Source organism: Tursiops truncatus, chromosome 18 (assembly GCF_011762595.2).
Source record: "Tursiops truncatus isolate mTurTru1 chromosome 18, mTurTru1.mat.Y, whole genome shotgun sequence".
In the NCBI taxonomy this organism is placed as follows: Eukaryota; Metazoa; Chordata; class Mammalia; order Artiodactyla; family Delphinidae; genus Tursiops; species Tursiops truncatus.
In genome coordinates, this window is record NC_047051.1 from 76,785,012 (window position 1) to 77,838,025 (window position 1,053,014).

The 1,053,014-nt window shown below is 53.9% G+C and overlaps 19 protein-coding genes, 9 long non-coding RNA genes and 1 pseudogene across 124 annotated transcripts; 17 read left to right on the forward strand and 12 right to left on the reverse strand.

Moving 5' to 3' along the window:
- The first annotated feature begins 2,336 nt into the window (after positions 1 to 2,336).
- On the forward strand, positions 2,337 to 5,485 carry SOX1 (SRY-box transcription factor 1). The gene has a single exon (XM_019920924.3). The coding sequence runs from the start codon at positions 3,628 to 3,630 to the stop codon at positions 4,798 to 4,800; it is 1,173 nt and encodes a 390-aa protein (XP_019776483.2). The 5' UTR covers positions 2,337 to 3,627; the 3' UTR covers positions 4,801 to 5,485.
- Positions 5,486 to 7,420: 1,935 nt separating this feature from the next.
- On the reverse strand, positions 7,421 to 8,107 carry LOC141277083 (uncharacterized). Its single transcript, XR_012327792.1, has 2 exons — positions 8,003 to 8,107; positions 7,421 to 7,854 (listed from the first exon to the last, which is right to left on the reverse strand). It is a non-coding gene; the product is annotated as an uncharacterized lncRNA (long non-coding RNA).
- Positions 8,108 to 8,806: 699 nt separating this feature from the next.
- Positions 8,807 to 36,454, forward strand: LOC109547596 (uncharacterized). The gene is made up of 6 exons (XR_012327791.1): positions 8,807 to 9,640; positions 9,839 to 11,020; positions 11,247 to 11,292; positions 17,346 to 21,781; positions 29,194 to 29,353; positions 34,222 to 36,454. It is a non-coding gene; the product is annotated as an uncharacterized lncRNA (long non-coding RNA).
- Positions 36,455 to 74,834: 38,380 nt separating this feature from the next.
- Positions 74,835 to 80,946, forward strand: LOC141277009 (uncharacterized). Its single transcript, XR_012327532.1, has 3 exons — positions 74,835 to 74,959; positions 79,849 to 80,004; positions 80,673 to 80,946. It is a non-coding gene; the product is annotated as an uncharacterized lncRNA (long non-coding RNA).
- A 102,698-nt stretch (positions 80,947 to 183,644) lies between these two features.
- Positions 183,645 to 193,591, reverse strand: LOC141277010 (uncharacterized). Of its 2 annotated transcripts, none has more exons than XR_012327534.1 (3): positions 192,924 to 193,591; positions 192,127 to 192,367; positions 183,645 to 183,684 (listed from the first exon to the last, which is right to left on the reverse strand). It is a non-coding gene; the product is annotated as an uncharacterized lncRNA (long non-coding RNA). The 2 variants fall into 2 exon arrangements; XR_012327533.1 differs by lacking the exon at positions 183,645 to 183,684 and adding an exon at positions 184,331 to 184,434.
- Positions 193,592 to 195,396: 1,805 nt separating this feature from the next.
- Positions 195,397 to 217,169, forward strand: LOC141277084 (uncharacterized). Of its 8 annotated transcripts, XR_012327794.1 has the most exons (7): positions 195,567 to 195,943; positions 199,739 to 199,844; positions 200,709 to 200,816; positions 202,705 to 202,853; positions 203,079 to 203,174; positions 215,126 to 215,206; positions 216,896 to 217,169. It is a non-coding gene; the product is annotated as an uncharacterized lncRNA (long non-coding RNA). The 8 variants fall into 8 exon arrangements; XR_012327800.1 differs by lacking the exons at positions 215,126 to 215,206; positions 216,896 to 217,169 and adding an exon at positions 195,397 to 195,526 and having other exon boundaries at positions 195,881 to 195,943; positions 203,079 to 203,648; XR_012327796.1 differs by lacking the exon at positions 215,126 to 215,206.
- A 3,179-nt stretch (positions 217,170 to 220,348) lies between these two features.
- TUBGCP3 (tubulin gamma complex component 3) lies at positions 220,349 to 281,295 on the reverse strand. 5 transcript variants are annotated; one of them, XM_033843889.2, is made up of 22 exons: positions 281,028 to 281,294; positions 273,721 to 273,828; positions 270,566 to 270,633; positions 267,463 to 267,540; positions 266,002 to 266,219; positions 263,928 to 264,100; positions 263,034 to 263,152; positions 262,276 to 262,401; positions 260,463 to 260,531; positions 259,965 to 260,097; positions 257,842 to 258,008; positions 248,395 to 248,505; positions 247,952 to 248,060; positions 244,959 to 245,130; positions 242,861 to 242,996; positions 241,725 to 241,793; positions 239,088 to 239,223; positions 231,310 to 231,398; positions 231,053 to 231,184; positions 227,757 to 227,897; positions 223,612 to 223,728; positions 220,349 to 221,448 (listed from the first exon to the last, which is right to left on the reverse strand). In XM_033843889.2, exons 1-22 carry the CDS (start codon positions 281,101 to 281,103, stop codon positions 221,290 to 221,292), a joined length of 2,706 nt encoding a protein of 901 aa, XP_033699780.1. In that variant the 5' UTR covers positions 281,104 to 281,294; the 3' UTR covers positions 220,349 to 221,289. The 5 variants fall into 5 exon arrangements, with proteins under 5 accessions (XP_033699780.1, XP_033699779.1, XP_073651523.1 ...); XM_033843888.2 differs by having other exon boundaries at positions 244,959 to 245,148; XM_073795422.1 differs by lacking the exon at positions 262,276 to 262,401 and having other exon boundaries at positions 244,959 to 245,148; positions 281,028 to 281,295.
- A 45,504-nt stretch (positions 281,296 to 326,799) lies between these two features.
- Positions 326,800 to 329,608, reverse strand: LOC141277085 (uncharacterized). Its single transcript, XM_073795423.1, has 2 exons — positions 328,720 to 329,608; positions 326,800 to 328,253 (listed from the first exon to the last, which is right to left on the reverse strand). The coding sequence occupies exons 1-2, from the start codon at positions 329,586 to 329,588 to the stop codon at positions 328,121 to 328,123; spliced, it is 1,002 nt and encodes a 333-aa protein (XP_073651524.1). The 5' UTR covers positions 329,589 to 329,608; the 3' UTR covers positions 326,800 to 328,120.
- Positions 329,493 to 448,616, forward strand: ATP11A (ATPase phospholipid transporting 11A). 8 transcript variants are annotated; one of them, XR_002173429.3, is made up of 30 exons: positions 329,493 to 329,625; positions 385,462 to 385,584; positions 390,613 to 390,702; positions 391,478 to 391,558; positions 394,974 to 395,081; positions 398,030 to 398,158; positions 400,530 to 400,633; positions 401,108 to 401,158; positions 403,912 to 403,976; positions 404,644 to 404,725; positions 405,935 to 406,085; positions 407,239 to 407,436; positions 408,680 to 408,853; positions 410,022 to 410,185; positions 410,929 to 411,000; positions 412,071 to 412,144; positions 415,903 to 416,006; positions 420,211 to 420,392; positions 422,108 to 422,359; positions 423,596 to 423,770; positions 425,838 to 425,940; positions 426,193 to 426,338; positions 426,898 to 426,957; positions 427,422 to 427,549; positions 429,448 to 429,583; positions 435,472 to 435,537; positions 436,199 to 436,302; positions 438,398 to 438,563; positions 446,414 to 447,285; positions 447,658 to 448,615. XR_002173429.3 is itself a non-coding variant. In XM_033843786.2 (30 exons), the coding sequence occupies exons 1-29, from the start codon at positions 329,587 to 329,589 to the stop codon at positions 446,420 to 446,422; spliced, it is 3,336 nt and encodes a 1,111-aa protein (XP_033699677.1). In that variant the 5' UTR covers positions 329,493 to 329,586; the 3' UTR covers positions 446,423 to 446,462; positions 447,658 to 448,613. The 8 variants fall into 8 exon arrangements, 6 of the variants coding, with proteins under 6 accessions (XP_033699677.1, XP_019776557.1, XP_019776559.1 ...); XR_002173430.3 differs by having other exon boundaries at positions 447,713 to 448,615; XM_033843786.2 differs by having other exon boundaries at positions 446,414 to 446,462; positions 447,658 to 448,613.
- A 9,225-nt stretch (positions 448,617 to 457,841) lies between these two features.
- Positions 457,842 to 577,553, forward strand: MCF2L (MCF.2 cell line derived transforming sequence like). 18 transcript variants are annotated; one of them, XM_073795435.1, is made up of 32 exons: positions 457,842 to 458,014; positions 528,098 to 528,181; positions 531,267 to 531,381; positions 543,723 to 543,813; positions 552,686 to 552,805; positions 554,687 to 554,803; positions 555,233 to 555,382; positions 556,046 to 556,170; positions 556,503 to 556,617; positions 557,673 to 557,792; positions 558,291 to 558,482; positions 558,887 to 559,078; positions 559,442 to 559,601; positions 560,315 to 560,388; positions 560,628 to 560,701; positions 561,764 to 561,830; positions 562,414 to 562,529; positions 563,747 to 563,816; positions 565,045 to 565,137; positions 565,240 to 565,332; positions 566,122 to 566,247; positions 567,064 to 567,285; positions 567,399 to 567,491; positions 568,532 to 568,610; positions 568,766 to 568,832; positions 569,673 to 569,791; positions 570,015 to 570,107; positions 571,118 to 571,192; positions 574,184 to 574,305; positions 575,597 to 575,709; positions 575,777 to 575,880; positions 575,986 to 576,205. In XM_073795435.1, the coding sequence occupies exons 1-32, from the start codon at positions 457,846 to 457,848 to the stop codon at positions 576,069 to 576,071; spliced, it is 3,636 nt and encodes a 1,211-aa protein (XP_073651536.1). In that variant the 5' UTR covers positions 457,842 to 457,845; the 3' UTR covers positions 576,072 to 576,205. The 18 variants fall into 18 exon arrangements, with proteins under 18 accessions (XP_073651536.1, XP_073651525.1, XP_073651538.1 ...); XM_073795438.1 differs by lacking the exon at positions 457,842 to 458,014 and adding an exon at positions 492,938 to 493,031; XM_073795431.1 differs by lacking the exons at positions 457,842 to 458,014; positions 575,597 to 575,709 and adding exons at positions 501,091 to 501,600; positions 514,989 to 517,131 and having other exon boundaries at positions 575,986 to 577,553.
- On the reverse strand, positions 474,234 to 492,995 carry LOC109547612 (uncharacterized). Of its 4 annotated transcripts, XR_012327804.1 has the most exons (4): positions 492,360 to 492,864; positions 479,763 to 484,309; positions 479,421 to 479,517; positions 474,234 to 476,237 (listed from the first exon to the last, which is right to left on the reverse strand). It is a non-coding gene; the product is annotated as an uncharacterized lncRNA (long non-coding RNA). The 4 variants fall into 4 exon arrangements; XR_012327802.1 differs by having other exon boundaries at positions 479,421 to 484,309; XR_012327803.1 differs by having other exon boundaries at positions 474,235 to 479,517.
- Positions 577,554 to 579,815: 2,262 nt separating the features above from the next.
- Positions 579,816 to 586,501, forward strand: F7 (coagulation factor VII). Its single transcript, XM_073795052.1, has 8 exons — positions 579,816 to 579,885; positions 580,773 to 581,032; positions 581,561 to 581,585; positions 581,660 to 581,773; positions 583,083 to 583,223; positions 584,053 to 584,162; positions 584,442 to 584,565; positions 585,113 to 586,501. The coding sequence occupies exons 1-8, from the start codon at positions 579,816 to 579,818 to the stop codon at positions 585,709 to 585,711; spliced, it is 1,443 nt and encodes a 480-aa protein (XP_073651153.1). The 3' UTR covers positions 585,712 to 586,501.
- A 2,205-nt stretch (positions 586,502 to 588,706) lies between these two features.
- Positions 588,707 to 607,808, forward strand: F10 (coagulation factor X). The gene is made up of 8 exons (XM_033843677.2): positions 588,707 to 588,909; positions 590,722 to 590,882; positions 599,330 to 599,354; positions 600,327 to 600,440; positions 601,770 to 601,901; positions 603,771 to 604,012; positions 605,986 to 606,103; positions 606,901 to 607,808. Exons 1-8 carry the CDS (start codon positions 588,840 to 588,842, stop codon positions 607,530 to 607,532), a joined length of 1,494 nt encoding a protein of 497 aa, XP_033699568.2. The 5' UTR covers positions 588,707 to 588,839; the 3' UTR covers positions 607,533 to 607,808.
- On the forward strand, positions 592,197 to 599,314 carry LOC141277096 (lysine--tRNA ligase pseudogene; annotated as a pseudogene).
- A 2,402-nt stretch (positions 607,809 to 610,210) lies between the features above and the next one.
- PROZ (protein Z, vitamin K dependent plasma glycoprotein) lies at positions 610,211 to 620,039 on the forward strand. The gene is made up of 8 exons (XM_033843753.2): positions 610,211 to 610,520; positions 613,077 to 613,240; positions 614,493 to 614,517; positions 614,959 to 615,072; positions 616,009 to 616,140; positions 616,668 to 616,753; positions 618,269 to 618,386; positions 619,396 to 620,039. Exons 1-8 carry the CDS (start codon positions 610,445 to 610,447, stop codon positions 619,965 to 619,967), a joined length of 1,287 nt encoding a protein of 428 aa, XP_033699644.1. The 5' UTR covers positions 610,211 to 610,444; the 3' UTR covers positions 619,968 to 620,039.
- A 718-nt stretch (positions 620,040 to 620,757) lies between these two features.
- On the reverse strand, positions 620,758 to 642,363 carry PCID2 (PCI domain containing 2). Of its 5 annotated transcripts, XM_073795444.1 has the most exons (15): positions 642,189 to 642,239; positions 636,550 to 636,663; positions 634,379 to 634,452; positions 633,181 to 633,248; positions 632,040 to 632,079; positions 631,090 to 631,144; positions 628,519 to 628,622; positions 627,931 to 628,006; positions 627,288 to 627,429; positions 625,381 to 625,481; positions 624,355 to 624,428; positions 624,079 to 624,204; positions 623,237 to 623,360; positions 622,823 to 622,953; positions 620,758 to 622,348 (listed from the first exon to the last, which is right to left on the reverse strand). In XM_073795444.1, the coding sequence occupies exons 1-14, from the start codon at positions 642,222 to 642,224 to the stop codon at positions 622,864 to 622,866; spliced, it is 1,224 nt and encodes a 407-aa protein (XP_073651545.1). In that variant the 5' UTR covers positions 642,225 to 642,239; the 3' UTR covers positions 620,758 to 622,348; positions 622,823 to 622,863. The 5 variants fall into 5 exon arrangements, with proteins under 5 accessions (XP_073651545.1, XP_073651546.1, XP_073651544.1 ...); XM_073795445.1 differs by lacking the exon at positions 620,758 to 622,348 and having other exon boundaries at positions 622,666 to 622,953; positions 636,550 to 636,639; positions 642,189 to 642,363; XM_073795443.1 differs by lacking the exon at positions 620,758 to 622,348 and having other exon boundaries at positions 622,666 to 622,953.
- Positions 642,364 to 642,401: 38 nt separating this feature from the next.
- On the forward strand, positions 642,402 to 688,029 carry CUL4A (cullin 4A). 3 transcript variants are annotated; one of them, XM_019920971.3, is made up of 20 exons: positions 642,419 to 642,914; positions 643,584 to 643,699; positions 653,147 to 653,250; positions 655,029 to 655,098; positions 656,262 to 656,335; positions 658,393 to 658,555; positions 658,878 to 658,967; positions 659,909 to 659,991; positions 661,976 to 662,043; positions 664,244 to 664,362; positions 667,406 to 667,598; positions 668,919 to 669,023; positions 669,322 to 669,432; positions 669,515 to 669,600; positions 670,176 to 670,283; positions 680,226 to 680,339; positions 682,446 to 682,551; positions 682,674 to 682,846; positions 685,391 to 685,543; positions 686,572 to 688,029. In XM_019920971.3, exons 1-20 carry the CDS (start codon positions 642,761 to 642,763, stop codon positions 686,665 to 686,667), a joined length of 2,286 nt encoding a protein of 761 aa, XP_019776530.1. In that variant the 5' UTR covers positions 642,419 to 642,760; the 3' UTR covers positions 686,668 to 688,029. The 3 variants fall into 3 exon arrangements, with proteins under 3 accessions (XP_033699640.1, XP_019776530.1, XP_019776531.1); XM_019920972.3 differs by lacking the exons at positions 653,147 to 653,250; positions 655,029 to 655,098 and having other exon boundaries at positions 642,420 to 642,914; XM_033843749.2 differs by lacking the exons at positions 682,674 to 682,846; positions 685,391 to 685,543; positions 686,572 to 688,029 and having other exon boundaries at positions 642,402 to 642,914; positions 682,334 to 682,448.
- Positions 688,030 to 699,632: 11,603 nt separating this feature from the next.
- Positions 699,633 to 707,409, reverse strand: LOC109547613 (uncharacterized). Of its 7 annotated transcripts, none has more exons than XR_002173451.3 (3): positions 706,664 to 707,406; positions 703,061 to 706,548; positions 699,633 to 701,823 (listed from the first exon to the last, which is right to left on the reverse strand). It is a non-coding gene; the product is annotated as an uncharacterized lncRNA (long non-coding RNA). The 7 variants fall into 7 exon arrangements; XR_004523063.2 differs by having other exon boundaries at positions 703,061 to 703,301; positions 703,896 to 707,405; XR_012327810.1 differs by having other exon boundaries at positions 703,061 to 703,301; positions 706,485 to 707,399.
- A 134-nt stretch (positions 707,410 to 707,543) lies between these two features.
- On the forward strand, positions 707,544 to 722,325 carry LAMP1 (lysosomal associated membrane protein 1). Of its 2 annotated transcripts, none has more exons than XM_019920927.3 (9): positions 707,544 to 707,720; positions 713,770 to 713,888; positions 715,734 to 715,950; positions 716,066 to 716,224; positions 719,536 to 719,720; positions 720,262 to 720,384; positions 720,919 to 720,985; positions 721,060 to 721,230; positions 721,452 to 722,325. In XM_019920927.3, exons 1-9 carry the CDS (start codon positions 707,669 to 707,671, stop codon positions 721,589 to 721,591), a joined length of 1,233 nt encoding a protein of 410 aa, XP_019776486.1. In that variant the 5' UTR covers positions 707,544 to 707,668; the 3' UTR covers positions 721,592 to 722,325. The 2 variants fall into 2 exon arrangements, with proteins under 2 accessions (XP_019776486.1, XP_019776485.1); XM_019920926.3 differs by having other exon boundaries at positions 707,545 to 707,720; positions 713,767 to 713,888.
- A 1,170-nt stretch (positions 722,326 to 723,495) lies between these two features.
- GRTP1 (growth hormone regulated TBC protein 1) lies at positions 723,496 to 745,724 on the reverse strand. 7 transcript variants are annotated; one of them, XM_019920929.2, is made up of 8 exons: positions 745,566 to 745,723; positions 745,135 to 745,286; positions 739,863 to 740,021; positions 737,278 to 737,402; positions 735,253 to 735,349; positions 731,684 to 731,856; positions 731,427 to 731,612; positions 723,496 to 723,723 (listed from the first exon to the last, which is right to left on the reverse strand). In XM_019920929.2, the coding sequence occupies exons 1-8, from the start codon at positions 745,610 to 745,612 to the stop codon at positions 723,634 to 723,636; spliced, it is 1,029 nt and encodes a 342-aa protein (XP_019776488.1). In that variant the 5' UTR covers positions 745,613 to 745,723; the 3' UTR covers positions 723,496 to 723,633. The 7 variants fall into 7 exon arrangements, with proteins under 7 accessions (XP_019776488.1, XP_033699543.1, XP_033699542.1 ...); XM_033843652.2 differs by lacking the exon at positions 723,496 to 723,723 and adding an exon at positions 724,594 to 725,592 and having other exon boundaries at positions 731,798 to 731,856; positions 745,566 to 745,724; XM_033843651.2 differs by lacking the exon at positions 723,496 to 723,723 and adding an exon at positions 724,594 to 725,592 and having other exon boundaries at positions 745,566 to 745,724.
- Positions 745,725 to 751,209: 5,485 nt separating this feature from the next.
- LOC141277086 (uncharacterized) lies at positions 751,210 to 754,607 on the reverse strand. Its single transcript, XR_012327811.1, has 3 exons — positions 754,094 to 754,607; positions 753,769 to 754,007; positions 751,210 to 753,042 (listed from the first exon to the last, which is right to left on the reverse strand). It is a non-coding gene; the product is annotated as an uncharacterized lncRNA (long non-coding RNA).
- A 4,120-nt stretch (positions 754,608 to 758,727) lies between these two features.
- Positions 758,728 to 805,317, reverse strand: ADPRHL1 (ADP-ribosylhydrolase like 1). Of its 17 annotated transcripts, none has more exons than XM_073795453.1 (11): positions 805,139 to 805,317; positions 799,312 to 799,515; positions 796,280 to 796,342; positions 786,982 to 787,064; positions 777,620 to 777,784; positions 776,323 to 776,448; positions 774,580 to 774,720; positions 773,449 to 773,576; positions 772,097 to 772,229; positions 771,484 to 771,637; positions 758,729 to 763,368 (listed from the first exon to the last, which is right to left on the reverse strand). In XM_073795453.1, exons 5-11 carry the CDS (start codon positions 777,750 to 777,752, stop codon positions 759,753 to 759,755), a joined length of 4,431 nt encoding a protein of 1,476 aa, XP_073651554.1. In that variant the 5' UTR covers positions 777,753 to 777,784; positions 786,982 to 787,064; positions 796,280 to 796,342; positions 799,312 to 799,515; positions 805,139 to 805,317; the 3' UTR covers positions 758,729 to 759,752. The 17 variants fall into 17 exon arrangements, 7 of the variants coding, with proteins under 7 accessions (XP_073651551.1, XP_073651552.1, XP_073651556.1 ...); XM_073795452.1 differs by having other exon boundaries at positions 796,757 to 799,515; XM_073795454.1 differs by lacking the exon at positions 796,280 to 796,342.
- A 110-nt stretch (positions 805,318 to 805,427) lies between these two features.
- On the forward strand, positions 805,428 to 836,611 carry TMCO3 (transmembrane and coiled-coil domains 3). Of its 10 annotated transcripts, none has more exons than XM_033843815.2 (14): positions 805,507 to 805,621; positions 806,319 to 807,308; positions 813,547 to 814,069; positions 816,069 to 816,248; positions 817,789 to 817,980; positions 819,028 to 819,156; positions 822,946 to 823,038; positions 826,281 to 826,467; positions 826,546 to 826,666; positions 831,678 to 831,894; positions 834,510 to 834,660; positions 835,262 to 835,341; positions 836,021 to 836,170; positions 836,354 to 836,611. In XM_033843815.2, exons 3-14 carry the CDS (start codon positions 813,566 to 813,568, stop codon positions 836,465 to 836,467), a joined length of 2,118 nt encoding a protein of 705 aa, XP_033699706.1. In that variant the 5' UTR covers positions 805,507 to 805,621; positions 806,319 to 807,308; positions 813,547 to 813,565; the 3' UTR covers positions 836,468 to 836,611. The 10 variants fall into 10 exon arrangements, with proteins under 10 accessions (XP_033699713.1, XP_073651557.1, XP_033699706.1 ...); XM_033843816.2 differs by having other exon boundaries at positions 805,564 to 805,621; positions 807,229 to 807,308; XM_033843819.2 differs by having other exon boundaries at positions 805,564 to 805,621; positions 807,229 to 807,308; positions 831,699 to 831,894.
- A 13,429-nt stretch (positions 836,612 to 850,040) lies between these two features.
- Positions 850,041 to 892,580, forward strand: TFDP1 (transcription factor Dp-1). Of its 8 annotated transcripts, XM_033843839.2 has the most exons (13): positions 850,041 to 850,174; positions 850,918 to 850,992; positions 864,792 to 864,858; positions 869,288 to 869,394; positions 871,919 to 872,040; positions 873,029 to 873,194; positions 873,552 to 873,695; positions 874,212 to 874,280; positions 874,457 to 874,608; positions 875,036 to 875,202; positions 876,168 to 876,246; positions 879,009 to 879,204; positions 879,418 to 879,558. In XM_033843839.2, the coding sequence occupies exons 2-12, from the start codon at positions 850,981 to 850,983 to the stop codon at positions 879,154 to 879,156; spliced, it is 1,233 nt and encodes a 410-aa protein (XP_033699730.1). In that variant the 5' UTR covers positions 850,041 to 850,174; positions 850,918 to 850,980; the 3' UTR covers positions 879,157 to 879,204; positions 879,418 to 879,558. The 8 variants fall into 8 exon arrangements, with proteins under 8 accessions (XP_033699730.1, XP_033699732.1, XP_033699728.1 ...); XM_033843841.2 differs by lacking the exons at positions 879,009 to 879,204; positions 879,418 to 879,558 and adding an exon at positions 892,195 to 892,213; XM_033843837.2 differs by lacking the exon at positions 879,009 to 879,204 and having other exon boundaries at positions 879,418 to 880,156.
- ATP4B (ATPase H+/K+ transporting subunit beta) lies at positions 882,961 to 887,770 on the reverse strand. Its single transcript, XM_004319477.4, has 7 exons — positions 887,659 to 887,770; positions 887,067 to 887,195; positions 886,068 to 886,181; positions 885,750 to 885,949; positions 884,919 to 884,975; positions 883,624 to 883,722; positions 882,961 to 883,122 (listed from the first exon to the last, which is right to left on the reverse strand). The coding sequence occupies exons 1-7, from the start codon at positions 887,768 to 887,770 to the stop codon at positions 882,961 to 882,963; spliced, it is 873 nt and encodes a 290-aa protein (XP_004319525.1).
- A 121-nt stretch (positions 892,581 to 892,701) lies between the features above and the next one.
- On the forward strand, positions 892,702 to 908,902 carry GRK1 (G protein-coupled receptor kinase 1). Its single transcript, XM_033843836.2, has 7 exons — positions 892,702 to 894,545; positions 896,145 to 896,272; positions 898,170 to 898,327; positions 899,017 to 899,100; positions 901,721 to 901,845; positions 904,115 to 904,316; positions 905,406 to 908,902. Exons 1-7 carry the CDS (start codon positions 893,847 to 893,849, stop codon positions 905,702 to 905,704), a joined length of 1,695 nt encoding a protein of 564 aa, XP_033699727.1. The 5' UTR covers positions 892,702 to 893,846; the 3' UTR covers positions 905,705 to 908,902.
- Positions 908,903 to 915,496: 6,594 nt separating this feature from the next.
- Positions 915,497 to 958,774, forward strand: TMEM255B (transmembrane protein 255B). Of its 6 annotated transcripts, XR_012327826.1 has the most exons (10): positions 915,499 to 915,907; positions 922,255 to 922,397; positions 924,952 to 925,014; positions 933,366 to 933,455; positions 937,032 to 937,112; positions 938,820 to 938,905; positions 939,903 to 940,062; positions 943,213 to 943,356; positions 943,692 to 943,969; positions 948,531 to 948,668. XR_012327826.1 is itself a non-coding variant. In XM_073795463.1 (9 exons), the coding sequence occupies exons 1-9, from the start codon at positions 915,841 to 915,843 to the stop codon at positions 943,764 to 943,766; spliced, it is 909 nt and encodes a 302-aa protein (XP_073651564.1). In that variant the 5' UTR covers positions 915,499 to 915,840; the 3' UTR covers positions 943,767 to 948,522. The 6 variants fall into 6 exon arrangements, 5 of the variants coding, with proteins under 5 accessions (XP_073651565.1, XP_073651563.1, XP_073651564.1 ...); XM_073795463.1 differs by lacking the exon at positions 948,531 to 948,668 and having other exon boundaries at positions 943,692 to 948,522; XM_033843587.2 differs by lacking the exon at positions 943,692 to 943,969 and having other exon boundaries at positions 915,502 to 915,907; positions 948,531 to 958,774.
- A 1,549-nt stretch (positions 958,775 to 960,323) lies between these two features.
- GAS6 (growth arrest specific 6) lies at positions 960,324 to 993,213 on the reverse strand. Of its 2 annotated transcripts, none has more exons than XM_033843415.2 (15): positions 992,991 to 993,211; positions 992,637 to 992,803; positions 980,553 to 980,577; positions 979,117 to 979,179; positions 974,790 to 974,912; positions 973,927 to 974,049; positions 971,522 to 971,644; positions 970,848 to 970,969; positions 970,105 to 970,223; positions 969,641 to 969,830; positions 967,586 to 967,750; positions 966,422 to 966,590; positions 963,015 to 963,187; positions 961,628 to 961,856; positions 960,324 to 960,756 (listed from the first exon to the last, which is right to left on the reverse strand). In XM_033843415.2, exons 1-15 carry the CDS (start codon positions 993,061 to 993,063, stop codon positions 960,605 to 960,607), a joined length of 2,016 nt encoding a protein of 671 aa, XP_033699306.1. In that variant the 5' UTR covers positions 993,064 to 993,211; the 3' UTR covers positions 960,324 to 960,604. The 2 variants fall into 2 exon arrangements, with proteins under 2 accessions (XP_033699306.1, XP_033699308.1); XM_033843417.2 differs by lacking the exon at positions 960,324 to 960,756 and adding an exon at positions 960,763 to 961,056 and having other exon boundaries at positions 992,991 to 993,213.
- Positions 993,214 to 1,010,474: 17,261 nt separating this feature from the next.
- Positions 1,010,475 to 1,047,314, forward strand: LOC141277087 (uncharacterized). Its single transcript, XR_012327829.1, has 3 exons — positions 1,010,475 to 1,011,260; positions 1,042,727 to 1,042,793; positions 1,044,883 to 1,047,314. It is a non-coding gene; the product is annotated as an uncharacterized lncRNA (long non-coding RNA).
- The last annotated feature ends 5,700 nt before the right edge of the window (positions 1,047,315 to 1,053,014 follow it).

Below are 1,053,014 nucleotides of genomic sequence, written 5' to 3' on the forward strand. Positions count from 1 at the left end.
TGGACCTAGTGTAGTCTGTCTTCAGATTCTCCAGTGCCTGGCCTTGGAGAAAGTCCTCAGCGTAAAGAAGGTCCCTGCCAACCTGGTGGGGGGCAGGAGGGAGAAACAGAATCGGGGCGAGGAGGTGTTTTCAAACCGTTTTGAACCGTTTTCTCTTTTTAAAGTGTGGCTGGGGAGGGTGGGGGGGAGTCACAAGGAGCAAGACATTGAGGCTCCTGGAAGCCGTCGCCCGCAGGAGTTAGTATGATGCCGCGCAACCTCCATGCCAGGATGGAAGGCACTGAGAGGTCTGGCAAGCAGCGCCCTGCCACTGCCTGACTGGCACAGGCGGCGGCTGCCAATCATCTATCGCTTGGCAACAAGTTACACCTGCAGCTCGGGTTTAATACTGATGCACTTGGACACCCATAGTGTGTGCACCCGCTAGGGCCCAGGGAACACCTCGTCACTAAAAAGGGCTTATGGAGAGCGCCCCGAACGCTGAACACTAGCACGGTCTCACACAAGGCTAAACCATTTACCCCCTATTTAGATGCTCTGCAAAACAAGGGTAACTTTGTATTTGGAAACAATTTTCAGGACTGTGGTAGAAAGAAACCAGACCATTTCAAAGTCAGCTATCCAAGCTCCCCAAAGCATAAAGCCTTCCTGCAGTGTGCACTGGAGAGCAGGGTGTTTATAAAATAAATTGCTCCATTGATACGGAAAAGAATGTACCAAGCCTGATTCACACAAAGTATTTTCAGGGGGGCTTCGGCTATGTATTTTAAAATCTAAATTGGAAAGCAGAGGAAAGAAATCTTTCAATTGCTAAGTGTATAATATAGTTTATAATTTGTAAACCATTTCCTTTATTTCGGTCTTGCTGACTTTCCATAACACACTGGATCACACGGCACACCCATTGCCTCCTAAATTATCAAAGGAGAAACAGATCTGTAGCACGCGTAAACAGTATTCTTGTTCTTTTTTTGTTCATTCACGATGTAACTGATATTTGGAGGTAGTGCGTGAAACAAATCAAAAGGTTTAACAAACTCGACTGGTGAAATAAGAAGGCAGTTGAAAACCAAGTTTATAACCTAGATTTTTAGTGAAAAATAAATATGAAATGACGTTTCCTTTCTAATATAATTATATATTATTTGATGAGTTCACTATTAAATGCTGAATGGCCTGAAATGAAAGCAGTTTAATCTGCAGAGACCAATTTGCTCTTGCACTGCATACTGTAGCAACCCTGCAATTAAAAAAAAAAAAGCCTACAGTAATAATCATAGTAATTGAGAGGAAAGAAAGCATTATTCCTGTACCTTGGACAAGCAATAGGGTCAGGAAATTCACAACGGCAGCATTTTTTTTAATGGGGGGGGAAAGGGAAGAGGCGTCATGTATTCACTGCCCAACATACTTAAACATCATTATTACTCCTCTTGTAATCATCATCATCATCATTATATGTTTATTTCTATTACAGTATGGTCAGTCGGGCCGCTTTGGTTAGGCGCCACTTTACCCACCAGGCATCTCCTAAACACCTCCCTCTGTGGCGCACAGAGACGCCCCCGTTCCTCCATGAGGACTCTGGAGGGATGCTTGGACTGTCATGGATTTTCTGCAGGTCTCTGGGCCACTTTCATACCATTGGGGTTGTACCGGCAGCGTGAGCGCAATGGTGTTTGAGAATGGGCTTGGAAATTTCTTGTACTTCCCGGTATTGAGAACCCTTCAAGGTTTAAGAATTATAACGGCAGGTCTATGCCTTAATCGTTCCAGGAAACAGGCCTCTCGTTTGCATAATGCAGGGAAACGGCATCTGTCGCTCGGTCCCGAGGCCTCACTTTTCCGATTCGGGTTCAGGTGGGCCCCACTCCGTTCACGGAGTTTTCGCAGTTCTTAGGCAAACGGCTTGTGGAAGATTCGCTCCAAGAGAGCGTGGGCTAGATCATTCTTTTGCGATTTCAACAAACTTTTTCAACTGTCATTGAGTAGATTCCAGATGGATCTTGTTGTTTTCAACCTTCCCAGAAGTTCCTTTTTAGGAGGAAGAAGCCAAATTGAGAAGAGCACGTGATTACAACCCCTAGGCTCATTAAAAGCAGTAAGAGTTCAGGGCTAAGGCTAAAAGCAGCTGTGGAGCCAAGCCCGACACAAATGCTTCCCCGTTACGGGATTATCGTGGCCTGGACCGCGGAGGCCTGGCCTACGAGAGGGGGCACTGGAGAACTTCAGCACAGCGGCGGTGAAGCGTGCATCCGTGGGAGGGCGGGGGGCTGAGCTGCCCAGGCCTCGCCGGAGAGCCCGCGGGGTGCGGGGAGAAGGGAGATTTCCAGTTGTGTACCTAGGACGGTCTCCCCTGCTCCCAAGGGCGCGCCCTTGCTTTCCGGCCCTCGGGCCGAGATGAGGGCGAGGATGCCGCCTCGGCCTCCAACTTTCCCCTTCCCAGCAGGCGCAGAGTTGGCTGGCAGGGGAGCAGAGGAGGAGCCGGGTCTCCTTTGCGCTCTTTTAAACAAGGCTCCGGGCTGCATTCCCCCGCCACCACCACCCCCGCCCCGCAGGATTCTTTCTTCGTCTTCGCTTTTAAACCCAATCGTTAATCGTTCGGAGCGCGCGGGCGGGGAGAGGCAAGGAGGGTGAGCTCGGGGTTCGCCGCCGCCGCGCGCGCTCAGGAAGCAGCGTGGCTGTGACCCCCCTCCCGGGCCTCCTCCCCCCTCCTTCCTGCCCCCGCTCCCCCCTCCTTCCTCCCCCTCCTCCCCGCTCCGCCGCCCGCGCCCGGCGCCTCTACTCCCTCCCCACGTCACTCGCCAGCGCGCCATGCAAATCACCGCCGCCGCCGGCTCCCATTGGCCGCGGCGCGCTCATTTAATGGCAGCCCGGGCCGGGCGTATGGCTGCTGGGCCCCGCGCGCCGCCGGCCCCGCGTGCGCCTCCGCTCCGAGCGCACGGCCCCGGGCAGGCAGCGGGCAGCCCATCCCGGGCTCGGCCGCCCTGCTTTCTGGCCCTCTGTGCGCGCCTGCCCTCCCTCCGCTGCCCCCGGCCCCCCTCCCTGGCGGCACTGTGAGCGCCCCCCCCGCCCCCCCCCCGCTCCCCCCTCGGTGCTTCGCTCCCCACGGGCACCTGGGACCGGCACATGCCTAGCGCACGCGGCGCGCCGCGCTGCTAGAAGTTGCAGCCCCGGAGTTGGAGGACCGAGCGCAGGAGGAAGGAGGCTCCGGCGGCGAGCGGGCGAGGCGGCGGCGGCGGCGAGCCCCGGGCCGGGCCCCGCGCACCGCTCGCGTCCCGGAAAGTGGAGCTGCAACTTGGCCGCGACTGAACCTGTTTGCACCGCTCCGCCGAGGGCGACCCGGCTGCGGCGGCGACGGCGATCCCGGCCCTCGGCCTCTTTGGCAAGTGGTTTGTGCTGCAGAGAAACTTTCCACCTGTGAGCCGGACCGGCGCTAAGTGCGTGTGTTTTTGCCTCTTTTTTGTTGCTGTCGCCTCCACCTCTCCCCATTCTTCTCTCTGCCAGGACCTCTCCCCGCGACCCACGGCTCGTTCCGTCTGAGCCCCTCTCCGTCCCCCCCGCCCCCCGGCCGTCTATGCTCCAGGCCCCCTCCTCGCGGTGCCGGTGAACCCGCGAGCCGCCCCGATGTACAGCATGATGATGGAGACCGACCTGCACTCGCCCGGCGGCGCCCAGGCCCCCACGAACCTGTCGGGCCCGGCCGGGGCGGGCGGGGGCGGCGGTGGCGGCGGCGGCGGCGGCGGCGCGGGAGCCAAGGCCAACCAGGACCGGGTGAAGCGGCCCATGAACGCCTTCATGGTGTGGTCCCGCGGACAGCGGCGCAAGATGGCCCAGGAGAACCCCAAGATGCACAACTCGGAGATCAGCAAGCGCCTGGGCGCCGAGTGGAAGGTCATGTCCGAAGCCGAGAAGCGGCCTTTCATCGACGAGGCCAAGCGGCTGCGCGCGCTGCACATGAAGGAGCACCCGGACTACAAGTACCGGCCGCGCCGCAAGACCAAGACGCTGCTCAAGAAGGACAAGTACTCGCTGGCCGGCGGGCTGCTGGCGGCAGGCGCGGGCGGCGGCGGCACGGCCGTGGCCATGGGCGTGGGCGTGGGTGTGGGCGCGGCGGCAGTGGGCCAGCGCCTCGAGAGCCCGGGCGGCGCGGCGGCCGGCGGCTACGCGCACGTCAACGGCTGGGCCAACGGCGCCTACCCCGGCTCGGTGGCGGCGGCGGCGGCCGCCGCGGCCATGATGCAGGAGGCGCAGCTGGCCTACGGGCAACATCCGGGCGCGGGCGGCGCGCACCCGCACGCGCACCCGGCGCACCCCCACCCGCACCACCCGCACGCGCACCCGCACAACCCGCAGCCCATGCACCGCTACGACATGGGCGCGCTGCAGTACAGCCCCATCTCCAACTCGCAGGGCTACATGAGCGCCTCGCCCTCGGGCTACGGCGGCCTCCCCTACGGCGCCGCGGCCGCCGCAGCCGCCGCCGCGGGCGGCGCGCACCAGAACTCGGCCGTGGCGGCGGCGGCGGCGGCGGCGGCCGCGTCGTCGGGCGCCCTGGGCGCGCTCGGCTCGCTCGTCAAGTCCGAGCCGAGCGGCAGCCCGCCGGCCCCGGCGCACTCGCGGGCGCCGTGCCCCGGGGACCTGCGTGAGATGATCAGCATGTACTTGCCGGCCGGCGAGGGCGGCGACCCGGCGGCGGCGGCCGCAGCCGCGGCGCAGAGCCGGCTGCACTCGCTGCCGCAGCACTACCAGGGCGCGGGCGCGGGCGTCAACGGCACGGTGCCCCTAACGCACATCTAGGGACGCGGGGGGCCCTGCGGCCGGCGACGGGCCGCCTGGCTTTTGTACAGACGTTTCCACGTTCTCGTAAACAGGCAAACACTGGCGCCGAGCACCAGGTGACACCCGGCCCCCCTAACCGGGAGCTCCTGGGGACCGCTAGGCGGGACCGTTGTGCGTTTGAGACTGAACTTCGGTGTTTTCTTGAGACTTTTTGTACAGTATTTATCACCCGCGGAGGCAGAAAGCGTTTTCTTTGCTCGAGGGGACACAGAGACCAAACCATGCGAGAGGCGACGCCAGCTTTTTTCTATCCCGGCCGCGCGCCCGCCCTCCGGCCGCATCGCCTCCTGACGGCGTCGGGTGCCGGCGACGCGGGGAGCTGTTCTCATTTGTTATCGGTGTAGTGAGCCGGAGCCAAGCACACGCTTTTGGTGGTCGTTACCGCCTTGGGGGATTGGTTGGTTAATTTATACCAAGAGATCCCCACTCGCACCCCTCTCAGACGGCAGCGTTATTCTGGGTTTTGTAAAACTTTCTGTATCTGAGCATTTCCGGGTTTTTGTTTTGTATTATTTCATGTAAACGCGTTGTGCAGTTTTTATTGGAGGCGTTGCGGTGTGGGGAGGAGGATTCAGATTATGTACATAGTTTCCCGAAAAGCCTTTCTGCTCAAAACGGTAAAGGAACCTCCACCCTGAAAGTGCATCGAGCTTTGAGTCAATAAATTTGAGAGAGAAAAGTCCGGTTTTTTCCCCCTAAACTTGAAACGTGCTAAATTTAGATTCATGTTTTATGAGCTCAAAACACAATCAGTAAATCTGACTAAGGAGAAAGAAAAATTATCAGCATGAACTAAAACGGAGGGAACACCAGGGGAGAGGGTACGGTTTTCATGGAGCTGCATTCAGAGGAACGGAGGGAAGTTAAAATCGGTAGGTTATTTTGTAGCGTTTACAGTGTTATTACGGAACGAGAAATAATTGCTCCCCCCCCCCCCAAAAAAATTTATAGTTTTGTAGTCCGGCCGTTGGGTGTGTAGTTTTCAGCTGCCGGCCGCTGCCGGCGGGCTTTTCGATCCCTGGTTTCGGGCTTTGCCTCTTGCAGCTGGCCCGGGACCTGAGTGCAGTTTGGGGCGGAGGAGGGAGGAGAGAAGACCCCAGTGGCGGGACCAGGCCAAGGATGGATGACAGAGACCACGGCGGGGGCGCGGGGGCCCCCGACTCCCGGGCAGTTAACAAGATTGCGAGTGAAATTGTCTGAATTTGGCTCAAGGAGAAACGCACTCTCTAAACCAAAATGTACTGCAACCGAGGCCCCTCCGTCTGTCCTCAGCCCCTCCCTCTGGTATATGTCTCCTTGGAAAGGGACAAAATAATTTCGTTGGATTTTCACACACACAGAACCGACCGCCCCACATGCCCCGCCGTGACACTGGGATGCAAGCTGTTAACCGATGTGAACGCAAAATGCGGTGTTTATTATTCTAATGAGATCTGAGGTTGTTTGATGCTTTAAATTTTTTAATTATATTTTTTCTAGGTGTTTATTGGTACCTTGCAGTTTTTTTCTGGATTTTAAAGTTTTCTGTAAAACTTTGTCTTCAAGTAATCTGACAGCATTAAATATTGCATTTAAAATTATACTGTAGCAAATACATTTTGACATTAGTCACAGCATAAAGATGAAATATTTTTGAAAAGAACAAACTTTTAGGCCAGATGGAAATATGTTGATTTCATCAACCCCTCATTTTCTTAACATCTTTTTTTTTTTTTTTTTTTTTTGTCCTGGAATGAGTATAGACTATACTTCCAAACGTGGGCCTATGCTGGCAGGTTAATGAGAAGTACTTTCAGCCTATGCTGGGGAATAGTTTTAAGTAAAATGCTCACCTGACAATTGACGTGTGTCATTTTTTGGAGTCACTGATAATTTTGCCTCAACCACTCATTCCTTAAGGTGATTGCAGAAATTTCAAGAACGACGTCAATTGCTTCTTTCTAACAAGATAATAAAGTCTCCCTCTTTTTTCTTTTCCCTCTTTTTTTTTTTTTTTTTTTTTTTGCTTTAGCAATCTGATGTGTTTGGATACATAGGGACTGCTGAGTAGAACAGCATCTTCAGATAGTGAGATAGTCTGGGAATAAATGCCACACACAATCCCCTCTGGGAGAGGAAATTCTGTGACGCTCTGTGAACTCCACATGCAGCCTAAGGTGCAGGCCTCATTTACTCTGAAATATACAGAGTTCAGTGGACTCCGGCTGGCTCTTTTGCAGCATCTCCCTGCACTTACTAAGGTGGCAGACAGATGTGGGGTTGTGCTCGAATATATGTGTGACCAAACTTGTATCTATGCTCGACTATTGGCATAAGAATATTAGTAATGTGGGTAACACCTGAAACGTTTCTGACTATAGAAAGCTTAGCAGGATGCGGGGGACTCTGGGAAGAGCTGTCTGTCGATTTCCTGAAAGGTGGACTTACAGTGTGGCATTTCCCCCTGTCTGTCTCATACAGAGTCAGCAGAAATAGTCAATGCCAGGTGGCCCAAGCCACTTTGTTAAAAAACCCAGGAAGATCTTCAAAGAGGGAACTCCTGATATCCAGCAGTTTTGTTGACTAGAACAATGTGAAGGAAAGCAAATATAAATTTTTTAATGATTCAATTTTAAAACAACCTGGGATGGGGGAGTAGAAATTAGCTAGGATTCATCCTTCAGGATTGAGATCTTATCATTCCAGCACTGTCTCTTCGATTTAAATTCGCGGTGAGAATATTCCACAAGGCTCCCGAGACGCCTCACTCAACTGTGAATTCCGTTCTTGCCAAGGTACCCCTCACCCTATTCACGAACTGAAAATGTTATGTGACCATCATTATACTGTGATGGCCTCATCCACTTCCAGATCCCAGGGCGGTACTTCTATCGCTTATTCCAATTTTGTAGGAAAACCGTGTGGCGAGCGCGGACGGTCTTTGGAGGCCTTGTGCAAAGTTCGCACAACTTCGTGCCGGGACGACCGCGGGAGTTCAGGAACCGGCCTCGGTGCGCCGCCCGGCTCTCCAGGCTGAGGGTAGCACGGTTTGTTTGCTGGAGGAATTTTTTGCTCGTTTCTGTCCTCCGCCCCCCGCCCCTGTTTTATTTTAAACTCACGGGCCCCTTTCGTTGTTGTTAAGACTTTGACCCTACCCTCTCCTCCCTCCAAAGAAACCCACCGGTAGCTGGAGAAGTGAATTAATTTCAACACGGGTAGCGCGTAGAGCGCGCCTGATGTGCAGATGCGCGTCGGGCGGCGGTGACTGAGAGGTCTATTAAAATCCTGCATGTGGGAGAAGAACAACACGCGTATTCGCGCGTTTCATTTTCCCGACAAAGAGCGGCCAACGCAGATTTCTGTCTCCGAAAAGTTCCAGCTAATTCGAGAAGCCCCTCCCGGGCTGCGGGCCCCGGGAAGGCGCGCTCCGGGGCGGCCCCGACCCCGCTCGCCCGCGCCCCCTCCCCCGCTTCCGCAGCCCGGCCCGCGGGGCAGAGGCTCCAGAAACGTCGGCGACAGAACGTAATAATAGGTTTGATTCCTTGGAAACTTCAAGTGAAAAGCAGACTTGGCCTTGACGCAGCCCTTTTCCCAGCATGACTAGTTGGCGGGATTGAAAGGCCGGGACGGGAGGGGAGGGGTTGAGGGGGCGCGGGCCCCCCGGAGCGAGGAGCCGAGGGAGGTGGGCCCGGGTCCCCGCCCCCCCAGCCCCGCAGGGTCGGGGCGGCGCGGGGACGGCGCGCGCGCGGAGGCCGAGCCCTGGAGGAGGGTACCTGCGACCCCTCACCCTCACCCCCCACTCCCGGCCCCCGGCCCGCCTCCCCCAGCCCGACGGCGAGGCCCCGCGGGGGGTGCGGAGCTCTTCCTCCCTCCCCTATCTCCCTCCCCTCCCCTCCCCTCCCTCCCTCCCTCCTCTCCCTCCCCGCCGCCCCCCTCCTTCCCGGCCCTTCCTCCCCAGCTGCGTGCCCGCCAGGACCCCGCTCCGCCCGCCCGCGGGAGCCCGGCAGCGTCGGCGGCGGGCGGCGCCCGGCGTGCGGGTCCCGGTCCCCTCCGGGCCGGGGCCCGGCTGCCCGCCGTCGCCCTCCTCCTGCCGGGTTCGCGGTTCGGCCCCCGCCTCTCCTCCCGTTCACTCCTCTCTCGGCAGCTCTCCAGCCGTCCCTTCCCGTCCCGTGAGCCTCGCTCTCCCCTCCCCTCTACCGCCCCTCCCGCTCCGTCTCCTCCGCTTTCCTGCCCTGCGCTCCCGGCCTTTCCTTTGTCTTTTCTCGCCGCGGCCCGCCTCCCCACCGCGGCCCGGCCCGGGACGCTCCCCCGGAGTCCGGGTCGGGATCGGCAGGTGCCGGGGGCGGCCCGTCCCCCCTCCGCTCCACCGCGTCCCCGCGGGCTCGGCGCGGGAGGGGCGTGGGATCCCGGGCGTCCACCCCCAGCCCACTCGGGTGCAGCCGGGGGCCGCGCGGGGTGTCAGCCGCCGGGGGGATTAAGATGACTGATGCGAGGGAAGAGGGCAGCGTGTTTTGTGTCTAAAGAGAGCGGGATTAGTGCAGAGAAAGTCCTGACCCGGGGTCAGCTGCAAGTCAAACCCTTTTACAATCAGCGAGCGGAACAGGCCGTCTCCCGGCTCGGCCGCAACAAGTTGGGGGCGGGGAGACGGGAGGCCCGCGCCGAGGCGACTGCAACCGCAGGGCGGACTGCGGGTCGGGCCGAATCCTTCTCCGTCACCAGAGCGCCCGGCTCCACTTCCTGGGCCGCCTCCGGCGGCTCCCTCGCACGCGAGCCCGGGCGGAGAAGGCCGGAGGGGCCCGTCCTGCCGAGGCAGTTGTGTGTGCGTGAGAAACCAAACCTGAAAGACCAGGTCCTTGGGCGCCCTGCCTTTCCGATTTCACCTAGGCTCTGCAGGAATCGCTGCCTGGCTTGGGCTCCTGCAAACCTCGTGGGGGGGGGGGGGGCGGGGGGGCCGTACGGGGAGGTGGGCGATGGAATACATTCAGGCTGTTTGTCGTCAGACCCCATTCTCCAGCAGGGCGGAGGAATGAGGCGCTAATCTGGGTGATAAACCCGCGTAGCTCATCAGGGAGCGAAATCCCCATGGCTCATCTGGCAAGTCAGGAAAACTGGAGTTTGCGGTGAAGGATCGGGTCGGGGGTCGGGGGAGAAGGCAGGAGGAGGATAAATTGTCTTCCTCACCAGTCAAGCTGGGAATCTGCGCTGCAGTACCAGCACGAGGAGCTTTAACGAATACGAAAAGTGGATAAAGCACCCAAACGAGTGGTGTATCCAAAGATAGAAAAAGATCATCTATTTTGATAGTGAAAACAAAACAGAATTGCCATATTTTCCTCTAAATTGGCTTTTCATCTTTAAATGTGAAAACACCAACACCAGAGAGAGAGGGAGAGAAGGCAGTGTTTAAAACACCACGAACAGATGCCTCCAAGTGCGCTACTGTGTTTGCACAGCCACCCTGGGTGACACTGGACTCTCCTGGTGAATGGGTTCCGGGTTCAAAGCACGGAACCGATTGCTACTCCTGAACTGCTAAATGTAACCTATGGGGAAATTTTGTCTGCGGCAGAAAGGCCGGACATCGTGAGTGAGTCTGAACGCCCCGCAGGTCCCTCGCGAGGACTTCATTGCCCACAGCCACTTCAGAACGACCGCGTGGGGACATTAAAGATGCAGTTTGTGAAGAACAGCAGGGCATCACATGCAAAGCCTCGAAATAGTCAGCCAGTCAAATCAGTGGAAAAAATCAGCTTTTGTTAGATTTTGCAGTTTCAGGAATTAGGCATTCACTGCAGAGCTGCAGTTTTGAGAAATTGCAGTGTCAGGCGTGTTCCCAATGGGGAAATATTGTGAGAGTGTGGAGGAATGTAAGATTGGGTTTGACAATGGGGGGACTGACAAGAGTTATCACCCAGACATTGTTCTCTCTCTGCGCACCCCGGAAACGCTAAGTAGAGACGGTATCTAGTGGCAGCAATAGTCCTCCACGCTCACAGACGTGGGGATGAGAGTCTTAGCCTCGAAAAGACTGGCCTCGGGTTTCACAGGAGGAAAACTGGAACGCGTAGGGCACAGAACCTCATAGGTACAGAACACCTATAAACAGTATAGTAGCAGGGTAGGGTCGGCCTGAAGACATTCCAAGCAGAAGCCAACTTCTCCTTTTTCTTTCTAAGCAACAGAACAGGAGGAAATCCAGGTGAGCATGTTGTAACCTGGGCAAGGGTTTAGAAACCTCGTGCTTTTAATCCATCCATGCTATAGGGGGAAATGTAGGTATGTGGGAAAGGCCAGACCTCGGCAGGCGATTTCGCCTGAGTGTCCACACAGATGGAAAAGTAGGGGCTTTGTTCTCTGCGTTAGCAATTGAACTGAAGGGGGACGTTTATCCTTCTAAAAACTGGCCGTTTGCATTTTCACCTCAGGGAGAAACGACACCTGTGCTCAAAGAAAAGGAAGAATCATGGTGAGGTGAGATGATATTTATATTGTTTCTAATCTCTGTCGAGCCTTGTCCAGCAAGATGGGAAAGGATATAAGATTTGGAGTCAGAACTGAAGTTGAATCATGGCTGGTCACATGGCAGCCCTATGTCCTGGGTAACTGTCTTTGCCTCTGAGTCCATTTTCTCACATGTGAACCAGAAATCATCAAGCCAACCTCAGAAGGATGTAGTTGGGATTAAGGATCTAAGAGTATGCTGTGTGCCCAGCAAATAGTAACCTCCCGATAAATGGTGATTTGACACGTAAGCCTGTGTCCGTTCAGGCAGGGATAACGTGGGGAATTGTGACGTCAGTTGCCAAGTGTGGCCTGGCTGGGAAACAGTGATAAGTATACAAACCCGTCTCCCCTCCATCGTATTAATAACGGTTTCTCTTGAGAGTTACCTGACGGTCGTCACATCATTGGCTCATCTGCCCAGCAGACATTTATTACGAGTCCATGGTGGGCCCGTGTTACTGCTTGAGCACCTGTTGTATGTGTGGCCTGTGCGCAGGTGCTGAGAATGCAGTGGTGGACACGACGGGCCTCACTGCCCAGTGGGTGGACCTGGTCATCACATGAAGAAGTGTGACACTGAGGGCCACAGTTGTGGGACAGACTGTGCACGCCCATCTTGGGGGGTCAGGGAAGACGCCTCGGAGTAAGTGAAAGCTCGGCTGGAAGCTGAGTCCGGCGGGGTCCTCCCGTGGGGCGTGCACACACACTGTATTTTCTTTTCTTTTCTTTCTTTTTTTTTTTTTTTTTTTTGCGTGGAGGAAGGTTGGAATAACTTTGAGCGGAGTAGGTCTGATCACGGCTTTGAGTTGGCAAAGGTTTAGACTTAGAGGTTCACGAGGGCGTCGGCCTCTCATCCGGGTGCACAGGACACCAGGAGAGCTTGTTACCAACGCAGGTTCTCAGACCGAGCGCCCCGGGCAGGCTGCTCCTGAGATTCCAAGGGACCTGGCCCTCTCCTAGGCACCCTCCAGTAGATGCTGAGGCAGGTCCAGCAGGGCTCTCGGGAGACCCGTGATAGGACACGGGCCCCAACAATTTTACGGTAAGTAGCTATTAAGACCGTGTCTAGATCACTTAAATTTGGGTAGCAGTTTATTATTTATAAAGTGCTCTCACTTAATTGTTCAGTTTAGATTATTTTTGAAAAAATTAAATTAGTGGGAGAAGAAAAAACTTAAGCTCTATCGGTAGAATCTTGTAAGTAGAGAGGACTGACCGATTTACTGATTTTATTTTCCATTTTTGGACCGGCCGTCCTGGCTGCCCGTGGACGCACTGGGCCTCTCCTGGAGGGCAGTCAGGAAGACACAGGAGGCGGACTCCACACCCGCATCTTTGTTTTAAAGATGGGCGATTCAAAGGACGAAGCAATGTCACCTTGTGCCTTATCAATCTCTAATTTTACCAAACTAATTTGTATTTATGTAGACTAGGTCTGCACAGCCCTCGTGAATGCAGTGTGGGCCGAAACAGTCACATAAATAGTTGAGCGTTATTTTAATGGTATTTGAAAATAGGAGAAGGGCATTTAATAGTACATGTGAGACGGAATAAATGGGTTCTGTTGAATATATCATAATTGTAATCATAATAATATAATATTTAACTATCAAGTTTCTCAGTATTGTCATCTGTAGAACGGGAGTATCTTGTTTAAAAAAACAAAAACCTTAAGTACAAAATACATTAAGTACTTTAAGTGTCTTTGAGAGGAAGAGGTTGGACAAATAGAGAGGCTGCTGTTGTAAAGAGAATAAGCTATTACGTATCAGCAATGTTTTATCTAGAAAGCACAGGGTTCCCCATGACGCGTGTGACTGTTACTTCAGATCATAATAAAGATAGCATTCATTGTATTTACAGATACAGATCTAGATAAAAGTGTGGTCATGGAAGAGATCCGTATCTATTTGAGTAGCATGCGAGAAAATAAATTTTAAGCAGGGTAAAGTGAGAGAAAATATTCTATAGAAAGAATCAAAGCTATCTTGATAATACAGGAATTCCAATAGGGTTTTTAGCTAATTTCAGGACACTGGGCATCATTCAGGAGATCTGATAACCTATGCATTTTAACTATAGCTTTTGGAGAAGATGACACTGTTTTTGTTGTCTAAATCGTTCATCATTCTAATGGATAAGATGTCAATCCAGATAATCAGGCCCCTGTGAACAGTGGGCAGGGAAGAGTTTCTTAAACTCTCTTGTTTTGATCATTATTGCACATTATAAATATAATTGCTCTGGTTACTATGATTACATGCGTGTTCCTCGTACACTGCCCCCAACACCCAGAACTATAGACGTAATGTCACCGCGTGATTACATACACAGAGAAAAGAAAATCCTGTACTAGGAAGGAAGGGAGGGAGGGAAGGAAGGAACGGAAGGAAGGAAGGACGGAAGGAGGGAAGTTACAGTGGATGAAATGAAATAGAGAAATAAAATCCAGGGCGACTCTTAAAGCAGTCTCGTCCTTGGTCAAAACTAGTAGACTAAGCATCTTTTTAAAAAGTTGATAGAAATCCTGGTGCTGGGAGCATTCACAACGAAAATAGACAAAAAGCTGATGAACGTGTTGTAGCGAATCCTTGCATATGAGTTTACGTGTTCGTAGTTTACCATCTCTGATTCTCTCTGAGTTGCATGGATTTAAAGTTGGTTATACTAATCTGAGGAAGACATTAATGTAAAACCTTTTTTCTCTTATAAAAAAATAAATCATTTATTTTAGTCTTTCAATCCGAGATGACTACAGGAAATATCCTCTTAATTTTAAAACATTGACCACGAAGTTTTGAAAACGAACTAATTTCCACACTTACTAAGGGAAATGATACAAAATTCTTAAAATAATTAAACCATACTTTATCGTCTAAAATAAATACATCACCTGTAGCGACTATTTGCAGAAAACTAACATTGCCTTTAAAGTCACAGCTCAAATGTAATCATGCATTTGCATTAAAAACATAATTTAAATCAATCTATAAGCTTCAAGTTCAATATAAAATTAAACAGCATAAGTTTTAAATGAATTTGAAACAGTTATGATTATATTAAATCAGGTTTGAGGAAAGTAGCACATTTACAACATTTTAAGGCGAAGTCTTCACTTTAGGATTTTTTAAAAACGTAACCAGAACGGGGTCGGCCCTTCCCGCTTCCCTGTGCAGTCTCTGCGAAGCCTGGGCCACCTGCAGACTTGTGCAGGTGAAGGCCTGCCTTTGCTAGAAGACCTTCCGGGGAGCAGACGTGCCCCCGGGCAGAGACCGCATGTCAGCTAGCGTGCCCAGTAGCCCCCAGCCCCCTGGAGAACAGGCTCGGTGTCTGGCTTGATCCGTTTGTTTGTCCTAAAGTTTGATTTCAAGCATCAGCACAGTTCCAGGCAACTTGTGGGGACCAACAGCCGTTTACTGAACTGAATCCATACAGCGGAGCAGATGCAGGGGCTTCGGGGGGCTGCTGAGATGCTGCTGTCAAGGACCAGCCCAGAGGAGCCAGCCGGCTTCCGCCTGGAGGCCCCCCGCGCACCCCCGGGGAGCGGTGCGGGGAGCAGGCACCTTAGGGCTTAGCGCAGTGCCTGGTGCATATCCCAGAGCCCGGCCGCTGCGTGCCTCCCTGGCTACAGTCCTGGTGGTGATTAAGGAGACAGGAAAGCCAAGTCCGGCGCTGAGGGTGGCACGCAGGCCTCCTCCTGTGGCTGGGCGAGTGGACCCCAGAGCTCGTGTACATAAGCCCCAATCCAAGGGACTGTTGGGCTGGGGGAACTTGTTTCCCAACTCTCAATTCCCCAAGACCTGCCCAGTAATCTGACACGTGGGGGTGCAAGGAACTTTGGTTTGCCAGTGAAGTGTTACAGTTGTGCTCTGTTGCGTTATATTGTATCATATGGTGCGGTGTGGTACCAAGCCCAGCTGTTTCATATGATATTAAGGTAAGTTTCCTCCCAGGACCATAAGGATAAAGCCAGCTCTGGTGCACAGAGATGATTCAGCCACCTGCACAGGAGGAGGTGGGCAGGGGAAAGGGGCCACCCTCTTAGACTGGGAGGGGGACCTGTGAAGAGGCACAGGGTGGGAATTCACCTCTTCCACTTTAATCGTAGAACTATCAAGAAATCTAGCAGGGAGCGCAAGGGGGATAAGTCTGAAGGTGGTGACCTTGATGTGGAAATAGGTTGACAGTTAGTCCCAGCCAGGTCTGTCTCCGGATGCTGCCTTATTATCCTTCTCTGTAATGCTCCTCGTTCTAGTGTGAATTGGACTGTGTAACTTGCTTGTATGGTTGAAATGTATAAAACTGGACGTTGATTTCTTACGGTTAGAATAATGGTGGCAGCAGTGGAAAGCACATGGCAGCTCCACTGGGTGGTAGGGCAGTGCCAGATAACCTGTCCCAACCTTGTCCCCGTCCTGTGCTTCCCCAGGGGCCCCACAGAACTCAGAGAGACAGCTCAGGATACTTGTGAATTTGGGGGGAAACACAGCAATGCTGGACTTTGGTCAGATGCCCTGGGAGCCGTACCTTACGGTAGCTCCCAGTCTCAACATTTGCTTGTAGCTGAATCCCTCCTGATGACGTCATATCTTCACGAAATTGGGTTTTTGTCAGTTGCTGAGTCAAAAGCAATTCCCGTGGGAGACACAGGGTGGGCCAGGAGTGAGGTGTCGGGGACCACGCGATTCCAAGGTCAGAGGAGCTGTGTGTGCAGAGGGGACCTCGTACAGCTGAGCCTTACTCAGCAATGGGGGTTAGTCAGGGAATGAAGTGAAAGTATTATTTTTTTCATTCAATTCACGTAATTTTTTTTAAATGGCTGCTAAGTTGTTAGGATATAAACATATATTAAGTTACATAGCTACTTAACAAATGGAACTGTTAGATATTTCTTTTGGCCTGGGGCACAGTAAACAATTACCAGAATACTAAGGGTATGGTAAAAACGTGCACGATTCAGGTTGGCACTGAATTTGCAGCTTGTAGATTGATTTTAAATGATCTATTTTTGCTTATATTATGTCTCTACAATGGCATCATTTAATTTGAGCTGCGACTTTAAATACAATCTTCTTTTTCTGCAAATAGTTACTACAGGTGACGTATTCATTTAGATAATAAAGTATTGGTTTAATTATTTTAAGAATTTTGTATCATTTCCCTTAGTAAGTGGGTAATTTAGCTTGTTATCCAAATTTCACATTTTTTAAAACTGAGAATACATTTCTGCTAGTAATCTCAGTTCGAAAGAGTAATATAAACGATTTATCCTTTTTTTAAATGAGAAGAAAGGTTTTACATTAATATCTTCCTCAGATTAACATAACCAAATTTAAATTCATGCAACTCAGAGAGAATTAGAGATGGTAAACTACCAACATGTAAACATATGCAAAAACTTGCTAAAACGTGTTCATCAGCTTTTTGTCTATTTTCGTTGTAAATGCTCCCAGCACCAGGATTTCTATCAACTTTTTAAAAAGATGCTTAGTCTACTAGTTTTGACCAAGGACAAGACTGCTTTAAGAGTCGCCCTGGATTTTATTTCTCTATTTAAGTCACTTTAATGTCAACTGTTCTGTCCCAGGACATTTTTTCTATCTTAGTACAGGATGTCCTTTTCTCTTTGTAAACCACACGGTGACAAAATGTCTATAGTCCTGGGTGTTGGGGGACAACGTACAAGGAACACGCCTGCACGTGATCATCGTCCTAGCCGCCATGGCCTTAACGGTACGTGATAATGTTGGAAGGGGCGGGTCAATTCGGTGTGAAGGTGGCAGTTCAGAAAGCAGAGGGCGTCGCATGAGTTATCGCTGTTACTCTGAAATCCAAACATTTGATAACCATTTTTATTTTTTCAAATAATTATTTTTATCTTATAGGCTGATTCAATATCTATGAATAGGAGAAAACGCTCCCTTTGAAAGAGGGAACTCTCAAGTATGCATGTTAAACTACTTTCTTCTAAAGTTTTTTATTATTTTAAAATTCATTTTTCTTATTTTTGTTTTGTTGAGGAAGTTGAGAACGACCAAGGAAAGTTCTGGACAGCAATAAGGAAAGGAAGCCGGCAGTGCAGGAAGGCAGGTTGCCTGTGACCAGCCGTGGGCTGAGCCACGGAGGAAGGACTTCAGGCTTCGATGCGGTTCTCACCCAGCTCAGGGGAGATACGCGAGGGGCGTTTCAAGTTCGCTATAAAAATACTCCTACACAGCCTCTCGCCCGCGGAAGCCAGGGCTCTGTTATAAACATACGATTGCAGTTGAACTGGATGTGATTGAAATGTTTCGGTTGGATGTATTCATGACAGTGACTAGAACATGGGAACAAGTGGAGAACATAATTCAGCCCAAGAAATACATAGAGCGTTAAGAAAATGATTAGGAACGAGGGGTTACCCGGAAGCTGGAGGTGGACCCAAAGCAGAGGGGGTCAGAGAGGGGTCACATTGGAAAGACCGAAGCATGAAAAAGACAAGAGTTTGCAAGGAGCCCTCCAACCCCCGCCTCAGAGAAGTGCTGTGTACCGTGCGCGGTGCCAGGATCAGAGATGGGGCGCAACTGTTAGATCACATCCTTTACTCGGGCCGGATTCTTTTAAGCAAGGAATCCTTTTTAACCTTCCTGTGAACTACGTAGTCCCTATTGTAGCACATCTCCCGGGGCTGCCGTACAAAGTGCCTCAGACCGCGTGGCTTCAAACAACAGAAATGTATCGCCTCGTGGTCTGGAGGCCGGAAGTCAGACATCAAGGTGCCTGCAAGCTGGTTCCCTCTGAGGCCGCGAGGGAGGGTCTGTCCCAGGTACCCCCCCGCTCCGCTTTCTGTGGTTTGCTGGCATCCTTGCCGTCCCTTGGCTTGAAGAAGCATCACCCGATCTCTGTCTTCACCTTCACCTGGAGTTCTCCCCGTGTGTCTTTGTATCCAAATTTGCCCTTTACAAGGACACCACACACACCGACACCCTCATCTTAACTTGTTTGTCTGCAAAGACCCTATTTCCAAATAAGGTCACGTTAGGATGCCAGCCTCTTCTTGGGGACACCATTCAAGCCATGACATTCACTCTTTTGATCGTGACACCAATAAATTTTCTTGCCTAGTGAATATTACACATTCTGAAGGCCCTGGTTTACTAGAAAATGGAATAGTTTAGTCTTGCGGGCTTTCAAATATTCTATGTGCAATTATTCCCAAAAGCTATTTCTAAACAGGACCTTTTAATACAACCAAGCAGGAGTCCATCTTGACCTAACCATTTACGTAAAAACACAGTAGTAGAGGGCATTTACTGACGCCACTTTAAGGCAGCACGTAGCAGGCACAGGAACTCATGAAGTTTACCCAAAACGTGTTGCTTCAATTACAGGAGAAAGAAAAGTGAACAGTTCCTGGGTGCCAGACTTATTTTTCTTATTTATTTTTAATTCACTTTATCTTGCTATGTTAAATGCACCTTTGTAAACCATCTATCTCTTTGCGAAGAATGCAATGTATAAAGAGATTAATCACTGTTAAAGTTCACATATATAATCTCATTTAATCCTCACTACATCTCCAATTTATAATTATTATATTTCCCCCTTTTATAGATTAAGAACCTGAGAGGTTAAGTTATCTACAAAAGGGCATATCATTAATGAGCATAAAATTCAGGATTAAAATCTAGTGCTGACAGATTCTAATGTTTATAATTAATATAGTACGTAGGAACAGTTTTAATAGACTTCATTTTTAGAGCAGTTTTAGGTTCACGGTAATACTGAGTGGAAAGTACAGGGAGTTCTCATGTACCCCCTCCTCCCAGCATGCACAGCTTTCCACACCATCAACATCCCCACCAGCTGGTACATTTGTTGCCATTGGTGATCCTACACTGACACGTCATTATCACCCAGAGTCCACAGTTTTACGTTTGCACACACTCTAGGTGTCGCACATCTGTGGGTTTGGGCAAAGGCGTAATGTTATGTATCCACCGTTATAGCATCATACAGCCCCCCAAATCCCCTGTGCTCCCCTATTCATCCTCCCCTGGAAACCACTCATCTTTTCACTGTCTCCATAGTTTTGCTGAATACTGTACTTTTTTTTTAAGGCAAACAGTATTATAAGGCTTATAAGGAACATAGCCCCCCTCCCTAGTGTCAGGCATCCCTAGCTCTCAGTCCCATTCCCCAGCAGCAACCTGTTATAAGCCTTCTGGCTGTTTTCCCACTGTTTATCTCCGTATTTCTGAATTATAGTTTTATATTGCTTATTCTTGATTTATTAATTTTAGACATTATCTATTTGGACCTTATTCATTAGCAACTATAAAGCTTCCACATTCTTTTACATTCTTCCCCACTTCCCTCTTTCCCAAAGTACGTATGTCATTGTTGCTGTTAAATATTCAGTGTATACCTTAGTCTGAACGTGGAAGTACTGGTCATGGCTGAGAAGAGTGGTAAACTACGATTACATTTCCTTTCGTTCCAAACTTTTGTTCCCCCTGAAGTTATTAATGGTCTTGTTTCGCAAGAGTTCTTGTTATTCATACGCTTAGTTTTCTCTGTTCTTACCACACATTCCTTCCATGCTGTACGTCACTATCATAAACACCTTTGACACTATGATTTGCAAGATTAAACATATCAGGAATTTACGAGCGAGTATGAGAGTTCCAGTTGCTCCACATCCATATCAACACTTGCCTTTCATTGTTAGCCGTACTACTGGGTGTGTGGTAGGATCCCATGTGGCTTTAATTAGCCTTTCCCTGATGACGAATCAAGCCGAGCATCCTTCCAGGTACTTATTAGCCATCCAAATATACATCTTCCTTGGAGAAATGTCTATTAAAACATTTTGCCCATTTTTATTATTTTTTTGTATTAATTGAATTTTGGTAATTCTATATATTCCAGACACAACTCAGATCACTGTCTTGCAAATATTTTCTCAATCTGTGGCTTGCCTCTTCATCTTCTCAGCGATGTCTTTTGAAGAAGAAAAGTTTTAAATTTTGATGAAGTTCAGTTTATTGATTTTGTTTTTCTTTCATACAGTTCATGCACTTTGTGTTGCATTGAAGGAATCTTTGCCAAACTCAAGGTCATTAGGATTTTCCCCCGTGATTTCTTCTGGTAACGCATTGCCCAATGAAGTAGCCACTGCCTCCAAATGGCTAATTGAATTTAACATCAAATAAAATGAATTTTTTTAAACTTTGTTCCTCAATCACAGTAGCCACATTTCAAATGCTCGACAGTCATATGTGGTTATTATTCTGGGAAATACAAAGTATATTTCCATCATCAAGAAAGTTCTATTGAATAATGCTCTAACATTCTATCGTGTTACCTCTCACATTTAGGTCTGTGATGCATTTGAGCATAACTTTTGTATGTGGTGTGAGGTAAAGGTTAATATTTCTTGCATGTGGTTACTCAATTGTTCTAGTATCATTTTTTGAAAAGATTATTCTTTCCCCATTGGATCGCTTTTGTACCTTGGTTGAAAATCAATTAACTGTGTATATTTGGGCCTAGCTTTAGACTGCTTATTCAGTTACACTGATCTCTTGGCTCCCAATCAGTGACAATACTCCCTTATTGGAATCCTAAAGAATACCTCTGCGGTTTTCCTTCCTTGGCTTGCGGTTTCACATTGCTGAAGATATTGGAATTTTCTCTTTTTTCAGGTGTTGGACACGCTGTCTTGTCTCACAGAATTCTCTCTTTTTCTGCTTTGCCTCCCTATGTTGGCTTCTTATAGGAAAGCAGAGCTACATTTCGCTCCTCACACCTCTTTCTTGTTCCAACATCAAGTGACACTTGATTGTACTGAACACTGAGTTTTGAGCACAGTCAAATGGATGCATGTAAGGAGAGTTAAGAGGTAAGAGTGGAATTCTGCAAAGTCAAAATACATTCGGTGAAATCCATTTTTCCTGAACTTTTTAGGAGACAATTATGGTGTACATTAGAGGTATGGGCATCTAGACGTGAAAAAAGGTTTTGAATATACTGATTTCCTGCATTTTCTCGTCTCTGCCCCTAGAGTCACAGTTTTAGATAGCTGTGAATGCTCACTGAGAAGTTCCTGGTCGGTGGGGTTCTTATTTCAAAAGATGAAATGCTCCAGTACCAGTTGTGATTGTTTTTAGTTTGCTGTTACGGTTTAAAGTCACCTATGACCCCATCATTTCCCTTTTCAATCTGAAGACTTTATCCATTTGACATGGGGAAAGGAAAGGGAATGTAATTCCTTTTGAGATGATGGGAGCCCTTGCACCCCTGAGCAGACTGAGGAGGAGAGAACTGCAACTAAGTCAGAATCTGGAAGCATTTCTGCAAAGAGTCCTTCTTCGAATCCTTAGAAAAGTGAAACTACAATGACAGCCACCACCCCACCACCACCACGAACAGTAATGACCAGTAATGACGAGGTCAGCCACCCATTGAGACTAAGGTGAGAAGGAGACCATGCCCGCCCTCCCCCGCCCGGTGTGATTCCCCAGTGAGCTGCATGATCTGAGAGCTATTATGTAACAGATATGTAGGGTAATTATTCCATTGATTCCACAAACATGGACTTTGATCCACTGGCTCGTTAGAGATAGCCAGAGAGTTGCCATGGAAAGACCATTTCACAGAATTATTAAGTGATTCCTGGGCCCTATTCAGAAACGCTGAGAAAAAGGAAAATACACACAGGTTTTATTAAGGTATTAATTCATTCCACTCCTTTCTATCACAGAGAAAGTAGGCTGTAGCTAGGACAAATGTCCCCCCAAATCAAGTCTCATGGAGCTGTTGTGGTCAACAAAAAAGTATATATAATTCTCGAACATAAAACAGGGAATGGATTCAGGAGCCTACAAATCAAACCCTCAGAAATGCACTTTATGACAGGCTATTTTATAAGGTTCAGAATTTGGATAAAGAATAAATAAGGGAAATATTTTGTCTTCTCAAAATGCACATTTACAGCTACACTTAAGTCTAACTGTGTCCTCACCAGTACGTGATGTGCACACGCACACGCAAAGACGAAATGGCATGATTGATACTGGGACTATCTGGGTTAGGGACTATCTGGGTTAGGGACTATCTGGGTTAGGGACTATCTATCTGGGTTAGGGACTATCTGGGTTAGGGACTATCTGGGTTAGGGACTGTCTATCTGGGTTAGGGACTATCTGGGTTAGGGACTATCTGGGTTAGGGACTGTCTGGGTTAGGGACTATCTGGGTTAGGGACTATCTATCTGGGTTAGGGACTATCTGGGTTAGGGACTATCTGGGTTAGGGACTATCTATCTGGGTTAGGGACTATCTGGGTTAGGGACTATCTGGGTTAGGGACTGTCTGGGTTAGGGACTATCTATCTGGGTTAGGGACTATCTGGGTTAGGGACTATCTGGGTTAGGGACTATCTATCTGGGTTAGGGACTATCTGGGTTAGGGACTATCTGGGTTAGGGACTGTCTGGGTTAGGGACTGTCTGGGTTAGGGACTATCTGGGTGGTCCTCATATAATCTGGACATGTCGATATTATAGCATATATAGGGCACAGATATACCACGATAAAAGGAGAAAACAATTCCACTTGAATTTCCCCAGGGCATAAACTACTACAGGGCATAAATGGATTCACTGAATTATTCTAAGCCTAGGAAGTTGAATTAATTCCTTTAACATACAAAAAATTAGATTTTAACAAAATTGAGTGTGAGGCCATAGCTACCCTCCTTAAGAGCCTAGAGGTGTGCTGAGTCCCTGAAAATTTGACCACTGAGGGGCACAGTTTTTAATTAAAATGAATTTAAGTAGTTGCCTGTGGCTAGTGGCTACCGTACTGAACAGTGCAGATATTGATTGCTTCCATTATCACAGAAGTGATTAAACAGTGCTCTCTCAGTGAAAACGGTGTCCAGTGGTGCCCCGTTGATTAAAGTTCCTTGACTTCCTTGCAGAAAATGTGCTGGAGTAAAACCTAGTGTTACTGGTCTAATATTGTACTTTGTTTATAGAGACAATACATTTTGTATACTTTATTATGTTTAGGAACAAGACAGATACTTTGATTGGAGAATGTACAGATGAATGTAAATATTTCATTTTAGATTGTGCTTTTCTGTACTAGAATTTCCATGTGTTCTTTTTCAATCATTTTTACTTCTCTATTGATATTCCCCATCTGTTTCCACACTGTGTTCATATTTTTATTTAAATCCTTCAAACTGCTTGTTTTTATCATATTAAAGTCCGTCACGTGTGCCATTTCAGGTCTTTTTTATTTTTAACTGATTTTTCTCCTACTCATATTTTTCTCACTTTTTCTTCTTTATGTGTCTGGTGATTTTTTATCGTCTGCTGGGCTAGTAGATGCCCCTTTGTTGAATGTCCAAACGTGACTGCCTTCATTTAAAGGGAATTAAGTGTAATTCTGAGGCAGTTCAGCTTGATCTTTTAAGTCTTGTTTTTAAGCTTTGTTAGGGCACGCCTGCAGTAGTCTTTACTCTTGGGCTAGAGTAGCCCTGTTCTTAAGGCATATCTCCTTTGGGACGTCGCTTGAGTGCTTGGTGTGTTCAACGAGGTCTCTTCATACTACTGCACTGTTTCCCAGCCCCACGTGAGTTCTGGGATTTCCACTCAGCTCGCTTCTCCTTGGTAGTTCGCCTGCCATGTCAGCACCTTGCCTTCTGCAGGCAGAGTCAAGTGTCCGGTCAAGGACTCAGGGGACATCTGGGTAGATTTCCAGGCACTCCTTATATCCTACCCTCCAGCTCTCTCTTTGGTCCTACTCTCCAGTCTCCGTCCCTGCAGCTCAGCAGGACTGCCTTGTTCTATGTGGGCCCCCCTTGTGTTGCACGATACCATCAAACGGATGCACCGTGGTAAAAATAAATAAATAAATAAAATGCAAACTGGCTTTTTAAAAAAGCAAAGTCCCACAGAAAAATCAGTGTAGAACATGAAATGAAGGTGATGGCAACTAAATCTGATTCCAGTAGCAGACACGCATGCCTTTAGTAATACGGTATAGTTATTTAAGAATGTAATTAAAATATCATTTTTTTTCTGCAGCCGACATGTATTACTTTTTTCAATTGGCTACAGAGCTGTTCAATTGGCTACCTAAAAATTTTTAAGTTGAACCTAACTTCTTAATAAACAAACACTTAAGAGTTTCTTTTGGACGAAGCTGCTGTGGGAACTTTCCCGAGACACGAAGGGCACCATGACCTGGGCGAGTTGGGGCCCTCTGGACCAGAGAGCTCATCTGTCTGGGCATCACTGTTCCTACCTGCAGAGGCAAGGGTTGTGGTAAATTGTCCTCAAGTTCTCTTTTTATTCTAACATTTTAGGAATCTGTTTCTGTATTACGACAGCTGATTCCTAAGTGGTCCCTTGAATGTGGAATGTTAATTTGGCCATTTTTCCATCGGGGGAGGAAAGAAGAAATGCTGAGATTGCCAACTTGTCTGAAGCAAGGGTCCCCATGGCTCCTAGAAAAAGAGGGAGACAAGACAGATCCATGAGTGTCTCAAGCAGCTAAGAACCAGGATTTTAAAATCAGTTCCAATCCCCACGTCAGACATGGCCTGGCTCTAATCCAGAAAAAAGCACGGTATCCACCCCAGAAGACTCCCACACCTTGAGAACACGGCCGTTAACCTGGGTCCACCACGCTAACCTGGGGCCAAAGGACTCCATGGGGAAAGCTCAGAATGTCCATTGAACTTGGACAGAAAAATAGTCACCTTTATTTTTATTAACCTTTAACTGAAATTGAGCATTTCCTTTGGTTATGAATGTAAGTCCACAAACCACAGGAGTATCGGCATTCCCTATGACCTTGTCACCAACTGAAATAATCAGTATTTTCATGTCACGGTACGCTTGTTACAAATATTTCAAAATATCATTTACACTCCCAACCACTCTGAAATTGCAGTCATTTTTGGGCCTGCTACAGAACTTGTTACTTAGTGCATTATGGAGGAAAATTATTACTATATCACAAAATATTTTAAAAATATATTCTGATATTTGCATTTCAATATGAGTTGTTTCCTTGGTAATCTTAAATCTTAGTTTTAACCTTTTATTGCGGAACACTTGGAACATACATAAAAGTAGATTAAATGATATATAGAAGCGCACATACCCATCACCCAACTATACCCCCAAATCCTTTCCAATGCTACATTATCTTGTAGTAAACCCTAGATGTCATATGATTTCATCTGTAACTATTTCAGTGTGTACTTCTAAAATATAAGGTCTTTTTCTTAAAGTATAATCGTAATACCATTCTCACACTTTAAAAAATCAACACATCCTTAAATAGCATCAAATAGCCCATCAGTGTTCAAGTTTCTAAACACCCATAAGTGTTAGCTTTTAAAAAAATGTTTTTAAATTAGAATTCAAATAGGGTCACACTTTTAATTAGTTGATCCGTCTTTTAAGTCCCTTAATTTCTAGATTCTGCCTCATCTCTTCTCTCTTCTTGCAATTTATTTCTTGAAGTTAAAAAAGGGGGGCAGGGCTTCCCTGGTGGCGCAGTGGTTGAGAGTCCGCCTGCCGATGCAGGGGACGCGGGTTCGTGTCCCGGTCCGGGAAGATCCCACATGCCGCGGAGCGGCTGGGCCCGTGAGCCATGGCCGCTGCGCCTGCGCGTCCGGACCTGTGCTCCGCAGCGGGAGAGGCCACAGCAGTGAGAGGCCACAGCCCTGAGAGGCCCGCGTACTGCAAAAAAAAGAAAAAAAAATGGGGAGAGGTTGTTTATCCTGCAGAGTTTCCCCATCTGGGTTGTGGGTTGCATCCCCGGGTCATAGTTTATCACGTCCCTCTTTCCTCTGTTTCCTGTCAACTGAGAGTTCATCTAGAGGCCTGATGCCATCAGGTTTGGGGGCAGAAGGAAGCCATTGGTTTTCAATGTTTAGATCCATTAGTTAAGTGGGGGTTGCACAATGCTTTATTTGAACTCTATCATTCCTATAATTTATTATCTGTAATATTTCTTCAAGAAAAAAATATGCCTCATCAACTGCTTGGTTACCCAGTGATACAGTTAGTATAGAAAGATGGAATACACACTCTAGATTCTTTCCCCTCGTTTACCAATTTTCCAGATAATGAGTCAGTTCCTTTTTATACTGTGGGCTTCACCCAAAGGTCAACCGGGCTGATGTCACAGAACAGTTAAGGCCTCCTATCGTGGACCCTCCCGGGAGATGCAGAGGGTGATCTGGGCTCCTGTCCAGTCATCCCAGCCACAGTGATGGCCGTTTCTCCTCCAGCACACCCTTACTCTCCATCTCACGCATGCTGGTGTTGTGCTGTGATGTACACACGGAAACCAATCCCGCAGCCGCAGCTGTGGTGTCGGAGGGGCCACCAACTTTAAATTCGATGGTCTGGTTCAGACACTGGCTGCGCCGCTTACTAGCTGGGCCCGTCCTCCACTCCTCTGAGCCTCCGTTTCTTCATAAGGCGGATGGCAAAAAAAAAAAAAGGCAAAAAATTATACCTCACTGGAAGAAATTGTTTTGAGAACTAAAGAGGAAAACATTCCTGAAAGATCGAGACATTGTTGGCCCTCAGCAGGTATTTGTTAAACCTGACTTAGTTCCCCCAAAGCAGGGGCTTGTTAATTAGATCTTCGGTAGCAGCCAGAGGAGTCAAAAGAAAATGTTTACCGTGAGATACCCCTGACTTAGACCCCGAAGTCACAGCACATCCCTACCCACCAGGCTCTCTCCCGTCTCCCTGGCTGACTTACCCCTGTTTCCTCCCCTCCCTCCCTCCGTCTTCCCTTCCCTCCTCCACCCGCCTCCTCTGTCTTGGTCTTTCTCTGTCCCTGGACTCTCTCTGTCTTGGTCTGTCTCTCTGTCTTGGTCTTTCTCTCTCTCGGACCCTCTCTCTCACATGCTCCCATGTTCACTTCTTTCCTGTTCAAGGCACAGGGTGCTCTGCGGGGTGGGAGCCTCCCGTCTCTGAAATGCTCTTTGCAGTGAACCACGTCCCACCCACGACAGGACACGTCCCCTCTCTTCCCTTGGTCCCATAAGCTCCCTTCTTCATGACCTTGCAACACAGCTGGCATCCCCCCCATCCTGGGCTTGAAATGCCTGTATCCTGCTCGAAGCCCCGGTCCAACGGGAGTATCTGTGCTGTGTTTCGGTCCATCCATATACGCTCAGGGGGCTCATCCGAAACATCAGCTGGGCCCCCCAAGCCCCTCAGGCTTCCCTTTGTGCACCAGCCTGGCCAGGTTCGTCTTCCATTTGAGGAGCTGGGACCCTGGCCCTTCAATTGCCCCCCTAAGCAGGTCAACCCCCATACACACTTCCCTTCCCTTTCGATGACGTAGCGGCCTCTCTGAAGCAGAGCTGCCCCTCGGGATATAGTTCCCGTGCTCACAGCCTGCAAGCCCTTCAGCAATATCTCACGCACATCTCTCACCAGTGTCTCATCCACCGTGTCTCATCAACGTCGGTTCTCGGGCCTCGTGTCTCTCCTCAGCCCTCAGAGGTCTCACCGAGGGGGCGTGGTGGGCAGCCTGGCGCATCTCGGTTGTGCGGACGTAAGTTAAGATGTGAGCGTCCCCGTGTATCAGCCGTGTCCCCTGAGCCTTAGTTTCCCTGTTTGAAACGGACATGAAAGCACCTGCCTCTCTCTGTTCTGAGGCTCGTTAGTGGCGGTCAGTGCTGGGCGCGCGGGTGGCTGACACACCTCGGAGGGTACACCCCGCTGGGTCCCTGGGCCCCCTCCCTCTCTCCCTGTCCAAGGTCGCGGCTCTCCCTCCGCGTGGTTCTAAGGTCATTTCCTCCTGGTGCCAGCTGCTCCCAGGCAGCGGCTAATGCCACGCTTTGGAGTCAGAGCAGCCTGGGTCCAGATCCCAAGGCTGACGCCTCCTGTGTGGTTTTCAACTCTGGAAAGGGGAGAGGATTCTTAGGAAGACGCAAGAAGCCAGTGAGGGTAAAAACACAGCACAGCGCCCGGTAGCTTGTGATTTGGGAAGAACAGTTTTTAAGAAACGGATTTGTATGCATAACACCCATTTGCAGCTGGTGATGGTGGAGTCAGTGACTAATAAAAATGTCATTTCCTGCGATTTTTATAAATTACAGTAAATATGCAGTAATCACCCCCATTAGCTGCTGAAATGCAGGCAGCCATCTGGAGGGGAGGCCCGGGACCTCAGTGAAGCCTCAAGAGGTAGACCCCACAGGTGCAAATTGACACCTAGGAAAACAGTAGTTAGTACACGCTAGAATTTGGAGAAGGGGAAGGTGTTAAAATAAATGTATGTCAAGCAAATTTGGACTTCTCCACGAGGATCTGTCATGTCAAACAGGAAATAGCTATAAATTACTTGTAATAGTAAAAATCTTGTCATTTAGAACCTTTAAAGCAACGGGCTCATTTAACACATCAACTCAGAGATCATAATCTAGGACAGTCAGCCTGGGTATTTATTTCACTTTTAATGTGTAGAAACCAGAGCAAACTATGCGTGATCCACAAAAGACCCCTAGCCTCCCATCAGCTCTGGGAGCCACAGAACGGGGCAGAGAGACTGCCTGGGGCCCGGGGTGAGGTGTGTGTCAAGACAGGAAAACCCTTCCTGCTCCTAAAAAGACAATTAAGACGTGATTGGAAGTGTCACGGCTCGGGTCGCCTCATAATGAATAATTCCAAATAAATCCCACCATTATTCTGTTTATTTGTTTTACTTAGAAGCTATTTGAAGTCGTTGGAGCTGAAAGTATGTTTCAACATGCCAAGCGTATTGACGCTATCTTGTAATCATCTTGCTAACGAGTCCGCAGGCAAACGATAATTGGAATTCTGTGTTTATTTCAGATACCTCAATATATACTACCCGCAGATAGGAATCCAGCTCAGAGACGTTGGTAAAGGGGCTGCAACGCCCCCGAGAAAGTGGTCCGGGAGTGCGACTCCAGAAGACGAGCACGCAAAGCCATCCTTCTGCTGCCTTATCGGGAGGCTCGGTGGCAGCAAGGTACTTCGGACAGAGCTGCCTAATGAAGTTTGCATGCACTGAATATATATTTGATGTCGGTTGATGCAGGGTGGGGGGAAGGCTCTGGGGAGAAGGAGTGAGAGAACGTAGCCATGCACCAAACTAACCACTCGCCTTTTCCACCAATAGTGGGAGTTGGGCACGGAGCTCACATTCACACCTGTGTTGTCATCCTGAGCTCTGAGGAAGGACCGAGCTGGTCTCCAGAAGGACACTAACCCAGGGCTGCAATACCTCCCGCTTCCCCTGTCTTCTTCCTGGTGTCCCCACCTTCCACGTTTGCTCCCTTACCTGCCAAGCACACACACGTGGGACGCACGCACGCGCGCGCGCACACACACACACACCCCCCACAGCCCAGAAGGGCGCAGCAAGGACAGCAGCCACATTCAGAAACCCTAGGTCTGTTGTTTGGGTAACTTTGCCCCTTTTTTACTCTTCCACGTTCTGCCAAGTCCCACTGCTAGTGGGGTGAAAACCTGCCACTGTCCAAGTGTATGAACGCAGGCTAATTTTAAAAAACACTGAATTTAATATTAACGAGAAATTACATTTTAAAATTACCTTCAAACTGATACGCAGTTTAACTAGTTCCTTGCACTTAACTGGTTACCTTAAAAATAGTTGTTGGTTTGTCTCTGAATTTAACCCTGTTTTCATCATAACCGCTAATTTTCGTAGATGGGTTACTGGTTGTTAGGGAAGAAGGGCGCTTTGATGACAGGAGAGCATATATAGGCAGAGAGTTTAGACACTATTCAGATCACTTCGGTAAAAATTTTGTAATTCGGGAAGAAAACCTGATCCTGGGAAACAAATTATCCAGATTAACAGCCTCTAGAACCAACACCCAACCCAACCAAACGAAACCAGCCTCAGTTCGTCACTTTACTTTAGCAGGACATGTATGTATGTGAAGTAACACATTGATTTTTTGGAATCAAATAAATTGAAGAACTGGGTTCTTTCTCTAGCATAGGTAATTTCTAGAAATGCCAGCAACCTACATAGTTAGCCTCAATGACTGGAGTATTACTGATGAAAGAACGTTTGTCTTTTTTCTCTTTTTTTGTTCTTCTTTGGTGAATTGAATGGATAACCGTCTAGATTCTGCATTTCTAAACTATATAGAACCGTAGAGTAATTGTTGCCTGTGTTGACTGCATATTATTTTAACACATCCATTCATTTTAAGAAAGTTAATTTCTATAGAATAATGGATAATTGTGAAAATATTTGGTGCAAAATGGTGCAAATTCATTATTTGACTAACAACTGTGCACACTGCGTTTTCTTGGTTCTAAGACACACGTGTTTAGTTTTATCATCTCTGGAATCTAAGTGCTCCATTACCCTCAGTGACAGCTCACAGTTATAAGTGGCAGAGTTTTTTCCTTCACAGTGGCATGTAAAATAAAGATGCATCTTACGGTAACTGGCATCTTAGGCTTGTTGAAAAGAAAAAGTGCATGTGAGTGGTCGTAACCTACAGATAATTTCTTATCCGTGTGGTCAAGGATCAGCTCTTCTTTTTTGTGTGTGTGTGTGTGGTACGTGGGCCTCTCACCGCTGTGGCCTCTCCCGTTGCGGAGCACAGGCTCCGGACGCGCAGGCTCAGCGGCCATGGCTCACGGGCCCAGCCGCTCCGCGGCATGTGGGATCTTCCCGGACCGGGGCACGAACCCGTGTCCCCTGCATCGGCAGGCGGACTCTCAACCGCTGCGCCACCAGGGAAGCCCCAAGATCAGCTATTCTTCCTGGACACTTCCTTACAGAGAGATTATAAATTACATGCCCAAATGTCAGCATGGCTCTTTTTATTCTAAAAAGTCTCGTATTTATCATAAGTGGTTCGCACTAGATCGCTCTGTGTATTTGACAGAGGGGCCTTAGTGCCTTGGACCAGAGGTGGTCCAACACCAACTGAAAGATTTCCCAATGAAAACTCTAGAAGACTCTCAAAGGGTGAAGGAAGGAGGCCAGTTTCCCAATTGGTACCCAAGCTGATGATGAGTCAGAAAAGAAACATCAAAGTTAGTGCCACTGAATGGGATTTAGTTAGTATTTTAAATTTCAAGATGAGCCCACAAATTGTGCATCAAAATACTAAGCTACACTTGTGCTTGCTTTCTGGAACCTTTACAAGGCAATTATTGTAATGCAGGAAAATCTCTACCACTGAGCCCACAGCCATGTCACGCGATCGTTCCAGCCCGAAGTCTTTCTGCGTCTTTTCTTGGAGCCAGACGTCTTGGAGAGGATTGGGAGCCAATCCTTTTTTTTCTTCTTTTTTTTATAAATTTATTTATTTATTTTGGCCGCATTGGGTCTTTGCTGCTGCGCGCGGGCTTACTCTAGTTGCGGCGAGCGGGGGGCTACTCTTGGTTGCAGTACACTGGCTTCTCATTGCGGTGGCTTCTCTTGTTGTGGAGCACGGGCTTTAGGTGCGTGGGCTTCGGTAGTTGTGGCACACAGCTTCAGTAGTTGTGGTTCTTGGGCTGTAGAGCATAGGCTCAGTAGTTGTGGCGCACGGGCTTAGTTGCTCCGCGGCATGTGGGATATTCCCGGACCAGGGCTCGAACCCGTGTCCCCTGCATTGGCAGGCCGATTCTTTTTTTGTGTGTGTGTGTGTGGTACGCGGGCCTCTCACTGCTGTGGCCTCTCCCGTTGCGGAGCACGGGCTCCGGACGCGCAGGCTCAGCGGCCATGGCTCACGGGCCCAGCTGCTCCGCGGCATGTGGGATCTTCCCGGACCGGGGCACGAACCCGTGTCCCCTGCATCGGCAGGCAGACTCTCAACCACTGCGCCACCCGGGAAGCCCTGGGAGCCAATCTTAAATACTAGGTCAGTCTGAGGTGATGTGGGGACAGTAAGAGAGAAGAGAAAGAATTTGTTTCGACTTCTAAATTTTTAAATGCTAAGGATTCCAGACAGGAAAAATGGACCTATCGCCTCTGTGCTCCAGCAGCAGCCTCTGTGCACAAGCTTGCTGGCCTGTGGGACACAGAGATGTGGACACACGGGCATATAGTGAGCGTCCGTGTTCATTTTTTTCTGGCAGAGATGCTACTGCTCTACTCGCGGCCCCCTGTGCTTTCCCTCGTCTCGCTCTTCCTGGGAGCATTACCTCACCGTCCTATACATCCGATTTAAAGGGAATTACCTATTCCTTCAATTATTTGTCCCTTATCAACTGATGTTACACTACAAGGATTCGTATTCAAAGGCCAGAAAGAAAGAGCACGTCATGGCATGTGGCCAAATAAAAGAGTAATGTTCTGGTGAATTTAGCCTAAATAATTTACTGCTATATAAAGGTGGAAAAGTGGAAGGTGAACCCTTTGACCAATAAATCTCTCCTGCCCGTGAAAGCCTTATCTGGGCCCCTCCGACATATTCCGCGCACAGAAGCCATCATCACCGGCTCTGGTTCGTTATTTGTAAGCCCTGATCCTTCTGCACTCGGTGTCCTAAATACGGATAATTAGCATCAGTTTATCACACTTCTGCATATTTTCTCTTCTCTCCAAACATGCACGCTTCTATCGGCTGCTGTTGGGCCGCAGAAGATTATGGAGACGGATTGCAGAGAATGAACGTGCTCCGCGAGATTAGGAAGGAATAGAAACAGGAACTTGGCCAATGAATTCCTCGCGAGAGCCTTATCATGCAATTACACGTTGCCTCGCATCACACTCTCCCAGCCTCTTAATCCAGCGCCCCACCAAGAATAAGATTTCACTAATTTCTGAATTACTGCATCGCCTCCCAACTCGCTCCCGAGAACGGTTCGAAGGAGAAATGCTGCCGAAAACTACACACCCAACTTTACAATAAAGCATGAAACTTGAAATGTCGGAAAGGGCGGCGTGGCTCGGGATGGCTCCGCGTTTTAGCTGCTACTAAGCCTTGTGGCCTAGAGAGACACTCACTGCCCTCTGAGCCCCAGATTCCCTCACGGGCCACTTTGGGGGTTCAGAACTGGATGAATGGGAGGATTATCTTCTCTTAAACAAACGATCTGATGCGTTTTAAAACAGGACAAAGCATTCACTGATTTTCTTATCATCGCTGCTGATGACAGCCGTGGTGCCCTGAGTACCCTGGGCGGTCACTTGACCCCTTTGAGAACAGGCTCCCCCCTCAAACTGACTTTTTCCCAATCAGGGCCACCACCCCCTTTCCCGGGGCTGACACGTTATAGTTTCTTAGGCACGTCAACCTGTATAAACGGGAGAAGTCTTGCCCCCCCCCGCCCCGCCCTCCGCCGTGTCTCACAAGAGTGTAACCACGACCTGTCCCTGGGCATCCACACTGGGGCTTTCTCTCGCTCCTCTGCCTGTTAAGGTCATTCTCCCCGCGCTTTGTAATACTTAGGTATTTTTTTGTTTGTTTTGTTTGTTTGTTTAACATCTTTATTGGAGTATAACTGCTTTACAATGGTGTGTTAGTTTCTGCTTTATAACAAAGTGAATCAGTTATACACATACATATGTCCCCATATCTCTTCCCTCTTGCGTCTCCCTCCCTCCCACCCTCTAGGTGATCACACACCACCGAGCTGATTTCCCTGTGCTATGCGGCTGCTTCCCACTAGCTATCTACCTTACGCTTGGTAGTGTATATATGTCCATGCCTCTCTCTCACTTTGTCACAGCTCACCCTTCCCCCTCCCCGTATCCTCAAGTCCATTCTCTAGTAGGTCTGTGTCTTTATTCCCGTCTTACCCCTAGGTTCTTCATGACATTTTTTTTCTTAGATTCCATATATATGTGTTAGCATATGGTATTTGTTTTTCTCTTTCTGACTTGTTTAAGGAGACTCATTACGCCCTTCCATCCACCAGGGGACTATTTCTCGTCCAGAGCAGCAGTCAGGCACTCAGATGCACCCACAAAATCAAGGTGCTGCGGCGGGAGAGAACCCTACAGGCCTGCGGTGATGATTCCCGGAAGGAACGGAAATCCAGATCAAATCTTCAAAACGTTTGCGCTTGCAGACAAGAAAGGCCAGGTCCTTGTGTGAAGAATTCATCAGCTAAAGAGACTCGCAGCAGTTGTGAAGAGTGTTTACTGTGATGTGCCTGTACTTCGCTTTCTCCAAGTGTTGTCTGTTAGGGCCTCAGGCAGGACGGGGAGAAAGAAAGGATCCCACATTTCAGAAGACCCGCTTCCAGGCTTGGAGTCCAGAGTCAAAACTGGACAACGTTCGTACAAGGAACGTGTCCGAGTGTTTCCCGTGTGCCAGGCCCTGTTCTAACACGGAGCCCCCGAGTAACAACACAAAGAAAGAGGCCCGCCCCGACCAGCTGACAGTTACGATGCTGGCAAGTCCGACGCTGAGGAGGACGGGTTTGCCTTCTGCAACCCGGCCCATCTATTGGCTGACAAGGATTTCCTTTTTTGGAGGGAGCCAGACTGGAACCTCGTTCCCTCACTTGAGAGGGAGAGAGGGACCAAGGCCTGCGAGCAGGCTCGGGGAGGCCCTAGTCTGAGGAGCTACACTCCCTGTAGGGCCAGTGGCTCGGAGTACGCCTGTCATGCTAGAACGGCAGCCTCGAACACAGCAGCTCCAGGCTGCCCGCGCCTCGCGTCCTAGTATCTGTCCAGAAACAAGCAAATACATCTTCCCCACACTGATGTCGGGGCAGTCCTGCTTTGCTTTCCCTGAATCGTCCTCCCTTCCAAAGCCACTGCAGTCCACCCAAGGGGGCCGGGGGTCCTGATGAATGGGGCAAGCGGGCCTAGAGAAGAAACAGGACCGCGTTGTTTTCCTGTCCCGAGACGGGGGCTCTTCGGCGTGGCTCCGTCTCAGTCCCCGCTCTAGGACGGCTCAAGCCGAGAGGCAGCAACCGGCCAGGCCGAGGCTCAGGCGCACTTGGGACGTGGGTACCGGAGCTGGGGAAGCCCCAGCCCAAAGTGTGAAATCAGATGAGGTGTTCTTAGTAACTCCCTGGGTCATATTTCCTGAAGCTAAACTGGGGGGACGGGGCGGTGAGAGGGAGCCGTTTGCCATTAATCTGGGAACAAACGGTCAAGCTCGGTGACTGGGCTTTTCGCTTTTCTTTTCTCACTCTTCTCAGTGCGGGGAAGCGGCGCGCCCGCGCGGAGCGATTGTGAGGCTCTGCTGGAATTTGGCAGCCCGTGGGCTTGGAGAGCAGCCCCATGCTGGCCGCTATTCAGCGCCCCGCTCTCCTCGAGCTTTGCAAGTTTCACTCAGCCGTGCACTCAATGGCTTCACAAAGCTGATTACAAGCTTCAGCGCATTCCTGAAGGAGCCAAAAGCGACGCAGGTGCAAACGAGCCGAGGGAGCCCCTTATCCCGGTGACAGAATGGGACAAGCTGGGAAAGGCTTGGACCACACAAATCCAAGCGCACCAGGCGGCAGAAAGCCTGCCTTGGGAACCGGGGGTCATTATCCGCCCTATTCAGCGGGGCCCGGGGACCCTGGGGGCCCGGAAGGCCAGCTCGCGAGGGAGAGCCGGCGGCCGTGGGGACCCCGACGGGCCTGCGGCTGGGTTGGGACGCTGGCCGCCCGCGACTTGTGCATTTGCACCGATGGCGCCAGTGAAATCCGTGCTCGGACAGGCCCGGGTCAACACCAGTAGGGACAGAGGACGCAGCCCGGTGTGTGGACTGCGCGCAACCTTTGTTCAACCAGCGTCCAGACCGCACCGCCCTGTCCCTGTCCCAGCCTGGCGCTCCGGGGCCCGGCCACTCCCCCAGGCTACCGACCGTCAGCTCCGAGGGTCACTCTGCGCCCTTTCTCCCCCAGCCCGCCTTCCCCATCTGTCCTCGTGGCAGCCGGGTCCTGCGTAGGGCGACCCCGACGCCGTAAGGTGGCAGGGACAGTGTCCGCGCGGGGAGTCAGGATGGCGGGTCACCGGGCCGCCCCGTCGGAGCGCGCTCCCCGTGGCCTAGGATGCCTGCGCCGCGAGTCGGACTCCACGGCGGGGAGGAGGGCCGGCCCCCCTCGGGGGATGAATGACGTCCCCGGCTGCGCTGGAGGACAGAAAACCAGGGCCGCGGGCGGCGGAGAGAGAAGGGCAGCGCCGCGGGGAACGCGCGTGAGAGGAGGGCCCGGGAGGGGGGCGCGGGGGGTGGGGGAACGCGGGCGGAGCTGTGGGGTGGAGCTGGCGCGCCGGCGGCTCTCGGGCAGCCCGGCGCTGTGTCCCGGCGAGAGCAGCGTTACAGACTTTGCGTGGGGCGGGGGTCCCCCTCGTGCGCACCCCCTCGCCCCGCGTCCCCTCGGCCTCGGCCCGGTCGGCCGCGTGCTGGACCCGGCTGCGCCCGGGGGTCCCCGCGGGCAGGGCGCGCGCGCCGACGCTCTTTTGTCTGATAACTAATTTGAGTTAATGCGATCTTTATGTAAAGCTAACAGCGGATAATTGTCTATTTTCTCGCCAACAATCTCCATCACAATCACTTATCTGGAAACCTGCGGCTGGATTAATCGTTATATTCCCGAGATGAGCGTCGCTGTAATGCGCAGCGAACGCGGGTGGGGACAGGAAAACGCCTCCCCGCGCCTGCGGGCCCTCGTGCCGGCCATTCCGGCTACTGCCCGGGACCCGGTGGCCAGGGGGGTGGTGCCCACGTGCGCGGCTGTAGGGCGCCTGCCCCAGCACTTGCTGTGCGCGCGTGGGTGGCGCGGGAAAGCAGAGGCAGAGGAAGGGCGGGGCAGGGGTGAGGGCGACCTGCAGGGCTGCGGGGCAGGGCGGCAGGGGGCCCCACTGGGCCTCGTCAGGCCCTCGCGAATCCCGACGCGGCCTCCGGCTCCACGCAGCCCAGGAGCTGTCAGCGCCAGAATCAGGTCTTCTGACCTGGGTAAAAGGGTGCCCTCCGCTCCTTCTCCAGAAAAGTTTCTCCCTCTCTTGGCCTGGGTTCCTCCAGCTTCATCCCCTGCCCCACCCACCCGTTCTGCTTTAAGTCCCTCCCCCACGATACCCCTCCTCTGGGATCCCCATCTCTGCAAATTATAGGCAATATTTACACGCCCTGAGGTTGAAATCCCCGGGAGAGAAGATTTTGGGTGTGGAAACACGTCCCACTGCCTCAGTCCCCCGGGCGCTCCCGTGTTAGGGGGAAAACACGGTGGCAGATGGATCTGAGGCCTCGCGGGGAGAGGCACTTGCGTGGCAAAGATTTTGCCTTTGACCTGAAGTCAGAACATCAGTTCAGATGAAATCCGGGCGGCGGTGGTGGCGGTGATCAGCGCGTGACCGCCATGTGCAGGATGAAGTGAAAACGATTGACTTCTGAACCCAAGCACTTGGTGTGGCTGGTCGCTTGGAAGCAAACCGTTTGATTCCAGTCACTGCTGCAACTCAGGTGGGCTGGCCAAGGGACCAGCATCGCAACTTTTCAAAATGGCGTTTCCGGAAAAGAGCAAAAAGTCAGTCTCAATTGGTGACAGTTTTCGGCCACGCGGAATGGAACTATTTGTTTCCCTTTTGGCAGCAAAACTCTTAAAATTCTAGAGTGAAAGAATACAGGGAAACAAAGTGCCGTAAAATCAATGGATTTTTAGATAAAGGGGGACCCCAAATTACCCCCTCCCCAAATAAGGCGTTGTAAATTACTGTTCAAATCCTTACGCCTTCCCTTTCCTCTCCAGCAACTTGATGAGGTCTTTAAAAGCAAACAAGTAAATCCACTCTGAGGTCGGCGGCGGCCCAGCCGGGTTTCCCAGGCTGTTTTTTGTGCGGCGGTCGGGAACGTCCCACTTAGCCTCTCACCTGAGCCTTGTCATCCGGGGCATCTCGAAGTGATCTGGGAACAAAGCTGATCCCCGCGACAGCCCCGATGGTCAATCAGGCAGAACAGACTATGCAAATGCAGCGCGGAGACGCAGGGCCGGGAACAGTGGCCCCATTGTCTTGAGCATTTCAAAGCGCTGAGCAGCTGCGCAGACGTGTCGTCTCGGACCCTCGGTTGCCACACTAATGTCATCATTGCAAAACATCAGATTTTGAAAACTATACAATCCGAATTCATTAGCAGCCTCCGCAGCAAAGGTTTCTCTTCTCCGTGACAAGTTGCAAACTCCAGATCCCCTTCTGTTGGGGGGAGCAAAGGGAGGGGGGAGAGTTTTGCAAGTGACAACCGCTGATGATCCGTCATTTCCTCTTTCTGGTGGATTTGAGGGCTATAAACTCCCCCGTCCTTGGAGCTCTGAGCTTGGACGTGTGACTCAAGCACCTCTGAGATGTCGACCTTTCCGCGTTTTCTCCTAAATGTTGCTTGCAAGTTTTAAATTCCTGAGAGCAACCAAAGTAACAAATGGAGTGAATTTAACAGAACCTCATCTTCTCTCATGATAACACCAGTGAGAGGTTTTGAAGTTCTTTTCTTCAGATTGAACTCAAAACGATGCCTATTAGGGCCACTGTGTGCCCTAAAGCGACAAGGTGGTTACACGAGGGCACGCCCCTTGGCGCCGCTACAAACGGCTCGTGACTCTGGGCGCCCACGCGACACGCATCTTAGGGACCGGTGTACCTGTCCCGACCTGACTGCTGAAACTCCTCCCTGCCCATCGCCGCGCGCCCCCGCCCCCCATCTTCCAGGGTGACCTTGTTTTTCTGAAACTGGACGACGGAGGGACGCCCTGGGCTCACGTGCGGCGCGGGCGGGTCGGGTGCAGGCACGTGGGGACGCGGGGACCACGCGGGGCTGTGCTCCCGGAGGCCCCAGGGCGCAGGTTGAGGCAACTTTCCGCTTCTCACGCGCAGCCCAGCCATCGGTGTCAACCCATCCTGCTGTTCTCAACAGGATTCCGTGCCCGCTCTCCTCTCTCTCATCCGTGGGCTGGAAATTGTCCCCAGGAAAAGGCAGTCAACGCAGAGAAAGCCACCAGGTCAATTCGTAGCCCGGAGCTGAGGTTGATGGCGGAGGCTGAGCGGCGGGGGGCCGAGGTCTCACCCGAGCCCTAGGCCGGCGGCGCCTTCCAGTCTCCTGACCAACTGGGCGGGGAGGATTTGACGGAGAGTCAACCAAATAAAGGTTTTGTAAACACGAGGAGGACAGGGGAGTAGATGGAGAAAAGCCCCCAAAGGCTGTGTCTTGTTTGGTGGGGGGCGGGTGCGGGTGGAGGCCGCGGTCGGCCCCCAGGGAAACGCTGTAGGGGGCTTTGCACGAGTGCGGACACCTTGGAGGGAATTGGACTAGAACACTCTTTTTTTCTCCCCCGGAAAATTGTATGCATTTGGCCTGGACCCTACAGTTGCTCTTCCAAGCCTCTTCGTGCCTAGGACACCCCTCCCCTCCCACTAACCCCCCAAACCCGCTGGGCCTCTCCCGCGCCCGCCCCGGCACCCAGGGCAGCGGGACCAGCCCGGCTGGGGCGCGGCCGAGGCCAGAGGGGGCTCCCCGGACCGGGCCACTGCCGGAGGATGCTGCCAGCTCCAGGAAAGCAGAGTTTTTGCCGGGTTGGATCACCAGTGTCTCTCCAGGGTGTGGACAGCACCTGGTTCCTGGTGGGCGTCCAAAGCACGTTTGCTGAGGCCCTGAAGGGGCCCTCGTGTGGCTGGAGGTGGTGGCCCTGGTCAAGTTGGAGGGGAGGTGGGGGGCCTCCCAGCAGAGGCGGCTCCAGGGCCCGCTGGGCCAGGTCCACAGAGTTGGGGAGCCTGGTCCTGCCCTTGACTCCGTCTTCAGCTCTCACTCACACGCGCCATGTGCATTCTTACACACTCATGCACCCACACACACTGTGCACTCACCACCCTCACAAGCACCCAGAGTCTCCTTCATACACACACATGCTACCCAGGGCCACACGCATGCTCACTCTCACACCTGAGTTGCGGGCACACACACATACACACACACACACCCTGGGGTCCCACCGTCACAGACTGGCTGATTCTGGGGGTGGCTGGTGGCTGGGGGGAGAAGTCACACAGCTCTACCTGGTACACACAGCACGAGTGAGCTAATCCTTGTAGGAACTCAACAAACACAGCAGTGAGGGACTGGGCAGTTTATTTCCGACCCTTTTCCTCTGAGCTCTCCGAGCCGGATTCCTGTCCCCAGCTAGAGTGGGTTGAGTCATCACTTTGTTTGTGTCCAAGTTCACTTTACCCCAAGATGTTTCCCTGGGCTGCTGCTTACACTGCTCTGATCCAACAGGGTAGCCACGGGCCATGTGTGGCTTCTGGGCACCTCGCATGTGGCCAGCCTAGGTGGGGACATGCTGAGCGCACACCACACACCAGGCTTTAAAGACGTGGTGTGAAAGAAAGCACGCAGAACACCTCACTAATCGTTTTAAAATATTGTTTTCATGCTGAAATGTTTATATTTTTGATATAGTGGGTAAAATAAAACGCATTCTTGACATTAATTTCACTTGCTTCTTTACACTTGTAAAAATGTAGCTGTTGGGAAGTTCAGCCTGAGTTACATGGCCCCTGTTTGTGGTTCGCGTTGCATTGCTGCAGAGCAGCCTCTGACTTTCCCAGGCATCCTTCAGGAAGTGGAAGAGGAAAAGCAAAAATGGCGGAAGGAGCTGGGCCTGTGGTTCAGCAGGAGGCGGCGCAGGACCGCCTATGCTAGAGTTGCAGTTGTAACTCTAGAACACATAACATATTCTCCAAGCTTCTTCTCTTTCATGAGAACTCGTGGTGGGGGTGGGGTGGCATCACGCATTGTATTTTATCGCTTGATTCATTTTCTTTCCATTTTAACTTTAATCCCGTCTAATTACTGTATTGTGATCTCAGTCAGCAATCTGAAATGAACTCTCAAGTAACTTTGGAAGAATCGTGCCACGAATGTTGGGTGGTGATGAGATGTAAATTACAGCATGTTATCCGCTGAGGTCTACACAGGTTGAAGCAAACCCTTTCCTGCTATTTTCAAATTTCAGGTCAGCATTTTGGTACTTATCTGCTTTACTTTTTCCCCCTGCCAGGTATTACCGCCACCACCCACCACCACTGCAACCCCAGACAAAACAAACAACACAGAAAGCTTGAGCCAGAGTTTACACCCAGTGAAAATGCTTTCTACTGAGCAGGAAGGAAATTCCTTCCAGATTTTTTTTTTATGATTGACCCATAGGTTTAAAAATCTGTGAAGTCACACCTCGGTTGAGGAGACTACAATACACTGCTTGCAAGCTTTTTAAATTTTAAATAAGATTTTTCAAAATAGTCTAACACTTTAGAGACAAGAGTTCTAAAAATAAAGTTATAAAACGTAGAAATTGTATTTCATTTTTGATGACAGCAAGAGATAAGAGAATGCTCTAAGACTATTGTTTATAATAAATTCAGTATAACTGTAATATGAAAAATCTGCATGCCTATATATTTGCTATACACACATTATATTTTTTACATATTTATCTTGAGAGTTATATATGTAGTGAAAAACCAATTCAGCAAAAATGTGAGATGGGTCTATGTCGCCAGTAACTGGAAGTATCTCATGATAATTTTGGATAAAATTTGTTTTTATCATAAAAAGAACCTTTCTGTTACTCAATATTAGTACGTTCATTTACTGTTCTATTTTTGGCTAAATTAAATTTAACTAAGGGAAAAAGAAGATGTTGTAGAATACCCAAAATGCTCAAGGTTTTGTGGGTAAGCTCACTGAAATGGTTTACTCTTTGTATTAATTCCTTGGAAGATGTCATTCTTGTTGTCCAAGGCTTGTGCCCAATTAATAAGAAAATAATAGAAATTTAAATTCTTTAATTGGACTGCCTGGTTTTTTTTTTCAGAGTTTCCAAGGAAATAACTGAAAATTTAGCATGTAGCGTGCTGAAGAGCCAGCAGCATCCCATTAGACTCAAGTCCTCTCACTTAGGATGCGTAGGATGGTGTCGTTGTTGGTAGGTGAGGTGGTTTATTTCTGAGATGACCCGTGTTTGCTCTCATTAAATTGACTGACATAACTGTAAGGACTGAAGAGCCAGAATTCAAAATTTAGCCACTGACTGTCAACTCCACTCTTCTTGTGCTTTCTCAGAACCACCTGAAAGGAAAAGAACAAAATACGATAAACAAGCGTAGAGGCTCAGGCTCATGGCGCCCAGACCGGCACTGTGGGAATTCCATGTGCCCGCAAAGGTCCCAGGGATCCATTCTTTGGCTTATTTCATCTATGTGTTGTGTGGCCTCGTGTGCTTCGTCCTGGTATAAAACTGGAGACAACACTTTCATTGGTTCCTCCAGTTTTCTTTTTTCCCCTAAAGACTATAATGGTTATACATTTTCAAATATTCACAGGCAAGATATTCTGGATAAATAATCTAAGTTAACAAAATTAGGTCAACGTTCGTACAGGGCTAGTGCGATACGTCCCTCGTGTTGAAATGATCTGGTGTCAGCGACAGTGACTGAAAAAGCACCACAGACCAAAAAAAAAAAAAAAATACAAGACTTATTACAACATGTCTCAAAAGCAGATAAGAAAGCGATGGCGCCTTCTCGTAAATGAGGGGTCTTATCTAGATTTTAATATGGCCGTAAGCAAATTGTGAAGGGTTTGCAAGTTAGGCAACTTGTGTGGGAAAGCAGGCATTTCTAAAGTTTCTAGAATTCTAAGCCAGGCACGATGGTTTGCACACCCATCCGTTGCTGGTGGGGTCATTGTTCTTTTCCTCAAGATAGAAAGCCCGAAGTTTATCAAATTCAGGGGCACATCGTCTGGACAGTCTACTGCGTTCTGGGATGCAGAGGGTCCCGGAGAGTGACACCCAAGAATCATTGCGAGAGGGCCCCTTCCTGCCTCTTCACTGTTTAACTTCCCACATTCTTTCTCTCTGATAACTGCTATTGATACTGATAAAATTTCTTAGGACGAGACCAAAACACCAAGGGTTGGAAAAGAAGGTTCTTGAGACCTTCACACAGCTAAAGTCAGTAGCGTAACTCAGTTTACTTTCCCCAGTCAGCCCCTGCAGCCGCTTTCTGGGGGGTGGCGGTGCTACATGTATCCGATCCTTGGTCATGGTTCTTTTATCAAAGGTCACTGACTTGTCCTTTCTGTTACCATTACAACCTATTTATTAACACAAAAGATACTTAATACGTTGATAATTTGGTATGATTAACAGAATGGCTGTTAGAAAATATATTTCAAAAATAGACACGGACTAGTCTAACACCTAGACGATGCCACCCTTTTCAAATTGACTGTATTTAGAACGTATTTCTGGGTGGCGGTATCTGTGGTAGCCTTTATCTTCGGGTTTAACTTTCATTTCTAATGCAAACGCACTGGCTCAGGCGTGCAATAAACTGTAATGAGATAAAACCAAGGAGAAAATCCGGCGGCCTAAACCCAAAAATTCCTGATTGCGTCCTAATAGGAAAGTGAGTGCTTTGCCGAAGAACATCGTGGTCGTTCAAATACCGCAGCAAAGCAGCAGCTGCGGGCAGAGAGGAACTCTGGAGAAGCAGCTGCCGGAACAGAAATAGAAAAAAGCAAAACAAGTCAGAGTCTGAGGTCCGGAATAAAGGATTCTTCACAATTTAAGATAGTAAATTTCACAGGAAAATGAGAGCTGAAGACCACCCCGGTCTGCTCGCGGGTCTGGGGTGAATGTCGGGGTGAACTGACAGGACCCCCATCCCAACAGTGTTCTTGGTGTGGGGTCTGTTTAGAAAGCCCAGCATCTGTGCTTTGGCCACCAGAGCGCTCCAGATGCCAGGGCCACTCGTGTCCATGGGAAGATGGGGTCGCAGGGACAGATGTGGCCCTTAGTATTTCACCCTCCTTACCTGAGTCTCAGAAGCTCCCGCTGGGATGATCTGACCTTAGCGTTTGGGGGATTGGCTCACCTAACAGGCTCACACTACCTTGGGCATTGTGTCTGGATGGCCTTTCACACGCTTGCTGGCTGTCATCCAGCCAGACCCCCACGTGCCCAGCGGCAGGGTCATGTCTGGGGAGTAGGAACAGCCCTTCCAGTGGCGCCCTGTCCCCTCTGAAGAATAGTACGTCTGTAGCCCCTTTGGAACTGCTCCAGAAGCCACATTTTGTGACACCGGACGATGGGGGAGCATCCTTCCCGATCACGACCCAGACCCCCCCCATACCTCTTTCCTTCTGGATCTGAGCATGCCCCGGGTTTGTGGCTTTTGGAAGCTTCTGTTTCATGTCCTTCTCTCTTGAGGAGAAGAGATGGAACAAAGGGAGGGAAGGACTCTCCAAGCTCAGCCCATGAGCACATCTTTCTGAAGATCTGATGCGTTTCTAGTCTCTGCAAAAACTAACCAACCCTCACAAGCAGCAACAGTAACAGAGTCCTGCTCAGAAGAAAGGTGACAGCAGTGGGGTAGGAGTTCACCTCAATAGGTATTTGTTAGGTATCTATTATCTGTCTGGTACTTGACAAAGTGCAGGAGACAAAACTACAAGAGATAACGGTTATGATTTACGCGCTTAAGAAATTCTCAACCTTGCGGGAAGAGCACGTGAACGCTTGAGTGGCGCACAGTGTGGCCGTTCCGTGGGCATCTGTGCCTGCTGCGATCACGGTGTCCAGGGACCTCAGTCCTGGAGAAAGACGAGGGGAGGGGAAAGGCATTCTAGGCGGGGAAGAGCATTGACAAAGAGGAAGTGGTGTCAGGAGGTGCCAGCGCCTGTGCCCAGGAGCATCAGGGAGGAGCAGCTGGGGTGGTAGTCAGGAGAGCTCCCAGAGGGAGGCGGGAGCTGCTCAGGATCTTGGAACAAGACGACGCCTGGGGGGCCGAGGGGAAGGCAGCATCCCGGGGCAGAAGCTGCTGGATGAGGCGGGTGTTCAAGTGTCCTGGGGCGGGGCATCCCTGGCTTGGGTCGGAGCAGAACAGCACCTGAAGAGGAGGTGACGATGCTGGGCAGGGGTCCAGGTGATCACGGCGGCCTGGACAGCCGGTAGCGAACGGAGACCTGATTCTCTGCGTGAGGAGGACCCAGCGAATGTTTTGAGCTGGAGGAGACATGAGGGGTTTGTGGTGAGGTCTGGGTTTGTGGCTGTGGACAGTTAGGGTTCTAAAGGGCTTTGCTTCATTGCTCCTGGGTCCATGAGAATCCAACTGTCCTTGCCAAGAATCTGAGACACAGACAGAAAGAGAGAAAGAGCCAGAGAGCCACACACGGAGAGACAGAGAGGCAATCGGAGACAGAGACACAGGGACCAGAGCGGGTGGTGAGCAGGTGGGCTGCCCCTTTCTGGCTGTGCGTGGACCACCATCTGGCCCCCTGCTACCCCTCTGGTCGCATCTTGGATTCACACTCCACTCTGGTTAGTCCCTTTTGGCCAGAGTGACCTCCGCACTGGTCCGCCTCAGGGCCCTGGTTTAGCCGCTTCCTCTCCCTCAGGCAGCCTCACTTCCTCTCTCAGGCAGCTCTTTGCTCCAAGGCCATCTTGTCAGGGCTGCCTTCTCTGGATCCGCCACCCCCCGCCATCCTTCTTTCTTCTTTGTTGATCTCCAGGGCGCTTCCATCAGGGGACACCCCAAAATACGCCCGGTTCATTTTGATGACTGTCTCCCCACCCAGAATGTCAGCCTCTGGGACGTGGGTCTCGCCGTGTGGTTTGTTGCAATATCCTCAGTGCCTAGAACAAGGCCAGGTACGTAGTAGGTGCTCACGGGTATCTGCTGAAGGAAGGGGGGAAGAGTAGGTGCCCGAGGGCAGGATGGAGACAAAGGCCACAGAGAATCAGGAGCTGCTGGGGGGTGAGCAGACCAGGCCAACGCGAGTCCAGGCAGCGCTGGAAGCGGGTGGGCAGCACTTAGAGGCCACACGAGGAGGCCAGCTCGCAGTGTTGGGCGCAGAGGAAGGCGGGACGGAGGCCGGGCCTTGGGATGCCAGGGTCCAGGGCATCTTAGGGGAGTCGGCGTGATGACCAGGATCCACAGAAGACGCCCGTGGAGGACGGGGCAGCGAAGAGGTAGCGGAGCAAAGGCAAGGGACAGCCTGTGCGCTAAAGGCAAGCAGGCTACACGCACAAGGCTTGTTGGGGGAAGATAGTTTCCCAGGCACTTTTCCTTAAAAATAAAAATTGGTTTGCCAACATTGATAAAACATAAAGTGCTTCTCCCGCTATAATGAGCCTTTAAATAAAAGTTGATAATAAAGATACAAACACATAACTGATGCTTAAATATGTATAGATGTCGTCTCCTGTCAATTTTTCAAAGAATTAAAGAAACGAAAATGAAACTATAGAGAATCTCTCTGTATGTTCCTTATTCTGGTCTGATTATTTCCACTTTAAACCTTGTTAAAGTGGCCCTTGAAATGTCCAAGACTTAAAGGTCAACACACACTTTGAGAAAATTATGTCACATCCTTAATTTGTACAGAGGTCGTGTGTCGACACAGGATATTTTCTTCCCTTCAGATTGAGCTGGTGGGAGGACAGAACACAAAAAGGGCTAACGGGTCACACACACAGCCCGCCAGGGCCCCGGGGGGCGCCGGCACACCCCGCCTCCACCGGGATCACCTTGCACAATCTCCAAAGCAGCCCCAGGAGGCTGTTCGGGTCCCGGGTGTGACCTGATGCACCATCTGTGTGAGTGGCGGGTGCGGCGGCGCGGCCCCAGTCCCGCTCTCAACCGCCCTGCCCTGCCCCACTGGGCCTTTGCGGAAAAACATGAAGAAGAGAAAGAGATGTTGTCATCCCTCAACTCTGATTAGTGAGAAAAAACGGTGACGACCTTCACATTTTGGGGGTTGAGAAATCATGTGACCTTTTCCCCAAATTAGTACAGATGCTCTGAAAAAAATATGCAGCCAGCTGTCCATGCCTATGAATTAAAAAACCAGTAAATGCTACAGTCCTGATAAGGTGGGTCCCTGAGAGAAAGGGCCCGGGCAGGCGAGTCTGCCAGCGTCCAGCCTGCTGCCCGGCCCCTCCTGCTTCCAGCGCCAAGAGGCCCCTGGTTTGGATGATTGATTACAGAGGTGACCTAGTAGAAGGGAAAGAAAATGAAGGGTGATGGGATAGGGGGTCAGGAACACCCCTGAAACAGGGAGGACACCGCACTCTGGCCACACCGCATTGGGCATTGGGTGACCGAGGCCTGATGTGTGCAGAGAGCAGAAGAATGGGAGACCGGGCTTTGGGAAGGGCCGACTGGCCGGACAGCCCCACCAGGGGTTGCATTGTGTCCCTAAAAGACATGCTGCAGCCCTCACCCCCAGAACCTCTAACGCGACCTCATTTGGACATGGGGTCGTAGCAGAGGCACTTAGCTGAGATGAGGTCACACCGGAGTAGGGCGTCCTTATAAGAAGGGCAGAGAGGGAGGAGGCCTCGGGAAGTTGAGGCAGGGATGGGAGGGACAGGCCTAGGAGCTAAGGGAGGCCGAAAACGGACAGCAGGAGCCAGAGGCTAGGAGGAGGCAGAAGGACCCCCCACGGGGACCTCAGGGTGGCCTGGCCCTGCCGACCTTTGATTTCCCGCTTCTGGGTCCAGAGATCCCAGGGAGCCGTCTGCTGTGCAGGCCCCGTGTGCGCTCCTTTGGTGCGGAGTCTCCCCCGTGAACAAGCCCTGCAGGGGAACCGACCCTCCACCCTCCCCACACGCGCCTGGGGGGTAGGCACGTCCTCAACCAGAGAACAGCCCGTGGGCTGGGGGCACTGGGGGCCAGCACGGCCTGGGGCTTGTGGCGTGGGTCTCGGGGATCATGACCCCGGAGCCCTTCTCACCCCTAGGCCCAAAGGCACAAAGGAGGCCGTGTCATCAAACGAACCCGGGGCAGGCTGTGGTATAAAGAGGCGCGAGCCGGGGCCACAGCCAGGGGAGTGGACACCCCTCCACCCCTCCAGCCCCCAGTCATGCCCGTGACTGGGCCCGTGAGCCATGGCCGCTGCGCCTGCGCGTCCGGAGCCTGTGCTCCGCAACGGGAGAGGCCATAACAGTGGGAGGCCCGGGGGAAAAAAAAAAAAAGCAACACCCAGTGGGCCCAGCTCCCCACTTGGTTTGAATTTTCAAGTTTCCTTCTCGGTTTTGTTTTGTTTTTTTCATTTTCCCATGGACCCAGCCAGTTACAGCTGGGGTCCCGACCCTCCCACGTTGTCATCTCTCAGCTGCACTCGGTCCAGGGCCTGAGTTTGCAGCCTGCCTCCCCGTCCCCGCTTCTCGGGCTGGCAGGCCGCTGCACTGGCCGCAGGAAGAGAGGCCTCGGCGCCGGCAGCGTTCGGGATGATGATTTCAGATCTGATTGCACCGACCAACGCACGGCAGCGTGATTGCCAATCAGTCCGGGAGGAGATTAGATTCAAAGCCGCATCGGCGTAGCTGGATCCCACCTTGCAATTATTCTAAACTAAGGCAGCACTGGCGCTGCCACTCAGGTCCAGGACCCTGCGATGCCCCTGGGGTGACACAGAGGCTCAGGCGTGTTTTACTCTCAGCTCCTGGAGCCCTGCTGGGCCGACGAGCCCCAATCAGGGGGCTGTCAGGGGGCTGTCAGGGGGCAATCCGACGCTGCCCGGTGCCCAGATTGCTCTCGAGGCCGGAACGACCTCAGGGGCCTTAATGGGCTCGGCAGCTGGGGGCGTCCCCCGCAGACCCCCGGAGCTCTCTGGCTCACAGCTGCGAGACCAGCAGCCGCCGGCCACGTGGCCCGGCCCCAGAGGGGTTGGGAAGTGAGGCCGCTGGGCTGGTTCAGATAACGGCACCCGCTGGGGATGACAGACTGTCCCCCTTTCACTCCTGCCCCCCTCAGCACTCTCAGGGTGAAATCATATGCTTGGAACTTGAATATGAACAATAATAAACGAGGAGCCAAATAAACACTCCTCACGTAGCGAACGCACCACCGGGCAGGAGACAGGGTGCTACGCAGATTCACGCACACGTTTCAAAACGAGCGAATTGGATGCGAAGACTCAGCGCCATTGGGGCCTTTGGGGAGCAGCGCCAGCCCGCACAGCCACCGGGAGTGGGCTCCGCACCCCTGCCTGATCTCCCCACCACGGCGCTCGGGGCCCAGAGCCCGTGTCCTTCTGCAGGACCGTTCGGTCCCCTCCAGCCCCAGGGCCCGAGAGGCTCCTCCAAGCTCCCTGAGGGTATTTTCCAGCTCGAGTTTGTAACGGAACACTGCAATCATGGGTCCGTTTCTCTGTCCCTCTCACCCCTTTGGGACAGGAGCCCTGCCTCTGACTTGTGTCTTCAGCACTGAGGACGGTGCCGGCCTGAGCTGGACTTGGCTGTGGGAGTGGGGAGGGAAGAGCTGGGGGGCAGGCGAGGAGGAAGCCAATAGCTGCAGGAATGGGGTTCGCTCCCCTCGGTGTCCGCAGAGCACTGCTGGGAACGAGCAGAGGCGGTCAGGGGCTGAGCCCAGGGCAGGGGTGCCGAGGGCTGCCCCCTTCCTCACTGCGGTCCCAGTGTCCCTGCCTCCAACTGGACACGGCGAAGACCAGCTTCTCCCTTTCAAAGTCAGGGACTGGGACTTCCCTGGTGGTGCAGTTGTTGAGAGTCCACCTGCTCGTGCAGGGGACACGGGTTCGTGCCCCGGTCCGGGAAGATCCCACGTGCCGCGGAGCAGCTGGGCCTGTGAGCCATGGCCGCTGAGCCTGTGCATCCGGAGCCTGTGCTCCGCAAAACGGGAGAGGCCACGGCAGTGAGAGGCCCGCGTACCGCAAAAAAAAAAAAAAAAAAAAAAAAGTCAGGGGCTAATCCAGGGATTGGCTGGCACGACTTGTGAACATTTTTGTTTTTACCACCCCTGAATTTCATTCTTCAGAAAAAAGACCATCTTTCAGGACTGGTTGAATAAATAGATGACCGTGAACAGTGTATAAATGGTTCTCCCCGCCCCATGGGATGGCAGGATCCTCTGGGAGCCCCGGTCGTGCTTTACGCACGGTTGCTCTAGACCCAGACGGACACGGGCTGCACGACGCCAGCGTAAGGAGCCCTCCTGGGAGGTGCAGGGCAGAGGCAGGTGTCTGTGCTGTAGACAGTACGGCTGGTCCACACTCCTAGAAAGATGAGGGCTTCCTGTGACCTTCATACAAGGCCCAAGGCCCTTGGCCTTGCCATGCGTATGGACTGGTCAGCACCCGGTCTGTAGCTGGACGATCTGGTGACAAGAGCTGTAACATCCCCTATTTAAAGTCTTGAACCAAAAAGCTCCGAGTCTGGGTGCAAAGAGCTTTCCTGACCAAGGGAGACGTGATATTTTGTGTTCAGCGGAAGCTCACCGAGGCAGCTCTGGACGGTTCCAACGTCGCCGTCTTTGCGCGGTAGGTGGGCGAGCGGGGTGTTCACGGGATCAGTGTGTGTGACATGAACGGAGCCCGTGACGCGGAGACGGTCGCCGGCTTGTTGCTCTTCTGGGGCATCAGCAGCATTTGCTTCTTCTCCAGCTCGGCTCGCGTTAACAAACTGAGCCATCATTGTGTTCTCGGAGAAATGGTGTTGGAGATAATTACTCAGGGATGTTCCAGAAATTCCCAAATAGAAAGATTAATTATAGTCATTTTCAGATTTCATGAAAACAGTTGTTTAAGGGAAAACGGCCATAAAACTGCTTTGTAATCACGCTCAATTTATCAAGGTACGTGGAAATACAGTATAATTACTGCTGGGTTCGGTTATTTGAATTAAGAAGTACCATTGTGAGCCGTGGCCGCTGAGCCTGCGCGTCCGGAGCCTGTGCTGCGCAACGGGAGAGGCCACAACAGCGAGAGGCCCGCGGACCGCAAAAAAGGAAGTACCAGACTCATTCTGCAGGTATTTTGGGAAATAGCTGGAAGAAATGACTAATATAACGAACGACAGCTTTTTTGGTACAGATTTCAAAACGCAAGCTCCGTTCTACGGGGCATGAGTGTGCGTGCAGTGAAATCAGGAGTCTTTTTCTCCTTAAACACTTTTTTTTTTTTAAAGATAATTTTTATTTTATGAGATCAGTCAGGAATAGTTTTTTTTTCTTTTTTTTTTTGCGGTACGCGGGCCTCTCCCTGTTGTGGCCTCTCCCACTGCGGAGCACAGGCTCCGGACGCGCAGGCTCAGCGGCCATGGCTCACGGGCCCAGCCCCTCCGCGGCATGTGGGATCCTCCCGGACCAGGGCACGAACCCGTGTCCCCTGCATCGGCAGGCGGACTCTCAACCACTGTGCCACCAGGGAAGCCCCTCTCCTTAAACACTTTTGATCACAGAAGAGAGCATCACATGGGAGAAGGAGGGAGACAGGTAATCCTGTTTGGAGACTGTATGTCCCATGAGTGACACGGAGCCAGGTCTTCAGAATCCTGTCGTTTCTGGGAACAGGGGCACAGCTTGGGCCACTGGAGACCCCAGGGGACTGAGACAGGTCCCGCCCTGACGCACAAAACGGAGTGTGCACTGTGCTGAAACCTGGGACACAAAGACAGAATTTTAAGAGCGTGCAGAGGACGGAGCTCTTCCCTTCTGGAATCACCTTTTCCATCCCAGCCACAGCCCATCCTTCTCTCCTCTCCACAGGGTTCTGTGTACCCACAGGACAGCTGCCAAGGTAGTATCTCTAGTTAATCTGCAGCACCATTATTTAAGAACTTCACATCAAGGTTCATAATGTATGGAATCATTTCTTTCTTTCAATCCAGTCAGAGACTTCAAAAAAAAATCATCTTTTTCACCCTTAGGTTATTATTCACTGTTTATATACATATCAGTGAACATGACGATTAAAACCAAAATGGAGTGTTCACAATAATCCTTAGCTACTCCTTAGAATAAAGGCTTTTCTGTAAACCCAAGAGCGTACTTTGGTACTGAACACTTTCATCCGTTTCCTAGGAGTTAGCAGGTGTTGAAATGGAGGGCTTCCGTTCTCCTGGAGATGACGTGAGTCACCTGATTAGTTACCACGTCAAATTTTCTTCATTGTCTTAGTTTCCCATGTATTTCAGTACTGGACATAGCAGAAGGGTCTTTTTCTCCCAAGCTTGCATTTCATATCTCACATTGTCCAAAGTGAGAGTATCTCGCTCGCAGGAGATCAGCCGATGGCTGGCTGCCCTACTTTGCTGAGCGCTGCACTAGCTGTCGATCGCTGTGTAACAAGCCACCCCACACTGAGCAGCAAACACCCGTCCCCTCGGGCTCTGTGAATCAACCACTGGGGAAGCCCTCCACGCCGTGGCTCCGGGCAGGGTCTCTCCCGAGTCATCGTCAAGACGACAGTGGGGCTGCTGCCATCCGAAGGCTTGGCTGGGAGGTTCCTCGTGGGAAAAATGGCCAGTGATGCTTGAGGAAGTGACACTCAATGTTCAGTTTCAAATCCTTCCCTATGCTGTGCACAGTCTACTCTAAAGGGAGACTTTTAGATACAGATTCAGAGCCACAGGTATTTATAGAGGTGTTATTATAAACCAGAAAACATTGGAAATACCCAAAAAAGACGGCTCTGGGACTCCAAACCTTCAGAAGGTCATGCGCACAGCGCCCGTGTGCCTGGCTTCGGGGAGGAAGAGGGAAAAAGGGAACGTCACTGTGGGAAACGCAGTTCAAGTTGAGGCTGGCCCTTGACATCAAGCTGCTGAGAGAGGATGAAGAGTTATTGTCAAGAAGGACCCTGGGGCAAATGTGACCAGGAGAAACACCCGCTGTGTAAAGAAGCCCGGAGAGTGAAGGAAGGGTGTGATGGGCCAAGGTGGATGGGGACATGAGACACCTCAATCTTATCCTAGAAAGAGAGAGAACTTCGAGCCTCCAGGAGGCTGACTCTGGATGACATCCATGACAACCTAAAGACAAAAATCGAAAACTAAGACTACGCAGCCATAGAAAAATACGAAGAAATCCACCAAAAAGTCCATTGTAGTTATCTCTGGATAAGGTGTGCGTCATTTTCCCTTCTTCTAAGTTTTAGTTCTGTTTTGTTTTTTAAATCATGTTTAGATTTTTTATGGGAAGAACAAATCAATTTTTAATATACACTCTTTTTATTAAAACATTTAAAAACTTCATCCACACTAAAATTCACTGGTTTTAATGCACGCCCTGTAAGTTTTGACAAATGCAAAGTACTGTGTAACCACGACCACAATTAAAAGACTAAACAGTCCCATCATTACCACTCCGCCCCCCGTCAAATTCTCTGACTCCCTTTGCTGTCACCCCCGGTCCTGCATTCAGCACAGGCAAGCACTGCTCTGTCCTCTGACCCCATAGTTCTGCCTTCTCCAGAACTGATGTCACACAAATGGAATCACACCGAATGGAGGCTTTGGCCTGGCTTCCTTCACTTTGGCACGCACAGTTGAGGTCACCCGTGTAGCTGCGAGCCCAGGGAGCTTGTCCCGTTGGTTTGCTGACTAGGTTTCCGTTGTCTGGAGGAAGCAGTTGGAGCCTCCATTCCCACTCTGGGGTCACGTGGGTTCTTTGCAGTGTGGGGCCATTACCAAAACAACTACTAAAAGCATTTGCAAAAGTGTTTTCGTTTTTTGTTTGTTTTTGTGAACACTGGTTTTCATTTCACTTGGGCAAATACAAATACAAGGGAGCAGTTGCCAGTTCTTATGATAAGACTCTTTATAAGAAATTTCTAAACCGTCTTTCAGAATGCCTGAACCAGTTTACACGAGAATTCCAGAGGTTCCGTATCCTCATGGACACTTGGTAACTGAATTTTTTAATCTGTTTACTATGAATACTAAGTCTGTTAAAGAGAGTGGAATCTCGCTGTGGCTTTAATTTGCGTTTCCCTAATGACGAATGCTGTGGAACACTTATTTCCTGTGCTTATTTGCCATCCACATATTTTCTTTGGTAAAAATGTGTTCAAATGTTTTGGCAGCTTTATTATCGGGCTGCTTGATTTCTTATTGTTGAGTTTTGAGAGTACTTTACATATTCTGTATATAAGTCCTTTGCCAGACATGCGATTTACAACAATGTTTCCTAATCTGTACCTTGTATTTTGATTCTCTCAAGCATGACCTGGGCAGAACAACATTTTTAATTTTGATAAAGACCAATTTATTAATTTTCCTTTGTGGATTATACTTTTGATGTCGTATCTAATAACTCTTTGCTAAACCCAGTTTAGTTTGTTCTTATTTTTCTAGCTAGAGTCTTCTTGATTTGAGACATGATTTATTTTCAAATGTAAACATTTAAATCTACTTTTTCCTAAGCACTGCTCTAGCTACATCCCTCTAATTCCGATATTTTGTGTTTTCATTTTTTTTAGGCAAATAAATATTTTCTAAGTTTCCTCGATACTTTCTCATTGACCTATGGGTTATTTAGAAATGTGTTGTTTAATATCCAAAACATTGGGGATTTTCCAGGTATCTTTTTGTTACTGACTTCCTTCTTCATTCCGTTATTTCAAACAATATAATATCTATGACTTCAATTCTTTAAAATGGTTAAGGTTTGTTTAACAACATGCAGTGTGGTCTATCTTGGTGAACGTCCTGTGTGGAACGCTCTACGAATGTCAAGGTCAAGTTGGCTCGTAGTGTTGGTCAGATTCCCCTCTCCCCTTGGTAATCAATCCCTTGGTTGTGTTAGCTGCTGATTGGCATCTAAGGGATCATCAAAGGGCTCTGACCCTTTGACCACAGGGCTCCCTTGGTCTCCATGCCCCAAATGGGGTCCTGATGAAGAGACCTCTTGGGCTCCAGCTGGCCAGGTGACAGGACAGAGCTCCGAGCTCTTCAAGCAGCTGGGGCCTTCCCATCCGTTTCACTCTCCTTTCTTTCCAGCTGCCTGAAGAGTCAATGCCATGACTGCTTCTGGGGCAGGGGCTTTCATAGTTGTTTCCCTGAGCCGGACCTCAGGTTCTTCCTGAAGCTGGATGGAGAGGCTCTTCCCTGCGGCACTCGGCTGCCCCAGCCCTGGAGGGCCCCTTCTCAGCCCCTCCACGCCCCGCTGCTCCGCTGTGCTCCCTTCCTTCCTTCCTTCCTTCCTTCCTCTTTTCCTTGTCTCCAAATAGATTCCTTTTCCCCATTTCTCGACAGCAAACCTGCCTGAAACATGTGCTTTTATTCTCTGACGTTTTCTTTTAAATAGAAGAACATGCTATACAAAAACACACTTGACAAATAGAAGTAAATAAGGCCCTGAATAGATATAAAGGTTGCAATGCCCTCTTTTATCTGGGGAGGGAAAGGGGTGTGAAGCCATAGGTGTGAGATTGGGGAGGAATATTGTGCTGGTGGCAGCCACTAGTTAACAGCAGACAACCTGCAAGGAAGTGGGTGAGGCGTCTGCAGGGGGCACAGCACAAAATAAGAGACTGAGAAAAGGTGAGTAATGGTTAAAACCAAACAGAAAGTACCAGCGTGATCCCGATGACACACAGGCGATGCAGAAAGACTCACCAGAAACTCCTGCCTCCTTCAGTCAAATTGTTCAATTAATTAAGAAGCTCACCTACAATTTGGGCTGAGAGAAAAGCTCCTTTAAAGGCGTTCCTTTTACTTGCTCCACTCTTGGTTAGAGGGAACAAAGTTAATTAAGTTCTTGGAAACTGGGCCACGGAAATTTACCAGGACACCTTTGCAGGAGGGCTGGTAAGTGGACGGCAGGGCTTTTATCTGCAGACAACCCCCCAGAGCAGAAAGGAGGTGGGGCCCTGCATGTGATTCTTTTCGGTCAAGCGAGAGCGACCCACATCTAATCATTATTTCCTCCACATGCATTTTCAAAGTATATCATGGCAGTTAGGGGAATATTGGGGTAAAAGCTAGTGCATGAGTCACTCTAGAACTGCAAGTAACTGCCCCCTCTGTTGTCTGTAGGAGAGTGGTAGCTGCTGTTCAAAACACTGCAAGGTCACCAGGGGTCTTTTTACCATCAGATTAAATCACGTTCAGTGCTCCGCTATTGGTGAGCACAGTGCCGCTGCTCCTTCCAGGGCTGGTGATCCCCACAGGCCCAGATACTCAGCGTGGTGCCCAGCCAGCATGAGTCCAGTCAGTGCTTCTCCACCCGCCCCACTCAGGGCTCCCAACTTACCTCCATCCCTCCATCCCCCATCCCCCATCCTACCCCCATCCCCCTCCATCCCCCTCCATCGTCCATCTCCCTCCCCCTCCATCCTCCATCTCCCTCCATCCTCCTCCCCCTCCCCCTCCATCCTCCATCCCCCTCCCCCTCCACCCCCTCCATCCTCCATCTCCCTCCATCCTCCTCCCCCTCCCCCTCCATCCTCCATCCCCCTCCCCCTCCACCCCCTCCATCCTCCATCTCCCTCCCCCTCCAACCTCCATCCCCCTCCATCCCCTCCCCCTCCATCCTCCATCCCCCTCCCCCTCCAGTCTCCATCTCCCTCCATCCTCCTCCCCCTCCCCCTCCATCCTCCATCCCCTCACCCTCCATCCTCCATCCGCCTCCCCCATCCCCTCCCCCTCCATCCCCTCCATCCCCCTCCCCCTCCATCCTCCATCCCCTCCATCCCCCTCCGCTCCATCCTCCATCCCCCTCCATCCCCTCCCCCTCCATCCCCCTCCCCCTCCATCCTCCATCTTCCCCTCCCCCTCCATCCGCCTCCCCCTCAATCCTCCATCCCCTCCATCCCCTCCATCCCCCTCCCCCTCCACCCCTCCCCCTCCATCCCCCTCCCCCTCCATCCTCCATCCCCCTCCCCTCCCCCTCCATCCCCCCTCCCCTCCCCCTCCCCTCCCCCTCGACCCCTCCCCCTCCATCCCCCACCCCCTCCATCCCCCTCCATCCCCCACCCCCTCCATCCTCCATCCCCCTCCATCCCTCCATCCCGCCATCCCACCATCCCGCCATCCCGCCATTCCCCCTCCCACTTGCCCACACCACCATCTCCCCAATCACCTCCCCACTCGTCTCCCCTCCCTCCTTGCCTGCGTCCCCTCTGGTCCCCGTAGAGCATCAGAGAACCTTTAGAATGACCGGTGACATCAAGACACTTCCCTTGTGAGACCCTCCCCTGACTGCGGTCTCCAGTGTCCTGCCCACACCACCCCTAACCCTGGTCAGTCCAGGCTCACTCTCGCTTAGCCGCTGGGCCTCTGCATTTGCTGGTCCCTCAGCCCAGGGTGCTCTGTCCACGACTGGGACTTGCCTTCAGTGTCACCTCTGCAGAGGCCACCTAGCAGGGGACACGGCCTTGGTGTCACTTGCCGTGGACGCCCCTGGAGTCTGACTGCCGTGTGCAGGGGACAACACAGGCTCACACCCCGGGACCAGGCGTGGCATGTGGCAGGTGCCTGACAATGCTCGTGGGTCAAAGAAGCAAAACCCTGCTTCCTACGTGGCAGAGGGACCCGTTCTCCGGCCAAGAGCACGTGAGGGTGGTTCGAGCTGCTTCTAGAGTACAGCGCTTGAGGGTGTCATGTGTGTAGAGAGCTGGGAGGACAGACATCCGAGCAGCTGCGGCCCGGCAGTGACTGCGGCTCCTCACTGCAGGGTGGGGACAGAAGACACAGAGTGACTGACCTGAAGGGCAAGCTGAGGGCGGGACCGACGGCTGGGCCGGCGAGGCAGCCGGATGCTGGGCAGCTGCACGGGGAGTGGGCGCCCGGCGTCAGTGAATCGAAGACCCTTCCTTTCCCATTGTGGCTTTCTGAGCCATGAGCCTTGGTGAATGGTGAAGGGAAGGGGCAAAGCCATCAGCGTGCAGTACAGCAAGTCCAGCTGAGACAGGTGGACCCGGGCCTTCCCGTCCCGTCAGCCACACGGCCACACAGAGGTCATGGTGAGTCACGCCCCACCTTCCAGCATGAGGGCATCAGACACACTGCCGGCCAGCTGGCCACACGTGCTGGCCACAGACAGCGACCACTTGTACGATTGCCGTTTGAAGACCTTACACATGGCGCACGACACACACTGAAGGAGTTAAAAGTAAAAGCGGCAGATGTAATCACTCGCACGTCACTCTGTTGGGATCTCAGGACTGTTACAACCGAAGAGAGGGCTTTACTGAGTAGATTAAAAACCCCTGAGCACCCACTACAGCAGGAGTGTGTTATCCAACATCCTCCGGTACTAAGCGATGGCGACACGAACCCAAACCGGGTTCACCAGACATGTCCAGACCCGGGGCCTGGGTCAGCAGGGGCCCTCACATCTCCAAGTCACAGCAGATGTCCTTTTGGGGTTACAAATTTCTCCCCCTCCACAAACCACCAGCTACAGCAAAGCCTGTGCTCACACACAGCAGAGAATTGTGTGCTTCCTACCTCTGTTCAGCGTCCTTGATCTCTGTATCAAGTGCTGCCTATTTAAACACCGTGAAGTTTGCCCTGAGCGCAGGCAAATGCCTCCTCATTTCGATGTTTAAGGAGCACCTGTGCAGTCAGACATTCAGTACACGGTGCTGTCCTCTTGCTGCCCGTGCCGTGGTTGCAGATGACAAAGGTACTAGCATATCTAGATGCCCTCAAGGGGCCTCACCGATGCCTCATTAGAGTGCTGCGTGGCACGAGTTCCCGTCTACACCTGTCTCTTTCAACGGACTATATAAGCACATCCTGTGCGCAGCCCAAAGTGAAGAAGTCGGTACATAGCAAAGGCGTGATGCATTTCCAATTAAGGACAAAAAGGAACTCTGTAATCGCGCATCACCTAGCGCACATGTCCCGGCTGGTGATGGATAAATGTTTCTTGTGTTATAAATAAAGTTTAAGCCCCTGCATGGACAGTGAGTGAGCGGAGGGAGGTATTGCTGTTTTCATTTGTAAGACACAGAGAACTGTACTCAGTGATGGAGCCTGAGTGCCGTGGCATTAAACAGAACGGGTCCTAAAAGCACATACCCGTTGTGCCACCCACATCCTTACACACGGCTCCTCAAACGCCCAAATCCATCTGCATAAACACACACAGGATGAGAGTGAAACAGAGCCTCTACCCAACCAGCCTGGGGCCACACAGCAAGAGATGCTGGTCCATTTGCCTTTGTTTTAAAACCAAGCCTGGGATGGCCTCCGTGACCCATGCGGAGGACACCTTCTTGCAGTTAGCAAGTGACCAGAGGAGTTCAAAACCCGGAAGGGAAATCAAAGCCCCTTAAGGAAAAAAGTAGATGCAAACGGCCAGGTGCTCATTAATCCCCGGAGTTGTCCAGCCTGGGGGTGGGGGCAGCGTTACTGTGATTATAAACTATACAAATGTGAAGAAGAAAGCAATTACCTCCTTCAGACACTGAAAACTTAAACGTTGACTGCTTGTTGCCATGGAGACACTGGGCTTTTCCTGGCCCTGAGGGCCGGCTCGGTGGCCACAGAGAGCACAGCACTTCTGCCTTAATGACACTCATTAGGGTCACTTTTGTCAGTAGGTCCTTCCTTTGAAAAGAAAATCCAATTGATTCCGCACATCCCGTCACAAGTAACCACATAGGAAGGAGCAGGTGAGGCTGCCAGGCTGGAGCCAGGGTCACCCCAGGACACGGGCTCAGCCCCAGTGGAGGAAGCCTCTGCCCGCTGCCCGCGAAATGCTGCAAGAATTCCAGATCTCTGCTTGGTTCTAGAAACCCGGTCAGTGTTCATGATGTTGCCAGGGAGCCTGTTCTCGGGGTTCTGTTGAGATGCAGGAGCTGCATGGTAGGTGTTTGGACAAACAGAAAACCAAACGGAGCCCCACTGAAGAGGGAAAACAGAGCCTCCCTAGGCCTGTTTCAACTGCACTGGTGGACGTGAGGCCGACTAAGACATCTCCGTGGCTGATGAAATCGTGACCTCATCCCCAGGGGTTCACGCCCACCGGCGGGGATGGGGAGATCTGCACTGTCACCGGTACTGTGTGTACCTCCTGATTCATCCCTCAGAAGACCACTCTGTGACTTAAGAAACAACTGTTTTCTCCCTTTTCCCTGAATGTCCCAGGAACCGCTTGTTTTCAGGAATAACAATGTTCCCCCCAAAGAAGAAGGACACTGAAGCCTTGGTTTTTGGATCTAAAATGACCACAACTTCACGTCCATTTCTGGGAAACACAGCAAAAGGAAAACAAACCAACTACTACTGCGCCACACCGCGTCCAGTGCGCGTCAGGCTGTTGGACCAGTTTTACAGGCAGGTTGGAATCCACACCGTCTCCAACCCCAGTGTGGTCGAGCAGCCGACCCACAGATGTGTGACCGTGTGTGGGAGGAGAGGGCTGCATTGCAGAGTGAGAAGTTAGGAACTTCTGTAGCAATTTCACAAGCAACGCTATGTCTGTTGAGTCTCATAATTTAAAAAAATCAGAGCGTATCTTGATAGTTATTTTTATTTCACTTTTGTAGTAACGTTATCACACCAAACTTGGGTCCGCAGCAAAGCCAATCTACTGACACCGGGTTGTGGTGAAGGGAAGTGCAGTGTTTGCCGCAGGCTCCCCATATGGGACCAAGCAAGGAGAACGGGCAGCTCACGCTCAAAAGATGCGAGCTCCCAACGGCTTTCAGGGAAGGGATTTTAAAGGCAAATGAAGGGAGAGGGTCACGTGGTGCTTGCTCAGCTCCTGCAGTTCTCTGACTGATGGTGAGGTAGTGGGGAAGTTTCGGGCATCTCAGTCATCAACCTCTGGTTCTAACCGGTCTGGGGTCTATGTGCTGGTGGTCAGCATGCAGTTAACGTCTTCCCCTTGGGGGGGGCAGGGGAGTTAGTATCTGCAAAACGGCTCAAGGCTATGGCTCAGGATACTATCTACAGCCCTTGAGGAGGAACGACAGGTCCTTGACTTTGTATGATTATTTTGTTTTGCTTGACTGTTTTCCTTTGGTTCTGAATTTTCTCACTTCTCTAGTTGAATTTGCTCTTTGGAACCTGGAAAAGGCCTAGGAGGCTAAAGCTTTCCTACAAACAAGAGGCAGGTGATGGCGGAGAGAGGTGTCTCCTGGGAAAGCCCCACAGCGTCCTGCTCAGTTACAGTAATTTGTTTTTATTATGTTTTACAAAAGTGTCATTCCATGGCAGATTGGAAATTAAAAATAAAATCCTGGTCCCTCACTGCAGGCTACGTGATCTCAGTCGCACAGGCTGGACCCTTGAGTTCTTCCTTAAGACTGGACGACATCCATGATGAGACAAGACCTACCTTCCTAGTTGGACTAACATCAGGGCTTTTAAAAAAATTTGGAGGGGAGACCATCTCCAGGCATTAGCTTTTCTGTCCCTTTTTCTTGGTTAACTTTGAGAGTCATGGGAACCAGCTCAGGTCTTACCACGACTGGCCCCCGTGCAGCGTTCACAGACTCTGTCCCGAAGCTCCAGGCTGGGAAACTGTCTTAGAGGTTTTCAGTCAGCTGAGGAAAGGATCCGCCCTTGACCCGGGCCCAAGAGAGAGCTGGCTTGTCCCAAGGAGAAGAGCCCTCCCGCTCTGCGCACTCCCAGCGCGGGCGTATACGCAGCGCTCAGCTTCCAAACGGGTTGGACCCCACGTGCGAGTCTACATTAACTGTCAGCACCTTAGAATACTTTTCATGGAAATAACGTTGAATGGTGAAACTAGGGTCCCAGGTAAGCCTATCAAAGCCCATTTAACCCATAACGTGGCTAAAGTCTTACAGAAATATTTTAGGAAAACGATTTCAAATACCTCTTAAGTTTGACGGTACCTCTCCATCACTGCCTCAGCCTGATTTGTTCACTCGGATTATCCCTCATACTGCTGCCGGAGATGCTGCTTCTTTTTTTATTCAGGGTTGGGAACCATAATTTTCACTTCTTTGAGGCTAAGCATACATTTCCCCTAAAATAAAAATTAAAAAAGAGAAAAAGAAGAAGAAGAAGAAAAAAAAATTAAAAAAGAGAGGACTGTAAAAGTATATGCACCAAGGCAATTGGGATGTGTGGGTTCTTTTTTTTTTTTTTTTTTGGTTATGCTCTAAATTTATTTTATTTTATTTATTTTTGTGGCTGCGTTGTGTCTTAGTTGTGGCACGTGGGGTCTTCATTGAGGCATGTGGGATCTTTCACTGTGGCTCGTGGGCTCTTCGTTGCTGCGTGCAGGCTTCTCTCCAGTTGTGGCGCTCGGGCTCCAGGGTGTGAGCTCTGTAGTTGAGCCCGGCAGCATGGGGGATCTTAGTTCCTTGACCAGGGATAGAACCTGCGTCCCCTGCTTTGGAAGGCGGATTCTTAACCACTGTGCCACCAGGGAAGTCCCTCTAAATTTAATTTAAATTTGATGTTTCTGAGCTAATTCTGCCCAGCCTGCCTGCCTTGCACCTTCCTGGGCTCCCTTGGGCCAAACATCTGCCCAGCTGCTCACCTGCCCTGCGGGTTGGCAAATTCACCAGAGCTGGAGGGAACGTCCCAGGAGGGTGGACTCTCTGCCCTCTGTCCTCCCGCTGGATTAGCAGACTCCACTTCCCTTTGTCTGATCACCAGGTCCTGGCTTAAGGGAATTTTCCTCAGATAGATTTTCTTGATGCCTGGACCCTCCTCCAGGTAAGATCCTTCTCTACCCTGAACTTCCCTTGTCCTGGAACCCATCCTGTTGCCAGGAACTCTGCTTTTCTCCTCCCTCCTTTCCTTCCTTCCTTCCTTCCCCTTCCCCTTCTTCTCCTCCCCCCCCCCCCCATCTCAGTCAGTCCATCACTGTGCATTGTGCCTGGCACACAGCAGAGACTCAGTTGAATGGGATCAAACTGAAAGGCACTGGGACGAGTTGAATCTTTGCAGAGCAGGGCACTGAATGTGGTGAGAACATCAGACCAGATCACATCAAAGACGGGAGCGGCAACTGGGGAGTTTAGCACAAGAAACAGAAAACCTTGAGCATCATAATAACCGTCTTCAGAGGTTTCGAGTCCCTCGGGTAGGAACAAAGGTGGAATTTTTATAGCTTGGAAGGGCTGAGCTACAATCCCTAGGTAAGAGTTAAGATGCAACTTCACTTGGTTTAGGGTAGAACGTTCTACCCCAACTGTCAGCAGGTCTGTTCTTGGAGGTGCACAGGCAGCGGCCAGAGGCGTCCTTTGGGGATGCCGGAGGGGGGCCGTCTGGGTGGCAGGTTGCCCTCCACGGTGTGGAATTACACCTGAAACCTCCCGTCCCACTGAACTGAGGGAAGCCCCTGGCCCACCTCCTGGGGCAGCTTGTGCCCCGAGGATGGCCCTGGCATCCGTCTGGCAGCAGAGCTGGGGCTTCTTCCTTGGAGAGGGGCGTGGAGGTGTCACAGCCATTGGCCAAGGGCGCCTTCTGCTTAAGGATGGAGATAATCCCGGGACGATCACGAGAGGCAGGCCAGGGCCCGGATTGGCCTCGTGCTTTCGTTTTCCAAAATTTCTTTAGGTTTTCAATTTTGAGCTAAAGGTAAAAGCAAGCTTTTTATTTTATTGTGGCTTCTTCCACTCATTTACATCTTCAAAAAAGCATTACTTCTTCCAGTTCAAAGAGCTACGTTATCATTAATTTGCTAAGTAGGGCTTACCATTTAAATGCTTTAAGTAGTCACAACCTTTAGTCGCAGCAGCACAAAGATATTCAGATATGCTCGCTAACAGGTATTAAAATAAGAGGGTTTACCACAGACATGGAAAACAAACTGATGTTTACCAAAGGGGAAAGGCGGGGAGGGATAAATTAGGAATTTGGGATTAGCAGATACACATCACTATATATAAAATAGATAAACCACAAGGTTCTACTGTACAGCACAGGGAACTCTGTTCAACATTTTATAATAACCTAGAAGGGAAGAGAATCTGAAAAAAATAAATATATATGTATATATAACTAGATCACTTTGCTGTACACCTGCAACTAACACAACATTGTAAGTCAACTATACTTCAATTTTAAAGAGGGTTTATTTGGTTTGTTTATTCAGTCACCTGTATCATTTTCAAAAAGGCCTTGCTCACGTCTTCGTAAGTCTAGTAAGAAGAGAAATTTAACTTCCACAATGCAGGCAGTCCTGCACATTTTCAGGGCTATCTATCGCCTGTGTATGAGATTATTGGGTTGAATAGGTTAGGTTAGGAGGAAAACACGCTGCTTAAACAAAGACACTTGAGTTTGCTGAATCTTTTTTTTTTTTTTTTTTGGAACTAGGAACAAAGTCCCAACAATAACTGCAGAGTTAATTTTGCTTCAAATCCTTTTTTTCTTAATAGAGCTCACTACACAAAGAGAAGTCTCGAGATGCTTTTTGTTTTGTTTTGTCTTTTTTGTTGCAGTAATATTTGCCAAAGATTCAGGCAACCATTGTTTGACGTTGAGCTAAACAGTCAGGAATCGAAGCGTCGTGGAGGTCCTGCTTCTAGGGTACCGCTTCCCTGAGATGGAAACGGAGGCCCAGAGGAGTGGAGTCGTTTCCCCGACATCCAGGCCAAAGTCGCGGTGGATTCTCAAACTAGGAAAAGCAAGAGCTGCTTCTAAAGGTGGCTGTTCAGGAAGCACAGGTGGATTATCGTTAAGGAACGAAAGTAGAAATAATACGTGAACTCTCCAGAATAATATTCGATCTTGGTTAATAAGCAAGACTGTTTCACGGAAAGATGCTCGATGTCATGATTTCCAAGAACAGCCCCATCTTCTCTCTAAGTCGGAGGCATCTGGGAGGCCTGCGTGTGGGATCTGTGGGCTCAGGGACCACGCGCCCTACACAGACATAAGTGAACATACAGTCCTGTTTGCCAAACTCGTGGTAATTTCTGTAATTATACACAATGTATTTTAACCAAATACACAAAGAAGATTTTCATAATGCCACTTAGGGTCTAGATTTAACTTAAACCACTACTTAGACTATCTCTCTTAATAGGATACTAAAAGGGAATTTTATGACAACATTATCAGTAGCATTTTGCTGATAATTAGAATAACAATAATAATACCGAGATATTTTTTCAGTAATAATGGTGTTATTAATGAGATTTTTATGAAAGACAGACTTCTTTGGTATAATTATGAAAATTGATCTTTTGCATTTTACTTATTCACTGAAATCAGATAAGTGGCTTAACTACATGTATTATTTCTAATAAATATTCAAAAGAATGCATTTAAACAAGGCTGCTCATTCTCTTCCTGCTCATATTCCTTGCATTTAAATAAAAGTGTAATTGCTCTGCTTTTTAAACTGCTAGTTTAGATTAGCTGTCTAACCTGTACAGTGTCGCTGTTTTCTGTTTGCATTTTTAATAGCTTTATTACCATTTGGTGAAGCCTTAATTTCTGACTCCCTTGAAGAGTCCTGCCTTTAAGTCAGCACTACAATTTAACCAGCAATAATCTGTCAAGATAAGATAAAGACCCACACCAGCTGAAACGTGGTATTTCTGTGCGGCTTCCTGTCATTGTTAAAGGCAAGATTCCAGTTTGTCAAATGTAACCTCTGAAAGTTTCCTAAACTTTACAGCATAATTTTCAGTTCACTGCATGTTTTTAATCAGTGGCTGCAGAATGCATTATCTTGTTCAGCAGGGAAAGCAATTAGAACAGCTGTCCTCGAGTACACATCCTCACGGACGTTGGCAGGGACATACATTTACGTGTGTGTGTGTGGTGTGTGTACACGTGGAAACGCTGCAAGTAGAAAATCTTTAGTTTTTCAGCAATAGTAGTGATTTCATTTTCTAAGAATCTGAGATTGTACACATATGTGTACATGTTTTATTTTTAAAATTACGTCAACATGTAAATGTGGACAGAATAGTATAATGACCCTCATATACCCACAACCCAACTTCAACAATTGGCAGTTCATGAGGGTCTTGCCTATCCCTCCCGTCCTCCCACCTCCTGTCCGCAAGCAAACCTCAAATGTCACATATTTTCATGTGTAAAGATTCCAGGTGTGGGTCTTTAACATTTAAGGAATCATTTTTCTTAAAATGACGATTCCATACCGTCACACCTAAAAATGTAACAGTAATTCCTTAATATCATAAAATACCTAGCCATGGTTGACAATTTCTAATTGTCTCATTTAATGTCATATATCTGACTTATGGAGGTCATAAATAAATATATTTTTTCAGTTTAAAAAATAAAATTTGCTCGAGCCAGGATCAGAATAAGGCTCCCCATGTTGTGATTGGTTGAGATGTGTCTTCAGTCTATTTCAATCAGTTTGTCTCACTGCATTTCTTCTTTCTTTTTTTCTTATTATTTGTTTAGGAAACAGTCATTGATCTGCAGGGTTTCCCACTTCGGAGGTTTTCCCAGTTGCATTCCAGTGGTTTAGTCCAACACACTCCTCTGTATTTCCTATAAATTGTAACCAATTTGGGGCTGCGATCAGATTCCGGTCTACTGGGTGAAGGCAAGACCACTTCCTAGGTGCCTCTTCTACCTGTCAGGTCAGAAGACAGGGAATGTCTGACTGTCCATCTTTGTAATGGTAGCGGCTGCCACTGCTCCGTGTCAAGATACACTAATACACTTAGGGTTGGAACGTGGTCCTATTCTAATTCTATAAAGAGGGAATTTCCTCATATCGTATCTGGCTGCCCAGGGTATACTTTATATTGGAAAGGTGGGAGAAATATTTGATATCCTCCCTTTGTTTACGAATTTTCAAAATAATGAATTATTCATTAGCATCCTCCAGTGGTACCATTTAATTCTTTTTAGTTTCATTGAAAGCTCATGGATTTAAACATATGTGTTGTGTTTCGATCCATTGCAGTTAGATATTTGGAGGATCAAATTGTCCCTTCTTTGGTCAGTGGACGCCTCCTTAACTTGGCTCCATCATTAGTGGTGTGATGAAATGTCCTCGGGTCATCTGGTAAACGTCCAGGTCCAGATCAGCTGTTTCTCTGCGGAGCTCCGGTTCTTTTTAGTGAGAAGTAGTATTTCAGGACTACCGTGTTGGCCCTTGGATATATACACAGATACATGTGAGTGTATCCAGTCACCCTGCTATGTCTGGACTTCCTTCAATACGTATCATGTCAATCTTTAATGAAAGAAAGTCATAAAGAAGTATCCAAAAATCATCACTAAATCTATCACATTAAGGTTTATCTCAGCTTTGGAATAGTTAATTTCTTCACAGTCCATGAAACACATGGTATGATCAATGGCATTAGATTAGTAAGCCATGAAAATACTCGAACCTGGTGTCTCACAGGCACGTCTGTTCTCAAGATATGGTCACAGGGTCAAAATAATCAAAGTGCCAAGTACAAGAACTGAGTCGGGGTTTCCAGTCTCCCAAAGCCCTTTCAAAGGTTAATTTCACAGGACCACATGAACCCCGCTTTCCCTTCTTTGCTAAGTGCCTGCAATCCTGTCGCACCTCAACCCCATTTGATCAGGGGAGTGGAGGTTTTCCTCCGAGGTGAAGTACGCACAGCAGGTGAGCGAGGGCCCTGCAGGAAGGGCGGCCCTTGTGACTCCTGAGTGGGGGGCAGATGCTGCGTCCCCCACGGACAGCAGCCAACGTGAGTCCAGGTGGATGGAGAGGCAGGAGAGTGAGTAGCAGAGGTGGGGGCTCTGGTCCTTCCTCCTGAGGCTGCTCGGGTCCTGTGACCACAGCAGGATGCCCTACTCCACCCCCATGCTGCCTGCAGCCCCTCCTCACCCTCCCAGCAACCTAACCAGCGCCTTCCATCTGCTCCCTTGGGGCTCTTGGTCTGCTCTGCCCTCCATGCAGCAGGACCACCTGCCACCTTGGGCTCTGCCCACACTGCCCCCTCCACCCAGAATGCTCTTTCCACGTCTTCACCTGCCCGGCCGTCTCTCACGGTCTTTCTCAAACGATGCCATCTCCAGGAACCCAGAAGTTGTCGCTCCCCTCCCAGTTCCCATGGCCCACTTCTTGTACCACGTTCTGCTTTTAGAATGGTCACACCTTGTTTTGTGTTTTTTTCTTTTTTTAAGAAATTTTTACTGAAATATAGTTGATTTACAATTTTTTAAACATCTTTATTGGAGTATAATTGCTTTACAATGGTGAGTTAGTTCCTGCTGTATAACAAAGTGAATCAGCTATACGTATACATTTTTCCCCATATCCCCTCCCTCTTGCATCTCCCTCCCACCCTCCCTATCCCACCCCTCTAGGTGGTCACAAAGCACTGAGCTGATCTCCCTGTGCTATGCGGCTGCTTCCCACTAGCTATCTATTTCACATTTCGTAGTGTATATATGTCCATACCACTCTCTTACTTTGTCTCAGTTTACCCTTCCCCCACTCCGTGTCCTCAAGTCCATTCTCTACGTCTGCGTCTTTATTCCCGTCCTGTCCCTAGGTTCTTCAGAACCTTCTTTTTTTTTAAGATTCCATATATATGTGTTAGCATATGGTATTTGTTTTTCTCTTTCTGACTTACTTCACTCTGTATGACAGACTCTAGGTCCATCCACCTCACTGCAAATAACTCAATTTCATTTCTTTTCATGGCTGAGTAATATATATTCCATTGTATATATGTGCCACATCTTCTTTATCCATCCTTATGTTGATGGACACTTAGGTTGCTTCCATATCCTGGCTATTGTAAATAGTGCTGCAGTGAACATTGTGGTACATGATTCTTTTTGAATTATGGTTTTCTCAGGCTATATGCCCAGTAGTGGGATTTCTGGGTCATATGGTAGTTCCATTTTTAATTTTTTAAGGAACCTCCATACTGTTCTCCATAGTGGCTGTGTCAATTTACATTCCCATCAACGGTGCAAAAGTGTTCCCTTGTCTCCACACCCTCTTCAGCATTTATTGTTTGTAGAATTTTTGATGATGACCATGCTGACCGGTGATGTGAGGTGATACCTCATTGTAGTTTTGTATTTGCATTTCTCTAATGATTAGTGATGTTGAGCATCCTTTCATGTGTTTGTTGGCAATCTGTATATCTTCTTTGGAGAAATGTCTGTTTAGATCTTCTGCTCATTTTTGGATTGGGGTTTTGGTTTTTTGTTATTGAGCTGCATGAGCTGCTCGTATATTTTGGAGATTAATCCTTTGTCAGTTGCTTCATTGGCAAATATTTTCTCCCATTCTGAGGGTTGTCTTTTCATCTTGTTTATGGTTTCCTTTGCTATGCAAAAGCTTTGAAGTTTCATTAGGTCCCATTTGTTTATTTTTGTTTTTATTTCCATTACTCTAGGAGGTGGGTCAAAAAGGATCTTGCTGTGATTTACGTCAAAGAGTGTTCTTCCTATGTTTTCCTCTAAGAGTTTGATAAGGTCTGGCCTTACATTTAGGTCTTTAATCCATTTTGAGTTTATTTTTGTGTATGGTGTTAGGAAGTGTTCTAATTTAATTCTTTTACATGTAGCTGTCCAGTTTTCCCAGCACCACTTATTGAAGAGGCTGTCTTTTCTCCATTTCTTGCCTCCTTTATCAAAGATAAGGTGACCATATGTGCGTGGGTTTATCTCTGGGCTTTCTATCCTGTTCCATCGATCTATATTTCCGGTTTTGTGCCAGTACCATACTGTCTTGATTACTGTAGCTTTGTAGTATAGTCTGAAGTCAGGGAGCCTGATTCCTTCAGCTCTGTTTTTCTTTCTCAATATTGCTTTGGCTATTCAGGGTCTTTTGTGTCTCCATACAAATTGTGAAAGTTTTTGTTCTAGTTCTGTGAAAAATGCCATTGGTAGTTTGATAGGGATTGCTTTGGGTAGTATAGTCATTTTCACAATTTGATTCTTCCAATCCAAGAACATGGTGTATCTCTCCATCTATGTGTATCATCTTTAATTTCTTTCATCAGTGTCTTATAGTTTTCTGCATACAGGTCTTTTACCTCCTTAGGTAGGTTTATTCCTATGTATTTTATTCTTTTTGTTGCAATGGTAAATGGGAGTGTTTCCTTAATTTCTCTTTCAGACTTTTCATCATTAGTGTATACAAATACAAGAGATTTCTGTGCATTAATCTTGTATCCTGCTACTTTACCAAATTCATTGATTAGCTCTAGTAGTTTTCTGGTAGCATCATTAGGATTCTCTATGTATAGTATCATGTCATCTGCAAACAGTGACAGCTTTACTTTTTCTTTTCTGTTTTGGATTCCTTTTATTTCTTTTTCTTCTCTGATTGCTGGGGCTAAAACTCCCAAAGCTATGTTGAATAATAGTGGTGAGAGTGGACATCCTTGTCTTGTTCCTGATTTTAGAGGAAATGGTTTCAGTTTTTCACTGTTGAGAATGATGTTGGCTGTGGGTTTGTCATATATGACCTTTATTAAGGTTCCTCTGTGCCTACTTTCTGGAGAGTTTTTATCATAAATAGGTGTTGAATTTTGTCAAAAGCTTTTTCTGCATCTATTGAGATTATCATCTGGATTTAATCCTTCAGTTTGTTAATATGGTGTATCACATTGATTGATTTGCCTATATTGAAGAATCCTTGCATTCCTGAGATAAACCCCACTTGATCATGGCGTATGATCGTCTAAATGTGCTGTCGGATTCTGTTTGCTAGTATCTTGTTGAGGATTTTGCATCTATGTTCATCAGTGATATTGGCCTGTAGTTTTCTTTCTCTGTGACATCTTTGTCTGGTTTTGGTATCAGGGTGATGGTGGCTTCGTAGAATGAGTTTGGGAGTGTTCCTCCCTCTGCTATATTTTGGAAGAGTTTGAGAAGGATAGGTGTTAGCTCTTCTTTAAATGTTTGATAGAATTCACCTGTGAAGCCTTCTTGTCCTGGGCTTTTGTTTGTTGGAAGATTTTTCATCACAGTTTCAATTTCAGGGCTTGTGATTTGTCGGTTTATATTTTCTGTTTCTTCCTGGTTCAGTCTCAGAAGGTTGTGCTTTCCTAAGAATTTGTCCATTTCTTCCAGGTTGTCCATTTTATTGGCATATAGTTGCTTGTAGTAATCTCTCATGATTCTTTGTACTTCTGCAGTGTCAGTTGTTACTTCTCCTTTTTGATTTCTAATTGTGTTGATTTGAGTCTTCTCCCTTTTTTTCTTGATGAGTCTGGCTAGTGGTTTATCAATTTTGTTTATCTTCTGAAAGAAACAGCTTTTAGTTTTATTGATCTTTGCTATTGTTTCCTTCATTTCTTTTTCATTTATTTCTGATCTGCTGTTTATGATTTCTTTCCTTCTGCTAACTTTGGGAGTTTTTTGTTCTTCTTTCTCTAATTACTTTAGGTGTAAGGTTAGGTTGTTTGAGATTTTTCTTGAAACTCTTAAAACTCTTAAAACCCTCTTAAAACTGCTTTTGCTGCATTCCATACGTTTTGGGTCTTCGTGTTTTCATTGTCACTTGTTTCTAGGTATTTTTTGATTTCCTCTTTGATGTCTTCAGTGGTTTCTTGGTTATTTAGTAGTGTATTGTTTAGCCTCCATGTGTTTGTATTTCTCACAGTTTTTTTCCTGTAATTGATATCTAGTGTCATAGCATTGTGGTCAGAAAAGATAATTGAAATGATTTCAATTTTCTTAAATTTACTAAGGGTTGATTTGTGACCCAAGATATGATCTATCCTGGTGAATGTTCCATGAGCACTTGAGAAGAAAGTGTATTCTGTTGTTTTTGGATAGAATGTCCTATAAATATCAAGTCCATTTTGTTTAATGTGTCATTTAAAGCTTGTGTTTCCTTATTTATTTTCATTTTGGACGATCTGTCCATTGGTGAAAGTGGGGTGTTAAAGTCCCCTACTATTCTTGTGTTACTGTCGATTTCCACTTTTATGGCTGTTAGTATTTGCCTTATGTATTGAGGTGCTCCTATGTTGGGTGCATAAATATTTACAATTGTTATATCTTCTTCTTGGATTGATCCCTTGATCATTATGTAGTGTCCTTCTTTGTCTCTTATAATAGTCTTTATTTTAAACTCCATTTTGTCTGATATGAGAATTGCTACTCCAGCTTTCTTTTGATTTCCATTTGCATGGAATATCTTTTTCCATCCCCTCACTTTCAGTCTGTATGTGTCCCTAGGTCTGAAGTGGGTCTCTTGTAGACAGCATATATATGGGTCTTGTTTTTGTATCCATTCAGCCAGTCTATGTCTTTTGGTTGGAGGATTTAATCCATTTACATTTAAGGTAATTATTGATATGTTCCTATTACCATTTTCTTAATTGTTTTGGGTTTGTTATTGTAGGTCTTTTCCTTCTCTTGTGTTTCCTGCCTAGAGAAGTTCCTTTAGCATTTGTTGTAAAGCTGGTTTAGTGGTGCTGAATTCTCTTAACTTTTGCTTGTCTGTAAAGGTTTTAATTTCTCTGTCAAATCTGAATGAGATCCTTGCTGGGTCGAGTAATCTTGGTTGTAGGTTTTTCCCTTTCATCACTTTAAATATGTCCTGCCACTCCTTTCTGGCTTGCAGAGTTTCTGCTGAAAGATCAGCTGTTAACGTTATGGGGATTCCCTTGTATGTTATTTGTTGCTTTTCCCTTGCTGCTTTGAATATTTTTTCTTTGTATCTAATTATTGATACTTTGATTAGTATTTGTCTTGGCATGTTTCTTCTTGGATTTACCCTGTATGGGACTCTCTACGCTTCTTGGACCTGATTATTTCCTTTCCCACAATAAGGAAGTTTTCAACTATAATCTCTTCAAATACTTTCTCAGACCCTTTCTTTTTCTCTTCTTCTTCTTCTGGAACCCGTATAATTCGAATGTTGGTGCATTTAATGTTGTCCCGAAGATCTCTGAGACTCTCTTCAATTCTTTTCATTCTTTTTTCTTTATTCTGCTCTGCAGTAGTTATTTCCACTATTTTATCTTCCAGGTCATTTATCTGTTCTTCTGCCTCAGTTATTCTGCTATTGATTTCTTTTAGAGAATTTATATTTATATTTCATTTATTGTGTTGTTCATCAGTTTGTTTGCTCTTTAGTTCTTATAGGTCCTTGTTAAACATTTCTTGTATTTTCTCCAGTCTGTTTCCAAGATTTTGGATCATCTTTACTATCATTATTCTGAATTTTTTTCAGGTAGACTGCCTATTTCCTCTTCATTTGTTTGCTCTGGTGGGTTTTTACCTTACTCCTTCATCTGCTGCGTATTCCTCTGTCGTCTCATTTTGCTTAACTTACTGTGTTTGGAGTCTCCTTTTCATAGGCTGCAGGTTCGTAGTTCCTGTTGTTTTTGGTGTCTGCCCCCAGTGGGTGAGGTTGGTTCAGTGGCTTGTGTAGGCTTCCTGGTGGAGGGGACTGGTGCCTATGTTCTGATGGGTGGGGCTGGATCTTGTTTTTCTTGTGGGCAGGACTGCATCCAGTGGTGTGTTTTGGGGTGTCTGTGAACCTAGTATGATTTTAGGCAGCCTCTCTGCGAATGGGTGGGGTTGTGTTCCTGTCTTACTAGTTGTTTGGCATGGGGCATCCAGCACTGGAGCTTGCTGGACATTGGGTGAAGCTGGGTCTTAGTTTTGAGATGGCGATCTCTGGGAGAGCTCTCGCCAATTGATATTACATGGGGCCAGGAGGTCTCTGGTGGTCCAATGTCCTGAACTCGGCTCTCCCAACTCAGATGCTCAGGCCTGACACCAGGCTGGAGCACCTAGACCCTGTCCACCACATGGCTCGGAAGAAAAGGGAGAGAAAAAGAAAGAAAAAATTAATTAAAAATAAATAAATAAATGAAATAAAATAAAATAATTAAAATAAAAAAGTAATTTAAAAAAAGAAGAGCATAACCAAACCAATAAACAAATCCACCAATGATAACAAATGCTAAAAACTATACTAAGATAAACATAAAATCAGAAACAAGTCAGTCGCAGACAGCAAACCCCAAGTCTACAGTTGCTCCAAAAGTCCATTGCCTCAATTTTGGGATGATTCGGTGTCTTTTCAGGTCTTCCCCAGATGCAGGTGCATCAAGTTGATTGTGGGGATTTAATCCGCTGCTCCTGAGGCTGCTGGGAGAGGTTTCCCTTTCTCTTCTTTGTTTGCACAGCTCCTGGGGTTCAGCTTTGGATTTGGCCCCGCCTCTGCATGTAGGTCACCCTCTGGCATCTGTTCATCACCCAGACAGGACGGGTTAAAGGAGCCGCTGATTCGGGGGCTCTGGCTCACTCAGGCCGGGGGGAGGGAGGGGTACGGATGCGGGGCGGGCCTGCGGAGGCAGAGGCCAGCGTGACGTTGCACCAGCCTGAGGCGCGCCGTGCGTTCTCCTGGGAAAGTTGTCCCTGGATCCCGGGACCCTGGCAGTGGCGGGCCGCACAGGCTCCCCGGAAGTGGGGTGTGGATAGTGACCTGTGCTCGCACACAGGCTTCTTGGTGGCGGCAGCAGCAGCCTTAGCGTCTCATGCCCGTGTCTGGGGTCCGTGCTTTTAGCCGCGGGTCGCGCCCGTCTCTGGAGCTCCTTTAAGCAGCGCTCTCAATCCCCTCTCCTCACGCACCAGGAAACAAAGAGGTAAGAAAAAGTCTCTTGCCTCTTCGGCAGGTCCAGAGTTTTCCCCGGACTCCCTCCCGGCCAGCCGTGGCGCACTAAACCCCTGCAGGCTGTGTTCATGCCGCCAACCCCAGTCCTCTCCCTGCGCTCCAACCGAAGCCCGAGCCTCAGCTCCCAGCCCCGCCTGCCCCGGTGGGTGAGCAGACAAGCCTCTCGGGCGGTGAGTGCCGGTCGGCACCGATCCTCTGTGCGGGAATCTCTCCGCTTTGCCCTCTGCACCCCTGTGGCTGTGCTCCCCTCCGCGGCTCCGAAGCTCTCCCCTCCGCCACCCGCAGTCTCCGCCCGCGAAGGGGCTTCTAGTGTGTGGAAACCTCTCCTCCTTCACGGCTCCCTCCCACTGGTGCAGGTCCCGTCCTTATCCTTTTGTCTCTGTTTATTCTTTTTTCTTTTTCCCTACCCAGGTACGTGGGGGGGTTTCTTGCCTTTTGGGAGGTCTGAGGTCTTCTGCCAGCGTTCAGTAGGTGTTCTGTAGGAGTTGTTCCACGTGTAGATGTATTTCTGGTGTATCTGTGGGGAGGAAGGTGATCTCCACGTCTTACTCCTTCACCATCTTGAAGGTCCCTCCTACAATGTTGTTGTAATGGTCATTTATGGACACCAAATCCTGCTGTTGGCTTGTAAGTGCTCCCAGTTTGGGGATCGGCGTTTTATCCACCACAGGGGGCAGCCCTGAGCAGGTTATCGAAACCCCTGGGCTGGAGGAATGGAGGTCGTCTCTGTGGCTGAGGCTCTGCACAGGGACCTGGGGTGGGGGACAGTCAGGAGGGGACAGTCTTGGAGGGATGACAAAGGGCCCTGCCTTTTAGCTCAGCGCCATCACTAGCAGGGTGCTGGGCGGGTCCGGTTCTGTAGGATGGGAGTGAGAAGCCCTGGCCAACTAGCCTCAGACACGCCCTCAGCATCAGAGCAGATGGAGACCCAGGCTCCTGCCATCACCGTGACGTCACCACTGACCACTGGGCTGTTGTGATGGTCATGGTGCTGTTTATGATGTGTCCTGTGCCCCCCACAGGAGGGGAGAGTGAGGAATCCCTCTGTTCTGAGTCCCACAAGAGGGTTGTCAGGAGGGCTGCCATGGTCAGCAGTGACGGGTCAGGGCAGGACGATACTAAGGGAAGGATGGTCTGCTGGGTCTGGGGCTGACGGTGCAGGGACCACTCCTCACATCTGTGCCCACGTGTGGGATGGGAGCCCAGCCCAGGCCCCACTGGTCCTTCAGAAGCGGAAGTTCTCAGGTGACAAAGAGGGGAGCCCCACTGCAGGCCTGCATGCCAGGACCGCACACCTGCTGGGGCAGCTGATGAGGGCCAGGGGGGGGCGCCACAGCTCCAAACATGGACAGGAGAAAATCAGGTCGGGGGAAGACAGGGACGTTCCTTTAACCTGCCCTGGCTGATGGGCCCTCTGCGGTGAGGGCAGAGGTGGAATTAGAGCTTGCAGGGCCCTGCTCATGTGTGCGCACATCTGACTGCCTGTGGTCCACTCGGACGCCGCCAGATGCAAGGGATGGGTGAGGACGCTTCCACCGCCTCCCTGTGTGGCCTCAGGTCCAGAGTCCTGCTGTGTGACCCCCGTGTGTGGGTGCAGACACACAGCCTCACGTGTCCTCACGTGTGTCAGGCGCTAGACTTCCCAAGTCTCTTCCACCCAGTCGCCTTGTTTGAAGCACACAAGACCTCAGGGAGGTGGTCATTGTGGGGAGGATGTGACCTGAGGAGGTGAGAACTACTGTCCCCATTTTACAGATGGGAAAAACGAGGTGCAAAGTGGCAGAGGTAAACTCAGGGCAAATCCACGGCCAAGGGAACATTCTAGAGGAGAAGCGCGGGAGCCCTGAGCTGTCTCAGCCCCCATCGCGGTGCTGCCGGCTCCCTTTTCTGCGCAGGAGACTTGAACGTGTGCACACTGCTGCTTCCCTTCTGGGGATTGAGGCTGAGCTTTACTTTATCCAGAGGAGTTTCTTTCCCTTTAATCTGTCTTGGAGCCGGCTGACATTCATCATGAATATTAATTAACAAATAGTCTGTTAAAGGATAAAATTACAGATGCTGGGCATCCGTTTACAGAAGCTCCCTCCGCGTCTGTGCTTATAAAGCACGGTGGTTGCAGAACCAGCCATCTGTGAATCGTCCCTGTTTGCTCTTCTAAGTTATTATGTTGCTTAAAAGAGCACGAGACATTTCAAAATTCCTCTCTTGAGAATCCGTCTTCAGGGTCCAGCTACCATGCTGCGAGGGGCTGTGGCCCGCGGGGCTGGCCTTCTGCTGGTGATGGGCCCTCGGGCACATCCTTACCCCGGAGCCTCGATCTAGCACGTGGCACAGGTGGCAGGGCCTCCAGCTGGTGAGGTTGGAGGGAGGTGGCCTGTGCCAAGCGCCCGAAGCTACCAGGATTATCCTGAGTGCTGAGAAACGTCACCACCACGATGGCGGGGACGGCTTGGGCATTTCAGCAGTGCGGCCGCAGGGTAACCCACTGGACAGGATGCTGGTCAGCGTCCCAAGAAGACAAACTATTTTCCTCCAGGATGAACGAGGTTACTGCCCCTTTATTTTCCTACTTCCTCTCTGCACAGATGGAGTTAACGTACGCACAGGGTTACTCCCGGGCATGTGACGGGGGTGGGTGTGAACCCAGCACGGGCAGGTGTGGCTGGATCCAGGGCTTCACGCCTCCACAGCACGCCTTCTCAGGACTCACAGAAAATCTGCCGCTGATATGGGGTGGAGAGTAAGGGTTGCATCAATATCTCCTTATTATTCGTTTTTAAATCACATGGTGAAAAACTCAACGTTAGCAAGGTTTTCCATGCGCTCCACAGTGGTGTGTAGGTCGGAAGCGAGAATCTGAGCGAGCCTGAGGGTTGACCACGATTCTCCGAGGCCCTCCCCCCAGGGTAATCGTCACAGGTTCAGGGAAACCAGACCTGGATTGTTGTAAAACTCGACACAATGAACCTGACAGGCCGCCAGATTTGTTTTCAGCCAGTTTAGGGTTACCATAATCTCATTATTATGCTTGAAAGACGACAAGTAATGGAATCTCAGGTAGCGCCCGGGCTCTGCCTGGCCCTGTCTTCTGCTCGAGGCCGATCTCCCTTGATTACCTGGTCCAGCGAGGCTCAGTTTTCCACCCCTTCTCCTGCAGAAACAGTCATCCGATCAGCCTGTGAGCTTCTCACTGCCGTCAACGGTTTTAATGGGTCAAGCATTAAATTAACCCTTTAGCCCCGTTCCTGCGAGAATACCACACTTATTAAAAAGCGATTTCCTTTTCAATCATTGTCAAAGGGGCAACGTAGAAGCCTGTGAGCCTGCTGCCTGGCCCTCCCCCTCCGTGTCCAGCCCTTGTTAGGTTTGCTGTGCGTCCTTTTCACCAGCACAAAGGCAGGCATCGGAGCGGGCTTCTTAGCAGAGCCCTTCTGCTTTGGTCGCTTCATTGTCTGGAAGGAACGGCACCAAACACCTGTGGGTGTTTCACATTCTGTCCAAAGACAGTAGAGTTAAGTTTGACAAAGGCTGGATGGATTACTAATTGCACTTTATGGAAAAACACATCTATGAGAAAGGGACTCATCAGGGGAAAAGATTTCCTGAGATGCGTGGTTTTTGTGTTTTTGCTTGCAGCCCTGTCTCACTCCATCCGGCCCAAAAAGGTCCGACCTGAAAACCAGATCGACAGACAAGGGCTTGGGGAGAAGGACCACAACTTTCTTCACGATCTAGGGTGGCCAGCACCCCTGGAAACAAACCTACCCACAAAGTTTGGGCTACCAAACTAGACACCCACAAACATTTAGCATTTAGATTTTTTGCTTCTGTATAATTTGGAGGAGTTCTGGTGTGTATGTGTCTGCATGTCCTAGTGCTGTCAACTTCCTGGGAAAGTGGGAAATCCTCATCGGTGACACCAAGTATCTGAGCGACTTCTCTCATCGCTGCCACATGCGAAACCGGACTGTGTCCACCAGCACCCCCAGGAGGTGCCCGCAGGGGCACGGCCTGGCTGTGACGGGTGCAGCCGGCGCCCGCTCCCCAGAGAGCACAGAGGGCACCAGCCAGCCTCAGGGAGGCTGCACACGATCTTGCACTTGATTCAAGGTCGCTTTCACTTTATCCCAAAGCTGAAAGGGGGTTGTGCAAAGCAGTAAGTGATGGGAGGATGCTGGCAGGCAGACACGGCTCTGTGTTGCCCCATGGCTTCCAGACGTTTGCACCACATCTGGGGCCCTTAGCAGCCGAGAAGGGATGAGATGTCCTCTAACCCAGCAGAGCCCAGAACGGGAGGCTCACGACCTCTCTTACCCGCAGGCGGGATGCCTTGTACTGCCTGCCTCATGAGCTCAGATACCTGCTGTTCAGGGAGTCCTGCCTCCCAGGCCTAGGCAAGGTGGAGGCTTTCAGATCCTTGCTTCACACGGGGTAGGGTCCCCCCTCTGCACCTACACCAAAGGCCTGGAGCTCTTCAAGGAGCCCAGGGGGCAACCTGGGGGCAGCTCTGACTGTGGCCCAGCCCGGGGGACAGTGGTGTGTTTTTACAGTGAAAGAATTATTTTGATAATCTCTAGATCTGCTTCAAAAAAACCCACAACAAACCACCTATGCCAGCTACAAGCCAACTCGAGCAGATGGAAACAAAGCAATTCTGTTTGTGAATAGTCTAATACTGGTGCTGCGGACTGAATTGTATCCCTCGCCCCAAATTCACACGTTGAAGCCCTAACTCCTAACGTGATGGTATTTGGAGATGTGGTTTTTGGGCACTAATTAGGTTTGGATGAGCTCATGAGGATGAGGCCTTCATGATGGGATTAAGAAACTCTCTGTCTCTCTGTCTCTCCCATGTGAGGACAGATTCATCAATGAACAAGGAAGCGGGCCCTCACAAGGGCCCAAATCAACCAGAACCTTGATCTTGGATTTCCCAGCCTCTGGAACTTTAAGACATAAATTCCTGCTGTTTAAGCCCCCCAGGCTACGGTGTCTTGTCACGGCAGCCCAAGACCACCAACACAGCTGGCAACAAAGAGCTGGACCAAGAGGAATCAACTTGATGTTTTTATATGGAAGGTGCAGCCATGTTTACACATGGACATGGAAGGAGGAAAGAAAGGTGTTCTGTTTTAGGACAACTTAACAGTTTTGTGTACAGATCATTTTCAAAATGAGAAGACAGAGGGTATCTGAGTTGCTATTGTAGCATGTTTTCAGCAGTGGAATATTAATATGAAGCATGAAAGTGGGTGAGTTTACGCTGAAATGAGGTTATTAATAAGAACAATACTCCACAGCTGCCTGGCATTTTTATCCGAGAAGAGGTTTACAGAACCAAACCTGCAGGGAACAAATATTCGCGACTACCACCTGCACTTTAAAGAGAGGAAGAAATCATCAGCTCCGGAGACAGTAAAGGAGAAGCTGCAGCTTCTGCAAGGTCGAGCATCAAGGTAATGGAAGAGCCAGAAATAGCACTCAAGTGTCTGCCCCCCTGGCGCCGGCACCGCCCTGCCCATCCTGTCCTCGGAGAGAGGCCTCAAGGGCACTTAGCGATCAGAAGTTAAGTCCTCCAGCTCCAGCATTTTGCTCTAAGTGTTCCTGCTTCTACAATTCCTGGAGCAATTTCCAAATGTTGTTTTCCTTTTGGGCAATGGTCACATCCATATTCGGAAGAGCGGGGTGGGGGGGGGTGGAGAGGAACTCGTGCCGTGGCATCAGTTCACCTCGACGGCATCCCTGGTGTGGGCGGTGCGGCAATCCCGCTTCCAGAGGACGCCAGCCAGGCGCAGAGCAGGTGAAGTAATCTCCCCAATGTTTCATGCTCAGGAGTATCTTTTCAGTCAAGGTGACTAGGAAACAAAAAAATGTTAAAACAAGTGAAACAAATTCCACCATGAGACTTGAGTGGTGAGTCCAGTTACGCTACAAACAGTGAAATCTTGAATTTCTTGGGTTCGATTGTGTCTCCTAGAAAGATGTCTGGGAGCCTGAAACCACAGTAGCTCAGGACGAAACCTTGTTTGCATACAGGGTCATTGCAGAGCCAATTAGCTAAGATGAGGTCATAATGGAGTAGGGTGGGCCCTTAATCCGATATGATACGATATTTCCTTATAAGGAAAGAAGAGAGACACACCCAGGGGGAAATTGAAGCCGGGCAGTTACAAGCTAAGGAAAGCCAGCAAACACCAGACACGGGAAGAGGCAGGAAGGACCCTCCCCTGGAGCCTTTGGAGGGAGCACAGCCCTGCTGACACCTTGCTCCTGGACTTCTGGCCTTGAGAACTGTGAGAGAATGAATTCCTGTGTTTTAAGCCACCCGGCTGTGTAATTTGTTACAGCAGCTGGAGGAAATGACCTCATTGGGTCTCAGTTATTTGGCTGATAAAATTCCGAGGTGAATCCTAGGACACCCTCACATAGATGAGCTACATGATGTTCAAAAGAAGGCCGTAGTCCTGCAATTTGACTTGGTATATATTACATGGAATATGGTTTGTCAGTGTGAGAGATAAGAGTAAAAACACAGAAAGTGGTCTTTTCACCCGATCTCAGATTTGTGCTGATGGGAGAGCAGACTAGAAGGGTGGCAAGCCTGTTGGTCCAGGAGCCAGCACACCACCAGCAGCTGCCGCTCTGAGGGATGCAGAGTAGGTTTTGTGTACCTTGGAACCAGAACCAATCCAAGCTAACGTCGCAAATCTGGAAGGACTCTCTTGCCCCATTTTTGACCCTCCTTCCCCTCATACTCCCAAAGTCCTCTACACACATCACATCGGGGCTGGAAGGAACAAGGGTACCAAGCTTGATGCAAAAGTAGGATCTGCTGCACTCAGCCACGCTGGGTGTATGATCCCACGGCATTTCCCAACACTGAACTTCATTTTAGACATCTTATTATTTTCTGATTATGAAAGCCATACAAACTCACCAAAAATATTCAAGCATTTCACCATAATAGAATGCAGAATTCAGAAGTTCATCAATACCTTCTCCCACTGTGATTAAGAGTTGAGTGAAACGCTCTAGGTAAATCGAACATCGTTACAGTTGTGTGTTAAGTGATAAAGTCAGGAAGAAAGAAAAATGGAACCCAAAGGATGGCAGGATTTGGAGAAATTATGATGTTAAATTTCTTCACTTTCATGTACCTTACCTTCAGTGTTTAGACTCCAGAAGGACGGAATCCTGGGGATGTTTCACTCAAAGGCACACTCCTAGATTCAACATTTACCCTGAGTTTCTGTCTCTTTGATGAGCTAAGAAACAAGAAGGAAAAATACAGACCACTTAACCTTCTCCCTTGATCCTAGACCAACCCTCTGTGCAGGCACACATCTCCCCTCCTCAGCACCCCATCCTGCTCCTTGGGCCCGCAGTGCATCAGAAGTTCCAACTGCCCAGGCTCCAAAAGCTGCTTCCGAAGCCAACTGTCCAGAAGGACCTTGCAAACCTTCATGTCGCAGGCCCTCTCTGCGTTGGGATTCCTCCTTCCAAACTCTTTCCACGGAGACTGTCGATGGTTGGTGATGGACTGGTTGCTGTACTGAGTTAAACTCAGTGACACATTGATTGACTCCACCAACATTTATTAAGGATGTAATACGTGCAGATTCAGTGTGCTAGGAGCTCAGACAGAGACAGACAGAACTCCTGCCTTCTCGAACCCTAGAGATCAAGCGGAGAAGAGAGATGTGAGCAGAAGCCTGGAGACTGGGACAGAGGACCAACAGGGGCTACCAGGGGCTGAATGTGTGACCCCTGAATCCATATGTTGAAGCCTTAACCCCCAATGTGATGGTGTTAGGGGTGAGGCCTTTGGGAGGAGACTGGGCTTAGATTAGATCATGAGGATGGGGCCCCGTGATGCAGTTAGGGCCCTTAGAAGAAGAGGAAAAGACAAGACCCCACACACACACCCTCACACTCTAGCACCAGGAAAGACCCTGTGAGGACGCAGCAAAAGGATAGGTGTCTACAAGCCAGGAGGAGAGGCCTCACCAAGAACCAAATGTGCCAGTTCTTGGGATTTGGCAATATCTGGAGATGAGGGAATCTTCTGGGCACCTTTCCTATCACATATACTCACTCAAGGATCACTGCCAAAAGAGGGATCTAGGACCTCCTGTAGAACCCAAATCTTTATTTTTGATTGAGAAAGGGGTAAGGGAGAAAGAGCTGATGGTAAATGCACTTTCAATTGCTTGACAGGGCACAGAATTCAATACCTTACACATTTTCATTTTTAGTCCTATGCCATTCATGTTTTAACCAACAGAATGCAAAAGCACTGTCTGTTTGAGAGTCAGAAACCTTGGGAAGAGTTTGGATACTTGAGAGACACTGTCAATCCATTTCTTTGATCTGGGCTATGGCCACGATCTGTTTCCAAGTATCATGGCTGGAGCCCAGTGGCTGCTACTGTCTTGGAAAATAAAATACAGCAGTTGTCTGAGGTGTCTCCACTCTGAACGAGGGCTCTCCGTGTCCAGACGTTCACAGAACCCCCTGGCTTCTAAGTTCTCACGCAGATGTAGGTTCTTTCAAGTGCTTTCAACCCACTGAATACATGATTTAGTACTTTGGAAAGCTCAGGAGTTGAGGTTTTGGAAATCTCAACTGTGCCGTTAGAAAACTCTTATCCCTTCACAGAGAAAACACCCAGACATCGTCTTTCAACCTCTGGGGATCACTGGGTTCTGGGAAAGACTGTGAAAACGATTCTAAAACCTTGCTCCTAGGAGCAGCTGCTCTGTGCACAAATATTAGAACTGTGTTGATCAAAGAAATGTCAGCAATTACTTTGGGTAGAGAAGCGGATGCTTCTTTTGTCCGTAATATTTTAATACTTTTCCACTTTCAAATACTGGTTTTAATTTTGTGACAGATGCTTCTTTATAAAAAAATTCAGTGTACAAAAATTCAGACTTTCAGTGTCTGAAGGCATGCAAGACAGAGGGAGAACCCATCCTAAACCTGACTAAATAAAAAACCGAATTAATTTGCTCCTCTAAGCTGAAAACTTCTGGAGTAGAGCTGGCTTCAGGTCTGAGGGTCGCGGCAGTCAGCAGCACCAGGAGCTGCCCTGACTTCTCCCACGTTACTCTTCTTGTGCTAACGCGATGGAGTCAGTGGTTCTGTCCCCAGCATCGTCGTGGGGCTCAGTTCCAATGGCAAACAAGCTTCTCTCTTCCAGAATCCACAGTCGGAAGTCTCACTGCATCTCTTTGGCTGTGCTTGAGCAAGTTGCCCTCCGTGAGAGCGTGAGGATGCGCTGCTCTCTCTGGTGGGGCCTGGAGAGTTCGGAATGGATCCTGGGCTGTATCCTCCAGCCCTGGAGTTGGGAATGGGATCCCAGGCTGTATCCTCCATCCTGGAGTTGGGAATGGGATCCCGGGCTGGGAGCACATGGAGTAAGAATGGATGATTTTGCAGAGCTTTCGCTACCAAAGGTATAGTTACCAGAGGAGGTCTACAGATGCCCCAGAACAAAGAGACGTATCCACTACTCTTTCCAAACAGATAAATTATGGGGTTACTGTTACTATTGCAGAGGAGGCTTCACTGAACAAAAGGAGACTTTACAGAAGGGTTCACTGAAGGTTTCCTTTAGGCAGTTGTCTCCAAATGCAGCTCATTGCGTGTTTAGTGATCACTGATGCTTGAGTAGAAAGGCTGAAAGAAGGAACACTCAAAGCTAAAATGTAAGAGCCACTGTCAATTGGGAATCAATCAAGAAAGAAAGAAAGAAAATAAACTTGAAATTGTAGGTTAGTGAACTGAAAAATGGGATTTGATTTACATAAAACTTCTCACAAATGTGTCTATGCAGGAAGCAAGGCAATATATATTGAGGAAAAATGAACTTAGTAAGGAATATGTTCATGATGGCCCTAGTTCTCCTAAGGAAGCAAAATCGTTCTGTGAGCTTTAGGTGCCCTGAAAACAGGTGGTGAAAGGGTTTCCTACATAGCACCACCCAGTCTTTGACTAGTCAACCACCTAGACAGGTGCTGCCTACCTGTCTGAGATACCTATTACCATTAGGGGTTTCTTGGGGCGCCTGAGAACCCAGAGATAGCTCTGGAGACTGGTTCTTATGTTGACTGTTATGATCTACATTAAGAGTGCAGGTGGGGTTTGAAGTTCAGGACGTTCTAATTACTGATTGGCCACTGAATGTATATGAAGGCCCCCATTACCATTTACAAGTCATCTAGGTCGATGCTCATTTGTTTGGGGATGTTTTAGCCCCATTATAATAGAAACTGCTATTGTGCTATTTACTAGTTTATTTATTTTTGTCATTGTTTATATTTAGTCACTACATTGTTTGGCACATCCAGCTCATGCTAACAAATCGTGACTTTTATTATTACATAATGCCTGCTTTCATCTGATTTAGAGCCACTGGTCCTAAATTCTTCATTGTCTGATACTAATATCACCACATCTTTCTTTCTGTTTGCATCTGCTAACATCTGTTTGCTTGCTCCTTTATTTTCAACGTTACCACCTTGTTAGAAGGGTTTCTTTGAAACAACACATACCTGTTTTGTTTTTTTTTTAAACACAGTCTGACAACCTCTGGTTTTAATAGAGCAATTTACCTCGTTCACATTTAGTGTAATAACGAATGTGCTTATTTTATTCCTCTGTCATATTTTATGATCCTTGTTTGTTACACTTTACTCTGTCTTCTTTTTCCTTTTCCTCATTTTGGATGGTTTGATTTTGTTAACGTTCACTCCCATTTTTTCTTTTGTTAATTTGGTGTTTCTGAGCTTTTCCATTGAGCCGGTAACTATCCACCCATTCCTCACACTCAGAATTCATACACATTTTCCAACTGTTGGATGAAAACCAGAAACCAAAATACTCTATTCCCTCATTTCTCCCTTCGCACAAAGCAAATACGATTAAAAACAAAAAAATTGGAATCTTCTACTCTGTTCCCTTCCTGTAACTCCTAGTTTTTGTTGAGACAGTTTAGCATTTTCAGTGCAAAAATATTATTAGATTTTCCTTTGAAGCCTACCTTTTCTCTCCTAAAACAATATAATCCACCCTTTATTACAAATGTTCAAACTTTATTAATATTAATTTGGAATTAACGCTACAGGATACAAAGTTCATTGCTACCCAGTACTTCTCTTATTTACCTTCTCCTTTCTTGAAGTTGGCAGCCAGTAGAAGGCTGACACTCAAGTGTGTTTGTTTTGAAAGTTCACTCTGCTTTTCACTTGAATCTTTGTAAAGCACTCACTGCCACCGTCCACTTGTCATCCTCACGACTTGGTGGATATGGGACAGTAGGTATCATCATCCCCATTTACTGGAGAGAAAACTGAAGCACAATCGCACCTTGATGCCATGTACCCTCACCCCACCCTCCAAAAGCTTTGCTAAAAGGAGTTCCTCAATTTGTCCAAAGTAGTCTCTGAGGCCGTCCACGTATTAAGGTTAAATACCAGGATCTCAACAAAACACACTTTAAGTGAAAGAGACTCTGCTGTCCCAGTAGGAATACTAGGATAATTGATCTGCAGTAATTGAGTTTAGCAAAGCTTATATAAAAGAGGCAACATAAACAGAACATTGATCTTCTTCAAAATCATTTATTTCCTTGCATCACAGTTTTTAGTGTCTCTTCAGGAGGAAGAATTGTTTTGTCTGAACTGTGTTTCTTTGTGCTAGTAGGTACCAGAGAGTGGATGGGGTGGGCGGGGCAGGGTGGAGTGGGCAGGATGGGGTAGGGTAGGGTGGGTTGGGGGGGGATGAAGAGGTCTCTGGGGGCTCCCTTCCCTCAGTCTCTCATTTGCCCCAGAAGGCAGTGATGTGCTGTGATTTCCTTTATCCGTTCACTTACTCATTCATCTATTCACTCAATAGACATCTCTGAACGGGGCTAGGGGTTGGAATGCAGGGACACACGAGCCCATCCTTGCTACGGAGAAGCTCACAGCCTGATAGGGAAGCAGGCAAGAAAACTGAAGTCCCCGAACCCTGCGGGCTGCACTGTTTCTGAAGGTCACGGAAGGTGGGCTGCCCCGCGCCCCTGACATCAGCGGAGGCCTGAACCCAGCCTCTCCTCTGCTCTGGAGCCCCCCAAGGCTGTGCCAGCTGGCGGGGGGTCACTGGCTGCCTTTGTCTAGGCTGGCTTTGCACACCATCCTTAAAGAAAGGTTCTGGAACAACTATGCAAATTTGGGTCAGGGAGTCACGCAGGAGAAGTTGTCAGGCCCAGTCCACACCGTCCCCCCGGGAGGTGCGGGCAGCCGCCCTGCCCTGTGCTCAGCGCCCAGATCACGTCCTTACCTCTCGGGTCTCAGGTGAAAGCTGAGCGGCTGGAAGATGCTCCAGCCAAAAGCCTGTCACCTTCTGCCCCCGCTCCCACACCTTTGCCTGGCCGGTCAGCCGCCCTGGGACTCCTGGGGCGCTCTCCCCCTCCACACACACATTAAAAAGCCAAAACACCAAATTATCCCTTTTCCTCATCTCTGCCTCTTGCTGCTGCCGCTTCCTCATATTCGAGGGGTCACATGTTGAGAATCCTCTTCTTAGGTCGATGCCATCACGCGATCGTAAAACAACCCCCCAGAGTGAAGAGCCTCTGCATCCTCATGGACGCCCACCTGTCGATTCACTGTCAGTCTTGCCAAAATGAACATCATTCTGGAACTTTCCAGAGCAACACTTAGGGCTCCGTTCCGAGTGCTCAGTGAACACCCCCGGCGTTCTCGTGTCCCTGCCCGGAGCCGTGTCTGTGTTCAGTGACAGGAGGAGAGAGCTTTCTCTTCCTTCCCAAGAACAGTGTCTGAAACCTAAGTTTTCCTCGGACCAGGCAGAAGAAGAAACAACCCATCTCATTGATTTAGTACTTTTAAAAGAAAAATCCATCAGGCTTCTCCTCAACTTTCTGAGCCTCCAGGCAGGCTGGTTACAATTTGCCCACACCCTCTAGGACTGTTCCTTATTAGTTTCTAGTTTAAAACTTTCACTTCTTGGGTTCCCAGAGATCAGGTGAACCAAGTGACCAGTTCCAGACTCAGTCCTGGCCACTTCCTGGGAGATGGGGAAGGTACACCAGGTGTTCTGAAAAGCCAACGTGGTTTCTGCCCATCGTAACTCTTCCTTCTTAAGTCCCTGCACGAAACAGTCTAGTCGGTTTTGAAACATCCAATCTGAGGTGGTTTGGCTTCATGAGACACGTGAGCACGGTCATCTTGCGCCTTCACGGCTGGAAACGCTATCGTTCACCGTGAGGCCATCACCGCCTCACCTTCCAAAGCTGCTAGAATATTTATTCCTGCAGCGGAAATGGTAAGAGGCCCATGACTTTTCACCTTTAGAAAACGAGTTTCCATGGTAACAAAAATACGATGGACCATTCGCAGTTCAAAACAAACCAAAGCAAAACAAGCCTGAAGTCCAGGCCCTGCCAGAAAGTCCATATTTTGCCAGAAGGATCTACCCCACAACCGAACCACCATTTACAGAAACTCGGCAACCCGAGTCCTGAACAGTGGTGGTCCCGGGAGCTGAGCGCCTGCAGCTCTGCTCCGCTGAAACACTTGAAATTAACATTTCAGTTCCATGCCTTCGCCTTCCACCGTATGGCAGGTGACTTTCAAGTAACGCGAAAAGGAGGGAATAATTGGCTGATGGGAGATGGAGAAAACAATCGAGGTGTCTGCAGACCCTGCAGACCCCGCTCTCCCCAAAGCCCAGGTCTGTTAAGGAAAGATGCTGAATCTGAAGCTCCCGTCCTTGGGGTCGCTTTTCTTTGTGCTCCTTAATTAGGCCGTTCGGGCCAAATGAAGCACACGTTGTACAGACTCCTGTTTCTCACCGAAGAGGGGGAAAGTGATCTATTTGCAGGAGTTATATATTTTTTTCAGGCACTTTATGGAGACACCCCAGCCCCCCTTGGCTGCTGACTGTAAAATAAGAAAACTATTACCCAGCTGGGGTAACAATAGGCTCCCACAGTGCTTTTCTGCTCAGCCCGCAGCTGCAGGGAAAGTGGAAACTCAGCAGCGGGGTAACATTCTTTCCTTACAGCCTGTTTCTATGGGCAAGGAGCCCTCCCACTGATCCAGTGTATTTTCTATGCAAAACTGCAGAAGAAGTGACATTTTAAAAGTTTTGACCTTTGTGTTTTTTTTGCATGAACCGAGGCATACATTTTTTAAACCTTCTGACAGGGTGTCTGTTAGAAACGGCAATAGCCGTTACTGTAATAATAAAATGTTTCAAAATTTGAGAGTTTTATATTGAATATAATGCACAGATAACCTTTGTCTGGAGAATGATAGTGATGTGGGTCTTCGAACCACTTCTTCATTGTTCCAGGAAAACAGATTATGACAGGTTTCAGGCATATTTAGGAAACAATATCGCTGGACGCGATGTTTTCATTTGCTAATTTAAGACTTTTGTGATTTTTTTCCCCAAAAAAGGATTTGGAAGAGTTTTGCATTTATACTATAGGGTGCTTCCACTTAATACTAACAGTCATGTTATTTGTTCAGAAAAAAACGCTCTTTGCATAACAAAAATATTCTTTAAAAAATTTAGTTTTACACATCAATATATTTAGGATTTGGGGGGAGAAAAGTTAAGATCTTATTTGAATCTAAAACTTCTCCATTCAAAAAAAAAAAGAGGAAAACAAAATAACGAAGGGACTAATGCCAAGGAGAACGTTCTTTAAAAGACCTTCCAATTAGCAAGGGACATGAATGGAGGAGACAAAAAGCTCAAATACAAAAATATAAAGAAAGAAAATTGGAGCAAATGAGATGTTGAATTACTTGCAACAAAAGATGGGTGAGTGGGAGATGGATTCTTAAGTGAAAGGGTTCTGTGGCTTTCAAGTGCCAGACCAGACCTCCAGAGACCAGGTGCGGGATCCGTCGGACCAGGGTTGTGCCGCGTTCCTTGCAGTCCCTAATTTGTCCTCCGATCAACTGTAGCTTTTATTTTGAAGGCTGGGAGATTTTCGGGGTTAAATGGGAGTTTGGAAAACAGTGTGCTGGCCCCTCCTTGGCTGCTTGGAAGCTGACAAGCTCAACACGACTGGATACTCCAGGGAGGGGCCCACGTTCTGAGCACAGATGAGGCTCCAGGAAACTGGCGCTGAGTTTGAATCCTCTTTCTCTACTTCTGGCTCTGGCTGACCACTTAACTCTTTAGTCTCTCCTCAGAAATGGAGGCAATAACAATCAAACATCAGACAGCTGATCCCTTGCTAATTGGTGAGTCGCTATGAATTGCTAATTTAATTCGATGATGAACTTTTAGATGGGATTGCTTTCTCTAACTCACAAAGTTGTTAAAATCCTGCGGATAACTAGAGTGTGCTTCAATTTAAAAAATTCAGGTCGTAACTATGGCAGTCAAACCATTTGTTAACTCGAACTCACTCAATTAAATAAAAAAGCAGTCAAGCTGGGTCCAAATGTTGCGTGATATATGAGAAAAACCTTTTTATGATAGAAAGGGAAGCATGTTAGAATTATGCTGACATGTTCCTAACCCATGGTACTATTTAGAAGTTCAGATCGTGGAATCTTAGAGCTAGAAATACTAAGTTCATCTAGTCCAAATCCTGTTTTTCACAGATACAGAAACCAAGGCTCAGAGAGCTTAAGTGACTTACCCGAAGTCACAGAGACATGAGCAGAGGTAGAACTGGGAGCCCATCTCCTCTGTCCCCTTCCCCAGCCCACTGGGAGGTCTCCTCCCCCTCCCCTCCCCTCCCCTCCCCCCCTCCCCTCCCCTCCCCCTCCCCCTCCCCTCCCCTCCCCTCCCCCTGCCCTCCCCTCCCCTCCCCCTCCCCCTCCCCCTCCCCTTCCCTCCGTTCCCTCTCCCTCCTCCTCCCTCCTCCTCCCCCCTCCTCCCCCTCCTCCTCCCCTCTCCCTCCCTCTTCCTTCCCCTCCCCTCCCTCCCCTTCCCCTCCCCCACCCCCTCCCTCCTCCTCCCCTCTCGCCCTCCTTCTCATCCTCCTTCCTCTCCTTTCCCACCCCCCTTTTCCCCCCTCCCCTCCCTCCCCTCCCCCCCCTTCACCCCCACTTATTATTATTTCAATAAAACTTAAATCGCAGCTACAGATTTCAGGCTGAGCTGGCCTAGTGACTCTCTCCTTACACCCAGTACCTGAGCCCTTGCCATCCTGGCCCATTGGTCTTGGCGACATCTCTTGGCGTGCACCTTTCCTTCCAAGAGTGCATCTGCAGAATAATACCCGTTAGAAAATACCTCTCTGAAAGGCAGGTTCAGGATGCTGTGAAGGCTGTAGAGATAGGTTCAGAGGGTGCTGCTCGCCAGCTTTTAACAACCGGCCGGAGCCGCACAGCTGGGGTTGCCAGTACGGGGACGGTTGCGCAGGTAGATCTCGGGAGCCGAACCCTCACTGCTTCTGATTGTCATAAAGACAAATTTGAAACATATCATTTCTTGAATTGCACAGTCTCTCCTGTTAACACGAGGATGAAAAAGGACGCAAATGATGGTGATGAGCCCAGTTAGTCTCTCCATCAAGTGCTCAGGGGACCCCTGGCTGCCCTGACTCGGGGACGAAGGTCATCTGCGGATGGAGCTTTGGGCTGAGAGGTCTGACCTTCCCCCGCAGGGGCCGTGGGGTGGGTGAGGGACTCAGCACAGGCCCAAGTTCTGGCTGGTCCAGAAGGGAAGGAAGGAACCCAGCAGATGGAAATATGCACACCACAGGCAAGGACATTTCAAACCAGACCAGGACACAAACCCTTCAGAGTCAGGATGCTACCTGGGACCATTTCTCTGCTCACCAGCAGGGGTTGATGGGTTCGCTGGGTAAAGGAAGTTTTAGCTGATGACTCTTAGGGGGTCTTCAGGAGTCTCTATGGGAATTTTCATGGGGTGGGGCGTGGCCTTTATACCACACAGGGAGATGCAAGTGTAACAAAACTTACGTTATCCCCGGAAGGAAGGAAGAAACCTGCCCTTCGGAAATTTAAGAATAGGCAAAGAGGATGTGATTTGTCCTCACGAAGGAAAATAGATGGTAAGTATTTTCTTAAGGAATTATTCCAAAAATTGTACGTGACTTGCGAATGATTGTGAGTCCTAAGCACACACTGGAAAATAAGCTCTGTCTTGGGATCATGCATTTACCTTTTAAAGCGAATGTCATTTTATTAAACTCCTGCTTTTTAAAAATTTGTTCTGGGCTGCCTTTTCAGAGCCTGTTGGTAAGTGCAGACAGGCAGGCTAGCACCAGACTGGACATCATTTTTAACCAAAGCGAAACAAGAGCCCTCGTCTTCAAATTGTGGAAAGGCATCTTTAGAAAGCAGGGAGACACAGGGAGCAAAGGCACGTCCCACATCTGGGTCCCCGGCACCGGACTCACTGAAAGTGGCCTCGGGAGTGTCTCTGGTCCTGAGGTATGGGGGTCCGCCTCCTGCAATGCTCAGATCTCTGAACGTGAGGCAGGGGTTCCAACATCAAAACACAAGCAAAGAAAACCCAGACTGGGCAGAGGGAGTACGTGCCCTTTCTCTTTGCATCCCTGGAAAAACCTCTTCCGGATTTTAGGAAGTGTTATGAGGGAGAACGATGAAGAACTGGCATTGACTAGACATGTACACTGCATTAACATCCTGAGTTTTCTTTTCTGTGTTTTTTTTTTAACTAAGCCCCAGTTTTATTATCTGTAAAATGGGCATAATAATAGTCTTGTCATCCCAGATAGGGATAATGCCTGTGTAACACATAGAATAGTATAATTTTTATTATGAAAAATGTCCACACTAGAAAAAATGGACTAAAATAGCTCCTTAGGACAAGAAAAGGACTCCCTATGGAGAGAATAAAAACAGGCGTACATTTCTGCAGCGGAATGGCTTCTGGAAGGAGGAAGCACTGTCCACAGTTCCCCGCACTGTCCATCTGGCCAAAGCATCGTATTTGTAGAACATGCTTAGGGACAGGCGTTCTCGGGACCTTCCCAGGGAAAAGCCAACACTGCAGGTTTCAGGGCCAACGAATGAATGGTATCAAAAGTCGAGGGTCTTTTACGCTTAATACAAAACGTGTTCGCAATTCCCCTGCACCTCCTCTGCTGGCTGCTAACACCTTTGCGGGACACAAAGGGCCAGGCATGCATGTTAGGGAGGCTGGTTACAGAAATTAGTCCTACGCACTAAACTGGGGGAAACTTTAATGCAAACCGGAGCCAACGATTTGGCTTGTGGGCTGATCGTTATTCAAGTACAGAGTGAAAAACTGCAAATGTATAAACTGCGCTTTAATCAGATTTCGTGTGTCACTAGCTCCTGGGGCAGAAAAAGGTCTCCAAGGGTTATGAGCACAGACGAGAACGTGGGCTCTGACGTCTGCTGACAGTGCAACCGCCACTGCGGGGCGAGACGTCTCCTCCCCAGGTGGGTCTCTCAGCCTCCGTCTCTGTCTCTCTCTCCTTCGCTCTTTCCCGAAGTTGGGCTACTGGTTGAAACTACGTAGGTTTTTCTTCCTCCAGATAGACTCACATTCGCTAAAGCCTCTGCTCTGGTGGGTGGCACGTCCTACCTTGGGAACAATGAATGTCAGCAGTTGACATCATCGAGGGCCCCTGGGCGTGATCCCCCCTCTCTGCCCCCCGCCCTGTGCAGCTGGTACTGTTGGCAGCCCCCCTTTATAAACGGGGAGCCTGAGGCTTGGAGAACAAGGCTGTCTCCTAAATAGAGTTTCTGGAGGAGAACCTGAGCCTCAGCATCTGCAGAGAGTCCCTTTCAACTATCTGGGGTCCAGGCCAGCATCACCCTGCTTTCAACAACTGGATTTGCAATATCACCGTTAGAACTGCACACGGAATTAAGATATTTTAAAAATCCACCTAAGGACGAGTGTCCGCTTTGAAACCTCCACTGATCAAAACCACACAAGTGCGTCCTCCTCCATAGCTAGTCCCTGAAAAGTTCATTCAAAGTTCATCGAGGCAGGAGAGAAATCTCTTTTAGTTGCCAGGTGAAGTGGGAACTGCTCGTATAATTATTTGAAATTAGTCTTCTATGCAAGAGCATTTACTGAGGATCAAATCTCGGGGTTCTCTCTGCTGTTAACGTATGTCATTTTCTTCCTTTATGTTCTCCCACGTAAACAAGAATATTAAAAAGACTACACCAGAATCCATTCCAAAATGCCTCAGTATTTTCACACATGAGAGAGCCTGACCTCCATCAGTAAACAGCAGAAGGTCAGGGGTCCATCTGTTCATTCACAGAACCCCTTGTACTATCCTGAATTTACTCACGCTAATAATCAATTAATTAATTCAACAAATGTTTATGGAGTGTCTGACAGAAGATCCTAGAGATTTTGCTAGGTCCTCAGAGTATGGCAGTTCATAAAACACTTTCTATCTGATTCATCTTCATTGCCTGTTTCTATATTTCTCCTTAAGCTCTGATGGTCCAATTAGGAATTCAGTCTTGTCTTTCCTCCCCTCCAGCTCGTAGAAAGGTTTATATAAATTAAAAGTAGTTTAATTCTATTACCCCAGATGCACAAGGTATTAATTTAAAAGTGGGGTGCTAACGTGGATGGTGTTCACTCAGTCCATTTATTCAGCTGACTACATTTAAATGTGTTTGGTTCTCTAACGTCACAACGTTTGTCAGGTCCGGACCCAGAAAGCCCGTCCCGGGGCCCCTGCTCCCTGCTCTATGGTTCTTGTTTTTTTAACAGCATGTAACCCAGAGCATCCACCCAACGCTGGACCGTCTCCCACCAAAGGCTCAGCTTGGATATAGTCTTGTTTATCAAATCCCTCCCTCAGGACCTTCCCTGTGAAGTTCCCAGGTGACCAGGACAGCGGGAAGCAGGCAATGAGGCTGCAGGGTCGGGGAGGGGCCCCGCCAGCCCAGCTGTGAAGGGCAGGCCGGCGGGGCGGCAGGGGGGTCGGGAGTCGCTGCTGAGAAGACGAGGCACTGAGGAGGAAGCAGCAGCTGCGGGAGGCCTCCTGGACGGCCGAGCCCCCCAGGTACTGTGCTGGGTGCCCCCACCCCCCACCCGGGAGGTGGGCCCTGGGGGTGCCCACGCCCAGCGGCAACAACCCCCAATCCGCGCCTGAACACCTTGGGTGCGTCTCTGTTGGATGTGATGTGCCTGTGAGATTTTCCACCCACAGCCTTTGGGAAGCAACGAGCTTTTCTTTTTCTTTATCTTCTTTTTCCTATTTTTTATGGTCACGTCTTTTCAATGACCTCCATGAAGGGGGTTTGCGCTGGGACGTGAGGGGGGCACAGCCGGGAGACGGGGGAGGGACCCGTCTCACCATTTACGGAGGCGTTTGTGTCATCGCTGCCGTATCTCTATTATAATCGACGCCAGGCCCTAAACGAGCGGATTCTGAGCATCAGGCAGCGACCTCGGAGCAGGGGGTGTGGCTCTATCCCACGCCGCTCTCGTTCCCATGGCAGGTCAGGAAGGAAATGACCTGCCATGAAGGAAAGTATGAAGGAAAAGGCCTGAATGTAGACCTAGACATTGGGTTGACCTTTAAGAATAAAAGAAAAAGAATTCCAGGAGACCAGGCACACCCCAGAGTGACAACCGGGAGGAACCAAGCTTCCTTCTGCAGGTGACCCCCGGGGGTCTTTCTGGCCGTGTGTGTCCACGGAAGCTGACGTCAGCCTCTCAGGTGCCACGGCGCAGGTCAGGAAAGGAGGGGGGTGGGGAAGACGGCAGGGGGCACGGGGCCGCGGGGCATCCCTGGCTCGCCAGAGCCGCCCCCTCCACCACTGGAGTGAATCCTGCACACGTGTGTCATAAGTGAGAATTCAGTCCGGGAGCGAATACTTACAGAGCCTTGTGGCCTGGAGTGCGTTGTTCTCGACTCGTGGCCATCAACCGTGACCCTGGCAGGGGAGCCAGGAAGGGTTTCTGAAGAAGGAGCACCTGTGCTGAGCCCGGAAGGATGCTGAGCACGGGAGGAGCCGGGCGGGCAGGAAGGACACGTTCGCCAGGTGGAAGGAACGGGGCGAGCGAGCGCACGGACCCTCGCAGGTGGGAAGATGCTGGGAGGGGCTCAGGAAGGAGCGGTGCGGTGCAGGACGGGACGCTGGCTGCAGGTGAGGCCAGAGCTGCTCTTGCTGTGCTCTGGGTGAGGAGGGTGGTGGACAGGCTGGCATCCGGCAGCAGGTGATGGAGGGGGACGGGAGGCGGGAGGCCCTGAAGAAGAATCGTGAGAAACCAGCGAGACGGGCGTGTGGGCTGGGAGGGGAGAAGGAGTAGGATGGAGCCTGGGGCTTCCCGCTGAGTCCCCGCGAGGGGAGTCAGGAAAGAATTCAGGGTCAGTGGAAGGAGTATGCTTTTGTAGAAAAAAATGAGCGAATAATAATTCTATTTTCACCCAAAATACAATGAAAACATTCCTGGTCCTGTTGTATTTGCTTAGCCAGATACTGTTTGAATTAATTTCCTAGGGTGGCCGTGACAAAGCCCCACAGACCGGGTGGCTTAAACGACAGAAATGTGTTGTCTCACAGTCTGGAGGCTGGAGTCTGAGATCAAGGTGTCTGCAGGTCTGCTGCGAGGGGCGACCTGCCCAGGCTCCCCCCGCCCCCCGCCTCTGCGGGCTCCTGGCAGCCCTGGGCATCCCCTGGCTTGTAGACATGTCACCCCCAGCTCTGCTTTCATCTTCACATGCTGCTCCCCCGTATGTGCACCTGTGTCCTTTCCATAAGGACCCCAGCCTTCTTGGATCAGGGGCCCACCTGCCCCAGCATGACCCCATCTTGACCAACTACATCTGCAATGACCTCATTTCCAAATAAGGCCGCATCTCTGGTACTGAGGACTTCAACATATCATTTTGGGAGGACGCAGTTCAACCTGTATCACTGTGCTTTTAGGGGCTAAAAGTTTATGTTATTTAAAAGCAAGTCCAAGCTTCTTGTTCCCCTACAACAGTGACCTCAGAGGGGACATATTTTGTAAATCCTCCAAATATCAACCAGGGGAAGCCCTCAAGTCGCGAAAAAAATGCTTATTCCCTGTGCCAGCCTGAATCGGCCAACGTCTGAGACGTCGCTGGACATCTGGGGTTCAAGCTGCAGGTTGGATGGCTTCCCGGACTGACGGACAATGGGGGGACCACACAGACAGACCGCCTGGCCTCCTCACCCTGGATGGACTGCCAAAGAGGCTACTTGCTCGGCAATGCCACCAAAGAGCAAGGGGAAGGGGACCCGAAAAGAGCACCGCAGAGCTGTGCCTTGGACGAACGGAATGGCCCAGGTGGGGCAGTGCCACTGGGACACGCAAAGATGCTGCCTGGCGCTCGCCTGCTTCCTTTTATCTCTGTTGCCTCTCTGAGGGTTCATTCAAGGTCAGTGGCGGCTGAGTCACTTTAGCCCAAGTGGATGAGGGCAAACAGTGTGTCCTCTGTCCAAGGCTGGCCGCAGGGATGGGCGTAGGGTAGACGGCAGCTGAGAGCTCAGCTGTCCGAGATTTCGGAGAGGTGAGGCCCGCAATCAGCCGGCCTCCTGGATCGGCCTGTCTTCTCCCCGGAGCAGTCTCCATCACGTTAGGATCAGACTTGCAGTCAAGGGTGGCCCAGCAAACCCTCTGGGAGCACAGCACCCCTGAAATCATGGCGAGGCGAGATGCAAAGCGAGCAATTAACCAGGAAAAAATATCCAAGGAGCTACCGGGAAAATCGTTAAAACACAGAAAAACAAGCAGGATAATTACACAAAATGCCTCCACCATCTCCGAGGAAAAGAGGGGCTTAGAATGGATGGTAACAGCTGGATTTCACCCTCCGATCAGAGCAATCGGATGTTTCGAGGAATACATTTGCTTTAAGATGGAAATATATTTCAGTCTTTGTGGGGAGGGATTTTACACGAGCGGAGAAAGTTTCCTTACGGAAGACAAGGCACACTGAGCCGTGTGCTGCGGATCCGGGACACAGAAGGAGAGTTTTTGTTCACTGCTCTCTGCTTGGTTTCTGTGACTGGGAGGTGAGGTATTCTCACAAGTCTGGCAGTGTGACGGGCTGCAGAGCCAGCTCCTTCTGTTTGGTTTTGGTTTCGGTTTGGGGTTACTTCCGCCCCCTGCCACCCCACCCCAAGCAACTCCACAACCCCCAAGTCTTGAGCAAAGCACTGCTGCCTATAGACTCACAATACACAAATCACCTGCCCTCAAGGGGTCTTCAGGCTAGGAGGAGTGGCAAACAGGTGCCCAAGGAAACACACATTCAGAAAAAATCATAGCTCTGCTCCAAGCCTTTTAGTACAAAATAGCTAAATTTAACATCTAGAGAAATCGTGAACTAATAAAATATTTGAATGCTCATAAACAATATTTGAATAATATATTATTTCAGGGGCTTCCCTGGTGGCGCAGTGGTTGAGAATCTGCCTGCCAATGCAGGGGACACGGGTTCGAGCCCTGCTCTGGGAGGATCCCACATGCCGCGGAGCGGCTGGGCCCGTGAGCCACAACTACTGAGCCTGCGCGTCTAGAGCCTGTGCTCCGCAACAAGAGAGGTCGCGACAGTGAGAGGCCCACGCACCGCGATGAAGAGTGGCCCCGCTCGCCGCAACTAGAGAAAGCCCTCACACAGAAACGAAGACCCAACACAGCCAAAAATAAATTAATTAATTTTAAAAAAACTATATATATATATATATATATATATATTATATCATACATAAGTTTCAGAACTTTAAAATTTTCTTTGGATCAAGACTTGTTTAGATATTAAGCCATGTACCAAAATTGACCTAATCGTATGTAATCCCCATTTAAGACTAATGAATTAAATCAGGGTCTCATACTTTACGGTTATTATATTAACCATAAAATTGCCACGTTGTCTAGGTCAAAAATGTGTCGGTATTGCTGGTTGAACTTGACTTAATGATATTTATATGGACTGATTCAAATACACATGAAGGAAACACTTCTAATAGGCCCAATGTAAGATTTTGTGCCAGTTGATAAAAAATCTACAATAAAAGATACTTCTGGGTAGATACGGAATTCTATGAACGCTTATAGTAGCTCTCATACTGTAACTGATGGATGTTTCCTTATGCCTAAGAATACCATTCCCTACTCTGAAGATCTCTTAAATCGTAGAACAAACAGGGTTCAGACTGTTTTTTCTCATGTTTCCCTCTCACTTGAAAAATGGTCAACAGCTCTCTGCTGTCATCAAACTCCACTTCGTCATTCACTACGACAACATTATAGAAGCCACCCCGGGTGTCTCCCCAAAGATAGGGTGAAATCCTCACCCTTGGTACCTGTGAACGCGACCTTATTTGGAAATTAGGCTCACAGCAGATGTAGTTAGGGGAGACCCTAGGGTGGCCCTAATTCAATATCCTGTGTCCTGGTAAGAAGACAGAGACCCAGGAAGAAGACAGCCCTGTGAGGAGGGCGCCAGAGATGGGGGTGATGCGGCCACAAGCCCAGGAATGCCTGGGGCCCCAGGAGCTGGAAGAAACACGAAGGACCCTCTCCCGGAGCCTCCGGAGAGAACCCAGCCCTGTTGACTCCTTGATTTTGGACTTGTGGCCTCCAGAACGGTGAGAGAACAAATTTCTGTTGTTGTATGCTGCCTGGTCTGTGGGGATGGGTTACAGGAGCAGGAGGAAACTAGTACAGTCTGCGTTGAGAGGGATCATGGGAAGCAAGCCCTAAAAGTCCATTTCTGCACCTCACAGCGATTTGGTTGAAGCCTCATTCCTCTATACCCCTTGGTGCCCACAAGACTTTGGTAGATGTTGGTACCACAAAAGGCTCTTTTCTTCAGGAGCTGTGGAGTCTCCTCACCTCTGGGGCCGGGGGGCTGGCCCAGATGCAACACCTCTGAGGGGCAGGGGCCACCCAGGGCTGTGGGCGACCTCATCTGCAAAGCTCAGGGTGTAGGACGTCCAGGTTCTCACGTCCTCTGTGCATCACGGTCTGAAGAAGGTAGAAGCGCTGTCCAAACAGCTGCTGTGCTTCATCTCATGAACAGTCTTCGCGTGGACTTCTTGGAGGCTTATCTCAGCAGCACACCCTAACTGTCACGTGCATCCTTTTTGGGGGTCTTGTTTTAGGCGTGCTTTAGAAGGCATTCAAGTTCCTTTAGGGTATAAGGTATAGAATAAATGAATGAATGAATGAAAGCCGAAGAAAGGGCTGAGGTTCGAGCACTTGACACACCAGCTGCCCTCACAGCATCCAGGATGATTGGGCTTCTCATGAAATGCTAATAATCTGTGGAGGTTTTCTTCTGTTGGAAGCCTGCAAGTTCAGTGTGTTCTATTTATACCGAAATAAGATCCTGCCTTATCTGGGACCGTGACAATCACAACTGTCTAGCTTTCTTCTTATGTTTTATGTCATCATCACTAAATAATGTGTGCTGGCACCTACCGTGCCCAAGACACTGTGCTGTGCCTGCAGTATCCAGGGCTGAATAAAAAACGAGCTCCCCATCTCAGCTGTTTACTTGCTAAGCTCTCTGTAGAGAGAAAGGCTCTATATTCGGAACTTTTACAATGAAAAGGAATTAGCATTAGCGACGAGCCACGGGCCAGAGCCAGTCCACTCTATAAGTAAATCCTCCCTGTAAGTCCTTTTAATTTTTATTTGATTATAAACAACTTCCTGGGCCCACTGCCAACGGAAAGCTGTTTGGAGGGAGGAATGGAACAAGCCACACGATGGACTTGCCACGGCTACGACTTTCTGTTTCCATCCGTCAGCCTCCCTCCTAACCCAGAGTTGTCACTTCCGCACAGAGGGTTGAAACCGAGTCACAGGGTTGCAGTACAGACCTCTGGTGCTCTGGGTCCTCAAGAGGGAAGGGAGTGGGGACGGGCAAAGGCGTGTCCTCAGGTCTATGGTAGAGCCATCGTGTGTTCCCTGTCTCATCTCCCCACCTGTGAGCCATGCGCCCTGGGGGTGAGTGTGGATGGGGCCAGCGGCTGCCTTCTGCCCAGCCAGGCTCTAACCCACTATTTAAGGCCAGGAAATAGTATTTATTTAGTATTTAGCTCTGGGGGCGGGGAACCCACCACTAGTAACAGCAAAAGCCCACTTGTTGTGGCAGACAGTCAGCCATTACCTTCAGAGTCCAGGCCCGTCATTGTCGGCCGCGTGGGATCCCACCAGTTCCCAGCAGCCCAGGGACAGTTCCTGCTGGGGTCATGTGTATCTGCTTCCCCTGCACCTTTAGTTGAGGGGGAAGAGGGTACAAACCTGGGCAGGTGGATGCACTAGAGATGAGTGAGGGGAGCTCAGGGGAGGCTGACATCTGGGGACCAGGAAGGACCAGTGTGTGTCCTATGGAGAAACAGAGCCGCGTGGGCGGGGAGGGCATGGCGGTGTCTTCAAGGAGAGGGAGCGCACTCCTCACTGAGCTGTGGGGAGAGGACTGTCCAGGGATGCGAGAGTTCATGGCCACTGGAGCATCCAGGCTCAGGGCCCGGCTCCCCAGGGGAGGCAGTGCTTGGGATGCACAACAAAGAGTGAGCGAGAGACAGTGGCTCTCAAACCGTGGTAAGGCGCTTACTTTGAACAAAAACGTATAGGAAACGCACGTTTGTATCAATTCTGTCTCTGTAAAGCTGTTTTTAAAAAGCACCTTTATACACAAACCGAAAAGGTGGGCAAAAGCTCATAGAAGATGTAGAAGAAATCAAGAGATGCTACATGGCTGCCTCTCTCCTCGGTGTGCAGATGCCCGTCTCCTCCCTGTGTCCTCCTGGGGTCGGCTCTGTGTGTCTGTGTCCTGACCTCCTCTTCTCACAAGGACACCAGTGAGACCAGGTCAGGGCCACCCATGTGGCCTCATTTGAACTTAATCACCTCTTTAAAGGTCCCACTTCCAAATACAGTCATGTTCTGGGGTACTGGGGGGTTAGGGCTTCGACAGATGAATTTTGAGAGGCACAATTCAGCCTGTAACACAACCTGTGGAACCAAATGCAGTGCTTGGCACACACGATGTGCTGGACCAGTGTTTTGACCTATAGGGGTCCCCGACCTTCACAGCAGCACTGAGGTCAGCGTCCTCAACTGACACCACAGCTCACCCCCGGTTGCATGGCACTCACAGGCATCTCCTTCAGCCATACTTCATCCCCAAATGAAGACAACAGCAGAGCCACACGTCTGCCCAACACAATACAACCGAAAACGTGCTCCTTCTCCAGAAGAGGATGGGAGAAACTTTCGGTGATGTCCACTCTCTGCCTTGACATCCTATGACTTAAATAAGGGAGAAACACTCACACAAACGATAGTTCTGGTTTCTGCAGCTGACCATGTGGCTGTGGCTGGTATCTAGCACTACTTTCTTTGACTACCCCGTCTGTACTCCCTTTGCAAGCATCTCAGCCGGCCATGGCTCTTTACCCAGTGGGGTGACCCAAACCTTCATCCCCGAAGGTTCTGGGCCATTAGCAGTCCTGCCTGGATTGGGTTGTAGTTTTCCAGCGACCTCAGTCCCAGGACACGGAGATATTGAGAGACGCCTAAGCCACCTCCTGTGCTGCAGTCACACCCTTCCTCAGCTCCACTGTGGAGAAGCAGCCAGGTTTCCCCTTGGACGCCGAGATCACGCACCCCGTCACGTCTCCTGATGGAAGCACTCCTCCCGCGGGCATTCAGACCACTCTCTTCCTTATCACCTTGTCAGCGGGTCACCTGGGCCAATAATGAGGGCGTCAATTCCACTCCCACCCCGTGATTTCTAGACCGCGAACCCGGCCACGAGAGAAACAGCACCATAGAGCGGACGCTGACTCAGAGCCTGTACGGCACCCTGGGGAGCCCTGCCCAGCCCTGCAGGGTGCTGCCACCCAGCTGGCATTGCAACTGACCCTTCGAAAGGCCACTCCACTGTTCTAACAAGCCAGCTGACTGAAGATGGTGGGGAGCACGGGGTTCGGGGGCCCATGCCTCACTTCGGCTGCGAAGTGAGTTCCCTGGTCGGAAGTTCCCTGCTGTGTGGACCGTCATGGTGGTGGATGGGGCAGTCTGTAAGTCCGTGGAGGGCAGTTTTGGCAGAAGGATTGCACGCAAGGAAGGAAACCCACAGCCAAAGAGAGCGTCTATTCCAGTAAGATCAAAACGCTGCTCCTGGGCTTCCCTGGTGGCGCAGTGGTTGAGAGTCCACCTGCCAGTGCAGGGGATGCGGGTTCGTGCCCCAGTCCAGGAGGATCCCACATGCCGCGGAGCGGCTGGGCCCGTGAGCCATGGCCGCTGAGCCTGCGCGTCCGGAGCCTGTGCTCCGCAACGGGAGAGGCCACAGCAGCAAGAGGCCCGCGTACCGCAAAAAAAAAAACCAAAACAAAACAAAAAAAACACTGTTCCATCCATGATGGCAGTGGTCCCGTGTCATCGACCTGCCTCCAGCTGGCTGACTAATCTCCCCAGGGAGCGGCGCCCCGTCGGGGACTCAGTGCCAGTGGCTGAGGCCCCCCCCCCCCCGTCTGGGTTCCAAGCATTGCCGTTTAGACTGGGAGAGAGGACAGCTGCTTAGTGAAACCACTAAGTGAGGCGTGAAAACCACAAGTGAGGAGAAGTAGCTCTGAGGCCCGGTGCAGCCCGCCCGGCGCATCTCCTGCCCAGGAGCTACTCCACCGTATTCCCTGCTGTCACAGCCTCGATTTTATTCAGAGTCAGTGAAAATCCCTTGATCTGGGAAGAGGGAAGCTCCCTCCTCAGGTACAGGAGATAAACTACGACTGCAGTGAAGCAGTCGGGGGCTCCCCGCTGCAAGGGCCTGAGGTTCATACGCTCTGGTCATGAGGTGCGAGAGAAAGTTGATGACAGGAGCTCTGGGAAATATTTCTTTTCCGGATGAAAAGGCATCTCTTCTCAAGGAAAGACTCCCCTTTTTCCACTGCATCTTACACTTCTGCTTGAGATATGGCTGTTTTGAGATGAGACGGCTATCTTGTGACCACTAGTCAACAAAATTAGAGGAAAAAAAAGACAAGCTCAAGAGTATATTTCTGTGAATATCTATCACAGTTACTGATAAGAACAAAAATAGGGAAAGAAATGAAAATTTTAAAAGGACTAAAAAGTATAGAAATAGCTATATGATGAAATATTATACAATCATAGACATATGTATTGGCAAGAAAATATGCTTATGGTCATTTGTTAGGGGACAAGGCAGGTTACAAATAGTTTGTCAGAACTATTTTTTGTGAACGTATCCCTGTTTGTAGAAAACAGAAAGTAAGTGGGATGTTGTAGACCAACATGTCAACGCTGGTCATCTTCAAATGGGGGGATTATGGGTAACATTTTTTCTCATTTTTCTTCAACGAGTTTGTATAACATGTGAGCAGATTTGGGGCAGGGGATGGGAAGAATAAATACACTAAGAATGACAGAGAGGAAAGAGAGAGAAGGCCTGGGTTTTGACAACATTGTTGAGCCATGGTGCCTCTCCCCAGAGCAGCCCCCTGAAAGATGTCTTTACGTTAATTGATTAAATATCCCTCCTCCTTCTAGCACAGTTGTATTTTCTGGTATTTTCAGTTGAACAGCTACTGATACACCACTCATATTTCTGAAAGGGTCCCTCCCCAGTCATTAAATGTATCCTGCAAGTCTGATTCCCCCTGAATATGCTATCAGGACAACGCAGAGGAAAGATTTTTACCTCTCTGTCCTATGTTCCTTCTGGGCTGCATTTTCACTGGCTAGAAAGCCAGCTAAGCTGGCTTGAAGCTGAGTCTGCGGCAGAAAGTGGAAAAGCAAGGATCTGTTTCGTGAACGTCCTTTAGTCAACGGTGAATAAATTCACATAAAGACAACCACGGTCATGGTCATGTTAGTACTTTCATAACGTCTTAAAGCTGGGCCCATAGTGTCTCCTTTGGGACACTTTCACCCACTTGAAATAAGAGACATAAAGAAGTGGGTTTTATGTTCAAAATCTATGACATGTGGTTAAAGCATCAGGGATAGAAAACACCAAATACTGTCTCCTGAGGGCTTTCCATAACTATTAGTCAAAGGCACTCTTTTACTTAACAGCTAAGTATAATATTAGGAGGGTTCTCTTTGTCTTGTAATGAGAAGCAAAAATAGAAAAGCCCCGTTCCACACTGCTTCAGGTCCTGAACACATTATTTAATAAACCAGAGTCTTCCTGTGGGTGTGAAGTCTGCTCACCGCTGACGGAGCTGGCAGCGTGCGTTCCGCACCACGCGGAGGATGGAGGGTTGACCTCTGCTGGTATCTGAACTGTTGTATGTAGAAGGGATAAACAAGGTCCTACTGCAGAGCACAGGAAACTACATTCAATACCCTATGATGAACCGTAACGGAGAAGAATATGAAAAAGAATATGTACGTATGTATAATTGAATCTCTTTGCTGTATACCAGAAATTAACACAAGATTGTAAATCAACTTTACTTCCATAAAATAAACTAAAAAAAAAAAAAAAAGACTGATGCCACATGTACCCTAGAGCACCCTCGGTGAACTGAGACAGGAGAATCGTCACACCACGTGCATGCCCACATCTCGAATGAAGCAGGACGCCCGCGCGGCCGGCCGGCTGCACAGACACAAGGGCTGCCATACAAGACTGGTCTTCCGTGAAAGAGGAAGCGGGGGGTCTGACAGAGGGGGCGTGAGGTGCCGAGGAGATCTCTTTTCTCTGTAATAACTGCAGAGCCCTCTGGGCCACACCGCAGGGCACAGGTTCCCCAGGGAGCCTCAAGCCGGCTGCAGGTCTGAATCCCCATCCCACTCTCTGTCCAGACACAAAGAACCGCCCCCCCTCCCCCCAAGGCAGCTCTATGTGCAGCCTGGGGCTGTAGGTCTGTCCTCACATCTCCACTGGCAGGGGGCCCTTCCTTAGTGCCCGGGCGTTGGACCTTAGGTCCACGACAACAGGTGCACCCTCCCTGCCGGGCTCACAAGGCCTTAAAACAGCCCCCCGTCCACGGGGCGTGCCCAGTAGACTTCTGTACACTGACTGGCCGATGGGGTCAATGACTCATTAGTAGAGCAGGCAAGAGAGGCCCCTGGACCCTGGGAGTTAGGGTACCTGTACTCGACACCCCACACTCTCAAACGGTTTGCTTAGGAAAATCTCTTTATGTCTCCGGATTTCAGTTTCTTCATTTGTAAAGCGGAACGACGGGTAGCAGCCCACATCCCCGGGTATTGTAAGAATCAGAACAGAAAGTGCACTTGAAAGTGCCTCGTGTTCTGAGATGCTGAACTGACAGAGCGGGTTGCTTGATCGTCACCTCCTGTGACCGTTGCTTGGGTTCCTTCAGTCAGTGTCAAGGGAATCTCCTCCTGCAGCTTCTGTATTGCACAGCTCCGGGGCCGACACAATGCTTAGCCCAGAGCAAGGTTTAATAAATATTCATTGAGTCCAGTTCCATAAATATGAGCTTGCCCCTTTGGTTTCACATAGGCTTCCTAGAGCTTTGAATCAGAGCTACTGATCCCCAGGGAGCTTGGCGTGGCCAGAGTGCAGGGCGTAGAAGGGGCAGAGGGGGAAATGTCCCAGTCTCGAGAGGCTCTGATGCTCTCCCGAGACATAGGCTTGGTTCTGAATTTGATGGGCAGTGTCTGAAGAGGCGCTCGAACCGAACCTGTGAGGGTGAGGCATGGTTCCTTCTGAAGGCCGAGGCAGAGGGGCTGTTAGCCGAGGCCGCCCCCCCCCCCCCAGCCTTCAAATACCTACAGAAGAGCGAAAATAACCGCGAGCTGAGATGGAGAAATCCAGGGTGGGGCGCAGGAGGTTTTTAGGGTTAGACAAGACCATGCTCCTCGGCGGGGTGGAGGGAAAGCCAGAAAGACCAGTGTTGGGATGGAGGCCACCTTCTGATTCTGCTTGAAAGGCTTGATTCAGCGGTAAGGAAGCAAATACCCAGTGGTGGAACAACTGGAGACAGAGACAAATGAAAACAGTCAGAATAGCCAAACGGGGCAGAAATCCCCTTGCAGTTCTCGAAGCCTGAGGGCCAGGTGTGAGCAGGGCGGTGCTCCCTCCGCAGGCTCCAGGGGAGGCTCCCTCCCAGCCCCTCTCACTGCTCGTGGCTCTGAGCGTCCTCGGCCTGCGGCCACATCACTTCCCTCTCTGCTCTGTCGCCACGTGGCCTCTCCTGTTTCTGTCTCACATCAGCCTCTGCCTCTTTCTTACGAGGACACCAGTCATTAGATGGCGGGCCACTCGGATAACACAGGGTGATCTCATCTCAAGACCCTTCGCCTCATTCCATCTGCAAACACCCTTTTTCCAAGTAAGGTCACATCCACAGGTTCCGGGGGTTGGACGTGGAACGTCTTTTGCAGGGGGGACCACTGCCCAGAACTCTGGGCTCCCAGCCAGGTCTTGCAGTGCAGGACTCGGTAACTAAACAAGCAACAACCGACTGTCTCGCTGACTTAGCAGCTTGTGAACCGGCATGTACAGGTGGAGGTGGGCACCTGGGAACACACGCTACTTCTCGGGCAGGTCTGGTAAGAGGTGCAGGGAGGGTTGCAGGACAGAAGGTCCCCAGACGGACACGGTGGCGAGCCGACCAAAGCCTTCCCGGCAGCAGCTGGAGACACACGTAGAAACACCTGTGTGTGTGCTGTTGCGTGACGTCAGGTCTCCGCGCCTGGGCGGCAGTCCCCAAACTTCTACCGGCCTGCATCAGTTGCTTACGGCCTAAGTCCATCTTCCTTTGTGATGTGAAGTTTTCTTTTGGCGGAAGTAAGAACGTGACCTGCCGTGGGAGGGAAACGTTGCAGTCTGTGTCTTCCTGGCTCATTCCCTGGCTCCTGGCTCGCTCGTCCGCGGGCGGTGGTCCCCCCACCACAGTGGGCGCACCTCCCCTGGGTGATGAGCACAGACAGACGGAAAGCCACATGAGTGTCCTCCGTGCCCCAGGCGTGTGTCCCTGGAGTCCCCGTGATGCCACACGGTCACCTGGGGCACTGGTCGCAGATGGCAGCGGCCCCTCTCGCTCTGGCCTGGGCCCGGCACACGCTGACATGCAGCATCCCGGCTTCTTGGACCCGTGGGCGGGGCCTCGGCCTTCCATCGATATTCCGTCCTCAGAGGATATTATCTCAGGCCAGCAGGAATCAGGAAGAATCCGAGCAGGTTCCTGTCGATCGTGTGTGTTCTATGCTTTTTAGGAAGCCCCACAGAAATGGTCCCCCAGCCCCGAGGGATGCCTCGGGATGCGGCCCCCCTCCCAGGGCGTTTGGGCGCCATGAAGAGGCGGAGGTGCTGCCGCCCCTATCCCCGTGGGTGGTCATCAGGCTGTGGGTGGTGCCTTCCTGCTCGGAGGAAAGAATTAGGGAACCTGCTGCTGATTTCCATCCACAGGCCTGGGAATGAGGGTCTCCGACAAGAGCCTGGGGCTCTGGAGACGCGCCTCAGGAACTGGAAGTGTCAGAAGAAAGTAATCCTTCTCCCGAAAGACAAAACTCACTCAAAAGACAGCCAGGCATGGGCTTCCCTGGTGGCGCAGTGGTTGAGAGTCCGCCTGCCGATGCAGGGGACACGAGTTCGTGCCCCGGTCCGGGAAGATCCCACATGCCGCAGAGCGGCTGGGCCCGTGAGCCATGGCCACTGAGCCTGCGCGTCCGGAGCCTGTGCTCCGCAACGGGAGAGGCCACAACAGTGAGAGGCCCGCGTACCGCAAAAACAAAAACAAACAAGACAGCCAGACGCTTTCGATCACAAAATGAAAAAAAATGTTACCAGATGTATTCGTTGCCCCGAAGCCGCTATACTGAGTTTAATGAGAGGAGCCGGGGTAGGAGGTTCTGAGGCGGGCGTGGTCCACCCTGACGCTCCGACTCCCTCCCGCTTCCTCCAGTCTTCTCTCTTCTTCACGGCCCGTCCTCTCCTGTCCTAGGAACACGACGACCGGGTCCCCTTTCTGTCTCTGCCTTCCCTGTCTCTGTTCTCCAGGCTGTGGAGAGTCCTGTGCACACGAGAGTGTAACACACATCCCTCCTGCCCTGCGTCCCCTCCCCTCCCCCCTCCCCCCTCCCCTCCATCCTCCGCCCCTTCTCCCTCCATCCTCCCTCCCCTCCCCGCCATCTCCTGCTTCCCCAGAACCCGCAGCTCCCGTCACTGCTGGATCCATTACTCACCCACTGTACTTTTCCCACTTACATTAAGGTGGTTATTGCTCCCTCCTCCCTGCTTTTTCTTTGCTCTCCTCTTCCCCCAAAGGGGGTAGGTGGGTATTAATACAAACATTCATCACTGTCTTTATTATTTTGGCAAAAGGAAAACAAGTGGGGCTCAAGCAGCCTTTTTCCTGTCACGGTGCTGATGAAGGAAGCGTCGATAAACAGAACAATTTCCCGAGCTGCCGGCTTGAGATCTGGGCACAGGAAGTGGAATAGTCGATCCCTGACACGGAGAGGAGCTGCAGCCCCTTCATTCCCGAGCTCTGGGTTACACTCTTTCATCAGATCTGGTCTTGGTCTGGTTCACCCTGTAGCTGAATGGAAACTGGCCCTGGTTTGCTCAGGGTCCACCCGGAGCCAAGATCCCGGCCTCCTGATGCCCACAGACAGCCCACCCACCGTCCAGCACCTGCCTTCCTGACGTCACCCAGCCCCACCCTCCGCGTGGGGGTACCTTCAGGGCACCACGCGCTTGGTCTCAGGTATCTCCAGCACGTGGATGCTGTGCACCCAGAGTGGCTTGTACACACCGTGCGGGAAGAGAGACAGACAGGCAGAGACGGAGACAGAGAGGCGGAGACAGAGAGAGACAGATGGAGACACAGACAGGCAGAGGGAGAGAGACTTGTTTCAGTAGAAAACCGTCCACGGGCATTTAAGAAACTCTCATTCTTTCTCCATGAAGGCCCTAGAGCGTGATCTCAAGGGGCCCTTAGGCAGAGGCTGGTCAGAATGTGAAACAGGGGATCTCAGGATCCAGGGGCTTCCGGGAAAGCAGTTTGCAGGTCGAGCAGGAAGCCTGACTGTCACCCCAAGGCCAGACCAGACAGTGGGGGCCCCTCCGCACTCAGGCCGCTTCCAGATGCCCACAGCACGGAATGCTGTGCGTGCTCCGGGGGGGCCGCTGAGGGTGAGGGGCCTGGACAGGCCGGTAGGAAGCGAGGGAGCAAACCCCAAACCAGGCCGCCCCTCGGTCCTCTTGGAGAGTCCGTGTCTCTGTCTACATCATCTACGTCTGTATCATCTGTATGCACGTCTCTCTCTCTCTCCCTCTCTCTCTACCCCAGTGAGAGATCTCCGTGGCAACTAACACCGCGAGGGCTGCAGGTCAAGACACACCTGACAACTCCGAGAGCCACAGCTGAAGTCCAGGGTGTTCCCAGGTTTGCAGTCAGGGCCCCTTGGGGTCTTTGCAGTCATGGGGGTTACACTTGGCTGTTATCGAAGCCTCTGGCCACAGAGGCCACCAGAACGAGCTCCAAAAGGCAGGGAGCACAGCTGTGGGCCTCAGAGGCTAAGTCTCCCACCCTGAAGCAGCTCAGACATGAATGTCCTCAGTTTCTCCACCTGGAAAGCCAGGTGCTGGAACCAGCTCCCTCTAAAGGGCCAGGACCTGATAACCTCACTGTCCAGCTGAGGAGACCGTTATCCACAGAGTAGAAAACAAAGCACCCCGTGTGGCTCTTGTTTAAAGGAAGGAGCCCCGTTAGAAATCGCCAACGACGGTCTCGGGTCCCAGAATCGCTGAATGACTTAAAAAGAAGAAAAGAAGGAAAGTCTTCCTCATGACTCACCCTCCCCTTCCTGCGGGTGGTAAACGCTGCTTTCACTGTAGAATGAGTTTTTCACAAAGATTTTCCCTCACATCCAACACTGGGGTCTCTGAAAACATCAAACCAACAAAATTAATTTCCACGTTGGTTAAAAAAAAAAAAGTTCTCAAACAAAATCTGCTGGTTTTCTCAAATCTCATTGTAAAAGGTATTCAGTAAGCGCTGACAACTTGCTTGGGGCACTGGAGTTCAGGGTCAGCGATGGCCTGAATCTGGTGTCTCCCGAGATCTCCCTCGCACCCCACCTTGGGGCCCGGCCCCCCGCAGCTCACGTCCCTTTTGCTGTGACAGCGGCCCCGGGCCTGCTCGTATGGGCCTGGCCACAGACACCCTGAAATACCGGGAAACAAACCGCCCCAGAATCCTCGTTTTCTTAAAGATTTATTTTATTTGCATTTATTTCGAAAGCCCCCATGAAGGAGACCCACCCTGTCGAATCCTTTCTCTTCTAGACCATTCGCAAAGGTGTGACCTGTTTTAAGAGAAGGTGATATTTGAGGGGGAAAAAGAAACCCTACAGAGCGGAAACATTAAGATTGACTATTCACATGTCAAAAAAATTTGCCACTTTACGGAAGATTCATCAGGGTGTTTTTTTTAAGTTCTATACAAATTTTGTGTTTTAAATGCCTTTCAATAAAAGAATTGATTTACACTCACCTTTCTTTCAACTTTGCTTCACCTTCGATGTAATGCAATAAAAAGGTATTGCTCCAGTTTTCATTCTGGGGAAATGTGGGTTTCCTTCTGGTTGGAAGCACCGGCGTTAAACTGACAGTGTGGGGACAGCAGGGAGCTTCGAGCGAGGGTCTCACCGTGCCCTGCCATCAACTAGGAGCGAGTCGGGGTCCCTTTGGCCTCAGTTTGCCCACCTGCGAAGTAGGGACAGGTTTGCCAGCTGTGCGTCTATCTCAAAATCGTCCTGGGTTTACAAAGTAAGACATTCGAGGCCCACACCCTGGCGCAGACCGTGAGTGTTCCGCGACCTGGCTGGCCCGGAAATGGGCCACCTGCTCATGATGGGCTCTCAAGCTGCCCCGGGCAGAGATTCGGGGGCACGGTGGCCCGCGGCCCTTGTCCAGGGTGGAGGCCTTGCTGCCGTGTCCTCTTCATCCTCCCTCGGAAACTAACTGTCTGATCCCTGTCCTTTCTCCCCAGGCCACGTGGTGTCCCGGGCCAGCTCCCCCAGGGGCTGCAGGGAAACAAGCTGAGCGTTGCCTGCAAGGCCACACCACAGACCAGCGCTCTGTTTCCCGCACGAGAACTCATTCAACTGGCAACCCCCCGGGAGGCAGGTGGGCCACCACCGCTGTGCAAACCAGAGTGCTTGTCCACGGTCACGCAGCTGGGAAAGCACAGCAGAGACCCTTGGATTCCGTCCTCCAGCTGCTGATGCTGCACTCTGACCACAGGTGGAAGGGCCCCCTCTTCTGTTACGGGCATCACGGGCAGTGGTAGAGCAGCAAGGCCTGACCTGGGCAGCCGGCCGCCCGCCCGTCTGCGGGAGCGCTCAGACGTTGGTTTATGGCCCAAAGGAGGGACTCGGAGCCAGAGGTCTCTCCTCCCTTCGGGAATGACCCCGGCCCACGTGGGGCACACGGGTGATCAAGACGCCCAGGTCTTCTCTCCGGGGACCCGACTCTCCGCCCCTGGGCCCCCGATGGCCAACGATCCCCCCTCTTGGTGGCGGCCACTGGACTGTACTTTCTGGGAACCATCCACCCTCCACGTGTCACAGCCACTGTGAGGGAGGGGTCCGAGGAACGGGGCAGGGGGACAGGAAAGGGAATGCCCTTGGGGGGCCCGGGATGGGCAGGCTCTACGGACGCTCACGGGAGGTGGCGTTTCCCAGCGTCAGAGCTTCCACACCGGGCAGAGAAGGTGAGCTCCTGGTGTGTAACTCGCCGACCCCCAGGTGGCCGTTACTTTGCACGAAGTCGTTTTTTAGGTCAGGAATTTCTCAGGAATTTTGTCGGCGAGGTGACAGTCCTTTTCCACGCTTGGCTGCAGGTCCCAGACACGGGACAGGCAGCAGGGCTGAGGGACCCTGTCACCAAGGACACTGGCCTCTCCAGAGCCGGCGTTCCTCAGCTCAGGGCCGGCGCTCCGTGGGGCCTCGTCTTCACCGGCTGTCGCCCGGCCCTTCAGTTGGGCCTCGGTGGTCCTGAGGTTGAAAGGGTTGTAGGGGTGGGGAGGGAAGGGCTTTCCCGGGCTGACAACGTGGGAAGTGTCCCCAGAGGGCGTCCCCTTTGATCTTCCTTCCCCAGATCTCAAATCTGAGCCTGGCCACTCCCCCCAACATCTGCTTCTCTGAGCAACCACCGAAGATTGTGCTGATGACAAAGGGCGGGGTGGCCTAGGGAAGATGCTGTCCTGGCCTCTGCCTCAGGGAGTGGGGCCAGAGGGGGCGGCCTTAAGGACAAAGGGCCACGTGGGTCCTGCCCCGCGCAGAGGGAGACTGCCGGTGTGACGGCGCTCTGGTCCCCAGCACCTCTCTTCCCTTCGCTTCCCTTCGGACCAAACGTCCTCAGGACACACACATACTTGTGCCGTGTGTACCCAGTGGGGGTGCCCACTGCTCGGCCCTAGTCACTCGGCCTCCGCGAAGCTGTGGGCCCTCCTGGAAGATACTGAAATCACACGTGGTGAGCCAGAGTCAGCAGTCAGAGAAGGAACTTGTGACAGAGACCCTGGGAAAGGAGGGTGGGGAGAAGACAAGGTGCTTACATTTGTGGGAAATTTTCGCCCAGCAGGAAAACAAGCGGGTTGATCTTAGTAGCCCTCCCTGGCTTGCCTTCTGCCAAGAAAACAGAAAGCCGGATTCTTACCCTCTGTGGACCTGAAGGCAGGAACGGTTTGCAGCGGCAGAGCTCGGGGTGGGCCCTGACAGTCCAGCTGCCGGCCTGGCAACGCGCTTGTCGAAAGCTCATCATTTATAAGCGTCAGCTTCCATAGCTGGGTACCGTTTGTACTTTTTCACCTCTTTTCTCGACATTCTGGAATGTATGTACGCGCACCACGTTCATCACAAAGACAGACGCCAACTCCTGAGTCGACGATCAATAAGCCCTTGGATGACACATAGGGACGTCGGTCCTGAGAGGCTCTCATACGATGGCCACACCCGAAGGCAGCCGTGGGGAGGGGCTGCTGAAGGCACAGTGTCTGCCACGGGGGACCCCGAAGGCACCTGCTTCACACTTGCAGACACCACGTGGCACCAAACCCAGCTCTGCTCGGGGTCCCAGGGTCCTCGCGCTGCCCGGGGCTAAGCTTCCAGGTATAACCCTCGCACGCCAGCACACATTCACACACACGCAGGCATGCACGTGAACGCGTGCATACACACGCACACACAAGCACACGCTATGCCCTTCCTTTTACAAATGTCACTGCGTCGGGAGGCTGTCCCCCAACACCCTCAAAGCACTACCTAAAAATACTCGGACATTCTCCTTCCAGAAGGTGATGCCCCTGCTGATCGAAAGAAAATTAGATTGAACGACTGGGGGAGACGTAATGTCCATCATCAGTAAAAACACGTTCAATTAGTTCATCTGCTGGTTTCAGAGCAGACAAATGAGGGGCCGCTGGGGAACACCCTGTTACAACGAGAATCTCTTTAAAAGACATGTCTCGCTTCTTCCTGTTCAGCTCTTTCTTCCATCATCGCTGGGTGTGCGCGCACGCTGACTGGTCTGATATTATTTCATCCAGTTATGAGTTTCAGCCCAAGCGTCAGGCCGCAGACACAGGAAGTAGGACCAGGGTCGCGGACGGCAGCTTCAGAGCCGCGACCTTGGACGGGGGCTGGGTGCAGTTCTGTGTCCTCTCTTGTGTCTTCCAGCTCATCCTCTCCCCCACCTACCCGACGCGACAATGTCCAGAGACCGCAGATGCCTGTTTATGCCGCCGCCTCTGAAATGTGTCCCCTTCTGTGGGGAGGAATGAGGCCAGCACAGGAAAGGCGCTGCACACGTCTATGTTTAGCAGGCGGTCTGAGTCTATAGATGTTAGGGTGTCTCGCGTCCCTGCCCCTCCCCAGCTCGGGGGCCCCTTCCGTCTTGTCAGCTGTAAAATGCGTCTCTTTTTAACCCCTGAGGCATCTGCAGATGAAAGGTGAGGTCGTGAATGGGGGTGCTGACAGCCCGCCAAGGCCCGGCAGCGGGGGGTCCCCTTTGTCTCGGCCCCTCTGACCTCCCGCCCTGGTCTGTGGGAACCGGACGGAAGAATGTGGCGCGGAGAGCGCGGGGTGGCGGCCTGGCCGGGACAGCGGAGCCTGTCCCGCTGCTGCAAGTACGCTGACGTCACCCTGGGCCCCCAGCCGCCCCTCCGTCCCGGCCCCCTTCAGGCTTTGCGGACGAGGCCAGGGCAGCCCCGGGCCGAGGATGCTGTCACACAGCATCAGCAGGAAGGCAGGGACCCTGCGCGGAGCCCCGGGCTGGGGATGGGAAGATCGGATTGAAACTCCGGCAGGAAAAAAGGGGTTTCTCGGAAGCAAGTCTGCACAAACACACAGAGATCACCTCCGCATAAAGCTGAGCTCTGTCTAGAAGGGGCCATCGCTGTGGCCGTTTCCAGGCAGTGAGGGGCCGTGTCTTCTGGCTGGGGGCTCACCGTGCTCCGTAACTTCACTTGACATACAGTACAGATTTGCAAGAAAATCTTACAAGTCGCTCATGACACAGCTCTTCAGCCTTCAGGGTGGTGTCTCTGAGGAGGTGGCTCTCCTTCAGACCCGAGACCCCGCACGCCCAAGCCCTGAGACCCCCTTTCCCTACACCCTCCACAGGGGCTTGTCCGGTTCTAAGAAAAAGGAAAAGCGATTCCCCAAATATTGTGACACCGATTTTCAGAGAAGACAGGTGGCAGCTCAGTGCCCGTTTATCTTGTGGCTTCTTTTTCTAAGAACACAGATCGTGTTCCCACTTTAAACTTGTGTAATTCTGTTCATTTATTTGAGACATTAATTTTAAAAGCCAGTGAGAAGCCCAACATTCATAGATCAATAGGGGCTTCAGATAGTTGAAGACAAGAAAGGCCACACTGTGTCCTGACAGCAAAGTAGCCTTTTCTCCCCTGAAAACAAAAGGTATTTTAAAAAATTAACTCAAAGCCCCTTTAAGGTAAAAATAAGAAGCCGGTCCTGACCCAGGATCTGGAGCACATGGGATGGTTACTGGGTGAGGAACCTGCATTTCCTTGCAGCCGATGGTTAAAGGTTCACAGGTTCCCCTCCAGAAAGTCCGCTGCTCTACAGTGCGGCACGTTCTGTGGGGGACTCATTGTGAATAAACAGCATCACGCCAGTCTGCTTTCAGGTACAACTTAAAGAGGAATTGAGTTAACAAGACAACGCGATTTCTCCCCACGTCTGCTGCAGGAGCACAGGCATCTGAGCATTCCTGCTTTCCCAGGAATGAAGAAGAGGGAAGGCTTTAATACAATTCCTGTGTGTAAATAGTTTTAAAACCGAAAACATGATTCTGATACGTGGCCTATGTTTTTTTCGCAACAGACTTCATCGACACTGACAGCGTATCAGGTTTTATTCTGTTACTTATGATACGTTACAAAAGGAAAAAGCAGTGAGCTCTGTCTTAGGTAGGAGAAAGGCAACGGTCTCACATAGTTTCCAGGAAACCTTTAAAATAATCTTTAAAAGTTTATGCATGGTTTTATGAGATTTAAAATATAAATTACAGGAGTATATTATTCTCTAACAAAACTCATTTTTGGAAGGTTTTGCAAAAATATCGTCATTAACATTTTTCCTTTTTTTCAGATAAACTCAGGGACTGTATTCTTCCACACCGAATTTTTTTTGTACTGTACTTCAAACACAGGAGAAGTTGCAAACGTAATTGTTTTATCAACGCTATTTCTAACACAGGAGGTAGTGTCTTAGGTTGACTGTTAGAAAGGCTAGAAATGCTGGATGGAGCACACGGAGCCCAGGCCTCCAAGCCCACCTGACAGCCGTGCTGGAAAGCTGCTCGCTGCCCTTATTTCCTGGTTATCTTTCTAAACGGAATCTGTGAGAATTTCATTCTCCACAACCATGATCTGCATGCAGGAAAACAAGCTCTAAAATGCACAGAAAAAACAGGAAAATGCAGGTAAGCAATAAAATTAGAAAACACAGGCATATCTTTTAGTAATTACACGTTTTCCTTCTTTTCAGCTTTAGTGCCCAAGGCAGCAAGGCACTGAAGGAGGATGCTGAGTGTTCCGTGTGCCACATGCCCCCTCTGTCCTAGGGAAAGCACACGGTTTCTGCGCCGTTCGGCGGAGCCTCAGGCTGGCCCAGTGGACGTAGGCCGCTTGTCAGGACGGGAGCCAAGGCTGCTTCCTTGAAGACGCAGGAATCTACATGAATGAACACCTGCATTCCACTTCTAGACTAACGGGTTGAACTTAGAGTAATTAAGTGTGCTGAAGATCGTACCAACAAATGCACTAAACCCCTCGATCTCTTGCTAGTTAACCTAGTTTTATGTCAACTTTTCATCCGTAAAATGGGCCACCAGCATCTGCCGCATCACCTCTTATGGACGTCAAGCCACGTCCCCGTAGGTTTTCCCGAGCATCACATCGAGGAAGACAGCACAGCTGAAGAGCTGCTGACGTCTTGGTCTGTATTTTAAATTCAAATGAATCAAACGGGTACTTTCAAGGGCTTCTTTCATGATGGAAATGTCTCTAGCCTTTACTCACCCACCCAGTTCCCCAGAAGGTGGTCACAGTGCTGAGAGGAGGAGATGGGTGTGTGGTGATGACCTTGGACCCCAGGCCCCAGGAGACAGAGTTTACGTCCAGCAGGAAAATGAAAACTGGAGACAAACACCGTCGACTCGACTGGACCCCCCCGTTGACTCGGGTGCCTGGGTGCTTCTGTGAACACCGGCCTCTGGCCCTGAAGAATCTAGACGGGGCCTCAACTTCCTCGCTTTCTGTGTGTCTGGGTTTCAGTTTGCACCAGGTGGACTGGGTTAAATTATCATCTTAAATGGGCAAAGAATATTTTTAAATACTCCAAGGAAAGCTGTGGTCAAACTAATGTTTAAGTGTCATCAGATCACCTTTGAAGAGGTGTTCAAAATCTTGGAAGTTGCTCGTGCCGTGAGCGTGAATGCGTGAGCGTGTGCGTGTGCATGAGCGTGTGCGTGTGCGTGAGCGTGTGCGTGAGCGTGTGCATGAGCGTGTGCGTGCGTGTGTTTATTCTCAGAGACCACCCCCTCCACAGCCCTGCCCAGTGGTGCCCCTCCCCCCATAAAAGGGGTTGGAATCAGAAGCATGAGAACCTGTCAGCTCTGGTCCAAAGAAACACCACGTTCCACTGCTTGGCTCCTACCCCAGCCTCTCTGAGTTCAGTCACACGGTGCTTTCAGCTGTGACCTCCTTTTATAGGCTGAATCGTGTCCCCCCTCAAATTCATGAGTTGAAGTCCTAACCCCAAAGGACCTCAGAAAGTGACCTTATTTGGAAATGAGGTCATTGCTGCCGTAACTGTTTAGGATGAGGTCATGCTGCGTTAGGTGGTCCCTAACCTAGCATGAGCGATGTCCTTATGAAAAGGGGACATTGGAAGACAGACACACAGGGAGACGTCATGTGAAGATGAGGCAGAGCAGGTGATGCTTCTACAAGCCCAGGTGGCCACCAACCACCAGAGCTGGGGGAGCACGGAACAGCTCCTCCCTAGCGTTGGAGCCAGCCCTCCGGAGCGAGAAACAACGCGTCTTGTCCTCTCTAGCCCCTGGTGTGTGGCCCTACGGGACTCCGACCGCAGGACAAGGGTCCTCCTCCCGAACACAAGGGGCGCATCTGCCCCCAGCCCCCTCTGTCTCACACCAGGAACAGCGGGGAGTTTCCAGAAGACACTAAAACAGTGCTTGTCACTTTGAATTCCATCTCAAGCTCATAGACTTTTCTGCAATAGTTGTTAAGTCATCACAAATGCTGCAATTCCAATTGGACTTTTCCTGAAGTTACGAACGTGACTGTATCTTCCTTGGTTCTAGAAGGCGCTGAGTGTTCACTACAACTCCTCTCAGAGCCTGCACGAGCACAGCACATGCAATTCTGAAATCAGAAGCATTTGTCTTTGGATAGATTTCAGGCTCATGGAGGGTGTGACCCACAATATACAGGTTCCTGGGGTCGTCCTCTCTCTTCTGGTTTTGTCCTTTCTGTGAAGGAGAACCAGTGACTCTGGGTGAAGGGCAGCCCATGGCCATGCCTGCTGTTCTTTCCTGTTTTTTTTCTTTCCTAATTCAAATTGCTCACAGCACCACTTTTCTTTCTTTATTAACTAACGTTTAATTGGGTTAGAGTTTGGGGTTAAGTTTTTTTATTTTTATTTTATATTGGAGTAGAGTTGCTTTACAATGTTGTGTTAGCTTCAGGTGTACAGCATGGTGAATCAGTTATACAACTACACATGTCCACTCTTTTTTAGATTCTTTTCCCATATAGACCATTACAGGGTACTGAGTAGAGATCCCTGTGACTTGTTTTAATCAAGCAGATGAGTGAGCCATGGGCCCGGGAGGAATGATTTGAGAGCACAGGCCCCCAAGGCCCAGAGCGAGGAGGCAACCCCGGGGGGCGGGGGGGACGCACCACCAGCTCCTGCAGCAGGAAGACCGAGCCCTTCCCGAATCTCTGAGCTCCTCCCAAAGACCAGCTCCGCCGTCTGAGCTGAAGTGACCCTGAGGATATCAGAGGGAGATGGCTGTCCCTCTGGCCGGGTCCTGGTCACGAATTCTGCATGGGCTCTGGGTAATGCCACGTGGACGTGTGGTCAGTGTGTGAGCTGGCCCATGTGGTCTGTACTTTCACCTCTGCTTGTGAGGAGCAGAGAACAGCCTCAGTGTCCAGGGCAGCTGCCCGTCCCGGGGTGCAGATGACGTGTCCAGCGGCATGGTCTCCTCTGTGGGGCATCCGGCCCTCCCATGAGGCGCCTTTCTGCGTGCAGGGGCGTGTCCTGGCTCCCTTTTGCAGCCAGTTAGTCCTGGCGTGATGCTACATTCATGGGAGAGCACGGACCACATGTGGTTGGCTACCTGAGGGACAAAGACAGAGTGATGCTCTCGGCTCAGCGGGCACCGGCCAGGGGAGAGCTCTACACGGCTCCCTGGGGCGCCTGGGTGTGTGGGCGACAGCCGGGCTGCAGAGCTCTTGAGCGCCCACCCCAGACAGAGCATGGCTCCCATGAGCCCAGACGCCACATGAGCAGGGCCGACAAACGGCTTCCTGAGGACAGCAGGGAGGGCCTGCACACCGAGAGGACGTGCTGATTAAGATACAGACCTTATCCCCTCGGCCAACGAGGTGGCAGCTGGCTAGTCACTCAGCAAACTTGTTTATTGTTGATCATGGAAGAAACTCAGATCCCAACAAAATAGAGAGAAAAGTGCAAAAATCCGTGTGTACTCATCACCCGACTTCGGTAACTATCACCTACGCCCCCCTCGTTCCAGCTACACCCCCGCCTAGTTCCGCTCCACGTCTCCAGCTTGTCGTGAAAAACGTCTCATATATTGTTTCGTCCATAAATATTGAAGTTATGTGTCTTCTGTCTAGTGAGAAGAACTCGCTAAAGCAGAGTGTCAGAAGTGGAGTCCCAACAGAGTCTTCAACAATATGATTATCAAAAACACCGTTTCAGGTTCCTGTTGTCCTTAGAATGTATCCCTACGGGGATGTCACTGTCCAATGGCGGAGTTTTAAAGTCACTTGGAAGAGATACCCACCATGGTCATGCCTCCACTCAATACGATCGTGTCCATTTATGTCATTTTGGAATTTTCTTAATGTCGCTTGAATTTTGTTTTATAATTATGTACAATATTTACTTGGTTTCAAAGCCAAATCTATAAATAGGACCAGAGATGGTCTTGGCAATCAAGGTACCGAGGACACAGAATTTAAGGGGATGTGGCCATGCTTGGGCCGTGGAGACGCCCCTCCTACGGTCTGCAGCTGCCCGGCCCTGTCTTCAGGGCCAGGGATCTTGAGAGAAGTCTAGCTTCTATTTCTGACCCCTCTACCTATTTTCTTCCCCATAAGTAACTGTTTTAAGTTTTTATTTCATAGTTTAATCTTTCTATTGCTTTTTTTTTGCTGTACGCGGGCCTCTCACTGTTGTGGCCTCTCCCATTGTGGAGCACAGGCTCCAGACGTGCCGGCTCAGCGGCCATGGCTCACGGGCCCAGCCACTCTGCGGCACGTGGGATCCTCCCGGACCGGGGCACGAACCCGTGTCCCCTGCATCAGCAGGCGGACTCTCAACCACTGCGCCACCAGGGAAGCCCTATTGCATTTTTAATATAAGTAGATACAAATATATCTGTGTCTCTGTGTATAGATAGAGATGTGCATATATAGGTATAACTATATCTGTATCTATACATGTATAGAAATTTTGAGGTGCCCTCCCCCCTTTCTTATGTAAATGGCAATGGACCATATACACACTCAGCTCTTCTGACACTGCGTGGTCCTCCTCTGTGTCTAGGTGTGAATGAATGTTGTTCATTCAAGAAGTCCCCAGCTGATGGATATTCAGTTTTTGTCTTTGCCATTACAGTCATTGCTGCGATGAATAACCACGTGGATGTCACTCTGTATTTTTGCCCATGTATCCCTGGAACAGATTCTCGGAAATAAGACCTGCAGTTTTCCTAGACCGCGGCCGATTCTCTCCGCAGAGGCTGCCCCGCGTGGCCCGCAGCGATGTGTGAGCATGTTTACTGGACAGCAGCACCAACAGAATGTGTTGCTAAGGGCTTGGGCTTTTATCTGATAGAGGAAACGCGATCCCTCGGTATTTAAGCAGAGCAGAGGATGGGCTAGGACCTCCGCGTGCTTGGAGGGATTCTGGCTAGAGGCAGGAGGTTGAATCAAACTTGCACAGAGAGTGAAGTTTCATAAATGTAATGGATTCTTTGAATGAATAAATGACTGCTGGGGCGAATAAATGAAAGTTGCAGTTAAGCATCAGTCAGCGTCACTTGTCAGCCCAAGCTGCAGGTGACCGCGGGGGGGCGGGGCCCCTAAGTGCTCCCTGCCTTGGCTTTGCCCCGGCCTGGAACTCCCTCCTCGGTACCAACGTCAGCCTCTATCTCAGCACAAAGCTCACGTGGACTCGGTTCCGGGGCATGAAGTATGAAAATTCTCTCATTCTGCTGCTTTGGAAGGATGACATTTCCTACCAATAATTAGGCCTTGTCACCAGGCGGCCCCGTGTGAAGGTGCTGACACATCGCTCCATAGCGGTGAGTGATATGTGTAAATAGCATTGATTAGAATGTGATTGCAAATGAACGACGTGATCAGGTCTTGACACAAAGTGTTCGTGCCCCGTCAGTCACTGCTCCCCTCCAGGTGTGGCATCGTCCCCCCAGGATGCTGGCTCTCGTCCCCCTACCCCTGCCCCGCCCACAGCTCCCTCTGCAGCCTTCCCTGCGGGACGCTCACGCAGGTCCTGCGGCGGACGTGCCGCGGGGACAAGGGGACATGGGGACCGCAGGGCCGATGCCCAGCCAGGCTCTCCGCCCAGACCAGGGGGAGGCGGGCAGTCTGACCCCCTTGTTTATCTGCTTGTCTTTGTATGGAGGGTGAAGGCTGCTCGTGGTATTTCTACTCCAATAAAAAGTCGGCCACGGCATTTCCTCTTCAGCTCCACGGGGACGTGCGGAGGGAAGCTGGGCGCTCACGGCAGCCTCGGCCTGCGCCCCGGGGCTGTGCTGGCGGCACCGTCACCGGCGGGGCCTCACCTCTCCTGCCGTCGCAGCCCAGGACACTGAGACTGGGGGGGGGGGTCCACGACGAGGGGCCAGGATCCCCACTCGAGTGGCTCAGGTCCTGAGTGCCTCCCGCTCAACCCAAAGACCCGTCACTTTGCCCACATCTTGGCCTTCCCAGCGGCTCTGCTTAACCGGATGCTCTCGATAGAGACCCAAGTGTTCGCAGACTTTAACTTAATTGCATTGCTACCGAGTCGGGCACAGAGGATACAGTTAAGTTTACACGGAGCAGAGATCTGTTCCCTCTAAACGCCAGTGTCCTCAGGAAGTCTCTGCAAAGAACTCAGTTTGATGAAAATTAATGGTTTTAAAATAACTGAAATTCATTTCTCCATCTGCCATGGCACTGACCTTTCTAAATCTGGGTGTAGACCCCAAATCTTGTGTCTTGAGCTGAGAAAGGAGCCCAGTCATTTTCTCACCTGCCATTTCTTTAGACACGGTGAGGAGGTGCTCAGAACGTGAGATGCTAAGCTTCTCAAGCCACGCTGGAAACAGGGTGAACAGAAGGGTGTCCGGGAAGTGGGGACTTTTCTCTCCTCCCCGGTCATTCGTCAGTTACTCAGTTTAAGTACGATTGGTGAGTCCATTCCTGACACGGGGCTACCTAGGTGCACACCAGCCACGACAAGAAAACCGGGGAGGGCAGAGTTGTATTTTCCAGCGTTTGGGAATCTCGAAGAATATGTACCAAGAGCAAAGCATCATTTTCATTTCTTTAAAGAATAGACGTCTTAGGAAAGAACTAACTGATTCAGCTGCCATTTCACCCCCCGGAAAGGCAGCACGAGACGCTTCACGAGGAAGAGGTGAAAGGTAAGTCTCTGGTAGATCCTGAAAGAGTTTCCTATCGGGGGTGTGTGTGCGTGTGTGTGCGCGCACACCTCTGTGGATCGGGCTCCCTAACAATGCTAGAGAAACGGACAGATTACTCCTGACAAGCAGGAATTTCCACAGACACCAGCGTGGCCCGGCACTGACTGTGGAGCCGGCCCTGTGGGGCTCCGGTGTCGTTGTCCTTGATCTTGTGGGTCACAGCCTCACCTGGTCGGGGTGCAGGGTAGTCACACCGGGGCCCCACACGGCTCACAGCCCTGGGACAAGTCACTTACCTGACTGTGCCTCAGTCCCCAACAAGGCTCCACATTTCACCATAAAATAGAATATTCAAATGCAGTCACGTGCAATCTATGTTTTGGGGTGGGATAGAGTCATCTGAGGACTAAACAATGGAAAAACAGCCTATCCATGACTTATTAAATTATAATTAAAAACTTAGAACAATTTCCTATGATTTTGTGAGACTCCAGATCCTACTCTGCAACATTCTTCTCTTCGCAGCAAAACCAGACGATGGTTAGGAAGCCCCTCTCCGGGCAGCGCAAACAGCCAGCAGCCACCACCCCCAACACACTCACACACCCCCCCCCCCCCCCAACACACACACACACACACACACACACACACCGTGAGCACATCCCTCCCACTCCAGCTGCCACCTCCCCCCCCAACACACTCACACACACCATGAGCACATCCCTCCCACTCCAGCTGCCACCTCCCCCCCCAACACACTCACACACACCATGAGCACATCCCTCCCACTCCAGGCCGTTCCTCCGGGTTTACGAGATACGGAGCCCCCTGTAAACTGAGTTAGTTGCCCAAGAAAAGCAAAGCCCCTGTTCCTGAGATACAGCTGAGGGTGCTGCCGCCAGTTCTGAGCCCTGTGGACCTCTGCAGGGAGAAGGAAACCCAGCATGCCCACGGGCACTCCCAAGAGTGGGCCCTGGAGCTGGAGGAAGGAAATTTCGAAAAAGTCCTGCATGACTTGAAAGAGACATTGTCATCCAAAGAGTAAGAGAAAGTTAAAAAGAAGGAAAAAACAAAAGAAAGAAAACAATAAAATAAAAGCAAAGGGCATCAGCTGACCCCCTCTCTGCATCTCCTAAGAAGGCTTCAAACAGGATCGCAGCCACGGCTGGTTACGCATTGTATCTCTGAGTACCGATAACACGACGAAGGTCTCCATCTCTGAGCAGTTAGTCAAATCCAATCCCGAGGTCAGTTCCATTCCCATGAAATGGACCGCATGCAGGAAGGGGCAGAACATTCCTTTCTGAGAGCAACCGCAGGACCACCACCTCCTTGAGAGGGTCTCTCAGTGGGAAAGAAGAAAACCTTGCTGAGAAACACGTCTCTCCCACCTCCTCCCCCTCTCCTTTTCTCTAGTAATATCTTTGTTGAAAACCACAAGAAATCCATTGTCCCCCAGCCCCCTCCCTTCCCCCTCCTGAGTCTGAGCTCCCTGTGATTCTGGGTCATCCCTGCTGCAATAGGCACAGATGTCAATCTTGGGGTATCTTTCCTCGATGGGTGGATTTCTGTATCTGTTACGGTGAAATACTGTCGAGTTTCCCCCAAGTTTGAATAGGACTTGCAACTGGGGGACGTGGCCCCATCCTTGATCATATCCGCGTAATCGTCACCAGTAATTGTTACAATAGTTTCCTGACAATGACCTCTTCCAGCCACAGAATTGGGGAGAGCGCCATGCACGTAACCACACCGTGTAGGGTTTTTGTTTAACAAGACTGTCCAACTATGAACAGAAAGGAAAAACAGAGAAGGCTGAGTATGTATTTAAATGCAGACAATATCCTAGGACAAAGTCGTTATTTCCCAGCTCAAATCAAAATTTTAAACAGTTTACTTCCTTTATGTCTTCCCAAGAGTTTCACATAACAAACTTTCAGTGTCATGACTAATAGCGGCTCTTGCCAAGGATTGCGCTCTTAAAACCGCTCTCCAGCCTCCGTGATGTGCAGCTCACTCCTTATTACAGGAGACATTATGCAGAAGCGCCCGCGGTGATGGGACGTGGCAACCCCGCTGTGAGAATGCCTATCAGAGGTTCTTTTAAGGCCCTTTCTCAATTGTCAGCAAAGTATTTTTTAAGGTTAAAAGGTGTAAAATTATTCTGAAATGCTTTTCTGACCTGTCGCCTATCACGGCAAAGAGCTAGAGTTCATTTTTTTTTTCCTCTGAAATTGTATTTTTTGAAATGCGGTAATATTATAAGAATAAGCTTTCTACGAGGAAAATAGTCCCCTGAAATGTTCATGATATTTTTTTTTGCATGCCTTCTGCTCCAATGACTGCAAAATTAACCACTGTTTCATGCTTAGAATTTTATTCCTGATGCAATTTTTCTTATCCCAAGCCTCGGCGGCTGCAGAGAAATTAATATAAATGACGGTTACTTTTTACATCTTCTTTTCTCTCTGCTTTTTTCCCCTGTGCCTGTTACCGTGGTTGCTTCACATTCTGTCAATGTCAAGTCAGGTTCGCCGCTGGCTCGAGGTCCAGCCTGGTAGGGTGGAGGCGAGGAACACCAGCTGGCGCTGTTGGAAACCAGCAGAAGGCGTGGAACCTCTCGGTCATCCGCCCCCACGGCTCCAGACCTGCCCGCCGGGAGCAGGCCGGGGCTCGGCCAAGCATTCCAGGTCAGCGATCCTGACCTTTTACACCCCTGGCCCGTGGGTCCCCTCTTTTCTGCGGTGTGACGTTCCTGGCCATCACTGACTGCTTAAGGTCCACTCAAATGACTAGTCGTTTTTGAAATCCAGCTGCTGCCAGGCCCCGGGGACAGCATCTTAGGTACAAGGAAAACGCCTGAGAAATCCACCCCGTGAAGCCAGCACCACCTCACTCGTCAGGGGGCAAAGGGGGAAGCCCGTGGGGCGGGATCGCGTGAGCTGAGCCCGAGCCCAACGGAACCCACTACACAGGGGCTGCTCACGTCCCTCTCAGCCACGCTTCTGCATCCGGCTTTTCCGACTTCTTTTCCTTGCTCTGTGGCAGTGCGAGGCCCTGCAGAGCCGGTCCTGTTCCCTGGCTCAGTCTTCAGGGAGTGACGGGATAAACCCTGTGGATGTGTGAAGGGTGCTGCCCATAAAGAACTTGCCCGGCGTTGACCTGCCTCCACCGTCACCCGCCCACACCTGGGAGTGGAGGTCCTGGGGGCCCGGCTGGGGCTCGCAGCGTCGCCCGTGTTTGCACAGCTCGCAGAAGGAAGGTGTATTAATCCATCAGATCCTGTCTCTCCTCCCCACTGCCCCCCACCCTGCGTCACTTCCCTGTACAAGGTGCTGGGACCAAGTGACCGCCGGCCTTTCTGGGGCCTGGCCAAGGTGTTAGGGACCCGTGACGCTTGGATTAGTTGACATTTCTGTGTGGTTCACACAGGCTCCTTAGTGCAAGGGGGACTGTGACCCCGGGCTGGGCAGTGAGGGCCGTCAACTCAGGAATAATCAGAATTCTTCACAGGACAAGAAAATTTTAAATTAATTGAAATCTTACAGCTCCTACAGGAAAGAAACTTGATAGGTTTTCCCCAAATTTGCTAACAATCTTTTAAAATTTGAGGTGGTGTATGTTATCACATATGTGAGATCTAAAACACAAAACCAATAACTGAATATAAGGAAACAGAAACAGGCTCACAGATAAGGAGAATAAACTCGTGGTGACCAGTGGGGAGAAGGAGGGGGGAGGGGCAAGACGGGGCAGGGGATTAAGAAGTACAAACGACTCTATATAACGTACATCATCTACAAGGATACGTTGTACACCATAGGGAATACAGCCAAGTTTTTACAAGTTTAAATGGAGTATAATCTATAAAAACCACTGTGATGTACACCTGAAACCAATATATCATAAATCAACTTACTTCAATAAAAAATTGACATGTATGTAATAAAAATAATTTGAGGTAGTACATGAGAAGCTGACTGTGGGACTTTCCCTGGCGGTTGCGTGCTTAGGACTCTGAGCCTTCACTGCCCAGGGCCCGGGTTCGATCCCTGGTCAGGGAACCAACATCCCACAGGCCACACGGTGTGGCCAAGAAGAAAAAAAAAAAGCTGGTTTTAAAACAACATTTTCTAAATGATCAATAATTGAAAACAAATTCGCATTGACCTGGAAGAGTAAAGACTGAACTGTATTTCTCTTCTCTCTGTGGGAAATGCCAGAGCAGGCAGGCAGACCATGGAGGAAAGTTCTCACAGAGGAGGGCCAGGCGGGTAATACCGTTTTCCCCAGATTTTACGACATCTGAGGAACTGATCAGTGTATTAACATTCGTACTTTGCTGTGATTTCTCATCATTCGAAACAAATCTTCACGCTGATCCCTAACTTTTTTTTTTTTTTTTTTTTTTTTTGCGGTACGCGGGCCTCTCCCTGTTGTGGCCTCTCCCGTTGCAGAGAACAGGCTCCGGACGCGCAGGCTCAGCGGCCATGGCTCACGGGCCCAGCCGCTCCGCGGCACGTGGGATCTTCCTGGACCGGGGCACGAACCCGTGTCCCCTGCATCAGCAGGCGGACTCTCAACCACTGCGCCACCAGGGAAGCTCTGTATTTTTGACTTTGCGTTCTCCTCCCGCAGAACTGCGGGAAGCTCAGCTCTCAGCTCCTGGTCTGCCCCCGCCATGGTGCATCAGTTTTACACCCAAAGACGATACTTTAAATATGACCCTCAACCCACCCCCACCCCCAACCTGTTGGTGAAAACAGATGAGGTTCTTCTTTGCATTAACGTGGGGTCAGTGCCCACACGGTCGGCCACAGCTCGGAAGGAAAACAAATAAATACAATTCCGTGCATCTCGTTGAATCCAGTGGCCAGATTTCGCCGATGTAAAGAACTCTTAGAATCTGCCTCTCCCTCCTACAAACTATTTCACCTCCATAATTCAAAGACGTCCCACCGGCATCGCGGGTCCTGCTCCTGAGTGTGTGTGTCCCCTGCTCCTGAGCTGTGTGTCTTGCCTCACATGCACAGCACAGACGCGCTTCAAACCCTGGTTACCTCGTGGTCCCTGACACTCTGGGGCGTTGCTGCCGGTTTTGATGAACGACAGAGTCTCAGAGACACGAGACGGGACCCAGGCTGGACCCCAACGTGACCCTGAGGAATCGTCCTCCCTCGAGCTTCCTCTTTCCATCAAGGGCTACCCTGCCCGCCTCTTGGGATGTTTTCTAACTACTGATAAATGAGAGAATACACTTAAAATGCCTCATAAAGTGCTGAGTGCTGCACGGTTCTAATTGCATTGTTGGAAATGAGTTTTGCAATCCTGAAAATTTGTACATTTCGTGTTTGGATAAATATGACAGAAGAAAAACGTGATCTTTGTAACTAGACCTAAATACGCTTGCACACAGTGTGACACGGGAGTGTATTTAAGGTCTCAATTCCCTCCTCTGTACAATGAGACCAATAATGGGATTGAGGAGATACTGTAATACAAAGTGCTCCGCACGTGCCGCGTACACAGCGATTGCTCAGAATATCAGCTACTGTCCTTCTCGTGATTAATCACCTGAGCTCGGAAACAGCCAAGTGATCTCCCACGATGGCAAAAAATTGAAAAACCAAATAGTCAACCAACACGTATTTGCTGAGACCTTTTCCATGGCCCTGAGCTGAGTGCGAGTGAGATGAATAAAAAGAGAGCCCTGAGAAAAGACCTTGGACAACCCAGGGCCCAGGTGCTGGCTGTGCTGCTTAGGGACTCTCGAGACCTCAGGGGCGAGGTCCTTACCACTCCGTACGTTTTTGGAGGGAACTTATCTCACTGAGACAATCCTCCGAAGTGAAGCTTCTCGACAGCTTTGCCCAGATGCCAACTGGAAGACTAGCCACGCCTCCTGCTTGGAAGCCGTTGCCCCCCGTCTGGTCTTGCGCCGCCCTTGCTGGAGGGGTGGGAAGCACCCTTAGAGGGGCCAGTGCAGGGGCTGAGGCCTTGCCAGCTCTGTCGTGACAGCACATCGGGGTAGCTTGGGGGAAACACAGCGGGCTGAGCCTGAGTCGCTTCGTCACTGTGGCGGCGAGGAGGCTGCCGTCCACGTGGGCCGGCGGGGGCGACGCCGGGGGCGAGCGTGTCTGCACGTTTCTGCTGGCCATGCGCGCACGTCCCCGCAGACCCCAGCGTTGGCCACGGTCTCTTTGCCAGGCGGGCGCTTGGACAGTTTTCTAGACATATTGTCTCCTGAAGCGACTCAATGTCACAAGGAAAGATCAGGGTGGGCTCGCAGGCCAGCAGGAGGCTGTGGATCATCTTGGCAAAACCTGCCTTGGTGGTGGCCAGTCACTGCGTCCATGAGTCATAGGTCAGCAGGTGCCCACACGTGACCCTCCGGGGACCTTCTTACCCCACACGCAGGCTGCATGGTCCTCTGTCGAAGCCATCACTGTACTGAATAGGAAGTGGGAGAAGGGCAGAGACCTGAACTATGACTAGGGAAGGTGCCCAGTTTGGGCTTTCCGGGGGGGAACGGAGTTAAATCAGAAGATCGAGTAACTTCTGAGTTTGTCACTGCACGTCCTTCTCCAAAGCCCCAGAAACTCAGCTGCTCAGAATGAAGCTCAAACCCTCCTCGCCCTGCAGTCCAGCCTGCCTGCCCACGGCGCCCTGGCGCTGCCCGCCTGTCTGGTCCAAGCAGCCCACACCCCTGAGAAGACTGGCAGCAGCTGAGAGCCTTGGGCAGAGCAGACAGAGCTGAGTGCAAAAGGCCAGCCTGCGGCCACCCCAGGCCCTCCCGGTAAGGATACGACCAGTGATCTCACTGTCACCCACAGGAGCGACACTGTGTGCCTGGAGCTGCTGCAGCAGAGGGGGCTTGGGGGCCTCCTGGCCAGTGCCTCTGTGCACGAGCCGATCCCAGCCCGCGTTCTAAGCAGAAGAGACTTTCCCCAGAGAACGGGGCAAAAACGCGCTCTCCACCGATACTGACCTTAGAGGAAGGCAGCCCCACGAGGCACCACTCTCCCGGGAGCCCTGCAGACTTGGGGCCCCCAGGAGAGAGACGCAGAGAGGTGCACATCCTGCAGCCACGGCAGAGCCCAGGCGCAGTGAGCCCCAGTGCAGACCTGGCCGCGTGCTGAAGTCCCCAGGAGACGGGAGACGGGGTCAGGCTCCGCCAGGCACACGAACCGAGGATGCCACCAGTTTCTGCGAAGAGAGCTTGGCCGGGGCCGCCTGACTCCCCACAATAAGACTGATAAACGGTGCTGGGACAGCCAGCCAGCATGGAGGCCAAAACTTCACAGTGAGCTCTGAAAACACCTGGCTTGAGATTTTTAAGTTGTTAAGAGGAAACATTGTGTCTTTTAAATGTTTACTTTATAGCACTCTGACAAAATGTGGGCTGCAACTGCGGCTACGGAGGGATCCGGCCAAACTTCCATCTTATACGCACTTTTCTGTGTGAAGTTGTTTCTGATGAAATTGTATAACAACCACATAGAATATCTTTTACGTGTGATTTTTGCCTCACGATCGAAAAGGTCCATGTTGCCGAAGTGCTGAAGGGCCTCCGCAAGGTTCCCGAGGGCCTCCCTCGTTCCTGAATTCCCGTCACTCCCTTCGAGGGGACGTCAGGACAGTCCACGGGTCCATCTTCTTCTGGTCAATTCGTCTCTGCCCGGATCCTCATTGGCCGATAACTCGTTCATCTCAAAAAATTCTCCATCTTTTCCAAATCCAAGGTTTTCCATTTTCCTCCTCAGTTTGCATTGTGTTTGCCCTGTATCTGATGGTCAGCGGAGACTGACCCAAAGTGTACGGACGTGACGATGGTAGAGTGAAGAATTCCATCCCTCGGTGGGGAGGGCGCTCAACGGACGCTGCTCTCACAGGCGGTGGGTCCATCGGTGGTCGTTCTCACACGCGACAGTGTTCACTCCCGCATGCGACCCTGTAACTGCAAGGGCTTCGATAAAGGCTACTCAGGCGATGAGGAAAAGATACGACTAGTTTGGAGGATCTGCTCATTTAGAATCCAGACTTTGTTGCTTAAGAGAAAGAAAGCCTCATGGATCGCAGGTGTCCGGGAAGAAGAATGCTCCCCAGAGGGCAGGGCCGTGCCTCTGTCTCCTATCCGTAGTCAAATACAGTCGGGGATCGTGGGTCACGTGTTGGAAGGAAGGTCATTTTCTTCGTTTATGTGGGAGCTTGGCTGTTTAAATGCAGAGCTTCTCAAAGACCTTTCCCCTTAACATATAGAGCGTTTAAGACAGGTGTGGAGGGCTTCCCTGGTGGCGCAGTGGTTGAGAGCCCGCCTGCCGATGCAGGGGACGCGGGTTCGTGCCCTGGTCCGGGAAGATCCCACGTGCCGCGGAGCGGCTGGGCCCGTGAGCCATGGCCGCTGAGCCTGCGCGTCCGGAGCCTGTGCTCTGCAACAGGAGAGGCCACAGCCGTGAGAGGCCCGCGTACTGGAAAAAAGAAAGAAAGAAAGAAAGAAAAAGACAGGCGTGGAAAGAGCGACTGCGGCGATGCGACAACGAAATCTTGCGGGGGACCGTCTCACGGCTCTACTGTCCCTCAGATGCACTTTTGGACACGTGGCATCGACATGAAGCATAAACCATCCCACAAGCAGGTGGACGTTTAATTGTAGTGGATGCGGCCAGGAGATCGTGTTTTCACCTTAATTCTAGAAGAACAAAAGTGGATTAAGACAGCCAATAGTCAGCCAGTTCGGAGTGTTTGTTGTAGCGACTTACACACCCAGCAGAGGGTGCGGGAAGCTCCGTAGCCCCGCGTGCTCACCTGCACTGGGTGCTCTCGGACCCCTTCGACTCTGCCCTGTGAAATCCTCTCACTGCTGCCTTAACTGGCTTTCCACTGAGCTCAGTGAAGGTCTTTTCCTATTTTACACCATTCAGACTTGCTTGCTTGTGACCATCTCTATTTGTTGCTCATTTTATTGTCATCTGATCTCTTTCTCACCGGTTTCTAAGGCTTCTTTACGTATTTTAGATAACGAACTTTCGCTGTTTTCTTTGCGTTTCAAACATCTTTTCCCAATTTCTGGCTTGTGGTTTTGCCCTCTTTGGTAACTTTTGACTCAGAAGAACTTCTTAAATTGAATGGAGACATTTCCAAAACGCTGCTGAGCGGATGTGTAGACCTTGCTCCCAGGGTGGGGTCCCCTGCTCCCAGGGTGGGCGGCATCCCTCAAGTAGGTCCTGATTCCGCTCCTGGGTGTGGCTTCTGGCTCTGTTCTCCCTGCCACTTGCCCTTCCTTCTAGAAGTTTCCTCCTCTTCCATCACCCCCTTTGGTCACATTCGATACAAGCATCAGAGATGTAAACCCCTTCCCAGTCTCCTTCTTGTTTCTGGGCAGTGGGACCCAGAGGTCATTTAAGTCCCTAAAATCGCAGCCTCTTTGCCTCTTTCAGCCGCGGCTGGTGCCTCTTTCAGCCGCGGCTGGTGCCTCTTTCAGCCCTGGCTGGTGCCTCTCTGGGCAGTAAAGTGTGCAGAAGCTTAGTTTTCATCTGTTTGATTTTGCTGAGCTCCGGGTGCCGAGAGCTGAACGCTTGGTTCTTATCCAGACCTTCCTCTTCGATTTGCTCTATCTCCCTGCTTTTTCTGCCCCAGCATTTTTCTCTATTGACCTGCCTGCTGGGGGAGCCTCACCCAGCCTCTGCCGCGAGCCGTTCCGTTTACCCTAGAGGAGTCTCTGACCAAGGGGTTCCCTTACAGCTTCAACTATGAAGAAGTTTTAACAACGGGTATCATGACCGCACCCTTGATGCGACCTTAGTCTGATGTAGAACAGTCTCAGTGGTTCACAGCACGTCCGAGTTTATTTTTCACCGTTAGGAGTGGAGAAGCTGGTCCATGAATTTGTAGGCTCTTCCCCTCAACTCCTGCTTGTAAGTTAGCCAGCTCTTCTGTGAGCCTGACTCTGTATGCAATGCTTTGCCAAATGCAGACATCAGCTGCTGTGGCTTGAACTGTGTGCCGCCCCCCACCCCGTCCCCAAAAAGAGACGTTGAAGTCGTCTTCCTCAGTGGTGCCTGTGGATGTGACCGCGTCTGGAATAGGGTCTTTGCAGGTGAGATCGAGTTAAGATGAGGTCACAGTGGATTAAATAGGCTCTAAATCTAATCCCTGGAGTCCTTGGAAGAGGACCGTCAGGGAGGAGGCCATGTGAAGACACAGCCAGAGTCACACAGGGAGGGGGCCGAGTGAAGAGGGGGCAGAGACCAGAGCGATGCAGCTGAGAACTGAGGAACACCAGGGTTCCCGGGAGCCACCAGGAGCTGGGAGAGGCAAGGCAGGAACCCCACCCCAGACCCTTCAGAGGGAGCACGGCCATCCATGCCCACACCTTGATGTCTGACTTTTGGCCTCCAAACTGTGAGAAGACACATTTCTGTTGTTTCAAGCCACCCGGCTTACGATACTTTTGTTACGGCAGCCCCTGGACACTGACACACCCACCGGCACACCTGTCACACCTGAGCCGAGTTCCCTGGGCACCCAAGACGGATCTTTCTCACCCAGGCTTTATCCAGCCTGACACGGATGGACGCCTTTCAGCCTTCAGGAAGTTTCCTTCTTCTCAACACCTAACTACCCTGACAATGCCACATATTTCGGATTTTTTAATAGATGTTATTTTTTTAGATTCAGAGCAAAATTACGTGGCAGGTACAGAGATTTCCATACGCCCCCTGCTCCGCCGTGCACAGCCTCCCCTCATCAAAGTCCCCCACCAGTTCGTACGTTTGTTACAGTGGATGAACCTACTTCGAAACATCATTGTTGTAGGATTTTGGTTTTGCATAGCACCTCACTTCTGGTACTAGTTTCTAGACTAGACAGGATAAAGCTGGATTTCACTGCAGTAACAAACCATTCCCAAACCTCAGAGGCCTAAAACAACAATGATTTTTTTCACACCCTTGTTCCTTGGATATAGAGACCAGCTGGTGATTCTGTCCAGGCTGAAGGAGCAGCTGCCGCACCGAACATGTGGTGACCACTCAGCACGGGTCACTTCTGCTCACATGGCCACAGCTAAACTCCATAGGGTGGGAGGGACCGTCCTCCAAGCTTGGGAAAAGAATTGGAAATAAATGGCGAATGTCATCAATGGCTACTTCAAGTTCATTATTTTGTTGTTGTTGTTACAATTTTAAGTGTTCTTTTTTTTTGAAACCTGTATTTGCTACCTATAGTTTGCTGATGAATAAAATTATTATGGACTTTTGTATTGTGACATGGGCATACTTTGCTTAGCTCTCTTATTAAATATAGATGTGTGTGCATTTTGCTAGGTTTTTTCATGTGGATAATCATATTTGCAAATTCTGACAGTGTTATTTTTATAACTTTCCTTATCAGTCCTTAAACTTTTATCTCTTTTCTTGGATGAATAAAAATTTAAGGACAGGATTACGCAGAATTGTTGATGGCTGGCATCCTTCTTTATCCCTGATTTTACAGACAGCACTTTGAAATTATTTACCATGAAGAATGATCATTATTGAAGGCTGCTGGTATATACCCTCAAGTGGGTTAAGAAAGATTCTTTCTATTGCTAGTTTATTAAAAGTTTAGCGTTACTGAATGTTGACGATTATCAAATACTTTTCTTTCTCTATTGCAATAATTGTATATTTACTCTCCTTTAGTCTATAAATGGGACCAATTACCTGCATGTATTTTCCCAATAGCACCCTTGAATTGAGTTAAACCCAGCTTGGTCAAGATAGATTATTATTTTAACACGTACAGCAGGATTCGAGTTGCTAATATTTTGTACCCAGTTTTTACATGTGTTGCAGTTGTCGAAGCACTGGATACACTTTGGCGAATAAAACAGATGTGGACGTTATACTCATGGCTCGTATGGCCTGAGGCATCATTAATTACAAGACTCAGCGTCAATTTAATAACAGATCGTCAGGGAGGAAAGCCCTACACACGACAAGAACACGATGATTAGTAAGAGGCGGTTTAAGTATAAATGCCTTCATTACTGAGGAAAATATACTCCAGATTAAATGACTCACTGTGGCTGCGGGGAGTCACTTCCTGGTCCCCTGAGCCTTAATTTCTCCATTTCCAAAGTGAGGGGGGAGACGATCTCTGGGGCACCTCAGATTTAAAATGCCAGCCCTACTATACCTCCTCCCCGAGGACCTTCCTACAAGGAGAGTGGCGGTCCCACACCCTTCCTGGACACACCTGGAAGCTTCCAGTATAAAACACAGTGAGTCAGTTCTGACCAAAGTCAACACGAAGCTGTTCAGGAACCACTGAGACGGGAGTCCAAGCCCTTCGTGCAAACAGCCCCTAACAAACGCAGCCTTTGGCGCCTAGACACTCAGCCCCCGACAGTGGGTACAGGTCAGGAGGAAACTACCTGGAGAATCGGCACCCGGGAGACACGCAGCGAGGACCTTCCAAAGGAATGACACCCAGACCTTACACCGTGCGAAGACCGGAGGCCCGGTGGGGTATGTGCATTTTTCTGCCTTCCTCTTTTCTGATTTGCAAAACGATTAGTACATTTCTTTTTTAAATGGTCAAGTTCCTTCTTGGTGTGTAAATAACTAACAGTGTCTTTTATTGAAAATAATTCCATTTTGGACTAGAGAATTCATATTCTCCTGGTGCTTGTATATGATAGCTTCTTTTTTTTTTTTTTTTTTTGGCCACGCTGCGTGACTTGTGGGAATCTTAGTTCCCCAACCAGGGATCGAACCCGTGTCGCCCTGCAGTGGAAATCTGGAGTCCTAACCACTGGACTCCCCGGAAATTTTCAATGATAGCTCCTTTGAATCACCTTCTGACCGAAAAAATGTATTTCTTTGAGGACTGAAATGTGGACCTTGTAACTTGAATCCTGTGTGAAGAATTCTAAAACCAAGGGGTTGTAGTACAAACTTCTGTTTTTTCACTTTAAAGACACTCACAAACAGGATCGCCCGTCTAAAAAGAAAAAGGAAACATTTCACCTCATGTAGTGTGCAAAAAATTCATCGTGCCAACTTCAGAATCTAACTGTTTTAATCTGGTTTGAAATGAACTTGACCTTTGACACTTAATCCCTTCTATTGACGGCAAGATTCAATGCCCTGATTTTTAGAGGTTTATAAAACGGGGGTAAAAAGCTTTCTAAATACCGGATAGCACTTACAAAATCGGAATGTAAATGAAGTCGGTGTTCTTTAGAGCTAGATTTAATTTCATTTGACATATACTTGGAATCTTTTTTTTTTTTAAGGATCAAATATTTGGGGCAGTATTGGAATCTTCTTGGAACTGGAAGGTTGAGGAGTGGCGTGGATGTGTGGAGGAATATACATCGCTCTCGACATTGAATCTCTTGACGGCAGCCCTGTTTGCTCTCCTGCATCTTGGAAAGCTTTTTCTAAGCAAAAGACTTTTAAAATTCAGAAGTTGAAACTCCCTCTCTGCTGAAGAGAAGACAGAAGCCGCTCTTAGGCATTACAAATATTATCCATCCTATTTTTAGCATCAAAAGCTACGAACCAACAAAAAGACAAAATAGTCAATGGGTAGAAGAGCAGACGGGAGAATACACTTTCTCCCCTTAAAATGCCGATGAGTCTTTACAGACCCACTTGCAGGAGCTGTGAGGTGACAGCACCTCCTTCTGAGAGTGAGACCCCAGACTCCGAGGCACCCTCCCCAGGAAGAGGCTCCGCCCACTGTCCCCAAGCCCCACCCTGCCGCCATCACACACTTCACTCCCAGAGAACAGCTTTAGAACGACCCAGGCACGTTTACCTTGCGAGCACCCGCTGGACAGCGCGATGCACTTCGTATTTACTAAACGTTTCTCTGCCTAACCGCACGTCGCTTGTCAACGCAAGACAAGGTTAGAAGTGTTAGAAGTGAGTCACCAAAACCCGGAGGATAAATTAATTACACTTCTGTGTCATTGTTTTTGGCTCTAAATTCTGTGAACGTTTCTAATTTATAACAGTTTCTCTAGCTATAATGTTCCAATTAGCAAATGTAGGAAAAACTCATTGTACTACAGCACACTGGATGACGCTCTGTTTTCCTTTTTCCTTCTTTTACGTTCTTTGAAGCACATTCAAAGAGTCCATCTCCCTTACTCCAAACAAAAAGCATTTATTAAATAATTAGTATAGTGATGTCTCACTCAAGTGATTTTAAGGACAGGTGACCAAATGATAAACCTTTACCACTAGGACGTGGTATTACAGAATCTCAGTGCTCTCAAGGGTAAGGCTGAATTTCTACCCAGAACATTTCTGTGATGGGGAAGAGAGCAAGTGGGGGGGAGGGGAGGGAGGAAGGAAAGTGGGGGAGGGCGGGGGAGGAAGGGTGGCCGGGGACTTCTAATTAGGCTTTAGAAAGCCGGTCAGCTCCAACTTAAACTATTTTGTACAATAAAACTGATGCTTCATCTGGTGGTGCAAAAACTTTTTACTATATTTGCAAAAATATCTTTTAGCTAAATAAATATTCCAGGACCTTGCAAAAACAAATTAGCAGTTTCTTATTAACCGGGCCTTTAAAGGGTTTACAATTGCTGCATTTAGTTGTGATGATTTAATAATAATGCCTAGTTTTTATTTTCAGATTTTGGAAGCATCTTTTTTTATGTCTGTTTTTCCTGTTAGAACCCCCCAGAAGAGTGCTTCGCAAGCTATCTGTGGGGAAGCACCAGTTTGCGGGGTTTTTTGTTTTCTGTTTTTTTTGTGGTGCGCAGGCCTCTCACTGCCGTGGCCTCTCCCGTTGCGGAGCACAGGCTCCGGACGCGCAGGCTCAGTGGCCATGGCTCACGGGCCCAGCCGCTCCGCGGCATGTGGGATCCTCCCGGACCAGGGCACGAACCCACGTCCCCTGCATCGGCAGGCGGACTCTCAACCACCGCGCCACCAGGGAAGCGCCCCCAGTTTGCTTTTTAATTCCAATCCATTAAAGACACTCCTTTGCAAAATTAAATGAAAATAAATTGCTAGAAAAAATAAAAAGGAAACACAGGCAAAGTGCAAGCCCTAACCAGAAGCAACGCCCTGTGTCAAGCGACGGAAAAGCTTTCTAAGTTTTCTCTCCATTTCTGCGTTAACGTGGACCAGCCAGCACCCTGGGGAATCAAACCATCTGAAGCCAGACGCTGCATCACATTGCCTAGACTGGGGCGCCCAAGGTGCACGACCGGGCGCCCCGGGGTGTCATAGCGAACCCACAGGACACTGCAAGAGAGTTTGCATTTTCACGGGAAAGGCCTAGACCCTCAGCTTCTGTGGTCCAGCTGGCCCACCACAGCCTGGCCATCGGCTCCAGGGATTTCACGGTTTTTAGTATCAGGCTGTTCTCCATTCCCTCCAATAACGTCATGCTTGTAAAGCCTGCCGCTCGACAGTTGCTGAGATAAAAAGCAAGTATGGTGTGAAAGTCTACGTTGAACAGGAAAGGACTGCGGCAGAGCCCAGTCTGATGACAGGTGTCCCTAGGTCGCTCAGCGTCCAGTGGACACTCACATCCCCTTGATAAGGAATTTTGGTGATTGGAAAATGAAATCAAAGTATTGTTGTTTTCTTTCATTTCCATAAATTCTCGTTGTTTGGACCCAACTACTGAACACACAGACCTGTTCACGGTTTCTCTTGGCCTGAGCACTGGGAAAAAAATCAGTACAACACTAAAGTCACCATAAAGGATCGTATCTCTTCTTGTTCATTTTGTATCCTGAGAGTGTGGCCTGTTAGGTCCTCACCGAGTGAATGAATGAGTGAACAAACGAACGACTCAGTCCCTCCGCCTTCTGCACTTACAAGGTTTCAGCGACATGACACCTCCCAGATTCCACGGGTGGAGGTTTTTGTTGAAACCATGAAGACGCCATGAACGGCTGTCAGATAATTCTCCCTCATCCTTAAGTCTTACACGTCCAGCGGGAGACCTTCATCTCACGTGACACCAGCCAGGACTTTCAAGGACCATTTTGCTCAAAAGGGCTGGGAGATGAGAATGAAGGGACTGGGGGAGAAAGTGAGGACTTCTCTGGAAAATCTTTATTTGTGGAGAAAGCCTCACGTCTCCCGGGCGACACGTCCATGGAGAAAGGCAGGCAGCACCCAGGAGGGGACAGGACATGTGTACTTAATGTGGGACGGAAGTTGTACACGTTTTTAAGTAGTGAATTAAAACCGAAAGGTTTAAATCTCACTGGATTTCTTTCTTCTCTAAATCATTCATTACTCCTGGGCGTTTTAACTACTGTTTTCCCCATTTGACATTTGGACCCACTCGACTTTTAAAAAGTCACAAATCGTCCCTAATAACAGCACAAATTACGTCGGCTGTTGACTCTCACGGCATTTTTTAGCACTTTATCTTGCACGTTAGTGCAATCATTTTCATTAACCATTCCTCTATCCAAGCACAGTGCCCGTTTAGCATAATAATAAAGCAATTTCCTGTTCCGAGGTGTTGACTGTGAGTCCACGCAAGTGACACTTGGTGGCTAAAGTCATAGAGCAGAAAAGCACCGAGGTCCAATAGAACCATCCCCAAGCGACACCTGGGCTCCGCAGGGACAGCCCTCCCACCCTGTGTCCTGCCGCCTGGGCGCTGGGCTCCCTGGCAGAAGAGGGGGAGCCTTTGACCCCCTGCACCCTCTTCCTCACTGGCTTTCCTGGGAAACCGGCCCCACTGGGCCAGGCCTCAGTTTCCCTCCTGGCTCCCAAGTGCATTTCCCTGGACCTCTCCTTAAAGACTGCTCGCTGCTTCCCTGGAAGTTAACTGCAGACCCGTCCGGAGCAGATTAGGAGTAAGAGAGGGTTATTTCTTATTGTAAAAGAAGAACAAACAGAAGAAGGTGATCATTCAAAGGAGGAAGAGATCTGATAAGAACTGGTCATCCCAGCGATGTTCATTGCCTCCTTCCTGTGCCCGGGGAAGGTCTCTGCAGACACGCGGCAGTGCTCGACCCTCGCCCCCAGCCACCCTGCTCAGCCCCAGCATCACCTGGGCCTCCAACCACCCCACAGCTGGGGACAATCCCTTACCCACACCCACCGAAACACGGATTTCACCGGCTTTGACGCATCACTTTGCAGCCGGCAGCATCCCATAATCGTGCGTGTGATATAATCCATCCTTGAATTCTTCATCCCATGAGGTGGACATTATTACCATCACACAGATGGGGAGACAGAGGTTAAACCCCGTGTCAGTCAAGGTGCTCCAGTGGATCCTGCTGACAAATAAACAAACAAATTAGCAAGTGAACGTGTCCATGTATCTTATCTACGTCACCTATATTCGTTCCTTTCTTTATCTAAAGATTGATCTCAGCAACCATGCTGGGGGCTGGCAAGTCTGAAACCCACAGCGCAGACCGTGGGCTGGAGCTTCAGGGAGGACTTGATGTCACAGTGGTTTCTTTGTTTAAAAAAATTTATTTATTTATTTATGGCTGCGTTGGGTCTTCCTTGCTGCACACCGGCTTTCTCTAGTTGCGGCGAGCGGGGGCTACTCTTCGTTGTGGTGCGCGGGCTTCTCATCGCGGTGGCTTCTCTTGTTGTGGAGCACGGGCTCTAGCACGCGGGCTTCAGTAGTTGTGGCTCACGGGCTCAGTAGCTGTGGCTCGCGGGCTCCAGAGCCCAGGCTCAGTAGTTGTGGTGCACGGGCTTAGTTGCTCTGCGGCATGTGGGATCTTCCCGGACCAGGGCTTGAACCCGTGCCCCTGCATCGGCAGGTGGAGTCCTAACCACTGCGCCACCAGGGAGGCCCCACAGTGGCTTTTTGAGGCAGCATTCCTCCTTCTCGAAGGAGCCTCAGTTTGCTCTCGAGGCCTCAGCTGACCAGGAGAGGCCCACCCACATGATGGAGAGTCGCCAGCTTCACGTGGAGACAGCCGATCGTGGGCGTTACTGCATCTGCAAATACCTTCCAGCGACGCACAGGTGTTTGATGGACTACCTGGGCTCTACCTGGGCACTGCAGCCCAGCCACCCGACACTGCTGTCACCAGTGCTCTGCCCAGCCTCACTCAGAACCCAGGCAGCAGAGTGGACCTCGGAGGGCTGGGTAGGTGCACGGAGCAGATGCAACTTAACAGCCCTGATGTCTGCATATTCTGCACGTGGGCCTCCATGTCCAGGACCGAGATCCCTGCACCTGGCGGGAGCCCGTCACCCGGCTGCATGAAGCACCCCACGTGGCACCCAGCTCCCAGCACAGTGGTCAGCAGGGCCCTGATATTGGCTGACAGTTGGGCAAGAGAGGACAGACAGACAAATGCACAGGTAAAATAATCAGAGACTATTGGGGTGGTCAGTGCTGGTGAGAGCAGGACGGGGAGGTGTGAACTTCCCTCCTCCTTGGTGGACGGTGGGTCCCCCAGGACAGGTGACAGTCACCCTGCAGACTGAGTACCCCAAAGGCAGAGGGAGGGGGCACCAGTCAGGTGATAACGAGATTCCCAACACCCTCGCGGGGCCACGCAGACGGGCTGGGAGGACACGGGCAGAGGCAGAGCTGCAGACCGAGCCTGGGGCAGGGGGAGGAAGCATCCTCCCAGCCAACGCGCGATTCCACCGGAGCCAAGGGAAGGGTGACCTCACGGGGTCAGGGTCGGGGGTCTGCCCTCGATAAAGTACCAGGCGCTTGGGGTGGAACCTGCGTGCCGCTTTCTGACACGTTCCTACACCCCAGATCGCGCCCGGGTACGGCCCTCGGGAATGTTTCTTAACTGGATCCCCAGGTGTTGTCAAACGAGCCAGCGCCCAGGCGACATTAGAAATCAGCAACAGGAGAGTCGGGTGGGTTGGACGCAGCCACTGACTGAAACCCAGGACTCCCCGGTTCAGCTTCCAGACCGAAGGAGATGCGGCGGCCGGAGCTGCCGGCTGGGTGCGGCGGCCGGAGCCAGGGAAGAGCAGGGGGCCGCTGCGCAGGTGGCCTGGGAAGGACAGGGGCCACTGTGCAGGGGAACTGGGAAGGACAGGGCCCACCGTGCAGGGGGCCTGGGAAGGACAGGGGCCGCCGTGCAGGGGGCCTGGGCAGCTCCCCAAGGACAAGGGGCCTCCTGCACATCAGGACAACCGTCTTCCTCCTCTGTCCCCAAACCTCAGATCTTCAACTGCAGCCTTTGTCGGTGTGGCCAGCAGGAGACCCCCTGCCATCCAGGCCTGAGATCACCCGGACCACACTGCCATCCGACCCCCAAGTCCAGGCCAGAGCCGCCCTTGAAGTGAAAATGTGTGAGCGATGGACAGATGGACCGGAAGACAAAGAGGAGATGGGTGCTGTGCTCGGGACACTGTCCCAGAGGAAGTCTGCAGAGATGCCATCAGCGGCCAGAGGCTTCGGAGGGACGTGAGGGCTTCTCCCTGAAGATGGATGAGGCCAGAGGCTGCAGACACTGCCCGCCGCACAGGACCCCCTCCCATTCGTGGGGCCCCCTCGGGGAGCCAGAAGCACCAGCTCCGGGCGAGGGGCCACCGGGGAACCGGGCGCAGAGGGGCGACAGCTCTCCTGACGCCAGCCTCCTCCGGCGCCAGGGCCGGGGCCGCCCCAGCTGTGGCATCGGCATCCTGCTCTGTCTCTAGGTCCCCCGGCTCTGAGCCTACTCCTGCCGCAAACCTTGAGGTGCAGATCAAATCCCGCCCCCGCGTGTTCCCATGTGGCAGGGTCCACGGGGCAGAGAAGCGGGAGGACGCGGCCTCGTCTGCACCTGCGATTCGATTTCCTCAGAACCGACCCTTAAGGTTGGTGGTATTTCTCTCCTCCTCTGGCCCTCAGTATTTAGGAAGTGAGTTTTTGAAATCGGAGACCCTGGGGCCAAAGGTCGATCCCATCAGCGAAGATGAAAGGAGAGCTGCGTAGAATTATGGGGGTCTGGGCCTCAGGTGACAGCAGCCCAGCCCCACGGTCTAGGACTGAGACACACATCCACGCAGTCAGCGGGAGGCATCCGGGTCCACCCCAGGAGCACAGGCTTGCGCCTGGCTGTGAAGGACCGCCAGGAGGGGCAGGTCCCACCCTGACCCCCAGGTGCTGCACCCCCACAGGTGCAGGCCCAGGACCAAGGCCGGACCCATCAGACTGGCCCAGAGACGAGGGTCCCCGGCCTCATCCTACCTGGGAGGCAGTCTGCCTCTCGAGAACCTCGTGGACCAAGAGAGGAGGGAGGGTCCCCCAAGGAAAATCGGGACGGGAGCGTGGACGCAAACAGGCAAGGGCAGCTGACGTCGCCTGTCAGCAGACAGAGCGGCCACGGGGGTGTGGTCGGGGGTGTGGTCGGGGGTGTGGTCAGGGGGTGTGGTCAGCTGCCCCCGAGCTGCCCCCGAGCTGCCCGGGCTTCACTGCAGTGTTCCTCTGATCCCCAGGAAGGCCCCAGCAGGAGAGCTCTCTTCTCCCTTCTCGGGGGTGGTCGCTCCACATTTCTTAATTGCTTGGCTACAAATCTCCCCTCCAGAGAAAAAGGCCGAATGGGCTTCTGTGCAGCCACAAATCCTGGTATTTTGGGAACCCATTAAAATGTGCTGAGAGACCAGGGGCTGGGAGGGGGAAGCCACCAGCCCACCTCCCCGGCCAGGTGAACAAGCCTGCAGGGAGGAGCTGTGGTGTGCTGCTTGGAATGTTCCAGAGCCCCTCCAGCTGCCGTGCTGCTGTCTCTGCAAACCTGAGGCTGCCGACCGTCGTGGGGAGGAGGGGTGGTCTTTTTCTTTTCTTTCTCCCTCCCCTCCTTTTTTTTTTAGAAATGGAATTTTAAAACAGCCAGCAACTAAGGCAAACTCCCAAGACAACAGGCTCAACAATTTACATAATGTGAGAGTTCAGGAGGAGGGCACAAGGCAGTCCTTTAAATCGTGTGACACAGTTTAAAGTAGGGAACCTTGGCTGGCATTAAACCACAGTCCTCCGAAACACAGTTGTAAAGCACTCAGGGCCGCCTGGCCAATCAGGCCCCTTGATTGGCTGCATGTCCCTAACCCTGTAATCTTCCATCTGGAGGCCGCATACCACAGCTGACTGCCGTCAGGCTGGTCCACAGGCTGACTGTCAGGGGGGCCAACGTGCATTTTAAGAAATCTTACTTTTGGTTGCTTTGGTCCATGTTCTCAAAATGTCAGTCCTGGATAATGGGGCCCTTTGTTCCTGCCTAATCATGCCAGTCACCGTGGAGGCTGCTGGCTAGGGGTGCCGGTGGAGCCCGTGGTCTGAACACCAGATCTGTGCCAGCGACACCCAGGCTCATTACAATTTGGGGGACATCTCCATGGGCCCACCTGGGAATCATCTTTCATCTGCAGTGGGCCCCTGGTGTGGCACCAGCGTCCTGCCAGCCAGGCCTAAGGGATAATCTGTGAGCTATGCAGCCTCCAGCTGAACGGGCACTTACTCATCCATCCATCCCTCTGCCGGCGTTTCCCGCGCACCTACACAGTGACAGCTCGGGGCCACGCCTGGCTCCCAGGTCTGGCCTCACAGCCTCTAGGAGCTCACCACTCTGTGTGGGAGATGCACATGTGGCACACACGTGTGATGTGTAACAGCACAGTACTTGGCCACGAGGCCAAGGATGTGAAAATGTTCCCGGGGACACGCAGGACAGTCTACTCCACACAGAGGCTGAGACCCCGTGACCCTCGGTTCTACAGAAAAGGTGAGCGTTTGAGAGAGGAAGGCCGTTCTGGGAAGGCATGAGATATGGCTGGGTGGGGGGCCGAGGGGCCAACTCGATGGGCATCCGCATGGAGACGCAGGTGCTGCCGGAAGGCCCCTGGGCAGGTTGCCGTGATGCGCGAAGCGTGGGAAAGCCGCCGTGAACAAAGGCCAGGACACAGCCCAGCCGCTCTGCGTCCCTCCCGCGTGCGCCCTGGAGCAGGCTCTGCCACCCTGACACTCGGTCTCCTCGTCAGTCAGCGGGTGGAGCAGACTGACCGAGGGGCTTGCGCCTTGCGCTCAGTGACCCCGGCCTCACTCAGGCTCTGCTCAAGGGCTGCCCTTGTTGCTTCCTGAGTTCCCGTAGACACGCCAGCAGGACCCGTCTCCCTCCCACGCTGCTCACCTCTCCCGGGGCCACGTCCCCGAGCACACGGGCCACGAGGACGAGCAGTGATCTGCTCACAGGAAGCTCATCTGCACAGCACTGTGGGTGAAGAGAGGACCAGATGGGGAAGGCTAGGGACCACTTGGGGTCCCAGGAAAACAGAACCACTTACAGCTTAACACAGGGAATGTCACGTGGGTGGTGGAGGCACTCAGAAGCCAGAGAAAGCAGGCGAGGTGGCAGCGGGCAGCACCCCAGGTCCAGGCGAACGGTGGGGGCACTGGCAGGGCGCGGGTCGGACATGCGGAAGACACCCCTCCAGGAACGCTGCCTAGGGCACCGAGATGCTGGGCTTCCTGCCTCCCCTCCCATCTCCTTCCAGCCAGGGGTGGAGGGGGGGAAGCCGGGAAGCAGCCCCCAGAGGGACCCCCTGTGGGGCCAGTTCAGGGGTGGCTCAAGTCCACGTCCTTGTGTTATTCTTGAAGACATTGAGCCTGGGTTTCTTAGATGATGTCCCTGCCCTGGTGGAACTGGTTAGCAGGCATGCACACAGCTTGCAATACACATGCACACGCACATGCACACAGGCATGTACACAGAGTACACACAGGCACACGGCCCCCAGATGCACTCCCCTCCAGCCGACCAGGCGCACAGTGGCTTTCCCAGCCCTGGAGGAGGCTCAGTGGCAGCGGCAGGGCACAAGGCGAGCTGTGGCGTCCCCTGCCAGCTCCCACATCCCAGCCAAGTCTCGTCCGAGTGACCTGGGTTCACCACCCGCTGGCCTGCTTTTCCTCGTCCACAGCGCTCACCTCAGAGAATGCCAGGCACACGTGAGCCTCCACGGAGCGGCCTTTATTACTCTTCAGTCCAGACCCCACTCCCTCACCACCCCCAAACTGCCCCCAGAGGCCCCTGAGGCTCAGGACTCAGCACTGCGCCCTGCGCTGCCCTGAGGGCTGGGCCCTGGACACAGCTGTTTGGCTTTGAGGTGCAGGCCCGCCGGCCCAGCATGAAACACATCCATGTGTTTAGGCAACTCCGTGTCAAGGCCTGAGGGAAATCGCTTCCTTGAAAAGTTCTAGATGTTTAAAAAGTAAACTAGACACATATCGGTGATGTTGAACGTGTCTTTTCCATGAGAAGTAGCCATCTGTAAACTCCTCACCTGGGCTGGTGAGCTGCAGGCAGGTGTTACCCATCAGCTGACCTCAGAACACCTCCAGAATCTCTGACGTGTCCTTAGGTGTCCAGGATTCCTCCTTCTGCGCCAAGCTTGTGAGCGATCAAAGGTTCGTCCCTGCCAGCTCCACGACGTCAGCGGTAGCTGCACTTTGTAACATGGAGCAGACTCACTCCTGGAAATCGGGGGCGTTTTTCCCTGTGTGTCGACACGTGATTTCAGGTATCACGTTTCTGCATGCTAATGCCTAGATAATGCAAAAGTACAGTATAGACCAAAATTATATACCTCTGCACACAATATCCCAGCAAGTGTAGCTTGAGTCAGTGTCTAATAGGTATATGGTGAAAATTTCCAGAAAAGGTGCCATTCTTTGTTACTGCTTCAGAGGAGCTGCTCTGATGTTGGAGAAGAAAGGAAAACAGGGTAACAGGATCTGTGAGCCCATTAAACCTCGAGGGCATCGGGAGCTTAAGGTCTCGACCCCGTTTGATGTGTCCGGTGGCCTGCGGGGGCTCCGTGGGTGAAACCCTTTGAAGGACAAACCTCTCTCTGCAGCTCCAAGGCTGCAGGAGGTCAAGCTACTGTCTGCTTTCTCTCTGAAGCATAGAGCAGTGAGGTGGTGTCAGCATTTTGGGGAAGAACCAGTGTGTTGAACACCTTACGGCATGTAGAGAGCTGAACGGGCGTGAAGAAACCCTAACTCATCACCTAACCCTGGAAAAGTTGCCCAGGGCTAGCACATGTCTCTGAGAGTTTCAGATGTCCAAGCATGGCCCCAAACCCCAGGGTCCTCTGGGCTGGTTGGCTGGACCCTCTTAAATGGTCTACCGCAGCACACACAGTTCTTGCACCGACCTGCTCCTACCCACCCACCCTGGACAGTCTTAGAATTGACCTGCCCTGGGAAAACCAAGAGGAAGGAAGGCCACCTAGCAAGTAAGCTCTCCTTTCTATGTTCTGTGCAAGGGACATAAAGGACTTTCCAAACCAGAACTTCTGTGATGAGCTATCTGGCGCAATCCTCCATTTCTATGAAACTACAAATCCCTGCACTTGAGTGAGAGTCCAGCTTCCCCAGCCTGTGACCTTCTGCTCAAAACAAATAACGAAGCATGCATCTGCGTTAACATCCAATTGTTGTAGACAATGTCTCTGTCCTGGGTCAGTTCCTTGAAATAATCTGTGGTGGGTTATCTGAATGGTACAGGGAGCTCTCTATTTAAAAAAAAATACAGGTTTCAGGCTGTAGAAAATTTTGATTGATTGAAAATCTGCAAATGTTTTATACTGAACTCAGTAGAGTTTTTTGAGAGAGTACTTGAGCCCCTGTATTTTAAGACCTTCTTAAAGACCTAACTGAAACTTTATCCCACAAATGACACCATTTTCTTTTTCATAAATGTATGAATACTAGGAAAAAAGTTTTCCTTAGTCCAAAGAACAAATACAATAATTTCCCTGATTATCTCATTTTCTTCTTATTAAATATATTACTTTATCCTAATAGTAAGTAATAAAATAGAAGGAGTTATTTAACTTATTAAGGGTTTTAAAATCACTTTTCACATCTAGGGAGTTTCGAGACAAAGATTTGGGGTTCTTTCAGGTGAGAGGTTAGGGAAATTCTGAAAGAATGTCTCTATATTTCTATAGCTGAAAATTAAGTTTATTTTCACAAAAATCAGCATTCCAGAATACCTCCAATTAGAGTCTCACCTGAACCCAAAGAATGCAGTGACTGAAGGAGAATTGTAAAATTAAGGCAATTACACACCTGTGTGCAAAGTCTGTGATCTGCCGTTACGGACATTGTTTGGTTGTAAATGATGACCTGCACCAACGCTTCATAATACACAATTCCCGGGGAAGGGGGGGCACTTTCAGGGATTCCCTTGAAACAAAGGAACCTCTATGTAACTTAAGCAGGTCTAAAAGCATCTCTTCAAAAAAATCCCCCCCGAACAGTCCAAATATATATTTTAAGCAGCATCCTCTTTATATATTTGCAAACTTGATGGGAACCAAGGTTTCTTTGGGGGAATGAGGCTAAAATGGCAACGTAAATGCATTTTGTATTTGCTTAGTTCAGCCCTTTTCCAAATTCCCAACAAAAATGCCCCCAGATGAGACTGTTGCTGCTCACTGCAAGGTGGCATGAACAATGTAGGTATTTCACTCCTACAACTTAGATAAACAATCCCTCCTCATCCCCCAAATGTTTCATGTGGCCCAATCAGAACTCGTTCTTTCTGTGCGGGACCGACCCACGTGTTCAGGGCCTGGAGGATTTAGGGGAGGTGATTCGGGGAGAAGAGAAGGAGAGAGACGCGTTGAACACCCCCTGGGAGGTGAGAAGCCACGTGTCTGCCATGCTCCAATCCCACAGCCGCCTACCTTTCCAGGCAGATGTGAGGAGGAAGGTTGCCCATGCCCCCCTGCCATCTATGTTACCGGTGAGACCCCCAAGCTGGGTTCAGAAAAGAGTTTTGTTCTTCAAAGTGGCCCTCAGACAGTCAGGATCATGGTTAGATCAGATCCTTGCATTTCCTGAATACGATGTTAATTTCCAAGAATAAAGAGAAAAAACTTGAAACTGCAATAAAAAGCGGGATACATTTTTATAATCCTATAAATTACCTATAAAGGAAGGATATTCAGGTTGTCACTTGATCTTTCAACTGCAACACTAAACGCAAAAGAGCAGTAAGGCCATATTCACAGAGTCACAGGTAAAGGATGAGGAATTATGGGATTATTCAATTACGGTTCAAATGTTAGGGCAAATAAATCTGTATTGGGTGTGCAAGGACTCGGAAACCATAAACTCATTTCTAAAGAATTACTGAAGCAGGCAGTCCACACAAGTGAAAAATGAATTAGAATAAAGAACTTAACATGAAATACAGAAAAATGTGATGTTGAACAAACAGCAAAAGTTATCGTCGCGTCTAAATATCTATCAGTGATGCACTTGCAAAGCTGATGCAATGGCTAAACCCAGGGTTCTGAACACGTTTCATATGTTTTATCTCTTTTTTTAGTTGTTTGGAGAAGGAGAGTAAATTCAGGCCCTGTTTATCTGTCTTGACCAGTAGATTTCAACCAGTTTGTCTTATAAATTAAATTTTCTAAATGTTTCTGGTAGAAGAAATGCCGTTTGGTTTTTAATATCAATACACGTTGCTCAACATTGACAGATGTCCTATGGATTCTAAAAAAGCTTCTAAGTATTCATGGGGCGTGATGTCAATCTATAATCTAGTCATCAAAAGGATGACACTTTTTTCTTCTTAATATTTATAACGTCTACATTTTATTGTCTTTTATGCTAATTCGGTGTTGAATAGAAATGGTGATGGTCTGCATTCTGGACTTGATCTTGGTTTTGTGGGAAAAATTCTAAAATGTTTTACTATTAACAATGAGTTTTGCTGTAGTTTGTTCTTTTTCTGTCTTTTTTTTTTCTTTTTTTCTTTTTGCTGTTATTTTAGAGATTTATCTACTTAAGGATAATTTCTTCCATTTCATCTTTACCAAATGCTACTCTGTCAGTTTTGAGAAGATCACATGGTTTTTCTCGCTTAATCTGGAAGGCTGGTAAACTAAATGAATAGGATTTTCTGATGTTGATCCAACTTCAGAGAAACCGCACTGGGTGCGACCTTTCACGTAGGCAATGTGTCCAGTTTGGGGTTTTGTCCAGGACCCGTGCCCTGCGCACATGTACGAAGTCGGCCTGTGATTTCCACCAGGGATGCTATATTTTCATCTGCACCGAAATGTGAACATTTTGGGGCCCAGTCCCTTGTGGACGTGTGGCCTTCCTTGTCCTCAACGCAGGACATGACCAGCATCCTTTGCATCCCAGCCACATTGCGGACATTTCTCACAGCCGGAGCAGGAGAGGAAAACTGTCGGGAAGACGGAGGGGGTCATGCTTGGGGCGGCGGCCGAGTAAGCAAGGCAGACACAATGATGAGCAGCCATGGGGGGAAGGGGTGCGGGGAGGCCCGATGCCTCCGTGGGACAAAGGCAGAGGAGAGGGGGTGGCACCGAGGCCCCTCGACGGAGACAAGGGAGAAGCAGAGGTCCACGTGTCTGCTCCGCCTCCTCTGGGCAGCAAAAAAGGGGTTGGATCGATCGAGTGCAGTAGTGGTTCCCGCGCACTTTCGTTACAGATGACTCTAGCGTGTCACAGGCGACAACCGTACACGCTGCCCAGCTCTTTCCTGGCCGGGTCCAGATTTCTTATCTGCCAGGCGCAGAGGCCCTGGCTTCTCCTGTGCTCACACTAATCTTGTCTTAAGCCGGTCTGTGCAGGGATACAGCTTCCTTGTGTCGGGGACCTGGCCGCCATCTGCATAAACTCTTGGCCTCGGTGTCTGCTGTTACTCCAAGTTCAGGCGGAGCCCGCGGCTCATCAGTTACTAACGCGGCTTGGCCCTGCTCCCGTCAGCTCTGCAGAAACGCTTCTGGATGAACTCGGGGGCCGCACAGGGTTCTCTTTTGCTCTGAGCCCTCCAGCTTTCTGGATGGAAGTCGATGCGTGGTGATGATGGTGGTGATGACAATGATTCATCTAATCTCATCATGAGCTGGACGCTGCGCTCAGAACCACGTGTGCGTCACCGCTCACCTTCACTGCCTCATGAGACCTCCTTTTACAGATGAGGATGCTGAGCTCCCAGAACTCATGGAGGGCAAGTTGGCTTGAAGAAAAGCATCTGCGGTAGCCCAGGACCTCCCTTCTGAGCCCTGTCACCCCTCGGCCACTCCGAAGGGCAGGAGGGGCTGCTGCGAAGGTGACGGGCGTGGCTGCAGAGCGGGCTGACGCTGCAGGAGAAGGTGCTCGCTCCCAACCTCAGCCCTGCCTCCTACCTGGGCTCCTCCCAGCAACTGGCCCCCCGTGTCCTGCCGCTGCCCCGGGAGTGGGGGGAGGCTCCCTTCAACCAAAGGTGCATGCGTCCTGGGGAGGGGGCCCAGCTGTGGGCTCTCGACAGCCCGGGATTGGGGGGGGGGGCAGCACCTCACACTGTCCACTGCACTGTTTAATTTCCAAATATTTGAGGTATATCCTAGTTAGATTTCTCATACATCTTTCTAACTTAATTTCATTGTGATCAGAGAACATACCCTTTATGATTTCAATCTTAAATCTACTGAGGCTCATTGTAGGCTCCAGCACGTGGCAAACGCTAGAGTAGCTTATGTCCTTGAAAAGAATTTGTATTCTGCTATTGTTGGATGTTCAGTAAGTTATCAGTAAACTCATGTAGGTTGATAATGTTGTTTAGGTCTTTTGTTGTTGTTGTTGACTTTTGTATAGTTCTTCTATAAATTGCTAATACAGGGGTTTAAAATCTCCTACTATGGTTGTGGAATTTCCTGTTTCATTACTCCTGTCAATGTTTTCTTCTTGTATTTTGAAGCTCTAGTCTTAGCGAATATACACTTACGACTGCTATGTCTTCCACATTAAATGACCAGTTTTTATTATAAGATTTTCTTCTTTTCTTTTTCTAAATGTTTTTCCTTTGTTAATTGAAGTATAATTGACATACAATACTGTATTAGTTTCAGGTAGACAACATATTATACACTTCCTATACATTATAAAGTCATCAGTACAATAAGTCAGTTACCATCTGTCACCATAAAAAGTTATCATACTATATGGTAACTATTCCCTATTTAACTGTATTCCCTGCAGTACCTTTCATCCCGGTGACTCATTTCTTTTGTAACTGGAAGTTTCTCCCTCACCTGTTGCACTCACCCCCCACTCCCTCCTCTCTGGCAACTACCAGTGCTTCTCTGTGTCATGAGTCAGTTTCATGTTTTATTCTGTTTGTTGATTTGTTATTTTTTTTAGACTTCACATGTAAGTGATACCATACAGTGTTTGTCTTCCTCTGTCAGACATTTCACTTCGCATAATAACCCCCAGGTCCATCCGTGTTGTCACAAATGGCAAAATGTATATCTCATAAGGGGTTAATATCCAAAATACACAAAGAACTCATACAACTCAACATAAAAAAAACAAACAACCTGGTTGAAAATGGGCAGAGTGCCAGAATGCACATTTTTCCAAAGAAGACAAACGGCCAACAGGCACACGAAAAGATGCTCAACATCACTAATCGTCAGGAAATGCAAATCAAAACCACAAAGATATATCACCTCACACCTGTCAGAATGACTATCATCTAAAAGACAAAAAACAACAAGTGTTGGCAAGGGTGTGGAGAAAAGGCAGCCCTTGTGCACTGTTGGTGGGAGTGTAAATTGGTACAGCCACTTATGGAAACAGTATGGAGGTTCCTCAAACAATTAAATATAGAGCTACCATGTGGACCAGCAATTCTACTCCTGGATGTTTTTCCAAAGAAAGCAAAAACACTAATTGGAAATACATGCACCCCTATGTTTACTGCAGCATTATTTACAATAGCCAAGATATGGAAGCAACTTAGGTGCCCATCAACAGACGAATGGATAAAGAAGATGTGGTGAATATAATATATATATGTGTGTGTGTGTGTGTGTGTGTGTGTGTGTGTGTGTGTGTATTCCATTATATCGTAGGATTCCATTTTATATATATATATATATATATCTCTTCTCCCATTCAGTTGGCTGCCTTTTCATTTTGTTGATAGTTTTCCTTGCTGTGTAAAAGCTTTTTCGTTTGAAGTAGTCTCATTTGTTTAGTTTTGGTTTTGTTTCCCTTGTCTGAGGAGACATATCCAAAAAAATATACTGCTAAGACTGATGTCAAAGGTCATACTGCTTCTGTTTTTTTTCTAGGAGCTTTATGGTTTCAGGCCTTATATTTAAGTCTTTAAACTATTTTGAGTTTATTTTTGTGCATGATGTGAGAGAGTAGTCAAGTTTGATTCTTTTGCATGTAGCTACCAAGTTTTCCCAGTACCATTTATTGAAGAGACTACTTTTTCCCCATTGTGTATTCTTGCCTCCTTTTTGCAGTTTAATTGCCCATATAAGTGTGGGTTTATTTCTGCGTTCTCTATTCTGTTCCATTGATTTATGTATCTGTTTTTGTGCCCGTGTCATACTGTTTTGATTACTGTAGCTTTGTAGTATAGTTTGAAATCAGGGCGTGTATACCTCCAGCTTTGTTCTTCTTTCTCAAGATGGTTTTGACCTCTGTGCTTCCATAGAAACTTTAGAATTCTTTGTTCTAGTTCTGTGAAAAATGTCGTTGGTATTTTGATAGGGATTGAATTAATTCTGTAGATTGCCTCGGGGAGTATGGTCATTTTAACAATATTAATTCTTCCAATCTGAATACAGCATATCTTTCCATCTGTTTGTGTTGTCTTCAATTTCTTTCATCAATGTCTTATAGTTTTCTGAGTACAAGTCTCTTACCTCCTTGGTTGATTTATTTCTAGGTATTTTATTCTTTTTCATGCAATTGTAAATGGGACTGTTTTCTTAATTTTTCTTTCTCTTTCATTGTTGCTGTATAGAAATGCAACAGATTTCTGTGTAACAAAGCTGCAATCCTGCAGCTTTACCAAATTTATTGATGAGCTCTAATAGTTTTTGGTGGTGTCTTCAGGATTTTCCATGTATAGTATCATGTCATCTGCAAACAGTGGTAGTTTTACCTCTTCCTTTCCAGTTTGGATTCCTTTCATTTCTTTTTCATATCTGATTGCTCTGGCTAGGACTTCCAATACTACGTTGAATAAAAATGGTGAGAGTGGGCATCCTTGTCTTGTTCCTGATCTCAGAGAAAATGCTCTCAGCTCTGCGTCAACAGCTTCTGACCTGTGTTGTTCCTTGGGTGGAAATTTTGTAAGGACACAAACTTGTAAGGACACAGGGTCACCTGACTATAGTTACTGAAATCAGTCTTTGGCGAGACTACCTTAAACCTCAGGTAGGGTTTAAGGTATAGGTCAAAACTCACCTATAAATATACTTTTCAATAAAGTGGTAAAAACTTTACCAATAAAATGTGAAGTCCAGTGCATGAGACGTTGCTATGTCTCTGTCACAACATTTGGATTAAAAAAGAAAAAGCCCTCTTATTTATACTCAGATGCTGAAGGGGGTGTGTGTGTGTGCGCGGTATGTATTCATTTCTTTCTTGACAGGAAAAATATTGGGACTTATATCACTTAATCTTTTCCTCCCTGAAATACAGTTGAAGCTCTTTTATCCTCTATTGAAAAGGACAAATAATCGTTAACACAAAAGTATGGATCAATTTAAATATCAATGCATAATGTCAAGGACCAGAGTGAAAGCAGAGGAGATCTCCAAATCCATACACTGTTTTCTTGTTAAAGTGCTACGTGTTCACTTGGTACAGTTTTTCATGATAAAAGCATATGAAGTAGAACATTTAAATCCCCCATGGTGACACTTCCCTTGTTCAAAACCTGGCTCCTCCATTTACACCTCTGTGAACTTCAGCAAGTAATTGAGCTCCTGCACCTCAGTCCCTTCATCTGTAAAGTGGGGATAACCCCCGTGCCTTGCTGTCGTCCGGGTAACTGAGGGCATAGGCCTCTTGTGAGCCCCGTGCCGCATATCCTCGTCCCCTCGAGTCTTAGTTGCGGGTCCAGTGGACAATTTCTCCATTTGCTGCCAGGATCCTACCCCAAGTGCCCAGCTCACAATCTCCACTTCTCTGCCTCTGGACTTCTTCCAAGGCCAGGAGGACTCACTCAGCCTGTGCATGGGGCACCCTGGAACGCTGGGAGCCAGAGGAGCTATTGTGCCCATGGGCAGAAGGTTCAGGGTCAAGACCCCGCTTCCTGGCCTTTGAAGGGACCCTGTGAGGCCCCGAGTCTCTGTCCTGCTGGTGAAACAGCAACCAGCTCATTACATCCCTTTAACCTGCTTCCTGTCTCCACGGCTCTGATCGTTACCTGAAATTATCTTCTGTGTTTGTTTCTAGGGGGGCAGTTACAGAAACGGGGGCTGTAATTGTCATGAGTATTTCCTCCTTACTTTATGAATATACTTGTATATATAAATAAATCATACATCATTTGTGTTTTATATATTATATGTAGCAAATGTCTTTATTTTGTCCCCTTTTCTTATCCTCTTATCACATAACATAAGATGTATTGACTTTATATCACAGTGTTTAAGTATTGCTAACTTTACATCATAGTATTTAAACTACAGGATATCAAACAGAGCATTATACGTGTCTTCTGGAGAAAGGGCCCATGTGTTTTCAGTTGTATGCAGGCTGCAGAATTGTGTTAGGCAGACTTATGGCCTCGTTCCTGTCTTTACTTGGTGGTTAAAGATGGTTTAAGCAGGTGTGTGTGGATGCTGAGTTGATAAGGGGTGGACTTACGGTGGTTAATTTTATGTGTCAACTTGACGGGGCCAAGGGATGCCCAGGTATTTGCTCAAACATTATTCTGGGTGTTTCTGTGCAGATGATTCTGGGTGAGTCCAACATCTAAATCAGTGGGCTGAGTAAAGCAGATTGCCCTACCCAGTGTGGGTGGGCCTCGTCCAATTAGTTGAAGACACGAATAGAACAAAAAGGCTGAACTTTCCATGAGAAAGAGGGAACTCCTCCTGCCTGAACTGGGACATTGGCTTTTTCCTGCCTTTGGGGTCAAACTGCACCATCAGCTCTCCTGGGTCTCCAGCGGGGTCACCCTGCACATCTGGGGACTTGCCAGCCTCCATAAGCATGTGAGCCAATTCCTTCTAATAAATCAGTCTTTCTCTCCCTCTCTCTCTCCCCATGTATATATATATATCAGTTCTGTTTCTCCGGAGAATCCTGATGAATACAGACTTGGGTCCCCCACTAGAATCTAAGTACAAAGTGCAGAAACTGTCCTTCATGGTCAAGCTCATATCCTCAACCAGCCAACCAACGGATGCATTAACACCTCAGTCGTGAGCTCAGAGGAGCCCATGGCAAAGAGCCCCAGAGGACCAGCCACTTGCCTCCCCAGATGAGCCTTCAGGTAAGCATGGGCCACCCCGTGGGATGGAGCCACGCAAAGCGCTCGTGGCCCACACGCCCAGGTGGACTAGCTCTGGTGACATGGCAGAGACAAGGAAAAGATGTAAACCCGTAAAAAATGTCACCTTCACTTCCTGAGCCCTCTCTCAGCCCAGCCGCCCATCCTGACCAGGGGGACCCTGCCCGCCGCCCGGGGGCAAACCCGCATGATGTTGAGGAATTCAGCATTTCCTCCAGCTGAGTCCTGGTCGGAAGGCTGCTGAGAAGTTGATTACAAAGTTCGTGCATCTGGAGAGCTTCAAGTCCACTGGGCACGTGGGGCCCACAGGACCTGCGTTTCTCCAGAGACGTGGGCAGGCTTGGGAGAGCCCCGCCGGCAGAGAGAAATCCCCCCTGAGAAAGTGAGAAGAACGTCCCAGAGAGGCCGGGTGAAGAAATCGCTGGGAAGGACTGGAAAACAAAAGGTAAAGTTAACAGCGTAATGACGGCACAATTTCCAAATATTATGTGAGAAGCAGCCTCAAGACAAATATTTTTGAATTTCTAATGGAAAAATGGCATTTCTTTTATTTATTTTTTATGTATTTTTGAGTGTTAACAAATAGTTCTAGTGATAATTAGCATCTTTGTATATTTATTGAAAACCAGCACTAAATCTGTATATTTACAGAAAAACGCCTTCGACATAGATAATAGCACAATTCCATGTTTGTGAATTGACAGTTTCCTCTAAACATAGAGTAGAAATTCAGCAATTGTCACTACAGCTGTTTGTGAAAATTTGACAATAGATAAATAATGACTAGAAATCAATCTTTTCATTAAAATGCAAGAAACAAAAAAGTATCTAAAGGAATTTTATTCCTTTAGCACGTCCAGGCTAGTCTTTAGGAAGCTCCTACACATACATTTCGGCGTTGTTTCCATTTTTGTAGACCCAGAAACGTCTTTTTCTTTTCAAAGATGTGCATCGCGTTGTGGGGGGAGGGGGTGTCTGGGGGGCGGGGCCTGCACGCCTCCAACCCTTAACTCACCTTTAACACACCTGCCCGACTTTTCGTCGCTTACTGAAGGCCTGGGCTGCACACACACACACTCACATATACACACTGCACACACACTCACACACACACAGATGGTGCTTCAACCAAAGGGTTCACACTCCTTATTCTGTCCACTGACTGGACCAGCCAATGTGTTCTTGTCCCAAATAACCCCCTTTCTCCAGAAAAAATAAAAATAAAAAACACCGAAACAACAAACACATCAAAACTATTGGCTCGTGTCTTAGCTGTTAATTCACTGAAAGCCTTGAGTTAGACATGATCTGCGCCTGAGAATTAGCTGTGTCGTGGGCTCTTCTCACAAAGAAGAGACAGGAACCACAAAGTCAAGGTGGAGAAACACGGTGAACCACATTCTCTTCGGCTGTTCTCAACAGGAAAAGGTGGAGAAGCTCCGTCTCCCAGAACAGCGGAGGTGCCTGGAGCCGACGGCACAACTAGACGGCAGAGGGCCAGCCCGTGGAAGAGCGAGCAGAGGCCAGGAAGATGTTCAGCGAGAGCCTCTGCAGGGTGTGTGTCTGCTTGTCACCTTGCAGGGATGCGGGCGAGGACAGAGGGGACGCAGATCGTAAACCAGTCTCCACCGAGGATCCGGCCGCTGGAAGCCCCTGTCTTGTGGTTTCCGGCATTTCCTCCTCATTCCATCTTAGCCACGGCACCTGTACACAGGCACGTGTGAGTGGACATCCATCCCCGAGCTGTGGAGTGACCGACGAGGCGACCACTCACGCTGGGGGAACGGGGTGGTCACCGCCACGAGAGCCCGCAGAGTGTACAGATCTCCAGTTTCAAAGCTTCCTTAAAGGATAAATACAGCGTTTTCCATTTTGGAGCTGGAGGCCTTGTCTTTCTCTTTTCCCTTCTACCCTTCTTAAATAGTCCATGTTTTGGATGAACTACAGTGGGGGTGTGACCTCACGCAGGGAAATTGTAGAAGTGTAGCAATTGCTTAGAAATTAAACAGCGAAGTCGGGTGTGTCTGGATGCGTGGTGTCACCCCTTCCACCCAGACGAGATGCCCTCGCCACCCACGGCAGCGTGGCCACCTTCCCCCCTCGTGGGGCCTCGGGGAGGGGGTCTGCACTGAGACAAGGCCGATCCCCGCCCATGGGCAGCACCCCGGCTGTGGTCAGGAGCAGAAAGCAGGGCGTGCGTGGGTGGCGCTCTTGCTGGTGTGTCAGGTGAGCCGGCCCGGAGGCGGGGGAGCCAATCATACCTGTCCGGAAGATGATTCCTGCCTCTTCCAAATGTCTTAGTAGCGAGGAAAGCCCTGGAATGCATCTTGTGAAGGTCTCCGTGCTGGGTCGTGGTGGGGATGGGCGTGTTGCAGTTGCTTGTCCGGGAAACACACACGGACTCACGAGCGTGAAACGTCCTTTCTGCTCAAGGCTGGACGCTGGGGATCCCAGGACACACGTGTGTGTGTCACATGGTGTATAAACATGAGAAGGGGCGGGAGAAAGACCAGGAGAACGTGGCCGAGTCACCTGGGAATCCGGGTGGTCTGGGTGAAACGTTTCTGGACTAACTTGCACCCCTCTTGCGAATTTTCAGTGAGACCGAGACGATTTTAAAGCTGCCTCTTCCCCGACAGCTCCAAGCGCCCGGCAAGGCTCGAGGGCGGCAGGAGTTGATGTCCCTCCCACCCCCTGCATGCAGGGTCCTGCCGGCCTTCCGCCCGTCCTCCCCAGAGCCTGCATGGGGGTCAGCCTCACCAACCCACACGGCTGGCCGGGAAGAGGGATGGCTTCACAGAGGGAGGCTGGGTTCTGTTGTCAAAAGGAGTGGACACGGGTGTTGTCACCCGCCCCGAAACGCCACCCAAGTGGTCTGTGTGCTTCACTGCCCCTGGTCTACTAAGCAAAAGCCATCGGACCACGATCACCAGAGGTTAAAAAAAATCTGCAATTCCAACCCAAACGGTCTCGGGATTAATAAAACTCTGGGCTGCTACAGCACGATTCAAACCAGCAACGGGGCCTCAGGGGGTAGGAAAATGGTCTTTTTTTTTTTTTTTTTTTGCGGTACGCGGGCCTCTCGCTGCTGTGGCCTCTCCCGTTGCGGAGCACAGGCTCTGGACGCGCAGGCTCAGCGGCCATGGCTCACGGGCCCAGCCGCTCCGCGGCATGTGGGATCTTCCCAGACTGGGGCACGAACCCGCGTCCCCTGCATCGGCAGGCGGACTCCCCACCACTGCGCCACCAGGGAGGCCCGGTCATATTCTTTTTGAAGAAAACTATCTTCCTATTTGTTTACAAAAACACTCATTTTCTGCAAAAATGGAAACGGACGTGGTCCATGAGGTTATTTTATCAAGATGTTCAGTGACATACAGTAATTGTGATTAAGCACTGAAATCCAACCAAAACCAAGCCCTTTAAATGAACTCAAACGCATACGAAAACATCAAACTGGTGTAAAATGTGGGGTTGGAATCTTCCGCGATCCCTCCAGCGGTATCACTCAAAACAGAACCGAGTACAGGGGAGAAGCCCCTCGGAGCCCAAAGGCAATCTGCAGAATGAAGCGGTATGGAAACAAACCTTTCGTGAACTTTAAATGAAGCATAGAGACAATCCCGACCCCAGACGGCGCTTTCTGCATATTTATTTTGTGCCTTTTAGGTGCTCAGGTGATTGTAACGTTTTAACACTGCTCTGGAATAAGTGCTTTTGTGAGAAGTTCATCCTCCAGGTTCGAATAGACTGAATTTCCTGGTAAAATTTTATTTTGCAATTATTCCACTTTTTAAAAAAATCTTCATGCCACAAGATGCAACGTCCAAAATATTTATGTCCCTGATTGTCAGCCTTTCCTTCTTAGAGATGTCAAAGCGAAAACAAAATAGACAACTCATTTTGTTGAAGCAATACAGGCGTATTATCACAGCAAGATTCTAACTCAGGTGCACAAAACCTGCATTTTCAGAGCCCAGCAAGGAAGCGAGCAGGTGCTCAGAGGCACAGCAGGTAACTAATATCAATAAAGGAGCCCAGATTCGAGTTCCAACAACAGAGAGAGGGTCAAACTGCAACCCACAAAAGTGCTGAAAAGCAGAGCTAAGGCCAAAGTCTCCCTAAACCACCTCACGTCTCGGGGAGAAGCTGCCATGTGGGGACATATCCTGCATCTCCTCCCGACGCCCAAGGCTCCACCACAGAAAGCCCAGGACTGGGTTAGGGGCAGAGGCCGCTCCACCAGCGGTGACCTGAGTAGGACGGTGGCCAGGTGCGGGCACCTCCGTGTAACACCCTGTCCCTCTCTGCAGCTCTCACCCCACGCGTCCTGGCTGCCCGCCCATGACCTGACACCCCCTCCCCTCCTCATTGGCCTTCTCTGTGCCCAGGTCTCTCTGCCTGGCGATGCTCTCTGTTCCAGAAACAATCTTATAACAAAACAGAATAGACCTCAATCACACTCAAGGAAAGCAATACTTTACAGTATTTCAGCTCACTTCTGAAGGTACTGAATATACGTATAATTTGAATGGAAATGTCGTGTCTAATTTGGCTTCCGGAGTCTGGCTCTAGAACTTAAACTACATGCAGAGTTTCCTTCAATGAGTCAAGAGCAGACCCTAAATATAGAACATTTTACGGGTTCGAGTTTGCACAGCTGACTTTCAGAGCAAGAAGAGCGCTGTGTTCACGCGCACGGGTGTGAGCTAATCCTGACCTGGACCACACAGGGCCACCGAGGTGACAGGTGGCAGCTCCAGGGCGTCAACCAGAGAAGGCCACGACCCAGGTCTCTGCGCAGAGGAAGGTTATGAGAGTTTGGGTTTGGCTTTAGGACAGCAAGACACTATTTTCAGATATGTAAGTGATCACAATGTCCCCTGAAAAGACCGTCTCGGTCCTGAGGGTGACGGCACATGGACCCCGCCCAGCCCGGCACCAGGCCAAGCCTCAAACCCACCGCCTGCCTCGGGGCCAGTGGCACGGGGGTCACGGCCACGGGGCTTGGCCCATGAGCAGGTGGGTGCGGGTCACCCAGAGCCGCAGGGTGGTGACTCCAAGCCCCCAGACAGCCCGTGGGGTGGCACGGCTGGGGCCTTGGTAGGGCCCAGCAACCACTCACCTGATCCCTGGGGGCCCGGGGCTGGCGACGCAGCATCGCCGACGTGGCAGGGCCTGGACCCCTTAGGGACCAGACAGTCTGGACGCAGCTCCACCCCAAGTCTCTGTGCGACCGTCCCGGGCCTGGCACCCCCGGTGGGTGAGGACTGACCAGGGGGCAAGCGGCGAGCCTCACGCCCGGCACTGTCCGCACCAGTGCCGTCACCCCCAACGCCCGAGCACTTCTAGGTGTTCCCCGTGCTACGGCTCCAGCCTGCCCTCCGCCCATTTCTCACCTACCCCTGAGCCGACCTCTGGCCCTGCACCCTCTGAGGACCCAGCCTCCTCCTGGGGTTGGGGTGCAGAGGGGTTGAGGCTCAGAGGTGGGTCAGGGTGTGTGTTTCCATCACTCCAAGCGATTCAGAAACCCCTGGGAATGTGGACTCTGGTTTTCAGCTCGCTTCCAAGGGTCCAGGCCCCCTGCCACGTCCAGCGCCCTGACCGTCTGGGGTCTCGCTCCGACGTCCACACCGGCTGTGAGTGGACCTGCCCGGCCCGGTGTCTGCGTCTTGTTGCTGCTGGTGGCTCTGGGTGGGCTCTCTGGGCCTGGATCCCACCCGCACGCAGATTCAGCAGGGCCTCAGGGCCCCTGCAGCCCCCTTGCAGGTGCCTGCTCGATGCTGGGTGCCGACGTGACCGCACAGTACCTTCTAGGCGGTGCCCGCTGGCCACGCCCCTCTGGGCCCATCCAGACCCGTGACGTCACTGGCCGGCTGGGCTCCCGCTTCTTCAGGACAATTCCTTCTTCTTGGTGCCAAAGTTTAATTCCTTGCAGGACCTTCCTGTGCTGTGCAAATGAACCAGTGTGCTCCTCGTACGAAGGGAACTCGGCGTAATGTGCGAAGAAAGACGTAAAGCTCCTCTCTACTTAAACCTTGGAGACCATCCTCTGCCCCGTGGGACAGCGGCCAGTGGCTCAGGCCGTGTTTGCAGGTGCACAGAGGCCATCTGCGGCTCCCACGGACTGTTCTGCCTGACTCCTCTGCTCGAGGGCACAGACTGTGATTCAGGACAAGTGCGCGGCGGGTTCCGCCCGTGATGGGGCCCCGGGGGTACCCCTCTCCAGAGCGGCCGGGGCGAGGCGGACGGCGCTCGGACCCGCCCAGCCCCGGGGCTGCTTTCGTTCTGCGATGTGACTCCAGGGGCAGGGGAGATGCCCTCTGAACCCCGCACTCCCTTCCACCCCTCCATCCCCACGCATGGCGTCCACCCACTTGGAGCTTTTTCTCTCCAAAGACGCCTCTTTGAAGTGCAAGCTCCCTTGGGTTGTTTCCAAGGCGTGTACTCACAGGGGCTGCCCCAGTGGCTACTTGCAGGCTGTCCACCCACGGGACAGGGCTGCGGGGCCCGGGGACAGAGCTGCACGTGGGGTGGCAGCCGGAAAGGGGGTCCACTCATGAGCTCCTTCTGCCAGTGACTGACACGCAACGCCCTCTACTGGCTCCTGAAGTGCGGGGCGGGGAGGCCGGGGTCACATCCAAAGAGAACAGATGAGACTGTACAGCCGCTGAGCAGGGCCGCCCCCGCCGCCTGGGGCGTTTCCACAGCCTCAACCATCGCTGTGGGAGGTTAGGAAATCTGATTCAGGATGAATATCTACAACATGTGACTTTAAGTATATGGGTCTCAACCTGACGGAGCACCCAATGGCCAAATCCCGGACAATGCAAACTAATAATAACAGTAATGGTGTGTTATATCCCATGGGAGCAAACAAACACCCAAGAGCTTATACCGGTACAGATAAATCATTGCATAAACGAAGGGGAAAGGAGCTCTTTCTTACAGTAGAATTCCAATGAGTAAACGCGGAAGGAAGGACAGAAACAGAAGCCCCACTGGCAAAGCAGCAGTGATGACTGTCGAAGGCTGTGGTGCCAGGGGTGCTAAGATCGGTGAGAACATGACGAGAAACAGGCCATCTAGGCCTCTCCAAATATCTTCCCATGAAACACTTAGGAATTACAAAAGGAAAAGCCACCAGCTCACAGCAGAGGGGCTGGTGGGCGGGACCCTGACGACGGGCCACAGCCGCCTTCCCCAGGAGTGACGGGACGTGACCCCCGGGGGCCTGGGAAGGGCCCAGCACCCCTTCCACGGCATTCTCACTGAAAATGTGTAACCTCAGCTTATTCATGGGGAAGCCCCCGGCGAGCCCCAGCTGAGAGGCCTTCTAGAGAGTTCCAGCCCGCAAACCGCCAAGGGCACTAGAGGAGTGCACGGTGAGGAACCGCCCCCGGCGCAGCGAGCTGCAACGGGGGGGTCTGAGATTGGCTCTCGGACCAGAGAAAGGACATTGTGGGAAAATCGGTGACATGCGATCACTGATCAACGTACTGGTGTCAACAGTCTGAGGTCGATTCTCACTGCGATTCTGCAAGATGCTGCATTTGACGGCGGGACCACCCAAAGGTATTGTGGTGGCTTTTTTGGAAAGTCCGCATTGTCTCAGAATGAAAGTTAAAAGCTAAAGTAAGGCTGCTGACGACTGGCTGCCTGTTGGGATCTTCACTCAGGACTTGCCTTGACCTGGGGCGCCACCTGCCCAGACCCCAGCGTGGAGGAGCTGCTCGGCCCACGGTCACCCTGAGCACCTGTGCGGCTGCAGCTTCCCCTCCCCCTTCAAGGCCTGGTGTCCCCGGAGAGGGGCGTGCGCTTCAGGTGGCGTTTGGGACCAAGGTGACCCCGGAAAACTGCAGCCGGCTCTTCTGGTTCTTAGTGAGAGACTCTGAAACATTGACAGGCTTCGAGCCCTCTGCAAAGGGACCTGGGGACGTTTATCAACCCCAGGTAGACACTGGCTTCGGTTGGGCGTTGACGGGACCATGGGCCCCGTGGCAGGAAGGGGCCCTCGGGGGCTGTGAGACCACGTCCACTTTCCATGGCTGGACAAGGAGACGTTCGTGTTCTTCTCGGCATGGCCCTGTGAACCCCCTAAGAGTCGGTGACAGAAACCGGCAAGAGGGACGTCCCTGGTAGTCCAGTGGTTAAGACTCCGTGCTTCCACTGCAGGGGGCGCGGGTTTGATCCCTGGTTCAGGAACTAAGATCCCGCGTGATGCACAGTGCGGCCAAAACAAAAAACACCCCAGTGAGCCGTTCCATCAGGACCCAGGCAACAGGAAGAGCGCTCGTCATCCCCGCCCCCCCAACAGCCACCGAGGCCACTCACGCCAGACGCGGGGCTTCCAGGCCCTTCCGAGCTGCTGCGCAGTGTTGTGTCGGACTCATTCACAGCACGAGTCGAACCAAAAACTTGTCCTATCTGGCTCATCAGATTCCAGGCCACCTCTGGTGATTTTAGTTGCTTTAATTTAATTAACTTTAAAAAACCCGCAGCATATTGGTAAACAGCCTCCCGGGGCACATCGTGGGGACGGGTAACGACCTGCCCAATTACAGGAGGGGTCCTGACCCCCGCACCTGGTAATTAAAATTGCTAATCACCAGCAAATTTCTGGCTGGGCTTCAGAGGCTGGAGAAACTGTTTGACCCTTTGCCCACGGCGGGAACAATGTTTGCTGTCCATCGCCGGGTGCTTAGCCAAGCCTCTGGCCCTGCCTATTAAGTGCCACTAATAGGAAATCAACAAAAGAGCCGTGACATCTGCGGGGGCGTCCGGGCCCCAGGTCTGAGAGCACAGGTGCCTCGCAGGGCTGCCAAAGAACGCGCCGCCGAGCAGGGAAATCCAGCGGTAATTAAGCGGCTGTATTTCTGCAAAGTTGGCAGCCGTGCCCAGCAGCCGGCCTCCAGGCCTCCACTGGGTCCCAACCCCCGGGGGAGAGAAACGCCAGGCGCCTTTTGTCCTGAAAGGCGCTTGGACAAAGGCACTGGATGCGGGTTTTTTTTTTTCTTCTTTTCTTTTTAATGAAGCTTCCCCCTGCTCCAGCACAAGTGGGAGAGGTTGGGTAGGCTTTTCTTTGGTGGGGAGGTTGGGGTTTTCCTCTGTCGTTCTTAGAGGTCGTTGCTGGGTTGAAGGGCTCACAGGCCAGACGCTGTGATCTGCTGCTGGGAAAGTCCTTAACCAGTTCAAGCCCCCAAGATGTGGCTTCCGAGCCTCCTGGTATCAGCACAGCCCGCGCCAGGCTTCCTAACATCACCTCCCGAGAACCCGCCTCCCCATTCATCACTGTTCTCCTTGCCGCTTAAGGATGATGTGGTCCCGTGTTAGAAATACGTGCTCAGAGTGGCCTCAACTGCTTTGGATATAAAAACAGTGCAAGATGGAAATTTGGATGGAGCTGCAGTGCGGGTGCTGTGATCTCAGACTCCATCACCAGGCAGCCTGCAAAGGAGAAGACGAGTAATTTCATTCCAGCCGAGGGTGCTGACGAGGAAATCATTCTCCACATCTTCCGCTGGTCCTTTATGAAAAAATAAAGTGAAATCAAATGTCATAAACTTAAAAACAAGGATTCTGAGGGAAGCATAAAAATAAAACCAATAAAATCAGACGCTTTGCCTTGCATGCTTTCGTCCCCGCTTGCCCTTCTCTTAGCCTCCCTCTCCCTGGAGCCCAGGGTGACCGGGCATCTGGCATCAGCAGGGCTATTCTACCCAGGGCTGCTCTAACAAGCGGAGAAGGAGCTGGGGTGGCCAGGATCTTCCGGAAGCCACAGAGTCATCACTCAGGTCTGGTTTCCACGCGTTCCATGGAGGGTACGGCTGGTTCTGGAACTCAATATGCGAAGAGCTTGTGGGAAGCAGGAGATGGGGGTTCCTTCCACGTCCCCGCTTTCCTCTGCTGAGTTCCTGCTCAGGGGCCGGCCTGGACTCTGAGTCCCTGCAGAGGGTGATGGGAGGGGTGGCGTCTCCCACAGGCCCTGGAACCAGACAAAACCCACACCCCTGTCGACCCTTGTCCAGAGCCGATGCGACCGGATGCTCCAGGGGCAGACGTGGTCCAGTTACCGTGGTGTCCCCGTGCCTGGAGGTTAGGAGATGCTCAGTAGATGCTCGCAGAGTGGATGCAGGACAGGGCCTGTCTCCTGATGCCCCCGGCCTCTGCCTGACTCCTCAGGTAGCTGGGGCCCTGCGTTTTCTTCCCAAGCCTTTATCCTTCTCAGACTTGACGTGTCTGTCTATTCTCCTGTCCCCCAACTTTTCTGCCCTAGACCTCACAAGCCTGCAGCTCCTGACCTGTCCTCTCCCCAACGACCTCACCTCCACCCTCTTTCCAGCGTCCCTGTCCTGTCACAGCCGAGCTCCACACCCACCGTCCCCAAAATGTGGCCGTCAGACCCCCAGGGCCTCCAACACCCTTTCAGGGAGTCAGTGAGGTCAAAACTTTCCGTCACAACGCTAAGACGCACCTTGCCTTTTCCACTGGGTGGACACAGGCGGTGACGGCCTCAGAGAGATGGGGGCAGACTGCGGGCGCCTGAGCGTGAACCAGGGCAGGGCACCAGCTCTGCATCTCACCGCGCTCGTGCCCCACACTCTCAGGGCGGGAGGGAGAAGGCCAGTTTCGCTTAAGAATGTGCCAGTGAGGCAGCACAAATTATTACGTCTGTTAAGTGCTGACCGTGAGCACAGGCAGGGGGGCTTCTGGGGCAGCAGACCTTTGCCCTGGGCTCCTTTCTCTGAAGGGCCTGCACGTGGCTGAAGGCTCCACTGTCGCCATCTTGAAATTCTCGATAACTATTTAACAAGGGGCCCTGTGTTTTCCTTTTGCCCTGGGCTCCGCTAATTCTGTAGCTGGTCCTGAATCAAGGCCTTTCTTTAATGTTCTTTTTGATGAAATTAGATTAGCCGTGTGCCTACAGTCCTTCTGCTACGTAGCGGTCTCAGGTGGTCGACTCGGGAAGGAGCTGGTGGGGTTGCTTGGGTTGCAAGCTACACTAGCCACCTGCTCATGGAACATCACGTTTATGGGAAAGATCACTCCTGGCAGATCAGCTGCTTATTCAGACACGGTGATCTGGCAGACATCTTCTCCAAAAAAAAGGACGATGTAAGCCTGTCACTTTAAAGAAAGTAACTGACAGTTTTGTTCTCAGTGATAAAATTTGAGGTTTCAAGCAAAAATTCCCCCAAACGGGTCTATCACCCTGAGCTTCAAAGATTCTTCTTGCCTAAAGGCTTTTCTGATGAGGTCAGTGGTGATATTAATGAATGTGACTTTTTGATATTGCATTATGAAATGTGTCCACACTTGCAAGCTCTTTGTAAGTCAGTGCACGGGCAGAAGGTCTGTTCAAAGTCCAGTGGGTCTTAATGTAAGAGTGTGAGCAGTTCCTCGGTGTAGCTGTAGGTTCACATTGTAACTAACTTTTTAAGAAACTACCACGTGTCGCGTTGTGGTGTAGCATCAAAGCGGATTATCCACACTCACCTGAGAAAAATGCTCATTCGTTTTCCGACTGTGTGTTGGAGGGAAGCTGCATTGTCTTATACGACACCCAGAACAACATACGGAAGAAAGAGACGAGAATTCAACACCCTTCTATCTAAGCCACACATTAAAAAGATTTGCAAACATGTAAACCAAGACCATCCTTCTCATTAAATTTTATGTTGGTTTGGAAAATATCACTTTTCATAAAAATATGCTATCTATGTTTACTTATATTTATTTTATATGATTTATTATTAAATAAATACATATTTTAAATCATTCAGTTTTAATATCTATTACTGTAACCATAGGTAGATATAACTCATGCAAACAAATGCTGTTTGGCATCTCAGTAACTGTTAAGAGCGTAAAGCTGCCCAGAGGCTGAACCATTTGAGAACTGCTGCTCTTCCCACTGTGTCAGCACCGCCAAACCACCACGTGGCACAAATGGATGTATCTATGAAACAGGAACAGACTCACAGGCAAAAGGAACAGACTTGTGGTTGCCAAGGGAGAGGGGGAGCAGGGGAGGGAAGGATTGGGAGTTTGGTGTTAGCTGATGCAAACCATTATATACAGAATAGATAAACAACTGTAGAACACAGGTCCTACTGTAGAGCACAAGGGACTGTATTCAATATCCTGGGGTAAAGTGTCATGGAAAAGAGTTTGTATGTATATAACTGGGTCACTCTGCTGTACAGCAGGAATGAACACAGCACTGTAAGTCAGCTGCATGTCAGTAAAATAGATTGGAAACCCCGCCATGTGGCAGAAGCAGACCCACTCCATCCAGGAAGCAGAGAGACAAGCATTGTTTTTTCTGTCTGTCATTTCAACCCCACAGTGAAAAGCCAAGCTTCTGTCCTCTTGGACACATAGGCCCGGCTTCCTGAAGGATGATACAGCAGCTCCCCTGCAAGAGTTGCGTGGCACCAAAGCCCACGAGGGCCTCCAGATGTGGCCTGGGTGATCTGGACGCATCTGCAGGAGGTAAATGACTTCTTTCATGTTAACCATGAACCGTGTTAAGGGACTTCCAGTTCTGGACAAGATGAAGTAGACATGCTTCTCTCTAATCCTCCCACTGATATATGGATTATATATCAAACAAACATGGAACCGTGGGGACAGGTGGAGAGAAGAAGACAGGCAGGCTGTGGACATCAGGACCCGAGGAATAACACGGCATGTTCTCTTTGCTTTGTACATCCCAGCTGAGAAAACCAGAAATACCAACGGGCACGGACAAAAAAAGTGCCAAGAAAAGCCAGTTCCCTCTAACCAAAGGATCAGGAAAGGGGTCACCTAACAAGACAGAAAATCTTTAGAGGACAACAGCCAAGCACCAGCAGAGGCCAAGCGGGGAGACTAGACCATACCCCCAACCTGGAGGAATGAAGTTCCCCAAACCCCTGAGGGGGTGGTGTCAGCGGAGGCCTTTGGGGAGCCTGAACTTCCAGCTCCGCCCTGACTCATGAGGTCCCCTCTCCCCAACCCCAGATGTTGATGGAGATCCAGTGAGAACACTGAACTTTCCCCTCAATCAACAGCACAAAGCAACAGCCTCAGAGGAGGGCTGCTAAAACAGAAGATTAAAATAAGAACCAGAGTCTTGTAGCATAAGATGTCCAGGACACAACTGAAGACCACTCCTCATAACAAGAATGCAGAAAACCTCAACGTAAGTGAGAAAAGACAAGCAAAAGACACCAACACAAACCTGATATGGATGCTGGGACAATCTGACAAGGATTCCGGTGCCACCATCATAACAGTGCTTTGGCAGGTAATCGCCAACACACTGGAAACAAATGTAGGAATAGAAAGTATCAGCAAAGAGATAGAAGACATAAAGGGAACCAGATGGAAATTTTAGAGCTCAGAAACAGGATAAGCAAATCAAACACTCACAGGGTGGGCTCCAGAGCAGAATATAGATGATGAGGAAAGAATCAGTGAAGACAGAGCAGTGGAAATCACCAAGTCTGAGCGGCAGAGAGAGGCTGAAAAGAGGAGGAGCAAAGCCTTCTGTGGGCCCGAAACAAAAATCTAATGTTTCTGTCACTGGAGCCTCAGAAGACAAGGAGGAGGAGAAGGCTGACAGTATTTCAAGAAATAATGACTGAAATCTGGTGATAAATGAAGAAACCTTCAGAATCAAGAAGCCAAGGAAAGTGCAAACAGGATAAATGCAAAGAAGTCCACACAATAGTCAACCTTCAGAAAACCGGAGGCAAAGACTAAGTCTTGAAACAGCCAGAGAGAAACGATGCCATTTACAAGGGGAAAGACACAAGGCAAAGACAGCAAATTTCTGGGCTTCCCTGGTGGCGCAGTGGTTGAGAGTCCGCCTGCCGATGCAGGGGACACGGGTTCGTGCCCCAGTCTGGGAAAATCCCACATGCCGCGGAGCGGCTGGGCCCATGAGCCATGGCCGCTGAGCCTGTGCGTCCGGAGCCTGTGCTCCGCAACGGGAGAGGCCACAGCAGTGAGAGGCCCGCATACCGCAAAAAAAAAAAAAAAAAAGCAAATTTCTCATCCAAAACACTGGAGACCAGAAGGAAGTGTCACAAGTGCTGAAAGAAAAGAACCATCAACCTAGGATCTTATTTCTTCAGGAATTGAGGGGAAATCAAGACACTCTCAGGGAAAATGAAGAAATCTATTGCCCTCAGAAGAATAGACAGAGGGAGTTCTCTAAACAGACAAGAAGTGTCGAAAGAAGGAATCTTGGAACATCAGAAAGGAAGAACAGAAAGAATGAAAATAAGGGTAAATACAATAGACTTTCCTTCTCCTCCCGAGTCATGTGACCCATGTTTGTCCGCTGAAGCGAAAATGACAACACTGTGGTTTTCAATGTTTGTGGAGGAAAGCTCAAACGGGGGAGGTTAGAGAGACCTACAGAAAGCTTCTATACTTCACTTGAACTGGTAAAATGACACCAAAGCAAAATGCATAAAAGAATTGTATCAAATAAAACATGAAATAATTCACAGATTGCAGAAAATTTCAAAAGAGAAAACTCACTGAGAATGGAAGGGGGAACTCACAGGGCGGCCCCTGGGACGTCAGCTGGGAGTAGGACAGGTGGGGGAAGGACACATCCCTCTGAACCCTGCGGAAGCCAGCTGAGGAGATGCCACCTCCTGCCCTGCACACACTGAGACAATCAGGCAACCTCCACAGCCCCTTGTAAAGTGGAGTAAGAATTCGAAAGCCAACAATAAATGCTGGAGAGGGTGTGGAGAAAAGGGAGCCCTCCTGCACTATTGGTGGGAATGTAAATTGGTACAGCCACCATGGAGAACAGAATGGAGGTTCCTTAAAAACTTAAAAACAGAGCTAACATATGACCCAGAAATCCCTCTACTGGGTATATGTCTGGAGAAAACTCTAATTTGAAAAGATACATGCACCCCAATGCTCATGGCATCAGTATTTACAACAGATAAGACAAGGAAGCAACCTAAATGTCCATTGACAGTTGAGTGGATAAAGATGTGGTACATGTATACAATGGAATACTACTCAGCCATAAAAAGGAATGAAATAGTGCCGTTTGCAGTAACGTGGATGGACCTAGAGATGATCCTACTAAGTGAAGTCAGTCAGACAGAGAAACACAAATACCATGTGATATCAGTTGTATGTGAAATCTAAAATATGACACAAATGAACTTATTTATGAAACAGAAACAGACTCACTGGTTAGAAAGCAAACTGATGGTTACCAAAGGGGAAAGGTGAGGGGGAGGGATAAATTCAGAGTTTGGGATGAATATATACACACCACTATATATAAAATAGATAAACATATTATACAGCACAGGGAACTCTACTCAATACTGTGTAATGACCTATATGGAAAAAGAATCTGAAAAAGAAGAGATATATGTAAATGTATAACTGAATCACTTTGCTGTACACCTGAAACCAACACAACATTGTAAATCAACTCTACTCCAATATAAAACAAAAATTTAAAAAAAATTAAAAACATGGAAAAAATTGCATACAAACAAAAGAAGTAAAATTTTTTAAAATAAGAAAGTATGTATATTAAAAATGATAGTTTCCCCTTCCTCTTTTCACTGATGAAGTAACACCATTAACAGTTTGCTGTGTACTCTTTTCTCTGCCTATAGAAACATATGTTATATATATATATATATATATATGGTAGGCTAATAGGTAATCACACTTTGTATAGTATTCTGCAACTTGCTTTTTATTTAACAGTATAAAGTGGACATCTTTCTAATGTGCACGTGTATAATTATTTCTCCTGGCTGCAGAGTGTTTTACAGTATGCATGAACCACTAGTTATTCAACTATTTGCCCGTTAATAAACATTTGTTTTGTAAAAAAAAAAGAATCCAAACGCCAAATGCAGTGTATCTGCTCCAATCCAATGGTTCTGCACAGCCTCTCTGCTTACTAAGATGTAAGAAATACTCAAAGCCGGTAGGTTTTCTTCCCGTCCTGAAACGTGAAGGAGGTTTAACACTTTTAAAGAACTATAGTGATGTGCAGACGGAGGGCTGGGAAATCTACTCTTTGGTGGTTTCCTGGGTTCTTGTTCTCAAGTGTGGTTGCAGGTGAGAACCCCCAGGGCTTCCTGAAATTCCTGCTGCCTGGGCAGTACCGGCCGCAGGCTCCCCGGGTCCAGGTATCTGTCCGTCTCTCAGTCTGTCTGAAATCTAATGTCACATTTCACTCCAGCGTGCAGCCAGGCGACCGATGCTCTGGAGTGAGTACCAGACCTTCATCTAGTTTTCTGAATTCAAGAACCTTTTCAAATCTCACTGTTGACCGGAAGTCAAAGAAACAGCAGGTGACACGGCCAGAGGACGTGGGCACGGAGGCCTGGCGTCAACCCCGGCTGCCGCGCGTCGGTGCTCCTGAGCCAGTTTCTGGACCTTGTGGAGTCTTGTTGCCTCGTCTGCAGGATGGAGGTGGTCCAAGCCTCGCTCGGTGCTTGTCAGGGTGAAACCCGTGAGGGGGTGGATGGTGGTGCCCAGGAAGGTGTGTCCACATCCCAGCGCCCGGAACCTGTGACAGTGACCTTGTCTGGAAAGGGGTCTTTGCACATGTGACCAAGGATCTCAGATGAGATCATCTGGGATTCTCTGGCCCTGAATCCAGCGACGAGACAGAAGACATGAAAACTGGCCCGTTTCCCTCGTAATTAGAACCACGATATTGATCACAGCGCTGTGACGAAGAGCTCCGCGTGTGTGTGTTCGTGGGGGCGGGGCGGGGGCGGGCACGAACAAATCAATAACTGTATCCACACCTGTGATGGTTAATTTTCTGTGTCAGCTTGACCGGGCTAACGGGTGCCCAGCCCCCCAGACGGCTGGTAAAACGTCATTCTGGGTGCTTCCGCGAGGGAGCTTCTGGAGGTGACGCGCATTTGAATCTGCGCACTGCGTGGAGATCGCCCTCACAGGGCCGGCAGGCGTCCTCCAGCCTTGGAGTCCGACTGGCACCCACATCACTGGTTCTCAGGCCTTCGGGACTGGACCGGAACCGGCTTTCCTGGGCCTCCAGCTTGCAGACGGCAGTTGGAGGGACTTCTCAGCCTCCATAATCATGCCAGCCGATTCCTCGTTAACAAATCTCTTTCTGTACATCTCTGTATGTCCTACCAGTTCTCTTTCTCTGGAGAACCTTGACGAATACAGTATCTGGACATACACCTAGGCATCTATCTATCTGTCTATCTATTATCTATCTATCTATTTATCATCTATCTCAAAAGCTATTGAATTTGTACATGGGTTAATAGGAGTAAACTTTCTAAAGGATTCCTTTCTCCCATGCAACTTGCCATAGTTTTCCTTCTTGCTAAATGTGCATTTTTATTTTACACATTTTACTAAAAATGTCTCTAGTTTAGGATTCCGAAAGAATGGGACCTCTATTGCCATACAGGCCACCTGCAAAGCATTCCTTTTTTTCTCTTCTTTTCTTTAGATCCTAAGACATCCATAACGTGGGCAAGACAAGACATGCATGAACCTGCTCCATACTTGCTTCCAGGAGCAAGAGCCCTGGACCAGGTCTCCTCAAGAATCAGAGGGTCCTTAAGGACACCTGCCCCTCTGCTGTCCCCGGCAAACAATGTACAACAGGAGACCGTTTCTCAGCATCCTGTCAGAGAAGTGTAAGGTGACACCGCCAGTGCGTATTCAGGGTCCCGCGCTCATTAAGCTCTCCAGGGATGAGCTGCTCATTGAAGAGGGTTGGGCTGTGCTGTGCCTTCTGTGACCAAGAGAAGAGGTGTCCCGGGGTCCCCCCAGAGCAAGGTGCTGCAGGAGGGCCAAGCTCGCAGCACAGGATCCTGAAGAGAACAGACTGCAGAGCACTTGTCTTCTGGAGAGAGTCGTTGCCATGACGTCATACACGCATCCTGCGGTTTGGTAACCAAAGCTTCAGGCTGGTTGGTTTGCTTGTTTTTTAATTGCGGTGAAACACACACCAGGCCGTGTGCCACCCTTCCCATGGCCAAGCACTGTCAGCTCTGCACAGGCTGACACGGGACCTTCTCATCCTCTTCCCAGAGCATCTCCCCCTTCCCTCCCACCAGCCCCGGCCACACATCAGCTTTCGGCTTTTAAAACTATCAACAAGGATCTGATAGAAAAAATATGGAAAGAAAGGAAATTCTGACCAAAGGAACTGGGGGCCGTGAGAAAGATCGAGGGTGTCTCTGGAATGGGGGGAGGCCCCGCGCCAGGTCCCGGGGTCTGCGTGCCGTCGGAGCCATAGCTGTGTGACCGACGCGCGCGGCTTCCCGGACCTGAGAGCTTCTGCCCCCGTGCACCTGTCTTTCATGACTGTTGTTGCTGGCCTCCTGCATGAAAGGTGCCAATCCTTGTGAATCTCGCCCCCCGTGAGGTTACGTTGCTGTGCCCGGCAGTTCCGAAACTTGCTAGAACCCTCTGCTTCTGCGGGTGGTGCTCCCCAGCACTCGCCGGCCCCAGGGGACACTTTAAACCTTTGGCATTTGAGGAATCAAGTTCGCAAGCCCACGCCCCTGCCTGTGACCCTGCCTCTGCGGTGGAGGTGGCCCTCAGTCCCAGCACGGGCACAGCCGGCCACCAGGGAGGGGACACAAATGTCCCGGCACATCTGCATCTTACACCACAGACCTGTCTCTTTATGGAGCTCACGCAGTGCCCTTTTGTGTCCTTTCCACACACCAAGAACCCAACAACCGTGTCCATTGTGTGGCTCTCACACTGAGCCATTGATCTTCTCACCAAGAAACCCTCAAGGTAATGGGACACTGTGACAAGGTCGCTCCTGAAGGGAAAGCCCGAGGCCAGGGGAGCGGTGCTCTAGGTGGACGCCCAGTACCACTCAGGCCAGTGTCCCCAGCAGAGGCATTCGCGCGCAGCAGGAAGGCTAGCGGGGCCAAAGCCTCACACACAGGCCTCTGGAAACCCACCTGCGCCGGGAGCGGGCACCCGGCGTCCCGGAGCAAAATGTGTGCGGGCCAGTTGCCATCTGGGGCCGGACCTCCTCTGTGCCATCCTGGGGTCACCTGGCCTCAGCCGTCCCCTCTAGGGGCTCCGGGGAGTAGACGCCAGCAGCCTCAGGCTCAGACCAGTCCAGGGCTCTCGACAGGCCAGGGTACCCTCCGGGGACGCTGGAGGACAACACCCTCTGCTGGCCCAGCTGCCCTGTCATCACTCATCAGAGGCTGCGGGAAAATCACTTTGCACGGAGTGGGGAGGGAGGCAATTCCCTGAGATTGATAGCGCTAAATATGAAACCGCATGTACCCCACCCATGAAGCAGGGAATCAGAGGCGTATTGTTAGTGGGGAGATGAATGGAACTTGAGATAACCTTGGCAAATCAGGCATATGTTAGGGTTAGGCTTTGTCACTAAGCAGGCTATAAATTACAGACATATTGTAAGTCCGTAAACTCTTCTAATGGATTGAGTGACAGTGGTAATTCAATGCGGGACATGCCAGCTTAACCCTTTTAAGAAATTAGCCCCAGGTCGCTACAATGCAACAAGCCAAAATGCGTTCAAAGTTAGTGTTTAATATCTCCCGAGGGAGCACAGGCAATTAGATAAAAATACCTGGTTAAATGTTCCTGCAAATGAAAAACAGAAGTTCAAGACCCTGTGGGCAATTACACTATTTCACAGTTCATTCTTTTAGGAGTTGTTTTTTTTTTTTGTCCTGCACCTAATCTTCATTATAGCCCTTTTCCCCTAAAATGATGCCAGTGACTAAACGGTAGGCGGAAGTCCCAGCGTGCAGTGCAGTTCTGGTGACGGCTGAGCTCATCAGGGTGCATTATGTGCTCTGGGGCTAAAGGCTCAGACACTTTAACCAGAAACGGGGGCAGGAACTCCATACAAATGTACTGCCCGCGGTGTCTTGTTGCCATAATGAAGTGGAATTTATAAATAAAACTGAGGTGCAAAGACAGACCCCGTGCATTTCCTGGACGTTACTGACAGGTATGACACCGGTGACAGCTAAGCTGGGGTCGGGAAGCGATTTCAGAAATTGCTGTATATTTTAGTAAAAGTTGCATGTAGAAATAAGTGACAAATCAGTGTTGATCAAAAGAAAACTTTAAATTCAAATGGGAGAATTAAAGGTAATATGTCATGATTTTAAATGTGTTGACATAGTAAAAAGCATTCTTTCGTTCTTATTCAGCTGGAAGTAATGCAGAACAGCACCCGCGGATATAATTATTGTATAATAGGTGCTGCTCTGGCTCCTAATGTTACGAAACTAAGAACTTTAAGAGTAAGCCGCCGCTATCTAGGTGCACTTTCTCTCTTACAGAACACAATTGTATTTTACTATAGGTGTTCGAGGGAAACGCGCTTTTTCTCTCTTTATCGTGGGACCAGCATTCTGTAGCCCTCGCTCTCTCTCTGCCACGCAAGGAATTCCAAGCAGATTCGACGCCTGCAGATCTTACGTGAGCAGACCCGCAATTTGCGTCATTTTCTCTGGCTCCAGGACAAGGTGTTCACAGAACATTTCTATCCAGCGGAACTGTACGATTTACATTAACAGGGACAACAAGTACAAATCATAATTTTATTTTACATATTTTACATACTTTAACTGTATCTTTACTCAGGTGATCTGCAAGGACCTTGACCAGAAATGTCAGACAATAGTCTGTTTCCATAACTTATGAAATGGGATCATTCGTTTAAATTTTTAATTAAATTTTAGTTAATAAAGTTTTAATTTTAAATTTTATTTATTTTTGGTTGCATAGGGTCTTCGCTGCGGTGAGCGGATTTCTCATGGTGGTGGCTTCTCTTGTTGCGGAGCACGGGCTCTAGGCGCGTGGGCTTCAGTAGCTGTGGCTCGCGGGCTCTAGAGCGCAGGCTCGGTAGTTGTGGCGCACGGGCTTAGTTGCTCCGCCGCGTGTGGGATCTTCCCGGGCCAGGGCTCGAACCCGTGTCCCCTGCATTGGCAGGAGGATTCTTAACCACTGCACCACCAGGGAAGCCCCTGGGATTATTAAAGAATCTGAATCATTTGCCTAAAAAATATAATTCAGAAAAACAATCCACAGACCTGCCATTTGCCATTTATGTGGGAAACAAAGGACACACTCTGACCTATCGGATTTCCATGACTTTTCTGGGGGTGCATGCATTCTTTCGTTAAATTGGACCCTAATTTTTGAACTAAGTAAACGGGCATGGTTTCAGCTTGCAGGCGAGCAGGTGCCTTCCTTCTGGGGAGGTCAGTGGCGGTGCACTGGCATGGAGACCCCGCCCGCCCGGCTGCGGGCTCTGCTGCTGGAGGGGACAGACAGGGCACAGGTTTGCTGTCCTGCTCCCGGGCACCCTGCTCTCCTGGTTCTTGCTCCCCCCTCCTGGCCACTGGAGTGCCCGTGGGCACACGGGGCCCTTGATGGTCGTTCTTGGTTTCTGTGAATGAAAAATGCTGCTGCCGTATCAGTAAATCGAGGGTGTTGCGGCCCCCAAGCCTGCAGCCACTGCAGCTGCCCCCACGGCGCCCCTGAGGGGACTCCGTCTGGGAAAGCACAGGACGCGGCCCCAGAGAGCTGAGGTGCACGTCAAAGGAACGATTCCAGTGAGCCCAGACTCCCGTACCTCACCGCACATAGAGAAGCGCTACATTCCTTAACTGGAGATGTCGGGTTTTCTTTCATTAACAGTAATCTTTTGATGTTCCGACTACCTGGTCTTTGTTGCAGAAGCTCCTGTATACCCTGGCTCCCCCCGACCTCTTCAGGGGAGTCCCTCCGAGCCTTCTGAGAGGCTGCGTCCCGGGCTTAAGTCCTCAGTTTTGTTTGCCAAATAAAACATAATTTTATCAACTTCTATGTTGTGCATTTTCTTCAGTTGGCAGCTCCGATCAGAGACGAGCATGACGTTGACACCCTAACTTCAGGAAGCCTCTCAGCCCTCGAGGGCGGCCACAGGGGCTGAGGGGGCCGTTGGCTTGTTCTGTTGGGCCTGCTAAGTACTTAAGGTGGCAACTTCTACGTAAAATGCAGCTGCAAAGCCTCTCTCAAACATCGGGCCCGACCACGCGGAGCTACAAGTCCGCAGGCCCCCCGGCATCACCAGGGCCTCTGCTCAGAGCACATCACCACCCACCCCGCCCTCCCTGCCTGGCCCCGGACTCACGAAGCACCCAGGGTGGGCGTCTCCCGCCGGACCCTCTGCTCTGTGTGTCTCTCCAAGCCCAGGTGGGCTTCAGCGGGCAGAGACCGTGGCCGTTAGCACCTGCTCTTCAGAGTGCGGCCCGAGGGCCGGCGGCACGGCCACCACACGCTAGAAGCGCCACCTCAGGCCCCTGCTGGGATCCGCTGGGTCAGAGCCTGCGTCGTGCCGGGGTCCCCGGGCCCATGCGAGCGCTTGGAAGGTTAAGACACCACGGACAGGCCCTCCGGGTGCTCAGTCGGTACAGGTGGTGGCTGAGAGGGAGGTGGCGAGTAGCGACAGCGCTGGGCCTGATGCTTTTTAAGCAAATTAATTAAACCTACACTCAGATGAATAAAAAAAGTGAGCTGCACCTACTCCAGAAATCTCAGACGGGGGTGTGGTGGGCTGAAATTAAGGAAACTGGCTAGAATTAGCAATTCCCGCCTTTCAGCTGGCCACTGCCTGGGGACTGAATCACACCTGGGACTTTCATTCACCAGGTTTCCAGAGGACCGAGCTCCCCTCGCCGGACAGGGCTGAGAAGTGTTTCATGTCACCTGCACGAGCCTGGCATCCATGCCACTGAGAGCTGTGCTCAGGGGCAGAGAGGAACCTTCATCACAGGCCCTCGGGAGCCTCCGTCTGGGCCCCGAGTTTGCATGTTTCCTAGTGCGTCGTATGGAAGATGCCAGGAAAGGTGGCCATGGGCCCAGAGAGCCTGGACAGCTTGTCACCCACATGTAGCCCAGCCCAGAGGCCACAGGCCGAGGCCACGTGTGCTCGTCTCGCTGGTGCACGCACACTGGAGCAGGACTGGGGCTGTCTGTCACCAACGCTGTTCTGTTCCTGCCCCGTCTTTCTAACGTTACTGAATTCAGGACGACCCAGGACGACACGCCCCGTGGGCCCCACGTGAGGACAAAGCCTCGGTGCTCACCCCTGCTGGAGCCCGACGCAAGGACCCAGCCCCTCAGCCCCCTTCTGCCCACAGCCGCACCTGAGCCCGTCTGCTGGCTGCGGAGGGAGCCCGCGGCCCCCTTGTCTCTGGCCCCCCGTCGTGCCCCTGCGACTCAGCACAGCTTCACGGGCCCCCGAGGGCAGGGCCGGCTTTCCTGATGGGCTGCCCACCTGCCCCTCACAGCCGCCCCACGTGCAGAACTCCCTCTTCCGTGTGGCTCCCACCCGCGGGCCAGGCCTGCTCAATGCCCAGGGGCAGGAAGCACCCACCCAGCTGTCCCATGACGCCGCCGGAACTGAGGGAGGACCACCAGCTGTAAGGGCCTCAAATCTGCAGGTGAGAAGCTCCGAAAACCTCCGGCACCTACATTCTATCATGAGACGCTGTCACCGTCTCACTGTTTCCCAGTCCCTTTCACCACAGGTGGCAGCACCGTCACCTGTGGCTCAATAGCAGTGCCCGCACAGCTCTGTGCTCAGGTGTTGTGCGCGGTTGTGGACGGTGGTCCTTGATTGTGGATGGTTCTGTATGGTCATGGATGGTTCTATGTGGTCATGGACGGTTGTGGACAGTGGTCCTTGATTGTGGATGGTTCTGTATGGTCATGGATGGTTCTATGTGGTCATGGATGGTTGTGGACGGTGGTCCTTGATTGTGGATGGTTCTGTATGGTCGTGGATGGTTCTATGTGGTCATGGACGGTTGTGGACGGTGGTCCTTGATTGTGGATGGTTCTATATAGTTGTGGACGGTTGTAGATGGTGGTCCTTGATTGTGGATGGTTCTGTATGGTCGTGGACGGTTCTATATGGTCATGGATGGTTGCGGATGGTTCTATGTGGTTGTAGATGGTTGTACATGGTTGTGGAAGGTTGCAATGGTGTGGATGGTTGTATATGGTTGTGAAAGGTTCTGGATGGTTGCAATGTCTGTGGGAGGTTGTCCATGGTTAGAGATGGCTGCCCATGGTTGTGAATTGTTGTCTTTGTTTGTGGACAGTTGTATATTGCTGTGAGCGGCTGCAGTGTTTGTATATGGTTGTCCGTGGTCGTGAATGTTCTCACAGTTCTGGAGGGAGCAGGGTTCATCCCGCCCACTTCAGGGGGATGAGCCTCTACAAACTCTGCATCTCCTCGGCAGCACCTGGGGCCACAGGCTTTCACCCAGAACAATCTCCATGTCGCTTCACTTCTTAAACTCAAACGGATTCATTCGAAAGAAGTGCAAATCTTGGTCCCTTTCATTTTGCTCCGGGATTTACATGTTGAAATAGAAACTATTATAAACTAATTTCCTTTTATTACAGTTTGTTTTAATTTCCCATTAAGCACGATATTGTTTTTCAGGCGCATAGATTACTATATTAGCGAAGACTCTCATTCCAGGGAAAGGGAGGTTACAACCTGTTTGTTATAAGAATGGTGGCATTGGTTTGATGGGGTTGTAACTGCGGGTGTGGACGTGTGGCCTGCTTGGGAGCACATTCAAATCACCAGCTGATAGACTGGGCTCAGGCAGGCGGCTCTGTAGGCGCTCAGTGGAAAACACACTCGTTTTCTATGATAAATAAATGAGTAACCCTTTTGGTAAAGCAAGAAGGCCGTCTACAGTCTGCCTCTGCCCGTACCCAGAAGCTGCTAGAGTCATAAATCCACCAGAGGTCTTGCATTCTGACCCAACCGCACAAGGCCAGCAAACAGCTGGAGCCCAGCTCTTTCAGAACAAGGAGCTCTTGGAGCCTCGTAGCCAAGCCGGCCCCGGTGGCTCTCGTCCTCGGAACCAGGAATCTGCCAGCTGTTCGTGGGGAGAGCTGACCAAGGACGATCCAGCTTCTTGCTTAACCCCCACAGCATGCACTGTTTTCGACCAAATGACAACCGAAGTTACTTCAGAAGTTTCTCATTAGCCTCATCCCTTGAGGACACTCCATCTCAGAAACTCCCCTTGACTTTCAGTCTCTCAGACACTCCCAAGGAGCCAGGGACCGTGCCTGGCTACAGTGGGTGGATTCCGGGTGGTGTTTTCAGAAGAGGAAATCTTAAAACGCTTCCCGAAGTCCAATCGGTGGGCAACAGGCTGGAATAAAACGAGAGGCCGAGAGGAGAGTGAGGACAGTGGGTGAAGGAGAGACGAGTTCGGTTAAATCCCAGTAGCATGGACAGGTCACCGAATGACCAGAAGCCTTTGAAGTACTTGGCGGGGCGACAGCTGCTGTGCCAGTGGGGGGCACACCGGCTCTCTTGAGACCAAGAAGCAGGTGGCATCGCCCTTCCACGGCTCTGAACCCTGCAGAGTCAGGAGGCGCCGGGAGCTGGGCCGGGAGGAGGTCATCCACCTGAAGGAGCCCGTCCTGCTGGGCCCGAATTGGGAGGGGTGGGGAGCCAACCACTGCGGGACCCCACTGGAGCCCGGGGTCGGTGAGGACTGTGGTGGAGGGGCGGAGGGGCTGGCAGAGTCGGACCCTGACCCCAAAACCCCGGGGGGAGCGGTGCCGGGCACCCACCTCGGAGGGGCCTTGGTGAGCTTCCAGAGCTTCCAAGGATGGCACCTGGGGAAGTGACCGTGACCTCTGACCCCTCCATTGCCCCTACCACTCGGCCACCCGGCAGCAACACCCAAGCTAACACTCAGGTCCCCTCCTGCCATCTCTCCTACCTCCACCTCCTGCTGCACCAGAGAGGGGAGCCCACCCCTGGACAAGGCAGCTGACGGGCCTAGAGCGGGGCTGGCCCTCTGGGGGTGGGAATGGCCCGGCCTCAGGTCCCAGGTGCACAAGAAGCCCCGGCCCCCGAAGCTGGCATGGCGACTCAGAGGTCCCCCAAAGCCAGCGGGCTCAGCACGGCAGCCCTGGGCCCCCCGGGGCCATAGGGCACCTTAGCAACCACCCTTGACGCTGTGTCCTGATGGGAAATCTGGCTGCAGAGAAATGCATCCGAACACATAAGACCCAGCTTTGACTTCCTTCCCTTCAGAGTGAGATAAAATTTGAAATGTTCAAGTTCAAAACAACCCTGTTGTTCAGGTTTTTAATGTAGACATTGCCTCGTTCTGCTCAGTCAAGGCATTCCCCCTCTGGCGCCACCTACCCACTGAGTCTGTAAAGTGATCATTTGCAAAGAAAGAACCTGTAGGGACTTCCCTGGTGGCACAGTGGTTAAGACTCCGTGCTCCCAAGGCAGGGGACGTGGGTTCGATTCCCGGTCAGGAAACTAGATCCCACACGCAGGCCGCAACTAAGAGTTCACATGCCCCAACTAAGGAACCCTCGAGCCTCAACTAAGGAGCCCGCCTGCTGCAACAAAGACCCAATGCAACCAAATAAAATAAATAAATACTCTTCTTAAAAAAAGAACCTGTAAGCATCCAGCCCGGTGTCCCCACACATGAAGGGACGTGGCTCTGAAGCAGAGCGGTCACTGGGCCAGGGCCAGGTTTGGTCCATTTGGCTTCCCAGGCTAAGGGAAAGGCATCTTTCTTTTTAAGATCAACATGAATTTTTAAAATCTCCCTCAATTATTTCAGATAAAAATCTGAAGAGACGCGCCAACAACATCACTGGTCGTTGAACTTGTGATAGATCAGGACAGTGCTTTGGGCAGGAATCTCCCAACCCCGCCTCCTGCTGTCCACAGAATTATGCTTCCTTAGTTGTGTGCGTCCCACGAATAAAGATTCAGAGGGTGCATTCACCTCCTTGCGCCCCAACCGCAAGATTCTCTGTACTTCAGCCACGGCACTGGCCTGTGACCAGCTAAGCGTTTGGCCTGAATTTGATCTCAGAATAAAATTAGCCCTCGATTCCCCATTCCAGTGGAAATTGTATGGCCTTCCCTCTCCACTTTCTTAATGGCTCCTTCACTGCAAAGCCTCAATTGAATGGCCAAGTTGGCCATCCATAAGATTTGGAATTAGATGTACCGAGCGTAAATCAATAGAAAGGAAATCAAAACTAAAAGGCCAGGATTAGTTTTGCAGCTCGCTTTGCGCAAAACAACTTTGCATTGAACCTCGGGGCCACCTGGAGACTCCAGAACAACGCTGCGTCCCCGCTGCAGGCCACTGATGTAATGAAGCTATTTTATGAGCAGACATTAATGACAAGGTCCATTAAAATGGGATTACATACCTGGCTCATTCACCTCCAAGAGCTGCTAGACAACAAAATTAGAAAACTCAGAATTCCAAGTGTTTGATTCCAAATTGAAAGGGACGATGCATCTGCAAGGGTTTCAGCGGTCTCTCCATGGTTCCTGACTCAGATTTCCACAGAATTCCACGCTCTTGTGAATTTAAGATGCATCGTTTCCTGGATTCAACAGGGGGAGGTATAAGGAAGCCCCTCAGGCTCATTTAGAATTGAGAGGAAGTTATCATCCTCCCTCCAAGACAACCTCCCCAAGAGCTCTGGTCGTTCTCCAGCAGGGCACACCAGGTAGGGACCTTCATCCGTCTCTGCTGGTCCACCCTGGTCCTGTGCCTTCAGACTTGCCAACCCTTTATCACATTAGGAAAGTCATTTTCCAAGCTAATCAGCTCTTGGCTACCAATGGCTGGTCAATTATTAACATGTTATCCCTTCCAAAAGTATTTCATCTCACGTGGTACCCCCCAATAACATAATATTTTAAGTAAAGGAAGAACTCTCTAATGGTAAAAATCCAACCACCTGAGCCAATGAGAAGACAAGTTTGTGTCTTTATGGTCTGAAGGAGCTGCGTACTGTGTCGCCATCTATGGTTGGATCTGTGAACTGCAGATCCCTGTTGTATTTCCACGGTGGGCAACCGAGCCATAAAAGATAGCAGAACTAACTGTTCTATTCTGAACCTTTATTAGTCAAAAGAGAACCATGTCACTTCCACCCTTCCTTCTAGTTCCAAAGCATGGAAACTTTTATTTATTCTGCATTGTTATAAGAAACATGAGTTCTTACTCACAATGAAGCGTAAACTCTGACGAACGGGTGTTGGGATGTGTGATTTCAGGGTGAAAAGAGACAGCAGACCCAGCTGCTTCAAGGCTGTGGTGTTATCTTAAGAAAACCAGCACCTAGAGTCTGTCATACAGAGTGAAGTAAGTCGGAAAGAGAAAAACAAATACCGTATGCTAACACATATATATGGAATCTAAGAAAAAAAAAAAGGTCATGAAGAACCTAGGGGCAAGACGGGAATAAAGGCGCAGACCTACTAGAGAATGGACTTGAGAACACGGGGAGCAGGAGGAGGGTAAGCTGCGACAAAGTGAGAGAGTGGCAGGGACATATATACACTACCAAACGTAAAATAGATGGCTAGTGGGAAGCAGCCGCATAGCGCAGGGAGATCAGCTCGGTGGTCTGTGACCACCTAGAGGGGTGGGACAGGGAGGGTGGGACGGAGACGCAAGAGGGAGGGGATATGGGGATATATGTATATGTATAGCTGATTCACTTTGTTATAAAGCAGAAACTAACTCACCCTTGTAAAGCAATTACACTCCAATAAAGATGTTTAAAAAAAAAGAAAATCAGCAAATGAGAAAACTCTTTTCACTCATTCACTGCAAAATTTAACAGCAGGCAGCATGAACTTCTCTGCTAAAGTTGATCTTCCCTGTAGAACACTAGAGTGACAGAAAGAGATCTCTGCACTTTTTTTAAACTGACAAATTCTACCTCTTTTCTAGAATCTCTGAGTTCTGGGATGCACTTACCGACAGGAAGAATAGAAGAGAGAATTTCTATGGGAAAACTTGGGAGAATGGAAACAAAACATGAAAAATTGGTGCTAAAAAAGAAAAAAAAGTGAATGTGTGTGTGTGTATATATATATATATGTATGTATGTAATAAATAAATAGCTGATGGGATCTGCATGTTTTGAGATAGAACTCAATTCTATTTTGAAAGTGAGGTTCCTTCAGTACCCAGACAATGAGCGGTGATTGATGACCTTTGATATTTTTCTCCAAGAGTGATTTCAGGTTAAAAACATATGTTCCATGCTAAGGTGAAGTTCTCACCAAATGTAAAATTTTGCTGCCAGTTCACACATTCAGCCAAAAGTTCCTTTAAGTTAATTATACATTATCTGAACAAGTGTATACACGTTCAGTCTCTTCATATCTGTACACATTTTCTGGTACTTTTGTTCTGATTTTTAAAGAACCTTGACTAATTCACTTTAGCGTGAAGCTAATCCTACACCGTGGGGCTAAGTATAAAACAAGTGACATTCTCAAATGGGTGACAAAAATGAACAGACTGGGGACAATTAAGTCTCATTAGCTGCGTGTTGTCACATTAACTACGGGCTGCGGCACCAATTTTCTCTTCTCTGTCATGGGCCAACGCTCCCCCCGCTTTTATGGAGCAAGCCTCTTGGTGATGAGATGCCCAGAGCAAGCCCTGCTTCAGCTCTCTTCATGTGGAGCCCTCTGGACTTTATTTCCATTGCCACAATCTTAGAAGTTCACCCCTCAGGTCTGTTGCTCACAGCGACGAGTCACTGAAATGGTCAAGCAGCAGAAAAAAGTTCTTTCCCTGCTGCTCAGTCCGCACCGCAGTTAGAGCCGTGGGTGGGAACAGAGTGACTTTATTTCAAGGCATGATTTTAGAACCTTGAAGGCGGTCATGAGACCCAGACCTATAGGATGCCCGTTTGAATTCTTAGTCACTTGATCCCAACAATTGTAGGACTGACAACTGTGGATTTGTGAACGCGCCCGGGGGGATGAACCGTCGTCTGCTTTTCCACAGTGATGGGGAAGAACAGCAGCGAGGCTGCAGCACGCGCATTAGTGGGGGTGTTGCTGGTTTAAAAGCATCTTTAAAGTTTCTTTACGCTGTTTCCCTTTTTGTCTCTCTCTAGTTAATGATGTCCTTTGGGGAAAAACCCCTGCATTTAAGCTCAGCTAACAGAGGTCCTACTCCATAGTGGTGTGTTTTGCAAGGAGTGGGTCTGGATAAACTTTCCCAGCACAATTTTATATCTAAGCCCTGATGGTTTTTTCTTTGAATTTTCCAGTTAATACTTAATTCTATGTAAGCAACTTTTTTTCCCCTTTCATTGTAAGGTAAGCCCATCCTCCAACAACAGTGTGTTTTGTATAATATATTGGATTTTGCCAAAATTATTTCTTAAAGCAATATTGGATTCTTTATCTGAATTCAAGAGAATGATACAAAACAGAACCTGAAAATGGAAGTGGTCTCAGGGAGCACGTCTGCCCAGACATTCTAGGTCTGTCTTTGCCATCCTAAAGCGCTCACAGCTAAGCGGCTACACTGACCAGCCATTTTATTACATGTAGAAATGTGTAAATAATCTGATTTCCTGTAACAGCAACACTGAAACACAGTCTTCTCAGAAAACACAGCCCATGCGGAGACAAAGAGGATGAATGAACGAACAGATGAATGGATGAAAAGATGGTTGGATGGATGAATGAAGAGATGAATGGATAAACTGATGAATGAATACAGCGGTGTTCTCAGGGGTCCCCTTACTCAGGCGAATCCTCCCTGCTGCTTCCTCAGCAGAGGTGGCATTTCACTTTTCTCTCCCACGCTTAGAATTCCCTGTAGAGGGGTCCTGGGAATGCAGAGCTATTTTGGCCCATTGAGGTCAAGGTTGGGGTCCCCAAACGCAGCGCCCGGCACCACCAGCAGCCTCGGGCTGGGCAGTCGCAGGGCTGGTCTGCTCGGACTCGCCTCCCGTGGACCCTCCCCAGGGAGGAAGGGCCACTGGCCACGGCCCACGTGGCCTCCGTGCAAGACCCAGGTCCCTTCCTGCCTTTACAGCATCCACATAACCAGTCCCTACAGTTAATCCGTGAAGCATCAGAACTTGGCGACTGACACAGTTCATCTTTCCCAGCAACTCTGGTTAAAGCTTTCTGAGGACAGAAGTAAGAAGACAATTATACAGATTGCGGAGACCAGAGAAAGAGCAGGAGAAAGAGAAGCTCGGAGAGACACAACCACAGTGGAAAGTGCACAGCTCAGCAGTTAACAGGGCAGCGTCCCAGCTGATAGGACGACAGCCCAGCACCTGAGCGCACGCACGCGCCTGATTAAACCCAGCAACACACACCCGGAAGAAGGCTGTAAGCTGGGACACGTCTTTGCCAGAAGCAGCGTGTTAACCGCTGCTCGTGCACTTCTCCAACTGCAGTCCTTTAATTCTTTCATTTAGAGAACAGTTTACATTATAATAGCCAGCATCACTTCTGTTTTAAAACAACTGATTATATGGCTATTGCCAAATTATGGACCCACTGGACATTTTCATAAGTGAAAACAACTGCAAATGTGCTTTGAAAATGACCTTTAAATAGGGAGTCTGGTGACACACAGAGGCATGGCCTAAGGGTCCTGGTGCCCCTATTCCGAGGCCTCCAGCGGGTTGAAACATCTCTTTCCTCTCAAGTTTTCTGGGAGCAGAGGTCTGTGGACTTGGCAGCGGGAAGCCCGTGAGCTACAGCCCCTGCCCCCCGCCCTGGGGTCTCTGCCCCGCAGACCCCAGCCCTTGCAGACTGTCACACTGCATCGGAGGGCCACATGCTGGTGACTCCACGCGTTCATTCTGTGGCCGAAAGTGCCTCAAACAAATCTTCCCGGAACCTCAAAATCCTGCCAACCCCACCGGCTCAGCACCCGGCCAGCAAGGAATCCTCCCAAGTCCTAAACATCTCAGAAGCCAAGGTGCGGCAGCAAACAGCAGAGGCCCAGAGACCAAATGCCCCCGGGATGAGCGCAGGGCCTTGAGGAGCTCCCCTGCATCGGAGGGCCACATGCTGGTGACTCCACGCGTTCATTCTGTGGCCGAAAGTGCCTCAAACAAATCTTCCCGGAACCTCAAAATCCTGCCAACCCCACCGGCTCAGCACCCGGCCAGCAAGGAATCTTCCCAAGTCCTAAACATCTCAGAAGCCAAGGTGCGGCAGCAAACAGCAGAGGCCCAGAGACCAAATGCCCCCGGGATGAGCGCAGGGCCTTGAGGAGCTCCTTCAGGGACAGGAAACGGCACAGCCAGTGGGGGGTGGAGGGCGGGTGGGAAGGGGGGCTGGGACATGACCCCCGAGGCCAGACCCAGCCCAGTGATCTCAGCATTAGCCAGAGACGAGTGACCCAGCCCCCCGGGGAGGGCCGTCCTAGTGGGATCAGTGTAAGAGGCTTGTCTGAGGTCACCACCCAGCACGTGGCTACGCTGGGAAGTCAACCAGCCCCTGCGACTGGAGCTGACCTCTTAACCCTGGTGCCCACGGCTGCTGCAAACTTGCCCCAGCTGGACACGTGCCCCCACGTTTCACAGAGAGCCTGCACGCTCTTCTACTGCATGAAAATTGGAGCAGACATCTTTTCCCCTGTTCTTCCCACTAAGCACCACGAAAAGCCCTGGTCGTCACGGACAAAGCAAACATGGGAAGCCTCTGGAAGGTGCAGAGGCAGCAGAGGTACAAGGATCACGAGGCCCAGCCTGGCCGGGAGCCCCTAGTTCGTGGTTTGGCTTATGCCTCCCACCAGGTGCTGGAGAAACTTGGCAGACCTGGAAACACCCACAGATCCATACGAGAAAGGCTGCCCTCCAGCCTAAGGACCGGGAGACCAGTCGGCCTCCCAAGACCCGCAGTGCTTCCACAGTGATGGTTCCACCCCAGCCAAATAGCACAGAGGGAATTCAGGCCCTGTCCCCAGCCTTCCAGCAGAAGTTCAGTGGCGAGTCGACACCCGCACCATCGTGGGGCTGAAAAGAGGCGGCCGGGCCATGTTTGGGGTTGTGGTGGAGCAGGCTGTGTGGGGAACACGGGCTTCCACCCCAGCCGACAATATCACGGTGCACCAGCACCGGGTCAGGAGCCTGCCTGCTCGAGGACAGGTTTAAATGAGATCCAGAGTCTTATAACACACACACCACCCACGTTTCCATCAAAGACCATCCGCCACACCAAGAACCAGGAAAATGTCCTATGGAACAAGAAAAGACGCTCAGTAGAGGCCAACACTGAAATAACAGACGGTAGGATTATCTGATGAGGACGTGAAAGCAGTGACGGTAAGGATGCTTCAGCAAGCATTTACAAACACACCTGAAACAAATGAAGAAATAGCAAGTCTCAACAAAGACATGAAGCTTTCAGCAAATAAATAGAAAATACAAAGCAGAACCATCTAGACGTTTCAGAACTAACGACTATTGTATGTGAAACAGTGTCAGATACAAATATTGTGTCTGACCCACAAGGTTGGCTCAACGGCAAAATGGAAAAAACAGGAAAAAAACAGTGAAAAAAGATAAAACAATAGACATTCCTCGGTGTCACTGACCATCTTAGCAAGCTGATGAAGAGTCACACAATCATATGAATTCATGCAGAAAAAATATTTAACGATTCTCCTCAAATTGATGTACAGGTTTCACGCAAATTCCATCAAAATCCAAGCAAAATATTTTGCAGACATAGACAAGATTATCCTAAAATCTATATGGAAAGGCAAAGGAACTAGAATAGCTAAAACAATTTTGAAAAAGAAAACTAAAGTGGAATTACTCTACCTGTTTTCCAGACTTTTTATGTAGCTTCAATAATCAGGGCAGTGTGGTATTGGTTGGGGCATAAACACCTAGATCAATAATACAAAAGAAACAGAATAGAGAACCCGGAAAGAGCCCCACACAATGACGGCCAACTGATTCTCTAAAAAAAAGGCAAAAGCAATTCAGTGGAAGAAGAATAGCCATTTCAAAAAATGGTGCTAGAGCAATTTTAAATCTTAAGGCAAAATAATGAACCTTGAACAAAACCCACAACTTATCAAAAAGTAACTCAAAGTCGATCATAAATTTAAACGTAAAATTATAAAATTTTTAGAAGACAGGAGAGAAGCTTCAGGACCTAAGGCTTGGTGAGGAGTTCTCAGACTGACACCAAAAGCACAGTCCATAAAAGGAAAACAGCAACACATTGGGCTTAGCACAATTAAAAACAGCTGTCGTCCTACAGAAGACTTTGTAAAGAAGATTAAAAGACAAACTATGGACTGAGAGAAATGTTTTGCAGACCAAGTGTCTAACAAAGCACTCATAGTTAAGAATGCATAAAGAGCTCTCAAGATGTAACGGTGAAAACCCCCAAACAATCCAGTTGGAAAATGGGCAGAAGATGTTGTCTGCAGAATAATGGTTCCCCAAAGATACCCATCTTCTCAGGCCTGTAATCTCTAGAACCTGAGGATATCTTGAGTTTTATGGCAAAGGATAACTAAGATTGCAGATGGAGTTAAGACGCTAGTAAACTGAATTTGAGGACAGAGATTATCCTGGGTCATCCACATGGGCTGTGTTAGGGTTCTCCAGGAAGCAGAGCGGATGTAGTAGGGGATGTAGGTATATATATATAGGTGGAGGTGGTATAGGTATATATACAGGTGTAGGTGGTGTAGGTATATATAGAGAGAGATTTATTTTAAGGAATTGGCTCACACAATCGTGGTGACCAGCAGAGCCCAAATCAGCAGGGCAGGCGGGAGGGCTGGAATCCCAGGGAACAGGTGGTCCTACCATCTGCTGGCACAAGTTCCTCTTGCCCAGGGGACGCCAGTCTTTTCTTTCTATCCAGGCTTTCAACTGATTGGATGAGGCCCACCCACAATCTGCTTTACTCAAAGCCCACCAATTTTTTTTTATTTCCTTTGATAACTAACATTTACTGAGTACTTAATACATGCCACGGACTCTTCCACGCACTTTATATTTTTTATATTTTTTCCCTCCCAATTTGAAAACCAACATAACATAAAATTTACCATTGTAACAATTGTTAAGGGTATAGTTCAGTGGTATTAAGGGCATTCATATTGTTGTTCAATCATCACCCCCATCTATCCCCATAAATCTTTTTTAGAAAAAAAAAAGACATGTATTCAAAGAACAGAATATACTTAGAATTGTTTGCTTCTAAAAAGCCCATTTTCCCCAAGCTTTAACTTTATGATTTCATAGTAAGCAATGAAGTTATTTTACACAATCTAGTTACACAATTTTACAGAGGTAGTCCCGTGACTCGTTTTATCTTGTAAAACATAAGGTCTATACACTCTGCCTTCACTCTGCTCCTCGCACCTACCCATCCACTTTCTATCTCTGTGATTTTGACAACTCTAAGGAGCTCATATAAGTGCAATCAGACAGTATTTGTCTTACCGTGACTGCAAAGCCCACCAATTTAAACCTAATCTCACTCAAGACACCCTCACAGAAACACAGCCAGGATAGGAGTCAGTACATGTAGGCACTGTGGCCCAGCCAGAGCGGCCATTGTAATCACAGGGGTCTATAGACGTCGCAGCAGAGAGTCAGAGACAGGACAGGCTTTGAAGACGGAGGAGAAGAGCCACAGTCCAAGAATTGGTGGCTCCTGGGAGTGGGAAGAGGCAAGGAAACAAATTCCACGCAGCTTCCAGAAGCCACACGGCACTGCTGACACCACGATTTTAGGCCAGCGACGCCCGGCTGGGGCTTCTGGTCTCCAGAACCAGGAAGATTATAACTTTATATTGTTTGAAGTGAGCGTGTAGGGCACACCTGCCCAGGGTGGGTCTCTCCGGCTTTGCTGTCCACACCCTTACAGGGAAACGTCCAGAGCGTCATTCGTGAGAGCCCAGCTCTCTCTGCTTCGTCTAAATTGGAAGTGGAGACAAAAACTAGGAAACTGTCAGCTACTGAGCAGATCCCAGCAGGGGCTGTTGTTTACCTTCCTGGACCTACCTGGACGGTTCCTGTGGTTGGCACTCTTTGCTCCTGGATGGTCACCACGGACACTGGTTTCCCTGCCCGGGCTGGTCGCTGCAGACTGTGGGTCGAAGTTCTACAACCCTTCATGGTGCTGTTTTCCATTTGAGGCTGCTGGTCAAAGGACCGCACTTGAGTGGAAAGTGTCCAGACCACTGGTCTGTGTGTCATCAGACCATTAATTAACTCAAATGGGACACGGACCCCAACATGCTACCTGCAAATGTAAGCTGTGCTTAAATTCAACATGTCCATGGACACTGCAAACGTTTGCAGTCTCCTCCGTGGCTACCCCTCAAGGTAGACTGCTTTCCACATCTACCCAAAGAAAATCCTTAAAGCATCTGCATTAGTTCCCCATAACAGCAATAAAAACATAAAAAAGCCAAAAGATCCCTGGTGGGCCTGCCACCTTTGGGTCCTCCCCGGGTTTAGGGGGCACCGTTGTTGTGCATCCAGGACCACCCCCCTGTGGTTGGAGGACTGTCCACCTGGGACCCAGCCCTGCCCTGGGGTGGACCAGCTACCCCATTCTGAGCCCCAGACATAGGAAGCGGTCCGGGATTGGGATATGGGATGCGATATGGCCCAGGCAAGCCAACCAAAATCCTGTGGGATTTTCTCACTGGTGTGAATGGAGCAAGAATCTCTGAGGGGTGGAGCTGGGATGTGGTGCGGGGGGACAAGCAGCCTTGTTCCTGCTGAGATGGAGCGGGGACTGGTGATGGTGGGGAGACAGGCGTCAGCCCCGGCCCCCCTGCTGGCTCCAGCACCTGCTCTGTAACTCAGTGAGCTCCCAGCCTTTTCCCAATGCGCCTCTTTCCCCCGAAGCTGGCTTTGTTGGGTTCTGCCAGGTCTCAGGGTCTGCAGGACTGAGGGAGGACGGGAACGGGCAACAGAAGTAAGGAGAGGGGATCCCCGTCCCCCAAGGCCCCAGGGGTCTCCCGCATCTTCCTGTCTCTGCCACCCACACAGGCAGGACGCTGTTCGCTTCCTGCTGTGAGGTCACACACCCTGGACATTCCACAGTGTCCTGGAGACCACGCGGGAGAATCTGAGAGGACCTCAGGAGAGCATCCTCCTTCCGCAGCTGGAGGAACATGGCGGCTAATACAGGAGTGGCCGTCTTCGTCCTGCTGCTTTGCTGCGGGCAGGGAGCTGAGTTCCGGCCGATAAACATGACCATGGGTACAGTCACGGGGCGTTGCTGTGGGTGGGAGAAAACGGGTGCCTCCCTGGGCTGAGTCAGGCGGGCCATGGCCTTCTCCTGGGGTCCCTCCCCTTCATGCCTCCCCAGATTTACCGTTTATTGCTGGGGGAATGGAGTAAGTTGGAGCGTTGTTCTATATTTGAAGCTTTGTTCAGATCCAATACTCCATGGGAGAGTAGCATACATTATATATTTTAACTTTTAATTATGGAAAATTTCTAGCTCACCCAAAAGTGGGGGAATTGTGGAAACTCCATCACCTGGTTTCAATCGTATACGTTTTGCCATCTTGTTTTACACACACACACACACACACACTTTAGTTGTTACTGGAGCATTTTAGCATCGTCCAAGATGTCTTATGATTTTATGCAAACGCCTTCTTGCTAAGATGAAGGCATTTTTCTCTTACATACCTACAGTGTCATTGAAACACTAACGAAATTAACAAAACCCCCGTGCAGGGCTAGTACTGGCCCACACTCAGGCCTCCCCCCCAGGCCTCAGAATGTCCTTTACAGGCGGCTGGTTCGAACCCCACCCAAGCAGGCCCCACCTGGCTCCGGCTGCTGCGTCCTGACCTCTGAGTTGAGGAAGGGGACTGTGGACGCGCCCCCCTTGCTGGGATGTGACTCGCTGGCCGAGGAGGCCGAAGGTGCAGACAGGGGCGGGGCCCCCCGACCCCCTCTTCCTGGCAGGAGGCTGCAGCCCGGGCCCCCTGCTCCCCCCTCCCCTTCCTGCCCCCCTCAGAGGTCACCAAGGGCGAGCTCGAGGACAGGGGTCCCGACAGACCCCCGGCCCAGCTCCCAGGCCGGACGAGCAGGCCCTGGAGAGTCAGCACAGGGCCCATGCGGCTCCCCTGAGAGCAGGACGTGGCCCAGGCCGGGCCCAGAGTTACCAGGGGGGCGGGCCAGCCCAGCCTGGGTCTGGAGGTCCCCCTGCCTGACCTCGTCACGAAGAAGCTACTGCTTCCAGCTGCTTTCCTGCAAGAAACTTTGAGTTTTGAGGCGCCGACCAAGGACGGCATCCTCTGGGTGCTGGGGTGTCGAAGGGTCTGTGACAGGTGGGGACGTGCCGTCACCCCACACCGCTGGGTTCCCCCGGCTGCCCGTTCCTTTCACGACTGTCGGGCCCCCGGTGCCCGCGGGAGCTGCTCCCACACAGGCTTGACCCAAGCGCTCCTGACGCAGCCCCAAGTCGGTCCGTCTCCTCGTGCAGACAGAGACGTCCGCAGGTGACCGTCAAGGGCTTCCCAGCTCTGTTCTCCTAACGCGGGCACAGGGCGGGTGGGAAACTGAGAATGTCAGGGGAGGAGGCGTCAACAGGCACCACACGGCGAGGCGGCTACGCTTGACAGTGCGCTCCGCAAACCGGCCGAGACCGCAGAACGTAAATATTCTTCTGCTTGCGCTCACTGGCTGGCTGGCACAATGGCTCCGCTCTAATTGGGGACAGACACAAAATGAGAAGAATATTTTTAACAAAGTGCTTGCACGAGCAGCTGTACCCGTTCGTAATGACTCGTTAGTGTCGCAGCCAAAGAGGACTGTACTTTTGTTTGCTGCGTTTACGGAGGTCAGCACACTGGGAAGCCATTGTCATCACAGCACGGCCCTCTTTATGCCGGTTTCCTGTGTTGTTCGAAGCCGCGGGCGCGCAGATGAGCCGATCGGGAAGCAGATTGCCCATCATTAAAACTTGGAAAATCAGCGTCGTCACTGCTTTAGTGCTGGAACTTGAGCGCCTGCAGGCGCCACCTGAACGCTCTGTGCGCCCCGAGGGGACGGGGGCCCTGCCCGGCCGTTCCCTGGGGGCGGCTGCCTGCTCTCTGCTCTCCGCAGGGGCTGGAGGAAGGGGCTGACCCTGACCTTGAATGGAGGACCTGGAGCCGGACACCCAGCCCTAAGAAGAGGGGGAGGAGCCCTGGGCGGTGCTGCCGGGGGGCCGGCACTCAGAGTCCCCGCCCACTGCCCGGCCCGCGAGGCTGCTTCAGCTCGGCCAGGCCGGGGTAAGCCGGCGGCCAGGAGCCCGGGGGCCCCACGGAGGACTGGCTTCCGGTGGTCAGCTCCCCCAGGGGACTCGGACCGCCCAGAATCGCTCGCTTACGGAAGAGGAGCCGGCGGGGCCAGTGCCTCTGCTCCCCCCGTCCAGAGAGGCACAGAGCAGGTGGCCGTGACGGTGTCCCTTCCGCACGTCACATCCTCAGCCCGCCGGTCATACGGGAGCCGCGTGGGCTTTTTACGGAAGGACGTGCGGGTCCCTCTTCACCCGCCCGGCGCTCCTTCCCCCCGCGAGGGGCGGCGCCAGTGAGCGCGGCCCGGGAGCGCGGGTGTCACCTCCAGCGCCCGGCGCGCCACCCGTCCTCACCCCTCCCTCCCGGCGGGCCCCGAGTCCCAGGAGCCCCGTGCAGGGCCCCTCCCCCTCGAGCAGGTGGTCGGCCCCGCAAAAGCCAGTCGGCCGACGGACAAGTCGGTGCAAATTCAGGGAACCTTGTTAAACTATTGGGTTTTTTCCCTCCAGTTTCAGGTACTGAACAGCCAGCAGATTTAAGAAATCTGGATGACGATGTGGATACAGGATTTGGTAAGGAGGCTCCTCTTATCACACATCTGGTCCATGCCTGGAGGGGGTGGGTGACCGTCGGTGGGTGTGTCCCAGATAAGCTGGGGCAGCCGCGCAAGGTGGAGCCAGGTGACTTGGTTTGAGGCTAGGATCACGTTCCCACGGCCCGCGCAGGCCTGAGCTGCGGCGGAGTGAGACCCCCTTCAGGATGCTGCTGGTTAGGACGCGCAGCTCTGGGGCCGGACGGTGGTCAGCTGAGCTCTCGGGGAGAATCCGGCTCCACCAGGTCAGGGAGTGGCTGGGAAGAGGACTCACACTTGCCCGGCGGGTCTGACAGTTACTGTAGCGGAGAATTAGAGTCCAACACCAGCACCCGCTCCGTCCGGGCGGCCCACCACCCAGAGCCCCAGACAACCTTTGGGAAAAGGTCAGAAACAATGGAGTCACCGGGATTTCTGATGACTTTCTGGGCTCAGCAAGCTAACCCTGCAGGGGAACTGCAGCCCCTGCCCTGCCCTCACATCCCAGGCGGAAAGTGGAGAGCCTTAGAAGTGGAAAATCCTTGTGTCTGGAAATAAGCCACGGGACCCACATGAGAACAGCAGAGGTGCTGGTTCAGAGCTCGCTGCGCAGCGCCAGCCACCGTCACTGGCGTGTGGCAGAGACTCAGGCAGATGGGGCGGGGAGAGCTCATGGTGGGAAAGGGGGTTCAGGGGTGTCCAGGGGGAGGTGCCTGGGGGACAGCTCAGGGGTGTCCTGGGGGAGGTGCTGGGGGGACAGCTCAGGGGTGTCCTGGGGGAGGTGCTGGGGGGACAGCTCAGGGGTGTCCTGGGGGAGGTGCTGGGGGGACAGCTCAGGGGTGTCCTGGGGGAGGGGCTGGGGGGACAGCTCAGGGGTGTCCTGGGGGAGGTGCTGGGGGGACAGCTCAGGGGTGTCCTGGGGGAGGTGCTGGGGGGACAGCTCAGGGGTGTCCTGGGGGAGGGGCTGGGGGGACAGCTCAGGGGTGTCCTGGGGGAGGTGCTGGGGGGACAGCTCAGGGGTGTCCTGGGGGAGGTGCTGGGGGACAGCTCAGGGGTGTCCGGGGGGAGGTGCTGGGGGGACAGCTCAGGGGTGTCCTGGGGGAGGTGCTGGGGGGACAGCTCAGGGGTGTCCTGGGGGAGGTGCTGGGGGACAGCTCAGGGGTGTCCTGGGGGAGGTGCTGGGGGGACAGCTCAGGGGTGTCCTGGGGGAGGTGCTGGGGGACAGCTCAGGGGTGTCCTGGGGGAGGTGCTGGGGGGACAGCTCAGGGGTGTCCTGGGGGAGGTGCTGGGGGGACAGCTCAGGGGTGTCCTGGGGGAGGTGCTGGGGGACAGCTCAGGGGTGTGCTGGGGGAGGTGCTGGGGGGACAGCTCAGGGGTGTCCTGGGGGAGGTGCTGGGGGACAGCTCAGGGGTGTCCTGGGGGAGGTGCTGGGGGGACAGCTCAGGGGTGTCCTGGGGGAGGTGCTGGGGGGACAGCTCAGGGGTGTCCTGGGGGAGGTGCTGACCAGAAGCGGCTCCGTGTGATGGCTTAGGGGAGCACGTCTGACTCTCTCGCATCCTGAGTTGGAAGCAGGGAGGAGCACGGGAAGCCATCAGTCACTGATGAGGCCCGGCCGGCCCTCAGGGGGGCGCCGATCCCTGCGGGCGGGTGTTTGGCCTCCAGCGTCAGCTTCCTGCGATGTCTGGGTGGCCAGCTGGCTGCCCTGCAGGGCGCTCACGCAGCGGCCAGAGTGTTTTCTGTGTTATGTAGGTCATCGTCCGATTGCACGTTCCGTATCTCATTTCTCAAAAAGGAGAATTTTAAGTAGAAAAGGACAAGGTTTAAAACCACAGAGCTTTCTCACCTTGCGCACCTGGTCGGCTCATGTCTACCTGAGGGTTCTTCCAGCTACGATTATACGCACAACCTACAGAGGTGTGGAAGTTTCCGGCAGCTTTTGGTCTTGGTTTGCCCACCTTTGGGGCGTCCCCAGCCCCCAGCCCTGAGGGCGACTTCGGCCCCTCTCACCCGAGGTTGTCCCTGCCCGCCGGCAGGGAGTGTGTCCTGCTGCAGCTGGGCTGTCACCACCCGCTCCGGGGACCTCTCAGGATGTCTGCGGGTCATGGCGCGGGGGGTCCCCGGAGGCCACCCCAGCGTCCTGCGCGTCACACTGACCGCAGGAGGCCTCGCTTCTCTGCGCTGGTCGGCCGAGCCCTGTCCCCTGCCTGGCCGCCGCGCCAGCCCTGGGTAGGGGCCCTGTGACAGCCGGAGGGCTGTGCACGCCTCGTCCTGCCCTCACACATGGCTGGATGCCTCGCGACAGAGACCAGGGACCAGGGCTGGGCCGTCCCTGACCCTCCAGCACCTGGACCGTGTCTGGTACACATTAGGTGCTCAGTAAATGCTTGTGGTTCCCTTGAGTGTCCACTCTTCCCCGTGACCCCCGGTCTAGCCTGACGCCATGACGTCTTCGGGACTTAGCGGTGGTCCTTCTGCACAGTAGCTCCCAGCAAAGGGGCCGAGGCCGGCTCGAGGTGGGGGAGGTACTGCGGAGCAGCTGCAGCGGCCGCTCGAGCAGAGCCCGGGGGAGGGGGGATGGGGGGGTGGGGAACCCCGCCCCGCGGGATCCTTTCCTGTGTCCCCAGCAGCCCCACCAGGAGGCCGCGCCCCTGAGGTCGCCCTGGCCGGCCCTCCAGCTTGTGCCCCGGGGTCCCGGGGGGCGTCCACAGCTCCAGACATCAGGGCCACCACCAGGTCGTCGGAAAGAAGCAGGGCTGCAGGTCCAGATGCTCCGCACATCCTGTACCCCCCACCCCGGCTGCAGGGGTCTCAGAGCGCCCCTGGGTGCACACAGCCAGGCCCTGGCCAGGCTCAGGCTCTCTGGGGAGGGAGCCACAGAACTGGGAGAGCCTGGCCCCGTGTGTGGGGCAAAGTCTCTGCTTCCTGTGGTGCTTGCGGGCTTCTCCCCTTTCCGTGTGTCTCCACGTGAGCTGGAACCGGGGCACCAGCCGACAGCTTCAACTTGGCTGGGACTGAGGGGCTCCTGGGACTTGGGACTTTCATGCTGAACCAGGAAAATCAGGGCTCGAGTCAATACAAACCCAGAGCGTGGATGGCCGGTCACGTGACCACCGGGCTCACAGCTGGGGCTCAGCGCTGCCGTGTATTCATTTAGCCTCAACCCCATCCCAGTCCATGTTAAGTGCTCCCTACATGCCCTGCTTCATTTGAACCTCGTAAAAGTCCCGATGAGATAAGCACAGACCCCATTTTACAGACGTGAAAACCCAAGGTTCAAGAGAAACATGTGTAAGAGCACAGCCAGTGAGAGCAGAACCAGAGTGTGGTCCGGGGCTGCCCGACACACAGTCCAGGACGCCTATGTTAGAAGCTCCCTGGCAGAGGCCAGAGGATGTACAGGAAGGAAACCCTGCCGCATCAGGTAGAAATCAGGAAAGATGCTCGTGCCTGCCTGCCGGGGGACGGCTAGAGGGAGGAGTCTCAGAGAGGGGACAGACGGCAGCAGGGGCAGGAAGGAGAATTACGACGCCCGGGCCGGGTTTCCAGCATCGTATCTCCGGGGGCATGTTTCTTGTCCAGGGTACCTGGATGATCTCAGGTTTTCAGAACTTATTTAGGGAGGCGGTGGTCTCCCCACCGAGACAAGGTTCTTTAGAAACCAGGTCCATCTCCACGGAGCTCCTGAGTCCCTGGTCCAGTCCAGCATTCGCCGCCTGCCTTAGGTCTGCGTGGAGCAGAAGCATGTAGGTAGGGTCTTGCATTGCTGGTTTAACTGTCCTTGTGTGCTTTTTCCAAGATGAAATTCTGGTCCGAGAGATGTTGGAGCCAAATAAATCATCATTTCTTCAAACACAAAGACTCCCACCAACATCGACAAAGACTCCGACAAAGAAAAAAATCAAGTACACATTTCTTAAAGCCTAATTACATGTGTTCCTAGAGGTCTGTGGTACATATGCACAGTCCCATCATGGTCGCATTCTTTGAGGCCAGCTACTTCTGGGGCAAAAGCAGATGGAGATGTGGATGAAACAGTCGTCCCAAACATCTGCTGTAATCTCCCCTAGACTGGGGAGGTCACACCTAGACAGGCAGAGACAAGTCCCTTTATCCCGGCTGGTCTCTGGGTGCACGTGCAAGAAGGGCCTCGTGCTTGGGATGCAGGTGGGGTTTAGCCACTGCGGGAACCCGGGGCGTACGGAAATAGGAGCTTTCGACCACCCAGCACGTTTGATGCTCACCTAAACCTCTGAGAGCAGGGCAGTGACTACGACCCCATCCGACAGGGGATAAAAGTAAGGTCTGGAAGAGGACTGGCCCGAGGCCCCAGACCTAGTAGTGAACAAAACAATGTGCTTTCCCAAAGTGCAGCTTCCTGTGGTCCAAATGCACACAGATAAGTCAAATAGCACCCTGAGACCCAAGACGGAGCATTTGACCCTCGCTCAGGAGAGAGCAGCGTGGCAGAAACCTACACGCAGCGCGTGAAAACGCATTCAGCGGCAGGGACGTTCAGCATTTTCTTGAAATTTTACATCCAGATGGAAGTTCCAATAGCTCATGGAACATCTGCTGAACAGCTGGTTCAAGGAGGTCAGATGAAGCCTGACTGTTGACATACTAGGTGGCCAGAGCGCGTTTTCAGGAGAAGTTGAAAACTGTGTTAGCATCCCGAGCTCGTGCTTTAAAGTACAGTGTGGATGAAAACGTTCGCGGGAGTGTACATTTATGCTTTCCCTCATTTTTTTCCATGCTTTTCATCAAAGATGCAGGCCTTGATGAGAGCTATCAAGTTGGTGGTCCTGAGGGTTACCGTGAGCTCTCAGATATTTCATCATTATCTCCGGACCCTGAGGACGGAATTCTCAATAACGGTAAATGCAGCCTGGCAGGTCCCAGCCCGAGCTCAGACGAGGTGGGAGGACAGGAGGATGTAGGCAGAGACGCCTCCTTCGTGGGGGAGGAACAGCGTGGTTGGAGGGTTGGAGAGCGATGCCGCTTCCGCCACCGTGACACCTCCCTGGTCAGGCAGATCTCCTCCCTCCTGGGCACGGAGAAGACAAGAGGTGACTCAAAGACACATTCCCGGGCCCATCGAACGTCTCTGCAGGTGGCGCCCGGGAATCTGCATTTCAGCCCATTCCCCAAACAGTCTTTCCAGTGAGCCGGCGGGCGTCTGGTGTTTGGAAGATTGAACAGGAATAGGGCTGCAGTTACAGTTAATATTTCTAACGCCTCTGGGTGCGTCCCACACATTGACCTGTGCAAATTGCCCAATGGCCAGTGTGGTGTTTGCTGAAAGGCAACTTTTTATTTCTATCATCCTTCTCTGCTATTAATTGAGATTCTGGTTTAAGGAAGAGCTTGCCCTTTATAAATATGTGTGTATGTGCATATTTAAATGTTTATTCATATCCATTCGCACTCATAAATATTTATTCGATCGAGTTTAGCACTAATGTCATTACTGTCGTGTCCAAATTGCCCCAGATTTGCTTTGGGGAATCCTTCCCTTTGGTTCTTCTGTCCTTCTAATGCCTCATCCCTTCAGAGCACTTCCTTACGTTCTGGCACCACAAGTACTGCACCTGCCCCAGCCTAAGAATCTGGTTTCTTTTACTGGAGAACTGAACTTAGAAACCAAAGGTGGCTGCCAGGTAAATTCAGTGGAATAGCATTGCTTCCAGTCCCTCTCGGCAGACAGAGCTGGAAAACATATGAAGACACACAAACACACATGCAGATGCAGACTGAGACATGCACACACACACACAGATGCACACGTGCACGCAGACACGCACAGACACCTCTGTGCTGACTTCTCAGCCTCCCTCCCTGCTTCCTTTGTTTCTCTGTATAAACCATGAGTTCACACGGGCACCTCTGGTTCCACTCCAGTATCCATTTCAGGGGCTCTTCTCGAAGCTCCTTCTCGGTACCACTTTGTTAGGAACTGGCTCCCACTTTCCACACAGATTTAACTGCGTAGTCCTGGAGTTCAGAATTGCTATCCCCGCCCCTGAGAAAATCCAGTCACCCCACAAGAGAACAATATTTTTCATCGGTCCTTTCATCTCTAAGTGTCATTGTTTTCCGGTGTCGCCAGGGCCATCCTCCCTGCCCACCGGGCACCCTGCATGTGGCTCATTTCTAATACGTAAGGCTCCTTGTTACTGTTTGCTTTCCCTTGTCGGTTCCCTCATCCTGTTAATTATAAATACTTATTTACATCTGACTCTGAAGCATCACTATGGTTTTGAAAGTCACACTCTAGAAAAAGGAACACAGAAACCCCCCCAGCCCATCATCCCACCTGTATAGGGGGCCAGTCTCCTTACTTCCATCTTCCCGTGTCTCCTTTTGCACAAATGAGGAGACGAGAGATATTCGTGTATCCCTCCTTTGTTGCATGAGGGGTACACACCATAAATCTCCTCTAGTCTTTTTTTCCACTTAACAATGAAAACTGAAAATCAGTCCACATCCGTTAATACAGATCTCCCTCTATTTTTCACAGCTGCAAAATATTCCACAATGTGTGTAAACCATACTTAGCGCCCTGCTATCTGTGTACAGTGTTTTCACTTGGTTCCAACCTTCTGCAGTTACAAACACTGCTGCAATGAACAGCCTAGTGCATAAGTATTTTCCTATTGTTGGAGATGTATCACCAGGGTAAATTCTTTTTTTTTTTTTCTTTTTTCTGTTTTTTGCATTACGTGGGCCTCTCACTGTTGTGGCCTCTCCCGTTGCGGAGCACAGACTCCGGACCCGCAAGCTCAGCGGCCATGGCTCACGGGCCCAGCTGCTCCGCGGCATGTGGGATCCTCCTGGACCGGGGCACGAACCCGTGTCCCCTGCATCAGCAGGCGGACTCTCAACCACTGCGCCACCAGGGAAGCCCCTCCAGGGTAAATTCTTAGAACTGGGATGGCGGGATCAAAAAATGAGTGACTATGTAATCTGAATAGTCAGATAATTCTATATTTACACAATAACTTTCCAAAATGCTTTCCAATAAAATTTGAAAATAACATGAGTGTTTCAACCCAGCCTTTTAAAATAAAGTGTGAGCTGAAATGTTCATAAGTATGTAATCAAATGCTCCCCCATGTTTTCTATGTTCTTCATCCAAGAACCCCAAATTGATGAGAGTTACCAAGTCTGTGGTCCCGAGGTTTACCATGGACCACAGCTCTCCTCTGGCCTTGAAGACAGGTCTTGCAACAATGGTAAATGTAACCTGGTGACTACCCCGGCCGGCATCCGCGTGCAGTGGAGGGACGGGGCGTGGGCATCGAGCATGGCTGGGACAGCAGCCTCACCCTCAGTGTGTGCTCACACTTGTAAATTATCACCAATCTGATGGGGGAGGAGGGTGTTTCTGTCTTGTTTTAATTTGCAATTTTCTCATTATGAGTGAGTCTGAACATCTCATATTTTAAAGGCCATTTCTTTTATCATTTCAAAATCTTTCCTTTTATCCTTTCCCTTCAGTCTTTTTTCAAGGCTTATTTTTAAAATATAGTTGGAAACGTACAATATAAATTCTGTACCTTGCTTCTTTATGTCATATGATAATGATTTTCTTTTTTTCTTCCAGTTTTATTGAGATAGAATTGATACGCAGCACTGTGTACGTTTCAGGTGTACGCATGATGATTTGATTTACATACAGCATGAAATAATGATCACAATAATTTCACTGAACATCATCTCATTTAGATACAAAATTAAAGAAATAGGAAAATATAATTTTCCTTGCGATGAGGACTCAGGACTTATTGTCTTCACAACTTTCATACATAACTTGCAGCAGGGTTAATTACATTTATCATGTCGTACATTACATCCCTAGTACTAATTTAGCTTATGACTGAAAGTTTTTACCATTTGACCACCTTCACCCCAGTCCCCTCCTCCTTAGCCCTGGCAACCACAGGTCTGATCTCTTTATCTAGAGTTTGTTTGTTTGTTTTTGAACTATAATTGACCTGCAACACTACGTTAGTTCCTGTTACACAACACAGTGAATCAGTATTTCTATACCTTTCAAAGTGATCGTCACAATAAGTCTAGTTACGATCTGTCGCCACACAAAGGTATTACATAATCGTTGACTATATTCCCCACACTGTACATTTCATACCTGTTACTCATTTAGTTTGCAACTGGAAGTTTCTACCTCTTAATCTTCCTCAACTATTTCTTTTTTCTTATTATTGAAGTATAGTTGATTTACAATGTTGTGTTAGTTTATGGTGTACAGCAAAGTGATTCATTTAGCTAGCTAGATAACTAAATAAATAAATAGATATACATATATATATATTCGTTTTCAGATTCTTTTCCATTATAGGTTATTACAAGATATTGAATATAGTTCCCTGTGCTATACAGTAGGTCCTTGTTGTTTATCTATTTTATACACAGTGGTGCGTATCTGTTAATCACAAACTCCTTATTTATCCCTCCCCCTCCCTTTCCCCTTTGTTAACCATAAGTTTGTTTTCTATGTCTGGGAGTCTGTTTCTGTTTTGTAAATAAGTTCGTTTGTATCATTTTTTTAGATTCCACATACAAGCGATATCATATGATATTTTTCTCTGACTTACTTCACTCAGTATGATAATTTCTAGGTCCATCCATGTGGCTGCAAATGGCATTATTTCATTCTTTTTTATGACTGAGTAATATTCCATGTATATATGTACCACATCTTCTTTATCCATTCCTCTGTCCAGTGGACATTTAGGTTGCTGCCATGTCTTGGCTATTGTCAATAGTGCTGCAATGAATATAGGGGTGCGTGTGCCTTCTCAAACTGGAGTTTTCTCCAAATATATGCCCAGGTGTGGGATTGCTGGATCATTTGGTAGCTCTATTTTTAGTTTTTCAGAGAACCTCCATACTGTTCTCCACAGTGGCTGCTGTAATATTTATAAACCTTTGGATCTGAATGCCTCCAGGTTGGCAATACTTCTGCAGGTAGTCATCATCCTCAATAACCCCTGCTGGCATTCATGTAAAGTAAGTGCCCAGGAGAAGCAAGGATCTAGGTGTTTAAATCCTGACAGTGAGAGAATGTTCTAATTTCATTCTTTTCCATGTAGCTGTCCAGTTTTCCCAGCACCACTTATTAAAGACACTGTCTTTTCTCCATTGTGTATTCTTGCCTGCTTTGTTGTAGATCAACTGACCATAGGTGTGAGGGTTTATTTCTGGGCTCTGTCCTCTCTTCCATTGATCTATGTGCCTGTTTTCATGCGAATACCACACTGCTTTGATTACTGTAGCTTTGTAGTATAGTCTGAAGTCTGGGAGGATTATGCCTCCGGCTTTGTTCTTTTTCCTCAGGATTGCTTTGGCAATTCTGGGTCTTTTGTGGTTCCATATGAATTTTAGGGTTATTTGTTCTAGTTCTGTGAAAAAATGTCATGGGTAATTTGGTAGGGATTGAGTTAAATCTGTAGATTGCTTTGGGTAGTGTGTCCATTTTAACTATATTAATTCTTCCAATCCAAGAGCATGCGACATCTTTCCATTTCTTTGAATCAGCTTCAGTTTCCTTTATCAATGTTTCATACTGCTCAACATATGTCTTTCACCTCCTTTCCTTTATTTTCAATCATTCAGCATCACTTTAAGTATACAGCATACTACATACACTTGGATCTTGCTTTCTAAGGAGTATTGCCAAAAAGAAAAAAATTTAATGCATGAGTTAAGCCTACATACACTGTAAAATCCTAAGAGTTTCGCACTGATAGAATTTTGTTTTAAAACAAACTGATAACTATGGGGTAAATCCAAACAAGGATCCCTGGGTGAAACAACAATCATGAAGCAATTCCTGCCTCATCATCGTCATGCAGCCGTGAGTGCTGGTGACCCCTCTTGCAGGTGCTGGTCGCCCCCCAGCCTCAAACAGACGTTCCTCCTCCCCAGCCAAACCATCCAGGCAAGTTTCACTGCCTCTGCCTGATGAGGAGCTGGTGGGAAATACTCCCCCATCTCCACCGCCACCACGTTGACACTTGTTCAGTCTTTTTCGCTGCACGAATGTAATGTTTCCTATTTCCTGATCAGGCATTGATTCCCCCTCCTTTGGCTCTGCAGGCATCCATTTTTGATTTTTCAGGGCATCTAGGATGATGGGATACCAGGGCCAGGAGGGGTCGGGATGACCCACCAGGACCTGCTAGTTTCCAGGAAAGAATGGATCGGCAGAAGGGCTACACAGCCAGTCAGTGGCTGGTGACATTCTGTTAGAGGTTCAGCCCATTTAATTAAAGGGAAACGGCGCCGTGAAGCCCAAACCTGCAGGGTAGGTGTCTGCAGACTCTGAATGAACGAACGGGCAGATGAATGACTGAAGTGTCCCAGCTGGAAGGGAACACTGAGCCCTGGAGCTCATCTGAGCAGAGGACCGGCTTCTACAGGCATGTGTTTTATTAACACGGAGAAAAGGCGAAGTCCCATCGTGATCTAGTAACTTCACAAGCAGCTCAGATGCAACCTGACAAAGAGTTTCTGCTGTGGCCGAAGGGGCGGGTTCTGGGGTCCGCAGGCAAATCCACCGAGGGCCTCGCCGAGGTGCTCACTGACCTGTCGGGATCAGGCCAGGAAACTGCCAGAGAGAGATCCTGTGGTTACAGAGGAACTGGACTGGAAAAACAGTGGCGAACAAGTTAAAGGAACACTCCTCCGTGTTCACTGAAGGCAAAGGGCAAAGAAAAAGTCTGGCAGAAACAGAGGGAAGATCAGACAACAGCACGGCTGTAGCTGGAGAGGAACCCGTCTCCGTGCTGGGGGTTAGGACACAGCTGGTCCCTTCAGCCCCGCCTGGAGGGCTGACACCTTTCCACGGGAAGCGGGGCTCCACCAGGCCAGTGGTTTCCAAGCCACTGAGTGGGTCCTGAAATCAATTCATTGGGTTGGCACCAACATCTAGAAGAGAAAAACAGAATAAAAACAATGCACGTGTTGATGAAACTTTTGTTTCGAGAGACAGGAGGTGGTCACTCGTCACGGGACAAAGTGCCTTCCTAGCTGTGTGGGAAGATTCAGACTGTGAAAGCCGCAGCTTCCGGGATACGCTCACCCTTCTGTGAGTCTGAGATCTGGGCCGTGTGTGCATCACGGGTCTCCTCACTGCCCTGGCTGGAGCCAGGACCCACCTCCTGCCGGGGGACCCGCGGGCGCATTCCGTCTACACTCGGGCCCCCCTTCCCTGGCAGATGTCGGCGCTTGAGAGAACTGCTTGCTTTCAGCTTCTCATCCTGAGCGAGGACGAGGCCCATCGCCGGCACCTGCGGCCAGTCCATCCACCTGTGTCCGGAACAAAATACCGCAGACCCGGCGCCGAAACACTAGGAACCACCCGCCTGTCGGCTATGCAGGCAGAGTCCAGACCAAGGGGGGCTGGGCCCTTAATCTGCTCCGTGCCCCCTGACCCCGGTTCTGGTGGTTTGCACGGTTCTCGGCTTGTAGAGACATAACCGCATCTCTGCCCCTGCCGTCCCCTGGCCTCCGTCCCCGTGCACGTCTGTGTCTGCGGCTACATTTCCCCTTTTCATAAGGACACCAGTCATGTTGTTGGATCAGGGCTACCTTGCTCCAGTGCGGCCTCACCTTAACTAGTCCCGTCTGCAGCGACCCCATTCTAACTAGGTCACCGTCAGAGGCACTGGGGTCAGGACCCCAACACGTGAACTTCAGGGCGACCCCTGACCCCACCTGCCGGCAAAGACCTTCCATCCAGCGCCCAGGAAATTGTCAAGCCAAGAGGAGTTTCCCCGCTGAAGGTTGATGGCCTTTTCTACAAAGTAAAAATAAATACTTCGCCATTGTATTCTGGTTAAGAAGCGGACTGAGGCTTTGGGAGCCCTGTCTTCTTTCCTGTGTTATTTCCTCCCGTGATGCCTGGGTCCCAGGCACGTGGGGATGGCGCCCATGTCTCCAAGGAGACTGCAAGGGGGGCTCCCAGGGCTGCTCAGGACAGGCCCGCCGGGACGACTGGAAGGCGGTTTGGGGTGATCAAGCCCATTCAAATATCAAGTCCAGCCCCGAGCACCCTCCAAAGAGGCTGTGGCCCAGGTGCGAAGCCACGACTCAGGTTCTCCGACGTGTGAGCCTCGACTGACGTGTGCTCAGGTTGCCCGTGGGCCACACCAAGAGCGTTTGCTTTTCTCATCTGTGGGCTCAGAGTTTGTCTCTGCCTTGAGCCTGGCTGTCCTGGGCAGGAACGTGGACAGAAATTCACCCAGCGCGAGATTGCCAGGAATGGAAGTAATAGGACGACGACGTCAGCCCTTCAGCGCCTCCTACTGACAGACGCAGCCCCACCAATCCGTGGGTCCAGGGACCGCCCTCGGGCCACGTGTGGACGGGGCTGGCGTGGCCTCGTGCATCCCCTATGCTGTCTTCCCGCAAGCTCACGGGTGGGCGCGTGTGCCTTCTGCGGAACAGGAAGTTGTTTAAGAAGCAGGCTGGCGGCAGCCCTGACCGCTCGGGTACGAGGCCTCCGGGGCTGTCCTCTGTTCTAGAACAGTGCAGCAGAGAAAGCAGCTCCCAGAGGTGCCGGCTCCGTGGGAACTCAGAAATGCAGACTGAGAGCGGGAAGCGTCGCCACGGAGAACAACGCGGCGGGTCTGCTTTCCAGGTGCGTGTTCACTGTAGAGCCCCCGTCCATCTAGAAGCCGGCGGCCAGCGCCCCCTGCCTGCCCCTCGTGACACTGCGGGGACCCCGAGCCCCGGTGCCCCACCGAGATCGGCTCCCCCGGAACAGGCAGGATCCATCCCCCAGGTTGTGTGGGCAGATTTATCTAGAACCTTCTCCTGCTGCCAAAGATAAACTCACCTCCACGGAAGAGCTGCTCTCGTTTCTGCTCATGGGAGGCCGCCTGGGTGCTCAGCACTGATTTACGCACAAGAGCGACTCCTGTTCTTGCATCGTCTAAGACCCCAGAGTTTGCAGTGATTCGTCTGAACTAGGTTAGAGATCAACCCCATATTTTCTGTAGACAAATGATCACCTAGAAGACAGTCGTCATACGTGTCTCTGTTTGGGGGACTTGGGGCCTCAAAATTGGAAGGAATGAGTCGATTATAACGCCTCCTGAGGACCACGTGTTAGGTTGAGCCGTTGGAAATTCCTGTTTGTGCAGATCAAACGTGGTCCAATACCTGCAGCGTCACCGGTCCCACCCAGTCCCTGGCGCCTTCCAGGCCCCCGCTCCAGGGAGGGCTCCCGCCCCTCGGGGTCCCCGCAGGGAGGCGCACCCTCCTCTCTCCATCCTCGGTCCCCCAGGCACCCACGCTCTGCTGAGCAGATGCCGGGCCTCCTGACCCTGTCACCACAGGCAGAGCCTTCCCTTTGCTCGACGGCCTCCTCTCCAGACAGACACACAACCCCTAGCACACAGGCTGCCTCACACCCTCTGGGGGTGTGTTCATTTCTTCCACGAGCAGAGCAACCCCACGCTTCCCAGACTCACTGTTCAGGGCTACACTGAACCCACCACTGACCCCCCAGAGACACAAACGTACAGGCTTCGTAACATCGTCCTCATGAGCCAGACCTCGGAGTCACGAGGCAAAGAGGTTCCCAAGGAGGGCTCCCAGGGGTGACTCGCTGACGTGGAGTCCAGGCTCCGCGGCAGGGGAGCTGCTCTCACTTCCCTTCCTGGGCTGGAAGAGGCTCCTCACCACTAAGGGGCGTGGTGCCACTGACCATGTAATATACCACCTTTCCCTGACGTTGATCACGTTAGCCTAGTCTTAGATTCTTATTGGTATCTGTCATAGTCCAGAGGAATCCAACCTACCCTCCTTCGTCTTTCTCTGCTGAACAGGAGCGGAAATGGAAACGTTTCTGTGGGACATGGGGGCGTGGGAAACAGTGCAGGGTAGAGGCCAAGAACTGATCAGATCCTGGCTCTGCCTCTTATTAGCTGTGCAACCTTGGTTAAGTGACTTCACCTCTCTGAACCTGTTTCATCGTCTGTAAGCTACGGAGTTACTGTGCGGATTAAACGAATTGACAGAGGTAAACGACTTGGGGCAGACAGAGTCTGGTTCATACGAAATGTCAGGCGTTATTACAAGACTTTTTGGGTTTTATTAAGGTATAATTTACACACAGTGAAATCCATCCTTTTTACCGTCCAGTCCTGCAAGTTTTGACGAATACATAGGGTCATGTCGCCATTGCAACGAACAAGACAGAACAGGTCCATCACCCCAAATTCCACGCCTCCATTGTAGTCAATTCCTTCCACCACCCCCAGCCCTAAAAAGGACGGACCTGTTTCCTGTGCCTCTAGCGCTGCCCTTTCCGGAATGCCGTCCACGCGGTGTCGTTCGCTGTGTGGACCGTGAGTCTGGTTTCCTCCGTCGGCCAATTGCCGTGTCGTGTGTGTATCCGCCCCCTTCTCAGTGAGTGATGCTCCGCTGGAACCAGTCTGTTCATTCCTCACCAGCAGAATGACACCCAACCTGTTTCCGGGTTTGGGAACTACAAATAAAGCCACGGTAACCATCTGCGTAGTAGTTTTGGGGTGGATACAGATTTTCGTTTCACTTAGGTAAATATCTAGAGATACGGTAACTATGTTTTACTTTATAAGAAACTGTCAAGACAGATTTTTGCATTGCCTAGAAGGATTCGAGTTGCCCTGGGTCCTCCTCAACATTTGATATTTTCTATTGTTTAACCAATCTAATGGCCTGCAGTCGTATGTTATTGTACTGTTAATTTGCATTTCCCTAGTAACTAGTAATGTTGAGCGTCCCGTCCTATTCATTTGCCACCTGTATATCTTCTTTGGTCAGATGTCTGTTCAGACATTTTGCCCATGATTTATTAGTTTGTTTTCTTATTATTGCATTTTGAGAGGTATTTGTACATTTTGGATACAAGTCCTTCACCAGATATGTGATTGGACAATATGTTCTACCGGTCTGTGGTTTGCTTTTTCATTTGCATAACGTGGTTCTTCAAAGATCGGGAATTCTTAATATCGATCAAGTCCAATTTATCCATTTTCATTTTATGGATCATGCTTTCGGTGTCGAATATCAGAAATCTTTGCCTAGTTCCAAGTCACAGATATTTTCTATGTTCTTTTCTAGAAATTTTACAGTTGTAGATTTTGCATTTAGGACTATGATTTACGTCGCGTTGATTTGTGTCCGTGATGAAAGGTAGATATTTTGTTTTGGTCTGATTTCTTGCCTGTCCTGATGCTCCATTGTTTCAACACCATTTGTTAAACAAACTCAGCTTTCTCTGTTGCGTTGCTTTTGCTGACACTTTGCTCTTTGAATTGCCAGATGGTGACAATCAGTTGACCACATACGTGTGGGGCTACTTCTGGATTCTTCCTTTTGTTCCACTGACGTAAGATCTATTGTTTTCCAGATTTCACATTGTGTTGGTCACTGTATGTTTACAACAAGATTTGAAATCAGGTAGCATGAATCCTCCCACTGTGGTCTTGATTTTCTAAATCGATTTAGCTATTCTGGTTCCTTTGTCTTCCCATATAAATTGAAGAAACAGCTTGTGAATTTCAACAAAAGAAAACTGGGCGGGATTTTGATTGGGGTTGCTACAGATCTGTAGATCACTTTGCAAGACGCTGACATCTTGACATATCCAGTCTTCTGCCCTTGCAATGATTTCGTCTCTTTAGGTCTCCTGTGACTCCCCTCATCAGCAACAAAACCCTGCATGATTAGATTATACATAAATACTTCCCATTTCTTGGTGCTACTACAAATGGTACTTATTTTAATTTCCAACTGTCTGTTTCTAGCATATCGAAATGTGATTGTTTCACACACTGACTCTGTAACCCACCACCCTGATCAACCTGCCTTCAGTTCCAGCAGTCTTCCTGTGGATTCTTCAGGATTTTCTACAAAATTATATTATCTGTGAACAGTTTTGTTTTTCCTTTCCAATATGTACACCTTCTATTTCTTTTTCTTGCCTTATTTCACCAGCTCTGACACAATGCTGAATGTCAAATAGGAGTGGTTAGAACAGACATCCTTTCATAGCTTAGGGTGAAAACATTAAGGGTGCTTCTACTAAAAGCTGATGTTAGTTGTGGGCATTTTTAATAGAATCCTTTTATTAGGTTGAAGGAGTTACCTTCTTTCTACTCCTAGTTCGCTGAGCCTTTTGATCAGGAATAGATGTTGAAATTTGACAAAGTTTTTTTCTGTTATCTATGGCAGGCATAGTGAACTTTTTGGTAAAAAGTCAGATAGTAAATATTTTAGTCTTTGAGGGCAACATGGTCCCTGTTGTAACTACTTAACTCTGCCGTTGTAGCACAGGAGCAGCCAGGGACAATACATAAAAGAATGGGTGTGGCTGTGCGTCAATAAAACTTTATTTACTAAAACAGGCGTTGATCCTATATCTTATGGCCCATAAGCCATCGTTTGCCAACCCTGATCTTTTGAAATCATCAGCTGGGTTTTTTTAATCCTGTTCATATGATGAGCCACATGTGATTGATTTTGAGTGCTGAACCAGTCCTGTATTCCCAGGATAAACCCATTTGGTCATGACATAGTTTCTTTTCTATATTTTTGAGATTCAATTTGCTAAAATTTACTTAACAATTCTTGCATCTATGTTCATGAGTGATATTGGCCTCTGGATTTTTCTCCTTCTGATGTTTTTGTCTAGCTTTGGTTTCAAGGTAATAATGGGCTCCTAGAATGAGTTGAGAAGTGTTCCCTCTTCTTGATATGTCTCTAGGAAATGGAAATTATTTCTACCTAAAATGTCTGGTGTACACACACACACACCCCCCTCTGGAATTCTCTTCGGACCCCATCTTTGAACCCCAGCTGCTCTGGCCTCTCCGCTGTGTCCCCCATCACTGTCTGGCCTGGAAAGTCTCCAGGCAGTAAACTGGAGGAACCACAGGAAACCCTTCATTAGTTTCCCCTCTCAGGGATTTCTATCCTTTGCTGCCTGTCTGGTGTATGCGAAATCATTATTTCATATTTATTTTTCTAGTTTTTAAATTACCTTGGGAGGATAAATCTGTTCCTTGTTATTCCATCTTTTCCAGGCATGAAAATTCAAATACTAGGTTATACTGACGTGGTTCCATTGGGAATCCTGTAGCTATGAAAATCTCTGCATTTTAGCCCAGAGAGAAGATTCAGGTGGCCTGGGAGAGCAGAGGGCAGAGAGCCCAGCCCCCTGGGTTCTTTCCCAGCTAGGTCACCTGCGGCCCCAGTGACCTGAAGCAAAATCTGCTTCTCTGGGGTCTCACCTGTAAAAGGAAAGTAAACATCATTCCCGAGCTTCGTCAGGTGCATTGGTGGTCAAATGGAACCCCACCTGCATAGGGACCATGTGAATGTTGTCATGATATGTGCTCCCTTGGGACTCCTAACTCCACAAATAAGCAAATTTAAGATGTAAATTTTTATATTTATTGATGAATTGTATGTTTTTCCATAAATTCCCAGCCTGAATTATCTGTCAAAATTTCCTATACGATTTCCTCTTAAAAATACAGGTGTGGTTTTAAATATTCAATGAGAGGATGATGTTGGTAATAATCTCTATGATGTGGAAAATCCCTGGAAGGACAACACACAGGGACAGGGAGGGCATGACAGCTGTGGCTCCAAGAGGAAACTAGAGTCAATGATTGGAACGGCCTGACTTATCACAGACAGACCTTTTCAATTTAAAAATTGTACCATTAAAAATACAAATGTGGTACTTAAATACAATTTAGCTTAGTTTTTTTTTTTTTTTTTTTTTTTTTTTTTGCAGTACGCGGGCCTCTCGCTGTTGTGGCCTCTCCCGTTGCGGAGCACAGGCTCCGGACCCGCAGGCTCGGCGGCCATGACTCACGGGCCCAGCCGCTCCGCGGCCTGTGGGATCTTCCCGGACCGGGGCACGAACCCGTGTCCCCCGCATCGGCAGGCGGACTCTCAACCACTGCGCCACCAGGGAAGCCCTTAGCTTAGTATTTTTAAAGCCTGAAGCATCTTGAAGGATACTGGAACTGCAGACATCTTCCCTTCCTTGTTGCCAGCGCAGCCAGCTCTGCCTCTGTGATTTCCGGGGTGTCTGAAAAGTCTTCTTGGTCCCCGACACTGTCCCTGACATCCTGACTGTGCCTAAACGCCCGGTTTAGACTTGGGGCTCTGTTGAGATCAAAGTGTCCCACGGGATAGATATAATTTTATGCCATAATCATTACTTTCCTATTAACATTAGCTTTAACAAAAGATTCATTCACTCACGCAGTAACTATCTACTGAGCATCTGCTCAGAACAAGGGGTTCTTTTCCAACAACCCACAGGGTAGCCAACGACTAGTTATTTCTCATGGGTCCAACAAATATAAACGTCTAAACCTGCAGGTTTTTCTTAAGTGTTCCAGGCTGTACTTATATGGGGTTTTGGGAAAACCGAACGGAGGCAGGTCTTCTTGGTGAGCTTTGTGAGTAGGGCAGGTGGGAAGGGCAGCTTCCTGCAGGGGGGCTCGTCCCCCGGCAACAGGGACCCTCGTGGGCAAAAGCTGCCTGCAGTGGCCCCCACCCCTCACGCTGCTCCCCTTTTTTGGCAGCGGGACCAGCGAGTCCCATGCAATTTTGCGTGCAAAGGGGTGGACAGGAGGGAGGGTGGAGAATCGCCCTTTGGAGGGGTGAAGCATCTTATAAAATGTGCGTCCAGGACCAAGGACAGCAGCCAAGCGGTCAGGAGCCTCGTCCATAGAAGGAAGCAGTGCCAGCAGGCACAGTAGACGACACAGATGGCGCTAGCGTGTGCTCAGAGCGAGGAGAGGCGCCCGCGAAGCAAGAAGACGTGGCCTCCACCCCGTGCCCGAGTGCCCAGCACGCACAGTAGACGCCACAGATGGCGCTATCGTGTGCTCAGAGCGAGGAGAGGCGCACGGGAAGCAAGAAGACGTGGCCTCCACCCCGTGCCCGAGTGCCCAGCACGCACTCTCGGCTCTGGGCTCCTGCGAGGAGGGATGTTTCGACAGTCTCACCCGAGGCCATGTCACGTCACGTGCTCTGCGAAATACTGCGTTCTCAGAGCTCGTGGTTGTCTAAAGCTGAAAAGACGTTTAGAATCCTGCCTGAACTCTTCACCAAACCTTGATTGTTATACTTATCGCTCCTCCAGGAAAGAAGAACTCAGACAATGATCAACATGTGAAACAATCGGTTCTGGACACAATCCTTCAAAACACTGGAAAATCTGCAGGTAAATGGGAACAACCGTTTGGCTCTAATAGGGATTCTCTTCCCTGGTGAGAAGGGACGTGAGGCGTCCACTCGAGGGCCCCGCATGCCCTGAGAGCAGCTCTGGAGGAGCAGGCGGCGCCATCCCGGGGGCACCAGCGTGGGCGCGCAGGGGTCTCCTGGCCCACCACGTGCGCGTTGCAGGAGTCCTGGGCCACCTGCGGGCGTCGCCTCCCTTCCCGCTGAGCCGAGCGAGGCCGTGCCTCTTTCCCAGGAAGAACAAGCAGCGAAGTGCACACGCATGTACAACATGCACGTAGACACACACACAGACGTGCACGCACACCCGATGCCACTGTGTCCTCGCGTTTGCCGTGCTGGGGAAATGCAAACTGGGTCTCTCTGGTGTGGGAGGTGAAGCCGTGCTCCAAGTGGGGTTTCCGACCTATAGTGCTTTCTTGGCGAGGCGACCAGAGCACAGCTTTCGGCAGGTTTTTTTTATGCAAACCCATTCGGACTGTGGGCAGGTTGTACCTCTGCCTGACTTGTGGAAAGAGTTCCTTAGGACAAAGTGGGGTGGTCCCATTTCTCCAGAAAGGCGGGTCTGGAGAAGGTCGTGAATCCTGCCTTAGAAACAACCATGGAGAAAGAACTTCTGTTCCGAGGTGCAGACCTGGCAATGGGTTGGTGCTGGTTCTAAAACCCCACTGCTTTTTATAAATTTATTTTTATTTATTTATTCTTGGCTGCGTTGGGTCTTCGTTGCTGCGCGCGGGCTTTCTCTAGTTGCGGCGAGCAGGGGCTACTCTTCGTTGCGGTGCACGGGCTTCTCATTGCGGTGGCTTCTCTTGTTGCGGAGCACGGGCTCTAGGCGCACGGGCTCAGTAGTTGTGGCACTTGGGCTCAGTAGTTGTGGCTCGCGGGCTCTAGAGCTCAGGCTCAGTAGTTGTGGTGCACGGGCTTAGTTGCTCCGCGGCATGTGGGATCCTCCCGGACCAGGGCTCAAACCCGTGTCCCCCGCACTGGCAGGTGGATTCCTAACCACTGCACCACCAGGGAAGCCTTGATACTTGGTTTTAACGACTATCACGTCTGGAAAAGATTCCTCACCAGGACACGTAGATCAGAATGAGAAGTGCATCACTGGCTGGACTTCTTCGTCGCGTTGGGGGTTAGTCCAACCTGTCGACCGGTTCTGCAGGGGATTTGGTTAAAGTCTGGGCAGTAAATCTCTGTGCTCCGTGACCCTCAGTTGCTGCTCCAGACCACTTAGAATGTGTTGCATTTTGACAACTCTAATAAATGGGCCCCACCAACCGAAACCCTCCGCTTGGAATATCTTAAAACAAGTTTAAAAGTGGATTCCCGGGGCTTCCCTGGTGGCGCAGTGGTTGAGAGTCCACCTGCCGATGCCGGGGACACGGGTTCGTGCCTCGGTCCGGGAAGATCCCACATGCCGCGGAGCGGCTGGGCCCGTGAGCCATGGCCGCTGAGCCTGCGCGTCCGGAGCCTGTGCTCTGCAACGGGAGAGGCCATAACAGTGAGAGGCCCGCGTACCGCAAAAAAAAAAAAAAAGTGGATTCCCAAGTTTTTTAAGTGTTTAAGCCCAACTTACAAAAAAATAAGGGATACATATCGTTCTTCACAATAAAATCCCGTAACGATTACGTAACATTTCTGGATGTTCATTTTCAAAATGTTTTCTCTGCAGAACGGTCACACCGACAGGCGCCCAGCTCAGCACGGGCGGCCGGGAGCCTGGCCAGAGCCGCGACAAAGACGCCCTCTTCCTCCCACACCTTCAGCCTGAACACCCGCGATCCAACAGCCCTCCCGGGACCCCCTCCCCCTCCAGCTGGAGACCCTTAGCCTCTGCGTCTTCCACCAGCAACGCGAGGACGCCGCCTCGTTATATAATGTTATATAATGCACATTTCTTTTGAAAAGTAGCTGCTTCCTCACTTGTCACTCGGGAGGTTCCCCTCGCGGCCGGCTGCGCGTCTGAACGCTGTTGGAAATGTTTGCTCAGTGGCCACTTCTCCTCAAGGGAAGACCTGAAAATTGGACATTCATTCTTCAGTAAAATCGAACATCTGACTGTGCGAAGGCTCAGCCCTGAGGTTACAGGGCATCACAGAGGACTTTCAGGGCCTCTTCCCATCTCCTGGCAAAATACTGTGAAGATTCCACTACTTAAAGGATAAACTGACGCTTCTGCTTCCGCTTGGGCTGCGAAGGTCAAGCGGAAACGGGGGCAGCCCAGCTCCTTCCCAGGCAGGGCCGTCGCAGGGGCCCATGTGCTGTGATGTCCCGGGAAGGGGGGCAGCGAGGAGGGGGCACATGCGAGACGATGCGAGGCCTGTGGTCCCGGAGGAGCCGTGCCCCGCAGACCCCCGCGGGGCAGCTGAGACGCAGGAAGAGCGGCCTGGAGACCCCAAGAGAAACGCTGGGCCCCTCACTCCCCTGGGGGCCGGCGTGTGGGGTCCTCTGTGCCCCTGCTGGGGACACGCAGGAAGCAGGCCCCCTCGCCCGCCGACCGCAGGGCGGAGGCTTGTCCGCGGGGACCCCTTCCCCCACGTACGGCTGGTGTCCCCGGCACACGGGCGGCATCGTGCCGCGCCCTCCGGCCGTGCTCTCAGGGTTCGGAAAGCTTTGCATTCCCATGTTTCTAAGCGTCCCTCCTCCTCCTCCGCAGCCCCAGGCTCTGACCCCTCCGGCCCCGTCAGGGGCTCCCCGCTTCCGCCTGTGGTGCCGGGGTCACTGGGGCCCCCAGGGCTGGAGCCTTGGGTGGACCACGTCAGGCTTCAGGATGCCCTCAAAGGGCCTGGCGCTCCCTTGAGGGGCCCAGGGGTCAGGCGCAGCTGCTCTGGGCGCCCAGCCTGGTGGGGTGACCCCAGCCAGCCCAGGCCTGCAGCCCGCAAAACAGAGCGGCCTTCCCCCAGCCCCACCCTTCACGTCAGGGCATCTAAGGGAAGGACCGCAGCTCTCCGCCAGGTAGGGTGGGCAGCACAGGCTGCAGGACAGGGCGGCCCGTCAGGTGTGGGCGGAGGCTGAGACAGGCCACCCCTGGTCCAAGCATCCCCGCGGGCAGCGGACCCGCAGGCCCTGCAACGACACGAGCCCAGCTTTGCGAGAGAGGGATGAGCTGAGGGCTGCTCTGATGGCAGAGGCTGGTGTGCACGTCCGGTGGGGACAGATGCAGGCTGTCGGGCTCTCTGGCGTCCCCCGGGGGGGACAGGGTTAGATTTCCGGTGGAAACCGGAGAACGTGTGAGAAAGCCAGTCGAAAGTGCTTGTCGGCAGCAGGAATCTGGGCTCCACACAAGCTGCTATGCCATTTTCCTCGGCTGCATTTTTATTAAAACCTTAAACCGGAACAAAGGCAGAGAGATGCAAACTTATTTCTCTTCTTGCAGAGACACCTGGCAACACGTCCACAGAACAATATGCATGATCACTCAGTCAAACTTCCACACCATTTGACTCAATTTTCTGGAAAGCAGAGGCATATGTTCAGCGCAGAGCCGTGTGTGATTCACGCCCCCCTGCGCCCCAAGCCCCCGCGGAGCTGGGCGAGGCCGGCGGGGAGGCTGCGGCGGCAGGGCCCCGGCCCCGAGCGCCTTCTCCAGGCAGGCGGCGGGATCTGGCCCAGTGTTCCCGGGGGCCCAGGTCCCAGTGCACAGTTTTAGCACCTGGCGGCCCGCTCTGGCCGGGCCTGGCGACCTCAGCCACCTCAGCCCCTGAACCTGGGTCACCCCGCAAAACCACAGCAATGGAAACACCTCTGGGGCGGCTGGAGGGGAGGGAAAGCGAAGCGCGGGCGCTGCCCGGGAGCCCCGGGGTCCGTCCCAGCCTTCCCGCCCCACACCCCTGCTGCCGCTGCGGTTTCTGTCGCGCTCCCCCCTCACGTGGCTGTGGTGCCTCGTGACCCAACTTGAGTGTGACCGTGGCTATTTGATCAAAGGGCTCTTTTCCCAACAAGTGGGATTTTCAGCTTGGCTGTGCCCTTCTGCCCTGCAAAGCCTGCGGGACGCATCCTCCCCAGTGACAGAGAATCACACGCTGGGAATTCTGCTGGCGACGTGGTCCAAGGCTAAGCCAGCAGGCGGGAGGGTGGCAGGTCCTTCGAGCCTGAGGACAGCCTTCGGCCTTCAGTCTCGGCAAGTGGCCTCCTGCGCGGGGGGAGGGCTGGGCCTGCGGGGGTCCGGGCAGGGGCTTCTCTCCACTGAGTGCACGGCCGCAGGCCCGCGGACCTCGTGCGCCGGGCCCTGCACGCAGCTCCCCAGCCGCGGCTACCTAAAGCTCAGAATGATTACCACCTTCTGGGTGAAACAGCGACCCTGCCCTCCCGGGGCCGCGCGGGGCACCTGCCTCCAGAGATGGCTCAGCCTGCAGTGGGCTCTCCCTTCCCCACCCCAGCACGGAGCCCCCCGCTCCCCGAAGCCGCTGCCGACTCTGGTTGGTGAGACCCTGCTCGGGGGTGACAGGCTGCCTGACCCTCCGCAGTCAGCGCCCCCATCTTCCAGGCCCACAGCCCCTCCTGAGTGAGCCCCTCGACCCGGCCTGGCCCGGGCTCCTGTCGGAAGCGACTCCACAACCCACGACTCAGCCTGATTACCTGATGGCTCCTAAGTCAAAGGGCATTTCTGTCCCCAAATCTAGAGGAGTGGCTTCTACTGAGGAGTCACCTCTGGAGAAATGCTTCAGATAAATTAAAAGCAGGCTTCGAGGTCAAAAAGCTTCGGGCAGTTTCTCCGGGAGATACACATACATCGTCATTTCTGGGAAGTTCTGCAGCACAGAAACCTGCTTCAAAATTCTGACTGTATGAACTTTAAACTGAAGTTAAACGTATATCCTAAGAAGTTCCGACCTTCGCCCTGGGCCCATCTCTGCACAGCCAGCACCCCTGATGCCCCTTTTCTTCTACAGGGACTCTGCACCCAAAGGAATCGGACGTGGGTAAAAACTGAGAGGACGCATCACGCAAGCGGCGAGGGGGGCGTTCCCTCTGGATCTGCACCGGAAGTTGCACACGGTCTGATGTCTTGGTTTCACTGATTCAATAATTCCTGTACTGAAGCACGAACTCTGCCAACCCCCAGCCCCCGAGCCTGGCAAGCGAACTATGTCTCTTCATAGACAATCAGGAAAGAACCAACACATCGGAAAGATAATCGCTTTTAATTTTCTAAGTTTTCACTTACACAACATGATAAAGGCAGATTTATGCGACTTGATATGACATTTTTACAAAAAATGTCCCCCCAGCATCTGGGCAGTAGTATATAAATATTTACAATGAAAAAATAGGCAAGGAAAAAGGAAATCTTCATTGTTCAAGACAATTTCTTTCCAATGCTTCTCAGAATCTTGAAAATAAAATACTTCATTACCTTTCTTAGTCATCCATATTTACATGTTGATTCAGCTGATGGTTCAAGAAATCTAGGCTTAAGGATGTTTTGTCTACATCACTCCTGCTCTTTTTCTACACTATTTTCCAAGTTATCTGAGAGTAAATTAAATATAAAAATGTAAACTTTGAAGGAAGAGAAAAAAAGAACACGTGTAAATGCACTGATAGAAAGGTCCTTACAGAGGTTAATATTTTACAACACTAAAAACCAAAATAAAATGCTCTCTATATTTCTTTAGTAGGGACATTTGGTTTCAATGTAATTTGATGACATTAACAAAAATTGCCTCTGAAGAGGATGCCAAGGAAACAGCAACGATGTTACCATCCTAACTGATGAATATCCATCACCCTAATTTTCTCTAAAAGAAACTGTGGTTTTTTTCAAAAAGTGACAAATATGAATTATATCACGGAGAGCTTAAAAGCCTCAACAAAGTGTGGTACCTTTTAAATATGAAGACTTTGAAAAATAAATTTGAATAGTGCAAGCCAGCCTATTTAACGTAGTGATATTACAAATATATTCAACTCCAACGTAGGAAAGCACGACTCTGCCGCCGCCCGACGCCAGGCTGTCGAGGTTGCCAGGATTGAGGGCAGCAGGCGGTCCCCGAGGATGCGATGCGAGCGTTTCCATGACGACGCCTCCAGCGGTACCTGCCGCCCTGAGGCAGGGCCGGGGCCTCACGTGTGGGAGCTGCGCCGGCCCCTGGCGCCCAGGGACACGCGGAGTCGCGGCTCCCGGGCGCGGTAATGCTCGTTGAAATCCAGCCTGAAGCTCAGGAAGCGCAGGCTCTCATCAGGGCTGGTCGTCAGCAACACCAGGAACTGCTGCACGATGCCCTGGAGAGACGCAGGGGACACACGCCCATCTCAGGTCCAGGAAGGAACTGCCCACACAACCATGCCGCCTTTAACCCCCTCCGGAGTTATTTCCACCAACACCCACCCTAGCGGTTGTCCCCGGGACCAGAGTTCACCCAGTCAAGGGCAGCCCCACGGGGAAGAGATGCCCATTTCCACAAATGCAAATTCACAACAGTAATTTCATGGAAAAGAACTAACCAACAGATTTTTCCTTTCTGTCCTTAAGTTCTACAAGAATGAGCAAAACAGCAAAGCAACTGGTGGGAAAACATCCTATTTTTAAAATTTTGAATAGATAACTTCAGTGTGACACTTTTCATCTTTCACATGAGTTATGAAAGAGTATTTAATCATACAGCCCTGATGGGAGGACAAACTGAGAACACCAGGAACAGACACGTGATGTAAACCATGGCTCGGGGCCCCGGTGCCTTTGGGGGTGTCGGGCTGCGGCTGCCCCCGAGGGCGGGCAGTGCGGCCACATCACCTCCTCATTGGGGGGTTTGCAAAGACGACGACAGGGTGTGAGAGACGTTCACTCAACTTTAACAGAACAGAATTCCCAACTGCTTCTGTCCGGGCTGAGTCACTGAGGACACCTCCCATCCCTGCCAACCCCCCGCCCGTCTCACGTCAGCTGAGCGTCACCTGCTCAGGGGAAGCGCTCGGCAAAGCTCTGATCGGCAGAGAAAAGGTCACCGACACACCCTTGTCCATCCTTCCCAAACTCTCGAGGTGGACACTGCCCCCCACCCTTGCTTCTGGTGGAGCTCCTGGGAGCTGGGACGCGTGCAGACGCGTGTATGCGACACTAGTCACTTTACACTGAGCGAACACACTGCCTGCGTGCGTGTGCGCGTGTCACCATCTCTCTGGGTAAGGAGGACTTGGGAGAAAGTCCCTAAGGAACCACGCTGCTCAAAACACCGCCAGGGCTTCTCACGAGCGTGAAACTGAAACATGCCGAAGAAGGACGCCTCCACCTGGACACATGAGGACATGCCTTCCCGCGGGGCCGGGCCCAGGGCCGCTCACAAGCAGCAAAGCACGGATGGCTGTTAAGACTCTATAGTGTTTCAGCCACCGACACAAGGAAGACAGCAAAGGACTTACGTGATCAAGAAAGGAAGTCTGAACGGCAGTGATTTACAAAGATCAAGGCTGTAATGTTAAGTAATGCTGGGATTACATTAAGATTACTTTTTAAAAACTGTATTAACTCTACCGGGAAAACATGTAACCACCACTGTCCTTTTAGAAATCAGCACTTGGACACATTTTAAGTTACTGAGTACTCCTCTGCAGCTGGGCAACCATCTTAACAGCACGAACGTAACCATGAGGCACCCATTTCTGAGAATTATGAACCCACACCACATATAGGACCTGGGTCAAGACAGCGCATCATCATCAAAACACCTGCCCAATAGATGTATTTTTGCATTGGACATAAACCAGTCATTACCACCATTTATGAAACGTGTTTTCAACAGAAAGGTAACAGGAGGCCAATGCCAAAGTGAGCCCACTTACAAAAGGGACAAACTTACCCCTTAGTTATGCAGAAGAGAAATTCAGAACTAAAAAGTATGAGGACCTTGGGAAGCAAACTAGATGCCTAGGGAACAGGGTCGTGGCGTTTCAGTCAGAATTCTGAACCAATGAATACATGGCACGGAAACATAAGTTTTCAAGGTCTGGGGTTCAACGCCTGATTTGTCTAATTAGTTACCAGAACTGAGGGGAAGAACTCTTCATAAAATCTTTTCATCTCTATTTCCAGCACTAACATCACCTTGAGAAACATGAAATCAGAAACCAGACCCTCAAGAGAGACAAAGCGGAGCAGAGCGTGTGGCCGCCGCCGCCCAGCAGCCTGAGGCCCGTCCCGCACGCTCCCCACACGCTCCCCGCACGCTCCCCGCACGCTCCCCGCCTGTCCGCAGAGGAGGGGGCCGCAGAGCCGCGCCCACCAGAGCAGCCACGGGAAGGAAGGGCCACCAGAGGTCGGACAGCACCGAGGGCAAGACTCCCACCCAGCGGCAGAGGCTGGACCGGCTGGAACGACGCCCCTTCCGTCATCTGGCATCGAGCGTCAGTTACCGTGACGCGGGCGGCACCCTGTCGCTGGACACGCACCTGGTAGAAATGCGTCAGTATGCGCAGCTGCGAGCACAGCCTTGGTATCGACTCCTGGAACTCCCGGACCCTCTGGCTCTCCTGCTCTTCTTCTGCGGCCGTCACCCCCCACTGGCCCTGAGAGTGAGAGAGAAGCAGACGGGTTAGACTCCAGATGCAAGACGCTGGGGGGCGGGGCTGAGGTGCGTGTTAGTGGCGGGGCGCTGACTTCCACCCCTCTGTGCCGCTGGAAACGTCCATGGTCGTTTTCTGATGCCAAACTGCTCTCTAGCTTACTTTTTTCAATTAATAACATACCTTGGAAGTATTTTCCATCAACACACGAGTACCGTAGAAGTCCCTCACTGTTCTTAGTAATGTTCATCAGCCCCAGTGTTAACATTCTGTGACATCCCACAATTCAGAGATTCCTCACAGCTCACCAGTCTTCTGCTATTAGAAGCAATGCTGTAATAAACAGCCTGTATCTGTCCGTCATTTTGGACGTGTTTCAGTGCAGATACTTTACGTGTCTGTAAACTGAACCCGACGGTTCAAAGCACTGGCACCCTCACATGTTGCATTAACTCCTGACTTGAACGGGAACGGTTCTTACCGTTTCCCGTAGCCGTGATGCGTGTAAAGACAGTTCTCGATCACTGGTGAAGCTGACTAGCTGCTTTGCAGCCAGCACACGCAGGAATTATCACAGGATCATTTCTTATCAATTAACATGGTAAATTACACGAATAGACCTCTTGAACCCCTGCATTCCTCAGATAAACCCCAGTCTTGGTGAATTATTCTCTCAATATTCTGTTAAATGTTTCCACTGTATTTTCTGTAAGACTTTTTCCATCAACACGCACAATCTAGGTCTGGGATAAAGATTCTCGCATCTGGTGTCAGCTTCACAGAGCTTCCCAAGCAGGCTCTGGACACTTCCCTCCCTGTGACTGAACTGGCGCACGAGCACAGAGCTCTCCACGCCGCCGAGGTCCGGCCGCTCCCTTTCCTGTGGCAGAGCTGCTGATAAGCAACTTCGCTCCTTGCTGAGCCACTGCTCTGCCTAGAATTCGCCCTCTGTCCAGAGAAAGCCCTTCATCTCCCTCCCGTGTGCAGGCTGACTTCACGGGTCCGAGCCAGACAGCAGGCGGCATTTCCACACCGCCTCGGTGTGTCTGTCTTCCCCCCACGGCCTCCCAGGAGGTGCCCGGCTTGTTCTGCTCCCCCTGGGCCGGGGACGCCCTCCGTCCACGCTCACCCTCATCTCACCGGGGCCCACCTCCTGCTGCCCGGCCGCCTCCGGGTTTCGCTGCTTCCCCAGCGGCTTCAGCAGGCGTCTGGGTGGCTCTCTCCCCGTTTATTTCCGTCGGCATGAGGGTCGCGCATTTTCAGAATCGCGTCCTGGGGCTCCGCGGCCTGAGAGACACAGGCCACCTCTAGCGCCCCTCCGGCCCTCCCTCCGTGGCGGGACCTCACCGCAACCCCATCTTCCATCACAAGCTGGCCCTGTCCTCTCTACTGCCTTGTGCCCTCGACGGCAAGCTGCTTCCCTCTGGACAACTTCAGTGCCCGGTGCGTCGTCCGTCCTTTCCACTCTGTCCTGTCTCTTCTGTCCCAGAACCTCCCGACCAAGCAGGTCTGCCCAGACGGCGAGCAGGCGACGGGTCCAGACGGCAGCCCCAGCCCAGAGGTTACCCAGAGGCCTCTCCTTTCATGCGGTGGGCTTAGCCCCGCTGCCTCTGTTGACAGGACAGACACGTCTGGTCCCACTGTCATCTCACCAGCGAGACGCTTTCTGGTCTCCCTGACGGTGGTCCTCTTTTACCACATGGTCTGTGTTTCTTCTGACAACCAGGAGGCTTCTAAGTCTGTTCAGTGGCTGCCTTTAAAAGGACAGCTTCACACAGCGGGCCGTCCCTGTGCTCCATTTCTTCAGACAGCGTTAACCAGCCTGAGGGCGAACGATGGGCGCCCCTTCTTGCGGCCTGATTTTAGGAGACGTTATTTCCACGTCTGTATCTTTAATGTATGTACACCTGTCTTACTTACTTCATGAGCTTTAAAAAATACCTCTTGATGCTGGGTTTTAAAAGATGAAGTAATTACTGAACTTATATTACTTTCTATCCTTTCCCTACCACCTTTTGTCTTTTCGAACACAATTTTTAAATATTCTGTTTTACTGTAGTACATACATATAAAAAAGCACAAGAACTCTAAGTGGATAGCATGATGCAGTGTCACAATGCGGCATACGCGTCACAGCTGGGCTGACATGCACGTTCACGTCAGCAGCACAGCGGCTGCGTCCAAACACTTTGTCTTGTACTTGCAGCCAGGTAACGATTTTACATAGTTAAATTCAATTTTGTTTTATAAATAAAAGCTATTGCTAATAATTAAAAGCAAAAATGAAACCAATTAATCTAACTGGGTACTGAGCTGGTGGCAAAACCTTACGGGAATAGCTATTTCAGGGAGGTCACCCTGCAGGAGCCGACACGTGGCTGGGAAATCGCATGGCTGCTGCACTGTGGGGGGAGGGTCAAGATGCCTGTTCTGAGAGAGTGGTGTGTACAGGTGTGTACAGGTGTGTACAGGTGTGTGGGGGGCAGGTGGAGTCAGAGAACAAAGAGCTGGGTGAGCTCCTGCTAGAAAACAAGATTTCCAATTGTGAGACAGAAAAAAGAAGAAAGAAAAGGACTTTAGCCCTAAATTTGAATTGAACATATTATCACACACGGTTTTGAGAAGTGGGAAGAAAGCAGAAAACTGAGGGCAGGGACTGAAGGAGGAAGAGGCGCCCGGGAGCCCTTGCCCAGCAGCAGCAGTGCAGATCGCTGCGGCAGGGGCGGGCAGAGGCCCCCGACCAGGCGCCCTGGGCCCTCCGAGCCGTCCTGCACAGCCCCTCCAGCCTGCGGGGGCCTCAGGTCTGATGACAGTGCGCAGATCACCCTGCCTCGCGAACGTTAACCACTCCTCGGGTACGCTCGCAGCTCTCGCCTCTCCCGCGTATCCCGAGCACGTCTGAACAAACACGCTGAATAACCTGCCTTATCAGGCAGATCTGCTCCGAGGCGCTGACGGGCAACAGTCTGGGGAGTGAGCCTGGGCGCCCCCAGAGCGCAGACTCCCAGCTCAGCGATTCCCCAGAAGGGCAGAGCTCTGGGCAAGTGGGCAGTTTGAGAAACCACGGCCATGGCGGGATTCACTGGACACTTAACAGCTGACATACACCAGCACATGAAAGTAAGGAGCTCCAGGGGAGTCTGTTTGTTTATTATCACTCCCGTTCTACAAACCAGGAAACTGGTCTCAGAGAGGTCAAGTCAGCAAAAGCACAAAGCTGGTGACGGGGTCGTGGGCCTTCAGTCCGCCTGGTGCGCAGGCTTCCTGGGCGGGCCCGGCCGGGAGGCCCCGGGGGCAGGGGGTCGCCAACTCTGACATTTCAGCCACAAACCCCTGCTCCCGGCAATGCAAACAAAGTGAGCAGTACACCCATCCCTAGAACACCCTGAAGGCACGACACGCACACGATGCGCTGTGTCCCTTCCAAGTTAACGATCCTCTAACGCAGACTGTAAGGGAATACTCAAAAATAAAACTAATCCAACCGCATCAACTGAGCAGTCTGTCACCACCCCAAGAATAAGCATCTTGAAAAAGTGAAAGACTGTACAGATTATATCCAATACAAGACATCCCATAAAGACTCAAACTCATTCAATAAATCTTTGTACTTCAAGGTCATGAAGGACATGAACCACTCAGTAAGGTGACTGAAAATAGCCAACGTGCACAAACCCGGTTCCCACGGGTACACATGTGCCCGCCAGCTCCACATGAGAGCGACGCAGAGTCGGGCACCACCCAGCGGAGACACCGACGCAGACGAACGTCTCGACACTTGACTGAGGAACGCTGGCAAGAGACCAGAGCTTCCCGTGAACTCTGCCCTCCCTGATTTTGAAAGCTGAGGACAGTGACGGTGCCCACTCCCTGTAAAAGAGTCCAGAGCCGCTCAGGACCCCAGCTGGACGCGGCTACGACCACAGCCTCAGCGACATTTCAGCGGCAGAGTCTGCTGCGCTGGGAATCACTGCGGCAACAGCTCACCGTCTAAGCGGATGAGCCCAAGCCCACCAGCACCAGAACCATACCTCGGCTCCACGCTGCTGCTTCTTCTCCTCGAACTGCAGGCGCCTCTGCAGCTCCTCCAGGGCGGCTCTGTAGATGGCATCTTGAGTGTTCTGAAGCTCGATGATTTGATCAAACACGGCCCTCAGCTGGTTTAAAAGTGCCTGGGGAGAGAGGACAAGTTTTTTCTTTTCATGAACAGAGCCCCCAACACGCTTATTACTAAGTTTTTCAAATAAAATATTGACACTTAGTGAAATTCTCAAGGCGCTGTTTAGCTGTTCATTCATGCATCAGCAGACACTGACTGAACGCCCGGTCCTGGCAAATACGCGAATTCTGAATCTCCACAGCAACAGCAAGCAGTCAGAGCCCAGGCTCTCGCTGAATCACCTCCCATCCTCACTGAGACCCGGCAACCCAAGGTGCTGCCCGACTCCACGGTGTGGAGCGCGCAGCTGCGCCCGCAGCGGGGCTGCTCGAGGATCAGAAAGCGAGGGGAAGGGATGGAAACACTTTTTTTTGTTTCTGGTGGCACATACCAAAACCAGACATGGAGAATATGAGAGAGGAAATTCTTGGAAAAGTATAAAAATCAAATCCTGCAAGGTTTTTTAGAAAAAGGTATCATGCTTTACACCAGGAATGAAAGGATGGTTTTAAACCAAGGGCGACAGTGCGTCTCCCTAATTCACAGGGTTCCTCAGGGCACACACCTACCGCAGGTCATGCATTCTCTCTCTAGTGCGGCACGGAAAGGAGACCACAGCAGTCTTGTATGTACACCAAACGATATCCACGCACCATACACATCCTAACCCAAGGCTGTACGGCGAGCACCACAACACCGGCGGAGGGGAAGGGGCAGGGGGCTGAAAGGTAACATGAGAGCCAACACCCACGGGGTCTTTCGTGGACAGCAAGCAGTGCGCTCGGCTCAGAGCTGCCTGTTCCTGGTGGGGCCTCAGCCGTAACACAAAATCAAAACAAAAGCTGGAGACGACTTTTTAACAAGGATTTATTTCCTCTAGTTTGTTTCTTTATTGCAGTCAAATAAAAATTGACTATTTTTGGAGCTGGGGTGACTTACTGCTGTTTACTCCAAGCTAAGAGTGCAACATGTGCTTCTGCTGTCAGCAATCTGCTCAGACGGGCGGCGACGGAAGTGCCTTCTGTGCTGACACCCGTTTGCGACAATTTACAGCGTGACTCAGGATTTCTCTCAAGAATGCACAAGCAGAAATTACGGAAACGTACACACACACCTGTCACAACCTCCAACTTCAAAATTACGTGTATCAAACAGCCTTGTTTTTCTTACTAAGTGACGTACGAAAAATACATTTAATTTATGTCAATAACAGACTGCCTTAATTTGTTTTATATATTGGGTTTCTTAAAAAACAAAAAACCCTCTAGTGATTACTTTAAATAAACCATCAAATTAAAAGTAAAACCCTCAGCAGACGGACCATTTCAGAAAAGATCATTAAGGCCTTCAGCAAACGACTCCTTCCATGAATTTAGCCAGGACCAACTCACACGTAAACATCTACTATCATGAGAAAATCACGTTACAGGCGAAAATATTTTCTCGCTTGGATTCTGTTCATCCCCGTAGACATCTTTAGCAGTGAGCAGCGTGGCCTCTAGCTGTTTACAATGGAACTTCCACATGTGCAAACGGGCAGAGACACCGCCACTGGCAGGTGCGTGTGCTCCTGATTCGCCAGCTTGGGGACAACCCCCAGCCCTTCACACGTTTTCTAAAAAGCGTTAGATCTAACGATCGTAAATCTCCCTGCAAAACACACACACACACGATGACTTTTAACTGTTTAAAAACAGTAGCAGCTCATGTGTGCCAGGCACTATGGCGACGGCTCACGAGCAGCACGCAATTTAATTCTCACAAATGTAGGGAAGAGAGAGGGGTGTCGTGCTCTTTCAAACCACGGGAACGCCGGGGTCAAAAGCTGAGAAGTAGGACGGAGCCTTAGGTCCACCTGCCCGCAGTGCCCCGCACTGTGCGAGTGGACAAGGACATGGTGGCAGCGAACGCCCGCAGCCCATCAGGTCGGGCCCTGGACACTCATCCACCGACAGGACCTGCCCTGACAGGACCTGCCCACAGCGCCAGCCTGATACAGACGAGGTGCAGTGATCGAGGCTGAAAGCCCTGAGGTGTGCGCTTCCTAAGTTCTCCTTACGCTCCAAGTATTTTAAATTACTCCTGTGCCACTGTTTCAATATATTTATAAAACATTCTATATAGAAGCATCTTTGATCTGAAGCATCTGTAAAGAAGCACACATGATCAATAATTCTCTAATAATGAAATCTGGCATATCAAAATACCTGTTTTCCCAGCCATGGATGGCTAACCAGATATACTAAAAAAATCAGACAAGTACAGCTGATTCACTCTGTTATACAGCAGAAACTAACATACCATTGTAAAGCAATTATACTCCAATAAAGATGTTATAAAAAATGATAAAAAAACAGCACTAAGATACAATTTCTCACCTATCACACTGGCAAAAATTTAAAGTATGACAACATGTTCTGTTGGCAAGGCTGCAGGAAAACAGACTCTCACGCACCTGCTGCTGGGAGTGCAAACGCACACACGCTTCCGGCAAATATCTACTAAAGCGTCTACTAAAAAAGAAATCAGACGAAACAGCGTGTTCCCACAGAAGGACCCCTGCAGCGGGTGGAGGTTTAGTGGGAAGCAGCCCTCTGCAATCCTGAAACGTCTTTAAAGTCGCACATTTAACGTCAAAAATGTACTTGAAATTTTGCTTCCTACTTCACATTTGTCTCAAGTGAAAGCAAAGTGTTCCTTATTTTCCCAGATCTCTGAATAAAATCTAAGCTCCGGGAAGACTTGCCACATGGAACATGCAACTTTCAGCAGGGCCTACAGGAAGGAGTGTCAGCAAACAAGCAGGGGTTTATCCAGACAGCCTGTCCTGACTCTGCCGCCAGAGGCTCCGGAAGGCCTGGCCTCCACCCACACCCCCTGAACTGAGGGATGGGCTCTGAATGCTTGTTCTCGCACTGCCATCCCTCAGGACGACTCCCCCCTGAGCAGCACGCGAGGACATCGCTGCCACCCCAGGAGGTGGATGGGCGCCACCAGTCTTCATCCTTTCATGCCCAGTTCAAGGCACGTTCTCACCTGAGCACTACTGCTCCAACCCTGAGGGGAAACATCACACTAACAGCAAGACTGTCCCGGCTACCAGGGCTGTGGCCGCACCAGGGGACGAGCCCAAGGGAAGGACTGGCTGACCGTCTGTTCTCGTCTTACCCTGGAGTCGGCGTCCAGCAGACAGCGGGAGATGACGGTGTCCAGGAAGGCCTCGTGCGCGGCGATGATGTGGTCCAGGTCCTGGGCCTGCTGCACTTTGTTCCAAAGTTCGTCCCAAGAGCACTCAAGCACCTGGAAATGACGAGAGCCTGAGGGAGGCGCTGACGCCACGCTGGCGCAGCACCTTCTACGAAGCACAGCACGACGGCCTGAGACAAGATGATCTCAACCAGAATCGAGGGCTGATTTGAACGTACCTCAAATGTAATGTAATACTGCATCTGATGGATGAAATGGACCATCTCGGAAGCCAGAATGTGACAGTGGTGCAGCACCCCAGAGAATTCTGCAAGAGAGCCGGACACCGCCGTCGGACACCAGCACAGCCTGCCCTCCTGCACCTGCAAGCTGTCTTCCCCCAAACCCCCTCACTTTCACTCTCGACCCCTAAAGCAGGAACCCGCCTTTCCAGAGTCCATCTCTGTGCTATGTAAACACGTACTTAGCCACCCAATCACGCAGTGACAGATTACTTTACGGAATATAAGGATCTAACAAGAAATGGCATAAAATGAAGTAACTGTATTTGAAAAGTAGAGAAATTCTGTTTTACAATGATGCAATAGCTTGAATAAATATAAGCTCAATTTTATGGTTTCTTTACAGTCAGTCAGTCTGCCTACTGTGCGTGAGACTTTTACTATCCCCTAGCTATTTGGCGACAAAAATGACATCTCCTTAAGTACAGAATGTGACCTTGTCACCTGAGAGAAGCATGAACTTGGAGGGGGTGGGCAGGGCCCAGACTCCACTCCTGTTCTTTGTGAGATTATAAAACCAGGAAAAGGCTGGAGGGTCACCAGGGAGCAGCATTCTCTGCTTGGACTTTTCATTTTTGTTCAGAGACTCTGCTGGACTATTATGGGATACTACTGTCCCTGAAGGCTCCATTGGGGGAATGACTTTAATATGGGTCAGACTCGACATATTTCTGTTACCGCTCCAAGGGCCTTCAATTAGCTACCTGGATAACTCACTTGTCGCATGCGGTGATCTGAGAAATCATTCTTGTCCCTTCCTCAAGGAGTAATGACGGAGCGACGTATAAACAGGTGTGAAAAAAACAACAGTGTGCTGTATACTTGAAAAACTACTGCCTTCTACAAGCTGAGGACTAAGAGACACTTGTGGGGATTCTGGCTTGTCTAACAGGCCCTCCTCAGCCAGGGAAGAAACAGCACGGCCACCTCAGAAGATCGGCACAGGCTCCAAAGCCTGCCGTCCCCCGTACCATCAGGAATCTGCAATCCATAATATGGTAAACATTCTTCTGAAAGACAGCTATAAGCTTCCTATTTCATTTGTAAATCCAGAGTGAAGGATGTACTTTTCCTACTAAAACCGAGGGCTAAGACTTCTAGTCTAGCACTCAAAGTCTATTTAACTAAAATGACTTTTCAATGTAAAAAGGCATAAGAACATGCTGTTTTAAGCCATATTCATCTGCATTATGGTTTAGGTAAGCTTCTCAGAGAAGTAACCCCAGTGTGCAACTCCATCTGGGGTTTAACCAGAGCTGGAACGGCGGGCTGTCCCCCTCCCCGACGCCAGGCAGTCCCCCTGGAGAGCCGTCCGTGTACATTCAAACATCCCACAGGCATGCGGGAGCGTGCCAGTCCGATTCTCCAGATCTTTCTCGGTGTGATGGGATTTCTTCGTAGAGCGGCAAAGTTCCATGAAACGCTCTGTGATACGAAACAGTCTAGAAACCCCGTGTGGAAGGGTCTGTTTCTTTACTGTTCTTCATGTCATCACAGACCTCGGGTGGAACTTTCCCGGAAGCCCAGCGTCTCTGAGGCCTCGTCCAGCACAACCTCACCACTTCCGAGGGCACGGCTCTGCCCACACTCACAGCAAACGGGGCAGCCTGTTTCCCAGCCTCGTGAGACGGGTCTGCAGTTTACACTAACCCAGCCTGACATTTTCCCACCAAAGAAAGTTTAAGATCGCAGGCAGAACGGTAGGTCTCATCCCGGCTCCCGGCGGATGACGTGAGAACGCTGAGCGCTGCCCGGGGGCCTGGGTCAGTGCAGAGGCAAGAGCACATCTGCGGCCACTTGCCAGCCTCCGGCTCCAGGACAATCTTCCACACATCAGGGAAGAAGTGCGACTCCAGGTTTCGCTGCTCTGTGCAGTCTGGGTCTCCTCTAACTATCACCTAAGCTGAAGTCTTTTCCTCCTGCCCAGATCTGTCTTGGGCTGCAGATCCATTTACCCTTAAAAACATCTCACACAGGTGAGCCTGACCTGGCAGCCCAGCCCCGCTCCTCCCACAGTGCCCGGAAGCAGAGGCCCAGGGGTCCACCCTGGCCACACCTCCCACCCCACGGCTCTCAACCCCGAGGCTGCAGGCTCCCCGGGCTGCGTAACGCTTGCACACTGTCATGGTGGGCCAGTCTGCTGGCCTCCAAGCTCAGCCCTCGGGGCGGAGCCTCCCTGGCCCCTGCTGCACTGAAGTCACACCGGCTCAGTGGGCCTCGAGGCCCTTGCACCTGGCCCAGCCCCCCTTCTGAACATGCTCTTCTGCCGGCCCCCGGCCCTCCCCCACTCCCCACTCTTCCCGTCTAACGCACTCACCTCCAGATGCCAGCCCAGGTGCCCCTCCGTCCTATGACACCACCTGGTGGGGGTCTCCCTCCCGTACTCCCACAGCACCTGGTCTTCCCCACTTCAAACGACAATCAAAGCACTCTAAGTGCCTGCTGACACGTCCAGCTTGCCTGCGAGACAAGATGCTTCCTGACCACAGGGACCTTTCTGTCACATCCACCACTGGATACCAAGAACGGGCAGCACCGAGTAGGCCAATCATTATTTACTGAATGAATCATTTCGATCCTCAAACTTTAAGGAGACAATCTGCATCATCTATGTCTTGACTATTTCACTCACATCCTTTTCAAAAGGTTTCCGTGACCAAAGGCAAATTTGGCAACAATGGTAAAATGAGTGTTATTTTCTTCATAGTCTTCAAGTACTACCAAATGTATTTTCACTCTAGAAAAATTATCTGTTCTCCAGTCTGAAGGGAGCACGGAGGACAGCACCTTTAATGCACCCTCCTCCCAAGATAAAGCCTCTGAGAGTGAAGGGGCCCGAGGGCACTGCCTCCTGAAAAGGGATCTGCTGAAATAACCCACGCGGTAACGCCTGCAACCCCTCTACCACCACAGTGCTTCCCTTCCCCGCGGGAGAGAGCAAGCGCTCTGAGCTGACGGATTCGGAACTGCTCACTGCCCAGGTAAGGCTCTAACGACTAGGAACCCAACTGATACGGAGACTGAATTCACAGGGTATACTTTGGTCCTTTAACTCCTAAAAAATACAACTTACACCTGAAACAGCCCTTGAATCTCTTTACCCAGAACCTTGAAAATACACTTAAAACATACTTAAAATAGAAGTACTTGTGTTTTTATAATTGAACCACAAACAACCATATAATTCTAAAACTTCCAAAAGCAAAGCAACATTCACCCCGAGGTCCAATAAATACATAAATACAGCACCTCTCCCGCTGGACTAGCGCGGCGGCAGACGGCTTTACACACACCAAGAATGACCGTCTCCCCTCCGGCAGACTCAGGTGTGAGACGTTAGACCTGTCTGCAATCCTCTACTGCCCCTCAAGGCTGCGGGAGGGACTTCTGGGCTTTAAAATACACCAGCAGCTCTCACGGGCTTGACCCGTGTGGTGTGGACATCTTTCCCAGAAGCTTCTGCCCAACTGGAGATGCACTGGAAATAGCCTTGAGTGTTGTTAAAAATTACAAAAGTTTCTTTCCAAAAAATACCCTAAAACAATTTATTCACAATTTCAAAATCACCTCCTTCAACTTTTATCTACAGCTGAAGGGATGATATTTAAAAGTGACTTCACCAAATTACCCATGAGATTCATTTCTCAAGGCTATGGAGTCAAAGGACGTTGGTAAGACCCTGGGTCTTTCCTGTCTCCTGGGTACAAGACCTCTGGTCACCGGTCAGGGCCTCCGGCAGACACCGTCTGGCGTCCTCTGTCTACCAGGCAAGTGTGAGGACACCTGTCCACGTGGGGCTCCCCGAGGGGTACTGGGCTGAGCGCTGCACAGATTCCATCCTGGCAACCCTTGAAGGCAAGTGCTGCCAGCCAGCCCCGACCCAGACGAAGCCTCTGAGGCAGAAGACTAAGAACCAGCCCGAGGCCACAGCCCAGAATCCGGGCAGAGCGCTAACCACTCAACCTAGCAGTCTGGCAAACAAGAAGAGAACACGTCACAGGCGTGTAATCACTGAGGACTACCTACTCACCCACGTGGACAGAAACGACAGACACAAAAAGGAACTTTCAAAGAGAAAAACATCTACTCATCTTTGGGCCACCGTTCCACTAAGTCTAGAACGCCAACTGTAAGATGAATCATTATCATATCAATCACCAAGAAAGGAAAACAAGTCCCGTGCCATCAGGGCAGCCGACCACTTCCCCTACCTCCTCCTCCTTCACTTTTATTTCCAACGAGGACCAAAACGGAGACTATTTTAACACCATTCTTTGGGGAGGGGAAGCTCCATGCACTCCCTGCCCCCAGGACACAAAGGCTGAGAAAGAGGCAGGAAGCTCATTTCCCTGTAGTTCTGTATTTGTCTATTTCATCTGTTAAATGTTATCTGAAATAGACATTTAGTTGCCACTAATAGCAACAGTTTTTAGATTAACTGAATCTAACAAAAGAACTTCCATTTCTTTTTAAAGGAAAAAAATCTTTAAACCATTTCAGATCAATAATCTTTTCTGTCTAGCTAAATGGCAAATATATATAAAATGGGTTTAATCGGCTTGGCATACCATTATCAAACTCTCTTGCTCTGAGCAAATCATTTTCAGGTGTAAGTATTTACTCCAAACAACTTATTTTGATGAATATTATTAAAATTATATCTGGGATGATGATCATGGATTCTGTGCACATGACCAAACACACACGTGCATATGTGAAGGACTCCACGGGCTGCTTTCAGAAGCATTTTCTGGAATCTTCCTGTATTTTTGCCTCAGATTTATGGTTGGTAGGAAATTTCTAAATCTGCTGTGTTAAAAAGACTAACTACCTGGTTGATCTCTGTTCATCAAGTTGCCTGGCCGTTAATAACTAAAACACTTCCTTATAAGTTAAAGGTAAGAAGGCTGCACTCCAACAGAAACATGGGCAAAAAAACAACTTCCTGAAAAAACAAACACAAATGACAAAAAAAAAGAAAGAAAGGAAAGTGTTTACATTCAAAGATAATTTAAAAAGCATTAAAAGGAATTAAAATGAACTTCCAGGGAATTCCCTGGTGGTCCAGTGGGGAAACTCCCTGGTGGTCCAGTGGTTAGGACTCCACGCTTCCACTGCAGGGGGCATGGGTTCGATCCCTGGTCAGAGAACTTAGATCTCGCATGCCATGGGGTGTGGCCAAAAAAATTTTTTTAATTCATACAAAACAAATAAATAAAATGAACTTCCATTTTCACCTATCAAACTGACAGTTTGTTTGAACATAATATCCAACAACTATCAACCAGTGACAGCTGTGCTTACGGGGATGTAAATTAAATTGGTACAAACTTTTCAGGTACAAACTTTCGTGAAAAGTAATCTGACAATATGTACCAACAGAGTTAAAATATAAATACTAACAAATAAAAGTATTAGTAAATGCACAGTAAACCTAAGATTCGTATCTGTTAACCCAGCAATTCCAATTCACCTATTCTAAAGAAATATCCAGAGGCATATAAATATATATTTACACAAAGCTTATGGCATTATTTATATTAGTGGAAAAATAGTAAAAAAAAAAAAAAAACTATATGCCCAACCGAAGAGGAAAGATAAAATGATATGTCCACAGGAGGCAATATTATGCTATTAAAAATATGTTAGAAGAAGTTTTAATGACAAGGGAAAAGGCTCAGTGAAAGAAGCTGAAACTGAACACGATACAATAGGATCAAGTTATGTTAAAATTACACAGAAAACTGATCAAATAAATGCATTAGTTATCTTCAAGTAGAAAACAAAACTCATTGCTGACTATTCAAAATAAGAGAAAAGCCAATTTGCATAGACACTGCTGATATCCAAATCAGAAAAACGTATCAGAACCAGCTAATACTTGGATCTGTTACAGAGCTCAGATTTCCCACAGCTAAAAATAATACAGTTGTTGGGCTTCCCTGGTGGCGCAGTGGTTGAAAATCTGCCTGCCAATGCAGGGGACACGGGTTCGACCCCTGGTCTTGGAAGATCCCAAATGCCGTGGAGCAACTAAGCCGGTGAGCCACAACTACTGAGCCTGCGCGTCTGGAGCCTGTGCTCCACAACAGAAGAGGCCGTGACAGTGAGAGGCCCGCACACTGCAATGAAGAGTGGTCCCCGCTCGCCGCAACTGGAGAAAGCCCTCGCACAGAAACGAAGACCCAACACAGCCAAAAATAAATAACTAAATTTATATTAAAATAATAATAATAATACAGTTGTTTATTTCGAAAGGAGAAGAGTGATACAATGACAAATATCTGCACTGTGCTGAAATGATCTCGATCAGACACTGAGGAAGATGAGACCCCTGTGTTCGCAGGGAAGGAGAGAGGGCAGGCCCAGTGGACACCTGGCAGGCGCACCGACCGTGTGACTTCCGACCGCGTGACTTCCGACCGCGTGACTTCCGGGGAGGGCGGCAGAGGCAGAGCCAGGAGCCAGCACCTCCGCCCTCATCGACTAGAAAATGGACGCTGAAGGCATATTTACCGTCCACAACCACGAGAGGGTTTCAAAGAAAACGCCCCCTCTTGAGTCCTTCTCAGCTACTTCAGAGGGACCCTACCATTAATCGTCTCGAAGTGAGTCCGGAGGAAGCTCGGCCAGGAGCCTAAGAGCATCACGACCACTCGCCGAGTCCCGCCGGGAAGACAGAAAGCCTGGACGCCAGTAAAGCTGTGATTCCGCGTGTTACCACGTGGACAGGTACCCACCAGCCCCCAGCTTCTGGGGTGTCACAGTTCTGGAACTCTGGGAGCTGCCCAGGGAGGAGGCTCGACCTAGTAAACAAGCAGAGCTCATGCAGCCTTTCTGCAAACAACTGCTCCTCTTTTAGGAACTGCTTTCACCAAAGGATTAACAGTATGACCGTGTGGTTCTTCTCTGGAGACGTAATTTGTTGAAATACTTTCTCAAACGTTTTGACCAAATCACTTCCAATATAAGGATTTCAAAATTATTCATAATTCAAGTCACTCAATATTTATAACATTAAAATGAACTTGGGGCTTCCCTGGTGGCGCAGTGGTTGAGAGTCCGCCTGCCGACACAGGGGACATGGGTTCGTGCCCCGGTCTGGGAAGATCCCTCATGCCGCGGAGCGACTGGGCCCGTGAGCCATGGCCGCTGGGCCTGCGCGTCCAGAGCCTGTGCTCCGCAACGGGAGAGGCCACAACAGTGAGAGGCCCGCGTACCACAAAAAAAACAAAAACAAACAAAAACAAACAAAAAAATGAACTTGACTACATGACATGAGAGTTTTATTATAGCTTTTAACTGTAAAATATTGTAAAATCTTCCCATGTCCTGGTTTATGAACCAAAACAATATTAAAGCAATTCCCAAACAGACTTTAATTAAAACACTTAGTGAATTTTAAATGAGCCAGTGATTTATTAAACAGCTTTCTTTCCTTAAAGATTATTTTTTTAAAAAAAATTAAAGCACATATATGAACACTACATGATTCTAAAAGAAACTTCAATGTCTAAACAAACCTAACTTGACTCAATTTCTTTTCCTGATTTGCACTGAAGTCAAGATAAGCATATTACAAATGAGCCTCTTCACAAAAGACAAATCCAAAAGCACAAGAAACCACTTTTCAATTACGTTAAGAACACTTTTGTTTTTGCGAAGCTGCTAGAAACCAGGGGCCAGGCGGGGACACGCCCTCTGCCGGGGTTTACCTGGCATATTTCTCAGGAGCTTGGCGTTGCACATGTGCCCCTTCCGGATGTCAGTGAGGATGTACTCCATCCGCTTGGCCCTCCAAAGGAAGTTAAACACTCTCAGGTAGTGGCTCATACACTCTCGAGTGAACACCTGGAAAGAACAGAACACAGGCTGACAGGATCCTGTGAGATGAGGGTCCTCCCAGGGCAGGGCTCAGTCTTTTGTTTTTTTTCCTTAAACAAAAAGCCAGACAACACACAACCAACTCTAACACATTCTAAGTAGTATGTAAGCAACCATCACAGCACACTTTAGGAAAGTGTCATCACACAGCAACCACGCTGATCGTTTATGTGTCAGAGCACATTCAACGGACCTGATGTACAAAAGTTCAGTGTGGCCGAAATTCCTTACAACTATGACCTGTCTTGAGGGGGGACATTCACATCCCACTGCATTCACACAGGGAAACAGCACCCACAGGACGTGGTCCCTCAGTCCATCACTTACTACAGAATAAAGTTCGGAGGAACATTCAACAAATAACCTCCTGACACCTCATGTAACACCCTGGAGACCAAGGGTAGAAATACATGGATCTTATCCTGCCCACTGTCAAAATGACATCTGTCCTTCCAAATCCTTCTTCACAGAATTTGTAAGAATCTAAAATAATGCTGTGTTATAGAAGACGTAACTATGTAACTAAGATATGTACCCATTCTAATTAAATTCTATACAAAAAATGACAATCTCAATGAGAATAGAAAGGAAATAGATTAATATGGTAAATTAAACAGGGAAAAATCAGGAAATCCATTTGCTTCTAAAATCTGATTCTAAAACCATAAATTTTTAAATAAAACAGCCCTTTTTATCTTTCTAGTAACTTCTGTATCCAACTGCACAGAATTTAATGTGATAGTTAAAAATTATTTCAATTTCTAACGCTAGTCTGATTATCTGCAGCTGTATAATAAAATGGTTACAGGTACAGCCACTCCACTGAGAACATGCCAACCCAGGACATATGCTGACCCTGGGACTGGAGGGCAAAGACTGGACAGGGAAGAGGCCACTCCCTGTGTGAGTCCTGGGCAGACTCCACCAACCAATTACAAGACCTCTTCTCCTTCCAATCCAGCCTCTCCCATCGGACCATCAACCCACTGGAGTCGGCAAGGAAACTGACACCTATTAGCCACAGGCAGGGATCTATCTTAAATTTCTTTTTAAATACATCTATGATATAAACTTATTTTCTTGACTCTACTAGAGCTTTTAAAAATCTAAAATCTTGAAAATATAACATTGCGTGATCAATTATTGATGCACAAGGTATGCAATGCATAACTTCGATACTCTCATAAGATGTGCAAAATCATACAGTAATTAAGTAACCGTGTATACAGACCATGCTCAGTGTATCTATCACTCCAGGCACCTACATTTTGTGAAATAATCGACGCAGCTGCCTTCACTATGGTATCATTTATTCTACGAAAAAATAATATGTAATATATGCAATATTAACAAGGTAGATAATATGAAAGTTTCTAACATAAATCATTTGTTAAAATATCCTGTTTTGTACATTATAATTACTTAAAACTATTTATGACGTACATCTAAGGAGAAAAAACTAATTTGAATATGACCAAAAATTAAGTCTGAGCACAGCTGTATATTGAAGATGTAGTAGCTTTGATCTGGTAAAGTTTAAACAATGGGAGTTTGCGTGTGAAAAGCCTGCCCCAGCAGCTACCGCCTCACAGGAGCCAGGCAGGGCCCCCTGCAGAGCAAAGCTGTCAGCCCAGAGGGAATGCACGAGAGCCGGCTTCGGTGCAGGCTCTCCAGCAGGAGATGGGCGCACACCACCCCTGGAGAGGAAGGACAGCCATGGACAGCCAGCTCTGCAGAGACTGCTAGGGAGACACAGTAGAGCCAAACTGCACTACTTCTTAACAGAATATTCTCCCAAGAATTAGAAGAAATGCATGTCCTTCTTCAATATTTCAGATATGAAAATGACTGAGATAAGTTCAAAGAGATACCTTGGTCAAGGAGAGTTCACTCAAGTCTGAATAAAGAAAAACTGAGCACTAAAGAGGGCATTTTAATTGCAGACACACAAGAGAGCTGTGCTGGTCAATCATTTATGACCTGGGAACCATTCAAGGAAACAGAACTTTTCTTTAAACACAGTGGAAGAGCGCCGTGAACAACTGCGCAGCTATTTTCTCATCAGCTCAAATGGATACTAAATATCAAATTTTATCCAAGTAGTAAAAATACAATGCCACTAAAATACTTTATAGTTCCCTTCAAATTATCCTAAATTAGTCACTACAGTCTAAGAATAATGGAACAAAATGAATAACCCATTTGTTAAGTACTTGCTGAAACCTATGATAAGAACAAATGATATTAAGAATTCTTAAAATAATCCAGCACTTCAGCACTCATTAGTGACTGGTGCACACACACATGCACACGCACACACACACGACTCTGGCTCGAGCATTCATTCAATGGACGCATCGGGGATGCAAGCAAGCACTTCACGCGGAGCTCTAGAGAGAAACCGACTCTGAAGCAGCAGGGACATGCAGCCACCCAAACAGCTACGATGGCGCCCAGCGGGATCTTACGGTTGCAATGGGCCCATCGACGTGGTAGTCCAGGCTGAAGACGTCCCAGCCGGTGTCACCTGGAGAGACCTGAGGGCAAAAACAAACACACAACTGCAGGGCTTCCCACCACTGTGAAGCTGTCGAGTCCTCAAAGGAAAGGCATTAAAATAAAGCCCAATTTTTAAAAACCACTCAGCAGTTCTGAGCGAGAGCTGCCTGAGAGCAGAGGAGGGCATCTTTTTTCCACTCCTGTACCCTCAGCATCTAGACAGACAGGCACATACGAGCTGCCCTGCAAATATTCTGGGATAAAGAGCGTATTTTTAGTGAAATTGTAAAATCAGTTTTAACATTCATCAGCATTTTCTTAAATGACAAAAACCCACTGCCTTTTGTGTTCCTAATCCATAAAAGTAAACATTTTTTAAAAACCCACAGGTTCTGCTAATGGTCCTTCATCATAAGTAAGCAAACAGTGTATTACGTTTATGAAATACTCATTCCCCTAAAAAAAGCCATCTTCTCTCAACTAAAACTAAACACCTCTGTTTGTGATCAACGCTACTGCGATCTGTCACCTCTGTGCCCGGTGTCGTCACCAGCAGCAACAGCGGTGGTGACTAAGCACCCACGTGGCCAGGCCCCAGGACGGAGCTGCACGTCCCCTGCCCGCAGCCCTGGCGGCCCTCTGTCAGGAGGACACACTGAGGTGCAGGGACCCGTCTGAGGCCACACCACGCCAGGCCACCGGACAGGGATTCCAAAGCACAGTGGCCAGCTCCCCCCCACCAGAGCAGAGCAGCGTGGAGCAGTGAAGAGAAGAGACGAGACGAGACGAGACGAGAAGAGAAGAGAAGAGAAGAGAAGAGAAGAGAAGAGAAGAGAAGAGAAGAGAAGAGAGCAGAGAAGAGAAGAGAGGAGAGCAGAGAAGAGAAGAGAAGAGAAGAGAAGAGATAGCAGAGCAGAGAAGAGCAGAGAGAAGAGTAGAGAAGAGAAGAGAAGAGAGGAGAGCAGAGAAGAGACAGCAGAGCAGAGCAGAGAAGAGAAGAGAAGAGAAGCGAAGAGAAGAGAGCAGAGCGGAGCGGAGCAGCGGGGCCTCAGGCCACATGGAGGGCGCCAGCGAGGAGCCCCGGGTGGGACCAGAGCTGCGGTACCTCCAGCAGCCTCACATCCAGTCTTCTGAGGGCCTCAGGGCTGTCAAACTGGGCGTTGGTGGCTCTGACAGCTGTTTCAAGAATTCCAGTCAGGTTGTGTTGGTACAAAGTCGTAGCCGGACGGACAAGCTCTGGTCTTAACAGAGTTTGGTAAAAGCAAAAGAGGATGTTACTTGGATTCTCAATGCGCTTCCTGAAAACTTCAGACTATAGAGTTCAAGTGACAAAACCTAACAGGACAAATGGAACCGATACAACACGGCAACAAAATGACTGTAAAATCTGAATGCTACAGAATTAACTATAAATAAGATTTCATCAAGTATTTGGGGGAGCAAAACACTTCTTTAAAATTAATTTTGATTCAGCTTAAAATTGAAAATCCTAAAGTGAGCCACGCATGTTAAAAAATACAGTTTTCAAACTTAAGCCTGGCCTACAGTGGCATGAACTACTGTAACTTCCTGTACAGATCCAATGGGCAGAAAGGACTAGATTAAATCAAAACAATTGGCTGTGTGGACACCATGATTCTAAAGGCTAAAAACTACTGTGTTACCAGCAAACACTTAAGGGTTACTGACATCTGCATTCCTAAATATGAAACTGACATCTGCCTTCCTAAAAATGAAGCTAACATTTCTGAGATCCGCCCCAGGTGTGCACAGGGTGAAAAAGGACCAACAACGTCAGTGTCGCTCAAATAAATCTGAGGCAAGCTAGAGACTGATGACATTCCCCTTTTAAAACTGGAAACTTAAAACAGGCCTTTGAGAAGAAATAAATTTTTCATTTGCTATCAAGGATGAGACACTCTAATTATTAAAACGTGGCATAAGGCAAACACGGGTAAGTCAGCTAAATGATGCGATCTGCAACACGGCCACGGCCTCTAAGCGTTCACGAAACACCTGCTCTCCTCCACCCCAAACCTGCACGCTTGGCCCCCACCCCCTGGGCCACTGAAAGAACATCTCCCCCTAAAAACTCATCTCCACCCACTCCCCACAGGTGCTGCCCTGGGACCAGTACCTAAGTCACCAGTGACCCCCTTCCTTACAGAGAGCAGAAAGGCTCCTTCAGGAAGTATAACCACCAAAAATTCATGTTCAGCAGATCATCAACTCTTTCATGAGCTAACACCTCAAACAAGGTTACCCCTGAGCCTGCTTGCTATGTGTGCCCCCCAAACTCAATCATCTTTCATACTGAAGACAGCCTTCTGGTTAGAGGTGGAACTACGGAGTTTCCGTGGCTGAAGCGGCTTCTCAAGTGCAGTCCCCATGCCGGCAGCTTCCCCTCGGCCGGGACCCTCTTAGGGACGCACCGTCCTGGCTCCAGCCCAAAGCCATGGAGCGGGCTCTGCGGGCAGGCCCGGCCATCCAGTCCAACAATCCCTGGAGGGGATTCCGGCACACATGGAGTCTGGGGACCAAAGGCCTGAGACACTGCTGGACTCACACAGGCATGACTGAAGTGTCCCAAAGGCAGCGCCAAGAAGCCACATGTCCAGTCCTAGGCGCCCGAGTCCACGCTGTGCCCACCCTCGGCTGCCCGGGGCCCGGCTGTCTGCTACAGAGCTGGCCCTCCTGTCTCTATGGCAGGAAGGAGGGACACACACTTCCTTCTAGAAGGGACGGTGCCAGGAGGAACGTCATGGAACTAAATGGAAGGAGCAGTTGTATTTGCTCCATGAAGTTGTTTTGTTTTTTGGTTTTTTTAGCAAGAAATAATGTAAACTAAAAACATGGAAGAAAAAGTTCCATCTTGAAACATACATTTTATTTCTCAGACTACTCTCAAACTGAAGCTAAGCTCACCGACCACACCACACACCCCTCATGCCCCTGCTGGTCGGTGCCAGTGCTCAGGAAGCGCACGAGCCCTGCGAGCGGAGCACAGGACCAGCAGAGCTAGAGGGACATCGGCTTGGTGACGCGACAATTTTCTCTCCTTGATTTCATCTTCCCAACGTTCTGTGAGGATTCAACACATTTCCTCTAATGTCGCTTATTCTTTTAAAGAGAAACTGTAAAGCTCTTTATCATGCTGAAATCTACTGCACGTCTACAAAAAAAACCCTCAAGAGCCTTCTTACTTGAGCAAGTCCATTAAGTGCCTGATGAAGTCTCCTTGACCCAGCAGCAAGTACCGCCGCATGGCCTGCATGTGGTCCAGCAGGCTGTACTTCTTATTCAGAACATCCAGTAGGTACTTGCTGGTCTCAAAATAAGCCGCGTCAATTTTCCCCTGAAATGCATTTTCCAAATCTGTGAAAAAATCTGCAGCTGTAAAGAACAAAAGGGAAAAGTACACATACGTACATAATCTGCATCTTACGAGGAGGAATGAGACTCACACACACAGAGTCACTCTACACCCGCTCACAGCTTCGCTGACAGCCAAGGGCGTGGTCAGGAGGGCTTGTTTGTGCTTCAGAATAACGGGCCCATTAAGAAAAACCTATTTTAGTATTGCTGCTATTCTAGTTATACATTACTGCGGAGAAACTAAGGTGTCCACAGTGAGGAAAACGTAGTTTTCTGTAGAAGCGGAGGTCTGACGGTGCAGTAATGTGAGGACGCCAGGCGCCGAGCTGACCACGGTCATATTGCGGGGATGGGGTAGGGGGAGGGGCAACATACATTTCTGTTGATCTACGTCATTTTAAAAATGTCAATATCTCCCCCCGGAAGTGTTCTTACTGTACCAGTGTTTGATTCATGAAGGGTTTTCACGCCAAAGAAAAGGTCTGATGCCAACCAACGGCAGCCAAAGCGCCTGTCAGAAGACACGCGACCCAGAGGCTGCTGGCCAGTCTCTGTTCCATAGGCTCCCACAGGAAAACATTTACCCTTAACTCTCTAGCTCACTTTTAAATTTCCAAAATTTCTCACATATGAGAAATATGTGACTTTTCCCACTGCTTTTTGTATCATTCCCAGCAGCCCTCCCGAGTCCGCATCTCCCGTCCTCCCAGCGGTACTGGCAGCCAAACAACCTTCCTCCACAGAGGGCAGCAGTGGAGGGGGCAGGAGTCGCCGACGGAGGCCCCGCGGTCTCCTGCACACCCGCCACGTGCTGGGCGCTGGGCGCTCGGCGGTGCTGGCCTCCCCCGCGGGTCTCCACAGCAGGCCGGGCACGGCACTCGTCCTCCCTAAGTGCTATCTTCTCCGGCCACTAGGGAAGCGTCGAAAGGCATCAAAACAACTCTTCACCTGGCTCTTCCTCCTTCTGCTACCTCTTCAGCACAGGTGTTTCCAAAAATTCTGTACGGGGACCTCCATATTCTAAGAACTAACCTGGCATCTCTGAATCCCTAAAAAGTTTACGCAGAATAGTGCGCGTCAAACACACCTGAGACGGGGAGCCAGAGGGGTGAGAGGGAGACGTGTGTGGCCCGCGGCTGCAGCCGCCGCCTCGCTCTGGAGCCCTGGGGCCCTGGCCTTAACCGCATGGCGACACAGCTGCAACCACATCTCCCGTCAGCCCTGACCTTGCTCTGGATTTTCAGTACAACTCCAGCACATTCTGGAATCTCCCCTAGCGAGTCCTCTCAGATGCTGAAAATCAAGCTGGGCCAAAAGGAACACAAGAAGGTGCTCAGCATCACTAATCATCAGGGAAATGCAAATCAAAACCACAATGAGACACCACCACAGGCCTCGCAGAAGGGCCACCATCGAAACGTCAAGAAATCACAAGTGCTGATGGGGGCGTGGAGAGAAGGGAGCCCCAGTGCAGCCACTGTGGAGAACAGTACGGCGGTTCCCAAAAAAATTAAGAACAGAACTACCACACGACCCAGCAATTCACATCCAAAAAGGAAATGAAGTCAGGATCTCAAAGGAATCTCTGCACTCCGTGTTCACTGCAGCATTACTGACAAAAGCCAAGACATGGCAACCACCAAAGTGTCCACGGACATATGAATGGATAAAGAAGATACAGTGTACATATCCAATGGAACATAATTCAGCCTGAAAAAAGAAGGTACTTCAGCCATTGGTGACAACGTGGATGGACCTGGATGACATCATGCTGAGTGAAGTAAGCCAGACAGAGAAAAGAAATACTGTATGATCTCACTTACATGTGGAATCTAAAATAGTCAAACTCATAGAATCAGAGCGTAGAATGGTGGCTGCCAGGGACGGTGGAGAGGGGGAAACAGGACGGTGAAGGTCCAAGGGTACCGAGTTTTGATTATACAAGATGCATAAGCTCTGGAGACCTGTATATACCAAATGGCACAGTGCCTACAGCTAGCAGTACTGCACTCTGTGCTTCAAGCACGTTATCTGTACACCTCATTTCATATATCACTTTCTACCATTTACTACTTACTGATTATTTCACTTTTTTGTACGTTTGATCTCCATTCCTAGATCACAGTTCATGAAAAGCATCATCATGGTGAATTCATACCATCTCCCCTATAGCTACCACAATGCCTCACACAAAATAAACTTGAATGAGTCAAGACAACAGTATAAGGAACAAATGTAGCCAAGACCCGACAGCTGTCCGTCTAAGTCAGCCACACAGAGAATACATGAAATTACTGAGGATGGGGCAGGCAGCAAATGGGGGAAATGGCAGAGAGGACAGTAGTAAATGAGGGAAAACCACAGAGCGGTTAACACGGTGCGGCACTCTGAATACATAAACGCTGGGAATCCACGCTGATTTCTGAACAAGCCTCTGAGTTCATTAGCAAGTGTTTCCTTTATTTCCTTACTTTGGCATACTGTCACTGCATCATAAAAAAAGTAACACAAGTTACCAAGGAGAGTAAAATAGCTACACCTAGTTATTGTTTAACTGTATAAGAAAGGAAATTCAAAATTTACACAGTAATAGGTATTTTATATGTGTCACACTGTGTACTAAGGTATCCTGGATAATAATTCAGAAAATCTGTCAGTCCTATTGAACGAAACGTACTTCCAGCAATATATAGCACTGTCACCAGCACCATCACCAACGTCACCCCGACATCACCACTATCACCACCACCACTACCATCACCACCATCGTGCCATCACATTATCACCACCATCCCTATCACCACCGTCATCGTCATCATACCGTCCTGGGGTGATTCTGCAGACTTGGTCACAGCTATCATCTTTGTAGTGGGCGTCTGGTCATGACAAACCTGGTGCAGGAAATTTATTGATTTTCCTATCAAAAGGACCTAAAAAAAAGGAAAATATTCTAGTTACCTTTATTCAAAATTAAAACGATCAAACATCCAAGCACTACAAATATTCATAAGCAACAAATTATTCTATTGATTAAAAACTAAATAATAAGAACATCTGGGATAGTATCAAGTGAATTTCAGGAACTGAAAAAATTGTTATTAACAAACACATATTAATGCGTTGAGGCAGTCAATTAACATATACTTCACCTCAAGAATGTAAATCCTAACATGCCACAAAACTGTGTAACTGAAGACTGGTTTTGTCACCGGATGCAGGTAAATACAGCATTAGCACATCACAGTCACAGCAGCCCCACCCTACCTTCCTGGACTGGTCCATCGTCATGAAGGATGGGATCATTGATTTCCTCAGGGTGTACTTGTCGTGCCACAGCCGGTCTGTCTTCACTGTTGGATCTGATGCTACGAAAAACTGAAAGGAAAGAGGCAGTGAAACATTAAAAAGTGATATTTATGGCGAAATATTAGCTAACAGCAACATCAAGAAACAAGTAATTCTAGGAAGCAAAATTCTCCAGATATTGGGAGGCTTACCATTTATACAATAAATCTTATTTTAAGAGGCATTCTGATAGATCTCTCTAAATGGAATCACTTATTCCCCACTTTTTAAAACCAAAATATAGTGAAAATAAGATAAGCTTTTTCTTAAAGACATGTGGTTGCCCGTGTAAATATAATATCAATCACAGCCTCTGCTGTGTACATCATGGATCTGAGTGCGAGGCCTGCCTAATCCACACAGACTCTTCCCACCACCTTAGGAAAGGCACACAAGCCTCTGGGGCTGTTTGAATATTCAATTCAAGCCAATTCAGAGTCTTCCTCTCCTCCTTCCACCAAGGAAGAGACGCTTCCATCAGCAGCGTCTCCTCCTGCCGCTGTGCACCGCCTGCAGAGGCCCCAGGTCCACCCGCAGCACTGCAGGAAGCGACCTGACCTTCGCGTGGCGCCCTCCCCCAGAACCACTGCGCTCAGAAGCTTCCCCTGTTCACTTCCTCCCCTTCCCTAACCCCACCCCGCCGCCTGTTCCCTGACATCCCAAAGGGCTCGGGTGTTAAGGAGAAAACGAAGCTGCTATGGTTTCCAGCTCGTTTGCTACTACACTGAGGCCACTCTCCTTTTTCAGTCATAGTCCTGACAGACTTGTGCTTTTATTTCTATAAACTCGATCTCTAAAAGCAGAACTGCTGAGTCAAAGTAATTTCTAATTTTCATAAACAATGCCAGATCTCCCTTCCAAACGGCCCTGCCAACTGACCCTCCCACCACAGGAAGCTCTACATTTCTGCATCCTTGCTCGGTTTGAATTTTGCCAATCAGGCAAAATCACGGTTGCTTGTCCTGTTCTTTCGCTGACAACAAAGGAAGTTGGGCCCACTTTCATAATGCTGATTACCACATGATTTTCTCCTGTGAATTGTCTTTTTATATCTTCATCCCATCTTTCTACTGTCTTTTTCTTACCAATACACAGAGGCTCTGTTATATAAGGGAGAGTGACCATTTGTGAATCATTAGGAATTACAAATGTTTCCAAATGAATGATCTGCCACTGTGTATGGTCTGCTCCATGTTTTGTCTTTTTCTTTCCGGGCCATATTGGTGACCGTCTTCCTTTACGGCTTCTGGGTCTCCTGTCTTCCTAAGAGCTCCCATCCTAGATTACGGAAAGATTCTCCACTATTTTAGCAAGCACACTGGGCCCTCCGTATCCATGGCTGGGGGCATCCACGGATGCAGAGCCCAGGGATGCAGGTAGGGTGGGCACCACACCATTTTACACAAGGGACTTGAGCATCTGCAAACATTTATCTGCGAGGGTCCTGGAAACAATGCCCCATGGATACCGAGGGACAACTGTATTCTCGCTGCACTGTTTTAGTTCCTTAGATCTTCCATCCCTGCACACAGTACACACTGGGGTCTGTTTCCTTCTGGGCTGCATTTTCTCTTTACTGGCCAGGCCAGCACCCTTTCCTCTGAGCTAGCGTCCTCACCAGGAGCGATCATTACAGTCACTTACATCGAAAGATTAAAAGGGGAAAAACTGACTCCACCAAGAGACGCTGAGGAGTGTCTGATAGTATGTTTACACCCGTCCATGGAGACTAGTTAGATGGACTGGAGCGCATCTGGTGCTTCGATCCATCTCGGTTACTATCCCTCCCGGCGTCCCGTTGCCCATCCTGGGAGGGCGGAGTGCCTTGAGCTGACGCTGCATCCTTCAGACTCCACGCGAGGTGCCTTCCCTGCTGCTGGCCTGATCCAGGCTCTAGGTTCCTAAGCGTTCATTTCTCCCCCGACCTAGAATCAGCTGCTTCTCCAAGGAGCCCCAGTCCCTTTTAGGGAGAAATGGCATTTGGACCACAGTCTGAGTACTTGGCAGTACTTTAAGTCAGCAGCTGGATGTCTGAGACGCAGCAATGGCCACGTTACACATGGCAGCTCGGTCCTCCCACTGGACTGTAAGATCCATTGAAGTCCTAACATACCTAAATGCCTTTTTGTTGATTTTTACGTAAATTCCAAATCACCAATTGGTGAATAACACACAACCCTGGCTACAAAGGTGTGTCTGCAGATACAAAATGGATTTAAAGAATTTTTAAAATATTTTTAGCAAATATATAGCAATACAAAATTAATAGTTTCCTAGCAAAAAGTAAATAACCAAAATAAACCTAAGGAAGGGGCTTGAGAAACAGAGGAGGGAGGGAGAGAGAAGACTCTAAAAAGAGCAGTATCTGTAGAAGAAATCAGAAATGTAAACTGCTATCACTAAGACATGGGGCCTACTAAACTGTAAAAAAAGGTATCTTTCTTATATTATTCTAGACCACAGAAGAATGTGCGGTACCTGTTTATTTAATGAATCTCGTTTAACACGAGCTAATCCTGATAAAAATAATGCCCCAAATGGAAACTACAGACCACCTTCATTTGTGAATACAGATGAAGAAACTTTGAGTGAAACATTATCCTTGCGTTACTGGAATAAAGTATTTTGGGGCACAACATACTTCTAATACACACTAAATGTGTAAAAATGAATTACAGAATATTATCATGTAGTCATTAAAAATGAAGTATGGGAATCCCCTGGCCGTCCAGTGGTTAGGACTCAGCACTTCCACTGCGTGGCCTGGGCTCAATCCCTAGTCGGGGAACTAAGGTCCCGCAAGCCACGTGCCATGGCTGGAAAAAAATTAATTAATTAATTAAAATGAAGTCTGTTAACTATCAGAAGCCATTCTGAGAATCTGATGAAAACTACAGATTTTCTTCCCAGGAAAGAAATGCTTATATCCACAAAATACACAGTTTTTTGTGCTATTCAGGAGTTTCAGAGATCACATTTTAAGAAGTCTTGGTATAGAAGAATAATGTTTAATGGCATGAAATTATTTTCTTTCTTTACTTCAAATAAAAATAGAGGTTACAGGACTTCCCTGGTGGTGCAGTGGTTAAGAATCCGCCTGCCAATGCAGGGGACACAGGTTTGAGCCCTGGTCCGGAAGATCCCACATGCCGTGGAGCAACTAAGCCCATGTGCCACAACTACCAAGCCTGCGCTCTAGAGACCCCAAGCCACAACTACTGAGCCCACGTGCCGCAACCTACTGAAGTCCACGTGCCTAGAGCCCATGCTCCGCAACAAGAGAAGCCACCGCAATGAGAAGCCCATGCACTGCAACGAAGAGTAGCCCCCGCTCGCCGCAACTAGAGAAAGCCCGTGAGCAGCAACGAAGACCCAACGCAGCCAAAAATAAATAAATTTATTTTAAAAACAAAGAGTTTACAAAATACTATGCGTGGTATGACATACACACACATAAAAATATATAAGAATATGCTGTAAAAAGGGATATACAAAAATATTAACAGGCTATAGGTTCATGAATATACAAAAATATTAACAGGCTATAGGTTCATGATGAGATCCAATAAAGTTTAATTTTCCCCTCTGTGTTTACATACTCAGAAACGTTTTAATTGCACATTTTTAAATCAGAAAAAAATACTGTTCAAAAGAACTGAGTAATTCAAGCCAATGAGTGAACATATGGTACAAGTAAGAATTTTTTTAGAAACACTGTTTTCCCAAGGCGATCAACTAAAAAAGACTTTTTTTTCCTGTTCACAGAAATCTACTCCCAAGGGTAACTATTTAAGGAAACAAAATTTCTAATGATGTTAAGGTCTTGTATTTGATCCTAGATGGTATGGAGCCAGCTAGGATCAAATAGAGCCAGTTCCCTTTAAGTAGGCATCTGAACAAATGCCAATACTTTTATGATCATGAGGACGAGATTGCTACATTTATTTCCAACTCATATTCTTATCTTTAGATATCAATTTAAATTCTGAAAGTATTTATTGATATTCCTTTCTTCAGTTTTTAAATTTATATTCCCTTTCTAATTTTAAACACATAACTAATGACTGCTTTCAGTACTATTATAATGAGGCCATCACCACTTTAACATAAACTCAAATCAGCCCTGATAGAAACTGAAGTGTCACAAGCTCACCATGAACAATCTAAGAGGTTACCCAGTCACCAGTGTGTCCGCTCTGCGGCTTGCCATTCAACAGATTAGATTAACTGCATATAAATTGTTATTTATCTGTTACTCACTTAAACAGGAGATCTGGTTTCTACCGACAACACACTAATTTATCCTGATAGTTGGAGTACAGCTGGATTTTTATCAGTACGAACAATAAGAAAATTTAATTTAAAAGATAAAGAACTCAGGCATTCAGTCACCTTTAGGAGTTATGAGAGCATCACTTCATCCGAGGGCAAAGCAGCACTCAGTCACCCCACTGGCAAACATCTAGAAGCAAACACCGAGAGACCTGGGCACACTTTAGGGTATAATTAATCTTGCGAAAAATATAGCTACGGAGGAAAAGAATCAAGGTCAGAATATAATTGCAATATGCTTTTATTCTACTGATGCGCTTCCACTCAAGGTTCTTTAATTTTCACCACTATGTCCAACACAGAAAGAGGTGAGGGAAAAATAAAGCATAATTGAACCATGATTTCTCATGAAGTGCTGGACGAACGCCAAGGTCTTCCTGCTAAGAACAGAAATAAAGAGGGTAAGTTCCTCAGCAAGCGACTTATCTTCTAAGACCAGATCCATTCATTCAGACCACAAAGGACCCCAACTTCAACGGGTCAACAGGCAGGCCGCCACCAAGAGACCCGCCTCTGGCCACGCGGAGAGAAGCCGGAGGCTCTGGACCAGGGGAAGGCCCTGGAGCCGACCAGGCAGGCTGGCAGACGACAGCTTTCAGGGGCGGGCGTCAAAGTGCCGAAGCGTAAGACAGGTACACGGTCAACCTTTAAATCCAGTAATTCCCAGCAAAAGTGTAAGCGGAACAAAGTAAGGAGAGGGCTGAAGGCGTCCACAGAGATAGTCGAAAAAGCAGCCCCTGCATTCTCTCTAGTTAGTGCCCCGACCTTCCGATCCGAGGATGCAGGTTTGGGAGTCTCAGCAGAGCGTTTCAGCTCACATTTGATCGCTGTCTGAAATTTTTCTAATTTTGAAAGCAAGAGTGTTGACTTTCAACTTTTCCCTTATTTTCCTGTTCCTAGCTGAAGGCCCCAATCCTTTATAGCTCTGACAGGTTTATCCGAAAGGCAAAAATATAAAACAAATTAGCACTGAGCTATCATGTTTACCTTGAACACACTAGCGTAATTGGTTTACCTCTCTCAGTTTACAGGGGAGAACCCATGTGAGCCATTAAATGCCTCATGATAGAGTTTCCCTAGATAGTCATTGTAGCAAAATGAAAAACTCTGGTTTCCTTTTACAGTCCTACTCTGTAAGAACCAAAAATAATTCGAAACTTCTCCCCAAACACTGAAAGTACTTTCTACACTAATCATTCAGTGCATCTGTAAAATCTTTTTTTTCAACTGAGGTATAGTTGATGTACATTATAAGTTCAGGTGTACAACATACTGATTCACAATGATTAAAAGTCCATTTACACTTATTATAAAATACTGGCTATAGTTCCTGTGCTATACAGTATATCCCTGTAGCTTGTTTTATACATGACCATTTGTTCCTCTTAATCATCCACTTCTGTCTTGCCCCTCGCCCTTCCCTCTCCCCACTTGTAACCACTAGTTTGTTCTCTACATCTGAGTCTGCTTCTCTTTTGTTACGTTCACTAGTTTGTTGTATTTTTTAAGTTCCACATATTAGTGATAGCATACACTATTTGCCTTCCTCTGACTTATCTCACTTGGCATAATGCCCTCCAAGTCCATCCACGTTGTTGCAAATGGCAAAATTCCATTCCTTTTATGGCGGAGTCGTGTTCCATTGTGTGTATATGTACCTCATCTTCTTTATTAATTCATCTGTTGATGGACACTTAGGTTGCTTCCATATCTCGGCAATTGGAAATAATGCTGCTATGAACATCGGGGCGCATGTATCTTTTCAATTCAGTGTTTACGTTTTTTCAGGTATATACCCAGGAGCGGAATTGCTGGCTCCTATGGTAGTTCTATTGTTAATTATTCTGAGAGCCCTCCACAGTGGCTGCAGCAATTCACACCCCCAGCAACAGTGCCCGGGGCTCCCTTTCCTCCGCGTCCTCGCCGACCTTGTTATTTCTTGTCTTTTTGGTGACGGCCATTTCTGACAGGGGTGAGGTGATATTTCACTGTGGTTTTGATTTCCATTTCTCTAATAATTAGTGATGTTGAGCATCCTTCCATGTGTCTGTTGGCCATCTGTATGTCTTCTTTGGAAAAATGTCTATTCAGAGGACATCTGTAAATTCTTACAGGTCTCTAGTCTTGCCTGCCTTTGCACTTCATCCTAATACAAGATAAACAAAATAAAAACTGGATACTAATCCCTGCACTGGACTAAAGGATCATATCTTTTTAACAATTAAAAGAAAAGTCCGGTCTTCCCTGGTGGCGCAGTGGTTAAGAACCCACCTGCCAATACAGGGGACACAGGTGCAAGCCCTGGTCCGGGAAGATCCCACATGCCGCAGAGCAACTAAGCCTGTGAGCCACAACTACTGAGCCTGCACTCTAGAGCCCACAAGCCACAACTACTGAGCCCATGTGACACAACTACTGAAGCCCACGCACCCTAGAGCTCGTGCTCCGCAACAAGAGAAGCCACCACGATGAGAAGCCCACGCACCGCAACGAAGAGTAGCCCCCATTCACCGCAACTAGAGAAAGTCCGCGCACAGCAACGAAGACCCAACGCAGTCAAAACTTAATTAAGTAATTTAAAATAAATAAATAAATAAATAAAATAAAAGTAAAATCCCAACTGGTGGACCCAGAGGCAGTTTTAATGACGCCACAGAAATAGCAAAGCTCAGAGGCCACCTGGAAGTTTTTCTTTCAGATAAAAGGACTGAAAACTCATCCTTGGGCTGCAAGTCAGTCAAACCCAGAGGCAGCCACGGTGGGACACTGAGAGTCGCTCTGCAGCAGGAGGGGGAGAGAAAAGCCTCCGGGGAACCAGGTAAACATGGGCGTTTCAAAGAGCTTCCTGGAAGGACCACAGGATGAAGCCACGTTACACAGGAAGTGAGCTCTGCAGAGCCGTCAACAAAGACCGACAGGAGCTGCACGCAGGGAAGTTACTGGGGAGGAGTGGACGGCGGGCCAGAGAAAGCAGGTCCAGGAGCCCCGCCAGGCAGACAGGGGCAGACATGGCCCCGGCCCCACTCTGGTCACATCCGCCAGTGAAGCCATCTGGCCCTGGACTCTTTTCTGGAAAGCTTTTTAGAGCACTGATTTATTCTCTTTACTTGTTATAGGTCTATTTAGATTTTCTATTTCCCATGAGTCAGTTTGATAGTTTGTGTTTCTACGAACTCTCTCATGTTTTATCTGGCAGAATGAACAAGCTAATTCTAAATCTATATGTAAGTAGAAATGTGCAGAAACAACAAGGACGATTGTGAAAAGAGCTGCTCCTACCAGATATCAAACTTTAAAGCTACGTTTAAGTATTACTGACAAAGAAATAGCAAACCGAAAAAAATAGTCCAGAAACAGACTCGGGTGTAAACGGGAATTCAGTATAAGATAAAACATGGCAAAACCAACATTTGGAGAGCATCCGTGAAGCCTCTGATTCTCGGTACTATTCTTACACCTCTAAGTCTGAAATAATGTGAAAACAAACGGTTGAAGAAAAATAATTAAAGGAAAAAAGTGCAATTACAGATACAAGATATCCAAATGTATAAACCCATCCCATGATTCGACTCCTAAAAAGTCAGACAAATCCACAGGACAAATGGGGAAACAATACAAACAGCAATTAGTAGGACAAATAAAAATAACCGATACACATGAAAAGCTGGTCAATCTCACTAGTAACCAGTGAAACACAAATACATAAATACCATAGGAGACGCCACATCTCATACATTAGATTAAAAACACTTTTACTCAGGTTGGGTAACATGAAGTGCACACGGGAAGGAGGAATAAGCCGACGGGGGCGCATGGAGTGTGGGGACCGGGAAAGCCACCCAGCGCTCGAGACGGAGTCATACCTACAGCTGTGCCCTCCCCACAGCCGAGCCAGCCCATCTCCCAGGACTGACTTCAGAGAAGCTCATAAACACTCCCAGGGAGGCACATGAAGTGGTGTTCACTTTAATAATGTGGGTAAGATTTAAAACTAAAAGAACATAATCTGCTCGGATAGGAGAGCAACATGTTAGGCAAAAGGGCCGTGTCCAGGCAGCAACAGTTACAAGCCCAACCCTGCACAGGAGGCCTACAGGGCACCCTGGGGGCCTCCACAGCACACACACACACGTGGATGCCGCGTGTGTCCCCAAAGCACAAAACAGTACCACCTACGGTCAGATCTGCTTCCATGATTGCTTACGTGCAATTTCACCCGCGAAAAACTAGGTGAAAACAGGAGCCCAGCCACGTGGGCCACACGAACATCCCCACAGACGCACCTGAAACTGCCCTGCCGCCTTCACCCACTCGTTCCAGCAGCCACGACCGTCCATCCTGCCTCCACCCGGGCCCACAAGCTAATACCAGGGCTTTGTCAAGGTCAATGCCGTATTTACTCTAGAATTTGCCCATTCCTTAACCGTTTAATATGTGTTAGAAACTGTGCTACAGCTTCCATTTAATTCCTATCCTTTTTTAATGTAACATAATGACAAGGTTTTTGAGTGTGGTGCCCCTCACTCTACTTTTTGTCAGAGTCTGGTTTTTACCGTATGATTTTGCATAGCAGTGATTTTTAGGGACAAATATGTTACATTCTGGGGGAACTAACTGTATTTCAATAGGTACATATACACATATACAGATAACTTGTCTCATTAAAATTGTCAGCACCACAGTTAACCAGATGAGCTCAGTTCACACAGTAATGGTGCAAAGCACGAGAACACGTACTACCCCCCCGCCAGCAAAACCGGACTGAGACTGGGGACCCCTAGTCCGAGCTTTGCCGCCAGCTTGCTGCTCAACAGGGACAAGCGATCTGCCCTTGCTGAGTCCCCACCGCTCAGACGGGGGTGACGATTTCTCACTGGCCAAGTGCAGCTCTGACTGAAGCAGAGCAGGCCAGGCAGGCCAATGAGGTGCGGTGGCGCCGCCGTGAGGAGGAAATCGTTTCTGGAACAAATCAAGAAAGGGTAACTGCTCCCACGCTCCTCAAAGCCGCGCCTGAGAAGGGGCCGCGTCCCTTACTTCGTGGTACGTGTCCTCGAGCTCGCCGTCGTAGATCCACCGGTAAAGGAAGCTCAGGACGGGGTGCGACACCAGGCTGAGGATGTGCTGCACCAGGGACCTCATGGAGGGGTCCCCCGTCTTGGTGTAGGCGTGGACGGCTGAAGCCAGCTCACCTCCCTTCCTTCCTGGGGACACAGCAAAACATCCACGTGGACACTCACGGCAGAAACCAACAACTGAACACTACCGCAAACGGCCAAGTCGGAGATGAAGTGCGGCTGCTCTCTCAGTACCGTCCGGACGCAGACGCAGCGGCCAGCACGTGACGGACCAGGAGCCCAGAGGCCGAGGTTCTCCCTGGGCTTCACGTGAGTCAGAGCCTTCACGTGACTCTCCACGACCTCTATGGAAAACGCGACTCGAGATACGACCGAGAACACAATTCTTCACCTTCTCCTGACTGAGACCCACATCCAGACTCACACTTCATACCGCAATCCAGTACACAAATAGGCATGTATAGAAAACAAGAGTTTTACAAACAATACTTACACTTTCAGATTTTCTATTTTTTCCTTTTTAAGGAAAAAGATTTCCTTATTTTTTCCTTTTTCTCTTTTGGTAATAATACACTGGTCTCAACTCATTAAACTGATGTCATAACCCATTAACTAACTGGTGGCCCTACAGTTTGAAAACATGGCCCTGTGTTAATAGTGCCCGGTGACCCAGGAGCACAGCTCAGCATAAAATATTGGGAGTGGCAAAAACCAGATCCAACAGTATAAGCACACGAAGAGTTTCCCATGTGAATAATTCTGGAGTTCGTTAGATTGCAGAAAGTTTCTTTTTTTTTTTAACAGCTTTATTGGAGTATAATTTCTTTACAATGGTGTGTTAGTTGCTGCTGTATAACAAAGTGAATCAGCTATACACACACATATATCCCCACAGCCCCTCCCTCTTGCATCTCCCTCCCTCCCACCCTCCCTATCCCACCCCTCTAGGTGGTCACAAAGCACCGATCAGATCTCCCTGTGCTATGCGGCTGCTTCCCACTAGCTATCTATTTGACATTTGGGAGTGTATATATGTCCATGCCACTCCCTCACTGTGTCCCAGCTTACCCTTCCCACTCCCCATGTCCTCAAGTCCATTCTCTCTACGTCTGCGTCTTCGGATTGCAGACAGATTTTAAGGGAAGGACTGATGTACCCTGACTTTAGTGAGATCCCTCTTGGCATGTGTGCACAAACAGAGACAGAGCCAGTTGGCAGGTTATGAGGACAGGGCATGAAGAAGGCCCGGAGCGGGGACCCCAGCGCCCCAGGGAGGGCAAAGCCTGGGGGCCTAGGGAGGAGCTGGAGGTGCCAGGACCATGAAAGGGATGGGGGTCGGCAGGAAGACAGTTGGGGGGCTGCTGGCAGCTGGAGAGAAAGGAGGCATTTACTCACTGTATTCGACTTCTTTCTTCTTTTGAGGAAGGTGCCCCCCACACCGTGCCCTTGGAGTCAGTGGCCCCGAGAACCACTCCGCGCGAGGGGGGCAGCGCACGCGCAGCCAGGAGGGCAGGGTGGTCACCAGCCCCCACATCTCACCTGGCCCTCCCACCCCGAGGGGGCAGGGATCCCCAGTGCCCACGGTTACAGATGAGGAGAGACAAAGGGCTTCCTGGCCAAGGGAGCACACACAGTGAGAAAGACGCTGAGAAGCAACTAGAAACACAGGCTGAGAACCCAGGGGAGGCCCCACCCAGACGCGCAAACAAGGGAACTTGTGACGCAGCTGCTGAGCCCAGACGTGGGCCAGAACCTGGGGGGGAGTGAAGCGCTAGGAGAGGCTGCTAATTGAAAGACGAATAAAAGAGGAACAGAGATAAGCAGCTGGAACACCGTGGGCCAGAGGAAAAGGCGAAATCTCTGAAAACTAGACCCCGCCCCCTTCCCCTCAAGGAAGTCCTGAGCCTCCAAAGCCTAAACACTGGGCTGTGAGGGCAGCTGGTTATTCTCCCTATAATTTCACGTCTATTAATTTGTATTTAATCAGCATCCTTCTGGCTGTTAAGCATACAAAAGGGGCAGGCACAAAAACAAACCTCGGTGACATTCCCTAAAACCTGCTTTGAAATAAAGCAAAATGACCTTGGCAGTGGTCCACCAGCGCCGCCAGGGTCTTCAGTCTTATCTTGGGGTCGTACGTCCAAACCAGGAGACGCCGGAGTGTTAAGCTACTCTCAAGGCCCAAATTCACACCCTGATCATCTTCTAACTGTAGCTGAAAAACAGGAAAGACAGAATGTGTAAGTACAGGTCACCAAACAGGCCAAGCATGTCTTAATCCATGTGAAGTAGACACGGGGCAAGGATTATCCTCATAAAAATGAAACAGAAGGTCCCTCTGAGACAGTGACAGTTCCTTCAAGCTACAAAGGAGGTCTGTTTCAATGGCAGACAGGACCCTGAAAATTAGCAATGAACTGGCTCTAGGACACACTGAAACTTCACAGATATCCAATCCTTCCCAACAGGATTATCAGATTTTTATCTTTCAAAAGTAATGTACGAAGAAACTTAAAAGTTCCGTATAGTGGCATTTCCTAACACTTCAAATCCTGAAGAAATTAAAAATAAGGTATTTACCTGGGAATGTAAAACAGACAGTAAGCGGTAGTATTCTCTGAGCTCCTGGTGCAACGCAGCACAAAAGCTCTGTGGAGAAAGGACGGAGCACAATTAAAGTAGGACACGGTCACTGCACACGACGGTCACTACACCGCAACACACGGGGACCTCGCAGGACGACGCCTTGAGACAAAGTTCGGGTGTCCGCGAAACGGAAGTCTGCTTCTGCCCACAGTCCCCACGCAGGTGTACCCACCACGACATACGCATCTAATAGCACCCGGAAAGGGCTGTCCCTCAGCGTGAGCTTTGCAGGAGGGAAGTGGAGAAACAGTGCATTTTTCATAAGCTAAAGGGCATTCACTTTAGACACTGACGCTTTATTTTCAGATTACGTCCCTTCTAATTTTTTTTCATTGAAGTATAGTCGATTTACAATATTCTGTTAGTTTCAGGTGTACAGCGAAGTGATTCGGTTATCCATATATATGTATACATCTATATTCTTTTTGGGACTCTTTTCTGTTATAGCTTATTACAGGGTACTGAATATAGTTCCCGGTGCTATACAGTAGGTCCTTGTTGGTTACCTATTTTATACATACACAGTACCGTGTATCTGCTAATTCCAAACTCCTAACTTATCCCTCCCACCACCTTCCCTTTGGTAACCACGAGTATGTCCTCTGTGTCCTTGAGAAACCTGTCTGTCCTTCGCAGGTTCTGTCGCAGGCTCTCCTCCTGCAAATCCCTAGGCTTAGGCCCAGAGTTCATTCCAGAGGAACAGGAGTATGTGAAGGTCCTTCTGATACCTTTTCAGAATTTAAGATTGAAAAGGTACAAGGCAGTTTTTAATAATGTGGATGGTGCAACTCCCCTCACCAAAATGGGGGGAACTGGCATGGAGTTGCCAATTTAAAAATATCACTAGTGCAGCACGTTAGAGAACATAAAAGAAACATTAAGTGTCTATCAACAGATGACTGGATAAAGAAGATGTGGTGTGGGTGTGTGTGCGCGCGTACACACACACACACACACACACACACACGCGCGCGCGCGCAATGGAATATTACTCAGCTATAAAAAAGAATGAAATAATGCCACTTGCAGAAGCATGGATGGACCGACCTAGAGATTACCATACAAAGTGAAGTAAGTCAGCCAAAGACAAATATCATATGATACCACTTCAATGTGGAATCTAAAAATAATACAAATGAACCTATTTACAAAACAGAAACAGACTCACAGACAGAAAACAAACGTATGGTTACCAAAGGAGAAAGGGAGGGAAGGGAGGGAGGGATAAACTGGGAGTATGGGATTACAGATGCACACTACTATAGTGAAATAGAGAAACAGGAATCTACTGTATAGCACAGGCAACGATATTCAATATTTGTAACTACAATGGAAGGTAATAAAAATACATACATATGCACGTATAACCAAACCACTCTGATATACACCTGAAACACAACACTGTAAATCAACTATCCTTCAATTAAAAAAAGGTTTTTTTAATTGAGAGAATCAAGTCAAAGGGAAAATACACTAAAATATGTAAAGTGACTCATACATGGTCAGTGTTCCTAAGTATTCATTAAACATTTTTAAAAATCGCTATATTTGATTATCTTTGTCACTATCCACTATGTTTTCTCTTTTCTTGAGTTGACCATGGCTGACACAGTCCATTTTCAAACCTTCTTTATGTAAAAAGAACCCTCTTCAGAATGACTTTCTTATAAGAGTCTAAGGAGATTAAGCATTTCCCGAGGTGAATGTCACCCCAAAACCCCACGTGTCTCCGTAACAAAGAACATACCTGGCCTACAAGTCCAAATGAACGGTCCAGGCTCCTCTGGTCAGTGTATTTTCTGATTTTATTATGTAACCATCCCAACTCAGCAAGTCTGACTGTCGTATCCCTCAAAGATTTATTTAGGTTTGCCTAAAAAGTAAATATATCCAGAGTTTAAAATAAAAAAATTTTAACACTAGGATTTTAATTATTATTATTGTTTTAACCATTTGTACTTTTATAATTCTTAGGCTTCAACATAAGCAACTTAAAGATAACTAATACACCATCACTCAAGTGAAAGCAGTGAGACTCTAGGGAACAAGAAGCGTCACAGAGCAGGCAGAGAAGTAAGACACCTCTGAGCAAGTGTTAGGCCTGGGTCCCACCGCCCCAGGAGTGACTGGCCGGGGTGCCGGCGTGGCAGGGACAGTCTGTGACATCAGTGGCCTCATGACTCGGCTAAGAGTCGCAAAAGGACAGAGGGTCAACAAGAAGGACTGTGGGAAAGGCAGGTTCTGGAAGACAGAAGCAAAGATGCCAGGATACCTGGCCGTCAGGTAACTCGGGCACCACCGCCACAGGAGGAAAGGGGGCAACGCGCTGAGGATCAAACCAGGGCGCAAACCAGGGTTCCGTGGTGCAGGCTGACCCGGACTCCCGAATCTGCACGCCAGCCCTCGTGACCCTAGCGCTGCCTCACAAGCCAACCGTGCCTGCCTGGTCCTGATGCCATCTGTCTTGACTTCTGAACACTTCAGACGGGGTTTCAGTGACTGTACCTTTCCCTCCACTTTGTAACAGTTGTCAGCGTTGCTCATCTTGACATTTTTGCCGTCTATGCCCTGGAAGACGTACAGAATATCTCTGACTAGGGCTGCCTCGGCAACTTCCACAGCACCTGTAACACGGTTTTTACAAGGTGAAATAAATCGCACAACACAATTCGCTCCAGGTAATATATCTGCAACCAGAACAAAATTTAAAAACTAAATAAATGAGTTTAAGATGAGAAAGAATATGAAGTTATAAGAAAAAAGGATTTTCTGAAAATGATATGGAGATCATATAATTTCTCTTCCAAAAGTCTTTTAAAAAGACAAAGCAGTATGTGGGAGTTTAACATATGATCAAGGAGCAGCACAAATCAATCACAAAAGGATGGATAATTATTTCACACGACGTTTAGAAAACTGGCTACACAGCAAGCACGCAAACCTGGTTCCATCTCCATCACCATGACGAAAGCAGTTAACACGGCAGAAACGGATTTATGATTTCCACAAACCTTGGAACAAAAGCTAACTCAGAATTTAGGTGTTACCCAATGTCATGACAAGAGGCAAAGCCCACAGATCCAAGGTCTCAGTGGGAGGAGACACAGCGAGAGCCCAGTAGGGTCAGGCTCCCACTCCAGGCTGCAGTCAGTTGTGGCGATAATGGTCTATAAATATCGGATTGCAGCAAACCGGGCCTATCGTCACTGGGGAAGGGAGAGCAGACCCAGGAAAGCACTCAGCAAGGACCTGAGGGGTGGGCGGCTCTGGGGAGGCACAGTCAGGGTGACAGGGTGACAAAGCCAGCCTGGAGGACTGAGGCTCCTGAACCCCGTCACCAGAACGAGAAACCAGGCCAAGGCTGTGAGCGTTTAAAACAAGGGGTGCATCCCTACTCACCACCTGCATCCCCTTCTCTCCGTGGCCTCGTCACATTGCGAGAAACAGCGCTGGGGACACCTTTCGAGGTAGTGGTTTGTAAAGAAGGCTGGTTTGCAGTTAAAGTCCATGCAAGACGTGAGCTCAGCTGCTGTCGAAGACAATCTCCCACGCCTGGAGCTGGGTGAGACTGTCTGAAAGAGGAAGGGACCGTCTGTGTCTTCAAATGCCCGGCTCTTCATGGAGGACACTGAGACAGCCGAAGACACACCACCACCGCGCCCCCGTGTCCCAGCGACGACGCCCAAGGCCTCCTGGGCTCCCGCAGTGGCTCTCGGGCTCTTCCTGCCACCTCCACAGACTTCTCAACACACAAGTCACAACCTACTGGACTTTTCTTTACAAATACATAACACACACCACCCAGCTAAAACCACTTTGAGATTCACTACTGGTTTTACCCTGAAAGTTAACATCTTTCATCCAGTCAACATTCGCTGAGTTAAAAAAATCTGAAACGCTGTCCCCCTTCCGTCCTCCCTGTCCCTCAGTCTTCACAGCACTTGATACGAAAAGAAATGTCGTAATCCGCAATTAGTTTTAAAAATGCACAAACATAAAATACAAGGCAAAGGCACCTCCAAGGTCAAGACAGCTTCTAATAATTTGGAGAACGTGTCAAAGCTGCTCCCTGAAGATGCAGGAAGCTGACAGCTGATTTCTAATGACATGTTTTGACAACCGCAACAAAAATAGCGCTTCCTGGGACCGCAAAATACAGAAACGAGGATCTCAGTGGCACTACTGCTTCCAAGTGGTGAGCTCTGGTTTTAACTGGTCGAGTAAGAGAGGAAAGAAAAACCTGAAATGGCCCTGACTTTTCCCTATTTTTGACGGGGGGGAAAAGTCATCAACAACACTAAATTAAAACTATGTTTTTGAATAGTCCTAAATTTAAGAAAAAATTCTAAAAGACCACTTCAGTTCAAAGTTGTCTATACAGTTTTTTCGATATCATGACACTAATTATTTCAAATACTTATTTTAAAGGTGAAAATATGAACATCTGTTTATTCTTTTAGCCAGAATATGAGTTTAAGATGAAATTTGGGGATGTATTGTGCTGTCTTTCTAAAATACTAGACTCTATTTATTCCACACGTGTGGTACACACGTTCTGTCTTCTGATAACTTTAAAGACTCTATTTATTCCACACGTGTGGTACACACGTTCTGTCTTCTGATAACTTTAAAGACCCTATTTATTCCACACGTGTGGTACACACGTTCTGTCTTCTGATAACTTTAACAAAATCTGATTAAGTCGCACAGTGACTTATAACTGTATTGCGCTCATGTGGAAAACGTCATTTGATGGTAAATCCTTGGTCACTGTTCTCCTGGAAAAATACCCACTTTCTGACATTTTAGAGCACAGTCTACGTTAATGGGATTTCTAGGAACGTGTATGGAAAAACACGCAGGAGAGCAACGTTCCAAGTCCATTCCGGCACTGGCACTCGCTTTATTCTCAGCCATGAGCTCTGCGTGTAACCGGACGTGACAGCACGTTGATATAAAAGCACCGTAAGGTGCCACACTCCTCAGTCTGAAGATCTCAGCGCTTGAGGGCGAGACAGCTTTATCTTATGTTCCTGACATCTTAAATAACTGAGGAAGAGAACAGCACACCTATGAAGGCGACAACATGCACTGAGAGAAGTATGAGAGCCCAGCAAGAGCCTGTCGCTCAGTTCCCAGCAAGAGCCTGTCGCTCAGTTACGGCCAGAGAAGGCTCTGCACGCCGTCGCGTGAGTGGGCCCCCTGCTATAACGGGCCTGTGCCTTAACAGGCGGGAGTCGGCCCAAACCCTTCACAGTCAGCTAGGACTAAACGCGGGAAGAGCTCCCGTCTGAAAAGGAGGGAGTGCTTGGAAGGGAACATCCTAGATAAAGCACCTCAGACCCGGCGCCTAGAACATCCCTGGCACATACGAGGCTCTGGAGGTCGTTTCGGTGAAGACGAAATGCCTGATTAAAGGCCGAGCACGCCCCACTCCTACTGTGTGAGGACTCCCGCGCGCGAGCTGGGTTACCCCGGGAGGAGAGGCTGAGGCGTCGGGGTCGGGCCGCTGAGGGCGCACACGCCGATGCTGCTGACGCCGCTGCTGCCCAGGCTGCCAGAGCTCTGGGCCGGCGGGACGCTGCGGTCCTGGTAGTTCAGGGGCAGGGTCTGAGGCCTGGCGTAGTAGTAGGGCGTGGAGTGAGCGTCTCGGGGTAGCGCTTGAGCAAACAACGTGGCATAGCTAGAAACCTGAAAATAAAAGGCGGCACGAATATGGGTACGAAATTACAGAACGCTTTCCCACACCCGCAAAGATAATTTACATTCAGACTTTGGTTCTATTTTTGTAACTGGATTTTGTGCAGGCAGACCTCAGAGACATTGTGGGTTCAGTTCCAGACCACCGCAATAAAATGAGTAGTGACACAAAGCAAGTCACACGAATTTTCTGGCTTCCCAGTGCATATAAGAGTTATGTGTACACTATACTGTAGTCTATTGAGTATGCAATAGCATTTTGTCTAAAAAGCAATATACACACCTTAATTGAAAAATACCTTATTGCTTAAAAATGCTAACCATCGTCTGACAATGTAAAGTTGCCACACACCTTCAACTTGTAAAAAATGCAGTATCTGAGAAGCACAATAAAACGAGATGTGCCTGTATTTATTAAACGATAAATCAGTTATTATAGTTTTGAAATATGCCTGAACTGATAAAGTTCTGGAAAGTTTTCTGAATCTCAAAACTCCCACATGGTCTGATAACTAAACACTTTACTCAGAAACCAAGCAAACTGAAACTCAAATAATTACTCAAATATTTTCAGAAGTCTGGCATTATTATGCAATGAAAGAATGCTCATTACTCAGACTAAGGCTTTAAAGGTCAATATGACTCTTTCACCCACATTCTTCAACTCTCTAAACACTCAAATTTCTGTGGTCGAGCATCTTATTACACCAGACTCTCTGGGACTCTGGGCGGCGGCCCAATAGCTCTTCCAAACACCACACGGGTCAAAAACTGAACCCACTGACAACAAACTTTTCATGGTATAAGAGTAATTAATGTTCATCATGATATCTGAAAGCCCAAGAAAACGCTAAAAGGTCTTCTAACCCAAAGAATAATGAAGCTGTGCTAATATTAATAACTTCACAGAATAAAAATCTGAAAACTGATAGTTTATACTCTATTTAACCAGACATTGTTATATTTGAAGTAATAACATGATTCTCAAGAAACATCTTAAGGAAACACAGCACACTGACTAAAAATGCCCTTAAAAACAAAACAAAAAGAAAGAAAGAAAAAGAAATCTCTTGACCCTCGTGACTGCCCAGAAAACTATACAAAATTTTTTTGCTTTTCTCCTACTATTTTCTTAAGTATGGAAGCCAATTCCTATCAAAATTTGGTGTAACTGTCCAAGCAAAAGACACTGTGCTTTAAACAGGCATCGAGCTGTGAAAACAGAGCCTCTCACCTTGTTAGGCTGCTTGCGCGGATCTTCACTAAGGCTTAGCAAGAGGTAGAGAATTGACCATTTATTTTTCAAAACTCCCTGTTTAGAAAGAAAACAGTAAAAGAACAACTTTGTACTAGTTCCCAATTTTATCTTCCTCTCTCCTAAATTACCCTTATTTCCAAAATAGAAAAGCATTTTAAAATTCACCTGGTAACATCAAACCTAAATTTGTCGATTTTTCAGGCACTACCACAGTGCTATCCATGAGAAGGCAAGAGAACGTTCTCAAGAGGTCAAGACCCTTGGAACATTTAACCCCCTGAAATCTAACTCCAAAGTCCCAATGCGAACATTTTTTCAATTACCCTATTCCTGTCTAACGGTATTTCCTCCCTGAAATAATTCTTATAATAACCAACTTCCAAAACACAGTGATTATAAGAATAATACCATCACAAAATGTGTGAATGCTTTCCCCGCCTTAAGTCCAATTTAAGCCATAAAAAAAGAGTATTAGGAAAAAAGAAAATAATTCCGAAGTATAAGACGTAGGTCTCGGCATCATGCACTCTTGGGAAATTCAAGGTTCTGAAGCACTTAGGTGTCAGGATAACTACCCCTAGGTTTCTATGCAAGGTAATCATAATGATTTCATTAACTTCCAAACATGTATCACTCCCCCCGATTCACAACCGTTAACAGCAAGCAGCCCGCCCTCGATACGTTTTACCCCAAATTTACAGTGCATTCCACTCTATTCCTGTGTTCCTACCTTTCCTATGCATAGGCTAGAAACTATAAATACTTTATTTACAAAACAAATTATGGGACGGTTACTCACGTTGCACAAGTTCTTCATTATATGTATAAAATATTCCTAGAAAGTTTCTTTAAAGAATAAGCTCATTCCAGGTATTTAATTGATTCACACAGAATTTTTCAGAAACAGCCAACTCCCCAGCTGGGACAACAGCAAGGAAGAAAGAGGCCAGCCCTGACCGAGGCCTCAGCCCAGTGGTAAGCAGACGTTCGGGCATACACTTTGGTATCATGAACTACCCTTCCAGACACAGGAGGATCGCTCAGTGGTCCAGGCTCACAAAAGGACCCCCCGAGGAGACATGCATCTCTCAGAAACAGAGACGTGTGTCCCTGCAGCGCGGCAGGAGGGGCTCACTCTTCCCTACGCTGCCTGTTCCAGAGGAAGCCAACCAGAAGCAAGGGAGCCTAGGGGCTGCGATCCACACCCGTCAGCACCCCGGAGCCCGAAGCAGCAGAAAGGGGGAGAGAACAGAGCTGGTGGGACCACCAGAATCAACAACTCCAGCAGCACACACGTTTCAGATGATTCTAAACCACTTCAGACCCTGCTGTCTTAGACTTTGAAACTGAAAGGACCTCAATTCACACATAAAACGTTAAACGCTGCGCACACCCTGAATTCTAAATGTGGAAGCGCGTATCAGGGCCCCGTAAGCCCTAGAGGAGCATGGGAACAAGCGTTGCGCGCGCAGTTACTTTGAGCGGCACGCACCCCGGCCCACCCCTCCCGAGGCCCCGGCTCCTCTCGCACAGCCCCGCTTCCCGCCCCCGCCCCCCCCCGCCGCCCCTCCTCGTCTTCAGCTCTGCCCCGCCCGCCACGGTCCAGCTTCTAGCCCAGGACACCCTGCCCACACCTCTGCTCCCTGACTCCTGCCTGGGGTCTAAGGACACAATGGCAAACGGCAAAGGGCCCCTCGGACCTGCCCTGGTGGCCACGGGCACACTGCTGGAAGGCCCTGACGGGTGGGAGGGAGGACCAAACACCGACCACGGCTGTGGTTCCAAAGAAGCGGACGTTTCAGCAACAAGAAGGGACGGCTCCCGCCGCTCGCTAACGTCTTCCACCATGCTTCAGCCTCCAGCCCTAGGAAGCCGGCTACTATGTAAAACATCGCCGCTTTAGGAATAAGCATTTGGTGTTCCAAACTGAACTGTGGGAAACAGCCATTTAAATTAGAAACGTCTTAAATATGTTTTCACCTAATGGCCAGTGTTAACAGACATAACAGCTCTTACTGATGAAATCTCCCTTTGGGGATCTCAGGAAGGCTAATCAGCATTTCGGGAATGTGACATCTGATAAGCAGATCTTGGTAATATTCAATGCACAAGTGAAATTGTTTTTAAAAATAGAGAAAGATTAAGAAAACCAAATAATACAGCAGTTTGAAACTACCTGCCTGGAAACGACTGTACAAAAAAGGTTCCTCTTTTTCTTTGGATTTTATAATTTAATGTTAGATTATATTCATATTGAAAGGTTTTTTTTAATCATCTCTCTTGCAAGGTCATTTCTTAACTTCCTAAATATCATCAAAGATGGAAAAACATACTTAAAGCAGTGAATCCAAGTAAATCCAATTGAATTAAGGAATCAAAATGGTCAGCACATAAGGTTAGGCTTCTTTTTAGGGGCACAACAGACGAACAGAGAGGAAGACTTGAAAGAAGCACGAGTGCTACCACTGGCAGCGTCAGGCACTGCTCCGTGATGTCACCATCGTGAGACTAACCCGGGATTTTTGAGCAAAGCAGTAAACTTCTCAGGATTTCACTCTCTTCTCTGTAAGAGAAGGGAGACGGCTACCTAGCTGTCCAGCTTCCTTTATAGTCTGAGTCACAAAAATCTCCCCCTAGGATTCAGTTAGTTTACTGGAGTAAAGGCCAGCAGAGTCTTTTATAAAAATAACAGGTAACAGCAGGTTAACATTCACAGTAACAGCAGGAATTGCACCTGATGAACAATGAGATGCACCAACAAGCTAAGCCTCTGCTGTCGTGTGTAGACAAGTCAAAGCTTCTGCTGACGTGCTTCCTCCCAGGGACGTAACTAAGGCTTCGGTGACACGCTCACTGCCCAGGAAGTCTGATCGCTTTCTCACTGCAGCTTCATTCATCTTTATAAGCAATTTCACATTCAACCCAGCTAGAAGCTACTTCTAACACCAAACGTCTTTGAAAAGCAAACACTATCTAGAGTTGAAAGCCACTACCCAACACAGAGAAGGTGCCCACGTGCTCCCAGCCACACTGACTGCCTCGCCCACAGCAGAGCAGCTTTCAGACACGTGCGTGATACCTGTGAGTGAAGTTTCCTGTGGAGTTCTGAAAATAATGCAGCATCTGCTTCTCTTCTCTGTCGGGTAACTGGAAAGTCAGAAAATGAGCATGTTAATGACACACACCAAAGTTTACTCTTATGATACTATTTCACCATTCACAGTAATGGATAACTCTGACGTCTGCAACGAATCTTGAGCTTAAGAATCAAAATAACCAGGCAACGTCACTTCAACTCCATAAATTTCGTCAGGTCACTGGATCTGAGATTTGTAAAATATGGACAAAATTAGGCTGGAATCAAAGAGTTTATGTGAAAATTAGCTAAAGTAACAGAAATGATGGGATTTTTTTAGATCCTATCTATAAATAGTAACAAGCCGCCCAGTGAGGCAAAGTACCACGAGTTCAGCTAGTTAATAAAGGCCACCTGGAGGGAGGGATGGGAAGTGAAAACATCTCTGGGATCCTAACTGCAAAAGGCAATAACAGAGAAGTACCCCATTCATGACAGTGTGACTTAAAACCACACCTTCTAAGCTTTTTTGTTAATATATACGCAATGCTTCATCTTGCTTTGGTGTAAGATATAATAGTCAGTTACTGTTTCAAAATCGAAATTGAAACAGCCAAGGGGCTAATCTTCACCCAGGAATTCGTTCCATGCCTGCGTGTCCCCAGGGCTCACGGCCACAGCACATTCTCTAGAAGCCAAGGGAACCAACGAGAAGCTCACTCGCCGCTCGGCTCCATGAAGGAGGACGTGGGCCTGGGAAGAGACGCTCACCCACATCCAGCACGCTGCACGCACCGCCTGTGCACAGATGCCTCTCCGAGGAATCCCGCTACAGCCGAGAGAGAAGCACCGCCCTCAGAAGCTGGCTCACGGGAATCCACGTCTATTCACACCAGCGTAGCAGGACTGCTTTCTTACAATCTCATCAGCCAAGCTCACTTAGTTTAAATGCTCGAATTCTCCTCTAGAAAGACAATGACCGACTTGACAGCCAGTACCTTTTCACATTCATCACCTAGGAAAGGGTCCCCGCATCATGTACTGACCGTATGGCCCAGCATGTCTTGCATGGACATGCCAGAGGTCGCTTCACCCTGATCAAGCGGCACCTCCAAGTCTCCCTGTGCAGGACGGCAGTGCCCTCTTTAAAATGCACTATTACAAAACGCATTCAACAGAATGAATGCAGCTAAAAATTCAATATAATTTACTTTTACATGTTATTTCTACAGAATGGGACTAATGCTAACTCAGATATAAAAGTCACAGGACAATAAAATATAGTAAGTGATATTAATAAAAATGAACGCAGAATATTCACCCCAAAAATGATGTTTTATCTAATGGACTGCTAAATAAAGCAAAACAAGCCTGGAGTTACAATGTACCTCACTTACCAATGTGAAAAATGAAGACACCGACAGGTGTGAAATTTTGTCACACACGAGTTTTGCAATTTGTGCCAATATAAAACATACTAGCATTTTATATAAAATGGCAAGTTAGCGTTTCTGTGCTATTCTAGACGGCAGAGCTACCATAACTCAGCTAATCTAATTTACCAAAAACAATCACCAAATTTCAAAAATATTAAAATGTAAAAACTAAGTCTAAGAATGAATGAAAGATGACAGACCACTGGTGACCACTCCATGCACCACCACTGACACCTCAACCACAGCTGGGCCACATCAGGGATGGGGACTCGGGCTGGAGGCCCAGGGGCAGCCGCGGACACCGGGTGATAATGGGCAGAAGAGACGCACCGCGTCTACACAGCCAGCCTCATGTCAAGGGTACAGAGGCTACACAGAACAACAAACTGCACGCAGTTACAGCTTTCTTCTTAAAAAAGGACCCTTCAGGACCCACCCAACAACGTGGCTGCCAGTCCTGTAACTGAGGACAAACTATCTTCAGCTACTCCAAGGATGTGCAGTGCTCTCACCAGCGGGCCTGGATCTGTACCTCCATAAAGGGCATGGTCTGTTAAATGCAGTACCCAATAGTTGGGGTTCCCACTAATAATCTAAAACGTAGCAATCATCAGGGATCAAGAAGCGAGTACAATGTTCTCAGGCTCAGTTTTACAGACAAGAAAGGAAAATAGTCTCTACAGTATGCTAAATAGTCCGTCCCCCCCACCTTACACAGTACCTACATGCCAGGTCACCCCAAGATCTGAATCATCCCAGCCCTGCACTGCTCACCGAGCCTCCCCCAGACCAAGCCGCTCACACGCCAGGGCCTCAACCCTACCCCCGGCTGCCACACCACCCAGCTCGGGTACCCAGCTCTGAAACAGGACATCCACCCAGAGCCCTGGCCAAACAGTTAATAATTCAACAGCTGAGGCAGGAAACGGTGCCGTGAGGAGCTACCTCCGAGAAGGTGGCATTAACACTTGCGACAGCCCGTTTCACCTGGGCGGCTTGAAAGCCGGGCCTGCAGGGACAACGCACCTGCTTTCTTAGGTGCCAGGCTGCTGCTTAGGTGGCTGGGGCCAGGCTCTTGAGTCTGGAGAACTGTGAGGAAAGGGGACCCAGCCCCTGGGGAAGAACAGGGGACAGGGGCGGCTCTCACAGGTGGGCCCTGGTGCTCAGAGCCCCTCCCTCAGATACTGCTGGGACGCACGGTCGGGGGCTAATACGTGGAAAGCTTCCTTTTCTAAGGTAACAAACACTGTGTATGAAAGCTTTCAGGACCATCTCAGAATTAAAACATTCAACAGTAAGCTCTAAAGTACTGCGAGTTACTCACTGAGTTGTTTTAACTGCCAAGATAATACCCTCTGTTATCTGGTCAAAGGGTGCATAAGATTAAATACTTATCTTATCACAAGATAAGCAGCAAGTTATATGAAGTGCTTTTATCTTTCTCACGTTCTTAACCCAGGTTATGTTGTTATAATAGTATTTAAAACAACCCCCTTCCACCATGTTCTTGTCCTTATTTTTAATATATATTTTTATATATTTGTAATAGTACCTACAATTAAAATGTGCTTGGGAGCTACATATACACATACAAAGAGATACATATATATATAAAGAGATACACGAGTATATACCTCTGTGTGTGAGTGTGTGTGTGTATAAACTTAAGCTCTGACAAGTTTAAGAATGCAACACATGATAACACTTAAGAAGAATACGTACGTTCTTTCTTGATTTTTTCAGCTACTAGAAATTCATCTCTTTCAACAGTTGGGGCAAAGTTGCTGCCAATAACTCGCACGGCATACTGGAACTGCTGGGCCACGTCGGCTGAAAGGCAAATAAAAGGATGCAAGTTACCACCATCACGTTACGTTGTGATCCCCTGAAGCTCCAGTTCAACACAGCGCACTGGGCATGTGCATCTACCGTCCACCTTCCCCAGGGCTTAACTGAGAGGACGGAAGAGCCACAGAGAGGCAGAATGAATGACTAAATGAGCAGAATGACAGTTTTACAGACAAAGTGAGGGAGACAGCAACACAAAGTCTGACAACTCCTAGGAGACAGAAAACAGACTGGACTGATAAACATAAAAAAAGGAGCAGGAAAAGCACCAGCCCAAACCATGGCACCTGCTCAGCAGAGCCTACGAGGAGCCAGGGCTCACGTGCACACATGCACCAGGACTGGCCGCGAGCAACCAAAACGGGCAATAATGTATGAACCATGTGTGCACTTCCAGGTAAAGAGGGTGGCTTAAACACAGACACGTGCCTCCACGCCCTTCAAAAACCCCATGAAACTGAGAAAGGGGGATCTTGTTTTTTCTAAGGCATAAACCTACAAGAGCAAAGAAAACAAGGCAGATCAGTAAACCCTGCTGACTCGACTTCTAAAAGTGGATCCCACTATGATCACTCCATAGCCACTAGCCCATCTCAACAAGTCTCCTGAGTAGCTGGTGACCTACTCCTCCTTTTGCCCCTGGAGTGAATTACCCACACGCAGTCAGGCTGATCCCGAGGAAGGCTACAACACTGGGCCCCTTGCCACCTGCCACCTCTCCTGGCCCAGCTCACGACACACCAGCCATGCTCTGCGGTCCTGCCCTTCCTTGAGGACGCCTCACTCACGTCCAGCTGAGAACCCTGACACACCCTCCCCCACCTAGCTCCTCAGACCGCCTTCCCACCTCCAGCACACGTACACACGCACACATGTACACACACACACGCACGTGCGGAGTCTTCCTTAAACACCACTGCACCACAACACAGAAGGTGAGTGTATACATGGGGGAAAGGAGCAAACAGAAGTAACTCACACTGTTTCTGTGGAGTCACAGGATTAGAGGGGAGACCTTCTTCCTCACGTTTTCCCACTTTAAAAATTTTCTACACCAAGTATACATTAATTTTATAAATATTAAGTGTCACTGAACATCACTTATTTAAAAGGAGTGTTTGTATAACTATTTTAGTTAAAAATTATTTTTAGATTACCATGATCCTGAGTTCTACAAACAACAGTTCATTAACAACATACTTGAGGACATTACAGAAAAATCCCCACTCTGAAAGTTTCATAAACTTTTGAATTTTCTCCCACCCAAAATTCAAACCTCCTCAGTACCAGACACCCTCCTCTTCCTTGTCTTCACATCTTCTCCACGCCTCTGTACGTCTACCACATCCCTCCCGCCTCTGCAGCCACACTGCAGTTTCCCTATCTGCCTGCCAGCCAAGTTTCCAGTCTATCTTTCTTGTTGATGACAGAGTATTTGAAAAACCCATCCGCTATTTCTTAAACCGAATCCACCTATCTTGTGCTTCAAAGGTGGACGCACAGAATCCAGACGGTGAAGGAAGTCAGCAGAGGCAGTTATTCTCTCTTTAATAGTGACTATCATCAAAGATTACAATGCACAGTGTCAAACAATGCCAACGACAAACTTCTCCTTTAACACCCCCAAAACAGCATTCAATTTTTAAAGTATACGCAAACTCAATCAGTAGTTCAATGAATAATTGCAAAGCACCTACTACGTGCCAAACAGTACAGGCCCTAAGAATAGAATAGACAAGAAATAGTGGCTAACAAGGCAGCCTTTGTGAGAATACAAAAAATGAGGCCAATAATACACAAGGTAATCAGACTGTGACAAGAGCTACTAAGAAATAGGACATTACGACGGCAAATAACAGGCAAGACTTCGTGACACAGGCTGGCTACGCAAGGCCCCTCCGAGGAAGCGACCTTTAAGACAGGCAGGAGCCTGCCAGGTGAAAAGCCAGAGACCCAGGTGGAAAGGACACAGTAGTGGGATTCAGGGCTACTCAGGACACTGTTCCTCAAGGAGGCCAATGACTGGATTCTAAAATCCAAATCATCAAAGCCAAACGCACTCCATCAAGAGTCCCAGACAAGGAGGCCCACACAGCAGCTCTGTGATGACCTGGCTTAACCCAAGACTAAAAATAAGAGTATTCAAATTTTGGACCACAGAGTACCGGAGCACTCTCGCCTCCAATCTGCTCTGGGTATGTGCCAGGGGTGGGCGGTTTTCAGGAGCGGGGAAGGGGAGGTACACCCCCCGCCAAGCCTCCCACGGCATTTCTGTGAGAAGCAATGGCACCAGTGAATTCAACTATATGCTGCCTGACGAGTGCCAGAGAGCCGCTGCAGTGCTGCTGACACACACACTTCCAGCCAAGCAGGTGAGAGGCCACCCCACAGGCAGGGCCACGGCTTTCCCGCCTCTACTCAGCGGCAGGAGCAGGAATGAGTGAGTTCAAGACAAGACGCTCCAGAATCAGAGGCCTGGGCTCCCGGCGTGGCCCTGCCCGCCGCAGCCGGAGGACAGAGGGCCGGTACTTCACCTCTCCAGGTCTCAGGGACCTCGGCTCTAAAACGAGGCCACTAGGAACCACTGCCACCTCCCAGAGGGCGCGCAGAGCATCTGGCACACAGCGAGGACTCAACAAACGTTAGCTACCTTTCTTATTATTAACCTGAAAATGTCATTTAAATGTACATTTTGTCTAGCACAGCCATCAAAACTACAACTCAACACAGCACCCTTAGTTTTTAACTTTAAGCAAGATAATGGGGTCTTCATCCTGTAGGTTACAGACAGGCAACAAAATCAGCCTTCAATAGAAATGACCCTCTGGCTGCAGGGTGGGAGAGAAACTGGGAGGAGGTGCAAAGCCAGGGCCGCGACACCGTGGGACCACAGGATCTCAATCCGACACGCGAAGGCCCAGAGAGCACGCAGGTGTGGGCCCAGGAGGTTTCAGATGGAAGACAGCTGCCTCTGCATCCTGAAAGGGTTATTATCCACACGTTCAGGTAAAAGACAACCACTGAACTTCAAGGTGCACAAAAATAAGCGAGTCCCCAGGAATTACAAAAACTCTACAGTCGTGTGCTTCCCAGAGATTCAGAAAGTGACGGAGGACAAACTGTCCAAGCCGTAAGTTCCTGCCTTCCTGCACCTCTTCTACCTGTGGGCTTGTGCGCACGTGACATTGCTTTCGTAAAGGACAGGCCAACAGGTCAGTAACCTGAACCAGCAATCCCCACCCCAGACACAGGTCGGAATGACTGTGTTCCAGACGCCAAGCTCCAACACACACCGCCAGGACCAGTATCTCTGGAGATGGGGCCCACAATATTAGTTGTGAATAAGTGCCACATTTAGAGAATTCAAAGTGAAAAGACGTAACACTGCATACAGTAAAGTCTTCCCCCTCCACTACTGTCTGGCCACCAGCTCCTCTCCCGAAAGCAGCCAGTGTTACCAGGTTCTCGTGAGATCACAGATGACTCTGATCACAGTGCTGGTTGAAAAGCAACGCTCTAAACAAAACCAAAATAAAAACCATTGCTCTAGCTTGTGGTTCTCAAACTTTTTGGTCTCAAGGCCCCTTTACACTTTTAAGATTGAGGACCCCTAAAAGTCTTTTATTTATGTGGGTTACATCAATCTATACTTACTGTATTAGAAACATAAACCATGATCATTTTTAAATACTAATTCATTTTAAAATAGCAATAATAAACCCATTAAGTACAATTTTCAAATGAAGCCTAAACCTTTAAAATTTCAATATACACATTAATAAACATTTAGAGTACATTTTAACATACACATAATAAGGGTTTTTTCCCCACATAATATGTTTTGATGTATATTTAATACACATTGATTTTCCCAAGGTAAAGACTACACTTTGTTTGGAACTTCATCAAGAACTCTTCACAATTTTCAAAAATCATAAACCCCACAGCAACACCACTTGTGGTCCACAAACCAAGACGACATCCTTTCCCTGCCTGCACCATGGCTCACGCTGCCCTCACATGGCCGTTCCCAGTCAGGGCCATCGTCTGACCTCAGTTTGTGGGCTACTGTAGTCCTGCCTAAGCGTTTGTGCCAAAACACTTACCTAACAAAAACTCCTGTATTTCTTCTTAATCTCTAGTTTGAAAGAGGATTACAAGTATGAAAAGGAATGTGGCCTCTGGCAGAGCTGAAACACTATAACATCAAGTACATTGTTTCCAAAGACAGAAATAATGACTATCCAGAGATATAATAAGGAGTAAAATGTTCTCCAGGAGAGGCTCAAGGATGTGGAGAGAGAATTCTCCTCTCACTGACTGGCACTGTGTGTTTCAAACAAATTCACAAGTGTTATAAGCTGGAAAAGGGGGGAAATAATGGTTATACTAACTTCATAAAAGTGTCAAGCATCATTATAGCTAGGTGCTTTGCTTCTGAAGGTCCCTTGAAGCTAACTACAAATGAAAAAAAAAACTTTATGAAAAACTGATTCATATGAAATTCACATTAAAAGTAACAAGTGTCTATTATGCCTCAATTTCACAGTATTAAAAAAGCAGTATTATAAAAGCATAAGGCCAATTGTTTGTAAGCTCACTAGAAAATGTAGTTAATCAAACGTTCTGCTAAGTTAACAGATAAAATACCCACCAATGAAAAGAAAAATTTTTTTAAATCTCAAACACTGTAAAGGCAGCAATAACATTGCTCCTTTGTTCACTAAGGAAGAATAAATTAAAACAGACCAAGGCAAGCTATTAAAGACATATATTCTTCAGTAAGTAGTAGCATAATTTGGAATTACGAAAACAACTGTTTGGCAATCCTAGCTGTCCAGAACAGAATAAAGAGAGCATTGTTTTAGTGGACTTTATGATATATTTTACTCTGAGAGGACCCCTCAGGATCTCACAGACAGCTTATTTACTTTTTTTTTCCTTCCAGTTTTATTGAGATATGACTGACATGCATCACCGTATAAGTTTAAGGTGTACGGGAGCCAATTTACTCTTAATTTAGACACAATTCTACACGGTGCAGAACTTTCTGAAAAGTTTTTCAACCTCCTGGAATGGGTGAAACTAAGTCAATCAAAAGGAGCCTCAAATGTTAAAAAAAAAATTTGAGAAACATGATGACACCTAGCAATGAATGAATGGTCTTCAAAGTCTAGTTGTGACAATGGAAACGGATGAATGTGTGGTTTATCCCCAGAGGAAAACTGAGGGCCCACGGGTGTAACGCAAACCCTGACTTTAACATGAGTGAATCATGACCAACATCAGTTCCCTGGTGTCTCCTATGATCAGGAACATCTAATCAGAAAGGCAACTCAGACACACACAGAAGAGCTGGAGATAAAACCAGAAAACAGCCAGGCGCCGCCCTCCTCAAGACCTTGGCACAGGTGTTCCAGGGCCCCTCCCTCTCTCCACCCAGGTCTCTGTTTAGGTATCCTCAGCTTTCCCTCAATATACCTTTACCCTGGGCTTCCCTGGTGGCACAGTGGTTAAGAATCCGCCTGCCAATGCAGGGGACACGGGTTTGATCCCTGGTCCAGGAAGATCCCACATGCCATGGATCAACTAAGCCCATGCGCCACAACTACTAAGCCTGTGTTCTAGAGCCCATGAGCCACAACTACTGAGCCCACTGAAGCCCGTGAGCCACAACTACTGAGCTTGCACTCTAGAGCCCGTGAGCCACAACTACTGAGCCTGCGTGCTGCAACTACTGAAGCCCATGTGCCACAACTACTGAAGCCCGTGCTCTGCAACAAGAGAAGCCACTGCAATGAGAAGCACGTGCACCGTAACAAAGAGTAGCCCCGCTTGCAGGAATGAAGACCCAACGCAGCCAAAAATAAATTAATTTTTAAAAAAAGATTAAATCTAGTCTAATAACTTGTAAATTAAAAAAAAATCCCTTTACCCTACTTTATTTTTCATCACAGCACCACTAAACAACATTATAAGTTTACTGATTTTTTTTTAATAAGGAACGTTTCTTCCACTCTAACGATGAGAGAAAACCTTCTTGTTTTTAATTTTTATTTATTTAACTTTTTGGCTGCGCCACATGGTATGTGGGATCTTAGTTTCCCCGACCAGGGATCAAACCTGCGCCCCTGCATTGGAAGCATGAGTCTTAACCACTGCACCGCCAGGGAAGCCCCTAAGTTTACTGATTTTATCACATATCCTCCACTAGAATGTAGGATCTATGAGAGGAATTACCTGTCTCTCTACCTCTGCATCACCAGCGCCTAGCACAGTGCCTGGAGGTGGGGGGAGCCCAAAGATTTCTTAGATGAACAAAGAGAAAGAGTGAAACTTCAAAAACTGGAGCAAGAACCGTGTAAAGTCAGTGTCATTTAGCAGACTGACCAAATAAAATTCATCTTTTTGCTCCTAAGACCATCAAATAAATTATGTACGCTAATCATGAAAGGTCAAAATGTAGTCTCAATTCTTTAATTTTGTTTTAAGTCTCCCTGCAAAAACTGCACACTTTCTTTCCCACATTATGGTGCTCAAGGAGTAAGTAACCCAGTTGCTTCAATTACCCAAAAGATCCCTTCGTAGTGCATCCCCTCTTGCCCCCTCCCTCCCGCCAAAACAAACATCGAGAGACGACAAACTGTGCCGTGTTCTACGGTTCCAGAACTACACAATGGCTTGACCTACTGCACGGGACTGGTCTGGTAGCAGGACTCGCCATGTGAACCCTGCAGAAATGGTTTTACATCAAAAGCAACCAACCCTCAGCCCTTCGTCGAAGGAAAACGTGGCAGGTAACCGTCATAGGCACCTTTGCATGATCCTCAAATCCGCTCCTTTGCTAACGTTAAGGGGAAACTGTGTGGCTCCACCACCCGGACGCCCTCCGCGGCGTCGCCCCCGCGCAGTCACGGGCGTGTGACCCGGGCCAGCCCGCCGCACTCTCCATCCGGATAAGCACGGGAGCGCCCGCCGGGCCTTGCGGCCGGAGGAGGCGGACGCGCGGCGGCTGACCGTCCTCCAGGCTGCACCCCGGCACCGCGCCGGACAGCGGTGACTCAGCCGCCCCGGGACCGGCCTCCTTCCCCCGCCCAGGGGGCTGCAGCGCCCGCAGGCCCGCCAGCCCCGACCCCGCCAGCCCCGGGGACGCCTCCCAGCCGCCCGGCCAGCCCCGCTACCTTCACTCCTGCCCAGGATCCGGCAGCACAGGTTCTGCAGCAGGACGTTCGGCGACTTCTGGTCCGGGGTCGCCATCCTAGCCCGGGGCTGCCCGCGGGGGCCCCGCGAAGCCCCGGCGCTCGCCCGCCCCGCCCCGAGCCTGGCGTGCTCCGGAGGCCCGGCCGCCCGCGTCCGCCCCGCGTCACGCGGGCTCCCGGGTCCCCCACAGGCTAAGGGCTCGCGGACAGCGCCGGCAAGAAGGGCGCCATTTTGGCGGAACCCGCCGAAACGCGGGCCCCTCCCACAATGCCCCGCTTCTTCCGGGCGCTCGGGGCCGCAGGTGCGCCTGCCTAAGGGTTCCTCCCGACAACTGCGGCCCAGCCAGGAAACTTCCGGAACCAGGCGCCCCAGCCGCTGGTGCTCGGGGTGCTCAGACCCACAAACGTCCCCAGGTGTCCTCGAGGGTCAGGACGGCACCGACCCCCAGACGTCCTCAGCAGAGGTTCAGGACGGCCCCTGACCTGCTGTAAGAGTGGAGGGTGCCCTGCAGCGCTTTCACAGTCCATAATTTTTTTTAAAGGATCATTGGTTCTACTTACACATTGGGTGGAGAAGTCTGTTTATAGAAGTACAAGGGTTTTATGATTTTCGACACGTGGCTGACCATCGACACCGGCCACATTGTCCAGCTTTTCATAAGAGTGCTGTTTGGCACCTCCCCACCCCCAGCCCCAGGTAACTAGTCAGTCAGACAAGAGCGAGAGAAGGGGGCAGGCTCCACCACCAAAATGTGTTACATGGTCACGTGTGGCTACCTGGGGAAAGGGGCTGGCTGATGGCAAGACTTGGGGAAATTAAGCAGCTGCTGCGGTTAGGGATAATGATGGCTACAGAGAGCACAGGGTGGACTGTGCTGGGGTACATGCGGAAACCTAGGGTCCTTGCATTTCTAGCTAGAGGCTCAGGCATAGGCAGAACCAGAGGGCGTCTATAACAGCCCTAAAAGAAATCTCTTATTCTTGTACCTGCTAAGTCATCAGAACTGAGGACCAGACTCCAGTTATGATGCAAGTTCAACACACAGTCCTTCCAAGTCTCTCCTGTTAAGGGTGGATGGTTAATTGAGAAGAAGTGGACCCTGAGGTTTGAGATGGAGACGTTTGGGTAAAACGTGAAAACCCAGGTCACCTGAACCTTCTTAAACACAGCAGGAAACCCCTCCTCGTGTGTGTGTGTGTGTGTGTGTGTGTGTGTGTGTGTGTGTGTGTGTGTGTGTGTGTGAGTCTGGCCTTTCCTCCATTTTCTGAAGAATCAGGTTGGCTCTTCTCAGCAGCAAGTGAAGCAGAATTCCAAAGGACTCAAGTCATCCTAAAGAAGGAGTGAAAGAGTGGACAGAGAAACAAAAAATCAAAGAGGACAACAGAAAACAAACTTTTAAAACAGTGTGCCTAAATCCAACCACTCTAATGATGGCAACAAGTGTTAATCGATGAAACGCTCCATTAAAAGGCCAAGATTGCCAGAATGAGTGAAGGAAAAAAGCAGGACCTAATTACAGGTTAAGACATATTTTAATATAAAAAGTTGGTAGACAGTAAATGGGTGGAGAAAAGATATACCAAGAAAACAGTGAGGATAGCAAGGCTGGAGTGGCCACATTAACATCAGGTGAAATAGACTCGGAGACGGGGAGTGTCCAGAGACAGAGAAGGACATCTCGTGCTGATAAAAGGGTCAGTTCCTTAGGAAGACACAACTGTAAATGCGCGTGTGCCTGATGACACACCCTCAAAATACATGAAGCCAGAGGGACTTCCAGAGATGATGGGTGAGGATGCAAGCAACTCCTTTTCACCAAAAAAAAAGCAGAAAACTGGACCAATTTGCCAAGATGAACCAAGCCAGGGCACTGGAAATCAACCAAAGATAGACCACAAATTGGAAAGCATTCAGTCTTGAAAAAATGATGGAGCTTCTAGGGAGAAAAATGTGCATCTGTGGTCTTCTTGCCAGGACTGCTCCAGTCCCCACCACACAGCTTGACCCAGGAGAGCCCTGGTACTCCCAGTGCACGGTGGCTGCCTGACCATCAGCTTTGGTCCCAGAAGGGGTGGGCTCAATTTGGGGCAGGAGGTGAAAAGCCATGGCTCACCAGCTAAAGGGGGCTTGGTAGGAAACGAACAGGGTGACACTCCAGCTACAGTAGCCCAAGGTTGGGGGCCTACTTGGTACAAGTGGCAGCCCCGCCAGGATTTTAATGCCGAGTGTGACTTTTGTCACCTTGACTAGCCATGGTGCCCAGATGTGTGGTCAAACATTGTTCTAGGTGTCTCTGCGAGTGTGTTTTGGGATGAGATTAACATGTAAATAGTAGGCCTTGAGTAAAGCAGATTGCCCTCCGTAGCGTGGGTGGGCCTCACCCAATCAGTTGAAGGCCTGAATAGAACAAAAGACTGACCTTCCCCAAGGATGAGGGAGCTCTGCCAGCAGGCGGTCTTCAGACTCGAGCTGCAGCATCAGCTATTCCCTGGGTCTCCAGCTGACAGCTCACCCTGCAGATTGTGGAATTGCCATTCCCACACTCATGTGAGCCAATCCCTTAAAAGAACTCAATCTCTTTCCCTCACTCTAGATAGATGATAGTGTAGAATATAAAACAATAAAAAATTTTCATCCACTTAAAGAAAAAAAGAAATAAAAATGAACATAGAACAGGAGGGACAAGAGAAAACCTATTAAGATGGTATGTTGAAACCAAAGTAGCTCACAAATTACATTAAATATAAACGCACTAAGTCCACAGAGGTGAAGAACAATTCTAATCACATCCCATCGAGGCTGCAGTCTATTGACTGGACGTCTCACTGCTGGTGTGGACCTTGGTCAGCTGCCCTCCAGTGGTGTTCGTACAGTTACTCCTTTTCTCTTTCCTTTCTTTGTCTTTGGAAGAACGTCACTGTGCAGCCCACACCTAGGGAGTGGGTAGTTATGGTCCCCTTCCCTAAGTGTGGGGTACCTACACAGATTTATGTGAAATTTTTCTGCATGGAGATTTGTTTGTTCTCCCCCATTTGCTTGTTTTTCAACAATTTACTTATATCAGTATGCATTTGTGGGTATTTATTTTTATACTTTGGGTCATAATCCAATAATGCATCACTTATTTTCTTGCTCAAATTGTTCCAGCCTTGGCTCTTGGGAGCTGTTTCAGCTGGCTCCTTGGACACTCCCTCATGGCCATGAGTTCTTTAAAAATAGTGAATAGACTTAATGGGTTTTAGTATCTTTTTTTTTTTTTTTTTTTGGCTGCACTGGGTCTTTGTTGCTGCGTGTGGGCTTTCTCTAGTTGCACTGAGCGGGGACTACTCTTTGCTGCGGTGTGTGGGCTTCTCACTGCAGTGGCTTCTCTTGTTGCGGAGCATGGGCTCTAGGCACACGGGCTCTAGAGTGCAGGCTCAGTAGTTGTGGTGCACGGGCTTAGCTGCTCCACCGTAGGTGGGATCTTTCTGGACCAGGGCTCGAACCCGTATCCCCTGCACTGGCAGGCGGATTCTTAACCACTGCACCACCAGGGAAGCCCAGTATCATTTTAAACTTATAGAAAGTTAAGTAAATAGTACAGAAAGGCTCATACACCCATCCACCCCAGGCACAGCTTCCCCTATTATTAACATTTTGCATGAGTGTGGTATATCTGCTACAATTAATGAACCAGTATGGACATGATGTTATTAACTAAAGTCCGTAGTTTATGTTAGTCCAGTGCTTCTGGGCGGTGGGTTATTGTGGTAAGACAGTGAATTCTGTGGTCAGGTGCCCCCGTCTCAACTTTTCTGTAAAATGGTGAGGCAGTCATGTGGGATACCACGGCAGAGAGTTTCCACATCTGGGTATTCGCATTCCCTCCTTCCCCGTGTGATCTGCTGCTCTGTCTCACTCCTCCTTGATATGGGCTACATTTAAAATTCTTTCATATTCTATCTCTTATGTCACATTTGATATCGTAGGAAAAAACCCATTCAAGTTGCCTCAATTGGAAGCTTTGTGATTAAGGGCCTTCAGTACCCAACTCAGTGATTATAAAGACCGGTAATGATTGATTGACTAAAACTAGTGAACAGTCTTTGAAATTACAATGAATTTTTAAATTGATATTCACTTTTCTTTTTTGAGACCATAATAATTTACTGTTCTGACATCAGATCAACAGAAAGAAACTCCAATTAGACTTTGAAAACTCATATATTTCAGGAACATGTCATTTAACCCTAGTAAGTGGATGGATAAATTACTTTAGAAGTCAAGAAGTCTTTTGAGCCACTGTCCTTTCTGTTATCTTGTTTTGTGAGTATGTAGTGTTTCTTCTCATACTTTTAAAAAATTGTAATCAGTTTTCAAAGGCTGACATCTGACGCAGCTTTACTATAAATACCACCAGGACTGAGTATTACCTTTGCCCTTCTCCCCGGCTTAGGAAGCAGGAGCCACTACGCCCCTCTTTTCTAGCATTGTTTTTCTCAGAGTTCTTTTATCTTATTTCTCAGGTCTATATTTACAGTTTTTGAAGTATATCACGTTTTTTAGTATGGTGTTCAACCGGCACGTTGCTTCTTTGATTTTAAAAGTATTTTAAATTAATTTTAAAAACACTATTTTAAAAGAATACAAATGACTTTTCATAATGGGGATGAAATATCCTTGTTTGGGTACAAAATTCTGTGACTAGTATTTCCATCCTGCCCTCATCTCTCCCCTCTGACCGTGGATTTACCAACTTTACCTTCCCAGTTTACTCATGATCTGGTTGAACGTTCTTATGCTGTTGTCTGGGGGTGGCTGGGAATAGGTGGATTCTCTTGGTAGAAGACTGAACAGAGTTTTAGAGATTCTTCAAGCCTAAGCAGAGCCGTTGTGAGGAGGAAAGAAAGAGAAGGTGCAGAGTGGGGCAGGCTGTCCGCGTAGCTGGTGGGTCGCGGCTGCAGTGCTCGGCACGTGGTGCTGGCGTCGGATCTTTGCAAGATAGAACCTGCCTCCGGGACTAGGGACTGGACGCCATTTTCGAGTCAGGTAAAAGGTGACAGCTGGCCTGCTTCCTGCGTGGGTCCCTCCGTGCCCTGTGCCCGCCCCTCACCACCCCAGGCACATGAGGTGGGCTGAGGGTTCCTCTCCTCCCGGGGCTGAGAAACCTGGGTTAAAGCCCTCGCCGGCCCAGGCTGGCCCTAGCACAGTGTTCGATTCCACGGCAGGATATACCCTGTGCCCCCAAAGTCTGTGAAGCTTCTGGGACCCAGACCGCCTTTGTCCATTCATCACTCCCAGGCCCTCAGGGCCCATCGCAGGGGCTGCGGGGATCACGATGTCCACCAGGCCACCACGGCCACCTGGCCCAGCATTGCTAGGTTACAGAGCTGCCGCGATCTGCTCTCTGCGTGCAGTGTGGACTGGCCCATCTCTAATCATCACAAGCCCAGTCCGGTTCTCCCCGTTGCAACCTGAAGTTATCAATCCCTTGTCCAAGTTCATGGCCAGGGTCAGACCCATGATTCAAATCTGGGTCACAGGACCCCGAGACGGTGCGTTTCAGCCTCTCCTCCAGACACTCGTGATCACTGCTGAGCTGCTCTCCGGGGTCTTCAGCCCTTCGGTGCTAAGGAATTTGAGGAACGCTGCAAGGAGAAATCTGATAACGCCTTTGAAAACAGAAATTAATTAGTTTTCCAGATGATTAGAGCACTTCGTCCCCGTTTGCTTGAACAAATGCTTCTCCGAGTTAACAATGGGCAGACAGGGAGCCTCTTTGAGCCACCAACTCTTCAAGGAGCCGTCGTGGCCGCTGAGGTCTAACACTTTCTGCCGGGCTCGGGGCTTTGTGCTCAGGGATTGATTTGAAGCACGTGAATGACTGGACCGCTCGCTTATTTCTATAAATATCTATTCTGTGTTACCTTGGCAGCGACAGAATTCAGCTCATCTCTGCATCGTGGAAAAAGACATTTGCTGTTTGTCACGTTTTTATATTTGCTGTGCCTCAGACGACAATGGGATGGACCCGTGACCCATCGTGCACAACCAGCACTGTTTGTTCGTTTTACATAAAATTTGCTTGAGTATATTTTTAAAGACACAGCTGGAATATATCAACACGAGGCGAGTCTGTATAATATGAAGCACAGAATCAAAGCCAAGAAAATCCCCCATCTTGTGTCTTACACATTAACTCTTTGTTTTAACATCTTTATTGGAGTATAATTGCTTTACAACGGTGTGTTAGTTTCTGCTGTATAACAAAGTGAATCAGCTATACGTACACATATATCCCCATATCTCCTCCCTCTTGCGTCTCCCTCCCACCCTCCCTATCCCTCCCCTCTAGGTGGTCACAAAGCAGCGAGCTGATCTCCCTGTGCTAACACATTAACTCTTCAATTTACACCAATTACACTCTCCCACAATCCCTTGCTGCCATTCACATTCAGTGTATAATGTAAATATAAAATTACCGTGTAGATATTCCCAAGGCGAGGTCTGCATTCTAAAGTCTCCCTGTGCACAACCTCAATTTACAGTTTAGGAGCAACAGACTTAACACAAATTGTAAATCAACTATACTTCAATAAAAAAATTGATTAATTTTTTTAAAAAATGCAGCAGCCTTACTAAAGCAGAGGAACAACACCAAAACCAGAGGTGGATGACCTGACGGCCCCGGTCCTTACGCGGGCGGATCGTCTAACTTCTTCTTGCCTGCTTTCTGATCTGAAAAATAAAAGCTGCAGCATTTTATTAATTTCAGATTCTTGTTCAAAGAACGGAGTGGATCACACCCCGTACACTCTGGCCTTGCCTGACCGTGACACCTCAGGGTCCCCCATCCGCCTTCGCAGAAATTGCATCCCAAGAATGGCTGCAATATCTTTGTAGCTTTCAAGGCTGTCTTTGTGTTATAAGGGGGTTGTTTCAGAATTTTCTCCCCCTAAAACCGGGTCTTTCTTCTTTGGGGGTGATTTTATTTAATTACTAATTCTCTATGTTTGGTAGCTTTGTTTTGCTTTGTTCTTAAACTCAGAAGCCGTTGAGAATTCAGTATAGCAATCGTAAATGTTAATAACATCCACAAACATATCGTGCTTAATTTTTTATCCTTGGTTTATAAAATGGGGTCAAAGGTAACATGTACATGAAGGAAAGCAAAGGAGGGAGGAAAGGAAAGAGATTTTAAAAAATTATTTATTTATTTTTGGCTGCATTGGGTCTTCGTTGCTGCACGTGGGCTTTCTCTAGTTGCGGCGAGCGGGGGCTACTCTTCGTTGCGGTGCGCAGGCTTCTCATGGTGGTGGCTTCTCTTGTTGCGGAGCACGGGCTCTAGGTGCGTGGGCTTCAGTAGTTGTGGCACGTGGGCTTAGTAGTTGTGGCTCACAGGCTCTAGAGCGCAGGCTCAGTTGTTGTGGCGCACGGGCTTAGTTGCTCTGCCGCATGTGGGATCTTCCTGGACCAGGGCTCGAACCCGTGTCCCCTGCGTTGGCAGGCAGACTCTTAACCACTGCGCCACCAGAGAAGCCCCAAGAGATTGACTTTGCTCACTTTATATCCAGAATTTTGTTATGCTGGCTCTGCTTCAAATCGACACTCCAACTCTCTTGTTTTAACTGTAACTGTAACTTTAACCGTCCACCTTCTCTATTCAGATCAGTTTCCTCCCTGGGATCTTAAGAGCAGATTTCCGGGCAAAGACGTCACTGCTTAAGCCCTATTTCCAGAATTCCCAAAAGCATTTTGGTGGTAAAGTGATAGGATTTCTTACTGTCCTGTGAGAAAGCAATCCAATCAATTTCAAATGCTTTGTTCTAATTTCCACCAGGTCTTATCAAGTTTTACCCCATTTTCCTTAGTGTCTTGGCATTATGGCCTCTTATTTTCAATTTATGCACTCATTCTATCTTACTAAGGTTTTCCTTTGGCATCTTTTAGTTGGGGAAATGGCCTTCATATATTAACTTACGAAATTGTTTTTATTTAATGGCAGTGTTATATATACACAATTATTTAAAAATAAACTTTTTTCTGCCCCCAAGATAACAAATGTACATGGGAAAAATTGAGAAGCGACAAAAATACCTAAAGGATAAAAATCAGGCAGAATTGCACCGTAGGGACAGCCCCCATTAATTTTTTTCCCCATTGACGTTTTAGCATCTATACACCCAGTCTCCCTGTGTGTGTGCACGTCCATATACATGCAATTGTACTACACGTACTATTTTGGGACCTCCAGTTTCACTCAATATCACATCGTGTGTTTTTCTGCGTCATCAAATAGCCTAAAGCCTGACCATTAATGACTACATAATATCCCGTCACGTGGATGCGTCACAGTTTATGTGATTGAGCTCCCTCTTCACGATCCTGGATGTCCTGTTTGTTTGCACATGTTTTGTTATTATATGCAAAGAACATTAAAGCCAATAGAGGCAGCTCTGGACCGCAAACACTGGCTGAAGTCCGTTTGTAAAGCCATCGTTTGGAGCAGACAAGCACTCTACGTCTTCATCAGAGCTGTTTCCTTGAGGGTGACGTTCTCTTAGCCCATCTCATCAGAAGTTAGAGCGAGCTGGGAAGGATTCCGGCCTTTCCACCTCCGCTTGGCCCTTCACAGATTTGACCAGGCAGGGCCACGAGGAAGAAAGGGAGCAGGATTTGGAGCCAGACGAGAGCTTCCCATCCTGGCTCTGCTGTCGACCGTCCATGTGGCCATCGCAAAGGCACAGACACACTCGAGTCATGGCTTCCTGGTCCGTACAGAGGAGGCAGGCACACTGCGAAGGTAAACATACTGCGAAATGCTACACAAACTGAACCTCTTAGTGACACGGAACGATGTCTCATTATACCTGGGCTCCTAACCAGGAGCTACAGGTAAGACAGTTTGCCTCACCAAGCCTCCCTGAAGTGGAGGTTATGGTCCCTATTTTAGAAATACGGAGGCTGAGGCTCAGAGAGGTTGAGTGTTTTGCATAAGCTCACACAGCAGTAAATGGCCAAGCAGGGACTAGGATTCATGTCTCTTCCGGGCTGAGGCTGCTTCTGCTATTAACACATTACCCAATAGGAACTTTGTAATAGAAATTTGGATTACCAATTAGAATGTAGTTTTTAAATCTCTATTTGATTATTGATGGTCTATAAAATGCATTAATACTTCTTTTTTTTAATTTTTAAATTTATTTGGTTGCACCAGGTCTTAGTTGCAGCAGGCAGGCTCCTTAGTTGTGGCATGTGAGCTCTTAGTTGAGGCATGCATGTGGGATTTAGTTCCCTGGCCAGGGATCAAACCCGGGCCCCCTGCATTGAGAGCACAGAGTCTTAACCACTGGGCCACCAGGGAAGTCCCTAAAATGAATTATTAGTTCTTATTTTAACACTATTTAAAAATTAGGGGGACCGCAATGAGAAGTCCACACACAGCAACAAAGACCCAACACAGCCAACAATAAATATTTATTTATTTAAAAAAAATTTGGAGATAAAAACTCAGTACAACATCGTGTGTTAAAAAAACCTTTGCAGGAATTCCCTGGCTGTCCAGTGGTTAGGACTCCGTGCCTTCATTGCCGTGGCCCAGGTTCAATCCCTGGTCAGGGAACTAAAATCCCACAAGCTGTGTGGCGTGGCCAAAAAAAAAAAATCTTTGCCAGTTGACATCTACCGTGTCAAAGCTGCTGTCTCTGTACGCTTTTTAAAAGCAACGTGTTTTTTTTTTTTTCCCCCAGTGAACACTGTTTCCTTCCCAAAATTCCCTGGTGGGTTACATGGAAATTTAAGCTTCTCTGTATCTTGTTATCTAGCTCCTGGGAAATCATTTGGAGTTCTTGCTGCAAGAAGTACAATCAGAAATATTTTGGAAGATAGCATTCAATACATTTGATGCAGAAATCTGACAGGATCACTAGGTGGGGAAAATGTGCATTTGGTTTAGAACTTTCTCAGCTCTTCTCTCCATTCTGTAAACCCACAGAGGACCAGAGAGGAATCCCCTCTTCTGCCATTAGGCCCTTCACGACTTAATAGCGCCAGGTCACCAGTGCCCCGCAAGGGGCCTGGGATGGGCTATACCCAGGTAATCAATCAGGAGAGCGAGGCCAGGTGATGCTGGTCACTGCTGGACCGTCCTCCGAGTGCCGGCCTGGTGCTGCCCTCTGCTGGCCGGATGGGCCGAATTGCTCTCCTGAGACCCGGGAATTGCAGCTTAATCCCATCAACTGGTTTTAGAGAATAAACCTAGTAAGCATTGTATCCTTAACTTTTCTATCCTGGTCCACAGTCTTTGCCTTACTGCAAGAAGTGCATCCGGAGTGTGTTTTTTCTGCATCAAACGAATTAAATGCTATCTTCAAAAATGGTGTTGGAAGAGTGTCTCATTTTCAGAATGCTTGAGACTGTTCCATCTGCCATCAGTAAGAGAAAGTGGGAGACATCGACGTGTACCGCAGAGTCCTTCAGGAAGACGGCGGCTCAAACCCTACCACCAGGCGTGTGACTCCGAGCAACTTATTTCTTCCAGCTTCAATTTTCTAATTTTCAAAACAGAACGAACATATTCACCTTGCCAGACTTTGAGAGGATTCAACAAGTTCATGTTAAAAAAAAACCCCAACCTGGTAAACATTTGAAAATTACAGTTTGTAAGGGAGGTTATGGAATGTCTACTAGTAGATTTCAGTATTTGAATTTTTTCAGGATTACATTAAAAGAACCAACAAAGAGATTTCGTTTTTATCACATTGAATCTATTTAAAAATGAAACTAATTCAGCATTACACATATGTATTAAAAATTAATCAAAGATAATTTGAAAGTAGCCAAAGGCCTAAATATATAAAATGATTTCAATCGTCGTAACCAGTGAGCAAAGGTCTGGTCTGTAGAGATTATTGACTTTATCTACATGGTAGACACTGGTCACTGTCAAGAGCACTGCTGTCCACTTGAATCACGTGAGACAAAAATGAGATCGCATATATGAGGTGGAATCCCTATAACCGTGTTTTCAATGTGGAAAATTAACTCATTTGTCAGTTACTTAAGATTGTGTTGTCTTTCGTCTTACTTGCTGAAAGGAAGCATTCTGGCCTCAGAGCCTGAAGCCCTAACTTTGAATCTGAGTCTGGCCACTGGGCAAACCCCTCCCAGATGCTGGAGAGCATCTCTGAGATGGACGCATCTTAACGCAGCGACCACAGAGACCTCACCCCAGCAAACCATTGCTCCCTGGGATACAGTCAAACTGGCCTCTCTCCTCCAACCCCAGAACTTCTCATCTGCTTCCTCTTTTCCTGGCCATGACTCTTGGCCTTTCCTTTGACTCTTTGTTAACTTGGACTTGGTGTCTTCAATGCTAATACATGCGGTCGAAAATACACGTCCACATTGAATTTTCACTTTTCTAATTACAAAGTGAATACATGCTTAGTAAAATTTTGAACTTTGAGGAAATATAAGCAGACCAGAATAGCATTGAAAGGGCCCTGAAAACTACATTGTCACTGGAATTACAGGTCTCAGAAGCAGGCTAGGCCTTACACATGAAACATAACCAGAAGCACTGCCTGATAAAATAGGAGACTTGAATAGGATCAAGATAAGATACTGATGAAAGAAATCAAAGACAAGGAGCTTCCCTGGTGACACAGTGGTTAAGAATCCACCTGCCAGTGCAGGGGACACGGGTTTGAGCCCTGGTTAGAAGGATCCCACATGCCGTGGAGCAACTAAGCCCGTGCATCACAACTACTGAGCCTGCACTCTAGAGCCCGTGAGCCACAACTACTGAAGCCCATGTGCCACAATTACTGAAGCCTGCTCACCACAACTACTGAAACCCATGCACCTAGATCCCGTGCTCCGCAACAAGAGAAGCCACCGCAATGAAAAGCCCTCGCACATCAACGAAGAACCAACGCAGCCAAAAATAAATAAATAAAATTTATTTAAAAATTTTTAAAAAAGAATATTAGGTGATAAAATGTATTTTAAAAAAGAAATCAAAGATGACACAAACAGATGGAGAGATATACCATGTTCTTGGACTGGAAGAACAAATATTGTGAAAATGACTATACTACCCAAAGTAATCTACAGATTCACTGCAATCCCTATCAAACTACCAATAGTATTCTTCACAGAATTAGAACAAAAAATTTTACAATTCATATGGAAACACAAAAGATCCCAAATAGCCAAAGCAATCTAGAGAAAGAAAAACGGAGCTGGAGGAATCAGGCTCCCTGACTTCAGACTATACTACAAAGCTATAGTAATCAAGACAATATGGTACTGGCACAAAAACAGAAATATAGATCAATGGTACAAGAGAGAAAACCCAGAGATAAACCCACACACATATAGTCACCTAATTTATGACAGAGGAGGCAAGAACATACAATGGAGAACAGACAGCCTCTTCAATAAGTGGTGCTGGGAAAACTAGACAGCTACATGTGAAAGAATGAAATTAGAACACTACCTAACACCAAACACAAAATAAACTCCAAATGGATTAAAGACCTAAATGTAAGACCAGACACTATAAAACTCTTAGAAGAAAACATAGGAAAAACACTCTTTGACATAAACCACAGCAAGATCTTTTTTGAACCACCTCCTAGAGTAATGAAAATAAAGACAAATATACAAATGAGACCTAACTAAACTTAAAAGCTTTTGCACAGCAAAGGAAACCATAAATAAGATGAAAAGAGAACCCTCAGAATGGGCGAAAATATTTGCAAATGAAACAACAGACAAAGGATTAATTTCCAAAATATACAAACAGCTCATTGGGCTCAATATCAAAAACATAAACAACCCAATTAAAAAATGGGCAGAAGACCTAAAGAGACATTTCACCAAAGAGGACATACAGATGGCCAAGAGGCACATGAAAAGATGCTCAACATCACTAATTATTAGAGAAATGCAAATCAAAACTACAATGAGGTACCACCTCACACTGGTCAGAATGGCCATTATCAAAAAATCTAGAAACAATAAATGCTGGAGAGGGTGTGGAGAAAAGGGAACCATCCTGCATGTAAATGATACAGTCACTATGGAGAACAGTATGGAAGTTCCTTAAAAAACTAAAAATAGAACTACCATATGACCCAGCAATCCCACTACTGGGCATATACCCTGAGAAAACCATAATTCAAAAAGAGTCATGTACCAAAATGTTCACTGCAGCTCTATTTACAATAGCCAGGTCATGGAAGCAACCTAAGTGTCCATCGACAGATGAATGGATAAAGAAGATGTGGCACATATATACAATGGAATATTACTCAGCCATAAAAGGAAATGAAATTGAGATATTTGTAGTGAGGTGGATGGACCTAGAGTCTGTCATACAGAGTGAAGTAAGTCAGAAAGAGGAAAAAAAATACCACATGCTAACACATATATGTGGAATCTAAAAAAAATGGCTCTGATGAACCTAGGGGCAGGACAGGAATAAAGATGCAGACGTAGAGAATGGACTTGAGGACACGGGGAGGGGGAAGGGTAAGCTAGGACGAAGTGAGAGAGTGGCATGGACATATATACACTACCAAATGTAAAATAGATAGCTAGTGGGAAGCAGCTGCATAGCACAGGGAGATCAGCTCGGTGCTCTGTGATGACCTAGAGGGGTGGGATAGGGAGGGTGAGAGGGAGGCTCAAGAGGGAGGGGCTATGGGGATATATGTATACATATGGCTGATTCACTTTGTTGTACAATATAAACTAGCACAGCATTGTGAAGCAATTATACTCCAGTAAAGATGTATTTTAAATAAATAAATAATAAAAGTCAGCTGAAATATTAAAAAAAATAAAATTATAGTTAGAGACTTCATTCAACACCATATTCTGTGATATAAATAGAATTTCTAGACAGGAAATCAGTGAGGATATAGAAAGACTAAATACATTCAACCAACAGAATCTAACATTTTTAGAACACTGCACCCAATAATAGCAGAATACACGGTTTTTCAAGGACCAAGATAAACAATAACCTTAACCTAAGTCACAAATTTAAAAGTATTGAAATCATACAGAGTGTGCTCTCTGACCAAATGGATTCAAACTAGAAATCAATAACAGAAAGACAACAGGAAAATCTCCAACATGTGGAAGCTAAACAACACACTTATACATCACCTTTGGACCAAAAAGGAAGTCTCAAAAGAAATGTCGAAAATATGTAAACTCTAGGGAGATGAACCTACAGCACATCAAAATGTGCGGAATGCGGCGAAAGCAATGCTGACATCTAAGCGCTTAATCAGAAAAGAAGAAAAGTTTCAAATCAATAACGTAAGTTCTCAACTCAAGAAATGAGAAGAAGGCCGAAATATATCCAAAGAAAGAAAAATGAAAAATAATGACAAAGGCAGTAATCAATACAATTAAGAACATAAAAACATCAAGAAAGTCGATGAAACACAGAGTCAGTGTTTCCCCCAAAAAATCAACAAAATTGATGAACCTGTAGAAAGTCTGAGAAAGATAAATAGAATACACAAATCAGCAATATCAGGTATAAAACGATAAATATGACTACAGATCCTGGGGTTATTAAAGGATAAAAAGGGAATTCTATGAACAACATACACTCATACATATGACAACTCAGAAGAGACGGACCAATTCCTCGAAAACCACAAACTACCAAAATTCAGCCAAGATGAAATAGATAAGGTGAATAGGTATATAACCTTCTATTAAAAATTGAAAAAAAATGAAATTTAATTTAATTTAAAAAAACAAGAAAAAAGGGCTTCCCTGGTGGCGCAGTGGTTGGGAGTCCGCCTGCCGATGCGGGGGGCGCGGGTTCGTGCCCCGGTCCGGGAGGATCCCACATGCCGCGGAGCGGCTGGGCCCGTGAGCCGTGGCCGCTGAGCCTGCGCGTCCGGAGCCTGTGCTCCGCAACGGGAGAGGCCACGACAGTGAGAGGCCCGCATACCGCAAAATAAAAAAAAAAAACAAGAAAAAATTGACCTTGCACTAAAAGTTCTGAAAAAGTAATATTCAGATCCAGATGGTTTCACTAGAAAATTTCACCAAACATTTAAAAAATGGCTGCACAACTGCCTCTAGCAAACGGCAGAGAAGGGCATGTTTTGTGAACCCAGTACAACCAAATGTCATCCAGAATATATAAGGAGCTCCTACAACTCAATAGCAAAAACACACAAAACTGATTTTAACGTGGGCAAAGGACCTGAATAGATGTTTTTCCAAAGAAGACATGCAAATGGCCAACAAATACAAGAAAAGTTGCTCACTAGTCATCAGGGAGATGCAAGTCAACACCACAATGAGAGACCACCTCATGCCTGTCAGAATGGCCGTCATCAGAAAGACAAGAAATAACAAGTGTTGCCAGGTATGTAGAAGAAAAGGGAACCCTTGTGCACTGTCGGTGGGAATGCAAATTGGTACAGTCACTATGGAAAACAGTATGGAGGTTCCTTAAACAATTAGAAACAGAGCTACCATGTGATCCAGCGATCCCACTTCTGGGTATATATCCGAAGGATCTAAAGGATATAAATCAGGATCTCAAAGAGATACTGCACCCCGTGTTCAATGCAGCCTTATTCACAATAACCAAGACATGGAAACGACCAAGTCTGCATCAACGAATAAGTGGACAAACGATGCTTTTCAGCCAAGAGAAAGAAGGAAATCCTGCCATTTCCAACAACATAGATGGAGCTTGAGGGCATTGTGCTAAGTGAAATAAGTCAGACAGAGAAAGACATATATTGCGTAATCTCACTTATTTGTGGAACCTAAAAAAGTGCAGCTCATGGAAACAGAGAGAAGAATGGTAGTTGCCCGGGACAGGGGGACAGGGGAAGCGGGGTGGGGAGGTGGTGGTGCTCAAAGGATACAAGCTTTCGGTTGTAAGAGGAATAAGTTCTGCGGATCTGATGTACGGCATGGGGACTGAAGTTAACGATACTGTGTCGGATATTTGGAACTTGCTAACACAGTAGATCTTCGTTGTTCTTGCCACACATACACACAAAAAAGGTAACTGTGTGGCGTGATGGACGTGTTAACTAACCCTGATGTGGTAATCATTTATATATATATGTATGTATCTCATCACGCTGTACACCCTAAACTTACACAGTGTTATTGATCATTATAGCTCAATAAAACTGGAAAAAATGAAGGATACGCAAAATGAGGCAAAAATATGTCCTTCTGATTTATTTTTATCATTTAGAATCCTGCTGTCTCAACACACAGCTAAACTCCTTTCTATATATATAAAAAAAAATGCGACAAGATATTTCAAAGGCAGGAAAAAAGATGTCTTTTATTTTAAGTTAATGAGCATTACCTTACTCAGGAAGTGTCCTTTCTATCCACCTCAAGTTCCTTTTAGCATCTGGTAGAGATGAAGAGAAAATGGTACTCTGATATTAAATCAATATCAAAGCAGGATAGAAGGGGTGTTTTATATCAGGTTTCCATTCGCCAGCGTCGGCCGTGTGATAATTCTCAGAAATGGTGCTGTGGTCCCTGCCAACAACAGACTCAAAAGTGCAATTTTGGCAAAATAAATAAAATGATGGTTAAAAAATGATTTTCTTCTGCAGTGATCTCATAGGTCACACCATTGTAATCAAGGACGCATTTCTTGCAAGTCTTGTAGAATATGTGGGAGATGGTTGAAAAGAAAAGCCGTTGTCATATTTTTCAATGATGTAGAAAGAGGTGAAAGAGACAAGAGGAAACCGGAATTCACCGTGTGCCTACCAAGTGCAGGTGCTTTACGTAGATGTAAATCACCTTCCCAGAAATGCCCGAGAACGCGCTAGCCAACACGGTCTGTGGTTCCCAATCCCAGCTGCGCAATTGCGTGAAGAATTCTCTGAAACCCCGTCAGGATCTCTGGGGCCTGGGCCCAGGATGGGTGTTCTGTGTGCAGCCACGGCCTCCCCGCTGGGACAGCACAGAGATGAGCCCGTCCTCCACGGAGGCCCAGCGCCACCTGCTTCTCCTTCTTCGCAGGGCTTTGCTCTTAACCGCCTCCGGGCCTCAATCCTTCTTTTTAATCTGTGACTCCTGTTTCACTAAAGAAGAGCCTGCCTGCCTCTGGTCTGTGCACCTGCTGTGCGGTCCCCCTAGATGCCAGCCCTGACCCCGAGTCCTGAGCCCTGACACCGCAGCTATCAGAGGCCCACAGCTCCCCAGGATGGCTGAAGCCAGCCTCTGACGTCACACCCCCTTCACCTCACCCTGCCGTGTCTGGGCACATGGTTGATACTTCACCGGGAAAGCAAATGCCAAATGCAACTGAAATGATAGCAATTTTCTAAAACTCAGCACTCTTTTGCACTGTGGACACTTCTGTGGAGCTGGGGAGAAGAACAGCTGCCTGGTCTACCTCACGGGGTTGTGAGGAGTAGTCCGTACAATCACCGCAAAACGCTTTCCAGGTGCTAAGACGCTGAATCACTGAGTAGCAGCCACCGCTCCCGCGGACAGACCTCAGGGCGGCTTGTCACGGGCGGGTCCGCACGTGCGATGCTTCCCCAGAGCTCCTCCTGTCCTCTGGCACCCTGGTCCGGGTCCCGCATCACCTCCTAGTCGCCCAGGTCACCAGCCGTGTTCAGTTCTCGCCCAGTGGGACTAGTCCCTTTCCCTGGAGTCAGGACAACTGTCCTCCCACCCCAGTCTGTGGAGCTCACGCCTCCCTGCTCTCGCCTCCTGCAGTGGTTCCTGCCCCGTCAACCACCCCTTAAGGAGTAGATCGCCCAGGTTTTCACCCTCTGTCCTTGTTTAGCTTTTACGACCTATGTATACAGAGTATGTTCATTCCCCCATCCGCCAGCTCCGGGGTGGAGTTGTGCTTCTGGGCGTCAGAGGAGCCCTCGGGAAGGGGTCTCCGGTGCCGGGAATGGTCCGCGCAGGGCTGAGGGAGCGGGGGCTGAGTCCGCCCTCTGCACAGCACCCTCACCTCCCAACGTGTGGCTCATCCATCGGACCGGGAGCTCCTGGAGGGCAGAGGCCACGCTTTATTAATACCTGTGTCCCAATACCGACGTATTGCCTTTCAATAAGTATTTACTATGAATAAATAAATGAACGCTGATTCAAAAGGCACTTAGGGGAAAGACCGTTCGTGAATCATAAATATTTAGAGGGAGGGCCAAGTAGGAAGCATATGTAAGCACTTCAGGAGCCTGAGAAAAGGCAGCTTTTCCCCTCATTTTGTCCTCGTGAGATGACAGAAGTGATGTCTGATATTCATTACTTTGGCAAATAACCAATAACTTGAAAATTGTATTTCTTCAAATCAACAAGGCCTTCAATCTGCCTCAAACGCATGCAGTTTCCTTGGAGAAGCAGGCAGCCTCTCCCCACGAGGTCCCTTAAAAGTCGTCGTCACAGCACCCCAGGGTCCACCCGCCCAGGGCGCCGTGCCCTCGCAGTCATGGCACAAGGGCTACGTCGTGGGCCACGCCAGCGTTCTCACAGCTGCCAGCAGATGGTGGAAACCCCGCTTTCCTCCGTGGAACTGTGTGTCTCGATCGCCAATTCATCTCTTTGAGCCTTCTAAGCCTTCCTAGTGTTAACTATAGGGTCGGGAGTTCCATGAATTTACTTATTGTGAAAAATTAATGCCTTCTTTGAAAAGTAGTAAATTTGTCTCTTCCAAGTTAAAGGAGGCTTCCCCCATCCATGTTCTGGGCTCTGGGTTTAGCAGTCAGTCTTTTCCCTCTGCCTCTGGCCCTCACAGTTTTACAGAATTCAGCCTTGCCCTTGAAGGCCTCCTATTTCTGTCCTTCCAGCTTACTTTTCCCCAAGAGGTGACTACTGATATTGGTCTTCTCTCAGTATTTCTCATGCTTCCTCTGTGCCTCGGGCTGTAGTGTCTGAGCTTTTCCCGGCATTTCTAGAGTGGAGTTAACGTGCTTTGTCCTAGAGGATGCTGGAGTTGTACATCTACCTCTAGTACCTGTGTGGATGACCTACAGAGTTTGGCTGTTCTCATAAACCGGTGTCTAGAAGAGACCAGACAGAGCATTTTCCTTCATCTGAATCACCTCCGCACATGCAAACAGATCACATACGAGCTCTGGCAAAGCCCGCCCAGACTTTTCAGTTTTCCAAATGCATTCGGAGTTGTACCTTCCTTACCTCAAGCGGCGGCGAGACTGCGGAACACGGAGCTAGGAAGGACCTTGACCATCACTCTGATCCATTTCCTGTCTCTCGGAAGGACCGATTTCACCTGCCCCAGACGGGGGAAACGAATCCTCCCTTTAAAGTGCTTCAGCGAAGGTGACCCCACATACTCGCCCAGAGATGGGTTCTTGCCGGTACAGCTCCTGCCTGGGACCTGGACTCATCAAGCCCGTCCCGAAGAATCGTTCCTTCCAGGACACCTCCCATCCGCAACCTGAATCCAGGCATTTATTCCCCTCCTCCTCTGCCAGGTCAGGGCACCGAGCTGCTGCCTCCTACCCAAGCCCAGCCGCTGGGGGCTGCTGGCCACCCGCGTCCCACCCGCCCCGTCTGCCTTTGTTGGAAGTTACCCAGGGCTGAACGACGTCCACCACCCCTCCTTCAGGTGTGAGCTCCTCTCTCAGGCCCCCAGATTTGGGGAGATGCAGAGGGACCTGCACCTCCCTGCGGGACCATCTGTCTCCTTCTGAAAGCGGAAACAGACTAGAGAAGAAGCCACGAGGAGCAGACCCAGCCCCGCTGGGGGAGAGCCAGACTCCGCTCCTGCAGAGACGCGCCAGAGCCTTGCCTGCTGGGAGCCGGGGCAGGTGCCGGTAAATACGGGATGAATGGATGAATGCGTAAATTCCCTTGACTCAGGAATATAAGTTTCAAGGGTCTCATGGAGAATTAAGATCTCTAGTTACTCTGAATGGAGGAAGGGACAGAACCTATTTCTAAAATAAGTTGTACAGATGATACATTTTCCGAACTTTCAACATAATAAGATGGTAATTTGTTATTTGTTGATTTAAGTGTATCACCTTTTATGGGGCCCAAGGAACTTTTCGACAAATAACTAGAACAGAGCCAAAGGCAGTAAAGAAGAGGAACGGCACTGTTATCTGCTCTCTGCCCACGTTTAGTGGACATCTGTCTGTTTCCACACGCACTGCTCAGGAACAGGAACAAGCCCATTTACAGCCACTGAAAGGACCCTGCACGTCGGGCACCGGCTTTCCCCCGCAGTCGTCCTGCCCGGTGCCCAAAGTATTAGGCGTTTGTCCCACTGGTTTCTGATCTAATCCGCTCAGCAAGTCACTTATAAGATTATGAAAGACCTCAGAGAAGACTGAGCCATGGAAACGAGGCGTCCCCGTAGACCGCGTCCCCTCCCGAGTTCACGTTGAACCTCTCCATCCGAAGCTTTAGTCCCTTTCCTGTCCCACCCCTGTTCCCCTCAGGGTTGAGGAGTGTCACAGAAGAGGGGGGATTGGAACCAAGCAGGTGCAAAATCCCCTCCGTGTCCCCTGTTACTTGTTTGTAGAAAAAAAGGCTTTAGTCCCCTAGGCCTTCCCCAAGTTCCAAAGAGAGGATTGAGCAGTTAATAGGACAATAGAGTCACAGGCCTCCTGGGTCCTTCTGAAGGGACAGAGATAAGACACTGATGCGTATCTCTCAGTTGTGCTCTAGAAACTGAGAGCCCCACCCAGGTGGAGGATGGTAACCACGTGCTGACCACACGCGCGTGGACCCCGGAGCGGTTGGGACCAGAAGGTTGAGATTCCCGAAACGTTACCTGCTGCCTCACCACCAACCGACCTGAAGAAGGTCCATGAGCTGATCACACACCCTGCGACCCTCTCCCCCTAGACTGTCTTTTAAATCCCTTCCCTGAAAGACTCAGGGATTCGGGCTTTTGGAACATGAGCCGCCGTTCGTCTTGCTTGGCGCCTGACTTCGCCGCAAACTCCCGCGGTCAGAGTTTGGCGTTTTGTGTTGCGGGCACGTGGACCCTTGCTCAGCTACAGCCTCACACATCGGAGGAAAGTATGTCATGTTCCTCGTCCATCCATTTAAACGCCGACCTTCTCAAACTAGCTCCGCAAATGAAACAGAATCGTGGAAAACCACGCCTTCGTCCCACAGTAAATGATACGGAAGGAAAAAGTGAGATAGAAAATGCCGTGTGTGTGTGTGTCAGAGAGACGGTCCTCCGAGAGATATTAAAGTTCAGTCCAGAGATTCTAAACGACTTTATTTGGGAAAACTGCAAGCTTACAGATTTGCAGAATCAGCGCAAAGAATGTCCAAAAAGCCTTTGTCCAGATCCACTTATTGTGAACGTTTTGCCCCAGTTGCTTTGGCATTTGTGTCCGCTCTCTCCCTGGCACGTACGATCGCGTATAAACACGCGTCCCTTCCCCTGAGCTGTGTGACTGTGGGCTGCGTACGTCGCCGGCCCTCTGACTGCTTCAGCGCGGGTTTCCTTAGACTAAGGACCTTGTCTAACGTAACCACAGAGCAGCTGCCACGGTCAGTAAATTCAACATCAACGCGATGTTTTTATCTAATCTGCTGCCTGTATTCCAGTTGTGTCACTGACCACATAACGTCCTTCATCCTATTTTCCCTCCAAGACAGGATCTCTTCCAGGGTCACACGTTGCTTTTGGATGGCTCATCTCCTGGTCTCCTGTCCCCAGTCTTCCCGTCTTTTAGTGTGCGGAAGCGGAGAGCTTTGGTCACAAAGCCGCAGACGGTTTGGGTGGGTAACGTACACGGCCCGGCCCCCCCACCCCCAGCAAGGCAGACCCACGGGCATCAGCAGCCCTCAGCTGGTCTCCCCCAACTTGTCCCTGGATTTCCACACGTTCTTTCCATTCCCCAAGCTGCTGGGCAATGCCTGCAGGCAGGGGCGGCTCATCCCAGGCCCTGGACAGCCTCCGTGTAGCCTTCCTTTTCTGCCCTGGGAGGACAGGGGTCTGGAGGAAGAGAAAGAGGACTTCAGGGACCCCATAACTCCCACCCCAGACCCAGGGAGGCAGCACTGACGATGCCATTCCCAGTGGCCAAGGGTCCGGAGAAAGCCGAAGGGCTGTGCAGTGGTCCCACGTCACTGCCCTGTGGTCTCCGCGTCCGGGGGTCACTGACTGAGCGGCGGGAAATGCACACCTTGCTTTGGGCTTGTCTGAAAGGCCAGGTAGAACCGTGGGGCCTCTGATAGGTGAAAACCTCCAAAACCTGTTTTTAGGTAACATGTAAGCACTTTCAGGCTATCTGAATGCTGAGCTAAATCCAGATATTTCAGAATTTGGAAATCTTCAAAGGAAAAATGAAAACCCTGGAAGTGTTTTGGATTACGACAACAGAACATGAGTGCCTTTTTTAAAGTAAAAAGAAATGCTTAAGGATCACATGTTTGAAAGGAGAATTGATCTAGCTGATACTGGTTATTCGCTCCAGGGGGATTCCAAATACACTCTATCCGTAAGTTTTTCTGATAGAAAAAAAATCAACATCTGTTTCAAAGATCAGATCCTGTTTTCCTTAATTTAGCATTTAAATTCCCATCCTTTCAAGTGGGTCCCTTTCTGTCTGCAGCGTTTGTTTCTCATCCGTGCACCCCGCTAGCTGTCTCTGTCAAGCCTGTGCTCACAGTTTGTCAACCAGTTATGCAAATTGACTAAGTTGCCAATCCGGAATTAGCAGAACTGGGTTTCCCTTTTTATTTTAAGACTGTGATGGCGCAAAGACACAGCAGCTGTACCGTCAGGATGCTTTCCGCCGCGGTGAAGAGAAAAACCCGCTAAAGTGAGGGCGCTGCATCACGGGCAGGTCCGAGGCCAGCTGGGTGTGCGGCGCCCACTCTTCCCAGCTCTGGGATCCCGGCTCCCCGCAGCGGGGACGGCGGCTGGACCTGTCCACTCCCGGGCTGGGGGCTGCCCGTTCCCTCCCGGAGGGAAGGTGGCGCTTAGCACTTGCAGGAGCCCGTCCAAGGCAGGGTTCTCACGAACTATTACAATTCCCGTGTCACAGGCGAGGAAACCGGGAACGCGGAGACGTCCAGCGACGTCAGGGTAGAGCCGGGGTGCGAACCCCCCGCGGCCTGGTCCCCCCACCGCTGACCACGATCTGCCCCTCCTGAGTCCATGCGTGCACAGGGGCGATGCACTCGTGTCATCCCCACGTGGCACAGGCCGGCACACGATGCGGTCATACTGCCCCCGCCAGCCTTCTGAGCTCCCCGGAGTCTGCCTGTGGCCCCAGCTTGCGCCCAGGGCACCAGGAAGCCGGGGCCAAGTGCTCTGGGGTCTGTCGATGACAACGGCCCGTGTGGGACCTCCAGCCTCATGCGGCCACTCCCTCCTTGAGACCCATATCTCAGGGGCCCAGAGCCCTGTGAGTCTTCCGGGGGAGGCCTGGGAGGCTTCAAGCAGCCTTACAGCCAGCCTGAAACCCTTCACCAAACTCAGCCTAAGGGTGCTTCTCTCAGTTAGCACGCTCGGTTCCAGCGAGAAGCACCGCCTCTCAAGAAATATGGGAAACATGGGAAAGGCCCCAAAGGAGAAGCCGAAACAATTCAACGCCGCTTCTGCCACCAGCACAGCCAGGCTCTGTCACGTAGCAACAGACGAGGGCTGTTGCAGGCCGGCTGCAGAGACCCGGCCTTTCCCCTCCCCGCCCTGGAATCAGAGAAACCCCAGACAGAGGAGCCTCAAGGCCCCGAAGGAGTTGGCTAGATCCCAGTTCCCCTAGCACGGCTCACACTTGACAAGTCGTCAGCCGCCTCTGCTTCAGGAAGCTTCTGCCGCTAATTAACCCCCCAAAATCTCATGGAGAAACCGGGTGGAGTCCTGTAGGAGCTCTTGAAACACTTCATTCAATTACAGGGAAGAGCGGCAAGCCCTCGGCTAAGTCCCTGACCCGGTCACTTCCTGGAGAAGGAGGCTCCCCCGTGCCCCTGACCTGCGCTGTGTCCGTGTGATGACCCGAGGCTGACCCTGAGCAGACGGCAAGTACAGGCCGAGCCTTCGTTCCTTCCCCTGAGGCCATCTGAGCCTGCGCACTGGAGCCCGTGAGCCACAACTACTGAGGGAGCCTTCCAGACCAGCCTGGGCCGGGGCTCCACCACCAGGCTTCTGAGTCCATTCCGGTGACTCCGCTGGGAACGCGGGTGAAAAGCCACGCTCTGAATCTTTGTCTTGCAGGTTGGGTAGGAGCATCTGCTCAGTTCAAGGAAGCACCGATGCAGCGAACCCCTAATTTGTATCCAGGTCTGTATGAGGTCCGAGCTGCCGCGGGATTCTGCAGCACTTGGTGTGGCCGCAGCCTGGCACGGGCTTTGTTACCTGCCCCCAGGTAACCCCAGGTGGGGCCGAGCCCAAGAGCCGCTGTGCCCGGCAGGTGAACATTCAGACTCCTCCTATGGGGTGTTCCTGGTACGTCCACCGCTTCAGCCGCTCCAGAAACCACTTGTGCTGCGAAGGGGCTGGAGTTTCGGGAGGGGCTGCCTCCCGAAAAGGCAGAGTCGCCCTAGCTTGCTGTCAGCACCTCCATGCACTGTGCTGCACCCCAAGCTCACTCTTCCCTGGAACCAGCTTCCCTCTCGTCCATCCTGACTTTGTTGCTGAATCAGCACAGCATGAAAACGCGATCACATCAATTAATTGCTACTTGATGTTATGGCCTTGTAGGCAGGTGGCATCCATCCCATCAGATACGTGGCCGTGGTCGCTTCGGATAAAATTACCCCAGAGGCAAGAATTAGGTGTAGCAGCCCATCCTCCCATTAGCAGCCGCTACTCTCCATCCATCTCCCACAACCTGGGGACCCCAAATGCTCCCCCTCCCCGTTCTCTACTTTGAAGCTTAGCTCATTTACCTCCAAAAGTGGTAAAAAGCAGATACATTCATTTTCCTTAAGATATAAATGGATGCGTAAGGCTTAGGACGTTCGCTTTCTTAGAGATGTCTCTATTCCACTAGCAACAGGACCTTAAAGTGTGAAAGTTAATTCCCCACCATCTCTCACATTCTGCACATCCTGCAAGCAAGGCAGCAGCTGCCCTTGTCGCCACTAGTTTTCCCAGAACGTCCCTGCGGCTGACAGCCTCGGAGGAGAGCAATGGCCGGGCGCCCTGGAGTGGAGGGCAGGCGTGCTGACTGCCTGCAGCAAAAGATGCACGTTCCCTGAGCCCAGGGACCCACTGTGTGTGCAGGCCCCCGTGTCCCCCGTGGGGCTTGGACAAGGGGACCACACAGCCACGCCGATGCCCCTGCTGCCTGCAGGGCCAGGCATCACCCAGTCCTCTGTCCTCGACGGGGGTCTCCTGCCTCCTGTCAGATCTGTGGACCTGACGGGCTAACATGAAAGCTCGCATGTAGGGTAACACCTGGTCATGTCACGGTTCTGGGCGCTGTATTCCTATGATGGCAAAAGAACTACAGCAAGGCGTGGTGACACAGGGAAACAGCAATTTAATAAGTGAAAAAGTAATTCCAGAAACACTACGGAAAGGGCAAGACCCTTTTTACAAAGTTAAAAACAATCACACTCACACACATACTTTTTAGAAATACATACGAATGCAAAACCACAGAAAAATGAAAGCAAGGCAACAACGAACATGAGATTTAAGACGGTGGTTGCCTGGGATAGGAAGCGAAGGGGCTGGCATGGGGCAGGGTTGAGGTGGAATTACACAGTTCAAGGTAGGTTATGGTACAAGTTCTAGCTTTGTTTGGGGTGTGGGTTTATAGATGCTTATTACATTATCAAAGGTATCTAACGAGTAACTCACCCACCATCCATTGGCCAATGATGAAACGTGCTAATCCGGCTTGTACACCTGAGTCTGGTTAGATAGGGATAGACGATACATTAATTAAATTAATAAATGGATGGGTGGATGGATGGATGGATGGATAATAAATAATGGAATAAAGCTTGAGCCCCCCAAAATCTTCCTCACTGAGGTGGTATCTGGAAGATGAAATGAGAAAATATTATGGGGGACATTGAAAAGAACTGAGAACTGGTACCACTGCAGAATTGTTTTTACACAAACACCAATGGTATCAACATCTTATACTGTGGAGGCCAAAGACATCCTTCAAGTTCCCACCCTAGGCCTCCCTGAACTTTGCTAGGTGTCCACATCGACCCATCTGCAGCATTAATTGAGCTCCTAGAAAAGTATTCCAGGGCTTCCTCGTGGTGCAATGGTTAAGAATCCTCCTGCCCATGCAGGGGACACGGGTTCGAGCCCAGGTCTGGGAAGATCCCACATGCCGCGAAGCAGCTAAGCCCGTGCACTACAACTACTGAGCCTGTGCTCTAGAGCCCGTGAGCCACAACTACTGAGCCCGTGCGCCACAACTACTGAGCCCGTGGGTCACAACTACTGAAGCCCGCATGCCTAGCGGCCATGCTCCACAACAACAGAAGCCACCGCAATGAGAAGCCCGTGCACCGCAACGAAGAGTAGCCCCCGCTCGCCACAACTAGAGAAAGCCCGCGCACAGCAACGAAAATCCAACACAGCCAAAAATAATAAATAAAAATAAAATAAATTAATTTAAAAAAGAAAAAAAAGAAAAGGATTCCATTTGGGGAGTGGCCCCCTAGAACCCCAAAGATGCTGAGGGAGCCCAGAAACAACACAGAACTGTGGTTACTGGTTCCTGTGGAGCATTCACTGGGCCATGGGCGGGACGTAGAGGAGAACCCAGGTGCCTCGCACGGGACACTCAGGCCGAGACATGAAGCATCCTGGCGGCAGCTCTGAGCCCGGCCCAAACCCACTGGCGCCGCCCTGCTGAGCTGCCTGGTCCAGGCGGCCCTGAGCGCGCTCTGCATGTCAATGCCTTTCTTAGGACCTGACCCTTCGCCCGGGATCCCCCAGCGTGGCTGGCTTCCTCCCCCAGGGTGGCACTGCCTGTGCTAACACACTTGGAGAAAGGATGCAAATTTACAGACTTGTCTAGGTCTCCGGGCTTGAGGGCAAACTTCCAAGGGGATTTTCCTGAAAGACAGAATTGTCCTGGGCTGAGAAAGGCTTGCATGGTCCCCTAGCAAGGAATTACGTGTGTGGCTTAATATTACTTTGTAGGAAATAAAAGAATAACCATCCGAAAGTGGAATTCCGAGACCCAGGCGACCCAGGACCTTGCGAGAGGCTTCGCCGTCAAGGAGGTTTGCGTCCTCATACGAGCCTCCACTTTTCTAATCTCCCCATCAGTAAAGGGCAGACGCGGTCCCTCCGTGCGCTGAAATGCTGCGCGTCTGCGCTCGGACATCACCCCTGCGCCAGACAGGCGTCGCTTCCCGGCCCCTGGAAGAGGAAGACCGCCTGCAGCAGGGGCGCCAGCTCCTCTCCTGCTCTTGCACCTGCGAGCTTGGAAGAGTCACTGAAGCTCCGGAGGTCGTTGTTTTCCTTCTGTGGCCTCCGGTCAGCAATACCCGCCCCACCAGTCGGGGAAGGTTCAAGACGTAATGTCTGTGAAGCTCCTGACCTCATCGGAGAAGAGTGCTCTATGAATGCAAGGAATTAAAAATAGAAGTGAAACCAGCAGACGTTTAATCGAGAGGGCAGAATTTCCCGTGCAGCTCAATACGCTGGACGCTCACGACTGAAGGTGAAGGACAGCGCTCTGACGCGGGGCAGTGGATGGGGTGACGGCGAACGAGGCGTCAGGAGCCGGCAGCGCAGCAGGCAGGGCGCGGCTGCCCGTGAGAAGGCCTGTTCTGTGGCCAAACACGCAGCTCCCAGGAAGGGGCATGGCCGCCCGGAAGGGTGGTTGGACTGAGCACCGGGGGGTCGGGGACACGGTCCCAACCCTTCCCCAGACCCCGAGCAAGCCTCCCCCTCCCTGAGCCTCATCCCTCGGGGGAGGGGGGAGCAGAAACTTCTCAGCCTCCACCCAGGCCTGCGATGCTTCTGCAGCAAGGATTTGGTCAAATCCCTTAAGCAGCTGGGGTCCAAATCCTCCTGCCTGGGAGGCAGCGGCGCACGGACGCCAAGAACCTCGACCCTGGAGCACGGCTGCCTTGGCCTGAAATTCAGTTCTGCCACTTTTAAATGTTTTCCCCAAATTTTCTTATGAAACATTTTAAACTCGGCAAATCTGAATGAATCGTCCAGTGAACGGCCCACCGCCTAGACGCTGTGCAGCCACCGTTTGATCCATTTGTCCTTCTCCCCACGCCTTCTTGCTATTTGTGTATTTCAAGTCAAAGCTCCCTGACGGGACAGCAGCCCCTCGTCAGCCCAGCTCTGCCGCACCTTGGCCGTGTGATCTCGGGCCAGGCTCAGCTGCTAATACTGGGCTTTGTCAGATTATTTTCATCGTAAATGGTTTCAAATATAGAGGACATTTGAAAAAAGTAACCCATTGCCCTTAACTATTGCTTTTTTTTTCCGATCCATTTCATGCAGACGTGGTGGCCATTCACCCCCAGTCACCTCGCCCTGTGTCTCTCACACAAGCAAAGCCTTCCTGTCATACAGGGAACTCCATCCATCCTGTCAAGAACCCGGTCAAGATTCACGCCTTGTGTTTTGTTTCAAGTGTCTCTTTTGTCTATTTCAACCTAGAACGGCCTCCCAAAATGTTCTTCCTCCTTTATTTACATAATATTCTCCCACAAAACATTCATTTCTCTTCCATTAAGAAGCACACAGGGGCTTTCCTGGTGGCGCAGTGGTTGAGAGTCCGCCTGCCGCTGCAGGGGACGCGGGTTCATGCCCCGGTCCGGGAAGATCCCACATGCCGCGGAGCGGCTGGGCCCGTGAGCCATGGCCGCTGAGCCTGCGCGTCCGGAGCCTGTGCTCCGCAACGGGAGAGGCCACAGCAGTGAGAGGCCCGCGTACCGCAAAAAAAAAAAAAAAAAAAGAGAAGCAGCACACAGACCCCTCACCCCTTCACACCGTTTAGGAACTCAGAGCCAGTTTTACCTTCAGGTGGAGAAGGATGTTCCTCAGACACGTCTACCTTCTCTAAAAGTCACGTGGCTTCCTTCTTTTACAATGAAGATTCTGCTTTCTCGTCATTTCTTTACCTCTAGACCCTCAGAACAATTAGAAAAGGAACAACAACTCGTGTGTGAATTCACAGGTTGGGTCTTCTCCACAGGGTCTCCGTTGCTGCTAAAAATAACTGACTCTTGAAATTGGATTGGATTTTATCAAAAGTATCTTGACGCCTCTGTAATGCATCCTGTTTAAGAAGCAGGTCGGGAAACTCTGGAGTCAGTTGTGTGAATGCTACTATGCACTTTATTGAAAGTTGGAATTTGCCTTCCATTACCACGTGCAAGTCTTGCACAAAAGCTAAAATATAAACACGTTCTTCACCTGAAGGGAAGGAATCCTGTTTAAAATCGGTACAAAGTGGCCCGATTGAGGCTGTGCCGCCTGGCGGTGGCCCAGCTGCTCCAGAAGAAGGTGCAGACCCGGCCCCCCTGACCCTGGCTGGGGCAGTAACATCCTCAGCCCCCTACCCGGCCCGGTCGGCGTGGGGTGCAGGGCTGGGGCACGGCGGTGCGGGAGGCGGCTACAAAGCGTCACCCAAGACAGAAGTGAGGTGGGCGATGCTTCTCTGGGCTCCTGCCTCCCTGTCATCCTCTCCTGAACGCTGGACCCCCGGCCACCCTTACCCCCACACACAGAAGGCCTCGGCCGTCCTGCTCTACCGTAAGCGGCGTCCAGGCCCCGACCTCACAGCCTGCCTCAGGAATCCCATCACGGTCCTTGGCGGTCAGACCAGAGGACAGTGGCAGGTGCTCAGGGACGGACAGTGTGCCCCCAAAGTCACGCCCAACAGGAGCCTGTGAATGTGGCCTCACTGGAAACAGGGTCTTTGCACACGTCATCGAGTTAGCTGAGGTCACCCTATAGTCCTATAGTCCAACAGGACTGGAGTCCTTATAGGAGGAGGGAAACTTGGACACAGACACACAGAAGCCACGTGAAGACGGAGGCCGAGACTGGAGAGCTGCACCCGCAAGCCAAGCACTGCTGGCCAGCCGCCGTCACCGGGAGCTGGGCGAGCCCGGCCCCCGACACCCGGCTTCCCGACTCCGGCCTCCAGACTTTCTGTTGTGCTAGCTGCCGGCCGTGGTGCTTTGCTGGCCCTGGCAGCCACCACGGGAGGTGTTCACGGCCGGTAAAACTGCCCTTCTGACGGCGGGATCATGGCTCAGCCCCGAAGGGGACATCCCAAATGGTGACAGCGTAGAATCAGCCACACGCCAGGGAGGGGAGGGTGGGGTAGGAGGGCCTCCGGGGGCCCCGGCCTCACCTGGCCTTCAACAGGAGTCGGAGGAAGCTGCCTTACGTCATTCTTCTAAGCAACTGTGTCAGGACAGCCAGGTCAACCCGAGGAGTCACACATCTTTCTTTCCAGGTGAAGTTTAGGCAGACGTGCCTGACGTGCCCCACCTCCCCGCCGAGGAGACGCGTGGCCTGGGAGGGGGCAGCTCACCCCACCATCCAGCGGAATAATTCAGTCACTTTTCAAAGGTGAAAGGTGCTGTGTGGGGTTTCTGGCTGGTTGTTTTTCCAGGTCAAATAGGAAACGCAGCCAAGCCCGGTCACGCGCCCTGGGCGGGATCCTTCACATCCTCGATGACACCAAAAACACAAAAGCTTTCCCGCCACTCTGATCTCATTGTTTACACACTATAAGGAGAAGCACAGGACACAGCACTTCGGCATAACCACACTGCTTCTTCCTCTTTTCAACAAAGACCCCACCGATGCCAAACTCTTTGGCAACTCGTTGATTCAAGAACTGGCAAATGAAGTAACCCCACCCGTGTTTTTAAATATGAAGACCACTTATATGTGGAATCTAAAAAAAGTGATACGAATGAACTTACATCCCAAACACGAATAGGCCCACAGACATAGAAAACCAACTCATGGTTACCAAAGGGGATAGAGAGGAGATAAATGAGGAGTTTGGGATCAACAGGTACACACATAGCCAGCAAGGACCTACTGCACAGCACAGGGAACTCTACTCATTGCTTTGTTATAACCCACAAGGGGAAAGAATCTGAAAAGGAATGGTTACGTGTATATGTATAACTGAATCACTTTGCTGCACACCTGAATCTAACACAACCTTGTAAATCAAGTATATTTCAATTTTTAAAAATTATTTTTTAGAAAAAGCAGAGAAGAAAAGAGCCTGGAGAATGTCTCCTGACTTTCCCTTTAAGGGGGAGGGGGTCTCGAAAACCAGACCCAAGACCTGCCTCCAGCATTCCAGGCCTCCTGCGGGGTGACCGCAGGACACCGAGCTGTGCCCTGTGGAAGCCGGGAGCACACATTTTCTAACGACCTACAGTTTGGGGTTGAATTAAATATTGAAGCAAGCTCCAGAAATATCGACAAGGAAACACAGCAGCAATAGCGCATCGATTGTGCTGGACTGCTTAATAATTAATCCACTCACCTTGGGGTTTGAATGTCTTTCTGTTTGTACCTCAGCATCACAGACAAGATACCGGGCGAGGGGCTGCAGCTCAGAGCCTCACCTGGTGTCTCAAGTTCCGAGCAGAGTGTCCCTACATCCTCCTCATGTCCCTACATCCTGCTGACCCAGGCGAGGGCTCGTCAGCTCGGCCCTTCTAAGTTCAAGCCTCGTAGGAACCTGGCAGGAGCGTTGGATGAACCCCTGAAGGGACCCGAGTGGATTTTTGGTGATGCTGCTTCTGTGCCCTTGCAGCAACCTGATCAGTGTTCTGAACACAGTTAGAAGTAAGTGAGCTCAGCTCCGAGCCGTTTCTGTTGTAAAGCTGGGCCCCCTCGGCTTGTTTACACGGCCCCATGGGAGATAAGAACCAGAAATACCGGTCTCGCGTCTGTGTCTCTGCCTCCTCGCAGGAGAGACCTGTGTTTGGCAGCATCACACCGGGCGCTCTGAATTCGGGGTCAAACCCAGCACGTGTGCGTATCCCTGCTGGTCCTCAGCGCTGAGGTTCCGAACGGGGCTCTGGGAAGCTCCGGTTCCGGGAGTCTCACCTAATTCTTAAAAATCCTGATCAAGTTATGAATTTAACAGCTGAATAGGTGAAAAGAATCTTGCTCCGAGGACTTGCCAACAGGAAGTTCCCTAGATTATCGGTCAGTGTTTTTGTGTTTCTTTTCTCAACAAGTACAATGAGATGGTGGACTTCTTCATTCCGGGAGAGCGATGGGTGTCAGGTCTCGGTGCGGACACAGAACCCCCCACCCCCCTGCCAGGGCCAACTCGCCTGGAGGGGAGAGGGGCCGGCACCCAGCTCAGATCCCACGGGGATTCAGAGCTTCCAACAAAGGTTCTGGGGCCTGGGTGGAGCTGAGGGTGCTGGCCTCCAAGCTTATGTCAGATGATTTAGACAATCCAGTGGTGTGGGAAAGGGCGATGGATCCGGGCCCACGGGGTGAGGGGTGACAGTGGGTGGACGTGACCATCAGGGCCTGAAAGGAGCATAGGCAAGGCATGCGGGCGCTGACAGGGGCCCAGTCAGGCGAGGAGAAGGACCACAGGCCCTCTGCCCTTGGGCCTTGATCTGATTTTCTAAATGTGTGAGTTTCAGGACTTAAGAAGCAGAGATATTCAATTGCGTCTTCACTGCATCGCCTGGGACTTTGGAGTTTAAGCAAGTGGAACACAGAATGTGGTAAACGTCGGGCCAGCAGGCCCGGGAAAGCACGCTTCACACCTTCACACCTTCATTCACTCATCCATTCACACCTTCATTCTTTCATTCATTCCTCTGCTCCACAAATATTTCTCAAGCATCGACCAAAGCAAGAGCTGCCTCCTACTCTGAGCCAGGCCAGTCCGTGCTCCTTCTAGACGCACTGGACCCTCAGTTTTGTGGTGGGAGGGGACGAGTGGGGCGGTCCCACCGTTTGCCGGTGAAGGATAACACGGCGCTCGCTGTCAGCACTGTGTGGTCTAAAATTAGGGAAACATCACGAAGCCTCAGGGTTTCTACATCTGTTGCAAATGTGAGGGGTCCACATGGACGAGGGTGTAGGGGGCTCCCTGAGTAGGCAGCCTCCTCTCCATCCATCAGGGTCTGGAAACGCGCACTTCCCTCGGGATGGGACGTCATGGCCACGGTGGTCTCACCCCCACTGCCGCTTCTTGGGCACCTCCTGAGCCTCCCGAGCGAGAGCCAGCGGCGGGGCTGCATGGCCCTCCCCCGCGGCTGAACAGAGCCCCGGCTCTCATCCTGCCGCCACCCTGAGGCCACTCCCAGCCCCCTCCACACCCCTCCCCCACGGACAGACCCAATATCCAGCTCATTAACGAGAAACCTTTTTACGGAAAATTTGACGGGTGAGAATTCACACTTCTCGCCATGAAGCAGACATGTCACACAACTCCTCTTGGCCAGCCATCGTCCTTCCTAAGCTCCCCTCTGCCTTTGCTCATCCCGGGCAAAGTCTCACCTGAAGTCCCCACCTCTCTGTTCACCCTGTGAATCATCCACCTCGGACCTTCTCCGGGCCAGGCAGAGCCTTAAAAATCAGAGGGTGGGGCAAATAGATCAGAGGGTGTTTCTTCAAACGCTTTGAAATTCAAAGAGCAATTCAAGGTAGAACTCCAAGATAATAACAATAACACCCAAAGGCACCATTGCTAAGCATGTAAAGCAGCTCAGAGTGACCACACGGACCCTGTAAGCACGAGGAAGGAACAAGTTTCCCTTAAAGGAGACGTGGTGCAAAATTTCCCATTTTAGAGCAAGAAAAGTGGGAACCCAGTAAGATGGAGTGATGTGCACAGGCCCACCCTGTGACCGAGATCTGGGAGATGGCGGGTTGGACCACCACCCAGCTGTGTTAGAAACCCTGTGGGACTTCCCTGGTGGCGCAGTGGATAAGAATCTGCCTGCCATGCAGGGGACACGGGTTCAAGCCCTGGTCTGGGAAGATCCCACATGCCGCGGGTCAACTAAGCCCGAGAGCCACAACTACTGAGCCTGCATGCCACAACTACTGAAGCGCACATGCCTTGAGCCCGTGCTCCACAACAAGAGAAGCCACCACAATGAGAAGCCCGTGCACCGCAACGAAGAGTAGCCCCTGCTCGCTGCAACTAGAGAAAGTCCACATGCAGCGACGAAGACCCAATGCAGCCAAAAATAAAAATTAATAAATAAATAAAAAAACAAACAAAGAAAAAAGAAACCCTGTGCTCCATCCACTGTGAGGCCCTGGGTCCTGAAATGTTCCTGAACTTTCCAGGGTCCCATGTCACCTGCCACACAGCACTCTGGCCAATCTTGATTTTAACGCTTGTCACGCAGATAAGGCCTGGAGAGCATTTAGAACAATGATTGGCATTTTGCCATTCAAAACCTCACATGACCTCCAATTTTAAGACACCAGCCTTTGAAGTTTATTATCATGCAGCCTCCTTGATTGTAAAGCTTCCCCGTCCTACTGAAATCTTGGGCTGTACCTAGTGCACAGGAAAAGCACAGCTATTGTAAAAGGAAAGTCAGAAAAGCAAAAAGGAATATAAAACGGTTGCAAAATGCCCTCCTCGATATTCATGTTTTATTCATGAATGGACTTCATCAACACTTAGACCACAAACTTTGTGCTATAAGTAGAATTTCTCAGGAAAGTGGCTAACTTAAATTTCCTCACTTCAAGCAGCTCTCTATGAATAATGTATCATGTATTATCCAAGATGCTTGTCAAGTTGACTTAGAAAATGGGAAAGTAAATTTCGTGAAGTAAAAAGGAAAGGAAAAACTCCAAATCATTCAAGCAACAACAAAATATGACAAACACTTAAAAAAAACCAACCAAGTGAAATTCCTCTCCTTAGTCACCAGGTAGATGCAGAAAAACAGATCATCACTGATGTAGAACTTCATTTAATGGCGTTGGTTTGCTGCATACAGAATGTCCTCTGTCCTTGGCCCCTGCCTGGTACCAGCTGTCTGTAAGTCCCCTGTAAGAAATGGTCAGGGGACTTAAGTCTGAGGCTCAAGAAGTCCTGCTTCAGACACCACCATGTCATGTGCGGGGTAGCGCCCACCTCGCGCCATCAGGGGAGAGGGCGGACCTGTCCCAGCATCCTTCCAGTGGAACGGGAGCTGGGCCTGGACGTGCTCCCTGCAGGGAGGGAGAGAGAGAAAGAGGAAACCCCCGGATGAGGGAGGGAGTTTTGTAGGTTTCAAACAAAGATTTTTAATTAAATTCATTTTCATTTTCTTTGGTGGAAACTAATTCACATTTTTTATGTTGAACCAAATGCAGCTGCAATTTTTCTAGGTAAAGTGGGTCATATAGGGGTAAGATCACATAGTTCAACCTCATATGTCGTTCGTGGGGGTCATTCTGGCTCAGGCCCACACATGCTACACCTTCCCGGTCAGGGGCCGGGAGTCCAGCTTACCTCTTGGCAGGATGGGGTTTGCTACCCAATGTCATTTTTGCTGGAAGCTCGATGGCGGAAAGAGGGGGAGGCACCCAGGAGCGAAGTCTCCAACCTGACGCAGAGCAGTGAGTGAGGGGTTGCCAGGGTGAGCGTCCACTTCCAGAGCCCACCCGGCACATGGACGCTGCTGCAGTGCATTCATTCGACAAGTATTGTTTGGGAACCTACCGTGTGCACTGCGAAGTCTGGGGATAGTGAACAAGATAGACATCATCCCTGCCCTCTGACCTTTCGTGACCTAAAATGTAAAATGAGGCCACGGTTTCTCAGATATGACACCAAAAGCGAACCCATGAAAAATAAACTGCACTTCATCGGAATTTAAAACTTTGTATTAAAAATACCGTTAAGAAAGCAGAGAGCCCCTAGAGTGGGAGTATTTTCAAATCATGTATCTGATGAGAAAATTGCATCTGGAATATATAAAGAGGCCTCATAATTCAACAATAAAAACACAATCCCTATCTTAAAAGGAAATGGACTTGCACAGACATTTCTCCCAAGGAGACATACAAGGATCCCAGAAGCACATGCAAAGAGGCTCAACATCTTTAGTCATTGGGAAATGCACATCCAAACCACAATGAGAAACCACTTCATACCCACCAGGATGGCGCGAATAAAAAGACACATAATGACAAACGCTAGGAGGGACGTAGGGACACGAGCCCCATACGTTACTGGCTGGATGTGAAATGGTGCAGCCTCTTTGGAAAACAGTCTGGCGGTTCCTCAAAAGTTTACACACAGAGTTGCAATGTGACCCAGCAATTCCACTTGCAGGTATAGGCCCCAGAGCAATGGAAGCATATGTCCACACAAAGACTTGTATATTAATGTTTGTAAAAGCATCATTCACAATAGCCAACAAGTGGAAAGAACACAAATCTCCAACCACTGACCAATGGACAACTAAAATGTGGTGCATTCAGACCATGGAACGTTATTCAGCCATCAGAAGGAAGGAAGCAGTGACACATGCCACACCGTGGATGAACTGTGAAAACACATGAGAGAGCCGGTCGCAAAAGACCACGCATTGCATGATCCCATTGACATGAAATGTCCAGAATTGGCAAATCCCAGAGACAGGAAGTAGATGAGTGGCTGCCTGGGTCTGGCGGAGGTGGGGGGATAGTGAGGGCTAATGGGGAGGAATTTTCACTGGGGGTGATGGAAAGTTCTAAACTTCGTGGTGACAGTTGCACAACTCTGTGAATATATTAAAACCATGGAACTGTATACTTTAAAGGAGTGAATCTTGTGGTATGTGAATTATATCTCAATAAAAATGTTTTCTATAAAGATACACAATACGAAAGTTTATATTTGGGGAAAGAAAAAAGTACCCATCATTTCATCAAGTAAAGCAGAGAAAATAAAGTTCAACTAGATCATCTCACTGGTAGTTTCTGTTAAATCACTAGGAAGGTGATCCTGAGCCACTGATCAGAACTGTGCCTGGCTTATAACTGTTGAGAAACGCGGTATAGACAGACCTCCTGATTATACGCAGCCTATAAGATAAGGAACATACCACTTAGAAGGGAGGCTATACGTGTGATAAAGTGGTTTATGGTTTTACAGGACCATTTGGCTGAATTAAGAAGTCCTCCTGGGCTTCCCTGGTGGCGCAGTGGTTGGGAGTCCACCTGCCGATGCAGGGGACACGGGTTCGTGCCCCAGTCTCGGAAGATCCCACATGCCGCGGAGCGGCTGGGCCCGTGAGCCACGGCCGCTGAGCCTGCGCGTCCGGAGCCTGTGCTCTGCAACGGGAGAGGCCACAGCAGTGAGAGGCCCGCGTACCACAAAAAAAAAAAGAAGTCCCCCTTGGTAAGCAGTGCTGGGAAAACTGGACCGCTACATGTAGAAGAATGAAATTAGAACACTCCCTAACACTATACACAAAAATAAACTCAAAATGGATTAGAGACCTAAATGTAAGACCAGACACTATAAAACTTTTAGAGGAAAACATAGAAAGAGCACTCTTTGACATAAATCACAGCAAGATCTTTTTTGATCCACCTCCTAGAGTAATGGAAATAAAACCAAAAATAAACAAATGGGACCTAATGAAACTTAAAAGCTTTTGCAAAGCAAAGGAAACTACAAACAAGATGAAAAGACAGCCCTCAGAATGGGAGAAAATATTTGCAAACGAATCAACGGACAAAGGATTAATCTCCAAAATATAGAAACAGCTCATGCAGCTCAATATTAAAAAAAAAACAACCCAATCCAAAAATGGGCAGAAGACCTAAATAGACATTTCTCCAAAGAAGACATACAGACGGCCAAGAGGCACCTGAAAAGCTGCTCAGCATCACTAACTATTAGAGAAATGCAAATCAAAACTACAATGAGGTATCACCTCACACCAGTCAGAATGGGCATCATCAGAAAATCTACAAACAACAAATGCTGGAGAGGGTGTGGAGAAAAGGGAACCCTCTTGCACTGTTGGTGGGAATGTAAATCGATACAGTCACTATGGAGAACAGTATGGAGGTTCCTTAAAAAACTAAAAACAGAATTACCATATGACCCAGCAATCCCATTACTGGGCATATACCCAGAGAAAATGATAATTCAAAAAGACACATGCACCCCAATGTTCATTGCAGCACTATTTACAATAGCCAGGTCATGAAAGCAACCTAAATGTCCATCAACAGACAAATGGATAAAGAAGATGTGGTACATATATACAATGGAATATTACTCAGCCATAAGAAGGAACGAAATTGGGTCATCTGTAGAAACGTGGATGGATCTAGAGACTGTCGTACAGAGTGAAGTAAGTCAGAAAGAGAAAACAAATATCGTGTATTAACGCATGTATGTGGAACCTAGAAAAATGGTACAGATGAACCGGTCTGCAGGACAGAAATAGAGACAGAGATGTAGAGAACAAACATATGGACACCAAGGGGGGAAAGTGGTGGGGGGGGGATGGTGGTGGATGAATTGGGAGATTGGGGTTGACAGTATACACTAACATGTATGAAATAGATAACTAAAAGAACCTGCTGCATAAAAAATAAATAAAATTAAATTTTTTTTAAAAAGTGGAAAACAAAGAAGTCCCCCTTGGGCTCTGCTTTGAGGTGCAGAGCAGGAATAACTTAGTTTGAGGGAAATATTATATGCTTCCATCTCAGCCCCAGAATTCTTTTGTCCAAGAGATTTGGGTCATAAAAAAGGCAATTGCTTTGCTTTTATACCAGCTATCTACAAGATGTATTAAGCAAGTACTTGGGCACAATTCACCTGGGAAGGAGGGAGACGGAGCCTTCACACACACAACCAGTCATCAGAGTTCTGGTGACAACCCCGCGTCCAGAGCAGCCCGGCTGCCGGCGAGGCCTGGGGGGACTGTGGACTCTGCGGGCTGCAGGGAAGGGGGGCCAGGGAAGGGCAGCGGCTCCAGCTCCCTGGGCTGTCGTCCCACTGGACCCCGCTGGCCATGGACCCCTGGGCAGTCGTCCTCCAGGGACATTATCACTAGGTGGTTGGAGAAATAAATATGATAGAGCCACGGAAAAACATTCAAATCAGCGATTTAGGCCAGAATGAGGGAGAGCTACACATGCTGGCAGAAAATTGTCCGGTTCCTTAAGTGAGAAAAACATTGCAGAGTCTTATGGAGGCAACAGGACACACACGCATGCACGTACACACACGTGTGTGTATATACACACACCCGGGGGGAAAGATCCGGGGTTTGGAAGCAAGCTTTCGATTTTTACCTTATACCTTCCTGTATTATTTTCATTAAAAACCAACCAACCAACCAAGAAACATGAACGTGTCTTATAATGAAAAGCAGTTAATAAATATTTTTCAGTCTCTTTCCCATGACAACAAGCGCGCCCGCACATCCTGCTTCCGGGCCCCGTTTGCCAAGATGAGGACGTTGAGGGAGTGACTCCGGGGAGGACGGAGCTGGTGGCGGGGCTGAGTCTGAGGCTGCCGCGTCCCCGCAGAGGCGTGGCGGGTCCCTGCCCATCCCGGCTGGCACGCCCGGGGGAGGGGGCACTGGTCCGGCTGTCCTGGGGGCCTGAGCCACCTGCTTCAGCAGGTGCCTGAAGCGGAGGGACCCGGGCTGCCTGGAGCCGCAGAATCGACTCCCTTCTCGACCTTTAATCACCTCAGTCTCGGTTTCAGTGCATTCAGTCCCGCGAACACTGTTCTCTGGGCCCCTTGAAAGGGACGCGGCACGGCCCTCCCCCGGGCTCTCGGGGGCGCAGAGCATCACTGCTCCGTGGGAAGGGCATCCAGCCTGCTGGTCTCCACCACCAGCTGCCCCGAGGCAGGTCCCCGTACCTCTACGGCTCTGCAGCCTCAGGCGGGAGAGCACAGGGCAGACAGGAGGCTGACTGCCAAATTCAGTGTTGGGTAGGCTTTCTGGAAGGGGTTCCCATTTGTTTTATTTATTTCCAAGGCCTCCGTCTTGGTCTCTGACCAAACCAAGAGATGCTGAGTGTGAGTCCACGGGGGCAGAGTCCGTCTCAGGAGGACCCGAGATCGGTACCTGGCACTCGGCGGAGGCACAGAAAATGCACGTAGAGTGACGGGGTGGGGGGCGTCCTGCTATTTCCCGGGGCAGATCTTGAAGCCGGTGTGGCCTCGGGACCCCAGGGGAGAACTGGAAGATCACTCTGCAGTGAGTCTCTGTGAGGACCCAGGACCTCTTGGGAACTGGCCCGGCCTTCGTGCACCTTAGGCTGTCCCCCCGACCAGCAAGACGACAGCAGTGAACCGGCACACGGAGACACGCAAAGCAGCGAGCTGATGCTTCATCACAACCCTGGCCACTGGGGTGCGTCCCGATGAGGACGTCCGTCCCTCTGCCTCCGTGGCGCTCCCGGGCCTTTAGGATGGAAGGCGCAGCTCAGGCCTCCGCCTGGCCCCACGTCTTAAATACCACGAATGCGTTTTTGGTGGCATCTTTCCTTTTACCTGACGGGATAAATTGTTTTATTGTTTCCTATCTTCCTGCTCTTTAATGATTGTAGTCTCAGGGAAATGTACACTATTTCTATAAGAGGAAGGGGAAAAAATAAGAGCCCTAAAGGCCTAAAAATAAACTGCCTCTGCTAAGGCACGGACCTGAGTCCCCTCCAGGGGCGTCGCCAGTTTGGTCTGTCCGCCACGTCGAGTGTCCAGGGTTGGTTGTGCTCTGAACAAGTCGGCTCAGGACTTCACGCTATATGTTTTACTTCCGAGCTTCCCAGGATGAAAAGGATCTTTTCATTAATATCAAGAAGAATACAGCCAAACTGAATCAGGTGTTTTATAAGTGGTGACCAAATGCAACGGAATAGTTTCCCATCTTGAATTTCCGTGAGAAAATATTTTAAACTTGGACAGCCAATTAGTGAAAACAGGAGACTCTGAGGGCAGAATGGGAATGTGTGATGCCTATTTCTCTCCTTTTCATTTTCGAAGCGTTATTCGTGGATTGCTAGCCACTTAGACTTGAAGTGATCCCAGCGTGCTATTGACTAGAATGGCTTACAGAGATTTATTACCTTTCTCTGTGCCCAGAACAAACTTCTATTCTCAGATACCATGTTTAAGCCCTTCATGCGTGTCAGGTAAATATTTTCTAATCTATCTCCTTAGACATCCCTCACAGTAATCAATATCCTTATATTGATGTGGAAAAACTCAAGATTGTAAGTAGTTTTGCCAAAATCAGTTCAGCCGTCTAGGAGAAGATGTGAACCTTTCAGACCCGTCCTTCAGCGGCTGCTGTCTGCCCGGCCTCGCACGGCAGAGAAGATTCCTCCAGATCCTTCTCGGGCGACCGTGGGAAGCTGCGCGCCATCCCACGTTGGGGGGAGGGGGAGACGGAGGGGACACAGCCAGACTCGGCCAGGCTCCGCCCCGACTGGGTGGGCCCTGGCCTGTCCCATGACCTCTCTGAGGCTCGTTTCTCCCAGAGAGGAATGGAGAGCCCCGCAGGGCGTTTGAGGTCATTCACACGAAAGAACTTAGCAATAATAAACTTAGCATGAAAGAACGTAAGCATCTTGTAAACACAAGGCACATTTTACTGCTCTCCAGGTTTGACCTTGAAAATGCAGGGTAATATCCCTGTGCTGTTTCAACTCCTGGAAAAAGAAAGTGTCACAGATTTATTTAATCACTCTCCTGAAATCAGAGGTTTTCTACAGTAGTAATAGTGAATTATCCTCAAAAAGACCCAAGTATTAATGTCTGGGCCGAGCGTTAGGGTGGGAAGCAGATAGCATCTTCGCTGTCCCACAGAGCCCTGTATTCGGGACAACGCTGTATTTGTGAACCCTTCTACTTGTTCATTCATTAGAGAACAGTGGTCGGCTTTGATTTACTGGAGCTGAAGTGATGCAGAGACTTAGGCTTTCCGCTTCTATCAGCTCAGTCCCGAGGAGAGACGACAGCTGGGGGGCGGTCTGCTGTTCAGTCGTGATCGGTGGGGAGCACAGCGAGAAGGGACCCTCTCCAGGTCCTGGACCGGGGCATGGGGCCCCTCCCTGAAGCTCTGGGTTCCCCCAGGGGAAGACGCTCTCTTCCCTCTGATGGTTTACGTCAAGGTCGGGACAGCACATGTGTTTCCACTGACCGAGGGGCATGAGGTCCCTCCTGGGCTCGGCTGTGAGGTTTGGGGGCAGCGTTTGTTGACTAATTTTTTTTTTATTGTCTATTTATTTTTGGCTGCATTATATATTTTGGGTCTTTGTGGATGCACGCAGGCTTTTCTCTAGTTGCGGCGAGTGGGAGCTACTCCTCCTTGCGGTACGCGGGCTTCTCATTGCGGTGGCTTCTCTTGTTGCGGAGCATGGGCTCTAGGCGCGCGGGCTCAGTAGTGGTGGCTCGTTGGCTCTGTAGTGGTGGCTCACGGGCTCTAGAGCACAGGCTCAGTAGTTGTGGCGCACAGGCTTAGTTGCTCCATGGCATGTGGGATCCTCCCGGACCAGGGCTCGAACCGTGTCCCCTGCATTGGCAGGCAGATTCTTAACCACCGCGCCACCAGGGAAGTCCCCTCACATTATATATTATGTGTATATACCTATATATTTCCCTAGCACATAACAGAAATATGGAGATGTTGGGACCCCACGTGGGACTAGATTCACTAGTTTGAGATAATATATTTTATACTTGGAAATAAGAGAGAACATGATATTGTATTTACCTGATATTTTGTCTAAAAGTGACCACACACATGTGACAGGGATAGAAGGAAAAACTGGAGAGATGTGCTGTAATCTGCCTCTTCACTTTTACCCCGGCCCCCTCCCTCTCCTGGACCTCCTGCCCCATCCTGGTCACCCAGGGAGGCTGCAGGCCCCAGAGCAAACAGAAGGGGCAGAGCCTGGACCAGCAGACTTCAGCCCTTCAGACCAACACCTTCACCAGCCTGAGACGAAGTGAATTCACGCGTGGTGTGAACACCCTCAAACACTTTAGAAAAATCTCCGTAGCGCCCAAATTCCTACTCAGAGAAATATATTAATATAAATTAATATAATATTAATTTATGATAAAATAATGCATATCTAAGAATGTAAGTTCTCAGGTAGGGTCACAGGGCAAAACAGAAAGTACTCAGGTAACGTAGTCAGAGGCTCGCTCACTTTAACGTATCAATCTTTCGTTTTTCTTTTCTTTCTTTTTTCTTCTGCCCAGGGCACGCAGCTTGTGGGACCTTAGTTCCCCAACCAGGGATTAAACCCAGGCCCTCGTCAGTGAGAGCACGGAGCCCTAACCGCTGGACCACAAGGGAATTCCCTAACGTATCAGTCTTGATGCTTAAAAAGTATGTTAAGAAGTGATACCGTTCAAAAAGTAGAGAACGTGGCAAAACAGTGGTACAGGTGAACATGAGAATGTAAACCGTAAGTGTACAATCTGCGTGTTAAAATCACACACAAGTTCTTTAGGTTCCTGTGTAACATGAGTGTCCAGGATGGCTTTAAGGTTGCCTCAAGGACCACTGCAGTCATGGTGACGACCAAGAGCGCCCCACAGAGTCCCAGAACACCCCTGGGAGGCACCACCACTTCTGTGGGATGGAAACAGTCAGATGAACTAATAGTAACCGTCTTGCAAAAAAAAAAAAATTAAACCCTGTTGGTTTTCTTAAAATTGGTTCCACATAATTCTAGACTTAAACATGGAAACACCCCAAGTGATAAGGGTCACCAGTGTCCGTAAACCTGGGGGATGTCCCATCCGCCACCTTGACCTTTGATGCTGCTATTTGACCTTGAAAACGGGCTACCAGAGAGAAAAGCTCTTTAGGATGATGAGTCGATTCTTGCCCAGGAGGTCAGCGTGAGACAGGGATTCGCAGCCTCAACGCTGTCGCTTCAGACCGAATGAGGTTTGGTTGTGAGGGCCGCTGGGTGCCTTGCAGGGTGCTCAGAGCAGCCCAGCCTCCACCCACTGGGTGCCAGCAGCGAGGTCACGAGGCTCAAAACTGTCTGCAGGTCTTGTCAAATGTCCCCGGGCGATGGAGTCTGTCTGCAGGCTGAGGAGACCTGGTGGGGGCCGTGTAACATCCTCCTTTGGTCTCTGTTTAGTGCAGTTAGTGACTTTTTTTTTTTTAAAAAGAGAGTATGTAACACAGAAGCTTAACTCACCCGCTTAGAGCAGGGTCAGATATTATTATATCAAGACCATGAATGGATGGAGCTAGAGTCTGTCATGCAGAGTGAAGTAAGTCAGAAAGAGAGAGACAAATACCGTATGCTAACACATATATATGGAATCTAAAAAAAAAAAAAGGATATGAAGAACCTAGGGGCAGGACAGGAATAAACACGCAGACGTAGACAATGGACGTGAGGACACGGGGAGGGGGAAGGGGAAGCTGGGACGAAGTGAGAGAGTGGCATGGACATATATACACTCCCAAATGTAAAATAGATAGCTAGTGGGAAGCAGCCGCATAGCACAGGGAGATCAGCTTGGTGCTTTGTGACCACCTAGAGGGGTGGGATAGGGAGGGTGGGAGGGAGGGAGACGCAAGAGGGAAGAGATATGGGAACATATGTATATGTACAACTGATTCACTTTGCTATACAGCAGCAACTAACACACCATTGTAAAGCAATTATACTCCAATACAGATGTTTAAAAACAAAACAAAACATGAAAAACTCACGCTTCCCTGTTTTGTGTTTTCAGCTATCAGTTTTGGCTTCAGGTTTTGTTATCTGCGGTCCCAGTGACAATCACTGCTTTCGACTGTCTCCACAGGAAGGCCCCACTTCTTTGCTCCTGCCCCCTTACTTCTCAAAGGTCTTCTTCACATGGGAGTCCAAGAACCAGGAGCCCTGGTTCCCACCCTAGTCCCTGCACAGTGGAGGAGGGTTAGGGCAGGTGGGTGTGAGCCTGTGCATGGGTGTGGCTGGGCGTGCAGCTACTGCAGAACCACAATCTGGCTTCAGTTCGGGGTTTGCCTCCTGCCTGTCCCTCCTACTTGCTCATACCACCCTCCACCGGGAAGCAGCCATGCTGTGTGTGGGTCAGGGGAAGGCCCTGATGGTCCCAAGCTCATTGGGATCCTTCCATCCCCCATGGACACCAACTAGCCAGGGGTCGGCACTTAACCCAGGCCTAAGCCAATCATCTGATGGCATTCCACCATCCTAGTAACTGATTGGCCAGGAATGGGCAGAGGATGTGGCCGGTCCAATCAGAGTGGAGACTCTCTTTCCGCTTGGATGGCAATGAAGAAACACACAGGCCCTGGAGTTCCCACAGCCTTTTCACTGTGACCTTCCTGTGATACTGTCAACATACTCAGTCGTCGTTTGATGTGTAAGGTGGGTTATTTCTGAAGATGACTGTTCATAGGTTCTCTCATCCTTTATGTACAAGGCTCTGCCCCTCCCCCTTGAATCCAGGATGGTCTTGGGCTTACTTTCCCCAATAGAATGAGAGGAAGGTGATGATCCGGAACTTCCAAGCCCAGACCTTCAGGGGCCGGGCAGTGTCCACTTTGACCCTCTTGGGATCCAGCTGCGTGTAAAGAAGCTCAGGCTGACCACCAAGTACGGAGAGAGAGGCCACCTGCTCCCAGCTCTCCATTGACCCAGCTGAGGCTAGTACTAGACATGTGACTAAAGCCATCAGAAACCCCCAGGGCCCAGCTAAGCCCCCAAAAGAATGCAGATGCATGAACCATCCCAGCCACGACCAGGTGGAACAGAGGAACCTTCCCCCAAAACACTGTCCTGAGAAATAATAGCTCACTGGTGTTTAAGCGCCCAAGTTTGTGTGGTCTGTTACCAGAAATAAATAACCCACTCACAGCGTGAGCTGAACTTAATGTTACTTTAATAGACACCTAACTGGTTTGGTTCCATAGGTTTATTTTTTTATTATTATTATTTTCATACAGCAGGTTCTTATTAGTTATCTATTTGATACATATTAGTGTATATATATCAATCCCATGTTTCCATAGGTTTAGAATTAGGATGCTGTGAGCCGCTAGCAACAGAAAATCCAACTCAATAAGGATATTTATTATCTCTCAAAACATGAAATCCAAGTTAGGGTAGTGGCCCAGTGGTGTCACCAAGGACCCATGCTCTTCCCATCTCTCCACGCTGCCATCCCCACTGTGACGCTGTTTCTGTCACATCACGGACGCAAGAAGGCTGCGAAACGCCAGACATCACATCCAGACACACAACATCCGGCAGGAAACGAGGAGCATGTCCTCTTTATGCGCTTTTTACAAGTGAGGAGACCTTTCCCAACAGCAGGATTCACTGGTTTAAAACTTGTTTCAAAACCAGTCACAAGAAGAGGCATGGAGTTACCGAGATTAGCTCACATGGACCAGTTTACCCCTAGCCACACAGAGGGTGGCTACCTGCACCAAGGTGGGCTTCTGCCAGCAAGGACGGAGGGCATGGCTGTGGCCACCACAGTGTTTACTACAAGATGAAATTAGCATTGACCACTGAACAAAACAGGTGTCCCTGAAAGGCACACAGCCTTTATCCTGTGGCCTTGTGTGGCCTCTGTCTGTGTCCTTCCACCCGCCCCCTGCAAATGTCACCGTTCGCAAGGTGCTAGGCCGGTCAATATCTGTCTCAAGCAGCCAGGGTCCCGGCAGAAAGCAGAAGGCGTTCCTGGGAGGAGATGTGGAAGACCGCATGGCAACAGGACCACCTGCTGCAGTGTGAACGTGGCTCCACGACCCACCAGAGGTGCTGCTCCCCAGGGCCCAGCTGACCCCGCTGCCTGGCTGTAGGAAGCATGGGGTGACAACTGTCACCCACTCATTCGGCGCCTGACACGAATTGATCCAACAGAAAAGAAAGCTGGGCAAGCACTGTGGTCACCGAAGGACACAGACACTGCCAGGCCAGGGTGCAGACGAGGGAAGAAAGGCCCCAGCCTCCCTGCTTGGTCTCAGCTCGCAACTGGCGCCCCGTTGGTGAAGATCCCCTGACGCTGGCCATTGGCCTCCTGGATGCCACGCAGGAGAGAGTAGATTCGGTTGGAAAGTGGAGAATCGATGAGTTAGGTGACCAAAAACGAGCATTTTACTGAAGAAAAGCAGTTCAGAATCCAGATAGTTTAGCCATGACCACCATTCACTCCCACCCAATCCCAGGCTTCTGTATCTAATCCCCAAAGGGTCCACGTGGAAGCTTCTCTTCACAGCCAGCCAGGGGGACACTCAGTGGCGTTCCTCCAGGGGCCCTGTCAGGCCCCTCTGGTTTCACAAGTGGTGGCCCGTGGCAGCGAGAACAGATGCTGGAAACAAAGTGCATCCTTTAATTCAAGGCTGACTGTGATTGAGAAGAGATAGTTCGTTTCCCCTTGGGGAAACAGAAGCATTCCCTGGGATTGAAATCGAGGTGTCTGAGAGACGCAAGGGTTCTCCGTCTGGTGACCAGATAACGCACGAGCGCGCGCCCCCCGGGGCCTGGAGGCCCGGAGCCCAGAGCTCCTTCCCGCGGGCCCAGCTCAGCCTCCGGGTGACCGCCTGGCGCAGCCAGGGACGGAGGCAGGAGCTGGACCGGCAGGACCGAAGGGGTCGGCCAGCCGGGCCGGGCGGGCCGAACAGGTTCAAGGCTGATTCCAACGCCTCAGCCCCGCCGGATTACAAGTGCCTGTGAGTGTCGCAGCTCTGGAGTCCTTGGGCCAGGGGCCCCGGGCGAGGGAGCCGGCGGGGTTTCAGAAGGAAGCGGGGATCCTAGGTGGAAGACGCTGAGCTTACCTTCGCCTCGGCGCAGAGGAGCTGCGCGACTCTGGGCAGCCCCGCGGGGCCCGCCTCGGCGCCCCCTCACCTGCCAAGCAGGCGGGCCGCGCGTGGGGCCGTGGAGCACGAGGGAGACACAGGCCGGGTTTAGCCGGTCTCCGGCCCAACCTGATCCCGCCCCCTCCCCGACTCCCCGCGATCTCGCCCCTGCCCTCGGGCCTTCGCGGGGAGATACACGTTTCAGGCAGGACCCAGGGCTGGACGCCCAGGGCCCGCCGTCCAGGCCCCGGCTGCGCGGCCCGCACCCCCGCCCGGGAGGCGGAAGCAACAGGGAACCGCGCCCCGCCCTCCGCCCCCGGGTCCCCTCGGCGGCCCTGCGCCAGGGGGCAGGCCGGGAGGGGGCAGGGCCGGGGCGGGCTGGCACCAGAGCGCCAGGGCGCGGGAGCGGGGCGGGGGCGCGGCCCGCGGGGCGCATGCTCACACGCGCTCGTGACGTGCGCGCGGGGACCGGCCTGCCGGAGGCCGGGCTGAGACGGCGGCGGGCGGAGACCGGGAGCAGAGCAGAGCAGGGCAGAGCCGCGGAGCGGAGAGGAGGAGCCGAGCAGCAGAGCAGCGGCGGGAGCGCCGGCCGCCGCGCCCCCGAGCCCGCAGCCCCACCGCCTGGGCCTCGGCACGCGGGCTCCGGTCGCCGAGCGGCCATCCCCGAGCCGGCCGCCGCGGGCCGGGCCGGGCATGAGCGCGGAGGGGCCGCGGCCGCCCCCCGCACCGCCCGGCGCGCCCAGGCCGTGACCGGGGCGGGGCGCGCGGCCGCACTCGGGCCCGGGCCCATGGGCGCGCCGAGCCGGGCTCGGGGGCGCTGAGCGGGCGGGCGCGGCCGGAGGAGCCATGGACTGCACCCTCGTGCGGACGCTCGTGCACAGATACGTGAGTGCGGCCGGCGCGGGACCGGGGCCGGGACCGGGGGGGACGGGCCCTTCGCCCCCGATCGTGCCGCGGCCGCCGGCCCTGGGTCGCTGGGGGCTTGGGCGGCCTCGTGCGGCCGACCGCGCCCCGGGGGACGGCAGGACGCGGGGTACCTGCGGAGCTGGCACCTGGACCCCGACGGCGGAGGAGCCGGGCGGAGCTGCCGGGGCAGAGACTGCTTAGATCGGCGCGGGCCGGGCTGGGGAGGGATGCTCGGGCTTAGCCTCGCCTGCTGGCGCTACCCCAGGGTTAAGGGACAGGGAGAGGGGCACCCACAGGGAAAAAGGCGGTGGCTTTGCTCGTTAGTTTGGTAACAGCACCGGGGGGTTCGGAAGTGAAGTTTGGGACCTTTGTCCCGAAAGTAACCAGTCAGACCCGAGGCTGGCGGTTCGGGGTTCCCCCGGAGTCTTCGCTCCGGGAGGCGCGTGGCGACGCCGGGCTTGGGCAGGGGGACACGGAGGGTCAAGTTGGGTTTGTTTCCCATCCGCCCGAGGGGAGCCGCGTGCGGCGCTGTCGCCGGCCCCGGGGGTAGAGGGGGTGCGCGCAGGAGAAGGAAACTGGTCGCGTCTCTGACAAAGGCCCCCCTGTCCCCCGCGCGCACCGCCGCCAGTCGCAGGTTGCAAAAGTTGTGCGCACTGAGGTTTCCGCTAGGAGAGGGAACGGTGGTGGGAACTTGTTTTCTTCTGGCTGAGGAATTCCCTTCGTCAGTCATTCATATTTACGTGTTTCCTTCGAGGAGACCTCGGCCGCATACGAGGGTGTTTCTGTTCATCCAAGGGGAACGTTGAATCAGTGCCTTCCCCCGAATCCACTCACCAGAGGACTCAAGGGTCAGGGGAGCTCGTGGCACCTTCCAGTAGCTCCCCTGGGGAGGGCAGTCTGCCTTCCGGTTAGTGGGACGAACCCCTCTGGGATTCTGGTTAGGGCCGGGAAGGCTTCCCGTGGGAAGGGCCCTGTCCCCTCAGGGATTCTTGAGTCCATCTTATAACGTGAGTGTAAACATCAGGGTCACCTTGGTGTCTCTACAGTAGTAAGTTCTGGAAAATCAGGTAACAGTGGCAGTAGGTAATCAGATGTCTTAGAGAAACGCTTGACGGGTCCCAGACATTCTGTTCTCAGGCTTATGGCCCTCGAGCTCGGAGCCAGCGTTTGCCTAGGATGTGCTCACTAGTTTTCCAGTTAATTTCTGTTCTCTTCCAACTCTGAGACTCTGTGATAGGAAGGAGAGTTGAATTGTGAGCGGTAACGCGCAGTCTCTATCCACGGGTCTCCTGGTCCGAGGCCCCCCGCCTGGTGGGTCTTCCCCTCCGTCCTGCTCCTGTGACCCCTTCGTCCTCGGAGTCCGGCAGACAGGTGTCCGAGTTTTGTGCTTTCACTCCCTTACGTCCTCCAGGCCTTCAGCTGTTTCATGGCATATCAATCTCTATAAATGTTGGTGTACCTGATACATTTTAATTCCCCTTTGCTGTGTTATTAGACTTATTTTTCTCAGACCTAACTGGGAAATATTCTTCAGTGAACTTTCCCAGCATATATGTTTGGTAATGTCCCTGGGATCCAGTTACAGGGTGCTGTTATTATTTCTTTGTTTCTCATTCCACATCTTTTTTTTTTTTTAACAGTCTGATCATTTGTCTACTTCACCATATTCACATACAAAACCATTCATTTCTATGATGTGAAACTCATGTCTACGTTATTAAACTAATTTGACTTTTTCCAGAAACAGTCAATTTGTTTGCTTATAATTGGATTATCTTTCAATATTTAGGAATTAATTATACTTCCTTTTGCTAGAGGGCGAAGAAAGACTCTGGGATTAAATATTCATATTTCCTTGTGGTTTCCATATATGACGTATTTCATAAGCATGAATAAAGTCATACCGTGTTCCCATCTGGTGTTCACACAGTCAGAATTTCCAGGACAAAGAAACCTTTTCATGATGACGCCTGAGGGCTGCCAAAGATAAAGGAGTCCTTGGAAACCATTGCTGTGGGTATTCTATTCTGGGTTAATTCCAGAGAGGTAGAATAGGCAAATGAATGAGAGGATTCCCTTCCGGGTTAGGCCAGGTATATGCCAAAGCTGGCATTACTGGTCGTTTGTGAGCCTCGATGCATGTCAGCCGCGTAGAGATGCGCTGTACGCGCTGTACTTGTAAATGGCAAAGCGCTTCTGTACCTTGAGCTTTTAAAAGAAATGTTTAACGAAGTGGGTGGAGAACTAGTGTTATCCTCCTAGAAGAGATGTGAGGTGGGAAACCCAGAGTCGGGTAGTTTAAGTTCTGAGAGGCACCTGCAGAGTCTCCGGGAGCCCACCTGGATGTGGACCTGGCCTGCCCACTTTGAGGCCGTGTCACCCTGGGCAGGTGGCTTCGCTTTTTCTCTGCCTCGGTTCTCTCATCTGAGGATGAATAGCGGTACCCGTTGCAGAGGGTTATCGTGAGAATTAAGTGAGTTAGTACAGGCCAGGAGCTAAGAGTGGTGCCCGGCTCTGCGGAAGTGCTCAGCACACGCGTCACGACTAGCCGTTAGCATAAGTTTGCCCCCGTCACTGGCCGGGGGAGGGCAGGCATCTCTGTCGGTTGCCGGCCAGGCCAGTCAGTACGGCCACCAGGGGCCCTGGGTGCCCTGCTCTGGAGCAGCTTCGGGAAATTTTGAAACGAGGGGCGCCAAAATGCCGCAGGCCCCACGGAAAGCCTGCAGGCCACCTCTGAGCACAACAGTTACTTCCAGGCCAGGAGGCCCACCTTGTCGGGACACTTCTCTCCTTTCCATCCACGCCTCACATTCGGGAGATGTGAGTGTAAAGCTTAAGTTTGTTATGTTTCTGGCGTTTGTGTTTAGTAAACATCACTGATCCCTGGAGAACCTCAAGCGTGGCTGTGTTAGAATGCTTTACGCCTTTAAAATTCACCATTTGAATGCATGCTCATGGGTCTGCGGTGGTTTGTTTTTTTATCACCAAATGCTGTGTGCCCTGGACGTCAGTGCCCACTGGTGCTGCCCTACAGGCGGACCCATCCATCCGAGGCAGATTTAGTTTTAACATGGCGCTTCCGACGTGGGGCCTCCGGATCTGCCTGGAGTCTGCACCCCAGGACACTAAGTTAAGTCGCTGGAACCCCCGAGGCCGTCAGGTATTTGAAGTAGGTGACCCCCTAGGCTGGCCCGAGGGCTGTGCTGCAGTGTTTGCGCAGGCCTTTCAAAGCAGTCTGCCAGGTGTGTAATTTAACCTTTGTGTCCTGGCTGTTAAGTTCAGTTCCTTCCATTGTCCTTTCAAACCCTGTTTAATGTCCGTTGCCGCAAGGGACCTTCACATGCTTTTCTTTCACGCCTGAGGGTAGGTTTAATAACCCGAGGGGAAGAGGGAGTTTAGGTGTTTGGGTTTGGCTGCAGTCAGTTGCATTTCTAGGGATGAGCACGCTGTCCTGTCCGCAGTTTACAGTTAGCTAAAACCACCTGGAATGCACTGAGCTGCCGCTCAGTACGCAGGAAGGCCTCTGTTTACAGCTGTGCTGGGCCTTGAAACCTAGAGACGCACTGTTCCTCGGTGCTGGGACCACATGTTCCATTGGCAACAGGGTAATCAGAGCTGCTTAGATCCCCAAGTCCCAGACTTACAGATGCTTTTTTAACCAAGTTAAACGCCGGCAGAAATGCTATTTATTTGCAAGGAAAATCAATAAAAAGTCATTTTTACAGCAATATAAACTCAACAAGATTGAACAAGGGATTGTTTTTGCTTTTACTTGACTCCTGGTATCTGAGAAACAAGACAGTTGTTTGTGGAGGTCAAAAGTTCAGCGTCAGAGCCTAACAGGCAGCTTGAGACCTGGGCCGGCCTCTGACTGCGAGGCCTTGGGCGTCTTCCTGCTTGAAACGAGGCACCGACTGCGGCTCCCTGGGGGCGCTGCCAGGATGGGGCCCTGTGGCATGGGGAGGTGCTCTGTCAGGGGGCCTCTTATCTGAAAGGTGAGCCCGGTGCTGCTGGCAGCCCCAGCTCCTCGGAGGGACGGCGTCTGCTGCTTCCTGGAGAGCCTCTGGCCCCCCTCCCCCTGCGGAAGGTGTGGAGGGCCGGCTTGCCCTGCACTTGGTGGAGAGCACAGCGGTCCTCAGACGGGACGCGCCTCTGCCACCGGCCCACGCCTGTCGGTGCTCTTGCCGCCCTTCTGGTTCGGGGCAGGGGAGCCCGCTCTGTAAAGATCTGTCCTGCAGCTTGGGGTCCCCCGCCCCTCACCCCTCCTTATCCTCAATCAGCAGCGTCTCCCTTTTAGGGTGACGTCACCCAGTCCCTGTGGCCCTCAGCCATGCCTTGAAATCGCCTTTTTTTTTTGAAAAGCAGACTTTGTTTGTTTGTTTGCGGTACGCGGGCCTCTCACTGCTGTGGCCTCTCCCGTTGCGGAGCACAGGCTCCGGACGCGCAGCCTCAGCGGCCATGGCTCACGGGCCCAGCCGCTCCGCGGCATGCGGGATCTTCTCGGACCGGGGCACGAACCCGCGTCCCCTGCATCGGCAGGCGGACTCTGAATCACTGCGCCACCAGGGAAGCCCGAAAAGCAGACTTTCTTGACCCCACATTCCCTTCCCACGATCTCCCCGCTTCCCTTTCCTTCACAGCCTCGTTTCTGTAATGTGGCATCTCGGTGTCCCTCCGGTGGGCGTGTCCGTCCCCACCTCCATCGTGTCCGAGGTGGCCCCACCAGGGGTCACCTTTCTGCCCTCACAGCTGACCCCGGCGTACCTGGTGCAGGTGTTACCAAGCGCAAGTTCATGTGCCCGACGCACCGCAGCGTCGGAGTTCGGAGCAGAGAAAGGTTTATTGCAGGCAGGGCCGAGCACGGAGAATGGGCGGCTCGTGCTCAAAAACCCTGAACCCCCTGACGGTTTTCGGGGAGACGTGTTTAATGGCAAAATTGGTGGTGAGGGCGTCAGGGCGCGTGACTGTCTTCTGATTGGCTGGCGGCGAGGTAGCAGGGCGGGGCTCCAGGAATCTGTGCTCAGCCTGAAGCGACTGGGTGGGGTCTTGGCTCCTGCGGAAGAGCTCTGAGATGTGGTGATGTACGTGCCTCCAGGGGGGCCAGGCCCCAGGCTGCACTGTCGCCCCTCCCGTGTCTCTGCGTTCCCCGCTTCCCTGATAGCAGCTGTTGGAGTCTGCCCTTTGGAACCCAGGGAAGGTCACGGACACTGAAACTTTTTCCTATGAACGAGAGACGGGGAACCCGGAAAGGATTTGTAGCCAGAGGGCCTCACAGGGTCCTGCTGGGTTTCTTAGGCGCGGCACACGTTTGGTGTGTGTTCACCGACGCAGCCTGAGCCAGACAAGGGGCAGACAGCCGGACCCCCGCCCCTGTGGCCCCAGAAGTGCTGTCCCAGGGCGCTGGGCAGTGGTGGGTGCTGGAGCCGGGACCGCGAGGCTCGCTGGGCAGTGGTGGGTGCTGGAGCCGGGACCGCGAGGCTCGCTGGGCAGTGGTGGGTGCTGGAGCCGGGACCGCGAGGCTCGCTGGGCAGTGGTGGGTGCTGGAGCCGGGACCGCGAGGCTCGCTGGGCAGTGGTGGGTGCTGGAGCCGGGACCGCGAGGCTCGCTGGGCAGTGGTGGGTGCTGGAGCCGGGACCGCGAGGCTCGCTGAGCTGCAGCGTCTGGCGGGCGCGTCCAGGCAGAGAGGAGGGCCCAGCGGGTCAGCCGCCCCTTCACCGGGGTCACCCCTGGGGCCTCTCCCTTCCCATCGACACCTTGCCTGGGGGAGACCTGGAATTCCTCCCCTGTGTCCGCAGATCCCACGTTACCTTCTGGAGCCCAGCCTTCCCCCCGCCCCCCACTCCCCCGTAGGCCCGGGACCGCTCCTGGCACAGAGTCAACACTCCGTGAACATCTGCCCCAAGACTGATTGCGCCTCTTATCACTGCTGTTAACAAGAGTCTTGAAGAAGCTGCCCTTGCCTGCTTCCGAAGGAAAGCGTGGCTCTTCCAAGGACTTGAGTGACTGATGATACGTCAAGCTTTTGGATTCTCTTTCCCTGGTACATTTCACAGAGTCTTAACAATGTGGGAAAAGACGGGGAAGGCGTCCGGTCCCACCCCCTCACTTAATAAACACTAAGTCCCCAGGGTCACAGCCGCGGTCCCCGCACCTCTGGTGCGGACGCCTGACTCGGTGGTAGCTTCCGCCGTGCTCTGTCTGTGGCTCGAGGGCAGGTCCTCTGAACACTGGGCTCCCGGGATGTGTCTCCTCTTTTCTTGCATCCGTCCTGTGGACCCCGGGCCTGGAAAGGACCCTCTCCCGGAGCCTCGTCTCGAACGAGCATTCTTAGCTGGTCCCCTGCGAGGCCTGGACCCCCGTCGCGCAGAGCGCAGAACTTTTTGCGTGGATGCCTTTTGTTTTCTGGGCAGGGGGTTCCCAGACTTGCTAGGTTCGCAAAGGAGTGCCTGCCCGGGTGAAGGCCGAGAACCCTGTCTGCAGGCGCAGGTAGGGAACCGGCCCTCTTGTCCCTCTGATGTGGTTGTGTCAGAGCTACCTGAGCGTCTGGCCGACATTTAAACATGGTGAGTGTGAGCACGTGTCCAGGTTTCCTCGCCATGGCTTCCCGGGACCATGGCTGCCCCTCACGGAGGGTTCAGCGCCCTGTCCTGTGGCTGCCCTGTCATCACCACCCCAGGATACAGGCTCCTCCAGTTCGGGTGTACCTTTGAACCCAAAGCAAGCTGCGTCTGTAGGGAGTTTAGAAGACACCCGTGTGACCGGCCACCGAGAGCAGAGGGGTGGGCTCCGTGTCCCCCGGTGTGTGTGCTGGGTGCTGGGGGGTGGTGCCGGGGCGGCGATCCAGCAGTATCTGCCGGGGTGGGAGGCTCGCTCATGCTGCGTGTGGACCTGGAAAAAACCCGCCACTGGGTCGAGAGTCAGGAGAGGATTTTAGGCCCCCTCTGTTAATGTTACCTCTGTCACCCGGGCAAAGGCCAGACCAGGTGAGCTCTGTGGGTGAGTTAATCATTAGCTGCCTCTTCAAACCAAACCTTTACATATTTCCCCCATTTTTTTTTTTTTTTTTTTGCGGTACGCGGGCCTCTCACTGTCGTGGCCTCTCCCGTTGCGGAGCACAGGCTCCGGACGCGCAGCCTCAGCGGCCATGGCTCACGGGCCCACCGCTCTGCGGCATGTGGGATCTTCCCGGACCGGGGCACGAACCCGCGTCCCCTGCATCAGCAGGCGGACTCTCAACCACTGCGCCACCAGGGAAGCCCTATTTCCCCCATTTTTAAGTGGAGCGGGAGGAAAGTCATTTCCCCCGAGTCCTCCTTTCCCCACGCTCTCAGCGAGGAGTTTGTTGGTAACATATTTACACACATTTGCAGGTGTCCTTCCCGTCTTTGTTTCCGTCACTCCTGACTTGAGGGGTTAGTCATCCTCTGAGGAGAAGAGTCACTCGGATGGATTTCCAAATTCCTGGTCCAGAAATGTTTAACCACCTCTCACCCTCCTGGTTTATGTGGGCAAAATGTTTCCCATTTTTCTGGGGTTTTGATTTTGTCTTTGGTGGGTTTCAGTATCAGAGCACCTCCTGGGAGTGGTGTAGGCAGTAGAAGAAGTCAGTTTTCCTGGGAGGCAGCAGCGTGCCCCGCGTCACCCGGCATCAAAATCTGCCCCCACTCGACACGGACTTGAGCCCACATTCGTTGGCTGCCCCTGTCAGGGTTGGTGACCCTTGAGAAATTTGCCCCGTCCATTGTGTGTGATTTGCGGATAAAACATTTTCGCAAAGGTGGGCTGCCAGTGGCAAAAAGGCTTTTAACTTCCACTCACTTTGTTTCTGCTGTGCTCACACCAGTGCCTGTTTCACGGGTTCCGTGATAGGTAGAGGCCAGAGTTACCGTCTTCTGCACCGTTTCCTCCACATGTTACCTGCTGGGGGACCTGCATCCGTTCCAGGAGCCCCTCCCGCCGCCGGGCACGCGGGAGGATGGGATGCTGCGCATGTGGGCGTGGTGTTCCGCTGGAGCCCGTGAGTGCATATGCGCCTGAGAAGATGCGAACGCTCTTTGCGAGTTTCCTTGGGGCTCACGAATCTTTCTGTGAACACAGTGGACGGGGGCCTGGCTCGTCCAGTCTGCTCTTCCGGCTGTGTTCCCCGGGGGCAGCTCACCACCCCTCCGTCCCCTCGTCTGCGTTGGGCCAGGGGCTTCCCAGCGAGTGTGGACGTTGTGCCCTTTGCCATGACCTTTCAGCGCCCTTCTTCACGGCTCTTTCCTGGGTCTTAGGTCAGAGACCAGCCAGCACGACTCTGAGATGCCGATCATGTCAACACACCCGTTTGATTATCGAGGATGTTGATGCTAAGAATGTGGCTGAGGAAGGAGTGGTCTCAATGGCGAAAAGCTGACATTGTTTCTGGGGTTGTTCTCTGAGATGCTCATGGCGGGTCTGTGAACTTTAATGTTGTGTTTAAGCGCCGGCATCTAAAATACAAAGCTGTGACAGGCCTGGGCGTGTCCTGGTCTGCTCACCGCAGGCAGGGCTGGTGCCCACTGCAGAGCTCAGATTCTCAGCCTCGGGGCTGCAAGTGCAAGACCTGGGGCCTGCAGGTGGGTTCCTGTGAGGGGCCTCCTCTTGGCTTGCAGGTGGCAGCCTTCCCTCCCCTCAGCTGCCTCCTCTGGTGCCCAGAGAGGGAGGGAAGGAGGGAGGGGAGCAGAGCAAGTGATCTCTTCTCCCTCCTCTTGTAAGGACACCAATCCTATCAGATTACGAGTCCACCCTTACGACCTCATTTCATCTTAATTCCCTCCCCAAATCCCTATCTCCAACTCTAATCACATCGGGGGTTAGGGGTTCGACATGTGAATTCAGGGGGACACAGTTCAGTTCAAGGCTGTATACTGTTAAAGGAGGCGCTGTTTGGGTGGTAAACGTTCACACAGGTGAAGAACCTCAAAGGAGGCGGTTTGAAACAGCGCATCGTTTGCTGACTGTTTTATCAAACAAATACAAAAAAAAATGTTCCACAGAATCTGGGAAGACTAAAATAAAATAAACGTGTAGTGGGAATGGGTTACTTTTTAAACTGTGGGGCAGATTTAGGCCGGTGTGACCTCTGACAGACCACAGTTTGCATTATTTGATCAGATCTAAGGTTGTGTGTATTTATATCTTTTTCTTCTCTTTCTGTTGCTTCATTTTTCCCCCGTAGGAGGATTGGTAGGAGAATGGTGGTTGGTATTAAGACTAGACTATAAAGTGTTGTTTTGGGTTTTGTGTTATAACCTAAATCCACAGCGTCTGGCTTGTTGACAGGACAGATGTCACGGTATCTGCCACGTAACTGGATTGGGCGCACGTGTCTGCTTCGGAAGCTGGGAGGCCGCTGCGTAACGAGCCGATTCTCCTAGTCAGTGGGGTTGGGTTTTAGGGACTCCACGCTGTCGATCTGCTCTGTACAGGGTGACCTCTTACCTTTGGCAAAATCGGAAAGTGATGGTTGGAAGGTGACCCCGAGCTGTCATTAGGGTGACAGGGACGTGACTTCTCTGCACATCCAGAGCATGGTGTCACCCTGTCGCCCACACATCGTGGGCTTTCGCGGCAGTGCGTATAAGTTCCCAAGCCAGCTGCTGTGGACCTTTCCCTCTTAGGTTTCTCTGTAATCACGGCCTCGTTGTCTTTTATTAAAAATTTGCTTACGCTGTTGTAAGCCCGCGTCGGAAGTGACCCTAAAGCATTATTCATCATGTGATTAGGACTCTGGATGGCCTCTGCTGTTGCTGTGAGGCTGGTCGCTCACCCCGTCTGATGCTGTGACACTAGTTAGAGCCACAGGACCCTGAGGGGCTCTCCCACCTCCCGTACTGTCCCGTCTGAACTGTCTGTGCAGAATGACGGGCTCTGCCTCCTGAAGGTCAAGTTCGTACCTGGGCCATGTGCGTCTGACTCTGGCCTGGCATGTTGGCCTCCCTCCCTTGAACCTGCTCCCGGACAGGGAAGGAGTCAGCCATCCTAGCCGTTACCTAATCTCCCTCCTTCAGAGAAAAGAGGATCTCCTCCACCGTGTTTTCAGCAAAGGATTAGGGACAGTTAAGGGCAGCCATTGGAACGTCATCCGGATTTCTTTGTGATTTTTCAGGACGGCCTCGGGGACTGCCCACAAAACTGAGATTTTAAATCATGGAATTAATTTAAAGTCATTCCATGGAACAAAATCATGGGGTGATCGTTGGTGTGGAAGAGATGTGGTATGAGGGTAAAGCAGACCTAGATTTATCTGTCACTTTCAGGTGAAATATCTGAAAGTGACGGATATATGCGTGTGGAATAATTTACGTTACCTTTTCTGTTTAGAAAGTGTATGGAAACAGTTGTTTTGACTTGGATCAATTTAGGCAGAGCATTAAAATAGTAGATATAACCGTGAGGCGTGTGCGTCCATTTTTTTCAGTTGGATATAAACCTGAAAGCCACGCGTGTTAGAAAGTTGGGGTGACCATCTTGTGGTTAGGGTCTGAGTCCTCGCTTCTGATGTTCAACTCACTTCACCATTTTTCTGTGGTAAAATGGGAATAAGCTATTCTTGACGCTGAAGAACACGTGTGGGGCAAACCTAGTGAGATTCCAGCAGAGGAAGACGTGCGCTGCGCTCGGGACACGCCAGGTGCTCAGCATCGGCTGTTACCACATGTTTACTGACACTTGCTGAAGGGATTCGGCGGCAGGGCAGCATACACAGACACCCCGGGCGCCCCCGGAGACTGCATTTGGGTGGTGTAGGACAAAATAAATAAGCACACAGTAGGCCAGGTGTCGGGAAGGGCCGCGGACAGACGTGAGCCGAGGAGGGGTCAGGGGGAGGGGGTGTGACAGGAGCCAGGTCTGGGAGCGGGAGACAGGATGGTTCTGGGCAGGATGGAGGCCAGAGGCCAGCCCAGGGCGGCAGGCCCGAGGGCGGTGGCGGGGGCGGGGGGGGGGGGGGGATGTGACAGGGATGATGTGTCACCAACGTTTTGTTTGTTTGTTTGTTTTTTGCTGTACGCGGGCCTCTCACTGTTGTGCCCTCTCCCGTTGCGGAGCACAGGCTCCAGACGCGCAGGCTCAGCGGCCATGGCTCACGGGCCCAGCCGCTCCGCGGCATGTGGGATCTTCCCGGACCGGGGCACGAACCCGCGTCCCCTGCATCGGCAGGCGGACTCTCAACCACTGCGCCACCAGGGAAGCCTGTCACCAACGTTTTAATAGGAGCACGTGGCCGCCCCGCAAATTTCACTGCTTAAAATATGGAATGTGTTATATATGTTGCCTTTGATAAAGGTTTCAGTTTGTTTTAAAGTTATATGGGCCTCCTGTAGAGCACAAGGAACTCTACTCAATACTCTGTGATGACCTATATGGGAAAAGAGTCTAAAAAGAGAGCGGACGTATGTATCTGTATAACTGATTCACTGTGCTGTCCTTCTGAAACTAACATGACGTTGCAAATCAACTATATACTCTAATAAAACTTTAAAAAATTATATGGCCAAATGAGGAAAACGTGACATAATAGCTAAATTAAGATGGTTTAACATTATAAAGATGCATTGACTTATTGAGTGAATATACGGTAGGTTGGTTTATGGGCAGTTCTTTTGTTATTGTCGTAAAATATCCCTAAAATCTACCATTTTGACCGTTTCGAAGTACGTGTATAGTCCAGTGGCTTTAAGTACATTCACATCACCTCCATCCATTTCTAGAACTTTTTCATCTTCCCAAACAGAAACTGATTTAAGAGCAATTTTAAGTAGTTTATTCCACATTCGATATTGTATATCTTGCTTTTTTGGGAACATGTTTTTTTTAAATCAATGATAAGGACCTTATCAGGGTCATGGGAAGACTTATTGAAACCTAAGTGCTGATTAAATTTTAATGGAAAATGTACCTTTGGCAGGAGGGTTTTTTCTCTTTTAAATAATTGGCAATGGTAAGTTTTATTAAAATTTAAGTACTTGAACGTGAGGATTCATTTGGGCTTTAGTTTTGCTTAGTGTGTGCTTGTCGAGAGCGGCCGGAGTGGTGATTACCGCTCCAGACAAGAAAATCTGATATTTGTCTTAGAACAAGTAATTCTGTAATGAAACAGAATATCATAAAAGTTATGTCTAGGGCTTCCCTGGTGGTGCAGTGGTTGAGGGTCCGCCTGCCGATGCAGGGGACGCGGGTTCGTGCCCCGGTCCGGGAAGATCCCACATGCCGTGGAGCGGCTGGGCCCGTGAGCCATGGCCGCTGAGCCTGCGCGTCCGGAGCCTGTGCCCCGCAGCGGGAGAGGCCACAACAGTGAGAGGCCCGCGTACCTCCAAAAAAAAAGTTATGTCTAGTTGGCAATACTTTCAAATAATATAGTTCATAATGGTGTTTGTTTAACGACATGATAAAGCCATGTGGCTTTCTCCTAAGTGCGTTAATAAGGAATAGCAATTACAGCATTTTATGTGAAATTTTCCTCCAGAAACTGCATTCCGCTGATTCACTGGTTCAGATCAGTTTTCTGTTTTGAGTTAATCTATAACATGTGTTCTTTTACTGTCTAAAAAATTATTAAGAATAGGTTAAACTTAAATTTTTTCTATAAAATTATTGGGTCTGTGAGAAGCAGTTTCCTGTTATTTCTCCTCCAAAGGGGATATGAGATTTTTTTGTTCTTAAATTGAAATAATCCCTTGATTTCATAAATTGCCCTGTCGCTTTTTAGAGAACAGCATGGTTTCAAAAGCAGTAAGTCCCATTCTTATCAAGTACTTAATTTATTAACGAGAAACTTAGTTGAAAAGTTGAATAATTTTGGCTCGTAAAACGCTGCAGCTGTAACAGGGAGTTGGCGAGATGCCCAGCTTGCCAGGCGCTCTTTGGAGCTGACGGAAAAGTAAAAACTAAAGGGCGTGGATGACACCTCCTTAGCCCCCTCACAATGGAAGTTTCTTGAAAGGTGGGTTGATGCTGGTTTCTATCAATCCATTACCCTTGCAGATTCAGAAAGGTCTTAGGTCTGAGGGAGGACGTCTCATCCACACGGAGGCCTCTGCCCCTCACTGGAATGAGGACGGGTCACTGTGGTCGCCGTGCCCGGGGCTGAGTTTTTTCCCTTTTTTGTCCCAAGCCTGGCAGACAGTTCACCCACCTTCGGTCATTTTCTCAGTGAATGACTGACTTCCTGCCTGTGCTCTGAACTCACCGAGGGTGGGATTTGTGTCCCGATTGGGGATCATGTGTATCCGATTCTCCTCGATTTTGTTAGTTTAATGGCCCCGTCGAGGAAGAGAGCGACTTGGTTCAGGTCTTGACCCGAAGGCCGTGGGCCGGGCCCGAAGAGCAGACCCTAAGGGGGATTCAGGGAGCCGGTGTGTATCAGGGATCCTGCATGGCAGGCGGCCCGCCCGGCGCCCCACGTGGGCCCATGAGCTGCCCGCTCCCGCCCCGGGCTCGCTGGCCCTGCTGGGGATGGGGCCGAGGGGGGACCTGGGCGGTGGGAGCCTGGACTCGGGCCTGCCGCTTGCTCGGACTGACCAGCGTTAGGTCTGTAGCCGGCGACAGTGTCACGAAGATTTTCCAGGCTTTCTCTTCGCAGACAGGCAGGCCTGCGACCTGAAGTCCCATTGCCGGCCTTGTGGGCCCTTCTGGAAAGGCGCCTCCTCAGTGGGTTTTGGATTGTGTCTTAAAGGCCAGGACAAGGCCTCCAGCGTGTAAAATCCACATGTGGCTCTGCAGCCGAGGATGCGGTCCACACGCGGCACGTGCCCTGTGGAGTCCGTGTCCCCGCCGGTGAGTGTGGTTCACACACACGCACACGTTTGCTTCTCCGCTTTGGTCCTGACGGCTTGACGACCACCCGCTGATGCAGCGCGGCCCCCGTGGCTCTCCAGCGGGTGGAGTAGCAGGGGGAGGTGGGCCCAGCGCCCCCAGAGGACAGCCCGTTGTGACGGGCGGGGCGGGTGGACACAGCTCCGCAGCAGGGGGCCTGGCCCTGCGTCTGGGGTGGGGTGGCGGCCTCCCTGGGCCCGTGGGCAGTTCTGACACCTGGTACCTACGGTCGGTGTTCTTGCTGCGGGTAGGGGGACCAGATGTTCAGTATTTAACGAAAGGGGTGATGGAGGGAGGTCATTCAGAGGTGGCCAGCAGGGCCGCGGGGAGACGGATAGTAATAAAGATCGACTGTCAAACCAGGACAGGCCCGGGCGGAGTCCACTCTTTCCTGCTGTCACCGCTGCTCCCCGAGGGGCTCGGGCGCCCTGGGCCCCGTTCCTGCGGACCCGGGCAGTGGTTAGAGATTAGCGACGGCGAGTGGCAGAGCTCGGAGGCACTGATTGTGGGGCTCAGGGGGACGCGAGGGGCACGGGGTGGGCGCCGACCGCTGCTGCCCCTCACGAGGGCGCGGAGGCACCTTGTTGTTGTAAACAAAGTGCTGAGGTCAGAGGTCGCTGAGGTCGATGAAAGAGGGGCGGGGGCTCTGCACCGCACATTCCGTTCGGGGCGTCCATCCGGGGACTGGCCCCGCGCGCCCCTTCTGCCCGAGCGCGTGATGGGTAACCCAGAGCGGCCGTGCTGTTGACTCGGTGCCCAGCGCGGGACTGATGCTCGGCCACCGTCCATTCCCTCCGGGGCCCCAGCCAGGAGGCGGCGGGGGGGAGGCAGGTTTACAGCCGGCCGGGACTGACATTCCTCCTAACGCAGAGCCAGCTTCTCTTCCAGTCCTGTTGTAATTTAGAATTTGGGGTTCACTATAAAGTTTTGTGGTTTTAAAAATTGACTTGAAGTAGTCAAGGGGAGAATTGTCCGAAGTTACTTCTTTGTTCAAACTAGAAACTCAGAGGGAAGGAGCGGAGCTAACTTAGGTCCGATCTCAGCTCTGCTTGCGGGGACACCGGGGAGGAAGGAAGGGCCACCGGACTTGCTGACACGTGACTGTCCCCGGGTCCCGGGTGTGTTTCCATCTTGGGGCAGCTTTTCAGAATTCCAGGCTTGATTTTACTAGAGAGTGGTTTTCCGGGGGCTGGGAGGCTGCGCCAATGTGTGAGGTCGGGTTGAACTTTCACGCTGATGGGGACAGACAGAAAGGAGGCTGCGTGGTCGCCACCGTCTTTCTGAACGTGCCCCGGGAGCCTCGGTGCGGACTCGGTTCTGGAGTGCAAGGAGGAAGAGAGGGCGGGGAGAAGCCTTGCTTACCATCCGGAGGCTGAGGTTCCTCACCCCAGCCCGGCCAGCTGTAGGGCACACAGTGCTAGACGGAGCTTCGTGATAAGAGCTGCCACGTGCCTCTTCTCTGTGTCTGCTTCCAAATGCCTAGCGCTACATATGCCTCAAACATACTGCAGTCGGTTCCTGCTTCCCAGTGGCTCCCAGGAGAAGCAACGCAGTGTCCCTGCAGGCAAACAGCAACCTGATTAAGTCCCCCCACCCTGCCCCCAGACACGGATGAAATGCTCTGTTCATGGTTCGGTTTACCTGGGGATCAGGGCATGAGGGCTGGTTTCCTGCAGCCCTCCTGTGTAGGTGGTGTCATTTGGGCCCCCAATTTATAGACAGGGATTGGAGGCCGCCAGCCCAGGTCACACAGGGGCTGGGGGCAGAGGCTGGCCTGTCTCCAGGGCGGGTCCTTCAGTAGGCAGCCCGCTGGGTCCCACAGCTTGACCGCTAAGAGTGGCTGGGGAGAGCGCCACACCCTTGGACGGGCCCGGGGCAGAGGCCCTTTCTTATGGTTGGAAGTGCTGCTACTGATTAGCTGGTGGTCACAGCCCCCAACTCCTTTCCTGTGGAGCCCCCTCCATGGACCAGCCTGGTGCCCCCGTGAGGCTGAGACCTCCAACGTGCAGCTCTACGGCTGCAGCGAAATCAGCCAGACCGCGCCCGCCCCTGCCCGCTCTCAAATCCCTTGGACAGAACCATGAAGAGGCGAATATTCCGGAGCCACGTCCCGGGACCCAGTGCCGAACACGCCCGGGCGGGGCCATGCATTTAGTGTCGGGACGCGTTCGAAGGTGGGTGGTTTTCTGGCAGCCGCCCCGGAGCTCAGGGCCCGATAGCCCTACAGGTGGTGTTTGTTAGGATCTGCGGACGAGACACGTTTGGTTATCGGAGTAGAGCGTGAACGTCGAAAGCAGGTTCCGTTGGATTTCCGTGGCCATGGACTCGTTGCAAATTCGTCCGCACTGTATCACCTAACAGTTCACAAAGCCCTGTGCATCTTGCTGAAATTGTTTTTTATGAATTTCATGATCCTCGTGGATGTAAGATTTCGTATTATTGAACATGTTGGAACAGAAAGGAGTCGTGTCCTGTGTAAATGGCAGTATTGAAATTGTATTACCTGTCCTCGTGCCTGCCTTTTAGAAGAGCTCGTGGGCTTTTAATTGTTGTTTAAGCTGGGGCTTCTAAGGCCGCAGGTGTTCCAGGCAGGATGGAAATTTTGTTCCCATTTTGTTTGTGGGCCATTTAATCTTTTGCTGGTAGCTAAGTGTTGATAAGGATGAATTGAAACCAGGTATCAGTTTGGGCGTACCTGATTGAGGACCAGCAAGCCATACCCAGGCAGGTGGCGTAGGACACAGCGGGGTCAGACGAGCCCTGTGGCTTAATTACCTCTTGTCCCACCGGCCCCGGGCTTCTCCGCTCTCCCGTTCCCTCTCCCTCACCTGCCTTTCTTCCTCCGTGACAAGCCCGGATCCCCTCCCCTTACCCTCCGTCATCCCCCATCCTTAGGGAGCATCTTCTGAGTTCGACTGGAAACGTTCCCCTCTCAACCAGAGGAAACGCTGTGGTTTTCCTGCCCTTCGGAGGATCCCCACCCCAGCTCTAAGCCACCACGGGGCGGGGCGACAGGAAGGAAGGAGCAGAGCTGGGGGCCGCCCTGGCTGCTCATCCGGGCCGCTCCGTGTTCCGGCCCCACACCCGGGGCTTACTGTGTGTGTTCCTGTGCCGTGACAGGTGCTCTGTGTGGGGAAGCCTTGACAGAGACACATGAAGGTGAAACACCCCTGACCACAGGACGGCTGCAAACACCCAAGGCTGTTCGTCCTGTAGTTTCCAAAGGATTCATGAGATACTTATGCGGCACTTTTTTTATTGTAGTAATTTACCACTGTAACCATTTCATGCTATAAAATCAGAGGCACTAAGTACATTCACACGCTTGTCAATCATCCCACCGTCCATCCCTGGACTCTTCGTCTGAGATGGAAACTCCGTCCCCATGTCACACTAGCTGCCCCTCCCCGCCGCCCTGGTGATCACAGTTGTGCTTTCTGTTTCCGTGACTTTGACCTGTCGAGACGAGTCCCTCCTCTAAGTGGAGTCACACAGGATTCCCCTCAGCAGAGTGTCCGGAGGGCTCATCCACGTTGTACGTGTGTAGAAATCCCCCTCCTTTTTCAAGCTCAATAGTTGCATGTATAGCACTCGTTTTGTTTATCCATCATTGTTGGTGGACACATGGGTTGCTTCCTGCAGCATTTTTTTATGGACCCAAAGCCTCAGGTTGCCCCAGCCTCCACCGGAGAAGGCCGTGTCACCTGTCTCTAAAGCTCGTCGCTTCGCACAGGCCTGCAGCTGGGCGGCTCCCTCCTGGCCGCTGTGCCCCAGCTGCTCTCCTGCCTTTGCCTGAAACCCCCTTTCCCCGGGAATTCTTTACAGCTGGTCTTTCCCGACACTGACCCTCATCGCCGCCCTTCCAGCACACGTGTGGCTGCTTTGTTGCCAGCTTGCCTTCACCCCTCCTGCAGCTCAGGGGACTCAGAGGGAGCCGCCTTGGCGCAGCTGGCCCAGCCCCGCCTTCCGGGGCCAGAGCAGGGGCGGGACCGAGGCCCCCTCAGGCGCGGGCAGGCTCTCACCCCTCCATCCAGGGCCGAAGCCTGGCTGGCTCCGTGGACTTGGACTTGCCATGCATCCCCCCACTCACGGCTGGGGTCCGTGTGTGTGCGTGAAGTGGGCTCGGCTGGGGGCAGCCCGGCTCCCCTCCCAGAACCCCCTCTCTGTCTGCTTTGGAAGAAGCCGCACGGGCGATGGCAGGTGAAACTGCAGAAACCCCGGCAGTTCCGGGGCCCGCCCGAGCCCTGTGCTTTCTGGGTCTGTGGACACGCAAGCCCCGGGGGTCGGGAGCCCCGCACGGGGGTAAGGCGGGGGCTCAGGCGTGTTCTGAAAACAAGGAAGTGCAAGCTTGCTGCTGGGGTTTCTACCGGGATGAGGCTCTAGACCTGTGAGCAGAGATTGTCCTACTTGGGGAAGAGGTCATTTTCCAGTTACAAAGAGCTGAACGAGCGGGACAGAATGTCAGATGCACAATAGGGCCTCATGTATTTGGAATAAAAGCTGGTGAAATGGGTACATGAAGAGTTCACAGCCAGAAGAATAATTTTGCTCCTGAGTCACATCCAACTTTATTTCAGAATGTACGGCCGCACCCCAGAGCAGACGGGGCGGGCTCTCTCATCACAGCGTCAGGTCGGTCGTTGATCAGGAGGGGACGTGGGGTTCTTTGGAAAACACAGTTTTAGAAAACATTTTAACAGCCAAACATACTTGGATTGAGAATAAATATCCCCAAGTTCTCCTGTGGTAAATGTTTGTGATTTTGGCTGTACGGCCTTTATGCTACTGCGTATTCCAGACACTGCTGCGTATTCCAGACACTGCTGCGTATTCCAGACACTGCTGCGTATTCCAGACACTACTGCGTATTCCAGACACTGCTGCGTATTCTAGACACTACTGCGTATTCCAGACACTGCTGCGTATTCTAGACTGCTGCGTATTCTAGACACTACTGCGTATTCCAGACACTGCTGCGTATTCCAGATACTGCTGCGTATTACAGACACATGCAGTCCATACAATTCCAATTTTTATAAAAGACACAACTCTGCCCCGGGCCCAGTGGAAGTGGGGCCTGGGGTCAGGGCGGGGCTGAGGCTTCCTGCCCTGTCCCGGGGAATCGGGGCGTCTCTCCCGGCACCTGAGGTGCCCGCCCACCGCAAAGCTCCCCAGGCTGCTCCCTGGGGTCTCAGCACATCACCGGCCACGTGGCTGAGCCCAGTCTTCAGCCCCCTGCCCTCCCCAGAGGTCAGCAGCAGGTTGGGAGTTCCAACCCTGTCATCAGTGTGTGGCCAGCTCCTCCCCTGAAACCATCCACGTACCCACCTGAGCCACCTGGGGAGGTGTGGCCGAAAGAGGCCCGTTTTGAAATACAAGGACACTCCGGCCTCACAGGAAATTCCAAGGGCTTGAGAAGCTCTGTGCCGGGAACCACATCCGCAGTTTGTTTCAGGAATCATTTGCTCTCCTTTTCCCACCCACCGTCTGGCGCCCAGCCCTCCTGTTTCCCGCCTCCTCTCCAGGCCGCACTTGCGGCTTCTGTCCCCGGGCCTTGCGTCCTGGGCAGTGTCTTGGTTCCCAGCTGACAGTCACTGCCCCTTCCTATTGCCACTGCCCCTTCTGCGGTCACTGCCCCTTCCTACGGTCACTGCCGCTTCCTAAGGCCACTGCCCCTTCCTATGGCAGGCAGGCCGCGCTGTTCCTGGTGGATAATTTGGACCCCACCCCTGCTTCAACCCAGGGGCCATCACAGAGGCCTCGCCACCCCCCTGCCCCGGGAAACTGGCCCTCGGACAGACAGGTACCTCCATGGTTCCAAGACGTGTGGCCTTGTGTGTCAGGGCGTGTCCGCGGAGGAGGGGACCTGGGGCTGGCGAGGGGTGCTCGTGCTGAAGGCCGATCGTCTCCCTCCTCACCAGCCTCTTCCCTCCCTGCTGAGCCCAGCCGGCCCTGACCGCCCCACCCCGCCATCTGCTGCCTCTGCCTTTCTGTTTGTGCTTCTCACGCGCTGCCCGTCACGTGCCCCCCGGCACCAGCCTGGTGGACCAAGTGCACCCACACAAGCCTAGGCCCCCCAGGTGCCTCAGCAGAGTCTGCGTGGGGTTGACGCTGAGTCTGTGTTTCATGACCCCGGACGCACACAGTGGGTAGTTTTCCCCTCTGCATAAAGTTAGCCTGTGTTGCTGTAGTAACGAAGGAGCTTAGACACACGGGAAATTAGCTTTTGCACCCAGTTCCATGGGGGCGGCCGGGGGGCATGTCCCCTCACTCAGTCAAGCAGTACTCCAGCACCACAGGGCGCTCCAGACTTCAACTCCATTATGACCGTCGACAGCGTCAGATCCCGCGAGACCACCCTCTGCTCCAGACGCGGGTCACAGGTCCAGGTTGCCACCTGTGCTTCTGACCCACCGGCTACAGTCAGAGGCTCCCACGGCCCCTCCTCGGGTTCGGTTAAATTGCTGGAGCGCTCACAGAGCTCAGAGAAGCACTTTACATACTAACTCCCCAGCTTATTATAAAAGTACACAATTCAGTGTAACCGAGCAAGGGCTGTGCGCCTGCAGCACGGAAAGCCAGACTCCGAGAACAGGTGTTCGCGGCAAAATAACGGCTTATTTCAGGTGCCAAGCAAGGGGGTGGGAGACAAGCCTCAGGTCGCTCTCTCTTGGACACTGAGTTGGGGTTTTGTTTTGTTTTGTTTTGTTTTTCCTTGCGGCACGCGGGCCTCTCACTGTTGTGGCCTCTCCCGTTGCGGAGCACAGGCTCCGGACGCGCAGGCTCAGCGGCCATGGCTCACGGGCCCAGCCACTCCGCGGCATGTGGGATCTTCCCGGACCGGGGCACGAACCCGTGTCCCCTGCATCGGCAGGCGGACTCCCAACCACTGCGCCACCAGGGAAGCCCCAAGTTGGGGGATTTTTAGGGGAAGAAAAAGAGACTGGGATTCACCATCATCTAGTGACATTTCGGGAGCCAGGATGTCCCTGGGTTTACGATTCTCAGGCCAGGTGGTCCCTGGCTCAGGGGTCTGTTCACTCATCTCGCCCTGGAGAGACAACCTGAGTTTGTAGGTAATGATGACGTCTGTGATAGCGGTTTTAGTCTGTTAACAATGTTATCGACAGCAGCGATCTTAGCATCTGACCCTGTTGATTAGTGTTCTGTGAGCACAGGATTGAGGTCAGAGGGCACGAGACAGGGAGTAAAGTTTTGCATGGAGGGATGAATCATAAACTCAGTTAGGGAACAAGGTTTCATCAGGAACAGCCAGATGGAAGAGGTGCACAGGACAAGCAGTGGGGAGGTGGTGTGGAGGGTCCAGGCCACCACAGTCCCCATCTGCACGTGCTCGCCAGCCACCAACTGGGAAGGTCTCCAGACCCGTCCTTTGGGTTTTTATGGGGACTTGGTGTCGGGAAATCTTATGGAAAACTTCAGGGACGTTGCAAGTTTTCATTAGTTTACATCTTTAAGGCTCTTTCATACTGTCTGTGAATTCTTTAAAGTAACTCAGTTTTATAGGTGTTGGTGAGGCTGAATGCTGTTTCTGGCAATAGCTTGCTGCTCTATTTTCAGCAAGTTACCCTGTTTTTTTCATTTTATTCAACCAGTAGTTAAGGAGCGCCCACTGTGGACCAGGTATTGTGCTAGCTGCTGGGAATACAGAAAAAACCAGACAACAGAAATAAGAATTGCTCTCTTCCCTGAAGGAACTTAAAATCCAGCGGGAGAAACCGGCAAAGGGGCACAGTTTCGTTCTTGCACGTGAAGGAATCTCGCAGGGTGAGGTGCAGGGATTTTCTTTGGGAGGGTCCTGCCCAGCCCCTGGCGTGGGTGCAGATGTCCTGAGTCAGCTTCCTCGAGGGCAGCTGGCTGGGGGACCTTCCTCTCACCCAACTCGTGTTTCCGGTAGGAAGCTCTAGACCAAGCAGCCCACCCAGGGGCCAGCCTCAGGGCTGGGAGTGTTTGTTAGGGGTGAGGCCACACTTGTACTTGGCACTAGCGACCTGTCTCCGACCTGTCTCCTTGACTCATAACTGGGAATGAATGAGTTATGGTTACTCATAGGGCTCTAGTGACGGCCCTTCTCTGATGAGCAAAGGAAGAAAGTCCTTTTTCCCTTACCTTTTCCCTAGGCCAGCAGGTAGCAAACTTGTTTTGAAAAGGGCAAATCTTTTGGGTTTATGGGGGTCTAAGTATTTACAATATAGTAACTGTCTTAGGCTCTCAGAGCTTCGAGCTCTGTGGCAATGCCTCAGCTCTGCCGTCTGGCAGGAAGGTGGCCGTGGACCGTTCATGGTGCTGGCCTGGCTGTGCGCCAGTGAGGCTGCGTTTACCAGTCTCCTGCTTTGTCCTGGACTGAAGGGGTGGCTGTTGGCCCATGAACTTGGTGACTACCCCTCCCCCTGACACTTGGCGCCTGTATCACTTTGTCAGTTTCCAGGTAGCTTTAACTAAAAATACTACTTATCGCTTGCCTCCGGTGTTGCGGAGCACAGGCTCCGGACGTGCAGGCTCAGTGGCCATGGCTCACGGGCCCAGCCGCTCCGCGGCATGTGGAATCTTCCCGGACTGGGGCACGAACCCGTGTCCCCTGCATCGGCAGGCGGACTCTCAACCACTGCGCCACCAGGGAAGCCCATGTTCTCCATCTTTTTATCTTGATGACTTCGTTCATGGATGGATAGACGTACACGTGGCTCGAGGTGCAAACGTAAAAGAAGAGCATGGGGTGAAAGCCCCTCTTGCCTGCCCCCCCCCAGGGCCCCCCACCTTCCTGCCGCACATGGGGCTGGCGAGTGGGCACACATGCGGGGAATGACAGGGAGGGTGGGTAAAGCAGGCTTCCGCACTGGCAGCGTTTGGGTGCTGTCTTGTTTCATGGAAATGATGCAAGGGCTTTCTTCCCTCATAAAGTCCAGGATAGGGCCCAGCTGTCCCAAGAACCTGAGCGACAGAACCTTGAGGACTGGGGGACCGCCTTGCTGGGCCCAGGATGCTCGGGCTACGGGGACGTCCTGTCTCTGGCCGAGCCGACTTTCCTGGGGCTGCTGCTCCGTCCCAGCTCAGAAACCACTTTGCCCAGTTCCCACTTCGTCCCCGCAGCCTCTGGGCTCTGCTCGCATGAGCCTGCTTGCCGTCTGGTACCGGCCCCGGCGTCTGCGGTGAACAGAGCAGAAGGGCCTCCAGGGCGCCCAGCTATTCTTAGCCTCCTGCTATCTTTAGCTGATGCCGTCAGGCCACCTCCTCACGGGAGGGTTTAGGAAACGGCGAGGCTGCCTCGCCGCCTCTTTGAAAGGCAGTAAAGGAGACTGGGAAGCTGCTCTTGTGGTCAATAATGAATCTGATTTGAAGCAGACTGGGAAAAATAATCGCTCTTAAATAGCTCATAAGTATGATTTGTTGAATTCTTTAGGTAGAACGGTAGAGTCCACACCACTCCATTGGCCAGAATTTATACTTAAGAAAATTCAGTGCTGATTCTTAGTTACACATTTGGTCTCCGGGGGGAGGGGTGCCCATGCCACCTCCTTCCCCGTTTTCTGTTTCCGGGTTAAGTGTGTTCCTGACCCGTGGACGTGAGCGTTTCTTCATGGGAAGTACGGTCATCTTTGGGAAACCTCAGCAGCCTAAGCGTAGACAGTGGACTGAGCGGCTGCATCGCGGGGCCGAGTGGAAGATGCCACCTCAGGGCCCATCAGCCGCGGTTCCTTTCCGGGGCTCTGTCTGTCCTCTTTGTTTGCGGCCCACCAGAGCCTCGTGGGAGGAGAGGTGTGATGGGGGCGGACGAGGATAGCACATTCCTGATGGGTGAGAGCGTCCGTGGAGCAGGGTCACACCTCACAGCGGTCAGTAGCTTCCACGCCTGTCCCTCGATTCCCGTGTGACGTCGCCTCTCTCATCCTCAAGGGATATAGGCGTTAACTCCTCACACATCACTGTGTCTGTGATAAAGTAATGGAGGGGCATGCAGAAAACAGACACAGTGAAGGCGCGGGACCCCCGTGCCAGTTTGGGTTGGGGCTGCGGGGGTGGACTCACATGGGGGGATTACAGAGGTGGGCTCGGGTGGGGGGGAGATCACGGAGGTGGGCTTGGGCGGGGGGATCACGGAGGTGGTCTCGGGCTGGGGGGGAGATCACGGAGGTGGGCTTGGGTGGGGGTGGGGTATCACGGAGGTGGGCTCACACCCCCACTGCAGAGCTGGGCTCCCGGGGAGAAAGCAGCGAGGCCCCCGCCTGGGCATGGCCCTCCCTGACCTGCAGAGCTGGCCACTGGACCGAGCAGGTGAACCCAGGCTTGGCACAGATCATGGATCTGTAAATAATTTCATAAGGGAGAAGCTTTTCGGGGGCTTTCAGGCGTTGGGAGGGGCATTGCTGGAACGTTTCCAGCTTCCCAGTAGAAGCCGATCAGTATTTCCTGGCTGGTTTTGTCTGCACAGACCTTCATCAGGGCGATTATCTGCTCACCACACACGTCACATCAGCCGTTTATCCGTTACCGGAGGCAACTGGAGTTTCAGTGCGTCACCCAGAGAGCAGGGTTCTTGGGGGAGAAGATCTAACATGTCAAAGGCGAGGGTTGAGTAGGACGGGAGCTCGTGAAGGGTGGGAATGAGCTGAGCCCCGCCGGCTGGCAGCTCGTGAAGGGGGGGAATGAGCTGAGCCCCGCCGGCGGGCGGGCCTGAGGGGCACTTGTCTGAATCGGGTTGCTATTGTGGTGAAGTAAGTGGGCTTTTCAACAGAACTTCCTCGTGGGAAGATACTTCCGTTCATTATACATTCTTTCTTAAATAAATCAAATAAAATATTAAAGAGTAAAATTAGCTTTCTTACTAAATGAAGAGGAAATGCCACCAGAGCAACGACAGAGGCTGCGCTCAGAGCTCTTCTGATGACAGCACAGTTCCTGACTCGACATGCCTGTCCCGTTTTCCCTGCAGACGCCCAGCCTGCACCTCATCCAGCCCCCGCCAGCCCCCATTCCCCAGGGTTCTCCTCTGTGCTGATGGATTTCTGTTTTGTATTAGGTCCGTGGTAACGTGATGATGTAGGTGGGAATTGGCCCTGCGTGTTAGAACCTGATTTGTCCCCATTCAGTGACCGCCTGGCCCGGGTTGTGTGTCCCCTTAAGGGGTGAGGGGTGGGGGACATAGGGGAGGCCACCCTGCCAGACCGTGGATCCAGGGGAGGGCAGGTGGGCTGAGCCGGGTCGGAGGAAGCAACCAGCCCTCAGGCGCCTGGTGTCCAGGGAAGCCTGTCGGACAAGTGTCAGGTACAGCAGGGAGGAGAGTGGGTCCCCAGTGCCTAGAGGGAGGGTGGCCTGCACGGCGTGGGCCCGGGGCGCACCGGTGTTTGCCCGTCACGAGTGCTGATAGGTCATTAAAGCTCAGGCAGAGCCTTCCTCCTGTTGGGAGGGTGGGCCTGGAGTGTCCGTCCTTAACCTGTCAGCAGGGGCGCGTCTGCCGTACGTACCCTTACCCAGGGTTCTGCAGGTGCTGTGGTGGGCGGTGGGGGGGGCGTGGCCGGGACCACAGGACCATCTTACCTGTCTGCTGGTGCATCGACTCTATTTGGAGGAATGTTAACTTCAACATCTTTTAAGTTCAAACAAATTCTGGGGACTTCCCTGGTGGTACAGTGGTTAAGAATCCACCTGCCAGTGCAGGGGACACGGGTTCGAGCCCCGGTCCGGGAAGATCCCGCATGCCGCGGAGCGGCTGGGCCCGTGAGCCATGGCCGCTGAGCCTGCGCGTCCGGAGCCTGTGCTCCGCAACGGGAGAGGCCACGACAGTGAGAGGCCCACGTACCGCAAAAAAAAAGTGTTAGTCCGTGCACATGGAGCACACTTTTGACCATCAAACTTTGCAGGTCCACCCTCAGGCTGTTTGAACAGCCGATCCCCGGCTGTATTGGACTAAAAGTAATTTATTAGTCTGGTAAATATTAGCGACCCGTGTGACCCAAGGCTAAAGTGTCATTTCCCTTCCGTAGCTGTGCAGAGTTCACAGTGGACAGCGATACAAACCGGCCTCTTAGTCAGCGATGCTTTGTTTTTCTTGACGTAACAAACGCTCTCCTGTTTCCCGCCACTGGTGCCCACTGCTCACGTTGCTTGTGGGAGCGTCATCCCGGTGTCGATGGGATGGCAACTCCAACAGCTGAGTGTTGTTTTAAATGTCCCTCAACTCCCAGAATGTAGTAGAGGTGCTGTGAGCCACCGCTGTTGAGATCTGGTCTTCCTCCTTCAGGAAGGGTTCGCAGTAGCTTATGCAATTAAATGCAACAAAAAGCAGGACATTTAAGAAGAAAAGCGTCAGCAGACAGCTGCTCACATTAGCTCTTTGTTTTCTTGCAGTTAAAGTAGAAAACGGAGACGTCCATCTGGGTTTGGATTCTTTACCTGTATTGGGCAAAGCAGACTCTTCCATTCAAGGGAGAATTTATTATAAAAGGACACGGGGAAATCGATCATCTTAAACTGTGATTTTGCTAATGTTTCCAAAATGTTCAGATTAAGGTGTTCTTCTTTAAATAAAAGTTGATCCCTCTGAGAATCGCACAGGCCTGGTATCCTCTCTGTGACTGCTGGACTTTGCTTTCCGAATTCCTACAAGGCTCAAGTTAGAGAACCCACAGCAGTCATTTTTAAGGTTTTCGGCAGCAGAGCCTCATCTCAAAATAATTTCATCTGTATAAATGTATAAGTTCCAAGTTTTACCATTTACTTACTATAAATTCAGAGAAAGTGAGACTTTAATGAGCAGGAAATTTGCAGTCAGAGGTTAGGCTGCCCGCTGGGGTCCATCTCTCCCGCCGGGCTCTCTTTTGCTTGCGTCGTGTAGGGAAAATCTTGCTGACATGTGAGTAGTGAAGGTGGCAGGTTTTGGAACCCTTCCCTTTGCAGTGCAAACAGTCCCAGAACCTCCAGAGAGGCATACGTGGAGCTCCATTCTCTAGCAGCTGCTTGAAATCACCTAATATAGTTGCCTGCGTTTCTGAACGTGTGCAGCTCCATTCTCTAGCAGCTGCTTGAAATCACCTAATATAGTTGCCTGCATTTCTGAACGTGTGCGCACATCTTAAAATGGTTGCTAGCTGGATATAGTGCAGGTGAAGCACCCAAGCTTGCCCCTTGGCGTGAGCGAGCATAGAGGTCTCTCCCTCCATCCACACCTTGCACTGTATGTGGACCACGGTACCAGGATGCTGGTTGTGAGGGCAGCGTGGATGGAGGGTGAGACCGGGGCCAACCAACTGCCCTGGGTTTGAATATGACTCTGTCACTTAGCAGTTGTTTGACCTTTGGCAAGTTATTTAGTTTTTCTTAGCCTCGGTTTTCTGGTCTGTAAAGTGGGAATTGTAACAATGCCTTCTTCCTGGGAATCTTATGATGATTAAATGAGAAAATATATGGAAAGCGATTAAGTAATATCTGACATAGTAAGGGCACAAAAAGTATTAGCTAATTTTATAGGAAAAAATGTGATTGTGGGACAGCGCAGCTACCTCCTAAGGTTAGCAGCTCTGACAGTCGAGCATTATTTTGGCTTCGCCTCAGTTTCTAGAAAATAATATATGTAAGCCACTCATGGCACTCAGCAAAGAAGGCCAGGCTGATGAAAGAGAAAAGAACTGCTAATTACGAGTTGTAGTATCCCTCTTCCAGGAAGGACTTGAAGTAGCTTACTGGAATTTAAAAAAAAGAAAAAAAAAAGTCAGTGTGGAGCTACAAACAATAGAAAAAGTTGTGTTCTGAGGTGTGCACGCAAAAAGGGAGTTAACCTGGCAACACGAATTAAATTTAAATGTGGGTAGTTTCTAGCATGTTAATGTTTACAGCACACTTGAGTGTGCGGGTTTTCCGTCAGTATTTTGAGAATCGTGCCCTGGTGGTGTCCACGTAGTTGAGTGTCCATGGTGGAGGGAGAGGCTGACAGCAAGCAGATCACCTGTTAAATTACATAGTAGACAACCTGGATGTTGGCAAGGATGTGGAACTGTTAGAACTCACATATATGTATACCGCTCGTGGGAACGTAAACTAAGGAGCACTTCAGACAGCTGTTCGGCCATGTCCGGTCAAGTTACATATATACACCTGGAAGCAACCCAGACATTGGTCAGCGGTAGGAAAAAGCCAAAATAATTCATGGTATGTTTATATAGTGGGACAGCACACGCGATATAAAATAAGTGAACAACACACGTGACTCTCACAGACCTAGGGTTAAGCCCAAAGAAGCCAGACGGGAAGAGTACCTTTTACAGAGTTCCATTTAGTGAAGTTCAAGCCAGGCACAGAGGTCGCGGTGCCAGGTGCCCTGGCGGGAGTGGCTGGGAATAGTGGGAGAGGCTTCAGGGCAGAAGAGATGTTCCGTTTCTTGATCCTGGTCTGGGTACCCAGGTGAAGGCTGGGCGACACACCTGGATGGGCACTTTTTGTTTGTAGGTTGCTTTTCAAGGGAAGGTTCATCGAAATATAAAGTGATATGGTGGTGAGTATCATGGGGAAGCCTCCAGTGGGACCAGGAGCTACGGAGCGGTGGGCTTGGTTGGGGGGGGTTTACAGGCCCTGAGGTGAGAGCAGGGAGGAGGGGCGAGTGACCCGGGGAGCCTTGGGCAGTGAGGTCAGGGAGGGCCCGGGGGCGGAGACACTTTCTCCTCTTAACTCTGGATGGATGGGAGCCTTGGAGGATTTGGGAAGAGGTGGGAAGGAGGCAACCTTGTTTCTAAAAGCCCCTCTGGCTGTGCTGAGAATCACTGCGGGCTCAGGTGCTGAGCTGATAACCGTAGGGGGTGGTCCCAGTGACCAGGTCCTCCCAAGTACATTCCCCACAGCGGGCTCCCCGTGGTTCCGGGAGACGCTGCTCCAGTACGCCCTCCGGAGCCCTCTGAGCCCTGGAGCAAGCATGCAGGTGCTGTCGCCTTCTTCCCGGGACCACACTGGTCAGAGCTCCCGGCTTTCCGCGCCCTGAGCTCCAGAGGGCGATGGTGCCCATCCGACAGTCCGTCTGTGTCTGAAGCTGCTGGCGGTTCGGAAAGGCCTCTGTCCCCTGTTCCCTGAGCCTGGAACAGTCGTGGGTGACATTTACGATGTGTATGGACAGCGGGTGATGCACCGGCGGGGCAGGGCTGTTGGTAAGAGGTCTGGACAGCGACGAGGGAGGGCGGCCCGGTCCCGGGCAGCTTCAGGTGGAGGTGGGCAGGAAACGCGGTGGCCTCTGGCCGCGCCCGGCTGCAGCCACCTGCCGAGGCCCTGGGCGAGGACGATGCCCTGTGAGTCGCCCGGGCGAGGAGGGCTCGGGGGCGGGCCACTGGAGGAAGGCCCCCCACACCTGCCGAGCTCCTCCATGGCCGTCTCTTTAAGGCCCCTCTCCCCCGCAACACACATCCCATGGGGAGAACTGTAAGGTGTGCATCTGAAGTAAAAAGAACTGTGTCCCTTGGAAATTTCCCGTGGGGTGTGTGGTTTATACTTAACTTCCTTTAAATTTAACGGTACTTAACTTTAGACCTTTTTGCTAGATAATACTTCATTTTGGAGAATTCAAAGGAGGGGGATTTTTAGAATTAAAATCACATCACATTCACCACGGGTGGTTTCAGAATTCTTAGGGTTTATTCCATTGCCACTGTTTTTTTTTTTTTTTTAAGTTTATTTATTTATTTATTGGCTGCGTCGGGTCTCAGTTGTGGCACGCGGGATCTTTCGTGGCATCCCATGGGCTCTTCGCTTCGTTGCGGTGCATGCCCGGGCTTCTCTCTAGTGCTGGTGCTCCAGCTCAGTCACCCCACGGCATGTGGGTTCTTAGTTCCCTGGCCAGGGATCGAACTGGCATCCTCGGAATTGCAGACAGATCCTTAACCACTGGACCACCAGGGAAGTCCCAGTGCCACTGGGTTTTAGCATTTACAAATCCAAGTCTTTGCTGTTGTTTGAGCTGTAAGGACCCAGTTTGGCAGGTAAGCGCGTGCATCTGTGAATCTGCAGCTGTGGGACTGAGGTGACAGTGGAGGTGGGGACTGAAGCTGTAAAACCTGCTGAAAAGCCACGCATTTCAACGTACAGCCACTGAATGTGGTATGAAGGTTATTTGCTGTTAATAGCTACGAAAGGCTGTTATTTCCCAACTTGCTATTAAGTTTATTCTGAAACAGTAGCAGTAAAACACTGGCGTGCAAAATTGCCTTAAATTATGTATGAATATGGTCAAAGACAAAGGGGGTGTGCAAAGAAGAAAATAGATACTAGTGTGTTGTTGTGGGCCATTTGCCTTTCTTGTCCAGACCGTCTGTAATTTTATCTTTATAAAAATAATTGGAACACCAAGTGGTAAAAGGGTACCATTGTTTGTGTTTCTGGCAGCATAATTGGCATAAGGGCTGTGGGGCAAGATTTTTGGACAAAATAAGCTATTAAAATTTTTAATATGCCTGAGTTTGTCTTTTAAGAATAGTAAGAAGAATTAATGACAACTTTATCACGTTTTTTTGAGAATTAAATGAACAATAAATTAAATCAACTGTAAGCCAGCGCCGGTGTCTGGCTTACAGTTGATGGGTATTAGGGTAAACTTGATATCAGCACTAATTTTAGATCCTAGAGAACCGAAAGCGAGACAAGGAAGAACTAAAAATTTGCTCAACTGTATAAAAATGACGCTAATTACAGTAATTTGTATGAAGCCTATTATCTGTGCATAGTAACAGCCTCCTTTCTCATGAACCACCGGACTCGCCTTGTTTTCGTTCATCCCGATGGCATATTCCACGTAAGGCGACCAGCCTTCACGACGTGCCCCACGTGTAGCTGTATCTCACGGGCTCCAGTGCGTGTTCTCAACCTGAAAATTCCAAAGAACATTCTCGGATTCTGACCTTGAGAATGTTGTGCTTTTCTATTTACAGAACATGCACTTTTCAAATCCTTTATTGCATGTACTGCAAGAGGGGAAAGCAACTCAAGAATTGCTGAGAAGTTCGATAAAGATAACTTCCTAAGCTAATGTGGTTTGGTTTTTAAGCTCAGGTAGCGTAGTTTATGACACAGGGGATGCTGACAGCCTTTCTAGATGCAGAGCGATTTTTGAAGCAGTCATTAGCCGGCTCTGGCTCCTGCAGAGAAGATCTCAAGGATCGGAGCAGAGCTCGTGACGCCCTCATCCTAGCGGCGAAGGGCGCGGATTTTGCGGGGCGTCTGTCTCACCCTTCACAGCATCATAAGTACCGGGGGCTAGTGATGAGCGCATCGTCAGACAGAAAGTGGGAGGGCCGGGGGCGGCCCTGGGGCGTCTCCAGACCCTGACTCTGCGCAGATGCTACAGGTTCATCGAAGCTGAGGAGTCTGTGGAAATACGTTTACGCTGACTTATGTAGTTCAAGGGAAGAAAATGACCCATGGTTTATCTGCACTGGCCTCAGCATGTCCCGCTGTAGTTTAAAAATAGGGCCATCCAGTCGTCCAGGGGGCTTGCTGTGATCTGGGGGGTTTGCCAAGGACCCTGATTGTGCCTGGTTGTGACTGAACCAGCAGTGCAGGTTGGAGGGAAAAAGCCAGTTTTCACATTTTGAAACTATTTTGTGCTGGTGTGAAAAGTGGCCGTTTTAGTCATAATACTACTCGTAACAGGTAAGACTGAACCAGACCTCCACGGCGGGGAGTTTGGCTGCCTGCCTGTTTTGAGTAAGAAATGCCTTCCTCTTTGGCAAGAAGGTTCATCAAAGAACCGGAAGTGTCCCTGTTCTTTGACCTGATCTGGGCTGATCTAAAAGGGTGTGATTTCAGTGTTTTTCCTCTGTGTTGACTTATCCTGCTTTCCTCTGGTGATTTCAGGGGTAGTCCCTCTCAGTTTGCCAGCTGGTCCACCTCTGAATCTCCCGTTTGGTGACCCCCGGACACATCATGTGAAAGTGATAGAGCTTCACCGTGGTTAACCGTTTACAGACGGCACCGCCCCCCGCCCTCTGCTCACCAGCCCTCCCTGTCCAGTGACCTCTACTTGGGATGTTCACTGAACCCCAGTTGACTCTCCTGGCTTTTGCCGGGAAGGCACATTTCTCCACCCACCTCACCTGGCCGACCCGCAGTCATCCTGGTGCGTAGGGTGCGGTGTGGCGTGTCCCTTGTGTACTCAGCTGTAGTTCGAGATGTGCCTTTGCAGGAACCATTTTAATGTAAATCCTGCGAACTGTGACCACAGGACACACAGGGGCTGCCCTGTTCTTTTCCAAACACGCTTCCAGCTTTACAGGCACCTGAGTCACTTTCAGATGAGTTTCAGTGCAGAGTCAGCTGTGGCCCAAGGTAGAGCCCAAGTGAAGACTCTTCAGAATGAGGAACTTGTGTCTGAAAAGATGATCCTAAATTGCAGTATTTCAAACCAAGTGGAAGGAGAGGGATTTAAACTGTAGCTCTGGTGGTTTATCAGGTCAGAAAGAGGCAGAGCTAATCCGGAGGAAGGACCGTGGTTGGGGTGATGGAAGGGTGTCTCCCGACCCCCCAGCTCTTCCTTCTGTCCGTGTTCGTGGCGCGCGGTGGGTTACCGTGGTGATGAGAGTCAAGTTTTGATCTTTGCTGGGATGTGAGGCCGAGACTCCTCCCTGCAGAGGTGGGAGCTACCATTGCCTGGCCGTGGCCTCGCAGGTGGGTTTCCTGTCTGGCGTCCAGCGAGCTGTTTGTCAGAGGGGGCCTCGCCCTGGCGGCGGAGGTGCGGGCAGCACTGCCCGTGTCCCTCCAGCGCCCTGCGCCCCGCCTCCCTGGCCTGCCCGCTGCCCATCGGGAAGCAGCCACCCTGCATCTGGACACAGTGAACAGACTCTGTCCTCTTGGAGGTTCATGTTTTCCTCCTTAACTAAAAAAATAAAACAAAAACGAGCTTCTCCGTAGCACTGGCTTTGGCTATAACTTCTGTTACCGTTTTCTTTACCATGTGACACTGTCCCGTGACCCCTTGTTGACACTTGTGGTCCCCCAAGACGGGTGACTGCCGGTCCCCAGGCCCTGCTTCCTCAACTGGGAAGGACGCCCACGGGGGCGCCTGGTCAGTGCCCGGCACGTGGTCATGGACCCGCACTGCTAACTTCCCAGTGGAAATTGGCACTGGATCCAGACGAGACTTACGAGTCTTGAGGGAAATTGGCAACACAATTAAAACAGAATTTAGCTCTTACGATTTTAGCCCAGGGTTTAAAATGATTATTTAGAGTGTCGTCACTACCCAGCTAATTGTTCCTTCTTTTACTCAGTCCGCGGTCCTGGGAGTGTTTTGTAAGTGCTGAGCACCTACTGTGTACCCAGGATGTAGAAGATAAAAAGACACAAATAAACAAATAGCCTTAAATTGCCGTCTATGATTTATAGATGTCCCTAGTCATGGTTATATTAAAATCATAATAAGAAGCTTTAAAAAAGGAGATACCCAGCTCCCACCCCAAGAAATGAGAAGCTCTGAGAGGCAGGCCCCGGCATGGTTCTTCCTTTTACTGTGTATTTTGTAAATGTATTAATGAACACGTAGCCTAAGATATACCATCCTGACTGTTCTTCAGTGCACAGTGCAGTAGTGTCAACTGTACTCACCCTGGAGCACAACAGACCTCCAGAACTTTCTCCTTTTCCCAGCTGAAGCTCCATGCCATTAAATCCCCACCCTCGCCCCTCCCCTGTGTCCACCATGTACTTTCTGCCTCTGTGAGTCGAAGCGTCTCGTACGGATCGTGCATTATTTGTCCTTTTGTAAGTGGTTTGTGTCGCTGAGCACAGTGTCCTCGCGGTTCATCCAGGCCGTGGCAGGTGTCAGAATTCCTTTCCTTTTGAAGAGGCCGAGCAATATCCCATCGTATGTGTGGACCGCCTTTTGCGTGTCCATCACCCTATCAGTAGACGTTCGGGCTTCAGATCCTGTGTTATGAATGGTGCTGCTGTGGACGTGGGCACGCAAATGGCTCTTTGACTCCCTGCTTTCAGCCCTTTTCGGTGCGTATCCAGAAGTGGGGTTGCTGGGTCACATGCTAATTCCATGTTTAATTTTGTGAGGAGTCTCCAAGCTGTTTTCCAGGGTGGCTGCACCGTTGTACATCCACAGCGCACTCTCGGCACGTGCTCTCCCGCACCTGCTGTTTTCTGTTTTGACGGTGGCCGCCCTGTTGGGCAGTGTCTCATCGTGGCCCTGATTTGCATTTCCCTGGTGCTCAGTGATGCTGACCATCTTCTCACGTGCCTGTGGACCACGGGTATATCTTCTTTGTAGAAATGTAGATTCAAGGCCTTTGCCCGTGTTGTGATCGGTTGTTTATTTTTGTGTTGTTGAGCGGCATTGGGATTGCTTTTCCAAAGCTTCCTAAGTGGTACTGATGTGCTAACGGGGCTGGGAACCAGTGATCAGACGTAAAACCAGCCCATAAGCAACGGATCTGAGATTCTGGTTTTGTGCCGTTAGATCTGCTGTGTGTTCGGGAGGGTGGGAGAGGGGCCGGAGCCTCTGGAAAGCTGGCCGTAGGAGGTGGGTCCCTGCTGTGTGTGTCGACAGTGGACGCGACAGTTCAGAGTCAGGGCCTGGCTGTGGACGGGGGATGTTTCACCTCAGGTGCTGCTTAAACGTTTCTTCAGCACAAATGGGTCCTTGAGGGAGACCAGTCGGGGAGCCAGGGAAGAGCTCGTGATGCCCAGTCCCGATGGGGGGCTGGGCAGGGAGCGGACAGCGAGAGTGACGGTGCACAGGCCGTCCCCGCAGGCTGGCCGACCCCCGGGCCGCCTCCTGGTCCCTGGAGCCCTGACTGGCGCGGATTCGCTCCACTCAGCACGGGGCCGATGGTGCAAGATACTGCAAAGGCAAAATAGTTTTTCTGGCAGTGTTTCAAAGAAGCTGTGCTTTTCTTAGAGAGTGCCTCATGTGCACATCTCACAGATCCTTTGTAGCTTTTTGCAAAAAAAAAAAAAAAAAAATGTAGGACTGCGTGCAAAAAGAAAGGATAAGACGAAGTCGAAAGGATGGGATGAATTCATAAAACATTTATGGGCAGCGGCTGGAAGCCATTACACAGACCAAGATGGGCCTTTGTTACCTTTTAATTTTGATGAGCACGCAGTGGATGTATTTATTCTGAGAAGTAATCCTAAGTATGAATGCAACTTTAAAATTATGGGAATTTACGCCTATTTCTTGTTAATCTGAATAAGCAATTGTGTTGTCAGCCAGCCAGCTGCAGATATAATGTACAAAATATTGTAAAACCCTGTTACCAGGCAGAAAATGCTGCTTGTAGGTCCGTATCTTCAGTATTTGCACCATTAAAATTTTAGCCTGTGGTCAGCTCTGATTGCTACAAGGGCTTCAAGATCTTGCTGGCGTCTCTGTAACACCTTAAATTTGTTAATTCAGCCACCGCTGCCCGCTTTTGCAGTGCCTTCCACCCTTTTCCAGCTCACAGAGCGCGCACAGTCGTAATATTTGCACAAGGCTCTGGGTGGGCGGATGCGGCCCGGTGACACCTGAGTCCCCAGCCCCGAGGTAGCCGGTAGCCGTATGTGCAGCTGTCCCCCTCCTGGGTCTGGCCTTCATCCCAGCAGGATGAGTTGAGAGCCAGCTGGAATCTGTCACCCTGGCCCCAGCCTTCTATTTCTGATGCCACACTTCCCTAAGAAATGGAAACTTTTTTAGCATTTTGGAAGGAAGGGATTGTAAACAGTTTATGAAATATATCAAGCATGCAAAAGAGTGTGTGTAATGTATACGAACAGTTTAAGAGTAATAATAACACAAACGCGCAGCTAAATAAATCGATTATCACCAGTATCTGCACACTTCCCGGGGGGGGGGGGTCCATCCTGATCACGTGCCCTTCCCTTGTCCTTCTGTAGCATTTTTAAAAACACTTATTTAAGAAGTCTTGGACTTCCCTGGTGGCGCAGTGGTTAAGAATCCACCTGCCGATGCAGGGGACACGGGTTCGATCCCTGGTCCAGGAAGATCCCACATGCCGCGGAGCAACTAAGCCCGTGTGCCACAACTACTGAGCCTGCACTCTGGAGCCCGCGAGCCACAACTACTGAGCCCACGAGCCACAACTACTGAAGTCCACGTGCCTAGAGCCCGTGCTCCCCAACAAGAGAAGCCACCGCAATGAGAAGCCCATGCACCGCGACGAAGAGTAGCCCCCGCTCACCACAACTAGAGAAAGCCCGCGTGCAGCAACGAAGACCCAACGCAGCCAAAAATAAATAAATAAAATAAATTTATTAAAAAAAAGAATTGCAAGCCATTGAGAATCTATTATGGCCACTAGGTAAGAACAGGCAAAGGAGACGCACGAAGTCAGAAAGAAAGAGGGAAATACAGACGTGCTTTGGGGGAAATACTGAACCTAGATAGTAATCAAAGAAAGCGGGAACGTTGGCTTCTGGGAAGGTGGGCGCTTTGCTTGGAAGGGAGAAGGGAGAAGGGACACTGAGGCTGGCGGGGGTCAGGGGAGGCAGCGCAGGTGGCACCGGCCCCCAGCCGTGCTGTTGGGAGCGGTCCGGCCTCCGTCAGCCCCTCGCGAACGTCTCAGTGCTGCCTCTCCTCTGCCCGCTGACATCCTGTGGACCAGGCTCTCTCGGGGGGGATGCTGAGAGGCTTGGGGCTTGGACTGGCACGGAGACGGAGGCTGTCTGTCTGGCAGGGCCGACCCCTGACCTCTTCATGGTTACGTGTGAGCAGTTCTCCCCTTTGTAACCAAGAGGACTGTTGTCACAGTTATTTATCAGCGGCAGCCAGCACTTGTAGAGCAGTGGAGTCTGTGTTAAGGCATTTCTGGGTCTTACTCTCCACAACAGTCCACAAGGTGGAGCGGCGTTGTGTTCCATTTGCTGATGGGAATCGAGGCGCAGAAAGAAGAAGGTTGCCCTTGTGACGCGGCTGGTGAGTTTCAGAGAAGGCCTGGGGCTGGGGTCCAGCCCTTTACTGTGACGGACACTTCTTGTGTGTTTGGTCGTGTACACATGGACGTGCATAGGTGTGCAGATCTTAAAAATAATCATGTGGCCAGTTTGTCAGTCTTTTTATGCCCGCTGGGGGCCACATGCTTTAAGGGACCATTTCTCTTCCCACAGCACAGTCATTCTTACCTTAGGAACTTGAGGTGTGTTACCTTTCCTGGGGCATTGAACTTGGAGCCTGGTGTCTGTTGATGTCATGCAGGGTCTGTCTCCTTCCAAAGGAATTCTGTGCTCGTGGAATGGATGGCAGCTGGGGGTCAGGGCCCCCTGCACGTTGGCAGCGTGGCTGGTACGGGCCTTTCTCTGCCAGGATAGTCAGGTGTAGGGTGGGCTGTGAAGGGGAGTTTCGTTGGCTTTTATGCCACCTCGCCATAAAAATGCACAGCATTTGCACTGTGTTACGGGAGAGTTTGGGATTGATTTCTCTGGGGTCCCTGCAGACCCTTGACTGTCTGTGATGTTGTGGAAGAGCCAGTGCCCCGCACCCTGGCCTCAGACTGCACGGGTTTCCTGGGGAAGAGGTCCGGAAGAGGGTTATGTGTGGACCTAGAGTCCAGATGTGCAGGGGCTGTTTGCCCTGCGGGCGGTCTTGGTTTCTCTTTCAGCTTCGTTCGGTCCACGGCGTTGCCCGAGTGCCTGCCCTGCCTGGAGAGTGCCGCTCCGTGGCGGTCACGGGGGCCCTCGTGCCTCCGTTCCGGCGAGTCAGGCGGTCCATGTGTAAAAACAGGGGCGGCTTTGTCGGATGTGAGGGCGCAGAGAGAGGCGGGGGGAGGGTGCCGGTGGGCGTGATGGGCTGTTGGTGCGGCGCCCGCGGGGAAAGGGCGTCTCTGAGCACAGACCTGGGTCGTTGGAGTGTGAGAACATCCCAGGCCGGGCCCACGGTCCAGGGCCTGGGTGGCCGCACCGTGCCGTTTGCAAAGCTGGGCAAGGGGGGTTGGGGGCGGAGCCCCTGTGCGTTGGGGGCAGAGCTGCAGCCCAGAACGTGGACGGTCCCTGCTGACTGGTTGTGCGTTTCTGTGTGAGAAAACTAATGAGGACTTTCAGTCAGAGACGTTCTGATCCTCCGAGCTTAACTGCCTTCTAAGTGGAGTACACCCCACGTTTCTACCAAACAAAGCGCGTACTGTAGTCTGACACCCGGAGGAGCTGCAGATGCCAGCAGTTACTTTGCATCGCAGACAACCGCGCTGGGCTCTCGCCATCCTGAAACTGCGGAAGAGAAGACGTGGGGTCGCCAGGCGACACCAGGGTTTCCGGGAACGCCTGGCGCAGCGCTCCCGGGACGGGGCTCCTCCTGGCTCCAGCGGCTGCACGCGGGGGCTCTCTGGGGCGAGTCCTCCGGAGTGAATGGAGGAGGTGGAGAGACTGGGTGTTATTTACACCTGCTGCTGTAAGGGGATGGAGCGCGCGGGCGACCTACGCGTCCTGCTCGCGCACACGCGAAAAGCCCAGGCGCTGTCTGTTCGTTTTTCACCCGAGTCTTCTGACCGCAATAGATCAGAACATCAGGACGAGGTGACTTCCCACGGCAGTCGTGGGAAGTCCGTTCTGGGCCTCAGATGGTCTATAAGATTCGGCAAAAACTGGTACTTGAACACCATCACCATTTTATCTTTTTCAAAATCACCTCGCTTTGTAGACACTTGTTTGGAGAAAGGAGATGAGAATGAGCTGGCCTCGCGGTCGGCACAGTAAAGCCACAGATTCACGCCGTCCATAGCTGGCGAGCAGTATTGCATATCAGGGAGCAGATCCCTTATTTGCAGCAGGCCGCTCAGGAAGCTAGATTATTAGTATAGGAGCAAAGGGAACCATAAGCAGCGAATGGAATTTCCACGCATCCTGCCTGGATTCAGAGGCCAAAATGCTTTAGGAAAAATGGCTAATTTATTTGTGTGGCTGAAAGTTTTGAACCAAAGTTTGGAAAGTAAGTGGAGGATTGTGATTATGTGATCGTGCGAACACGTAGATTACGTGGTCCATCATCTAAAAGTCCTCAGAATATTTGTATATTTAATGCAGCAGTTCTCAGTGAGGGCGGGGGTGACTTTGCCACCCAAGGGGCACTTGGCGATGTCAGGAAGCAGTTTTGGTTGTCAGAGTTGGGGACGCTCCTGGCATCGAGTGGGCAGGGATGCTGCTGGCACCGCACAGGATGGACCCCACGACAGAGGTCTCCTGCCCAAGGTTGACAATACCTGATTCAACGTTATGCTCTTAGCAGGAAAGTATCGTAGATTTTGAACTCATTTCTGCTGTTTGTGGGGTCCTTTCTTTTACTGCTTTTGAATTAAAATGTGAATTGTACCAATAGGATATGCGAGAGTATCCTACAGCAGTGAAAACAGAGATAAAAGTGTCAATGTGAAGAAACTGAACATCACGTTGAGCAAAGGACCACAGTGGTCACCTCTGGGCACGCGGAGAAGGAATGACACGGCGAGGGTCCAGAGGAGAGAGGGGGTGTGTTCTTCCCGGAGCGGCCAGAAAAAACTACCGCTGCGCGGGGGCCAAAGACACAGGGCTCTGTCCTGTTACGCCCTGGAGGTTTCCAGGGCGTAGGTTTCCAGCCTCCCCCCGCAGGCTTCAGGGGAGGGTCCTTCTGGAGCGTCCTCTTCCTGCCTCTGGGGTTGCGGGGATCCTCTTTGTTCCTGGACTTGGAGGTGCACCACCCCTCTCTGTCTCCATCTCGCCCGCGTGTCTGTGTTCCTCCGAGAAGGACACCGGGCACTGCACTTAGGGCCCCTCGTAATGCAGTGTGAGACCCCGTTCCCACATAAGGTCACACCCTAAAGCCCCGGGAGTAAGGGCTTGGATATGTCGTTCTGGGGGACACAGTCCAGCCCATGACAGATTGCAGGGTTTCAGTTTTCTTGCGTTAGATGGCGGTTCATGGACGTTTATCGTATCCTCTGTGTTTTAACCTTCTATCGTACACGTTTTCAAACATATACACCATTAGAAATAACAGCGTAATGAACCCCATCGCACTCAGCTTCAACCATAACTGAGTTACGATCCATCTTGTTTCCTCCTTACCCTGCAACAGCTCCTTTTTCCCCTGCTAGTGTCCAAACCCAGCACTTGAGCCAGGTCACTTCACCCTACGTATTTCACATAGTCTGTAACTGACGAGAACATTTTTTAAACGTAGGTGTTGCCTCGTCATCACACCGCATCAAACCAATAGCAGTTCTTGACTAGTATCTACTCTTCGGTCCACGTTCAGATTTCCCGATTGCCCCCAAATGTATGTCCGTATTTCTTGTTTCTCACAAACGACAGCAAACCATAAACACTGTCACGTCCTCGATCTCTCGGTACGTCCAGAGGTCCTTCCTCACCAGCCTGTTGCATGGACACAGCTGGGTGATATTCCCTTGTGAGTCAACCAGCCCGTTCATGGACACTGGTTGCTAGTCTCCTATTACAGTGACGCCGCAGTTACTAGCCTTGTGAATCGATAGTATTTTTGCAAGGATGTCTTTGGGATAGATTTTTAGAAGTGGGATTCCTGAGGCAGAAGGAAATGCCTCTTTTATTCACAGTTTTGCATTTTCACCTGCAGTGACAATGATACTTGTTCTCCACCCACCTCACCTGCGCAGTGTTGTCAGACTGGGGTTTTCTCCGTGGGGATCTCGTGTGTATCTCCAGCTTTTGGGGTGGTGGTGGAGAGGTACGGGGATCACCAAGATGCACGGGCCTGGGGGGGATTCAGAATGGACCAGCTGTAATCATTTTAGCTTCAAGAAGCATTGATCAAGCCCCAGGCTTCCTACACTTCTGTCCTGTCGGCAGGGCTGGCAACCCTCTGTTAAGGCCTTGATGGTAATTATTTCGGGCTGCAAGGCCACGTGGTCTGTCCACGCCAATCTGTCCTGCGGTGCGAGTGCAGCTGTGACAGCCATAACGAACGAGGGCCGCTGCCTGACAGTAAGACTTTATTACAGATGGCGGTGTTCTGCTTTCCTCCAGTTGTCACGTCGTGAGGAATTATTTTTCTTTTGATTTTTTCAACCGTTTGAAAATGCAAACCCTGTGCCACAGCTGGGGCCGTAGTTTGCCAACCCCGGAGGTCGCTGCATCCCAGCTCCCTCTGCCCAGCCTGGCCTCAGACCTTCCAGACTCTTCCCCAGCTTGGACCAGCCTCATCTTCATCACGAGGGACGGGTTTTCTCCTTCTCCTCCGAGTCCTACACGGGTTGTCCCCGCCGGTACTGACAGGTCGGCAGCTCCCTAGCGGCCCGTGGGGTATCTCCTCGTCCCTCTGGCCTCGGGCTCCCGTGTGTAATAGGGACACGAGGCCCCTGCCCTTCGGGACTGTTGCAAAAGCTAGAATTTAAAGTTTCTGGAAGCTGCTCTTTGTGTTCTAGATTTCGGTCTGAGCTTTTCAAGGTGGGCTGCCAGTGGACATGTTGATCCCACAGCGGACACGCAGCCCTTCACCAAGCGTCGGCGGGTGACCGGGACGTTCCTTGCTTTACATTAGTTTATGGTGACAGAGGCGCTGGCTCGTCTTCCTGGCCTGTTTCTCAGTGTCTTTGTCAGCATCTCTCAGCGTTGTCACAAAGCTCAGGTGTGACAATGCACGTGACTGAGCTGGCGGCTGGGATGCGTGTTGCAAACGTGTGGTGTGGTCGTTACAATTCACGCCTGTGAATACCCCGCGTGGAACTCGTGAGACCCCAGCACTCTCTCCGAGTCTCCATTTCCACCGTGGGGGGTCGTCCAGTAGAGTGGAAGCCCCAGTTTGACTATACTGAGGTGGAATGCTCGTATTTATTCACTCGGAAAATAGTTGCTGGGCGCCCACCGTGCGCCAGGCTCCCTGCCTCTCAGCTCCTCTGTGCTCTGTGCCTTTTTTATTTTAAGTGCAAGGGATTGAAAACGTGCAGACACTAGGAAAGCTGCAGCTCCCACCTTCCAGGTGGCCGAGCTGCCTACCGTCACAGAAGGTGCTGGTCGTCAGTAATAGCACCCCGGGAATGATTTCCCGTCAGGGACGCGTGGTTAGAGCGGTGTACACGTCTCTGAGAACCCTAGCCTTGACTTAGCTTTATTATGATAATACTTATACCTTGACGTCACGTTACGCTTACGCCGTAGAACCCAACCCAAATGCAGATTAAATACAATGTAGCCCATGAAACAGGAGGGGGGGCGACCCTCTGCCGTGGCCGCAGCCTGAGCCACCAGCACGTTGTGGGGTAGCAGACACGCTGTCTGCGTTCTCTGCTGGGCCCCTCATTCGGGGCCTGTGCCAGCGGCGCACAGAGGCGATTTGGGTCAGGCCAGCAGCGCTGCAGCTGCGGGAGGTGCTTCCCTGGAGGTGGCGGTGAGGGAGCTCTGGAGTCCGCCTGGGAACCCCGGGTGTTCTGGGCCGAGCCTTTGACCTCTGTGGCTCTTAGCACCTCAGGACTTGTCCACCAGGGGCACATGGAGGGTGCTCTCACCGGAGTCCTGCTCGTCCCTCCTCCTCTGAGGGACGGACCTCGTGCCCTTCTCACATGTGTGTGTGTGTCAGTGACCTGGTTCAGCAATCTGTGACCTGCCATGTATCTGTCATCTTTGCTGAGTAACAAATTACCCCAACCTTAAAACAGGTCTGGTTATCACCTCAGTTTCTGGACCAGGAATCCTGGTGCAGGTGAGCTGGGCCCTGTGACTCCAGGCCTCTCCTCCTGGCCTCACTGAGGGCGGTCACCTCCAGGTCACCCAGGTGCCCGTGCTGGCCTGGGTCCTCACAGCTGCTGCCCCCTGGCTTCTCCCTGGGGCGGCTCACACGGGACACCTGCAAATCGACTCTTGTCAAGTACCGAGTTTTTCGAGAGCTCATCCAGAAGTTTCTGTCATGGAACAGGGGAAGGGGTGACAGTCTGAGGACCTCTGCCGGACTGTGGCCCATTCCTGGGTCTAGTTGTTGGAAGACGGGGATTTTCAAGCATGTGGAGGACACGGGCCAAGGATAAGAACCGGGTATTTCTGGACTCTGACTCCTCGGTTATGTTAACAGTTCATTGAACTCACACGCCAGTAAAATTTCCCCGACATCGAGCTCAGCTCAGCCAGTTGACCTTCATTTACTGATGGAAAAATCAGAGGTGGACATTCTTTATCTTCTGTTTGCTTGTCAAAGATGCTTCCAAGATTATCTGGAGCATTTTGGAGCCTGTCTTGGAAGCTTTTCTTTTGTTTTATCTGTTTTTTTATAGAGTGATTTCATTTTTTTAAAAATAAATTTATTTATTTATTTTTGGCTGCATTGGGTCTTCGTTGCTGCTCACGGGCTTTCTCTAGCTGCGGTGAGCGGGGGCTACTCTTCGTTGCGGTGCATGGGCTTCTCATTGTGGTGGCTTCTCTTGTTGCAGAGCACGGGCTCTAGGCATGCAGGCTTCAGTAGTTGTGGCACGTGGGTTTCAGTAGTTGTGGCACACGGGCTCAGTTGTTCCATGGCATGTGGGATCTTCCTGGATCAGGGATCAAACCCGTGTCCCCTGCATTGGCAGACAGATTCTCAACCACTCTGCCACCAAGGAAGCCCTAGAGCGACTTCATTTTGTTCTGGTTTTGCCAAGCAGGCAGAATGACATCGATTCTGAAATCTCGAATTCTTACTCAAATTAACGACGTGTCAATTGAAAAAAGACCTTGTGTAGTTTTTCTCCTAGAAAACCATAGTAACCGACTTGGTAACAAGTTATGCGTTTTTCACGTGAGTTGCTTTTTGCTTAAAAAAAATGCACACGGTGGAAAACAGAACCTTGTAGATGGATCTGCGCCACTAATTCCCGTCCCCTCGTCTGGTAGGAGGCCCTCTGCCCACATGCCTCAGGACAGCTCCGCTTGGGATTAGGGGAGAGGAACAGGAAGGTTTTGGGTGTTGGCAGCAGCGCGTGGGCTGCGCTTCCTGTCCCTCAGCCTCTGCGCACGCCGTCCAGAGATGGGAACAAAAGTCGCCTCTCTTATTTTTTTCTCATTATCTGGAACTCACGAGAGTGCGATCATGCTGGTTGCCCTGTGCAGGTCCTGGGTTTCCTGGGGTCGAGGCCCACGAGGCCAGCAGGCTCAGAACCACACAGACAGTTCACACGGGCACTAAGGGCACGTTCGCAGCTGGACGGGCGCCTCCTTCCACTCAGACTGGAGTTCCCGGACGCCGAGCCGTGTCTGTCTAAGATGGTAACGACGGCCACAGCGCTGCCCATAATACTATTGCTTTGATAGGAATTGGACAAAACAAGCCGAGTTTTAAAGTACCGTGGCTGAGAAAGGATGGTAGTTTTTTCTGTAGTACGTGCTTTATTTGTCGAGTCCACAGCCTTTTCAGCAGTTACTGGTGCTGGGATGGCGCCACGCATTGTACACATTGGACAAATACCGCCTCATCCGCGGGCCGTGGCCCCCAGGCCGGATGTCGTGGCGTGTCCTGCCTGTGCTCTTACAAAGCCTTGAAACTCCTTGGCTCAGCCAGTGGTCCCGAGCTGTCCCTGCCGCCCCACGGCTGCCCGAGGAGGGGCTGCCCAGCCACGGGACACGCCCATCTCGCCCCCTTGGTTACCTGCCCAGCCCTGCGGGTGCTCGTGTTTCCTGTTTATTTGTTTATTGATTTGGTTGCGCGTCTTAGTCGCAGCGGGAGGCATCTTGTTCCCCGACCAGGGGTCGACACTGGGCCCCCTGCACTGGGAGCGCGGAGGCTTAACCACTGCACTGCCAGGGCAGTCCCCAGCTGCCTGTGCTTCTGACCCTGACAGAAGGTAGAAAACAACATTAAATATGATCCTTGCTGTCACGGGGCTTTCATCTACTCAAGATCATGATAGCCAACATGATAGCCAACACTTATGAAAGGTTTTTACTCTCCCCTAATTATTTATCCAGCCAAGCTTGACTACTTGGAATCTTATTTCAGCTCCTGGCCCTGACAGGTGGGACAGCACACCTGGTCCTGACAGCGCAGCCCGGGGACACGGGTGGGGAATCAGACTCCTGGGTTTTGCCCTGGACCTGCTGCTTTGGGCTAATCAGTTCCTCTTACTGGAACTTTATCGTTCCTTCGTCTGTCAGATTATGTGGTGGGGTCTTCAGATCAGTAAATCAATCAGCCATCACATTTGTATCACCTAGGAACGGAAGTCAGGTAACATCTCCTTTAAAAATATCAACGTGTACAAAGTTTTGCAGAAAGATGGGTAAGTCTGACTGCATCACAGTGTAAAACTCTACGCGAAAGACTATAAAAGTTAAAAGAGAAGTGACCGCAGGGAGGAGGTGTGCAGCGCTTCAGTGTCTGTCACCTGTAACAGGCTTCTGTGAATCTGTGAGAAAAAGAAAACCCAGGAGAGAAAAGTGGATAAATGACGCAGAGCTCACAGCTCACGAGGGTCCCAGCGCGGCAGCCGGGAAGGCAGCGAGCTCTTTCCTCAGACAGTCAGCTCGGCCGCGTGGATACGCCCGTGACAGCTGGCGGGGGGGGGACCCGGGGGTCAGACCTGCTGGGGTGTACGTTCAGAACGCGTCGGCTCCCCCAAAATGTGCCTGCCCGTGGTTTACTGTCCGGCCTCCTCTTCCAGAGTGACCCCCAGAGAGGCTCACGCCCACACGAGGATGTCTGTCTCGGCGTGAAACATCTGGGGGAAAACCTCTCGGGTGCATGGGTCACTTGTAAGTTCCTTCTCTGGGGTTTGCAGTGGGTTAAAAGGATGGGCCCAGTCTGTGTCTATCCCTATAGGTAAGCCGTTGTCTCAGAGTCACCGTTACAGCCCCGTTCCCACGACCCTGGGTGAAACAGCGGGTTGGAGGGGATTAGCACGCATGCTGCCGTTGTGAGACACATCTGGGGACTCACGACTGCAGCAGGTCGTGTGCGTGGCTCGTGGCTGGATTAACGTGGACGCTGCGTGTGACCTCACCTTTGGGACGCCCCCAGAGTTCACCATCCATCAGATGTGCCTCGTGGGGAGGGGGCGGGGCTGAAGGGGGAAATTGGGGGCTGCAGCTCTGTCCATGAGGTGTTAGCTCTCAAAGGTCCCGAGTCAGACATCACAAGTGTTCATATCTGCCAGCTCTGGATGGTGGAGGCCTGGGCGTTCCCATCACGCTCCTGCTGCTTCTCTTTATTAAAGACAAAAGGTGTTTGACCCCAGAAATCAAATGCGGGGAAAGCCCCGGAGCCTTTTCCTGTTTCCGTCTCTGTGGATTTGAAGGTCCCGGCAGAGGGGGTGGTCACCGCGCCCCTCCTCCTTGGGACTTGCCTCTTGCATTGAGGTTTCTCACTGCCTGCCCCTCCCGCTCTAGTTTCTAATAATGAATGAGTCGTGTGTGGGGAACAGGGCAGCACCTCTGAGGCTCTGTGCAGCCCAGCTGTGGGGCACCAGCCTTGCTGTGTTTCCCTCCATCCCCCTCCCCCCTGCAGCCACCCCATGTGGCCCTGCCCGCCTGGCCTGCTCCTGTTTCCGGGGATCTGTGATGTAACAGCTCCCTCCGCCAGGACAGTCGTTTCTGGTTCTGTGTGACTCACCAGATCTGATTAAAACAAATCCCAGTACATTTCAAAACATCAGCTGTGAGCTTCCCTGGTGGCACAGTGGTTAAGAATCCGCCTGCCAATGCAGGGGACATGGGTTTGAGCCCTGGTCCGGGAAGATCCCACATGCCGCGGAGCAACTAAGCCTGTGTGCCGCAACTACTGAGCCCACGTGCCACAACTACTGAGCCCACATGCCACAACTACTGAAGCCCACGCACCTAGAGCCCGTGCTCTGCAGCAACAAGCCACTGCAATTAGAAGCCCCCGCACCACAATGAAGAGTAGCCCCCGCACCACAATGAAGAGTAGCACCCACTCGCTGCAACTGGAGAAAGCCTGCGTGCAGCAACGAAGACCCAACACAGCCAAAAATAAATAAATAAATATTTTTAAAAAAAAAACAAACAGAAACGTCAGCTGTTACGTAAATTGTGGGGAGAGTTTATGTTATTTTCATCAGAACCTTACCAGGACTGGTTCCCATTGTGGAAAGTCACGTAGCCTGTGGTATCTCTGCTCATGGTGTCAGAGCCCAGTAAAGCAAGAGTGTTGTGTCTGGTTGTGCCTGACACAGACCCAGGGTGTCTGTCTGGTTGTAGCCGTGCAGCCCTGGTGACATCACTCCTGAAGTTTCAGGTGGAGCCGTGTCTGTGTCGTACGGGCTGAGATGCGTGTGTGGTTTTCCTAACTTGTGTTCCTTCCATCTTCCCTTTAGAATCAGAGCCTCCCGGTGCTTTGTACGAGTTATTGGGGTTAGTTGGGGCTGTTCCTAGGAATTTCATAGCACGGGGACGGTAAGAGGGGTTTACTAACAGGAGGGGACCCTGGGTCTGACGGCGTGAGAAGCGCTCCAGGGATGGGCAGGGCGGGACGCAGGGAGACTCTGCCCCGGACGGTGCCGGCCCCCGGTGGGCTTGCTCTCAGCCCCTCCTGCCACCTGGCTGGCTCAGACGGGGTCTCCGGGCAGCTTGTTGACGGGGATGCTGGCTGCGAAGTCCAGCACAGGGATAGGCAGTGAAGGAGGGGCCCCAGAAGCTCTGGGACACCCGGTGCTCCCCTAGGCTGTATAATCTGTCATTCTTATTCTGGGGGTGGGGCTGTCTGTATTTCATTTTCAATGAAAAGAATAATAAACAGTCTATAATAGGAATAGAAAAGTTTTGTTTCAGCCGAACTGAGCCCAGGAGACACCGATTCAAGGACTGACTTGAGGCTCAGAAAGGCAGAACCGGCAACGTTACCCAAGTTGTTTGCCAAGAAGCAGGATTGGAGCTGCAAGAAGCGGGACGGGCTGGGGTCTGGAATGGTTGCTTAGTTACACGGGGAGACCCTGGGACCCTACGGTGCAGCTGGCCGGTGTCGCCTGTCCTCCCTGCTCTCAGTTGCCTGGCGCACCTTGGGCCTGTGGCGCAGGTGGTGTGAAGGCCCTCACCTCCGGCCCGTCCTGGCCTTCGGCTCCCTGTTCTGGAAGCTTCTTTCTCAGGCCCTCCACCTTGTGCTGCAGGCCTTGGGCCCACCCCGCCCCTGGAAGAGGCCTTCCTGGCTGGCGCCCAGCCTCCATCTAACTGTTCCTTCCTCTGAGAGTGTTTGGTGACACAGTGAAGATGAAGGAATGGCCTCAAGAGTGGACGAGGAAATACCCGCGTTTCTAGAGTGGGCTTCACACACAGGGAGAGACACTCAGTTATGTTTTTGCGTCTGGGGAGTGAGTCACGATGGTGAGACCATTCATGTTGAGCACCTGTCGGGAAGTGGGCGGGAGCGGTGCAGGTGTGACGGGTCACGCGGAGGCCTGCGCCTTGAGCCAGGGGAGGGGCCAGACCTTCTGACCCCCTCGGAGGAGGGTCACAGTGGGCTTCCCTGGGGAGGGGCGGAACGGTGGGCGAGCTGGGCCGTCAGGAGGGGGGCTCCCGGTCACGGGGGGCGCCACGTGCAGACAACACGGCAGCCGCCCTGCTCTCCCCTCCCGCTTCTGCCCCCGCCAGCCCAGCCCAGGTCTCGGGACTTGTTGGTGGCCCCCGGTGGTCACCTTCCCGGGCCTGACACACAGACCACTGCGGGGTTGGCCTCAGCCTCGGGCTCCCAGGCCGGTATCTCCCCCGAAATAGACTCTTCGCTTCGGGGTTTCGGAGATTCGCGCGGGTTTCAGGCAGCCCGTTTCCAGGCCGAGGCCAGCCAGCTGAGCCACGTTTCTGAAGCGGCTCCGTGGATGTCGTTATCCAGTTAGTCGGTATTGTCACCACGCAGTTTGCCGTAATTCCTGACTCAGCCCTGCGGGTCCTTCATTAGATATATATTCAATATTTAGAAAATATGCCTCCAGTGCGGCGGAAGGTACATAATTTCGGCTGTGAAAAGCCCCATGTACACCAACACGTTTCTGTGTGGGAAGTGGGTGAGTTTGCTTAGTTTTCTGGCTAATTCGTCTCTGGAAGGGGACAGTCTTTCCTGGGAAGTAAATATAGAAATCACGTGGTCCTCCTGCCGGCCTCCTGGTGACAGCTTTTCTAGTGCCGTATGAAGCACTGCGGTTGGATCCTTGATCATTTGAGCATCTCTCTCAGGCTAACTGATTCCCACCCGCCATCCTCGTGCTGTAGTTTCTGCTGGCCCGCGTGCGTGGCTAGTTCTTCTTCGCATTGTCCGTGTTCTGGCGTCTTTATCCACGTTTCTTTCTGCGGAGGCTACTGCAGTTGCACTGTAACGTGAACAGCGGGGGACGCACCAGGATGTACACCTGTTGTAAAGAGGGGCTGTTCCGTGGGGGGGACGTCGGGGAGGAGCCAACAGCCTCGGTGAGGTTAGCAGGTTGGGGGCAGATGCAGAAATTGGACGGGTCCCTGACAGGTGCCCAGCCCGCCCCTCTGCCTCCTCGGAACCTGGGCCTCTGTTCCCTTTTCTGTCCCTTCTTCATAAATGCCCCCTGCCGGCACCAACACCCCCCCAGCACGGGGACCGTCTGGCCTGTGACCCCGTCACCCTCCTGACGCTCCAGGGGACACGGGGTCGCTGTGCTGTGCTCTGGACCGTGGGAGCCCTCGCCGCTGGCTCACAGGGCAGTACTTATCTGGTCAGGGACTCAGGACTCCCTGCCCTTCTCTCTGGGGGAGGAGCTGACAGGCTGGGTCCCCTCTGGCCCGGGCCGGGGAACTGGGCTCACATCTAAGACCTGCGGGTGAGGTTCTTTCTCCGACGCTGTAAACCTCGTCTCCCTTCCCCGGGCTCTCTCGTTTCACCGCCTGGTCACTCACTTGGCCCAGCTCGCCCGCACCTCCGCACTGACTGCATCAGCTCAGCCTGGAGTCGTTGCTTCTCGTCGATAGGCTGGTTCCCTGACTTCTACGTGGGGGAGCTGTGCCCCCAGCACGGAGACTGCCCCCTGAACAGGCAGGGACGCGATCCGTCCTCCCTGTGTCCTCCCAGCCCCTCCCCAGGCAGCATGCGGGGGACCCACCTGGGCCTGCTTTCCAGGGGAGCCGGGCCTCTGTGGCCTCCATGGGACAGGTGGTGGCAGGTAACCCGCCTGCGCGAGCTGAGCTGCAACCTGCTCCCCCGTAGGGAGGTCTGAGCCCCTGCACCCTCCCCCAACCCACGACCAGAGACGAGGCTGCATCTCTGCACAGGCCCTGATGATGTGCGTCGTGAGGGGGTCACGGCGGGAAACTGGACGGAAACCCACCTTTGATCGCTGCTGCCTTTTTTCACGTTGAAGTCGCAGGAATGATTGTATCTGCTTCATCTGCAGCCTCGTCTGGAAACTTATTTTTGTCAAAAACGTCACTGTTGTTTTTGCTCCCGTGCGTTTCATGAGGGGGTCAGTGGCGGCCAGTGCTCTGTCCTGTCCAGCCCAGTCCCAGCCTCCCGCCCGGGCGCCCCAAGCACAGGACTCTTTATCTGCTGCTGTGAGCTATCGAATTAGGAGAGCCCAGAGCGGGCCAAAAGTCATCTGTGGTTAGAGTTTTTATTTTTAGTTTGGTTCTGGACCCAGTAAATTACGGTTTAGGTCAGCCGACGTCTTCATTTTCCAGATGGTCAGTGTTTCCCAGTGAAGTGGACCATCGCTGGTGCTTCTGTGATCCAAACAATTTTGTTTTGGGAAATATGTCCACAGCAGGAAAATGCCACTGGGAGCCGTGCCGAGGCCCGGATCTGTCTGGGAAGGAAGGGCCTGTTGTTCCCATCGAGTGAGGTCCGTGGAGAGGGGCTCCGGCAGAGGCCAAGGGCACTGGTCCAGTGACAGGAGAAAGGGTGCACACCTGGGCTCCTGCCTCACCGTGGGAAGTCCAGACTCTGCTTACTGGCCCTGCGAGGGCCGGTGATTCACGCAGAGAACTCTGATCTGATCAGCAGTTAAACCCATGGGTTCCACTTACGGAGCATCACTTTAACCATTGCTCCCGAGTAAGGCTTGCAGAAGCAGGAGTGAGTGAAGGCTCCCTGGGTGCAGACAGACACCCGTGGGTGTGGGCAGGGGTGACAGAAGGGGCCACATCACACACTCCGCATCACGGGGAAGCTGAAGTGCTGGGGAAACTGAGCCAGAGAAACGTCTCAAGTTTAGAAACACCCTCAGTGCTGTATCATCTTCTTACCCGTCAAACAAGAAATGCTGCCTTTTAAAGCAATAAACAGACACCAGAACAAGGAATTGCTTTGTCATTGGATCCCTGTAAATTTGAAAAATGGTCGTTAGGGGACTTCCCTGGGGGCGCAGTGGTTGAGAATCCGACTGCCGATGCAGGGGACACGGTTCGAGCCCTGGTCCGGGAAGATCCCACATGCCGCGGAGCAACCAAGCCCATGTGCCACAACTACTGAGCCTGCACTCTAGAGCCCACGAGCCACAACTACTGAACCCCGTGTGCCCAGAACCCATACTCCGCAATAAGAGAAGCCACCGCAGTGAGAAGCCCGCGCACCGCAACGAAGAGTAGCCCCCGCTCGCCACAACTAGAGAAAGCCCGCGCACAGCCACGAAGACCCAACGCAGCCAAAAATAAATAAATACAAAAAAAAAAGAAAGAAAGAGATGGTCGTTAGGTGGAACCACCTCTACAAAAATTGATCTGGTAATTCGAGGCTAGATTACATGTTTACGTTCCAGTCGGACATGTAACTCAGCTAATAGGTTCTGTTTGTTTCAGCTGAAATTCAAAACTCCCATTAGGTGACTAACGCTGGGTGAAATTGATTTCCGGCGTATTTTAGACTCTCTTCTGTCCTTGTGTGCTTTCTGACGTTAACGCTCAGGCTACTGTGCCCCACATCCTAACAAGGCTGATGGCGAACTTGTTGAAGGCGCGGCCACTGCGTCTGACATGCCTGATGGCCCCGCGAGGCCCCTAGAAGTGGGGTGTTTCCTTGGCTCAGGCCCAGAGAGCGAGGGTGCACTGCTTGCCGTGTTCCTCCCATTTTACCCCAGATGTAATCTCTTCTTTTCCAGCTCCTCAGCTGTTGGGCGTTCTCCTTCGGAAACGCATCCAGCTCAGTTTTATCCATCAGGAAATGCTATCTATTAAAAACCAAACCTTAAAGATGTTATTCGTTTTCCCTAAAATGGAGAGGATCCCTCATTCTGGTAAAACCCTAGCTTCACTGTGGTAAGAGGAGGGGGTGGATTTGTCTGGGAAGGAAGGGCCCATCTCAGCTTCAGAGACGTGAGGTTTGCTGCACTGACGCAGGGTGGGGTCTCAGCACGGACGCAGAAGCAAGTGACGGGCAATGCTCGGGACCCAGGAATTCATGGCGAGACCTAACCGACAGCTTTACTGAGGCAAAATTCATAGATCCTAAAACCCGCCTGTTCAAGGAGTACAGTTCAGTGGAATTTAGTACCGAACCAAGTTATGGAACATCGCCATAATCTAATTTGATTGATTGATTGATTGATTTGTGGCCACACCGTGCGGCAGGCAGGATCTTAGTTCCCCGACCAGGGATTGAACCCGTGCCCCCCGTATTGGGAGTGCAGAGTCTTAACCACTGGACGCCAGGGAAGTCCCCATCACAATCTAATTTTAAAACATTTTCATCGCCCCGAAGAAACCCGGTACCCAGGCAGCGGCTCCCGCAGCCCCTGGCGGCCACCACCACGCTTTCCGTCCCCGTGGATTTGGCTGTGCTGGACGCTTCACACAAACGTCATCCAGCGTTTGCTCCTTTGAGTCTGGCGCCTTCCGCCTGTGCAGGGTTTGATTTGCACCTCCTTGAGGGCCGTTGGTTTTGAGCATCTTCCCATGTGATGTTGGCCATTGTAAATCTTTGGAGAAAGTCTAGTCAAATCTCCTTATTTGTCTTTTCATTATTGGTTGCGATGGCCTCTGTCTATCCCAGATACCGATCCCTCATTAGATATGATTTGCGAGTATTTTCTAGGGCAACCCTGGGGACCTTTCACGCATCCTCAGGGGCCACGCAGGCAAAGCCTTGACGTCTGGTTCACCTGCGTTTTGGTGGAACGTCTTGTGATTCCCCAGGAACGTGGAAATCTGTGGGGCCGGGTCTCACCCACCTTCCTGCCACCCCCGGGAGGGTGTCCCGCACAGTTTCTTGTGGCCGCCCGGGGTTCTGATGCAGGGGAGCTGCCTCCTGCCCGCCACCCCCAGGATCGGGCCGCTGGTCTCTAGCAGTTTCCCAGGACGTCGTGCCTGCGGCCCTTGTTCACGCACACACTGCTTAGTCTGCAGCCAAGGAAACCCTTCCTGCAGCCCCTTGGTTGAGCCCTTCTGCACCCCAAGTCTGTCTCGGAAGCCCCGTGGGCCTGCTGGCTGCGTGCCCTCTGAGCAGACGAGCAGCGGTGCCCTTCCAGCTCCCGGTAAGCTGGATGCTTCGTCTGTGGTCGACGTGGCCCAGGGAGGGGCGGGTGGCACTTTGGGTTACCTCATCCTTCTTCTGCGTTACAACCTGCGGTGCTCCTCTGCACTGAGCCCGCGGTGGGGAACTTTCCCTCTCATGTCCACAGAGCCCTGGGGGTGCAGCTGCCAACCTCAGGTGTACCTGCGACCTCAGGTGTACCGGGGGCCTAGGGTGTACCCGGGGCCTTAGGTGTACCTGCAGTCTAAGGTGTACCCATGACCTTAGATGTACCCGGAGCCATAGGTGTACCGGGGGCCTCAGGTGTACCTGGGACCTTAGGTGTACCTGCAGTCTAAGGTGTACCCATGACCTTAGATGTACCCGGGGCCTTAGATGTACCCGGAGCCATAGGTGTACCCGGAGCCATAGGTGTACCCGGGGCCTCAGGTGTACCCGCAAAGCCGCCTTCCACAGGTGACACGTGTTGGGGGCTGAGCCGTGTCGCCTTAGGGGCACATGCAGGCTCTGAAGCCCTGTCCCTGCTCCAGGGGGGCCTGGAAGTGCAGCCGAAGGCATCACAGCAGGGAGGGTGGGTTTCAGAGTCGAGGGGGCCGGTGTGGAGCAAAGGGGTGCAGGATGCTTAGGAGGTTCACCCTCCCCAGGTCACCCCGCTCCTGTCCTGACTCAGCTCCTCCCCCACCCCTGAGGAGAGGCCCGGGCAGCACAGGAACAACGGCCCCTCCCTGCCCCGCAGCTCTTAGTGAAGTGTCTCCTGTGCCCCCCGGGCCTTCCTGAAGCTGGAGGAAAGCTGGCCTCGCAGGTTCAGGCCTCTTTCCATCCGAGGTTCAGCCTCTGTGCCCTGACGGTGGTCTCTTCTCACCTGTGTGTGTGTGTCAGATCGAACAGGGCAGAAAGTCTGCTGAGGTCGCTGCCCGGTTTAGGACACGCTGGTGGAGAGATGGGGAGTGGGTTTATTTCTGTTGGCAGTTTGTAAACAGCTCTGCCTTTGTAATTTGGACACGTTACCTGCCGTCTGGCTCAGCAGCAGGATGTAAACACCCCTGAAGTCCCAAGACTTGCGAGGAGAGTTGACGGTGTCTCTGGGGAAGGTGGGACTCATTTTCCTCTTGCACGTCCGGGCGGAGGACCAGCTCTGGGGCAGCGTTTGCCTGGCCGCTTCTTGCTGCTGTCATCTGCAGGGGACCCGACACCCCGCGCGGCTGGAGGGATGGAGCCCCGCCCCTGCGCTGTCACGCAGGGCTGAGTAGGACGAGGTTCATCCCCAAAGGAGCTGGTGTTGCGATGAGGTGGCGAGTCCCTCGGAATATGTCGCGTTGGGTTTGTTTTCTGACCTCGTCCCACAGGCAGGTGTTGTACCCCGACATGTACAGTTAGAACAGCGCCGAGCGGTATTTGAGGTGTTGAATGATTACGGTAAAGCCGGCCTGTGCCCAGGGTATGAACTGGCCCTAATGAGCCTCCTCTGCCGTGCTTCCCTGGGGACGGGGTCCTGTGCCTGTGCCCGGCCGCCGCGGAGCCGCTGTCTTCAGAGTTTAGGCGGAAGGTTTCCAGGATTTTCATGTTTGTGTTAAAGTTGGTGGCGCAGTGGTTGAGAGTCCGCCTGCCGATGCAGGGGACACGGGTTCATGTCCCGGTCCGGGAAGATCCCACATGCCGCGGAGCGGCTGGGCCCATGAGCCATGGCCACTGAACCTGCGCGTCCGGAGCCTGTGCTCCGCAACGGGAGAGGCCACAGCAGTGAGAGGCCCACGTACCGCAAAAAAAAAAAAAAAGTGAAGGTTCCCTGAAGCCACAAAGGCTGGACACGGTGCTGGATGGGACGGGCTGGGCCCCCGGAGCGTGGCCGTGTGTTTCCTTTCGTTGTCTCTGTTTGTTCTTGACAACGCTGAGCAAGGGGCTAGGGCCCCGTGCTGGGGCTGCCTGTCCGTGGGGGGAGATCCAGGGCCCCGTGCCGGGGCTGCCTGTCTGTGGGGGGAGGTCCAGGGCCCCATGCCGGGGCTGCCTGTCTGTGGGGGGAGGTCCAGGGCCCCGTGCTGGGGCCGCTATGCGAGGCTTCATGTTAGTCTCTCGTCAGCAACTATCATGTCTCAGGCACTGCAGTGCCTACTGCGTACAGTTGGTTGAGCGTCACTAGAAGGTTCTTCGGGTCGGAGGTGTTTCCTTAACGTCCGGTGCACAGCACTGTGAATAATGCAAAGATGAGTCAGACCCAGGTCTTCTCGGTTTCCAGGGAGGCTATGGGTGAGCTGCTGCAGTGTGTGAACCGTCCTTCTGCTCTGAACTCATAGCTTTACTTTCTTCTTGCGTTAAAGACCTTTCCCAAAAGTTCTGGGATTGTCGTCTTTTTTTCTGAAGGCTTAGGGTTTTGCTGTCACTTTCTGGCTTTGAATGGACCCGCGCTGTGGCCTTTCCACCGCCCACCAGCTTTGAAGCCCCCCTCGACTCCTGCTGGGGGTGCCGGTGGGCGCGCAGACCGCTCCCCTGAAGAGCTGGGCGGGGGTTTGAGCACTTACCCCGTGAGGGCCCAGCGGGTGGGCAGGGGTGGGGGGCCCGGCCTTGCAGGGGCGCCCAGCCCTCCCCAGGGCCCAGCACAGACCTGCATCCAAGCCCGCCCCAAGGCCCGCTCTGACCGCTCTTCCCCCCCGCAGTGTGCTGGGGAGGAAGACTGTGTGGACAGCCGGACCGTGTACGTGGGCCACCGCGAGCCCCCACCGGGAGCTGAGGCCTACATCCCGCACAGGTGCCCGGACAACAGAATCGTCTCCTCCAAGGTAAGCATCAGCCTGCGAGCTCGCCGCACGGCCCTCGGCGCCTGGGCTCAGCACCCCTCCGGTTGCCCCCCGAACACTGTTGAGACGTGACGTCACAGCACATTCTCTTCACGTCCCTCTTACCTGTGTCACGTTTAAGCATCAGGTTTGAAGTCTAGGACGTTCGGGTCCTGCCGGCACCACGTATTAGCTGTTGGCCGCGTGCCACCATTGAGCCCCCCAGGCCAGGGTCTCCTCCTGCAAAACAGACGACGCAGGGGCCCCGGCGCCACCAGCTGGCGAGCGCGCACTGGGCGCGCGTCCAAGGCCGTCAGGGAGGAGCGGTGACGCGAAGAGGAGGACGCGCGTGTCACCGTTTACGGGGGCTTTGACCGTCTCTTGGCCTGGAGGTGGGGTGGCAGGACTGTCTTCACACCTCAGATTAACCGGTAGCTGGGTCTTGAGAATGGGGTCGCTGACTCTGGAAAACAGCAAACGGTGGCTTTGCAGGCTGCGGAGAACTTTCCACACGCCTGGGTGTCCTGGACACCCAGACCCACGTCACAGACCTGCATAATTCACACATCAGTGTGCTGCGTGTCCAGATACCTGCGGTGGACCCGCTTAATTCTGTCATGAGTTATCAAGAGTGTCCCATGCTTGTTACAAATACTTGACAACTGAGGTTTTCTAAAGCAGTTTTAAAAAAAAATTTTTTTTTTAGTAGAAGTACAGTTGATTTGCAATGTTGTGTTGATTTCTGCTGTACAGCAAAGTGGCTCAGTTCCACATATATATACATTCTTTTCCATTATGGTTTATCCCGGGGTGTTGAATAGAGTTCCCTGTGCTCTACACTAGGACCTTGTTGTTCATCCACTCTATATGTAATAGTTTGCATCTACTAACCCCGAACTCCCACTCCATCCCTCCCCCATCCCCCTTCCCCTTGGCAACCACAAGTCTGTTCTCTGTGTCAGTGAATCTGTTTCTGTTTCATAGATAGGTTCATTTGTGTAAGGCAGTTTTCTTAATGGAATTATTTTATTTTAAAACCGCAATGTAAAATAATAACTTTAATCTCCAGAAATACAGCATGGGTAAGTCAGTTGCTCATAAACAAAATCACAGCCAAACAAAAGTAGTCCGTGGTTGCCCAGACATGACCAATGAAAGGAGAAATAAACAGGAGGACCTCATATCCAGAAATAGGTCTTTCCAGTAGTGACGTTTATAAGTTAGACAGTCTCGAAGAGAGCTCACTGAAGATGCAGTCTGTCGACCACTAGTGCCCCCAAAGGAACAAAATCTCAAACGTATTTCTTAGAAATCTGCTCATGTGCAGTGCAGGTGCATCGAGGGATGGGGAAGTGCACTGAAGACACTCAGATACTGTGCACGTGTGAACTTGCAGGGACGACTTCGAGTCCCCACTCGACTAGGCCTCGAGTCCCCACGCTGCCCCGCGTCTAGTCTGGGCAGGACGTTTGACAAAGCCGCCTCGGCTTCTGAGTCACATCCCGCACAGCTGGCTTCTCCCCCAGGGACGAAGCTTGGGCCCTGCTGTCCCAGCCCCGCTTCCTCCCAGGGACCTGGAAGGTTCTGTGCAGCCGCTCAAAGGAAACTTCAGAAACTCAGGGATTGGAGCAGCAAAGCCCTTCTTGACGCATCCGGTGGACTAGAGCCCGGGGCTGCGGGGCACTGCGTTTGTTATGAAGCCCCGTCCACGCTCTGGGGGAGATAATCGAGAGCAGAGATTCCTAAATCCCATTTATGACCCCTTGCTATGATTCAAGTTTCGAGCCAATTTATCATTTTCAGGTTTTCCCTTCTAATATTCCCGCAGCCGGTGGCCAGCAAGACGTTGAGGGGCCCCGTGTCACCTCCCGGGGTCTGCAAGAGGCGCTGCCTTGCCTGGGGTGCCTTCTTCCTATGTGCCCCGAGGCTCCTTGGGTTCTAACAGAGGAAACCCCTCCGGGGCGAGGGCGCCGTAAGGATGGGCTTCCATACACGTGCAGGTCCTGGGCGCCTTTTCAAAACTGTTTCTTTTCGGGAAAGTTCCTTCACCCCACGCCCTGACAGAATTAAGTCAGCACCTGCCCCCGGAGCCAGATCAGGCTGTCACACAGGAGGCGTGGGTTTTGGTGAAAAGGCGACACGTCTCAGCTCTGAGGAGAGAGGGCACTTGCAGTATTGGTGGCTTAAAGTCAGTTCCGGGTAGATGATGGTGTGTCATTTCAAGGACAATTACAGACAACGTAACCTCGGTTGCTAATTGATCTCAGTACAGAGGAGACCCTCAGACGAGGGCCTAGAATCCAAGTCAGGAGCAGGGTGGACAGGCCGTGGACTTAGACCAGATGACGTGGACATCTGGACACAGGATCATTTTCATTTAAAAACAGCTCAGGATGTGGAAAATACAACTTAATTTGTAAAGCGTAAGTTTACAGACAGGTTCAGAGAATATGTTTCTGGTGATGTATATATGTTTTCTTGGGAAGAGAACATTCGTTTCTACCTTAAAAGAAAAGATGGTCCACAAAGATTTCGTAAGTGTGCAGACGCACTTTAGTAATAAGTTTTATGACTTATTACTTAAGGAGCAGTAATACTACGACCAGCAGTAAAGTCGTAAGTCTGATTTTATTAAATCCAAGGTCGTGAAAGCACTTAGCATGTGAAAAGTTACACGAGGGCTGAAAATGCTCATCTGGCCTGATCTGAAGAAGTGCTGTTATTGGTGATCAGTGAGTTCTGTTTCCTTTTGGGGCGGAGCCTGGTAGAAATGACCCCAGCACAACCCCTTGGCTTCTGACCTCACGCCAAGCCCCCAACCCAAGGCCTGCTCTAGCACCAGATCCTGGACTCAGGGACAGTGGGGCTTCATCAAGTTACAAAATTGTACCTTTGGGCACAAGACGCGTGTGGCTCCCATCTCTGCCCTCAGCATGCTATGGAATTAGATGTTCAGCTCAGGCTGTGCTGTCCCTCCACCCTGTACAGAAAGCTGAACTACTTGTGACCTTCCGGGTCGCCTTCCCTGGAGATCAGTGACCGTGCCCCGTGCGTTTTTAGGGCGCCGCGTGCGCACCTGTGCGGGATTCCCCCTCCAGGCACACAGTAGCCGCAGCCTCAGCGGTTTCCAGGTGCTCTGGTTTCACTCTCCGGGGCTGGCGAAGCAGGGTGGCGCCAGGCTGTCCTTGTCTCCCCGTCTCCATGTGACTAAAGGTCGACCAGGCGGGACGGCTTCTCTGCGTCTGAGCCGCCCTCCCAGTGAGTACAGGACACAGGTGACTCTCACGGAAGGAAGAGAGTGGCCAAATCCAGCTCAGCGCTGACGACACACGACCCCCAGGGCAGGTGCACACTTTGGGTGTGAAGTCTTTCATGGCGTGAAAGAAACACAAGGCTAGTAATTGTCCTGTGGCTTCAATGCTCCTCAAGTTGTCTGGTGGGAAAGAGATGCTCCGCCGACCTCAGACTCCTTAGCTCCCTCATAGCAAAAAAACCCCCTTTGTTCCATGCTTGTGGCTCAAGGATTCCAGTATTAAGTTCTGTTCTACTGATCCTGGGACTTGACAGATGTAGGTCAGAGTGTTGCCTTGTACATTGTAATACAAAGTGTTACATTATATTGTGGCCCAAGTGTCTAAGCAGATATTTAGATCTTTAGAATTTAGCAGAGATCAAAAATGTGCAATTGGAGGACTTCCCTGGTGGCACAGTGGATAAGACTCCATGCTCCCAATGCAGGGGGCCTGGGTTCGATCCCTGGTCGGGGAACTAGATCCCACACGCATGTCTCAACTAAAGATTCGCACACCACAACTAAGGAGCCAGGCAAGCCGCAACTAAGGAGCCCGCTTGCCACAACTAAGACCTGGTGCAACCACATAAATAAGCAAATAAATAAATATTTTTAAAAATGTGGTAATGGAATATTTTAAAAATGTACAATTGGCACACCATTATCCAATTGCCAACCCTTACATGTGTAATTTTATTTTATTTTATCCATACAGTACTGATGTATCAGGGCAGTCATGAATGTTTCAACTATCTCATTGGGTTTTCACTCTTCTTACCATACATCATCAGGGATTTTGACCGTATTACTAATAATCAGCAGTAATAACTTATGACAGTCATTTATTCTGTAAAATATGGAGATCACAAAACATAATGTCTGAGCTGCAACGTGGGCCTCCTGCACCTGCTAGGAATAAAGTCATCATTTAAGTGGCTTTAAATTAAGTGGCTTTAAAGGTGCCTGTGGGTCTAGATGCAGGGAGATAACCAAGGTGCTTACCAGTCCAGATGAGAGAGATGGCGTGCAGAGCAGGCTCTTCCCCTTCAGGGGGCGATCTTCGTTAAAAGGCAAAACTGTCAAATGGAATTTTAAAAACAGTGTCCAAGCTCAGTGTTTACTGTAGGTTAATGACATACGGGACATTGTTGTTTTCAACACAAAGGTTAGGGAAGGTCTCCTTCTGAGGCAAAAACGAGACATTTGGCGAGTAAGTGGCCTGACTACCCTCCCTGTGTCCCTCTCCAGCCCCCTAGGTAAGGGGGAGGGGCTGGCCCAGGACACCTCCTCAGTAGCCAAGCTGGGTTAAGACCACCTGAAAATGGTGACTTCTGTTTCACGTTCTGTCCCCTCGTAGCCACGCTGTAACAAAACAGAGAGCTTACCAAAAATTACAGTCAAAGGAGAATGCTAACCATGTGTGTTTTGAGTTAACAATCAGAGGTTTACATTTTACGAGAGACATTTTAATAGTAAAACTATTCTTAAGCTACTTTGCCTTACCTTGAGTTGTTGGAATTAGGTAGTTGACATATGCTCCTCTTGGAGCACATGTTCTGTGTTAGCGGTTGTTTTTACAGTCAACAAGTTGATAACATGTCTACAAACACTCTCAATTTTGTATCTAAAGCTAGACATTTTGTACTTTGAAATTCAGGACAGCTTATCACGTGGTAGAGTTATGCTACACAACGTAAAATGGGATCAAAATGACTCCTTTCTGTTTTTCTTTTACACAGTACACATTCTGGAACTTCATACCCAAGAACTTATTTGAACAATTCAGAAGAATAGCCAACTTTTATTTTCTTATCATATTTCTGGTGCAGGTAAGTCTGGTCATCTTTTTCTGTCACCTCAAGTGTAAATATAAGTAAGTGGCATTTATTCTCAGGTGACTGGTTTGCTCCTCAGAAGGAGGAAGCACTTAATGCCCCTTTATCTGCAGCTGCTTCACTTGTTTTCTTCAAGGACAAGCATGTTGGGTCAGAGAGACCTGTTCACTAAAACATAGGCGTGAGCGCTGTGCATGTGAACTGGTCCTGGCCACTTTCTGTCCTCGTTCTCCAGTACTGACGGGAGAGCAGGATCTTCCTAATCTTTAGGGGGGATTCTCCTAAACAAAAACATTAAGAGAAAGAGAGTTAAAAAAAAGAGAGTGAAAACCACAGCGAGGTATGGATTAGGGAACAGGTCAGATGTGCTTTAAGAACAGCAACCTAACTTGTTTCAATCATACAAAATACCGTTGAAGGACTTTTAAAATTTCCCCGACAGTAATTTATGCAACTAATGTAATTAAAGTGTGGCACCAGGAGCAGAGGGGTGAATTGAAATAAAACGTGCACTGGAGTCAGCTGGTGTCTTTGCCACTGCCGACGTGGCTTCCTAAGCACAGCCCGTAATTAAGGAGAACTGCCCTCAGTTTTATAGTAAAAATTCATATCTAATTTATCTCCAGGGGTGGGATGAAGTGGGGTAATAGTAAAGCGAGTTAAAACGAGTCAAAGCAAACGTCGGCAGGTGTTACAGGGCCAGCCAGTCCGTCTAAAGCCCCTAAGAAGTGTTTCTGAAAATGACTCAACGGTTCTCTTCTCACTGCAGCTGATTATTGATACGCCCACGAGTCCAGTGACGAGCGGCCTGCCGCTGTTCTTCGTCATCACTGTCACAGCTATCAAGCAGGTGAGCCTTACAGGCAGAAAGGACGAAGGTCCTACAGAATCTCTGCTATAGCACATCGCCTTTCATCCAAAGCAGAGTTCCCCGCCTTGTTTCAGCTGGTTCGTAGGAAACTTAGCTGACTTCTCGAAATTCACTTTTGTGACTGGTTTAGATAGAGTCTTGAGTCAAGAGATGCTTGAGTTAAAAGAAGAGAGATTGTGTAATTTAGTGCTAGTTTGTCGCCCCGAGCGTTTGAAGAGGACACGGTCGTTCTCACGTGGAATCACCCGGAGACACAGCACCTGAGTTGCCTCGCCCGCCGTGTCCCCGGCTGCCCGAGCCCCGAGGACCTGCTCGTGCAGAGGGTCTGGGGTGCGGCTCCATGAGTAGAACAGCCTGGCGACCCCTGACTCGCTCCGTGTGGATTGCGCTGCTCTTTGCAATCCTGATAGGTAAAGCCGGTGACTAACAGGAAGGACAGGTCGTCTGTTAGTCCCACCATCCACTCAGCCAGATTCAGTGCTCAACCATCACCTCTGCTTAGTTCCAGAAAATTCCCGACATCTTGAAAGAAACCCCCGTACCCGTGAGCGTCACTCGCCACCCCCCTCCGCAGCTCCTGGCAGCCACCAGCCTACTTCCTGTTGCTATAATTTGCCTATTGGGGACATTTCCCATTAACAGAACCATACAGTAGTGATCTTTTGTGTCTGCCTTATTTCACCGAGCGTGTTTTCAGGGTTTATCCACGTTGTAGCCTGTGTCAGCGCTTCATCCACAGATGAATAATATTCCATCATGTGGACAGACAGACCACATTTTGTTTATCCGTCATCCACGGATGGACATTTGGGGTGCTTCTACTTTTTTTTTTTTTAATGTGGCTTTATTTATTTATTTGCTTACTTCTTGCCACATCGCGTGGCTTGTGGAATCTTAGTTCCCCGACCAGGGGCCGAACCCAGAGAAAGCGCAGAGTCCTAACCACTGGGTCGCCAGGGCATTCCCGGGATGCTTCTACTTTTTGTCTCTTATGGAGAACACCGTTGTGAACATTCACATGTAAGCTTTGTGTGGACATACGTTTTCATTTCTCCTGGGTACATACAAAGGAATCGAGTTGCGCTACTGTTGTAAAGAACTGCCAAAGTATTCTCCAAAGTGACTGCCCCATTTTACGCTCCAACCCGCCGTGCGTGAGGTTTCAGTTTCCCACATTCCTGCTAAGGCTTGTTGTCCATCTTTTTTATTACACTCACCCGAGCGGGTGTGGGGTGGTACCCCACTGTGGCTTGATTTTACGTTTCCTTGGTAACCAATGATGCTGAGCATCTTTGCATGAGCTGATTGGCCTTTTGTAAATCTTCTTTAGAGAAATAGCTTCAGGTCATTGGCCTGTTTTTAAATTGCGTTGTCTTTTCCTCCACGAGTCGTGAAAATTCTTTATATGTTGTAGATACAAGTCCCTTATCTGCTGCAGACTTTTTTTTTTTTAGTGATTTATTTATTTACTTATTCATTTGTTTTGGCTGCGCCGGGTCTTAGTTGCGGCATGCGGGATCTTTTAGTTGCGGCATGCAAACTCTTAGTTGCGGCATGCATGCGGGATCTAGTTCCCCGACTAGGGATGGAACCCTAGCCCCCTGCATTGGGAACGCAGAGTCTTACCCACTGGACCACCAGGGAAGTAAGTCCCTGCTGCAAACTTTTGAACAGGATGACATTTGCATTTGAAATAATTTACAGAAAGGTAGCATCTAGTTAAATTCTTGATGGTCACATTGTTGCTGACAAAGCCATGCTTTCTGTGTTAGTTTCTAAATAAAAAATTAAGAAACTGAACACACATGTCACATGAGACATGGTTCAAGTGACAGTGGGTGGCAGTGGGAATGAGGTGACGCATGGCGGAGTGATTGACTCCAGACCGAGAAAACATGAACGGAGTCTCAAGGTGACCTTTGTGAGTGTAAGGGCGGTGCCTGTATGTCTCCCAGCCAGTCTTTAGTGTGAACGTCTGGACTGGTCTGTATTTAATACAGAACCGTGAGAAGCATTTACGGATTCCTTTGTGATAACTTCGGTTTTATTTTCCAGTCATCTGGAAATACAGATTTGAACAACGATATGATTTTACTTTATACCCATTAAATTGGCTTTTAAATGTAAAAGTCTGAAGAGCAGATGGGATTAAGACGTGGTCGAACAGGCATCCACACACACTGATGGGAGCATGTCGGGACCGTCCTGGGGAACAGTTTGGAATATCTGGCAAAGCTGAGGATGTGATACAGGGACCCACAGGTGGACCCTGGTCTATGTACTTAGCACATACTGTGTGAGCCTCTTAGAACAGACCAGTCACCTGGGCTGGCGACCCCAGGCCCGATCTTAGAGGGTTCTGCCCCGAGACAGTGATGCAGGCAGATCTGAAAGAGCCCCGAGCCAGCCCCAAGAGCATCCTGGCCACAGCCAGGGGCCTCTGGATACAGCAAGTGTCCCTGTCCCTAAGTGTGTGCCCTCGAACTCCCCGCCCTGTGGCTACGGAGTGAGGGCGGTGGTAGCAGCTGCTGGTGGGTGAGACCCGCCCATGGGCACAGAAAGCGCCTGCCTGCCACCTTGGCCGGGACACGGTGCCCTGCGCAGCCCGGGTCCATCCTGGCTCGACCCTCAGACATAGGCCAGCAGACCCAAAGGGCCTGAGGAGAGGACGAAGGAGGTCCCTTGTCAGAGCTGTGACCTTCCAGGGCCACCCGTCCCCAAGCTAACCTCCAGCTCTGCCAGCCCCCCGCTTCCTCCTCAGCCCCCTCCCCCCTCTGCACGCAAAGCCCCTCCCACGGAGCCCACCGCCCGGCCAGCCCCCGAGCTCCCGTCCTCTTCTGGGTGCTGAACAGCCGACATCGGGCGCCTCTGCGTGACCCTTGCAGCGCTCACCTGGGTGGGCGCAGCCCCTGGGTGCCGCCCGCTCCCCTGCCCACCTGCCCGCGGCCCTCACCCCTTCCTCGGCGCTCCTGAGACCCAGGGGGCTCGAGCGGCCCTCGGCCCCCCAGGGACCCCAGGCACAGCCCCACTGACCCGAGGGCGGCCATGCGCCTGCGCGGGTCCCGGCGGGGAGCCTTTGGAGCTGTGTCGGGTGGGGCGGAGTCGGGTTGGTCCTGTCCTTGCGGGCCGGAGGCCGCGGCACGGGGCAGCCGGGACGCGAGCAGGAAGGGGTCGGTTCAGGACGCGTGTCCCTGTGCAGGACGTGCCAGGAGTTGCCCGGGTGGGGGCTGGGTGCGAGGGAAGGGCGCACAAAACGTGACGTGGCTTCGTGCACGGCGGTGGCGGGAGCCCAGGGACGCGGCTCCCCCCGCTCGTGTCCACACGCACTTGACCGTGGCCACGGCCGCCCCCGCCAAGTCCAGGAGGGGCTCACGGCGTTTCTCCCCCACCGCAGGGCTACGAGGACTGGCTGCGCCACAAAGCCGACAGCGCCGTGAACCAGTGCCCCGTGCACTTCGTCCAGCACGGCCGGCTGGTGCGGAAGCAGAGCCGGAAGCTCAGGGTGAGTCCCCGCCCGCCGACCCCAGAGGCCCCCAGACGGCCGCAGACCTGTTACGATGAGGAAACAGCGCCACGGGGCTGTTTTCTTTGGCCAAACCTCCGTCTGAAATGGTTTCATTTATTGGATGCAGGCCCACCCTCTTCCCCAAGTACTGCTCACTTCAGGCAAGCTCCTACTACTATCTTTCTTTAACGTCTTATTTCTATGTATTTATTTTTAAAGCTTTAATCGACTTTATTTTTAGAGCAGGTTTAGGGTCACAGCAAATTGAGTGGAAGGTCCAAAGCCTCCCCGTGTCTCCCCCGCGCCCGGTCCCCCATGCACAGCCTCTCGGCCGTCAGGCTTCCCCCAGGCCTGTTGTCTGAAGCGTATGACGTGATAGTAACCAGTCCAGACAGGGAGAGCTCTAAACACCTGTAGAGAAGTTATTTTACAGTAAGGCAGAATCATATTAGTGTGATCAGCTCTACTAGCTGGAAATTTATGAAAATGGGGACAGAAAGCTCCCTGAAAGCTGCATGTTAATTTCTTCTTTTTCAATATATTATTGGTGTAATAATGCATCATTATGTTTAAATTCAAGTTTAAATTATTTAAGTGGATTATTTTCAGGCCTGTGCTAGCCGTTTAGAAGCGCTTACACGTGTGCAGGTGATAAGTATGATTTTTACGGTTTGTCCCCGAGTCATGTCTCGCTGTGAGCCTGGGGGTGGAGCCTGGCCAGCCTCCCCCGGATCCTCCTTGGGCTTGTCCTCCCCCTAGTCGCCGCCTCCCTCGCCCTCCCCTGCAGCCCCACCATCCCTCTGTCCGCCCCGGGGCTGCTTTCCTGGCCAGAAGTCCTGGCAGGGCCATCGGGAAGCTGCTGTGGGAGAGAGTCGCCAGCGCTCGTGCACAGGGACAGAAAGGTGGGCCTCCGCGTCTTTGAACCCGAGCCTCTGCTTCCGGGCACATCCCCAAGCCCTGGGAGGGGCAGCGGGTCAGCCTGGGGGTCAGTGGGTATCTCGGGCGGAGGACAGGGTTCGGGATGCCGGGACACTCCTGTTTCAGGTGTCATCAGCACGTGGTCCATCTTTGTTAACCTCATAATAGTTACTATATGTGTTCTATATTGGGGGTATTTTTAAGTTTCTAAACCACATTTTCTTTGTTTTATAAATTTCACCGTCCAGGTGTTTCAGTAATTCCCCTCCGTTAGCCTAGGTTGGCGACATTTTCCTAGTGGTCAAGGAGTCAGGAGGTGGGGAGCTGGGAGGACAGCCTCTCAGTGTGGGAACAGCAGTGGGGACCCCCATGTATATATTAACAGGCTCTTTCGGACCCTAGGCTCCAAATACCGTTTCCTTTAACAACTACATTTCCTTTGCAAAGTCTTCTATACTTTTAATAAACATCTCTTCAAAAACAGACCGAAACAGTACCTGTCAGCAGAAAATTGAATTTTTAATGTATCGATCTCCTATGGGGAATGTCTGCCCTGTATCCAGCCTGTTTTACCCGAGAGGATTTTAATGGAGTCTGTGAGACAAGGAGGGAAGCAAAGGCTGCTTGTGGCGAGAAAAGGAACCTTCAATTTGTCCACCTCCAGGATTTGTCCTCGCCTGGATGGTGTCACACAGTCTGTAACTTTCATGCAGCTGAATTCCCTTGGGACTCAGCCAGGTTGGGCATCTGGACGCCTTCCTTTCGTTGCAGGGTCTGGGGGGGGGTGTGGCCCAGGTGAAGGATGTTGATGTTTCTCCAGTTTGGGGCCGTTCAGATAAAGCTGCTGTGAACTTTTGTGTACAGGTTTTTGTATGAGTATAGTTTCCGTTTCTCTGGCGTAAAAACTCAAAGAGTTCAGTTGCTGGGTTGTCATGAAATTACGGTAGAAGGAACGGCCAAACCATTTCCAGAGCGTCTGCACTGTTGTACCAGCAACGTGTGAGGGGCCCGTTTCTCGGCATCCCCGGCGGCGTTGGGTGTTTTCGCCGTTTCTTCTCTCGGTCGTTCTGATTGTCGGTGCGGTTTAAGTGTGTGCTTCCCTAGAGGCTGGTGAGCATCTTACCGTGTGCTTATTTGCCATCAGGGCATCCTCTTCATGAAACATGTGTTCATGGCCCTTACCCATTTCCTACTTGGATTATTGAGGGCTTTTACTGTTGAGCGCTGGGAGTTCCTCTATTCTCGAACCTGGTCCTCTGTCAGAAGTACCTTCGTGGGGTATTCCGCAAAGCAGAAGTTGTTCATTTTGATGGAGTCCCATTTACTGATCTTTCCTTTTATGGCTGCTGCCTTTCGTGTCAAGGTCAAGAACTCTTTGCCAAGCCCTGGAGCCCAAAGGTTGTCTCCTGTTTTTTTTTTCCTGAAAGTTTTATGTTTCAGATTTAACTTCCTGATCCATTTTGTGTTACTTTTTACGCCAGGTGTGAGGTTTAGGTGAAAGTCCCTGTTTTGCCCAGGACTGACCAGGTGCTCGTCTGTTGGAAGGGCTGTCCCCCCTCCATCGAGGGGCTTTCGTACCTTTGTCCAAAGTCAGTTAAGCGTATTTTCGTGGGTCTGTTTCTGGGCTCTGGGCTGCGTCGCGATGGCCTGTGCCCGTCTTCTGTGGGGGCCACTGGGGACCATTCAGTGCTGATCACTGCGGCCACGTCACAGGCTTCATGCCCGCAGGATGACCGCCCACCTCATCTGCCTGCTGGAATACAAATGGTGCAAATATTTCTATCATTGCAAAATAGAATATCGCAAACTATTCTGTCATAGTGCACTGTGAAGATCCCAGGTCTAAAGCTGGGGCATTGACTCACAGGTCTCTCCTGGGTTTGGGCCAGATGTCCGGGCAGCGATGTTTCTCAGTCATATTAGCATCCACATGCCTTCCTGCAGGTAACACCGTGATGGTGTCTGTGGGAGCCGCTGCCTGGAGCCCAGCTTTCGGTTCACGGTGCTGCTGTCTGTCTGTCCCACAGGTCGGGGACATCGTCATGGTCAAGGAGGACGAGACCTTCCCCTGTGACCTGATCTTCCTGTCCAGCAGCCGCGCGGATGGGACCTGCCACGTGACCACCGCCAGCCTGGACGGAGAGTCCAGCCACAAGGTAACGTGCCTGTCGTTTGTGCCCCGTCGGGACCCGTCGGGACCTCCGCATCCTCCCCCAGCTGTGCTCTTGTGGGCAGAAGCTGCACCGGGCATGAGGCTCTGTGTTCAGGGGAAAGCCAGGGACTGTTTTCCTCTCGTTTGCTTCTCCCTGTTTCCCACTTTCTTCCTTCCCCCCTCAGCCCCCCTAACGACCAGCCTCTCAGGTTAACAGAAGCAGCTCCACGTTCCTTATTTAGCTGCGTCGTTTAGCGGCGGTACCTAGTTAAGGATGGAAGGAAGAGATTGTTGGAATTTTGAAGTTTCCATTCTACTGGTCAAAGTTAGTGACTTGACTGGACTGGAATTGTGTGAAAAGTAAGTCGTGAGTCTAGATTTTGCCCGTCTGTTACATCAATGAGTGTCTTTTTTTTTTTTTTTTTAATTTTTGGTTGCATTGGGCCTTTGTTGCTGCGCGCGGGCTTTCTCTAGTTGCGGCGAGTGGGGGCTACTCTTCGTTGCGGTGGGCAGGCTTCTCATTGTGGTGGCTTCTCTTGTTGCAGAGCACGGGCTCTAGGCGCGCAGGCTTCAGTAGTTGTGGTGCACGGGCTTAGTTGCTCTGCAGCATGTGGGATCTTGCCGGACCATGGCTCTAACCCATGTCTCCTGCATTGGCAGGTGGATTCTTAACCACTGCGCCACTAGGGAAGCCCTATGAGTGTCTTTTTGTTAAAATATCTTAGTAAGGATTTTCTGAAATTATGATTCATTTCTTACGCTCAATATGGAATTCTGTACCAGCAGCTAGTGCTACAAAATTTTAATTAACAATCACAAAAGAAGAAACACATCGCTATTAATTTTAAGGATTTCATTGTTTTAAAAACCTGGAAGCTTCCAAGGAGTTTATGAAAGTGAGCCTTGCTCTGAGGCTCTGGCTCCGAAGTGCAGCTCTAACAGTGCCTGAATGCTGCCCGTGGACACAGGCGATTCTATGCCGGGAAAGCACCAGAGGATGCCCTAATCCTTTGTGGGTGACTTGGGGTGTCATCGTATGAAGCCCTATGGGGTTTCCCACGTTTACTCTCACATTTTCTATGTAACGAATCCCAGGAGGGGGGACCCTTCTGGCACAGTCAACTGTCAGGGAAAGCAGTTCTGGGCTGGAAAGCGCTGGGTGTCCAATGGCCGTTGGAGCTTGGGGTATCGTGTCCCGTCCTCCCCAGCCCCGGCGAGCCGTGCACACCCGGCTGCGGGCAGTGGGCTGCCCTCTGCACCCCGACCCACAAAGGGACATCACTGCCTAGACGCGTCCCTGGAGCAGACGCCATGAGCCTCCGGGTGCCTCACTGCTGTCAGGGTGAAGTTTAACAGCAGTCACCCTGGTCCAGACGTGGCCCATGTCTGCACCGGGGCTGCGCTTGGACCTCTCTGTGTTTGTGCTTGGGGGGGCCGGAGTCACCTGAGCCCTTTCCTTAAAAGCAGAGGTCACGCCTGCAGTTTTCACATCTGTAAGATGGGGGCAAACCTGTGTTCCAGGGGCTCTTGTGAGGCTATAACTAGGAAATGTCCCAAAGTGCCGGACGCACAAGTGCCTCCACAACGTTGCAGGGTTGCTGTGGTCACACCCCCATTGCTCTGAATCCTTTCACGCTTTGCCCGACACTCATGGGAGACACGGAGGAGACTGCATCCCCTCCCCCCGCCCCTCCTTCCTGTCTCTTCCCAAGGCTGGTCCACCCATCCACGCTCCCTGGTGCCGTATGGGTCCATCTTCTCAAAATGGGGTCCCAGACCCCAGCACGGGCATCACCTGGGATCAGGTTAGAAATGCGGTTCTCGGGCGCCACCCCAGACTCACGGCCTCAGAAACTCTGGGCGCGGGGCCTGGGGTCCGTGGCCCCCTTAGTTTGAGGAGCCCTGGGGTCAAGGCCAGGTGAGGATCCGTGCAGAAAGCTGTGCTCCCCGGACAGTGACAGGTGAGGGCCGCTTGCCATGCCTGCGACAGCTGTCTGTGAACCACATAAACGAAAAAGAATATTTTAGGTCCCAAATTTGTTTCCTCATTCAGAGCCACCACTCTGACAGATGAATCCAAGTGTCCAGTTTTGAAGAAGAATTCTGTTAGTTGAGGACACTGGGTAAGAATGGAAGAATTTTCTGGCACCTAATAGGTACAGGAATCCCGGTGGTACCTACAGTTCTGTAACCTTGTTACATTTGCAAACTCTTTATTATACACCCTGTCTCGTATGGTAACCAGGCTTTGTAACCAGGCTTATTTATATGCCTAAAAAATTAAACACTGGTGCTGCCCTAGGACGGGAGGCCCCCGCCGCTGGGTTTGTCTTGATCATTTTGGCTGTGAATTCCCATTTCTTGTCAATCTGCAGACCCATTACGCAGTTCAAGACACAAAGGGGTTTCATACGGAGGAAGATATAGATTCTCTCCACGCCACCATCGAGTGTGAGCGACCGCAGCCCGACCTCTACAAGTGAGCCGGCCTTCTCCCCGGGGTCCTCGCTGCTGTCCGTGCCCATGGCCCAGTCGCGCGGGGGTTTGGAATGAGATTGCAAATCGCTGCTGAAAAATTAGGACCTGGTCAAACTTATATTACTTCTGTATTTTCATAGTCCAGCAACATTCCAATCCATAAATCTTAATACAAATATTTGAAAAGGCTTAATGGAACTACCTTTGTCAAAGAAAAATGAATTTTCTGTATGTTGAGGAAGTGACTCTAAGGGAAATCATTTAAGTCATGAGCTAAATAGAACAATTAAAAAGTGGGAGGAGGGGGGAGGAGTGGTTTAGCCTCACACCCCTGTGTTACCAGTACAGAATCCCAGTCCTTCTTAGAAACGGGTCAGGGGTGAGGAGGGGGGTTCCCCAGAGCCGGGGTCTCGGGTCCTGCCCACCTCCCCGGCCCCCTGTTGCCCTGGCAGTGACCTGACTCTCCTGTCCCCAGGTTCGTCGGCCGCATAAATGTTTACAGCGATCTGAATGACCCCGTGGTGAGGTGAGGATTCCTGCTTCTTCTAAACACTTGGCGATTTCCTCTCTATCGTTCAATTAAACGTGGATTCTTTTCCTGATGAGAGTTTTTCATCGTTGCTGTCCTGCTGGGTTTGAGGGGGGAATTCTGTGTGACCAGAGGTCCGGGTTCCGCTCCACTTGCTGGTTTCTCTTGTGTACACGCGTCTGGACGCGTTAACAGACGAACGCCCCCGTGGAGCATGTTCTCCCATGACTCTGCCGAGGGTCTTCTCACAGCCGGGAAGGGTGGGAGCTGGTCCAGCAGGCGAAGGCGAAGGCGCGTTTCCCCAATAGAGATGCTTTCATAGCTGAGCAGACCGTGCGTCTTCGGCCAGGACGTTGAAAGGTTTCTGACTTGGGGGCCACTTCATTGGGCTGCATGAATCTCTCCAGAGTCATCACTGGGACACAGCCTCAGTCTTAGACGTTGGGGGATGTGTCTCCCAAGGGCTTGTGCGGGCTCACGTCCCCCGGGGACGGGGGAGTCTGCTTCAGGGATGGGCAGTGGCCAGTGCGGTCACAGGTGGGTGTCCACACCTGCTTCATCAGTGGCCTCACCCCGGGCCGCTGGCGGCAGGGAGCTGACTCAGCCCTGAGGTCGTGGCGCCCAGACGAGCCGGCCCTGCTCACTGCAGCTGTGGCCTGTGCTGCCTCACTTCCCGGGCCTTGGACGTTTTACCTGCACGTGGCCTCAGGTCTACGCTGAGGGAACTTGGCTTTCAGTAGGTTTTGACAGCGCTCTCCTTCTTCACAAATCCCGCTGGTTAGAGAAATTATTTTTCTTCCAAGTTCAGCAGTCACTAGATTCTCTATGTCCTGGCATTGCCTCGTGTATTAAGGAAGATACTGGGCCAGAAGTAGGAAAAAACACTCAGTGGGAAATGACTGCAAAGTAAATCGTCATGGGCTTTATGTCCTTGAAGGGCTCCAGAAATTACTTGCTTTAAGGAGACAGTTGGCACCCCTCTTAGCACATTTTTATCACCGTTCTTCATCAGCAGGTTAGCGGTTGCTTTCCAGAATCTGTGGAGGCATTGCCTGCTCGTTCTTAAATACCTGTTGTTCTAAAGGTAAACGCCTGGTTACTTTGGAGAAATAATGTGGATTTCTGTGTCTCGCGAGGGTTAGTTTGAGTTTGAACAAGAGTGAATATATTTAGGCGGATCCGTATTGCCAGCGGGTGAGGCTGGAAAAGTGAGCGCCGCAGGCTTTCCTCGTTTGGTATTTGGACGGAGCTGAAGGCTGAGCCCTTTGGGAAGATAATTACCCATATATTCTGTATTTTGATACGAATTCTACTTTAGCTTTTTAAGCTTCCATATGATTCAGCAGACTTTTAATATTTGGGTATTTAGAGACGTTTATAAACTCGTGGTGTGGACAGCTGTGAGTTATATATCTAAGCTCTCAGTCTTTTTGTAGTGATATTTCTTCATCCTCCTGTCCAAACTAGAAGTGAAGTACTTTTTGAAGTAAATTATTTTTAGACTCCCCAGAGACACTTCATAAAAGGGCCATTTATTTCCATAAACACCTTGGACATGAGCTGTCCTAAGTGTTTGCTAACAGAAGCTGACAGTACTTGTAACACAAGCAGACAGCACGTGTGCAGCCAGGCGCCTGTCCCGCGTGGCTGTGAGGCTGGGGGACGCACCCTGAGGCCATGGGACAGCCCTGGGTAGGCCCGTCGGTCGGGGCGGGGGGGGGGCCCTGCCCATGCACCCTGCTGGGCAGCCCTCCTTTCTCATCTCCAGCCTGATGTGGTCCTGAGCTGGGTCAGCTCAGTATACTGAACACATTTAAGCTTACCACGTTCAGTGGACTCTCAGCCTTCCGCGGTAGAGGGAAATTAAATGCCGGCAAAGTGAAAAGCAGGCGTTAGCAAACCGTTCCCTTTACCCCAAATCAACGCTTTCCCTTTACCCTCCGAAGAAAATCGGGAGAATATTGTGAATGGCAAAATTAGTGCATCTGGATTCTGCCTATTTCCCTTCCACTCTTGGGAAACGGGAAGAAATTCTCTCTCGGTCAACAAAGGGGACCGCGTGTCCACGAGCCCCTGCAGGCAGAGCGTCCGTCTGCGGCTCCCCGTCGCGTCCAGAGGGCTTGTTTTTGCGCGAATGGTTCTCAGTGCCTCGGTCGCTGCGTGGGCCCCGGGATCGCCCCAGGCTCCCCGGCCACCCGCACTCAGGGGCCCTCGGGGCTCGGCTGCAGTGCCCGTAATGCCACGCGGGGCCTCACCGCCTTCTCCCCTGGAGGTGCGACTGTGTTGTGCGCGTGACACCCCCGAGGGTGCGGTAGAAACAGCTGAGTGAGGCGCCGGCACCGCGTGGGGTCCCCGGTGCCTCAGGCCTCAGACCTGAAGCCTGTTAGGAGCGGGTTTCCGGGTTGGTCCCTCGAGCGGCGCTTCTGACGAGTGCCCAGGGGCTGCCCCAGCACCCTCGCTGTCGCCAGTGGAGCGCGTTTAAAGCCTTGGGGTGCGGCCCCGCGGGGCTGGGGCAGGGCCGGGGCCCTGGAGGGGCTGACTCTTCCGGGATCTCCCAGCAGACAGGTTCTTCCCGCCCCCCAGGGAAAGAGCAGGCGCTTTACATGGGCCCGGCTAGCTTTCCTAGTCCGAGCGCAAGCAGATCTTCACTGAGCCGGTCTCCTCTCAGAGCGAAGCGTGTGCTCACTGCGTCCTGTCGTGCCGACCTGCTTTCTCCATTGCCCTGTTTCTGGTCGTCCTTGTCTTTGCAGGCCGTTAGGATCGGAAAACTTGCTTCTTAGAGGAGCCGCGCTAAAGAACACCGAGAAAATCTTCGGTAAGTGTTTTAATTAGTGAATTATTAATAATAGCTTCTGAAACCAAGGACCCGTTAAGCAGTTGAAATCCGTAGATTTAACCGTGGATGAAAGCGGACCATAAAAGCGTCTCTGTGTGCTTTGAGGGGCTGTGGATTTACGGCCGCGGCAATTTTCCTCACTAAGAAAACCAGTCGCCGCGTATAACCGCAGTCCACAGAGCCGTGACACCCGAGAGTGTTGCTTGCAAATTAAGTGCCTGTAGTTTTTGACTCAGACGTGAACTTATATCTATGAAAGGATTCACACAGTGTAGTTCTGCAAGAAATTTCCTCTAATGGCTGTATTTCTTTGCTAGTATTTCCCACTTCTGGTGGGTTACTTTTTATGTTTTAACTGAAACAACTTATAAATATACAAATGCGTCCCGTTGTTGGAAAACTCAATACATTAAAATCTGAACCTAAAAAAAAAAGGGCGGATTGCTCTTTATGCAGGAAAAGAAAAGCATTCCTTTGGTCTGAAGAATCCTGTGTGACTTTTTATGAACAGCTAGCTTGCCTAGAAGAATTTAAAATATGACCCGTTTTGTCCAGAATTTCATTTTTATCGTAGCTGTGCATACTTCACGATGTAGAGCAGGACACTGTTGTGGTGTTGTTCTAACATCCGCTCTGTACTTTACAGGTGTTGCTGTTTACACGGGCATGGAAACCAAGATGGCGCTGAATTATCAGTCGAAATCCCAGAAGCGATCTGCTGTCGAAAAGTAAGCTGATTGCCCCGTGGTTCGAAACGTGTAAAAACTCATCCGTGGCTTCCCACTGTGGCAAACCCCGCAGATGGGGAACCATTTTCCTCTTAGTCTTACTAGCAGCTCCTTCATGGGATCTGAGGGACAGTCAAGCGGGTTATTTAGACCTTAGATTGACAGCGTTACTTTGTGGGGACGTAAATGGCCACGCACCCTCAGCCACGTCTGCAGGCTCCCGCCCGCGCGTGGACACCTGGAGTTCTGGGTCAAGGTCTGTTGTGGGTGCCCAGCATCTCCTCCCACCATTTCATGAAAAAGTGAAAGTTCAGTCACTTTTCTGATACGGGTTCAGTGAGGAAAGCATTAGCAGAGGGAACAGTCTTCTTTTCATTAAATGGTAAAATCCTGTTAATGTCAAGGACACAGTTGAATTTGTAAGAAAACATGGCCCAGAATGATGTCTTCTTTGCCTCTCGCTAAAGTGTGTCCTTAACTTGAAGTGTACAACCGAGTGTCCTCGTGTAGCGCAATGAAGCGCTCCGGGCTCCTGGGTGATCTGTGGGGAGACTGTTGAGGCATCGTCTGTCTGCTCCTGGCGAGTCGACCTTGAAATGTGATCCTGGGTCTCTGTCCATCTGTGGCTGCATCAGATATGAACTTGGACAGTTGGTTCTTACTAAAGAAGAATGCTTAGTTTCCAGATGTCTGCACTGACAAATTGGTTTCAGAAATAGATATTGGAAAACCAAACCTTCTTCATAAGCTCCTAAGATACCGGCTAAGGATTTAGCACTTTTCCCATGCGGAGGGCATTCGCTCCCTCCCTCCCTCCCCCCTTCCTTCGTGGTGATAATCTCCAAGTTTGGAATTCACTGGCTGATGGTAGAAGAAATTGATTTCTGGGTGTTCTTTGAATTAAGAGTCCTAGACCATGCAGAAGCCCTGTGAGCCAGGCTGTGCCCTCCTGTCTATAGGAGTTCCCTGCCCTCAGCACTTTCCCAGGTGGCCGCAGGACACACGCCAGTGCCCACGGCGTGTACTCAGATGTAGACGAGTTCGCATTTTCACTTTTACCCTGACAGTTCGTCGGGGCGGGGGAGTCCTGTTGTGCTGTTCCTGTCTGTTCACAACATGTTCTTGCTGACGTTTGTGAGAAAGGCGACGCCCAGCTCAGGTTTCCTCGGGGAGCGGGAGCTCAGTCACCCCCGCTGTCTTGTGTTTCAGATCAATGAATGTATTCCTCATCGTGTACCTCTGCATCCTCATCAGCAAAGCGCTGATTAATACCGTCATGAAGTACGTGTGGCAGAGCGAGCCGTTCCGAGATGAGCCATGGTACAACCAGAAGACAGAGGCAGAACGACAGAGGAACCTGGTATGGAAAGGGACTCCGCAGGCTGTCGCTATGGAAACGTGGGCAGACCGGATGAGGTCTAGATTGATGAAGTCTTTGTAGCAGACGCCGCGCTCATCGATAGTGAAGGTTGTCAGCTGCCTGCCCCCGCCCCGGCCCTGCAGCTGTAGACCCTGGTTGAGCCTCCTTCTTTGGGTATTTGAATAGTCGAGTCTGAAAAGTTATCGGCTTCCATCCCAGATTCATAAGGACACACCTTAAACACCTAACGCTCAGCGCGGTGACCTGTATTATAAGGGGGGCTGAGTAACTGCTTATTGGTGAGATACACGGCCCCTAATTAGGTAATAGATGGATGAAAGGAGCGTCTCGATGACGATGGGAAATTACAATAAGAATTGGCTTCATTTTTACGTACTCCTATTTATCAAAAATGTTTTCCCCCAAACCAGTGAGTTAATTTGATGACATGTCCTCTGCTTAAAGCAGTACAGTCTCCTGCTGGGCCTACTGCGTCCACCTGAGCGGTGTGCAAATCCAGACCTGGACCCACTCAGCTCAGAGCAGGGCCATGTGCAGGTCCCAGCCTGGCCCCCACTTCCTTCCTGTGTTCAGTCCGGCCTCCCATGAGACAAATGGCTCAGAATAAGGATAAAACTATACAGAAGCACCCTTTGTACAGACCCCTAAATGCGGTCGTTTATCAGACTCTCGAGGGAACTTGCAGTAATCACAGTGTACAGCGTCCTTCGGGCTCTCAGCTGGAGACCCACCCCCGCTCCCCGCGGCCTCTGAGTGTGACTCACACCCCCCGCCACGCCCCCCGCCCCCAGCAGCGCAGATGTCGGGCAGCTCCTGTCCCAGGCCTGCCACGGTGCTCACGTCGGGTGCGGGAGACAAAGCTGACGGCCCCCGCTGCCCCAGTGGCCTTTACCTTTGGGTTTGAAGCACTTGGTTTAGAAACGGCACTTGTTAAGCTGTGCCTGACTGACTGAGGTTTGAGCCGTTGTGATGCTGGCGGGCAGCGGGGGTCACACGCCTTCTCTAGCTCCTCAGAGCCTTCACGGACTGACTCTGAGGTTTGCGCCATCGTGATGCTGGCGGGCGGCGGGGGGATCACACTTTGAGCCGTCGTGATGCTGGCGGGCGGCGGGGGTCACACGCCTTCTCTTAGCTCCTCAGAGCCTTCACGGACTTCCTCGCCTTCATGGTCCTCTTCAACTACATCATCCCCGTGTCCATGTACGTCACCGTGGAGATGCAGAAGTTCCTCGGCTCCTACTTCATCACCTGGGACGAAGAAATGTTTGACGAGGAAACGGGTGAAGGGCCTCTGGTTAACACCTCGGATTTAAACGAAGAGCTAGGACAGGTCAGGTCTCCTGAGTTGTCTTCTCTCACTGGCTGGCCATTGAGCCCCTCTCTTTTATGTCCCCAGGTTTCTAGAAGCTACGTGATTCTTATCACGCAGGCAGGTCATCAGGATGGTCAGATGGGAACGTTTCCATTTCAGCTTGTGCACAGCGGTGTAACCTATACCTAGTGAAAGAGGGCGGCAAAGTGGCTTTTTAACTTTATGTGACAGTGCGGGGTGCTCTGGGTTTACGAGTTGTGCAGATTCATCACATTAACTCACTGCCATGAGCTCATCGTGGCCTTTCTAAGTGGTGCTGATTCTGGGTTTCAAGGGAGAGTTAGCAGCGAGCCTGCTCACAGGGCCTGCCCTCGGCTGTCCCGTCCCATCTCCTCGGTCCTCACGGCCCCGGTCATCATCGTCAGGGTGGGCAGAGTGAGACCTGAGTTTCAGTCTCGCGATATAAAGAGTTCAGAGCCCCTCCACTGCACCCCTGCTCCAGGCTGACGGCTCGCGGCCTGGGCCCTGCACTGGGAGCTCTTGACCTGTAAAGTGAGCGTAGTAACAGGTACCCGCCCTGCAGCGTGTCCCGCGGACGGAACGTGCGGGTGGGAGCCCCCGAGCGGGAGCCCAGCGGGATGGGTGGAGCGGGGACTCGCCGGGACCCTCCACCCCCTCCCAGGCCCGCGGGTCTCTGATAGCCGGCGGCGGGGGCTCGGGGGGACTCATGTTCCCCACAGCTCATGAGGTTCCCCACAGCCCACAGGGTCCGGGATCCCCACCTTCTTTCAGTTCATCGAGATCCAGGGTTTAAAACTCCGTGTAGTTTTCACACGTGCCACAGTTTTCTATCAGAGACTTTTGTCCCTTGTTTGAATTCTGTCATCTTCCAACCCTTAAGTGATGCTGCAGGCTTGGACCTCCCAGGCCTTATGGGATAAGCTCATCCCACCCGTACCCTTGATTTTTTGGTCAGATCAGATCCAGGACCAAGCCCCCAACCCCTGCCGCATCTCTGTCTTTCTATGAGATGGAAGGAGAAGAGTGTAGAAAGTCCCCCCTCGGCCCCCGGAGCCAGGCTGTGTCCAGACGCTCGCATGCACAGAGCTTCGGGCGGGGACGGCCAGTGTGCTCACCGTCCGGCCGGGGAGGCAGCGTGGTTGGGTGAAAGCCTTGGAAATCGCTTCGTTCGGACGAGGCTGCCTTGGGGGGTCCGAGGGCCCTCGAGGGGCAGCAGCTCCCAGCCGAGTCATGTCCGCAGGTGGAGTACGTGTTCACGGACAAGACGGGCACCCTCACCGAGAACAACATGGAGTTCAAGGAGTGCTGTGTGGAGGGCCATGTGTACGTGCCGCACGCCGTCTGCAACGGACAGGTGCTCCCCGCCGCCGCTGCCATCGACATGATCGACACCTCCCCGGGCGCCGGCGGGCGGGTAGGTGGCCGTGCTCCTGGCCGTGCGTCCTGCTGCCACCTGGCCACAGGCGGGTCATGTGAGGGACCAGGGGCACCTCCTGTCCTGGGGTCCAGGACAGATGCTGCCCTCCGGCGACTCGGGGGGGCAAGAGCTGTGAGTGTCCCCATCTGCACAGGCGTCCCTAGGTGCATCTGGCCGTCACATCAGGGTTGGGGCAGCTATCTTCACTTGGCCAGGTGGGGAAACCGTGGGCTGAGACTAGAGGGCCCTGCAGACCATGAGTGCTCACACACGGACACACAGACACACACTCGCACACAGACACGGGCGCACACACAGACACGGGCACACGTGCTCACAGACATGGGCACACACACACAGACACGGGCGCACACACAGACACGGGCACATGTGCTCACAGACACGGGCACACACACACAGACACGGGCACACACGTGCTCACAGACACACACACATGCGTGCTCACAGACACAGGCACACACGTGCTCACAGACACACACACATGGACACACACCTGCACACACACACAGACACACACAGACATGGACACACACCACACACACACACACACACACACACTGGCTCTGTGGCTGCAGGAGGGCCGTGACCCTCGGTGGCAGTCGCCCAGGAGACCGTTCCGGAAGCTTTGGTGGCCTGCATGGAGCCCCAGGGGACTGAGGGGGCCTGAGTCAGCCCTGCTTCAGCGGCCTCTTGGGAGCCGGTGCGCGTGTGCCTCTGGTGGTGCAGAAACGGCCTCTTCACCCCTGAGCCTCGGGGGAGGGCCCGGTGGTCTGTGGCCTTGCGGGGCGTTGCACCTGCCTCAGCTGCCCACCTGGCCTGCGCGAGGCCAGCCCAGCCCTTCTTGGCCCCCTCAGTCTCGGTCACACCCCAGGGCGCGGGACGGCTTCCGGGAACCCGGGGATCGCAGGCCCGTCTCTTCTTGTGGCCTTGAACCCACGGCCTCCCTGAGGGCCGTGTCCGTTTTCGTCTGGACCGCGAGAGCGGAGGAAAGGCAGCCGGACTCCGCTGCCACCGCCAGAGGTGGAACTAAGACTCGCTGACCCCCAGGGCTGCAGGCCCGGCGGCGTTGTTTACCGTCCTCTGTTTGGTCTCCTTGTTTTGAGTGGGTGCGCCATAGAGTTGTGGGTTTGTGCTGCATTTGTAGGAGAGGGAAGAGCTGTTTTTCCGGGCCGTCTGTCTGTGCCACACCGTCCAGGTGAAGGACGACGCCGAGGTGGACGGGCCCAGGAAGTCGCCGGATTCAGGGAAGCGCTGCGCGTACATCTCGTCCTCGCCTGACGAGGTGGCTCTGGTCGAAGGCATCCAGAGGTGCGTCTCTGGTCCCTGGTGCGAGGAGGGTGCGGGACCTCTCCACCCCGACATTCAGTCATAGAGATCACCCTCCAAGCAGCCTCTCCTTCAGCCTGCTAGCTCCTGCCGGGTCAGCGGGACCCTGTCCCCATAGTGTCTTCCTAATACGATTAGGGCTGTTGCCGTGTTAGTGTATGTCTCCACCTCCACGTCCTGGAAGCTCCTCGAGTCCAGAAGCCAGGCCCGTTTGCTCTTTCCCATCCCAGCCTGGGCCCACATGGGCAGAGCCCTCACACGTGCTGGTGCAGGAGGGGGCGTTACAGACGAAGTGGCCCGTGGCCCGTTGGTTGAACGGGGCTCTAGTTTCCTCATCAGTAAAGTGGAGCGTCTGTCTGGAGATGGATGGGCTCCCAGAGTCCTTCCAATTCTGACATGGTAACCAAGCTGTAAGCAGCCCCACTGATCAGTAGAGACAGGGACCAATCCTCAGACCTGCTGCCGTCCATACCCTCCAGTAAGAAGGCAGCTAATTGCGTGTGGTGCACCAGACGGTCGGGTAAGTCGACATTCCCTGGGCTCTTGGAGAACGTTCTGAGACAGTGCTATAATTTCCCGACTTTACAATGCAGTTTACAGCCTCTTTTTCTGGAAGCATTTCTTTTTCAAAAGGAGAGCTTTCCCAAAGTGTAAAATGGAAACATGCCATGAAAGAGGGCCATCCGGGTCCACATGAACTCCCAGGTGTGTCTTCTCCTCTGCAGGTTGGGCTTCACGTACCTGAGACTGAAGGAGAATTACATGGAGCTCCGGAACAGGGACAATGACATCGAGAGGTGAGAACTGCCTGGTTGGGACGGCAGACAGGGTCGTCTTTACAGAGCTCTCTCACTGGAGAAAATACCAAGTTCTCCGCACTCCTTCCATAACTCGTTCTCCCTCTTCTCAGTAACAACACCAAGAATGTCACCGAAACGCCTGGAGAAGTTGAGTCGGATGGTTAGAGGAGAAGTTGGGTGGTGGTGTGCCCTCAGACAGGCTGGGGTTAAGCCACACATTGTCAGTTTTACTGCAGGAGTTGACAAAGCTTCTAGTACGTTCTGACACCCCCAAGGCCGAGCTCTGACTCCCCACGAGAGGGCCAATGTAAGCCCTTCCCCCGGGAGTGGCCCTGGAATCCTGTGTTCTCAGAGCAGGTCCCCAGGCCGTGGAGCTTGGGGTCCTACAGAAACACTGAGCGGTAGCCTTGGAGGGACCAGATGGACGGGGGATGTTTCACTTTCCATATCGACTCTTAGGGACCATCTAGTCTAAAACTGCTGCTCCCAGAGACAAATGGCATGTTTTGATTTTGACTCAGAGGATGGGGCCATCCATCTCTCCTTGCTAAATAAACATCAATGGGCAGTTATGGTTACACGTGGCACATGTGGTAAAGAATGTAAGATTTGGTGGTGATGGTCTCAAAAGAGCTGGATTTTACATTTTTGCTCTTAAGAACAATAAACTCCCAGGCTGCGGAGGTGGTGAGCCCCTCGACTCCAGAACGGCTGCTGGGCCCCAGGCCCGCCAGGTCAGCTGCAGCTCCTCCCGCAAGCGCTCGGGGCCTCTGGGCGCCATGGGGTCACCCCTGGGAGGGCAGTGACATTGCTGTCCGGCTTCTGGTTTCCAGCTGGGAAGGCAAGTGAGCGCCCCTGAGACCGTAACCGCCGCTCGGTGCTCCAGGCCCCCCGGGAGCCAGCCTGTGGGCCATCGGGGCCGGCGCAGCCTCACAGCCCCCTAGGCTGACAACCCCCTTGCTCTTTTAGGGATCGTGAAGCACGCAGGGGCGGGCCGGTAGTCACCCCGATGTAGCGAGACGGGGAGCCGGATGACAGTAAAAGCAATGCTTCAACCTCTTTTTCAGGTTCGAATTGCTGGAGATTTTGAGCTTTGACTCAGTAAGAAGGAGAATGAGTGTAATTGTCAAATCTGCTACAGGTAGAGATTTCTTTCCCTTTGGTTTCTTAAATGATACAGTGTGACTGTGTTTCACTCTGATGCCTAGATTCTGTGGGAGCTTTAAGGATTTAACTGTTTATTCTCTTTGTTTAAAGCATGGATAAACCACCACTCACCCCTCAGCCTCAGGCCCCGTTTGTCCCCGAGCATCTTTGGCTGAGGTTGTCACCTTTGGTTTTTCCCCCGAGGGAAAGTCCTGTGACTCATCCCCGGGGCTCTGAACCCCCCTCAGTTTACACACACTGCACAGCCTGTCTCCTGGGTCCCCATCTGCAGGCCCCGCCCACCTGCAGGCCCCGCCCAGGCATCTGCGACCCCGTCCCTCTCGAGCCCTCGTGTGCTCGCTGTCTCTGCCGGGCCTCCTGGGCTCGGGTCCTTGATGGAAACAGGCAGCCGCCCCTCCAGCTCTTCTCGTGGAGGCCCTGAGCTGCCTCCCAGCTTTCCTTCCCAGGCCGCCCCCTAGGGTACACCACCCGGGCTTTTCCACCTGGAGGCCCTCTACCTGGCAGGGCTTTTCCACCTGGAGGCCCTCTACCTGGCAGGGTTTTTCCACCTGGAGGCCCTCTACCTGGTCTGGACTTTTCCACCTGGAGGCCCTCTGCCTGGCAGGGCTTTTCCGCCTGGAGGCCCTGTTACTCATGTGCAGCTCTCCCAGGACATCTCCACGGCCACCTGTAGGAAGCCTTCCTGGTTTCCTCCTGCCCTTGCGGGGCTGCAGATGTCCTGAATGCAGAGCCACACTTACTCAGCAGTGTCCCCAGCACAGCGCTGCCGGGCGTTCGGTGAGTGCTTCTGGGTTCAGTTTGCTAACGTGTTTGCAAGTGGCATCTTACCAAGAGACAAGGCATCTTACTCTTTCTTGTTTCTTAAAACGAGACCGCGCTAGGCTATGTTTTTCTCTTTGGAAACTTGCCTGGAGAGCAGTGAAACCAAGCTGCTGCCCTGAACCTACAGACTCGGCCTCAGGTATGACCTGGAGAGCTCTGCGTCAGCGGCGTCCTCATGCTCAGCTCGAGCGGATTTCCTTTCCACAAAGTGAGTTCCCGTAACAGGGCTGCTTGAGCCTCTTTCGATGGAACCGGAAATGCCTTATTCTGTCTCCCAAGCTGGTTGAGGACATGGGGCTGAAGGCCCATCTTTCAGCCAGGTCCTGTGAACTGCGCTCCGCGAGCCGCGGCGCTTGGGTGTCTCGGAGCTCGTGCTCAGACCGCGTGGCTCCCTCGCCCGCGAAGCAGGCCGTCAGACGTGGGGTCCCCACCGACGAGCCTTGCGCCAGTGAGCGCCATGGGCGCCAAGTCTTTATGTAAATGCTGCCCCGGACACGTGGCAACAGGGGCAGCAGGACACGGGAAGCACACGGCCCGTCGTGTTTGGAGACGAGTCCCCTGGGCGGGTGCCCCCTCTGCTGTGCGCTGGCCAGCGCTGGGGTCCATCCAGGACGAAGGCGTTCAACTGTGCAAGGTCCCACCATCCGTCTTTGTCTCTTGTGACTTTCCCCGATACAAACGTGGCTCATGCTCGAGACAGTCCGTGGGCCGGCAGTCGTGGCCACAGCCTCGGGAAGCAATGCGTCAGCTGGTCACACACCACCTTCTCCCCCTCTGCACACTCTCCTGACCCGCCCCGCACAGCGCAGGAGCCGAGGTGTGGACCGTGGAATCTTCACGAACAGCGACACTTCCCGTCAGGAGGAGCGTTGCTCGGCCTGGAGCAGCAGCTGGGTCACGTGAAGGACTTACATCCTCGGCGCTCGCGCCGCTAGAAACCCCTTCCTGGAGGGGAGAGGCCGGGCCATCAGAACCCCGCAAGGCAGCAGTGAATTCTCAGAGACGTTGAATATTTAACTAAACAAGTTGTTCTCTAAGTAGTAATACCTGCCCGGAGATGACCCTAAAGGCACTGATTTCCAGCCTCGTGGGCGGGACGGAGACCGGAGCCCCTGCAGCCCTGAGCTTCTGAGGATTCTCCCCAAGAAGCCACTGCAGCCGTGGAGCCACCCGGGTCCCACGGCGCTTGGCGTGGGCCGCGGTCACCTCACCTGTGTGTTTGCACTGCTCTGGAGTTCCAACTTCTTATTCGTTTACAAAACTGGAAAAGCAGGTCTGCAGCTGGGGCCCAACAGTCTCTGCTCTTGTCCTTTGCAAGTTAAACGTCGCCTTCCACTCCAGATGTTTTCACGTCAGAGGCTCCGCTCGACAGAGTCTTTAGGCTGAACATGGCCCACGTCTACGGCGGGTACAGGGGGATGACAGGTTGAGACAGGAGAAAATTTAAGTCATTCACAGGCCATTACTTGGAGTCACCTGTGATTTTTCTAGAAAAGGAATTACTGTTCAAGAAGGTATCACCACTCAGAATTGTCTGGACCACGAAACTTGTTTTATCCTATATCTGGTGCCGTACGTACAGCATTGCCTAGAAGTCACGGCTGGTGCCGGGCACGGATTCTGCCGTTAGGCTGGCGGGCGTGTGACCAGGACTCTCGGGTCACGGCCTGAGGGTGTGCGGGCTTCTCCTGGGGATTGGACTCACTGCTCAGATTCCCACTGGGGGCGGCGGCCGTGCTGCCGCTGCTTTGCCAGCTCAGCCCCGCGTGGCCCTTCCGCACGCCTGCGACACACACTGCAGACACCGTCCTTCCTGGCCGTAGGTTGACGTTGCCCTGGGTTTAACTCCAGGACTCCCGTGAGCGTGAACCGGGCCATGTTTTAAGTGTTTCGCTCTGTATGTTGCAGAAGATAGTTCTTTCTGGGACCAAGGACAGAGCCACCCACAGTGGGCTCCGATGCTGCCCCTGAGTTCACGGGCCCTTGTCCAGATCCCCGTGTGGACCACCGGTTCTGGGCACCCCAGCCCTCACCCCAGCACTGTGCCCCCTCCTCCCGGCCCCTCCTGGTGCCCTGGGTTTGGCTCCCGGGTTTCCTTCCCGCGGGCCGTCAGCATCTTGGGTTTCCAGGGACCCACCCCAGGCCGGGGCTCGGTGTTCGTGATTTCTGTCTGATGACAAGTGCTGAACAGAACCCGGTTCCAGCGGCAGTGCCCCCTCTCCGGCCCTGCAGCCACTGTGACAAGCCCCTCAGTGCTTCCGCAGCAGAGAGCCACGTGGTTTGCAGGCCAGAAGAGTCCTCGAGAAAGAGGAGCCCCGGTGCCAGCGGCCTGTGGGTCAGCGCGGGCGCCCGCAGTTCTGTCTGAGCCGAGAGCTTCCCGACCCTTCTGGAAGGGAAAACCTTTCACCTCGAGGGGGGAGGAGCGTGCACCCCCAGCACTGAGACGTGTGAAGTGACCGGGGCAGTAGGTGTGGGGAGAATCGTTCGACAGATGCTTCTCGTCACTCTTGGTCACGCCCAGTGTCCCAGCAGCTTGTTACCCCATTTGGGGTCGGCCACGCCCTCTGCGTCCGTACCCCTCCCTGGTCCCGAGGGCATTCGTCCCTCACTCACATCCTTGCCAGGGAGCAGGCAGAAGTGACAGGACGAAGGACGCCCAGGAGCCAGTTTCGTTCCTGGTTCCTGACTTTCCTGAGATTCTGGGCTTGTCGGAATAAAACGAGGCTTTGTGGGGGGATCTGTGGCTTTGACGTTTTCCTGATCTTACAGGTTAACCGGTCAGTCGACATCTCCACGACAGTCTCAGCGCTGGTACCCCTGGTTTTGTTTTTAATAAAAGCGTCATTTGAAAAATAATTTAGTCTTCCCCATAGAGTGATTAAATGAAAATCTTCTTTTCTCGTCTTCTAGGGGAAATTTATCTGTTTTGCAAAGGAGCAGATTCCTCAATATTTCCCCGAGTGGTAGAAGGCAAGGTGGACCAGATCCGATCCAGAGTGGAGCGCAACGCAGTGGTGAGATGCGGGCGGCGGCCTCACGCCTCTTCTCCCTCGTGGGGGGCACGTTCCTGCTGGGTGCCACGTGCGCGCGCCGCAGGAAGCCTGGCCACGTGCCCTTGGGCGGGCACCACCCTCCGCAGCCCTCCGCTGGTGTTTGGGGGTGAGGGCGTCCAGAATGACAAGCACGTTGTGACGGTCTTGAAGAAAATAGATCTTTATCCTGAGGACTTCCAGTGATTGGGGGCTAATGCTTTCCCTTGTGACCTGTTTGGTTTTCTTCTTGCGTTTTGTTGTGAAGCGAGTGCTCAGTCTGTTCTAGGCTCATCCGAGTTCTTACATCATCAGAACTTCGTTCCATCTTGTGGCTGAAAAATATTCCATCGTGTGGACGCGCTATATGTGCCCCACTGTTTATCCGTCGTCTGTTGGTGGGCACTTGGGTTGTTTCCACCTTTTGGCCACTGGGAACGATGCTGCTGTGAACATGGGTGCGCTCGTATCTGTCTGAGTTCCTTGATTGTGTACCTAGGACTGGGATGGCTGGGTCACCTGGTAATTCCAATATGTTTCACTTTTTAAGGAAATGCCAGGCTGTTCCCCAGAGGCTGCACCGCGTCGCATCCCCACCAGCCGTGCGTGAGGGCTTCAGTTCCTCCACCTGTTCGCCGACACTTGTTATTTTCCATTTTTGTTAACTAGTCACCCTGGTTAGGTGTGAAGTGGTAACTCATTATGGTTTTTGTTTGCATTTCCCTAATGACTGAAGGTGTTGAGCACCTTTTTAGGTGCTTATGGACCATTTGTATCTTCTTTGCAGAAATGCTTATTCAGGGTTTTTGCCCATTTTTTAATCAGGTTTTTTTTCTTGTTGAATTGTAGGAGTTCTTTATATATTCAGAATACTAACACCTTATCAGATGTATGAATTGCAGATATTTTCTCCCAGTCTGTAGGTTGTCTATCACTCTCTTGATAGTATCCTTTGATGCACAAAAGTTTTTAATTTTAATCAAGTCCAGTTTACTTTTTTGTTGTGGCCTGTGCTTTTAGTGTCGTATTTAAGAAACTGTTGTCAAACCCAAGGTCATAATTTGTCCCTATGTTATTTTCTGAGAGTTTTATAAGGTAGCACTTATATTCAGGTCTTTGATCCATTTAGAGTTAATTTTGCGTGTGTGGGACAGGTAAGGGTCAGGACCGTTGGTTGAACAAGACTGTTCTTTCCTTGTTGGATGGTCTTGGCATCCTTGTCAAAAATCATTGGGCCACATGTGCAGCTGTTCATTTTTGAGCTCTCGGTTCTGTTGCGTTGGTCTATGTCTGTCTTTACGCTAGGACCACCCCGTTTTGGTTACTTGTCCCTTTCCGGTGAGTTTTGAAACCAGGAAACGTGAGTCCGTCCTCCAGCCTCGTTCTTTTACAAGATTGTGGTCTACTCTGTGTCGCTTGAGATTCCCCATGAATTTCAGGTGGGTTTTCCCATTCCCACGAGAATGCCATTGGAGTTGTGATGGGCGTTCTGAACCTGTAGATCACTTTGGGTGGTGTCGTCATCGTGGGATATTAAGTCTTGCAATCTGTGAACACAGGATGCCTGTCCATTTACTTAGATCTTCTGTGATTTCTTTCAGCAACGTATTGTAGTTTTCAGTCTATGAACCTTTCACCTCCATGGTTTAACTCATTCTCGGGTATTTTATTCTTTCTGATGCTACTGTAAATGGTCTTGTTTTCTTAATTTCCCTTTTGGATTGTTCATAGTTAGCGTGTAGAAATGCAGCCGCTTTTTGTGTGTTGACTTTGAATTCTGCACCTTTACTGAATTCGTCTTTTAGTTCCAACCATTTTTTTTTTTTTTTTTTTTTGGTGGTGGAATCCTTAGAGTTTTCTACATATAAGATCCTATCATCTAAGAACAGAACTAACTTTATTTCTTCCTTTCCAACTTGATACCTTTTTTTTTCTTGCCTGATTGCTCTGGTTAAGACCTCTGGTGCCATGTTGAATGGAAGTGGCAGAGGCAGCCATCCTTGTCTTCTGCCTGATCTTAGGGAGAAAGTTTTCCACCTCCCCCCGTTGAGTATGATGCTGGCTGTGAGTTTGCATATATGGCTTTTATCAGGTTGAGGAGGTTCCCTTCTATCCTAGTTTACTGAGTGGTTTTATCATGAAAAGCTGTCGGGGTTTGTCAGATGCTTTTTTGCACCTGTTGAGATGATGATGTGAGTTTTTCTCCTGTGTTCTGTTTATGTCATATATTACATCGATTGGTTTTCATTGAATCCCCCTTGCATCGCTGGGATAAATCCCTCTTGGTCATGTATATAATCCTTCGGACATACTGTCAGATTCAGTTTATTGAAATTTGGTTGAGGATTTTTGCATATATGTTTGTAAGGGATAATGTTCTATAATTTTCTTTCCCTGTGGTGTATTTGTCTGGCTTTGTATATCAGTATTGTTTTATATACAGTGTCCAGGGTTTTAGTAATACTTTGCAGGAAGAATAGAGAAAAGTATTTCTACTCCATGTTTCCACAAGGGGAAGCCCCATAGCTGCTTTTAAAGGCAAGGTTCTATTTATTTCTGAAGTTTCTGCTGCCCGTTCACACCAGCTCTATGTTCTGGGACAGCTCTGAATTACTATCCTCGTAAAACCTCTTTCTTATCGTGCAGTTTTTCTGGCGTAGAATGAAGTCATATACATACATCCTGTGCGTTCACCTCTTAGGAGAAGTCAGAGGATCCATTCTGTAGCCCGAGCTCATGTCTCCGATTTCCTTGATCACCGTGGATACTTCCGATCCAACTTCAGCCACTCTTTTTAGCAGAAGTCACTGAGTTATTATTGTGTGCCAAGGAGTCGGGTGAAGTGAGACAGTGCCAGCGGCCTGAGAGCTCCCACCCCACAAAGGAGACAGACAGGAGGGCAGCGAAGTGGGCGGGGCGTGGACCCGGGAAGGATGCAGGGGAAGAACATCTCTGCGCTTTCACAGCTCGGGGGTGGAGGGGGACCTGCCTTCTCAGAGAGGCGAGCGGGCTGCTTGCTTGCTCCCCGGGGACGGGACTCGGCGTCTGGATGGTGGGCGGTCACAGAGCTCAGTGCCTTCCCAGAGCGTCGGACACACAGATGCTGCTTTTGTCCCGCTCCTTCCCGGGGGCTCCCTTCCCGCCTTCAGGCTTCCGAGAGCTCCGGGGGCAAGAGGAGCTGTTAACCCGACCGTGATCGTGTCCCTCGGCTACATCTGGAGGTCGGAGAAAACATGGAAGATGTGAAGCGTTCCCTGAGAGCGATGGGACGTTAGAATTCATATAGTGGAAACCCTTCAAATCTTAGGAACCAGTGTTCTCCCAGAATTTGGACTGATCATGTAGGAGACTGGCTCATTTCAGGGGATCCGTAGAGTTGGGGCTGAAGGAACAAGGGAAGCAGAAGGTGATCGTCCAGGGTCGCCAGTCGGGCCGTTGCGATGGTTGCTTCATCGTGACCAAAGGAAGCGTCTGTTGACGCGGTGAAAGTGCTCTGTGTGGCGCCTTTGAGAGCCCAGCTTCCTGGTGCCCTGCCGGCTGGTGTGCTTGCCCTGCGCGCCCTGACGTCCAGAATTAGTCTTAGGTTCTTGTTTTCCTCTCCTGTGGACCCGATAGGTTTGATCAATAACCGTGTGGTTTTCCTTCGGTGAGACCCAAATAAGATCAAAGCGTCACACAAACTCCCCACGTAAAGCGTCACTTTAGAAATATCACTTGATGGGGCTTCCCTGGCGGTCCAGTGGTTAAGACTTGGAGCTTCCACTGCAGGGGGCGTGGGTTCAATCCCTGGTCGGGGAACTAAGTTCCCACATGCCACGTGGTGTGGCCAAAAAAAACACAAAAAAAGAAATATCACTTGATATTTACTATAAATTGCAAATTGCTATCCTAAAGAAGGTTAACTCTTCATTTGTCAAAATAAAAGAACAAAGTCTTATCTTTCGACGGCCCCGGTTTATATTTTGTATTCCCACGCTTACTAGTTTGAAAACTTTATCATCGACCATGATTGCGTATATTTAAGGTGGATACGCTTCACTTGCAGATGACCAGCCCCTTGAGGGTGGGTTGGTTTCTCGTTCTCTGGTTAGTCACTCGAGCTGGAGGGGGGTGTCGGGAAGGCTTTGGGAAGTGATATTCAGCAAAGTGACCCCCGAGTTCACGTTAAGTGCCGCTTTGTGTCCTGCAGGAGGGGCTTCGGACCTTGTGCGTTGCCTACAAAAGGCTCATGCAGGAAGAATATGAAGGCATCTATAAGCTGCTGCAGGCCGCCAGAGTGGCGCTCCACGATCGGGAAAGGAAGTTAGCAGAAGCCTATGAGCAGATAGAGAAAGACCTTATCCTGCTCGGTGCTACGGCCGTGGAGGATCGGTAAAGGCTCGCCGTGCTTGTCTTAGAAATAATAGTGTTGCAGCGGGATCGCAGGGGCTACAGGGGCGCTTCAGGGGGAGCCCCACAGCCGGCGTCGGCCGCACCCGGTGAACGCGTTCACGCGTCAGGACGGGGCAGGCCACTTGGTTGCCTGGGGTAATAGCGCAGGGGTCAGGCTGCGCTATTGTGATGTTTGACTTTCCACGAGTAAAAGGCCCCCAGAAGAAACCAGAAATGGTCAGCATTTTCACACCATATTCTGAATAGTCAAGCCACAAGGCTATGCTGTTCAGTTATTCTTTAGAATGGAATCAATAACTAATCTGTTCCTCAGTTTGTCACTAGTTCTTCCCAAATACAAGTGTAAACATGTTGGATCTTAACATTCTCAGTGTTCTTGTCATCACTCATTGAAGGAATTTAAAATAATGAAGTAGAACATTGCAAAAACTGACAATAATAGCTGGTAGAATTCCTGGGTCCTTGGAGGAACTGGGGAGAAGGGAAGGCTCTTAAGGGTGGAGGGATCTTCGCCTGCACAGCCGAGGACCCTCATGGGGGTCCTGGGAGCTGATGCACCTGGGGGGAGCTGACACCTCAGGACACTGAGAGTAGATCCCCGGGGATGGGGCGGAGGGGGGGGGGTTGAAGTGATGATATTTGATTACAGATTATTTCTTTGAAATCTCTGGCCAACATCTTTACAGACCACTCTGGGCCTCGGTTTCCTTTTTGCAAAAAAGGATGAAATGAGAGATGTTTTTTTCTGCCTCTAGAATAGTACGATTATATCATCTCCAGACTTGACCTAGGAAGTTTATCCCAGAATCTAACCAAATGGTTCCAGTCAGAATCCGGATCCTTTCCTTGCCTTTCACTCAGCACTGGACAGAAACACATCACTGACACACATCTATCAAAAACTAAGACTCTAAAATCTAGAAAACACAGCAGGCCCCCAAGTGAGGCAGACGTGGTTTTGCTGCCAGACTTCCACGGATGGCAAGACAGCCTGACCAAGGTCAAGAGTGCCGTTTACCCTCAGACATGTGTTGTGGCCTCTGCAAGCTGTGGGTTTTCTACACGTAGACCAGGATCCTAACACCGTCCTCATCCTGTAAGGTTCTGGCAAAGACAAAACGTCGCAGGCAAGTGCTTCCCGCAGCATCTGACGCGGGGCGAGCCTGCGACGCCATCAGCCCGTCCCAGAGCCGCGCCTGGCACTTCATGTTCTTTAGGGGAACCTGGGCTCCGGTTTGATACGTGGCAAAATTAGAAGTTTATGCACAATGAAAAGGTGGGGAGCGTCACCTCTTTTCCAGGTCCTGTTTTTCCCTGGTTAAGACTTTTTTGGTTGGTGGTTGTGACGGGCCGTCTTATAATAGCGTAAAGTCCTCTCTGAGTAGCAAGTCCCACCAGGCAGAAAGCTGTGTGCTCGGCCACTGTTACTCGTACAAGATGCTGTCTTGTTTCTTAGTATTTTATCCCTGTGGATTTTCTCGTATTAGGAAGTGTTCTGTTGTAAAAAGTTAATACACAGCTGTCGCCAGCCTCGGGTCCTTTGCGGGAAATCACGAGCCAGCACCGCGGTGCTTTTTAATTTGGGGGCAAAAAACTGAATCAGCTCCGTAGATCACAAGTTCTCGGAATTCTGCACTTGGTTTGCTGTGTTCACGCTGACGTGTGTGTTGTGTCCCCCGCCCCCCGCCCCCCAGGCTGCAGGAGAAGGCGGCCGACACCATCGAGGCCCTGCAGAAGGCGGGCATCAAGGTGTGGGTGCTCACGGGTGACAAGATGGAGACGGCAGCCGCCGCCTGCTACGCCTGCAGGCTCTTCCGCAGGAACACGCAGCTGCTCGAGGTGACCACCAAGAGGCTGGAGGAGCAGAGCCTGCACGACGTGCTCTGCGAGCTGAGCAAGACCGTCCTGCACCGCAGCGCCAGCCTGACCCGGGACAGCTTCTCAGGGTAGGCGGGACGTTTGCAGACGGACTGGGCAAGCTCCGCGGGCAGGGCCGTGGCCTCAGCTCCCTTTGTGCGGACGTGGTCCTGTCCTCTGGCCTCTAACAGCATCCCGTGGTCGGGACCATGACCAGAGCTATTTCTCTCTAGCAACTGTGACATATATGCCTTTTTGCATCAGAGCGGGTGTGTGCGTGTGTGCGTGTGTGCGTGTGTGTGTGCGTGTGTGTGTGTGTGTGCGTGTGTGCGCGCGCGTGCGTGTGTGTGTGCGCGCACGTGTGTGCGTGTGCGTGTGCGTGTGTGTGTGTGTGTGCGCGTGCGCGTGTGCGCGCTCACTTGCAGACTGCTGGCTGAGGGTGCAAAGAGACTTCATTCATGGATTTACAAAATACCGTGCCTGGGGTGATTCCCATCTGCTTCTACGACACTGCGGGCTGCATCGTGTATTCCTCAGGGCTCCCGCCAGAGCAGGAGGGAGACGTGAATAATGCGTGGTCGTTTGTCGATTAAGACAGAACAGCGTATGCCCGACAGTTGTTTTTTCCAAGAATATTCGCCAGTTTATCCACATTTTATCAACGCTTTCCTTGCTGGTATTAGATGCATGATCTAAGGTTAGATTTCATTTGAATCGTTTCCAATTTTCATTAATTTAGATAAAGCAAAGGCAGCTCTCTAATCATATGTGGATCTAAAATTATTCATTTATAAATAGTACAGCGATATTTCCCTTTGCCCTGTCTGCAGAATTCCTTTGGGGGATTAGAGATGTTCCTTGTAACTTTGAAACCCAGCAAAGAGAGATTACGACCATGTTCTTTCCAAGTCAGGTCACCCGGGCAGAGTAGCACGGAGGTATTAGTGGTAACGATAAAGACTGTGGTTGGCTGAGGTGGCCAGGCAGTTCGGGAATGAAGGCCGATCTCTTCGATAGCGGGATAAACGCTCTCCTTCTGTTGTCAAGAAGTACCGGAACACGCCCAGGAGTCCACAGTTGCGACCGTTGTTTGCTTTGCCTCAGTGAAATGAGAAAGTTTAATTCACACACAATTTTAAAATGTAATCAAAGGCCTTACAGCCACTAATCTAGAGGCTGTGTTATTATTGACAAAACAAGAAAACCCAGTTTCTTATTCCTTGATCCTGACTGTGTAGCATCTATAGATATCCCCAAAAAGTACGTCTTCTCAAATCTCTGGATTTAGTTACTGAGTAATTTCTCTGGTTTGTATGATCTAACAGACTCTCGGCCGATATGCAGGACTACGGTTTAATTATTGATGGTGCCGCGCTGTCCTTGATAATGAAGCCGTGTGAGGACGGGAGCTCCAGCCACTACCGAGAGCTCTTCCTGGACATCTGCCGGAACTGCAGCGCCGTGCTCTGCTGCCGGATGGCGCCCCTGCAGAAGGCCCAGGTCCGCCGCCCACCAGGAACCAGCTAGGGATCCCCGGGGGAAGGGGTTACGTAGTGAGAGCCATTCATGAGCCCTTACAGCCTCTGGGTTTTTTTTTTAAATCTAGCAAAGCACTTCCTTTTAAAAATGGAAGCAAAAATGATAGAAATTGAAACGTGAGACTTAACTTTGCTCGCTGTGGTTAGTAAGCGTTGATGGAATCAGATGGATGGCCCTTCCGGGTGCAGAGACCAAGGGAGATGCTCGTCCCATCTCTCACGTAAACAGAACTGTATCAAGGAGGTAGAGCCGTCTGTACGGAAGCCCGGGGGGAGGCAGCTGCAGTCGAGCACCTACTGTGTGTCGATTGCTGAGGCAGGTGCGAACCCACCGACCCTCACGGTAACCCTTGAGGCGAGGGAGGCTGTGCTAATTTTAGGAATGAAGTACCTAAGACACAGAAAATCGGGAGAACCTGCCTGGCGGGATGATCTGGAAAGTGGCGGTCCGAATCGGCTTCCACTCTGTCGGACTCTGAACTCACGTTCTGCCCATTGCACCACACTCTTGTGGAAACACCACCTGACGTGTGTTTTTTTCTTAATTTTTTTTTTTTTTTTGGCTGCGTTGGGTCTTCGTTGCTGCACGTGGGCTTTCTCTAGTTACGGTGAGCGGGGGCTACTCTTCGTTGCAGTGCGCGGGCTTCTCATTGCAGTGGCTTCTCGTTGCGGAGCACAAGCTCTAGGCGCGCGGACTTCAGTAGTTGTGGCTCTAGAGCACAGGCTCAGTAGTTGTGGCACATGGGCTCAGTAGTTGTGGCGCACGGGCTTAGTTGCTCTGCGGCGCGTGGGATCTTCCGGACCAGGGCTCGAACCCGTGTCCCCTGCATTGGCAGGCGGATTCTTAACCACTGCGCCACCAGGGAAGCCCCCTGTTGTGTGTTTTAAAATATTTTTTAAAGCATATGGGATACGAACGTGAGCATGTGTGCCTTTCTGGTGTTGGTAAACCTAAAACGGTCCGAATTCTGTAAACCACATTTTAGATAAGGGAGATCAGTTTCTCTTGAGTTGCTCATGAAGGAAACTGTCAGCTTCTCAGACTGACCTAGTGCTTAAGGTAAAATACTGAACACCACGTGCAAAGGGGTCATTTTTCGCGTCCTTGCATGCGTGCTACACTGACGTGCCACGTGACAGTGTCACTAAGCATAAAACACATAAAGCATCGCCCTGGGGTGATTCTCAGTGAAGAGAAGCAGACTCAGGCATTCACATACGTTCTATTTGGGATAAAAATGGTTTCATTCCCAACTGTCCCTCTTAAATGTGTGACTCTGCGTAAACCTTGTACAGTGACGTCCAGAACAGAGCTAAGGATGTCGTTTGGTCTTCACATGATACTTGGTATTTCTTTTAGGTTCTTAAGTGACTTTTGCAAACTTTGATGCCAATTAGTGTCTCAGTCTTGAAACAAGAAGGCAATCCACACATTCTTTCCTCATCTTTTCCATCATGGAACCTTATACTTGGCACATAAATAGGAAAAAAGACTGTCAAGAAACAGACTAAAACTTTGGAAATTATTCATTGCATTGAGTTGTCAGATTTGGTTTTGCACACATGACAAATTTGAAAAGTAAATGAGCAGCTTATTTTAAAAAATAGATGCTTGAAACCAGATAGCTTGGAAGAGCAGCATCTTCTAACGGAATGCAGCATTCACACTCCCCCCACCCCGTATATTTAAATCTGTTTCCCCCACGTTTACATAAGGAGTTGAGCCGCCCCTGCAAATGACTTCCTGGATTTCACTCTCCGTCCTGTCTGCCCACCAGCCTGCTCAGCTCATCTTACTACAGTCATTTCTCAGCTGCTTTTGCTGAAGTGTGTTTCGCTTTCGACGTCAAAAAGGTTTTATCCTAAGTGGATAAAATAGACTGCATATAATCAATAATTCACTTTGAGTACATAGTTGTTTCATTTTTCCTTGACTAACTTGACATCGTTGTCGTTTCTGCCTAGTTAGAGAATGAGCTCTGCAAAAATAGAACAGAGACGGTAAAATCTGCCCTTGCTTCTTTTCCAGATTGTTAAATTAATCAAATTTTCAAAAGAGCACCCTATCACTTTAGCGATTGGTGACGGCGCAAATGACGTCAGCATGATCCTAGAGGCCCACGTGGGCATAGGTAAGCCCCTCGGTTCTGCTTCCCTGTGCCTCTTGGTAACCCGGGTTTATCACGCAGCTGGACGAGAAAGGACACAGCCAAGGCAGGGCCATAGAATGTAGACACACGTTCAGGACACTGTCTGTGACACAGAGCGTTCGTGCCTAGAAATCCGACAGTCACGGTTCAGCCTCACCCGTTTTGCCTGTGTCCGTGTCCACCTGCGTGGTGTTGAGAAAGGCTTTCCTCAGCGCATTTGCTCCCTTCTCGTAGGCATCATTGGGAAAGAAGGTCGCCAGGCTGCAAGGAACAGCGACTATGCGATACCGAAATTTAAGCATTTGAAGAAGATGCTACTTGTTCATGGGCACTTTTACTATATTCGAATATCTGAGCTTGTGCAGTACTTCTTTTATAAGGTAGGAAGGCTTTCCTTTCCCCTCTCACCGTCTCAAAGCGTGTGAGCGATGGCTCGTCTGTCATGATGCCCCGAGGCTACAGGGGTGATTTGTCCATGGATAGAAGTGACTGTCAGAAAGGAGGGGGTAATCGTAGGACCACGGGAGCAAACGCCCAGCTCTCTTCGCAGTCTCAAAACTGAATGTGGAACCAGTGAGATGCGGGCTGTAAAACGCTTGAGGAAGGGGCATTCTTTGATAGTTCCTTGAAGTAGTTTCTTCTTCTTTAATGCGGTTGCATTCTTTCCTGTCTGTCCTGACACCGACGTTGCCGCCTCATTTCTCTGCCACAAGTTTCCCTTGAGTCTGTCTGATCTCAGGGTGACCAGAATGGTCCGGTGTGCCTGTGGGAGCCCCTGAGATGAGCAAGGAGTTTTAGAGCCATTGCCCGTCTTGCTGGAGAATGTGGGGCACTTTGCCCGGGTAGAGTGTGTCACGTGGCCAAGCTCTGTGACGGGATAGAAAAGTGACGTCTCTTACAATGTGCCCTTGATTAACATGCGTGTGACTTCTCTTTCAGAATGTCTGCTTCATTTTCCCTCAGTTTTTATACCAGTTCTTCTGTGGGTTTTCGCAACAGGTGAGTCCTGATGCCTGAGGTCGAGCTCACCTGAGCCTTATCCCTCTTCCCCACATGTGTCTGTGGTGGGCGGAGGGTGGACGGCAGGGCATGCGGGCCAGATGACCCCCCCGTTCCGTCGCTGATCTTCTTTCATCTAAAGCAGCCAGGACCGGGGAAATCTAAGCTTGGAGGCGGCGATCAGAATTGCAAACTTTTGTGCAACTTTCTCTTGTTGCAGGTTTGGAATGGCAGGACCGGGTGGGTCCGCTGTGATTTTAATCCAGACTAGTCGACATCCTGACACTTTGAAAAATGTCCTTGTCCTTCTGTATCTGTAGAAAAATGGCTCTGTGTGCATTTTAGAATGCTCGTGCCTGTGGCCCTTTGTAAATGAAAACTACACATGCATATTGAAACGAATCATCCGAAAGTCTTGTCGAGATGCCCGGGTGCTGTTTTCATGTGGCTTTTCGGTCCCGCAGACCCTGTACGACACTGCCTACCTGACTCTCTACAACATCAGCTTCACCTCCCTCCCCATCCTGCTGCACAGCCTGACGGAGCAGCACGTCTCCATGGACACGCTCAAGAGGGACCCTGCCCTCTACAGGTACCTCAAGCAGACAGCCGCTGTAGGCAAGGAGAAGGACCGGGCAGCCCTGCCACGAATCCGGATAATACTTGGTTGAAGTACTTAAAAGCCAGACGATTCAGTGTCAGCTGACACGCTCGCTTCCACAGGAGATTCTTCAAGCAGGAAGCCATGTGATTTAAGTGAATATACTCCAAATTCAGACAGAGGATTTATGTGGCGTTTGAAATGTACACGTTAAGCCAGTTTGCATTTTACCGTGATTTTCGATGGTTATGAAAGCACTTGGGGTGAGAGTTTCTATCCCCTTGTGACCCCAGCGGATTTATGGCCTAAATGATCCTCGCAGGTCCAAATAGGTTCCATTCAGTGAGAAAAGAGAAAAGTTAACATATCTGATCTCTGGGTGCTCTTTTCTGCTAAAAAGTATTTTTAATAACAAGGAAACGATTTTTCTGCTGTTTCAGAACTGCACCCCAGGATCTTTGGCCGATTCAATGTGTCACTGTTTATTGTGGCTTTGTAAATTAAACGTGTTATTTTCAGGACATTTTAGATGCACATGTGGTTGTAAGAAATAGGAGAGAAATTCTGTGAGGTTTTATCCAGTTTCCCCAGTGGTAGCATCTGACAGACCGTCCTGCAGAACCGCAGGACAAGGTCACAAGCAGGGCACCGACGCGACACGCCCAGCCGTCTTACTGGTCCTTGCTCGTGTGCACACGTGTGCTCACGTGTGTGTGCACTAAATTCTGTGCAGGCTTTTCACATGTGTGAGTCCTGTGCCCACACAGTCAAGACACCTCACCAGCCCCACGGCCTACATCAGAATCATTAGCCGTTAAATGGGGTCTTGAAGTGTTGGGGTCCAAAATAATCCCTGTAGGTGATAAAAAAAAAAGCAAGCTCTGAGTTTGTCACGTGCATTTAATGATACAGGAGTAAGTCTAAGAAAATAGGGAACCCACACCATTTTAGACACACACCGGAGGGAACCCTGCAGCTTCTCTGTCTTATTGAACTAAACTGACAGGTGTCGGAAGCCCTGTCGTGAAATGCACAGCCTGGTCCCGGAAGCCCGCGGTCTTGGCATTCGGATGCCAGCGTGTCCCTGTGTCCTGTGTCCTTCCTTTCGGAAGCAGAGGTGTGAGCGCTGGCATCTTTCTTCCTCTAGTCATATCACAGTCCATTTTTGAGAAATAAAATATTCAAACAGAGATTGTTCAGGAATATCCGTATGTAGTAAAATGCAGTCTGGAGAGCATTTTGCTTTTGCTCCCAGGAAGCTCACTTCATGTCTGTGGGTCCTTCCCACTGTATCAGCTGGGGACGTCGCCCCTCACACCTCAGCATGTTTGCTCCCTTCTCACTGTGCTTTGACCGTGATGGTTTCGGTTACTACAGCTTTGTGCTACAAGCTGTCCCAGGGCCTTTCTGGGACCGGGTGTGGTGTTGGGTGAAGTGACAGGTGGTGTGGCCGGAGGAGCCGCAGAGCGTCAAGTGTGGCTCGGGGGCGTGGCCAGTCGTGAGGCCCCCCCGGCATCCCACGGGCTCCGTGCATTCAGAGCGTGTGCCGGCCAGTCGGCGGGTGGAGGTGGGGGTCTGGCCACGACGTGGACAGGCTGTGTGGGGTGACCCCAGGCGGGAGACCAGGAGCCCCGTGCTCGCGGCCGGGCTTCTCCAGGACCCGCTTTTCGGGGCTTGGCTAAGTGGGTGTCGGTAGGGGCCCCGCCCCCTCCGAGGGCCCTCCTTCTCCTGTCCCTGCTTGTCCCTGCAGCTCTGCCACCTCGGGGCTCTCCGCGAGTCAGGGGCCCCCGGACGGGGACGGCGGCCGCAGGGCCGGTGGACACGGTGGGGGCTGAGTGGGCGCGTGCGCCTGGACGCGCTCACAGGTTCCCACCCTTTGCCTCCCCCAGAGACATCGCCAAGAACGCTCTCCTCCGCTGGCGCGTGTTCATTTACTGGACGTTCTTAGGCGTGTTCGATGCTCTGGTGTTTTTCTTCGGTGCTTACTTCATGTTTGAAAACACAACCGTGACCAGCAACGGACAGGTTAGTACGGAACTGGGTCGTGTCAGCGTGGCTCCGGGATTCTTTGGGGATAGAGCTTGAATCCAGCACGATCCCGGGTCAGCGCAGTCTCAGCACAGCCCGTGGGGACCGTGTCTGGGTGTCTGCCCCCCAGCTGGATGGAAGGGACGTGATGGCAGAGTTCTGCCGACTGTAGGGACACCCTTCCTGAGGGGTTCCAGGCTTTAGTGCTGTAGCTTACTCACCGTTAGCTATATACCTAGTGGTTCGATGTGATCGTTGAGACGTGGCTTATTAAATGTGGGAAATAATTTAGTATTTAACCCATTTTAGTGTTTGTTCACATCCTTAAGTATCTGTTTACTTCGCAACAAGTAGATTTACACTTGCCTGGTAGGCGTTCAGCGCTCTGGTTTTCTGCATAATTTCTAGGGGTTGTTTTATTCGTATCTTGCTTTTTTCTTTCTGCCATGGCTTCCTTCCCACTCTCAGATAGTGACCACCAACACACACATGGTAAGAAATCTGTGGGTGCGTCCTTTGTGTTTTTGGAGTGCGTTATAAATAAAATATTTCTTGAAAATATTTTCCAACGTGACTCCCTTTGTGTGCTTGTCGGTAGAAATGCTGTTAGTTGCTGCCCCACGTCTGTAGGACTGGGGTCGTCCCAGAAACCTGTGCGTCCACTTGGGTCCCTGTTGCTGAGGTTACTCCCTGTATTTCCATGTTGGGGACCACCAGCGGGGTCAGTGGTGTTTCTAAGTGGACTTGATCTGTTTGGACCTCCCTTGACCTAAGTAAGTAGGAAGACACACGAGCATGTGAGGCTGGAGGGGATGCTGCTTTGACCGTGGCCGACCTCCAGCCCCGCCTGGAGAATACGAGAGGCCCGGGGCCCGGTGCCCTGCTTCTGACCTGATGCCCCAGGGTCCACGTAAAGAAGGGGAGCTTGTGAACAGAGGTTTACTGCACGTCCTGTCTGATGGGACACCTCTCTGCCCGTTTGTCCCTCCGCGTGGCTGGCCTGAAGTTCAGAGTCTTGCTGTGTGTTTGCCCATCGGTTTGTCTGTTTCTTTTTTCTTGTGACTGCAAGGTACTGTCATCTCTCATTATAACTGAAACCAATTTTTCCTAAATTGGTCTTGAGGATTTTTCAAAGTCTTTTTGCACTTTTCTAAAATCTTCCCATTTTTCAAGGATTTACACTTTGTCTTAGTTGTGGTAGAATAGCTCCCGGGTGCCACGAGGCCGTCATGTACCGGTGGTTGAGTCGAGCTGTCTTAGCGTTTGCTCTGATGCATCTTTAGTGAGAGTCCCTTGCGGGCCCAGTTTTAAGTGAGCACCTCACGTGTACCTTAAAGAGCTCAGACTTTGTGTCCCGGCATCCGTGGTCCCAGGATCCAGGCAGTGAGTCTCTTCTGCAGGCGTCACCCTCGCTCACCAGTCGCTCCTTCAGTCGGACAGTTTCACGGTGTTAGAGCCGAGCAAATGGAAGTTGACAGATGAGTACTGTACGAGGTCAGGGAATTAGAGCTCAGACCTAGGGTAGTGTTTTAGACCATGCAGCTGCTGCATTGCTTGACGCTCACATCACGTGGTGACATGGTTGGCCCTGCTCTGCAAGCCCACAAGAGGGCGGGTGTGAGCAGGGAGGGGACATGCACCCTGGACACAGGTGCTGGTCGCCCGAGGGGCCCCGGATGCAGGCCTGGGGGGCCTTCCCGGCACGAGGCTGGGCCGCATCTCCTCCTGCCGCTGCTGTGGTCAGAGCTGCAGGCCCGGGTGCCTTGAGGCCCTTCCCGTGAGCCAAGGGCTTCTGCCGTTTCCTGTTTCTCTGCTACTCGCTCCTGAGGGCGCCCTGAGCCACCATGGAACCCGGATCCCAGCGTCTAGAAGGGGTCTTTCCCGTACCATCCCTCCCCCACCTGCCACCTCTGTGCCTTTGCTCAACTGTTATGGGACAAAAGCGTTGGTTAGAATCTGGAACGATGACAGGAAGGGAGAGCGAGGTAGAAAGAACGCCTGTTGGCTGGGGCCCTGTGCTCACGGGCCAGGAGCTCTGAGGCCCCCGTGGGAACAGAGTCAGCACAGGCCACGCACATCCTGTCGCGTGAAAAGCTCCTGAGATGCACGGTGATGTCAGGAAGCAGCGTGCGCGACAGTCGTACCAAGCGAGGTGCTGGACCTGGGCGTTTGTCCACAGCTGTGCCTTGGGTCACTGGCGCCCGGGGGACGATAAACAACCTGCAGACGTAGAGGCGTGAGAGCAAGGCCAGCGCTAAGCGGAGGGACACCTGCGGGGACCCAGGGTAGACCTTTATCACCAGGAGGACAGGAGCCCCAGGGCCACGCGTGGCGAGCGCGCTCCGTCGATGGTCTGACTCTAGACCCCTGCGGTACCTCGGGGCCTCCGCACAGAGCCTTCTCACTCTGGATCACTGAGTCTTAAATTCTTGTTTGTTTGTCAGGTAAGGGGGTTGCATCCCTTACAAAACCAAAAATGATATCGTAGGCTGGTTCTGTAGCAATTCAGACAAAGCAGCAAACAGAGCTGTAAGTCCAGGGCGGCCTCAGGGGGCTGCTGACGTCCTTGGTCTTGGGCAGCAGGTGGTTCGGTGAGGATAGCGGTCATCTCTGTCCTCTTCCAAGGAGGACGGACGTGTCTTCTTGGTGGGACATTTTAGCTGCCCTGTTCTAGTGATGGTCGGGAGGTGACCCCTAAATCATTCTGTAGGCGTGTTCGTGGATCCGTTGAGAACAGCTGAATCATTGATAACTTTCGAAAAAGAGAAATTCACTTGTGGAGCGTTTTCTGCACAGACATCAAGAGCTGTATTATTTCTCAAGTGAGAATATAAGACAATGATTATTTTATTGTTGAACTGCGGGATATTCCTAGGTGCACGCTTGAAAGTTTGGGGCGCGTTGTAATAGAAGCCAGTAAACATCTAGAGCGCGGGAACGTGAGCTGTCCTCAGCGGGCTGAGGACAAGAACACCAGCGCTCAGCAGAGGTTCCCAGTCAGCACGTAGCGAATGTAGTAGATGTGGCCGCGATCTTGAGAAAACATAAGACATGTTTGTCGTGGGATATTTTTACACACAAAAATTAAACTGCTCTAGGCTTTAGAGCTTCTGTGAGCAGTAAGATTTCCTACAAGATAGTCCTGAGGAAGAGGAGAGAGGGCGGAGTGGGAGAAGGAATTAAACTTGGACCTGGTTGCGGGGGAGGTGGGAGACCTCCTACTGAATCCTCTCCTCTGAGCGAGGCCCAGAAGTTCACGACGTTCTCCGCGGAGACGCGTGTTGCTTTAGGAAATCAGCCCCGGGGCTTCCTGGGGGCTGGGGAACTGATATCACTCGGGAGAAAGGCCGTCCCTCAGGACACCCCTTTGAGAAAGGGGATTGGAGCCCCAGTGAATCACCCCCAAAGTCCATAGAAATGATGGGTAACGAATTCAATAATGCGTTGACTATCAGCTCGACCTGAGGGCTCCCTTAACTAAGGAGCCCCAGAGGCGCTTACGGAGGTGTTACCGTGATCACCTCCCAGTGAGCTGCGATAGCTGGCGGAGGGCACAGGTGAAGGTGGCCAGGTGTGCAGCCTTGCCCAGGTTCCAACCCAAAGGCCTGAATCTGATTCAAGGCACTTGTGCTTTACTGCTGTTCGCCTGTAAACAGCACACCCTGTGTTTTGCTGGGCTGGGCGTGGATCCCAGATCCACCAGAATCTACCGGATCCTAGGAATCTCGGCAGCGCCTTGGGAAGCACCGTCCTACCCCTCTCGGGAAGAGATGAGAAGCCGTTTGAGTGATTGAAATGTTGTCCCCGATTGCGATGCTGCTGGAGCTGCCCTGTCGCTCTGCCACTGGTGCTCCACAGCCACATTTGCTGCTGCCTAACAGTTTTGTAAAGGATCTCTGAATCCCTCCCAGGCAGGGGCGGCAAACACAAAGGCTGTGAGGGCTTCTGCCCGTGCAGCTGAGCTGATGGTGCCCGCGGGGTTCAGAGCCGCCCCCTCCCTGCACCTTCACCTCTTGCTTTTGGCTAAAAACGGTAGCTTCCAATGAAAAGGAAGCGGGCGCTGCATCCTCCTGCACCTGCTGGCCACTGCCGAGCGGCAGCCCACCTCAGAGGGAAAATTTCCTGCCCCCGACATTAAGCATTGAAGAGAGAGCCCTGTATTTGAGGGTTTCCCAGCCTGCGCGCTGTTGCCGGTGAGGCCAGGAGTTCTTGGTTGTAGGGCTGCCCCGGTGCAGTTAGCAGACCCCTGGCCTCTGCCTCCTGGATGCCAGTAGCCCCCTCCCCCGAAATGTCCCCAGACACTGCAGGTGTCCCCCACCTCAGGGACAGAATCACCTCCAGGGACGGCCACCGTGGCTGTGGATCTGAGCCCAGTTTTGATCACACTGATGAAGCGAAGAATGAAGTGATGAGGGTCCTTAAGTCTGTTCCCTGCAGAAGTCCTGGCGCTTTGGTTTTTCTCCTAGAATTCTGCAAGTAGGTTCTTGCCTCGGTAAACACCTCGCAAGGCCTGCAGCCCACATGCTCGCCTGAAGTGAGTCGCGTGTAGGGATGTTCCTTTGGTTGAAAACTAACCACACGGGAAAGCAGTTTTTATTCCGGCTGGTAATGCTTTGTTTTCTCTTAAAGAAGAACTAGGAGCGTTTTCTGAGGCCCAGCTCGCAGCATCCGACAAACCAGAAATGGGTCGGCTCTTAGGCGGTGTAGAAATCTCAAAGAAAATAACTCTTGTAAAGTAACAACAAGAGGCTGGTTTGTCCCCGGGAGGAAGACTCTGAAGTGGCTGGTGTTGCCTTTTGCTTGTGTCTGTGTCTGTGGGTGAGAAACGTGTTGTCCCCTGGTTGGACGTGTGTGCTCCCCGCTGGCCGAGCCCACATCCCGCCGGGGCCTCGTCCGGGGGCTGCTGCGTGTCCGAGGTCCTGGCCGCGGACCTGCGCCGGGCCCTTGTGCAGCTCTGTCGTGTCTCCCCTCCTCCGTTTCCATGGCTCCCACGGGGCCGCATCCTGGTGATGCCGCCCGCAGGGGACAAGGCTGTCGCTCTCACCGCTCCCAGGACGATGGCAGCCGTGGTTTGCCTTCCGAGCCGAAAGGTGTTTGAGCTGAAAAGAGACTAGACACGCGCTCTACCGAGCGTGGGCTGGGCCGCCGGGTAAAGGTCTCGTCCGCATGAAACACGAGCGGGGAGAGCGGGGTCGGCCCCTGCGGACCGTGACTATAGCGAGCGGGGAGAGCGGGGTCGGCCCCTGCGGACCGTGACTATAGCGAACGGGGGGAGCGGGGTCTGCCCCCTGCGGACCGTGACTCTAACGAGCGGGGGGAGCGGGGTCGGCCCCTGCGGACCGTGACTCTAACGAGCGGGAGAGCGGGGTCGGCCCCTGCGGACCGTGACTCTAGCTCGCAGACGTGTCCTGTCGTCCGCGTGAAACACGAGCGGGGAGGGCGGGGTCGGCCCCTGCGGAACGTGACTCTAGCGAGCGGGGGGAGCGGCGTCAGCCCCTGCGGACCGTGACTCTAACGAGCGGGGGGAGCGGGGTCGGCCCCTGCGGACCGTGACTCTAGCTCGCAGGCGTGTCCTGCTCTGGTTTGTAAGCAGGGCCGCCGTTTGTGGGAGCAGCGAGAGGGCAACACCGGGGGTGGCTGTGCAGGAAGGACGGGGCGCCCAGCGGGAACCACCACCCGCCCCAGCGACGCTGCGGGATCCGGGGCCTAGCGAGCCGGGCTCGGCCGGCCTCCCTCTCACGTTTTGGCGACATCGCAGGGTTTCCGCGTGTCTGGGGCTGGAAGTGTCAGGCGGGGCCGTGGGAGGTGCTCTCTGCCCCTCGTGCGAAGTGCGAAGGAGGAGAATCCGTATTAGTGGGAGACGACGTGGACTCTTGTCTCCACAGGTATTTGGGAACTGGACCTTCGGGACGCTGGTTTTCACGGTGATGGTGTTTACGGTCACCCTGAAGGTACATCCCCTGACCTGACGTGCTTCCTCCGGGCACAGTCAGCCCTCCTAGTGAGTCGTGACCCTGACCCTAACCCTGCCGGGGTCTTCTCCCCGCCACCAACTCGGCCCCGGCCCCAAGGGGCAAAGGTCAGAATTGCACAGAAGGTGGTGGAGGGAAGGAGCCTATTCTGTGGGAAGGGATGGATATTAGACTTCTTTTAAATGGCCATCTGCCCCACCCCTAGTAGAAGCAAAATCCGTCTTAATTGGAACAAATTAACGTACCGTGGAAAATTTAGCTCTTTTTCGAGTCAGGTCGGATTCTTCCTGGAATCTCATTATGAAGGTCCCAAATCCTACCAGCCCGAGTCTTGGAAACCCTAGAGCAGCGTCCCGGGGGGAGCTATGGCCAGCGCCTCGAGCCGCCGCCCGCGTCACCCTGTGGGAGCATCTCCCTGGGATCCGGGCAGGCTTACTGGCGACGTTGAGACTCGGAGGCCGTAGGGAACCCTTTCTCTCCATTGGAACCTAAAGTGTGTTTTTCCCAAACAGGTTGATGTAGGCATTTGAGCTAAAATTAAGGCTGTTTCCGTTCTCTTCCCGCTTCCTTCCCCAGCTGTCAGGGCTCCCAGGGCCATGCCCAGGTAACACCACCATCAATCACCTTTTCCCTCTTTCAGCTGGCGCTGGACACACACTACTGGACTTGGATAAACCACTTTGTGATCTGGGGGTCACTGCTGTTCTACGTCATCTTTTCCCTCCTCTGGGGAGGAATTATCTGGTATGGAGTTGATAATTCTAGAATCATCATTATGTTACTGGCCCCGCGGTGTCTTTCCTCGAGGGCTGACTGTGTGCAGGAGGGGCATGGCGCCAGGGCCGGGGGGGGGGGGGGGCCCGCAGGGGACGAGGCGGGTGTGGTCCCTGCTCCTTTCCGCCAGGTTCTCAGTGGGGGAGACACGCTGCCTCATACATGTGACAGGAGGAGCAGACTGGACGCTACAGCAAGGGGCCTAGTTCAGATCAAAGGCTGGGGAAGGCGTCTCCAGAAAAGCTGTTATTTAAACGGAAACCTGGGAGGGAAGCACTGTCAGCACCGTGGTGGGTGCGCCCGGGGAGCTGGCCTGGGCCGAGGCAGTCGGACCCCAGCCAGGGCCCTTCCTAAGGAAGGGAGCCCCACGTGCAAACACCTTGGGGCGGGGCCCGGCAGGGGAAGGAAGGTCCAGCCTGCCTCCATCGGGGACTTTAAGCAGAGGAGCGTCAGAGTCCGACTGCACTCTTAGGAAGGTCACCGTGGCTGCTGTGTTGGAAGTGAACTTGGGAGTGGAACACAGACAAGGCAGCCGGTCTAGAGACCGTTGCAGTACAGTGGTCAGTCCTGACGGGGGCAGCAAGTGGCTGCCTTTGCCAGCGCTGTTCCGTCCGCCCAGACGTCCGTTCTCACTAGCCTGCCTGGGGAGCGCCTGTTCATCTTTCGAAACCCGGCGGCCCATCAACCTCATCCACTCTTCCCTCGAGTCACCTCCCAGGCGGGCATTTCCACCTGGTCCCCCGAGCAGCTGTTCCTTCCCCTGTCACAGCGCATGCTGGATTTACCTGTAATTCTCCCGTTTACGTTTCCACCTCCCCCATAAGATGGAGAATTTCCTGAGCAGGGCTGGGACTGGGGGGAGGCGAGTGAGGCCCGGGACCACAGCCTGGCCGAACGGGAGGCCAGAAGCAGTGTCCCCTCCACCTGGCGTCCCCAGTGCTGACCTCGGCTCCCGGGAGGGGCAGGCGGCCCCCGAAATGGGGGAGAGGCTCCCCGGTCCATCAGGTCCCCACGTGGAGGTTGCTGAGCTGACATCCACCCAATGACCCGCTCTGTCGCTGACCCCCCAGTGGCCAGATCCATGCATTGCACATTCTTGGAGACCAGGAAATCCAGGAAGACCAGACCAGCTTTTGGTGGGTTTCCAGCAGCCCTGCCCCAGGCCACAGATCCCTGCGGTTCTAGCGAGCTCTCCAGAGCGGCTGTGCAAATGGGAGCCTCGCCTGAGAACTCCCAGGCCGGCTCCTGGGCCTTGGGGCTTCGGAGCCAAGAAGCGGTTGTGTTTAGCATCATCACTGCCCCTTTCCAGAGGCTTTTGTGAGTCACCTGGCAGGAGAGTCATTTCATTCTCTGTATTTTTATGGAAATTAAAAAAATATATTATGGCATAATTTTTTTTTTTTTTTTTTTTTTTTTTGGCGGTACGCGGGCCTCTCACTGCTGGGGCCCCTCCCCTTGCGGAGCACAGGCTCCGGACGCGCAGGCCCAGTGGCCACGGCTCACGGGCCCAGCCACTCCGCAGCACATGGGATCTTCCCGGACCGGGGCACGAACCCGTGTCCCCTGCATCGGCAGGCGGACTCTCAACCACTGTGCCACCAGGGAAGCCCCTATGGCATAAATTTTTAAGTATTTAATCGTTCTGCTGACGCGTGCAGATATGAATGCATGAAGATGTGCATGCTTGCATATCTTCTCCACATTAATAGCTATTGTGCAGATATGATTCTAAGGTACAAAAAATATGACCTACTTCATCTTTTAAAATCTTTCCCGCTGTTCTGAAACTGAACTTCGGGGACTTGTTTTCCCCGTTGGGATGACTTCATAGAATTCCTCTCCTTTTCCCGTGGGTTAACACGCAGCGTTACAGGGAGAGGTCACAGCCCGGTGTTTCTGGGGTTAGTCCCCGCAGGCAGGCTAGGTGGCTTGTCCAGTGACTGTCGTGACAAAAGTGAAAACTTCCAGAACACATGGGCTCTTCGTGCAAGTAGAGAAAACAGACCAGGATGTCGGTGTTTCTCCTGCCATCGTGTTACGTTTCTCCTTTCCCTCGACGCTGCAGGCCGTTCCTCAGTTATCAAAGGATGTACTACGTGTTCATACGCATGCTGTCCAGCGGCCCCGCCTGGCTGGCCATCGTCCTGCTCGTCGCCGTCAGCCTCCTTCCCGACGTCCTCAAGAAAGTGCTGTGCAGGCAGCTGTGGCCCAGCGCCACCGAGAGAGTCCAGGTACCGCCCCGGGCGCCGTGGGGCAGCCCTTAGAAAGGGGAGCGGGAAAGGTTTGGGTTTGGAAATGCGGTCAGTCCGCCGTTACTAACGAGTTCCATGATGACACGTGGGTTTACGCCTGAACCAAGAAGACCAGTGGTTAGACTTGAGCGGCTAGTCCCTGAACTAAGAAAAAGATTAAGAGAAAAAGATGAAGCCAATACAAAAGGCAAATTGTTTTTTGTACATTTTTAAAAGTTTTTTCAACTAATCATCACCTTGAAGGTAAAATGGCATTACTTTTAGGGATGGTGGATTTGGCTCAAACTTTAGCATTTATTTTGGAAAATTCTGGTTATGAGTGGTTAGGGCTGTTGTTTTCCACCCTCCCAAATGGAAGCCAACAAGCTGAATTCCGGATCCAGGAAAGATGAGAGATATGAAGTATGCCGGGACTGGCATCAGACACAAGTGGTACCCAGAGCTTCCCAAGAGTGCTCTGGCCCTCCCCGGGGTTCCTGGGGAGGGATGTCCCCCGTCCCCTTACCCCTGTGACCCCCCGCTACCCTCTCACCCCTGTGACTTGCCCTTGGAGGTGCAGGCCTCAGGAGGAGGAGGAAGGATGCTAGTGAGAGGGCAGAGGCCACAGCAGGGCCCGTTGCTGCAGGACGCTTGTCTCACCTGTAGCAAGGTGCTTGTGCAGGTGAAGGGGGCGGGGCATGCAGGTGGGGAGGGACTGGAGGGAGGGTGACAACAGGAGAGGGTGAGTGGCACGTCCTGGGGCTGAGTCACTGGGAAGCTCAGGGGCCCCGTGGTCTCAGTCCCAAGTGCTGTTGGCCGGCTTTGGGGTGGAAAGCAGGTGGACTTGCCCCCACAAGTCCCCGCTCCCCTCCCAGCAGGTGACGGGTCGGGGGCAAAGCCTTCAGGTTCCTGGTGCTGGTTTAAAATGCTGAGCGCAGTGCCCCAGCCCTGGGGATTCTGCTGGGTTTGCAAAGTCGGTGCCCAGACGAACGCAGGAGGGGTTAGTGCAGGTCCACGTCTGACAACTTCATTACGAGTTGCACAGTCGTCCGGGGCTGTTCCCGGGTGGGACACAGGCGGGAGTGCGAGGGGAGGGATCCCACCCGCCTGGGCTGGGCTGGGCCGCGGGGCCGGTGTGGCCTGGTTTCCAGTGGCTGCAGGGACGTCCGGAGGCTGCCGCTCGTCTCACCGGACTCACCGCCTTTTCTTGTCTCTTCCCTTCTTCGTTCCTTTCGTCTTCCGGCCTCTTTGCCCAAATAACCACCTTGTTTATCGATGTGCATGGCCTCCTGACCTCTGACCTCTGGCCTCTGGGACCGGCAGACTAGGAACCAGTGCCTTTCTGTCGAGCAGCCCACCGTCTTTATGCTTTCTCAGACTTCCAGCAGTCTGACTTTCTAACGGAACAAGGTGACGCTTTTCTGTCTTTTTGCATGCTTGGGACTCAGTCGCAGGACCGCACAGGGTTGACGGTTAAGCTCGGAGCCGCGCTCGCAGGCCCGCCCCAGGCAGCACCGGGCCGCTGGCGTCGGGAACGCAGGGTGCCGGACTCCTGCCGTCCACGCCACTGACCGGTGCCTGCACGCGTGCCTGGGGAGCGTCAGAGCCCGCTCTGCAGGCGGGACTGAGGGCCTCCGGAGAGACCAGACTCAGGCCTTGGCACTGGGCTGCAGAGAAAGCCAGGACAGACGTGTCTGGGGTCAACATTTTTACCAAAAAACTTTTTTAAAAAGTCTGATCATTTTTAGAAAAAGGCGCTGACCTTGCCTTAAAGGGCCGTAGCGCCTCTCTCTCAGGCACATAGAGCCATTCACACGGCGTTCTGTGGCCGCCGCCCAGGGTCGAAGGCGTTTCTTCCGGAGGCAAGGCTTCGGGGACACGGCGTATCTGTTTTCAGTCGTTTGTGTGCCTGGTGCCTCGTTTCTGTGTGCTCCGAGCCAGGCACACTCTGAAGGTCTGTGTTTGGTGTTACTGCTTCACTGAGGCAGCCTGCTTAATGGGAAAATGCCTAAAGCAAAAAAAAACAAGAAGGCTTTTTCCTCTTTAATAACTGTTCGTATGCCACACAGCTTTAGCACTGCTTTTTAACTAGCAGGATGGTACATTTTTTAAGTTCAAGTAATTATTGGCGATCGAAATTTTTTTAATCTGATGCCCTCAGAATTTGTTAGAATAAGTTACATCATTTCATCTTGCTGTTCACACGCTTGAAAACATTCAGGATGAAATTCTTAGGAACATTTTAATAAGTCACAGGAGGTGCTTATGAGATTGGTTGAATCATGCCAACTCCAGGCTAAAACTAAATTCCTCTGACTGTTGATGGGGTTCATTTAGAGTTGATTTGCAGACGCCACACTCTGGCCGCTGGGAGAAGGGCCCTGAGCTCTGTGTGTCCGTAGCCGCGGCCGTGACCCCAGGGTGCCTGGAGCCTGCACTCCGGGCACACACAGGGTCAACGTGTTGTTGCTGGAGAACCGTCCAATTTCTGCAAAACTTGGGAGGAACAAACACTTGACTAGCCGTTTTGTGGGACGTACTGCGTTGGAGATGGATGGCTTTTTCTTTTCACCTGTCCTATTAAAGCGAAAACCATGGCAGGCACCGTGTGTGTACACACATAGGTCAGTTACATATGCGTGTGCATTTCTGGTTTCTACATCCATTTGCACATACAGTCGTGTGCGTTTCCGCCCCTGCGAAGAGCAGCCCCCCCAGCGCTTGTCTGCTTCACCCCCTCCTCGCCGGAGAACGTTCTGCAGCTCGCGCTTGTGATCCTTCAACTCCTACAATTCTCTTCTTCCTTGTTACTGAGAGACTCATACAGTTTGACTAGAAAATCTCAGTGTTCAGATGCCCGGCCCCGCTGACCTGTGGCCCTGTGACTCCTTGCACCTCCCACATTCTGGTCTCAGTCCGGGACTCCTCTGTTTGACCAGAGACGGGGCCGAGGGACGGGGTCGGGCAGGCACACAGAGAGTGACAGGCAGGTGGACAGAGGACAGAGCGACAGGCACACAGAGAGGGACAGAGGGACAGGCAGGCACACAGAGCGGGCTAGAGGGACAGGCACAGAGCTCCTCCCTTGGGGCCGGGTGCCCGCTTGGGGAGCCCAGCCGTGCCGGGGTGGTCTCGGGGAGCGGGCAAGGCCGTTAGCCAACGCCCCAGTCTGGGCAGCAGCCTCCCCGGTGGCCCGGCCTCCCCTCCGCGGGCTCAGTGTCTGTCCTCGCCTTGCAGAGGAGCTCGAGCCGCCGAGCCCCGGCCGACGCTGCGCCGAGCCCTGACCGGCCTCTCCTGATGGACCCCGAGCCGCGGCCGCGGCGCGAGTAGCTGGTGGATAGGTAACGGCCGCCCGCGGGCAGCCCGGTGTGCTGTGCTCTTGCTGTGCGCGGTTTTCCTCCAAAGTTTTGCGTGCTGTGCTGTGTCTGTTAGGTTCGTGGTCACAGAGAAAGGCCTTTACACACGTGGGTTCCATCCCAGGTAAGTGGCCTGCCCAAGAGGCCGGCCGCGTGGGCTGCGTGCCGTGCACACACACGCACACGCCTGCACACCTGTGCAGCGCACACGCCGGGTGGACATCGCCCCACACGTGTCCGGTGTTCGGCGTCCAGAGCACAGTTCATTCATTCTCATCCGTGGTGGTGGGAATGGCTTCACCTGAAAGGTCCATCAGGAAAGACCACCTTTCGAAGTAAAAAAGGGGGTCTGGAGTGAGCGGCCCGAGCCTTGGCCGGGGCAGGTGTCCAGCAGCACCTTCAGTGTCCAGAGCAGGCGTCTCCCGCCCGGCTGCCCCTCCCCTCCCTGCCCGTTCGATCCGAACACACGCGTGGGCCGGGGAGGGGAGGTGCCTCTGGGGGCGCTGGGTAGGGCGAGGTCAGCATCCCCATTAGAGGAACCGCAGGCAGTCCGGGCCCAGGGAGGGGCTTCGTGTTTTCACGCGTCTTCTGCGGGACGGTGGGCCCGAGAAGGGGACGCGATCGCAGCCGGGATGGTCCACGTGCCTCCTCCGTGTCTGGTCCAGCTGTGTTCAGGGGAGCCCAGGCCGGGGCAGCGAGGGCGGTGGCCACGTCGGGGCGTCGGGTCAGACGACGGGTGCTCGATGGGATTCTCGCGGGGGTCCCGGCACTGACTCTGTCCTTTCTGTTCCCGACAGACCGCGTGCTTGGTGTCACGACCACCTCTCGGGAGTCACCCCCTTGCCTCTCTGTAGACCCCAGCCCTGGGCAGCGCCCTGGGAGGGCGGGGGCGCCAGGCCCCCTCCAGCTCAGCCTCTCCCACTCCCCGCGTCCCCACCCGGCTACAGACCCCGCTCCTGTGGCCCGAGGGGAGACCGGATGCACGGATCACGGGTCCAGCCTCTAAGAGCCGCACGGTGAAGGGGGCAGGACAGGCGTCTCCGGGCGGCGACCAGACAGGACGCACGCGAGCCCTCGGTGCACCCTGTGGGAGCAGGATCTGGGGGGATCGCGGCCCCCCGCCCCCCGGGTGAGGCCGCACCTCGACCTCCTGGGAAGCGCAGCTGAGCCTTGCAGGCGGGGTCGGGTCTGGCCCCTCCTCCCGGGCCCCAAAACCTCTGCTTTCGGAGCCAGCCCAGGGACACCTCAGGACCGGCACCCCTCCCTCCCTCCCGTCCGTCCGCTGCTGGCACCGGGACCTGCGGTAGTGAGGCTGACCGCGGCCGTGTCTGGTCCCACGTCCCTTCCTCCGCGGTGCTGGGGCCTGTGTGCTTCGGCACCGCCTCCTGCCTCCCCCCAGCTGCCTACGCGAAGAGGGGAACCTATCCAGTAAAGCTTCCGGCACAGGTTCCGGGCAGTTCATCTTCCCGCTCCCGAGGATGCGGCTCACCGGGGCACCCTTGCTGTGAAATGCCCGTTTCGGGGGTTGAGGGGAAGGGTGGGGTCTGGGTGCCGGAGGCCGGCCTCTGATGTGGTGCTTAGGCCCCCATTAAGAGTGGTCGGTCTCCCGGCGGTGTTGTCCCCCAGATCTGTGTCAGGCCCACAGGTCTGACAGGGTGGCCTGGGCGACCTGAAAAGCAATATCGCAGGCCTCGCTGCCACCGCGCTGCCTCTGACCTGACCCTGCTCTGCCGGGGGTCCTATCCGTGTCTCCTTGTGGGGGTGAACCGTCAGAAGGCAGCTGTGCTGTAAACTCTCTGTGACTTTCCTGTACCAGTATCTTATTTCTGGAAATAACCCGTTCGACATAGCCTTAATAGTCCATAAAGAAGACATTTCAGTTTGAGATTCAGAGGGTAAAACCAATGGCTTTTTAGGAAAGGGTCACCCAAAAGCTAAACATTGCCCCCGCTGGATGCATGGGTGGGATTTAGGGATGTCGGTTGGGGAGTGAACACCGAGTCTACTTCCAAGATGCTCGACGTTAGGGGTTTCGGGAAGTTCAGATTTCAGTTTGATTGTATAATGTTCACCTATAAACTATTTGTTTAAACGAGGGGATGAGTTAACAGCAAGAACAAGCGTACACAGGTAGTCGGGGTGAAGCAGGTGAAGTATAAACATACCAAAGACTAGGATGATGGACGTGGGGCCTCCAGTGAGACGGGGATGGGAGGGCGTGTCCGTCTGAGGGTCCTCCAGCCTCCGCCCCGCCCCCGTCACTCACACTCCACGTCCAGTGTGTGGTCCACACGAGACCCTGCAAACAATGGTGTGTGCATTTTTACAGTCGTTTTTAAGAACCTAAAATGGGTATAAATGTAATACACGTGGGGGACAGATTCTCTGTACGTTTAGTTAACAAATTGTTTGTAATGTATTTTTTTAGAAATCTTAAAATTCCCTTTGCACTGAAGTATTTTCGTAGCTGTTTTGTTTGTTAATGTATCATATCTAATTTTTAAAGTATGTTTTTAAACCTTTTATTTTTTACGTTGATGGCATTTTGGCCACTTTATATTTGAATTCTGATGAACATTTTGGCTGAATGTCTCAATATCTGACGAATGTGAATTTTCAGATTTGGTTTTCTTCTCTACACCTGTTTATTTTTGGTGTTTCTGGCGGTAGTCAGTAGCTAAAAGGCATATTTAGAGTATGATAATTTGCTATGCTCTTTCTTCACAGTTCATTGCCATTTCATCTGCTTTTTATTTGGTTTTTAATTTCTATCCTTCAGCCTTAAAATAGCTTCTTGACGGTTCTGTGTCCTCTTTTTGCCTGTATTGAGATGGTTACCATTTACCTCGGATAAGTCCAGTCTCCTTATGAAAGTTACTGACCTTTCCATGCTCCAAAAAGTCTTCTTAAAATTGTTTGGGGAATTATTAAGTGACTGTGCCTGATAATTTGAAATAGGCGAGGGGCATGAGATCAAAAGTAAAGTCAAAGGAGGGACAGAAGAGCCCACTGAAGTGACATTTCAGACGAGACAGTGAGATTCCCACCTGACAGTGGGCAGCACGTACTTGCCTTACACTAACCTTAAAGCAAGTAACTTAGTTTTGAAAATCTTACAGCTGCACGTGCATCACTTATTAACATTTCCCCCGCTGGTCCAGATGTCTGGTTCCTGACCCACACGCCATCCCCCAAAGCAAGCTGTCTGTAGGCCGTGTTGCTCCGGCCACCTCCGTGGTCCTGCTTTCAGCTCCCGGCCACCCGAGGCCGCACACATCCCACGTCCTAAGGGGACCCTGCGGGGGCCTCTGAGCCCCACCCTCAGGACAGGTGGCTGCCAGCAGCCCTCGGACCCTCCCAGCTGCAGCGTCCCCGTGTCCGGAGCTGGGAGTAAAGACCCTCTCTTGGCAACTCCTGTTAGGACCCAAATCAGCCCATTCCTGTGCCCTTGATTCCATGGGGTGAACGCAGACCAAATGACCCGCGCCCCCCTCCCCCGGGGGGGCGGCCGTGGCCCCGTGAGACCCACTGGTGGCAGTGCCGGGCCACGGGAGGAGCCCAGGAGCGCCGCCTTCTGCAGTAGCAGGTTTATAGAAGCATAGTTCGGCCTGGTGAGACTTTGCAGCTTTAACTAGAGAACTGCCTCGCACATGCTGTGTAACTATTCCTAAGTTCATGGGCGTCAACCAGAAGTTCAGGGCAAAACCTAAGGGAAGTTTCCGGCCTCTTTCTTTAAAACCACTGAGTTCATCTGTTTTGCACTGTTAATGACGTAATACAACCACTTCTGCTTTATCTTAAAATTAATGGTATTTATTTGACGACTCAGTGTAACAGCTTGCTATGCACTTTCTTTTGGAAGTTTCCCATTTGTAACTTTAAAAACAGGAAAAATGTCAGCAGGCAAACGCATTCTTTTTTCTTTTTTTTTTTTCTAGTTAGAGGGCAGGTGAATGGGGCTGGGAATCATTCTGATTCGTCTATAAACAAAGCTTTAATGAAGCTGTGTCAGAGTATTATTAAAGTGTGATTCTACTTTTGCAGAAAAAAATCTAAAGATCAGTTTATATAGCTTTATTTTTTACCTTATCGAAATATACAGAATTTTAATATGCGTATATTGTCTCTGACTTAAAGTTATAATGTGTGTCTGCATTGCTGTTTAAAATGTCCGTTCGTTATGTAATGTAATAAAAGAGAATCTTCAAAAATGTATTTAACACGAATGTTATCTCTAGGTGTTGTCATCGTAAATACTGGAATTTATTTTTAAATTATTGAATACAGTAGGTGCGTTTAAGATAATAAATCAGCCTCCAAACAGTAATGTTTAATTGATAATTATTTATTAACCTGCTTTGAAAAATTAAATTGTGAATTAAACCGAATCTTAAATTTCTGCAGAATTTATTTTGTATGCTACTGTTTTTAACTTTTATTTCTGTAGATAAAGTGTATCTTCATAATACGAATTATGATTGGACTTTTCTGCAGATTATCTAAGCCGGAGACCTGAATCTGCTTGCAATAAAGAAGAAGAAAGGTCTGGATTAGTTTCTTTACAAATTAAAAAGATCATAGAAGTTGGTCTTAACTTTCTGCTAAGAGGAGCTGCCGGGTAAACACTCTCAAAGGGAGTGTCTCTGTTTGGGATGAAGTGGACGGCACTGTGGGAGCTGGTGCCCTGGGAACGTGTGGGACCGGGTGCCTCACCGAGGCCGAGGGGCGCAGAACAGGAAGCTCAGTGTGGGATTTCCTAGCGCTGGGATCCTGCCCATCCCCCTCCAGCTGCTCCCTGACCCTCCGCCTGAGACCCCTCTCCATCTGGATTCCTCCCCTTTCCCTCCAGGCTCTCCTCCCCACTCTTGTCCAGGCCCCGGGTCCCACAGGCTCCTGGGCAGTCGGACAGAGGGCGGGTTCTGTGCGCCCAGCACCGCCATGCTCGGGTTCCTGGCCCCCCAGCCCTGGCCTCCCCAGCCCCTGGCCGCTGCTCCCACCAGCACCAAGCTCCCTGTCTCCTCTGAAAGCTTCAACCTCAGAAAACTCCACACATCCTCGCACCAGGTCTCATTCCTGGGATTAGGGGACCAGGGTGGAGCCAGGTCGAGGGTCCTGAGAAAGGGCCTCCCTGGGCTGGGGCAGGACTGCCCCTTCAGGGCCAACTGGCTCCCTGGGAGGGACCGGCTCAGGCCTCTGGCTTCACCGGGCACAGTTCTAAACTGGGGGCTTTTTTCCCGGCTCCCAAACACCATGGAACAAGCACAGAGCCGGGGCGAGTAACTCACCCTGAGTGGGTGACCTTGGCTGTCAGACCAAACGCCAGCAGCCAACACAGCCACAGACGCGACAGGAAGCAGATGCTGCAGGTGAGTCGGAGTCCCGGGGCTGCTGGTTGCTGTGGTCCGGTGTCCACACCTGCCTCAGGTGACCCAAACGTGTGACCACGCTAACCTCGGCAGCTGGGAGGAGCGAGCGAGGGCACCTTCGCCTGAGGCTCTGCGGTGTGAACAGCCAGCCTGCGCGCCTGTGTTCCCGTGAACACAGCCCTTTATTCTACTGGGTCGCATCCCAGCTTGATCAACACCCACGTTATTAAGCTTCCTCTTTCATGGAAAAATCTTAGAAACACATAATTTCTCAACTCCTTTCTTGCACTAAGGGGATACCACTAAAACTGTATCATCGTATTAACTTCCCCACAGAAAATGCTCACCCCTTTGTACATTTTTATTATTCAGGCCGTTCGAATAATTCAGGAGCATTTAATTAGCCATCTTCTAATTCCTCATTGAGGTGCATCAGTCCTAATCGAGCCTGACGGAGGCCCAGCTGAAATCGAGAGATGCAGCATCTTTAATCGGATGAAGAATTTCTTACTCAAGACATCAAACCCCACAGCTAGTGGACAGGTGTCACGTCTAAAGGTGATCTTGAGTCAGCGCTTGACACCCAGAGAAATTTACCCTTAATGACCCACACAGCACATTCTTCAAGGCCCCCGTGTCTTCGTTACATCGTGTTGTGTGCTCCACTGACCCATCTGCAAGGCATGAGAACTCATAACACCCCAGAAACCATGAGAAGGGCTGTGCCTTGTACCTGAGGGGCCTATGACAGACCCTGTCCCAATTTATTTGTTAAAACTTTAATGAGAAATATGGATTACTATCTGTATTACTTATTAAGAGTATGTATTATCCTTTAAAATTAGTTATACAGGGACTTCCCTAGTGGCTCAGTTGTTAAGAATCCGCCTGCCAATGCAGGGGACACGGGTTCGAGCCCTGGTCCGGGAAGATCCCACATACCGCGGAGCCACTAAGCCCGTGCGCCACAACTACTGAGCCTGCGCACCGCAACGAAGAGTAGCCCCCGCTCGCCGCAACTAGAGAAAGACCGCTCGCCGCAACTAGAGAAAGACCGCACGCAGCAACGAAGACCCAATGCAGCCGAAAGTAAATAAATGAATTTCAAAGAATAGTTACACAACATCATAATTTGAAAAAGTTCACTCATCAGTGCTCTTATTCACTTCGTTTTTACAAGATCCAAAGAGAGAGAGGGGGTTGTAAAATAATCAAATTTCCTCTGAGACTCAGTTTCAGTACCTTTAGAATTTTAAAAAGACCTACTGTAAAGTCTCAAAATATAAGCCAAGTATCAAAATAAACATGTGCTTTAATTAGCTAAGACTTTGTCTTGTTTATGAATGACTACAGTTCCCAAATCCTTAGAAACTAGTTGAGCAGAAAATATATGTGTTGTTAGTGACATGAAGGCTAAAACACAGACCAGTGACGCTGAATGTGTGAAACCTGAAGACTGGCTATTGCTGTAGCACTTGTAGGTCGTCTTACAATAGTTAAGAGGAGGTCATTCCATGGGGACAGCACAGTGTGAAAGAATCACCGGGCAGCACAGTAAAGCCACTTGGAAGAAAATGTGTCTCCCGTTCCCTGGGGCTGTGGTGGCCCACGGCTCAAACACAGGAACTGACTGTCCCTCAGTCCCCAAAGCAGAAGTCTGAGATCAGGCTGGCTCCCTCGGGGCTGGGAGGGAGGGTCTGCCCCTGGGGCTCCTGGAGACCCTGTCCCTGCCTCCATCAGGCAGGCGTTCCCCTGTGCCTGTCTGTATCCCAACGTCCCATCTTTATAAGGATGTCCATCACATTGGGTTAGGGGCCCACGCTGATGACCTTATTTTACATTAGTTGTGTCTGTAAAGACCTTATTTCCAAATAAGGTCACATTCTAAAGTGCCAGGGGTTAGGATCTCAACATACCTTTCTGGGGAGACACAATTCAACCCATCAGTCTGGGGGATCCGTGGCAGGGCACTCGGGGCGACCATGGAGGCTGTACCCTTGGGATGCGCGTGGGGAGGGAGCAGCGAGGGGGGGGGTTGAGGGCAGAGCTCAGCTGCCTCCCCTCACCCGGGGCTGCTAACTCACTGCGGCCTCCACGTCGTCCACCTTGGGGTGCAAGCCCGTGACCACCGTGGGCCCAGCGGGTCCTGGGGGTCCTGCCCACACCGCGCCGGTGTTCACAGCCCGACTGATTCGTCCCACGGGAGCCGCCCAGAGCAGCAGCCAGCACGGGGCCTGGGGCCTGCCCGCCCCGCCGGGCCGCAGCAGAGCCGGGGCCCCGGGCCTGAGGCGCCTCAGCTCAGGAGGAGCGGGGGGGGGGGGAGGGAGGGTCGGGGCCAGGATGCTGCCGACTGGGGGCCCGCTGGTCCTCCCCGCGGTTGGGGCCCCGACGCCCTAACGATGGGGTAGGCAGCCCCCCAGCCCCCAGAGGGATGGCCCCTCAGGGCTCCTCGGGACTGCAGAGGACCGGGGCCCGTACCTGGCCTCCCGCGTGTCCCAGGGGACCCCAGGCTTCCGGGGAGCGGGGCGGTTCTCCCCGCTCGGGTGTTACTACTGCCTTTAACACAAACTTCTCTGTGGGAGCAACGCTTTCCACAAAGGATTTAATCTCAAGCGGCAAAGTTCCAAACTCCCCGAGCGGCCATCAGCAGTGACCGAGCGGGGACGCCGTCCCAGGACGGCCCTCACACCTGCCGGGCGCCCGCACGCCCGAGCTGCGCAGGGTCCAGGCCGCGAGCCCCGCCTCCGGGGAGCCCACGGGGCTGCCTGCCCGGAGGCCCTGCTCTGGCTCACCCTGGGGGCCGACACCGCGGGAGCGGAGGCTCCTCAGGCGAGCTGTTCCTTAAGCTCAGCTCCTCGGGGGCTCTTTCTAGAACTCCATTTGTGATGCTAATTTCCTTGTGCTTCCCCGGGGCCTCGGGGCCTGGAAAGCCGGGAGAGTCGGCACAAAGGGCTCACTAGGCCCCAAAGGCCGCCGCCAGCAGGGCGCCCGCCGGGCTCTTGTTCTGGGGCTTCGCTCCCCCTGAGTTACGGCGACTTTAATGAGCCCTGACTACTTCTAAGAGCACAGGGGTCTTGGGGCGTTGTCCCCCGTGTCCTGTGTCCTCCCCATGTCACTCACCACATCCCGAGGCAGAAAGCCTTCACGGGGAAGGAAAGGGGCCCCGGGCTCACTGGCCTGTTTCCGGGTGCGGGCGACTGAGAAGGGGACCCAGGACCCTTCGTGGGACGCCCGCCTTGGGGCAGCTGGGCTTCAGGTCGGAGTCCGTGCTGCCCGGCCGTGGGATCTGAGCCTGCAGATACCCTGACCGGGGTCGAGCGGGTCAGCGACTGCTTCCCCTCGTTTCCGCACCAGCGGTGCTGTCTGTTCGCACGTCTCTGTAGAGAACCCCTCCCGGGCGTGCTCGCCGCCAGGCTGCCTCTCTTTGGACTTTCACGCCTCCGGTAAGTGATACTCAAACAGCCTCTGGGAGGGCATCCCCGTGACCCAAGCCCTCGGTGTGTCATGGGAAAGAGGGACGTGGTCTTAGTTCAGGACCCCACGCTGGCACACCTGACTGGTCTCCAGGCCCTTTGAGAAGAGGCACCTGTTTCCAACCCTGGCAGGTTCTTAGGGGCGTTTCCAGTGGACCCCTCCACCCCACTTCTGTGGAGGAAACCATCCAGCTGGGGGAGTTCCCTGCCTTTACCGTCCTGTCCCCTCAGGCCACCCTCCTTCTGCAGCGGCCGCCGCTGCGCCCGTGAAGGAGCTGGTGTCCTGTTCACCCAGGAGCCCTGCCCTCCCCCGCACCCATCCCGTAGGGGGAGAGCCTGCCCGCCCAGCCCGGCGCCCCAGCCTCCGCCTGGGCTCCGGGACGCCGGGGAAGTGCACGCGGACTTGCAAGGCGATGCTGCGTGGCCGCGGGAACCGCACTTTGAGGGGAAAGCCCTTCAGAGGCGCCGCCCCGCCTCCCCAGGGGCGCCCTAGAGCCTTTGGGGTCCATGTTGGCCACCTTCGTGGCAGAAGCCCGCGCTCCTGTTACTCACATTTCCCACCGTGACCCACGAAATGCAGACGTTTTAAAGCCCCAACTAAAATAACGTTTATACCCAGGTCAACATTTGGGATGCTTCAGTCCTTCTGTGCACCTCGATTTTCTGAGTTCTACTCGGGCACTTGTGTGTGCCCTGAACTCTGGAAGACCCAAGAGAGAAAAGGCGGGCGCCTTCCTGTTCCTTGCAAACGCTGCCGCAGGGTCGGGGAACCCCGCGGCCGGCTCATCCAGAACCACTTCCTGCCCTGGGATCCGCAAACCCAGAGCCCGGTCCGAGCAGGTCGCGGGCGACGCCCATCTCGACCCATGGGCAGCGGCACCTGCCCCACGCAGGCCGACTGGGGCGCGTGGGGCGAGCGTGCGAACACGCGGGGGGCGGGGCGGGGCGGGGCTCGGAGGCTCCTCCCCCTCCTCCCCTCCCCGCGTCCTGCCGGCCCCGCCCACTCGGCTCCGCGCTGTCCCCTCCCCCACCGCTCCCTTTACTCCAGACCCTCCTCCTCCTCCTTCCCCTGCCCCCCGCCACTGTCGTGGCGCCGCCTGACCGGCCCTCCACCCCACCGCCCTCCTGCCCTCCCTCCCCTCCCCTCTCCCCTCTCCCCTCTCCCCTCCCCCAGGCCGAGGGGGAGCGGCCTCAGCGCGGGCACCTGCGGGTGGAGGCCTCGGACACGGCGAGGACGGGCCCACGGCCGCGCAGGTGTGTGGGGCTGGAGAAGGGGGGAGTGGGGCCGGGGAAGGGGAGGAGGGAGGGAGGGAGGGCGCTCGGTCAGCTCCCGGAGGCTCCGCTCGCCTCCCGCCCCCGCCCCCGCCCAGCGTGCGACCCCTGAGAGCCCTGGGGACTCCGGGCGGGGCCGGAGCGCGGGCTCTACGCGCACAGACGCCCCTCCCCACTGCCGGGGCCGGGGTCCCGCACGCCCAGGCAGGTGTCACTCCCAGGCCTTCTCCTGCAGGGTTCCCTCCGCGGAGGAGCCGACCTCCAGGCTCTGCAGACCCCCAGCAGGTGCCGGGACAGGTGTGCTAGGGGCGGCTGGGGCGTGGGTCCCCCCCTGACTCTGCCCTTCCTGGCCGGGCAGCGGGAGTGGCGTGGCCCCAGCCTGGCTGTTTTGCTTTTCAGCCGGGCCGCAGAAAAGTAGGCTCTGCAGTTTAGAAATAATGCCGTTTGCTCTTTCAACTCCAGAGACTATTGCTGCCAGTTTTTCAAAACCACACTTTGTTGCCTTTCTGTAGCGCTAGACACTTAAATAAGAGCCGGGCGGGAGCTGGTCCTGAAGGAGACTTTCTTCTGGAGCAGGTGCAGCCTCTTAACTTCACTGAAAGCGTCCCCATCCGGGGCCACGTGGCTCACCCTGCCCCTAATGGACCGCCTGCGAGCCCTGCACGGGGAAGGGGTTAAGGTGACCCTGAGGCACAGGCAGGATGTGTGGGGTGGCCGTGGGAGGCCCCAGGATGTGTGACCGCTGGGAGGGGCAGAGCCAAGCCACAGAAATAGAAGTGCGTCCCCCAGGGGCTGCTGGTGCTGGAGTGTCTGCCGAGGGCCCCAGGCCGGCAGGGGACCCCGCTGGGCAGGTAGGTGAGGGGCGCGGGCCCTGGGGAAGGAGCCCTTGCGCTGGAGGGTCTTCTAATATGCAAATCATCGGTGAAATGACTGGCCCAAAGCTGGTTTGGGGACCTGAGTTCTGAGCTCTGCTCCAGCCTCCTGGGACCCACTGCAGCAGGAGAGGCCACCACCACGGGGTCGGAGGGAGTCCTGCCCTGCGGTCCTGCGGGGGGCAGCCAGGCGGGCGCTCTCTCTGCGGTGAGTCAACCCGGGAGGGGTAGGAAGAGAGAGTTTTCAGCTCTATTTTAGGACCCCCGCCCCCTGGGGCAGGGGCACCCTCCCAGGTCCTGGCCTCACAGTCTGGGCAGGCGCTAGTGCAGCTGTGGTCGGGAACACCCAAGCCTCTGTGGCCTCAGCCCCGCCCCGTGTGATGCCTCCCCTGGCAGGCAGGACTGTTGTGTGAAGGGCTGTGACTGGAGAGCTGAAGGCCTTATGCGCCGGAAGCCTGGTTACAACCCTCCTGGCCACAGCTTCAGGCAGACCCTTTCCAGAGTGGTCTTCGCACAAGAGACCCTCGGAACAAGAGGAGGGCGGCAGTCCAACTTGTCAAGGTGATCGGATTTGCGGAGCTCGGCGACAGAGGACTTCTGGGCTTGAAATGCAGCTTGAAATCCCGTCTTTCTCCTGAATTTGAGTGTCTTCACGCCCCCCCGCACCCCGCTGTCACTGCTGGGCTTCTGTTGAACTCAGGTCCTCAGGTCAGCGGTCACTGTAATCAGCGGTCCAAGGTCAGCTTTCCACGAGACCCTCTTTCTGAGTTTGGGGCTCCGTTGTGAAAACTGGACATTTATCTGGGAGGCAGCATCCTGGTGACTAGAAGTAAAGTACAGCCGCTTGGAAAGAAGAGCCTTCTGCCCATAGGCATTTAAGTACCTTTTGAAAACAGCGAAACCCTGAAGTTGAAAGGAAGGTTACTGGGGTACTTGTGTGATGGAAACAAACTGGCCTGGGATGTTACAGATGCGGATTCGTAGCATCTGGCCACCAGCTTAGTTGATGTGGTGCTATTTTAAGAGGCTCTGGGAGAAGAAATTAGAAGTGTAACAGTAACAGTGACGGGAAGGTGACGTTCTGTTGTTCTGTTCTACGTAGTAAAGCTCAGCCTCTTGTTCTCAAGTTCACTCATTCCACCCTCATCTGAGCCCGGGAGGGCCTGGGTGAAGCTCTTACCTGACAGACGAGAGACGCTGGGCTGACCGCAAGCACACAGCCTGAACCTGGCCGAGGGCGTGCAGGGCTGTGTGTGGAGTCTTCATGCTGGCGGAGCCGGCCCGTAGTACCCTCGCCTTGGGGACAGCTGCATCCTGTGTCCTCTGGGCCTCCCCATGTAGAAGGCTGGGGACTTCCAGCCCACGATGGGGTTCTGGACACTCCGTGTCTACCGAGAAACTCGTGGACATCTGGAGCCGGACACTTCACTTTGTGGTCAGGGGCCCCTCCAGAAGCACCTCCTCAAGCATCAGGACAGCCCCGGTCACAGCCCCAGGATCCCCAGGAAAGCTGGCGTCCCCGGAACCTCCCAGCATCTCTCTGGAGCCCACAGGACCAGTCCCTCCGCAGCTCCACGGAGTTGAGCAGGGAGCCGTCCAGGGTCCGTCTGCAGAGCCTGCGCCAGGGTGGGTAACGTTTGGGACGTGTCAGGTGAAGTGTGGGTGTCAGTCACCGCTGGGGGCATTCCGTCCAATCTGTTGAGAAAGTGAAGAACTTTATTCAAATTACCGAGTGGAAACAAAGACAAAATCTGAACAGATCAAATAGGAAGGTACTGGTGTGGACGCCAGAGTGGAGCTGGAAGGGCTGGACATCTTCACAGACTTCCTCCTCCTCCCTTGTCTGTGTCTCATTCCGAGTTCAGGGCTGGAGACGGGGCACAGTGGGCCCGACTCCCGCGGGGAAGGCTCTGCTCTTGTCCCACAAAACGGGCCTGGGGGGCAGGGAGGGTGCGGCGGGGCGGAGCGGAGATTTCCCCTCCCTGAGGGTTGCCCGTCCCAGGCACCGAGTTGGACAGCCCCTACCTCCCTTCCTGGTGCCCTAGACGGTGCGGTGGGTGTGAGCGCCGCGGAGCCCCACTGCTCCATGGCTGTGGTCCCTGAACAAACCCTCTTCCGGGCCATGAGTTCCCTGGGGTGGGGCTGCCCTGTGTCTGCGCCCTCAGCGCCCAGGGGGATGAAGCAGGGGAGCAGGGAAAGCCGGCTGAGCAGGTGGCAAGCCAGGGAAGCCCCTGGGGTGGATGCCCCACCGTGCTTGGCCGTGTCTAGCCTCCGGTGGCCGAGTTCTCGTCTGTGTGCAGGACACCTGGAGCTCGGAGGCCAAGACCAGGCGTGAGCCCTTGTCATCTCTGTCCTAACTGCTTGTCAGGGCTTTTTCGGTGGGAAACAGGACATCGAAAGGCACCGACAGGGTCTGGTGCTGTGGTTACGCAAGCCTTGAGATTTTTAAAGTGAACAGAGGAGAACGACAGCCCATGTGGGCCTAATGTCTGGGTTTGTCCTCTGCGCCCTTGGACCATGGGAAGCACAGGGCTGGAGAAACCGCCCTGTCTCCTGGCCTGTCTCTGTTTCAGCACCTCTGTGATGCTGCTGTCCGTGCAGCTGGAGAAGTAAATTCCCAGTGGAAGGCAGAAGCCCCACCCTTCCTGGGCCCCTGGCACCAGCAGCCTCGGGGCTGGAGGCTGACCGCAGGGAGGGGGGCAGCCCTGGACGGTGTCATGTGGAAGCGGGATGCTCACCCGTCCTCTAGCTGGGTCAGGCGAAGGGCACGTTTCTTCTGTTTCTCAGAACAAGCTCATTAAAAGCAAACTTTGGGGGCTTCCCTAGTGGCGCAGTGGTTGAGAGTCCGCCTGCCGATGTAGGGGACACGGGTTCGTGCCCCGGTCCGGGAAGATCCCACAGGCCGCGGAGCGGCTGGGCCCGTGAGCCGTGGCCGCTGAGCCTGCGCGTCCGGAGCCTGTGCTCCGCAACGGGAGAGGCCGCAGCAGCGAGAGGTCCGCGTACCGGAAAAAAAAAAAAGAAAAAAAGCAAACCTTGGCTCTTGCACTTGTGTCTTGAGCCTGAGCAGCCGCTGATACTTCCAGCAGCGCCTTGTTGGGTTGGGGAAGGGCTTTCCCGGAGTGGGCGGTGGGGGGGGGGACATCACGGCCACTGGCGGCAAACGTGAGGCAGACACACCGGCCTTTTCTGTTCCTTCTGGAGGCTTGAAATCACGATCGGCCTGCTCGTGTCGGAAATTCTCTGAGTAGAATTTTAAAAAAAAGAGGACAAAAGAGGGTTTGGGGTTTTGTTTTATTTTTAGCTAGGGAAATTTCTCTTCCTACTTTTAAGGTCAAAACTAGACTGAAGCCACCAGAAGCCTAGTCCCGGGTCTGACCGTGCTTGGTGTCTGGGTATGTGCGTGCGCTCGGCCCAGCGTCTCTCATCTGTCTTCACCCTCCCGAGCACCTGCCTGGCCTGGGTTTCTTGGGGAGATGCAGCAGGACCCAAGGACCAGGGCCGAGGGCTGAGGTCCTGCTGGAGGAGACGGTGTGGGTTGTGGCTCCCTTGTCTCTTGTCACCAGGAAGGTCCCTCATCATAGGGTCACGCAAATGGGTTTAATAAAACGTTACAGGGATCTGAAGACATGCCTGGAAAAGTGACACGAAGCCTTGTGTGGGTAACGGATAAAACAGACAAGGTACTGACCGAAGGCAGTGTTGATAAAGACAAAGGGACGTGCCTTTGGGAGCCCAGTGGCATTGTAGGTTTTGGTGGCAAGAGGAGGGGACGGGAGGAAACGCCACCTGTCCTTGTTAGTATGGGGTTGGTGGAGCCCCAGAGGGTTTGGAACCTGAACTGTGTGTCCCCTGCCCCATGGCAGCCCCTTCTCCCCTGGAATGATGGTCGAGCTGTGGTTCTCATGTAGGCGGCCCATTGGAGCCCCTCCCTGGGACCGCTGGCAGTGGTGGGCTTGTGCACGGTGCTGGGCGTGGGCTGGCATCGCGCGGCCAGGTGGCCAGGGAGGGGCTTCAGGGAGGGGCACGAAGGGGGAGATGTGGGAACAGGAGGGTCATCCAGAGCAGCTGGGCGGCCTTTCCCGTGTGTCCAGGTGGCCTCCTCCCCGGGCTAACAAGGGTTTGCCCGTGGGGTGCGGCTGGAAGCAGGACAAGGCACCTGAGTGGAGAAAGCATCTGAGCAGCTGCCATGGGACCCCCAAGCAAAACGTATCCAGGCTGAATGATTTACATCTGTGTGCTTAAGGGAGGGGCCCAGCCAGGTACTAAGCCAATGAGCCATAAACATGCCAGAAACCTGAGTACAGAAAGCAGTCGTCTGTGATCACCTGCTGGCGGTGCCCATCTACCCAGCAGGTGATTTCACACGGCTTCTGTTTGAAATATAGTCACTAGCTGTCTCTTTAAATCCAAGATTGCCTCCCAAGACTTGGTCTGAGTTTCTTAACCACATTTTCACTGGAGGAGTAAGACTCGAATGTTTGTCCTGGCACTCGGATGGCATTCTTTACCTGGAGGGTTGGAGGTGTTTCCAGCGCAGGGGGCAGTGGCTCTGAACGTTTGCCAGTTCAGTGGATTCGACTGTGACATTGAAACCAGGAGAACCAGGGGCTTTTTTATCCTTGAAACGAGAGCCCAAGTGCCAAGGGGAAAATCTAGGTTCTTCCTTTCCTTAAGCAGCGGAAGTAGGTAATGTTGCTGCTCGGGCCGCGCGTTACCCCATTTCTGCGTTATGAGAGCACGCTGCTGCTTCAGCTGCACGTTGGCACGGTAGAAATTCACTGGAGAAGAATGACTTGAATTCTAAGTAACCTGCATCCATTGCAGAATAAACACTGCTGCAGGCTGTGTCTGGTGATTTGGGTTTTGTTCAAAGAAACACGGCTGATGTCTTTGGCTGCGTGAGCTGCGTTTCCTTTTAAAACCGTTTTTCGCTCTGCAGACTCATGTTCGGCTGTTGGAGGTTCGTCCTGTGCAAGGAGACTGGAGGTGACAGTGGTCCTCCCGCGCGAGGGCCCAGTGAGGCCAAAGAGGAAGAAAGTGACCCTCGGGTCGATGTGTCTGACGTCATCAGGCTCGTTCAAAACCAGCCGGGGGGGACGCCCACACCCGCAGGTAGGGCCGCCTTACACCTTTGGGTCCTGATCGTGCCTCTGGTCCTCCGGGGGGACCGACGTGCTTTAGATCTGGGGGAACAGTGCGGCGGGGGCGGGCCCAGGCTGGGTCCCGGGGCTGCCCCTGCCCTCGTGTGGGTGAGATGTCACCCTGCACGTTTGCCCGTTTGGCATCCTGGCGGTCGACCCGCCGAGGCTGGCTCCGGTGGGACCACGGGACGCACCTGTCTGGGCTCTAGACGGAGCACGGTGCTCCCCCAGGGCTCGGTTCCCCATCTTCGCTTCAGCTTAGGACCACGCACGCCGTTGTTTGGATTTGGGGTCTTGTCAGACTGAGGTGGTGCCGGGCTTGCACTGGTCACCACAGCCGTGGCCCAGGCCCGCGGGACACACTGGGCGGTGCCCACCCGCCCTCGTCGGAGCTCGGCCTGACCCCTGGTCCAGGCCCGGGCCACGTTTCTTCCTGTTCCTGGCCGTCCCGAGCCCTCTCCCCACACCTCTTAGTGGAGGGACGTCGCTCCTGTTCTTACTTTGGCCTGTGTTTAGTCATTTGTTGCCATTCCTTCCCAAACTGACTCCCAAAGTAGTTTTTGCTGGACGAGGGACGCGCGCGCACGGCCACCCGAGGCCCGGTGGTAACCTGCTGGTGAGCGCGCTGGCCTGGGCCGTACGTCCCCCTGGGGCTGGGCCAGGGCCAAAAGCCAGAGACTCATCCGGGGACTTGGGTAACGGTTCTTCCGGCTCTGCCGCTGGAGCTTCCTCGGCCCCAGGCTGGTCCCGTGGCGGCTTGGACGGCTGGGGCTCAGGGCAGTGCTGCCGTCCTGAGACTGCGCTGAGTCCCCGGGTCGCCGGCTGTGTCCTGGGCTCCGTCCTGCTGCGGGCGTATGGGGTATGAAGTCTGCTTGTGTCAGAACTTAAGTCTTTGAAATCAGTTGTTAGATTTTTATTGTGGTAAAACGTACATAACATGAAATTGGCCACTTCAACTACTTTTAAGTGTGCGGTTCAGTGGCATCAAGTACATTCACGCTGCTGTGCAACCGTCACCGCTGTCCGTCTCTGAACTTTCTTATCTTCCCAAACTGAAGCTCTGTCCCCGTGAAACGCTCCCTGCCCTCCCCTCCCCCAGCGTGGGCCCCACTGTCCACTTTCTGTCTCCGTGAATCTGACTCCTTCAAAGACCTCGTGTCCATGGAGTCAGACAGCGTCTGTCTCCTTGTGGCTTATTCCAGCCAGCGCGGGGTCCTGGAGGCCCCTCTGTGCTGTGTCCCGGGTCGGGGCTTCACTCCTCAGAGCTGAGGCCTGTTCCCTCGTGGGGATGGGCCACACTGTTTATCCACTGTCTGCTGAGACACCCGGGTGGCTTCCATCTTTTGGCCGCTGTGAACAGCATTGCCGTGAACAAGGTACACGGATGTCTGCCCGAGGCCCTGCTTCCCCTTCTTTGGGTGCATCCCCAGAAGTGGGATTGCGGGTCATGAAAGCGTTCGCCGGTTTTGAAACCAGAAGGGAAGCTGGTTTCCTCCTGTCGAACTGGGTGACGGTGAGGTGAAGGGCTGATCTGTCTGGCCCAACTCCCAGACTCCACATCAGCAGACACTCGTCCTGGAGAAGGTCAGGGGGGCTGGGCCGGGCCAGACTCCGCATCAGCAGACAGTCGTCCTGGAGAAGGTCGGGGGGGCTGGGCCGGGCTGCGTGAGCACCGGTGAGCTCGATGTGGCAAGGGGGCCTTCCCGCTCCCGCCTCTCCGTCCACACAAGGCCTTCGTGTCCACACGCAGGTCCCTGCGAGCTCCTGCTGCCGCCCGTGCCTCGGAACCGGTGGGTGATGGGTCTCCCTGGCTGCGCACGCGCCGCGTACAGAGGACGGTGGGCCCACAGCCGCAGCTGGCGTGGCCCCGTTCCTCACAGCAGGCTGCGGGGCACGAGGATGCATTTGTCTGGAAATGTTTGCTCGTGTTTCCAAACGCCTGCTGTCATCGTAGAGCCTGAGTTTCGGGGCAGGAAGGGGAGCTGAGAACGCGTAGCAGTTTCCCTGTCACAGCAGCGGCGAAGGGGCAGGACCCCACCACCATCGCCGCGCACGTTTCCTTTTTAGAAAGTTCTGTCTGTCCCGATTGGCTAATAGTGTCTTCAGTGATGCCAGATGCCACCTCCAATATTCGTTGAATTGTGAAGTTGCTGTTGTTTGGGTCAGAAACCTTAGCATGTCGGTAATTGCTGGCAGCTGAACCCAACACCTTAGTGCGTCTACGGTGTGAGATCCTTCAGGATTCTGGGGAGGGGGCTCCTGAGGAGGGGGTCGGAGGAGACTCGGGGAGGGGCCCTGGGCCATGCACATTTCTGGGGAGGGAGGTTTGCAGAAACAATTCGCTTGGGCTGAAAATGCATTTCAGAAAAGGGGAAAACGACCACAGGAAAGTGATGCTTGGAGAGAAATTGGCTTCCTGTCTGTCCCCAGTGTTTCTGGTCTGGGTGGTGGTTGCAGTTTAAGGAGAACGAGTGACTTTCCATGATCGCGGCCCTCTCGGGGGTCGAGCTGTGCAGAATTGGGTGGACGTCGCGCTCGCGGTTTCCTGGTTCGTGTCTCCCGAAGCTCATTCTGTCTCTCGGGACCGTCCGTCCTTTCCTGGGAGCCTCGTGGTGTTGCTGACCCTCCCGACCGAGCCAAGAGCACCGGCCTGGTCAGTCTGTTCTTCGTGGTTTTGTGTGTCTCGAGGGGGACGTTCTCAAAAGACATGCGCTGTTGGTGGAAACGGAGCTCCTGGTGTAACTTCTGGTGATTCACTTCTCATTTTTAACCTTTCCTGATCCCTTGGTCTTTATTTGGACTTTTTATATTAGCCAGGCAGCTAGAAGGAGTTCCTTTTTGTTTCAGGAGCTGTGTTTTAGAGAACACAGCACCATTCAGGAATTTATAAATACTTGGGACTAGCTGGTGTGTTGCAGGTTGACGCTGGGAGCAGATTGACCATCTTCTTACGGCAGCTGCCGGGGCGCCAGGGCCGGGTGAGGCAGCCGGGGGATGGGGCAGGTCTCAGAGTAGAAGGGCCCCGAGCAGCCCCGAGCTGATCAACCCCCCGGCCACCTTGCAAAGCTCTGGGGACTCCAGGGGAGTCCTCTGTCCCCCAGCGTCTCCTGCATGCTCTTCTCAGGGAGCTGACGTGGTGTGTCTCATCTTCACTTAGCACGGACAGGCCGCATCACCTAGAACGAGGAGTGATGGCTGAGCGGCTGGAGGAGTTGCTCACAGGCCTGAGGATGCCTGGGGAGCCCTCAGCCCAGAGCCTGGCCCCCAGGACCCATCTCTGGCAGCCAGCGCAGCATGCCCAGTAGCAGCGGCGAGTCTGTTAATGTTTCATCAGAAACTTAGCGGGTTTTCTGTTTGACTGTGCGCTTTATAACACATGCCATATGACCGAGGTGACCAACGGGCCACACCCTCCTCTGAGTATGACCATGTCTGCTAGCCAGGGGGGTGTCTGAGGGGCCAGCCTTTGCGCCCTTTGACCAGGTCCCACCGCCCAGAAGTTCCTCCTCCCCTGGCCTCGCCCTGCCTGCCTGTCCAGGACTGGCAAACACCCCACCTGTTCCAAGAAGCAGTGCTCCCGGCGTCCCGCCCATCATCCTCCCCCTGGGGCTGCGCCTGCAACCCCATGACCCCATGACCCCGCAGAGCGAGCGCTGCTCCTGTCTGGGCTCTGCATCAAATCAACATGACGATTAACCGCGAAGAACTAGAAAAAAAATTGCTGCAAATATACAGCCTTTCTCTACGTGGCTCTCCTACAAGGCAGGATCGGCAGGACAGACGTCTTAACAGAAGCGACAGCTTTAGGGATGACACAGCAGCACGAGGACAAGAAACGCTGTCCTGGGAATAAACGGAAACGAGAAATGTCGATTTCCACCGGGGATCTCCTCTGTCTCTCTCGTTATGGACAAAAATTTGAAACCCACTGCTGGTAAGAATGCCTGTCCTTATAGCTGACCTGGAAATCAGGTTGATGGTGTGGATAAAGATCTTCAAGCGTTTTGTTTTCAATCAGCAATCTCCACTTCTAGAATGCAGACTAAGGAATGAATTAAAAATTGTCATGAAGATTCATAAACAAAGATGTTCACCAGAGTCATTATTTATGACGATGGATATTTTGGGAAAGCAAAATCACAGGATTGGGGGTGGCGAAGTCATTTAGTTGTCGGCGAGAACCGCCGCATGTCTTATGCGCTAAGAAGTGACGCAGCCGACTATGAACCGATACGCTGCGACGGCAAGTCGTGAGCACGGAGTGTGTGTAGTTTTGATGAAAGACCTACCATGAGTGCCCCAGTGTATTTTTCTCATGCATTCACAGTTGTTTCTTGCCTCTGTTTTTCCGCATCAGGAAGCCTTACCGTCTCCGAGATACGCGTTTCCCAAAGCAGGACGTGAGCCTGGGCCCTGTCGGCCCCAGGACCCACCTCCCATCCCACGCTGACCCTGTTCCCGGAAGCGTATGCCCACACGGGCGCTGTTTCCACAGGAACTGTCCCCACTGCGTGGTCCCTTTGGGAGGCGCCCAGCTTCTCCCGAGGGCAGGAGGGCACAGAGCAGCTTTGAAGGGAGGTCTGGTGGGAGAGTTTTCCTGGGGGAGAAGCTGGGTATGAACAGAGCCGCGGAAAGGGGGGCTAGGCAACCCCCCCCACGCTCCCACCTCCCAACCCCCTCCATTGGGTCACACCGTGGGCACAGCTTGGGAAGGGGCCAGGCCTCCTCCCCCATGGCACCCCCCACCCTGGTCCAGACACTCCAGAATAAACAAGTCAAGAATAAATAAAAATAAATGTATCAGGTGCCTCTCTGGTGTCTGTGGAGATGGTCGTAACGTTCTTATTAACAGATGATATTAGGAGACAGCGCAGGCGTGAATTTTACCATCCTTAGTCCTCTGTGTTCCAGGCATAAACCCCAGCCAGTCGTGATAGCATTCTTTCAATGTGACGCTGGAGTCTATTTAATACCATTTTTGTCTTTCTTTATAGTTTGATCTTTGTATGCAATATGTTCCAGAAATCTGTCCTTGTCAGTTCGCTTAGGTTGACCTCAGTTTGTATTTCATGTGGGACGTACTCTAAGTACCAATCTGATGATTCTGTTTTTAGAAATAGATTCTAATCTTGAGAACAATTATAGATGAACAGACGCGTCGTGAAGGTGGCGCGGGGCTCCCACGCGCCTCACGCTCAGCTTCCACTGTTAGTGACATCTTACATTTTTATCGTGCGTTCGTTACAATTGATGAGCCAATGTTGACATATTGTTATTAAATAAAGTCCTTACTTTATTCAGATTGCCTTGGTGCTTACCTGCTGTCCTTGTTCTGTTAGAGGGTCCCATCCTGACACCACATGACACTTAGTCACCAGGTGTCCGGTCTCCTCAGGGTCCTCTCGGCTGTGACGGCCTCTCAGACTCACCTTGTTCGGTGGCCTCGACGGCTTTGAGGGGGACCGTTCTGTAGGACGCCCCTCGGCTGGGATCCGTCTGATGTCCTTCTCCTGGTTAGGCTGGGGCGGGGGGTTGGGAGGAACAGCCCAGAGGCAGAAGTGCCCTTGGCATCACCAGGACTCACCCCGCAGGGTGTTGGCCCTGGTCACCTGGCCACGGTGTGACTGTCAGGCTCCCCGTGGCACAGGTTCCCCCTTCGCGGCCCGTGCTTCTGGAAGCAGGCTGCTCCGTGCAGCCCCTCCCGCAGGCGGGCTGTGAGACTGCTGTCTTCAGGGGGTTCATTAATGTTGCTGCCGTCCGTTGCTGCTTGTCTATTTCCCGAGCTTTATTTCTCCTTTAAGAATCTTTCGAGCTCCTTCCTGATTCATTTACTTTTCATTCAGTCTCAGGGCATTAATGTGATGACTCTATTGATCTTTCCTGCCCCCCAACTCCCCGCTGCTCAGCGGGCACCTCCGTCCCCACACCCCTCGCTTCCTGGCACCGACTGGGCAGAACCAGAGCCTGGTGTCTCCATCCGTCCGCCTGGTTCCGCTCGTACTTGGGTGAGTGAGGATGGGCGTCGTGTGCCAGCAGGGCCTCCACAGAGCTGAACCGAGGGTGCCAGCAGGCGGATCGTTTGACTTTCACTTTTCAGCCTGGAGCCTCGGTGAGCCGAAGCCCTCGGGGAGGCTGCTGGGTCTGCGCGGACTGTCCGGGCCGGCTCTGTCCCCAGCCCAGTGCCGTCCCCACCCTCACTGTCTCCTGCGGGTGACCCTGAGCCCACCCCCCACGGGACCGAATCCCTCGCAGGAGTGCCTTCCCGCCAGTGCCACCCTTCCACCTGCACCACACGCCTGCCTTCCTGGCTGTCGCTGCCCGGACCTTTCCCTTCACCTGAGCCCCACCTGACCACACCTGTGTCCTACCTGTGTCCCACCTGAGCCCCACCTGAGCCCCGCCTGAGCCCCGCCTGTGCCCCGCCTGAGCCCACCTGTGCCCCACCTGAGCCCCACCTGTGCCCACCTGAGCCCCACCTGTGCCCTACCTGGGGTCTTCATTCTCTCCGGACCCACATCAGTTCAGAGGTGCTGTAGTGTCTCCCGCCCGAGAGCCTGCCCGCCGTCTGCACCCAGCCCCTCGGTACGCTCGCAGTGCTGTGGCTGTGGGTACCGTCCACGTCGGGACGCCCGGGTCGCCCTGAGCCCCACGTCTAGCTGCCTCCACAGCATCTCCGCCTGCAGGCCTTGCGTGCTCCACACCTGCTGCACCCTCCGGCTTCTCCGTCAGTCCCTGCCCCGCAGCCCCTGGAACCTCCTCTGGGGTCTCTGGGCTGACCCTTGTCATTGTGGACTCAGTGTCTCTGTGCTGTTCACTCGCTTATTCTCTCTCCATGTGCGTAGAGATGATTTGATTGATTCAGGTTCATCTAAAATATATGAAGTCCTACAACAGGACTTTTAGCCTTTACTCATTTTCCCACCAGGTAAGGGTTTGCAATTTTTATATTAAAATGCCATTTGGGGGGAGTTCCCTGGTGGTCCAGTGGTTAGCATGCTGCACTCTCACTGCCGAGAGCCCGGGTTCAATCCCTGAATAGGGAACCAGATCCCACAAGCTGTGCAGCACGGCCAAAAATAAGTAAAATAAAATAAAATGCCATTTTCATGCCAAAAATGTTCGGAGCCGTGGTTTTGCTTTGGAAGGAAATGCTTTGAAACAATAGAAAGCGTATAAGCGACGAGTGCTTACGGTAATTCTCGTCATGCGTTTGTCCTCCCTGCGGACTGTACTTGTGGTCTTGTTCAGCTGCTTTAAAATCCGACCTGGACCTTTAGCCAGGCAGCCTTTTCAGTGACTCTCTGAAAACAGCATTCACTTATTTCATTGGCACCGCCTGCAGCTCTGAAATGCAATTTTTTATTTCTTGAATTCAGGAGACCGTGAAATGTGTTTGAGATGCAATATTCCATTTCTCCAAGCTTTGAAGGACCCAACAACGGGTCTGGTTTCTCTGTGTAATTTCTCCTCCTTCAGATAGCAAGGCTTGACTGAATTAAGCATCTTGAGTCATTTGCTGTCCTTCTCTTCTTAAATAAACAGACCTGCCAAGTGGTTTGATGCCTCTTCAGGAAACGCCATGTCTCCTAGTGTCTGACAGCTCTTGTGAGTTTTCCCACCTCTCTTGACCTGTGCCCTGTGCAGCTGGGATCTTTTCTGTTTTCTGAGGTTAGAAGCGGGAAGGCGATCACGACCCCTGGAGAGTTAGGCGGTTAAGAGAAAGGGGGATGTGGCCAACAATCCCAGGTGGCCTCCCCACCTGCAGAGGGAAGAGCTCGGATTTGTGCATCGGGAAGTGGGAAGAGGGATCTGGGTCTTCAGGACTCAGTTCTGAGGTCATCTGACGGAAGTGCATTTTCTTTCTTGTGTTAGCACAAACACGGAAGAAAACTTGACCCGGCAAACAGCTGTGCAGCCCACGCGTGGGTGTCGCCTCCTGCACATGTGTGTGGTCAGTTATGGACACTCACGGGCACACGTGTCTTGGGCGGAGCTGGATCCCTGGGGTGTGGTTAACAGGACCCAGCAGCCTGGCTGCAGAGTCGGGACTGGTGTCCGCAGACAGAGATGTCGGGATGTGATGGATGCCCTGAGTACAGACAGCTGTTAACCAGGGAGCAGCCTCACACCTGGGGGCAGGGGGGCGGGGCCCTGGCTGGCCTGGGCTTTTGAGGAGGAACAGAATTCAGTGGGTGGAGGGAAAGAAGAGCCCCCCTCCCGCCCCGGCGGAGGGACACGGCGCCTTGCGCTGCTCATCTGCTCTGACAGATAAAGTGGGTAGAAACGGGGATTACTGCGTGGTGGGCGTTCACCTCGAAGCAGATGTTGGGAGACAGGAAGGGAGGGTTACACGGGGGGCGGGGAGGAGAGAGGTGCCCTCGCAGTAAAGTAGATAAAGAAAAGCTGCTCTGAGATCTGAGGACACTTAGACCTGATGAGTTTCTAGGCGATGCTGGGAGCAGGGACCTCGCTAAAGGCCGCTGAAGGCGAGGGACGGGCAGACTCCAGTCTGTGGGAAGCCTTACGTGACCCACGAAAAAGTTGCGGAGAAGCAAGAATTGGAGGAGAACCTGCAGGTCCGAAGAGCCGCCGGGAAGTAGCGGCCAATCCAGTGTGTGAGCTGCACCGCGCAGGTCCCAATTCTAACACACCCACTGGGCTCAGAGAACAGAGGAAGGATGTGCAGATCCCAATTCTGACACACCCACTGGGCTCAGAAAACAGAGCAACGACATTTAAACTAAGAGGTGTTAACCGTGTTGCGGCCACGCAGCTGTCGATTGTCGCGTGTTTGTGTTTAGATGGTGGTGGCTGGTCTCCTTAGATCACACGGGGGCAGGGGCGGTGCGGCGGTTGGCGGGATGAGGGAGGCGCAGGGCGGGTCGGGCGCAGACGCCCGCAGTCCTTACCCTGTGCCGCTGCTTCTGTGCACATTTGAAGTTTCTACTCTGGGCGGAAAATCCCCTGTAACGTAACTTGCGTGGCAGAGACCCCCGACTCGAGGCCACGACTGTGGGTCATCACAGTCGGGGCTGGTTCTCTGCCGGATCGCATCCCTGGGGACCAGCGGAGAGCAGGCTTCTTTCCGTCCAGCCGGGCCCACAGTTACTAGACCTGAATGCAGAGGAAAGGTTTTCGCTTTTCAAATAAATCTGGTGCGTTTTTCCTCCTTAAAAAAAAGCCATGATTGGGCTTCCCTGGTGGCGCAGTGGTTGAGAGTCCGCCTGCCGATGCAGGGGACACGGGTTCGTGCCTCGGTCCGGGAAGATCCCACATGCCGCGGAGCGGCTGGGCCCGTGAGCCATGGCCGCTGAGCCCGCGCGTCCGGAGCCTGTGCTCCGCAACGGGAGAGGCCACAGCAGTGAGGGGCCGCGTACCGCAAAAGAAAAAGCCATGACAGCTCTGCTCCAGAGTGCGTTTTCAGCCGCAGCAGCAGGCACGTGGGGCGGCCCGGTCTGCGCGTTGCTCGCGTGCGTGTGGGACCAGGAGCCGCAGGTCGCGTGGGCGTGGCTTTGGCACAGGGGCGGGGCAGGCGTTGGAATGAGCCTGGAAGCTTCATGGCGCTGCCCCGAGGCGGGGTGGACGAGAGTCACCCTCGGGAAGAGGAGGGCTGCTGCCCCGAGTGACACCCCACCCCGGGAGTGTCCCCGTCAGCTCCTGGCTCCGGGGCGCCGTCTGAGGTTGGTGCCGGGGACACAGTCAGAGATGGTAGCTGGCCTTTGCGAGACTGACTCCGGGCCACCAGAGCCTGGAAGGACTCGCCCGGCCCCTGGACTCAGGTGCCAGCAGAGGCCGGGCTGGCCATGGCCTTGGGCCGTTCGCCTTCGGGTTTGCTGTGCGTCCCCCTGTGGGCTTAACCTTTGCCACAGACGGCGGCCAGGCCCTGCTCAAGCCGAGGGGTGAGCTCTGGAGTCACGGCGGCCCTTCCCGTCCCCCCGAGGGCACTGGCTCCAGTGGGGAGTCGGGGGTGGGACACGGACAGCAGGAAAAGCCTGCTCTTAGGGCGTTAGCAGAGTCACTGCAGGAGGCAGCGGGAGCTGATCCGAAGCTCGTCCCCAGGTTAACTCTTCAACCCCCGCGGAGCCTAGGAAGCAGGCAGGGTTCATCTTGGCCTCACGGCCACACATACCGCTCAGAATCTGCAGGGACGGGCCTCTGTGGCCTGCACTCACCGCCCGCCTGGGCCGCCAGCACCTGCTCGGCACCTCCAAGGTGTACGGGGAGGCCCGGCCCGGCAGCGGGGCAGGGGATGGGGCCTCTGTGCCCTGTGGGATTCGTCCTGTGGAGTCCCTTTTCTCAGGGGCCCTGTTTCCTGGCGTCCTTTCCGCTGGACGTTGACGCGTGATTCAGAGCCGGAGGAGCCCGTCGGGGTGAGTGAGGCGAGGGGGGCAGGATGCCACGGCCGCTTTGAAGACACTGGACAGTTTCTTCCAAAATTCTTACCACGTGATCCAGCGACCGCTCTCCTGTGTGTTTACCCAGACGAGCTGAAAACTTACACCCACGCGAAGCTGCACGTGGATGTTTGTGGCCGCTCTATTCAGAGCAGCCCGGGTGCCCTTCAGCAGGCGACGGATGAACAAACTGTGGTCCATCGGCCGACGATTCTGTTCAGGGCTGAGAGGAAATGAGCAGAGAGGATCTTAGGGCAGGTGAAACCGTTCTGCACGGCTGTGGTGGTAGAGGCAGGACATCACGATCTGTCAACACCCAGAGAACTTTACAGCACAAAGGGTGAACCTCAATGCATGCGAAGGAAACAAGCCATTGAGGGGGTCAGGGGTCTCAGGAAGCACACACGTGACAAGTGTGCGGTCAGTGAAGGGCGGGTGCCGTGCCGACGTGAGTGGCCTGGGGAGGGAGGGGGCCTGTACACAAGGGCCAAGGGACCCCCGGGGTTGGTTAGTGCCTTCCTCCCTGTTGGTAACAGTTAGCAGTTAGGCGGGAATGTTTGCCTGTTTGAAGTGTGGTGTTGAAGGGCCTCTTCTCCTGTCTTTAGTTTTGAGGATGGCGTGAGCAGGACGTGTGTCCTCAGTCCCAGACCAGTGACCCTCTGGGTGCAGGAATGTCACGTGTGGGAGGGTCCCGGGGGCTGCTGCTGAGACACACGGACCGTCTCACGCCGCTGGGACCCAGCTGCCCTGGCATCCCCAGCGCTGGCCCCCCAGAGACTTCTAAACACCACCCCCGTTATGAACAGGCCGACCTTCCCGTGGGCCCCGGGCCGCTCCCCAAATTCTCAGTTCAGACGCGTTGATGGGCCTTTTGAAAGTGGGACCAGTTTCCTGGCCCTGGACACGTCAGTGATAGGATTTGTGTTTCCCAACAGATAAACACTTCGGAAGATGTGACAGGATCACATCACAAGGTCTAAGTTCAGCAAGGGGACGCCTCGTGTGCCCCCCAAATTCATGTGTCAGAGTCCTGACCCCCAGCACCTCAAAATATGACCTTATTTGGGAAAAGGGTTGTTGCAGGTGTAACCAGGTAAGATGAGGCCTTACTAGAATGGGGCGGTCCTGATCCAACGTGACTGGTGTCCTCATAAAATTGGGAAATTGAGACACACACAGGGAGAAGAGACACACACAGGGAGAAGAGACACGCACAGGGAGAAGAGACACACACAGGGAGAAGAGACACGCACAGGGAGAAGAGACACGCACAGGGAGAGACACACACAGGGAGAGACACACACAGGGAGGAGAGACACACAGGGAGAGACACACACAGGGAGAGAGACACACACAGGGAGAAGAGACACACACAGGGAGAAGAGACACGCACAGGGAGAGACACACACAGGGAGAGACACACACAGGGAGGAGAGACACACAGGGAGAGACACACACAGGGAGAGAGACACACACAGGGAGAAGAGACACACACAGGGAGAAAAGAGACACACACAGGGAGAAGAGACACACACAGGGAAAAGAGACACACACAGGGAGAGACACACACAGGGAGGAGAAGCACACAGGGAGAGACACACACAGGGAGAGAGACACACAGGGAGAGAGACACACAGGGAGAGACACACACAGGGAGAGAGACACACACAGGGAGAAGAGACACACACAGGGAGAAGAGACACGCACAGGGAGAAGAGACACACACAGGGAGAAGAGACACGCACAGGGAGAGACACGCACAGGGAGAGAGACACACACGGGGAGAAGAGACACACACACAGGGAGAGAGACACACACACAGGGAGAGAGACACGCACAGGGAGAGACACACACAGGGAGAGAGACACACACAGGGAAAAGAGACACGCACAGGGAGAAGAGACACGCACAGGGAGAGAGACACGCACAGGGAGAGACACACACAGGGAGAGAGACACACACAGGGAGAAGAGACACGCACAGGGAGAAGAGACACACACAGGGAGAAGAGACACGCACAGGGAGAGACACGCACAGGGAGAGAGACACACACAGGGAGAAGAGACACACACACAGGGAGAGAGACACACACACAGGGAGAGAGACACGCACAGGGAGAGACACACACAGGGAGAGAGACACACACAGGGAGAAGAGACACACACACAGGGAGAGAGACACACACACAGGGAGAGAGACACGCACAGGGAGAGACACACACAGGGAGAGAGACACACACAGGGAAAAGAGACACGCACAGGGAGAAGAGACACGCACAGGGAGAAGAGACACGCACAGGGAGAGAGACACAGGGAGAAGAGACACGCACAGGGAGAGAAGAGACACACACAGGGAGAAGAGACACACACAGGGAGAGACACACCCAGGGAGAGAGACACACACAGGGAGAAGAGACACACACAGGGAGAGACACACACAGGGAGAGACACACACAGGGAGAAGAGACACGCACAGGGAGAGACACACACAGGGAGGAGAGACATACAGGGAGAGACACACACAGGGAGAGAGACACACACAGGGAGAGACACATAGGGAGAAGAGACACACACAGGGAGAGACACACACAGGGAGAAGAGACACGTACAGGGAGAAGCCATGTGAAGGCGACGGCGGGGATCGGAGTCATGCTTCTACCAGGCAAGGATGCCAGGAACCACCAGAGGCTGGGAGAGAGCCCGGGACAGACCCTCCCTCATGGCCTCAGAAGGAGCCAGTCTGCCGGCACCTTGACCTTGGACTCCTGGCTGGAGACTCTGAGAGAACAGATCCCTGTCGTTTAAGCCGCCCCGTCTGGGGAACTCTGTTACAGTGGCCCCAGGACACTCACAGCTTTCCTGCTGGCCATCTGCCATTTAATGCAGTTACCAAGCTTTTGGTGAAAGCCTGATTCAGTGCTGGTTATTTGGAAGAATATGTTTTTGGGGTCGAAGTGAAGGAATCAATAAGGTGGTGTGTGATTTAGTCGCTGGTGGCAGAAAATTCGTGGACGCTTTGTCAGAAAAGATTTTCCTTAATCTGAAAACAATCTGAATGTTTTGCTGGAAAACATTTGCGATTCAGCTGCTCTGGGAGCTTATTAGATGCCTTTCTGCAAAGCACGGATTGTAAATACTAAGTCCTCGTGCAGGACGATGGTTACACCTCGAGGTTACTGTTTCTCTAAAGTGAATTCTTTAAAACTCCAGTTTAAAAATTATCTCATGGAGTCAGAGAAAGAGAACACAGAGGAAAAGTACCGGGTGGTGGACTTCCTCTTTGTTTGGGAGGAAGGTGAGTGTCTTCCTGACACCCCGTTGGACAGTCTTCGGGAGGCGAAGGCGGTGACTGTGCGTTTGTAAACCCAGGAGCCTCGTACCCGCTGTGGGGCCCTGACGGCAGATCCAGGAACGGAAGCTCGGGTGACTCAGAGGAAAGGGGCCTTTGTTTCGTTGGAAAGCGGAACAGGCACTTTGAAACTTGACCACATTCCTGACCTCAGCCCATCCTCGTGTCCACGTTTTCTGTGGCTTATACAACAGCTGGGCCACGTGTTGCACAGACTGACTTGCCGTCCGGAGCACCGCAGAGGCAGGTGTGGGAGGACCGCGGCGGGGGTCTCCCTGGAGGGCGGCGGCCGGATTGGGGGCTGGGGAGGCTGCCCCAGGCCCCTCGTGCACAAGGACAGGAGGAGGGACAGCACAGAAACGGCACAAAATGTCAGCAGCCGCAGCTCTCAAGGGAGGAAAATCAAGCACGTGGAAGAAAGAAAAATGTCACCTTTGAGTTTCAATTTCCAGATGCATCTGTGAACTTCACCGAACAGCAGATAAGGAATTTGTTTTACGCTCTGGGGAAAGTAAGGCCAAACCCCGTCCTTGTCATTTGAGGGCCGCACCTTGGAGCCAGGTGGGAGGAGCAGAAACAGGTCAGCTGGGCCCACAGGGCTCTCGCAGCCTCGGCGGCTCAGGGATTTGGGGCCGGACATCCTGCCGTGGGTCCGTCCTGTGCCTTATGGGGTGTGGGCAGCAGCCCGAGTTGTGACGACCAGAGATGCCTCCCGACGCTGTCCAGTACCCAGGTTAGGGGCAAAATCGCCGCACTCTCTCCCCGACCCCTGCTCTGACGAGAGATGAAACTCCAACACAGCTTTGCTCTCCAGGGCGGATGGCGCTGCTAGGTTGGGGGCTCCACGTCCAGAGACCCCCGGTCCTGAGCCCGCCCTGGAGGCCGCTTGGCGAGCTGCCGGCCGGGGTTGGGGGGCGGTTAGCACCACAAGGCCGCTTCTCCACTGCAGCGGCTCTCCTTACCGGTCACCCGCAGACAACTCCCCGCTCCGCCCGGGCCCTCAAGCAAAGATTTCATTTCTCACTTTTTCACAGTAAGTATTTTAAGTCCTTAGAAACATGTCGCCGCTTTTTCATGTAAATCTTGAAGCTATTGTGTTTTTTCCAATAAGCCACTTGTAACCGGTTTATTTTGACACCCTTGCAAAGGCTGTCATAGCTCATTTTCCTGCGTGTCTGCGGACAGGAGTGTCCTTGGTGACTCTGACGCCCCGCCACCCGGCACGTGGAAGGTGCCAACATGTGAACGCAGGGACGCAGCGTCTCGCGGGCACCCGTGGTCAGCTGCGGGCGGAGATCCTGGCGTCCTGGAGGGCCCGGGCTCCGTTAAACACTGACTTTGACTTTGAAACCCGTGTTCTAGTATCTGAACATGGAAACTGCAAAAATGCTGTCTGGTTTTGTGTCAAATACAGTGTTTCTGGGCTCAGATACATGTACCCAAATTTTACTGACAGAATGTCCCAGGGGTGCAGGGCATCGACAGTTGTTGACGCAGCGTTACCCCGGCTCCGACACCCTGAGAATTCCAATTCCCCTGCCGCCTGGCGGGCCAGCCTGGCCCCGCTAGACCCCCTCGTGCCAGCAGGTGGCACTGCTGGGCCGGCCAAGGCTGGACCACCTTTCCTTCCACGTTTAGGGGTGAAATGTGTCCTAAGGATGTGACAGAATGATGGGGACACTGTAGGCGAGTACAGTTTGGATGCGCGGGGAAGTGAGGCCTGCTCCTTGGAGAAGCCGAGGGGTCCCAGGAGGCCTGGAGCCACAGGCTTGTGCACCTGCCCAGGAGTCACGCAGGTGAGTTTATGCACAGGCGAGTTTACAGGCAGGTCGCCCTCCGGCTGGGGTGGCGCCCGGGCGAGCTCGGCGTTCCCTGAGTTTCTCCGCCAGCTTCTGGATTGTTGCAGGGAAAGTAGAAGAAACTGGCTTGTGAGCAGCTCGACAGCGTCCAGGAGGGGCTGGTGTGTGTGAATGTCGATTGTCTGGTCCGCCATTCACTTCAATTTTCATAACAGCCTGTTTAGGCATAATTCGCATACACGCAGAGCTCGGAGATATCGTGGGTTCGGTTCCAGGCCAACCACGATAAAGCAAGTACCTCGATGAAGCGAGCCACGTGAACTTCTCGGTTTCCCGGTACCTGTAAAAGCTATGTTTGCACTGTACTGTAGTCTGTTAAGTGTGCAACAGCGTTACGTCTAAAAAACCAAAACCCGGCCTTCCCTGGTGGCGCAGTGGTTGAGAGTCCGCCTGCCGATGCAGGGGACGCGGGTTCGTGCCCCGGTCCGGGAGGATCCCACATGCCGCGGAGCGGCTGGGCCCGTGAGCCATGGCCGCTGAGCCTGCGCGTCCGGAGCCTGTGCTCCGCAACGGGAGAGGCCACAGCAGTGAGAGGCCCGCGTACCGCAAAAACAAAACAAACAACCTACATACCTTAATTTAAAAATACTTTATTGCTAAAAAATGTCAGTCATCCTCTGACAGCCCAGGGTTGCCGTAAACCTTCAATGTGTAAACACTGCAGTGTCTGCGAAGCACAGTAAAGCAAGGTGTGCCTGTGCCAGGAAATTTCACCCTTTTAAAATGTATGATTTGGCGGCTGCAAGTGTATTCACAGAGCTGGGCAGCCACCAGGCTCCAACTGCAGACCATTCCCCGGCCCCGAAGAAGCCCACACGCCAGCACTGCCTCCCCAGCCCGCTGCGGCCCCCGGCAGCTGCTAACCCGCCTTCTGCCTCTGTGGGTTTGCCTGTGCTGGGTGTGTCTCACGTACCGGACTCAGTACGCGGCCTTTTGTGTCTGGCTTCTTTCCCTTAGCATGTTTTCGGGGTCATACGTGTTGTAGCGTGTCAGCACTTCCTTCCTTTCCGCGGCTGGACCGTGCCCCCCGCCCCGTGTGGATGGACCTCCCTTCATGTCCGTCAGTCGATGGACACTGGGGTTCTCTCCACGTCTTGGCTGGTGTGAGCACTGATGCACTAGTGTCTGTGGGGCCCGGCTTTCCGTCCTCTTGGGCCGGACCTGGGATGGAGCTGCCGATCACGTCTCCCGCAGCGGCTGCCCCCCCCCCCCCGCTCCCATCCCCACCGGCTGCGTCACTGTGCATCGCCTCCCTTTCGGCCACCCACTGGGAGGGAGGTGGTACCTCCTGTGGCCTGACGCAGTTTTCCCTGATCACTGACGATGGTGAGCATCTTTCCATGAGTTTGAAGACCTTCTTCAGAGAATGGTGAATGCAGGTCATTTTCATTAGGGGCGTTTGTCTTCTTACTGTTAGTTGTGGAGGGCTCTGCGTTTTCCGGGTACAAGGCCCTGCACCCTCCCGTGTCCCTGGCTCTCACTCTGGGGCTCCCACCTGGTACGGCAGGTGTGCAGGCGAGTTGCTTGTGGCCAGGGGGCCCTTCTGTACACAGTGGGGCGCGCAGCAGGTCTGGCCTCCACCCACCCATGCTGACAACCAAAACCGTGCCCAGGGGCACGAGTCTCCCTGTGGGAAGTGCGACCTCACTAATGCGCTGACCCCTGAGGACCCAGAGGGCACCGGGGCTGGCTTCCTGCCGGGGTGAATGGGCGTGGTCCCCGGGGCTGGGTGCACCTGGGCCCATGACACCCTGAGTGGAGCGCCTCAGAGCAGACTTTGTCTTGGAGAACGTGCCTTCCCAACGGGCAGGTTTCCAGGGTCCGGCACCCCAAACCGTGTGTTTTTTGCTTCTCAGGCTGCAGCAGGGCCTGGGGAGAGGGAGGAAGGTCCTGTGGGCACCACGGGGATGTGGGGACCAGGGAATCGGGGGGTGGAGGGGCGAGTGGGCTGGACATGAGGGTAGGTCGCCATGCCCCCAGCTTGCATCCTGTGGGATGGACCACATCACAGGGACGCCCCAGAGCCACCTGGGGTGACCACAGGGTGGACAGCGAGAGGGGGCTTTTAGGGCAGTGAAACCATCTTGCACGATGCCATCATGGTGGGTACGTGACACCGTGCATTTGTCCAAACCCAAAAACTGCCGACGCAAAGGGCGAGCTCGGATGTAAGCCGCAGATGTAGCTAATAACATAGAACATAGCAACACTGGTCCATCAGTCATAACGTGGGTACCACACCAGTGAGGGGGGATGTGTGGGGACTCCCTGTACCTCCTCTTCCGTGTTCTGCAAACCTCCAACTGCTTTCAAAGTTGAAGTCTTATTTCTAAGCACTTGTCGTGGAAGGGGGTGATCCCACGTCACTGTCGTTGGGATCTTTTCCCACGAGGTGTGTTGGAAGCTGCGGTGACGGGTTTGCAGCCTCACCTCCTGCACCGTCTTCTTGACCGTGGGCCGTGCGCCCGCCCGGCTGAGCAGGAAGTGCCCGTGTGGGCAGAGAGTCAAAGCCTCATCTGCACGTGCGATGCGGTCTCGTCTTGCGTACACGGGTGGTGGTGGAGCATGTCTGGCACGTTTATACACCCACTACCTGAGGTGGTCAAAACAGATAATTGGGCTGGTACCAGCGTCCTTCTTAGTCTTACAGAAACGAACCACAGGCAGGTGAATCAGTGACACCGTGGTTCACTGACACGGATATTAACCATGTTTTTAATTTTTCAAACCCAGGACTCCTCCTGTGACTTCCAGGTGGTTCCAGCCAGGTGGGAAAGTGAGGTTATTTCCTGCAGAACACCTGAGCTCACCCGAGGGCCAGCCTTCTCTATTTGGGGCATCATGTTTTGAGGGGATTTCTCTTATTTATTTATTTATTTATTTATGTTTAACATCTTTATTGGAGTATAATTGCTTTACAATGGTGTGTGTGTTTCTGCTTTATAACAAAGTGAATCAGTTACACATATACATATGTTCCCGATCTCTCTTCCCTCTTGCATCTCCCTCTTCGAAATGCTAACACTTTTCCGTTTGTATTTGTTGAAATTCCAGAGCTTTCCATGACGGATGCTAAAATTTAGTCACCTTTTCTCTTGGTCAGCTTTTCACTTGAAACGTCAGAATGTAAGCAGGCACATTTGCTACCCAGTGAAATTACTCTAACTAAAGCTAGCCAACATCCTTCAGCAGATATCCCTAAAGATCATTTTTCTTCCCTTTGCAATAAAAACGACAGTAACTCTAATCTCAAAATAAACAAAATAGATGCAGCTGTGACCCACAGAAGCATAATTACTAGCTGGATACCCTGTGAGCCGACAGATCACTAAACTTTAAACCTATGGGAATGCACGTGTTCTACCAAACAGGAAGGAAACAGACGAGAATGGCAGGTCACAGCTTCACTGCAGCGGCTGGAGGAAGAGGGCTGTGTCTGCCCCGACCCTCCTCGGATTTTGCTGTGAAAATGGGCTGGAGGTTCCCTCGAGGTCAGCGCCCCGCCCCCAGGTCAGGGCCTCCTCGAGGTCAGCGCCCCGCCCCCAGGTCAGGGCCTCCTCTTATGTGGGAAACTGAGAGGCAGCCCCCTTTGTTGTCTCAGGAGTTTTTCTGAATGAATTCACCCAGAGCCAGAGGGAGGTGTGTATCCAGAGCTCACTGGGTCAGAAGAGATGCTTGTGCTCTGATGTCACTTTAAACCTTAACCCATGAAAGACCACCGCACAGAAGATGGAAGAGACGGACTTTCCCCCGACGCTTCCACTCGGTAAACACGGGCCCCTGAACTTTGCATGTGAAAAAAGTGAGAAGGTTCTGAGGAGGAGAGCAGCCGGGATCCCAGGGCCCAAGAAGGACACAGTGGTCCAGGCTGGGTGCTGGAGGAACCGGCAACCGGAAGCGCCACTGGGCGTAAACCCCAGAAAGCCCTGACCAAAGCCTGCTCTCTCCACCAAAGGACCAGGAGAGGAAGGACAGCAACTTCTGGACGATACCTGCTCCACCCCAGCCTGACATCACGGGAAGACTGTGCCCCTCTACCCGCCAGGCCCCAACGATGGCGGGGACGTAGACTCCCACTCTGAGAGGATGCCTGAGGCTCCCCTGCCTCATTCGGTGGCGATGAGTCCCATCCCAGCGCTGACACGTGAGGTCAGTGGAGACCACGTGGGGAGCCTGGGCGTCCCCCTGCCCTGGGACTCGGAGGAGGCTTGGTGGACCCAGGACTTTCACCACCACCCGGGGGACCAGCGAGCCCACCCCCCACAGTGACAGTGGGGATGCTCAGGGAGCAGTGACAAGGACCCCAGACCCCCAGCCGGGAGGCGTCAGTGGAGACCCCCTCAGCAGTGACAAGGACCCCAGACCCCCAGCTGGGAGGCGTCAGTGGGGACCCCTCAGCAGTGACAAGGAGCCCCCGACCTCTCACCCTCTGCCCCAGATGTCGAGTCTTGAGTGTCGCCGTTGGGGAACCTGGCCTCTACCCCTGCCTGGCAGTAAAGAGGCGGTGCCCTTCCTTCCCCCCCATCGGAGCCCCCAGAGGAAGTCCGCCGAAACTGCAGCTTTTTAACAAATACAGAGTTTCGTAACATAATGCAGAAATGTCCACGTGTCCTTCGAAAACTAACTCATATCAGGAACCAGGAAAGTCTCAGAACGAATGAAAAAAGACGAGGTGTCAACACAGAGATGGGAGAGACGGCAAGACCGTCAGACAAAGAGGTCAGAGCAGCCACCATAGAACGCTTCCCCGAGCGATTACAGACATGCGTGAAAAGGGAAAACAAGAACTCTCAGCAAAGAAATAGAAGATGGAGAGAAGGAAGCGGGCATTTCATAAATTTCATAAATACTGTAATTGAAGCAAAAACATCCCAGTCAGTGGGCTCAGCAACAAAAGGGAGAGGACGGCAGAAAGAATCTATAAACTTGAAGAGAAAGCAGCAGGAATCACCCAACCATAAGGAAAATAAACTAAGGGAAAAAAAAGAAGAACAGAGCCCTGGGGACCCGAGGGGATTCTAACGGAAGATCTGACCTTCCCGTCACTGGAGTCACAGGAGAGAAGACAGAGGAGGGGCTGAAACGTCCCTAAATAAAGGCTGAAAATGGCTCAACTTGGCAAAAGACACAAACGCAAATATTTAAGAAGTTAGTAGAACCCCAGTTAGAATAAATCCCCCCGAACCACACCAAGACATATAGTTAAACTTCTGAACATTGAAGACAAACAAAGATTTCTTGAAAAGCGCAGACTACCACCATTCCCTTGATAGGAAACAGATAATCTGAACAGTCTGGAGCTGTTAGAGACGTTGAGTTCATAATTTAAAAACTCTCAGAAAGGAAACCTTCAGATCAAGATGGTTTCACTCAAGAGTTCTACCACGCAGTAAAGAACGCCAGCTCTGCACGCCCTCTTCCTATTCACCTTACGAGGCCAGTGTTACGCTGATGCCCAAACCAGACAAAAACGAGAAGGAAAACTGTGGGCCGACAGCCCTCATGGATACAGACACAGAATCCACAACAAAGCATTAGCAATGGAGTGAAGCCACAAATAATAAGAATTACTCATTATGGCCAACGTGGGTTTAATCCAGGAGTGCAAGGCCGGATCAGTATTTGAAAATGAATCGGTGTAATCCACCATATTAATGAACTAAAGAAAAATCACACGGTCATTTCAATCAATGCAGAAAAAGTATTTCACAAAGTTCAACACCCTTTCAGAGACACAGGAATACGGGGGAGCTTCTTAAGTTATCAGAGTACTTACGAAAGACCCCTGCAGCTGACGTTACACTTAGCGGTGGCGATTGTATGCTGTACCCGCACAGCTGGGAACAACGTTCTCAACATTGTATTGGAAGTTCCTGCTGGTGCAGTGAGTCAGGAAAAGGAAATAAAAGGCATGGAGATTGGCAAGGAAGAATTAAACAGTCTCTATTTACAGATGACACGATTATCTAACTAGAAAATCTCAAGGACTCTACAGAAGTGCTCTAGAACTAATAAGTGAGTTTAGCAAGGTGCAGGATACAAGATAAACATTGAAAAATAAATTGTATCTCTCCGTATAGCAATGAGCACATGGACACCAAAATTAAAAATACAGTACCGTTTACAATTACTCCAAAAAATGAAGTACTTAGGTGCAACTCCAACAAAACACGTACACGGCTTGAAAACTGGAAAATGCTGATGAAGGAACTCAAATACCTAAACGAATGGAGAGACATACAGTGTGTACGGATCGGACGTCTTAACATAGTGAAGACCTCAATTCTTTCCAAACTGATCAACAACATTTTTTGTAGCTATAGACAAGATTATCATAAAATTTGTGTGGAAAGTCAAAGAGGTAGAATACCTAAAATATCTTGAAAAAGGAGAATGTAGTAGGAGGAAGCAGTCTAAATGATAGCAAGGCATTATTTTGCCACACTAATCAGGACGGGTAGGAGCTGGCAGAGGGACAGACAGCGGAGCGGAATAGCGGAGCGGAATACAGTGCTCAGGAGTAACCCCACACAGACGGACCAACTGTTTTTTGACAAAGGTGTCAAATCAGCTCAGTTGGGGGAAAACAGCCTTTCAACAAATGGTCTGGGGCAGCAGGACGTCAGAGGCAAAACAAAAACGAACAAAAAACCATGCCTTAAGTTTCACACCTTATACAGACATTACCTCGAAATGGGTCACAGATTTAAACATAAAGTGTAAAACTATAAAACATCAGAAAAAAATACAGTAGATGACATTCAGGACCTAGGAAGAGACCAAGAGTTCATAGACTTGATGCCAAAAACATGATAAAAGAAAAAACGGGTAAATTAGACTTTATCAAAATGAAAAACGTATGCTCTCCAAAGGACCCTGCCAGGAGAACAAAGACAAGCTACAGACAGGAGAAAATATTTGCAAATCACAGATAGAGGACTAAGGAGACTCAAAGCTCACCGGTATAAGAGCAAACAGTCCAGTTAGAAAATGGAAAGCAGAGATGAAGAGGTACTGATGACAAAAGCACACCAGAAAGGTGATTAGGGAAATGCAGAATAGCTACGAGGTACCACTACGCAGCTGCCAGAGGGGCTCAAGTGAAGAGCAGTGGCCGCACCCAGTGCTGGTCAGGGCGCTGAGGAGCTGGGTCTCTACGCTGATGGTGGGGATGAATGTAAAATGGTACAGCCATCTGGAAACGGTTTGCCAGTTTCTTTGAAAACAAAACATGCAGCTGTCATCCAGCCCAGCAAATTGCACTCCTGGGCATTTATCCCAGAGAAAGAGAAACATATTCACACGAATTCATGCACACGAATGTTTCCATTAGTTGTATTCATAGTAGCCTCAAACTGGAAAGAACCCTCATGTCCTTCAGTGGGTGAATGGCTAGAAGAAGCTGTGGTCCCTCGACTCTGTGGAACGCTAACGACTCAGCAAGAGCAAGGACAGACGACAGGTTCACAAAACCACCTGGATGGACCTCCAGAGAGTCAGGCTGAGTGATTCCATTTAGAGAACATCTCGAAATGACAGCACTATGGAAATGGAGAAAAAACTAGTGGTCGCCAGGGTTCAGGAGGGGGTGGGAGGGAGGTGGGTGTCTGTGAAGGGGGCCGCGTGGTGATGGGGAGCCCAGGGTGTGGGCTGTGCTGGTGTCACTGTCCACGCTGTGACATCTTACTGTACTTTTGCACGTTGTAACCATTGGGGGGAAGGGGTCTCTCTGGATTATTCCTTGTAACTGCCTGTGAATCTACAGGTGACTTTAAAAAAGGGAGTTAATAATCCACAGCCCTGGGCTTCCCTGGTGGCGCAGTGGTTGAGAGTCCGCCTGCCGATGCAGGGGACGCGGGTTCGTGCCCCGGTCCGGGAGGATCCCACGTGCCGCGGAGCGGCTGGGCCCGTGAGCCATGGCCGCTGAGCCTGCGCGTCTGGAGCCTGTGCTCCGCAACGGGAGAGGCCATAACAGTGAAGGGCCCTCGTACCGCAAAAACAAAACAAACAAACAAAAAAATAATCCACAGCCCTCTTCACTCACTGCCAACAAGTCCACACATACGTGCTGGGTAGGAAGAGTTTTGCCAAGACGTAGAATCTTACTTGCAGTGGGAAGGAGGGGGAAGGAGCTCTCCTTTTAGATAGCTGTGACCTTGGCTGGCGTAAAATGAATATTTGCTACAGAGTTATAGGTCCAGATCTCCAAGTTAAAATACATGTTAAGGTAGGTTAAATTCAATTTCAGTGACCTTGGTGTTGAGCCTTGGAAAATACGGCCTCTTAGTTAACACTTGAATACATGACATTTCTGAAATTAATCAGGTATGTTTAAATATTCAGTGGCAGGCAGAGGGGATGGAGGCAGCTGCGGATGCCGAGGGGAATGTGGTTGCCTGCTGCTGCTGCTGGAGCCTCAGTGGGGGCTGCAAGGGAGCTCAGAGCACCCCCTGCCCCCCCCGCCCCCTGCCCTCCCCACACTGCCCTCCCCCCACTGCCCCCTGCCCTCCCCCTTCCCTCCCCCCGCCCCACTGCCCTCCCCCCACTGCCCCCACCCTCCCCCCTGCCCTCCCCCCACTGCCCCCACCCTCCCCCCGCCCTCTCCACACTGCCCTCCACCCTCCCCCACCCTCCCCTACTGCCCTGCGGCACCGCTGGTGTCACTGTGTGCGATTCACACACATGCCCGGCTTCCCGGTTCCTTCCTGGAGGTCTCAGCGCCAAGGCGCCCCTGCGTCATCTTTTCCACTGACCACGTCCCCGGGGAGAGACAGGAGGCCCACGGCCCACGTACCAGCCCCCGAGCCTCTGCAGAGCCTGAGTGCCTATGACCCCCTCCTCTGGACCTTCGGGTATTTTGTGGATTGTTGGGTGGGGAGAATCTGAAAACATACGATAAAATCAAATTTAAAGTTGTTACTACTAGTTTTCTAAACAAAGTAATAAACCAGCTTCCTAATCACAGATTGGCATGTTCCCCATGTTTACTGTTTTGGACCAAAGTCCCCGGAGAAGGAGTATAAACAGCACAGAGACGTCAGCGCGGGCGCCCCCGGAAAGACCCGCTGTCATTCCCGTCGGTGACCCCTATTGTTAGCCGCTTCCTCTCCACTCAGACGGCAAATCCACTGCCAGGGAGAGCCCGGTGGGGGGGCGGGGATAATTAAGGCTGCAGGCGACAGTCACATACCCGCCCATTTGGGGAAGATACTGTTTGTACGGAGAGCAGCTGGTACCCAGAAGGTCCGAGGTACCTCGGGTGTGAGGAGCTACTTTGCGCGAGTCTGTTCTGTGGGCTGGTGCTGGGCACACCCCACCCCCAGGGAGCTGAAAGGGGCCCTGCTCCCTGCGGGGGTAAGAGGATGCGACCCTTTGCCAGGGGCCCTATTTTGGCATCAGTGCTTATTCCGTGCATTTTTGGTGGAAGGAACGTTTCCAGCCCTGATCTCTGTAGGAGGTGGTGAAGGGCTGGCCACCTGACACTAGTCCAAGAGAGGTCTGACGTGGGTGTCCATCTCCTCCAGGGTCCAGCAGACAAAGATGGACACTAGCGGACACACATGGAGCCGCCAACCGTCCAAGGGGCCGCGGGAGCCTAAGACGGAAGCCGTGATCTCTGTCACGGGGTTCACCTGTGCAGGGGCACAAATGGCAGAGACAGGGGTGGGAGAGCCCCTGCGGGTGTCTGGGCCCCCAGGGACTGCCATGACCCCTGTTCCCTGGCCTCCTGTCCACGGCCTCCCAGTGGGAACCTGGGAGCTGCTCCCAGGAGGGGGCCGCCCGGCCGGAAGACTGTGTCTGCGTCCAGCGCCCTGACGCTCTCTGGAGGGGACCGTATTTGACAGTCTCCTTCCGCCACCCTCCTGGCCTTTCCCAGCGGCTGCGAAGTCCTGAGTCAAGTTTGCTTTTATCCTGGAGCTTCTCCCAAACCTGTCTTATCACCCGATGAGATTGTAACTGCCTGGAGCCAGGGTAGTATTTCACTTTCCTGCGACATCCGCCTTCCCACGCCTCAAACACAGTGGTAGCAAAAGAATGAAATCTCCCCACCTCTGCCCCACCCGGCTCAGGTCCCTTTGGGCTGCCGTGGTGTCCCCCCTCCCTGCTCCAGCCCCCACCTCCCAGGGGAGGGGATACCTGCCACCGCCCCCCTCCTCACGCTGGTGTTGTGCTCTAAACGCCTGGCTAGGACGGCCAGCCTGAAAGAAGGAAATCCTGTCGCTTGTCACAACGGGGACTGACCTGGAGGACATGACGCCGACTGACGTGAGCAGGCAGAGGGGCAAAGGCTGCAAGGGCTGAGCTTCGAATAGTCAGACCCAGAGGAGCAGGCGGGCCGGGGCTGCAGGGGCTGCAGGGGCGGCTCAGCGGGCGTGGGGTCGCGGTTACGGAGACGAGGGCGCTCCGCAGCTGCTGACAGCACAGCGCCCTGGTTGAGAGCCCGGTGCTGTGCACCTGAAACCGCGTCAGGAGGGCAGGTCTCACGTTAAGTGTTCCGGCCGCAGCTCGGGGTGCAGGCAGCTCGGGGGTGCAGGCAGCTCGGGGTGGGGGCTCCCTCTGTTCCCCTGACTGTGGAGGGGCTCTCGGTGCTCTCGCAGGTCCAGGCTCATCGCACCGTACATGGCGACGGCGTGGCTCTTCGTATCTCAATTGTCCTCAGTAGAGCTGTTCAAAAATGGAAACAGTGAAATAAAAGAACAACAGGTGTTAGCGGGGCCGCTTTAATTCTTCACTCTCTCTTTACTGAACCTCACGATTGCCCTGACCTAGTCCGGCAGCCGCAGGGGCCACCTGGAGGTGGGCCCCTCTGAACAACCGTCCCCTGTGGGCTGAGCCCCCCCCGCGGCACCCCTGCGGCCAAGGCCCCGGACTCTGGTTTGATGAGGCGGCAGGGCCTCGGGAGGGCCTCGGGAGGGCTGGGCCCTGGGTTTCCGGGCTCTGTGTGCTCGTTGCAGGGTTGGGTGCGCGGCTTTGCGAACATACGGTGGCTTGCCCCGCAAGGAGGAAACAGCCCTGGGATACTCGGAGCTACGCCGTGTCACACCCGCTGTGCCCTGAGGGGCCGCTGGGCCACGGCCAGGCTGGGGGCCCCGCATCATCAGACCTCAGGAGTCGGGCAAACGAAGAAGACGTGGCCGCGACCTGGGCCCCAGAGGGGGCGGCTCAAGTCCGTGCTGGACAAGTGGACCCGCCGCCAAGCAGGAGCGCAGCCTCGCGTCCATGCCGGGCCTCGGGGCTCAGGGGTAGGCGAGCGTGGGGTCCCCCCCGGTCGCCCTGAACCACGGGGACGAGGCCTGATTCTCTGAATATTACAGCACTGCCGATATTTATCGAATGTGTACCACGTGCCAGGCACTCTTCTAACCGTTTCCACGTATTTAATCTTCAAAACGACCCAGTGCTGTAGGTATTCTGTGGTCCCCATTCACAGATGGGGAAACTGAGGCAGAGCGTGACTAAGAAACTTCTTCGAGGTCACCCACCCAGTGAGTGGCCAGGCCGGGATGTGAGCCCAGGTTGCTGACTCTGGAACCCAAACTCCGAGCTGCGCTGCTAGGCAGAGTCTCCCAGAGGGGCGTTTCCACCCCCAAAAGCACACTATCAGCATTTGGCCTTCCGTGGGGATGTCTCGCCAGAGGCCCAGGGTTGGGGCTCACGGTGGGTATGCCACGTGCACGACCCCGAACGTGGGGGCCTCTTAAACGCACGCACAGGAGATCCCCAGGCGCTCGGAGACTAAAATCAACTCCAGCTGCTCTAGGACCGGGCGTCAGTGTTGCACTGAGTCCCAGAGGGAGCGGTGCCAGGTCCCTTCAGGGCCTACCACGCGCTCTTCTCTAGTCTCCTTCGGTCTCTTGGAAAGTATCTGAAATGAGGGAAGAAAGTCCAGATGCCACCGTGCACCGAGTTATCTTTCCTGCTTCCCAGGAGGCGTGATTCCCAAGGAACCGAAAGAGCCCAACGCAGGTGCGAGGCCGTGGGGCCGCTGCTGCGTACGACCCTAACCCCGGAGCACCCTGCGTCGCTGCTCGGACCTGATGTTCTGTCCTGAGAACCCGAACTGAGGTTCACGTGACGTGAGGAGAACGTTAGACGTCAAAGTGTGAGTTCGCTTTAAGCATTTTGCCTCTTAAAACTCTTGTGTTTCCACCCAGCACTTGTTCTGGGCGACGGGCCGTGTTTATAGAGCGAAGCAGGAGGGTCAGGGTCTGGAGAAGGGACACAGACACGCGGTTCCCGCTCCGAAAGCTCGTTTCACTTATAAGCGAGGTCGGTGTGCGCTAACAGAGCACCTCGCCTGTCTGTGACACCCCTTTAGAGTCAGAGCACCTGCCGACGTGCGCTGGGCCCGAGGGACAGCAGCGCGTTCCCCGGGCCGCGACTGTCCTTGGGTAGCCTGTGTCCCTGCCTCGCTGCCCGCGCGCTTTCCTCGCGGGGCATCCAGCGCTGTTGGGATGGACGAGGCGGCCCCCAGGCGAGGCTGCGTGAGCTGTGCTCCGACCAGGGCTCCTGGAAGGCAGGCGCGCTGGGCCTAAAGCCTCACGCGGCTCCACTGACCTGACCGCGAGCGGATGTCCGTCAGAGCCAGACACCCGCAGAGCCCTCCTCAGGTATCAGGCTTGTCCGCTGAGCTGCCAAGTCTGCTGTGCATTCGTGTAACATCTGGGGATCTTACCAGCTGCCAGGTGGACGGATCCTACTGTCCTCACGGCCAGGCAGCCTGGTCACTTTGGGGACTTTGTAGCAACACGCCTACATCATGGCAACCACGGCTCCTTTTCTCCCCCTCCCCGGACGGCCGGGAACAAAGCAAAGAGCTCAGGAGGACTGGAGCGTGGCCGTGACTGTGAGCAAACGAAGCCAGGACCTGCTGTCCAGGGCAACGCAGGAAGGGCCCCGGAGGCCACCGGGCTGCCGTCACAGCTGAGTGCAAGGGCCGGGGGGCTGCTGCTCCCGGCATCGCGGCACCTCGCTCCTGGGCGGGCCTGGGCGTGGTGTGGGCCTAGGTACGCCGTAGGCCCAGGTGGCCGCCCCTCCGGAGGGTCGGGGGGTAAACCTTGGTGTTGTCATGGCAGCGTCTTCTCTGCAGGGCTCCAAGCTGGGAAGGCTGCGTGAGGGCGGCCCCTGGGGCCTGCACCGACCCCGCGCCCCATCTTGGAAGACGGCCCCCCCGGGGCCTTAGGGTCTGGACGGGCTCGGGGCCTGCTACCCTCCATTCTTCCCTTTCTCCCCTTTGGGACGGGGCTGTTTGTCCTCGGAAGTGGCTGCCTGTCCGGTTCCACGGGCTCTCGGCCGGAGAGGACCTGGCCTCGGTGAGGCGCCTCAGCCGTGTAGCTCAGGTGAGACTGGGGACTCTTCTGAGTTGATGCCGGAACAAACACGTTCTGCGTGTGAGGATGTGGATTTTGGGGGGCCAGGAGCAGAATACCGTGGATGGGCTGTGTCCTGCCCCCAAAATTCATATGTTGAAATCGTAACTCCCAAGGTGATGGTGTTAGGAGGTGGGGGGATTTGGGGTGATTAGGTCGTGAGGGTGGAGCCCCATTAGGGCTCTTATAGGAGGGACCCGAGAGAGTGCCTCACCCCCTCTCACGTGTGAGGACACGGCAAGGAGGCCCTAGAAAGGGGGTCCTCCCCAGACCAGACCATGCTGGCGTCTTGGTCCTGGACGTCCAGACCCCAGAACCGTGGGAGCTAAGTTTCTGTTGTTACGAGCCCCGAGCCTATGCCGTTCTGCTACGGCTTCCACACCGACTCAGGCGCGGCAGCAAAGTGTGAAGTGGGTCCTTGCAGTTATTTACGTCTGAATGAACGTTCTTCCCAGAAAGTCGGAATCTCTCTGGCTTGGAGGCTGCTCAGGCCCACAAGGAGATGCACAGGCCTGATGCCCCAAAAGATCTGCCCAAAGTGCCCAGCTGGGAGGTGGCAGGGCTGAACCCCAGCCTGGTGACATCCTTAAAATAACCACGGAACCCGAGGAGGCCAGAGCTCTGCAAGCGGGAGGGAGTGGGGGTGGGATCCCAGACCTGGCACTGCCCTCCCCCCAGGCCCTGCCCTGTGTGGCTGCAGGGGGGCCCGTGGCCCCAGCAGAACAGGGGCTGAGTTCGGGGCGGAGCCCTCGCTGAGGAGGGCTCCACAGGGGGGCCCCACCTGCTCACCCACAGCCTGAGAGCATCACTCAGACCAGAGGCTTTTACTTTCCCAGTTGGGATCTTTCTGGACGGTCAGTCCTGCGTCCCAGAGTCCTTGCCCCAGTTGGTCAGAAGTCATTTATGGGCCGCTGGGGGATCTTTGTGAAGTTTCCCTTGAACAAATCCCCAGTAAATTATGAAAGGGACACCCTGCCTTGCTACCAGGTAAGTGATGCTGTGACAGTAGGGAAGCACTCTGAATTCTGCATCTCCTGTTAGAATGCGCAGGGCGCTGGGCTCCTTGCTGAGCTCAGGAATGGCCATGCAGAGCCCGTTAGGCTGTGAACGGGCAAAGCTGGAGAAGCAGGGCCCCGGTCTGTGGAGGCGTCTGGTTAACCTGAGCCTCGTGAGACAGGATGCCGTCTGCAGGTTCCCCGAACTGGGCCGGGATCCCGCAGGTGTGGCCACGCCCAGACCAGCCCCTCTGTTACCTACAGAGGGGGTCCCAGTGACTTTGTATTCTGAGTCTAGAAGTGGATTAATTGTTGTCATTCAGTTAGCTCAGCTCAGTGTCCAAGGCTCAGTCCTGATGTAAAACCTGGTCTCCATCTCTCCCTCCCCACCCTGTCCCGCCCCACCTGGGTGCAGGTTTGGGATGGATGGGGCGCTGCTCTCCACTCTCCCTCCCCCCAGCGTCTCCCTGGACCCAGGGCGGGGCAGGGCGGGGAGATGCAGGCACGTGCACGTGCGGGCTGACTTGCGGGCTGTCTCCTGGAGACCAGCGTGTGGGGTTGGCCAGGCGCACCACCGCCACCCCTGTGGTACCACTTCTAGCCGATCCCGTGATGGCCACCCTCCCCTGGGGCCCCTGCACCAAACCTGGGCCATGGGACCGCTACCGTAGCCTTTTCGGTGGATGCCCCTATACACACTGTTGAGCTTCAGGTGCCCGGTGTGGCAGTGTGATACACGGTACCTCAGGTGAACAGCACGATGAGCTTAGTGAACGCCTCCACCACGTCACACAGTTCCCGCTCCGCTTCTGCGGGAAGAACCTTCGAGATCTACCCTCTTAACAACATTCACATGTAGAATACGGTGTTGGTAACTGTAGTCACCGCGCTGAACAATGGAGCCTGGAACTTCCTCATCTGTAACTGTAACGGGAGGCTTGTATCCTTGGGGCACCATCTCCCCGTCTCCCATGACAACCCCCTGCCCGCAGCCCTTGGTAACGACCATCCTACTCTTTCTCTGAGTTTGGTTTTTCTAGATTCCGCATGTAAGTGAGATCACACAGTGTTTGTCTTTCTGTGTCTGACTTATTTCGCTCAGCCTAACGCCCTCAGGGTCCATCCGTGTTGCTGCAGATGGCAGGACTTCATTGCTTTTTACGGCTGAGTAATATTCCATTGTGTGTATGTGCGTCTTCATCCATTCATCCGTCGATGGACACTTAGGCTGCTTCCATGTCTTGGCTACTGTAAATAATGCTGCAGTGAACACAGGGGTACTTACATCTTTATGAATTAGTGTTTCTGTTTTCTTCAGAAAAATGCCCAGAAGTGGAATTACCGGATCACGTGGCAGTTCTGTGTTTAGTTTTCTGAGGAACCTCCACACCGTTCCCCACAGCGGCTGCGCCCGTTTACGTTCCCACCAACAGTGCGCGAGGGCTCCCTGCTCTCCGTGTCCTCACCAGCGCTTGCCGTCTCTCGTCTATTTCATGAGGCTGTTGGCAGGTGTGAGGGGGTGTCTCCCCGAGGTCTGGTTTGCATCCCTGACATCCCTGGTGTTGCGCACCCTCCAGCCACTCTTACGCTACGCGCTGGCTGAGCCACAGCTGGTCCCTCCCACAGCATCCTGGGTGACCCTGCCTTCTGTCTGCGGAGTGTTCTGTCCGCGCCTTTGGCCCGGGGCTTATCCTGGGAGCCCCGTGAGGGCGGGACCGCCCCCAGCCGCGCCGCCTGCTCAGCACCACCTGGACCCAGTGCCCAGGGGGAAGCTGCCCAGGAGAGGCGGGTGTGTCCTGAGGTCCCCGAGGGCTCCGGGATGCCCCCTCAGATGCAGGCTGGCTCTGTACCCCAGCTCACAGGTGAGGCTGTCTGCCCAAAGCTGTGGGTTTCTTCACAGCATCCTTTTCAAGTCTCCTCTTCTTCTTTGCTGCCCCCCTGCTCCGCCGTGTGGGACAGTCTAGTGCACGAAACAGCGCGCCCAGGCCTGGCGGGCGGCTCCCGCTACCTTCCAAGAGCCACGTCGCCGCCTCTCCCAGGGCCCCCTCCTCTCTCCCGAGGGCAGGCTCCCCCGGCGCCTGGGTTCTCAGAACCCGACCTGCACACCCTCCCAGCTCTCCTGTTTCTCGCCTCCCCTTTCAGGGCTGACTTTCCGGAACAGTTGCTAAGAGGATGTGTTCAGTGTCCGGGGATAATCTTACGTTCTGCCTCTTTCTGGGACGGGCCGAGGCAGCGATGCAGAGGCCTGTGCTCTTGGGACACTCGGGCTACGATGCGCTGTGCAGGGTGGGGTCTGGGGGTGACATTCCAACTGATCCGTGACAGTGCTTCCCTGAAGCAAACACTTGTATTTAGGCCTGTGTTTATACGCATCGAAGTTTGATCCTGTCTCTGACACCTTACCAGCTGTGTGACCTTGGGTAAGTTACTGGACCTCTCTGCCTTATTCTGTAAAGCAGGGTAGAAACAGTGCCAGCCTCCCAAATCCTTGTGAAGATTTAATCGTTCACATCATGGAAAGAGCTTAGGAAGCGCTCGGTAGTGTTGGGCGGGGTCGTCACGACTGTTATACTTTACGCCACATCCAGTGATTTTCATAGCAACGGCACCACGTGTGCCGTAATTTAAGGAGAGAGTAAAGGTCCGACATAGATTGAGAGGGAGGGAGGGACTGGCTCACGGGGTCACGGAGGCCTGCAAGTCTGCAGTCTGCAGCATGGCCGCAGCCTGGGGACCCGGGAAGAGCTGAGTCTGGAGGCAGAATTCCCCCTCCCTCGGGGACCTCAATCTTTTCCTCTTCGACTGATTGGACAAGGCCCACCCACACCGGAGAGGGTGATCTGCTGGTCTACATGTTCATCGTGGCTACCGAACACCCTCAAGATGGCATCCAGACAGTTTGAGCAAACACCTGAGCTCAGCAAGGAGCCCAGTGCCCTGGGCACCGAGGCCAGCAGACTCGACCCTGAAGCAGCGCTGGAGTTAGCGGCTTGGCCCCAGAAATGCACCAGCGAGAGGTGCTTCAGGGGACGAAGCTGACAGTGAGTGGGAACAGCTGACTGATAAAGCGAGCGGGAGCCAGTGAGAGCGGCAGGGCCAGAGGTTTGCATTTCCCTTTGTTTTGCTTTTGGTTTAAAGATGGGCTAGACCCGGGCAGCAGTTCTCAAAGTGTGAACCAGCGTCACCGGGGTTCCCATGAGAAGGGCATGTTCCTGGGTCCCCCAGACCTACTGGATGGGGAACTCTGGGGGGAGGGTGCTGGCCTTCTGGGGTTAACGAGCTCTCGGGGGACCCCAGTCACCTCAAGTTGGAGCACCACTTGCGTACACTTTTGTGCCTGAAGCGGGGGGGGGGGGGGGGGGGGGGGGGGAGGCGGGACCAGGAGGACGGGGTGGTACCTGGGAGAGAGGAGGCCCCGCCCAGGTGGCCGTGGAGGCCTGAGGGCACGTGGCCTGGGGCCAGTTGTGCTCCTGGAAAAGTGTGGCTGTTTTTGCCCTTGGACCAGTGGGAAGGCAGACGTGCCCCCTGCACTTTGGGGAGGGCTGGGCCAGCGTTTCTGGACGCTCCGCCAGGTGACTGGCCTTCCCTGAAGTTGGAGGCGGGAGGTCATGATGGGGGCAGGCTGGCCTGGCGCAGGTACAGCGGGGTTTGCATCAGCTGCAGGAGCCCAGGCCGTGTGTCCACAGGGAGAGGCTCACACCTCTCCTGACCCCCACGCCCTTCGCTGGCCTCCACTCTGAACCGCACAAAACTGCTGACATTCAGTGGGTTTTGACGTTAAAAAAGAAAAGTCATCAGTTTCTTAGCTTTGCTCCACTTTCCATGTGTGGCTATTGTACCTTCATCTCATGTTGCAATTATGTGTTTCCAGATCTTTCTTGCCCCCAGACCCTTGAGCTCTGAGGGCAAACGCTGGGCAACCTTCACCTTTTCACACACCCCCCACCCCGCTCCTGGCCATCGGTGCCGACGGTTAGTGGGCACACACTGTGCTGACACGAGCTGCCCACTTGAATCCCCAAAACCACTTACGAAAACGGGCACTTCCTCCCGAGACACTCCCTCTGTGATGCCAGCCCCGCGGTGAGGAGAGGCCGGCCAGGGGCAGAGCGCACACGTGGTGCACGCACATCCCTGGGAAGTGGTTTCATGGCCGGGCACACTCACGACTGGCATCTGCAGGATGCCGGGCTGCAGAACGCACTGGGTGGCTTCGTGCCAACCGTGGCGAGGTCCCAGGGCCCAAGTCTGGGCGCGCGCTTCCCTCCTGCGCCTCGCGTCCTCGGGGCAGGCGGCGCAGGGGGAGCGGCCGGTCCACCCCTCCACCCGCGGACCCACCGACCTACTCACCATGGGCGGCGCGGGGAGGGCGCGCTCGGCTGCTGCGGCCTCTGCACCTGCCTGGGGGCGGCCGGAGGTAACGGCGGGCAGGTTCCCGTGCTCGCGCCCGCAGCTTCCCCTGTCTCTCCGGGGAGGGCGCAGAGTCGCGCGGCTGGAGGGGTGGGCCGGGCCGGGCTGCGCCTCTGCGCCCGCGGGGAGGGGAGGGGCGCGCTGCGGGCTGAGGTCGCGGCGGGGTGCGCCCGCCCGCCCGCGGGGCTCCCAGGTGGCCTTGGGGGTGCGCGCGCGGGACTGTCCGGGGTCCGTAGGTGCGCGCGCGGGGCTCCCGGGTGACCGCGGGGGGGCCCTTGCCGAGCGCCCTGGTCACCGCGGGGGTGCACTCGCGGGGCTCCCAGGTGGCCGCGGGGAGACGCGGGGCGCGCACCGCTTCCGCTTCCGCCGAGCAGCTCCCCGCACCCCGCGCAGGGCGCGCCTCCTTGGCGGGGCTCGGGGACCAATCCCGGGAAGGCAGCGCTGCCGGCCCCCTCCCCACCGCCTTCCCCGCCCATAAAGCACCTCTGGTGCAGAGGAAAGCAGGGCTGCGGACCCTTCTGCTCGGTCTCAGGATGAGGTTCTGGCTCAGAAATGACGAGATGGCCCTGGAGGAAATGGTGCAGAGGCTGAATGCGGTTTCCAAGCGCACTGGTAGGCGGAGCCGCTGGCCCTGAAGCCCGTTCTTGAGCTTGACATCATGTGCTGAGTCTAGGGAGATGCGGCTGGGTTTTCTGTAACAGCCTGCATTTCTCCTTCCAAGCTGAGGTAACAGGACAGCAGAAGGACGGCTTTGGTCTGGCGCTGATAGGCTTCGTGGCCGGTCAGCCTGATTTTATTCCGCCTAGGAAGGGGGACAGAATTGCAGATTGGTGGCGGGCTTTCTGGGAGACCCCAGGTTTGTACGTGGAGCCGTGGTCTGAAATCTGCTCACTCAACCCGCATTTCGGCTTCATGGCTACAGCCGCAATGGAGAAAGCGTACGTGTTTGTGGCCTGAAAATAACGTGAGCCCGGGCGTTTCGAGCTGGTGTAGGGCTGGCGGAGCGTCAGAGGCTCATCTTGAGGAGGGGGAGTCTGGTCAGTCAGGTAGTTCTCTCCACCAAATATGACGCGAACCTAAGACAGATGTTGGAACGCGGTGTGGCTGTGGAGCGGGGCACAGCTTGACTCGATGCTCGTTTTCTGCCCCGAGTAAAGGATGACTCACGATTAGCTTTGAGGACAAGTTCCCAGGGGGTCGTTTGGACTCAGGAGAGCCCTGCGCAGGCTGCGCTGGGCGCTGCTTCCAGGCGGTCACTTCGGAGCCTTCCTGCTGCGTGTGCAGGGGCACGTCGGCCTGGGCTCGTTTTCCTTGAAATGAGTGGGAAATAATCAGGTATTATTAACAGGGAGTCGCCAGCCTTTTGCCTGACGTCGCCCTGCGTTGTTACAGACCGTGGCCTCGTTGTCTGAATAATGCTTTCCTGAGAGATTAGGTTACTTGGTGTGGGGCATGGTATCCCCCCACCCCTCTCTTATAAGCGTGGGACCCAAAGATTTGGAGAGCAAAGCAATGACTAAGTCGGTGTAAACACACTGTATGTGATGGTCTAACCGAGACTTTGGGAGACATTGTTTTTAATGGTGATTTTTGTGATTAAAGCTGCTGGATTTATTGTAAATGGGTCAAAAGCAAATAAAGCCATTTTGTGCCACGTGGCCCCTTATTCTTAGGAAGGGACCCCTTTTTCTGACACGCAAGTCGCGTTTCGCTGGGTACAGGATGCGGCGTGCAGCTGAGGTAAAGGGCACGGGACTGGGTTCCAGGTGCCCTCTGCACTGGGCTGGAGCTGGGATTACAGAGCCAGCGGGAACTGTTCCCAAGAGTGATGTCATCCCTGCGTTTCAAGGATGCAGGCTTCTTGGTGAGCTCGGGAGACGCATGTGCACTTTGAATTGTGAAAAGGCCTCCTGCCCAGAGCGGGGAGGTGCTGACCGCCCCCCGAGTCATGCTGCGAGCCGGGCCCTGGGGGACCATCGCCTCGCTGTAAACAGCAGCTCTCTAGGTGTGTCCTTTGACACACCTGTGCTCCAGGCTCCAGTCTCACCAAGACTCTTGAAAATCCAGGTCAGCAGACGCTGGCCTTAGGAACACCCCATCGGGCTTGGTTAGCGGAGACCTGCTTCCCTCCCACTAACGCCGCCTTCTCACTCCTGCGATGGGGAGGCGTCGCTGGATGGAGGCTGTGAGACACGGCGCCGGGCGTGTGTCGTGCGGTGTCGACGCGGTGCCCCCCGCCGAGCGTGGGTGGGTTACACGTGCTCTTGTGGGAACGGGGATATAGGTCACTGTAAACCCCCTGCCAGCTCAGGTCTGTATCCCCAGCACCTCCTCGGAGGAAGCCCCGTCTGTAGCAGAACAGCTCTGTCTGGAGGCCACAGAGGTCACCTGGATGCTGCTGTCGCGATTCAGGGGAGGGGGTTCGGAGTGGAGGCTCGGGTGCCCTGAGCCCTCCCGGGGCTGGGTGGCAGTTTCCCTGCGCGGAGCTGGACCCTCCGAGGCCCTACCCCGGACCGGCGGCGTTTTCTCTCGCCTGCTGTGCGGACGTGCCGCCGCCTGGTTTTAGCTTCAGGGTTACCGTGGCCCGTGTCCTCCAGGACAGTCATCATCCGGTTAGTCCGCCTGCGAGGGAGGCTGACGCGTGCTGCCCGCGTGGCCTGTGAGGCTGTTGACCTTGAGAATTTAAATTCTCTGGACTCTCGAACTCAATCTTTAGTCACAGGGCCAGGACCCCCTTCCATGTGGTTGGGCTCCTTTTCCAGCATTTTCATTGTTTTGGTTTTCTCCCTAGATTTGCAGTAAGTGGTGACAAAGTACGAAACATTGGAGGCAGGGATGCTGACGGATCGAGTCCTTGTAACGTTTGCCCAACCGGAGCGTCTGGGTCTTCTGGAGGGAATCATCTCAGGTTCCGGGGCCACCCCTAGAGTTTCTGATTCAGGAAGTCAGGGGCCTGAGAATTTGCATTTTAAGTTCTCAGGTGACGCTGAAGGTACTGGTCCAGGAAGCAGAACTGGAGAAACACTTAGTAGAAAAGTCTTTAAATCTAGTGCCACCTTCTCCACTGATTGCCCTTGAGCAAAGTGCCAGCTACTGTCGTGGGGGGATGGATGGACACACGGACGGATAAGGATGGATGGGTGGGTGGATGGACGGACACACGGACGGATAAGGATGGATGGGTGGGTGGATGGACGGACACACGGACGGATAAGGATGGATGGGTGGGTGGATGGACGGACACACGGACGGGTAAGGATGGATGGATGGGTGGATGGACGGACACACGGATGGGTAAGGATGGATGGGTGGGTGGATGGACGGACACACGGATGGGTAAGGATGGATGGGTGGGTGGATGGACGGACACACTGATGGGTAAGGATGGATGGGTGGGTGGGTGGACGGACACACGGATGGATAAGGATGGATGGGTGGGTGGACGGACGGACGGACGGATGGACCCATGGACGAGGTTGCACACAAGACAGTAAAGGTAGAAGCTCTATCACATTTCAGAGTTTTCATGTCTCCTGATGAGGGCTAACAACTCCTAGCTCTTTGCATGTTGAAGGAACAAATCATTGGTTTGCATCAGGACGTAAGCAGTGAGGCCGTTCAGCCCCGGGACCCTTACTCTTTATCCAGACGTCTTCCTTTCTGCCCTTTCGGTCCCGTCATCTCATCTTTTACACCACCTTTAACCACAATGCAAGAAGCTAAATGCACCTGCTGTCCCAGCTGCTAACTCGGCCTGTTGGGGGCAGGGATGCTGTCCCAGCACCATCATTCTAGCAGCCCCTGAGTACATGGTGTTCACGTGTCTGACCTGTTCCCTTTAAGGACCCAGGCGTCCCACAGCCGTGTCCTCTGAAAGCCGTGATCAGTTGCAAGAAGGGAGGCTTTGTAGGGTTCCTATCGCTGAGCTCCCTAGAGAGCCCCGGCAGAGGGAAGCGGATGTAGCTCTGTGCCAGGCCTGACCTGAGCCGTCTCTTTGTAGGGAAAACAGACACCGTTGGGTGGAGAGGACGTGCAGGAGACTGACGGCCCGGGGGAGGGGCCGCTGCAGCCACAGCCTGTCCTGGCCTGTGCGGCCTGCACCCCGCGGAGTCCGCTGTGCGCTGGGTTGTTCCTAAGGAAACCGTTGGGCTGTGCGGCTGGTCGTTGTGGTCCTGCTGCCCCCCTGCACTCCCGCCCCACCTGGGACAGCCTGGCTCCAGCCCAGGACTGCCACTTCCGCCCCCAGCGCGCCCACTTCTGGCCCTGGTCGTGCCTGGTCCCTCCAGGATGTGCCCGCCTGGGCAGGGGACTTCCTCCCTTCGGTGTGGCAGGGCTTGTGGTGCCTCTTCTGTGTCCAGGGTCCCTGGTGACGCTCACCCCTTCCTCCGGACCCCCGACGGTGCCCACGCCCTGTGGTTGGCATCGCTGGGGCTGAGCTGCCTTTTCTCTGTACCAGCCTGAGTCCTACAGCCAGCGAGGCGGCCCGGCCCCCCTCCCCTACCATCAGCGCTGCGAGGAGGGCGGCCACCTCTCCCCGCCCCCTCGTAACACTTCCTGGGGGCTTGCTCAGGATGGTAGATGGAGCGCAGCACTCCTCAGCTTTGGAAAGTGGCAACAGTGGCTTTATCTGAAGAGCTTCCACACGCAGCGAAGCAGTAAGTGGGGCTGAGGGCAGCGTTTGCTGAGGTTTCGTGAACGCGCCTTGGTCACCCGCCCTTGCAGCTGTCCTCTGTCTTGAGATGCTTGTTGCAACCCCGGCTTCCTCCCCAGGACTGAGCAGGGTTGTCTTTCTGATTTGCCAGGTACCGCCTCTGAGGTTCCAGGAGCGCCAGGCTTCACGTCTCCTCGAGATGTGGGGACTGTTCTCTTCCTGGGGAAGCTGTGCTTTTCCTGGGTCGCTTCAGAGTGAACCCGCGCGATGAGGACGCAGGGGGATTTTGGGGTGAGCGTCCCCCGGCTGATCGGCAGCTGGAACCTGGTTCTTTCTTCTCTGGTGGGTGGGAAACTCTGAGGATTCACTTAATACCTCTTTGTCAGGTGTTTGGGTTTTCATCTTTGGAGTTTGCTTTTCCCCATTCATAAATAGACCAAACATGGGCAGTTGACGAGTCAGAGAAATCGTGTGCTCCTCTACAGGACTTAAGGTTTGAGCAAATGATTGTCAAAATCTTGTGTTTTGATAAAAGGAAGAATTGTATTTTCCCAAGTAGAAGTCAGCACGTAATTAAGAAGCTCCCTTCAGCCTCACACCCCCTTGCCCTGCGCAGAGCTGGGCCTCTGGCTGGCCACGCCCTGGCCTCTATTATGCGTGTTATTAACTACGTCATTTGACTAACATCCCAGTAATGAAAGGTGGGGATTCTCCAGGCGAGTGAGAAGGAAAAGGAAGTGTCCCGGGGGAGTGGAGTTGGCTCAGGGGGCCAGGGCCGATGACCCAGGCGGGGCAGGTGTGCAGAAGACACACACGGGCGAGTCCGGGGCCCAGACCCCTTTCCCCAGCTCAGACCCCACAGATGCACACGTATGAGAGGAAGTCGAACTCTGGGGAGGAGACTTTCAAGAAAATTTCAAGTTGAAAATACAAAAGAGCTGATGGTTCTTTCTCAGCTTTCGAGCTAAGTGCCTCTTATGTGTCTCAATCGGGGTTTCAACGAATGCTCTGGGTTTTTGCTTTATTCCATTATTAGTAGTGTGAAAGAAATGAGTCCCAGCCTCAAAGCATGACCAGTTCCTCATGCTTATCATCATCTGCGTGGCCGTGGTACTTACTTCAGCAAAGGAAAGAACTGGTATCAAAATGTCCCCAAATGATGACATCTTGGACGAGATGTTAGGGACGGTGCACTAATGCCCCCCACACGACTTCACCTTTGTAAGGGTGCTTTGTCTTTAAGGACAAGATGTTTTACTGTTTTGATTCCTGAATCCTTAAGGAGGGGAACGTGTCATTTGATACTTAAATGATAACAGAATATGGAAAGCAGTTGAACGCACCTAGATGGTAGGTCTCTGTGTTTATCAGTTTATAACTATGCCTCCATCAATTGGAGGACTGAAGTTTTTACTGTCTTCTCATCTGAAACCACACCCTTAGCGTGGACAGGATCACTCATTCCTGTGGACACTTTCATTCATTCACTCACCGGACGCTTAGGGAGCAGAACCAAGGCCGGGCGAGCAGGGCAAGCACGTCCACCACGTGGAGTGTGACTGCGAGGTTCTGTCTGGATCCGGAAGCTTCGCCGGGAACAGACACAGCCGTCACTAGACGTGATCAGTGTTAGAACCTGAGCAGTTCACGGGCTGCGTGCTTGTTCCCAGCACAGGGAAGACCCTTATGTAAAATGTGGCCCAGCCACGACCCAATCCGTGTCTTTGATTTTTGTGGGAATTCCCTGGCGGTCCAGTGGTCAGCATCCACGATTCCACTGCAGGGGGCACAGGTCCGATCCCTGGTCAGGGAACTAAGATTGTGCATGCTGCCCCAAAAAGAAAAGAAAAGAAAAAGAGTTTTGCAAACACAGCTTAGAAAGGACCTGAATCACCTTGTCATCTGTTATCTGTGTTTTCAAAGATTTCTAAAGTAATACGCCTTGGACATCATCTCCAGATGTTGTCATGATTGGTCAGTCAGTTGTGACGTATCCTTTACTTAAAGAAATTAAGCATATCGTTTAAGAAGCTCGTTTTTAAGAGTAACTAGTTCCAGACTCTATAATGGCCTGTTTCTCCACACATGGTTTTATTCCTAGGTTACAGAAGCCTCTGAGTTTTAGAACCAGAGCAAGTCCTACAGGTTACCTTGATCGCCCAGCTCCCAGAACTTTCTTTGTTAGAGGGAAGACATGTGCCTGGAAATGACAGAAAGCATCCCTCCTCGACGCCCCTCCTGAACACGGAACAACTTAGGCGGGACTGGCCGCGCGGCTGCCTCAGGAACCGCCACTAGTGGGACCACAGATTGTGGCCGAGAGCGGTGCCAGGTCATGGGGCCGGGGCCGAGAAGGGCTCGTCGGGTGTGTGGCCGCCTGTGGACCTCGATGCTCACTGGACCCGAGACCACACAGCCAGAACGAATCCCCTCTCCCCCCGACCCAGTGCAACAGGGGCACCAGGCACCAGGTCGAGGAAAAACCCAGGGAGGGATGAAGTGGGCAGTAGGGCCATGCTTGTCCGTGCTCCGCGGGGCAGGGGCTCCTCGGGTGCAGGTGTGCTCAGCGGTGCGACGGCTTCATGGGAATCCGCTGACTCCACGTGCGAGCCACGGGCTGCCCTCTGTACGCGGCGTCCCGAGAAGAGCGAGGGGCACACTTTTTGCACCTCAGTTCGGAGCGTGGTGCTCCCGCCTGCATCCTGCCCCCGGAGGGTTGAATTTTCAATCACCCAGTGCCTCACTTGGCATCAGACCTGCACTGAATGACTCCCTGCTCCCCTGGCAGGATTGAAGGCTCTTTTACTGCCAAAAGCCATGCCATTTATGGAATTTCCTAGTAACTTGAGGCCCCGTTGTATGAAGTACACCCCTGGGTCCAGAGAAGTGAGTCCGGTTCGTGAATGGCCTTCAGCTTACCCGGCCAGCGTCCTCCCAGGAGCCCTGGCTCTCAGGAGTCTTTGTGAGTTTTTCACGGGGTCTTGGGGAGGAAACGCCCACCAACTGCTGGCAAAATCCCGCAGTCTCAGGATGCTCTGACACCCGAGGCTGCAAACGTGCGAGACAAAGAAACCAGCAGTTTGTGAGTGAGGCCCCAGCGCAGAGCAGACTTTTGGAAAAGGGTTTAATTAGTAACATCTTTAAAACAATTACATATTTGGGAGAAAGTGGATTAACCCCGGCCACTGGGTGGGAAGACTGTACTGGGTCATAAACCGTCTGCACCGGTGCGCGGGGGCGAGTTCTGACTCACCGGCCCGACCCCCAGCGTTCAGGGGTCTCTGTGCGAGCCGCACGCATGGGGAGGGACACAGCCCAGGGCGATGGCTCGCTGCGGGTCCCGGTAGGGACCACGTTTCCACGTGGCTGTTCCCGAGGCGCTGCACCCTGGTTGCGGGAAGGGGCCTGTGTCCCGGACGTGCCACATCAAACGCACCATCTGTTTCCTCTGGATCGTGTGCCGGGCCAGCCTCTCTCGGAAGCCGGTGTGAAAACGCAAGCGTGGACGGCGTCTGCTCCGGCTTGGGTGTCGTGTCGTGGCGGGAGCGCTCGTGGGAGGAGGGTGAACCAAGGCATCATGGTGCGGCCCTGTCACCCGGGCTCCGGGAAGGGCACCCAGGTGCTCCCCACGCCCACCCTGCGACCTCAAGCATCTAGTAAGCGCCCGGAGCCCGGGAGGCTCTGTGTCACACGGCGTCATCGGCAGGGAGCTGCGTGCAGGGCTCTGCCACGCCCGGGGTGCCCGGCCGCCGCCCACAGCACAGGCGTCCCGGGACGGTCCCGGGCAGCCTGCTGGGGGGCCTTGGCCGAGGGGCGGCTCAGCGTCTCTGTGTGGAAAGTGTTGCTCACCAAACAAAGCAGCGTTAGGGTTTCCTCTCCCGGAGCCGAGCTGCAGGAGTGACAGGGGGCGGAACTGCCGGTTTCTTTCAAGAGAGCCGGGCCGCGTCCCCTGAGGCCCTCCTGCCACGTTGTTTGTTTGGACCTGAGGCTTCCTGAGCTTGGAAGGGGCTTTGGCTCTGGCGGCCCCCGAGGCTGGGAGCTCCGCCACCACTCCCCACCCCCAAGGAAGGAAACGCCCAGGACTTGCAAGTAGACAGCCGAGCCTCGCCCACAGCGGAGCCCTTCCCTGACGAGTCCTGCGCCTGCAGCCAGGCCCCCCGGTGCGCAGCTGCCCGAGTGGCCTGGCGGTGCCGGGCGGTGTGGGGACCGTGGCCTGGACGTGCACGGCAGACCCGAGGTCACCCGGGGCCTCGTCCCAGCGCAGCGCGCAGCCCACGCCCCGCACCCCCGCTCCACGTCCCAGCGTCGGCTCGGCTTTCGAGTGAGCGTCCCCGACGGAGCCCTGCGGGGCAGCCCTCGAGTGAGCCCGTCCTGAAGACCTGCTGCCGCCGCCGCCGCTGTGTCCCCGGTGGGGAGACGACACGATGGCCGAGAGGGGCGCATCCCGGGGCCCCCCCGGGCGCTGGCTCTGCCCGCTTCCCCTGCTGCAGTGCTGGAGGCGTCGGGCGGCCTCGCGGTGCCCACAGCCCGGTGAGGCGGGACGGGTGGCGCTGGCCGCGGGGCGTGGGAACCAGCGCCTGGGTGCCTTGGCGGGCGGGCGGCTCCCTGTATATTTCTTTCACCAAAGAAACGTGTGCCACTCACAGGACTTTTCCGAAAAAGGCTGGAATAGAAAAGCCGTGTTGGGCAGCCTTGACTGAGGCTGGGGTGCGGCTCTTATCTGGTTCACGTTGTCCTCTGTCCCGAGGGCCCCGGGCTCTGGCTGGGAAAGGCTCAGCCAGACCGCGCAGGACAAACCCTCGTGGTCTCAAAGGATGGTTTTCCTGGCTGACTGCCCCAGGAGTGGGGCTTCCACGGGGCTGACTTGGAGAAAAGAGCCCCGTCTCCCTGCTCTGCTCCTTCGGCGGGGGGCCCCTTCCTCCTTCGGGGACCTGGAGGGCGGAGGGTGGGTGCTGACCAAGGCACGCTCCGCGCAGCCATGAGGCTGGGATCGCTTCCCAGGACAGACGCCCGTGTGTCTGCAACGTGCGGCATCAGAAACAACAGGTCAGAGCCGGCCCCTCTGTGGCTCGGCCCACGGTCCTCTCCTTTTCGGGGAGTGTTGGACAGCTGCCCGGTGCTGGGGGGCACCGAGAGAGGGGGCAGGGCGCCCCGACTGGACGGAGCTGCGCGTGTGGCCCCGGTGGAGCTGGACTCAGCCTCACGCTGCCGGCTCCGTGGCCGTCGTTCTGGGCTCAGCCCCGTCAGCGCCCACGACGCAAGGCCTTTCACCAGGTCCACTGACTCCTGCCCTAAACTCAGCGCGAGGGGCCGTCACCAGGGGCTGCGTGGGCCCCCGCCTGGCCCGGTGCACACAGGGGTGTGAGTACACCGTCAGACCTTCTCCTGTCTCCCTCCCAAGCCCGCGGTGGGCTGGGCACTCCACCCGGGCGGCGGGGTCCCCGAGTAGCCTGACCGGACGAGCGCTGGCCCTGGGGATCTGCGCCGTGGCTTTTAGGGTGGCACCCAGGACCCCCAACCCCAGAAGGACTGAATTGTTGTCCTGACGCCCGGGGGGGAAGGGTGGGGCCTGAGTCTGCCCCAGGTGTGCGTCGGGGCAGTGGATCTGGGGCTCCAGGGGCCCTATGCTATGAAGTGGGGCCCCGAGGGTCCTCTCTCTATGGAGCGGGGGTGGCTGTGACCATCGGAGATCTGGGGAAAGGGGGCCATGTGGCCGGAGCAGCTTCTCTTTTCCTGGTCAGCACATTAGACGCCTTTGTTCTGTGCTCTGCCTGTTGGTCGTGAGGATCCAGCGTGGACGGTGGGCAGTTACCTGCTCTGTGACACACGTGGCCCCTGGTCAGTGTGGTTCCATGCAGCCTCCACCTCCCGCTCTGTCCGTCTGCTCCCCACACCCCGCCCCGTCTGGCCTGGCCTTTCTGGGATCAGTTTCCTCGTCCTGCAGGAGCAGTGCCCAAGCTCTCGGGTCCCCACAGCATCGCTTTTTCCTGCTCCCATAGAAGCAGTCTGGCCGCAGCTTTCCTTCCTGCCTGTGAGTTTGCCCTGGTTCCTTCCTTGCGAACCCATCCATGCACATGTCTAGGTCAGGCTGGCCTCTGCGTCCCATGGACAGACCTTCCCAGGCGCCTCAGCCGTTTCCCTGGGGGGAGTGTGGAAAGAAGCACCTTCAAGTTAGGGGATGAACAGGTCAGACTTCCCGCTGCAAGGCGAGGGTGCAGGAGAAAGTGTGGCTGCGAGGCTGTGGTTTTCTTTGATCGCCAGAGTGGACATTATCAGTTCATGAAGGGGAACAGGGACAGCTACCTGATTGTCGCCTCTGCTCTGTTCCTACAAGGAGCTGCCACCCTTTCAGAAGCAGAACACTTCCTGCAGTGGGCCCTCGAGCAGTGGGGAGGAGGGTCCACTCTGCTCTGGGACATTTGGGACTGAGTCCCAATGAGCAGGAAAGCCAACTGTTTCCCTCAGAATTGACAGTTCTTTATAGGAAGGTGTTCCAGGTTGTCACGGACAGTTTTGCACAGGACCAGGACTGATTTTTAAAGAAGCAGATAAACCCACCTTAGGCGCGTGGGCGAGCTGATCACTGCAAGTGAGCGCAGAATTTTCCCTTGAGCTTCCTGGCAGCAGAGGCAAAAAGGGGAAATGTTTAAATGCAAGGTCACGTGCCCAGAAAACAGGCCCTTCTGGAAGGAATTCTGGAGGAAAGCGGCCGCTCGTCTGTGTGCCCTAGAGGCACTGGAACACTCAGTAGGCGACGTCTTTGGAAGGTTTTCTTTCTTTTGGAAAATCGATGCACCTGAAAATGTTGAAAACAGCCCTAAATGTCGGTGAGGCCCCTTCAGAGTCGGCTGAGGCATCAGTGTGGTTCCAGCCTTTGCCGGGGCCCCTCCCCCCATTGTTCCAGGAGAGCCTGTGTGAAGTGGGAGCTGACTCGGGCCGAAACTGTCTCAGGACCGCGCTGTCATGCTCAGGACACCAGGCCACGGGCCGCGGAGCTGCCGCTCCCGTGGGCCTGGGCGGTGGAGGCCCAGGTCTGTGCCGAGGCGCCCGAGAAGCCCCGGTTTCCTGAGAGTAGCCGCACGTGGGCACGAATCTGGGAAAGTACAGTCGACGCCCGGCCCTGACGCTCTGGGTCTTTCCCGCTCGGGTTTTACCTTGTGAACGTGGTTTTCATCTCTGTGGGAGTTAGAGAAGCTTCGGACACTTACGCTCGCCGCGGTCATTACGTTTGGCTTCTTGGAGCACACGGCTGGGAGCTGATGGGAGCTGTGAGGACAGAGAGAACGTGCCGTTTTAGTTACAGTGCTTTCTCGGGGGAAGGACTCGCCTTGAGGTGTCTCCCTACGGGCCGTACCGCTGTGGGTAAGGAGACGCGTCACGGTCTGAGGAAATCTGGTGGTGGTTCGTATTTTTATTACTTTGAATTTCAGGCAACTTGGTTGAAGTCCCTCCTCTGGCCTCCTGCTGCAAGCTCCCGCATTTCCCCAGATCCAAGGAGGACACAGAGTGGGGTGTTCAGGCGTCTGGGTCTTGGCGGGGTCTCGGCCCAAGGAGCCCTGGGGCTGCAGGCCCACCCGCCAGCCGCCTGCCCCAGGCCCCGTGGTCTGCGCGGCCTGGGCTCCATCCGCTGCGCAACAGGGAGCCTCACTGGAGCCTGCTGGCTGGGGTTTGGGGACTCTGCCCACCTTCGTCTCTGAGCACTGAGTGAGGGGAGCCTTCCCACCATCCCCATGGTGGGCAGGGCAGGGCCACCGTGGCAGCCGGGCGGCACAGCGTTCTCTGGGCTCTGAAGGGAGGTCCCCAGGTAGGGCCGCTGCTTCACGCCCACAAGGCTTAGAGATGCACACCTTGAATGGAAGTCCGGGAAGAGACGCGAGGGGCCTTGGACGCAGTGCCTGTGTCCGCACTCCCTCCCCTTCCTGAGACAAGCGTGGCCGCCCTCCTGGACTTTATCAGATGGGACAGGACGGTATCGTCTGATTAGCACCTCCGGCGAGTCCCAGGCGGAGAGGAGCACGTCCCTGCTGGAGAGCACAGATGTCTCGCCCGCGGAGGTGTATGTCCCTCGCCCGCGGAGGTGTCCCTCGTGCCTGGAACCGAGGCTGGGACAGCTACACGGCCCGAGCCTGTGCGTAAACACGCGGGGCAGGGGGGAGTGGAAGCGCTGGCCCGCGGGCCGGTAGCCGCCCTGTGATGGTGCGTCCTGGCTGCCACGTGAAGCAAAAGTAGAAAGCCGGCTGGTCGCAGGCAGATTCTAGGGAGCGAAGCTCAGTGGGCGGGAGCTGCCGGGCAGCGGTGGCCCCTCGGCCGCGGGAGACGGGCGGCTGCCCACACCCCCTCGGAGGAGATGAGAAGCTACCACGTTTACTCTGCCTGCTGCTCCTGGCTGCTCTCTGTAGCTGAGGGTGAGTCCTTTGGGGTCACTCCCCGGAGGCGTGAGGGGACGGGGCAGGGACCCGGCCGCGGTGGCAGCGGCTGTGCAGTGTGGACGTGGCACGTGCAGGTTTCTTGTGTTGACGAGGGAGGGTGTCTTGGTGGGTCACGTGCACCCTGCATCCCCGTGGCATTCGGAACAGCTCAGGGATGGGGTGTGAGCCCTTCGCCCGGTTATCGTCAGATGACTCTCCCTTTGGCTAATAGCACAAGCTCTGCCAGTCCAAGCCTGGTGTAGCCAGCGCCACACCCGTCAGAGCTGCAGCCGGACCTCCTTCAGGCGCCCTTGAAGGACGAAGTCCATGCAAAACGCAGAACAGAACAAAGCCGTTAGCTACGCAGTACCAACGAGCCCATGACAGAGAGGCACGAGCAGGTGACTCACCTGGACGTCAGCTGCTGCTACGTCCAAGCGCGGTTCAGTGGCAGAGCTGCTTTGTGGTGGGCTTTCCGGGGAGCTGCGACTGCTGGCGAATCCCCCTGGGCCGTCCCGGCAGGACCCGGGCCACGCGCTGGCCAGCGGGTCTCCTCTGGGCTGAGTCCCGTCCTCTCTGTGGGAGGCACCCTGGGGTCGCCATGAGCGGTGGCTCGCTCTTAACCACACGCCTCTCTGGGCCCTTCCCCAGAGGACAGCGGGGACAGGACGGCCGAGGGGCTGCCTCTTCTAGGGGCACAGGCCTGGGGGGCCACCGGGTCTCTGCCTGGGTCTCATGTGGGCGGGACGGAGTCTCTTACCGCCTGCCCCTTCCAGCACTTTCTGAAAACACTTTTGGCTCCGAGGGGTGGACACTGCAGCCCCCGGGCAGGGTGGGAGTGCCCAGGACGCAGCCCAGTCCCCCTGAGCCTGCCAGGCATGAAGTTAATCCCGGCAGTGCACTTTCTGTTTTGATTCTCCTCCGGCGTTTGCACGTTTGTTGCATGTCCAAATTCCCCCCGGAACTGCTCTTCACATGACAGTAGCATCCACAGAGCGGGTGCCCTTCTCCCCACATTTGGCTAAAAATACTCAGCTGGTGAATTGAAACTGAGTCAGAGCGGCCATGGGGAAGTGGAACTCGAGCTCCTGGGACCTCAGCGTCTCGTGTGGCCCTGAGTCTCAGAAAGCTCCGCTTCCGCCCCGAAGAGCAGAGGCCGGGGAGGCGGGCTGGGGGCGTATCCCCACCGGCAGCAGGTGTCGCTCAGAGCTGCTGCCAGTGCCCGTGCACGTCAGACCCGGACGTGGAGGTGGGAGAACGTCCGCCCCGAGGGCAGAGGTGCCGCGGGGACCGCCGTCAGGTGGGGCACACCCAGACCGAGCCCTCCCGAGGGCCGCGGGCGTTGGGCAGAGGCGGCTGCTCTCGATAGTCTGCGTCTCGAGGGGCTGTAGGCAGTGAGCCGAGGGTGGGAAGCTTCCCCGGGGAGGCGTGCCCAGCGCGGTCCTGCTGGCGCCGCCGTGTTTGCTGTGATTCCCGGGAAGCGTGAGTGATATCAGCGAACAGCCTGGCAGCGCGAAGGCTGTTTGCTGCGTGGGCGCGGCTGCTTCTCACCGGGCGCGAGATGCTTTTGTGTGCTTTACGTGCTGTGCTGGCTTTTCTTTCCCCAGTGTGGGATGGGGAGCAGAGGAGGTTCAGTACCTGTGGGATGTGGTTCTGCGATATAAAAACACGCATCTAAAACGTACAAAAGAGCAAGGAGAAGCGGCGAGGCCTCCTGCTTCACCTGCGTCTCTGCGGGTGGCCCCAGGAGGGAAGAGGGTTCCGAGCCCCCAGCCCAGCGCAGGAACCGCCACTCGGGTCTGCCTGGCTCACCTGAGGGCGGTGGCCCCTCTGCATCCTGCCCCCCGGCCCTGGGGCACCCGAGCTGGGTAGGCAGCAGCAGAGATGCCCCCTCCCTGGCCGGCTGGTGCAGGGCGTGCGGGACCAGTGAGACTGACGGAACAGGAGCGGGAGGCTGCAGCCCCTTCCGTCCAGTCCGTGCACCTCTGCAGGCCCGGGGCAGGGCCAGGACGCTCCCTCAGGCCCCCGGTGCCCCTGGCCAGGCGCCCGCACAGGCTCCACCCTGTCCTCTAGCGGGTCCGGCCCCCATGCTCCTCCCCCGAGACCGCCTGTCCCTCCCACGGTCCCCCCCCCACCCCCCCTCACCATGAATCAGGCATCTCTTCTGAGCCCAAAACAGTTGGCCCAGTGTCTAAGTAATGTTTAGTTATGTCTGGTAGCACAAAGGTAAATGGTGTTTTAAAATAAAACATGTTGGCTTCAGAGAGTTTTTCTTTTGTTAACATCTTTATTGGAGTATAATTGCTTTACAATGGTGCGTTAGCTTCTGCTGTGTAACAAAGTGAATCAGCCATATGTATACATATATCCCCACAGCCCCTCCCTCTTGCGTCTCCCTCCCACCCTCCCTATCCCACCCCTCTAGGTGGACACAAAGCACCGAGCTGATCTCCCCGTGCTATGCGGCTGCTTCCCACTAGCTAGCTATTTTATGTTTGGTAGTGTATATATGTCCATGCCACTCTCTCACTTCGTCCCAGCTTACCCTTCCCCCTTCCTGTGTCCTCAAGTCCATTCTCTACATCTGCGTCTTTATTCCTACCCTGCCCCTAGGCTCATCAGAACCTATTTGTTTGTTTGTTTTTTAGATTCCATATATATGTGTTAGCATACGGTATTTGTTTTTCTCTTTCTGACTTAACTTCACTCTGTATGACAGTCTCTAGGTCCTTCCACCTCACTACAAATAACTCAATTTCGTTTCTTTTTATGGCTGAGTAATATTCCATTGTATACATGTGCCACATCTTCTTTATCCATTCATCTGTTGATGGACACTTAGGTTGCTTCCATGTCCTGGCTAATGTAAATAGAGCTGCAGTGAACATTGTGGTGCATGACTCTTTTTGAATTATGGTTTCTCTGGGTATATGTCCAGTAGTGGGATTGCTGGGTCATATGGTAATTCTAGTTTTAGGTTTTTTTTTTTTTGCAGTATGCAGGCCTCTCACTGTTGTGGCCTCTCCCGTTGCGGAGCACAGGCTCCGGATGCGCAGGCTCAGCGGCCATGGCTCACGGGCCCAGCCGCTCCGCGGCATGTGGGATCTTCCCAGACCGGGGCACGAACTCGTGTCCCCTGCATCGGCAGGCAGACTCTCAACCACTGCGCCACCAGGGAAGCCCTAGTTTTAGTTTTTTAAGGATCCTCCATACTGTTCTCCATAGTGACTGTATCGATTTACATTCCCACCAACAGTGCAAGAGGGTTCCCATTTCTCCACACCCTCTCCAGCATTTGTTGTTTGTAGATGTTCTGATGATGCCCATTCTAACTGGTGTGAGGTGATACCTCATTGTAGTTTTGATTTGCATTTCTCTAATGATTAGTGATGTTGAGCAGCTTTTCATGTGTTTGTTGGCCATCTGTATGTCTTCTTTGGAGGAATGTCTATTTAGGTCTTCTGCCCATTTTTGGATTGGGTTGTTTGTTTTTTTGATATTGAGCTGCATGAGCTGCTTGTATATTTTGGAGATTAGTATTTTGTCAGTTGCTTCATTTGCAAATATTTTCTCCCATCCTGAGGGTTGTCTTTTGGTCCTGTTTTTGGTTTCCTTTGCTGTGCAAAAGCTTTTAAGTTTCATTAGGTCCCATTTGTTTTTTATTTCCATTTCTCTAGGAGGTGGGTCAAAAAGGATCTTGCTGTGATTTATTTCGTAGAGTGTTCTGCCTATGTTTTCCTCTAAGAGTTTTATAGTGTCTGGCCTTATATTTAGATCTTTAATCCATTTTGAGTTTACTTTTGTGTATGGTGTTAGGAAGTATTCTAATTTCATTCTTTTACATGTAGCTGTCCTGTTTTCCCAGCATCACTTATTGAAGAGACTGTCCTTTCTCCACTGTACATTCCTGCCTCCTTTATCAAAGATAAGGTGACCATATGTGCGTGGGTTTATCTCTGGGCCTTCCATCCAGTTCCGTTGATCTATATTTCTGTTTTTGTGACAGTACCATACTGTCTTGATTACTGTAGCTTTGTAGTATAGTCTGAAGTCCAGGAGCCTGCTTCCTCCAGCTCTGTTTTTCTTTCTCAAGATTGCTTAGGCTATTCGGGGTCTTTTGTGTTTCCATACAAATTGTGAAATTTTTTGTTCCAGTTCTGTGAAAAATGCCATTGGTGGTTTGATAGGGATTGTATTGAATCTGTAGATTGCCTTGGGTAGTAGAGTCATTTTCACAATGTTGATTCTTCCAATCCAAGAACATGGTCTATCTCTCCATCTGTTGGTATCATCTTTAATTTCTTTCATCAGTGTCTTACAGTTTTCTGCATACAGGTCTTTTGTCTCCTTAGGTAGGTTTATTCCTAGGTATTTTATTCTTTTTGTTGCAATGGTAAAGGGGAGTGTTTTCTTAATTTCTGTTTCAGATTTTTCATCGTCAGTGTATAGGAATGCAAGAGATTTCTGTGCATTAATTTTGTATCCTGCAACTTTATCAAATTCATTGATTAGCTCTAGTAGTTTTCTGGTAGCATCTTTAGGATTCTCTGCACGTAGTATCACGTCATCTGCAAACAGTGACAGCTTTACTTCTTCTTTTCCGATTTGGATTCATTTCTTTTTCTTTTCTGATTGCTGTGGCTAAAACTTCCAAAACTATGTTGAATAATAGTGGTGAGAGTGGACAACCTTGTCTTGTTCCTGATCTTAGAGGAAATGGTTTCAGTTTTTCACCATTGAAAACGATGTTGGCTGTGGGTTTGTCATATATGGCCTTTATTATGTTGAGGTAAGTTCCCTCTATGCCTACTTTCTGGAGAGTTTTTTAATCATAAATGGATGTTGAATTTCGTTGAAAGCTTTTTCTGCATCTATTGAGATGATCATATGGTTCTTCTCCTTCAGTTTGTTAATATGGTGTATCCCATTGATTGATTAGCATATACTGAAGAATCCTTGCATTCCTGGGATAAACCCCACTTGATCATGGTGTATGATCCTTTTAATGTGCTGTTGGATTCTGTTGCTAGTATTTTGTTGAGGATTTTTGCATCTGTGTTCATCAGTGATATTGGCCTGTAATTTTCTTTTTTTGTAGTATCTTTGTCTGGTTTTGGTTTCAGGGTGATGGTGGCCTCATAGAATGAGTTTGGGAGTGTTCCTTCCTCTGCAGTTTTTTGGAAGAGTTTGAGAAGGATGGGTGTTAGCTCTTCCCTAAATGTTTGATAGAATTCACCTGTGAAGCCATCTGGTCTTGGGCTTTTGTTTGTGGGAAGATTTTTAATCACAGTTTCAATTTCAGTGCTTGTGATTCATCTGTTCATATTTTCTATTTCTTCCTGGTTCAGTCTTGGAAGGTTATACCTTTCTAAGAATTTGTCCATTTCTTCCAGGCTGTCCATTTTGTTGGCATATAGCTACTTGTAGTAATCTCTCATGACCCTTTGTATTTCTGCAGTGTCAGTTGTTACTTCCCCTTTTTCATTTCTCATTCTATTGATCTGAATCTTCTCCCTTTTTTTCTTGATGAGTCTGGCTAGTGGTTTATCAGTTTTGTTTATCTTCTCAAAGAACCAGCTTTTAGTTTTATTGATCTTTGCTATTGTTTCCTTCATGTCTTTTTCATGTATTTCTGATCTGATCTTTATGATTGCTTTCCTTCTGCTAACCTCAGGGTTTTTTTGTTCTTCTTTCTCTAATTGCTTTATGTGTAAAGTTAGATTGTTTAGTTGAGATTTTTCTTGTTTCTTGAGGTAGGTTCTAAAAATAAAAACAGAGTTTTCTAAAGTGCCCACGGTGGCCACCCCGCGACCGAGGCCCTCCCGCTGCCCCGCGTGGCGGCAGAGCTGTGCGCCAACCCCACAGCATTTGTACCACAATTTCCCGAGTCGCCTGCGACGGGAAGCTTGTTTTGGAAACAGCTTTAAACGCGTCATGACATCTGCCCCTCCTGAGGGATCTTCCCGTCGCCGCATCTGTCTCCTCCATCCGTTGTCCCCACTCTCGGGACCATCTTCCCCAGATGTGGGTCCGGTGGGCCGTGGGCGTCCCCATCTGGTGCCCCCTCGGTTCTCCTAAGCACCCCGCCCGGCGGCACCGCCCACCTGCTGTCTTCACTTCTGGGCTCCGTCCGCAAGCCTCCTGCCTGGGACCTGAGCTGCCGCCCCCTCGGGACTCTTTCAGCCCTTCAGGCACACACAGCACTGGCTCAGGCAGGTCTGCGCCCCACATCCCGGGTGAGGGCCGCCTTCCTCTGTGCCCCGTGGCCAGGGTCCTGCCACCCTGTGAACGGAGGGGATTGTGAGTCCCGGAGGGTGGGTCACCTTGTCCCGACCTCTCCCTTAAGGAAACTGAGACCAGCTCGGAGGTCAGATTTAGGATCCAGAATTCCCGAGACCACCGTGGTCCAGCCCAGAAAAGCCCGTGTCACCTCTCTACGTCCTAAATCCCACAACAAAAGCCCCTTTGTGCTTTCCAGGTGGCGGGGAGAACGCTGCTGCCTTTCCTCTGGGGGCAGGAAGGGCCCAGTAAGTCAGGCGTCCCTCCGAGCCCTGGACACCTGCCGTCCACTGGCTGAGCCCCCAGGGTGTCCCGGAGCCATGGGTGTGCTGGACCCACGGGTGTCCAGTGGACGGACCGAGCCTCGCCCTCACGCAGTGACATTGTATTAGCCTCAGGCCCAGCTGTGTTTGCTCTCTGCCCTGCGTCTGCTCCTCTCAGCCACCCCGCAGTTACTGGGTTTGTGACAGAAGTCGTTGATCTAGCAGGCGGGGCCTGGCCCCCTCCCGGTCCTTCTGTCCAGGTCGCAGCTTGTGCAGAACAAATGGAACATTGTTCCCGCTGCCCCGGAGGGTGGGGAGTGATGGGTGCAGATGAACACTCATCCCGGCCCCGCCCGGAAGGCAGGCGATAGTATCTGCAGCTCTTGTGTCTTGTTTCCTTCGGGGCAGGAGAGTCTTCCTGTTTAGCTCACGGAGGTGGGCGGGGCCGCCCAGCCCGGCTCACAGCCCTGCGGGCGGCACGTCTGCTCTGCGGCCCGCGGGAGGGGGTCCTGAGCCCCTCGTGCCGCCTTCCACCCGAGTGGTTAGGTGTCACTGGCTTCCGCTGGCCTCACCTCTGTCCGTCTTTCAGTCCTCGGTTCCCGTAGTCACCGAGAGATTTTAGGGCACCCCCAGTATAACCCCCACGCACGTCACTGTGCAGAATGAAAGTGAGGACTGAGCACTTCCCGCAGCCCTCTCTGCCCGCTGTGGGCAGCCCTAAAACATCAGGGCTCATCCCTGCTGTGAATGGGAAAGGAAAGCATACGTGCCAGCACACGGGATGCAGACATGCCGTAAGACACAGAACCGAGTGGTGAGCAGAGGAAGGGGCGGCGTAGAGCTGGGGCGGGTGCGGAGGCCCGGCTGGGGCCCTGTGGGACGCGCGTCCGGGTGTATGCTGTCCCGCAGGGTGACTGGGCACCGGAATCGGGTTGTAGTCAGATGGAAGGGAAGCCAGAGAGACAGAGAAGCGGCCTGGCTCTGCCGCAGCCGGGCTGGGTGCGGGTGGATCGTCTTTGATGCCGCGGGGATACGCTCGGCCCTGATTTCACGTGTCCCATCTCAGGCCGCCCACGAGAAGTGGTCAGAGCCCCCCGTGCCCTTGGCACTTGAACCCTACAGGCAAAGGTCAGACGGACAGAGCCGCGTCCCGGTGCACGTCCCCGCCAGCCGCGGTCCCCCCGTGGCAAGAAGCACGGGTCGGAGGTGTGCGTGCTCAGAGCCCGCAAGGCGCCTGGCCTGGAGGCCGTGGCCGCGGGGGAGGCCCAGGGCACGGAGCGGGGGCCGTCGGCCGAGTGGTTCCAGCTGCAACAGCGACAAGCGCGCTCCCGGGAGACTCCAAGCATGGCCTCGTGGCGGCCTTCCGTGAGTCTGCCGCTGGACCGCGAGCCCACATCCCCTTCCTCTCAGGCTCGCTGTGAACTCGGGGCCGGGAGGCCGTAAGTCATCCTGGGTTGAGGATGAAGAGGCAGCCCTTCCGAGGGTCCGGAGCACGTGGACAGTGCTGAGGACCAGCGTGGGGTGCCCGTGGAGGGTGGGCAGGCTCCACCCGCCTTCCCAGGAGACTAGTCCAGCCGCCAAACAAAACCAGAATCACTGGAAGGCCTCAGGGGCGGGTAAAGGAATGGGGATGGGGGCGAAGGAGCTGCATGCCTGGAGCCTGGGGCCAGGGCTAGACCCCCGATAGACCCTGAGGCAGGACGTGGGGCCGGGGGCCGGGGGGGGGGGGGGGGCGGTTAGCTCCGGTTTAAGACTGGAGGGCGCCGGCTGCAGACTCGCTAGCTGGATGGGCGGACCGCGGTGCTGGCGGGAGCCGAGAGGTTGCCTGGGGACGAGCTGCCTGCGAGCCCTCTGCCCGGTGGCCGCCCACCCTCCTTGCGGGTCCCGCACACCTTCCTCGGTTCTCACTGCTGCGGCCACGGCTGGAGCTCGTGCAGGAGCCGGGGGGCGCGGATGGCCGGCCGCGAGGACTGCCGCTCAGGCCAGCTGCCCAGGCCTGCCTGCCGCTCCAGGAAAGCTGCTGCTTATCCTGTGACCGCGGGTGACCTTGGGGGCTGGGGTGACGCGTTCAGCTTAGGAGAGCTGAGTGGGCGGGGCTGCAGGAGACAAGAAACGGGGCAGAGCACTGGGAGCACCTTAAGCTAAGGGGCAGCAGCTGGGGGTGGGAAGGACCCGGGCTGCAAGGATCACGGGGCCTTAGAAGGACAGTGAGGACACGAGAGGGGGACAGGGAGGGGGACAGGGGCCAACTAGGCCTGGAGAGGACTGAGGAGCGCTGTGTCCAGTTTCCCTGCTGCCTGAGGCTTTGCTGATCAGGGACACCTGCCTCACAGGTTGCCATGACGATGAAACAGGACCAGGTGGCAAGGGTGGCCTCGGCAAACAAGGGCGCGCCTGTGAGTGCGGGATGGTCCCTCCCACGTTATCAGCAGCGGGTCGTGGCTGGAGAGGGTGGCGGCTTGGTTAGCTTGTCTTGCATCCCTGGGCAAGGAAGAATTAATACCAAGTGTCTGTAACTATCTACAGGACCAGCTAGGCGGGAGGTCGGGGTGCAGCCGGGGTGCACCCTGTGTGCTCAGAGCATGCCGCCACCTATACCGTGTGCTAAACGTGTGCGCGTGAGCCAGACGCTGTGTTTGCTCACATATGCCCTGTTCACGCTGAATTCCGTGCCTGCGTGTCCTTCCAGCTACGGGAGCCCCTGGAGGGTCACGGGGGAAGCTGGGCCGCCCTTCGCAGCGGGTTTCTCCGGGGAACAGAGGCCCTGCCCCTGCCCGCTGCCTTTCTCTCAGGGCGTCCGCCTGGGGCCCGTGGTCGGCAGCCTCTGGCCTCCGGTTCCTGTCCGACCGTCAGGCCTCCTTCCCCGGATTCTCTGCACCCTCTCCTGCCCGCTGGTTCTTTCCCCATCTTGCGCTGGTCGCCTGCCTGTACTGCTGGGCGGAGCCGCATAAAATTGCCTTCTTTGTAGGTTGAAGAGGTTTGAATATCCGCAAACTCACCGAACCCTGCACCTGGGAGAGCGTTGACATCTTAAGCAAACACCTTCCTGGCCCAGCGGCCGGCCCTGGAGCCAGGTCCTGAGTGAGCTCACGGGCCTGGGACGCAGCCAACCCTGCAGAAGTAACCCGTGTCAGCCCATCGGGGCTGAGGTCACGAACCCCCCCACCCCCAGCTGGACACACCCGCCAGCCCGAGAGCCAAATGTCAGTGGCATCCGTGTGTGACTCTGGGCTCCGGCTCAGCTGTTCCCCAGTGTGACTTGTCATTCCTGGCCCAGGGCCTGTCCTTGAGGCTCTGCGGGGCATCAGCTACTGAGCCATCCCCAGAGACTGCGAGAAACGTCTGCGTGCCCTTTGGCCCCAGCTGGCCCGCACGCCCTTCCTTACTCCGTGCACGGCCCACTCTTGAGAGCACAGCATCGAGTGGACGTGAAAACCAGGGGCCGAAGCGATGGTCCTAGAGCCGCCAGCACAGCGAGAGGAAAACCCCGGTGGCTTCCAGTTCTGTGGTGGAGCCTGTGGTCAAGGGCCACGTGGGGAGTGGGTGGGCACACAGGGACTGACGCGGAGGCCCGAGGCCGAGGAGAGCCATTCGAGCATGGACCCATGGCCCGGACGCCACCCCGAGGGCCTCTGGGGCTGCGGAGAGCCAGTGGGGGGAGGTGACTGCAGAGGGAGCGGCCTCCTCTTCACTCCTCTCCCGCCGGAGATCACGTTCCTTTCGTCACGCACCTGCCCTGGGCTGCCGGAGGTGTAGCAGGGGGCTCGGCCCTGGGGGGCGGCGGCAGACACAAGCTGAGGCGCAGACACGGGCACCCGAGCGCCGTGGATGCGGGAACAGGGCTGGCGGTGTGCCGACGTGTCAGTGGTGCCAGTGCCTCTCGGCTCTCTGGTCTTCGGGGTAGAGAGACCAGGAGCTGATTCACCGTGTGCAGTTTGTCCTGATGCCCCCCTGACCATGGCCCCTGGGGGAAGAGCAGCCCCCGGCCTCCGCTGACCCCTCCCACCGACCCCACGCCTCAACGGCCCAAGGCCGCACGTTTCCTGGATGAACAGATCACGTGTCTTTAGAGGGAAAACCTACAAACCAGTGGCTCTCTTTTTAAACTCCGAGTCGGGGACCCGGAGCGGACCGGTTTTAACGGAGGGCGCGTGTTGTCTTGTGCACGCTGAAGCGCGGTGCCTGCTGGCTGGTTCTGCACAAGCACGGGGCGGGCGTTAGGACCCCACCCTCCAGACCTGTGGGCCTCGGCCCTCTCCTCGGAGGCCACGCAACCCAGCAGCGGGCCGGGCACGCATCTCACGTTCAAGCACAGCCTGGAGAGGAAACGTTGGGGCTGGAGCAGGGCGCCCGCAGCTGAGCCTGTGAACCCAGAGCTCGTGGCCCAGCAGCTGGCCGAGGAGTGTGGCGACCTGCCTGAGACAGTGGCCTGGAGGTCGGACCTTCGACCTTGACTCGGTCGGTCGGGAAGAAAGGACAGTGGGAGCAGGCGAGGCTGGACATACCCCGGGCGTGCGCCACGACCTCCTGGTAAGAGCATGTCGGGCCTGAAGACTCCTTTCTCAGAACGGTCACCTCTCAGGCTGTCAGTCGCTCACTCGGCAGGTGTCCACCACCATGCTGGATGCCCGAGGCGTCCCTGGGGCAGGAGGGGGCCGTTGTGGTCTCCGCGTCTCCGAGCGGTCAGAGGCCAGCCACCCTGAGCGTGATTCTGGAGGCCGTGCTCTGGGCAAGGACCCGCCTGAGGTGTGAGCCGCAGGCCGCGTGTCGGGGGACGTGGGCGAGGGCTGCCCAGGGAGGAGCTGGGCCGTCCCGGCCACAGAGGGCCTTGCCCACCACGCTGGGAGCTGCACCCCGATCTGCAGGAACGTCCGTGGGCCCCGCCCCTGGGCGGAGGGTGTGAGAGCTGTGCTCGCGGGACTCGTGTGCCAGCGCCAGTGGGAGGCCGCAGAGGAGCCGTTCAAGGGAGACTTGGGAACCATCCAGCAAAGGCCAGGTCAGGCCCGGGACCACGTGACACACGACGGGAGCGCGGACGGGGCGCGCGTTGGCGGGGCCGTGACCGGTGCCCCCAGTGGCGAGAGCAGCTGGACTCCACAGCCTCCCCTGGGGTGAGCGGCCCGGGGCCCAGGCTGGGGGAGGTCACATCTGCCTCATTCCCACGATGGAGAGGACGGAGCCCTCGCTGCCCGTGGATGCACAGCCACAGGCAGTCCTGGTCCAGCCTGAGGGCCGTCCTCTCCAGGTGGGTCGGCTCCAGGCTGGGCTCAGCCCCTCGGGTCCTTCCTGCTGGAGATCTGGTCCTTGGGGGGCGGCCTGGCCTCCCCCTCCCCCGGGAGCGCCACCTGCAGAACCAAACTGCGTTTTAACGAGCTCCCCCGGGGGCCCCCCTTGCCCTGCGGCGGCCGCCCCCCCACCCCGTCCCATTTTCCTTGTTCTCAGCCACCCCATCCCCCGCCCCGTGCCCCAGCCCCTGGCGGCGGTGTTCTGAGGTCTGGCTGCCGAGGACCTGGGGGTTCGCCCCTGGGACGTCCTGGCCGGGTCCTGCGCCCCCAACCCCGGCCGTCCTGCCTCCCGCCCGCCCGGCTTAGGGAGCCACTGAGCGCGGGGGGGCCCCCCGCAGGGAGGGTCTGGACGGGCGACGGGGAGGGAGCCGGCGCTGTGCGAGCCCTGCCGCCGCCTGGCCGCACGGTTAACCGGCGGCGGGCAGAGCAAGGGAGCCGACCGCAGGCCCCGGGCTCGGGGACGGCAAACCCGAGGCCCCGGGGAGAGCCCGGGTCCTCGCGCTCCGGGCGGGCGGCGCGAGCATGGAGCCCGACCACGTCCCTTTGTGCGCCCAGCACGGGCGTTCCGGGCGGCCGGTCGCCACCTCCTGACGCTGCCGGCGGGCGACAGCATGACCTTAAGCCTCCTCTCGCTGCTGTCGCGGGACCTGGCCGCGCTGTGGCTGCTGCTGAAGACCCGCACAGGTGCGCGCCGGTGGGCGCCGTGGGGACCGTGCGCGCCGGGGCGGGGCCCCGGGGGTCTGGCGCGGCGCCCACGCCGGACTCGGGACTTGTCCGCGGGGTCCGGGCCGGGTGGCGGGCGCGGAAGGCAGCCTCCCGGGTGGGCGTGCCGCGCGTCCCTCCCCCCCATCCTCATTCTCATCCTCGGGCAGCGCCTGCCGGGTACCGGGCCACAGTCGCCGCTCCGCCTGGAAGCTCCTTTGTTCCGGCTGCGGGAGACCTGCCGATGCTGGGGGGTGCCGGTGGGGGCTCTCCACGCAGCGGGACCGGGGCTGGACCGGCGGGGGGAGCACCGCGGGGCGGTCTGCAGCTCGCGCTCCTGTACCTGCCTGGCTGGGGGAGGGTCACACCCGTGGTGACCGAGAACAAAGAGCTGGGCCCGGGAGGGCGCCCAGGTTCCTGGGCTCGTTTCTAGGGACGGAGGGTGCTCGCTTGGAAGTGGTTTGTCGTGAGTTCATTTTGCGGTGGGTGCTCCTGCTAAGGATTGACCAACAGTGCGTTAAATGGTCTTTTGTAAATTTTAATGAATCAGCCGCACCCTAGCCTTCAGTGCATGAAGTTTCCGGTTTTATAACGAGGTGACCCGAAGGTGAGACGAGGGAATCAGTGAGTTTCCTGATGGACAAGGCTCAGGACGGTGACCGCCTGGGTGGCCAGGTCGGAACACAAGCTGGCACACAGGGTGAGAGCGTGTGATTCACGCCTGAGGTGGCAGCAAGGTGACAAGGCTGGGATCCTGAAAGGAACGCTTCCTGGGGCTTAGAGCTTAGAGGCTCGCCAGTGGGCGGTGCGTTCCCTACCGAATGCCGTAGTCTTCCCTCCTGCGTGGACCTGCGTGGTCATCAAAGCCGCCCCTTTGTTTCCAAGCTACACTCCTGCTCTGATTCTTACCACGTTCCCTCAAAAATTCTAGGTGTTTTTCTAACACGTGCTTTATTTTTAAGATAAACGGGCTCTTGAGTGAATGTCCTGAGGCAATTTGGGGTGCCTGAGGGGCGGAGGGCTTCTCCCCCAGTCTCTGGAAACCATCCACTGGTTTCCTACAGAAGGACGCGTGGGTCCAGTTTCCCAGAGCTGTTGGCACATGTGCTGGGACCTCTTCCTTGGTGTTGCTGGGGCACACTCCCCAGGTGGCCCGTACCTGGCTCTGTAACCGGATGCTGACTTTTATGAGCGCCTGGTGTTTGCGGACAGGTCGCTGCACCTCCTTCCTCACTTCTGCTCAGGCTGCACAGGATGGGGGGCGAGGGGAGCGGTTGGCACCGGCCGAGCCGGCAGCTGGGCCCTGGGCAGATGGAATGGATGAGAGTCACGTGGCGAGGCCACAGCTCCCTCACCGCGTCCAGGGCAGCGGAGCCCACAGAGCAGGACAGCGGGGCTGAGCCACGCTCCCAGACCAGGGCCAGGGTCTCCCATTCTGTCCCTTCTGAAACCAGGGAGGTCGCCAGGTGTGCACGACCCGCCGCTGCCCACCCCCAGCTCCCTCTCCGTCACCCCTCCTCCACCCCCTCCCCCAGCTCCCTCTCCGTCGCCCCTTCTCCACCCCTTCCTCTCTCTGTCTCTGTCTCTCTCACTTGGTCTGTCTCGTCTGTCTCGCTGTGTCTGTGTGTGTCACTGTCTCTGCCTCTCCCCCGCAGTCCCTCTGTCTCTCTGTGTCTTTCTCACTCTCTGTCTCTGTCTCTCTACCTCTGTGTCTCTCCCCTGTCTCCTGTGTGTGTCCGGGGCTCCACAGTCAAGCTCCGGCGGGGCAGCGTCCGTGGAGGGCCCAGGCCCCACTCTGCTCTGAGCTGTCCCGTCTGGCGATCAGGGACCCCGTCAGCAGGGACCGCCTGGGTGAGGCTCAGGGTGACATGCGCCCCTGTCCCTGTCGCCCAAGGCCCCAGCCTCCTCTGCCCTGTGCATCGTTGATTCTGTTTTTTGTGGGGGAGGGGTGTGTCTTGAGAAGGTTAATGCAGTTCCTTGTTTGGTCTCAGATTTGTCGAGCTGCGGACACTTAGGAAGTGGGATGAGCGTGTCCACCATCGAGGGGAGGGTTTGGGGAGCTTCTGGGGCCCTTGCAGGAGCGCGGTGTGGGTGTCGGGCCCGCTCTGTGAGCTGCTTTTCGAGGCAGATATGGACAGGTCCCCGGGGTTCTGCTCGCAGCCCCGCCTTCTGCCTTCGGAGCCAGGAGGGGCGGAAGGAGGTGGACGTCCCTGAGCTTTACGGACCTGCTGCTTTTACTGTTGACACGTGGCTGTTTTAGAAAAGAGCTGTCGCACATCTCCTTCCTTTCCAAGCAGCAGTGGGCTCACACGTGTGTGTATCTGTGGTGTGTTCGTGAGACGTGTCCGACAAGCTGCCGGGGGCCCAGCGTGGCGGGAGGCTGGACCCAAAGCCGAGTGAGGGTGAGGCCCTGCTGCCGGCGCGCTGCTCGGACCTGCTGGCTTTCACTGGACCCCGAAGTGCTCACGTGCAAAGAGGGCGTGGTGGGGGTGTGGCTTGAAGGGTGTGTGAGCTGCTGGCCATCGGCCCCCGGGAAGGCTTCACGTCCTCCACAGGCCCTCGAGGCACCTCCTGCGGCCTCTGCTCGGTGCGTCCTGCGGGGAGGCCGGGCCAGAGTGACCCCAGCCGCAGCCCCCCTCCCGGTCATCTCCAGGGCCTGGAATCCCATCTGGACCGTGTCCCTGATCCCTGTGGAGGCCCCGCCCGGCCGGGATGAGACGCGAACAGCGCGAGGGCAGGTTCCAGCTAACTGGGCGCTGAGGGTCGCGGCTTTTGGAGCAGGCAGGAGCCCGAGGGACTTCCAGCGCAGCTCAGACGGAAGCTGGGGGCCTGCCTGGCGGGGCTGCTGTTCTGCCCTCAGACCCGCTCTTTCGCGGGGACGTGGGCCGCTGGGTGCATGTTTAAGTGGCCACATTAACTCATCAGGCAGGTGCTCTCGGGCCCAGGACGCCCAGGAGGAGGAAGGTTTGGAAAGGATTGACCCTCAGGCCCTGGGCGGGGGTGGACTTTCGGCCGGGGGAGGAGCCGTGAGGCCCAGGAGAGGGACGCCCACCGTCTGGCCCCGGGGCTGCTTTGCGGCCCGGCCTGCAGATCCCCCGCCCCTTTCCAGCTTGGCCGGGCTCTGGGGGCTCCCAGGAGCCATGGGGAGCCGGTGGGTGTCAGCAGTTCTGCCCACTGCGTCGTCGTAACCTTGGGCCATCGTGTGTGACGACCTGCCTGGTGGGCCGGCCAGGCTCGGGAGCTGGACCCTGGCAGGGTTTGCCCGGTGCTGCGCGGGGACGGGGGTCACTAGGATGAGCGTTGTTGGTAATAAAAGGTCCACAGAGATTCTGTTCCGTGCCAGCCCACACCCGATGCCCGAGCTCGGAGGCTGCAGCCCAGGCCCCCGGCTGCCCTAGTCCTCCCCGACCTCTCACCTGGCCCACCTGCCGCCTGGCTCCCTGCTGGGTGTGTGAACCACCCTCATCCCTCCAGCCTGCTCTGGGCACTCAGGAGTCACTGCGCAGAGGGACGTGTAGTAAATTAACCTGCCTGCGATGTGGCCACGAGGCCTCCTGCTGGGCTTCCAACCCCCCCACCCCCCCCACCCCCGTCCTGCAGGTCTGGTTCTAGTTCATCAGGGCCCTTCTCTAGGGAGGCCTCGCGGGGGCAGCCCGACCCCGCTTGGAGCTCCACGGTGTGGATGCAAAGGAGGCCCTCGCCCATGGCAAGGGGGCCCCTTCCGGGTCCTCTACGGGGCCCAAGGCCCCTTGGTCCAAGCGCACATCCCAGGCCCCAGCCCGGTGCCCACGCTGAACCCAGGGTGAACCCGGCCGTCCGAGCACGCGGCCAGACCCCAGCTCCGCGACCCGGGTGTCTGTGGGTCGGGCAGCAGAGACGGGGACTCCGGTCATCTCGGGAGCCCTGGGGGCGGGCGGCCTGCTCTGGAGACACGTGAGCCGCCGCGCACGCAGCGGGGGTGCCGGCGCTCTGGGATCAGGCGCTGGGGTGGCCCCAGCTGAGCTGAGAGACGCAGGACGGTCAGGCCGGGTGGAGGGTCCTAGGCGGAGCTGTGCCTCGGAGCAGGTGCGGGAAGGGAAAGCCGGGGTGGGGCCATCCCACCCAGAACCCGCCTTTCCCCGTGGGCACGTCCCTGCTCTCGCTAACGGCAGCAGAGCCAGAAGAAACGGGAGAGGCTGAGGGGTGGATGCGGCCCTTTCCTGGCCCGACCTCCCCGAGGTGCAGTGCGCCAGGTGCCAGGTCGCACACTAGCAGCAGTTAAACACCCACCGCATGCCAGACGCCATGCTGCACGTGTGCACTGCCTCCCCAGAGCTAGATGCCGCAATTATCCTGATTTACAGACGAAGAGACCAGTTCAGAGAGGTTAGGTAACACGCCCAAGGTCACACAGCTCCCGCCTGCCTGTGGAGCACTGGTCCACCGCCCAGGAGACCAGGAACCCTGCACATAACGGGTGGTGGTTCTGCAAAATAGAGCACAGCCTCTGGACCAGGAGGTGGCCCAGAGGCCAGAGCAGCTCTGTGTGAGCCTCGGGGACAACGGACCGTCCTTGCTCACAGGTGGCTGCAGGTGCGCGTCTGCCCGTTCACCGAGGGCAAGGTCATTCTCCGCTCCGCACACAGCTTCAGACCTTAGAAGATCTCGGGCCAGAATTCTCCCTGGGGGCTTCCCTGGGGGCGCAGCGGTTAAGATCCACCTGCCAACGCAGTTTGTCTGACTGCGGAGCCCTTCTCTCCCCGACTGGGGAGGGGCTCTGACAAAGGTGCAGAGAAGTAAAGGTCTGGAGCCCCCCACTGTGAGTGGAGCCCCTGGAAAATGCTCCGTGCTGGCGTGAGGGCCCATGGGTGTGAGGGTCGCTTATGCGCTGATGCAGGTCGCTGATGCGGGTCGGGGCAGGTCTCCGCGTGCTTGGCGAGCTGCCTGGAGCCTGTGTTAGAGAGGATTCCGAGGCCCGCTAGGGCTCAGCCGTCTGCCATCGGCAGGCGGTGCAACGTCTAAGCCAGGTGTCTGCCATGCCCTGCGTCGCCCGGGACGTGGCGGAGGTGATGTAGTTGACACCCTACGGGACAGGGTTCCAAAAGCTGTTTTTCAAGAAGTTGTTTGTAGCTCTGAAACCGCCAAGCGTGCGGCGTGAATATCCACGAGCCAGGCTGTGAAACGTGCCCAGGTGGTCTCTTCTGACGTCCAGAACCTTCACAGAACGGGTGTCGGTGAAGGGGCAGATGGAGACGCGTCCGGGGAGCCCTGGCCTCTGATTGGCTGTCCAGCGCACGGAAGGAGGGTCTGATCAGCGCCAGCCCCGCGGGCGGGTGGCCTTGAGAAGCCTGCACTCGTCTGAGACCGATCGAAAAGGCCATGGCCGGCGGGGCAGGGCGGGATGAGGGTTCTACGAGAGCCCCGCCGAGGCCCCAGGGGTCATTCCCACGCAGCCTGAGCTGCAGACACGACGCCGAGTGGGCCGTGGCCTCGGAAGATGCAGGTCTGCAGCCTGGATGGCAGGAGGCCGCGGGGCCTCGTCTGCACAGCTGGTGCCCGCTGTGGTCCCCCAGGGCCTCCCGTGGCTCTGCTCAGGGTTTGTCCCTGGCGCCCACGCGGAAGAGCTCCTACGGCGCCAGCTGGGCCCTGGCTGGTTCCCTGAGCTCCGCCGGGGGTGCCTGGGAGCCAACCCCTCTGCTGAGGATGGGGCTTCCCTGAGCACGAGTTTGGTTAAGCATCTTCTCACATGGGGCCTTTTATTTTAAAATACATAAGGATTCACGTCTTGAGATCAGGAGATCGGGGAGAACAGGGATGAACTGAGGTAACGACGCATCGTACGTGACGTGAAATGTTTGTGCCTAATCCAGGAACGAGTGACTTGTTAAAAATACCCAGGATGACCTGTGAGGGAGGATTCAGCCCAAGTGAGTGTCGATCTCCAACACCCGGAGGGCTGAACCCCAGAGCCGTCCCGTGGACTACAGGTTGCCATGGAGATGCCTCTCCCGCCCGACCAGGGACTTGGGGAGCTGATGGGTCCCTGCCTGTCTGGAGCCCCAGGCATCCTCGTCCCCCAGCTTGGAGTCGCCTCTTTGCGGCCATCCCTCCGCACACGCTCTGCTCTGGTTTGGGGCTTCCTGGGTGGGGTCTCGGTAGACTAGGAATCCCACCCACGCGGGATGGTGAGGCCACCCCACGGACTCTCCACTTCGGACTCAGAAAGGGCATCACGGGTGTATTTTGACAGAAAATAAACAAAAGCCTCGGGTGTGGATGTGCAGCCAGATATAAACAAGGAAGAGAATTAGCTCGTGACGGACTTAGTGGACTTTGCGGCCCAGGGCCTCTTGCCAGCTGCCGACCCCTCCGTCGGAGCCCTTCTCAGCCTCCTGTCCCCGCTTCAGCAAGGCGGGGACCAGCCTCGAACACGAACGCCAGGCTTCTGCACGCGCCGCGGGCGTCCTTGACCCAGACCCTCGCCACCGGGACATGGATCTTCAGGGTCCAGGCGCCCTGCGTCTCTCGAGCCCCAACCCTGCACGTGTTCTCGGCCCGAGCAGCGCTGGCATGCACGGTGCCGCTCGGAGGCCCTTCCCATGGGCAGCGCGGGCCAGATGCAGCCTGCTCTGCACTGTGAAATCCTCGTCCTAAAAGAAAGAAAATATGCGAGTCAGTTTGCCAGAGGAAGGAAGTTTGCTGCCGGAGTCTGATTGTGTTAAGATGAAACGGTGTGAAGATAAAAGGGTGGTGCCCCTCCCCCGGACTCTCCGATTGCTGCGCAGACCAGGACTCAGGGGACCACTTCGTGGCCAGAGATTCCAGCGGTCGATGTTTCTTCCCCTTTGTCCTCATGTAGAACTGAGCTGGGTCCCCGCACCGCTGAGATGTCGTGAGCTCAGCGAGGGGTCATTCCCTCTGGCCTCTGACAGGGAGCGGGCCTCTGTCCCCTGCGGTGCTCCGGACAGAGCGACACTTCCAGACGGGCTCCCAGAGCTGGTGCCAGAGGGACCAGGTCAACCTGCAGACCCCGCCCCCGGCCCCCACCCTGCAGGAGTCTGAAGGGAAGCGCTGTCCTCTCCCCACTGCACCCCTCCCATCTCAGAGTGACTCTGTGCTGGGTAATTGCCTGGAGGCTCCGCTTACGTCTGGGCGACAGGAAAGTCGTTGTCGGGTGGTTATCTGTGAGGCCTTGTGTGCACACAGAGCGGGTCTGTGCAGGAACTGGGCCTCCCCTGACCCTGACCCTGACCCTCACCCGGCGGGCAGGGCGACCCCACTTCCCGTCCCAGACCTCAGATGGGCCAGGCCGGGTACCTCCACTTCCTTGTCAACTGGCCGCCACCTGCCGCTCGAGTGCAGGATGAAATATCGTGGACGAGGCCCCAGCCTTTGAGGGAGAAAGAGCAGTGCGTGCCTGACGCCGCAGCGCCTGCTGTCCACGGAGGGCGCGTGACGAGCACCATGTGCCCCGATGGCGGCCGGAAACTGCTCGGTTATTCTCAGCTCTCTGAGGGGCGGCCAGTGACCATTTAACACGTATGAGGTTTTGTTCGGTCCATTTGTCTGAATGGACCTCGTGTGCAGAGTAACCCTACCTTCAAACCTAAATTGGGTCATTTGATCTAAGGCACAATATTAGGTTAGTTCTGCCCCAGAAGATTCACGGGTGGTGGGTTCTGGGGCGCGGCTGCCGTGGTGAGGGGTCTGCACCCGCGGGGCCTGCAACGGGCAGAAATTCTGGAACCAGCCTGTGTGCAAGTCAGAACGAACTTTGCCAAATTAGCCAGATTCCACGTGAAGCTCTGAGGAGTCATCGTCTGTCCGTTCAGCACGAGTTCTCTGGGCTCCTGCCCTGGGAGTGGGCCGGCTGGTGCCCTCCGCGGGGGTGCAGGGTGCTGTGAGGCCCCCGCCAGGCTAGGAGGCGGAGAAAGACACCCCGAAGAGGTGGCATCTCGGTAAGACATCTTGAGTAGGATTGGACCAGGAAACAGGGATGGGAGAAGCATCACAGAGGGGCAGCCTGTGCAGAGACCCCGGGCCTGGCAGGACCTCGGCTGGTCGGGGAACTCGAAGCACGTCAGGGCGGCGGCCCCAAGCGCGTCCCTCTGTGGAAGCAGCTTAACATGGACGGTGGTCCAGACAGTGAGAAAGGGCAGGGGTGGTCAGGGGTAGCCACCGTGCCCCTAGTACGTGGGGAGCCGCCTGCCGTCCGGGGGAGCTGGACACGGAGGGCAGACAGCTCTGGTGTCCACAGCGAGCTCAGGAAGGAGGAAGTGTGCTCGTCGGAGGGGCCACGTGAAGGCCCTGCCGCTCGGAGCTGCTCGAAACCAGGTCTGAGAATCTCTGCAGAAATGCCCGTCGGAGTCTCGATGTGGTCCGGGGGGGTCTGCGAGCTGAGGGCAGTCCTGCGAGGCCTGAGGAACTGCCCGTCCCAGCGTCCACGCCGGTCTGGGGACTTGCCAGCTAGCAGCGTCCGTGCTGTTTTCTGCAGCCCTGGGCGTCTCCTTTCCAAGCTTGAGGGCGACCCCACTTCCCTGGGGGTCCGTCTCAATGACGCGCTTGTCCCCGGCGGGCAGAGGCCGGATTTGAGGAGAACAGGGTCCATGCTCGACAGTGTGGGCAGCATAAAGTCTGGCCTCCCAGCCTCCGGTGCAGCTGCCCGTCCATCGCACCTGACGTGTGTTCTAAATAAATGAGGTGTGACGGCCGTAAACCACCTCGTCTGGAATTTAAAACATTTCAGGTTTTCTTTTAGCACTTGTTTCCAGCCCTGTTTTTCTCCCACAAAAGAAAGCCACTGGTGAGACGTTTCCCTGCACAGGGGAGGTGGCATGGCCCCGAGCTGCCCGTGGAACCGGCAGAGTCGTGGCCTCTGAGTTTTCTGAGTGTGACCCGTCATTCGGTCCCTGACCCTGAACGGGCTGCGGCTGTGTCGGGATGAGTGGACACGGCCCCCGTCACGTCCTCGTCAGCACCAGGCAGTCCCGGGGCAGCCAGCCGTGGGTCTCGGCAGCTCCACAGATGACAGCCGGGATCTGGGGACCCGCCTGTGCGTTTAATTGTGCCACCTGCCCACGCTCACTGGTCTGCAGGACGGAGGCTCATCCGCTCGGAGGGCGTTCCACTGTCTCCGTGACCTGAATCTCCAGGCCCTGGGGGCCGGGGTCTTCTTCTGGGTGTAGGAGAGCTGACTCTTAAGCCATTTGTGAGTTGTAGTCTCTGTGGAGAAGTTGTGTCAACACTGAAGGCTGCAGACTCTCCAGGACACCCGGGTCTGGAGACACGAGACGTGGGCCGTCACTCACGTGGTACCCACCTAGCAGCAACTAGAGACACAGGTCCGCAAAGGCCCCCCAGCAGCCCGGCCCTGTGGCCACCTGCTGGTGCCCCCGCATGGACCCAGACCCTGGCCGTGTCCGGGTTCCACCCGGAGTCTTGCTAAACCTTTTGTTTCTGGTCAACGCCTCCAGGCTGTGACTGGGTCACTCGGGGCCCTGATTTAGGACTTGTGGCTGTCAGTACCGGGCTCAGTGCCCTGCTCAGGGTCAGTGTCAGGCTGGGGTGAGGCTCCAGGCATGTATGTCTGAACCCACTGCCATGGCCAGGTTTCCAGTCTGACCAGTGGGTTGTTGCATAGACAGCAGGCGAGAACCCCAAGGGTGGCCCAGCCACTCCCAGGATGTCGGTAGGTGCTCTCAGACCAAAGAGTGTCTGCTCCCCCAGCAGTCATCTCGGGGTCAGTCCTCCAGCTCCGGTCCTGGCCCACTCCCCCCACCTCCCCTCTGCCTGCCGGTCCTTCTCTGTCCCCCTCTGTCCCTCCGTGTCCCCCTCTGTCCCCCCGTGTCCCTCCCTGTCCCTTCCTCCACTCCCTCCGCCTTTCTCTGTGCTTCTGACACACACCACGCTTTAAATACTGATGAATCACTCAGCGCACAGCTTTCTGTGCTCTGCGAAACAAAGGTTTCTCTACTGGAAACTGGAATCCCTTTCTCCAGGCCCGTGACCGCTGGACCCTCGAGTGTCTGCGGTGGGGCTGACCCAGACGTAGCTCGGGAGGCCATTTCCTCCAAATGACAGCGTGTTTCCGTCTGCTCTGCTCTCCCCGCAGATGAAATCATGCACCACGACATCAGCCCGCTCTGTGCTGCCGACATCCAGGACCAGCTGCAGAAGCGCTTTGCGTACCTGTCTGGTGAGTGCGAAGGCCAGGCTGTGTGACGCGGGCGGGGGAGTGTCTGCTCGCCAGGCGGTCGGCCTCCTGGCCTTCCGTGACCGCGTCGTGGGGCCTGGGGACAATCCGTGCGGTGCGGCCCGCCCCCCATTGCACCGATGCCTGTGATGAGGGCAGCTCAGAGCCGGCAAATGCCGGCCAGGGGCCAGCTGGGTCCCCAGGGGGGCGTGGCCCGGCTGCTCCTGGCTGCGGTCTCCTGGATTCCAGAGCTCTCCTGGGACGGGGAGGAGGTGCAGGTGTGGCACAGTCGCCCCCGTGCAGTGTCCAGGGCCTGGGCTCTGGCTTCTGTGGCTCCGCCTTCTGGGAGAAGCCCCTGGGGCGCCCGCCACCGACAAGGGCGAGGGGCCGGCACTGCCCACAAGCCTGTCCTGGGGTCGCTCCGTATCTCCAGCCCCTGTCCACCTGCCACCTCCCCTGGGATCCGGGCTCTGTCTCCAGCCTGCAGGGACATCTTGCTGCCCTATCCGGCCGGCCAGGGTGCTGGTGCCTCGGGCCCGCAAAGGCCGTGAGCATTGCGCGAGAGCAGTGCCTGGAGCAGGGCGGCGCCGCTCCACCGGGCAGGCCTGCCCCCCAAGGCTCGCTGTGCTGTCGGTCAGGGGCCCGAGGTTGAAGGCCCCCTGCTCGCAGCCCTTTCCCCTGGCCAGCAGGTTGGGGTCTCTCCTGAGCTCCGAGAGCCAGTCCTGCGCCCCCGGGCTCCCCTGCCCGCCCCTTGGTGCCAGGAGCTGCTCCCCAGGCCATGCCCTGTGTGGCTCAGGCCCACCTGCCCCCCTGCACATGGACCCGTGGTGTCGCTCGGGGGTTAAACCTCGAGGCCTGAGCCCCCTGAGCAGGAAAGCTGAGCCTCTGAGGTCTGTCAGCAGAGACGGCCTCCTGCTGTTCCTGGGGGGGCACCACGAGGGGCGCCCACCTCATGGAGGACGGAGAGCGGGGTGTCCTTCTGAGAAACCAAAGTCCCCAACAGGACAGGGTCATGACCTTGACCTTCCTTCAGGTCTTCACCCGCTGCCCTCAGGAGGAGACCCCAGGGGGGCCCTGACCCCCAGACACACCTCCTGTTATTCAGAGGCCGCCGGGTGCTCGGGGAGGGGGTTTTGCGGAAGTAACCACGGCCCCAGCTCGGCGGCTACAAGGTCACTGACCACTGGGCCTCACAGGCCCCAGGTCCCCCAGCACACGGGGGGCCAAGGACAAGGGAGCTGATGTGACCAAGATACCCTACCGCCGGCCTGGGCTATCGGGGGTGTCTGGAGGAGGGTAGGCGGCCGAGGGGGGCAGAGAGCGACCCCAGCGCTACAGCCACGGGAGGGGGTTCCGCCAGCATCTGAGGGAGGCTGGAAGGTGACCCCAGGCTCAGGCGAGCCCACAGGCGGGTGGCAAGGCCCTGAGCTGAGGACCACCAAGCCCGCCGCCATCCCAACCTGCAGGGCGCGAGCCGACGGGCCGGGTTGGTTCACGTCGTCAAGTCTGGGAATTGGTTAGAAGACAACACATCCCGAGCTTCAGCGTCTGGAACAAAGCTGGAGCGTCCTGGGTTTTTGCGGACACCCCGTGCGGGTTGGCCAAGCAGAGCCCGGGGCGGAGGTGGCCCTCGTCCTCTCCATCCCTCCCCCACCCGCCAGGACACCCGGGTTGCCCGCCTCCCAACGTGAGGACGCCCTGGCCAGTTATCACGGTGCCCACTGCCTGCCCTGGACCAAACTGCCGTAACCTCCTGCCGGGGTGTCCATGTGCGAAGGTCGGGGTGGCTGGCTTCGCAGCCCAGCACCGCTGACACTGGGGGGACGGCTCCCCCGTGGGGCTGTCCCACATTGTAGGACGTAGAGCAGCCCCACCCACCGGAGGCCAGCACCCCCCAGAGTGACGGCCAGAACTGCCCAGATGCTGCCAGTGGACACCAGAGCAGCTGGTGTGGACAGAGTGAGAGGTCTTCAGGGGTCAACCGGGTCTGCCCTTGTAAGGGGCCCCAGGTGCTCGCCTGTGTCAGGCTGTCCTCTGCAAGTTCACTGCAGACCAGCCTTGAGAGTCACGCGGCATCACTTCTGCCACCTCGGATGGGCCAGGCCAGCCTCGGTTCAAAGGGAAGAGGGAAGGACCCAGCCCCGGAGGAGCAGAGGTGGCCACCTCCTGCCGCGCAGGGCACCAGCTGGCAGCAGACCACGCCTGGCCTCACCTCCTGGCCTCTGCACTGCCGCCCAGGTCGTCGGTGGGACAGCTCGGCCCAGAATCCCAGCCTGCATCTCCACGCCTGCCCTCCCGACTGCCTGGCCCTGGGGAGCCGTGCTCACCTTCCCAGATCCCAGGCCACTGCCTCGTTTTCCCTCGGGAACTGTGTCGGGTGCACCTCCCCTGGGAAAAGTGCCCCCCCCCCCCCGCCGGTTCCACCTGTACCTCCCCACACACGGTGCCGAAGGGATGACTCCCATCAGACAGGAACTGTCTACCCGAAGTCGCCACAGGGCGCCCAGGCGGTCGGGCTGCAGCCTGGTGGCACGTGCAATGTTTAAACGCTCTTCACGTCACCTGTGGCGCGTGGAAAACGTCCACGCCGTCAGGAAGGAAGCAGGATGCCAGCTTTCTGTTCAGCGCGGTCCGTCACACACAAGAGCGCACGGAAGTGGGTTTGGGAGGAAACGTGCTCCCGCGATGCTCCGGCGGCGGCAGGATAGCGGGTACCTGCTTCAGCTCATCACCTCATTCCAAATGTTCCCATCGAGAGCACACATTTCTCTCATAATAAAAGACATGGAAGGGACTTCCCTGGCGGTCCGGTGGTGAAGACTTCGCCTTCCAGTGCAGGGGGTGTGGGTTCGATCCCTGGTCAGGGAGCTAAGATCCCACATGCCTGCGGCCAAAAAAACAAAACGTAAAAACAGAAGCAATATTGTAACAAATTCAATAAAGACTTTAAAGATGGTCCACATCAAAACAAAAAAAAAACCCAAAACACGGAAAGTGAGTTTCCTTCTGGAAAATGACTGTCCTGCCGACACCCGGGAGCAGCGCCCCCGCGCCCCCCGTGCTGAGTGCAGCTCTTCTCTCTCCCCAGGTGGGCGGGGGCAGGACGGCAGCCCCGTCATCACCTTCCCCGACTACCCGGCCTTCGGCGACGTCCCCGACAAGGAGTTCCAGAATGTCATGACCTATCTCACCAGCATCCCCAGGTGCGTGTGGACGGGTCACTCTGTTTCATTACAAGCAGAACTGGGTCTGTCCTTCAGAAAGGTAGGGAGACCTCCTCCGAGCCCACAGCCACGCTGGGCGGTGTGGCACCCAGGAGCCGAGGGGCGGGGGGGCTGATGCTGCCTGGGGATCCCCCCTCGGAAGGGGTGAGGCTGCCGACCTCCCGCCCAGCGGACGAGCGGCTGCCCCGCTAAGGCACTGGGGGCATGGGTGCCGTCAGACTCTCCCTCCGTCGGGTTTCAGAAGGCAGGTCACAGCTCGGTGAATTAAGTCTAATCTGGGAAACAGACCCGACAGTGAGTTTGACTACCCAACACCTGTCCTACAGAAGGTGCTGGTCAGTGTCGTCCCGTCAGCACCGATCAGTGCCGGGGGGCTGGGGGAGATCCTTCCAGATGCCTGCGGGGTGGAGGTGTTAAGCTGGGGGAGCCCTCCCGATGGACGTGGGTGGTGAAGGTCACTTGGCAGAGGGAGCTGGACGACGCGCCCTGGGTCCCGCGGGGCAGGGTCTCTTGTTAGGGTTGGCTTATGGTGGCCACCGTCTCCGTCCTTCTCTGTACCCAACTTGCTGGGCCAGGCTCTGGGTGGCCGAGCTGAGGCGGGAGGTTCAGCCACTGTCCTGGGAGTGCGTAGCCTTCCTTGAGGGCCCCTCGGGCTGGCCATGCGATCCTGCAAACATCTCCATTTGTCTTCTCCCTTGAAGTTACAGCCAGGAAGGCCACGGACAAGGCCCCTGGACCTCGAGGGACGATGCTTGAGTAGGTTCAGGGGTCTGGAGAGTGGCGGGAAGGTGGATGCTGCCCGCGTGGAGCGGCACAGGGGGTGTCCTTGGGGGAGGGGGACCCGGCACGGTGGGTCCAGCTCTCGGCGTGCCCAGCAGTGAGGCGCAGAAAAGCCTCACAGCCTTGGCGGTGGGACACCAGGGACAGGCCAGCAAGAGGAAGGGCAGCTGCACTCGGCACCGGTGTCAGGCAGTCCGGTGACTTAACAAGAAGACGGCGGCTGTTGGTGGCTGACCGTGGGCCCCCCCAGGGGTCTCACTGGCCCTCCGGGGGGTGGGCTTGTGGCCAGCTCCCCCACTCCCCTCCATGACATCTCCCAGGGGTGGGCGTTCCACGTCCAGGTGAGGCGTGGCCCTCCTCCCCCACCCTGTGAGCCCCCCAGCCCATGCCTCTTGTCCCCGCTGTGGCCGTCTTTTCCCCCATCTCCCGTGGTCCCCAGGCCTGTCTCCGACCAGGCAGTGGAGCTCACGGTGCAGTAAGCCTGCCCGGGGAGGAGTCCGAGGCACAGTTCTCAGTCTGACACCCGTGAGCCGTGACAGAGGCCGCCTGCGCTCCGCGGAGGTTTCTGCCCATCTCCGTGGCCGGGGGGTCAGGGTCGGATGACTCAGAGGCATCGGCGAAGGCGGGCGGGCTCTGCACGCGTCCAGGGGCCCGGAGACCCCCGCGGCCTTCTTGCTGCCACCTCGTCTCTCTGTCTCTTCCCGCTCCGGCCCCTGCATGGGGACGTACGGGCCGAAGTCCTGCGGTTGGAGGCTGCCGTGAGCCTCTCCATAGCTACGGGCACGGCCCTGCTGCCCCAGCCGAGGCGGCGGCCGGCCCTGGGCTCGGCGGTCGGCGGGCGCCGTTGCCACAGCGGCCGGACCGCTCAGTGCAGGCTGAACAAGGGCCCCGGGGGTGCTATATGTGGTCTCCCACTGCCCACCTGCGATGGTGCGGTGGGGTGACCCTCCCCTGCCTGTGGGGGAATCTCAGGTTTCAGGTCACTCTCGGGTTTGGGAAGGTCAGACGTCACTTTCTGTCTGGCTCAGAGGCGAGGCTTCTCCCGGACGCAGCAGGCTGGCCCCTGTGCCCTCTCGGACCCTCCCCGCCCGGGTCACCACCCTCGCTAGTGCTGGGGCTGCTCAGGCCTCCTGGCCTCGGGGCCTTTGATGCGCTCCCTCGGTGCGGTGTTTCCTCTTCGGGCTGCAGGCGCCCTCCTCTGGTAGGCCGTCCGTCACACCCGCCACCCCTGGGCCCGGCCCACAGGCTCCCTGGCTTCACGGGCTTAGCTGCGGTGTCCCCGTTACCTGACAGCTCGGTGTTGGTCTGTGTCTGCCCCGCACGCAGGTCCTGAGAGCAGCAGGTGGTTCCTTGGTAAACATTTCCTGGACAAGTGGGCTTGGTCTGCAGAGAGCAAAGCCAGCTCTGCTGGTAGTCAGCCCGCGGCCTGGCGGGACTGAGGCTCCCCCCGCGTCGCTCACCGCAGCACACTCACCTCCCCTTCAGGTGGGACCAGCACCTGTGTTTCTCTCCTTCTTTAAGGGGTTCTCAGCCCGGTGCAGTGGAACCTCTCCAAACCTTGGTCTCCAAGGTCTCAAACAGAACCTGCCCGCGGATGCAAGGGCAAGAAACACGTTCCCCCTGAAGCTGAGGAGCGACGGTGGGCTCCTCGCACCTGGCGGGGCTCTGGTGCCGTGGACCTGGCCGCAGGGCCGGCTTGAGCGTGTGCAGCCCAGACCCGTGGGCTCCGTCTCCAGGGAGCCGCGCGCGGCGTGGTGGTCGGCGTGTGTCCTGTTCACGTCTCTTCCTCCTGACGGAGGATGGGGCGGGGGGGGGGGGGTCCCGTGGCCCCGACGCCCTCTCACACAGAGTGAAACCCCGCGGCGGCACCGGATACCGCCCTTTCGCAGCTGGGTGCCGGGCCAGCGGGGGAGGGACAGCTGCCCGGCCGGCTGTCAGGCAGGCGGGGAGGGGCCGCGTTCCGAGCCCTTGGCCGCAGCGCTGTTGGGCGGGCTCCTCGGGGGTGTGGGGGGATCAGCCCCGAGCGAGGGCGGATTTGGGGGACCTCCTAAGCGTACGGAAGGGTGCCGCCCATCAGCTCACAGGCAGCTGCGTTTCCAGAAGATTCAGCGCACATCTCACGGGGCGCGGGGGAGACACTCGGTGTCTGTGGGTCAAGCAGGGCCGGGCACTGCCTGCCAAGGGCTCCCCTCCTGCGGGAACCCAGGGAGGGAGGGGCTGCCGCCTGGCGGATGCAGCCAGCACTGCCGGCCCCAAGAAAAGGGGGAACCCCCCCTGCCCCCCGCACGGGCCGGGCTTACCCTAGACAGCCCGGCGCCAGCACGGCCTCCACGCGGGAGGGTGAGATCCGGGACCCGGCGCACTGTAAAGGTCAACGCAGGTCACGTGGACGGACGGTCTCGTGCCTGCTGCTTCTGAGAGGCGCTGACTCCTGCGGTCGGCCCCGAGCTTCCCTCTGTCCTCTGAAAAATACACCCTCCAGCGCGTAGCTCTTGTCCCGTTATTAAACGCGGAGGACAGGAGCCCCAGGTTACATGTGGTTCACAGTCGTGGGTCATCTCGAAACCTTACGCTGCCGGGCAGCCCTCGTCCGGATGCACCAGACACACGTGAACATGGAAATGCCGCCACGAGAGAAGCTGGGCTGCCTGGGTGATTTCTCAGCTGGCGGGTCCGCGGCCGCACCGCAGGGCTGCTCCTGGGAGCCCGTCGTGGCTCGGGGGCCGGCTTCCCACGCCGATGCCTGCAACCCTTGCGGTTCCTCTGGGGCTCCATCACCACCATCTGCCAGGCCGGTGGGGACAAGTCCAAGGACATGTGACCGTGACCGCCAGACCCTGCCCGAAGAGTGGCTGTGACCTCAGCAGAACTCAGGCCGGGGGTTGGGGGGTGCACGCGGCAGAGGGAGCTGCTCAGGTCACCGCTGTGAGGGTTGGCCGGTGCTGGACACCCTTGGGACCGGGCAGGGGACAAAACAGGTAAAATCCTGTGCTCATGGTCTCAGAAAATTAAATGAGATGCAAGGAGTGTGGGTTGCAAAAGAAGAAAAGCAAAGCAAAAAGGGGTGAAGGATGGGGGGTGGGGAGAGGGGAGCCGCCGCCGAGGTGGCTTACGGGAGGTGAGGGGACCTCTGGCAGGGGGGACAGTCCTCACAGGACCCCCGGGGGTGTCTCAGGGGGGACGGTCCTCACAGGACCCCCGGGGGTGTCTCAGGGGGGATGATCTTCACAGGACCCCTGGTGGTGTCTCAGGGGGGATGGTCCTCACAGGACCCCGGGGGGGGTGTCAGTCAGGGGAACCTCAGTCATGGAGAGGGATCAGAGCCAGTGCAGGGAGCGTGGACACCTCCTGCCAGGATCTGCTCTCGAGGGGGGTGGGGAGATGGTCAGTGAGGGGCGGAGGCGGGGCAGACGAGGTTTTCTTCTAAGATGAGGGAGATCGCAGCATGTTTGTGCTGATGGAAGTCGCCCAATAGAAAAAGCAAGATCGACCTTTTGATTCATGTGCACCTGCCGCGTGTCGCCGTGCAGGGCTTGGGTCCAGCACCCAGTCAATTGTGAGCGAGTCACGGAGCCGGGCTGCCGGGCTCCAGGGCCCCTCCCCTCGCGATTCTGGAGTCTGGGTCCCCCCTCCATCACCTCTCACCCCCTCTCACCCCTCCCTGTGGCAAAACCGAAGTTTCCCAGCTGATCCTCTCTCCTGCTGAGGGCAGTCACTGGCGGCTTCCCCTGTGGGTGCCGGTGTACACATACAAGACGTGCACAGGCACACGCGTGCACTCACACACGCAAGGTCATAGGGTCTTAGGGCTGCCAACTCTGAGACAGTAGGTTTCTGGCCTTTCTCTGAAGGACAGATTTAGCCGTCCCGGACGCCCTTCCACACGGCAGTCCCGCAGGATCCCTGGGGGCATCCCCCACCTACCCGCCCTGGGTTTGGAAGATAACACCGTGAGGATCACCTTGCTGCACAGCTGCCGCCCTCCCCAGCCCGGTGACGGCGCAGCTCAGGGGCTCCTAGATTACTGGACGCCGATAAGGACGCTAACTTTCCATGGACCCGGGTCAGATCACCCAGCTGCTCGGGAGACACAGACACATCTCCCATCTGCTTCCGTGGTGGGCCGTGTTCACCCGAGGAGAGGTGCACGCAGAGAGGTCACCCACACACGGGCGTGCATCACACACGACACACATGTACACACAGGCGTGCATCACACACAACACACACACAGGTGTGTGTCACACATACACACAGGCGTGCATCACACCACATACACGTACACACACAGGTGTGCATCACACCATGCACACTTACACATGCAGGCGTGCATCACACCATGCACACTTACACATGCAGGCGTGCATCACACCATGCACACTTACACAGGCGTGCATCACACCATGCACACTTACACATGCAGCCGTGCATCACACCATGCACACTTACACAGGCGTGCATCACACATCACACGTGTGCATGCAGGTGTGCCTCACAGACCACACACACGAATGCTCATACGTGCATAGGAGCGGGTGTGCACACCACACGCGTGCACACACGTGCCCCCACTTGGCAGTTGTATGGACTACGTGACAGGGAAAGGCAGCACGCGTGGGGATGGAGCAGGGTCGTAAATGCCGTTCTGAGGCCCCCAGCCGCGCTCGGGACACGCCTACTGCCAAGCCCTGCAGCCAGGCTGCCTCTCGCCCTGCCTCGAGCCCCTGGCAGCACCTCCCTTCTCGCTGTGGCTGTGACTGCATGTGAATTTTCAGCTGACTTTTGAATATAAGGATAGAAAATGTGGCATGAGCGTGTCCCGAGCAACTCAAACGCATACGTGAAAAATCGTTAGCTTTCACGCTCCCCACGGGAAACCACAGTCAAGCATCTCGCTCCGTCCGTGTGCAGATGCCCCCCCACAAGACAGGACAGCGCAGCCCCTTCCTGGTCGACGGCGTGTGGCAGGCGTCCTCGTAGACGGCGCCCTGCCTGTCCTGTGGCGGCTGTGCTGCAGCCTCGGGTGTGGATGGACCGGGCAGGTGAGCCCCAGCCTGTGGCCACCACCCCTCTGCCTCCTGCAGCCTGGCCCCCCACGTGGCAGGTGTGGTGCTCTGTTCTGAGGCCGGACACCTTGACGGTGATCCCGTTTGTGACAGCTCTCAGGCGCTCTGGCCGGGGGTGACCCTTCCCCGCAGCTCGCGTAATTAGCAACAGCTCTCAGGCTCTCTGGCCTCGCGTAATTAGCAAGTAAAGGGCCGTCCTTGCCGTGTGCTGTCCATTTGCTGTCCGGTGGCCTGGCTCAGCCCGTTGCCCCACGTGGCCTGAAGCTCAGGGACCCGTGCCCGCTGGGGCACCCTCTCCACAGGGGTCCTGTCTCTCTGTCCTCCCGACCTTGTTCTCCTGTGGAGCCAGAGGCCGCCCGGCTCAGGACTCTTCCTTTGTCGTAATGACCTTTCTCTGTCACCACCGTCTAGCGCGACAGCCACTGGCCACGTGTAGCCATTTAAATTGAAACTAACTAAATGTCAAAGCTCAGTTCCTGGGCCGGGCTAGCCGTCCTGCAGTTCCCAGGGGCCAGTGGCTGCCATCTCGGGCAGCTCAGAAGTGGGACGTCCCCACCTGTTGGGCACGCGGCTGTGATGGGGCGGCATCCAGCTAACAGCGGCCATGCCCTTCACCTGTGGGGGGAAGGGCGAGAGACCTGCCCGGGAGGAGGGGTGCAGCCCTGCCCTGCTTGGGAACAGCGACAGGTCCCCGTGAGGGGAGCCCAGGAGGGGCGGGCGTGGGCTTGGGGAGCCCCTCCCTCGCTGCCGTCAGAGCGCCCAGGCTGCACCCAGCAGCTCGTGCACATGGGGCGTCGCCACGCCCAGAGGCCTCCTCATCTAGGGTTTCAGCTCCAGGTGCAGAGGACGTGCCTGAGGCAGCCCTGGCGCAGCTCAGGACCCACTTGCAGGGCAGGAGCCAGACGGCAGGCAGCTGGGGCTGCAGCAGCAACGTGGAGCCTCTGGCAGGTAACGAGGTAGCAGGGATTCCGGACTAGCGGAGGTGGTGCTGGCGTCTGCGTGCCCTCGGGGGAGCAGTTCCCTCTGTTACAAGGAGGCGGCCGATAGTGTGTGCGTGTGCGCGTGTGTCTTTTTTTTTTCACGTATTTAAGGAAGCTGTGTGCTTGGTGGGTTCTTCCCCCAACGTAATTTTCTAGTTGTGGGAAAATACACGTACTTCTCGCCGTCCTAACTGTTTCTAAGTGCACAGCTCAGTGGTGTTACACGCACGGTGCCGTGAAGCAGACTGCAGAACTTGGCGTCTTGTAGAACTGAAGCTCTGTCCCCGTGAAGCGCTCCCTCCCCGAGCCGTGGGCCCCACCGGCCACTTTCTGTCTCTGTGAATCTGACTCCTCCAAGGACCTCGCGTGAGTGGAATCAGCCCGGATTTGTCACTCTGGGGTGTGAGCATACCGTCCTCAAGGTTCATCCGTGTCGTAGCAGGTGTCAGGATCTCCTTCCTTTTTAAGGCTGAGTAATGCTCCGTTGCATGGCTGGACCACGTTGTGTTCATCCGTCATCTGTTGGAGAAGGCTGTGTTTTGAGATAGATGAAAATCAGTCTTTGAAAACCAGGTACATACCCCAGTTTCCTTCTGTGCCAGGTGGGTCCCTGTAGACGGGGCACGGGGCTGCACGTTAACCTCTCCGTTGTGTAAGAAAGACCCTCTACTACTGCACACGCGTCAGTTCAAACAAATCTTGAGTATGTTCACCTTGATGTTGATGTGGAAAAAATAACTCAAATATAAAGAACAAAAAATGCAAGTTTTCGGGCTCTTCGGAGAAATCCCTGTGTTTTTGTAAGAGGTGGACTGTTTCCTTTGGGTCGTGAGGACGAGGCGACAGCCCTGCTGTGTGGTCAGGGCTCCCTGGCCGGCCCTGCTCTCCCCGTGTGCGTCTGACCCTGACGGGGCTGCTGTAGCCTTGAGGACAGATATGGTGCTGTTACCAAGTGTGAGAGAGTTCTTTAAAAGGGTCTGACGTTTTTCTTGCCGTTGTGCTTTCTGGGATGGAAAGCTGAGCAGCGTTAAGAGAACCGCATTGCACACGTGATATGATAACAGGGGCAGCTTTTGAATCACAAGAAGAGGGAAGAGACAGCCAGGAAAGAAAGGCTCAGGCTTGAATGCTCAGGGCTACGTTCAAAGTCACGGCGTTTGAACCCAGCCGGTAAGTCACAGGCAGAGAGGAAACGGGCTGTGGCATTTCGCTTACGAAAGGAAGACAGGGAAAGAAAATTGTAACATTCGCAACCTCTGTAGACCAGGGTCAAAACATGGGATGCAAAGAGAGAAGAAAGGGCAAAGAAGTACAGCCAGGTGGGGAAGCAGGGGCGGTCAGGAAGGTGGGGCAGGTCCTGCCTGGACCCATTTGCTCCACAGGCCGGCTTGTGCCCCCCAACTCCCAGCTGCAGCCTCCACCCGTACCCCAGGCCCCTGCCTGGCCTGCCCACCCCCTGCCCACCCCGAGGGCTGGCCCAGCCCCAGGGCCCAGCTGCTTGGCCAGGGCTCCTGGAGGAGGTGGGACCTTCTGTCCCACGGGCCCCTGGGGATGCACCGCACTGCCACCCGCCAGGCCGGGCTGGGATGGGCGCCAGCCTGCCGGCGCCTCCTTCCCGGGCCTGCCTGGCCCACTGCCCCCCTTGCTGGGCTTGTTTCCCCCGCCTGGTGCCAGGCCTAGCTGGCCTCTGTGAAGGTGGCCCTGAGAACGCTCACCCTCACCCCGGCCGTGGTCCTTCCCACCGGGAGCTCCGCGCGGGCTGAGCGAGGCCAAGCGGGGCCTCGTGTCCCCGCCTGTCCCTGCTCTGTGACGTGTTGGGTCCGAGAGCAAGGTGCAGCCACGCAGGAACTGGTCACGGTGACGCCGGGTGGCCGCGGCCTCGCTGCGGGGACCCTCCAGCCCAGCCCAGTTCCCGGGCCGCCCCCATGCTGCCCAGTCCCGACGAAGGAGAGGTCAGGCCGCAGCTGGCCGTGCCTCTGGCTCCCCAGGGCCACCCGAGGAGCTAGCAGGCCTGGGGTGTTAGAGAGGACACCATGCTGCGTGAGCTCCGGGCCTGTTTTGATTGTTGGGCCCGCGGTGAGCTCGTCAGCCCCACGCAGCGGCCGGGCAGCCATCCAGGGGCCCCTCCGAGCGGCTGTTGGGACATTGCGGGCTGGCGTCTGTGCCTCCACGGGGCCGCGTGCAGTCTCCCCCACTGCCACCACCCTCAGCGCAGTCACCTCGGGGCCTGGCACACGAGGGAGCCTGGGTGCTGGCCTCTTGTGGAGTCTGAGCGCCAACCGCCCTCCCTCTCCCCTGGGCATGTGAGGCCACGGACGCGGGAGACGGGCACACGGGACCCTCCTTAGAGCGGTGGGGGGCGGAGTGACGGGACCCTGGGATGCTGGGCCCTGGCTCCTGGGGGCTGGGCAGATCACACGGCCTTGCTCTGGGGCTGCAGTCATGTGGGCAGAGGGGGCCTTGGAGGGTCCCTACGTCCTTACATAAGGTGCCTTCTGTTACGCCTGTGCACCTCTGAGCCAGCGTTCCCAAAACGTGGTCAGAGACGGGAGAGCGGCAGGGAGGAGAGCGGCAGGGAGGAGAGCTCTCGTGGCCCCGAGCCAGGTGCTGGTGCACGGGCATCATCTCCTTCCGCCTCTGGGGCCGCCCTGCCTGGCCCGACACAGGAGGCAGCCCAGGGGTGGGCGGGAGGGGGGGCAGCTTTATCCCGCAGGGTGGACTCGGCCTGGGGGGTCTGGACGCGGAGCCAGGCCGCGGGCCCCACCCGGTCTGTGCTCCCAGCTGTGTGACTCTGGGCAGACGGCTTAGCCTCTCTGTGCCTCTGGCTCATGGTGAGGAGTGAGGGAAGAACAGCCCCAGGCTTCAGTGCAGTGCCTGCCGGGAGGGGGGACCCAGCGGGGCCTCGGCCGCACCTTCCCTGCACGACCCCACTGGGCACCTGCGGGGCCGCAGGCGAGTGACCGCAGGGCTCTGGCCCGAGTGTTTTCACACACCGGGAGCCGGGAGCTGCCGGCCCGACCGCTGCCTCGCTGGGAAGCCCGCCTTCCGGGACACGTTTCTGTGGAGCCAGCAAATTCCTCACATTTCTCTTGAAATTCTCTTTTGAAGAGATCGTGTCGTCGGCGCCTTCGCGTCTTCATCGTGTTTGTCGTCAGCGCTGTCCCCTGAGGTCGTGACGGACTTCTTACCGTAAGGCTTTCAAAGGCACAGAGCCAGTTAAAGACCCCAAGGGATGGGGGTGGGGCGGCAGGGGGACGCGGAAGTGACGCGGGCGGTGGGGCGCGAGGCCCGGGGCCGCGTGCTCCGTGAGTGGCCAGGCCAGCGGCCCTGCTCGTGCGTGAGGGTGACAGGCCGCCGCGGGCAGCGGGGTCAGCGCAGGGGCCACGGGAGGACGTTCCGGGCCCAGAACCACAGCTGACACCCTGAGGCCTGTTGTGGAGTCACGAGGGGTGATGGGGAGGCGGGCCGCGCTCCTGGAGCTCTGTCCCGGGGGAAGGGAGACGGCCGCACAGCAGCCGCCGCTGAACAGGGCGCACGGCGGGCCTGCCGCCATCGTCAGGCTTTGCTCCCGCGGCAGCCCCGGAGGTGGACACTGTTCGGGTCCCGCTTTTGCTTCTCGCTGAGTGGCCCGTCCAGGTGGCGCCGAGGAATGGCCCGGCCCGGCTTGCGGTGACAGGCCCGTGTCCCCGCGTGTGGCGTCCGCCCCTGGGCTGTGCTCCTCTCGGTAGCCCCCCACGGGCGGGTGGTCTGGGAGCGCATCTCAGACCCCTGTGCCGGCGGGGCCCATGCCTGGCAGGGTGGCCGCCTGCTCAGGGGAAGTGAGTCTCCTGCACCTCAGGAAGAGTGGGATCCCGGCGGCTGGGCCTCAGACCCGGGCCGGCCCCACGGCGCGGACCGCAGGGCAGCTCCCTGTGAGACGGAGGGAGGGCGGGGCAGAGTGCAGACACAGGCTGTGGAGAAGCCGCTGTGGTCGGTGTCATCGGGGGGCTGCGTGGGACTTGTCCCCCCGGGGGAGGGGCCGCCAAGAGGGGCAGGGCACCAGCGAGTGGACGGGACGGGGCCGCGCGGGCGCCCGATGCGCTGCCGCCTCGCGCCGGGCTGAGCCCCGGCGCCCATGGCCGAGGCTGCGAGGGCTCAGGAGCCCGCCTGGGGCTGCCCAGAGGAAGGCGTGTGCCCGTGACGCCCCAGGCTCCTGACCGCCCCGGCCAGAGCCGGCACCAGGCTTAGGGGCCATCTCAGCTTCCACTGCCCTGCCCGCCCAGATCAGGCCCTGAGGCCGCCAGGCGTGGGGGGTGGGGCAAGGCAGCTGTGATCCCAGGTACCTGGCACTTAAGCCCGAGTGGCAAACAAAATAAAACTTCCCTCCGTGAGAGCTGAGCCCGGTTAGAAGGCGGTTCTGTCGGGGCGCCGTGTGGGCCTGGCTGTGCGCGCTCTGACGTCCGTTTGTGCTTTTCCCGGAAGTCCTGTGCCGTCTGTGGAGCAGGTAACGCTGAACGGGTGGAGCCTTTCACCATCGGGTGCGCTGACACACAGCGGCGCGCACGCTCCCGTGCAGGCGTGGCTCTGTGTGTCCATCATCGGTGTTGCTCCCACACGGAGCACTTGGGCTGTCTCAGCTCTGGCTTTTGTTACATAACGTTCCCAGCAGGCAGAGCACCGCCGCCAGCCACGTAGTTTGTACGTGTGCCGTGTATTTCTGGTTTTCATTTACACCGTCGGTGTGTTCGGAGACGTGGAAATCAGCAGCTCCAGTCGGAGCCTCGGCCCCTCGCTCGTTCCTCCGCGCCGCCTGGCTGGCGTGGGCGCTGCCGCCCTGCAACTGGCTCACGGTGGCGGGCTTGTCCAAGGGGAGAAGCCTCCTGGTCTCCGCAGTGACTCAGACGCCGCGTCAGGCTGTGGGGACGGGGCTGTCGTCACCGGTGCTCAGCGTCTCTCTCAGATGCTCCTGCTGCAAGGAGCCTCATCTTGTCTCCCGTCCCCAGTGGACGCTCGTGCACCTCCGGGCGCCTCGGGGCTTTTCTCCCCGAGCTGTGGCCGTGCCTTCAAGAGCGATTTTGTGTCGTGGATGAACTCAGGGACCCCAGATGCTGGGACTAACGTGACGTGTGGGTCATAGGCTCACTGTGAAGGGCTGGGCCGGCCGGTCCACTTGCAAGGCAACATGACCAGCTCTGACTGAACAGCTGGGCTCCAGGAAGCATGGGTCCTGCCCACCTCTCTGTGCCGTGAGCTGGTTGGTGTCAGGCTGGGAAATAAACAACACAGAGTCTGTCCGTCCGTCTCGGGTCAGAGCGAGCCCTGGAAGGTGCCCGCGAGCTCAGGGAAGCCCTGCAGGTGGCTCGATGCTGTCCTGGCAGCGGCGCCCCCGGCAGTGTGTGGAGCAGGCTGAGGGCCACAGGAGGAGCCGGTTTGCCCCGAGCTCTTCCCGGAGATGGACGGCAGGGCAGGCCCATCCTCCGGCGGCGCACTGAGCGCGGCTCTCTCCTCCTCTCAGCCTGCAGGATGCTGGCATCGGGTTCATCCTGGTCATAGACCGCAGGCAGGACAAATGGACCTCGGTCAAGGCGTCCATCCTGAGAATAGCGGTAAGTGTCGGTAACGGCGCGCGTGCCCCCCACCCCCTCCTCCTGGGCGGGTGGCGCGGCCTTTCCTGCCGGCTGGCACTTTGGGTTCTGGCCTGTGCTGCTCGGTGGGGCACCAGCTCGGAGCACCCGCCTGGGGCCTGGGGCAGGGCCAGCCACCCCTCCCTGGGTTCCTCGAGTTGCGAGCACAAGTGTGTGTGCACGTGTGTGCATGTCTGTGCACGTGTGTGTGCATGCCTGTGTGTTCTCAAGTGGGTTGTCACTCTCGGGGGCTGTGTTATAACTTGAAAACCATCTCCCCAGCTGGTTTGTCTCTGACGCTGAGTATGTGAGGTGCTTAGGACACACCGTGCCGTCATTCTCGAGGGAAACCTTCAGGCTACGAGTTTGGGGATTACATTGAATAGCTTTTCCTATGTGACCTTCTCCTTCTCAACGGGCTGTTTCTTCTTTAGTCTTAGACTAAGGCAGACTAGTAGCCGTCCTTGGTGGCCCTCATGGCCACGTGGAGACCCTCCTGGTCCGCAGACTGCAGGCGGAAGAGCCGCCGGTCTGCGCTGCTGCGGTGCTGTTTTTAGCCGCGGGAATAGCTGAAGTCAGCAGAAGGCCCCCAGTCTTACTTGCGGCGGCGGCTTGGCCCGGCTCCCGAGCTGGGTGCGGAGCGCTTCTCCCCGGCTGAGTCTCACCCACCCCTGCCTCCCCACAGCCAGAGGACCGGGAAGTTTGCTGCTCTGCAGGCAGGGTGACCCCGACCGACCCCCGGTGGGGGGACGGTCCCCCAGGCTCTTGCTCTGGGTCTTGTTCTGGCCTCTGAGGGGCTGTTGCTGTGCTGGGGTCTGGATGTGGCGGGAGAACTGATCCCTCCTCCTGGCTGCCTCGTTACCTCCTCTGAACAACGCTTCAGGCCCAGTATCTGCCCCGACGCTCACGACCGACAGGGTCCTGTGCAAACCCGTCCTGGGGCTGCCCGGTCCCCGCTTCGTCCTCCTGACAGAGCGACTCCCTCGCCGCCCTGCCCCTGCTTCCCGTCCCCACCAGGCACGCACTCTCTACGTCACCGTTTGTCTGCAACAAATCAAAGCGCTTGAGGATGTTTCAAAAGCAGCGTATTCACGTAGTATATAAGTGTTTCATCGTCAGCTTTCCTTTGTTTTTAAGTCCTTAGAAGCTCACAGAGGACGTTGATGTACCACCCCCAGTTCACAGCCAGCACGTCCGTTTCATTATTTTAAATTTTAAAATAAGTTTGCGCGTGACGTCACCTGACAGCCCAAATTAAGGATTAAATTGTAAAAGCCACTTGGGTCAGACGCACAAAGGACTTCACAACACATTTTTCTTGAATCAATAACTCAGTAAATTAGTCCTGAGCTGGCGGCCAAGAAGCTTCCAGTCAAGTGTGTTGCTGTTTTAAAAGGTAACACTGTTATAACAACATTTTCGAGTCCAGTAATCTGCCCAGTTCTTTTGCGTTTGTCTGTCAGTGGTTTGAACCACCGCTCGGGCACGTCGTGGTGTGCACGGGCGTCTGAGTCAGGCGCTTTGCCGTGATGGTCACGGGCATCCCGTGGGGTCCAGGCCTTGCCACACGCCACACCCTGGGGGGCCCTCACCCAGCGCCAGGGCGGCTGCCACCCATCCCCCCTTACCCGCCCCTGGCGCCCCCCAACCCTGGAGCAGGGCTGCACTCAGTCCCTGCCTGGCCCCCCTTCCCGGGAGGATACCCTCCTTCTCTGTCTGCACGCCATGGGCCCTCGAGGCCACGGCCAGCCCCATCCGCCTTCGTGTGGCCGGCACCCAGCGGGCCCGGGCGAGACAGGAGCGCTGTGAATCTCTCTCAAGCTGGTCAGCCACTCCTGGTCAGATAATGAGAGATTCTCCGAATGCAGTGTTGTTCTCTAAGAAACAGATACATTATTTTTACAACCTGAGTAGTCATCGAGATCGCCAGTGGCCCCGGGTAGCCTGTGTAGGGTCAGGCTCTCCCGTGGCCGAGCGTAAACATAGCTTTACTCTTCATCCAGTTGTTTGTTTGCTTGGTTGGTTGGATGGTTTTTTGTGGCTGCATTGGGCTCCACTGCTGCGCGCGGGCTTTCTCGAGTTGCGGCGAGCGGGGGCTACTCTTCGATGCGGTGCGCGGGCTTCTCATTGCGGTGGCTTCTCTTGTTGCGGAGCACGGGCTCTAGGAGTGCGGGCTTCAGTAGTTGTGGCTCGTGGGCTCAGTAGTTGTGGTGCGCGGGCTTAGTTACTCCACAGTATACGGGATTTTCCTGGACCAGGGCTTGAACCCATGCCCCTTGAATTGGCCGGCGGATTCTTAACCACTGCACCACCAGGGAAGTCCCTTCATCCAGTTTATAATGAGATGAATTTCTGAAGAGAGCTGGCTCATCTTCAAAACTTTGTGAAAATCATAACTGAAAGGTTAGGGGCTTCCCTGGTGGCGCAGTGGTTGAGAGTCCGCCTGCCGGTGCGGGGGACGCGGGTTCGTGCCCCGGTCCGGGAAGATCCCACATGCCGCGGAGCGGCTGGGCCTGTAAGCCGTGGCCGCTGAGCCTGCGCGTCCGGAGCCTGTGCTCCGCAACGGGAGAGGCCACAACAGTGAGAGGCCCGCGTACCGCAAAAAAAAAAAAAAAAAAAAGTTAGAGTTTCCGTGTTTGCACTGATTCTTATACAATAAAAATATAAATTTTTCTCCTGTGAGCCTTAGGGCTCCCCAGCACTGCCTTGGAACTGCCCGGCAGCCAGCGCTTTCCAGCGGAACGGCCGGAAACCCTCGCTGAGCCCCAGTGGCGTTTGTTACAAGCATTCGCTGGTCGTATTAATGCCGAAAGTTCTATTTATATATTCGACACATTTATTGAGACTTAATGTGTGCCTGGCGCGGTGGGAAGTGCTGGGGGCAGGGGGACATCGCAGGAAATGTGTGGACTAGTGGAGCGCAGGGGGCTGACATCGTGACCAGGTGCCGGACACACACACAGGGCACCGGAGACGGGCAGGGAGGTGGCAGGGGGCCGGGCCTTGCCGCTCCTGGTCTGTGCCCCTCTGAGCTAGGCGCGGGGTCCGCGCTGCACCCTGGCTCTGTGGTGGGGACACAGCTGGCACCTTGTCCCCGTGCAGGGGAGCGGGAGGGGGCAGAGCTGGCCCACGACGCCATCCCCCGCTGTGGACCTGGACCGCCAGCCTCGCTGGCCTTTGCTTTCATCCAGGGGAGCTTGGGCGGAAGACCAGCTGGCTTCAGCTGGGCCAGAGCCCTTGAGGAGGGGACATCTGTTGGCACCGGCCCAGCCTGAACGATTCCACCACGGCCCCGGGCCGCAGGCAAGAGGCTGTTGATGCAAACACGCGTGGCCGCCCGAGGGAGCCTGGGCGCTTACATAATGCGCTGAAATTTGGGGCTATTTTAAGCCGCCATGTGTGCTGTCTCATGAGCTGAGATTTCTGTACTTCGGGGTGTTTTCCCTTTTTTTGGATGCCTTTACCTCAGCTTGGAATAGAAAAATAAGGCACTGGAGGGTCCAAAGTCCAGTGTCGCTAAAATCAGACTTGCCGTGTCCCCACCAAGAGCAGAGCCCGCGACAGCTCACCGGGTGTCAGTTTGATGTGCGTGTCTGCCTGTCACAGCTCACGGTCACAACCCACGGAGGAGACCTGAAGCTGAGAGCTCGAACATTGCTCTTTGCCCAACAGTTGGATCAAGGTTTGGACCATCCTCGGATGGATGTATCTTTCATAAAATACTGTGTATACTCTTCTGGGATTCCATTTGAAATTGAACACCTTTTTCTAAACTACAGGAGTTCGTGGAGGGGTCGGGGGCAGCTGGGGACGTGGCAGCAGAGGGCGCTGATCTGTGTTTGGGGCCAGCCCGACTCAGCTGAGTCCGTACCCTAGAGCACACCTTGCAGGAAATCACAGTGAGAGCTGTTTCTAGTCTGCGTGGGGCAGAGCTCCACTTTTTGCTTGTCAAGCCTATGCCTTCTGTGTGCAGAAGAGGTACCAACTGAAGGATCTGAAGCACCAGGATGTTTAGGTCATCCGGCAAATATTCCAAATGCAGCAAAATAATATCGTCCTAAACAACGCTGGTGACGTCCTACCGTGCGCCAGTTACTAGAGGTCTAAGCGCAGCTTGTGAGCACCTCTAGCACAGGGAAGGCGGGAGCAGAGCAAGCTCCAGGAGGGCTTCCCGGCTGAGGTGACCCTGCTGAGAGCTGGGAGGGGAAGGAGGCCTCGTCTGGGCAGAGGGGTGGTGATCTGCCCCCTCGGAACAGACGGGAAGGCGGGGGGCCAGGGCCTGGCTCCTTCCGAGGGGCCTGGGGCGTAGGGGGTGGAACACAGGTCACCGAGGGGGTCGGGTCATAGCACCGCTCTGGCTGAGGATAACGGACGGACTGGTGCCTTGGGAGGCCAGCGTTGACTCTTGAAGAGCTGCGACTTCTAAGATAAGTAGCTCAGCAGAGCTGCTCTGTGGAGGGGACAGGGCGCCTCCAGCCCCGGGCTGTGCGTGGAGAGGCCTTCAGGCAGCTTCCCTTAAACTCACCTGCGCTGCCGGTGGAGGCTGGGCTTCCAAGGGCCGAGGCCGCCTACGGATGGGGTCGGTGGCTGGGGGTCCGAGTCCAGGCCGGAGGGCAGTGCAGGTCCACACAGAATGTTCTGGGGGAGGACAGCTCCCCTGACGTGGGGAGCATTTGGTCTCATGATCGTCCTCTGACCAAAGAGATGCCCTTCCCACCGAGTTCTTCAATGTCTTTTCCATAGCGGTGTTTATGGCGGTCTCCACGCTGTCCACCAGGAGGTGGGGGGGTCTTAGACGGCCCCATCCTCAGTGCTCACACACAACCTGCGTGGGAGCCACCCTGGGAGCGAGGGGAGGCCTCTTCTCACGTCAGCCTGTCTGATTCAGACCCTAGGGTTTTCATCTGTTGGCACTGAGACACCAAGTTTCAAGTCTATATTCATCACACAAACTTGTGTTTTTTGACTGCTATCAGACAAGTGTTATTGGTCAGGGTTTGGCTGCTCTGTTTGAAATCAAGTGTATAGTCAGGCTGGGTAGATGTGACTTCGAGCAAAACTTAAGAAAGTAACATGCACATGCACGTGGGGAGTGTTTTCAAACCCCGTTCCCTGAGGCACTGGGGTTCCACAGAGCTTCTGCTGCGTTCCACTGCGTTTAGCTGTTTTGTAAATGTAGGTGATGTCTTTGCATTGTCTAAGGCTCTTAGAATAGTAATTCAGAAACCAGCCTCTTTCTCTGCCTCCAGATTACATTTTAATGGTCCTCGCACCACCTCTCTGTTCCTCAGCCAGTGAAGGTCAGCCTCAGAAAAGAAACACTGTTACTTTCAGGTTACATAGAAACTATTGTAATCACTTGATTACTGAGTAAGTTACAAAAAGATGTTATTTTATAGCCTTCATCCCAAATCTTCCATATAGTTACTCTATTTTTATTTATTTATTTATTTTTGGCCGCATTGGGTCTTCGTTGCTGCGCGCGGGCTTTCTCTAGTTGCGGCGAGCGGGGGCTACTCTTCGTTGCGGCGTGCGAACTTCTCATTCTGGTGGCTTCTCTGGTTGCAGAGCACGGGCTCCAGGCATGTGGGCTTCAGTATTTGCAGCACGTGGGCTGAGTAGTTGCAGTGCATGGGCTCTAGAGCGCAGACTCAGTAGTTGTGGCACATGGGCTTAGTTGCTCCGCGGCATGTGGGATCTTCCCGGACCAGGGCTCGAACCCGTGTCCCCTGCATCGGCGGGCAGATTCTTAACCACTGTGCCACCAGGGAAATTCCATAGTTACTGTATTTTTAAAATAAAGTTTTTGTTTGGGAATTTCCCAGAGCTTTTCATACAGATGTTTGACTCCAAGGGGGAGAAAATTAATTTGCAGCTATAAATTATGATTTAATTTATAGTTGTGTGTGTCTCATTGAAGTGTTCCCACTGGGCTGGGATCTCACAGTTACTCTCTTCAATATAAAGACTCAATCATTTAGAGACACGGAAAGACTGACGCAGAGGACAAGAAGGGGACAGTCTTCTCCACGTTGACGGGACGGTGAGCACGGCTGGTGCCCCTCCTCCCGGGATGGGGTGGGCAAGTCCCCCACCCTGGGTTTCCTGGCCACCTGCCCTGAGTGGACCTCAGTGAAGGACAAGGGCTCGTGTTACCTTGTAAGCTCAGACCACAGCAGCTGTGAGGTGCGAATCAGGGCAATAGAACCGGGCTGAAGGCTAGAGAAGTGTGACTCGGTGTCGCCTCCAGAAAGAGACGCTGAAGGCGGTTTTCCTGAGGTAGTGGACGCCGGTCTCACGCCTGGTGGGGGGGCTACACGGCCCTCTTGCTGATGGGCCAGAGCCCCCCCGTCGGGATGCCCACCTTCTCGTCTCTGTCCACAACACTCAGCAGGCACCTGCTCGGGTGCTGGCCCGGGGGACACGCAGTCCTGCCCTCCAGGGCTGTGACGGCGACACCCGGACACATTAGGGACTGTGGGGCAGGCGTGCAGGGGCTGCAGGGGGGAGGGGTGCAGGGGGAGGGGCGGCAGGTGATGGAGGGGCGCAGGGGGGAGGGGTGCAGGGGGGAGGGGCGGCAGGTGACGGAGGGGCGCAGCGGGGAGGGGCGGCAGGTGACGGAGGGACGCAGGGGGGAGGGGTGCAGGCGGGACGGGCGGCGGGCGATGGAGAGGCGGCAGGTGTAGGGCAGGTGCAGCCAGGCTGGAGACAGGGTGTGGAGTCACAGTGGTGACCAGCGCCGTGTGCTGGTGTGCAGAGAGGCCGGGAGGTGGGGTTGAGGTGCGGGAAAGCTCAGCTTCCAGGTGGCCGCGCGCTGGGGCAGAGCACACCTGAGTGGACGTCTGGGGGGCTGTGGTTGACTCACGGGGTGAAGATCAGTAGAGGGGATTGAGATCGGGCTCCGTGAAGGGCCAGGACCCCGCCGTGGCCTGGGGAGGGTGGCTGGAGATCAGGCGCGTGGCGGCCTGGGCGGGAGGGCAGGAGGGGGACAGGGGGCAGGTGTGCGTCGGCCACAGGAGCGGGATGGCGAGATCCAGCCCGAAGATGTGAGTCGTGTTTGGAGACAGAGGACGATGGTGCGGGGCTCCTGGGCAGACACGGAGGCTGAGCGCTCGCTGCTGGGGTTCAGGGTGGCCGCCCCGATGCGGTGGGAGGGCGGGCCCTGGGGCCGCGGGGCCACGGCCTCGCTGTGTCCCGTTCAGGGACGGGATAGCGGAATCCTCCGACGCGGGGCCGGGCTCCCCGGGCCTCCCTGACCCACCAAGGCGCCGGGCAGTGTCCAGGTGCGGAGGCTGGGGAGGGCGTGGAACCATGTCGGGGGGTCCGGGAGCCGCGGGGTGGGGGAGGGGGACTCTGGGCTTGTTCGCGGCCAGGCGGGGACTTGTGTGGCTGTTCTGGGCGGGGGCTGTCGTGGTCAGCTGACATCTCGAGAGGGTCCCAGCGCTTCTGTGGGGAGCAGCTGGGCAGCGTCAGGTCAGGGCTGCCGGCAGGAGTGACACTGCCCGCCCCGCCTGGCCGGGGAGCCCTGAGCCTGAGCGCCCAGTCCCAGCGGCCTCTCTTTCTCCTCCTTTTTCTCTCACTTGAGGGACCGGTTCTCAGACCGAGGCCACCGGGTGCGGCCCCAGGGCCCTGGGCAGGCAATGCCCCTGTCTCAGCTTCAGTCAGGAGCAGGGCTCTGAACACTGCCTGGGCGGCAGAGAGCTCGGCCACCAGGACCGTGCGCTGAGGAAGGTGCTTTGTTATCCCCATTTGCACGTAGGGAGACCGAGGCACAGAGGTTAACCTGTCCAAGGTCAGGCACCTCGTACGCAGAGCTTACGTGAATGTGCGAATCTGCTCACGTGACCGTATCTACGGGTGTGCGCCTGGGTGTAAGCTTATCTTTAGCTCTGTTTTAGGTGATGCGTGTGCGTGTGCGTGTGCGTGTGCGTGTGTGTGTGTGTGTGTGGGTGGCTTTGTCTTTATTGCACAAGTGTCTTAGTTTCCTGGGGCCGTCATAACAGATACCATAGACCACAGAGGGGCTCAAACGACAGGAATCTCCTGTCCCCCGAGTCTGCAGGCAGAAGTCGGAGATCGCGGTGTCGGCAGGCTGGTCCCTCTGCGGCTGCGGAGGGGTGTCTCTCCGTGCTCCCCAGCGTCTGGTGGCCTCTGGACACGCTCGGCCATGGTAGCCCCTGTCTCTACATCCATCCTCACACGGCGTCCCCGTGGGTCTCTGTGCCCAAATGTCCCCTTTGTATTTATAAGGACAGAGTCATGTCCGGTCATGGGCCTGCCCTGATGACCTCATCTTAACTCGGTCACCTCTGTGAAGACCCTAAAGACGTTCTGAGCCACTGGGGACGTGGGCTTCAAAATAAGCAGCTGGGGGCACCAACTCAGCCTTAACAAGGGGTCAAAGCTCGTTTTTTTACAGTTTATTTTTTATTTTATTTTTAAGATTTTTATTGAAATATAGTTGATTCACAACGTTGCGTTCGTTTCAGATGTACGGCAAAGGGATTCAGTTATACATATACATAAATATATACCTTTTTCCTTTACGTTCTCTTCCATGATAGGTTATTACAGGCGCCCCAGAAGGTCAGAGCTTTTGCCCTTGAAGTTGAGAAGCAGCAAAGCACAGCTGTACCAAGCAGTGTGACTTTTGTGCTTTTCTGTAAGAAATGGTGATGCTCTAACAGTGCAGTGTCTGTAACCATTTCCACTTTAGTCCGACGTTGGCGTGCTGGAAACGCCCGCTCTGGTGGGCTGGTCCTCCCCGTTGGGACCGAGGGCCGGTGCGGGCGTGGGGACCCGGCTGGCAGCCGTGCTGCCCGCAGACAGAGCCGCAGCCCTCTGTCCCCTGCAGGCATCCTTCCCAGCAAACCTCCAGCTTGTCCTCGTCCTGCGCCCAACGGGATTTTTCCAAAGGACGCTCTCTGACCTCGCCTTCAGGTTCAACAGAGATGACTTTAAGATGAAGGTACCGGTAAGTGCTCACCTCCTGTGAGGAGTGGCCCGGCTCCACCTGGGCACGGGGGCGAGGGGACCAGGGAAGTGGGTGTGAGCGACCCCCAGCTGCAGAGGGACCCCTTTCTCGCCTTCTCACTCCGGCCAGCACAGGGCAGCCCCTTTAAAGGCAGAGGTTGCAGGGATCCCTTAGAAGCTGTGCACCCAGGAAGCCTGCGTCCCCCCAGGGAGGCCGGCCCACGTTGAGCCAGGTACCCAGAGCAACCCAGTTGGAAGGGGTTGCCCGGCAACGTGCCCGTTACCAAGAGGACAGAGCCCACCCCCAGCACCTTAGAACCTCTCCAACAAGACCAGCCAGGTTTCTCTTGGAATCTGAGAATGCCGGTGTGGGTCACCGTCCCCGAGGTTGTCCCCTGCTCTCCGCGCTCAGGACAGAGGGTGCTTTGCCGGCCGGGGCCAGGTGTGCAGGCCACACTCAGCGGCCCTAGACCTCAGGCTCCAGGGTTTGAGGGGAAGGGGGTGCACCCGTTTTCGTAGCATCAAAAGCCTTGGTTTCTGATGCTGGGGGCAGGGGTCTGTGCTCCCCAGGCCGCAGCCCGGCCCTCCCTCCGCCGAGCCATCTCCTGGGCACCAATGTCTCAGGGACCCTGTGAGGCGGTGACATTTGCCCATATTTGGCGAGTGACCCTCGCTAACAAGAGACCCCGGGTCACAGGAAACAAGGCTGGGGTCCCACCCTAAGTGTGGTGGTTGCCCTGCGCGTGGCCCCGTGGGGCTGAGCCCGTGAGTTCTCGAAACACGGTTTCACAGAATTCGTCGCCAGCATCTCCTGTTCCCTGGCCCATTTTGGATCATTCTTTAGAATTAGAGAAGCATCATCTCGGGAAGGCTGCTGCTACAGTGTGTCCACGTCAGTGTGCTGGTGCCTGTGCTGACCTCGGTGCTAAGTAGAAAACGTCCAGAGGGGCGGTGTGTTCTCGCCTCTTCTGTCGTGGTTCAGTAGACACGAAGCAGGTAGAAGTCACGGAGGAAGAGTGTTAGGTCCTTGGATAGTGGACCGACCCGTCCCTGGTCCTGTTGGCGTGAATCAGGCTGACCTGGGGGAACGGCCTTGCCGGACGGCAAAGAGAGACCAGATACCTCCGCTGAGAACTGACATCGTAGCCTGTTCTTAAGTGAAAGTTATGTCTCAGTCGGGGGGCCTCACGTGGGCCCCCGACGGCGGGGCAGGTGGTCCTCCGGGTCTCAGTGGCACCCTGACCTCCCACGTCGGGATACAGTTGACCTGGGACGTGTCAGGTGTCCCCTCGGCCCCCAGCGAGCTCAGAGTTTAATAAAACACGAGGTGGTGTCGAGTGGCGCGTGGGCTGAGCCTCCCAGGACCTCGGCAGCAGGAACTGACAGCTTGCAAAGCAAAGGCTGTATTTTTATCCAGGCTCATGGATGGAATGACCTCAGAAGGACAAGAGCAAGATAGGAAGTAAAACTCATCCGTGTGGAAGAGCCTCCGGGGCCACCTGTTCTCCCCAAAGGCAGCTGTGCCGTGCTGGGCACCTACCCCGCCCCCGCGCAGCCTCCCGGTCTTAGCAGGAATGCGGACAGACCCGCGGCTTTGGGGTCCGTGCGGCTCCGTTAGCACGAGGGCCCCCTCACCCATCAGACGCCCGGTGTCGGCAGCGTGCCCGGCTCCATCCAGGTCTTTGCTCGACCCCAGCAGCGGTCGTCTGGTGAGACCGGTCATCGTACACTCGTCTCACGGATGGGAGAGCCGAGGCCCAGGGGGCGCCGCGCCCTGCCCTCCGTGGAGGAGCCGGGAGACGCCTTCTGTCCACGCCTGCCTCGGCCCCTCCGTCTGCGTGTGCGGGGCGCTCTGCTTACGGGCGGCTCTCATCCTCCCCAGGTCATAATGCTGAGCTCCGTCCCGGAATTACACAGCTACATTGACAAGTCCCAGCTGACCGAGGACCTGGGCGGGACCCTGGATTACTGCCACTCCAGGTGGCTCTGCCACCGCACAGTGAGTCCCCTGCGTCCTCCGTAACCATAGTCAATCCAGCAGGGCTGCTTTTGCCTTAAGGTGCCGCCTGTTGCAAAGACCTCTTCCCGTCTGCCCGGGTTTTCTCCCCGAGGATGAGCAGGTGGTCTCAGTGGACCTTAGTCATCCTCCCCGAGAATGAGCAGGTGGTCTCCGTGGACGTTAGTCCGAAGGAGGAACGCGAGTCATGAGTCGGGACTGGCTTTCCTGGGCTCAGGACAGAGAAGAAAGAAGGAGAAGCACGAGCTGGGTTCTCGGCACTCGCCCTCCGAGGAGGGTGCAGAGCCCGTGTTTGTGAAGGAGCCGAGGCCGAGGCGCAGGCGGGGAGACGGGCTGGGCTGCGGCCAAGCTTCCAGGCGCGGGAGCCGCAGCGCGTCAGCAGCTCCGTGAGGGTGCTTTCCTCCCCACCAGGCGATAGAGAGCTTCGCCCTCCTGGTTAAGCAGACAGCTCAGATGCTGCAGGCCTTCGGGACCGAGCTGGCCGAGACGGAGCTGCCCAACGACGTACAGTCCACGAGCTCCGTGCTCCGTGCCCACACGGAGAAGAAGGACAGGGCCAAGGTGCGTGCGCAGGCGGGTGGTGCAGGGAGGGGCGTCTGGGAGGCTCCCGAGCTGGCTGCCCTGCAGGGAAGCTGAACCTCCCTTCCAAGCAACGTCTCTGGTTGGCCCTGCCGTCCTGCTGCCGGGCCCTGCTGATCAGGGCAACGAGACAGCATCCCCGGCACCCCGGGAGCGGGGGGCGGACTCAGACGCCTGAGCCCGACCAAGTGGTCGCGGCACACAACCGGCGTCCTGGTCAACGCGATCGGGACTGTGCCCCCGAGGCCGCCGCGCGATGCGGGCTTTGAGTTGGTGGAGGCCGTGACCCACTGCTGGTGCTTGGCGGCCGCCCCCTACCCGCCAAGAGAGCCCTCACCCCGTCCGGCCCCCGGCGGCGGGCCACGGGAGCGGACACCGGGGGTCTGGTTTCCTGTTACCCTGTCCGGTCCCACTGCCTGGGAGACCCGTAACCCTAGCCCTTCCCCGTTCACGGTGGGAGCGCCTCCCCAGCACTGCTGGGCGGTCAGCAGAGGGACTGGGGGACAGGCGGAGGCCACCGTGTGCCCACCTGATTGTCGTCACCTTCACACTCCCCTGCGGGGCCGGGCGCCACGGAGCCCACCGCCGGGGGCCAAGTCCAGGGCCCGGCGGCCTGGGGTGATGGGCGGCGCGCTCTTCCCACAGGAGGACATGAGGCTGGCGCTGGACGAGGGGCGGAGCGTCCTGGAGAGCATCCGGGAGCCGCTGGCCCGGGGCCCGGAGCAGAGCCCGAACCAGGACCAGCTGGACAGTCAGAGCACCGTGCAGAGGTGAGGCCGGGGCCGGCGGGGTCAGGGCGGCAGCGCGTGACCTGCAGGCGCAGAGGCAGCTCACCGCTTCCTCGTGCCCTGAGCTGAGGTTGTGAATGACAGGCCCAAACGGCCACGTCTGCACCTTTCAAAACAACACACTCAGCACAACCACCCGCCCCAGGCGGCTCCGAGAGACCCAGGGCGTCGAGGGCAAGGGCAGGGCCCCGGGGGGAGACAGACCCCGGCCCCCCGAGCCCTCCGACGTGCCCCCTCGCGTGTGGAGGGCAGACCGAGCGCCCCGCCCGCTTGGCGCTGCAGGGGCCCCGCATGGCTGCCGTCCCCTCTCGCAGGCTCCTGGCCCAGCTGAGTGAAACCGAGGCCGCCTTCGATGAGTTTTGGGCAAAGCATCAGCGAAAACTGGAGCAGTGCCTGCAGCTCCGGCACTTCGAGCAGGACTTCCGAGAGGTGAGAGGCCGGGGCTCGGGGGGCCTGCAGGTGGGCGCCCGGCACTGCGGCTGCGGAAGGCCGCTGACAGCGCGCGGTGAGAACTGGCTCGTCAGCCACGCGGAGCCGCGCGGGGCCGCGGGATGGGCTTGGACTACGTGAGCGATGAGTAAACCATTGCCGACGAAGGTCGTAGAAACTCTGTCCCGCGCCCTTCATCCTTCTCCATCACGGTGGTTTTAGCTGTTCTGGTTCCTTTGCCTTTCCGTGTAAATTTAAAATAATCTCGTCTACGAGACAAGATTTGCCTACGAGGAAATCCTGCTGGGCTCTGTCAGGAACGGTGTTGAACCTGTACCTCAATCTGGGGAGAATCAGCGCCTTCACTGTGCCGAGTCCTCCACTCAGTGAACGTGCACGTCGGTCCATTTATTTAGATTTTCTTACATTTCTTTCACCAGTGCTGTGTGGTTTGCACGAGTTCAGCACGTGTTTTGTTTGATTTACGTGTACGTGTTCCGTTTCTTACGCAATTGCGGATGGTGTTGTATTTTTGATTTCGGCGTCCATGTGCTCATTGCTGTCTGTGGAAGTACAGCTGGGTTTCTGTATATTTATCTCGTCTCCTGAAACCTTGCTGAACTCAATCTGGGAGTCGTTTGGTAGAGTTTCGGGGTTTCTCCACATAGACGATCAGGTCATGTGCAAACAGAAATGGCTTGATTTCTTCCTGTTTGATCTGTATGTCTTTATTTGTTTATTTTTTAAATTGTTTGCTCCGTTGCCCGGAGAGAGCTTCCACCGCTCGCGTAACGGTAGTGAGGGCGGGCGTCCCTGCCCTGCCCCCAGTCTCACGGGGAAGGCGTCTCGCCGTCGTTGCGCCTGTGGCGTCGGCAGTGGGGTCGCCGTAGAGGCTGCTTCTCAAATCGAGGACGTTTCCCTCTGGCTCTGCTTCTGAGAGGGCTCCGGGCCCCGCCCCTCCCTGCGCGCCCCGTTTCTGCGGCATATACCCCCCTTCTTCTCTCCTTCTTCTCACTGCTCTCCCTGCCTGGTCTCTCACCCCCACTCCGTCGCAGGTCAAAGCCGCCTTGGACGTGTTGGCCCAGAAGATCACGACCTTCACCGACGTGGGGAACAGCCTGGCGCATGTGCAGCACCTCCTGAAGGACCTCGCCAGCTTTGAGGAGAAGTCCAGTGTAAGAAGGGACGTGGGCGGCAGGCGCGTGGCGGCCTGGGGACGCTGTGCTCAGTGTCACCGTCCCCGCAGAGGCCCCCGTCCTTGCCCTGAGCCCCGTGGGCAGGGGGAGGGGCGGCTACCTGGCCCACTCACCCCCACTGACCCCCGTCTCACCCTCAGTGACCCCCATCCCACCACCACTGACCCCCGTCCCACCCTCGCTGACCCCCATCCCACCTCACTGACCCCCATCCCACCTCACTGACCTCCGTCCCACCCCACTGACCCCCGTCCCAGCCCACTGACCCCCGTCCCACCCCCGCTGACCCTCGTCCCAGCCCACTGACCCCCGTCCCACCTCACTGACCCCCGTCCCAGCCCACTGACCCCCGTCCCACCTCGCTGACCCCCATCCCACCCCCGCTGACCCCCACGCCCACCCCTGCCGACCCCTGGCAGGAAGTGGTGCCCCTTTGCCCCAAGAACCAGGCTGAGCCGGTCTCTGGCGGCTCCACAGGCGGTCACGCAGCGGGCCCGCACCCTGGCCCTGGAGGGTGAGCGGCTCATCGAGCTGAAGCACTACGCCGTGGACTCCATCCGCCCCAAGTGCCACGAGCTCCGCCAGCTGTGTGGCCAGTTTGCAGCTGACGTCGGGCGGAGGAGAGGGCTGCTGGGCAGGGCGCTGGATCTGCACGGCCTCCTCGAGGCGGTAGGCCCCCAGCCCGGCGCACACACCCCACGCCCCGCGGCCCCGCGGGGACGCTCCTGCCGTGGGCTGGGCCCCAGGCACCGGTGAAAAACGGCCCTTTCCTGTGGCCCAGAAGGTCCCGTCCCGACACGGAAGCGTTTATAGGACTCGCCTGCCACAACTGGCCGTTTCTTTAAGAAACCCAGAGGCTGACTGTCCAGCCAGTTCCCTGCACTTGGTCCTCAGCGTGGGTGCGTCCCGTCCCGGGCGATTCACTTGGTTTCAGGCCTGCGTCCCCCAGGGGAGCCCTCTGGACGTAGGGGCAGGACAGGGACGCTACGTCCTGCAGGTGGTCCCAAAGCACAGCGGTCAGCGGGCCACGGGAGACGCCAGGACAGCTTCCAAGGTGCCTTGTCTCCCTCCAGTCCATGAAGTGGTGTGACGAGGGCATCTACCTGCTGGCCTCGCAGCCGGTGGACAAGTGCCAGGCCCAGGACGGCGCCGAGGCGGCCCTCCAGGAGGTCGAGAAGTTTCTGGAGACGCGTGCGGAAAACAAGATCCAGGAGCTCAGTAAAATCTACCAGGACTACGAACCCATCCTCACCCGAGACCTGCTGGTGAGGAGACAGCCTCTCACCTGTTCGACGACGGGTTACTCTGATGATGCCCAGAGACACCGGGCGATCGGGGGGAGGAGAGCAGAGGGTGCCTTTCGGGCCGGACGTCGCTCCCGGGCCCCCCACGCCCCTACGGGGTCCCCGCCTGCGGGGAGGGCCCTTGCTCGGTGCCGACAGTGAGACGAAACCGGACTCCTCACGCGGCCGCTGTCTGCGCCACACCGCCGGCCGCTCGCCGGGCTCCAGGCCCGGGGCCCCTCCCCCCTCGGTGCCCCCCGCCTGCCAAGGGCAGCGCGGGGGCCACGTGCGTCGCGGCAGCTCTCGGGAGGTGTCCTGATGAGCCCGTCACCCCCTTCCCTGCAGGAGCACGTGCAGAAGGTCTTCCGGAAGCAGGAGAGTGTGGAGGAGATGTTTCACCGGAGACAGGCGAGCCTCAAGAAGCTGGCCGCCAAGCAGACGCGGCCCGTGCAGCCGGTGGCCCCCCGGCCAGAGGCGCCCGCGAAATCGCCCTGCCCCTCCCCGGGTACGGGCGGTCGCCCCTCCCCCTGGGCAAGGCCCTCCTTCCCCCCCAGCCCATTGCGTAAATGATAAAGTGTCATCGGCCCTCGGCCTGCTCATTCCTGTGCTCACATCCGTGCCACTCCCCGTTGCTGTGGCTGGACGGGGACCGCCTGACTGTCGGGGCCTTTCCTGGGCTCATCCCGCCCGTCTGTCCTTGGCGCCATAGCCGGGATGGTCTTCCCCTCGCGCAGCTCGGCCCTCCACCCCGAAGCCTCCTGGTTCCCCAGTGCAGCGCTTCTGGAAGGCACAGCTGGACGCGAGGCCTTTCCTAAGGCCCCTCCCATCACCTCCTGTCGGCAGACGCGCTGCCCAGCGCCAGCAGGGCTCCCGCTGCTTTCTACAGCTGTGGCTGGTGTGGGCCGTCGGCGCTGAGAGACCCTGAGCCCGGCGCGCAGGGCCCATTCGGAGGCCTCCAGGCGCCGAGTTCTCCCCCGTCACCTGGGAGCCGGGCCGCACTGGGAAGTGGTGGACGGTGGGCGCCCCACGCGCCCGGAGCCCCGTTTCCTTGCTCTGTACCTAACTGTGCTTTCCCCACCCTGCTTTGGGCTGCTCGCAGCTTTTCCTCCAAAAGTTAAAAAGACACACTCAAGAGCACACCGACGGTCCTGGATAAGCTTTTCACCTCCAGGCAGTAGGGTGCGAGGTCCCACTCCTGTCCACTTCTTTCCAACCCAGGCATCCGGAGAGGCTCCGAGATCCACAGTTCTGAGGGCAGCGTGCTCCGGAGGGGGCCCTACAGGAGGGCCAGGGTGAGTGCCCGTCCCCACCGCCCGGTCCCCTCCCTGCCCCCGGCCCCCCCGGCGCTCCTCCGTGCACACAGGCCAGCGCACCTGGGGGGCATCCTCTGCTCCTGCCCCATCCCTCCCTCCGGGCCGCCCCATCCTGCCTGCGGGGCCTCGACCGGCAGGAGGTTGGGTTATGGAAGCAGGGCGTCCGGCTGCACCTTCTCGTCTCTGAAAGCGCGATGTGGGCCCCCCTTTCTCCCCAGAGTGAAGTGAGCGAGGGCCGGCAGGGCCGCGGCCGCTCCACTGGGGACGAGGAGAGCCTGGCCGTCTTGCGGAGGTGAGTGGCCTGCCTTTCCCCCCAGCAGGTCTGAGGACAAGCGTGACCCACCGGAGCTCAGCCCCTGGGGAGGGTCTGTACGTAAAGGAGCCAGAGGCGGTGGGACCAGAGGCCTGTGTTGTCCCTCGCTGGGCCCAGGGCACCCGGCTAGTGGATGCAGCCCCAGGCCACTCTCGCAGGGCCAGCCTCGGACCCACCCCCGCCGGCCCTGTCTCCTCGGGACGGGCCCCTCCTGCCGCCCACGAGCCTTTCCGACCCTCCGCTCCACGTGCTGGTGCCGGGCGTCACTTCTCTTTCTTGGTCTCTCCCCACCGCAACCCTGCGGAGGCTCTGCTCGCCCCACACCCGCCCTGGGCGCCCCGCATGCTCCAGCCCCACCCACATGCTGGGAGGGTGTCTGTCCCTGCACGGACGCACTGCTGGGCTCCAAACTCTGGGCTGGGCAGGAAGGCACTGCCCACGTGCTTCCCAGGCTGGCGGTCGCTCTCCCGCAGGGCCCCTGCCTGCCAGCCGAGCTGGATCGTCCATAGCTCCACGAAGGCAGCCTGCACTCGGCGCCCTCCTGCGCCCACTCTGAAACCCTGCTCAGACCCCACACTGCCCAGCCTCCCACAGGGATGTCCTCCCCGCCGAGCTCACGCCGCCCTCCCGCCCGCGGTGGGGAGGGAACCCGAGCCTTCCTATCCCGCGACCTGTCCCACCCTGTGCGGAGCACGGGCACTTTGAACGGCGCCAGGGCCAGCTGACGTGCCGGCTGCCGCCTGCTCCACGATCCCCACCCTTGGCTCCGTTTTCTGTGCGTGAAAACAGGAAGCTTGGTCACAGGCAGTTAGAAGGTGGTCCTGGTCCGTAAGGCGAGGTCTGAGTGGCCGGTTTGCAAGCCAGGCCCTCCCGGGAGCCCTAACCTGACGGCACGTAGACGATCCCCAGGGGGTCGCTGCGGGGTCGCTGCAGAGCCGCTGCCTGCGGGCGGCCGGCGGGGCCTCGGGCGCTGGGAGCCCAGGGCGCCTCAGGGGACGGTTGGGAAGCTGCCCCTGCATGAAGGCCGTCGCCCATCCACAGGCACGTGATGAACGAGCTTCTGGACACGGAGCGGGTCTACGTGGAGGAGCTGCTGTGCATCCTGGAGGTGAGGCGCCGGCGCCGCCGCGCCGTGTGGTCTCGTGGCCACGACACGGCTCTGCCGACAGCCCAGGGCTGGAGGCCACTCGCCTGTCCGTCCCCGGGACGGGGCGCTGGCTGCAGGTGTACTGGCACTGGGCCGTGTTTGCGGCCGGAGGGCAGCCGTGCCTGACCCTCCCTGGGTGGGGGGCTGTGGCCTGGGGGCGGCAGAAGGGCTTCTGGGTGCGGGACTGTTCTATCGTGGGGTGTGGGCAGTGGTCACGGGTGCGGACACAGAGATGGCGCACCCACAGGACTTGTCCTCTTCATGGAAGGTGCGCCTGAACTTACTGAATTTAAAAAGGTTCAAAGGGAGGAGGATGGAACCACCCTCCCTCCCAAAAAACATAATTGGTGCCGCTTCTAATTCACTCGTCTTTCTGGTGCTGGTCCGGAGAATCACCTTAGATGGTCAGTGAATGAATTTGAGGTGGATTCGATTTCTGAAGCCTGAGACAGCGTCACTTCCCCGCTTGGCGGCCACGTGGAGACCAGGCTTATGCGGGGCTGATGGGCCTGGGCTTCCCCGCTGACCCCTCCCCGCTCCGCAGGGCTACGCTGCTGAGATGGACAACCCTTTAATGACACACCTCATCTCGACGGGACTTCAAAACAAGAAGGATGTTCTGTTTGGAAACATGGAAGAAATTTACCACTTTCATAACAGGTCAGGCCCTCCCTCGGGTCGCCCACGGGCCTCAGGTTATGCTTTGCTGGGGGAGACGATTCCTCCCTCCCTCTCAAGAGGGATAAGTGGACGGGCAGAGGGTTTGGTAGGGCGTGCCCAGGGTAGCTCCCTGGGCGGCGGTGAGTTACAAGGGCCGCCCACAGAGGGAGGAAGCGGGAGCTGGCCCCCCAGGTGTGCGCACTAGGCCCTTCTGGGTGACACCGAAGCCACACCCCTTGGTGACGCCCCTTGCCCAGCCCGTCTCGAAAGGACGGCAACACCACAAGTTCCTTCCTGCCCGCCCTCCCCTCGTGGGAGCACCCGTGGCCTCTCTGTGGCCGTGGGGAAAGGGTGCATGGTCCTCCTGGGCCCGCTCACCCTCAGCAGTCTCGGGGGCTCTCGGGGAAGATCCGTGGTGGGCAGCCGTCTAGCAGAGAGAAGCAGGTTGGCAGCACGAGCCTGTGGTCCTGAGGAAAGGCCGCTGTGCACGAGCCCCTCCTGTGCTGCCCGGCCCTCCCCTCCGCTGGACTCCAGGAGACACTGGGGCTTCTGTCTGGCCACTCACTTTCACCCTCTGTCCTCAGCCTCTGTCACCTGCCGCTTATAACGGAGGTGTCAGGTCTCACCTGAGCCGCAGCTGGAGGCTTCCTTTGGGGATTAGAGTGAGCAGGTGGCCTGGTCCCCCTGCTCCCTCAGCATCCTCGCCCCGGCCTAGGGTCTCGGCCCGTCCTCGGTTCTGGGGCCCTGGAGGGATTTACCCAGTGGACAGATGCGAGTCAGGAACCTAGAGGAAAACTCAGCCCGCAGGCTCAGGGGCAGTGCTTTGTGGAGGAGGGTCCCGGGGGCAGAGCCAAGATCCCTGACGTCTGCAGAAAACCCGCGGAGCACACGGGCTGTGAGGGCCTCGAGACGCTCCCGTCTGCTGCTGTGGACTCTTCATCCGTGTTTGTGCTGATGGAGCGTCTCCCAACTTCTGTGTGAGCGCAACACCAGAAACACAGCATCCCCATGGGGCCACGGCTGCAGGAACCTGAGAGTCTGGTGCAGTCGGGACCCCAGGCCCCGAAATCAGGTGGCGCGTCCTTGCTCCCACAGCCCCCGCGGCCGTCCAGAGTCAGGATGAGTGCTGTCCAGAAAATGACGTCTGATGGCTTGTGACGGATGCCGTCTTGTGCTGCTGTTGTTCATGTGACCTATTGCAAACTTTCTTTGTCTAGAATATTCCTGAGGGAGCTGGAGAACTACATAGACTGCCCAGAGCTGGTTGGAAGGTGCTTTCTAGAAAGGGTAGGTGACTCTCAAGTGCACACTCCGCCTCAACTCTCACAGTTACTCCTCGCGGTCACATGGCTTTAAGTTCTGTCACAGTCCCCGTCTAACCAACCGGAATCACAAGGACGAATGTTTCCAGTTTAGCTGAGACGCTTTGTGGTAGGGCCAGAAGAATACAGTTTTGTCTGAAGCCAAATGAGCCCAAAAAAAAGAGAGACTATAAAGCATCAGCTTTGAGAGATGCCAGGACGACACAGCGTCTAAGTTTGGATTTGCAAGCGTACGGGTAGCTGACGCTCCTTCCTGCTGGGGTTGGTTTCGTGCTGGTCTTGCCGATCAGGACTCCCGCGCTCACCAGCTGACCCTGCACGTCACTCGTGCTCGGAAGCTGTAGACGCACCCTCCTTCCGGCGGGACGATCGCTAGCGTGGGGGTTTGTGGCGAGGCTCTGGGAGCGGGAGGGGATGCGGGATGCGGGATGCGGGATGCTGTCTCCCCCGACCCTGCTGCATGGATCCCGGTGAACTGCTGACTCAGCAGCAGGGGGCGCACTTCCTTCCTCCCAGTAGTGAAAAGGTCGCCTTCACAACGCAAGCCGGAGGCCGAGGCTCCCTGTCAGGAATTGGCATCGAGGGGCAGAGGGAGGAAAGAAGGGGCCATGTTTGTGCCCCGCTCGGCCTGGCCCTGGGGAGCGCCTCCCTGTGCTCTCTGAGAATCGGGGCTGGGGGAGCACCGCGCCGTGGCTCGGGGGACCCGTGAGCGGTGCAGGCTCTCAGGCCGCCCCTGGCCTGCGGAACCCGGAGCGCGGGTGGAGGCGGCAGCCACTGCTTTCCCCAGCCCGCTGGCCGTCGGATGCGCACGCAAGCGTGAGCACCACTGTGTAGCTGAGCCCTGGGGAGTCTCTTTACAGAGTCGGTGCTGGTCCTGCATTTCTTTTCAGTCTGTTATCTCTGAGGCCAAAGCCAGCCGTATGGACCTAATCTTTTATAAAAGAAGTACCCAGACTAGGGCAGCCCTGAGAACTGAACTTCTGGGGGGCTGTTACCTGGCTGCCCGCCAATGACAGCCGTGGCGTCTGAGATGGAGGCGTGACTGGATTCCGGGGGAGGCCAGGCTGGTCCCGGAGGTGCCGTGCGTCCTGGCGCGGAGGGGCGTGACTCAGCGGCGGGGTCAGCCCACCTCCGGGCGCTGAGGTCCCCGTGAGCCAGAGGCGCCCTGCGACGCGGCCCCTGTCCCGCTGCAGATGGAGCAGTTCCAGGTCTACGAGAAGTACTGCCAGAACAAGCCGCGCTCCGAGAGCCTGTGGAGACAGTGCTCCGACTGCCCGTTCTTCCAGGTGTGTCTCCTGGCTCCCTTGAGCGGGGACGTTCCTTTACTGCTTGACTCTCAGACAAGGAAGAGCGTCAGCCGTCTAAGGCAGAGGTTTTGGTGGTTGCAGGAATGCCAGAAGAAGCTGGACCACAAGCTGAGCCTCGACTCCTACCTGCTGAAGCCAGTCCAGAGGATCACCAAGTACCAGCTGCTGCTCAAGGTGAGAGGCCGGGCGGCCACACCTGGCCGGGCGTCCCCTGGAGCCCCCTCCCCGCCTGCCCCCCCGCCAGCCGCACGCCATTTAGTGGCGGCCATCCCGACCCGTCCCTGAACCCCGTGGTCTCTGGGCACCTTCTTCCCGTCTCTGCGAGGCCCTGGCTCTTCACACGCCTTTGTGGAGGGCCTGTTGTGCGCTGCCCATTGTCGGGCGTCAGGGACACAGGGGGCAACAGGCGGGCAGACCCTGCCCCACAGGGCACATGCGAGGCTGCCTGTGTCCTGCTGTCTTGGGGGCCCAGCAGAGCAGATCCCCGAGACCTGAGAATGGGTGTGAAGAGCTGTAACAGATGTTCTTTCAGGGTTCAGATCTGGACGGAAGGAGTAATGGCTTAGAGGCGGGGAGACGGGAGCTGCAGCGGGGGTGGGGCTGGGTGCTCGCCCAGGCCAGGCGCTGCGAGGGGCCTGCCCTTGCCCAGCTCAGGGACAAGCCCGATCTGCAGCTGCGAGGGCTGGGGTGTAGGCCCGCAGCGGCCGGGAAGGTGGCTTCCTGAGGCGCTCTGGGGCCAGGGGCTCGGGCAGGCCCCCCGTGGGGGGAGGGCGTGAGTGTCTGAGTGCGTGTGGGGTGTTGTCCCCACCGGCGACGACTGCTCAGGGAGCCGCACACGGGTCCCGAAGGTCGGTGCCCGGGGCTGCCCAGGGCCTTCACCTGTGGGGCAGAGCACGGGCATCCCAGCCGCTCTCGGTGGAGTGGCGGGGTTCAGTGTCCAGACGGGCGTGGAACCTCCCCCAGGAGATGCTGAAATACAGCAAGAGCTGCGAGGGGGCCGAGGACCTGCAGGAGGCCCTGAGCTCCATCCTGGGCATCCTCAAGGCTGTGAACGACTCCATGCACCTGATCGCCATCACGGGCTATGAGGTGAGGCCCCGACCCTGTCCTGCAGGGGGAGCCCACGAGCCGGCGGCGGGGCCTCAGGCCGTCCCGGTGCCAGCGCGGGCCCTACTCGCGCACCCCCCAGAACGCCGTCAGACCCGGTTCTGGCTGGGCCGCGGCCGCCCTGCACGCGGCTCACCAGCCTGTGCGGCAGCCAGGGCGCTTCACCCCGTGGCTGCAGCTCAGCGCAGAGGCGGCTCCGAAAACACCTCCCTCCCGGCCTTTCCCTGAACCCGTTTTGTTCTCGGAGACGCCCGTGTGGGCGCGACCTTGAGACCCCGCCTCCTGGCCCTCTGCGCCCGCGTAGGCCGCGCACGGTTCCTGTCCTCTCTGTAAATCCGCTCAGCACTCGCCTCTGTTTTTTCATTAATAGACTTTCTTTCTGGAGCAGTAGCGGGTTCACAGCAAAACTGAGGGGAACGCGCAGGGGTTTCCCACCCAGCCACCCCCGTCCGGCCCGCCCCGTGGAGTCGGGCGTTTGTCACAGCCGACGGCCTCCACTGGCGTGTCGCCCAGAGTCCACGGCCCACGGCAGGGTCACTCTGGGGGTTTGGACAAACCGATGACCTGTGTCCCGCACGGTAGCGTCACACAGAGCAGCCCACTGCCCTAGACACCCCTGGGCTCCCCTGTTCATCCCCGCAGACCCCCTGCGACCCCCGACCTTTCCAGCACACCACAGACTTGCCTCTCCCGGGTGTCGGGCCGTTGGACCCCACGGGGTGCAGCCCGGCCTCCCAGACGGGCTCCTCGGCCGCACGTGCTCTGGGCGCTAACTGCACCCCACGCCGCCGCCTTTAGGGGAACCTGAGCGACCTGGGGAAGCTGCTGATGCAGGGCTCCTTCAGCGTCTGGACGGACCACAAGAAGGGCCACACCAAGGTGAAGGACCTGGCCAGGTTCAAGCCCATGCAGCGCCACCTGTTCCTGCATGAGAAGGCCGTGCTCTTCTGTAAGAAGCGGGAGGAGAACGGCGAGGGCTACGAGAAGGCCCCGTCCTACAGCTTCAAGCAGTCCCTGAACGTGAGTGAGGCCGCCCCGCGGAGACCCTGGGGCCCCCGCTGGGCCGCGACGCCCACCTTCTGGAGCAGGGGGTGCCCTTGCCCGGACGCCTACCGCCCGCCCCGCCCTCACAGATGACGGCCGTCGGCATAACGGAGAACGTGAAAGGGGACGCGAAGAAATTCGAGATCTGGTACAACGCCAGAGAGGAGGTGTACATCGTCCAGGTAGGCCCCGCGCTCTCGGGCCAGGCTGCGGGCTCTGCCCAGCTCCGTCAGGACCGCCGGTGAGCGTCTTCTGCTGAGAGCTGCTGTCTGGAATCTTCGGAAAGCTCTATTCCCCGGAGGCCAGGGCCCCGCCATTCGTTTGGGGCTGCCCTGGGCCGTCAGTCACTAAGCTGAGCCCGGGACAAGGCACAGGGACGCCGCGGGGCAGGGGTGCCCCAGGTGCCCTGCCAGGAAGTGGGCTCCTGGTCCCCGGACGGCGGGGGGTCCCGGCCCGCCTGGGCCAGGCATCCTCGCTGCCGCGCACGACCAGGCGCCTGCAGGGAGCGTGTCCTCCTCGCTCGCCGGTGATGGCGGGAGGTGGTGGAGTGTAAGTTCGCCCATGAGCCCGGGAGAGACCCCAGCCCGAGAGGGCGATCCGGCACTGGGAGGTGCCTCGCCAGTTGCCCTTGACCGTTCTGACGCCCTTGGTGGTCTGGGCCTGGGGGCCCTGGGGGTGTCGCAGCACCGCAGCGTGGAGGCCCCGGTGACCTGCACTCTTCACAGCTCACAACACCCAGGCTAGCGCGGCCGGCCGAGGGCCCCACAGAGCTACAGCGGGAGCGGCCAGGGGCTCGGCCGGCGCCCCGGCTTTGCACAAGCCCAGGGTCCTCAGGGCCCAGCCGCCCGCCTGCACTGCCCTCGGGCCCCAGGCAGAGTGGAGGTGGGGCAGCAGCCCGGCCGCGCTGGTCCAGCTTCTGGTCCACTTGCGGGATGTCAGACGCCCGTCGTCCTTGTCAGCTAGGGAGACGTCAGGGCCGCATCCCAGAGAAACACTCTCGGGGCAGGCCACGTTGCAGGGGCTCCCACTGAGTCAGAGTCAGAGACCGTGCAGGGTGCTGGCGTGGGGTCCGTGCACCGGCGCCCGCGGGGATGCCGCCCCGCATCGCGAGCGTGGCGCCGTCAGCCCCGGTTCTGAGGGGCCCGGGCGCCTGCAGAGTGAGACCCTGACGCGTCCCTCGGGAACACACGCACTCACCTTCCGGTCTGCTTTGGCGGCACAGGCACCAACTCCTGAAATCAAGGCCGCCTGGGTGAGCGAGATCCGGAAGGTGCTGACGAGCCAGCTGCAGGCGTGCAGAGGTGAGGGCGCGGCCTCTGGGCTGTCCCCCGGGGGCCCGTTTATGTCCCGCAACGCCTCCTGGGGATCCTTAGCCACCTGAGGCACCGCGGTAGCACCTGGAGGGGAAGGTGCTGGACTCGCGTTCCTGAGCCACGCTGGGCTCTTGTCCCCGCAGAGGCCAGCCAGCACCGAGCCCTGGAGCAGTCCCACAGCCTGCCCCTGCCCGCGCCTGCCGGCACCAGGTGAGGCCCGGCTGCGCGTTGGGGGTGTCACCAGTGGGAGCCAGCCTGTGCCGCTGGGTCTCCGCGGCCTTGTCACCGAGCCTCCTGGTCATCGGGGTCGCTCTGGAGAGCGTCCCTGGGGTCGCATGCTGCTGGGTCAGTCCCGGCAGGTCAGCGTCAAGGCGTGTGCCTCTAGCCCTAGCCCCAGCCCAAGGCCCGTCCGCAGCACCTCTGACCGTTTTCCATCCGGGCGGTATTTCCCATCACGATCAGTGCGCGGTGGGCGGCTGTTCCAGAGAGCAGTCCAGCGCCAGCACTGCAGTGACGGTAGTGTCCCAGGTGGGCAGGGACCCCGGGCACGGGAGGCTCAGAGCCGAGGCCGAGGCCCGTGGCTCGCAGACAGACGCAGGGTCTCATTTCACGCTGGCCTCATCGTACCTTTTCTGCCCCTATTTTTCCTTTGTTATTTTATTCATTCACTTACTTGTTTACTGTTTCTTATGTAAGCCACGTCTAATTATTCATGGTTGAAATAATAATGATGCTCTAATAATGATTAATGGTCTAAATAAATAAACCACAGAACAATAGCTTTAAAGGAGAAAGGGCCCCCCCAGGGGAAAGAAAACAACAACAAAACCGCCTCCTACTTAATAGTCAGGGAGGTGGGTTTTGTTCTCACTTGGCTCCGCCCAGAGTCTGGACATGAGTGGCCGTGGCCGTGGCCCTGCGGCGGGAGACACGCAGCCCGAAGGCCTGGGTAGAAGCTCAGGGAGGTCTCCACCCTCCTCCTCACAGACCCTTGAACGCCAACCAGGCAACAACATTCTCTTTCTTTTTCCATGTGTCTGATGTCCTTAGTCCCTCTAAAGGGAACACAAAAGACGTCAGAAAGTTGGAAGAAAGAAAAACGGACCCGCTGACCCTGGAGGGATACGTGGGCCCCGCGCCACTGCCGAGGCCCCCCGAGAAGGGCAGAGGTGAGTGTTGGGGCCAAGCCCAGAAGTGCCGGGAGCTGCATCGGGGGTCCGCGGCGGGCGTGTCAGGGCCTCACAGCCCCCGGTGGGCACAGGGAAGGTTCACGGAGAGCGCGGGGCCCGGCCGCCTGCACAGAGCACAGGGGCCTGGGCAGGGGGCCCGGGCGTGACCGCCTGCCCTCTGGGGCCGCCCGGCGCCCTCTGCACTGCCCTCTCTTCCCCGCAGATGACGCGGTCACTAGCTCTACTCCAGAAAGCTCTGCGCTTTCCAAAAAGCGCTTCACCCTGCAGAGCTTTGCTGCCCTCAAAGGTCAGAAAGGTAAAGGTGCCCGGCCCCGGCCGGCCGGCGGGCTTCTGGGCGGGTCGCGCCCATGGCTGTCTGTCATCCATCCGTGCCGTGCTCATCCGTGTGGACGGTCTCGGGAGGGGCATCTGCCTCTCGCGTGGGTCACCAGGCACGCGTCTGCCGCTGAGTCGCTCTTTCCCTGACGCTGGCGGGTCTGTCATTCGTGCAGCCAGGGCTCTGTTTTCAGGGCCTTTTCTTTGCAGAGGTGGAGGTGAGCTCTTCTGACAGAGGCCCGCCTGCCAGGAGCTGGGACTGTCCTTTGCTTTTCTGGTCCAGCTCCTCCCTTTCCTGCCTTTGCCCGTGGGGTCCCCGAGGGCATTGCTCCCCCTGCCCGAGTGCGAGGCATCCGCTTCCCTCTGGGCGTTTCTAGTGCACAGGCGGGTTCAGAACACCCGATGGAGGTCTCTAAGAGCTTGCCTGGGCTGCTGAGCAGTGAATATGGGGGAAACACACCCAGACAGCACAGGAGGCCAGCCCTGAGGCTCCAGGCGGGTCGCTAGAGGACTCCCTTCCCGATTCTGAAAGCCCGTCTTGTCTAGAGGTCTTTTCATTGGTCCAAATATTGGAGGGTTTTTTTCTTTTTTTCCCAATTTATAAAATACTTTTAAGTTGACCTCAAACAAACAAACAAACAAACAAAAAGACGGACGAATCCCGGTCCTTATACCTTGCTGGGTTTGGCGAGCATGCGTACTGGGCATGCTCTACGTGGAGCTCAGAAAACAAACCAAGGGGCAGCTTACCTAAAGCTACGATGCTGACGCAGGGCCATCACCCGCCCGTCTCCCCCTCCTGCTCTCCTGGGCCTCCCCCTGGATCTCTGGATCCCTCCGCCAGCTGAGCCGTGTTGCCAAGAAGCAGCCTGTTGCCGCCGTGTGTGTCTCACCCCAGCATGAGCTCGCTGTGTCCCCCGCCCCCTTGGTGCTCCGCTCGCTCCTCACTCCGTCTCTCCCGTTCTGTCTCTGCTCCTCCTCCTCTTGCAGCCTCTCCTACCAGTCCCGACAAAAAAGCTAAGCGGCACCAAGTAAAGAGCGACCCAACGCCTTTCGGTTTACGAGGTAGAGTGGCTCCGCCTCCTGGACTAGCCTGGCGCCATTTCCCCATCCGGTTAGGGACCCTGTCTCGCCATCTGAGCTGCCCAGTGAAACAGGTCCCTCCCAGCCAGGAGCACAGTCACTGTTTTGTTCAAAGCCTGACGCTCCGGCCACAGGTACCGTGGTGACGTCACGCGTCTTGGTCCGAGGCCTCAGGCCAGGTGTGCCCAGAATACGCAGAGCTGCCCACGGGCCACCAGGTGGCAGCGGCTGACACCTGGCTGGTGCCTGGGCTGGGCTGGGCTGTCTTAGTGGCTGCGGGGCTCCACGTCCCAGGCCCATCCTTCCTCACCGTTTGTCCCCATGCTTCTGGGGACGCAGACAGATGGGGTGAGGTTCCGTATTGGAATTCGGGCCTTTGTCTCTCTTGCCCTCATATTCTGAGGGCAGAGCCCCCCCCAGGGAAACCCAGAGCCCCCCATCTCCACCCGGCCCAGGTTGAGGGTCTAAGGCTCGCAGACAGGGTTTCACTCTGTGAGCTATCCCGCGCTTCCAGACCATGTGATGGTACTGTCGGGCCAGATCCCCACGCAGACCCTCCTCGGGCCTCAGTCCACAGTCCGCGCTGCAGGGACCCAGGCTGCAGGGACCCAGGGCTCTTCCATGGGCAGCTGGAGAGCCCAGAGACCCACCCCTACCCCAGCCTGCACCCAGCCCTGCAGACGGAGCCCCAGGCACTTGGGAGTAGAATCACCTCCCCACCACCGTCACCGTCTCCGTCTCCGGGAGGGGCTGGACTTGGCCATTAGTGTTCCTGCTTAAGGCCCAGAGGTGCCCGAGGCATCTCTCTGCTTTGCTGACTCTCCTTGTGTGGGAGGCTGCAGTCTACTCCCTTTGAGGCCAGTGTGTCACCTCTGCGAGCTCCTCTGCTCACCTGTGAGACAGGGGAGGTGACCTCATGTCCTGGTAGATGAGTGTTAGGGCCTTGAGCTCAGGCCCAGCTGCCAGCCCCCCTCCCTCCCTCTTCCTCCCCCTCCCCCTGCCCTCCCCCTTACTCCCTCCCCTCCCCCTGCCCTCCCCCTTACTCCCTCCCCTCCCCCTCCCCTCCCCCTTACTCCCTCCCCCTCCCCCTTACTCCCTCCCCTCCCCCTCCCCTCCCCCTTACTCCCTCCTCCTCCTCTCCCTTCCCCCTCTACGCCTTCCCCCCTCCCCTCCCCTCCCCTCCCCCCTCCCCTCCCCTTCCCCTCCCCTCCTCCTCCCCCTCCAGCTCCTCTCCCCTCCTTCCCCTTCCTTCCCCCTCCTTCCCCTTCCTTCCCCCTCCTTCTCCCATCCATCGGAATCACTTCAGTCCACAGCAGGTGACAGGGAGCTGCAGGCCGTCCTGGCTGGCACTCTTGAAAATGCCAAGTGCTTGCTTCCTGGAGTTGCATCAGCCCCTTGTTTTTTCAGTATCAGTGTCAGCGACTCTTTTACTGGAACGAGAGGTGACCGTATTCACGGTTCCTTGGCCTGATGTCCTCCTCGAAGCCCCCAGCATCCTACGTGGATTAAGAGCGGGCCACGGGGCTCAGTATCTCATGCTTATTCCCGTGTCACTGTGTTGACACAGGGACCGTCCCACTTGTTAGCAGAGGGTCACTCAGAGGCCGCGGGTGGCCGGGTGTGACCGAAGGGCAGAGCCGTCTGTCCACGCAGCTCTCCAGTGAGGGTTTACACACCTCGTTTCCAGGGGCTGCCCTCTGCCCAGGCAGCAGCGTCGTCCTTCTGCCTCCGCTGTCCCCCTTCGGACACATGCTTCCATTTGGCCGGGAGCCCTGTGTCTATCGGTGCTGGGCTGGAGGGTGGACATTTGTGGCCAGCTGCCCGGCGCCGGGGCCCCTGGTGACCCCCACCCGGCGTCCGTCTGAGCTTCCCGCCCTGGGCGGCTCCGGACGTGCCGAAGCAGGCGGCGAGCGTGGTTAATGGCTGGCAACCCACGGTCCCCGCTTCCCGCTTCCTGCATGGACGCCAGCCGCCGGGGGCCAAGGGTCGTGCTCGCCACCCCTGCCCGGCTGGAGAGGCGGGGCCAGAGGGTCTCTGGGCGCCGGGCCTGGCCTGGAGCAGGGGCTCAGTGCTCTGCGGGCTGGGGGGGGATCTCTGGGTCCCAGCTCCCTTTTCTGTGAAGACAGAGGCAGCTCCCTGACACCGCTTTAACACAAGCTTGTCACTGCCAGCCTTCAAAGTGTCGGCCTTGGGACAGCTGCCCCTCTGTCTGCACCCTGACTGCAAGGGGTGGGGGGACATGCAGGCATGCATTCTGCCCTTGTCCACGTGGTTCCCTCACTCCCTCTCTCCCAGGAGAAGGTGTGCTTCTGGCCACACCAGCTGGAACTGGGGACTGGTTCTGGATCCGCTCCCCTCTTGTCGAAACGCCACCTCACGCGGAGCGGCGGCTGGGCTCCAGAGCCGCAGGCGTGTGGCTCCGGCCTCTCGCTTCGTTCGTGACACTTGCTGTATTTCTCCACGACGCACTTGCACTCTCCCCCAATGGGAGATGCAGCAGCTACTCTTTGGGGACACAGGGCAGTAGAAGGAATGTTTACGTAGTTTATAAAACCCGGAGAAAGCTTCTTTCCCCGCCCGTGACCCGCACAGGGTGGCCCCCTCCCTGGCCTGGGCGCTCCTAGCACCCAGCATCGTGAGGAGCTGTTCTCCCGGCCGGCTGATGGGTGTTGAGAGTTGCAGGTGTTGATTAAAAATGCCTTTCCCTCGTCGTTTGCCTCGACACGGGACGGGCGGTTGTCACCAGCTGTCCGGTGGAGGCTGGGGTTTGTTTCCGGCTGAGGAAGCAGGTGCTGTGGCCCAGGTCCCCTGGGCAGCTTGCACGGTTGAAGCGGAAACCTGCGGGTGTCCGGCCCGCCTTTACGCACCGCTGGGAAGGGCAGGCTCCCCCAGCCGACACGTGTGGGTGGCGGGGATGTGCATAGGCCGCCCTCGACCTTGAGGGGGACCTCACTGGGGCCTGGTCCTCTCTAGGTTGGAGCAAAACGTCTAACCCGCCAGAGGCTCCTGAGGACAACGACGGCTGGTCCAGCGCCGAGGAGCCGGTCAACTCCTCGGACGCAGAGGAGGAAGGGAGAGCGGGCCTCAGGAAGCTGGTAACCTGGGCTCCCACCTCGTCCGCGGCACTGCTGGTCCCGGGGGCAGGGAGCCAGCAGTGCAGCTCAGGGGGCCGCGCCTCCTAGGGCTTAGGGAGGACCTTCAGGTGCCAGGGCCCCTTGGCTGTGTGCCCGCCCTCCTGTAGTTCTCACCAGACCACCTCACGGCGGACAGTGCACACCTCTGACCTGCCCCTCAGAGGAGCTTTCTTAAAGCTGCGTGTGTACCGCCGTCTGTTTCAGAGAATCGCACTGAGGTACGGATTTGCTTCCTAAACAAAGTCCTGTTTTAGCACGAGCAGCAGAGGAAACTATTTATATATTAAGTCATCAGAGTCAGGACGGTAGCAACAGTTATTTGCTGCCCGCTCAGTGCTGCCCTGGTCCACACCTGGTTTATCGCAGCGAGCAAAGCACCCCAGAGCTGGAGGAGTAGACACAGGTAACTGGAGGAGAGCGCAGGGAGAGTCTCGGGTGGCCAGGGCAGCCTTTCCCGAGGAGGCCTGAGGGTGAGAAGAGCCGGCCAGGGCGTTGCGGGGCCAGTGGGGGAGCCTAGGCAGGCGGGCAGGGAGGCGGGCAGGGAGGCGGGCGGGCGGGGAGGCAGGTGGGCGGGCGGGCAGGCCTGCTGGTTGCATTCCGCTCGCGGTGCAGCAGGAGGGTGCGAGGTGCTGCTCAGGGTGTCCAGAGGGTGCAGCTGCTCCCGTGAGGGTAACGGACACCGGCCTGGCTTTCCCTGCTCCCAAGCCTGGTGGCGCGTGACCCCTGCACAGTTCAGGGGCTCCCAGTCATGTGTCTCGCTGCCCGTGAGGCCGCAGCCCCACAGTCCAGCAGAATGGCCTCCCCTTCTCAGAGTCCGCGTCGCGCAGCAGCTCCGTCCACAGGTGTGCTGAGCACCTGCTGTGTCAGGCACTGAAGGCAAACAGGGGACAAGGTGGACAAGAATCCCCCCTCTCCTGGGGTGAAAGACTAGTAAAAGGCAGAGCGTGTGCCCTGAGGGCAGAGGCGTGACCCAGTAAGAGGTGCAGCAGGTGCAAAGGCCCTGCGGCCGCAGGAGCTGGGTGTGGTGTGAGCACTGGGGCGCAGCCAGGGGCACCGCACGGGCTGGTCAGGTTTAGTGGTCGCCACGTGAGAACGAGCGTCTCCCTGGACGAGGAGACCTTCCCAATGTAAGGCCATAGTCCCACCGGAAGCTCTGCGAATGGCAAGGCTCTCGTCCTTCCCGGGACGCTGGACGCTGGGCACCGGCAGCTGCGTGCCACGTGCGCCATGCGCCCTGCCGTCCCCTCCCCAGGTCCCCGGGAAGTACACCGTCACGGGGCTGGACGAGAAGGGGGGCCCCGACGCGCTGGTCCTGAGGAGCGGGGACGAGGTGGAGCTGGTGCAGGAGGGCGACGAGGGCCTCTGGTAAGACCGCCCGCGCGCCCCCCCGCAGCCCGCGCGCGCTACCGCACCCTGACCGCGCCCCTTGCAGGTTCGTGCGGAACGTGAGCTCCGGCGGCGAGGGCTGGTTGCCAGCCCGCAACCTGTCCGCGCTCCTCGGCCAGCGCGGCGCCCCCGGGTGCCTGAGCAGCCCAGGTACGGGCCGCTGAGCAGCCCAGGCGCTGCGGCGAAGGCGGGGCCGGGGGCGGGGCCGGGGGCGGGGCCAGGACGCGCGGCAGCCGCTCGCCTGCTTGTCCGCAGAGTCCAGCGCGGGGTCCGCCCTGCTGAGCGCCTCGTCCAGCTGCAGCGAGAGCTGCGCGGCCGCCCTCGCGGACCTGCAGGGGTAGCGCCGCGGCCACCCCGCCTGCGGCCCTGGGAGCTGGCCTCTGCTCGGGCCGGCGCGGCGTGGGGGTGGGGCCGGCGCCCACAGAACCGCCCACGGAACCCCGGAGCCGCCGCGGCCCCAGACGAAGGTTCGGGAAGAGTCCGCCCCGCGGCCTCGGCGCCGGGACCGCGCGCGCGCCCCAGGGCGCAGGAAGAGCGCGGCACCGCGGCTTCCTCGGGGAGTCGGACGGACGGGGCTGCAGACGACAGACCTCTGGTGCAGAAGGGCTCCCGGGACTCCCCTTCGGCCTCGGCCGCAGCCGCTCCCCTTTGGTTTCCTACGTTTCTGGTCCGGTGCTTTCTGCAGGAACACGCGTTCTGTGGAGCTGCTTCCAAAAGAAGTGACCGATTCACTGACCCAGCGGCTTGGTGCGGGGGCAGGAGGCTAGTTTGTCTTATACACTTTTTTTTTTAAAGCAAGGATTAATTCTACGGCCATCTTTTTGGTGATACTTTGGCCTCTGATCTTTACCAAGAATCACTGTGTTTACGTGAAATGACAATTTCATACTGTATTTGATATAAAACTATTTTTTGTTACTGGGGTTTACATGGCGCTGAATGATTTGGGGGACACGCTCTCGTGGAAACAGCCCACCTGGTCACAGGTGAGTGGAAGGACATCCCTCGGTAGAATCAGGCAGCGTTTCTACAAACACAGGCAGTTAGAAACCAAGGAAATTCCTTCACCTGTGTAGGTTAGTTTTCAAACGAAAATGTGAACTATAATTTAAAATATTAACCTTCTTTTCTACAGAAAAACACGGGGGACTCGATTTTTTAACACTTCACTGAATTAGGGTATTTTTATTATTTTTAAAGACTGTGTAAAGATGCAGTTTTTGCAGGTGTCACCTGAACCGATGCTGTCACAGGAGCCCAGGGAAAACCTGAGCTCCCGGCCCCCCCGGCCCCCCCCCCCCCCGCCTGGCGTGTCCTGTGTGGAGCTGTCCTGAGCACAGCAGAGTTTATCTTATTCAAATCAAGGCAGAACTGGAAAGAAAACTCTTCTGTTTTACTGTGTTTTGTGTTTCAGAAACAAATTCTGTTCCCTAGAAACGCTTCTTTCTGGGTCTGATTGGGGCAGATATTTTTATATGTGTGTATATATGTCGATGTGTGTACATACGTCCCCACTGTGAGGGGTGTATTTATAGCCTCCAAGCTGCTGGCGATGTGTCGCTTTACAGCCCCCCGAGCCCCAGGCCCCTGCAGCCCAGCCCACGGGCTCCGCGTCCTTGTGCAGGGCCAGACCTCTCTGGAGTGCGTAGTGGACGGCGTACAAGCTCGGCAGCTTTCCTCCTGGTGTATAAGTTATTTGGAAAATGATGCTTCACGTAATTTACTGAATATATTGATTGTTCAGGCACCGTTCCTGCCATCCCAGCCTGGGACTGGCCACCATTTTTGTGATCTCTTCCTCATAAAAGCACTTTAAAACCTCATGTTTCAGTCACTGTTCCTTTTTTTTTTAACTGCTGATGTAAGTGAAATTTAAAAATCCGAGTTCTTTACTGTATGGCTGGTGTTTGAATAAACATCAGCACCTCTTGCTGTCGGCCGTCCTCTGTAAAGGCACAGGATCTGGAACTGGGTGGCCCTCACTGGAACGCCCCCCCCCCCCCGATGCCAGCGTGCGCCGGAGGGGCCCAGGGCGAGTGGGGCCTCCTGACCCCTGAGCCCCCTCCCCTCCCCCCTCTGTCAGGGCTTCTCCTGCAGGAATAAGATAGGGTGAACTCTGTACCTGTGCTCGGCCAGCTGGGAGAAATAGTACAAGTGTCAGTGGGCGTAGTGGCTCCTCGAAGCCTGCAGCGTCCCCTCCACCTCTGCGGGGACCCCCGTCACCCTGGACCTGAGGGCCTCTGTCCTTCGCATTGCCCTAATTCACGCTGATGCCCTGTGCCTGGCAGGTCATTTGTCTGCGGAAATCCGGTTCAGTGGTGATGCTCTGAGAAGCCCTAGAAGGAGCAGAGTCTTTTCTTCACCCCCGAGCCTTGTCCCTACTGGGCCTGTGGTCAGGATGCCCCTCACGTGGCTCCAAACACAGGTGCAGCTCGGCTCCGTTCGAGGGAAGCCGGGGGCACCGGGCTGAGAGCACCCCCTAGGATCCCTGTCCGCCTGGACCCCAGAAGGTGATCCTGCTTGGATATAGGGTCACTGCAGGTGCAGTTGGTTAAGATGGGGTCATGGTGGCCCCTAGTCCAATGACTGGTGTCCTTACAAGGAGCAGGAAATTTGGACGGACACACACACACCAGGCGGGAGCTGGAGGGCTGGCTCAGCATGTCAGGGGTACCAAGGGCCACCAGAGCCCCAGGAGCTGGAAGAGGCCGGAAGGACCCTCCACAGAGCCTCTGGAGGGAGCTTGGCCCTGGGACACCTGCCCAGACCTGGGACTGGATAGATTCCTGTCGCTGGAGCCCCTGGGGGCGGTGCTGGGTCAGGCGGCTGGAAAGGAGCACGGAGTCAGTGAGCAGTGACCGCGCTGTACTCGGTCTGAGAAGGTGCGCAGCCCTGGAGCCGGAGGAAGCCCCGGGCAGCGGCCGCACCCGGCAGGGGTGGCAGGTGGCGCTTCTGGAGCCCTCGCGGGACAGCGCACACCCCCAGGCTCTCGGCAGGACGAGCAGCCCTGCTGCCCCGCAAAGAAAGTAGGGCTCAAAGGAATGAGCCCCTTCCTCCCCAAGCTGGGAGGAGACGGACCCTGACAGCACCCTGCCAGGTGGTCTGACTCCAGAGCTGCTGCACCCACTGGGCCCAGGCGGCGCCACGAAGGGCTGTGAGAGTCCCTCCCCTTCCCCTCCTCTCCCCCTCCCCCCTTCACAAATAAATTCCTGTATAACTGAATTCCTAAACAATTGTTGACAGTGACAAACAGAAATTCCAGAGGTGATAAGTAAAATGTTGTCCTCTAAGGACTGCCTTCCATCTGGGGAGGGAGTAGCGCCGGACCCGCCTGGAGCAGCTGGGTCTCCCTGCTCCCCTCTGAAGATAAATGGCAGAGCTGGTGTCCCCAGCCTCCACCCGTTTATGGAGAGGCGGCTGGACGCCTGAGTGAGGCTTGCGGGGTGACCGCCAGCCCAGCGGGCCCAGGACAGTACCAGTTAAGTCTGGAAAGTCCAGCGTCCTGAGAAACCCTTTCGTGCCTGGCGGCCAGGATAGCTGGTCACCCCAGCTGGTGGCCTGGGCCCAGGAGGGCATGAGGGACAAGACCCGGGCGCCCCAGGGCTGAGACGGGGGCAGGGGCTCCGCGGGGGGCGCGCACCCCTCCCCCTCGCGCTCCCAGAGGGGCCCTTCGGCTGAGAAACCAGGCCTCCCCTGTGACAAGATATTCACATTCACGCCCCAAACCTGCTCCCCTTTCCCAGTACCATCACTGCGGGGGACGGCTCTCCACCCGCACTTTAGTTCTGTTTCCCAGCTTGCCGTCCTAGGTCCTTGGGCTGCAGGCTTCTGAGCTGCATTTGAGCTGCACACGCCACCGGACACGCATCCCGACGCCCGAGTCTCCTCTCGGACCAGGAGCCTGACTCCCCAGGCCCGTGCCCTGGGGCGGCCCGTCTGTCCGCTCAGCAGGCACTGGGCGGGGGACCGCACGCCCGAGTGCTTGGGAGGCGAGGCCTCCCTCCCCCACCCTCTCGGGCTCTTGGAGAACTTTGCCCGCCTCCCCACCTGGAAAGTCAACAGACAAAGCGACCCAGGGCCTCGCCATGGCTCCTCGGCTCCGGGGGCTGGCCCTCCTCTGCCTTCTGCTGGGCCTGCGGGGTTCCCTGGTGGCAGGTACGCGAGGGAGGTTTCCCCATTCACCCAGCGGAAGGGCAGCCGACCCCCCAAAGCCGGCCCATGTGCTGGGCGCTCCTGTTTGCTGGCAGCTCTGCTCTGATCTGCTCTCCTTCCGAAAGGCAAACGGTGCCCAGGGCCTCACCCAACATTTGGAGGAAAGGCTTCGGGGAATTATTTTCCAGACTTTTGGGAGCCGTGGCGTCCGCCGGCCACAGTGGGCGCCCCCCGCCTGCCGCCAACGCCCCCCCACCCCCTGGCACAGGATCTGGGGCTCAGGGGTGCCTCTCTCACTCTGCTCTCTCGGCCTCTCGGTGGGGGGCTGGTGCGAGGGACGGTGTGGGGACGCCGGACCGTGATGATCTGCCACCACGCCAGTGACCCCTGCACCCCATCCTCGCAGACACTGGGAGGCCTGAGCCGGTTAACACGGGGACGGCTCTGTGAGCTGTCATCGTGACCCTCCAGCCCCGAGGGGCGGCCGAGGTGGGAACCAGGCACCGACACTGTCCCGTAAAGTCCGGCTCACGTCGTCCCTCAGATCCCACGGCCAGACTCTGGGGTCCGAGAGGCAGAGCTGGTGCCGCCGTGGTCCCTCCTGCTTGTCTTCTTTTTTCACTTAATATCGCACCTTCTTAAGCATCACGGGGCACCATCGTTTATGCTTCAGATTGTCTCCAGCTTTCCTGATGGCTGGGTCTCTGCAGGTCTCAGAGCATTTCCTTGGGATAAACTCCTAGAAGCGAAGGGACCAGGTCAAGGGCGTGAACGTGTTGCGATGACTCACTGAGCACATTGCCTTCCTCCGGCACATGAAGCTGTGCAGTGCTCCCATTGCAAACTCAGCCAGGCCTGTGGACAGGAGCCCTCTGACTCCCATTACCTAGCAGAAGGGATGGTGGGAACACTTCCTGTGGAGGGCGGGGTGGGGGACGGGAGGCTGTGGGCCCCCCCGGGCGTCCAGCGTCTCACGGCCCGCCCTCCAGTCTTTGTCTCCCAGGAGCAAGCCCACAGTGTCCTGCACAGGCCCCGGCGCGCCAACTGGTTGCTGGAGGAACTGTGGCCTGGATCCCTGGAGCGCGAGTGCAGGGAGGAGTTCTGCTCCTTCGAGGAGGCCCGGGAGATCTTCCAGAGCAAGGAGAGGACGGTGAGCTCGCCTGGGGCCAGCGGGCGCGCGGCGGCCACCCCGTGGTTGTGAAGCCTGCTTTGATTCTCACGACAACCCTGCGAGTTTTACTTCATTGGCCAAAAGATTCCGCGGGAATCCCTTTTACTGACGGGGCCTCTGCGGTCGGCAGAGCCTCTGCGGTCGGTCCCGCTCAGCGGGTGACTGGACAGTCGATGCAGCATCCGAGGAGGAACTGGGGGCTCAGGGAGCGGGGGTGTCTTGTCCGCGTTCACAGCTCGGACGTGGCACAGCTAAAGCCTGGGGATCCTGACTTGGGCGAGGAAACCTGTGACCTCTGGTGGCCTTAGCAATGGCGGGTGGATGTTAGGACAAAACTCGCTTCCCCTGGATGCACCCACCTCGCCTCCAGAGGAGAAAGTCTGGCTTTCAGAGCCCATCACGAGGGCCAGGTCAGAAGCCGCCCAGCCCGCCAGCTCCTTCCGCGGGGCCATACGCACTGCCTCTGGCGCACGCCTGCGTCACGCACCTTCCTCTTTGCTCCCTCAGAATCAGTTCTGGATTTCTTACAACGGTGAGTACGTGCCCGGCCGACGTGATCTACCCGCCAGCCCCTCTCTCGGCATCCTAACTCTGACTTGCCCACAGACGGGGACCAGTGCGCCTCCAGGCCCTGTCAAAACGGGGGCTCCTGCGAGGACCAGCTGCAGTCCTACCTGTGCTTCTGCCTGGATGGCTTCGAGGGCCGGAACTGTGAGACGGGTGAGGACAACCGGGGCCCCCGGGGGGGCTGCTGAGCACGGCCTGGGGGGAGGTTGGCCTCCGTGACCTGGAAGGGCCTCAACCTGAGAGTCTCGGATCTGGGGTTCTCAGGTGCTAATTCTTCCACTTGTGATGCCCTGTCCCCTTCTGGGCTCCCGGCACTGGGAAATTCTGACGCACCCGGAGGGGCCCGGGGAATCACTGCATCTCCGTCAGCTCCACACATCCCCATGGCGAGGTGGTTGGGGAAGCTCGGCCTTCCCTACTTGCTGTCACAAGGGTAGGCCCAGTATTACAGTATCACACAGCTCAGGGCTCCCCAGACCACCCTCAGCGTCAGTCATCTGCTAGGCCAGCGTGCTCTGAAGGCCGACACAGGCACGGTTACAGTTACCACACGGAAAGGATATGGGTTCAAACAGCCGAGGGGCCAGTGTGAGCTCCCAGCGGCTTCTTCCCGGGAGCCCTGTGGATGGTGTTCTGTTCTCCGAGACCATGTGGGACAGAACTTACAGAGACTCACCCACCAGGGACGCGCCCACAAGCCCCAGTGTCAGGCACAAGGATGTGGCTGACCCCCATGTCCAGCCTTTCCAGGGGTCGCGCTGATGCCAGGTGGCCCCAGGCCCCCAGGAAAACAACACACTTATCAGGCAGCTCAAATTAAAGTGGACGACTTCATCAGGGGGGCAGTCACTTCCTGGGACCCCTCCCCACCTGTGAACATTCTGATGCCACCTAGCTCGTCTCAAAGGACCACGGTCAAAGAGGGAGGGCAACGGCCAGGGAGGAGGGTCCCCGCCGGTCACCTGGGGCTTGGGTGCTCAGCGGTCCTGGTGTGAATTCACCTCCAGGACAGGCCCTGGACTTGCAGAGCGAGCCAAGCCCGTGTCCACAACAAAGCTCCCTTTTCCAGAGGCAGGTTGGCCAGCGGCCAGCCCGGGCAGCTCCCCGGGGCACCAGGCCCCGGCTGCAGACCAGCCTCCTGGCTCTGACTGCTCGCGGGCAGGCCTCCGATTGAGTCGGACTCGTCCACCGTCCCCAGGGGCCTCTGCTTTCCCCAGCCCGGGAGGGATGACGTTGTGGAGGCCACAGCGTGCCAGCCCCGCATCCCCACTGGCGAAGCTGCTCAGACGTGGGACCCTGCCCCAAACTCCAGGTCGTGCCCTTCTGGGTCAGTCTGCGGAGTGGGCTGGTGCCAGGCTGTCCCTGGAGCCGGAAGCTGGGCGCCACCTTCGTGCAGAACACAGCCCCTGGCGCAGGCCTGCTTGCCCTGACCGGGGCCCCCTGCCACGCCCTCTGCCCTCAGACAAGAAGAGCCAGCTGATCTGCCCGAATGACAACGGTGGCTGTGAGCAGTACTGCAGGGATGACGCGGAGGCTGGGCGCACCTGCTGGTGCCACGAGGGGTACGCGCTCCAGGCGGACGGGGTGTCCTGCACGGCCACAGGTAACAGGTCCTCGGGGACCAGGTCTAGGGCTGGTGGTTTCATTGTCCTGATACACGTCTCCCCGTTGGCTACAAGATGGGGTGCGGGGAAGCATAGCATCACTGAGCATCTACCAGGCACTGCCGGCGCTCTGCGCATGGCGGCAGAGGGGAAGCTCGGGTGGAGGCGGCCGCCCCGCCCCCAGAGCAGGGAGGGGCCACGGTGGGCGGGGCGGAGCCCCGGAGCCGGGGGGAGGTGCAGAAGGCGGCGCTCGCTCCCCACCCCCGCTCCCCGCGCAGCACCACACCCAGTGTCTGTACTGACGGCAGCATGGTTCTGGATTCCAAGTCTCTTCAACGGCAAGCACTTCTGGGAAAATGGAAAACGTCTCCAAACCAGCCTAAAGGCGACGGGGCTGCAGCCCCCAAAGCTGACCCCACCCCCAGCCCTGCGTCTCTCCAGAGGTGGATGGACCCAGCCTTGTCTAGGAAGCCTGAAACTCAGCTGCCGCCTCTAAAGGCTTTCTTTTCTGGCCTGGGGCTTTCCTGGAGCAGGAAGGAAAACTTAGAGCCCATCAGAAGAGCAGCCCGATTGTCCGAGATGCCGGTCACCTTACACAGCTTATCCTTTACACCTTTAGTGACCTCAAGCTGCACGTCTTCCCCCCTTGGAAAATGCGCGGGACCCAGTCTCCAGGACCCTGGGCCATCTGCTTCCCCGGCAGCTCCCGCAAGGGCCTGCCGCAGCCCCGGGCAGGACCAGAGGCGCAGCCGCCCGTCCGCAGGGCCCCTGGCCTTTCTCACCAGCACCCCACACATCCCCACGTCTTGCTGGATTTGTTTTACACAGTTGAATATCCGTGCGGAAAAATGCCTGTTCTGCAAAAAAGAAACGACAGCAACCCCCAAGGCCGAATCGTGGGTGGTCACGTCTGCCCCAAAGGGGAGTGCCCCTGGCAGGTAAGGCTCCAGGAGCACTGGGTCGAACGTGGGTGACGATCCCGGGCATGCACAGAGCAGTCCAGCCCCGGCGTGCCCACCGTCTGGCCACTCCCTTAGCTGGATGGCAGCGGCCTGTAAAGCAGCCCCCATCCGGGGTGCACGGGAAAGGGGGGCAGCCCCCATCCGGGGTGCACGGGAAAGGGGAGCAGCCCCCATCCGGGGTGCACGGGAAAGGGGGGCCCCCCAGGCAGCCACGACGGGAACGCGAGCTTCCAGCATCTGCTGTGCCCTTGTCAGGCCATGCTGAAGCTGAATGGGGCGCTGCTGTGCGGGGGCTCCCTGCTCGACACCGTCTGGGTGGTCTCCGCCGCCCACTGTTTCGACAGACTCAGAAGCTGGAGGAACCTGACAGTGGTGCTGGGTAGGTTGCGTGGCGCCTCCTTCTGCCGGGAGACGATCCTTGAATGATAACCGCGGGGCCAAGATGTGGGGCTTCCACGACCAGTGACCTTCCCCACAAAGAGAAGTGGCAGCGTCTGGGCAGACCCCATACCCACAGCGCCGCTGTGGCCACCCCCTCAGCCTCTCTGCCACCCAGATGCGGCCCTGGGGTGACGCTGCTCCCGCCAAGGTCCCCGAAGGGGTGCCCCACCCAAGGCTGCGCTGCCTGGTGGGCTTAGGGGATGACGAGGACCCCAGGAGGGCCAGGCCCCATCTGGAAGAACCAGGGGAACGGGGCACCCTCTCCTCACCCAGCCACGGCTGCCCGCCCGACCCCCTCACCTGCCTCCAGCACCTCGGGGCCATATCCGCCCCGACTCACACCCACACTGACCCCCCGGCAGCCCCAGGAGGCTGCTCGCCCACCGGGGGTGGGGGACGCGGGGCCCCTCCTGCCCGACAGGAGACACTGGCCCGGGAGGCGAGGCGGCGAGTGAGTGGACGGTCCGCCCCCGCCCCCGCCGCAGGCGAGCACGACCTCAGCCAGGACGAAGGTGATGAGCAGGAGAGGCAGGTGGCGCAGGTCATCATTCCCGACAAGTACGTCCGGGGCAAGACGGACCACGACCTGGCCCTGCTGCGCCTGGCGCGGCCCGTGGCCCTCGGCGACCACGTGGCGCCCCTCTGCCTGCCCGAGCGGGCCTTCGCAGAGCGGACGCTGGCCTTTGTGCGCTTCTCGGCCGTCAGCGGCTGGGGCCAGCTCCTGGAGCGCGGCGCCACGGCCCTCCGGCTCATGGCCGTGCACGTGCCCCGGCTCCTGACCCAGGACTGCCGGCAGCTGTCGCGCCGGAGGCCCAGCGGCCCCGTCATCACTGACAACATGTTCTGCGCCGGCTACACGGACGGCAGCAAGGACGCCTGCAAGGGGGACAGCGGGGGCCCGCACGCCACCCACTTCCAGGGCACCTGGTACCTGACGGGTGTCGTCAGCTGGGGCGAGGGCTGCGCAGCCGCCGGCCACTTCGGCGTCTACACCCGGGTCTCCCAGTACACGGCCTGGCTCCGCCGTCTCATGGTCTCCCCACCACCCTCGGGGGGCCTCGTCCGGGCCCCGCTGCTGCCCTAGCACCCGCCCCGCAAATAAAGCCGCCGTGTGTGCCCGGTCTTCCCGCGCCAAAGCCGGAAATTCTCCTGTGGTTCTTGGGGCGGGGGAGGGGGAAGCGGAAACAGAGACGGAGAGACAGAGAGACACAGAGAGGGAGACAGGGAGACTGACAGACAGAGAGAGACTGAGGGATGGAGAGACAGAGAGAAACCTGAGGGAGATTCTGAGCAGCTGGAGAGAAAGAGAGACTGAGTGTCAAAGAGGCAGACGGGGCAGGGGGGTAACGACAGAAGGTGGCACACTGGGCAGAGCACGCGGGGGCTGGGTGTGCCAGGCCAGCAGCAGGGGCGCGAGTGTCCACCCCCGGTGACGTGTCCACCCGTGGTGACGGTGCCACTTCCCCACACGTTCGCCTCTCACTCAAGCGTTTCATCTTCATTGCAGATAAACTGTTAGCATCCGCCACTCACTGTGCTGAATATCCTTCCGGATCTTTTCTTTTCTTTTTATAAATTTATTTTTGGCTGCGTTGGGTCTTCGTTGCTGCGCCCAGGCTTTCTCTAGCTGAGGCGAGCGGGGGCTACTCCTCCTTGCGGTGCGTGGGCTTCTCACTGCGGTGGCTTCTCTTGTTGCAGAGCACGGGCTCTAGGCGCACGAGCTTCCGTAGTTGCGGCACGTGGGCTGTTGTTGTGGCTCGCGGGCTCTAGAGTGCAGGCTCAGTAGTTGTGGCACACCAGCTCAGTAGTTGTGGCTCACGGGCTCTAGAGCGCAGGCTCAGTAGTTGTGGCGCACGGGCTTAGTTGCTCCGTGGCATGTGGGATCTTCCCGGACCAGGGCTCGAACCCATGTCCCCTGCATTGGCAGGCGGATTCTTAACCATTGCGCCACCAGGGAAGTCCCCAGATCTTTTCTAAGTGTGTGAACTTTACGGTAACACGCGGCCCCATGCTCTGCACACCTGCTCCCCCACGGACAGCAAGCAGCTGAGCCTCCTCCAAGCCCCCGGTGGCTGCCTGCCCTCCCCGAATTGTCCAGAGGCATTTCACGGAGACCCTCGTGTTTATCTCTGAGCAGGTCTCCTTCACAATCGCCAACTTCACTGAAGTGAACCTTGCACGAGGCTGTTTCCAAACACAACAGCTCTCATGGATTTGGAGGCTATAGTCCCCAACCCTGAGGACTGGGTGTCTCTTCCAGCTGAGGCCCCAGCAGATGACCCCTGCCTGGGCACCAGCAGGGATGTTCCAAAAATGCAGGTTCCCAGGTCCTGCCCAGCTCAGTGGGATAGGGGTGAGGCCCCTTGACCTACCCTCTAATCGAGTCCCTCAGGTGATGGGCACACAGGCCTCGTGTTGGGAAGAATGAGGAACCAGGGACCGGGGAGGGGAGCGCCTGACCCCACCTGAACCCAGCCAGGCGGGCAAGGCCACCGCGGCGGGCGCCCACCTCCTCAGGACCCGCCCGTCCTGGCCTGGGACGCCGTGCTTACAGTGCCAGACGTGCGCTGGCGGACAGTCCAGCCTGTTGAGTAACCAGGGCTCCACAACCCTGGCCACGTGCTCACCAGCTGAGCCTTTGCAGAAGCACTTTGCTGCCCCATCAGGTGGTGGTTTCTGGGGTTCTCGCCGGGCACACGTCGAGAGCTCCGACCTTGGGCCAGACCTCCTGGGGTGGCTCTGCCCCCTCAGAGGCACCACCAACCCGCTCCGCCCCTCGTTTCATCTACAAGATGAGGCCCGCTGCCATGCTTGTCATGAGGATGAAACTGGTGCAGGTAAAATGAGGCACTGGGAGGACAGGCCACCTGGCCAAGGCCAGGAAAGCCGATATGCAAATGTCCAGGTGCCCCCAGCTCACAGCTCAGGCTGCAGACACTCGAGGAATTCTGCAACCAAAATGCCCGAGGTCTCCGGAGGCCCTGAGCCCAGTGGGCCTCTTGTTTCTTCCTGGAAATGAAAACTGGCTGGACTCCTCTTCCTGGGAAGAAAAGGGGATGTGGGGTTCAAGGGGCCAAGCCAGGAGCCCACTCAGACCCACAGGGGTTCAGCAGGTCGTGGGTGGGCTGCTGGCTCTGCCCTGCTTTCCCCGGCCTCTCTGCTGTGGTGGGCGCAGTGCCAGGCCACGCCACAGTGCATCACCCGCATGGACCATCTCCCCTCGCCAGGCGCGGGGAATCCAGTCTCGCCCCACACGCCCAGCAGTGCAGAGACAGGCAGCACAGAGATCAGGCGAGCCAGGCCCAGGGACCAGGCTCTGCACATCACACTGACGACCCTGCGAAAGACCAGCCTGGCCTGGGCACCCAGCAGGAGCGTTCTGGGACATCATCGATTCGTTCAGTCCACTGGTGTTTACTGACCACCTACTGTGTGCCAGACACGCCTCTCCGTGCTGGACAGAGCAGCGAACAAGCCAAGCGACCAGGGTGTCATATGTGGGAAGCATCAAGTGTGCTCGGCGCGTGGAACACAGCACAACCCCCTCATCTCCCAGCACAAGCACTCACCCCACCAGCAGTTCCCAGGCCTCTTCCTCCAGAGCCTGGACTCTGCTGCGGAGCCCCGGTCAGCTGAGAAGCTCGGGCCATGTCCCACACCTGCCACTCCAGGGAGGGGAGGTTCCTGGCTGGCAGATCGGCCCAGGGGCCCGTGTGGTACGCACACCCCCCACCCAGCGTGGGCAGAACGCCCCGGGTCCTAACCGCGCGTCCACCACACACGGCCACGGACTAACGCTCCACCTCTCTCTAAACCTGTCCTAGAGAAAAGATGGGCAAATGATAACTTGGCTTTTATCGTGGTTGTGAGAACAAAAACAGAGCTAACATAAACGTCTGAAACTATACAATGACGTTTTTTCTCTCTCAGAACAAAGAGCTCCTGTGCCCACAGCAGGCCCCCCGGACACGGTTCCTGACAAGGACCGTTGGGCCAGGACCTCCCCACGCTACACAGGCCAAGGGGACCATGCCCTCAGTGCGGTCGCCTGCCCCTACCCTCCCCCCGCCTCCCCTGCCACCGGGCAGGCCCAGGCTCCAATCAGGAGGCTGAGATAAACAGCAGGACACCCAGCCACCCTCCGGCCAGGGGGAGTGAACCTTGCTCCAGAGGCCTGTCACAGCGGGGACGAGCGCTGTCCTCGGCCGCACCATGGCGGGCGGGCTGTGCCTCTTCCTTCTCGGCGCCTCCCTGGCTGGCCTCCTGCTGCCGGGGGCAAGTGGTAAGTGCCCCTCACCCTGCAGACTGCAGGGGTGGCCCTGGGGAGGAGGAGGGTGAGGGGTCAGGGCGATGCCCCTGAACTTCCACAGTGTGGAGAGTGGGTGCCCATCCCCTGTGGGAGGCTGGCACGAGAGCCTGGCGGGGTGGTTCCAGCCAGGCGTATCTTAGGGCCAGGTGTGCCTCCCTGTGGGTGGAGAGTCAGACAGCAGACCACAGATCACAAAGACAGAAACATGAGCAGAGAAGGAGAGAGAGAGACAGAGACAGAGACGGAGGGAGATGGAGGGAGGGGGAGGGGGGCAGTGGCAGAGACAGAGAGAAGCCCCCTTCCTCTGCCGGAGCAAACTGCGAGCACAGAGGCTAGGGGCTCACAGGCAGAGAGGAGCTTCCATGGCAGGGAAGAGGATGACAGCCAGTGCCACCACCCACAGGCTGGTTCCGCCAGGGGGCTCTAGGCTTTCTGGGACTCCAGACCTGTCCAAGAGAGGAAGCCAGAAAGGACAGAGCAGAGTGGAGGCAGCCCCGGGGGCCTGTCTGCATGTTTGCACTCTGGGTGACGTGGAAGTTCAGGGGCCCAGGCGCGTGGGAGGAGGAAAGGGTGAAAAGTGAGAAAGAGAAACAAACCAAACAGGAGGGGGGGGGGGACCAGGTAGGGGAAGGAGGGAGGGGAGGAATGGGTGTGTGGCTTGTATTTCAAAGCAAGCGGTCCCTGGAGGAGCAGATGTTTGGAGTAATGGAGGATGGGCCCACACAGAACAAACGTGGGCCTGGCCTTGCCGGGAAAACACAGGTGTCACTAAAAGAAATGGGGAATTTGGAAGGGAAGGTAATTTGAGGTAGGATCGAGTGCACACTCGGAGCTCTAGACACTCTTTAAAACAACCCTAAGAAGGAGGTATCTAGTTCCCACTTGCCAGTATTCAGCAGTAGGTGACCAAGATGCATTTGCCACTCAAGACAGTTCGATTCCGCAGCCCTGTTTTTTAGTTTCGGACATGGGGAGTCTGGAGCTCTGATGTGAGGGCAGACATCCATCGCTGTGAGAGAGCTGAAAACACAGAGCTCACGATGGAAGTTGGGACTAGAAACGCCAACTTGGAGAGTCATCTTCCTTATGGTGAGACTCTCAATTCCCCAGCAGAAAAGAGGCAGAGAGCAGGGCAGAGCGCCAAGAAAAGGACCTGAGGGCCTCCCACAGCACAGTGAAAAGGGGAAGAGGAGTGGGTGAGACCGGGGAGACCCAGGCAGCTCGGAAGGGACTACTGAGGGGAGAGGGGAGAGATCCCTGATGGGGGAGACCTCTGAGCCAGCACACTGGAACTGGCAGGTCAATTTAGTGGGCTTTTTTTTTTAATGAAACAGGACAGAAGTAGAAAATTTTGTCACAAGTACTATTTTGTAGAAAATAATAGTAAGCACTATTTCTTGAAACTTTTGTTTTACTCTTGTGTACGTGTGTCCTGGGACTTGAAACAAATCATACTTCTAATTGTAGATCGTGCAAAACCGTGTCACCTCCCCACCTAACGCAGAGCTGAGACCTTGAAGGGTGGGGAGGGGGCGCGGAGGGGAACAGCTGAGCCACAGAACGGAGTGGAGGGCCGGGGGAGGCAAGAGGGACCGAAGGGCGAGTTCCAGAAGGAGGGCTCGGGCCTCAGCGCGGGGCCGGGTGTGCGCGTGCAGGACAGGGCAGGTCAGTGGTGGGCGCGCAGGCCCAGGGCAGGCGTCTGACCCGTCACTCGCGGGGGCGGGGGTGGCCCGGGGACGGGACCGCATGTGGGCGAGCACGTGACAGCCGCGTTCCCCACCACAGTGTTCCTGCCCCGGGACCAGGCCCACAGCGTCCTGCAGAGAGTCCGCCGGGCCAACTCGTTTTGGGAGGAGGTGAAGAAGGGAAACCTGGAAAGGGAGTGCCTAGAGGAGGCCTGCTCGTATGAGGAGGCCCGCGAGGTCTTCGAAGACACGGAGAAGACGGTAAGGGGCGGCGCGGCCAGGACGCACTTACAGGGCTGCGGGGGCTTCTGAAGCGCTGTCAGGTCCACCTTAAAACTCAAAATGTTTATCTAAGAACGCTCTGTCGACCTCGGCAGTGCACAAGGACCCCAGGCCCCGGCTTTTCGCCAGACACTCAGCCGCCGCCATACTCGCCAACGGGTTCTGGTCCTGAGACCGCAGGGTGGGCGGTGCGCAGGCGCAGGACGAACGCGGCGTCGAGGCCCCGTTCCGTGCCTGCGCGGCGGCGGCGCCGGCGGTGGCGGCGGCGCGAAAGCACGCGCCCCTCCCCCGGAAGAGGTGGGGCCTCCGATGCTGCCCCGGAAGTCTCTGAGGTCCGTTAGCCACCTCGCGTTGTGCTGTCGTGTGGTGCTTTGCGTCAGGCCGTGGGGCGGCTTGGCTGCGGGGCAGGGGCCGAGGTGGAGGTGGACGGCCGCGAGCCAAAACTGAGCAACCGAGAGCTGAAGACGCCTGAAGGCTGAGGACAAAGTGGCGGAGAAGGAGGCCAAGCAGGAGCCCACGAGAGACAGCCTGGCCGCAGATGGCGGACCTGTCCACACCTCGGACAGCGGGCCCATCCACACCACAGGCCCGCAGTGGAGCGTCCAGCGGAGTCTGGGCCCTGGGGGACCCGTGCCACACAGGCTCGTGTAGACTCCTGCCTGCTCGCGGCAGCCTGGACGCCACCGGCCTGGCTCACCTTCAAGGTGGCGGAAGAGCTGTGCCCTTGGAGGACAGGTCCAGTTGCAAGTCATGGCTGAGTGGAGAAGTGTTAAGTCGGAAGAAGAATTTACTCAAGTCTATAGCAGACTGCCTTGTGGAGTCCAGAGAAGCCTGGGAAAACCGAGGAGCAGAGCCGAGAGTCCCTCAGCTCCACAGACTCGCATTACTGTCTTCTTGCTTCCATGGGCACCTCATCCCCCTTTGGCCGAAAGGTGAGGAAAGGCGGTATCATCGGAGATTCTGACTCCAGCCAGAGTGACTCTGTGAGGAAGAAGTGTATCCCACACGCCAAGATGATCACGTGTAGAATAAGTTTCTTGGAAGAGTTGGGGTTCCTAGATGAACTTCCCATGCTGAATGCCGCTTCACGGGGAGCTGTGACCAAGCTTTCCATCACCTAGCACAGCAACTTGGACATGAACCACGTGTAAGAACTGCTCCAGAACTCCAACTGTAAGATGCTGGTAGTTGGTGGCATTGACTGCATTTGTGATGTCGGATGCCAGTTCCAGACGATTTGACTCGAACTCACCACTCGTGAGTTTTACCTGGCCGATTATGATCTCGTGAAATCATGGATATCATATCAGGGATGCTGAACATGTTATGGGCAGTTACAAGACCACCCACCATCCAGTCAGCCCAGCAGGCCAAACCCATGAGATGGACTCCACCCCACCCTTCTGGAGAATGAGCACAATAGAAGGGCTCAAGAAAAACCTGGGAGTGAAGCTGCCAGAAACTAACCTCTTCAGAACAGAAGAGACCGAAAAAATTATTGATCACATCTGTGTCGCAAAAACTGCTGAATGTCCTCCGCCTCAGACCACAGGTAGACTCCTTGCTGAGCTTGTCAGAGTCTCTGAAAGTGGCTTGCAGCAGCGACCCACTCATCGGTGATCGCCCACAGATAACGGCCAGACAGACTGCTCTGGGTCTCACTGAGCAGGTTGAGTTACTTGTCATGAGGAGGGAAGTGTGCAGTGCTTACACTGGGTTAAATAGTCCCATACAGCAGCCAGAGGCTTTTAAACAACAGGCCAGAGCCACCAACGAGGATGATGTTCATAGATGAAAACTTCTGTACCGCCTGGAATCCAGGCTGCCCCCCACCTGGCTGTGGCATGGACATTGGCTGCATCACCATGTTTCTCACAGCCTACGGTAACATCAAGGAGGTACTTCTGTTTCCTGCCATGAAACCTGAAGGTAAGGAGAATGTGGCAACCACTGATACATTGAAAAGCACAATAGTTGGCACTTCTGTCTAGAAGATAATAATTGGTAAGTTGTATGACTCAGACATCTTTGCATTCCTGCAAAAGGTCAAGGTCTGCAAGGGAATTCTTGTGTTGCTATCCATTTGACTACCATGGTTCATTTCAGCCACCAGAAGAGAGAAGAAGAATTAAGAATTCATTTTTACTCCTTGTTACCAAGTGAACGATTTCTCTCTTTTAAAAAGTTATTCATAATTTCAGGAACTGTTTTTATTTTTAACTGTTCCTTTAATTCACATACACTTAACAGTTTTTTAGATTATAAAAATAATTGTAGTGCCAAGTTCATGTTCTGCCTTTTTCCTCAGCATCATTTCCCAAACACTCTGCCTTACTTCCTTAGAACTACCATACTTATAATTTTAAAGAGCTAAGTTGTTTGTTTGTTTTGGCCATGCTGCACAGCTTGTGGGATCTTAGTTCCCCAAACAGGGCTTGAACCCACGCACTCAGCAGTGAAAGTTCACAGTCCTAACCACCAGACTGCCAGGGAATTCTCTAAATAATTCACGTGTCAAAGAAGAAGTCTCAAGGGAAGCTAGAAAATACTTTCAGGACTTCCCTGGTGGTGCAGTGGTAAAGAATCCACCTTTCAGTGCAGGGGACGTGGGTTTGATCCCTGGTTGGGGAACTAAGGTCCCCATGCTATGGGCCAGCTAAGCCCATGCGCCTCAACTACTGAGCCCACGCACCTCAACTAGAGAGCCCACGTGCTGTAAACTACAGAGCCCACATGCTCTGGAGCCCGTGCGCCACAACTAGAGAGAGAAAACCCACATGACACAACTAGAGAGAAGCCCGTGCACCGCAACAAAAGATCCCGCGTGCTGTGACAAGGATGCCACAAGTAAGACCCAACACAGCCAAAAATAAAAATATATATAAATAAATTTTTTGAAAAAAGAAAAGAAAATACTCTCAGCTGAACAAAAATGAATACATAACATACAAGATCTCGTGGGATGCAGCTAAACAGTGCTTATCGGGAAATTTATAGCATGAAATGTTTTTATAGGAAAAGAAGTTTTCAAATTGATAATCTAAGCTTCCACCTTAAGACACACACACACAAAAAGGCAAAATAAACCCAAAAGAGGAGAAATCAATAAAATTGAAGAAATAATTTGAAATAATAGAGAAAATCAGTAAAACTGATAAGATTTAACAAGATTGACAAAAAAGAGCACATGAATTGTATCAGGAATGAAAGAAGAGATATTACTACAGACCCTGCATATGTTAAAAGGATAATAAGAGAATACTATGAACAACTCCATGCACAAATTTGGATGGAATTTTACAATTTGGATGAAATGGACCAATTCCTCAAAACCATGAACTATCAAAACACGTAGTACGACAGAGATATCTGCAAATTCAACTTCTTAGTTAAAAACCTTCTGTAAAGGAAATGTCCAGGTCCAGACTGTGTCACTGGTGAGTTTTACCAAACATTTATAGAAGAAATAACACCAATTCTGTGTAATCTCTTCTAGAAACGAAAAGGGAACACTTGTAAGTTTGTTTTCTATCAGCATTACCCTGATGCCAAAACCCACAAAAACAGAAGAAAGAGAAAAAGAGGGAAGGAGGGAGGGAGGAAGGTAGAAAGAAAGCAAGCTATATAACAACATTTCTCATGAACCTCTTATAAATATTCTCAACAAATTATTAGCAAATTGAATAAAGCAATATATGTTAAAAAAAAAAAAAGAAGAAGAATACACAATGACCAAGTGGGTTTATCTGGGGTACACAAGGCTGGCTCAGTATTTGAAAATCAATAGTGTAATCCACCAGTTTAAAGAAGAAAAATCCACATAATCATATCAACTGATAGAGAAAAAGCACCTGAAAAGATTCAACATCCATTCATGATAAAAAACCTTTCAGTGATTTCCCTGGTGGTCCAGTGAGTAAGACTCTGTGCTCCCAATGCAGGGGGCAGGGGTTTGATCCCTGGTAGGGTTATGAGATCCTGCACGCATGCTGCAACTAAAAGATCCCGCATGCCGCAGCGAAGACCCAGAGCAGCCAGAAATAAATATTTTTAAATAAGTAAATAAAACAATTATTAAAAAAAAACCTTTCAGCAAACTACAATTAAAAGGGAACTTCTTCAACATGATAAAGATTATTAACAAGGAACCTACAGCTGATATCGTGGTGAAAACTGAATGCTTGCCCTCTAATACTGGGAAAAAGGCAAGGATGTCCATTTCTAATACACCCAATTCAGCATTGTACTGGAAACCCTAGCCATAAGGAAGGTTTAACAATAAGCCAAGATAAAGAAATGAAACTCCCTATTTGCAAGTAACATGATTATCTACATAGAAAATCCCATGGAATCTGGAAAAAATACTCCTAAAATGTATGTGTCTAGCAAGGTCACAGAATACAAGGTCAGCACACAAATATTAATTGTATTTCTGTGTAGTAGTAATGTGTAGTTAGAAACAAACAAATAATTAATGCCACTTACTGTTGCTCCAAAGAAAAATATCTATGTGTAAATCTAATAAAACATGTGCACGACCTGTATGCTGAAATCTGCAAAATGCTAACGAAAGGAAGAGGACCTACATGAATAGACATAGAATGTTCATGGTTTGAAAGACTTAACATATTAAAATATTGACTCTTCCCTATTTGATATATAGATTTAATGCAGTGCCAAACTTCCATCAGATAAAGACAAGTTGATTCAATATTTGTAATATGGAAAAACAAAGGAATTAGAATAGCTAAAACAATTTTGAGAAAGAAGATAAAATTGGAGGAATCACACTGCCTGATTTAAAGACTTACTGTAAATCTACATTAATCACAGAGATAAGGGACTTGCTTGGTGGCGCAGTGGTTAAGAGTCCGCCTGCCAGTGCAGGGGACACAGGTTCAATCCCTGGTCCCAGATGATCCCACATGCCGTGGAGCAACTAAGCCCGTGCACCACAACTACTGAGCCCAAGTGCTGCAACTAGCCCGCGTGCCTAGAGTCCATGTGCCGCAACAAGAGAAGCCACTGCAGTGAGAAGCCCATGCACCTCAACGAAGAGTAGCCCCTGCTCGCCACAACTAGAGAAAGCCCGCGCACAGCAATGAAGACCCAACGCAGCCATAAATAAATAAATAAATAAAATCGTAGCGATACTGATGTGTGCTGTTGGTAAAGGGAGAAGCACATAGATCAAAAGAACAGAATAGAAAGTCCATAAATAGACCCATGCAAATATGGCCAGTTGATTTTTTTTTTAATATTTATTTATTTAGGCTGTGCCGGGTCTTATTGCAGCACGTGGGATCTTCATTGCCACATGCGGGATCTTTAGTTGCGGTATGCATGCGGGATCTTTAGTTGTGGCATGCATGCGGGATCTAGTTCCCCTACCAGGGATCAAACCTGAGCCCCCTGCATTGGGAGCACAGAGTCTTACCCACTGGACCACTGGGGAAGTCCTTGGCCAATTGATTTTGACAAAGGTGCATAAGCATTTCAATAGAAAAAGAATTCTCTTTTTCAATAAATGGTATTGGAATAATTCTACATCTATATGCAAAAAAAGGTCAGCTTTGACCTAAACGTCACAACTATACAAATATCTCAAAATGGACCATATAGCTCTAAAGATAAAACAGGAAACTTTTAGGAGAAAATTTTCATGACACAAAGTTAAGTTAGGCAAAAATTCTTAGACGTGACACCAAAAGCGTAATCCATAAAAAGTGTATAGATAAATTAGACTTATTCTACATTCAAAACTTTTGCTCTGTGAAAAACATTAAGAGAATGAAAATACAAGCTATTGACTAAGAAAATATTTGCAAATCACATATCTGCCAAAAGTTTTGTGGTCAGAATATAAAGAACTCTCACAAGTCAACAGAAGAAAATAAACAACCCAATTAAATACAGTGAGCAAAAGATTTGAACAGACACTTCACCAAAGAGGATACATGGATGGCAAATAAGCATGCGAGAAGATATTCAACATTATTAGCCATTACAGAAATGCAGATTAAAACCACGATGAGGGACTTCCCTGGGTCCAGTGGTTAAGACTCCATGCTTCCACTGCAGGGGGCATGAGTTCGATCCCTGGCCAAGGAACTGAGGTCCCACGTGCCGCAAGGTGCGCCCCCCCCCAAAAACAAAACAAAACACAATGAGATGCCACTACACACCTAGAATAAAAACCAAGTGCTGGTGAAGATGTGGAGCGACCACAGCTCATACACTGCTGTGGGCACGCAAAACGGTACAGCCAGTCTGAAAAGCAGTTTGACAGTTTCATATAAAGTTACCATGTGACTCAGCAATCCCATTCTTGGGTATTTACTGTAGAGAATTGAAGACTTTTTCAACAAAACCTGTACATAAATGTTTATAGCAACTCTATTCATAATTGCCGAAAACTAGAAATAGTACAGATGTCCTTTGTTGGGTGAATGGATAAACAAAGCGTGGTACGCCACACAGTGGAACACTGCTCATCAGTAAAAGAGCACAAACATCGACATGCACAGTAACTCGAATGAATTTCAGTTTCAGAGGCACTATGCTGAGTGAAGGAAGCTAGTTTCACAAGGTTATATCACGTATGAGTCCATTTACAGGACATTCTCAAGAAGTCATGACTGTAGTGACGCAGAGCAGACTCGTGCTGGGCATTCGGAGCGGGGGTGGCCAGTGGCTGGCAAGGTTGGGGGAGATGGAGCTGTTCTGCGTCTCGGTTGTGGCGGTGATGATACAAATCTATACATGTGTTGGCTTTTATAGAATTGTACACCAAAAAAAGTTTTACTGTGCGATAAATTTTTAAATAAAAAATTTAAAAGTGTAGTCATTTCTTAGGCCTTCTGTAACAAAGCACCCCAAATTGGGTGTCTTAAAACAACAGAAATTTACTCTCTCACAGTTCTGGAGACCACAAGTCGAAACCAAAGTGTCACCAGGCTTGGTTCCTTCTGGAAGGTCTGAGGGAGGATCTGTTCCATCCTCTCGCCCAGCTTCTGGGGGCGACCAGCAGCCCTTGCTGTTCCTTGGCCGGTAGATACATCACTCCACTCTCTGCCTGCACCTTCACACAGCCTTCTCTCTGTGTGGCCTGTGTGATATTTTATGTCTCTTATAAGGACACTCTCATTGATTGGGGGTCCACTCTAATCCAGTACGAGCTGTTCTCGATCCATAACTTAATTACATCTGCAAAGACCCTCTTTCCATTAAGGTCAGATTCTGAGGTTGCACCTAAGTTGGGGCCGGGGAGTAGGGGAGACACTAATTAACCTACTATAGATAGAAAAAAATTGTTTTAAGACTACGAACATTTCTTTTCAGTGTTACATAGGCTCTTGATGCCCTGTTTTAAGCTAATTACCAATTATCTTTTTTTTCAAGTATCATAATGATTATTCTCCAAGCATCCGATCGTGTTTTGAATCTTGACCCAGGTATCTTAATGTAAAACCACTTATTGATTGGCTTGGGGGTAGCAAATAGAGCAAACCATTTTTGGTACAATCCGTTTCTTGGTAATTAATTTGAAAATAAATTTTCAATATTTAACAAAGTTGTGCAATTAAGATGATCGAGCATGGCATCTGGGAAACATTTTGTAATATTAAATGATTCATGTTAATCTTAAATTGATACACATGTAGGTCTAGATGTAATATGTGTGAAGTATAACACTGATTCTTCATATAAAAGCTTGGATATAGGTATTGATTTAAGAGATAGTAAAAAATTATATGATAATGTTGTATATGATGAAATTTAAACATTCTGTCTTAGAATTACAATTATTTGTCATTATGAATTTGTTACAGTGTTTGCATGTGATACATAAAGGGTACAGTTTGCTTCTGAATCTAAGCAATCACTTTAGAGATTTTACTTCAGTCGCTGTTGTCTCAGCACAGTTTCTCCAAACTGAGATTAGTGAAAAACAAACAAATAAAACCTATATAGAAACTTCTGTGGTTCAAGAAAAGTAATCCAATTTCGAATTACTTAACAGTTGAAGCAAATAATGTGAAAATCTTGATTGTGATCATATCGTTAGTGATTTTGCTAGGATGAAAGTTAGAAAAGTACATTTAATATTACAAAATGTTTCCCAGATGCCATGTTCAACTGTGTGAGCAGGCAAGAAAATGGACACCAGGCCGTATTGGGGTATGATCATTTATTACATGAACATGTATTGTATTAAAAAAAAAGATGAATGAAGCCACAGCTTTACAAATGCAGGGGATCTGAAAACATTTCCCCTTCAGGTTGAATAGTTCTAGGGCATTTTGTTCCAGAAAATGACCTCTGTCTGGGAAATAGCCTATTCGCTTGAGTTACTAGATTGTCGCTGTTATTGGTGTAAAATGTCTCTTTTCCATAATGCATTTAAAATTTTTTTTCCCTTTTAGAATGAATTCTGGAATATATACAAAGGTGAGATGTTTTCTGTTTCAGTCTTGAGTGAGAGGGGTTCATCAGGGTATTTAAATCGGGAGAGATTGTATTCAAACTTTGAAGATTTTCCTGAATTTCCTTTCTGCTCCTGTTTAAGTTTTACTTATCTAAGACTTTTCCCCTCTGAGTGTTTCCATAATAGTGATCGTAAAATAGTTTTTTATAGTAGCTTTATACTAATTCTAGTTTTGTTACTTATACACATTTAAATCGGTTCATTCCCATTTGAGGATACCAAATTCCATGATAATTTTTTTAAACCCAAGTATACTAGGTAGAAACAGAACATAAGAGTCTGAAACACTGGGTCCTCTCATAAGGTAACCACGTTGATTTAATGCTTATAGCGTCTAAAATGGTATTTATCATAACTAATGTTTTCATTCTGGTAATAGTATTCAGGTTTCTCAAAATGACAGCTGGACCTGTCTCTAAATTGTATTGTGCAAATGCCCCAAGAAATGTGAAGTCCCATGTTAGTGCTGTACAGGAACTTTTCCTTCTCCTTTTACACCCAAACCATTGGAAATAGGAACCGTCTTGTCGATGCCCAGCCCAGAAACAAGTGTCCAGCAATCACTTATCCTCCCTCCTTCCAGCTGACCCCATGTGGTCACCAGCACAGGGCTCCGCTCCGTGATGGAAAAAAGTTGTCAGTGATTGTAAAAACACGGTCAGAGTTCTCAGCAAAAATTGGAAAACTCAGTCAGCAATCCAGCTAGATAGAGGCATCACGTGCACGTAGCCACAAAGCTGGGGCGGGGGGTGGCGGGGGGGGGGGGGGCAGTGGTAACGAAGTCCAGACAGGACAGCTTGTTTACAGGAAAACAGGAAGAATCCCAGGTTCATTCAAGTTAGCTGAGAACTGGGCGCCAGAATCAACCAGCAAAATCGTTTCCACGATGAGGGGAATTGCCTGCAAGCTGTGGTTTCCAAATGTTTTCTGCGCAGATGGTGACCAGTGTGAAAGCCGTCCTTGCCTGAATCAGGGCATATGTAAAGATGGCCTCGGGGAATACACATGCACCTGTTTGGAAGGATTTGAAGGCCAAAACTGTGAATTACGTGAGTTCCTCTTCTTGGTGGACCTTCAGGTCAGAGCCCCCTGCCGAGGCCAGGTGGGAATGCGGGAAGAAGCTAGAGGCCCAGGGAAACCGTCTCCGGTCACGTGGGCTTCAGCCTGTGCTCCGTGAGGCTGTGCCGCTGCAGGCAGTGGAACGCGAGTCAGAGTCCCCAGTGTGGAGGACGGGATACCGGGCACTCCTCTGCCCCTCTGAGGAGCGGCTGTGGAACGAACATTCCCGAAGGGTGGGGCCCCTTCACCTGGAAACGAGAACCGACGTTTCTTTCCTCGGAGGAGGATGTTTCTCCTGCTTGTCAGGATCCTGGAAATTCGTGCGAATGTCAGTGCTGAATGATCGGGATTGTCCAATTATATAACATTATTATATAAACATTTGGTACAATTAATTCTGCATGGAAAAATCACTGAGTTTTCCTAATACAGTGATTAACTTTTAATAAAAATTAGGTTAGAATTAGGCCAGTTTCTCCCTGAGGAGAAAAATTCAAGCTTTTTGAATTTCTTAATCTTTAATCTTCAGAGCATGCTTTTCGATTGGATACTTCTGAGTTTTCCCCAGTGGGAGTATCAGTCGTGCACCCTTCCATCCACCGTCCAGAGCAGCTTCCCCAAATACCGTTCTGCTGACGCTGGGGCTGTCAGGAATGTTTTCTGAAATTTCTTCAATGTCTGCCCCGTAACTAGTCTTTCATCAAAACCCAGTGGCGAAATGTAAAGTCAGCTGCCAGGCGGCATGACTGATGAGTCTGGGGTCTGATGTCCGGTGCACGTTGGCACGGTCCGGCAGTGAGGGCCCCTGTGCCCGGCGCCTCGCGGGACCTGGACAGCTCTCCTGGGGGCTGGGTGGTCTCCACCCCTTTACAAGGGACGCGACAGGCCGTGGGGTTTAAATAACGTGCCCAAATCACACAGCTGGAGACCGACGGCCAACTGGGAGCCGGCCTGAGTCCGGGACGTGGCTACCACCCCTCCTTCCCGCCGCACGGGAGCCAGACCCCCGTCTGGGGATGGACCCCAGGTGCTTTATGCCACGGGGGACTGAGGCCTCAGAGTGGACGCCGTGGTCTACTCTCGGCTCGGCCTGAGCTCCCACCTCGCTGGCCAGCGCCGCCACGCCCTTCTTAGGGCTGAACTTGAGACCCTCCAGCCTCCAGGCCTTCCCTGGGCTTGTGTGGGCTCCCTGGCCCCGGGGGCCCCACGTTGGCAGGGGAGGGGCCTGCCCGGGGCGCCGGCTGGTGGGCACCGTGGCACCGGCGAGTGACGGCACGTCCCTGGCGGGCCGCACCCTCAGCTTCCCGGCTCTTCCGCAGCCACGCGTGAGCTCTGCAGCCTGGACAACGGGGGCTGTGACCAGTTCTGCAGGGAGGAGCGGAGCGCGGTGCTGTGCTCGTGCGCCAGCGGGTACGACCTGGGCGACGACGGCAAGTCCTGCGTCTCCACAGGTAGGAGGGGCGCAGGCTGGGCTCCCGGTGGGGCTCGTGGTTTGGAGACAGACCCACTGTTTCTGTGAACCGCCTGAGAAACGGGCCAGTGCTGTCAGCTCTCTTGGGGGCACGTGGAGCGTGAGGGTAACGCGTGGAGGTCTCTTTGCCCAGTGCCCGGTTTGCAGCGAATCCCAAGTGGCCACTTTGCAGCTGCCACGATGGCGTCCCCGTCCCTCTCGGAAGGGCGGGGGCTTGGGAGGCTGGAGTTTCAAGGGCCGGAGCCGTGGGCCGGCCGAGGAGCCGGGGAGGGGGGGCAGGGGCCAGAAGGGGAACCCAGGGCCCTCCAGCACCGTTTTGGGTTGTGTGGGTCCCGATGTTAACAGAAGATTTTTTCCGTGATAAAAGCCAGATGCCATGCATCTGGCCCAGAAGCTCACGGAGGGCTGAGTGAGGGCCTGGGTTCTGGGGGTCCTGGTGGTGGGAGAGGCCCCGTCTCACACCCCATGGGGAGTCCTGCCTGACCGGGACTCCTCTGCTGTGGGGCGGGGGCCGGCCGTGCCCTTCTCAACTCGGGCTCCTTCTTGGGGTGACCCCAGCTCCTCCTCCAGCAGGCCCCAGCTGGCCCGCAGCCTTGGCATTACCTGGGGTGGTGAGGAATGCATAGTCCCGGGCCCACTGTAGAGGTGGGCATATTCCAGGGCAGTGGCAATTGTGTAAAATTAAATCTCTCAACAGGTAGAGGACAGTGAGATTTACATTTCTATTGGTAATGAGATTTTTTTTTTTTTTTTTTTTTTTTTTACGGTACGCGGGCCTCTCACTGTTGTGGCCTCTCCCGTTGCGGAGCACAGGCTCCGGACGCGCAGGCTCAGCGGTCATGGCTCACGGGCCCAGCTGCTCCGCGGCATGTGGGATCTTCCCGGACCGGGGTACAAACCCGTGTCCCCTGCATTGGCAGGCGGACTCTCAACCACTGTGCCACCAGGGAAGCCCCCCCCAAAATATTTTAATTGAAGTTGTTGCTTGTCATGCTTGCAAAATTTTTTTAATTCCAGGAATAATTACAGATCAATTTAAAATAAAGTTTGATGTTTGAAAATAAAATCAGGTAAACTACTTCCTGGTGCAGAAAGTTCTGTTCTAAGTCATGGACGAGCTGATGCAGAACTTCAAGGGGGCAGTGATCACAAACGTTAAGGCAGAGGCAGCTGGCGTGGGAAGAGCTCTCCTCCGCGAGCGAGCGAGCACACTCCCAGTGCACCCGCGGGCCCTGCGGGGCAAGTTCCACCAGGAACACACGGGGGACGGCCTCAGATGTGCGGCCCCCAGCTCCCCTGCCTCTGTTCTGCTTCGCCCCCGCTCTGCCTCGGTTGCCTAGTTGGTAAGGATACGAAAGGGCGCTTTTCGGCCTTTCCTGGCCCCTCCCTTGCTTGGCGCTTGTAAGGGTCGCTGTCATCCTTCAGCTGTCCCTGACAAAGCTCCGCCTGCCACTCGTCCTGCCCAGAACACTTCTTTCTCTTCAGCGTTTCATTAGGAAATGTTTCCAACACACAGCGGGGCTAAGAGAACTTTGGGGCTTGAGCGCCCCAGCCCCCCGTCTGCCATCCTGGTCTCCATGTACCAGTCGTGTCCCCCGCAGCCCCACGGTCCTCCGTCCAGCCACAGCCACCCGACTTCCACAGGCGTCCCAGTAGACACAGAGCCCCTTACACGCGTCTGCACGCTGGCCGGCCAGAGGTCAGGGCTCCCACCCGCAGCCCAGCCCTAGCAGGACACAGGGCGCCCCACTCCCCCAGGGCCCGCTTCTCGGGCTCCTCCTCGGAGTGGCCTGCGTGGGCCCTGCAGGGAGGCCTCCGCGAGGCTGAGGCCCGACTGCTGTTCTTCCAGAGCCCTTCCCCTGCGGGAAGCTCACCCTGGGACGCGGCAGGCGGTCGGCCACCCACGGCAGCGGGGAGGCCCCCGAAGCAGGCGTGCCGGAGCAGTACGACCGCGGAGACCTGGGCCCCACCGAGAGCTCCCTCCACCTGCTGGGCCTCAACGGGACAGAGCCCAGCCCCAAGGAGGACGAGAGCCACCTGGTCCGGATAGTGGGCGGGAGGGACTGCGAAGACGGGGAGTGCCCCTGGCAGGTAACCGCGCGCAGCTCAGCGGCCGGTGAGCTGGGTGGGGGCTGCCCTGCCGGGCGCCCGGCCCACGCGGGCCCGCAGCAGACTTGAGTGGGCGGCGGCGGAAGGAGCCGAGGTCGAAGAGGCCGGGCCTCTGCCCTCTCTGCCCGGCCCCCCCTCCCGCCCAGGCAGAGAAGGGGCTCCAGCTCGGGCGGCAGCGGGGGGGTGGGGGGCGCAGGCGGAGGACGGCTCCCCTGAGGCCTCTGCTTGCTCTTTGGTTCGACGGGAGGCGGAAAGAGTTGCTCTCCCTGTTTCATTTCTAATTTGGTAGATTTTTCTTACCCAAACACCCAAGTCCTAATGAGGCAGACGGTACCTTAGCAAAAAGTATATCCATCTGTTTTCAAAGGTAAAAACTCACTGTTTGGTTGTTGATTTGGACTAAAGTTGCCAGACTTAGCAAATAAAAACACAGGTTTCCACTTAAATTTGAATTTCAGATAAACAATAAATAAGTTTTAATGTGAGTATGTCCCAAATATCACACGGGACACACACTGAAAATTATTTGCTATTTACCTGAGTCAGATTTAACTGGGGGCCTACCCAGAACCCTCACTTGGCCTTTAAGCGTCCAAAGCCAAAATGCCTTCTCCTGCAAGTAATATTCCCAGAGCTGCCGACAACCCTTAGGAATGACGTCAGCTGGCCCCCACCGGCTACAAGGCAGGTGTGCGTTTATCTGAATTATCACGAGCCTGAGCAAGGACACGCCAAAACCTAGTCACCATCCACGGAGAGTGTGTCGCGGGTCAGGGCTGCCTGGGTGTTGTGCGTGTGGGTCTGAAAGCGCCAGGGCCTCTTCTCTCACGTGTGGCATCACGACCTAGGAAGGGAGGTGAGCCCCCCCCAAATCCCCACAATTCCAGTTGCTGCGTGAGAGGGCCAGGAACGTGGTACCCGTGGAGCATGTGAATTCCCACTGGGAAAGGAGGGCGGCTCCCCACAGGGCGGGGGCGGACACGGGGCTCTGAGGGGCTCGCATGGGGCTCTCCGGGGAGCGGACAGGAAGAGCCTCACGGGAGGGTCCCCAGACTTGGCCAGTTGCCTCATGTCCGTCTCCAGGAAGGACGGTCAGTGACCCAAGTCTTAGGAAGACTGACCCTCCTCACTTGTCCCACAAGTGGGGTTATGAGTTGATAGATTATGCAAAAACAAAAACAAAACATCACGACTTCATGCCAGTCATGAACGTCCTCCAAAGTTCTTTTAGAACTTGACATTGTTGAGAGTTTCATTAACCTGCCCCCTCTCAACCCATGGCTGTTGCTTAGCGAGTCCCCAGAGAAGGGAAAGCAGAAAACGCTCTCTCGGCATCTGCCGGCCCAGCCCTTTGGGGAGAAGGAAAATAGGGGAAGGGTCTGTGCTCTCACTCGCCCAGTCAGCACCCCATCCCGGTGGAGTGTTCCCCGCCCCATGTCCTGTCAGGAGCAGCCATGTGGATCCCAGGAACCGGCCTTGAATGGTAGCACCCGCAGCCGCGGGAGGGGGTCCGGACGGTGGAAGCGTCCCCAGGCCCAGCGTAGCAAGTGTCTCGTCCAGAGCCTGGTGTCTGCCTGGTCTGGGGCCTAATTCACACCAGAGACAACAGACAGCAGTTCTTCTGCACATAGAGCTGCTGAGGGGCCTTCCGGAGCCGGGAAATACAGACGGGTAGGGGCTGGATCTGGGTGGGGAGAAGCCCCTCAGCCGTAGCGCTGGGCCCTCGGCAGGGCCGTGGGGTCCATGGTGGGCCCGCTCCAAGAACGGGCGGCGCTGGGCAGCACGGCCCCTGGAGGTGGGCGTGGGGCTGCGCTGGCCTGGTCCTCGTTCCAGCTCGAAGACCCCACGAGTCCTCCCGGGGGGCAGGCCCACTGTGGTGGGGAGATGGGGAGGAGGCTTGGGCTAACGGTCTCAAAGTCAGGCTCCACCTGGCACCTCTGGCCCTCCCGTCACAGGCTCTGCTCGTCAATGAGGAGAACGAGGGCTTCTGCGGGGGCACCATCCTGAGCGAGTTCTGCGTCCTCACCGCGGCCCACTGTCTTCTGCAGGCCAAGCGGTTCACAGTGAGGGTAGGTGAGTGCCGCTCACACCGTGCGGGGCCCCCGGGTTTCAGAGGCACTAGGACTGACAGGCTGGCCGGAAAAGCTAGTTCAAATACTGAGGTCCTGAGGGGGAGAGGGAGGCCGGGGGACGAGGGGCGCCCCTGCCCCCTGCACGCAGGGTCCGCCGTGCCCTCTCCTCCGGGAAGTCCCCCAGAGCCCCCAGCCGTCTGAGCAGCCGCCACCACTGCCCCACATTTGCATCTGGGGGACTATTTCCTAACGTCCCCCTTCTCACCACACCCTAGAGCTGCTCCACGACAGTCCAGGGCGAGCCACGTGCCCGAGCCACGGCTGTAATGTCTAGCTTCCTAGTTCCCTTACGTCGTCTAGTTTTAAAGTCCACAGGTGATACTCATTTCGGTAACACCCCTCATTACCCAGTATAGCCAAAGTCGTGTCAGTTTGACCTGTAATTGGCTTGTAAAGTCCTCTTGAGGTATTTTGAGTTGGTTTTTCATTCTGAGATTTGGCACTCATGGCACATGTGGGTTCTGCTCAGTGCCCACTTGGCCCCGTGGCTGGGGGCAGGTCCAGCAGGCCGGACCCGGTGCCCAGCCCCACCCGCGGGCAGACCAGGGGAGGGTGGCCGCTGCCCCCAGCGGGGAAGCCGTAGGCTGTCACACTGGCCTCGCTCTAGTCGCCTGTATTTCACATTTCCTAGTGACCACGTGCCAATCTCTAAGCAGAAAAAAAGCGGGACTGCTTTAAAGCGTCAGTGATGTGCAGGGCCTGGCGGCCCCCAGCTGACGGCCACGTCCCCGTCCGCAGGTGACCGGGACACGGAGAAGGAGGAGGGCAACGAGATGGCACACGAGGTAGAGGTGACCGTGAAGCACAGCCGGTTCGTCAAGGAGACTTACGACTTCGACATCGCGGTGCTGCGGCTCAAGACGCCCATCAAGTTCCGCAGGAACGTGGCGCCCGCCTGCCTGCCGGAGAAGGACTGGGCCGAGGCCACGCTGCTGACCCAGAAGACGGGCGTCGTCAGCGGCTTCGGGCGCACGCACGAGCGGGGCCGCCTGTCGTCCACGCTCAAGATGCTGGAGGTGCCCTACGTGGACAGGACCACCTGCAAGCTGTCCAGCAGCTTCACCATCACCTCCAACATGTTCTGCGCCGGCTACGATGCGCAGCCCGAGGACGCCTGCCAGGGCGACAGCGGCGGCCCCCACGTCACCCGCTTCAGGGACACCTACTTCATCACTGGCATCGTCAGCTGGGGCGAAGGATGCGCGCGGAAGGGGAAGTACGGCGTCTACACCAAGGTCACCAACTTCCTCAAGTGGATTGACAAGTCCATGAAAGCCGGGCTGGGGACGGGGGGAGCCGCGCCCCCAGTGAAGCCCCCCACTGCCCCTCGCAGCCCCTGCCTCTCCCTCCTCTCAGCACCGGGGCTCTGAGCCGGCCTCCCTCCCTGCCGTGATTAGAGCTGGGTTGATTCCTTATCCTGCTTCTGTTTTTGCTCCACCGAAGTGGGAAATGAAGGTCCATTTGGAACCTGGGACCCTGCCTTCCCGTCGCCAGCTGGGAGGTTTCAGGATTCGGGAAGTGCTACCCACATAGGATGGGCCAGGGCTCCCAGACCAAGTCTTAAAACTGAGGGGCCTTTTCTGTTCACAGCGCGTTTCTCTGTCCTGGAGGCCGCCAGCTGCCCCCCTGGCTGCTCACAACAGTGCTGAGTAAACCAGCAGGGTTCTGGGAGCACAGGGGCGCCAGGGCCAGCCCCCCTCCCCAGGGTCAGGTGGGGCTTCCCCACGCGTGCCCTCCTGGCCCCCAGTCACCTCCCAGGAGAGGCAGGCTCCCTGGGAAGGCAGGGCCCAGCAGGTTTCGTCGGCAGGGACATTTTAATGTTGACCTAAAGACCGACTCTCTACGTGGCTTCACGGCTGCGTCCCTGGGGGCCCAGCCACATGGGCTCCAGAGCCACGGGCACGCCCCTGGGTGTGACTGTCGCCAGGCCGGGGCTCTGGAGTCTTCCTCTAGGCCACAGCCCAGAGCACGAACCCAGCTCTGGCTAGCCCCTGCCGCCCCCCTGCTACCCTGCTAGCGAGGTATGTGCTGGGGGGCTGCAGGAGGGCCGCCCCTCCTCCAGTGGTCACAGCCCAGGTCGAGCCCTCCCGGCCGCACCAGCTCCAGGCCCTCAAGCCAAACAGCCAGGAAAAGCAGGCATGCTTCTAGAAAAAGCAGTCACCTCAGACGGGACGTGCCGTGTTTCCCGGTACCGTTTGCATTTTGCGTAACTTGGCTAAGCAAACTTTCAAAGTTCCAGTACGAGAGCTCCCAAGGTCACTGGCTGGGCAGTTGCGTAAACAGGAGATCTGCACGTTTGCAAAAATCAACGCGAACGGGCTTCCCAGAAACGGTCAAGCCAGAGGGTCCGTTTCTGCGCGTCCCGCCTTGACCTCCTCAAAGGGAACCGTCCCGCCGAGAAGGCCTCGGACGGCCAGGCCCTGCGTGCTGGGGACGGGGGTCTCCGTCCAGAGCAAACCTGGATGGGCTGTCAGCCCACAGGTTGCCTGGGGTCCGGAGAGAGCTCTGGGGGAGCCCTCCTTCCCACCAGGCTGGCATCTCTCACCAGCGGGGCCGAGCCCACAGGTCAGAGAGCAAGGGCAGCTGGGCACCTGGGAGTGGAGGGCAAAGGGGTCCCCACCGCCCAAGGCGCTGAACCTTCCCCGTTGGGAAACAGAGCTGGACTCAGTGAGGTTCCAGAGGGAATTCGGGCAGCGTGGTAGGGAGGCCTCTTGTCTGGTTCGCACAATGCTGGTTCCGTGGGCCCTGGGACCATGGGCCTCAAAGCTCGTCTCCAGGTGGACCTGAACCAGGCCTGTGCCCTGTGGGCACAGTCGGTCCCGCTCCACTGCATGTCCCCTAGAAAGTCTCCTCCGGGGACAGACGTGAGCAGGAAGCCGACCGTGAGGAACCACGGGGGGCGGTGGCGGTCAGGGTCTGACTGTCCCTCCCGAGAGTGAGGGACCGCTCATCGGCACCCGCGGTCCCTGAGGGGCAGGGTGAAGACATGCCTGGGACAGAGCCGCGTTTGGAGCAGGGAGGGCTGTATGGCGGCCGGGTGGCAGGGGGAGGGGGCGGGCTTAGAGAGCCGGAGACCTGCAGACACAGGGTCCCTGGAGGCCTCCGCCCGCTGCAGGTGCAGCCCCCGGCCCTTGGGGCTGGAGGGTGATGTTTCCGTTCTAGAATGATCCTCACAGCCACCATGAGACCCTGATGGAGGTACCAGAGCCCTGGGGAAAGTCATCCCGAGCATCGGACTTGAATTACAAACAGGACGGGGTAGCTCTGCATCAGGAGAGCCCGGGGCGCATCACCGAGTGGGGGTGTGTCCTCACTGACGATGCGGACGGGAAGCAGGGCTCCTGACAAGAACGGGGTTCAGCCCTGGTCGCCGAGGTGCCCACGTCAGAAAGAACAAAACAGCTGGGAAAAACACACTACACGAGCCTTCGAAGGAAACCAAGAGGATGCGGGGAGAGAGGGCACCGTGCGGGTGCTCCTCAGGGGCCCCTTAACAGGAGGGAAGCCCGGTGTGCGGGCTGCCAGCGGAGGGAGGGAGAGAGACAGACAGACAGAGACACAGAGCCAGAGCCAGAGTCAGAGACCGAGAGGGACAGAGGCAGAGCGCCCCCGGGGGACCCCGTGCTGACCCGCTCGGTGAGGGGGGATGAGTTTGCTGTCCCCTCAGACGGAGGCCAGAGTATCTACGCCCTCGTGGCGCTGCGCGAGGCTCTTCCCGAGCGCCCCCCAGGCCCGCTTCCCCTGGCACTTGGTGCCCCAGGAGAGCTGGTCTCACCGGGAGGTGCTGGGCTCCCCAGCCCTTCACGGGAGCCCCGCTGGACCGGCCTGGTGGGCGCCCGCCCTCGAGGGTCTGCCTTAACCCCCAGCCCCACCCCGCTCTGTTCGGGTTACCCCCCCACAGGGAGCCTCTGTGACCGGCTTGTCCAAGGCGGCCCACCGCGCTGTGCCGCCTTATCTGTCGGCGAAATGTGCCACCGTGTCTCCCCGCCCCCGCGGCGCAGGCCCGGTTCCCGCGGGACGCCTCGGCTCCCGACCCCCGACCCCCGACCTCCGACCTCCGACCTCCTCCCGAGGAGCCGCCCCAGCTCCGTCCCTGTCGGCCTCGGCCTTTCATTTCTCCGTCTTGCCCTCTCTTCGCCTTAAACGGAAAAAGACAGGACTGAAGCCTCTAGGCCACTGGATTGCCCGCTGGCCCCCGCGGGCGGCCTTCCTCTGCGGGGCTGCTTTCCCGTCCGCACCCGCTCCGAGCCGAGCCGGGCGGCGCTCTGGCCGCGGGCTGAGCATGGCCGGCCGCGGGCCGCCGCTCGCCCTCCTCGCCCTCCTCGCCCTCCTCGCGCCGCGCGACGCCCAGCCCGCAGGTAGGCGCCACCTTGGGCATCCTTTCTGACTCAGGCTTGCGGGTGGGTGGGTCGGGGGCTTTTTCTGGGAGCCGAGGGCCCCCGGCGGGACCAGCATGATCTGAGCCCAGCTCCCGGTCTCTTCGCCGCTCGTGACGAGTATGTTGGAAGTGACCGTGTCCCTCGGGGGCCCCGGGGGCCCAGGTGGAGCCGGCCGCCGGGTCCGGGGCTCAGGACTGGGTAGGGCACGGCTTCTGGGGGAGCCGGGAGGGCACCCCAGCCCCTCATGCCCCCCGCCCGCGGGCCTCTCCCCGTCCTCAACCTTCCTTCACATTCAGACCCAAACCAGCGACCGCAGATGGGGGGCCCTGGAGCCCTGCCGCCCACGCGGCCAACGCGCCCCCGCACCCAACCGGCGGCCAAGGTCAGGTCGCCAGGAGCTCAAAACACACCAGCCTGCAGAGATTTAGCACAGAAATCAGAATGCAAACTCAAATTAATAGTTTTTTAGCAATTGTTGTGTGTTGAAACAGAAGTATTTTGGATCTATTGGGTTAAATAAGTATATTATTAAAATGATCATAACCTCTTTCCTTCGATGTCCTAAATGTCCGGGGACACTCGTGACCACAGGGCCTGCAACCGCTTCTCTCGGCTGCGCTGCCCACCTCGGCCAAGGCTCCAGCCGCCGCCCCCCTCCCTCCCTCCCTCCCTCCACGCAGCAGACAGGGTGACATCAGATACCTCTTACAGTCAGTCGAACCTTTAGAATAAAACCCAAAGCTCAGAATGAGGCCTCAGTAAGAGACACCCCCCCCCCCGCCCCCGGCAGCACACAGCTCACAGCCGCGCACAACTGTGCACAGTCGTGAGCGAGGTAAACGGCCGAAGCAGCCTAAATAAACAAGGACTCGTGAAACGCTGTCCTGGAGGGGCCACAGATGAGATACCCAGAAAAACCCTCCCGGTAACGCTGAAAGCAGAGTAAGTATTTTATCCCACGTTTGCTACATGCCCCTGCCTGGCACGAGGGGAAAGACCAACGGGAGCAAAAGAATGAACGAGGCAGTGGAGCGCCCACCACCCTCGGCTCCCCGCAGCCCCAGGCGCAGAGCCTACACGGCGCGAGGGGACCCAGGAGGAGGCCCCACCCCAGCTCAGACCACGCTTGGCACCACGTGAGGGAAAGAGACAAGCTCCGCGGCGGGATGCTGGTGCTGGGTGGAGAAAGAGAAACCTCTCCGGAGAAGCAGTCACTGCAGTCGGCCCAGGGGTCTGCGGCGACTGCTGGTGACTGCAGTGACACCCCAACGATCCAGGGTCACGTCGGGGGGAGACATGGGTCCTCGTTGCCTCGGGCTCCCTTCTCAACCTGGGGCGTCTCATGGTAAAAGAAAAACCCAAACACACAAGGAAAGAAGACAACCAGAAACTTGCAGGAAAAAGAGTAGAATCAGACTCACAAAAACCTTGATACCCAGACACAGAACACAGGACATGTGATAGAGGTACAGCAAGAAAACAGGAGACATTAAGATGCCCAAACAGATGTGAAAAAGAATCGAACAGAACTTCTGAAATGGAAAAAATATTCATTGGAATTTTAAAATCCATTCAATAAATGAATCAACACAAAGCATTCAGGGAAAAGATTCTCCTTTACAGCAGAATGCCGATTAGTAAGTGCAGAAGGAAAGAGGGGTGTAAAGTCACTCTTCTGCAATTAAAATGGTAATAACTGATTCAGGAAAAACTACTTCATTGACGCTGAAAACACTCGGCTAAAGACTGTTGGGGGACAGGACATTCCTATCCCAAAACATCTTCCTCACAGTGGAGAAATCTGTGGACACCATCTATGCAGTGTCCCCCAAACTTCATGTTTACCCAGAACCTCAGAATGTGACCTTAGTTGCAAATAGGGTCTTTGCAGGTGTATTAATTAAGAGGAGATCATCCTCAGTTAGGGTGGGCCCTAAATCCAATGACTGGTGTCCTTATGAGGTGGCTCTACTCAGTCCTCCCCGCTGTGATCCTCATCCTCATATTCCAGAATGACGCTTAGAGCTCCAGCCATCACATCTGTGTCCCAGGTAGCAGGATGGAGAGAGGGACAAAGAAACGGCCAGGGGCCACGCCAGTTGTCTTTTTCAAGAAGGTTCCCAGGAACCTGCTGCCTAGCCCTTCTGTTTGCATCTTGGTGGCCAGTGCTCAGCCATGCGGCCACCCTTAGCACCAGGGGAGTCTGTCCGCGCAGCCGTGTGCCCAGCTAGAAATCGGGGGCTCTTGTCCTGGCAGAGGACTGCCCAGGGGGCAGCCTCTCAAACCCGGTCTCCACCCCTTCCTCGCGGGCTCCCACCCTCCTGTTCTAAGCTCACTCCTACTCACCTGGCTGCACGTAAGGGGCCCGGGGCCCAACGTCGTGGTGAGCAGGAGGTAAACTTCTTCCCGGGTCTGAGGGTCAACCGTTGGGTCTGCTCCTCCCAGCACCGCAGAGCCTGGCCCTCAGGATGCGGGTGGGAGTTCTTGGGTTGCCCGCCCACGCTGAGGCGCCTACACGCCTGTCTTGTTCTGCAGTGTTTCTTCCCACCTCAAAAGCAAATGAAATTCTGGTGAGACGGAAACGAGCCAGCTCCTACCTTTTGGAAGAGCTCTTTGAGGGAAATTTAGAAAAGGAATGTTACGAAGAAATCTGTGTCTACGAGGAAGCACGAGAAGTATTTGAAAATGACGCATCCACTGTATGTATCCCCCCTGCCACAGACTCACACGCTTTCTGATTATTCCGCTGCCTTAGAGGACATTTTCTCAAAGAGGCTGAACTAAATTAATTAACCTATTTACTTACCTGGGAGGTTGATCTAATCCTAATTGTACAGATGAGGAAACAGAGACACAGAAGTGAAATCACTTTCCCCAGCCAGTTAGTGGGGCACCCGGGATGGCAGCTCAGTCCCACCACCTAAACTCTTCAGATTAAGCAAATTAGCACATTGAGTAGCCGGACTCCTCACAGAGGTCACCCAGCTTGACAGGACTCTGACGGAATTTAGTATTTTTAATAAAGATGTAATTGTTTCAATGTGTCAGCAACGCAAAGATCCTCCCTAGGATGCCTACGTGGTAAGAACATCTCTCATAATCTATAACTCGGATTACAAGCGACAACACATACACTCTGAATAATACAACTGAGAACTTGCCATTCTCAGTTACTCATAAGCTTATCAATCAGTCAACAGAGGGCCTGAATATTTGTGTGTAAATATTTCAGAATAGTAAAATACGTAATAAAGACTTCCCAGTTCTACATATTAAAGCAGCAATATTTAAAGGTGATTCTGAACAAAATGTTGACCCGTTTCTCTAATATATTTTTAAAGTATTTTAAAATCATAATTTCTTAAATGCCCATGTATAAGAAAATGATCTTTAATCAAACCAAGAGAAATTAAAACTTCCTGGTAAAGTTGTGCTTGAGTTGTTAGAAGTCCGAGTATGATTTGGGGAGATGCAATTACTTATATGTTTACCCTCCAGGCCTTAAGTCTGAGTAATTCTCCTAATTTTAGATACCGCCACCCCAAGTTAACATTCCCCCCACATTTTTAATCCTTGTTGAACTGGCTTATAAAAACAGAAAAAGTGATGTGAATTTTCTACATCTGCCTCAGGCACTCTGCGGAGTGGGGCCATGGAGACAGGCCCGGGAGGGGAAAGGGCCTCGCGAGGCCGTGGTGTTTGTGCCACGTCTTAGACTGTTTTCCCTTCCTCAAATGGGTCACCGTAAATAAATACTGAATGGGACATGGGACATGGGTGTATTAAAGATGATATTAAGTAGATGTAAAGAATTTTACATTCTTTGTTTCAACCAGTATTTTCCTATGAAGTGAATAAAATCAACATTTTCTTATTTTCAAGCCCGGCCACAGGAGAAAACACGGAACACAGATGTCCCATTTGTAACACTTTTATGTTTCTCTTGTACAGGATGAATTTTGGAAGACGTATCTGGGTAAGTGTCTCCTCCACCTACTCCAGGATTCTTTCCTCTTCTCCTCCCTTTAAGGTCAGGGGAGGCAGTTGGCTCACGAGGGCTGCTAATTTGAGGCCAGTGGATTCCAGATTTCGAGCCTTGGGCTCCTGGAACCCCTGACCCAAAGGAAGGGCCTGGCACTGCCCGAGGACGAGGGTGGGAAAGGCCCCGAGGTCCCGCCGGGATCAGGGGGAAGCTGGAGCGGCCTCCCGGGCTCCCTTGGGCCTCGTGCTGAAGGGTCAGACCCGGTTGAGGAAGGCGAGGCTTGGGGGATGCTGGGCGTCCCTGCGGGGACCACAGTGACAGGAGAGCTCGAGGAGGCGCCGGCGCTGGTCACGTGGCCGCCCAGCAAGGAAAGGGGGTCCTGGAGGGACGTCGGAGGGTGTTACCCGCAGGGTGTCCTCACGTCCCTGTCGGCAGGCGGCTCCCCGTGCGTCTCCCGGCCCTGCCTCAACAACGGGTCCTGCCAGGACACCATCCGCGGCTACACCTGTACCTGCGCCCCGGGCTACGACGGCCGGGACTGCGCCTTCGGTGAGCACCGCCCCCCCCCGCCACGCCCGGCCTCCGCCCCGCCCCCGGCCTCCTGCCCCGCCCCCGCCTCGGCCTCCGCCCCCGCCCCCGGACCCCCGCCCCCGGCCTCCGCCACACCGAGCCCCGCCCCGGGGATGAGCAGGAGGAGGCCCGTGGTAACCCGGCTGTCCGCTGGGAATCACACCTTGTGAACGGCCCCTGTTTCCCCCGTGGGGTCCCCTCCTCTTCCTCCCAGCCCCCCGCCCCGTCCAGACCATTCGCGATCTACTCTCCTTTCTCCCGGGGCCCGGCTGACCCCGCTGGGGGTGATGGGTCTGGGGTGGTCAGCCTATGAGGGGACCGCACCCGGCTCTCTGGGTCGTGGGTGCGTGACCCGGCCTGCAGCCTCATCAGCTGATGTCCCTTCAACATCGTGAGACTATCCGTGGGGGGTGGGCGGCGCCAATTCCCGTCAGTGGTCGTTCGTGCGGCAGTAAACTCGCGTAATGCTCCCGAGGGCCAACGCGGAGCCCGTTTCCGGGACGAACGTTACGTCCAGCCTGGATCCCCGGACTCCAGCTGCCTCCTGAGCGCCCCGCCCAGTGCTGTGTGGACGCCCCAAGTGCAACTCGCGCCAAAGCAGGGCTTCCAGCTTCATCCCAATGCCCACCTGGAAGAAGCCCCTTAAAGGGAGCGGCTGCTGCGGCGGGAAGTGAGCCCACGGCCGGGAAACGAGGATCCTTGCGAGGGACTTGCAGACCTGCCCCCCCCCCCCCGCAACCGAGCTGCTGCTCTGAGGACGGAGCCCTGACTGCTCCTCGCCCCTTCCTGACGCGGGAGTCGAAACGCTCGCCTGGCGACGTTTGGAAGGAAAAGCCAGAGTCCCAGTGCGCAAGGAGATTTCAGAGTGGCTATGTCCAGGGTAACATGTCTGGTTTTCCCTTCTTCCCTTTTCAGCTAAAAATGAATGTCACCCTTTGAGGACGGATGGGTGTCAGCACTTCTGCCACCCGGGGCCGGGGTCTTACACGTGCAGCTGTGCGAAGGGGCATAAGCTGGGCCAGGACCACAAATCCTGCATCCCCCACGGTGAGTCCCCTCCGCTGGGCCTCCTCCTGCAGGGACCTCTGACAGGCCACCTCCTCCCCCGTGGCTGGGCGGGGGGGTCCTCCTCCTCCGTGGCTGGGCGGGGGGTCCTCCTCCTCCGTGGCTGGGCGCGGGGTCCTCCTCCTCCGTGGCTGGGCGCGGGGTCCTCCTCCCCCGTGGCTGGGTGGGGGGGTTCTCCTCCCCCGTGGCTGGGCGCGGGGTCCTCCTCCTCTGTGGCTGGGCATGGGGTCCTCCTCCTCCGTGGCTGGGCGGGGGGGGGGGGTCCTCCTCCTCCGTGGCTGGGCGCGGGGTTCTCCTCCACTGTGGCTGGGCCGGGGGTTCCCAGTCCCCTGCTGGGCTTGCCCGGGGCCTTCTCAGTCCCTGAGAGCAGGTCGTTTAATCTCACCTGCTCTGTGAATTATCTCAACCTAGCGGGCATCCAGGAATAGGCTGAAGGGTCAGCGCCACAGATAAACCCGACGTCTGCCCTGGGAGGCACTGACTTTTCTTTTCATGTGGCCACAATGAAGACAGGTGTGCGTGCGGAGCCCTCATCTCTGACGGCCTCCTGACGTCACAGGGATGCGAGCAGCACCCTCCGACTTTCCCGTGGCAGGTAACAGAAACATTTTATAAATGTGTTTTAATCTTTTGTTACAAATTTCATCCTATTTGTCATCTCCACCTTCTTTGATTTAGGTGAACTACTTACAATCTCAACATCACACTTCAAAGCACTTTCTCATTCTGAACTCACAGCTTCAGTGTCTTCATTATTTGCACCAAATAAAAACATAGTTTTATTTACAGCCATCCAAGGCCTTTCTTAGAGTCCAAAAACCGTTTCCAATGTCGCTGCTCTCGGAAGATAGGCATCCTGGCGGCGCTCGGGTGGACACGGTGGGTCCAGAGCCAGAGCAAGGCCTGGGCCCTGCTCACAACCAGCTGGCGGAGTCCAGCTCCGCTGCCATGTTCAGGAAACGTCTCTTCTTTGGCACCATTTCTGTTATTTTCCTGTTTCTCCCTTGCCTGGTTTGGAAGCTAAATATTCTATTTCTCTTCATCCAGTGACCACCCTTGACACTGAAACTTTCATATCTAACTTAGCAATACCTGAAGTTATAATGTTTACCCTTCTCCCAAATTATTTCAAGCACCTCCCACTAGGCTCATCTGCTATTTTGACCAATATTTTATCCTTTTCTTGCTTTTTTAGTAACTCCACAAAATAAGTATTATTTTTAATCATACCGCCAACATGGGTTTGGATTTACCTACATTTTGCATTTTCCTTGCAACCCAGGCCCTTAATGCAGATCATCCCCTTCTGTCTCGTCTGTCCTTTAGAACAGCCCTGTCGATAGAAACACAATATCGGCCACAGACGTAACTTAAATTTTCTAGTAGCCACGTGCATAAAAGTAAAAGCAGGTGCAATTAATTTTGATAGTGTGTTTTACTTACCTCAATACATCTAAATATTATCTCAACATGTAATGAATAGTAAACAATGAGAGACACTCACATTTTCTCTTTCAACTAAGCCTTTGCCCTCTGGGGTGTACAGCCTTTTACTCTTGGAGCACATCCTGGCTTGGACCAGTCAATCTCAAGTGCCCAGTAACCACAGCGACCACCATGGTCGACAGAGAGCTGTACAGGGCCCTTTGGTGAAGGGGCTGCCTCAGCCCCACGTGCGTGCGCGTGTGCGCACGTGTGCCCATGTGCGGAACGCGTCTACTTCGCCCTGCTGCTCGCAAGCAGGTGGAGCGGGGCAGAAGCGTTCGGCTGCTGGGTGGAGGCCTGGCCAGACAACGGACAGAGCTCAGTGACCACCGGACCCAAAAGGACCGAGGGAGGGGACATCAAGTGAGAGGCGGGGTGGAGGTGGGGATCTGTCCCCAGCGGGACCGTACCTTTGCTGCCTGTCCTCCTGAGCGTCCATCTTCCAAGTGTCCATCACTCACCCCTTCTCGCCCCTCCACTCCGTGCGCTGAGGCGGCCTCAGCAGTGGGTGGGCTGGGCTGGGCTCGCTGGAGGGGTGTGCGCCCATCTTCCTAACCACGACACTATACTGACCCGAATCCTGAAAACTGGCACCAACTCTTTATTGTCTGTTTGGTTTTTAAAGGTAAAACTAACAAATTCTGAAGGAGAAGACTTCTGTGGAGGTGTTCTAATACAGGACAATTTTGTACTGACAACAGCAAAATGTTCACTCTTGTACAGAAACGTTAGTGTGAAAACAAGTAAGTATTTTATCATTCTTTTTAAAATAGATTTATTTATTTATTTATCTTTTAAGTTTTGGCTGCATTGGTTCTTCGTTGCTGCACGCAGGCTTTCTCGAGTTGCGGTGAGCCAGGGCTACTCTTCATTGTGGTGCGCGGGCTTCTCATTGCGGTGGCCTCTCTTGTTGCGGAGCACGGGCTCTAGGTGCGCAGGCTTCAGTAGTTGTGGCACGTGGGCTCAGTAGTTGTGGCTCACGGGCTCTAGAGCGCAGGCTCTGTAGTTGTGGCGCACAGGCTTAGTTGCTCCACGGCATGTGGGATCTTCCTGGGCCAGGGCTCGAACCCGTGTCCCTTTGCATTGGCAGGCAGATTCTTAACCACTGTGCCACCAGGGAAGCCCTGTCATTCATTTTTATAAGATCACATTGGAAGTAAAAACTATCCTATGTAGAAACAAAAATTTTAATCTAGAATTTTTGTTTCTAATGCAATACAGACTGAGCTTATCTTCCTCACAAAGTCATAAAGCAACGGGGACACCTAGTGGAACTCTGGGCACAGCAGGCAGACAAATGCGGAATGTTTAGTCTAAGGAGGAAATCACAGCTGGTGAAACTGTCACTGCGAGGCACTGATACTGACGTGGGGCAGCTCGGATCCCTGTCCACCCCGGGGCCTGGGCTGTGCTGTGAGCTGCTCCACAGCGATTCCCAGGACCCGCAAATATACGCTCCAGCCCCAGACACTTTTCAGTCAACAGAACGTCGGCCTAGAAAATGACATCCGAAAAGCCAAGCTCTGATTGGCTTGGAGAGGTTCCTCCTAATTTCTTCCTAGTCTTTTGACCGGTTCAGCAACCGGCACTGCGCTCTGCGCCCGCGCCCCCGCCCCCGCCCCGAACACCTCACTGGGTTTCCTAGAGGAGAGTGTGGGAGAGGCCCCTCTGCGGGGTAGCCCCTGTCCCTTGCGCGCAGGAGCCGGGCGGCGGGGCGCACGTTGTCACCTTGACCCCCCCGCCTCCTTCTAGGTTCCCGCTGCCGGGCGCGCGAGGCCCCGCCGGCGGTGGAGGTGAAGGGCGTCCACGTGCACACGAGATTCGAGGAGGACACGGGGGACAATGACGTGGCCCTGTTGGAGCTGGCGCAGCCCGTGCGCTGCCCCGACGCCGGGCGGCCCGTCTGCACTGCCGAGGCCGACTTCGCCGAGCGCGTCCTCATCCCGCGGCCGGGCGTGCTGGGCGGCTGGACCCTCCGTGGCCCCGAGCTGGAGCCCGCGCGGCTGCTGGTCAAGCACGTGGACCCCGGGGAGTGCGGCCGGGCCCTCAACGCCACGGTGACCACGCGGACGGTCTGCGAGCGGGGCGCGGCGGCCGGGTCGGCGCGGTGGGCGGCGGGCGGCGCGGTGGCCCGGGAGCACCGCGGCGCCTGGTTCCTCACCGGCCTCTTGAGCGCTGCGCCCCCCGAGGGCCCCGGGCCGCTCCTGCTCATCAAGGTCCCCCGATACGCGCTCTGGCTCCAGCGAGTCACGCAGCAGCCGAGCTCCGCCAGCCAGAGAGGCGACCACGGTCACAGAGGCGACGAGGAGCCGGTGCTGGGGTGACAGCGCCCTCAGCCCCTCCCCCAGGACCCCTCGTCTGAGCAGAACCCCGGGGAGGAGGGGAAAGGGCGCGCGTCCAGCAATAAAAGCAGAGCTGCCGGCACCGAAAGGCGCTTTCCTGAAACGCCAGGGAACAGAGGGGTTCAGTCCAACAGCGGTCGCGGGGGCGGCGGCGTCGCAGCGACCTCCCCGCCTGCCCCGGGAGGGCAGAAGGAGCGGGCAGCGCGAGGGGCTGGAAGGCAAACCGCGGGCCTCCGCGCGGGCCCGACCCCGGGGCGGGAGCAGCGGAGCGGCTGGGCCGAAAGGCCGCAGCCCCACGACGAGGGCGGCGCAGGGACCGCGCGGCGACAGCCCCGCGGCCCCGTGACGCCGCCGCCTCCACCCACGCCGACGGGCCGCGAGTCCAGCCCAGCCCGAACGGCGCTTCCCGCAGACCCGACCCGGGGGGCGGGGCGGCCGGTGCCCGACCGGCAGGCGAGAGCGCGTGGGTGCACATCACGTCTATTTCCCCGTTAATGTCTAAGCCGGAGGTGCCCAGTTCCCCCGAGGGAAGGAAGGGCTCTCCCGGCTGACAGCTCCGCGGCCACCACGGCAGGGCCTAAAGGCAGCTCCCGCCAAAGGCACAGGCGGGGGCGGGCTCCTTCCTGACGCGCTGCTGGGGAGCGGAGGGCTGTTTCAAGGGGTTAAAACTGTGACTTACACACACTCCTCACCGGAGAACGGAGCTTAAACACAATTCAGATTTTTAAGTAACAACCCTTAAACAAACACGATGCTTGTTTCACTTCTGACATTATACTGCAACCCCAGAGTTAGCCTTTTATTGGCCAGTCTGCAGCAGCGCTGGCCCATTTCTCTGAAAGGACCTTGGCAAAAATAAATATGTGAATCTGACGCGAACTAAGGGACAGGGCAGTGGAGGAACAGGAGAGGACTCTGACGTCTTACTGAATGTGGCTGTGTTATCTTCAAACTCTCATGAGGTCATCGGGCCACTGCTCTGAACGGCTACCAAGGATTTAAAATCCAGCGGATGCGCACTGCAACTTCTACATAAATAGTTCTGTAAAGGTACCTGCAACCTCGCGGATGGCATTAATTTGCCCTACAAATCTGGATTTGCTAGAGTAGAAACCCTACCTGGAAATTATGACAAACACACACAGCACAGGCAGAGGTAAGAATCTCCCTACACCATTTACAGGCTCTAAAAACAAGGACCACTGCAGAGAAAGATACAGGCCTGCAACGCAGCTGAGACGCAGAGGGCCATGCGAAATGAAAACTGCTCTAGTCACGTGTATAACTTAAGAAGTGGTTAGAAACCACACGAGGTGAGCAGATCAAAACAATAAAACCAAGAAAAGGGAACTTGATTAGGTGGCCACACCCATTCACGCCCGGGCACAGACTGTCTGCTTCCAAGTTTGGGGGCAGCGCGAACAACGCCGCCAGGCCTGTGTTGACGAGGCCAGGCCGGCCGCTCCACACACAGGCCTCCAGACCAGTGGGAACGCGGGATGCTCGTGCCCGAGGTTCTGCTTCTTTCATTGCCAAGTACAACCCCGTGTTATGGTTCACGGTCAGGCCCTGATTTTCTCCTGTTCAAGAAAATACCTGAAAGTGTTGAAAATGCCCAGCTCTCTACGCTATGAAATCCAGGCACGCTCCCCGAAGTCCAGCGCTCACCCCGCAGCGAGGACGCAGCTCTCATCCGTGAGGGTGTGCCCGGCCCCGCGGAGCAGCGATGCCGTGACAGCAGTGCCCCAGGAAACACGGACTGTCTCACCATGGCCGTCTGCGCCTCCCCCAGGCCACGCTCTCCTGCTCAGGGAACTGGTGGGGGGAGGCGGCTGAGGGCCTGACACCCACGGCAGGCTGTCCCCTCCGCACTGCCCGTCCCCACGCCCAAGTCTGGACATGCCCAGGGTGGAGGTCACACTGTTGACTCGGAAGCCCAGCTCACAGAAGTGGATCCAGCTCCACCTCTTCTCTGGGGTCCTCGCTCTCGGAATGCGGCTCCATCCGACTGGAGAGGCCCACATGGAGCCCGGCTGAGCGTGTCAGAGCCCTGGGACGATGTGCCTTCAGGGTGGGTCACTTGTGCAGCCCGGGAGAGCCCTGCAGATGAGCCACGTGGAGCAGAAGCCAGGAGCACACTGCACACTTCTGAGCCAACTGGGACAGTCGGTCTGGCAGCTGGAGCAGCTGACGCGGGGGGGGACAGATGGGAGGCCTCGGCGGGGGCGGCGGGGTGTGTGTGTGTGTGTGTGTGTGTGTGTGTGTGTCTCCACGTCCCACAGTGGCTCTTCTCCGCGCAAAGGGCATGCGCCTTTGCAGCGATGAGCAACTACAGTCCGTGACGTTTCCTTCTTTAGTAAGTTCTGCACAGACAAAGGAGACGGGCACACTCTGAAAAAACAGCTATGACACCTGGGAAATTTAAATCAAAGTAAATTCAGCTTGTAAAAAGAAGCACTAAGTTAACCCAGCATTTTGATCACACAGAATGTTCAAATTTAACATAAAAAGACGTATCCCAGAAGATACGGTAGAGAAGACACCTTTTTGTATAAATTCAGATCACCTTTTTTACAGAAAGAGTTAAAAGATGCCTTCGTGAAGAACACTCATGAGAAGTAAACAGAAGCTGTCTCGGAGGCCGTGCCCCTAGCCTGAGTGTCACCAGCACCCCAGGGCCAGCGGAGACGGCTGCGCTTTCTGAGAAGGGGATGCCAGGCCTCTGTGAGGTGCATATCCGTCAGCCGTGATGGCAGAGACACTGAGGTCTCAGCCTCCCCCGAGAAAGACCCGAGAGACTCCAGCCGCAGAGGACGAGTTCTCGGCAGGATACGAACCAGGATGGCCCGACTCCCTGTCCCCGGGGCCGGGGGCGGGGTCAGCACACCGTGGACAGCGGGGGGAACGGGTTCTGCTTGCTGACAACCAGCTTCTGGTGCTGGTGCGAGATGTAGCCTTTAATGTGACCCTGTGGGAGAAGAGCAGAGGCGGCGTGTTTCTGGGCCTGGGTCTCGTCAAGCCTGCGGGGGTGAAGGACCTGGCGCTGTGGCACAAGTATCCCCCCACCCAGTCACTGTGCAGTCAGCTCCCTGGGAAGACGAGTGAACACGCACAGGAGAGAACAGAGAAATACGTGCCGTGTGCATCCACCCCCCCCCCCCCCCCCCGCCCGCGCACAGAACCCTCTGGGAACAAGGAAGGCATCAGAGCTCCCAGTGAAGGCGGGGCCTGGGGGAGGCGCGGCCACACACCATGTAGATCAGGTTGGCCAGGATGCACTGGACCTCGGCGATGTCCACGTCCTCCACCTGCATGAACTTCAAGGCAACCAGGAACGCATCCAGAGACAGCTGGTGTGTCTTGAGTAACAGGTACCTGCAAGAGGGACAGAGCTCACGCTCATCAGGGACGGGATGTGAGGACGAAGTCAGCAGGAGAAACATCTGCTGAGAAACCTCTGTTCAAGAGAAACAAAGCATCTCCCACCCGCCAGATACACTTGAAAAATAAGAGCTTTTAATTCTGACTTTCCAATTTTAAAAAACCACTAGTACAAATATACTTTACGTTTACTGACTATTTGCTTGAATCTCAGATGCACGTGTTCTCACATTTTAACATCCTTATAATCGAGAAGCACCTTACGATGGACAGTGTCTCAGGTGTGATGAACTGCGGTCCTTGCTAATTTTGATATATTCCTCGCAGTCAGAAAAAGTCCGACTTTAACTGAAGTTTAACTGAGATCCTGCTGGGACCAGGGCTCAGAGAAGAGTCAACTTCCAGACTGACACGGAAGAAAAGAACAACCTCCTGATGGACAGGGGTGGTGGGGAGGGTCAGCGGGTCACCAACGGAGGACATGGGCAACGGGTCCCACACTCTCCGGCACAATGGGAAATGCCTGGTTCTCAGGGCTGGCGCTAAAACGTCTGTTACAAGGTCTCCACCGCAACCCGAGTTGTTCCTCCCGCAAGGGCGGGCAGACCTCTGCTCCCCCACCTGCGCAGCCGTAGCGCCCAGGCCCAGGGCAGTGCGCGGGCCGCGGAAGGCGGATTTTACCCCCGGAATGAAAAGGATGGACTCTGCTTACACTTTCTTAAAGAGGTTCCTGTAGGTGATAATCTTCAGCTTCTCGAGGATGAGGAAAATGCCGCACCGGATGAAGAAGGTCTCGTGCTTGGCCAGAGCCTCGTTCAGGAGGAGGAGGTTGCCTTCGCTGGGCGGCGGGACAGACACACAGACACAGTCAGAACAACGTCCGGGACGAGAGTGCGTCGAAACGCCACTAGTTCTGTCACAACACGCGGACGTGTGTGCTGATTTCACCTTCTATGAGGTCTCAAATGGAAAAGGAAAAATACTCTACCTCACAGCTTTGGTCACCTCCGCAAACTGCATGAGATGGTACTTCCTCAGGAGCTCAATGGTTGGCATGTGACCCTAAGAGTAAATTTCCAGAATAAGAACGCTTTCACTTTTAACCAAATTGTCTGATAAAACTCTTGTCAAGGAAAAACTTGCAACCTGCGTTTCTTAGGCTTTCTTCCTAAGTCGCTGAACAAGAACTGAAAGCATCCTAGTCTACTGGAAAAAAAAAAAAAAAAAACCAATGCTGGTCTGGAAATCAGAAAACCTAGCCAAAACATGGTTTTGTCATCAGTGACGTCTGACATCGATCTCGACCTTCTCATTACTGTATCATAGGAGGCGGGTGACACCTGAAGCAATACTAGGCTACAATTTAGGAATTCAGAAACAGCTTCTAGAAGAACCAGCTGAAAAATCTAAAACTGGTTGTTCCCGTGAAGTCGGGTTAGCAGTGGGGAGGGAGGTGTGACACTGTCTCTTTCCCACTACAAGTCGCCCTGAACTAGGTAAGTATGTGTGTGTTGTTTTGATAATTTTAAAAAATTTTTAAATGGGAGGAAAGGAAGCCCTATCTATTACTTTGAGGATGTTTTAGTCAAATAACTTGCTAGCTATTTGTCATTTCTTTACAAATATCAAAAATAATTTTCAGTGACCAAGTAAGATACCTACAGACAGGCTGGAATGACCTTTTTCTTTCTTCGTTAACCCATTTCTATAAATTTAGATTTTTAGGGGAAACAAAAATAATATGCACTTATTTTACTTGTCTTATATATGATAAACTTTTGAGTTAGGGAACTTCAAGAGAAAGGAAACACAGGCAAGCCTTTCCAGAAGGATCTGGAAGCGCCAGTCACGGAAAGAGTAGTCCGGGTCACACCCAAGGCTCTTCCTCCTCAGTTTTGGGGTGCGCTCACGTGCAGCTCAGACTGTGACCCATCACACACACTGGCCGCACCGTAAGACACCTGCCCACTTCTCGTAGACAACAGGACCCGTGAGAGCTGCTGAGATCACTTACCAGGAGCATCTTCACAGGAAGGAGATAAATGAGGACCATCCTTTTGTTCTTCTGGCTCAAACGGTGGCAGTGCTCAAAAGCAAAGGACAGGTACTCCTCAGCTGCAGAGTCAGACACAGACATGGTCCCCACGGTCCCCACCCTGCGCCTGATGCTACCACCCACCCTCACATGAAGGCCCGAAAGGCTTCAGGAACTGCAAATATCTACCGTCAATATTAACAAATTATTTCCTGCTGTGTTAGGTATTCAAAAATACCACTCAGGGCATATTCAGAGGAAAAGCACAGCAATACCTTCAGAGACTTCAGCTGAGAGTACAGGTGACCCCTGAACAAGGCAGTCCGAGCTGTGCGGGTCTACCTGTACACAGGTACTTGCAACGGTAAACACTACGTTACCACGTGGTCTGCAGCTGGCTGATCCATGGATGTGGAGGAACCGTGGGCACAGGGCTGCCTGTGAGTCACACGGGGCTTAACCCCCTCGTTGTTCAGGGGTAAACTGTAATTTAAAAGCTTCTCTTCTTGGACTTCCCCCGTGGCGCGGTGGTTAAGAATCCGCCTGCCAACGCAGGGGACAGGGGTTCGAGCCCTGGTCCAGGAAGATCCCACGGAGCAACTCAGCCCGTGCGCCACAACTACTGAGCCCGCGAGCCACAACTACTGAGCCTGCACTCTAGAGCCCGTGCTCCGCAACAAGAGAAGTCGCCGCAATAAGAAGCCTGCGCACCACAGGGAAGAGTAGCCCCTGCTCGCTGCAGCTAGAGAAAGCTCGCACACAGCAACGAAGACCCAATGTGGCCAAAAAATAAATAAATAGATAAATAAATTTATTTTAAAAAAGTAAAAAATAAAAACTTATCTTCTTATGCTTGATATTTAAAGGAAAAGAAAAAGATGGGGGAACTAACCAAGAAAAGCCCTCTTTCGAAAGCTGTAGATGTATAAAGATTTTGTGAAAGAAAATGAAAAGTTGGTCTACATGACCCTACAGAGTAAAAACACAGAGCACTTATTATAAGAGAGCTGTTATTATTATTATGATTTGTAGTACACGGGCCTTTCACTGCTGTGGCCTCTCCCGCTGTGGAGCACAGGCTCCGGAGGCACAGGCTCAGCGGCCATGGCTCACGGGCCCAGCCGCTCCGCGGCATGTGGGATCCTCCCGGACCGGGGCACGAACCCGTGTCCCCTGCATCGGCAGGCGGACTCCCAACCACTGCGCCACCAGGGAAGCCCGAGAGCTGTTATTTCTGTTATCGGAGCATCCATGGCCGTTGACACACGGAGAGGAGGTGCTCCTTACATCCGGTGTGTTGCCTGAAGTCACATGGCTTCACGTGCAAATAACTGTCAGAGAAGTGAGTTTAGAAAGTCTGGTCTGAGGACGAGAGAAGAATCATAAAGGACCACCACATGCCAGCTACTCCAAAAGCTCAGAAGAAAAAACGTGGCTTCCCGTTCTTGAGAAAGCTAGTGACACGAGCCACATAACGCGATTTCACGAGAGCGCAGCTCTGGCGCGGCACCGGTCTGCCACGCACGGCCACAAGCACCAAAGATGGCACCTGCGCAAAGGCTCGTCCACCGCGGCTGGAGCTGAGCTACGCGCCGCCCCATCTCCACGTCCTGGGCCAACGGGACCAGCAGAGGCCATAGGGAAACACCGACCGTAGCCTGCGCCGGAACACCGGTGCCCAGAAAAGGACATGTTGGCGCCCGTCTCAGAGACCTGGCGTGGAGCGAGGAACTTCACGTGGGACTTTCCCTTGTGGAACCAACTTAGTGTCAAAAATAAACACAGCTTGGATGCAGCCAACACCCACGGTCTACCTTCAGCAGTAACAGGAGGCAGTGACCACGTCCCCCGAACCCAGCCCCAGCTGCTCAGAAGCAGTGACACACCTTGCTTGAAGTCGCTGTCGAACATGGCCTTCCGCCCCACGTAGTACCTGTACGTCACCCTCTGCGCAGTGCTGTAGTCGTCCTTCAGGTTTGAGCTGTCGATGGCTCGGATGAGCGGTTTACACAAATGGAGCTTGTTGATCTATAACGAGTAACAATCTACCCTAAACAGTATTTTAAATAAATAGGCAGAACCAACATAAACTTCTGGTTACGAAGTACACGCCTCCTTGCGGTGGGATTCACATCATCAAAACCGAAGCCTTGACGCTAACACCGCACCACAGCTGCACAGCCCGACCACGCCCACCGCGGAGGGCCCACCCGCACAGGGGCCGGGCTGGCGCCCCTCGCCTGGCCGTCCGCGCACCGACACTGGTGTGAGGCGCTGGAACCTCACTTGCCCTGGAGCCGAGCGCGCGCCTCGCCGGGCGGAGGCTAAAGAGGACACGGGCGTGAAGCGCTGACAGCAGCCCTCGCGCCGGGCAGCCCCTGGGCGCACACCAGCTCCCAGGATTATGTGCGCAGCCGGGGGCGAGCGGGGGGACCGCTTGCCCGGGAGGCTGGCTGACAGTGAATAGAAGGGCTGTCTGGGAAGACAGGCGGAAAGCAGACCCAACAAAGAGACGCAGCGCTCTCTTACCTTAAAATAGATCTTGAATAACTGATTCACCAGAAACAGCATGCCCCACTTCTTGGAGTCCTCTATGCCTGCACGGCTACGGGGAGAACGGTTATGTTAACGCTGCCCGGAAGTAAAGATGTCACGTGTCAACCGCAAACTCAGCTTCCGCAACAAATTAGCGTCTTTAGAGCCCCGCGGCTCGAGTCACGTGCACGGAAGACTACAACGTCACGAAAGACGACGTCTTCTCTAACACCGTGGGTACTCGGGGGATACAGCGCCTTGCCACAGCGGACGAAAACCGCTCAGTCTGCAGCGATGTGTAAAAGCTGACTGCGATAAAGCGCTTGGGGAAAAGGAAAAAGGACCTTCTGTTATTGTCACAGCCACCGAAACACACGGCGACACAGAGGGGCCTCGGAAAGCGTGAGACCCAGAGCGCAGGCCACGTGGGCCCAGAAGTGCTAAACGTATGCGGCAGCATAAGAGGTGGTTCTGTTCTCTTATTTCCTTGTGAGACAGTGGACTATTTGAAGCAAAAGCTAACAGCGATCGTGGGGTCAAGGCCAGCGCCCAGCAGGGCGGGCAGGGCGGCGGGGCGCTCACGTGTCGCTGGCGCAGACGCGGAAGCAGCTCATCAACAGCTCGGCCGCCTTCTCCAGCATGTCCCCAACTTTGCTCTTCCCTTTCTTTACCAGCTGCTGATCTGCCTGATAGACGATAAAAACCTTCACTTTTCATCTCCTCTAGACACCTCGGTTAAACAGAAGATCACGGCACAGCTAGAAGCAAAAACGCACAGCGGAGGGTCGTCCCCAAAGGTTCTGGCGAGACCATCTAGCCTGTGCTACTACGTTTACAAAACGGAAGCGTCCACAGCATGTTCCAGCTCTTCCACAAATCAAATCGCTCTTCAACCAATTCAAGCCAGTAAGTCGGTCACGGACTCCCTGAGCCTGCGCGACCTGTGCCGCGCGCTGCTAACTAGCCTTTTCTTACTTGGCCGCGAAGCCCCATCTCCCACGCGCGTGACGTTTGCATGGACAGTGCAGAGGACGGCAATGGACAGGACCGGCGCCTGCCCGGCGGCCCCAACCGAACTTGCAGCCACTCTGTCCTGAACCTCGCGCACCTGCGTCCTCCCATCAACCAACCAATACAGCTAACTTCACTTCAGAGGGTCAGTGAGGATGCAGTAAATATGAACACTATTAGTAAGTCTTAGGCCTTGAATACATGTATTTTTAGCGTTCTTTGCGATGAAGCAGGAAGTCTGCCTACAGCACATCTGTTTTTAAGGAAAAGCACTGGGGCCACTGTTGAGGCCTCAAGCTGGACCGTGGAACAAACAACCTCAAAGCCTGGCCAGCCAGCATGGGCCACTGGCCAGCGCGGGGCTCTGGAAAGTGAATGAAGCAAGCCTATCACTCCCAGGCAAACACTGACTGTTATCTGCTGCCGATGACATCTGCACTTTCAAGAAAAACTTAGAACTCTGGGAAACTTGTATTGACCACCAAGAGCCTGGCGGCTTTCCATTGCTTCACGACTTCTCTGAGGAGGTCACTGGAGATATTAACAAATGTAGAGTTTTCCTGGTTTTTGTTTTTTCACGTAATGAAATACGTCACATTTGGAACGTCTGGGTAACTCAGTGAACCAGAACTCTCCAAATGATCAATGTACAGCGTTACAAAGTCCTACAGGGGTGCAAGGTCCATGCCCCGTGCAGGACACCCCAGTGGCTTCGGATGTCGCAGGAAACGGCACTGCTAAGCTTCAGAGGCCACACTGTAATGAACCTTAGGAACTGCTCTCGTAGTTTAAAAGGTGTGGCTCAGAGAAGGGCATCGACGGTCACCTGAACAGGCTCCTAGAACGGTCCTCCCACTGCCATGCACAGCTACGTGCGGCCACACTTCATACATCAACCAAAACGAGGTGCTGCCAAGAGTGACAGAAGCAGACCTAAGAATCCGAGCGGCTTCCGCGGGGCCATACATTAAAGAGATCAAAACGGATAAAAATGCCACTTTTTTGTACATTTTGTTCACTTTGAATATATATATTTTTTTAATTTAGAAAGTCAATTATGTTACCACATAAAAGGTTTATTATTCTAGGTGAACAATATTAAAAATTTCCCCAGTTAAAATTTCTAATACAGTAAGTACTGATATAACCCACATGAACAGAAGCTCTGGGGGTCCTCAATAATCTCTATGTAAGTTATTATATTTTTCAGTTCTCAAATTTCCATTTGGTGCTGCTTTATATCGTGCATTTCTTTGCTGAGATGTCTCCACCCGCTTCAAGCGCGTTCGCACCTGCTCCCAGGGTTTTATGGCGGCGGGGGTGGAATCCCCGCCCCATCCTCGGTGTCGGGTGCTTGCTGACTATCTCCCCCATTCAGAGTCTCAAAGGCCAAGAGTCCCGATTCCTGGTATGACAAGGGACTCTCGATTATATCCTGGATGCCCGGGGTGTCATAAGACTGTGGCTCTCCTTGTTTCAGCCAGGCCTGCGCTCACACCAGCCACCCACCGTGGACAGGGCTGGGCCTGCAGGCCAGGGCGGAGGCAGCTGGGATGCTCCCCGCCCAGAGGTGGGATGCAGGGGAGGGAGCTGCGTCGTCTCTGCCTACTGTCAGTGTCCCCGGGTGCCGGACCGAACCAGGACGCCCAGGAGATGAGAAGGAAACAAACGCGGGAACTCGCTGCTCTGCCCCTTCTTCTCTCCACCTCTCAGAGCCACGCTGGCCTTAAAACTCCCAGCAGGAGGGAGAGAAGCACGCGCCTACTGTGTCCTGTGCAGAACCAGACGTTATAGATGGTTTTTAAAACTGTAAAGGGGTGTCTGTCAGGACCAAAAAGTTAAGAACTGCTGCTCCCAAAATGGCTATGCTGACCCCAAGGGGAAATGGACTCATGAAATCCTCCTTGTTTCAGAGAACCCTGAGCACTCCCTGAAGCTACACTAGGGACGGAACGGGGTGCATCTCCACAGCTGGGAGAGCACAGGCCCTCACGCGCGAGCCAAGCCACCCCCGTGCTCTCTCCACACCACATTCACCAACCCAACGTGTTCCTCAAAATTTGTGGAACGATGATATGAAATTAAGCAACAGATAGAGAACGAGTTTGGGTTTAAAAGCACAGTGACAGAAACTGAACTTACGTTATTGGCAAATATTCGAAGGTCAAGTGCCACTGCATACATGACAGGCAGAGCCCTATGGGGCAAAAACAAGCACGTCTGAAGACGCTCTGAGGCCAGAGGTTGCATTGCCAGAGGCGGGGAGGCCAGGGCTACCATCCAGAAAGGGGGTCACCAGCCCACGCCCAGGGGCTGCTATGCTTTCCCTCACCCTCCTCCCGGGCAGGTGGCAGCCCCTCCCCATCTGCACGAGTCCCGGGGAGTCGAGGGGCTCAGCCCTGGCAGCACCCTCCCCCTACGGTGGGACAGGAAGTCTCCTTCCTCTCAGCCCCTACCACCAGCCAACAGCTCCATTAAAACAAGACGTGGTTCACAACGATCTCCTAACAGGGCCCAAGGTATGCAACAGACCAATGTCACAAAACGACTTTTCAAAATCTAGCTGGCAGTGTTAATTTTATGTGTAAGAGAGATCTTCACTTTAAAAGGGTTTTGTTTTCTTTTTTTTTCAGTAAAAGGTATTTGCAAGCCTTCAGTTATCTTAGTATAAACAGAATTTCAGTATTTACCCAGAGTTTTAATAAATCATAAAATAGCTTACCAAGGAATTTAAAATAACCCAGTTACTATGTATTCCATCATCCCAAATGAACGGTAGCTGATCTACATCTTTTATCCAAGTTTAAAACCCAAAGTAAGTTCAAAATTGACAATTAAAGGGAAATTGACAATATTAATAAATATTTGGGGGCATGGAATGGCTGAAATACTTCATATTTACAGAAAAACACTGCAAATAATCTGGCTGACCTGCCATTTTACACTGACTATTAAAACTCCATTATCTGTGTTGATATTATCACGTCAACACACAACATTAAATACCAACACCGAAAACACAAGTAAAACTTCTGCTTTTAAAAAAGAAAAAAGCCATTTGCTTATTTCCAGCTGTTTCTGTTTGTACTTACCAGTTTTCTTCTTTGTGGGCCTGAAATGCCCGTAGGAATGATGTAGTATATTAAGGAAGGTCCGACAGAAAAAGTTCAAGTCATGCTACAATTGAAAGACTAAAGAACAACAAGGGTTCTAAACTGTAAGGGCTATAGCTCACCACTTAAAAGATTATGTATCACAGCAGCAGGTTCTTGAAGGGAAAAAATACATGAGCCCACATTACAAACATCTGAGTATCATTAGGTATACGTAAATACATTTATTTCAGACATACTTTCCCCAAAGTAAGAAAAAGGCTGTTATAAGATTTTTAAAACTGGCTTATTTGGCTTCTCTGAGCTCAGATGATCACAACTTATATATAATGTGCTTTAGAATCTGTGGTATAAAGTGTATTTCACTGATTACAGAATTCTTGAATTCAGAGGAGACTTGGCTGGTCAGTAACCAATTCTCTTCCGTGTATACTAAGCAAGATGGTTAAAAAATTAGCAGCTAAAGGGAATTCCCTGGAGGTCCAGTGGTTAGGACTCAGCACCTTCACTGCCAGGTTCCACAAGCTGTGCGGCTTGGCCGAAAAAAAAAAAAAGCCACTAAAGTCTGGAGATACATATAAACAGTAGCAGAACACTCACTGACCAGGGCCTTAGCCGTAAGATAGCACTTCAGTGACTTAAATCAGCATTGGCTGGATTAAGGCCCTCAGTGACCACAATTCAATGATGCTGTGTGCTGCGTCCACTCTTCCATCTGTGCCCGGATCTGGAAGTTCTTCTATTTCTCCAAGGGGACTAACCCATCCCTGTAACTATACTGAATGATGGAAAGGCAACAAAGTATTATTCTTCACAACAGAAATAAATAAAATCCTTAATCATAACCAGTGTTCCTCCCCACCATGTAGGTGACTGGACACAGTCTGAAGGCCATGCTAAAATCCTTAATCATAACCAGTGTTCTTCCTACCACGTAGGTGGCTGGACGCAGTCTGAAGGCCAGGCTACATGTAAGGACCTGAGTGGAAGGGCTAAGTGAGCTTCTCCTGCTTTCTAACTAAAGGCGGGACTAAAACTGGCCTGACGTTTCAGGATCTTAGCCCCCAAGTAACCCGCTGTACCTGTTAGACACTGAACAGTAACACCCACGACAAAAGATATTGGACAATGACGGTCTGGCACTTGTACGCCTCTATGAAGTCGTGGTTCCCCACCGCGTACGTGCACCTGGAAAGGAAGTGGTGGGCACTGAGGGCGGAGGGGCAGCAAGCGCGCGCACTCGCTGAGAGCCGGCACGGACCACGCGGACCGCACTGCTCGCTCCCAGCACAAACGCCCTGCCCTCAACTGACCCAGCAGATTACAAGGAGGCTCACGAGAGACCACCGGGTACAGGAGGAAATCCCACGCTACATGCTGGGCCTGTTCTTTCAAGTCCCAGAAGGAGAAGCCCAGCTGCAGAGGTTCCACTAACAACACGCAAATGGCCCTTCTCGGGCATCAATGGGCAAGGACACTCTACCCAGACGCCCGGCTGGCAGTGTCACTACCAGTCAGTCCGTCCCCAAACCTGGCGCCTCGTCGCATGCTGCACAGAGCTAGGAAGTTGCTACAAGAAACACAGTGGCACTCCACCTTTTCCAGAGATCTCAGGGGCCCCGCAGGTCTGCCCCACCCTGCCCCCACACCCCAGCCTGCTCAGGACGCCGGAGAAGAGGGCAGGCAGGAGGACAACCAAATCCCACACACTGTAACACCTGGAGCTTGCCCGAATCGAGGCTTTAGAGGTGAAAACAGTAGACATGACATGTGAATAAAAAGCAGAATTTCAACTGCTCTGCTCTGCTCCAGTTTCTTCCCCAGTAAGGCCAAAAGGTTAAAAACTGGGCGTTTCCATGAAAAACGCAAGTCAATAGTGGGCGCCACAGCCTGCTGCACAAAAGACCAATGCAGCCAGTAGGACGGATACCAAATGCTTTTCAGAGCGTTACACAGAAGACACATACACACACAAGAGACCGCTACGCGACCAGTAGGACGGATACCAAATGCTTTTCAGAGCATTACACAGAAGACACACGCACATCCACGATTACCATTTCATGTTAACTTTTCAAAACATACGTGGTCCCTGAATAAAACATTTATTAAAATTCAAAAGTATTTCATTTTTTTAAAAGTATTTTAAACTTCACAAGATTTTCATAGGTGTTACCAAAGTGAAATTACAAACACACTTTTCTACTTTTTCAAAGGAAATTTTTCACTGCTTCAAGCATAAAATGTTAAATAAAACCCCTAGAGTCAGTTCAGCAATTTTCAGATTTGCTTGTTTTTCTTCCTCACTCATGGATTACCTTAAATGAGCTGCAAACATTTCGTCATAAGGGGGTTCCAAAACTTGTTGACACTTCTCTTCTGGAGAGGCCATCTAAATGATCATAAGAAAAATAGTAAAAATAAAATTAACTGGGACAGAAAGAATGCAACACGTAGGAAGAGATTTAGACAAACCTTTGTTTCAAAAGAATTTACACTTTACAGCTGACAGTAACTCTTCACACTTTAGCACTTCAAAAAAAAAGGTTCATTTCCTCCACACATATTTATCAAGCACGACCTACGTACAGGGCAGGAGATGAACACAATTTGCTTTGTCTACAACAGGCCAGGAAATACTCTAGGCATGTTCATGTACCTCTTAATCTATTAATTAAGCAGCTACTATGTGCCTCGTGTGAGGTCGAAGGAGCTGGAGACAGTGCCTGGGGGCAAGGGGGTCGGGCGGCCAGCAATCGCTCCTGCCCACTTCCTGCTGACAGGACTGCCCACTCGGGGTCCTGGGAGACAGCAGACATTCACCTCGAACTTGCCCTCGCCTCCCAGTGGCCAAATTCTGGATAACACAAGCATCGCAGTGGATTATGCAGTGCACTGAATTTAAAAGAAAGGGACTCAGTGAATCCACACTGATACAGCTCTATAAATGAGAGAGCGAGAATGACAGCATGGGAAAGATCACCACCCCACAGTCCCTGACGAAACAACCAGGCGGACAACGGGCCCAGCGAGGCAGCTGTCACGTGGAAGGACGTGGAGTTTTGGAGCGAAGGAATCAGCCTCAGGTCACAAATGGGCGAGCAGACGTGTATCAGGGACAACCTGCCAGCAAGCTGAACCCGAGTCCCATCAGGACCCCGAGCACTTTATTTTTTTTAAATTTAATTTAATTTAATTTAATTTTATCTATCTATCTATCTATCTTTGGCTGCGTTGGGTCTTCGTTGCTGCACGCAGGCTTTCTCTAGTTGCAGCGAGTGGGGGCTACTCTTTGTTGCAGCATGTGGGCTTCTCATTGCAGTGGCTTCTCTTGTTGCGGAGCACGGGCTCTAGGCATGTGGGCTTCAGTAGTTGTGGCACACGGGCTCTAGGGCACAGACTCAGTAGTTGTGGCGCACGGGCTTCATTGCTCCGCGGCATGTGGGATCTTCCCGGACCAGGGCTCGAACCCGTGTCCCCTGCATTGGCAGGCGGACTCTTAACCACTGCGCCACCAGGGAAGCCCGGGGCACTTTCTTTCGAAAGAAAAATTTAGGTCCCTGATAGGACACTCCGACACCGTGACGGCCATCAGCGAGGAAATGGGCATTACAAGATATCAGCAATATATTCCACAGAAGCTATTGCTTGGAGAGCATTTATCATCTGAATCAAGAACGCTTATAGTTCAGGGCTTCCCTGGTGGCGCAGTGGTTGAGAATCTGCCTGCTAATGCAGGGGACACGGGTTCGAGCCCTGGTCCGGGAAGATCCCACATGCCACGGAGCAACTAGGCCCGTGAGCCACAACTACTGAGCCTGCGCTCCTCAACAAGAGAGGCCGTGACAGTGAGAGGCCCGCGCACCGCGATGAAGAGTGGCCCCCGCTCGCCGCAACTGGAGAAAGCCCTCGCACAGAAACAAAGACCCAACACGGCCAAAAATAAATAAATAAATTAATTAATTAAAAAAAAAAAGAAGAATGCTTATATTTAGAGCAGGGGCTGGCAGATGCTCACGTAAACGGCCAGCCAGGAAATGCTGCAGGCTCTGCAAGGCCCACGTGCCTCTGCGGCAGCCAGCGCGCAACGCAAGCGGCCGCGCGCCAACAAAACCGCACTGGCAGCAACAGGACACGGTTTTGGGCTCCAGGGAGAGCCAGGCCTGGGCAGAGCCCGAGCCCCACTGCCTGTCCGCTGGATGACCTTGGATGACCTGGCCCCGCTACTGCACTTCTCTGAACCCCAGAAAGTCGTGTGGGAATTAGATGCAGGAAAACAAGCACAGATCTCAGGACAGACTCTGAGACACGGTGCTCAATTAATGCTCAATAAATGAATTGGAATTAGATAAATCGTGAAGGAACTTGGCAATTTTCAAACAAGAGTGGCAATATTAGTTTCCTTCCTACTCAAAGTCTAAACTTTTCTTAGGAAGGTGGTGACCCTGTAACCCTCTCAGACACCTGTGTGCGTGGTCCCACCACCTACCTGAAGCCGTGGGTTGGCAACATGAGGGTGCTTGAAAGACACCAGCTCTGCAAGGGATGACCCGTCTCTGGTGTCAATTGCTTCATAGACCTGAAGCGTTTGGAAAGAGAAGAGCTAAGTGGAAAATAAGACACTCTGTCCTAGTGGAACCTAGACAGCACACTGCACACCCCTAAACTTCACTTTCCCTACTTTGAAAGGAGTCAAAATATAACCATCAGTACTCTCCTTAGCCAGCAGATAATCACTGCATTTGAAAATGAGACATCCTGGAGGCGAACAGGTGACTTACCGCTAAAAACCACGAAAAAGCAGAATAAGCCATCAGTTTATTATCTGCTTATTAATGAAGGTGAAGTAGTCAATTTTACTCAGTCATACTAAGAAACATTTGAAAATCCACTTATACAGCTTACGAAAAAGAAAAAAGATCTTGAAAATCGCATATGTCCAAAATTCAAAGCACTTCCACTCAACCTAAATTTAAAATAAAAATGGGAAGGCAATGACCAAATAAATGTCACAGTCACACAATAGGATGCCTGGGTGTTGTGAAAGAGAATCAAATAGATCTCCTTGTAATAACATGGAAAAGTGTCCACAACATACTTACTGTTAATTCCAAAAAAATTAGTTGCAGAAAAATTGTGTAACTTGATCTTGGAGAAAAAGAAAAACTAATTATTGATATGACGTGTAAGCACAGGAAGAAATGCGGGGCCCCAGGCCGCACCAGCTGGCCCCTGGCCAGTGGAGTGGGAGCCAGGGGGCTCGAGGAGACTTTTATTTTATATATTTCTATACTGGAGGCCTGCGTTACACCAGAAATTTTGTAATTAGAAAACCAAATGATATTTTAAACTTATATTTAGCAAAAAATGACATAAAAATCCTAACCACATAAGTGAAGACAAAGCCAAGCATAAAGCTGCACGAACTACAGCATCATTTACCCACAGAAAGTCAGGTGTGGAAAATACATGCAGGGGCGACACAAGAGGACACACAAATGCACACCCACGAGGGGTGCTCACATCACCGCCCACCAGCAGGGTTAACACTGAAAGGCCAACCACCCTGAGCGCTGCTGAGAACACAAAGCAACTGGAACCCCAGCCACCGCTGGTGGGAGGGTGAAGGGGTGCAGCTGCCTGCGGAAACGGCGAGGCATGCGACCCTCCCACCCGGTGACCCGACGGCCAGGAGGCATGGAGGCCCATGCGGCCTGGACACCTCCAGGACCCAGCTCCTCGTCGGTTGCACACTCAGCATCGACTGGGAAAGTTTCACCAGTGAAATTCTGTGAATTCTAAGGCAATTCACAAAATAAAGAATTTGCCACTTGACTACTCAACAAACTACATGTGCACTTACATTCTGAGCCAGCAATCCCACTTCTGGGCATTTACCTTGCAACAAGGAACAAGATATTCGCGCAGGCTTACTTGCTGATGTATTATAATGAGTCATCACAAAATACACAAAATCAGTGCCCCTGCCTCCGAGAAGCTGATACAGCCCACGACGTTCCCGTCACAGGGGGTGTGACGGAAAACAGGAGGCTGGCGACAGACTATGGGCAAGTCTGAAAGTACCGATGCACTGCTCAGCAGACACCAGAATCGCAAACAGGCCAGTCACCCGCTCCGGTCACTGTTAATGTGTCACGCCCCAGAACCTTCGGCCCTTTCACTTAACACCCGCGCTGGACCCTGCAGCCGGACCCCAGGTCAGCCTGTTGAGCGGTCCCTGTGGGCCTGGACCAGGGACTGCAGACCTCACCAAGTGAAGCTCACTAGCTCTGCGCGCTCCCAGGGGGCAATTCTCTTCCCAGGATGCTGCTGGCCACCGTGCATTCTCCAGGTTCCGAGCTGGTCCACAGGGGGGATCATCTACTCACGAACTCATGATTCCTTAAAAATACATTTTCTAGCTCCAGCCACTGAAAAGGCATAGAATTAATGGCTCCCCAGTAGCAATGGGCACACCTAGCACTCAGGTTTGTTTTCTAAATTCTATTCCCCACGAAAAGGAACCAGAGCTCCCTGGGGAAAGGGCAAATCCAGCACTGGGACAGGGAAAGAACTAGGCGAGCCTGGAGTATATATTATTGTGCCAGAAAGCAAGGCCAGGCTCAAAAAAGGACAGAGACGTGTCAAAGAGCCACAGAACGGGGACATACGTATAATGGATTCACTTCGTTATAAAGCAGAAACTAACCCACAATTGTAAAGCAATTATACTCCAATAAAGATGTTTAAAAAAAAAAGCCACAGAAACCAGTTTGAATGGACTCTCACTGGTCAAATCTGGGACAATTTGAGCTTCAAAAAGAATAATAACATTCTCACTATTGGTCCTGGATTATAACTAGGTATTAAAAGTAATCTATAATGATACTTTCAAAAAGAGGGGCATAGAGGAAAGCATTGTTTAACTGATGAAATACTAGCTAGTAAATGTAGAAAGAACAATAGGAAATCACCACTTGGCAACCACTAACGTAATAACGTAATAACTGACTTGGGAAAACCATTTTGTGAGAGGGTGTAGAGAACAGGACGCTCAGTGGTTCTCAGGGTCCGTCCAACAGCCTACAGGTTCATCGCAATGCAAAAAGGTACCTCAACAGTGGAGTGATCTGATGGGCAGACGCCTCTCTAACCAAGTGATGCCGTCAGCATCCCCAGCGCTGGGAGAGGCCACGGGAAACCCACACTAGCCGACTGAAGCCGCATCTAATCCCAGGAACAGCCACATAAAGGCAGCTGGTGAGGCATGTACACGTGTGGCCGTGGGCCTGGACATGTAAACAAGGTCACGGGTCATAAAAGCCCCCTTCCCCAAGAGGCAAGAGGACTCTTCTAGAAGACTAAAGGGCAAAGCACCCGAATGCCATGTGATCTGACTGGACCCTGGGTTTCAAAAAAGAGGTTCCAAAGAAGATTGGGGGTGGGGGGTGGGGATTAAACTATGGCTTCTACATTGGAAAATACTGATGTTCACGCTGATGTTCAGTTTCTCGGATGCACCAAAGGCGCTGCAGTTACACAGCGGACGGCCTGGGTCTCAGGCGCACGCTCAGGAAGGTGAAGGCCACGGGATCGCCGGGAAGAAGCGCACGGGCCCGGAGGGAAGGACGGGCGAGCATGGTGGGTACACGCCCGGGTGAGAGGTACACACCTCTCCATTCTATGCTTTCAACTTTTCTGTAGGTTTGAAATTTTTCAGGAAAAAAGCTGGAGGAAAAAAATTTTAATGTAGACACAGCTTTTAAAAAGTAACCTGCCGTGTGAAATAAGAGTTTGTGTAACGGACAAAAGAATGAAATAAAACACACTAAAAAAAATAATACCAGCCCTCAGAGAGATACTAGAAGTGACGGAGAGATCCACCTCGGGAAGAAGCATGCAAACTGATCTTTTTCTAAGGAGAACAACAAATCTTTAAAGTAAAATACATGGGGAAATGTAAGGTAAATTAATTCAAAAAGAAACCTAATGGAATGCCTGCGAAAACTCGCGTGCTGAGCGGAAAGCGGGTGTTGCCGCGGGCCGGTTGGTGAGAGACAGCCCTCCTGGGCCCTCGTGCTGGGGGTCCCACACTACAAGACTCGGACCACTGGCTCTTTCACTAGGGCCGTTACTCAGGGCTGTTCATGTGACGAGTTACCTTGAGAAATGAGATAATGTCTCCCCCATCCCAACCCTAGACAAAAACCAGACTTGCTTACTGCCTGCTAGACCAGGTAGATTCCCCAGGTTCTGTCTCTCTCAGGTACATGTGCAGCCACCCTTCTGGGCCTGTCACACCGTCTGTGGGACTTCGGGCCCAGGGAGACACACAGAGTAACAAGGTCCCTGGTCTCTGACCCAGGAACCGCATGTGTTCTGCCAGCATCCAAGAAGCTAACAAGACACCTCATGGGCTACTGAGGGTAAGATCAAATCCCAGACCCAACGGCTAATGGAAGTTATCACAGAGACCACGGGAAATGAACGACAGGCGACTTGTCCACAGGTGACTGCTGGCCGAGGATGCTGCAAAGGTGAGAAATAAGTCCAAGCTGACAGGGTCACTGAGATTCAAGCAACAATAAACTTTGGAAGCTGAGGAATAGGCAGGTTCTGACTCGGACAGGAAATAGCTGAAGCCTGGGCTGGCAGAGGTAGTGAGCTTGGTGTCACAGCACGGATTCTGGGGCCAGGACTCCCAGTCTGAATGTGCCACTTACTAGCCCAGTGACCTTGGAAAGTCACTTAACATCCTCTGTAAAATGGGGCTTGCAATGGACCAACCTCCTAGGAAAACAGTGACGATGATGAGCTGCCGTGTACCACAGCGCCTGGTCCTCGGTAAGCCTTCACCAAGCACTCATCATGCCTGTTCTTCTCAGCCACCCCGCTGTTCCGTGGGGTGGAACAGAGAAGACAGACAATTAAAGGAGATTCTCAGAGTGTTCCTCTGGGAACGCAGGGAACAGGACCGAGCGGTAGTCTGGAGAAACAGAGGCATAGGAAACTGAGACAGACAGACCAGCACGAGTTCTAACTCACTGCTCACTAGAACGTGGAGGTCCGATCACTGGTATATCACTCGGCCTCACACCCCTCCACCTGCCTGCATCTATCCAGCCCACAAACTGTACTGCACACTGCGTGGCTCAGACACTGTTCAAGGCACACATGGTGCCCCTCCCCCCAAACCCTGGCATTAGGTGTGGGCAAGAAAACTGTAAGAGACTTAGAAATATACAAAAGATACAAGTACATAGAAGATAAAAGTTATAAGAAAGCATAAAATTCTGGAGAGACTCTATATTCACATTGGTTCTCAAATGTCTACGTACTTGTTCAACTTTAAATAAAAACTGATATTGCAAAATGTTAACTCTGTAAAGATAAGGCCAAGGTGGACTTATCCTTTAAGTTAAGATTAAAGCATGTATCTGTTTTTTCATGATTCCCGTTTTAACCAACTTTCTCAACTAACCAAACAACTAATGGTTCCAATCTTGTTAGACTATATTCAACTGCCAACTAGATATCTTGGCCTGCTTGTCAACAGACACCTCCAACTTGACACGTCCAAGACTACATTTGTCTTTCCCTCTAAATCTGTCCTGCTCATCTGTTGCCCAACTAGAAACCTAGGAATCGTTCTTGCCTCCTCCCCGTTCCCCAGCCGCACATCCTCATTCAGCAAAGCCCTGGTGAAGTCCCCTTCATAAATTCTAAAAAGCCCAGTCGCCCTTTCCTTATCCCTATTACCACGGTTCTAGTTCTGCGAATTAGCACAGCTCAGAGGAAAGACTACAAGCCTTGAATCCATAAATACCTATGTTTGCGCTGTGCTGCTGCGTTCACAGGCTGTATGGACAAAACCCTGAGAGCCACACTTCCCAAAGGATGTAAGCAGCGGATCGCTAACACAGACCGGCTCGCAGCCGGACCACTTGCTCTGTCCCCCCCGTTACTTCCACCACTTTGTCCCCCCTCCCCACACGCCCCTAAACTGAGAGCGCGGCCAGGGGCTCCAGCGCAGCTGGTGGACAGACTCGCCCGGGATCCAGCTCTGGCCCGCAGGCCAAGACAGCGGGAGGACAGCTGGCAGGATGCCCGTTGGCCGAGGAAAGTTACCTGCTGCAGGTACTGGTTGATGGTGATGTGCGCCATGGCCGCTACCGCCGCCGCCCCGCGGAGCTGCGCGCCCCGTCGCCGCCGTCGCGTCACTTCCGGGCCGCGGTCCGGTCCCGGCCCCGCGCCGCCGGCCCCGCCTTCCGCGCACGTTGGTTCCGGAGGCAGCGTGTGCGCGGGAGTGCGAGCCCCGGGCCGGTATGGCGGCGCGCCCGGGCTGAGGAAGGTCGGGGGCTGCGCTGCGACTCCCTGCCTCCCACACGAGGCCGCCTAGTCGGCGCCCCGGTGCCCGGGCCTTTCGGGCCCTCGGCTGTTGCGGGTTCCACACGGACCGCGGCGGACGCGGACTGCGGCGCCCGCGAGCTCGGGGCTGGGTCGGGTCGGGGTCTGGAGTGCTCCTGAGGCCTGCGGCACCGGCTCTGGTCGGGCCGGGTCGGGCGACAGTTGGGCTGGGCCGGGTGGGGCTGAGGGAGCGCAGCGGAGGGAGGGCGAGGCCGGGCGGCGGAGACCGAGGCCGAGGCCGAGGCGGAGGCGGAGGCCGGGCGGGCGGCGGGCGGGGCGCTGCGGCCGCGGCCATGGCCGACGAGACCCCTCGGAAGGGCAGCTTCTCGGCGCTTGTCGGACACACCAACGGCCTCACCAAGCCCGCGTCTCTCGCCGCGGCCGCCGTCACCTCCAAGCCCGGAGCCGCCGGCGGCTCCAAGAAGCTCGTGATCAAGAATTTCCGAGGTGGGTGCGGGGCGGGCGGGGCGGGGGTCCCTCCCCTTGGCCGCTCGGGCTGCGACGTCGGCGGGGCGGCGCGGGCCAGCGGCGGCTTCCCCTTGGTCTGTATAGTTGGTCCAATGGCATTGAGTGACGCCAGGCAACTCAGGTGTCCCGGTTCACACGGCCGAGCCGGACCGAGTAGCAGGACTGAAGCTCTTCGTGATGTAATTTAATTACTTGCTCCACTTCTCACCAGCTCTGTCGCTGTCGCCGTCTCAAAGCAGGCGTCTTCGATGCAGACACACCAGTTACAAGCTTATTCTTCACCTTCCTCCCAGCTTGGAGTAGTTTCAGTCAACTTTAAATGTTGTAGAGAGCTTAACTATTCCACGTTTATACGTTTGTGAAACCCACTTGTTAAGTAAAGGAATACTGTTAAGATTTATATGATTCCTACATGTGCTTATTCTAAGTATCAGTACTAGATGTATTTATTTAGCCAAACGAAGATGGAATGGTTGCGTAGTCTGTAACCCAAGAAATTTATAAATGTGGTACTTGTATTGGGAAAACCTAATTTTTGCGCTCCTTGCCTGTGTGTCTTTTAAGGACTTTTTTTGTGGAATAGTTTTTTAAAGATGTGTGATTCTTAGCATGGATGCCGTTACCCACTGACTCCCTCTGCATTTACAGACAGACCTAAATTGCCTGACAACTACACTCAGGACACCTGGCAGAAACTTCATGAAGCAGTGAGAGCCATACAGAGTAGTACGTCCATCAGATATAACCTGGAAGAGCTCTACCAGGTAAGGCTCCACCTGTGCAGAAAGCAGAGCTCGTTAGAATTCTCACTGAGATGTAAGCACGCAGTTTTCTTAGGGAGAACTTTTAGACCTGAGGGGGCCAGGGTCCGGTTTTTCACTTACCTGATTGTTTTATAGTGTCTAAATAGCACAATTATCCAACTCCTGTGAAATGGGACCCAGACGTGGATCTTGTGCTCCTCGGTGTTGTTTCAGAGTCAGTAATGAAGGGGATAATAGAAATCGACTCTTGCCTGCAACAAGAACAGTAGGAGTTCGGTGGCAGCGTGTCCCAAGTCGAGGAGTGTTTTCCGTTTCTGGTGGTTGTGGGGTTTTTATTTCATTTTCAGGCCTCAGCTGTCTAGAAGGGTATTTAAAGTTAACCCATTACAGGAGAGAAATGCGTTTCTAAGAGTCACATGACTTCTAATATCTTCCAAATGTGCAGCAAACTATTATTGTAATTCCATTATGTTATATATGAAACTCTTATTACAGTTTGACTTGTTAATGTGGATTTTCCCCTTTTAGTTGTGTTTTGTGATTAATTGTTGCAGTTAAAACGTGCAGACTGGTTTTGTTACATTTAATTTGAGATAACGATGTTCCTTTTCTAACACCAGAAGAAATGATCAAAAGTAGGTTTCACTTTTGGGATATTTCAGTTACACACAGACTGGTTTTCCTGATATCTTGTTTTTAAAGAATGACATTCGCTAACTGGTCTAATACTATCTACATTTTAGGTAATATAGCACAATTTCTACTAAGAGACTTAAATTTTTTTCTGTTTACATAAGCGATTACATTTTTTTGTTTACATAAGTGAAAAATTATGGAAACTACAAAAAGTACAAAGAAGAAAATAAAAATCACCTGTATTCCTACCACCCAAAGAAGACTACCATGGACAGTTCGATGGACACCTGTCCCTTCTTTGTCTTAAGTTTGTGTGAGGTTATTGTATTGTTTAATCGACTTAATTACGGTGTAGAGTATGTACTTCAACAAGTTTTAACAAATGTATCCAATTGTATAACCACCACACAATCAAGATACAGAATGTTTCTGTCACCCCGAAAAGTTCCCTGAGGCCCCTTTGCAGTGGGTCCTGTCCTGTGCCCTAACCCCCAGTCCTTGGCAGTCACTGCTGTGCCTTGTGTCGGTATGCTTTGCCGTCTTCAGAGTCTCATGTCAGTGGAACCGTGCAATTGTGCCTAGCTCCTTTCGCTTAGGGTAGGGCTCGTGAGTTGGGCACATGCATGCGTCCTGACAGTAATTCGTTTCTTTGTTGCTGAGTACTCTGGGGACCACCAGTTAGTTATCCTGAGGTAATGGACGTCTGGGTGTCTGGTTTTGGGTTATGAATAAAGCTGCTGCAGGCATTCATGGGTAAGTCTGTGTGGACAGAAATTCTCATTTCTCTCGGGTGAACATCTAGAAGTAGGTTCTCAGAGTAAAATGGAAAATGTGTGTTTAACTTTACAAGACGTTTCCTAACTTTTTCAGATGGCTTCACCGTGTTGCCTCTCTGCCAGTGGTATGTGAGCGTTCCAGCTGCTCTGTGTGCTTGCTGGCATTGGGTATTGTCAGTCTTTTTAATTTTTGCTATTCTAGTAGGTGAGTAGTGGAATTTCACTACGGTTTTAATTTGCATTTCCCTAACGATATTAGGTATCTTTTCTTGTGCCCGTTGCCATTTCATACACCTTCTTTAATGAAGTGTGTGTTCAGATCTTCTGCTCGTTTTTTATGTGGTGTTTATTTTCTTATTATCGAGCGTTTGAGTTTATTACGTGTTCTGAGCATGCATCCTATACCAGGTGTTTGCCTTGCAAGTATGTTCTCCCAGTTTGCAGCTTGTCTTTTGATTCTCGTAACTATGGCTTTCAGAGAGCAGGCGTTTGAAATTGTGATGAAGTCTTCGTATCAGTTTGGTCTTCTGTGGATTGTGCTTTTAGTGTCTCTCTGAGAAGTCTTTGCCGAATCTGAGGTGGTAAAGATTCTCCCTTGTATTTCCTTCTTGCAGCGTTTTAGGTTTTACATTTAGGTCTGTTATCTGTTTTGAGGTGAATTTTTGTATTTGCTGTGAGGTATAAATCCAAGTTCACTGTCTTCCCTGTGGAGGTCCAGTTGGTCCAATGCCATGTGTTGAGGCGTCTGTCTTCTCCAGCAGACTGCCTTTGCTCCTGTGTCAGAAGTCCTTGTCCCTGTGAGTGTGGGTGTCCTAAGTCTCAAAGTCTGGAGCGCTGGCCCTGCAGCTTTATCCTTGTTTGGGTAAACTTGTTTTGGGTGTTCTAGGTCCATTCTATTTCCATATGAATTTTAGAATCTGTTTGCCAGTTTCTGCAAAGACGCCTCCTAGGATTGTGGTTTGGATTATGTGTTATTGTAGGTGAGCGTGGGGAGAGCTGCTATCTTGACAACACTGAACCCCCCAGTTGACCACAGGGGCAGCTCTCGCTTAGTTAGGTCTCAGCAATGTTTTCTAGTTCCGCTGTGCGGGTCTTGTACATCTTCTGTGAAATTTATCCCTAAAGCATTTCATGTTTTTATGGTATTGTAAAAGGTAGTATAAATTTTAATTTCTGGTTGTTGATAGTACATACAAATACAACTCACGTTTGTATATTGATCTTGTACATTGCCGTCTTGCTAACCGCACTTATCTCTAGTAGCTTTCTCGTAGATCCCATTGGATTTTCTGTGTAGACAGTCATGTCGCCTATACACAGGGATAACTTTACTTCTCCCTTTCTAATCTGCATGCCTGTTATTTCCTTTCTTGCCTCATTGAACTATATAGAACCTCTGGTGGTTAGTACGATGGTTAATAGAAACGGAAAAAGCAGACATCCTTGTTTTGTTCCTGGTCTTAGGGGAGAAAGCTTTCAGTCTTTCATCATTGAACACCATACGATGCTAGCTGTGGGTTTTTCAAAAATACCCATTATCAGGTTGAGGAAGTTCCTTTCTGTTCCTAGGTTGTTGAGAGTTTTTATCAGAAATACATGTTGGATTTTGACAAATTCTTCTGTGACTGTTGAGGTGGTCATGTTGACTTTTGTTTTTTAGTTTGTTAATTACACGGATTGATTTTTTCATATGTTAAACCAGTCTTTCATTCTGGTATAAATCCTACTTGCTCATGATGTATTATCTTTTCAATGTACTGTTGGACTCAGTTTCCTGACATTTTGTTAATTTTTGCATCTGTGATCACAAAGGATATTGTATTATTCTCATGTAATGTCTGTGTCTGGTTTTAGTATCAGAGTAATGCTGGCCTCATAAAATGAGTTGGAAATGTTCTCTTCTTTTCATTGTCTAGAAGACTTTGTGTAGAATTGGTATTATTTCTTTTTTGGTTTTTTTAAAAATAAATTTATTTATTTATTTTTGGCTGTGTTGGGTCTTCGTTGCGGTGCGCAGGCTTCTCATTGCGATGGCTTCTCGTTGTGGAGCACAGGCTCTAGGCGCGTGGGCTTCAGTAGTTGTGGCACTTGGACTCAGTAGTTGTGGCTTGCGGGCTCTAGAGCACAGGCTCAGTAGTTGTGGCACGCGGGCTCAGTAGTTGTGGCTCATGGGCTCCAGAGCGCAGGCTCAGTAGTTGTGGTTCACGGGCTTAGTTGCTCTGCGGCACGTGAGATCTTCCCGGACCAGGGCTCGAACCCGTGTTCCCTGCATTGGCAGGTAGATTCTTAAAGGGAAGTCCAGAATTGGTATTATTTTTTCCTTAAATGTTTGAGAGAATTCCCCAGTGAAGCCATCTTGGCTTTCTTTGTGGAAAGATTTTCAACTACAAATGTCATTAGTAGATACAGAACTATTCAGTTTATCCGTTTCTTTAAGTTCACTCATCTTCTGCGATGTCTAGTCTGCCATTAATACCATCTGGTATAATTTTCACCTCTGCATTCTTCCTCTCTAGGTGTTCGATTTGAATCTTGTTTTGTATCTTCTCTTTGCTTAACTTTCTTTAACGCGTGGAGCACAGTTCCAGCTCTTCTGTGTCCTTGTCTGCTGGCTCTTCAATTCCAGGTTTGCTTTGACTGACTTTTCTCCCCAGTGAAGGTGGTTTTCCTACTTCTTCGCATGTTTGATAGCTTTGATTGGATGCCAGACATTACGAATTTTGACTTGTGTGGTAGATGCTTTTGTTTTGTTTTGTGTTTTGTTTTTGTTTGTTTTTTGCGGTACACGGGCCTCTCACTGCTGTGGCCTCTCCCACTGCGGAGCACAGGCTCCGGATGCGCAGGCTCAGCGGCCATGGCTCATGGACCCAGCCGCTCCACGGCATGTGGGATCTTCCCGGACCGGGGCACGAACCCGTGTCCCCTGCATCGGCAGGCGGACTCCCAACCACTGCGCCACCAGGGAAGCCCTGTATTTCTCTGAATATTCTTGAGCTTTGTTCCAGACTCGGTTAAATTATTTAGAATCAGTTTGACCTTTTAGACTGTTGCCTTTAAGCGTTGCTAGGCAGGACTAGAGCAGTGTTTCGTCCAGGGCTAATTGCCCTGCTGCTGAGACAAACCTTCCTGAATCCTCTGCCCGGCATCCTGCTGTGTTCCCGCCTGGCTGGTGGGAAGTGTGTGAGCACCAGAGCCCAAGGTCTCTAAACTTTCGGCGGTTCCTTCCCTCACCTCGGCGGTCTCCTCCCACATACATGCTGGACAGCGCTCTGCTGAGCACTCGAATTGGACCCTGAGGTCCCCTGCCCTCGGGGCCTTCGCCCTGCAGACTGAGGCCTCAGCCCAGGACGACTGCTGTGTGGCCTGGACGCTGGATGCCAGAAGCCAGAGTGGCTGGTGCTTGTGTCTCCTGTCTGCCACGGCCACGGCCTCTCAGAGCCCAGTGTGCAGCGCTTCGGAAACTGCTGCTTCGTGGATTCCTTCAGCGAAGGCTGAGTCCGCTTCCTTTACTTCGTCTGGACCCGGAGCAAGAGTCCCACCGAGTGCCCAGACTCAGAGGCTTTTGCTTTAGTGAAATACTGTGTCTTCCAGCGAGGCTTCGTTATTGCTCTTTCCCTGGAGATTTGACTGTCTGGCATCAATTGCCCATCATTTTTCTTAGTAGAACGACTTTGCTGGACCCTTTACCCAGGATGTGTTTCATAATCGTCACCATAGATACTATTGTAAACAGTGTTGCCAGATGCCCTGGGTATCGTGGGTGTCGGTGTGGGTGTATGTGAGACCCTGAGGGCTAGGGCTGCTTACCCCCAAAGTGGCACCATTCATTCCAGGGGACATCTCAGGAGGGCCCGTGTGGGGGGCAGTGGATGGGCTTTTGGACGCAGGTGTGCGGGCGGGTGCCTGGCCACTCAGAAGTTCCAGCAAGTCTAAGTACATCTCTGCAGAGTGAGCCGCTCACATCTTGTGGAGCGGATGGGGTGGAGATAGTAAGTGATGTCGCGGTGAAACTATCCTGGTCTCCAGTAGAGTGGACAGTGCACTGGACCTGGTGTTTCAGAATAAAGCCTGAGTTTCTGCTGAGGTGGTGTGGTATATAATTTGCCAAAGAATCTTATGTGCAAGTAACGGTTCTCACCAAAGCTGGAAAGGTTTTTTGTTTGTTTGTTTTTGAGGAGGTTTCCAGGATTATTTGAGGGAGAACCTCTTGTTTTGATGTTGATCAGTTTCCCAAAAGTGGGGTCTGGCATCTCCCCGTGCCAGGTCTGAGGAGGCCTCGGTGGAGGGAAAGGTCACCTCCAGCCTGTCTGCACAGCCTGCCTGCAGTTTCTTACTTTGTTTTTGTTTGGTAGAAAGGGATATTCAGATTACATGAAAAAGTCATAGTAGATACACATCGTGCTGAGAGTCATTCTCTTGTAATGCGAGGAGGAGGAGATGTTGAGTGCATCCATCTTTTCTGAATTTAGATCTGAAATCTCAACTTGAAGAAAGCGTATCTTGTGTGTCTTAGGTCTGTGTGTTTTAGTCCTATTCGTCTCAATGAGACAACAGAAAACTGAAGACTGCATTTTCGGGAATGGTTTCGGGGAAGGCTAGGTGTTGATTTCAGACTAGTTTTTTGTTTGTTTTGGTTTTGGTTTTTTTATTACTGAAGAACAGTTGATTTCCAGTGCTGTGGCAATCTCTGCTGCACAGCAGAGACTCAGTTACACACATAGAGGCATTCTTTTTTAAATATGCTTTTCCATTACCATTTGTCCCAAGAGATGGGACACAGTTCCCTGTGTTATACAGTAGGACCTTGTTGTTTATCCACTGTAAATGTGGTAGTTTGCATCTACCAACCCCGAACTCCCAGTGCATACCTCTCCCTCCCCCTCCCCCTTCGCAACCACAAGTCTGATCTCTATGGATTTCAGACTAGTTTTGATGCACGGAATCAAACCTGTCACAGAGAACTTGTGCTTGAGAAAAGCTGTGCTGCTGACCTTGAGTCACGGGGTAGATGTCTCCAGGAAACCTGTGCCTGGTGAGAGCTCGGTGAAGGAGAATGGAGTGGAGTTGGGTCCTGATGGATTAATAGGGTGGTTGAAAGTGATGCAAGCGGGTGAGGAAGCCCAGAAAATGGGAAACAAGTGGACACTTTATTTGATGGACCAATTTGAGAATGTGAATTAATCAAGAGTGAATTCAATGCGTAAGTTATTCAAAAACAGAGAATATTCAGGTTCAAATATCTTAGGCCTAATAGGAAGGATTTTGTTAATTCAGCGGCTTTGGTCACTCAGCGAAATCAGTCATTTGTACGAGGGCATCACGTCCGGCATTCACAATGGGGGCCGGGAGGGTGGATGTCTTCCTGGGACACCGCCCCCCCTTCATTCTTCGTCCCACGCTCAGGACCAAGTCCTTGTCTCCTTTTTACGTTGCCCTTTCCTCGTTTCCTGTGGGTGGGAACCGCAGCGTCCTGGTGGCGGCTTCTGTGTGGTGTGCGTGTCGCGTTTACACAGGCCTGCCACCGCGTAGGGTGACCTGGGGCCTGGCTCCTCAGGAGAGTCCGCAGGGGCGTGGCTTCCCGGGGGTGGGGGTGGGGTTTGCTTTTCATTTCTCCCCTTCATTTACCTAAGTAACTCAGAGTACTTGCCCGCTCTTTCCCTTACGATTTCTCACTCTGAAGCCGATTTCTCTGAAGCGTCGCACTCTGCTCTGACGTCAGCTGTCGCCTGAGCTGCTGGCACCCGAAGTGCGTAGTTGTAGGTGCCGCTTGGCTGTTTTGCTCCCTTAAGGCCCTGCGGGGCGTCCCCGCTGAGGGGAGCGCCCTCGCAGGCATGGGTGTTTTGCTGGGACACTCGTCTGTCCTGAGGCAGATAAGCGTGTGCAGAGCGGGCGTGGTGGCAGGGCTGGGAGGCTGGGACGAGCGGGTGTTTCCCCTCGGCTACGCTGGTGTGAGGAAAACCTCTGTGTCCCAGTGCTAGGAGGGCCCAGGTCCTGCCGCTCCCCACCTCCAATGCCTGGATCCAGAGGTGTGCTCGGTACCAGTACCGGTGCTGGTCACGTGAGGTGCTTCGTACACCGCGAGGAGGCATTTCTAAGCGTCCAAGTGTGACTGAATCTCCTGAATGTGTTCTGGGGAGGGCCTCCTGTCTTGGGCCGCTCCCGCAGCCCCTAAGAGCCCACGGCATCCCTGCCCCCCCCCCCCCCCGCAGGGAGCGAGCCGGTGACAAGGTGCCTGTAACATGAAGACGCCAGCAGTGACTCAGCAAAGACCCAAGACGTGCCGGCGCCCCCAGCACGCCTGGGTGCCCCAGGGCTTGGCTGGTGGTTTTAAGGGGCCTCCAGATTCTCAGAAAAGAAATCTCAGTGGGCTTCACGTGAATAGTAAGCGTGTGCTCGACAGGACATACATACGAGGGAGAGTTGGCTCTAGCATTCACCCAAAAAAGTCACAGCTGGGAAGAGATTGTTCTGAGGACATTGACACCTGGTTCGTGAATCGGAGCATTCAGAAAACGGTTCTAAGATGTCCTTTGATGAAGGACACGTACCACTAAGCTTATCTTTTTACCAAAGAAACATGTTTTCTTCGTATATTATATTTAAAATTTACTTGGTAATGATTGTTTGTAATGATTAACTACTGGTGCAAAGGCCTTTGTTAGGAGGTTATCTTGGTTTTTTTTTTTAAGAGAGAAAGAGACAGTAGATCTTGGACTGAATTATGAAAACATGAAGCTTTGGGGAAAGGAATTGAAGGATGTAAAAACAAAATGTGGTTGGGAATCCCTTGTTCTAAGTAAGGCAGAATGTAAGGGAAAGGGATTTTTATTCTTTTAATTATTGTCATTAGTCCATATTCTCTTTGACCTTTTGGGGGTTTTTTTTGCGTTACGCGGGCCTCTCACTGTTGTGGCCTCTCCCGTTGCGGAGCACAGCCTCCAGACGCGCAGGCTCAGCGGCCATGGCTCACGGGCCCAGCCGCTCTGTGGCATGTGGGATCCTCCCGGACCAGGGCACGAACCCGCGCCCCCTGCATCGGCAGGCGGACTCCCAACCACTGCGCCACCAGGGAAGCCCTCTCTTTGACCTTTATAAATATGCATGTGTTTTATGTATTATATATTTCTTTACATAATTATTTTCTTAACACCTATAAAAATTTAAGTTACCCTTTTTTCCCCTCGGGAATATATTTGAGTTAAGATTCCAAAGTGTCTCTGTTCTGTATATCTCCCATGTATTTTAAAATAGGCAGTAGAAAAACTACATTTCTGTTTATAATATTTCGTATTTGGATTGAATCAGATGCTGATTTTGTACATGAGATTTGAAAGAAAATTTTATTAGAACTGGTACGAATATACAAGCATTATTCCTTTGATGTGGATCAAAACAGCTAATGAAAAATATTTCTGCTTCAAAACCTTGTTTCTGCATTAATTTGAGGCAGATTTGGCCCGTGCTCCTTCAGCTTATTTGGGACAGAATCATCAAACTCATGAGCGTGAAAGGAACTGGAATTCCTGTCGTTCTCCCCCCACTGGAGGGTGGTCACCAAGGTCTGGAGCAGGGATTTCCGGCTCTGGTTTCACGTTGGCGATCGTCAGGGTCAACTCACACACCTTCCCATGGCTCCACCTCAGACAGGAGTCATCCAGACACAGGCCCGGGGGCTCAAGCTGCTTTTGAGTCCTCGGGGGACGGTGTGCAGCCAGCTTGAGGGGCTGTTGAAGAGGGAAGCTTGCGAGTATCGTGAGCAGCCCAGCCTGGGGCCTGGGTGTCCTGCGGCTGCCAGCGCGGCACCATCCCATCTGCGCTCCAGGTTCACTGTTGTTAGGGACCATTTTTGCCAAACTTCTACTGGATTCCGGCGTTGCAGGGATAATTGCCCTTGACCATGATAACTTATTTGTGGATTACGTAAGTGTGGGCGTGGCTTTGTGTTACGATTTGAGCTGTTTGTACAGATAGGTTGCTTTTAAAGAACAAATTTGTCTTTCACAGTGAGTAACTCATTTATCCCTTTTGTTTTCAGGCTGTTGAAAATCTTTGTTCTCACAAAGTTTCCCCAGTGCTCTACCAGCAGCTGCGGCAGGCCTGTGAAGGCCACGTCCAAGCACAAATCCTGCAGTTTAGAGAATATCCTTTTTTTGGCTTGTGAAGTTCCTATTTATTACCTAAATCTTTTGAAACTGAACATTAATAGGATAAAGAACTAATGAGCATCCTTAATATTAAAGCAAAAGCTTTATAGAAACAAAACCTTACATTGGTATCATATAACCCAACGTAGCAGATGTTTCTGGTGGAGTTTTCACCGTTTAAATTACTTGGCTGACCTGATTGAAGTCAGTGTCCGCTTCTGTAGTCCATTTGGAAGCGTTTAGGAAGAGTCTGAAAAACACCTTAAGGTTGGAGTGCTGCGGTTCTTTATTCTTGTTTTTTAAAGATCTGTGTTCGTTTTCTGTGATTATAACCAATTCCCACAGAGTTGGCCGCGTGAACCAACCCCGGCCTGTTGGCCTGCACTCTGCAGGTCGGCTCGCGCTGGGCTCAGGGGCTCTCGGCTCTGGGCCTCGCCAGCCCAGATCACGCCGGACCTTTGGTTGCCCCGGGTGGGGCCGCACCTGGCCGCAGCCCCCAGGCCTCCCAGCGCCTCAGGTTGGCTGGCGTGGGCTTGACCCTGTGCAGCCTTGCTGGCCCCCGCTGGCCACGGAGACCGGTCAGGGCGCCGCCACGCGATGAGCGCCTCGGCTCAGCGCTGGGCACCGGAGCTGCCGGGCCGCTGCCGAGGTGGCACCTGCCTCCGTGTGCTTACGACGCAGGCTTTTTCAGACTGTTCGCGGAAGGTCTGATCGCATGGGCCATTGTAGGTGTGAGCAGTTGTAACGGTTCTTCCAGAGTTACGTGTTAACCCTTCAACTATTTGGTCTTTGCTGTGACTCGCTCTGTTTCTGAGGTAGGAGCGGACCCTCGAGAAAATGAGTGAGGCGCTTGGCTGGGACCCCTGTGGCTGTGGTCAGTGCGCCCCCAGCGCCTTCCGATTTCACACGCCAGAAACGGGCTGCTGTGTGTTGCCTCCTCTCTCCGTGCTCGGAATGTTGCATGGAACCTTGCAGCCGTGCCGAGCCGCGCGCCTGCTGCACCTCGGCCGAGGGGCCGCACTGAGGGGTGCCCCCGTGTCTGGTGCCGTGGAGCTGAGACAGGCTGGAGCAGGGCCGAGGCCCGGGAGGCCGGGTCCTTGCCTCCGCCAGCTGCCTGCGCACCCGTCCAAAGGGAGTAACGGTGCGCCGTGCGGCTGGGTGTGAGGGTGCTGTGTGGGCTGTAGGCGGTGTAGACGTTGTGACCGTGGGGCTTCAATTAACCTGTGCACACAGTGCCCGGGTGCTTGGCGAGGTTTTCCCTAGGAGCCCGCACCAGGTGTCTTTTGCTGTAAATAGCGTCCCGAAAGTCAGGTCGTGCACGTGGTGCACGGATGAGACGTGACGTACGTCTCTGTGTGACCAGAAGTGACCATTGGCCCTCAGCCGTTGTCCTCCGTCTGCCCGTCCCCCGGTGCTGTTCATAGTGGCTGGCTTCCTCGCCTCTGGGACAGCATCTCCAGAGCTGCCCTTTGGGGTGGGGCCTTTGGTCCACCCCCCATCCCACGAAGCCTCAACGGGCAGTGGGGTGAAAGGGAAACGGGGAGGGGCAGGAAGAGATGGAGGCAGGGGAGTGCAGGCAGGTTCATCACAGGTAGGCAGGGAGACACGGAGGCTGGAAACCACCTGTGTGGCTTCTGAGCTTCTGCCCTTTCAGTATTCTGATCACTGAGCAACATGCCTGACTCGGAGGCGAGGAGAGCGGAAAGTAAAGGGTAAACATTGCAACAAGTAAATTGGCCGGTGTTTCTGAAGTTTTCCTTAGCAGGTCTGCACAGACTCGCTAGATAGTGTTTTATTTTTAAAGAAGATTAACACATGCTGGCAGGATCACTGCAGACAAATGGTAAGCCTGCTAACGTGCTCCCTGAGTGGGTCTCAGTGCACACGCCCTCTTGGGTCTTTTCCTCCAGCCTCTGGCTCAGCTGGACGGAAGGCAGATCTGAGTAGCTGGGAGTCTGTGCCCCCTTTGCATCCAGCTGTGTTGTTTGTTTTTCTTTTTAACCAAAGCGTGGCCCCATCCATCTTCCCTCAACCCCCGAGGAAGGCAGGGCCTGGTTGGGAGCTGGGATGGGGAGTTCTGTTCAGGCCAGGTGCTGCCATCCAGCTCCGACCGAGCTGGACAGTGGCTGGAGAAGAGTGGGGACGGCCTGCTCTTCTGGGGTGGGGCTGGCTGCGAGCTTGGCCTTCGGGCCGACCGCACAGGTGACTCGTGGTGCCTGTGATTCCCCGTGGGGCTCTGAAGTTTTCCTTGATCTCAGTTTATGCCTGAGAATCAAGCCTGAATCCCAGGAGTTTACTGTAACTAGACAACCAGGCTTAGATTTAGTAGATACATTGATTCTCATTTGATTTTATATATATGAGTTTTCAGGGTGACCTGGCTGAAAATTATGTAAGTGAGAGAAGAGATAGTATCAATAGCTTCCCTAACTAGGTTGAATTCTTTGGTTTCCTGACTGAGGTGAGTAGGCGACAACGAATGAGTCTCTCTTGGGCCAGGCACCGGGGGACGGTAGAAACAGGTGAATGTGTCGGGAGGGTTCTCTCTACGTGTGTAAGCACACCTCCACGACGCAGTCTGCGGCGCTCCCTGAGAGAGCCCCGGGGCCACCGCCCACCACGTGAGCCTGCAAAGTAAAGTCGAGTACACACACGTGGCTGAGAGCCTCATGCCAGCGTAACGAGCCGGAATGCTGGAAGAATTCAGCTTAGAGCATCTCCCAGTCTAAGGAGGTTTCACCACGTCAGTCAGGAAATGACTGAATTTCAAAGGCATCTTTGAGGCGAAGTGCTGTACAATCCCTCCAGTCAGATTTTCTGGATAAAAGAGACGAAAAGCAAACACCAAGGGGAACATGTAAATTCAGGGAAAAATCAATCATGAGGGTCTTGAAGATACAAACATCTTTTCATTGAGAAGCAATCATGTTAGACTTGAGACAGCCAGGGTTGGATGTTTTGTCGGTAAGGTACGTAAGTAAGTCAGGTCCTCCTCTTGCCCTCCAGATCATGATCAGAAGCATCTTCCTGTTTCTGGATCGTACTTACGTGCTTCAGAATTCCATGCTTCCTTCCATCTGGTGAGTGTCCCCCGTCCTGGTCTGTGGCTGAGACTGCGGCCGACCTGTGTCTCCGATGGTTGATTTGATGACACGTGCCCGACCGTCTGTCTGTGGCCCTCTGTGTTGGCCAGGGTCGCTGGCACGCAGGGCTGCCCCTCAGTGGCTCTCGGCCCGGAAGTGTCTGTCACCATGAGGGGCAGCTGCCGAGCTGGCAGCCGCCAGTGCAGCACGTTCTCCTGTGGGCACGGAAGTGCCTTGTGAAGTTGGTTTCTGTCACCTCTTCCACCTCTGCTCTGGGAAAGGCTGGGGAGCCGGTCACTCTCTGATGGCACCCCCCGGTACTCTGCCGATGGGCCGGGCACAGGGCGTTGGCTTCCATCTGCTCGGGGCAGTGTGAGTCGGGAACCCTGTGCCCACGTTGCCCTGGGTCCCTGGTCCCCGACTTCCAGCGTCGTCCCCGAGCAGCTCAGCCTTGGTGACAGGGCCTGTCTGTGGTCTCGCCCTCGGTCCTCCTGGCCTGTGCCCATGTGGACGTTCCCTCCCGATTCAGCACGCTGTGTCCTCTCGCCACCTCTAAGCCCCCGTCCTGTAAAGTCGCTTCCTTTTCTAGCTTCCTGGCCGTCTGTTCACTCTGACCCAGGGCGGTGCGATTTCTCCTTCTACCACCGGGAAACCGCTTGTTTTTGTTTCCTGTAACCCACGCGTGGGGCGGCTGGGACCCTCTCTCCCACGTGATCCCATGTCCCCTCTGCTCCTCTGTCCTCTCAGCCCCGACTCCTGCACTCCTCTTGCTAGACACCCATGAACCTCTGCAGGACAGATCGTCGTTACTCAGAGAAACAATCAGTTTGGAAAAGCTGATGATGACAGGAAGTCACAGAGCTCCTCCTCTGTGCGGGGCTCTGTCCTCAGGGCTTCAGCACCCCCTGACTGACTCCATCCTTAGAGCAGCTCCATGAGGGATGACTATCCTCCAGATGGAGAAACTGAGGCAGCGCGGCTGCCGCCGCAGGACCTTCTTCTGAAGCTGCACTCTCAGCTCAGGCTCCAGCAAAGCCACCAGGATGTGCCCACGGCTTCCTCCTCCCCCAGCGCGCCTGGGCGCAGCAGGCTTCCTCTCCCCACCTCCTCCCGTCTCAGCTAGTGGGCCGCTCCCACGGACTCTGCAAAGCTCAGGCCGGGGCTCCACTGCACACCCAAGTTTCTCACGCACCCTCACAGCGATCCCTGCCATCCTGCACGAGCACACTTGCTTCCCTGCCTGCTGCAGTGGACGGGGGCTGGTAGGCTTCACGCTCTGGGCAGTGCCTCCAGGTTAGACAGCAGGGTTACGTTGTAAACTACGTTTAGACTCTGGAGCCTGACAAGCTGGGCACAGCAAGCTCCTTGTAATCTCTGCCTCGGTTTCTCCATCTGGAGGATGGTCATCCCTCATGGAGCTGCTCTAAGGATGGAGTCAGTCAGGAGGTGCTGAAGCCCTTAGGACAGAGGAGCAGAGGGGATGTGGGAGCACGGAGAGGAGAGAGGGCCCCAGCCGCCCCACGCGTGGGTTACGGTAAACAAAGACAAGCGGTTTCCCCGTGGTAGAAGGAGAAATCGCACCGCCCTGGGTCAGAGTGAACGGACGGCCAGGAAGCTAGAAAAGGAAGCGGCTTTACAGGACGGGGCTTAGAGGTGGCGAGAGGGCACAGCGTGCTGAATCAGGAGGGAGCGGGCTGAGGGAGTGCGATGGGCTCTGGTTTGCACCCTCAGTTCCGTCGTCCTGTGGCCAGGGCCACACGGGAGGCGCAGCTGGAGGATGGGGGCAGGGAAGGTGGAGGGTCCCAGGGCTCCCAGGCAGGACGGCGGAAGCCCACTGACCCATGCAGGAAACAGGCAGCATTGATGAGGAAAGAATTAGGAGGCACACCAGACCGTCAAGAAGGAAAATTTTTTTAAAAAAGGAGTTCTTGACACCCGGACCAGAGAGTTAGCAAGTCAGTAGCTTGGGGGTGATATTCATAGTGTAGCTGGAGCTTCACCCAGAACTTCTAAGAAGTGAAACTAAAACAGTCTTGTCTTCTCTGTTTGTACAGGGATATGGGATTAGAACTATTCAGAAACCATATTATTAGTGATAAAATGGTTCAGACAAAGACCATCGACGGCATCCTGCTGCTGATCAAGCGGGAGCGGAGCGGGGAGGCCGTGGACCGCAGCTTGCTGCGGGGCCTGCTGGGCATGCTGTCCGACCTCCAGGTGGGCCCCGCGCGTCCTCACAGCCCGCGAGGGCGGCGCTGCACCCGGGCGACGAGGTGGCCACGACGTCGGTGTCGGAACTGACACCGTTAGGGTATTGGTGCAAGTATGGGAGGGGAATGACTCGACTGGCACTCACCCGGAGGCGGCCAGGGCCTGGGACCACCCTGGGCAGAGCAGGGGGGCTGGGCGAGCCCAGGCAGCTTGTCACGGGCACAGGTCACGGCAGCCGTGCGCCCTCAACGTGGGGCTGCACCAGCACTTCAAGCTGAGAGCTAGGTTTCTTCGCTGTAATTGGTCGTTAACCCTGCTCATTTTTTAGGTGTATAAAGATTCATTTGAACTGAAATTTTTGGAAGAAACTAATTGTTTATATGCTGCAGAAGGCCAAAGGTTAATGCAAGAAAGAGAGGTGAGACAACGAAATGTTTCTGAATTGCCTTATTTCATTTTCATAGATGTGCATCTAAGTGTGATTTCTAAATGTTTGTCTCTTCACGCTGGCAAACATCTCACTGAAAATCTTCCGAAAGTTACAATCTAGTTTAAATTCCAGTGATGAGCTTCTTTGTGAGTTTATTGAGGGCTTAATTTTTTTCTCCTAATTTAGAAACCATTCTATTGTCCCCCACCCCCAGCAAAAAAAAGCTAGTGAAATAGCTTCTAAAATACATAAAGAAACTCAAGCTGAAACAAGAGTTTAAAAGATAATTCTTAAACATGAAAGAGAAACCTGACATGTTACAAATTTTCATCTCTGTGAGGCATTGAAAAGATTACCCAAAAAGCCACTGGAAAAAACCATGTATTTAGTAGTAATAAGAACCCAAAAACTTGATAGCTGGTTTCTCGGGTATCAGAGCCCAGCTCAGCAGGAAGCCCCTCGGGACCATCACAGGAGGGGGAGTCGGAGACTGGCCTGGCTGCCGCCCCCTGGCCAGAGCCTCGGCGACCCCTGTCATGGGGCCTTTGCTGTGCAGGCAGGTGACCCTTCACCCCTGGAAACTCAGAGAGAGTGTGTTTTGAGATCTCCTGCAGCCACTCTCTTTGGGGCCTCAGAGGAACAGCCTGTTGCTTGGCGTTTGCCGACCCCGCCAAGCGTGGGCTGGGGGGTGCCGTGCTGCCTGCCCCCATTCCAGACGTTACCTTCAGTCTCCAGGATGGGGCTGAGGGAAGCCTCCTGCCGTGTATCTCCCTCCCCCTCCTCAGCACCCCTGCTCCTGGTACTCCGTTAATGTTTGGGCCTGAATGTACAGTCTGCTTTTTTTTCTTAAATAAGGAAAACAGTATTTCAGCTTCTTGGGTAACATGAAGGTTTTTGTTGCTGATGTGTTTAAATGTTGTGTTTGGAAGGTTCCGGAGTACCTGAACCATGTGAGTAAGCGCCTGGGGGAGGAGGGTGACCGCGTGATCACGTATCTAGACCACAGCACACAGTGAGTACCACTCCCGCGCTCAGCTCCGTGACCCGCAGCGCCTTGTAGACTCACTCGCTGCTCTCTGAACCTGAACGTATTCTGCTCCTGGGACAGTTTGCTTGTTGTCTGTGATCACTCAGCACTTGTAAGTCACACTGACTTGTGGCCTGTGGTGAGTTAGCGTCCAAAGGGAGTGATTCAGGCTGAGATACTTGGTATCTTCTTATAGACAGTTTATAATTTATGTTATAAATGTATAATAAATTTATAGAAGTTTATGTTAATGAGGTATCATCGAGTATAGGCAATTTCGGTTGTAAAGTTTTGTTGGACATCTGATATAGCTGTAATTTTTCCTTATAGTACTCAGTCACATTATTTTTTCTTTTAATGTTTACTTATTATATTTATCTTTGGTTACGTCGGGTCTTAGTTGTGGTATGCAGGATCTTTTGTTGCAGCATGCGGGCTTCTCTCTAGTTGCGGTGCACGGGCTCCAGAGCGCGTGGGCTCTGTAGTTGTGGTGCCCGGGCTCAGTAGTTGTGGCCCACGGGCTTAGTTGCCCTGCGGCACGTGGGATCTTAGTTCCCCGACCAGGGATCGAACCCGCGCCCCCTGTGTTGGAAGGCGGATTTTTAACCACTGGACCACCAGGGGAGTAACTTGTCCCTTCTCTTTTCATCCAATTTTTTTTTTTTTCCTCTAAACCTGAGGTCATTGTGTAGCTAGGGAAAAGTACAAGGGCAGGTTTTGTGAATGTCTGCGTCAGGCACATAATATTTATTCAAGTGAGGAAGATTAGAGCAGAAACGTGAGAGACAGAAAAGAGAGATGTTTTTAAGAGGGAAAGTGCTAAAACGTGCAGAACGTGGTGACTCCCGGGGGTGGGGGGAGGGGCCAGGCAGGATGAAAGAAAGGGACAGGATGTGACAGCTTGAGAACGTGGAAAATAGAGGGTCGTGAAGCAGAGGTGAGGCTGCTGTCAGACACCTGGCGCTGGAGGTGCGGTGCCGTCGGGCCGAAGCGGGGTCCATGGGGGTGGGGGTGGGGCGGGGGGGTGGAGGAGACTGTGTGCAGCGCCCGGTGGCGCCGGGCCCCTCGGCCCCTCCTCCCCGGGCTCCGGTGTGTAGATGCTGTGTTATAACTGCCCCTTCCCCAGTCTTGCTTAGGAGTGTCTGAGAGTTAAGCAGAGCAGAGGGTGGCCCCCCTCGGGTTAGGGTTTCGAGGGGCGCTGCCCGAGGCGGCTCCTGTGGTGTCGGGCGATTCAAAGGTCACAGAGTGAGAAACGGTTTTCGGAGAAACAGGAGGGAGGTGGCGCAGGTAAGGAGCCGCGGTAGCCTACGGGCTGCGCTCCGGGCGCCCCTTCCCGCCTCGCCCGTGCACGCCGCTGCCCTCGGGACGGGCGCTGCGGGTGTCGGTGCAGGCCACACCTCTGGGCCCTCCATGCCCGGAGCCCGAGTGCCTGCCGCGCCTCCCTCTGGGGTCGCCCTGAGGTTCACCTGAGGTGGTGCGGTGAAAAATTCCTCAAAATGAAGGCCGAGGTCAATACCCCTGGGAGCGAAGTGGGGGCTCTGATCTCCTAAAAGAAGAGCTGAGCGAGCAGGGGCGATGGGGGAGGAGTGGCAGCTATGTGTCCTGCAGGACATTCTCGCGGCCACTCTGAGAAGTCAGATTTTGAAGAGTGGTCCTGGGGGAAGACAGGCAGGAAGAAGTGAGGGCAGAGGGGCAGCTGTGGGTGCAGGAGGCCGTCTGTGGGACCCGGGCAGGGCAGGGTCGCGGGCAGCCCGCCCGGGTCGTCCCCAGGTGCGGTGAGCGAGGGTGCCTCCCTTCCGCTGCTGTCCGCCTCTCCCGGGGCCCTGGTGACCTGAGTCTGTGTCGGCGTCGGTGATGGCTGGGCGTGTGCTGACTTGGGCTCAGCTGCGTGGACGGGGGTCCCCGTCCTCCACAGCCGACAGGCTCTCCCCTGTACTTCCTTCCTGACACGCCTCTGTTTACTTCCCAGGAAACCACTGATTGCCTGTGTGGAGAAGCAGCTGTTAGGAGAACATTTAACAGCGATTCTGCAGAAAGGTAGGTTTTCCCAGCTCTGTGTCTCTGCACTGATTGCTCGTCCCTGATTTGCTAAGAGAGTTAGCGGAGCATTGTAAGCACGCGAGGACACTTGTTGTTGTAAGAAGACAGGCACTAAAATCATCGGAAAAATGATGGACATTAGCCCTTGAGGGGAAAATTGATTACACGCAATAGTGAAAGGCGCCCGTAAGAACCACGGTTTAAGCTAAAATCACGTGAAGTCCTATCCAGGCTGAGAGGTTGGTTGCGAGAGGCTCTCTGGCTGGCAGACGGCCTGGGCTGTGCTCACAGGCCCCATCCTGTACGGGGACGTCCCTCCTGGGCACTGACCCGCAGGTGTGGACACGCGCGGTCCGACGGGCCGGGGGCACCCGCGGGCTGCATCCCTGCCCTGCGTGCAGCTCTGCGGCCGACGAGCTGCTGGCGCCATGGCCCCAGGACAGAGGCGGACCAGGCCAGCTCGGCACGCGGCTGACGGTGCAGTTTCAGCGCCGTGCTGTTAGAGGTGATGTGACGTTTTCACTCCCACCCTCACTGTAATGAGCACAGTCTAACCTTGCACACTTTAGTGCTTGGTGTTGCTTTTTATAGCATTTAGTGTTGTGTTTGAAAGTCATTTTGGAGCCACGGGATCTGTTTCAAGCTATTGGAAACCTTAAAGTCTAATTTGGGGAAGGCCCAGTAGCCCCCAAATGCGTCTGGTTGGGGTCTGCTTTGCCAGATGGTAATATTATCTCTAATGAGACACTAAACGTGGGGCTTCCAAGTGAAACCAGAATGAAGCCAAAAGGAGAGAATTAGTGTTCGTGAGCATCTGCTGTACTTCATGTAAATGCCTTCTGGTCCTAGAACAGCCCCAGTTTACAGGAAAACCGAGCGAGACACTAGTGCCTTAGATCACGGCCTGAAAGCCAAGGGCCAGGGTGCGAATCTGGTGTCTCCTGCTCACATCACACTGGAGCCCACACACTGGTACGTTTCCACGTGGATGGAGCCTCGATTTACTGTCCACCTGAAACAGGTGTCCTCCGATTTCATACTAGGTGTTTATTAAAAAGGAGTCACTTTTTTTGGGGGGGGCGGGGGTGCCACGCCGTATGGCATGAGGGATCTTAGTTCCCTGACCAGGGATCGAACCCTCGTCCCCTGCAGTGGAAGCACAGGGTCTTAACCACTGGACCACCAGGGCGGTCCAAAAAGGAGTCACTTTTAGAAGAAAAGGGAACTTCAAGTAGACAGTAGAAATTTGGATGAATCGTTTCAGTGTGTATTTTGATAAGCAAAATTATTTCAAGAAAAGGGAAAATTATATATATGTAAGAGTATAGTCTAAATTTTATTAAAGGCATTTTAAAAATTAAAAGCTATAATTTTTGAATTTTTAAGTCATCATTCAGCGTTTCAGTAGATCAGTTGTAGAATAAGTTATCTGCATCAGTAGATCAAATCGTAATTGAGAGAAATACAGACATTTAGAGCCTTGCTCAGGGTCCGTCGGCACAGCCTACGTGTTTGTGTGTCTTTGACGTGTGGACGGTGCCTGATTCACAGCCGAAGCTGAGGCTGCAGTCACGTGACTGGCTCACAGCTTCTCCGCTCTAACCTCACTGCCTCCCCACAGTTACCAGAAAGAAGGTGGTTAGGGCGTCCTTCACGAAGCTCTTCTGGCTGTGGTGGTTTTAGAAAATCTTTGTAAATCTTTGTTAAAACCTGAAATAGTAAAGACCTAAAAAAATGCTGTTAAGCACCTCCAAGTATCTGATAAACAATACATGTTTTCCTTCCACAATTTATTATACAGGTGAATAAAATAAGTCAACTAAAAGATTAGATTTGATAGCTTATCTTAGGCAGATATACTTTCTGGCTGATGGACTATATCAGAAGTGATTTGGGGTCGTAAAGCCCCCAGGTCAGAGAGTTGGTGTGAGCGTTCTTCGGACCTTTGCTGCAGTGGCCAAATAAGGGGCCTCCGTGCGGGGAAGGAGTGGGGACTACACCTCCCAGCGTGGTGCTCAGGGGACCAGACTCGCCTGCTGGGCTGCGTCACGGGGCCTTGCCCGCCTAGGAACCAGCCGACCCCTGGGTTTCCGTGTCCGCGGGGGCCCTGTGTGCCGCGAGCCCCAGCCCAGCCTAGCTTTTGCTCGTGCCGCCGTCCCGCCCGCCGTGCCGAGCTAACATTGCCGTGTGATCTCAGGGCTGGACCACCTGTTGGATGAGAACAGAGTGCCTGACCTCACTCAGATGTACCAGCTGTTCAGCCGCGTGCGGGGCGGCCAGCAGGCGCTGCTGCAGCACTGGAGCGAGTATATCAAGGTGCGTGGCCATCGGTCGGGCTCTGTGAGGGACGGGCGTGGGGCCAGCATCACACATCTCCCTCCAGGTCCCCCGTGCACAGGAGTTTGAGGGATGAATACCGTCCGGGTGTAAACACGTTTTAAAAGCTGCCATTTGGCCGTTTGTCGTCAGTGTAAGTATTGGGTTGGCCAAAAAGTTCCTTCGGTTTTCAAGTAGAAATAAAAGACACATTTTTCATTTTCACCAAGAACTTTATTGAACAACTTATTCACTGTTTTGTTCCACTACCTTCTGCCATTTTTCGGGCAACTTCATAATTCCGTCGTCCCAAAACTTTTTACCTTTTTCAGCAGAGAACTGTTCAGGTGCCTTTCACTGTCTTCCAGGGAATTGCATTTTTTTTCATTAAGAGAATTTTGTAAAGACTGAAATAAATGGAAATCTGAAGGTGCAATGTCTGGCGATACGGTGGATGAATCAGAACTTCCCAGCCAAGCTGTAACAGTTTTTGCCTGGTCATCATAGAAACATACGGTCTTGCGTTATCCTAATGGAAGATTATGTGTTTTCTGTTGACTAATTCCAGACACTTTTCATCGAGTGCTGCTTTCAGTTGGTCTCATTGGGAGCAGTACCTGTTGGAATTAATCGTTGGTTTTCCGGAAGGAGCTCATAATAGAGGACTCCCTTCCAATCCCACCCCACACACAACATCACCTTTTTTGGATGAAGACTGGCCTTTGGTGTGGTTGGTGGTGGTCCATTTCACTTGCCCCACGATCTCTTTACTGTACAGTATCCACTCATTACTGTACAGTATCCACTTTGCATCGCCCGTCAGAATTTGTTTTAAAAACGGAACGTTTAAGTAGAGAATTATCTGCGGAAATACCATCAAGTAGGTTTTTTTTCACTTAACTTACGTGGAACCCAAACATCAAAGCGATGAACATAACCGAGCTGGTGCGCATGACGTTCAGTGCTTGCTTTGGGGAGTTTGAGTATTTTGGCTCTCTGCCCCGTGGTGTAACATTGATTGTTCTCAATGAATGTCTCGATTTGATCGCTATCAGCTTGAACTGGTCTACTCGACCGGAGCCTCGTCCAGCGAGAAATCTCCAGCACGGAACTCCGCAAGCCACTTTTGACACGTTCGCTCAGTCACAGCACCTTCTCCATATACTACACAAATCTTTTTTGTGCTTCAGTTGCGTTTTTACCTTTCTTGAAATAAAGCACAATATGCCGAGAATGTTGTTTTTTCTTCCATCTTCAGTATTAAAAGGGCTGCACAGAGATTCACCAATTGTGATGTCTTTTTTTAAATGCACGCTGACGTGACAGCTGTCACATACAGTCTAACAAAATTGTTTTGAATGAAGTTAAAGACAGCTAAGCGCTACTAGAGCCATCTTGCAGAAGAAACTGAACGAACCTGTTGGCCCACCTGATACTAGCTGAGCTCTACAATTGAGGTTTTCAGAAGTTGTTTTTGTGAATCTGCTGTATAAACGTGATCTCATGCCTTTGCTCAGTGGGAACTCTCACGTATTTCGGTATGTCAGGTGGGTGTGTATGCTACTTTGTTTCCTAGAAATCCAGGATTTATTATGTAAGCATGTGCTTGCGGGTTTCTGCGTGTGTATGCGTGCATGTGCGTGTGTGTATGGTTATCAGAAGGCAACAGGGGAGATCCTTGAGGTGCTGACTGCTTGTCCTCTTGGCCGTGGGTGTAGATGACACACACAGGTGATGCCTGCCCAGGCGACGCACACACAGGGAGCTACAGGCGAACACCGCGACCCGTCGGGGTGGAACGGGTGGGCTGTGTCAAGGCCAGTGTCCTGGCTGGGGCGCTGCTCAGTAGCTTCCCACAGGGCACCGTCGGGGAGACGAGGCTTAGTGTGCGAGGACATCGCCACTGTTTCTGCTGCACGTGAATCTGTGACTGTCACAGGGAAAATTCAGCTGAGGAAAAAGATAAAGGAAATAATCAGGCCTGAAGTCACATGTTGGTCTGCATGTGGCCAGCTTGGACACACGCACACACGCACACATGCCCCCAGGATTTTGTGCGGTTGCACTGAGCTGAAAGGCATAGGCGGCTCACGCTGGGTCAGCACTGGAGCTTTATGTTAAGAAAGGCCAGTGGAGATTTAGGGTTTTGCCGACCAGTAGTCCTGAGAGAAGAGGAACAGGTGCTGAACACAGGAGTTCACCTTTGCAGTGTCCATTCTCGGCAGGAAAAGTCAGTGTGTGAACACGGTTCCGAGGGTCCACTAATGATAAGCAGTTACGCCGTGACAGCACAGTGTTTCCTCACAAAATAAAGCTGACCCTCATGTGTCGTGGTCTTATGTACATTATTTTAAAATCCTGTCAGTGTGAAGGGGTACAGAGTGAAGAGTGAGTCCCTCCTGCCCCTGCTGGTCATGCCCTGTCCCTCTCCAGAAGGTCTTTATGCCATGTCATTTGTACCTTTTCACCAGCGATCAGCCTCCACGGGCACCTTTGACGTGCAACTGTGTGTGTTTCCTGTGAAGATGTGTCTTACATTGAACCACGGTTGTGTTCAGTGTCTCTTCAGCTGGTAGTTTTTCGTCAGATAGCAAACTGTTGTTGTCACGCACAGACTTTTAGTAATGTTTAAATAGCATCTTTAAATTAAAAATACAGGCTAAAAACCAGGCTCTAAACCACCCACGGTTAGAAGTGAAGGGGAAAGAAAACTATAGTCAGGAAGTCCAAATAGGTGTATCAGGTTAAGGGGGTTACTTTCTATTTGAGGAATTTATAAGTAAAAGTTTTTTCTTCAGAAAGCAACAGACATTTCCCCAGTAATTGATAAATTCTTCCAGAAGCAGAATTGTAACCCTAAAGCATTAGTTGCATATCCACTTAATTTTTAGAAGGTGGACTAAATTTGTGGAACTTTTGAAACTATTTAGTGTTTAACACCAGGAGTGATTAATTTATATAAAACTATCATGATTGTTTGATAGCAGGAGAAAAATTGTGTTGTATCAGAAACCTGTTGATGACTTGGGGTATGTTTTTGCAGACTTTTGGGACAACAATTGTTATCAATCCTGAAAAAGATAAAGATATGGTGCAGGACCTGCTGGATTTCAAGGACCGAGTAGACCACGTGATAGAAGTGTGCTTCCAGAGGAACGAGAAGTTCATCAACCTGATGAAGGAGTCCTTCGAATCGTTCATCAACAAGAGGCCAAACAAACCTGCAGAGCTGATCGGTAGAAACACATGCTTCTATCCTTTTCTTAACAGGGGATAAAGCAGAATTCCAGTAGATTGTTTCCCAAAGGTTCAGCCTCCGTATGGGGAGGGCAGGGCACATGCCTTAACAGGACACACCTTCCCAAAAAACCACGCACACAGGTGTGTGCTTATAGGTGTATTGGATACATATGTAAGTGCGTGGTACTTGCATAAGGGTGAATGTAGTTGTGATTTTGTAAGGAAATGGAGCTTGACATCATAAGAGAGGAAGGGACATAAAGATTTATCCTAGTTTGTACTACTCCCAGCTCCAGAGTTGTTTTTGTAAGGATGAGCCCTGATTCTCTATGTCGACTACAAGCCAGTGATTTCTGCTCAGAAATTGGATTGAGGTTTGTTACATATGAACGTCACGAGGTTATGAGGATAACTATCAATCTCTAGATAATACTTAACAGGAGATGCTATTTAGTTACTACCTTTGTATCCTCCGGTCAGTATTAAAGTACGGTAAAATTGAATGACGTCTCAGGAGATAGCATATTTTAAGATGAAACAGTTTTTAAATTACCACTTTATATAATTATTTCATGATAATATCAAAATATTTTAGGATTCACAGAATTTCATTAGTGAGTAAATTTTTTTAATTTTTTTTTTGAGACTGACAGGAGGCAAAGGGCAGGGGAGGCGTGATGCAGACTTGGGCTCTGTTGAGGGTTGTTGAAAACGTGTGGTGGGAACATGGGGTCACTGTACCAGTGACTACTTCTGTGTGTGTTCAGAATATTTCGTAATAAAGAATGATAAGGGGAAAAAAGCAACAAGAGGAGAAGTTTAAAGGCAATTTAATTTAGCCTTTGAACCACTTTATGGATTGCGATTTCTCTAAAGATGGTTTCAGACTCTTGGGAGCTTGGGTTCTGCCTTCCTTAAGCCAGGTCATGGTGGGTTCGTGTATCTCAGAAACAAGAAGCCCAAGCAGAACTGCTCTGTCCCTGCATTGTCAGCCCTGAGAAGAGTGCTTTCTCTTGAGAAAGTCTCACCCGGATGTATCACAGCACATCTTGAAGATGGGGTACTGCAATTTCTGGAGCACTCATGGGTCATGAGCCCCAGCATGGGATCAAAGTGTTTGTTCTCCGTGCCCTGAAAGTACAGATCTTAGAAAATCAGGTGTTTGCCTTTTTATCTCATAATAATGTCATTTTGGAAAGGTTCCAGAGTGTTACTGTTCAGTTTTTATGTGGAGAAATCAAATCTCTTCCTTCATCTATTTAGAATATGTATTATATAAAGAATACTTACTTTTCAAATAATTGAACCTCTTACAGCAAAGCACGTTGATTCAAAATTGAGAGCAGGTAATAAGGAAGCAACGGACGAGGAGCTGGAGAGGATCCTGGACAAGATCATGATCCTATTCCGGTTCATTCACGGTGAGCGGGGCTCGCGGCATCTCCTCACCGCCGGGCACAGAGGACGCGGTGTCCACAGAGCGTCTGTAGTCGGGCCCCATCTTCTGTTGAGAAAAACAGGAATGTGTCCGCTTCCCTGTTACCACAGGGACTAGGGTGACGGCTGCCACGAACTGAGTGAGGTGTTTGTGGGGATTCAGTGGGTAGAGCTGGCTGGCGTCAGGGTGGACGCCCCTCCGGCTGTCTCAGCTGTCGAGGTGAACGTTTGCATGGTGGCTATCTAATGACTTAACGTTTGTCCTCACTTGCTCATAAATAGGTAAAGATGTCTTTGAGGCATTTTATAAGAAAGATTTAGCAAAAAGACTCCTCGTTGGAAAAAGTGCCTCCGTTGATGCTGAAAAGTCTATGCTGTCGAAGCTGAAGCACGGTGAGCGCGGGGGGCGGGGGTGGGGCTTGGTGCCCCATGGGTGTTCTCCCAGGATGCTCACCTGCAGTCCGCTTGTGTCCAGAGTGTGGGGCTGCTTTCACCAGCAAGCTGGAAGGCATGTTCAAGGACATGGAGCTCTCTAAGGACATCATGGTTCATTTCAAGCAGGCAAGTTGTGTTCTTGTCAAGTAAAACAGCTTTTTAAAAAGTATCCTATTTTAAATTGTGAGAAATGATTATGTAAATTATGTACATAAGTGTGTGAATTGTGTAGAATCCTCGTCCTTAAAAATTACACCGTTAACATCTCACATATTCAAAAAACTTAAATTCAAAATGAAAAAGAAAAATAATCCCTGGGAGTTCCCTGGCAGTCCAGTGGTTAAGACTCCACTCTTTCACCGCCAAGGGCCCAGATTCAGTCCCTGGTTGGGGAACTAAGATCCCGCGAGCTGTGCAGTATAGCCAAAAAAAGAAAAAGGGAAAATAATCCCTAAAATTGCACACTAAAAATTTGACTTAAATGATTTTAATGATCCTTATTTGACTAAAGAAGAGAAAACATTTCTAGTGACTTTAGAACAGGGTGTGTGGTTTTGGTGAAATATGTTCCAGGGACTAAAATAAATGAAAACACAAGGTAAACTGTACTTTGAAAATGACACCATTTACTTTTTAATGAATTAATTCTTTTTGGTGATATTCTAAAGTAATCATTCTGTCCTGATTTTCTTTATTTTTAGTATATGCAGAATCAAAGTGACCCAGGCTCTATAGACCTGACAGTGAACATACTTACGATGGGATACTGGCCGACATACACCCCTATGGAAGTACATCTAACTCCAGAGGTGAGCGTTTTAAAGCCCGAATGCCCTTTGTTATTCATATACTGGTGCTCCAGAGCCCCACGGACCTCCCCCTTGTAGCACCCATGCCGGCACAGATGTGCTCTCTTTCAAGGAGTGTTTAAATCACGCACTTGGTCAAAACCCCGGTCGTCTCTGTCTAAACAGTGTTCGCAGTAGACGCTTTTTGTCTCCGTGTCCACAGGCCGCCCGTGAAGAAGGTGCTGGCACAGGCGCTTTTTAAAAAAGTTCCTGCATGCGGAGCCATGGGCCTCCTTGTCTGGCTGTCCCTCCCGCCCGTTGTAGACAGTGCCAGGGTCCCGCGAGGGGCAGGGGATGGTGCGTGTGCCAGCCATCACTCTGGTTCTCTGGGGACGTGCGGGTACTGGGGAGAACCCTGAGCTCGGGCACGGAACATGCAGAGAAGGAAGCAGCACCTGGACCGCTGGTCAGGGCGCCAGCTGGCTGGTGCCAGGCCTCCAGGAAGAGCGCTGGGCATGGAGCCCTGGACCCTGGGAGCTGGGGCAGAGCACTGCCTCTTGGAGCCCTTCTTCCTGTTTTCAAGACAGTATCTTTCCTTGGCTGTTCTTCTGTTTCTGACCCCACTAGTCAGTTGCCTTTGTGGTTTTCTTCTCTTTTTTCCCTTCCCTCCATCCTGAATGCTGATGTTCTCTGGAAGCCCCCTCCACTTCCTTCCCCTTGCGCACATGCCCCACTCAGCCTCCAGCCTGTGTGTCTGCTTGCCCCAAGGGACCTCCACAGCCATGGGCTCGGCCCTCCCTCCCTGAATCTCTCCACCCGATGGAAGACTCTGAGGCATGCCACATGCACCCGGTTCTCTCGTGCTCCCGGGCCCAGGTGTGACCCTCCCAGTGGAACCTCTTCTGCAGAAAACCACCACGCCCCACCACCGTCTGGGAGACACTTGTCTCCCCAGTCACCTTCGCCAGAAGACACCCCTTACCTCCTCCCCCCGGGCGTACCCCACTCATGGTGCTGCAGGTCTGTTCAGTTGTATCAAAATAGTTCAGGCTGAGAGAGCCTCATCCACCAGAGGGCAGACAGCAGAAGCAAGAAGAACTACAGTTCTGCAGCCTGCGGAAGGAAGACCACATGCACAGAAAGGTAGACAAAATGAAAAGGCAGAGGACTTTGTACCAGATGAAGGAACAAGATAAAACCCCAGAGAAACAACTAAATGAAGTGGAGGTAGGCAGCCTTCCAGAAAAAGAATTCAGAATAATGATAGTGAAGATGATCCAGGACCTTGGAAAAAGAATGGAGGCAAAGATTGAGAAGATGCAAGAAATGTTTAACAAAGACCTAGAAGAATTAAAGAACAAACAAACAGAGATGAACAATACAATAACTGAAATGAAAAATACACTAGAAGGAATCAATAGCAGAATAACTGAGGCAGAAGAGCAGATAAGTGACCTGGAAGACAGAATGGTGGAATTCACTGCTGTGGAACAGAATAAAGAAAAAAGAATGAAAAGAAATGAAGACAACCTAAGAGCCCTCTGGGACAATATTAAATGCAACAACATTCACATTATAGGGGTCCCAGAAGGAGAAGAGAGAAAGGACCTGAGAAAATATTTGAGGAGATTATAGTCAAAAACTTCCCTAACATGGGAAAGGAAATAGCCACCCAAGTCCAGGAAGCACAGAGAGTCCCATACAGGATAAACCCAAGGAGAAACATGACAAGACACATAGTAATCAAATTGGCAAAAATTAAAGGCAAAGAAAAATTATTGAAAGCAGCAAGGGAAAAACGACAAATAACATACAAGGGAACTCCCATAAGGTTAACAGCTGATTTCTCAGCAGAAACTCTACAAGCCAGAAGGGAGTGGCATGACATATTTAAAGCGATGAAAGGGAAGAACCTACAACCAAGATTACTCTACCCAGCAAGGATCTCATTCAGATTCGATGGAGAAATCAAAAGTTTCACAGACAAGCAAAAGCTAAGAGAATTCAGCACCACCAAACTAGCTCTACAACAAATGCTAAAGGAACTTCTGTAAGTGGGAAACACAAGAGAAGAAAAAGACCTACAAAAACAAACCCATAGGAATTAAGAAAATGGTCATAAGAACATATGTATCAATAATTACCTTAAACGTGAATGGATTAAATGCTCCAACCAAAAGACACAGGCTCGCTGAATGCATACGAAAACAAGACCCATATATATGCTGTCTGCAAGAGACCCACTTCAGACCTAGGGACACATACAGACTGAAAGTGAGGGGATGGAGAAAGATATTCTATGAAAATGGAAATCAAAAGAAAGCTGGAGTAGCAATACTCGTATCAGATGAAATAGACTTTAAAATAAAGAATGTTACAAGAGACAGGGAAGGACACTACATAATGATCAAGTGATCAATCCAAGAAGATATAACAATTATATATGCACCCAACATAGGAGCACCTCAATACGTAAGGCAACTGCTAACAGCTGTAAAAGAGGAAATCAACAGTAACACAAGAATAGTGGGGGACTTTAACACCTCACCTACACCATCCAGACAGAAAATTAATAAGGAAACACAAGCTTTAAATGACACAATAGACCAGATAGATTTAATTGATGTTTATAGGACATTTCATCCAAAAATGGCAGATTACACTTTCTTTTCAAGTGCACATGGATCGTTCTCCAGGATAGATCACATCTTGGATCATAAATCAATCTTTGGTAAATTTAAGAAAATCAAAATCATGTCAAGCATCTTTTCTGACCACAACGCTCTGAGATTAGAAATCAGTTACAGGGAAAAAAACGTAAAAATCACAAACACATGGAGGCTAAACAATACGTTACTAAATAACCAGGAGATCACTGAAGAAATCAAAGAGGAAATCAGAAATTACCTAGAGACAAATGACAATGAAAACACGCCGATCCAAAACCTATGGGATGCAGCAAAAGCAGTTCTAAGAGGGAAGTTTATAGCAATACAAGCCTACCTCAAGAAACAAGAAAAACTCAAACAAACAACCTAACCTTACACCTAAAGGAACTAGAGAAAGAGGAACTAAAAAACCCTGAAGTTAGCAGAAGGAAAGAAATCATAAAGATCAGAGCAGAAAGAAATGAAATAGAAACAAAGAAAACAATAGCAAAGATCAGTAGAACTAAAAGCTGGTTCTCTGAGAAGATAAACAAAATTGCTAAACCTTTAGCCAGACTCACCAAGAGAAAGAGGGAGCAGGACTTCCCTGGTGGTGCAGTGGTTAAGAATCTGCCTGCCAATGCAGGGGTCACAGGTGCGAGTCCTGGTCCAGGAAGATCCCACATGCCGTGGAGCAACTAAGCCCATGCGCCACAACTACTGAGCCTGCACTCTAGAACCCACGTGCCACAACTATTGAAGCCCATGTGCCTAGAGCCTGTGCTCCGCAATGAGAGAAGCCACCGCGATGAGAAGCATGTGCACCACAACAAAGGGTAGCCCCCGCTCGCCGCAACTAGAGAAAGCCCGTGTGCAGCAACGAAGACCCAGTGCAGCCATAAATAAGTAAATAAAATTTTAAAAAAAAGGAAAAAGAGGGAGAGGATGCAAATCAATAAAATTAGAAATTAAAAAGGAGAAGTTACAATGGATACCGCAGAAATATAAAGCATCGTAAGAGACTACTACAGGCAGCTCTGTGCCAATAAAATGGACAACCTGGAAGAAATGGACAAATTCTTAGAAAGGTATAACCTTCTAAGAATGAACCAGGAAGAAATAGAAAATGTGAACAGATCAGTCACAAGTAATGAAATTGAAACTGTGATTAAAAATCTCCCAACAAACAAAAGTCCAGGACCAGGTGGCTTCACAGGTGAATTCTGTTAAACATTTAAAGAAGAGCTAACACCCATCCTTCTCAAACTCTTCCAAAAAATTGCAGAGGAAGGAACACTCCCAAACTCATTCTATGAGGCCACCATCACCCTGATACCAACACCAGGCAAACGTACTACAAAAAGAGAAAATTACAGATCAGTATCACTGATGAATTATACATGCAGAAGTCCTCAACAAAATACTAGCAAACAGAATCCAACAACACATTAAAAGGATCGTACACCATGATCAAGTGGGATTTATCCCAGGGATGCAAGGATTCTTCAATATACGCAAATCAATCAAGTGATACACCATATTAACAAATTGAAGAATAAATACCATATGATCATCTCAACAGATGCAGAAAAAGCTTTTGACAAAATTCAACACCCATTTATGATAAACACTCTCCAGAAAGTGGGCATAGAGGGAACCTACCTCAACATAATAAAGGCCATATACAACAAACCCACAGCCAGCATCATTCTCAGTGGTGAAAAACTGAAAGCATTTCCTCTAAGGTCAGGAACAAGACAAGGATGTCCACTGTTGCCACTATTCAACATAGTTTTGGAAGTCCTAGCCATGGCAGTCAGAGATGAAAAAGAAAAGGCATACAAGTTGGAAAAGAAGAAGTAAAACTGTCACTATTTGCAGATTGCATGATACTATACATAGAGAATCCTAGAAATGCCACCAGAAAACTCCTAGAGCTAATCAATGAATTTGGTAAAGTTGCAGGATACAAAATTAATGCACAGAAATCTCTTGCATTCCTATACACTAACAACGAAAAATCAGAAAGAAATTAAGGAAACAGTCCCATTCACCAATGCAACAAAAAGAATAAAATACCTAGGAATAAACCTACCTAAGGAGATAAAAGACCTGTACTCAGAAAACTGACACTGATGAAAGAAATCAAAGATAACACAAACAGATGGAGAGATATGCCATGTTCTTGGATTGAAAGAATCAGTATTGTGAAAATGACTGTACTACCCAAAGCAATCTACAGATGCAGTGCAATCCCTAACAAATTACCGGTGGCATTTTTTTACAGAACTAGAACAAAAAATCTTAAAATTTGTGTGGAGACCCAAAAGACCCCGAATAGCCAAAGCAATCTTGAGGGGGGAAAAACGGAGCTGGAGGAATCAGACTCCCTGACTTCAGACTCTACTACAAAGTTACAGTAATCAAGACAATATGGTGCTGGCACAATAACAGAAATATAGATCAATGGAACAGGACAGAAAGCCCAGAGATAAACCCACGCACCTATGGTCAACTAATCTATGACAAAAGGAGGCAAGGATATACAATGGAGAAAAGACAGTCTCTTCAATAAGCGGTGCTGGGAAAACTGGACAGCTACATGTGAAAGAATGAAACTAGAACACTCCCTAACACCATACACAAAAGTAAACTCAAAATGGATTAAAGACCTAAATGTAAGACCGGGCACTAGAGAACTCTTAGAAGAAAACATAGGAAGAACACTCTTTGACATAAATCACAGCAAGATCTTTTTTGATCCACCTCCTAGAGTAATGGAAATAAAAACAAGAATAAACAAATTGGACCTAATGATACTTTAAAGCTTTTGCAAAGCAAAGGAAACTACAAACAAGACGAAAAGACAACCCTCAGAATGGGAGAAAATATTTGCAAGTGAATCAATGGACAAAGGATTAATCTCCACAATATATAAACAGCTCATGCAGCTCAATATTAAAAAAACGAACAACCCAATCCAAAAAATGGGCAGAAGACCTAAATAGACATTTCTCCCAAGATGACATACAGACGGCCAAGAGGCACATGAAAAGCTGCTCAACATCACTAATTATTAGAGAAATGCAAATCAAAACTACAATGAGATATCGCCTCACACCAGTTAGAATGGGCATCATCAGAAAATCTACAAACAACAAATGCTGGAGAGGGTGTGGAGAAAAGGGAACCCTCTTGCACTGTTGGTGGGAATGTAAATTGATACAGTCACTATGGAGAACAGTATGGAGGTTCCTTAAAAAACTAAAAATAGAACTACCATATGACCCAGCAATCCCACTGCTGGGCATATACCCAGAGAAAACCATAATTCAAAAAGGCACATGCACCCCAATGTTCATTGCAGCACTATTTACAGTAGCCATGGCATGGAAGCAACCTAAATGCCCATCGACAGATGAATGGATAAAGAAGATGCGGTACATGTATACAATGGAATATTACTCAGACATAAAAAGGAACAAAATTGGGTCATTTGTAGAGACGTGGATGGCTCTGGAGACTGTCATGCAGAGTGAAGTAAGTCAGAAAGAGAAAAACAAATATCATATGTTAACGCATATATGTGGAACCTAGAAGAATGGTACAGATGAACCAGTTTGCAGGGCAGAAGTAGACACAGATGTAGAGAACAAACGTATGGACACCAAAGGGGGAAAGCGGCAGGGGGTTGGGGTGGTGGTGTGATGAACTGGGAGATTGGGATTGACATGTATACACCGATGTGTATAAAATGGATAATAAGAACCTGCTGTATAAAAATAAATAAACTTCAAAAATTAAAAAAAAAAAACGCCAAACAATTCAGGCTTAGAGGAATTTGCAAGAACGGTTCAGGGTTCCCAGTACCCGCCACCACTCCCTAGCGCCGCCAGGCGTGCCCATCACACTCCCCATAATGTGCGTTGTTTCCTGATCCACTTGAGAGTAGGTTGCATCATGTCCTTTAATCACAGTACGTTAGAGGGGATTTCCTGGGAATAGAACCAGAGGACACTGCCAAGTGCAGAGAGTTGACGTGGATGTTCCGCCCCCATCCTGCATGTCGCCATATTCCGACTTTGTCAGTGTCCCAGCCGCGTCCCGCGTGGCGTTTTCTCTGGTTGCCAGGCCCAGCCCAGGCCCCCACGTCGCCCGCAACCGTGTCTGCAGTCCCCTTCAGTGGGGGCAGCAGCACCCACTTCCTTCTCCCTCACGACGCAGGCCTTTTGGAACTGCAGGTGGCTCTCACAGGCTCCTGGCTTGCTGGCGGGTTAGACGCCAGCCGTGCAGGTCCCGCCGCAGTCTTCTCGGTCCCTGGGCCAGGGCCGCACGCTGTTCCTTTGCCCCTGGTGATGATGATACCTGTGCTCACCTGGTTAAGGTGTCAGCCGGTTTGTAGTTATCAAATAATTTGTGGGGAGAATTCGAGGACGATGTGAACCTCTTAATCCCCATCAGACTCACTTGCCCGGGTCCATGCTCACCTACAAGTAGTGATCCCGTCCCATCTCCCGTTTCTCTCTGTTTAGAAGTTGGCATCCTCTTCCTAGGACGAGCCTTCCCCTCTGCCCCACGAATTTACTTATTTTTCCTCCGTCTCTGTCAGTGTGCACTCCTGGATTCTTACCTATTTGATGCTGAGATTACCCCACCTCTGGCTTGCGGGGGCTCTCCTAGCTCCTGTGCTTCAGCATGGACCCCTGCACTCTTGAGAACCTTGGTCTTCTAGCAAAAGGTGTTTGGGGCTTACCAAATACTCGTACTTGGTAAAATACACCTACAGTTTTGTGTACAGCTCAGTGGCATTAAGTTATGGAAAGTTCAGAACTTTTCCGTTATCCCAAACAGAAGCCCTGACCCAGTATGCAGTCCCTCCCATCCCCCATCCCCACTACACACACACACACACACACACACACACTCACACTCTCTCTCTCTCTCTCTGTCTCTCTCTCTGTCTCTGTCTCTCTCTCTCTCTCTCGCCCCCTCCCTCCTCCTCTCTCTCCTCTCTCTCCTCTCTCTCCTCTCTCTCCTCTCTCTCCCCTCTCTCCCCTCTCTCCCCTCTCTCCCCTCTCTCCCCTCTCTCCCCTCTCTCTCCCCTCTCTCCTCTCTCTCCCCTCTCTCCCCTCTCTCCCCTCTCTCCCCTCTCTCCCCTCTCTCCCCTCTCTCCCCTCTCTCCCCTCTCTCCCCTCTCTCCCCTCTCTCCCCTCTCTCCCCTCTCTCCCCTCTCTCTCCTCTCTCTCCTCTCTCCCCTCCCCAGACTTAGGCAACCACTGATCTACTTGTTCTGGATCTACTTGTTCTAGACGTTTGCTATAAATGAGATCGTACGTTGTGTGGCCTTTTCGGTTGGGCTTCTCGCACTAAGCATCATGTCCTCAGGGTTCATCCACGCCGTCGCGTGTGGCATCTTCATGCCAATTTAAGGCTGAATCACACTCCACCGGGTACATGGACCACCTTCGTGTATCCATCCATCGATGGGCATGTGGGCTATTTCCACCTTCTGACTGTCGTGAACGATGCTCCTGTGAACATGTGTGTGCCGTGTTTGATTACCCGTTGTTGGCTTTTTGGGGTCTATCCCTAGGAGTAGAATTGCTGGTTCATGTGATAACTGTTCAACTTTTTTGACGAACTACCACCATTTTTCATAGCACCTACGCCATTTTATGTTCCCATCAGCAACTCACAGGGGTTCCAATTTCCACACCTCCTCACCAGCGTTTGTTATTTTTCATTTTTTATGACATAGCCATCTTGGTAGGAATCGGTGTCTCATTTTGGTTAGACTTGCTTTTGCCTGGTGACTGATGACGTGGAGCATCTTGCCATGTGCTTATTGGCTATTTGTAGACCTTCTTTGGAGAATTGTCTATTCAAGTCCTCTGCCCATTTTTGTTTTTTAATTCAAAAGGTTTATTACTCGTCTATTAATCCTGTTACATTTATTTATTCAGTTGTCTGCCCATTTTTTAATTGTGTTTTCTGTCTGTTAAGTGGTGAGAGTTCTTTCTGTGTTCCAGACATTAGATCCTTATCAGACACGTGACTTGCAGATATCTTCTGTGAGTTTTTTTATTTTCTTGATAGTGTCCTCTGCATAAAAGTTTTTAATTTTGATGAAGTCCACTTAATCTGTTTTTTTCTGTTGTTACTTGTACTTTTGGTCGTATCTAAAAAACTATTGCCAAATCCAAGGTCACGAAAATTTGTGCCTATGTTTTCTTCTAAGAGCTTTGTAGTTTTAATTATATTTAGGTCTTTGATCTTTGTTGAGCCTAGAACAGTTAACTGGCTAGTAAGCACCCAGTGTTAGCTGCTGCTACCTTATTATAATCATTATTATTATTTCCACTCCTGGGAATTAATCTCCAGGAAATAATTTTAAGAGACGTCTGCATTGGAAGGATTATCACACTGTTGACTTTTTTTTAGGTGTGAGATGGTACAGTAGACCCGTTTTCTAGAAGAGTCCTTGTCTGTTAGCTGTGTTCTGAAATACTTAGACATGCAGTGACATCATGCCTGGGACTTGATGTATTGAAGCTGGCTCATGGGTCCGTGGGGTGACTAGGAGCTGAGTTTGGAAGCGTGAAGAGGAGTTGCCAGGCAGCTGCGAGGCTGCGGGCCCAGGCCCTCACCCCTCGGCCCTGCTTTGCAGTAGCTCAGGTCCAGGTCCCGCTCCCTTAGCACCCCGTCCAGTGGGCTGGTGACAGTGCCGGCGAGCAGCTCCGGACCTGGCAGAGGGGTGGGAAGAGGAGGTGCGCGCTGTGGAGTCGGGGGGGCCGGGCCCAGGGGAGGACTGAACCCCCTCTTAGGACCTGGGCCTCGGCTCTTGACACTGCCAGGGCCGAGTGGAGTGCGGGCCCTGGGGCTCCAGGGCGAGAAGACAAACCCAAAAAGACCCAGAAGGCGTGGTCGCCAGTTGGAGACGGGAATCCTCGTGATGAGGGTGTCGGGCGCCCGGGGGCAGGGGGAGGCTGCAGAGGGAGGCTGTCGAGAGGGGTCGGCTCACCAGGTGAAGCCTGATGAGAGCCGCGGGTGCTCCAGGGCACAGAGGCTGTGGGAGGGGCCGAGGAAGCCCCCGGGGGCTCGGGAGGGAGGTCCCAGCCTCACGTCCTGGACGGCGTCAGGAGCCCTCCCAGAAAGTACCACTGAAATCGCGACAACCTCAGGGCCCAAGCAGGTGGCGGCAGCTGTCAAAACACAGAACTGACTTTTCATTCAGCCGTGAACACTGAACAGTATGTGGTTCTTCAGGTTAAAGGTGTTTAGCATAATTAAATTGGTTGTTTCCTTGGCTTGACAGATGATTAAACTTCAGGAAGTATTCAAGACGTTTTATCTTGGAAAGCACAGCGGTCGAAAGCTTCAGTGGCAAACTACACTGGGTCACGCTGTGTTGAAAGCAGAGTTTAAAGAGGTAAGTCCTGTGTCTCCTCCACTTTTTACTTTTCTGAAGTATGTTAATAGAATGTTTTTTGATTGTGATTGAACTTTGGTAGCAAAGAAAGGAAGCGTTTACTCAATATAACTCAACACTGGCTTTTCAAAGGTCAATAAAATGAAACAGTCGAAGGATTACTATTCTAATCAATAAAAATTAATTAGAATAGAGAAGCATTTACCTAATTAAAAATAGAGCTGGGCTTCCCTGGTGGCGCAGTGGTTGAGAGTCCGCCTGCCGATGCAGGGGACGCGGATTCGTGCCCCGGTCTGGGAAGATCCCACATGCCACGGAGCGGCTGGGCCCGTGAGCCATGGCTGCTGAGCCTGCATGGCTGGAGCCTGTGCTCCGCAACAGGAGAGGCCACAGCAGCGAGAGGCCCGCGTACCGCAAAAAAAAAAAAAAAAAAAAGAGCTAAGGCTGTGAAGAGGCAGTTCATAAAAGTGAGACTGAAACTCTGACTAGGAAACTGACAGGCTACAACTAAAAGAGCAGCAGCCTCGCCCCCTGCGGGAAGGAGCCCGTGAGCCCTGCAGAGGGCAGTGGTGCTGCGTCTCAGAACCTGCAGTCACGGGCTTGGTTGCAAGTAGTTCCAACTCTGGGAATTCATCTTCATAAAACATTTTCACAGATTAATGAGTAAGAATATTTGTTTCAGTGCTGTTATTAAAAGTGACAATTTAGGAAGGGAAAATGCATACAGTGTATTGATAAGTGAAAGAAACATGTCACAAAACAGTCCATATTCGAACTTAACTTCAATTTTGTAAACAAAATTCAATTATGTATACTGAGCCAAAAAATTACAGAATTACTGTTTTGCAGTTGTACTACGTTAACTATGCATTTTCATATAAATTAAATATACAATTACACATAAATTATCTGTACACATTTCATTGTGTGTTATTGTACAGGGTCATATACACAAAACCACACACGCTACATATAGTTCTTGTTTTTTCTTTTTTTTAATAAATTGATTTATTTGTTTCTTTTTTGGCTGCGTTGGGTCTTCGTTGCTGTGTGAGGGCTTTCTCTAGTTGTGGCGAGCGGGGGCTACTCTTCATTGCGGTGCATGGGTTTCTCATCGCGGTGGCTTCTCTTGTTACGGAGCACGGGCTCTAGGCGTGCAGGCTTCAGTAGTTGTGGCTCGTTGGCTCAGTAGTTGTGGCTTGCGGGCTCTAGAGCGCAGGCTCAGTAGTTGTGGCGCCCGGGCTTAGTTGCTCCGCGGCATGTGGGATCTTCCCAGACCAGGGCTCGAACCCGTGTCCCCTGCATTGGCAGGCGGATTCTTAACCACTGCGCCACCAGGGAAGACCTCACATACAGTTCTTTAAGGTGTCGTGAGAGTTAAATCCCACGGTCCCCTTACTGTCCACACCCCCGACTGGGCCCAGAGGAAGCACTTGCACGGGGTGCCCCTCCCCACAGTGACCACGTGGCGAGTGTCCGTGGCAGGGGCTGGGTGACAGGAGGTGGGGCCCATGTCAGCTGCTGCAGTGGAGGGAGTATCGCGATAAGGCGGGTCACATGGCTTTGTGCATGTGACAGCGCTACGTCTGAGAAGCCACTATATACCTTAACTTAATACTTTATTGCCAAGAAAATGCTAACTGTCGTGTGAGCCTTCAGCAAGTCCTAATCCTTTTCTGGTGGCGGGTTTGAAATACTGAGTCACCGACATGGGACACGGCACGGAAGGAGCAGGTGCTTGGAAAGGGAGCCGACAGACACGCAGACCTGCAGTCGAGCGAGGTGTGACATGTGCGCCTGTTCGCAGGGTCCTTGTTCTCTTCATGCAGCATCAGCTGCGTCTCCTGCCAGCTTCCCCTCCAGCCCGGCCTCGTCACCGTGCCTTCTCGTGCTCTGTCCAGAGTTATTTCAAGAGAAGACTTAAGTGCAATCCTGAGTCATTTTATTTTTGTATAACTCATAACTTAATTTCTTCTTATTTGGTGTTCAATTAGTAATTCTTAGATTCCCCGCGCACACAAAGTTTGAGAGCAAAGAGCAGCCTCTTAAAGAGGTCTGCGGGGTGCGCGAACGCGGCGTCCCACGTGAGCTGTCCTTCTCTTCAAGGGGAAGAAGGAGCTGCAGGTGTCGCTGCTCCAGACGCTGGTGCTCCTCATGTTCAACGAAGGCGACGGATTCAGCTTTGAGGACATAAAGATGGCCACCGGGATAGGTAGGCACGCCTCCGCAGCGCGGGCGGCTTCGGGGAAGGGGACGTGGAGGCGCGGCCCCTGCTGGCTGCACCCGAGGTCGCGGCTGCCCGGGGTCCTGACCTGTGCGCTTTCTCCCACTCAGAGGGCAGCGAGCTGCGGAGGACGTTGCAGTCCCTGGCCTGCGGGAGGGCGCGCGTGCTGATCAAAAGTCCCAGAGGGAGGGAGGTCGAAGACGGAGACAGATTCGTCTTCAATGGAGAGTTCAAGCACAAGTTGTTTCGGATCAAGATCAATCAAATCCAGATGAAGGAAACCGTACGTGTACCCACTTTCTCTTCCGTTACACGGCACTCACCAGGGAGTCACTAGGTTTAGAGTAATTTCTCGACTCTAGGGTTCCAGAGCATGTTCTAAAGTGTCTAATTACATACGTCATGTCTAGGAGAGGGCTTATTTTAACGTAACTTTCATTACTTTATACTCACGACAGGGGCAAAAATCAGAAAGAAATGCATTTAACAGTTATGGTTCCTATTCACAGAAGTGGTGGGTAAATCAGATCTTCCCAGACCGCGTGCTGTTAGCGTGGAGAGCACGTCATTTCCAAACCTGGTGACTGGTCTCTTGATTTCTGCACAGCACTCAGCCATTCTCTCGGCCTCGCCTCCACCAGGTCCTGGGGTAGAAGTGGTGAGGGTCCTGGGAGTTGTGGACCCACCAGCAGCGCCTCTGGGATCCATGTACAGGTGGAGCATCTGTAGCTTTGATCAGGCTCTCGAGTGTCACGTGTCCGGAGCAGGTTCTGGACCTGCCCTCGGGCCTTCCTGATGCAGAAGCCCTGGTGCCGCAGGGCTGTGGTCAGCGTGTGGGCCAGACGGGCAGATGCACCCTGGTGCCCATCTACAGAGCAGGTGTCAGCCGCCCCCTTGTACGTGTGGATGAGCGAGACGGCCTCGTGGGGAGGGAGGTAGTCCAGATGATGCACGGGCAGCTCTGAAGGTCTGAGGTGGCATCACAGACGCTCCTACACCTGCAGCGGGTCTGAGGCCTGCTGCCCTTCCCCCAGGAGCTCGGTGTTGCCCAGTCGGGAAGTATGTTCAGATCGTGCAAAAGAAATAGATCAATAAATGCGTGAAAGATATTTAGTCTCATCAGTAGTTGTTTCAATTCAAATTAAAATAATATTGTATTTTTTGGCTATCAGTTTGGGAAATGTTTAAAAGTTTGGTAGTATCAGGAGTTGGCAAGAATATGAGAAAACGGGAATTTTTATTTTTTGAGATGTTTGGATTGGCACAGTGTTTTTAGTGGGTAATTCAACATATATGTTGAAGGTTTAATGCACGTAGCCTGTGTTCCATCTTTCTTACTATTAGGAATTTATACCAGAGTGACTAAAGGGTGTAAGATTCTGGACTTATAATTCCCAAGTGGGCCTGTCTGTCACCTCTCTTCCTCCAGAGGTGACCTCTCCTGCCACTTGAGTTTGCGGCTTTTCTCTGATGTACATGTGTAAACTTGTCTTAATGGGATCGCTCCACGTGCCATTTACATGCACCATTTTGTAAGCTGTTCCTGTTCTTCACCCTGGGCCTCTTTCCATGTCAGGACTTGGTTTTTAAGGGTGCAGAGTAATCCGTTGTGTGGCTCGAATCCGAGAATCCGTGGGGCCCATCTGCAGGGCCTGGCAGTGCCCCTGCCGAAAGGCAGTCAGGATGTTTCCATTCCTGGAAATCGGGTTATGCTGACCATCCTGTTCAAAACACTCCTGTTTCCCTGGCGGGGTTGCTTCTTGAGCGTAAACTCCTTGCCCTGGAATCGCTGCGTCAGAGAAGGTGAACTTTGTTGACTTGACCCCTCAGCCAGATTCCAGTCTCTGGCTCACGGGGGTCCTGACCTCCGTCCCCGGCCTTTGCCCACCCCGTTCTCAGGCACCGAAGTAGTTCACTGCCGTGTTAGTGTGACTTCCTTTGGTTCCTCTGAGCATCTCTTTGCCATTTAGGAGCTCGTACGAAGTAGGTAACCTTTCTAGTCCTCAGTTCTTCATCTTTTAGAATAAGTGTAACACCATCTCAGGGTGTGAGATTTCAGTGAAAATGCTTCTGCTTAAGCCTCTTGGCCGAGCGCCTGGAAGCACCTTATAGATGCTGGTCCGGCTCTTCGTGGGCGGCCGTTTGCAGTTTTCTCTTCTTAATTAACTGCTTGAATTCAAGTCACTGGTACATTTATTGTAATATTCCACCTCTGACTTGTGGGTATCCTGTTTATATTGAGGACATTAACCTTTGTCTTTTGTGCACATGATTTTGTCGTTCTGAGAGCGTTTCCCACATGACTACGGTGGGAAGTAGAGTCTTTTCTTCCACAGTTTCTGACTTGGGGGTCATCCTAAGAAAGACCTTCCTCTAACCCAAATTTTAAAAAACATTTACCTCTATTTTTCTAGTAGTTTATACATTTAAATCTTTCTGTGGGCAGTGTAGAAATTATTTTAGTATCAGAAAACATTGTAACCACCCTCCCTACTTTAAAAAGTGAGTTGATTCTCTGATAACCTATTGGAACTGTCACCGTTATTATAATCAGATTCTCACATTATGGGGTAGTTTCTCATTTCTGTTCTACAAGTTCTGTTGATCTATTTCATAGCCAGCACCAAAAGTCTTTTAATTAATGTACCTATTCCTGTAAATGTACTTATTTTGGTCCTGAAGTTAAACAGTTTCACTAGAACAAAACTGCAGCACAGGACAGGATCCACCCGCAGTGTGGCCTTTCTTTCAACAGAAGCTTATCAGACTCCACAGTCGGAGATAATCAGCACTGAAATACACTCTCGCTCCGGCTTCTCCCGTGCAGGTTGAAGAGCAGGCCAGCACCACAGAGCGCGTGTTCCAGGACCGGCAGTACCAGATCGATGCCGCCATCGTCAGGATAATGAAGATGAGAAAGACGCTGGGCCACAACCTGCTCGTTTCCGAATTGTATAATCAGCTGAAGTTTCCCGTCAAGGTGAGTGGCTGTCAGCTTAGGTCGCAGCACCCGTTGCACCCTTGGCAAAGCGCATACGAGTCTCACGACCTTTAGCATCGGACCATCTGTCCTCCGTTATAGCTGGTCACACACTACAGAAATCTCCATGTGTGTGTGAGAGTGGGGCTCCACCTGACCCCCGGTCACCGCTGGAGGGACACTAGGGCCCGGCTCTCTCTCCTCCCGCTGTTGTCACGTTGCCTCTGCCCGAGGACGTCTGCCCTGAAGCCTTCCGGCAGGCGTCCCAGTACCACCTGTGCGCCTGGGCAGAAGTTCTCTGAGGCCGTGCCGTCCAGCCCGGGCGGACCGGGGAGTGGACGGACACTGGACGGGCCAGTGGGCCCTCCTGTCCCCAGGGAGTCCTGTGCCCCGCCATGCTCTGCACCCCGTGGGGCCGGAGTCCCTGCCCCTGTACAGGAGGGACCCGGCGGTTCAACAGAGGCTGCAGAAGCGCCAGCTCTGCTCCGACAGGTGCTGGTATCGGCCCATCACTTGGGGTGGAGGGTCCACTCGGGCTCGGAGGCGACCGCGCAGACACGCCTCCAAATGCAGACGTGCCTGGTGCGTCCCCTTCCCAGGGGCACTGCCCACGTGGGGCATGTGTAAGTAGCACACGGTGATGGCAGGCGGCATTAGGGGCACCGTCCTCACGAAGGAAGGACACACCCCGGGCAGGCTCCGCCAGGCTGTGGTGCGCAGCGACGTCGGTGCCGTGCTCGCCGTTCACAGCCTCACACCCCCAACGGGCAGCCCTGCTCGGACGCCTCCACACGGATGGAAGCGCTTTGCTCACGATGTGACGTTAGCATTGTCTTTGGAAGCAGGCAGTTTTGGTCTGGCGTTTTATAATTGGCCTCTGATTATAAACAGTTCTTTGTAGATGGGTGTGTTGGTACGTGGTATGTGCACATAACTGCAATCCCGGGCCTCGAGCGTGGCATCTCATATTCCCCTATGGTTGTAGCTTTAACGCCACTATAATGGGGGCTTTTGTTCTTCTTTTCCAGCCTGGAGATTTGAAAAAGAGAATCGAATCTCTCATAGACAGAGACTACATGGAGAGAGACCAGGACAGTCCCAACCAGTACCGCTACGTGGCCTGAGGCTCGTGGCGGCTCCTCCCGTGAGACACTAGAATGTATCTTTAGGGCAGAAACACTTCTGTGCTGTTTCCAGGACTTTCTGGTACTCAGCAGCATGGCTGCTTTGGGACTAGCAGGAAAGGGGGTCCTTGGCTCCTCCTTCACAGGCTCAAGGATTTGCAGGTGGCTTGTGTACCTTCCCTCCAGTTCTTCCTCCTGTTCTGTTAGGCGTTTGGATGGTTCCGTGGCTCTGCAGAGTGACTCTGAGGTCGGACAAGCAGATCCTGGTTTCTTAAAAGAGGCTCCTTTGTAAGCTGTGTTCTCGTGGCAGAAGCTCATGTTCGGTGTGTGTGTGTGAGACCCTCCGTGCTGCCCTTCTGTAGCTGCAGGGACACAAGCTCTTAGACCCAAAACAAGAACCCTTACTGGTGAACATTAGGAAGAAACAGTCACTGTTAAAGCTGGCTGGTCGATTATGCAGCCTGGATAGTAGCATCTGTTCCAGGTCTTTCAACAAGGGTTAACCTCTGAGGAGTGGCTTTCAGGATGGGGCTCCTTGGCGAGACCTCTGACGCACCAGGAGGACGCCACGTCCGACGTGTGTGATGCCGCGAGCCCGTCAGCGCCTTCACTTTTACTTCCACTGCGTCCCTCGTGGATTTTCTGTTTGAGGGTTTAGAGGGGGGCAGTGTGTGTGTGTTTGCTGTTCTAAGATTGAGTCTAGCAGCCCCGTTCTCTGCATTGGGGAACTGCTGTTTGATTTTTTCTAATTGCAGTGTTTGTACGATTGCGACAATAAAGTTTGGTTTTGTTTTCACGGCCCTGGGCAGGGTGGCTGTCCTCTGCTGTAACCACTGTAAACGTTTCGGAGGAGACTTGACGTTGTGAGCAGGGGTGACCTCGGCGGCACCTGCTTGCATTGCTGTGTGCGCGCAGCCTCGGCTGCGCGGTGGACGGTGACGTTCGTGTGGCACCTACAACAGACACTTCGCTGAGAGCATTTAAAAGCGCTTATATTTTACACAGTAGCAGGCTACATTTTGATTCAAAGCTACCAAAGGAATTTTGATCATGGTGTAAGTGTTGAAAGCAATATTTTCTGGAATATACCAAGTTTATATAATTTGATTTTTGTGCTAAATTATTAAAAGATTCTCCCTTTTTGAAACATGCGTGTTTAAAATATGACATCTTATGGGTTTCCATATGAAAATCCTCACTCTTTAAGTATCATCCTTATTTCTATATTTGTAAATTTTCATTTGTGAGTTCAGTAACAGGTGGTTGGTAAGAGACCAGATTAGACTTTAAGTTCATTATCTCTTGATTGTTGACATTGTAACTGAATGTAGACTTACCCTGAATAAAATTAGTTTAATTGGCCTTAAAATTACATTAATGCAACTGTGGCGCAAACAACACGTTCCTCCTCACCCTTCAGCGTGGCAGACGTCAGCCCCCGGCCCCCCGCCCTGGCCTCACTGTGTTTCACCTGTGCGCTTCCTTCAGGGTCACGTCACTCACGTGTCATTACAGTTAAAGGTCAGCGTGGGAAACTGGCAGTCGAGGAATGATTGAAAAGGAAAAGACACGTAGGCGAAAAGCTACTGAATTGGAAGGAAGAAGGTGAGATGCGTTGAGGACTTTCCCGGGGAAGCCCTGAGCCTCAGGCAGGAGGTCGGGGCAGCGTGGGACGGTGTCAAACGTCCCCTTTAAAACAGACCCGGTGACTCTACAGTAACAGCGGGAAAGAAACAGGCAGGAGGAGTGGAGCGTTGTTTCAGACCTCTCCTGACGCAGGGCAGCGTCGGGGCAGAGCGGTCCGGAAACCCCGCCCGCGGGGCTGCAGCGGGGCGGGGCTGGGGACAGGCGTGTCGCCAAGGGTCCAAGAAATGAAACTAAATAGAAGAAAAAAAACTTGAGATGCGTCTTTTTTGGAGTGGCAAAAAGTCTAATACGAATTAAGATCCCTTTGTTAAAAGACAAAGATAATTGACATTCTAAAAAATCGGGGGGTGGGGTGGGAACGTTTTTAAATAAAAACTGGCAAATTTGGGGGTCAGAATAAGGCAGTGCTGAGCATTTCATGTGCACAGAACTGCCAGCCAGCCGGCCGTGGCTGTGCTCTCGGCTGTGCTCTCAGTCTGAGCCCAGAGCAGCTGGGGGTGACGGGCGCCGTGGTCCCTGGCCCAGGAGGTGGTGGGTCGGGAAGGGCGCTTGCTGGGGCTGGGGCTGGGCTGGGGGCGGGAGGGGCTGAGGTAGGATCAGAGCTGGAGGACAGAGCGGTGGGTCAGAAGAAGCAGCGAGTGGTTGTGATGCCAGGGCGGCCATGCCCCCTGCCTCAGGCCCCAGGGAGCCGTGCCCGGTGACAGGTTAGGGTGGGCGAGCTGTTAGGCCAGGCAGGAGCTCTGCTGCCCAACACCCTGTCCCCCCGTTCCCTCCCTGGGGTCGGGGGTGACCCTCTGATGAGGTCGACCCTGGTCCAGCTCTCGCCTGGAAGTGGAACCTGCCCATCAAGAGACGGAGGGTCGAGGGGTCAGCAGAGAGGGCTGGGGGGACCGGGCCATCAGGGTAGGATGCGGAGCGCCGGGCTCAGACCCGTGGACCCTCGGGACGTGACCCCTCAGTTGCAGCGTGGAACAGTGGTCCCTCAGCTAAACTGACAAGCACATTGTTCGAATGTTCGAAAATGCCCGTACCCTTGACCCACCAAAGTCCACATCCCTTTTGATGTCCTGCCGCTCGTGGGGAGGGAAGCCTGGCACCGGAACAGCACGCATAGAAAAAATCCTGAATGTCCTTGGACAGGACTTAGGTGGTGTCCGTCCAAATGTGTGTGACGCTGGGTCCCCCAGGCCTTCCCCAGAGTGAGATCCAGACGCTGATGGAGCGGATGTCGCATGGGAGGGAGAGGTGTGGCCACGGTGGGGGGCAGAGCACCACCCCGTGCACGCGTGTGTGTATGTGTGCGTGCGCGCAGGTGCACAACAGCACACGGCTGCCCCCTCACGGTGGACTTACAGGGCCAAGGGAAACTGTTCATTGCATACTGTACTGCTTGAATATTTGTCAAAACAAAAAGTTTGTAAATAAAATTCATCCAAATTGTTAAGAAAAACAAAATGGCCCCGCATACCACACCCATAGCATCCTGCCCCTACCGTGGAGGGCGTGGTCAGCCCACCCAGAGGAGGCCCAGCGCCCCTCGCCCCTCTTCCTCCTCTAGTCAGTTGTGTCCTCTTCAGTTCCTTCATAGTAAGTCACACATTCCAGCCTCCATGTACCTGGCTCAACTTTTCTCAAGAGCGTCTAGTATGAAAATGAGGAAATGAAGGCCCATATTCTTCCCCATGATTCCTCCCCCTTCCAGTTTCTGACAGCTCTTGTCACATCATGTTTATATATTTATACATATTAAACTTTGCATGTTTTGTCTAAACGTTGCAAACTCGCAAAAGGCATTTACGATCATCTGTTAACTCACCCTGGAACCCCGGAGTGAAGTGTGATTCTGTACCCGGGCCGCTCAGAGTCTGAGCACAGGGATGAATAAGCTCTCTTCTTCCAAACGCCATCAAACGCTCAAAGTTCATGTCATATTTTAACTTGCTTTATATTTGGACTCTGGTCCAGCTTTTTGTCTTCCCTGGACATTTTAAAATAAAAATTTTAAGTAAAAATATAGCAATTTTTAATGCTATTGACAAAAAAACCCACACAAACCTTTGTCTTATCACTACGATCTGCAGTTTTCTTATTAAACTCTGCACGAATCCAGTTTCTTCTCAAAGACCTTTTCCTCAGAACCTGATGCCTTCCGACCGGCGGCGTGGCTGGCGTCCCCTGCTCCCCAGCCCCCAGCCTTCATTTCACTTATTTTCCTGATGCGTTTTTACTAAAGTGATCCTCACATGACTTCCTCGGCAGAAAGGCACAGGAGGAAAACGTTCTGAATCCTTGCTTGTCTGACTTACTTTGCCTTCGTGTTAGTAGTTTGGCTGCATATGAAGTTCTAGGTTCGGGACTTCGCTGGTGGTCCAGTGTTAAAGAATCCGCCTTCCGATGCAGGGGACGCGGGTTCGATCCCTGGTCGCGGAACTAAGATCCCGCAAGCCACGCGGGGCAACGAAGCCCTCGCGCCGCAACTACCGAGCTGGCGCGCCGCGGTGAAAGATCCCGCATGCCACAACTAAGACCCGACACAGCCAAATAAATAAATAAATGAAGTTCTAGGTTCACGTCCTGGCCCAGAACTCGGAAGGACTCGCTCCCCAGCCTCTGATTTCCAGCTCTGAAGTTGGCTGCCGTTGTGTAACTAACCTGGTTTGTTTGTTTTTTTTCCACAGAATGTTTGAAATCTAGTCCCAGGTTTTCGTATTTCACAATATTGTGACATGGGGCCCATTTTCATTTGTCCTGACAGGACCCAGTGAAACTCCCTCTTCAGAAGACTAGTGACTCACTCTGTCCTTTCTCCACTCACTTCCACAGGGCATCTTCCGCTCTGATCCTCCAGCTCTCACTTTCTTTAAGAGGAATTTTGTGACGAAAATAGGCCAGACGATCTTGAATGGAAACCCACAGCCCCCTCCCCTCCCTGCCCCGCCGTAAACTTTCCATTTCTGTTTCTGGTCAGTTCTTCCCCAGCGCAGTGGCCTCTAGATCAGTCTGTCACTTCCTGTTTCCTGATTACCCCCAATTTTAATAGGAGACTGTTGCTTTGTTTTGTTTTTATGGCTACAGTATGTTCTTGAAGTTCTGAGGGCACTAATTCAAATTTTTGAAGTTCTTTTCTCTTTCCGCACGTCTAGGGCAGGGTTGTAAACCTTTCCTGTAAAGAGCCAGACAGTAAACACTTCCTCCTTTGTGAGCCCCACAGAGTCGCTGTTAGGTGTTCTCTATTACTTTCCAACAACGTTACGTAAAAACCATCCTTAGTCCTCTCACACCAGCCACGAGCTTTGGCTTCTCAGATCCCCTCGAGGATCAGGGGTCGGGGGTTCTGTGCCCCCCGGTCCCCAGCACAGGATGCCCCACATTCTCTTGGTTGCTGGGGTGCGTGTGATTTGTGTGTCTGTGTGTGCACCTGTGTGTTCTTACAAAGACAGGAGGACAGCATAGAATGGGAGGTGCGGATGTAGATAAACGTGAAGCAGCGACATAAAGAGCTGAGAAGGTTTTTACGGGTCCCTAAGAATCAAGGTCGACTGCTCTGTAAACGGAGATGGCGCTGCATCTTAGAGCAGATATGCTGTCAGCTTCTCACACCTTGGAGGCCCCTGGGCTGGCAGACAGAACGGGTTAGGGCTGGAGCTTCACGGTCAGGTGGCCCAGGGGTCAAAGCCTGGCTCTGTCGCCATCTGGGTGCCCTTAAGAAAATTACACTCTCTAAACCTTGGTTTTCTTATCTTTTAAAAGAAGATAATGATGCTCCTTAGCTGTGGGGTTGTTCTGAGTTAATACAAAGGTACTTAAGACAGTGCCACAGGCCAGCACATGTGACAAACGGGGGCCTCTTCTGATTCGGTATAAATCTTAAACCTGCCCAAAGGGGTTAAACCGTTGCGGAGCAGGAAAGTGGGGGAACGGGAATAAAGAACAGAAATAAAATGATCGAAACACTCCAACTAAAAGGCAAAGACTTTCAGACTGGATAGAAAATTAAGACCCAGGTAGGTATACGTCATCTACAAGAAAGTCGTTTTACACATAAAGACACAGACGGGTCTAAAGTAAAAGATGAAAAAAGCTTTAGCATGAAAACTAATCATAGGAAATTACACACAGAAAGCTGTGTGGCTATATTAGCATCTAGTGGACTTCACGACAGGGAGTATTTGCAGAGGTAGAGGGCATTTCATAAAGATAAAAGAGGCGCTCATCAGAGCCAGCCCTAATGACAGACCTCTATAACAGAGCTTCCAAATTAATGAAGCAAAACTGATGGCTGAAAAGAGCAATTAGAAGCAGCAGACAGATCCATGATTGCAGTCGGAGATCTCAGCGCTCTCAGTAGCTGGTAAGTAGACAGAAAGACAGGAAGGACGTGAAACATTATCAACCGACCTGACCTCGTGGATAATTACAGAATAGTACACTCAACAACGCTCTTCCCAGTTCGTGGGGACTCTAACCAAGGTAAGCATGTGATGTGTCATAAAACAAGTCTCACTGCACTTTAAAGGGCTGAAACTATACAGAATGTGGCCTAGATCACAATGAAATTAAAGTAGAAATGTAACAGAAAGATAATTGGTAAATGACTAAATGGAAATTAAGCAATACACTTCTAAATAAATAATCCAATAATTCTAATATAAATAGATAACATAAATAACACACTTTTAAATAAATAACCGGGGCTTCCCTGGTGGCGCAGTGGTTGAGAGTCCGCCTGCCGACGCAGGGGACGCAGGTTCGTGCCCCGGTCCGGGAAGATCCCACATGCTGCGGAGCGGCTGGGCCCGTGAGCCATGGCCGCTGAGCCTGCGCGTCCGGAGCCTGTGCTCCGCAGCGGGAGAGGCCACAACAGTGAGAGGCCTGCGTACCACAAAAAAAAAAAAAAAATGAAACAAAAATTATCCATATTAGGAATGAAAGGACATGACAACAGATCCTACAGAGAATATTATGAATCAGTTTATGCCAATAAATTCTATAACTTAGATCACATGGTCAAATTCCACAAAATTTCCAAATTATCAAAATGGACACAAGAGGAAACAAAATAAAAACCTTACACGGTCTTTCAGAAACAGGAGGGAATAGTTCACAACTAAAATTATGAGTCCAGCATTACCCCGATTAAAAGATAAGACAAAAATATCACAACACCGACCAATGTCCCTTAACCAAATATTAGCAATTTGAATACACCAATATATAGAATCAATAATATACCAAAACCAAGTGAAGTTTTCCTCAAGAATGCAAGGTTGGTTTATCATTTGAAAATCTAAAAAAGAAAAGAAAGAAAAGAAAAACGTAATCATCTCAATAGATTAAGAAGATTTTGATGAAATTCAACACTGGTTGATTTTATTTTTTTTTAATATTTATTTATTTGGCTGCTCCAGGTCTTATTTGCGGCACGAGGGATCTTCATTGCCACGTGTGGGATCTTTAGTAGCAGCATGCAGGATCTAGTTTCCTGACCAGGGATTGAACCCAGGCCCTGCATTGGGAGCATGGAGTCTTAACCACTGGACCACCAGGGGAGTCCCAACACTCCTAGATTTTAAAAACAACTCTCAGAAAACTGGGAATAGAAGGGAACTTCCGTAACATGAGAAAGGACATATACATAAGATTTAAGCTAACATTATGCTTAAGAGTAACAGACTGAAAGCTTTCCCCCTAAGGCTGGGACAAGGCAACCTTTATTCAGTATTGTGTTGAAGATCTTAGCCACTGCAATAAAACAAGAAGTGAAAGGCGTATAGATAAGAGTGAAGAAGTAAAATAGTCTTTATTTTTTATTTTTTTTATTTTTTTTTGTTTGCAGTACGCGGGCCTCTCACTGCTGTGGCCTCTCCCGTTGCGGAGCACAGGCTCCGGACGCGCAGGCTCAGCGGCCATGGCTCGCGGGCCCAGCCGCTCTGCGGCATGTGGGATTTTCCCAGACCGGGGCGCGAACCCGTGTCCCCTGCATCGGCAGCCGGACTCTCAACCGCTGCGCCACCAGGGAAGCCCTAAAATAGTCTTTATTTACACATGATGTTATCATATAGGTAGAACATATGAAAACATCTACAAAAAATGCTACTAGAATAAGCCAGTTTAGCATGGTCAGAAGATGCAAGGTCACTAAACAAAGATCGAATGTATTTCTACATTCTAGCAACAAACAATTGGAAAATAAAATTTTAAAGTATAATTCCATTTGAAATAGTATCCAGAAATGTGTGAAATACCTGGGGATAAACTACAAACTATACAAGAAGATGAACACACAAAACTATCAAGCATTGCTGAAAAAAATTTAAAGAACACCAAAATAAATGGAGAACAACAGCATGTCATTGGAAGACCCAATATGGGGGTTGTTTTTTGTTTATTTTTGTTTGTTTTAAATTTATTTTATTTTGGGGGGCTGCATCGGGTCTTAGTTGCGGCACGCGGGATCTTCATTGAGGCACGAGGGACCTTTTATCGCGGCATGCAGGCTTCTCCCTAGTTGTGGCGTGTGGGTTTTTCTCTCTCTAGTTGAGGTGTGCGGGCTCCAGAGTGCATGGGCTTTCTCGTTGAGGTAGCTGAGCTCAGTAGTTGTGGCACACGGGCTTAGTTGCCCTGCAGTATGGGGGATCTTAGTTCCCTGACTAGGGATCGAACCCGCATCCCCTGCATTGGATTCTTTACCACTGGACCCCCAGGGAAGTCCCAAGACCCAATATTGTTAAGAGGTTGGTTTTCTCCAATGCCCACCAAAATTCCAGCAGGCTTTTTACTTTATAGAAAAATGATCCGCTGAGTCTAAAATGCCTATGGAAATCCAAAAAGCCAAAGCAGTCTTTACAAGAACAGTTGGAGAACTTTAGCTTTCAAGACTTTCAAGACTTATTATAAGGCTACAGTAATGAATGCATTATGGTATTGGTGAAATGATGGACATGCACATCAACTGAATGGGACAGGGAGCATCACAATATATCCACTTATTATGGTATTGGTGAAATGATGGACATGCACATCAACTGAATGGGACAGGGAGCACCACAATATATCCACTTATTTGGGGCCAACTGATTTTTGACAAAGATGTCAAGTTAATTTTATAGGTTAAGAAAAGTCTTTTCATCAAATAGCTATCCGTATTGCGGCAGGGGGAGGAATGAACATTGACTCTTATCTCACACCATCTGCAAAATTTAAATTTAATTTGATCATAGGCCTAGTTGTAGAAGCTAAAACCATATACTTTCTAGAAAAAAAGAAAAAACCACAGGAGAAAAATCTTTATGGTGTTGGGATATGCAAAGATTTCTTAGGATAGAAAAAGTATGAAGCATAAAAAATACCAATAAACGGGATTTTCATTAAATTTAAAGTTGGCTTTTTAAAAGGTACTATTAAGAAATAGAAAGGCAAGCCACATAATGGTGAAAAATATTTACAATACATCAGAGTATCTGTATCCAAAATATATAAAAACACTTAGAATTCAATAACAAGAAAACTAGCCACCTATTTTTAAAAATAGGACAAAGTTTGAACACTTACCCAAAGAAGATACCTGAATTATTAGGGCACAGGAAAAGATCTTCGACCTCAACAGTCATCAAGAAAATGCAAATTACAATCACAATGAGACACCATTAGACAGCTACCGTCATTTTTTAAATGTAAAAGACTAATGATACCAAGTATTGGCCAGGATGCGGAGCTACTGTTGGGGGGAACTTACAATGGCACAACCACTTTGGAAAGGCGTTTGACAGTTTCTTTTTAAAGCTAAACATACACCTTCCATATGACCCAGACATCCCACTCCTAGGTATCTACCCAAGAGAAAAGAAAGCATCTGTCCATACCACGATTTGGTGTTGAGTATTTATAGCAGCTTTATTTGTAACCACCAATATACTGGAAGTAACCAAAAGTCCTTCAACAGGTGAATGGGTAAACAGGTGTGGTAGAGCCACACTGGAATAAGCGGCTATCAGCAATGCAAAGGCATGAACTAGTGGTTCACACGGCATGGATGAATCCAGGTACAAAGAAGTATATACCATGCCGTTCCATCTGTGTGAAATTCTGTAACATGAAAAACTAACCTGTAGCGACCAGATCCGCGGCTGCCTGGGGTTAGGGATGGGGGAGAAGCACAGAGCGGCACGAGGGGCCCTTTGGGATTGAAGACGATGTTTTCTCCCTTGATTGGGGTGGTGGTTTCGTGGGTGTTTGCTGTTGACTAAGAAAACGCAGAAGGCTGCATATAAGAAAGAGCTTCTTTGGGATCTTCGAGAATTTCAACTTGGGAAACGCAGATTTGGGTAAAGCTGAAAGAGTGTTCAATAGAAGAGAAAGCGTCGGGGGTTTACAAAGGCGAACGCCATGAGCTCGTGTTTGTTAATTTACCATCCTAACCATTTAAAAAAAATTTGTTTATTTATTTATTTAGGCTGCGCCGGGTCTTCCTTGCGGCCTGCGGACTCTTAGTTGCCGCCTGCATGCAGGATCCAGCTCCCCGACCAGGGATCAAACCCGTGAGCCCTGCACCGGGAGCGCAGAGTCTCACCCGCTGGGCCCGCCAGGGAAGGTCCCGTGAGGTTGTTAGAGTCCATCGACTCTGACACAAGAAAGGAGATACCTGTCCGTAAGGGAGAGGCCGTCACAAGTTATTTAGGCCAGGGGTCCGATAAGTGTCTTGAGTTTCTAGAACGTTGTGCAGATGTTCCAGATGTTCCGGACACCAAGACAATAAGTGGTCAGAGTTCCGATTCCATCCATCCAGACTGAGATGCGTACAAACCCCACTTCCTCAGCGGCCTCTGGTCCAGTTAGAGGCTCTCTCGGCAACACTGGTGCCAGTTTGATTTTCCTCTCACACTACGTTTGTCAAAATTCATCAAACTGTACACCTAAAATGGTATGTGTATTTTATATAAACTAACCTTTAAAAAGTGGATTTGACAAGGTAAAAGTTACAAGAAAAAAAGAAAATGAATGGGGCACCTTTCCCTGGCTCTAGCTGGAGAAACGAGAAGGCAAGAGGAGACTGGTCTTAGGCAGTTGGGCTCGTGGTCATTGTGAGCTTTCTTAATGTTTCTATCTTGGTCCTAAACTTTTCTTTTGTAGTTAAGAACAGACAACGCCCAGATTAACTGATTAATAGTCCAGTCTTATCTGTCTGGAACAGAAGCTCTCCCTGGAGCTCTGCGGTTACACCCTCTCTCGCTGTCAGCCTTCCCAGCCTTACTGCTGCGGACTTGTGGGTTCGCTGGCCACACAGAACCACTGTGAATTACAATCATGAGTTACAAACGTGGAAGTAGCTTCATGGGGACTTCAGATCCTGCCCTGCGTTGCCCACGACTAGGAAGAAGCCTTGCTGGCCACATCTCGTTTCTCAAACCAGCTCAGGCCCGAGTCACACCAGCTCAGACCAGGGGCCCAGACGGCGTCCAGGGCGTTGCAACTGGAAACTCCACGTGACTGAAGTCACACAAGTTCTCGTGCTGCAGGTGACTTGGAACTACTGGATTTAACCTGCTTTCTAAGAAAGCAAAAAGTTTTGGTTCTTTTTTATGAGGGTTCCTTTTTTGTAACCTTCTAAAAGGAAGCCTACTGTGGTTGAAGAATTTTGAGGAAACTAACAAAAGGGAGTTCTCCGAGAGGTGCATGGGACGTGTATAAAAGATGTTCTCAATGGCCTTACGTTAAGCAGCGGAAAAGGTGTTAGCCACCTGGAGGGGAGGCTGAGTTTTTAAAAACGTTGCATGATGGGAGTCTTGCTTCTTCCCCCACTTATTAGCGTACATGTCACTTGAAAGCACACTGTTTTCTATTTTTCTGACATGTTATTCATTAATACTAGTCTTACACTTACCAGCCATCATCCTCTTGCCTTTTGTTTCATTACTGGACTAAAAGTAAATATTTTTGAGCTAAGTGGGCAAGAGAACTGGAAAAGAGAAGTGAGAAATCACGGTCCCCGGGAGTGTGGTGCAGGCCCACGTCTGCTGTGAGCTGTGCCTACTGAGCGCCAGGGGCCCCCTGGACTCATAGGTCGGGGCTCCACGCCGGGCAGCCCTGTGGCACCCACATCCCCCAGGTCCAGGGCTGGGGACTCTAACGTCTGCAAACAGTGGTCCCTTCCGAGGGGAGTTCTTGGGCAAAGCAAGAACGACGGGTAACTTGAGTGAAACAGAAACACCAGCACACTACTCAGCCCGTGAGGAAGGGCAAAGGGAAGGATGAACCCTCAAGCCCTTTTATGGTCGCTGGGCGCGTACACCGGCAGGAGTGTGTTAAACACCATTGCTTCTAACCTAGTCAGTTTAATCTACAGGGGAAATGAATCTCAAAGAAAAATCATAAACAAATAATTTATCCTCAAAATATTTATCATAGTATTTGTGAGATAACAGAAAATGTCCATATTGGTCTCTGCCCCCCGTTCCTGGCACGAGGCTCCTGAAGCCCTCGGAACTCCTGACGAGGCCGCTGGGAGCATCTTCTGTTCTAACACTACGTCTCTGACCCTGTACCTGACACACAGTCCCTAAACCCCCTGGAGTTTCCTGGGTGACAGGGGCGTCCTTTGTTCTCATGAGGCGACTCCAGGGGGGCTTCTGGGTGGCTCCTGGTCACCACAACGACCAAGCCGTGATTAGAAGCTCGGAGCTTCCAGCCCCGCCCCATTCTCGGGAAGGCAAGAGGGCTGGAGACTGAGTTAACCATCACTCATGCCTCTGTGATGAAACCTCCGTAAAATCCCAACAGCGTGGGGTTCAGAGAGCTTCCAGGTCGGGGAACACACCTACGTGCCAGGAAGGTGGCACCCCAACTCCACGGGGACAGAATCTCCCGCGCCTGGGACCCTTCTGGGCCTCGCCCCCTGTGCCTCTTCATCCGGCTGTTCATCTGTGTCCTCTCCTCCGGGATAAACCAGGAAACCTGAGGAGCGCTCCCCCCGAGCTCTGTGAGCCCTTCCAGCAAATTAACGGAGGCCGAGTCGGGGGCGGGGACAATCGGTTTGTAACAAGTCGGACAGAGGTTGTGGGTAACCTGGGGACCTGCCACTGGTGATTGACTGGCATCTGAAGGGTGGGGCTGAGCCCTTGACCTGGAGACCTCAGGTAGTGTCGGGACTGAGTTCCCTGGTAGGACAGCTGGCTGGAGCTGCAGCACCGTCTGGCGTCAGGGGCGCTGTGAGTGTGGCAGGTATCGGAGCGGAGACACAGGAGCCATGAGGCTTTTCCTAAGCAGCGTCACTTATACTGGGGGAGAGAGGCATCATCGAATAAAACACTGCAGCCAAATGATGTAATAACAGATACTATTAACAGTGTATTTATAGAGTTTGTAATAGCATGGGAAAATATTTGTTACAAGTGAAAAGAGGAGGATACAAAATGCAACAATAATTTTTTTAAAAAGCACAAATACATGGAAAAGAGCCTTTAAATATCACAATACATAGCTGGTTGACGTGAACATTGAATTTCCCCCTTTTGTTCCAATTTGCCTATCACAGCACCTGTTATCTTCACACAGTAAGACAGTAAACTCTTCAAAAGCAGCATAAGCTAGACTTCAATTAATTATAGTGTAAAACAAAGGACGTCCCCACCATCTGGTTCCCTGAGGATCAAGCCATGGGGCGCCGGGCGCACACAGCGCAGCCCGAGGGGAGCGCAGACCCAGGACGGAATGAGGCCTGGCGCTTTGGGAAAACAGGCCCTTCGACGGCTACACTTTAGGAACAACATTTACAGACCGGATCTTTGCATCTTCCCACCCTCAGGAAAGCGCTAGAGTCATTCACGGGATACTTGTCCCCGTGACAGGCAGCGACCCTCCACGAGGCCCCCCTCCTCGTAGCGGCTCCCCGGAGCTGGATGACGGGCTGTCCCCGAATCACGCGGAAACTCGGGGCTCACGTCGTGCGTCCTTTTCAGGGGACGACAGGGACACCACAAAGACGTCACATCCCCACAGCTGACAGATGACCACCACGTGATCCCAGTAAAGATTCTTTCGGGGGCTTCCCTGGTGGTGCAGTGGTTGAGAGTCCGCCTGCCAATGCAGGGGACGCAAGTTCGTGACCCTGTCCGGGAAGATCCCACATGCCGCGGAGCGGCTGGGCCCGTGAGCCATGGCCACTGAGCCTGCGCGTCCAGAGCCTGTGCTCCGTAACGGGAGAGGCCACAACAGTGAGAGGCCCGCGTACCGCAAAAAAAAAAAAAAAAAAAAAAAAAAAAAGATTCTTTCAGTTTGGGACTCACAGAAGAGCTGCAGGGGCACCAGAGTCCCCTCCCCCGGTCTCCACACTTCCCGGGACATGAGCCCCTCTGGGAAGGAAAGCATGTACCATCTGCAACGAGGGTGGCCCTGCTCCGACGCTACTGGCTACGCCACGCGGTGGACGAGGACGTCACCAGTATTTCTGCAAATGCCCATCTCTGTCCTGGGAGCTGACCCTGGATCCTCAGGCCCCCACCTGGGACAGTCCCCTTGGTCCCTGTCTCCGTGACCTGGAGGCTTCTGAGGAGCAGGGTCAGCCGTCGCCAGCCGCCCCACCACCTGCTCCATACTCTCTGAGGACTGGCCTGGGGCACAGGTCACCAGGAAGGACAGGAGGGCACAGCGGTGTCACCAGGGACAGGGACCCTCACAGCTGAGGCAGGTGGCGTCTCCACTGCACAATGACTCCTTTTTTCTTTGTAGTTAAGAAAGAGCTACTTGGAGACGTCTCTGAGACCATACGGACGCCGTCTGCCCTTGAGCTTCGAGCACCGGTCCCCCGGGGCGCCGGCAGCGGTCGCAGCGGTCACTGCCCACGGCCCTCCGTGCTGGAGGCTCTGTGAGGAGGACATGCCCTGTGTTCCCTCACTTCTCAGCGACATTTACCCCACCCTTTGGATTCCGCCCCAATGCTGTCAGCATCACCTCCTCATCCAGCGCCCGGGGCTGCTGGCAGCTCAGGTTGGCACCTGCGTCCCCGAGGCCCCGGGTGGGCACCGCCTGGCTCCTTTCCCAGGGAGCGTCCTCAGGACCCTCACCTGCAGGGCTGTGCTTCTCGGCCCTCAGCGGGCACTCAGGAGACAGTCCGACGCGCGCAAACGCCCGGCTCTGTGGATTTCTGTGACTCTCCGTCGATCTGCGTTCTAAACACACATATGAGCTCCAGCTCACAGGGTCCCCTCTTCCCCCCGCGGCTTCTCGCTCCCACAGCAAGGAACCTGCCAGTTCTCATTATCTGCAAAATATCTCCTTATTTGTTCAACACCGGTAAACGTACAGCTTCAGAACCGCTAACCTACCCCAGGGAGAATGAGCTGACCAGCCAGAGGACAGTGTCCACACAGATCTCCGGTCCACACACGGAGTTCCTGGGGTTGGGGTGTGGCCACAGGACCACCAGGACAGTCACCTTTGTCACGGACTGCACCCCCACATCCTGCTTGGTAGCTTTAAAATTAACATGAAGTCCAGTCTTCGGGGTGCACGTTCCTATGGGTTTGGCAAACCTTCAAAGTCCCATCCCCACCCCCTCGTCACCGTCAGCCCAGACCCCCTCGGGCTGCCCCAGCCCCGCCAATCCCAACAGTTTTGCCCTTTCCAGAATGTCCTGCACTTCCCAAGTGCCCGGAGGATCCCCGCCACCGCCTGCGTGCAGCCTGGGGCAATGATGGCTACAGCTGCCGTAAACACTGCCAACCTAAGTCAGAATTTCTCTCGGGTGAACGTTAACTTTATCTTCAAAGACAACTTGATTGCAAAAGATCACATGGCCAAATAGACAACAACAGTCAGAAAAACCCTGAAGGAGAAAAGTGAGGGAGCTGGCCCCGCAGATACAGCACCTATAACTTCAAAAGAGTGGTGCTGGGGCAGCTCCAAAAATCAAGTCAAGTATGTTCTCACGTCAGCACAGGATGAGGTGGAATCTCAAATCAGTGCACAAAAGGGGAGCTTTCGATAAGTGGAAGGAGGATACCTAGAGACCTGCATGGGAAGGGTGACATGGACCCCTTCTCTGCCCTGCCCGTCGGCATCCTGAATCAGAGATACAGATGCAGAAATGAAACTACACATGCATTGGCAGAAGAGACAGAGTCTTCTAACCTAGGACTAGGAAGGACTTAAAACCCAAATGCTACGGAAGAGTGATCAATTCACCCACGTTTAAACAAAAGAACTTCCACAAAGACATGCCAGAAGCAAACAAAATGATTCTAAAAATCATACACTGACTTTAAAAATGTGACTTGTATTGCAAATATCTCTATAATCTGATAGAAAGATGGGCAAAAAGGCAGGTGCCCCACTCATAAGGAAAATGCAAATGAAAACTGCAGGGACATAATTTCGTACAGGTCAGGGTCAGGCTGTGGGCACACAGGCTCTCTGCTGATGCATCGCTGGTGGGACAGCAACAGGGGCAGCCCACGTGGAGAGAAATATCACAGTTACTCACATCTAGGAGGCTGCACTACCAAGACCACACAATTTTAACCTGAAAATGATAATAACTACAAAGCCTGAAGACATATCAACTATACAGAAATCCACGGTGACACAGCACTTTAACATCACATGTTTAAATGTGATGTTCACTTTGTTTTCTAATAAACTGGCTTTTTTAGAGCAGCTTCAGGTTCATAGCAAAACTGAAAGTACAGAGTTCCCATAGCCCCTCTGCTACCTCCCCGCCACACATGGCCTCCCCCACCATCAGTGTCCGCACCAGGTGGGGCGCCGGTCACCGCTGAGGAACCCGCACCGACAGGTCATCACCCCCCAGAGCGCACGGCTCACGCGGGTGCGGCAGTTCACTTCTGGAAGCTGCTTCGGCACTGAGTTCTTACTCTGAAGCCAGACAAAAGGATCTCGAATCAGGCACGGATCCCAGCTTTCCTGTAGGGACGGTACTCTGGAGTAACCAACTGGTCCACGATGGAAAATTCTTCCTTACAGGTCTGCTCCAGCTGACAGCACAATAGGAAAGATAGAATTAGAAATTGCCAGGGACTTCGCTGGTGGTCCAGCGGTTAGGACTCTGCGCTTCCACTGTAGGGGCCTGGGTTCGACCCCTGGTTGGGGAACTGAGATCCTGCGTGCTGCGCGGCGTGACCAAAAAAGCAAAGCAAAGATTCCGCCAAGCCCGCCGGAGTACGGACCTACTGACTCGCCAGGGATGCATGCGACGCCGTGGGGTCAGAGGTCAAAGGCTGCCAGGGACTCTGCAGTGGATGGGGCCGCTGGGGCCACCCCAATGCGGCCCCACAGCCTGAAGAAAAGGGCAGAGTGCTTCTCAGGTCTCCATGCACACTAGTGGCCCGAGGCCCTGGCTGAAACGCAGGTTCTGATTCCGTGGGTCCACGGAGGGGCCCGAGGCTCTGCACTGCTAACCAGCCCCAGACGCAGCCAATGTTGCAGACCCGCACTCCACACTGCGTGGGGAGGGTCCAGCACCACGTGTGGAGCGTGGTACCTGGGGGAGATGAGCCTGATTCAATCAAGCCTCAATCAGACCACCCGGTTACCGGAGCAGAGGAAGACATGGCCGTTCAAGGACTCACCAGGTCAACCCAAAGTGTGGGTGTCCTACAGGACAAGTGACCTCGTTTCCCCTTCCCCAACACAGGGACTTGAGACACGCCATCAAGGGCAGCGTGCAGACCTCGCCGGAGCCACAGGGAGCACTGGCTGTAAAAAGATGTTTTCTGGACAACTGGAGACGTGTGAACATAACCTGGAAATTAGTTACTAAGGAATTCTTAGGTTTTGTTTTTATATTAGCTACAATAGTGGCATTCTGTTTATGTAAAAGATTTACATGAAAAATACAATGTCTGAGGTTTGTTTTATAACACTCAAGCCCCCAAACCAACCAAAACACAAAACAAGTGAGGAGGCAGGGAAAATGGTAAAAGTAACGGTACAACAGCACTCACTGGATTATCCTAATTTTATTCAAAATTTCCCTTTTAGAAATTTCATAAAACAAGCTTTAAAAACGACAGCACTATGCGACATTACTAGTCTTGCTTACCAAGTCTCAAGAAAAAGCGTAACTTAGAGCAAAAGAGAAAAAAAAGCACAGACTGCCTGCTAGTCCGTTCCTCTAGATTTCACCTTCCATCAGCCATCACTTATCTCCTTAGCTACTGAGCCCACACCCTCCTAGCGGCACGAGGTCATTTCACAGGTAAAAGGCCCCACCTTTCACCTGTGAACTCGCCCGCTCATTATTACCAAAGCAGGGTCCCCAGTCCCTGCTCAGCTCCGCAGAGGCCTCTCCACTCACTGCCCTCACTGCTTTGTTTTTAAAAGGCTTTAAAAAAGTCTCCAAAAGAATTCAGAAGGTGTGGAGTCCTTCACTGTGCTTGGTTTTCCCCATCTTTCCTTCAATCAGAATAGTTCAGATCCAGGACTTCCCTGGCGGTCCACTGGTTAGGACTCTGTGCTTCCATTGCAGGGGGCACGGGTTTGATCCCTGGTCAGGGAACTAAGATCCCACAAGCCGCGTGGCGCGGCCAAGAAGAAAAAAAAACCAGATCAGACCCAGCCTTCATTAAGAATTCAAACAAAAAGAATACCAAACAAGAAAATCCCACCATATTACTTTTCCATACTCTATTAAAATGTAACTTCATAGAATTTTTGCTAAACCTTTCATTTTTCTGCTGTTTTTTTTACACCCTGTTCTTTTGCTCACACAAACTCCTTTTTGGTCTTTAAAAAGAGAAGATTTCAAACACAGCGTGTATTGGGCAGTTGGACACAGTAGAAATGTGCTCTGATGGGTCTAAGCAGAAAAATCCCCTGTTGAAAGGCCTCTGAGTAGCTCACAGAATTTCCAAAAGGAATGCAGAATGACGCTAGGGAAATAGCAGGCGCGAGGGGGCAGCAAGGGCCACGGCTGAAGGCGCTACAAACAACCCGGTGAAGACCCTTCGCCACCGCCGGGAGAAATGCCACTTTGCTGCGGCCACAGCTGCCGTCACCAGCAAACACCACGTTCAGGGGCAACCACTAGCTCCTGATCCAGTCTAATGGGCTGAACTTGGGCTGAGCTCGCACCTTAGCCGCTAGGAAGGCTGGGAAAGTGACCATCTGGTTTTTTCAACTTCTGCTGGGTGCTCTGTCTGCCAACCATATTCAGAGGGTAAGGCGTTCTCTCAACAGAGGAAGGGGCTTCCAAGGCTGAGAAGCACAAAATTAATAGGTCTTTTGTTTCCATACTCAAGATTTTTTGGTAGTTTCTCACCATCAGAAAGTTCAAGAGAAAAGGGAAATATTTTAGAATTTTCCAGTTACATCTGAACTGAACACTCTACTTCATAGGGACAGCTCAGGCTCAGATAATAACCTACTGTACAAACATCATGTTAACAACCTGCTGCTGATAAGGGACCTCACAGTGAAAGCATAGAGACCGCAGATCCAACACCTCCTCTTTCCCACGGCACACTTCAACAGACAGCACTTCTCTCAAATGGGATCCCGCTGAGACTCTTCCCCATTTGGAACAGCAACAAACAAAAAATCCAGAAAGATCCCTAAACACCTAAACAAGACATCAGCAAATCAACTCTGTAGTAACAGCAGATTTCTGCCCCAAAGAGCTGAACAACCTGTGGACTAAGAATGCTGCCTGCCATGTCAGTAAGGAAGGACACTGCAGCCATCAGTCATCAGTAACTGCAGCCACTCCCCACCCCGCAGCCTGAGAAGACTCACGAAGGAAACAAGGAATGCCTGCCATCACGGCGTCATCACACTGCAACTACCCCAGACGGTGAGCCCTGAGGGGACTCAGGATGAGAGAGCACAGGACGCTGGCCCCAGAGAGCTGAGGTGCAGATCAAAGGAATGATTTCAGTGAGCCCAGACTCTTGCATCTCTCCATACATAGAAAAGCGCTAAATTCCTTAACTGGAGATATCTGGTTTTCCTTAATTAACGATAATCTTTTGACATTCCGACTACCTGCCCTTTGTTGCAAAAACTCCTATATATCCTGGCTCCCCCCTCGGATTCTCGGGGTTGAGATGACCCGGCTTGAAGTCCTAAGAACGATCCCTGAAAAAAACACAGCTCTCAACTTTCAGTCGACAAAACCCAACGAGCCTGGGGCTCCCTCGGCCTCTTTGCTTTCCTCTTACTTGAAATCCTTCAGTGTCACGACTTGTTCAGCTGATGGTATTAGAAGGTGGCGGGGAAGGGAAACTGGACAGGAAGAAAGAACAAGGAAGACAAAATCTACAAAAAGCAAACAAATGTAAGAACAACAACAACAAAAGTCACAAAAATCAAAGCCTATGACAGGTAGTAACCAACACACCTGCACTGAAGGTGAACTGGAGGCACGTTCCCCAGGGGGTGGGGTTGGAAGTGCTCAACGAAGCAGCAGGGCAGGAGGGCGTCACCTCTCTCTGCAAAGGGCCCGTGTGGCCAGAGCGCGGGCAGCAGTCGGGCAGAGCCTAGAAGCAAATCAGGAATTGGGGAGTGAGTGAGAGGCACTTCAGGAAGGTTCTGGAAGCAGCGAGGCTGCGATTTCCTTCCCTGGGCAGCTTGGGGCCCTTCTGAACCTTCCGGGAAAGGCCGCCACTCCCCCACGGCCTCCAGGACGAGGTGACAGCCGGGAGCCACCGAACCCTCTGAAGCCCCTTCAGTCAAGATTGTGTCTAGATTAACATCCTGTGCCTTGTGTGTTTTTCCAGCACGAGGGGTAACACTCAGTACGCGTGTTCACATCCCCCTCCTTCCTAGCCCCCAGCCCGGATTCTCCACGGGCCCCGAGGCCGAGAAACGCGTTAGCATCAGCGTCCCTGCGGAAACGCCCTCTCGTCTCCCGTGGGGCGGCCGCCGTGGGACTCCCACCCTCGGCCCGCGGTGGAGAGCCGCACGTCCGGTCCCAACCCCTCTTTTCATCCGGCAGCCCCAGGCGGGACCCAGAGGCCCCTCCAGGAGGTGACCAGCCGCACCCACCGCCCGCCTTCCGCTTCCGCCGGCCGGAGACCGGGCGGGGGTCGGAGGCGAGACCCGAGTCACGTGGCGTCGCGGTCACGTGTCAGCCCCAGGTAACGTGTGAGGCGGGAGCAGGTCGCACGCCTGAGCTCTCTCACTCTCGCGAGATGCACGGTGGTCACGTGACGGGACGGGGTGGGGAACGGGGCGGGGCGGGCGCGGCGCGGCATCACGTGACAAGGCGCCGCCGCTCGCGGGGTTTGTTTCGTGCAGCGGGCGCAACACCGGGACCAGCTACCATCACGCCGGCAGGGTCAGACCCCGGCCCGCCCGCCCCGGCCCAACCGCCCACGACCCCGCCTGGCTCCCGCTCGCGCCCATGGCGGCCCCCGGCGGCTCCCGGCGATGGCCGCTGCTCCTGCTGCTGTTCGGTGAGAGGCCGGGCTGGGGGCTGAGGGCTCAGGGGCTGCGGGGTGAGGGGTCGGGCAGGTGTGCGGCCTTCCGCGGGCCCAGAGGGATGTGGGGCGGCGTGAGGGGGCGGGGGGCTGCTCGGGGGCCGGGAGCTGCGGGGCTGGGGTCGGGCCGGGCCCGGGGACTCCTGGCGAGTCGTCCCGCACCGGCCGAGGCGGCTGCGGGGGGAGGGGTCGGTCCAGGTGCCCAGAAGTGGACGACGGAGGGAGGGCCCGGCGCGGCCCTCGGGTCCCAGCCCTCGGGTTGTGGGGTCAGTCGGCAGTGACTTGGTGGTTTCTGAGCGGCGTGGTTCGCGCCCTTATTTGGGGGCACGGGTGGCCCCGGAGGGCTGCGTGCGGCTGCAGCCGGAGACGCGGGACCGCATGGGACTCGGCTTGCGCCCGACGCGGATGTCCGCGCAGGAGAATAAGGCGGGCGGCGACCCCGGCCTTGAGAGTTCGTCCTTCGGGCTTTTAACCTTCGCCCCCAGCAGCATGGCACAGAGCGCTGACGCGTGTGTTTATGTCCTTGTGAATTTTAATTACGTTATAATGACTTAAAGTTGCCCTTGAGAGTTTTGGGGAGCCCACAGTGGACAGAAGGGGGGGGCTAGGCCTGGCCTCCCAAGGGTCGTCTCCATTTCTAGTGAGTCAGGAGCGCTGCCTCTGTGTGTGTGTGTGTGTGTGTGTGTGTGTGTGTGTGTGTGTGTGTGTGTGCGCGCGCGCGCGCGCGCGCGCTGGGCCCACGGAACTCGGGAGCTGCCCGTGGGCGCCGGTGTTTTATCCATTGAGGAATTTTGCTGTCATTTATCTGTCCTAAGGAGAAAGGGATTGTGCTGACTTAAACAAGAGTCACTGCGTGGTTTGATTTTTGTGGCTACTGGGAGCTCCCTCTGCGGCACTTTCTCACCTGGTCCCCGTGATACGGGAAGATTAAAGTGCCAGGAACTGAAAAGAGGTACCGGAGCTCACTGGTGGGCGCTCCCTTGAGTTCAGCAGACACAGAAGCAGTCTCCCAAGTACCTGCCGAGAATTCTCAAAATACCTACTCTGAAGTTCTTTTATTGTGACAGAATGAATTTTGGTTTCAGGATTTTGTTTTGCCTGTTGCGTAAAATGAGTTCTTAGAGCTCCAGGACCCGCGCGGGGGGGTGCTCTTATCCCAGCCGCAGACCCGGAGCCTTGCTCTCCCCCGCAGGTGTCATATGAGTTTTGAGAGGGCCTGTGGGACAAGCCTTGTCGCGTCAGCGCGGCTCATTGTTCTTTATTAGAAGAGCTCGCCTGCATTAGAACTGTCACATTTTGTTTCATGTTTTAAAAACTCACCTGAATGAAGGGAATCCATACTTCTCTACATTGATAGCTTGGAGTAAGCATGCAATTAGCTTTTTCTCTTTTTTTTTATGGCCATGCCACGAGGCTTGCAGGATCTTAGTTCCCCGATCAGGGATTGAACCTGGGCCCCCAGCAGTGAAAGTGCGGAGTCCTAACCACTGGACCGCCAGGGAGTTCCCATAATTAGCTTTTTAATGTCCATTCCATCATATCTTTTAAGTTTTATGTTCAGTTAAAAATCCAACTTTTAAAAAGTTCTGTTAAGAGCCTGTATTTAGGTCTGTTTAAAATGTCTATTTTAATGCACAATTTCACCAAAAAGCATCTTTTCTAAAAATATTTCAAACTTCTGAGTCACAAATTCATCCTGCTTTGATAATTAGAAAGTAAAGTTTCCTTTGTGTTTTAATACTTGGTAGAAAGCATAGACAAGTGTGAACTGGAACTTCTTGACACATATGATTAAGTATATTGCATAACGGAGCTCTTGACTGTTGCTGTCACCGGGATGACCTCCTTCCCCTTTCCAAATGAAGAACTGTTGCTTAGGAAGTTCGAAAAAATGTTGTATACCGATTAATGTTACCCTCGCTTGTGGGAGTTTGCCAGTTGCCCAGGTTGGCGACCTAATTTTTCACTAGATTTGAGGTCAGATGTTTTGGGTCCATAATTTTGAATTTATATTGTTAGATCCATCCCAGGCTGTATTAGTCCTTTCTCCTCTCTGCGTCCGGAAGACTTGACTATGTGCGTGTACAGCAGATGCTTCTGCTGGAGCATTGGTTCTGCTGTGTTGTGATTATTTTCACACCTGTGTCTTCCTCGAGCCTCACATACAGTCAGTGCTCAGCACGTACAGGAAGAGATGTGCAGTGGTCCCTAACTGAATATGCACATGAACTGTTCAGAAACGCACATTCTGGTCTCTAGAGTCTGGGACTCCGTGTCTGGGGTGGAGCCTTGGTCTTTCTTTTTTTCCTTTACATTTTTACAGGTGATTATGTATCACTGGTTAAGAAGAATAAAAATCCTGGCTTCAAGGAAATCGAGCCCAGAGAAATTAGAAAGTGGTTTCTCCTAAACAGTTTAGCAAGGAACGTATTGACTTGTTCCTCTAGGTGGCAGCTTCTCTCACATGCAAGTGAGTGTGTCGTAATTTGAAGCATATTCACTTGCTTACCAAGTGCTGGAGAGAAAGTGTGGTTCAGGCGTGGCCCTCGCTGTGCCGCCGGCCCATGGCAAGCTCGGCGGGCACGTGCTGTGCGTCAGCAGAGCCAGTTCCAGATCTGGCTCTGCACCATCACTGGCTGTGTGACCTCGAGCACAGCAGTTAACTTTGTGCTTTGGACTCCACATCTGTGAAAGGAAATCGTCACAGTGTCCGCCTGTTAAAGTTGTCACCGTAGTTTATAGTTACCTGCAAGGTGCGCTACAGGTGCTAGTTAAATGAAACGCTTATTTGACGGTTTGTGTCAGGTACCAAGGATTCAACAATAGATGAGGGCCGTGTGGCACTGAACGCGTCGATAGTAACAGCTAACGCTGAAAGCAGGCTGAGGCCTTGTACCCAGCGCTCCCCTTGCTTTGGCTCCCTTGGTGCTCATTTCCGTCTCACAGGTGCCTAAACCGAGGGGCGTGGTGCTCCCTCTGGGCCCGGGGTCACAGTCAGTCAGTGATGGAGTCTGTCGGAGACTGAGATCTCTCATCTCAGGCGGGCGTGCTCCCACAGCTGCACCTGTTTTAGAGACTGGAGTGTCTCCAGGTGGGAGTGTTTTGAAGGAATAAGCCACTCGTTCCTCTGCGGGACCCCTGGAGAGAGGTTGGCGTGAGTCTGGCGCCCGTGCCGAAGGGGAGCAGCTCCCGGTGGTGCGGGTTCTGGCTTTCGGGAGGGACACCCCTCAAATTACTGCACGTATCCTAGCTAATTTGAGATGGGGGTTGTCTTTTATAGAGTTAAACACTAATTTCTGACTCTTAGCATGCGTGTTTCTCTTACCGTTTTTTGCTGTAATGCTCTTGTAGACGTTTTTCTCCTTACGTGTTTCTCTTACAGTGTTTTGCTGTAACGCTCTTGTAGACGTTTTTCTCGTGACCAAAATTGGCTCTGGTTTCTTGTTTTAATAGTGGAAAATTTGGGGGCCTCTAGTGCTGCCGGTGCTGTTTGTTTTGTGTTTCTGGGGGTTTTTTGGCCATGCCTTTCGGCATGTGGGATCTTGGTTCCCCTACTAGGGATTGAACCTGCGCCCCCTGCAGTGGAAGCGCAGAGTCCTAACCACTGGACCGCCAGATAAGTCCTTGATGCTTATTTTAAGTTTGTTTTAGTAATACTAGTTTGTTGTCCTTTGAAAGCTCAGACCTTCAGCATGTTTACTAAATGAAAAAATTGACTGAAAAGTTATTTATGAAGTGTTTTCTAGTTAAGTGCTTTGAGTCAGTAGAACGTTTTTTGGTGACTTAGGGACCTATTTTGTAGGAGGGTGGCGTGGTAGGAGCTGGCCTGTGCGGGCCCTTGTGGGAGGTGGCTACCTGACCTGCTGTGCTGTGGCACGTGTGACAGCCTGTGGCTCCAGCGCCCGAGCCGTTGAGGGCAGCTCAGGCCTGGGGGCGCCCATGTGCACTGTGAGCTGGTCGTTGTCCGGTGTTTCTCTGGCCTCAGCGCCCAGGCTTTTGCTTCTGCTGCTGAACCTCCGTTTGCCTGGCTGGCATCTCTATAGCTCTTGTGTACTTACTCCATCGCTCTCAGAGACATGTCTTTAAAAACCTTCACTGTAGGGCTTCCCTGGTGGCGCAGTGGTTAAGAATCCCCCTGCCAGTGCAGGGGACACAGGTTCGAGCCCTGGTCTGGGAAGATCCCACGTGCCGCGGAGCAACTAAGCCCGTGCGCCACAACTACTGAGCCCATGAGCCGCAACTACTGAAACCCGCACGCCTAGAGCCTGTGCTCCGCAACAAGAGAAGCCACCGTGATGAGAAGCCCGCGCACCACAACCAAGAGTAGCCCCCGCTCGCTGCAACTAGAGAAAGCCTGCGCGCAGCAACGAAGACCCAACGCAGCCAAAAAAATAAAAATTAATTAATTAATTAATAAAGAAAAAATACTTCACTGTGTCAAAAATGAGTTGTGGGATTTTCTCTAGGTTTTTTTTTTTTTTTTTTTTAGCGGTACGCAGATCTCTCACCGTTGTGGCCTCTCCCGTTGCGGAGCACAGGCTCCGGACATGCAGGCTCAGCGGCCATGGCTCACGGGCCCAGCCGCTCCGCGGCACGTGGGATCTTCCCGGACCGGGGCACGAACCCGTGTCCCCTGCATTGGCAGGCGGACTCTCAACCACTGCGCCACCAGGGAAGCCCCTTCTCTAGGTTTTTAAAAGGAACGTTCATTCATTGGAAATGACTTTAGTGGAATCTTGCCGCAGTATTCGGGGGGTGGGCGGAGGTTACAATTTGCGAAGCACAACAGACAGCATTTTTCTTGTCTGCCCTAGTTTGCTTCGTTTGTAGCAGTTTTTCTTTATGAACACAGATTTTGGTATTTCCTTTACCTGAGGCTTACAGGAGGGTATGCAGGGTTTCTGTCTATACTGTTTGCTTTAGGCTTAAGTAGTAGTTGCTCTGAAGGTTTTATTTGGTGACGGTCCCAAGGGTGAAGTGAACTGGGTTCACTGGAGTCATTTCACCACGTCAGCGACAGGGACTTGAGAATGAAAGCTAGTTGGCTGCCTCGGAGCCTGCTGCCTGGGTCACACGTACCCTTAGAGCCGTCATAGCCAGAGGTGCCGCTGCTTGACGAAGGGCGTGCAGGGGTCTTAGCTGCAGAACCAGGAGGTGTGTTCCGGGGAGTGTGGCGGTGCCGGTGCTGGTGGGTGGCTGCTTGGCTTCAGGGTGGTCAGGACGCCTGCTGTCTGTGAAGAACCCTGTGCTAAGGTGTGTGGCTGTCACTTAACCTTCTCTGACTCAGATCGGAGTGCATTTGCTGCTAAGCTGCCTGCTCGGGGTTTCGGGCTGTGGCCCTGGCCCTGAGAACTAGCTCAGAGTGATGGCCACTCCCAGGCTGGGGGACCTGTGACAGCTGCCTTCCGCCCCTTCCCTCAGGCACTTGGCGGCTATACCTACAGAGGCGTAGTGGTGTCCTAAGGTCACACAGCCAAGTCCAGGTCCAGTGGAATTACTGTATTTTGAGGACCTTCTGGATACGGGCAAAGAGCTCTGATCTTTGGGTCTGCGGCTTTTCTTGCCACGTCGCCAGTCCACGAGAGGCAAGAGCAGAGCCGACTCTTACTAAGTAGCGATTTGGGTCCACGGGGTTTCTGTAGAAGGTCAGCATTTAGTTTATGTTGAGTCCTGCCCTCAGGACTCCACCCCGCGTCCCCGAGATCCTCTGAGGAACGAGCGTGGGCAGCCTGGGCCCGGGGTGACTCAGAAATTGACCTGTGACTTCCCGGTACGTATTTTGAAGAAAAGCATTGAAGAGCTAATGACAGGTTGGCAAACTGATGGGATGGGTTTAGAGAGAACATTTTCAGACCAGTCTCCAGGAGGGACAGAAGCCCAGCTGAGCCCCACCTGTGGGACCTGTGTGTCTAGTTCTTCAGCGATTTAAGTAGCTTTCCTAATAACAACTGTATTGCCGCAGCTGTAGACAACCAAAATTTTCTAAAAGGTGTTTGGTCATTTCTGTCTTTCCTGGAGTTAGCAGGCCTCGTGCATGGTGTGTCAGCTGTGTTTGTGGTGAAAGATGGCAACGGGACAGCTTGTATCATGGCCGACTTCTCTGCTGCCTTCCTGACCAGCTATGACACCCAGAACGGTTCTAAGGTAGGAAACACCAGGGCCCTTCATGCCTTGCTTGTGTGTGTGATCATTTAACCTGCCTTGACAGTCTTACACATGTGTGTGTTTCTTGTATGTTATACAGTGCTGTGTCTCACAGGCAGTTAGTACCTGTAATAGTCTATGCATTTTATATACTGAGGATGCAGTCATATTATACGAACCATTTCATGCTCACTATTTTATTGTGAGCATTTTTCCAGTTTTCTTCTTGATTATCTTTTGTAATCACAACGTAGTACTTCATTACGTTAATCACGCTAATTTACTAACCCATCCCCTGTAACTAAGTTTTCTCATGTTCTTTTTATGCCTGGTGTACAGCTCTGTGAATATAGCTTTTTTGATCTGTTGAATCTGCTTTAGGTAAACTGTTACACTCCAGGAATCGTGTGTAAACAGGTGCTCGAGGTGCAGTGCCACTGTACTAGTTGGATTAGAATGTCCCTTTTGGTTTTGTTAAAACAGCTTTGCGCCTCTGCAGGATGAGAAAGCCTTTTGCATTTACCAGATCCCTAGCAAATAAGCAGCATTTCTTTGTTAAGTCTTCCTCCGTGAATTACCTGTTAGTGGACTTCTCACTTTCTCTTTCCATTTAACATTTGTTCTTGTAAACATACTCTTATATTTTGTTTTCAGTGCTTTGTTGAAGCAGTGTTTTTCCTTACCCGTCTCCACATCCAAGGCACCATATCTGTTTTCCGGCACTTGGAGGGCAGTGGGGGCCCAGGGCCGCTGGGAGGACGAGTGGCTTCTTCAGAGCTTCTGGACATGCCGGCTGCCTGGCCTCCTCAGTTCATTGGCCCTGTCTTGATATAAATGTGGTCTCTATCGGAACAGGAGAAAGCAGGGAAAACTTCATTCCACAGAAATGTCTCCAATTGTAAAGATTTGTCCAAACACCTTTTATTTATTTTTAATTTTTTTTTAATTATTTTTTTTAACGTGGACCATTTTTAAAGTCTTTATTGAATTTGTTACAATATTGCTTCTGTTTTATGTTTTGGTTTCTTGGCCACAAGGCATGTGGGATCTTAGCTTCCCAACCAGGGATTGAACCCGCACTCCCTGCATTGGAAGGCGAAGTCTTTAACCACTGGACCACCAGGGAAGTCCCCTAGGCACCTTTTATTCTAATTTCTACTTCACTTCTTTTTGTTTGGATTTTTTAAAACATTGTTTCATTATATACTAATCGCGTACACAAATGGGAACATGCGTTTGCTGTAATGTGCCTTCCCACTTCACACAGTGTGTCTTTGTCACAGGCGTGGTCTGTTCATCAGGACAGTGCTAGGACAGCTTCCCACGGGTCCTTCACCCAGTCCGGTTCATCGAGATGAGCTTTGGTGGTTTTGTAGTTGTTTGTTTTGCTTATAATAGTTAATTCAGACAATTCTGCAGTAAACTCCCTCTTCTCTTTGTTTAGAGAGACATATTCTTTAAGTACACTTTTCTGTGGCAAACATGACGTAATGGCTTTTTTCAGATAAAAGTATCAGCTCATCCTGAAGCCCAGCGTGAATTATTTCACTTTTGAGATAACTGTAGTTTTACTTCTCTTGTAAATGAAAATCATATTAGTGAAGAACAGTTTTAAATTAGTGCATAATTAGGTCATCCTTGCCTTGCACTTGAGTTACTTTCTGGTCTATTACTTGACATGTAATACTGACTTTCATGGTTTTTGTTTTTATTGAAAATGAATGCATTAATAGTGACATCTGAGATGGAGCTGGGGTCGGGGCATGTGTCAGATCTTTGGTGTTTCTGAACCCCTTTAGTAGCCTACACCCTAATTGTGTTCCACTGTCATCATGTTTGTTCCAGAGCGTGACCTTTGAGCTGCCGGCCAGTGCAGAAGTATTAAATAGCAGCTCTTGTGGCAAAGGAGATGCTTCTGACTCCAGTCTCGTGATTGCTTTTGGAAGAGGCCATACGCTGACCCTCAATTTCACAAGAAATGCAACACGTTACAGTGTCCAGCTGATGCGTTTTGTTTATAACTTGTCAGATACAGGGATTTTCCCCGATTCGAGCTCCAAGGGTAAGAACCAATATGGACCAATTATGGGGTGGAAAAAACTGGGTTGGGGGAGTATCTAAAATTGCTTCTAAGCACTTCCAGGAGTTAAAGATCGATTTTTTTTTTTTTCGTGTAGAAACCAAGACTGTGGAATCCGTAACCGACATCAAGGCAGACATAAATAAAAAGTACAGGTGTGTGAGCGGCAAGCGGATCAGCCTGCACAACGTGACCATCACGCTCCGCGACGCCACCATTCAGGCCTACCTCTCCAACGGCAGCTTCAGCAGGGAGGGTGAGGACCGCCCCGGCCCAGCCCCCTGGGTGCCCGGGGAGCCCTGCGCGTCCTCGGAGAGCTGCCCCTGCCCTCGGTCTTCAGAGAAGGTTACCCCTTTCGGTGAGGGTGGATTAAAACAGGCTAAAGGGGCAAAGCAGTTCAAACCCTCTCTCTTCCCTTGTTACAGAGCTAATGGGGTCAGGGTTGTAGGCTCTCCTTCAGCTCAAGCCGCTGTCTCTACACAGAGACCTCACCTAACCTCAGTCCAGCTTGGGCAGGCCTGGGGCAGGGGTGGGAGCGACCAGGGGGCCTTTCAGGGGTGCACCCACCAGACCCAGTGGTCTCGGGTGAGGTAGTCGACCACTTGTTTCCTCACCTGCGAAGTGAGGATGCTCACCTGTCTGCGGAGGGTGAGGACTCGCAGGAAGCTCCTGCCGAGTGCTTCTCCGGGTGCCGGCCGGAGCCTGTGGTAGAGGGTGTCGTTTTCTGACTGCGGTTCCCCACATCCTGCCCGGCAGCTCACTGTCATTTCCTTAGGGGGAGGGAGGTGTCCCCACTGTCGTTCTCTGTGTTTAAGCCTTGCCCCGCAGCCTTCCCTGGTGGCTCGGAAGCAGCTGGGGTGCCTGCTGACCCCACGGCCCTCCGTGCGGCCAGCTGCAGCCCTGGGCTTGGGCAAGGGCCTCTGGGCTCTGTACAGCCAACAACTAAAAATGGTGTTTTTGCTGATAGATTAACGTTAAAAAATAACGTTTCGCAACACATGAAAATGATGTAAAATTAAGTTTTGCCGATCATAAGCGACATTTTATTGGGACACAGCCGTGACCACCCGCTCACCCGTTCCTGTGGCTGCTCTCTCACCCTCACACGGCAGAGCCAGGTTGGGACGGGCGCTGCAGCCCCCGTGTCCGGCAGGATCGGGTGCCAGCCCCGGGCCCGCCACAGGATTGACGTGTATTCATCTTGCCGTCTTTCATGTTTGATGTGTGGATTCTTGTCAGCTCTTCTGAGAGAGTTAGAAGTTCAAAACAGAAATTGCTTTTCAGTGAAGTTTATCACACGTCTCACCTCCTGCCCAGCTTGGCCTTACTAACGGTTTCATTCCTTGGGAACCTTGAGTCTCACTCCCAGTCCAGCTCAGGTGCGGACCGTGCTAGAACGTCTCTTTCCACTTGAAACTTCGTCAGTGCAACGTGCAGGTTTATCTGAGTATCTGCAGCTGCCGGGAGACCAGCAGGGGCCTTCAGGGTACATGAGCTTCTGAGAGCTGTGAGAAGGGCACTGGGAGGGTGCACAGCCCCGCCCCTCCCCCTTCTCCCCTGCCACCACCCCTGGGCTCCCCGCCTCCCAGAGGCCTTGCCGGGGGAGCACGCACGTCCCCAAGTGATCCTCTCAGGTTGTGAGCCCTCTGTGGGAGGGACTTCGGTATCTGCCGTAGGTGTCAGGCTGGTTAACACAGGTAGAAGGGAGAGGGCTGTCACCCACACACATTCTAAACTCCTGAGGTTTTCTGACTGGCGGTTAGTAAGAGCTTCGTGGAGACAGCAGGTCACACGTTACAATGGCTCAGTGGTCGGGTAGACGAGGACTTGGAGACTGGCCTGCTCTCTTCGTTTGTCTTAACGTGGTTTGTGCATTTAGTCATTTGTGTCATGTGACAATTGATAAGTAACTGATAGAACTGCTTTTGAAAGCACCGGTGTCCCAACGTCTACCTGCAGCTTAGCTCCAGGAGGGAGGCGGCAGTGCCAGCCGGGGCCCCTGGGGCCAGGCATCTCGGGGGTGCTCACCCAGCTGAGCCCACCTCCCAGAGCTTGGGTTTTGTTTCTCTTTTTTGCCCTCTTTCTTCTCTAGAATAATGCACTTTCCTCTACAAGTTGTGTGAAGGCCGGCGGGGCAAGGTGACCCTCAGGGTGGGCTGAGTTACCCGTGTCCCAGTCCTCTGGGGTGGACGTGGAGTCCGCAGCTGGAAAGGAGTGCAAGCTGGACTTGAGCTTCTGCTGGTGGACGGGTTCCAGCCGCTTCCCGAGCGGCTCCCACCCTGGAGGTTTGGGCGGGCTTCCGTGGCTTGGCCTAGGAGACCCGTGGGAAGGGTCAGAGCTGGATGGAGATCGTGTATGACCGTTAGTGCTAAGCTTGCCCACTGTCCACGGAAACAAGGTGGTAAAAGGAAGAGCCTTGGGCTTCCCTGGTGGCGCAGTGGTTGAGAGTCCGCCTGCCGATGCAGGGGACACGTGTTCGTGCCCCGGTCCGGGAGGATCCCACATGCCGTGGAGCGGCTGGGCCCGTGAGCCATGCCCGCTGAGCCTGCGTGTCCGGAGCCTGTGCTCCGCAACAGGAGAGGCCACAACAGTGAGAGGCCCGCGTACCGCAAAAAAAAAAAAAAAAAACAAAAAAAGGAAGAGCCTGGGTTGGGGGTGCCGGATGCCCTGGGGTTCGGGACGTTTGCTAACCTTCAGAGAAGGCGTGTCTGGCCCATCAGCCCCTGTGGAACACGTACAGTTACTTTTCAGCTTTTGCCTCAGTCAGCTTTGATTTTGAATATAAATTTTTGTCGTAAGCAGTCATGGTGGGTCAGATTCTGAGGGATGGGGTCGTATGCACACCCTCAGTGTGTCCTCCGGGGGCGCCCTGTGCCCTCCCCTGTCGGACCTGTGCGGCCGGGGCCGCCCCCATCTCCTGATTGTGTCTCTTGCCACTGGGCTCCCACTCGCCCCCTCGCTGGGCCCTCCGCCTGCCCCGGGTGAGCGCCCACAGCAGTTGGCTGACCCCGGGCATGGAGACTCGGCTCCGTCCTTGACCAGTAGGGCCGTCTGGTGCCCGTCCTTCCCGGGGCCGCTGTCAATTCTCCTGGGGGCACCACGCCGATGGTCCGGGCTGGCGATGGTGTGTGTGTCCTGTGTCCATCCCCGCGGAGGCCAGGCGCTTGGGGCCGCTCTGCTGCTGTCTCTGGGACCATTTCCAGCCCAGCGCCTGCCACAGGAGCTCAGAGAACATATATGTGAATTGTTGCCGTTGCAAGTGGCCTGGGTCCCCAAAGCATGGGGTGGAGTTGAGGTTTTGTTCTGACCTTACGGGGGGAAGGTTTGTCCTGCAAGGGAGGGTGTCCTTGCGGACGAGGGGCCAGGTCGAGCGTCGCCGAGGTGACCTGCTCCCGTCCAGGGTTCCAGAGCAGCGTTAGTTAGCCCGTGTCTGCCTGGAGGCCTGGAGGTTGTGATCTGTGGGGCGGGGCCCCTTGAGAACGTCAGCTGGGGCCCACGGTGGGCTCGGGGTCCAGGGTTCCGGGAGGTCCTGAGGCGGCGGCACGACTCACCCCACCGTCCCCACAGAGACGCACTGCGAGCAAGACGGGCCCTCGCCGCCCACCCCGACGGCGCCACCCCGGCCCTCGCCCACTCCGGCGCCCGAGAGCCCCTCGGTGTCCAAGTACAACGTGAGTGGCACCAACGGGACCTGCCTGCTGGCCAGCATGGGACTGCAGCTGAACATCACCTACAGGACAAGGGGCAACACGGTAGGCCGGCTGGAGCCCTTCTCCCCGCCCTAAGCCTTGCGGACCGGGCGTCCCGGGGTGGGTCGCGGGTGCTGCGTGTCCTGAGCTGCTCAGCTGGAGCCCCGTCCCACCTGGGCCACTGCATGTGCAACGGCAGGGTTGAGTCTCCCGACCCAGGCTGTTGTGCGGCCCCAAAGCCGCAAGTGTGTTGCCACCACAGGACGGGTGTGCTGGCCTGGGAGGTGGTGGGATTTCTTGGACGCTTTACTGCTCGGACACTTGGGTTGTCTTTCTACTCTTCCCTTGAGATGACGTTTCTCCCTGAGGGTGAGAGTCTGGGGATGGAGACGGGCCACCTGCTGCTGCGGGGACGTGAAAGCAGCCGGAAGTACCAGGAGGACCGTCTGGCATCCACACTCTGCCCGTGGGAACTTGCCATGTTTTCTTCTGGGTTTGGTTCACGTGAACGTGGCTTTGAAGCCGCTGCTTCGGGGCTGCCTGTGTCCCCTCAGGAGCGCAGGCCCGGGGGAGGGGAAGCCGACCTCTTGGCTCTTCTAACTAGACGGTGACCAGAGAGTTCAACATCGACCCCAACAAGACCACCTTCGGGGGGAGCTGCGCAGCCCAGCTGGTGACCCTGGAGCTCCGCAGCGGGAACCTGCTCCTGGTGCTGCAGTTTGCGATGGTGAGGGCCCCCCGGCCTGCCTCCTGGACCCTCGGCCCCACCCGCGTCTGTCAGCAGACGCCTTGCGCTTATCCCACAGACGGGGCAGGGGCGACCCGGGGCCTCAGGTGCTGTCCTCCGCCTGTCCTGGGGGCAGCGTTTCTGCGTCCTCTGCTCTTCATGCCTGCCTGGGAAGGGCCGCGTGTGCAGTTAGCAAAGGAGTAAGAGAAGAGCCCCTGGTGGGTGTTTGTGGTACACTCTGCAGGTGAACTGCTGGGTTTCTCCTGATGAAGTTCAACTTTCCTAGGAAGTTAGATGTTGACTTTTCTGGAACGTAGCTCCTTCAGTCCGCATCTTATCAAGAGTCTGATTCTGTAACAAGGTCTGTAAGGAGCTGATCAGGATTCATGTTCCCGAGACGACAGGCTGCCTTTTATGGGCTGGGCGCTCTGCAGTTTCCTTCTGAAGCTACAGGTGCGGGAGGCCACCTTTATCACCGGGCCCCCCACCTCCCCGGGCCTGACGGTGACCGTGTGATTGTCGCCTTCTCCCTAGAATGCAAGTTCCAGCCGGGTTTTCCTGCAGGGAGTCCAGCTTAATATGACTCTGCCCGATGCCAGAGGTAAGACCGCACCCCCCCCCAGCCGGCATGCCTGTGCGGGTGCCCCAAGGCACTCACCCCTGCTGCCTTTGCAGAGCCCACCTTCTGGGCCACCAACAGCTCGCTGAGGGCGCTGCAGGCCGCCGCCGGGAACTCCTACAAGTGCAACGCCGAGGAGCGCGTGCAGGTCACCGAGGCGTTCTTCCTCAACATATTCAGAGTGTGGGTCCAGGCGTTCCACGTGGACGGGGACAGGTTTGGGCCTGGTGAGTAGGCGAGGGCGTGGTAGCTGATGGCTGGGGGACCCCTTTCAAGTCTGAGATGTTAGCGCCAGTTCCGCTGCCCGCGCCACCTGGCCTCTGCGCGCTCCAGCCCGCCTGCGGGTGTGCTCACGCTGCCCTTTGAACAGAGGGCTGGTGAGAGCCTTCCGCGCGGGAGCGTGTGGGCAGCAGGCGGAGGTGGGCAGCTGGGCCGTGTGTCTCCACAGTGGAGGAGTGCCAGCGGGACGCGCGCAGCATGCTGGTCCCCGTGGCCGTGGGCGGTGCCCTGGCAGCGCTGGTTCTCGTCGTCCTCATCGCCTACCTCATTGGCCGGAAGAGGAGCCACGCCGGCTACCAGACCATCTAGCCGGCTGGCCACCCGCGCCCGCCGCGGGCCAGCAGCAGCTGCGCAGCCTCGGGCCCTTCCCTGGGCTTAGGTTGCTGCCAAGGGGGCACCCTTCCTTGCAAACTGGTTTTCAAATCTGCTTCGTCCAGTGTGAAGCTCATCCGGCCACATTTACTATGCACAAAAGAGTAACTATGGAAATGACGGTGTTAATTTTGCTAACTGGGTTAAATATTTTGCTGACTGGTTAAACGTTAATATTTACCAAAGTAGGACTCTAAGGGGGGTGGGGGGTAAGAGCTTTTCTAAATGGGCACTGGCTCCGCTGTCATTCGGCTTTTTAAGAGTCCGGTGTTTGGTGTCTTCACTCTTTACTCAGACGTAAGCCTTACAAAGGGAGTCTCTGGTCTTAATGCTTTGAGGAAGGCTGGTGGCTGGGAGCCTGACGCGAAGAGATGAGTAGGAACGAGGATCGCAGGGCAGGCGTAAGGAGCGCCAGGGCTCGCGGCGCCGGGTCCGGGGCTTCCCACGCGCTGCCACTCAGAGCTGGCACTTAAGACAGCAAAGGGGGCGTTTACTTTCTTGTGAAGTGATTTTCCGTCTTCTGTTGGAGGTTGGGGTGATCCTCTGTCTGCACTGTGTACAGTAATCGTTTCACTCTGATTCATCGCTTGCAGCTCGGTGGGCTGTGTGCTGAGGACCGTCCCCTCCTGGGACGCGTTGCCGTAACGATGCTAATAAAATGTCTGTTTGTCTGTCTGGGCCTCATGCTTTTGCAGCTCCCGGCGAGAGGTCGTGATGGGCGTGCGGTGGGCAGGGTGTGCCTGGGGGGCTGCCGTGTGGCTGGTCCTCTGGGTGGCAACTTGAGGAAAGGCCAGTCTTCAGTGGCTCAGGGGACAGATCACCCCATGGGAGATAGGCCCTTACCTGTTCCCCCGGGTCAGCGGCTGCTGAGGGGGAGCTGGGGCCCCAGTTAGAAGAGACCCGCGCCCTCGGAGGACCCACAGGCCTTGCTGAGGCCGAGTGCAGCCTGCCTGCGGGTGGCCCTGTGCGGCCTGTACTGTGCAGCCGTCCCTTGAGACCAGGCTTAGCGGAGCAGGGCCCATGAGGGACGCTGAGGTGGGGTAGGACGCGGCCGCCCAGCAGCAGCCCAGCCACAAGTGGCGTGAGCTGCGTCATCATCCTGCATGTCCATCTCCACTTCTCTGCGGTGTGGGTGGTACAGGCCTGAGCCCGGAGAGACCAGCAGCTGGCCCGTCCTGCAGGGTCACGTCTTGGCAGGCGTGGTGGGATTTGTAGCATCACACACAGTAGGAACACGTTAAGTTAAACCCAGCCCATGTGGAGGTGGTGCGTCTGCCTTCGTGGAGCCCTGGGCAGTGACGTGCCCCAGGCCCTAGCAGTGCTGCTGGTGAGCTGCCACGGAGGGGAACCTGTCGCGTGGTTCCTTCCAGGAAAAGCCCACCTGTCCCCGTGTGTCCTGTGCAGGACAGCCTGCCCGGGCTGTGGGTTTCTCAGCCAGAGGAAGAGCCCGCAGAGGGAGGGAGGCAGGGCCAGGGTGGAGGTCCAGGGCCTCCAGCCCTGAGCGGAGGGGTTTCGCTGGGGGCATCTTCTCCCTCCAGGGGTCCGGGATGACGCAGCCCAGATCTGACTTGCAGGCCTTAAATCTTACACACGTGCATCTGGTTTATTCGTCACGTAACACGATAATTTTAAAAAATCATTTGAAAAACTTACCTTCTACAGCGAGGTCACGTGCGCAAACCTCCCCTGGAGGCCACTGCTCTCCTGCAGGAAGGACGGTAAGTACTGGCACCAGTGACACTGACGCAAAAGTCACTGCTAGGGGTTAGTTTTCAGTGGCTGGTGAGCCGATGCAGACTGACAGGTGCCGACGGAATAAACACAATCGCACACGTTACGTATATATTATCAGTGTCTCAGGTAAAAATATATATTTAGAAACACGAAGAGCTAGACTTGAAGAGCTACGTTACAGAATGACAATTAAATTGCTCCCGGCTGGAGTGTGGAGGGTGGCGGCCCGATGCCCTGAAGGCTGGTCAGCCCTGCGCCAGCAGCCGGGCCCGGCAACGCTCCCTCAGCCTGGCGATGCTGGCCCTGGACAGGCTCCCAGGCTCCGAGAAGATTTTCTGGAACAGAAAGGGATTAGTTTAGATCCCGCAATGCGTTTCCCCTTCCTGCCCCTGGTAAAGGCTGGGCTGAGGCCCGTTGGTCAGTGAGCGAAGGAAGGTCACCTGTTTCCATCACTTTTTAAAACCGAAAGGATGTTAGTGACAGAATAACTCAACCATCAGCCCAGACACTGCCCGAAGAGTCTGCGGCTTCCCCATGCGGCCAGTCGGCCAGCCGTGGCGCTGGGAACGCACAGCCCCTTTGACCTTCACCCCAGGAGGGCAGGGGCCTGGGGAGCCCGGTGGGGCGGCCGGAGTTTGGAGCAGAGAAGGGTTTACTGCGGGGCCGAGCAAGCAGAATGGGCGGCTTGTGCCCCCAAAAGGCCCAAACTCCCGGAAGGGTTTCAGCAAAGCATTTTCAAGACCAGAGCGGGAGGGGTCCCAGGGTGTGTGATCAGCTCTGCACAGTTCTCTGGTAGACGGTGAGGTCACAGGGTCACATTATCAATCCTCAGGCGCCACAAGGGCTGGGGGCCACACTCCTTGGTGGTTTTAGCATCTGAAAAACTCAGGAAACGTGCGTGAGATACGACTGTCTGGGTACTTCGAGGAGCCACAGCAGAGGAGGTGGGGGAGGGGTCTGCCCCGGGAAGGCCCGCAGGGTCTTGCTTCGTTACACTTGGGTCACGTTTAGTACTTTAAAAATTTTGAATCCAATCCATAAAATGTCTCAGATTCTGAAGTCTGAGGCTCTGAGCTCCTGGAATTAAAATTCGGTAACGTCTTGTCCAATTTTCATTCTTTTGGTGTTTCTTTGTTTTTGTGGTAAAACCCACATATTGGGTTGGCCAAAAAGTGCCTTCGGCTTTTAAGTAAAAATAAAAGACGTTTTTCATTTTCACCAAGAACTTTATTGAACAATGTATTCACCCTTTTGTTCCACTACCTTCTGCCATTTTCCAGGCAACTTCATAATTCCTTCTTCCCCAAACTTTTACCTTTCTGAGCAAAGAACTGTCCCAGGTGCCTCTTACAGGCTTTCAGGGAATTGAATTTTTTTCCATTAAGAGAATTTTGTAAAGACCAAAATAAATGGAAATCCGAAGATGTAACATCTGGTGAATACCGAGGATGAATCAGAACTTACAAACTGTAACAAGCTGTCACAGCTTTCGCCTGGTCATTAAAGAAACATGCGGGCTTGCGTTATCCTGATGGAAGATTATGTGCTGTTTTCTGTTGACTAATTCTGGACGCTTTTCATCGAGTGCTGCTTTCAGTTGGTCTCATTGGGAGCAGTACTTGTTGGAATTAATCGTTTGGTTTCCTGGAAGGAGCTCATAATAGAGGACTCCCTTCCAATCCCACTATATACACAGCATCACCTTCTTTGGATGAACACTGGCCTTTCGAGTGGTTGGTGATGGTTCATTTCACTTGCCCCACAATCTCTTCCATTCCACATTATTGTACAGTATCCACTTTTCATCGCCCATCACAATTTGTTTTAAAAACGGAACGTTTTCATTACGTTTCCGTAGAGAATTGCATGTGGAAATATGGTCAGGAAGGTTTTTTTTCGCTTAACTTATGTGGAACCCAAACATCAAAGCAATTAACATAACCAAGCTGGTTCAAATGATTTACGTTTGATTTGGAGATTTTGAGTATGTCTGCTATCTTCCACGTGGTATAACATTGACTGTTCACAATTAATGTCTCGATTTGATCGCTATCAACTTCAACTGGTCTACTCGACTGTGGAGCCTCGTCCAGCGAGAAATCTCCAGCACGACACTTCTCAAACCACTTTTGGCGCGTTCCAGCAGTCACAGCACCTTCTCCATACACGGCACAAATCTCTCTGCATTTTGGTTGCGTTTTTACCTTTATTGAAATAATAAAGCATAATATGCTGAAAATGTTGCTTTTTTCGTTCCATCTTCAATATTAAAATGGTTACACAAAAATTCACCAATTTTGATGTCTTCTTAAAAGGATGCTGATATGACAGCAGTCACAATACAATCTAACAAAATTGTTTTTTTTTAAACATGTCTTTATCGGAGTATAACTGCTTCACAATACTGCGCTAGCCTCTGTCGCACAACAAAGCGAATCAGCCGTATGCACACACATCCCCACAGCCCCTCCCTCTTGCGTCTCCCTCCCACCCTCCCTATCCCACCCTCTAGGCGGTCACAGAGCACCGAGCTGATCTCCCTGTGCTATGCGGCTGCTCCCCACTAGCTATCTGGTTTACATTTAGTAGTGTATATATGTCCATGCCACTCTCTCACTTTGCCCCAGCGTTCCCTCCCCATCCCCCGCCTTGTCCTCAAGTCCATTCTCTCTGTCTACACCTTTATTCCTGCTCTGCCATTAGATTCATCAACACCATTTTTTTTTTTTTAGATTCCATATACATGCGTTAGCGTACGGTATTTGTTTTTCTCTTTCTGACTGACTTACTTCACTCTGTGTGACAGACTCTAGGTGCACCCACCTCACTACAAATATCTCAGTTTCATTCTTTTTATGGCTGAGTAATATTCCATTGTATATATGTGACACATCTTCTTTATCCATTCATCCGTCGATGGACATTTAGGTTGGTTCCATGTCCTGGCTATTGTAAATAGAGCTGCAGTGAACATTGTGGTACATGACTCTTTTTGAATTATGGTTTTCTCAGGGTATATGCCCAGTAGTGGAATTGCTGCATCATATGGTAGTTCTATTTTTAGTTTTTTAAGGACCCTCCATACTGTTCTCCATAGTGACTATATCAATTTACATTCCCACCAACAGTGCAGGAGGGTTCCCTTTTCTCCTCACCGTCTCCAGCATTTACTGTTTCTAGATTTTTTGACGATGGCCATTCCGACTGGTGTGAGGTGATACCTCATTGTAGTTTTGATTTGCATTTCTCTAATAATTAGTGATGTTGAGCATCTTTTCATGTGTCTTTTGGCCATCTATACGTCTTCTTTGGTGAAATGTCTATTTAGGTCTTCTGCCCAATTTTTAATTGGGTTGTTTGTTTTTCTGAAATTGAGCTCCATGAGCTGTTTATATATTTTGGAGATTAATCCTTTGTCTGTTGTTTCATTTGCAAATGTTTTCTCCCATTCTGAGGGTTGTCTTTTCGTCTTGTTTATGGTTTCCTTTGCTGTGCAAAAGCTTTTAATTCAGTCCCATTTGTTTATTTTTGGTTTTATTTTCATTACTCTAGGAGGTGGGTCAAAAAAGATCTTGCTGTGGTTTATATCAGAGAGTGTTTTTCCTATGTTTTCCTCTAAGAGTTTTATAGTGTCTGGTCTTACATTTAGGTCTTTAATCCATTTGAAGTTTATTTTTGTGTATGGTGTTAGGGAGTGTTCTAATTTCATTCTTTTACATGTAGCTGTCCAGTTTTCCCAGCACCACTTATTGAAGAGGCTGTCTTTTCTCCATTGTATGTTCTTGCCTCCTTTGCCGTAAATTAGGTGCCCATATGTGGGTGGGTTTATCTCTGGGCTTTCTATCCTGTACCATTGATCTATATTTCTGTTTTTGTGCCAGTACCATACTGTCTTGATTACTGTAGCTTTGTAGTATAGTCTGAAGTCAGGGAGCCTGATTCCTCCAGCTCCGTTTTTCGTTCTCAAGATTGCTTTGGTAATTCAGGGTCTTTTGTGTTTCCATACGAATTGTAAAATTTTTTGTTCTAATTCTGTAAAGAATGCCATTGGTAATTTGATAGGGACTGCACTGAATCTGCAGATTGCTTTGGATAGCATAGTCATTTTCACAATATTGATTCTTCCAAGCCAAGAACACTGTATATTTCTCCACCTGTTTATGTCATCTTTGATTTCTTTCATCAGTGTTTTATAAAGTTTTCTGAGTACAAATCTTTCGCCTCCTTAGGTAGGTTTATTCCTAGGTATTTTATTCTTTTTGTTGTGATGGTAAATGGGATTGTTTCCTTAATTTCTCTTTCTGATCTTTTGTTGTTAGTGTATAGGAATGCCAGAGATTTCTGTGCATTAATTTTGTATCCTGCAACCTTACCGAATTCATTGATTAGCTCTAGTAGTTTTCTGGTGGCATCTTTAGGATTCTCTATGTATAGTATCATGTCATCTGCAAACAGTGACAGTTTTACTTCTTTTCCAATTTGTATTCCTTTTCTTTCTTTCTCTTCTCTAATTGCTGTGGCTAGGACTTCCAAAACTCTGTTGAACAAAATTGTTTTGAATGAAGTTAAAGACAACTAAGTGCTACTGGAGCCATCTTGCAGAGAAAACGACGAACCTCTTGGCCCACCAATAATTTACATCCTAGCCACTCCAGGTGTGTGGCTGGGTGGTGTAAGCTATGTTCACATGTTGGGCGTCAGATCTCCAGAACCTTCTCATCTTCCCAAACCCAACTCTGTCCCCAGCACCCCGCTTCTGTCTCTATGAATCTGACTCCTCCAGGGGCCTCACATATGTGGAATCAGACAGTTTTTGTCCTTTTGTGACAAATTACCAAGCATAATGTCCTCCAGGTTCATCCACGTGGTAGCAGGTATCAGGACCTTCCTTTTCGAGGCTGGATAAAACCCCGCTGCATGGATGGACCATGTCTTGTTTATCCATGCATCCGTATGGGCATTCAGGTTGTTTCCATGCCTTGGCTACTGTGATGCTGCAGTGAACGTGGGCGGGCTGGGGTCTCTTAGAGACCCTGATTTCATTTCCTTTGGATAAGTGCCCAGTAGTGGGATTGCTGGATCTTATGGTAGTTCTATTTTTAGTCTTTTGAGGACCTCCATACTGTTTTTCACAGTGCCTGCACCAATTTACATTCCCACCAATAATGTATGAATAGGGTTCCCTTTTCTCCACATCCTCACCAACATTTGTTATTTGTGGTCTTTTTGATGATGGCCATTCGGCCAGGTGTGAGGCGATAGCTCACTGGGGTTTTGACTTGCATTTCCCTGATGACGAGCGATACTGAGCATCTTTTCGTGTACCTGTTGGCTACCTGTATGTCTTTTTTGGATAGGATCTACTCAGGCCCTCTGCCCATTTAAAACTTTTTTTAAAACATTTTGGCCACGCTGCACGGCATGTGGGATCTTAGCTCCCTGACCAGGGATCAAACCTGTGCCCCCTGCATTAGAAGCGTGGAGTTTTAAGCACTGGACCGCCAGTGAAGTCCCTCTGCCCATTTTTCTTTTTCTTTTTTAAAAATTTATGGCTGTGTTGGGTCTTCGTTGCGGTGCGTGGGCTTCTCTTGTTGTGGAGCACAAGCTCTAGGTATGCGGGCTTCAGTAGTTGTGGTATGTGGGCTCAGTAGTTGTGGCTCACAGGCTCTAGAGCACAGGCTCAGTAGTTGTGGCGCATGGGCTTAGCTGCTCTGCGGCATGTGGGATCTTCCCAGACCAGGGCTCGGACCTGTGTCCCCTGACCACTGCGCCACCAGAGAAATCCGCTCTGCCCATTTTTAAATGTAATTCCTTGGCTCCTTGTTGTGCTGTGGTCTCTGTGTGTCTGGATGTTGACCCCTTAGCAGCCGTGGTGTGCACAGTCTCTCCTGTTCTGTGAGTTCCCTCTTCACTCTGCTGCTGGTGTCCGTTGCTGCACGGAAGCCCTGATTTTGCTTTTGCCCTTCCTGCGTGGGCTCTTTTCATTTTGACTCTGCCCGCAGCAGCTCGGAAGCCGGTCGGGACCGTCGGTGAGCAGACTAAGCAAGGAAGAAACCAGATTTGAGAAGTGGAAGCAGGAAGGGACTCAGACTTGCTTCCAGTAACAGAGAAACTGCTTCACAACGAGAAGGAGAGAAGGCGCCTGGGGGGCGGGGTGGGAGCACCTGGGAGCAAGTTCTGAGCGGGCGATGCCCTGAGAACAGACTCTTCAGATGCGCTCAGCTGTCCTCTTCCCGTTATGTTGCTCTCAGCTGCCAATGAGATCACGGCTTTCATTCTCAAGGAAATTCTAGATGTTCTCACACAGGATTTCAGAGAGGTTTGACCTATGAACTGCAGTTTTGCTGAAATGCATATACAATTTTGTAGCGACCCCTGAGAAAATAAGACCAGGGCCACCTCCCCGCCAGCGTCCCATGATGGCCACACCTGTCGTGGGCAGACACATGTCTTTACGCAGTGGCTTTTCTGCCGTGTGGGGAGACCACCCCGCCAGTCCTCTGCGTCCACTCAGCTCACAGGGCCCAGAACACCTTTGGGCTGGAACACCGGCCACACCCGCCGTGGACACACGTCCGCCCGCAGCCATCACACAAGCAGGCCAGGCGCCCGCACTAACTGAGCACCTACTGCGTGCGGGGCCCTGCTCCACACAGACTCGCACTAACTGAGCACCTACTGCGTGCGGGGCCCTGCTCCACACAGACTCGCACTAACTGAGCACCTACTGCGTGCGGGGCCCTGCTCCACACAGACTCGCACTAACTGAGCACCTACTGCGTGCGGGGCCCTGCTCCACACAGACTCGCACTAACTGAACACCTACTGCGTGCGGGGCCCTGCTCCACACAGACTCGCACTAACTGAGCACCTACTGCGTGCGGGGCCCTGCTCCACACAGACTCGCACTAACTGAGCACCTACTGCGTGCGGGGCCCTGCTCCACACAGACTCGCACTAACTGAGCACCTACTGCGTGCGGGGCCCTGCTCCACACAGACTCGCACTAACTGAGCACCTACTGCGTGCGGGGCCCTGCTCCACACAGACTCGCACTAACTGAGCACCTACTGCGTGCGGGGGCCCTGCTCCACAGACAGACTCGCACCACCTCGGAAGCATCAGCCCGAGCCCAAGGGCCGGACGCCGGAGTTGCACTGTCTGACTCTATTTGCGCCAAAGTCCAGGAGGCCGAGCCACGGGGACAGAGCAGGGCATTAGCTGGGGCTGGGGCGCCCTTTGGGGAGAAGAAAACGCCCGGGCCCAGGGACGCAGCTGCACCACCGCTGAGTGGAAGGCACTGAAGAGCTCTGAAATCTCCAGGTAAAGGGTGAATTGTACCCGGGCCTTCACTCACTGAAACCAAACACCTAACAGCCCTAGGCTGCGGGACCTCCTCGCCAGGGCCTCGTACCCTGGGGGGTGGGGGAGGGGGCACGCCATCAGTGCAGCTGTTTCAAACTGGAAGCTGAAGAACACGACGGGCCGGGCGTCTGGGTCAGCGCTCCCCCCTCCCAGGGTCACTCCAGGCCTGGGCTTCGCCCCCGATCCCAGTGTCCCAGTGTCCCTGTAAACCCCGCCCCCCTGGGCCTGCGGGACGCAGCATCCACTTCGTTCACTCAGGTGATCTGAGCTGTCCACACAGCCTGCGCCAGGCCCGGGACCCAGCGGGGAGGGACAGACAGGCATGACCCCACCAAGGCCGGAGAGAAGTCAACAGGCGTAGGGCTGAACAGAAATGGGGGGCCCGGTGTAGACCGGGTCATCGGGAAAGCCTGGGATGGGGGCGGTCACCTCCCAGGCCCGGGAGAAACCAAGGTGTGGATGTGACGGGGCTCCCTGGGGGGCCCCAGGTGGCCCCCGGCCCCACCCCTGGGCTGACGGCGCAGGAGGGGAGCAAGGGTGACCACCCTGGGTCTGCTGGGCACCCCGGGCTCCAGGAGAAGCTGGCCTGGAAGGGCTGGAGCCCCTCCCTGGGCTGCTTAGGGGGGAGGGCCGGGCGGCCCGCGCAGGGAGGCGGCAGGGCGCTGACACCCACCCGCATGAAGGTGTGGCATTCGGTCACGAAGCTCCCTCTGGTGATGTCCTTGAACTTCTCGCAGATGTCGGGGACGCTGGTGGCTTCCAAGATCAAGGCCTGATGTTCCTTGATGAGGGTCAGTGCCACCCGGAAGATGATCTTAGAGCCCTCGTTGAACAGACAATCCCAGATGCGAAGCACGGTCTGCAGAGGCAGAGACAGCGGGTCAGCGCGTGGCCGCCTAGTCGGCCCCAGTCCGAGCCAGGCGCCCTCACCTCCACGGGCAGGACGTCCACAAACAGGCAGATGAACCAGCGCGACACGACCAGGGTCCACAGCAGGCCGTGACTGTCCATCAGGGCCGCCACCGCCGGCAGCTTGGTCCTTACCAGCTCTCCGAGGACCTCCTGGTCCGTCTTCAGGCCCAGCATCGAGGGGCTGTAGTAATCTGCACGGGGACAGGGGAGAAGCGGGGACGTGGACCCCACAAACCACAGCCCCTGACACCCGTGACCCTCGTTCCCCCTTAGCCATGAGGGGGACCACGCCCAGCGACCCTTTCCAGAGGGTGACCCAGGGCAAGGTCCCAGCCACAGGGATGCAGGAACTCCTGGGAGTAATGCCCAGAGTGGGGCCCCAGGTCCCAGCACTCTGGACAGCAGTGCCCCGCTGGGCATCCGTCACAACCTGATGGGAAGCAGGGATGTTTGCAACCCAAGATCAGGCAGCCAACAGTGGGGGCAACCAAGTGTCCGCTGACGGATGGACGGGAAAACCGAACGTGTGAGCGTCCTGGCACCCCCCCCAGAGTGTCCTGGGCACCCCCCCACACTCTTGTGTCACGTGTCCTATTTTCCTCTCATGGAGAAGATGCAGGTGAACGTTACAGGAGAGCATCAGACAGACCAATGCTTCCAACTGCGTGACTGTCTTTTGAATGGACACTTTCTTGCCAAGGAATTTTCTAGCTTAATGTCATGTATTATAATACATGACAGCTTAAACTTTGCTGTAAAAACAGGAATAAAATAAAATAAAATAATAAAACATTATTAAACAAGGGTCTTTCCTGGTGGCGCAGAGGTTAAGAATCCACCTGCCAAGGCAGGGGACACGGGTTCGAGCCCTGCCCGGGAAGATCCCACATGCTGTGGAGCAACTAAGCCCGTGTGTCACAACTATTGAGCCTGCACTCTACAGCCCGTGAGCCACAACTACTGAGCCCACGTGCCACAACTACTGAGCCTGTGCTCTAGAGCCCGCGAGCCACAACTACTGAGCCCGCAGGCCACACTACTGAAGCCCACGTGCCCAGAGCCCGTGCTTCACAACAAGAGAAGCCACAGCAATGAGAAGCCCGCGCACCACAACGAAGAGTAGCCCCTGCTCGCCGCAACTAGAGAAAAGCCCACGCGCAGCAACGAAGACCCAACGCAGCCAAAAATAAATAAATAAAATAAATAATTTTAAAAAATAATAAAATAGGAAAACTTGGTACGCGTTCTGTGCCTGCTGCCACACACAGTTTGGTCATTCACCACAGCAAAGCGAAAGACGTTCTTGTTAATTAAGTATTTGGGTTAAAATAGAATCATTATGAGTATCGACACGACATCAGTCACACCACCGGTTTTCAGAGCGCGGGCACACACTAAACCACGCTCAGTACTAAAGACCCCAGAAATCAGTTACTAGAAGCCTGTTCAGTTATAAATACCTGGCACTGAAGCTTCCCTCCCTCCCATACCCTCTTCTCACTTCTGTTCCTAAACCCTAGGGCCGCTGGCTGTCCTGTCCTCTCAACTAGCAGCGCTCTGGCTCTGGTCCCGGGGGCAAGGGGCAGGCTCCGCTTCCCGTCCTGCAGGTGCTGAGCCGTCTCAGGAGAGCGCGGCAGAGACAGCGGATTTGCGGAGCCGTGAGCACAGCACGGCCTCGTTCTCGGTTACAGACAGGCTTAGGGCAGCTCCCAAAATAGTCAAGGTCACACCCCACACCCGCCACAGGCCTGAGCCTTCTCCCCGAAGCCAGGCCTTCTCCCGGGGTCGCCTCACTTTGCAAACAGCCCAACGGCTGTGTCAGCACGTGGAGAGGGGAGCGCTGCTGCAGGGGCAGGTGGGCCCGGGGGGCCCGGGTACTGTCGCCCCCACAATGAGCCCTGCCCGCCCTTGTCTGGGCCACGCCTTCTGGCTTCAGCAGGGCTGCTCCCGGGAGGGGCAATCGTCGCCCGGCTCCCCTGTGTCTCAAGGGGAAACGGGTCAGACCAGCTCTCAGGACGCAAGCGTGTTCGTTCATAAGTGGGCTGACTCATCACCAATGTGACATCCCAAGCTGGCCCAGCCCATCCCACCCCCCGTCCCTTCTCTGCAGGCTCGGCAGTCTGAGGGCAGATAGGGTAGGGGTTCCCCCGAGGAAGAGACCCAGACATAACTATCTTGACGTAAAAGAAGCCATTTTCGGTCTGGGCCATCCTGTGATCTAAGCCCGGCCACGATGCCCTGTCCTTGCAGAAGGATGGGCCTATTTCCATTGTAGTTTAGTTGACTGAACCTAATAATCATCAGAAATGACACTTTATGGCCTTAAAATAAGCCTGTGCGACGCACCACCCCGGGGGCCACTGTTGCGTTTCTGTTCCTCTAGGTCGGCCCTTACGGCCTCTGTTGATCTCGGTCCCGCTGCTGTGTCGCCACCAGGCTTCCCCAAACCCCCGAAGAGCCCCTGGGATCGGTCACGGTGGAACGTTCATCAAAATGCAGCCTCTGGCCTAACTGAGCAAACGGCGACCACGGAGCCGTGCTGGCGTTTTGTCTGGAAGCCTGTCCATCTTCTCCCCGACAGCTGTTCAGGCTCCGTCCTCCGTCCCCGCGGGCGGCATCCCCCCAGCCCTTGCTAACAGCGGCACAGGCCCGAGGAGAGGGCCCCTCTTCACGGCACCGCCCAGGCTCACCTCCCGGGGGCCCAGAGCTGTGGATCTGAGCCCAGGCCTCCGTGCTGCCGTCCGTGAAGGGGACTCGGTGGTTGGCATGTGTGGTGTGGCTGCTCCACGGACCAGACGAGAGCGGATGCAGGCGAGCCTGGAGCCTGGACGGGCCCCGGCCGCCCTCGCATCCGAACACGCAGCCTCCAGGACGGGCGGCTGCTCTCCCGGGTGGTCCTGGGGGAGGCGGGCACAGCAGACAAGACCACCAGGGCTCGTCGCGTGGGCAGCCGGAGCCCGTCCACAGTCACCAGGACTTTGCCAGCGGCTGGACCAAGCACCACCATCGCGGCTGTGGGGGGTCACATCTGCCCAAGTCCTCTCCCACCCCAGACGGCTCCGGCCACTTCTTGTCCCAAAGGGACCCTACTCTGCAGCTCACCGTCTACGCGGCGCATCACAGAAACCGGTGGTGGTTTATTCACTACAACAATTAACATTCAGTAATAAACAGAAAAGTAGAAATGCACGAGAGGAATGATCTTCACCTCGAAAGCAGTAGCCACAACAGCTGACGGTCACTGCGCCCATGGCCATTCACGAGCCCAGCAATGAAGGCTACAGAAGCCCGGCCGCTCGCCGGCCTGCTCACTACGACCGCGACAGTCCCCACGGTCCAGACGCCAGCGGCGCAGACCCAGACGAGGAGCTCAGAGCCTGCTCGGCCACGTCCGGGCCCCGAGACGCATCGCCGCCTGCTGGGACCTGCATCTATCGCGCTCCTATCTCAACTCAACTGCAAGAAGGTTTTCGACCTCGACTCTCAGACAGTTCCTTCCGTTTCGTCACGTCTTGACTTGTCAGTGACATCGTCTCGGCAACACCAGAAAGCGACAGTTCCGCTCTTACCGCGAGGACTCAACGTACCCGGGAGTATTCTGCCAACAAGGGCGTCCAACAGCCAAAAGGACTCCTCTTCACTCCTTGTCACCAGAATCAGATAGCCCGCTAGAAAGTTCATTCCCTGAAATTAGACAAAAGAACCAAAGGAACTCACTGAGGTCGGGACCACCCGCAGACTCTGTAATCGCCCGGCTAACGGCTAACTTTCCGTGTCCCTGGCTCTTCCCTAAAGCTTGCCTGGTTCTGGAACGACCCTTCAGTGGAGCTACGGCGTCTGAGGCTCTGCCGTCTAGCGACACGTGTAGCTGGGCCCATGACTCCTGACTTAGAGCAGGCCAGGGCCTCGTGTGCATTAAACTATTGGGGGGAAACTACACCAGTGACCACACTTCCTAAGAGCGGTAAGGCGCGTGGTCTGACGCTCGGGGACGTTGAAGTGGAATCTCGTGATAGAGCCCATTTGGGGAAATTCAGGGTGCACAGCGCCAAGGGGGCAGACGCTGCCATGTACACACAGTTCAGGACCCTCAGCCGCCAGGGGCGGGCGGACCCGGAAGGTAGCAGCGGTGGCCGAGCGCCGAGTCAGCGCCCCTCCTGCCAGACTGGGTTTCGGGTGACTTCCACTTTCTTCTTTGCTGCTTCTCTACAACTTCTAAAATAAACACGTATTTCTCTAGCAATAAGGGGAAAATCCAGCTCTCGTCAACCCACAAGTTGAATTTGGACCCAGACACACCCCCCACAGAGGCTACGGGTCACCAGCGAGACAGCCATGGAGAAGCCAGCTCCCCGACCCCCGGACCTCGGACTCCTGCCTGCAGGGCTGAGAGACGACCGACTCCTGTCCTGTGCGCCTCTCAGCCGGCGGCACGATGTCACGGCACCCACGGGAAGCTCATACGTGTGTGTGTGTGTGTGTGTGTGTACATACATGCGTGTATTTCCATCAGGCTCATGTTTAAAATTGTGTGGGTTATTTTTTAACCCTATTTTTAAGACCCACAAGAACAGCAGCTAGAATAATCTAAGGACAGTTTCTCAGCTGCCCTGTCTCCCCGACTCCTGAAGGCCAGCTCCTGCCCCAGGACAGGACGTTAAGGGCAGTCGTAACAAGTGACAGCGACAGGGATTACCTCGGAAGAACAGATCTGCCCAGCTGCGTCTTTCCCGCATGTACCCGCTGCGGAACAGCGGCCTGAAAACAACCTGGGGATCACACCGGCCGCTCTGTGAACGGCGTCCTCACGTGTCTTTGCTGCTGGTCTTTTCAAAGCTCCTGCCTCACTCCTTCCCGCGACCCCCCGTCCCCCCGGAGCCGAGGCCACACCACGTGCCGTCCACATGGGACACGAGCTGCCGGGGCCGCCCCGAGTAGGCATCCGTGTCCCCTGCCCCCGGCCCGGCGCTCGTGGTCCCAGCCCTGGAGCCACCGGGGGCCGTAGGTGCTACCGCCCAGGGCCTGTCTTCCTCTCGGGGACGCTTTGGCCTGGCCTCCGGCTCGGGGGGCAGAGGCCTCACACGCAGGGACAGGAGCCCCCAGCCGCAGCCCCTGGTCCCTGCCCACACCCGCCGGGACCCGGCAGCCTCCGGAGTGCACGGCGGGAGGGCGCGGTCCCTTCGCCTCCCGACCTAGCTCCCCTCGCTTTCCAGGCCGTGAACACTGTCCCTTCGATGCTCCAGAAGGAGAGTCTCCAGGGAGGAACGAGAACTGATTCCTGCCACCTGACGGGCAGCTCCGCGCAGCAGGAAGCACGACCCCTGTCACCTCCTACTGCCGGCTGATCCGGCTTCTGGAAACAGCCTCGAAGGGCCGGCCCACCTCACGCGTGCACGCTCAGACACACACACACGTGCCCAGCATCTGCACCAGGACGAGAGGATACTGGTCACCGCAGCCCGTGTTCACTCAGCTGCTTCCCCTTCCCCCCGCCCCGTCTCCGTGGCTGGCACTGCTGGGAGACGGTGAAGTCCCAGCCTGTGTCGGGGAGGACCTGGCAGCCCAGGACCAGGCTGACGTCCCTGCCGGGGCTGCGGGCGCCGGGGGCTCACCTGGCAGTAGCCCACGCCACGGTTGTGGTGCCCGTAGGCCAGCAGCACGTTGTACAGGGTCCTCTGCAAGCAGGGGTCCGAGCCCTTCCGGAACCGCACGTTGTCAGGGAAGGTCCTGTTCATGTCTGTGAGGAAATCCGCGGCGCAGGCCGCTCAGGGCTGGGGACAGAGACGGCTCTGCGACGGACCCGGACCCTTCCTGACCTCCACCATCAGCCGGCCTCGGGGGCGCAGAGGCGGCCCCCTGGGGCCCCTGTCCCGCGGCAGCCCGGCCCGGGGACACAGGTGGGCACAGCAGCCCTTCCTCTGGAGTCAGCAAGGACGACAGAGCGGGATCCTTGGATAAGGCCGGGCTGCTCGGGCCCTGGCGGTTCCTGCCATCCCCGCGCCCCCCGCTTAGCCGGGGATGAGGTGGGGTGACAGGTGAACAGGTTACATAAAACTTCGGAGAATTTTCCCAGTTCTGAAGACTGAACACATAAGGAGGCAGGACACCCTGAGATTCCCGTTTAGAGAGAAACAGACAAAAGGGAAAACTGAGCCCGAGATAAACTCATCGCTGCTGGCTTCTGTCTGCAGGACAGTCCAGCCCGAGATAAGCTCATCGCTGCCGGCTTCTGTCTGCAGGACAGTCCGGCCGCCTCTTGCTGCTGCTTGGCCCCCCTCCCCGCCCGGGCCGGACGCCTGCCTTAAGGAGCTGCGATCCTGTGAAGCGAGGACGCGGGCAGAGCAAGGAGGGCGGGGGTCAACTAACAACCGCTGGCCCTGCTTGGATCAGAGCAATGGTGTCCACGTGACAGCGGGACTCTCGGACACAGCTGACGGCTGGAGGCCTCCCCACTGCTGCAGGAATTCTGCCCCCGGGCTCTGGCCCAGGCCTGGGCTCTGCCCACGAAAACCAGCTCTGAGCTGAACAGCACACTGCCTGCCTCAAAGCACGTAAGTTTTCATTGTATGTTTTTTACAAAGAAGAGTTTTTTCCTGGAATTCTGAACCTTCCAAACACTGGCATCCACCACAGGGAATTGTGTGCTTTTCACTAATTCAGACTAGAGTGATCAGTGCTCGCTACTACGTAACGTCTTCTATGATGAGACGTTTCTCCGTGTTTTGAAATCTCTCTGCGCCTACCCCACTGCCATGCTAGAGGCAGACGCAGCGGGACGTTTGGTCTGCACTTCCGTGGCACAAAGCACCCGCTCTACTGTCCCTATAAAACGACTGATCCAGACCCTTCAAATATAGACCTAGAATCGTCACAGGACCCAGCAATTCCACTTCTGCGCATGTACCCAAAACACGGAAAGCAGGGTCTCAAAGAATCACTTGCACACCCCCGTTCGTGCAGCATAACTCACAGTGGCCAGAGGGGGGAAGCAGACCAAGTGCCCGTGGACAGATGATGGGTAAACATAGCGCAGTCTCTACACGTAACAGAACGTTGTTCAGCCTCAGAAAGGAAGGGAATCCCGACACATGCTCAACGTGGGTGAACCTTGAGGCCAAACCTCGAGGCCATCACGCTCAGTGAAATAAGCCGGACGCAAAAGGACAAATACTGTTGTCATTCCAGCCATATGAAGTCCCTAGAGGCGTCAATAGAGACAGAGTGGACGGTGGGAGGCGGGGGAGGGGATGGGGAGTTAGTGTTTAATGGGGACAGAGGTTCAGTTTGGAAAGACAGAAAGGTCAATTTTATGTATCAAAAACTCTGCACTAAATAGATCCTTTAAAATTCATTTTTCAAACAGCCACATTCTACCTTATTTAACACGATCGGCCTTCGCTTGGACCTGAGGTCTCTTCCCGCCCTGAATCAGCACGTCTGGCCCTGCGGAGGGACCCCCGCACGTGTGCCCGCAGGGCCATGGCAGCGTCTGTTCTGAGTCCTTTGGCCGGGGTTTGCCGTGGCATCAGGGTGCAGCCAGCAGGCTCAGCGCCCCAGTGCCCCCCACCCCGTCTCCAGCTCTCACGCTGGGGACACACCACTTTCTCAACGTTACAAGTCAGTCCAACCTCTCTGACATTTACAGTAATCAAATTTTTTAAATGAAGTATTTGTGTTTAAATCTGTAGTTCTCAAAAGCTGTTACGGCCAGAGAGGCAGGTGTATTTCCTAAAAATCTAATTATTCAATCCAGGTTAAACATTTCTTTGAGTACGTTGAACTCTGAAGAGCCTGGACACTCAGAGTATGACATAAAGAGAGGTCTCTGGTGTGTGGCTTCCTGCACGCGCGCAGCCGTGTCTGCGAGTCCGCGGGGGTCACCCAGCCCACGTCCCTCCTGTACTGACTGCTAGCTCAGCGGCCTCGCGTTCCTGGAGGGATTCTTCTCAGAAATGTGGTCTTTCTGGCACCATTTTCCTTACCACCTAGCTAGACACACAAATATTTCCTGAGCCGGTTCAAATCACTCTCCTCCCCTCGTGAATGCCTGAGTTTTGATTTTCCTTTCAGAAAACTGAAATCAGCTTTAACCACGTAACTTTCCTCATCAACATCACAGCATCACCGGGTGCTAACAGTCTCCTTCTGGGGGTGGCACCCAGCCCCCATATCCCAGGGGACGGACCCCGTGCGTCACCTGTCCTGATGGCCTCCTCCAGGCTGTCATCCTTCTCTCCCTGGAGGAGATGGAGGTAGTAGCCGGGGTTCTGGTCCATCTGGGCCTGGGCTCCGCTCACCCCCATCCAGACGCGGGCCCGGTGCTCCAGCGGGACGCCCTTCCGGATGTAGCGCTTCACTGAAACGGAGGGAAGGGGCAGCTTTACCCAGACCGCTGGGCGCTTCCCGAGGCCAGAAACCACAGAGTTTGCTTCTGGCTCTCGCCGAAATCATTCAATCAGACATAAAAAAAGGTGCAAGGCTTCCCTGGTGGCGCAGTGGTTGAGAGTCCGCCTGCCGATGCAGGGGACACGGGTTCGTGCCCCGGTCCGGGAAGATCCCACATGCCGCGGAGCGGCTGGGCCCGTGAGCCATGGCCGCTGAGCCTGCGCGTCCGGAGCCTGTGCTCCGCAACGGGAGAGGCCACAACAGTGAGAGGCGCACGTACCGCAAAAAAAAAAAAAAAAAAAAAAGGTGCAAAACTTCACGCACCTCCACCAAATCGATACATGCGCTCGTTACAGAATTCCGTTCTCCGTCCCCAGGCTAAGCACAGTCCGGAGGCTGCAGCAGCCCTGGTACCTCTAGCTCGCTGTCAGCACAAGAATACGGGCTGTGAGGGTCACCTCCGTTCCCCACCCTGCCCGCTCCTCGGCCTGTGCCGGACGCTGAGGCACCAGCCGTATTTAACAGAAAAAGATCATAGGCTACGGTCAAGAAAAGCAGCATCGCTAAAATCTTGTCACTCAAACTGACGGTCACCTGTACGGGAGCATCTGAAAAGAGGCTTCCCGGAGGCCATGCCTCGAGCACTGCCTGCTCCTGGGAGGGCGTGTGGGACAGCAAACGCACGGCAAACGTGTGCAGAAGGATGCGGGATGACGAGGGATGCCCAGAGGGAGGAAAGGACAGATTTTAACACCATCCGCCAAAGGCAAAGAAAACTCGAGAAACGCTTTGCCAGTTTAGAAGCATGTTGTAGGATCGTGTCTGGGCCAGAACGTCCTTGGCCAGCGTGGCTTGGTCTGGTCATTCTGTTATGGGGACGTGACGTTTTGAAGTCTACCCTCCAACTTAGTACGATTTACAGGAGCCCTCAGGGGTCAGCGTGACCAGCCGCACCCAGAGTGAATTAATCCTCTTCACGCAACAGCAAGGGGACGGACAGGTCAGGCCTAACTTGGGAAGGGGCCATTCCCACTGAGACGGAGCAAAAGGAAAGGACACGCAGAAATCAACAGTAACTCCACGTATGAACAGCAAACCGCTGAAATAAAAACACTGAGACAGTATCACTTACGACAGCACCAAAAATGAAAGGAGAAATATTTAGGTATAAATCTAACAAAACATCTGCAAAGAGAAATCAAAGAACTACATAAACGGAGAGAGACGCCAATACACCTTCAGGGTCCCTCCCGCTGCCCTGTAGCTGCCGCCACACCCACCCAGGCCTCTGCTGACGTCCAGGCCTGCAGGTCCGCTGCCCAGGATCGCGCAGGAGGGGCTCCTGAAGGCGACCGACTGTTCTGAACCTCACCTGCGGCGGGGATTACCTAACTGCATTTGTCTACACTCACAGACCTGTACGCCAAGAAGAGCGAATGTCACTGCAAAGTTTTTAAAATTAATATAAAGTATAAAAAGGAAAGTGCACACTGGTTAAACGCCTCACACTGCCTCACCAGCCCCAACCTTGAGCAGGCCTCAGTCTCTTAACCTGTGAAATGGGAACAAAGCACAGCCCAGTGCCTGAAACACAGTCAGGACTCGGGGCTCTCGGCTGCCTTAAGAGCAGTAACAACACCCAGAAGTTTCAGAGAATAAAGGCTTCTGTTATTTTCGTTGTTTGTTATCTGAATTTACTAAGTTTCTTTGGAAGAGAAAGAAAACGGTTTTCCCATCCTCAGAGACTGACGCTTCCCCAAGGGCAGGGCTAACCCATGCGTCCTCCTGGCCATTTGGAGAAGTGTAAAATACACGGTAAAAGCCGCAAAGAATTAACTCCCAGCCGTCTGCCCCCAAAAAGTTAAGCAGATTCCCAGGTTTTTTATATTTGTCTTTAAAATATGTTTTGCAACTTCATTCTCATTTAGATGGTGCTAATACCCTAGCCCACCAGGCAGGAGACACAGAAGAAGCAAACGGGACGGAGCTTTTCCCTCACCAAGTGCCTTTACACCAAGGCGGAAAGGAACGTAAAGGCAGTTTCCAGGTCGAGCACTGAGAGCAAGCGATCTCAGGCTCCCGGTGGATACTCGCCACAGACAAAGAAAAAGAAGAAGAAAAAGAAAAGCTTCATCGTATCCATAGCTGGCGTCCTCAAGCAGGGTGAGTTTCAGCTGTCATCTGAAGACTTGCTGGATGCCAGGATTCGTGGGTAATCGTGTGACTGGAGACAAGACCGAAGTCCTCTCAAAAAAAGAGAACGAACACAGTAGGACCCAAAAAGCCAGAAACGGTGAAGGCACGAGAGCAAAGGTGGTCTTCGGGCGTGCTTGCTGGTGTCAGGGGCAGGGCTCCAAACGCGGCTGCCTGGCTCTGACCGCACAAGCTGGGTCCCACAGCCCTCACACGGCCTCCCCTCCCTGGGATGCCACACCCCCGACGGCACCACGGCCAGCCCGGAACGTCTGGCAGGAAAAAACTGGATGTCCATTTCCTGGATCACACGTCCACTGCTGTCTATGCCGACTGCCCCTCCCTCGGAGCCCTGTGGGTGCTGCAGCCTCCCCGGCCGTCACACCCGGAAGCCACACCAGCTCCAGTGGCAACGCCCTGGCCCACAGAACCCTGCGAGCCCACATGCCTCTCGCTGGATTTCCTGAAAGAACTTCAGGTCACTATGCTCTCCGCTTCAGCTCGACGGTGACCCCATCCCCAGGCCAAAGGCTCACCAGGGATCAAGTATATTTGCTCCTAAACCTGTACGCCAAGTATACTCGCTGCCATGATCAGACAGTTTAACGAAGGTTGCATATATTTTTTAAAAATTAAAGCAAAAGGGCTTCCCTGGTGGCGCAGTGGTTGAGAGTCCGCCTGCCGATGCAGGGGACACGGGTTCGTGCCCCGGTCCGGGAGGATCCCACATGCCGCGGAGCGGCTGGGCCCGTGAGCCATGGCCGCTGAGCCTGCGCGTCCAGAGCCTGTGCTCCGCAACAGGAGAGGCCACAACGGTGAGAGGCCCACATACCGCAAAAAAAAAAAAAAAAAAAAAAAAAATTAAAGCAGAAAAATAATTGTTACTTCAATAAAAGCAAGTTAAATTTTCAGAAAAAGTTGATAAGTGCTCCAAAAGGCAAAAGCAAAAACAAAACAAAACCTTTAAATCAGACCACCTCAAAAGTCGAGGAAAAGACTAGAGATCTGGAAGGATTCTGCACTCAGAGTGCTGTTACTCCCGATCCACCTGGAAAAAAAGACCCCGACACTGGAAAATAGATACAACGCGTTAAGTACGGCTCCGGCAGGAAAGATACAGAATTGGTGGACCCTCCCTGTTCAAAGAAAAGATGACAGGATAGAATCAAATGACAAAATCAAAGAGGAATAAACATGCACGTGTGTTTCAGATAAAAACAAAGGCTCATGCGCACATGTACATCTTGCCATGATTCTCTGCGTTAACTGACCTGTGGGTCAGCTGGACCCCTGGGTCTAGGTTGGTCCTGCATTAAAAAGCAAACAACAGCCCGAGAGTGCGCCCTGTTCCTGGGGGGACGTGGGACAGTCGCCAGCGGTCACCTCTACGGGAGACTGGGGCCTGGGCAGCAGAGAAACTCAATTCAATTCACATCTTTTAGTGTGATTACGATGTTTTCCCATGTGCAAAAATTAAATTTATTTTTATATATTTGTGTGTAACGTTTAAAAACAAATCAAAAGGGAAAAAATGAAGCCGAGGTCTGCTGGAAACACGTTAACACCAGCAGCAACGCAGGGATGGACCTCGGCGTACAATCATGCAGGATATTAGCTTCGGGGTCTGGAAAGCAAGAAGGGTCAACCTTTGAGGTCCCTTCAGGCTGATGATTATATGAAACACTAGTTTACCCATGTTTTTACTAAACACTGCCCACCAGTAACAGCCTTGAGGAGGGAGGGCCTGGTTGAGGGTGAAGCCCAGGGTGAGGCCGAGGTCCAGGTCCACCTGCCTCCACCCCACCCCCCCGTATTAATCCCACAAGTATTTCACAAGCATCTCCTGCGTACTGGGGCCCCTCTGGGGGCCCCTTTAAAGGCAAAAATTGACCTGTCACCCCCTTGCTTAAACACTGACTTCTCTCTGCCTGGTGGTGCAACGTGTGCCCACCTGTGACCTGGTGCAGGGCCCCTGTTCCACCGCCGGGCCCTCCTCACCACACCCCTAATACTCTGGTCACAACTCAGTACCTGGTGGCTGGGACCCCCACCCTCACCCCTTAATTGTCATTAATGTCCCAGGTCAGGAAGCCCCAGCAGCCCCTCTGCCCCAGATACTTGAGTTTCCTTAGCTCCCCGGGGCACATCCCCGTCCACCCCTCACCACCTGCCCGCAGGTACCCACGGTCTACCCTCTATCCACAGCGCGAGGAACACTGCAGGCAAACACTCCATTCATTCATTCAACAAACACTGAAGCAATCATCCATTCAAGCCAGCCGGCAGGGAGGGGTCTTTGATCCCAGCAGGGGAAACAAAGGATAAAATAAGCAGGACCCACACCGCATAAGACAGGGAGGAACAGAAAACAGGCAAAGAAAGGACAGGAAGTGTGGGGCTGTGGGGTGAGACGGGAAAGCCTCCTGGAGGTGGCAATCCAATCCAGACCTGAAGGAGGCGAGGGCACAGCCTGGGGCTGGGGAAGAACCCCAAGGAGAGCAGGGGAAGAGGTGGGGGGGTGCAGGAAGGACCCCGCTTTCACTCTGCGGGGGTCAGGGAGAGCTCTGCCCAGAACCGCGCAAGGGCACAGCCCTGGCCACTCTCATTTGGAGGAGCAGGAAATCCACCTTCTTCTGGAAAGAAGGCCATGGTCTCCATCCATCTCAAAGGACAAGCAGGCCTCATGCCGGAGGGAAGAAAGGAGGGCCTGCACCTTGACCGTGCAGCGCCCTCACCTGCGAGCCTGCGCGGGATACGAGCCGGGCTCGCGGCAGCCTTCCCCCCGAGATCCGAGACCCGAAGGAACCCCAAGCCCTGACCCCCCTGGCGCGCCCGTCACCCGTCGGTCGGGTCACTTGTTGCGCGCCTGGAGGATCAGGCTCCGAACTCACGTGTCACACTCTTCTGGACACCAGCGCCTCCCTTTAGCAGTCTGGACCATTTTATGGCTCTTCTGGTGAGTATCGTCAGATAGGTGGAAAAAAATTCTTCATAAGCTGCATAATCAAAGTCCTCAGGCCTTTCAAACCCGTACGGATCGATCCTACGACACAAAAAGACCCAGAGTAAAGTTCCGCGCGCACGTGGAACGTGGGACCTGCGGCGCCCGGCGCCCGGGGCCCCCCGTGGGGGGCGCGTGTTCCGCCCCACCCTCCCGGGTGCAGGAAGGGGCGGCGGGCCGAGCGCGGGCGCGTGCGCAGCGCAGGGGCCGCCCAGGGGCGCGCAGGCGCCGGGCACCACCGCGCCCGCCGGCTCCACGCCACCGGCACTCGCGCCCGCTACCCCGGGCTGGGCCAGGAGCGCCCGGGCCTCGTGCGCCTACCTGGGGACGCGGTCCCGCGCCGCCTGCGCGCGCCCCGCAGACTCCATGCCGAAAGGGGCGGGAGGGGGCGCCCGGGCCGCGGGGCCGGGGGTGCCAAGTCCACCTCCCGGGACTCGGGGCGCCTCCGGTCTTTCCGCCGGGCCGCGGGCGCCGGGAGGCGGGGCTGGCGGCGGGGGAGGGGCGGGGAAGGAGGGCCGGGGGGGAGGAATGGGAATGTCAGGGGAGGGCGGGGGCGCGGCTGGCGCGGGAGGGACAGGGCGGGGCCCGAAGGGATGAGGGGGCGGGAGGGGCTGCACCTGCTCCTGCGCCAGGAGCAGCTGGAGCCCGGAGCCTGGGAGGGAGGAGGCCGGGAGGAGCCCGAGGCCGGGAGGGAGGAGGCACGGGATGGGGGATGGTGGACCGGGGGCGGGATGGGGAGACTGGGGTGGGTGGGATTTGCGGCACCTGGGGCGGGACTGGGGACTCAACCTGGCAAGGCTGGCCGGACAGGTGCGGCGGGTACCACCCCTCATCCCCCACCCCCTGGCCTTTCGGGCCTGGAGCAAAGGTTGGAGGAGATCAATCCAGTTTGGATTCTTCTGACAGCACTCCAAACCTCAGTGACCCGCAGGTCCAAAGGCCGGCGTTCTGACCTATGACTGCTATTTTAATGTTCTTTTTGCAGAAAAAGGTCGTCTTATTTTTTACTTGGTCTTTTTCAACCTACACTTAAGACCTGAGAGCAGCACATAAACAAGTGGATTTTTTTTAATTTATTTTTTTGGCTGTGTTGGGTCTTTGTTGCTGCATGCGGGCTTTCTCTAGTTGCGGCGAGCGGGGGCTACTCTTCCTTGTGGTGCGTGGGCTTCTCATTGCAGTGGCTTCTCTTGTTGCGGAGCACGGGCTATAGGCGCACGGGCTTCAGTAGTTGTGATTCGCGGGCTCAGTAGTTGTGGCTTGCAGGCTCTAGAGCGCAGGCTCAGCAGTTGTGGCGCACGGGCTTAGTTGCTCTGCAGCATGTGGGATCTTCCCGGGCCGGGGATCGAACCCGCGTCCCCTGCATTGGCAGGTGGATTCTTAACCACTGCGACACCAGAGAAGCCCCAAGTAAGTGGATCTTCATCCCTGCAGCCCCACCCCCAGGGAGATCTGCCCTGGCCCTCCCCGCCTCCCCAAACCAGACTAGGGGAGGAGGTCCAGCCCCTCCACAGACACCTGCCTCCAACCCTGTCCCTGGGCCAAGCCCTGCCGGGACCACAACGTCCAAAGGGCTGGCTGGCTGGGGCTCCTCCAGCCCAGTTGATGGAGGGTGGGCTGGGCCCTGCAGAATTGCCATCTGGGGTGACCTGGGGTTAACAGCCCACACGTCTGCTCTGCTCCCCAAAGGGGCTCCCTCCTCCCACTGCCTCTTCCCACTTCTGCGCACATCTTGGCCGCATGAGTCACCTCTGTGCGCCGCCTGCGATTGAACAGAAATGCGATCCCAGCCTTGCGTGCCTTTTACTTTGAGGGAAACACCAGCAGATGTGAGCACCGTGGTTACCATGTTGAGTGTCCACTGCTCCCCTTGATACTGCAGGACAGCCCTGGTTTAGGACAGCATCTTTCTCGGTCCCTGTTCACCACTGCACTGTCCCCACATTTCCATATCGTGGCGTGAAAACCATATCTAAACCGCTTTTCGTATTTGGGAGGCCATCGAGGATTTGCCCAAACTGTCATTTTGAATTTGCCTTGGAAACGTGGTGAGGTAAAAGGGGATTTAAGATGCTTTAAATTGAAGATTTACAGCACTTTTTTAGCCTCAGCCCTCCACGTGCCAAGGGTCCTTTTTAAGAAGCGGGTTCAGACCGTAGGCAGATCAGGCAAATCAGAAAAGACACCATCTCTGCACACGTCGCGTGGCCACCTAGCTGTGCAGGGCCCACTCCACCAGGGCCTGGCAACTTCGGAGACAGTGTCTTACTGGGGCTCTAGATGTACTTTCTCGTGACAAGTGCCTATACGCCGTGGCTGGGCGTGGTGGAAACGGGATTGCCAGCATCCGCTGCAAATCTACCTGGGCTGTTGTGAACCAGCCTGGCTGGCCCTTAACACTGGTTTTTCCGGAACATTCCATCTGAGGGCTAAGCAAGGAGGCTGGAAAGTAATTTGAGGAACATACCTGTCCCTAAGCTGGGGACGTCTGTCTGTCCATTTCCATGGAAGTCTGTAGGAAATTAGTGTTCCACTGAACATGAGCCCAAATGCCCCCCATTTGCTGGTTCTGGGGAGACTTTCCAAGCCCTCGGCTCAGTTCACAGTATCCCTTTCAAGACCCACCTCCTTGGCCCTCCCGCCAACAGGGCGCCTCCTTCTGCAGACTCCAGTCCGCAGGCAGGGTGACTTACCCTCCCACCAGCGCGGGGGTGCCCCTCGGCCCACGCGGTGCCGGTCTTACAAATCATCAAGCACCAGCCCTGCCCCGCCCCCGGCGCCCCGCCCTCCTGTCTCTGCCCCGCCCCTTTCCCTGGCAGCCGCCTCTGCCACCCTGGACGGGGCTGCTCCCAGTTTCGGCAAGTGACTCCCTGAATTCCCCACCCGTTCCGGCCTTTCTCTGGGGCCCAAACCACATTTCCTACTCCCTGTCTCCAAGAGCATGTCCGGTACGGCTGCCCTCACTCCTCTCGTAGCCCAGCGCGCAGCCCCGCTGGCCCAGCCCAGCAGCTCCCCTGGCCTGGCGGGCCTGGCGGGTACTTCCTGCTCCCCCTCGGCCTCGTTTCCTAACTCCTGCCCTTCTCAGGCGCTTTCCAGCCTCCGTCTCCCACTGTGTCCTCACAGCTCCCTGGTCCCGGCCCCAACAGGAAACACAGAGCACGGATACGGGCACTTGGACTTGCGTGTGCTAGCCGTACCCCCGACCGAGGGCATTTGGGGCCACATGAAACGAGGGCGAGCGTTAGATAAGAGGGGGCCGCCCTCCAGGAAAGTGGAAGTGACGATCCGGGGAGAAAGCACCCGTGTCCGAGGTGGCCAGGAGGGTCCGCAGCCAGAGGGCGCTTTGAAGGCTGCTGGCCCCCGCCTCGCAGCGTCTGCCAAGCCCCCCACCTGGGAGCAAGAGGCGGCCGGACCCCTGTGTCCTCGGTGCCCCTCCATCCACCTCCAGACGCCCGGTGCCCTGAGCGTCCCGGGCACCCTCACCGGCCAGATGCCCTTCCCCCACAGCCTGTGGGTGTCCACACAGGCAGGGCACACCCAGAGGAAGGGAACCAAATTGGGCACGGCCCCTCAGGGCGAGGGCATGCCCGGGCTGGGGTGCCGCCGCTCCTGGTGCCCCGCTGCCCCCCGTCAGGCCGCTAGAGGAGCCTGCTCTGCAGCCCTAAAGCTACCCGCCCAGGGGCCCCGGCTCCTCGGGGGAGGCTGGCCACCCCCAGCCCAGTGTCCACTCAGCACCCATCGGACGCCCCTCCTCCTGCAGGGACTCCCCGTTCTTGTCGCCTGATTGTAAGAGCTGCTGCCGTTTGAAGTAAGACGTGCCGTCAGAACTCAAGTTCTGGGGGTGCCGGTCCCCCCTAAGACTAATGCAAAGTCCAGGCAACGTCATCTATCACTGTGAAGACCTGAGGGTAATGAAAGGACCATGGTAACAACATCCAAACCTGGTGGTCACTGAGGGTCAGGGTGGGCCGGCCTCCAGGCACTGCGACCTCGCCACGGGGAAGTCGGATGGACGGTCCGAATTGCAGCAGCACTGCTCACACCATTTCCAGTAAAGTACTAAGCCCAGTTTGTTTGTTTGGTTTTGTTTTGTTTTGTTTTTGCGGTGTGCGGGCCTCTCACTGCTGTGGCCTCTCCCGTTGCGGAGCACAGGCTCCGGACGTGCAGGCTCAGCGGCCATGGCTCACGGGCCCAGCCGCTCCGCGGCATGTGGGATCCTCCCGGACCGGGGCACGAACCCGTGTCCCCTGCATCGGCAGGTGGACTCTCAACCACTGCACCACGAGGGAAGCCCGATAATTAGTTTTAAATGGCGCACAGTCCTCCCGCTGTGCGCCGCCTGGGCTCCCGGTCAGAGGCCACCACGGGCACAGCGGGATTAATGTGCTCAGAGGGTCCTCACAAGGCCATCCACTCCTACACGGCTCCTACCCTTCCCGGAAAGCAAGCAGGGCCACGTGCAGAGTCATGGGTACACAATTAAGGACCTGGGGGGGCGGGGCATAGAAATGACCCACGTGGGGAGGTCTTGAGCTTTCTAGTGACCCCGCCAGATGCCCACGTCTCCCACGCAGGCCAGCAGCGAGTGCAGGAGGCCTGGGTCTCAGGGCGGTTTCATCATCATGTCCCTTCCATCCCTCCTGCCCTTTCCTTATCCCTTTGGGTGAGGTCCAGGCAGGGACCACAGCTGGCACCAGACAGTCCCAGGAACACCAGGCCACATGATCACCCTATGTGGGCCTCCCCGTGGCTGCAGGGGTGGGCACTCGGGTCCTGGAGGCTCGCCCCTTAGGTGGGTGACCCTGGCCGGGCTGTGTCACCTAGTGCACAGAAGGGCTCAGGGAGAAAACCTCGGGCTCAGCTGGTGCTGGGGTTGCTGGCCAGTGCTGAGAGGACCCCCACCCCCGGGGGCCCCGTGTGCCCCGCAGGAAGTCACATCCCTGTCCTTTGAAGAAGAAAACAGGTCTAGGGAGACGGCAGGACCAAAGTCTCCCGCTCGGGGCGGGGTGATTACGGATTACCCCGTGGGGAGGGCGTGGTTCTAGAGCACGAAGGCAGGCAGGGCCGCTTGTCCTCACACGCCTGCTGTGTGTCTGGCCTCCCCACTCCTTGAATACCGACTTCAAGCGTCAGGCGCTGTGCAGGCTCTGGGATCGGAGGAAGCTTATGGTCTGCTTCAGGAGACAGTTTTATGAGAGTGTAACCTGTAAATAAGACACATTTTTATCATAAGATGAAACGAGCCTCTTGCGGAACAAGGGCTGTGAAGCCACCGGGCGTGTACAGAGGCCACAATAAGTTCCTGTGTTTGTTTTTCCGGCCGCGCCGTGTGGCTTGTGGCGTCTTGTTCCCCGACCAGGGATCACACCTGGGCCCTCACCGTGACGGCACAAAGTCCCAACCACTGGACGGCCAGTGAATTCCCCACAACAAGGTTTCCTAGGAGACGCCGTGACACGGGACAGACAGCAGGGGCAGGAGGCCCCCGGGGGCAGCTGGGAGCCTGTCCTGAGGGGACTGACAGGCAGACAGGCAGAAGGACTGGAGGATGCCAGGCTGGGCAGGTGTCCCCTTCCTCTGTAACAGAAGCCCCACCTCCCAGCACCAGCTGGTGGCTGAAACAACAGAAGTTTATTTCTCCCCATCCTGGAGGCTGGAGGCCCAAGGCCACAGTGGCGACAGATTCTCCTATGTCTGGGCCGTACTCGGCCGTCTCCTCCCTGTGTCCCCACGTGGTCATCCCCTGTGCGTGTCTGTGTCCTGATCTCCTCTTCTTATTAGGACATGTGGGATTAGGGCCACCCTAGTGACCTCATCTGACCTCAATCACCTCTTTAAAGGCCCCGTCTCCAAATATGGTCACGTTCAAAAATATTTCTAGTCTTGAAAAATAACATCACTCTCAACTTTGGGATTTAAGAGAATAAAATAAAGAGAAAACGTTCCAAAGGTTACACATCCAGAGAAACCCACTTCACTTCCGCCCGAAACAGGGCTGACAGATTCCGCAAATAAAATACACACTCGGGGCACCCAGTGTGGGACATGCTTACACTTACGTGTAAGTGTTCACGTGTGTCTGCACTTCAGTTGTGACTGGCGTTCCAGCTGGCAACGCTGTCCCGAAATCCTATGAAACTGTGACCTGCTTTCCTTTGAACAAGAGGTAGGGAGATCTTTTCCCCTTGAGAATTTTTCTCGAGGCTGTCCTCCCAGGAAGAACAATCGCGTCCTTTGTTTCTGACAGTCTGAGCACAGCTTCTGTCGCCCACAGAGTTGACAGCACCTCCGCCTTCGATGCAAGGCGGGTTCCATTCTGCTCTGCAACCGGGGCTCAGGGTGAGGCCTCAGGACTGCCCAGGTCAGGAAGTGGTGAGGCGTAGGATCTCGAGACCGTGGGAAATGTTCTGAATATACAAAGATGCCCGTCAACGGCCCACCCTAGGAGGCCGCTCTTTACAATATTAACTTTAAGGTAAATACCGGAGGCCAGACCCGGAACGGTGTCATGTTTGATCCTATTCAAGCATGAGCAGACTGCTGAGGGATCTCTGTGTGCGGAGCGTCGCTCACCCAGGTTCATCCAAGACACTGTGATCACTGTAAGGTGAATGCAGATCTAAACCACAAATTTTAATTTAAAATTTTCCCTGTGGGGGAGGGATGGACTGGGAGTTTGGGATGAGCAGATGCAAACTAGTATGTATAGGATGGATAAACAATATGGTCCTACTGTAGAGCCCAGGGAGCTCTATTCAATATCCTGGGATAAACCACAATGGAAAAGAATATGAAAAAGAATGTGTGTGTGTGTGTGTGTGTGTGTGTGTACATGAAACACTTTGCTGTACAGCAGAAATTAATACAACATTGTAAATCAACTATGCTTCAATAAAATAATTTTTTTTTTTTTTTTTTGGTGGTACACGGGCCTCTCACTGTTGCGGCCTCTCCCGTTGCGGAGCACAGGCTCCGGATGCGCAGGCTCAGCGGCCACGGCTCACGGGCCCAGCTGCTCCACGGCATGTGGGATCCTCCCGGACCGGGGCAGGAACCTGCGTCCCCTGCATCAGCAGGCAGACTCTCAACCACTGCGCCACCAGGGAAGCCCTAAAATAAATTTTTTAAATAAAAAATAAATGAGATAAAATTTCCCTAGTGCAAAGAGGGTGCGCCCCTTCCCTCTTTGATGTGATTAAAACTCTAAAGCCTCCAGGCAGGTTTGCACCCGCAACGTCTTTCTTGGGCTGCGGCCGGCGGTCTCTGAAGTGTGGATGTGGAGGAGAGTCCCCTCTGGGGAACGTCAGCCAGGAGCAGGTTTGCGAGATGCCACTTCCTCTTGTGGAGAAGACAGGAGTTTCACTTCTCCTGCCACGCGTCGAGGGTGCCGTCTGGGGTCTGCTTCCCAGAGCTCAGTGGATTACAGGGAGGTGTACGTTCTGCCCAAAGCTCGTTGGAGGGGAGAACTGTTTTCTTTGCCTTCCGCCTTTCTGGACAGGTTTTCTGGGCTAGAAGACGCTTGGTTGTTCATTTTGTTGTGAGGCTGGCGTGCCGCTTGGGGATTTGGGTGGAGGCGGCCCCACTGGGGAGCACAGACTCGCGGTCCAAGGGGAGCGATGCCTCTGCCTAAAGCTTCCGGTAGCTCTGAGACCACCTTCCTTCTTCCAATACCTGCCGACGCCCAGACCCCAGCCCTTTGTGGGCTCTGGTCCTGCGTTTTCTACAACGCTGTCTTACTCCTGCTTTCCAGGGGCTCCGACGGGTTACACTCTTGTGCGCATCTCCTTCCAGACCTTCTAACCTGTGTAGGCAATAGAACAGCACGCACGCGTGCACACACATGTACGTATGTACACACACACCTATACACGTGTGCACACCCCACAGTACAGTGCACACATGTACACACACACACCGCGCGCGCACACACACACTCTTTGAGGCTCTCGTTCCACGTAACCTTGGAGCCTTCCTTGAATCCTCAACCCACCCTCACTCGGTGACCCAGTCCTGCCCTTTCTACCACCTCTAAGAGCAGGAATACATGTTGCTAGGTAAGCTGCTTCCCTTGTGCCTTAGTTGAAACCTGCAGTTGAACACATGATGCTCGATAAGAGGACCCCACCCGAGAGTTCATCCTGCACGGTTCAGCTAAGTGACGATTAAGGACAAGAATCGAATCCACAGTGACTGAAAGGGGAGCAGTAACTCCGTGCTACCTGTGGAGGGGCAGGTGCCGCGACGCTCCCTTTGGGGTGGAGACGGCCGAGGCGGCCTTGTACGGCCCCGGCTCCGCCTCCCTGTGCGCACCCTCCAGCCCCGCCCGCGCCCCCGCCCCGCGGCCACCCAGGAGAGGACCCTGCCCAGGCGGGAGCCGATCCTGGTTCCGAGGGGAGGGTTGGGCCCGGGTCCTGGTGCGGGAAGGCTGGGGGCCCCGCGTTCCCGCCTGGCACACGGGGGGTGCCTCGGCGTGATGAGCAGCTGAGCCACGCGCCCATCCCAGTTCTCCCGGCCCGGGTCTGCACACCTCGGGCACGCGCAGATCCCGGCGCCGGGTTCCCGGGCCCGCAGTGCCCTCTGGTGGCCCCGGTGACGCCGGCCGTCTCTCCCAGGACTGAGCGAGTCTGTGCCCAAACGGCTTGGAGCCCTCCAGCCGGTGACCTCGGCCTCGCGACTCGGGGACGGGCAAACGCGGCCCGGATGTGTGGGAACTGGGGCCAGGTTCCCAGGACTCGAGCAGGGCAGCTCCTCCCCTGTCCCCTGGCGCTTGGAAACAGGAATAAAAGTGTCTCAGATGCGTTTAGATTAACTTAGGAAACAGTGACACATAAAAACGAGAACAAGAAAAGTACCTGCAATTCTCTACTGTCGCCGCTGCTGCAGCCGCCAGCGCCCACAGGCGTCAGGACTTGCTTATTTCATTACTTGCTGTCATCCACCCTCGGGGCGAGCACGGGAACAGCATTGGTCGGCTGATTTCTTCAGCCTTGTTTCTGAAAGGTTTAAAATTCTCCTCTGGCTGTGGGTTCCTGGCAGGTCCACACTTCCTGCAGGTTGACTCGCCGTGGAGCAGTCCCCAGGGCGGGCCCTTGCCTGTCAACACGACCCCACATGGCCCGCGACACACGCGTATTTGGTCCGGGTTCCTGGCTCTGAGTGCCCACAACCCTCGGACTTTGCTCTTGTTGTTCGTGAGAAGCCCCTTTGGACCTCGAGGCGGCAACTTGGGAGCTGAGGGCTGATGGCCAGGGAGACCAACCCCGTGGTCAGCAGTGTCGAAAATAACCAACACACAATCTGTAAGAGGAACAGAAGAGAGTTTCCCGCGAGCCAAGCTGAGGGCTGTGGCCCAGAACACCGCTTCGCAGGTTACTCTGAGGATCTGCTCCGGAGACGCAGGGTTGCCAGCACAGTTTTATGTCTTGTCCGGACAAAGGACATCAAACAAGTCAGGGATCCCTTCCTTCACGTCTGGAAAAACCCGAAACAACAGACCAGCACGTGCACATCAAGTCAGCGTGGCCTTGGCACCTGGGAAGGGACTCACCCTCCAAGGAGGACCGGGAAGGGAGGCATTTCATCTTTATTTTTAACGTGGACATTCCTGACTTCCGGTCGCTGTGCCCTTTTCTCTAATAATTAAACAAATGTAAAATGTATGTTTGATAGGCCAAAACCAGGCTACTTTAGTTGCATAAAATTCGCGTTAGCTCACAGCTAAGCCAGGATGACCTCCCCATGCCTGGCATGTGAACGTTTCTTTCATCAGGGCGTTGGAACCTTTAGCTTCAGCGCCGACCTCGGGGAGCGGGGGGAAGCTGGAGGCTGAGTTAACCACAATGGCCAGTGATTTAATCAGCCCTGCCTGGTAAGGGACTCGCCATGAAACCCTAGACACAGGGTTTAGTGAGCGTCTGGGTTGGTGGACACATCGGGGTGCCCGAGGGTGGCGCACCCCAGCCCCGTAGGGACAGAAGCCCCCGTGTCAGGACCTGTCGGGACCTCACTCTACAGACCTCTTCACCCAGCTGTTCATCTGTAAGCTTTGTAATAAGCTGGTAGCAGTAGGGACGTGTTTCTCTGAGTGCTGGGAGCAGTTATAGCGAATTATCAAACCCGAGGAGGGGTTGTGGGAACCCCGATTTATAGCCACATGAGATGGAAGTGGGGGCGACCTGGGGACCCACCACTGCGATTGGGGCTGAGCCTGTATCTGTGGGGTGGATGGTGTGTCCGAACTGAACTGGTCCTACAGTCGTAGGACCCGGCTGGTGTCCAGGGAAACAGGGGGCACGTCCGCTGTCAGAGTGTTGTGAGAAGTGATGAAATATAATAGAATTCATATTTTATGGCAAGACAAGAAAACTTTAAAGATAACATTTTTCTTTGCCCGTTTGGGCCTCCTCCCTCCTCTTCAGTCTGTGCTGTGCGTCTGCATTGACCAGACCTCCTAGGAGAGAACCTTCCCTCTTGACTGTGCGGGGCCACAATAACCCACTACTCACTTTGGACGTGCAGACCTGGACTGTGTGAACCGTCAATATGTCATTCGACTCTAACCCTTCGTCTCAAAAACGAACCTAACTGTGCTTTGACCTCGAACGGGTGAAACAGTCTTTAGAATTTTCTGAGACTCTCCCCTGGGTTGGCTCCCACAGAATTTTCCATTTCTTTCTTGGATCAATAACTGAATAGGTTTTTTGTCGACATAAGAAAAGGCCATTTCCTTAGGCTCTTAGTTCTCTTAGGGAAAATGCCCGATGCTTTCACAGGTCGAAGGGGGATCCACAAACCCGTATCCAGCGGCGCCCACCTGAGCCCGACCAGTCCTCGCAGTAAAGGAAACACACGGCTGTGGGCTCGGGATCGGCCCTTCTGCTCTTCTGAGAAGTCCTTCCTGGGCAGAAGGAGGGGACACGGTGACCTCATCTCCTGGGTCTCCGTGCGCCAAGCAGCGTGTCGGGAGGAGAGGAGCCTGGACCGCCCCAGCCCCGCCCCCACGAGCGGCGCTGCTCTGGGGGGCGTGGCTCCCCCGCCGGCGGCCTCCTTGCCCTTACTCGAGGCCAAGGCGCTTGCCTCCCCGGATGCTCAGGCCCTGCTGCAGGCGCGGCAGCTTCCCTGGACGTCCTGGGGGCAGCGGGCACCGGGGGTGGCCGTGCTGGGGCCCTGCCTCCCATGCCCCCGGCCTCCTGTCCACGTGGCGGCCCCGCGTCTCCCCGGGGAGCTCTGCTCCCACCCACCGGGCACCTACGCGTCCTGGGAGGCCGCTGGCTTCGCCCCAAGCCCACCCAAGGGGCTCTCCCCGCAGGCCTCTGACCGAATCTCGCCGCACGCAGCTCCTGGCCCTACGGCTGCTTCCTGACGGGAAATCCTGCCCCCTTCGTGCAGCCCTCAAAGAGGCAAGGACGAGGTGTGCGATGAGCATCACATTCTACTTCCTATCTTGAAATTATTTCCAGCTGAATTCTCAAAGGAGAGAATACCACAAAATATATTTAGTAATTTTTGTCTAATGAATCATTTTAGAGTTATTTGCACACACAGGAGGATAAAACAAGGAACACTGAATCAACAGCCCAGGGTTTATACGTAATCAAACAATTAAAAGATCATGACCAAATGGCAAAGACGCCCTCATTACAAAAATAAGAAGTGACGCTGAGTTTGTAAACTTCCGAACGATGCTGTTCCCGATGGAGCGTCTGAAATAAAACGCACTCTTGTGATTCCGGCGATGGTGTCTCCTCTGTGAGCTGCACGTGTGTACAGGCGGGGCTCGCGGACGGCTCTGTAAACAGTCGGAGCTGTAAAGCACTGAATCGAGGTGAAGGTCAACGAGCTACTCCAATACGCGAAAGTGAACGTCCACTAAGACGCTGATATAAACATCAGCCCACCCACTTCTGCAACAGTTGTTTCAACCCGGGGCGCTCAAGCGTCTTTCTTTTGTAGAGAAGACTGTCACTCTCCGACTTTACGGTCTAGGACAATGTGATGCCCGCTGACCTCCCAGTAAATCCTCAGGAAAAATCGCTCTCGGTTCTTTCCTGTGGGGTCGCCAGGCGTGGGCAAGCGGAGGGCAGTGTAACCTGCAGCCGCGATCATGGAACCTGGCCCCTGGGGCTGCAGACTCGCCCTGTGCCTGCCAACGTCGAGGGGAGCTCCATGTACACCTTTTCCGAGGCTGCGACCCGGGTGGATTCTGGTCATGTTTCCACCACTTGAAGTGAGACCACCGGCTGCATCTCCCGTGGACGTTCTGGTCTATTTAAAAAGGGAACACCCAGCGAAACAGTACTTTTATCTCCTCCATCTGTCATCACGTTCTTTGCCAAACATTGCCTCAAATACTTTGTGGAACGAAGTAGAAATAAATAAAAAGAATAAACCAGATGGGGCCGCCAGGTGCAGTAGGTAGCGGGAAGGGAAACTCCAGCTCCAGCAGAGATGCCGGCTGTGAGCAGGTGTGGCCGAGGGACGACGGAAAAGGCCCAGGGTCCGGGCCTCTGCTGGGACCCTTCCCTGTGCTTTGTCCAAGGAGCCTCCTGGGTTCTGCAGCTCCAGGGGGCCGACCCCAAGCCTGGTGTAGGCTTCCCGAGACTCCTGGGGTGGGGGCAGCCTGGACCCCCGCAGCCCACGTGCTGACCACCCTCCTGGAGGTGGACCGGCCCCAGAGCCAGAGACCTCGGTCCTGTCCACTCCAGCTCTCAACTGGTGGGAGTGAAACTCAGCAGGTGAGACGCCCACCCCAGAGTCCCCATCCCAGAAGTTGGGGTCCTCATCCAGTTGCCCAGACACTGGACACGGGGCAGCACTGTGGGTGCAGGTAACTGTCATGCTGCAGACACCCCTGGCTGGGCCCCGAGCACTGCCTGCTCTATAGAGGGGGGGACGCATACCTGGAGGGGTGACCGAGGGAGGCCCCCTGGAGCTGCGACCCTCAAACGTGCCCAGTGTTGACGCTGAGGACGTTTCCAGTCTGCTGGATGTTAAGTTAATGGCCTGGTTGGAGAAGGGGGGGCGGCAGGAGTGAGCCCCTCCCTGGACAGAGCACAGTTGGCTGCACACCTCCTGCCTCCACCTGGCCCCCTGCCGAGCTCAGGGCCACTCGGGCCACCACGCCCGTTCATACCCTAGGCAGACCTGTCCTGGGAGGAGATGGGACAGAGCCGGTTCTTACTCAGTGCCTATGAAAGCTCAGGTCAGAAGCCTTGTCTCTGCAAGTGAACCTTCAAATCGGAGAGCAAGGGAGGGTGGGCGCCCGTCAGGGGAGCTGCTCCAGGACGAGCAGGGATCCTCTCGGGAGTCACTCAGCTGTGAGGGCCGCAAGCATCGCGGAGCCTCAAGAGCAGGGCGCGCTTTCCGCAGAGGGATGTCATCAAAAGCATCAACAGCAGCCTGGGCGCTGGGGGAGCCCCACCCGGCTCGGCCTGGACCCCCGTGGCCCCTAAGCCCCCCCCCCACGCCAGGTTTCAGTCTGCTTCGTGGCTGCGACTAAGGTTTCAGCTGCACACGGTGTGACCCTGTGTCTGTGCCTCAGGACAGAGGCTGAGGGAACCGCTCGGAGAACTAACAGCAAGACAGCGACAAAATCACCTCCAGGCAGTGTGATGACCGACCAGTGGTTTTTATTTCCGTCCTTGTCCTTCTGTACAGTGTTCAAACATTCTAGACAGAAAGTGCATCGTCTAAGTGACGGAAAGGGCTGCAACTGAGCAACGTCTCTGGCGGGAAACACTCGGACGCTGTGCGGGAGGGCAGCGGGGCTGGAGTGTGCACTCCGTCACCGACCTGCGCCCCGTCCAGGGCCTTGTAGGCCCTGCAGACCCCGAGGAGGCTGCTGTGATGATGGCGGGTCAGACGAGACTGGGTTACTTTTCTCACCAGTTTCTTAATGAAACCGTCCTGGGAATCGTGCACCTGAAAACAGCCTTTTCGCGGCTCTGACGGTCGCTGTTCTCTGGAGTCGACTCCCCCTGGTTCGCTGGCTCCGGCCAGGTTTGGGTGGACAGAGAGGCCACACCTGGATCCCAGTGGCTCCCTGACTGTCAGGCGGCTGTGGGGCCATGGACGCAGCCCCCCGCCCCCCGGTGGTCGCCATGTCAAACCGCAGCCCTCTGACTCTTTCCAGGACCGGCAGGGCCAGTCGGGGCCACTCACCACCCTGGCCGTGTCTGAGCCAGGAGGGGTCATGTCAGCAGCTGCTGGTGACCCCGCAAGAGGCAGAGTGCCCTCAAAACCCAAGGCCACGCCCCAGGAGGGGACGGGACAGATGCACGGGAAGTCCAGCCCCGAAGGTCAGAACTTCCTGTGCAGAGACGGGCGTGAGCCTGACGCCCGTGAAGACGCCAGGTGTGGGCGGAGTGTACTGGCCGCAGGGCTCCCGTCCTCCCAGGGCCACTCACGACAGAGGACACGACCCCGCAGACCGGGCGCCGGCGCTCAGGGCCGAGGGTCACCGAGAGGAAGGAAAGGGAGTGAGGCCTCGGGCCGCTGGCTCCCGTGAGGGCCTCACTTTGGAAGCGCGAACGTGTCGTTGGCCCTGAGGATGGCTGGTCTAAAGGACAGCTCGAAGGACCTCTGGTCGCTGAAGCTCTGGGCTCTGTACTTGGACAGGTGTGCGCCCCTGCCGCCGCGTCCACGTCCCTGTGTGCCCCTCCCCGCCCCGGTGGTGTCCGGGGGCCCCCCCGGGGCGGGGGCGCGGGCAGTGTGGCAGCCCCCTAGCACGGCCGAGGGCACTGCAGAGCCTGGCGCTGGCCGGGGGCCGGGGGCCGTCGGGCTCTCGCCCTGCCCGCATGGCTCTCCGCGAGCCCCCTGACCACCCCTGGAGGCTGCTGGTCTCTGGGACGCCTCATTTTTGCCTGCGGGGGGCGCCACCTCTGCTGCCTTGCTCTCAGGCTGAGCCGAGTCAGGGGGGGCCGTCCTGCCAGCCTGGGCCTGGGCAGGGTGTGCCGGGCTCCCTGGGTGGGGAGGAGCTGGGGTCTTTGCAGCCGGGGCCCCATGTCCCCGAGGAGGGCCCTCTGTGTGCCTCGCCTGCTGCCTCTGCGGCCACTCTGGGCTCTTCCCAGTGCGCCAGCCGGGAGCTTCCACCGGGGCCGCCGGGTCGCCGTCCACAGCCTCTTCGGCCCCACTCGAGTGGGCCTTCTCGCCTCGAAGGCCTTCTCCCTTCCTTCCAGGACCGGCCAGCCTCGCAGCCCCCGGGGGCCCCTCCTCTTGCCCACGGTGACTTCTTCCGCCCAGGCTGGCCCTCTCCCCGCCCGCGACTTCCCTGGGGGCCTGGAGGTCGAGGCGCTTCTGGGCCACCCGGTCCGCCCTTGGCCCATCCGCCGCTGTGGACGTGGGGGGAGGTTGGCGGGAAGGCCCAGCACTGGGAGGAAGCTGTTCCCCGGGGAAGACACACGTCCCGCCCTTGGCCTGCTGGCTCCCAGAAGGCGGTGGCCCAGTGCCCAAAGCGCGGCTTGGAGTCCCCGCCACGTGGCTCCCCTGTGGCACCGGGAGATCTGGGGCTGGAGTCGGGGGCTTTGGGCTGCCCCCCCGAGGGCTCTGCCACACAGCGCCTGAGAGTCTGCCCCCAGCTGCCACCTTCCTTTCGCCTGCGGCCAGTTCACCTGGAGCTGCCACGCGGGGCTCGACAGGCAGGGTCTGGGTGCCGGCGGCCTCCCGAGGCGGGGCGGGTGGGGACCCCGAGGCTCTGCACACACTGCCGCCCCCGGGCTGGCGATCAGGCTCCTCGGCCACGAGACCTGGGCCTGCGGGCCGGGCGGCGCCCCTTTCCTCCTGCTCCTTGGCCGCCCTGTTTCCGGGGCTCAGGGCGTCACCTGGCACCAGGGCTGGGGGGCTTTTGGAGGCCCCTGCAGCCGTCACCCGCCCGGGGGCGTTGACACTCCTCGGCTGTGTTCGTTCAGTTAAGGAGCTCGCTCTGTTCTCATCAGGATCACGGCTGGCGCTCCCTTCCGCCGTCAGCGGGGGCCGGGCTGGCTCCGGGGACGACGGGGGCCCCCTGTGTCCTTCCTGCTCACGAGGGGGGCTCTTGTCCACCGAGGGCAGATTCTCAGGCCTCCTCCCGTCCTGGGCCGGTGCTTCTGGCCTCATGGAGACACTCACCTCGCTCCTCCTGGGAACCCTGGGCGCCAGCACTTGCTGACCGCCGGGGGCACAGCCGGCAAGTCCCCTCCATCGGTTTTCCGAGGCCGCGGACCGCTGTGATGAGGTGCTGGCGTCATCAACAGGCCTTTCCTCCCGTCCTGGCAGCAGAGGCGTCTTAGAACTTAGCTGGGAAGCGTCCTCTCCCCAGGTGTCCTGGTGCTTCGGGAGCCTGTGTGAAGTCCCAGGGCTGCGTCTGGTTTCCTTTCCTCCAGGGGAACTTTTCTGCGGTTTCGTCGTGGGAACTGCCTCGGGGACGTCTGGACCATGGCAGGCAGCATCCTGCGGGGGCGCTGTGAGCGTTGGCTGTGCCCCTGGGCCCTGCTGTGGCAGGGTGGGCGGGCTCAGACCTGCCCTCGACGGGGCGCCCCTGCTTCCACCCTCGGCCGTAGTGGGAGGTGAAGCTCCTATATTTCCAGTCACACCCTCTCCTCCCAGAAGACGCCAGCCTTGGTCTTCAGGGCCTGCTGCCCTCTGCAGGGTGGCAGGAGGGGGCGGCACCGTGTGGACAGCCGGCAGTCTGGCCGCGACCTGTGGAGGCTCCATGGCTGGCTGTGTGCGCTGCGCGGCCTGGGCTGCATGCGCCGCGAGTGGAGGGAATTGTCCTGGCGCTCTCTCTTCTGGGCAATTCTCCTGGACAGCGAAGAGGGGCTCTGGCTCCGAGTCTGCAGTCATACTTTCCGTTTCATCCTCTGAACTGCAGACGGTCAGGGTGACTTCGGGGGCAGCCCCTGCTCTGCCCCCCACGAGCCCCGGCGGGGGGCCCAGCCTTGCTCCCCTCTTCCCCTGGGCAGCCCCCGTCCTGTCGCCTCTCAATGTCGCCGTGCCCCCCGGGCTGGCTGGTCCCCGTGGGCTCAGCTCGGGCTCGCAGCCAAGAAGGACTTCACCCCAGGGGGAGACGGGAGAGGGGACTGCCCTGGGGACACACTCGGGCCCCGTACCTGGGAGCAGTGTTTCCGGGCCGTCCCTGGGGGCGGTCGCCCGGGGCGCGGAGGGCTGCCGGGGCTGCCCCCACCCTGGCGCTTGGCTCCCACCGGGCGTCTCTCGCGCGCGGGGGGCCGTGCCCGTTTCTGCTCTGGGCGCGCGGCGCAGATCCGCGTGGGTGACTCTGGCGCCGTGGGACATCCAGCTGCGGGGGCCGCAGACGACGGTGGCGATGCTGAAGGGCAGCAGGGGCTCGGCCGAGCCGGCCAGGAAGCGGGCGGGGGGCGCCCGGATGCAGGTGCTGGCCAAGGTGGCCAAGAGGAGCACGCGGCGCTCGGGCCGGTGCAGCGGGCCCCGCGGCAGGCGCTTCGTCCTGTGCTCCTGCGCGCGCAGCGGCAGGAGGCCGGTCTCCGCACAGCGGCAGCCGCTCCGCTCAAACGTCTCCCGCAGCTTGGCCAGCGCGGCGCTCCGCCTGCCGCCCGCCTTCGGTGGAGGGCCCCTGGCGGCTTTGGGCGGCTCCGCGGGAGGCTTCTCCGCGGCCTCCTTCTCCTCCGCGGCCAAGAACACCTTCAGGATGCTCTTCACGGAGCCCCTCCCGGCGGGGAGCCCCCGGGGCCTCTCGCGACCCAGCGGCTCCCGGCCCCGTGCGGGGCGGTCGGCTCCCTCCCTGGTCTTCTCCAGGAGCTTGTGGATAGTGGCCGTCACCAGGCTCCTGCCGGGGCCCTGCCTGTCCTTGAAGATCAGCCGCCCCACCTCCCGGGTTCTCTTGAGGCGCGGCTCCCGGCCGGTGCCCATGAACTTGGCCTTGAGGAGCTGGAAGCGTGTGGGTCGCCGCGGGGCGTCCTGGGGCTCCGGCGCCGGGCCGGTCTTGCTCAGCCCGCCTTCTGCCCTCCTGGCGGGAGGAGGCCCCTGGGGCCCGTCCTCGCGGTCGCTGATGTAGAGAAGCAAACTGCTGAGGATGGCTCGGGCCGCGGGGTCGCACGTCACCCTGCTGACCTTCTTCTTTAGGGCTTGGACATCGATGGGCGTCTCATTGCTGCAAATCCTGCCGCTCCTGGGGCTGTAGGGAAAAGAATGAATCGTCACAGATTTTATCATCGTTTTTTCCAAGGCGGCTCCTTGGAACCTTTCTTATGGGACAATCCCATTTAAAACAGCCCAAGAAGTCCAGGAACAGAAGCCTGGGCGCCAAGCGGCTTGGGTTCTGGGGTATCCCTGTGGCAGCCTCGGAGAGTCAGGGTCGCCCACCGCCTAGAACTTTGGGTCACTATTTCCTTTTCTGTTAACTGGCCATGTTTTCTGAACTGTACCCTCTGCAGGGCTTTGGAGAGCGTAAGGTATTTACATTTTTTTTTTTGTAGTGGGCGTGTTTTTCTTGCATAAGTTAGGAGAAAAGCATAAAGGCTTCACCTTCTCTGTGTGTTCTCTGCTTTCCTCTAACTGTACTGCATTATATTCTGATTCAGTCCCAAGGGCGCCGTCCCCACCCAGGCCCTGGGCGGGTCAGGCAGCGGGAGACTCAGCTGTGGGGCGGGAGCTGGGGCGCGGCCCCCGGAGCAGGAGGGCGCGGGCTTCACTGCCCCGTAGAGGGGAAGAGGGCTGGGGGCACCGGCTGGGACCTGCCCTGCTGAGCCCCCTCGGGAATGCTCTCAGGGAAACCCCAAGGCTGAGGGACCTGAGCCCTCACCCTCCACGGCCCTGTCCCCAGACCCCTTCGCCCCAGCCCAGCGGGTCCAGGCCGAGAGGCTGTCCCCTGAGGGCGCGTCTGCCTCCTCCCAGCTGGGGCTTCCACCTCTCCAGACGGTAGTTTGGCAAAGACGTGCCCAGAATTGCCGCCCAGCCATCAGCACGGCTTGCTGTTCATCCCAAAGAGACGATCAGGTCGCAGAGCAAAGATTAGTGTGCTGCGTGTGACACTGAAAACGGGACACATCCTAAGTGCCGGACACGGGGCAGGGGCCTCAAGAAACGTCACGTCTGAGTTTGAGGGAAGGCAATCTACAGCAGGAAAGTGCTCAGGATGCAGCCGGCGGAGACACAGACCGAGAGCAGGCTGGAAGGGAACGTGCGAACATACTTTTCTTTCTGTACTTCGCAGGAGAGAGAGCTCTGTTTCTGGAAGCTGCACACAAACTTCTTTTAAGAGCCGTTAGGAGCGCTTCCGTGATGGGAGGACAGCAATGGGGCCCCTGCTGGCCTCACCCCCTGACGGGTGAGCCCCTTGGGTGAGCCGGGCGCCCGTCCACTGCCTGGGAGTGGATCCTGGACGGACAATTACTCCTTTCAAGGAGCGAAGGGGAGTGAATGTAACCGCAGAATTTTCCGTAGAACCCCGAATTCACTCGTACGCAGTGAACCACGCAGAATGCAGCTGCTCCCATTATCCTCAGATGCCGGAGGACCTGGGCGCCCAGTGAGGTGACCCCACCAGAAGCCCCAGCTCGGACGTCTCAGGGACCCAAGACCTGCATTTGCAGCAAGTCCCCTGAGTGGCCGTAGCTACTGGCCCTGGGAGCCACTTTGAGAATGGCCGGCATGGAGCGAGAACTTTCCAGCCTCAGACCACCGTGGGTTTGGCCCTGACGTGGTGGTCGAGGCTCCGCAAACAAACCCAGACCTGAACCCACTGAGCTCTGAGGTGGCAGGGCCGGCACGGCTGCGGGATGGCCACAGCCGAAAACACATGACCGCTGAATCTGGGGCCGCGCCGAGCATCTGAGGGGGTCGGGCTGTGCTGAGCCCCGGCCAGAGGGGGATGTGCCCTGGGCTCGCTGGGCAGCCAGGCTCCGGTGCACTGGCCCTCGACTGGTCCCAGCTCATTCCCACCCCAGGGCCTGAGCAGCCTGCGCGCGGGGCGTCTCGTGTCCCCTGCTGGGGTCCCTGCCTGAGCACACAGCTCCCAGGCGCCGCCCCCAGCACGTCCCCGGGGTGCCTCCCGCTGTGCACGTCTCATCCTTGCCAGAGGCCCGGGTGCAGCACAGAGCACGCGGAGTGTGGCTTTGCGTGGCCCCCAGTGGCACACAGCCTCTGCGCGGGGAGACCGTCTCTTCCCTGCTTTCCCAGGGCTCACAGCAGCACCTGTGGAAGGGCCCTGGCCGCCGGGTGCGCCCCTGAGCGCCTCTCCACGCTGCACCTTGTGCCCGCCCGCCAGCCTCTCTGCCCTGCCGTCTTCCACTCCCCTCAAACTCTGGCCGCGCTGGGCTCTGTTCCAGCTCTACACTCTCCCCGCGCTGAGCCTTCTGGCCCGGCACAGCCACGCTCCTGACGAGCTCCTATCCATCCCTCAGGACCCTGCTTTCCCAGTGGCCCGGATGCCTTGTCCCCACTGGTCCTATGAGGCCTCTTAGTGTCCCCTGCAGGGTGACAGTCCCGACCTCTGCACCCCGAAGTCACTGAGAGTGGACGGCAGGCGAGCTCCCGTGGGGAGGCGAGGTCCTTCTGTCCAGACTTCAAGTCTACCTGTCCGGCCAGACTTGAAGGCAGGCCCAGCACATTCTTTTGGGACCTCCCTGCTCCCAAGGCACCTCGGGCCTGGGTGAGAGTTCCTGCCCATCACAGGGGTTCGGCCCAGCCCATCTCGGCCTGGTCAGCACTGCTTGGAGGACCGGTGGGCCCGTGGCTTCATGTCCAGCCCCTGGCGGCGTGGACGTGACCGAGCCCATCCCGGGACAGGAGTGGAACATTAGGGGCCAATCTAAACAGTAGCGCTGCAGCAAAGGTTCCTCATTTAGTCCCGTCAGTAACTCTGGCTCCCGAGAGGTCACTTGAAAATACAGGGACATCAGAGTCGCTGTTGGCGACACACCCCTTCCCACCCCGGTCACCAACCGGACCCCCTTGGCAGTCACAGATGGGGCAGGACGCAGACCCTGCGTTCCCAGCAGAGGTCCTCCACTCCATCCTTGTCCTAAAACGGGAGCAGCGTCCAGCACCTCTGGGGGCCTGTCCCCTCCACGGGGGCAGCCTGTCCTGCTTCATCGAGGGCCTGGTTGGCCTGGGCCTGCTCTACCACGCGTCAGCACATGTCCTGGGGCAGCGACTGGATGTCCCCCGGCCCCCGTGTCTCCGCTGAGGTACGGGGTCTCCTGGGGCACAGGTCTGGCCGTCCCGCCGCCCTGGCAGGGGCACTCTCTGCGGCACTGAGACCCCCTTCCCCACTCTCGGCCGTGACCTCCCTCCAGGCCGATCCCCTGCGCCCCGAGAGCACGTGTGCTGCCCCAGGACACAGTGAGTTCACATCTGCCACGCGGCCATGCTCTCTACCGTCGTCTCACGAACACTCTTCCCCCAGCTGTGGGCCTGGGGGTCAGGGGGCAGAGACAGGGACACGTCACCCCCTCGTCCTCCCGGCCTGGGGCAGAGATGGTGGCCGCTCACTCGGGGTGCGGAGGGGCACACACCGCGCACTCTGTCCTTCCAGCTGCGGCTCCTCCCGCGTCCCCGTGGAGCCGCGAAGGCCAGGAGGACACAGCGACCTTCCGAGCCACCCCTCCCCCAGCGCCAAGTGGGGCTGCGCGCAGCAGGCGCTCCGTAAGTGCCTCGCCTCCCCTCGGAAGAGACGGGAAGGAGGAGAGGCTGCCGTCCCCCGTCTCTACAGGCCGTTGGCGGGGAGCTGGCGGGCGGCTCTCACGCTGACTGCAGGCCCCGGCTTGCGCATCCCTCATCAGTAGCCGTTCCCCCACCGAAGCACAAATGCACATCGGTCGACTGCGCTGAACATTTTAGTGGCCAGGGAGCTACCGGCTGAAACTTGCCAACGCATCAGAGCCTGACAACCTGAACCTCTGTGTTTCCTGGAAATAAACCTGGATAAAGGCTGGTGGGCGTCCTCTGGGCCGGGGCCCACGGTCCCGCTCCTTCCCGCCTGGCCCTGGTCATGGTGGACAGAGGGCCATCCATCCAACCGGGCTGCCTGAGGCCCTGGGGGTTGGATGCTATTTCAGGACCTGGGATTTAAATAGCAGAGTGTTCTGCGGACACTCCCCTCCTGTCTAGTGACAACTACTGCTGGGTGTGCGTGTCTGTGTGTGTGTCTGTTTGTGTCTGTGTGTGTGTCTGTGCATGTCTGTGTGTCTGTGTCTGTGTCTCTGTGTGTCTCTATTTGTGTCTCTCTGTGTGTATGTGTGTGTCTGTGCATGTCTGTGTGTCTGTGTGTCTGTGTGTGTGTGTCTCTGTGTGTGTCTGTGAGTGTGTTTGTGTCTCTGTGGGTGGGTATGTGTGTGTCTATGTGTCTCTGTATGTGTGTGTCTCTGTGTGTCTGTGCGTGTCTATGTGTGTCTGTGTGTGTGTCTGTGTCTGTGTGTCTGTGCATGTCTGTGTGTGTCTGTGTGTGTGTCTCTGTGTGTGTCTGTGCGTGTCTCTGTGTGTCTGTGCGTGTCTCTGTGCGTGTGTCTTTGTCTCTGTGTGTATGTGTGTGTCTATGTGTGTCTGTGTGTCTCTCTATTTGTGTCTCTGTGTCTTTGTGTGTCTGTGCATGTCTGTGTGTGTCTGTGTCTCTGTGTGTCTATGTGTCTCTGTGTGTGTGTGTCTGTGCGCGTCTCTGTGCGTGTGTCTTTGTCTCTGTGTGTCTGTGTGTCTATTTGTGTCTCTGTGTCTTTGTGTGTCTGTGCATGTCTGTGTGTGTCTGTGCATGTCTCTGTGTGTCTATGTGTCTCTGTGTGTCTGTGTCTCTGTGTGTCTATGTGTCTCTGTGTGTGTCTGTGCGCGTCTCTGTGCGTGTGTCTTTGTCTCTGTGTGTCTGTGTGTCTATTTGTGTCTCTGTGTCTTTGTGTGTCTGTGCATGTCTGTGTGTGTCTGTGTCTCTGTGTGTGTCTGTGTCTCTGTGTGTGTCTGTGTCTCTGTGTGTCTTTGTGTCTGTGCGTGTCTGTGTGTCTCTGTGTGTCTGCGTGTAGTGAGGGGGGAGAAGGCAATGCAGCAAACGGGGCCCAGTACAGTAACAGTGGGTGAAACTGGATGAAGGGTACACGGATTCTTTGAGCTGTTTTGTGAGTTTGTGTGTTTGAAGTACTTGAAAACAAACGATTAAGATGGGACAGGGATGCAGCAAAGCCAACCTGAAAGCACAGATGGCCCTGGGCCAGTGGGGACACTTGGGACCCTGGGGGGGTGTCTCTGGGTTTCCCCTGGTCCTGTGCCCCCAGGGGGGGTGCAGTTCTGAGGGCCCTGTGGTCAGGCTCCAGCTAGCAAGCGTTTCCTCGTTGGCGTCCCCGGGGGCCTGGCAGTTGAGGGGATATGCCCCTGGGGCCAGGCGTGGGCTCTGACTGCGTGTCACCGGGCACCAGAGCCTGAGCGCCGGCCAGGGGAAGGCACGGCCTAGTGTGTGGCCCCACGCCGGAGCCACCCTTAGTGACGGGGGCGCGTGGAGCCCCGAAAGCCTGAGGCTGCCAGTTCCCCCACGCTGGTTTCTCCCTGTAACATCAGGGGTGCTCGCCTTATATTTCTACCTCTTAACTGGAGATGAGCCAACACGGGAGAGATTTTAACTCAAGTGGTCACGGTGTCCGCGCTCTTACCTAAGAGTTACTCCCACCTTTGGGGTGAATTTCGGTGATGAGGTTTTTAAACCCCGTGTTTGGGTGAAACGTCAAGTTGGGTATTTCCTGCTCCATCACGTGGCATCTGGTCCGTTTTTCCCATCCCGTCTGCTCCGGGTGCTGGGCTCATAGCTCACCGAGGGCTCTGCCTGCGGATTCGGGGCTGTGGTGAAGCCTCGACGGGTCCGGGAGGCCGGCGGGGCGTTCAGGGAGTGCCTTGTCGGACGGCCTCTCCCACCCCTGAACCCACAGCACGGGGCAGTCAAGCGCCGCCGCGGAGCCCCCCGCTAAGGAGGCCCGGGTTCAGGGGCAGACCTGGTGGTGGGGCCGCTGCACCCTCCGAGGGGGCCCTTCTGGTCCTGCCCCGCGATTCAGCCCCGAGTGGCTCCCCCGACCGCGGGGGGCTGGGGGGGACATCATCTGGCTTCCAGACATGAAAACGCTGGGAAATCTAATGCACAATCTCTAAGCAAAGAGTCTGGGGACAGGAATTAATTGAAATCGGCCTGAAGTCTGGAAGCTCGCCACAGGGCAGGGCCGTGCACCTGTCCCTGGGGACGCAAACCCTTCCCGCCGGGCACCGCTAAGGCGGGGGTGTGGCCACAGGTGCAGGAGGAAAACAGCATGATAGCTCACGCGTCAACAACGGAATCTCAGGCAAGAGTTAAAAATCCCGAGGGGCACACGTGTGACTACACAGAAAAGTATCCAGAAAGCCGTCAAGTGGAAAATTCCCAAAGCAAATCACAGGTAATGTGTCATTCCTATTTGTGGAGGGAAGTCGTGTGTGTGTGTGTGTGTGTGGTGTGTAACACAAATGCATGTATGCAAACACCCCCCCTTCCCGGCCGTATGTGTAGAGAACTTTCTGGAAGGACACGAAGGAATCGTGACCAACGGTTTCTCTGGCGCCTGGTGATGTGAGTCGGGGGGAGGGTTGGGAGGAACCCTGTTCCCCACATGCCCCGTTTACGGGGTTGAGTTTCTGAAGCCGTGTGCAGGTATCACTTTTCTAATAAAAATGAAATCAGCAAGTGTTAAATTTTAAAACAATTTGAGTAGGTATGGAATTCTCGCCATTACTTTTTATGGTTTTGTTTTTCAACTGTTGCCTTTCTCTGGAATAGGAAAAGGAAATGGGGAGATAGTTCCACTCTTACTTTATGATGCTGGTGAATTTCTATTCGTGTGTTTTAATTTAATCAGTCTATAAGGAGACTCACTCCCTGATTCTCAGGATGGGTTTAATTCTCCTACATCGTCACTAAAGGTGGAGACCAAGTGGCCTCCAATCCAGCCACCCCCATTCCTCTGATCACTTCCCTTCCGCGCAGCAGATCGTGAAGGGCCGCTTTTCGGGAAAGCCGGGGACACGGGACAGACTCCACACAGGAAGCCCAGCCTGTCGTGTGTGTCTGGGCAAGTGTCGACTTACCTTAATTGGGTTCTGTTCCTGGAAGACAATTGTCATTAATCTCCCAGCCCCCCTAAACCTATCTGGACCCCGCGTGGTGGACCCCCTCTGCCTCTTCTGACTGCAAAGCATCTTGAGCAGCAAAGGTTAGTCCAGTTATTCAGAAACACGGCGTGGAGCCCACTGCGTTACCATGTGCAGGATGGCCCAAGGTTTCTGTCCAGCACAGCTGAGAGCCTCCCTTGCCCAAGGAGTGCAAAGTGATGGATTCTGTGGAAAACATGCCCATCCCGTCCCCTCGCCCAGGACGCCGGGAGGTGCCTCGGGGCTGAGCGTCTGCGTGTCCGGCAGGGACGGGCCCGGCTGTGCTCCAAGGCAAGCCTTCAGCACGCGGGGCCTGCGGTCACAAGACGGGCCCAGCCAAGCCGCCAAAGCACGTTGCCCGTCAATCGCCAACCGCTACTTTACTCACACCAGAGACTACTTCAAAGAGATTTGTGTCCAGGGTTACTTTTAACAAGAGCAAGTGTGGAGAAGCCCCGGCCACGGGGAACAGGGCCAGCTCTGTCCTCGTCAGCGAGCCCGGGGCAGGGCGGCACGTGGGAGGATGCGGGCCGCACGAGGCCCCGGTTTCCTGGCTGCATCAGTTAGTCGTTCGAGAGGCTGGCGTTAAATCTAGCGAGATGACACGCGGGCTGGAGCTTAAACAGCGCGCGGCCCCGCAGGCGCAGGCGCCGGCCACTCTTCCAGCTCTGGGCACGCGGCGGCGAGGACGCAGACGCAGCGCCAGGTGCGGCCCCGTGAGGCTGGGGGCCCGAGGTGTGCAGGTGTCGGACCGCACGCCTAAGAGCTAGAAAGAGACCGTGCTGGGCGCCCTGCAGACAGAGGAGGCCGTCCGAGCAGAGCCATCGTGCTTATGGGTGCTATTGGAATCAGTGAGCGGATGCGTTAGTTTTGCGGCAGAATAAAATACACCGAGTGTCCCAGAGGCCCTCCGTGGCCTCGCGTTTGGAGGTGGGGCTGCTGCGTCCAGAGGGACGTCAGTGAGGCGCTAGGCTTGGCCAGGGCGGGAAGACTATTCTCATAGGACAAACGATGTGTTTTATACAGCAGTTAGGCCTCTGAAACCGGGAGGAAAGTTAAGATGTCACAAGAGCTGCGGGGGCCCCCCGGGGCCCCAGAGGCACCAGCGGGCCGCCAGGGGCTGGGGGCGGGGAAGGGGCTTTACTTCTCCTCCGCGGACAGGCGGTAGAGCTCCTCGCCCAGGCGCCGCAGCTGCTCCTTGAGCTCCAGCTCGCGGTACAGGCCCGCGGGGACGGCGTCCAGGCCGTGCAGCAGCCCAAACAGGCAGCCGGCGATGGCCCCCGTGGCCCCGCTCTCACCTAGAACGAAGCACGGCCCTCAGGGCTGCACGGCGGTCCCTGGCCCCCTGGCCCCCTTGCCCCCTCGCCAGGAGGCCGGGCCACCTCAGCCTCTGCCCTTGGCCTCAGCCAAGCCCAGGTTTGCTCTGGGAGGTGCCGGGGAAGGGGGCGGGGGGTCCCCTCCCCCTCCTGGGACAGCCACATACCCTGGTGCGCTCGGGTGAGCACCTCCCGCGGGTCCTGCGCACGCGCTGCGCACCACCCCCGCCGCCCCCGCTTCAAGCTCTCAGCCTCCTGCCCACCCCGTCCGCCGGCGGCCCTGGCCCGCTGCCCCTGCTCCACTCCCCCGCTCCGGGAGGTGTCGCGTCTCCACACCTGGGCACCCGGAGGTCCCAGCAGTGTAGGTGGGGAGCCCGGGGCCCGGCAGGAGGGCCTGGCTGGTGGCCTCTTACTTCACACTCACGAGAAGGCGCATCTCACCTCCGTGGAACATGGCCCGGTGGCAGAGCTCCGTCCAGCTGTCCTTGGCTCCTAAAAGGGCATCGTAGGCAATCATGGGGGCGTCGTGGCCCCGCCGGCCCCCTCGACCTTCCGAGCTCCATTTCCTGTAGGTCTGGAGAAAGCGCCACAGGTCAGAGGCCGCCAGGAACCACGTCCCGTGCGCTAGGGCACGAGCTTCTGGGTTCATCTGTGCGCCGACGTGGCGCCCCTGTGTGCCGTGCACTGCCCCAGGGCTGCGGGTGGGCACTGGCTTCCCGTGTGCCTCACGCCAGCCGTGCCGCAGATAAGCAAACAAGCCAGCTGCCGGGCAGAGACAGCCATCAGGGGGTCTGGAGCGCTGTGATGGGGCTGCTGTGACAGCACAGCTGGGCGCCACTGCGTGATGTGAGGTCTGTGTGGGGCACAGGGACACGCGAGGCCGGGCAGGGGTGCCGCGTGTGGTCAGGGCCGCAGGCCGGCCGGAGGACATGGTTGGGGAGGCCACGGTGGCTTGAGCAGCTGGTGGCTCAGAGCAGGTCCCTGTGGGTCTGTGGCGAAGGCTGACAAGGGGCAGGGGTCAGATTGGGCCGGGGAGGTGGACGCAGGCAGGTCACACCCCTGTGCCTTAGCAGCAGAGTCAGGGTCGGTCTGGGGCAACAGCATCTCCACAGGAAGAAGAACGGTGTTTCTGAGTCTTTCTGCGTCGGGGGGCCCATGAGAGATAAATGAAAGGGCGGTAGGAAGCACCTAAAAAGGGAAGGGTGGACCCTTCCTCTCCCCCTGCTCCTTCCTGACACCTGGAATGCAGATGTGCTGGCTGCAGTGGGAGCAGCCAGTTTGGACTATGAGGCGTGCTCGCAGAACAGCAGAGCAGCCAGACAGAGGATCCTCAGCTCCTCACTGCAAGGGGCTTCTGACTCAGCTCTGATTCCCTTGACGTGAGGATAATGAACTTCTGTCTTGGTTAAACCGCAGTTACAGCGGTTTCTCTTATGCTACCAAACACGATCCTGACAATTTCAGCCACTTGGGGGGGTTTCTCAGCACGGGGAATGCCGGTGGTTTGCACAGACTTATTCATCCCTCTATCCCCAGTCCCTAGAAGAGATGAAGTGAGATGGACTATTTTCACATTTTCAACTTTTCTAGCACAAATCGTGCTTATAATCAGAGAAAATGAAAAGATAAAAGCACCATCCATTTGCAATGGGCTTCCTTCGAAAAGTCTTCCACGGCCCCGCCTGCCAGCTGCTCCCTCAGCCCACCTCCACTGCGGGGTCCCGTACAGCCGGGGGCGGCAGGCAGCGGCCCCGACAGCTCCTGCTCGCCACCCACGTCGCCGGCAGACCTACCTTGTCCCTCTCCTCCGCGCTGTAGCGGTCGGGAAAGCTGGCCTCGTTCTCCGTGTCCTCACTGATTTTTCTCTCCTCCAAGTAAAACTGCCATTTAGCTTCGAAGTAAAACCAGTGCTCCTGGTATTCTAAACACAGAGGCCAGGTGAGCGGGCTGTGGCGGCCGTCCAGCTGGGCGCCGTGGGCAGCGGGCGGGAGGGAGGAGGCAGAGCCCACGCCCTCCGCCTCGGCTAAGGCTCGGGAAATTCGAAAATGCTCACATTGTAGCTACTTTGAAATACCAGCAAGGAAGATGGAGATCGAAACCAGCCCAAAGAATTGCTTGACAATGCGCTGAAGTAAGGCAGCGATCGCAGTATTTTTATTTTTAAGTGGCTTCTCTTGAAAATTCTGAACCTGTGTATTTTTCAAAATTAATTTTATTTATTTTTGGCTGCGTTGGGTCTTTGTTGCTGAGTGGGGGCTACTCTTTGTTGTGGTGAGCGTGCTTCTCACTGCGGTGGCTTCTCTTGTTGCGGAGCACGGGCTCTAGGCGTGCGGCCTCAGTAGTTGTGGCGCACAGGCTCAGTAGTTGTGGCTCACGGGCTCTAGAGCGCAGGCTCAGTAGTTGTGGCGCACGGGCTTAGTTGCTCCGCGGCATGTGAAATCTTCCCGGACCGGGGCTCGAACCTGTGTACCCTGCCTTGGCAGGCGGATTCTTAACCACTGTGCCACCAGGGGAGCCCTGAACCTGTGTATTTTTATTAACTCAACACTGTGCCTGCGAAGTCAGGAGAGAGGACGTTCGTTATCCCTAACTAGCAGCTTGACCTCCAAGCCCCAGAGGCGCTGAAGCGACTTTTCTGAAGTCATGGTAGGAGGACGCTGCTGCAAAGTCTGGAGCAGCAGCTGCAACGGCTCGTGGATGACGGGTGTGTGTGTCGGGGGGGTGCCCGCGTCTCGAGAACCCAGAGGGGATCCCCGTGCTCGCCTGACCCTCCGCCCTCTGGCCAGGCAATACTGCAGACCTTCTTTGTGGGGTCAGCCTGTCACACGGCCCCCCCAGTCTGTCCAAGTCTTCTCTGGGTGTGGCTGGAGCCCACCTCCTTCTAAGGTGCCGGGGGAGGGTGTCAGGAGGGAGGCTGGGCTCACCTGCCAGGTGCCGGATGGTCCTTTTACAATACTCCTCGGCCAGCGGGACTGTCCTCAGCATGTCTCGTCCCCACTGCTCCAGCCGTTTGCCCTGAATGGCATACGACGCGAACAGGGCCGTGCACAGGGACCCGAGGAAGCCTGGGGTGGCAGGAGAGAGGGTCAAAGTTGGCACCAGCCACGCCCCCTCCCAGGTGCTGGACACGCTGTGTCCTTGGGCTTTGCCAATTTGACCTTCAGTTACCGTCTGCAAGGGGGCAGAGGCGGGGTGGGGAGAGCACGATCCCCACCTCTAAGCGCTGCTGTGGGCACGGGATCCAAGCCCGGGTGAGCCCCTGCAGAGCTGCCCCACGAGTGGCCATGGGAAGCGGGACCCCAGGGAGGCGTCAGCCGCAACCACTTCTGGGGCAGGGACGAGCGTCTGGTTCTCGCGCCCGGGGTCCAGCTGCCGTCCTGACCACCTGCCACAGCCCACCTCCCGTCATGGGGTGCTTCAGCTCCCGATCCGAGACGCACACTCCCAGGCAATAAAGGTAAGAAAAATTGACACTTGCCTCCAAAGGCAGTTCAAAAATTGCAAAGGAGAGTGGAGTTAAAACGTGCTTCCCGGTGTTAAGTGTGTGCTGTCCGACCCTAGTCACCAGCCTAGTAATATATAAATTACCCAGCTCTTAAACACGTGAAACAACATTTCTTTAATAAGAGTGGGCAGGGCTTCCCTGGTGGCGCAGTGGTTGAGAGTCCGCCTGCCGATGCGGGGGACACGGGTTCGTGCCCCGGTCCGGGAGGATCCCACATGCCGCGGAGCGACTGGGCCCGTGAGCCATGGCCGCTGAGCCTGCATGTCCGGAGCCCGTGCTCCGCAACGGGAGAGGCCACAACAAGAGTGGGCAATAAATTAACCAATGTTATAGATGTTTAAACTCTCACCCCAGGCTCTCGTACTCATGGCATTGTTTCCAAACGTTCAACATTTTCCTGTTGGAAGGCTGTTTATGTTTAATTCACTTCTGCTGAGTTGGGGGTTAGCAAACTCCTCTCCACCACCCGGACGTTGCCGCCCGGCTGAATTACATGGCTTTGTGCTCAGAGATCTGACGGGCTCATCCGTGGCGTCCGTGGCTCAGCGGCCGCGCCTGCTGTGGACTCAGGTGCCACGGCGCCCGCGTCGGCTGCTTCCTGGAGGGCACAGGGTGGCCCTCGCGGCTCGGGGGCGACACCAGTAAGCCCGGACCCTGCAGGTGACCTTGAAAGGAGCACAGTCACCGAGAGCAGCGACACCCTCGACCCCGGGGGCCGGGAGCCGAGCTCAGCCAGAACTCAGGAGGGTTCTCCTTTCCTGAAGCTGAGCTGGCTGCTCCCCGGTCATGTCTCACAGGCGGGCGCTGGGTCGGCAGGCCCGCCCTCCCTCTGAAGCCCGACCCTGGGGGGCCAGCCCGGAGTGTGGGCCCCCTGCGCACCCCGAGCGCTTTGTCCTGACACACGGGGGGAGCGGCTTCTGCCGCCACAGCCACCGGACCCGGCCAGGGCACGGCGCACAGCGCCCACGGGGCCCGACGGCGGCGCCGGCTCCCTGCTGGACAGCCCGGCCGAAATGCCGGCTCCCAGGGCTCCAGCCAGACCCCAGGCTCGTTCGGAACCGGTGCCGTCCTGCTTTTCTTGTGACGTGACCGACTTTGAAGCGGGGAGAAGGCCTTCCCGTCTGGCCTCCCCACGCCTCCCCGCCGCCCGCGGCTGCCTCACCTGTGGGATGGTTGTGCGTCATCCGGCCGCACTCCACGCTGACCTCGAGGAGCGTCTCCAGCCGCCCCGGCTGCCAGTACCGCATGCCCACGCACATCGCCTTGGTGGCAGCGCCAAACCCGGAGCCTGCGTGGAACGTGGGATACCTGGTCTTAGACCTCTGTGCCGGGGACGCCGGCTCTGGAAGTCTAGCTCTCACGAACCATATGAAGATGTACAAAAACTATGTGCTACCATGATTAGCACAGGGTCATTTAAATGAGTCAGAAGTAGGGAAATTGCCCACATTCCTGACAAAGAAAAGAGAGGAAAGAAGTTGCAAAGCAGCCATTAAAAACAGGATTTTTGACGGGATGAGGAAATGCTCCTTCTGGGAAACGTAGGAGAGAGAATTGCACGCACAGTATGCTTTCAACGATATGTTTCCTCTTTTTTTTTTTTTTTTTCTTTTTTTTGCGGTACGCGGGCCTCTCACTGTTGCGGCCTCTCCTGTTGCGGAGCACAGGCTCCGGACACGCAGGCTCGGCGGCCATGGCTCACAGGCCCAGCCGCTCTGCGGCATGTGGGATCTTCCTGGACCGGGGCACGAACCCGCGTCCCCTGCATCGGCAGGCGGACTCCCAACCACTGCGCCACCAGGGAAGCCCCTCAGTCAGTGAATTTTTAAACTCAGACATTGCACTGTTTTTCTCTAGAACTGTGATGTAGATCGTTTTTACACCTACGTGTCTCTATTTAACCTTTTGCAGAAATATCGAATCCACACTATTTTCTATCCTTACCTGGTAACTTTAGTGACTGTGTCAGGGTTCGTCAGTTCTGATTTACTGCTGTTTCTCTTTGTTATGGACCATGTCTCCTGCTTCTTTATGTGCCAGTAACATTTGATTTGATGGCATCCTTCAAGGTAAACCCAGAAGGACAGGTATGCCCTCAGAGTCAACCCGGAGGGCGTGTCCAGGACCCCAGGAGCAGAGGCCCTGGGGGCAGAGACTGCAGCTGCCTGATAACATCACCCCGAGGACACATGAGATCATCACAGAGACAGACATTTATGCAGGTGGTGTATGCTTTCCTTGATGCACTGGCTAAAAATAACACATTTAAAGGGAAAGCAGTGGGAAAATGTTCCTAAACCAGGGATGGTGACAGAGGAGTTGGGCATGCTAGTGACTCTGAAGCCGGCGCCCAGGCTGGCTGGCTCCCTGGGCGGCCGTTCAGTGGGGTGACAGGCAGGGTAGTGTCGCGGGGCCCTGTAGCCCCGTGGCTTTGGAGGGAGAGGAACTCATGCTCTGACCTTTCTCATTGAAGGGCGTGTGCCAGGCCAGGAGATAGTTGTCGGGCTTCAGCTGCGAGCAGCCCTCGACGGTGGCCGGGTCTACCCGCTGCCCCGGGAGCTTCTCGAGCACGTCCACGTAGCGTCGCACCATCTCACGGTACAGGTCGTCCAGGCACCAGAAGTCTGGGGCGGAAGGGGGGTGTGTGGGGGGCAGGGTCAGACAAGGGGCGGGTGGAAGGCAGCGACAAAGGAAGCGACGACCGGCGTCCGGCCCCATCCCCCCAGGAGGAGGGAGAGTCTGGGGTCGGCTCACAGGACCCTGGCTCCCCGGAGAAACCTGACTGCAGACGAACGACACGCTGTGGATCTCATTGAATTTCAGATGCTGTGGTTTGCTGCTGTGCCTCTTCTAGCTACACACCAGAATCTAGGAAAACCCAGGATCCTCACACACGGCTCGCGGTTCTATCCGAGACGCCCAGCTGGCCTGAAACCTGCCTGTTCCTCGGGCCCTCGGGGACCCACGTCCAGGGTACAGGGAGCTGACCCTCTCCCATCTCCCTGTCAGCGAAGCGGCCAAGTGCACGCTGCCCACCGTCCCCACTGCCTCCTCGTGGGAAGGCGTTCTGGGGACAAGCGTGGTCTCGAGTCCCTCGGAGACCATGGGCCACAGGACAGGGGCGCCCAGGCTGTCACCTGGGTGGCACCGGGTTTGGCTGACCTGTACTGGGTGACCTCACGTGACGCGCCCCCCCCCCCCCCGCAACGCGCCCATCACTGCAGGGTCAGGCTCCTGTCTGTCTACTGTTTCCTCCCAGACAAGGCTCAGCGAGGGGCGGTCACTTGCCGAGGCCAGAGCTGGCCAATGGATTTCAATCGCAAAGCCTGAGCACTTCTGCCATTAAATGAATCCACAGCGTGGTGTACAGAGGCCACACACCCTCCAAAGTTGGGGCCCAAGGTGCCTGGTCACACGGAGAGCAGACCGGACAGTGCAGGGCAGGGCACACCTGCCAACACAGCTGACGGGCACCGGGAACCCGGCCTGTGCGGGGCTGCATCTCAGGCCTCGGGGACCGGCCCTCCTCTCCTGCCTGCCTGGCTTTGGAAATCGCGCGAAGAGCCGTCGTCCATCGGGGCCCCTGAACTACCGCGTGTCCAGCAGCCGCAGCAGGCGGGATGGCGCTTCAGATGCAGGCATGAAGCTGTCTGGGTTCCGGTCCGCACTCACTGTGTGCCGCTGGGCAGGCTACTCAGTGCCAAACAGCGAGTGTGGATTGGAACCACTCTGTGCGTCGGTTCCTTTATCTGTAGCCCCTCGTAATAAACCCGACCTGCAGGGCGGTGCGAGGACCTGATGACGCCGCCCGCAGTTAGAACAGCACCCGGCCACAGTCAGAGTCTGCTGTCGCTGTGACTCGGGGGCTCAGAGGCCCCTTCCACAGGCTGCAGTTTGTTATTAAAGAAAAAAGCTGGGCTGTTTGAAAACTAAACGTAAATTAAATTCCAACTTGTATGTTTAGGGAGCTGAAAACACGTTTGCTTGCCGAGTTTCCGGGGGCACAGGCCTGCCCGAGCGCGCCCTGGTGGCCCGCTGGCCAGAGGGCGTGCGTCTGTCCAGCTGCGCCCGCAGCCATCAGAACTGGGCCCACTGCCACCGTCCTCACCCGGGGCGGATTCCGCCCTGTTCCTGCCAAGGGGACAGGACTCGATCCAACCCGGGGGAGCACGTTCTCGTCGGGGGCCGAGCCGGGAGCTGTCCTGGGGGCCGCCGCACAGGACAGAGACACGCCGTGGGCTCTGCCAGGTGAGGACCAACACAAGGGCACACGGACTGACACGGAGGGACACGGGAACCTGCCTGAAAGCCTCACAATCAGCCCCCGCTGCCCCCAGTTGCGGAGTTTGCAGACCCAGAAGGACACTTGCTGTGCCAGCTTGCCGTGACGCTGTCTTATCTGAGGTGCCTTAGCTCTCCCCTCCGGCTACTTGGGACCCGGCAGAGCAGACGGCATTCCTGTGTGGTGACAGCAGAGCTAAACCCGGCTGCTGGCACCGGCCTGCGGGGTGAGCACAGGGTGACACGTATGTTCCAGCCACTTCAGAGCTGCCGTAAGTTCTAATTTTGCAGTGACGAGCTCACCACTCGATACCTGTGGGGAAGGTGCGCCTCACAGACACCCGCTGCTTCTCTGAAACTCAGTGAAGACCTGCTCCGAAAATCAACCTGCTCCTTAAGGAAGCGTGTCTCCCCTCAAGTCATAGCATCTTCTTAGGACAACTGGGAAACTGCAGCAACTCTCCGAGCTAAATCCTATTTTGGTAGGTGGCGTTTTAACCACAGTTCATTGGAATTTAGAAGTAATTCCCCCAAATAGCATCGTAATGGGTCCAAACTTCAAACTGGCTTATTATTTTATGTATTGTTGAAATAAACTCAGAAGCAGGCTTACTACCCGCAGTGAACAGCTGAGCCCTCATTCCAAACCCCGAAGCGAGCCGTTCGGTTGGTTTTAACCCTAGAGACAGAGGCTCAGCCGGCCGAGTGAATGTTTACAAAACAGTGAAAGTCCCGGTTTAAGAACCTGAGGCTGCAGATGAGCAGAGAGTGATACTGTCACCCGAGAGGCTGCGTGGGAACACAACCCACGGCACGTCCGGTTTGCTGGGGACCCGGGTGTGACAAGCTGGTTTCAGCAGCGGCAGCGGGTGACCCCCGGCCCCCCCCTCACTGCGGGATCCCGCGCTCCCGCCCGCCAGCACGCCGGGGCTGAGCCTCACCTGTGACCAGGGCCCCTGCGGTCGCCATGTGCATGATGGTGTTGTCGCTCACCGGCCACCTCTCTGGAGAGAGCACCAGGTGGTCCAGTCCCCCCACCTTTCCCGGCTCCTTCTGGACCTTGGGGCCCGAGGCGCTGTCCTCCCCGAAGGCGTGTCCGTGCCCGAGTGCATCGCCCACGGCCCCCAGCAGCATCGCAGCCTGAAACTTCTCCATCTCTGCCGGCAGCTGCCGGGTGCCCAGCCTTCAGCGCGCCCCGCCGGCCCCTGTTCTGGTCGCCGCGTCGCCGTCGGGAGCCTCCCCGATCGGCCAGGCGCCCTCTTCTGTCCCGGGCGGGCGGGCGGCACCAATGAGGAAGCCGTCTGGGCCCGCAGCCCGCAGCCACGTGGTGCGCCCAGGGCTGGCTCTTCAGTGGGGGCACCTGCGGCTCAGAGCACCGCTTCAGAGGGCGGTCTGCACGGCGCGCTGGGGAGATGCACACGTTTCTACAGCTTCCAGGTGTAACTCGCGCACCGTCGGGCTCACTGCGTTCGGTCCAGTCACGCGGCGTGCGTCGACCTTCCCCGCGGCCCAGGCGGAGAGCCCGCCCGAGCTGCGGCCCCTCCGCTCCCTGGGCCTCCACCCACCCACTTGGTCTCTGTAGCTCTGCCTTTCCGGGACTTTCAATTACACGGGATCGCGCTCGGCGGCCTCCACGCTGCGACTCGGCTGTCACACGCACGGCTCTGTTTTCCGGAGGACTCGTTGATTATAAAGCGTGTTTATGGTAGAAAACTGCCACGTGCGAAGGGGGAAAGCACGTGGAGCCGCCGCGTGTGTGATCACGGGCGTCCCCGCGGCCCAGCGTCAGCGAAGGCTCCCCGACAGCCAGCCTCCCGGCCGCTCCGTGTGTGCGCAGAGCCCGGAGCCCCGAGGGGTCGGCGAGGGCGCCCCGTGAAGGTTCACGCACCTTAAGCGTTCTCCCACCGATCCCGTTCCACGGGGAAGATGTTCACGGCCGTGCTGAGGCTGAGAGTGGGGGGAAGCCCTGCAAACCAGGGACCTTGACTTGAAAAGAGGGGTCAGGAGAGCTACCACCTCTGTCCCCAGGCCCCTTGTCCCCCAGGTTCTGGTCCCACGTCAGACCAGGACAAGCAGAAGGGCGTCACGCCGGGATGTAAGAAACACGTCTGATAAAACTTAAGTTTCTTTCAATAACAAGATACTAAGATGCCTTTAAATGAACGGGTCGCAGTTCCCTGGCAGTCCAGTGGTTACAACTCCACACGGGTTGGATCCCTAGTAGGGGAGCTGAGATCCTGCACGCCGCGTGGCGTGGCAAGAAAATAAAAGAAAAGGTAAATGAATGGGTAGTATCATCACAGCACTTATTAAAAGAGAGGTTCTGGAACCCGACTCTGGCCGGCACAGTCCGAGAGGTCCTAAAGCAAAAGTCCTTTACGACCAGTGCAGTTGGCCCGGGTTGCTAGGGTGCAGGCTCCCTCCCCGAGGGCAGCCCCTCAGACAGCCACCCACGTAGGGAGAAAGGCACCATGTGGCAGAAGCCGTCTATCGCTAGGCAGAGGTACCGTCTTCGGCTGGTCTCTTTTGCTGAATCTGAGGCAGCAGACACTGTCGTCGAGACGCTAAGAGCAATCCCACACTATCTGGCCGATGTCAGCGAGAGGAAGAGGTGAGGCGAGCCCACTGCATCGTTCCTGCAGTGTTTGCCAAGCCCCGGCCGTGTGCCACGAGTCGTGGGTATGGCTGTCCCCACAGAGCCTGGAGCTGGAGACATATGTAATATCCCACTTAAGCGTTTACTAAGGTAAAAGAACACACTGACATGTGCGATGTCACCAACATGGAAGGAGGTGATGCTGTCCAGCCCAGGAACTCCCGGCAGGCACGGGGAGGCCACGTGTGTTAAACCTCCCACGTTTGGTTAACCCGCATGTCTTCACTGTATGTATAGTTTGCGTTTCAGTGGATCAGTTAGGTACGTAACTCCCGCCAGTTCAAGGAAATTCGTGTATTATGAGATCTGTGACCGCCCACGCGGAACAGGTGTACTTAGCAGATACCACGTGATACCTAGAAAGGAAAGTATGTGACCCAGGCCGTCCGTGTGGGACGCGATCCTGTAACAAGGCGGCAGGGACACAGGTTGGGAGGGTCCCAAGTGTGGTGGCCACTCCCCTGACGTGGGACCAGGACCCTGACATCCAGGGCCCTGACATCCAGGGCCCTGGCATCCAGGGCCCTGACATCCAGGACCCTGACATCCAGGGCCCTGACATCCAGGGCCCTGACATCCAGGGCCCTGGCATCCAGGACCCTGACATCCAGGGCCCTGGCATCCAGGGCCCTGGCATCCAGGACCCTGACATCCAGGGCCCTGGCATCCAGGACCCTGACATCCAGGGCCCTGACATCCAGGGCCCTGACATCCAGGGCCCTGACATCCAGGGCCCTGGCATCCAGGACCCTGACATCCAGGGCCCTGGCATCCAGGACCCTGACATCCAGGGCCCTGGCATCCAGGGCCCTGGCATCCAGGACCCTGGCATCCAGGACCCTGACATCCAGGGCCAAGCGTCCGAGGACAGACCTGAGAGGCACCATGACACCAGGAAGAGAATTTTAATGTTTCCAGAGTCCTCAGCACTTTCACAGCACGCACGACTTAAACGTGTATTACAGAAGGGAAACCTACAAGTGTTGGAAGAGCCTTTGTCACTGTTTTGGTATCTGTTGATAAACAACTCCACAGAACACCTTTTCTCTACATAACTTTAAACCTCAAGAATGAAACAGTGCCACAGACCTCATGATTCTCACAGGCCCGTCCGAGTTCCATAACCTCTCTGAACAGAACTCTTACATGTCAGAACCCACGAGGCCTTGAACGACGTGTTACAATTGGTGAAGTTTCTATTAACGCCTCTTAGAACTCCAGTCTTACAGGTAGAGGACGGGGCAGCGGGGCCTGGGAGAGATCAGGTGACTTCCCTGGCCCTGCACCTTGTGACGGGCCGACCCGCCCAGGCTGGGTCTCCAGGCCCCAGGCCTGAGTGGGTCACATGTTTGAACGCCAAACCAACCACACATTTTAGGCACACTTTCTGGAAATCTGAGTGAATTCCCCTCTCCTGTGAAATCACCCCGATTTATCTGTCTCACAAACGGGGTTGCGGGCTGGGCAGCGAGCACGCCTGTGGCGTGAAGATCGTTCCCAGTACGAGGTGGGGTCCACACAGCGGTTCTGGACAGCGTCCCCCCGACAGGGGGCACAGGAGGCCGGGCAACGAGACGCGGACACACATGTCCACCTGCACGTGACGCGGCTTCCGGTGTGGGGTTTTGGGACAACAATGTGTATTTTGCCTCCCAAGTGTGACAACCGTAGGAGGGCGGGTGGGTGAACAGTACTCATATTACAGACGGCTGAAAGGAGAGAACGCTGATGTTTAAATCTATAATTTATCATGAAAGAAATAAATTTTCATGGAAAAATGTCCTTTTAGATACTTTTTTTTTTTGCGGTACGTGGGCCTCTCACTGTCGTGGCCTCTCCCGTCGCGGAGCGCAGGCTCCGGACGCGCAGGCTCAGCGGCCATGGCTCACGGGCCCAGCCGCTTCGCGGCATGTGGGATCTTCCCAGACCGGGGCACGAACCCGCGTCCCCTGCATCGGCAGGCGGACTCTCAACCACTGTGCCACCAGGGAAGCCCTTAACTACATTTTTTAAAAGCATACTTTATGACGCTTCTTAGGAAGCTCAGCTGACGTTATCATAAGTAAAGCAGACCCACTGACTTGCAGGCAATTTAAAAGAACACTTTTCTGGAATCACGATGACACCATCGCTGTGCAAACTGCAACGGTGCGTTAACCTGTAAAATGATTCCCAGATGAGCATCCAGAGAAAAGTGAAATGAAAATAGAGCTGATAAATCCAGACACTTGATGATTCAAAAAATATAAATCTTAACCCTGGCACCAAGTTCAAAACCGCCAGCATCCACGACACGCGTCCTCTTTGGGGCACGTTTCCAGCAGCCTGACTTGGAGTTTCTCGGGGTGGTTACGGACAAATCAGCGAGTGTGGTGAGCACAGCCTCGCTTTGGGTCATGATCAACAGCCACCCTGCAGCCTGCAGACAGGCCCCAGCTCCTCCGTAAACGCGGAAATCATGCGGAGGTCTCTTATGATTGGGTCTCTGGGCGCCCCAGCAGCGAGCTCAGAGGGTCTCCGTGCGGCGTCCACAGTCAGCGGCGTCTTCTCTAAGCAGCAGGAGAGGGTCTCCAGTCTCACGACTCGTCAGGATGACTTCCAAAATGGGCAACGGGCATGGCTGGCCAGTGTCTCCTGCAGGACAGCTCCCTTTTCCCCTTAATCCATCTCGATCTTCTGCCTAGAGAGGGCTGCCTTAACCACCCGTGACCACTGGCCGTGCACATTCTACGAAATCATCTATAAGAACAGGCCCCACTCCTGAAGGAGAGCAAATAGATTTTTTAAAAAAATCAACGACTTAGAGCAGTATTTTTACATTCAAAGTATTTTTTCACAATCCAACTTTTGTATTTCAAGAACTCAAATGATTTTAACTTTCTATAGCCTGTGCTCCACTTAAAGAATTGGCTAAAGTGACCCTCTTCTGCTCTAGCCAGACCAGGGTTGGCAAGTGCTGGTGTGCTTGTGTGGAGCCGGCCCTGTGAGGACCGCCCACCCTTGACCCCGCCGGGAATGTACACAGTCACCTCCTGGTCGGGCAGAGGGAGCCGACGGTGGGCGGGGCCGGGGGGTGGGCATCCTTCCCTAACGGGGCAGCGCCCACAGCTCAGCAGGCAGGCAAACGCTCCCCGAGTTCTGAAATGTTTGGGGTGGGGGCCGCAGCAGGCGTGGTCGTGCTCAGGTGAGCAAATGGAGGCTGCGGTCTTCCGTGAGCTTCGGCCGTGCGACGGAACAGCCGCTGCAGCCACACGCGGGGCAGCGGGCCCCAGTGACTGTCCTGCTTGAGGTCTGCCTCAGGGCCTCTGCACGTCCACTCTGAAATGGCTTAGCTCGGACAACTGTCTTCCTGACTTTACCTAAATATGAAGCTGTATTTTCTTTTGTGTGATTTACAAGACATAATAAAGTGACTACTAGTCACTATGATCACCACCCCCGTCTCCGGACGGGGTCGGGCCAGGAGTCAGCAGGTGCTGTCCGCCCCGGGGCCTGCGCTGCCATCACTGACCCGTGGTCCGGGGGCAGAGACGTGCGCGCCCGCGTCAGTGCCTCTGGCCATCGCCTGAGTTCCGACTACTTCTCGTACCTTCTTCATCTTAGCTGGACACGTCATCTGCAATCGTATTTCCAAAATCTAGCAGAAGGTTCCAAGTGTTTCTTGGGATTGATCTTTTGCGATGCTTCTAATACACAAGAGAAAAAAGCCACCAGACTTACGGTACAGACTTAGCTCTCAGGAGTTCTACTGGCCTGGCTATCTCAGAACAGAATTTGATAAGGAATAAGTACCGGAACAATATTGTCAGAAGTTAAACTAATAATAGCGCTTTGGGTAAACGCTGAGCGCTACATAACGCCAATGTGCAGATGTAGAAAGCAGACTTATTTAGACACAAATTGAAATAAAACTTTAAAAATACAAAAATTATAAACTTACTTCAAATCAAGAGGCAGCACTTTTAATCTCTTCACCTAAGCCCCAAACCAATTCAGAAACAGGGCGGGCAAGTAGCATTTTGATACATTTATTTTCCTAAATACCGGGGAGTTCTTTGAAGTGGTATGGGACACTTTTCCGGAAATGCCTCGGTAGTTCCTCGGTACTTCAGGTGCAGCGAACACGTGCAGGATACCCGCCCGCAGCTCAAGGGGAAGCCCCGGCCCCGGCCCGGCCTCCCCTTTATCTCCCAGAGGCTCCCAGCTCATAAGGCAGCAGGTGCCGCTGTGGGCCCGTCTGCACACGTCACAGGCACACGGTTCACAGACGGCTCGCCAGCTCGTCTCACACCTCAGAACACGCGCGTGACCAGCACAGTGTGCTCTTCTGCACCTGCCGTCCCACGTGAGCCCTGTGTCCCTCTGCCGCGTGGCGTTCTGGGGTCCTTCCCAGGCTGCTCCAGGAGGGCTTTCCCACACAGCCCCCACCCCGCCACCCGGTGGAAGGGCTGCTCCTCGCACGCAGCGGGGCCTGAGCAGGACAGCACGGCCACCGCCCGAGGTCAGGGCGGCCCACACCCTGCACGCTCCCCGCAGCCGCAGCCGAGACCCCGGCCCGAAGGACCCGCCCCCCCGGGGCCAGCTGAGCCCCCACTCCTCCCGAGCGATGCACAGGACATCCGGGGTGGCCCCAGCCTGTGAACACAGCTGGTGGGGGGGCCCGCTGGTGGGCAGTCCAGAGGACGCGGCCTCGGAGCAGCCGGGGCGGAGCCCCTGGGCGCCGCTTTCAGCTGGTGGCAGAGCGTGGCCGCGGGTCTGCTGCTTGGTGACTTCTGCGCGAGGCCCTGGCCCCACAGTGCCCGCGGTCAGGCCCTCAGTTAGTACGGAGGCCACCGCACCCACTGAGCCCTCCCGCGGGGCCCCGGCAAGCAGAAAGCCACTTACCAACAAAAGGATGTTCCAAAGATCTAAAAACTTAAGCCTTCCGGAGAATACCAAATTCCAATACGCGACGGCCATTTCTAAGTCTGGCGAAAAAAGGGAAAGAGCATTAGTGAATCCCAGTTTCTTTTTCCGCTGCACAGTGACCACTTCTCAGCGCGCTGGTGTTCACTTACTCAATAACCATCAGCAACCTCACCTAGAAGTGACACGAGGGCTAATGCGTTCAGAAGTGTTCCTGAAGTTGTGTGTAATCTAATTTTGTAACTCCGGGGAAATGTCTTTTAAAAAGGATTTGTTGCGAATTCCCTGGCGGTCCAGTGGTTAGGACTTGACACTTTCACTGCGGTGGCCCAGGTTCAATTCCTGGTCAGGGAACTAAGATCCCACAAGCCACACAGCACAGCCAAAAAAAAAAAAAAAAAAAAAAGGATTTGTGTACTATGTTATTTGGACATGTAAGTAAGCATCCCCTAATTAAACCATTTCAAAGACTCTCATTTTCTTATGTATTGGGCTTTCTTGAAAGCTGAACCGACCTGGATACTATTAACACATATCATTTATTTTTAAAAAATAGCCCAATGCACTTTCTAAGTGATGAACTACAAGTTAAAAACTCATTTAGAAAGGAAGGGACACAGTGCTTTCCAAATAGACCTGCCTTGCCACTTAAGAACTAAAACAGAATCTGATTCAAAAGTCGATCATATAAGTACTATAAAGACTCGGAACTTCTTGGGACTTCCCTAGTGGCGCAGTGGTTAAGAATCTGCCTGCCAATGCAGGGGACACGGGTTTGAGCCCTGGTCCGGGAAGATCCCACGTGCCTTGGAGCAACTAAGCCCATGCACCACAACTACTGAGCCTGTGCTCTAGAGTCCACGAGCCACAACTACCAAGCCCACATGTCACAACTACTGAAGCCTGCATTCCTGGAGCCCGTGCTCCACAACAAGAGAAGCCACCTGATGAGAAGCCCACGCACCACAATGAAGAGTAGCCCCCACTCGCCACACCTAGAGAAAGCCCGTGCGCAGCAATGAAGACCCAACGCAGCCAAAAGTAAATAAATAAATTTATTTAAAAAACCCAACAAGCTTAAAAAAAAAAGACTTGGAATTTAAAGTCAAGACAATTAAGCATGTTTATCTGGTCACTACTCAAAGTCAACGTCCTCAGTTTTCATTTTTCCTTGGCTGGAAGGTAGCGATGATCTCACAACTTCTATACAGACCGACACTGTGGGGCTCGATCATAAGATGGTGTCTTAATGCCACATGAACGCGACGCTGTGGGGCTCGATCATAAAATGGTGTCTTAATGCCACATGAACGCCGTTTCAGGGCTGCAGTAGAGGATGCTCCCCGACCCACCGTGCTTGGAATACAGACTCATTCTCTGCTCACTGCAAGGTTAGTACTGATTTCTTTCTATATGATTGATACACAAGTACGTCAAGGGGCTGAGAAGGTTACTTCCTAAAGCTGACAGCATTTAACCATGTCTGCGAGCACTCATCACTGTCGGATGACCAAACAGTCATACTGCAATAATGCTTACGGGTGCACACCAGTTAGATTAATGTGAAAAGCTGATGAGTAAACATTTAAGGTAACAAATTCCTTTAAATGCAAAATACTCAGCTAATCACTTTTCAGATTTTTACCTAAATCTGGTTTGGTCCCACCTGGACAAAAAACTATTAAAGCTGGAGCTCTGACCTGAGCTTTCCAGGGTCAATCATTAACACTGGATGAGCAAAAGAATCTATGAGTAGCAGCCAACTTTAAATAAAATGCCTCTGTTCCCTGTGTGTTTAAAGTGCATGAGATGTTCTCAGTCTGAAATAACCTGGAGTCTTAATCAGAAAGAAAGCAATGGTCAGGAAATTGCAGGAGCTGGTAGAAGGGAAGGCTGGCTGGACCTTACCTACGGGGCCCTCGGCATTTACGCCTAGATGATTAGTCCCGTCCTGCTAAGTCTGCATCCTTATCACTTAGGAAATCTATACTCAACGCATCTTAATGATGAAAAGTGTCACACTGAGAAATGGAGGTAAACCTGGGGAAGAAAGAAAAATAAGATTTTTGGCAGATATTAAATCTAGTTACTTTTAGGTTCGTTTGGTCCTAGAAACCCTTCTTATAAAGTTCCCGATTTGTATGTTTGCAAACCACACAACTAAAGTAGAAGTGTGCATTTTCAGAGACCTAGCATCACTTACATAAACACGCCGAGTGCTGTCCTGATGGACTTGGCCATTTGCAGAACAACAAAACTCAAAATTACAGAACTTGAGAGCTGAAATCAAGAATAAAAGCTACTCCAGTGACCATAAAAGGAACCTTCACAGCACCTATATTCTTTCCAATAACCTCTTAAAATCCTACCTCCCGAGTAAGAAAATGTTTAGAAGGTACTCCCTTTAGAATTAGATCATAAAGATGTTCCTTCTGTCAAAAAAGGGTCTTTGGGCCAATGTAAAAATTAGCTAATAATCATGAAACTTTACTTCCTCAAAAATTATGATTTTTCAAAGCCAACTGATTGCAGACTCTAGCCAGTATAAAACCATGCTAAGCTTCTTACCTCAAAACACAGGGTCAAGGAGCTTTAATGATCTCCTCTTTTAGCCTATCAGTTAAGCACAGGCTAAGGAACCATCACACACAAAACAATACAGCACATGCACATCTTCACACACACATAAGCAGACACAGAAACCTGAAGGAAAGGAAGGGTTCATCTGTGGGTTTTTTTTTTTTTTGATTACCCCTTTCCACTGCTGTCCATGCTTTTTCTAGGAATTATAGGAACACTTGTATCAATCTCTTTAATTTATATTTAACCCTTCAGAGGACAGACCATGTAATATACTTTGGAAATTGTAAAATCAATTGTTCCATTTGGGGTTCGCAGCCGTAAAATTCCTCATCTTGCTTTATTTTTGTTAAAAAAGCCCTCAGAAAACCTTATAAAATAAAATGTATGTGAAATGTTCAGGCATCTAACCATTTTATATTCCTTCAGTTAGTCTCACGAAGCAAAGAAACAAAATCAGTAACTGCTCTAATTCTCTAGTGAATGATTTTTAAAATATATTTATTTATTTATTTATTTTTGGCTGCGTTGGGTCTTCATTGCTGCATGCGGGCTTTTCTCTAGTTGCAGTGAGTGGGGACTAATCTTTGCTGCGGTGCATGGGCTTCTCGTTGCGGTGGCTTTTCTTGCTGCGGAGCACAGGCTCTAGGCACGCGGGCTTCAGTAGTTGTGGCTCGCGGGCTCTAGAGCGCAGGCTCAGTAGATGTGGCGCACGGGCTTAGTTGCTCCATGGCATGTGGGATCTTCCTGGACCAGGGCTCGAACCCGTGTCCTCTAGCATTGGCAGGAGGATTCTTAACCAGTGCGCCACCAGGGAAGTCCCTAGTCAATGATTTTTTTATAAACATGTTATTTAAGTGTCTATAGGCATAAAAATAAATAAGACAATGTTTTCTTCTCAGTAAAGGAATTACAGGATAAACTATAAATTTCACCTTTTGTGCTGCCTCATGCTACGGCAGATCTGTTTAAAATAGAGGCTAAACGTACTAGGCTCCGTATTGCCAAAGTGTTTCAAAATGCTCCGTACCCTCATACTGAATTTCTTCGAAATTATTCATGCAGAAAGAAAGTAAATTTTTAAACTTTCAATTAGGTAATGAATTGAGACTGTCACGCAGCACTCCACCGTATTCATATTTTATAACTTCTATGCGCTGCTGACGGTAAATGTTTGGGCTGTTCCTTGTTTTCTGGTCACAAAGAATGTTGTTAAATGGTTTCTGGACATGTATCCCGGCACACAAGTGAATGTGTTGCGGCAGACACCCACCCATGATTTCATGAGTCTTGTTAAACAGTTCTCCACGCTGACTGCCCACCAGCGCCGCTCTGGAGCTGTCCTGGAAGAGTGAGTTGTCTGGAGCCGTCCTGGAAGAGTGAGCTGTGTCTTCTCATGTGCACACTGCCATGAATGAGGCTGAGTGCCTGCTTGTACTTTCACTGGCCATATGGAATGCATCTTTCGTGAAGGCCTTGGTCAGGTCTCTTGCCCATTCTCAGTTAGGTTATCTTTTTCTTGTTGTTCTGTGGGAATTCTCTACGTATCAGGGACACAGGCCTTTGTCAGTTGAGTATCTCATGGCTCCCACCCCTCACGTGGAAGCCTCTTCACTTCTCGATGCTGTTTCTTGGTCAGAAGTTCTTATTTTAGCGTAGCACACTCTACAGTCTTCTCTACAGTGATTTTTCATGCGTTTTACAACCTGTCCTACTGCACGGCCATAAGGATATTCTCCTCCAGTATTTTCTAAAGGTTTCTGCCTTCGGCCTTTCACACTGAGATCTACAACCCACCTGAACTGACTTTCATGTACGGTGTGAGGCAGAGATCAAGATGCATTTTTTCCATACGACCAGACCATTCTCCCAGGACCATCTGCTGAAAAGCTGTCCCTTCTCCGCTTCTCCAAAGGGCCACCTTTCCCATAAATCAAGTCTTCCTGTAAACACGGATGTTTCTGGGCTCTCCATTCTGCTCCACTGGCCTATTCACCTAATCTGGCCCCCAATGTCATGTACTCTTAATTACTGGAGCTTGAAAAGTCCCATGTTATGCTCTAATATCCACCCCCTCACTTTTCTGTTACTGTGATCAATTACATTGATCAACTTTGTAATGTTAAAAAGATCTCGCATTCCTGGACTACAACAAACATTGTCATGACAAATTAGCCTGGTGTTTTGGTTGATTTGTTTTGGGGGCTTAATTTATTTTGCTGAAAATTTGTTTAGGATTTTTGGGTCTTAGTTCATCATAAGCATCTTTTGATTCTTATGACTGGGAGTGGCCTATAATTTTCCATTCTCAAAATGTCCTCTCTAGGCCTTATTATCTAGGTTGTGCTGGCCTCAGAACATATTGTGGAGTGTTTCTTCCTATACTATTCTCTGGAAGAGGTGGTGTGAAATTGGTGCTATTCTCTTTATTAGAAGCTTGGTAGGATGTGCCAGTGAACCAATTCTGGCCAAGAGTTTTCTCTTTGAAAAGATTTTAAATTATGGGTTTAGACTCTGTAAGAGTTATGGAACTATTTCTTCATGTGTCCATTTCAGTAAGTTGTCATTTTTAAAAGAACATCTCTATTTCATTCAGGTTTTCAAATTTACTAACATAAAGTTGTTCATAATACTCTCATCCTTTAATCTGTAGGGTCTATAGTGATGTCCCCCTTTCATTCTATATTGGTTATTTGTTATTCATTACTTTGTAAGTGTTCACATAACAAGCTTTTGGCTTTACAAATCCTTTCTACGTACAACTTTTAAAAAATTTCATGAAATGACTGCCTGTTTAAAAAAATTAATTCCTTCTGTCAACACTCTTAACCTCCTGCTCTTTTCTCTGCTTGTTAAGATGGATGCTTTCCTTACTGATTTTCAACTTTTCTTTCTAAAATATGCATTTAAGAAGCTGAATCCTGCAAGTTTTCATATGCAGTGTTTTATCATTCAAAATACTTTCTAATTTCCACTGTAACTTTTCTCAACCCAAGGGTTATTCAGAGGTGTAATATCCACACTTATTTCAATCTATCTTTTTGTTATATTCCTCGTTTAATTCTATTGTGGTCAGAAAACATGCTCTGTATCATTTCAAGTCTTTGAAATTTGTTCAACTTACTTTACGGCCCAGTTTATGGTCAATGTTTATAAATGTTCTATGTCTTTTTGAAAAGAATATGTATTCTTCAACATCAAGGGAAAAGTTCTATCTCCTTTTCCAAATCTTCTATTTCCTTACTGATTTTTCATCTACTTATTCTACCAGTTGGTAAGATGTGAGAATTCCCCACTTTGCTTGTAGTTTGTCTCTTTCTCTTTAGAGTGTTAACTTCTGCTTTAAATAAACTATTACCCTCTTGGTGAAATAAAACTTTTATCATTAAGAAATGTCCTTCAGATTCCCCCTCCCTCCCTCCCTTCCTCTCCTGCTTCTCCTTCTTTCCTCCATCCCTCCCTCCTTCCTTCTTTCCCTCCCTCCTTGCTTCCTTCCCTCCTTCCTTCCTTCTCCCCTTCCTTCCTCCTTCCTTCCTTCCTTCCCCCTTTCCTCTGCTCTTTAATTCATTAACACATAACTTTCCCCTCCTTGTTGTCTCCTCCATGTATATACTGGTTGGTTCCTCTTTGTGAACATGTCTCTAGTTGAGACATGATGTGAGGTCTTCTGGAAATGTGATACCCGTTGCTAAATACCATCCTGCTCTGCCTGCCTTGGGCTGGAGTTGGGGGAACTGAGAACTCAGGGGATGTGCATCCACAGCTGAAAATGACCAGGAACACAGAATTCCAGGGCCTTAAGAAGGTGGAAGCAGACCCACCCTGGAATAGAAGATTAATTGTGCATAAAACCATGGAGATGATGCTGACCAGACCATTGCAGGACCAGTCTGAGATGATTATTGGAGCTGACTGTGCTGTTCTGCATGTAGCCCCCCCTCCCAGCCTGTATACACCTGAGACTCCCTTTTAAAATCTTTGTTCCCTAACCAGCAACTTGGAGATGGTCTGAGGACACTAGTCCACCATCTTCCCAGGTTGCTGGCTTCCTGAATAAAGCACCTTTTATTTTTTCAAAAAAAAAAAAAAAGAAAGAAAAGGATATGCCCTTCATTATCTCTAGAATTACTATTTGCTTCAAAGTTTAATATTAACAGCCACGTCAGCCTTTTTTTGGTTAATGTTTGCATAATGTATCAGCTTCTGTCCTTCAAATTGTTCTGTGCCCTTATGTCTTAGTTGTATCTACTGTAGACAGTACACATGATAGTTGACTTTTTAAAAAAATTTTTTAAATTTTATTTATTTATTTTTGGCTGCATTGGGTTTTCGTTGCTGCGCGTGGGCTTTCTCTAGTTGCAGCAAGCAGGGGCTACTATTCGTTTCGGTGTGCAGGCTTCTCATTGCGGTGGCTTCTATTGTTGCGGAGCACGGGCTCTAGGCATGTGGGCTTCAGTAGTTGTGGCACGTGGGCTTCAGTAGTTGTGGCTCGCGGGCTCTAGAGCGCAGGCTCAGTAGTTGTGGTGCACGGGCTTAGTTGCTCCGAGGCATGTGGGATCTTCCCGGACCAGGGATCAAACCCATGTCCCCTGCATTGGCAGGCAGATTCTTATCCACTGCACCACCAGGGAAGCCCCACGGTAGTTGATTTTAAACAATCCATCTAACATTTAAGTCACTTACACTTAATATAATTATGTAAATGCTGACATTTTCAGGCTTAAATCCTCCATTTTATCATGTGCTATTTGTCCTGCCATAAACTAATTTTCCTTGTGTGCTTTTTTTTTTTCTTGGATTCTTTTGGATTGAATTTTAAAATAACTTTACTCCTTGCTCTCTTATTTAGGAATTATATATAAATTATAATTCTCCTACTGTTTTTATAGTCATTATAACATATACAAAGAGCGAACAAATATTTTCCCACTGTTTTACCCTTTTCATTCTCCTAAAAGCATCTTTTGATAAGCAGAAGTTTTTAACTTTGATGGAGTCCGGTTTATCAATTTTTTCCTTATGGCTAGTGCATTTTATGTCTTCCCTGAAAAAGTGTTGCTTAACCCAAGGTTACAAAGATAGTCTCTTAATGTTTTGTCTCAAACTTTACGGTTGTCAGTATCTTGTACAGGTCTACAATCTAGCCCCAATTAATTTTTATGTATGATGTGAAAGAGGGACCGAGGTTAAGTTTTTTCACCTTTACCCAGTTGCTTTGGCATCATTTGTTGACAAGGCTCTTTTTTCCCCCATTGAAATAATAAAAGCTGACTAACAATCTTGCAGTAGATGAACAAAGTAGTAAGACTTCACTAATTCATTTCAAGACTTACTCTAAGGCTACAGCAATTAAGAATATGTGGTGTTGGGTTAAAGACAGATAAAAAGACCCACGGAACACAAGAGAGAAGATCCACACAGACAGTGTTTTGTCTTTAAAAAGATGTCAAGGTATTTCATAAAGTTTACTCAGTTTACCTAAGAATCCTGCAGCCCCAAGAAAGGATGTAGAATTAACTGTTAAAGGCAGGTGTTCTAACCAGTCAGGAGTTAGCAGGCAGGAAGACACGTGGAGAAATCACAGCAGAGCAGACACAAAAGCCAAAGCGTTCCTAGAGGTTAGTGCTGTTCAGACTAGAAGCAAAGTCCTTCACATCTCTAAAAACAAGGTTATCTCCACAATATAGCTCACTAATACATTCATAATACTTTTGTTTAATATTTTGAAAAATAGTTTCACCTTTAACTGCTCTTTGAGGTGTAGAGAGAGCAGTCCACCAACCATCATTAACTTGTAAGCTAAAGTTATGTTCTGTGTACTCCAGGTAAGAGGGCGTGAGATGATCTAAAACATTTTGGGAAGATTCACTCTCAAAATCTTTAAAATATACTTTTTAAGTTATGATACTTTATAGGATAATAGGAAGTTAAAAATTTTACTTGTGGGCTTCCCTGGTGGCGCAGTGGTTGAGAGCCCGCCTGCCGATGCAGGGGACGTGGGTTCGTGCCCTGGTCCGGGAGGATCCCACATGCCGCGGAGCGGCTGGGCCCGTGAGCCATGGCCGCTGAGCCTGCGCGTCTGGAGCCTGTGCTCCGCGACGGGAGAGGTCACAGCAGTGAGAGGCCCGCCTACTGCCAAAAAAAAAAAAAAAAATTTTTACTTGTACAGCGTATTTCTAGACAACGTCTAAGAAATGCCATCAACCGTCTCTATAAGAAGCACTTCTTTCCAAAATGTCCCATTTTGGGGAGACTTTAACAGGCGGGACAACCTGTAGTCCAATGCCAAGGGAACGCTTCTTTAAGAGGTCTTTCCTATTCTAAAACTACTGGTAACTCATCTAGGCTTTCCTAGGTGAAAAGAACACGGAACACATATGCTGTTACAAATTGTTACAATGATACCTTTCGTTTGGTTGGTTTTATTCAATACCAGGAATGTGGTGCGATATTAGAAATAAAGTCTCATAGAGTTTAACGTCACAACAGACACATGGGTTTAGTGAAAACAAGCACGCTGTCAGCACAGCCTCACAACATGTTTACCTAAGGCTTTTGAGCTCCTTCCGGGGCTAAAAATAAGTGAGTTTAGGTTGTCAACACTGAGCTATCAGAGTAGCAGCAAGTCAGCTTTTACACACCTCCTGAAACAGTAATAAGCTCAGTGATTAGAAGAAGTTTATGTACTTTCATTTACCTCTCCGACTCATCCAGCAAGTCAGAAACACGTTACGGTATGGATGAAGCTTTTATCCCAACCCTGTAGGTAGAACAGGGAGGTGTTACAAGCAAAAAGACAGAATGACATTTTATTAATGCTTAATACAGCAACACAACAAATTATACATGGAGCACACAGTATTATGAGATAAATTAAATGGCTGAAAACAAACCAGCAAAAACACCTGGATGTCTACCGTCAATTCAAAACTGGAAGGAAAAAAATTAAAAGGAGAAAGTGTTGCAAAAGAAATTAATCTGAATAAAAACACTGAACAAAACTTTAGCTGGAATTTAAAAGAAAACCAAAGGTTTAACAGTACAAATGCATCAGAAATTTGTAAACTATTCAAGGGACATAAATTGATACGAAGTTTACAGGTTGCTGAAACATGATTAATGTTGAAAGAACTTTCCTTTCTGAAAAAGTTTAAACTGAGACCAATTTACTTACCCAAGCTCTGTCATGCCATCTACAAATTCTTTTTGCTAAATTCACATAGAGTCGCGGCCCTGAATTTCCACACTATACCCAAAACGGTGATACTAGGCTTAAATCTAGGCTTAAATCATCACAAAACTTCTGAATTCCATCAATTCCAATTTTATTTTCATCTTGTGGGTCTGTAGTTAAAGTTAAGGGGAAAACAAGTTAAAAATTTGGATATTTTGAAAAGCATTACTAAAATGGGTGGTAAGAATCATACCTCTACTACATAGTTTTGGCAAGTGTGTTTCAAATACATCAATCAATGCACTGCAATTTTCTACCATATGTGAAAGACATAGCAATAAATAATGATTTATCCAGAAAATACTCTTTATTTTTAAAATCTAGGTTCCTGGGTTTTTGGGGTGGGGAAAATCATTGAAACTTCTTTGAAGACTTCATCATTAAGAAAAAGTTAATTAATCTCCCTAAAGTAAAATAAAATTTCAAGTTTACAGAATTTTACCTTGCCCAAAGGCAAACTGCTATGAAAAACACTGTAAAGCATTCAAAATATTTTAAGTTTTTATCACCACCTTGTCAAAGCAAAAGAAAGATGATTTTCTTTTAAAAGTGATTTCATTTGCTACAGTGCTAACACTACTGCACAATACTCATTCTTCAGTTGTTTAGTTTCTGCATCCACGTTTAACAGCCTAGAAATTCAGGCTCCCCCTGCCCCCCCATCCCCCCCCCCGGCAATTTCTAGTTTAGACATAAAATTAAGGAACTTAGCATTTCTCCATGGGAAAATCAAACCGTGAAATCCATCAAAAGAATCAGCAAGGCCTCACCAAGCGAGGTCCTGTGACCTCAGCCTGTGTCTCCTAACCGGCATCACAATGACAGACCACCTGCTGCCGTAGAAGGTGGGAGAAGCAGGCCCGCGGCACCTTCCCGCAAAGGAAGGTTAAGTGCAACAAACTCTTCTTCCATCACACGAGATCGAACTCTTACGTGCTCAACGCCACGTTTATATATACATATGTTGTTACCAAAGAAGAACTGCTGACCTACCTTAAATGAGCAAAATCACAGACCCTTCCAACTCTACGCTCCTGTGTCCGTGAGAACCTGCCGCTGTGGGCTCATAGGACAGAGGTTCCCACACACCTCCTGACTCAAGCCTGCGCTCCTAACACAACAGACCTTCAGGATAACAGAAAAATGGGTCTACGATGCCCTCACCTAATAACCGTCCTGATAAACTTCACATATAATAATTTAGAATGCTTTAAAGTAGTCTGGAAGCACTCATTCATTTGTATACATTGTGTAACAACAGTTGTTCTATTTGTCAATTGGCTTTGAACTATACATCTATGTTTAGGGGCCAAAATGACTGTACCATATGTCTACTTTAAATGACTAGAATTGCATGAATAAAATTAAATGATAAGGGATGAAGCTTAAAGACTAAAGATAATTTTCACATAAAAATATTTTTCCAAAGGCAGCTGCACATATCTGAATAACTTTTAGAATCTGCATAGCATATGACTTACAAAATTAGCTCAGTAATTAACTTAGCCAAAAAAATTTAAAGCACACTGAAAACAATGTTCATTTTTGGAGAACTACAACAAGTACAAATCTGTTTTTTAAACCACAGAACATGTTTCTGAACCAAGATTTTTTTTTTTAATGGAATGCAATTTTCAATTGATTTTTTGGATCTAGATAGACAGATTATACACAGTATTTTCAAAAGTGAAAAATGAAAATAATAAATAAACAAGAACTTAAAGCCAAGGGAGTTACTCTGTTTGTGTTAATACTTGTTTAAATGAGGGATTTTATTTTTTAAGTTTTGGAAAGATAAGATTAACCTTAGAAACTGCTAGAAAAAAAAAAAATCAGCTCTTGAATCGTTGCCGCCTCTCCCATTACAGCACAGACCTGACATTTGATGTGGAATCTAGAGCCTGCTGAGCAGCCTGGATCTGCACAGACTCATCACGCAGACTTATTTTTGCCGCATGACTGCATTTTGATAGGGAAAGCTCCATTCTAAGTGCCAATTTCAATGAAAATAACAACTGTCCCCAGCTGACAACACACAGGTTTTTTTGCCAAGAGTTTTTCCAGAAGCTTCTGCAGCTGGAGCTGTTCCAGGGCTCCAACACCAGCACACGGTGTTAAGGGCAGGATACCTGTACCCTCGCGTCAGAATTACTCTTACGAGTCGGTATCGTTCTGGAATGGCCTTCTCACCACGTATCCCTGCCTACGTGCAAGTGCTGGGGAGAAGTACTGTCTTAACGAGTGTAGCCACCTGGCCTGGACACCAAGCCTCCGAGCAGTGACCGTGCGCAGCCGACTGTGGGCACACGAGCCTCCGCGCAGGCCACGTGCAGGAGGGCTCGCTGCTCATCAGTCCTCAGACTTTTGTGCAGCTGAACATCTGCACGGGAAGGGAATGCACGTCGGGGGCCCTGGGACGCAGCACGGAGACTCCGGCACAGTCACCCTGCTCCCTGGAGACGCACGCACTCGCCACTGCGCCCCTCCCTTTGTACCAGTTATACAGCGGCTCCAGCGTCTTCCTGTCCACGGAGGTTCGCATGGAGTCCTTGTGGAACGAGGCCAGGTTCTGGAAGAAGCTGTCTGTGGCGCGTCCAGTTTCCACTCACTTTGGGCTGAGCGCCGGATGGCAGTTCTCTCACCAGCCTGAGTGCCGCGAGCTGGAGAACCTCGTCCTTCTGAGATGATTTAAGCTTATGCTGTGGGAAACAAAAGAAGCAGGAAAGCCAATGAGGCCAGTCCAGAGAGCTGTTTCAGCTCTATCACTAACTCCTATATTGTAACTGGACTTAACTTTTCCTTGGGTGACCGGACTTCACTTCAGAATTACAGGAAGACAAAGCCTTGTTTTTCATCAGTTAAAAAGACTGCACAGCCTTCTGAAAATTCAAACGACAGCATCTACACAGTAACAAATATACAAAGTCTCATCTCCCCCGAATTAGAAGAATCAATGTTTTATACAAAATACATTTTGATCTCTATCTGGTTCACTTTGCAAGAAGTAGGATGTTAATTTTTTTCTAAGTCTCAGTGAAATTCCTCTTTATAACACATATGTACCCTCTGATGAAATGCGGCTAACCCGAGGCCTGACCACATCACCACTGCCCACCTGGGGGTCCTCCTTGGCTTCAATTAATTTCAGGCCCTAATGGCCAGGAGGAGGACCTCATGGTTGGAAACATCATTATTTTAAGTTTTTCTCCGTTTAAAATTAGCAGAACGCTGATGAAAACAAACACACACATAACAAAGAATTGTGTGAAAAATAACTTATACAAGTTCCAGAAGCAGGCGCAAAAAGCCTGTTATGGTTAAATGAAGATGATACTAATAATGAGAACGACTGTGTACATGAGACAGAAATAAGACGGAAAGACAGGGCAGAGGCTGTCGGTAGGTAGTAAATAACAAAACCGCCATGTAACAGTACTATATATAGCATATAATGAAACCGAATAGCATTTTCATGTTTCCAGGTATCGGATGGTTAAGGTTTTATTTATCCAAGGTAGCCTGATGAAAACAACAGCAGAAATGACAGTCATTCATTAATTTCTGTAAATCAAAACAGACTCTGTGGTCTACTGGGTGCTAATACTTTAAAAGACACTTTACACAATAATATGATAAGGGGAAAAGTTTTACTTAAAATGATTTATACTCAGTCTTGTTCAAAAAAAAGATGAGTTTATAGAAGCACACAGAATAAATTATAATTTACAGAAATATGTAACTGGAAAACAAACTGTAGATGAGGAAATCAAGCAGAGGAAATAAGGAAAATAAGAAAGCCAGAGATAAGACACAGACACGCACACCATATATATGAGTTGAAAGTGAGCTGAAAATTAGGCTCTGAGCTTCTCAGTTGCCAACGTAAAGAAGAAAAGAGGATTAGTTAGGAAAATCTATTTTCATAAGATTTAAAGACCCACCAGTGGCCCAGTGGCCCCTCCTGGCGCTGAGACTGGAAGGAATTGGAGACATGAAATGTCCCCTTTGTACCAGACCAGCTCCTCACCAAATGCCACCAGTGAACAGCAGAGCAAGCTTGCAACGCTTTTTGCTAAGGCCTCCCTCAGTGCCTGCTGGTGCCAGAAGAGCAGGGGACAACTGAGCAGAAGTTACGCCACTGCAGTCCACACACACTGCTCTCCAAGTGTGGCTGGGGACACCAGGGGCCTAAGACCTTTCAGGGGTTCCACGGTCACAAGAGTATCTCCAAGTGCCTCCAGCCGTTACCCACTTTCTCACTCTCACTGGGGCACAGCAGAGGCTTCCAGAGGCTGCCTGACCGGCGACATCACAACAGACTGAACACAGAGGATTGGAGAACCTAACTTTGATTAAAGATGTTTGCAAAAATGTAATGTGAATATATAACGGGTTTACTATTGTTATTTTTAAACACAGATATTTTTAAACTTTCCATTTTAATTTCTAATATGGTAAATACCAATGGCTACAATCCCAATAATTTTTTAAAGTGTATAGGGGGCCTGGGACTTAGAAGTTTGAGAAACACTGATCTAGAGTAACCCAGGGAATTAATATTTTGGCTACTTAGAACAATGACTGTTGATCATTTGGGGTCCTGGGTCCCTTCTGGAATCTGATGACAGCATGGATCCTTTCTCCTGGAAAACGTATGCGGTACACACGTGGGCATATGGTTTGGCACAGAAATGCAGGGTTTTCATGGACCTTTTAGGACCATCCTGGCTTCTCAGAGGCTGGGGGAAGGTGGAACTCGGGCTAAGAACCCCGGAGCTAGGTCAGGAGGTGCTGGTCTCTGCCGCAGTGAGAGCACCGCGCAGACAGGTGGGCGAACTGTGCTCCACGCGGCTGCATTTACAAACCCGCAGCTACCCAGCGACTGCAGCCTACAGTCCGGGTTCCAGGGGCACACGTAGAGTGCATATTCTCTACCTTATTTCCTGAAATTGAGCCTTTGAGAAAAACCAAAGAGTTCAAGGTTCTGTTCTCTGGGAAGATTAAATTTTGCTCAGTGCGGTCAGATGCCAAAGGCTTTGACAGTAAACTGACAAAAGACAATGCTGGCATCTTTGATGACACCGATGGCTTCCCCAAGGGAGGTGGGCAAAGCCAAGGCTTACCTCAGACACCTTAAGACAGTGACAGGTGTTCGACCCCAAAATGGTGCACCGTTCAGAAGACCCATGACATGTTCACTACGGAAACCGCGGTCAATGCTAGATTTTAACATTCTGTCAGGCTTGTGAAGGCAGAATGCGGTACATACATACAATGAAATTCAGCCACAAAAAATCATGGAGTACTGATATATGCTACGATGTGGGTGGGCCTCGAAAACATTATGCTGAGCAAAGGAAGTCGGACACAAACGGTCACACGCTGTGAGGTTCCATTCGCGTGAAACGTGCAGCACAGGCAAGTCCTGAGACGGAGGCGGGCGGCGCGGCCAGGGCTGGGGAGGCAGGCGTGGGAGGGACTGCCGACAGGTGTGGGCCTTCCTTCGGGGGATGGAAGTGTTCTGGAACTAGACACAGGCAGCGGTAGCGCAACGCGGTGAAGGTCCTACGCACCACTGGACTGTACACTTCGAAAGAGTTAACTTTATGTTACGTGATTCCACCTCAAAAGAATCCACCTTAGCACCCTGAGGCTCTCCAAGATGAGCCAACAGAGCAACGGTTGCTCAGGTGACAACCATGCAGTCGGCAGATCCCCGCCAAGGAGACGCCGCCCAGCACCTGGAGACCAGGAGAGGTCCCATCTCGAGGTCCCTCTCCTGACAGCAGCCTCCCGCAGCCCCTCCTAAACCGCGACCAAGCGGCCACACGACAGTATAACGGGGAGCGCTTTCCGGGAAGCCTAGGAGGAGGGAGGCAGGAGGAGCACGTGGCCCCAGGCCACCCAGAGCGCTCTGAATTGTCACCGCGTGAGTTACAAAGTGGGGGGAGTGCAGATGATCAATCTATTCCAGGTGGCAGGACCTGTCTATCCCAAGACAGATCCTACCCCCTGGAACCGCGAAGTGGCACAAAGGTGCCGGTTCTGCATGAGCAACCGCAGCCGTGGGTCCAAGCCGAGCCCAGAGCAGGTCTCTGGCCAGGATGAAAGGGGAGGGGATGGTCAGTAAGGTTCCAATGATTCAATGTTACCCCTACGGTGATTAGAACAACCACCAAGAGCTAAATCTAAAGACTATATGTGCTTCATGCCCAAAAGGGACAAAGAGCTTCAAGTTGCAATTTGTAAAAAAAGGGACCCATGGGCTTCCCTGGTGGCGCAGTGGTTGAGAGTCCGTCTGCCGATGCAGGGGACGCGGGTTCGCGCCCCGGTCCGGGAAGATCCCACATGCTGCGGAGCGGCTGGGCCCGTGAGCCATGGCCGCTGAGCCTGCGCGTCCGGAGCCTGTGCTCCGCAACGGGAGAGGGCACAGCAGTGAGAGGCCCACGTACAGCAAAAAAAAAAAAAAAAATCTGGACAATCCAGGAAAAACATCAGATAAATTCTCTACCTCTGGAAAAAGTCTCAAACATTTTAATTGTGACCTTGTAAAAAATCACCCATGTGATCTGGGCACCAAAACTGACCACATACAAAACGAAAATGTTATCCTTAAAATGTCCTTCCAGAGACACTGAATACAACAAAATCTCCTCTTAGGGTCAACTTACAAGGGGCTGCCAGGGCAACCACACTGACCCAGTTCGTGCCATCAGTTCAGTCGCCTTGATGGTTTCAGGTACAGCAGGCGGGGACGACCTTCTCGAGCCCTCACGTTCCTCTGACCGGCGCTTCTCCATCTGCTTTCTTGCCTGCTCTTCCCATCCAGAAGGTTGGTTCTCACGCCTCCCCTCTTCCTGGCACATTCCTCCTGGACCACCTCTCTCCGGCCTGAAAGCCTCTCCCCGGCCTCCCACTACCACGAGGACAAAGGCTGCCATTCCTCCCTGTCACCAGATGAGTGCCCATCACAGCCTCCCGCCGCGGCTGCTCCCTGGCTCTCTGCGCTCCGCGGGGCCCTCTTCCCATTCCTGTCCCTCCCACCCCACACGTGCGCCGCGCACATCTGGCTGCCCCACTCCCACTCATTCTCGAGAGTTCAGCTCAGCTCACACCGTGCTGCCGCGGTCAAGCCTTCACTGGCTGGGCATCTGACGCCCCACACCCCACCCTGCGGGTGCCTGGAACCGGTGCCTCTCCCTGGCACTTATCCCAGCTATAATAATGTAGCTGCGTGTTCAGTGCCCGTCTCTCCTGCTGGGACATCGTCTCCATCAGTACCAAACCCACGTCTGCTTGCTCAGTGTCGAAGCCCCGGCACCTTGCACACCACCTCGCTTGCACGCAGAAGCCACTGAATGTACTGAATGAACACTGAAACCCTTCAACTACCATGGTTTCCACGACGTTTCAAAGTAACTGTACGTTTCCAGAAAGCCCGCCCTCTCCTGGTCTCCAGATCTACGTCTCTAACCAACTAGATCCCGCTATCTCCCCCTCCTCACAGCATCATCTTTCCGTACAAACCTGCGCTTCCTTCTACAATCCCTAGTTTGGTCAATACCATGACCGTCTGCTCAGACGCCCCAGCCAGGCCTGCACAGCCCTTCCTCTCCTTTAGCTCCTTTTCTGAACGGCTCTGTGAAATTCCCCACCCTTCCCTCCTCTCATGCCCCTTGTTCCTACCGACAGTCTTCGTTCAAGTCTTCTCTTCTTACCGAGCTATTACCGCCGCTTCCTAGCTGGCCTCCCCGACCCGCAGTCCTGACCCCCTCCCATCCAAGTCCTGTTCTCCGGACAAAAGGCGATCGCTTCGCACACACCCCTCCTTCTCAAAGACCTTCCAGGCTCCCGCTCTCTCCTGGGAGACTCTGCCCTCCTCGGCGGGGAACACGAGACCCTGCTCGGGAGCCCTGCCATTCTCGACCCTGAAGTCCACGTTCCGGCCGCTCTGAACCACCGGCAAGGCTCAGGCGCGATCCGGTCCACCGCATCTCCCGGCAGGACGCCCGCCTGCCCGGAACGTCCTCCCTCCGGGGTCACCCGGCTGCTCGCGCTCCCGAGGAGGCAGTGCTCGGAGTCCCCGGCCCGCTCTGTGCCTCCGTCTCGTCAAGCAGCACCGCCGCACTTGGGTCACCGGTCCGGTCCCACCTGCGTGCTCCCCGCCGCGCTTAAGGACTCCGCGCCCGGCCCTGGGCCCCGACCGCCAGTCCCCGACCCACGACCTCCGACCCCAACCCTCGGCCCCAGCAGCGCCTCGCCGCCCCCCAGTCCCGGATGCCCGGGAGCAGCCGAGAGGAAGGCGAGCCGCGGGCCACCTACCATACTCCCCGCGCTCCCCAGCTTGTCGCCGGCCCTGGCCGTCTGCGCAGGCGCCCCGGCCCGGCCGCGCCATCCCCGTCCCTGTCCTCAGCCCCCGGGACACCCGCCCAGGGAGGCAGCAACAGGTCAGGCCGGGCCGGCGGGACTCCAATTCCCGGCGTGCACTGCGCCGCCCGGGGCCGCCGGGATGCAGGCCCCGCGGCGCCTCCGACTCCCGGCGTGCACCGCGCCGCCCTGGGGTGGACGGAAACCCACACCCCGCCTCCTTAAAGGGGCCGCGACTGCCTTTGAGCCGCGTCGGCTCAGAGGGCGTTCGAGAGAGCACTGCGGGCCTCCTGGGCCCTCCCCGTGCCCGACCTCGTCCCCGTCCTCGTCCCCGCCCCGGGGGCGGCCCCGCCTCCCGGAAAGGGATGCGGATAAGCCGGATAAGGTCTTCCCCTCTGGAAAGTCGGGCCCGGGACGCGGCGCGGCCGGAACGTCTAGGTGAGCGTTCGGCGCGGGGCCCCGGGTCCGGCCTGAAGTGCGGCCCTCGGGGCTTCCCTCTCCTCCCCTCCCTTCCCCTGGGGTCTCCCCTTCCCGTGGGTGTTAGTTCTTCTCCTCCCCGGGGTCTGGTCTCCCCTCGGGGTCTCTCCTCCCAAGGTCTACTCTTCCTGGGGGTTCCTTCTCCCCCTCCCCGGGAGTCTGGTCTCCCATCCCCCTCCCGGGTCTCCCCTCTCCGGGGGTCTCCCCTTCCCGAGGATGTCTTCTCCCCCTCCCTGGGGGGCGGTGTCTGGTCTCTCCTTCCTCTCCCTAGAGGTCTCCCCTCCTCCTTTCCAGGGGTCTCTCCGCCTTCTCCCGAGGTTCCGTCCTCTCGGCCTCACTCAGCCCCCGCCCGCTCTCTCCTCCTCCGGGCTTTGCGCCGAGAGCGGTGCTGCACCTGAGCACCCTTTACCGGACCCCGCACCTGGCGGCGGCCCCGGGGTTGCGGGGAGGGCCGATGGGGGTGCGGGCGGGAGCTGGCGAGGCTTCAGACACCGCGGGCCACTCGGTTGGACAGTCTACACTCTCCCGGTGCCTGATCCTCGGGTCAGATCTGCGGAGGAGCCGCCGCTCCACGAGCCCCTGGGGGTCCTGGCTCTGCGAGCCGCTCCCTGGTTCCCGTCGGACCTCACCCGTGGTCCCCGTTCACGGTGTCGTCCAGGTGTCAGGCGGCCCCGCCAGGTTCCAGGTCCCCTGGGAAAAGGACGCACGACGTGAGCCCCGAGTTTCCGCGTGATTCGGGGACAGCCCGTCATCCAGCTCCGGGGAGCCGCTACGAGGAGGGGGGCCTCGTGGAGGGTCGCTGCCTGTCACGGGGACAAGTATCCCGTGAATGACTCTAGCGCTTTCCTGAGGGTGGGAAGATGCAAGGATCCGCTCTGTAAATGTTGTTCCTAGAGTGTAACCGTCGAAGGGCCTGTTTTCCCAAAGCGCCAGGCCTCATTCCGTCCTGGGTCTGCGCTCCCCTCGGGCTGCGCTGTGTGCGCCCGGCACCCCATGGCTGGCCGGGGGAACCGGATGGCGAATAACGTAACTGAGTTCACAGCCTTTTTATACGTTTTTCTGATCATTTTTTCGGCCAGAGCGGCATACTGTCTTACTGGTCCCAAATTTCTTTTATAATATAAATTGTTGAAAAGACAGTGTCTCAGTGATTGGATTATTAACGGAATACTGGGTTTTTGTACAGTTTAATTAACATTAAATACTTTAAAACTCTTTATTGTCCGTAAGAATTTTCTTCTTTCATTCCTCTCCCCCTTTTTTTAACTCATTCTCCCATTTTACTGATTAGAAGTGAACCATAAATTGTATTGTAAGTGCTTATAAGTGCTTTATCTTTTAAGAAATAGACTTTATGTCATCTAACTTGTTAAAGTGTAAAATAGGCTTTTCAGGTAAACTCCTCCACAGATTACATTGAGGTAGATCGCTTCCACTGGGGGTTTCTTTGCTTCCTTGGATCTTTCCACAAGTTCCCCCCTTTGTTTCCCGTTTTGTGCCTGGCCTGGAAGTTCTGGTGGCATCAGGAAGAGATACTGCAAACAACCCTCCTGCTTTCCTTTTTCCAGAGGCCCTGCACCCGCTAACCCTGATCCTGCCCCATCCAAGCGGCTCGCTCTGGAATTCCTGCCTGGAGCTCCCATACCAGGTCAGCCACCCTCCCCCCTTTAGGGTCTGGGTTCAGCTGGGTAGACGGCCGGCCCCTAGGGTGGGCTGTCCCGGGAGCTGTGTCCCACCTGGTCCTGATGGCCTCTGCCCACAGACAGAGGCTGCTGTCAATAAACCACACTGACTTTGAGCAGTTGGACCTGCTAAAACTGAGGTGGTGGGTCTGGAAGGTCCTGAGGAAGAGAGACGGAGGGGCCTCTGGCTACACGTGTGCAGGAGGCTGGGGGGCAGGGCTGCCAGGTTCTCGCATTTTATTTTAGCCTAGTGTGTAAAGTAGAAAAACAGGGACGCTGCCTCCCCGCCCCCCATTCTCCGGAGGGCCTCCAGCAATGGTCTAGGGCTCTGTGGTCCAGCAGCGGGTGTCCCAGGAGAGTGCTGCACACCCTGCAGTCTTGATAGAACTCAGAGTGGAGGCGAGAGAGAAATCTTAACCTGGTGACTTTGCTCTGAAAAAACCTGGTCTTGGACTTTATTTTTACATTTTTTTTTGGCTGTGTTGAGTCTTTGCTGCTGTGCTGCTGCGCACGAGCTTTCTCTAGTTGCAGCGAGCGGGGGCTACTCTTTGTTGCGATGTGCGGGCTTCTCATCGCGGTGGCTTCTCTTGCTGTGGAGCATGGGCTCTAGGCGCGCAGGCTTTGGTAGTTGTGGCTCATGGGCTTAGTTGCTCCGCAGCATGTGGGATCTTCCTGGGCCAGGGCTCAAACCTGTGTCCCCTGCATTGGCAGGCAGATTCTTAACCACTGCGCCACCAGGGAAGCCCCAGATCTTGGACTTTTTATGTAAAATTATTGGAAGTTTCTTTGTTTTTGAGTAGGCTTAATAATGAACCCATATGCCTTTTTATTCTGAATCATTTATTACAAATTTTTTTTCTTAATCAAATAATCTCATCGATTTTAAAGTTAGTTTTGGGATTCCTGTTCTGCCTTTATAAAAACAAGCAAAACCTCCTAGAAATTTGGCAAAGTTGGGGAGATATATTTTAATTAATATTGGAATATGTATAAATAGAAAGTTGTAGGAGGGAAGGTGTGTGCTCAAAGTATTGATTTTTGCTATCACACTAAATGAAAAGTAACCTTGGGTTTCACTTTAGTTGAGTCATACTGAAAACCTTTGGTTTTAGGGCGTTTCCTACTTTAAAATATTCAAATGTCATACGCATGTTTGCCATGCTCTGCAGTGTAAACGGTGCACATTACACACAATAAGGGTGTAGTGGGAACAGGAAGCACTTATATAGAGTTTTAAAAACTTTGAGATGATTATAGAGTCACATAAAGTTTTAAAAAATAATACAGAGAATTCCTATAGAATATACATAGAAAATCCTGAAGATGCCACCAGAAAACTACTAGAACTTATCAATGAATTTGGTAAGGTTGCAGGATACAAAATTAATGCACACAAATCTCTGGCATTCCTATACACTAACAATGAAAAATCAGAAAGAGAAATTAAGGAAACAATCCCATTTACCATCGCAACAAAAAGAATAAAATACCTAGGAATAAACCTACCTAAGGAGATAAAAGACCTGTACTCAGAAAACTTACACTGATGAAAGAAATCAAAGATGACATAAACAGATGGAGAAATATACAATCATTATTGTGAAAATGACTATGCTACCCAAAGCAATATACAGATTCAATGCAATCCCTGTCAAATTACCAATGGCATTCTTTATAGAATTACAACAAAAAATTTTACAATTCGTATGGAAACACAAAAGACCCCAAATAGCCAAATCAATCTTGAGAAAAAAATAGAGCTGGAAGAATCAGGCTCGCTGACTTCAGGCTATACTACAAAGCTACAGTAATCAAGACAGTGTGGTATTGGCACAAAAACAGAAATATAGATCAATGGTAGAGGATAGAAAGCCTAGAGATAAACACACCACATATGGTCATCTAATCTATGACAAAGGAGGCAAGAACATACAATGGAGAAAGACAGCCTCTCCAATAAGTGGTGCTGGGAAAACTGGACAGCTACCTGTGAAAGAATGAAATTAGAACACTACCTAACACCATACAGAAAAATAAACTCAAAATGGATTAAAGACCTAAATGTTAAGACCGGACACTATAAAACTCTTAGAGGAAGACATAAGAAAAACACTCTGACATAAACCACAGCAAGATCTTTTTTGACCCACCTTCTAGAGTAATGAAAATAAAAACGAGAATAAACAAATGGGACCTAATGAAACTTAAAAGCTTTTGCACAGCAAACCATAAACAAGATGGAAAGACAACCCTCAGAATGGGAGAAAATATTTGCAAATGAAGCAACGAACAAAGGATTAATCTCCAAAATATACAAAGAGCTCATGGAGCTCAATATCAAAAAAACAAACAACCCAATTAAAAAATGGGCAGAAGACCTAAATAGACATTTCACCAAAGAAGACATACACATGGCCAAGAGACACATGAAAAGCTGCTCAACATCACTAATCATTAGAGAAATGCAAATCAAAACTACAATGAGGTACCACCTCACACTGGTCAGAATGGCCATCATCAAAAAATCTGCAAACAGTAAATCCTGGAGAGGGTGTGGAGAAAAGGGAACCCTCTTGCACTGTTTCTGGGAATGTAAATTGATACAGCCACTATGGAGAACAGTATGGAGGGTCCTTAAAAAACTAAAAATAGACCTACCATATGACCTAGCAATCCCACTACTGGGCATATACCCTGAGAAAACCATAATTCAAAAAGAGTCATGTAGGGCTTCCCTGGTGGTGCAGTGGTTGAGAGTCCGCCTGCCGATGCAGGGGACACGGGTTTGAGCCCTGGTCCGGGAAGATCCCACATGCCGCAGAGAGGCTAGGCCTGTGAGCCGTGGTCGCTGAGCCTGTGCGTCCGGAGCCTGTGCTCCACAACGGGAGAGGCCACAACAGTGAGAGGCCCGCGTACCGCAAAAAAAAAAAAAAAAAAAAAAAAAAGTCATGTACCACAGTATTCATTGGAGCACTATTTGCAATAGCCAGGACACAGGAGCAACCTAAATGTCAAATGATAGATGACTGGATAAAGAAGACGTGGCACATGTATACAATGGAATATTACTCAGCCATAAGAAGGAACGAAATTGGGTCATTTTGAGAGATGTGGATGGACCTAGAGTCTGTCATACAGAGTGAAGCAAGCCAGAAAGAGAAAAACAAGTATCGTATATTAATGCAGATATGTGGAATCTAGTAAAATGGTACAGATGAACCTATTTGCAGGGCAGGAATAGAGATGTAGAGAACGGACATGTGGACACAGCGGGAGAAGGGGAGGGTGGGACGAATTGGGAGATTAGGTTTGACATAAATACACTACCATGTATGAAATAGACAGCTAGTGGGAACCTGCTATAAAGCACAGGGAGCTCAGTGCGTTGTCTGTGATGACCTGGAAGGGTGGGATGGTGGGGGTGGGAGGGACGTCCAAGGTAGGGGGGATATAGGTATACATATGGCTGATTCACTTCATTGTGCAGCACAAAGTAACACAACGTTGTAAAGCAATTATACTCCAATAATTAAATAAAAGAATTAGATAAATTCAGAAAATACAGAGAAATCCTATAGACCCTTCACCCAGTATCCCCAGCGGGAGCTCTTGCAAAACTGTATCCTAAGCAGGAGCTGGGAGAGATACAGCCCACTGCCCGATCCGGGTGCACCAGGGCACATGCACACGCTCGTGTGTGTGTAGATCTGTGTGATTCTGTCACACGTGCACGCGCGTGTGGCCACCACCACTGTCAGGGCACAGAACACGTCCACCCCACAGGGTCCCTCCTGCTGCCTTGTTACGTCCACAGCCATCGCCTCCCCCTTCCCCGGGCCCTGACCCCCACTGTCCCTTCCCCGTCTCTGCAGTTTGTCATTTTAAGAATGTTGTGTAGGGAGTTCCTGGTGGCCTAGTGGTTAGGATTCCAGACTCTCACTGCCAGGGCCCAGGTTCAGTCCCTGGTCTGGGAACTGGGATCCCACAAGCCTCGTGGCCAAAAAAAAGAAGAAGAAAGAAAAGAAGTTGTGTAAATGGCATGATGCGTGAGCGTGGCAGGCTCTCCTCGGCCTTGAGGTCACCCGGGTTACTGCATCAGTCGTTCAAGATGTGGAAATTTTAAGAATTCATTATAAAACCACAACAAATCCAGAGTGTCTTTTTTTATAATTAAGAATAACAGTAACAAAATAACACTATTTACTGAAAAAAACATGTTACAGTTTAGTAGTCTGTAGGATTTGGTAGCCGAGTTTGAAGGTAAAATGAGGTGTTTATGGAAAAGGAGTGGTTCATATCTTGCGGTCTGTAAATAACTTCATGTTCACGGTAAAAGCTCTGTTCAGTGGAAACGTTAGCGTGACTACAGCTAACATTTGCAGAGGTTTTTCATAAACGTGAACAGCTGTCTTCGGTGTTTCGCGGAGAGGGATAGCTGCCTTCGGGAGCTTGTCTGAGGGAGGGGCCCGATGGACGGAGGGGTGTTACACGCCAGCTGCGCAGCAGTTTGTCTTCCTGAAGTTTGAAATCTGTAGAAGAATCACTTTCTGAGATCTTTTGGAGGAAATGTGCATGTCTAGGTCTGTGCAGTTAACAAAGCGCCTGCAATTTGTGTCTTGGTTCTGAAGGGTCCTAAATGTGTGCGTGTCTGCAGCAGTGCTTGAATTCTGTCTTTCCCTTGAAACAGTAGGAGCTTAGCAACTGAGTCAATAAAATAAGGGACCAGTGATATTGCCGGCTGTCTGTGGGATCAGCGGTTTGTTTGCTTAAGGTGGTAACGTTTACTTAAGGTTGTATTAAAACTGTGCCAGTGAACTCAGGAACTCAGCCCTACTCCATTATCCCACCTCATTAGGAAGCGCGCTGTCCTGCGTCCGTGGATCCTCTGGGAGATGCTGGGACCCAGAGTATCTAAACAAGTATTGAAATCGGACAGTTTCCTGACTTTCTACCCAGAATAGTGAGCCGGTGTGCAGTCTGTAATGGGTGACTTCTGATTGTCATTCTGAACACGGTGGCTCTCCTGCCCTCAGCGGTCGCCTCTGCAGGGTCTGCTGAGGTGCGTGGAGCAGTCGGCCCCCCAGACCGCCGGCTGGGGCTCTTTGCTGCGTTCCCACGTGTGTCTCTGTAAGCTCTGTCGGTGTCCACTTTCTGTTGGCTGTCATTCCTTGGTTTGGTCAGCATTCTATCTCTAGAAGTGCACACTCTTATTTTTGCTAATCTACTTTACCTGGGAAACCAGATTAAACTCATTAGAATTGGGATTACCAGTGAAATGAAAATATATATATTCTAGAATAACATGATTCCTTGGAAACGGTGGGTTTTGTTTTGTTTCGTTTTCTTTTTGGCATAAGGACTTGGGCCTAGTTGCCAGGCTCAGTGGGTGTATTTCAGGGTGCGTCTTACCGGGCTCTCCTGCATTTGTCACCTCTTCCGTCTTTGTTCTCTATCTTCCTGCCTCCGAGGTCATTCTTTCTTGGTGACCCTGCTGACCCGGCCTCCATCTGCTCCTGGATCAGCCCTCCTCTGGGCGACACAGCTGCAGCTCCCCCCGCTACTGGGGCCGGGGTCCTGTCTGCGCCCTGCTGCCAGGATGAGCTCCCAGGCGCTGCTTGAAGTCTTCCTTAAGGGAGAAGAGGAGGAACCTGAATCTGCATGATAGAAAGTGTCTGAGTGTGGTTGTAGTTTGTAATTTTTTTTCTCTCCTTGACATCTTGTTAGCACGTAAAGGTAGGCTGACATTGGAAATTTGACGGAATTCCAGGTGACTCAGGAAAGCACACGGTACGGCTCAGCCAGCTCGGCTCCATTTCCCAGCCCCTCGGACCTGGTTCCAGGGCCCCTCATCTGTGATGGGGGAAGCAGGTGGTGTTTCCTGGCCTTTGATATGTGAACCGTATGAAATGGAATTGGTTTTTGTCTTTTGTACATGGTAGATTTAGTAGGTATATGAGGCTGAGTTTCACTTTAAAAAGTTGCTTTTAAATTCAGATGTAATCTTTAATCTCAGCTCTTCATCAGGCACCATACTTTAAATTCAGTGTTTGATTGTGATCTAAGTGCAGCAGATAGTTCAGATGTTGTTCTACGAAAAATAACATTTTCCTCGGAAAAGTGGTAGTTTTTAGTAATTATTTAAAACTTTAATCTCCATAGCAATGAGTCATCGTTCAACTATACGTGTCAATACATCTCTTTCAGCTGAGAATGCGCATCTCAAATGCAAGCCCGACTTAGCAGGAGTCTTTGGACCACCTTGCCCTGTCCCTCAAGTCGGATCATGAAGGTGCTGGGGAGAAGCCACCTGTGGGTGTGGCTCCCGTTCCTTCACCTGCTGGCCAGCGGCGCGGAGCACGAGGAAGCGGTGAGACACGCCATCGAGTTGCACCGGCGCCAAGGGGCGGCCGTCACCCAGAGGAGACAGTGGGTCCTGGACGGTTGCAGAAAGCTCTCCGGGCTTCTTCGCCAAAAGGCTGTGGTTCTTAACAAACTGAAAAGTGCAGTCAGAGCAGTGGAAAAAGACGCCAGCCTTTCGGATGAAGAGAAGCTGTTTCAGGTGCACATGTTTGAAATTTTCCAGAAAGAGCTGAATGAAAGTGAAAACTCAGTCTTCCAGGCCGTCCATGGACTCCAGAGAGCCCTGCAGGGCGACTACAGGGACGTGGCCAACGTGAAGGAGAGCAGCAGGCAGCGCCTGGAGGCCCTGCGGAAGGCAGCCATCAAGGTGGGTCCAAGGCGGGGCGGGGTGCCCAGCGGAGGGGGCTCCGATCTGACCCAGCAGGCGCAGGAGAGCCGCTCCCTTGGCGCAGTCACTTAGCAGAGCCACACTTGAGCACTTCTAGGGGTCTCTCATGCTTTCTCCATGGTGGAGATCCCTGGGTATTGAAAGGAGTTACTCATGTTCCCCCAGTGAACTGACGTGGAAATAAGCCCGTTGTAATTGCCGTCAGGGTTTTGAGCTTCTGATAAGAATTACTTGTAGTGTGAAGGCTGACTTTCTTCAAGGCCCACATACTGAAAACAAAAATATTAAAGGTAGTTTTAAACAAATGTATACATTTGAATTAAGGATTTTGATGAAGGATACTTTTATTTTATTTTTTAATTTTTATTATTTTTTAAATAAATTTATTTATTTTTGTTTTTTGGCTGCGTTGGGTCTTTGTTGCTGCGCACAGGCTTTCTCTAGTTGCGGCGAGCTGGGGCTGCTCTTTGTTGCGGTGCGCGGGCTTCTCGTTGCAGTGGCTTCTCTTGTTGTGGAGCACGGGCTCTAGGTGCACAGGCTTTAGTAGATGCGGCGCGTGGGCTCAGTAGTTGTGGCTTGCCAGCTCTAGAGCACAGCCTCAGTAGCTGTGGCGCACGGGCTTAGCTGCTCCGCGGTATGTGGGATCTTCCCGGACCAGGGCTCGAACCTGTGTGTCCTGCATTGGCAGGTAGATTCTTAACCACTGCACCACCAGGGAAGCCCCTGAAGGATACTTTTTTTTTTTTTTTTTTGTGGTACGCGGGCCTCTCGCTGTTGTGGCCTCTCCCGCTGCGGAGCCCAGGCTCCGGACGCGCAGGCTCAGCGGCCATGGCTCACAGGCCCAGCCGCTCCGCGGCATGTGGGATCTTCCCAGACTGGGACACGAACCCGTGTTCCCTGCATTGGCAGGCAGACTCTCAACCACTGCGCCACCAGGGAAGCCCTACCCTGAAGGATACTTTTAAAATGATGAGAAGAAACTATTATTACGTCAGATGCGATAGTTATATAATACTTTGAAGCTGTCATTTAAGCCATCTGTCGTGTGCCAGGCACTGTAAATGTACGAAGCATCATTTCGTCTTCATGGAAAGGCTGTGGCAATATCATACAGCTGAAAAAGTAAAGAAGGTACAAAGTATTAAACTTTGTTTTGCCCAAGTGTGGTAGTTTGGGTAGGAATGTGGTGATGGGGTAAGTAGCCCCCTGGACTCGGGCGTCCTGCCTGTTGTTGGAAACAGACCGCCCCCTCCCAGCAGGATCACTGCCTCACCAGGTCCTTCGCACGGGTGGGACATTAAACTCCTTGGCGTTAAAGAGGGAGTCACAGGGGTGTCGGTTTGCGGTAGTTTAACGGTAGAACAGAGAACAAACATGAGTTTGAGTGGCGCTGCCCCCACCCGCCTGCTCTCTGCTGGTTCTGGCCTCACGGGTCTGAGGCGGTCCAGGCGCTGAGTAGAGGCCGCGAAACGGCCGAGCCTGTGCCTGGGGCCGCCCTCCGCTCGGCGCCCACTCCGCCTCGAACGTGAGCAAGTAGAGGGATTTGATTTGCGATCCCTCGAGCTTGAGCATGGCCGTGCGCTCTACGCGTGTTAAACTCTGTTCCCAGCACCAGCCGTCAACCGTGCACGTAAGCAATGCTGTCAGGCTCTCCTGGAACATCTCCCCTTCGTAACCTGGGAGCCCACTGTGTTCCGCTCGGAAGCGTCTAGCTAAGTAGGCAGGTGCGCAGCTGGGCTTCACACGCAGCCGGCACCGTGGCTGCAACCGCGTCAGGGTCGGCGGGTGGTTTTCGTGTGAAGAGAGGACCTTCGGCGTCTCTTTACGCTGGTGTGTTACATCCGTGTGTGTAAGTAGCCTTCCTGTGGGGTTTGCGGTGCCCTGGGGCACCTGGCCTCCACTGCCGTGTTCGCAGCGGGCAGGTCGTCCGGGTTTCCTTCGTCATAAACACCACCCTTCATTTCTTGCAAATGAATAGGAAGAGACAGAGTATGTGGAGCTTCTGGCAGCAGAAAAACATCAGGCTGAAGTTCTTAAAAGCATGCAGCATCGGAACAAGAGTTTATCCCTCCTGGATGAGATCCTTGAGGACGTGAGGAAGGCGGCAGACCGTCTGGAGAAGGAGACGGAGGAACGCGCTTTCGACGACAATAGGTCGGTGAGTAGCGTCCCCAGCAAGGTCCCCTCCGCCTGCCGAGCCGCTGAGAGGACGTGCACTTGGGACTGTTTGCGGGTGTACGGTAGTGCAGGCTGAAAACGAAGATGAGGCTGACGCACTCGTGTGGCCCTGAAGACGTGCCCCGTTTCCTCTGCTTCCCGCCCGGCCCCGTGTTTGGTCAGCGCCCGCCCCCCCCCCCCCCCCCGCCCCAACTGCCCCGCGCCCAGCAGCTCGTCTGTCTCCCCAGCCTTGGCTCCGGTCTCAGGAAGCTGGCCCTGGATGGCCACGTTTCAGTGCAGATCTGCCCGGGAGAGGCTCGCTCCTTACAGGAAACCACCTTTGGGTCCCAAGCAGCATGTCAGAGTGAGTCCTGGGACGGACTCAGGAAAGGGTTAGGTAATGACAGCAAACCAGAGCAAGGCTGAAGAGGGAAGGGGAGTGGGGCCCACAGTGACCCCGGGGCGGAGGAGGCTCTGGGTGTGTGAGGGCCGTGCGCCTGGGGAAAGTGTCATTGCTTTTACCCCGCTCACCAGGCACTCTGCCCTCCGCAGCTCCGGGCTTTTCCACACTGGCCCTCCCCCGGTCCTCCCGTGGTTCAGTTCAGCCTGGCACCGTCCCCGTGGGGCTGGCGCGGACCCCGTGGGGACAGGCCCAGCCCAAGACGGCCCCTACTCCAAATGCCAACGCCCCTCCCTCTGGCGTTTGCTGTGCTGCCCACAGAGCTCAGTCTGTTTGCTAGGTTGGCAGATTGGCACGAAGGACACAGCTCAGATGGAAGAGGTACAGGGGCAGGGTGTGGGGGACGGTGGCCGCTCCCCTGCCCGCTCCGGGCCTGGCAGCCTCCCCCAAACACCTCCACACGTTCAGCAGCCTGGAAGCTCTCGGAAGCTCGTGCCTGAAGGGTCTTCACGGAGGCTTCGTTATTTAGGCTCCTGACAAACTCGGCCTTCAGCCCCTCTGCCCTCCCAGAGGCCGTGGTGGAGCGGCGAGTTCAGCCCTCATCACGTGGCCGGCTCCTCTGGTGACCAGCCCCTCCCGTGGGTACCCGGGGGCTCTCCACCACCCCTCGCTCACCCGAGGGCAGGTGAGGTTGCGAGGGGCTTATTATGAAGGACAGCACACTCCTTTCACCTCTGCTGCTCTGGAGCGATTCGGGAACCGAGGCCAAAAGACCCAATATAGGGCAAGATGTTTGCATCGCTCTTTATCACTCAGGAAGTCCTGAGGGTTTGGGGGCTGTGGGCAGGAAAGGGGTCTAAGACCAAATATGTGTTCCTTGTTACAGATCACAGCGCCATGCCCTGAATCAGGTAGAGTAGGTGTTTGGAAGTAATAGAAATCCTGAACACTTCCATCCTTAAATCACTTTTCAATTGAAAGGCTTTTTCGAATTTTCTAATTTATCGGTCTTCGGTCACACTTGACAGAATGCTGAGAACGTTCCTGTCGTTCTTCTGTGTGGGACTTACTCTCTAACATTTGACCTTGAACTTAAACACGTCTAATTGGTTGTAGTGACACAACACTGTCATTGTTACAGGTCAGAGGGGTCAACTTTGAGGCAGTTCTGCGGGTGGAAGAGGACGAGGCCGGCTCCAAGCAGAACCTCACGAACCGGGAGGTCGAGGAGGACCTGGGCCTGAGCATGCTCATCGACTCCCAGAATAACCAGTACATCCTGACCAAGCCCAGGGACGCCACCATCCCGCGGGCAGACCCCCACCTCATCAAGGTAGCCCGCGCCTCCGCCTGGCACCCACGTCCGCTGCCTAAAAGCTGCCTTCGCTAGAATAGCTCCTTCTCACGGGGCAGAGAGGGCCTGGCCGTGGTTTCACGTGTGGCCTGTGTCGACGTGGGGGCGGCCTGAGGTGCACACCTGCACCCTTGGAGGGAGCCGGGCTAGTGGGGGGACGTGGAATTCTTTAGACTCGAGGTCGACAGGGTTGTGGTTCGGGATCACTGTTTGGACCTGGACCGTGTGAGTGACAGGTGTGAGAGGGAGGGAGTGCAGCCTGCGCAGGGCCACATCAGTCGCTGGGTCTCCAGCTAAACCCCCTGACGCTGGAGTCTGTTCAGGAGAAGAGACCGAGGCAAAGAACTCAGCCTTCAAGGTGCTGCCAGGACAGACAGCCGAGGGGCAGGTAGACATGCGGCCCCCACGGGCTTGTCCCGTGTGAGGGGCTGATCCCTGAACTGCTGTCTCGAATCCAGAGGTGAAAGACAGCACGTGTGCGGCCTTCCTTGGTTTTGACCACGTGGGGACTGGGAGGGGCTGAGTCTGAGAACGCGACTTCGTGCCCTTGGCGAGGGGCAGGGTCTCTCCACTGCGCAGTTGCCCCCCTTCCCCTTTGTACGTAGCATAGCTTCTGGGGCGGCATCTTGAGGCCACGTGAATACCCCATTCCTCGCCACCCGCGGGCCAGCAGCCTTAGCACCGTCCACGAGTCTCTTCTGGACCGGTTCATACCCTGAAGGTTAGGTCACCTTCGTGCCGTGGGAGCACAGTGGGGAAGGGCTCCCGGACTCGAGCCCTGAGAGGAGTCCTTGTACTCACAGTTCTCAGAGGACTGTCACGGGGTCCACGCGAGACAGACACATCGCTGTAATCGTTAGACGCTGAGGGGCGAGCCTAACCTGCTCCCAGAAGCCTCCCTCGGCTCCCGCACTTGCCTTTCTGCCCCCTCAGTGAGGCCAGGGTACCGTCCCACCCTACCTTCTCCTTTCTCTTGCTGCCTGTTATCTTATGTGTGTGTTTCTTGTCTGTTTATCCTTCTGTTAGGACATCGTCACCATAGGGATGTTGTCCTTACCATGCGGCTGGCTCTGTACAACGATAGGACTGCCGACCATGTTTGGTTACATCATCTGTGGCGTGCTTCTGGGGCCCTCCGGACTCAACAGTATTAAGGTAGGAACAAAATTGAACTGTTTAGTGTCTGTTGACCTTGAATTAATGAAGATAGCAGTTTCTTATAAATGACATTAAAGAAGATGTCTTTTAAAGTTAACTGAGGAATCTCTAAAGTGTAAGAAAGTCATTTTGTTCATTAATGAATGAGCAGCTTGACCAGACAAATGATCCTCTTCGTGTCTTTAAAATTATATTAGTTTTAAAGATTCTGTTCGCAGTAATATTATGGGCTGGATTATTCGGACACTGAAAGGAACTAAAAATCCTGGATTAAATGTATTTTTAAAACATGCTTGGAGGGCTTCCCTGGTGGCGCAGTGGTTGAGAGTCCACCTGCCGATGCAGGGGACATGGGTTCGTGCCCCGGTCCAGGAGGATCCCACATGCCGCGGAGTGGCTGGGCCCGTGAGCCATGGCTGCTGAGCCTGCGCGTCCGGAGCCTGTGCTCCACGACGGGAGAGGCCACAACAGTGAGAGGCCCGCGTAAAAAAAAAAAACAAAAAAACATGCTTGGGACTTCCCTGGTGGTGCAGTGGTTAAGAATCCGCCTGCCAAGGCAGGGGACACGGCTTCGAGCCCTGGTCTGGGAAGATCCTGCGTGCTGCGGAGTGACTAAGCCTGTGTGCCACAACTACTGAGCCTGCGCTCCAGAGCCCGCGTGCCACGACTACTGAGCCCGCGTGCCACGACTACTGAGCCCGCGTGCCACGACTACTGAGCCCACGCGCCGCATCTACTGAAGCCTGTGCACCTAGAGCCTGTGCTCCGCAACAAGAGAAGCCACCACAATGAGGAGCCCGTGCACTGCAACGAAGAGTAGCCCCTGCTCGCTGCAACTAGAGAAAGCCCGCGCACAGCGACGAAGACCCAGTGCAGCAAGAAAATAAATAAAAATTAAAAAAACCAAAAAACCAAAAACCACGCTTAACACCCTGAGAAGCTGGTAAAGTAGTGAGCAGTGACCCAGCCTGGCTGTGGGTGTCTGGAGGCCCGGGAGGATGCGGGTGCTGAGGCTGCTCCTGCTGAAGGCTGTTTGCTGAGCAGATTGAGGGGAGCATTGTCCTGTGTTGGTGGCGCTTTTGACGGTGAGGAAAGAGTCCCAAGCCTTGTGGGCTTCAAGCTGGGTCCTTGAAAAGAAAACGCAATGTGGACAAAGGGAAAGAGAGTGCCATGTAGAGGTGTCCTGGTCCCACCCCAGCGGAACCTGCACTGCAGGGTGTGGGAAGGGGCCACGGTGTGCCCCGCCCTGCCTGATGCTTCCCTTTGGGTAGCATGGGAGTCGGTGAAGCGGGGGCTCCACCTGCAGCCTCATCCCCTCCTTGGCGTAGCCCACCCGCACCGGGTCTGGAGGGTCCTGAGGGATCCCCCCGCTGGACAACACGGGGGGGTCGAGGCGGCCTTCACACTGACTGATCCTCACAGCAGACTGTGTTGCCAGGTGAGAAGTACCTGGATGCTGCCGGCTGAGAGCCTGGACCTTGGTGAGGAGATGAGTGTAGCCGCTACCCAGCCCGGTGGCTTCTGGGAAGCCTGGTTTTAATTCAACTTTTTTTTTTTTTAACATCTTTATTGGAGTATAATTGCTTTAAAATGGTGTGTTAGTTGCTGCTGTATAACAAAGTGAATCAGCTATACATATATATATATCCCCGTATCTCTTCCCTCTTGCGTCTCCCTCCCACCCTCCCTATCCCACCCCTCTAGGTGGTCACAAAGCACTGAGCTGATCTCCCTGTGCTATGCGGCTGCTTCCCACTAGCTAGCTATTTTACGTTTGGGAGTGTATACATGTCCATGCCACTCTCTCACTTCGTCCCAGCTTACCTTTCCCCCTCCCCGTGTCCTCACGTCCATTCTCTACATCTGCGTCTTTATTCCTCCCCTGCCCCTAGGTTCTTCAGAACTATTCTTTTTTAGATTCCATATATATGTGTTAGCATATGGTATTTGTTTTTCTCTTTCTGACTTACCTCACTCTGTATGACAGACTCTAGGTCCATCCATCTCACTACAAATAACTCAATTTCATTTCTTTTTATGGCTGAGTAATATTCCATTGTATATATGTGCCACATCTTCTTTATCCATTCATCTGTCGATGGACACTTAGGTTGCTTCCATGTACTGGCTATTGTAAATAGTGCTGAAATGAACATTGTGGTACGTGACTCTTTTTCAATTACGGTTTTCTCTCAGCTTTTTAAATAGGTAGTTTTTATGTGATTGAAACAGTATAAAAAGCTGTAGGTGAAAAATCTTTGCCTGACCTTGTCCCATCCCTCCCTTTCCAGAACATTTGCAAACACTGGAAGACACAAATGTATCTTCCTTTTCCTTTTTACTTAACAGCAAAGATAGCTCATAAGCAAAGAATTAAGGCTAAATAACTAGGTAATAGATCCAACTGGATACTATGAATATTGCATTTCTTAATAAATTACCTATACCATGGAAAAATAATATAATTACAGTAGATAAAAATACCAAGATCAGGACTTCCCTGGCGGTCCAGTGGTTACGACTCTGCGCTCCCAATGCAGGGGGCCCAGGTTCCATCCCTGGTCGGGGAACTAGATCTGCATGCCACATGGTGTGGCCAGAAACAAAAAACATAAACAAAAACAAAACCCCAAACAAACGAACAAAAATACCAAGATAAAATTACCAAATTAAAAATGCAAGATCATACTAGCCGAAAGTGGGAGTGGTTAATGGAGAGAGTCTAATTGTATATAATTGTACTTCAGTATTTATCTTTTCATAGTAGGGAGTTAACAGGCTTTCATTTCCTAAGTCAAGAAGTATAGGTTTAAGTATGTTACTTTGAAGTCAGGTTGCAGCCTAATTTTCGAAAGGGAAAATAAATAGTAGCAGTAAGGAAGCATAAAAAGCAGAAGACATAAAAGAATTGAGAGCAAATGTTGTTTTATAGCAAATATATGTGGAATAAACTTCTGTATGAAAAGAGACAGGTTTGCAGATGGTGTCAGGAAAAAAAGTACAACAAACGAGACTGAATAAAAATAAAGTGACTAAAAGGTTGAGAGTGAAAGGAGGAAATGTGCTGATAGAAAGAGGGCAAATCGGTGGTGTTCACAGCCAGCAGACAGAGGAGGTGCACGGCGGGGCCTGGGTGGCACACCGACACACGAAGGCCTGGACTCTATTTTCACGTGTTCAGGGAACGTTGAAAAAATCAAAAAGTTAGTGGCCATAATGCAAACCTCCACTGTAAATAATATAAGTAGTACCAAATGTACTGGTATGAACAACACTGTCTGCTGTAGTGCAGGAACGTTGATGGCAAAAAGCAAATGAGGGGCACTGTACGTCAGGACCTGTGGGGAGTGGCCAGATGGGGTCCAGGAGAAAATCCCACACTCAGGCTCACCCAGACCCAAGGAAAGTAAAGCACTCCTGTCAGTTAAGTGTTAAACTCAGGTTTAATGCCTCCCCGTCCCCAAAGGAAGCTAATGGAAGGAAGTAATGGAAGTACCAGTGGAAATTAATGAACTTGAAAGTGGGTGAATTCATGAGTTGTTTCCTAGAAAATAAATAAAAATATTCCTCCAGCTAATCAAGAAAAAGGAAAAAAGGCACTACCGTCAGGAAGTTCAGAGTATCTCAGATATAGAGGAAATTCAGATCGTTGTTTGTTTGTTGTTTCAAATACTGGGCTTTTGGTGGAGTGCCACTGCGTCTGTTAGGACAAGATGGTTCTGTGAAGTACACGTGGCATCTTAAATACGTTCAGTCTTACGGTTTTAAAACTTTCTTGTCTCTCAGTCAGTTGTGCAGGTGGAGACGTTGGGAGAATTTGGCGTGTTCTTTACTCTCTTCCTCGTTGGCTTAGAATTTTCCCCAGAGAAGCTGAGAAAGGTGAGTCCACCAGTGTGCTTGTGTCGTTGCCCCACTGAGATTAACGTGCCCTGCAACCACCGTCCACGTTCGTTGGAGACTTGCCCAGCAGATGAGGTCTGTTTAGAGTAGAATATGGTGGTGTAGTTTGATGTTATTTCTGGAACATAAACTCCAGAAGATAAAATGTTTAAAAAAAAAGAGTGAAAATTCAGTGAATAAATGGCATTAGCTTTCAGTGGCTAATTCCAAACTGGGTCTGAGAAGTGCTGTGTTCAAACTTACTGATTTTTGAGTCCCTCCAAGAGGGTCCAACGCTGGTAGAGGCCGAAATATCATAGGGATGGAACATTCAGTGTGTTACTCTGGGGAAAAACTCCTCGTTTTCCTAAATAAGTGGCAAATTTTGATTATTGCTGTGTCACTGTAAGATGAAAATATCTGAAAGGTTAATAGTATTTAAGACCATATGTATGAATAAATGTTAAAATAGTGGAAGCAACAGTTCCTCCTAAATTTGTTGACTTTTAGAATGATTACTTTGAAAGCCGGAATATTCGAGAATGGAAACGGAGTTAGGTTGGAAGTGAATTCATGAAAAGCTACTTTGTGTTTGAACAGACAGCTCACAGAAGAGGAGAAAGCTGATGAGAAGGCAGATGGGGGTGTGTGGGAAATGACAGGGAGGCTGCTGGTTACAGGAAGGGGCAGCTCCATCCAGGCCCCGTTTGCCACCAGCTTAACAGGACACTAGTGTCGAGCCAGCAGGGGTCTCAGTGACTTTGCGGGTGGTCACTGGGCGCCCTCCCACCAGGCTGATGAGAGTGACAGCTCGTGCCCCTTCTGGGGAGCAGTCCGGCAGTTGGATTCGAGAGCCTTGCCAGGTTCACGTCCTTCACTTGTGGTTCTGCTCCTGGGTTTCTAGGCAAAGGGAAGAGTCAAGCCCAAGTTTTGGTTTTTGTTTTTAAAATTAGCCCCTAAAAGGTACTCAGCTCCTCACTGTAGCATTTTTATGGAAGATCCAAAGCAGGCTGAGTGTCTGAGGCTAAGCTGGGATGTAGCTGCTGGGTGGACTCTTACGTAGCCATTAAAAGTGTTATAAGAATGTGCAGTAACAAAGAGAAAAATGTTAAATGCTGAACTTCAGAAGAAAAAGCGAGCGTATAGTGTGACTGTGGCCACACAGAAGGAGCCCAGAAGCACCAAACACCCGTGGGTGCTGCTCTCCAAGTCCTCTCTGACCACCAGCGTGCTTCCTGCAGGAAGGGAAGTGAGCTCGGCCTGAGCCTGCGCTGCCGTAGGAGCAGCTGTGCCCGGCCCTGCCCACCCCTCTCCCCAGTTCCTCCTTTTCTTCTTTCTTTTTGTTTTTTAATAAATTTATTTACTTATTTTTATTTTTGGCCATGTTGGGTCTTTGTTGCTGCGCGCGGGCTTTCTCTAGTTGCGGCGAGCAGGGGCTACTCTGTTGTGGTGCGCAGGCTTCTCATTGCGGTGGCTTCTCTTGTTGTGGAGCACAGGCTATAGGCGTGTGGGCTCAGTAGTTGTGGCGCGTGGGCTCAGTAGTTGTGGCACGCGGGCTCAGTAGTTGTGGCTTTCGGGCTCTAGAGCACAGGCTCAGTAGTTGTGGTGCACGGGCTTAGTTGCTCCACGGTGTGTGGGATCTTCCCAGACCAGGGCTCGAACCTGTGTCCCCTGCCCTGGCAGGCGGATTCCGAACCACTGTGCCACCAGGGAAGTCCCGCCCCCTTTTTTTCTATTAAAGCTCCATTTGTCCATCCACTGACGACTCACTTCCTGTCAGTTTTCCTCCTCATACAGTGTCCTGAGTCAGTTCAGGGCTTTCTCCTGGTACTCTGGTATCTTTTTCATCCTTCTGGCACAATCACCTCCACGTGTTAATTTCTGAATCTAAAGTATAAAGAAAATTGGCCACTTCTCTTGGTCCTAAGGGAAGTGGCCGAATTCTTCCTGTTAATTCCGTTGAGGTGTGTGTTGTGGCTGGGCCAGAGGGGCCTGCCGAGGACCTGTGGGGTCCCCCGGGAGCGGGAGGGTCTTCCCAGGCAGCCCTGTGAAAGCGCAGCCTGGACCCCTCGGTGTTCACGTGCGTTCAGACGTTCACAGCAAGCAGCGGTGTTACCTTGCGGTTAGGAGTGCGGAGGGGCAGCGTCTGGTCCCCCCGCGTCCCTGGTGCAGCCACCTCAGCTGGCGCGTTCTCATCTGGGCTGTGAGGGGTTGGGAAGAGTCAGGTGTCCTCTGGGTCCAGAGTCTCATAGCTGTCTTCCCCAGCACTGTGGTGTTCAGGGTTAAATAAGGAAGTAACGTCATTCACCATGATGTTTGCTTGCCTGCATCAGTGTGATACGTTTTTGTGATGCTTTAGGGATTTTGCGCCGGGGGATGCAGCCTGAGGCAGGGCTCGTGGGAGCAGGTGTGTGTCGTAAGTCAGGGCAGGGGCTTGGGCGGGGACCGGCCTTATTGGGTGCCTTTGGGTCTGGGGCGAGCTGGGGTCTCTAATGTCCCCTAGCTCCGATGTCCCTGAGCGCCACCGAGCCTGGCTGCTCCCCGCCTGGCGGCCCTGACCCTTGACCTGCACCTGGAGCGCATCCCGCCCCTTCGTAGGCAGGCCCATGGGCTCGGCGTGCAGAAAGTTTATATCCATTGATAACTACGCTAGTAAGTCCACGTTTATTTTGCTTTTATTTCTCAGCGATAAGTGACTGACAGCTTTAGCGCACCCTGAGGTACCGGTGGCTCTCCTGCCTTGTGGGGTACCCGTGTGGCCCTGTCACGGTGGGAGGTTACTTGGCGGGGTTTTGAAGTGTCAGCAGTTGCTGGCAGGTCCCTCTCAGTCTTCTGTGAAATCTCCTAGAGGCCTGATTAGAGACAGTTCAGAGACGCCCGAGTCTGCGAGATCCTTCCCGGGCCTTGTCACCGAGGATGCTCGTGCCCTCGACTGTCTGTCGTTTATCTGTGAATCACCTGGGCCGCTCAGGTGTGTCCCGTTTCCGCTGGAAGAGGGGGCGGAGGGGTCCCCAGCTCCAGGTGTGTTCTGAGGATGGCGGTGCACGACGCGGAGAGTGTGGAGGGCGTGCTTCGTCCCTAACCACGCCCAGCGCTCGGTGACCGCGTGTGCCCGCCCCCGCTTTTCGTGGTGTTGCGCTGGTGTGTTTGCTGCGGGGCCGGCCGGTTCCTGGGCAGGCGTGCCCGCGCTCTGCGGGGCCGCGGGCACTGAGGTGTGTGCTCACCCCTGTGCTCTCTCCCAGGTGTGGAAGATCTCCCTGCAGGGGCCCTGCTACATGACTCTGCTCATGGTGGCCTTTGGCTTGCTCTGGGGCCACCTTCTGCAGATCAGACCCACCCAGAGCGTCTTTATCTCCACCTGCCTCTCCTTGTCGAGCACACCCCTGGTGTCCAAGTTCCTTGTGGGCAGCGCTCGCAGCGACAAGGAAGGTAGGTGGCCGCGCGTTCTGAGCGTGTGTCAAGGTTAACCGACTTGAGTCCACACGCTCTTAGTGACTTTTCCCCAAGCAGGCGACATCGACTACGGCGCGGTGCTGCTGGGGATGCTGGTGACGCAGGACGTGCAGCTGGGACTGTTCATGGCTGTCCTGCCCACGCTCATCCAGGCGGGAGCCGGCGCACACGCCAGGTAGGGTTGCTGCCGTACTTCAGTTCACGGTCTGTTTTTCTGGCTTCAGATCATTTGTTTATTGAAATACCGACCTTCCTTTCCTTCTCAAGTACAAGGTTTCTTCTGCTCTGTTTCCAGTTTCTGTTGGAGGGCTCTGGGCATTCTTTCATGGTTAGTCTGCTGCCGATGGCAGGTTCTCTCGGTTTCCTCATCTGAGTCTTATCTCCCTTCCCGCTGGAGGACGTGGCCACCGGGTGTTGGTCTGCAGCAGACGTTTCTTTCTTCCAGTGCCTGGCAGTGCTGTGCTGCTTCTCCCTGGCCTCCGACGGCTTCAGTGATAAACCGGCTGTCGTTCAGATCTGTGTTTCTCCACAAGTAACGCAAGGCTGCTCTCTGGCTGCTTTCAAGACTTTGCCTTTAGTTTTCAGAAATTGAATTACGCTGTCTTGGTGTCTTAGCTTGGGCTCTTCAGCAGACGCCACAGATGCGGCAGCTTACACAGCAGACGTTTAGCCTCGGGGGCTGGGCGCCGGAGATTAGGGTGCTGGTGCCCTCTCAGGCAGCTGTCTTCTCCTGTGTCTCCACGGTAGCGGAGGTGGAGAGGCTGCAGAGCCCTCCGGTCTCTCTTATAGAGGCCATTAGTCCCAGCACCGGCCCCACCTCCAGATGACTCTGGGGGACACACACCTCTGGCCCGTAATACCTTTGGGTTTGTTCTGTGTGGCGTTCGTTCATCTCCTTGAAGCTGTAGCTCTATGTCTCTTGTCTATTCCTAGTTTAGGAATTTCGGCCATTGTTTCCTCAGGTGTTTTTTTTCAGTCCCGATTGCCCCCTCCTCGTGGGACCCCAGTGATGCGCACGTGGCTCTTCTGTTGTCCCACGGGGCTCTGAGACACTTCTTTTTCGGTCTGTTTTCTGCCTGTTGTTCAGACTGGGTAGATTCTGTCCGTTTGTCCTCACGTCCACTGGTCCCATCCTCTGTCATCTCTCTACTGTTCAGCCCATCCAGCAAGATTTTTGCTCGCGTTATTATACTGTTTAGTGGTATAATTTCCATTTGATTCTTCTTTTTATAACTTGTTTCTTGCTGAGATTTTCTATTTTTTCATTTGTTTCAAGAGAATTTTTTAAGTGCTATTGAATCATTTTTACGATGTGGCTGCTTTAAAATCTTTGTCAGATAGACACACATAATACACATAATAGATAATACACACAACATAACCCCAGTGATGACGGGTCTTGACGTTGGAGTCTCATTCAGGTTGTGGTTTACCTGATTCTTGGTGTGCTGAGTGATTTCCAGTCGTATCCTGGACATTTTATATCTGATAACATAAGTCTCTGGATCCTTTCATTATTTTTTAAAGCCAGCAGCCCCATGTTGAGGCGTGGTTGAGGGTGGGTGTGTGTTCATCTTCCTGCTGAGCCCCGTCCGGGGAGCGTGGACAGCCTGCCTCATTGCTGACCGGCGGAGTGGAAGCGTTTTGTATTTTTAGTATTTGCCTTTTGCCAGATATTGTAATAAGTTTCAGCAATCCAAAGTGATCAAGATCTCTTCTCTGCTCTCAGGAAGCTCAGCCTGGCGGGGAAAGTAGAAGGAGGGAATGGTTTTTAACTGAGATTCCCAGAGGTGAAGGCTCCGGCCCTGGTGTGTGGCCACCCTGGAGCCCCAGCTCTCCATTTGCCAACCCTGCGGGCTGTGTTCTCGCCTGTAGGATGGGAACAAGGTGGAACCTGGACAGTGTGCTGGCTGTCAACAGGAGAGACTCGTAAGGCACCTGACACGCCCCTCGTATGTGCAGCTGTTAAAGGCCGTTTGTCAGGAAGGCCCTTTGTCTGTCATTTTTCTTTGATCCAAAGGTCTTTAACTGTCAGAAAAGCGACCTTTGTTGCATTAGTCCTTCTGGCTACAGATTTTCAGGGTAAGTAACTGAAAAAACATTTAGACAGAAAAAGGATTTGTAACTTTAGCTGAAAGTCGTTTGAGTTCTGCTTGGGCTGTGCAGTAAGTCCTTCCCGGGAGAGGCGGGAACCCCCTTTCCCAGGCAGAATCCGAACCGCGGCCAAGAGTGTCCGGGCCCCCTGGGAACTACGGGTATCACCTGGGAACCAGGCCCCCTGCCAGGTAGACAGGTACGGCTCAGGCAGAAGACTTGGAAAGCTTTTCTTTTTATCTTCCTAATTTAAAATTTCATCCAGTACTGGTACTGGTCCTGTTGACGTAATTCCTGTTTTGTCATGAGAAGCCATGTTTACCGAGAATTTTAATGACGTGGAAAAGTGCCCTGCGTTGTGTTAGGTTGTAAAAAAGAGTCAAGACCACATGTGGTATTTCTCAGAAGGAGAAACATGGAGCTGCCACGTGACTCAGCTCTTCTGCTCCAGGGTGTGTACCCCACAGGAATGGGAACACCTGTCCACAGGTGTCACCTTTGGGGGGGCGAAGGCGGCACAGCCACGTGAATGCCCCCATGCCATGAGTTACACACTAATGGGGAAGGTGGTAAATTTTATGTTACGAATATTTTACCACAGTAAAAAAAACCTGTGCGTGAATGTTCATGGCAGCATTCGTCGTGATGGCTGAGACGTGGAAACAACTCAAATGTCCATCAGCTAACAGACAGGTGAATAAAACATACAGGGAAATGTCATTCAGCCATAAAAAGGAATGACGCGCCGACACACACTACGGCGCGGATGAGCCCTGAGCACAGACGCCAAAGCCCACACCGTGGTTCCCACAAACGATTCTGTTTATGTGAAACGTCCAGAACAGGCAGGTCCACGGAGACAGCAGTTGGTGGTGCTGGGGCTGGGCTCGGGGAGTGAGTGTAAGGGGCGCAGGCTCGCTCTCGGGGATGAAATACGTTCTGAGACTGTGGTGGTGGCACAGCTCTGTGACTAGAAGCCGTTGAATTGTAGACTTCAAATGGGGGAATTGTGTGAAATGAGACATGTATCAAAAAAGCTGTTAAAAATTACATACAATATTATTTTAACTGCATAAAGGAGAAGATGGGGGCTAGAAATGTGTGTTACAGAGTGTCCAGTAGAGGAGTAGATTAGGGTGAGTTTACTGTTTATTTACTTTTCTGTATAATTTGGGAAAACCTCTTTTCCAATTTTGATAACCAGGGAAAATTTATAGTAAAAAATATTAAATAAAATCAATAGTAATGTTAATATAAGCTTTGCCTCTTAATTCAGCTTTATTCAGAACTCGTCTTGATCTTTCCTAAAGGAAAGAATTGTCTTCTTCCCTCCAAATATTTCACAGGTAAAGGACAGAACACAGAGACTATGATAAAATTATAAAGTAATTCAAATTTTACTAGAATTAAAATCTTGCAAAACCATGAACGTTCTAGAAGAAAGTATGGATGAATGTATTAAATATTGAAGATGTTCAAGCGGAACACAAATTCCAGAAGCCATAAAGGACGAGCAATGCGATCAGTGTCACTGAAGTTTCATACTTTGAATGTTTAAATACACACAAACACACATCCACCCACGCACACGCATGGATACACACAGGCCTGCACACACACATATACACACATACATGTGTGCACACACGTATGCGTGCACATACATGTACAGGAACACATTAGGTAAGCAGGCCAAAGACAAATGGGAAAGAGATGTGTGTACACGTTCTGTCTTATTGTTTAAAATCGAAGTATAGTTGATTTTAAGACAGAGGGTTAAGTTTCTCATTTCATGAAGATCTACAAATCAACGAGACTAACGCAGTTAACAGACAGGTGAGCGCTGAGAGCGGCTAACTCAGCAACAAGCGAGTGGGAGAGCACCCCGCCCCCTGCCCCCCACGGAAGGAAGTCCGGGGGCGCCTCTCCCTGGTGGGCAGGGCCGTCTGTCAAGGGTGGACGTGGACGGCGCACGAGCTCCCCCACACGCCGCCCCCAGTGTGGCTGGGCCTGGACGACCCATTCCCGGGTCCAGCCCAGGAGACGTGGCCCCGGCCCTCGGGTCACGGACGTCAGACCGCATCCCCACGTGTTGCTTTGGCCTCTGCAGCCCACTGAATGGGATGAGTCAGGGGTCACTGGGGTACAGGGGGAAGGGGCGCCCGGTGCCGGCCCTGAGGGTCCGGGTCGCGGGCGGTGGGTGAGGAGTTCGGCGTCAGCTGCCGGGCTGTGGGGGCCTGGCTGGGACTTCGCGCAGGTTTCTCTTCCTGCCGAGGCCACAGACCCCGCCTTCTCCCCTGGGCTGTCATCCTGAGCCTTAGCCGTGGGTGTTCACAGAGGCTCTGCTGTGACGCCCTGAGGCATCACACACCCTGGGACGTGTCTAGGCTGCTGGTCTAGGCCTGGCTGCAGGGGCGAGTCCTCTCTTACCACCTGATTTATATTCTTCCATCAAGAGCTCTTAAACCAGAATTTTGGACTGAAGGGTTTCCTAAATGTGATGGGGAACTGGGGTTAAAAACTGTGTATGTTACCATGAACACGACAGATGCACAATAATGCCTATCTTGTGAAGGTCATTAGGTTGAGATCTTAACAATATATTGAGATCTGAGTAGCATATTCTAAAAAGGGCTTCGTGCAGAAGCCTTTTCTCCATGACTAAGTAGCAGAAAATTCAGAGTTCTGGCTTGGGCTAAGGGAAGGCTTTTCTGAAAGTCGCTGGCATCCCCCAGTCACGCTTTGGTGGGGAGCCTGCAGTGTCGTGTTACAGAGCGACTGTTGCCTTACAAAGAATTTCAAATGGGGGTTAATTCCTAGTGAGGACTTTTATCATCTGTCATCGATGGAGACACATAAGCTGTCAGTCACGAGTCATTACATCCTATAAAATGTACTTACTCCAAAGTATTAATTGCAACACAATTCAGCTTCTATATTCAAGTAACTTAATTTCTGAGGTTAATGTTTGATGGATTTTATTCTAACATTTAGAAATGAAAACGTCTGCGATTTGGGTCATTTATTTTGTAATGCTAAAAAGGAATGAAAGGTCATTTCGTTGGACTTGAGCATATTCTGAGGAGAATCAGGCGTCTCCCTCTCTTTCCCAGCGTCGCCATGGAGATCCTGCGGGTCCTGGGCCTGGTCGGGCAGGTCCTCTTCTCGCTTGCTGCGGTTCTCCTCTTCTGTCTTGTCGTGAGGACCTACCTCGTGGGACCGTACTGCCGGAGGCTGCACGCGGAGAGCAAGGGGAACAAGGAGGTCCTCATCCTGGGAATCTCCGCTTTCACCTTCCTCATGCTGACGGTAAGGCCCCAAATGCCCGCCGCTTACATCGCCTGACTCATCCTCTGTTCACCGAGAGCTTGTGATCGGTCCTTTCTCTTTCATTTTACTAACAGTCGGCATCCGTGAGACGCTTGTGGGTGTTTTATCCGCGCACAGTCGTGCTGCCTGGCGCTTCTGCCCGCGCTCTAGGCTCTCTGCTGGGATGGTGTTTGTGAGTGTGAAACCGTGCGAGTGTGTCTTAGACGCTTTGCATCCGAAGCAAGAATCACAGTTTAAAACGACATTTTGTTCTGTTTGATGAGAACAAGCTAGTGAGCAGCGTAACTTCTTTCACTGGAACGTGAAAAGCTCACCATAGAGGCTTGTTTGGGAGGCGGCCGTCCCAGTTAAGGGACAGGCTTCTCATGGGAGAGCAGGGGAGGGGCCGGAGACCCCGTAAACAGTCCCAGCTCTGGGGGCATCACCTGCACGGAAGAGCTGCGCCCCTCGACGTGCGCCGGAGAAGTGAAGACCCGTGTTCACGTGGAAACTGACGTGTGAGCGTGACAACAGCTGTGCTCCCATCGGCCCAGACCGCCCAGATGGCCTTCCTCAGGCGCGTAGTTCAGCCAGCCACGGCCCTCCACGCCCGGGCAGCCACCCAGCTTTGAACCGTGGGTCTGTGAGTCGCCGGAGAGCTGTGCTGACTCGAAAAGCCAGTCCCCAAGGTCAGGAGCTATGTCACTCCACTTCCGTGCAGTTCGTGAAGACAGATCAGAGATGGGGGAAGGCCGCTGGCCGGGTGCTGAGGAGGGAGGGCGGTGGGGAGGACCCCGGAGGTCACGGGCGGCCCACGTGGCTCCACGGTGTCACATCCACGGGACTCGTGCTGTGACTTGGGAAGATGCTGCCGTGGGGGAGCCCGGGGGAAGGTACCGGGGTCTCTGGATGACTTCGTAGAACTGCACATGAGCCTACAGTTAGGTCAAGAGAAAAGTTTAATCCTATAAAGGACACTGAGGAAAAGAACTTCCTTACACAGTTGCGTTGCCTGCTAGTGTCTCGTAATCTTGGGAGAAGACTGAGGTTTGCTTTTGCTCAGAGCCGTTCACGTATGTGACCGACTTGGGTTTTGTGCGTTGCTCCGCCCCATCTGGAGTGTCCTCTGGAATGGCACCCGGCAGAGTGCTCTGACCCGGCGCTCCGTGCTGCCGCCCAGCGGCACTTGAGCCGAAGCAGCCTCGCTCTGCGGCCTGTGTGTCCCGAGCGCCTGCGCGGGTTCCGGGCGCTGGGGGAGGCATCTAGCGCCCGAGGCCGCCGCTCACTCGCGCCGTCTGTGCTTAGACGTTCCGGGCCGTGGGAGTGAGGCTGGACGTGCGGGTCTAGGCCCGGGCCGTGTGGGCCTGCGTGACCGCAGCTGGTTTCCCCAGGTGGCCGTGCCCTTCTCCCCGCCCAGCACGTTTCAGAGGCTGACCCCAAGCTGTAGCCCGTGCCAGTGCTTCATTCCTTCCCACGGCTGAATGGTATTCCTTGTCAGATACAGTTTTGCTAATGTCTTGCAGTTTGTGACTTGCCTTTCACTCTCTTGACGACGTGTTTTTGAACGGAAGTTCCTAATTGTAGTGTGGTGCTGTGATCGTTCTTTAAGGGCAGCATTTCAGGGTCCTGCGTGACACGTGTTTTCCGGCTCCAGGTCACGGAGATGCTGTGTGTTGTCCTCTGGAAACGCACTGCTTTCTTTTCTCACTGAGACCTGCCATCCACGGGAGGCGAGTTAGCGCGGGGTGGATGGCCGTGGTCAGGACCTGTTCTCCACGAGCGTCTCCTCACCCCCGTGAAGTCGAAGTCGAAGGTCACAGCACAGAAGCCGCGTGGCCGAGCACGGGTGGCCCAGACGCCCTGCTGTCCCCAGGTGGGCGGGCGGCCAGCCCGGCCCCCTCTCTGCAGGCTGTCTGGTCGTGGTCTTCTGGGTCACGGGGATGGGTTCAGCTGGTCGGCTTCCAGGCACAGGGAGTTCTGTGACTGCTCCCGTAACGCTAGGCGCCCTTGGTTCCCCGCGTCCGTGTCCGCGCTGCCCGGCGTGTGTCATGTGTGCGGCGGCAGCGAGCGCTGTGTCGGATCCGCTCCCAGGCATCTGATGGGCTCTGACACGGTCGTCAGCAGGGCTTCCTGGAACATCGTCCATCTGTCTTTGCTGCTCTCGTCACTGGATTTACCTCCCCGAGTTAAACACCGTGTCCGCTTCCTTCCTCTAGGCGCTGGCCAGGGTGGGGGTGGGGGAATAGTTTTGTGTGCCACGTGTTTAATGCCAGGGGAGTTGGGCTGTTTATTGATTCAGGGTAAAGAAAGTGTGTCACAAATTCTTAGATCTTGGGAAATAGTCCCACTCAAAACGTCTGCAGCAGTCTACACGAACGATGGTTGCAACTGTTGTATGACCGTTTCCTCTCGCTCGTGGTCAGTGAGCTGACGTCCCCTGCTGTGCCTTCTGTGGGGTTCTCCTGGGACGCCGCAGGGGCCTGGGCGGGGGCAGGGAAGCTGGCTTGTCGCAGTTTTATGGGGACATCCCGCCGCGTCCGAGAGGCCCTCTCGTGTGTCCTCAGCAGAGTCACTGGCGGGTGCACCTGGCGTGACCTGTGTCCTCCTCCCCTCAGGTCACCGAGCTCCTGGACGTGTCTATGGAGCTGGGCTGCTTCCTGGCCGGAGCCCTGGTGTCCTCCCAGGGCCACGTGGTCGCTGAGGAGGTCGTGTCCTGCGTGGAGCCCGTCCGCGACTTCCTGGCCATTGTGTTCTTCGCGTCCATAGGTGACCCTCCTCCTCCAGGGGTGACACTCCCACTGGGTCTCATCTGCTCACACGTGTTTCTACTTAGCTTGTGCCGCAGAAACAGTCCCCATGGCGACTAGGGTCTGAGGGACTCTACCTTAGAAGGAGGGAAGGTTTGAGCTGAGGGACGGGGGCTCCTGACTGGTGGTCCTGAGGGTCCACCGCTCAGCAGGGTGGCAGGCCCACTTCAGCACGTCCACATCAAGTGCAGGAAGAAATTCTAATTTTAATACAAAAAATCAAACTAGTGTGTCGAGGCTGCTGCCCTGGGAATGTCCCCGTGGAGGGGGGCGGTCCCACTCGTGGTCACAGCACGGCCATCTGGCCTCTCGCTCACACCCTGCACCGCTCGGTGGGTCCAAGAGCCCCAGAGACTCTGGGTGCCTCGAGAGGCAGGTTCTGAAGCCCGTGGAAACAGGGCGGGGAGCACCGAGTCACCCGGCCCTCTGCTCGGGGTCTCGGGGTGGAGTGGGTGGGAGACACCCTGCCCCTTCCCGTCCTGGCGGAGGAGCCTGTGGATGTAGGGGTGGCAGGGAGGCCGGCTGCCCAGCCCAGACGATCGCCCGTGCCCGTCCCCCAGGCCTTCACGTGTTCCCCACCTTCGTGCTGCGCGAGCTCGCCGTGCTGCTGGCCCTCACGCTCTCGGTGGTGGCCATGAAGGTAGGGCCCCTGCTTGCGAGTCCGCCCTGCCTTTGCTTTCCCCTGTCACACCACGTGCCCCGCTTCCTGCCCGTGTGTGCCCCCCGCCCAGCGCAGCCCGGCAGCTGGGGCGTCTTGGATCGGGATGGCCCTTCGGCTCAGTTTGTGTTGAAAACGGGGTTTCAGAAGCTGGGACTGGAGAAACCGCTCTCTGGATCCTCCAGTGACACCCTTGCTCTGTAATTTGACTTCTAAGTGAGTCTAAAGAACCGCAACCCGGCTCTGGTGACGCAAACGTACCTTTTCACGGCCACTGAGAACTATTTCGCCACTTTCCACTTGTCTGATCTCTGTGACTACAAATTGTTGAGGTGCCCGTGTCAGCGTGGGAGTCTGGGAGTGGGCGTGGCCTGGGTAGTGGCCGCTGGCTTTGCGGATGAGAAGGGGCGGTGCCCCGATGGCGGCTGAACTGCACTGCCCGCCGCAGGCTGCTTTCCTTACGTTGTGTTGAAAACAAAGTTTCCATTCTGAAGGCTGCACGATACTCGTTTGGCGGGAGGGCCTTGGTTTTCCCCGGGGTGTCTCCGTGCGTCCTCCCACGCGGTGCTGGGGCGGCCTCCCCCCACCCCGGGCCCGCCCTGCTTCCTGCGGGCGGTGCTCCGGGCCCGGCCTGGCAGAGCGTGACCTGCCGCTCTGCCAGTTCGCCCTGGCAGCCCTGGTCCTGTCTCTGCTGCTGCCCAAGACCAGCCAGTACGTCAAGTGGATCGTGGCCGCGGGGCTGGCCCAGGTCAGCGAGTTCTCTCTGGTCCTGGGGAGCCGGGCGCGCAGAGCACGTATCATCTCTCGGGAGGTGAGTCTCTGCCCGGCTGGTGGAGCGGGGTTGTTAGGGGCAGTAGGGCTGGGGTGGGGGGGCGCCCCAGTCCCCGGGACCTCTTGGGGAAGGGGGCGCCCTCGTCCAGGCCGGGCACCAGAGGCTCGCACGCCGTGATGCGGAGACACGCCCCCGGCCGCGCTGACGCCCCGCCCCCGGCAGGTGTACCTCCTCATCCTGAGTGTGACCACGCTCAGCCTCCTCCTGGCCCCGCTGCTTTGGCGAGCGGCCGTCGCCAGGTGTGCGCCGCGGCCCGAGAGAAGGTCCAGCCTCTGAGGACCGCAGCCAGGCGACCGGCCGGAACTGGCACCGCGTTCCCGGACCTCAGAGTCTCCCGGAGCCCGCCTCTGCGCGCAGTGATTATGCACCGTGTACATGTAACTCTGCGTTTTACAAATCGCCTTGACTCCTTTGCCTGGATGTGCCTTTTCTTCAGAAATTAATGTCAACTTTCTGTTGTTATTTCATCAGTTCATGTTTTTTTGGAAAAAAACTAGGAGGCTTTTTTATTTATTGTACAACTTGTAAACCGTTGGTCGATGTTTGTTATTAAATGTTTCTGTGACGTGAGCTTTTAATTCTCAGAATGTGTTTGGAAAGTTACTTTTAATCCTTAAAGTCTATGTTTTCTAAAAGGAGACAAGTTCTTCTAAATGTCTTTTGCTTTTTATTACAATTTTAAACAATACTTTCATGTCAGTTTTTATCAGGTAAATCATTCTTTTAAAATATTTGGTTTTGAATCACAAGACTATGCATTCCTTAATAAATATCATTTATGATCAGTATAATTAATTGAAATTTATTGAAAACCTGTCTTTTTAATTAGATTTTTATGTTGAACTAATCTTTGTCAGATTTTAAAATTAAGATGCAAAAAAAAGGTGGGCGGGAGCTTCCCTGGCGGTCCAGTGGTTAAGACTCCATGCTTCCCCTGCAGGGGGTGGAGGTTCGATTCCTGGTCAGGGAACTAAGATCCCGCTTGCAGCATGGTGTGGCCAAAAAAAACAAAAGAAAAAGAAAATTAAGGTGTGTCATCTATTACCTCACTTTTATAGAGGCTAAATGAACGCAGAGCTGCTTGTACAGGCTGAGTTCTGACTTTGAATTCGAAAAGTGTGTTGGTGATTACGTGCCCTTTTTTTTTTTTTTTTTACTTTTGATGATTTTTTTTTTCATTCCATATATTATCCAGTCTCACATGCTCACAGTGGGGTCAGCAATTACAACAGCCTCCTTGTCTCCCAGCTCTGACGAGACAGAGCGGCAAGACAGCCACAGCTGCGGCCAAAGTGTGCCCCATTTTAGAAAACCACACAGCTGAAGATCTGATCCTTACACACATTTCCCTAAGGGGCACCTAAGTTGAGTTTTCCTATAAATACTGCCTTTAAGGGCCCAATGATTTGTCCAGAACACTTGGTGTAGAGGGACAGAGATGTTAGGTGTGATTACGGATCGCAGATGTAAATTATGGGTTGCAGTAATACTAACTAAAACACATTAAGGTGAAGTAAATTGTATCTAGTCTGAAGTAAATCAATGGAGAAATGATGTAAACGTGCTTATTTTTAGAAACTAGCATTGGTTCTATTCATTTTTAAATCATTCCACACGGCGCCATTCCCTCGGGATCCTTGGGCGGAGTGGGAGGTGTTAGCTGAGGCACCAAGCCCTCCTGCCTTGCCTGTAACCCTGCACCGTGTCTGTCTGTGTGCCTCTCCCTCCGGCGTTGTTCTGTTTTCTCTTATATCTCCAGCACCCACAGCAGAGCTGGGACCTCTTAAATTTTGTTGAATGAAACCTATCTGATGTGCTGACATAAAGTTCTCCCTGAAATGTGGAACTAACATCACTCTGTGAGACTGAAGTAATTAATAAAGATGCAACTTCGTGACAAGAGGAAATGCTGTTAGAAAAGCCCTGCTCCTTGGAGAGGTCTAGACCATCAGGACGCCCCAGAGCCGTGGGGGCTTACCCCACCAGGCCCACTCTGCTCCAGCCTGCTCCTTGGAGAGGTCTAGACCATCAGGACTCCCCAAAGCCGTGGGGGCTTACCCCACCAGGCCCACTCTGCTCCAGCCCCAGGATTGGCCTCGCCACCTTTTACTCACCGGTGTCTTCACCCTCACCTCTCTTGGTCCTTACCATCTGTAAACTTGCTCCAGTCTGCCCCCATGGTGAACTCACAGAGCCCTCTGTCAACCCCTGTCCTCTCTCTCCCCTCACCTGCAGACTCGCAGAAGGCTCAGAGCCCTTCTAACCCCCGCACCTGGGGCTGCAGACCACCTGCCTCCCAGATACCAGCATTGACCCATCACCATTTCCTCTGGGCCTGTGTGTGGCCCAGCAGTGATGAAAGGAAAAAACGTACAACTCAGAATACTCTACTTGGTAACGCTGTTATTCAGATTTGAAGGAGAAATGAAGTTTTGCAGATAATCAAGACATTCTCCAATTTAGATCACATGCTAGGCCACAAAACAAGTCTGCCAAAATTTAAGAAAATTGAAATCATATCAAGCATCTTTTCCAACCACAACAGTATGTGACTAGAAAGCAACCATGAGAATAAAAACTGCAAAAACACAAACACATGGATGCTAAACAATGTGCTACTAAAAAACCAGTGGGTCACTGGAGAAATCAAAAAGGAAATTAAAAAAAAATACCTGAAGACAAATGAAAGTGGAAACACAATGATCCAAAAATCTATGAGATGCCGCAAATGCAGTTCTAAGAGGGAAGTTTAAAGTGATACAAGCCCACCTCTGGAAACAAGAACAATCTCAAATAAACAATCTAACCTTACACCTAAAGGAACTAGAAAAAAGAGCAAACAAACCCCAGAGCTAGTAGAAGGAAAGAAAAAGAGCAGAAAGAGAGAAGAAAAGATGAAGAAAAGAGAGGAGGCCCAAATAAAATCAGAAATGGAAAAGGAGAAGTTACAACCAACACCACAGAAATACAAAAGATTGTAAGAGATGACTATAAATGATGATACACCAATAAAAAGGACAACCTAGAAGAAATGGATAGATTCCTAGAAATGTACACTCTCCCAAGACTGAATCAGGAAGAAATAGAAAATATGAAAAGACAGATGACCAGTAATGAAATTGAATCAGTAATCAGAAAGCCCACAGGAAACAAAATCCAGGACCAGATGACCTCATGGGTGAATTCTAACAAACATTTAAAGAAGAACACATATTCTTCTGAAACTATTCCAAGATATTGGAGAGAGAGGAACACTTCCAAACTTATTCTGTGAGGCCAGCATCACCCTGATACCAAAACCAGACAACAATATTCCAAAAAAAGAAAATTACAGGCCAATATCACGGATGAGCATAGATGCAAAATTCCGTACAAAATATTTGCAAATGAATTTGCAAAATCCTGGACAAAATATTTGCAAATGAATTCAACAACACATTAAGAGGATCATACACCATGATCAAGTGGGATTTATCCCAGGGATGCAAGAATGGTTCAATATCTAAATCAATTAATGTGATATACCACATTAACAAATTGAAGAATAAAAAAAACACAAAACATGATCATCTCAATAGATGTAGAAGAAGCTTTCGACAAAATTCAATATCCATTTATGATAAAAACTCTCAACAAAGCGGGTATAGATTGAGCATACTTCAACAGAACAAACACCATATATGACAAGCCCATAGCTAATATTATACTCAACGGTGAAAGCTGGAAGCATTTCTACTAAGATCAGGAACAAGACAAGGATGCCCACTTTTGTCATTTTTATTCAATGTATTATTGGAAGTACTAGCCACAGCAATCAGACAAGGAAAAGAAAAGGCATCCAAATTGGAAAGGAAGAAGGAAAGCTCTCACTGTTTGCAAATGACATGATACTATATGTAGAAAATCCTAAAGATTCCACCAAAAACCTATTGGAACTAATACACAAATTCACTAAAATGGAAAGATACAAAATTAATATACAGAAATCTGTTGCATTTCTGTACATTAACAGTGAACTACCAGAAAGAGAAATTAAGAAAACAATCCTATTTACAGTTACATCAAAAAAAGAATAACATAGCTAGGAATTAATCTCACTAAGGAAATAAAAGACCTGTACTTGAAAAACTATAAGACGTTGATGAAAGAAATTGAAGACAACACACAAATAGATATTCCATGCTCGTAGATTGGAAGAATTAATATTAAAATAATCATTCTACCCAAGTTTATCTACAGATTAAATGCAATCCCTATCAAAATACCAATGACATTTTTTTTTTTTTTACAGAACTAGAACAAATGATTCTAAAACTTGTGGAAACATAAAGACTCCAAATAGCCAAAGCAATCTTGAAAAGGAAGAACGAAGCTGGAGGTGTCATGCTCCCTGATTTCAAACTATACTACAAAGCTGCAATAAACATGGTACTGGCACAAAAACAGACACATAGATCAGTGGAACAGAATAGAACCCAGAAATAAACCCATACTTACTTGGTCAATTCATCTGTGACAAAGGAGGAAAGAATATATTATGCAAGGGGGAAAAGACAGCCCCTTCAATAAGTGGTTTTTGGGAAAACTGGAGAGCTACATGCAAAAGAATGAAATTAGAACATTTTCTTACACCATATACAAAAGTAAGCTCAAAATGGACTAAAGACTTAAATGTAAGACCTGAAACCATAAAACTCCTAGAAGAAAACATAAGCAGTACACTCTGTGCCATTGGTCTCAGCAATAATTTTTTGATCTGTCTCAATGCAAGGGAAACAAAAGAAAAATAAACAAATGGGACTACATGAAAGTTAAGGAAACTATCAACAAAATGAAAAGGTAACCTACTGAATGGGAGAAGATATTTGCAAACAATGTATCCAATAAAGGGTTAATATTCCAAAATATACAAAGAACTCATACAACTCAACATCAAAAAAAAAAAAGAATAAAACAGATTAAAAAATGGGCAGAGTATCTGCATAGACATTTTTCCCAGGAGGACATACAGATGGCCAGCAGGCACTGCTGGTCAACATCACTAACCATCAGGGAAATGCAAATCAAAACCACAAATGAGGTAGCATCTCACACCTGTCAGAATGGCTGTTGTGAAAAAGACTACAAATAACAAACGTTGGTGAGGATGTGGAGAAAAGGGAAGCCTTGTGCACTGTTGGTGGGAGTGTAAATTGGTGTAGCCACTATGGAAAAGAGTATGGAGATTCCTCAAAAAATTAAAAAGAGAACTACCATATGACCCAGCAATTCTACTCTTGGTATGTAACCAAAGAAAACAGAACACTAATTCAAAAAAATACATGCACCCGTATGTTCATTGCAGCATTATGTACAGTAGTCAAGATGTGGAAGCACCCTAAGTGCCCATCAATAGATGAATGGATAAAGAAGATGTGTTGTTTTTATGTACAATGGAATAATACTCAGCCATAAAAAGAATGAAGTCTTGGCCATTAGTGAGAACACAGATGGAACTAGAGGGTATGCTGAATGAAATATGTCAGAGAAAGACATATACTGTATGGTTTTACTTATATGTGGACTTTAAAAATGAACAAACATGACAAAACTGAAACAGAGTCATAAATACAGGGAACAAACAGGTTGCCAGAGGGGAGGAGCGTGAGGGAATGAGTGAAATAGGTGACGGAAATTAAGAGGAGCAAACTTCCCATTATAAAATAAGTGAGTCATGGGGATGAAATGTACAGTGTGGGGAATATAGTCCATAACTATGCAATACCTTTGGTGACAGGTTGTAACTAGACTTATAGTGGTGATCAATTCATATGCACACAAATACCAAGTCACTATTTGTGCACCTGGAGCTAACATCGTGGTGTTCAATAAGACAACAACCACACCACAGAACAAAGACTAGCTGCGGCAGGATCCCCAGGAGTGACGAGCACTTAGATCAGAGGGGAAGGTGTGACCATGTAGCATCATACCAGCCCTTAGCAGTCTGGCCAGACTCCCACACGGAAGAGAGAAGTTTTCACCTTGTTGAGGGCACTGATATGCCATCAGCTTTAACATAACCGTCTGGGATAGTCTGCATGGATATGTAGGCAGACAGCTAAGGCACGACCTGAGAGCGCCTCTACACCCCATGGCCCTCAGTAGAGAAAGCACAGACTGGAGTCCAGTGTACAGGTCAGAGCATGCAAGTACCTAACAGATACACGTGTGTGTGTATATATGTTGTTCTATTAATGTGATACATTACATCGATTGATTTTCTTATGTTGAACTATCTTTGCATTCCTGGAGTAAATTCCCCTTGGTCATGGTGTATAAGTTGATGAAAAATATGAATCTACAAATCCAGGAAGCTCAATGAACTCAAAGTAGGGCAAAGTCAAAGAGATCCACACTGAAACACGTTATAATCAAACTCAAAAGACAAAGACTGAGAATCTTGAAAGCAATGAGATGTGACTTACCACTTACAAGGGATTCTCAGTAAGATTAATAGCCAGTTTCTCATTAGAAGCCATGGAAGTCAGAAGGCGGTAGAATAACGTATTTGAAGTACTGAAAGAAAAAAAAAACAACCTGCCAATCAAGAATTCTATATCCAGCAAAACTGTGCTTCAAAAATAAGGGAGAAAGTAAGCTATTCCCAGGTAGACAAAAGCAGTGGGAGTTCATTTCCACTAGACCCATTCTACAAAAGATGCTATAGGGAGTCTTTCAGGTTGAAATGTAAGGACACTAGACAATAACCAGAGGCCATAGGAAGAAGTAAAGACCTACGTGAAGGGTAAATACACAGGCTAATGTAAAAGCCAATATTGTTGTATTTTTGATTCTCAACTCCACTTTTTATTTTTCCTACATGACTTAAATGGCAAATGCATAAATATAAATGTTATTGAAAAAATAATGTATAAATATGTATTAATATGAATTAAATTCCCATATCACAATACATAGATTGGCAGATGGATAAAAAGTAGAATACAACTATATGCTGTCTACAAAAGACTGACTCTCAACCTACAGACACACAGGTTGAAAGTGAAAGGATGGAAGGTTTTACCTGCAATTTGTAACCGAAAGAGAGAAGGGGTAGCTGTACTAATATCTCACAAAATAGATTTTAAGTAAAAAGTTGTTACAAGAGACGAAGAACATTATATGAGTATAATAATGATAATATAAAGTCTCTTGTCACTTGTCACAATGATAAAAGGGTAAATTCGCCAAGAAGATATAACAGTTATAAATGTACATAGGCGAACATCAGAGCTTCTAAATACACGAAGCAAACACTGACGGGATTGGAGTATAGGCAGCATACCATAACATAGGGGATTTTAACACCCCACTTTCGACAGTGGATGGAACACCCAGGAAGAAGCTCAGCACGGAAGCAGCGGACTAGCACGGCGCCATAGAGCACTGCGACCCCACTGACATACGTAGAGCACCCCCCCAACAAGAGCAGAATACACATCTTTCTCAAGTGCACGTGGAACATTCACCAGAGTTGGGGCCTTGGAGACGTCGCGTCCACTTTGTGAGACAGCAGTGCGTTAAAGAATGCCTCGTACTCGGAGTCTGTTTACTCAGGCGCCCCTAGTTTCTCACCAGCTCAGAAGCAGGGGCAGTCCACTGGAGAATTTTAAGCAGGAAGTGTCATGGTCTACTTTCCGTTGTCTGTAGTGAGGGGCGAGGGCAGGTGCACAGAGGTGTGGGTGGTGGTACTTACTGCAGTAGGAGGTGGTGGGTACCTGGAGGAGGTTACTCACCCGGCCTGGGCCCGTGGAAGAGGCACAGCTGAGGGGCCCTGCAGGAGCCATGGACAGAGGGGGTTGCAGCCACCAGCCAGTGTGGCCAGGGAGGAAGAGGGTCCAGTGACCGCAGGGCAGGGCGACAGGTCGGGGTGGGAAGAGCCCTCCAGGGACCAGGTGGGGATGGGGCAGGACCAGCAGGTCTTCCTTCCTGGGAGTGCGTCCTCTGTCTTCCTCTGGGGACTGAGCTCCCAGAGCACCCCAGCCCCTGCACGCCGCCCACAGCACGGGCACGTTTTCAACCCGAGCGTGTCCGGGTGCTGGTCTTGTGCCCTGAACGTCTGTCCGTGTCTCACTGTCATGTTCCTCTGCAACTCGACCGTCAGGAATGCTTGCCCCGACCTCCCTGACCCATCCCGTCTGTCCAGCTGCCCAGCCTGCCCACATCCACCTTCCCGGTCCTCGCCTGGCGCCTGTGAATCTGGGCCGGGGGCTGCCCCTACCCCTTGCCTCAGCATCCACCGGTGCAGCTCTTGGTAGCAAACACCTGCGTTTTGGAAGCTGTTGGTGTCTGAAGCAACTCCCTATAGTGAGGAAATGTGCCCTCATTAACACTGGCAGGAGGCGGGTGCCACGTCCCACCCTGGGAGCCCGAGAGGCACCGCCACCAGGAGCTGGAGAGTAGAGGAGGCCCACCCAGGCGGAGGCACCTGTGCACAGTTCTGACTCTGGATCAGGAGCTCTGGCTGGGTGCCTCCAAAGCCCTTCCAGCCTCCGCGGCCCCATCTGTGCGCCGGTGCTGCTGGGTGGGCGTCCGAGGGCGCCCAGCTTCCTCGGCCCTTGTTGTTGTTTCTGAGTCCAGACCTCAAGTGACCCCTGACTCTGTGGCCCTTCTCAGTCAGTCCCCAGAGCTGTGCTCTGCAACCTCTCCTCTGCCCACCACGTGCCTTACTTCTCTGAAACACAAATCTCTCTTCATCGTTCAGAACAAACTGATAATTGTCTCCTCACGCCCACTCTCTGCCCCCTTTTTTTATAGAGCTTGAAATGCTTGGCAGGTAAAGGACCCAGAATGACGGCTGCATTTCTAGCATCACTTACAGCCAGGTGTGGCCCCAGCTAAGCCAGTAGGACTGTTATGGTCTGAATGTTTGCAGCCGCAGTGAGGTGTGAAAGGTGACAGGACATGCCACTCCTTCGGGAGAAGCTCTGGGAACAGGGCAGAGGCTAACCCTTTCACCTGGGAAAGCTACATGCGTCAAGGAACTCTGTCTGTCCCAGGAGGACGTCGGTGAGGAAGTCAGGAGAAATGCGTGTCAGTGAAGGGGACTGGGGTGTAACCTGCACAGGCACCTTACTTGTCTTCTGCATTTCCCTGTCACCTCCTGCGCACCCTTCTTTCTTTTGTCTTTAGCTGGACGTGGTCTTTAAGCCTGAGTTCTAAGCCACTCTGGGAGTTACTCATCTTCCGCTAGGTGCTCCTCTGTACACACGAGGTACACACGTTCACCTTCTGCTTTTCTCTTGTTGATCTAAGGGCCACAGCCTAGAACTTAGAATAGAGGGGAACTTATTTTTCTTCTGCTACAGGCAGTGTTTGGCGGTGGGGGTCTTTAGGGGGTAAGGAGGTCATGGGGCAGAGCCCTACAGATGGGATTAGTGCCCGTGTTAGAAGAGGCCAGGGAGCCAGCTCACCTTGTCTGCCCTGTGAGGGTAACGAGGCAGCCGTCTGTGAGCCAGGAAGAGGGTCCCACCAGAACGGCACAGGCTGGCACCCCGATTCTGGACTTCCGGCCTCCGTAACCATGAGAAATAACTTCTGTTGCTTATAAGCCACCAGTCTGTCGTGTTTGGTTGTAGCTGCCCTGCCCGAGACACGGATGTAAGCAGCTACAGGCATTTTCCAAGATGTGTCCTTTTCTGCATGTGCAGGAACACACACGTACTCACGTGTGCACGTGCACGCTCGCACACACACACCTCAGCTGGTCATAGCCCATCTCAGTGTCACCTTTGCTGCGAAGCACTCCCTGACTGCCTGCAGGGGCCATAATCGCTCCTCGCTCTGTGCTTCCGCAATTCCAGTTTCCAACCATGCAGGGAGCCTTGCCCCCGCGCGTTGTATTTCATTTGTGGCGGTCTGTCTCTCCCGTCCGACTCTCAGCAATCCTGTATCTTCTTTCTTTCTGTTTTGGCCGTGCCGTGCAACTTGAGAGATCTTAGTTCCCCAACCAGGGATTGAACTCTTCCCCCGCCCCACCCCTGCAATGGAAGCACGGAATCCCAATCACTGGAGCGCCAGGGAATTTCTAATCGTGTCTTATTAATCTGTGCAGTGTCAGCACTCAGATACTACCTGGCACATGTTCAGGCCTCAGAACTGTTAGGTGAGTGAGGAATGTAGGACAGGTAAAGCTTCTGAAATCGTGGCTTGTCTTCTTATCAAAGAACTATATTTCTATCTACTTATTTCTCAGCTAAAGGAATCTGAGCATCGGAGAGGCTGAGATTACTTGTCCAGGGTCATTTGACTTCCCTTCATCTCAGCTCCATCGTAGCAGGTTGGGCTGTAGGGCCCTTCTCTGAATCAGCAAGGTAAGTGGACAGCAGTGGGGAAATGACCAAAGGCTTTTGGTTCTACCCAAAGTGAAGTTCCCTAAAGTTGTGCTGTGGGCTCTGGCGCTTTTCCTCCTGGCTGATGGTAATGGATTCTGTCAAGGAAGGACATGACATAGGAGAGGTGGGCCTCCAACCTTACATTGTCGGATTCCGTGGAAAACAACCTGGGTGTCATCTTAGCCGGAGCAACACCGAGTCACCCAAACGGAACACTGGGGTGAATTGCGGAATTAATGGGCAAAGGAATGAAAGGGGCTTGAGTACATCTGAGTCAGATTGGATGCCGTGATCTTCTAAAATTTGTTGGATCCAAGGGGAGCTCTTCGAAGGACCGTGGCTTCAACCTGTAAGTGGTTGTGCAGGTGTTTAAGGTGCTAAGGACATAGTAATGTCAGAAGGCCGAGGACTGACCCTCCTTCCCAGAGGGGGACTTGGCTTTGACCAGAAATTTTCAAAAGGAGTCGTGATGTAAGGAAGGGAGAAACACGGACGTCTTCGTGTGTCTGGGCGGTGGGTGGGGCTCAGAAGTGGCGACCTCCGTGGGGAGAGGACCAGGGGATTTTTCCTGAGGTTTGCAAACAAGTCATCCAGCCACCCAATTCACTTACATTTCATGTTACACACAAATAAGTAGAAAAAAATTTTCTAAAGATGCCATTATTGATATTTGGCCAAAGAAAGAGAAAATGTCACTTGTCCATATGCAGAACCCCGCCCGTAAGTCCCATGAGCCCCTGCCCCCCTCCCTGTCTTCCCACCTCTTGATGTCACCATTGCCATGGTTACCCAAGAAGGTGGAAAACAGAAAACTGCTGGAGAAAAGGCCAGTCATTGAGAAGGGAACCGAAGACAAACTGGATATCTAACAGACAGATTTAGAATTCAGATTTTCAAGGGATTAGAAAACTTTCTCTCTCTTTAAAGGAGAGTTTAGTGGGGGTGGGGGAAGGCTTTATATCACACTCCGAGACTCAACAGAGCAGGTGCCCAAAGAAAGAGGAAGCTTGTGAGAGGTGAGCCGTTTTCCTGGGAAGGACGGGTCACTTCCTTCTAATAAAACACAGAATAGCACCATTTTCCTGTGGTGTCCTGCACGACACAGCAGTGATACAGCCCCTGGGAGGAGGAGCGAGTCAGCACTGAACGGAAGCGGCACTACGGGCTGTGCTTCTGTACACCCCCCGACGCAGACTGGACGTGGAGCGATCAGATGAACACGGGCGTGCGGCTCCCCACACACCAAGGTTACTGTTCTGCCAGCCTAGGGGTTTAAGGTGAGGCAGTGGCAAAAAGCCTTTGGATGCTCAACCCCAAATTGTATTCTGTTACCTTTTAACACAGGCACAGGGGCTCTGGGGGGCACCTGACTATGGAGGCAGGGAGGTTCCACGCAAACCAGCCTCAGCAGACTTAGTGCTGCGGTAGCTCCTGCGAGTTCAGAATGTTTCACTAGTGACTTCTGCGCAGAAATTATTTTGAATATGAGAGCTAGTTATCCGTGTCAATGTGGTTGAATTCTTGGAATCTTGACTCTGTAGGGAGAGGTCGAAGAGTCGTACTCTGGCCCAGCGTTCCTTTCTCACTCTGAGCCCCCAGCCGTCACCAAGAGGCTTGCTGGCTGTGCACTTGGGTCCAAGGGCTGGGAGTGGGCTTCCACCTGCCGTCTGGGGGTGAAGATTCCAATATAGTAAACAAGAAAGAATTCCTGGGAAAGAACTGTGGGGCTAGTAACACATGACCACTTGAGGGACAGAACGGAGGGCTGTAGGTTCCGACACCACGGGGCCCTGGTGGCCATTGGGAGCGGTGTGCATTTCACCACAGGGAAGCGAGGTGCTCTGCCCGCAGGAAAGCAGGACTGTCCCTCTGAAGCCTTTTATTCCCCCCTTCTCCTCTCCATCCCTGTTTCTCTAAGTGCAGTGTACTAATCAGCAGAAAGAATGGGAAGATTTCTGCTCTTCAAGAAACCAACGCTAACCAGGGCATTAACAGTTCAAGACTGGAGTGGTGGGACTTCCCTGGTGGCGCAGGGGATAGGACTCCGCGCTCCCAATGCAGGGGGCCGGGGTTCGATCCCTGGTCAGGGAACTAGATCCCACACGCATGCCGCAGCTGAGTTCATGTGCCCCGACTAAGGAGCCCAGCCTCAACCAAGACCCCGTGCAATCATATAGATAAAAAAAAAAAAAGACTGGAGTGGCTTTGCCAGCTGGTGTGGGCATAATCAGCATAACAGTGGTTCATCGTGAAACGCTCCCAGTCCTGGGTGGGGGCAGCGACACCCTAGGTGCAGGGAAGGGGCCTTCTATCCACCCTCCGGTCCTCTGACTAGGCGCTGACCTTTGCACTGGCTCCCAGGCCCCGCCCACCCTCTGCTGGGTCTCCGGCAGCCGGCCCCATGCCCTTGGCCCTGCCGGTGGTGGGCTACAGGAGGGACAAGTGTCCAGGGCTCAGTATCCACTAGGTCCAGTCCACCCGGCGATAAGGAGCAAACCCGCACCCTTCTGCCCCGAGGACACGGAATCTGGCCAGAGGCCGGGCGTGGGCGTGGAGCCCACCGGCAAGGCAGGAGCAGGAGAGCACCCAGTGGACAGGGCCCTCCACGCGGCGTGCGCACACACCCGGTCTTCTCCGTGCACCTGCACAGGCACACGCCTGGCCTCCTCTCCCTCCTGTGCACGTACACATGCACCCGCCCATACACGCCCACGGGCACAAACCCAGCCTGCTTTTCTCCTCCGCGAGTACACATACACGCTGCGCACACACTGGAACCCTGCTCCTCCAAGTCCGCACATCTGCACGTGCACGCGCGCACACACACACACACACACACACACACACACATTCGACCCCTGTCCTCCGTGTGCACATGTATACCTTGCCCCTGGCTATGCACACCCATCGCTTGGCCCCCGTGTGCATACACACTGACCTGCACACCTTGCCCCTGTTCCCCGTGTGCCTACACATGCACACACACCAGGCCCCTGTCCTCCGAGTGCACACACACGCGCTTGCACCCTGGTCCCTGTCCCCCATGTGCGCACACACGCCCGTGCACCCCCTGCTCCGATCCCCCAGGTGCGCACACATGTGCACACATCCCAGCCCCTGTTCCCCGGGTGCGTACACACGCCCGTGCACCCCCTGCTCCGATCCCCCAGGTGCGCACACATGTGCACACATCCCCGGCCCGGCTACCCCGCGCGCGCACCGCCGCGTCCTGGGCCAGGCCCTCCTCTCCATCCCCGGTCGGCGCGCGCACACACGCGGGCACGCGCAGGCGCAGCCCATCCCCTCGGAGCTCGAGCGCGGGCCTCCGGGCGGGAGGGGGAGGGGGAGGAGGGGGAGGGGAGGGGGGAGGAGGAGGAGGAGGAGGGAGCCGAAGGCGCGAAAAGGCGCGCAGGCGCGCTGCGGGAGCCGGGCCGCCGCCCACGTCACCGCGCCGCGCACGTCACGCCGCCCGACGCTCGCAGGGTGAGCCCCGCGCCCCGGCGCCTCGGCAGGGCAGGGACCCCGGCCGAGCGCCGCCGGGACCGCCGCCCTCAGCCCGCCCGCCCGCGTGTGCGCGCCCGGTGTCCGCGCGCCGACCGCCCGCCAGGTGCGGCGGGCCGGGGTCCCGGAGGGGCGCGCGCGCTGAGCGCCCGCGGACCCCGCCGCCCCCCGCCCCCGCGCCGCGTGCGCCGACCCGGTCCCCGCGCGCCGAGGGCCGCCGCGTGGGCGCCCAGGTGACCGGCCCAGCGGGGTCGCGGGCCGGGGTCCCGGGCGGGGCCTGCGGGCGGCCTCCAGGCGGAGCGGCGCGCGCGTCCGCGTCCGCACCCGGCGGGGGTCGGAGCGGGGCGGGTCCGAGCGCGCGGGGTCTGGGGCGCGGGGTCCGGGCGGCGCCGGGCCCACCTGCCCGCCGACTGCCGGTTCCGGCGCGCGGGGGGCGCTCGCGGGTGGCGGCCGCGGCCTAGTGACAGGCCGGAGGCCGGGACCCCGGAAGCCCACCTGTCAGAGTTACCGGTCGGCCGGTGGTCGCGGGTGGGCCGGGAGCGCCAGTGGGAGCGCGTGTGCGCGGGGCCGCGGTGCCAGGCTTATCCGCGCGGGGTCTTTGTGCGCGTCAGGGAGGCTGGGCGGGCATCCTGGTGGCTGACGGGCTGCCCTGCCTGGGATGACTTTAAAGTCTCCAAGGTAGGGGGCATTTCTGGGCTGCGCGCGCTCTGGGGATGGGGTGTGAGGGTTTGGAAAGGAAGGCACCTGCTACCCGGAGGGGCAGTGGGGACAGCGGTGGTGCTGGGGGAACGTTGGTGTTACTTCTTATTTCATCCTTACTCATTCCTCGTTTTTCCTTCTTCTTACCAGAAAAACCTTTTTTCTTCTCTGGAGGGTGAACATTTATAGCATCGATTTCACGGATCTGGTAACATGGCAAAAGATGTAAGTATGTTTGCTTCTTGCTGGACAGACGTTTGCCTAGTGCTGTGTTCTTGGTAGGTTCCCACTTTGTTTCAGAATGACCACACATAAACCACAGAAGAGTTGATTTTCAGGCTTTTAAAGCACGTGAAACAAGGTAAAGGTGAAAAGAAGAGGAGAAACCCACAGCTTGTGTGGAGCCGTGCGCCGGCCTCCGCCTGGGCTTCGCAGGCCTGAACGCCGGGCGGTAAGCTCCCTTAGGAGGCTCAGTCGCAGCCCAATTTCTGGGTCCTGCCGACGGTTAACTCGTAAATCAATCATGCCCTTGTGGGAGGACGCCCTGAGTGCAGGAGGGCTGGGCCCGGCCCTGGGCTGCGCCCCGAGCACCTGCCTTGTGTACCTCGCGGGAAGCTAGTTCAGCTTCGATCCGTAAAGCGCTGAGCACTGGTTTCGGCAACTCTTTTTCTCAGAAAGAGTGAAGTTCGGTGATGGACAAAATGTGGTAAAAAATTCTCCTTTAGCTTTATATTTGTTATGAAGCTATAGGACGTAGTGAGTGATTTCTCTTCACATTTTGCAAGAAACAGGCTTTTAGGCCCCCAAATATATTTTATGGGCCGTGTAGCCCTGTACTACCCTTGGTAATAGTTAACTGAAACCCCAGCTCTGTCCTTCAGTGTTTCTCAGAATGTGCTGTTCTGTGAACGTTAGGGAAAAGAGGCCGTGGACTTATTCACTCATTAATTGCACGGAAGTACAGCCCGAGACACAGCTGGAGGCGTAAAATGTGTCTGTATCTGTGGGACCACATAACAGGTGTGAAGTCCTCCCGCCAGCGTGTGTGGACTCGGGTGCCCCTGTGTGGTGTCTGTGGGTATGAGTTTATCATCTCTGTCGGTCGAAGGCCGTGCCTGCTTCTCTGCTACGTTCGCCCCAAGGACGCGGGCCGGGCAGCAGGCGTGCAGTAAGGGCGCTGCGGTGCCGGGGCTGGTGTTCGGGGGCTGAGTTTCTTGCCCTCCTGTGTGAACCCCTGGAGGAGAGCCATCTTCCTGCTCCGGGGCGTCTGGGGGAAGTAGAGACAGACGGTCACGGCCCCGGGCCCGGCTGCAGGAGGAGGACTGCTTAGCGGCCTCTTCCGATGGTCCCTCCTGGAGACACAGCCCGGCAAAGCGCAGGCAGCCCGGTGGCTGGGTGGAGTGATGCAGGACCGTCCGTTGCGATGTGAGTAGGTGACACCAGCCGTGGAGGTCGGCGCCGTGGTGATACCGGCCTGAGGAGATGCAGGTGAAGTGGTCTTGCCTGTGCTGAGCTAGGGGCCGTCAAGTGTGCTGGAACCAGGTCTCACTGGGGCTGGGGGTCGGCGGGCTGAAGGCCACGGCCGGGTCAGGGCTTGGCCCGTGTCCCGCTGCCTGAGTCTTAAGGAGGGTGTGACGTTTGAGTCTGGGAAGCCGACCCTGGCAGCCAGCGGTAACTTAAGCAGTGGGGCCTCAGTGTGGTCGCTCGTGTAAGATCAAAGCCCCTTGAGTTGAAGGGGGTGGTGGGCTGGGACTCCAGCTCGACAGAGCTCGGGGGGCTCCGTGGGGGACTGCTGGGGCTGGAGGGGCTGGGACGGGGCAGCGTGGGCTGTCCCCCTGCGGGTGGGCCAGTCTCCTGGGCGTACCTGGAGCTTCTCTCTACCCCGTCGTAGGTGCGTCGGGCCCAGGGTCCTGCCCTACTGGGCCGAGGACCCCTGCGAGCTGCCGGCCTCGCGTGGGGTTTGGGGTTTGCCGGAGCCGTGACGGTGACCCCGGCGGTGAGGGTGGAGCAGAGTCGGGAGCCAGCGGCGCGTTCCCCCTGAACCCCGGAGGGTGGGGGTGGGGAGGGTGAGGGCACCGGAGGGTGAGGGCACAGGCCGGTGCGCCTGAGGCCGAGCTGCCCGCCCGCCGTGGGGCTTCTGTGCCTAGTGCACGAAGAGGTGAAGTCTTCGTGTGTTTTTCTAAAAGGCGTCTGGACAAAATGCTGTCATTCCCGCGTTTAACCATTTTCCGGCAATACGTGGAAAGAAGCCTGGTGGCTCGGGGGTTCACCACCACCGTTCCCTCTGGAAAGTGGGCCTCCGCGCCGTCCTTAACTTCCCTGGCCCCTTCGTTGCTCCCGGGACCCTCGGCCCTCGTGTGTGGGACTCACACCAGAGCTCAGGGGCTGTCCTTAATGTGCACGTGGCGGTGTTGCCACGATTTCCTGCGACGAGGCCCGTGGGTCAGAGGCGCGCGGGTCGAAGGTGGTGGCGACGCTGTTGGCGGCGCCGTCCTGGGGCTGCCTGTTCCCTCCCCCACGGGGACTTGTCACCCTGCTGAGTGGAAATGCAGTTCATTGGTTATTGATTTATGAAGCCGGGTATCTGTGGGTTTTGTTTTGTGCCTCTGGTCCCATGACAGATCCTGATGGGAGGGCTTCCAGTGCCCAGGACGCTCCTGCGGTGAATGTAGGCGTGGAAGGAAATGTGAAAACTGTCACCGGCAGAGATGTCTCATCGTACTAAAAATTGCAGTTGTGTGAAGTAGAGAGTGGATGGCGTCTGACGTTGTGCATGTGTGTCTGTGTGTGTTTCCTGAGCGTGTGCGTGTAGGGGGCCGAGCGTGTGCGTGTGTGTGCGTCTGCATGTGTGTGTGTGCTGAGTGTGTGTGTGCTGAGCGTGTGTGTGCTGAGCGTGTGCGCGTGCTAAACGTGTGGTGGACGCGTGTCCCTGCGTCTGTGGGGCCACACTGCAGAGGTCTGGCCCTCACGCCATGAGTGACCCAGGGTCTGTGGCCCTGATGAGTGCTTTGGTGCCATTGGCCTTTGGAAGACTGTGGGTTTAAGATAAAGGGCCTGTGTAGCGGCTGTAGTTTTTCTAGAACTGGACTGGAGGGGCCGCAGGGAGTGAGCCCGTGACTAGCCCCCGCCCCGGCCGTCGGAGTGACCCTCGGAAGGAGGACACGGGGCTGGCGTCCCCACTGGGAGGACCAGTCCTCCTCCAGCGTCACAAAGGTTTGAAAAGAGCAGGTGGGGGGTAGTCGATTCGTGAAACCTCAGGCCTGCGTTTGCGGAGGTGTTCCTGGGACCCTCCCCTCCCTGCTTCAGGTTGGGGGCAGAGGGCAGGTGAGCCGCGATTCGGCCCCAGCAGTCCCGGGAGGGCCTGTGAGTTGCCGTCAGGGCTCGGGGACCTCACCGTGGAGCTGCTCTGTGGTTGCACTTTGCGTTCCGTGAGGTTATGGAAAAGCCCCTGGATTGTGTTACTGAGGGCAGGAGACCGAAGAAACACGCGTGGAATCTAGGCTTGTGAGGGATGCATAACGAGGCCTGGTTTAATGAGCTTGTCTAGAAACACACGTCCTGAATGCTGTTTCCCAGGCCTGGGCCTCGGTGATGAGATTCGGGCCGCGGAAGGGGACCTGGGCTGGCAGGACCGGCCGTGTCTCTCAGGCCGTGAGGTGGGGGCCCGCCGGGCGCTGACGGTGCTTCTCTTCCCGCTTGAGACACGAGCGAGAGAGCTCAGCCCGCTGCGGCGAAAGCGGTGCAGCCAGCACTGCTGTGCTTGTTTGCCGACGGGCTTTTCCTGTCTCGGAATCACCTTTTTCCTGCCCGGAGTGAAGTTGGAGAAACTCTGAGGCCGTGTGAAGAGCAGGACGCTGTGGCAGGACCAGCAGTGCCGCCCTGGACCCCGCGGCTGCGTCGCACCTGGTGGAAAATGCTGTCTGTCTCCTGGTACAGCCAGGATGCTTTCTCAGCCCTGCTCCTCGGTGAGCGAGTCACCCCGGGGTGCGCTGTGGACCTGGGGCTCGGCACCCAGCCTGACGCACGTTGTGGCCCCTCGGGACGTTTTCCGCACACAGTCCCTCGCTGGAAGCCCTTCTCTTTGGTGTTGAGCAAGCCTCGTTTTTCTGCAGCGTAGAACAGCGTGGTTCTTGCTCGGACGCCAGCCCTGGCTTCTCCTCCTGTGGCTCTGTGCTGTTTGTTGAGGGGGGCTGGGCCTCGGGGGGAGCGGGGTTGGGCCACAGCCCTGGGTCACTCGTGGCGTGAGGGCCAGACCTCTGCAGTGTGGCATCGCGTTGGCCCAGATGGAGGTGGGACTCAACCCGGCCCCTATGCTCAGACGGGCACGGCCGGTACGGAGTCTGTCTACGCTGCGCGGGCCTGGACGGGAGCCGGCGGTGGTGGCTCAAGAGTGGTGGCGCTATCTGGGCCCGGAGCAGATGTGCTGCACGGATTTCGAGGGTCCAGGGTGAAGTTGGACTTATTTCTCTCAGTCTCTGTTGTTTTGTTTTGTTTTGTTTTGTTTCTGTTTTTGTTTTTTGCGGTACGCGGGCCTCTCACTGTTGCGGCCTCTCCCGTTGCGGAGCACAGGCTCCGGACGCGCAGGCTCAGCGGCCATGGCTCACGGGCCCAGCCGCTCCGCGGCATGTGGGATCCTCCCAGACCGGGGCATGAACCCGTGTCCCCTGCCTTGGCAGGCGGACTCTCAACCACTGCGCCACCAGGGAAGCCCGGCCTCTGTTGTTTGAGCTCAGGACTCTGTCCATCAAGGTCCTGTGTTCACAGGATCCATATTTTAAGGGGATTCTGGTTTGACAGAGTGAAACCCCTGGGCCTCCCTTGGGCCCTGAAACGCAGCACCTCCTGACACCTGTACCCCGGTGTCCTGACAGATGACTTCGTGTCACCGAGGGCCCAGAGGGACACGGAGTGCTTGCTGGATGGTACCCAGGGTGGGATTCTGCCTGTGGACCGGGCCGCGGGCCGTGCCGCTCTGCCTCCCTGCCCAGTCACCGGTGACAGACCTGCCGGCCCTTCCTGGCCCATCCCGCAGAGGGTTCGCCGCCCCAGGGGTTCTCTGTGGCAGCCGTGAGTTTGTCTTTGCTGGTTGGCGTCGCACCAGCGGGCGTGTTTGTCACAGACCTTGGGTTTTCCTTTTAGCAGAAGTTCCGCGAGGAACAAGTGTGAATTACTGAAAAAGTTCAAGGAATGTTTCTCGTGATCGTAAATGCATTGTTAGTTGGGCCAGAGTTGGAAAAGCTCCAGGAGAACGAGAACAAGAGAAAGGAGCCATCTGCCACGGCATCTGAGGGGATTGTTGGGGGTTTGTAGGTTCTTCCTGTTGGATCTTCACTTAGTTGTACATGACAAAGGTTTTACCCACGTGTGAACGTTCTGTGCGTCCCACGTCTACCCCGTCCACGTCCGTGTGCTGTCGCTGTTTCCCCCAGTCGGGCTTTCTCTTCTCCTGTGTCATCTTTAGCAGCTGTGCGTTTATTTGACACGTTGGGGAATCGTAGGTGGTCACTTACCGAAAAAGTGACCTAAACTGGGAAATAATAAAAAAGGATACATTCCTAAACTCATCTTGTAAAATTCAAACACCTATGCTTGCCCTCCCAGCCCCCTGGCTGTAGAGCGAAGGCCTTTCTTGGCGAACGGGTCCATCGATTCACGTTTCTTGCATAAACCATAGCCCGTAAGGCCCAGCTTTGATTTCTGCAGGATGGAGGGAGGACGTAGAGGACGTTTAAAGGTGCTGAATGCGACCTAGATTGTTTGCCGTTTTTTCCACGCGTTTAATAACAAACATAAGCAGCACAAGTGGGCGTTTAGAAGCGAACACAGCCGAGTGGCGGCCTGACACGCGGGTCTTCGGAGGGTCCTGAAGGGGTGGGCTGGGCTAACTCGACAGAGCCCCTCTGCCGTGTCCCCCGTGCCCAGGCCCCAGCCGTGGGGATGCTGGCGGCTTCCAGTTCAGTCTTCTCACGTTTGCACAGATCCACAATGATAACCCAGGACGGGTTCCCGGCAGTGTAATTGCGGGTGGACGCTCACACACGTGTGCGCCGTGCCTGAGGCGTCCTCAGAGGACTTCCTGGGGCGGACGTGCCGAGTCGCATCTACTCCCATCAGGTTGTCGGAGCCCATTTTAACCGCCCGTTTTTAACACCAAGTTTGCTAATTTAAAAACCCACAGACTCGCTCCATTTGATGGGTGAGGTTTTAAATTCGTTGTTTTAGTTTGCATTTTTTGATTCAGAGACTGAATATGTTCCTTTTAAGACATCACGTTTCTTTGTGACTCGAGCGCGCCCCGTACTGCATCCTCCATTCGGGTGCCGATTTCCTGTTGATTTGCATCCACTCCAGGAACTAAGGATGTTCGTGAAACTGTTGTCGTCATTTCACAGCAAAACGTTAAGATTTGGTTCTTCTGTCGTCAGCACGAGTGGCAGATATACCATCATTTCAGGCTACACCATGGAGAGCACACCAGAGTTCACACCTGGAAGTTTCGTGTCAGGAACAGTAGTTTCCAGGTGTCTGAACGTTCTTCCTTCCCTGTCGTCCCGGTGCAGTGTGACCGCGGCCGGCACAGGTCTGTGTTCCTGCCCCTCTGGGGCCGTGGTCTCGGCCTCAGCTGTTATGCGATGGCTTGTCCTCTGCTTCCTGGTCTTGGGGACTTGAGTACCTGGCGTGGGTCTCATCTTTATGTTGTTTCATTTGCATTTCAGAAAAATCAGGGTTTGAGTGAAAATGTCTCATGCTGAATCGATGGCATCTGGATCTGATCAGAGCTCTGGGGGTGAACACCCACTCGTGCAGCCGAGGGCCCCAGGCCGCCAGCATCGGGGTGCAGGGAGGACCCTGGCTGCAGTGTGGACGTGCCCGTGGGGTGTGGGCAGCAGGGACTTGTTGGGGGGAAGGGCCTGCTGCGCTGGGTCGGGGGACGGGGTTCCCCTTGAGGGGCCGCGGGCCGGGCACAGTGGGTAGGAGGGCGGACGAGGGGCAAACCCAGAACAGGCCTTGGGGGCTTGGGGAAGGGGAGAAGCCCGCCCATTGGGTCAGCCTTTCTGGTCCTAAAGAACCTGAAATCATGTTCCCCTGGGGGCGACTTGCAGAAGGGCGGGGTCCCAGTCTCCGTCGCCTGGCAGAGGGTGCGGCGGGGCTATACCCCTGCAGATCTGCCGCAGAAAGGCCAGAAAGCAGGACGCAAGCAGGCATGTAGAAGTTGTCCCGGAGCTGTGTCACGTTTTCTTAGGGCAGTCTTGCGTTTGCACCTGTTGTGGAGTGAATTCGCTGTTTTTCTGTCCATGATGGGTGAGGCTGGCCAGATTGTGGGTTAGAGGCCGCGTCCTTCTAGGGAGGGTGAGGCCGGGTCTAACGGGAGCCCCAGGACCTGGTGTTGGGGGCTGGGAGTGGGGCGGCACCTGCTCTCTGGTGGGTGGAAGGTGATGGTTTAGACGATCTGCGTGGCGCTGGGAGCAGGTTGGGGGGCGGAGTGGGGGGAAGCGCTCCTTCACACGTGGGCCTCTGGGGGCGCGGGGGGCTCTGATGCCCTACGGGAGGCCCTGGAGCCCTGGCATTTCCGAGCAGGGCGTCAGGGCCCCTAAGGAGGAAGCAGAAGACGCGGGCTGGGCTGTGCCCTGCCTCCCGGTCGTGTGCCCCTCGGGGACAGTAGCCAGCATCCTGGCAGGGGGTCAGGATCTCACTTGAACTCTGCAGCCTCACCCTGGTTCCTGGCCCCGCCTGTGCCCCCCGATCCCTGGAGCCCGCTGGGCCTTGTGAGTGTGACCCCCACTGGTGGCGAGCCCTGGGCCTGGTGCGGGAAGCGTTGGCGCTCGCTGGCCGTCTCCTCTCCAGACCTGTGGCCGATGCTTCCCTGCCTGTGGCTCAGGCCACTCACTGTGGCCGTGGCCACCGTGGCTCTGGCCGCCACCTGGCTTCCTCTCCGTGGATACCGGGGGGGTCCCGGGGCGGGGGTCCCGGCCTCAGAGCCGTGGCTTGCAGCCCCCCAACCTCGTGCTTCCTGGATCTCGGGATCCTGGGGCGTCTGGATCCTCTGTTGAGGAAGTGGCGGGAGCCTCATGTTTGCCCAGTTACGGAAGTAGAGGGTTTATTTAAAAATCCATGTAAGAGTCGGAAAGAAAGTTAAGAGTCGTCTGAAATCACAGTCCAGGGTGGCCTTGCTGTTAGATTTTGGGGGTTGTTTTGGGAGTAACTTACACGTCCGTTACACGGCTTTGCATACGTGCTCCCAGACGGTCTTCTCCTGCTGTTCTTCTCCACGGGTTTGTCCCGGGCGTTTTCATGTTGGTAAATATGAACGATGAGAGGCGGCTTCGTGGGCCACCTCAAATGTGTGCGGGGGGGAGGGGCCTGCACCCCTGTCGCGTCCTGAGTGACTCGGTTCAGGGCTGTCCCACCGTCCTGCCTCCCCCGGGACTGGTTACACTGCTACTGTCGTAGCATCAGATGTTCCAGGCCGTGTCCCTCGAAGGTGAGAAACCTTTACACCTGAAACTTGTATGATGTTGTACATCAGCCGTACCTCAAAAAATAATGCAAATAAGTAAAGAAGAGAAATACCCCAAATGCTGCACGTTGCTTCCCGAGTGTCTCCCCGCTGGTCCTGAACCCCGAGGGGCTCTGCCACTGGGGCCCTGTGGGCTGTTTCACGTGGACGTGGCCCTGGGTCCTCACCCGTTCAGGCAGCCTCCCCTGTACCGCCTTGTGAGCGCCAGGGGCCGGTTTCACCTGTTCTGTGGTGTCTGTGGCAGGAGCTGGATCTGAGGCTCCAGGCACAGCCTCCCGAGCTGTGCTGTCCACCTGGAGTCTTTCTTCATGTGATGGACCTCAGCCCTCGCCCTGGCGCTCCGGCCTCATTGGTTCATAGTGTCTCCGTGGTGGCCCTTCCGTGGCAGGTGGCCTCGGTCAGCTCCGTAGCAGGTCACCCAGAGTCTAGGGACCTGGAGAGCAGTGTTGTCACCTGTGGCGTCTGCGGCAGGAGCACGGGACCCAAAGGTGTCCTCGATGGTCCCCGAGGCCCCCGGGGGCCACTTGTTGCCCTCAAATCATGAGAGCAAGTGAGGGGGCCGAGGAGACAGAGGGAGACAGAGACAGAGAGATGGGGAGAGACAGAGATGGACACAAGATGCAGGTGGGAGGGGCGGTGAGCCAGCGGGCAGGCGACTTGGTCCCTCGTGAGCTGCCCTGGCCTTTGCGGGTTTGGCCACCAGGTCAGGCCGCGCCCGGGGGAGGGGACTGGGCAGGCGCCAAGTCCCGCCAGTGGGGGGCCTGGCTCACTCACCGGGTGCGTGTCCCCCGGCGAGGGGGGCAGTGTTCTTCGGGGTCCATGTCCTTTTACGTTAGGGCTGCTCCTGTGACTGCTGTGCTGAAAGGACCTCGTATTTCTCTTGTATGCGCGTCAGTGCTGACGTTAAGGAATGCTGTGGACTAGGTTTTCTCATGATTTCCACGAGGGCCAGCGATGATGGATTTTGGCTTTTTCTCGTCACCATGACAGCACTGATGCGCTGGGTGTGCCCGTGTGGCTCGGGAAGTGCCGCAGCCTTTCAGGATGAGTCAGGAGGAGGTTACTGAGGTGAAGGTGCGTGCGTGCGTGTGCGTGCAAACTGGCTCCCTCAGCACCCCTCCCCGGTGGGCGGGCCCTGGCCTGTGCGGAATCCTCGGGGTCCAGCGAAGGAGGCCGGGAGGTGATGCAGAGGCAGACTGGGGGGGAGATGCGGCAGGGCTCAGCCAGGTCACGCCTCCTGGGGGCAGGTGACGAGCTGGGGCCCCACTTTGCATTTCTCAAGCCTGGAGCGTGGTGGTGTCGGCAGTAGGAAGGTTTGCTAGTTTAAGTAAAGTAGTTGTCAGCTTTTCAGCTTTCGTTCTTAATTGGTTCAGCTCTTTCTGGCGGCATTGTGTGTTTGGGGAACGCGTGTCTTACCGTCATGGCTACTGTGAACGGGATAGCTGTACCTGCTGTAACTGAGCAACCGACTTTTTCCGCTAACTACAAACACAAAAGGCAGAATATGGTTTTTCTAAGGAAAAGTAAGGTTAGTTATGGCAAACGAGTGCCTTTGTTGTTGGTTTGCATGTAATGGATTTAGCAGCATGGTGTTTCCCTAGAGGAAGCCAGGTTTGCACCTTAAGTACAAAGATTTTGTCAGAAAGCGAGTCCAGAGCGCTGACGTTCCAATTCACTGCAATTTCAGAAATACGTCTCGAGGGTCAAGCGCCACCTGTGTTTTGATGCCTGTTGTCAAGGCCCTGAGCTCGTGGCCTCTGGGCTGCGAGGTGCGGGGAGAGGCCCTGAGGCCTGCTCCTGACGCGGGCGTTTTAGAGAAGGCTGCACTGGGGTGGCTTGTGGGTGACGACGCCTGCGACCCCTCCATGCGCACCTGGGTGGACCGGCTCCTCTCCCAAGGTCTGCGCCGTCCGTGGTTTGTCCCGCTCCGGTGCGGTGTCCTGCAGGGCAGGGGCGGTGCAGAGATGCTGTCCCCACACGGAGCCTGGGGCGGGCTAGGGTGTTGGCCTGAGTCGTCTTCAGGCCCGCAGACGACTCTGTCACCTTCCCACAGAGCCGGGCGAGAGGGGCCTCGGGTTCAGGGGTGATGGCGACGTCTGTGTGCAGCGTCCCTGGTAGGTCTAGAAGGTGAGGTGGAGCCGTCTCGGCAGCGGGGTGGCCTCGAGGGTCTGCCCTGCTCCGCTGCCGTCGCTCTGACGTCTCGAGCTGCTTGACTGTGGCTGTCGCCCGCCCCCCCGAGGCCAGTGCCGCTCGCTTAGTCCCTCAGAAAGGCCTCCTCTGGGGTCGGGGGCCTGAGAAATTGCTGGGCTGTGACTGTGTGTAGTTGATGGTCTGCGGTCGCGTCACATCCAGGGGTCACGGCCGCGGCTGCCCACGGCTGTGAGGTTTGCCCCCAGAGTGGCGGCCGGATGGTGAACGGCAGCGCTTTGTTATGTTCTGAGGAAACCTGCAACCGGCATCATCTCTGGGTGGGAACAGTGACCCCAAAATGCAGTGGCCGAAAGTAACAGCACACGTGTTCTCCCAGCAGCCGGGGAGGGTCGGGTGCGGGTGGCCTTGCCGAGGGGTCTGTCCCTGGGTCTGGCGGCCACCCCGGGGGGGCCTTGGTGTCCTCGCGGCACCCCGAGCGAGCGGCACAGGAGGAGGGGCGACCCCGCTGTGGGGCACAGCCCGCGGTCCCCACGGGTCCCCGGTGAGGGCGGGAGCCCCCGAGGCCCCAGGTCCAGGCGGCTCCTCCAGGCTCAGCGAGGAGGTCCCCGCGGCGCTGGTGCGGCGCTTCAGGTTGTCTGAAGGGAGGATTTCTCAGGTGTTTGTTTCCTTCACATGCAGGCGAGCTTGTGTCTCCTCTGTGATTCTGACACGTTGTGTAGGGACGTAGAGGGAGTTTCTGCACCTGGGAGCCTGGCTGGGTGCGGGCTGCCGTCCACGCGGCCGTCCGTGTGAGGGGACGGGCCCCTCCGGGCCGTTGGGCCTCAGTCGGGTGTCGGGTGTCACAGGCTTCTCGCCCCTGCTGGGAGATCAGGGCCGAGCACCCGGCCGCTCTGGGGGGGGGGGTCTCTCTGGAGGCGGCGGAGCCCGATCCGTGGCTCTGGGTGGTGTCACCACGGGGGGTCAGCTGGCACCGGTGGGGGGCCCTGCGGCGGCCCAGATGTCCGCGAGGGGACCACTGAGAGCCCAGCGGGAGACGCAGGCGCTGTCGTGGGTTCCGGCCCCGTCTCCGCAGTGGCTCCCCGCTGGAGTGTGGGAGGCTCTGGAGCGCCGCGCGGTGGGTGCAGGCGGCGTGGCGTCCAGGGTCAGGAGGCCGCTTCTGTGCAGTGTCGCTGCGGAGCCGGCTCTGCCCCAGAGCTCGTGAGCCGTTTGCCTCGTTTCTCCTATGTTTCCTGGTCCAAGTTCCCCTGGCTTAGGTGGGAGGCTGGGGCTGACAGAGAAGGGTGGCCCTTTGCCCCACCCTCAGCAGTTTGCAGGATGGGCTGTGCCCGTCGGCTCTGGCCGGGCAGCCGTTGCGGAGAGCCTGCGGCCGAGGAACGGAGGGTGGGCCCTGCGTCCGGGGTGGGGGGCGAGCGCCCCAACGCAGGACTTCCTGGGCGTGAGCTGCCGAGCTATCGTGGGTCACGTCGCTGCGGGCCAAGCGTGAGAACCGAGCAGGCCGGAGGCGTCGGGGCCCTGGCCGACGGGGGCAGCGGCATTGTTCGGCGCAGGGGACGCTGGTCCCCAGGGCGGGCCGCCCCTGCGCCCTGCGGGCACTGGCCTCGTCATGGGGGCAGGCAGACCTCCTTGACCGCCAGCTGGCATGTCCGCATCGGGTCTCTGCTCTGCGGCTGCAGCGTCCACGCGGAGTCAGCTCTGGGGGAGCAGGACGGGGAACACGGAAGCCGGAGGGAAGGGCGGGGGGCCTGGGGCCCCCTGCCCGGTGCTGCCGTCCAGGCGAGGGGGACCAGCCTCTCTCGTCGCCTCTTTCAGGTGCGCGTCCTCATACGGCCCTTCCTGGCCCTGGCGGGTCTTCGCTCTGGGGCTCTGGGGCTCCGAGCCTGCATTACTGGGGCATTTCTGGGACCCGTGAGATGCGGGCTCCCCAGCCGTGATCCGTGGTGGTCCTGGTGGTCAGGCACTTGGTCCTCCCCCTCGTTTTCTTGGGGGGTCAGGAAACGGCTACAGGGCGTTGCTGGGCTCAGCTTGTGGGTGGCCCCTCCCCCGTGGGGCCTGCCTTTGTCTGGGGCCTCAGCAGGTCGGGGGGCTCCCCCATCTACCCATGGGGGATGTGCGTGCGTTTGAGCGCCTCACGGACGTGCCCGCCCAGCCCACCTCGGTGCAGGGCTGAGGTGGGCTTCTCCACGGCCGGTCTCGGGGGGCGCTGGGCAGGGTCTCCATTAGCTTTTGTTTTCACACCTGGTTGTTGCGGGCACGTGCGAGGTGTGCGTTGCTGTGTATATGGGCGTGTGAGCGTGTGTGAGCGTGTGTGTGGGCGTGTGAGCGTGTGGCGTGCGTTGGGGTGTGTGTGTTTACGAGCATGCGTGTCTGCGTGTGAGCGTGTGGCGTGCGTTGGGGTGTGTGTTTACGAGCATGCGTGTCTGCGTGTGAGCGTGTGGCGTGCGTTGGGGTGTGTGTGTTTACGTGCATGCGTGTCTGTGTGCGTCTGTATGTGCACACGCACATATCCGTGTCTGGCGGCCAGGTCCGGTCGGGAGGGCTGGATTCGGGCCCCGCTCCGAGCAGAGCCGCTGGGTCCAGGGTGTGGCTGCAGGTGCCCCTCCTGGCGCTTGGCGGAGCAGAGAAACGCTGGCGGTTCCCAGACGTGGGGAGGCTGCCGCCACACGGCCTGACGCGGGCGGGCAGGGCGGTACCGTGGCTGGTCTGTGGAGGTCCGGGTCCCCAGCGTGTCTCGCCCGAGGCCGTCACTGTGACAGTTTGGGTGGTGCTCCGAGCCCTCCGTAGTCGCACGTGTCGGGCACACGCTTCTTTCGTTCAAGCGGCCCATCGTGCTGGTGCCCCAAACACGCTTGACCGTGAGGTGCCGCCCTGTGCCCCTCTGGTCGCCCTGGGACGAGGGGGCCGCTGGGGGGTGTTGGGTGCATCCCGTGGCCGTGAAGGGCGGGGACGGACGCGCCCCGGGCCCCAGGCCCACGCCCCCCATGCACAGAGGTCTGTCCTGATGCTGGGAGCGTGGTGTCCGGCACGCTGACGGAACCAAAGGTGCTGTTCTCAGGCCAGAGCACCAGTTTGCTTTCCCGGTGGCCCACCCGTGGTTACGCATCGCTGATCCCAAATGTGAAATGCCATGTGACTTAGTTGATAACTAAGGGAAGTGTTGCACGGTGTCCCAAAGGCTGAGCTTCAGAGGCTGACAGGATCCTTTTCCCGCTGCTGAGAGCCGATCACGGTGGGTGAGCCAGCACGTGCCCCCGGGCCTCGCGGCTGCGTGGGGACGGCGAGGTGTGCGAGCGGCGGGTTGCTGGATGGACTGCCGCGCTCCCCACGCCTGCTCACTGTGTTGTCGTTGCCCCCACAGGCCGGTCTAATTGAAGCCAACGGGGAACTCAAGGTCTTCATCGACCAGAACCTTAGTCCTGGAAAAGGTAAGGGCGCCCGTCTCGGGAAGGCACGTCTCTGGATAAGCGTGTCTAGTGTGGGGTGGGTGTGAGTGCCCTGACGTGAAGACCCCTGTCAGCGGTGGGAGCCCCACTTGGGGAGCTGCCTGCCTGGAGCCCCCGAAGGACCGGGGTCAGCGCCGCAGTTTATTTTGGTTAGTAAGTTGCGTGCTATACGCAGAGATTCGGGAAAAGTGTGAGGAAGAGAACACAGCACAGGGCACGGATACTCCTTCCGCCTCAGGGCAGCCACGCTGATGCCCGTGAAGCCCACCTCAAGCCTGCGGGTGTGCGGTGCCCCCGTGAGAGAGCGGCGTCTCCTCGTCCGCGCTGTGTCCTGAATGAGCCTCGACGTCTGTCTGCACCCTTGGGATTGAGGGGAGGGGGTGGGGCGGGGCGTTGCGGCCCCTCTTCCCGGGGGCCCCAAGCTTTGCAGTTTCCTTCCTGTAGGGACACGGGATGGACGCCTGCTAGTGGGTGTGTTTGAGCCGGTCTCCCAGCTGTGGATTTGCTGGGTCAGAAGGACGCCCACCTCGAGGTGCTGGCCTGTGATGCCTGGTGGACCAGGCCGTGCCGTGCGGGGCCGCAGCCGCAGGGCCTGCCTTCCTCTGATCTGTGTCTGCCTTCGGCATGCTTGCTGTTGCCTTTCAAATTGGAAAGTTTTCATCAAACAGATAATACGTGCTCACTGAAAAAAAGCGCTGATCGTACCCAAGGGTGCAGTTGAAGACGTAGACGTGTGTTTAAGCGCACGTTTCCTCGGGAGCGTCTGACACCTGGTGTCCATGCACGTGGTGTCCTGGGACCTGCGTTGTCCTCTCCCGGCAACATCTGGTGCCACCTTTTGTGGCCCGATGGCAGCTCTGGGCACCTGAGTACTGGGTGCGCGTAGGCCACCATCTTCCACTCCCGGGACGTGCTGTTTCCCAGGGCGGGTCCTCATCTCACTGGTGAGGGGCGTCCTCTGGGGACGCGGGTCACTCCGGGTCACTCTGTCCCTCAGCCTGAGGATGGGCTTCTCGGGCAGCAGAGGCGAGAACTTAGTAGTGACGTGCGGCTGGAGGCTTGGTGTCACTTTACGATTCTTGAGACTCGGAACCTACCCTCCAGACACACACCCGCAGGGTGAACTCAGCTTCCGGTATTGCTGGGAGGCCTGTTGTAGGAGGACGAGGTGCCCCTCCCCGTTGTGGCCCCCTGGGGCAGGGCGGGGGCTCAGAGGACGTTCCAGGTGGGGATGGTTCTCGGGGAGGTGGAAGGCTGCTCCCCAGGACGTGGTGGGGAGTCGCCCAGGAGTGGCCGGGGTCAGGGCGCCAAGACGGCCAGAGGGCGCCCCAGGCCCGTGAATGCTGCCCCTTGATCTATGCGGGAGCTCCCGCAGGGCCTGCCTGTGAGTGGTGTGTCCACGTGGGCAGGTGTGGCCGCTGTAATGGCCCAAGAGGGCAGCTCCCGCTGATGCCTGAGAACCAAGGAAGCCGCCGGGCTCTTCCAGTGCCAGTGAGGCCAGCGGCTGGCGGGGCTGGGAAGACCCAGCGTGCGAGTGGCCGCCTGACCCTGACCCTTTTGGCCACGTTAGCCCACAGGGTATTTGTAGCATGGCAGGCAAATAGTAACTCTTCAAACATTAGGTTCTGGAAATTTTTAAACGTTTGCTTAAAATTATTCTCAAGAAAACACTAAACCTCACGTTTTCATACTTTAAGGTATCTTAAAACCTCTGGATATTAATGATATGGTTACTAATGATAAACCTATGTCATAATTTTAGAATTCTTTTTCTGTTAATGGTTATAACAGGTCAGACAGTATATATTCTTAACTCGCTTTTTTGAAAGGAATTCTCTAGTTCATAATGTTATATTTGAAAATACTTTGTTTGGTAGTTCCCTTAAGAAAGGCTTTGTATACGTTTTATGGCTAAAGCGGTGTTATGTCCAGGGAGCAGATTCCTAGCTCGTGTTGTAATTTAGCCTCCCTGTGGCTGAGACGTTACGCCCCCGCCCCCATAAATGGGTTGTGTGTGGCACGTTTATCAGGAAAACGTGTAAAGCATTCTGATTGCTCTGGCCAGGTTAAACCAAAAGCGGAATACCATTCCATGCCCGACGTTGACCAAAAGTAGCCAATCTCAACTGAGTCAACAGTTGTCAGAAACCTGGGAGAGGGTGCTGGGGTGCGTGCGTGCGCGTACCCGTGCCGCAGAACAGCCGCAGGCCAGCGCTGGGCTGAATCCCGTGACGCAGAAGGTCACCTGGGACCCAGGTTCCCTTGGAGAAGGGGCACCGGGAACATGTAGATATTACATTGTATGTTTGTATAGTTACACCTGATATTAAAATGGAATCGGCCCAGCCTTAGAGGAAGTCAGCTAGATCTCTCTGTGGGTCAGTTTCAAAAACATCAGAATCAGAGTTGCAGACTGCGTACAGTACGTACTACCTTCTAGATGTAAAGGCCCGCAAACAGCACTCACGTTGTCCGTGGATGCGTGGGCGTGTGTGGGAAGCGTGGAAGACGCAGTGAACGCTCTGAGCGCGGTAGCTGCTGGCCGGGCGGAGTGGGGAGCTTTTCGGCAGAGACAGTGAAATGGCATTCGTGATTCTGTGCGTGCTGTGTACTGGCGCTAAGGCTGCCTGCAAAGTTATTACTTGTATTTGCAGCGTACACGCAAGGGGAAGATCCCCGGGGTGGGACAGGCGGCATGGGTGCAGGTGAGGAGGGGCTGGCCCGGTCCACCCCCGAGTTCTCCCCGCCCCGAGCTGGGCAAAGGCGGGAGCCCGGGTAGCGGCTGGGTGTCGCAGCCGGACCTGCAGAGCGGCGGCGAGGTGGCCACGCAGCCCTCCGTGGATGTGGCCTCCGCATAACGACGGACAAATGGCTCTAAAGGCCGGCGTCAGGAGCTGTGCCGGACAGCTGCTGTGGGCTTTGACCCGGCGAGCTTCCGCGCTCACGGGTGGTTGGAAACGGAATCATTTGCAAATTGAAAAAAAAGTTATTCTTTTTAGTGAAAATAACCAATTCCGTATTTTTAAACTTCCTAGTTACTTATCTGTATGTAAATCTGAACGTGGTATGTTTAATTGCCTAAGTGTATTTTAAATCTCTCAGTGCAAAACAGAATAATTTTGTGTCTTTTAAAAAATGTTTCTCATATCCAAAACAATTTTTTAAATATTTGTTTTTGTTAAGATACAGATCTCTATTTTTAGAGGAATATAAAAAACTCAAAGCAGATAAACCTATTTTGCTTACAGCCAATAGTTTAAATTGTTTTGGTGTTGATTGGTAAAAATATTAATATTTAGGCAGTTGAAGGATGCATATCTGTCTTCGTCAACTTAGGTTAATAGAAATGATTCATTGTTCGTACGTAGCATCAGAATTCATTGTTTACTGGAATTTGAAGAAGTGTATTTAAAATGCATGGATTGTGAAGAGTTCAAAAATGAGACCTCGGACCAGGCCAGACGGAAGGCCGTGTCTCTCCCTCTTGCTGAACCTGGTGGAAGTGAAGGAAAACGCCCTCCGGTGGCAGCCTGGTGCAAGGCTCCCCGCCTGTAGAACCCCCGCCACCCACCCTGGGGGCCCGGAGCCCGTGTGCTTTAGGGAACCGGGGGGTCCTGTCCACACGGGGCTTCTCCGTCCCGCCAGTGGGGCTGGAAATCCATGTCTTCTCACCTGAGACGTCCCGGCCCTTCCAGGACGCTCGTGCCCCCGGGCCCGCCTGCCGGTTTCCCCGGGCACGCGTGCCCTCTGGTGTCGGCGGGGCCAGGGGTTCACCGTTGTATCCCTGGGGCCGAGGCTGGTGTGGGCACACAGCGCTCTCAGCGGGCTCGTGCTGAGGGGAGGAACGTTTCCGTCCCCCCTGAGGTGTTTCCCCAGCTCTGTGTTAGGTTATCTGACTGTTAAAGAGGTGGCAGCTCCTCACAGGTCAGTCCTCCTGGAAGCAGAAGCGGATTCTGCTCTCGAGGAAAAGCAGGTCGTTAGATTTCTACGCCAGGTTGCCAGCACACAGAGAGGTGTTGGAACACGAGTTAGTTCCAACTGTGAAGTTCTGTAATTGTCTAGAATTGCAGACTTGAAGAGCCGTTTAGCTTCGGGGCCTGTGGTCCCAGCAGAGCATTCTGTCGGTGGGCAGACAGCCCACAGGGGTCGGGTAGGTTGGTGACGGCCTGGGTGCCCCGGAGCCCCCGATCCCTGGACGCGAGGGCACAGGGGCGGGTAGGGGTCGTCGTAGGGAGAGCGGCAGCCCCCTCAGATTTGGGCATCGGGCTTCGTAGCGGCGCTTGCGGCGGACCGCGGGTCTAACACGGTCGGGGGCAGTCAGGCTGTCTCCCAAGGGGCAGCTTCACCCTGACACTGGCACTTGGAGCCTCAGTTCAGGAAGGGCGTGACCTCTGGTCTCCTTGCGTTGCAGGTGTGGTGTCCTTAGTGGCCGTTCATCCCTCCACAGTAAACACGCTTGGGAAGCAGCTCTTGCCAAAAACGTTCGGACAGTCCAATGTCAACATCGCTCAGCAAGTGGTAAGGCCGGGAGGGTGGTGCACGGTTGGCCCTGTGGCTTCCCTTCCTGGGCCCGCAGGTTTCAGGAGCACGTGGCCAGTGCCGTGTGTCCTCCCCCAGCTTGGGCCTTCCTGTGTGTGCCGCTGGACGGCGGGACCCGGCCAGGCCAGGGCAGCTTCCCCGCCGGCCACGCTGGTCCCGCGTCTGCCCTGATGGTGTTTCCTGGGGTGACGCGTGCTCTTGGGCCCGAGCTGGTGCGGGCTGGCCGCTCAGGGCGGGCCGACTGCCGGCCCGGGACACGAGACTGGTGTCCGTGCGGGCCTCACGGCGGGCTCAGGGCTCTGCCGGCCGTCAGGTGCTGCAGGGCGGGGGCTTCCCTGCCCATCCTGGCCGATGGGAGGGGGTCAGAGGTGGGCCTGCGCTCCTGGGACTGTGCCAGGCGCCTCTCCTCCAAGCACTCCCACCGGCCCGTCAGCTCCCACCTGTGGGGTTTGGCGGCTCCCTTCCCGACGGGACTCACGGGCTCCACGGGGCCGTGCGAGGAGGGGCGTTCAGCGCCCACCGCCCCGCCAGGCGGCCCCCGGGCAGCGGTGTGGCCGCCCCCCGTCAGGGAGCTGGGACCACGTTTGCTCAGCAGCATTGCTGTGATTTTTCAAATCCGTGGTGTGTGGGAGTCCTAGGCCTTGCTGGGCACGTCACAGATATTCAATAAATGTCCTTTTGATAGATGTTATAATCCACATCATTTTATTTTATAGGTACTGTGCGTTACGTTATAGCAGAGTCACGCCTGAGAATAGCTTGGTGATTATAGCAACAGTTCTGTCATTAGTACCAGTTTAAATAGTTGGGAGGAAGCTAACGTGAAGAGTTTTCTGGTGGTGCCTTTCCGACCTGCAGCTTATCCACCTGAAGTTCCACTGCTGACTTGCCCCAAGCCGTCTCGGAGCCCAGCTAGTTGTGGAAATGTGTTCTTCCCAGAATGCCCGTTCTCAGAGTTAAAGCTGGCCCGCCACAGATGCCTGTCCATCTCTACAGACACAGGGCTAAAAGCAGAAGAGCTGGCAGGTTCCCACAGGAGGGAAGTCCATGGAAAATAGTGAAAATAGGGGAGTGAGGGGACACAACCTGTGGTGTCCTCCGCGGGGCCGTGGGCAGTGGCCCGCCGGCCCAGGGTGCGCTCCCCGCTCACCTGTCCTGTTGTCGAAGGAGGCTGCCCTTGCAGTGAGCACCTGTTGGGCCCTGCTGTGTGCCTGGTGCTCTGTTCTCCTTGCAGAACAGTGGAACCCACGGGAGGTGTCCTTAGGGGTGGACGGTGGAGTGGGCCCTTGTGTCCGGTGGGGCAGTGACACCGAGGCTGGGCACCCCTCTTGGGGGCAGCGGCAGCAGCCTGGCCTCTGCCGGCCACGCAGGGCTGGGCCGGCGTCCCGAGCCTGCTCTCCTGAGGACGTAGCGGGCGGAGTGCTGAGAGGGACGGGTCTCGAGGTTCCCGAGCCAGTGGCCACAGGCTTTGGCTGCACGCGCCTCCCGCCGAGACCCGGGGCCCTCGCCTCTGGGGCTTCACCCTCGTTTCCATCCTGCCTCACTTTCCAGAACGCTAGCTATTTGATCGCATGTCTTTGGGATGAGAGTGAACTGCAGTTTGAAAAACACGGTGACGATGCCTCAGTCACTGGGAGCGTGAATTAAAAGAACGCAGTTCAGCTGAGCTGTTCTCCTTTCTGTGGCTTTTGCAGATCATTAACATTGACAGGTGACCTGGGCTTAGGGATAATTTGCAACGTGCCAGGTCAGCTGTCCCAGGGCCACGGCAGGTAGCCCTTATCCCACTAAGCAGCGGACTAGCGGGAGTGTCCAGCTTAAAATAGCCCGGACACGGCCTGCTCTCCACGTGCCCAGTGCTGGGGACCAGTGCTGACATGTTCGGTGCCATCCCCGTGCAGTCACCAGGAAGCGGTGCTTCGAGTGGTTTCCTGGGTCGGGCACGAGCTCTTTGGGAAGCTAGGATTTTACGTGGCTGGACGAGGCAGTGTCCCCGTGTCCCCGTAATGTGTGACTGTCGACAGATGGGACCAGAGTTCTGAGCGTTTGGTGTCAGAAGACGCCTTCTGTGCAGGGACGGGTGTGTGGATGTCGGGGGCGGCCCCGGTGCCATTGCCTCTCCTCCGCCCTGTGCTGTCTGGGGTGCCCGGGGCTCCCCGCTTGGCAAGCCTCGCTAGCCCTGCGTTCCTTTTTTTCTTCATTTGGGGCCTCATTTTAGCACCGCTGAAGCATAGCGTTTTATCCTGTCTCGTGTCACTGAAAGGAAAGGAAGTAAAAGAGGAACGTGGGAGTCCCCCTCGGAGTCGTCTCCAGGCCCGGCCAGGCCGCCAGGCGTCCCCCGCTGCCCAGGGCTCCAGGTGTCCCCGTTGGGTGCCCACGTGACTGTTCTCTGACCTTTGTGGTTAATAGAGCTCGGCGGCGGCTGTAGGTAACGAGAGTGATGAAGCGGCAGCATCGTGTGGAGGAGATTCTGACTGTTTTGAATTGTCTCTTCTGACTGTAGGTAATTGGTACGCCTCAGAGACCTGCAGCGCCCAACACTATCGTGGTAGGAAGCCCACACACCCCTAACACCCACTTTGTCTCCCAGAACCAGTCTTCAGACCCCTCACCTTGGTCTGCCGGGTGAGCACTTGCCTAGAATTTACCCCCCAGCCTCTGGCTACGTGGCCGACCAGCACGCCAGAGGATCGGGCCCTGGCCAGCACGTGCCCGGAGTAGACGCGTGGACCGCGCCGCCCTGCGGTTTTGGGGGTGGTGACTCCACTGCGGTTTTGGGGGTGGGCTCTGGCTTCTCAACGCAGCGGTAACTTTCGCACTTTGCGCTGTCTGTACCAGAAAGTACCGTTTCTCGAACCCCAATAAACGTGGCGGGTTTCGCAGCAGCTTCTCCTAAACAGCTAAATGTGGCCGTGGGGACAGCCCTGTGTGACGGCCACACCACCCTGTTCCTTTCCTCCAAAAGCAAAGCGATGTGAAAGCGACTTTACTCAGAGGCCAGCTGTGCAGCTTCCCTAAGAGCAAACGAAAGCAAAGATGTAGAATCGTGTCCGCATTTTTGGTTCTAAAGCATCAGCTCCCGCAATTCGCCAGCTGGAAACTTGGGGCGACCGTTTCCTCTCTGTGGCGACTCAGGAAGGTCGGGCGCTGGGGCTCCCCGCCGAGGGGAAGCGCTCCAGCCTCAGCGCTGGGCGCCGGCGGCCACGTGGCCATCAGGGTGTCTGCACTGGCTCACGTTTGCCCCCAGATTCCTGTATGTGCAGCAGAACTTCCGTAACCCCTGATGTCGGTCGACATCTTTTTAAGAAGCAGCGTTGTCTGGCGTCCCGATACACATCGGACGTGTCCTGGGGTCTGCCCTTTGGGTCACGTGCCCCACTTTTCCCGAGAACTGAAGATACACGTGTAAGGTCCGGCCACTTAAGTTTGTTCTCCAGCCTTTAAAGGAAGGAGGGGGTCCCTGGACGGGGAGACGGAGCCAGGCTCCCGTCCCTGCTCTGCTGAGCGCAGCCCGCGGGACCCCTCGAGGCGCCCGCCGGTCCTAGGAGGCGGGTCTGGATCCTGGGCTGGCGCTGTGTGCTGAGGCCACTGCTCTCCTGTTGTGTCTTTGAAGGAAGCGTAGCAGGAAAGGGGAGAAGAACGGCAAGGGGCTGAGGCATTTCTCCATGAAGGTCTGCGAGAAGGTGCAGCGGAAGGGGACCACGTCCTACAACGAGGTGGCGGACGAGCTGGTGGCAGAGTTCAGCGCCGCGGACAACCACATCTTACCGAACGAGTCGGTGAGCGTGTGCGCGGCGGGGCCGGCGGGGCTGGCAGGGCCGCGAGGCTGGCGGGGCGGGACACCCCGGCCCTCTGTGTCTCAGACGGCCTCAGACATGCAGAGAAGCTCTGAAAGCACTTCCAAAGGTCTCCCGGCCCGCTTGTGTGGTGATGCCCCCGCGTCCCCGACGCTTCCACAGCGCGCACCGGCTCCGGCCCCGTGTGTCGGCCGCCTCCCCGTGGCGACGCCCCCTGCCTGGGCTGGCGGGCCGAGCGGGGCCGTGCGGGGGGCTGCCTCACGGGGGCTGCGGACGGTGCCCAGCCTCGAGTGTGCTCGGGTTTTGGGCTGTCTGGAGATCTCCCTCTGTCTCCGCCAGGCTTACGACCAGAAGAACATCAGACGGCGGGTCTACGACGCCCTGAACGTGCTGATGGCCATGAACATCATCTCCAAGGAGAAGAAGGAGATCAAGTGGATCGGTCTGCCCACCAACTCCGCCCAGGAGTGTCAGAACCTAGAGGTATCCCAGCCCTGCGTCCGCCGCGTGTTCCTAGCAGGCGTCGGTCGTCTGCACCACTGGCGCCTGCTGAGTGTCTTGGGCGGCGGTGGGGGGCAGGTCTCCCCGCGTCCTGAAGCCCCTGATCGCGTCCGTGCTTTCCCACTTGACGGTGACCCTCCGGCCGTCTGGGGCCGCGGACACTGGTGGCAGGGCAGTCGGCCCGGTCCGGGGGGGGGGGTTTCCCCCAGTGTGGGTGAACTCTGCATCCCAGTTTGTGGGGTTTTCAAAAAGACACCATAGCCGTGTCCAGAAGACGAGAAGACGGAAGAAGCTCGTGTAGTTTTGAGATTAAGAGAAACTGGCCTGTGCCCGCAGCGTCTGCCATGTTCTAGGTTCTTCTGTTGCCCCACCGTCAGGCCCAGGGCACACGTCTTCGGCGAGGACCTTTCCTCGGTGACCCTGTGTTGCCTTGGATTTTAAAATATGCTGTGAAAGCCAGTTGTGATGATGTCTCATGCCGATGGCTTGTCTTTGAAGGTGGAGAGACAGAGAAGGCTGGAAAGGATAAAGCAGAAACAGTCGCAGCTCCAAGAGCTTATCCTGCAGGTAACGCAGCGCCGCCGTGGGGGCAGCGGGACTGCCGTTTGCTGGCGTCGGCCCCCCTCCGCGTGTTTGCTCTGGTCTCTGAGGGGGTGCCGGGCAGGGCCGCTGAGGACGCCCAGGGAGGGTTAGGTGGCCGGTGGCAGCAGGTGTGGGTGCGCGTCAATCGTGCATCTTTTTAGCAAATCGCCTTTAAGAACCTGGTGCAGAGGAACCGCCAGGCGGAGCAGCAGGCCAGCCGGCCGCCCCCCGCCAACTCCGTCATCCACCTGCCTTTCATCATCGTGAACACCAGCAAGAAGACGGTCATCGACTGCAGCATTTCCAACGACAAGTAGGTCGTGGTGGGAAGGGCCTTGGCCGCGTGAAGACGCCTGGTCGGGGGGCGGGGGCAGAGAGAAGGTGGCCCGTCTGGTTGGTTTGCTGCGGGTCTAGCTTATAGCCACCAAGTGCGATCTTTTCAGCGTCATTACCTTGCAGGTGTCCTCCTCCCTTTCCTGAGTGTGCGGCTCCTCGGGAAGGAGGAGTGTTGTCAGGGCAGCAGGCGGTGCTCGGGGCCCAGCCCGGGGCGTCCTGGGGCGGCCGGCAGCCCCGGGCTGCGTAGGTGCCGCCCGCGCTCCCTGGTTGCTGGCGCTGAGGTGGTGGGTTCTGTGGCTGAGGGAGGTTTGGGGTGAGTGGGGTGTCCCGCTCGGGGCCCCCGAGCCAGGTGTCCAGCTCTGTCGTGGAGACGGCGCTCTTCTGACGGTGACTTTCTCCTCTAGGTTTGAGTACCTGTTTAATTTCGACAACACGTTTGAAATCCACGATGACATCGAGGTGCTGAAGCGCATGGGGATGGCCTGCGGGCTGGAGTCCGGGAGTTGCTCCGCCGACGACCTGAAGGTGGCGAGAAGTTTGGTGCCGAAGGCGCTGGAACCCTACGTGACAGGTCCGCTCCGTCCTGGGCGGAACGCCCGCCCCCTCCGCTGGGGTTGGCTCGCGCCCGGTGCCCAGAGCAGAGACAAATGGGACGTGGGACGTGGGACGGTGGCGGGCTGTGGGGTGCCGATGCGGCAGCAGCAGGACGCCATCTGGCGGGGCCGTGGCCCCTCGGGACAGGGGGGCGGGGGGGTGGCGACAAGGCCGAGCCGTGTGGTTCATACGGTGCAGGTGTTACGTCAGGATCTCACCTTCCAGGTAGGGCCCCAGGTCTGTGAGGAGCGTGGCAGGCGTGGACCCGACCCCAGGGAGTGGCTTAGTCACTGCAGCAGAGTGACCGAGAAAAGCGTCGTCTCGGCAGCCCTGGGCCTGCCCCCGACGGCAGGTGTGGGGAGCCTCCTGGGTCCCCGGCGTCCGTTCTGCCGGCTCGTTGGCTGAGCTGGGGGGTCCCAGCCGCCGAGGGGAAGGGCTTTGCGGTGAGAGAGGAGACGCTGCCCCTGCGCCTCTGGTGTGGATTACCCCCGAGTGCTCCCAAGTGGCCCAGAATAAGTGGGCGTCTGGCCTCAGAGCGTCCCGTGGGGGCGCCTCCCACCCCCTCTGGATGCAGCAGCTGCCCTCCCCACGGCCCCCGTTCTTGGCGATACAGCTGCGTCCAGGACGGGGGTTGACGTAGGTCCTTCCTCCCCTTGGGTCCCGCCTCTGCGCTGTGGTGGCGGTTGCCCTCCCGTGGCACAGCGGTGGCGTCGTCGGTGGCCGCGCCGATTCAGAGAAGTAAAGGGAGGACTTCCATGCTGTCTTCGCGAGGCTTGGTCCGGTGGCCGGGCCCAGCGAGCGGGCTGCCTTCTGGCTGGTAGCGGGCATGGCGCTGGGCGGCCCGAGGGGCCTCGCCTGGAGAGCCGTCCCGTCTCAGCTCGTGGGCCTGTTTCCTGCGGTCTCTGCTTTGTGAAATTTGCTTTCTTTTCTTTCTCTTTCCAGAAATGGCTCAGGGATCGCTCGGCGGTGTCTTTGTCACGTCGGCTGTTTCAACTGCCAACGGCACGAGGCTCTCTGCCAGGTAACTGCCGTCCCCGGTGGGGCCTGGGGGTGGTGGGGCCACTGTCACCTGGCAGCAGGACGCCCGGAGTCGGGGCGCCCCGAGCAGGGCAGACCTCCCGCCACTCCGGATGCCCCCCGAGAGTCACTCAGAGCTCGTCCTTTGTGCAAAGGAGATTTGCTTTTTCTGATTGGTTTCTTTCCTCTAAAGGTTAAAAGTAGTACACAGCTCTTATTTTTTTGAAAAGTACTTCAGTGAAGTGCGGGCAGAGCCCCCTGAACCCCACGGCCGCAGCCTGAGTGACAGAGGCCGTTTCTCCATCTCTTCTTTTCCTTTTTCTTTTTAATACACTTGAAGTCACAATACGCACATAAGGTTCCTTTTTTTCACGTTACCGTGTATTGAGTGTATTTGATATTATCGAAGGAGTTTTATCATTTAAATCAATGTGTATTTGACTTTTGACCTAGCAGTCCCACAGAGCAGAAGTGTCAGACCTCAGGGTTTGTCTTAGTTTTTTGAAGATAAATGTAAAGTAATACCAACGTTAGGCATTGACAAAACAGTGGTTTTATTTTTTATGTAGTATTATGTGTCATACATATTTATATCAATTCTAAACATCAATAAATGTTCCTAAAGTGTAAGTGAAATCAGCAGAGTGTAGGTCCAACAAAATGGAATTGACTAATAAGTCACGTGTGCACGCCTTCGAGGGGGCTCTGCGGGCACCGTGTCCTCTGGTCCCCGTGCAGCGCTGGCCCGGCAACAGTGCGGCCCTGAGGGAGGGGCGGGGTCGCCCCGTGAGGGCCCCAGTGCCCGTGGGGTCTGTGTCGACCTCCGGGGCTGAGGGAGACCCCAGGGTGTCTGCATCTGTTTGGATTTGGACTGAGGCTGGTTCCGTTTTTAACTCTGAATCTACCGCTGTGTGTGGAGCCCAGTCTGTATAATCTGAACACTGGTTACACCAAGAGGTGGAATTTGGGTGTTTCCTAAACGTTCCTCTTGCAGAAATTCTTTTTATTGATTAAACTTCAGAGGCTCACGTCAGGTTTTCTAAAGAGGGAAGCAAAGCCATTACCATCTCAGAAGAGAAGCTGACCTTAGTGGTGGACGCGCTGTTCTTACAAAGGCCCGTTTTGTGCATTGAGCTGCCCTCTGGTTGAACGTTTAGGTGGTTCCCAGTTACAAGAAAAGCGACAACGAGCCGCCTGATGGCTCAGTTTTCCACTCTTCCTGGCTTGGCCTCCAGGCTGGCTTTCCCAGATGTGGGATTACTTTGTCCAAGAGCAGCGTCAGTAAATACCAGTGAGAGGTATCAAGATACATGCGTGTGGTTTTCTGATAACGGGAAAACACCTTTAACGTTAGGAATCTGTGCAGCTCTGCCCTGTGGGCTTTCTGTGGTGCCACAGGCCTCTCAGGGTCCTGACCCGCGTGGCGGGACAAGAACCCTTTTACTCAGTCATCACCCTCCCCTGCCCCGTGCCGTCTGATTCAAGTGTATCACGGCCGCGTTTCCAGGGTGGTTCTGACCTTTTCATGTCCTGTTATCTTCAAACAGACTCACGGTTTACCAAGTAAGCTCCTCCGTTTTGTGGAGAGCAGTTGAAGGCCGCAGGTTGGGTGCAGAGAGAATGCTGTGAGGCCCCCCCGAGGGTGCCGCTGTGTCTCCGCGTGGAGACAGGCCTCCTCCGAGTCTGGAGCCTGGATGACCTGTGTCAAGTTGTAGCTCTAGGTCGGGGTCCCCTCGGGGCCTTCCCTTGCTGTTCAGCTCAGACATGAAGACACTGAATGACTTGGGACGGTGCCTGAGCAAGTTGTAGCTCAGAAGAAACGTCGCCTTCCCTCCCCTCGTGGTGGGCGTGGCCATCTCCCGTTGGTGCCCTGGGACCGTAACTGACCACAGCTGACCCTTCGCGTCTCGTGTGCGCTGTGCTGGGACGCGGGCGGTGGCTGAAGCCGGGGGTCTTTGCCCAGGATTGTGGCTCCTGAAGCCCCTCCGTTGTAGGCCAGGGTCTCGCCTGCGGGCCTGTTGGCATTTTGGGCCGGACCACCCTTTGCTGTGCATGCTGCCCGTGCCTTGTGGGGCACTGGGTTGTGCCCTCGACCTCAGATGCTAGCATCACCCCCCGGCCTGGGCCCACCCCAGGGGCCCAGCCCCTAGAGCCCAGCCCCGCAGCTCTGCCCCCGGGTCCGTGGTCCCCGCCTGGGCCCACCCCCGGGGCCGGCATTCCAAAGAATAAAACCTGCAAGAGCCATGTGTCCTTGGGGCCGTCCTGGAGGCGCAGGCTGCAGTAAGACGCGCCCGTCACCCCCAGCTTCCTGGCTCAGCACGGACGCCAGAGGAGCTGAGGGTGGGGCCTGGGGTGGCGTTGCCACAAGCGGACACACGCACACGCCAGCACACGCTCCCTGGGTGCCCCTTTACTCCCCGGCTCCCAGCCTTCAGGGAGGTCAGGGAAGTCACAGGCGGAGGCCTGGGAGGAGAGTCTCGGGGCTTTTCCGGTTGGTGTGCCCGAGTCTCGCTTCCGACATGATGATAAATGGGGAGGACTCAGTGTCGGGGCCCTGCCGGGGCCCTGCCGGAGCCCCTCGTCCAGTGGTGATGTGTGAAGGGGGCGTGACGGGTGGCGTCAGCCTCGGGGGCGCTGGGTTCTGTGCTGCACGTGGGTAAGGCTTGCCGTTTCTGTTCGTGTAGTTGAGAACACCCGGACCTCCCGGGGGTGCCGGCCCGTCTCTGGCGCCGCAGACGCCGCCACTGACACCTCCTGTCCTTGCAGTGACCTGGCCAACGGCGCGGACGGGGCGCTGGCCACGAGCTCCAGCGGGTCGCAGTACAGCGGGTCCCGGGTGGAGACCCCCGTGTCGTACGCTGGGGAGGACGACGACGAGGACGAGGACCTCAACGAGAATGAGGGGGAGGACTGAGCCCCGCCGGCTCCGGGGACACGTCTGGGGAGGAGAACTGCTGTGAACGTGGGTCTTTCTGTTTCCTTTGCCCTCCTCCCAAGAAGAGCTCGCTGAGCCGCCGGGCTCGGCACGCGCCACCGATACGCAACGCGCCGTCCTCTGCGGGGTCGTGACGAGCTGCGCTGTCTGGTGCCGACGCACGGCCTCTCTTTACTCTTCTGGATTTTGTGTTTTCGTTTGCTGTTTTTTAAATTCAGAGTTCATTTCGCCCCTTCACAGTTCTTGCCGAGTTTGCTGGAGACGTTGCGCTCCGTCCGCGCCGAGGGAGGTACAGGCCCTGCTGCCCGGCGGGCCCGAGGCAGCCGCTGAGGGGGAGGCACCACGGAACCGGCAGATGGCGAGGCACTGCCTCTCGACGTCTTATTACGACCTTATTTCCCTTAAATTATATTGACTGCGTGACTCCATCGGGTTTCTACTTGGGTTTTGTTCTGTGTTGCAGCCGATGAATTGCGAAGCTCTTTCTTCGTTTCTGTGTGTTTGGTTTGGTAGGAGTTTACTGCCACGCTGGTGCAGCTTTGGAGACTGTCTGAGAGCTCGGAGTGGTTTAATGCTTATGGTAAAATGTGCCTGATTTCTTACAGGCAGCGTTTGGGAACTTTTATTATATAGTTGTTTACATACTTCTAAGTCTGTCATTTAAAGACATGTACTGAAACAAATGTTGTATTTGTTTCGTAAGCATCTTCCTGTAATCTATTATAAAGTTGAAATTAAATATAGAGAATGTTTTAACAGTTTTTTAACTCAAAATTTGTCAATCATTTTTAATAGTTCTTTTTTTATAAAAAGAAAAAGGAATTTCAGGACAGGCAGTAGTCTCTTTTAAAACTTATTCACCAAGAACCATTAACTGCACAGTTGCTGTTAGCTGCCTGTTCTAAAATACTTGTCTTTCTATCGGAACACAAACAGACTTTTCTGTAATATTTTGTGGAATAAAGAGACTTAAATTGTTGGACTTGTTTAACTTGGCACTGTTAGTTTTTATTAATAAAGTGCGCATGGGCATTTTAAACAAGTCGTGTGTCCCTCTGATTCGGGATTGCTGTCTGGAGCTCATTTTCTCCCGTCAGCCGGGCCGTTCTCTGGAGGGAGGAGAGGGTCCAGGCCCAGCAGTGCACGCAGGACCCGCCGAGGCCCCCAGCCTGTCCTGCCGCTGCCCGGCGGCGGGGCCGAGGAAGGAGGTCCCGGGGACGCGGCCAGTGGTGGGGAGCTGAGGGTGCCCCCTTGCTTTTAGAGCAAACGTACCCACGGCCTTTAATGTGTGAGTCCTTACGAAACGTGACCTTTGCAAACACACACATCCCCGAAAGGTCACGAAGCGCCCCAGGGAAGCAGGGGGCGGAGGGACGCCGGCTGGATGCCCTCGCGGACACGCCCACGGTGAGAGAGCCAGGCCGAGGGTGCCCCCTGCCTTTCTCCCGGACCCTAGAAGCCGAGACAGATGTTATGGATTTGACTTTCGGAAAAAGAGTCAGATTGTAAGGTAAGATGGGGCAGCTCAGTGTTTTATTCACGTTGGTCGAAGACATCCGTGAGTGTTGCGGTGCAAGGTTGCGGCCTCGGGCAGAGTCGTGTCTCCTGAGGGCTGTGGCGGTTCCTCCTTTCTTCCTGACTGTGGCGGACTGAAGTGTCCTGAGGGCTGTGGCTGGAGAGACAGGGGCAGTGTCGGCGCCCGCGCGGTGAGGACACGGCCAGCCCCGCGTCTCCGGCCGAGTCCCCTGCGGCTGTGCCCCTGCTGCCTCTCCTCCTCCAGGGCACCCGGGCGGGTCTGGCCAAGCTGGGCACCCGGGCGTGGGCACGGGACCCCCGACACCGACCTTCCACCGGTGGTGACCCAGATGACCGAGGGTCTGCTGGTTCCGTTGCCGCGGGAGCGCCTTGGGCAGGGGACGAGGTTCTGGCACCGTCGCCTCGCCTGCTCTTCCTGGTAGGTGCTCAGCTGCGGCCCAGTCTTCCCGGAGCATCACCCGTCAGGGGTCCAGCCTGCGTCCTTCCACGCCCGCTTCCCTGCCGTGTGGTCTGTGACCTCTAGGGGAGGTGTTCGATTCCAAAGTTCACGTCTTACAAGCTGGTGAGTAGTGGGGTTCTGCAAACCAGGAGGCCTGTGGCTACTTGGGCCGAGTACTGACCCTGGGCGTTGGCTCAGCAGTGGTCCCCGGGGCGTGTAAGCGAGCTCCCGAGAGAGGAACGTCTGGACTCGAACCTAGGCCTCTGACCTCTGACCCCAGAGCCTGTGCCCCCCCTCCCCCAGGGGCTGGTGGTTCCGTGTATTCGACAGCAACTTGACAGAAGGTTCTAGCACTTCTTTCCAAGGGACGCTTTGTGGTCGGCAGGTGGCCGGCTCTGAGGTTCCCTGTCCCCTGCACCCCCCGCGGGGGGGCAGCCCCTCCAGCTGCTGCGCCTCAGTTGCCTTCCCTGTGAAATGGAATCAGCAGCCTTGGCCTCCCAGGGCAGCCGGAGGAGGGACCCCGAGGCAGACAGCCTGCTGTGCTCGGACCCCGCGACGTGCGCCCCACAGCCAGCCCCATCGAGGCCTCGGTGTCTCTGCTGGGGTGGCTGGGCCTCTGACCTCCAGTGTGTCGTGACAGCCGCGAGGCGGCCTGATCTCTGGGCTGGGCCTCTGACCCCCAGTGTGTCGTGACAGCCCCGAGGCGGCCTGATCTCTGGGCTGGGCCTCTGACCTCCAGTGTGTCGTGACAGCCGCGAGGCGGCCTGATCTCTGGGCTGGGCCTCTGACCTCCAGTGTGTCGTGACAGCCGCGAGGCGGCCTGATCTCTGGCCTGACGTGGCACTTCCCAGGTGGCTCAGGGTTTTTGCCCGTGGGGTCGGCAACGCGGAGCAGAGACACCGTACCCTGGGCCCTGGTGGCCTTGGGGGCTGGGCGGCGGGTCCCCTGTCCCCTGAGCCTCTGCGGGGCTTCTTCCGTGGGGTTAGGACTCTGGGCTGCCAGCTCCGGGTGGGGTGAAAAGTGGGCGACAGGTGAGAGCAGGTTTGTCCTTGGGACAGAATGTTCTCGTTTCAGGGTTTTCTGAATGGCCTGGGGCTGCAGACCGCCCCACCCCCCGCCGGCCTGGAGGGGAGACTGTGCTCCGAGGAACGTCACCTCTGGGGTTTGGGCTCCGCTGCGTGGGGACACCCTTACGTCCCAGAACTGTGCGCTCTCGGGGCAGCCCCTCCCACTCCGGTTTGTAATGTCCCCGACTTGCAACTGAAAGTGTTAAAGGGAGAGGTTTTTTGGTTCATTAATTTTAGTTAATTCTTTTTAGCTAACTGAATTTGTTAGTTTGAGTTTTTAGTTAATTCTTCCCCCTCATCAGGAGAGACACGACTCTTTTACATAGATTAAGAGTGGATTTAATAAACTTGATTTTTACAGTTTAGGAATTGTGTTTTTTAAAGCCGGCAACCAGAATGCATGAAACCCTAAGTCACGTTTCATGTCAACGCACTCCCGGTCTTCATATTAACGTATAGAAAAAATAAATTACAGCAGGAAAGGTGATGTCCGCGTGGAAGAGATGAGTCCTTTTGGGGTCTTGTTAGTTGCACAGCTGCTGCCTTGGGGTCACCGTGTTAGCCCAGCGTTTTTATCGTGGCTACAATTCTACCTAAAAGGTGACGGAGGTTTCACAGGATTCTGGCTCCGAGAGCTGGGCGCACGGGGGCCTGTCGGGTGCGGAGCTGCCTCGGGTGCCGGGTGTAGCTGGACGCGGCGTCTGCGGTCACCCTGCACCTGGGGCCGGCCGCCTGGCTCCTCTACTTCTGGATTTTAAGCTTGAACTCCACCTTCCCCTCGTAGGGGTCGTGGGGGTTGTCGAAGGTCACGTGCTCCGCCAGGATCTTGCACACGATGACGACCTCCCTGTTCACGGGGGCGTTGAGGAGCTTCGCGGCCACCAGCGGGTTGCTGTAGTGGGGCTGAGGCGGATGTGTGTTAGGACCGGCGAGGGCGGCCGGGCGCTTGGCCGGGCGCTCTCACGCCGCCCGAGAGCCGCCCGGGACTCCCTGCTTAGAAACGAGGAGACTTGGCCCGGGGGGCGGGGGGCGGGGGCAGACCAGTGACAGATTCAACTTCAAGTTACAGTTGATGAAAATTAATATAAAAACAGCGGAGGATAATGCCAGAGATTTGGGGAAAATGATTTTAAATGGATGTGCAGTTGTCTAAGGGCCTTCTAAGGAGGCCCTTGGAAGGTAAAGGATTAGCTGTGATATTTATTTTGTGTGAGAACGATGTGTTTTCAGGTAGTTACGAGAACAGGGGTTTGGGAAGCACCCGAAGATTAAGGGGTCCGGCTGGGCTAAGTGCGGCCTTGTTTCGTTTTTGCGGGTGAAACATTTAGGGCTTTCCTTCTGCTAGTGACTGCTCCGTTTCATCCGGTTCCGGAGCAGCTGTTGGGGACAGTGGCGCACACGTACCTGGGCCTTCTTCCCGTAGTAGGGGAAGTAGTGTAGGCTGTAGACGCCTTTGGGTGGGAAGTACTCCACCTGCAGGGCCGGGGCATCCGGGTGCTGGTCCTGTGGGCGAGAGGCCGCTGTGAGAAAGGCCGGATCTGGCGCGCTCGTGTCCGCCTGTGTGTCCGTGCCACGCATGCTTCTGCACGCAGGTCCACGTGTGTGCGTACGTGTGCACCGTGGCCACACGTGCAGTTGGCACTAGATCTAATCTTTATCATCAGCCCAGAATCCATTAAGGGTGTAATTTGTTAGTTTGCAAGACCCCGGGTGACTTTTCAAGCTTGTGTTTTTTTCCATTTTAAACCCTCTTAGGATAAAGAAGGTGACAGAGCTGAGCGTGTGGGAACGAAGGCCCACAAGGCTGGGCGGCTGATCTGCCGAGGCTGGGGAAGGACCCACACGCTGCCGTGGGGTTTGCTTCCTTCCACTGTCAGAGCCAGCGACTCGCCCGACGGCTTGAGCTCGTCTGAGGGCAGAGGAAGGGTACTTTGGTGTCTGTGCAGATCCCGGGTCAGCCTACACGTGTGTGGTCGAGGAAACTCAAAAAGGAAAAACAAAACAGGACGAATGCTGTGCTCCGGGGAGACTGCAGGCTTTGGGCGGGGGTGGGGTCACCCCAGTGGGGCACCCGTGCTGACGGCAGAGAGCCCTGGCTGAGGGCGTGATTGTGGAAACAAACTTTAGAAAATATTCAACGAAGACAAATTTAGTTTTTTCGTGTTGTCCTTAAAAACATGTTTTGAGAAAAACTGGACTAAATTAATGCCAACTGTTGGCAGCATTTCCGTACACACGCTGCCAGACGACAGCGGCTGTCGGTAACTTGCATATTTTTGTAAATAAGCCAATAAGAAGGACAGAGCAGCGTAGCAGATGTGCCTTGGTTTCTCCAAATAGCCACAGACGTTTTGAAGCACGTCAGTGATACACTGTCCCAAATGCCTTTTGAAGCAAAACGGTGACGAGCGTTGTTTTTCTTACCAGGTTGTTTTTTCCAGAGACAGTGTAAGCCTTTACTCTCCAGGATCACATAGCTGCGCCGTTTGGCATCTTGCAAAACCATATAGAACATTTTTTCCTGATAATTCTTACCGGGTTTTTAATCCCCCAGGATAAAACCACTCTTAAGTGAAGGTTCCTGCAATTCGTGCCCCTGGCTTATTAGGCTGACGGCTGGGATGATTTTAGGGAAAAGCAGATCAGTATTTCGCACAGGTTTTCCCTCCTAAACAAGACAGCTGTGGCCGGTCACTCACCAGGAAGGCGCAGTCCACCCTGGGGGCCGTGTTGTTGCCGGGGAGAAAGTTGACGATCTGGAAGGGAAAGGTTCGGACGTGGCCTCTGTGCCCATCTGTGAGTGCGGAGGACGGGTGCCGGGGAGGCTCTGGGGCGGATGTACCAACTCCTGCTTCAAAGCCGGAAGCTCCACGCTGGGGCCGTGGTCTTGGCCGGCAGGTGGCAGAGCTGGGTGGGGGTCTGAGCTTCCCGAGCCCACCTGTGCAGACGGCCCGGCCCCCAGATGCGCCTGCTGGTGCCCAGGGCCCAGTGCAGTGCCCTCCTGGCTCGTGAGGACCACCGCCCTCCCTCGCACACCTGCTAGGCAGCCGGGACCGCAGCCCAGCTGGGCCCTAGGGCCCGGCGCGGTGTGCCAGTGTGTGGCCCCCCGGCCTCTTAGGGAGGAAAATGAAGGGTGCCACGCAGACGCCAGCATGGTGCCGGGTCCTCCCCGCCCCACCGCCAGGTCCCACCCTCCCCGGGGCCCTGCCGAGATGTCCCCTCTCCCCGCAGCGTGGACGTGCCTCCCGAGGTTGGCCGTGTTCTCACGGTCAGCCTCCCTCTGCGCCTGTCCTCAGACGGTTCCCAGGTGCCCTCCCCACGCTGACCGCGGCCCGGCTTCTTCCAGCCGCCGTGCACACAGGGCTGCTCCAGGCTCTGCGGCTCGGCGGGGGGCGGACGCCACGGTCAAGTGGGTGGTGGGTCTGCGTGGCGGCTCCCAGTTGGTCTGAGGGAAGGCGCGCTCGCGGCCAGCACACGTGCAGGAGAGGCGGGGCCCCGGTTCCCTTCTCACCTCCGATCCCCTCACTCACCCTGTTCATCTTGATGATGAAACACGGCTTTCCTTCCTCAAAGCCGAAGGTGGGGTCCGGCCGGCCCGAGCAGTTTTGCAGCATGTCTGCTGTGAACTTGCAGGAGAACTTGGTGTGGTTCGGGGCCAGGAAGCTCTCCTGGAAGAAGTACCTCTCGGCCGTGCAGTTGATGTTGGCCTCCTGGGCCGCGGGCGAGTAGCCTGGGGGACAGGCACACCTGCGGCCCTGCCCGAGCTGCGGCCCCCTCTGCCCCCGCCCCCCAGGGGGTTCCTGAGACGAGGAAAGAATGGAGACACTGCAGTGCATTCTGCGCTCTACCTGCCAGGAAGTGGTGCAGGGCCTGCGTTAGTCCTGTCCAGGTCCTGTTGTCAGACACGTTGTAGGAGATGTCCAGGCCTTTCTCCCCGTAGACATCTGGCCTCAAGGTCACCCCTGGAAAAAGGACGTGACGCCTTGGCCTTTGGTTGTACATCCAGGCCGTTTGCCGTTCGGTTGGCCCTGGCCTGGGGGAGGCCGTGCCTGGGACGCTTCGGGGCCAGGCCTTCGAGGGTCCCCCCGCCCCTGGCAGCCAGCAGGGCCCGGGACCCTGCCCAGGGGCCGGGGGGCCGCGCCGTCCCACGAGGCCTGGCCAGGGCCCGCGGGTCCCTCCCACAGGAGGCCTGCCTGCCTGCCAGCCTCTGGGATTGGGGCACATTCTATCACGGTGTGTTCTCAAGTCTGTAATCTATTACGTTCTCTTCTGAAATGACATAGAAATCCTCCATGTTTTGTCCGTTGGTTGATTCAAAAAATTGACCCGCAGTTGTCACGATGATTTGCAGAGGATCCGCCGGGCGCTGACCCAGCTCAGCGCTGCTGTGGGATGTTCTCGGGTTAGTGTCTTCCTCAGAAACAAGGACGCAGGGGTGACAGACGCTCCGAGTAGCTGGGCTGGAAGAAGCTTTCCTCCCTTCGTTTCTCCCCCCGCCCTTTGCACCGCAGGTTAGCTGGCTGCGTGGGGAAGCCTTGGTCCGAACACCCTCCCCGGGACCTGGGAGTTTTGTCACCAGCGACTTCCTGCTCTTTGGCGCTGGCCCAGCCCCCTCGTCGCACGGGCCACCTTGCACTTAGACGGCACTCGCGCTCTGGACCTAATTTGCTGCTGGGGAGGCGAGGCCTCCACAGGAGAGCAGCCTCGGTGCCGGTGACGCCGCACGGGCACCGAGCGCCCCTCGCCCCCCTTCCTGATCCCCTGGTGGCCGTCCTCCCCGCATCCTCCCCGAGGGGCCGTGTCCCGGCCCGGCAGCCCAGGGCGGCGCAGGGCCCGGCGCCCGGTACCTGGCGACTTGAGCTGGTCCTGGTAGTCGGGGGTGTACGGGTCGATCGTGCACATGAGCACATAGATGCACAGGGCGAAGACGCCGGTCATGACCACGTAGAAGGCCACGTAATAGAGGCTGATCCACACTGCGGGAAGGGGCGGGTCAGACGCGGCGGCAGCCGCTCGGCTGCGGGGACGCGCGTGCCGCTCCCCAAAGGCGTCACCTCTCAGGGTGAGCGTTGCACTGGTGTCGGGCACGTTCACGCACGGCGCTGGGCACCCGTCCCGCTGTCTGGTTCCAGACCATTCTCCTCACCCCGTAACCCTGCCCCCCTTAACTTAAAAGCCTTAAAAAGTTACACTTTTAGGAACACAGCTTTAAAACGGCTCTTCTCCAATCTAAGGCTGGGCCTTTGGGTCAGGCTGATCCTCAGCTGCTCGCAGGTGCCCGCTGTCGGCGGGTGTCGGGGCTGAGGGGGGCCTTTGGAATCACCCAGTGGGGGAGGAGAGGCCGGCCAGGGCCTGCGTCTGGGCACGGAGCCCGCCAGCCCCACGCGGCTGCTGCTGGTCCCCCGCCCTCCCCTGGCGCCCCTGCCCTGCCGCACGGACCCCAGCGGGATGGCGTCCGGCCCAGCATCTGGCCCGTGTCCGGGTTCCAGCAGTAGTGCCGGAACTCCTCCATCCTCTGGCTGCATGACTTCTTCTCCTGCAGTGCCGCCATCGCCCCGCTCCTGCCAAGGGACGCTTGGGGGAGGACATCCCCTTGGGTTTTATGGTCTCCCCCTCAGAGGTCAAGGGCACTGCGGCTCTGGGTTCCGGGGCGAGCCCAGCAGGGTGTTATCACGGCTTGGCCGTCAAGCACCGACGCCCGGGCAGGCCCGGCAGGCTCCGCTGCCGTCAGGTGCCCCTCCACCCCCTCCCTGGGCAAATCAGGGTGGCTCACTCCTCCTCTCGGGTGCCCTTGGCCCAGAGCCTTATCTGCTCTGATAATGAGCAAGGAGGCCTGCCAGGTGCTCAGCTCTGCCCACTCGCACCTCCTTGGGGAGGGAGGTGTGAGGAGAGCGGCCTGCACGAGGCGGGGCCTGGGCCCTGATGCCCAGCCGCGGCCGAGATGCTCCCTGCTCTGCGCTGATTGCAGCAGGCGCCCGAGGCCATGATGAAGCGACGGCTGGGACCCCGGTGTGGGGGGGGCTCCCGCCGCCGTCAGTCCTGGTGCTGGAGAGCCAAGCCTGCCGGTGCCCAGGGCCGCCGGCCGCGGGGCCGCAGGGGCTCCCGTCACTCTTGAGCTGAGCTTCGGTGACGAGCGTGGTGTCCTCTGAGAGCCAGTGTTGGGGCCCTGTAGGACTTTGTGTCCATGGAGGAATTCACAGCCATACAATCTAGAAGTGTTTTCGGGACCGAATACACACCAGTCCCCGGGCGATTTGCTGAAATGCAGATTCTCCCAGGGACCCAGCGGACCTGGGAGCTCCCGTGGGCCTTGCTTGTGGCTGCAGGACTGTGGCAGTGTCTCGGCAGGGGACGCTCAGCCTGACAGCACGTCCGACCCACCTGGGGCGCCTTGAAAACCTGTGACGCCTGTCCCACCCCCGAGGTTCTGAGGGAGCTGACCTGCCGGGCGGCCTGAGCGTCTGGACAGCTGCGAGCCCCGGGACCTCCTGATGCGTGGCCAGAACCAACAGCCTTGGCGGTCTACATAGCTGGGGCCCGTCTCTGAGATTAGGAGGAAAGGGCAGCGCTGGGCAGACAGGACGTGGCACTGAGGCGTCTTTACAAGTATCTAAGTCAGGACCCGACTGAAAGGGCGGGATTGTAAACAGAGCTGGGTGTCCATCCATTGTCACTTTCCCTCTAGGGACCCACGTAGCCAAATTGGAAGTGTTCTTCGGGGATAAAGATAGTGAAAAGCCCTCTAGCCATTATGTGTATTTTCTTTAGGATGATTTAGAGTTTGTCAGCAAAACGAACACCCTAAAATTCAGATGGAATCGCAGCATTTTAGCTTGGACTCATAGTTCCTTAATGGACCAACCCTAGGCATTTTCCTTCACACTGTTCCCCTTCACAGCTTTGGAACTTTAGGGCAGTAAAAACACAGAGTGTGGCCTTAGGCTGCGGTCTCACTGTCCACAGCCTGTGGGTCTGGGACCCCTGCGCCGAGGCCTGAAGACACAGGGTAGGAACTGCTGTGCAGAGAATCGGTGCCGCCCTGTCTGGAAAGTACAGAGACACTCTTGGGACGAGCACAGCATGAATTCTTCCTGGAAGTCTCTGAACGAAATCCTCCACACTGAGTCTCTGAATTCCCAGAAGCATGAACGTGTGTGCTGAGCTGCACACGCGTTGTCGTGATGACCTTCCTGGGACACGTGCCCGTGGGGAGGGGAGGCCTGGGGCGGGATAGGGGGCACTGGGCTGCTTGGCGTGCCCCGCGGGGCAACGTGGGACGGACGCCCCAAAGAGAGCGAGCTCCGGGTGATGTGGGAGCTCACCCTTCCTATGCGGGGGCCTCGACTCCCACCCACCCCCCACAGCAAGGGACCGGAGCCCATCCCTCCACAGCGGCCATGGGGTCAGCGGAAGCCCACGAACGCCGAAGGACTGGATGATAGGAAGATTCCCAGCTTTCGATGGGTAATCACTCATCAGAGCGAGAACCAGGCAGCTCTCCAAATGAAGTGAAAACAAGATGATCAGTAGATGCCACGCTGAGGTGACAGATTCTGAAATCATCTGACAGGTTGTAAGATGCTTCGGCCAGCAATGATGATTGTGCTTGAAACAAATGGAAAGACAGAAGTAGAAAGTTTAAGGCAAGAAATAGAAGACATAAAGACCAAATGGAAATTTTAGATTCAAAAAGTACAGTAACCAAAATAAAAAGCTCAAAGAATGGATTCAGCAGCAGAAGGGAAGGGACCAAGGAAAGAATCACTGACATGGAAGAAAAAACAATAGAAATTTCCGGATTTGAACAATAGAAAGTAGAGCCAGAAAAAAAGTGCCTCAGTGGCCCAGGGGCCCAGGGGCCGTAGGGAAGGCCTAACGTCGGTGTCACCGGAGTCCCGCAAGGAGAGGAGAAAGAGTGGGGCTGGGGCATAAACCTTCAGACTCAAGAAGCTGAGAGAACCCCAAACAAGATAGCCCCCAAATCCATGCCAAGTTGCATCAAGATTAGACTTGGAATATCCAAGACAGACACAAAAACACCTAGAAAGCATTTGCAATTGCTCCAAACAAAAAGGAATATTTAGGTGTTGATCTAATAAAACATGTATGAGACTTGTATGCTGAAAACTACATAATGGTGATGAAACAAAAGTCTAAGTAACTAGAGACACACATTGTGTTCGTAGGTTGGAAGATTCAACACAGTCAAGTCAATACTCCCCAAACTGATATACTGTTTTAACACAATTTCTATCAAAATCCAAGCAAGATTTTTTTTTTGTATCTATAGGCAAGACTCTTCTAAAATTTATTTAGAAAGGCTAAGGAACTAGAATAAATATTTTCTTCTTTATTTGGAATACTTTTTTGAAAATATTTCTTAAAAAGAAAATTAAGGTAAGAAGACTCAGTCTACTCAATTTCAAGGCTTATGATATAGCCACAGTCATCAAGACAGTGTGGCGCTGGTGGAGGGACAGACACAGTGAACAGTGAAACAGGACAGAAAACTCAGAAGTGGACTCACAGATATGCCCAACTGATTTTGACAAAGGTGCCAAAGAAATTCAGTGAAGCGAAGACGGCCTTTTCAACACATGGAGGTGGAACCACTGGACATCCGTGAACCCTGACCTAAGCCTCACACCTTGCAAAAAAGTGAACTCAAAATGGTCATGGATTTAAATGTAAAAGTGTAAAAATTTTGGAAAAATACATGGGAGAAAATCTTCAAGAACCAGGGTTAGGCAGAGAGTCCTTAGGCCTGACACCAGAAGCGCAGTCCATAGAAGAGAAAATTGAAAAATTGGGCCTGCAACGCAACAGCAAAAAGGCAGGCAGCCCAGTTAGACCACGGTCGAAAGACACAACGGGATGTTTCACCGAAGAGGATTCACAGACGACAAACACATGGAAAAATGTTCAGTATCATTGGCCAGTAGGGAAATGCAAATTAAAAACACAATGGGGTACCACCTATCACAAGAGCTAAAATAAAAAATAATGACAACTCCAAGTGTCGGTGAGGATGCTGAGAAACTGGATCGCTCGTGTGTTGCTGGCAGGAATATAAAATGGTAGAGCCGTCTGGAAAAGAGTTTGCCAGTTTCTTAAAAAATTGAACATGCAAACACCATACGACTCAGCACATATGCTCTTGGGCATTAATCCCAGAGAAACTGAAATTTATATCTGCACGAATATCTGTATGTTTTTCGCAGCTTTATTCATGATAGCCCAAACTGGAATCAACCTAGGTGTCCTTCAACAAGTGAATGGTTAAACCAGCCGTGGTCCATTCACACCATGGAATACTCCTCAGCAGTGAACCTACAGGTGCGTGTAACCGCCTGGGTGAATCCAGGGAGTCATGCTGAGAGAAAAGAGTGAACCCCCAAAGTGACACACTGTGTGATTCCACGTACAAAGCATTCTTGAAAGGACGACTTTATGGAAATGGAGAACAGATCAGTGGTTGCCGGGGTTCAGGACAGGGCTTGGGGTGGGAAGGAGGTGGGTGTCTGTGAAGGGGGACCGTGTGGCGTCAGGGGTTCCTGAGCATTTGCTGTGCTGGCGTCGTATCCACGCTGCGATCCCGAGCTGCAGTTGGGGGAGATGCTACGACTGGGGGATTGGGTGAGGGGTGCAGGGGTCTCTGGGTTATTTCTTTTAACTGCGTGTGCGTCTACAATTACTCTGAATAAAAACTTTCAAAAAAGGGCCAAGTGAGTTTGGGAAGCTCTGCATACTTGACCCCTCTTAGAGAGCCAAGTTCACTCTTCAATCTCTGAGTCCCGTGATCGCAAACATGTTTAACGCCGTTTATCTGAATGCTTCCCACTTCCCCAGGAGGTAGTTCAGCTCAGCGTTAATCCAGTGGGAGTTGCCGTCCTCAGACACCGCCTCTCGCAGGGCTTCCTGTTCTGGGTGCCAGCCCCACTCCAGGCCCACTGAAGCAGATCTTTATTTCTCCAGGTGATTCGTGTCCCCGCACTGCTGGGAGGCGCTGTCTGGGGACACACGGTGAGAGACACCGTAGAAGGGGCTCCGGTCCACAACACGCCTTGGAGCCGGAGCCGCCGACCCGTCTGAACACTGACGGGTTAAAGAAAAGGCAGGAAGGGTTTGAAGAGATCAGCTCAAGGTCGCCTGCTAGTGAGTGCCAGGCTGGACGCACCAACCCACCTGCTCAGCTGCAAGTTCTTATTTCTGCTTCCCCGACTGCTACACAGAGTCCGCCTGTCTCCCCATACCCACTGACAGAATCTCACTGACCTCTCGACCCTCTCCTCCCTGCGTGGGGTTGCTTACCCGGCCTCTTCTGGCTGGGGTGTTCTTCATTTCTGTGGCCCTTCTCTTCCTCCCCTCTCTAAACTGTAGCCAACCCCCATCACTTCCTTGTCATTCTTTCCCATACATGTACCAAGCACCTACTGTGTACTAGAACAAGGCAGACAAGGCCATACCCAGGTGTGCCCCAGGTGTGTCCCAAGTGTCCTCCAGCTGTGTCCCAGCTGTCTCAGGTGTGTCCCAACCATGCCCCAGGTATGTCCCAGGTATGTCTCAGGTATCCCCCAGGTCTGCCTCAGGTGTGTCCCAGGTGTCCTCCAGCTGTGTCCCAGCTGTGCCCCAGCTATGTCCCAGGTGTGTCTTAGGTGTGCCCCCGGTGAGTCTCAGGTGAGCCCCAGGTGTGTCCGAAGTGTCCCTCAGGTGTGCCCCAGGTATGTCCCAGGTGTGCCCCAGGTATGTCTCAGGTGTCCCCCAGGTGTGTCTCAGGTGTGCCCCTGGTGTGTCCCTGGCCTCTTCGTTCCCTTCTCTCTCCTGCCTCTCTCTGTGTGGGACCTCAGCCTGGGTGTAGCTGGTGTCTCCTGCATCCCCGTCCTAATTTCACCTGAACCTTTCTCTTGGCCTTTCTCCTTCACCAGCCAGCACAGCCCAGGTGAGGGCAGGGGCTGATGTGAAGCTGATCCCTGGGCAAGGGCCGGGGTTACGTTAGGTCATCAGAGCCGCCAGCATGACACAGCTGCTCTCAGCGTCAGGTCAGGACAAATGTTGGTCCTCACATAGTGACCAGTCCCCTGGCCAGGGGTCTCACCCGTGGACGCCCAGAAAGCCTGTTCCTAAACTCCTATCATCAGCTGGTTTTATTCTCACTCGCGGGTTTTCTAAAGAAAAAAATGACACATAGTGGGGAAAACACCAGCCATCTTTGTGAATTCAGGTTTCTCCTGGGCCCCCTCCCTTCACCTGGGCCCCGTGTCCCCACCAGGAAACAGGCGGAGGGTCCAGCTCATCTGCGCGGGCCAGCGGGCCGGACGGGGAGGCTCGGGCTCCCGTGCGCTGGGCCTGGGCCAGGTGTGTCCTTCCCGCGGGAAGGAGCGGGGCAGGTGGCCCGTCTAATCCCCGCGAGCGGCTTAGGGATTGTCTTTTTCTGGCACCTGCTCCGCCCTGCGCGCCCTCCACTCCAGCCGGGATTTCGCCTGAGCTGGGTCAGCGGGCTTCCTGGGGCTCCCGGTGCCCGGCCATCCTCCTGTCCGCAGAGGGTGGGAACGGGCCAGAGGCCAAGGGCAGTGGGTTAGGCCGGCTTGGGACGTGGGAGCCGGACGCGGAGGGAGGCCGGCGCCAGGATGGATTTCGGGTCCCTGGAGACGGTGGTGGCCAACTCGGCCTTCATTGCTGCCCGGGCCAGCTTCGACGCGAGCAGCGGCCCGACCTCCCGGGACAGGAAGTACCTGGCCCGGCTCAAGCTGCCCCCGCTGTCCAAGTGCGGGGCGCTGCAGGCGAGCCTGGACCTGGGCTTCGAGAGCGTGTGCTCGGAGCAGCCCATCGGCAAGCGGCTCTTCCAGCAGTTCCTGCAGGCCCAGGAGCAGCACGTGCCGGCCCTGGAGCTCTGGAGGGACATCGAGGTCTACAACACCGCCGGTGACGACCTCCGGCCGCAGAAGGCCCAGGCCATCCGGGCCGAGTACCTGGACCCCCAGGCCAAGCTCTTCTGCGGCTTCCTGGACAAGGAGATGGTGGCGCAGGTCCGGGAGGGGCCGGCGGGGGCCGGGGACGGGCTCTTCCAGCCCCTCCTGCAGGCCACCCTGGCGCACCTGAGCCAGGCCCCCTTCCAGCAGTACCTGGACAGCCTGTACTTCCAGCGCTTCCTGCAGTGGAAGTGGTTGGAGGCCCAGCCCGTGGGCGAGGACTGGTTCCTGGACTTCAGGGTCCTGGGGCGGGGAGGCTTTGGGGAGGTGTCTGCCTGCCAGATGAAGGCCACCGGGAAGATGTACGCCTGCAAAAAGCTGAACAAGAAGCGGCTGAAGAAGAGGAAGGGGTACAAGGTGGGCCGCCGAGGCGTTCCGGGGAGCGGGTGGGGGCTGGGGCGTCCTGGGCCGGCTCACCCTGTGGGGGGCGCTCCTGCCGTGCGGCCCTGGGCGGGGTCAGCGCCCCGCGCCCCCTCGTCGAGTCCGCCTGTCTGCCTGGCGACCAAGCCCCTGGCTCGGAGCGGCAGGCGCTGGTGGCGCTGACGCTCTGCCTGTCCAGCCGCTCTACGCCACCAGCCTCGGCGCCCGGGGCGGCCCTCCTGGGGGGCGGCCTCTGCGTGGCTGGCGTGGGTCCTGTGCCACAGGCACCACGCTTCTTGGCTTGCCACCAGGGCCACGCGGTGCGGCAGCCGGTGTCAGGGCTGCTGGGATGAGTCTGCAGATCCTTTACTCTGACCTTCTGGAACTTTCCCTGGCTTGTGCTGGGCGGAGGCTGCAGGGGGAGTCTCCCCGGGGCTGGTGTGGGGAGGCCCCAAGGTGCCCGCGTGCAGCGCTGTCCGGGCCGGGGGTTGGGGGTGGTGGAAGCAGCTGCTCTGAGCGGCGCCCACTCTCCGTCTGGCCTCAGGCCCCGTTCGGGCGGGGTCAGCCAAAGCTGCTTAATCTCCAGCCGCGCTCTGCCTGCGTGGGCTTCCTTCCCGTTCCCGCTGCACAGGACAGATCACACTGGGGGCAAACAGCAGCTGCCCCTGAGCACCCCGCCCGGGGCCCCTCGATGGTGCTCTGCCTGACGGCCTCTGCGGGCAGCAGGTACCCTCAGGGCCATCTACCTGCAAGTTGAATCCAACTGTTAGGGTATTAAGCCTCTCTTCTCCCGAGTTCAGGAAACTTATCAAACTTTTGCAAAGTAAAATCCACCTAAAATCTTCCCACGCAGCGGGTAGAAAGGGCTTCTCAACATCAGGAACTCCTCCTGCGACAGGGCTCTTTCTCCTTACCCAGCACAGCTTTCAAAAGCACATTAAATGGACTTCATGGGGTCTTAAAATCAATATAGGAAATGAACAGGGATGCGGGGTGGCTTGAAACGGTGCTGTTCCGAGGCCTGGATGGGAGGAGAAGGGCTGGGATTGCAGCGGGAAGAGCTGGAAGGGAAGGTCAGCGCCGACAGGCTGCCTGGGGACCTGCTGGGACCCTCAGCCACACTCCTAAGGCTGGGTGGCAGGAGCCCCCTTGCTGGCGGCCCTAGGAACCCCGGAGTCCTCTGCACGTGATGGGTTCCCAGGCCCTGTCTTGTCTCTGTGAAACGGGGCATGTGAGGCATGTCTCTAAGTTATTTGCAATTGCTCTGTACAGCCACTTTTTTTTTTTTTTTTTTTTTTTTTTTTTGTGGTATGCTGCCTCTTACTGCTGTGGCCTCTCCCGTTGTGGAGCACAGGCTCCGGACGCGCAGGCTCAGCGGCCATGGCTCACGGGCCCAGCCGCTCCGCGGCATGTGGGATCTTCCCGGACCGGGGCGCGAACCTGCGTCCCCTGCATCGGCAGGCGGACTCTCAACCGCTGCGCCACCCGGGAAACCCTGTTTCTGTTTTATCGTGACGTTTTCTGGTTTGTGGAGCTTGGCCGTTTTTGGCAATATCACTTTCCCGCCTAACCCTGGGCGCTCACCCTGCTTTCCAGGGCGCGATGGTGGAGAAGAAGATTCTTGCCAAAGTCCACAGCAGGTTCATCGTGTCTCTGGCCTACGCCTTTGAAACCAAAACCGACCTCTGTCTGGTGATGACCGTCATGAATGGAGGCGACATAAGGTCAGCGCCCGCCTCTCGGCTGTGGGATCGGGACGGGAGGGCTCACGCGGCCGAGTGCGCAGGGGGGCTCCTTCCCACGTGCTGAGGACGTGGTGGTGAAGACAAGCCCTGCCCCCATCTAAGTCCTCCTCTTTGCCTTCGGATTGCGGGTCCTCGAAACGACGTGTCCTCAGTCCCAGTGAAGTGCAGGAACCCTGGGCGAGGCGGTCAAGCTCTCTGGTCAGGGGTCCGTCCTGCGGGCCTCGGGTTCAGGCAGACGGTGGGGTGAGCAGGGAGGGCAGCAGGGCGTGAGGAGCTGCGAATCGAGTGCTAGTTGGACGGTGGATAAAGGGGCGGGAGGGGCCTCAAGGGGGGTGAGGGCCGCGCTTTAAGAGGGATGGCAAACGAAGACAAGCTTCGTTGACGATGCACTCTGGGGGTGGTGGCAGAGTGGAAGCACCGTGCGGCCGACTCCGGGAACCGTGGCTTGGCCACCCACCGCAGGGAGAACCAGAGGGTGGCGGCGCCGTACGGGGCCTGGGTTTGCCAGAGACCTGAGGGCCCGGCCCTGGGCTTCCAGGAGCAGTTGGATCACTGGCTCTCAGAGGGGGAAAGACCCACTTGCCGGCTGGGCAACACGGCCGCCCTTGCCCCAGCGTGCTGGTCTGTAAAACGGGGATAGAGGTGAAATACTGGCCTTCCGAGGTTGCTGCGGAGAGCTAGCTGACACACCTTAGACACTTAGGCGACTCGCACGGCCCTCACACAAGGGGGCCGTCGCTGTGCCTCCGTTCTCGGGCCTGCGTTCGCCTGCCCCGAAACTCTGCCAGGTGAGCTTGTTGGCCCCACTTTCCAGGTGAGGCTCTGAGGCCCTGCCTGAGCCACCTGTGCACGTTCACGGAGGAGGAGCGAAGGGTCTGGAAGCGCAAATAGCACGAGCTGGAGAGCGGAGAGGTCGTGAGGCTTTGCTCGCCTCCCCTGCCCTGAGCTGTGCTATGTTACACGGCGCTGCGCTGCACGTGCTGCTGTCCCACTGCACTCTATATGCTGCATCGTGTCGACAGTACTGCCCTGCCCTGCCCTGCCCTGTACCGCGCTGCGTCAGACGGTACACGCCCTGTGCTGCAGCGCGCTGCCCTGCGGTGCCCCGTCCTTACCACACTGTACTGTGTAGGACGCTGTGCGGGACCCTGTACCGCACCGCATCGTCCTGCCCGCACTGCACTACAGGACACTAGTAAAATGCACATGGAGCAGAGAAGCCGTTCGTGCTGTCGCTCCGGCTGGCATGAGGGTTTCTCTCTTGTTTTCTTCGAGATTACGGGCCTGCCTCTCCTCTCCCTGGTTGTTCTCTAGTTTAAATACCTTGCTTGTTAGGTTTTGCGTCTCTGTACAACGTGACAGGGAAACGGGAGATAGGAGGGTCCGGGAGGCCGGGGGGAGTCCTCCGAGGGCCCACCGGGGAGTCTGCGCGTCTCTGGGGAAACGGCCCACGTGCCTCCTGGGCTCTGGGTCAGCCGCTCACTTTGGTTGGGGCTTGGGCTTGTCCCGTGGCCCGCCTTCGCCTCCCTCTGCCTGGATCCTTCACTGGTGGCTGTAAAGTGGCTTTGGGGCCTGTCTCCCTGTTACCCCCGCGGGCCGGGGCAGGGGAGGTGGGGTGGGAGAGCTGCCCTGCCTTTCCCTTGTAACAGCTGTGCTGAGGGGCTGTGAGGACACAGACACCGGCGGCCGGCGGTCCAGGCTCCGCCGCGGGCCGCTAAGGCTGGACGCCGAGGCTGAAATGACGGACGCTTTGCCGACACGACGTGGGATTCGGGGGCCTCAACGCTTTCCCGAGATTCTACTTCCCACAAAAACCGTGGGCACGCGGCTCCTGGTTGTGCCAGAGAAGCACAGGCTCCACACGGTCTGCCCCCAGGTACCACATCTACAACGTGGACGAGGAGAACCCCGGCTTCCCGGAGGCGCGCGCCCTCTTCTACACGGCCCAGATCATCAGCGGCCTAGAGCACCTGCACCAGCGAGGAATCATCTACCGAGACCTCAAGCCCGAGAACGTGCTCCTGGACGACGATGGTGAGGCGGCCCCCACGCGGCCTCCCCTTGCCCTGCTCGCCTCTGTAGCCTGATTGGGCGTCAGGAGGGGAGGGAGCCGCTCTGATAAATGCTCGTTGCAGTTTTACGGCGCCAAGACACGTCTCGAGTTTGTTTACTTTCGTTCTGCTATTTTGCCACCGCGTGGCATTATCCCTGAGTGGAGATGATTAACGGACTTTGGTGAAATCTGGTGCATGACTAGGCGCCAGGGCAGCAGGGAGTTAGTCCAGGAGGCCGGCGTGTGTGGAACTATTAGTAAACAGCTAACGGTTATGGCCGAGTCCCCACCCGATCCCTTTGTTTGCTGTCTTCGTGAGGAGTCAAACTGGGATTCTCATCAGGAAATAACCCAAGACTGAGGTTCCCATAAGTCCCTTTAGAGCCCCCCTTCCTTCCCCATCACAGGTCAGACGGACACACTGGTGCCCCAAAGGCCGTTGCTGCAGAGCTCGGGGAAGACAGAGCCACGAGGAGGCTGGCTTTAGGGGGATTATGCCCCGGATTCCAGCTGCGAGCGCTGCTGGGACCCTCGGTCCCTCCGCAGCCTGAGCGGGGAGCGGCGGCCCCTGCGTGTGTGCGCCCTGCTTGTGCACGTGTGTGTGTCCAGGAGCCCCAGGGGCCTTTGTTTGCGGAGCCGCGTGTGACCTGACCCCATGTTTGTTCTCCAGGCAACATCCGAATTTCTGACCTTGGGCTGGCCGTGGAGCTGAAGGAAGGGCAGACCAAGACCAAGGGCTATGCGGGGACGCCAGGTGAGGGCCTGAGAGCCGGGGTGAGGGCAGCCGCTATGGGGGCGAAGGGGACGAGGCCCGGGGTCCTGGGGTCCCGCGGCCTGGGGTGGGCGTCACGGTGAGGGCTGGGGCTTGTCAGGAAGATGCTCCCTCATCCGTCCCCTCTCAGGGTGAGGCTGCGGGACTGGCACCCACGCAGGGACGACCCCCGACCCCCTGAACAATCACTCCTTGTTTGCCACGCGTGCCCTCTGTGACGGAAGCTCCCCAGCGCCGGCCACGGGCAGAGCCTGGGGGTCTGCACCGAGGGAAGCAGCACAGAGGCAGGGTGGGTGGGACAGGGCCTGGCAGGTGCTCAGCTGTGAGGTGGCCCCTGGACCGTGCGTGTCTGTGTGTGTGACCGTGCACGTGTGCGTGCGTGTGTCTGTGTGTGTGACCGTGCACGTGTGCGTGCGCGTGTCTGTGTGTGTGACCGTGCACGTGTGCGTGCGTCTGTGACCGTGCACGTGTGCGTGCGTGTGTCTGTGACCGTGCACGTGTGCATGCGTGTGTGTGTGACCGTGCACGTGTGCGTGCGCGTGTCTGTGTGTGTGACCGTGCACGTGTGCGTGCGTGTGTCTGTGTGTGTGACTGTGCACGTGCACGTGTGCGTGTCTGTGTGTGTGACCGTGCACGTGTGCGTGTGTGTGTCTGTGACCGTGCACGTGTGCGTGTGTGTGTCTGTGTGCATGTGCGTGCGTGGCGCCTCCTGTCCCCACCCCATCTCCTCTCACCCCCAGGCAGGTGGGCGCAGAGAAGAGGCATCTGAGCGGGAGGTGGGGGCGGGGGGGCTTCGGTGCTCACCGCAGGGGCCTGGGGTGACAGGCTCACGCTCACACACGGCGCAGCTGGCGCTCCGAGCGCTCTGCCCTCCTGATGGCCCGGGTTTTCTGTAGGACTTCTCAGCAGATCTGCTTCTTCCCTGTGTGTCCGGCTCCCGGGTCCTGCTTTGCCCCCGAGGCCCCCGTCCTGCGCTTTGGGCTCCTTTGGGGGTTGTGCCTGTTGCCACGGCGGGTCTGTCTCATCTGCGGCTTTATTTAGGAAGAGGTCCTGTTGTGAGTTTTCCGGATCCTCTGAGGTTCCTCTCCAGGGCGTGAGCGTGTGAGCGAAATGCCGCTCGCCTATTCCTGGCGGATCAGGTCCGGGGTTGGAGTCGGTGGACCTGGGGTGTCACCGGCCCTGCTTGCACGACGCCCCACCGGCCGCTAGGGGGCGCCCAGGCTTTGCCGCGGCCGCCGAGCGGCTCTGAGCCCTGGACGGCGTGGCTCTGCCCGCGGGCTGTGCTGACCTGCGCGTTTGGGGTCAGGCGGGCGCGGGGGCCTCAAGCAGTGGCAGCGGAGGCTGGGGTCGGTGTGAGTTAGAAGGTGGGGCGTCCAGCGAAGGCTCGGGGAGCCCTCCGTACCCTCTGCCCTGGACCCCTGCTCCCTCCGGCCCAGGTCCCCAGAGCCGAGCCTCCGCCCCCGGTTCAGCCGCAGTCCACGCAAAGGGTCACTCGCTGTGCCAGCACCGCGGGGCTCGGGGCGGGGGGAGGAGGACCCGGCGCCTAGACTGACGCTGCGTGCACTCACCCATTGCCCGCTCGAGCCGTCTTTCCCGCGAAGGAGGTTCATCGTTGCCACGTGAGACACCGCGAGGCAGACGTGTCTTTGGGTCCCAGCGGGTGGAGCAGACTGGAGGGGCCAGCGGGCTGTTTGCTGCAGGGATGTTGCGTCTCTGTGGTCGGTGGGCCCTCCTCTCGGGCCCGTTTTCATGGAGAAGTTGTGGTTGGTGGAACGTGTCTTTCTCCAGAGTCTGGGCCGTCTGGCCAGCACTGTAATCCCTGAAAAGACGCTGTGTTCAGGGCCAGGGGGTTATTTGGAACTTGGCTCCTGTAACCTCCGGGGGAATGTCCTGTGGCCACAGCAGCGTGGCCCGTGTTATCCAGCCATGCCCTCCTGGGAACTTGCCGCGAACGCAGGTAAACGCTGAAGGACCAGGCGGTGCTGGAGACAAAAGGACATGCTCAGCTTTGCCTTTGGGGGGATGTCTAGTCATCCGAGCACAGAAGCCACCCTGGCGCCTAGGCTCAACGGCCTACCCGGCCCCGGGGGAGTGGACCTCGGGCCCCAGGTGCTGCCCGTCTACCCTTCCCATGCCCTGGGCTGGCCTCTGCACGGGGCACAAAGGGATGGAAGCCAGAGCTGGCTCTCGGGGTGTCCCCTTCAGCCTGCAGGCCCCGCACATGGCCCCGACTCCCCAGAAGTGGAGCGCACGGGCCGCTGGGCGTCCGGACCACTCTTAGGAGCGTCGGGGTTTCAGCCTCTCCTTTTGTGCCCTTTCGGGTCTGAGCGCCTGACTCTGACCACAGGTCCTGTGTGAGCCTCAGACACTGGCTCTGTCCGCCATGGGCAGCACAGTGGGGGTGAGATCCACCTTGGATGGAGGGGGCTCCCGCCAGGGATGGCTGTACCGAAGGGGACACTCACACCGGGGGAGCGCTCCCTAGTGGGTGGGCGCGGGGCAGCCCCGCATGTCCCGGCGCAAGGACCCTGCTGGGTTCCGGGGAGACGGGAGGTGCGAGCCCGTGTGCTGGTCTCTGAGTCGCGCTGTGCTCCTGTCGCAGGCTTCATGGCCCCGGAGCTCTTGCGGGGTGAGGAGTACGACTTTGCCGTGGATTACTTCTCCCTGGGGGTCACGCTGTACGAGATGATCGCGGCCAGAGGCCCCTTCCGAGCCCGCGGAGAGAAGGTAGGAGGTGGCCAGCGGTGTCCCTGCAGCTGAGCTGGCATCAGCTCCGTGTGTGTGTGTGTGTGTGTGTGTGTGTGTGTGTGCGTGTGTGTGTGTCATAGGAGCAGTGTCCCCGCGGGACCTAGTGACCCTCCTTGTTGGGGTCACAGGAGCAGTGTCCCCCAGCTGACCTGGTGACCTTCTTTACGGGGAGCACTAGGCTTCTCATGGTGCACACGGCGACCTCATCTCCTGGGTCTCCGTGCGCCAAGGAGCCTGTCAGGAGGAGAGGAGCCCAGACACCCCCCAGCCCCGCCCCCACGAGCGGTGCTGCTCTGGGGGGCGTGGCTCCCCCGCTGGCGGCCTCCCTGCCCTTCCCGGAGGCCAAGCCGCTCGCCTCCCCGGATGCTCAGGCCCTGCTGCAGGCGCGGCAGCTTCCCTGGACGTCCTGGGGGCAGCGGGCACCGGGGGTGGCTGTGCTGGGGCCCTGCCTCCTGTGCCCCCTGCTTCCTGTCCGCGTGGCAGCCCCGCGTCTCCCCGGGGAGCTCTGCCAGCCCAGCAGAACCGCGAATATGTGTCGTTCAGAGCCGCCAGCACTGTTCACAAAAGGAGCAAAGCAGCGTCTTCCCCGGACCCCACGCTGACTCTGCTCAGAGCTAACCTGTCTGTGGGGCTGAGGAGGGAGGCCTGGGGAGAACCGTACTTTAGACGTGGCCCCTCGGCCTGCCTGGAGGTCACAGCCATCAGTTTCTTCTGCTGGACCTCCCCGAGGGCCCCCGCCCAGTCCCCGCTCCTTTCCTGAGATAGTCGTGGGGACAGTCCGGTCTCCAGTCCCCCAAGAGTGAGAACCCCTCTGCTGACTAACGCGTAGGGTCGCTCTGTGCGTGTGCACCTCTGCCTTGGACTCCAGCAATGGGTCTCTCCCCGACCTCAGCTCAGAAGAGCAGAGTAAAGCAACACAGTGTGGGGTCCATGTTGGCCTCAGGCCACCACAGGAGCTCCACCTCAGAGCCCTGGCTGAGCCCACAGCCCTGAAAGGAGCCCTGTTTTCTGGTGAAAATGGGCAGGAGACACTTTCATGAGAAAGTGAACCGTCATAGTCTGTCCATCGTGGTCCATCTGTGGTCCCTCCATTCCATGGTCTCTCCGTGGTCCCTCCATTCCATGGTCCATCCATGGTCCCTCCATTCCATGGTCCATCCATGGTCCATCCGTGGTCCCTCCATTCCATGGTCCATCCGTGGTCCATCCATGGTCCCTCCATGGTCCCTCCATTCCATGGTCCCTCCGTGGTCCCTCCATTCCATGGTCCATCCATGGTCCCTCCATTCCATAGTCCATCCGTGGTCCATCCATGGTCCCTCCATTCCATGGTCCCTCCGTGGTCCCTCCATTCCATGGTCCGTCCGTGGTCCATCCATGGTCCCTCCGTGGTCCCTCCATTCCATGGTCTGTCCGTGGTCCATCGTGGTCCATCCGTGGTCCCTCCATTCCATGGTCCCTCCGTGGTCCCTCCATTCCATGGTCCATCCGTGGTCCATCCATGGTCCCTCCGTGGTCCCTCCATTCCATGGTCCGTCGTGGCCCCTTCATGCTATGGCCCATCTCTGGGTCATGCATTCTGGGGTCCATCTTCAGTGCACCTGTGGTCCCTCCATTCTGTGGTCCACCCGAGGTCCCTGTGTTCGACGGGAAGGAGCCTCGGTACCCGTGACATGGACAGGTCTCAACCCCCCACTGTGAATGAAAGAACCTGGCCCCGGAAGAGTGACTCTGGACGATCCCGCTTCCGTGACCCTTTAGGGTGTTTCAGGAAGGGCGAATATGACCGACAGGGAGAGGACACGGGCAGCGTTCAGTTGAGGTGGGGCTGGAGACTGCCGGGCTGACTGTCGGGGAGCTCCCTGGGGATGGAGCCACCGGAAGTGAACTTTGTGGGCTGGAAGTCACGCTCGGGAAAGCTGGTCTGCACTAAGTCTCGTGGGCCCAGGGGGCGTCTGCCCTCGGCAAACCTCTGCCATCTCGCCGGGCAGGCTGGGGGCGATGGTTGTGGGAGTGCAAGGTGTCCACCTTCAGGGTCTCACGCCCTGACCAGCGATACTGAGCCCTTAAGGGCTAACACGCGGGAGGGTGGCGTCAGGCACCCCCGAGAGCAGGGCCGGCCGGGCCCGCGGAGCTGCCGTGTCCGGAGCTGCCGTGGCAGCTGGGGCGATGCGGGTGGGCCTGGCCGGGGTGTGACGTGGGTGTCAGGGGTGTGACGTGGGCTGACGGTGCTGTGTCCACCGTGCAGGTGGAGAACAAGGAACTGAAGCAGCGGGTCCTGGAGGAGGCGGTCACCTACCCCGACAAGTTCAGCCAGGCCTGCAAGGACTTCTGCGAGGCACTACTGCAGAAGGACCCCGAGAGGCGCCTGGGCTTCAGGGACGGCTCCTGTGATGGGCTCCGCGCCAGCCCCCTCTTCAGAGACATCAGCTGGCGGCAGCTGGAGGCCGGTACTGTCCGCGTGTGGGAGCTGGGGCTGGGGGCTCCTAGGCGACCCTCGCTGGCCGCCCCGTCCCATTGGCGTCCGGCAGCTTAGCATGAGGTCGGGGGGCGGGCGGCCTGGGCGAACCCCACCCCTGGAGCATCCTCTGCCCCCGATGGCACCACCGTCCCTCTTCCCTGCTCATCCCAGCGTGCCCAGGACTGGATGTTCACGGGGTGGGTCTCCTGGGGACCCGAGGAGGCGGCGAGGGTTGGACGGGGTGTGCGGGAAACACCTGTGAGCTGAAGATCTGAACCCGCTGTCAGGCGGTTCCTTGACGGAGCCTGCGATCCAAGTCGAGGCAGGGTTTCTCCAGCCGTCGTTCCTTCCACCAGAGTCTGCTGTCATGTCTCGTGCAAGCTAGTGTGTGCGAGTGTGTGTGTGCACGCGTGTCTGCGGGAGAGAAGCGTGGCACCCGCCACACCCACCAGAACCCACACCCAGGAAGTGTGAGCCTGTGACCTCACAGCCCGACGCCCCCGTAGGAGAAGTTTCTTTGGTGGGGAAGGGTCAGGGCAGTGGCAGCCCCAGCTGATCTGAAGGTGCCAGGTGCCAGGGAGAGCTGCCCAGACCAGCCCCAGGCCCGGGGAGATCAGGCAGCCCGAGCGAGCGGTCAGGACCCGGGAAGCCGGAGCCGCATTGAGTCCCGAGGCCACAGGGTCTGTGCTGAGGAGGGATCGGGTGAAGGCACAGGGAGTTCAGTTCCGAGCATGTTGTGATCGAGGTGTAGACCTGCAGATGGGGAGGCCGGCACTGGGGCTGGGGGTCTGCAGAGACGGTGGGCACAGCAGTGTCGGGGGCAGTGCAGCCAAAGGCCCGCCGACCCTCATGACGGGGCTTCTGGGCGGGGCGGAGGGGGCGCAGATGGGGGCTGGGTTCTGGCGACGTGTGTCCAGACCGGACTCTGAGTCTCCAGCCTGGCTCAGCGCCCTGTGGCGGATGTCGCTCTCCTTGTCACCGCCAGGGCCGCATGTGGGCAGCGGCCCTGCTGGCTGAGCGCGGCCGCCTCCTCCCGCTGGCTGGCCCTTCACGCCCCGTGTCTTCCGTCCTCTCACAGGGATGCTGACCCCCCCCTTCGTCCCAGACTCCAGGACTGTCTATGCAAAGAACATCCAGGATGTGGGTGCCTTTTCCACAGTCAGGGGTGTGGCCTTTGACAAAGAGGACACAGAATTCTTCCAGGAATTCGCCACCGGCACCTGCCCCATCCCCTGGCAGGAGGAGATGATCGAGAAGGGCATCTTTGGGGACCTGAACGTGTGGCGGCCTGACGGGCAGATGCCCGACGACATGAAGGGGATCTCCGTGCCGGAGGCGGCCCCCTCGTCCAAGTCGGGGTTGTGTCTGGTTTGCTAGGCCAGCTGCAGCGCCTCGTGGGTCAGCTGAGCCCCTCCCGCCAGGCTGCTGCATGGCTGTGGCCCGGCGCTCAGCACAGGCAGGACAGAGGAGGCCGGTCCAGCCCAGCCTCCCGCGCAGGGTCAGGAGTGCCAGCAGTAGATAGCCTACCGCTTTTGCACCCTTTCACTCAAAAAGGATCCGGTGGTCCCAGGACGGAATGCACCAGCGACGTGTGGCTCTCCAGGCCCTGGAGCGGACGTGCAAGCTGGCGGCGGCTTGGGCGGCGAGAGTGAAGACTCAGTTCGGGTTCCCTGCACCGCAGCTGCAGCTTCGCAGGCCCTGCCTTCTCTGGGCTGGTTCAGAGGTCGGCAAACCCTGGCCTGTGGGCTTGCGGGCTCCGCTGAGAGGCCCGGACTGTGCGCCGGCCCGGTTTCCCTTAGCGCCCAGCTCCTGGCCCCGCCCCTAGCTGTCGGGTCACTGCTGGGGCTGAGCTGGTCCCCGCCCACACGTTGGGGATGCCATCTGCACGTCTGCCGGTGCTGAGTCTCCAGCGGGGTCCCCTTGCCGGCCGGGGCCTGGGCGTCCAGGAGGAGGGGAAGGGACAGGGGCCTGGGGGTGACGCTGACCGCGGTGGTCACCCCCTTGGCTTCTCCTCATCCTGAGACCATCGCCAGTTGATGACAACTGGACACAAGCTGCCCACCCCCAGCAGACAGAACGGGCCAGCGGCTGTCTCCCCGCACCCGGCACCTGCTTCCCACCCCGACTCTGCCTCTTGTCCTGCAAGGCCTGGCCCTCTCCTGGCCTCCCTCCTGGGGCCAGGAGGGCTGGTGTTGCTGCGTGGGGTTTGCTGCCTGACGGCCGGGAGCAGTCCCCTCCCTTTCTTGAGCGCCTCTGCCTTCAGAGTGTCACGCCGAGTGTGGCTAGCACCCCTGCCATCTGCTCCCCCAGCAGCCTCGGGACAGGAGTGACCCTGAGGGGCACGACCTTGGAGGCTGCGGCCCAGCCACCTGGGACCAGTGGCCCCGCTGGCCTGGAGCCACTGCAGGAGGCTGGCCCCGGGCTGTTGTGGCTCAGACAGCCATCAGGTGGAAGGGGCCGGCTCGTTGGTGGGGATGTTTCAGCATATCTTCGGGTCCCTTGTGCACCGAGGGCATTAAAGCCCCTCTCCTGGTGAAGAAACCTGCAGGACGACCCTCTCTCCTGTGCGCTGCGGCCACGATGTCCTGCAAGGGCCCTGAAGGGCCGTCCCGTGCTTTTGGTCTGTGACCTGAAACTGCCACGTGAGCATCGCCTGGGAGGCTGAGATGGGGGCCCGCGGCCAAGGGAGGCCGGGCTGTCGGCAGGATGAATCGCTGTGTCGGCCCTGACACGGTTTTGTGTCCTAGGATGAGACACGTGGATTATCTAATAGCTGTAAATCTCACCTCACTACATTCAGGTGCAAGACACACCACTTCTGGTCTTTCTAAACCCATTTAATCTGCTCTAGGTCCCCATGGCCCTGAGCAGAGTGATTTAAACCTCAGGGGGCGGGTGTGGCCTGGCCTTTGGCCGCCGTCCCAGTGCCTGCCCGGGGCCCACGGCGCCTGAAGAGCAGCCCCTCCTGTGGGACCAGCAGCCCCGGCGGGGACCCCTCTGCTTTCGTCTTATGCCTGGACGGCCCGAGGAGACACAGGGCGTGGATACAGTTGAATTTCGGATAAACAACAAGCAACTTTTTCGCGCGTGGGACGTACTTAACGCTAGAAACCGATGCAGCGTTTTTGGCTACATCTGGCACAGCTGTTGCAGGTGCTTTACTCAACCTACGAAGGAGGGGTTGTTCCATGAACCAGCAGGTCTGCGGGGATACAGTCGCAAGAGCGAGTTACGTGCGACTTCCGCTGCCTCTCTTGTGGTCCTCTCAGGGGTGCCCCGCTCCCCAGCGAGACTCAAGCCAGCCTCAGGTAGTTGCACACAGGCAGCAAAAGTCGTGCAGTCACTTCACTTTTATTTTAAAACACTTTGAATCTTAAATTTTCACATAGAAACAAAGGAATTGGCAACGCCCACACTGTGATACGGACACCGCCGCACAGGTGCAGGAGCCTGGATGCGCCGGTGTCCCGCTGGTCAACCCCGACCCAGGGGCGCCCTGCGGCCACCGTGGGGAGCAACCAAAGCACTAACGTAAAATGCCCCCCCGGGAGGACTGCCACCCCAGCCACCCCAGCCACTCCGTCTTCCCCAGCTGGGCTGGAGGGACGTCTCCACCCTCCCGTCCAGCCGCAGCCTTGGGGCCTGGCGGCAAGGCCGGGGGGCCGGAGGGGGCACAGGGCAGTTCCCGGCTGCTGGGTTGGCGCTTATGGTGACTTCATTGTGGGGTTTCTTCATGGGCCTTCGGGGGCCTCTGCTATGGGACGTCTCGGGTGCAGACCCCCTGACCGGGCACACTCTGAGGGGTCTCACTGTCACTCCAGCTGTTCCCCGGCTCCCCTGGGCAAGGGACACGCCATCCAGCTGGATAACGGGGCTGCCCGGGCGTTCCCCCAGGCCAGAGCTGGGGGGCCCTCTGTGGAGAAGCCTTCGTCCCTGGGCCCTTTCATCCCCGAACACAAGCCTCGGGATCCCCGAGGGGTGCTGGGCTCAGGCGCTTGGCCCTCGCCGTCGTTCCCATGCCAGGAGCCAGAGGAGATCCCACCTTTCCATCCTGGTGCGTTCCAGCGTGAACTGTGGTGAGGATGTGGGCCCCCCACAAGCGCATATTTCCTTATGGAGAATCTGCAAACACCTTCACTGCAACTCTTCCTTTGTAAAAGACAAAAAATGCAATTTCCATCCAAGTAGAAAAGGGTAAAAATAAAAGTTTAAAAACACGGCAGACTCTCTAGATTGTGATATGGTCCTGGGGCGCACTCTCCTCCAAAATCACATACACACATTGCTCAGCCGTAAAAAGAAGCGAAATTGGGTTTATTTGCAGTGAGGTGGGTGGACCTAGAGTCTGTCACACAGAGTGAAGTAAGTCAGAAAGAGAAAAACAAATACCACATGCTAACACATATATATGGAATCTAAAAAAGAATAGTTCTGAAGAACCTAGGGGCAGGAGAGGAATAAAGACGCAGACGTAGAGAATGGACGTGAGGACACGGGGAGGGGGAAGGGTAAGCTGGGACGAAGTGAGAGGGTGGCATGGACATATATACACTCCCAAATGTAAAATAGATGGCTAGTGGGAAGCAGCCGCAGAGCACAGGGAGATCAGCTCGGTGCTTTGTGACCACCTAGAGGGGTGGGATAGGGAGGGTGGGAGGGAGGGAGATGCAAGAGGGAGGGGCTGTGGGGATACATGTATACGTATAGCTGATTCACTTTGGTATACAGCAGAAACTAACGCAGCATTGTAAAGCAATTATACTCCAATAAAGATGTTTTTAAAAATCACATACACATGTGTGCAGATGCATATGGACACGTGCACACATGTACACACGCAACACACATGTACACATAGATACACATACACGTACATAACACATGCACACACAGTGCACTCTTGCGCACACATGCACACACATGCGCTCTTGCACTCACACACGCACACACTCTGTCCCCATCTCCCTCCAGATTCAGAGAGTTGCCGGCGCAGCCCTGCGGCCCCTGGGTCTGCACCTCCGCTCTGCTCCCCGTCCGGGCGGGTCCCGTGTGGCTTCCGTCTGCTGCTCCTGGTAGCCCGTCAGGCCCTGCTGTCTACACATATAAACCCCTTTCTTCCACTTGTCTGAGTGGAGCTGCAGCCTGGGAGAGGCAGCCCCATGGGTTTTCCGGGGTGATTCAAGCGATACGGTCTGACTCTGATCAACACAATAACTAACTAAATATAACTGCAAATGTCATTACCCAACCCGAGCTCAGCAAAGGCTGAGGTCACCTCCTCTTACTTCACGATGGGCCCAGCCCCTCCTGCGAGTGTTCAGACACACAAGTGGGCCCCAAGTGAGAATACAGCGTCCACGTTACAGGCATTTTGCCGGCTAAGTGAAGAAGAGTTTGAGAGGCCATGGGATTAAAATAACCGTGAGATAGGCTCCCAGGCTTTACCCAGACAATGTCAAATGAAGGTAAGAAGGCTTGATTTGATTTTGTGGAAACCAAACCTCAGTCCCTCAGTGACGGTAGAACACTGTTTTTCCAGGTTCACGCTCCTGACGTCCAGACGAAGGGCCGAGGGGAGAAAGCTCATGAAGGTCCAGGGCCTCGGGGTGCGACGACGGGGGTGGCCAGCCTGGGCGCTCCCAGCCCTGTGGGTCCTGGACGCTCAGGGCGCCGCCTTTCCCCAACACTCCAGAATGGGTAAGGGCGCGGGTGCTAGGCCAGGCCTGTGAGGGGCAAGGCCTCACTCAGGGCGACGGCTTGCACGTCCCAGGAGATGGCAGGCAAGCTGTGTGGCCGGTCCAAGGTCCGGAAGGCTCCCCCTTCCTCACCAGGGAGTCAGCCGGCGGGGGGCTTCCCACTTCCTGTGGGGCCTGAGAGCCTGGAAAGGTGAGCCTCCTGCTTGGGCTCTCTAGAGGGGCAGGGAGATCACGGTTACAGGCCCCCCGCGAAGCCCCAGGAGTGTTTGCAATTTACACCGTTTGTGTCCCTGAGAGCATCTCCCGTCTGGCTGGCCGCCTCGCCGGGCACAGGCAGGCGGGGCCCTGAGTCTCCCCGGCCTCCGGTCTGCATTATTCATTCCCGGCTCATCGCAGGCTATTCGGTTACCGCAGGGCCCCTAAGCCCGAGACCAGACTCTAACGCGCTCCCACAATGGACAGGGGTCCTGCCTGCGCAGGGGCCCAGGGCCCTGGATCTGGACCCCGCCTGGCCTGTGGCTGACAGAGGAGCTTCCTGCATGGTTCCTAGGGGTCTTTTAATCCCTCTCTGTTTAGGGCTGGTCCTAGTTTCAGAGCCTGCTGACCCCTATCTGCTCACACAGGTTGGGGAGAAGGGGCCTCCACCTGGGTCTCCTCGAGGGGGCCGGGCCGGGAGGACTCCGTGGAGAGGGGTGCGTCCAGCAGGGGCCCCCGCCTGGGTCGGAGCAGGTGCTGAGAGGGGTGGGGGCCGTGCTCGTTCAGTCTCCATCCGCAAGGTGTTCCTGGGCGCCTGCCGTGAGTGGGACGTGGTTCTAAGCAGGGAACAAAAGAAGGGCCGTGATGAATTCAGTTTCATAACAGGACCGAGTGAGCGCCAGGGTCACCCTGCCCACCGCCCACGCCTGCACGGGATCGAGGGCTGAGCCTCCCTTCTTGGGCAGCTGGTCATGTACTTTTATGTCACCCTGATCGTAATTTAAGAAACTAAGTTCTAGACTCCTCTCCTTCTCCCCTGTTCCAGCTGGAGCCTGTGAGATTCATCCTCGGAGGAGGGAGGCCGGGCAGGGTGGATGGGCGGAAATCCCTGGGGCACTTCCCGTCTCTGCTTTCTCCAAAGCCTAAGCCAGGTAACTGGGAGGCAGCGACCGGAGGGTGAGGGGAGGTGGGCCGGCACCCGGCCAGCCTTGGCCGCCAGCCACCAAAGGCCATCTGAGCTTGGCGGGGGGCCCCCGGGGGCAGGCCGTAAGGACCGACGGCCAGACGTGCCCACACCCTCACCTGCCACTGTGACAGAGTGGAGCCCCGACGGGAGCAGGGGGCCAGCCAGGTGTGTGTGCACCTGTGCCGTGCGGGACCTGCGAGGACGTCAGGCTGACGGGGCCTGTGGGAAGATGAGTCCCTCTTCTCGCAGTGTGGGGCCGAGCCAGCCCCTCCCGTCGGCTCCTCCGTGCTGGACGGGTCTCCAGGGGCAGCTGGGGTCACGCTGGACCTCGTGCTGGGAAGGGTCCCTCCCTGCCCGGGCGTGAGGAGGATGCAGGGAGACCCCACTGCGCAGAATCCTCAGTCTCACGGTGATTGCTTGCCCTCCCGCCAGCCCTGCTCCTGGGCCCCTGAAAGCCTGCCCCCCGACTTAGCTACCCCCGCAGGCAGCCGGACACAACACCGTGCGCACCGCCCCCCCAGCATCCCCTCGGCCTGAAAGCCTGCTTCCCATTCCTGTTGCTCAGGGACCACCTGGGCACCTCAGACGTTCATTTCCCTCCAGACGCCCTGGTTCGAGTGTCCAGGCCCCAGGATTATTAATGGCCCCTAGGGGGTCCCGATGCAAGGCAGGGGCACCGAGCAGGTCACCGGGGAGGCCTGGATCTCCGCAGGGGCCGGGTCACGTCCCTGGGATCCCTGCTCCTTCTCTAGCACGGTGACTGCTCTCACCGATGCTACTGTCACCATCTGCTTTATAACACAGTAGTATGTTTTATTTCTCCTGCTTCGCACTTTTAAAGCCCTTGAAGGGCAGGTCTGTATGACTTATCTTCACGGCTCTCCTCGTATCTTGCATATAGAGGAAATTCAACAGATGTTGACTGCATGGACGAGAGATTAAATTAAATGTCCGTAGTGAAGTAAATACATGCTTTCCCACTTGGAGGATGTGATTACGCCTTGATATCGAACTGACCTGGTTCGTATCTTATCTCAGCCACTGACCAGCTACTTCAATTCAGAAAAATTATTTAAATTCTCAGTGCCTCAGTTTCCTCATCTGTGAAATGGGTAGAACATTGTACCGATTAACAAAGGCAGACATGAGCAGCGGTGATCACAGGGAGAGGCGTCTGATAGGTGTTCGACCAGCGTCAGCCCCGATCTCCACCTGCCCCGCCCATCTGAAGGGTGAATCCAGGTCAACTCTGGACCTCTGGGTGAGACCCTCTGAGGGGGTGCGGCTGTTTCTGGGGGCAGTGGGGACTTGAGTTCAGGTGAGGGAAGTGGAGGCAGGGTATTAGGATACTTCAAACATATTACACTGAGCAGGAAGGAACTTGGCACTAGGGTTCATAACTGCTTTAATCAATTATCTTCTTAACATCAGTAATAATTGGTCCAGACCCTCTGCCTGTCCTCAGACCAATAGAAGACAGATTTCCTCATCGTCTCATAATTGCCTTTGCAAGAGCTAAATTACATTACGTTTTAAAAATACCCTGATCCCCGACTGTGGCTCCCTGCAGAGCTGGGCTGGATGCAGGCGTCCTCAGGCCTCCGCGGGGGGATCAGGTGTCAGTCGGTGTCATCAGCCTCAGAGCCGGTGCCTCCTACACTGTGGCTGTGCTGCTTGGTCTCCTGGCGGGGGTGCCTGGGGGTGAATTCTAAAAACGTCCGTGCCAGGTCCACACGCAGGCTTTGGAGGAGGCCCGGGTCTGCTCTAGTCACGTCGAGTAGCCTCCTGGGCCTGTTTCCTCACCTGGGCAGGGGGAGCTTGGGGGGGGGCACACTAACACCTGCCATGCTTGTCTCACGATCCCCTGCTCACGGAGCCCTGAAAGGATTCCCAAAAACCTGCCCAGCTCCAGTGGCATCTAAAATCTCCTGCGGTAAACGTATTAGTTGGAAAAAGGCATCATTTCTGGCAACACACGCACAGTTTTTAAGGATATTTTCAGCGCACCTTTGGAACGACACACAGGTCCAGCCCACCCAGCTGCCCTCGGGGTGCGGCCGCGAGCCCGGCCACGCACGGCCACGGCCGGTGACCCTGCTGAGCGGCCGGGCTGGCAGGGCCGAGTGTGGACAGAGCACTTGGACCCCGTGGGGCTCCTTCCCAACACACACGGGGCTCCGGTCGGCAGAGTCGGGCCTGGTTTTCAAAGCAGCCAACCGAATCAGACTTGCTTGCTGTCAGATGTTATGAGCTACCCTTCACTTCCGGCAAGTGGGCGAATAGACGCCTCCACGGCAACCGCTCGCTGCGCGATTGTCGTCTACACCCTCCTGGGCGATGCGCGACGGGCGGGTCTCCTGTGAGCTCGCAGAGGTGTTTCCTACTGCTGCTGCTCTCCGGTCGTGGCTTCCGTCATCGCTTCTGTTTGGGCCCCAGAGGGTCATCCGCACTGGGAACTGCACGCCTGGGGGCCTCGTGGGGGAGGGGAGTGATGTTCCCTCCACCCTGAGTTCTCGGCTCAGACCCCCACACAGAAGGCAGAGTAACAAGAGGAAGGCAGCCTAGCACACAGCTTGGGGAGCGACTCCCGGAAAACGGCGGATTCAGACACACAGGGCAGGGGAGCAGGTGCGGCTTCCAAGGGCATCGGGTACGGGAGGGAAGGCACGGGGTGAGGCCCGCAGATGCCGCTGGGCCATCTCTCGGCCGGTGAGAGTCGGTCTCGGTAAAGGAGAATTTATTTCCTGTTTTTAGGCAGAAGGGGGAACTTTTCCTGCTCCTTCAGAGCCTTCAGCTCCAAATAATTTTTATGTCAAAGACGCACATGCTTCGGGGCGACGTGTTGTGGTTTCCTTCAGCCTTTCCTGTTGAAGGCGGGCTGGGGAAGGAGATGCCGCAGCCCCGAGGCCTGTCCTCAGCGGAATCTGCTTATTCCCCCTCCCCGCAGCCCAGGTCCCCCCACCCCCGCCCCCCCCGACGGAGGCTCTGGGTTAGAGCCCTTAAGCCTCACACGCACCACTGTGTATGTGCTTAAAACAACACAACTTATTCTCGTGCAATTCTGGGGCCAGAAGTCCAAACTCAGGCTCGCCGGGCTGCAGTCAAGGTGTCTAGGGGGCACCGCTGTGTGTCTGCACGGTATGGGGTTGGCGTGACCACGTCTCACCGCCCGCTCTACACCACGCTCACTTCTCCCTGGATCGTAACCGCCTTTCTGGCCTCCTGGCTCCCATCCTGCTGCGCTGCAACCCCTCTCAGTGACCCTTCTGACGTGGGCTCCCCTGGGGCCCTGGCGCCGCAGGTAAGACCTCCTGCCGCCCACTGCATGCCAGGCCCGCCCCTGCTCTGCCCAGGGGCTCCTTCCCAGACGGCCCAGCGGCCCCACCACACGCCCTCTGGGTGGGCGGGACGTCTCCTCTGATGACCAGTGACCCGAGCCGTCCTCTCCGAGTTGCACTTTCCCTCCTGCCGCAGCAGGTGTGGCCGTCTCGGGCCCCCCGACCTCCTGCATTTTCCTCGGTGATTGTATTTATTGGCCACTGTCTCGTCTCCGAAGGGTGCCCGCTGCACCAGGACCTCTGTCCATCGGCCCTTCCCGAGTGCGGGGCACGGTGTCTAGCATGTGGGGTGGGTGCCCAGTGCAGCCCGCGGAGGGGCCGCTGTGAGCGAATGGTACCGCTTTCCACGCCTGAAACCTGTACACAGGTGGTGTTATACTCACCTCGACACCACGAACCGCGGTTTTGCTCCACGCTGTGTTTGAGTTTTTCCTGCTGGTGCGGGAAGCCTCACCACGTAGTGAACCACTGGATACGTAAATCTATCCCTCGTCCTGGTGTTCGTTGTTTTGCCGTTACACACAGAGCTGTGTAGCATATTTTGTGTGCGAACCTCACACGTCAGGGTTTTTCTGCCTCAGTGGAACCCCTTCAGAATGACTGGGGCTCCTAACAATTACTTCACTGCCAGACATTCTGACTGGACCCGTCTGGGTTGGCTCAGGACTGCAGTAACTTTCATTTATTTATTTATTTATTATTTTTCTTTGGCGGTACGCGGGCCTCTCACTGCCGCGGCCTCTCCCGTTGCGGAGCACAGGCTCCGGACGCGCAGGCTCAGCGGCCATGGCTCACGGGCCCAGCCGCTCCCCGGCATGTGGGATCTTCCGGACCGGGGCAAGGGCAGCCTGGGCCTGGAACCACAGGTCTTGGGCTTGTCTTTAAGCAGGGAATTGCTGGCTTGTAGGGACCCATCTTTGACTTTCCTAAACACTGCTGTCAAAGTGGTCACAGCGGCCGTAACCCCACCAGCAGCGCACGCGGCTTCCTTCCCCCAGATTCTCAATACTATTACCGTCCCAGCTTTAAAGGTTTGCCTGTGCCAAGTCCGGGGCGGGGCGGGGGTGGTGGTGGTGGGTGGGAACTGGCTCTCAGTCCCCGGCCGCATCGCCTTCCCTTCCCTGGTGCTTTGCGCTCCGGGAAACCCGGGAGGGGGCAGGGGGCGGGGCGAGGGGCGGGGCGCAGGTGGGAGGCGAGCGGACAGACGCTGACCGGAGGGGCGGTGCTCGGGCATCTGGTCCTCGCGGCCACCGCGCCCCACGGTCGCTGTCGCAGCGGGAGAACAAGCAGCCCCTCCCCCCCGGAGCAGCCCCCGGGATGCAGCCGCTCCCGCCGCCGGTGCCCGGGCCCCTGGCCCTGCTGGACACGACAGGTGAGCGCACAGGTGAGCCAGGCTCCGGTCTTCCGGCGCCCGAGCTCCGCCGGGGCCCCTGGGCGCGGGCACAGGCCCTCTCCCTCCGCTTTTTCCTGAGTGTCCAGACTTTGCGCCTGTCTCTCCCCGTCTCGTTCTCCGCTGTCCTTTACTACGAACAATAGACGACGATCCGTATAAACCTTACAACGCACTCCTTTGCCATCTCTTCCACCCCATTTCAGGCTCCAAAAATTTCTAAGAAAAGGTCATTTCGTGGGGCCAGGTGGCTTCTTCCTGCTTGAAAGTGACCAAGGTCCTTAGGGCATTCTTGGCGCGGCTGTCCGCCTCATCCGCGCCCTCCCCAGGCTTCTCCCCCGTAAATTCACGGAATCTCGAATTCGCGGATTTCCCACCAAGCCCGATGCAGCCCAAGCCAGGCGGCGGGACACAGGAAGCCGGAGCCTTTGTCTCCCTACCGGGAAGTGGCCGGGAGGGGAGTAACGGGGGTGTTTTCCTGACGGGGAGGCCGGGAAGCCTTCAAGAAAAGAGAAGGTAGCTCCACGGCGAGCGGGGCTCTGACGGACGGGCGGAGCGGTGGTGATGCCTCGGGGTCCGGCTGCCGCTTCACAGGGGTCCAGTGGAGAGCGCAGGGGTGTACCTCCCAGCCCTGTGTGCAGTGGCTTTGCAAAGTCTCTTTTAAAAGACCAGATTAGTGACGTTGCTTGATTTTTAAATGATAATCAAGGCTTCTGGCTTCTCCCTAAAAGAAACAATTCTATGCCCACCGCTCTCTAAAGCCAAATGCTCTATGGCAGACTGGCCTGCGCGCTCCATCCTCCTGGGAGACAGTTGCTTATTGTAACGGCAGCTACTTGTTGTGACTAGTTATTAACTACTTACAATTATTTCCATCATTATCTTAGAATGACTTGATTTCAAAAATAGCATTTTTGACTTAGAATTTTCTTCTGAGGAGGAACTTTAAATTTAAAAAATACTGAGAGTTGGTTTTTTATTTAAAAATACTAAACAGGAGGGTAGCTGGGATGGGATTATGGGTATTTTCTACCTTACATGTCTGCACTCATGCCCTTGGGGGATGTGTTCTGTGTAAAAGAAAAATAAAAGGGAAACTGTTGGCTGAGGGCACGTCCTTGTGCCTTTGGCTGTTTCCCTGGGACGGTTGCTTAGCCCCCATGGCTGCCGTCGAGACGAAATGATTAAATGAGCTCATTCTTCCTTCTGGGAGGCCCGGCCCTCCTGGCAAGGAGGGGGTGACGAGGTGACTGCCCCCACCCTGGTCTTTGTGACACCCTCTTCCCGGCTCCACTAAGTGGAGAAGGTGCAGAGGGGGACAGGCCCTAGGTCTGCTCCATCCTTGCACCTGGTCGTGGAGCCACAGAGGCTGGGAGGAGGCTGGGAGGGGAGACTGGGGGGAGGTTGGGAGGGGGCTGGGAGGAGGCTGGGAGGGGAGGCTCGGGGGAGGCTGAAGGGAAGCTGGGGGGAGGTTGGGAAGAGGCTGGGAGGAGGCTGGGAGGGGAGGCTCGGAGGAGGCTGGGAGGGGAGGCTGGGAGGAGGCTGGGAGGGGAGGCTGGGAGGAGGCTGGGAGGGGAGATTGGGGGGAGGCTGGGAGGGGAGGCTGAGGGGAAGCTGGGGGGAGGTTGGGAAGAGGCTGGGAGGAGGCTGGGAGGGGAAGCTGGGAGGGGAGGCTGGGGGGAAGCTGGGAGGGGAGGCTGGGGGGAGGTTGGGAGGGGGCTGGGAGGAGGCTGGGAGGGGAGGCTCGGAGGAGGCTGGGAGGGGAGGCTGAAGGGAAGCTGGGGGGAGGTTGGGAAGAGGCTGGGAGGAGGCTGGGAGGGGAGGCTCGGAGGAGGCTGGGAGGGGAGGCTGGGAGGAGGCTAGGGGAAGGCTGGGGGAGGTTGGGAAGAGGCTGGGAGGAGGCTGGGAGGGGAGGCTGGGAGGGGAGGCTGGGGGGAAGCTGGGAGGGGAGGCTGGGAGGAGGCTGGGGGAGGCTAGGAGGGGAGGCTGGGAGGGGAGGCGGCAGGTGCAGGGAGCTGGCGGGGCTCCTGGGGAGCGACATTCTGCACAGGCTGGAGTCAGGAGAACAGTGAGCAGGCAGGTGAGATGCAGGTTTGGCCTCAGCCCCACAGCCCCAGACGCCCCCCCCTCCACTCCCAGGTGGAGAGCAGCGGGTAGGAGTAAGTGCTGATTCACCTTGACGTTAGCACCACCCACGACCACATGCCCATTATGCGCATAGACACGCATCTGGAATTTCACGGATGTTCTCTCACTGCATCCTTATCACAGTGAAGAGGCAGGCAATCAGGGGGTTGTCATATCCCCCCCACCCCACCGCTTTGCAGATCAGGAAACCGAACTTCCCTCATTCATTCAGCATGAGAAGATACAGGCTCGGGGACCGGCATCAAGCAAGATCCCAGGGCCCCTGCTCTCAGGGTCCTCCCTCTGCAGGGCTCGGAGAGGGCGGGGGGCCGTGCGCAATCACTCAGCAGGCCTGGCAGCCCCACAGCAGCTCGGGCAGCGTTCGTGTAAGTTGCCACCAGTGCTATAAGCCTAACGGTAGAGATTTTAACTAGGAGTCAGGGCACTGCCTTAAGGGTGCTTCAGTTGTAACAACACACACAGTAGGGCTCCTGCTAATGGGACAGGAAGGTCGAGGGAACAATTCAGGGAATTCGGTTTTTTTCCTTCAGTGTGGACCCCCTTTTCTCCGAAACTTGACCTAAAAATGCATATGTCTTATGGCGATTAGAAAGACACCCTACCTCCTTTTCTCGAGGTTATTTCTCGTTGTCTTATTTTTTATGCAAACCCCTCTATTTATAAAGACTATTGAAGGTTGGGACTCTTCTCTTTGTCATCCCTGTTGTACCTGGAATCAAAATATTGCAGTCTGTGTCATTGGGATGAGGCCGCTCAGAAGCATCCCTTTCCCACCTGCCTGTCTCTCCAGACCTCACGGTAAACTCGGAACGCGCAGTACGACGCGTGACAAGGAGGACAGCCTGCATCCTGTGATCTTTGTCACGGAGAAGTTTCAGAGGGAAAGTCATGCAGGGAAAGCCTGGTGAAGTCATACTGAAAGTGGCTCCTAGGAAGCTTTACACGGTCCCAAAGGAGATGTTTGACGTGACCTGTCAGAATGTCACTAACGGACTTGACAAGGTCCCAGCAAAGCTGTTTGCCTGGTGGGGCCCCTCAGGTCCCCGCTCATCACGCGACCGCCCTAAAGGGACAAGTCAAAGCGGAGGCAAGAACCTTCGGAACCAGAATATCCCCAGGGGGTCTTCCAGACGGGCCCACAGGGGCTAAGAGACGAGGCCCAGGGGCCGGAACTGCGGTTTGAAGCGGTGCTGAGGCCTCAGTTAGTTATTCTGAGAGAAATAGACACGTAACGCATTCAATTAGGGGAAACAGCAAGAAGTCCTCTGAGGAGGAGGGCATTCGATAACCTTCTCAAATACTTAGTCCCAGAAAGTTTAGTTTCAAGAGGCTTCTTGCTCTTAAAAGACATTTTACAGCGGAGATGGGGACGGAACCTCGGGAAGAACAGTTGAGGAGATCTGATGAGGAGGCGGTGCTGCCCTGGGTCCATCCGCAGGGGCTCGGGGGCTGGCGGGGCGGGTAGCGCACGGGAGGGGTGACCGCTAGGGGCGGGTGGGCGAGCGGAGGCTGCAGTGACCCCCCACGACTGCTGGGCGGCCCTGGCGTGAGTGTCTCACCAACTTCCATGGTAGCAGCTTCACTAACTTCCAAAACATAGAAGAAGGTGGTTTTCAACCTTTGTGTCCATTTGTTCCCAATGTACCTGCCTTTCTAAAGTTAATCACCCAGAGCAGAATGTCGCCCGAGGGGAGCCTTCTTTTTTCCTCTCACACACTCATTTTCCAAGCGGCTTTGCCATTTCTGTCCCGTTTCCCTACAGACACCCCAGATCGGCTGTAACCACTGATCTTTCTGACTCTGGGGCAAACCAACCTGTACTTATATCCTCGGTTTCAGGCTCTAGATACATGCAAGGAAAAATAAGTGACTGCTGTCTGCATGCACACGACTCTGCAAGGAAGATGCCGTGAATAATAGTGAACAGAGAAAAGCCCACCAAGGGGACCCCAGGGCCGCTGGGTCCCAAAGGTGTAAACCGTCTCCCAGCACTTGTGGCTGTGCTTCTGTAGACTCTCCTATAGATGGTTCACCCTCAACAGTTCTTACATATTTGCAGTAAAAAGTACGAGAAAACAGCAGTGAAAGAGCAGGTGAAGGGAGGTGAGGGCCTCGCAGGAAATGAAGCGACCTTCCTGAGACCTTCGCCCTCACCAGGCCAGCGGGTAGAAGCGGCGTTCCCGGGCTGGCCAAGTGATTCTGAGTGAGCACGTTGACCCAGAGTTGTGTGGAATCTATTTCTGAGTGCGTGACAATCCCTTTCTTGGGTGGCGTGACCTTGACCTGCCGTTGAACTTTGCTGACGAGACTGCTGACGAGACTGCGGACGGGCGTGCAAATCTTCAAAGGCACAGTCTGGGCCGGGGCCTGGGGTCATCTGAGACAGTGGTTGAGGTCAGATGAGCAGCCGCTTCCCCACCCCACACACACACACACACACACACACACACACACACACACACACGTCAATTGAACACTTTGGTGTGGGAAGAAGCACCACGTTTTTCTTTCATCCTGTTTTGTTGTGGAGTCACAGGGATGAAGATGGTTAACCTTCCAACAAACGAGACACACCAGCATGGCTGTGTTCAGTGTGGAGTCTCGTCCTGCCCTCTGCCTGGCCTGTGTCTCTGCCTCCGTTGTGCGGTTGCTGTTGACTGCGTAGGAACAGGCGTATCTGAGATCGAATTGCTGTAATAATGATTACAATTACGGTTATTGTAAGTGAGGCTTCCCTGCCTTCCCTGAGACACACGAGAGGAAGAACGGTTCACACGAAATCCAGGAGTCAAGGCCTGAGGGAGGAAGGTGCCAGGGATGGAAGGTTTCCTTTCTTGGATTCTGTGACAGTTAAAATTAGCTTTGGCTACAGATACCAGGACATCCACAATAGTGGTTTATGGTCCAGAGATTTAATTCTGTTACCTAATCAAAGTTTGGAGGTGGACAACCCAGGGCTGTATTTCTGCTCTGCCTCTCTTTGTGTGTGACTTCTATTGTCAAGGTTCCCTCATGGTACAAAATGGCTGCAGGGGCTCCACCTTTATGTTCACGTTCCAGGCCGCGGGAAGGATGAAGGGGAGAAAGGCAAAGGGACTGGCTCCTTTAAGAGATTTCCTGTAGGTCCCACCCAACATTCCTTGTTGAGGTGGAGATTTTTTGCTGAGAACAGTAATCACCCAGCTGGAGCAGAGGCTGGAAAATGCCATCTTTCAGCTGGCGTGTTTCCACATCCAATAATTGGGGCCTGTTGACAAGGGGAGAGGGTAATGGACGTGCAGGTGGGCAGCGGCGGGCTCTGCACACTTTTATACTTTCTTTCCACCCCTTCCCATTTGATCACTCACGTGTTTGGTGCTGAGCCAGGTATAAGAGTGGAAGAACACAGGATGCCTGCCCTCCAGGGAACGGCTCGGTGTGGACATGGGGGCACAAGTGCACCCATGGAGCAGCGTGGACGTGCTGGCCATCCCAGAGGGACGCACGCCCCCTCTCTGTGTGGGACCTGCTCGGCCTGGTCCAGGGCAGTGTGCAGAGGTCCTCTGTGCAGTCTTGGAGTAGGGCAGGGTCCAGGGTCATGGACTTGGCAAGGCCCAGGGGTGCTTGTTGATGCAGGTAAAGTGCTCAGTAAGACCAGGCGCGGAGCAGATGCGCCATAAGCGGCCGGCGTGGCTGCTGCCGTGTGGGGTGAAGCCGGGACGGAGGCCGCAGGGGACTTGGAACCCGGGGAGGGCCCAGCCGCCCCCTGACGTTTACTGAGAAGCTGCTGTGCGCGGGCACTGTCTCAGGTGGCAGGGACGCAGCGGGGGACGAGGCAGGGCCCCTGCCCACCCTCATGGGGCTCGTCGTCCGGACGTGTGGGTGGTGACAGTGCCTGGAAACCCCTGGGTGCGGTGGGGGCCACAGGGGAGGGCGGCCGTGCAGGGGTACCGGCGGGGTCTGGGTGCCCTGTAGGAGACGACGGTGAGTCCTCAGGGCGGGCGGAGGGGTGGCGAGGGGTCCCGCTCTGAGCACGGGGATGGGCGGGGAAGAAGCAGGCGGTGGTGGTCCCTGGGGAGCGCGTCCCAGGCTCCTGCCAGCGAGCAGCAGGGCTGCAGCAGAGAGCCAGGCTGACCCGGGATGCGCTCGAGGTCCTGGCCCCCCGCCCCAAGCTCAGCCCCTTACCAGCTGGCGCCTTGTTTCTGTTCCCCCAGAAGGGTTTGCGAGAAGAAAGAAGACTTCCCTGTGGTTTGTGGGGTCTCTGCTGGTGGTGTCCACCTCCATCCTGACCGTCGGCCTCGCTGCCACCACCAGGACGGAGAACGTGACCATGGGCGGCTACTACCCCGGGATCATTGTGAGTGGCGCGGTCCCTGGGGTCTGCCGGTCGGGGGGCCTGGGGGCGGTGGGGACACAGATGTCCGTGTGCTGCAGACACGCTCCACCCCAGCCCCCCGAGGTGGAGGTTTAGGGCAATTATCCTGCATGCTCAGGTGGCCCCGTGGGGCACAGGGTCCTGAGAGGTGGGGGAGGGGAAGGAGAGGGGTCGGAGGCAAGAGGTGCGACAGGCCCTGGCCCAGAGTCTCCCCAGAGTGCCCGGGGAGAACCAGCCCTGTGACGCCCGGACTTCAGCCCCATGAGACCAAGCTGAGCAAACCACCCCTCGGAAACTGGACTCAGAGCTTTAAAAGACGCCACGGAACCTGGGTAGAAGGTGCGTTCGTGGGACCGCATGGGATCAGCAGGAAAACGAGCTGACGTGGTCCTCACCTCCGCTTCTGGGCAATAACCCCACGAGGTAAACCCACAGCCCAGCCAGACCTGGCAACAGCGGCCCCCAAATCCAGAATCCTCCAGACTTCTGAACTGTGGAATTGTGTCCATTTGTTGGCAGTAAAATTTGCTCCAAGCGTCTGCATCGCACTCAGGGAGCGTCTGTGAAATTGCTTTTTATCAGATATGATGCCCTGCAAACGCACCAGAGCCCTGAGGGGCTGTGTCACAAGGGCTAAACCAGGATTTTAAAAACGAAGCTTATTCAATCTCATTACTCTCACTAGAGGTATTACGCAGATTAGTCACGACGTTGATAACATTTTAACAAGGATGAAAATACTTCACAAACATCATTCATTTTCTCTTTGTATTTTTCTTTATTTTTAGATTTTATCTGTGCTTTATAAGTCTGCATTATCTTCCTGTGTACACTTTCTGAGTAAACCTACATAAATAGTGTCTGTGCAGGTAGTATTCTCAGTGAACTCCCATGAGACTCTGCTTCCCGGCCCGTGTCCTGGACGGAGGGGAGCCAGGGGTGTGGAGGCTGGCGGCTGTGAAGACGCGTCCCCCAGGTGACCGGCAGACAAGGTCAATCTTGAGTAGGATTTTGCAGTGTTCTCTACGCGTCACTGGTTCAGGATCTCACCTGGAGGTCACCTTCAGAACATCCTGGGTGTGTTCAGAGCCTGGCTCTGCAGAGAACCTGACTCCTGGGCGAGAACCAGAGTGCAACTGGCTTCAGCTCAGCGGTTCTGAAAGCAAACAGTGGACACAACAGATGAGGTTTGCTCAAAGAAAATGTGGATACAAGTCACTTCTGTGGACGCACGGCATCCGACCTTGAGACTTATAGCAAGGGCGGGTCTCAGGAAGAAACTGGGTGAGAAGGTGCAAACACCTCAACATTTTGGAAAGAGGAATTTTTTCAAATCCAAAAAATGCAACTTAGCGAGAATTAATAGGTATATTTTAATACATTTACGTTGGAATGGAATTGTGATATTTTGAAGAAAATGCTCATCTTTCCTCACTCCTTGAGAATTCTTAAATTATTGGTGAAAACTACATCTGTGCATTCACGTCCGTCTCCATAGATATAATCCTTGCAGGCAAAGACATCCTTGGACATAAATGGTCTCATTTTTAGTGCATTCAATCTGGCACCGTGGGTAGAGATGCCATAGCTGTGTGGGTCAGTCGCGCGGCTGTCCCCAGGCTGCTGCCTCTGCCTCGCACGGTCACTCAGAATCCGACGGGCCGGGCAGAGCTGAGGGTCACCCCCTGGGTGGGCTCCAGTGCGGGGTCTCGGGGCGGCCCTGTGCCTCTGGGAGGGGCTTGTCACCGGCTGCTTTGAGCGCTGCCTCCCCTGGCGTTGCTGGAGCTCTGCTCTCAGGCTGAGGGAAAGCTTAGGAATTCTTCCCAGGCGGGTGTTGGGGGATGAGGCCACCGGCGCCCCTGGGCACACTCGGGCGATGCGAGATGAGCACAGTCGTGGTGTTTCTCCAGTGTCCCAGCGTCACCTGCACCCAGGCGGAGAGCTGAGGCCGAGGAACAAGCGGACGGGTTCCCAGGAGCCCCTGGGTGCCCTTCCCGCCCCAAGACTACCTGTTTGCCTGCTCAACTGAGTCAAAAGCTCATTTCTAAGGGGTGTCAGCCGTGTGCGTGTCAGAAACACCCTTGGTTCCAGCTTCCTATGATACTCCCTGAGGGGTCAGCCGTCCTCCCACGACGGCCCAGGAGAAGCTCTCAGACGGGCCTCTCCCTGACCACCAGGCGTGGAGGATGGGTCACCGTGAGGAAGTTCTCCTGTCTGGGTGGGGGGCACGTGGCACTCATTTCCCGGACTCGAGAGTTAAACTGACGTAGGAGTTAACACATTTGAACACGGGAGACGAGACAGGCCTGTTTCAGCAGCTTCTATCCCGGTCACTGGCTTCGACGGCTCCTGAGAAGCCCACCCCAATGGGCACGAACCTACCTGCCGCTTAATGCTTCGGGCTGTGTGAGGGGGGGGTGGCTGGCCTCGCTTTCCGATAGGATGTCCTGAGGCAGGTGGGCACTGTTCCCTGTGGGCATTAGGCTGCCAGGCGTGTAACCCGAGCGCTTTCTCCCTTGTTTTCTTTTGGTGTCAGCTGGGCTTCGGATCCTTCTTAGGAATTATTGGCATCAACCTGGTGGAGAATAGAAAGCAAATGGTAAGAATGTGCATTGTTTCTTTCAAATGTGGTTCGTGGGGCTGTACCCGGGGTGGGGGGGAATGCTGCCCCTCTAGCTGTGGTGTTCCTGGGAAGGCCCCTGCCCCAATCCAGCACCCCCAGGGTCAGCACCCAGCTTCCCAGGCTGTGGACTGTACACCCCGGGACTCAGGGTTGAGTGGGTGCCGTTCACATCTTAGGCTAAGTGAGCATCGCCCCTGGGATTGTAGGGTACATTCTACAACCTCATGTGGTGTCTTAGCAGCTAAGGTTGGGCCACGGGACGGGGTGGGCTGGGAATGTTGGCAATTAGTTTAAATCATGGTGTACAAGGTTCAGGCAAAAACACGCGTGTATGAACGTCTGTCCTTGAGTCAGGGAGCCTGGCATCTCCTACGGCTGGGGTGTGACGATGGCTCTCCCAGACTGAGGAGAGAGAAGGGGTCAGTGGAAAACCAGGAGAACCGTGGTTCAGAGGTCTTTGCAGAGGGCGTGTCTACAACTGTTTGGCTGTGGGACGTATGAGGGCCAACCCTGATCAGTCAGGTTACAAACCTGACTTTTACTGATCATTTCAATTTGGAGTCTGTCGTGTTGCTGCAGTGCTTTGGGGAAGAGCTATAAGAACAGTGAATCCCTCGTGAATTCAAAATAGGTAATTTTGCCAAACCATTGTGCGGCCAGTGCTGACTTTTGAGAGGGTTCAGGGAGGATGCGGTTGGACCATACGCTGTTTCTGTCTCATCTCCAAATCATCGTAACAGACTGTGCGGGCGTTTCCGCCTCCACCTGCACCGGCCATCATCCTGAGGTATCACCAGGATCCCAGTGGCTGCCCTGGGCTTTCACGGGTGTGTGAGGGTGTGGAGAAGGTGGAGACTTGCACACAGCTGGCGGGAGCGTGAAGTGACGCGGCCACTGTGAAAAACAGCGTGGCAGCTCCTCACGATGTTTCGCGTAGACTTACCGGAGAGGAAAGCGTGTGCTGTCGTCGGCTTCTCGTCTGGCCCTTCTGTTGGGTGTGAAGTGGGGTCTCCTCGTGGATCTGTGTTTCCTCGATGACTAATGATGTCGAGCCTCTTTACATGTGCTGATTGGCTTTTTGTGTATCTGTTTCCGGTTGTCGCTGAGAAATGTCTATTCTAGTCCTTCGCCCGTTTTAAAATCGGGTTACTTGTCTGTGTATTGTTGAGTCGTCGGAGTCCTTTATATAGTCTAGACACAGGTCCCTTATCTGATATGTGGTTTTCAAGGACGTTAGCCCGCCCTGTGGGTTGTCTTTTCCCCTTCTTGGTGGTGTCCTTTGAGGCGCAGAAGTGCCCCATTTCAATGAAGCCCGATTTATCTAGTTTTTCTTTTGTTGCTCATGATTTTGGTGCGATTTCTAAGAATCTCCTGCCAACTCCAAGGTCATGACGATTACCCTTACGTTTTCTAAGAGCTTTATCACTTACATTGAAGTCTCTGGTCCATTTTGAGTTGATTTTGTATACGGTGTGGGTGGGGATCCACATTCAAGCTCTGGCATATGGCTCCTCAGTGGTCCTGGCACCATTCGGTGAAGAGACTGTCCTTTTTCCGTTGGATGGTCTTGAGACCCTAATTGATAATCACTTGGCCATAGATGTGTGTGTTTAGTTTTAGACTCTCAAGTCTGTTCTGTGATCTGTGAGCTTCTGACAGAAATTGTGTTGAATCTGGAGATCAGTTGAGGGAGTGTCGCCCCATGAACTTGGGGATGTTTTCCATCTCTTTAGATCTTCTTTCAACAATGTTTTGTCATTTTGAGAGTTGAAATTTTGCACTTCTTTTGTTAAATTTATTCCTAAGTGTTTTATCCTTTTGGAGGCTATTGTGAATGGAATTGTTTTCTTAACTTCATTTTTGGATTGTTCATTGCAAATGTATAAAAATACAATTGAGGGGCTTCCCTGGTGGCGCAGTGGTTGAGAGTCCGCCTGCCGATGCAGGGGACACGGGTTCGTGCCCCGGTCCGGGAAGATCCCACATGCCACGGAGCGGCTGGGCCCGTGAGCCATGGCCGCTGAGCCTGCGCGTCCGGAGCCTGTGCTCCGCAACGGGAGAGGCCACAGCAGTGGGAGGCCCGCGTACCGCAAAAAAAAAAAAAAAAAAAAAAACCAAAAAACAATTGATTTTTGCATGTTGCTCTTACATCCTGCAACCCTGTTGGTCTCACTCATTAGTTCTAATAGTTTTTTAGTGGATTCCTGAGGATTGTCCGTCTATGAGGTCATGTCACCTACAAATAGAGATAGTGTAACTTCTTCCTTTCCAAAATACTTGCTGGACTTCTATTTCTTTGGCTTTGGCAAAAGAAATGTGGGCCTTGGAGTGGGAGGATAAAAATCCAGAACTGACGCTAGCCCCCAGACAGGGTCCAGCCTCCCTGGAAGCCACCCTGAACCCCAGGCGAGACGGGGCCACCAGGTCCATAGAGCAGAGCTTTCTGCCTGAGGTTGCGTGTGTTGCTGTAGGATCTCATTTCAGCCCTTTCAGGAAAGCGTCCCCAGAATCACCTCGTACGATAAACACGTGTTTCACTCTCTAACATTTAAGTTAATATTCGTGAGAGCTGAAACCTGTGTCGACCATTAGTCTGTCGCCATCTCGACTGTCGTGAGCCTCAGTTTCTTCACATTCAGGATTGTTGAGCATCTGAGTCAACGCACGCGAGAACATGCAGCGCCGCGCTGGTCCGTAACGGGTGTTCGGAGACTAGTAGCCGTTGTTGCTTATTGTACTGAAGCACGGAGGTCGGTCAGAACATTCGAGTTGTAGCAAAGGAAACAATAGGAAGCTGAGAAAACGTCCGCTGGAGACAGTGCTTGTTTCAAATGTATCTAGATTTGTAAGAACGCTCTCTTTTCCCTTGCTTTCTCTTCATTTTAATTTTTTGCAATAGAAAAATGTAAAGATATGCAGAAGTGGACAGAATAGTGTAACAAACCCTCTGTATCCATCTCCCAACTTCATCCATTGTCGACTCATGACCGACCTTGAGTGGTATTTTGAAGCAAGTCCCAGACGTGGTATCATTTTGTCTGTAAACATTTTACTCTGCTCAAGCTAAGGGGTGGAATCTAATCATTACAAAGGCTCCTCCACGATCTCTGCCCGTCATGGCATTAGTCTCCAGCGATGTCCAAAGAATGCCCTCAGCGGAGCCAGCTTTTGATATTTTCCCATTGACGAATGAGTTCTTGCTTTCTCCTTGCCCAGACGTCAGAGGCCCTGATTTCCCCAACAGCTCTGCAGTCTAGCTTGGTCCCCACGGCCGGGGATGGAGAAGTTAAGGGCTTAAAGCACCTTGTTAACTGCCGCCTCCGCCCACCCCCAGCCATATGTACGTGCATGCGCACACACACAGACACGCACGCACGCACACAAGAGACACACACGGACACACAGAGACACACACAGACACACACACAGAGATACACACACAGACGCATACACTGGAATCCTCCTGGAACATAGTTGAAAACCCCCTGAACTAGAAGGACCGATGGGACGTCACTTAGTGGTAGAAGCGCGTTGCCTACAGAGGGTTAGGGTACCGGCCTCCGTCTGCTGGGCTTCTGCTCCTTTGAGTGTTGTGCTAGAGGGTCCTGGCTGTGCCCTCCGGCACCCCTGCTCCGGGTCTTGACATCACAGGAGTCTCCTCGGCCCTTCACCTTCCCGTGTAGAAGCCAAGCTGGTCTCTGCCCCCCCAAGGACTGAGCTGGGCGGGGCTGAGACAGCAAGGCCTCGAGGGCTGGGCAGGCAGACATTGGGGTGCTGGGGGATCCGAGGGCCATCGGGGAGGAAGCCTGCGAGGTCCACGGTGACCCACGTGGAGGCTGTGCAGGGGGGGCTGGGCTTTCCCCGTGAGGGCCCACTAGTGATGGGGCAGGAGGGTGGTGGCCAGGTTCACACACTGTCCCACCTCCAGCCCCGTGCTCCACCAAAGGGCCTGCACACCCGTCCAATTCTTTCTTCAACGAATGCTTCCTGGTACAGCTGCACGGTGCTGAGCTGGGGGCTGGGGCTGGGCGGGGGGGGAGACCCTGAACGCAGGGGGCTTCGACCTGTACATGCAGCCGGGGGGCCCTTGGGGCGGACAGGGGAGAGGCAGTGAAGGCAGAGAAGGGCTGGAAGGTCTATCCCCAGGCCGGGACAGGAAGGTGGACGCTCCTGGCAGATAAGGCCGAGAACCAAACAAGGCGAGTCAATTCTGTTAATAGTTTCAAAGAACCAACTTGCAGTTACCTCGATTGCCTTTGCTGCTTTTCTGCTCTCTGTTTCTTTTATCTCTGCTTAAGCCTTTCCTAGTGCCTTGCTTCTGCTGGTTCTGGGTTAAGTTTGCTCTTCTCTTCTAGTTCTCTAAGGTGTTACCGCCTTCTCCTCGGTGTGTGTGTTCACAGCTCTCACTTCCCCTCGGTCCTGGTTTAGCCGCGCGTCGCCTCTTGCCTGGACCCTGTGGTCGGGGCTAATTGCTCCCGTCTCCACTTTCTACCGTTTATCTGGCTCCAGGCAGCCTCCTTCGTATCACATCCTTATCTGTCTGGTGTTTGTTTTTGAAAATCACTTTCCCCTGCTGGAATGTAGTAAACTCTGTGGGCCCAGCGGAGATTTGAAGATGACCTTCCCCCACTGAGTAACAGCTGCCCTTCCCCCAGAAGAGACCCTGACAGGACAAGGAGACACAGTCCCAACCCTAATCTAGTGCCTTCCTTAGTTGCTAGAGTCACAGACAGACCCTGTCTGCAACATCTGTCGGGCCTGGCAGCCCTCGTGTTAGAGAGGGGCCTTCGGGGCGTGAGCGGGTCCTTGTGCTATAACGTTGTTAAACCCCTAGGCTGCTCGAGGGGCAGCGAGGCCTGGTAAGGACGTGGTGGCTGTGACCGAAACCAGGACACGCAGGCCTCGGCCAAGGGGCAGCTGCTCGTCCTGGCCGGTTTCCTATTTCCAGCCCGAAGCGCTGGAGGAGAGAACTTCCAACGTCTTTCCCAGCGCCGTCGTCTGGACCCTGGTGGTTCCCGGGCAGGAGCACGCGTGCGGTCACCCCAGAGCCGAGTTTACCACGTGTGAGGTGGCGCTAGCTCTGGCTTCTACTTTTTCCGGGGCAGTGGGAGGAAGGGCAGCCGAGCAGAGTCCCCTGAAGGTCGAGGAGGACGTTCGCGTCGTGGGGACGTGTGCAAACAGGGTCAGAGCACGTTTACACGCCCCGCTGTGGGCAGCCCTGCGTGCTAGGAGACGCTTTGCAGGTTGTGTGCTGTCTGTGGAGACCTGGATGAGAGCCGGTGGAGGTGTGACGTGAGCGTCTCTCGGCCGAGACTGTGACCGAGCCGCGGTTGGGGCGGAGCCGGCCAGTGGCCAGCGTGGAGCAGGGCGTCCTCTGAGGCGTTGAGTTGGTGCGTGGAAGACTCACCAGGGCAGCAGGTCTGACGATGGCTTTGCTCACCCGCTGGTGGTGAGAAGCAACAGGGCCTCAGGGGCCACTTCTGGGAGCGTCTCAGGCGACTGCAGTGCTTAGTGGACTTCCTGAACCAGCACCTGTGCTGGAGCACACGGGGCTGGGCAGACACCCACTTCTGATGAGGTCCCGGTGACCAGGCTAGCCGCAGACCCACTGGTCCTAGGAGACCCGTCGTTGGGGACAGCTCCACTCCTTAGGGACACTGGCAGTGGCCCTGGGGGAGGTGGGGAGGGGGAACGGTGCCATCCCAGGGGTGTCAGGCCGCAGGCTGCGTGGCTCTCTGCAGGAGCAGGTATCTCGGACCGAGTGCACGGCTGGACCCAGTGCCAGCCCGGCGTCTGGGACAAAGCAGGTGCTGGGGAACACTTGCTGGCGGAGCAGTTTGTCCCTCCCATTGCTTTTGTGCCAGAAAGTCGTCCTCCCTTCCTGAGGTCACAACTACCTGGGGGTCTGGGAGGGGCCGGGGCTGCGTCTGAACTTGACTGTAGCTGTGGCCTCTCTGTAAGGCTGGGGTGGGAGTTCCAGGTCAGAACCGGTGCTTTCCCTCCCTACGCGGCTGGGGTGTCAGGATGAGATGGGTGCCCCGTGCTGAAGGACTTGGGGCTCCAAAGCGATGTTGTTCAGGTCGCGTCTCTGTGTTGGGCCCCTCTGGCCGGAAGCTCTGCCCGGCAGGAACCGCGTGCTTCCTGTCGGGCTACGGCATCCAGGGGCCTCGCGGTCAGTCACAGGAGCTGCCCTGCTCTCCGGCCGATGCTAAGACGAGACGGGGCGGCCTCGCGCTCCAGCCTCTACGAAGCATGAACCGTGCGCTGAGCGTCTCTGTGCGAAGGGCGCGAGCCCGGGGCGGCTGGAAGGTCCGGGGAGGAAGCGGGAGGACGCGGCAGGCAGAGCAGACGCAGGCCTTTCATTCGCTGGAGACGCGGGCCTGCCTGGCTCCCGGGACAGCGGAAAAGTGCCTTCTGAGTCTTTTTTGTGTTTTCCTGTAGTTTGTCACAAGGCAGTACAAGCCTGGGAAGGCTCGGTTCGGTGCGGTTTCTGCAGTGATTTTTCCCACCACTCTTTAGCCAGCCGCGCTGCATTTGTGTGCAGTAACTTCACGGGAAGGGACCACGCGGTCTTCCTCCCCCCATATGAGGGAGGGTCTGCCCCTGGCCTCCCTGCTTGGCGTCGAGGCCCTGCTGGGATGAGACCCCGCCTCGTGTCTCAGGGCAGCTCCTGCCCCGTAGACCTAGAGCACCTGGGCGGAACGTGGGTCTGACCGGGGCTCCGCAGCGCCCCAAGGCGAGGTCGCTGCCATTGTTCAGACGCAGGCAGGGTTCTGTGCATGGCTCCCCGCAGGGGGTCCCCAAGGTCCCTTCCGTTCAATTCTCCATTACTGTCACAAGTGTCCCGTGGGGGGAAGGGCCCGCGGCAGCAGCCGGGCTTGTCACACCTGCATCCACACAGCACCTGCAGGGCGTGGATCCGGCGCATGGAGAGGTCAGCCGCACGGCTCCTTCTCCGGATGGGGACACAGGACCAAAGGGGTCAGCAGGGCAGAGACCCCCGCAAGGCTGGGCGATGGCTCTGACGTGCGGTGTCAGGGGACAGGTTTCACCTGGAAGCAACATGTGGGGCTGGGCCTCAGGCCTGTGGGCTGCGAGGAGGGAGCCCGGCCACCCTCCCCCTTGGGACAGCCTTGTGTGGCCCTCCCGCCCATTCCGTCCCTTGAGTAGCCACTGGGAGCCTCACGTCAAAACGGAAATCAAAGTTGCAGTCTGTCAAACCAGCCCACGTTTCATGCCAATCCCTGTGCTTTGTTGAAGAAACAAATCTCTCAGGCTGACGAGGGTGGGAGGGTGAGGCCGTGCAGGTCAGTAACCCCAGAGCCTGACTCGGCCACGGGGAAAGAGGCAACCGAGGAACGCGGGTGGAGGGAGGCAGCTTCTGCCCGTGTTCTCCAGGCTGGAGGCAGACGACCTGCACGCGCGCGTCGTGCTCTAGCTCGCAGCTTGTTGTTCACAAGGTCTGGGCTGGAGATCCCGGTTACTCTACACGCCCTCTAGGACGGAGTGAATGCACTGACGCCGTGGCTCGTGGCTGCCACGGGGGTCCTGCCGTGGTTGGCAGGGTGGACACTCGGTGTCACCAGCGGCAGGACGTACAGGAATTTTGGTACCACGTTTGCTGTCTGTTTTCGTAAACCTGAAATTGTTCCCCGAGAGAGAGAAAAAGATTTAAAGAAATGGCCAACAGACGTAAGAACAGGTTCTCAGCCTTGATAACAGAGAGACGCACGTGGAGTGGCAGCGAGGCTTTTTCTGCCGTCAGATGGCAGAACCGAGAAACGAGCAGCGAGCCCTGTGTCCTTTGGGACATCAGGGGGTGGGTGTCTGGCCGTGGGGCGTGGGAGCGAAACACATGCCCCCTCAGATCCTGACGTGCAGAGACCCCCTACCTTGTCCTGTTGGCAAGCCTGGCTCCCTGTGTGTTCCAGGAGATGGTCCTGCAGGAACACGCATGTGTGAGCCCAGACTTTATGTAGAATGAGATTAGGGTCTTTGTGGCAGAGTCTGTAAAAGCAGGAGATTGCAAACCGTTTAAATACCCTGGAGGCCCGCCGTTACCCACAAGGCCGTGGGGGGGACCACACTCCCCACCCAAGAGCTCCTGCCTCCGACCCCGTGAAGTAAACGAGGCAACCAGGACGGGCCTTGCTCAGTGGGATCGGGCCTGGGGCGCCGCCCCGGCCGTCGGGGAGGGTTTCTGGAGAGGCCGTGGTGGGAAGTGAGGACCCTGCAGAGCAACTTCGGGGGCGGGGCCGGGGGCCTCGAGTGGGCGAGCGCTCGGGGAAGGTTTGATGAGACTGAGCCTCTCCCGTCTCTGCTTCCAGCTGGTGGCGGCCATCGTGTTCGTCAGCTTCGGCGTGGTGGCCGCCTTCTGCTGCGCCATCGTGGACGGCGTGTTCGCCGCGCGGCACATCGTGAGTTCTTCCCAGTCTCCTTCATTCTGTTCTCAGTTGCTCTGTGGGTTTAAGAAATCTTCAGAGGTTCAACTTCCTCTTGCAGGACGCAGCTCGGTGACCTTCACAGTCTGACGAATACAGATGTGTTGGCCAATCGCAGTCTTTCCTCCTGTCCCTCCCCTCGTTTCCTCCAAAACTGACCCAACACGCACCCCCTACCCCAGCCATCACATCATTAGAACCAAAGTCCTCAACTTCCCAGCGACACTCCTCAGGCCCCTCTTTAATCAGTAAGATGAAAGATGTCCCGGAGCCAGTGCCCCACGACTTCCCAGGCTTTTTGCTCAAATACGTGTGTTGGGACCTCCTCACTGGACGCTGTGCCCATGAGGTCCCTCTGCCTCTGTCATCCTAATGGTGGGGAAGCCGGGGGAGGACATGCCACGTCAGACACTCGTGCTCTGGAACCGTGGGGCGGTGGCCGAGACCTGCTCAGAAGGAAGGGCCGGGCGCTGCTGCTCTGTCCACCAACCCTGACCTGGCGCCCCGTCCGGGCCGGGAAGGACCCACCGGCATTTCTCTGCGGTCCTGTGTCAGGTGGGACTGCGACACGAGCTCAGGGCTTTACGTGCGCTCGTTCACGTCGATTAACACTGAGCTCTGAGTGGTTTTATGCTTGTGAAGTTTCTTAGGTTATAAAAAGTGCCGGCCCTGGTGGTAACGTTAGGCGCAGCTTTACAGTCGCTCTTCTTGGGACTATGCGGTCAGTTTGAAATTATTTCCAAATAAAAGGCTCACAAAGTGCTGGCCCTGGGAATCCTTACCGGTTCCTCTCCAGGAGAGGCGAAGGGCCGAGGAAGGCGCAGTTTCACCCTCCCAGTCAGGTTTCACAACTGAAGAGGCAGGTACGGTTGATTCCCGCAGCCTCCCTCGAGCCTCAGGCGTGACGAGCACCCCCTGTCCGGGGTGTAGGGTGTGGAGCTCAGTCCCCACGTCCCTGCGCTTTTCTTTCTTTTTCCTTAGATGGATTTTCAGCTTTCTCTAGCTGCATGTGGCCAGTGTGCCCAGGATCGGCCGTCCCGCCAAAGCTGGCCTGCCAGTCAGGGACTTGGACGTGAACAGAGAGGCTGAGTTTCCAGGTTGAAAACACATAGCCTGAAGCTGCAGGGAGATGGCTGTGGTTGAACTATGGAGAATCAATTAAAAATGCCCTTTTCTGGGCTTCCCTGGTGGCGCAGTGGTTGAGAGTCCGCCTGCCGATGCAGGGGACACGGGTTCGTGTCTCGGTCCGGGAAGAGCCCACATGCCGCGGAGCGGCTGGGCCCGTGAGCCATGGCCGCTGAGCCTGCGCGTCCGGAGCCTGTGCTCCGCAACGGGAGAGGCCACAGCGGTGAGAGGCCCGCGTACCGCAAAAAAAAAAAAAAAAAAAAAAAAAAAAAAGCCCTTTTCTGCAGCTTGTAACTGGCTATCGGCACTTCCCGAGATTACAGCTTTAAGACGCCAACAGCTGGGGTAGAAAAATGTGTGGAGGACGACCCCCACGTCGTCCTCACCCCCAGGGCAGGCGAGCTGGCATCCAGCCCACTGTGGACGTGTCGGGTGTGATGGGGTCCGGCAGGCTGGCACCCACGGGGCCCGGGAAGACTTCATGAACATCCACGACGACCCCGACCCTCAGGGGCCTGTGAGCCTGTGCCCGCCGGCGTGTTGCCCTTCTGGTCGATTCCAGACTCTGGGCGATTCCAGACTCTGGGCTCAGCCTCTGTCTGGACCAGGCCCTCCTTTCTGCCTGTAACCAACCGAGCAGAGGGGGATGAGGGCCCGCATCTGGGAGGCAGCCTCAGGGAGCCCCACCTTCCTGGGGGCAACAGAGGTGGGGTCTCGGCCTTGCGGGCGGCTTTCTCGGGCCTCAGCACCCTGAGCCCTCCCTTCAAACGCACTGGCTTCCCGGGTGGAAGAGCCTCCCCGGCCCTCTGTAGGAGCGAGACCGGCCCTGCCTTGTTTCAGGGCTGCACAGGACACCTGGAGTGGCACCCCTGCAGGCGAGGACTCACAGCCTGCAGGCGCCCCCTTCCCAGCTCCAGAGCCAGGAGGCCCTCCCGGGTGCCCTTATGGTTTGGCACCATCTGCCCTATGAATGTCGGGGACAGACTCACGGATAGATGGTTGGATGGGCACATAGGTGAATGTACGCTCCGCTGGCTGGTGAGTGGATGGGTGCATGGAGGGACGGGTGGATGGACGTGGGTGGATGGATAGAAGGATGGAAGGATGGATGGAGGGAGGGGGATGGATGGACGTGGGTGGATGGATAGAAGGATGGAGGGATGGATGGAGGGATGGGTGGATGGATAGAAGGATGGAAGGATGGATGGAGGGATGGGTGGATGGACGTGGGTGGCTGGATAGAAGGATGGATGGAGGGATGGGTGGATGGATGTGGGTGATGGATAGACGGATGGAAGGATGGATGGAGGGAGGGGTGGATGGACGTGGGTGGATGGACGTGGGTGGATGGATGGAAGGATGGATGGAGGGATGGGTGGATGGATGTGGGTGGATGGATAGACGGATGGAAGGATGGATGGAGGGAGGGGTGGATGGACGTGGGTGGATGGACGTGGGTGGATGGATGGAAGGATGGATGGAGGGATGGGTGGATGGATGTGGGTGGATGGATAGAAGGATGGAAGGATGGATGGAGGGATGGGTGGATGGACGTGGGTGGCTGGATAGAAGGATGGATGGAGGGATGGGTGGATGGATGTGGGTGATGGATAGACGGATGGAAGGATGGATGGAGGGAGGGGTGGATGGACGTGGGTGGATGGACGTGGGTGGATGGATGGAAGGATGGATGGAGGGAGGGGTGGATGGACGTGGGTGGATGGATAGAAGGATGGAAGGATGGATGGAGGGATGGGTGGATGGACGTGGGTGGATGGATGGAAGGATGGATGGAGGGATGGGTGGATGGATGTGGGTGGACGGATAGAAGGATGGAAGGATGGATGGAGGGATGGGTGGATGGACGTGGGTGGATGGATGGAAGGATGGATGGAGGGATGGGTGGATGGATGTGGGTGGACGGATAGAAGGATGGAAGGATGGATGGAGGGATGGGTGGATGGACGTGGGTGGATGGATAGAAGGATGGATACACAGATGAGTAAGTGATCGGGTGGATGGTTGGCTGGTTGGATGGATGAGTGGATTAGGCTGAAACCCACCTTGCTCCCTCCCTCGTGGAAAAATTGCTGTGCTTTGAGGGAAAGAGGCAGGAGCCAGGGGGTCTCCTTGTTGAGACTTGTACAGGAGCACGACCACCTCCCTCAGCTGCCCTGTGTTGACCGATGGGGGGAGCTGTGTCCCCTGGCCGGCAGGGTTGGGGTGCCTGCTTCCTGGCTGCAGGAGCCCAGCTGCTCTGGGATGAGCCCTGGTACTTCCTTTCTTTGTACTCCTGGGAGGGGTCCGTTGGCCTTGGCCCCTCTCCTGTGGGCTCAGAGCCTGCGGCGACAGGTCTGAAATCACCTCCGGTCCCTCCTGACATGGGGGTAAAGCCGTCCCATTCCATCTGTGGTTCTTGGTCTCTAGGAGCCCAGGCCCCTCACCGCAGGAAGGTGCCAGTTCTACTCCAGTGGGGTCGGCTACCTGCACGATGTCTACCAGACGGAGGTGAGTGCCGCGCTGGTCCCGCTCGTTAACCTGGCCCAGATCTGACGTTCTGTCCCCAGCACGCCCTCACGTCGCGCTAACCGCGCCCGGTGAGGTGCTTCGCTCCGGAGTCACCGCTGCCGACCGCCTGTGGTGCAGCCCCGAGGCCACCGGCCCCGTCTGTGCGGCGTTCACGATGAGCTTTTTGTTGACGTAATTAGTGCACTAGAATCTAGGACGCTACGTTTGCACTGGCCCCAAACTCGCCGGCTGTCCCTGGGCCGAGGATGTCTGATGGGTGTTTCTAAGGGTGGCCGGCGTCTCCTCTTGGGCCGTCCCAGGTGGCTGCGTGGCTCCCTCTGTCCTGCCGTCTCACTCAGCTCTGTGTAGATATATCGGTTTAACTAAACATGGCCTCTGACACTGTGCACAAATGTCAGGAAGGAGGCGCGCAGGGCGGGCAGCAGACGCCGTGGCTGAGGCCGCGTGGATGGCGGCGGGGAGAAGGGGCCTCTGCTACTGCCCCTCAACAGGGGGCGGCACACGTCTTCTCCAAAGGCCCGGCCTGTGCCGCTGGAGGGGGCCCTGGGGACTCGTCCTCTTCAGCGGGGGTCACCGGGCCCCCCACGCCCTCGTGCTGCTCTGTCCTTCCTTCCTGCTCACCGCAGTGTGTTCTGAGCGGTACTGGGGTCACAGAGGTGACACCTCGCAGGAGGGAGGGACGCCTCCCAGCAGGGGGCACCTCGGGTCAGGATCAGGGTTAGGTCTCGCGACCTCCAGCTCGCCGTCCTGTGGCTCCGACCTTCCCGTGTGCTGGCTGCCAGGCTCAGAGCCCGGCGGTGCCCTGACTGCTCCCCGGCTCCCCTCGCTAAGCCCCGGTTCTCACCGGTCGGGCCGTTCGCCCAGCCCCCTTGCAGGCCTGAGTCACACGGGCTCACTTCCATGGCTCCCAGCAGCCTGTCTCTGGTCTCCGCCCCGTCGGGACTGTTTTTCCAGATTAATCTTTCTAGGACCCCTGCTCAAGCCCTCCCACTCCTGATGTGGGTGGCTTTCGGGAGTTAACCACAGAACCCTGAAAGAAAGGCTACATGCCCAAGGGTGGCTTGAGGTGCTGCTATAGGGGCCGGGGCCAAGGACCTCTGGGGTCAGGCCCTGCCCCCGACCTGCCCTCTGACCTGCCCCGGGTGCTTGGCCTCTCAGGCGACCCCAAGCCTGCTCGAATGTCTGTCCTCACTCATGCACGGCCCTCCCTCCAAGTCCTTCTCCCCAGGGTCCCCGTCCTCTCTCTGCAGCTGGGTGGTCTCTGCCCCACTTACCTTCCACACGGGGGTGGTTACAAAGTGCCAGGGGAAGGAGGGGAAGCCTCCGTGTGACCTGGGGAAGAGCTGGCTTGGTCAGACTGGGCGACCGGGAGCTGTCCTCTGGGAGGTCAGGAAGGGGCTCCCACCTGAGGGGTCCCCACCTGCAGGCTCCTGGGGACCCCCCGCCCCTCACCTCGTCCAGCAAGCCTTGGCCTGGTCCTCTACCTCTCCCTGCAGGGGGTCCCTGTGGCCCCCCCAGCCCTGCTGCACCTGGACTGGGTGGAGGAAGGGGCAGGTCAAGAAACGTGGGCTCAGGGGAGGCAGCTGCCTGGCTCATGGGGCAGAGGGGTGGGCCCTTACGCCCAGGGAGGCCCCTGCCCGCTGCGGCCTGAGGACAGGGGCACCTGACCGGACTCTCTGCTCACAGGTGACCTGCCACTCCCTGAACGGTAGGTGCCAGCTGAAGGTGAAGAGCAACACCTGCTACTGCTGCGACCTCTATGACTGCCACAGGTGAGCGGCGGGAGCCCGGCAGCCGCGAACCCCACGTCCCCGGACTTACCCGCCCGCTCTGCATCCCCGTCCTCGCACGCTGCACCCACATCTCATCCAGCCCTCGCACATCCTGTGAGGCCGGGCCCTGGGCTCCGTTCCACAGATGAGAGGACCGAGGCTCAGGGCTGCCGGGAGGTGGGGGGCGGGGGAGGCCTCCCGGGGAGCCCTGTCCTGCTGTGGGCTGTGACCGGCACAGGTGACCCGTTTCTTCCTCCCCGGAAGGCCGGGACCCTGTCTCTGCCTGCTGGTCTCTCCGGTCTGGGGACGGGGGCGGCGGTTTGCCCTGTGTCCTCCCCCGTCCCGTGGGGCCCAGAAGCGCTGCTCTGTTCAGTCTGTCCAGCTTCTCACCTGTCGTCTGGACCAGTGCAAGGTCCCAGCTCCGTGGGAAGCAGAACCCTCCCCGCATCGTCTTTTAAATTTTGTGTTAATAGCTTGAATACCTACATTAAAGCCAACAGGGAGTTGAGTGTTGCTTCTTGGAGACCCTCCCTGAACTGTTGAAAACCCCAGGGGCGTAGGCTGCAACACCCTTCCCCCAGAGCAGGAATTCACCCCATTTCCAACCCGAGGCTGTGGTCCAGAGCCTGCACAGACCACGACCACAGGGCCCAGGCCACGGGCCAAGACGAACCCCCTTCGAGGCTCACCCCTCTGTGCTCCCTGCCAGGACGGCCAGCAGCCGCTAAGCCCTGCTGGCTCCAGGGGTGACCGGGCCGGGGCTCTGCCTGCCGGGGCCCCTGCTTGGGGCAGGCTGTCCTGCTCAGAGACCTGGGCCCCCTCCCAGGTGGATTCTGGGCTCCCTGGGACAGCCCTGCCCCCAGGGCCTCCCTCCGCCACCTGAGGGCCTGGGCCCTCCCAGCAGAGCCCCCGGCCCATCAGTACGCGGGGCAGCGGGCTCAGGCGGCGAGGGGGCCCCCCTGCAGCCGTGGGTGACGCTGAGCCCCTCCCCGCACAGCACCGAGCACCCGCCCACCTACTACGAGTTCGTGGGCGTCCGTGGCTGCCAGGACGTGCTCCACCTCTATCGGCTGCTCTGGGCCTCGGCGGCGCTGAACGTCCTAGGCCTGTTCCTGGGCGTCGTCACCGCGGCCGTCCTGGGGGCCTTCAAGGACATGGTGAGTAGCGCCCGCCGCGCACTGGGCAGACTCAGCGATGGGGACGTGGGCTCGTGGAGCCGGCAGCCGTGCTGACCGCAGCCTGGGGACACTTCAGTCCCTCCTCCCCGAGGCTCGCGCCACCTGAGCCGGTCCAGGGAGCGCGAGTTCAGCGGCAGAGAGGGGCACCGAGCCTGGCGCCTGACGGCCGCGTCCACCCCTTGGTGGCCCGCTGAGCACGGAACCCCAGCGCCTCCGATCCGGTAGATCTGGGGCTCAGGCCCGTGCTTCCCGAAGTCAGGTGACTCCAAAGTGAGCCCCCGAGAACGTGCTGCAGCATCTGGGCGGCCCTGGGCAGGGACCGCACTGCAGGGCCCGTGCCTGAGGCCACCCTGCAAGTCTCTCCACGGGCAGCGTCCTCTCCAGGGGACCGGCTGTTCCAAGCCGTGTTCTCGCGCGGGGCCCAGATGGTACCTCCCGCGACCTGACACTTCATCCGTGGAGGTGCCGCACGGGAGGCCACAAGCGCCAGGAAGAGCTCACAGCCTCCCACAGACCAGCAGCCACCCGCCCATCGCCCGGCTTTAACGAGGAGGAAGTGCAAATGCACGTGCAAACACCCCCTGCGGGCCAGACCCCATCCACAGCCCACACTGCCGAGGGGAGGCTTGTTACCTCTGCCCCAGAGACTGTGGCCCTTGGCCGCATTTCTCAGCCTCACCTGGAGCCTCCCGAGATCAGTGACATGTTTCTGGGAGGTTTCCTGACCCTAGACAAAGCCCGAGACACCACGGGAGACCCTGGCGACCCCCGCCCCACTCCCACTCTGCGTGGTGCAGACGCCGGGCCCAGCTCCCGCTCGGTCACAAGGTGTCTTTCCGTGTGCGCACAACAACATCCTGTCCTTCAAGGACGAGGGCCGCCTGCCCCCGGGACGCCTGGGGTCCGCAGGGCCCACAGTGCGGTCCGGGGGGTCCCTCGGGCCGCCTGCCCCCGGGACGCCTGGGGTCCGCAGGGCCCACAGTGCGGTCCGGGGGGTCCCTCGGGCCGCCTGCCCCCGGGACGCCTGGGGTCTGCAGGGCCCACAGTGCGGTCTGGGGGTCCCTCGGTGGGGCTTTTCCTGCTGTGGCCAGGTCGGAGTTTTCTCTCCCCGCAGATCCGCAAGGAGAGCGAGGTTAGACTCGATGGCTACACAGAGTGTCTTGCTCGGGTCCTGCCCCTGGGAGCCCGGGTGGAGGCTGCTGGCTGTCCCCAGGGATGGCCGTCAGCCCGGTGGCTTTTCCAGAAGAGGGCCCTGTGCTCATGAGTTTATAACAAAACTGCTGGAGCTTCTCTCGGGAACGTAGCAACGCCCCAGAAAGGCCGCTTGTCACGCGGGACACAGTTACGTGTCAGCCCCGCTCTGGACAGTTTCCTCTCTCACACCCAGAGCTCAGGGGTGTTGTAAGGAGCAAGCAAGGTGATTCCTTAAAATTTTACACCTGCGAGTAGATGCTCTCGAAAGTTAATGGATCTTATGATTTAAGAATTATCTTAAGGAGCGAAGACACGTCACGAGCCACCCGAAGCTCTGGGCGCTCAGGGCTCCGTCCCGTGGGGTGCTGGGTGGGTGGGCGGGCAGAGCGTGGACTCTCGGGTCTGCAGAGGGTCTCCCGAGGTGGGGTTGCCCCGGCAACGTGGCCATGCTTACAGCCCAGCCTGGCTGAGGAAGGGTCTGCGCTGGCCTCAGGTATGAGAGCTGCAGGTGGACAGTCCTCCTGGCCCAGCTGGGGTCTCCTTGCCGTCATGGGAGGCTCGGAGGTGAGAGGGTGCACGAGGGGTCAGGGCAAGACCAGGCAGTGCAGGCGCCTAGCGTCCCCCGCAGAGTGGCTGTAGTTCCCAGAGTGAGGCTGCCTCTGGGAGACCCCTACACCTCCACCCCATCCTCCCCAGGCCCCGAAATGCTGAGCCAGCCAGGCAGCTCCTCTCCAGCCCATGACGCCCTCTGGACCCTCGACCACGACCCTCACCAGCCCCCTCGGCCTGGATCCCTTAGCCAGGCCTCAGGCCCGAAACGCTCTCCGCAGCCCCAGGGCCCAGCTCTGGTGGTACCGGGCCACGTCGGGGCGCACAGAGTCGGCCCTCAGCTATGCTTGCTCGTGAATAAGTCATCAAGGCATCGAGGTGGCTGCGCTTGGGCCCCGTCCTGAGTTTTCCGTCCTCTCTCCCTGCTTTCAAGCTGCCTGTTCACTCCTCGGAGTTTAACTGACTCGCCGCGCAGACCAGAGCTCCTGGTAGGAGCGGACGGAGCACTGAGCCTGCGGCATGAAGGAAGCGCGACGGGCCTCCTCCTTCCTGGGCTGCCTGTGTCCCGAGGGCAGGGGCGGCGAGGCAGCTCTGGGGGGCTCTCTGCCCCCCCCTCCTCAGGACCCTGCTCTGGCACCTCCAGGGCTTCTGATGAGTTTTCAGATGCTCTGTCTGTGCTGCTGCCCGTGCTGTCGCAGCCCCTCCCGGCTCTGCAGGGCCTGCCCCGTGGGTGTCAGGCGGGATCCAGGTTCTGGGCTCTTAGGGAAGGTTGCACCTCTGGTCTGGGAACCCCCGAGCCCCCCATTGGGAGCGGCTGGCCTGCCTCTGGAGAGGGGTACGTCCTATGGCCCGTCCTCTCTGGGGGCGGGTGAGAGGTCAAGAATCAGGGCCCACGTTCTGTTTTCCTTTGGGGAATCAGAGCCTCCCGTGAGCTAAGGAAGCCGGAGTTGGAGGAGTTTGGGAAGCTCTGGTCTTGGCTGTGCTGCTCCAGAAATCCCTGCGGCCAGAGCCCTACCCTGGCTTGTGCCACCCAGAGCCCCTGTGGGGAGAGGGCCCTGCTGACTAGAGCCGGGGGCAGCTTTGGAATCAGCGCCCCTCGGGGATGCCCGTGACACACGCTCCTGGAGCAGACAGGTGGGGTTTCCTCACTTTTCCAAAAAAAACCCAAGAGAGCCTGGGCCTAGCTGGGCCTCTCGGCGGATCCCGGGACAAACAGGAAAAGGAAAAGCAAGAAGAGGCCCAGCTTTTGGGTTTTAGTTCTGGTCGGAGAGAGGCTGGCGAGAGGACTCAGAATCTCTCCCTTGGGGACTCCGCCTTCCTGAACGGCTGCCAGACGGGGCTCCCCAGAGCAGGGCTCGGCTGACACGTCTCCATCCTTTGCGGCAGGTCCCGCTGTCCCAGCTGGCCTACGGCCCATCCACAGCGCCTCAGGCCCTCTACAACCCCGCCCAGCAGATCCTGGCCTCCACGGGCTTCGGCCCGGTGCCCCCGGCTGTCCCCACCTGCTCGTCGTACCCGCTGCCCCTCCAGGTAGGCCGAGCGTCCCCGGGCCGGACGGTGCTCACGTCCCAGGCAGCTGTCATCCAGGGAGTGCGGCTCGGGTGGGACAGGGGGGTGGGGGGCTTGGGTTGAAGGAAAAGGGGGGGGTCTGTGGCTCCCCCTCCCGACTTAGACAATGGGGTGATGCAGCTGGTGTGGACCAGCAAAGGGGGTGGGATGACCAAGGGATGTGGCGGGTGACCCCAGGCCCCGCGCAGGACGTGCGGCATCCCCGGGGGCATCTGGGGCATCCTTGCTCCGTGTGGCCCTGGTGACCCAGCCCGCCACGTCTTCCGGGGCCTTGAGGTTTTCTGGCCCCTGACCAGGTCCCACACGAGTTGCCTGCAGTCTCCTGGCCCTGTGCCAGCTGCCGGGCCCCTGCGACAGGGCAGCGTCGCTGAGTAGAGCCGAGGGCTTGCCGGCGCTCACGAAAGCGGCAGGTGCACAGGCCTCACCCTAGTACCACTCTGGTGGCCTTGGGGCTGCTGTGGAAGGGGGCACGCGGGGGTGAAGCCTGTTCATAGAGCAGCGTCCCGCCCGACCAGCTGCCACTGTGGTGACCAGGACGTCCCCAGATGTTGCCCTGTGTCCTCGGGGGGCAGAGGTGAGCACCTCTGGCCCAGAGAGCCGGTCGGCCTCTGTTTTGGCGGGGGCGGGGCGGTGGCCTTGGCACGTTCTCTGGTCTGTGTCAATGACGGCAGCCCCTGAGCGGTTCTGGGAAGTTCGCGGGGTCAAGGTACCGGAGGGGCTGCGTCTGTGTGCGTGGGCAGGTGGGGTGCTGAGACCCCGGCCGTTTGCTGTGAGGTCACACATCTTCATCTGCTGCTTGGGGTCCCAGCGCTCGAGGGGTGATGTTGACGGGGCATGAGAACTTTCCAGGGCCAGCGGCTGCTTAGGACAGGTGTATGTATCCACCAGCTCAGTGACAGAGGCGGCGGCCAGACTGAGGAGGGGCTGAGGGGAGCGTGCTGCCCGTCTCCGCAGCCCCTTATGACTGAGAGGAACCCGCAGACTCGGCCCGGCTGGCCGCCCGGGGCTGTGGCACAAGCCCGGCCAGCGAGGTCCACGGTGGCCTCCCCAGGCCCGACAGCTCGTGGGGCTGGAAGCGGGTGTGGGGTCTCTGGGCCCCGGGGCGCAGCAGGTGTGGCGAGCTGAGAAAGCCTGCAGCCTCGTCCTGCCCGGGGCAGGCCCGCTGGGCGGGGAATCAGGGGCCGCTCTACCTCCCCGTGGAGGCGCAAGTCCGTCCTCTCCGCGCCTGGCTCCTTCCGCTCGCCGTGAATGTGAAGCTGGCGGCTGTGCGCCCAGGGCTCCGGGGGCCTTGGAATTCCCAGAGGAGGCAGCGCCACATCTGTCTCCGAGGAGTGGTGGCCCACGGGCTGTGTCATGGGAGGCCTCCTCCTGCCAATGAGGGGCAACGCCTTAGCTACCCCACCAGTCCTGAGCAGGCGCCCTGGCTGCACGGGGACCCGCAGGCTGAGTCCTGAGTCAGGGAGGGGCCTGGCTCGAGAGTCCTCCCATTTCTAAGACACCGAAAGGAATTACCCAAGCGTCAGGAGGTGAGCTGGCTGCCAGTAACCCCCCGTGGCATCACTTCTCACGGCGGGTACGTCAGCTTCCCCGACACCCAGGTGGCCGTCCTTGGCGGCCCTCGTCTTCCCTGGGAGCGTCACCTGCATCCCACCTCCGGGCCATCCTCCCTGGTCCCCATCACGGGAAGGACCACGTCATCTGGGCGTGGCCTGTGTCCTGGGCTGTGCTCTGCCTCTCATCTGCTTAGTTTGCTGAACCCAGAACGTGAGACCACAGCTGGAGGGAGGGCCGGACCCATGGCTGGTTGGCCACCTGTGGTCTCAAACACCAGCTTGGAAATGCACGGAGGCTGAGGAATGGGCGTGCTCCGTGGGCCGCTGTCTCCCGTCCTCCCAGCGTCCACTGCGAGGCCCCACAGTCACGCCCGCACACGGGGACTCCAGGCAGCTCGGGGGCGTGGCTAGGGGGCAGAGGCGATCCCTGCAGGGCCCCTCCTCCTGGCTGAGCCCCGGCGTTTGGCTGGTTTAGCACCAGCGTCCCGCAAGCTTGGCCGCAGGGAGGACCCAGGGAGGACAGCACCTCATCCGGGGCCTGCTGCTCTGGGTCCTGACCTGAGGCACCGGCAGGTGTCCTGCTTCTGTTCCCCCAGGAGACAGGGCTGCAGGGTGCGGGCACGGTCTCCCCTCCTTACCGCTGGTGCTGGAGAACACATGGCTCTCTTCCGGTGTCGTACTCCAGCCTCATCCACCTTCGGGCCTCTGGCTCGTCACAAACAGCAGATGCTCCCAATTCTCCCTCCCAGGGAGGCCTGGGCTCCCTCTACAAGGGCCTAATCAGCTGTTATCACTGGCACATGTAGGAGCGTAATTACATACGCGTCAATAATCAGATTTCGAGGAGATGGCAAATCAATGATGCTATGTGTCTCGTCAGGAGGGAAACGACAGATTGATGTTTCTGACTCTGTTCCCATCGGAGGAGGAAAGGGATATTGCAAGTGTCCTGTCCAGTCATTAGCAGCGGAAAACACTCCCGCATAATAGAGGGAGTGAGCAGCTCTTGGGGCTGTTTGGAGCAGCTGGTCAAACGAACAATCGCCTTTGGGCTTCCCTGGTGGTGCAGTGGTTGAGAGTCCGCCTGCCGATGCCAGGGACACGGGTTCATGCCCCGGTCCGGGAAGATCCCACATGACGTGGAGCGGCTGGGCCCGTGAGCCATGGCCGCTGAGCCTGCGCGTCCGGAGCCTGTGCTCCGCAACGGGAGAGGCTACGACAGTGAGAGGCCCGCCTACCGCCAAAAAAAAAAAGAACAATCGCCTTCGAAGAAAACCCACCTTCCTTATTCCCAGGGCCACCTGGTCAGGAAGTGCAGGAACAAGGACACGCCAAGGATTAACTCACATCCTGTAACTAAGGACCTCGCATCCTGTAACTAAGGACCTCGCATCCTGTAACTAAGGACCTCGCACCCTGTAACTAAGAGGCTTTTTGTCTGCTCCCCGATGGGATTGCCTGTGTGGACAGAGGCTAGTTTCCTCCGTGGTTCCTGGTGGTTTGCTCCGTGGTTCCTGGTGGTTTGCTCTGTGGTTCCTGGTGGTTTTCTCTGTGGTTCCTTGTGGTTTTCTCTGTGGTCTGTGATGGTTTGCTCTATGATCTGTGGTGGTTTACTCCGTGGTTCCTGGTGGTTTACTCCGTGGTTCCTGGTGGTTTACTCCGTGGTTCCTGGTGGTTTTCTCTGTGGTCTGTGGTGGTTTGCTCTGTGGTTCCTGGTGGTTTTCTCTGTGGTTCCTGGTGGTTTACTCCATGGTTCCTGGTGGTTTTCTCTGTGGTCTGTGGTGGTTTTCTCTGTGGTTCCTGGTGGTTTTCTTTGTGGTCTCTGGTGGTTTACTCCGTGGTTCCTGGTGGTTTTCTTTGTGGTCTCTGGTGGTTTTCTCCGTGGTTCCTGGTGGTTTTCTCTGTGGTCTCTGGTGGTTTGCTCTGTGGTTCCTGGTGGTTTACTCCGTGGTTCCTGGTGGTTTTCTCTGTGGTCTCTGGTGGTTTGCTCTGTGGTTCCTGGTGGTTTACTCCGTGATTCCTGGTGGTTTGCTCCGTGGTTCCTGGTGGTTTGCTCTGTGGTTCCTGGTGGTTTACTCCGTGATTCCTGGTGGTTTGCTCCGTGGTTCCTGGTGGTTTGCTCTGTGGTTCCTGGTGGTTTTCTCTGTGGTTCCTGGTGGTTTGCCACGTATTTCCAGATGGCTCCTCTGTGGTTCCCACTGGTTTATTCCATGGTCAGTGTGGTTTACTCCCTGGTTCTCTCAGCTGCTCATTTCTGGTAAAGAACTGACCACACACATGCCTGGTGGGAGCTGGGGACCCGCAGATCTGAGGGATGTTCTCTAGAGGTTTCATTTCTCCCCTGAGGTCAGAAAGAAGTGTGAGTTTGAGAGAAAGAAAGCAATGGAGGTGGGCAGGGGCCCAGGGCCCTTGGATCCCTAGAGCCCTGGCTTGTGAGGAAATTCTCTCTCAAAGCCCGAGGTCTGGGGTTCCTCCAGGGGGAGGAGCAGGCAGGCCAGCATCCCTGGGCCCTGGACACCTGCTGAGCAGAGAGCAAGGAACCACCTTCCCCCCCCCCCGAAGACGAGAGCCTGCACACACGCACCTGTGTCCCATCACAGAAGGGGTCGCTTGCTTTATTTAATGTTGGTTTTAAGCAGGCGTTTTTAACCTCTAGAAGTTAAAAAAAAAAAAAAAAAGAAATTTAAGAGGTTGTTGGCGGGTGGAGGAAAACTGGCAATTTTATTAGTTTAAAGCCTGTGGCCCCAACATTCTCCTTGCAGAATCACCTTTTGCATCTATAGTGTGGGTTCTCCAGAGAAACAGAACCAATAGCCTGTGTGCATGTAGTAGACACAGGTAGAGATCTATTTATAGGAAGAGATGATACAGATATAGATATATAGAGGGAGAGAGCCCAGAATCTGCAGTGCGGTCCACAGGCTAGAGGTCCCAGGAAGACAGATTTTGCAGTTTGAGTCTGGTCAGTCTGGAGGCAGAATTCCCTCTCCCTCGGGAACCTCCGTCTTTTCCTCTTCAACTGATTGGACGAGGCCCACCCACACCAGAGAGGGTGATCTGCTGGTCTACATGTTCATCACGGCTACCAAACACCCTCAAAATGACATCCAGACAGTTTGAGCAAACATCTGGGCACCGTAGTCTAGCCAAGTTGATGCATAAAATTCACCATCACACTATGTGGAAAATGTTGATGTTCTTGTCTTTTTCTGTAAAATATGAAGTGTTGAGTAAACCCAGGGCCCCAGATGAGCTGGGCAGCCTCTTCCTTAGACAGCGTTTGCACGTCCGTGCATCCCAGTGTCAGGTGGTCACCAGCCACCCTCCTGAATGTCACCAGCCACCCTCCTGAATGTCAAGACCTGAATGTCAATGTGCCCACAGGCGAGAAGGGGGCCCAGTGGGGCTGAATCGGGGCCTCCCTGCGGCCCCCTGGGAATGCACGCTGTTCAGGGAGCGGTTCCCACCAGGAGGGCCTGGGTCTGGGGGTTCGGGCCAGGGTGGGCTCTGAGGGGCGCCAGTGGTGCTGGGCATGTCCCCGGGCTCCCGTCAGCTGAGGAGGCTTTTTCTGTTTGGTTGCAGCCCCCTGGTGGCTTCCCGGCCTCACCTGGCTCCGACCTCTCTCTGTCCGAGGATGTGCAGCCTCCGTCCCAGCCCGGCTCCAGCTGCCGGCCCCCCCCGAATGCCCCCCCCATCTTCGCCCTCACCCACTTCCTCCCCGGGGAGAAACCTCCCCCCTACGCACCGTGATGCAGAGGGTGGAGACTGAAAACTAGTTTTTGGCTTGTTAGAAAACAGAGCAGCTTCTACGAACCCTGCTTCTGTGGCCAACCTCCTGGAGATGCCTGAGCCCCCCTCCCCTCCCTGGGCACATCCGGGCAAGGAGAGGCTGGACCTGCCCTGGCGGGCGGGGAGCCCTGGTGGCTGACGCCGCCTCACCCTGTGTGAAGCCACACACGAAGCTGTGCTAAAATGCCCACTGGAGCCGCCTTGCTCTGGTGGCGTCACTTACAAAACAGTTTCATTTTCCTCCTAATTCGTTAGCACTATTATGATCAAGGGGACTGCGGCAGGTGCCCCCGTGTGAGGACCACTTTCGAGGAAACGCGCTGTGTTTGTATTTATATGTGTGTCCCCGGCGAGGGCAGGGTCACCACCCTCAGCGCTGCACTCCTGGTCCCCAAGCACTCGAGTGAAAACTTGTCCCAGCTCAAATATAAGTGCTGTTTCCAAGGCCTGCGAGTGGTCTGAGGTCTGCGTGTGCTCTGTTCCAATCGCGTCCCGCAGCTGCGTGTGTCCTGTGTACGGTGTCCAGGCCCCCGACTGTCAGCCTTCGTGGAGAATCCAGGGAGCCTGGTCTGTTCTGTGGGACACCCTGTGTGGGCCCCCGCCCGCAGAGCAGGTGCCCCTAAGATGCAGCCTCTCTGCTGAGAGACCCCTGTGGGGGGGGGGGCCTCTGGCCCAGCAGCCACGGCCTGGGTGAAGCCGTACCCAGAACAGACCAATGGCTACCGACCAGGGCCCCACATGCACCTGCCCACTGCCAGACACACCTGAGGAAGCAGGCGAGCGTGGCCTTGGAGCCAATCAAATCCTGGTCGAGAGACAGACCAGAGTCTGTCTCAGAGTTACAGAGTTACAGTCGTGGATGTTTGGGGAAAAGAGATGGCGGAGGAGGGACAGGAGGGAGGAGAGGTGAGGGGAAGGGAGAAGGGAGGGAGGAGAGAGGGAGGGAGGCAAGTGGTTGAGTCTAAGCAAGGCGTGGCCCCCTCTGCCGCCGCCGGCGGGGAACGCGATTCTGTCCGACAGACAGAACACTCCCAGCCCTCACATCCAGAAACGCTTCTCACTACATGTTCTGAGCATGTGCACCGTCTCCTTAGAGAGGAGGACACGCGTGGGTGCGTCTGGCCCCTTGGCCTAGGGAAGGCTACTTGTCACAGACGAGGCAGGAAGGACCTGGTCACTGGTCAGAGCATGCAGATTGTTCCGGTCCCTGCAGCGCCCCCCGCCCCCTGCCAGTACCGCAACGAGGGGAGTCACAGAATTCTTGGCTTCCCGGCACATGAAAGCGATGTTTACACCATCCTGCAGTCTGTTGCCAGTAGCATATGGCTAAAGAAACAACCCACGACCTTAAGTAAAAACACTTCATTCCTAAAAAATACCAAAACAGTAGGGGCTTCCCTGGTGGCGCAGTGGTTGAGAGTCCGCCTGCCGATGCGGGGGACACGGGTTCGTGCCCCGGTCCGGGAAGATCCCACGTGCCGCGGAGCGGCTGGGCCCGTGAGCCATGGCCGCTGAGCCTGCGCGTCCGGAGCCTGTGCTCCGCAACGGGAGAGGCCACAGCAGTGAGAGGCCCGCGTACCGCAAAAAAAACAACAAAAAACCCCAAAACGGTGACAAGAGTAACATCAAAGACCACTGGTCACGAGTCACCATGCAAATATAATAATAATGAAAGAGTCTGAAATATCATGAGAATTATGAAGAGGTGACACAGAGACACGCAGTGAGCACACACTCCTGGGAGAATGTGCTAACAGACTTGCTTCGCACAGGGCTGCCCCAGACCTTAATTTGTAAAAAAAAAAGCAGTATTTGTAAAGCGAGATGTGACTGTGTTTTGTTAAACGTGGGCTCGCAAGCCCAGTGTTTCCAGGCTGGCCTGATCCGAGGGGCCCAGCGCAGCACGGAGGCCCTGTGGCCTCCGTGGCCAGGACGTGGCCCCACCTCCTGTTGTCCCGGAACTTCAGCTCCAAAAGCCACGAGCACAGCGAGGTCACTCCTCATCGATTTGGAATTTTAGGTCAAACTCTTAAGTGGCCAATCCTCCCTAATTGTTTGACGTGCTTTGGGCATATCGTAAAAAATAACAAAACTAGCAGAATTTAGGAGGAGTAATTCCTTTGGCTGAGATGCAGCCCGTGGCCACACCGAGAAGCAGCGTGAAGTTAGTTTTTGAAGCATCCTTTGTCTCCCTTTTAGCTCGATTTTGACCCAACGGGCTTGCTGTCCCTCCACCTGTCTGCCCCGTCACCAGACTCACTAGTCTGGGTCCCAGTTCCTCACGGCTTTGCTTGGTAGCCTCTGCGGCTAAGCTCTCCCTTTCGGGGCTTCGCCGTCACAGTGGCAGGCATTTGGGGCCTGGGGGGGTGCCTAGTGTGACCACAGGACCAGTGTCCCTGTGCCCAAAGCCAGCTCTTGCAGGACGAGTCCCACTCAGCTGTGCGACTTGGGGAGACCATCTTTCACCAAAGAAACCTAGTTTGAATGTCACGTAAAACAATGGTGTATGAAAGGAGAATTCACGCGACTGACTGTGCTCCCTGCCGGGATCGTGCGGAGAACAGGGAAGACGGTTCTTACTTCTGAGGCTCGTTAGACCCAGACGGGTCTTGTTTTGCATAAGGAGGATGATCTCTTTCCTCCGGAGGCCCCTCTACAGCCCACTCGAGACCTCAGCTCTGCTAGAGGCCCAGCAGGCATCCCTGCGGCCTGGGTGTCAGGCAGGGGCAGGAAGGGGCCCCCCGGGCGGCAGCTGGAGCCGGGTAACGGGACGAGCTCCTGCACACTCCGCCTCAACACAGGCGGTCCTCCTCACAAAGGCAAAGAGGCAAACTCGTTACTTTACAGAAGTTATGTGTATCAATGTAGGGACTTTCCATAAAATCTAAGAACTTACGAGTCACTGAGACGTTTACTTATGCTGAGAATCATGTTAGGATATTAGCGCACAGATCACAAGCCATCAGGGACCAGGGTGGGGTGAGACCAGATCCCGGCTCCCCCCTTCCAGCCTGCCTGCCGGTGCGGCAAAGCCTGGGCCTGGCTTCAGGCCCATCCGGGTGAACTCCACCAAGAGCTCCCTGTGTGGGCGCTCGACGCCACACCTGCCTCTTCCCAGCCTCATCACATCATCATCTGTTCATTTTGCTGCATCCGATAAGGTCCTGCCAGTCCCGTTTCTCCCTCGCGGCGTCTGTTGGGAGATGCGAGCTCACTGGCACAGATGTTGTCAACATTTATTGGGGACACCTGCGTGGACCCTACAGGCACTTAGGGTTCTGCGTGTGAGGCACCCAGCCCGGCCTGGTCGGGGCCAGCGCCTGCCCATCTGGCCGCCCTTCCCTGCATGCCCACCCCGAATGCGTCAAAAGATGACACGAGCCAAGCCGCACAGTATTGGATGGACAAGCGTCCCTTCCAGCCAGGGAAACCTCAGCCTAGTCTGATGGGCTCTAGGAGGGATTTTTCCTTCTCCGGGTGACTTTCCAGTGGATCCTTGGTTTTATGTTCTTGGTGTTTTCGGTTCAGTGGGCAAAGACACGTGACATTGAAATGCCCGCAGCTGTGTTGCTTGGGAACGACCTCTGGCAGCAGGGCCGTGGTTCTGACCGTGGGCTTTGCCCTCTGCCCGCAGCCAGGTCAGCCCCCCTATCGCAGCATGGAAACACCTTCACTTGTTTTATTCTTTCCACCTTTGTTGCTCCTGGAAATGTCGGTCAAGGTGGAGATGCTGTCTGATCACAGGAGCCTCTGCGGCCCCTGGGCTGGAGCCTCGGGGGAAGGACGTGCCCTCCCCGTGTCCGAGCCGGCTCTGCTGCTGCTCCGTGGGCCTTCGGCGTCCTGCCCTGTAGGGGGCGTTTAACCCAGTGCAAACCGTACCAGGCAAAAGCAGGAGAGGAGAAAGGAACTGGGGCTGGGACTTGACCGGGGCGTAGGGGCTGAGCCCCAGAGCTGCTCGTGTGGGCACGCGGCTCGGAGCTACCAGCGGGAGGGGCTCCACGCTTGCCCAGAACCCCTGCCTCCACAAGGCTGGACCGTGCTCGGGAACAAGGAGGAAATCCTCTTTCCTCCACGTCTCTGGCGCCCCCTACGGTTTCTGCACTCAGATGCGAGCCCCGGGACGGGGCCGTCCTGGAGACAGAAGCCCCTTGTCCAGCAAAGGCTCGAGGTGCCCGGCCTCCGCTTTCCTCACGTGACGGCAGGGCTCGAGGCTGCTGTCCGCTCGGTCCAAGGAGGGGAAACCAGACGCGGCCAGCAGGCACGAAGGGCTGACTGCACGCCCAACCCGCACCCCGGCCCACTGACCCGCCTGGGGTCCTGCAGCAAGTCCCTCTTCTGCCCAGAGTTTAAGAACCGTAGCGTCCAACCGAGCCAGGGGTCTGTGGTCCGAGACGTCGATCCCCTCGGTGGCTCCGGACCCACGAGCGCCCGGGCGGGGAGGGACCTTGGCTCCGGGCTGCAGGGAGTGAAGCCGCAGCCCCCGGTCCTAGCAGGCCCGTGGCTGCCTTTGGAGCAAGTGGCAGGGAAGCCGGTCGCGGGCCTGGACGCGGGATGACCTTCGACCTCCGAGCACAACCCAGGGTGGGGTCTGCAGGGCCTCAGGGTTTCCCCGGACCGTCCACACCCGCGTGGCCCAACCCAGACTGTCTGCCCTGCCAGGTCGTTTCATCTCGCTGAGTGCCGGGAGTTGATAAAAAATGTTAGACTCCAAGGCCAACAATTTTGCTCTTGCGCACAAAAATGTCTTTATCCCTCAGCCCAGCCACAAAGAATGTGAACGATTCAATTCCCAGACTGGTGGTGGCTTCCAGGCACCCCCATCCCCATCCCCAGGACCCCCCAAGTCCGCTGGCCTCAGTGTGCTCTGGGCGCCGTTCCCTGGGGACCCCTCTCTGTCATGCCCTCCCCACGGCAGAACCCGGCCAGGCTCCGCCTGCGTCCTGACGTGTGTGAGACCCCGCCCTGCAGCTCTGACGGGCACCACCAAGGGGTGGGGCTTGGTGGGGCCTCTCCCCTGGCCCCCTCCCTCTGCTGAGCGGCCCCGCCTCTTCCTCAATCGCAGACTGAGGCTGGTTGGGCGGAGGGGGTCAGGGAGGCTGCTGATGGGAACAGGGCTCCCTGCTGCCGTGGTGGAATGTTCTGGAACTGACAGTGGTGATGTTGCACAGCGCTGTGAAGGTGCTGAAACCCGCTGAGCTGCACACTGTTAGGGGGTGAACGTTATGGTATGTTACTGGATCTCGTTGGAAAAGCACTCGGGGCAGGGCCGGGCGATAGTACGCGCTTGGTTAACAAGCACGACCTTCAGCAGCAGTCTGGTCCGGTCCGAGCAGCCTGCGGCCAGCCGCACTGCCCCCCCCCCCCCCCACTCCTGGCTTCTCAGTCCTTCTGCATCCAATTCCGCCACCTCTGGGTGTAGGGAGAGAACACAAAGCCGGTGGGAGCACAGGCGCCCCCGGGATGAAGGGGACGTGCGTGCCCAGCCGAGCGTCATCCAGCCCAGACGACAGGAGCAGGGCCAGGCCTCGCGCTGCCAGCGGCTCGTGGGTGGCACCATTACATGCCTACTTCCGTTTCCCATTTGCTAAAACTTTTTAGTTATGAAATTTAATACACCTGCAGAAAGCCTGCTGGAGACCGAGGTGTAACGTGGTGACTCTTTGCAAAGCGAGGCAGTCACCTGGCCCCGGGGCTGGCCTTCCCTCCGCCCGGGGCCCACTCCCCCGCTGTTCTGTCCTCTGCAGGGACAGGTGCCCAGCCTCCGCTGAGCTTCCTGCCTGTGAGATGCACGTGTGGGGTTCTGCCGCCGAGCCCAGGACCCGTGACTGCCCCTTTGGCTGTGGGCAGGCCTCGGCTGACCTCGGTGTCCCTGTGTGTATGCGGGGCCCCTGGCTTGGATTTGGGGCACATGGCAGACCTTGACTTTGGAGGACGACGCCCGGCCAGCGTCCGTGGGGTTGGCCCAGCACAGTCTCAGCTGCGGACCTGGCGTCCTGACCCACCGAGATCTGGTCCTGCGCCATCCTGCGCGATCTGGTCCTGCGCAATCTGGGAACCTTCCACAGCTGTGGGTGCGGGGGACACTCCTTGTAAGTTTCTTCTCGTGGTGTCTGTGACCCCATTTCCTCCTTGTTAATGAAGCAGGGCCCTTTGGACGGACAAACTGACCGCTGCTGTTTCCTGTTCTGTGCAGCACCCGCCTGGTCTTCTGCCCGTTCTTCTGTTGGGTCGTTACTTTCTCTCACTGATTTGCAGGAAGAACTCATTCTCCCTTCTGGGCTAGCCCACGTTAGCGGGTTCACGTGGTTCCCAGTATCTTCTGTTCGGAGCTGGTCTCGTCACCCTCTTTATGGTACCTCGGTGAACAGATGTTCTTGATGTATCTACTGACGGATATGCTTGTTTATTTTTAATAGACTTTATTTTTTATAGCAGGTTTAGATTCACAGCAAAATGGAGAGGAAGGGCCACAGAGTTCCCACAGGCCCCTGCCCCACGCAGGCGCAGCCTCCCCCACCATCACCATCCCCCACCCGAGGGGCCGGCCGTTACCATCCGTCCCCGTCACCCAGAGTCCGTCGGCTCTATTCGGGGTCACTCAGTGTTGTACATTGTGTGGATCTGGACAAATGTTTACCGTCCCGTGTCCTCCATTACCGTCTCACGTGGAGCACCTTCACTGCCCTAAAAACCCCCCATGCTCCGCACTCTCATGCCTCCTCCCCTAACCCTCGTTAACCGCTGGTCTTTCTATCGTACTAGCTCCATAGTTTTGTCTTTGCCAGAGTGTCACATAGCTGGAATCACACACTACGTAGCCTTTCCAGATTGGCTTCTTTCACTGAGCAAATGTGCATTTAAGTTTCTTCTACGTCTTTCCATGACGGGATAGCTCATTCTTTTTATCACTGACGAATGGTCCGTCGTCTGAGTGTAACACAGTTTGTTTATCCATTCACCTACTGAAGGGCATCTTAGTTGCTTCCAAGCTTTGGTAATTATGAATAAAGTTGCTATAAACACTTGTGTGTACATTTTTATGTGGACATTAGTTTTCAGTGCCTTTGGGGAAGTACCCTGGAGCACGATTGCTGGATCACGTGGCGAGAGTATGTTTAGTTTTGTAAGAAACTGTCTCCCATGGTGGCTACACCATCCTGCGTTCCCACCAGCAGTGCTGAGAGTTCCTGCCGTCCCACGTCCTCACCAGCACTTGGTGTTGTCTGTGTTCAGGATTCTGGCTGTTCTAATAGGTGTGCCGTGGCATCTTACTATTGTTTTAATTTGCGTTTGCCCTGATGACATATGACATATGAGCCCGTTTTCATGTGCTTATTTGCTATCTGTGTATCTTTGGCAAGGTGTCTGTTAAGGTCTTTGATCCATTTTTTAATTAGGTTGTTTATTTTCTTATAGTTGAGTTTTAAGAGTTCTTTGTATATTTGGGGTAACAGTGCTTCATCAGATATGTCTTCTGCAAATTTCTTCTTCATCTGTGGCTTGTTTTTTCATCCCCTTGATGGTGTCTTTGCGGAGCAGAAAGTTTTCATTTTAATGAAGCCCAACTTATCCATTATTTCTTTCATGGATTTTGCCTTTGGTGTTGTATCTAAAAGGTTATCCCAAAGCCAAGGCCATTTAGATTTTCTCCTGTGCCGTCTTCTAGTTTTATACTTTTGTATCTTACTTTAGATCTGTGATCCATTTTGAGTTGACTTTGTGAAGGGTGTGAGGTCTGTGTCTAGACTCGTTTATTTGCACGTGGAGTCCAGGTGTTCCAGCCTTCTTTGTGAGGAGACTGTCTTTGCTCCATTGTGTTACCTTTGATCCTTTGTTGAAGATCAGGCGACTATTTTTGTGGGTCTGTTTCTGGGCTCTCTGTTCTGTTCATTTATCTCTTTGTTTATTCTTTTGGCAACACCAGGCTGTACTGACCGCTGGAGCTTCATAGCAAGACTTGAAGTCGGGTAGCTTCCTCCAACTTTGTTTTCTTGAAGTTCTTAATTTTAATGCAGCCCAATTTTTAAATATTTTTCTTTATCATGAGAGCATTTTGTTTTATTTTCTATTTTAAAGCAATATTTCTTTACCCTAGTTCATGAAAATACTCTTCTATCACAGGGGTCAGCAAAGTTTCTCTGTGAAGGAACAGATAGTACATGGTTCAGGTTTTGAGGGTCCGTAGCTGTGAAGCTACCGCTCAGCCCTGCCATTGTAGCAGGAGAGAAGCTGTAGAGAATCATAAGTTAACGGGTGTGACCGTGTGTCAATAAAGCTTTATTAACAAGAACAGGGGTGCATCACCTTAGGCCCACAGCCTACAGTTTTACATTATCTTCTAAATGCTTTATAGATTACCTTTAGATTTAAATATATGCTCTACATAGAGTTAATTTTTTCTGTCATATGAGCTGGGGTCAAATTTCCTATTTCTTTAATGCAGAGATTTCAACAGGGATGATTTGCTCCAGGGGACGTGTGGCAGTGTCTGAAGATGTTTTGACTGTCTCAAGTGTGTGTGTCTATGTGTGTGTATTTGGGGGAGTACTGGCAGCAAGGACAGAGGTTGCAGGCATGCCGCCGAATACCCTAAGGGCACAGAACGGCCCTTCACACAAAAAGCCGTTATCAATCAATCGATAGTATCTGAAAAACAAACAAAAGAATGAAATACAAACAAATATTACAGCTCTTCTATTTAAAACAAAAAAAGCAAAACTCTGAGATCAATGCAGACCACAAGTGTCAGCAGCATAATCCACCTGAGTTCCTCCTTCCTGGCGCACAGTCAGACCCATCCCAGCTCCATCTCCATGGCGCACAGTCAGACCCATCCCAGCTCCATCTCCATGGCGCACAGTCAGACCCATCCCAGCTCCATCTCCATGGCGCACAGTCAGACCCATCCCGGCTCCACGTCCATGGCGCACAGTCAGATCCATCCCGGCTCCACCTCCATGGCGCACAGTCAGACCCATCGCGGCTCCACGTCCATGGCGCACAGTCAGACCCATCGCGGCTCCACGTCCATGGCGCACAGTCAGACCCATCGCGGCTCCACGTCCATGGCGCACAGTCAGACCCATCCCGGCTCCACGTCCATGGCGCACAGTCAGACCCATCCCGGCTCCACCTCCATGGCGCACAGTCAGACCCATCCCGGCTCCATCTCCATGGCGCACAGTCAGACTCATCCCGGCTCCATCTCCATGGCGCACAGTCAGACTCATCCCGGCTCCATCTCCATGGCACATAGTCAGAAGACGTGCAACTCTGTCTGCCCCAGCCTCGTGTGCAGTCTGGCCCGGACTGGGTAGCAGCAAGGACACCAATCTGGCCAGTACAGCTGGGGAATGTCTTGCAGATTTTGGCTCTCCACTGGCCATAAACTTTTTCTTGGCAGTAGTTAGAATAACCCCTGGCGCCCAGTGGAAGTCTATGGAAACCTCAGTAGGAAACAGATGTGGCCCTCGCTCTCCCCGGAGAGAAGATGAACCCAAGGTGGTCAGAAAGCCCCTGAGAGCTGGCCTTGGCTCCGTGTGTCTGTGAGGCCAGAGTTTCCAGTCCCAGAGCTCAGCATGTGTCTTGTCTGCTCTCTGGCCATCCTGGCCTTTGTGAGCGGGTGGGGGCTGGCCTGGGGAGCATTCCGTAAGAACATTCCAGAGCTGCCTCCGGAGTGGACAAAAACCAGAGAGGATGGCGGGAATGCTGTGGTGACTGGGCTGAGAGCAGGCCCCAGGGTGGCTTTGGGCTCCTGAGGCCACATGGGGCCAGAGGGTGGGCAGCAGGTGGTCTCCTGGGGTCGTGGGCGGGACTGCGTGCCCCCATTTCTCAGAGTGGTGCTCAGCGGCTCTGGGAGACCACGGGCGGCAGGGGAGACCCCTGCTCCCTGAGCTGATGGCAACCGTGCCTGGTCCTCCTGGTCAACATCAGAGTCCCCAGGAACTGGGCTCTCAAGCCCCCAACGGACAGTGTGAGGCACGTCCTACAGCTCCAGGCCGCAGCCTGACCAGTTCAGCCCACCAGGCCAGCCCCCAACCCGGAGCTGGCACAGGGGCCTGGGCTGGGGTCCACTTAGGCTGTGAGCCAGACCACACGTCCACTCCGGTCACGGATGGAGGAGGGGGCTCCACGGTGCTCTGGGAAGAGGCTGGCTGGAGGCGGACTTTGCACGAGGACCAGGGCTCGCCGAGTCCCCTGACTGACCTCCCTGCCAGCCCTTCTGTGCAAATCACTTGAAGAACTCTCGGGCTAGTTTCCTGAAGTCCTGAGTCAGCAGAACTCTCACCCACAGCCCAGTGAGGTTCAGGGACGCCTGAAGGAGTGCACCGTGCCCACGGCTGGCCTGGCAGAGGAGGGGCCCAGACACATACATGCACGCTGATGCACACACACACAGACACACACACAGAGACACACGGTTTGAGGCAGGCCGGGGAGCAGACAAGTGGGTTCAGGCTGGCAGGAGGACATGGGTGGCCCTGGGAGGGGCTGACCCCGGCTGCACGTGCCAGCCCTGCTGGGCCCTGGGGTCCGAGCGCCTCTGCCTCTGGGGTCCTGGCCGTCACCTTGTACCTTCGGGCCTCAGTCTGGTCGTCTTAGGTGAGCTCGGCCCACGGGTCCCGCCTGATGGGCATCTGTGGTTGCCAACCCCTCCCCTGTGTCATGGAGACCCCGTCCCTTCCAGGGCACGCCAGCTGCCTCTGCCCACGGTCCCCGGGGTCACTCCACTTGCCAGTCCCGCCAGCCAGGATCGAGAGGGAGCTTCTCCTCCTGAGGTGCCGCGGCCACTCTGTGTCCCACGGGCTCCGCACGCGGCTGGGCTGGGGTCCTCGGCCCCCGCCCCTCCTTCCGCCCCTGCTTGTCTCTGGGTCAGGTTGTGACTGTAAACTCACGTTCAGCAGCGGGGCGGGGGGGAGGCGGGCGGGTGCAGAGACCCCGAAGCCGCTTTGAGGGATTAAAGCCATGAAGCTGAAATGGGGCCGTGGGACCCTGGGCTGCCTGCCTGAGAACACACTTCAGGGTTTAGTATTTAAAAAAATAGAACCTCAGTCTTGGGGTGGAGGGAAGCCCCACCGGATGCCGGAAACTCCCCTGGGACCCTCTGCTGCGACAGCGCCCACAGCCCCAGACGTGTCCGCAGCAGCTGCAAACGCCGGGCTTGCTCTCCCCCGTGACCTGGGCTGGCGGCGTGGTGTCGTTGCTGCCCCCCATGCTCCTGGAGCCAGAGCGAAAGGCCCGTGCGCTCGACCCCCGGCAGACCCGGCTCGCTCTGCAACGAGCAGGTGCCTTCCGGCACCGCGCACGGCCTCCCGAAACGAGAAGGCGGGAGAACCGAGGCTGCGGGTTTGCACGGGGAGCCGGCGGCGCTGACCTGTGGCGCCTGCCCGTGGCCGCGCAGGCAGGCGACCGGCACTGCCGCCTCCCGGAAAGCGGCTCATCCCCGTCTCGGGGACGCCGGCGGCAGGCGGAAGGGATGCCGCCTTGAGTTAAAGCCGATGGGCCTGGCGGACGCTCTCGGCCTCGGACCCCACGACGGCTGCGCCGCTGAGTGCCAAGGGGCAGAAAGCGCCGACACAGAGCTCGGAAGTTTCCGTAAACGTTTTATTTTTCCATAGTTTTAGGTCAGAGAGAAGCATCTGGTAATAAAAATAACAGAATTCTCTTCCCGGGTCCGCTCGGGTGGTGCTGAGGTGAGTCCGCTATTTACACATATGTTACACACGGGCAGGGAGGCCGTGAGGGGAGCTGGCGGACGAGGGATCAGTGTCTCGGGCAGGGGTGCGGGGGCCTCCCGCTGTCCTTCCTGGTCTGGGAAGAAAGCTAAGGCGCACGTGGCTGTGCGGGCGTCCGGCGGCAGCAGAAGCCTAGGCGGCCGGCTCAGCTGGGGGGCAGGAGTGGGCCGTGATGTCGCTGTGCTTGTAGATGGCCTCGTCCAGGTCCAGAACCTTCCGGTTGACCTCCAGCGTCATGCAGCCGCGGTAGAAGGCTGTGACCGGGGCCGAGGTCACTGGCACATCTGGGCCGCGGGGGAAGAACAAACACGTCTCAGGGGGCGAGATGCCCGGCGTCTGGGGCCTGGGCTCCCCGCTCTGCGTCTCCGGCCGCCTCGAGGGCACGGTTTCCCATCCCTGCGGAACCCCTCCGTCTGGCTCGGGCACACGCCCTAGGCAGGTGGTGAACCGCTGCCGCCAGGCTTGACGCCGCACCCCGGCCCCCAGGAGCGCACACAGATAGTCAGATCAATTAAATATTATCTTCTCGGCCCGAATGAGTCATGCCCAGGGCTTCCAGGCTTTCTCTCGTCCTCTTCAAAGCTCTGCTTATTAAAACCAAATGCACTCTGAGTCTGCCAGCCAAGACAGAGATGCCGCCGTCTGTGGCAAGTGGACACCCACCCTGAGGGGTGGGAGCGGACGGGGCCTTACGTGAGGCCCTGGCCTCGTCCTCCTGCCACCACTTCGCCCCGATTCCTGGCTCCACCTGACCAGACCTGAGCCCCGGACGCAGGAGGGGCCGGGGTCACTCTGCCTGCTGCCATGGCAACTGGACACCAGGCCTCAGGGGTGAGGCTGGCTGGGGCGCTGGGGCACCCAGCCCCCAGCGTGGCCCAGTGGGCTGAACCCTCCTCACTAGCCTTGGCCGGAGCCACCGTCTGATGCCCACGGTTGGGGGCGGGGCTCCTGGAGGGTGCGGGAGCCGGGGAGGGGAAGCTTCAGGCTGCCACTTGGCCCTGCAAGCGTGTTCTCAGCCTGAACGCCACACACAATGGCAGGCCGGGGCCGACACCCAGCGAGCACCCGATGCAGCCACGGGCCGGCTGCTTCCCTCCTCCTTTTAGTACAGAGCAGCCCAGTTCTGCTTGGGGCGAGCAAGTTGGGGCACCCTACCTGGCAGCCCCCCGACGAAGGTGAGCACGGAGCCCTGCAGGTGCCTCCCGAGGACGGCCAGCCTCTCCTGCAGCCCTGCTGGGCTCACTTCACTCTGGCCCTTCGTGCCGTCCACCTCCAGGGTGGCCTCGTCCTTGTTCACAGAAACGGTCACAACGTGCTCCTGGCCGTCACAGACCTTGATCTCCATCAGGACCAGGGTGACGCTCTCCACGGCCAGGACGACCAGCTGTGGGGAGAAGCACGCCTGAGCAGGGGCAGGGCAGGTGGGGTGGTGGCCAAGTGCCCGCGGGCCCTGTTGTCCTGCCCTGTCCTGCGGGCCTCCTGCGGGCAGGGTCGCCTGCGGCCGGGGTGTGACAGGGACTCAGTCTCTATTCGGGTGAAGGAGGGGGCCACCTGGACCCTGCAACGTGATGGAGGACGAACAAATAAAACCACACACCCTCGGGCGGGAGCTGGGGGGAAACACGCTCCAGAAACGGGAATGCACATGCATCGGCCTGGGCAGAGGTGACCCCAGTCACCAGCGTGTCCACAGCCGGGACACAGGCTAGGGCTGCCCCTCCACGTGGAGCTGCCACAAAGCACCACAGAGGGGCCCGGGCAGCAAATGCACACGCCAGGCAGAGCACGCCTCTGACAACACAGGGCAGAGGCGCTGTGATGACCGATGGCCCTCCCCTCCCTCCCTCTCCCCGCCCGGGGAGGTGGTCTCAGCTGGGTGGGCCTCGGGGCCGTTTGTCCCAAGTACCGGGACGGGGGAAAGCCGGCCTGGGCAGGGCGCGGATCCGCGCCCATCAGCTTGCAGACCCGCTAAGAGGGGAGCTGGGTGGCCCCCGCGGGCAGGCTGACTTGGTGAACACACCCCTCTTAGGACAGAGGTGAGAAAATAAACCTATTTCCGCCACCTCTTAGCTGTTCTCTGAGAAAACAGTGAGTCCAGTCAGCACGGTGTTGGCGTGGTGTCGGGAGAGTCGGGAGAGGGGGGCTGCGTGGAGGTGATGGACAGCGTGTCCAGGGGCATGTGCCCAGAGCTCCGCCTGCGTCCCCAGGGGGCCGCGTAACAAGGGTCTGGGGCACGTTTGCACATCTTTTTCAAAAGGAAGATCTGATCTATGAGCAAAGTCCTTTGGCTTACATACGAGCAATTAATTCAAACTGCTACACCACTGAGCGGGTGGGAAAGTCTCCCCACCGCACAACTGGCTTTCGGGAACGCAACACTGTCCCCGAGCCACGCGCGGCTGCTCTGACCCCGGAGAGAGACGGGGAGGGTGGGCTGGAACCTCGAGGGCCACGGTGCGGGCCGCAGCCTGGCTGGGCACTGGGCGCTGGGGCAGCAGTTTGTCCTCAGGGGTCGGGGGTGGGGTGGGGCAGTGAGTGGTACCTGCTTTTTGAGCTTCTTGGTGGAGTGGTAGTCGACCAGGGCCACGGAGAGGGCCACGGCCTGGTCATCGCCCACCAGCGCAAGCAGCATCCCCGTGTCGGCGGCGGGGCGGATCCGAGCCACGGCCTCTACTTCCCAGGTGGTCTCGGTCCCGACGTCCGGCGATGTCCGAGCTGCAATGAAGGCGGCACATCACAGGGCGATCCAGACCCGAGAGGCGGGGAGCGAGACGCGGCGAGCTCAGCTCCCCCGCGGCCCCGGGCAGCAGAGGACGCCGGGCGGCGGAGGAGGTGGGAAGCCGGTAACAGCCTCCCAGAACCCGCGGTTCGCGCCAACAGCTGGGAAGTGACGGGGGCCGGGCTCTGGACTCAGGTCTGGGCCGCAGTCCAGAGGCCCCAGGCCGCCTGAGGATGGCCATGCCGCCCGCTCCCCCGAGCGCCCCTTCGCGTGACCACCGGGCCACCTAGTCCCGCCGGGACCTCAGACGCGCCACTTGGGCCGTGCTCAGCCCCCGGGCGCCCCCGACTCCCTCCCCGCAGGGCAGTTGAATGGGGCAGGCGTCTCAGCCTTCGACCCTCTGCACCTCAGCTGCGGCCTTGTGCAGCCCCGCAAGCTGAAGGACTTTGCAAAGTTAAAGACGCGAAGAAAATGGACGCTTCCACGAGCCCCACTCAACAGCACATACGATCTTACATCCTGAGCTGCGCTTTTCTACCGTCACAGTCGACGCGTCCGCGGGTGAGGTTTTGTTCGGGTGTGTTAGACGGGCCGCAGTAGGTACCGCGTGTGGATTATAAACCATACGGTGTGTGTCACGTACACGACGCATCGGAATGAGTATACATGGTGCACGCCTCTTGCACAAACTGCTCCAAAGCACTTGTGGTAGCAGGGCTGCATTCTGGTTCTCGGAGGGCGAACGCCACCTCACGTTTCCTCCCCACGTGTGATCACCTGCTGCTGAAGAGGCCAGACAACCTCCGCCCTCTTGGTTTTTAAGTGTTTCTACCTCGTGAGGATGTCAGGCAGGGGCTGCTTCGGCAGAAGGATGCTGAGGCCACGTCTGCGAACATTTGGGCTCGGACCTTGCCGTGGGCCGGTCTCTCCCCCCAGTGGACTGTGTGCCCCTCAAGTCGTGTGTGCGTCCGCATCCCAGAGGGGCCTGTTACGGCCAGTCCCCATAATTGTTCATCGAATCGAACGCACACAGAATTGGAAAAAGGAACTGACCCAGCCTTCTCCTCTGCTGCCGAGCTCCCCCTGCACCCCTGCGGCAGGGGGAGTATGTTCCCTGCGGAGTCCCCGGACAGAGGAGGCCCGCGGCCTGGTTGCCAGCAGTGTGCTTAAGGCACCGACGCCTTGGCTCCCCTGGGGAGTTTTCTCGGGTGCACAGTGGGGTCAACCACACGCCCCTCACCGAGGGCTTCTCAGGCTTTGAGACCCAGTGAGTCCAGATCCACTGGGACCTGCTGCTGAGGACAGTATCTGTCATTTCCTAATGTGTCCTTTCTGTGTTGTAACGTGAGAACGTTGACGGTATAGTTCAAGACACATTAAAAAGCATAGAGTTCTAACTACCATTTGGCCTTTGTTGTCACAGAACTTGAAGATCAAAACCATGCAGCAAAGCGGCGAGCAGACCGCAGCAGGCACGGTGACGGGCGCAGGGACAGCACTGCAGCCAGTGGAGACCGTGCCTGCGGTGTCTGCGTTACCACAGTGTTAGTGAAAAAGGAATAAAACACTTATGCTCCATGATGTGATGTTAAACATCATAGGATGCTCTAGGTTTGCACGTACAAAAACAAAGACTGAAAGAGTGAGGTGTTTTGTGTGAGGTGGTGCGATTAGGGGTCAATGGTTCTTTTCTAAAAACCCTTCAGTGACGTGGTGATGCTTTTGACAATTAAAGACAGAAAGGGGACAGTGACACAAGGTCTTGAGAGGATGGCCCGACTTGCTAAGGAGGAGGGAGCAGGCCCCACGTCCTCCGAGCTGGACGGGCCCTCCTTGAACTTGCAGGCCACCGGGGCAGTGAGGTCTGAAGGAGGCAGCAGGCCACCTGCCCTCCTGGGCTGACAAGCAGGGCCGGGATGGGGTGGGGGGTCACGTGTGCGCCTTCAACCACGAAAGGCTCAGAGTCTAGGAACAGAGAGGGGTGGGGGTACCCCGGGGACTCTCTCAGGGTGAGAGTGTGGAGGGGGGAGCAGAGCCGGGAGCGGGGGCCTTCGCAGCAATGCCAGGAGCCTGGCAGGAGGAGTGGGCTGCGGAGAAGGGGAGGGGGGCGACCCTGGAGCCTCCCTGGACCAGGTGTCCACCTGGGACTGCCGGGCAGCCCGGGCTCTGGATGCCTTCCCGACCCTCGGAAAGAGGCGCACGGTTCTGTGCGAGCTGTCCCTGGGCCGGGACCCAGGGCTCTCCCAACATCCTCAACCTGGAAGTCACTAAGGCCCGTGAGCCCAGGCACGGTGACACCTCGGGGCTGCAGCTGGTGCCCCCTGGGAAACAGAGGCTAACTTCAACCCTGTCAGAGGGGAAGTCGGGGAAATCCTGGGTCCAGACTCAAGTGGAACCGCCACCGTCCCCGCCCCCCACCCCCGACGTCCGCACCGTCCGGGTTGACGTCCCCAGAGCAGAGGTGGCAACGGTACCGCCGGGATTTGGAACATTCACTCATTTCACATAAAGCTGACATCTAAGTGCTCACCTATCAGCACGGGAGGATTATTTGTCTTTACTGTAAAAGTTGTCACTGATGGATAATAAAAGGGAAGAGATAGCTGTGGTTTGTTCCAGGAATGAAGGGCCCTGCTTCACAGAAGCCAGAGGGACTCCGGGCCGACCCTGTGTCCCCTGCGGCAGCACGCTGGCCCCCAGCTGCCCACCCCGCCCGCTACGAGGCCTGCTCCTGTCTCCCCGGGCGTGAAGGAGAAGCTCCTTTGCTGCCTCCGTGGCGGCTGGAAAAGCCCGGCTCCCTGGGGCCTCTCTCCTTCTCGTCCTTCTGAAGCTCGAGCTCAGGGACTCCTTGAGCCGTTGCCCCCTCCCCACGGCCCACGGCGCTGTGACTGCAGTGCTGGGCGTTCCCGAGTGGCTCCGTCTACATCTACGTGGATGAGCCTGAGCCTGTCTTGTCTCGGAAGCTTCTGGGAAGCTCCCCTTAGAGCCCTGCATCCGCCTGCCCGTCTCGGCCACCAAGCACCGGCACCCTCCTCCGTCCCTTTTTTTCCAGCCCTGCGCCCTGGGAGTGGGCCTGTGCCCCGCCCGTAGCCCGGGGGCCGTGAGGCCGTCCCTTCTGCCGTCTTCCCCAGTAGGAAACTGCTTCCTGCTTCTCTGGTTTTTAGTGTATTTCGGCGTATTTTGGCTGCAAGGACAAGCACAGCCATCCCGATGCAGGAGCCAGGACTCACCATAATCCAGGCTGTAGGAGGCAAACCCTCTCCCAGGGAAGAAGGAGCCTCTCTCGGTCAAGGAGAAGCACTGCATGTTCACGTTCGCCTTGACCGTCTCCTGGACGGTGGTGTCCTCACCGTCCAGCCAGTGCCAACTCCTCAGGCAGCCGTCCAGACGGGGGTTCATCTGGAAAGACAGAGACCCCCGGTGGCTGCCTGGTGCCGCCCGCTCCCACAGTGTCCTCCCGGAGCAGGCACGTGGAAATCCACCACTAACGTGGATGAATCCTGCGGGGGGAGGTGTTTCCACTACAGGCTCCGCGCTCACGGAGGGATTCGCTGCCCGACTCCAGGTACACGGCACACGCAGCAGCACATCCGCGCCCCACCCGTCCTCCTCTGCCTGCACCCGGTCCCCACTCAGCTAACAGACACAGGGCGCTGACCGCCACCTGGAAGGACGAGGGCGAGGGGCCCCTTCCACAGCAGCTGTGCCTGCGCTCCTGCCAGGCGCCCAGAGCACCTGGGGTGTGTAGGGCGGGGGCTGGGGACCCGCAGCTGTGCACTTGCCGCGTGGCTCTGCGCACATCAGGTCGCCCCAGCCTTTGTCTGTAAAACGAGGAGGCGTGAGGCACACGGATGGGACTCTGGGGTGTGGGCCAGCCCTCTGGGGGGAAGGTGCTCCCGCCGCCACCCTCTACGCAGAACCTCAGCGTGCTGGACTCGCGTCTCGTGTTCCGTGTGGAATCAGACCCGGAACACCAGGGATTCTGGCCGTGGACATCGGCACACCGGGGGAGTGGGGTGATGAGATGGGACAGGACTTTGGGAAATGACCAATGCCAACCTCCCGTTAGGTCTTGTTTCCCCTGTGGGAATCCCGGCAGGGTTTACAACCCAATGTACTTGGGAACTGCCCAAAAGAGTTGAGTGTTCCTTTTGTTAAAGGATAATTTCTTTGTGATTTATCTCCTCTGCAAAATAGACATTTTTACCATGAATTTAGACGAGAACGCAAATGAGTTTCGTAGAGAGATGGTGCGGTGCGTGACGCAGCTGCACTGCGGCTTGTTAGGGTCTAGGGATGCTTGCCTCCCTCCGGTCCTCTCCCAGGGCCCTCAGGGTTAACCCCTGCGCTCAGCCACCTGGGCTCCGACCTCAGGGGCTAAGGACAGTACTTACAGGCTGGACGAGGTCTTTCTCCTTGAAGGGAACGCCTCCCACGGTCAGGTTCAGATGGTATAGTCCTCTGTCCAGCTGGAACAGGTCACCGGCCACGGCGATCTTCATAACAGCATCCTTGTTCACCTTGATCACCAGGTTCCGTTCGAGCTCCTCAACAGAGATCTGAAGAGCACAAGTGCTGTGAGGGTGGATGTGCACCTTCTGAAGGGGCGCCAAGCCTTGGGTACCAATTCCCATCACCACCCAGGGCCAAGAGACCCCCAGCCTCGGGGGGGCCACGTTCCCATCACCACCCAGGGCCAAGAGACCCCCAGCCTCGGGGGGGCCACGTTCCCATCACCACCCAGAGCCAAGAGACCCCCAGCCTCGGGGGGGGCCACGTTCCCATCACCACCCAGGGCCAAGAGACCCCCAGCCTCGGGGGGTCCATGCTCATCACCTGTACTGCTTCCCTGGCATCTACGGTGTGGCTCCGACCCTGCCGGTTTTGGTTTCCCTCCCAATGCTACTCCCTCCCCCTGGCCCCCCCTCCTCCTGCAGGTGAGCCCAACCTGGAGCCCCTTCCCCATCTCTGGACCCTAAATTAAGCCTCAGTCAGGGAGCTGCCTTCCGGGGGCCTGAGGTCACTGCCCCCTTGGGTCAGCCCTGACACCTCTGGCCCTTAGCTTCTCCTACCCCTCACTGAGCACTTTGAATACAAGAGGACATATGTTACCTCAGGATCTCCAGCAATAGTGCCTGGCACGGACTGAATGCTGACTGAACGTATGAATTCTTTCTAAAACTTGCCACTCTTTCCTGCTTTCCTTGTAGGAAAATTAAAAAATCTGTCACTCTATACGATGCATCTTCCTAATGACCCAGAAGCCCCTCAATTTCCTTTCTGGCTCAGATGGAGAAACATTTAGGTACTGGGTCTGAATTTGGTCAGGAGACAGCAGTGTGCACATGTGGGGAGCCTCAGGGGCAGGGAGAGTGGGCAGAGGTCGTTGTGGAACTGGCCCTGCACCTCAAGGACCAGTTTGTGCCTTGGGTGGACTGGCAGCCACGTGTATCCACTGGTCATGCCTCCTCTAGCCCCTTCCCCTCGGGCAGTGTCCCAGCCCCGCTCGGGACCCTCCTGCCCTCAACCGCGGGGCAGCGGGTTCCCACGTGTGGAGCTCCCTCAACCCCGAGACGGCTTCCCTCTAGATCGACTGTTTTATCTGTAACTTTGCGGAAGGCATCCCTCCTGCTGCTTTGGAGATGCTCGTGCTTTAAGAGTCCAGGAAAGGAGGAGCTAGACGCCACCGACAGGATGGAAATATTAGCAAACGTCTACACTGTTTTCATTCGCAGAGACCAGGGCAAATTTTTCCATTTAATCTTCACTTCTAGAGGAAAAAAGAATGCTTTTCCCATTTCTCTTTCAAGCACTTACTTCTAAAAGCCCAGTTCCAACTAAGGTTGCCTCCAAGTTTGGGGAGGGAGCCTGCGTGTCACAGGCTGCTTTGCGCCAGGCATCATGATGGAGGACAGAGCGGCCGCTCCAAAGCCACCGGCTGCAGTTCAGGCTCTGGGCGGTCAGGGCACCTCCGTCAAGAGGCTGGAGGTCAGCATGAACGGAGCAGGCCAGGGGGCCAGAGCCTGGGACGGCGTCACGAGTCACGTCTGACCCTGCCCCACACCGAGAGCCGGGCCCCGGGACCTTGGCCGGTTCTCAGCCTCGACGCGACTGGCAGTCTGAACCCGCGGGTCCTCGGTCCTCAGCCTCAATCCAGCTGCCAGGGGACCCCCATACCCCCCCACAGCTGTGATCAGCAGAAGTGTCTCCAGACACAGCCAGGTGTCCTCAGAGGAGTCACCCCACTGAGAATCACGGCCGCTGCGGCGGAAGCCCTGCTCTGCTTCTGTGAGGACATAATGCCCATCTGAGCGCAGGCTTTCTGGCGCGGGGCCGTCCTGCCGCGGCTGCACCCACTAACTGCTGAGTGGGCGAGTGCAAGTAGATGCTGGGTCCTCGGCCCAGGAGCCCCGGGCCGGCCCAGGCGGCACGGAGGGGGCCACGCTCACCGTCTGCCACGAGCCGTGGTTGATGATGGGTCCGCTGCTGGTGACGCGGCCCACGCCCTGGTAGCGGAGCTGCAGCTCCAGTCGGCCGGCCCGCAGGCCCAGGACGATCCAGGTGCTGTCCCGATGGCCTCCGGCGAAAAACAGGACGCCCTCAGGATCGAAGGTCCTGAAGTCGAACTCAGCCACCAGTCTGAGCGCCGGCAGAAACGAGTGGGTTACACGCGGGTCGTGGTGCGTGACCCCTCCCGGTGGGGCTCGCCTGGCCTCGGGAAGAGCCCAGGTGAGCGGGCCGAATGCCGCCCGCACCCCAACGCCAGCAGCGAGTCCCCAGGGAGGCGTACAGCTGGCACCAGCCCTGAGGCCCACGCGGCTGTGCTGGACTGCGGGCTCCCCGGCCGGGACGCGAGCACGGGGCTGACTTTGCCCCCCGCCGCCAGGCCCAGACGCTCGGGCCGTCCTCTCACCTCGTGGGCTGCAGCCGTTTGAAGCGCAGCCTGATCACGGGCGTCCCGCTGAACATGCGGCCCAGGTACAGCGACTTCACACTCTTGGCCACGTTGAAGGGCACACAGGGCAGGATGTCCTGTCAGGAGCGGGGAGCTGGCCTCAGGTGGGGGCCCTCGGCCGGGCTCCCAGTGGAACCCCCAGGGACCCTGCTGCCCCCAGCCCAGCCCACCATGGGGGCTTCCAGGGGAGGCTGGTCTCCGATGTTTTCAGAGGCCCCCGCTCCCTGCTGGCAGCTTCTCCAGCACTCTCCTTCCCTGTGCATTTCCCTTCTGCTTTCATATTTTAATTATGGAATATTTCAAACGTACGGAGAATAATAAAAACAACTATAAAATGTAAAACAAGCAAAAAATGGAGACCTTGAAGTTGCTTCTAGAATGTTCCCTGCTCTACGATGCGGCTTCTCCACTACCTGGAGGGCCACACGGTGGGAGCCCCGGGGGGGTCACAGGGCAGCCAGGGCAGGCCTGCCCTCACGGTCAGGGGGCGCCTTGCTGCCCACGCATCGCAGAGCCCGGGCGGGGGCTGCGGTCACGCGTGTGAGTGAGTCGCACTGGGGAGGAGCTGAGGTGGCCACAACCACACATCGGGTGGCACGGCCACGCCTCCCACCCCGCCTCTCCCCACGGGCCCGAGGACACGCTCCCAGCCAGCCCCACGCGGGGCCACAGAGCAGCCGGGAGGCCGGGCCAGGCGCTACCTCGCAGGTGTTCATGTCCCGGGACAGCTTGAGGCCCCCGCGCCCGTCACAGTGGCAGGTGTAGCTCCCAGGGGAGTTGACGCAGGCCTGCTCGCAGCGCCCCTCCGCACACTCGTCCACATCTGCCAGCCACAAGGAAGCGCCTGAGCCCACTGACGCCACCACGCACCCTGCTGCCCCATCACACCGCCACAGACGTGAGTCCCCAGCCCGAGACCCGGGAGCTCCAGGCCCGTGGCTCCCGCCCAGCTGGCCGGCTCCTTCCTGGGGACGCGGGACGGAGGCCGTCAGCATGGCCAGGTCAGCGTGGGGCACAGGGACAGCCTGGTGGGTGGGCAGGGCCAGGACTACCCCATCCCCTCCCTGGTGGAGGGGGCAGCCGCCGGCCCCAGGCAGGAAGGTGGTGGGAGGGAGCAGGGCTCTCGGCGCCCCCGGACTCGGCTGGGCTAGGCCGCACCGAGGGCAGGAGACAAGCCTGTTGCCCAGAAGCACAGGGGTCCCGCCTGGTCGGTCTCCCTGTGTCTCTGGGGAAGAGGCCCAGGTGCACAAGGGGCGCGCGCCATGTCGCAGGTGTGCAGGACCCACACGAGCGCTCAAGCACGCTGTGCTCCTGGGAGAGCAGTGCCTTGCGCACGCGTGTGTGTGCGTGTCCCGTGTGGTGTCAGGGCGGGTACCTCGGCAGGACTTCTCCTGGGAGCTGAACGCGTAGCCCTCGTCGCAGAGGCAGGAGTAGGAGCCCGGCAGGTTCTGGCACTGAGCCTCCCCGCAGGCGCCTGCGTCCGCACATTCATCCAAGTCTGCAGGAAAAACCAGCTGTGTTTCAGGTCCACCAGGCCTGCTGGCAGCCGGCCCGAAATGAGACGCCGCCAGCCAGGCTGGGAACCGCCGCTGAGAGGCATCCAGCTCTGCAGAGTGAGCACAGCCTGGCCCGGCGCTGTCATCACTGCACCCTGGGCGACGCAGCCCTCCTCCCCTCCCCTCCCCCATTCCCTCTCCCCTCCCTCCCCCTCCCTCCCCTCCCCCTCCCTCCTCTCCCCTCCTCTCCCCCTCCCCTCCCCATTCCCTCTCCCCTCCCTCCCCTCCTCCCCCTCCCTTCTCTCCCCCTCCCCTCCCCGCTCCTCTCCAGCCTCCTCCCTTCCTTCCATCCACTGGGCTTTCCAGCCCCAACCCAGGAGCAGGGGTTGGGGGGGGCACTGCTGATCAGGGGCCTGGTTGAGAAGGTTGATTCCAGATGGTGTACAGGGCACCATCTGGCCGGGCTGCACACAATTGGTGCTTAATTCCAATGACTGCAGTCCAGGAAGGTAAAAAAGGAACTCCTGGGGCCCTTTGACTAGAAGTCCCAGCCTGCGTCCTGGAGCCCTGAGCTGACCACGGAGCCCACCACTGCCTGCCAGGCCTCACTCAGGCTCCCTGGTTCCAACCCCCTCCCCTCGCACCGGGGGCTGCCCGTGGGAAGCCAACGCCACAGTCGCTGTAACTGACAATCAAGGGTCAGTCCTGAGGTTCCATCCCCTCCGCCCCTCTGGCAAACAAGTACAGAAAGCCTGCAGTTAAGAACTGGTTCCTAAAGTGACAGAGGGACTTTCTAGAAAGCGCAACCGTTACTTCAAGTAACATCGATTCCTCAGAAGGCACACAGGACCGCATGCCGCAGACTCACGACCTCATTACAAGGGCAGTTGAGCAAACACAGGCTTTCAGATGTGGAAACTAAGACTTCTCCCCGTGCTCAATCGTGGGAAGGAGACAACACAAAGGGCACCTGCTCCCCGCAGGGAGCCTGTAAACCTACACGGTTCCACATCGTCAGGACCCACCTGCACAAGGACCAGACTGCAGCCGTGATGCGGGCTGCTCCGTCCTGAGCAGAACTGAATCTCTGGCTTCACAATTCCAAGAACTGGCCTCACGAGAATGGGATTAACACTGTTGCTCATAATAATCTATATGTTTGTGGGCATCAAAATAATTGTAGCTGGCTCTGCCCCTATATGTAAGCGGACAACCAAAACCGTCAGCAGAGAGACGCTACAGGCCCACGTCAACGTCGTCCGCTCTGAGCATACGGCGCCTATGTCAGCACGAAGAAGACAGAAGACGGACCTTGACCCCTAACCCCACGGAAGTGGAACGATGTCTGACGGGGGATTCGTAAGCAGCTCTCCACAGGGAACTGCCCTCAGGAAGCCCCCTTCCTTGTCACTTTAGCAGAGACACATTGCAACCGGCTTTCGACCAGGCACCCCCACGCTCTACTCATCTCAGCCCAGGCACACCTCTCAGATCTCTTGATCACACAATACCTCGCCTAACCTGTCTCTTCTTTCTGTAGATCAAAGGAGTAGAAATGAAGAATAATGAACAGATGACCAGATCTCCCGCCAGCTTCCCCTCCAGTAATCTCCCGAACGAACTGTGTGACCAAGATCGCATCTAGAGGGAGGCCGTGAGGAGTCGACACGCCCGCACACAGTGGGGACGGCAAGGACTCTGACCCCCCATCTCAGGGATTAACTCAGATCCCTTCTCTGTCTCCCTTTAGAAGCTTTCAGGGCCGGGCGGAATCTTCGAAGGTGGTTTCTGGGGGACTCTGAGGACGCCATCTCCCCAGATCGCTGGCCTTCTTTCTGCCGGTTGTGAGCGCTGGTTTTGTAAGCAGTGAGCAGTGGGACCCTGGGCTCCCTGCCCACCCCCCCACCCCCGCCCCAGATGTCCTGGGCCCCGACTGGCACAGAAGCCTCTGCTGGCTCTGTGGCCTGGAAGGAGGCCTGGCAGCCGTCTCCCATCCTGGGGCAGTAAGCACGGCCTCCCCCGCTGGGCCGGCCCTGTCCACAGGCCCTGGTGCCTCAGCCCGTGTGGAGGTGCTGGGGCAGCTCCCCGTGGCCGCGGACATGCCCGGGCATGTGCTGTGTCTGCAGGACGCCCACAGCCTCCAGAGCCTGAGGGACCAGCCACGGCCTGCAGCCTCTCGCAGAGGAGCAAAGCGACTGTGGCTTCAGCCAACCGGCAACTTGGCAATCGCAGAAGAAAATGGGGGAGGAGGAGAGAGGACGGCAACCAGGACCCAGGGCCTCACCGTGGCAGGTCCGGCCGTCCAGGGAGAGTGCGTAGCCGCTGTAGCAGCCACACTGGAAGCTGCCCGGCTTGTTGTAGCAAATCTGGCTGCAGATCCCGCTCTCCTGGCTGCACTCATTGACATCTGGGAACAGGACACAGGGACGGAGAGAGCCAGAGGTGACCCACAACCCGCCTGGAGCACGTCGCAGCGCCTGCATCTGCGACCCCATGGGATCCCCCCTCAGATCCTGGGTGGGAGGGCACAGGGGCCCAGGGCTCCCACTGCAGCCAGGGGGCCGCCTGAGGGTTCTAACCACATCCTGGGGGTTTTCTGCAGCTCTCCGCTGACCCTGCGCACTGCAGACTCAGAGAGTCTCTTGACTCCTTTCTGACAGCTGGGGGGCCGCGCCGGGCGGGGCAGCTACAGGGCACTCTTACTGCCCTGCTCTCAGGAGGGGTCAGCGCCCTCCCCGCCCCCCCCCACCCAAGGAGGTGGCCTGGCCAGAGCACAGTTCAGGGCTCAGCACGGTGGGTTTTCAAGCTGGGTGGCGCCCCGCCCGGGGGGAGAGGCAAGACCTCCCGCGCTGTGCAAACATTCGCGCTCTTGGGAGGACCCCGCCCGCCCATCTTCTCCCGGGAGCTGGGAGGGGGCCGGCCAGTGAGGGGCCTGGACCCCTGGCCTGCCGCCCTCCCACTTCTCCTCTCTCTGCTCTCAGCCAGACGGGCCGGTGCGGCTGTGTCCCCGGCGGGGTGGCAGGCGGCCCGGCGGGGAGAGGCGGAAGAGAGAAGAACTCAGGGCCCCACCAGCCCGGGGCCCTCGGGTGGCCCTGCAGGGAGGGCCTGACGCCTATGCCCAGGTCCGCCCCCAGGCCGTGGCCTTACCTCTGTTGCAGAGCCGTCCCGCCCAGCCGTCTCTGCACTGGCAGTAGAAGGTGCCCATGAGGTCCTGGCAGACCTGGGTCCCCCCCTTATCGCAGGGGTCTGGGTAGCACTGATCCGGCAGCTCTGAGTTGGAAGGAAGGAGAAGGCGGCCCTGAGCTGTCCCTGGTCGGCTGGGAGGAAACCGAGGCAGGTCTGGGGCACTAACGTCCCCTCCACTGGCCCCAGCGGGCCGCACAGGACACCCACCTCTGGGAGGGAGGGCGTCACAGACCAGGCTGGCCAGGCCCCGCCGAGCCCAGGAAACCCAGGTCAGCTCGGAAGGAGTGGCCGCCCACCCCCTGGGCCCGAGGTCAGGGCCGCGGCCCCGGGGCAGCAGAGGAGAGGAGTGGGCCTGGCTGGGCCCCGGGAGCTTGGACCTCCCAGGGAGCAGGTCCACAGGGCCCTGGCCGGTCCACGGGCCAGCCCAGCAGACACAGAACATCCCCTGCCCCGGCGGCCGTGTCCACCCTGCCAGGCCAGGACCCCTGGCCTGTGGGGTCCAGTTCGCACAGAGGGCGCCCACAGCCTCCCCGCCCGCCCCTCGGGTGGGCCTGCTGCCTCTGCCTCCGCTTGGACACGGTCCAGGCCGTCCAGGCCCCGGACTCCGCTGCTCCCCTTTCTCTCCGACACACGCCGGCCCCACGGCCTGTCGGCTTCAGCGATGCTGGTGACCAATGGCCATCCTGCTTCTCTGATCGTCCTGCTTTCAGTGGAGGGGAACGGGGCACATTTCCCGGGGCCCTGGAGACGGCAGGGCAGCCACCCGGCCAGGCTCAGCCCTGCGATGCCGCCTTTCTGTGTGCCAGCGGCCACTACCTTCTCATACCCGGGCGTCCACCTGCAGCACCTGAGCCAGGCACTGTCGTGCGTCTATTCACCGAGTGACGGGCCCGTCTGAGCGCTGGGAAGCCCACGACAGGTGGCCACGGTGCTTCCGCCCTCCCTCTGCCCCCGCCCCGTGTGGAGCTGAGGTCACCACTCACTCCACAGCCTGGTCACTAGGAAGAGGCCAAGCCAGCACGTGACCATTGAGAGCGCCAGGCGGGCACTCACCCCCGCCTCTTCACTTCTTTCTCAGGACGCTGACGTCTCCAGCCGGACGCTGGTCTGGGGACAGTGTTTCCACCGTGGGCTTGCTCCTGGTCCCAGGAGGGCAGTGGGCCCCTGTCCCCCGGCTCAGCAGGCCTCGCGCCAGCCCCTGTCCTTGGCATGGACCCAAAACCGTGCTTTGTCCCACTGCGTCCCTGTGGGTCTGGGGGCCCGGTCACCGGGGAGCCCCTCGGGGAGGGCCCAGCATAACTGTTTGTGTGCGCAACCCCGGAACCCACGTCTCTCGCTGGGCTCTCCTTGTGGCCTTTCCACGGGACCCCCAAACCTTGCTTGTTCTGCACAACTACAGCCCACAGAACACTCGCAAGTGTGCCCCGAACACAGCACCTCCGGGTATTTGGAGACTCATGCGCAGCTGTCCTCGGCGGGCTCAGTGAGTGCCTTCCGCCCCAAGCAAGTAGGACTGGGTCTGGCGCTCGGAGAGTGAGGAAGGGGGGTCCAGCGGTCAGCCCTGTGGCCCCCGTGCCGCTGTAACGAGGGCTCCCCCGGGGGACAGGAGGGCCGGGGCGGCGGGGGTCAAGCCCAGTGCCAGGGCTAAGATGACGGACGGGTCTGCTTCCTGACACTGTCTCCGCAGGATGGGGCTCTGAGGGGGGCAGGGAGACCGGGGCGGTCGGGGGGACGTGTGCTGGGGCCCGAGGGTCCGGCTGTTCCCCCAGCAGCACTTGGCACGTCAGAGGCCCTGCAGGAGGGACGGGGAAGATGGGGTGCGTCTCCACTCGACATATTTGGTGAAAGACTTAAAGATATTTCAGAAGGACACACCTGGCCTCATTACCTTTGTCTGGAATTTGCCTAGAATGCCTACCCGCTGCCCCCCCCGCCTTTAAAAATCAACCTCCCCTGGGGTGGGACAGCCCCAGGAGATCCCCACAGGGAACCTAGCTGGAGAGCGGCTCTTATCTGTTGCCCTGTTGGGAAGCTTATCTGTAGGGCAGAGGAAGGAGAGTGTTTGCAGGTGCCCCTGAGCTTCTAGGAATTCGGTGGACGCAGGCAGCCTGCAGAGGGGCTCGGGGCTGAGTCAGACCTGAGCCCCAACCCGGGCCCCCGACAGGCGGGAGGCGAGGGCCACGATGGCTGAGAGAGGATGGAGGGAGAAGCGGCTGCTATGTGGACGGGGGTGTGAGGCACCTGCTGAGGCCAGCAGAGGCCTGTCTCAGTGGCTTTTGCTCCCACTTCCAGAAATGTGTGGGTGTGACGAGTTATAAGCTGGGAAATACATGCAAATGCGGGCCGTCGTCCTCACGGAGGAGAAAAGGCACGGAGACCCTTCCTCGTGGAGACAGTTGGCCAGGACTCCGCAGACGGCATCGCCCAAACCCTCTGGGACCCAAAGGCAGAGCCTCAGAAACCGATCCCGGACCCCCGGGGGAGGCACATCTAGAATAAATGACCTCCTCACTGTATCAGAGACGCCGAGGCAGGTTATAAGCTTAAACATGAAATATCAGACAACTTCTTATAGTCTCAGGAAAAGGACAGCCTGAAACCCAGGAAGTAAAACAAACTCATCAGTTCGAACACATAATTTAAAAAGAAGGAACGGGTATGGCAAGTTGACAGCACCAAAAATCTGCTACAAGTGAAGCGGAATGACAGGAAGCTGAACTGCTGTGATGCTCCCATGTCTGCCTAAGGCCGGTGAGGCCCCGCTCAGCCTGGGGGGCCGAGGGGCGGGCTTTGCTCACGTCAGCCGGGGTGTGTGGGCGTGGGCTCTGTTCCCTGAGTGCACACCGGCCTCTGCCCCTCACTTGCTCTTGGGAGGCTGCTGAAGGGTCCGTGGGGAGCCCGGGCCTCATAGCAGGGCCCCTGCCCTCCTTCAGTCTCTCACTTCCTTTGTGCGCCTGGGCCGGGCTGGGGTCTGTGACCCGGGGCGAGACAGGCAAGGCCAGCGGCTGGTACGTGGGAGGCTGGGTGACGGGTCACAGCCGCCGAGCCCTGCCCACCAGGCGCTGGTGCCAGTCCCGGCCTTCCACCCGCCCTGGGCGACCCCGCAGTGCAGGCCCGCGTGCAGCGCAGGGCTCCCCGTGCGGGGCTGGCTGTGCGCTCAGAGCCCGTCTCCTCACCGGTGGAGCCGGCGCAATAAGGCAGCTGACAGCCGGGCCTGGCGGGGACGAAGCGGTCACATCACAGAGCTCTCCGGCCACAGCCGGGCCTGGAGTCAGGCTCGGCTGAGACGGGCCTGGGGGTCTACGTGTGGATTAAAGTTCGTGCAAAGTGTCAGTGTTACGTATGATAATTTAAAATAATAATAAAGACGCACGATGAGCTGAAGAAAAATTTTGCTACCTTTAGTACACATGGCTAATTTGCAAAATATATCAACAGCTCCTACAAATTGAGGCAAGTAGGCAAAGACTCTGAACAAACTACCCACAGAAAAAGAAACCCAAGGTTCCTCAACATATGAAGCTCAGCTTTACTCATGAGTAAGAAAAAAAGAAACTGAATTGACTGGGGGTCTTTTTTCACTTTTTCTACTGAAAGATATAAAAAAGTAAGAAGCAATACACTGGGCTGGTGCAGGTACTGGGAGAGGCACTCCCGCCCTCCACCGGGGTGGGGGGTAACGGGGCCGGGTCTGCAGCAGAACTGAAAAAGAACACAGCTTTCCCTCTGCAAGTCCACTCTATTCTGCAGATATTCAGACAAGGAGGTCACTCTGGCTTTGCTTGTTACAGTATAAAAACTGGAAACGGCCCAGGTGTCCGCCAGTGCACACTGGTTAACAAGCACGCTGCCCACCAAGCGTGAGTGTGGACGCAGCCCCACGTGCTGGCCGTGCTCGTGCTGACACAGGAAGCGTCTGCGAAACGTGGAGGGGAAAGGGCGGTGGGGTCATGGGTTCAGGGAGCTGCCACCTGTGTGGAAATAAGAGACTCCGAGTACATTCCTACGGGTCTGAGAATATTCTTAGAACCGGTGGCCGTGGCGAAAGGGCCCCTGACTGACCAGGAGGCAGGGCCGGATGCACCTTCTCTCCACCTGTGAAAGGTTTACACTTCATACCGTGCGAATTTCCTGCCTGTTCGAAAAGCCAACACGTACTCGCTTAGAAAAGGAAGTTCAGGGCAAAGGAGAGGACCTCAGGCAGGTGCCGTGGCTCCAAAGACAATGGAAATATAGCAAAGCCCCAAGACCCCAAACGCAGGGGCTTCGAGGAAGGAGACAGACTTACTTTGCACGCAGGTGATGAAATCTGTGTTCTTTTTATACGGAGATCCATGTTTACTGATGCATTCTGCAAAACAGAGAGGGCAGGGCGTCACCTTCCGGCACGGGGCCAGCAGACGTGACACTCTGGAGGGAGACTAGTCACGCTGACACGGAACATGGAACACCGTCAGACGAGAAGACGTCTCCGCCCATGGGCAGAGCTCTGTCTCCAAGGAGCCTTGGGCCCCTGCAGCCTCCTGGTGGGGTTCTTTCTGTCGTACAGAAGGCTCTCCAGTGGCACTCAGGAAGCTTCTGACCGTGGTCAGAGGGCTGGCCTCCATTTCAACCTGACCCCCGCTTGGAAACAGTACCCTTGGTTTGATGGTCAATCTCTTTGGCGAACTAGCCCCCTCCTCCTCTGTGCTGTCTGACCGCGTGCTCCACACGGAGGCCAGGGGTGGGAGGGACCACAGCATCCGGATGATCTGAACTTGAGCTTGGGCATAATGGGTGTTGGTTGAGCCACTTCACTGGCCCTTTGGTGGGTCGCTGCTGCCCATCCGCGCCTCGGAGGATGTGGGCACAGGCAGTGGATAGCATTGGAGGTGGCCCGGGGGCCACTGTCGCCTTTGCCTCAGGATACAAAGCCATGCACCCGGGAGCAAGGCCGGCAGGGAGCCCGGATGGGGCTTCTCAAGGCCAATCACAGGTCCACTACGCTTGTTGCCAGATACACACCCACAGAAGGTACCTCTACGAGGCTATAAGGCCAATGGAAAATTTACCAAAATGCGCTTCACACAATTAAAGAGGAAAGCCCTGGAATACTTCTCTCTCATTATAAGTAGAGACATAAAAGAATCCTTGAAACAGTGTCGATTAAGGAACAGTTCGCAGGGGAACTTTCAGGTCTTCCTGAAAACACGGGACCGCCTTCGCCTTTTTCCTCTCGTTCTCCCCCAGTCCAGGCCCCCCCGCCTCCACACACAGACGTGACTGGCGCTCGGGGAGCGCCATGACTGCTCGACGGCCAAGGCTGTTAGCCTGCCCGTTCCTGTTTTCCAAGTTAAACAAAAGCACGTTTTAATGTTCTCAGCTTTAATTAATAACATGGTATCAACAACCAGAGTCCGCATAAGCAAAAGCTCTCTGGGGTCTTCAGTGATTTCACAAGGGCAGAGTCCTGAGACCAAACAGCCCGAGAACCACAAAAGCAATCATATTTCCAGTTAACGAGCTGAGCCTGGAATCAGAGTGGGGCAGAGGTCTGCAAACAATGGCATCGGCTGGAGGTGACACTAACGCGGTCACTATGGTATAAAAGACACAAACTAGGGCTTTGTCCCGTGAGCCCTGGAGAGCTCCCAACTCACTGTGCGATTAAGCAGGTCCTTCCGGGAACAACTCGGTGATGAGGTGTGAGGCCCCAAACAAAAGGAGGAAATGAGTCCAACTTACCTAAGTACCTTGGATAAAAGTACTCCTGCGGAAAAAGAAAAAGAAAAGGCAGCGGTTAACCGGCAGAGTGCCCGGCGTCTGGGCACCACCCCCTGGCGGCTGGTCCACCAAACCTCACCCCTCTCCTCCAACAGGAACGGCCAGGCCCGGGAGGCAGGTGCTTGAGGGAGGACGGCTGCCCAGAAAGCCACTTTCTGCCCTTGAGAGGGCTGGGGGAGGGGACGGAGGGAGGGGGCGTCCCTGGGGCCACGCAGCTTCTGCAGAGTGATGTCTGCACACTGAGACCAGACCTGCGGTAACCAGCAATGCTGTGCGGGTGAAGCACCTTTCAGGAAGACAGGAAACATGCAAGAAAAAGGCAAGCCTTGGACCCCGTGGCCGCAGGGGCCCCTCGGGAGATGGGAGGCCTCTGTAGGACTCCCAGCAGCTATGGTACTTGTAAAACAAACAGCTGGATGAGGGATGGAGGGTGTAGACGGGGAGTGCTTTTATCCATGACTGCAAATTAAGAGATGGGCGCTGGGCAGTGAACGTCAGGTGAGAGAACACCTGCCTGTGCCCATCCCGGCAGCAGCTCCGGGACCCACACGCTCTGATGTCCCGCTCAGGGACATCGCTCAGGGCCGATCGCGGAGCAGTTTGGCCCTGTGTCCCCTCCCTGACGGAACCAAGGAGCCGGATGCTGGGTGTCACCTGCTTGCTCACGACCACCCTCCCAGGAGGGTCTTGCTAATCAGCCCCATTATCACAGATGAGTAAACTGAGGCTCCAGCCCGGCTGTGGAGTCTGACTGAGTCCCGTCCCAGGGAGGGCGGGGGCGCCGGACCCCACGGGGCCCGTGCTTCACGCCCGCCGGTCCCCCACCGCCTCACGTGTCCCCTCCGCTCGTGCTTGGCCGGGGCGTCCCGCGAAGACGCGTTCAGGTGTGCTTTTATAAAGTAGCGTTCTGGTAAAGATGCTTCTTGTAAAACTCAACTTGTTTCAAAGAAAAGTAAGGATCAGAGCAAGCTTGGGACTCATGCAACACTTGCGAAGGTGACATTCACGCGAATGTGACAGAGGCAGGCAGGAGGCGACTGCCCTCCTCTGCGCTCCCAGGCCCCCGACAAGGCTGGCTGCGCTTCTTTCTCCTGCTTTCAGTCCCACACCGGCTGGCGCTGGGGACGGAGAGACAGACCAGTCTGGGGCCCTGTGACGAGAGCTCTCAGGGTCCCGGGGGTTGTGGCATCTTTCGGGGTTAGAGGGAGAACAGAGGCCACTGGGCTTTGCAAAGGGAGGGAATTTGGTTCTGAAATAAGATTCAGGATGGACGCAGGAAGTTCCGCTCAGGCTTAGGAAGCCGAGGATTAGACCAGGCTTGAACGTGGTGAAGAACTGCGGGGCAAGCACCCGATCACACACACGGTTACACACTGCAGCCTTCCGGAAAGGCAGGTTCCATTCTTCAAGATCGTGACTAGCTAACAGTAATGTGTAATATGTTTTAATACTGAGCCCTGCTGTTGCGAGAACTCAGGCTCCGCAGCCCTCCGTGCCGCCCTGCTTCCCGCAGGTCTGTGCACGGGAACGTGTGGCCCGAAGCTCCTTCAGGGAGCTGCGCCCAAGGGCAGCTGCGTCCACCGGGGTCTACAGTGAGGCTGCATGTGCTCTGGAGCTACAGGAGAAACTTCCCTGTGAGCCCCTCCTCTGTCTCTGCTACTTGTGACCTGCCCCCCGCACAGGAAAGGAGAGCAAATCTGCTTTACCCCTGAGCCCCTCAGAGGCCGGCCACGTCCCTGCGGGGACCGGTGAGGCGTGAGAATCCAGCCCTGATGCTGTCCCACTGTTCACCCGATGGCCTCGCTTCCTGGCCCTGCGCATGGATGGGCTGGGGACTCCCGCTCCCGGCTCTGCTGGCCAGCGTGGACGTTACCCTGCAGACACGCCCGTGTCGGTGGTGCGTGGATCTTTGTCGTGGAATGTCTGGGCTTTTATCTGGATTACACAACGTGGCCAGAGTCGCACCTCACACCACAGTGTGGTTACTTCTCAACAGTAAACTGAGAACTCATTACTTCCTTTAGGACATAACAGCGCTAAGTCGTTTCCAAACATCTCTACTCTGACAAACTAGGCTGGGACTTGGCTGTCAGGACAACTTTGCTTCCTGACATGAAACGTGTAAAGGTGTTTTCCCTGGGGAACAGTCGGGAGAGCTGACCAATCCTTTGGCCACAGCCTTGCTAGCAAATCTGTCTTCTGGCAGAAGACCGTCAAGGTCACGGCAGCCTGAACTGCCCTTGCCGAGGCTTCAGTTTCCTAAGAGCATGAAGCTCACAGCGGCCCCTGAAGACGCCCTCCTGCAGCTGGGTGCCCCGGCTCCATTGGTCCCGCCCGGGGACCCGGAAGGGCTCCTAACCCCTGGGGCTGGCGTTACACGGCTCCCCACGTGTTCTCCTAGCACGGTTCATACAAAACCCTTTCTTCCTTCCTTTCTCCCCAATTCAGCTAAGATTCTCCAAACCAGGTGCAAAAGACTCCACAAGACAGAAGGAAACACAGACACCACTTCTCAGAACACGGACCTCTGGGATCCCCCAGGCCCTGCTCCACCCAGAGAACCCAGGGCGGACCCTGCAAGGGGGGCAGTCCCCAGAGACACCCCGCGAGGGCACTGGGTCCTCTCCTTCCTCAGACACTGAAGCGCACGTTGCAGGGAGGTCCTGGAACAAAGTCCTGGGTATGACCACCCAGTGGCAGGGGTGACGCTGGGATCAGCCCCGGCCCTGACCCTGAGGCCCTGCTGCAGCTCTGCACGTCTGTGTGTGTGGTTCCCTCGGGTGCACGTACACCCTCCATCCCCATGGCTGTCCCCTCCCACCCCACCTGCATGCATGTGACAGGGACAGCGGCCCGAGCGGGGGGGCCCAGTTCTCCGGGTCCTCTTCACATCAGTGTTAGGATGATACGCGCTGCTCCGGATGCTCAGGGCCCTGGTACGGGCAGCAGCGGCTCTCGGGGGCATGGAGACCCTGGTCCCCTTACCACCGGCCCCTCCCTGCAACCTGCACCTGCCCACGGCACATCCCTCTGCACGTGCTTCCCACCTGCTCTGGGCACCCGCTGCACCCCAGCTGCTGGCAGAGCACGTGCACACAGGCCCTGGGCACCCCCGCACCCCGCCAGGGTCAGCAGGGCCGCAAGGCAGGGGGTGGCAGCCTCCGCTCACCACTCAGCTGCGGGCTGACAGGCTCAGGGGGCTGGGTGACTGCCGAGGCCCAGCGTGCGGCAAGAACCAGGGCAGCAGAGCGGGGCTGGTCCCTCCAAGCACAGGTTGTATGAGTGCAGCTAAAAAGACCCATGTGAGAGGCGTGTTGTGCAAAAACTCCGTGACGTGGCTAAGTACAGTGTCTCCGGCCAGGCATGAACGTACTCTTGGAAATGAACCTCGTAAAACAGGTTTGCTTCCAAACACCTCCCCCCACAGCAGAGATCTGCAGTTGCCATCCAGCATCCGCAATCCTCCCTCCAGCCTCAGTAACAGAACTCTGGATCTAGTTAGAGCTGCAATGCACCCAGCTACAGGACTGCACTTCCCAGCCTCCCTTGCAACTAGGGGTGGGCATGTGACTGAATTCTGGCCAATGAGATACACACAGAGAGTGAAATTGAGTAAAGAGAGTGGAGCACTTTGGTTCTCTGGCCTCCTTGCTGGAATGTAGATGTGATGGCTGGTACTCCAGCAACTTGCCCAGTGTATGAGGAGGCCTGGCAGACAAAGGCCATGCACCAGTACAGTGGAGCACAAATAGGTCATGGAGGCCCCTGGGCCCCCACGACTGAGCAGCCCCGGGCAGCCTGCCTCCCACCTTTTACATGAGAGATAAATAAAACTGTCTTGTTTAAACCACTGTTGCTTGCAGTTTCCAAATTTATGAGGCAAAAATCCCAGGCTAGCTGAATTTGAAAAGTGAGTGCAATTTTCACATTTGTAATGACCTGCAAAGTAAAGTTATAAATCTACCGTGAGTCAAGATTTCATGAGTCAGTGAGAATGTTTTGGGAAGTAACCAATGCAAAGGCACTGATAAATCAGGGTTTAGGCCAGTTAACAACGACAGAAGAGAAAGTTCGCAAGTATCACAGACTGACTGCTTCAAGACAGAATAACCTGATTGCCTAGGATTAGCAAAGGCTCGTGGGACTGTGGGTGAAGCTGTCAAACGCTTTTTGCAAAAATGTCTCCATTTATGGTAAGGAGAAAGTAGGCTTTCTAAAAATCATTATTATTTTGAAAAAATGTGCCCTGCCTCTCCCCGAAGTCTTACTTCAATCTTTCTTTGTTCTGAAAATTTAGTGCCTGATTACATTTACAATACAATTTTGTAAAGCATGAAACGGAATAAATTTGTTTTTATAATTTACGGCTTCATTCCTCAAGATGGATCGGTGCCCTCACTGTGTAATCTGATCAGTCTTCAGTGGCTCACTCGAAGTGGCCCTTCTTCCCGTCTAATGTGCTCTCCTGGCGGAGGCTTCTTGGGGCTGCTGGGCTCTCACCTTCACAGCACTGGCTGGTCATCCACAGCTTTGCCCGGAAACCCTTTGTTCTCAAGGCCAAATGCAGCGATGCTGCTCACTTGAGTGGCTGGGGTGCTCACAGGCAGGAGAGGAAACGACTAAGCCACACTGGGTACTACTAAGCCTCACCGGGTACTAAGCCTCACCGGGTACTAAGCCTTCCCTGCCAGGCCTGCCACGTTCTCTCTGGGAAATGTGATTCACGAAGGTGAACCAGCAAAACTTTATTCAAACCATGGCTATGCCGCACTGAGGGATTTCTAAGCACCGGACCCCATGCTAAGTCCTTCCTTCACCCTTGTGGTGGCACAACAATGACCCCAAAGACGTCCAGGTCCACCTCCCGGCAGCTGTGAATATGGTGGGCTCCACAGCGAAGGTCAGTGAGGTTGCTCATCGGCTGACCTTGGGAGGAGGTGATTCCCCTGGGCCATCGGGGGCTCAGGGGACCACAGGGTGTGCAAACAAGGAACAGCAAAGGCAGCAACAGATCCAGAAATGGCAACGTAGAAAGAACGCCCACCTGCCGGCCAGGAGGATGGAGGAGGGGCCCGAGCCAGGGACGCGGCGCCTGCAGAATCTGGAATAGGCAGGCGTGGGCTCCCTACTGGGGCCTCCGGAAGGGAGCGGCCCCAAGAGACGCATTTCAGACTCTGGCCTCCGGAAGGGTAAGCTTGTGCTGAAGTGTCACAGCAGTGAGGAAACGACATCTTCCCTGGAGTCAGGCAGGGACGCTCCTGTCCCCTCCGACCTGTCCCTGCCGACACGTGGCAGCTGGCCTTGCGGAGCTCAGGCAGCGCGGGACCAGGCGGAGGGACGACGCTGTCTGCCTCCCGTCCGCAAAGCCATGCCCACCAGCCCCTAGCGGGATGCCAGCCCCTAGCAGGGCGCCAGCAAGCAGCGTGTGTCCCCCAGGACCTGTGGAGCAAAGGGGCAGAGCGGGAACCAGGGGGCTCTGGGCAGGGACGCGGCCCTCGTGGTCTCCAGCGCCAGGAGGGGGCTTGCTGGGCAGCCTGGCTGGGGGCTCAGGCGTCATCCCAAAGCCACAGGGAGAGACCGTACGCGGCTGCTTGGCAGTGTGAATGGGGACCGAGGCCCAGCAGGTGGGACGGAACGTCGGCCTGTCCTGGGAGGGCCCCGAGGAGGCAGAAGTGGTAGCACCAGAGATGCTCCACGGAGGCCGCAGGACGTGTGCTGCGGGGGGGGGGGGGGGAGCGGGGGGCCGCAGGCTTTGTCCAGAGGCTGAGAGGCCGCAGCGGCACCGACAGGAGAGGGGAAGGAGGTGAGAAGCCAGAGAGAGTGAGTAGGAGGGAAGAGGAAAGTGGACATCGCCCGGGGATCAGGGAGGAGCTGGCGACCACCCGTCCCTTCGCAGGGACCCACACAGGCTGGGCTGCAGAGGACTCGTGCTGCGGGTGAGATGGGCAGGCGAGGGTGGCATGGTCAGGTCAGAAACGCAATGTTATGCTTCCCTGTTTATGTGAATTCAGGAAAACCAAAATGATGTATTTTCCCATCATGCAAAACCCACAAATAAAATGCTGGACAGAGTACAGGGTGACAAGTTATCAGGGCAAACAGCGCAGCTCCAACACAGCCTTTGTGCAAAGGTAGTGTGTCCAGGAGGCCCTGAGAGCAGGCTGTGCAGACGGGACCCAGGCTCGCCCTGGAGGCCACAGACACCTGGGCTCAGGGGTCAGCCCTGAGTTCCCCCTGGTCCTCCCACTAATGACCTGACTCCCTTGAGTCTGTCGATCCCCGGGCTGCAGCTCAGGGGCGCCTCCACGGGATGGCTCAGGCTCTCGCCCGAAGCAGCATTCTGAGGTCCCGTGACAGATTCTGTGAGTGCGCAGCTCCAGCCCGTTCCTGGCCTCTGGAAGGGGATGGAAGGGCACCTCGGCCCCTTCGGGTCCCTGCTGAACCACGGCCCCGCACACGTGAGCGTTCAATTCTGAGCAGCACAGGATGGGCTGGTGTGAACGAGGAGAGACTCAGAGGAGGCATGTGGTGGGTGCAGACCTGGGTCAGGGGTCAGGGGTCAGAGTTTGCCACACCCCACGGGAGAAGGCGCCCTGCCCCCGACAACTGCCAACAGCCACCTCCTAACACGTTTTCCATTTCAACCCGAAGCATCGCACTAAAGAAACGTGTGTCCAAACCACAGAGGCCCCTGGGGGCTGTACCTGTGGCCGTGCTGGGCAGGCGGCCCCAGCCTGGCCTCCGGCCCCGTGGCTGCAGCAGTGACCTTCCCGGACGCCCTGGGAGCTGGTCCAGCCCAGCTGTGGGATTTCCACAGGGCACAGCATTCCCAGAAGAGGTCCTCAGAGAACTGGGTTTAGGTGGTAGGGTTTGGGGACAGATGTGGAAAGAATGTATTTTATTATCATGGGCACTAACTGGAAGGAGACAAATTTCACCTAGAATTTTGGAAGAAAAACAGAAAGTCCAAGAAGATAACAAGTGTGATGGAAACACATCACTACCTCCTTTGAAGGACGTGTTTTTAATTGGTGCAAAGTGCCTTTCTCAGAGGCAGATAAAGAACTCCGTCCACTTCCAACACCTCCTTAAAACTGACTTTAAAACTTAATAAACTGCACTCTCTCAGGGTCAAAATTTACAGGTGTACACGCACCAGGATCGCAACGAAATCACTGGACTAAAACAACCACCGAAGGGGCAGAGTATTCCCAACATCAAATATCAAACCACAGCCAAGTCTGCATCACAGAAGCAGCAGCACGAAGACGCCAGACACCTGCCAGTGCAGCCAGGGCAAAGTAACCGCCTGGCCGGGTTCGCGACGTCCTGGCCCAGCACCTCAGAACCTCGAGAAACAGGCCAGAAGCATCAGCTTCTCAAAGGGCGTGTTCTTCCTAAGTCCCATAGGCAGACCTGCGGTGACTTTCAAAACGTCTTGAATTGGTTTTCCAGACGTTAAGCCCGCAGGCTGGGACGAGGTGTCTTTTAGGGGGCTGCCCTGTCATTACACTGCAGGGCCAGCTCCGGGCCGGGCAGACCCCCGGGACTAAAACAAGCACATCTGTAGGCACAGGGGCAGCCAAGGGGGTCCAGACGGAGCCTGTCTCTCCCTCAAGGCCACCCGGGGGGCGGCAGGCCCCGCGCTGGGGGCCTGAATGCGGGCCCGTCTAACCAGCCGTCCGCGGGCCTCTGAGCCGTGCCGAGCCAGCTCTGGAGAAAACATTACGACTCGGAGACCCTGCCCTGCCCGGCCAGCTTCCTTGGGCCTCCAGGGGAGGAAGCCCTGGAGGGATGGGGCCCAGTGGGGAGGCCTGGGCAGCCCCGGGGCAAGGGGCCGCCCAGGCGCACAGGAGCTGGGGCTGGATCTGCACAGGGAGGGCGCCTGGTCACACTCCTCGACGGACCCCGGTGTGGCACGGAGGAGCGGGGCGTGTGCAAGTGCGTGTCTGAGCGTCCAAGTGAGTGTTAGGGGCTGCTGTCCAGGCATGGGGGGCAGGGGGCCCGAGGCTGTCCTGGAGGTCACTGGGGGTGACGAGGGCCCCCTCCCCGCTCCTGCTGGGACCCCTGAGACCCCTTAGGCCACCCCAACAGGGGAGACTTGAGGGAGGGGCTTCCACCTCCCTCGGACTTGCCCCTCCCCAAGCTGTCCCCAGAGACTCTGGGGTCTCAGGAAGACAGGTGTCCCTGGAGGGCAGACGCAGTTCAAGACAAGGCGGCAGCCCTGCAGGGCTCTGAAACTGACTGCACCCCGAAAACCCTCCTGGGTAGGGAAGTATCACCACCACTGGGCCCCCATGTCTGAGAGAGCGGGGGTGGGGTGGGGGGAGAGAGACAGAGACAGACAGAGAGACAAGTAGACACCACCAGACAGAGACAGAGAGAGACACGGGGTGTGGGGTGAACATGCGAGGTCAGAGGTCAGGCTTGGGCTGCACTGGAGGCAGAGGGGCCCTGTGGGTGGGATGCCGGCCGAGCTGCAAACACTGTGAATATTGTTGTTTGCATCTCAAACTAACCAAGGTGATGGCGTCAAGGTCCAGGACCTGGAATTCCTCCCGACCCACAGGCCTCGGGCGGCACTGGTGCTGGGAGGTGGTGACCCATGCGGGGCCGCAGGTCGGGCTGGGTAAGTCTTTCGTCCAGAATCCTTTCTGGAGGCCACGGGCAATGGTATCGGTGTCTGGAACCCACTGGTCTTAAAGGACTTAAGCGGGAAGGTGACTGCTGGGCTGGCCCGGTGAGCTTCTGGGAGAGCTCCGGAGACCCAGCAGGGGTGCCTGGGGGCCTGGCACCCAGAGTCCTCTGGACAAGAGGCCAGAACGAGGGAAATGCCAGGAAGAGAGGGTAACAATGCGAAAGGAAAACGAGATAAGGATGGAATCTAATCGCAGGCTCTGGGGGGAGGGCAGGGCGGGGACACTCCCCCCGCGGCCCCAAAGAATGTGGAGGAGACCCTGGTCAGCAGGAGGGAGGCAGGCGACACCTGCATCAGGAAGGCCCCCAGGCTCCCGTAACCCCAGGAATCGGGAAGGTGCCCACAGCTACCTGCTCAAAGGAGAGCTCTATCCGTCAGACGCCTCCATCCCCAAAGAGGAAGACGGCCCAGGCCCAGGGTGGAACAACCCGCCCGGCAGAAAGAGCCTAGAACACACCCAGCACAGAGGGCACAGCCTCCGGATTCCAGGGGCAGCTTGCCGTCCAGAGGGCCGGCTCCAGGTGCCCCAGCCCCCAGCTCAGGGGGCAGGGCGTCCTCCCCCTTCCCCCCTCCCCGGCCCCCAGAGCCCCAGGAACTGAACAGGAAAGACAGTGCGGCCTCCTCTGCTCCAACAGGTGTGTGTGGCTGCAACGGCCAGACACACAGAGGACAGGCCAGCCCCAGAGGTGACCCTGGCAGGTAAGGACTGGCTTCTCCTACAAGCACCCCCCTGAGCAGGCGAGCGGATCACAGCCCAGCGGATGCTGTGATCACATCACACATCGGGACGCTGGCGGGAGGTCCCGTGACGGTCACAGAACCAGGTCCTGGTGACTTTTGAACTAAGGTCAGGGCGCTCATCCTGGGTCACCCCCGCGAACACTCACAAGGAACAACATTTGAAGGCGAGGAATTGATGTTTCTCAAGAGAGCCCCAAACTGTGTGGGGCAGAGGGACCCACTGGTAATGTCACAGGACGGCCTCATTCAAAAGCACTGTTTCTCCAAAGGTGTATTAGCAGTGAGCTGTGTTTGGAGGGTTTCCCAGGGATCCCAGGTCCCTGGAATCTGGGACCTCCCCAAAGTGAGGGAAAGGATGGTGTGGACACCTGGAGGGGCAGCTGGTCGACCAGAGCGGGGCCGGACATGCAGGAGCCCCTCACCACCAGCCTCAACCCACGCCTAGCTGGCCTCCTCCCAGCCCTCCACAGCACCTCCTGAGGAAAAGGACAACAAGCCAAGGGCCAGACCAGACAGAGCAAGCAGCCTGCACAGCGGTCTACACAGGAGGCAAGGTGCGGGCTGAGATGCGGGGGTTTGCATTGACTGCAAGGGAAGCTGGTAAATAAAGGGAAAGATATGATTACGATTTGGGGGTGGGGGTCAGAAAGGAGGACAGAAGTCTGGAAAGTTACAGATGGCTTTGATATGAAAGGAGTTCACAAATTCCCGATGGGGTAGACGGGGTGGATGTGAGAGAGGACGCCCCCAGCGTCACAGCAACTCCACCTCGGCAGGGAGGGAAGTCAGGACGCTGAGGGAAGTACAAAGTCCCTGCACAGAAATGGCGGCGTCTCATTAAAGTCATGGGCTGTGAGCACGGCTTCCGTGTCTCGTCTTCATTTCATCCATTGTAGACAAAGTTATAATTAAAACGTAAGTCACAGGGGGGATGGCTCTGGGAAGGGTGGCGCAGCGATTAGTGCGCAGTGTGCCCAGGCCCAAGGCCTTTCCATCCTGGAAAGCAGGGACGGGGGCAGGGCAGGGGCAGGCCGGCGTGGGTGGTGGCCTTGTTGCCCTCAAGTCTCGTCACCCGCAAGCCCATCCCACACTCTGTACAAGCCAGCGCTCCAGGCTGGGCCTGGGGCTGGTGGGACTGCAGCTGGCACACAATCCCGCAGCAGGGCAGGGACACAGCCCACTGCGGGACCTTCAGAACTCCTCCGCAGGTGCCATGCCAGCTCCTCTGGGCCACCGGGACTCACCATCAAAGAAACGGGCAAACAGGCCAGAAGAGACCGGTGGCAAAACAAACGGCGTGGCTGCGGACACTGAGGACAGAGTCGCAGCAGAAGCGCCTGTCACGGCTCAGCCACCGCCGCCGCGCGCTGGGCCAGAGGGAAGGTGGGCACAGCTGGGCCATCCCTGTATAAAGCTTGTTTCGGAAAGGGGACTGAAGGGATGGTCAAACCAACCGGTCAGAAACGGGAGTCAAAGTAAAAGCCCACGGGCCTCACAGCCATTTGTTTATTACACGAGACATTTATTTCATCCCAGAAGAATCCTTTAGAAGAAAATTTCCCGTAGAACCAAAACCAGCTGTGAAATCACCCTGACCTCTCGGTGTGAAGCGACGCAGTGTAAGCCCACCCCATCTCCATCAGTCCTACTTCCCAAAGACAGGCGCGCGCCAGGTCCCCCAGGGCACCGCCACCCCCTCTCCCTCCCCGAAGATGGTACAGCTCCTGCGCTGACGCGGAGGCCACACCGGGGCTGCTCCCTGCGGTCGGGTGCCAGCCACCCCGCATTCTCCGAGGACATTATTAATAGAAATCTGTCCTGAGCCAGCCCGTCGGGCTCCTGAAGGCACCAGCTGCTTCGGCGAGTGCACCTTTCCGCAGGGGCTGCGCACCGGCGGGGGGACCTGGGCCCGTCCCTGCTGTCCACTCGGACCGCCCCCGACCCTCCACGGTACGTGTTCCAGCTCTACTCCCGTCCTCCTGCCGCGGGAGTCGCTGCTGCCAGCAATTCCAGCCCTCACGCCTTTGAAGCTAAAGCTCTGTCCCTCCTGCTGCGGATCAGGGCGCTGTGAGCAGCTCCCCCCGCTCCAGTCTAGCTAAGGGGGCGGGGAGGTAGGAAACTGATCTTCTTTTTAAACCATTTATTTCTTTTACATTTTAAAACGGACCCTGCGGCATCCCGGTTGAGCTGTCATATCACTGCACGGTTCTTTCAAAGCGGCTGCTTTCACAGGCTTGCGGAGGGAAGAGGACTGCAGGGCGTCCGCAGGACCTCCCGCCGACATCCGCCACCCCCCTCCAGCTAAGGCGGCACCTGGCGTCACCAGCAGAACTGGGCCTCGGAAGGAGGAGTCTTGAGGGTGGGCCCGGGTCCCGGCGCCTAAGACCCTGCCCTTCCGCCGCGCCGACCGCCCCCCTAATAAGGGTCTGGATGTGCCCTGCAGCCGAAGGACTTGCCGCAGACGCCGAGGCTCCCAGCCGTGCGCGCACGGACGGTGTCCCCGGAAATGCGGCGCCGCAGGGACGGCGCTCGAGGGGACCCGGCTGCCCTGCTCCACCTCGCGGTCCCAGGCGCCGGGCGCACACCTCCCCCGCCCGCGCGCTCACCGTCTCGGGGTCGTTCTCGAACACTTCCCGGGCCTCCTCCTGGCTGCACAGCTCCTCGATGCACTCCCTCTCCAGGTGGCCCTGCTTGGCCTCCTCGAAGACCTGGTAGGCGCGGCGCTGCCTGGGCCTCAGGAACTGCGCCGCCTCGCGCGCCCGCAGGATCACAGCTTCCCGGGCGCGGGCGGGAGAGAGCGGGGACACGCCGTCAGCGCGGCGGGGCCAGGGCGCACGGGGTCGGCGCGCACGGGGCCGGGTCTGGGCGCGGGCACCGGGGCTCCCCTCGCCCCCGGGGTGGCGGGGTGTTGGGACGGGTCCCCCGGCCCAGCCCGCGCCGCGGCCCCGCGCGGTACTCACTGTGCGCGGACTCGGAGGCCAGCAGCAGCAGCAGCAGCGCAGTGCCCAGGGTGGCGGCGGGCCCGGGCGGCATGGCGGGCGGGGACGGGGGACGACGGCCGGGACTGAGACCGGGGCCGGCAGCCGGGCGCGCGCGGTCAGAGCGCCCGCGGGGCCGTGGCGAGGCGCGGGCGCCGCGGGGCGATGGCTCCGGTCATCCCGTGCGGGCGGCTCTGAAGGTCACATCCCGGCGGCTGCACCGCGGCGCTCGCGCGGGGCTGGGCGGGGGCGGCGGCGGGGGCGGGGCGCGCGGGCAGGACCGGCCTCCGGGCCGCGCGGTGCGGGCGGGGCGCGCGGGGCGCCGCCGCCGCCGCCGCCGCCGCCGCCGCCGCCGGGCCGAGCCGGTTTTCTCCGGGAAGATCAAAGCCCGGAGGGGAAGCGGGTCGTCGGGACGAGGGAGGGGACCCGCCCCACCGCCCCACCGCCCCACCGCCGCCGCCGCCGCCGCCGCCGCCCTTGTGCAGGAGCCTCTCCCCAGTCAGTGGTTAAGTGTCTGTAATCGGGATGTAGACGCGACGAAGTCACACGGGTCCAACCTGACAGGTACAGTTTGACCATTTACCGGATTCAAACCTCTTTCCGCCGCCCCCCCCGACCCCACCCCAAATCTACTACATCCTTTTTGGAGTCTTCATTCTGGGGCACATTTTCTCAAGACTTAAAACCCACCAAAGAAAAGATGAACTGAAGTCAAACCGAGTCCCAGTGGGGTCCGGGGAGCCAGATTGAATGATGTCCATTTGTAATCTCTGTTTTCATAGTGATGACATTGGAAACCTTGAGGGTTCCCAGTAGATATTTCAGCTGAAAGCAGCATTCTGTTAGTTCTCGGAGACCAAGACTTTCTGTCTCTCGTCCCAGAATATTTCGCAAAGTCACAGGCAAAAAAAACCACACACACAAACAAGCAAAACCAAAACATAGCGGACCACTCGGGGGACCGAAGCGGACAGCGAGCCCGGCACCGCGGGGAGGGGGCCTGCGCCGCCCCCTGGGGAATCCTGCCGCGGAAACCGCGCCCCAAGGGGAAGGTGAAAGGGCAGCCTCCCCCAACTGGGCGGCCGGTGGGCTCAGCGCGGGGTCCGCACCGGTTCTTCCGCCTTCCCTTGTGGGAGGATGAACTGGCGCTTCTGGTAGATGCTTTGACGTCACAGGTTTGAAGGTGGGGTAGTGAGCATTAATATGTTAAATTCAAGGAGAAGGATGTTCTCCAGAAGGCTCTGCAAAGAGAATTAACAATTTAATAGCTGGGTCGTCTGCACCTGTGCCTGAACTAGTTCCGGGGCCTTCCTTGTCAGCCGGCGATTCCAACGCCTAGTGACTCAAAGGCTGCTTAAACACGGAGGTGCTCACACAGAATACTGACCACATTAATCTTCCTGCTCGTCCTTCTTAAGGAGAAGCCCTGGCTTCAGAAATCTGGGTGGGGTGGAAAATTCTTCAGTACGGATTTCCGCCAGATCTTTAATTAATTAGTGACACTTCTGTTGTTGGAGATCATTGAGCTTCTTGGATCTGTGAATTTACAGTTTTCATCAAATTTGGAAAAAAAAAATTGGCCATTTTTTTTCCAAATATTGCTTTATGTCTCTCCGACCTTTCCTCCCTTTTGGGAACTCCAGTGGCCCCTGCGTACAGCCACTTGAAGTTTTCCCAGAGCTCACTGAACGCTCCGGTTTACATTTTTACATCTTTTCCCGCCTCTGTATTATTTTGATAGTTTCTATTGTTATGCTTTCTTTTGCTGATCTCTAGAGGTTTGCCTGAAACCTTTTTGGGCAGAAGCAGAGCGAAATGGTTTCAGCTCAGGGCTGAAGCTCCACGGCAGAGTCCTTGTCAGTTTCTCCAGTGCCCATGAGTGTAAGGTCCCGCTCTGGCGGAAGAGACTGCAACTGTTCCCCGCCCGTGAGAACCGCGGGCTTGGGCCCTCTAACCATTTCCCAGCCTTGGGAGTCTCTGCCCAAGCTTGTGATCGTTCAGCCGAAGAGCTGAGGGGCCTCCGCAGATCCCACAAGTCCCTTCTCGGGCAGCACTCTCCTCTCGTGCTCTGCAGGGAGTCAGCAGACTGCGGTGCCCTCCACCCAAGGTAGCCGCAGCCGGAGAGATCCCGGTGGGAGGCGGGCAGTGCTAGGGCCCACCTTCACCTGTGTCCTGTCCCTCTGTTGCCTGATGTCACTGTCTGGAATACTGTCATTTCATAGATCTGTTTTTTTAGTAGTTTCAGACTCGGCCTGGTAAATCAGACAGGAAGTTGAATCTGGGCCGTGTGACTCTGTCTTGTCCAGAAGCAGAGGCCTCCAGTCATATTTTAATGAAGTTTTTAAAAGTTCAAACCATGTTTTGTACCCACTGGTAGGTACTTAGTATTTTGTTAACCTGCAGTTTTTACTGATGCAGGATAGAGGGTAGCAGAGTTTTATCAGATGGGAGTTCTTATTTCCACTGTAATTCTCTGAGGACACACTGGATCATGGTGTAAAATGTATTCATTACCGTGGGTTATGGTCTGAAAGTTTGAGAAACACTGCTTACCACCGTGAATCAGGTGGTCAGACCCCACTGAGGTGAAAGTTCTTTTGTGGAAAAGCCCTTCAGGGCCTTCCTGCGGGGGAACCAACTTGTCCCGGTTTTCTAGGGATGTTCCCAGTTTAGCCCTGGGTCCCAGGACCCCCCTCAGCCCAGGGCAGATCAGGGCCGTCGCTCCCCCTCCTCTGCCCGGTTGGGGGCCCCTTGGCGGCCTGTGACTTACAAGCGTTTTTGTGCCAAGTGTCCACGTGTAAGTGGTTTTGTGGAATGCTCTAGGGGCCCTGCTGGAGAAGCAACACCCATCTCCAGGCAGGGCTGGCTACCCAGCCTGGTTAAGCCCTCCTTTTCTGAAACGTAGAGCCTCAGCCTAGCCTGAGGCCTGGGTACCAGACCTGGGCCCGGTGAGGTTGCAGAGCTGATGGAGGGAAGGGCCGAGATGTGGTTCACCGCCCCCGGGTAGCGTGGCCTTTGGCAGCCACCTTTCTCCATGCCCAGGTTCCTAATCTATGACGTAGTGCCACACAGGTCCCGCCTCCTGGTGTGTGGGACAGTAAGACGAGGTGGTGACTGGGGACTCCGTGGAGGCACGAAGGGAGCAGGGCTGTGGCTTCCGACACGGTCTTTGTCGGGTGTGTCTATTGCTGGAGGGGCTTCCCCTGACCAGGTATTGGTTCAATCTGGAAACGTCCCCACACTCAGGCCTAGCACAGGAGGGACCTCGTGGGACTGAGAATCACGCAGAGGCTGGGGCTCCTGGACGACGGCCCCGTGCCTGGGACAGGGTCAGCTCCCTGATCTGCAGGGCTAGGGGCCGAGACAGGGGTGACGGTGTAGCGGGCTAGAGCACGGACGCTTTGCACCTGCATTTGGGACGCAGCGTGAGCCCTGGGCCGTCTCCCGGCGTAACCTCTGGGACACTTGCGGATTTCAGAGGTGTGTCCATCTGGGCCGGTGCGGCTGCACGTGGAGCCCATTGGCCCAGGCCTGCGCTGACCGCAGGGCTCCGGCGATGCCGGGACTCGCTGGCTTTCCCGCAGGTAACATGTCCTCTGGCAGTGGTGGGGATGGCACAGCTGCTCCGGGCTTGCGCTGTCCCCGCCCCCAGAGGACTCCACGCGTGTTTCTGCAGGGCCCCTGCTGGAATTCCAGGGATGAGTCCGGTCGGCCTGGTGTGGGCGGCGCGCACACCCGGGAGCGGGGGCCCCTCTCCCCCACACCGTCCTGCGCAGTCTGCTGGGCAGCCCTGCCGGCAGGGCAGCGCCCCCTCCAAAAAGGGAAAGTTGCTGGGCAGACAAAATGCAACAGATGCTCGTTATCTAGAAGAACTTTCGTGCTGGAGGTGTAGATGAATGTACCACGACAGGAAAGTTTACATTTTTAGCATTTCTAGATCAGTAGCTTTTTTTCAGAACATTTTTTCCCTTCTGGCTGATAAAATGTTTGTTTGAAAACTATGTAAGTTGGCTTAGACTATATTCTAAAGATCTGAAACCCTGACTCGATTTGCAGGGTTTGGTCTCCTTTTGCTGCAACGACCTTCAGATGGGGTCACAGTTCATGGGGCCCCTCCTCCTCCGGTGCCAGACACGACCTCTGGTGCCAGGAGATGTGGGACTCGGGGGTCAGGGCAGATCCCTGCTCATCACCCCACAAAGCTCCAGGTGGACTTTTAACTTTATCATTGTGACAAAGATAGGGCTTTTGCAAAGCCTGATAGAAAATGTCTTTTTTGTATCTACTGGCCTCCTGGGTAAATTTTGTTTTACGTCTGAACACACTCGAAGCAGATTTTAAGTTGAGGCAAAATAACGATGAACGGATTTTTCTGGGTCCTCGTCAGCCTGGCTTCCGGGAGGGTCAGTGGTGTCTTCCCTCTGGTTAGAGGCAGCCCGGCGGGGAGGGCCTGGGCCTCGGCAGGAGGGGGCCGCGGGACACTGGGCGGTGGGCCCGGGAGCCGTGGCAGCGGTGGCAGGCGTGCAGCGGCCGAGAGCAGGGCTGGGCGCTGGCAGCCCAAAGGATCCAGCAGAGCCGGTGGATAATAGCCTCGTCTATCACCGCTGAGTCGACAGCACCGAAGGTACCCCGGGACCCTGTCCCGCCACGTGTGGGGATTTCTCCTCACCTTCAGTCTCCCACTCTGTTTTTGTGGTTCCCAATACCTCAGTGTGATACTGACCATCTGTTCAGTTGCCATTTGCCGAAACATCGAAGTTTTCGGGACTTTTCAGTGTGCTGGGAAGTGGGACTTGAGGTGGTGGCAGCCTAGAATGGGGGAGATGCATGGTTGCCAGACCTCTGCTTCCTGCCCCAGGTCCCGGACGCACCCCCGGATCCACGGCTGCCCGAGAGCCTGCCTGTGCGGGATGCAGTCTCCGCGCGGTCCGTGGGCTGTCACGGGTGTCTGGGGACACGCTGTTTACAGTGGCTACCTGTGGAATGGGGGGGGATGGTCCCTTTTTACTGTATTGTTGCATCTCTGCACCTGTTCTGTCTTTTACAACGAGCATGTGTTACTGATATAACAAGTCCACAAACACTGAACGTTGGCAAGCCCCTCTGAGGGGGAGGCCCTGTTGCAAAGAGGGGGGCTTTTATAGCAGCTCGGAAGGGGAGCTCTGAGCAGGTAACAGAGGACAGGCTGGCGGTGAGCCTGGGCCCCTCCGCTGGCACCAGGCTTTGCACGTGGACGAAGCACCTTCCCCGGAGCCTCTCCTGGCATCGGGGAGGCCGAGCGTGTGCGGTACGGCGTGAGCGGATGTCTGGGGCCAGACAGGCCTAGTCTCAAAGGTGATTAGGGCTGCTTGTTTGCTGGGCTGAATTATTGGATGACTTCTATCTGTAACAGCCATCAGGATCTTTGAAAAGTCATATAACTTAGTTTATTCGTATAGAAAACTATGTCGATGACCGTCTCGTCTGGCAGACTGTCTCTGAAGGCTGAGACGGCTCATTTAATTCCACACAAGGAGTTAGGAGAAGATTCAGGTTTCTCTGGGGAAAGCAGTGTGTGAGCACACAGCCAGGCGCATCAGGGGGCCCGGGGGGGCTGGAGGTGGGTGGTCACCTCCGAGGCTCTCCAGGGAGAGCAGGGCTTCTGCTGTGCCCCGGCCTGGGCCGCTGAGCCAGGGGCGGGCGCCCGGTGGGCTACCAGCTGTGTCATTTGTGGCTCAGCTGACGAAGGACGAAAGTCATGATGCTGAGGCAGCTGTGAAGTCCCTGAGGCTCGTCCTCTTTGGTGACGGGGACACACGTGTCAGGGACCAGGAAGATGGGCCTGGGCCTCCTTCATGCGTCACCCCAGCTGCTCTTCTCGTGGGGCTCCAGGCCGGTCCTCTGCGGACCAGGATGAGAGTGGCGCGCCAGCATCTGGGTCTGATCTGCCTTCCGAGGCTGGTCTCACACAGCGGGATGGGGAAGGCGGTCTGAGGACGGCAGAGTAGGGCACAGCCTCAGGTTTGAACCCACCCACCCGCCGACAGAAACTGAATCTGAGATTGTGAACTCCGGTGAAATGTAGAAGTGCTGGTCTGAGTCCTGACCTTTAAACGAACTGAAGAGCTTTGCTTTAGTTAATGCAGAAAAACCTGGTTTGGCATGAGCTTGACAAGGTCTAGAAATATTCCTCTGGGGGGGATCCAAAGCGTTTACGGCAGCTGCAGGAGCGTGGAGCTGACCCGCTATTGTAACACACGCACAGTCGGTTTCTAACCTTCAGGGACAGGCCAGGCGAGACGTGGCGGTCACAGTGCCCTCGGGAGACCTGTTAGGCCGTCCCAGCACCGCCGAGACTGCAACACATGACCTTGGGGTACATTTCCTGAGGCCCGCAGAGCCAGGTGGACTGTCTTCCCCAGGCTCCTGCCCAGAGCTGCCTTAAGTGATGGTCTGTCCTTCTGTCTGTGGGTGTGACAAAGTGTAGTTTTTAAAATTTCAAAACCTGACTGTCGTGCAGATATAGAACCAACAAGTGTCAAATATTTATTAGGTGATTAACAAGGGAACCAGAAAGGTAAGTTGGTTCAAAGAGCATCTTAAGGATCTGGATGTCCACAGCCATTGAGGGATGTGTGCGCAGGGCTGCTGGGGTGGGTGCAAAACTGGTGAGTGTCCTTCAAGGTCACTAGTATATGTAATTGCATACTGTCTACAGAACATGTCATTAAAATGTACATACAGATTCTGAAGTTACCCTTTCTGGTGGGAGGAAACTGTGTGCCCCTTCGCCCAGAAAGATCTGAGTTCACATATGACCCTGGAGCCCGACCCCGTAATCCACAGGAGGCTGGGCTCAGGTGGAGAGGCCGGCCTGGTGGGCTGGGAAAGGGGACAGAGGTCGGGATGTTCTGGGGTGAGGATGAGCTAATGATGTCCAGGGGTTTAACTTAGGCTCAGCACACGTGTGGCTCGCCAAGTGTGACACAGGCAGCCCGGGGAGCAGCTGCACTTTGGGGGCAGGGTGGCAGCGGCTGGGTGCAGGCGAGGGGCTGCTGCCCTCCAGGCCCCGGCCGAGCCCAGCTCCCCTCCCGCCGCCCAGAAAGCTCACCACGAGCGGCTGACACCCCTGCTTCCTGCCCATTTGTCGAGGACCACGGCAACGCGGAGGGATTTTACGGGCTGCAGAACTCTGCCTGTAAATCGAGTGCGTCTTTGTAAAATGGGGGAGCTCCAAGCTCTGTACGTTGCTCTAATTTTTTATGAAACTCAGGCCGAAGACATAGTCTAGTTGTTACTGTCACTGCCATTCACACGTAAGAACCCAGTCAATGCATTTCTGTGTCAGAAAAAAATTTGTTTTGCAGAGGAAAATCTTTGAGGACTTAACTGAGCCCCAGGCATCGTGTACGTGCTGGAAACCCGAGATCCGTGGGTGTCCGAGGACTGCGGTGTCACTGACGGAGGTGGTGGGACACAGCTACGTCTTAAGAGTCGATTGCATTTTGAGCACTTTCATTACATTATTTTGCTTTTATTCCCATTTTACAAACGAGGGGCGTGAGGCTCAGAGAGGGTAAGCATCTTGCCTGGTGTCAGAGGCAGAAGCACTTGAACTGAGTTTGAATCCAGTTCTGCGGAGTTCAGTGTGTCTACGGTCTTTCAGGGGTTCCAGCCCTTCCCGCCATCCATGGAAGGTGGGGATGCTGCTGTCATCTTTCACATTAAGAGACATCTCCACGTCGCCGCTGGGAAACACGTCCCATCTGACTGATCCAGGTCATCCCATCAGTGTTAACTTCATGCATTCTCTGTGTGTCACACCTTTAGGGAAAGAATCATGCATTGAGGTGAAATTCATAAGAACTTAGGCATTTCAGTGTGGCGTGTAGTGGATTCACAGTGTTGCACCACCACCACCCCCCGTGGAGTTCTAGGACATCCCGTCACTACAGGGAAACCCTCCCCCAGCCCCTGGCAGCCACAACCTTCTCTCCGTCCCCATGGATGGGCCCCTCTGGAGGTTCCACGTAGCGCGCGCGTGCGACCTGTGTCTTGTGTGACGGGCCTCTTAACATTCAGCTGGCGTTTCCAAGGTTCATCCCGCTTCGGCGCACGCTGGAGCGTCGATGGTTTCTTTGGCTGGAGAATGTTCCATTGTGTGGATGGACCACATTTTGTTTGTCTCTTCATCAGTTGAGACACTTTTGGGTTGTTTCCACTTTTTGGCTGCTGTGAACACTGGTGTGTGTTCACTGTATTTTCTTGATTTCCATACGTGTCCCCATACGTGTGGCTTTGTCTTTTTTCAGTTAATGGTTATTTTTTTTTCAGAAGTGCATTTTGAAAATATTATCAATGCCTTTATTTCCATTCCATTAAATCCAATAAAGTTAAATTATAATAACTATTCTTTTTGGTATAAATAAAATATTTAAACTTAAAATAACATTGTGAGTTTTAATGTGCCTACTTTTCAATTTTTCAACATCTTTCTCAAATACTTTTAATGTTCCAGAAAAACGATTAAAAACACCCATAAGCACGTGTACCCAGAGGCGTGCATTCTTCCTTTTGTCTCAGGCCCCTGTGTGCCTCGGCTGGCGCTGGGCACTGCCTGGTGCTAGGGGCACCGGGGGGGTTTGGAGGAAGTAAAAAGTCGTCGTCACCATCGTAACTGATAATAATCGGTGTCTGCTAAGGACGCCGGTGTTTTCTCAATTCTGATTGAAGCACCTGCAGGAAGCTTCACTGCTCGAATGCGGTGCCCGCTGGGCCAGCGGCTTTAAGCTGACGCCGCGACGATGCCCGGTTTCTGCGTCCTTCGTCTCCTCCCTCCTCGGGGCACGTGCTCCACCCATGCCTTCCAGCCACGTGGCCAAGTTTTCAGCACGACCCCAGGCCTCACACACCTTCGAACCCCGGGAAGTGGCGGGGCAGCGGGAGCTGAGGGCCCAGGTCCCTGTCCCCTGCCGGCCTCTGTGCATGTTGGCCTCCCCACTGCAGCTCAGCCTGAATGCCAGACCACACGGTGACATCGAGGTCCATGCTCTCTGGCGGTGGGGACCTCAGCAGCTCCCAGGCTGCCCACGTGGGCACGTGGCCTCCGTCCCCGTCAACAGCCCTGGCCCACGTCCAGCCACGTCTCAGGTGATCACGGCCCCTCCGGTCTCCTAGGCCCTGTGCCTCTCACCAGCCTCACCCCTGGGCCGACCTCACAGCTCAGGGGCTCTGTTTGGGGAGCTGCTGCTGGTGTTTATCTGAGGTCATGCCCGCCGTCGGGGGCTGCAGAAGTCAGGGTACCTCTACCTCACCTAAGTCTCTACTTGACGCTTCCGGTGTCTGTTTCTGAGATTTGGACCAAAGGCAACAGAGCGAGTGGATAAAGGGACCGTTTGACCTTTACTGACACTTCGGGGGCTTGGGAGAGGAAACGCTGCAATGGTGTTTAGAGCCAGGAAAATGGCTGCAAAGTCCCTCAGCCTGTCTGGCACGTGGCTGCTTCTCCTGAGGGTGATGGAGCCCCCGGACCGTCACAGGCCGCCGGCGCAGCCTCCGACGTTTCGAGGTCGCCCTGGGCTCCCCTAACCTTTCCAAAACGAGACCAGGCTCCTGGGCCTGGAATGCGGCAAAGGAAACGCTTTTGTCCAGCCCAGCTTATCTGATTTCCCAGCTTGTAGCTCTGTCTTATCAAAACAGGCTGCTTCCTGTGTTACACAAGGCGGGGAGGCAGTGAGCGTGGCGGCTGCCAGCTTTAGCAAAAGCCCGGTGTCGGTGGAGGTGACCCTCTCTGTCCCTGGCGTGGCCTGGGGTTTGGGTTGTGAAGACTCCACACGAGGGACACAGGTGAGCCAGGCGAATGGAGGCCTTCCACCTGCCGGCCTTTCCCCTCCGAGTTGTTTGGGGTACGCCGTGCCCCTTTGCCTGCCCCTAAGCTCCCCAGCGGGAAGGCCGTCCTGGAGAGGAAAGCGAAGGAAGGTGACGGCAAGGCTGGGACAGTCGTAGAGAAGATCCCCGACACGTGTGTCCCTGAGGCCCGAGGGGTCGACAGCAGATCATTGCAAGTGAGATGCCCCGTGGGTCCCCTTGTTCTCCACTTGGTGGAGGGTGTGCACCCAGCCCAGCCTCTTGGCTCAGGGGTCAGAGAGGGCCCTGCGGGGGAAGGTAAGGCACGGGGCAGTTCACGCTCACCGTGGAAGTTTCTCACGCTCGTCAGGGACCGTGCAAACCAGCCCCCGGCCCGTCACCACCGCAAGGATGCAGCCCGCGGCTGGCCTTGTTTTGTCTACACCCCACCCATTTCCTCATGGGGCTATTTTAAGCCAGTCCCAGACGTCATATTACTTTATCCATAAATTTTTCAGAAAGTATTTCTAAAAGTTAGATAAGAACTAAAAAAATCCTCATGAAACCACAATTCCATGTTTACAACGAAAATAATTGACAGTGATTCCTTAAAGTCATCAGATATCGGTGTTCAGGTTTCCCTGGTGGCTTCTCCCTGTTTTTTGTCATGATCTGGTCTCCAGGCCAGGCTCTGGACTGGGCACACAAGACATAGGTGGCACAATCCTGCCACGTGGGGCTGGAGTACAGGCGCCCAAGGGCAGCCCCAAACCGCCAGGAACTTGTTCACCCTCCAAGTGAGTGCCCGGAGGGGTCTGTGCACCCAGGAGTTGAGGTGGGGAGTGGAGAGGGTGCAGAGGCCAGGGGGAGAGGTGGGCTGAGACCCACACGGGGGTGGTGACGGCTCTGCCGGAATTCCGACTAGATTGAGCCACAGGCGTGTGAAGCGTTCCGATGGGAGCTGGCCGCCCAGAAGCCCTCCTTCCCCGGGGTCTGCGTGAGCACCAACACACCCCTCCCCCACAGCGCCGGCCCCCTCGGCCCAACCTGCTCGAGCGAGCGTCTGAAAGTGTGCGCCCGGCTGTGACCTCCACTCCGGGCGCCGAGCCCCCCGCCCGCCACCGCCAGCCCCGACCCGGCACGCAGTCCTCGTCCAGGATGGACTAGCCTTTCCAGGGTGGGGTACTTCCTGCAGCTCTGCAGGTCAGAGTCTACCGTAGGTAAAGGTGTCCCAGGCGCATCCGTCCGGGCTCCTTCCCCGCCTGCAGCCCTCCCTCCTCCCGGGGTCTCTCTGACTCGGACCCTCCCGCTTCCCTCCTTCCCTTATCAGGACGGGCGATCGGGACCATCACCCGTCTCAACGTCCTCCACATCTTCTCATCCGCAGAGTCCCCGCTGCCACTAGGGGACACATTCCCGGATCCTGGGGGTCAGTGTGAGGGTCCCTGGAGACGCGATCCCTCAAGCACACGAACCCTGTACAGCTCTGCACCACGTGAGCAGAGACATGTCCCCAAGGTGCCCGCGGGTTCAGGGCCCTCCCAGGCCTCCCTCCCGTCAGACGGCTTGGCTGGAATTCTGTGCCAGATGGGCGTCCAGATAGATCGCTGCGTCACCAACCGTAGATAAGATCCAGGGTGATGAACCCTACAAGTCCCTGTGAGAAGCGGCTTTTCAGACACAGACATGTGGGCGCTGGGGCTGCCTCGGCGTCTGTGGTCTGTCTCTCCAGAAACGGCGTTTTGCTTCAGTTCCTCAGGTCTGGGCCGGGGGAAGCCGCCCAGGTTGGGGGAACATTGGGGCTCAGGGTCACAGCGTGGCTGCCATCACCGCTCCCTGAGGGTGGGGAACACGTGAGAGAGAGTCTCGCTGTCAGCTGTGCACCGCGCTGCCCCTCCCCTTCCCCCCACTTCTCACATCCATTCGTTGATTTTTTTTTAACATCTTTAGTGGAGTATAATTGCTTTACAATGATGTCTTAGTTTCTGCTTCATAACAAAGTGAATCAGTTATACATATACATATGTTCCCATATCTCTTCCTTCTCGCATCTCCCTCCCTCCCACCCTCCCTATCCCACCCCTCTAGGTGGTCACAAAGCACCGAGCTGATCTCCCTGTGCTATGCGGCCGCTTCCCACTAGCTATCTACCTTACGTTTGGTAGTGTATATATGTCCATGCCATCTCTCACTTAGTCACAGCTTACCCTTACCCCTCCCCGTATCCTCAAGTCCATTCTCTAGTAGGTCTGTGTCTTTATTTCCGTCTTGCCCCTAGGTTCTTCATGACCTTTTTTTTCTTTTTTCTTAGATTCCATATATATGTGTTAGCATATGGTATTTGGTTTTCTCTTTCTGACTTACTTCACTCTGTATGACAGACTCTAGGTCCATCCACCTCACTACAAATATCTCAATTCCGTTTCTCTTTATGGCTGAGTAATATTCATTGTATATATGTGCCACATCTTCTTTATCCATTCATCCAATGATGGACACTTAGGTTGCTTCCATGTCCTGGCTATTGTAAATAGAGCTGCAATGAACATTTTGGTACATGACTCTTTTTGAATTATGTTTTTTTCAGGGTATATGCCCAGTAGTGGGATTGCTGGGTCATATGGTAGTTCTATTTGTAGTTTTTTAAGGAACCTCCATACTGTTCTCCATAGTGGCTGTAGCAATTTACATTCCCACCAACAGTGCAAGAGGTTCCCTTTTCTCCGCACCCTCTCCAGCATTTATTGTTTCTAAATTTTTTGATGATGGCCATTCTGACCGGTGTGAGGTGATATCTCATTGTAGTTTTGATTTGCATTTCTCTAATGATTAATGATGTTGAGCATTCTTTCGTGTGTTTGTTGGCAATCTGTATATCTTCTTTGGAGAAATGTCTAATTAGGTCTTCCGCCCATTTTTGGATTGGGTTGTTTGTTTTTTTGTTATTGAGCTGCATGAGCTGCTTGTAAATCTTGGAGATTAATCCTTTGTCAGTTGCTTCATTTGCAAATATTTTCTCCCATTCTGAGGGTTGTCTTTTGGTCTTGTTTATGGTTTCCTTTGCTGTGCAAAAGCTTTGACGTTTCATTAGTTCCCATTTGTTTATTTTTGTTTTTATTTCCATTTCTCTAGGAGGTGGGTCAAAAAGGATCTTGCTGTGATTTATGTCATAGAGTGTTCTGCGTATGTTTTCCTCTAAGAGTTTGATAGTGTCTGGCCTTACACTTAGGTCTTTAATCTATTTTGAGTTTATTTTTTTGTATGGTGTTAGGGAGTGTTCTAATTTCATGCTTTTACATGTACCTGTCCAGTTTTCCCAGCACCACTTATTGAAGAGGCTGTCTTTTCTCCACTGTATATTCTTGCCTCCTTTATCAAAGATAAGGTGACCATATGTGCATGGGTTTATCTCTGGGCTTTCTATCCTGTTCTATTGATCTATATTTCTGTTTTTGTGCCAGTACCATACTTTCTTGATTACTGTAGCTTTGTAGTATAGTCTGAAGTCTGGAAGCCTGATTCCTCCAGCTCCATTTTTCATCCTCAAGATTGCTTTGGCTATTTGGGGTCTTTTGTGTTTCCATACAAATTGTGAAATTTTTTGTTCTAGTTCTGTGAAAAATGCCAGTGGTAGTTTTATAGGGATTGCATTGAATCTGTAGATTGCTTTGGGTAGTAGAGTCATTTTCACAATATTGATTCTTCCAATCCAAGAACATGGTATATCTCTCCATCTATTTGTATCATCTTTAATTTCTTTCATCAGTGTCTTATAATTTTCTGCATACAGGTATTTTGTCTCCTTAGGTAGGTTTATTCCTAAATATTTTATCCTTTTTGTTGCAGTGGTAAATGGGAGTGTTTTCTTGATTTCACTTTCAGATTTTTCATCATTAGTGTATAGGAATGCCAGAGATTTCTGTGCATTAATCTTGTATCCTGCTACTTTACCAAATTCATTGATTAGCTTTAGTAGTTTTCTGGTAGCATCTTTAGGATTCTCTATGTAGAGTATCATGTATCTGCAAACAGTGACAGCTTTACTTCTTTTCCAATTTGGATTCCTTTTATTTCTTTTTCTTCTCTGATTGCTATGGCTAAAACTTCCAAAACTATGTTGAATAATAGTGGTGAGAGTGGGCAACCTTGTCTTGTTCCTTATTTTAGTGGAAGTAGTTTCAGTTTTTCACCATTGAGGACGATGTTGGCTGTGGGGTTGTCATATATGGCCTTTATTATGTTGAGGAAAGTTCCCTCTATGCCTACTTTCTGCAGGGTTTTTATCATAAATGGGTGTTGAATTTTGTCAAAAGCTTTCTCTGCATCTATTGAGATGATCATATGGTTTTTCTCCTTCAATTTGTTTATATGGTGTAACAGGTTGATTGATTTGCATATATTGAAGAATCCTTGCATTCCTGGAATAAACCCCACTTGATCATGGTGTATGATCCTTTTAATGTGCTGTTGGATTCTGTCTGCTAGTATTTTGTTGAGGATTTTTGCATCTATGTTCATCAGTGATATTGGCCTAAGTTTTCTCTCTTTGTGACATCTTTGTCTGGTTTTGGTATCAGGGTGATGGTGGCCTCGTAGAATGAGTTTGGGAGTGTTCCTCCCTCTGCTATATTTTGGAAGAGTCTGAGAAGGATAGGTGTTAGCTCTTCTCTAAATGTTTGATAGAATTCGCCTGTGAAGCCATCTGGTCCTGGGCTTTTGTTTGTTGGAAGATTTTTAATCACAGTTTCAACTTCAGTGCTTGTGACTGATCTGTTCATATTTTCTATTTCTTCCTGGTTCAGTCTCGGCACGTTGTGCATTTCTAAGAATTTGTCCATTTCTTCCAGGTTGTCCATTTTATTGGCATAGAGTTGCTTGTAGTAATCTCTCATGATCCTTTGTATTTCTGCAGTATCAGTTGTTACTTCTCCTTTTCCATTTCTAACTCTATTGATTTGAGTCTTCTGCCTTTTCTTCTTGATGAGTCTGGCTAATGGTTTATCAATTTTGTTTATCTTCTCAAAGAACCAGCTTTTAGTTTTATTGATCTTTGCTATCGTTTCCTTCATTTCTTTTTCATTTATTTCTGATCTGATCTTTATGATTTCTTTCCTTCTGCTAACTTTAGGGTTTTTTTGTTCTTCTTTCTCTAATTGCTTTAGGTGCAAGGTTAGGTTGTTTATTTGAGATGTTTCCTGTTTCTTAAGGTAGGATTGTATTGCTATAAACTTCCCTCTTAGAACTGCTTTTGCTGCATCCCATAGGTTTTGGGTCGTCGTGTCTCCATTGTCATTTGTTTCTAGGTATTTTTTGATTTCCTCTTTGATTTCTTCAGTGATCACTTCGTTATTAAGTAGTGTATTGTTTAGCCTCCATGTGTTTGTATTTTTTACAGATCTTTTCCTGTAATTGATATCTAGTCTCATTGCATTGTGGTCGGAAAAGATACTTGATACAATTTCAATTTTCTTAAATTTACCAAAGCTTGATTTGTGATGCAAGATATGATCTATCCTGGAGAATGTTCCATGAGCACTTGAGAAAAATGTGTATTCTGTTGTTTTTGGTTGGAATGTCCTATAAATATCAATTAAGTCCATCTTGTTTAATGTATCATTTAAAGCTTGTGTTTCCCTATTTATTTTAATTTTGGATGATCTGTCCATTGGTGAAAGTGGGATGTTAAACTCCCCTACCATGAATGTGTTACTGTCGATTTCCCCTTTTATGGCTGTCAGTATTTGCCTTATGTATTGAGGTGCTCCTATGTTGGGTGCATAAAAAATTACAATTTTTATGTCTTCTTCTTGGATCCATCCCTTGATCATTATGTAGTGTCCTTCTTTGTCTCTTCTAATAGTCTTTATTTTAAAGTCTATTTTATCTGATATGAGAATTGCTACTCCAGCTTTCTTTTGATTTCCATTTGCATGGAATATCTTTTTCCATCCCCTCACTTTCAGTATGTATGTGTCTCTAGGTCTGAAGTGGGTGTCTTGTAGACAGCATATATAGGGGTCTTGTTTTTGTATCCATTCAGCCAATCTGTGCCTTTTGGTGGGAGCATTTAATCCATTTACATTTAAGGTAATTATCAATATGTATGTTCCTATTCCCATTTTCTTAATTGTTTTGGGTTTGTTATTGTAAGTCTTTTCCTTCTCTTGTGTTTCTTGCCTAGAGAAGTTCCTTTAGCATTTATTGTAAAGCTGGTTTGGTGATGCTGAACTCTCTCAGCTTTTGCTTGTCTGTAAAGGTCTTAATTTCTCCATCAAATCTGAATGAGATCCTTGCTGGGTAGAGTAATCTTGTTTGCAGGTTTTCCTCCTTCATCACTTTAAATATGTTCTGCCACTCCCTTCTGGCTTGCAGAGTTTCTGCTGAAAGATCAGCTGTTAACCTTATGGGGATTCCCTTGTGTGTTATTTTTCCCTTGCTGCTTTTAATATGTTTTCTTTGTATTTAATTTTTGATAGTTTGATTAATATGTGTCTTGGCATGTTTCTCCTTCGATTTATCCTGTGTGGGACTCTCTGTGTTTCCTGGACTTGATTAACTATTTCCTTTCCTATATTAGGGAAGTTTTCAACTATAATCTCTTCAAATATTTTCTCAGTCCCTTTCTTTTTCTCTTCTTCTTCTTCTGGGACCCCTATAATTCGAATGTTGGTGTGTTTAATGTTGTCTCAGCGGTCTCTGAGACTGTCCTCAGTTCTTTTCATTCTTTTTTCTTTATTCTGCTCTGCAGTAGTTATTTCCACTATTTTATCTTTCAGGCCACTTATCCGTTCTTCTGCCTCAGTTATTCTGTTATTGATCCCTTCTAGAGTATTTTTAATTTCATTTATTGTGTTGTTCATCGTTGCTTGTTTCCTCTTTAGTTCTTCTAGGTCCTTGGTAAATGTTTCTTGCATTTTCTCTATTCTATTTCCAAGATTTTGGATATCTTTACTATCATTATTCTGAGTTATTTTTCAGGTAGACTGTCTATTTCCTCTTCATTTGTTAGGTCTGGTGGGTTTTTACCTTGCTCCTTCATCTACTGTGTGTTTTCTGTCTTCTCATTTTGCTTATCTTACTGTGTTTGGGGTCTCCTTTTTGCAGGCTGCGGGTTCGTAGTTCCCGTTGTTTTTGGTGTCTGTCCCCAGTGGCTAAGGTTGGTTCAGTGGGTTGTGTAGGCTTCCTGGTGGAGGGGACTAGTGCCTGTGTTCTGGTGGATGAGGCTGGATTTTTTCTTTCTGGTGGGCAGGTCCACGTCTGGTGGTGTGTTTTGGGGTGTCTGTGGCCTTATTATGATTTTAGGCAGCCTCTGTGCTAACGGATGGGGTTGTGTTCCTGTCTTGCTAGTTGTTTGGTGTAGAGTGTCCAGCACTGTAACTTGCTGGTCATTGAGTGAAGCTGGGTCTTGGTGTTGAGATGGAGATCTCTGGCAGATTTTCACTGTTTGATATTACGTGGAGCTGGGAGGTCTCTCGTGGTCCAGTGTCCTGAAGTTGGCTCTCCCACCTCAGAGGCACAGCACTGACTCCTGGCTGCAGCACCAAGAGCCTTTCATCCACATGGCTCAGAATAAAAGGGAGAAAAAGTAGAAAGAAAGAAAGAAAGAAAGAGGATAAAATAAAATAAAGATAAAATAAAATAAAGTTATTAAAATAAAAAATAATTATTAAGAAAAACTTTTTTTAAAAAGAAAAACAAAAATACGGACGGACAGAACCCTAGGACAAATGGTGGAAGCAAAGCTATACAGACAAAATCTCACACAGAAGCATACACATACACACTCTCCAAAAGAGGAAAAGGGGAAAAAAATCATAAATCTTGCTCTCAAAGTCCACCTCCTTAATTTGGGATGATTCATTGTCTATTCATGTAGTACACAGATGCAGGGAACATCAAGTTGATTGTGGAGCTTTAATCCGCTGCTCCTGAGGCTGCTGGGAGAGAATTCCCTTTCTCTTCTTTGTTCTCACAGCTCCCGGGTTCGGCTTTGGATGTGGCCCCGCCTCTGCGTGTAGGTCGCTGGAGGGCGTCTGTTTTTTTGGTCAGACAGGATGGGGTTAAAGGAGCCGCTGATTCGGGGAGGGAGGAGCCTGGAGTGCAGGGCGGGCCTGCGGCGGCAGAGGCCAGCGAGAAGTTGCGCCGCCGTGACGTTGCGCCGGCCTGAGGCGCGCCGTGTGTTCTCCCGGGGAAGTTGTCCCTGGATCCCGGGACCCTGGCAGTGGCGGGCCGCACAGGCTCCCCGGAAGGGGGGTGTGGAGAGTGACCTGTGCTCGCACACAGGCTTCCTGGTGGCGGCAGCAGCAGCCTTAGCGTCTCATGCCCGTCTCTGGGCTCCGCGCTTTTAGCCGCGGGTCGCGCCCGTCTCTGGAGCTCCTTTAAGCAGCGCTCTCAATCCCCTCTCCTCGCGCACCAGGAAACAAAGAGGTAAGAAAAAGTCTCTTGCCTCTTCGGCAGGTCCAGACTTTTCCCCGGACTCCCTCCCGGCCAGCCGTGGTGCACTAACGCCCTGCAGGCTGTGTTCACGCCGCCAACCCCAGTCCTCTCCCTGCGCTCGACCGAAGCCCGAGCCTCAGCTCCCAGCCCCGCCCGCCCCGGCGGGTGAGCAGACCAGCCTCTCGGGCTGGTGAGTGCGGGTCGGCACCGATCCTCTGTGCGGGAATCTCTCTGCTTTGCCCTCCGCACCCCTGTTGCTGCGCTGTCCTCCGCGGCTCCAAAGCTCCCCCCCTCCGACCCCCGCAGTCTCCGCCCGCGAAGGGGCTCCTAGTGTGTGGAAACCTCTCCTCCTTCACAGCTCCCTCCCGCTGGTGCTGGTCCCGTCCCTATTCTTTTGTCTCTGTTTATTCTTTTTCCTTTTGCCCTACCCAGGTACGTGGGGGGTTCTTGCCTTTTGGGAGGTCTGCGGTCTTCTGCCAGCCTTCAGTAGGTGTTCTGTAGGAGCTGTTCCACGTGTAGATGTATTTCTGATGTATTTGTGGGGAGGAAGGTGATCTCCGCGTCTTACTCCTTCGCCATCTTCTCCGACTCCCATTCATTGATTTGATGATTATTTACCAAGTGCACTTTATCCCCCAAGAACCGTGGAGATGAGGGGCACACAATAAATTAAAAATGTACACATAGCGCCTTTCTCAAAGAGCTCACCTTGTTTAATGGGGCAAATCTTAACCAATAAATTGTACAAATAAACGTGAAGGCACAGCTGGAATGCAGGCCCTGACTGTGGTGTGAGATCTGCACTCAGGGAGGTGTCCTTCCTCCCACTGGGGGGGGGGGGGGGGGGGGGGGGGGCGGGGGGGGGCGGAGAAGATCCTGGGGAAGGAGGGACTCCAACCTTCATAGGCGGGGGAGGGCGAGTGGGGGGAGGGCCTGTGCGCCGCCGCCGTGCGTGGGAACCGAGCCCCGGGGAGGCGCGTGGGCCCCGGGACGTGCTTCCTGCCCAGCGGCAGAGGGAGGCCCCTGGGTGCTGCGTGTGTGAGCGGGGAGTGGAGGGCCCCCCAGCAGGGTGGGGAGCGGGCCTCGGCTGCATGGGTGGGGGATGGACTTGGGGGCGGCACTGGCCACGGGCGGGGCCACACAGCTTCAAGGCCACCTGGGGGGTAAACCCTCGCGGTCGGTGGGGTGGAGTCCGCGAGAAGCAGGAGGGACTCTGGCCTGAGCGAGGGGAGGCAGGTTTGGGGGAGGACCAGGGAGGTTCGGGTGTGCTCATTCTGATGGGCGTCCGGTGTTCATCGTGTTTGGGGAGGGTCCTTTAAGCCCTGGGGAGCCGTTGAGGGAGCCCTCTGGTCCGGGAATGTAGAGGTGGGGGTCACCACGTGCCTACCTCTGCTGAGCACTAGGGCACAAACAGAACCCACTCTTGAGCTCTGGACTCGGTGGGAGCTCAACATCATGGCCTGGATGTTTGTGACCCTCCCCCCCCCCAGTCATATGTTGAAGCCCTTCCCCTCCCCGAGTGAAGCGTCAGGAGGGGGCCTTTGGGAGGGGACTAGGATTATCTGAGGGCATGAGGGTGGGGCCCCCAGGGTGGGATCAGTGCCCTCAGAGAGAGCTTGCTTCCCCCCCTGCTCTCTGCCGTGTATGGGCACCAGGAGGGCGTCCCCACCAGAGCCCAACCCTGCTGGCTCCCTGACCTCAGGCTTCCAGCCCCCAGGACGGTGAGAAACAAATGTCTTGTCTGTAAGCCACCAGTCTTGGTGTTCGGCTGCAGCAGCCCAGACAGACTAAGACAGGCCACAGGCATCTCCAAAGTGACTCACCCCAAACGAGGCCCCCAAGGTCCTGAGTCTGAGCCGCTCACACTGGTGAGCGGCAGACCCCCAGCCACGCCCGAGGATGCCCCTCTCATGTGGCTGAAGTAAAGGCAGCAGTGGACGACGGTCTCCTGGGCCTGAGGGCTTCAGCGGAGGACAAGGGGAGTGTCGGCAGGACACGCTTGCTGCCGGCCACGAACCAAAGGGCCAGGTTGGCACTCGGGGAGCTCTGCTCAACGAATCCTTTTACTTGTGGGGGAAAAGAAGACAGAGGAAGAGTGTTCACTGCGTTCTTCTGGCTCCAGGGAGGCCATGTTCGTCTTCTGCCCCCCTCACTAGCTGTCTTTTCTACAGCCGATGTTTATTTATTATTATTATTATGGATACAACTATTTTTACCTTTGAGTTGGTAATGTACTCACGTGGTTCAGGGTTCAAAAACTAAGACAACATAAAACCTCCACTTTTGGTCCCGTCTGCTCTGTTAGCTTCCAACCACTTTTATTATCATCAAGAATCTTTCCAAATTCTTTTACGCAGACAGATGTGAATACATTAGTTTCCACCTCTGACGTTAAATGCAGCTTACTGAACACATCTCTTCATAACAGCACCTAAGAGTTCTTCACTTTTGAAAGATTGATTTCTTTTTCAATCAATTTTTGAAAGAAAATTCAATTTCTTTCAACAGAGCTTTGTCGTTTTCCTCATATAGATGTTATACATCTATATATTTTGTTTATGTCTTTATATTTTGTTAGATTGTACCTACATATGTCTCCTTTTTATTGGTGCTAATGTAAGTAGTTTGGGTTTTTTTTAAATTAATTAATTAATTATTATTATTATTTTTTTGGCTGTATGCAGGCCTCTCACTGTTGTGGCCTCTCTTGTTGTGGAGCACAGTCTCCGAACGCGCAGGCTCAGCGGCCATGGCTCACGGGCCCAGCCGCTCCGCGGCATGTGGGATCTTCCCGGACCGGGGCGGGAACCCGTGTCCCCTGCATCGGCAGGCGGACTCTCAACCACTGCGCCACCAGGGAAACCCTGTTGTTGTTTTTTTAATCATGAATGTTTGTTGAATTTTGTCAATGCTTTCTATACATATGTTGAGATAATCATATGAATTAAGCTTTTATTCTGTAATCCTGTAAATGACAAAAAATGATTTTTAATTAATTTTTTAAAATTTTGAGATAATTGAAGATTCACACTCAGTTGTAAAAAGTAAAGCAGAGATCCCCGTACCCTTTACCCAGTTTCCCTCCAATGGTAAAACTATGGAGCAATGTTGCAGCTAGGATGCAGAGATCAGCACAGCCAGAACACGGAACCTCCACCGTCACAAGGATCCCAGCCTTTCCCTGCTTTTAGTCACACTCTGGTACCTTCAAATAGTAGTTTTTTATACTGTGTTCAGAATTTATACTTGTTATCTTTGGAAAGACTGGTCCATGGGGAGCTAGTGCCGTGAAGGGCAGCCTGCTCTTTTCTTTATCTTTTGTATGTTATGGAAATTACTGCTTTGTCAAGTGTACAGAAAACTTTCCTCAGTTTTTCTTTATTTATTATGTTTATTTCAAAAAAAAATCCATTTGCGCGGGAGAATGTTCTGTTCCTACGTACAATCCCAAACGCCAATCATTATTGTTGGGCTATACGGATATCATCTGACGAACAGAGTTTAAAAAGCATTATACCGTTAATTTTATCAGTCTTTTTCTCAGTCCTCAGGATTTTGCATCCAGAAAGGTGACCAGATTTTCCTTAGAGCAGCCTTTTCATTTCAAGATTGTAAAATTGTAAAAATATAAACAGAAAAATCTGGTTTTCATCTATTGCTTTTCTTCCTTCCATCCTTCCTTCCTTCCTCCCTCCCTCTCTCTCTCCTTCTTTCTTTCTTCCTTCCTTCCTTCCTTCCTTTTTTCTTTCAAATTTAAATACTTGCTTCATCTGAAATGTATCTTAATACATGAGATGAAGAATAAAGTCTAGGAATTTTCTTTTACTCAAATGGATAGTTGGTTGTCTTAATATCATTTATTGAATAATTTATCACTTAAATATTTTCATTTTGACTCTTCAGTGTTAACCGTTATTTGTAAGTGTTGCTATACTTATTTCACAGATGCGGTATCTGAGATCAAGTTAAGTAAGTTATTCAAGGTTGCAGGGCTAAACTTTGTAAAGCCAGAGTCCAGTCAGGTTTGCAGGCTCCAGGGCCCATCCTCTTCCCCGTTTCCGGCTAAAAACCCCCGTCTGATCTCAGAGCTCCGAGGGTCCTCGGGAACCATGTCTCCCAGGTGACTGTGGTTTAGAGGAGCTGCCGGCAGCACAGAGTCTTTGGTTTTGGGTCTAGAGCTGCCTTGTAGGAGGCATTGCTCTTATAGGAGTGTCCTCGTGGCACCAAGACAGCTCAGCTCCCTTGGGTGATCTAAGGCAGCTCAACCTACACCAAAGTTGCTTCAGGCCACGCTGACGAGCATCTGTTGTTAATTTTGGAATCCTGTGTTCCTATTTGGGACGCACCAATTGGATTCAGATGGGAAAAGTTGGCGGAAGTAGGAAGATTTCTGCTTCAGAGAGAGGAGAGATGGAGCTGGCTGGAGAGATGGAGTTCCATCCCTTTATCCCGCACTTTTGTGGTGGGAAAAGTATGCTTTGCTGAGAGGTGAGAAGGAGTGAAAGCAGCCCATTTGGCAGGTGGACCGGGAGGGATTCCTCCCGCCTGAGCCCGGAGGGAAGCCTGCTCCGCACGCCGCCCGTCACGTCCACAGAGCGGCCAGCAGGGAGGTGTGATGTCACGTCCATGTCTACGGGCAGCTGACCGACTGTGGTTCCTGACCCGTGCACAGAGCATGTAGTTAACTGGGAGGTGCAGGACCCACTGCCCGCCACACGGGGAGCAGTCAGCCCCCAGCCCCCTCACGGGTCCCGACACAGTTGAGGCGGGAATGGCCGGGCTGTGATGCGGAATCCATTGCTGTCCACTCAGCGAAGGACCCGCAAAGATGACACTAGTGGGTCTTTGCAGTGCGGGGGATGAGCCTGTCGGTTCAGTGGAGCTCGGGGTTCCGGGCTGCTGGGGCCTGTCTGCTGGGACAAAGCCAAACGGGGTCCCAGCAGGACACAAACACCCCACCCCAGTGTGCCCTGCGGGGTCCTCGCCACCGAGAGATTGTCTTCAAACAAGCAAACAACAACACTTGAAGGGTCAGAGATTTATTTGCCTGGAAAAGTTATTTTTGAGGTTGTCAGACATTTCAATTTTTAAAAGCCGGGGCTAAGTAGACCTCAGAGGCGGAGGAAAGCTGTGTGGAGGGAAATCGCCCGAAGAACAAGGCTGACGATACAGAGCTTTAAGCAGAAGCTAGTTTTGGATGAGAGAAGCCAACACCAGAGAAGAGAGTCCAGAGACCTTACCGGGTTCTCCTGGTGGTTTGGTTAAACCGCGCCACAGTCCCACTCCTGGACCGTCCGTCCTGACGGGCGTGGGGACTTGGGATGTAAAACTTACATGTAATGGATTATAAGGTGTTGATAAACTGAGCGTCCGATGTAACCTTCACCCCCTTTTCAGTGGCTGCCTTCTGCCCACCGGGGAGCCAGTGTCCTGATGCCTCCTTCGCCTGTTTGGGGTCTGCCCTCGAGCCTGCTGGACGCGGACGCGTGCTGCGCGAGCACCCCTGTCTGTGGGGCCATCCTCCTTCTGTCTCGGGAGGGAGGGTAGCGCCATCAGGTGGCTGAGTCCCTGTCACTGTCCTCGCATTTCAGAGCATCTGGAAGGAGATACTGTGCTTCTGCTGTTTGGCCACGTGTGGATGAATCCCTGATTCCCTGGGAAGGGGCTGGCGTTGGGGGTGGGAGACCCCAGCAGTGCTTGCAGAAAGGGCCACCGGGTGGTTCCCAACAAATGCAGGACACGCAGGAGCCGGAAGCTTGTTCATGAGTTCCGCCTGCGGCTGGTGGTGACCAGCGCCGAGTCACTAGATTCACCTTAACAGAAAGGCGGGGGTGCTGGTGGTGGTATCAGTGCTGGGACGTCTCCAGAAATAAACAGCAGGATGTTCAGAATTCTCATGCATTGTAGAAATAGATTCTAGATTGATCTATAGAAATAGATTGCTGAGATGTCGTTTTCCCTATGAGAAAGCAGGAATTTAGATGCTCTGAACTGTCAACAGACCGAAGGCTTTTGGCTCATGGGGGCCTGAGGTTCTTATTTCAAACTTGAAAGGGTCTGAATAAGAGTACATCATAGCTAATTGGACCTTGGGCTCCAACATGGCAAAAATAAGCTTTACCCTAACCACCCACAGGCTGGAGGAAGATGAAAGCCGTTGCTCTGAGATGAGGGACCACAGGCGAAGCTGCACCCCTCCTGCAGCCGAATGGGCCCTGAGGGTCTCAGCATCTCCGGTGACGGTGGGGCTGCTGGGAGCGCTTGTGCCAGGTCGCCGCCACCACCTTGCACCCGCACCCTCGTCTGCAGCGCCTCCCTTTTCTCCTCTTGTGGAGCCTGCAGAGTCGTTTCAGGAAACGAAATATATCAAGCTGTCCTGGAAGCAATGAAAAACCGAAAATTGGAGCCAAGCTTCCAAGAAAGAGATGAGAACGTTGTCACGTGTCCTGCGAGTGCTTTGTTTTCTAGGCAGCGTGCGCTTTTCCTGCCCTGGGACCTTGGGCTTACAGGTCCCCCCACCTCCCCACCCAGCAGGTGCCTCCTCGGGATGGATGCCCTCCTCCCTCATCACCAGCCAGGACTTCCTGGAGGGGACTTCACGCTCGCTGAGGATTCGGAACCTTCTGTGCATATGTTCCAGCACCCAGTACGGTGGCTGCAAATAATGGGTGCTCCATAAATATAGCGAAAAATTTTAACTCTCACGGTGGACTCTTCTTAAACATTAAGTAACTGTTTAACATTTTTGCACAGCTCTGCAGGGTAGAAAAGCGAACTCCCAGAACTCTCCAGCAAAATGCCAGTGTTTCAGTATTTGAGTATATTTTATTTAATTAAAAGCACCAGCTTGGTGTAAGGTCAGCCAGGTAAGACACCCAAAGTCTTAAAGACATTCATTGCCCTTGTTTCAATATTCTATTTCCGGGAGTTTGTCCAAAGGAAAGAATTCAAAATATGGAAAAATCTTTATGCCCCAAAATATTCATTATAGGATAGCATTATTTGTAATAGTGAAAAAATAAACAACTCAATTGTCCAAAAGGGAGGTTATTAGGTGGACTACGGTGGGTTCTCTCTTTTTTTTTTTAATAAACTTATTTATTTTTGGCTGCGTTGGGTCTTTGTTGCTGCACGCGGGCTTTCTCTAGTTGCGGTGCGCGGGCTTCTCATTGTGGTGGCTTCTCTTGTTGTGGAGCACGGGCTCTAGGCACCTGGGCTCAGTAGTTGTGGCTTGCGGGCTCTAGAGCGCAGGCTCAGTGGTTGTGGTGCACGGGCTTAGTTGCTCCATGGCATGTGGGATCTTCCTGGACCGGGGCTCGAACCCGTGTCCCCTGCATTGGCAGGCAGATTCTCAACCACTGCACCACCAGGGAAGTCCCATGGTGGGTTCTTTTAATGGATGATGGTAAAGCACTGAACACTGATGCTTATCAAGGGTTAACGACATTTGTTCATACATCCGTGAGTGATGGGAAAGTGTTCTGTGTAATAATAAGATCGTACGTACGACGTATGGGAACAGCTAATGTTTTCTTGAACTACAGTATCAAAGTTCTTCAAAGAAAATGTGGCAGAAAGGTTCACTGCGGTTTTCTCTGGGTGATGGGACTCTAAGTGATTTTTTTCTTTTTTCATTTGTTTTTTTTTAATTTCCAACTTTCCTGGGATGAGCATTTTACAACAGCAAACCACCCAAAAGATACTGGCTTCACGTTGTGTGTGTATTTTCTGCTCACGTGTACGTGATTTCTGTTGTTCTGGTGCCTTTTCCGCTGCACGGGAAATTCCTGGAACAAACGCAGGGCCGGGGACCTGGAGTCCAGGGCACCTGGAGGGGCCTGTGAGCAGGGCGGCCCCACCCAGGTCTCCAGAGCCCCGACCCCCATGCAGACGAGGAAACAGACGGAGAAGGCACACAGCCCTGGCAGGTTGCTCTGTCCCAGTGCAACCTTCACGGGGGAATTAATGTCTATTCATGTCATTCCTGGAAACCATGTGAATCATTCCCAAACACGCCCATTGTTTCGGCGCATACTTTCCCCGTGAGGCTGGCCCGGCGAGCTGCAGGCCACAGCCAAGGCCTCAGGAACCCTCAGCGACACCCCCCCGGCCCCCACCGAGCGTCTGCTCTCTGGCAGGAGCGTGGTCGTGGCCTTGCACTCACTTTCTTCCAAATATGCATCTTGTCAAAGACAGAGGACCTGTGGTTGACTCTGATTATCAAGGCCTTATTGGATGGAGCCGGCCACTTTTGTAGCATTTAAGAAAGAAACAGACTTCCAGAAAAATGGCCTATTTTTCTGGGCCATTTTTTGAGCATTTAGCTCAAGAAAAAGATAGCTTTTCCTGGGCTAAATGCTCCAAGGCAGGTATACCCCAAATAAAGGGCAACAAAAGTCTAGCACGGGACTCCCCCAAAATAATGAGGAATTTGGAGAAAAAGACCATCCTCGGTTCAACTACCAAGAAGTGTTCTGGTGGCAGGGGGCGCGGAGGGACGAGGGAGAGAACTGACGGGAGAGGCCGCGTGACGGGCGGGAGGCCTCCAAGCGCACACTATAGCTCAGGCTCAGCTGAACGGACACTATTTTAAAGAGAGAAAAGTCAGTGTTTGTAAACATGTGGCAGGTCACTGGTATTCAGATACTATGCTCGTAATCATAATGGGTATTTTAAGAGATCAAGCAAAGATGCAGTATTGATAACACTCCAGAAGCACCACAGAAGCACAGAAGGATGGTGATACCCAAGGGTCTGGTAGAGTCAGATTAAGTTTTCACTTGTAAATATGAGGGCAATCGCAGTGGTGGGCGTCCTAATAAGAAAAATGATCGTGATAGTAACCGCCGTCTAGGGGTCGTGATACACGTGCTGTCTTGTTTCAATCCGCAGCAGCCCCTCAGGGCAGCTTCTTGTATCAAGTGTACAAATAAGGAAACCGAGGCTCCCAGAGACTGTGTGTCTGGCACAAGATCAGATTGTTAATAAGCAGGCAGGGCCACGTGGCCACCCAGACACGACTTTCAAGCCCTTACCAGCAACGTGCAAATGAATTCAGAAGTTCATTCCAGAAACTTCCCTGACTGAAAGTGAATTGCGGCATTGATACTACAGCCAGCCTTGCCCAAAAGCAATTTTAAGAGAAAGACTCCACCCCCATCTCCAGCTCCAGGCACCTACTTGTCAAGTTTTATATTTGAAGAAAGCAGAAAGGATCACATAGACACCCACGAAGAAATGAGAGGGGCTGTGTGAATATTTCAGAAATCGCTCCTTTCGACTTCTGAGGTGAGAGTGCTTTGGGGGGAGAGGTTAAACAAGTAGCTTCGGCACACAGCTCTCTGCTGCTGTCCCAGGAGACTCAAAGGCAGCACGCCTACAGCATCGCTCCCGATTCTCGCCTGCAGACGGTCCTGGACCCTCACCTTCTCCGCTTCCGCCCAGAGGGCTCCACCCACCCAGGTGCCCAGTTTCTCCTGGTCCAGTCTGTCTGGATCAGGTAACAAAACGTTATCAGGAATTTCTGACCTGAAGTCCCAGTAACCACAAGAGTTGTCGCCTTCGATACGCAGCCAGGTGGGCCGTCACCAGGAGGGGCATCTGGTCGGTGTGGCCAGAGGCTTGTCCCGGTCACTCAGCCGAGCAGAAACGTAATCCACAGCCTGCTCGTCTGGATTCTCTGCAACCCACCTGTGTCGCGAGGTGGGGTTTTATTCTATTTCAAAACTGTAATAATTAGAAGGTGATTATAGTTGGTTCTAGGCAGTAAAGATGCATTTAATAAATTCTGTAAAACTTCAGGCGATCGTACTGCAATAACACTGAAACCAGCTAATAAAAAGAAGGAGAGAAACTACCATCGCAGAGGGAAATTAGGACTATTTTCTACATAAAACAGAAGTGGTGCATATATAGAAAGCACTAGGAAAGGTATCTGCAAGCAATGGAAACACACGTACAACATACGGCGTTTATAACATGAGGCCCAAGCATTATTTCAGACATCAGTGTTTCCCGAGTTTCAGCCTTTCGCATGCTGGTTTTAAAGTTTTGCCGTATCTATGCATCTGAATTTTTATTACTTACTTACAGATTTGTGGTACTGGCCGTAATTGTTTCTACAGTACACTGACATAAATTAAAAACTTTAAAAAGTATCCATCTCTGTACCACCTAAAACTCTTCATATAATCCCTCCACGCTTTGGGACCTAAGGAAGCGTATAATCACCTTCCCCTATGAAAGCATGTGTAGCACAGCACATAAAGAGCGCAGACAGATGGTTAACGGCAGTCGACACAGAGAAACCCACCCCTCCCCACCGCCAAAAAGGCACCCGACACACATACAAAAACCATCCTCAATCAAAAAAATACAGGCAAGGGCTTCCCTGCTGGCGCAGTGGTTGAGAGTCCGCCTGCCGATGCAGGGGACGCGGGTTCGTGCCCCGGTCCAGGAAGATCCCACATGCCGCGGAGCGGCTGGACCCGTGAGCCATGGCCGCTGAGCCTGCGCGTCCGGAGCCTGTGCTCCGCAACGGGAGAGGCCACAGCAGGGAGAGGCCCGCGTACCGCAAAAAAAAAAGAAAAAAAAAAAAAAATACAGACAAGCCCCGCTTAAAATCCTGGGAAGGAAAGCCGGATGTGACAGGTGAATTTACTCCTATCCTGAGTAAATTCTTACAATAATAGGACTTCTGATGGGGCAGATCTAAGACATGGCAAGGTGGCAGCATAATCTGCGTTAACACTGAAACATGTAAGAATAGCATAAATATTGGGACAGTCACCAAGAACGCATTCTAAAATTCCAACAATTTCTTAACCATTATGTTTTTTCTAGCTATAAAAGTAATTCATGTGTACTGCACATCATTTGAAAATGTACACAAGAAAAACACAAATAAGGAAATGAAATCATCCAGAGACAACCACTGTTAAGACTTTCACAAATTCTTGATGTCTTAATACGTATGTAAAGGCATAAATACACACGCTACATCAACATAGATCCACAGTTTCACAAGAATGTGTTCCTGCTGTCCGCTCAGTTCCGTAACAGCCTTTCTCTGCTTAGCAACATTGCTAGCATGTTCCTCCAAATAGTCACACTCTTTTTTTACGTCCCTTAGTGAAGTTTTGTGTTTTCATCGACTTTACAAATGTGTGCGCTGTGGGGTTTATATATTCTATATATTTTTTATGCACTCAGATCTACCAGTCTTCCCATCTCTGGTTCTCTTTTTGATATCATGTTTACATCTCTCAATTTGCTCAAGTTTTTCCTATAGTCCCTTACAAAATTTGTTGTTTCCTCAATATAAATGTTGTCTACATTTCTTGACCTAACTAATCCTAGAGCTGGTGTTGCTATTTTGAATGGGTCCTCTACCCTCACCATCGTCGGCTAATTGGTCATTGCTAGCATCTGGAAATACTATTGGCTTTGTATATTAATTTTATTATACATCATTGTAATTTCCTCTCTCAGTTTTACTAATTCTGAGTCCACTCTTTTGGGTGTTTGGGGAAGTTTTGTAGCTCAAAACTGATTCTGGAATCAACCAGACCTGTGTTTACATTTTAGACACAACACTTGCTGGATCCAGTCTTGGGCAAGTCCTTGTATTCTCTTTTTTCCCCAGCTCTATTGATATAACTGACACGTAACATTGTGTATGTTTAAGGTGTGCAACTTGATGATTTGATACATGTAGCTACTGCAAAATGATCACCATTAAGGTTAGTTAATACATGTATCACCTCACATAGTTACTCCATTGTTTTGAGTGTGGTGAGAACATTTCAGATCTACTCTCTCAGCAAACTTCAAGTATTCAATACAGTGTTCACTCAGTCACCAGGCTTGTTCATCTTTTAACTGAAAGTTTATATCCTTTGACCAATATCTCCCCAAATCCCCCAGCCTTCAGCAGCCACCATTCTACTCTCTGTTTCTATGAGTTGGATATTGTATTTTATTTTATCTTTTGAGTTGGACATTTTAGATTCCACATAGAAGTGAGATGACGCACACAGGTGTGTTTATCTTCCTCTGTCTGATTATTTCACTTGGCAGTAATGCCCTCAGTGTTCATCCGTGTTGTGGGAAGTGGCAGGATTTCCTTCTTCTTTTATGGCTGAATAAGTATCCATTTTACATATACGCATAATTATCCAGTATATGTATGTATGTATAGAAATGTGCATATATGATAACTATGGATGAATGGGTAAAGGAAATGTGAGTTCTATATATCCGTAAATGTGCTGGTCATCTGTCATCAGATGCTTCAGTTGTTTCCATACCTTGGCTCATGTGAACAATGCTGCAAATGAACATGAAGCTGCAGATCTTTTTTTTTTTTTTTGCCTTTTTTTGCGGTACGCGGGCCTCTCACCGTTGCGGCCTCTCCCGTTGCGGAGCACAGGCTCCGGACGCGCAGGCTCAGAGGCCATGGCTCACGGGCCCAGCCGCTCCGCGGCATGTGGGATCTTCCTGGACCGGGGCACGAACCCGTGTCCCCTGCATTAGCAGGCGGACTCCCAACCACTGCGCCACCAGGGAAGCCCGCAGATATCTCTTAAAGATAGTGATTTAACTTCCTTTGATTATATACCCAGTAGTGGGATTGCTGGATGATATGGTAGTTCTATTTTTAATCTTTTGCTATTTTCCACAGTGGCTGCATCAATTTACAGTCCCCCCAACAGTGCAGGAGGGCTCCCTTGTCTCCACACCCTCACCAACACTGTTACTTGTCTTTAGCATAACAACCATTCTGATGAGTGTGGGGAGACATCTCCTTGTGGTTGTGATGTGCATGTCACTGATGATGAGTGGTGTTTTCACGTGCCTCTTGGCCATGTGGATGTTGTCTTTGGAGAAATGTCTGTTTAGGTCCTTCGCCCATTTTTTAACTGGATTACTTGCTTTGCTATTGAGTTGGATGAGTTCCTTACAGCCATATCCCATCCCAGACGTGTAATCCGCAAATATTTCCCTCCATTCGTTTGTTAAATGATTTCTTCCGCTGCGCGGGGGCTTTTTAGTTTGACGTAGTCGCGCTTTACTTTTTGCTTTTGTCGCTCGCGCTTTAAGTGTCGAATCCAAAAACTTTGCCAACATCAGTTTCCAGGAGTTTCCCCCTGTGTTTTCTTCTAGGAGTTTTACAGTTTCGGGTTTTACATTTAAGTCTTTAATCCAATTCGGGTTAGTTTTTGTGTGTGATGTAAGTCAGGGGTCCCGTTTCGTGCTTTTGCATGTGGATATTCAGTTTTCCCCACATTATTCAGTACCTTCTGAAAGCCTTGGTTCCTCTTCTGTAAAATGTATGTGGTAAGACCTACCTCACAGGACTAGCGTGCAGGGAAATTGGACAATGTGTGTAGAACACGGATTACAGATATTCTTGGACACAGATATTCTTAGAGACATCATGTGTGAAGAGTGATAGTTTCTTTTCCTCACCCCACCCACCCCGCCCTTCTTCCGGAGGGTGTAGCTCTTCGTTTCTTTTTTGGTCTTACTGCATCGGGTCGGACTTCTAGGCTGCTGAGTACGCTGGAGATGGGGGGCTTCTTGCCGTGGCCCTGATGACGCTAGGAAAGCCGGGTGCTTCAGTCCCAGGGATTCTGCTGCCCACCAGCCCCGCTTCATGCTCCTTGTCAGGGTTCCTCTGAATTCAGCTCCACAGCCGCCTCCTGTTCTAGATCTGGGCACCTGAGCTGTCTCCTCGACTGACACAGTCCGGGAGCATGACCCGGGCTCAGTGCCGCATGGATCACATGTTCAGTTGTAAGCACCTTACCGTGACCTTGCTCGGCACAAGCCCAGGGTGGTCTCTAGGACCAGCTGGGCTCAGGGTCCGGGAGCCCTGTTTGACTCCACCACGCGAGAGCTGCCACTCTCTGCCTGAGGGTCTCCACCCTGCCGCCCCCTCTGCCACAGTGGAAAGATTTGCTCTGGGCAGCTGGCCCAATAATGCAGTAAGAGTTTCCTCCCCCCACCCAAACCACTTCTCTTTGCTTATCTCTGAGTCGACAGAAATGTTAAAATGTGTTGGGCAAAAACATCTGGGCAGCTTCCAGGTAGAGGAAGGCTGCTTCCTTTTTGTTTCCTTCAAAAGCAAAAGTTTTAAATTTTGGTGAAGTCCGATTTATCAAGTTTCTTTCATGGTTCATGCTGTCTGTATCCTAAGAAACCTTTGCCTGCTCTGAAGCTGCATGTTTTTCTCCTAGAAGTCCTACAGTTTTTCACTTAACATTTAGGGCTGTGAGCCATTTTGAGTTTAGCCCGTGTATAGTGTGAGTTAAGGGTCAGTGTTGATTTTTTTTTTTCCTCCGCGTGAATGTCCAACTGTCTTAGCATCATTTGCTGCAAAGATATTCCTTTCTTCATTGCGTTATCTTGGCCGCTTTGTTGAACATGAATTGACCATATACGTGTAGGTGCATTTCCACTGATATGTAAAAAAGACACAGTTGATTTTTTGTGTTGCCTTTCGCTCCTGCCACACTGACAAATTCGTGTTATTACTCCTGGCACTCGTCTTATCATCCATGAATAGGTGTTGATTTTTGTCAAATGTTTTTTTTTCATTTGTGCTGCACTGATAGGATCATGTAATTTTTCTTCTTTGGCCCATTAATATGGTGAATCACGCTGGATGATTTTAAAATATTGAAGCAGCTTTGCATCCCTGGAATAAAGTTCACTTGTTCCTTGTATAAATTTTTTTTCATATATGTTGCTGAATTCTGTGTACTAATGCTTTGTTAAGGATTTCTGCATCTCTGTGGGAAATATTCGTCTGTAGTTTACTTTTTTTGTATGTTTTTGCCTGGTCTTAGTATGTGGTTAATATGAGCTTCCTAAAATGTTCCCTCCTCTTCTATTTTCTAGAAGAGATTGTGTAAAGTTGGGGTTAATTACTAAACATTTGGTAGCATTCTCCATTGAAACCATCTGGGCCTGGAGATTTCTTTTTCGGGCAGTTTTAAAGTTACAAATTCAGTGTCCTTCATAGTTAAAAAGCGATTCAGATGATCTATTTCACATTGGTTGAGTTGTGGTAGTTTGTGGATTTTGAGGATTTGGTCAGTTTCATCTAAGAGCTCACACTTTTGTAGAGTTGTTCACAGCGTTCCTTTAATACCCTTCTGGTGTCTGCAGGGTCTGTGGAGGTAGCCCCCGTTCATTCCTGGCATCGGCAATCTGTGTTCCCTCTCCCCTCTCTGTGTCAGCCTTGTTGGAGGTTTGCCTGTCTTGTGGATCTTTTCAAAGAGCTGGTTCTTTGTTACATTGCTCGCCTCTTGTTTTTCTCTTTTCAGTTTCGCTGATCTCTGTTCTTTCCTTTGTCCTCTCTTTCGTTCTGTTGTTGTGGGTTCGTTTTGCTCTTCCTCTTCCGGCTCCTTGAGATGGCGGCGTGGGTTACTGATTGGAGACGTTTCTTCTTTGCTAACATATGCGTTTAGGAGCCTAACCACCTTTGTCAGCACTGCTTTAGTTTCTCTCTCTCAAATTTTGACACACATTTTCATTCATTTCGATATACTTTTAAAATTTCTCTTGAGAGTTCCTCTGTGACCGAGGGATTATTCACAAGTTTACTGTTTAGTTTTCAAGTATTTGGAGATTTTCCTGTTGTCTTTCTGTTATTGATTTCCGACTCAATCCCACTGTGTTACAGAACACCCTGGGTGTGATTTCAGTTCCTTCAGATCCGTTGAGGTTTGTTTTGTTGCCCAGGACAAGGCCCACCTTAGCTTATGTCCCGTGGGCCCTTGGGAGAAAGTGTATCCCGGTGTTCTGGGCGGGATGTTTGCTGGATGTGGGTTAGATCCTATTGGTGGTGGGGCTGATCCGTCTATCAGTTACTGAGAGAGGCACGTCGAGGTCTCCAACCAGAATCGCGGGTCCGTCTTTCTCTCCTTTCGGTCCCATCAGGTTTTGCTTTGCATATTTGTAGCCCCGTTGTCTGACGCACATGCACTCAGGGTTCCCGGGTCTGCTGGTGGACGGACGCGTTCACCGTCACACAACGTCCCTTTGTCTCCCGCAGTTTTCTTTGCTCTGAAGTCTGTTTCATCTGATGGAATGTAGTCACTTCTGCGTCTTTTGAATGTTTCCACGGTATATTTATTCCACTCTCTAACTTTCAACCTGCCTGTCCTGTTATATTTGAAGTGAGTCTCGCGGCACAGTGTTTAATCCATTCTGCCGACTTTTAGTGGCTTTAGCGTTCTCAGGCCTTCAACGTCCAGTGCAGTATTGACGTGCGAGGGCTGGCGTCTGTCATCTTACTTTTGTTTTTTCTCTCTGTTTTTCAGTTCTCTGTTTTCTTTTTCTTGACTGGATTACTTGGACAGTTTCTAGAATTCTGACTTATCTATAAAGTTTTCGATCATAATTCTTACTATAGCATTTTTAGTAGTTTCCCCAGATATTACTTTATATACAAATGGCTTATCGCAGTGGACTGATGTCGCCGTTGTACCAGTTCAGGTGAGGAATAGGCCCCTCGCCTCCCTGTATGTCTTTTTACCCTCTTCTGTCTCTGGTATAACTATCTTATTTCCTCCAAGTCAGACTGTGCGATAATTTTTCTTCGATTGTCAGACACAATTTAGAAAACTCAGGAGAAGAAAGACTGATTGCGTTTACACCATTTTGTTCACCATTTCTTTCTTCCTTCCTGACATTCAAGTCCCCCCCTTTAGGTCCGAGGAAATCCCTTTAACCATTCTTCTGGCGTAGGTGTGCTGGTGACACATTTTCTTAGTTTTCCTTCAAATGAGGTGCTTTGCTTTCCCCCTTCAATCCTGAAGGCTATTTTTGCAGGATACAGGCTTCTAGGTTGACAGTTCTTTTAGCAGCTGAAAAACGTAGGGGGACTTCCTCTGGCTTCCATGCTTTCTGATGAGAAATCTGCTGTAATTTGTTTCTAATCTGTTGGTGATCTGAGTGAGAAAAATGCCATTTTATTTTGTCTTTAGTTGTCAGAAGTTTGCGTCTGCTGGGGTTTGCTGTGGATTTATCCTGTTTGGGAAGTTTTTTCAGCTTCATTTTGTAGGTTTATGCCTTTTGGGAAATTTGAGAAGTTTTCATCCTTTATTTACTTGTTCATTTGTATTTTTTCAACCCCATGTTCTTTCTCGTATCCTTCCAGGATGCAAAGTGAGCTCTTTTGTTATAACCCCGCAGTCCCTAACGTTCTGAGTGGTTTTGTTTTCAGGTCTATTTTGTCTCCGTTGTTCAGCTTGGGTGATTTTTATTGGTCCACTTTCAGTTCACTGATTCTCTCCTCTGTCTCCTCTGTTTTTCTTTTTTTTTTATTTCATTTTATTTTTTTTTTAACATCTTTATTGGGGTATAATTACTTTACAATGGTCCTCTGTTTTTCTGAGCCAGTCCATTAAGGTTTTTTATTTCCGTTCTTTCTTCCAGCAGAGCCACCTTCCTGGCTGGTCTGCGGGGCTGCTGGGTGTCGTCTCTCTGGGCACAGATTGGAGCCCCAGAGACCTGAGCAGCTGCAGCAGGTCTCAGGGCCCAGCGTGTCTGGTTAGGTGTTGGGAGGGCAGGCCCGACGCTGGCCAGGCCACTCTGGCTCCAGAACCAAGTGGGCGTTCAGAGGGGACTGGAAACACACAAACGCGAAGGCTCTGGACGCCCCTTCTGTCTTCTGGCCCTCGGTCACCAGCGGTGGCCGCAGCTTCCCGCATGGGCCTCAGACTCAGTGTGATGCCCGTGGAGCCCGCCCCGCCCTGCTCCACCCTCCTCTGCTTCCCAAGACGCAGACAGGCCATGGGCAGCGCTGGGTGTGGTTGTGAGGCGCTGACGGCCTGCTCTGCTCGGTTTTTCTCATGTCGTCTCCTTTCTGATGCAGGATCGTCCTGTGACGATGGTGGCGCACACAGTGACGGTGACGGCACCGGCGCGTCCCGCTGACATGGTTCCCGGTGTCCTGGGTGGGCCAGCTCGTGTTCTGCCCGGGCGCGTGCGCGGTCATTTCCCTCTTCTATGGATGAGGAAACACACCCACAGGCTCTGCGGCGGCCTCACCTGGGCTCACGTCCTGGCAAGAGCACAGGATCGCACGGGGCGAGTCTGACTCGCAGCGGCCCAGCCCTGCGGCCGCTCTGCTCCGCACCGACGGGTCGGCGATGGCCTCGAGGCCTCGGGCAGAGCCCTGCCCCCGGCACCCACCCCGGCAGCAGGGTGAGCCCGCCGTCCGTGGGCAGCTCGTGAGCCAGGCTGCAGGTTCAGCCTTCCTTTCCCGCCAGCACTTGGACCCTCGGCACACAGAGGGTTAACGGCATCCGCTTTGGGGTCCGCAAAGTAAATACGGCATATTTTCTTAATCCCTTTCGCCGTGTCTGTACACGGTTCTGTGGGCTGTGTTTAATGGAAGGAGACCTCATGCTTGGTTCAAACAAATCCTGAAGTTGGAAAGAATGCTCTCCCGCGGTGGGAGGAGAAGGCAGGGCGAGGGCTGGGGGTGGGCAGCGGCGGGGCCGGAGACGCTGGCTGCCCGCACGGCCCGCCAGCGCAGACAGAGGACCGACCTTCTGTCCTGGCACCCGGCGGAACCAGCAGCGCCTGGAGCGAGCTACGTGGACGCACTGTGGGCACGCACTTCTCGGCCGATTATAAGCCAGTTACTTATTACGGTTGCGTTTCAGGAGCCGCCCGAGTCCCTGCTTGATCTGAGTCCCCGCTCCCTGGAAAGTGCAGTTCAGAACGTCTCTGGCTCAAAGTGGGTCCAGTGTGTCGTAATTACGTTCTCAGTCACGGTGCTGCTGGTGGCTCAGAGTGACAAGTAATGAAGTCCCCTACCAGTTTTGTCTTTCTCGCACTGTTTGGACGGCTGCTGATTTTTTGGCCCGTGGCTCGGTCGTAGAAAACTACAAAAGGATTTTAGAAGAGCAGCATGTCCTTGGCAAGCAGGTTAGAGAATCCTGCTGTGTTTCTGTGACTTTCCTCTGCAATTGTAGTTCCAAATCGTAAAGAGTGGTTTCCTAGGAAATAAAAACTGAGGAGAGAGAAGACCAGGGGGGCCGTCGGCGGGACGATGTGGGTGACGCTCCACCGGGAAGGTTCAGGGCGTGTGTCGAGGTTCCTGCTGGAGTCTCGAGGCCACACTCTCTGAGGCAGTTACTGGAGGGGCGGCAGTAGCCACACGGCCAGCTCTTTCAACACCCTCTTTACGGCTCAGAGAAAGAGCTTGTAAAATCCCGACACTTCGTGGCAGAGCTTCCAGACGTCTTGGCGATGCCCAGAAAGTCTCTGGTGAGCAGAGCCCAGCTGACAGCAGGATTCAGTTACCCCACGGAGGACTCAGACTCGAGGACAGTCACGCCAGAGGCCAACCGAGCTCGGTGAACTACACAGACGGAGGTTTCGTATTCAGTCTTCGTTTCCTCTTCCTCTGGACGCAGTTGTCGAAAATCGTCTCAATTAGCACTTAGCGGGCACAGTGGCCCCAGGGCCCTGTCGCTCCTGAGAGGGGACACACAAGAGGCTGCTGCTCTCCGACTTGAGGGCAGGGCAGGAAGCTTCTTAATCTGCTGCCTCTGGACGTGTCGAGGCCCAGGGCTGGCGTTTGTCCATCTCTACTCCCTGCTGCACCAAGAAACCAGACGGCCGAGGGGAAGCCTCACCCTCCAGTGACATCACCAGAGTGCGGGCTGAATGAGGAAGGGGAGAAAAGTGGGGACAGGGGCACTCAAGACAGGAGGGACACCATCGGGCCCAGGCGCCCGGTCTGGCTGGGTGTTGTCCTGCTACCTGGATGGAGGGTGGGGGGTCACAGGGGCTGGAACCCTGCCGGGGAGGAGGGAGGTTCTCACCGATGAAGCACTGGGCCCAGCACAGCAGCCACCAGCCTGCTCGGCAGAAGCCACCGTGGACGGTGCTGGGAATTCAATGACCTGGACGGCCCTGAGGCCAGGACGGGGCTGGGAGAGGGTCCCGTCGACACAGCTCAGATTCAGGCACTAAACAGGCTCTGGGAAAGCAGGAGGGTCCCGGAATCATGGTGATGAAAACCTGTCATTGGCAGAGTGCGTGTCTGTGTGGTATCAGTGTCAGAGTGAGAGGAAATGCAGTGGCAGCAGACGTCCAGCCCCTCAGAAGTGCTGCCTCACCGTCTCCCTGCCAATCCCGGGGCCAGCTGACCGGGGGAAAGTTAGAGAACGGGTTTCCCAGCGCAGGAGGCGGCTGGGTTACCGTTCAGGACTCATTGCCCACCATGGCCCCATGACACCGGCACGCTTGAGTCACTGAGATGCCAGCCCCATCTGAGCAGAGCTTGCGGGCCACCCCTCGCCCGCCTGCCCCTGCCTCTGGCCTGTGGGTGTCCACGGCCCCTGCGGTGGGGTGGTCCTTCAGCCTGGGCCCCAGCATGGAGCAGCCTGGGGCGGGCCCAGCTGACCCATCACACACGCACACACACACGCACGCGCATGCACACAGCTACGCGGAGGAGCCACTGTGCTACCACTGGGTCACCTTTGTCATCCTCAGCCCTCAGCAGGAGGGTAGAGGGGACGGTGCCCTGGGGCTGGTCACAGAGGACCCCAGCTGTGGCTGCCGGACACAGCTCCTTCAGCTCCTTCGGCTCAAGCGCCTCCGTGTGGAGACCCTGATCCTCTCCCAAGGCCAGGCTCCGGGGGAGGGAAGGGCTTCAGGAGCTCGCCGTCAAGAACATCGAGGTTAGCACCTGCGTCCTGCGTGACAGACGCTCTGCAGAAACCCATCCCTCAAACAATGCGTGGACGTACGGCTCTCGGCACAGGGGTTGAGACTGTGGCTTCTACCCAGAATTGGAGGGGCCCCAGCACGTGGCTGGCGTCTGGCCCATCACCAGTCACCTGGATGGGCGCTTTCCCCGCAGTGTGTGCCCGGGCGCCAGGGAGCCCCGAGGCTCTTCGCCGGCGGTCGTGGGTTTCGGTGCGTCATCGCTTAAACCTCACGAGGAACGTAGAGGAGCCCCGGTGTCCAGCCCCTGCCCGAGCTCACCTCGTCTTCTCCTGGCGGGTAGCCTGAGGCCCTGAGAGGTGACGGTCCCCAAGGCCACCTCGGTCAGCACCTTGGCCCCTGTTGCAGCCCCCGTGGCCAGCACTGCTCCCTCCTCCAGCCCTGCTGCAGGGCGCGGCTCGGAGGGTGGGCCTGGGGAGAGGCCGTGGGCTCTCAGCGCACCCTTTCGTGACCAGGGCCGGCTGGAGGACTCGACCTGACTTCCTGAGCGTTGCAGGGTGGTCGAGGTCCTGGCGGAGCAGCGTGTGGAATGTGCTTATTCAGTTCCCGGCTCTTAGCAAGTGCTCAATAAATTTCAGAGATCGTCCCAGATATTCCTGTCACTGCTGAGGCTGAGTATTGAGAAGTGCATCTGGTTCATATTAGCGCATCTGCAACAAATCCCACCCCCACCTTGGTTTTAAAGTCAGGCCTGGGAGCCGACTCCCGAGGGGTCTCCTGTAGGACGAGGCGTGAATCCCTTCTCCACTCCAGCGTAGGGGAGGCCTGGGGTCTTCCGGTGGAGCCGTGAGCAGCTCCAAGTGGTGGCTGGGCGCCCAGACCGAAGCGGCAGAGCTAGTGAGCGCCGGCGTCCAAGCCTCGATTGAGGCCGTCCCAGCGCCAGAATGCAGGCGTGACCATGTCCTCCCGCCAGGAAACTGTGTCGCAACATCCCTCAGCCCTTCTCTTCTGGCCCCGTGCCCCCGGCCAGTCAGCTTCAGGTAAACAGTCAGGTTGGAGGCCTGTGCTCTTGCTTGTTCAGAAGCCCTGCCCGCTGCTCCCTGCAGGGCCTGCGCCCTGTATTCCTGAAGCTCCATCAGCACTCCCACTCCCCCCATCACCCCCGCGTCGCCGCCCGTCCCCGGCCCCAGAAGCGCAAAGCTGGGTACCAAGGCGGCTTAGGAAGAGGCTGTGTCTAATTAAACTTTAAATTATGGACATGAGAGGTTTCCTCCTTTAGTTTTCACTGCTTTTTTAAGAAACCCACACCGTTTTCCAAATGCAGTGTGAACCTCCCTCCACCCCCTCGCGGGCTCCTCCTGCAGCCCTGCTGGGACAGCCCGCTGCTCGGCCGCCATCTGTGAGGGTCCCCGTGTGGCCACTTTCGTGGGACCACCACCACTCGGGGCCAGAGGTCAGCCAGCCTGCAGCTGGAGCTCACCGAGAGAGAGCAGCTTAGGGAGGAAAATCCACTTGAAATTTTGTTGCTGCCTTTATTCTTGGGTCGATGTGGAATTTCACCCAACAGATAAGTACTAACCAACTACTAGGTGGTGGGAAGGTGCTGGGTTTCTCCCCATGCAAGGGAGACGTGGGGTGATGCAGGTGTGGGGCCCGAGGGAGACAGAGGAAGGAACGGGGACCACAGGCTGGAGGCCACAACCCCTGTCCACCCCCGTCCACCCACCCGTCCATCCACCTGTCCACCCCCGTTCACTCCTGTCCACCCACCTGTCCACCTGTCCACTCCTGTCCGCCCCATCTGCAGGCCCCCTCCACTACCCCCACCCCGCCCCCGTCCCAACCCAGAGGGTGACACAGTTAAAGTTCAGTTTTTGATGCAGGAGGTGACATTGTATGACAACTGTTAAGAGTGGGTGAGGCTTTAATGACCAGGAACGTACAACTCCAGAGGCAGAACCTGATCTCAGCCGAGGAGGCCGGAGGCGGCTGTGTCTTCTGCGCCTGGTGAGTTGGGCAGGCGTTGAATTACCGCTGTGAATTTTCACTATGGCTCGGTCATTTGTGGTCTGAGCCACATGTTTCCCCTTCTAAAAAATGGGGTTATTGACAAGATGAATGAACTGTCAGCTTTAACCTTCTACAAGTCAATAAACAAGATAATTCTATCTTATTATTCAAATACTGCACGACAGCATGTTGCTTTTTTTTATGAAGCAGCCTTACGTATTTTGAGTTCTCCTTGTTTCTTGCACATGGAATCATATGTACACATATATTTACACAATTTCAATATCGCTCATACGCTAGTGTTCTGATGTTCTTCAGCTAAGGTATTTTGTAGGTATAACATCTTTACGAATGTCCACGTTCCCAGGTGTCAATGGTGATCAGCCATAGAATAGAGAAGCCTTGATTCACCGAATTGTCTGTTGGTAGCCAGTTTGGATTGTTTCCTGTTTACACACGTGTAGCTTCATAACCTGTCCTTTAAGTTAGTTCCCTATGGGTTTGATGGGTCAAAAGGCACGAGTCTTTTGTCTATTCCTCTGTACCTCTTGTCAACCTGCCTTCCCAGACCGGGAAGAAGACGCACTTTCCCGTCGTCTCCTGCTTCACTTTGCACCGCAGCTCCTGGCCCTGAGCTCACACTTTAGATCACTGGATGGAAGTACAGCAGCGCCTGGTTTTACTTGCATTTCCTTGGTCGCTGGCGACAATCTCGTGCTCGTCGTGCGATTCGTTTGTAGGCCCTGGTTCTCCCACGCAGGCCCGCTGCGTGTGCCACGGCGATTTTGCACGTAAGTCCTTTAGTAGAGGTGACATCTGTCATATAGCTATGAGTCTTTTGTGTCCTATTTTTTGCAAATATGTGCTGATTTCTGGTTTCCTTTGTGATTCTGGATGACCGTGTAGGGCCCCTCCCTCCTCTTCAGCTCGGACTTGCCAGGTGGACATTGTGTTTTCATTAAAGTAATTGTATATACAGAACACAATCATAGTGTAAAGTAAGACAGGACCAAAACGCTGACCTGGAACTGACAGTTCTATCACTAAATCATATGCTTCCCTTTTTATTTCTTGATCTGTCACTTTTAGACAGTATCTGCTTGTTTTCTGCTGTGATAATGTTTAGCTCTACCTCTCCCACTCCCATACTCCCACTGTAATTATATTGATATTTGCAGTTAAGTCCATAAATAGCATTTACATTTTCATGACAATGTAAATATTTTCTGCTGAGCCGAGAAGCACTAGGATTATTTCTCCTTCTGTAAACACTGTCCACCTGCTTTGTCCACCCTGACGGTTTTAACATTTTTTTCTTCAAATGTATTCTCATGTTTCTTCATATTCCTTTAATATAGCTTTTATTCTCCTTCACCACTATGTCAAGTGACCCTTAGTTCGTTCCCTCTGGAGCCAGACGTTGTTCTGCTCCATCAGAGCTGGTTGTTCTCTTGACCTGAAGCACAGTTGTCGTTTTCAAACTTCCCTTCACAGTTTTTCTGAGTTGGAGCCACTATTCTGTGGATCCCAGGCCTTTCTCTTTCTTTACTTTTTCCTTCATTTTTCTGGAGCACATCCTCAAGTAACTTTCTTTAAAAAAAAGTGTCGGGCAGAGGTAAATATTCTGAAAACTTGAATGCCAGAAAACACCTTTATTCTCTCTTCACAACTTGACTCATAATTTCAAAGTTTGAAGTTCAAAGAACTGATTTCAAAGTCAAAAGTAATCTTTCAGGAGCTAGGAATTGAGCCCAATCTGTCTGATGCAATAAACTTGACATGCCTGCTGGCTGAGAAATCACGTCCGCCATCATCACCATCATCAGTAAGTAGCTTGAGGGAAATCCTTTGAAAAGTAGTCTTAGATTCATAACCAAGATCATGTTTCTCTCTTTTTTTAAAACAAATTGCTTACTCTTAGGAAGTTCTAATTTCTCCATCTGTAACGTGGGAATCCTCTCTCGGTTATTTGTTCTATTTCTTAGTCTGGCGTTTTTGGAAAGCGATGAGTGAAATTTGGCTGAAAACTGTACGAGGGAGCATGTTATGAGCGCCCTCCATCCACAGGTCGTGACGCACTGGGTGCTGCCTCTGGTTCTCTCCACGCATTGGCTTAATCGGATCCCGCTTGTGCTGGGACAGGGACTTGCATGACCCTGTGAGGGCAGGGACACCACACATACCGCTCAGGGGTTAGCAAGGGTCTCGGGCAGCTTGGACTGTGTAACAGGGCGCCCCCAACCCCTGCTGGGGGGAGGCTGGATGTCCAAGATCAAGGGGCTGGCAGACGTGGTTCCTCCGCGGGCCTCTTCCTGTGTCCTCATCTGGGAGAGAGCGTGAGCTCTGGTTCCTCCTCTTCTCGTCAAGGATTAATCCCGTCGTGGGGGCTCCACCCTCACGACCTCATCTAATCACCTCCAAATCCCATCACATCGTGGGCCAGGGCTTCCGTGTATGAACTTGGGGGACACAACCCAGTCCACAGCAGCAACGTGCAAAAGTGGTTGTGTGTTTTCTTTCACTCTTTCCTGGATAAGGTTTTGAGTCAGTCTCACAGCTGGTCCGAGTGGGAGACCCATCCCAGGGCCTGCATGGCTCCCGGCCCAGGGACAAGTTGGTGAGAGCAGGTGCAGATCCCTGCGCCCGGGGTGCTGTGCCCCAGGCCCTACGGAGGTGTGTACGTGCATGTTGTCGAGTTCTCACCTGCCACCACCTGGCTTCCGTACACAGCGGTACGTCCAGCAGATTTCCTTCTAAAGGTCTTAAAATGGGCTTAGAGGCATTTCTGAAGATTCGTCATGAAATAAGTATGTAATTTCAGCCTGTATTCTCCAGTCAGGTTCAGAACATCTTATCGGACTTGCTCTGAAGATCAGTAACTGGGTTCTCCGGAGGCGAGTTACTAACCTGTGGGAAACAAATGAGTTCTTTCACAGCCTCTGGTGTCCGCTCCTGGGAGCAGTGAAAGGGCTAATTTCCTAAATGGGCGCGGGCAGGATTAACACCCCAAATTCCTTCAGGGACACTGGGCTCTTTGTTCCTGGGGTTCTTCCTGCTGCCATTACTCACCCACCCCGACTCTAAGTGGCTCTGCAGTTACAACCCACCATTTGTGCAAGCGCACGTCTCCATCCACACGACGAAGGTGCTCGCTGACCGTGAATCAGGTGCGGCCAGGACTTGGAGGCCCGTCACTTGCTGCCCTCACCCCTGCCGGTGGGGTGGGGGGACTAAAGATGGGCCCAGCTCTGAAGCAGGGAGATCGGCGAGCCAAGGAGACAGAGCAGCAGCGCGTCCAAGGAATGGCAGAGAGGGGCCCCGAGTGAGTGGAGAGCCCCTCGGAGGACACGCGTGCCCTCTGTGCTTCCACTTCTGCCGAGTGTGACAGCCCGGCCGCCCGCCCGCATCTCCAGCCATCTCGAGTCCAGAGCGGACAGCTCTGATCCGGGGCAAGCTGCTGTCCCCAGGAAGCCTGCAGTCACCCGGAACTGCTTCCGGGGTTTCCTTTGTCTCTCGCCCTGGGAAGATGCTGAGTGGCCAAGAGCAAGCGGGAGCAGCTGGGGCTTGGGCCAGGCTTTCTGGCCCCCTCGGCTGCCTTTCCCTGTGCCGCTGGTGCACCCACGCACTGTCTCTGTCTTACCGGTGTGGAGGCCATCCTCGTCCTCAGCTGAATCTGCTCACGGCCAAATAAATGACGCCCCGCTTGGGTTTGAAAGCTCTTTAAGCTTGCCGTGCTAGTTATCGGCAGCTCTCTCTCCAGCACTTGGGATCTTATGCCTTGTTGTATGGTTACCGGTAGACAGGTCTCCTCTACCCGACTAGCCTGAGCCATAGGTCATCCTTTGTTATACTTCCTGCGCAATGTATTGTGGGCAACGACAGGTATTGCTACATAAATGGATCAGTAGTTGGTCTCTGAATGTTGCAGTGACCACATGGAACCCATTGTATGTGAATTCATTTACTGGATTGATGATAACTATTGGATGAACAAACATTTATTAAATACATGAAAAAGAGTATTATTTCCTCACTTTCAGAAATAGAACATCGAAAACGGATCAAGAAGGAAAGAGAGGGCTTCACACACTGGAAACCAGTTAGACCAGTTCGACCAGACTATAAAGCACACTCAGAAAACCAGCAGAGCACACGTTCTGCACGTGAAATAGTCCTCAGAATGTTAGGCCACAAAACGGTTCTCAGAACATTTTTAGAAAATTGAACTCATACACACTATCTTCTCTCATCACAACAGAATGAAACTAGAAATCAATACCAGGGGGAAAACAGGAATATTTGCAAATACATAGAAATAACATACTCAAACAAACTATGGATCAAAGAAGAAATCACTGCGGAAATTAGAAAATTTATCTAAGAAAATACTTAGAGAAGGATGAAAATGGAAACACAATATAGCAAAACTTACGGGATGCAGCAAAAACAGTGCTCAGAGGGAAATTTATAGCTGTAAATACCTACATTTAAAAAATAAAATTAATTTGAAAGAGACACCATGTTCGTCGCAACATATTTAAGATCGCCAATACGCGAAAACAATCTCAATGTCCATCAATAGATGAATGGATAAAGAAATGCAGTGTGTGTGTGTGTGTGTGTGTATATGTGTGTGTGTGTGTGTGTGTATATGTGTGTGTGCGTGTGTGTGTATTTATACACACACAACTCTTCCTCGGCTTACAGTGGGGGTTATGTCCCCATAAACCCATCCTGAGTTGAAAATATTGTAAGTCGAAAATGCATTTAATACACCGAACTACACCATAGCTTAGCCTGGCCTACCTTAAACATGGTCAGAACACTTACGTTAGCCTACAGTTGGGCAAAACCATCTAACACAAAGCCTATTTTATAATAAAGTGTTGACTATCTCATATAATTCATTGAATACTGTACTGAAAGTGAAAAACAATGGTTGTAAGCGTATATCGGTGGTTTACCCTCGTGACCTTGGGGCTGACTGGGAGCTGCGGCAGCCACCCCTGCCCAGCCTCACAACAGCCTCATCGCCAGCCCAGGAAAGATCAAAATCCAAAATTCGAAGCACGGTTTCCACGGAACGTGCATGGCTTTCACACCATCATAAGGTAGAAAAATCGTAAGTCGAACCATCGTTAAGTCAGGGACCCTCTGTACGATGGAATATTACTGAGCCACGAAGAGAATGAAAACTATCATCTGCAACAACATAAATGGACCTGGAGGTGTTGTGCCCAAGTGAAAGAAGTCAGACGAACACCATCTGATCTCACTCGTTCGCAGAATCTTAAGAAAAAGAAGCTGGCGGATACAGAGGTGGGGTGGGCAAGATGTGTGAAGGGGGCCTAAAGTTACAAACTTCCAGTTAGAAAATACGTAAGTCACGGGGACGTATGTACAGCATGGTGACTGTGGTTACTAATACTGTATTGCATATTTGAAAGTTGCTAAGAGAGTGAAACTTAAAAGTTCTCATCACAAGAAAATAGTTTTGTAACTATGTTTGGCGATGAATGTTAACTAGGCTTATGGTGGTGACCGCTTCTCAATAGATACAAATATTGACTCATTATGTAATATACCTGAAACCAATGTAATGTTATATGTCAATTATAACTCAATAAAATTTTTTTCACCAAAAATATAGATCTCAAATCAACAACCGAACTGTACACCTTAAGGAACTAGAAAAAGAAGAGCTAACTAAACCCAAAGCCAGCAGAAAGGAGGAAATAATGAAATAATTAGAGTAGAGATGAATGCTAAGAGTACAAAACAACAGCACAATAGCACTGGGCTGTACACTTTAAAATAGTTCCATTTGTGAGTGACCCACCTTTCCATCGTGATGGTGGGTTACTGAGATGATTTCAGTTTATAGGTCAAACCCCTTTACACTTGCTTCCCCTTTCAGCCCCTCTTCCTGTTTTGCTGCCGTATCAGGGCCCTCAGGGACCAGATGGCCCCAGAGGTCGAGGTTGTTGCAGATGCTGCCTTTTGAGTCTGTCCCCGGATCTGAGGAGCATCTGGCCGTCTCTACCCGACGGCCTTCGACCTTGGGGCAGGGGCAGAGCTTGCCTCTTGTGTCACACTCGACAAAACACCACCCCAGTCACCTGTGGGGTAAAGTGCCCCCGGGGGCCTCACGCCACAAGGAGGCCGTTGAGCCCTTGACCGGGCCACAGAGGCAGCTGCTGGCTGCCCGCTGTCAAAGCTGAGAGACGGAAGGGGGGCTCCGGCTGACAACCCCGCGGCCAGGCCCACGGGACGGAGCGCCGCCCCCCGGCTGGGCCGACCCCGAGGCCTGGAGGGCAGGAGACCACAGCCGCCCCCGGCCGTGCTTCCCCCAGGCCTGCCTCCACACTCCACCCTCCTGCACCCTCCTTCCCTTCCTGGGTCCAGATTTCTTAAGTCTGGGCCTTAGACTCCAGGACAAGTACTGGGCCTTCTCCCCACCCCGGGGAGGCCTGCCTGGGAGAAGCTCTCCGCCCGTCCCTCACCCCCAGGTGGCCCTCCTGAGGCAGGATGGTCGCCCAGCTTTCGGGAGAGCACACGTACCCAGCGGCCATTCCGCTCCAGGGACACACGCAGTAATGACCGCGATGACTCAGAAGATTTGGTCACGTCTGCATCTGCATCCAGTCTCTGAGGCCAAGCTCAGCACCGCACGCGGACTCCGGCCAGCAGCCCGTGGGCACCGGGCCTCGGCCCTCGCTGCGTGGCGAGTGGCGTCCCATGGCCTCGGTGCTCGGACCACTTTCACGTCCAGCTTTGTCAGGGCTTCCTGGGCTGAGTCCCTGTGAGTGTCCCAGAGCCTGCGTCCTGGCCTGGGGGACTCCCCCGCCGTCGCGTTCACACAGACCTGTTTTCCTGGTAAAAGGCTGCTCAACTCTGCGGTAAAACCCACAAAACTCTGGAGGTTCCTGGAACAGGAAGCACCGTGTTCCTCCAGATGTTGTGAAACCTTCACTCCAGACGTGGCCCCGAGCAGTGAAAAGGGAATTGGAATTTCTGTTTATCCTTTTAAGTGCTGACTGTGTATCACGTCTTCCCAGCCAGAAGGATGCTTGGAGCAGGGGTCCTGGCCAGACCACAGGGAGGGTGATCGTACCCCTCACTGTGGGGGACGGGGGGTTGTTTCCAAGGGCTCCTTCAGGGGACTGAGCCAGGGAAGGAGGTTTGTGCAGGGGGAGCAGCCGGGGGGGGGCCATCTGTGGAGAAGAAGGGGAGTGGCCTGGGTGAGAAGAGAGGCTGGAGCTGAGGGTGGTGCCTGGAACAGAGACCCGTGGCGCTGGGGGGTGGGGACCAGGGAGACTGCAGCGGGCTCTGGGCCTCCTCACCTGGGAAGGGGGACGAGAGGGCTGCCCCATCCCGGCGGCGTCGCCATCCCAAGAAGCACTTGTGAGCTGCCGTCAGCCGTGTGCCAGGAACACTCTTCCCTCAGGAGCCCATGAGGGGTCCTGGTCCACTTCACTCCGTGACCTCTGATGCTGACGCGGAATGTCACACTCCCCAGGTCACCGTCCCCACCACCCCGCCCCTGTTTGCTCCAGGACAGGAAAAGTCCGCATGCCAAGGAGAAGGCAGTGTTTGGTTATGGAGAAGTCCGGGGCCCTACCTTGGGAGGCTGGGATTTAGGCCAAGGTCAGAGGAATCTAAGCCCTGGCCGTACTAGCAGGATGGAGGAGCTCCAACCACCAGACGGAGCCTCCGGCCCCGCCAAGCCAGAGGGTTCAAGTCCCACCCCGGCCGCACCACAGAGCTGCTGGGGCCTCCAGGCCCTCGGGCTCCACTCCCCGCCCTCCCCCGGCTACCTGCCCCTTCTGTCCCCGCAGCTGCCCCTCCCTGCCGCGGGAGCCGTGTCCTCGGGAAGGGATCCCTCCTCCCCCCACCCCCCACCGCCCCCCACCCCGGCCGTCCCTACTCCCTCGTCTGGGGCCAGCACCACCCCCAGTAGAGGGCAGCTCACAGCTCCGGCTGCCCCTGCGCCCCAGGCTGTGACCCTGGGAGGGGTCTGCCTGAGGTCCCGCCAGGCCTGTCTGGGAGCAGCACAGCCCGGCGGGCGGAGGTGGGCCGCTCCTGCCAGGCTAGGGCGTCGCGTTAGCCAAATGGATTTACAGGGCCGACTGTCAGGCCGAAAAGGAATCCTTGGCCGTCCTGAGCCTTCACAAGGATGGAACCAAACTGCATTCTTTGAAGAACATTCAAGGGAAAAGTAATGTTCAAGGGAAAAGTCTGGCTTTTCCCTTGAACATTATGTCTGTGAGACTCAGTTTGTAACGTCGACGAGAAGAATTAATCGGTAGCCAATCTAAAAAAGAAATGGAAAGATTTATCCGAGCAACCTGAGGATTATAACCCAGGAGACAGTCTTTCAGAAGCTCTGAGGACGGTTCTGCCTGGTTGAGGTCGAAGCACAGTTAGATAAGTTTTTGAGACAAAGGGTCTTACGTCAGAGTCACATACTGACAGTGTACTTCGTCTACCAGGGCGAGCGGTGGGCCACCGTGGCCTTGCAGGGCTGAGAAAGGAATGTTATCTCCTAAGGAGGCACCTGCCGGCGCCAGGAGGAACTTGCTCTGTTTTGTTTGGAGAGCAGGCATTCCTGCGTCTTCTGAGGGGCTCTAGCAAGTGTGCAGTGCGTGTGCAGTGCACACTGAAGGGCAGGGCCAGTGGCTCAAGGGCAGGGAAACTTTTATGTTAAATTTACTTGTCCTGCCTTAACAGTAATTCTATTCCATCAGTGGCTCCTGTGTCGGACAGAACTCCATTGTGCGGGTGGAACGCAGTTCGTGGCCTGAAGCTGTCCAGGTGAGGCGGGGTGAGGCCTCTGTTCTGGGAGGGGCAGTGGATGGGAGGAGAAGCCGCTCAGGAGGAAGATGCCAGGAACCCCTTAGGTCAGGAGAGGAATGTTCTTTGTAAACTGCAGAGCGCTCCAAGACAAGAAATCGCAGCTGCTCTGTTATTTCTATGTCAGTTCCCAGGAGTAGCCCATGGGTCACCGGTGTGACCGGCACCCACGCCTGTCCTCCAATGGCACCCAAGCAGGACTCACGGAGTGCGGTTGTGCCACGTCCCCAGAGACCCACGGCCTCTACTGAAGGATTCGCCCTTCTACTGACCTAAGTCCCTCCCATCACGACTGGAGCCATTCGTTGTGGGCTTCTGTTCACTTCTCAGCTTTTTGAGCTATATTTGACGTAAAATGCACACGTGTAAGATGCACACCCTGGTCAGTTTTGACATCCAGACACACCCGTAAAATCGTCACCGTAATCAAGACAGTCACGAACGCATCTGCCACCCCGGAGTCCCCCCGCCCTTCCTGCTTCTCTTGCCGGGGAATCACTAACCTTTCCGTCACTGTAGGTTAATGTGCGTGTTTTGGATTTTTCTGTGAATGGAATTACCCGTGTGTGTGTAGTTATGGCCTGACCTTGTGCACGCTGAGCAGTGCTGGGTAGCTTTCCGCTGTGTGCGTGTCTTAATCTATCCACTCGCCCTTTAGTGGGCGACTGGGTGGCTTCCAGATTTGGGCTGGTAAAAGCTATAATGGACATTCATGCACCAGTCTTTGTGTGGACAAACCTAGAAATGGAATGTCTGGGTTTAATTTTTTTAAGAAACTGCTAAACTATTTTCCAAGAGGGTTTTCCTGTCTCACACCCCTGCCTGCTGTCTACGGAGCCCAGGCGTCCCCCGCCCTCACTTCCGCTCTCACAGCCCTGCCTGCTGTCTACGGAGCCCAGGCGTCCCCCGCCCTCAATTCTGCTTGGCTTTTTAATTTTCACGATCCTAGTGGGTTTGTAGTGGTGTTTAGTTATGGTTTGAATTTGCATTTCTCTAAAGATGTTCGGTGTCTTTTTTGTGCTTCTTTGCCTTCCGTATATCTTCTTTGGTGAAGTGTTTGTTCAAATCTCTTGCCCATTTATAAATTGGATTGTTGGTCTTCTTGAGTTGTAAGACTGCTTTATATGTTCTAGATAAGAGCCTTTTGTTGGATGTATGTTTTGCAAATATTTTCTCCCACTCTATTGCTTGCCTTTTCATCTTCTTTGGTGTCTTTTGAAGGGAAAAATTCAAGATTGATGAAATTTAATTTATTGATAATTTCCACATAGTTTAAACTTTTGTGTCATATTTAAGAAATCTTTCCCAAAGGAGAGGTCACTATGATTTTGTCATATATTTCTTCTAGATGTTTCATTGTTTTAGCTCATACATTTAGGTCTAAGATCTCTTTTATGTTAATTTTTGAAATTTGTCACTTTCGGGTGAATTTTGTATCCTTTTTTTGGAGTGAGCCAAGGGTCTTGAGGGCTTTTCTCTGCTTTGTTCTGGTGCACATGAACGTCCACATGATCCAGGGTCATTTCTGGAAGGAGTCTTCTTTTCCCGTGAATTGCCCCAGCACCCTGTCAAAGTCAACTGATGGCATCTGAGTAGGTTTGTTTCTGGAATCTGTTTTGTCCTGAGCTGGTCTGTTATAACCATGACAAGTTAGTCTTGATGACTGTTGCTTAAAATAATCTTGGGATCACGTAATATAAATTCTCCAGCCTTGTTCTTTCTCGTGCTTCCTCTGGTTACTTTAAGTCTGTGCATTGCTATACAAATTTTAGAACTAGCTTGAATTTGAATTTCTACCGAAAAACCTGCTAGGATTTTGACTGGGATTGTATTGGTTCTACATGAATTTGGGGAGATTGTCATCTTGATGATTCTAATAGTATTGGATCTTCCACTCCCTGAACTCAGCGTTTCTTTATTTACTTAGGTCTTCTTTCATTTCTCTCAGCAATGTTTTTGTATTCTCAGTGTATGGGTCACGTGTGTATCTTTTGTCAAATTTATTTCTAAGTATTTGTACTTCTAACTTTGTCTTTTGAATGAATTACAGCTTCACAAGAAGTTGCAGAACAGTACGGAGAGGTCCCACGTACCCACCCCTCAGAGTCTCCAAGTGGTGGAAACTTACACAACGATCCTAAATCGTCAACACCAGGAGCTGGCTGTTGGCACAGCACAGTTAACTGGACTGTGGAGCTCCCTCGGCTGGGCTGACTTGCGCAGGTTCACATTTTCCTTCGGGTGTGTCCTCGTGCAGGGGTTCTGTGACATGTAGGTTCCACAACCACGTTCAGGACACAGAACTCCTTGGTCCCCACAGAGGACTCCTTTGTGCTGTTCTCCCCCAACCCCTGGTTTCTTCTCCGTCGTGATAATCTGTCATTTCAGGAGCATTGTGTAATTGGAAGACGCTTCCTTCCAGGATGGACCAAGGTTCTTTTAACCTGAAAGGACGCTTGGCTGTTTCCAGGCTTCAGCTGACACAGGAAAGCTGCTGTGAACATTTCTGTACAGGTTTTGTGTGAATGTAAATTTTTATTTCTCCAGGATAACCCAGGAGTGCAATTGCTGAGTCATGAGGCACATCTATGTTTAACTTTTTAGGAAACTTCGAGGCAAAGAATGGATGGAGGTGAGTCAAATGTGGGGAGTGGTAGGACAGGGACCAAATTTAGAAGAAAGAGTCTCGAATTTTCCTTCCAAAAATCTGCTTTTAAAAAGAAATAGACCTACCATATATGGTAAATCAATTTTCCACAAAGGTGCCAAGACGACTCAATGGGAAAAGAAGGTTTTTCTAACAAATAGTGTTGGATCCGCTGAATATCCTTATGGGGAGAAAAACATTGACCCTTATCTCATACAACACACACGCACACAAATCATTCAAAATTTAAAATTTTGATTCAAAATTTATTGGTAAATGTAAATTCTAAAACTATAAAACTTCTGCAAGGAAACACAGGAGAAAGATCTTTTGCTTGGGGTAGGCAAAGATTTCTTAGAACACAAAAAGCACGAAACAATTTAAAAAATGGATCAGTTGGACTTCATTGAAATTAAAAACTCCTGCTCTTAAAAAGACACCATTAAGAAAAAGAAAAGATAAATCACAGAAACACACACAACTCTACAGCCATCCCACCCCGAGATGTTACCCAGGAAAAAAAAAACATGTCCACACCAAGGTGTGAACATGAAGCTTCCTTTGGAATCACCAAAACCATGAACACACCGCATGCCTGTCGCCTGGTGAACACACACAGATCGTGCTGCCGTACAACTCAGGGCTATTTAGCAATAAAAGGAAGAAAACGTGTGATGACGGATGTGTCTCAAAATCATGACGCGGAGTGAAAGAAGCCCACGTGTGTGGTTCCGATCATATAAAATTCATAACCTGAAAACTAGTCTGTTTTGCCCAGAGGTGGCTGGCTGGCTTCTGGGGATGGGCTGGAGGGGCTGAGCTGCCACCCTTCGGGGTGATGGAAACCGTGACGGTTTCTGGGCCCAAACACATGCCCAAACCTATCAAATTACACACTTCAGGTACATACAGTTTATTGCACTTTAATTTTAATTCAATAGAGTTATACCCAAGGAAGAAATACTTTATAAAACGTAATTAGGGGAATTCCCTGGCGGTCCAGCGGTTAGGCCTCTGTGCTTCCACTACAGGGGCCGCAGCTTCAATACCTTGTTGGGGAACTAAGATCCCATATGCTTTGCGGCACAACCAAAACCAAACCAAACCAAACCAAACCTAAAAAACTAAAAGAAACCGAAAAACAAAAAAATGTGACCAGATGGCCCAGGGTCAGACCCTCCTGCCCATCTGGTTCTGGGGTCTGCCCGGGAAGGCCAATGTGCCCCCTGGAGCCGTAGGCTGGGTGCCCGGGACATGCGACGGGCTCTGCCTTCAGACGTTTTCAGCCACCAGCCCGTCTAGCGCTCCCCACAGCTTGCGGAGGTTCCCGCCTGCTTGTCTGGAAGCCGGGGCCGGCCTGGCGTTCCAGCCAAATCTCTGCCCGCTCCCCGGGCAGCCCCGAGCGTGTCCAGCACCACCTCCTGGGGCCTCGCTGGCCTGGCCCGTCTCTGGCTGCAGTGCCCGGGTCTGGATCTGACCTCCTGTCACAGCACCTGGGCCCGCCCGCTCTGCATAGCGCCCCTGCCTCGGACGGCGCAGTCTAGCTCACGGCTCCTGACGGGTCGCTCGGGAAGTGTTGACCAGTTGGTGACATGGTTGAAGGTCTCCTGCAGCCACCAGGAGGGAGTGTATGAGAAGGGGACCCACATCCTACAGTGGGACGCGGGTCACCCGGCCCTGGGCAGAGTGAGGGGTGGTGCGGCCCAGGACAGCGGCCCAGGCTGTGGGGAAGCGTCCTGGGGGCAGGCCTGGAGCCCAGCTCGCCCGTTCTCCTCTCCCCCGCTCAAAGGAGCCAGCGGTTCTTCCCTCTCCTTTTGACCTCAAACCCCCTCTCAGTCTCGCCAGAGATCCTGGGCGCGAGGGCGGGGGGCCTGTCCTCCTTGCCTCCCTGGGGTCTCGACTCCCGGATCAGGACCTGGTCCCGCAGGCGTGATGCCCCGTGATGCCTTCGCCTCGGGACCTACAGCTGCTTGGAGGAAAAGTGGAAAACAGCTCCCCAAAGCCTCTTTTGGCCCCAGGCCATTGTTTTTTCTCCTAGCAGACTTGGCCCCCATGTGCTATTTAACCAATAAAAGTTTGGCCGCTGTCCCCCTGCTGCGAAGTGGGGCCCTGGCTGAGGTCAGAACAAACACAGCCTTGGGTGGCTGGCCTTCAGCCCAGCTGCCGCCTGACTCCCCAGCCCTTGCTTTGGTTGGATTGTCCTCTTAAATCTCTCAGAAAATCCAGCTTCTTCCTCTTTAGTGGGGAAAAGGATTGGTAGCCTGCTCCCCCTGACAGCTGTCTCTCAGCAGCCAAACTGGGGGCTGTCGGCCACCGGGCATCCTGTGCTGTTGCTGTGGCAACCACTGTTTGGTGTAAACTGCGTCGTAGGCTCCGGGGCTCCTGGTTGGGCCGTGAGCTGCTGGAGGCAGGGGTGTGTGTTTTCCCAACCCCCCCCATCCCCCCCGGGCCCTGGAGAAATGCCGGGAACAGAGGGGGCTGCACCGATGCTTTGTAAGAGGGGAAGCAGCCGTGTGCCTCCCCCATGCCAGGCCCAGCGCCAAATGTCGGCTAAAACCCAGCAACTTCGCAAACTGTGATCACAGCTGAAAACTCCTGGTGCTGCAGGAAATCTGCACAAATGAATAGCATCTTAAAATCCAGCAGGGCTGTGTAGGACTGAGCTGTTGAAAGCCAGGATTCTGGCCAGCGTGAAGTTCCTCGGCACTGGCAGAAAAGACGTCCACGCACAATAGGTTTTCACCAAGTTCGAAGGGTTTTTCAAGAGCCCAGCGTCAGAAAAGACAGACGTGACTTAGGTGCCGGAAGTGCAGGCCCGTCAGGGACCGGTGGGGGCGATTGCGGACTCCGAGCAGCGGGGTCGGGGGGTGATGCGGACCCCGGTCCTGGGCTCCGGCCCTGCTGCCCGCTGAGCCCGTGCACATCCAGGCCGAGGCCAGATGTCTGCGTGTCACGGCCCCGAGCTGCCGGGCAGGCTGCAGGGTCCTGGCTCGGACTGCGGCCCCGGCCTCCGCGCAGACTCCTCGTAGACGACCGGGTCCCAAGGTGACCGCGGCAGCCCCTGGCGAGGGGCCTCCGGCTGCTCCATAAATGACCACAGGCTGCGCAGTTCAGGATTCTGCCGACTCAGCGCCTTCCCACCTGGAGCTGGGGGTCAGCCGTGGCCTCACCGGGCCCCGCGGGCTGCAAGGTTGTGTCCACCAGAGGCTCCGTGAAGGCCGGCCTCCCCTGTCAGCACTGGAGGCCAGGCCTCCGAGTCCAAATCCAGCAGTGCAGCATCTCCCAGCCTCGCCTGGCTCTGGCCCCCAGCCTCCCTCTGACCAGGACCCAGTGTGTAGACGGGGCCACCTGGATACCCTGGGACAGTCTCCCGTTGCAGGAACCCCACCTTAAACTCACCTGCCGAGTCCTCTTCACCAGTGAGGCGACGTACCCACCGGTCCCGGGGCTCGGGGCAGGGGGTCTCTGCCAGACAGGGTTATCTACGTGGCCCGCCCTGAGCTTTATGTTCCAGGAAAGGTGCTCTCCTCTCCCGTCTCCACATCTTGGCTCAGCCGTCCCCACTACTCAGCACCCCTTCCAAACGGCCCTCACCTGCCGCCCCCTTCCCTTCTGAAGATTCAGCTTAGAGCGGGGCCTTCCTGAACTCAGGGGGAGCAGCCCCCAGAACGGGGGTGGGGACACACCTGTGGGCGTGCTGGACCAGGGCCTCCATAGCCCCCCGGTGAGAAGCCTTGAGGCTGCCTCAGTTTCCCCAGCTGTGAATCGGGAACAAGCAGCAGTCCTAGCCCCTACAGGAAGGCGGTGGTCAGGCCCTGACCGACCCCTCAGTCTGGAGTCCAGGTTGCCTTGTATGTGCTGTGTGGCCCGGGCCAGCGTGCTGACCTCTCTGTGACCCAGGCTGTCATCTGCAAGCAGCGCTAACGGCAGTCCCTGCTGCAGACGCTTTACATGAGGACCAGATGGATCGCCCGTCTGAGGTGCTCATAAGTGTCCCTCCTTGTCGGGGAAGGAGCCGGGGCCTCAAGGAGCTGGTGTCGGGCAGGGGAGGTCCGCCGGGCATTCCTCAGAGGAACGTTTCCACGCCCTCAGCGTCAGGGTCTCCTTTCAGGCACGTGGCTGTGTGTTCTGGACTCACCCGGGGCACCCGTGAGCCGAGGGTGCCCCAGACTCTGGGAGCAGGCCCTGCTCTGCCCCCTGGGACGTGGGGATGGCCGTGGGCCCGCGGGGCCTGCTGGAGCCTGCGGGCTGCCTGCCCCTTCCTTCTGCAGGGCCACACCCTCCCCTCAGGCCGCGGTGGGGCCCCCGCAGAGGTGGCAGGGGGCGCATGCATGGTCCCCAACCTGGACCAGCCTCTGCCCGGCCGGCTGGCCTGAAGGACCCCCCGGCGGCAACCCGGGTGGAGAGGTTGCCCTTGGGCTCGACCAGCGTGTCAATTTTCCTATTAGAACGTCCTTTCAGCGTTTCCAATTACGCCTTTAATCTCCCCTTTGAGTGGGGTCCAGGTCCTGGGAGGTCCGCAGGGGCAGGGCAAACAGTGAGATGAGCCCGGAACACCTAGCGGGGCCAGAAAGCCAGGAAATGCTCCCGACTTTAGTTAATTAGAGAAGTAAGAGCGCGTCCCAGCCCTGGAGGCGCCGCCGGTGGCCACAGGTGGGGCCCTGTGAGCAGCGAATACGTGGTGATGGGTCCTAACCCACAGAGTAACGTGTGAGAGCCGCACCGATGGAAACGGCCGCCTGGATAAGGCGGGACAAGGGCGGCCCTCCTTTCGGGAGAGCTTCCATCAATAAGTAACAGGGAAAGAGGGAGGGACACAGAGAATTAGCTGGGCGAACTCACACCAGCCGAAGAGAGATCTCAGGGGCGTGAGGACGGACACCCCTTTGGAATCGCTTATGGGATCGGCGTGGCTCCCACGGCTAGTCCTCGAGTCCACAGTGCAGCCGGGTCTTTCTCTAAGGTGGGTGTCCAAGCACGGGGCGGTGCTGGACAGACAGCACCCCTGTGGCAAGCAGAACCCTCAGCGGGGGAGCCGCTGGTTTAGAGGAGCTGGGCAGGTGGTCAGATGGGCAGGTGGTCAGATGGGCAGGTAGCCAGATGGGTGGGTAGTCAGGTAGGCAGGTAGTCAGCTGGGTGGGTAGCCAGATGGGTGGGTAGTTAGATGGGCAGGTAGTCAGATGGGTAGGTAGTCAGGTGGGTAGGTAGTCAGATGGGTAGGTAGCCAGATGGGCAGGTAGTCAGATGGGTGGGTAGTCAGATGGTTAGGTAGTTAGCAGGGTAGGTAGACAGATGGGTAGGTATCAGCTGGGCACGTGGTCAGCTGGAAAGGTAGTGAGCTGGGTGGGAAGTCAGATGGGTGGGTAGTCATCTGGGCTAAGTAGTCAACTGGGTAAGTGGTCAGATGGATAGGTAGTTAGCTGGGCAGATAGTGAGCTGGATCCGTAGTCAACTGGGTTAAGTAGTTAGCTGGGTTAGGTAGTAGCTAACAAATGTGGTCAGCTGGGTTAGATAGTTAGTTGGGCTAAGTAGTAAGGTGGGTTAAGCAGTGAAGGGGTTAGGTAGTCATCTGGTTGTGTAGTAAACTGGGTTAGGCGGCCAGCTCCGTGTTAACTGAGCACCCCTGCAGGGACAGCCGGTGTCTGAGCTGTTCTCTCTGTCCTGTCCTGTCAGGGCAGAGGTTTAAGCCGGAGGCAGGAGTAGAGCTACTGCTTTAGCAGGAGGGCCACTGGGAAGGGTAGCGTGTGTCAGCAGCTGGGGCTGTGCAGACCCTCCTGGGACTAGTCAGATGAGACACCGAGTGCCCGTCACCGCCTGGCTGCTTGGTGACCTCAGTAACACCAGGGCTGCCTCTGTAACACCCTGAACTATTTTGCTGAAAACAGAGAAGCCAGGGTTGGCGCGCCAGGCCAGGTCAGCCCCTGGTTTGTGGGGAGGCAAAGGTGATGGGAGGAGGTAGGACAGGCTGGAGGTCCTGCGGCAGGTGGACGCAGCCCAGGGCTGTACACGAGTGCACTGTATACATGTAATATATACACCCATGCGGAAGCCGCGGGAAGCGAAGTCAGAGCTCCTTGCTTGGAGGAGGGTCTTTGTGAACCCTAACACCGAGGGCGTCCTCCGCTCTGGACAAGCGAGAGGCAGGCTTGCTTGCAGGCCTGGGGCCGGTGACCCCAGGGCACCTACCAGGGCTTGCTTACGGGCTCCTGCCTGGTCGGGGGCGGGGGCGGTCAGTGGTGCAGCCTCCAGGGCCCCTGACAAACCCAGAGCCCGCAGCCAGACGGGGCCAGGGGGGCGGGTGCCACCGGCCGTCTCGAGAAGCAGGAGGTCTTTTTCCTGCCTCGTGTGGTCACCAGGCACCAGGCAGGTGGCTCTTCGAGAAGCAGGGCGCCCAGGTCTGATGGTCTGTTCCTTCACCGAAACTGATGGAGTCCAGGACGAGTGAGGGCTTGGACAGATGTGAGGGTAGCTGACGGTAGCCCGGGCAGGGCTCGAAGGAGCGTGCAGGGGTTGGGCTCCTGAAGGACCTGCTGGAGGCCAGGCGCTCCCCGGCCCAAGCACCCGCGCACACGTGGGCTCCAGGACGTCCCGGGTCTCCCGCTGGCTGCACCCTGGCGTCCACATCTGAGTCTCCAGCTTCTACATCACGGCCCCGCGGAGGGTGTCTGTGGCTGACAAGAGCAGGCTCCAAACACAGAGTCAAGCAGATGAGTGGGGGGTGGAGGTGGGGGTGGGGGTGGGACGTCCTCCGCGGCTCTGCTACCCTGGGGGTCCCGGGTCCTTCCCCGCTGCCACAGCCCCTCGGGGGCAGCGCTGCCCCTGCTGGCTCCGTGCCTGGGGAGGGACAGCACAGAGCCCCGGGCGGGGGGTGATTTGTGCTCTCCTGGCTCGCTCCCTGCTCCATAAGTCTGGGCTGTCAGCACTGACAGCTCTTCCTGCCCTTCCCAGGAATCAACGTCGGGTCTTGGGATGCTGGACGTCCCAGAGAGCAGCTCCAGCCCCAGCGCGGGCTCAGGCTGCTCCGCTGTGGGGTCTGGGGGTACCACTGACTCCCGAGAACTGGCGTGAAGTTCTCAAAGGCCTGTCCAGATACAGTCATAGCTGGAATACCAGGCGGCCCCTCACACCGGCCCCAAGAGCAGACGAAACTTGTGGGTGGCAGGGCTGTCTGGGCCCCCTGGTTGGGATGTGCCCTGACACCGGCCAGAGCTCCCGCCTGTGGGGCAGGACGACTGCCCGGCACCCTTGGAACCTCCGTCCCTGCCTCTGTGAGCCTCAGTGCTCCTGTCTGTAGAGTGGGATCATTCCACTCCCTGGCTGGTCTCAGGCGCCATCAGAGTGGCATCCAGCTAAGCGCTGCTGTTGTCGCCCCGAGGGCGCGCTCCCCGGCTCCCGAGCACCTGCTCCCGAGCACCCGGTTTCCGAGCACTTGCTCCCGAGCACCTGCTCCCGAGCACCCGGTTTCTGAACACCTGCTCCCAAGCACCTGCTCCCGAGCACCCTTGCTCCCGAGCACCTGCTCCACACAGAAGACC

Bases quoted from the DNA above. Each gene is read 5' to 3' on its own strand.
- TMCO3 (XM_073795456.1), top strand. From the start codon at position 813,566: ATGCAAGCCCGACTTAGCAGGAGTCTTTGGACCACCTTGCCCTGTCCC. The intron at 826,667-831,677 runs GTAGGGTTGCTG...GAGGAGAATCAG, and splicing joins GGAGCCGGCGCACACGCCAG to GCGTCTCCCTCTCTTTCCCA. The intron at 835,342-836,020 runs GTAGGGCCCCTG...CCGCTCTGCCAG, and splicing joins TCTCGGTGGTGGCCATGAAG to TTCGCCCTGGCAGCCCTGGT.
- SOX1 (XM_019920924.3), top strand. From the start codon at position 3,628: ATGTACAGCATGATGATGGAGACCGACCTGCACTCGCCCGGCGGCGCC.
- CUL4A (XM_019920971.3), top strand. From the start codon at position 642,761: ATGGCCGACGAGACCCCTCGGAAGGGCAGCTTCTCGGCGCTTGTCGGA. The intron at 662,044-664,243 runs GTAGGTTTTCCC...GTGTGATCTCAG, and splicing joins AACAGCGATTCTGCAGAAAG to GGCTGGACCACCTGTTGGAT. The intron at 669,024-669,321 runs GTGAGCGGGGCT...GCTCATAAATAG, and splicing joins CCTATTCCGGTTCATTCACG to GTAAAGATGTCTTTGAGGCA.
- GRTP1 (XM_033843651.2), bottom strand. From the start codon at position 745,612: ATGGAGTCTGCGGGGCGCGCGCAGGCGGCGCGGGACCGCGTCCCCAG. The intron at 745,287-745,565 runs GTAGGCGCACGA...TTTGTGTCGTAG, and splicing joins GCGCGGGACCGCGTCCCCAG to GATCGATCCGTACGGGTTTG. The intron at 731,613-731,683 runs GTGAGGGCGCCT...CTGCCTCTGCAG, and splicing joins TGGACGTCCTGCCCGTGGAG to ACCGTGCTTCGCATCTGGGA.
- ATP4B (XM_004319477.4), bottom strand. From the start codon at position 887,770: ATGGCGGCACTGCAGGAGAAGAAGTCATGCAGCCAGAGGATGGAGGAG. The intron at 883,723-884,918 runs GTGAGTGACCGG...TCTCGCCCACAG, and splicing joins GGGTGGACTGCGCCTTCCTG to GACCAGCACCCGGATGCCCC. The intron at 883,123-883,623 runs GTACGTGTGCGC...CATCCGCCTCAG, and splicing joins ACTACGGGAAGAAGGCCCAG to CCCCACTACAGCAACCCGCT.
- TFDP1 (XM_033843837.2), top strand. The intron at 872,041-873,028 runs GTGAGCACTTGC...GTGTCTTTGAAG, and splicing joins CCCTCACCTTGGTCTGCCGG to GAAGCGTAGCAGGAAAGGGG. The intron at 873,696-874,211 runs GTATCCCAGCCC...TTGTCTTTGAAG, and splicing joins AGGAGTGTCAGAACCTAGAG to GTGGAGAGACAGAGAAGGCT.
- F10 (XM_033843677.2), top strand. From the start codon at position 588,840: ATGGCGGGCGGGCTGTGCCTCTTCCTTCTCGGCGCCTCCCTGGCTGGC. The intron at 604,013-605,985 runs GTAACCGCGCGC...CTCCCGTCACAG, and splicing joins ACGGGGAGTGCCCCTGGCAG to GCTCTGCTCGTCAATGAGGA. The intron at 606,104-606,900 runs GTGAGTGCCGCT...CCCCGTCCGCAG, and splicing joins GCGGTTCACAGTGAGGGTAG to GTGACCGGGACACGGAGAAG.
- TMEM255B (XM_033843587.2), top strand. From the start codon at position 915,841: ATGCAGCCGCTCCCGCCGCCGGTGCCCGGGCCCCTGGCCCTGCTGGAC. The intron at 933,456-937,031 runs GTGAGTTCTTCC...CTTGGTCTCTAG, and splicing joins TGTTCGCCGCGCGGCACATC to GAGCCCAGGCCCCTCACCGC. The intron at 940,063-943,212 runs GTGAGTAGCGCC...CCTTTGCGGCAG, and splicing joins TGGGGGCCTTCAAGGACATG to GTCCCGCTGTCCCAGCTGGC.
- F7 (XM_073795052.1), top strand. From the start codon at position 579,816: ATGGCTCCTCGGCTCCGGGGGCTGGCCCTCCTCTGCCTTCTGCTGGGC. The intron at 583,224-584,052 runs GTAACAGGTCCT...TGTTTTACACAG, and splicing joins GGTGTCCTGCACGGCCACAG to TTGAATATCCGTGCGGAAAA. The intron at 584,163-584,441 runs GTAAGGCTCCAG...TGCCCTTGTCAG, and splicing joins AAGGGGAGTGCCCCTGGCAG to GCCATGCTGAAGCTGAATGG.
- PCID2 (XM_073795444.1), bottom strand. From the start codon at position 642,224: ATGGCGCACATCACCATCAACCAGTACCTGCAGCAG. The intron at 636,664-642,188 runs GTAACTTTCCTC...TTTTCCACTTAG, and splicing joins TCAACCAGTACCTGCAGCAG to CTCTTCTCTTTCCAAACGCT. The intron at 623,361-624,078 runs GTAAGCAGAGTC...TCCCTCTTGCAG, and splicing joins AGGAACCTCTTTAAGAAAGT to GTACCTGTTACTCAAGACAC.
- LAMP1 (XM_019920926.3), top strand. From the start codon at position 707,669: ATGGCGGCCCCCGGCGGCTCCCGGCGATGGCCGCTGCTCCTGCTGCTG. The intron at 720,986-721,059 runs GTAAGACCGCAC...CTGCCTTTGCAG, and splicing joins GACTCTGCCCGATGCCAGAG to AGCCCACCTTCTGGGCCACC. The intron at 721,231-721,451 runs GTGAGTAGGCGA...GTGTCTCCACAG, and splicing joins CGGGGACAGGTTTGGGCCTG to TGGAGGAGTGCCAGCGGGAC.
- LOC141277085 (XM_073795423.1), bottom strand. From the start codon at position 329,588: ATGGCTCCTCCGGCCGCGCCCGCCCGCTCAGCGCCCCCGAGCCCGGCT. The intron at 328,254-328,719 runs GTAAGCTCAGCG...CTTTGTTTCCAG, and splicing joins TCCTCTGCGCCGAGGCGAAG to CATCTGTTCTCGCTGCCACG.
- MCF2L (XM_073795424.1), top strand. From the start codon at position 457,846: ATGTTCGGCTGTTGGAGGTTCGTCCTGTGCAAGGAGACTGGAGGTGAC. The intron at 556,618-557,672 runs GTGAGAGGCCGG...ACTCCGTCGCAG, and splicing joins TCGAGCAGGACTTCCGAGAG to GTCAAAGCCGCCTTGGACGT. The intron at 575,881-575,985 runs GTACGGGCCGCT...GCTTGTCCGCAG, and splicing joins CGGGTGCCTGAGCAGCCCAG to AGTCCAGCGCGGGGTCCGCC.
- TUBGCP3 (XM_033843888.2), bottom strand. From the start codon at position 281,103: ATGGCGACCCCGGACCAGAAGTCGCCGAACGTCCTGCTGCAGAACCTG. The intron at 266,220-267,462 runs GTGAGAGGCTCT...TTTTATTTTCAG, and splicing joins CGCGCAAGCAGCCTAACAAG to GTTTCTAGCTATGCCACGTT. The intron at 248,061-248,394 runs GTAGGGTGGGGC...CCTTTTTTTTAG, and splicing joins CGATGGACCAGTCCAGGAAG to GTCCTTTTGATAGGAAAATC.
- ATP11A (XM_019920997.3), top strand. From the start codon at position 329,587: ATGGACTGCACCCTCGTGCGGACGCTCGTGCACAGATAC. The intron at 435,538-436,198 runs GTACATCCCCTG...TCCCTCTTTCAG, and splicing joins TGTTTACGGTCACCCTGAAG to CTGGCGCTGGACACACACTA. The intron at 438,564-441,800 runs GTACCGCCCCGG...CTCGCCTTGCAG, and splicing joins GCGCCACCGAGAGAGTCCAG to AGGAGCTCGAGCCGCCGAGC.
- ADPRHL1 (XM_073795450.1), bottom strand. From the start codon at position 780,596: ATGGAGAAGTTTCAGGCTGCGATGCTGCTGGGGGCCGTGGGCGATGCA. The intron at 774,721-776,322 runs GTGAGGCAGCCG...CTGCCACCCCAG, and splicing joins GACGCACAACCATCCCACAG to GCTTCCTCGGGTCCCTGTGC. The intron at 771,638-772,096 runs GTGAGATGCGCC...GCTTCGTTCTAG, and splicing joins CCGGGCCATGTTCCACGGAG to GTGAGAGCGGGGCCACGGGG.
- PROZ (XM_033843753.2), top strand. From the start codon at position 610,445: ATGGCCGGCCGCGGGCCGCCGCTCGCCCTCCTCGCCCTCCTCGCCCTC. The intron at 613,241-614,492 runs GTATGTATCCCC...TCTCTTGTACAG, and splicing joins TTGAAAATGACGCATCCACT to GATGAATTTTGGAAGACGTA. The intron at 618,387-619,395 runs GTAAGTATTTTA...GCCTCCTTCTAG, and splicing joins AAACGTTAGTGTGAAAACAA to GTTCCCGCTGCCGGGCGCGC.
- GRK1 (XM_033843836.2), top strand. From the start codon at position 893,847: ATGGATTTCGGGTCCCTGGAGACGGTGGTGGCCAACTCGGCCTTCATT. The intron at 896,273-898,169 runs GTCAGCGCCCGC...GTCTGCCCCCAG, and splicing joins ATGAATGGAGGCGACATAAG to GTACCACATCTACAACGTGG. The intron at 904,317-905,405 runs GTACTGTCCGCG...GTCCTCTCACAG, and splicing joins CTGGCGGCAGCTGGAGGCCG to GGATGCTGACCCCCCCCTTC.
- GAS6 (XM_033843415.2), bottom strand. From the start codon at position 993,063: ATGCCGCCCGGGCCCGCCGCCACCCTGGGCACTGCGCTGCTGCTGCTG. The intron at 970,970-971,521 runs GTACCCGCCCTG...TGTGGCTGGCAG, and splicing joins CCAGGAGAAGTCCTGCCGAG to ATGTGGACGAGTGTGCGGAG. The intron at 961,857-963,014 runs GTACCACTCACT...TTCTCCCCACAG, and splicing joins CCAAGAAGCTCAAAAAGCAG to CTGGTCGTCCTGGCCGTGGA.